At 34.4% G+C, this 878,380-nt stretch overlaps 1 protein-coding gene across 7 annotated transcripts; it reads left to right on the forward strand.

Annotated features, from left to right (window-relative positions):
- Nucleotides 1–1,349: 1,349 nt before the first annotated feature.
- LOC145680771 (paired box protein Pax-6-like) lies at nt 1,350–560,598 on the forward strand. Of its 7 annotated transcripts, none has more exons than XM_081751760.1 (7): nt 1,350–1,652; nt 265,660–265,726; nt 420,977–421,174; nt 480,607–480,747; nt 539,018–539,302; nt 551,729–551,922; nt 558,493–560,598. In XM_081751760.1, exons 2-7 carry the CDS (start codon nt 265,717–265,719, stop codon nt 559,003–559,005), a joined length of 1,341 nt encoding a protein of 446 aa, XP_081607886.1. In that variant the 5' UTR covers nt 1,350–1,652; nt 265,660–265,716; the 3' UTR covers nt 559,006–560,598. The 7 variants fall into 7 exon arrangements, with proteins under 7 accessions (XP_081607886.1, XP_081607889.1, XP_081607887.1 ...); XM_081751761.1 differs by lacking the exon at nt 1,350–1,652 and adding an exon at nt 166,341–166,906; XM_081751763.1 differs by lacking the exon at nt 265,660–265,726 and having other exon boundaries at nt 1,351–1,652.
- Nucleotides 560,599–878,380: the final 317,782 nt, after the last annotated feature.

An 878,380-nucleotide genomic window follows, 5' to 3' on the forward strand; every position in this document is an offset into this window, starting at 1 on the left:
AACAATAGCGGTAAAGAACAACTAAACAAATCGTGATTGAATGTTGAAAAAAGCACATGATTAGTAGGAGAAAATTTCACGAAGAAAGAAAGAAAGAAAGAGAAATATGAAGAACAGAATATATATTTCTTTAGTTTTGCTAAACAAATTTCTCAAGAGCTTTCTTATATATGTATATATATATATATTTGCCCCATTGAACTTAAAAAGAAGTGACTAGTCGCGTCACGTTGCGAACAAAAAGTAGAAATTATTACACAGAGAAGACAAGCGTAAGGACAGATAACCCACCAATCATAAGAGCTGTTATTTTACCTTTTTGTCATCCAATCACAGCTCAATGATTTGTGTGGGTGAGTTATCGCTGGAAGGGCCTAAAAAGTGGAAGAAGACGGAGCAAGGGGGGGGGGCGAGACTTAAGAAATATAACATAAAGGAGCAAGATGACAAAAACAAAATCATGTCAGCAGCTGTAGGCTAAGAAGTGAAAACAGGGAGTTATGACAAGGATTAAAAAAAAAAAAGGAATAGTAATAATAACTCTTGTTAGTGCATCCGCATTCATCAAAGAAAAAAGAATAATAATAAAGGTTTTAATTTCCATAACATTCTTTCAATATTTTTATAATTGCGTTCAGAAAACGAAGAAACATGAAAGTGTCTTCTCTTAAGTATATAAGGACACACTTAATTGGTTTTGAATGTAAAAACGGAAATAATAATGGTATAGGTATATATGTTTCTTCTGGCAATAGAAATCAAGAAAAGTTAGCTGTGTGTATATATATATTGTACGTACAGGGTGTGTAATCTGTAATGAAATATTGTTCTTTATTTGTGTGTGTGTGTGTGTGTTTAAACGGACCAATCACATTTCTTCGATCACACACCCACCATTTTGGTGAATATTGTATTAAGTAATAATGAAATGCTATTATAGAAAGAAAAAAATCCTCTCAAACGCTGCTGACACACAGATGTGTACACGCCTCAGAGCAATTTTTTTTAACGTACTCAAACAGTTGGGAATAGTTAATAATAATGATAATTGCTATGTAAATCCTTTATTATAATAAGAATTGGATAAGCTGTTAAGAGTGAATAACTATCATGATTAAAGAACATACTCTTATGATCCCTGACGAAGGATGAAATATTAATTGAAAGGTGTTTCCAAACGGCTTGTTGAAGTGGTGGAGGGAGAAATTCGGAGAAATACTGTGTGTACAAGTTACAGCAGCGGGTTTAGGACGCAAAGGGAGGGAGTACAATGTGTACACCTCACAAACAACACTTTTTTTTTTTCTTAAATCTTGTATGTTCTGTGCTGATATGTGTTGGTAGGCTACTTTAGTTGTGACATACACGGGAGTGTGCGTGCATCTCGGCTAAGAGGATTTTGATTGAATTATCATCTGTTGGTTATAGTAAATACAGTATATCATATGCTAAGGGATTTCGTGATGTTTGTTGTGTAAGATTTTGTTCTGCTTAAGTAACTGTGTTTTTTCATTGAATTCAAAGAAGTGTAACAAAAATTACTTCTGCCTAAAAAATTAGCAGAAAAATTTCCATAAACTGTATATTTAGAAGAAGCCAAAACGTGTCTTGCTGTGATTTGATCCTGAATAACGGATATAACTTGTAATTTGGTAAGTGGGACTTTTTTCTTTGATTTTTAACCCTAGAAAGGCAAACTTCACTATTAACTCATTAAAGGTAAACATACGTAATATTTACGTACACACTAAATAATGATCTATAAATATACGATTCATATAGAAACTCTTATTGTTGGTTTGTTCAAGGTTCCAAAATTGAAGTTTTATTGTTTAGATAGTATTACAGCACAACTATTATCCAGGGCCGTAATTTGCGGGGGCAGGGGTGACAACTGCAACCAGTGGCGTATTTAGGGGGGTGGCTTCCGGGCTTAAGCCCCCCCCGAAATCTCACTTAGTATAGTAAAGTAAATGAAATATCTTGCAGAATTTTCACATTTTCAGGCAAAGCCCCCCCCCCCGAAAGTTAGCAAAGCCCCTCCCGAATCAAAATCGTAAATACGCCACTGACTGCAACCTAGGAAAGTTCCCCGTGGTTTGAGAGGCCCCATTTTAAGAAAAAATTTTCTAACTTCATATACGGTACGAACATAAAATTATAAATGAAGCATCAAACAGATTCGCTACATTACATAAACAAAACAGCACACAAAAGGTAAATAAAACAAAAATGAATCGTGAGCCCATTTCAGTAAACAAATATTTACTATTAGGGGCCCAAGAAATTATATTTATTCGTATGGCTTTGAGATTTGTCAATATTGTCTCCTTAATTAATTTTCATGTATGGAACGGGCCCAGAGGTGTAAATAACGGCACCGCAGATCTTGCCGTGTGGGAGGGCCCGCAGGCTCCGGGGACCCATAAAGAGTAAGAGAAAATGGAAAGAGAGGGGGCACAAGAATTAGAAAAACAACTTTTTCTAGGGGGCCCAAATACACATATTAATGCTTTCCCCCTGCCCCCCAGAAAAAATCTAAGTTACGGCGCTGCTATTGTCCTAAATCTTTTAGAAGTACATAGAAAAAAAGCAAAATAAACATTATTAACACTTAAGAACAAACTCTGAGAAAGTGTAGATATAGCACTGTTTATTTTTGTTATTAGGAAATATTGAATTCATATTGAATAGTTTTTTCACATTATATGTCAGATTGGTTCGCAAATCACACACAGTTATAACAATTTTGATCTGATGTTCACCACGTACTTACTGCCTTATTGCAGTTATAGCAGTGTTCCTTCTTGAGATCTTCCCATTTGAATCTGTCATTGGATTTGTGTTCCAAGGACTATTCTTTCCTAGCAATTCACTAATACCACTAATTTTCACTTCCCTTTCGTCAAATGTAAGTTCATTTGCCTTCTCATTTCTAAAATATACTGCCGTCTCTGTGTGATTTTATCCAGATTCATCTCTTGAATGCGTGGCGAAACTGCTATTTTTGTTTTTACTACTTAGTTTTAGACGTGGAAACTTTCCGCGTCTTTGGTTGGATTTGAGATTTCACATTCTACAGTTCGAATTCCTGACACAAATGTTGTTCAATATCATTTTCACTGGGGTAGTAATCTGGATCTTTGTCGGAGTCATCTGCTTCTTCTTCTGATCTCACATCAAGTTCAGCGTTATCTTCTTCCATTTCTGAATCTGAGGTTCCTCTAATATCCGTAAAATAGCTTCCTCGTTATTTATTGCATCACACTCGACCATTTTTGGAATAATAATTAAATATTTACGAATGACAATAGTCCATTGATGGTAAACATACGTAAAAAATGCGTGCAAGAAAACTAACGCTAAAGGTAAACACACGCTAAACTTACGTACAAGATTTTACGTTAAAAGGTAAACATACGCCAAATTTACGTATAAGGTTCTACACTCAATCGTTTGGCACAGCCAACATAACATCTACCGAAGTAATTAACGTCGGAACTTCAAGCCAACTAACCCGCGATAGCATATCTAGAGGTTTGTATTTCTACACACAGTTCCTGCTACGTCACATCAGTGTTTCCAACTCGTACACGTAAAATTTACGTAGTTTACCTTTCTAGGGTTAATTATCTTGCCCCTATGTTAGTGGGGTCAATTTAGGGAATTTTGGATTTCGATTTCTAGGCTTTTGGCATCTATGGCCAGTTTAGCCCGTCACGTATGAAGGATGATGTCCCTCGGCGAGCATAGGAATACTGTCCGGGAGAGGGAAGGAACAAAGGATTGGGGAAGGAAGGAAGCGGCCTGGGTCCTATAGGTTAGGCACTACCCCGGCATTTGCCTGGTGTGAAAGAGGAAAACCTCATTCAAGATGGCTGGCCTGAAAAACCTTTTCACACTTTTTCGATCGAGTGGCCACAACAGGAATCGAACCCGGGACCGCTCGCACAGAAGGCTACTCTACCGGGGACCAAGAGAAAATAAATTCTTCAAATGGAACTAAAGATCAAAGGTCAAATCAGAAAAGTCAATTTGCATTAATAACGAAATACATCCCACTAATTCAGAGAGACATGTTTACTTGACATTAAATGTTTGCCATATAGACTAAAATTAAGGATATCTTAAATATTTTGAAATATTCCTTTTAAGATTAATTACGAAGAATGATGTAGACAGAGTTTTATCGAACGGGTACAAACGCATAATCTCATATTATTTTGGGACAAGCATGATCGATGACTCTCCTCGATCTTAATAAAGCAAATGCTTATCTTTTCATAATATCTCGCTCAAGCGGCTGAAGGAGAGTTAAGGCACGAAACATCCTTTGTATACGCCACTGCCTATGAGACAAGAGTTCTGCCTGCCTCGTTTCGAATAGGTGTCCTGGCAATAATGTCAGTCTCGGAAAGTGCATATATTTCTATTGGAAAAGGTCTGTCTCGTGGACATTGTTAATTTCTTTAATTGTCAAGCATAAAGATTACAATTCCATATTGCATCTCTTAAAATACCTTTAAGTCATTATTGTAACGTAAAATTATATAATTTTTACATTTGAAGATTTAAAAAAAAATGTAATAAAGAAGGTTTCTTGATCTTTAGGGTACTGTATAAGTTGGCCAAAAAAAAAAAAAAAAAACTGCAACAAGTGCACTGCGTTGCACTCGTATGTCATAAGAGATGCTGAAATTGGTTGTTGAATTCAATGTCCATCTGTGGACAAGTCCCAGCATATTTCCAGGATATCGACCTGAAATTCTTACACGGTGGTACTGAGGATTGTACTCGATTCCTTAAGATTTGCCTAACAGCCGGTTTCACACTGTTCGTGTACCAGACTTTGAATGTGGCCTTTCGTTAGTTGGTTTTGCTCCTGGGTAAACTATCAGCGAAGGCAGCTTGCGTTTCATTAATCAATCCGCTTCGCATATAACTTCCCACATTCATTATTCGTTGTTACATAGAGAATTCCATCTTTTGCTGATATGAACCACAGATATAAATTAGACTACTTTTACCTAATGAACATTCTTCAAAACAGTGATGGAATCTTTGAAATAAGATCTTTGAGTTTTACGTCCTACAGTTATACCGGCTAGGCTAAACGAGAAGGTGATCAGTGGCGTATTTAGGTGGGGCTTCCGGGCTTAAGCCCACCCGAAATCTTACTTACTATAGTAAAGTATATGAAATATCTTGCAGAATTATCACATTTTCAGGTAAAGCCCCCCAGAAAATTAGCAAAGCCCTCCCCGAAATAAAATCGTAAATACGCCACTGAAGGTGATGATGAGAAATGAATGAAATGGTGGAATGAAGAAAGTGGGAGGAAACAGGAGAATCCAGAGGAAACCCACGCACACGGTGTTTGTCCACTACAAAGTTCACTTGGTTCGAGTGTGAAGGGAGAGAGAGAGAGGAGAGAATTGTATCCAAAGAATCACATTAGTAACTTAATATATCCTAATGTAAGACCATGTTTAAGATGATATTTTGTTATCTCTGGCTCATACAGGCTTTGTCCGCGACACCAGGTCCTTTAGGTTATGAGTATGTCCGATTCACCGGGTCTAGTGCTTCTAGTCGTACAGATCATGGGTCACAAAGTTTGTGATTCGCTCCATCTTTGCTATATAGATATGGCAAATCTGAGACACATTTATTTAATCATGTTCTACCCTGTATAAGATTTGTAGGTGTTCAAATGTTACATATAAACTAATCGTGAGACACACTACCCCATAATTAGAGTCGCTAGTTGCCAAATATATTATGATTGGGATTATTGTTATAATAACTGGACCTTCACAACCTCCAACAGATTTGTTAGTGCCTTTTAGTTTAGGTAGTTTTTCACCTACGTCTAGATTCTCTTTAAACGCTGAATGCTTTTTTGTCTCCTTTTAAAATAGAGCAATTCATGAATACCTATACCCAGACTCCGTACCGGTACTTCTTTTTTCTTTCTTTCTTTTCTTTTTTTTTTTTTTTTTTTCCAAATTGAATATCACACATTCAGGACGTTTGTGTACGCTTAGTATTGGACAAGTAGTTTTCATGTCCAACATAAGATGTCAGTCCTAATTACGCTATAACAGGGCTCAGGCACCTGATAAATGATTACTTCTAGACATAAGCTTTAATTTTAAATAAAAATATTTTTAAAAAGTGAGTACAAAGTCCGCCAATGGTGTGATTTTGTTCGGAAATGGATTACAATCCAAAGAATAAATTAAAATATTGCCATTAGTCTTGTGTCAATTAAAATAAAATTGTAACATGTTGATTAAAGATTCAATCAAGTTTAGAAATCTTCTCTTTATCTTTCCCCACAAATTTTCTAATAATAAAATAGACCCTTGAAAATAATTTTTTAAGCGTGTGTATATTTTACAAATAAACTTTGCGTCCTAGGGATACCAAAATCCGTATCAACAGCAATATAATATTTTGAACGATGAAGAATGCTTTCAAGAACTTGAAGCAACTGCCATAGTTTTCAAAATAAGTTAAAACAATGTGAATTATTATAAGAATTTAATATTCATATTCAATTAAGGATTCAAAAGTAACCAATTAATATATACCTACTGTAGACCCTATGAGTGAATCGGGAAGGGGGGATGGTAAGCATCATTTCCGGTGAGTTATTGGGTAGAATAGGTTGGGATCGGATACCCACATGTACTTTTAAATAGCAGGGGAAGCTCGTTTGGTATGTACCGTTGCATTGTACTGCATGGGAATGTTGAACTCTCTTTTCCAGTTTAATTGAAGGTTAGAAAACTGTTGTTGATTTGTTGATTTTATTTTACGTCCTGTTCAGCAGCGAGGCTATCTGAGGCGTGGACCTACTGATTAACGTGGAATCCGAACCAGATGAGCTCCCACCGGGAATCGAACCCGAGTTTCCCACGCCAAAGGCGCGTACGCTAACCGCTTAGCCACGAAGGAGCTCCTACAAAACTGTTACTTAACATTGTCTTTCCCCGAGCCGCTAATATTTATTTGTTCATTAAAGAAGTCTCTCGTTTGTTTGAAAATAAGACATCATTAATTATAAGAAAAGGACAGGTTCTTCATAAATCATGAAACTTTACACGAATAATAATAAGAATTAAAATAAATATAGGAATAGATTTTACACCGAATCAAAATACAACTAAGTATATTTCTTCATCAACTAAAAGAATCATTTGCCGTAGAAAAGTATCTTATTAGAAAGGTTATTGTTAAGTCACTATGCTGTTAGTTCCTTTGTAACAGTCAAATGTTGTGACTTAAATGTCACGCCCTTCTACGATAATTAGAACTCCGAAATGGTATAGATAGTGTAAACCTGGTGTTAATACAGTATTTTGAATCAATTCTTGCTGTAGCTTATTGCTTTACTGCAGAAGTAATTAAATTGATAATTGTCGGATCTGGTAAAAAAACAAAAAAATACTTGATAACCCTTATTGTAGTCTTGTATTTGCGTAATAATATAATTAACTTGAAACATTTTCACCAATTTCTTTTGTGGGGTATTAAGGTTTTCATATACCATTCGACTGCCTTTCTAACTATACATCCTACTGTCTTATGCAACCATAATCTTCTGAACTTAGCATGTACAGTTTAACATCCAGGGGATCTGCGTAATTTAGTTTTTTTGTTTCACATTCGTGAAACTGATACGACTTCAGGAACTAATTGAATGTGAAAGCATCTTATAAAAACGAAGTAAAAATTTATAATCGCTACAAGATTAAAAAACAACGTTTTTCTTATAAAATTCAAAGAAAGCGAGATTTTTATGTGTGTGTGTGTGAAATACGTAAAATTATGAAATGGGATAAGATTATGAAAGCAAGAGTGCCCAATGCTTTTAGTAATAGCAATTAGATTCTTTGGCTTTCAGCATCTATGGCCACGTTAGCTCGTCACGTATGAGAGATGATATTCTTCGGCGATTACACTGTCCGAGAAAAAAGAAGGAAAAAAAGATTTTGGAAGCAAGGAAGCTTCTTGGGACTTATATGTTAGACACCATCCAGGCATTTGTCAGGTGTGAATGAGCAAAACCCAGAAAAACCTCACTCAAGACGGCTAGCCTGAGAAAGCTTTTAAGTTTTTCGACCGAGTGTCCTCACCAGGAATCGAACCCCGGACCGCTGGTACCAAAGACGAGCTCAATGCTTTTATACTTTTATCTCACTTCTTCATTTTACTGTACCCAATTTATGTGCACCCTTTCTCTGCACAGTTTTTGTTTCTTCATTATTGTCTTTCTTCCACCTCTTGTTGGCACTTATACTGACTATTTCTATAGTGCATATACTAAACTATACTCAGTAAGATTTCTTAAAAGTAAAAATTACAATGAAATGCTGACAATTGTACTGCCAATACTACTATACAATCATTGTTAAATTATTATAATTCACAAAACGTAAGCTTATCAAACACTTTATATTGAATACAAAATATCTGCCTGTCAAAATTAATATCCTAATTAAAAAGGGAAAATTGTCAGTCTCTGCCTCACGTTAATTTCTAATGGTTAATAGATGTCGCCACTTAAGCTTTATGCCAGTCTGACACCAATAGATGTCGTTAGTGTACAGGTAATTTGCTTATTTGAAATTATTGTTTACCATTTAATTGTAAACTAAAACTGCATTGTATCAATTTAATTATTTCAAAATAGCACAAGAGCCGTAACCATATTTAAAGTTTTGAACATTTAGTATTTGTGTATTTCTGAAGTAGTATATTGTGATGATTTACGTAATTGTAACTTAGAATTGTATTGTTTCACTTTCATTGTATGAAGATACGAGCAGGAAGGTAACGATGATTGATGAGCAAACAATAAATAAATAAATAAATAAAAAATAAAATAAAATGTCATATGTAAACAAACAAAGAAAAACGTTTAATTACGCATTATTTTGGTCTATAGTGCAGAGCGGGCTGATGGCTCGAGCGCAACAACTAGTAATAACAATTTAAAAAATCATATTTTCGAGTCAGTGTTTTTTGCTTACTTCTAGATCCCCTTCAAATCTTGCATGAATCTTCACCCCCGATTAAAGTACGTTTCCACGAGTTCATTTATTAAAATTTGGGCTGATATTCCTTTCTGAGCCCAGTGTGTCATGCTATCAGACGCGGCTGCTTATGATAGAAACGCGAGGTTATGCAAGGATAAGTCACAAGTCTTGCAACGTTTTGGTACTCAACATCTTTGCATTTATTATAGGACTGAGATAGTGACTGACCCAAAAAGGACGGGATTTTTTTTTTTTTTTTACTCTTGAAATATACTTGGCTGGTTTCAGATGAGTGTGGTTATTTTCAAAATACCTTCTGTTAAGTTGAAACCACCTTGCCCAACGCGTCTGTCAGTCTTGGCACACGTAGTGAAAACTCTCCTTTGAGATTTTCTTCAAAACAGTCTCAGCCAATTTCACGATGGCCTCCAAGGAATCATAACGCTCTCCCTTAAGCTCCGTTTTCAGATAAGGAAAGCGGAAAAAACACAAGGAAATATGTCTGAGAAGTATGCAGATGTAGAATACATTCAACGTTTCTGCTCGCCTAATGTTGCATAACAAACGTTGCTTGCGAGGTGCGTGAAGTTGACCCGCCACTTGTCGCCAAAATTCACCAAATTTTGACCAGCGTTAGTGCTACGTTAGTGCTGTTTTCTGCCGTAAAAAGGTTCGTTAGTGCTGTTAAACTTCACGAATTAGAGCAATTTCAAAATGGGTCCGGCCAACTTCACGCAGCCCGTCACTAGTCGACAAACTTCACCAAATTTTCACCATCGTTAGTGCTACGTTAGTGCTGTTTTCTGCCGTAAAAAGTTTCGTTAGTGCTGTTAAACTTCAAGAATTAGAGCATCTTCAAAATTGCTTCAGCGTGAAGTTGGCCCGCCACTTGTCGCCAAAATTCACCAAATTTTGACCAGCGTTAGTGCTACGTTAGTGCTGTTTTCTGCCGTAAAAAGGTTCGTTAGTGCTTATAACGACTCTATAGAAAAGCGTCGTTAACCTGGTTCGTCTTTTAAAATATAAGTTACGAAACGATAATTACTTTTCTTTATGCAAAAATCAACTCAGGTATTCAAAGATCATTAGTCTCACCTTTATTGCTTGTTATGTCTTAAATATCCTCTTTTTAAAACCGTGAAATACATAAATTCACTTGACTAGGTCAACACATAACATGTACATAGTCACAACTATCCCATAATAATCTCTTACATATATTAAAAACATTCTTCTTTTCTGTTAATTTAAAATGAACATTCTACTAAGTATATTACATATTTATGAGCACTTTTTGCCCACGGTACAGGTAAATATTATACAAACTAAAGTATTTCGTTATAGAAAATGTCGCCCGATAAAGGGACTGAATATAAAAGTCATGAGTAGGCTTGGCTTTTATATTCAAGAACCACTGGTTTGATTACATTAATGTTCGTACATTACATATGTTCTTTATATTTTGATCACACCTCGTATATATATCTTCATTACATTTTGGTTAACCCTCATATATATATAAAATATTATTTATTATCATTCACAATAAATCTTTGATTTCATTAATATTTATCTTTTATTACATTATTATTTATTCTTTATTATTAAAAACATCGTTGCTTATAAATATAACTAACGAGGGTGAAACACAAATTATGAAGATTACTAGTTTCGAACATTACTACAAACGGTGATATGATAAATAATATTTGTTCTTTTCGGGCGCATTGTATAACAAATAAGTTAGATGTTGCAATTGTAATGTATACATAGTAGCACTAAGATGTCATAAATAAAGAAGAATTTCATTCAAGGTAGATATTGAATAATTGATTTTATAGAATGGATCTTATTCTTAACATAATCTTTGACAATTAAACACAAATCAATCTAATATAAATAATCTTTGCCTTTAACTAATTATAAATTGAATTATGATTCTTCACATTAATAAGAAAGAATAAAAATTAAACATAACCTACGTTTGAATAATCAAATAGAAGTAAATAAATTTATTTTACAGAAACAAAAGACACCCTTTTGTTATTATATAAACACATTTTTCATTATTATTATTATTTTTCATTCTTATTTATTTGATCAAGAATGTTGGGTGCTACTAACTCTTTAACTAGATGCATTTCAAATATTTATAACAATCGTTTTCATTATTAATATTAACACAAACTTTAAAACGAAAATTCATAAGAATCTATAACCAACATGGGTTTAACCTAATTTCGTTAACGGTAATCATGTTACATTCGCACTGGCATATGAATCCAATAAAGTGCACTGTACAGCACAATCGTGATTAGGTTCTACATTAGGTTGTACATGTCTTTCATCGTGATTTGAATTTTGATATGAAGTACCATCTCGTGAACAATGATTATGTCTATACATAGGATTTGTAGCATCTCTAGGATTCCGATATGTATTTCTATTATTTTTGTGTCTACTTCGGTTGATTAGGTTAGGCGGATTCCCTACATAGCCTTGTCTACTTTGTTCATTTTGAGTGCTAGAGTATACTCGTCTTAGGTTCGGTTCAGTATTATTCACACTTCGGATATCCAAATTCCGAACAGGGACCAAATGATCTGAAGTATTCTTATTTTTACCCATTCCTGGTTGTGTTAGATTCATAGCATGATATTGAGTTTCGTAGCATTGCACAAGCATTAATAAATGACTGAAACTCATACACTGGGTGGAAAATAAGATCTGCTGTAATTTAAATGGAAGCAAATTGCGAATCGATGCAATTATTCTTGATTCCGATTGTAAGGGATTAACAACTTTTAATTCGTTATAGACATTTACAACAAACTCTACAATTGATTTGTGCAATCGAGGATTGAAATGTTGATTTCTAAGAGTGGCATCTCTGTTTGCCAGCAAAAAGTCATTTTCGTAATTCGCGATCAATGCCGCTTTAAATTCCTCATACTGCTTGCTAGCTTCGTTCTGTTCCATAGTCTGGCTAACTTCGTTAAATTTCAGTTCTATCTTCTTTTCCATGGTCTGGTTAGATTCGTTTAACTTCTGTTCCATGGTCTGGTTAGATTCGTTTAACGTCTGTTCCATGGTCTTGTTAGCTTCATTGAATTTCAATTCTATCTTTTGTTTCATGGCCTGGTTAGCTTCATAGAACTTCCGTTCCATGGTCTGGTTATATTCGTTGAACTTCTGTTCTATGGTTTGTTTTATCTCGGTCGTCATTTGCATAATTTGTCGCTGCACAGCTAACAAAAGTCGATCCTCAGATGACAAACTTGGTGTTGCACTACTTTCACCTTGATTACTGGTATTTGATTCCTGTTGCACAATTTCACTATCCATTTTTCTTTTGATGATCTTACCGCTTCGTAATACGGTTAAGTTCGTATTCATAAATGGTAATATCCAAGTAAATTCAGCCCTACTTTCCTTCTTCGGGAACTGAATTTTCAAAAGTCCCGGGTTTGGTAAACCAAATTTTTATAACGACTCTATAGAAAAGCGTCGTTAACCTGGTTCGTCTTTTAAAATATAAGTTACGAAGCGATAATTACTTTTCTTTATGCAAAAATCAACTCAGGTATTCAAAGATCATTAGTCTCACCTTTATTGCTTGTTATGTCTTAAATATCCTCTTTTTAAAACCGTGAAATACATAAATTCACTTGACTAGGTCAACACATAACATGTACATAGTCACAACTATCCCATAATAATCTCTTACATATATTAAAAACATTCTTCTTTTCTGTTAATTTAAAATGAACATTCTACTAAGTATATTACATATTTATGAGCACTTTTTGCCCACGGTACAGGTAAATATTATACAAACTAAAGTATTTCGTTATATGCTGTTAAACTTCAAGAATTAGAGCATCTTCAAAATTGCTTCAGCGTGAAGTTGACCCGCCACTTGTCGCCAAAATTCACCAAATTTTCACCATCGTTAGTGCTACGTTAGTGCTGTTTTCTGCCGTAAAAAGTTTCGTTAGTGCTGTTAAACTTCAAGAATTAGAGCATCTTCAAAATTGCTTCAGCGTGAAGTTGGCCCGCCACTTGTCGCCAAAATTCACCAAATTTTGACCAGCGTTAGTGCTACGTTAGTGCTGTTTTCTGCCGTAAAAAGTTTCGTTAGTGCTGTTAAACTTCACGAATTAGAGCAACTTCAAAATGGGCCCGGCCAACTTCACGCAGCCCGCCACTAGTCGCCAAACTTCACCAAATGTTCACCATCGTTAGTGCTACGTTAGTGCTGTTTTCTGCTATAAAAATTTTCGTTAGTGCTGTTAAACTTCACGAATTAGAGCAACTTCAAAATGGGTAAGGCCAACTTCACGCAGCCCGTCACTAGTCGACAAACTTCACCAAATTTTCACCATCGTTAGTGCTACGTTAGTGCTGTTTTCTGCCGTAAAAAGTTTCGTTAGTGCTGTTAAACTTCAAGAATTAGAGCATCTTCAAAATTGCTTCAGCGTGAAGTTGGCCCGCCACTTGTCGCCAAAATTCACCAAATTTTGACCAGCATTAGTGCTACGTTAGTGCTGTTTTCTGCCGTAAAAAGGTTCGTTAGTGCTGTTAAACTTCAAGAATTAGAGCATCTTCAAAATTGCTTCAGCGTGAAGTTGACCCGCCACTTGTCGCCAAAATTCACCAAATTTTCACCATCGTTAGTGCTACGTTAGTGCTGTTTTCTGCCGTAAAAAGTTTCGTTAGTGCTGTTAAACTTCAAGAATTAGAGCATCTTCAAAATTGCTTCAGCGTGAAGTTGGCCCGCCACTTGTCGCCAAAATTCACCAAATTTTGACCAGCGTTAGTGCTACGTTAGTGCTGTTTTCTGCCGTAAAAAGTTTCGTTAGTGCTGTTAAACTTCACGAATTAGAGCAACTTCAAAATGGGCCCGGCCAACTTCACGCAGCCCGCCACTAGTCGCCAAACTTCACCAAATGTTCACCATCGTTAGTGCTACGTTAGTGCTGTTTTCTGCTATAAAAATTTTCGTTAGTGCTGTTAAACTTCACGAATTAGAGCAACTTCAAAATGGGTAAGGCCAACTTCACGCAGCCCGCCACTAGTCGCCAAACTTCACCAAATTTTCACCATCGTTAGTGCTACGTTAGTGCTGTTTTCTGCCGTAAAGAGTTTCGTTAGTGCTGTTAAACTTCAAGAATTAGAGCATCTTCAAAATTGCTTCAGCGTGAAGTTGGCCCGCCACTTGTCGCCAAAATTCACCAAAATTTGACGAGCGTTAGTGCTACATTAGTGCTGTTTTCTGCGGTAAAAAGTTTGGTTAGTGCTGTTAAACTTCACGAATTAGAGCAACTTCAAAATGGGCCCGGCCAACTTTACGCAGCTCGCCACTAGTCGCCAAACTTTATTAAATTTTCACCATCGTTAGTGCTACGTTAGTGCTGTTTTCTGCCATAAAAATTTTCGTTAGTGCTGCTAAACTTCAAGAATTAGAGCATCTTCAAAATTGCTTCAGCGTGAAGTTGGCCCGCCATTTCTCGAAAAAATTCACCAAAATTTGACGAGCGTTAGTGCTACGTTAGTGCTGTTTTCTGCGGTAAAAAGTTTGGTTAGTGCTGTTAAACTTCTCGAATTAGAGCAACTTCAAAATGGGCCCGGCCAACTTCACTCAGCCCGCCACTAGTCGCCAAACTTCTCGGAATTTTCACCATCGTTAGTGCTGTTTTCTGTTACAAAAATTTTCGTTAGTGCTGCTAAACTTGAAAAATTAGAGCATCTTCAAAATTGCTTCTGCGTGAAGTTGGCCCGCCACTTGTCGCCAAAATTCACCAAATTTTGACCAGCGTTAGTGCTACGTTAGTGCTGTTTTCTGCCGTAAAAAGTTTCGTTAGTGCTGTTAAACTTCACGAATTAGAGCAACTTGAAAATGGGCCCGGCCAACTTCACGCAGCTCGCCACTAGTCGCCAAACTTCACCAAATTTTCACCATCGTTCGTGCTACGTTAGTGCTGTTTTCTGCTATAAAAATTTTCGTTAGTGCTGTTAAACTTCTCGAATTAGAGCAACTTCAAAATGGGCCCGGCCAGCTTTACGCAGCCCGCCACTAGTCGCCAAACTTCATTAAATTTTCACCATCGTTAGTGCTACGTAAGTGCTGTTTTCTGCCATAAAAATTTTCGTTAGTGCTGCTAAACTTCAAGAATTAGAGCATCTTCAAAATTGCTTCAGCGTGAAGTTGGCCCGCCATTTCTCGAAAAAATTCACCAAAATTTGACTAGCGTTAGTGCTACGTTAGTGCTGTTTTCTGCGGTAAAAAGTTTGGTTAGTGCTGTAAAACTTCTCGAATTAGAGCAACTTCAAAATGGGCCCGGCCAACTTCACGCAGCCCGCCACTAGTCGCCAAACTTCTCCGATTTTTCACCATCGTTAGTGCTGTTTTCTGCTACAAAAATTTTCGTTAGTGCTGCTAAACTTGAAAAATTAGAGCATCTTCAAAATTGCTTCAGCGTGAAGTTGGCCCGCCACTTGTCGCCAAAATTCACCAAATTTTGACCAGCGTTAGTGCTACGTTAGTGCTGTTTTCTGCCGTAAAAAGTTTCGTTAGTGCTGTTAAACTTCACGAATTAGAGCAACTTCAAAATGGGCCCGGCCAATTTCACGCAGCTCGCCACTAGTCGCCAAACTTCACCAAATTTTCACCATCGTTCGTGCTACGTTAGTGCTGTTTTCTGCTATAAAAATTTTCCTTAGTGCTGTTAAACTTCTCGAATTAGAGCAACTTCAAAATGGGCCCGGCCAACTTCACGCAGCCCGCCACTAGTCGCCAAACTTTACCGAATTTCCACCATCGTTAGTGCTGTTTTCTGCTACAAAAATTTTCGTTAGTGCTGCTAAACTTCAAAAATTAGAGCATCTTCAAAATTGCTTCAGCGTGAAGTTGGCCCGCCACTTGTCGCCAAAATTCACCAAATTTTGACCAGCGTTAGTGCTACGTTAGTGCTGTTTTCTGCCGTAAAAAGTTTCGTTAGTGATGCTAAACTATACGAATTAGAGCAAAATCAAAACGGGTCCGGCCAACTTCACGCAGCCCGCCACTTACTACTAAACTTCACCAATTATCGTCGATCATTAGTGCTTCGTTAGTGCTCTTTTCTGCCGTAAAAAGTTTCGTTAGTGCTGTTAAACTACGTTAAAACAAGGGGAGTCCAGAGGGGCTAAGAGTTGAAAAAAGGGAAATTTAGATCAAAAAGTCCCTTTTTTCTGGAATTTCCCGCCTTAGATACATGATGGAGACATGTGAATGGTACCGCCTGAAAGGCAGTTCTATTCAGAAGAGAATATAGGCGACACATGTCCCTAGGGTAATTAGGGATGTCTCGGGAAATTTTTTCCCTGAGATCATAGTGTTTTGTGGTAATTTGGGGCATTGTGGGAATTTTTGATAAAATTCCTCCCGCCCTTACTATTCAAGATAGAAACTTGAAATTTGTCACACGCATTCAGTATACAAAGTACTATTTATCAGATATTTTTAGATATTAGATATTTTTAGTGCTACGTTCACACAGGGGGGCTCCAGGGGGGCCAAAGTTCGAGGAAAAAATTTTTCCCTCCGAAATTTTCACTTTGACGTTTTTCTCCCGGTTCTGGTATATGGTATGAGCATGCAAGTAGTACAATTTGAAAGCAAGCTCTATTCTGAAGAGAATGAAGTATGCGCCATGATCCTAGGATAAATAGTGACGATGCAGAAGATGCTTGACTGAAAGTCTAAAAAATAGCCCAAAAAGCCCTGATCCCCTAAGAGTTAAAAGCACTAACGAAAATTTTTGTGGCAGAAAACAGCACTAACGTAGCACTAATAATGGACGAAATTTGGTGAAGTTTGGGAGTAAGTGGCAAGCTGCGTGAAGTTGGCCGGACCGTTTTGATTTTGCTCTAATTCGTGAAGTTTAGCAGCACTAACGAAACTTTTTACGGCAGAAAACAGCACTAACGTAGCACTAACGCTCGTAAAAATTTGGTGAATTTTGGCGACAAGTGGCAGGCCAACTTCACGCTGAAGCAATTTTGAAGATGCTCTAATTTTTGAAGTTTAGCAGCACTAACGAAAATTTTTGTGGCAGAAAACAGCACTAACGTAGCACTAATGATGGTGAAAATTTGGTGAAGTTTGGCGACTAGTGGCGGGCTGCGTGAAGTTGGCCGGGCCCATTTTGAAGTTGCTCTAATTCGTGAAGTTTAACAGCACTAACGAAAATTTTGTGGCAGAAAACATCACTAACGTAGCACTAACGATGATGAAAATTTGGTGAAGTTTGGCGACAAGTGGCGGTCCAACTTCACGAAAAGCAATTTTGAAGATGCTTTAATTCTTGAAGTTTAACAGCACTAACGAAATTTTTGTGGCAGAAAACAGCACTAACGTAGCACTAACGCTGATCAAAATTTGGTGAATTTTGGTGACAAGTGGCGGGCCAACTTCACGCTGAAGCAATTTTGAAGATGCTTTAATTCTTAAAGTTTAACAGTACTAACGAAAATTTTTGTGGCAGAAAACAGCACTAACGTAGCACTAATGATGGTGAAAATTTGGTGAAGTTTGGCGACTAGTGGCGGGCTGCGTAAAGTTGGCCGGGCCCATTTTCAAGTTGGTCTAATTCGTGAAGTTTAGAAGCACTAACGAAAAATTTTATGGCAGAAAACAGCACTAACGTAGCACTAACGATGATGAAAATTTGGCGAAGTTTGGCGACTAGTGGCGGGCTGCGTGAAGTTGGCCGGGCCCATTTTGAAGTTGCTCAAATTCGTGAAGTTTAACAGCACTAACGGAACTGTTTACGGCAGAAAACAGCACTAACGTAGCACTAACTCTGGTCAAAATTTGGTGAATTTTGGCGACAAGTGGCGGGCCAACTTCACGCTGAACCAATTTTGAAGTTGCTCTAATTCGTGAAGTTTAACAGCACTAACGAAAATTTTGTGGCAGAAAACATCACTAACGTAGCATTAACGATGGTGAAAATTTGGTGAAGTTAGGCGACTAGTGGCGGGCTGCGTGAAGTTGGCCGGGCCCATTTTGAAGTTGCTCTAATTCGTGAAGTTTAACAGCGCTAACGGAACTGTTTACGGCAGAAAACAGCACTAACGTAGCACTAACGCTCGTCAAATTTTGGTGAATTTTGGCGACAAGTGGCAGGCCAACTTCACGCTGAAGCAATTTTGAAGATGCTGTAATTCTTGAAATTTAACAGCACTAACGAAAATTTTTATGGCAGAAAACAGCACTAACGTAGCACTAACGATGGTGAAAATTTGGTGAAGTTTGGCGACTTGTGGCGAGCTGCGTGGAGTTGTCCGGGCCCATTTTGAAGTTGCTCTAATTCGTTAAGTTTAACAGCACTAACGAAACTTTTTACGGCAGAAAACAGCACTAACGTAGCACTAACTCTGGTCAAAATTTGGTGAATTTTGGCGACAAGTGGCGGGCCAACTTCACGCACCTTTGCTAGCGGAAGGGTCAAGGGTGAAGGCGCCAACCAGAGTAATACACTTCCGGTCACTTTCATTGGATATGTTTAACAAGAACGCCCAAAACTGACTTGTAAAACTCGCCAATAACCGTCGTATGTGAAGGGACTTCATACTGGTAAACCTTTCCATTTCAGTTGAAGAACGAAATGACCATTACTTTTCCTACCGACCGAGGAATCTTCGCCTTCTTTGGCATCGGAAAATCAAACGATTTTCATACTGAACTTCTTGTTTACTTTTCAGGTCGTAATAGTGAAGGTAAGTCTTATCACCTATTAATGATAGAATTCATATATCTATCCCCATGCTCCATTACCTGATATAATGGTTCAAGGATGTATTTTCTAAATTTCTACTGGTTTTCTTTTCTCTTTTTCCTTAGTATTATGAGATCGTATATTTTCTTTTTTACTTTCCGTTTCTCTCCCTCTCTAAAAAATGTCGAAATAAAATCTCAAATACTAAACAAATGAATATAGGCTATATAGAGGTTTCAAAAAGAACTTTCTTATGTACATATTGTGTGTAGTATATATTGTGAGAACTGATAAGAAAGATAAGATAATAGAGTGTTGGAATCAGGTGTGTAGTTTACAATTTTCTGTTCTATGTCACAAGTTTACTTCTCAAGTTTATCTATCCAAATACCGATATTTTCATAATACTTATACTCTCTAGCCCACATCCGAGTATCAAAACTGTTAAAGTGGTTTCTCTAAATCCAGAAAATAAGAATTCACGTACTTAAGAAAATCCCTTTCTTACTTATGTAAAGAGTAAGATTTTCTTAGAAATGTGAAATCGAACGAAATTCTATTATATTTTATTTTGAGAAAATGTTATCCAAAATTTAGAAATTTTCTCAAATTTTGACGATGCAAATTGTTTCTTACTTTTGAGAGCAAAGTAAGTTGTTTCTCAAAATGAGAAATAGACAATGTTCTCACAATTTCCAAAAAAAAAAAAAAAAAATATTTTCAATAAATTTTGAGAAATGCCTTTATCGATAATACAAATATTACACAAAACAAGGATTCTTAAATACAAGAAATAAAATGTAATAAGCATAAGAAACGTAATCAATTTTTTTTTTTTTTTAATACGTAACGCTTTCTCAACGATTTTCTATACGTGAATTTCTTAACAATAGCAGTTATAAATCGGTTACTTATATGAAACGAAATCTTGAAGCTTTACGTTCCATGCTTATGCTGGCTAAGCTAAAGGAGACGGCAGTGATGAGAAATAAATGACATGGTAGAATGAAGAAAGTGGGAGGAAACGGAAGTGATCGAACCAAGGACACCATGCAGCAGAGGTGAACGCTCTACCACTGAGCCACCGCGCCCCCCGGTTAACTAAGGTTTATACTAATTTAATGAGTTTCGTATTTTCTAAACAGAACCCTAACAAATCCGTTCGATGTTCTAGTGAAGGAAGGTTTTTATGGGGTTCTGTAGCAGCAGGGTCCCTATGGGATCTCCAATCAGCGGATTATTTTGAACATTAGCAGTTGAAACTGTTAGTGAGTTTAGTGATCCTTTTGTTCACAAGATGGCGTTAGAGTTCCAAGTATCAGAGTATATGAGTCGCAGCAGGTCAAGTCTAATATTTGCAGTGTGATCACCGCTAGTACTTTCGTACTAGATATAGTACCTTTCATAATATTGTAGTGTTCTAGTACGTTCACCAACAAATCTAGTACTTTTCTCTCCCTCTTCTTTTCTCATAAATACAATTGGGAGAGAGAAAAAAACTCATGAAAATTTGGCAATGTACGAAAATTTCACTATTTCTGATAACTTTTTCTTCCTTTTTTTTTTTTTTTTTCCAATAGTGGTATTCGCAAGAGCGGAAGTGGGACATAGGTGCCGTCCGGTCGCTTCCACCAATGAGCAGTTCTGGCAGTGGTTAGTTCTTCCTCGCTTGCCAATTCATAGGGTTCGGGAAACGGGATGATAGACCTAGTGCTTCTTTATGAATCGCGGCAAATGCTTTTGGGGCAAGTGTTAGGGTGGAGGTGGGGAGCATAAAACCACAAGCACCATAAGCACTATTTACAATCTCGAAAGGTGAGATGTCGCCTGCAACAATAATACGAAGAAACGGCACGGCAGATACCATCTGTAGATGGTCCTTGAGACGGGAATAGAAGAGGGAGCACCATAGAGTTATGGGGAGTTGTAAGTTGTGGTGGGTGTAAGTGGTTTGCACAGTTTGTATCAAATTTCGACTCTAAAAAAAATTGAAGTTGGGATTCTTTCAAGAATGTGTGGGGTCACTTTCCACTCACAGGGGAGGGAGCTGCCGAAAACCTTCTAATAAGATATTAATATGGTAAAATGTTATAAATAGGGTGAAACGGGAGCAGATAAAATTTTAGTACTTTTTCCCCAGATCTAGTATTTTTTTTCTCTCTTTTTCTGCACAGGTTAGTACGAAATGTTTTTGTTGCGTGGTCACACTGATCATTTGACAGCTGAAGTTAGTAGATAGGCAATACTTGTTGGAATTCTGGTAATAAGACATAAGATATTGCTTCGTAAAAATAAGTGAACTTTCTGCAAATTTGCGCTGCAGTTTACAAATTTATTTCGATAAAAGTCTAAATGATTCGCAGCATTGTGAAGAAATTTGTGATGTTTATGGGTGACATACGTTATCAAAAGCAACAGCAGAAAGTTAGTTGAGTTGCTTTCGTTCTGGAAATTTCGTTGTTCAAAATGTTCCTCGTAGTGGGCGACCAATCACAACAAATGTGGATGATATATTGGCAAATGTGGAGCAACACCGGCATAGAAGCAGCAATTGACATCGTCAATAACCTAAAAGTCTATCACCAATAGCGTTAAACCTTTTGAGAAAGCTGATTACATGCAGAAGCTCGTCGTTTAGTGCCACATAAACTGACTCAGAAACATTTACCCTACTGAATTTCCATTTGTGAATCTCTATTGAAACGTAACGAACTCGAGACATTTTTGAATTGTTTGTTCACAAGTGAAGAAAAGTGGATAACCTACTACAATAATGTGCGAAAAATGTCGTGTTCTAAGGAAAGAGAGTTGAGTTGATTTTAGTTTAGCGTCCCTTTCAGCAGCGAGGCTATATGAGACGTGGACCTACTGATTAACGTGGAATCCGAACCACATGAGCTCCCGCCAGGAATCGAACCCGGGTCTCCCGCGCCAAAGGCGCGTACGCTAACCGCTTAGCCACGGAGGAGCTCTCTAAGGAAAGAGAAAGCTCCACCGTCTGGGGTAAATCCTACACTGACGTCCAGAAAGATTATGTAGTGCGTTTGGTGGGATTGTAAGAGTATCGTGCATCATGATCTGCTATTGTCGGGCAGAACGCTAAACTCGGACCTGTAGATATCGCGAATGAACCTAGCCAGTCAAAAGAAACTTCCATAACTGGGTCAATAGAAAGGGAGTCGTATAAACGTTGACAATTCCAGACTGTATACATCTTTCACATCCCTTCAGAAATTATTGAGAGAAGTTGGCTGCGGGTTTTAATCCATCCATCGTATAACTCTCACCAGGCATCGTCAGGCTATAATTTGTTTCGGTCTCTGCAGAGCTTCCTGAATGGTGTTAAGTTACTTTCAAATGTGACCTGTGGATACCACGTGCCTTAATTTTTTTAATACCAAAAATCACAAAAGTTCTATAGTATCGAGATTATAATGTTGCCGGAAAAAAAGTAGCAAAAGGTCATCGAACAAAATATTGCATAGGTGATTTTAAAATTTTCTTTTGAAATCATAATAAATGCATTCTTAATTTTGTCCTCCGAACGCTCAACCCCAATTTTTAGACAACCTTAATAAATGCATACTTTTCAGACAACCTGATATATGTTAACCCAGTTGGTTCTGCGGCACTCCTTGCTGCTCCAATGTATGATCTCATACTTCTGGGGCCCATGCATGTCTAACACCACTAAAGCAAAGCAAGTCAACCTACTAGATCTTTCGATCTCAATAACGTCATATTACATATAATGTTTGGGTAATTATCATAATGATATATTGGAAATCGGTTTCGTTTTCAGTACCTCTTTGCTAGTCGGCATTGAAGGACCTAGCTTAAACTGGCTTTCTGCAAGCTAGTAATATTATGTATTGTACGTACAATGCAATCTGTTTTAATCATTTATAATGTGCAAATCTCACTTACATAATACGAATAAAGATAATTCATGTATTCAGTAATAAGTAACACTAGCAAACCCGCACATCCTGCAAGACTATTGTCGTCTGAATGATTGAATATGATCCAAAATTAAAAATATTTATGGCTAGCAAAGTAGTTTTAACAACACGTTCATAATATCTTTAATTAAGAATTTCTCGATAATTACTGGAATTTAAGACGTCCTTGAATCTAAGACGCTTCCCGATTTCGCTGGGTTAAATTAAGGAAAGATAGTAATATGTTCCGTTTTTACTATTACTAAAGCGCTCTTTGATATTGATCATTTTCGGTGATTAGTCTCTTTTATTTTTACTTTTTTTTAAACACACATACACACACACACACACACACACACACACATATATATATATATATATATATATATATATATATATATATATATATATATATATATATATATATATATATATATATATATATATATATATCCCCCTTTCCCTCTCCTACATTGTGCCATCAAAGTAAGATGACTTAAACATCCCAGGTTTGATCCTTATCTATGTTGAAAGTTTGATCGAGATCGGTCGGCTGGTTCAAGAATTGTTAAGTTTAATTCATTTTCATATATTTAACCTCCTCTAAGTTCTACCATCAAAATGAAATAATAAGATACTTCCCAGGTACGAGCTTCATCTATGTTGACAATTGATCGAGTGGATCGGATGAACATGGTCACTTTTATTTTTATATTTATCGATTTTTGTATGTATCTCCCCCTCCTCCCCAACCCTTAGGTTGTTCCATCAAAGTGAAATGATAATATCCATCCCAGGCACGAACGTCATATATATGGAAAATTTGATCGAGATTGGTCGTTTGGTTCAAGAGTTATTAAGTTTTATTTATTTTTTATAACTCTCCCTCCTTCCCTTCCCCTAAGTTCCACCGTCAAAGTGAATAGCTAAAAACACTCCCAGGCCAGAACTGCATCTACGTCAAAAATTTGCTAGAGATCGGTCGGGTGGTTCAAGAGATTAAGAGTCACAAACATAGTCACTTTCAATTTGGATCTGAAGTTTTTTGTTCACAGACACGCTATTACTATATAAGGGGCTGCGGTGGCTCAGGCATAGAGCGTTCACCTCTGGTGCGTGGGGTCCCTGGTTCGATCTTGCTTGCGCCAATTGGACTTTGTGGTGGACAAAAACCTTATGCGTGGGTTTTCTAGGGTTTGTCCCATTTTCACCAACTTTATTCATTCCAACTTTGCATTCATTTCTCATCATCCCTAGCCGGTATAACTATGGGACGTAAAACTCAAAGATTGCATTTCATTTCATTTTCATAAGTAATATGAGCTACAAATATCTGATAGGGATCCCTTCGTCAAAAGGTCCCGGCGCGTTGTACCGCTGATTATTATTACAGCATTACGTCTAAAATTTTACCCGCAAAATTTATGATTCTTATCTATACTGACTTAACTATCCATACGTAAACGTTTCTATTTAGAAATCTAACCGCTTATGTTAAATCACGTATCTCTACACATACGCATTACTGACCGTGCACTTCATGTGCATTATCTTGTAGATTCTACTTGTAGAAAAAGCAGTATATTGAAAAAAAAAATATATAAACCGAATTTTCAATAATAGTCATTGTCCTATTCACATCAAATTGTCTATATTTTATTGTAATTGCATTTCTTGAAATCGCTTAAAATTTAATTTAATAGTGTTTGTGTAAATTATTTCTAGATCTATAATATTCTTCTTAGTAACTTTATTACTAATAAAAACAAATTAGAAAACATACACTTGTATACATAATACAAGTAACGCCGAGATTTAATTACATTTCATTAGATATATAATGTAATAATTATTTTGACTGACTGACCTTGAGTTTCTATCTTTCTTTTCTGTGAGGCCATTTTCGGATTCTTTTTTTTTTTTAAGTTTTATTTTCTTATTCATGCTAATGGTCTATTATTACATTTAATTATCAAAATTTTCTTGATTGTAGTAGTAGCTATTGAGAATTCTTTTTACAAAATATTACTTCGATGGCAATTTCACACACAAAAAAGTGTGTACAATATACACTTTTTAATAGAATGTTTTTGTTCAAACGTATACAGAAATAATTTTATTTTCGTGAATTAACGTCACAATAGCTAGAATTCTTCGCTCTTTCCTTGAAGATTAGGGAGTAATCATCTCAATGGTTCTTCTATTTGACGCTAATTTTGAGGTACCATCTTTATCGAGGCAAAATGACTGTATAAAGCATCAAGTCAGGCGAGCGGGAGAGGGTGGGGGGCATAAAATGAGGTAACTTTTCATTGGCTCTAAAAGTCCTTTTTAACATTTCTATGTGTGTCTTTTTGATTTGATGCTTTTGCTTTCATTGGCCATAATACATATATATAAACACAGAAAAAAGAAAGAGACGATTTGCGTACAAGAAAGAGAGAGATAGGGGGAGATGCAGTCGCTTATCTGGCGCCGTTTAAATACATAATAATTCCACCCCAAACTATTGCACGGTTTTGAAGAAAAGCCTTCTTAATTTGTTGTATTTCAATTTTTCTTAAAGGTACTTTTTCCCTCCGTCACAGTTTCTCAGCCATGTTTGTCTCCCCTCTCCCTGTGCAAATGTTAATATCTGTTTCCCCCTCCCATTTCCTTTCATGATCTTTGAATGCTCCTAGCATTCACACACCATTTTGCTTTAAAGATATATTATTTCGTCCAATTGTGATGAAAATTCTTAGGAATAATTATACCGGATTTAAGTTGGGTACAACTGTAGAAAAAAAGGCATAATTTATTATTATTATTATTGCAAACTACAATACATTTAGCTCGAAGGGTAACGGTGTATATAAGCTTCTGTTCCAGGTTTAGGTTACAATGTGTTTTTATTTTTCATTTTTAAACTTTTTTTTTTTAATATATTATTTTGTTGGTAATTCTGACCGTTTGTACTTATGTCAACATATGGCTACATTTTTACGACGACGTTACAAACAAGTCAAATTTCTTATTGCCGTGTAATAGCCTGTCCTTTATTATTCTTTGTTTAGTTTTGTTTCTCTAAGGTGACCATCATCTAAAATAACGTATCAATTCTGACACATTATGCAACAAAATTGTGCAAAGTATTTTGATTGTGCTCATTTATATGTCATTTTGTCAAAACCAAAGATGAATTACTTGATAATAATATAGCTTCAAGATTCTCATAAAACGAAGTAATGCCCAAAATGGTACATTCTTTCTCTTTAACACCCTATTAACTAAAGACCGGCAGTTGTGGTAGAATGCCATAAATTTCATGGTTTTCCATTTTTACAAGAAATCGTGAATAAGTATAATTTTATTGCGATTATTGGTCATTTGCCATTTTATGTGCTTCTTTTAATTTTCTACCAGAAATATAAATCACATTATTCGCTGTAAACGTGGAATGCAGGTAACCAGTAAGATACATTTTATTCTACCTTTCTTGAGCATGCTCAATATATCTCCTAATATAAGTGAGCATGTTCAAAATAAGTGAGTTACAAGACAAGAAATTGGTGTAGACCCTGTATGTAGAAGAAATTAATGCAAAGAACTTCGCCCTTTTTCCTATTAAATAACGATTGGACTTTAAGTTCACGCACATTTACTGAGCTTTTGACTAGTTGCAATTAACGACAGTGTAACGGTCCAATCTCGGTATTGTTCCGTTACAGATAAATAAATCAATGAAGAAACTCTGACATCTCTTTGAGTAGCTCCCTCCAGGAGAAATAAGAAAGAATCAAGGATCTTATAAAATAGAGGATCGGCTCTTACAACAAAATCTTGAAGCCATACATCACAGTTTCGCCACCCCTACTCTGCCCACTCCGCCCAATAAGATCGCAATGTTTTGAGCCAACAATCATGGCGGAAACGAAAGTATCCAATCAGACGATGGCAGAAACGAGAGTAGCCAATCAGACGTGCAGATGCTCGTTTTTTTTTTGGAAGGGGGGGGGGGGGGCGTCATCGATTTAATAGGATGAAGATACATAGGGCAGATCCTCTATTTATAACATCCTTGGAAAGAATTATTCGATTTAATGTCTGCTGTCAGAGATTATTTATGAGAAGAAAGAGCATAACATGCCATTAGGTTTAATTAAGTTTTGTTAAATTGAAATATTCAAATTAATCTTAACAAATCTTTCATTCAGTTATAATTTTGAAATATAAATTATTAATTATTGTAATTTAACTTGTGTGCCACACTGTATGTTCAGTATTACCAAAATCTGATTTGTAAAAATTAGAATTTTATAAGTATAGAAGAAAAAGAAGAATAAAGTGTTTTTGATTTTGAAGAACGATAAGATGTCGAAAGTTTGCTGATCTTAAGAAACAAAGTAGAATTACGATTTAAAAAATGTGTCGAAAATTTTGTTGGCTTTAGAGGAACGAAAAATGTGTAAAAAGTTTGACGATTTTAATTGGAAGTTAAAATTAGAATTTTGAACAAATGTTGGTGCAGTTTTACTATACGGATCCATAGATTGTAAAATGCATGGAAAAATGTGGGGAACTCTTTAATTTGCCTAGTTTATGTTGAGAACAGAGCCCAACGAACCCCTGCGGGGCTTCTAACCAATTCCTACTCCTACTGCTACCCCTCCTCCTACTCCTACTCCTACTTCTACTACTACTTATAGTATGGATCCGTATAGTAAAACTGCACGCAAATGTTCACGAATTAATCACTTATGATTGTGTATTCAATGCAAAATTAAAATATAATTATTCAAAGTCAGAGGAAATTGGATAATCTTTATTTATATTAATAATATAAAATTCTGTAAGTTTGAAATGTTTAATACAATGAACATAATGTTATTCATAAAAGTGTCTTCATGTCGTTTTAACCTGTTTCAGAGTAATTTGACATTAATTGCCACTGGAAAATGATATATATATATATATATATATATATATATATATATATATATATATATATATATATATATATATATATTTACTTAATTGAAACTAATTTTGTTTTTTAAATTGACTGCTTTTTCTCTTCTGTTTTTATTATGCATTTCAATTAAGGTAATGAATCATGAAGATTGAAAGTAGCAGTTTGACTTTGAAATAGTCGTAAAACTACGTAGTAATACCCAAAGAAATTGACATTTTTATTAAATGTGAAAAGAATCTTGCTTTGCCTAAATGTTAACATCCTAATCGTTCGTTTTCCTAAACGAACAAACTTTTGAATCGTTTTAATTTTTAATAGCATATCCGACCCTGTGATTTTTCATTTAAAAATTTTGATTGATTCCCGTCTCGCCGCCTCCCCCCGGTGCTCAATGATAGAGGCCTTGTGGGGAAAACAGCATGCTCTATTTAATGTGTCCTATGGCATATCCTTATCTCACTTTCTGTTTCATTTTCTTACCTTCAGCCGTTTGTGATTTATAAGCACTAGATGTTTTATCTGACTGTTCAAGAACTCAAACTTAAATACGGGATATTTCACATACGGTGTCCCACACGAAGAAAAATTTCCTACAAAATTGTTTGTTTTCTTTATGATAATTTTAGTAATATATCAAATGACATAACTTCTCATTTAAAATTTTCGAGTACCCCCGGTGCCCAGAGATAGAGTGCCCTGTGAGCAAAACAGCATGCTCCATTCCATGTGTCCTATAGCATTTCCCTATCTCACTATCTCATTTTATCTTAGTCGTTTGTGATCTCTGGGCAGTAGAAGTTTCATCTGAAACACCCTATATAGACCCTATATATGGAGTACTGTATAAGTCGAGTGAAGTATTTGCTTGTGATATGACGATATCGACTACAAGTAAAGAATAGGGACACGGAGGATCAGTTGTGGAGTGTAGGGTGAAGTGTAGGTTTCCCCACCGCCCTTCCGCCACCTTCCACATGATCATTCCATCAATTCATTTCATAATAATTCACTGTTATTAATGGTCTGCCTCCTTTAGACTACGGAGTATTATTGTCGGGTATAAAACTTAAAAATGTCGTTTCTCATTTACAATTCGACAAATTAAATGCCAAAATTGAGATTTTCCAGAAGAGAACTTCAATATCTCGTCTAAATCGCATTAAAAGTATGTTATTCACTATCATTAGAAAATAAACTTCATAATTATGGTTTTGGTTGCAACCATAAAAGAAATATACGTTTCTTATTAGATATAAAACTCTCCTGAAAAATTTCCATTTTTGGAGTTACAGCACTTGGCATCCAAACTCTAAAAGCAAATACATATGCATGTACTTGTTTTTGCAACTTATGTATGTTTAAAATGATCGTCTGTATTATTAAGTTATTTATTTTTATTTTCTATACTCGTTTGTTACATTATTATTATTATTATTATTATTATTATTATTATTATTATTATTTTGGTGATGGAGAAATTTATTTCAACCACATTTCCGGTGTAGATGAAATGCAAATTCATTTTTTTAGTGTAGAGAAAACGAAATTTCACATTATCAGTGTAGAAGAAATAAAATTTCACATTTCCAGTGTATATGAACTACAATTTCTCACTTCCGAAGTAGCAGAAATATAACTTTACACTTCCGGTGTAGAGGAAATATAATTTCGCACTTCCAGTGTAGATGCAATACAATTTCACTTTTCTGGTGTAGAGGAAACAAAATTTCACATTACCTGTGTAGAAGAAATAAAATTTCACATTTCCAGTTTAGAGAAAATAAAATTCCACATTTCCAGTGTATAAGAAATAAAATTACACAATTTCTTATACACTATTTTGGTGCTCTGAAGTATATGTAATGTACACAGTATTCAATGTATTTTGTAATGCCTATGAAAATTTTATATTTTTTTCCTTCTGTTAGTGACTAACTCCTAATAAGTTACGCGAATAAGCATGGGAATAGTAGTTCATTTTCGTTTTAAAACATAATAATCTAATACAATATCTTTACACAGATTCAATTTTTGTTGATTGAGATTAGAAAGTTGTTGAAATGCTATTCCATATTACAGATCCAAATTCTAATTTTATTCTTACAAATACCCTGTACACTAATAATGCTAAAAATCTGACTTAATTCACAGTTTCCTCACTATAAGAACTAGAAAAATAGAGATAATACCAATAATAACATGTGTGCTAACCAATTACTACACAAGTGAGAAATCATTCGATTTGACAGGTGAGAACCTTTTTTTGAAGGGGCTATACAAACAATTACCCTGAATGTTATTCTAAAATATGTCTAAGCTGTCCGGAGACTAATGATTTATTGAAAATAACATGTTGTTTGGCAACTTCAGCAATAAGTTTTAAAAATGTCTTGTTGTAATACGTACAAATGTAATAAATAAATAAATGAAAATGAAAATCATGATAATTGGGCATGAATTAGAGCCTTCTTCCCTATTATACAATTTGTACGAATAAGTTATATAGGAGAACAAAGACTCTACTAGTCGCCACAAGAAAATTTGAAAATAATAATAATAATAATAATAACCGAAAGGAGTAAGGAGGGAGATATAATTGGTTAATTTTTAGTTTCTCCGATTTTGTACAAAATTGCCTTTCTTACTTTTTTTTTCACAATATGGAAGATTTTTCTTATTAGAAAGTTTTAAAAATTCCTGTTTTAAGCGTTCCTTTTAAGAAAGAAGTTGATTTGTGAACGATATCTCAAAATAGAAATACACTTTTTCTTTTCGTTTAAGAACTTTTACCGCATGTTCCTCACCGATTTTTTTTTTTTTTTTTTTTTTGTCATTTTTGCTTTTAGAAAAAAAGTTTGTTACTCACCATTTCGTTGTACTTCATGATTTAAAAGCAGCAAAAACGGAATTTCGCAATTATTATTACAACTGTAAGAAAATGACGGATTGGAAGCAAGCATTGACGAGTAGTCACGATCGGAATAGACGAACAGTCCAAGAGAATGAGTAAGTCAAACAGCTGTAGGATATTGAGATGAAAACTTCTCTCTTCATCTGAAGAAGAGGAAAAAAAAATACATCTCGTTGTTAAGAACGTGACGAAGTTCCATTTCCTATAAAGGACCGACTCTTGGAATACTGAACAACTAAATATCATGTTTTTGTCATGAAATATGCTTGTTTTTTCGTTTCTTTATGTGTAATTTCTTAACAGTGAAACGATTGACTCTAACACAAATTTGATCTGAAACCATAGGCAATATTGTGATGAAAATATAGTCTACTATAAAAAGATGAAAGTTCTCCAAACCCGAAACCAATACAGGTCTCCATATTTCAGACTGAATAGATTCTCAAACTAAAAAACCCAAAACACCTTATAGCATGTAATCAGATTTCAATTTTAGCCTTTTATTTGTTATATCCTCATAAGTACATGTGTGGGTTAGAAGACGTATTTAAAACCTAACATTTAGAAGTACAAAAATGTACTTAATGTAACATGCAAATAAACTAAGTAACAGAATTTAACATTATCTCCATTCCCAATTTAATGAAATATAAATGACAAATGAAGGGTATTTAGTTCTCAGAAGAACTGATTTTCCGCAAAAGTTTCTTTTTTCCATGAAACAATCATAAAATTCTGAGCAGGAGTGATGAAAGTGCCTCTTCCTATAAGCACTGTTTTAATGTTACTACATAAAGGGGACACTCTTCTTCAGTCCAATACATATTTATTACACTTATCTATATACGAGTGTGCACTCAACATAAGCACTTATTCCGGAAAAAACATGAAACAAACTTCATCATATTCCAGATATTGTGAACAAATAATACCCGTATGTAGGTTCTAGCAATAAAAGCTTCCGAACAAAATGATCATTTAAAAAAGAAAATGGACCATTTAGATGTCTTTTCAGAGCTAGAATGTTCCATTAAATCTGGACCGCCTAGTCAGCCTGTTAACTCATGATTCTCGGATTGCCGACCATATCATTTTCTTTTGTTGATAGAGTAACGCACGAGCAGTACACTGCTAAAGTAAATCAGTATTTGAATAATTTTAGAAACCATTTTTGATAATTGTTTAACATGTTCAAAACTGTCATGAAATCGGTGAACAAAAATAGGTTTAGAATGCACCTCACACACTACAAAATATTTAGAAACAACTTTTACACACAATTCAGACACTTTACACATTACCGACTCTCTTTGAACACCACCATATGACACATATTCACCCCCTTTTAGATATTGTTTTCTCCCAAGTATATCTTAAATGTGTTTGCAGATTGTAGCATAAGTTTTGTTTTAGGAGTGTTTGCCTAGAATACGTCACACTAGACACTGTTTTTAAGAACTAAGGCTTTTCGGACCCTAGAAGCACACTTTTTAAACACTATTTTATCAATTTTCTCCTCAGAACTGTCCTAAAAGTGTTAAAATGATGTTTTATTTTTATTATTTATTTACTTATTTATTTATTTATTTTTACAGTGCAGTAGTTAATACAATTGCAATGTAGAACTGCATTAAGAATGTTAAAAATGTGCTCGATCTTCTAATGCATCCAATGGAACACAGAAACAACTTATAAATGTACAAATACTAATGTGTAAAGTGTCTTAACACTGTTAAAAAGTCGTTTCTGTGCCGTATTGTCTTTGGATACATCAGAAATATAGGTAAATTTTAAACACTGTTGAGGCAGTTCCTATTAACCACCGTTGGGATGCATTTTAGATACACTTTGAACACTGATAGAAATCTTCCAGATATTTTTGGACACGTTGGTTAAACAATGACTGAAAGTTGTTTCGAAAAAAAATGTCCAAGCACTGATTTATTTTTTGCAGTGTACAAGTAAGATGTTATTGCCAGTACCGGAGGATTGTATAACATAAACATTTAGATAGTGCTAAGGGCGCCGATCGTGGGGGGGAAAGGCCCCGAAAGTTCGTGTGGACCCCCTAGTGTATTTATGAATATACAATATTTGGCATAATTTGAATGCAATTTGTCTTAAAATCCTCATATATATACCTTCTGCATCTGAATGCCCCCCCCCCCCAAATGTACAGAGAAATTGGCGCCCTTGGATAGAGCACGTACTAGTTCCTTAAAGCGCTTACAAAAGTCCCATAGTTTTCAAGCCGGGAAATTTTAAATCGTGATACTTAAAAATTTTCGACGGCTTATAACTCTAGAACGAATAAGTTCTCTACACACGTTTATTAGAATTTTTATTTCATTTAATGTAAGGAATCATCTCCTGGAGTTTGGTTAATGTATCATCTGTACAGGCCCCCCCCAAAAGTTATCATACATATTTTCCAACTATGTCCCAGATATATTAAAAGTTCTCTAATTTAGAACAATATGTCATAACCTTGTTTTCAAAGTATTTGACTGGAAGAAGTGTTTTAAATACGTCCTACTGAAACACTTTTTTGAGAATGGACGTTTTTTGTATCGGCGCACAATATTTTTTGAACAATATTTGACCCATTTCTCGACAATCTGTTATAAAGTGTTTAAACGCTGTTGAATTTGTTACGACGGAACTTTGTAGCTACCTCGTACCTCAAAAAAAAAAAAAAAAAAAAAAAAAAAAAAAAAAAAAAAAAAGAAGAAAGAAGAAAGAAAACATCTGAATAAGTGGAAGATTATTTAAATGTCGCTGACTTTCAACTAATCTCCAACTTTTTCAAACTTTTTGTTCTTCTGTAAAGTTGTGTTTTGTTTTTGAGAAACTAGTAGCTGCAAAGTACCGTCGTAGCTTTGAGTAGTATAGTTAAAATATTTAATAGCAGATTATGAATTACTATAAAATTCTGGGCTTTCAGCATCTATGGCTATGTTAGTCCGTCACGTATGAAGGATGATGTCCCTAGGCGATTACACTGTTGGGAAATTGAGGAGGAAGAAAGGAATGGTGAAGGAAAGAAGTGGTCTGATACAATTATGTTAGGTACCATCCCGGCATTTGCCTGGTGGGAATGAGGAAAACTTCAATCAATGACTGGTCTGAAAAAGCTGTTACGCTTTTTCGACCGAGTGATCCTACCGGGACAGCTCATGCACCAGGGCTATGTGGGGCCACAAATGTTTATTAGACTTAACATCTACAAGGAATATAATATATGCAGTCATGTAAACAGTCAATGTTGTTGACTTAAGTTAATAATGATTGTAAAAACTTTCAAAAAAAATATATTTAACCTAAGACATTTGTGATTGAAGTACGAGCTGGCGGCTCCATATTCTTTTATGGTAATTGAATATGCATATGATAATAGTGTATCTATATTACATGTGTGTAGCCTGCGGAGGATTGGTAATATAGCTAAGCTTTAATGATTAGTCTTATTTGTTATTCAATTACTATTTGATTAGATAGAGCTAACTAATTATACATTCAGATAAGTCAAATGAGGGTACTAACCAGTGTTGGGCAAAATCAATTGAAATCAATTGCAATTGATCAATCAATTGAAAGTAATTGCTCTGAAAATCAATTGCAATTGATTTCAATTGCAATTGATTTCAATTTGTAATTGACAATTAATTTCAATTGCAATTGAATTCAATCAGAAAATTTGCAATTAAGTTTTCGTCAATTGTTAATTGTTAATTGGTCACCAGGCAATTGAAACTTTTAATTGTTAATTGTCAATTGCAAAGGGTGCAATTGAAACATTCAATTGTTAATTGCAATTGACAATTGAAACTTGTAATTGTTAATTGTAATTGTTAATTGCAATTGAAATCAGCAATTAAAACTGAAGATAAGTTGTATATTGTATTGTCCACTGTTTTACATATTTCAAATAAGGTACTGATAAGAAATGCTGGATACCTACCATCCCTTCCCCCCCATGGGAAGAAAGCCGTGAAACTAAGTATTTTTTAAATATATTATGTTTATGGTTCTACCCCCTCGAAAGAACTCTATATGCCCGTCATGCATACAATAGGAATGAGCACGAGCGGGTTCGAGCGAGTTTTCTTTAAAACTCGACTCGACTCGAAGCAGACATCTTTGAGTTCGACTCGAGATCTCGGCTCGAAAAATTTTCCCCCAACTCGACTCGAATTCGGATCGAGTTTCCAGTCGAGTCGAGCCAATTCGAGCTAAATCCTTTGTGCAGTTTCAAGTACTACTATCTTCAAGTATCCTACATAGACAATATAATTATCAATGATACTACTACTACTACTATAACTAATTATTAATATAACACCGTGTACCTGTATAAACATGGAATATAGGCGATTTGTATCGGAATACTAAAAATTAGTTGACTGTCGATCTCGGTAGTCAAGAAATCTTCAGGAGGCAAGGACATCGGTCACAAGGTTCTTGGTTTGAGTTCAGGAGGAGCAAGTATTCGGGCTCGAGCCAAAAATTGTTAGAAGTTATGGGACTCCAGCCAAACATGCTTGAAACTGCTCGACCCGAGTTTAGGATTGTCAACGACTCAAGCGGCTCGCTCACAGCTCATTCACTTATCGAGCCGAACCGAGAAGTAAGCCAAGCCAACAGCTCATCCAACCGAGCCAGCTCGAGCCGATGGCTCACACGAGCCGAACCGAACCGAGCTGATTGCTTACCCCAACCGAGCCGGTTCGAGCCATTGGCTCAGTTAAGCTGACTCGAACTCAGCCTATAGACTCGTTTCAACGGAGCTGGTTCGAGCCATTGGTTCCAATCGAGCCGAGTCAATAACTCGTTTTGACCGAGCCGGTTCAAGCCATTGGCTCAAGTTGAGCCCAGTCGATGGGTAATCCCAACCAAGCCAGCTCAAGCTGTACGCTCAGTTGAACCGAGCCGGGCCGGTTGACATCACTATTCCGGTTGGGCTTCTACTTTGGCTAAAAAAAATGGACCGTGCAGTTCTCAGCCTTGATGGTAAGAACTACAAAAAAAGATATGAAATCTTTAGTTTTACGTCCCACAGTTATGCTGGTTAGGCTAAAGGAGACGGTGATGATGGGAAATGAATGAAATGAAGAAAGTGGGAGGAAACGGGAGAACCCCGAGAAAATCCACGAGCACGGTGTTTGTCCACCACAAAGTCCAAACTGCGCGAACTGGGATCGAACCAGGGACCTCAAGCACCGGAGGTGAACGCTCTACCACTGACCCACCGCGCCCCTGGTAAGAACTACAGTATATACTTATATTGGTGCTCACGGCGTCATTAACTTGTTCCACCACCAACGAATTTCGAGGTACTTTGTTTTGCATCTTTTGTGCGTGTTTTGTGTCGCTTTGTGCGCCTATTCCCACATTTTGTGCATCACCGGAAGTGGGTCAAAATGGGCCTACAAATATGGCGGAACAAATTATTGCTCTTCCGCCACCAATGAATTTCGAGGTCGTTTCCTTCACATCGTTTTGTGTCGTTTTGTGCGTCTATTTCCGTTTTGTGCGTCATGGGAAGTGGGTTAAAATGAGTCCCCAAGGTGGGACGAAAATGACCAAGAGTTCCGCCACTATTGAATCTCGAGGTCGTTAATTTTACATCGCGTACCCTTTTGTGCGTCTATTTCGACGTTTTGTGCGTCACTGGAAGACGGTCAAAATGGGCCTCAAAGGTGGGACGAAATTGACCCACTGCTCCGCCACTACCGAATTTTGTGGTTCTTCCTTTCGCATCGACTAGTGAATGTTTCGTGCCGTTTCGTGGCCTTGTTTCCACGTTTTGTGCGTCACCGGAAGTGGGTCAAAATGGGCTTCCAAGATGGGACGAAAATGACCAAGAGTTCCGCTACTATCGAATTTCGAGGTCGTTAATTTCACATCGCGTACCCTTTTGTGCGCCTATTTCGACGTTTTGTGCGTCACTGGAAGACGGTCAAAATGAGCCTCAAAGGTGGGACGAAATTGACCCACTGCTCCGCCACTACCGAATTTGAGGTTCTTCCTTTCGCATCGACTAGTGAATGTTTCGTGCCGTTTCGTGGCCTTGTTTCCACGTTTTGTGCGTCACCAGAAGTGGGTCAAAATGGGCTTCCAAGATGGGACGAAAATGACCCACTGTTCCGCCACTATCGAATTTCGAGGTCGTTAATTTCACATCGCGACCCTTTTGTGCGTCTATTTCGACGTTTTGTGCGTCATTGGAAGACGGTCAAAATGGGCCTCGAATGTGGGACGAAAATGACCCACTGTTCCGCCACTACCAAATTTCGTAGTCCTTCCTTTCGCATCGACTAGTGAATGTTTCGTGCCGTTTCGTGCCCTTATTTCCACGTTTTGCGCGTCACCAGAAGTGTGTCAAAATGGCCCTCCAAAGTGTGACCAAAATGACCCATTGTTCTGACACTATCGAATGTCTAGGTCGTTTCTTTCGCATCGTTTAGTGCCTATTTTTTAAAAAAGTTTTCTGTACCTACTTTCTCGTCTTGTGCGTCACCGGAAGTGAGTTAAACAGGCCTTTAAAGTGGGAGTTAAATGGCTCACTGTTCCGCCACTATCGAATTTCGGGGTCGGTTCTTTCGCATCGTTTAGTGCCTGTTTTGTACGTTTTGTGCGTCACCAGAAGTGTGTCAAAATGGGCTTCCAAAGTGTGACGAAAATGACCCATTTCTCCGTCACTACCGAATTTCGTGGTCCTTCCTTTCGCATCGACTAGTGAATGTTTCGTGCCGTTTTGTGCCCTTATTTCCACGTTTTGCGCGTCACCAGAAGTGTGTCAAAATGGGCCTCCAAAGTGTGACGAAAATGACCCACTGTTCCGACACTATCGAATTTCTAGATCGTTACTTTCGCATCGTTTAGTGCCTTTTTTACAAAGTTTTCTGCACCTATTTCTCGTCTTGTGCATCACCCGAGGTGAGTTAAACGGGGCTTTAAAGTGGGAGTTAAATGGCTCACTGTTCCGCCACTATCGAATTTCGGGGTTGGTTTTTTCGCATCGTTTAGTGTGTATTTTGTACCGTTCTGTTCGCCTACTTCCACGTTTTGAGCATCACCAGAAATGCGTCAAAATGGTCCATCAATGTGTGAGGAAATAGAGCCATTGTTCCACCACTATCGAATTTGGAGGTCGTTTCTTTCGCATCGTATAGTGCCTGCTTTGTACTATTTTGTGCTCCTATTTCCACTTTAGTGGGACAATGAAAATGGGTCAAAATGGCCTATAAGTATAGCGGAATAAGTTAATTCTGTTCCGTCACCATCGAATGTCGAGGTCGTTTCCTTCACATTTTTTTATGCATGATTTGTGTCGCTTTGTGCATCAGAGGGAGAGGGTCAAAATGGACCTTGAAAGTGGAATGAATATGTCTTTTTCTGCCATATTTGTAGGTCGTCTTTGACCCACTTTCGTTGGCCTACAAAACGTGAAAATATGCACAGAAACGGTAAAAACATGCACTAAACAATGCGAAAAAGCGACCTTGAAATTCGATACTGGTGGGAGAGTGGATCATTTTTCTTCCCACATTGAATGCCCATTTTGACCCACTACCATTGATTCACAAAACGTGGAAATAGGCTTACAAAACGGTAGAAAACACGCACATGATGATGTGAAGGAAACGACCTCGAAATCGTTCCTGACGGAACAGCATTAACTTGTTCCGCCATATTGTAGGATAACATTGACTCATTTCCGGTGACGCAGAAAACGAGGAAATAGGCGCACAAAACGACACAAAAAATTTCCATGTAATTAAGTTAAATTTCCATTTAAGTCTGTAAGCTTAATTATATGGAAAATTTTATACATTTTTCCTTTACGTTGGTCTACTTTACGTTGATTTGGGACTTTTAAATTTTATTCAGTTTTCCCCTGAAAAGTATCTATAATTCAACAAGGAAATAATTATTAATTATAATTATTATCTATGTAATTGAATTCATTGTAATTTGTTCCATAACAAACACTTTACCATTTCGTACTAGCTGTTATGCCCGTTCTTCGCACGTATCAGATAAAATAACAATGTAAACAAACTGAACAACTGGAGAACAATTAAGAAACATTTCTAAAATTGGATATATTTTGTGTGAATATATATCCAACAACGTACAGGTGTTTTCATTGGGAAGGCCGATGGGGGCTGAATTTGAACGTAAACACTATTCGGGGTGTCACTATACGTCTGAGCAACCCCAATAAATATGGATTCGACACAAATTCTACTACTTTTACATGTCTCGGTGAACCCCCCTCAGACCCCCTTGGTTCGTATTGTGAAAAAATATCCTCTGGCCCCCACCAATCCCCAACCAATACCGCGAAAACTATGAATGTGACACTAACATCTGCCATTTTCTACTACCTTTTACATATGCCGGTAAAAGTCCCTATAATCCTCTGGTTCCAATTTTGAAAAAACAATGCCTCTGTCCCACAGCCGATGGGGGCTGTATTTGGAAGTAAACGCCTGTGGAAGTATCATCATTCATCTCAGCGACAGCGAAAACTATGGATTTGACCCTAATATCGGTCACTTTCCATTATTTTTACATGTCTCGCAATTCCCCACCCCGGTGACTCCCGGCCCGCATACAATGGTGGCTAAATTTGAAAATTATCGCTAATGAAAGTATCACCATTGATCTCAGCCACCGCGAAAACTACGGATTTGATATCGGTTATTGTGGATTATTTTTACATGTCTCGTGATCCCCTTTATAATGCCCCCTTTCTTAGCTGATGGGGGCTAAATATGAAAGTAAACGCGGTCTTGAGTTTCACCATTGAGCTCAGCTATCCCGAAAACTATGGATTTGACATTAATATCGGTCATTTTCGATTATTTTTACATGTCTCGGAATTCCCCCTCTGGTGACCCGAGGCCCGCATACAACGGTGGATGAATTTGAAAGTCATCGCTAATGGTAGTGTCGCCATTGATATCAGCAACCCCGAAAACTATGGATTTGACACTAATATCGGTCATTTTGGATTACTTTTACGTTTCGGTATCCCCCCGTTGACTCACGGCCCGCAGTCGAATATGGTGAATTTGGAAGTTAATGCGATCGGAGTTTCACCATTGATCTCAGCGACCGCGAAAACTATGAAATCGACACTGATATCATTCTACTTTTACATGTCCCGGTAAACGCCCCCCTGAGACCCCCTGGTTCGAATTTTGTTGAAAACGCTTTGCCTTGGTGTGGGACCTGGACCAAGGTATCTTTGACCAAAATTTGGTAACTCTCGGTCGACTTTTCTGGTCCCCAGGCCGGTCCCGGTAAACGTCCCCTGGAGACCCACTAGTAAGAAATTAAAAAAAAAAAAAACTCTTCGTCTTGGTCTGGGGCCTAGACCAAGCTACCCGTGACCAAATTTTGAAAAGTTTCGATCCACTCGTGTCGTCCACAGGCCGCACAAAGATAGACAGACAGACACACGAACAAACTCTATTTTATTTATATTAGAAAGGTCAGATCCGCCGTTATTGTATTAGTGCGGTGCTTGAGCGATTGATCGTAGAAATTCAAACTCCGATGAGTGATAATTTTATAGGCTTGTTTTATTACAAGTTTAAACTCTTTAGTCAGTAGAGAAGAGGGCGTGAATCATGGGTCAGAGTTGATGACAATGGGTTTTGGTTGGTCTGTGGGTCACAGTGGGTAAGAGTGGTTTATGGTGAGTGATGGGTCACAGTGGGTCACGGTGGGTCGTGGGTCACGACGGGTGGTGATTCAATTGGTCGAGGCTAAAGTTTTCATTGCCCCACGCCCTCTGTGAACTACAGTGTTGAAAATTAATCAGTGAAAATCAATTGCAATTGATCAATCAATTGAAAGTAATTGCTGTGGAAATCAATTGCAATTGAATCAATTGCCAATTAATTTCAATTGCAATTGAATTACAGAATTCAATTGCAATTACTTTCTACTGCAATTACTTTCAATCGATTGATCAATTGCAATTGATTCTCCTTTATTAATGGCCAACTGCAATTAACAATTAACCATTACTTATTTCAATTGTTAATTGCAACTAACAATTAAATTTACAGATTAATTGTTAATTGTTAATTCAATTGAAATTTGCCCAACACTGGTACTAACCAAACTAACCAAACACTCTAACAAAGAGTTTATACCTATCTTCAGTTTCTATAGTGCATACAGTATTTATACAATATTTATAAGCCTATTGAGCTTTATTTGCTCTCGCTATAATAATCTAAGGTTACATTAACCATGTGGGAACTTGTCAGTCATAGTGGAGACTAATTTTCTCAGAAAAGAAGTAAGTTGTTGACAAGAGATAATTATTTTTGTAATGAAGGCGAAATAGTAGAAAGATAAATAAAAAGAATTCTGAACTCTAGGGGTGAATTTCTCTTCTGGTAATCCTTTTGACATTTCAATACCATGTAATTAAAAGGAGATAAAAAGAAAGTGAAGGAAGACAAATACAGTTTTTCTTAACGGCAAAATAAATAAGTAGGGTTCGGTATACTGTATTTCCGTGCTACGTTTTTGAAAGAATGTCAGAGATCAGTCCCGAGTACTTCCTTCCTTCAAGATTAATCAAGGCCAGAGGGCAGAACATTGTTGACATCCCTAGAATACCATTTATCAACAGATAAGGTTCTTTGGATTATCAGAAGTAAACGGCTATATACCGCTTAGCAAACTACCTAGTTATACCAGTACGATTCCAGAATCCAGCTGGTTAAAGTTCCCGAAACCAGCAGCAAAGCTTTTATTTCGTCAAAAAATAACGGTGAATATTAAATTCAAGATTTATAAAATTATATATTTCTTTAAGGGAATCATAAAATATGGCCAGCTGAATCTTCGAATCTATGAAACATTCCTAAACTAATCCGCGTATAGTATTGAACATAATTTAAATATTTGTTTCATTGGATGGAATATTTTTTTAAAGTTTGTCCATCCTGTATTGAACATAACTTAAGAATCTGCATCCAGTGTTGAAAATCGTAATTTAAGTATTAATATCATCTGTACCAGTGTTAAACATATCTTTTTAGTATTTGCATTCTGTATTAAACATAATTAAAGAATCTCAATCCAGTATTGAACACAATTTAAGTGTACGTATCTCGTATTGAACGCAATTGAGAATCTGCAGGTTATATAGAATATAATTTAGATTTTTTCTTTTTTAAAAAAAGCAAAATTTTAGAGGCTTTGCCATCTGTCCTTCTTTCTACAACCTACAGGAGGATGACATATTTCTGAGTTCACTTTTTCATGAGAAAATTGTTGGTCTCTTTCCTTAGCCCCTACTGGTATGTTTTTAAACCGAGGTGGTAAGTGAATCCACCCTTCGCAATATAAGCCATCTATTTAACGCCCTTTTGTGCCTTCGGTGCCTTTCTGATAAAACAGAAACAGAAAAACTAAAGTTAAGAAAGAGAGCAAGAAATAAAATTAAAAAAAAAAAAGAATCAGTTCCTAATGAAGACATCGCAATGCGATCCACCCGAGCGCAGATGAAACTTTCAGATGTTACTTTAATTACGGCTTCCACCTGATTCGTCCTCCACTTCTAATAGCCTACTCTTTACGCCGCTATCGCAACTCTCAGACTTGAATTATGGGCTCGGCTCTGTACTAATTATACTTGTGGAGTTGCTCCGAAACCGCCTGCCCCATAAGCATTAACTACTGGGAGCACCAGACAGGGCTACCACCTTAACCGTGATTTTTTCTCCACTTTCGTTTGTTTCTTTCCTTTTTTCTTTACATCCAAAAGCGAACCTACCTGTACGTTTAAGATTTAACAGTTGAATAGGTTAAAACAAAGAAATACAATCATGATATTATGTCAGTGGAAGGAAAATAAGGAAATGTGTGTTTTTTTATAGAAAAGATTCTCTCTCTCTGTCCGCATTAAAGAATTCTCAGGAAATTATTCGCAGTCGAAAAGTGCTGTAGGACGACGGGGTAGAATTCAATCTTCTAAATGCTTCCTTTCACACCTAAATTAAATGTTCAATATGAAAATCAGGTACTTGTACTTGAATTATGTTCAATACTGAACGCAGATACTTAAATTATGTTTGTATTGGATGCAAACACCTAAATTTTGTTCAATTCTGGATGATCTAGATACTTATGTTCAATACAGGTTTATGCAGATACTTAAATTAAGTTTAATACAGTATGTAGATATCTAAATTGTGTTCACTTCTGGATACATATAACTAAATTATGCTCAATACAGGAATATGCAGATACTTAAACTACGTTCAATACATGATATAGATATTTAAATTAGTCTCACCTCTGGATGTAGTTAATTAAATCATTACCAACACAGGACGATACAGATACTTAATGTGAACAACTTTTGCTTCACCAAAAAGAATAAAGTACAAAGTAGCCACGATATCAACAAAAGTTGAATTCACCTTGACCATCTAATGATCGTTTCTCCGGATACATACAAATCGTTGGCTAAAGAGAAGGCGTAACCTTGCACAACATCCTTGCTTTGACGGGAATAAATGAAATCCCTTTGAAATGCCTGTTATAGATATTAATTCGATGGTTTATTAAAAACAAAATGAAACTCATCGTTGCTAAATAAAAAAAAAAGTAATAGTTTATAATTAGCTGAGTCGCTAAGTTTATAAGATGTAATGTTAAGTCCGAGTCCTCAGAAATAATCCTTTTCTTCGTTGTGTAATCATTTTAGTAGGATTGACGAAGTTGATGTTCTTTATTTTAAAATCTTGAAGATTTATAAGTATCAAATAAAAGATCTTTGAAATTTGTTATATGCAGTCTTTCTATATATGACTATAGTGGGTATCATCTTCTATACTGAATGGTCGTATTTATTAATCTTCGTGTGTATTTTTTCATGATAATAAATCACTTCCGTTCTCACACATTTTATGAATCGATAACAACGTAACTCCACTTTTTGCGAAAATGAGTTATTTGTGCTGAACTATTCCATGAGGATAGTTGCATCATTTCATGTTGAAATCACTTAATTTTCACTTATTGACTTGCCGGAATATGTAGTGTCAAATTTCCGTTCACTGTAGAAATAACGTTACTCCTGGAGTTCTGTTGTGTCTACTCTTAACATTTGCAGCTTGGTAATTATGTGACACTGTGAACAATTAGCAAAATTGTACTTACAATTATCCCAAATCAATGATGAGGCAACTGTTTCAGTTGTAAGATGTACTTAGGTCTCATGTATTGAGTAGGAATGTCAACAAGCAAGATACGACCAGAAACAAAAGTTACATTTTGAAGTTGAAGTGAGGGAAGCGATAATTGAAAATCGAAAAACAAAATTCTATAGAAATGAAAATGACTATAAATGTGTAATGTTTAAGAGATCAAGAAAGACAAAGAAGTTTTACAATCAATTTCAGGGTTTCATAATCCTTAGTATGGACAGGTAGGATCTTGCAGTTCTGACTTTAAATTACACGGAAATAGTATTTCTGCCGACAACACATCTACAGAAATTATTTTATCACCGCTACTTAAGAGTTAATGTATTTGAAATACATAATGCCAAGATTGGAGACGGCAATTTCTCTTTGTATGATAAAACTCAAGGTTCCAAGGGACAAAATGATTTAGCCTCATGTCTTTTGTATTATGTAGACAATTACGTGACAAGATGAACTTCACCTTTTCTCTGACAGTTGCGGGAGCCAAGAAAGGAACCACACAATTGTACGGTCCGTAATGTGCCTTGCAGAAGTGAAACGTTTCAGGTTGATTCGACACTTTCTTACTCTGCGAGGTCTTTCATATGTCCCAAATGAATGTGATTTTGGAGTGGTTAAAAATTTCTTGCAAAACATAGCAGGGTATACATTCCGAAAAAAAAATCGTATGCCCCATTAGAACAGAGAAATCCATAGTGACTATGTTTGGTGCTGATTATATGATTGACTTCAAGAACTAGTGGCCTTGTCGTAGTCGCTAATGCTCTAGCCTTTGGAGACAGCGGTCCCGGGTTCGATTCCCGGTGGGGACACTCATTCGAAAATTTGTAAAAGCATTTTCAGCCCAACCACCCTGAGTAAGGTTTTTTTTTTTAGAGTTTTGCTCATTCCCACGAGGCAAATGCCGGAATGGTACCTTACATAATTGTCCCAGGCCGCTTCGGTTCTTCCCCCATTCCTTTCTTCCTCCCCAATTCATCGGGTAGTAGATCGCCGAGGGACGTCATCCCTCATTTGTATGACGGGCTAACATGGTCATAGCTGCCGTAAACTCAGAAATCTAATTAATAATCCTAATCCTACAAATCCGAGTAGTATATGCATTGACTTCACTGGAGTATATGCCTACTGTCTCTTTTAACTTCGAAGGTATGGTGCGGGATGTGCTGCTTGAAGAAAAACAATCCAAACTACTACTTTGATATGAATTCGAAGCAAAGACTTGGTACCAACTGGGGATATACGGATATCAGAGGTGACAAGAAACACATTTATACGTATATGCATTGTAAGCAGTTATACCTCTACAAAAATTGACTTTAATAAGTCAGTTAAATCCTCTGTAAATCACTGACCAGAAATCGTTTGTTGGCGCCAGGGACTCAGTAATATAAAGGATTTGTGGTAACGTACAAAACTGCCAAGCGGCACACGCGAATTTAATCGTATCAATTAATTTTGGCTGGTGGGTGTAGTCGAGCAGTCTGACGCGTTAGACTGACGATCGCGAGGTGAAACTCATTGCAGAATCGAATCCTTCCATATTAGTGTGGATGAAATTTTAACTTTCCTCGATGTTTCTATGTTCGTGTCACTGTTGAGTAGCACGATAGTCCTGTGCAGTGAAGAAAGTAAGATCAAGGAAGAAAAGTGGCACACCTCTGGAGCAGGGTGTTTCTGGTTCGATTCCAGTTTTCGCCAACTGGGTTTTGTGGTGAACAAAGACGAAGATTTTCTCGAGGTTTTTACGCTTCCTCCCATTATTTTCATTCCTTCATTTCGTTCATTATCATTATAACGGTATCCTTTAGCCTAGAAGCATTATCAAAGGACGTTCAAAAATTCGTTTACTAAATAGAAGGCGTAACTTTATGCAAGAAATTAAATATTTTCTTTTTCTTTTTTGACGAATTGAATTCCTTATGAAAGATGACGTCCGGAACTACAGTTGGAGGGACTGGGCATGGAAATATATTCAAGTTCTTGTGACTTAGTTGTGGTGACTGTGCTGTTTTTATAAACAGTGTGAATACAATAATAGTATAAAATATATTACCGTTCTTGAGGAAGTCCTATACTATGTTGAATCAACATGATTTATAGAAGAGAAGTTCCTTTATCTCTTTCATAGATTTAAATAAATCTATAATCTATGAAAAGACTATAAAATATAAATCTATGAAAGAACTTCTACGGATTTCATTAGAGAACAAGACAATGCTCTAAATTCGCATTTATGGCATTCAAAAGCTTTATTATTAAAAAAAAGATTATTTAGTGACAATTAGAAAGATTTAATTGATAGTACAGGGTGCGGCATGTAAAACCGGCCCGTAAAGTGAACACATAAAATGAAATGTAATGTATTGAATATGATTAACTACAACACATAAATGAAATGTAATGTATTGTATATGACTACTCACCTTCACAGCAGCCTTCACAGTAGGTGCTGAAAGTGTCCTCCGCCCACTTCAACACACATGTGAGCACGATTGAGGAGATTCATATATACCCTTGTCAGTTCTTGTGTTGTAATGCTATTGGTGACATCCTGGATCCTGGTCTTGAGTTCTTCAATTGTGTGTAGATTTGTTTCGTATACTCTTCCCTTTAACAGTCCCCATAAGTAAAAGTCACACGTGGACAAGTCTGGTGACCGAGAAGGCCACAAGCCTTTGCTGATTGTCCTCTCTGGTGTAAACATCTCATGCACAAGGGACAATGATGCAGCTGATGTGTGGCATGTTGCACCGTCCTGCTGAAAGTAACATAACTGACGCTCCTCTTCGGTCAAGTGTGTATAAAACTCGTCCAGGATTCCCATATACACGTCACTGTTCACTGTCGTCTCAAAGAATATGGGCCCAATAACGCGTGTGGCGGAAATGGCACACCAAACACCAATCTTCTCATCATGCAAGGGTACCTGGTGGATTGAGTGTGGATTTTCTGTCGACCAATACCGGTTGTTTTGGGAATTTACGTACCCAGACAGGTGGAACCACGCCTCGTCACTCATGATGAGCATTAGTGGATCTAAAAAACCACTGGCATCATTGCTCAACAGCCATGAACAAAAATGCACCCTCTTCTGCAGGTCAGGCTCCTTCAGTTCTTGCACAACACTTATCCGGTACGGTTTTAACTTCAGTCCCCTTAAAACACGTCTGCAACTTCTCTCACTCGCATGAACCTGTTGACTCAATCTCCTGGTTGACTTTCGAGGACTTCTTGTCATTATCTCCTCCACCTGCATCTTTAATTCAGGTGTGCAGACAGATGGTCGTCTGTTCCTGGGAGCATTTTGAACCGATCCTGTACGCCGCCATTTTTCAATCAATTCCTGAATGGTGCTTTTTGCTGGCACAGAACGTCCTGGAAATTTCTCCCGAAACAAATTCTTTGTTTTCACAAAAGATCCAGTGTGAATGAATCCTTCAACAATGGCAACACGCTCGGGTATCGAATACGGCATTATCACACACTGACACTCACCCGGCTTAACACAACGAGGCCTTTTTCTCAACTGGTTTCGACAAGTTTCACTAAGTCTCTGCAAGTTTTTTTTTCTATCTTGGCTTCCAGTCTTCTATGGATTATATTTGTGAAACATTTTTGAAGCATAAGTTATCAAATTCGCCTTTCTTTCTTTCTTTCTTTTTTCTTTTTTCTTTTTTTTTTTTTTTTTTTTTTTTTTTTTTTTTTGATTCTCGGATTTTAGAGCACCTGTTTCTTTGATATTGCCATTCTGAATGTTTGGGAACATCTTCCCTTCTTCATAAATTTTGTTAGTTATTTTTTTTTGCAAACTGCCTCATACTTTCAAGAAGGGTAGGAGGCAGTGGTGTAGCCAGAGGGTTGACCTGACTCAAGACTCCCTTCAACACAATGATATCAACAATGGATTCTTCTTACATGCAATGTACTCTATTTATCATAAAGAATATGGTACAGCCATGTTTAAAAGAAAAACTTACTTCCTGAAGCTTTTGTATTATTGAATCTGACATAAGACTTCTTTAAATTACTTATATGCTATATTCTTCTTGTAAGTTCTATTCTATGCTATATTATTCATTTTAAGCTTATTATAGCACGTGAGTTAAAATTTATCATCTGCTTGAGAGAGTAGAAAGCATTGAAAAAGTATATATATATATATATAGTATTTATTTTTAAAAAAATATATTAACATTTCTCAGTTACTAATAGGCCGAATTATGGATTCGTTCAAGAAAAATAACTTAAGTCATGTTATAAGACAATTAATGGAATGTTTATTTATAAAATATGAAGAAAAGCATCTAAGTCGTTTCTGAAAAGAATGTCCAAGAAAATACACTCACAAGTAAGTTACTTCTTCTGGATTTTTCCCATGGAAGTGGCTTCAGCCATGTTGAAGGGTTAAAAAAAAATGCTAAAGCAATTCTCGTGAAAATTGCATTTTTTGATTTTCATCCTCGCCTTTGAGGTTAAAGAGAAAATTTGAAGAATTTTCGTGTAGAATCTTAATATAATCACACCTTAAGTATAAAATTAGGTTCACTTATGTTGAGTGGTATGGCTTGTAGCCATGTGTACACACGTCGAAGTGAATGGGACAACAGATGAATGGGCTTTTTTGGCATGCAAGGGCCATGAAAAACGCAAATCCGTTGAAATATTTAATTCTATTGTGTCACAAGCTTTTTTATCGTCTCTCGAAGTTAAAAATGTATGTATTTATTTGGTTTAAAGATAGTTATAAAACATGTTCTAATGATACCTCTCTGTTTTCCGGGTATTACGTCGCTTATATGAAATTCTGAAACACGATCGTTTCACTTGATTCAGTGGACAACTTCAGGGTCCGCATGAAACTTTGAAGATCCTGACGAAGCTGTAAGAGGACTGAAGAGCCAACTTCAGTTTAAACATATATATACAAACGAAATAATACCTGAAAACCAGAGGGATATCTCGAATTTTCGTCGCCAAAGTTTAAAGGAAATAATCACTGCTCTAATGATGGCATTAGTTTTGAGTTTCCAATCTCTGCATTGGGAGAAGGGGGTATTTTTGAACGCACTGAGCTGACTTCAACCTATAACTCGTAAGTCATTCCTTCTCCTTTCTGCTCTATTTCTGTTAGTCGCTCCTCCAAAGACACAAAAGCATCCTCTGATGTCATACATGGACGTCCAGTTGTAGACTACTACCCTACTTACTATTTTCGTCTTCTATGACAGCCCTGAGATTTAGGATGACTTTGTGGGGTTCTCTAACTATGACCGCACCATTTTATGGGGAACTCACGTTATAATATCTTTTAATGAGTTACGGTTCGTTAGGATTATTATAACGTTGTGCAGAATTTCGAGGGCTACAATGGGGGCTAACTACGTGTTATTTTGAATTTACAATCAGCGGTAGAGTGGGCATTCCTGTAGGCTTATATTGCTTTAAGAATAAATTCATTATTAATATAATATACAAGTATGTGATCTGAAGTGAAACAGTTACCTCATGTATATGGAGATAATATGCATATTCAGAATATAATGTTAATGATTTTATTTTTTATACTTCTTTTGTGAAGTACATTTTTGTACATGCTCCCAACTGTCTGAATCAAATCATCAAGTATTTTTACTTAATGCATACAGATACTATGAAGGAAAAAAAAATGGTGGGAAGGAAGGGAAAACAAATGCACATCAATGATTCATTCGTTGTTTTCGTGGTCAATTTATTTGAAGGAAAATAACATATTTGCATAAATACATATCCAGAGATCCTTATGGTGTTCTGTAGTCTCGTTTTTATTGTTCGTGTTGCATTTTACCTTTCTTCAAACTGTGCTGCTGAAATTAGATAAAGATAAAATAAAATTCTAACTGAAAATTTACAAACAATTTAAAATGAAAATTATAGTTGTTGTTTTAAAATGACAAGAAAATAAAGAAAAAATAATAAAATAAAGTGAAATAGAAAAAGAAATGTACACAATAGGACAAATAGGACAATCGCTCAAGAAAGGAAGATTTGATCAAAGTGGGTGGCCTAATGATTGTCTCTCGCAATGTTAGAGAAATATCAAAATCCTTCCATATGCGCAGTAACAATGAGAAATTGGTCCATTGCAATGCACTGGATAACATTGATAATTATCTCAATTTGTAAATGTTGATTTGATTATCAAACTGAAATTAAAGAATCACATCTTGACATAAGTGTGACACATTCTGTATCATTTAAAATGTTCAGAAATGCATTTTAAATGTCCCAGTCAATTTTTCTTACAAAGATGGCAAACAACGTCGATTTCATTTATATATGAGAATTACGGTATTTCTTTTTAAGTATAGTCCATTTGTGAATACGGTTTGAAGTTTTTCGCCCCTTTGCGAATGCATATGCGCGAAGGCTCCTGGAAAGACTTGGACCCAATCGAACACCGTTTGCTTTTAGGTGTCAGTAGGTACGCTTCGTAGAATGACGTCAGAACGTTTAAGATAATCGAAGCGATCCATTGACTGTAAAAGGCGGTTTGCGTTCTATTCCTAGCAGTAAGAAACATGATAACTGCGAATATTTCATCGCCAAACGTGTGAGGTGTACGATGGCAATCAATGAATGACAATCAAGTGATAAAATATCGGTCAGATTATTCAAGGAAGGTCGAGAAAATGTCTATGACGAATCGTACTCTGGTCTGATATTTTTTTTCGAATGGAAGGAACACGATCATCCATCATATAGTCCAGGCCTTGCTCCTAGTGACTAACACTTCATCCACCGTCCGAGCAGTAAGTGTTTAGACAATGATGAAGTGAAAAGGACCGTAAATAATAGGCTATCATTACATGCGGAGGGTATTCAAAAAGTTGTTTAAAACTATAAAATAAAAAAAAATCGTTTAACTGACAAAGAAATTAGGTACTGTACAAAATTAGAGAATTATATCATGATTCAGAAAATTAAAGATTTTGTAACATGCATTTGTTGTATGGTTTTGTTTTTGCACTGCTTCCTCAATTAAAATCTAAATGTTTGTATGCACCTTGATATTTTAAGTAGCTATAAAATCAGTGTGGGCTTTTTCTTTAAAATATGGAAATCATTTTTTTAATATTAGTATTGAATTTATTTATGGAAACTACTAGACATTTTCTTGGTATTCCCATTTTTAATACACAACGTCCTTGCTTTTTTTTCTTTCTCCTTCCGTTTTGATTTAAGATTTTAATTCTTTGGCTTGGCTTTTGTGTTGTTCTTACGGAAAGACATAGAAAGACGGTAGGGAAAATATAAAGGGGGAGTTTAACAAGGTGATTAGCAGGCTTGGAGCTTCACGGCATGAATTAGCGATAATTTGTCTCTTAGCGGCGTGGTGAAGTATAAGGTATTTGGAACGGACCGTATAACGCTTTGATAATAGTTATCCCTCTTCTAAAATGGAAGGTCACACCCCTAATTATTACACCCTACCTTTAACTTTTTTTTATCTTTCCGCCACGATTTCTTTTCTTATACAGCCTACATTTGGTAAATGACTACAACACCCTTGTTTTCTTCTTCTTCTTTTAAATCTCCCACGAAAAGGAATGTTTATACATATTACTTCACAGTAATAAATTGACGCAAATGCTATACACATGTTCATATTTATGTTATATATGAAGTTGTACATTATATGTAACTGTCAACATAATTTTCTGTAATGCATATTTTATGTATGTATATATATATAGATAGATGTAGTGTTTCTCTTCAAACATCGATTTCCAAGTAGCTGCCATGGTGAATTAAGAAAATAGCTTCTGGAAGTCATGTGACTAATAATTTGTTAATATCTTTTTTAGTTTTGTTTTATCTTTTATTTTCTTCATTCAGTTTAGCCCTATCTTAATTGAGTTTGATTATGAATACATTTTCATATGGACGGAGTGAAATAAGAACAAATTATGGCTGGTGTTTGACAATGTTCCCATACATAAAAGGTGCATGGATAATTTAAATTTGATATGTAGGGATGTATTTAAAAATAGTAACGCCTATCAAAGTTTTTTTTTTCTCATTTAATACAAATGGGTGTTCAAGGTTTTTTGATGAAGCATTTGTTACTACTCGTGTCTAATTTAGACTGACACAATTGAAAAACTCTTTTCCAAGGCTATTTGTGTTTGAAACCAAATAAAATATTCAATGGGCGAAAATGTACATACTCATAAATCGTGGACACCTATAAGGTGGAGAGGGTATAATCAGTAGTATAGGCGTTTTGAGACATTACGTTTTGAAATTAAGATAACATAATTTTCGTATCTTATTATTGTATTAAGAATCGATGTATATTGGGCAATTGCAGAACAATACATCTCACACATTGCTTATGATATACAAAAAAAAAAAAAAAAAAAAAAAAAAAAAAAAAAAACTGCTAAAGTCCATTATAGCTCGTACTGGAGATGATTTACTATAACGGATTAGCAGTGGCGTATTTAGGATTTAGATTTCTGAGCTTTCGGCATCTAAGGCCATTTAGCCCTTCACGTTTGAGGGATGACGTCCCTCGGCGAATACACAATCCGGAGAAAGGGAAAGAAGGAAGCGGTCTGGGGCCTATAAGTTAGGTACCACCCCGGCATTTGCCTGGTGTGAATGAGGAAAACCTAGGAAAACCTCATTCAGGGTGGCTGGCCTGAAAAAGCGTTTTACACTTTTTCGACCGAGTGCCTCCACCGGGAATCGAACCCAGGACCGCTCGCACCGAAGGCGAGAGCGTTAGCGACTACGTATTTAGGATTTTGTTTCGGGGGAGGGGAGCTATGTACAACACGTGAATAAGCAGTTATATATATTTTTTTTTTATTTTGGGTGCCGACAAATTATAACGAAATTTTGCATATAACAAATTTATTTCGGGGGAGGGGTGCTTGAGCCCCAGAGCTACCCAACTAAATACGCTACTGGGGATTAGGCATATCTTCTATATACTATTACATCAACAATATGATGTATCCAATCAGGTACATATTTTTTTCGGGACAGGTTCAAAACTTTTTGGGAGGGAAATTCAATATCAGGATAAATTATATTAAAATGTGTAAAAGTTATCCCTAAAATTAGACTAAATTTGCAGAAAAGTTGTGATTTCGGGGGAGGTGTGGTCTGGACCCACAGATAGATCCATAGAACTAGGCGCAAGATGCTCAAGCAGGTTTGAATTACAGCCTAGGACAAGTAGGCTTCTGGAATCTAGGGACTAGGGTTGCCACATGTCCCGAATTAGGTGGGACAACCAGAGTTTCAAGAATAATTTTTATCGTCCTGAACTACACTTCTAAGAGGTGTGCATCGTAAGGTGTGAAGCTAAATTATTCAAAACACTTAACTGACAGAGCATGATAGAGAAATCATAATGGCATTTGGAAATTTCAACCTACAATGTTAACCTATGACTATCGAGTTATCATATGATATTAATGCAGACATTTTTCGTGTTGACAGCAGTTAAATCACCGTCACTAATGTTATTCTTTGTTTATACCGGTTCACTCTTTAATAACTTCTATTCAATTTAATACCACCAGGAAGCTGACACTACGAGTTTTATATTTCGTGTGTTTTTGGTTTAAATTTTCATTCAAGAATATACGTAATTCCTTCTATTATCTTTGTATATATAAATAGATCTATACACGTGTATGTGTATGTTAAACCATAACTCTGGAACACCTAGAAGAAGTTTAACCAAATTTGGTACATATATTATTTGCAGTCTGGAAAAGAGTACTGTCGGGGTAAGACTCCCTTATACACCTAGGGACAAATATGAAGTGGGTTAGTGGGTCGTGGGTTAAATGAGTCAGTGGTCGTGGATCAACAGGTCGTGATCAACTGCAATCCACCACCACCCATCGACTCATTCTGTCCCACCCACCCATTCATTGTCCCGCTCTGCTCAATGTATTGCAGACAGCATGTTCTGAACACTGGTGAATTTGCCTACGTTGTACTTTCACGGCCTGCATTTTTCTTTTTTCTTTTTCATTTGTTTCTATTTACTTACTTGAGATAATCATATCTAAGTGAAAAAAGAACTTCAAGTACTTTTGGGTATTGGTATTTGTAATTGTAACAGTAGCAATAGGATTTATTACTTGGCTTTCGAGACACAGTCGAATATTATACTGTTCTTTTTTCATACGTTGGTCCACTTTACCTTGATTTGACACTTACAAATTTCATTCTATTTTCCAGTGAAGATTATATCTATCTGTAATTCAATAAGGAAATAATTATATATGATAATTAAATTGAAATTCATCGTAATTCATTATAATTAAATTGAAATGGAAATATGGCCAATGATAAACACTTTACTGTTTTATATCCTAAAGGTCAAATCCACCGGTATTACAACAGAGCGGTGCTTGAGCGATTGACAGTAGAAGTTCAAACTCCGATTAGTGATAATTTCAGTCTTTTTTTTTTAATTACAAGTGTAAAGGGCGTGAATCATGGCTCAGAGTTGATAACGATTGGTAAGTGGGAGTGAGTCTGAATGGGTCATGGTGGGTTGTGCGGTCAGTGAGTCAAGCTTTCATTGACCCACGTCATCTCTGCCTAGGAGGAGTGGGAGTAGAAAGACATAAAAATGATTCGAAAACCATCGATATTACTGTCGAATTCACAGTTTTCGGGGTCGCTGAGATGAACAGTGACACTTCCGATACCATATAAATCTAAATTCAGCCCTATTAGGACCCTTGAGGGGATTAAATTATGACATGTAAAAGTAATTTAAAATGATCAATATAGTGTCAAATCCATAGTTTTTGGGGTTGCTGAAATGAGCAGTATCCTCATGGTTTTGGCAAGAACACAGTATATCACTAACCCATGAAATTAGGGTGAAGAAACTTGATACATAAACTCCTCAACAGATACAATATGTATTTCAGCGTTTTTTCAAATTCCCTAAAATTTTTATAATATCCAAGTTTTCGACTCTTTGTTCAGAAAATGCCCAATGTAAGGATTCACTTAAGTTAGGGGTGTGAAATTTTGTTTACAAATCTTAATTAAAAAGGAAGGAACACATGTTTTAGCATTTTCGAAAATTTCGTAAGGTTAAAAATGGGAACAGTTTCTACAATATGCAAATTTATGATTCTTTATTCAGAAAGTACCTAATGTGTAATTCGGTATATTAACCTTAAATTAAAAATAAGGAAATATGTGGTTTCATTGTCAAAAGAGGGAAATGGTAAACTTTTATAATACTAACATTCCCATTTCTTTAGATTCGCTATTAAATATGCGTATTTTAATTAAAAATAGGGAGCAGGTATTTCATCGTTTCCGCCTCTAAGCGGAAATTTCTGAAATATTCAAAATTCTAGTTTTTAATGCATTAAAAGTTATTCTCCCCGTACGAAAAACTGATGCTTCTGCTCATAATAGTATAACTTTTTGTGCACTGTTAATAATATCTTCAATCTTCGTTTCGACCATCAACAGTTAATAGATATCACTTTTTACTTATTTCTTTGACACAGTAATACTTCATATGAAATAAAAGCATTGTTATATGTTTTTTCTCGCATTGTAAAAACACGTTTAAAAGAATATGTTGCATGAATCATATTCAGCCTACCTATTTCGCAACTTCACGCTACGTCACTGTTTATGGATCGTTTTCCAAACATTGCACCACCATCTCGAGAAGGTGTTCGGAAACTGAGATTTGAGATTTGAACAATCTGGCTAGGTAGGCCTAAATCGATTCTTTCTTTTCTTTTTCTTTTTTTTTTTTTTTTTTTTAATGCTTAAGTATTTTGAACATATGAACTTTTCATTCAACAGAATGGAAGACATTTTGAGTATCTTTTGTAGGTATATTTTGCTTACTTGAGCATTATCTATATTTGTTTTCTAATTAAAACATGTTACCTATGTTACTTTTGGTTTGTATTTCTCCTCTGCATTAAAAATGCAATTTTGCTAATTGACTCATGAGCAACCTATGTGTTCTCATGGGAACGTTTCACTTCATGTTACAGGCCAAAACCCGGATTCAACATTTTGGCTGACGTATTTTATTATTCTTAGTTGTACATATCTCGAAGGGATTTTGATTTACCGGTACACTGTTACCAATACAAAACCATGGCAAATAAAGAAGAAAACGATACACGTTTCTCTCTGAGTATCCTTACTAATATGTAAAAGAATGTGTCTATCTGTCTATCTGTCATAAATTTGTCTCATAGAACGGAGTCAGTAGATCCCATACCAACCCCGGGGCTTGGGGGGTCGGTACAAATTTTGTACACAGGTACATTTTCACCCGATCTAATCGTAGACGAATCCTTTTTTTTTCTTCTTTGATTTTCCACTCGAGGAGTAAATTAGGGGTTCAAGTTTTCTGGAACTTCAAATAGTATAGATAATCTGTCAGAAGCCCCTTAAGTAAGACAATCCATATACTATTCTTCTGTCTTGCAGGTTCATGCTGTTCGTTTTATGCAAAGAGCATACACTTCTGCTATTATAGAAATACTAGCAAATATGCCCTCACTTGTTACTGCCGAAACTCGTCAAATCATGTAAGGCCTTTTATGGGTATAACTTAGTTAACACCCTACCATTTTCTTTTTCCAATTCTAGGGTAAAAAAAAAAAAAAAAAAAACGCTCATACACATACAGCCGCGAAGCCAGAAATTTTTGTTGGGAGGGGTACAAACTTTGCAGAGGGAATCCAGCACTACAAGCCAGAAGCCACTACGTTTATGAAGTATTGAACAGATATTTTACGTCTATGTAATATTGAACGCGTATTATTCTGCAACCGAAAAGACGATAACTAATTGTAAAATACTTCCACCTATATTTTCAGAAAACAAACATGATGGAACTAGATTTTATATATATATATACGTATATATAATAGAAAGAGTACATACTAAGTGGAGGATCGAATGGTCATGTTAAGTCAATCATTTCCCTGTTAAACAAGATTAGTTTTATTGAGAAAGTGTACAAATGTATGTTGAGTTAGGAAGTTTTAGGGGGCCGGGATCCGGTAGACCCCTCCCTAGATGCATCCTTTACACATATTGAATTAGACCTATTTTAAATGAAAAGCCTAAATTTCAAATTGCTAACTAACTAACTCTAAGGCCTATGGAACCCGGAGGTTCAGTGCCGCGTTCACAAAAGCTCTCCACTGACTTCTATCCTTAGCTAATTGCATCCAGTTTCTACTTTGTATTCCTATCTCTGCGAGATCCATCTTAATATTGTCCTCCCATCTGCGCCTAGGTCTTCCTAATGGTCGTTTTCCTATGGGTCTACCAGTCAAGACTTTGAAAGCGTTTCTACTTTCTTCCATTCTAGCTACATGACCTGCCGACCTAAAAGCCTCCTAGACTTGACGACCCTAATAATGTTGGGTAAACCGTATAAACTATGTAGTTCCTCGTTATGAAGCTTCCGCCATTCCCCATTCTCGTTCCTCTTGGGTCCGAATATTCTTCTCAGGATCCTGTTCTCAACTATTTTCAGTCTATGTTCTTCCCTCAGAGTAAGCGAGCATGTTTCACAACCATACAGAACAACAGGCATGATTATCGTTTTATATATTTTAAGCTTCAAATTCCTCGACAGAATTCGCGACGACAAGAGATTTTGAACCAAATAGTAACACGAATTCCCTGCTTTTAGTCGATATTTAATTTCTTCGTGAATATGATTTTCGTCTGTTAATATTCATCCTAAATATTTGAAAGTATCCACTTTATCAAAAGCATTATTTAATATTTTAACGTCTCCACAATTTGCCGTATTCCGGTCCCGACGCACTTCCATGTATTTAGTTTTCTCTGTATTTACTTCTAAACCCATGTCCCTGCAAGCGTTTAATAAGATCTCTGCATTTATTTCTACTGTTCTCCTATCATCCCCTATTAAATTTACATCATCAGCATATGCCATAACCTGGTGAATGCCGTTCAACTCTAGGCCCTGGTTGCTATCTTTGATTTCCCTTATGGCGTATTCCAGCACAAAGTTAAATAATAATGGCGACAACGCATCTAATTGTTTCAGGCCATTAAATTGCATGCCTTTAAATCTTAAGGCATTTCAAGATATGGTTCCTTATTCTGTACTAGCTTTCGCAAAAATTGCTAATACTTCTAAAAATTAACTATAACTTCTACGGCTATTATCGCAAACTAAAACGTACATTTTGCTTTTTTTAGTTCATCCAAGCTGTTACCAATGGGGCACATGGACATCTTATTATAATCATTGTAATCCCTCATTAGCTCTCTGTCTCGTGTTGAATGTTCAAAAATTCCTCCTTACTGATATCGTACACCACAAACCCTACATAAAGTACTGTCCAAATTTCACATTACTAGCTTAAGTAGTTCGATCTAGTTAGGCATTGATGGGTCAGTCAGGGCCAGAGACGGATCTAGGACGGACTTCCGGGGGGGGGGGTGAGTTGTAATACTGCTACTTAAAGCTACTTCTAAGAGCTCCAAACTCTGTTTTTATTTATATATAAAATAAGAAAATTTCCTCTTCTGGGAGGAGCGATCGCCCCCTCTGGATCCGCCACTGGTCAGGACTTCTTTTATATACAGATATTCCCCTCTGCCGGAAAGAAATCTTCATGAAAATGCCTAACTGTGCTAGGTCTTCGTAGTGATCTTTGTCCGATTAGGTTTCCAGTTTATTATTATTATTATTATTATTATTATTATTATTATTATTATTATTATTATTATTATTATTATTATTTTTAAATTGAAACTATGTAACTTTTCCAAGTAACTGGTGTTGTAACTTTATGACGAATAGACAATACAAGCAGGGAATTCGTGTTACTATTCGGTTGAAAATCTCTTGTCGTCGCGGATTCTGTCGAAGAATTTGAAGCTTAAAATATATAAAACGATAATCATGCCTGTTTTTCTGTATGCTTGTGAAACGTGGTCGCTTACTCTGAGGGAAGAACATAGACTGAAAGTATTTGAGAACAGGATGCTGAGAAGAATATTGGGACCTAAGAGGAAAAAGAATGGGGAATGGCGGAAACTTCATAACGAGGAACTACATAATTTATACGGTTTACCCAACATTGTTGGGGTCGTCAAGTCTAGGAGGCTTAGGTGGGCAGGTCATGTAGCTAGAATGGAAGAAAGTAGAAACGTTTTCAAAGTCTTGACTGGAAGACCCATCGGAAAACGACCATTAGGAAGACCTAGGCGAAGATGGGAGGACAATCTTAAGATGGATCTCGCAGAGATAGGAATAAAAGGAGAAACTGGATATAATTAGCTAATGATAGAAGTCAGTGGAGAGCTTTTGTGAACGCGGCATTGAACCTCAGGGTTCCATAGGCCATAGAGTTAGTTAGTTTAGACAATACAAGCACCAAACCAATTGAATGAGAACCGCACGTTTCGTGATTTCGCTATAGTTCTATGCAGGATCAATTCTTCCGCACAAGCAATGAGGAACATCCTATAATTATTTCTGAGATATCTTCTAGGAAGCTATGCTTTTTCATGCGTTAATAAACATGATAACCCTATTTAGGAGCACACCTAGTTCCACGTAATAGCACGGAGCATACCTAGTTCCTAGTTATACTGATTCTGTGGAATCTTTGTGTTATCATTGATTCCTAACATAGATTTACGTACTTAGTTTTATTGACTTGATACCAAAGACTTTCATAAAAAAATAAGTCTGATTTGTGTCAAAATGTCCTCAGCCAAACATAAGATATTATCAGTTGAGAAATATTTTCACCTGAGTACCAAAACGCTCTTTCCTAGGATATATGCATGATTTCATTACAAGACTATGTCCTGAATTGGGCAATCCCCTTTCTAAATATATTAGACTTTATATTTTGTATTCCACTTTAAATAATAAGTTCTGTAACATATAGTTTGGGTGATGAAAAGTTACTAACCTGAAATCTATGTTACAAGGAGTATACTCTCACTCACTCAACTTTTAGGATTCAGTTTTTATGTGATAAAGAGAAGCATACGACAAATTGAAATATAATCTACAAAATTCTTAAAAAGCCAATGCCGTTATTGGCAATGAAATATGTAAAATAAAACTAAGGAAAGTATTAGAATGCACCAGTACTAATGAAAAAAGTCTACGTTTATAAACACAACTTACGAGAAAGAAATTACCAAGCAATTGTAATGATTACTCACACTAATGTTAAAAAAAAAAACGATATTTTCAGTTTAAAAATAACAATTTAAGATTTTAGTATGTAAAGTCCAATATTGTCTTGCAATTTTATACAACTTCGTTGGATCATATTTCTTAAAAATTTGTTCCAATCTTACAACGATAAAGCTTACAGGAAGCATATCAAACTCGCGGCCGAGGGCTAAACGCAGTACTTCACTCATTTTTCTGCTGCCCTCGGTTCACCCCGATTAAACTCTAAAGCAAACATTTAGTAAAGTGGATATTCTCATAAACCCCAAAATTCCCAGCATCGTGTGTTATTTTCATGTTCGGCAGTACGTATCAGTGTGAACAAATATTCATACTTTTAAAAAGGAACAAATTCCCAGTGACATTCAGTTTACAAACATTACCAAGATTGACGAATTCGCAGTTGGTTTCTGAAACGTTCTTTCCACTGATAGCTTTGCAAAATGAGTCCCGTGGCTTTGACTAACTTCAAGTTTAGATTAGCTTCTTGGGAAGACAGTAGAAGCAAACTTTCGGGAATGTGTTATTGCGTTGCATACATCATATCACTGTCGTTTGCAGGGTAAAAAAAAAATAAAAAAAAAAAAGTTGGATTCAAGGGTGTCGCATGAGTTGACACAGACCAACAAGAATCACCATTCGGAGTTGTACATTTTTCTTTGTGTAGGAGAGGTTTTCTGCATCGGATTATCACTTCAGATGAAAAAAGAACTGGTTATGACCATGGTAAATAGTTCCATACAATAGTTCTATCTGATCAAAGTCAACGACAGTTTCGAAACACCGCAAATGTTGTAGCTGGTATTGTGGTCTATGATAGGAGCTATCCATCATGTCTTTCTCAGATGAGGTGAAACCAACATAGCAGACCGTTATAACGCCGAATCCAAGCAATACACCGTAAACTTGTCTACAAGCATTCAGCCATGGTCAGCAGACATGGTACGTTCATGTTGTACTCGTATGACAATATTAGCCCATATGTCGCGCAGATATACAGTAAATTCTGTTATATATATGTAAGTACCAAAAGTAATTGGATATGAGTAGGAAACTAGTTAACGTCACGCGAATATCGCGGAAAAACAGTCGAACGGCGCGAAAGAATTTTAATGCTCTCAGTTTGATTTTTGCGAGTGCTGTGAAACGTTGTGTGCCGCAGTGATGGCAACCGATGAGATATATTGAAGTGTGACCACGTCATGGTGATTAATGCCAGAAGATTGGAGAATTCAATTCTGGAAGCTTTTCTCGTTACACGTTGTGAAAGGGTAGACCGTGAATACGGTACCATTTTTGAAGGCACTATGATCCATCAGAGACAACGCAGTGGCCACGCACGTGTGCTGAATGACCACGACCGCGAATATCTGAACAGATTCGTTCGGATAAACAGGCCAGTAATTGTGAGTGAACTGACAGCACAAATCAATGCAGTACACAGTGGTGCCCCCCACTTATGTCCATGACGCACCCCCCCCAATTGTCTACCCGTAGGTGTTCTTCCATAAAAAAATCTTCTTTTCGATTAATTCTTACACTCCCTCCAGGGGTGCCCACAAGGGGGGGCTATGACGCAAACTGCGTCATTGAAATATTTGGGGGGGTTTAAAATCTATATAAGTATGTTTGAGGGGGTGTAAAAATTAATCGAAAAGATTATTTTTCATGGAAGAACACTTACGGATAGACAATTGAGGGGGGTGCGTCATGGACATGAGGGGGTGGGCACCACTGACTCCCTCAAACATATTTATACAGATTTTTAACCCCCCCAAATATTTCAATGACACACTTTGCGTCATAGCCCCCCCTTGTGGGCACCCCTGCAGTACATCCTAGCAACGTGTCTCAGAGGTCAGTACAACGCAAGTTGGTCTCCATGGATGTCGCAGCTACAAAACAAACCGAATGCCGGTACTAAACGCTGATAACGTGAGCTCGGGAGTCCTTTATGGACTCCATGTACCCTGCCAACAATGGGACCTTTAGGATGATAATACGCCATGCACTCGGACCGCAATGATGCATGACTGGTTTGAGAAACATTTCAGAAACTTCCAAAGCATGATTGGGGCCCCTAACTCTTCGGACATGTATTCTATCGAGTACGTGCATTATATCATTGAACGGACATTCGTGCTCAGGATCCTCCAACAGCAACGACCGGCAAATGGTGTCACTAATGACTGTTGTCACTGACCAAACTAGCAGTAATCATTTACATTAATAAACCTTCTTAGAACTATAAGTTAAACAATAGTTAACCTAATTAACATAAATGAAGTAGAAACTTGACTCCATATCTTTCTTTGTTCATGAATCTAAGTTTTAGTCATATTTTGATACTTTAAATGTATCTGTGATTTCCGTGTCTAACAAACGAAATAATTAATATTCTTCGGTACTACGTTATACTGAAGTTTATTTCGGAACGTGGCTTAACCCGTAAGTACTATGGACCGTCTCTCAGACCGCTGCGACTTTTCGTATCATTATATTTTCCACAGCCTCACTACTACAAGTGGATCTTTTCTTCTACCTTCCTGTCTAGCAAATGGTTACGTATTGTGAAATTCGTATTATAATTGATCCCCTGTGCGCGGCGCTAGAGGGGTCGAGCGGTCTCAGAGACGTACTATAGTAGTTACGTAAGTATTTTTCTGTTCAGTCGTCTTTCGTAATCTGCTGGTTATTAGCAGTTTTGTGTCTTACCGTGTGGCACGTCTTGCACCATACATCAAATAATGACCAAGAGACTGGAAAACCTGAAATAATCATATTTTATAAGATGAATAAAGGCGGAGTGGATACGCTAGACAAAAATGTACAGATTACACATCAAGTCGTCGAACAAGACGATAGCCATTGACAATTTTCTTTATGCTGGTGGATGTTGCGTGTGCTGTTAATGCGTATGTCTTGCATCAAGTCTACGCTAAGTCCGCAGTGATAACAAGACTTGACCACGAAAACGTTGGCAAAAGGACTTGTTAGGCCTCACATAGAACATGGATTGTTCATCGTACATCTGCCACGAGAGCTGAGTTTTTCAATCAAGAGCATACTACAGCTTGAAAGTGAGTTTCCCACCATCGCGCACAAGGAGTTGAAGAGGAAAACATAGTTTTCTGTCCACTGAGTTGCAAGCGGAAAGAGAAGATATTCATGTCAGCAATGTGTGTTCCCGATTTCCTTGTAGTGCAGAAAAAATATAAGTGCCTACCTGAAGAAAGTACATACTGTCAGAAAAGTTAGTGCGGTACTTTCTTTACCGGCAAAACGTATTTTCTTTACTTTTGCCATCATATAAGAACTAAAAATAAGTTTTATTCATTACCTTTTCACTACAAAAAATGTAACAGCACCACTATAACGGTACTTTCTTGTAAGTTTAAAAAAGCTAAAATTCCATGTTTTTTCTCCGTTTTTACTGTATTTTTTATTCTCAATGCATCTATAAGAACAGTGCATTTTAAATTAGTGTTATTTTGACTACATAGAAACAGAGAAAATATTTGAAAATTTCAACAATTACAATATTAGAATAACAATGAAAGTATTGTTGCAAATTTTGACTATATTCTCTTTCTCATTGCTTTAAAAATATAAAGCTTTTTTTACATCGTGAAATTACTATGTTTTATTTTTCTATAAGCAACTAAGATATGTGGGATAGCATTTTAAAAAAATATGCAATAAAACTACTATTCAGAAAATGTGAAACAACAATGCGGTCTGACAGACCGTTCCATAGTAGTTACGTGATTATTTTCGTCCATAGTACTTAAGGGTTAAAATAACAAGAAACACATGAATATTATTTGCAAAACGAACGAATACTTTTTCTTAACACTACAATTACTTGTTTCTTACATTCCCCACACCATCTATTAAGAATAATAATTTCTTCGTTTTGAATTGATATCATTAAATCATTTGAAGATGGTGTATCCCATTAGGTCTAGTTGCAATATTTATGGCGTGTTCCCTGAAGGCTGATACCTGATTAGCTTTACACAAACCTTACACAGAAGAAGTAGCGAGCAAACCTCTTTGTGTGCGCAACCATGTGTATCAATGATCCTCTTCTGATATATCGAAGTCAAATTGTAAATTCTAGTTGGTAGCTACAACCTTCTTTTTCCGCTTATTCACACAGGTGTTGTGCTAATAAATCACAAACGAAAAAGAAAGGAAAATATTCGATCCTAAGTGTTAATCTTAGCCACTGAATCAAGGGATACCAACTTGTGAGTGTTCAATTCAATGTAGTATTACGTTTTCTTGTTGATCATTTCAATCCAACGTGTTTACTTGTGTATTGCTGGATCACTGAAATGAACCTACTCTATTTCTAAACCATTAGAGATGTTCGTTCGTTCGTACGTACGTACGTACATTGCATATAAATTAATATATATTGTTTCTTTCTGTTTTATTAACTTATGTTTTGATCCACTCTTATGGGTATGTCTAATTTCAAGCTTTAATAATGATTCTCACGACCTACCGCAGTGCTTGACCTACGTTTATTTGTCAGTTTCTCTTAACAGAAACAATAGTTAATAATATTTTCTATGCAATGGCGGGTACACAGGGGATCGTCCTCCTCTATATATATATATATATATATATAAAAGCCCACTTTCATTTACTTGCAGCATTAATTCGTTACGGTACAGAATGTACTCAATTGAGGAGTTTGATGTAATAAGGACGTAAGCGAGTTTATGCTTTTTTTTTTTTTTGCATCAAACGCATTTGTGGCTTTTCCCATGCTTGTTTAGCCTCCTGGTAACATTTCAACTCAATATCAGAATAAAATGATGCATATTACGTTGTCTCATGTAAAAAAAAAAAAAAAAAAAAAAAAACTTAAATTTTCAACATCGTTTTTCTCCAACTGCATGATTCAGACTTACGCCCTTATTGCATCAAACTCCTCAATTGTTATTTATTGTGAAACAATTAACGTAAAACTGAAACTGCAAACAACAAAAGCTTTAAATCCGGATGATAAAAAAAAAAAGCCATATGTGACAGGAGGTTATGTTTTTCAATTCCTTTTTGTTGTAATATAAACATTAGCGCAGTTTAGGGGGCGGTTGCGGCTCTCATCTTTGGTTCGTAGTCTTTCGTACGATATTAGCTCGCACCAATTCCAGTTTATTATTGTGGACAAACATCGAAATTGTGTGTTTTCTCTGGGTTCTACCCTTCCTACCACTTTCTTCATTTCATTGTTTCATTCATTCATTATCATCTTCGTCTCCCTTAGGCTCTGTGTATAATCGTGGGACGCTAAACAAAAGGAAAAACTGATAGAGCTTGTTATGCTTTGACTAAACACTTGACCTGGGATCCATTCAAAAGAGATGATCGCTCTACGGCTTACCATGACCCTAGCATCTACCACTGACTCGCTGGCAAACTACCGAACTACCGTAGTAGACCGTGGTCTACGCATTATACAATATTGTACTATTATTATTATTATTATTATTATTATTATTATTATTAGTAGTAGTAGTAGTAGTAGTAGTAGTAGTAGTAGTAGTATGTGTGTTGCAGTCCTGGTAGTCATAGAAGATCCCTCCTCCCTTAAGTTAGAGTCTGGAAATTTTTCTTCCACGTTTCTTGATGTTTAGCTTCCTTCTTAAATTCCCAACTTACTTCCATTTTTTAAATCATTAATAAGTTGTGTTCTTATTCTTCCTATTCTCCGTTTTCCTTCCGTCTTACTCTCTATGGCGATATGAAGAAGGCAATTTCTTTGCAAGATGTGACCAATTCAGTTTTCCTTTGTACGAAGGATACTTGTTCTGTCTCTTTCTCTCCAATTCGTTTTAAAATATCTTCGTTTGTTACTCTCTGTGTCTATTTTATCTTCTCTATCTTCCTCCAGCACCACATTTCGAAGCTCTCTAAGTATTCTTCCCTAACTTTCGTAATGTCCAAGTCTGTGAACCATACTTCCCGCTCCATACATAGAACTTGACCAACTTCTCCTTTAGTCCCATATTAAACCTGCTAGTTAAGAGCGATCTTTTCTTGTTGACTGTCTCTTTTGCTACAGCAATTCTTGATCCGATCTCTTTGGTCAATATGCGTCTCTCGTCAAAGTACTTCCTAGATATTTGCAATAATCGACTTCTTTGTTTTACTCTTATCCTTAAGGGTGTGTTTTCCAGGAGCGTCATTTAAGGGGGCAGGGAGGGACAATTGGACCCTAAGTTTGAGATTTATATAAATTTTATCAATAGAATAGTAGTAAATCTGTGAAGATGCCTTGCACCCCCAAGCAAAATATGAAGCGACACTCCTGGTGTTTCCACGAAATATTCTCATGGCTTTAGACTTTTCAATGTTGATTTCCATTCCATATTGTTTCCCAGTGCTAACTATTCTGTTCATCATCTCCTGTAGTCCTTCCTGATTAGTCCTTCCTGATTTCTAGCTATAATAATCATGTAGTCCGCATACCTCACCTTGTTGATGATCTGTCCCTCAATTTTGAAATTTCCAACTTCATTAAGCATTCACTGTAAACTTTGAATAAATGGAGAGACATACTACATCCTTGTCTGACTTCGTTCCCAATCTCCACACTATTTCTTCTTAGAATAGGCGCAACTTCATTCTTCGTCCTGTGTACAGGTTGCGAATGAGTCTATGGTCCCTCCAGCTGACTCCCATTTCTTTACGTTTCCAGAAGTTTGGACTAAGTGGCCCAGTTAAAAACTTATTTACCAATAAATGAAGCACAAACGCAACTCATCCTTTACGTTGAGAACTCGTTCTAATATAATTCTCAACAACATCTTTGGTGTCTGTTCCTTTCCCAAATCCAAATTCTCTTCTATCTTACTTCCTTCGGAAATTCTCCACTTAGTTGATCTTGTTAATAAGTGAAGGCAGTAATTTTATTACATTGACTTCTAATTCCTTGAACAAGTTCGCTGGTATTTCGTCATCTCCAGTAACATCTCTCTTTCTCATGACTTTGATGTCTTGCACTACTTCACTTCTCTTGAGATCTTTGACTTCTTTATCCACCCCTTCTCCTGCTTCGATTACGATATCTCCTGGGCAGTTCTTCTGGTTATATTTATCCTTTATGTATTTCTCCGACATCCTAAGGATTCTTTAATTGTCAGTCACTACACAACTTTGATTTTTGATTTCATAAGCGAGTATACTTTTGTTAATTCTTCCACCAAATTCCCGCTTTTTGATACATCAGATCATATCTGCCACAGCATTGAACTTCCACCATTTTTTCGCATATTTATCCCATGTATTTCTCTCTGGCTCTGACAGTTTCTTTTCTCAATTCATTATTCAGCCTTCTGTCTTTTCTTTGATGTACGTGGTTTTTACCCTTCTGCGTCACTTCATCTTCTTAAGCGTCAAGTATTCACGGTTTTCTCAGTGCTCTTTCCATTGTACTAATGTCGTTATTGTATGTATCTAGTAGAATCTGCTTAACTTCTCAATTTTCTTCCACACTCATTCCCATATCGTCTATTCAACATAATTTTCCTTCTATATCTTCTTTCATTTACTGTCCATACTTCCTAGTCGTTCTAAATTTCATTTTCGATTTCTGTTCCATTTTTTCTTGATTGGATTTAATTGGATTGCCACCTTAGAAGATAGTGATCCGAATCAATATCATTTCCTAATGGTGTTTTACGTCCTGTACACTATTCCTGAAAGGTTGCTTGACGAGAATATAATCATTTGGTTGCGTATTTTATCTTCTGGATTTTTTCCAGGTGGACAGCTTCTTTTCTTAACCACGTATTTGTCACCACAAAATCATGTCTTCTATAGAAGTCGATCAGGATCTTGCCCCGTGCGTTCCTCTGCTGTATAGCATCAGTTTTTAAATAAAATTGATTTTAATAAAATATAGATTTAAATAAAATATTTTTTTTTTACGATTTTCTCAAAAACTACGCATGAGCTAACATATAAATTTATAATGACATCTGTTAATGGGTTTCATAAGTGTCTTTTTTTCGGAAAAATTCATTTCCCATTAAAGTCTAGTTATGTTGTAGAAATTCTTACCTTCATTATCCTATTTCGTTATACCTATTTCGTTATATATACGTATATCAACAGATTGTGAATATTACTTTTCACATTGTCAAATTCGCTATGGACCTCAGGAACTGGTTGATTGTGGAAACCTCTTACACAGGGGCAAAATGGAATTGAAAAGGTAGATTGACGCATGACTTCACGCCTTCGCCAGTGCCATCTTTACCCATTGTAATACTTTGGGAAGTAGAGGGACGCCATAGATATTTTCTGGAAGTATGGTAACAGCGTCCCCCCGCGTTCCCCTTCAATTTTCCTTTGCTCTTACAACAATAAAGTACAAAATAATGAAAGTAAAAGAGAGAGAAATATAGAGAGAAACGATATAGGGAGAAATGATTTTATAAAACTCTCAGAAATATAATGAGATAAATCGAAGAAATAAGACTAAGATTAGTAAAGCATTGGATGCTATTGATTATAACGCATTAGACCCTAGACATATGATAGCCAATTGTAATGTACTGTGGACCAGGACAAAATAAGAAATATTCTTAGGGATCATTTTTCATTATCATTGTCCTCTTCCCCCGTCTGAACAGACAGTTCGAATGTGCGTAACTCATACTGTACATTTTCTGAATCTGTGTTCTATTTTGCGATTCTGAATATTTTGAGATTTCTGGGCTTTCGCCATCTATGGCCTGTTAGTCTGTCACGTATGAGGGATGAGTCCCGTATCCAGGGGGGTCTAGGGGGGCCGCCCCCATAAATTTTTGCTGGCCCCCTCTAAAATGTTCACGGTAGGCTTGCAAATGAACTATAATATGGTGATTAACTATAATATTGTTGGATCGCCCCCCCCCTAAATTTTTGGGCTGGCTACCGGCCTGGATGACGTCCCTCGGTGATCACACTATCCGTGGAAAGGGAAGGAAGCGGCTTGGGATCTGTATGTTAGGTATCATCCCTTCGTTTGCTTGACGTGAGTGAGGAAAACCTCATCAGAATGGCTGGTCTGAAAAAGATTTTACACTTTGTCGACCGAGCGTTCCAAGCGGGAATCAAACCCGGTACCACTGACACCAAAGACGAGAACGTTAGCGACTACGCTATGCGCGGGTTAGCTATCCTTGGATTGGAGGATAGAAGATGGAGCGCCCATATGCTTTTGTTGTCTTTGAACCATTTGTTCATTTTAACCTACAAAAAAAATTCTTTTTCGTGCATTTTTAAATACACTCCTTTTATTTTTTAAACGATTATTTTTGTATTTATTTATTTTTGTGTAGGGTTGGTCACTTGGTTGAAATTTAAAGTCCCTTTCAGCAGAGAGGCTTTGTGAGATGTGAACTTATAGCTTAAAATGAGTTCCAAATCATGTAAGTTCCCACTGGAAATCGACCCCGGGCTTTCGTATCAAAGGTGCACATATTAACCGTATAGCCATGAGGGAGTTCTATTGAGTTAAAATGTCCTCTGCATAAACAAACAAACAAAAACAATGAAATTAAGGATCGCTTTCCTAATTGTCGTCGCCCACTTCGATCACTACATGTGATGTATTATTATTATTCATCACTAGTATTTCTCATGAGACTAGATTTGGGACTGTCTTGTCTCGATAATGTGTAATGAAAGCTCTTTCTCGTGTTGAGAAGTATATTTCTTTCTTTTGAAAGAACCCTATCTCGTCTCGTATTGCGTCACTAAACTTTTGTCTCTGCTCGTCTCGTGGAAATACTAATCATTACATTGCTACTAATAATTATAGCATGTAATGCCAGTCATTAATAATTATTTATTGAAAACCATCTTTAATCTTTATGTATAGTTAATAATATAGGGCGGAGCCGAGCAGACTGACACTTAATGTTGGCCTCTCCATGTTCTCACTTTCTCCGCGTTCTCAGGAGTTCGCACTGTTCTTCAAGCTCGATGTTTCACATCCAACACACTACCAGTCTACAAGACGGAACATCACCATGTCGATCAATAATAAAGTTTTGTCTAAGAAAACACGTTGTACTTCTGGCAGACTTAATTTTGTAAAAGCTACGAACTGAGGTAACACTATGTTCTGTGCTCCAATGTTCCATTGTTACTGACCATTCAATGTGGTGTTCTTTTCTCTTGTGGTTCCACCCCGCCAACCAACACAAGTTATTACTCCTGCACAAGATTCAAGTTTGAAAGTCAAGTTCAAGTGACAGTCTGCTCGGCGCCACCCTGTATATTGCATCACTTTATTCGCTTCTACATTTATTGTCCACAGATCTGCCTCCTTTCCTCAAACAACCGTTCTCGATCCGCTAGAGTTTTTATGTAGCATTTTCTCTTCTTGCTTATAACACATGGGCATCTTTATTTTATTTTTTCATGTCAAACCCCTTTATGCATGAAGACTATTAAACAAAAAGGTCATACTATTATAGTATCCTGCTAATAGCCTGAAGGAGGTGATATGAAGTATTCCACAACACCTTCTGAAAACGAACTCGTCACAAGACCACCAGAAATCCTCAAAGACCACACAAACATAGGAAAATTGAAGCTCGAGTTTAATGTTTTGCGATTTTATGCAACATTGTGCTTATGAAGAACGAGGCGGACATATTATACGCGTGTTAATGTGAGTTTCGAACCACGACTGGAGCTTGAATCCTGGATAAGCCTTTCCCCATCACACTATCTTGCCTCCAAAGAGCTGATTTACGTGATCACGCCACAGGCACCGCGAATAGACGAAGCATGGAGTTTGTAGGATTCGAATAGTAAATAGAAGGTAGAAAATGTTGGTAATGCATTTAGCCTGAAGAGTTTAACGTGTGACTTTGGAGTAAATTGGTTGGTTGGTTGGATTGAAGTTTAGCTGTAAGAGACAACAATTTATAGCTTAACGTACTATCCGAACCACATCAGTTCCCACCAGGAATCGAACACATGTCTTAAAGCTCCCAAGAGGAAGCCAGGAAAGAGATCACGTTAAAGTAAGGATTGAATTTAGTTCTTACCAGCTAAAACACCCATTCCTTGCACAGGGAGGAAAAAGTTGATGTAACATATCAAATTTAACGGTGAACACATGAGCGAAATAAATACATAACGAAGAGTTACGTCTTCGGCGTTGCCCCTGCCAATATCAGTAAAATACATGGAAAAGGAAGAGTAACGCTTTCGACGTTGCATCTGTCAATATCAGTGTAATAGGTAAGTAAATAAATAGATAATGAATAGCAACACCTTCAGCGTTTTCCCTATCAATATGAATGAAAAAATTAACTACCGAAGAGCAACGCATATCAATTCTCAGACCAACTGCCATGTGCCTTCGTTGCTTCAGTTTGGGCTTAAATGTCGTCGAGATTGTTATCAATTAGTTTAGCGATGCTGAAAAGTATGGATTCGGCATTAGTAACATTTTTGACATATGTTATTTTTCCCTAACCCCCATGACGATGGGAACTGAAGTCGAACTTAAACGGCATCTGGAGTTTTACTATTCATCCCAGCGACCTCGAAAATTATTAACTTGACACGAATATCCGGCATACTGGGTATTAATCACCTTCTTCTATGCATACATTATGACCCCTCCATAGTTCCCCCTGTGCCGAAATTCGAAATAAGAGCTTCGTAGGCGATTAGATTTGGTGAATATGCATCTGTGTGCAAAACCTGGTGGTTCTAGATCACTCTTTTCTATTCGAAAAGTTGATGACAAACAGGCAGATACACAGATACATTATTTAGTTATTACTAAAGGACTGTTGTGACTAAGATGGACAGATGGTTCAGTATACAGTAGCGTTATTTCAGATTTTGCCGGAGGCTGGGAGAAGGGCCAAGATGCTCCAAAGGGATAAGAATTTCATGTTTTCCGTTACTATACTAGATATATCCCCTACAATCGTTTTAAAACATTACCTTCTGAAACTCAGGGAGGAATTGCCCTCTGCCCTCCCCAAATAACGCCTCTGGTTTAGTATCTAACATCGGTAATAGGCTATACTATTAAATGGTTTTTGATATCGTAAAATGTTACGATTTTGTAATTTTTTGTAATAATGATTGAAATATTTTATTGTTTACACATATCTCCGGAAGCTTTCCAATCTACGTATAACAAAGAAAGGATCAAATTATTTAGTGAAAAAAAGAAAGAAATCGGGACGTTTTGTTTTGGGCGTTGGTCCATTGGAAGCTAGTGTTATTGCAAGCAATTACTTGGGCCTTTTTACTCCATAGCTGCCAAAGGTCTTTTCAACACTGGTTTTTCAACAAGTTGATTTATTACCGACACATTACGAGACAAGGTGATATGTTGCATCTGTAGCGTGAAAACAGTTGAACAACGCCTACATTAACCCTCTCTTTTTTTCCCCCCACCTCAAACTTCTTGTCGCTTCTTACGCATCAAAAACTATCCATGTTGTTCCCCGGCCATTACATCTACAGACTTTCTTTTCTCTTTTTGGCCCGAACAGAAGCCCAAGTTAGTTTAACAGGTGCTGGAGATGGAAGGCCTCCTCTCTCTCGTATACTAAACACCTATACTTCTTTTTCTTCTTTAACTTTGAACGAGAACTGTCTTTAAGGCTAATCTTATTAACATCTTTGCGCCTTTGTACCGAGGCATCAAGTGGTTTTTAATCAAGCTGTACCGTCACTCCTCCTTAACTAAATCGTTAGAAACCATGTTTCCATGAAAGCTAGACAGTCATAAATCAATTTACGCAAAAGAGACTTTTTTCTTTCTTTCTTTCTCTTTTTTTTATATATACATTATTATCAACACCATGCACGGTAAGTTGGATGAAACTGGACAAAAAACAAAGGAAAAAAAGCTCATTTTGAAGCCATTGTAAGGAATGAGATGTTTGATGTATAGAAAGTAACATATAATGCATATGGTGGCTCACGTTTCAACGTTTATTAGCCGTTTTATAAGTAGATAATCGTTAAGATCGAACGAGAGTGAAGATCAGATTGATTATAAATGTTCTTTCTCTCTTCTTTTCTCGTGTACTAAGGTGAAGCTCTTTGATTCATCGTCTTGGTTTGAGTTCTTCATCACAACAGAACTCATTGCCATCCCTTACTGTCATTTCAATGATTTGTCCAAAACAAAAAGATGAAGTCCATAGTCTTCTGCAGAGCTCAAGATCTTTAGATTTAAAAAAAAGAAAAAGAAAAGAAAGAAAATACAGAGAGACAGAAAATCATCCTCAATAGATAGTACATTTACTTGTTGATTCTTGCTCAAAGTTTTTAAACTCGAAGTCAACTCAACTCATTGTTTAACCGGTATCTTGCGTCATCGAGAAAGGCATAGTCATATAGTCATCAGTGGCCTGCCCCTGCTGAAGTTTCATTACAAATAGTTATATATATATATATATATATATATATACAAGGGCGGATCCAAGGGGGCTATAGCCACCCCCCTTGACCCTCAGGTATACACTAGATAAAATGGACTTCAATCCTGTTTTACACTGGATAACGCGGCAAACTATGGTTTAGCCCCTCCCTTGATCATATCCTGGATCCGCCACTATATATATATATATATATATATATATATATATATATATATATATATATATATATATAAATGTCCAATATGATTTTATTCTGTAGATCTTGTTGGCTAGTCGAGACAGAGATAACGTTCATTTCACTTGAACACTGTTTAAGTTATGCGTGCTTGTTTCATCTGTCTTGCAGGTAGGCAGGCATAAAATAATATATACGATGGGTTGATTGTTTAAAAACAGTTTTCGTCTCTTTCTAAGGTCAAATGTTATCGACAAATGACTAAGAAGATGCGTACGCAGGTGCAATCCTGTGCGGAATGACTATTGATAAAAAATTAGGCACTTATTGTAAATATAATTGTATATTCAAGAATACATAAAAAAACTCATACTTACTCATTTTTACATCTTAAATATCCATTATTATCATAAGAATCTCAAACCTACTTTTTTTTTCATAGGCTATTTGTTGTACGCATTTATCATGAAAATGCATTATTTTCATAAACATTTCAAACTTACTTATTATAGAGGTTAATTGTATGTAGCTATAAGCTTATCCTAGTTTCAACATTCTCATAAATATCTCAAAGCTGCTTATTTTAGAGGCTAATTATCGCAAATTGTAAAGATTCGTTATTCGTTATCTCAAGTTCACTTATTCTAGGGGCTAAATGTTAAAAAATTCATAACAGTCATGAACATCTCAAACTTACTTATTTTAGAGGTTAATACTGTATATTTTAAAGATTCATTATTTTCATAAACATTCCAAACTTATTTATTTTTGAGGTTAATAGCTCTACATTATAAAGGTTCATTTTTCATTTATTTTAAACTTACTTATTTTACAGGTTAATACTGTATATTATAAAGATTCATTATTTTCATAAACATTTCGCACTTAGTTATTTTAGAGGTTAATAACTGTATATTGTAAAAATTCAATATTTTCATGAACATCTCGAACTTACTTATTTTAGAAGTTAATAGCTGTATATTATAAAGATTCATTATCTTCATGAATATTTCGAACTTACTTATTTAGAGGTTAATATCTGTATATTATAAAGATGAATTATTTTCATATACATTTCAAACTTACTTATTTTAAAGATTGATAACTGTATATTATAAAGATTCAATATTTTCATGAACATCTCGAACTTACTTAATTTAGAAGTTAATAGCTGTATATTATAAAGATTCATTATATTAATGAATATTTCGAACTTACTTATTTAGAAGTTAATAACTGTATATTATAAAGATTCATTATTTTCATAAACATTTCAAACTTAGTTATTTTAGAGGTTAATAACTGTATAATATAAATATATTATTTCGAACTTACTTATTTAAGAGTGTAATGGCTGTATAACGTTAAGAGTCATTATTTTAGTAAGAATGCTATTAATAACCTTATTTTACACAGATTACTGGTAACACAGTGTAAAGGTAAAACAAACAAGCGAAAACCAAAATTTGAATGTATTTCTTTACCTTCTCATTTGCTCTACATTTCATCAATTTTATGATGAGAAATCTTTATGTTTACACACACCAACTTTTCCAAATACAAATAAAATTGATTTTATTTTGCTATGTTCTGGTGAAGAATAAACCTACTTAATAATTTATAATTATCATATTGCTTTTAAAAAGCAAAATTTTTATTTTTATTATGCACAGTGAATTATAAGTTTTCTCTTGCGAAAATAATTCCTGTGGATTTGAAGAACAGCAAAGAAAGAATTAAAAACTCCACTATATATATATATATATATATATATATATATATATATATATATATATGTAACGTGTTTATTAGTAAACATGTATGTACACACACACACACATGCACACGGAAATAGCAATCAGACAAAGTCACAAATTATCGTAAACAAGTATAGTCTGACATAGCAACGAAAAAAGAAAAGTAAATCACTTCTCGTACAATGAACTTTCTTCTGTTAACAATGTTTCTATGCTTAGTAAGATACATACTTGCGCGCGTGAGTATGTCTGTGTCTGTTTTGTACATGTGCTTCACATGTGACGAACCTTCAAACAATTATCACAAAACACAAATTACCGTGATACTTTTTAACACCCGCTGAACCGTCTTCACTTACGCCGCTAATGAATCTCGCTTTGTGAAATCATAAATATAGTTGAGTGTCAGAGAAAGAGAGAGAGAGAGAGACTGAATGAGGCAGGCTAAGAGAGATTTTTCTTTTTAAAAAAAAATAAGTTAATGACTTTTTAATGAATAACAGATCTGCATTCATAAAAACCCTTTAAAGACAATTGTGTGACCGATTCCTGCGTTATCCGAAATTAAATTTGAAACAGATGACACGCAATGCTGTACATAAGCTTTTGTATTATAATATTCTTTTCCGAGAAACAGGTGTGGGAGTAATCCAAGCGTGAGTTATTATATTTTTCTTATAATAATACTACTACAACCTATAAAAAACTATACTAATATTATTGTTAATGGCGGAAGATCCAACAAAGGAGAATAATAAGAAAAAAATATATATAAAATTTATGTATGAAAGATTTCCTGTTTGAATAATGTACTATAATTACAGATTACACAAAAGGTAGACACTATCTAACTTCGATAATTTTATTCTGAATTTTTTTGCAATTTATTATAAACTATAATGCACGGCACACTGTCATGTAAGCAATGTATAAGTCTTCACGAAAAGGAACATTAACCAGAATACACAGTGCAATAAAGGGTATTAATTAAGAAGGCTGCAAATACTCTACGTTTATGCGTCATATGCATACTTTGATGGATGCATCTCTTGTGTAACTTACCTTCTTAGTTTGATCACGGTAAAAAAAAAATAATAATAATAATTAAAATTAATTGAAATATTCTACATACACTAGTCGTCTAATAAATTTGAGAAAAATTTAAATAAAAATTCATAATGGAGAACATGTGCCTGGCAGAAGAAATATTTACAAGAGTTCAAAGAGTTTCAGTTCGGAGTATCTCTGAAATAATTACATTTAAGTAAGTCTAATTAATTAATCTCCAGTGAAGATTTCATAGTTTGCAATGGGTACGCTAAAGAAAACTTAAATGAATGATCATTGAAGATTTTGTGAAATGAAAACATCGCTTGGAGATCTAAAGAACAAGAATATTTTTGAAAAGAAGACAGTAGAAGAAAATCAAGATTTTTTGAAATGAAGTCACTGGGAGCAAATCGAGAGAAGAATTATTAAGATTAGAAATTAGGTTTCTGGGTTTTCGGCATTTGTAGCAATGTTAACACGTCACGTATGAGGGGTTGCGTTAATCGGCAATTCACACTATCCGAGGAAAGGGAAGGAATAAAGGATTGGAGAAGGAAGGAAGGTGCCTGGAACCTATAGTATGTTAGGTACCATCCCGGCACGTGCCTAGTGTGAATGAGGAAAACCTTACTCAGGATGGCTTTTACCTTTTTCCACCGAGTGACCCAACAGGAATCGAACCTGAGACTGCTCGCACCAAAGACTAGAGCGTTAGTGACTACGCTACGCCGGGCTAAGAGGGAAAGTTATGAAATGAATTTACTAGGAGAAAACTTAGTGAACAAGGATTTATGAAATGAAGATACTGAGAGGAAATCCAAAGAAAAAAGAATTTGTGAAATGCAGACACTGGGAAGAAATTAAGGGAACAAGGATTTATGAAACGAAGATAATGGGAGGAAATCGAGAGAAAAAAAAATGTAAAATGAAGACACTGGGGAAGAATTGAAGAACACGGATTTATGAAATGAAGTTAATGGGTGGAAATTGGGAGAGAAAAAAAACAAGAACTTGTGAAATGAAGAGAACGGTTGAAAATCGAGAGAACGATTATAAGTGAAATTAAGACACATGAAGGAAATTGAGAGAAGAATAATTTATGAAGACATTTGGAGAAAATCGATAGAATCGGATTTGTGAAATGAAGATAGGGTCTACTGGGGCAAACGAAGTGTAATAAGTTTTTCAATGTGACGCAGAGATACGTGTATAACTACAAACTGTATTAAATAGTATAACATTGTAGTTTTTTTTTTTTTTTTTTTAAGTTGGAACAGCATCCTTCCTTTAAAATTCACATTCTCAAAAGATTTCAATTAGTGAAAGGAGATCCCTTTTCTTTGATTTAATTTCGTCTATAAATACGGATACTGGTGTTCAGTGCTCCCCCGCAAGGAAGTGAAACCCGGACATTGTAAACCGAAATCGCATCACTAGACTTGCAATGAGGGCTCGAATGTATTATAATCATTGAGATCCCACTTTAAACTGTAAGGACAATAATGAAATATTTCAGATTTACGTCCTACGGTTATGCCGATTAGGCTAAAGAAGACGGTGATGATGAGAAATGAATGCAAAGGTGGAATGAATAAAGTGAAGACGGGGAGGAAACGGGAGAATCCGCGAGAAAACTCACGAAAGCGGTGTTTTTCTACTGCCAAATCCACTCAGCGCGAGCGCAGAGGCGGATCCAGGACGGACTTCGGGGGGACGGTGGGTTGTAATACTTATACTTAGAGCTACTTTTAAGAGCTCCAATCGCCGCCCTGGATCCGCCACTGGCGCGAGGTGGGATCGCCCAAGAGATAAAACAATAACGTCAGATGTGGAGGAAGTATAACTAGCGATGTATGAGCTTCCGACTTCCGACTTTTAAATTTTTCTTCCTATAATTATGCCTCTTGGGCCAAAGGAGACGTAGTGAAATTACATTTTTGTGCTCTCTTACCGGGAATCGGACCGAAGACCACGTAACCAAATGCACACACACCAACCACTAGACCAGCAGAAATTATTAGCGATGTGTGACTTTCAACGGACTTATGTTGTCCATATATCATATACAGTATGCATATGTTAACAACAGAAAATGGCAATTGTTTGTAACTGTTAACAATTATGGGAGACAACTACTACAAAACGCACTTAAGAAATAGACAGATGGTGCTATAATTTTATTACTTGAGTGCCTTAACCGCGTTATTAACATAAGTGTAGTTCGAGAAATTTTTACCAAGATAAACGCTGTGTGTGCAGCAGTAAGTACAAACTAACAGAAAGGTAGCAAAAAAAAAAAAAAAAAAAAAAAAAAAAAAAAAAAAAAAAATCTAAAATTGCTCTGAACCATTTAAAATAATATTTTTCTAAGTTATTTTTTTATTGTTTGTAGAGAGAACAATTTCCCCAAGATCAAGTGAAAGCACTTATGTTATTACTTGCTTGATTCTGGCAATTATATTCTGTTAAAACATTTTTTCAATAAAAATTAGTTTTTTTTTAAATGATAATAGAAGAAAGACAATAATTTAAGCTTATAATTCTTGAGGGCATTATTTTCTAAGCTTAAAATTCAGCCACTAATAACTGCAATTTTCGAACATATTTTATTTATTCTTCTTCTTCTACTTTTTTTTTGTCACAATATACAAACCATTTACCTATGAGTACAAATTGATGACAGATGGTGCACCTAACCAAAGAATACTCTCCACACTATTAGTTTATACTTTTATCCACCTTTTTAACTAAAAGAATAATAGAACTGTTGTGAAATTATTTATTTTTGTAAAAATATACGTAACTTTGTGGCTGAAGTGAAAGTATATTTATGTGATTGAGAAAATTTGTTCACATGACACTGAAATAAATGAAAAAAATCGTTTAAAATAGCATGTTGAGAACGTCACAGAGTCGAGTGAATACTAATCATTGAGTGAGATGCAGTGAGTCAGGCTTGCCAACCACACGATAATTTAAGCTTTAATGCTATGTACCATTGTGATAATAAATGGATATAAGATAAGCGTAGAACGCATACTTCTTTTTTCTTTGAATGTGCAAATAAAACGTAATGTCAGTGTGACCAATTCTAGTACTTTCCTACTAGATCTAGTACCTTTTATAATATTTTAGTGTACTGGTACGTTCACCAATAAATTTAGTATTTTTCTCCTCTTCTTCTTTCCTCATAAATACATTTGGGAGAGAAAAAGGAATCTCATGAAAATTTGGCAAAGTACGAAAATTTTACTGATCCTGGTAAGTTTTTTTTCCTGCCGTTTTTTTCAACAGTGGTATTGATAAGAGGGGAAGTGGGACATAGGTCGCTTCATCCAACAAAGAGAAATTCTGGAAGTGGTTAGTTGTTTCTTGCTTGATAAATTCATAGGGCTCAGGAAAAGGCGATGATAAATTTAGTGCTTCTTTATGAATCGCGGCAAACCTGAACCTTACGGAAGAGAGTCAAAAGAAACTTTTAAAGACTTTGAATGTTTGAAATGTGAATGTGCAAGCGAATGGAAAAGATCAGCTGGATATAGAGAAATTAAAATGTTGAAGGGAGCAGACGAATTAAACTGGAGACAATAAAGAACTTGAGGGGGGTCTTTCAAGAATGGGGGTCACTCCCCAACCCACGGGGGAGAGGGGGCTGCCGGAAACCTTCTAATAAGATATTAATATTGCAAAATGTCAGCAATTTGGTGAAACGGAAGCAGATATAATTTTAGTACTTTTTCCCCCCAGATCTAGTACCTTTTTTGTGCATATTTTAGTACAAAATATTTTTGCTGGGTGGTCACATTGCGTAATGTATATTGAATAGTAATAAAACACACACATTGAACCTTTTAACAGTCATTCCCACTAAAACAAATCAATAATGATTTGAGAATTGTAAATGGTAACCCTGCATTATGTTTACGGTACCAGGTTTGGAAATATTTTTGTTGTACATAGTAGTGTTAATAAGGATTATAAAAACTGGAGAGGACAGTGACGCCCATTCGGAGTTCGAAACTGAAAATTACGATACTTTTATTATATATTATTGCTAATATTAGTTGTATTATACCTATTTCTACAATTATCAAGTGCACAATATTACTATAAGATAATTTTAAAGACGAAAATAAATCATCTTTTATTTGAAGTTGGCAACTCTGCAGTGACTTATGTTCAGAAACTGTTCTTCAATAAAACCTGAAATTAAGGAATCAAAAACAGTATTTTCGTAAGTACTCTAACTTTAGTGGCATGTTGGGAATCAATGGTAGATCGCTCGCCTCTGGTCCGTGAAATCACTGGTTAGATACCAGGCAGGCACGTAGCCAAGGGGGGGGGGTCCGGAGCCCCCCCTTCGAGACCAGAAATGAAAAAAAAAATAGGGAAGGATGAAAAAAATGAAATGAGAAAAACAAGGATCAGCGTTAAAAATAAACTACAGGAAGCTTTTGGTTACTCTTTCTTATGAGGAAATTTGTATGTATTGCTTGTAATACATGGTTGGGAGGTGAGCGAGATATCCTGCAAGAGTCAGGGAATTTGAAATTTCTAGAAAAGTTGCGGAATTCTCAGAATTTCTGCTACTAGTCAGGGAGATTTCAAGCTTCCGAAAGCATAGTGTCCTTGTGTAACAGCGTGGACATTTTTTATCATAATTTTTCGTCATCGCATCCTTGCAATCTCAAACATGTTATTCAAAAACAATTTTCTACTGCTCCTTTAACCTGTCATTTGAAACAGACAATAGTTTACGGAATAATAAAAACAAAAATATATGTGGAAAAAAGTTCTTTTAACATTTGATTCAACAGAAAAAGGAACGCAGATATTGCAAAATATTTTACAAGACATTATTGAGTATGTACTTTGTATAATAGTGAATATATAGGGGGTCTACTTTTTATAGTAGTTGAGGTCATAATGAAAGGAAAATTGTTATATTTGAATAAACAGAGGAAGGATGTAAATATTGTATAATCTTTTCCAATACGTTATCAATCTTTCGTTATCCAAAGATAGTATGTCTAATGTTCGAAGTACGACTCTGCGAGTACTACGGTCTGAAAAATCAGCATCTGGTTTGGTACTGGCGTTAGTCCAGGTTGGTGCCTAGATATGCTTGTATTTCCTACGAGAGTTTTGTGCATTCTTTTCTGTTAAATGTTTTCTCGGCTCAGTTTATTGTAGAGTTGTTTTATTTATACAATTTGCCCATTTTCCCTCCGTAAGTACGCACTGTTATCTTGATCTTCTTTATTTTATTGTTAGAGTTTATTCGTCTGTATTTTTTTTCTAATGCCGCCAATTTCAGCTTCTCCTACAATAAGTGTAAATTTACGTCGGAGTAGAGATTGTGAATGTAAGAAGTTCTATTTTCTAGTTTTGAGTTTATTCGTGGTTACGGAGCCATTGTTAATCGGAGCGACAAGAGAAGGTCGATATATGTTAAAAAGTGAGACCAATCATATTGCATTCGATATAGAATGACGGTTAGTTCTTCGGTTACTTTAATGTAAGGGTACGTGAAAGTTTTTTAAGGGATAGCTTTAAGTGTTCTCCTAGCCATTCATTTTCATGAATGCATTATAGATGGAGATTTTAATACCAAAAGGGCAGCATCATGCCTATTTAGCCATGCCATTTAGAACTGTTTAAATCCCTCCATTTAGTAGACGTTCTTCTCTATTGATACTTTCCCCATATCTTTACGTATATTACGTCAACGATTAAGTACTTTATAGATACCATATTTTGTTCAGAAGACATAAAACAAAACACAACTACAAAATTGTTACAAGCTTTCCGACCACGTCCACTAATACAGAGTGTTCTGTTTTTCCCCTCCATGCCTCATAAAAAGGGACAGTGCTCTTGGAAATTAAATATTTCATTATTTTCATCCCCGGAAATATAAATAGAAGATCTCTTATAAATGGTTTCCTTGGGTAGAGCCGTAGCTAGGGGGAGGGGGCGAGCGGGGCTGTCACAATGGGCGATGGTAGTAAGAGGGCGCCGAACGAGCAAGAATAAAGGAAAGTGTCAAAAAAGAGTAACGCGGCGCCCCGTAAAAGAATTGGCGCCCTATTAAATCAATATTGTTAACAATTTGCAAAGAAATACATTTGTTAAAAATTTTCTTGCTCGCTCCGCTCGCAACCCACAATTTTCAATAAGAGCCACGCATTTATAATTTAAAGAATGTTATTACCCATGCAATTTGTTAATGACGATGTGGTATGCAAAGAGGCGAGTACGCAGGAGCATTTTCAAAATCGGAAACTGTCAAAGTCTGAAATACGTGATCAGCGTTGTGATGGTGAAGAGTTTGCGTAGTTAATCGTGCTTTTCTGCCCAATCAGATTAATCATGATGGTGAGAATGAAGGTATAAAAATGAGAGGAGTGAAGAGACACACGCGAGCTGCTGTTTGTGGGGGAATATTAAGAATGAAGATAAATAAGGGGAACAATAACATATTCGAAATCGTAGAGTAGGACCTAAAAGGGTCAGAACTTAACCAAAGGAACTTCGTCTTTTTCAAAGACTAATCACTACCGGTGACTTTTTTATTCCATTGATTTATGAGATGCTTTCAATTTAAAGGAATTTATTGATCATTTCTCCATCAACTAGTTGTATCGCCAGGTAATGTTTTTTGTGCATACGTATCAACAGACAAAATATAAACCTTCTGAATTTCCGTTATATTTCACAAAATATTTTTTACCGTAACAAACTAAATCTATGACCTATAGAACCTGGAGGTTCAATGCCGCATTCATAAAACCTCTGCAATGACTTCTGTTCTTACCTAACTGAATCCAGTTTCTACTTTGTATTCCTATTTCTGCGAGTCCTTCCATCTGCGTCTATGTCTTCCTAATACATGTTTTCCAATTGGATTTCCAGTTAAAACTTTGAAAGCGTTCCTACTTTCTTTCATTCTCGCTACATTACTTGCCCACCTGAGCCTCCTAGATTTGATGACTCTAACAATGTTTGGTAAAGGGTGTAAATTATGCAGTTCCTCGTTATGAAATTTCCGCCAATTCCCGATTGCCGTTCCTCTTCTGTCCGCATATTCGCCTCAGGATTATATTCTCAAATATTTTCAGTTTGCGTTCTTCCCTTATATTAAGAGACTGTTCCGCAACAATACAGAACAACAGGCAAGATTATCGTTCTATTTTAAGCTTCGAATTCCTGGACGGAATTCCTGCACGAATTCCCTGCTTTCAGACGACGTTTAATTTCTTCTTGGATATGATTGTGGTCTGTTACTATTGATCCTAGATACTTCAAAGTATCAACTTTATCGTAAATATTATTTGATACTTTGACGCATCCATAATTTGCATTCAGTATTATAATCCCAGTGAACTTGCATGTATTTAGATTTTCCTGCATTTAGTTCTAAACCTGCAAGAATTTAATAATGCCTATGCATTTCTTTCTATTGTTCTCCTATTAGGTTTACATCATCAGCATACGCCATAACCTGGTGAATACCATTCAGCTCTGGCAATGGTTGCTATCTTTGAGTTTCCTTATAGTGTACTCCTGAATAAAGTTGAATAATAATTTCGACAACGCATCTCCTTGTTTCAGGCCATTCTCAACTAGGAAGCTCTTGGACAAGAGTTTTCCTATTCTGAATTTACTTTGGGATTTTTTTTATAGCTTTTCGGTATTCCAAATTCTGCAAAAATGTTTTATAATATTTATCTCCTAATAATATCGTAAGCCTTTCTAAAATCAATAAATAATTGATGCACCGGGGTACTATATTCCTATTTCTTTTCGAGTATTTGTCGAATGGTAAATATCTGGTCCATAGTTCATCGATTTCGTTTACATTCGCACTGATAATCTCCAATATTTCCATCTGCGTAGGTAGTCAATCTTGCTAATAGAATGTTTGAGAGGATTTTATAGGATGTTGACAGAAGAGAAATGCATTGATAATTATTACAATCCGCTTTGTTGCCTCTCTTGTGAATTGAAACAATGATTCATTCTTTCCACTCTTATGGCAATTCCTTATTGTTCGAGTTAAGGAGAACAAGTTTGTGTATCTTGTTCCACAATTATCCCCTTTAGCTAAAATTAACTTAGCCAGAATTTCGTCTACATTCGGAGATTTGTGTTTCTTTATAGTATTTCTACTTCTGTTCGGCTAGACTTTGAAATTTATTGTTCTGCTGTGCATTTCCATTTCCCCACAAACATTAGTTTTTGGCTGCGTGTTAACGAAATCGTCAAAGATATCTTTCCACCTATTCAAAATGCTACCTGTATCGGTAAGAATTGTTCCGTCGTCTCTCTTTTTAATATATACGCGCGACGTTGATGCCCTTTCTTAAATTCGTTGATTCCCTTGAACATGTTTCGATTTTTTTTCTTTTACTATTATCTTCAAGTTCATTAATTTTAGCTTTCAAAAATCACGTTTCTCTCTTCTAAACATTTTGTGTCGGATTTTGTAGCCCACTCAGTTTCGCCTACTTTCCCTTCTCCGTTAGTTTGGTGCATTCCTGGTCGAACCATGATTTGTTCCTGTATTTCCGCGTGCCCCAATTTTTCTCTTGCTGAAATTTTAATGCTATTCCTAATTTGAACCCAATCGCTACTACCAGACACACAGAGAGAAATCCGTTCTCCGGACAGCGGTATATTGTACAAATATACGGTAGACTCTTGCTTACTATAGAAATCAGTATGGAGCATACGCTATCCTTGTGTTACGTACGCACTGCTCTTACATGTTACATCATGCTGTTGTCGGATGTCTGACATCTAACAGTTTTCCGGATATCACATGCAGATACTTATGTTACATTCCTCAGCTACTGTATATGTTATATACGTCCATTTGTATGTGAAATCCTGATCGCCTATATTCTTTCATACCGAAAGTTTGTATAGATGAAACACTTATACGGAAAATATTATAAAACATGCGTTTTCAGTTATACGTCTCCTGTACGTAAAGTCCAAAAACTACAGGAATTACGCATGTAACCTATCTTTTTAAGTACTGCACCTACAATTTTTTTTCTCAGTGTAACAGTGCTAAGTAACAAATTTTATCTGCTATCATTTCCACACAGTGTTAAGTAAGAAATTATATCTGCTATTTATCATCTATCACTGCTAAGTAAGAAATTTTATCAGCTATTGTTTATCATCTCCTAACAGTCCTAAGTAACAAATTTTATCTGCTATCATTTCCTCACAGTGCTAAGTAAGAAATCATATCTGCTATTGTTTATCATCTATCATATCTGCTATTGTTTATCATTTATCATATCTGCTATTGTTAGAAATCATATTGTTTATCATCTCCTACCATTGCTAAGTAACACATTTTCAGCTATTGTTTATCATTTCCTCACAGTGCTAAGTAACAAATTATAACTCTTATTATTTGTCATCACTTACAAATCTAAGTGACAAATTAAGTATGGTAATTATGTTTATCTCCTCCTAACAGTGTTAAATAAAGAATTATGTTCTCTATTGTTTATCATCTCCTAACAGTTTTAAGTAACAAATTATGTCTGCTATCGTTTATCATTTCCTAACGGAGCTAAGTAACAAAATTATATATACTGCTGGTTTTCATTACTTAACAGTTCTAAGTAGCAAATTACATAAGGTATTTTTTTTAAATCTTCTCTTAAGCATAAGTAAATTAATTTTACGAATGCTGAAGCAAAATAACCTAACCTTGCATTTTCGGTTTTAGTTTGTTTATTGCAGTTTTAGTTTGTTTTTAATTATAGGACAAGGTCTTTAATTGCGTTGTGTCTGGCGATAGGTAAAATCCTCGATCCTTCTATAAGATTTCTGACTTCGTTTTAGTTAAGTTATGGTTGATTGCTTGAGAAATCGTAAAATAAATTTACTTATGATGTGATCATGATATTTAGAAACATTTTGTCTCTTGTACTTCATAAAATACAAACATTCTTTCGGGCGCATATTTTTTCCCTACGGAAGTATCTGGCAAAGGAAAAAATCTTGTAATACTGTACGATTTGGCACTATTGCTACCAAGAATGCATGTCTGATGACTTTCTTCGAACGATTGAAATAGTGCGATAATTTTCGAGTTTTAATTCTATTGTTGATCTCTGACGATTGCTGATTGTGTTAATATGTTATCCAAAAAAACGAAAATGAAGAAGGGAACAAAAGTTTTAAGACTAAATGGAAAAGTGAGTTTTTGTTTGTAAAAAAAAAAAACAATAAGTGTATGTGTTTGTTATGTCAAGCAATTATATTTTAATTTAAGGCCAGCAATTAAAAGCGCCATTTTCAAATTCATCATCTGACCTTCAGTGAAGAATTTCTTTTGGATAACCTACTGATTTAAGGAAAGTAAAAGCATTACCCCTCAAAGAGAGTACAGAGGCAGAATTTTTGATATCTTTTAATACTGCCCGTGCCAAACGTCCATACGAAGAGGGGAATTTCATTGAGCAAAATATATTAGACGTGATGTCAGTAGTAGATCCACAAAATAAAAGTCTTATCAAATTAATTCAAAACCTACCTACCTCAAGACACACTCTCAAAAGACGAATTTCTGTAATCAGTACTGATGTATATAAAAACTGACCAAACAGCTTTGAGTTTGACTTTGTGTGCAGAGATTAATATCTATATTTGGTACAACATATATGTGTGAGCCTCTTTTTTCAATACTAAAGATGGTGAAATTGGAATACGGACAAAACCGCGCTACCCAGAACCTCGTGTGAACAAAACCCCGCCGCCTGAAACCTCGCGTGGCCAAAAAGTTGCAGCCCGAAACCTCGTGAGCCAAAACCTCGCCTCATGAAAACCTCGCCGTCCAAAACTTCGCAAACCAAAATCTCACTTGGTTAAAAAAAAAAAAAAAAAAAAATGTGGGATTAAAACTTTGCTTAAAATTTACCGAATGAGTTTCTTAATATGCAAATTTCATATTACAAATAATAATAATAATAATAATAATAATAATAATAATAATAATAATAATAATAATAAGAAGAAGAAGAAGAAGAAGAAGAAGAAGAAGAAGAGAAAGCATCGTGTGAGTGGATTTTCTCGGGGTATTCCCGTTTCCTCGCACTTTCTTCATTCCACCATTTCCTTCATCCTGATCATCTAAGTGAAATTATAAGAAAAATATCCGAAGTCCAAACCTCATCTATGTTGAAAATTTGATCAAGATCGGTAGAGTGGCTCAAGAGATATGATGTCACAAACACAGTAATTTTCATTTTTATATATATAGATTTCCAAAGCACGCGTTAGAATTTTCTTGTCATTATTTTAATGTAATTATGTGAAATTAAAACACCGCTGAGTGCTTTCTGACGAACACTTAAAAGAGTTTTTGAGAACATCCATCACAATATATCAACCTGACTTTAAGAAGCTGGTTAAGGCAATGGAAACCCACAAAGCACCTTCAAGCAAAGAATGCAATGTCTATTATTTTTCATTTTCTTCTAACAGTGCTAAGTAACAAATTATATCTACTCTTGTTTATCTTTTTCTAACAGTGCTAAGTAACAAATTATATCTACTCTTGTTTATCATCTTCTAACAGAACTAAGTAACAAATTATATCTACTATTGTTTATTTTCTCCTAACAGTGCTAAGTAACAAATTATATCTACTATTGTTTATTTTCTTATAACAGTGCTAAGTAACAAATTATATCTACTATTGTCTATCATCTTCTAACAGTGCTAAGTAACAAATTATATCTACTATTGTTTATCTTTTCACAGTGATACACGTAAGCTTAACACTGATGCACATGACCCTAATCTTAACACAACTTGGCATAATGATAGACGTTGACGAGATTAATTTGTATATGAAATGTTATAGTTCCTGAGTTTTGAGACATTAAGGTTGGTGTTTTTAATTAGTAAAAATTTTCAGAACAGAGCAGAAAGTATTTAATTGCTATTTAAACGAAAATATATAGAATTGTCCTGCAATTAAATGTTTATTTGAGACATAGAAAAATACATAAAGAGATGGTTGATTAGCTATGGCGTAAATCTAGATACAATAAAGATCTACAATAAAGATCTGTTTACAACAAAGATTTGCTTTTTGACAAAAACATCAGTGAAGGACGGACTCTTTTCCTTCGATCAAGTGGAGGATCACATACAGAAGCCGATCAGAGAACACAGAATTGTTAGCTGAACTGGAGAAAGATGAGCGAGGTATTGTGTGACAAGAATGTAAGTTGCGAGTTAAAAGGACATACATGTAATACGATAATAAGACCCTCCATATGTATAGTACTGAAACATGGGCAATCTCAAGGACTCACCAAAATAAGATGGAAGTGACGGAGATAAGAATATGTGATGGCTATGTGATGTGATGCTGAATGATAGAATAAGGAACGGTTATATAAGTGACACATTGTGAAGGTGCAACCTTTGAGTAAGAAGTGTTAAGAGTGGAGGTTGGAAGCTAGGATACAAAAAGAAAGAAAGGACGACTATGTGGAAAGGAGAATTGGAAAGTTGGAAATGTCAGGAAGAAGGAAGAGAGAAAGATCTAATTGAAATGGAAGAACAAGTTGCAAGGTGATTGGAGAGAGAATGGATGGCAAATAGAGGACGTTCAGGATAGAAGAACGTTGAGGAAAACGATTAAAGACGAAAACGCCGACCTTATATAAAAATGGGAAAATACAGAGGCAAAGAATAAGACCAGCGGAAACTAACTAGTTGCTCTGTGTACAATCATATGTCATACACCTAACCAAAAACTAGAGATCAGAGAAATTATATTTTTTTAAAAAAACCTGCCGTTTTATTTTCTTATAAATATTTTGTTTATGTGAATTTATTTATTTATTTTTTGTTTGCTAATCATTATAACTAAAGGATGATTAAGATAAAATATTAATGAAGAATACCATATGTCTATTGGTAAACGGTTACAACATCTTGTTCACCATTCTTGTAGTACGAATAACCCCTATATAGGTGAAGTAATCTTATATATCAGGGTACAATTGCTCTGCTTCTATCTCAGGCTACGCTAACTGAAGGTGAGAAAGCTCACAGAGACAATGTCGTCTACCACATATTTACTTGACCAGAGATCGAACCAGGGACCCCATGCACCAGAGGTAAGTGCTCTACCACTGAGCTACCGTGCTCCAAGATCCTCTTTCATATAGTTTTGGTTATGAAAACAGATATAAAGCTTTACTCAATCAATTTGGGTAGATGTGTCCTAAACTACAAACCAATCAAGAAAGTGTTAGAAAAGTACTTCAAACAAATCTTTAACATGATTTACTTCCTTATTCATACATACTAAACGAAAAAAAAATCACATAGGTTAAGAGAAACACGAAAATCACAGAAAGAGAGAAAACGTACAAATTGCATTGTTAGTTAAATCGTGACAAAACAAAAGTCACTGTGCATTTTGCAATCTGCATTTCACATCTCCTTCATTGTTAATAATAATAATATATCATTTGCTAATGAGGTACTTTAGATCTCTATTCAGTAAAAAGCTTTTCCAATATTGTTTAACATTTGGAGCCTGATGGGAAATGTGTCTTCCGGCGAGAGTTTAAAAATATTAACTACGAAACCAATTATTTCACTAATAGTATATATTCAAATAATTACGGTTTTTCTAAGTAATGTATATATAGTGTGTCTTGGGGTATATTTACGAAAGAGTTTGTATTCAAAAGTGCATATTCTTGTTAATAACTTTACTTTCCGAACAAATAGGAACTCAAATACACTTATATTTGGGCCATAACAGAGCTTTTCCTCAGTAGGAAACTAATTACAATTTGCAAGTCAGGTAGTTATCTGTTATAAACACAAATATTGCTCGAACTGAGCTATAAACTGAAGCTGTTTTCTCTTTCTTTTCCTGAAATTAAAATCTAGGGAAGTTGGAAATTGAAAAGTAACAGCATTCACTCTTAACACTACAGTAAGAAGTTTTTAATAAAAGATGTTTGCGAAGATTAGTTTTTACATGAAAAACACTCAGACTAAATTCCACTTTGTTATTGCAGTTTTATCAATTTCATTTCGGCTAATAAGCAAGATGGGTACACTTGGCTGAACAATTTTAATAAAATTGAATGTAAACACTAGCATATTAAGAAGAGTCTTTCTGTTGGGGAGGAGGGCCCATCTGGGCGATGAACATAGTCTAGATATATCTTTGTAAGTTGGAAATAACTGTGTGATTCTGTGATATAGTTACTGAGGGTATGGCTATCTAAACACTAATACATATAACCGGCAGACCATCTTCAAGTTTGCTATCCTGAATCCAATTGAAATTTTTCAAATGGAAAGAGAGCCATGTGAAGTGTCGTTTGAGGCTAGAAAATAACAAAAAATACGAATCCTATATCAATTTTTACTCTAAAGTTACTCCTGTAAAGAATGCTTCATATGAGAAAATGGAAGATTGCAGTTACAGTGCCTGGTCAATGTGGCGACCAGAACATTTCAAGGCATACGTTACGTACTACTGCAATTTATTTATTTATTTAAAAAAAAAAAAACTAGTTGAAGAACCCAGTTACAATGTCCGTAAGATATACATTCCTTAATTATTTAAACATTATGCATCAGATGCAAACACCTGTCATTGCTGGATCTTAATTCAGAACCTGGATAAATGAAAAGTAAACACTCGTTGTTGCACTGTCTAAATTTAAAACATGGATAAAAAGAGGAAGAAGATTTCCACCAGTTCTTTCATTCCCAATTTATCCTCCACTATTATGTAACCATGTATACGAACGCAGTAACGCAGGTTGCATACACACAAGGCATTCGTAGAAATAACCAGTAGGGAAACATGCATAATTTCCGACCTCCTGAACCGAAAATCGAATAAACGGCTTCTTACGCGATTAGGTCTAGTAAACATCTATTTGTGTACTGTGTTTTGTGACTAATGATGGTTCGTTGCTGATGACACACACACACATGTTATTTTAGCCTTAGGAATACTATAAAGCCTATGTAAGAGTAGAAGAGAGTGACTTAATCATCACCCAGGCCATACTACTATACACATTAATGTGAAATTTGGATAGAATAGCCCTATTACTTCGAAAATGGGGGATAAGAAGGATTTTTGGGAATTCCTATTTTAAGGAGTTAAAGGGAGTTCAAAATTTCCTCTTCAAAACATTGTATCTCACAAATCTCTAGTCTTAGAAGCATGAAACTAGGGGGAACATTTACAAAATTCTCGAATTTCTCTTTGTTTAAACAGAAAATGCCGAATGTAAGAATTAGGTTAAGTTGGAGTTTTGAAATTCGTTATATAAAGTTTTAATTAAAAATAAGGAAAAAGTACTTTAGCGTTTCTGATAATTCTGCTTCAAAGACAACAAAGAGAGGAATTTAAATTACTGTACATTGAAATCTTTCATTTATTCACAAGTGCCTATTGTGAAGATTCGTTTAATTTGTAGGTATAAAAGTCAGTACATTAACTCTTAACAAAAAATAAGGAAATACGTGTTTCCTCAGTTTTGAAAATTCCGCTCCTAAAGGTAAAAGAGAGAATATTACTAAAGTATTGAAAATTCCCTTCATTTATTCACAAAGTGTCATACTTGGAGATTCGCTTAAGTTAGAGAAGAAAAATTCGGAAATAATGGGACATGTGTTTCAGCTTCTTTGGAAAATTCTGCTTCTTAGGGCGAAAAGTTCTCACTAGTACAATACTCATATTTTACTATCTTTATTGAGAAAGATACTATGTTTACTATGTTTATTGAGAAACTGAATAGATGGATTTCGATATTTTGTTTGTGACCAAAACAGCGCTCCCGATAAAAGTTACTTCTTTTATGTGTTATATATATATATAATACACCTCTCTCATCTGTTGAGTGCTAATGTGGTGCACTTGAACACTCTGGGATGTTACACTGACTATCGCGACCTGAAACTCATTAGGGGTTCGAACCCTTCGTAGAGTATTGTCGTTTTTTAATTCTCGTCGATGTTTCTTTGTTTATGTCTCTTTCTAGTAGGGGAAAACTGAAGTGTGAAAATATAAAATACTACTAATAATAATGTGGCTAAGTGATCTTGTTTTCTGCGCACGTGGCCTTGTGTTCGATTCCCTGTGTGGGTACTTGTTCTGACTAAAACCCAATTAGTGATTCGGGTCTCATTTTTTAAATATTAAATCCCGTCTCATATACCATCAGTGTTGAAGAGGAACGTTAATTTTGAACCAAGCAACCAACAAGAGAGATCAAATTTACTTGAGATTTTTCAAGGTATTTCGGTTTTATACTTTCTCCTATTTTTTCTTACTATCGTTAACATGTCGAAATTTATATTGATCTATAAAAAATTTGGAACTGATTTTCAGTTTGCTTCTTAGAATAAAACATAATTATTGTGACTTCAAACTATCAAGTAAAAGATTCTTTCGAACTTAAGTTTTTTCATTTTTATTTATTTATTTATTCATTTATTTATTTTACTAGAAATTCGTATAACTCTGGAGACATTGGAAACATCTCCATGGGACATATCCAAACATTAAAAGAAGTGAGAGTTTCCTTTCAAATTGTGGAACTACGTTAGGTTTTCAAACTAATCGAACTCAATGCTAGTATATGTATTAATAGATCTATAGCTTCCAATTATATTAAGAAGAAAGCTAAGAGATGAAGCTACTTCTTGGAATGCCGAAGCTATATCAGAATGCGATTTCTTGCTATCTAATATCATTTTTGGTTAAAACTGGAAGTGGAAGTGGTAGTAGATTTAGACAACATCCAAATGGACTAGAGAAATAAAATCGGAGATGGAATATATTCTTGCAGTACTGAATTCATATCAAGAAACTACTTTTCACCATTACCATTTTTATTCTATGACGATCGACGATAAAAGCGGAAATGTTTCTTGATTTCTACCACTTTCTGTTGGAATAGAGTGTTAAAAGAAGTGACAGACCTCTATTCTCCGGAGGATGAATTGTTTTTTTTTTTTTAAAAAAAAAAAGGATTCTCATTATATCTTACCATTTTGCCTCTATGAAAATTAATGTTGAAACCGGAAGTAGTAATAAATTTCTATCACTTCTGTTTTAGTACAGAGAATAGGACACACACACACACACACACTCACACACACACACACACACACACACACACACACATATATATATAATTGGAACACTTAATCGATTGCATAGAACCGCTTCTCTCTCTCAATGACCGTTTTTGCACGATGGAATCAACGTTAAAACGGGAAATGGTTAATTTATATAACTCCAGGTTTAAATAGATTATTAACGAAGTAGATGAAACCTACTGTTGGGTTGATAAATACGGGAAATTGTTAAGTTCAACCACTCCCAGTTTGAATAGAGGGTTAACCTTTAACATAGAACTTATTCTTGAGACGCTGAATCGATTCCAAAAAAACAGTTTCTCTATGTCTCTTACCGTTTCTTGCTATGATACCTGATGACAGGTCGACAGATGGAAATAGCTGTTCTACAATTCCGATACTCTTATGCATAGCATAGTCTAACTAAAGTTTTAGAGTTAATGATAGTTTTAGGTTATTGTATCTGATTAACCAAATTGAATAAATTATCTTACTAGTGTCATTGTGAAAGCCTTCATGGAGTATATTTTAGTATCATCTTTACCATATAAAATAGCTTTTCGCTCGTTTCTTGAAAACTACGCATGAAAACTACGCTTTACGCTTGATGCAGCTTGATGTGTGCAGTTTGATGAGATCTGTTGTTGGTTAATATATGTCAAAACGAACGGAACATCATTATATAGTAATATCCACAGTGGAATGTTCTTTTATATTTAACTAAGATATACATTAACTTCACTTAAATAAAAGTAGTTCTGAAATACAAATTAATGCAAAGTTCGTTAAAAAAAAAACATCATTACACATGTTCAACTTAAGTGAAAATAAAATCTAACTGAAACAAACTCTTGTTATTCCTAATGTGTTACAATTTCAGCAATATGTATTACTTTCATCAGGCATATTATCTAATGTATCCAACACGATTTCCTATTCTTTCAGACAGATCGTCCAATCTTTCAAACACATATTATAAAAGTTATCAGACCATCATATAATTTATCAAACACATTATCTAATCTATCAGACCATCATCCAATCTATCAAACATTTTATCTAATCTATCAAATCATCATCTAATCGATCAGACACATAGTATATATATATATATATATATATATATATATATATATATATATATAATTTATCAAACCATAGTATAATCTATGGAACTATCTATGAAATCTATAAAACTATTAACATTTAATCTATGAAACTATCATCCAATCTATCAAACACATTACCTAATCTATCAGATCATCATTTAATCTATCAAATAATGTGTTTGATGAAGACAATGATATTGTTGTCGAAACTGTAACACATATCATTAATAATAAATGTTTGCTTTGGTCAGGTTTATTTTTCTTTTAAGTATACGCGTTTTCAAAGCTACAATGAGCAGCAACCACACCCGTGTATAATAAGGTTGTAAAAAGAAATTAAGGTCAGAGATGCGATCGTTTTGTAATAAGCAGTTATAAAAAGAACTTTTTAAAACAAGTAAATTAGCTTCCTTTGACGCAAAAAGCAGATTACATATAAATATTTCCTTATTATTTCATCTTCAAATAGCAATAACAACATTTGTTTTCTTCTTCTGTAACTTTTATTACCCGTTACAGCATATGGAGTAAATAATAATAATAAAAAAATATCGGATCCTCGTGTCTATGGAGACTAAATAATGATCATTCCAAAAAATTACTTTAGCATACTAGCCAATTTTAATGCTTCTCACTACTTTACTGTTCTTTTCTTTTACCTTCGTGTTGCGAAACGAGAACAAAAAACACAAAGAAAAAACTAGCAGAAATAACTATGGTTAACTAGCGTCGTGAATGTGCGTTAAAACGCTTTGAGTGTAACGATTAAATTGTTACATGTGCAAAAGGTTAAAGCATATATATTTTGTACGCGGAGAATCTCGTTAGTTTTTCAAACACAAGTCATTCTTTTCTCAAAAGAAATATTATGAGGAAAATGCATGCATTTTGAAGTCTTACTACCCTATTATGTAATAACAAATAACTACCAGTATATGGATGAGTTTTCCAGGAATTATGGGCAATGTCTTTATTTAAAGTTATGAATTGCTATAAGTTGCTTGCTCGTAGCTTAATAACACTCTATCATTGTTTCGTGTCAAGAAAAAAAATGGAAATATATCTTCTGTACACTTTCAGCTTGCTTCCTTCTTGTTTTGAGTTCCGTTAAGGCAAATGGATGTATTCATGAGTTCGATTCCAGATATTCATAAAGCACAATATGTTCAAAGGACATTCTTTGGATATCTCACAGGTCCCATATCTGTATCGAGACTTTCAAATTTGAGGTAAAAGCTTTGAGTATATGTACGACATTTCTCTTGGATTTTAATGGGATGTACCTGACAGAGGACAGCATTTGGATTTCTACAAATTGTCCTGTGATTATTCCACAACATGCCCATGAAATTCCTTACAAGATTCCTGCAGGAAGTCTCATTTCTCGATTTCCACACGATTCCTACAAATCCCGTGACGAAAATGGGACATCAGATGGACATCCAACTATCCCCAGAGCGCCTCTGTGCTTCTGTATGTGTGAGGGAGTGCTCGCCCCCAAAAAGTATATATACTCAAAAAGCATGATTCATTTAAAAGTTAAAAAAGCATCGTTTTTTTACTAAAAGTTTGCAGCGATATTTTTTTATTATTTTATTTTTAAACTCCTCTGTTCCCTAATAAGGTAGGTGGTAAGTAATCGACTGGTTTGAGACGTTAGGCTGACTATCGTGAGGTGAAATTTATTTAGGGGTTCTGAAGAACCCCTTCTGAAAAGAAATGCCTTTAAAATAAGCTTTCTCGATGTTTCTGTGTATACTTGTCCCTGTCGAGTTTATTCGTTTATTGTAACAACATCACAACCAGTGTTTCTTCCAGACGATTTTGGGGGCCACTGCCCCCAGAGGGGACCAAAATAATACGCCTATAATATAATGATAAAAAGAATAGTACTGTGTGAAAGTAATATGTGCCCCTCCGAATACTAAGTGTGCCCCCCGGAACATTTTTTCTGAACGAAACATTAATCACAACAGGTGTTCTGCCCATTTACAGTGTTTGTTTACATATCTATATGATGGACGACATTACTTTTTTACAGGAAGAGATATACAGAAATTTTTACTGTCTCACTAATTAATCCAGTTTATCAAATTACAAATTGCATTCCTAAACACTTCTTTAGACATATCGAATACATCTATCATTTCACACTTTTCTTCTATATTATTGTAGTAAGAGTATATAAATTCCCATATGTAATCCATAAAGGGAATTTATACATATAGAATGTCAGTACGTGCTTTCTTACAGTACATGGTACTACTATTACTCTATCTCGTTCTAGACGTCGGAACATGCAGAAATATATTAGAACTTAGTTAGTGTCAGACAGAGAAAATAAAAGGGAGTAAAAAGTTCTAGAGCGTTCATCTCTTATGCTAGAGTTCGATCGGAGGTCAACTGAGTTTATGATGGACAATATCGCGCCCGAGGTTGGCGCGTTTTCTCCCACATTCCCAATCCACCAATTCTTTCATAATAATTCATTTTCATTAATCTTCCGTCTTCTTTACTCTAAAATCATAAATGGTAGACGTAAAACTAGAAATTTCATTTTTATGTTTTTCTCCAGACGAAAATTATGTTGAAATTCATAGTAATATAGCCCATCTCAAACACTACCATTATATGCTAAAGGTCAGATCCACTGGTATTGTAACAGAGAAGTGCTTGAGCGATTGACCGTAGAAATTCAACTGTGATTAGTGATAATTTCACAGCCTTGTTTAATTACAAGTGTAAGCTCTTTAGACAGTGGAGAGAAGGGTGTGGATCACGGGTCAGAGTTGATGATGAACGATTTTGGCGGATGATGGTCAGAATGAGTCATGGTGAGTGATGGATCAGAGTGGCTCACAGTAGGTCATGGTGGGTGGTGGGTCAAAGTGGATCAGAGTGGGTAGTGGGTCACGTTGGGTGATAGGTCAGTGGGTTGTGGGTCAATTTTTTGTTGACCCACGCCATACTCTAGTTACAAACACACTTCTGAATTGCTATTGTTGTGTCGGCTTCAAACTGTATTAGGTATTTATGTTATGACTAGAGACCGGATGTTTAGGCACTAAAAACCTAGAAAATAGGCAGGCAAATAGGCACTAAAATTTAAAAAATAGGCAGTAAAATAGGCACTAAAATGTAACTCGAAATAATGAAGATAAATACTCAATATAATTAAAAAAATAGATTCAAGTCATAGATAATGTTCAAAGAATATAGAAACATACTTCTCTGTTAATATCTTCTTTTATTGTATATATAAAAACGAAGCTTGTTATGCATTCCATATATACTGGGAGAACCTGAAAGATGTCCACATACGTCAAGAGGTGATTCATGGCATCAAAAGAAGACAAAAAGCCCTTTTGCATGTTGTCGAATTCCACGTCGTGTAGGAGTGACAAGAGGGCGAACTTGGAATCCAAAATCAAATCCTGACAATTGGAACGAGACATAAAAGTGTGTACATACTTCGGGAGGTGATTGGTGACATTCAAGAGGACGTTTTGTCTTCTTTTCATGTCACAAATCACAAGTATGCGCACATCTTTCGGTTTCGTTCCAGTTGTCAGGATTCGATTTTCGATTCCAAGTTGGCACTCTGTTACTTGTACATGACACGGAATTAGACAAAATACACGAGGACTATTTGTCTTCTTTTGATATCACTAATCATTTCCCGAAGTATGTGCACATCTTTGAAGTTCACTCTTGTATATATATTGCAACGTACCACGTGCTTGTGTTTACAAACACCTAATATACATATATATTTGTGTATTATTTATGTTATATAAATTACATTTTTCCAATGAAGGCTTAATTTGAAGAAAATGCATAGAATAGGCAACATTAGGCACTAAAGCAATTATTTAGGCAGTAAAGGTCGAAATAGGCAAAATAGGCAAAATAAAATTGACTTAAATCGAAACTATAACCCCCCATATAAACTTTAAAATGTTATTTTTGATCATATCTTTAATATTAAAGAATAGGCATTTTGCCTAACATCCGGTCTCTAGTTATGACTTAATTTTCTCTGTCAATCTCATAATTAGAAAAAAAAGCAACATAAAAATGCTTGTTCTGGATGACATTTGTATTTCAAAAATTAGGATGACAATCCATTCAAAAAAGCAAGAAGTATGGCATAGATGCGTGATATTCCCGTCGTCGGGTTATCTACAAGTCTTTTTTAACCTACATTCTTCCGTATTGAGTTGAGATGCGCCTTCTTCCTTCACATGGACTCTAATGAAGATGGAAAGAAAGAGCAGAACGAGTGTAAAAATGTTGATCACGCTTTCGGTATCACTATCTGCCATTTTTTCTTGTCACCTTTAACCAACTACTTACGGCCTTCCTGCTTTCAGAGGCTTATCTCCTATCGGTTAGGAGGAACTCTTGTTCGGAGTTGACCTGGACAGTTTAGCACGTACGGCCCGTTATCATCTTCGCTCACCGTCATTTGTTCTTCGCCTTTTCCTCTGCATGCTGTGGATACAATCCTGATAAACTCCAAAACGGTGGCTTCTCGAATCGCAATGATTAATCATAGGTGATTCTTCTTGGGAACCATTTCCCTTCTTTTCTAAATGCCTTCCTTTCTCCTGTGTTGCTTTTCTGATGACTCTTCCTATTAACGCTTGAGAGTCAGTTTTCCTCTAATAATTCACGTTTCCTTAGTCTTTCGTGCAGGGCTTCATTTGACGGGTGCAGGAGGCGGGGGGGAGGAGGAGGGGTGTGTGTGTGTGCTACAGATAGATAGAAACAATATACATGTGACTATGTTTGTGACCTAATAACTCTTCAACTATCCTATTGATCTCGATCAAATTTTCAACATAGTTCAGGTTCGAGCCTGGGATGTTTTACATATCTATCTATCTATCTATCTATATATATATATATATATATATATATATATATATATATATATATATATATATATATATATATATATATATATATATATATATATATAATTTCACTTTGACGGTGCAACTTAGGGGAAGGGAGGGGATATATAAAATTATCGAAAATGATCGATAGTGTCGAATCCATACTTTTGGGTCCCTAAGTTGATTGGTGACAGTTTTGGTGTCCTTTATATCGAAAATTAAACGTATTCTCCCCATTCGAAGAAACGGTCATTCTGCTAGTCAATAATATAATCGCATACGATAGTAATGAAAGACGTAAACGATGAAAGATCTTGTCCTTTCCTCAGAGCAACATTTGAAGTGAAGCTACTGCTTCTCTTGCAAACAAATGGAAACCAAACATTTAAAAAGCGTGAACTTGAAAAAGATATTTGAAATGCAAATGATGGTTAAACAGAACTTCGTGAATTAAACAATCCCAAAGTTTATAGCTGCAGAAACAAAATTTGTATCCTGAATAAAGCTGATAAGTCAGTATTTTTATTTATTTATTTATTTATTAGACAAATTCTAGAATAGCCATGTGCAACATCCGGCCCTAGGGTCCCCCGCTCCACTTAGCCCTTTAATCCGGCCCGTCTGACTCATTATTGAAAATGAATTTCCTACATAATCTCTTAAACTGATCTGAAAGTTTTTCTTGAATAACTAATGTCCGCCTTGAAAATATCCTCCGTTTTTGAACATCTAGTGTAGAGTGTGAGTGTACCACCGAACATTGTCAGACTGGTCAAGTGTTCCACAAAAATGGTAAGTAAATAGATTTTTCTGTTTTTTCTTTAGTAAGTAAAATTTTAGTTACCGTGATAAGTTTTTATGTCCCTGTGATATTAGTGTACGACAAACGATTTTATTACAAATTGAATATAGTTATTCAATTCTTGTAAAAAAAAAAATGTATATTGCCTCTTACGACCCTCGACGCCAGTAAGACTTCTGTGCTTGGCCCACTCCCTGTTCCAACTTGCACTGCACATGCGTATTCTAGAAAGTCTTCAAAACAATTTACACTGGATCAACAACAATAACAAAAGAAACCATGAGGAAAAAAGGCTCTCTGCTGCTGCCTTTGGTGCTCGGGTTCGATTGCCAATGGGAGGCAATTGAATGTATTCCGGTGGTTAGAATTCCCTGTTAAATTGTAGATCCATGTTTCATACATAATATCGGTGCTTAAAAGATACACTAAACTGCAACAAACAAGGAATCAATGGAGAAAACGGAAAAGATAATTAGTAACTGAATATATATTAAAAGGTACCATGTGAGAATTCGTCATGTGGGACGATGGGAAAATCCTGACAAAGTTCAGAAATGACCGGTCAACGGACTCGAACTTGGAACCTCCAATTCTGAAAAGAAGAGCACTAACTACTAATCAAGGCCCGGTCAATTGTTGATACCAATCTCCTTTTTCATTTTCCTTTTTGGTATAATTCTTTTATCTTCTTTCTGACCTACCATTTCTGTCCCAAAGGCATTCTAAATGAGATTCTCATGCCCCCAACTGTATTTTCCTCATTCCATTGACTCATTCTGTAAGTTTTATAAATGTCTTCAGCTTGATATCCGTTTGATATTCAGTAGTATGATTTTCTAGTATAACTTCGGCAAAGTTTAGCTTTCTTCAGTGATGCATTTGTTCATCTCTTCCTCCAGGAAATGCTTTCTTTAAATTGTGAACCGTAAATAACTTAAAGAATAGGCGTGGCGAAAGAAACCTTTAGGTTAAATAAAGTAGTTAAATAAAGAGTTATGGAAATAAACTCTTATTCGTTTATTTATTTGTTTTAGTTTAAAGTTCGACGATTAATCCTCGAAGCTAGAGGAAAAGTGATGAGTAAAGAAAAACTCGCATATATCACAAAAGCAAAATGACGCTACGTTATTGATATGAAGAAGATCAATAAAACTCTAGGACTCGATTTTTTTTTTTTTTTTTTTTGAGGGTGGCAGGTTTGGGGAACATCTTTATTGTTTAAAAAGCAGAAGATGAGATTAATCTGCCACTAGAGGGTTTCGCCCTCTCTCTTGGCATGGGGTGTGTTTGCATCAATTGTGCCTTTATTTTACTTATAGTTGGGCATTGAGCTGTAGAGAAATATACTGGTGATTAATAATTAATAAATATCAAAGAAACTAATATATTACAGCAACATATATATTGATAAGTTAAGAGAAAACATAAATATAAAGAAAAATTAACATAGGAAAGATAAATATATCTAACTAATATATAAGAAATATATAATGAATGCAAGATAAATATAACTAACTAATATATATTAAATATATAATGAAGTGAAATGATAAAGAACAGTGAAGGTACTAAGAATGCGACGAAATGAATGTACAAAGATATAAAGCATTAATGGTATTGAATTGGAAGAACGACAGTCGAGTGATGATTATGAATGCAGTGCACTTGACATCACAACACAATACAATTAAATTTGTAAGTATGATGAATACAGGTTAGTCTTCTGTCTTGGGGCGGCTCAAGACTAATGAGAAAACACTGGGAAGCCCTTGTTAGTGGTGTGATAAATAAACAGTGCTATAATGGAAAAAGATGAGGAATGTCATGATGAATGAGTTGTCGTTGGAAAAATCTGACATGATGGTGATCATCCGGTAGAGTGCGAGCATAAATGGAAAGTAAGATGCTTAGTGGCGTATAAAAGTATCTGAACTGCGATTCTTGCTCCAAATCTATAAATATGGTGTCTAGAAAAATATCCTTGTAGTCGTGAAGGCATTTAGCTATATATTTTCTACGTAATTGAGCAATGTGTTGTACAAGCGGCGGAAAGTTTATCTTGTCGTAGAGATCGTGATTATGGTAAGGTAGTTTGATACGAAATGCTAGCCGAAAGGCATGACGCTCGAGTATCTCTAATCTGTTATAAAACTTTTGGGGGGCTGAACACCAGGCGACATGACCAAAAGTGAGAATACTCCGCATAAATGCTTTATAAGTGTTCAGTAGCAATGTTGAATTTAAACCCCAGGTTTGACCTACAAGGCGACGAAGAAGTTGAAGTCTATTTTTGCCTTTTGTAATAAGTTTCTGTAGTTGTGCTGACCATCTCAATTTATCATCGAAAATGACACCTAAATAAGTAACAGTTTTAGTTGGTCGGAGGAGATGATCGCCTACACGTATCTCAAGCAAATTCGGATTACGATGGACTTTACTACGACAATTGGGCGGTAAAATAACTAAAGTTTGTGTCTTTTCTTCGTTAACAATAAGTTTCCACTTACTGCACCAGCAAAGAAAGTCCGTAATTGTAGTCTGCAAATTGACGTTAATCTGCTGAATTGTTTTACCGAGTGTAAGAAAAGCAGTATCATCCGCATATTGGAAGAGATATGTATGAGGTGCCGGAGATGGTAAATCGGATGCGTATAGGATATACAGAAGAGGTGATAAACTTGACCCTTGTGGCACTCCCGTATAGGGGAAAATCGGATGTGATAGAGAGCCGTTGATATTAACATAGGCAATACGGTTTAATATAAAAGAGTAGATAACTCGAAGATAATTTAGAGGAACACCGAGCTTCAGCAATTTATAGAATAACCCATAATGCCATATACGATCAAATGCTTTCTCAAGGTCCATGAGTATGAGGCAGGACGGTAGTGCTTTGTTATAATGATTTGTGATAATAGTGGTAAGACGGAGTAATTGATCATTGAGACTGTAATATGGACGAAATCCTGTCTGATGAGAAGGTAAAAGGTGATGATCATTGAGATATGGATGGAGACGATGCACCAGTATTTTCTCAAATAATTTTCCCAAAGTAGATGTCAGTTGTATGGGCCTATATGACTTCACGGAGTGAGGTGGTTTGTTTGGTTTTAAGAATTTGCAAACTTTAGACATCTTTCAGTCGTGTGGATAATATCCAGTTCTTAAAATAAATGTATAAATCGTTGCCAGGAAGAGAAAAAAATGTAGTGAGCACTCTTCGAGGATTCGATAAGATATATGATCAAAACCAGGTGCTGTATTACGTTTCCGCTTTAAAGCATCTCTTATTTCATCTGAGGTAATTTCGTGATTTAAAGGATGTGTTGTATCCAACTCATGGTTGATTGATGGTTGGAGCAGTTGGTTGATTGCTGGTTCAGATATGCGGGGATTTAAACGATGTGCAGATAGAGGCGGCGTAAAGACTGTTTGTAAGTGAGATGCGAAAGCATCCGCTTTCTCCTGATCAGTGTGCAAAGGCTGATCGTCCTGGACAAGAGGGTATGAAATACTGACTTTCTGCCCAGTTAACAGGTGAAACTGTTTCCAGTATCTTGTGGGGTGTGTTTCGGTGTTCAACTTGTTGCACGTTTTAGTCCACGTAAGTCTTTTATGGGCAACTATATAATTGTGAACTGTGCGTTGCCATCGACGTGCTTGGGCTAAATATTCTGGGTTTCGTGTCTTCTCATATTCACGAAAATACTGCCTAGATTTTCGTACAAGTGTAAGATATTGCGGTGGTAATATTGGCTGATATGTTTTCCCATGATACGTAGGGATGTTCTTTGCTGCACTGTCGTTAAGAGCTGTTGTAATGCTATGAACGACATTGTTCAGATCAGCTTCAGAGGTTGGTTGTTGTAACTGATCTATTGCGGTATTGCTATCAGTCTAGGACTCGATTCAAAAATACAGTATTATAGAAGTGTTACACATGTTACACCATTGAGATGTAAAGTACTAAGATCTAGATATTGGAGCTATGGCTGAAAAAGAACTTTCAATCTCAGAAAGCTTAATCGCTCAAATGTTTTGGTGAAAGTATATTGAACAAATCTAAAGTTATAAGTTCCGCAAAATAATGCTATTTGAGAAGTGCAATTACCTTCACGGTAGTGTTATCTATACTAAAATTCTAATACTTAGAAACTGCATACCATAGTCCAAATAATTTGTGCATATTGGTTGTCAGTACATACTTTTAAAAACTCTCAATAATAATGTCACTAATAAGTTTTTCGTATACTATATATATACGAAAAACTTAATAGTGCCAATCAAAAATTATCTACACTTTTCATTCTGCAGTTTATTTATATGAAGCTACGGTTATACTATGCACATAATTTTTCTACGTAATTTCCCTCCTTATCAATGCACTTGCCCCGACGGTCAAGCTTACTTATTCCTTCCAAATAAAAGGTTTTCGGTTGGTCGTGAAGCCACTTTTGCACCGCGCAAAGCAAATGTTCAAAGCAGATGCTACCTCATTGATAGTGATTCACCTATTCGCCAGAACCATCTCTCGAGCTTGCTGAATGTTGTCATCTGTAGTGGAGGTTGATGGCCGTCCTGCTTCCTCTTCATGCGTTACACTTGTTCGACCACTTTTAAACTTCTCGAGCCACAAGACCACAGTTTTACGTGATAGTGCACTTCTCCCATATTGCGATGATACTCTGCGATGAATGTCTGACCCTTTGACACCCTCCGACCAGAGGTATCGGATCACTACTCGTTCTTCCCCTTTGGTGCAAACTTCTAATGGAGCAGCCATGATATATCTGCAACAGAAGGAAGAAAAATGGAGGAATTAAGATCACACTTTCACAACATTACCACAACAGAATAACAATAAAATACACGAGAACAGAAGACAAAGTGCGCAATGTAAGAAAAGTTATGACAAAGTGTAGATAATTTTTGACTTGCCCTCGTATATATATATATATATATATACAAGGGCGGATCCAAGGGGGGGGCTACGGGGCTATAGCCCCCCCCCTTGACGATCAGGTTTACACTGGATAAAATGGACTTCAATTCTGCTTTACACTGGATAAAACGGCAAATTATGGTTTTAGCCCCTCCCTTGATCATATCCTGGATCCGCCACTGTATATATATATATATATATATATATATATATATATATATATATATAATGGGAACATAGTGAAGACCCTTAAGAGTGTTGAGTACCGGTGCCATCTTTAATTTCTATTAAGAGATTTATACATAAAATTATTCTAATTTGTTCTTCGAAACGATTAGGATTAAGAATTAGATTTCTGGGTTTTCGGCGTCTATGACCATTTAACGCGTCACACATATGAGGAATGAAGTCCCTTGGCAATCACACTGCCTGTGGAATTGGATAGGAAGAAAGGAATGGGGAAGGAAGGAAGCGGTCTGGGACTATATTATCTTATGTACCACTCCGGCATTTGTATGGTGTGAATAAGGAAATACCATTAAAACCTCACTCAGGATGGTTGTCCTGAAAAAACTGTTTTACCTTTTCGATCAGGCATCTCCACTGAGAATCGAACCCGGGAACGCTCTCCGGAAGTGATTTTGATTTTGGTGTTGTTTGCTACGATTTTGCCATACTATTTGCATTCTGGTTTTGTCAGATCTCATTGTCGACAATATTCACATATACACTATGTGATCAAAAGTATCCGGACACCTCCAAAAACATACTTTTTCATTTTAGGATTTCGAACGTGGTCAGATGATTGGGTGTCACTTGTGTCAGAAGTCTGTACGCGAGATTTCCACACTCCTAAACATCCCAAGATCCACTGTGTCTCATGTGATAGTGAAGTGGAAATGTGAAGGGACACGTACAGCACAAAAGCGTACAGGCCGACCTCGTCTGTTGATTGACAGAGATCGCCGACAATTGAAGAGGGTCGTAAAGTGTAATAGGCAGACATCTATCCAGACCATCAAACAGGAATTCCAAACTGCATCAGGATCCACCCCAAGTACTATGACAGTTAGGCGTTAGGCGAGAAAACTTGGATTTCATTATCGGGCGGCTGCTCATAAGCCACATATCACGCAAAACGACGCCTCGCTTGGTGTAAGGAGCGTAAACATTGGACGATTGAACAGTGGAAAATCGTTGTGTGGAGTAACGAATCACGGTACATAATGTGGCAATCCGATGGCATTGTGTGGGTATGCGAATGCCTGGTGAACGTCATCTGTCAGCGTGTGTAGTGCCAACAGTAAAATTCGGATGTGGTGGTGTTATGGTGTGATCGTGTTTCTCTTAGAGGGGCTTGCACCCCTTGTTGTTTTGCGTGTCACTCTTACAGCGCAGGCCTACATTGATGTTTTAAGCACCTTCTTGCTTCCCACAGTTGAAGAGCAATTCGGGGATGCCGATTGCATCTTTCAACACGATCGAGCACCTGTTCATACTGCACGGCCTGTGGCAGAGTGGTTACATGACCATAACATCCCTGTAATGGACTGGCCTGTACAGAGTCCTGACTTGAATAGAACACCTTTGGGATGTTTGGAACGCCGAATTCGTGCCAGGCCTCCCCGACCTACATCAATACCTTTCCTCAGTCCAGCACTCCGTGAAGAATGGGCTGCCATTCCCAAAGAAACCTCCCAGCACCTTATTGAAAGTATGCCTGCGAAAGTGGAAGCTGTCATCAAGGCTACGGGTGGGCCAATACCATATTGAATTCCAGCAGTACCGATGGAGGGCGCCACGAACTTGTAAGTTATTTTCAGCCAGGTGTCCGGATACTTTGGATCACGTAGTGTACCTGATTGGCGGGCACACTATTTTTGATACCTTTTTGAATAAGTTGAATTGTTCTCCCCTTTGGGCCGAGAGAGGTCTAAAAGGCTAGTTCCTAAAGAAAAGAAAGAGCATTAAGCTCCAAATAAACGAATGCAAAACTCATTATTATCACAAGCGCTTCACAAATTGATATAATTTCATTTTCTCCTCTAATCCTGTAGATAAAATTCTGTTACCTTATCTCATACAATGTTCTATTTTTCGGTTGTGCTATGCGACTAGATAACTGGGTTTTATCTACTTAAGAAGAATAAAATGAAACATTACAATGAATTATTACAGTTTTACGTCACACGATCGATAACTAGCCCCAGCGAAAGCTATACACTTATCAATTAGGCACATAATGTAGTCATCTGGTAACCCTTAACTTACGAGTCGATTTTGTGTAAATCTTCACAATTATGATATAAGATAAAGCAGCAATATCAATACCGTGACACGAACAACACCAAAGTCGAGTCGTGGCAAATTACACCGTGGTAAACAACACGTAACCAAGTAAGTGCGTCTCCTAAGAAATAAGATGTAATGATACTAATTTATAACGTACGTGTTTTACATCTGAAATTGTGTTTGAAGTAACCAGAAACCTACAAAGGTCTATATAAAAAAAAAATCCTGGAAGTTGATAAAGAAAAGAAACAAACAGTTGACACCTGTCGTGATAGAGAGCCCTAGTTAATTATAGGCCCCATGGTTCATTAGGAATTAGGAAGTAGATTTCTGGGCTGTCGGCGTCTAGGGCCATTTAGCCGCTCACGTATATGAAGAATGACGTCTGTCGGCGAGCACACTATCCGATTAAAGGGAAGGAAGAAAGGATTGGGAAAGGAAGGAAGCAGCTTGGAACCATTATGTTAGGTACCATCCTGGCATTTGCCTGGTGTGAATAAGGGAAACCCAGGAAAAACCTCATTTAAGATGGCTGGTCTGAAAAAGCTGTTATAATTTTTCGACCGAGTGTCCCCACAGGGAATCGAACCCGGGACCGCTCGCACCGAAGGCAAGAGCGTTAGCGACTACCCCGTCGTTCATAACCTTGATCTTATATAAGAGTGCAAAATGCAAAACTTAAATTCAAAATGATTAAACACAGTTTTAATCGCGCTCTCTATTCTTCCATTTGAGAAAATTGCTTTGAACTGTCCCTGCTAAGCCTTCCATTCAAGTCTTTGGAAGTTTAATTTTTGCATGCATGACTATAGAACAGAAACTGACATTTCTTAAAAAAAAAAAAAAAAAAAAAAAAAAAAAAAAAAAAAGACAAATAAAGGAAAGAAACGTTGGAAAATGTAATAAACACGCATTATTTCTTGCTAATTATAGATAATTTGTATTGATGTGTGTACGTATGCTTCTAAAGTTAATCTAATTGGTTGAAATGTTTTATTATTTTTTTTCACAGACAAATATAATTCCCAGTCGTGGTAAATTCTTTTAGCGTTTTTCAAAAGCAAATTAAGGCGCCAGCTTGTAAGATATATAATTAAAGCATTGTTTATTATGTCCTTTAAAAATAAAAATATGAGAATGATTATGTACAAAGAAATAAATAAGAAAGATGTTTGAATGAAAACACCAAAGTCACGATACTTTTTTATAATTATTATTATTTGTAGTTTAAAATTCCTATGTTCATTTCCTCTTCCAAGCTATCAATTTCTTTTATTCACATAATACCTTTTTTTAAATTACATTAAAGCTGTTGTATAGACGTACTAAAAAGATATCTTTCTTTCTTTCTTGTCTTTGTAGAAAGTTATGTATTTTGTGATTGAAGTATTACGCTATGATTTCTTTGTTTATAGAGGGTAGTTTTAGTAAACGCCTCAGCGGAATACTTATGATGTGACAAAAGGGTGACATGTTTTACCTTCAATATCAATTCGTTTCATTTGTCTCTAGTATAGGAAGCTCCGGGCTATTCCATCAAATTTCTACTTTTCTTGAACTCATAATTTTATTCAAATATTTTTAATGAATCGCTTATTGCAGGCCCTATTTCCAATTTTTGGCGATTTTAAGTATTCAGCTGGTTTCAGATCTTCAGGTATGGAGTCACCGCTGAGTGAAGAAATGACCTTCCTACATGTAATATTGAGTGAGAAATCTAAAGTTAAAACTTTCATTGAGTCCAAAAGTGTCTTATAAAGGCAACCAAGAAAGTTCTGTGCTTTTAGTGGAGGTCTGTGTTCAATTGGCCCTCACACTGTGAGTTCAGTACTAATGGAGATAAGGTTAAGGTCAGTTGTTTTGGGTATATCCAACATACTACCTGGTTGTAGCAGTTCAGTTACACCGTGAGTGGGCCAGAAAGCAACGCGAGTAGACACCTGTGTTTCTTTACTGTCTCGTCTGAGGAAGGAGCTATTTCTGGACAGAGTGTTGACAGGTGATGAGAAGTGGGTTTTGTACGGAGCTCCACGACGCCGTCATCATTGGTTGGCATTCCATAAGCCTGTTCCAAAACAGCCGAAACCAGCATTGCACCAGAAGAAAGTCATTCTGTGTGTTTGGTGGACTGCTCACGGTATCGTGTATCTGAAACTGCTACCAGATGGTCAGAGCATCAATGCAACTGTGTACTGTCAGCAGTTGAGCCGTGTTCAAGAAAAGCTCAAATTCTGGAGCCAGTACTCCTGAATCGCAAAAGGTTCCTCCTATTACAGGACAACGCAAAGCCTCACATGGCTAGGATGACCCGGGACACCATTCTACTCCTTGGATATGAAACACTATTGAATCCGCTATTCTCTCTGGACATTGCAAAGTCCGATTATCACCCTTTCCATTTCTTGGACAATCACCTTAGAGGGCGCCACTTCAAATCCCTAGTATAGGAGCAAAATGCACTTGATACCATCTTCGCTTCACGGCCCACTAAGTTCTACTGCGATGGAATCCATGACTTTCCAGAACGGTTGGGAGAAGGTCAACGATGCTGATGGGGACTATTTTGATCTTCAAGGTACGTCTTAGGTGAGATATCGATGTTCGAAGATTGTGGGCGAAAAAGTGACAGAACTTTCTTGGTTACCTTAATATGATCAGTATACCGGCGAAAGTGACTTTAAGGCATCACAATAGACATCTCCTCTCCCTTCCGAATTTAATGTTTGCAGTGATTTTTTTTGAGTGTATTCTTTAAATTATAATATAAGGCACATATATTCCACTAGCTGTAAGTCCAGATGTAGGCAAGTCTTAAGAACCTGGATAAAGAGAAAGGAAGGAGAGTGTCCTTAAAAAGGTGTCCCAACGACCATTTCATTGACCAAGTATTTATCCTCAGGTGTTATGTAGGCCCGCATAACAAAATGTAATGTTGGTTGCGTGTACGCAAGGCATTCTTAGGAATGACTAGAAACGTCTTTAAATTTTGATCCCCGGCTAACCCTCCCTCGAGCTGAAAATCGGGAAAACGGTTTCGTACGTCATTAAATCTAAAGATTTTATCTGTGTACAAAATCTGGTAGCTCTAAGTGACTCTATGTGAAAAGCTGATAACACACGTACACTAAGACACAAACATTATTGTTTTTATTATTATTTAAAGATTTTTCCGTTTCCAAGATTCAAAGTGTAAATTCTCTCATTTGATTACATTTCGTTTCTTTCATTTAATTGACCACACAACTATTTTTCACTGCAAAGAAAAAATTGTAAGCAGTTCCTTGAATTCACTCCTTGTTACAACGAGCAATGTGTAAAAATGTTAGTAGCTTAGGTTAAGAAAATTAGGAAGCGAAATTTTGAAGTAGAATGATTTGAGGATCGCTTACTGTATATGCCGATGTGTATATGTCTGGCACTGTAGGTACCTAATTTTAAAATTACGAGGAGCATACTGAAAGTCGTGAGCAACATTTTTTCACAACCATAATCTTTATTTGTAAGTGAAACCAAATATATCATCTCAATTTACAGACCTTCCTTTAACTTTTCGACATAGTACCCGTTTTCTGTGCACATTTTCCCCGTCGTTCTTCAAGTTTGAAAATACCCTTGCGATAGAATTCCGTTCCAGCTACCCATAGACACTGACGCACTACTTGCCGAATGTCCTCCAGTATCTCGTAGCGATGGCCACGCATCTGTTCCTTCACAAAACCGAAAATCTGGTAGTCGGAGGGTGCCATGTCGAGGCTGTAGGGAGGATGTGGAAGTGTTTCCCACCCAAATCTCCTGATCTGCTCCAGAGTAGAGCGTGCAATATGCGAACACGCATTAATTATCCTGTTGAAGGATGATCTTCTTTCCAGGACGTTTATCACGCAAGGCACAACAGAGCTTCAAAAGTGTCTGGATGTAGCGGACAGAATTTATGGTTTGGCCAGGCTCAAGAAAGTCAACCGTAATGCAACCCTGTGCATTTCAGAAGACGCCCCCATAACTTTCCCTAGCAACTGCGCTGTCTTCGCTTTCTTCTTCAGTGGCGAATTCAAGTGGTGCCATTCCGTACTCTAACGTTTTGTTTCAGGTTCATAGTGATGGAATCAGCTTTCATCTCCAGTCAAAATACTCGTCAAAAAGTCATCACCTTCATTCATGGGGCCGCGGGGCCAGAGTGGTAAAGCATTCACCACTGGCGCATGGGGTCCTTGGTTCGATCCCAGCTCCCGCTAAGTGAACTTTGTGGTGGACAAACACCGTTTTCTCAGAGTTCTCCCGTTTCCTCCCACTTTCTTCATTCCACCAATTCATTCATTTCCCATTATCACCGTCTCCTTTGGCGTAGCCGACATATACGTGGGACGTAAAACTTAAAAATTTCATTTCATCGCCTTCATGTCGAAATTTCTGAAGAAAGGTTTGGGCAATGGTTAGTTTCTGACGTATGTGGTCCTCGGTTAATAAACGTGGGACCCAACGGGCACAAACCTTCCGATAACCTAAGCTGTGAATAATTTCTTGCACCGCACTATGTCCAACACCAAGTTTTGCAGCGATTTCATTCACAGTGATACGCCCATTTACCCTAATCAGCTCATCAACCTTTACCTTGTTGCGTTCCGTTGAGGCAGTTCGAGGGCGCCTGTTGCGAGGCTCATCTTCGATACCCATGTTTCCATCCCTTAAATGTTTCACCCACCTTCTTACACTGCTGGCACCCATGCACACATCTCTCCAAGGCACGCTGCAGTTTGCGGTGAATTTCAGAAGCAGGTTGATCCTCTTTATCAAGGAATTGAATCACAGCACGCTGTCGAAACGAAACATCGCTGCCCACATCTTGGAAATTCTGCCTGTAGGCACGTGCTAGTAACAAACAGCGTCAATGTCTGGAAAGAAAGAAGGAAAGGTCTGTAGATTGAGATAATATACGTGGTTTCACTGACAACCTAAAGTTACAGTTGTGAAAACATGTTGCTCACGACTTTCAGTATGCTCCTCGTGTTTGCATCCTGATAAACATTCGCCATTCAATATGGAAGTGTTAAAAATTTGGTCATACAATTAAATTCATATTAGATCATTAAAAAAATATTTTATCGTTAAAAGCGTATAACAAGTAGAAAATATGAGTGATCTCTATTGAGTAATTATAATAAGAAAACAATCACGTAAGAGGGAGCATGCACCATGAAGTCCGCCGCCATTGGTTATGATTGTAATGAATAGAGTTTGGAATTCTAGATGTAGTATTTTGGTTAAACAGATGCAAATTTCAATTTCAAGCTCTAGAACATTATGGTAGTAAAGTCAGAAGTCCAGATAAACGTTAAAACAGAAAATTTTTAACATTTCATCGTTTTGTTTTCAGTGATGCTTCATTTCCGGTCATTAGTAAACTTTTGTACATAGACATATACTCAATAGATCCTAATACGAATTGGTGATAGCTATGATTCTTCATTTTGGTGTTACCATACCCTTTTCTTCCTGCTCAGTAGCTTTCTCCTAACGGGATTGCACTGAAGGGAAAGTAATCTCATTCTGTACACGCTCAGTTAGGTGTTTCTTGTTTAGTTATTACTAGGAAATTACCCGTTCTTCGCACGTTGAGAATAAGTTTCATTTTGAACATAAAGAGCTGAATTTGGATTTAACCGACATCGGAAGTAACACTGTTCTTCTTAGTGATCCAGAAATCTATGAATTCGACACCAATATCGGTCATTTTCGATTATTTTAAAAATATATTTCCTCTCCCAACTCCCGTAAGTTACACCGTCAAAATGAAATGATAGAAAACGTCACAGACCCGACTCTCATCTATGTGGCAAATTTGATCGAGATCGGTCGCGTGATTCAAAAGTTGTTAAGTTTTATTTATTTTTATACATCTACCTCCTACCCTCCGTTACGTTGTACCGTCAAAGTGAAATGATAAAAACCAGGACCTCATCTATGCTGAAAATTTGATCGAGATCGATCGGGTGGTTCAAGAGTTAGATATGAAGTAACGAACATAGTTACTTTCATATATATATATATATATATATATATATATATATATATATATATATATATATATATATATATATAGAGAGAGAGAGAGAGAGAGAGAGAGAGAGATAGGTATAGGTATATAGATAGGAATTAAATGCTACACAAGATTAAAAAGAAAGTTTGTAAAAGTGCAAGAAAAAGTGGTAGTCTTGAGCAAAGCATTGAGTAATCTGGCAACCCTGAATTTGTTGTGAAGGTAACTATGTCTGGTTAATAATGTTTAAACAAGTATGGATCAAGTTGTTTAACAAGAAATAATAATAATAATAAAAAAGATTAGGAACACTGTATGAATGAAGTGAACATAAAAGAAATATTGTTGACTTGGTGTAAAGCTGAAGGTGGCAACATATTTCCCTAAGACAATGTGAAGGGAAAGTTTGTCAACGTAAAAACTTCAAAGCTTCAGACTTTTAATATCTCCATCAGATCAAGCAGCATTTTCTTTCGCTAAAGACGTTTCTTCTTTCTTTCTCTATCTCTCTGTTTAGTTGTTGATTACAAATGGGAATACCCCCCTCGCAGCGCCTGTCAGAATGAATTCACTGCCAGTAAAGTGTGGTACTACTATACATTTATTTTTTTATTTCTTTCTGGCAACCTCACCCCAATTAATCTCAGTAATTTTTTTTCTTTCATTCTTTGTTTGGTCATGTTGCTCGCTTATGGGCTTCTTTCTTATGCATACTTTTTACTTTGGATAAGTTGCTTCCGTACTAGTTAACAGAGTGGCCAACCTGCTGTTAACCGTAGGAGAATGATAAGAAAATTCTTCTCACTTTTTGTAGTGTTTTGTAATAGTTTAGTTGGACCGGAATGTACTAGAATACCACTTCGAAAAAATATTTTTGTCTTTTAGATTTATGTAATTCAGTGACAGATTGATTCGTGAGCCCTTGCATTATAGCCTTTCCGGTAAACAAACATAGCTTTCTACAGCGGTAAAAGTGGATATGGAAAGGTAGAGGAACGCATGATGTCACGCTGTCTCCCTTGCCTATCTTTGTCCATTGTAATTTTTTAGGGAGTGGAGGGGACGCCATAGATAGGTATTTTTTGAAAGTGGTGGAACGACGTCTCCTCGCGTTCTCTCTCACTTTTACCCTTTCCTTTCCAGCAAAATTACTGCTATCGTGTAATTTCACAACATTATTAGCGTTTAACAACAACAACAACAAAAGATCTAAAGATTAGACATATACGGGTGGCTTACGAGAAATCTGCCCTTTTACACTTTTACAATGAAACTTCTTATTGTTGTCGGCACAGTCGGCACCAAAATTGTTACTTTTGATTGTGTGTTGCAGCAGTTACATAGAGAAAAAAACGTATGGCGTATGTGAAAACGTACGTTACATCCGTAAATCCTGTAATTTTTGGACTTAAATTACGACCATATGTAACGTCCTGCAGTGAACATATAACTGAAAACGTATGTTTTATAATACTTTCAGTGTAAGTGTTCTATCTATATGTTCCTTCAGTATGACTATGTATAGGCGGTCAGGATCTCACATATAGTTGGACATATATAACATATAACTGACGTATGTAACATAGTATACGTATGCTATATAGGGAAGACTTAAATGTCAGACATCCTGCAACGCCATTTTGCAACATGTAAGGACAGTGCATATGTAGGATCCGGATAACGTACCCCATGCCGTATATGTCACCAACAGCTAATGGCTCACTTGCCGGTAAATGTCGATCATCGATATAGCGACGCGTCGAAGGATTGCCAATAGTCTGGCACTGGCGAAAGGGCTTAGTCGCGTCGAAACAGATATCTAGAGTCGGAGTGTTGAAGTTACCACCAAGTAACAGCGAGAACCTCATTTTGGTCCGCGCTCTTTCGATTCGTCACAGAGAGTCACGAAGGGGCCACCACGAACTATCGCCAGTCATGTACATGTGCTTATTATTATATATTATTTTTTCCTTATGAATTGTTCCTAAAGTGAGCTCTGGGGATTAAGAGTAACTTCTTAAACTTTAATTCTTGTTACGTTTTTCCAGAAATAAGACATATGCGAATCGACAAATAACATTGACCTGGGAAAAATCAGATTCTTGAATATGAATTTTGATGTGCAATTTTTGGAAGAAAATCGCGAAAAACAAAAATTATGGATTACATGTGTACTTACCAGTTTAAAGTTTACTTTTATGCTAGATGTAGATCTCGTGCGCCCTATGTCCGGGACATCTGCTGGACAAATGGCCGATTCCGGGGAGGATGAAAGACGGACACAGAAGCGCATTTGCGATTACATATATACTTTAATGTAAGCATGCACATAACTACATCATATAAAATAGCATTTATTTACTCGCATCTCATTAACAACAGCAAATAAAATATAGTGCTATAGGTTTTAATATGAATATATTTAGTACTATATAATATGTGAATAAGTTAACTAGTATGTCCTGACATGTCCTTCAAGGAACTGAACGCCCTTCGAAAATTCAAGGGGGCAACTTCCTCCTTGCTCCTCCACCCGCTAGTAGCGGCCATTCTCATTGTCCTTGTATCATGAAAAATCATTTATACAATCCATTAATTTTTTATAATCTTCAAAACGGATGCTTACTAATTGTGCTTCACACATTTTTTGAAAGCTATTTAATTTAAGTTTTATTCTTTAAATCATTATTTTGTTATTATTATTTGTAACATAGGTATTAGCCTGTCATATCATATTTTACAAAATTCAATCCCTCCCCCAAATAAAAGTAATATTTAAATCTATAAGAAAAAAAAACACGCTCAATTGCATTAAAATCAGGTAAAATTAACTCAAACACACATTTTAAAAGGTGAGGTAATTCACTACTTTATCTATAAATATTTTGAACTTCACATAATAGGAATGAGTCTTTTTAAAAATACAGGATATTCATTCTTAAAATAGAATAATTTTTCAAAGTTTACAAAAAGTGGTATAAAAACTGTATGGAAGCGCAGGCACTTTTACTATTGGTATGAGCGGTATATCACAGCCCCCAACTTTGAGGTATTTTTTTTCGGTTTAAGGTTTCAGACATCATAGACGGATATGTCTGAAAATAGTTTAATCCAATTCAGCATTCTCAGATTAGTATAAAAAACAAAATAAAAAATATTTAAGCTTGGACAATTTTTATTAGCGACATACCACATATTACATGAAAAAATCGATCTCCCTCGTAGCCATACATATAGCGTATGCTCCTTGGACGCAGGAGACCTGGGTTTCATTCCCAGTGTAAGCTCGTGTGGTACAGATCCCACGTTAAGCTGTAGGTCTACGTCTTATATGGCCTTGGTACTGAATGGGACCTTAAACCCCAATCAACCAACAATATTGCGTGAGAAATCGAATAATTTTCACTAAAGTTATATTGGAAAATTGGTTTATTATTACACTATGTATTTACAAATTTATAATATTCCTTATTCTTAACAGATTGCAATCCATAAAGCTATTTCCTAAAGTTAGAGGAAATTACATGATAGGCCTAAGTATCATTAAAACCGGATAAATTTTATGATAGTTATCGTAGAACAAATATAGAGAGAAAACTCGCAAGTGCATATCAGCTTCCTTCAATTACGATCTTCGATTAATTTTACCGTTATATCTCGAACAGAAGTATCACCAGATTTGAAGTAACAGCACAGTCGCAATGTGCCCGTCCATAATATTTTTAATGTCTCTTCCGCACTCTCTATCATTCCTTGTTTCGGAACACCTATTCTATGCCAGTTGAATATTTATTTGCGTCATTCATTTAATTTTCTTAAAAACAAACTAATCACAAAGATATTGTATACCGGTATCGTATATGATCGTATATTCTATGTCGTACACGATCATTGAAAGTTCCAAATATCGACCAAATTTGTCCTTCTGATAAGTCGTGACGTGCTTAGTGTACATATGGAATTTTGTGGTGTGAAGACAGCCAATTTGGGCTCTGAGCCTAGTCAAATTTTCGAAAAATATGCCTAATTATTGTGTGGAACTATTTAAACGTTTTTAATTACTGCATATAGATCTACAGTATTATATTCCACGGATTGAACACATGGATCAAACCTTTTTGAGAATAAAGACTGACGATTGATTATTTTGTAAATGCACTGTGTTTGTAATAAAAAAACAGTTGAAAATTTCTTTGAAGAAACGGTGGCACGGTGGCTGAGTGGTAGAGCGCTTATCTCTGGTGCATGGGGTCTCTGGTTCAATCTCAGTTTCGTGGTGGACAAACACCGTGTTCGTGAGTTTTCACGAGGTTTTCCCGTTTCCTTCCATTTTCTTCATTCCACCGTTTCATTCATTTTTCATAATCAGTGTCTCCTTTAGACTAGCTGGCATAACCGTGGGACATCAAACTTAAAGATTTCATTTCATTTTTTCTTTAAAGAAACAATGAAGGACAGTTTTTTTCTGGAGTAAAAAACATAATAGTTCCAGTGTAAAATTTAGTAAAAAAGTAATAATTAAACCTACATTAAGATTTACTCTACTAGTACTGCTGTGGAGAGAGAATTGCTAAATCTTTCGTGTTCAAATGATGATATTCATTTTAAAGTAAGTTGGCAATACTATTTTTGATATAATCATTGTGTCCCATTTGAGGCAAGCACCAACAAGAGTAAAGCTGGCAACCGGTGAGTCACAGAATTCAATACAATTGCATTCTAGCATCATTTATCCTCCATACTCGAGAACGAGCGACAAGCAAATAAATATAGAGAGAAACTTCAAAAGAAGAAAAAAAGAAAGCAAACGACCAGAAGTAAAAATAAACCATTAAGAAGTGACGAAATGACGTACATATGTATATATGTATATGCATGTATTATGTTCTGTGCATTGACAAAAACCACCATGGTAGTAGAGGCCACCACGTATATAAGAATCTGATATAGGAAGGCCATACATTTCTTTTAGTTAGTAAGAAAGAGAAGGTAATACCCCCTCATATGTTGAACGTCATCCCAATATGTCTAATCAAAACCTACGAACACCACATAAAAGGTAAACGCAAGATTTTGATCGCAGCGAGAGGGGCCTCCGAATACCAATGGAGAGAGAATGGTTTAAGGGACTTCTGGCAATGGATAGAGGTCGGCAAAGCCTGATCTTTCAAGAGAGGGAGAGTAAACAATATCTTGCACTTTGTAAACGTCACTATTGATGAGGGAAACAAATGAGGATCAAGTTCCGAACTGAATGTGGATAAGAGAAAGCCACCAAGTTAAGAAAGAAGTTATTTAAAAAAAAGAAAAAAAAGAAAAGAAAATCAGGGACGACCGCAGAGATTTACCCCCCGCTTGCCCTAATAGTTCTTTCCACGGCGCCTACAGGAATCCTAATCTAAAGTGTGATACGAACCAAGAATATTGATGTTAGAAGTAGCAGCAATATGTATAACGTGCACTAACGAATCTCAAAAGGTTTCAAGAAGGAAAGAGAGACAGAGAAAACTAAAAGCATATCTCGTGCAAATAGCCATTATGATTGTTACACTATGTATATGTAAAAAAAATATACATATTTCTTCGTGTAATCAAATCATCTGAGTGATCTTCTGGTTCATATATGTAATCGATCACTGAGATTAACAATAGTGGTTTGTTATGTAGACAGGAGCCATCTTACGTTTACTGAACAGTTAGTTTGTAAGCACTTGTGTTAAATTGGTGTAATCTATTTTAGTGTCCAAGAATGCAATTGAGGGTGGTGGTGTTCTAATGCATACAAACACACACATACACACACAGTGATATATATATATATATATGCATACTGTCTATTATAAAGAATCGAGAAGAAATAAGGCTTGCTTTAAGATTAAGCTTCCTTGTTCGTCAAAGAATATACCCTACTTGTTTGTTAGTTTGTGACGTTTAGCTGAGCAGAAAATCAAATACATATGAATTCTAGTAGTGAATCTAACGAAGTGAACTTTGATACTGATCCCCTTATCAATTTCGTAGGCAGCAAAGCAATCACAACAAGTTACTTCATGCTTATCATTTCAATACATCTAGGCAGCTAGCAGCTTATTTTCTGCAGAAGGTTACTCCATCTGTTCGGCATGAAATTTTAGTTTGTTTTTTATTCTTTTACAATATATTCTCCTTACAGGTAATAGTAGTAAGAGTATACAAAAGGGAAAGGGTTTCTTGTTAACAATGAGTCGCTAATAACTAAGGACTAAGGAGCATATTTTTCGTATTACTTTTATATTCTTTAATTTTTATTTTCTATATTTTTATATTTTAGAAATCTTTGATTTTTTAAATCAATTCCAATTGAAGAGTCCTGTAGTAGAAACAAGGGATGCGCACGAGTCGAGTCGAGTCAAGATTTAAGCCTGTCTCGACTCGTCTCGAGAAAATGTCTCGATTGAACTCGAATTCGGGACGAGACGTCTCGAAATTTGAGTCGAGACAAAATGTACGAGTTAAAATATATGCACACATCAGCCACAACATTATGACTACCTACCTAATTGTCAGTATGTCCACCTTTGGCACGGATAACAACGACGACGCGTCTTGGCATGGACACAATGATTCTTGATAGGTCGCTGAAGAGAAATAGCACCACCTGTGCACACACAGGTCACCTAATTCCCGTTAATTCCGGGGAGGGGGCAATGTGCTCTGACGTCATGTTCAATCACATTTCAGATATGTTCGATTTGGTTCAGATCCGGCGAGTTGGTGGGCCACCACATCATTTGGAACTCGCCCCTGTGTTCCTCGAACCACTCCATCACACTCCTGGTCTTGTGACATGGTGCATTATCTTGTCGAAAAATGCCATTAACGTTGGGAAACATGGCCGTCATGAAGGGGCGTACGTAGTCTGCAAGGAGTGTGCGATACGCCTCGGACGTCATGGTGCTTTGCTCGAGCTCTACTAGACACATACATGCTCACGTGAATGTTTCCCAGAGCATAATTAAGCGGCCGCCAGCTTCTCTCCGTCCCGCAATACAGGTGGAAAGGAGCTATTCCCTTAGAAGAGGACGTATTTTCACCCTACCATCGTCATGATGAAGAAGGCATTGGGATTCATCAGACAATGCAACGCTCTGCCACTGCGCCAAGGTTCAGTGGCGATGGTCACGTGTTCACTTCAGTCGTAATTGCCGATGACGTGGTGTTAACATTCACACATGGGTGGGTCGTTGGCTTGCGAGACCTATCGTTAAGAGTGTTCGGTGCACTGTGTGTTCAGACACTTGTACTTTACCCAGCATTAAAGTCTGATGTTAGTACCGCCACTGTTCGCTGCCTGTCCTGTTTTACCAGTCTGCCCAACCTACGAAGTCCGTCATCTGTAATGAGGTTGGGGGCGCCCAACCCCTCGACATTTGGACGTCGTTTCCCTTTGGTTTCGTCACTTGTTGAAGACACTCACCACAGCACTCCTCGAACACCCGACAAGTCCTGCAGTTTCCGAAATTCTCGTTCCGAGTCTCCGGGCCATTACAACCTGCCCTCGGTCAAACTCAGATAAATCGCGTGCCTTCCCCATTCTACACACGGCCAACACTATCACTGATACTACATGCACCGTACCTGTGTCTGATTAGCAGGCATTCCTCGGCAGGAGACGCTGATATCGCCTGGACGGGTTTATGTCGATAGTAGGTAGGTTTGGAAGCGAATAATCCAAAAGTTAGAAGTATCCTTATTGCGTTCATGGGAACGAAAACACAATAATTATAACTATGCTAAATTACTATAGACTGCCAATTGCTCATTCAAAGAACTTATGAAGTTTACTTTATCGTAACAGTTTTATACAAACTAGATATAGGCTACAAACTAGATAATCAAATATTATTATTATTATTATATTTGAAGTACAATCAAATATCACGACATTAATTATTAGTTTTAATTAACTGAATTGAGCTGAATATTAAATCTTGATCTCGAAAGATTAACTATTAAGTTTATGCGTTCTGTACCTTTCTGAAGTAATATATGCTGGAATTGGTTTCAAGGCTGTTTCTGAGTGAATACTTTCTACAAAATAATATTAAAAATTACAAAAATATTTTCGAGACATTGGGGTCGAATCGAGATTTTTATGAGCAGTGTTGACTCGACTCGAAAATTCCGAGTCGACAAATACGTTTGTCTCGTCTCGTCTCGAATTTTACAAATTGTGTCTCGACTCGAATCTCGACTCGAGATTCAAGACACGTCTCGACTCGTGTGCATCCCTAGGAGAAACTGTAAAGTTCAAGAACGATGAAATTAGTGTTCCTCACAAGACTCAATTGTGTCGTCTGAAAAAGGTTGAGCTTAAATGTTGTCTCGTTTCGAAAAGGATCTCTGTTTGTATTGGAAGAGCTTTGTCTTGTTATGAAAGGTGCCTTGTCTTGTCTCATGAGGAATACTAGATGGAAGTCAGAAAACACAGCTTTAAAACTGCAAAACTTTGTCCTCCTACTTCTACTAAAATATTGGTTATGTTTTAGAAACAACTCAAATTAATTCCTCTTTCAGTTTCGACCGAAAATAGATCCTAAAAATTTTATTTCCTCTTGTGCTCTTAAATTGATTTTGACACTGTACACCTTAAAAGCGCTCTACTATGCGATTAAGGAAAGTTGGATCCGACAGCTGCACATGTAAACAAATCCAATGGGAGGATTACTCGCCAATCATTGCAGTTCTTGTTTCACCCTATCTCGAGCCAACGAAGAACACTGGTCGTGCTGTTCTTAATAGTTGAAAGTTGAATCCAAGTGGTTTCTGAATTTGCAAACTGTACAGTATTGTCAAACACATTCAAGTCGAAGTTGAACGCTTTCTCTGAATTTTTTCTTCACTTCTCTATACCTTGTGCTATTAATCTTGGAAATCCTATTTCAACTGCACATGTTCATGCAAACTAAAATAAGGGATTGTTTCTTACACAATTTCAAGTCACATATTCTTCTTAACATCGGCGCAAATCTGTCTTCAACATTGGGGGAGGACGGGTAAGACCGTTCCCATATTTTATATATATATATATAATCGATGTTCAAAATATTTATGAAGTATAAAAACAATGCTGTGAAGAGTCAGGGGAACAGAATTGTTTTCAGTGGCGTATTTAGGAGGCTATCGGGTCAAGCCCCCCCCCCTCCGAAATAAATTTATTTGTTTTTCGCATTCCACGTACAACAATAATCCTTCTCTTTCTAAGGATTTCATTGATTTTCCATTTTCTTATGCTCTTTGTTCAAAAATAATACTGTATTTGTCAAATTTCATTCCATGTAAGAATTGCGTCCTTTTGTTCTTTCTTTCGTCCTTCCTACTTTTCTGTTTCTTTTTCTTGAAGTTACTTTCTTTCATTTCGTCTATCATACTTTATCGACCGTTGTCAGCTGTGATTCAAGTCGGTCGTCATCAGTAACACCAAAACTAAGAGGAGTTGATAAGAGAAACTGGTGTTTTACACCAAATTGCGCGGATATCAACATGACTGAAATTTAGTTATTATATCAAAGGAAAAATTATATCGTTTAGTTATTTTTAAAAGAAGGAAATATTTAAATTAAAGAAAATCAAAACGGGGGAATAATTAGCCCGGGAAATTAGGTAGGCCAAGAGGGTGTTTCCTTTTTCTTGTATGAATAGAATAAAGGATTAGATTCACTCCTAAATTTTTGTATCATATCATATAGGATTTATCCGTCTGCAATTCTTGCCATTGTAACTTCACTTTATGCATAAATTAAAATATATTTAATTCTCAAACTTAGATGGACAATTGCCCACTTCCTTCCTTGTGTTGGGCATAGCCCCTCAAAACAAAATCCTAAATACGCCTTATTCTAGAGAAGGGAGATGAAACTCATATTACGGTAGATGAATCTGATCAATTGTTGTAGAGTATATTAGCGAATGTAGATGAAGTAGTAGTACATATCAGTATTACAAATCACTGCCGTGAACACATTCTGAAATCTGAATGCATGCATATTTATAATTGGTATGTTTCTAATTAGGCATCCACAAAGATCCACGTTAATTTTTTATAATAATATAATAATATAAATAATGACTTCCCCAAAACTATGAAGAGAGAATATCAATTATGTATGACGCAACAATACTCTTTGAGCAAAATGATGATAATCTCAATAACATTACAGGAATAGTTACAGATATCTGACACATGTCATATACTATTTAGTTAACAGATGTAACCTTAAGATTATGGAGAAAAATATTCCAGCAATTGAATTCTTTTCTTTGCTTACAAAGCATTCTCTCTCAAAAGAAAAATTGGGACACGCGGAGGAACAAATCATGGTTCGAACTAGCAGAGAAGAGAAAACAGGCAAAATTACGTTGGCTACAAAATCTGAATGAAATAACTACATAAAATTTCGTAGACATCAGGCGGGAAACTTCCAAAATTTTTAGAACAAAGAAACGCGATTTTTTGAAAGCTAAAATTTAGGAACTTGAAGATAATAGTAAAAATATTCAAGATATTTATAAAGAAATCAACGAATTTAAGGAAGGCTATCAACCTCGTGCTTATATTAAAGAAAGCTGATGGAACAGTTTTCACTGATACAGATAGCATTTTAAATAGATGGAAAGATTTTTTTGACGATTTGCTTAACACACAGTCAAAAACTAATGTGCGTGGAGAAAGGGAGATACTCACAACAGAACCGTATATTCCAGAACCCAACCGAATAGAAGTAGAAATCGCTATAAAGAAATTCAAGAAACATAAATTACGAAATTCCGGCTGAGTTAATTTTAGCTGGAGGCGAAAAATTGTGGAACAAGATACACAAACTAATTCTCCTTATATGGAACAAGGAAGAATTGCCACAAAAGTGGAAAGAATCAATCATTGTTCCAATCCACAAGAAAGGCGACAAAACTGACTAATAATTATCGAGGCATCTCTCTTTTGTCAACATTCTATAAAATCCTTTCAAACATTCTATTAGCAAGATTGACCCCATACACAGATGAAATTATTGGAGATTATCAGTGTGGATTTAGACGAAATCGATCAACTATCGACCAAATATTTACCATTCGCCAAATACTGAAAAAGAAGTGGGAATACAGTAGCAAGGTACATCAACTATTTATTGATTTTAGAAAGGCTTACGACTCGGTTAAGAGAGAAATATGGTACAACGTTCTTACAGAATTTGGAATACCGATAAAGCTAATTGGATCAATTAAGGCATGTTTAAATGAATCCCAAAGTAAAGTCCGGGTAGGAAAATTTTTGGCCACGAGCTTTCACGTCGAGAATGGTCTGAAACAAGGAGATCTCTGATTCCAGTACCATAATATGTAGCCGCTCAGGATTGCGTGTGGGACAGTACTTGTGTTTGTTGCGAGCAAAAAGTGTCACTTGTGTTTTGGTTGGGTTTAATTTTAATTTCCAGCGCAAGCACCAGGAGATTAGGTTATCTATGGCTGCCTGTAATTGTAGATTAATGCGCTCGACGGAGGATCCGAGAGGGAGATAGGCCGTATCATCTGCGAACTTCAAAGCATGAATTGGCGGTGAGGGAGTAGGCATGTCAGCTACATATAGGATGTACAGAAGAGGAGAGATTACGGATCCTTGAGGGACTCCTGCTCTTAAAAGAAATTCGTGCGAATGTCCTTGGTGAAGTTGGATAAATGCACGGCGCTGGTAGAGAAAATTGGCTATCACTCGTACGTAATGAAGTGGGAGTATTCGCTTTAGTTTGTATAGTAGCCCCTCGTGCCAGACAGTATCGAATGCACGTTCGATATCGAAAGAAATGAGCACAGATGGTAAGTGTTTATTAAAGTGATTCAGTACGAGCGAAGAGAGTTTCAGGAGTTGGTCGCCAGTGGCAAAGAAAGGTCGAAAGCCTGCCTGTGTAGAAGGAAGAATATTTCGTTCGGCAAGGAAAGAATGGAGTCGTTTCACAAGGATCCGTTCCATTGTTTTACTGAAGACAGATGTTAGGCTGATAGGTCTGTATGATGTGATTAATGCCGGGTCTTTGCGTGGTTTTAAGAAGACGAGGACTTTTGCGAGCTTCCACTGGTTAGGGATATAACCTGTGGTAAGAATAAGAGTATAGAGGACTGCGAGCAGGGTATGGAAAAGAGGGGGAGCCTGAGAAAGTTGCCTGTGGGTTATTTTGTCTGCTCCTGGTGCTGTATTAAGTCTGTCCTGAAGTACATAATGGATATCCTCGGAAGTTATTGGGGCTAGTAGAGCATTGGTATCATTTAGTAGGTCGCCAAACTGAGCTTGGAGTAAGGGTTGAGTTGGATCACCCTCTATGGCAATATGATGATGTGATGGATGAACAAAGATGGGATCTGAGTGGGGTGTAAAGGCCGTTTTAAAGTAAGTGGCAAATGCTGTTGCTTTCTCAGTATCAGTGGTAGGAACTGTGCCATTTACAACTAGTGGATAATGTGAACCATGTTTCTGGAAAGTTAGTCGTTTGAATAAGTTCCAGAATTTCGTCGGGTTCCTCTCATTTTGTAGCTGATTACAAGCTTGGCGCCAGGTAAGACGTTTGCGGGCGATGACGTAATGCTGAACCATTCGCTGGAACTGCTTGTGGATATGGTAAAAGTATGGATTATGCGTTCGGCGGTACTCTCTAAAGGCCAACATACACTAGCGTATTTTCAGCGCGTATTTTCGGTCCGTAAAATGATGTCGTAAATTTCGGTCCGTAAGTTGGCCCATACACCTAGCGTAAAAATAGGCGCGTAAAAGAAGAAGAAAAAGAAGCGGTCATTTTTCGCTCTTCCTCTTGCCTGTTGTTTGAGCACATGGTCGTTTTCCAGTTTACTCTAGTTGCTTCAACAAGATGGATCTATCTGGGGCCATGGTTTTAAGTGCAGGTGCTGTAAACATTGTGTTGTTAAGTAAAAGAATAGAAAGAAAGCATAGAAGAAACAGACTGGGAGTCACGCCGAAGAGGATTAAAAATTCACATTTATCTACAGTATATTACGTCCAAGCAACTCAATCCATTTGGCCTATTTTTGGTACAATCTTAGATCTTTGTACTTAGTGATCTGAGATCACTAAATATTTATATAAATCGTACTTCGAAGGAGGAGGACACAGGACAAAGAAAATGTTATATTCATTTTTTTTACGATGTAGATTGCAAACATTTAAATTTCTAAACAGACACAATGATGATTTAATACAATCTGAACGAGCTTGATGTGTGGTTTCCTCTTTCTTCCGAAATAAGCCTATTGTTTGAAACTGCAGTTTACAAAGCATAAGGGAGTATGGAGTGTTCCGATAGTTGAATAATTGATTGATTTTTTTTTTTGTTATACAATGTTTTAGACTGTTGACTTTGGTCGTTAATAAGTGGGCTACTGAATGATAAATTCAATTTAAAGAAAATATGATTTATTAATGGTTGCAGCTTTCGTTTTTTTTCTCTTTCTTACAAAATTAACGAAGAATATAGTAGTAACAAATAGAATAAATTATCCCCTCACGGGATACCAATTTTTACTACCTTATCCACAGCTCAAAAATAGGACAGAAAGGAAAAACAAGACTTATACAACTACCTCCAGCCCCATTCTTTAGAAATAGTTTGATTCTTGTTACCTCGGCTTTTGTAAGTTGAAGAGATCCTCCCCGCTGCTTCCACCTACCTTTTTTTTTATTTCAAAGTTTATCTTGACATTTAGTTTTTATCTAGTTGTTGAAAATCATTTAAATATTTATTTATTTCTATTTCTATTCTGAAGAGAATGATGGGCAAAACATGACTCTAGGGTAATTAGGGATGTCTCAAGGAATTTTTATCAAAATATACTTCTGTATAGGGGAATATTGGGCATTTTCGGTATTTTTTTTTTTTTTTTTGGCGGGCTTAGTTTTGCACGTAGAAGATTGAAATTTTGCACAAACATTCAATCCACGAGTAGTATTTACCAGATTTTTTTTCAGATTTCTGCGTTAAAACAGGGGGGTTCAGAGGGGCAAAAGTTGAAAAAAGGGATATCTAGACCAAAAAATCCCTTTCTTCGGGATTTTCCCGCCTTAGATACATTATGGAGGCACGTGAGTCATACCGTCTGAAAGGCAGTTCTATTCTGAAGAGAATGATGGGCGAAACATGACCCTAGATGTAATTAGGGATGTCTCGGGATTTTTTTTTACCTGAGATCATGGTAATTTGGGGCATTGTGGGGATTCTTGATAAAATTTCTCCCGCCCTTAGTATTCAAGATAGAAACTTGAAACGAATTTGGCACACACATTCAGTCTACCAAGTACTATTTATCAGATTTTTTTGAGATCTCTACGTTTACACAGGGCCGCTCCAGAGGGGCCCAAAGTGTGAAAAAAAATCCCTCCGAAATTTTCCATTTGGCATCAATTTTCCCTCTTCTGGTATATGATATGGGCATGGAAGTGGTACCATTTGAAAGCCAGCTTCATTCTGAAGAGAAAGAGGTATAAACCATGATCCTAGGATAAATAGTGACGATGCAGTAGCTGCTTGACTGAAAGTCTAAAAAAATACCCCCAAAACCCCGGATCCCTTAAGGAATATTTCTGTGATAGAATTACTGGAAACTTTTATCTCTTGTCTCAAATACGATATCTAAAATATGTAACTCTTTATTTAATAATAATAATAATCTATTTTGATCATGCTGCAGTTTTGCTTAAGTTGAAGATTAAAGAAAACAATTTCAAAAACTTTTTCGAGTTCATTCATTGTACTTGTATTATGTTCTAAAAGACACTGGTGATGAAATTATCGTGACATTATTTTCGGTGACGGAATTACCTATATGGTAATATTTTGGTGACTTAGTATGTAAACATTAATGGTGAAATAGGATTATTATTAGATGTAAATATTTGCACAAACTGAGGTTTGGAACAATATACGAAGAAAGAAACATTATATCTCGTGGTTTATTAATTTTTTTTTTTTTTACGAGTAATGTCAAGATCGCGTGAAAAAATAGTTACTTTCTGAACATATTTCGCTATAAATTCTTGTAAAGTTGAGAAAGTACTTAAAATAACAAGCAGCACATTGTCAAAATGGCAAGAATCGTCATCCAATTTCGAAATTCAAACTCAATCATTTGCTCCGTGTTATCAGGGAAATATCAGATAGTATTTTGTTCAAGGTCAGGATTACTACTTCGTAGGTAGCTATAGCTTTAATGCTGGTGACGCTTTCTTCGAATAATTTTTTCAGGGAAGCGTCGGATAAAAAAAATATTTGCATTAGTTGGTGAAGGAGTGTCCTGCACAAGAGTGAAATGTAATTTATCTTTGTTATTGGGATCAGGTTTGTTTGTGTTCGGCCGGAGGCAACCATGTTCCCGCAAGTATGCCTGGAAGAAACATTGCTGCTGGATGCGCTAACCTTATCTTTCACTTTTCTTTTCTTTTCTTTCTTTCTTAATCTTTTTTCGTTTTTGTAAATAGCGTGGCATCATTTATTTATTTATTTATTTATAACAGATTTCAGATGCAGCACTAGGCCATTTTACTCTGAAACATTGTAACAATTTGATAACAATTTAATAACAATTTGAGGTCAAGATGATACAAGACAACAGCGACATTACAAAAATAGCTTATTTATAGATGATCTGAAAGTATACTCACTTGAAAAAACGTCTACAGTTTCTGGTAACTGATTATAGGTACTGGTAATTTTGTTTAGAAGGTATCTTTGGACAATATTAACTCTCACAGCTCGAGTGTAAAAGAGATCACTAGAATGTGTTGTTCTAGCGGGTACGCGAAAATTGATCTGACCTAACAGCTGTTCATATGATATGTGGCCATTTACAATTTTTTGCAAAAATATTAGGTCAGAAATTTTGTTTCTCACTAGGGGAGGTTTGATATTGAGGGATTTTAAAACGTTATTTTTTGGAAGTGTTCGGAGGTGAGGTACTCGGTAGGATACAATGGCTAAAAAGAAATTAATTACGGAATGTAATTTTTTAAATGAGTAGGGAAGTCCATAGACCAGATAGGAGAACAATACTCAATAGTGGGAGCAACATATGATTTATAGATAATTTTCAATTCGGCAAGAATTGGTCAAATGCTATTGACAGTCATACTATTTAAAAAAAAAATCACAACAGAGGGCCACTTCGGCTCAGTGCTAAAGCACTTATCGGTGCGTGGGGTCCCTGGTTCAATCCCCGTGCAAATAAGTTTGTGTGGGCAACATCATGTCCGTGGGTTTTCTCAGGGTACTCTCGTTTTCTCCCACATTTCATTCCACCAATTCTCTCATCATCATTCACTTGCTTTAATTATTGTATTCTTTAGTCTAAATGGCATAATCGTGGGAAGTTAAACTCAAAGATTTCATTTCAGTATCATAACATGGGTAACTCTGAAGGTGTGACTTCATCTTTATATGAACCTTTACCTGTGTGAAAAAAAAAACTAATGTCCAAATATTAAATTAAATCTTAAATTCCTAGTCGAAAGGTATCAGGTTCGATAAGTTTAGCGAGCCTATTTGAGAAGTAGAACCCGAACCGCATGAGCTCCCGCCTAGAATCGAACAGGGCGCCTCGCACAGAGGATGCGTACGCTGACTGTATAACCGCGGAGGAGCTCTCATAATTTGCGAATTCAGATTAGGAAGTATTGAATTTAAATACCTTTTTCTCTGTGCACTCAAAATTAATTATGAATTTTAATTAGGAAATAATGTTTCGTTTTGTGCAATAGGAAATATTAGTTTAGCCGAAATCGTATCTTGTATGGAAAGACTGAAACTAGATTGGAATTATGATTTCTGGTGAGTCTACCAGCAAACCTCAGCAACGATTCGCGAGGACAACACAAGAACAGGTTTTCTCTTTTGAAAACAATAAGACCAGACCAGGGAGAAGGCCGTGGAAAGGGCAAGAGACCACCTGCTGCTCGAAAACCCTTTCATCTGAGCCGTTTTTACGCGCCGTATTTACGCTCGAAGTTAAAAGCAGCCAGACATTTCCAGCGTATAAAAATTCGGTACGTAAACGTACGCCAGGTCCCATACACTAACGTATTGACAGCTGCTAACAAGACTAGCGCATGAAATTTTATGGCTACGGCGGAAAAATACGTCAGTGTATGGCTCGTGTAAGAGAAGCATGGGAACGATCTAAGACGAGCCATACACTGACGTATTTTTCCGCCGTAGCCATAAAATTTCATGCGCTAGTCTTGTTAGCAGCTGTCAATACGTTAGTGTATGGGACCTGGCGTAAGTTTACGCACCGAATTTCCATACGCTGGAAAAGTCTGGCTGCTTTTAACTTCGAGCGTAAATACGGCGCGTAAAAACGGCTCAGATGAAAGGGTTTTCGAGCAGCAGGTGGTCTCTTGCCTTCTCCCTGGTCTGGTCTTATTGTTTTCAGAAGAGAAAACCTGTTCTTGTGTTGTCCTTGCGAATGGTTGCTGAGGTTTGCTGGTAGACTCACCAGAAATCATCATTACAATCTAGTTTCAGTCTTTCCATACAAGATACGGTTTCGGCTAAACTAATATTTCCTATTGCACAAAACGATACATTATTTCCTAATTAAAATTCATAATTAATTTTGAGTGCACAGAGAAAAAGGTATTTAAATCCAATACTTCCTAATCTGAATTCGCAAATTATGAGAGCTCCTCCGTGGCTATATAGTCAGCGTACGCGTCCTCTGTGCGGGTGCCCTGTTCGATTCTAGGCGGGAGCTTATGCGGTTCGGGTTCTACTTCTCATATAAGCTCGCTAAACTTATCGAACCTGATGTCTTTCGACTAGGAATTTAAGATTTAATTTAATATTTGGACATTAGCTTTTTTTTCACACAGGTAAAGGCGCATATAAAGATGAAATCACACCTTCAGAGTTACCCATGTTGTGATACTGAAATGAAATCTTTGAGTTTAACTTCCCACGTTCATGCCATTTAGACTAAATAATACAATAATTAAGGCAAGTGAGTGATGATGAGAGAATTGGTGGAATGAAATGTGTGAGGAAACGAGAGTACCCTGAGAAAACCCACGGACATGATGTTGCCCACACACACTTATTTGCACGGAGGTTGAATCGGGGACCCCACGCACCAGAGATAAGTATTTTAGCACTGAGTCGCTGTGGTCCTCTGTTGTGATATTTTAAAAAAAAGTATGACTGTCAAAAGCATTTGACCAATTCATGCCGAATTGAAAATTATCTATAAATCATATGTTGCTCCCACTATTGAGTATTGTTCTCCTATCTGGTCTATGACCTGTCCTACTCATTTAAAAAATTAAATTCCGTAATTAATTTCTTTTTAGCCATTGTATCCTACCGAGTAGGGGAGATCGTTGTACCTTGAGCCACTTTTCAAAATAATTGAAATGACGTCGTTCCTAATATCATATATGCAAGTTTTTCGAGGTCAATTAAATCTCCAATCTTTCTTGAATCTATTTACCTTAGAAGTAATCGCAAATCACACCTTACAAAATTTTCATAGCAAAATATAAATTACTCTGCATAATGGATCATGGTACAATATGCTCATGTACCTTGGGACAGCCGTCCTGTACCTTGGGCCACACTATAAAGAAGGTTCAATGAAAAGAAAATAATGCATTTAACACAATAAGTTTTTATTATATTTTTCAAACAAAGTTTTCTTTGAACATAATTTACCTTAGTTTGATGTACAAAAGTGACAAACATTCTTTATAACCTTGCTGTTGAGAAACGACGTAGATACAAATCAAAAGTCACAAACATAAGTTTCCCACTCACGACCTGTATTTAACGAACTTATATTTAACACATTAATTTATTTATTATATTTTCCAAACGAAGTTTTTTTCTTCGAACATTAAACAAAACAAAGTTTACCTTAGTTTGATGTACAAAAGTCACAAACATAAGTTTGACCACTCACGACATGTATTTAACGAACTTATAGTTAACACATTAATTTATTTATTATATTTTTGAAATGAAGTTTTTCTTTGAACATTAAACAAAGCAAAGTTTACCTTAGTTTGATGTACAAAAGTCACAAACATAAGTTTTCCACTCATGACCTGCTACCCCAGCACATAAATAGTGAGTCCACCGTCCACACTTAATGCACCTACACCACTTTTCTCCACTACAATCAGCCTCTTTCGAACTGCAACAATATAGGCATTCTTCCTCTGCACTATCTTCATCATCTGTAGGCACAAGAGAAAATGTAGATTCATCTTCACTCTCAGATGATGTTGTTGATGACGATGATGATGATTGTGTCTCCATTGCTTTTCTTCTCTTCATCGTTCCTTCCGCGCTATGGTGTGTCTTATGACTAGACCCCTTCTTGCTAAGTTTGTCAGACTTTGTTTTGAAAATATCCCCTAAATTTCTGGCCACTTTGATAGAGTTTTGATTTTTTTTATATTTTGCTCTTTTCTTCACACGATTCTTCTCTTTTTGCTCCTTTATAGCCTGTTTCTCGGGCGTGTCGGTCGCTATCATAGTTTTTCTTCTCTTCCTTGTAACATTGGCTTTTCTTTCTGGAGCCTTTGGAAACGGCTGGATTTCTCCTGGAGTGACAGATTTTCTAAGTTCTTTTGTCTTGTTGGCCTCAGGTGTGCCCGATTCAATATTGTAGTCTTGTGCATTTGATGTCCCAGCAGTTGATTCATCCAAATGTTTCGAACTGAAAGCTTTGTGCACAATTTTCTCTTTCTCATTCTCCAGACCAACTGTAACCTCTTCTGATGGCTGCGTTTCTGTGACTTGATCTGTAACGTACGAACTCAGGAAATCGTCGTCGCTGAAAACACCTGTGTCTAGTGGATATATCCCTGACTTACGAAAACCGGATAATATGTTGATTGGTGTAAATGCCCTAGGAAATGCTATTCCCAGCGCCTCTGCAACTGTATGTATATCGAATGTTTTCCCTTTATTGTTATACATCCACTCCTCAACAGCCTGATTATAAAATGTCTTCAGTGGCCCATAAACAGAAATATCTAAAGGCTGTAACTTTTGAGAAGTTTGTGGTGGGAATGTTACCATCACTACACCAGCAGCAGAAGCCTTATCTAAACATTCTGGAGAAAGATGAGTTTCATGATTGTCTAAAATTAACAAAATCCTGTTTTCCTTTGAACAGTTGACGAAGGTAAGAAAATGATCAAAAAACTTCACAAAGGTTTCTTCATTGGACCATCCTGATACACTGGCGGCTCCAATACTTCCTGGGGGACTGCCAAATAACATTCTGTCCTTGAAGTGTACCCGGGGGAAAATTAACATAGGTGGAATTGAATTTCCAACTGCGTTGACGGCCGTGATCATAGTGACCAGGTTACCTCTTTCTCCTGATGTTGCACAACCGACCTGCTTGACACCTTTAGGGGCAACTATTTTGGACTGTCCCTGGACAGTGTTGAGCCCAGTTTCATCCAAGTTCCAGATCTTCTCAGGAGGAATGGGACCAAATCTATTGTGAATGTCTTTGATGTTGGTAAAAAAGCATTGAACATTATGGCGATTAAAGCTGGTAGCCCGGCTTAGGCTAGTTGCTTCGGGTTTCCTTATCGAAAGTTGTGTGGAATGTCTTTTAAGAAACGCACGCATCCATTCTTCTCCGGCTATTTGATTTTCTTCCCATGTTGCTGGATACTTCTTCTCATTCGCTTTAGCGAATTTATATGCAAGTACTCTAACACGTTTCTTAGTTAGCCCGTATTGCATTTTCGCAATAGTTTGAATATAATTTACAAGACTTTCTTCTTCGGCTTCTGTAAAAACTTTCTTCACTGCATAATTCACTTTATATTTGAATTCTTTCTCTTTACTGTTTTTAAATTTATGTAAATGTCGGGTAAGAGTAGAGCGGCTTACATTAAACACTTTCGATGCTTCTCTATAGGATATCTTCTTATTTGGATCATTGGAATGGATAGATTCAAGCGCATTTCGCAAGGCATTTGGATCCACAGGATCTCTCTTCTTTCCAGATTTGCTACGGGGCATCTTTGTTGCAACAAGTCTTCCTGAAATTAAAAAAAAGAAAGTATATTGTAGCCTCTTGTACCATGAACCACTATCAATTTGGTCCATGGTACACGACGTAACTTTGGCCCAAGGTACATGAGCATCTACATTTCAACAAAGATGTCTACCTAAATGCTACAATACAACTAAGACTCAGAACTTCACCAATATTTTACTTACCAATGGACGAGGCATTCGATGACAATATTCAAATTAATCCTAGTCTATTAATTCACAGTCGACACTCATTCAACTTAACACTGAAAATTTTACTTTGACCGTAGAAAATTGTTTTTCTCTCCTCACATAAACAACACTTTCTGAAACACATCCAGACTCGCACTGGTGGACAATTGCACATCGAAGAAGACTGTACTTCGGTGTTGGACACCAGAAAGCAGCACCTTCCGAGATATTGGAAATGGCTCAAGGTACACTATGCTCTTGGTACAACGATCTCCCCTACCTCATCTCCGAACACTTCCAAAATATAGCGTTTTAAAATATCTCAGTATCAAACCTCCCCTAGTGAGAAACAAAATTGCTGACCTAATATTTTTGCAAAAATTTGTAAATGGCCACATATCATATGTACAGTTGTTAAGTCAGATCAATTTTCGCGTACACGCTAGAACAACACGGTCTAGTGATCTCTTTTACACTCGAGCGGTAAGAGTTAATATTGTCCAAAGGTTCCTTGTAAACAAAATTATCAGTGCCCATTACCAGAAACTGTAGACGTTTTTTCAAGTGAGTATACTTTCAGATCATCTATAAATAAGCTATTTTTGTAATGTCGCTGTTGTCTTGTACCATCTTGACCTCAAATTGTTATTAAATTGTTATCAAATTGTTAAAATTTTTCAGAGTAAAATCTGAAACCTGTTATAAATAAATAAATAAATGATGCCACGCTATTTACAAAAACGAAGAAAGAAAGAAAAGAAAAGAAAAGTGAAAGATAAGGTTAGCGCATCCAGCAGCAATGTTTCTTCCAGCATACTTGCGGGAACATGGTTGTCTCCGGCCGAACACAAATAAACCTGATCCCAATAACAAAGATAAATTACATTTCATTCTTGTGCAGGACACTCCTTCACCAACTAATGAATTTTTTTTTTTTATCCGACGCTTCCCTGAAAAAATTATTCGAAGAAAGCATCACCAGCATTAAAGCAATAGCTACCTACGAAGTAAGTTTAAATAGTAGCCTAGTAATCCTGACCTTGAACAAGATACTATCTGATATTTCCCTGATAACACAGAGCAAATAATTGAGTTCGAATATCGAAATTCGATTACGATTCTTGCCATTTTGACAATGTGCTGCTTGTTATTTTAAGTACTTTCTCAACTTTACAAGAATTTATAGCGAAATAGGTTCAGAAAGTAACTATTGTTTCACGTGATCTTGACATTACTCCGGTAAAAAAAGAATTGATAAACCACGAGATATAATATTTCTTTCTTCGTATATTATTCCAAACCTCAGTTTGTGCAAATATTTAAATCTAATAATAATCCTATTTCACCATTCATGCTTACATACTAAGTCAAATAGCAAATCGTTGTACAGCTTTTTTGTGTGTGGTTGGTTCCCAGCCGTAAAAGTTCTGGTTCAATTCGAGGTACCGGCCATGTTGAATATTTTTCAACATTGTATTATATCTCATCATGATGGGGATGTGTTTACGAACACTTACCTAAAAAGTACAATAGATGTAAGCCCAAAAGAGATCATAACTAAGACCAGAATTGAAAATTACACTCATTTACAGGAAATACACTCATACATTTATATTAACTTATTAAAGCATTTCTCAATCTCAGTGTTGGGAGTACTATCAAACCTTCCTAGATAAATGTCAACTTGGTATATTGCCATAAAATGGAGGTATATTGCCATAAAATATTATGTAACACTCAATACTTGTCATTTAAATAATTTATTTCACTAACAACTCAATCGTTTTACTATGTTTCTAAGTAGTATATGCATCATTATTAGAAGAATTGACATAATTGAAGCAATCTGCTACTTAATAGTGTATATTTTTCATAGACATTAAATATTGAACATAGTAGAAACTCATCTTCAAGACTGCTTCGAGTGGATGTTTCCATATTGCAGGCTAGTAATTAAACATTTATTTATGAAATATGAACTATCACCTAAGGCGTTTTTCAGAAATTTGAAACAAATCCTCCCTCAAGAGTAAACTACCCGTTGTGGATCTTTTCAGGAAAAATTAGTTATGTCATATTGTACGGTTATTAATAAACCATTTATTTATCAATTGCGAACAAAATTAACTGACTCGTGTTTGAGAAAATATCTCGAAAAAACTCACAGGCAAGAGTAAACTAACCTTTTTGTATTTTTACCACAGAAATAACTTATGCCAGATAATAAAAGTGGTAATGAAATATTGATGTACGAACAGAATCGTTAAAATCATTTTCGATAAAATCGCGTTTGTCTTTTTATTTTCATCTATCAGTGAACTTCCTTTATTTTGGGGGATAGGAAGAAAATTCGAAAACCTTCCCTTGGAAATCTGATAAAAGTATTAAGTTTAAAAACTTATCACTCGAATTTAAAGAAAATTATCCGATGTTGAGTTCGCCCTTACTACTCCTCAATTGATTTGTATGTATATGTGGAAACCCTCAAGTTCGGGTGGATTTTACCCTCATGTTACATACCCGAGAGCAAGAGCGAAGAAAAAAAGTCATTAAGTGTTTAAAACATTTTTTTAATACAGTAATTTACTAAAGACTACATTTAAAGAAAACATGAAAATAAACAGTGATAAACTGGCAATAAACGAAAACCCGAGTAGAACTGAATTTAACCTGACCCCGCATGCTAACACCGGGCGGCGGTAATTTTGTCACCGGAATATTCGTCACGGTAATTTAGTCACCGGTAATTTTGTCACCAAAATATTACCATATAGATAATTTCGTCACCGAAAATAATGTCACGATAGTTTCATCACCAGTGTCTTTTAGAACATAATACAAGTACAATGAATGAACTTCAAAAAGGTTTTTGAAATTGTTTTCTTTAATCTTCAACTGAAGCAAAACTATGCAGCATAATCAAAATAGATTATAATTATTAAATAAAGAGTTACATATTTTAGATATCCTATTTGAGACAAGAGATAAAAGTTTCCAGTAATTCTATCACAGAAAAATTGTCATATAGGAAATTTCGTCACTGTTATTTCTTCACCTTTGTTGAACTAAATAGAGACAAAGCAAACGATCAAACAGCTTACGTTATTTTAATAAAACTTAGAAAAGAATTCAGTTGGTGTTGAACTCTGCAAAATTGAAGTTTCTGGTACTCGACGCAAGAACAAGCACCAGTAGAAGAAAATAATGTCTGCTTGACCAAATGTTAAAAGCACAGGCAACATGGGGTACTAATGGATTCATTATTCACTATTTACAATTATTAAATTTCGCGAATATCAAAATTTCAGAACAGAAAATAGCAAACAAATATGGGAAGGTACGCCAATCTGTTAATTTTCCCGCAGAATAGACGAAAATTTTCATCGTTCTAGTACCGTTCTCTGAGCCCAAACTCTTGGACTTTCCAAGTTAATAGAGTCATTTGAAAAGAGTTTATATATATATATATATATATATATATATATATATATATATATATATATATATATATATATATATATATATATATATATATAGGAGCTATTAAAAGAATTATATTATATTTCAACTCTGAGTAAACATTGGCAAATTGTTATTGGATATACATATGTGAAGAGAACAAATTTCTATAAAGGAAGAAAAACGTATAAATATTTCTGGAGGTTTCCTTTAAATATAGCCTTATGAAGCTATTAAAAAGTGAAACATGGATGGTGAACGCCAACTTATCAATGGCTATATATATATAAAAAAAAGTGTATGTTATTTGAGGTGAGACTTCCTTTACTAGGTATACGCCCTAATGTAGACCAAGACACAAAATTCATATGAAGAACTGTTTCGAGCGGTGGTGCATCAGTGCAGTGAATTTAGTGAATATCCGGACCTGTAACTATGGTAATGGATTTTGATATAGCGTAAATGCTGGCTGTAAATGCAACTTTTGGAGATTCAACTCGTTTATAACGTTACTTTTTTCACCTGACTCAGTCGACATGGAGGAAGGTCCAAGAGCTTGGACTCTTAGAACGTACAAGAGCAATGAAAATTTTCGTCTATTTTGCGAGAAAATAAACAGATTTGCGTTTCTTCCAATAGCAGATGTGCATCGATTAATACAGCTGCAGATGTGCATCGAGGAAGAGCTGGAACTTCTGGACTATTTTGATAGCACTTACGTGTCAAACACGTATCGCCGTGTTAAAGGTCGGTCTAGGAATATTTGTTTGCGTAATGTGCCCCGTCTATATCCCCCAGACAATTGGAATGTTCACCAAGCTACCTTTAACAGCAATTATAGGATAAATAGTATTTGTGAATTGTGGAACTAGAAGATTCATCATCTATTAGGAATGTCCCACGCAACTATTTGGAAGCTTATTCATGAAATTCAACAAGTTGAAGCAACGGTTTCAGCTGTGCTTCATCAAGATGCTGTGGGGCAACCACCCAAACAGCAAACTAGAAGAGTGTTTCAAATTTTTCAGAAACGACTCTAGTCTTTGTGCTTAACGTATAACACTGGAACTAAATGTTTGAAAAGAAATTGCTTGTTGTTTCCTATAATGTTATGAATAGTAGAAAATGAACATGTAAACCATTTATTGCATTAATACAAGTTATATTTTGTTTGTTAATTTTCTGTTCTGAAATTTTAATATTGCCAAAATTTAATATTTGTAAATAGTGATATATAAATCCATTACTGGCTCATTTTGCCTGTGCTTTTAACATTTGCTAAAACTGACATTGTGTTATTTTACTGCTGTTTGTTCTTGCTTCGAGTATCCGAAACTTTGATTTTCCAGAGTCGAACACCAACTGAATTGTTTTCCAACTTTGATTAAGATAAAGTCAGCTGTTTCGGTCGTTTACTTTGTCTCTACTTAGTTCAACAAAGGTGCAAAAATGATCATGACAAAATTTCCTGCACGCTAATATTTTGGTGACAAAATTACAAGTGACGAAATTACTATGTCGAAATTTCCGGTGACGAAATAGCCTACATGATAATATTTTGGTGACAAAATTACCGGTGCCGAAAATTCCGGTAATGAAATTACCTAAGTCCGCTAACACCCAACCTTTCAATAAATAAATATTTAAATGATTTTTAACAACTAGATAAAAACTAAATGGCAAGATAAACTTTGAAATAAAAAAGGTAGGTGGAAGCAGCGGGGAGGATCCCTTCAACTTACAAAACCGAGGTAACAAGGATCAAACTATTTCTAAAGAATGGGGCTGGAGGTAGTTGTATAAGTCTTGTTTTTCCTTTCTGGCCTATTTTTGAGCTGTGGATAAGGTAGTAAAAATTGGTATCCCGTGAGGGGATAATTTATTCTATTTGTTACTACTATATTTTTCGTTAATTTTGTAAGAAAGAAAAAAAACGAAAGCTGCAACCATTAATTAATCATATTTTCTTTAAATTGAATTTATCATTCAGTAGCCCACTTTTTAAAGACCAAAGTCAACAGCCTAAAACATTGTATAATAAAAAAAAAATCAATCAATTATTCAACTATCGCTACACTCCTTTACTCCCTTATTCTTTGTAAACTGCAGTTCCAAACAATAGGCTTATTTCGGAAGGTAAGAGGAAACCACACATCAAGCTCGTTCAGATTGTATTAAATCATCATTGTGTTTGTTTAGAAATTTAAATGTTTGCAATCTATATTGTAAAAAATTGAATATAACTTTTTGCCTGTCCTGTGTCCTCCTTCGAAGTACGATTTATATAAATATTTAGTGATCTCAGATCACTAAGTACAATGATCTAAGATTGTACCAAAAATAGGCCAAATGAATTGAGCTGCTTGGACGTAATATAGATAAATGTGAATTTTTAATCCTCTTCGGCGTGGCTCCCAGTCTGTTTCTTCTATGCTTTCTTTTTATTCTTTTACTTAACAACACAATGTTTATAGCACCTGCACTGAAAGCCATGGCCTCAGATAGATCCATCTTGTTCAAGCAACTTGAGTAAACTGGAAAACGACCATGTGCTCAAACAACAGGCAAGAGAAAGTGCGAAAAATGACCGCTTCTTTTTCTTCTTCTTTTACGCGACTATTTTTACGCTAGGTGTATGGGCCAACTTACGGACCGAAATTTACGACATCATTTTACGGACCGAAAATGCGCGCTGAAAATACGCTAGTGTATGTTGGCCTTAAGAGTGTAAGCGCATACGGAGGTAGGTTGGGCCGGAGTGGATGTGCAGTAAGTTTGCTGACTGCATATTCCGTGTCATCACTGATTGCTTCCGTTAGGGTTGCTGCCAAGAGATCCATGGAATCAAATGTGGTAATATTGGAGTTGGTAATTGCCAGTCGTGTGCTGATGTGTGTCTGATATTTAGACCAGTCGGCCTTACTGAAATTGTATTTGGAGGTAAAGATGCAGGAGGCTGCGTAGGAGCAGGTTGTTGTATCGTAAGGAGAAACGGTAGATGGTCGCTGCCTACTGAACCAAGAACTTCCACTGTTGTGCGGGTTAAGAGATTATTGGAGACTATTTCTATATCTGGCGTGGTATTGCTTTCGGGACGAGTATGTTGAGGCAATGGAATACACGTACTATGGGTAGTTGCCAAAAAATCTGTGAAGCGCTGTTGCTGAGTGGCAGTGCGGGAATGATAGTTAATGTCGGCCAGCAGGATATAAGTTCGGAAGTTTAAGTCAAGATATGTCAAGAAGTGATATGGTAATGGCTGTGTAGATCTGACGTAGATAGTAGCAACCGTTAAGGTGAGTGATGGGAAGTAGACAGTTTGAATAACGTGCTCAGAGTAGCGCTCAGGGTGTGGGGATATAATATGACGTCTTGGTATGGATGGCTTTATGGCTATAGCTGCTCCCCCTTGGGCTGGGTGTTGCGGTAGGTCCGCTCGGATGAGAGTGTAGTGCGGAAAATAGTACCGCTCGTTAGGTTTTAGGTAGGTTTCATTGAGTAATATGCAGTCGACACTATTAGCGGCAGCCATGGTTTTGCAAGAGTACTCTATTAGTGCGCAATGAGCGGATGTTGGATAAGAGAAATGTGATTGGCCGCTTCCCCCGTGTGCGATTATTCATGTTTGAGTATCAGAGTGAAAATGGAAATAAGTGGATAGTCCGGAGTACGTAGCAGCCATATGAAGGTGGAAGATGTCATAGGCTGCTTTCGTAGCGTGGGTTAGGATAGCTTCCCGTTGATAGGGGAAGGTGTTCTGGAGCACTAGAGTAATGAATTGAAGTATATTTTCAACGGTGGGGGGCGGCAAAAGAGAGGTTTGTGTGCCGGTGGATACTTGCGTGGCTGGATGGATGCGTAAAGGCACTACTGTTTCAGGTTTGTCCGGCAGAGGCTTTGGTTTTTGGGGGCATTGGTAAGAGTAGGTAGGGTGTGGTCCACCACAGGTGTTGCAGTTCGCTGGTTGTTCAAGGTTCGGACATCTTTTCAGTTTATGAGTCCCTTTGCAATGTGGACACACAGATGGCAGCGTGCATTTATTGGTAGGATGGGCGTTATATGTGAGGCAATTCTCGCACCGTAAAGAGAGAGGCGGTGGAGTCCGTGACGCTTCCACCAGATGATGGCAGCGGTAGATATATACCCCAGAAGTTCATCGACAAGATTTTGATCTTCGGTGAGCAGGCGCACCATATATGTCGGGCCAGTAGCGTTTTTAATTCGTAGTGCTCGTTTTGGGTGATAGCCGTCTTCCTTGAGTTCGTCTAATATCTCTTTTTCGGTCAGGTTTGGATCTACGCCACGAATGACTACTGATAAGAGAGGTGTGCGGCGCGGTGGCGGTGGTGTCTTCTGATTCGGTGTTTTCAAAAGTTGGATCTTCGCATTTGTCCCAAACATAGCTGGCCCTACTTTATAGATTAGATGTTCATATAGTTGTGGATTGGTTGTTTTCAGAATGATACCATTTTGTGTTTTCACGAGTTGGTGTAGATCGTGTCGAGTACAATAGCGCATTAGTTGGAGATACATGGCTTTGATAGTGAAGTACTCCGATTTTTGGCTACTGAAGAGAATGGTGTAAATGGCATTCGTTGGCTGGTCGACAATAATGAGCTCCTCAATGGATGAGGTTGAGGCAGATGGTACTGGAATCGTTTCGGTTTGACGTTTAGGTGGACTTTTAAGAGCGTCAGTATATTTAGGTTTTTTGATGTTGTTTGGCGAGCGAGAACGATCTCTGTCCCTGACAGGAGAATTGGTGGAGACCGAAGAAGCTCCAGAGGAAGTGCGTTCGCGTTCCCGTGGGCGCGTGCGGCGGTCTTTGGGTGGTCCCATGACAGTGGCTGGTAAGCTGTGTCGCCCAGATGGATTGTCTGTCGGGGTTGGAGGCCCCGGCATGATGATCCTAAGAGATGGAGATTAGTAAGGAGCCTGACGTGTTGCAAACACTATAAGTGCTGCGCCCCGTGCAGGTCTGAGCGGACTGGTCAACCAAGTTAGTAATAACAAAAGCCTATCTAACAAATGGTGCGGCTCGGACCGTGAGGCTGATGTCGATTCTAGAAGAGAATCCTCCGCAAGATAAGATCTAACTAAGCGAACAACAATTATCCTAGATAATTAGTACGACAATAGACCAATAGATGGCTAGAGTCGCCAGGTGAGTATGGCAATTTGTAATCTGTAATGGTATTTGTACAATTTTATTCACAATTCTTCCTGCGATAGTCTTAAATATGCAGGCTATTGTAAAACTTTAGGAACACCAAAAATAATTTCACAAATACATTATAATACAATTACGGTATTTATTTTGTTTTTGCTTTTATTAATGCGTATTTAAACAAAACTTAGTAAGAAAAACTAGAATTCAATTGATACAAAACTTTCATACGGTCTTCCATCTCTCGAACTTCTGTTATACAATTAGCTTTTATGCTAAATCATTGTATATAATAGACTAGCAGCGTTCACCCCGCTTCGCTGCGGTCACCCCGGAACGCAATAAACTTTGTTACTTAGATAATTTTTACTTTTTCGCTTTCAAGTGATATGATAAAAACCATAGAAGATTGCAGTAAATCTTAACATTATATCGCCTGTCATTTATGTTAACCCGCCCCGCTTCGCTGCGGTCATCCCGGAAGTTTTCGCTTTCAAGTGATATGATAAAAACCATAGTAGATTGCAGTAAATGTTAACATTATATCGCCTGTCATTTATGTTAACCCGCCGAGTGACACGGTCATGCGGGTTGCATATAAATACGTTTATTTTTACCTATGATGAACTAACAAAGGATTTGTACGTTATGGACACTTGAATGGTCAATTATCTCAAGACACTGGTAATTAAAAATTAAAGTAATATGATAAAAACCATCTAGGGTCCAAATCCTAATAACCCCCCAAAAATGAAATAAATTGGTTCAGCCGTATTAGCGTGATGAGGGAACAAAGGATTTGTGCGTTCTCTTTTATATATATAGATATAACAAAGGGATTCTGAAAGTTCTAGTTAAGTATTAGGCATCAGTGCTGTATCGCCGGACCAATTTAAAAATCGAAAAAGGTACGAAAATGAACTGCATTCGGTTATATTTAGATGGATTGTATTAAGCTACGTTAGACTACGTTACATTAGGTGTGCAGTATTACTGTACGGATCCATAGAAATATGTAAGTGGGAGTAGTAGTAGTAGTAGGAACGGATTAGAAGCCACGCAGCGGTTGGTTGGGTTCTGTTCTCCACATGAAATGAGAAAATTAAGGACTTGCCCAAATTTTTCTGTACATTTTACAATCTATGGCTTCCGTATAGTAAAACAAGTGTACCTTTGAGCGAAATAGTCCATCCGCCTCCACATACAGTACCGCTTACATCAAAACCAACCAGCAAATACAACCACTTTCTTAACTTTTACTCTTCCCCTTACCTTACCTGACTTTCACTCATTCTTCCTCACAAACTTAAATAAATTATCCAATTCACCCGGTAATTTTCTTAAAATTGGTCCAGCAATACAGCACTTAACCCAAGTATTACGTTAAATGAACCAGTCGTAATAATAATCATAAAGCTTGTACAAAACGTTATAACACTAACCAACCTTCAAGGGAGACGGTATCTTAGTGGTCAAGTGCTTACTTCTTGTGCGAGGGGTCTCTGGTTTGATGTTAATCTCTGGTAGAAACATCGTGTCTCTGGATTTTCTCAAGCTTCTTCCGTTTCCTCCCACATTCTTATTCGACTATTCGTTCACATTCATTCATTATCTGCCTTGTTTGGTCCAAATGGCATAACTAAAGGATTTAGAACTAGAGATTTAATTTCACTTTTTACTAAAAAAATCGTTTTTAAAATGACATAAAGAATTTGTATCAAATACTTAGAAAGTAAGACATTAGGGATGGTATCGAGACGAGACGAGACGAGACTTTGTACAGTCTCGGTCTCGTCTCGGTTGATAAATAACGGTCTCGGTCTCGGTCTCGTCTCGAGTAAAAAATCACAGTCTCGGTCTCGGTCTCGTCTCGGTCGACAGATGCTTGTCTCGATCTCGGTCTCGGTCTCGAGTACCAAATCTCGGTCTCGTCTCGAAAGTCTCGAAAGTCTCGAAATAAATAGTGTGAAATTAAAATAGTGAAAGTATTATTCTCGTACAGTCTGTCGTTTCCGCTTATTTTTTCCTTTCATTTTGACTTAGAATTATGGTATGGGGTGTACCTCTTCATAGCTAATTTGCTAGTGCTAATGCTTTTATTCCAGGTTCAATGATCAGTGTGTATATCACCCTAAAACCCTAATAGAACCCATATTTCACTTTCAGCAGTACACTTTGTCTCATATAGCCTCAGAACTGCCTATACAATTAAACTCTATTAAATTAACTCCAGTACTATACAGTAGTTTATTTCCTTCCTTTGAATCAGAATTGTTCAATACCTCCTAACGGATAACGCAACACATAGCAGCACGAATGTATTTAATCGTACCGAAATTGAAACTTTAGAATTTCTCATTATTCAGTACATTCTGCTTTGACTGTAATTTTAAAAACAGAATATAACGTTCATTATCTTAACAAATAGGGTAAAGTATTACTACAATATACGAATTTTGTTTGAAATTGATGAAATGCTTTATTACCGTTTCACATCTCCGTGTTTCATTGACACTTTATAACACGAACGTCCTGAACCTTGTGGTGGGAGCTACTACACTCATCTTTGCTATGTGAGGTCTCGAGTTGGATCTCAAAACAAGTTCGATTCAAAGTCCGATGTTTCGCATAGTTCGCGTCTCATTTTAAGTACATTCTGTTCTTATACTAGTTCATAAGGTCGTAATGCATTACGTAAGCACATATCCAGTGCCGTAACATATATTAATCTTCTTATTCTTGAGCTCTCAACGGTGCATGCAATCTTTATTTGAGAAAACTAATCTTGAGTTTATTACGTTGAAATTTTATAATATATACATATTATATAAGTATATAAGTAATTCAAGTTATTTGTATCTATTTTTTCTCACTCGCCAAAACAAGTGATTCTTAACTTTCTAGTTTTCTTTTGTATTAATTTTCGTAGTTTTGCTGCAACATGATGGATTGAATAGTCAAAAATACTTTTTTCGCTCTATGATGTTCATTAAATTTTGGATCCATTTTTACCCTACCTTACCTAGTAAAAGTTATATATTTAGTCTTGGTTGAGAAACCAGTTTTTCGCTTCTGTAAAATTATGAAATTATGACTTGGTTTAGTTTACCTCCGAGGTCCAGATATAATAAAATATCACCATCATCATAATCAACCATTATCAATCCATTGCTGGATGAAGGTCTTTCCAAGTCTTCTCCACAACTATCTAATGGGCAATTCTTTTCCAGGTTACTCCTCCAGTGGCTCTTGATTTCGTTACACCTTCTTGTATGCGGAGGTTTCCTAAGCTGATTTTGTCTCGTGGTATCCAGTCTAGAATTGTTTTCGTCCGTCGATCATAATTTCTTCTTTCAATACGTCCAGCACACTTTCCAGCTCATATTAAATTATTTCATTAGCACCATCAGTATTCATTTCTATATATTTGGGCTACAAATAGTTCGAATTCGCTACTTTCGGAGTACAGACACAATACTTGTTAATCATCGGATCTGACAACACTGACTGAATGATTTAAATCAACACAATGTGAGGACCCCCATTTGGTCTAGCGGCTAGAACTCTTGATTTCGGTTCGCGTGGTCCCGAGTTCGATTTCCGGTAGGGGTAAAGTTGAACGACCGAAGTGGTTCGGATTCCACTATAATCATTAGCTCCACGTCTCCTGTAGCCGCCCTAGCATAACTGTGGGACGTTAAACTAAAACAAAACAAAACAAAAGTGAACACTGTGTATTACTAACTGTAAGTTCTTGAATAATTGCATATAGCTATATGGCATGGATCGAGTTTGAGGTAGTCGGTGGTCAAACTAAAGCAAGTGAAATGTAATTAGGGTGCAATTAGAACTTTTAATTAAGCACGATCTAAAATCTAAAGTGTACACCAGGCCTAAGGCTTAAGGGGAACAACTAGTGTTACTGAAAATGTATCAGTTACATTTAATCGCAGTTATAATTTGCATTTACATATATTGCTGGAACGAAGATTTAAACATTAACATTATAAGTAGCCCAAATACTATGAAAAACATAATCTCTTGAAAGCATTCTTGCACCATAAAACAAATTACGAGTAATTTTAAAACATTTTGCAGTTTATCTACGTTATTTGCACATATTTAGAATAACATTTAGCTATCTATTTAAGTGGGCAACACTGCTTAAAATAATGTAACTGCGACTTGTTGTAATTAAAACCACCAAAAACTGTTGTAATGTTATAGAAGCAAAGGAAAGCAATAATCATTATAAAAATTTAATAAAAATGCGCCATTTTAAGCAGTATAACAATCACTACCAATGTGTTTGGTATCTCTGAAACGATTTGAAATAACAATTGTTGTAAATGGCGTTATAAGCATTTAAGTCTTTTGGAAACATCTGCATGATGAGACGTGATATGTCAGCGCGTTTTCGAAGTAAAATCTTTAGAAACATTTAAATTTTACGTTTCTTGTAACTTTGTTCCTTCATTCATTCGAAATATCACAGTATTTGACGCTAAGGTACAGTTGAGTTGCGCATTGCACCGTCCATGCCATTTGAGTTATTAGAGATTTCCAAGCTACATAAATAATGTATGGGCTATTGTGGTTTTGTTAAATAACTAAATATGTAATACTTTACGTAGCGCAATTTGAGAAAATACAACTTTATTTTGCTTTAGCAACATTGCTTGTTTATCTAGTGATATTGCAAACTATCAAGAAGAATTTCCCAACTTGGTACAAAATTTCAGCATTTTCAATATATATATATATATATATATATATATATATATATATATATATATATATATATATATATATATATATATATATATATATATATATGCAGATCCTAGGGGAGGGCTATAGGGACTATAGCCCCCCTTAACGCTCAGGTATGCACTGGATAAAATGGGCTTCAATACTACTTTCTTTACACTGGGACTGGGTAAAGCTCAAACCATGGCTTAGCCCCTCCCTTGATCATATACTGTGTCCGCGGCTATATATATATATATATATATATATATATATATATATATATATATATATATATATATATATATATATATGGCCCATTTTAATTTTTCCAGGGGGATATCTCGAAAACGGTCGAACATAATGAACCGAACAAAAATTCAAATAGGAAATGCCATGGGGCAGGTGGTGTTGTCGCGGCGCCTCCCGGGGTCGCCCTTCATGGGGTACCAGGGCCAACCTTTAAAATCTTAAATGGAAACATGGGGCGAGTAATACCTCGTTCCATAGATATTTAAAAAGTAAAACGTGTTGTAGCAAAAGATTTTTCACATCGGTCACCGTTTTCAAAATGGCCGCCAAGACATTTAGCCTGTATCAGATAAAACGTCCAGTACCACTAGACCCCTAATATGTAAATAGTTGGAGATAAATGAATAGAATAAAACTCGTATAGGAAAGCACAGAGGGTATTTATCATTCCACGGCTCGAATACAATGCAACGGAGAAAAAGATTATTAAAGTATAATTGACATGATGCAGAAGAGGAAATGATAGAAATGATCTTTCCGACCTCTGTTCGTAAGTAAGTGAAGCGGAAATGAATGGTAAAATATCAAATGAGAACCTCACTTTTTATTTGCAATAGATATGGTTTGTCTGAAGCACTTGTGTATACAAATGACTGGTATTATAATGAATAAAAATAAAGTGAAATAAGATGAATAAAAATAAGGTGAAATTCAAGTTTAACAACATTTTACCCGCCCCTTCGCCTCTGATAATTTAGCGCATTGCGTGCAAGATTTTTGGGACATATCTGCATCAGTATGTACAGTTTCGTTACTAAGGATCACAACTGAAATTACCGTTGAAAGTTATTCGGAATGTAACTGTGGACATCTCATTGAAACTCATATTCTATCACATGCAAGAAGACATAGAAGGAAAAGAAGCGAACCAATATCATGCAGACGACTGTTGAACAAAACCAACGTTTGTAAACATTGTTCTAAAATTGCATTGATCGACAAATTGGTTTTCCATTTCAGTTGATTCATTTTTGCATCAAACTATTGCCTGCAATCAAAATGGAAGGTACCATTTAACAAGAATTTTTCATACTTTATCCCATTACAGAGACATTTATCTCTTATAAAAACACATTTCAAATAACTATGTTTCGTAGATACAATTTGCAAAAACTAAGGCTCTCATTTGCAATTTCACTGATCCTTCGCGCTTCACTCACTTACGGAGCGAGGTTGGAGCGATTATTTTCTAGGAGTTAGATTTGTTTCTTTCCATTATGGCACTTTCACTCTAATAATCTTTTTGACTGTTGCAACATTCCCGAGCTATAGAATGATAAATACCCTCTGTGGTTTCCTATTCGAATATTTATTCTGGTGTTTTCATATTAGTGATACTGGACGTTTTACCTGATGCAGGTACCATGTCTTGGTGGTCATTTTGAAAACGGTGACCCATATGAACAATCTTTTGCAACAGCACTCTTTAGTTTTTAAAGATATGTCGAACGAGGTATCATTCACCCCATGTTTCCATTTACAATTTTGAAGTTGCGCCCTGGGCCCTCATGAAGGGTGGCCCTGGGAGTCTCCGTGACAATATCAATCGATGTGCCACATGACATTTTCTGTTTGAGTTTCTGTTCGGTTCATTTATGTTCAACCGTTTTCAAATTAGTGGTACTGCACGTTTTACTGTATCTGATAGAAGCAACATGTCTTGGCGGCCATTTTGAATACAGTGCCCGATATGAAAGATCTTTTGCCACAACGCTTTTTAGTTTTTCAAGATCTATCGAACGAGGTACCACTCACTCCTTGCTTCCATTTAAAATTAAAGTTGGGCCCGGGAACCCATGCAGGGTGGACCTGGGTGGCACCGCGACCATATATATATATATATATATATATATAGAGAGAGAGAGAGAGAGAGAGAGAGAGAGGGAGAGGGAGGGAAAGAGGCAGAGAAAATTTTAATCGCATCAGCAGTGGATTTTGTTTCGGGAGAGGCTTGAGGAACGAGTGAGAAACATTTGCGTTGTACGTGCAATGCAAAAAATTATCACAAATTTATTTCGGGAGGGGTTTGATTCCGATAACCACCCCCTAAATACGCCACTGTACATCAGTCAACCGTTCTCATATTATCTAACACAGCAACGAAACAAATTTTGAGTGAAGGAAATTTTAGTATTTATCTATATCAATATTCGAGACGAGACCGAGACTTTCGAGACTGACCTAAGTCTCGTCTCGGTCTCGTCTCGATTTATAGAGGTCTGTCTCGGTCTCGGTCTCGTCTCGGTATTTAAAAGTCCGTCTCGGTCTCGGTCTCGTCTCGGTATATAAAAGTCCGTCTCGGTCTCGGTCTCGTCTCGATAATTCGAGACGAGACCGAGACGAGACCGAGACTAGTCTCGGTCTCGGTACCATCCCTATAAGACATAGAGTATGATAGAAATCGGGGAGAGCTAAATACCACAATTATATGAAAAGTTTTGAAAACAATAATTCATTTTGGAAGCCAAGGTGGTTCAATGATATAGCATACCTCCCTTAATGTAATTTGTTGCAATAATGTGCATAAGGTTATTTCCAGTTAAACTTGAAGATTCTGACACTAGGCGTCGCCAGACCGGTAGCCAGCCCAAAAATGTAGGGGGGGCGGCTGAAGTTAGGGGAGCCCGATCCAACCATATTATAGTTCATTTACAAGCTTATCGTGAAACTTTTAGTTGGGGTCAGCAAAAATTTAAGGGGGCCGGCCCCCCCTAGACCCCCTGGATACTGACCTGGGCGTCACTACAGGTACAGCTGACGCAAAATATCGTACACCTAAACAGAAAAGACCTGCTGGCTTCAGAGTGATGATATTAAAAGTGGAAACCCTAAATACACCAAGGTTTACGCGTAACATCGCACTTCAAGGGATAGTTTAAAAAAAAAAAAAAAAAAAAAAACTTCCACCACTTAAATCATTATTTTCTGTCGCAGAAAATGTAATATTCTTGCCTGTTTTGTACTAACTATACAAACTAAGACAACTGAAGACACAAAATAGAGAAGAAGAATATTACATTTTCAAGGGCACAAAATAATGATTTAAGTGGTGGAAGTTTTTTTTTTTTAACTCTTTCTTGATGTGTGGTGTTACCCGTAACTCCTTGGTGTACATAGGGCCAATGATAACTTTAGGCTATATTTTATTAACTGTACTATGTAACATTGTCTTGGTTTTAGCATAACGAAATACCTTAATGAGGGTTGTATGTTTCAGTATGTTTCATCTGAATAAGTCCCTTGGTTGTTCTAAGCACCTATTTTTAGGTTTACGAATTAACTATTTTTTTCTCCATTTTCTCGAAAACTACGCATCTACGCATGAACTTTCACCCTCACGCGTAATCACTTAGTTGAGGTTAACAAGATCTATCCATTGATATTTGACTCATATTTGGACATTTTACTACCTTTAAACGCTACTAATATTGAAGAATTTGTGTGTGCTCAGAGCAACCAAAATCTGCCGAACTAAAGAGCAAGCCCCATGTGAATCGACTGTCATAAGTTGAGGTATTCCCCAAAGTTCAACCCTCCCTGCTATTGCATTCCGGGTAGTGGGGCTATTTCCTAAAAGTTTATTCCAAGGGATCAAAATCGACATATCAGGGGGGCTATATTGGTGTACTACTTGCCTAAGGACGTCCCTCGCGCAAGAGGCATATAATCGCAATTTATCTTAGCTCTGGGGTCGGAAGGATTGTTGATTGACTCTGGTAATACACCCTTGGAAGAGTGCCTGGGAGAATCACAGATTGCGGGCAGAGGTGGAGTGGGTCAGTTGGTCGTAGGTCAAGTGGGTCAAGATTTGTGAATGCATTGTGGGTTAACAGGACGTTACCCTTTGCGACCTACCACCCACCGTGACCTGCTCCCAGTGCATTGTAGACAGCATCTTTTGGACACTTGCGATTTATCTACGTTTTACTTTCAAGGCTTCTATTTTTCTTCCATATCATTTGTATCTATTTACTTACCTGAGATGAGTATATCTAAGTGAAAAAAGAACTTCAGTCACTTTTGGATATTGATATTAGTAATTGTAATAATAGCAATAGAACTTACTACTTGACTTTCAAGACAGTAGAATTTTAGTTTTCTTCCCTTTACGTTGGCCTACTTGATCTTGCTTTGAAACTCAAACTTCATCCTATTTTCCACTGAAAGCTATCTGCAATTCAACAACGAAATAATTATAGGACTTATACTATAATTCAATTGAAATTAATTGTAATATGCCCCATGACAAATACTTTGCCATTTTATATCGTAAAGGTCAGATCCACTGGTGTTGTATCAGGGCAGTGCTAGAGCGATTGACCGTAGAAATTCAAATTCCGATTAGTGATAAAATCACAGCCTTGTTTTATTACAAGTGTAAATTCTTTAGTCAGTGGAGAGTATGGCGTGAATCATGGGTCAGAGCTGATGATGATGGGTTTTGGTGAGTGGTAAGTCAGAGTGGGTCATGGTGGGTAGTGGATCTGAGTAGTCACAGTGGGTCTGGTTTGTGTGGGGTCAAAGTGGGTCACAGTGCGTTGTGAGTCATGGTGGCTTGTGGATCAGAATGGGTCCACTGGATTGTGGGTCACGGTGAGTGTGGGTCAGTGGGCCATGGGGCAATGTTTCATTGACCCACGCCATCTCTGATCGCAGGATGTGCACAGCTGCTTTTCCCTGCACTGTATATGTTCTAGGAGAGCTCGTATGAGTCATATATGAATGCTTATGCTGGAGGAAATCGAAAACATTATCCAAAAGTCTGGGTCAAAAATATTTCATGAATTGTCTCTAGCATTCGAAATTTAAATATTCTACGTGTTTTTAGTTTTAAGGAAAGAAAAAGAAACTCCTTATGACTGCACGTAGAAAGAACAAGTAACACGAGAACAGAATATTTATAAACCGCACACTTTTGTCACCTTGTCAACCACTGACACGAATATTTGTAAGCGACACGACATCACAGCAGATGCCTCTAATAAACAAACTGTTTGTCGTGTGTTCGTATTAGTGAACTTGAGGTAAACGTGTTGGGCTATTATTCATCATATGATTAAATTATGAACACGTGGAAAGGAAGGAAATTAAGGAAGATAATACTAAAAGTCGGTGACTGTGAACAAAATTTTCTTTAGTTTTATCATTTGTCACCTGGTGTTCGTTTGCATCCAGCAAATTGGTCAATCCGCACGCTTACGCACACTGCAACCATACGCAGACCTTAGGTTAACACATTACGCGAGAGACAAAATATAATTTTTAGAAAAAGAAATAATTACAATTTTAAAAAAATAAACTCCTTTTGTGCTTATTCAAGATTTCGTGATTGCTATTATGTGTTGTAGAACGTATTTCTTTTTGCTTTTCTCATCCGGCACCTTGTTCTCGCTTATTTTGCCCGAGGACTTAACCTGTCAGAGAATACGAACCGAATATTTTGACAAGTCGGATTCATATAACTATGAAAAAAATAAGGCAGCTGGCTTGTTTCCTGCTCTGAAATCTATATCTGTCTGTTTGAACAAATATACAATTGTATATCAATTTTACAAACACACTTATTTTTTTTCTTTTCTTGTCATTAAGACTTAAATGCGATAAATCAGATTTAAGATCTTTTCAACCTCTTGTTAGCAGGCGCCCTGTAATATCTGCCTATTAGGTCAATCATGATTAACCGATTACCATATGTTAAGCTTGTTATGAACATTGTGCAGTTCTTAGAAGAAATAACGTATATTATACTCATTAGTTCTGATAGGTGTTCCCCAAGGCGTGGTTACCGAACCACTGTTTTAAACATTAGTATCTATATACGTGAGATCTAATTATTTCGAAGTCGTAAGAAAATTTCTGTACGGAGATACTAAACTTCAAAGTCGTGCAAAGTTTTTACGGTGACGTAAGATTAACCATTTCTTCGAAGTGTAAATTTTATTACATATAAAATCATTGTCTTAAAGCACGTGTGATTATTTTTTTTTTTTAAATAAATCTTTTACATTATGGAGAATTTAAGATCTGTATTCATCTGGGATTAAACTTTACGAATAGGATTTGTGCAACAAAATAATGTCCGATTATCTTCTAAATTTCAAAGATTTGATAGTGTTTCACTGTGTATAGAAGGAAGTGGCGATTCATTGGCATTGTGGAATATCTGGCTCCGTTACAATACGGGAATTAATGGTGATATTTATATAACACCTTTGAATGTGTGAGATTATTGTGTTTATATTAGAGGATGCAATAAGGTTAGTTTTATGTATTTGATATGTTAATGGATTCACTAGTGACTATGGTAACATTCGGCCAGCATAATGATCACAAACTTACATAAAAGAACTAATGATATACATTAGTCGATTTTGTTATCATAGGTAAGTAAATACCATTTATTACTTATATTTGTCTCGTGATCTTCGCACTCTTACTATGATTTCAATGAATCACTTTCAAAAATCCAAATCATAATTTTCGATTATACATTAACAAACATTAATAATTTACTATAGTTTGTTTTCTTGCTGTTTATATTTTTATTTATTCCCCAAAACACTATATCGTCTAGAAGCCTTCATGGCTAAGCGGTTAGCGTACGGGTCTTTGACATGGGAGACCCGGGTTCCATTATCGGCGGGAGCTCATGTAGTTCGTATTCCACGTTAATCAGTAGATTCCGTCTCATATAGGCTTTCTGCTGAAAGGGACATTAAACTCAAAATCAACTCAACAATATCGTCTAATGTATTTCAACTTATATTGTCAAATGACTGTTCAGTATTTGAGTAAGTAATGTAGCCAGTGTTAGTGTTCGGTGCATTTTCCTTTTCATGGAAGATCGGTTAAAGAAGAGAAAATACAAATAAAACTTCAATTGAGGGTTAGAAGCCTAGGTTAAGCAGAGACAGTTCAATAACGACAACTGATCTAAGTTGCATTCAGCGTCCCAAGAATATGTTCTATTTATGCTCTTTATACTTCCACCAGTTTTGATTTCAACATTAAATTACCACAATTTTTAAGATTATCGTAGTAAAACAATGTGAAATGAAATTTACTTTTATTTTTCAGAAACCTTGAAAACAAACTATGTGATTAAGTTAATGTATCATTATTATTCACTGTATAAATGTCGATGAAAAACTAGGGAAAGTAAAAATATTTTCATATGCGATGATTTTTGGACTTGTTAAAAGTAAGCTTTATCATAATATACGCAAAGGATTTTTATTGCTATAACAATTGTGGTTGCATTGTGCCTTAGTACAGCCCATTCCTTTACCGCACTGTCTCGTCTCAAAGAAAGATTGTTATGGGAGCACTTGTAGTCTCAATGAAAACAAAGGTAAACCCAACTTAAACTTTAATCCTTAGAGACCATTAATGGTAAAACAAGTCTTGGTATTTTATAATTTAAAAAAAAAAATCGTTTCAGTAAAAACATATTACATTTCCAAGTAAGGGAGTGATGAGTGTATTGTGATTATTATTGCAAATTTACTAAATCATCCTAGCACTTTAAAAGTATGTAATCTTAAAGTTAAAAACACCAGAGGTTTAAACGATACAAAGATAATAATTATGGAGAAAACAGAAATAAGAACAAATGTTGATATGTATATTGAAAAGAAAAAATATAATTGCAAATGGCGAAAAATTCATGTCGAAAAGAAGAGAAATGACCCAAAATAATATTGTTTAGAAAATAAATTGAATTGTAGTTTTTGTTTATCTTCTTTCATTTTCTAAAGGAAATACCGTTAATTAAATATATTTATGTTTACATAAACAGAGAGAATATACATGTTAGTATGCTGAGAAGCAAGAAACTTAAGCATAGTCTCCTAAAGAGCATATGATTTAAAAAAATCATGGATGGAGGCAAGAGGATAAGTTCAAGTTATAGACTCAAAAGAATTTGAGGACTTGAATAGAAAGCAGTGAATTTTGAATCTTATTTTAATCGATTAAAAGAAAAAAAAAGAGGTTCCAGTTTGACCTGTATGTATCTACATACATACAGGTCAAACTGGAACCTCTTTTTTTTCTAGGTATGTTTCTAGCTATGTTCGCGATTATATCAGGGAACGTTGATTATGTGTCGTTGCGGTTTTCACTATTCGAATTAGTTATTCTCAAAGAATGTTCTTACGTATAAAATATTTGAAAAAATTAATACTTACTTTTAATATTTTTAAAATCAAATAATTCCAGGAGCATCGAAATTTCCAGAAGAAAGCAACTGAACCATCTTTTGTCTGTTGCTTTCGATAACAAATCTTGATCATAAACAGTTAAACTCTTTCTCCACGATTTTTTCTTTTAGCGAAGAAAAATAATCAATATTGGAAATCTTCAGACGGGAACTTGAAAAATGAATTAAAACATGAATTTTAGATTTTTCACATAATTCCGACGAGAAATTAGTGAGTGTCGTATATGACACACTTACAACTCACAAAGAACATGCCAGATGACACTAAAATCTCTTATTCATACACGCCAATATCTCACACAACAGACAAAACAGTCATTTGATGCCTTTGATAAATCACAAAAAAGCTAAAGTGAAAAAAGGGTATGTGCCATATATGACATGGCATGAGGTAAAGAGTTAAAATTTCTTCATGGATTAGCGTAGCATTTGGGCCTTTATCGAAATAAAATTGTCAAATGTAGCATAGTTTCGCGGAAAGTTAATTTATGCTTCATGGATCAATACCTTACGCCTGATTTTAAGAAATCTAACAATGTTTGCACATCCAGCACTAGCCTCAACTATCAACCTCAACCATCAACTGTGAAATGATGTAAGGCCGGACCCACTGCGATTCATGAACCCTACTATTTGGGGCACTAATATCATCTTGTGTGCAAAAGAAATAGTACTCTTCAGGGTATTTGACATTTTGATGTGGTTTCCACTAATATAATGACCTGTTTCCAAGGAAGGTTCTTACCTATAATGAAAGACGTTTCAAGAATTTTGATGAGTAATTATTACATATGTTTCGTAGAGTGACCCATTTCATAAGGGGTTAATATTTTATCTTTAGTTTAGACCTAACTAAACTACTGGGATCGTTTCCCTTAGCCTAAAGGGCATAATCATGGGACGTTAAACTACTAGGATAATGAAAAAAATGGAAAATCAAAGAAAAAAGCCTTAATAGACTTGCAAAACACACTAAAAAGCAGAATATTAAAACTACATAAAATAAATGAAATCGGTTGCAAATGCACACTAAAAACCAGAAAAGTTTTTACAAAAAAAAAAAAAAATATGAATGGACTGCCAAAAAAGCACTACAAGGCTGAAAATAAAAGCGCTAAAAGCAGACGATAATAATAATAATAATAATAATAATAATAATAATAATAATAATAATAATAATAATAATAATAATAATAATAATAAATCATTTAAGAGCAGCAGCTAGTTTATTACTATATCTATAATTTTTTTTTGAGTCATCTCAAATCCCAACATATTAATGCCTCATTAATTTTATATTAGACTTTAATTCGTTCAGCTTGGCACGATTTCAGAAAATGTTTATAGATAATATTAATAAATTATTTTCTGCTTTTAAGTCCTCTACTACTACTACTACTACTACTACTACTACTACTACTACTACTATTATTATTATTATTATTATTATTATTATTATTATTATTATTATTATTATTATTATTATTATTATTATTATTATTATTATTATTATTATTATTATTATTATATAGTCTCCATTTTAGTGATTTTATTTTTCTGGCTTTTAGTGTGATTTTTTAAGAGTCGTATCAAATTTTTAAAAGTTTTTTTGTTAACACATTCGTTCCCATATTCGATTTTGGTCAAATTTGAATTGAAGTGTATAGTCTACCGTATTTGACCAATGTTGACTATACTAGAGCATCATCATCATCTGGTGGTAAGTTCAAAATTTCAGTTTTCTGGTTTATAGTATAGGAGTAAAACTAATTTCAGATAAGTGAAATTTTAATTAGAAATGACTAGCATAGGCATTTATATACATTGAGTAACTGCTGGTAATAAAGATGTTAAGGTTCATGTTACATTATCGAAGATTTCTCTTTTCTTATTCTATATTGATTAGATATTCAAGTAGTGTGCGTACGTATCATGATGGTTCTACTTTCTTCTATTTCTACTTTCTAGACCCCCGCCAAGTGAACTTTGTGGTGGACAAACACCGTGTGCGTGGGTTTTCTCGGGGTTCTCCCGTTTCCTCCCGCTTTCTTCATTCCACCATTTCATTCATTACTCATCATTACCGTCTCCTTTAGCCTAACCGGCATAACCGTGGGTCGTAAAACTCAAAGATTTCATTTCATTTTACTTTCTAGACGTATTTCGGGCACTCTATATAATAAATTGATCTTGTAGGTGATTAAATCACGGGGAAATGGTTAAACTGTTAGAAATGGACTTTTGTATGTAGTTGTCAACTACCTCGAGCTGAACTTTTACCATTTTACAATAAAGCCACGATTATCTGTCAGTGGATGATCTGCGAATGAAGCGAACATTTTTTTTTTAAAATCCTACTTAGTCGCACTCGATTATTTTTCATTAGTAGTTGCTGCGGACTGACGCTTCGCATGCAAATAAGTACTGTATGTTTTAAAACATAAAAGTAAACTGGATTCTAAAAATCAATATTTCGAACAAGTGTGCACGTTTCAAAGTACAACTCTACTCTGAGAAGCAGATTCTTGTAAGGTATGAAAAACGGGAATTTTGAAGAGTAATTTTAGAGTTTTTATGCTGAAACATATTTTTCTTTTGTGTTTGCACTTTATTTCTAGTCTTTTTCAGGTTATTCGCGATTTTTCGCTATCTGCGGTGCCCTTGCCACCCAATTCCGCGGATAATCGTGACTTTACTGTACTTTGATTAAAGGACGTCCTGTAAGAGAGATTAGTGTTGCCACGAGACGAGACATTTCTCGTGTCCCGTCTCGTCTCGTCTCGTAAACGAGACGAGACACGAGACGAGACGGAACCCTTTTAGACGAGACACGAGATGGGACAGACTACTTGTCCCGTCTCGAAAACGAGACGAGACACGAGACGAGACGGGACGTCTCGTGAAATGTCTCGTCCCGTCTCGTGTCTCGAAAATGCAAACGCTGGCGGGAATGGCCAAGATTGAAATTGCTAGTGGTCATATAGATTGCAAAAGGAAAATCCCCTTTGTGAGAAAACATGTTGAAAAGCCTTCATAGAAAAGTGTCCTCTGTCTATTGAATGAATCAATCGTGATAACATGAGCTTCCAGGAATATCATCCTTAATGTCTTGTCCCCAATTCCCCTTGCTGTAAACTGAGGAATTCTCATTTTTTTTTTCATTTCTGGCTGGAATGATGAGAAACAAAATCAAAGACAGGGAAGATTTTTACAAGGTCAAGAAACCGAACTACCGCACCATCTATTCAATTTGAAAACTGGATAAGGTGTACACTCATTACAGGCTGTAGTTGAAAGTTCTGGTTGAGATGGCGGATTCTCTGGTGGCGGTATTCTTTTTGCTATATGAACCGAAATTAACCGAAAACGGCAATTGAAGTATGTCATCTTGCAACTAATATTTTGTCTTCTCTCTCGTTCTCTCTCTCTCTCTCTCTCTCTCACACACACACACACACACACATACACATAAAAATACACTTTTACCATTTTACCAATCGCTCGCTTATTATACAGCAGTCATGTTGTAAAATTCACCTCTTCGTTTGGAAGGCGGGCGCAGGACAAAAAAAAGCAGATATTATCGACGAACCCTTCAAATTGTTTGCTTTCAGCAAATTTATGATACTAACAATAACACTTTAAATGAAGAGGTTTTACAGGGGGACCTTCGTTTTGTTACGCGGAAATGTTTGATCTGACCAGTGTGCGAAATTGCCCTCTGCTTCCAAGGTTCGCCGACCCTACTGTTCCTTTCCTCTTTTAAGGTCGCGTCATAACTACCCTTCTTTGAAAACCGAAGATGCAGTAAAATTGTAACGTCACGGCGGGAACAGAAACAGCTTTCGCCCAAGGTCCTTGTCATTTACCCTTGTTTGTTTCTTTGATTTTTGCAGGAAAGTGAGTGATTCTTGCTTTCCTGTATTAAGAAAATATTAATTACTGTAGTGCTCGTGTTAGCCTATAAGCATGTCGAATTCTACACTAAGTATTTGTCGCAATTATAGTAGAAATACTACGGGTTCCAAAGTTATTTATCATATATTTCCCTCGGTTCCTTTGCGGAAAGTTTGGCGAAAGAAATGCTGTCGGAAAGATATCTTTAAAGTTGAAAACGCCAGCGTCTATTCCGATCATTTTATTCTCGAAGCTTATGGACATAATTTAAAATGTGAGCTTCTAAATATTCTACCCAAGAAAAAGTTTAAACAAGACGTGCCTTCACTAAACTTACCTTTACTGTACGGAACCGTGTTGATGTAAATAATGAAAGAATTAAATGTACGGAAGTTAGGCGTTTAAAGAAAAAACAAATCAGACATTGGGGTGCAGCCAGATGAAATAACTATTGTGACTGAAATAAAAAATAACTCTTTGTTTATGTTATTTTTCGTTTGTTTTGTGGAGAGTGAGGGGCATAAACCAAAGGAAGAGCTCTCCTTTTTGCGTAAAGAGAACGAAAAACTGAAGTCTAACAGTATGTACAAAGCCAAAATAATATGTTTACAAACGAAGTTAAAAGAATTGGAAAGCAAATATAATAAAGAATTAATTTCAAAGACCAGTTCTAAAATATAATATTGTGATCCTTTCAATAAAGTGGTTAATAACCGGTGGTGGATATATTACGAAAAAGTTTTATACAGGGCCAAGTAAATATGCTAATGAATGGCAAGAAAAAACTAAGATGGATTGATTAAGATATCATTCGTGCATTAACACAACATGCCTCATTGATAAATTATACAATCATCTGCGGTTACAAGTTCGAATCCCCGTACCCAATGTGTCAAAATTTCGACGTTGTATGATTGCGAATAGATCACGACAATATAAGAAACTTTAATCCAAAATGGCCACCCAAAAATAAACTTTTTTTAGACCACTAGCTAATCTGGGTGTACTGTCATGAGTTTGTTACACAAACGGGGCAACCACCATATAGTGGCACACACCCTGCGGTTATGGGAACAGATTTGTACCATGGAGGTGAAGACTGGCCCCAAGCATTCTTTGGTCCGATGTGTCGTTCAGCTCCCATTACTATGGCACTTTAAGTAGAGCTTACTGTGCAGTAACATATAAAATTTCAATCAAATACTTTCCATTACTCAATAAAATTATTTGGTTCCGAGCTTTTTTTTAAAAAAAAAAAAAAAAATAATTGCAACAAATCTAAACATGCTAAAATGAAAAATAGTTTTTGGATTGGTATGGAAACCTAAAGGCTGGAATATATGAAATCAAAGTGTACACACATATCTATCTCTCTATCTCTCTATTTATCTATATATCTTTCCATCTCTCTGTCTCTCTGTCTGTCTCTCTCTCTCTCTCTCTCTCTCTCTCTCTCTCTATATATATATATATATATATATATATATATATATATATATATATATATATGTATACAGACACTATAAAGCAAGTGGGCTGATAGTACACGATAGTGTCGGGGATGGTGACACCTTTACATCGAACTTTGCTTGTCGTGTAAACATTATTTGACATTAGTGTCTTCATCTTCAACGTACCTATGAGCAATTTACTGTATATTCGTGTATTGAAACTGGTGAAACAAATTTCAATGTTTCAGAATGTAAAAAAAAAAAAAAAAAAAAAAAGCCAGGGTCAAGAAGCCTCAGACAACTAACAGCAGAGATATATTATCTTGTAAACTATTTGTACTTGCCTTGTGAGCTTATTTGAATTTATTTTTAAGACCTTTAGGCAACTTTGGCCCACCCCGAATGGATGATGATGGGAAAATTAGTGGAATGAAGAAAGTGGTAGAATACTAGACAACTTCGAGAAAACACACACATTCGAAAAATGAAATGAAATATTTGAGTTTTACGTCCCACGGTTATGCCGGTTAGGCTAAAGGAGACGGTGATGATGAGTAATGAATGAAATAGTGGAATGAAGAAAGTGGGATGAAACTGGAGAACCCCGAGAAAACCCACGCACACGGTGTTTGTCCACCACAAAGTTCACTTGGCAGGGGCTGGGATCGAACCCGAGACCCCAAGCGCCAGAGATGAACGCTCTACCACTGAGCTACCGCGGCCCCCACACACATTCGATGTTTGTCCACCACAAAGCTTACATGGCACTAACCGAGATCGAACCGACTACCACATACACCAGAGGTGAAGGCTTCACGGTGTAGTTACCGTGACATTTCTTGTCTTTGTGTTCTGGTTAATACTTGTAACTTAGTTGTATCTTGATTAGCATGGTGCAGCCTGCTACATTTAACTTTCGTTCCCATGGTATGCTGCCATATTTTTTACGAGACAAGACGAGACAAAACGAGACAAACGAGACGAGACAAACGAGACGAGACGAGACGAGACGGGACAGAACCTCTCGAGACGAGACACGAGACGGGACGAGCGCATTTTTTCGAGACCAGACACGAGACGAGACACGACACGCTTTACACGAGACGAGACGAGACAGCCTGAAGTCTCGTCTCGTCTCGTCTCGTGGCAACACTAAGAGAGATAGAGAGGGTTCAACCTTTATGCCTAAAGAACAGCATCCCACGAGACCGTCAAGTTAGGAAAATGATACATTGCATATACGCTCCTTATTAAAAAATAAAGTGACATATACCTCAGCGATTTTGAACATTTCTATTTTAAGAATGGGGAGGAGGCTATTCTCTATCATTTCTTTCCTCATATCGTAATCGACGTTGCATGTTGCTTGTGATCGTATCACCAGAAAACAGTTGGATAGTTTGAAATGAATTTTTTGAAACAGTACCTACTTCGACCTAAGTATTTATAATTTTGCTTTGATTACAAGGAATATCCCAAGGATATTGAGGGGTTCAAAATTTATCTCTAAAATAAGATATTTTATGGGTTTTTATCATTCTACTTTCATTCAAATACGTATCCAAAGGCTGAGGAAGAGGGTTGAAATATTTTGCATTTGCTGACGGAAAAAAATAGAAAAAAATAGAAAATTAGAAAAAATCCAGAAAATTAGAAAGAAATCCCGAAAACAAAACAATGGACAATTCTATCAATTTACTTACTTTTTTCTTTGTTGTTTGTTCGTCTAATTTCAAGTTACGGCTTGCAAGGGCACTGTACAGTGGAATAGTTACCTGTCAATAAAAATGGGAAAAACAGTTAAATTATGTCAGTCAGCATCTACATTAAAGGCATTGCTCCGTCGTTCTAAAATTGAGGAACAAACCCTGTAAATCCTTAGTCAAAATAACCGGCTAGTGGATTCAAACCCAGACGGTCCGATTACAAAACAACAATTCTAACCACTAGTTTTTGCAAGTTCGGTTAAATGCAACAGTAGGATTTCCCATAAACAGAGGTGTAGCCTCGAAGGGGAGAGAAAAGTGGCCTACTATTCGTAAATAGATGGGATTCATCTGTTATATATGTATTAACATTATTTAATACTTAATAGCAAATAAATAATGTTTATAACAGAAAATGGAGGAAAACTTAAAAAAAAACATATGAGCACATTAAATTGTTTAAAATATTGAATCTCCTTCTCTGCCTCTTCTTTACTTTGCCTAATTAAATGTACACAGTTACCAATTGAGACTGAGTTTGATATTATTATTATTATTATTATTATTATTATTATTATTATTATTATTATTATTATTATTATTATTATTATTATTATTATTATTTCTAAGTTTTGTATTTTTCTTCCTTCCCTAGCCCATACATCCATATAAATGCAAAGCCAAACTAATGGACATTCATAAACAATTTTGTCTTCTTAAAAATAATTTATTGGTATATTTCCTTTCTCTTGTGATACTAATGTCACGCAAAATCAAGATTCATGCTTCAATGCAGTAGCGTATTGAATAATAATAATAATAATAATAATAATAATAATAATAATAATAATAATAATAATAATAATAATAATAATATGAAACGAAATCTTTTCAGTTTTTTCGTCCCAAGATAATCCGGCTAGGCTAAAGAATACAGTGATGATAAGAAATGAAGGCAATGGTGGAATGAATAAAGGTGGAGGAAACAGAGGAAACCCGAGAAAACCCACACACACGGTACAATAATAATAATAATAATATATGTATGTATGTATGGTGAGTTATTAATACTTTCATATTCTGTATTCGAATTGCTTTTAGTATTTAAAGAAAAAAAACTTGAAAAAATCATTGACTCGCTCTAATAAAGCTTGCTGGCTACACTGCTGCCCACAAGACAAGATGGGACAAATGTAGCGAGGTATGAGATGAGGCAGAACTCTTTGAACAGAAACAGATACACTTTCAGAGTCAAGGTATCACTTTCACGGCATCTTTTATCTCACAGATAAACCTACACAACTAACTGATAAACTTTATAATTGAGTCCCATAACCTCTGTATTAGAGTTAAAGTCTGAATCATAATTTCCCTTAGATTTTCAAATGTTCTAGAACTCCAGGTAACATAGGCTTGTCCAAGTATCACATGTCCAAGAACATTCTATGCTGATAGAAAGTATAGAGATTATCAAACTTATCCCCAAAATGACTGCTTTGTTTAATTTTCGATATCTTCGTTTCCGCGTCCCATTCTTACTCTTCTAATACTTGTAGACGTAAGTCCACAAATGGTATGTGTGGAACAAAGTGGCCAATCAATTTACTGAATTAAAACTTTTAATAAATAGATATAACTTTATCAGTTTGAATGGAGAGATTGCTTTGTTAATTGCAATTGGCCAGTTGTCAGAGAGAGAGAGAGAAAGGGAGGGGGAACATTTGGAGAAAAAGAGAGAGAGGGGGAAGGAGGTTAGGACAGAAAACGTTACGAGACACTAAAAGAAACTGAAAAAGAAACAAAACTTTACTATAATAACAGAACACGATAGGCAAATGGCCAGTTGGATAAATGGTGGGCGGGATGTATTTAAATATATATATTCAAATGAAACGGCTTATAGTAAGAAAGTATTATTTACTAAAAGCTGGAGATAATGTAAACATAAATACGTATCTTTCAGTATTCTGTCCAACACAAATAAACACAGACACATATCCATATATATGCCATTTCTGTTCCTTGTTATTTTTTAAAAAAATAATAAATAGTCCTCTTTCTGCTTTCATATAGTCTCTAATGAAAGTTTATAAGTCAGAGCTTAGGGGCATGGCGCAGACGGAGTGGGGAGGGGGCAAATGCGTGCTGGACACCGAAAGCTGACCGCTGTGACAGGTGGGTCTTTTCCAATCATCTAACAGAGTTGTCTGTGTGGCAATTTTTTTCCTTTCCTGTAAAATGTGTAAGATAGAAATTAATACTAAAGAGAAATACAGTGGGGGGAAGGAGCCACTTGTTTTCCAACCCGGTAATAATAATAATAATCCCAAACTCAAGAAGATTTCCTCTGTCGTTATTGTATTGTATTGTATTGTCACCGCTCGTGGGTTTTCTGACAGGGGTCAGTGCTTGGAAGATGTACCGTCAGGCGATCGCATGCTGTCATCGTGTACGTGCGTCAAAAAAGTGAAACAGTGGGTATAGCAAAGTGAGTGCTAAGTGCTACGGATATGCCTAATAAACCACATATACACAAAATAGTTTTTATATGTGTATGTGACAATACATATAATGTGACAGATCAGTGGTTTTTGAAATTGAGGTTTCTACATTCTTGCTTACCAATATTTATTTGATTCATATTTCATTCAGTAGAAAATGTGCTATAAAGCAAGAAAACCGGAGAAAAATTAAAACATTAGGTTTGAGAAATAATGAAAAATGGCTGTCGTGTATTGTGATCATATTGTAAAATCCTCAAATACAGTGAATTACCGAAAGATCATACTTTATTATTGGAAGAAAAAGAAGACAAAAGAATATCCGTTTGACGTCTTTAGATCTGATGTTCTAATTAAGCTATCGGTAAGTACAGTACCGATTCTTATAATAAAGCACTACTGAACATAATACATTTTACATTGACTCAAATACAATATGTACAGAGATAAAAATATAATTTAGACATCTTAAATATTTTTTGTGAATATTAGAAAAACGTTTTAGTATTTTCTGATCAATTAATTTCACTTTATTAATATTATTATTATTATTACTTTATTCAAGTAGTAAAGAGGTTTTACTTAATAAGTATGCTTTAAAACAGACAAGATACAATCGATATTTTTGAAACTTCACTTACATGATTCAACACCATAAAAACTTTCAAAATAATAAATTTGTGCGTTCAGTACATAAGAGAATTAAATCCATCTCTTGACCATTTTGGACATACTTTAGTTTTAAAATCTCTAAATATTTCTCACTTTGACAAAACGCTGTATTTGGCCGATCTTATATATATTAGAGAAAACTATTAAACTTAATACACGTAACATTAGAATTATTTAATAACAAAATATATTATTCGTAACGAGTTCTCACAAGAAAATGTATACATTACACTGTATAAAATCAGAATACTTTTTATACCCAAAATATATTAGAATTAGAAAATAACGAAGGATTGTATGCTTTAAAAAATGACATACCTACTCAATGTTTCTTTGGAGTGGTATCCCTAATCCTAATTCCAAACTTGTCTCTTCCCTGCAGGTCTCTATTTCCAAACCTCCGTACACTTTTTATAGCTACATAAACTGGCCACACTAAACCCCAGCCGCCTATCTACGATAGGTAAAAGTAATTACAATATATTGTATAAAATAACTAATTATATATAAATAATATAATATAATTGTATATAATTAATTATAATATATTGTATATTGTACTAAAACTAAACGCTCTCCATGGAATTCTCGCCTTGGTCAACTGGATTCAGCCTCTATTTTATATTTGTATTTCTACGAGTTCTGTCTTAATATTGTCTTCCTATCTTGCCTACATCTTCCTAATACTTACTAGAAATCCAAATTTAGTAGTAATACTATTTCACCTCAAATATTATCTCTAGGACTGGAGTCTTCATTAATGTTACTAGAGTTTATTTTTAATTCATTTCTCAGGAACTAACGTAGGGTAAATTGATAAAGTATACTTTTTAAATTGATTCATTTTATGTTTAATTAGCACAGTATTTTCTTTTGCTTTCTTAACTTGTTTCTACTGCATTCAATTACAATAATAGCATTGAATTATCATATAACAAAATACTGTATTTTTACTTTCAGTTGATCTTAGCACGCTAATAAAGTTTATTATTGTCACTTTCGTAAATTGTGTATTTAAATTGATCATATGAAATTTTAAATAACTTTTTAAATTTAAGTAGTAATCGAATATCTAAATTAAACAAATTAATTAAATTATTTAAATTAAATAAGTCTTAAACTATATGCATAATATACATAATTTTCCGAAATATGTATATATATATATAAATTTTCTTTATAATACTAACATATCTTAGAAAAAATTAGGTTTAAAATTAAATTTATTAATATGAAGTTGAAACATTTATGAAAAATGTTAGAAATTGGAGGATTATTAGTAACATACTTCTGCACTAATTACTACAATAGAATATTGATGTTCAGGGAACACTTCTGACATGTGTATTTATGTAGTCACTGTTGTCGGAACAAATATTTTTGATTTCTCGCTTAACTATGAATTCGTGTCTCATATAGAAAAACATCAAATAAATATTATATGAATGTTTAAAATTGTAACAACAACTATATCAATTTATTTTGTTTGTTTAAAATGAATAAACTACGAAGTGACTGTAATGCGAACCGACTGGAAATAAATCTTATCAATAAATTCTAGAGTACTCACGTTTGCTCCTCTAAATTTTACAAATCATTCATTCATATATATATATATATATATATATATATATATATATATATATATCAGACTAGAATTTTATGTTTACAACTGTCACCTTTCCAAAAATTGGGTAAGGAACAATGTTTTAGTAAGGGTAATGAGTATGTAAATTAAAATATTATTCTCCCTACCAAAATACTGTTCCTTAACCTAAATGTTGAAAATGGTGACAGCTGTCAGTGAAAATTTGACGTTTAATATACATAAATTATTGAACTATCTGTAAGAATTTAAAAAGGCAATAGTGAATACTTTTGAACTTAATGATTACGAAATTATCTTTCACCCTCCTTGCAAGTAAATAAACTTCAAATAAAACATAAGATCATGCTTAGACACAATAAATAGTTCATTGTGGTAAATTAAGTAGTTAGAACCGTGTTCTATCTGCATATCTTGCCCCAAATCAGTTTTCATTTACTTGTCTATGGTTATCACTAAGTTCATTAAATACTTCCTGGATATATCCAAATGGACCAACCCAAATTATTTCGGACATTGTTCTTTCTTACGTTCTGATTTGGATCAACCTGAAGTATTTCCTCGCGATATTGCCGGAGATTCTCTTACACTTGATTGAAACTATTACCTTGTAGTTTATTCAGTTAACACTAGAGGGTTCTACCATTGTGACAATTCATTTACTATACTTCAGTGTTGTCGCAGCCATAGAGTTACGGATTATTCTTTCTTTCGCGCAGTTTATTAAATTGTACTTTTGCTTTGTTTCTATTTAATGTAAAAGATTATTGCCATATATAGCATAACTTTTCAATGGATATTTTATTCTATTTATATATGTGTCCGAAATAACTGGGAATAATCCAAAAGTTTTTTTTTTCACCTGCTATAACTGTCTAAATTCAGCTCTAAATGAAAATTAAGATTGGTCATGAAAGAACACATTTATGATAGATATAGAACATAAAATTTAAAAATTATGATTTTTTCGAAAGTTTTTCTACAGAAGCGTTCACCGTTAAGTGGTTAATTAAAGAGAGAAAGGATGGACAAATTTTTCTTCCTGTAGACCGGGAAGCTGTACAGGAGGAATTGAAATGGAGCAATGAATTGGGAATTAAGAGAAGCCATATCACATGTTTTGCAGAAACTGTATCTCTCTCTCTCTCTCTCTCTCTCTCTCTCTCTATATATATATATATATATATATATATATATATATATATATATATAAAAGGAAGTTAAAAAAGAAACAAATCATGCATTTTTTAAACTTTATATTCTCGAGCCTTATGAAATATACTCATCAATCGTTTCGCCATCCCTAGTATAGATTATCCAAATTACAATCACTTTAGCAGGAATATTAATTCCGGAGGAATACTAATTTACTTGTGCAAGGTATATATATATATATATATATATATATATATATATATATACTATGTTATCAAAAGTGTCCGGACAATTGGCTGAAAATGACTTACAAGTTCGTGGCGCCCTCAATCAGTACTGCTGGAATTCAATATGATGTTGGCCCACCCCTAGCCTTGATGACAGCTTCCACTCTCGCAGGCATACTTTGAATCAGGTGCTGGAAGGTTTCTTGAAGAATGGCAGCCCATTCTTCACGGAGTGCTGAACGGAGGAGAGGTATTTATGTAGGTCGGTGAGGCCTGATACGAAGTCGGCGTTCCAAAACATCCCAAAGGTGTTCTATAGGATACAAGTCAATACTCTGTGCAGGCCAGTCTTTTACAGGGATGTTATGATCGTGTAACCACTCCACCACAGGCCGTGCAGTATGAACAGGTGCTCGATCATGTTGAAAGATACAATCGCCATCCTCGAATCGCTCTTCAACAGTGGGAAGGAAGAAGGTGCTTAAAACATCAATGTAGGTCTGCGCTGTGAGAATGCCACGCAAAACAACAAGGGTGCAAACCCCCTCCAAGAGAAACACGACCACACCATTACACCACCACCTCCGAATTTTATTGTTGACACTACACACGCTGACAGATGACGTTCACCGGGCATTCGCAATATCCACACACTGCCATCGGATCGAAACATTGTGTACCGAGATTCGTTACTCCACACAACGTTTTTCTACTGTTCAATCGTCCAATGTTTACGCTCTTTACACCAAGCAAGACGTCGTTTGGCATTTACCTACGTCATGTTTGGCTTATGAGTAGTCACTCGACCATGAAATCCAAGTTTTTTCACCTAACGCCTAACTGCCATAGTACTTGGAGTGGATCCTGATGCAGTTTGGAATTCCTGTGTGATGGTCTGGATAGATGTCTTCCTATTACACTTCACGACCCTCTTCAACTGTCGTCGGTTTCTGTCAGTCAACAGACGAGATCGGCAGTACTCTTTTCTACTGTACGTGTCCCTTCATGTTTCCACTTTACTATCACATCAGACAGAGTGGATGTTTAGGAGTGTGGAAATCTCGCGTACAGACTTCTGAAACAAGTGACAGCCAATCACCTGACCAGGTTCGACGTCCGTGAGTTCCGCGAAGCGCTCCATTCTGCTTTCTCACGATGTCTAGTGAATACTGAGGTCACTGATAATGAGTACCTGACAGTAGGTGGCAGTGCAGTGCACCTAATATGAAAAACGTATGTTTTTGGAGATGTCCGGATACTTTTGATCACATAGTATATAGGTATAGTATATAGTATATGGTATATAGTATATTTACATAGTATATAGGTATATATATAGTATATATATATGCCTTGCACAAGCAAATTAGTATTCCTCCGGAATTAATATTCCTGCTTAAGTGATTGTAATTTGGATAATCTATACTAGGGATGGCCAAACGATTGATGAGTATATTCCATAAGACTCGCCAATATAAAGTTTAAAAAATGTATGATTTGTTCCTTTTTTAACTTCCTTTTTTTTAAAAAAAATAGGAATAGTTAAGTTGAGTTGATTTTGAGTTGAACGTTCCTTTCAGCAGCGAGGCTATATGAGATGGGTCCTGCTGATTAACGTGAAATCCAAATCACATGAGCTCCCTTGGGAGTCGAATCCGGGCCTCCCATAAATAGGAATAGTGTAGCTGGGCATCACAATAAACCTGAATCAGAATTTGACTTTTAACTGTCAAAATATTATCTTTAACTTCTAAGTTACCAATTATTAAGCTTATTCAATTGATATCGAACCGATTTTTTTTTAATGCGGATTTCACACAGTTATTTTCAAATGTTCGCACCTCAGTCATTAAGTGACCTACACATATGAAACAAGAAGAAGGATACGCAGAACAGAACGAAGATTCAGAAAATGAATAACTCGGTGAACCATTGCAGAGGGAAAGGGGCAAGGGAGGGGACAAACAAATTACAAAAAATCCAGATCCTGAATCACAATATATTATAAAATAGTGACTCTGATCTATCTATAATATGGCTACTTCAGCAATTTTTTTTCGCGTTCTTTTTTTTCCTGTCTATTGGCAAATATACTCACTTTTTAATTTACAACTTCTTTCTACTTCGTTGTTAATTGGCAACAACAGAATAATAGTAACCATGCCAGAAACAGACAAACACAAACTTTATTGAGACATACCAATATTAACCCATAAAGAAGTTTATCATAATAAGCCGGAAATCACAATAATAAGCAAAAAGGAAGAAGAGATAATCTAACAGACATCACAATACCAAACACAACAAACTTGCAGAAAGCACATAGAGATGAAATAGAAAAGTACAAACCACTAGCTCCAAGACAAAAGGATAATGAAAGACAAGACATCTACAAATAATACCAATAGTAATATCGGATACCGGAGTAGTCAACAAGATGTTGAGAAATGTACTTGAAACTACTGGAATTGAAGAGAAAGTCATAAAGAAAATACAAAAGAGCTTAATATTGGGCACATGTGGAATTGTAAAAATATCTTCCTATAAACCCAAGAATAAAAGAAAAAAACAGAGAGGAAAAGTAATATGTTTAGATGACTCGTATATTACTATATCACCTGCTCAGATGAGGATAATAGAAAATACGTATTATTATTATTATTATTATTATTATTATTATTATTATTATTATTATTATTATTATTATTATTATTTTAGTAGTAGTAGTAGTATTAATAGTAAATTCTTAAGTTCAACAGTCATCATACTAAATGCTGTGCTATTTAATGGTTAGTACCTGAATTGCACAAACGTGTTTATTGTTAAGTTGCCATCAATACACACATTTTTTATACACATATTTCTTTAGCATTTGAAAATATTCACAACTTTCGATCTTATCTCATTCGACACGTAGCGCACTCGTGTATCACGAAATTCTGAAGAAAATCATCATAGAAGCAAAGTTTATTAAGAAATTTTCCAAAATTGATTTTCTTATGCATTGTTATTTAGTTTCCAAGATCTTAGTTTATAAGTGCCTTCGTAATACTAGTTGAAAATATAAATATATTATTTTATCCATTAATGTAACATCATTCCTACAGAAAAAAACCTACAATAAATACAAAATGTTCAAAAAGTTAGGCAGCTTTCTGGGGATTATTATTATTATTATTATTATTATTATTATTATTATTATTATTATTATTATTATTATTATTATTACATTTTCTGCATTGCATGCTGGAAATGACTGCAGTTTTGTTCTTCACACAATTGGATACCAAACGCCAATTTTTCTTTAAATGCAAACACAACTCTTTTAGCAAATGTGGGTTGTCACTTGTTCATACACGAGAATTTTAGGCATTAGTGTATCCCACCATATGAGAGCATTACTCAGAGCAGTACCAATCATCGAGTTATTCCCTTCTGGAGTTACAGATTCCCTGAACCAACGACAATAGTCTTTCTTTTAGGCATGAATGTTTTTAGACATCAGTTGACCTTACCTGACCTACACTGACAATTTTTACTTCGTGAGTTCCGGGTTTCTCAAGGAAATCCCCTGCTTCGCATATGATTCTTGAGCTATGGGATAAAATGATATAGGTATTACCGGAGCAAGCGCTACTGCTACAGCTTCTGTTTCGAATTTGTAATTAGAATTGTGTATGTGGGTGTCTGTAATGTATTTTTTATTTTTGTAGTGTTGAGCTCTTATTATTTGTGTTGGCAGTTGTTACTGTGCATAGGTGGTAGGTAGTAGAATGGTGGTACCCACGAGGAAATAGTATCTCTGAGGAAATGTCTATCATATAGAAATGAGTCGACAAGCTCAAGCACGTTGCTAGATCTCTCTAGCTTTCTAGGAGTACAATTTCAAATACATTCGCAAAGCCGTGTGTGTACTGCCAATTGAGATTCCGAACTTACTCGAAAGTCGTAGCACTGATTGTTTTGAACTCACAACATATACAATTTGTATATCGATAAACTGTTCTATTAATAACATTGGCCGAGCGCTTCTCGGTGAGCTGACTACACTACCTGTCTCTTGGAGCTTGTAGTACAGCCACTTGATAGAGGATTTGTTTGGAACATCTGTTCCATACTTCTCTGTATAGACTCTCTGAGTCAAGGCATAACTACTGTTGTGGATGTACTCTGTCACTGTGATTAAACACTGTTGCAACGTATGGTCCATGACTGCTCAGTTATTTAGCACCTATAACGAAAACAAAACAATTTATGAAATTTCCTGTAAGATTACGTAACTTTTTGAATGTGCTGTATTATTCGAATTTATATATATATAATCCAAGCATTTCAGATTAATGGAACAAATACTCAACAGAATTTGATATCTTCAGTATTCTACAGTATACAGTACAGTATTGAATCTGAGAATCGAGAATTCACACTTGAAAATGAACAAGAATCATTTTTCCGCATCACTACATATATCAGGGGCGGATCCAGGACCGGCTGTCGGTGGGTTGTCATACAGCTACTTAGAACTACTTTTAACAGTTTCAAACTCTGGGAGGGTTTTATATATATATAATAAAAAAGTTTCCTCTTCTGGGGGCAATTGCCCCGATCGCCCCCCTGGATCCGCCACTGACATATATTTTAATATATTTTATATGTTTCCATGTATACACTTACCGAACAGATTAGTAAGATATTACTGTACAATTGGCTTCTTTTTAATGGTACATTTGTTATTCTAGATTTTTCAATATTTTAAATTAAATACATCTTAAAGAAATTTAAAAAATACAAGTTAGACACCAATTCGCCAAGAATATTTTACGATAATAATAATAATAATAATAATAATAATAATAATAATAATAATAATAATAATAATAATAATAATCCTAAGGCGTCATAGCGAACGAATAGTTTCAAAACTTTCCAAATTGCTTTTTTTGACGGGGGAGGGAAAGGTGAAGTGTGGTCTGCGAATCTGTGCTCATCTTCATTGTTTCTGGCATTCCAGACCGGAGATCAAAACCTCGTCTAATTGCCTCAAGATTCTAGATCAATACAAAAATGTTGTGTTCCACATTAAATTATGTCAGACATCAGTAACTTCTATTAACCTTTTGGCTACACATACTACTACTACTACTACTACTACTACTACTACTACTACTACTACTACTACTACTATTACTACTACTACTACTACTACTACTACTACTACTACTACTAATAATAATAATAATAATAATAATAATAATAATAATAATAATAATAATAATAATAATAATAACACAACCTACTTTTTGAAGCAATTAAAAGGTTCTTCATTTTGTATCACAAAATACATAATTTAAACTCCATTTTCGTTTTATTGCCGTGATTATGTTGACATTCGTCGAAAAGATCTAAATTATTGGATATCAATTAAAATTCTAACTTATTTAAAATTAGTCGTACATGCCTAAAAAACAATCTTGGTAAGCCTCAAATTCAGTAAGCTTATCATTTATGCTGCTACATTTGATATTTTCTTTAAAATTGAGATTTCCTTAGCTGCTCTAAAAAAAATGAAAATGAAATTTTTGAGGTTCCACGATTATGCCCGTTAGACTAAAGGAGACGATTGTTGAAGCAAGTGAATGATAATGGAAGAATTGGTGGAATGAGACAGTTGGAGGAAACGGGAGTACCCCGAGAAAACCCAGAAGCACAATATTGTCTACCACAAACTTATTTAGCCGGAGATCGAACCAGAGACCCTACGCACCAGAGATAATTTAGCTGCTCTGAGTTACAGCATTACCATCAATGAAATGCATATAAAATCGTTATGATACTAAATTATAATATGAATTTTATTTTCTTGGTAGACTAAAAAAATTAAACAAGCTTAATGCAGCTGAGAGAAAACCAGATTAGGATGAAATGTTTTCTAATTTCCTTCAGTTACATGAAATGGGTAACTAAAGTTATGATTTATCATAAAGAAATTACAGAAATCATTGATGTTATATTTTATGTCTATTTCCAACAGAAAAATAAAAAGGATTTTATTTATTATTATTATTATTATTGTTGTTGTTATTATTATGGTTGTTGTTGTTATTATTATTATTATTATTATTGGAATTAACAAATTAATTAATTTATTTAATAGTGAAGTATATGATTTTTGATTGTGAAAACAACAAAATTATCCTGATTCATGTAAAGTAGCACTTTTCATTATTTTTAGAAATAAAAAATTTTAAATCCAATTATATACTTTTATATTTCATTAATTATAGGTAATGTGACAGTGAATTCGCATAGGTACGTGAATTTTGTTGTAGAAGAAAAACTTTTCACATACTATAGAATTTTAATTGTCGTTTTCAGAATACAACAAATATGTATAATTGGTATGTTAAATCCTTTACACAAACTGTTACAAATTAAGAAAATTTGCATATGTTCTTTTCTCTTGTAATGAATTAAATAGCTCCCATAGCGTGAGTCAAATATTCTGATATTTGCCTACTTATTTCCAAACAATATGGGTTACTGTGTTAAACAAACAATGCTCATTCTCTATATTGATACAATATGCGTTTATTTTGTATTTGGGAACATTTTCTATTTTTTTCTTTTTTTAAAAATCATTCACACAAATTACATAATTTATAAAACTTACCGTGTAGGGTCACATATATTTTCAGCTGATCTGAAAAATGAAAGTCTTCTAGAAATTTCTATATAAACTAAATCATAATTTACTCGTAAATCTCATTTGAAAACTTTATAGATAATGATGTTATTGTACTGTATTTCTAGGAAAAAATTGAGATGCTACACTCGCTTATTAAGACAGACACAAATAACTTATTATACGGGGAAACAAATTAATTTTAAGTCTCTGATTTTAATTTTTGAATCGTAGAATGTAAATTCAATGGAATAGTTTACTGAAGTTGAACTATCAAATATATTTTAGCCAAGTTCTTGTAATTCAACAAGAATAAATATTATATTAAGACTTCTCTCTTTCTTAACGTATGCATTATTTTACATCGTTGAATTACTTTTTACCTAATATTTCCTTTTCGTTGATATTTGGATGCACCGATACTTGTATTTTTGGGTTTATTTTTGGCACAAAACTGTTGTCAAACTTGAACAAAGATCACCGCTAAACCACCCCAGATTTTTTCATCCAGTGAACCTAATAATTTTCTGATACCTGCACATTCCTCGCTGAAGAGAGGACTTAATATTACGTGAGACATATTTTTCGAGGGAAAGATTTTGAATTCCTTTTAAAATATATATTTGTATGTTATAGTGGTTTATCCAAGATTATTTTCTATGTAGGCTTTCCCCTCGGTACCCAAATTTATATTATTCTAAGTCAGAACATAACATTAATAACAGGGATATATTATTTATTTAGTTTTATATATAATAGTTTAGTTAGCGACTTTAAACTGGAACAAATAGAATATAACAAAATAATAGTTTTGAGATACCTAAAAAATGCGAGATAAACGTCAACAAAACAAAAGTTTAGGTGTTACTGTAGTACATAGATATCAATAATGTGAGTATTGAATTCCTGATAAAAAGTGTTATTTTCATTTGATATTACGTTACATTTACTTATGTTTCAGAAATTACTTTATACTAACTCTTAGTCACTAACATTTATTTTAATACGAACATTGTCGGCACTTGAATCCACCAGCATTCGTTTTTCCTGCTTCGCTTCCCGAGAATATAATCCGACGTTTCCCGTTCTAACTTTGCAATTCATTCGGTACAAATAAACAATACATTTCAAATGAAAAAATGAACTCTTTAATTTCCTATGTAAATAGGGTAATTTATTTTGTATCTGATGGATATATATATAAATAAAAGAGCCATCTGCGTTTATTATTACTAACGTCGGAATGTATTTTCAAATTACGTTCACAAATTCTCTAGAAAATTACTGACTTATATATTCTGAAATACCGTTTTGGCTTCAGAATAATAATCTAAGCAATATGCTACTTGAAAATTTTTTACTAGTCATATTTATGAAAGATACTAAAAGATACAATAACAGAATCTGCAAATTTAAAATAGTAAATTTTATGTAATATGGTATAAAAATGTATCTTTTTCAAAATATCTATCGTTTATTTTCCATAGAATAATTTTATATAAGTTTTTCCGTAACTGTTAATAATCGACTTACTGATTATAATCAACTAAGATGTAATTACTCATAAATTCATAATTTTAAAATAAATTCACAAAATCTTGAAACTCTACGGATTTTAAATTTAAAATATCTAAAATGTAAATTGAAGTAATTTAATTTCTGTACTTGTCAACGCAAAATTTACCTCTACAAGATTATTTTATAATATAATTTTGTAACGCGTACTAAAATTTAGACTTTACTTTGATGAATCACGACGTATGTTCAAATAATGTTTATATAATAGAAAACATAAAATAGAATAAAAAATAAACATATTTCTTTGTTGATAAAAATATTTCTGAAAAAATTACATAATTATGAATTGTGTACTATTTAAATAGATTATTATAGATAGTTAATCTGTCTCCTCGGTAGCTATTTGTTGGATATCAGGACATTATAAGAAGCATTTGTTGGACATTATTGCCCAAATTACTGAAAAAAACTGCTTTTCTAATATTGCACTTTTCAATTTTAGCATTTTTTCTGGATTTCCTACTTAGCCCATAATATTGATACTAAATAATAAGACGAGACAGAAAAGTATATTTATCAACTGTGTAATTTTCTTCAATACGTGTTTATAAAAGGAAGCATATTATTATTATTATTATTATTATTATTATTATTATTATTATTATTATTATTATTATTATTTAATTAAATTTGTAGTGCCACAAACAACCAGAAGCCAACCATAGCAGTATATCATACAAAACAAATTGAATACAAGATACAAGTGACAATTATACACAATTATAAAGATACAATATATTACACTTACATCCATGGGAATGAATACATTCTATTTGGATAACATTCAAAAATTCTAGACATATAATAAAGATATAAAGGGAGAAATATTCTTTATTACCTTTATAGTTAATAAACAACCTATGATATAGTTTAATTTATTAAAATCTCGCTTTACAGTTTAGACTTTCAGTTAGCACTGAATTGTGTGATATAATCTTATATGAGTAAATATCTTCGGAAGTGATTGTTTATTTTCCTTTATTTCAACATAGGTCGAATAGTTGATTTATATATTTGTGGTTAACCCTTTACATTTTACCCTATGTGGGTAACCCTTCTTGGAATGCAACTCACTGATATTAATATTCTTTTATTACGTGTCTCGCATATAATCCAAAAGTTAATTTATTATAAAAGTATTATACCAAAATCATTTATGTTCTACTTTCATAATTATAATAGTATTTAATCCGTAACTTCTTGCAAAGTATTGAATCTTTTTTGTGTGATGGATACGTGTTCACTACATTTATTACTATTTATATTCATACTATTATTGATAGATTGACAGTGTAGTTTTTCCAGCTTTCTCTGTAAGATTTCGATTATGAATACTTTTTTTTCATTTTTTTCAGCCTACATCTATATATATCATTAGTGTACAAAAATAGGTAGATCTAAATTATTAACGAGATCATTGAAAAAACTACTTATAATATTAAATTATGTTTATATTCGTAATAATTATGATAAAAATATCTAGGTTATTCCACGTACACTAGGGTTTTGGATATTTTACAGATTATGAAGTGAAAGCTGATTTTTCTTTTAATATCTTAGATTCGACGATACCAATCTTTCAAAAGATTACATCTTCTTGCAGGGAAAATATATATTGAAGTGGAGACTGCAAGTTTCCCTATGGTGGATAAAAAATATTCTGTATTGATTTCGAAGAAACCTGTATTATATTTGCATATTGAACCTATGTTCCATAAGAGATTTTTAAGTCCGAAATTTGTGGCCAAGAGAACCAAAATATTGACTAGTTCAAATTTCAAATATTGATGGACCTTAACAAGCTGAATACACATATGAGTTATCATGGTGTGCTGGCCTTTGGTTTCCAAGTTATTGGTAAGGAAATTTGGCATTTGGACTCAAATAATCTCAACTTTGATGGCAAATCGCTCGAGAACCAAAGATCTGTACGCCACAATATACGCTTACTAAGCTTTTGAACGTATATCACCATGATAAATTTTGTTCAGAACGGATGACTGTGTGTGAGAAAGAACTTGACTACACCCAAATATCAACTTTAGTGGCCAATATCTCGGGACTAAAGGTCTTAATACTATAATATATCAAACCAAGCTCGCATGTGTACTAGTCTCGTAAAAGTCCACCACCACACCAAGTTTGCTCAAGATCGAATGAGTTTAGTCAATTTCGTTTAAGTGAAATTTCTTGATTTCATTGAGCTGAAGTCAAAATTTTATGACTAATAACTCGGGAAACAATAGGGTGTTGCAAATACACATAGCCATAGATCTTTTCGTGCTATATACTTACACGACATTAGCATTCTTAATATCCTCATATGTATGGCATAGAGCTGAACATGGTATAGAAGGTTGAGTGCTTTAGGGGCAATGAAGAGGCGTAGGTTCAAGGAACCTTTGGAAGCTCCGCTTCTCCTGAGTAAATAAAATAATGTATTAATATAATTAATGCATGACTGATTTAATAATAAAGCAAAATACTAATAATGATACACTAAACGTTCAGAATATTGTATTAACAATAACAACTTGAAAAATAGTAACCCATGAACGGCATTGCGAGATTGTCTGATGGGAAACGACTTATACTGTGAGGGTTGATCCCTGATGATCCCCTGGTCTGTACACCCACCAACTACACAGGATTTAAGCGCCTGTCGCGGTTCGGAACCCATGTTCCATTTTTCATAACCTCGGTATTGCATAAGGACGCAAAAAAAAAAAAAAAAAACAACAACAACAACAACAACTCAAACACCAAACTTCAAGGCTGAGTATTGGTAAATTTCTGGTTTGAAGAAATTTTTTACAGAAATGTCGTCGAAGCGACCAGAGCCAGAAGTCGTGATTGTAGTTGAGTTTGATATGATTAATAGAACTTTTCTTTCATTATTAAATCTCATAAGGGCAAATTCAACATCTCTTGAGTTTGACTGAAGTAATATTAATAAAGTTACACTGAGAAAAAATGTATATATGTGGCATACATAAAAAACGTAGGTTACATGTTTAAATTCTGTAGCTTTTGCAGTTAACGTACAGCAAACGTATGACTGAAAAAGTATATTTTATACGTACTTTCTGTATAAATGTTCTGAATAAACGTACTTTCCGTACGAACGAAAGAACTGTATATAGGTGGACAGGATCTCACATACAGATGGACATATATAGCATATAGCTGACATACGTAACATACGTGTACGTACGTAATATACGGCAGACTGTTAGATGTCAGACATCTTACAACGGCATGATGTAACATCTAGCGGTATGATGTAGCATATGGGTGACGTATGCTCGTACATATTTCCGTAGTAAATATAAGAATTCCGTATGTTTGTACAATATTCCGCTGTCCGGATTACGGATTTTTATCAGTGTACTGCATTGAAAATACGTTGGAACGATACGAAACACGTGTTACAATTTATTACTGATCGATGCTTCTTTATACTAATCTCAAATGTAAGGGAAATGATGCTACTTGAGAAAAATCTGGACCATTTAATCTTGTATCGGATCAGAAACTTTGTGTTTACAGTGGAGACTACACGCTGAGAGACAATTTAGTTATGATGCAAATCTCGAATATCATAGCACGTTGTCTTACTTTTTAAAAAAGAATCTAGTGTAACAAAATCTTAACCCTAGCATTCACGGTACAAAATATTAGAAAGGACAAACATGCATGGTGGAGATTTATTCACAAGAATTCGGCCAAAAGTATACTGTACCATAAGGCACTGTTACAATTAACGTTGGACAAATATTAACAAGTATTCTATAACGCTTAAAAGGTATTAAGGAGTCGAAGATTGCATATATTCTGTCGAGCAAAAGTATCGTTAGTGTCCCCAATGATTAAGAAGCATTTGTTAAATTAAATTATCGAATATTTAGTTCACGTTGTTTGTTGACCAAGTACATAATAAAGCATAATATTATGAGTAACATTGATAAACACATTTTGAGAGGAATAAATAATAATGCTTGTTAGACTTGTAAGTTATACTACAAATGAATCATCCGAAAATGTGCTGCATCGTTATTATAATCATGCATAACACGAGGAATAGAACTGATATTCAATACATACCGTGAAACCTCTATGTAACGAACACCAATGGCACATGATTATTTGGCTGTAATTGAGAGATGTCCGTTACTAGGGATAAACACGAGTCGAGACAACCGTATTTCTTTACTCGAATTTTTGAGTCGAGACACGAGTCGAGTTGAGACTGCTCGTAAAAACCCCGACTCGACGCGAATGTGTCAAAAATCTTTCTATAATTTTTAATATTATTTTGAAGAAAGTATTCACTCAGAAACAGCCTTAAAACCGATTCCAGCATTCATTACTTTAGAAAGGTACAGAATGCATAAACTTAATAGTTAATCTTTCGAGATCAAATTTTAAATTTCAGCTCAATTCAGTTAATTAAAACTAATAATTTATTTATTGATATTTGATTGTACTTCAAATATAATAATAATAATAATAATTGATTATCTAGTTTGTATAAAACTATTATCCGTAGCTCATATCTAGTTTGTATAAAACTATTGCGATAAAGTGAAATTCATAAATTCTCTGAATGAGCAATTGGCAGTCTATAGTAATTTAGCATAGTCATAATTATTGTGTTTTCGTTTCCATGAACGCAATAGGGCTACATAACTTCTGAATTATTCGCTTCCCCAACTATTTTGAGTCTTTAATATGCTGCAGCATATCACGAGTTACGGATAATATATAATGTAACATTTGCGGTACATCACATATTATGATACGAGACTATTTTACATAGTATATTACAATAAATACACTGCTTGGATGCCAAAAACTAGTATGTACAGATAGGTACCTTTCACTTCTATAGATAGGTATTTTTTAAAAGGGTTTTTGTAAACAATAAATTATAAAACAATAAACTGCTTACAGTAGTTATAGTTTTGGTTCCCAACGTAAAATAAATATGGATTGTTCATAAGATATTCAACTTCAACTTTCACTCTTGGCTGATGTGTGCATATATTTTAACTCGTATATTTTGTCTCAACTCGAATTTCGAGACGTCTCTTCTCGCATTCGAGTCGAGTCAGACAGAAAGTGTCGAGTCGAGATAAAACATATTTTCGAGTCGAGACACGAGTCGAGACACGAGTCGAGACAACATTTTCTCGAGTCGAGTCGAGATAGGCTTAAATCTCGACTCGACTCGACTCGTACGCATCCATATCCGTTACAGAGTAATTACACGAATTTAGTTGACTCACAATTTGTGTAACAATTACATGTAATATTAGGTAAATACATTAGTTATTAATACAAATGTAAGTTAATATCAAAATACTGTGCCAGTATTCCGTGTTCGAATTACTAAGGGGATTAGGAGGAATACCCCTTGTTAAGAAACTAAAGCATCGACAAGGAACATATCTATACGGGCGCGTATTGCAAAATGTACTGCATGGGAGGTAGTTTTCCCAAAAGCAAAAAAAAAGTGAATTTGCCACGGAAGAGTATAGAAATATTGCACAAAATTATTAGTTACATGACTGACTCCCTAGGGTTATTTTTACTCAATGATTTTTTTTAAAGAATTCTCGTTAGAAAGCAATTTATGGTGAACAGAGAAAATACGAATTTCAAGTTCAGCTTCCAAGTATTATGTGTGATAGTTTACCAGATGAAGGACTTACGAAAAATGCATTTTATGAAAGAGAGATTTCTTGTTTCCCTTACCGTATCTCAGACTTATTTTCAAGCTGCAGAAAGTATTTCTGTGCTAAATGCGTATGAACCGAAAATAATTCCTGTTTTTCACCTAAAGGTTAGTAAATTGCTTGGAAGGGGAGGGGAGAGAGATTGCTGTCCGTGACCGTATCTAGGTGTATTGGTAAAAGGGATAGCTCTTTCCTGTAACACTATGTGTAGATTTCCTGACACAAAATCATCTGTTCGGAGTGTTATTCGTTACTGAGAGGTGTCTCCTTAGGGAGGTTCCATGATAATTATAATGAATATCAAGATAATACCATTTTCTGTCGTTAATTTTGATATTGTCTTTATCTCATCTTACGCATTATTGTAATTTAACACCTGTATGCCAGTAAATTTAACAATAAGTCACTGAAAAATGTTAGCTTTAATTAACCTTATTCGCTCAATTTTCAGATTTTAACGTCATTGAATGGGTATGTTACGCATAGTGCAAGAGTATGTAATTTTAAAATGTGAAATTCCTTTTGACGTCAAGAAACGTAGGGAAAATTCTCACGTTTTGGTGAATTTGACCTCCACGTATGCTGAACATAATCACGTAACGCTTTGTATTATTAATTAGCACACTAACTACAAACATCTAGAAGTTAAATACTACAATATACGTAGAAGTATAACTTTGTTCTATCCTCATATGTATAAAAATAATAATATGCAGTTGCTTTTCTTCTCCAAGCTTCACATCATACTTTCAAAGATTTTTAATAATAATAATAATAGCCACTACAGGTATAACTTAATAGAGTAAAAAGCATATCATTACTGAGAAATATAGTGAGATTAATTGAATGGTTCCGTTCCAGATTCATTTAAAAATATGTATTATTCCTATGCGCCTGGGTAAAATCTTATGTTAGAGAAAACATGCCGGCTCTCCAATTTGACTTCCTGTCTTTCTATTTCAAAAATAATCTATAATAATAGATATAACATTAAATAATGTATAGAACTTAACACAACTTTATTTCTTTACATGAAGTAGAAGTTGTGACTGACTAATCAACACCTGGGACAAGCAAGAAAATTAAAATTTGGGTAGTTCATAGAGTTTGTGGCTTAAGACTTTCCACTTAAACTAATTAAATACGAGTTTCAGTGTTTTTTTCTTTTTAATGTTCGACCTAGAAGAAAAATAAGAAATGGTAACAAAAAAAAAAAAGATTTTTGGAAATTGGACGAGAAAGCGGAAAGCAGAGATTGCATTTTTTTTTTTAATCCGGCGTAAGCATACGGAAATTTATAGCTCACTCCAGGTGTGTGTGTGTGTGTGTACGTTATACTTTATTTATCACTTCTACTGGTCGGATCTGAATCAAATTTGCTGAAAAATAGCCCATGGAAAAAGAAGTAAAAAGACTGCTATATTTGGTGACCGGGCTCTTCCAGGGACAAGCTCAGCTCATCTTGCTTTGTATGTGATACTTTATTTCTCTGTAAATATTGGTCAAAATTGAGATTGAGATTGACTTAAGTTTAGTGTTCCTTGCAGCAGTGAGGTTATATGAGACGTGGAACTACAGCTTATTGAGAGATTCAAACCACATGACTTCCCGTTGGGAATTGAACTCGAGTCTCTCACGCCAAAGACGTGTATGCTAACCGCTTAACAAGCAAGGAGCTTAACTATTGGTCGAGTGTGAACCAAATTTTGTGACCAGACAGATTTTGCTCGACGACAGAGGCTGTGTTCCACAACTTTGCACATCAGAGCTTCTGAGTTCGGTCCACTTCAACTTGTCGTGATAATACATCTATTTTAAAGTCTTTTAAGATTAGAGACATAAAATTTAATATTTAAATTTTGTATTTAAAACAATTAAACAATTAAACATACAAGTTTGACCTAGAATGGAAAAATGAATGTTTTTTAATATTTAATATTTATTTATCTATATGCTATCATAAATTATATACATTTAATATGTCTATATGTTAAACATAAACTGCATACATTGATGGAAACGGTTTTATTTCATATTACTGTATTTTTTTTAATTCTTTCATTTATTGCGAATTATTTCAGAACAAGCAAATGCTATCATATGTTACTGCAAGCAACGTCTTCTTTCTATTCCTTTCATAGATTTTGTCTAAACTCGATGTATCACACTAAATTCGAACGCCTCATGTAGGCATCTTAGTCAGCCACACTCATTTATTTTCCTTTCATTTTAGGTTAAATGTCAATATATGGTTAAACACGTATGTTTAATTATTTTGAATAAAAAATCTAAATACTAAATTTCTTATATATATATATATATATATATATATATATATATATATATATATATATATATATATATATATATATATATATATATATATATATATATATATATAATTATGACAGTGAGAAGGCATGTTGAGAGAGTCCCCTGTTTCGATCTCAGGTGATGTAAATTTATGGTGGACAACAACGTGCTCGTGAGGTTTTTCTTAGAAATGTTTGTGCCATCCCACGTTTTCATTCCACCAATTATTTTACAATCATTCACGTTCATTAATCTTTCGTCTCCCATATTCTGGAGGACATATCCGTGAGACGTGAAATTAAAGATTTTTCTTCACTACATTGTAATTCATTATTTTTTTAAAAATGCATGTAAGTTTGAAATTCTTATATTCTATATTTAAATATACAGTAAATGCTTCTTATTTTGATATACGTTTTGGATACTTAAATACTAACAAAATAGTGTATTTATTGTTTGTAGATTACACAACGAAACATGGAGAATTGTACGTTACGAGTAAACTGCAGAAACATGAAGCTAACTACATGTACCTTAAAAATGATATGAATCTAAATATTATCGTGTAAATAAAGATATTGTGAAGTAAGTGGTAGTAGGCAGGAAATATTACAAGAAAAAATAAATGAATAATGGATGAAAGCAATCCTTGACTGTATGTTAAAGAGACGAGAAGAGATCTAAGAAGCATCTTCAACCAAAAATGTGGGATATAACCAACAAAACTGGGCAGTTTCGTGGAAAATATTGTTTGTGATAGGCGACTATGAAAAATTGTTGGAGATATCATCATTCAGCACTGAATAGTCTAGGGATATGATGAAGACGATACTGATGATCTGTTGATAATACATTCAGAAGATAACTTTATCCAATAAGATGATAAAATATTGCTTATATGCCTAACTATTGATTACTTAGAACCTAACATTTAAGAACGAAATAAATGTGAAATTTATTCAGAAAGAGACAGAGATGTGCCTGTTATTTTATGTTTGGTGATTTGTGTGACAAACATAGGTGTGAATTCGGATCTTCATTATTTCTTCGTGCGTTTCCCCGAAGTCGCTCCTATATGAATTTTCTCCAAGTCAAGACATAGTTAAATCCTATATCGCAAAGGAAACATGCCTATAAATACTCATTTTGTGACAGTTCTTATGCCCCTCCAAATTAATTTTACCAATACCCTCCTAAGTGTCTCTTCGAAGATAGTTAAGTCGTTTTTTGATAGGCGGAACGTGATTTATTACATTCCAATGAAAATCAATAGGGGAGGGAAACTCTTTTGGAATTAGTTTTCTTCCAAGTTTCCCTAAATGACCTTTTACAAATTCGAGATATAACTCAATCACTTCCTCACATCCGATAGACATATATTGCCTCTTCTTCTTACATACGTCCTTGTACAGACTACTAGGTAATCTGAATAATTAACGAATGGTCCAATTTATAGAGCAGTGGATCAACTTCAAGCGTGATCTTGAAAGCCCAATGAAGACAGATTTAATTTTAATTAAAACCGGTACAAAGTTTTGTATTAAAGTAATATATACACCATCATCTATATTTTGTTTAAAGATCACTTTCTATTTGCAAATGATCCTTAATATAGTTTAAGGATTATTTCCTATTTGCATAACCATGTGTTTATAACTTTATTAATAAATATGACATCACGAGCCAGGGGATCCAGAGGAAATTTAAATCTAACTAATATCTGGAACAGTAAGTTTGATTTCTTGGTCAACACTAATGGTCTCATTTATATTAAAGAATTAGATTAATCCCATAACCCAGTACTAAACTAATAAATATGTTTGCACTGCCCTAATTTTTGGATCAGTAAATGTTTTTCCATGGACTAGTATATAAATTATGAAACAATAAATATCATATAACGTATCAGTATGCATCAATGGTCCATGATATAAATAAGAGAATGTGCTTTAACGTTTCCATATTTAAACCAGTAAGTATGGTCTAACGTTTCCAATATCTGAATCACTAAATGCGCTTCCTTTATGTGCTGTTGATCTCCGACCAGAAAGTGTGATTCCGTTGTCCAGTATCGCGGGGTAGTTTAAAGCTCTCTCTGTTGGTCTAGTGCTCATATTTTCGATTCCTGGCGGAAGGAAATTGAAATTTGAATGTATTATGATTGTTTATATTCTACCTTTCAGTATAGGTCCATGTCTCCTGTAGTGTCGGTGTTGAAAAGGGATGCTAAACTCCAATAAAGCAAGCGAAATAGTTGAAACAAATACTGTTTTTCAATAATAACCACTGGAAAAAGAAAAGAAATATATTAAGCTTGAAGGTATGAACTATGAATACGTAGGGTGGACCGTAGGTCACTTAACAAGAATGCATTTGAAATGAATTATTTATCAACTGCAAAACTATGAAAATATTACAATTCTGTTAATCATAACATTAAGTCAGATTTGAAAGTTAGTTTATGCAAATCAAGTGTTCAAGTGTCTTTTTAATCCACATATTACATATTTTTAAGCACAGAACATATTACGTCACTAATGGTATTGGGAGATAATTTATGAAATTCATAAGTAGGGCCCGGAAGTTGAGGAAAAATCCTCTTTTTTACGAGTGCCTGAAAACGAGGCTTAACATTATATGTTCATTTTGGGCCATTGTAGGCCAGAAAATTGTGGATTTTATTTGCTCTGTTTTGCCTTTTTCGTAGTTTTGTTTGTTTGTTTGTTTATTGGTCCTTTTTAAGCTTTCCATAGGTCTTAACGTCTTTTTTTTCCCTTCATCTTCCAATAATAAATAAATTTACTGGCTATTAACTCAAATCACCATAACCTCTTAAACATCTTTTCTTTGGTAAAGGAAATTCAAAAGATAAGACATTCTTCAACGATTGGACTGATAAGACCAGATCTACAATAATTACAAGTAATATAAGGAGGCGTAACAATGTCTTCCAGCAAGGGGGTGAGGGTGGGGAAGTTTGTGCTTCAGTTATATTATTTGTATTCGGTTATTTTAGTTTGTATTTCAGTTTGTGGAAGAAGGAAAGACCGTTAACCTACCAGAAGTTTCTATTTCTTGAGCATTATATTCATTAAATATATAATCTTAATAAAATTGGGTCTTATTTTTACGTCGTTTTTTCCAGTTTTAGGTCCTTTTTTAAAAAATATTTTAAGGTTTTTTATAGGTTCTTTTTAGGCAATTTTTAGGTCTTCAACTTTCGAGCCCTATTCATAAGTAATATGTTCTTTTAAACGGTCTAGGTCCATATATATTTTATATTTCATTACCTTCCCGACAAACACTGCAGAAACAATAATATCTTAGTAATTGTGGTCATGTAACTACCATTTTTGATGTACGAACACACGTTCGTCCTTTTATAACTTTCTATTCATTGTAAACTTACTTAAAAATGCAACAAGGTTTAAAATTCTTTATAACATAACTTCTAACAAACATATTAGTCACGAACATGTAATGTCATGAACCACATCATTAGGTATGGTTTACGTCGATTAGCTACTGCTAATCTAGTTAATTTAGAACTGAACAACTCCTAGTATCAAGAAACTTTTAGTACGTTAAAATAAAATTATAAATAAATGATTTATCCAAACTTTTAGTTGCGACTCGCCTCATATTTACGTATTACAACACTGTATTCTTAGTAACAGATATTAAAAGATTGCTGAATTTGGGATGAAAGTTCAGTAAGTACTTGGGAAACTATACTCATAAAAAAAACACACACACACAATACAATAGTATAATAACAACCATAAATGATCATATTAATTTGCTTAAGAATGTTTTTCCCTTTTTAAGTACGGTATATGTGTTTTTCAACATGATGTCAACTGACAGTTACGATACGTTAAACTAATTACCTTGCCATCTTGTAACAAGGTTAACAACCGACTACTGTCTAGAATAATTACAGAATCATTGTTCATCAAAGACGTTTTGAGCACCTAAAGTAAACTTTTTTTCATTTCTTCTTGGTCAAACAGAGTCACAAATCAAATTATTGTAATTCAAATATTTTATTATTGTTATAGTCACCGTAGTACATATATTATAATTACAGTAACATAAATTTATAATTGTCAGTCTGATATGAGTTATTACGTACGAAATAGCCAACATAAATCTTGTAAACAAAAGGTCTTGTTCTACGTAAAAAGTATTTAATGTTATTAATTAAAGTTTCAAAGTTCATTAAAGAGAAATACGTAAAATGAATTACAATGCAGTATAAAATGCAAAATACTCCTTATAAATAATTAAGTGTCCTAATGAAATTAGCTTATATCTTTCTGGAAAATTACCTTGTAAAGGGAAAGTGAATAAATCAATGTTTGAGATAGAGGGCAAAAGGTAGCTATAATCTTACGAGTGGTTCTATTCAGTCTGTTAGCACCGGTTCGCTGCAACCGGTTAAAATATTTCGAGTTCGTAATGATTAATAAAATATGATTAACTTACTGTGATATATTATAAATGGCGTAGTGTCTAGTAACTTCGTAATTGCGTAATTGGGTAGGATCAACCGACTGCCTGAGTAGAGGCACAAACCTCATTTGCTGGAAAATCTTCTAATGTCTCTTATGAAAAAAAAAAAAAAACGATATGAAGAGGAATCAGAGATGGGTTCTTTCTGGCATGGGTTATATCTTTGATTTACCGTAGGCCATTGAACCAGAAACGATGGAAGCGTCATGGATCAAATTAAAGCTGTAATGCATTAGGATCACGCAAGTGGGACTTCTAATATTGCAGTAGTAGTGCTTACATAAGTATATCCGTCATTCCTCACGATAACTTTTGAACGGAAAGCAACTTTCTTGAATTCTGTTTCTTTTCAATAGATAAGATAGAGCGATTATCTCGACCGAGTTCATTAGTGATGTCAATGTGTTAACGTCTTGACGGGTAGCGGTGACTTTAATGTTGGTTGTCCATATCCGATACACATAATTTTTTTTGCGTGAGCGTCTTTATTGTCGTTAGTAGAATTTATTGTATGATTAACTTTCTTTTCCATTCAACTACTGTGCCATTTTTTCTTTAAAAAAAAAGATCCGAAATATTTATGCGGCATTCAAGGAACAAGGAAATCAAACCCAATTAGCGTAGTGTGACAGAAAGAGACGTAAAATATGTACGGTTAGTGTCTAAGTACAGAGATAAAGTTAACACTATTATTATTATTATTATTATTATTATTATTATTATTATTATTATTATTATTATTATTATTATTATTATTATTATTATTATTATTATTATTATTATTATTTACCTCATAAGAATTCCTTACAGTATCTGAATATGAATCTTTCAAGCCCTGAAAAAAGCTTCAGATAGAAATCGTAAAGATGAAAGATGTCCAAAATGACCCAAAATGAATGAACTTGATTCCCTTGTGCACTGAACGCGCCATATAATGGGAAATGTTTAAGATCCACATTGAAGTTAAACCGAACTTCTTCTAGTTGCACTCACACCTGTTCCTTTTTAAAGTGATCCATTCCAATTTTGAGGTTTCTATGTTATATGAAAATGAATGCTAATACCTTTTATTTTCATGTTCAGTTACTCAAAATTTTGACTATTAGAATTTTTATCTAACCTCTTTTGCCATGTGCGTGGGATGTATTCCTTTTTGGCCTATTCCTATTTCATCTAATGTCCTGCCGGCAATTTACGTGATTATCTCATCTTACTTGTGGTCTGCGGACACTATGTAATCCTTGAAGTCTGGTCTTGTGATCTCAAATTAAACACTGGTAAAAAAAAAAAAAGTTTTCAAACTTAAAATAGTGAAGTGATGTTACACTTTGTAGTTGAGAATATCAAACACGTTTAGAATATACCAATAATAGATTATACAATTTAATAAAATATTATTCAAATTCTAATAGCTTATTATAATATAATTCTTGATAGCCATCAATAATTATGAAAATAAATTAATATTATAAATTAATGTATAAATATTATGTATTTTTATCTACTAATACCTAAAATTATATATACCCCTAAAGCTAAGGAATTACAATTAATACATTTTTAAAATTATAATTACATTAGTGTAGGGTATACGTTCAAAATTTCTTTTTTCTTTAATTATAATAATTTTCTTTCGAAGAAACAAGAATAGGGCGATTCGTAGAATATTCTGACTTGTAAAAATTGTCCTCACTTTCATAAAAAAAAGTTTGGGAGACATTGATATAGAGAATAATTCCTAGCTAGAGAAAGAAAATATTTTGCAATCATTAATATTTGAATAATACACTTTTAAAATAGCAGAAACACTTAAGGTACATTTACGGAGTTTCAAATACTGTAATTCTGTGATGAAAGAAAACACGTTAGAATTGAAAATCTTTGCTGTGGCATCTTTGGGTTAAACTAGGTATGCTAAATGTGACAGTTAAGATAAATTAAGAGCATTATATATATATATATATATATATATATATATATATATATATATATATATATATATATATATATATATATATTCAAATCGACAAAATCTTGGACATAATGCTCATCACAACCACATAGTGTGAAACTATTTTGCGAAAGACGAGAGATGAGCATTGTATAATCGCCTTTAATTGTCAGACATATTTCCAAAGAATTGTACCTACAATGTTTGTAAAATTAGACTTCTTAGAAGTGTTTTTCTTTTATCCTTTGAAATAATTAGTATAATCTCTAATGTTTATGATAAAGTTATTTATGATAAATCTATTTTGAGTCCGTTCTGCTGGTTTAATTGGTAGTGCTCTCGCCTTTGGTCCATAGGGTTTCGGTTTAAAGAACCTTTGAAATTTGTGCCTACTATGGTGATTCGAATTCCATTGTAAACTAAACTCCTACGTCTCATGTAGCCGCGTTGCTGAAAAGCAACGCTAAAATCCAATCAACCAAAAATCTATTTTGAAAGATTTGATAAACATTCCATTATTTCTGAACGTGATTATAACATTGTGCGACATATTTCCTCGTTTTCCTCAGAAAAGGAAAAAAAAGGTGTTAATATCAAGCAAAACAATATAGAACAGTAATCTTAACCATTATTACTGTAAAAATATCAGTTTTGTTGAAAACCTAACACTAATCCATAAGGTTACCACGAAAACACTCGAACCGTATATTACTAGATATATAAATACATGGTATATATGTCCCAAGAGTGTAGTATAAGTTACCAGCAAAAAAAATGTAACAATCCTTATGGGAGTTGCGTGCCACAGGTTTTCAACTCAACTACTACGTACGTAGGCAGGAGAAGGCAATGCCCATAGGCATCTATGTCAATGCGAATGTCAAAGGCTGTACAACAACAATAATAATAGAAGTAATAATAACGAACGTCTGTCGTCGTCGCCTCTAGTAAAAATCGATTTGTCACCAAGATAGAATTCTTTCTTTTTTTTTTAAAAAAAAAAAATGTACTAATAAGCACCCACAAACAACGACAAAATATTATTAAAAATAATGTCTTTCGTTTTTCCTTTGCGGCTAGAGAACACAAAACCGTTTTTCTCTTTCTATAGTGGCTGAATTATATTATTATTATTATTATTATTATTATTATTATTATTATTATATTATTATTATTATTATTATTGTATATATTAAGAAAATATTCTCTACTTTCTATTTAATTTATTTATTAATGCAGCTGCAGATGAATATTAATCATATAGAAATTTCTTTATCTTAAAATTAACTGTGAAAAAGATTTATTTACTTCAAAACGATTGACCAACTTAAAACATTAAAAAATGGATTAAATATTTAAAAAATAATGTATTCAAAACGGAAGTATTAGTGCGTTGGCTTCGCATTTGGGAGGTCATGGGTTTGATCCCCACTGCCGACCATCCTGACTGGGGTTTTCAAGGGTTTTCCTCAGTCCTACCAGGCAAATGTCGGGATAGTGCCTACTAACAGGTCCTGGTCGATACCTTTCCAAATATTTTCCATTTTTGTTATTATTGTTGTTATATAGTATAAAATGGCCTCTGAGCTCTATCTGGTGATTGTTAAATGAATAAAATAAATAAATAAATAAATAAATAAATAAATAAATAAATAAACATATTAATCGTGAAAAAGACTTTTATGTTCAAAAATAATTATCCAACTTAAACCATTGTTTGTGAAACAAGAGTTATCCATTCAAAAAGGATATGCTAATTTTAAAACATTCACTGTGAAAAAGACTTGTTTATTCAAAAATGATTGGCTAGCTTCTGATATCAATTGTCAAAAAGATTTGTCTATTCAAGAAATAGTTGATAACTTAAAACATTAACTGAGAATAACACATAAATGTTAAACAAAAAAATCTACAATGATGAAAGTGCTTTTAGATAGTTGTACCATAATTGTATAGATTTAGTTTATTAGCATATAAAAAATAGACTTTTACCAATTAATATATAGCTTTACACCAATTAGCATTAGTTTATTAGCAATCAATCAATCAACCAATAGATCTCTCTGAGCTAGATAAAATGATATGGGTTTATTTAAATCCTCATGTGTAGTTTTGGAGAAACTCGAGAAAAAATGAATCATTTTTTTGTCAATTTAAAAATTGAGTTTGTACAATAACCATCTAATAAGATGAAAGTAATACAGATCCTCATCAATTTTTTCATTATGACTCTAGGAAGATGACAGTATACAGTATGGCGTTAAAGAGATACAACCCAAACTTACGATCAACTCTTATAAGTCTTATTAATTTTCGCTGTAAATGTGGTTCATAGGTGATACAAGTACTTTATATCAATTGATAGATTAAGTCGAACTTAACAAAAAATATATTATTTTCCGTTGCTTTTCGAGGAAAATGGATAAGAAACTGATTTTTTTTTCGTATTTTGACGCTAAAAGCTATGTCCTCTGTTACCATACATTACTTACCACTTTTTATTCAGCTGAGAACGGATAGTTTATGTTTCTATGTACTATAGAACAGAAGTACGTACATAATGTAAAAACATAACTATCGCTTCTATCAACACTAACTTCCCTAACTGTAAAGACAAAATGAAAATTCATTAGAAGCAATGTGTGCATCACTATTAGAAGTGTGTGTGTGTGTGTGTCGTCCTTAGGAGAGCACTAAGAACAGCACATATAATATGTAGTTGTTTTTTACATTTTCAGTTTCTATCTATAGAAAAACACATAGGTATACGAAAGTTATGTATGTAATATAATAGTGAAAACAACTACATATTGCTTCTAATGAATTTGAATTTTGTCTTTACAGTTAGGAAAGTTAGTGTTGATAGGAGCGATAGTTCTACCGTGAACATTGAGTATATATTGTATGAAACTTATCCGTAAACTAAGAATGAAAAGTTTGTTTTTTTATGGTGTGGGCATTTGGAAAACTCCTACCTCTTTCCAGTGCCATATTTTTAAATTTAGTTCTTTTAAGTCTTCTTCCGTATTATATTAGTGTTTTTATTTTTAACTGATTTTTTTAAAGGGAGAAGGTTCTCAATTCCATCTGTTTATAAACATATACGTTGTGTCTATGTTCACACATAACTTGGGCATCGGTCCACCGGTATTGTTTATTCTTTTCTGTTTCAAAGAGCATAGCTTCTTAATGGCCAAACATAAATTTCGTTAGGATGTGATGATAGTCTTCGGAGTTAAATCATAAAACATCTCAAGATGTGTAGTGTGAAAACCGCAATTAACTGACTTGAATATGCATATACTCACGCTTAACTTCAACATAGGATCATCAATTTTGATAATATTTTTCTGTTTGCAAGAGTATTCTTTCCCGGTGGTTCCATATAAACTTCATTAGGATCTAACAACATTATTTGCAGCTGGACTATGCTGCAACTCCTCAACAGCTGATAGTCTGAATACCGTGTATATACTAAAGGCAGGATACTAACTTTCCATAAAATGGATCGAGCCTCTAGACATGCATGGCCCGATCCACTAAAATATGTCTCGTGGCTCGATTCATTTTATGGAGAGCTAGTATCCTGCCCTTAGTTTAGGTATCTAATTAAATTATTGGGGTAATTTTTTTAAGAAATGAATTAAATTTAAAAAAATATCCGACTCCAAAAACCGCACTAAAATCAGCATATATATATATATATATATATATATATATATATATATATATATATATATATACCCTATTTTAAATAAAAAGCTAACTGATTTTAACAAAATCTCTAAAAGTAGAAATAACAGGAGCGCTAAAATCAGCTTAGTGAATGATAATGATAAAACGCTTAAAAGTAGATCTTTAAGAATTTTTAAGTCTGCAAAGCTAAAAAAATCAATGCGTCTTATAACTGTCGCCCGAACTTATTTTCTGTAAGATAATAATTTGTTTGGCTTGGCACAGACTTCAAAATTTTTCTATAGATAATACTAGTAAATTATTTTCTACTTTGAAGCGCTTTATTATTATTATCTTCTGCTTTTTAGCGCTGTTAGTCGTTTAACATTGTTTAAGTCGTTTAATATTGTTTTCTCTTTTTTAAGTTTTTATCAGTAAAAAATTAAAATTTATTAATATTTTTTTATTTTCAAAATAACTAGTTGTTGCGCCAGAGCCCTTGACTTGCTGTGTACTATAGGGCAAAATTGAACTGAATTAATAGTACTATCTCTTCTTCAGTCTCAGTTGATAATCGTGGGACCTAAAACTCTAAAAGGTTCTAAATGTTTAACATTTTTTAAGTTTTCCAGCAACAAACATGAATATGAATACTAAAATTCCAAATAACAAACATGCCTAATAACAAACAACCAAATTGGCTAACAACAAACGTGCCTAATAACAAACAATCAAATTGCCTAATAACAAACAACCAAATTGTCTAATAACAAACATGCCTAATAATGAACAACTAACTTGCCTACTAACAAACAGCAAAGTACGTTCAGGTAGACCTATAGTATCATAACTACCATTCATTTTACAGTAAATTTAGAAATATTAAAGCTCAAATCTAAATATGAGTACGAACCTTTTGTAACAATAAATAAACTGAAACCGTACAACATTTCAAGTTGCAATTAAATCATTACAATAGTTTTGAACAGCAAAATTGTCTGCACTCCAGCGACATCTATTCGCTTCGGCTAGGCATAGATACCGATATCTATTACCGTGATTGTTTTCTATTAGGAATTATCATGACGCATTGAGAGATGTTTATAGGAAGATAACATCATTAGACATTTCTAAGATATGTTGTGCAACGTGCCTATTTCAATTCTTGCCGTATTGATTTCTGAACACACTCTTTCAGATCAATTTTTGAAGCAAGTTCCATTAGACGCAACTAATATTTGCGTGTTCTGTCATGGTTTTCTTCCATTTCATTTCATTCAAAAAGTGACATATCTTCACATTATGAAACCACCATAGACTTTAAACTTTATGGATCCAGTACTGAAATCAGAAGTGACAGAACTATAAAGTATGGTTTCAATAAAGGGATGATGGCAAAGGTGAGACCTATTTTAAGATCAATGAATTCATATCAAATCAACCATGTCTCGCTGCTTCTTATCGTTTTTGCTATGGAGAATCCAATATTGGAACCACTTCCGATTTCAACTAAGGGATATGATCAGAGAAAACCTTGTTTTGAGAATTTGAATCCATTACAAAACAATAATTTCTCCTTATCTTTTACTATGTTTGCTCAACGGGGATTTAATATTGACACCAGTCCTGGTTTCAACGACCGGTCATGGACAGAGGAAACTTCATTATGAAACTCTGAATCCAAACAATAATTTCTCCTTATCGTTTATCGTTTTTGCTCTACGGGGATCTAATAGTGAGACTACTTCTAGTTACAATAGATGGAAAAGAACCAAAATGGAATGTGTTCTGAAAGTACTGGATCCATATTAAGAAGCGTACTTTTCTTGTTATTATATTATCCTTTTGGGCTAGTAGGAACCAAATATTAAATCCAAAAGTGATACATGTACTACTCCTGATTTTGAATGTATTCTTGGAACGTTGAATTCATTTAAAAAAAACAAAAAAAAAAAGAACTATATAGCTTTCTTTTACTACTTTTTTTTTCTATGGGAATCCATTAATGAAATCACTAAAATCTACTACTTCTGGCTTCCACGAGGATACCAGATGTCTCAATTTCGTCGGGACAGTCTTTTATTTTTAGATCCTAGTAACGATTTTTTCGACTGAAGTTGGATGGCAAAATTGTCCCCATTTTTTCTTAAACAATGTTATTTTATTTTCCAAGAAATATCTTTTTTATAAGGTTCATTACTATCTTCTATATATTCGAAAGCATTGATACATATGTATATATTTTTAAATAAAAATATGATAAGTATTCCGTGGTGCTAAGAGACAACTGTCGCACAGGAATTGAGATCATATTAGGGCTCAGGTTCACCGGAATGAAGTGCCTGTATGTACCAACAAAATTAAAACCTTCCTCTTGTAGCCCAGTTTCACGCTGAAGTAAACCGCCAATAATTACCATAAATTCTTAACTTTCTATCATGCAGAGAAATGTCCCCATTTCAGACCCTGAAAATGTTATATCTTTAGGTTTTTATAGAGAAATGGAACCTTCTCTTGGAACTCTGTCCGCATCGTTATCTTCTACCATTTTTGCTCTAATATGTATTAACAGACGGACAGACGAACAGATAAAGTCATTCTATCGAAACTTCCCATACTTACGGATAGATGGAAATTCTAAAACCTCCAACAGATCTATGAACGATTATTATCCTTGTGAATAAAGAGAAAACACATAGGTAGAGTATATACGTAAAAAAGAATATGTGTATAAATACTTATAACAGCTGCGTGGACTTTATTGAATATTATGACATCCTTCAAACAGAGATACACCTGCCAGCTGGACAGATATTTCAATTACTTCGGTTCAGTATAACAGGTGTATAGTTAGCGTTGTTAATATAACAAACAATACAAACTGAAGACAGCGAATATATATGATTTGTAAGTTGCGGTTCCTCTAAATCAGAAAGCATTTAACTGGTTTCATTTGTTATTTCTTTTTAATTAGGGGAAAGTTATTTCATGAATAAATAGATAAAAAGCAAAAGTTTATTATTATTATTATTATTATTTTATTATATTTTATTTCTTTAAGGAAAGGTTAGAAGCAAAAGAAATTCAGCACTATAAAATGGGGTTTCATTTTAAGAGATTTGTTTAACTAAACCTACTAGGCCTTCAGGGTTCTTGTTGTTTCTTATGTCGTACGTATGTTTTTATATTTGTACAGCAAATTTCACTTTTAAGTTAAAGTTTTATGGACTTTTACATTTCTGGTTGTTCCTCATTACGAATGCCACACAAGTGCCTAAAACTTTTTTTTCTTTCTTTTTCTTTTTCTTTTTCTTTTTCTTTTTTTTTAAGAATAAAATTTTATGAAGATTTCACACTTAAGAAACCGGAAAGGGCAGCTGTATTGAAGATGGACAATGCTTCAGTAAAATAATATCTACATACGTCTGCCCGCTCCTTTCGACGTTCCCTCCTCCCCTAAAAAAATAAACAACCTATTTATTTTCAATGTCAAACTTTATAAAACTGGACACTACGTCGGTGTTATAAAACTTCTTCTATACAAAATTCATACAGGAAGAAAAGATATACAACTCTTTTAAATAGCTCTTTTTAGTCGCGTGTTATAAAAGTATGGAACTAGTTTTATGTATCAAATGAACGTTTTTAAAGAAAAGGGACCATCGAAAAGAATGATCAGGTGCTATCCGATGTGCCAATTTACATTCTATCTCGGTTACGCTGGTTATATGCATATAGTCATAAAAATAAATAAAAGAGGTTGCAATATATATATACACACACAATTGAACCGCTTCGTCCGTGCCTTGTTTGTAACACATGTAAGTTATTTCTTAAGAAAAATTATCTTATAGAACGATAAATGCATACGAATAGAATTTGATTTTTTTTTCTTATAGTGTCATCGCGTTTCCCAAAAGACATTAAAAGTTGTAAAATAAATTACCGGTAAAATGTTATAAATAAATGAATAGAATAGTAAATTAGAATAAAATATTGTTTCTTTTTCATGAATAAAACGAATATGTAATATTTGTCACTTAAGTATTCCTTCCGCAGACTTTTTTTTTTTTTTTTTTTTTTTTTTTTTTTTTTTTACGACACCGCCCGCGCGCTCTAATTCCTTTTACATTTGCCAATAATTTCGTTGTGAGACTCATCCCCAAGAGCACCTGCCTTTTACCATCCAGAAAAGAATTTTTGTTTCAGAATTGTATATTTTTTTAAAAATTATTTTAATCTATCTTATCCTATCTTCCTATCTTTTAGTTGCAAAGGTTGTTAATACACTTATTCACAAGAATTATATTGTGTTAATTCTTAGTATGCGTGGGAGCTACAGAATAGGAAGTAAACTCGCTGGTACATCATTACTAAAATAAAAGGAGCAATCACAATATATTTTCTGAGACATCAAACAGTTGAAGTTTAGACAGAGTGTATAAAACATTTTACGCGACATTAATATTGATTACTTTTTTTTTTTTTTTTTTTGCTAGCCTATTACCTACGTATGTCAAACTGACAACAAATAATATGTATGTCGCTTTTGTATGCTCTGTACGTCTCATTCCCAAACAAAACATCTTTTAAATATTTATTGCACCGCTCAATTATTTATAGAAATACCATGACCCACATAATATGCGAAAAAGCATATCTATATACTCAAAAAAGGACGCGTGACTACAATAACAAAACATAGTAAGAAGAACAGCTATTCCATTATATTTTATTCCTCTACTACCTTTTTGCTCATTCTTTGCACGGGAAGAGTAAGTTTTATGGAAAATAGTTAATTTAATCTGGCTTTCAGTAGCGAGACTATATGGGACGAGAGGATCCAGCTTAACGTGGGATCCAAACCAAATGAGCTCTCCCAGGGAATCGAACCCGAGTTTCAAATGCCAAAGATGCGTACGCTAACCGCTTAGTCACGAGAAAGCTCATGGAAAATATTTGAAACACATATTTGAACCTCCTTTTCGCCTTAGGACAGGAACTACATATTCTTCCTTCCCAATTTTAGTATGTTTTGTGTATCAAAGGAGATTTAAGGATTTAGGAATTAATTTCTTGGCTTATGGCCATGTTAGCCCTTCATGTATGAGGGCCGAGAAAAGAGAAGTAAGAAAGGATTGGGGAAGGAAGGAAGCGGCCTTTGATCTACATGTTAGGTATCATCCTGGCATTTGCCTGGTGTGAATGAGAAAAAAACCAGGAAAACCTCACTTAGGCCTGAAATCCTTTTTTACACTTTTTCTACTAAGTGTTCCCACCGGGAATCGAACTCGGGATTGTGTATCAAAGTGAAATGATTAGAACACAGCTCGAGACAAGTGCTGAGTTTTATGAGAAATGTTTGAAAAATATATTTTAATCCCCTTCCTTTCCTTAGAGTACATATTTCCCTCCACTATGATGTGTATCCTTTAACAAGAATCAAAGTCGAATGATAAAAACTCATTTTTGAACCAAGTGGGAATTATGTTCAAAAATCCATGTCAATTGGTTCAGTTATATTCATAGCCCTTAATCAAAGTGACGTGATAAAACTCCGGTTTGTGATCCTGCTGAAGTATCAGAAATAATTAAATAAGTCAATGCTCACCAACAGTGAGAAACGGAGAGTAGATTATGCTTATTAGCGTAATATCAATAACTAATAGAAGTGACATTTTAAAATATGCATGAATGATATTTAATTACGTTTTGGAGAAAAAATCTGGACATTGGGAGTTTTGAACAATTTTGCGGAGAACATATCGAAACCCTGAACTGCCCCAGCTAAATCAGACGTCTGGAAGCCCTAGGAACGAGCCAAATGCTAGCTATGTTAAAAAAACAAAAAAAAAAAAATCATTTTCATATGGTTCAGCCGTTTTTCCGTGATGACGTAAGAGACAATGTCGATTTCAGATTTATTTATATAGATTTAATAGTTCTTTATTTTTTTTACAAGTAAAACAATGTTGTAGTAAACCTATGTTATAATCAGAGTGAGGAACACTGAAGTCCAGTGGGCCAGCCCTCCCCTCTGGTCTACTGGCTAGCACGTGCGCCTTTGGTGTACGGAGTACCGGGTTCAATTCCTGGTCGTTGCTTCTATATTTTCAGCATCTACCCAGCGTCATAAGGCAAACTGGGGAGCCACGTGAAAACAAGACTACTAGTCCTAGAAAGCTCCTGATGTGTCTGACATGATTACATAAACTGATCACCTGGGTGCACAAGTGGCATTTGAAAAAATGAAATGAAATCTTTGAGTTTTACGTCCCATGGTTATGTTGGTTAGGCTAAAGGAGGCGGTGATAATGAGAAATGAATGAAATGGTGGAATGAAAAAAAGTGGGAGGAAACGGGAGAACCCCGAGAAAACCCACGCACACGGTTCCACCACAAAGTTCACTTGGCGGGGGTTTAGTTCGAACCCGGGATCCCAAGCACCAGAGGTGAACGCTCTACCACTGAGCCACCGCGGAAGTGGCATTTGATTGCCACTCTAGTGTGGAAGTAAATTTCCAGCTTCAAAAGAGCTATAGTGTAACAGACCCCTTTATAGGATATTTGAAAAGGGTAAGAAACTCTTTATTACACTACCTTCTGAGATGGGTAACTGCAGGTAAACAAAACCAAAGTATGAAAAAAAAAACAGGGTAGTTCAAAAACCATTTGTTTTGAAAACTGTAAACATCAGTAATCGTTGTACTGAATAAACTCTCTGATGTAACTGGGGGAAGTGTTATGGATGCACACTCAAAATCGGCCTCCATCTTAATGTCTGTAACTTTGGAACTTGGTGTTTCAAAGAATAAGTTATTCTTTACTCAGTCCTGTTACTTGAAATAGATTTGCCCAAAATAGTTTTCACCATTTTTTTTTTCGAATTCTATCTTTAATCATGTGGCGAAACTCTGTTTCCATTGAAAACTTTAGTGCAAATCCAAGTTGGCGGACCGTGTTAATGGTGTAGCACAATCTTTTGAGGTATCCTTCCCATATTGCTCGTATAGGGGAATATGTAACCAACATATAACGAAGGTAGTCCGCTACCTTCTCAAACTTCACTATTTCGTTACTTGTTGCTATAAAAAAAAAATAACTTTTCTTTATTTCCGATATTTAAAAAAATAAAAACAGAAAATACTCTCACTAAAGTATCATAGATAGCAACACTAACTATCTGGAAAGTTTTATGTGTCCCGGCCAGGTATCTTTATCACTTCTTCATTCTATTTATTTATTTATTTATTATTTTTGAATGGAACACAACACTCTTGTGGTGCAGGGAAAATTCCCAGTGGTAATTCGCCACGGAATTTTTGAAATAGCTCTCTTCAAGAAAATATTGGTAGCTAAAATGGATAAATGAGTGTGGAAATGGGAGGATTATAAAACGAGGAACTTCTAAGTATAAACCATACAAAACATGAAACTTGAAAGTACGTAGGCTATATAGCATCAAATTTCAAAACATGTAGCCTATAAGTTTTCAAATGCCATGCTATATTCCATTCGATGTTTCTCATTCAAATTCTTCTATCCTCTTCTTTTCATAATGTAAGTATAGGTATTGCTTCTTGTATTCCAGCATTCTTCCAGAGGTGCTATTGGATTGATGAGAATTATATCAAAAAGAATTCTTGATGTAAAGGAAGAGTTGTGTTTGTGCGTCATCGACTGGGGAAAATCTTTCGACCGAGTCAATTGGATGAAACTTCTGAAAATACTTAAAGAAATCGGAGTTAACTGGAGAGATCGACGACTCATTCAAAACTTGTGCATAGGACAAAAGTGAAGTTGTCCTTGAAAGAATGAGAAACCAACAGTATGGAGATTGGAAGAGGAGTCAGACAAGGATGTAGTTTGTCGCCCCAATTATTCAACATTTACAGTGAATGTTTAATGAAGAAAGCATTAATGGGAATTGGAGATTTCAAGATTGAAGGGCAAGTCATTAACAAGATCAGATATGCAGATGATACGGTTATAATAGCTAAAACCAAAGGAGGACTACAGAAGATGATCGACAAAACAGTTGACACTAGAAAACTGTATGGAATGGAAATTAACATCAAAAAGTAGAAAGTCATTATAATATCCACTGGAAACACACCCTTACGTTTCAGAGTAGAACAAAGAGAACTTGAAGAGGTCGATAATTTCAAGTATCTGCGAAGTATTTTGACGAGAGACGCTTACTGCACCAAAGAGATCAGGACAAGAATTGCTATAGCTAAAGAAGCGTTCAACAAGAAAAGATCACTTTTAACTATATTGAACTTAAGAAAAAGTTAATTAAGTGCATTGGACTGTATGGTTCAGAGACTTGGACATTACGGAAGTTAGAGAAGAAATATTTAGAGAGCTTCGAAATGTAGTGTTGGAGGAAGATGGAGAAGATAAAATGGACAGAGAGAGCAAACAACGAAGATGTTTTAAAACGGATAGGGGAGAAGAGGACACTTCTAGCCACCCTCCATCGTACAAAGGCCAATTGGATTGGACACATAACCGTATGTTAGAACTATCTTGTTTGTTACAAACTAAATACAACTTTTATTTAAAAAGTAGTTCACAGGAAACCAAAATAACATGATACGTAACCAAATGCAGTTGAGTTCGTTCCCTAGTCGCTGCCTTAACTTAGATTTTAGGGACGTTGTTAATCTGGAAATACTGTAATCGATAGCAACACTGAGCATTCTTCAGGTTCATATTTTCTGTTGTAGGATAACATTATCTATGATTGGGGTAAGTTGCATTTTATTATATCCTTTCACTTATGAATAAAAAAGCAAAAGAAAAATTATAAATTTTGCATTAATTTTAGTAAGGCACGCTCGTACCTCTTTCACCAGAAGAACTATTTTGATATTCATTTCTCGTCGTTTGTTTATTTGTTTGCTTTGCACATCTCATAGCATTTGTTTTGCTCTTGTTGATCTTCATGTTGAATTTTCTACTAAGCGATTGTTGCATTCCGTTTAGAATTGCCTTTAATTGCTTTTCAGTTTACCAAGAGTGCGATGTCGTCCGTAAACTAAGAGTGTGTATTTTCTTCTTCCATGATCAGTTATTCGCGAGCTGTGAGTGTCCTTGGTTTCTGCTTTTGCTCCTTAAATGTAGAACTTAAACAAAATTGGTGACAATGAGCATTCATGTTACATCCCGTTCCGAATTGTTGCTTCTCGTCTTTCTCCTCCTAAATCAAATGTTGCCTTTCCTTCTTGATAGGTTCTTTTCTCTTTATAGTTTATTCCTGATTCCTTTTATTCCATTCTACATTATCAGCGCCTTCTCCAAGTCCATAAATTCTACATAAGTTGCTCTTCCCCCTTGAATTCTTTCTTGTACCCTCTCCTCCTCTCAAGGTAAGTATTGCTTCTTGTGTTTCGGTACTCTTCTTGAAAACAAACTGGTCCTCTGCTAGCTCTTCTTCTATTTTGGCTTTCTATTGACTATCCATTGACTATTTTTGTCAAGATTTTTGAAGTGTGATCAAACAAACTTATCGTTCGGTGATCTCACATTTACCAGCAGCTGTATATATTTATTATTATTATTATTATTATTATTATTATTATTATTATTATTATTATTATTATTATTATTATTATTATTATTATTATTATTATTATTATTATTATTATTATTGTCATTATCTTGTTCATCTGGAAGTTTAGAACATTCCTTTCTTCATAAATGTTGTTAATTAATTTACATAATCTGTCCTGGACTTTCTATCCCGCACTTCATCTGATTTTTCCTGCATCTGCGACATTTCCAAGTTTTAGATCTTGTAATACTTTGCCGTACCCTAATCTGAGTACGAAATCTCTTCTTGCCTATTATTTTACTTTCTCTACGTATTCCAGTTCATCTAATTGTTTGTCGCTTTCGCACAACTTTTCTGAATATTCCTTTTATCTTTTCATTTTATCTTCAGTTTCAGTCTTGAGTTTTATTTCTTGGTCTTTCAAAACATTACTAGCTGAACCTGTGCTGTCTTCCCAGTGCATCATTCTGATATGACAGTGGATCTCCTTCCAATTTCCTTGCTATATCTGTGCATGTCTGTTTACACACATGATTCACAAAGGACAGGACGATTCACAAAGGGAGTGAATTGCAATAAACAAGCATATAAACGTAACTTTTAATCAGGGTGCGAATTGGCGGGGGGGATGCCAGGGATTTCCCCCCCTGACAAAAATCTTTCCCACCCTGGAGAAGAAAAATTTTTATCCCTGGCAGGGATAACTTTTTCCCCCTCTGGAGTATTTTTAAATGGACATAAAGATAAGATAGAAAAAGGGAACAATTCTTACTTTGCGTAGGTAACCTAAATATTACTTCAGTGAAAATTTATGAAAGATCTCACATCTCAACTGTTTTGTACTTGTTAGTATATATATATATATATATATATATATATATATATATATATATATATATATATATATGTGTGTGTGTGTGTGTGTGTGTGTGTGTGTGCGTGTGCGTGTGAGGACTGGATGCGCATATGGGTAAAATTCATCCCCCCCTGGGAAAATTTTTCAATTCGCACACTGCTTTTAATGTATAGATGTTGGGTTGAGTTTGTGGCAAACTTGGAGGAGTAACAGATGATGTCAAATGATTTTCTCCCCTTATAAATCCTTATCCGTGCGAGTACGACTCTTGAGGCCTTTGAAATTGTCAACATACAGTAGCTTTTGCCAATCAGATTTAAGCAAACTGCCTGCAATATCCGTCAACCCGCTCTGTGTAGCTTCTCTACTGATTGCCTAACACAAGGATGATAGGCAACCAGTAGGGAAGGCTATGAACCTTAGCTTCACCCTAGCGACAATATTAATCTCCCATAAAACGTTAAAAATATAAGTTTTAATGAGTGAAAGAAAGAGTGTGAAATGAAATATTTGAGTTTTACGTCCCACGATTATGCCGGCTAGGCTAAAGGAGACGGTGATTATGAGAAACGAATGAAATGGTGGAATGAAGACAGTGGGAGGAAACGGGACAATCTCGAGGAAACCCACGCACACCGTGTTTGTCCACCATAAAACTCACTTGGTGCGAGCTGGAATCGAACCAAGGACCCAATGCACCAGAAGTGAGCACTCTAACGTTGAGCCACAGCGGCTTCCAAAAATCTTGATTAGAACAACAACAACACTTTAAAAAAATGAATGAAAACTGACTGGTCTACACAGAGTTTGAAATAGACCAGTGAAAACAACACGTTTGTAGAGTTTGTGTTTCCGAGATCTCACTGTAAACAGGAACTGGCCATAAACATATATACAAAATTGACCACAAATATATAAACAAGCATTTTAATATACAGATTCTTTGCGCTTCATGGAATTTCAAAGTATAGCCTACATGGGATAAACTTTAGTATATACGTATATATTAGTACTACATATCCTAGAAAGCATAGCAACTCAAAATATATTGATTGCATACCACGGAACGTCAAAATATCTAGTCTATACATCATAGTTCTTAAAAATATGTAGTCTATAAATACAGTATGGAACTTCAAAATAAAGCCTATACAGCACGGAACTTCAAAATATATTGTCCGTAGAACACGCAACTCTGTGTAAAATGAACATTTTCATTAATGATCTAGCCCATCTCTGGTACTTTGAAATAACAAAAGCCTAGGTAGAAAGACTAATACAATTTACTTACTTCAATATTCTATCTTCAATGCTGGAACGCCGCAACTTGTTGAAACTAACTTAACTAATCTCCTACTGAGGGTTTCTTTTTTTCGTGAAAGAGGAAAACCATTGTTCTTTCATTGAATTATTCAACAATTGTTTATATTTATGTAAACATACACGATTATAAACAGTTAAATACATCAGTTGGAATTCTGAAATAAAAAAAAGTCAGTAATATTTGTATAAATTACAGTTAAGCTTACTGTTACATTTTTTCAATATAGTTCTTTATATTTTTACATATTCTTTTATAAATTGAAATACAGAAGAAAGAGAATATGTCGACCACCTGTGGTCCACGCGTGTAGTCTTAAGGGATTCCACACTATATTTTGCACGATCTTCCTCCCTTAAAAAAATCTTGTGAAGGATAATAATTAGTACTTGTGTATAACATTTTCGGTACTATTAGTACTATTATCAAAAAATTTTCTATTTTCTGGAAGAAAAGCTACCTTCTTTGTCTTTTTTTTATCACGATAAATTATATAGTAACATTCCCGCCTTATTTTAAAATCAAAATAAGATTTTTTTAGTATAAAAATGTCTTTCATTGTGACCAAAGAACAAGATGTGGGATGTGAAGAAGAAGGAGGCATACATTTAAAAAATGGGAGGGAGGGATATATATATATATGTGTGTGGGGGGGGGGTCCTGTAGTAATCAATATGTACCAAGATGTCTTTCATGGACTAATTTTTACCTTATGCCCTACTGACAGCGGTTTCTGGTTTCGACTTAACAGTTATATATATGAGTTGGTTTCATACAGTATTTCATGGGCGGAGCACAACATACTCACACACAAGGTGCACAAACACTAAACATAGATATGATAAAAGTAAAATAAAATAGGGGTAAATATGGAAGAAAAATCTTCATTGGTCATCTGGTGTTTTTCATCGCTACGTCATCATTCTATGGACAATTGTTTTTTTCTTTCAGAAAAACCTCAGAATTCCTATTTCTTTTGTATTTTGATATCAACAACTCAACACAAAATGTCAATTGTTAAATTTTACTTACGTAGTTGTATTCTTTTTTAAGCGGTTAAGAAAAATATGTTGCGACCTCTTTTTCTGTCTTCAAGCGGTTCGGTCAGCCATGCTGTTTGTTGTATTTTTATATCGACGCCATCTTGATAATTATGGAAGTTTTGTTCGTTTTCCTTCTGGTGACCAATAACGTGTACACAATTTACCTTAAAGGCTTATGCGACATGAATCAAATTATACGTTTTCTTCATTCCCCCCAATAACATTATCATTATTCAGTTTTGTGCTTTTGATATAACTTGGTTTGCTATTGGCCAAGTTAAAAAAAGAATGGATGATAACACAACCCTTCAATATATATATATATATATATATATATATATATATATATATATATATATATATATATATATATATATATATATATATATATATATAGTTATATATAGTAGATGTACGTAAACCATATCATTATGTATTGCTACAGTGGAAGACCGCCCTTGTTATTAGGGACTTTGGGTAAATTTTACTTAATTACAAATTCGCTTTCTTCGTTTCGCTTGAAAAAGGGAAAATTTAATGTTAATCATGGCAGTTCTTCGGGCAAATGACAAAATGTGAACGAGAGATGCTCAGGCGGGGTCAGGTCTGCTCTGTGACTTTTTGCTTTAATATATATCGAGACGGAAACACACATGAAAAGTGGGGAGAAAGGAGCTAAGAGGGAGGTAAATGCTACTTACTATAGGTTGATTTCAAGGTATTTTGAGAGCGGGGGGAAAAGAAGGGTAATAAGAGACAGACAGACATAGATGAAAAGTACTCAAACTTTCTGGTGGGGAGGGAGAGGAAAGCGGAGCGGGGAGTTAAGTGCGCGGGAAGCATGTAACAATGCAATTTTCCTCTTGTCATTTCTTCAGAGCATGATTACAGACCGCTAAAGCACGACAGAATGTATGCCTCGTGAAAGGTCACGTCCAATAGGAATGGCGCCTAGAGAATGAATACACATACACTCACACACACACACACTCACAGGTATTATATACATAACAGAAAATTACATAAAGCAAAGAGAATTCTGTAGAATATAGTAACTCTCTTCTGCAAACGAAAATTACGCTTAGTAGTGATCGCTATATACATATACATTTTCAAACAGATCTCAAGTTCGTCCAATCACACACATGCATATACATGATACTTATAATAACATAGTAAAGTATGTTTTGTATATATATATACAAAATACTCAATGATACATTTAAATATTGATTATCTTTCAACCCTTTTTCCACACGAATAATGCAAATATTCTGTTTATTTGTATCATATGTAGCGATAGCTACATACTTAATGTGACCAACGGCACTATATCTCGTTTTATTGGTTTGTAATACATAACATTCAATTCTTTTGAATTATACCTTAAGTAATTCCTTCCTGTGGCTAAGCATATAATGATAGTTAATGACAAAGACTGATCTCAAACACGTTTTTTTAAGAAGAAAGGAAAGAATTACAAAACTGCTACTTCGTACTGTAAGATGGTTATTTGTTCATTTCTATGATGCGTGCATGTTGCCTTGCACACACATCAAAGCGAATATATTATGTATGTATGTATGTATGATTGTGCACATGAGTAATAGCTGATAGGCTAATACTGTATTTGTCGAGTGTTAATCTTCTTTGTGAATAAGGTACACATTAGATGAGACTGGTAAATCTGTAATTATATCCTTGGTGTTGCCAAAAATTCCTTTTTCTTTCCTGACTTAGATTTGAGAGATATTTATATAAACTGAAATAGCCCCAGCAGATAATCTAAATCATTTATAATATTAACTAGTTTAAATACTTCCTTTCCTCATGAGAAGAATAAGATTTAATGAATATAAATTGGAAATTAAAACATTATAGGAATTGCGTGTTTTTTCTCCGCTTTAAGAGAGGAAATTTTCAAAAAACGCTTAAATACGGACTCAATTATTTTTAATGAAAAGTTTATATACCACATCACACGACTCCAATATAAGCGAATCTTCCTATTGCTGCCATTCTGAATAAATCTGATTTGAATTGAATTTTGAATTTTGAGTCCCTTTCAGAAGCGAGGCTATATGAGACGTAGACCTGCAGCTTAACATGGAATCTGAACCACGTTTGCTCCCGCCAAGAATCAAACCCGGGTCTCCCACGCCAAGGGCGTGTACGCTAACTGTTTAGCCACGAGGGAGAGCTCCGTTCTCAATAAAGAAACGTACGTTTTCTCTTTTAGAAACGGAATTTTCGAAAACGCTGAAATAAGTAATACTTCATTTTTATTTAAGGGTTAATAAATAGAAGTTCACATCACATCTCAATATTTTCATTTTGCATTTCCTAAATAAAAAATTAGACTACTGTAGAAATTGCTTCCTTTATCCCCCTTTAGGAAAACAATTTCTTAAAACTCTGAAATTCATGTTCAGTTATTTTTAGTGAGGGTTTATGTACCTACTTTCATCTTCCTAACATCAGGCACTTAAGATACTCTATGTTTAGCACAAAAAATTCCTTTACCGCCTTTTCCCTCTTAACAATATATATATTTTTAAAAAAAGTCTATTTTGTCCCTTGCTATCGTGGTAAAGAAAGTATATGTCCAAATTTCATGTTTTTAGCTATAGTAGTATGATTTGAATCCTTTTCTTTATTAGGCCTATAGTAAAACAATTCTTGAACTGTGGACTGCGAACTCCTGGGAGTCCGTAAGCATACAGTCGTGGTCCGAAAATCAAACTAAATTTGACTTAACTTCAGTACGAAAAGTAGAGTATAATAATCATCTTGTGCGATGTAATTAATTTATAACCTTTGTTTGTTTGATTTTTATTTTATTAAAGCTAGTTTAGAAAATCCTAATTATCATACAAAAACATATCATAGCGGTTCCGGGTTCGTTTGCCGGTGAGGTCACTCGGTCACAAAAGTGTAAAAGCTTTTCCTGGGCCAGCCGTCCTGAGTGAGGTTTTCTTGAGTTTTCTTCATTCACACCAGGTGAATGCCGGGATGGTACCTAACATATAAGTCCCAGGCCGCTTCCTTCCTTCCCCAAGCCTTTCTTCCTTTACATTCCTCGGATAGTGTGATCGCCGAGGGACGTCAACTCTCATATGTGACGGGCTAACATGCCCATAGATGCTGAAAGGCCAGAAAGCTTTAAAAAAATCAGTCTGTGATTAACACTAATTCCTAACAGTACACACTCAAGCTAATAGGTGTCGCCAGCTATTTGCCTGAGGTTAATAGATGGCGCTAACATGTAAGCTATTTCTCGATCTATAACTATTGTATGCAACCTTGAGTATATGTTCATTTAATTGCAACATTTTGGCATTTAATTGCAAAACTGCATTGTTTCAATTTATTTATTTACAAATTAATAAGAATATCGTACTGAACATGTACTTGTTTTGCTATTAATTATCAAGACAAGTGAAAAGAATTAGATTTTTTCATTAAGCATTAAAGTGCAAATAGGGACGCAGGCTTGGACGCAGCAACTAGTGTCTGTAATGCGAAGCACAAAACTTTAAGAGGTAACAACTTTTTGTGTAGTTAAAAAAAATAATAATAATCATATACGTGAAAATATTTGCTTACTTTCTATTAACCTCTACGGTCCCGAATTTTTTTTACTGCACCAAAAAATTATTTCTGAATAGTTTCTAGTTAGTTATATGTATTTCGGTGTATTAAAAGCAATTTCATATTAAAATGTGCCATAGGGGCGGAGGGAGGGCATGTGCTCATTTGAGTATTTTAGGGGCGTACTACATATATTTATTGTAAATATAAAAATAAATAAAGGGTGTTTTTGCTAGAAACGAAGCAAGTATTAGAAGTCAGGTATCAATAAAGATTTAGTTGTTTTGTTTTGAAGCAAAATTATTTATTTTAACATCATTCGTGATACATTCAGTGTGAGTATAATTACTTATGAGAATTTAGTTGAATTCACTGCATACCATAAACAACTTTTTGCAATTGTTTAGTGAAAAATCAAAAGTTAATGGCTAAAATATTGTTGCAGTGTTTACAACAAATTATGCTATAATTTTGTGATGTATCTTAACAAAATGAGAAATAAAGAAAATGTACTAGTTGTATATTTTTACCTTCAGTACCTTATACGATAAGCTGCTAACATAATCATGTACATTCAACGTTTCATTAGAACAATCATGCATTTTACATCTCGAGAATAACTTTACATTTGCCATGTGTAACACTATCTAGCATGCACTGTTGTTTTCATAACATATAACCTTGCAAACCCGGTGAATGGATTTACTTGGTGTGGAACGCAAGAAAACAACTTCTATTTTGCAAGCAAAGGAAAGTTTCTCAGTTTATGCATTTAATCCTTGTTCTTTCTCTGCATTTTTCAAACCTACATCGATATTGTGATTTACCAGGGACATGATCTGGCCAGTGATTTACTGAATCATACTTTACATAATATTGAGGCATAGGTATAACATTTTGTTATTGTTACTTGGCCTGTCAATTTTGTGACTGTCACTTTTTCTGGATCAGACGCTAATAGGGAATTAGCAATGTCTGATCTAAATTCTTAACAGATCAAAATCGTCTTTTTTGGTGTACCTGCAAGCTTACAATCTATTTTATTCAAAATACAACAGCAAAATCCAAGAAATGAGTGTATACTCTTCCAGTCCATTTCTTAGTCTTAGTGGAGATTCTGTAGTACGAAATCAATCTATCTTCAAATCTACACCCCCATTTTCTCATTATAATGTTTTACTACAGAAGGCCTAGGAACACAAACATAATACTTATCTTCTTTGCTGTATCTTAGGACTTGATCTTGTGGTAAACTACCAAAAGCCGTAGATAACAAGAGAAGACTCTTATTATTTTTCCATTTAACTATAACTATTTTACCATCACTTCTACATACGACATCACGTTGCCTCTTACCATTTCCTTATCACTCTTTAGATTTTTAAATGCTCGCATTACTGTACCAGTACAATATGCATTTGCCTCCAACACTTTTTCAGCAGTGGACTCACTAGTAAAGAACTTGTCAGTATAAACAAATTTTACAGAATACATTGGTTCAACTATTTTTTTACAACAGCTCCTCCTACTCCATACACTTTCACTAACTCTTCAGGAAATGTATTTTTACCTTGATATTTCAAAAAATTTAAAACCAAACCATCACACGCTGCTAGAGCCATCTTTTTAATCTCCAAGGATTGGGCTTAGAAGGAACATACTGCTTCAAACCTTGAGTTATTTTCTGTCCTGAAAAAAGTATAATTTGTTCGTCGATAGCAACGGACTTTTGTTTGTGGCAGCAGGTTACAACCGTGTTGTATCTCATCAACTATTGGCTTTACTTTCCAAATTTTGTCTGGTGATTCGGAATCATTAGATAAGTTATCTACAAAATGGAGCATGTTTATTTCTAAATGCAATTAAAAGAAAACAAAACTTAAAATAGCTTTTGAAAGATAAAAAATAACTAGCAATATGGAAAGTACTCAAATGAGTACAGGGGAATAATATGTATACGTAAGTCCCGAAGTACTCATCTGAGTACATGATAATTTTTACTACGTTCTGAAATGTACAGAACGTCCAAATCACGAGTAATGTTTTTATATCAAGAAGTTTCTATTAAACTACAAGAAAATAATTTTTTATACTATACCGAAGGTAAATCAAATAATATACTCACGTTTTTTTGTCAGGATTTTCAATCCCTTCCTCTCCTGCTGCAGCCATACTTTTGAATCTAACACTGTATGCTCAATGCTGCTATCTGATGGACCCAGAGTGCACTAAATTTGTTCTCGAATGAGTACTTGAGAAGCAAAACGTGTAAGAGTGTGATTGAAACGAAACGACATATATTTATGTAATATTAAAATGAATGTACTCAAATGAGTACTGGGGGACATCACGAAGTTTCAGAACCACAGGTAAATATGGTTTAGCACGTCGACTGCTCAAACAGAACGTTAGTATAGTACAATCACTAGCCAGATCTCTAGAGTAATTGACATTTTTGAAAACTATGATTGACTGACATTAACAACACCTCAGAGCAGATATTCGAATATATTTTTGTAGATTTTAAAGCTATTCCCTGTTCTCCACCTAGTGTTCCCCACGAGACAAGAATCGATACAAGAAGTACATTTTAAAATTCGAGATGAGTCTATACTAGAAATATTACCACTTTCGTCTCATTTTCGAGATAAGACGAGAAATTCTAAAAGTCTCGTGGATAAAAAGGCTTAGCTGTATACTTGTAACAGGTTAGAAGTTTCTCAGTATCTTTGCATTTCACATAAACTTCGAAAATTTGTCTTTTCTAGGATTAAATGATTGATTTTGAGTTTAACGTCCCTTTTAGCAGCGAGGTTATATGAGTCGTGGACCTACAGTTTAACGTGGGTTCCGAATTGCATGAAGCTCCTGCCGGGAATTGAATCCGGGTCTCCTATGTCTTCTTTTTTTTAATCAGTACTAATTGTGCAGTGCTGAAAACAAGTTTTACGTTCGTTTGGGTATAAACACTGATTAGGGAATCTGGGTAATGAATATGGTCTATCTTGTCTTAATTAATGCTAATTACTCAACAGTTTTTTTATATTATATAATTTTTGAATTTACTGTTACTAAGTGCAAAATTATAGTGAGACTATTTCAAAAAGTACATAAATTTATAAAACGATTTTATTTATTTATTTATTTATTTATTTATTAATTTATTTATTTATAGAAACAAGGCAAGTTATTATTCTTCGGAAATTGAGACGAGACCAGAAAATCTAATTTCTTGTTCCGACTTGTCCCATGGACAACACTATCCGTATAACATTTTAATAAATATTTTTAAAAAAACAAAGAATATATATATATATATATATATATATATATATATATATATATATATATATATATATATATATATATATATATATATTCTTTGTTTTGTCTCGGGTTCAATCATAGGTTGGTGAGTAACATGGAAGTATTAAAACTTTTCTCTCCCCTGAGAACTGTTTTATACTTTGATAAAAATATCTTCTTCATAATTGCATCTACATATTTTATCCTTGGTCTTTCTCTTCTTATTTTTTCCTTCTGCCTTTCCTTCTATCAACACGGTGATCCAATCGAAGTGCCGAATAAGATGGCCAAGCATCCTGTTTCTTCTTTTTTCTATTATCTTCATGATCTGTCGTCCTTCCTTAGCTTCTTTTAGCACGTCTTCGTCCCTTTTCCTTTCGGTCCATGATATACGCAGCATTCTGCGCCAGCACTTCCTTTCAAATGCTTCCAGCTTTTATATTTCTGCCCTATGAAACAAATAACTGTTTTTCTTTCTTCGAGAAATCTGAGTTTATAATTCATGGTGTCGCATATAATCAGATCTTTGTTTAAAACCACATGAAATCACATTTAAAGGAAAAAAGCAGTTTATTTAGTAGCGCTTTCCTTTAAGTACTAAATGATCTTTTCCAAATTTATCATGCCTTCCCCGCTTATCTAGTTGATAGCATGAGTACCTTTGATGCACGATATCCCGGGTTCTATTCCTGGTAGGAAAGCATTAAACGCATTACGTTGGTTCCAATTATATCTGTCAATTCTATATAGATAAAATTGTTTTTAATAAAATGGAATAATTTTCATTGCACCAAAATCCAACAATTTTTAAGGGAACTTTCCTCAAACAGACTGTCACACAAATATAAGCCTACACACGAACACATACATGCATGTTGTGTCTAAAGAAATAGTTTCACTGGGATTCACTAAATAATAATAATAATAATAATAATAATAATAATAATAATAATAATAATAATAATAATAATAATAATAATAATAATAATAATAATAATAATAATTCTCTAAGATCCTTTCAAATATTCTGTTAGCAAGATTGACTCCATACGCAGATGAAATTATTGGAGATTATCAGTGCGGATTTAGACGAAATCGATCAACTATCGACCAAATATTTACCATTCGCCAAATACTCGAAAAGAAGTGGGAATACAATACCCCGGTACATCAACTATTTATTGATTTTAGAAAGGCTTACGACTCGGTTAGGAGAGAAACATTATACAACGTTCTTACAGAGCTTGGAATACCGAGAAAGCTAATTAGATTAATTAAGATATGTTTAAGTGAATCCCAAAGTAAAGTCCGGGTAGGAAAATTTTTGTCCACGAGGTTCCACGTCGAAAATGGCCTGAAACAAGGAGATGCGTTGTCGCCATTATTATTTAACTTTGTGCTGGAATACGCCATAAGGAAAATCAAAGATAGCAACCAGGGCCTAGAGTTGAACGGCATTCACCAGGTTATGGCATATGCTGATGATGTAAATTTAATAGGGGATGATAGGAGAACAGTAGAAATAAATGCAGAGATATTATTAAACGCTTGCAGGGACATGGGTTTAGAAGTAAATGCAGAGAAAACTAAATACATGGAAGTGCGTCGGGACCGGAATACGGCAAATTGTGGAGGCGTTAAAATATTAAATAATACTTTTGATAAAGTGGATACTTTCAAATATTTATTATCAATATTAACAGACGAAAATCATGTTCACGAAGAAATTAAATGTCGACTAAAAGCAGGGAATTCGTGTTACTATTCGGTTCAAAATCTCTTGTCGTCGCGAATTCTGTCGAGGAATTTGAAGCTTAAAATATATAAAACGATAATCATGCCTGTTGTTCTGTATGGATGCGAAACATGGTCGCTTACTCTGAGGGAAGAACATAGGCTGAAAGTATTTGAGAACAGGATCCTGAGAAGAATATTCGGACCCAAGAGGAACGAGAATGGGGAATGGCGGAAGCTTCATAACGAGGAACTACATAAATACAATTCTTAAGATTTCCAAACTACAAGCTTGGTTTCCAGATACAAAAGCATGTCACACTATATTGGTGTCACTAATTAATTGCAAACTTGTTTTTCATACAAATAAATGTAAACAAAAAATGAAGATGAAATCTTTAAGTTTTTCGTCCCACAGTTGTGCCAAAGGAGACAGTGATGATAAGAAATGAATGAAATGGTGAAATGAAGGAAGTAATCTTTAGAAAACCCACGCACACGGTGTTTGCCCACCACAAAGCTAACTTAGCGTAAACTGGAATCGAACCAAGGACTTCATGCAGTAGAAGTGAACGATATATAACTGAACTGTAAACCAGCACTGCCACATAAGCATGTTCATTGATTCAATCACATCATTATTCGCTAGATGAGTTAGCAATGAACAAATAAATAATGAAATCTAGTAAATGAATTATATGGTTCCAAGGCAATGATCATCAGATTTATCTGATGCCTTTATTCCCCTTCCAGACTAATTAAATGAAATTGAGGTAGAACTGTAATATATTAAAATATAATTTCTGTAACGTAGGCCTAATTCATAGAAATTAGTTTTTATATGGAATGAAAGTAATTACATTCAGTTTGGGGATCCAACAAACTTTCTGTAGCGTTTTTGTTGTTACGTTTATTTACAGTTAATTTCATTTTTCTGTTCACTTTATTTAGTAATTAATTAAAACCGGATTCTTCACATCATTATACAATATAATTATTTATCGGTCATGTAAATCAATATTTGGTAGTTTCACTAATAACAATTGATTTTTAAATATTTTTCTAGCATGGAAAAATTTCAAAATTTCTTTAAAATATTGTTGACATAATGTTTAATTTCTAATAACTGGATATTATTTTATCGAATTGAAATTTTTAAATGGATCACTTGGAGTGACATAGCTCAAAAATGGAAAATTTTTATGGGAAAACTGAAGTTCAATATCTTATGAGAAATTCGCATTTATTTTATGGCTGCAACCAAAATTATAGTTATGAAGTTTATTTTCTAATGCTGATAATGAATAAAATTATCTTGATGCAGTTTACACGAGATGTTGAAGTAGAAAATTCTCTCCTGGAAATGTTTTTTTTAAAGATTTCTTTATTTTATCCTACCAAAGGAATTATTTTCTCTTTTCTAGTGTATTTCGTAAAATAATTCTTTATTTTAAAGCTATGTTGTTTTAAGATGATTTCATTTTCAATCGGTTCTTGAATTTTATCGTAATTTCACTATGTGAAACAATACTAGATCGCGATTATCTCCTGGATGTTATACTGTACACACCAACTCTAGAGCATTGTTGGTTGCATAACTGAACGGGATATTTGTAGCTAGTAGAGAACATTAATAATGATTTAATTAATTTTACGGTAAAACGATGAACTACAGCGGAAGTTATGTGTAAACTGTTGTATTGTCATCGGATTTCTGTATTTGTACATTTCAGAGCTCTATTTAGTAGGAAAGTACGTGAAACCTTAGTTGCAAGATTTTTACTCTAACAATAACAAGTAAGCTCATAAAAAGCATTGTAAAAATTAGACACTTCTATGATTACTACGTTTGTATTTTTGAATTGCACACTCCATCTCCATCGATAGCATATACTTAACCCTTAGATATTCTTTTGTAAATATTCTAAATTCATTTTTCTCACGAATAATTTAAAATGTCCACTTGCAGTGTTATTCATTATTCATTATTTTTTGGTTGTTTATAAATTCTCTCTTCCCAGCAAACCTAATATATGAAACTCCCATACACCATCTATATACTATTATATATAAAAATAAAGTGTGTATTTATGTATGTGTGTGTGTGTGTGTGTGTGAATGTCCTTCTGTCATTCGTTTTTTGCATAAAAATTAGTCAGATAGGCCCACAGAATCCTGTACACAGTTAAATGTACACCAGCTCTAATTGTATTTGAAGCCAATTTCTTTCTCGATTTTTGACTTCATGGGGGATCAGAGGGTCGAAATTTATGTACGTTTTTTCGACTACATCTAAGAACGCCTTCTTGGTATGTAACCCTCATTACATATTTGTTATGTGGGATTATGTGACAGGCTATATGGACATAGAGACAAGATTTGTAGCCGTGTAGATGTCTTATGTATATTTTTCTATTGGAAGAGCCGTGTCTTGACTCGAATTTTGTCAGGAAAATCCTGTCTCGACTCGTCTCGTACGCATCCCTAACAGGCTAGGATAAACGTGTTACTCTTCGTCATTTATTCACTCACTTCATTACCTTCACATATTTCGCATAAACTTTATGCTCCCTGTGCGAAGAACGGATGTTTCATCTAGTCTAAAAACAACGAAAAACATGAAAATTTTATTTAATAAGACAGCATAACCGATTGCGGAAAACAAGAATAGAAGTTACGGGCTAATGCACTGAATTTAGTGGCTCCAATTTCTTAACTAAGTCTTGTTGTGCTGAATTTTTTAACGAAACACTTTCTTCTAACGTGAAATATGAGCAAAATTATAAGATGCTTCCTGAAAATTTTCGCCCGTAGAAAACTCACCCCTAAAAGTAAACTACTCCTTTTAGATTTTTCCATAAGAAAATTACTTGTGCCATATGTTAGGGTTATTAATGAACTGTTTCTATATAACATAAGAAAATCACAGAAGTCATATTTAAAAAAAAAATGCCAAAAACTTACTCCAAAAATAAACTACCCTTGTGGATATGCTAATAGAATTTCTTTCTTTATGCCCCAAAATAGGAATACTAAAATATTTATACAGTGAAACCTGTCTTTACCGGAATCGAGCGGGACTTGCAAAAATTTCCGTTAAAGTCAGGTTTCAGCTTAGTGGAGGTAGACCTTTCCTTTCTTATTTTTTTTTAAAGTACACGCTTATAAAGGGACATACTGAGAAAATATATTGCTGTACTACATTGTTCGATTACAGTACTTCTTTCTTCTACGAATAAATACACAAAAAATTAAAATGAATACAAAATATGCTATGCACACGTTTTCTTTATTTTTCTAATAGCCAACCAGGGTTTTCTATGTACATTGCTGCTTGACTGCTTGACTTTCCGCATAAACTTTAGCCTGAGAAATTATACTAAGTGAATCAGAATCATTTTCTTGTAAGGCATGTTTTTGCAGTTCCTTTAAACTTCTGAGAGAATCTTCATATGTATTTATTCTACACTCTTCTTGGAACTCGGTATCTTATTTCTCTTCTTCCTCTATCTCGTTTTCTTCTTTCCGACATTCCGTATGATTCTTGATTAAGTTGCGGAGATTAAGGACAATTTGTGGGGGTGAATATGAGTAGTGGTTGGGGAAGGTCAACATTGTCCAGAAGTATTTAACAGAAGAACGAACATTTTATCGCAGACAGTGTAATGTATATGTCTCACAGAACGTCTAAACATATTCTAAACGCTGTAGTCCGGAACTCAGAATTTTCCGTTAAATGTTTATTTTTCTTTCCGTTGTCCGCATAACACAGTTTCCGCTTAATGAAGGGAGTTTTACACGTTTTGTTCTCCAAAATTCATGGAACCGTGAAATATTTCCGTTTAAGACAGTTTTCCGTTTAATAAAGGGTCCGTTGAAGACAGGTTTTACTGTATATGCAATATTTTTAAAAAATCACCTGAGTCGTTTTTAAAAAGTAATCCGAAAAGAATCTCACTACAAGAATAAACTACTTTTTGTGAATTATAGAGTTACTGATGAAATATACTGTATATGTTTGAGCCGTGTTTGAGAAAATAATCTAAAAAAAATCGCTCCATGGATAAACTACTCCTCGTACACTTTTCAGGACAAATGTGTTATGCTATAATTATCAGGTTATTTATGAATTATTAACAAAATCAACTTAATAGTTTTGGAGAAAATTATGCGAAACAAACTAATTCCCAAGTATAAACTAGCCTTCGTATATTTTCTAGTACAAATGAGTTATGACATATTATCATCATATTAATGCAACATTTAGTTGATAAATATAAAGAATATAATTAGAGAAGTGTTTGTGAAAATCGTCTGAAAAAACCTCACTCTGATAATGAACAATCCCTCGTATATATTTTTCAGAACCAGTGAGTTATGACATATTATCAGGTTAGTAATGAGATATTTAATTATGAAATATAAACAAAACTTCCTGTGTCATTTTTAAGAAAATCGTTCTAAAAAAAAAAATCATCCCCAAGGGTAAACTACTCGTCAAATTAGCTATGCTATATTGTCAGATTATTAATGAAACGTTTATTTAAGAAATGTGAATAAAATCGTCTGAATTGTTTTGGAGAAAATTGCTCAAAAAGAAACTTGCCCCAAGAATATCTTATTTCACGATATTTTTTTTTTAGAAAGAGAGAGAGAGAGAATGAGAGAAATGACTTGTACCACAATACTTGGTTGTTGGAAAATTGATTAATGAAATGTAAACAAAATCATTAGAGTCGTTTCGGGGAAAATCGTCACAAATTATGATTTTCACCCTTCAGTAAATTACCTTTGTTTTTAGAAGTAAGAGGAAAATTCGAGAAACCCCCGCTAGAGAATCACATAGAAACCTTAAGTTTCAAATTTATGAAATGAAATGAAATCTTTGAGTTTTACGTCCCACGATTATGCCGGTTAGGCTAAAGGAGACGGTGATGATGAGAGATGGATGAAATGGTGGAATGAAGAAAGTGGGAGGAAACGGGAGAACCCCGAGAAAACCCACACACACGGTGTTTGTCCACCACAAAGTTCACTTGGCGGGAGCAGGGTTTGAACCCGAGACCCCAAGCACCAGGGGTGAACGCTCTACTGAGCCACCGCTTCCCAGATTCAAATTTAGTCACGATACGTAGAACGGTATGGCTTCTAATCAACTTACATCAGTATGAACGGATGAATAGATGTACAGACGGACAGATGTAGAAAAATAACTTTTTCGGCCAAGTATGAGCCTCTAAACGTGTAAATCTGTTGAAATCTCAGATTATATTTTTTTTTTCACGATCACAATACATTCTTCTTTCCTTTTGTGGCTGGAAAGTAAAAAAGCATTATAAAAACCCTTTATGACATTTTAATGGAAAACAAATGCTAAAATTTCACTAAATTCACACCCCACACCACATTGGATGACCTATAACTCGGAAACTAAAAACCCTGCCCATCCCAGTATTTTTCATGTTTATATATAGCCAATCAAAGTCTACTGCCATATCAAGTTTGATCCAAATCGGATGAGTTCGGTCTAGTGATGAGCAAATGCAAGACCAAGACCAAGACCCGGGTGGTCTTGGTCTTGGTCTTGGTCTTGCACATGCGGTCTTGGTCTTGGTCTTGGTCTTGCACTGGAACCCTCGGTCTTGGTCTTGGTCTTGGTCTTGCAAACCTAGTCTTGGTCTTGGTCTTGATCTTGCACACCCAGTCTTGGTCTTGCTTGCAAGAGTCTTGCAAGTTTTGCTTTCAAGAAATCTGTGATTTTCACAAGTAAATTTTACTCTCGACATAAGGGATAATAAATCCCACATTGCGTCAATAGTGAGGGAAATATAATGTATGTTTCTAAATGTAATATATTTTACCTTCGTGTAAGTGTGATGATACTGTACAACATAGGCGATGACCTTTATTTTTTTTTTTTCAATGGGTGATCACGTTTCACTACTTACAAGATAAATCACAACATTTCGTAATATTTTTATATGTTTTAACAGATCTAATACTCCACTGGTTCCCAAACTGGGGAGGCTACCCCTGACAATGAGACGCATGAAAGAAAACCAAGACGGCACAGATTACTGAAATACCATAAATTGCAAAATTATTTTTACACTCTAAAGGCGTCAGATTTGTTTCTTTCTAACCACGATTAGATCATCTTTGTATTGAACAAACTCCCAATTAAATATTGAAATTTTGTTTTACTGATTCTAATATGTACTGTATGGGGCAGAAACAAGGACATTACGCAAAAACGATGAAACAATTAGACTTTCGAAATGTGGGCATGGAGAAAAAAGGATTGAATCAGCTGGGTTGAACGGAAAACGAATGCGAAGGTTTTAGAAATAGTAGCAGTAGGGGGGAAAAGAAGAATTTTAGATGTAATGAAGAGGAGGACATTGGCTGAAGAGGAACTGTATTATGAGGGACGTGCTAGAGGGAGGGGGCGAAGGAGATTGTAGTATAAGAAAGATATTAAGACAGGAAGAGACTAGTTGAGGACCACAGTCATCGAAGCTTCTCAGCTGCAGCAAGTGACCTGTCAATAATGGCAGAATAGCTATTATTATGACGATGATGATATGTTCTGCAATATTGACCAAAAAAGAGAGAAAAAATTAAAATAATAATAATTAAACCTCTTAATATTTTAGAATATGAAATGAAATGAAATTTGTGAGTTTTACGTCCCACGATTATGCCGGCTAGGCTAAAGGAGACGGTGATGATAAAAAATGAATGAAAATGGTGGAAAGAAGAAAGTGGGAGGAAACGGGAGAACCCCCAGGAAACCCACGCAGACGGTGTTTGTCCACCACAAAGTTCACTTGGCGGGGGCTGGGATCGAACGCGGGACCCCAAACACCAGAGCTGAACGCTCTACCACTGAGCCACCGCGGCCCCAATATTTTAGAATAATTTGAGTGAAAACTGAAAACGACTCAGCTGTCTATGTGTTTTGTGTAAACTCAATTTATATAAATACTTTTGACCTACATTAGAAATACATAATAACGGCATCAAACTTCAAGTTATTTGAAATTGATGCACGAAATCACTCTCAGTTTTGAATATAGATTATTTATTGTTGTATAATGTTATATCGTTGAATCCTGGATATGCCGTATACCTAAGGAGGCTATAAGTTATATTGATAAACAATTATTCAACGTATAAGCATCCACCTGATATCAAACTTGCGGTCACATGCGCTAAGTTTTTGTCAATGTCATGAAAGTGTTATTTCAATATTAATTTTATAAGTACACATTAAAAATTTCCAACGGATGCTTGAACCTCAGAGTCAAGGCCATACCCATGTAGTCGGGACCTATGGTGTACGGAATTGCCGATGTTCAATACTACATTTCTTTAGTTTTGGAAGAAGAACACCACTAATATGTTTTGAAGTGAAATGAAATATCTACTTTAACGTACCACGATTATGGTGGAATGAAGAAAGTACGAGGAAACGGGAACACCCACGCACAGGGTTTTTGTTCACCAAAGAAGCTCACATAGCGCAAGCTGCGATCGAACCAGGGCCCCATGTACCAGAGGTGAACGCTCTGCCACTGAGCTACCGTGTCCATAACATGCTCTAGTTTATTTTTGCTTATCCACTTCTTATGGACACAACTATTCTTCGTATGATTTCCCAAAATCCAATCATGGACCGTCGTGAATGATCAAATGATGACCAAAGTAAATCAGACACTGAAGTTATTATAGCTTGTAACAATGCATAGAATTATGCTGTTGGTGGTCTCGTGAACAACCGATTCGAAAAACGACATACTGTAGCTATATGTTACAGGAGCAGATTGACTCACATGGATTGCATGAACTACTGGGAACACATTCACTCCGGCGGTATTTTTACTGGAGCCAAGAAGTTCACGTGAAAGATGTAATGATTTTTTCCCCTTCCTTTTTACATTCTATAAAAAATCAAGTAGTACCATACTTGTGCAAGACTCTTGCGCAAGAGTCTTGGTCTTGGTCTTGGTCTTGCAGGTATGGTCTTGGTCTTGGTCTTGGTCTTGCACCCCTTGGTCTTGGTCTTGGTCTTGGTCTTGCATGCAAGACTCTTGCAAAAACTGCAAGACCAAGACTCTTGCGCTCATCACTAGTTCGGTCGAATTCGTACTATGTATAATATCTTTGATTATTCAGTAAAAAATGAAGGACGAAAAAAATATAACAAATGAAACATTACTATAACAAACATTACTATTTTTCTTTTTAATGAACATAACTTTGACATTTATAACTTTTGTTTCATTTTCTCACTTTATATATATATATATATATATATATATATATATATATATATATATATATATATATATATATATATATATATGGGAGAAACATGTCAAGGAAAGAAAAGATAGTTGAATGTCAAGATCGCAGAAAGTCATAAAGGTCAGTACGTAATACATGCAATACTTACAATTTTCTCAAAATTAAAAAGTTATAAATACATGTGCTGGTAGAACTGCACACAAGAGTGTGGTTCAAGGATGGCTGGTCTAAATATTCTGCCCGAAAAATAGTTCTAGCCTCTTTATTTATCATGGTTAGCAGGACTAATAAGCAAGTTTAGTAAGAATTGGTTTGAATTGATTTAAGTTAAATTATCCAATTTTATGCACCGAGGTTGTATACGACAGACCCTACTGTTTAAAGTGAAATTCAAATTACTATTTGGGTTTGTAGCCGAGTCAAGTATCCTACCGAAAATCGAACCAGAAGTGGTAGGAATATGTTATTTCCGGTTTCAAATTCATCATCACTGCGCAAAAGTGGTAATATTAATAGATAACAAAATGTGGCTTTTTAAAAATTAAATTAATGTCCCAAGAATATGTCCTGTGTTACCCCAATTCTTCTATTAAAACTGGAAATCGTAGAAATATAATACCACTTCTGGTTTCAAATTTGATTTCCATAAAGATAAAGTGGGAAGAGATAGCGAGAAATTATTATTTTTTATATGAATTTAGCATTCGAAGAATAGATTTATACTAAACCCGTATTCCTTCATTTGAACCGGAAGTGGTAGAAATATACTAGTCCTATGGTTTCAAAACAAGCAATTAGAATTACGTAGTTTCTTTTAAATTGATTGAGTATTGCAAGAATAGCTTTTATCTCTATTCTTATCTTTCTACATAAAATAAAAGCTCTAGAAGTCTGGTTGAAATATACGATTTCCGGTTTCAAAAACTAAGCAACGAGAATCATTTTCTTTTAAATGGATCGAGTATCGCAAGAAAAGCTTTTATTTCTGCCCTATCTTTCTACAGAAAGCAAAAGCTGTATAAATATGTTACTACACAATACTGGTTTCAATTATTGTTCTGAAGAGAAATATTCTAGTTCCCTTAAAACGAAAATGGCAATAGGTCACAGGAAATTATTTTTCCATATAAATTTGGCGTCTCAAGAATTGGTTTCATCACCAGCCTCATTCCTTTATTGCAACTAGAAGTGATAGAATTACCTCTTCTGGTTTAAATACTGGGTTTCTCTAGTTCAGAAGTTTATCGTTGTTTCGAAATGTGAAACAAAACTCACATTTGTTATCATTAGTATACCCCTCCACTTAACTCTGTAACCTCTGATGCTCACATTATTACCTTATAAATCATAAGAAAAGCTTACTGCCCACCCTTACCCTGATCCAGCAGATAGATTCAATAGTTCGCGTAGCTACATTTGAGTACTTGGGCCAGGGGCGGATACAGGGGGGCGATCGCCCCCCTCCAGAAGAGGAAACTTTCTTATTCTATATATATAAATAAAACCCATCCCAAAGTTTGGAGCCCTTAAAAGTAGCAACCCACCGCCCACCCTCCAGAAGTCGGTCCTGGATCCGCCCCTGACTTGGGCTAGAACCTATCCTTTGCATGAACATTTAGAGAGGATATTAATGTTACACAAATAAAATGAAATAACGTCTCTAAACTTACATCCGATAGTTCTGTCATATAGGCTAAAGAAGACTGTTGAGTAAAGAAAGTGATTATTACCAAATAATTGGTGAAACTGAAGATGGAAGGAAACGGAAGAAATCCAATTTATGATATGTTGTTTATCACGTACTGATATTGCCTGGGGTCAAACTAGAGACCAAAGATGAGCATTCTACAACAAAAGTACCGTGTTTTCGCTATTGTTATACAGATTCCTATCTCATAAACATACAATATATTGTGTTTTTACTTTACGCACATTGTGCCATGGGAATAAAAAAATAGTAATTATCTATGAGTTTTCCTTTCAAAAGTTGTCTATGTTTATCAAAAGCGCAATGTATAATATCATTTTTTTTTTTTTACTGAAACCTGATATAAGGTATACAGCGCTCACTTTTACCTTTAAGAAACATTGTGCATAATTACAGTAGAATAATTTTTTGGTTAGTTGGATTTTTGAAAAAGAAAAATCAAATGAAGGATTCAATAAATGTATGCACGAAATATTTAAGATATAAGCTACATATGTGACTGAAAGAAAAATCAAATGAAGGATTCAGAAAAGGTATGCAAGAACTATGTAAGATATAAGCTACATACTGTATGTGACTGAAAGAAAAATCAAATGAAGAATTCAAGTATGGTTTGAGAGAAATATTTCAGATTTAGAGTACAACTGTGGCTGAAAGAGGTTTGCCAGTATCATTTAAGACACAGGGTACAATTGTGGGCGAAAGAAAAGTCAAATAAATAATTCAGATAAGGTATGCAAAAAAAATTAAGAGGTACAGTATATTTGTTCAAAGAAAAATAAAGTAAGGGATTTAAATAAGGCGTGCGAGAAATATTTAAGGCATCGGGTACATTTGTAAGTGAAAGAAAAAAATCTAATGAAAGACTCAAATAATAAATTCAAGAAACATTTCAGGAAAAAAAAAACTTTTGTGCACTATTTATATTATGCTGAAAAATTTGAGACAAAACGTAAGTTTGTATATTGTCACTTTTGATGGTCAGTTCTACTTACATAATGATAGTTGAATGGTTGAAAATCGTATAAATAATAAGTAATATTTTTTTTTTCGGAAAGTGAGAAAAGTCTAGAAATGACAATTACACACAAAAAAGGTTCATGTGGTATGGGAATCTAAGCAAAATAATGTTATTTGTCTTATAACCAAACTTTTCTCATGAAACTTATGGGATCACCCAAGTTTAAACTCATTTTATTCGGAAACAAGATTTAAACACTTACACTACTACGATCTATATCAATTCAATTAATGTGGTAAATACAATGAACTTTTTTTTTTCATAGGACAAGTACAAAACCGCAACAGGCTTCTATCATCATTCTACTTTTGTTGTTTTGAGAATTGTGGAGATTAAAGTAGATAATTCAGACATGAAAATATATAAATATATACATAGTGTTGGAAATTTTGAACGTAAATAATTGAAAGAAATAACACTAAAATCACAAAGACTAGTATTCATGTTATTAAATGAGAAAAAGATAAAAAAAAAACGTTCTCAAATAATGAAAATAAATAAATAAAGTTCTCATAGATATAATGAAGAAAATAAATAAATACAAAAACCAAGTATATTAATAGCATCATGGTAAAGAGTTACGTGTTATAGTCTTTATAGTTTACATATAAGCACAACATGTTTATCCACACCATTTGCTGGGTTTATTAGCTTTTCCCTGAAGTTAGTTATCTACTAATGTGTAGTCGCTCTTGATAATTCCCCTAGAGAGGGCAGAAATCATATAATACACACACACACACACACACACACACATATATATATATATATATATATATATATATATAAACTAAGAGTTATATATGATGTGAAACCTGTTAAGAAATGGTAAACATTTTTGCGTGCGTCAAAAGTAGAGTACGTATGTGGAAAAGATATGTTCTTGCTCTCTAACCTTCTTTATTTTTCATTTATTTATTTCCCTGCTGCTTTTTTAAAATCAAATACACGCACAAACATGCACAAAAATGATAGGAATCACACGTAGAAACTGAACTCAGGGTTTCTAGTGCTTTTTTTCTTTTTTAAGTTGAATTCATAGTCATGAAAGCGTTTCCTACCTGCATTTAATGGCTAACTCCGGTCCATAATGCTCCATTTCCATACTTTTTTTTATTTCTATAACCCATAATTCTTTTATTCACCATACCAATAATCACTTACAAATACAGGAAAAACGCAATCCTTCCATTTGTGTTCTATTTCTAATGTTATGTATGTGTCCTTGATTGATTATTCGATATCAGGGATACAAACTTTAGTATGTTTCACGTAGCAAGCATACACACACACACACACACACACACACACACACATATATATATATATATATATATATATATATATATATATATATATATATATATATATAACACAATAAAAGAATAACCTAATACATACGATGCGAGCGCGCGCAAAGAACATGTGTATGCTGACACGTAATATAGAAATCAAAAAAACTTCTAACGCTTCCATGACAGTTTTATGATATTTTAATTATCTACGAAGATCTCATTTCAGTGGCGGTGACAGTTTTATGATGAAAAGATGTGTCGAATAATCGTCATAGAACAAGGCTGCATTCAGAAAAAAAAAAAAGCATTTCGAGGGTGATATGATTCTTAAAAGAAAACTCTATTAGGTATCATTTTATACAATGCAAACTTGAGAATTTCCGGGGAAGTTAAAACACATAGATATAGATAGAACATAGATATGGTTTAATACAATGTAAACTTGAGAGAATTTTAGGCGAAGATTTTGGATCCGTTAACCCCCCTTCGATTTGACCTTGCTATAAACTGTAAAATAATATTAAGATAATTTAAAATATGAATACAGTAAAACCTCCTTTAAAACGAACAACTCCATAATACATTTTTTTTTTGTTCCAGCAAAAATGTATGTATTTTTACGAGGCAGAATGCCCCTATTTACAGACCTCTCAGAAACAAACACAGACAATAATTTTCTCCTCCACTGTTTTAGTAACCTCTTCACAGCGGACAGGAATTATTCTCAGTTCATATGTATTTAGCACATTAAAAATAAATTCTCACTTGATACGGAAGTTGCAAGCAAATTTTGAAGGGAAATTAGTGTTCAAATGACGCATGGTAGACAACTATTGCCCACGTTTTCCCAAGGAATTCATACCGCCATGATTAGAAATATCTGTCTATATTTTTGGTACTTAATAATAATGTTTAATGTTATTACTGTTATGCACTTTTAGAACAGACAGTTTACAAGTTAAGAGGTTCTTGGGGGAGGAGATGACATGTATTTGGGAGGAAAATTAACATACATGCACTGAATTTTGCAATACACACCCACATAAAGACATTACCAAGCTATACTTTTGAATCCTTACACACAAAATCTTCCAATCATAGCCCAACAATTCGATAACCCACGATTAATCTAAATTTCTGTAATATCTCTTAAATGTACATCTCTCACACAGGAAAAATGATCATCTTCCATTTGTGTCCATTACTCAAAACTATCAGTGTATTACATAACTCTCCTGCAATTAATTTACAATTAGCTTAGGGCTAGGTTTCTTCACATCTTTTATAATAATTTGTCTTAAGGAACAAAAAAACAATTCCTCAGAAATTTTATACGAAGTTTATTAATTGCTTCTATAAATATAAAATTATACTAAAAATAAATTTCTTGAGCTTAAATATACTTGCCTTGTTTAAGAAAAGAAATCAATATTTTATTTGATTTAATTTTACAGTAGTTATCTTTTGATGTGTAGTTTGTGTAATTTCGAATATGCGGTAAATGAGTTTGAAATTTAAAAGTTAACATGATACCTATAGAATAACAATAATGTTATATTAAATTATTTTAGAAAATGAAACTGCTATTTAAAAGTATCTCTACAATAAAATTGTCGTTTCTGAAAATTATCCACAAAAAAATGCGTATTTCGTACAAGTTCTTTTGTATGTCTAAGATATTCTAACATGTGGATATAATTTGAATACATAGTGCATGTTAAATACGTTATATAGTTTCACTTTTTAATCCATAACATGCAATTCAGATTCTAATATAATTTAATAAAAGTTACAAATAGTAGTATATGGAACATGTTGGATTATTTAAAGAATAAAGAGCATAACAGTACAGATTTTTAAAAAAAATGTTAGAATAGGTTTGTAGTTTTATTAATCTAATTCAAAATACAGAAAAATGTTCTTATGTATATCTAAGATTTTCTAATATGTATATATACTTTGAGTACGTGATAATATATAGTGTATGTTAAATGCATTATTCTCGTTAAATACATAATACTTTGTTATACATTTTAACAAAAGAAAAGTAGACTATAATGAAAGTTTTTTTTTATAGTTTCTATAGTAAATATTGTTAATACACATAATGAAAGTATATAACCTAGTGTGTAGTTTATATGATATTTGATTATTAGAACTGAAGAATAAAGAGTACTAAAATAATACAAAATTGACTAAACATCGTTTGTAATTTAAATTTTCAAATTACGAAAGAGTTTGATCATATCTCTAGATATTTATTGTAGAGTTGAGTTGATTTTGAGTTTAACGTCCCTTTTCAACAGCGAGGCTATATGAGATGTGGATCTACTGATTAAAGTGGAATCCGAACCACATGAGCTCCCTCCGGGAATCGAACCCCTGACTCCATCTCAGAAGGCGTGTATGCTAACCATTTAGCCACGGAGGAGCTCTAGATGTTGAAATATTATGACTAATCGCTATGTTTTATTCCTTTTAAATAAAAAATACAAACTAATTGAGCTACAATTTAAAGCTAATTATAATTTTAATTATATAATAATTTAATACACTATTTCAAACATCTGAGTAGAATTCAAATATTAATGTTGCAAGTATTTTACATAAATATACATATGAACTGCCAGTTTTAAACTCAGGCTAGTTTCACTATGAAAAATTTATCTGAGTCGTTTTCTCCAACATATTATTATTATTATTATTATTATTATTATTATTATTATTATTATTATTATCATTGTAAGTTTTTGAAAAATATATCTGGAAGATGAAAATTGCTATACTTTCTTTAAGTTGTTTCAGAACAAACAAAAAAAAAGTAAAAGAAAAAGTAATTTTTTTAACAAACTAATATTTTGTAATTATATATTTTAATTGTATAGTGAAACTCGCATTCTAACTTCCAGTTCGTGTAAAGCAAATGTTTAGAAATATGTTTACTTGAGATATAATTGTACAAAAAATATCTTTTTGCAAATAGGACGTGTGCAGAACAATGAGTTTAACGTCAAGTTTTACAACAGAAAACTAATGTTACATTTAGTGGTTGATGTTGCACTGTTAACCTTATTGAATAAATCACAGTTAATTTACAGTTAATATTTTTAAGAAAAAATATAAAAGTAGAGCAAATAGGGTATAGTCCGGACTACCACACCACACTAAACCAGACTGAATTAGATATAATTAAATAGCTAATACGTCAGACTACCATATATGTAAGGAAACTACTTCCTTGAGATTATCTAGTTCACTATTTGCTTGGCTATAACACACGAGTTTTTTTTATAAGTAATCGATTGATATTTTTACCTAGGTATATTGTTATAATTATTTCAAAGTTCAATTGCATATTTTTTAGAACACACTATAGCAAGTTGCGTTAAGCATAAAAGTCACATTCAAATTTAAAATAAACTTATCGTTATTCACATTTAAGCATTTGGGAGTGACAGTGACCTGGTGTCGTTCTGCCAGATTACACAAAAACTGTAGGGTAGCAGTAGAGCTGTAACGCAAATTGTATAAACTTCGATTCTCTCCGCGATAAACAAAATCTTGGTTCACTTGTTAAGTGAACTCCCAACTGTGATATCAGAATGTGAAGCATTTTATGCAGTATACATTGGAGTAGACGAAAGGGAAAAATATCAATTTTAACTTCACAAGCGTTTTCAAATATATATTTATAATCAGTTAGTCATTCTTTAGTTACCCATGCTTTTTTATAATTTCATTCGATGAATGACAATGGAAAACGCAATGCATATAAGCTGTCTTCTCAGAAATCAACTTACTTTATGAAGATACAAAGTTTAAGACATGTTTCAAATATCACAAGTTTACAATGCCTCCGAACTCCATAATCATAAGTCTGAAACTTTCCTAACAAATGTACATACCCATAGCATCTCTTATGATTTCCTGGATGTTTGAGATATGAAATAGACATGCGATATACTATTTTACATTCAGTTCATATCCTAGACGCAGTAACATAGACGTTCACTGTCTTGTCTTCAGTATTCTTAGACGTTCTTGCTCATTTAGGTAGAATGCGAAGTTCTACAGCTCTCCTAGCTGATCTAGTAACTAGCTCATATTCCTTTGGTGCACGAGGTTCTGTGTTTGATTCCTAGTGTGAGAGCATCAAGTACTTCTTCACCCACAGAACCTGTTGTTGCTGATATGGTGGTCTATGGTGGAAATGATCCGTCATGTTTTTCTCAGAGGAGAGAAAGAAAACATCAATACAGATGGTTATAGTGCTGAACTCCATACCATGCGCCTCAAACTTGTCCACAAGTATCCAGCAATGGTCAACAGACATGGTGTATTTAATATAGCATGACATTTGTCGCGCAAAGAACATTGAAAGCTCTCCATGAATTGCTGCATGAAATCATTTCTCACCACACATCAAACAGAACGTTATAGTGCAGAACTCCATACTATGCATCGCAAACTTGTCTGCAAGTATCCAGCAATGGTCAAAAGATATGGTGTACTTAATATAGCACGACATTTGTGTTTCAAAGAACATTGAAAACTCTCCATGAGTTGCTGTAGGGAACCATTTCTCAACCACCTTTCTCTCTACATTCCATCCCTACATCTCTCCCACTGACTACCACCTATTCCGGTATCTCATTAACTTCTTGTTAGGATTAGGATTTAGATTTCTGGGCTTTCGACATCTGTGGCCATGTTAACCCGTCAGGTACGAGAGGCAATGTCCCTTGGCTATCACACTAGCCGAAGAAAAGGAAGGAAGAAAGAATTTGGGAAGGAAGTGGCCTGGGACCACTTCTTAGGTACCATCCCGGCATTTGCCTGATGTGAATGACGAACACCCAAGAAAAACACACTCAGGATGGCTAGTCTGAAAAAGCTTTTACACTTTTTCGACCGAGTGTCCCAATCGCACTTCTTGTTAGGGATGACTTTCCTGGATGATCGACCGGTGCAACGCCGACTACTGAGAACGCCTCAGATGTAGTCTTACTGGAAATTGGACCCAGATCTTTCAGACCAAAAGCGAGAAGATTAACCATTCACCCAAGAGTGAGCTGATGTTTGAACTTTACTCAATAAAATAAAAATAAGTCGTATTCGAATTGTTTATATTTATAACAAGCATTATATTATTAAATTGACGCATGATATTTTTTTATCTAATAACAAGAGTAAATAATTAATAAAGGAAAAATACAACCAAGAATATAGGCTTAATAGTAATAAAAGTCCATATTTTTCAGTGAGTTGGTAACGTTCATGAGTTGGTACCACTGGTAAAAAGGAACAAAGGTTGGTTGAACAATAATGTTCGTTGCTCAACAGAGTTGCTCATTGGGCATAGCTTAACGACAAATGGGCATCTCACACACACACAACAAAACGGAAAAAGCCATGCACGAATTAAAACACAGACATAGCACGCAAACAATGGCTGCTGTGTGCTATGCTATAAATATTTTATAGACGCATGTCCTTCCAACATGGCGGACGGCGCGGCGACGGAGCAGAAAAGCTCGTGTGAGAAACAAAAATGAAGAAGAAGAAAGAAAGAAATTAACGAAACGCCAACCATTAAGTGGAACGTTAAAAGTTGTGTGTATGAACGTATAAAATGCATGTATGTCTCTCACAACCAGCAAAAATAAAGTTTCCTAGTCATTATACACGAATATGCATGTATCTTCATGTCTGTTATATAGCCATGTTTTCATGAGTTATTTTTGTTCATTTCAGAATGTGAAAATATAATGAACTTATCTAAAATAAGTACTGAATGATTATCAATTTTTTTTTCTCTATTACACTAAAGTACACTTGTTTTGCACAGAATAACAATTTTCTTTTTGTATAAATAATGGACATGTTCAGTAATCAATAAAATACATTCATGGTCATGTAAATAAGTAGAATTCAACGACGACAAACAGTAATAAAATTAATAATAATAATAATATTTTTTTAATTGGTTACTATGTGGAGTTTTATGAGCCTACTTTCTATGTCATTATAGATTAGAATTCTAGTCACAACATGACTTTTCTTCACATTACGCACAGTTATTTAACTACATTTGGTGTTAATGTTCTACACATCTTTTTTAAAAAATTAATAAATCAAAATTATGTTGCTTTCTTTTCCCTTGAAGAAATAGCATTACTCCGACATTAGTAAGTACATACTTTCGTATATGCAAAGCAATACATATACATATACATATATATATATACATGCATGCATATATATATATATATATATATATATATATATATATATATATATATATATATATATATATATATAAGAAAACAGTTTACGTTTGTAGCTGTTGTAGTTGCATGAACGCAGCAACTACATCCAGTAACATTAAACATATGGTAGGAGATTCATGGAAAATCATATTTATACATGCATCCCTCGTATTTTTGTGTTTGTTTACAAATGGTTATAGTCACATGACAACCAATCGTTCTTTCAGAAATAATGTTCCGGAAGAGGGAACACTGCTGGTCAGGGTTAAAAGTGAGGGAAAAGGCGGGGGACGTCGTATCCCAGTTCCGAAAAATATCTACAGCGTCACCCCGCTTATTTAAAAAATACAATGGGTAGAGATAGGTACGAGGGCAGCGTGACGTCATGCATCTCCCTACCTATTCAGATTCACTTTTACCCTTGCTGTTGGTACTATTCTATTTATTATTATATTACAGACGTATTATTTTGGGCTTCTCCGGGGGGAGGGCACTCTCAGAGCTCCGGGTGGTAGTGATCCCCCCCCTCAAAAAAAGAAGTATGTCTGGAAGAAAGACTGATGACAATTATCAGCAGTCTATCTCCATAGTAGGCTAGTTATGAATTTTTCCACTTAGCAGCACTTGACTCTAGTATAAGGTTTTTTGGTCCCTTGGGGTCAAATGACGGCGGAATGGGAAGAAAGGAGAATTACTGTTTGACAAAATGAATTCGCATCGAGAAAAGAAACAAGTAGAAGTGTTATTATGGTGTACACAATTGAATTCGAGATATTTTCTGGAAGGCTGTGGGAGTGTTTCATAAAATATCCCGAGTATGATTTTAATCATGCTATAAAAGGTTTTAAGTTGTATTATTTTATTGCAAGCGTGCATAGAGAATATGATAGTAATACTTTGGATTTTAATTCCGTAAGTGAAATGATACACGTAATTATTAAAAATAAGGTTTACACTATAACTTAGCCCTATGCATATTCATTAAACTAATGTTTATTAAGCCTGATATAGAAGTTTTGCATGGAAATAGCTTCAAACTTAAGTTGAGCCATAATTGTTTAGTACGTTTGAAAGTGAATAGTAATTGAATGTTATAGTAATAATAGCAATGCAAACCCAAATCAATTAATATGAAAATAGGGAAGAAGACATTTTCCTGTCCGTTCTAGGAACTAATTTTTAGAAGATATTATAACATTCATACTAGTTTTTGGAATGCGTCCTAGTAGTCGAATGGCTAACAGACGTGCTTCCTACGTATGTGCGTAGTTCCGCGTTCGATTCTCAATGTGGATATTTGTCTGTGTAGTGGCTCGGCCCCCACTGGTGTTGCGTACGAGATAAAAGTTGAGATTATCTCGTCTCGAAAATATGTCGTAAAAATAATGTCTCGACTCAGAATGTGTCTCTCCATGGGAAGGGTTCTGTCTCGTCTCGAAAATTCTCTATCCGTCTCAAGGGTAGGTATAACTCCTTTTAAAATCACACTTTAAAACAAATTCCTGTAACTCAGTACTGAAAAGAAACAAATTCCTATTCTGCCTAATGATTCTTCAATACTTTGTAGCATATTTATGATCTTATCTTACCTTTAGACAGAATAGAAATTCCTCTGCTGCCTAATCTTCGTAATAAGGGATATTTAGATTTTAGAATAATTTAATGAAAATTATTTTCTAGACACTTGCAGTTGCTTTTACGGGCTCCTTGAATTTCGTTTATCATTTCAGTGCTTCTGAAATTAAATTAGCAATCGTGGACCACACTTAGTTTACTACGAGTATATTTACGCAATGTTTACGGGCCCCTTAGAAATTCACCTATGTTTGTTGGCTGTATACAAAGCTTTAGTCCTTGTGTTTAGTAGTAATTTCCAGTTTAAAATAGAAATTACTTTAACAAATGTATGAAAAGAAATTATAAAAGAGTAAGGTCATGAATATAGAAAATATGCGTTCGACAGTACAGTAGATTAAATAATATAGTTTATTTTTTTAAAAAAATAAAGCACGCCATACTACTTGTAATGTTCCTTAATCTGAAATGTTTATATCTACCAACAGCATTATTTAATTGTACCGTGCTTGCAAAAGTGAACTAAGCGCCAAACTTTGAAAATCCACGTAAATGCCACGATTGGTTCCTGATAAGCATTAGAATGTTTTGTACAATCGAAAAGAGAGGAAAACCAACAAATTCCCCCCCCAAAAAAGAGACATAATTTCACTTTTGATTAGGGCTACATTAATGCTGGACATCAACCTTTACATGTAATTTTCTCAAAAGTAAGAAAGTGGCCCTTAGTTCGTTTTCGCAGGACACGGTACAATTGTACTTCCAATATTATTTTAGGAACTTGGGAATATAATAGCTACACTACTTAATCACACGCTAATTAAAAAAAATGTTAATAGTTCAGAAGACAATATAGATGTAATGTAGTAATGTAACTAAAATATTGCAAACTTTAAACGACAGTCTCAACCTGCTACAATGAAACATTAAATAATATTCTATTTTATCCTAATTTATCCTTAGGTAGTACATAATGTTCATAGAATTTCTACCGAGAAATATAGTACATAGCTGTTGTACTCTATGTTACCATTATTAAAATTTACTCAATTTAATTGGCTGATTAGGAAGTTACTTCATTTGGTTTTCTTGTCATACTGAACATATTTTTTAAAGCCCAACACAGTGAAGACAGTTAATGGATTTCTGCTTCCTGAAGACTTGCATCATATACTAGATACGATTTCCGGTCTTTTATTATTCAACTATCCCGCGCAAGGTAGTATATACCAAGCATACCTGTATGTTTTCATAAATTTTCTCCTATCAGCTCTATATAGGAAAAAATATTTTTAATAAAATGCGATAATTTGCAACAATAATAGTACTTCAGAGGCTCAAAGGTCCGAGAATTTTTGGAGGGAACTTGATTTTCCTAGTTGCGAGCATCCAGCTAATCAATAACATAGCCTAGTTGAGGACATATATCTATCTCCGCGAAGACATGAATGTACTCTCTCCGAGGTGAAAAATTTATACAAAAGAATAATAGAACAATTTGTATTTTTTTTCGTTAAAAGAAAAAACTTTTAATATTACTGCAATTCAGTCAATGTTTCCACAAACAAAAGTTTAAATGTTGAGAATAATAATAATATAATTCTGGATAATAGAACCTAACTGATTACATTTCACATTACATAATGAATCACGGACAAACATTCTCTGATTGTATGGTTAATCTACCAATCTCTGCTCTCCGCCTAAACAATTTTTAGTATAAGTACAGTAAGGTGAGTAAGGTGTTGCATATAACTCAGTACAGTTGTGCAGTGTTCAAGCCTTATAGTATGATCTTTTAGCTCGCTGTTCAATCCGAATGTGGTAGAAATTAATCATTTCCGGTTTACCGTTGATCGCTGTAGAATGCAAACGATAATAGCTAGCGAGAAGCGGTTTTCTGCAATTTTTTGAGCGTTATAAGAATATATTACATTTCCACTCCAATCTTTTTACCAAAACCAGAAGTAAAAGAAATCAACTACTTCCGGTTTTAACATTAATCATTATAGAGTGAAAACAGTACCTGACAGCTAGAAGAAGTTTTCTGCAATATCAATTGAGAGTCCCAAGAATATATTCTGTCTCCACTTTAATATCTCTACTAGAACCGGAAGTGGTATTAATATACTAGCACCTCGGTTTTAACAATAATAGAAGAATATCACACCATAAAAACAAAACTTCTTCACGTGGTGTACACGTGACACTACTGCTTGATTAGTTTGAACGAATATACTGTGCTTTTTTGCAGGTTTCAATGAATTTATATATACTGGATATATTGGTAAGATAATGGTAAATAAATTGTCAAAATTGGTTGAGTAGTTTCGGATTTCGGACATTACCTCGATTAAACATTGTGTTTATTGCAGTAGAGCAAGTAAGTCTAACTTCTACAACAATATGAAACAATCAATCAGCTTTTTTACATTAACTACTAGAGCTTCAAATCTTTTTCACTAATTCGCGGTTCAATAATGACATAATGACATATGTTTGTATATCTTACTTCAAATCAAGTACACCGATTGGAGAATAGACCATGCTCCAAGATAATAACATACTACCACCTTTTTTTTTTTTTTTTTTTTTTTTTTACAGAAATTAAAAATCTAACTAATCAGAGTTTCTAGCCAATGGAAAAAGGAAAATTCTACCACTCCCAATTTAAAATGCAATCGAACTTGCTGGATATGACATAAGAATTTATATAAGAAAATCAAGGAGTTTGGAAAATAACTGCAATTGTGAGAAAAATAATTACTATTAACTTTCCTTCAGATCTAAATATTCCTTTTCTGCTAATATTAGGCAGAACAGGAAAATGAAAAAATGTGCTATAGACCTAAAGTACTGGAGAGTCATTAGGCAGAACAGAAAGGAACCAAGGAACGTTATTCTGCAATGAACAATTTAGAAAACACAAGGCAAATTGATCTTTCTGAAGCAAGAGTGCACCGGACTGTTGAAATTATCTGTTGTCAGCATCCATATTAAACTGTTAAACTGGTGTAAAATAATGATGACGTCTACAATTGAAAGGAGCAGGATGCAGGATTTTACCATCTTATTGTTGATCACTTTCAGCCTCAACCAATAGGAGTAGACAAAGCCCGAAAAGAAACATACATCACGTTTCAAAATATCAGTAGAAATCTGAAATATGTAATCGAAGTTATCCGTAATAGAGTCATTTCAGATTTTACTTGTATTGTAAGTAGATTTTCATTAATATAGCTATTGCTGGCTTATATTGTTGATTAAAGTGCATATATATAAAAGATATATCTCAGAGAGGGACAATTGCGCTCTAAAAATTCAAATAATACAACTGGTTATTCCCAGACACTTCTATAAACTTCGGGATGAATTCACCTCTTTGATCCTGAGCTGAAAACCTCAGGAATTGTATTGGGAAGCATAAAAGAAAACGGTGTTCATATTTCATGATCGTTGACTAGCTTTTAAGAAAGTTATTTCCTTTAAAAAAAAAATGGGTGAACCCTTTGCCTGTGATTACTTTCAACTCCAGGTAACTGACTCACAAGCCTCATAGAAATAGATAATTATGTTTCATGAAAATTCAGTTTTGTCTTTTTTTTTCTTCGCAAAATTTATCCTGGAAAATATATTTTTAAGGTGTTACTCTGGAATCATTTCAATCTCAGGCAATTAAGATGATTGGGGATCTCTTTCGTGGTTATGCAATTGGCACATGCATCTTAGACATGGGAAACCAAAGTTTGATACACAGTGGGAGAAGATTTTATTGGGGTCCATGTTAAACTGTACGTTCACTTATTTATAGCCTAGATTCTTGAATAAAAATGTTAAACTTCAAATCAATCAACCATTTTGGAGTCCCATGTTCGCTGCGAACACCAACCTCGTAGGTTTACAATTACACTCTTACTATTCTTACACATTTATTATACCTTAGCTGATGAATGAATATAAGTCACAGTTTGTTTTCAACAGGAGAGACTCATATACATAAAATAATGCCATAACAACTGAAGAATTTCTTTAATAAAAGTGTGTTAATACCTGAGAAACTATTAAATTTCTTATTAGTGGATCCACGATTAATAGATGATAAGTATCTAAAAAAATCTTAATTTAGGCAATTACGCTTCTTCATAATGTAAGTCATGGTATGTTTTATTTGAATTCATATCACTCTATCGTTTATTAATTTGCTGCGGAAAAAAATATCTTGCTAAAACCAAACCAGATTTTAATATGCAAATTTGGCACTTGCATGAAAGTTTGATTTCAAAATTAAACTCTTAAGTCATAGATCATAGATGTAAACTAATTGACGGAAATATGAATTAAGTTCTTATTGTTTCAAAATAAAGCCGAAGAAGACTAGACACACTTTTAGTTTGAACTCTCGCCTTTGGTAGGGAGATACAGCTTCGATTTCTTGTGGAATTTCATGTGATTATTCTGTAGATCTATGTCTCATGTTGTATTCTGTATATGCTTGTGAGTCAGGGTTTGATTTACGATGGAAGCACTAAGTCTAAAGAAAAAACTAGAGTGCTAGACGGTTCATTGGAGTTTAACGTCTATTTTCAACACCTTGACCATATAAGATAGCATTTTCTGCTTAACCTTTTTAATTTCTACGCCTATTCCAATGGACATATAGTTTATAGTGTTAAGGTGGATCACCACCCTTAAGTCAGTACATATTTTAACTAATTGCCTTAACTACTGCTCAATGAAACGTTACATATTATAAATATTGTACTGCAAGATAGAGTAATGTCTCAGCTACAGCACAAGACACTGATTCATTTGATTGTGTCTCCTGCTATCGAAAAATGTAACAAATAAAAGGAAATATTTGATTCGTTTTACAATGAGCACACAAGATGGCACTTGCTGTAAGATCTTACAAGTGCTCAGTTTTACGAAATGTTCATTTGTATGTGTAAAATATTTTAAAGTAACGATCTTATTACGAAATAGATATATTGTTTGACAGTTTTTCGTGTTATGTTTCATATTATATTTAAATATTAATTTACTTTTAAGGAAATAGATTTTGAGACGAAACTTACGCAGAGCGCCATAACGCGTTGTTGCCAAATTTTTGTACGTTTATTGTAGTAGTTAATAAAAAAATAATCCGGGATTCTAGCGTTGCAGTTCGAAAAGCGGAATTGCGGAAAGGGTCCAAAACTAATTTCTCTAGTAAGTATCCAAGCAGAATTCCATATGATTACTTCCTTTATTATCTGGCATCAGTAAACACTCGATACTATCTGGCAACGCCACACTATTTAAGCAGCGTTTTGCATAACACTGGGAACACCTAGTGATCCACAATGAACTTCATTCTTATAACGAAATATTTCAATTGAGGACATCTGGTGCCCTAGTTCGACACTAGATGGCGCTGACAATAGGGTAACTTGTGTTATTTACAGCCCTTTCAACTTCCTGTTATATAGAAATACCTTATAATGATTAAAAAGAGTCACGTTTGAAAAGGTTTAGGTAGGATTTGAGTCATTATTCTAATTTATATGGTTTCCTGCGGAGCAAGAATTGTAACCGTGTCGTCTCGAAAAGTTGTCGTGAAAATGGAGTCTCGTCTCGGAAAATATATAGGCCTACATGTTATTATTGAAAGAACTCGTCCTCGTCTCGAAAAGTTGTCGTAAAAGCGATGTCTTGTCTCGGAAAATATATACATATTATTATTGAAAGAACTCTGTCTCGTCTCGAAAAGTTGTTCTGAGGGTGAAGTCTCGTCTCAGAAAATGTATAGGTGTTATTATTGAAAGAACTCAGTCTTATCCCGAAAAGTTGTCGTGAAAGTTATGTCTTGTCTACGAAAGTTGTGGTGAAAGCTATATCTCGTCTCGGAAAATATGTATATGTTACTATTGAAAGAACACTGTCTCGTCTCAAAAAGTTGTCGTGAAAGTGATGTCTCGTCTCGGAAAATATATACATGTCATTATTGGAAGAACTCTGTTTCGTCTCGAATTGCAACACGAAAATTATATATTGACTTGGTGTCATGAGTATACCCTATTGCTTTGTATTCAAGTAGCCCCACTGTTGGAATCGAAACCTAGACCTCAAAACATTTGCTTCGGATCTCATTTTAAAACCAAGTAAGTCTTTCCTTCATGTTCTAAAGCGGAGTTAAACCAGTCAATCAATCAATCAACGTCTCATTTTGCTTCCGTGCTGAAAAGAAACATTAGACTAAAAATAAACAAGAAACTTTCTTTTAAAAAAAAGAAATAATAGCTAATAGCACTGTTATATACTGAACTCATTTTATCCTACTGTATTTTACGTTTCATATACTAATTTGTTCCTATTTTGCACGGAGATCTCTTTTAATCTTGCGAAAATGGATAAGAGCTCATTTTGCACTTGACCTTCTAATATAGGAAGATTGTTACTACTACTTGGTTTGTTCCATTCGTTTTGCTACATTTGCACAAGCGCTCATCCGAACAAGAAGAGCATAAATTAGTCAACTTTTCTGTCAGGCATGAAAGCATTTTACGTATAAACCCTTTTGTTACTTTATTTTTCAATGCTTCTTTTTTGGAGGGTTTTCCTTTTTTTTCGTTTTATTATTTTTTTTTTTTCCTAAATCACCTCCGTGCTAAGAACAGCTTAAGCTAGCTACCTTCATGACGCCAAACAAATTTTCTGGTGCATGTTTTAAGAATCGCCCATGAAAGCGACCGGATAAATTGGTTTCCATTTCATTGAACAACAGGCTAAAGGAATTAAGGGGAATGTTTAATGCCAAAGAAGAATGCAGGAAAGAGGAAGGGGCGGCGGATGAAACTAAAATGAGAAATAAAAATGTAAGGTATCGTCGCTATTGAGTCATGAAGCGAGAAAAGAATTTAATGAACGCTAAAAAAAAAGAAAAAGAAAAGAAAAAGAAACAAAACAAAATAAAAAGATAAATTTAGCAAAATATTACATTATTCCATATTACATTATATTTGCTCATAAAGAGGAATTATGACTCACTGGTAGAGTTCTCATCTCTGGTGAGAGAACCCCCTGGTTCGATACAAGGCCATATGTATTTATGGTGGATAACATCGTGTTAGTGAGTTTTCTTGAGTTTCCTCCTACCTTCTCATTCCGCCAATTACGTCATAATCTTTCATCATTCCTCCGTTTCCTTAGCGTAAAGGCACATAATCGTCGGAATTAAACTAGAAATTTAAATTCAATAATTTTTCTTTGCCTATGTTTACTTCCGGCTTTTTAGCTTTTATTCTTCAACGATTTTTCTAAAATCTCCATTATACTTATTATCATATTAATATTTCGCTCTTTTGTCTCCTTTTATAGCCCTACTCTCCCGTACCTCTGGTTCCTCTGTGTTGAAAGGGCTACTTACAACCAAAGAGTTAAGGCTATATGGTTCCTTAAAAACGGAATGAAAGTAATGCCTCATCCCGTTCCATAGGCAACCTTAATTACATTTAGGTGGATAATTTGTTTCGATTGATTTATTAATTGGTTCCTAAAGTTCCTTTTGAACACAGTTAATGTATATGATACCTGCTGCCTAAATGGCAATTAAGGATTCTACTACTCAGGCTTCTGTCTGAGACAAGTTTCGTCATCGCGGATCGAACTTGGGACTACGCACATAGAAATCACACGTGTTAGCCATTTAGCATAACAAAGGGGGACACAAGTTAAGAAGACTCATTATACCAAGATTTTTGGCTCTATATCCAATGCTTAAAATAAACCATGTAAAAGTAGTAAAAATCTCCCACGAATTTTGTGAATGTGTATATTCAGTGTTCAGAAATCTCCATTCGCCAAAGTTCTCCCCGCTGATATAGTGGCTAGCATTCTTCCTTTTTTTTAATGTCCGAAATTAATGCTTCCTATTTTTGTATGTTGACTTTGTATGTCTGTGCCAGATGTCTTTTTGTGCAGTGCCAATGTTTGAATCTTCCTCTTTTATTTGCTGCTGGTTCCTTTGTTTTGCGGTAGTTGGCGCCAGAATAGGAGTGTTCCAAAATAAAGCCTGATATGGACGTACGTATAAAACAACGATGTGTGATTAAATTCATCATTGCTGAAGGAAGTGCGCCGATTGAAATCTATCGACGCTTGGTAAAGGTTTATGGAGACGATACAATGAACGTGAGCAATGTGAGGCGATGGGTACGACATTTTCAAGTTGGTGAAAAGGGTTGTCATGACAAGCCACGGCCCGGTGGACCCTGCACAACTGTCATGAAGAGCGCCTTGGTCAACTCATCCTTGTTGATCGCCGGATAACGACCAGAGAATTGAGTACAAAGCTAAATGTCGACTGTAATGCCTTGGAAAAAATACTAGAACATCTTGGTTATCGCAAGGTCTGTGCGAGATGGGTGCCGCGGATGCTTACAGAAAATCACAAATCTCAGCGAATGGAAATTTGTCGAGATCTGCTGGACCAATATGTAGCTGAACGTGAAAATTTTCTGGATAACATCGTCACTGGGGATGAGACGTGGTGTCATCACTAGGAGCCGGAATGCAAAAGACTGCCGAATCTAAAATCCCGATTTTTACATGCGCGGCATTCTGGCTGTGATTAATCGTTGACAAAAGTGCATAACAAATGGTGGGAACTATGTGGGAAAATGACAGTCTGTAGCTGAAATATTGTTCTGTTTAGCTGTGCTGTTGATATTTTTATCTCCATTAGTTTCCATTTAAAAAAAAAGAGGTATTACTTTCGGAACGACCCTCGTATGTTCACTCATAACTTTGACAAAAGTGCACCAATTTTGATAATTCGTTTATTGTTTGAAATAGGGATGCATTCGAGTCGAGTCGAGTCGAGATTTAAGCCTGTCTCGACTCGACTCGAGAAAACGTTGTCTCGACTCGTGTCTCGACTCGAAAATATGTTGCCGTCTCGACTCGTGTCTCGACTCGACAGTCTCTGTCTCGACTCGACTCGAATTCGAGTCGAGACGTCTCGAAATTCGAGTCGAGACAAAATATATGAGTTAAAATATACACACACATCAGCCAGACCATTATGACTACCTACCTAATTGTTAGTATGTCCACCTTTTGGCACGAATAACAACGGCAACGCGTCTTGGCGTGGTCGCAATGTTCCTCGGTGGGTCGCTGGAGAGAGTTGGCACCACATATGCACACACAGGTCATCTAATTCCCGTAAATTCCGGGGAGGGTGTGATGCGCCCTCAGGTCACGTTCAATCACATCCCAGATGTGATCGATTGGGTTCAGATCCGGAGAGTTTGCACTTGGAACTCGCTCCTGTGTTCCTCGAACCACTCCATCACACTCCTGGCCTTGTGACATGGTGCATTATCTTGTCGAAAAATGCCACTACCGATGAGAAACATGGCCGTCATGAAGGAATGTACGTAGTCTGCAAGCAGCGTGTGACGCCTCGGTCGTCATGGTGCCTTCCTCGAGCTCCAATAGACACATGGATGCTCACCTGAATGTTCCCCAGATAATAATTAAGCCGCAGCCAGTTTGTCTCCGCCCCCCAGTACAGATGTCAAGGAGCTGTTCCCTTGGAACACGACGGATTCGCACCCTCACATCGTCATGATGAAGATGATATCGGGATTCATCAGATAATGCAACGCTCTGCCATTGTGCCAAGCTCTAGTGGCGATGGTAACGTATTCATTTCAGTTGTAGTTGCCGATGTCGTGGTGTTAACATTCGCCATCGGTAGGAGTGTTCGGTGCACCGTGTGTTCAGACTAGTGTTGTAAAGGTCTGTGAAAAAAACAGAAATTTTGGGTAAAAAAACAGTTTTTTACGGTTTTCCCGAGCTGGGGAAAAAACGGAAAATTTTAGTATTATCAGAATCATCATTTTTGCTAATCACAGAATCATTTTAGTTAATATGTTAAATCAAACATATTTCATAGAGATATCTTCATTGTTGTATGTAAAATTCCGGAAATTTTGAAACCATTAGAAAGAAATCATTTGTTCGGAAATATTGGCAAAAACAGGAAAATATAGTTTAAAAACTATTTGTTGGCCTGATGCTAGTAATCTTACTTGCTGTAACATGTCTGCAACATATACAGTGGGAAGTCGAAAATTCGAACTAATTGGGACCACAGGTAGTTCGGATTTTCAAATTGTTCGGATTTTCGAAAATGACCAAGAAAATGCCATTTAGGCTTACATATACTGTACGGTATGTTCTTCTATCGATACAGTGGTTATTCAGTACATACAGTAATTACAATACCGTACGTAAGGCTACTTACATTTAATGTTTCTGAAGAACCTGCTTGTACTCTAAATAACACTGTATGTATATATAGGTCATGTATGTATGTATATATAGGTAGATATATATACCTATATATACATGTATGTATATATAGGTAGATATATATACATATATACACACAGAGGCGGATCCAAGGGGGCTATCGCCCCCCTCTCTTCACACTCAAGTATACACTGCATAAAATGGGCTTCAATCCTGCTTTACACTGGATAAAACTGCAAACTATGGTTTAGCCCCTCCCTTGATCATATCCTGGATCCGCCACTATACTGTATATAATTCTCAAAAAAATTAGGGGTTCAGCTGAAACATCACACAAGACCTTAAGATAGTGTATGAATAAGCTTGTGTTTGACTCATATATATCTTACAAAAAGGAATGCTTTAAGATACACTAGAAAAATGGGGCACATACTGGTGTTGGGGCACGGAAAACCTTGTTCACATGGCTCATGACACAAGACGGTTATGTGTGTACCTCTCGAACTGCTCACAAACAGGCAAGGCAACAACACTGATTGTTCCTTAATATGTCATATGATCACTTCGAATAACCAACAGAGCCTCGCACCTGCGTGGCATGGATTCAATCAGATTATCGATGAGTTCTTGGGGAATGTTGTGCCACTCATCCAGAAGAGCGACTTCCAGCTCTGGAATGGTTAATGGATTTACTGGCCTAGCGGCAATTCGTTGCCATGCATATTCCAGACATGCTCAATTGGAATGAGATCCGGAGAGCATGCTAGCCACTTCATCCGAGCGATACCCTCAGCATCCAGCATCTCATCCACTAACCGAGCTCTGTGAGGATGAGTATTGTCATCCATGAAAAGGAACGAATCACCAATGGCACCAGCATAGGGAAGAGCAAGAGTTTTCATAATCTCATCCCTATATCTGAGAGCCGTCAAAGAGCCATTTCGGATGATGTGGAGCTCAGTACGCTCACCAATGCTGATTCCTGCCCACACCATCAGTCCACCACCATGATACTGGGATCTTTCTCGCACAAACATGGGATTCTGTCGTGTTCCACAATCTCTCCAGATGAAAACACGTTGATTATCAGGCTCCACACTGAATCGAGATTCGTCAGAGAACAAAACATTGCCCCATTCATTGCGTCCCAACCCACGATGTTCCTTTACCTTCGCTCTTCGATCAACACGGGGTCGTGCAGTTAATGGGACACACACCATAGGCCTACGTGCGTAGAGACCACCTTCTCGAAGGCGATTGCGGACCGTTTGAGTGGATATTGTGCGTCCTGTTGTTGTTCGGAAGGCTTGCGGGAGCAGAGTTGTATTCTGACGCCGGTTTTGACGGGCTGTTAACAAGAGATAACGATCGTCTCTGGCTTTGGTTGCTAGTGGACGGCTCTGTCTTTGTCTTCTTCGAACACTTCAAGTTGTTTGTAATCGATTCCACAATCGGGAAATCACACTTTGTGCCACTCCTATGGCATGTGACACCTCCCGCTGTAACTGACCAGCTTCCAACCTGCCGACAGCTCGCCATGCCAACGATTCTGGCAAATCACGTTGTTGCGCAATTTCACTACGTAGATTTGTGACGCACTAAACACAATGAGAACAAAGGTATCCTGGAGCTGGAATGTATTGGCAGCGCCACACTACAAAATGATATCTGTTAGCGCCACGTCACTGATCACGTGCACAGATGTTCCAAACGGTTCGTTTGCACGTTGGGCCTTCAGGATTTTAATCTGAACTGGACAAGATACAGTGTTCTCACATTATTCGTAAGAAGTTTTACATGTGTTTTCATCTGATTCCCTAATTTTTTGATCAATATATATATATATATATATATATATATATATATACAGTGAAACCTCTACTAACGGACACCTCTGTAAAGCGGACACCTCCCATAACGGACATATTTTGTAATCCCCAAACACTGTAATAGGAAAAAAACATATTGGCAAACCTCTCTAAAGCGGACACTCTCTAGTACGGACACGGACAGTCTTTTTTGTCTTTTATAGGTATTATTTACCTCCGTATTACGGACACTTTCTCTGGAAACAAGTTGGAAAGTGCAGTAAAAATACATTTTTCATACGCAGTAAAAATACATTTTTCATACGTATGTCACCAAGGAAGAACATGTGGGTGTGACAACATTTTGCCTCCTCAACTGTCTGTTCAGCAACCCAGAGGAAGGATCTCTGTTTCACAACACCCTTATATCCTTTGCTTGCATTCCACTCCCACCCAACCTGCTTCAGAAAAAAAAAAGTGATTGACAGTTGCCCACTGTTTGGAATGACACATCATTCTACTGTCCCGCTGGATCTTTACCAAACAGGAAGACAAGTTTGGTATTTTTGACCACGGGTACGTATATTGTCTTTTAAAAAAAGTCATTGCTGGACTGCAATTAACTCACAAATTAAAGCAACACACCGAAACGTAGTAAGTAGAGATAAGTATAAAGTGCAGAGAACTATAACATCTTATTCCCATGTTGTGCCTCGAATTGGATGGCGCAAGATAATGCAGGTACAGTAACATTTTGGTAATATTCATAAATATGTGATTCATGCAAAAAAAATCTAATTGCATATTACCTTGTTTATTAATTTACGTAAGAAAATATTGAAACCTCTCTAAGGCGGACACCTCTCTATAGCGGACAATTTTTGATTCCCCACGGCTGTCCGCTTTAGAGAGGTTTCACTGTATATATATATATATATATATATATATATATATATATATATATATATATATATATATATATATATATATATATAGATAGATAGATAGATGTAGATATATATTAGATAAATATACCCATTGTTCGCATGGGAGTGAAGGCCTGTGGAAGTATTACCCTCATTTCCGCGACCGCGAAAACTATGGATCTGAGACTAAATCGATGATTTTGGATTACTTTTACATGTCTCGGTATATCCTCCCCTCCCCGCTGATTCTCGGTCCGCATACAATGGTAGCTGAATTTGCAAGTGATCACTAATGAAAGTGTCACCATTCATCTCAGCGACCGCGAAAAGTATGGATTTGACACTAATATCGGTCATTTTGTATTACTTTTACACGTTACGGTATCCCCACTCCCCGCTGACTCCCGGCCCACATACAATGGTAGCTGAATTAGCAAGTGATCACTAATGAAAGTGTCACCATTCATCTCAGCGACCGCGAAAACTATGGATTTGACACTAATATCGGTCATTGTGAATTACTTTTACATGTTTCGGTATCCCCACCCACCGCTGACTCCCGGCCCACATACAATGGTAGCTGAATTTGCAAGTGATCACTAATGAAAGTGTCACCATTCATCTCAGCAACCGCGAAAACTATGGATTTGACACTAATATCGGTCATTTTGTATTACTTTTACATGTTTCGGTATCCCCACCCCCCGCTGACTCCCGGCCCACATACAATGGTAGCTGAATTAGCAAGCGATCACTAATGAAAGTGTCACCATTCATCTCAGCGACCGCAAAAACTATGGATTTGACACTAATATCGGTCATTGTGGATTACTTTTACATCTCTCGGTATATCCTCCCCCCCCCCCCTGATTCTCGGCCCGCATACAATGGTATCTGAATTTGCAAATATCGCTAATGGAAGTGTCACCATTGTTCTCAGCGATCACGAAAACTATGGATTTGACACTAATATTGGTCGTTTTGTATTACTTTTACATTTTCGGTATCCCCGCCCCCGCTTACTCCCGGCCCGCATACAATGCTAGCTGAATTTGCAAGTGATCACTAATGAAAGTGTCACCATTCATCTCAGCGACTGCGAAAACTATGGATTTGACACTAATATCGGTCATTGTGGATTACTTTTACATGTTTCGGTATCCCCACCCCCCGCTGACTCCCGGCCCACATACAATGGTAGCTGAATTAGCAAGTGATCACTAATGAAAGTGTCACCATTCATCTCAGCGACCGCGAAAACTATGGATTTGACACTAATATTGGTCATTGTGAATTACTTTTACATGTTTCGGTATCCCCACCCCCCGCTGACTCCCGGCCCACATACAATGGTAGCTGAGTTTGCAAGTGATCACTAATGAAAGTGTCACCATTCATCTCAGCAACCGCGAAAACTATGGATTTGACACTAATATCGGTCATTTTGTATTACTTTTACATGTTTCGGTATCCCCACCCCCCGCTGACTCCCGGCCCACATACAATGGTAGCTGAATTAGCAAGTGATCACTAATGAAAGTGTCACCATTCATCTCAGCGACCGCAAAAACTATGGATTTGACACTAATATCGGTCATTGTGGATTACTTTTACATCTCTCGGTATATCCCCCCCCCCCCGCTGATTCTCGGCCCGCATACAATGGTATCTGAATTTGCAAATATCGCTAATGGAAGTGTCACCATTGTTCTCAGCGATCACGAAAACTATGGATTTGACACTAATATTGGTCATTTTGTATTACTTTTACATTTTCGGTATCCCCGCCCCCGCTTACTCCCGGCCCGCATACAATGCTAGCTGAATTTGCAAATGATCACTAATGAAAGTGTCACCATTCATCTCAGCAACCGCGAAAGTATGGATTTGACACTAATATCGGTCATTTTGGATTACTTTTACTTGTCTCGGTTTTCTCCCCCTCCCCGCTGACTCCCGGCCCACATGCGATTGTAGCTGAATTTGCAAATCATCGCTAATGGAAGTGTCACTATTGATCTCAGAGACCGCGAAAACTATGGATTTGACACTAATATCGGTCATTGTGGATTACTTTTATATGTCTCGATATCTCAACTCCCCCTTCCCGTTGACCCCCGACCCGGTGCCGCATAGCATGAATTTGGAAGTTAATGCGATCGGAGTTTCACCATTGATTTCAGCGACCGCGAAAACTATGAATTCAACACTCATATCTGTTATTTTCTACTACTTTTACATGTCCCGGTAAACAACCCCTGAGACCCCCCTGGTTCGAATTTTGACAAAATCGTTTAACTCTGGTCTGGAGCCTGGACAAAGGTATTCGTGACTAAAATTTGGTAACTCTCGGTCAATTTGTCTGGTTCCCAAGCCGGTTCCGGTAAACGCCTCCCCATGAGACTCCCCTGGTTCGAAATTTGAAAACAACTTTTCGTCTTGATCTCGGGCCTAGGCCAAGGTACCCCTGACCAAAATTTGGTAACTCTCGGTCCACTCGTCTGGTCCCCAGGCCGCATACAGACAGACAAACTCACAAACAAACTGTTTATTTTATTTATATTAGACTAGATAGATTCTTGGAAATTATACCAGATTTTCATATTATCTTTCCGAACTAATTTTAAAGACCCGCTCCTACTTATCTTTATATGTATACAGTATATCTATATTTATATCTATATATGTATATAACAAACGCAGGAATTACCCCATAAATAACACTCCTGGAGGACCCCTTTCTCAAACACTTGTACAAACTTCAGTTTTCGTACCGGATGATTACCGAGACCTGGTGGAAAAAAAAAACTGCTTTTGCATTCGAATTTAAAAAAAAAAATAGTTCTCCTCAATTAGTATTCACTGATAATATTTTTATAAAATTTAAATTTGATGGGTAAATCAGTGGACTTTGAATACATCCACATCGTATCCACTGAGTTACAAAATTGTGTACCTCCAGACATGGGCGGCCGAAGAAAATTTTCTAGGGGAACATCTTCAATGTTTGCTATATTAGTCTGGCATTTAATGTTCATGGTTTGTTATATTACGTATACATTTTCGTGAGCCAGGGAGGTTCATTCTTATCAAACACGGAGATTATGAAGGAACAGATCTACTGTACAAAATATAATAAAAACATCTCTTTCGGATTTCTATTATCCCGCAGTCCAACCCCGAGACGGAAACATAAGAGATAGGTTTTTTGTTTTTAAACAAGATAACGTGTCTAGCGAATGCTTTACATTGTGAAGATTATATTAGTGAAAATTAAACGAATATAATTTTACAACTTAATATACATATTACTAAATGTTTAGCTAACCGTTGCTATGTTGTTAGCGATGCGCCTTTCTCGAACGAGGTTTGATTCATGGTAGGAGCTCATGTGTTTCAAATCCGACATTAAACTGTACGTTCACGTCTTGTAGAGCTTTGCTCCTAAAAACGACGCTAAACTATAATCTAATTTAATATTATTAATATTAAAAAATAATGACTTATCAATGTGACGTCAATTTGGCAGTCATCAAATCCATTTTATACTTTCACTTAATCCAGTGGATATTAATATAACAATTACGAGACACACGCACATATAAATACTCAGAAACAAGCACATACACACGTATACATACACAAATATGAACACTTCAAATCTATTTACATGTGTTGGACTGCACTGCATCAAGTATCTTCTCATGTATCTGCATTTTCTGATTCATCCACAGATTTCTTATTTGTACGCATCAATCATTTTAGCATTTTCGGGAAGGTTCAGGGTTCGTTCTTCATTTAAAGAGTTGGTTCTCTGTATTGGAAACAGATTGAGGGGAGGGTGGGGGAATTTATACTTTATGAATGGATAACATTTTAAGAAATATATACAAAACATGCCGCTTCCGATGCAGCACTAAAGCATTTCTTTTAGCGGTGAACTACTAGTGGTATACCCCCTCCCCTCTCAAGTTGTAAAGTGAGAAGGGACAGAAACATCCCAGACACTCAGGGTTCAGTTGACAATAATAAAACTATGGGTAAGTAAACATCTTGTGCAGAGTCACGTTTTGCTTATTTTTGAACATTTCTGTGAAATCAACAATACAACAGCGGAAATACTAACTGGTTTTATTACTCCAACCATCGCTTCAACAAGGGATAATTCCCAACGGTCAGTGTTCTCTTTCTCTTTTTCTGTCCTCGTTCTTATTCTCCACATCTTTAATGAAGTAGGGGGCGCCCAACCTCTCGACATTTGGACGTCTTTTCCTCTTGGTTTCGCCACTTGTTGAAGACAATCACCACAGCACTCTTCGAACACCTGACAAGTCCTGCAGTTTCCGAAATTCTCGTGCCGAGTGTTTCTGAGCGAGTACTTTCTTCAAAATATTATTAAAAATTATAGAAAGATTTTCGAGACATTCGAGTCGAGTCGAGATTTTTACCAGCTGTCTCGACTCGACTCGAGTCTCGACTCGAAAATTCGAGTCCAGAAATACGTTTGTCTCGACTCGTCTCGAATTTTACAAAGAGTGTCTCGACTCGAATCTCGACTCAAATTCGAGTCGAGTCGAGTCGAGATTCGAGACATGTCTCGACTCGAGCGCATCCCTAGTTTGAAAGAATATTCTTTCCTTGTGGTTCCGTGTAAACTGAATACGGATCCATTGATAATCTGCAGAGCTAGAATATGAAACTCCTCAATGAGTGATAGTATTCATACCATAATTGTGTGTATGATCAACCATAACTTCGACATAGATGAACCGATTTTGATGATTCCTTTTATGGAGTTTGGTTTACCAAAACTTTATATATTTATCTATGATAAAGAACAACTGGAAGCTTTCGAAATGTGGATGCGGAGAAGAATGGAGATTATTTGGTGGGTTGAGCGAAAAACGAATCAGAGGGTGTTAGAAATGGTGGGGGAGAAAATAACGGTTTTAGATATTATTGAGAACAGAAGAGAAATTGGTTCAGAAGAGAATAGCTAAGAAGGAACTGTATCGTAAGTCACGTGCTAGAGGGTATGGGGGCAGGAAAGAGAAGGAGGGTACGAATATATAAAAACAGAAAATCGTACGTGAAGACGAAGAGCGTTTAGCATGGAAACTTGTAAGTTGCGGCAAAAGACCTGCCCATAATGGCAGAATATCTCATCGCGGTTAATGTTAATGATGTCCATCCGTCCGTCCGGAAGACAAAAAATCTCGAGAGCTTCTTGAGTAATGAGTAACAAATGTGGTCAAAATAGAAAGTCAAAAGTTAGAAATTCAGTTTTTTTTTTTTTTTTTTTTTTGACTCGCTGCTCAATCCGAAAGTGGAAGAAATTAATCATTTCCGGTTCACCGTTGATCGTTGTAGAGTGAAAACGGTAATAGCTAGCGAGAAGCAGTTTTCTGCATTTTTTTAAGAAGTTACAGAAATCAACTACTTCCGGTTTTAACATTAACCATTATAGAGTGAAAACAGTACCTGACAGCTAGAAGAAGTTTTCTGCAATATCAATTGAGAGTCCCAAGAATATATTCTGTCTCCACTTTAATATCTCTACTAGAACCGGAAGTGGTATTAATATACTATCACCTCGGTTTTAACAATAATAGAAGAATATCACGCCATAAAAACAAAATTTCTTCACGTGGTGTACACGTGACACTACTGCTTGATTAGTTTGAACGAATATACCGTACTTTTTTGCAGGTTTCAACTGGAAAAACGCCCTAAAAACAAGAAAAAAAATATGAACGGATTTCAATATAAGCTCTAAAAAGAAAAAATAATTAAAGAGCTAAAAATCAGAACAGTAAAGAACTTAAAATAATTCATTACTCTTATCTATTCATAATGAGTCTGTGCAAAGCCAAACAAATTAATTTCTCATAAAACTATCGTCAAAACTAATTTTATAGGTATTAATTTGTTTAGGATGGCACAGACTTCAAATTTATTTGTAGATAATAATAATAAATTATTTTCTGCTTTTAAGGGCTTTTATTATTTTCTACTTTTTAGAGTTTTTTTGAAATTGGTTAATATTATATATATATATATATATATATATATATATATATATATATATATATATATATATATATATATATATACACATATATATACATAACATCAAATTACCTGTCACTTTATAGTGATTGACACCGATAGTAGTGCAATCTGTTAACGGCACTGTTTGTAATTAAGATTAGCATGACGTAAAACTAAAACGTTTGTTGTTTCTTTTTCCTTACTATGGCAATTTGACTGCCAAGTGATAGCGCAGGTAGCGAGTTTTATTAGAGAGATTAACACACAACATCTATTAGCGTGTTTATTATTAGGATATTGGCGTGACGCAAAGCCTAAGACGTTTGCTGTTCACTTATTAAATTCCATATTCTTCATAAATTTACATCAAGCTTCTAACAACACTCGTGTTAGATTCCACAGGATACATCATCATCAACCTCATCATACATAGTAAAAAATGGTTGTGTTAATTCAACTCAAATTTAACACAGGGCTGTGGTTCCAGCGTGACTATCATTATGTGATGTTAATTCAACACAGACCCCGCGGTGTTAGCGTTTAACACAGGTGATGTGTTACGTTTTTAACACAATCGTTGTTGAGTTGTGTTAAATTCGGATCTGTGTTAGTATTTTCGGTGTTGATTCGACACCACGTCAGGGTCGGTAGTATGGGAAAAAGTGTTTAGTGTTACTTGTTGCGGTGTTGCACCAACACGGAGAAAGTAACACAGTGTGTAGTGTGTTAATTATTTTGTGTTAATATTACTCCATGTCAAGTATTAATATAACTCAGATCCTGTGTTATTTCAACACATAATCTGTGACATAATTTAAGGTCATAGCCGTATAAGTAATACCGTTTTGGTGTTAATTCAACACTCCGTGTGTTAAAATGCAAGGTCAGACTACCTGAGTAACATCGTTTTTTGGTCTTAGTTTGATTCCAGTTCTGCGTTACTACAACACCTATTTCGGTGTTGAAATAACTCCGTGTGTGGTGTTGATGGAACCATTTTTCTGTGTTGGAAAAGCTTGGGGTGAGTATGCTTACGATTACTGAAGATCCTACTTTTAAACTAAGAATAGTAAACTACAGAACACTTCGTTTAAAAAATCTTCATAAACCTTTTTGTCGTCCTCCCCAATACTTATTGTAAAGTATTTCCTGATGATTCGAAACACAACCTTCACCTACAACTTGTTCAAAAATGATAGGAAACTCTTACCTATATCCTTATACTATGTTTGCCTCTTAATCGTGTTTCTACTGGTTTTCCGCCATTTTGAAACATAGTCCTCTGTGTTGACTGGTGAGCTCTAGTGCAGTGGAGAAGTGGCACAGTAATACGGTGTTGTTTCTCGCTGTTGAGACATTTCTTCAGAAACATTATGTAAAACAATTGAGAACACATCGCGCGGTTTGCACGTTGAAATTTTCCGAATACCTGGATTTGTTTAAGTGTTGCTTTCTACTGTGTTTGACTGTAGCTTCAGTACATAGGCCTTTATAATTAGATGGCCAACATAATTGGCAATCGTGCAGAAAACAACACCGAAGATTCTACACTTGTGTTAATTTCACACACAGACTGTGTGTCATTTTAACTACCGGCATTTGACACTTAACTCCAAATGGAGAGTAAGTTATTCTAACCACCTGTTTGTGCTATATTTTAACACAATTGTGTTAACATACAGGCATGTCATTGAAATAACACAACGATTTTTTACAGTGTAGGTATTCTTTAATTATTGGCAAGTCATTTGCGGCAACTGAGAAGCTTCCATGCTCCACAGTCTTCCGCTAACCTCGTCATCTCCACGTAGGACTTTTCTGTTTTGATATATTTAATCAATTTTAGTCTTCTTCGCCCTCTCCATCTTTTCCTGCCACCATACCCTCTAGCACGTCCCTCAAGATACAATTTCTTCTTAGCCAATGTCCCAACAAGTTTATTTTTCTCTTCTTAATATTGTTCTTTTCTCCCATACCATTTCCAACATCCTTTCATTCGCTTTCCGTGCGACCCAACTAATTCGCTCCATTTTTCTTCACATCCACATTTGGAAAGCTTCCAGTCATTTGTCATTATTTCTTTGTAAATGTTCATGTTACTGTCCCACACAGTACAATACTCCACACGAAGCGAAGTCTTTTTCTCAGCTCTTTATTCAAAATCCCATAGTGAGTAAAAGTAGCAAAATTTAAAAGTAGAATTATATGAGACAGTAACAAATATTTATGTGTAATCCCTGAAAGAGTACTTTCTGCACTATGACAATTGAAATGGCTTCTTTATTCGGCCAAAATAACTATAATTGTATAATATTGTTAGAAGTTATTATGCTTCAACAATATATATACAAGTTATACCTATTAGCTCTAAGTATATATATATATATATATATATATATATATATATATATATATATATATATATATATATATATATATATGTGTGTGTGTGTGTGTGTGTGTGTAATGTTGGAAGATGAACGACATCTGCCTTCACTAATCGCTACCCAGATCTTCAGTTGGCGCAGGATAGTTCTTGCTACGTAGATCCAGGCTTTCTCCTACTGACGATGGTTCTCCCTCCTCGTCGAAACGACAAGGAAAGAACATGACGGTGAATGCTAATAGAGTCAAGACATACATTGGCCGCTTGCATCTCATTGAGAATTCATAACAGGTTTCTTTCAACGACAAGGGACTGATCGACAGGAGAAGAAGCAATAGAAAGAGAAATGAAGAGAAGTAGAAAGAAAAAGAAAAGAAAGCAAAGAGGATCGGTGTTTTCAGCCGCTTAGCCTAGATAAGGCAAGGACATTTTGTCCTAATCGCTGTCGTATCCTTTGGCTGTAAATCAGACCGCAGAATTTTGTTCACTTTATGTCAATTTTTCCTTCTTCTTTTTTTTCTGGCTTTAATTTCCAGTTCTTTTCTTAATTATCACCAGTAAGCTCCTTTGTGTTTATGTGGTTGTAGCACTCTAGCAGTTAGGTTAGAGCAAGTTTTCTCAACCTGGGGGTCACGAAGCTAAGCTGAAGGGATAAATATAATTAGGGTCCAATATCAGAAAACATTTTTAAATATTATTTTGAATTTTGTTCTGATTGGCATTTTTTTTTTATTTTTATACATTTTTAGTTAAGAACAACAAAAATAGGTCTCCTAAACATTTTCAACATTTGCAGAGTTGTTTAGAAATCAATTTAAATGAAAGAGGTACGACATGAAACTAATAGGAACTGCACATTGAAATACCAGAAGAATACAAATGCAACAAAACCTGCATATTGAGACATAGACCTAATTAAAATTGAAAGCTGATGAGATACCTAAGAATGGTGTGATTTCACTAGTGTGGCAATGTCCCGTTCAATTTTCGTAACGCACATTATAAAGTCATTTAAAATACTCAATCATTTTTTTAACAACTGTCCAAGTTTTTTTTAAAAAAAATCAAAATTAGAGATCACTTTATTTTCTATCATATGACACAATATTAAGGGATGTATGATGTTTTAACATTTTCAAAAAGCCTCCATTTTGAAACATTATCATGGATCGGATTTGATCTTGTAATGTGAATGAATTTACCAAATTTCGTTTAATCCATTCGCTTTTAGGGAAGTTACTGTATCCACTATAAACAAGAAATGGAATCTACTATTATATAAATAGATGGATCGTGAGATCTCCACAATAGGTATAACAAAAGTCCCACACAAGATTATTACAAACTAGAAATTATAAGGGGTCGTTGGCAAGAGGATGAGAAAAATGGGGATCGTGATATCAATTAGGTTGGGAAGCATTGGGTTAGATTGAAGAAACTGAGTTTGATTTCAAGTTGTTGCTCAAACCATATTCAACTGCAGGTTTTCTTTCAGAAAACTTTGTCCAAGTTGGAGAAGGAACAGAATCAAAATGTGAGTTAGCTGCAATTTAGTATATATATATATATATAAATATATATATATATATGAGAACACTATAGGAGTTTCTTCATGGCTAAGCGGTTAGCGTACGCGCCTTTGAAGTGGAAGAGCCGGATTTGATTCCCGGTGGGAGCTCACGGGATTCGGATTCCACGTTAATCAGTAAGTCCACGTGCCATATAGCCTCGTTTGCTGAAAGGGGCTCTAAACGCAAAATCAACTCATCTCAAGAACGCTGTAGGCCATCCAAAGGAAAGGCAAGGATAATTGTTCTTTTGATGTGATATTTTGTGCTAATATGGACTTCCCTTTACACGTGTGACACAATTGCAGTTTATACTTAGCTAAGAGGAGGAAGGACAAATCTCCGCTTCCCTCCGAAAGTCAGATTAGGAAGAAACACTGTTCGGCCATTATTGAAAATGTATTTGTACTTTCAAATTCAACGAACTAATCAATCAAAAAAACAAGATATAATGCATTCTGATATATTCCTGATATGCTGAAAATTGTTAAAAGGAATCACTGCTCTATTTAACGAATAGCTGCAGCAGGTAAATTGAGATAAGTTTTGGATTGTATTTGGAAATGAATCTGTGTAATATTTCTATATATCAACCTATCGATCAATATTTTCATGTATTGATGTATTGATATAAGAAAAATATTAGTGATTGGGTTATCGATTAAGCAACATTATGATAGTTTCGACATTTCTATATTTTCCGGATACTTTGAAGTTAAATATTTAATTATTTTCCATCTTACAATATTTCGTTACTTGCCATTTAATATATTTCAATATTTTAGTGATCACTGTTTAAATAATTATGGATACTTTTTTAATTAATATTTCATATTTTCTATAAAGTAAATACTTCTGTGAAGTGACCATGTGATAATTGTATAAACTCGTAACTTAATTCGCTATTTTCAATTACTTTATTAAATTACATTTATCCACGACAGAACTACGAACATTTAAAATCCAACGGAACAAAACTTTTATTAATGTTGTACATTGCCAGACAATTTGTATAAGCATGTATTTGTTAATTGTTACTTTTGAAATTGTCAATAAGCGTGACTAGTTTCCTTCTAGTTTTTTCGCGTTTCGTTCCGCCTAGCTTGACATTTCCTAGTTCACTGAACGTCAGACTCATGGTTTTTCGATTAAGCAAAACCACGGAGGATGCATGGACAAGGGGTATTTGCTATAAGGTTTAGGAAGGTGCAGGATCGTCGTAAGAGGTACGTCGCTCCATTGGAGAACAACCAACTCCATGTCTTGAGAGTACCATTCTGTTGGTTCATCGCCACAGATTCAATACAGTCCAATATCTGACTAGTGGAATGAAAGTGCAGGAGAACATCGTTGGAGACGCGGGGGCCGCGGGGGCTCAGTGGTAGAGCATTCATCTCTGGTGCTTGGGGTCTCGGGTTCGATCCCAGCCCTCGCCAAGTGAACTTTGTGGTGGGCAAACACCGTGTGCGTGGGTTTTCTCGGGGTTCTCCCGTTTCCTCCCACTTTCTTCATTCCACCATTTCATTCATTACTCATCATCACCATCTCCTTTAGCCTAACCGGCATAATCGATGGGACGTAAAACTCAAAGATTTCATTTCATTTTCATCACTGGAGACGCATCAAGACGAGAAAACTAGCAGATCAACAGAATAGAGATCCAGTGGTTGACTGATTCCAGCGTTTCCAGGATTCCTCCCGAGAAAGTCATTCATCGTTTCAGATGACCAGAGCGACGCCAGTCTCATCGGAATGTCAGGCTAGTGCTCATCCTTTATCTTTTAGTCATAACCCATTTCTCTCTCTCCCACCTCTTCCCCAACTAGTCATTCTCAAAATTGAAACATTTGAATTTTATTTAATTCAATCATAACTTTGCAGTTAAGTACCGTGTTGTGCATGAGTTTCACCCTCAATTTGTTGTATTCATTTCATGAATATTTTAGAGATTAATCTGAGCTACAACTGATAGCACAGCACCGGCACATTTCTAATTTCGCAGTATATTGTATGTTTCATATTTATTATCAATTATAAAATTGGAAATTAATAACAAACCATTTAATATATATTTTATAGGTTTATTCTAACTTGAATAGATAGATATAGTCTAATATGTTATCATTTTTTTGCTTTTAAAAATTTAGTAATTTTGAATGGATGTTTAGAGTGCAATTAATTAGTTTTGCAGTTGTCTTTCCTTATTTCGCAATAGATTTGAGTAATTTTGCAACATAAAATATTTTTATTACTGATTTTGCGACCTATAAATTATTTTTTATGTATCTAATCCAATGAATAATGAATTTATTAAAAGTATAAAAACTTTGAAATTTTCTACATCATACATTTTTAATACTAAATTTTATAGAGCATAAGGCCAATTAGCTGAGAATGATTTACTCAAAGAAAAGATAAAATCACAGATTAAAAAAACAAACAAAAAGAGAATAAAAAATAAACTAACAAAACAAATAGAGAAAATGAAAGTTCACCTCTTAATATACAATATTCTCTTCAGTTGAGTTCTGAAGTTCCGTTCAGAAGTAAAAATGTTAAGAGCTATTGAAACACTATTGTAATCGTGCGATAGCCTGTAAAACAGTCAGCGCTTAACAATTGATAACCCAGGTGTCTCGTAAGCTAGCTCTTATTATTAAAATTAGCTAATGTAAAATAAAATGTAGCTACAAAGAAAAACTATTCAAAAATAATAAGCCTGATGAAATACACATTAAACGAAAGAACATAGAAGGTAATTTTATACAGTTAATGAAATAAATAATACAGACCTAATGAGAACAATATTTAGCCCGCATGACAGATCAAGTAAGAAATGAACGAATGCCTTTCTTTGCCCTGTCTTCTTCCCCTATCGCTTTGACTTCAGAGAATTCTCAAATGTCATAGTTATAGCTGTGGATAGACTACATATAAGCTTCCGTGAAAGATATACACTGTAAATCCAATAATTGTTAGAAATCTATCAGAGTAAACATTCAATAATCACTACCTGAATCCCCCAGACCACACCCACTCTTCGAGTAGCAGAACCGTAAAATGTCCTAATAGTAAATGTAAAGATTTACAAGGTTTATGTCTTCATAACGAAAGATCTAACAGTGGTTCGTGTTATGTTCGACAGCGAAGATATAAAAGAATGAAACCTAGTACATCTTAAATCTTGTCTTGAGCTATAATGTACAACTAGAACATATAAAATGTTTAAAATATGTAAAAGTAAATAATGTTATTGCCTCTTTGTAATTCCAATGTAAGATAGATTTTATTGACAGTTCTTAATTAGAGCATGAAACCAATATAGATTTTTCCAAATGATTTTAGTACACAAGTACACAAAATAAGTACACAAATGAAGAAGATACTTTGAAACAAGAATTTTAGGAAAACTAAAAATGTATCAAAACATTGCCAGCTTGGACAGTAAATAGTTTTTGGTTCAGGGGCTAGAAAATTTTTTGATCGGTATCTAAATCGAGTTTTCGTATTTTCTACGGAATAAGAACATCATCCTGAGTTAACTGATAGTTTAGGTTTGGTTACACTATATGTAGTTCTCCAGATATAAGGCCTACAAGAAAATTTTTGATTGAAATATATTGAATCTTTTGATCGAAAAAAAAGAAAGATAAAAGTAAAGAAACAAAAACAACAACAAAACATATAGAAGGAAAATTAAGGAAAGATAAACGACTAAAAGAAAGCAAAAAGAATTATTAGGGTCTATAATGAAAATATGTCACAGAAAAATAATGAAAATATCTCGTTCTTGTCAAAGTATATGCATAGCAGAACATATTTTAATAAACGTAATATACAAATTTAATGACTGATTTTATTCTATAATTAAAATTATTCCTTCTCGCCATTTTTACTATTGATAATATAATTTACTTGTTTTGATATGCCCACCACTGGTTGCAGTGTAGAATTCCTTTCTCTAAGCTTTAGAAAAAGATAGGAAGATTTGTCGCCTTATAAACATCAATTTTAAATTCCTGGTCATGTCTCACAAAACCTTGTATACTGAAAATGCTCTGTGAATTATAAGCACCAATAATTACCTTAATGGACAGCAATAAAAATAGACTAGTTTTATACTACAGCTTTCTTCTAGAAAAAAAATAAAATAATTATTTGGTGTGAGAGTGTTTCTTGTATATATAAAACTTTGGTTCGAAGATCAATTCTACCGTGACAAATGATATAGTTACACTCCTGTATACTATGCTTTGATATAAATTGCTCATTACTTCTTAATATAGTAGATCAGATTTATATAAGTATACTTACATCAGGTTCTGTTTTGTGACTGATTTTAAATAGTTTTATTTATTTTCTTTTTATTTGTCTTCTAGCTCCAACCATTTTCGAAACGAAATTAGGAAACAAAAAAAGGACTCACCTACATATATATGGAGTCAGGTAAGTACTTACATGTATATATATATATATATATATATATATATATATATATATATATATATATATATATATATATATATAAATTGTGAAGTACATTTACTTTTCCACATAAATACACACACACAAACACATAAATGCCCTTTGAAGTAATGAACCTAATGTTAAGAGTTCATTAAAGTTTTACAAGCTGTGGTCAGTCTTTGTAATAACTGTCAAGATTTAACAATCTAGAAATTTTAACACCTTAATTTTCTTTCGAATGGGTTTCTTCAGTGTTCAATGATCTTTGTTTTCTCAAGAGATTGATATTGGCTATACAGCGTAACATCATGTGAGGATTATAATAAAAAAGTAAGGAGAGAAGATATTACCTTAGAACTTTTTCGTTCGCTTCAGTGATTAAGCCTTTAAAAGAAAGAACATAAATTTTGGTGCGTTTATTTTATGTTCCAAGTAAGTACGTTAGTCATTCATGTGTAACTTTTCATCTCTATCAATTTCTCGTGTATTGAGAAGACTTTCTTTCTAAAATATTTTTCTTTAAGAAAAACCTGCTTCCAATATTTACTTTCTACTTAATTTAATTAAATGATATTGTCAAGGTTATTCAGTTACAAAGTACATAGTATGAACATGTAAGATTTACGAGAAGTTTTTGATAAGTCCGTGTCTTTAAAATCAAATAATTATGTTTCGTACTGAAAATCAATTTATTTTTCGACAAAGTCTCCTTTTAACTCGAAACACTTTCTCCAACATTATGCCAATATTGTTATGCTTTCCAAAAATATCGACTTATCGAACGTTGCTTTTTCTTTTCGATTTCAAATAGTAAACATGCGCTTATCCTGTTTAGAACGCTCTCGATAACGGTATAACAAGCAAAAGAAAATCAAAATTTTCAGTTTATTTTTTGAAGACGGTGAACACAAGTATCAAATGAAATTTGCAAAACTCCCCTTAAAGTTATTTCGTAGAAAGTGATTTATAAACCATTATAAGGAGAGATTAGAGCTTAGTGCAAAACTATAATTAAAATTCTCTCTACATGTTAGTCCGCAGGATACGTATGAGCTATTGGAAAGTTTAGAATGACATTTAAATACAAATAAACAAAGAAAACAAAATAAAATGAAGCGGTTAGAGAGTAAAGGTGGTATATAACAAATTGTACATTTCCGGAAGATTGACTTTTACAGCTATGTCTGTTAACATATATCCTTCGTTTCCAAATCTCTTCACTGGGACGAGGATTTACTAAATTATGTGTTATGTAGCATAACTAACATGTAACACGTGTATGAACCGCCAGAATTCAACGTTTCGAAAAATGTAACATAACACCTTTATCCTCTAAGCGCTTCAAATGTTCAGTTTAATGTCATTCTTTGTAGGTTAGCCAAATTGATTTAATAAATTTGAGAAGTGTAAGTAGAAGATTAGTAGAACCAGAAAGTGAAAGTAAACAAGACAACTTCAATAAAATCCAAGGATATAATGTTGTACATCACAAAAACTCATATGACGTAGAAACAAATCAAGAATGCTTTTGACCTAAAGTATAGCTCAGTTCTGGAAACAATATATTTAGTTTACGAAGTTTGTGATATTACGAATAATTTCTAGATAAATTGTTTTCCAAAACGTACATTCTACACTTTCCTAACGTATTATACTTGATATAATAAGTTCGTTTACCAATATTACCACACTAACAAAAATGTGTTATTCCTATACCCGATCACAACTGGAATTTGCTGCTGTGATCTGGAAGTTATCGCAACGCAATAACGACATCAACTGGAAAATGTTCAATCTAAATTTATCAAATACTTGGCAGACAAGAGAACTGGAACCTATCCTTCTTATGAAAACTAGCTAACATTAATAAACAACTTCTGTATCTCTATACTTGAACAAAGACGAAACGTGATAGATCTGAGTTTTCTCCATAAAATAGTACAAAACAAGTTTAATTGTATGAATCTGATATCGACACTAAATTTTCATGTCCCGACACTTAAAAGTCATGCTGATAACTCTGGCCTGTTCTATTGCAAATAATAATAGTAATAATAAAAAGCACCAAAGGACCAAGGTATTATTGAAGTCACCAATCAGGAGAATATGCTCTTCTTAAAACAAAATATGTGTTTAACACAAAGAAATTGACATCTGTGATATGAACTATATGTTTAAGAAAACAGTTGTAAATTTATTTGGTAATACACCAACACTTGGTCGTATGCCTGTTCTGTTGATGACAAATAAATAAATAAATATAATTTAGATGAAAAACTAAGTAAAATTTTCATATTACCTAGGCAATATTAAATGAAATTCTATTTAGTAATGTGAATAATTATATTTAGAAAATTTGGTGTTCTGAAATTAAATACGAGGAAAGCAAATGTAGTACAACAACCATAATAAGTGGAAATATTTGGTCCCATAAAATGTATCATATCAAGATCTACATATGTACTATTACAAAGGACCATTTAACTAATGTTCTGTTGTCATCTGTCCTAAAAACAAACAAGTGCCTTTTTTTGTACCGTTGCTTTCAACATTGTTAATCCATAAAAACATCTGTTAACTATATATGTTACATTCACTATCAGATACCACTAATTTCATTTGTGTTTAATTATAGGGAAGACAAAATTTATTTTCCTGAAGAAATAATTAGTACATGTACTATCAAAGATACATGTTTGATAGAATATCACTGTACGATTTTGATGTGACACACCTGTTTCAGTTTCTAAACAATACGGAACTCTACATTCGGGTTCACTTTTTTTTAATGTATATACAATGTTGCTAGCATCCTGTTTCTTATATCCTTCGCTACTTACCATTCTGTTTCTTATATACTTCGTTACCTCTTGACTATATGAAAATAATTTTTCCTAACATTACAACTCAGAAAGAGTTATGTTCAGGAAGATAACTACAACTATGTGGTTTGTAGTAAATATACAAATAGCATTACTCTTCAAGTGTAGTCCTCAAGGTAAAATGAGACGAGTTGCAAGAATTTCTCGTTTCATCTTGTAACACTATATATATATCGAGTGTTCTAAAAATGGCGCCTGCAGACCACAGAACACTATTCTACAAGTCAAAATAAAGCGAAAAATATATTTAATTCCTTATCTTTCGGGTTCTCGTCTGGAGATGAAAATTGAACTATGTGGCATTGTCGCAGATATAGAACCATAGAGTAGATCTACTAATCCATCAAATACTTACCTCGATTCTTTCTACATATCAGTTAAAGTCGATAGCTGTTGACATTACCAAATTTATTAGCGTAGCATCGATGTAACTATTTGATAGATTCATAGAGCAATACTAATGATTCCATGTTAATCTGCTACGTTGCCACATAGTGAAATTTTAATTTATCAAAGCGGCTAAAGAAGACCCCGAAGGGTATATCATTATATAGTATTTTCGGTTTATTTTGACCTGAAGAATAGGACTCCCTTGTCCGTAGGCGTCACTTTTAGATACACCCATATATATATATATATATATATATATATATATATATATATATGATATGCAAAGTAGGTTATTATTAATTGTTATTTTTAGTACGTAGATAGTTTATTATTTTTCAAATAATAATGGCTTTTAATTTAACCATGGATCAACGGAACTGGATAAGCAAACAATATTGGAAAACTGCTGAAATGCTGAAAGATTCAATGGAAATGGGCTACAGAATTTGACAACCACCACCAAGTAAAATAACAATTTAAAGATTACGCAATAAATTTGACGAAACTGGCTCCATCTGTAATGCACCAAAGAGTAGCTGACCGATCAGTGTTACTTCTCCTGACAATGGAACGTTAATTGAGCAGATATTTATCCAAAGTTCAAAAAATCAAAGGGAAGAACATATCGTGAGTTAGAGATTTTCTGTAGATATTTGAGGCGTCTGATGCAACGTTAAAATTTGAAAATGCATTGACCAATATTACTTCATGGATTGTGAGAGGATGATACAGATTACAATTCTGCGAGATAATGTTGAATGCTGAAACACAAGATGATGGCATTATTCGAAAAGTATGTTGGTCAGACAAAGCGAATTTCAAAATTTCAGGAACTGGTAATAGGCATGACACTTGAACATTTGAACAACAATTGAATCAACCTGGGATTACAATTTGGGGGAGCCTTTACGTAAAAGTGTAATTAAACCTATCTTCTTAAATGAAAATGTTACCCACGACCTATATCTTAACATACTGCAGAACACTGTTGTTTCAGAATTGCGGCAACATGATAAAGATGACTGTTATTTACAGCAAGATGGAGCTTCTCCTCACTATGCTGTAACAGTGCACGAGTTTCTTGACAACGAATTACCAAATCATTGGTTAGATCGCCAAGGGCCAGTTGAATGGCCACTACGGTCACCAGACCTCACCCCCAATGGTCTTTTTCTTTTGTGATGTTGTCAAAGATAAAGTATTTTCGAGGAAACCACGCAATATTGACGACATGACTAATTTCATAAGAGAAGCGTGTCAAGAAATTAATAACAATAATCCTCTGTGCCAGAGTATGTTTGTGTGTAGAAATTAGACTGAAGGAATGTGTAATCGCTGAAGACCGCAGAAATTGTAGTTATTGTAATATCTATATCAACCTGATTGTGAACTCATAAAGTTATTGCCTTTGTTTTTCATAATCAAGAACTCATTATATATAATACGTAACTACTAATAAAGAAAACAAGAACTTATAATTGTACCTGTTTTTGCACCCCCCCTCTCGGTACTCGTATATCAAGGTTCGAAAACCTTTACTTCATGTAGTTAGTGTTGCTAGGGAATATGTTATGCCTGCTTAGACGTTTATGGTTCTTTACGGTTATACAAAATTGAATTTATACGGTTATATAAATTACATTCTGAAAGTTCTTTCGTTTTTTAAAGATATTGTATATTGTACGAATACAATTTGGAAATGATAGTTAATCACTTCCACTGTCAGCAAATGAACTAAAGATTCACCAGACCAAGTAAATACCTCGAAAGATCGGAACATTCTGGTACATTTTAGTAATGTTCGAGTATTAAAGAAAATATTATTTTGCCTTACAATATTATTAAGATGAACATAATCCAATTGAATGTCTGTTTTTGTGTTTATCTCACGATGTCTCATATGTTTTATAGTCTCTGATATCAAAAGATTTTTTTGCTGGATTGAATATGTAATTTTTAAGTGTTGAGAGCATAAGAACAACACTACTTTTCTGTTGAAAGTGTTCCCTCCAATGTAGTTCGGTTCTCATGTTATGTTGTAGTTCTTTTTTAATGTAGCCTCGGTGCTGAAAGTGACTTTTAACTCTATACGAAATAAACAGCTATTACAAGTAGCTTTCTATTTATCCACACAATTTATATATTGTTCTGTCGCCAGCTTGATTAGTTACAAGGAGAAAGAAGTTATATTTTTCTGCAATGAGACGTTGTCAACATTAAGTCATTTGTGTCACTAGTGAATGCTTCAATCTTGGTGATTGAGAATGTGCGAAAGAAGTAAGTTTTACTAGTAGATAAATCAATGGAGTATATCTTATATAGAAGGGATTCGTACTGCAATTTACTAGCAGTCTACATTCAAGTTTAACGTACGAATGTACAATATAATACAGTTACTAGAGCCATGCAGGCCTTATAAGATTGTACTGTTAGTTCGTGTGTTACTCCACACAACAACTCTTAAACGAAAGTGTTATTCCACACAATAACTCTTAAACGAAAGTATTATTACACACAATAACTCTTGAACTAAACTGTTTCCACGCACTACAATACACTTGCGAGAACTATGCAAGCCTTATAAGATTGTACTGCTTTTAAGTGCTTACTCCACACAAATAATTCTTGAATGAAAGCTTTGCTCCACACAATAACTCTTGAACGAAAGCGTAATTCTACACAGTAACTCTTGAACGAAAGGGTAATTGCAGCCAATAACTCTTGAACAAAAGAGTTATTCCACACAATATAATACAGCTACTTGAACCCTTATAAGATTGTACTATTTGTTCGTGTGTTACTCCACACAACAACTCTTAAACGAAAACATTATTCCTCACAATAACTCTTGAACGAAAGCGTTATTACACACAATAACTCTTGAACAAAAGTGTAATTCTGTACAACAACTCTTGAACGAAAGCGTAATTCCACACAATAACTCTCGAACAAAAGCGTTATGCCACACAGTAACCGTTGGATGAAGGCGATATTCCACACAGTAAGTCTAGAAAGAAAGCGAATTTTTGTTTTACTTATTTATTTTTGACAATAAAATGCTAGAGTGATTATCTTGGCTAAGTTCGTTCATGGAATCAATCCGTCAACATCTTCATGGGTAATGGTGACTTTAACGGCTGCTATGCATATCCTATTTTCTACTATTGAAAGAAAGACGTATAACTGTAGAATACTTGACGTTACAAATCACATCGTTAGATGGCAGCAAACATCCTACCAGACGAAATTGAAACTTTGCGTCATCCTCTTTGTTGGCTTTAGTAAAATTTTATTTTAATGGATCATCTGTGAGTAGTGATGTGAGGTGAAAAATTTTCTGGTATATTTTTTTCGGAAAATGTTTCATTCTAATCAGTGATCAAGTAACAATTTCTCATTAACCATAAAATTGATTGAATTCATGTATAGAAATGTTAAAAAGTGAAAGATCGTTTAAAGGTTTTAACCTTTTTCATGGCTTAGAAAATTTCCAGTACCATGTATGAACAAGTGAAACAATTTTTCATGAATCGAAAAATTTTCTGTTGTGTATGGAAAAATTGAAAAAACGGTTTACAAGTCGGAAAATTTTCATCATTTTGAAGCAAAAACTAAAACAACTTTTTATGAATCGGAATGAAAGTTTTATTGCTCTGTAGAAACAAGTGAAAGGGAATTTCATGGATCGGAAAATTTTCATTATGATGTAGAAACAAATGGAAAATCTTTTCATAACTCGGACAATTTTGAATATCATGTATATCTATAGTGATGTTGAGTGGAAAATTTTCTACTATATTTAACTGCATATTGAGCTGGCAAGTAAAAATTTACATACGTTTTTTCCCTCTCTCTCTCTCTCTCTCATGTATTACAGAACGATACTGTAGTACAAGAATAAATTTACTACTTTTCTGCAAAATATCGTAGAATAGTTTTTTCTAAAGTCTTTCCCCCTTTTTTTCTGGTTGTTTGGATCGAGTCCGGCCCTAATTATTCCGAATAATAGGTCCTCTACTGTAATACCCTGAATCAGTCTTATAAGGTCTTTGGGATAACCGAATTTTGGAATAAACTATCAAATTAGAAAATACTTTACAAATATTGTCGCTAAATAACTTCTTGTTTCTTGGAAACAACAACTACGTCGCACATTTAAACAGAAATCCTCCAATTTTGTTTTTGTCAATTGTTTAGCATGTAGGAAGTAGTATGTAACATGTGTATACTTGACTATTTTTTTGCTGTTCGCTTACCTTCTAATTTTTTTTTGTACGAAAGAAGAAGAAAAAAAATAATTTTAGTTTTCCTAAAATAAGAAAAAAACAGAAAAGAAAAATAAGATAGAATATACTGATAGTATTTAAATATCAGCAACAAAAACAACAACAACAACAACAACAAAAACAATGAAAGGATGAAGAGATGGATGTGGTTTGTAGATAACAGAATTGACATGAGGATAGTGAAAATAGTTATTATTCACTTAATTTTAATTCTAAAAAGTACACATCACACATCGCGTGACAATTTAATATATTATGGAGATCCAGGTGTCAGTCAGGGAAAAAGTTTAAGACCAAAATTCAACTAACATCCAGTAGACACTGAAAACGCCATTGAGATACAGCGTCTTTGTCAAGAGGAATTGATTCATGATTATTATTTTTTTAATGTGTACGCGTATAGTGCAGTATAGTACTCAGAAACATTCATCAGGTCTATTATCACTTGTAATCATTAGTTTGTTTGTAATATACAGTGGAAAAGTTAGCTTGGTACAATACATACTAGTTACTGCATATAAGAGAGCCAAGGATGTATATTACGGAAGCTAAACGTGGTAGAATAATTATTTTCCAGGTAAGTTAATTATTTTTCTTCTGTTTCTTGTTTTTCTTACGTGTGAATATCGTTCCAATGTTTTGTGATGTTCTCAAAGCTTAAGAGCTGGCTTCATGTTATCCAACTGACAATCAAAATTTAGAGGCCCCATCACTGCGAAATTAAAATACCGCTAATTTTACAGCAAGTATGTGATATCTTCAAATAGATAAAAGATAATCGAAAAGTGGAACAAGACCTCCCTAGACAATATTATTTTACGTGTAATATCGTTATCACGACTCATTTATCTGCTTTCGATTTCCAGCCATTAAGAAAATCGGCATTTATTTTCGCGTTTCTAAATAACTGCAAGTGGAAAGTTACTAGGTGACTTGTGATAACGATACCTCATGCAAAATAACATTGTCTAGGGTGGTCTTGTTCCACTTTTCGATTATCTTTTATCTATTTGAAGATATCACATAGTTACTGTAAAATTAGCGATATTTTAATTTCGCAGTGATGAGGCCTGTTAAGGTAGACATCCTTTTATATTGATTTCAGTATTTAGGATCATAGACGACTAGTTGGAATGCCCGTTCTTGACATAAGAAAAAGAAGTTTATGATAAAAGGTGAACCCTTCTTTTTGTTGCTCTGGTACTTATTTATTCTAATCTTCTTTTAGATAGGGAAAGGTGCGATTTCTATTTATAACAAAACAAGTAAAGAGAAAGAAAAAATTGAAGATAATATCTTGCTTAACAGAATAAGGGTAATATTAATCTATTATTGAGTTGCATACCTAGAATAGTTAACTGCGATGGAATACGATTTCTGCTTAAAATATTGGAACAAAGTTATAGGAAGTAGCAGTAAAAAGAAGAGAGAAGCGACAGATTAAAGAGATAAAGAGATGAACATGAAGAAGAATGAGGAGGAAATGTGCTGGAAAATTATTTCTAATCTCATCTAGATGCAACATTTACAAATTGAATTCTTTCTTAATGTCCTTCTTTGCTCTAAAACGATGTGCACCTAAGACTCCTAATTCTAAATAAATTTGAACTAAACATTGTAACATTTGCTTACTACAAATTTAAAAAATAAATAAAATTACAACTATGCAAAATTTAAAAATTATGACCACAACTGAATAACAATTTCCTAATTTATTGCAACTATCATAATAAAAAGGGACGTGCACGAGGGTGTGTCTTCGGAGTCCGAACACTTCCAAAGTCCCTACTTTTCTGTAAATTTAATCTAACTTTAGGTTTAAATAGGTATACAAATTTTAATATACTGAATTGGGATCCTCCAGCGAAATGAATTTCTGCGTACGTACCTGATGATAGAAATAGTAAGTTGCCGTTAGTTGAAATAAAATAAAAACAACAATATCAAAGGTTTTATTCATTTAATTAAAAACATCTCCGTGAAAATTACGACGAGTATATTCACATTTGTTTAGTTTAACTCAGCTTTATGAATAAGTAATGAAGGGGTTGTTGAAGAGATGTGGTAGGCATTTTTATTTTTCTAAGAGAAACATTTCTGTGTATTATTGTTCACGAATTCGGCATTAACAGATATTATTCACTGCACTTAAACCGCTTTAAATTTTTGTCAATTCTTATGTCTGTTGTTTATTTCAATATTATGGTTGTAAACAAGAATAATGGATGTTTCTTTTACTGAAATGAACGGTTAATTTACACTTAATTACATGCACTAAATAAAAAGCCCACGGAAAAGAAAATTCACTACATGCGAAAACAATTAAACATGTGTTATAGGTTATTGAGTGCAATTTTCCGAATGTTTTCGATGTACATATAAGAAAACATACTTTTAAGTACGAATTACTACTGATATGTTTGAATTGGTACAGGTTTATTCTTTTATTTTTATTTATTTATTTTATTTATTTATTTATTTACAATTAGAATGCCAGTTCTTCGCACGGGAAGAATACGTTTCAATTTGGACATAAATGGAGTGAATTTGGATTTAGACCTCATAAGAAGTTTATTTTTCGTCTGAGCGACCCCGAATACTATGGATTTGACACAAATATCAGTCATTTTCGTTCATTTTTAAATATCTCTCCCTCCCTATCTCCTAAGTTGCACCGTCAAAGTGAAATGATAAAAACCATCATAGACCCGAACCCCATCTATGTTGAAAATTTGATCTAGATCGGTCGAGTGGTTCAAGGAGTGTAAAGTCACAAATGTAAAAACTTTCTTTTATAGATATAAAATTTATTTATTTATTTATTTATTTATTTATTTTGTATAATAGTAGGGTGAAATGCACAGTTATTGGCCACTTAAGGAAAATTTTGACTTTGGTGTTCAGTGGTGCCCTTATTTCTTACAATTTAAAACTAATCTTTTTTAAGTGGACTTATGGGGATATTAGCTTTCGATTTCGGTTATTCTTTTTGCTCTAAGTTATACAGCATTTTTACAGAATCTCTTTTTCTAAAAATATGCGAAAATGTATAGTAATTGGCCACATTTTTTAATGATTGGCCGGGGTTTGTACTAGTGATTGGCCACTAAACGCAATCAAAATTTTTGAGGTTAATATGAGTACAATTTTTTTTTCTACAGGCTAGAAATTAAACACCAAGGTCTTTATTATATTGACAAAAGTAGTTTAGGATTGTGAAAATGAAACAACGCATTTTGTGGTTGTTTTTTTAAAAAATCTATTAATTTCTAGTTAACAAAATATTAATTTCTATGTATTATGTTTCTTTTACAGTTTTAAAAGTTTACAATGTAGAAATTATGAGAAATACAAAAGTAACTTTACTTGAAAAATATTTGAATATTATATAAATTAGGCCTATATAATACAAAAATAATAAACAGTTCTTACAGTTAGTCCTTCTTTCATATCATACTTTTTGTAACAAAGTTAAGCTTAACATCACCCTTTCAATGCTATTACCCTTTCAATTAGCTTTTGCAATTAGTTCCAATATTTCAACCAATGACTCTGTATTACTGTCACCAATCTCGAAGTTGCTAGGTACATCACTTTCATCATCAATGTGGAAACACTTGTGGCATACATAAATATCATCATCTGGTGAGAGTGAAATGTTTGGTTTGTTTATTTCTGGGGATACATGATTCATGAGTCGCATTATCACATTCGCTACAGATTAACAGATGCTTAGAATCGCCACCTTTACAAACAAAACATTTCTTACCACTTTCGAAAGTGTTACTGAGATCTAATTTTCTTTTTGTTCTCTTTTTTGGGGCTAGTGACTTCATCGTTGCTTTGGATTTTCTGGTTTCCTCTCGTTCTTTTTTTTGTGGTCTTTGTCTTCATTTAATTTAGCCTTTTCTGTTAGCTTCTTTTCACATAACATCCTGTATTTTTCTGACGTTATTGCATAAGGCATTCTTTCTATGTTCTTCTTTCTTTTTCTGTTAGGGGTTTTGGGCCAGGCCAAGTATACAATTATTTGGGAATGCTGGGTTTCCAGAAGAGGGCTTTCTGTTTCTTTAGGTGAAACTACACTGCTAGTGCTTGGTAAAGGATCGATTATTCCAATGTTTTCACTCTCTTTGTGAACACTTTCATCTTGCACATAACCATCGTTCTCAATATTCGTCTGTATTTGTTATGTTCCATTCGGGCTCCTTTCCACGTCAGCACTATTAGTTACACTCAAATGGTTGTGATTGAAAAATTACCACATATTGTACAAGATGACAAACTTGTTGTCTTCATTTACATCTTTCTGTTGAAGGCCATTTCTATCGTTTTCTTCAAATTTTTGAATTTTATTGTTACCTACAATACTGCAAAATTTCTCAAATGAAAGAACGGGAGTGTTTGCTGTTAACTTTGTGCTCACTTTTGTTCCTGAAGTTGTTAGACATCTAGAATAATCAACGGCATTAGGATCCCAAGGTATCAATTCACATGCTCTAAAACCGTTAATGATTACTGTAAATCTTAAATAAGTTTGTATTACATTCTGTAACACTTCGTCAAAGTTTACCTTTGTGAGTACACAATTAGGATTTTTCCTGTGCCAATCGCTAACAGCTTTCTTCCAACCAGATTTTATTGGTTTAAAAGCAGCTACATCAGCTGGTTGCAAAATACGTGTCGAATTTGGGTAAAGCGCAATAAGTTCTATTTCTAGTTCTCTGTAAAGCTGGCTTAACTGATACGTCAAGTGAGTTTTGTGGCCATCAACGAAGAGGATGACAGGGAGCTGAACCCCTTCTTTTACAATATAAGGATAAAATATATTTGCTATATATTCATAAAACACTTCAGATTTCATCCAACCGTTTTCGCTTCTAGCAATTCCCCAGCCTTCAGGAGCAGAGTTTATTATTACACTTGGAATTCTTTTATATGGATAAACAATCATCGGCGGACACAACTTACCATTGGCAGCGAAGCAGAACATCACTGTCAGATTTTCTTTGGAAGAGGACGTTTTTACGTCGTAAACGTTTTTATCACCTTTGAATGCAAGAACTTTACCGCTCGAAGGGCAGACATGAAAATTAGTTTCATCTCCGTTTAACACTCTCCATGGCTGTGTTAGAATGTCTTGCAGTTCTGATTCCTGTAAATAACTGTATATTTCCTGAAACCAACTGCGAATACCTTTCTCACTTATACAAGCACTGGCGTACGTTACATCTTCTGCAGTGCGCTGAGTCAGTTCCGGATGTCTCTAGAAAAGCCTGCAATATTGTAAAAATAAAATAAATTAGTCGCTCTAATAAACTAGAAATAAAGTTTAGAAATATAGGCCCTATCTTTAAATTTTAGGTTTCCGATATAAATTTCTACACTGACAACAACAACATAAGAAATCACGTTTAATAATGCTATGAATGTCACCAATACTATTATTGCCATCTCTTAGTAGTCGACTAATGTTTGATTCTATGCAGTTTGAATTTTTGTAAGTGCAGTTTGAAAGTTTTTGTAAGTGAATACATAGATTACTAGATCTAAGTAGAAACACAAGTATTAATGCAGACATCAATTGGGCTTACCGAACAATAGTCTCTTCTTCCTCTTTAGATAAAATAAGGGAAGGACCAAACGTGTTCTTGCAATCGGGGTTCTTTATCTTATATTGTAACGTAGCTCTTGGAATTCCATATTTCTTTGCTATTGATCTCTGAGATGCTTTTATTCATGTAACTCACTGAGAGACTTCTATATAATATCCTTATCGTAAGGTATTTTACCAACTTTTGACATTCTTGCGATTACCACTGCAAAGCCTGAAACAGAAAATCGAGAAATCAGAACTGTACATAGTGATTGGCCACCCGATATATTTAGTTATTGGCCACCATGCCAACAACTGGTAAATACATTCAGATTAACGTGAGAAAAAGATATGTTTCATAAATTACATAATAAAGGCTAAGAATATTTTTAAATTGCCACATTTATTAACTGCGCAAATACATAGTAATTGGCATACGTGGCCAATGACTGTAAATGAAGAGTAATCAGGTTATAGTTATTAGCCACCCCCCCCCGAAAATGAAGAAAATAAAAAAATAGATATCAGAAATTCTGTTATATAATGCTTCAAAGCTTAATAAATCCATTATCATCAATTACCACAAGCAAAACAACTTTAAATCCTGAAAGCCATTGATTTATTGTTAGAAGAATCCTTAAGAATTTCATAAGACTTACCTAGAATTTCAGACTGATCCGCACATGTCTTCACTTCCGAAACTCTAGCATTACAAAGGCGCAATCTTGCGGAAGAATGACGATTTACAAACAAAGAAAAGACAATCGCCGTCCGCTTCAGCAACATAATTACGAGAAATTTCGAACCACGTCCTTATTATTGTACTTTTAATCGCAATGTGGCCAATCACTATTTGATGGCCAATGACTGTATGCTTTACCCTATGTAAGGATTGATTTTAAGGTTTCTTGTTTGAGTTTGACTTTCATTCTTAAAGTATTTTACAAATGAAATTAAGTAAAGACATTGAACTAGATGTTATTAGATACAAGAGATAAGTAAAAAATAGTTGGCGCACAATTGAAAGAAAACTAAGACAAAATGAGATACACATTTGGGGATCGAGACGAGACGGAAAAAATAACTTATTTCTCACCTCGTGGGCAACACTATTCACCAAGATAAGAGCTTATTATTTTTTTTTATTATTATGATATACTAGTACACACTTGATTGGAAAATATGCATTTCTCAGACTCAGGGGAGAGTAATTGTTTATAGGAAGTTCCTTCCCGAATGACACCCCAGTTTAATTTTTTTTTACAAGCTGGTCGAAGGCTAGCACCCTTTTAGAGGGTTACGCCCTCTTTTAGGGAAGGGAAATCGGAAAAATTGGATGAAGGATCGTGGTTGGTCTAAAGGGCTGTATATAATATAAATACCTTTATTTAAACATATCATCATAGACAAGAGAACTTAAGGCCATTTTTGGCCTTAACATGTTGGATGGAATGGAAAAGGAATGAAAATAAAATAAATACAAATGAAGCAGTAACAGATATACATAATGAGAAAATCATACAATTCAGATAACTGGAAGTAACAATGTATTATCCATAAATATCAGACAACAGCCTTGGATGTAGAAGTGAGTCATTTAAGGATGGAGATGAGAAATCCGGTGAGGTGCATATCACGCCACAAGACTCAGGATATATAAGAGCACAAATGAAACCATCTTCTTGCCTAGGGGCTACTCTAGGCTATAATGTAGGCAAAGGGGAGCCCATGTTAGTTACAGAGGAGAATCACTGTGCTCTATAAGATAAGAAGATAATGGCGTGATGAAGGTGAGTATGAAAATAGTCAAGTAGGTGAAAATCAGGATGATTTGAAGGAAGTGTGTAGCAGTACAATGTGAATAATAATGACACCCCTGGTATGGTCAGCACATCGACATTTTCGCTGGTTTTCTGCATAGAAGTTCACTAATTTCATTGAAGTATAACTCTTCGATTGTCTTCATGACGCCACGGGAACGTCACACTGTCATCATCTATCTTTTTTCAACTTTTTATTTTTTTATTTTTGAACCAAGTACTGGCAAGCTCCTCCACTGCTTGACTTCGTTGACACTACTGGTCTTAAAATTATTCTAATAATAATTTATATGTTGCTATTCGAATATTCATTTTCAACATTAAAAAAGGGTCAGTGTTAGAGCGCTTACCTCTGGTATGTGGGGTGCCTGGTTCGATCCCCGACCAACTAAGTTTGTGGTGGACAACATCGTGCCCATTTGTTTTCTTGAAGTACTCCATTTCCTCCCACTTTCTCATTCCACCAATTATTTCATCATTATTCACTTACCTTAATTATCGTCCCGCCTAGCCTAAAACAGCATAAACATGGGACGTTAATCTGAAATATTTTATTTCAATATTAAAACAATTTATTCACTATTGGAATTAGTATTCGTTTTCCTGATAATTGTTCAAACAACTAAGTTTTGCTCCACGTTTGTGAAACTACAATAGGCTTCCAAACTACACGAATTCAATATTGAAACCGGAAGTAGTAGATCTCTATAACTTCCGGCTGCAATAGAGAGTTAATTTGAAACACAAGACGTTTTAATTGGGCGCCGAATTCACATCAAAAAACAGTTTCTTGCTACCTCTCAGAATCAATATGGAAATTGAAAGTTGTACTGCTTCGTACTACATCCGGCTTCAACAGATGAATAAAACTGAAGTGAAATACAGTATAACCTCGTTAACACGAACTCGCTTAAGCCGAATACTCGGTTAGGACGAACAAAATTTCGGTCCCGGCATCGCTGTACGTTATCTTATAGGAAGTTTTATCGGTTAGCACGAATCACGAACTAATTTTTAGTCCCTTGAGTCAGTAAGGGTTTTCATTTAACACGAACTTTCAAACCTTTTTTTTTTTCAGATCATTTTTCTTATTTCAGATTTCACTCCAGATCAGTTTTTGTCATACAGTATTTATACAGACGAAAATTGCCTTATAAATAAGAGAAAAACCAGAAACCGGTATCTTTCCTCTCTTATGAGGTGTTGATTCTGTCCTCCGTCAAGCGCTGAACATGCAGGTGCTTGACAGACGAGCTGCTGGCGACAGCTCGAGACAAAACATCTTCTCTCCAAACTCGTGACAGTAGTCATAAATACCTTTCCGTTACTAGCGGTACCCAACCTGCTAGCGGAGTTATCAATTTTATAACTTGACCTGGATTTTCTGCGTGGAAACTTTTTTTTTTTTTTTTTTTTTTTAATCTTCGAAGATAGGATAATAAGCTTACTGTAGTGTTTTCACTTTTCATAGGACGGTACCGAGACCGAAACTAGTCTCGATCTCGATCTTAACTCGAATTTGAGACCGAGCCGTGCTTTTCGAAATCGAGACGAGACCGAAACTCTCAGTCTCGTCTCGATACAATTCTGTAGATGGTATCAAAACGGAGAATAGTCTTGGTCTCGTCTCGAATTTAGAACCGAGACTACTCAGTCTTGTCTCGATACCATCTGTAGTGTTTTCTATGACATACATAATATACTGTAGTGGCATATATAGTCTGTGTACTGTAGTGCGTATGTACGAAGAAAATATATTCGAATAATAAAATTTGGGTCCCCGGTTAACACGAATTTTTTTAACACGAACTCCTGATTTTTCAGTCCCTTGGAATTCGTGTTAACGGGGGTTTACTGTATATTCTTGGGGTTTCGGAATCCAGACAAAAAAAAAAAAAAACTGTTTGTCGCCTCCCATCACTGTTTTCACTCTACGGGAATCAATATTAGAATCGGAAGTGATACTTTAGTTCTACCTCTTTTGGTTGCAATCGAGTTATACAGTTGGAAATTGAACCAATTCTTGCGGTATAGAATTAAGTTTAAAAAAAACTACTTCTCGAAATTTACTACCATTTTTCACTATTACAGTGTTGAAAATGGAAACAGTAGTCTTCAACCACTTCTAATTTGAATAAAGTGTGAAAGTTCGAGATAAAAGCTATTTTCGGAACTTTCAATCCATATCAGAAAGTTAGTATTTAATTTAAAGTTTGATTTAGAAGGGAAAATTTAGGTTATAATTGAAAGTGAAACTCATAGTGATCTATGTCAGTAAATTTACAAGTTATTCCTGATTACCTTCGGTAGTATAAATGTATAGTGGTAAAATCTTTACTCGTGATAATGTTGTATGATAATTATGATTATCATTATGTCAAAAGAAAAGAATTCTAATATTATAGATTTATTACAATGATCAAATCTTAAATTGCTTTACAATTTCCTTACAATCTTGCAGACATGTTGAATTTGACAAGCAATGAAACAGTTTATCAAAATAAGCGAACTTAAAAGATCATGCATATTTAAATCTACATAGCAAGAAACTGAATAGAATAATTGTTAAATAAACTTGCTTTAAGAGCACTTATCTATGAGGCTTGATAGGAGACCATCAAGACAAATTATTTCTCCAGAGACTTGATTCAAAAGAAAAGGTTAAACTTACATTCTCAAATTCGGAGATCTCTCTCTCTCTCTCTCTCTCTCTGATCTCGACGTAGAATATTTCAGAGCAGTTCATCCTTCCAATGAGGATGATGAATGAAGCACGATAAGTATAGTCCAGAGTTTTTAGAAAATCAGAATGATTTTTGTTCTAATTTTTCGAGTTTATATATTAGTCTGAAAGATCACTTTCACTCTTAAGAAAACTAAAAGCAAACAGTACGTAATAAGTCTTTCTAGCTTACTTTCGTATTGGGTTTTTCTTAAAAGTCATTTGTTTTATAACGTCTCTGGTATTTTTCTTGGTACTTCATAGATAAAATGTTTTTGATAGTACACTCAAGTATTAATACAAAAGTTTTGTTTTTAATATTTCAAATAATTTAAATGTTCTAATAACAATGACACTACTCACTAGCTCTTATTCTATCACTTTTGCTCTCACACTTGGCGACAGGAAGACGACGCACAGACAGACGGATAGACAGACAAGCATATCATTCGATAAGACTTCCGATATTTATACATAACATCGTTTAGAAGTATAATAATTAATCAATTAAGAAATATTCGATAAATCGTTTACTCAAATGTTATCAGAACTAGTTGTTACTAGGACAACCAATAGACCGGTGAATGGGCCATTTAAAATATTTTTTCAATCTGAACGCTATATCAAATAACACCAACTCTTAATCATAGTATATAGTATACGTATATTTGATTTAAACTATTCGCTGAGCAAAACAATACGTTTAGTGTAATATACGTTTATTGTAATTTACATTTATTGTAAATTATTACCATGTAATAGTTTCGCCAACTATCCACTTTGGCTTCATCAGACACTATCATACACTTCATCAGATAGGATCCGATATGGCGATCTGACCTTGAATTCGATGCAGCTGGCAGATGGGTGCACAGGCAATTATGAAAGACAACCGGAGTTTTTTGATGGCTAAGCGGTTAGCATACGCGCCTTTGGCATGGAAGACCCGGGCTTGATTACCTGAGGAAGCTCATAGGATTCGGACCCCACGTTAAGCGTCTTCACTACAGCGAACTTAAACTACAGCTAATTTTAGAGGTTTTCTGTAATATCTTCAAAACAAATAAAAAATATTTGAAAAACAGAAACGTAATGAACTAGGCAATACGATTTTGCATGTGATACCGTTATCACAACTCATCTATCTGCTTTCGATTTGCAACTATAGATAGATTTAGCATTTTTTGCGGGTTCTGTAAATAGCGGCATACCAAAAGCAGATAGGTGAATTGTGATAAAGGTATCACATGCAAAATCGTATTGTCTAGTTCACTACGTTTCTACTTTTCGAATGTTTTTATTCCTTTTGAAGATATTACAGAAAAACTAAAAAAAATTCCGATAGTTCAAGTTCGCGGTAGTGAAGACCCTTAAGCAGTAGGTCTACGTCTCGTATAGCCTCGCTACTGAAAGGGAAGCTAAACTCAAATCAAACAAACAATGAAATAGAACTTTCATAGTATAGGCCAGTGATGGACAAACTACGGTGCGCAGGTCACATATGACCCCCTGAATGGTTCTATCTATCCCGTGATATGATCTCTAATCTGACAAATGAAAAAGAGAATAGGAGCTATTAAATTATGTATTAGAAACCGACTGAGAGTTGAGCATTTAAATTCACTTCCGAGAATCAGTACATCCCAGTTAGATAAGAAGAAACTTCAATCATTAATAATGCTTAACACTAGAAGAATTTTAAGAAATATCATTATTGTTTTTAATAAATTATATTGGCCCTCCTAAAGCTTTTTCTTTGGCGCACTACTAAGAAAGTTTGCTCATCACGAGTATAGGCCGTTACTCACTACACTATCTTCCCTCCAAGAAAGCTGAATTACCGGACAATGCCACAGGTCCTGGTTTATATTTTCTTGTGTTATGGAAAACATGCAGCCAAGCGTTTATATCATTATTTGCACAATGCTCATGATTCTGTCAACAATAAATACAGTTACATGCATTCACATATTACTCGTATGCTGTAGTTTGGAAAGCTAAAGTAAGAATGTTGTGTGTCTCATCGTAACTGTGTTGAAAAAGTGAATATTTTAAGGTTGCTATTGGTGCCTAATATATTTATATTATTATTACAATGTACAAAAGATGCATTGTGTTGGTGCTATAGTGACCATAGCGTTCAACTATTATTATGTTTGTTTGTTGAACTTTAGCGTCATTTTTCCTCACCAAGGATATATGAGAAATGTATCTACAGTTTAAGGTGGAATCCGAACCACTTAATTCGTTCAGGCTCTCCTCCATGTATCAAACCTGGGTCCACATGCACTAAAGGAGGGTATCGATAGCTACTAGAAAAGCAGGGAGGACTCAGCTATAATTGTGTTTGGGTCCAACTGTACAGTTTTTAGAGTACGAAATTTAATAATTATGCGTAGAAGGAAAATAAAATCTAAAAATTTGCAATTTATAGGAATATCATGATTAAATCGTTTCCAACAGTAATTTAATCCATTAAGTGACATGTTACTGAAGCATGTTTAACTTGAATTGGATAAGTTATCCAAGATTTTATTTACAATATTAGTTCGTTACATTACAAATTTGTATTCCTCGTGTAAAAAATATCCTGCAGTATTCATGTAGAATTTTTGAAATTTGTAGCTACTCTGGTGTTTACAGTGAAGATATTGGAATAACATTAAAGTACCTGAAGTGACGTGGCAATGAATCCACAAATGGACGGGTCAGAAAAGAAAATGATTTGTGATTTGTAAGCCATGTTTTATCTGTACGGAAGGAAATACGATCTCTAAATAAAATAGAGTTAAACTATCTCATCTCTTTCATCAAATCCCTGAAACTGTCAGACGTAGGAATGTCTAATTTGTATTACTATTAACCTTGAACCCTAAACTGTGAATAATATCAGAGTTTGTAAAAGTTCGACTTCTAAGTGCTCAACGAAGTAGGACTATTTTTTTTAAACCTCACCAGATTTCTGAAACTTTTCTTTCGAAAAGTTAAGAAGTTGAAGTGTTCACAAATATTCTTGTTAGAGCCCAAACTACAAGTGACAAAGATTTCTCCGCACTAATGGGTACGAAATCTGATATATGATTGCCTTGTAATGCAAATATTTCATTTAGTTGCATTAATTTTCGAAATCCCAGGAAGGAGCTAAAATGTTTGAGCTATAGGTTTCATGTAAAGGGGGAAATCTTGCTGTTGGGCGAGAGGAAGTTAACTGATTGGGCTTCGATATTGAAGGGTTAAAAATTTTATCTAATGATTTCAATAGAATCGACACATTTTGAGTAGGGGAAAGAACTTTACTCAGTCCGAGGTTTGCCGAAAATGATTTAACATTGACTTTTGGAAAAATTCATTGTCAAGGGTTTATATCAATTTTACGTAATGTTTTACATACTATTCTGCAAGTTTTTCATTTTTGAGGGCGATAATGTAATTCAGCTAGTTCTTGATGTTACGAAAAGTCATGTTGACAGAGGTTTTTAATACCGATTGTATAATAAGTAGGGCTCGGAAGTTGAAGGCCTAAAAATTGCTTAAAAAGGACATATAAAATGACCTAAAAATTGTCAAAAAGGACGTAAAAATACGATCTAATTTAATTAGAATTACATATTTAATGAATATAACGCTCAAGAAAAACAAGTTTCTGGTAGGTTAACGGTCTGTCCTTCTTCCACAAACTGAAGTACAAACTAAAATAAGAAAATTCCCCCCTCACTATCCTCTCCCCCCTCCGCTGGACAACATTATTAGGCCTCCTTATCTGACTTTTGATTGTTGCAGGTCTGGTCTTATCAGTCCAATCGTTGAAGAATGTCTTATCTTCTGAATTTTCTTCACTAAAGAAAGAACGTTTAAGAGGTGGTGGTGATTCGAGTTAATGGCCAGTAAATTTATTGTCGAAAGATGAAGTGCAAGAAAGGATGTTGAGACCTATTAAAAGCTTTTAAAAAAAGACAAAAAAAAAAAAAAAAAAAACAAGAAAGGACAAATAAAACCCAACATTTTCGGGCCTACAAGGACCCAAAATTAATATATATTATGTTAAGCCTCGTCTTCGGGCACTCGGAAAAAAGAGGATTTTTCCTCAACTTCCAGGCCCTAATAATGATTTTACAGAACTGCAGAGAATTCTAAGTTATGTCTAGCATTATCTTTATATATATCTTGTAACTGAAATATTTTATATTTCATCTTATCTTTTCCTGTGCGATGACAGAGTGGTCTTCTCTTAATAGTAGATGAAGCAGCATCAAATGTAAATATAATGATGAATAAAACATTTTATTTTAATTTGTGTCTTTAGTTTTCTTATGTAAAATCATAATAATGCAGATAATAACAGGATAATACCAATATTATCCGGGTCAGTTGGATGATTTATAGTGCAAAATGTGATAGAAATAGGAAATTCCTCAATCAGATAATCTCACATAATCCACCAAAGTGTTAATAACATGGGATAAAATTAGAGAATTTTGAAAGCATAGATATGTAGAAGGATAATGTTGAAATTACAACTAAACATTATATTCCTATCACAAATATTTTATAAAAATTAAAATGCTGAAGTAACTTAAATATATAATAAAATTTAGTAATTATATAAGCTTCTTGTAACTTTGTATTTTAATAATAAAGTAAACTAATGTTACATAAATCAGTTCTAACCACTTGAACTACCTGTGTGGTAATTTTAACACTACACAACACAGTGCTACAGTGATTGGCAACTTACGCAACATTCCCACAACTGAAGTTTGTCTCGAAAATCTCAACATTAATGCGTACTATGAAAAAATGTCGCAATGGAAAAGGTCCAATCATGCTTAATTTACCTCGAAGAATAAGAACAATGAGGTTTAGCCTACATTTTTCAGGGAGGAAATACTTACGAAAGCAAACAGTAATTTTATAAGTGATTATTACATATTCACAAAGTATTATGTAGAAATTAATATGCCTCTGTAATGCCCAAACATTTTTGCCTAGAATCTCAACTAATGTTTCAGGGTACAGACATTACATGGGTCTTTTTTATTCTAAGTTTGATTACCGGTACTTACACCTGGTCTGAAGCAAATGAAAGGTGTTTAGAAAGCAAACGAAAATACTACAATTAAAGATTGCTATATACTGTACTTACTTAGGTAGATCTGTTTCTTTCGTAATAGAATAGTTGAAAAATTCTTCTATTTGCTTGTTACATAAATAGTAGGCAGTAGAAAAATACAGAATCTGAAAATGTTGAAATGTATTTATTTATTTATTTATTTTCGAACTTCAACAGCGATAAATCCCTAACTATAGAAGACTTACATAAATTAAAATGCATTACTTTATGATAGATATACAGGAAAATGTAATAATAAAAATAAAAAGAAGGAAACAAAAAGTAATTATAAAAATGGAAAAAAAATCACAGTCAATTTACATTACAACATTTTCAACCATTCATTTTATAACCACAATATTAACAACATGACCGATGTTTTCATTTTGTATATACAGTATATTCTTTAATATTTTTTATAAACTTTGCTAACTTAATGCCGAAATCTAATTCTCCATGCTTACTAGCTAATTTACTATATGTCTTGCACATTCTAAATAACAACGAGTTCTGTAAAGAAACAGTTTTAGGTATAGGCCTATTATTTGATAATAAATCTCTTGATCTCAAATTGTATTGTTTAACATTAAATACCAATTTTGTCTGCCTAATTTTTTGAAGAAAATTCATATTATCCATTATTCCATTTATTGACATATAAAAAATATCTGATCCAAAATTTCACATTTATCAGTCAATGATATACAATTAGAGTCTTCTAATAACTCTATATATGGAATTCTTTTATTGAAAGCCGATTCATGATATCTCTTGTAATAGAGATGTTTTAAGAATTTCTTTTAAATATTTTCTAATTACTTTTGACAGGATTTGGAATTGGTGACCAAGTTATTGATGCATATTCCAATTTACTTTTTATTAAATTAGTAAACAATAATTTTATAGAATATGTATCCCTCAAACTTTGCGTGTTTCAAATTACAAAGCCCAATGTCCTATATGGGGGGCGCGGTGGCTCAGACGTAGAGCGTTTACCTCCGGTGCTTTGCTTGGGTTCCCTGGTTCGATCCCAGCTCACGTCGTGTGGACTTTGTGGTGGACAAACACCGTGTTTGTGAGTTTTCTCGGGATTCTCCCGTTTCCTCCAACTTTCTTCATTCCACCATTTCACTCATCTTCCATCATCACCGTCTCCTTTCACCTAACCGTCATATATAACTGTGGGACGTAAAACTTAAAGAATTCATTTCAATTCATTTCCAATGTATGCTTCTGCTACTATAGTATCTATGTGCTTAAATGCTAGTGCTGACATAACAGGAATCAATATTTTTTTTCCTTCTGTACTTTTTGAGAGAACATTGAGTTGTGGACACTACTCGAGCACGGACATTACCTGGGTATATACGGTAACTGCTTGTGTAGTGTAGCATTGCAAATTACAAATAACGTGTGTGTCACTGTTAGCAATATATGTGTGTCACCGCAGCAAGAAGAAAAACAATAGTAGAAATAATCTACTTAGCAAAGTATTTTATTGCATGCACAATACGTAAGTAAATTATATTTAAATATTTGATTAAATATTTAAATATTAAATATCTAATATTTAAATTTGATCTAAATATTTTGAAAAAAAATAAAATGGGAGGCAGAGGACTCACATCTAAATGTACTTTTTTAATGGTAATAATTGAAAACTCAATAAAAACATAAAAAAAGCGTCATTATTTCAAAACTCATACCAATATGTGCATTTTCTATCGCGTGATTAACACATATCGTGAGATATTAGGTATTATTTTATTTCAGGAAACAAAAATAGAGAAAAAGAAGAAAGCAACGAAATAATTTGATTTATCTTTTATAAGAGACAAGTATAGCACAAAAGCGATCTGGACGGTTAACAAATTGATTTTCCTTTGAGAACATATCATGCGCAGTTCAGAATCTTGTAGATTGGCCGATGATGGATTCGTTAAAAATCTAATCAATTTTTTTGTATTGCGTGTTTTGTGTGTGGTCTTTTATTTTCGAAATTGATTTTTCGAGACAGTTATAAGTTAATTGATCCATAAGTAAAAACAAACAATAGGAAATTGTTGCTTAACCAGAGACCAAAAATTTATTACGAAAGCAATTTTACGCAAGCACGGTGCGTTCAGCCGCCATTTCGATGTTTCTTGGTCCTGGAAGGAAGGGTTAGCTGACCGATCAATACTTAGCATCGTACGAAAGTAACTACAGCGGATTGAACTAATGGCGGCGAATTACATTTTAAAAACTAATATAATATTATTATATTATATTCGGATTACCATTATTTTTATATTTTAATAATTTTTTTTTTTTTTTTTTTTTTAGTACAGCACAAACTATTTATTGTCACCTGTAGTTTAAAAGATTTTTTACAAACAGTGCATTTAGCATACAAATAATCATTTGTTTATAAAATTAGAGGACTCTATCATGATATTAAAAGAATAAACGAAAGTTTTATTTAGAACACTGGAAGAACTTCTACACACATATTGGGCTATAAGTCACTTCGTAAAGTCCATATGCATTTGGAATAAATTATCTATGAACTGAATCTATGGAATTATTACAGATTGTATCATAACGTTAAGTTCCATTGCCTAACTTAAGGGTACTTCTTCATTATCAATGTGGAGATTGCATCATTTAAACACAGAAGAGCATATTTTATTACTAATGTTGTTGGATGGTAATATATCGAATTTAGAAGTAGAGTACGCTCTTTCAAGTGCTCTAGATCCGTTTCTTTTTATATGTGTGTTCAGGAAAAAATCTTTCATCATTCCCACAAAGAACTCGATCCCATCTTGGTAATAGTGAACTTCTATCATTTTTGTAGAGGTGGAAATGGAATTCCACAACTAAGGGAACGGCCATTAATAGATATATTGTCCGTATATCTTCCTATATCAGTCCTTGCAAAATTCTCCAGACCGTATCGCAACACAAAAGCTGGAACAAGCCACCGTAAGTGCTATGCCGATTATTGCAAATTAAAACGCATATTTTTGGTTGAGTTGACCAAATCTAAATGGAATGAGACACAGTCTGATCGGACTGTGTCACGAGAGCATAACGATTAGTTGCCCCGACCAAACGTTCGTGGGCGAACAACTAAAAGTGCCAGCGTTTGATACAGAACAAACAACAACCAAACAAAATCAAGATCATCGATCACCTCAATGCAACATATGAAATAGTCTTTAAAATATGTACGTTAAAAAAAAAAAACAGAGGTTCTACTCATAAAACTTCAACATTAAAATCTAGAGCAAGGGAAGGCAAATTGCATTCGCGGTCCATCGCGTCCTTTTATCTAGCTCGCGAGATTCATTTCAGCCACGTCATTTTATATTCTGTTGGGAAGGAGTTGCAAACACTATATGATAATGAATTTTCAGGTGTTTCATTGGGATTTATTATCTTATGGATTAAAATGTATACAAGTGTCGAATTCAAAGGAGGGCAATAGCCCCACTTGGAACCTCAAATGACGTCCCTGATTTATTTTAGCGTTTGGTAGCACTTACCTCTACGAATTATTTACAATATGGACCTACAAAAACTGTATCCGTGTGTAGGTGAATTATTAACTTCCTGCTATACAGCTGGTTGAAAAAAAGAAAAAACTAAACTCTTAAATAATGAATTATTATCAACATTATGTACAATTTCTATTCTCAGAGTATTCGTAAGAGTGTAAAGATAGTAGAAAACCGTCTTGTTCTGGATTTAGGTTATTTTATAATAACCAGTTCATTGAGAGGCGGCGTCCTTATGTTCTTAACACGTTGACTGCCATGAGCATCATATGTGGTGTTCACCTTATGTTTCTGTGCGGCCTTGAGCACCATATATGATGCTCATGCTTTATATCACAAATTACTAACCTATTCATGTTCTTGAGCATTATATATGATGCTCATTGTCACAAATTACTGTGAGACCATGAACATGAAATATGGTGCTCGTCTCCCATTGGTACATTTTCGGGAGAAGCAAAATATCTCGACAAAAATGTGACATGACTATCCATAATTGAGCCAAAGGTAAAAAGAAATTTATGGCTTCCTGGGACCACATTCATCCTTTGGTAACTTTCTATTCATTGTAAAATTTCTTAATAATTAAACAAATGTATTAAGGTTTAAATTCTTTATAAAATCACTTCTTAACAACTTACTATTTATGAACCACTTACTAAAGTATTCTTCATATTGATCAACCAATGTTGCTCAAGTCAATTTTGAACTGGTTAACTGCTTGTATCAAGCGAATGATGGCCTACATTGTGTATAATTAATTTAGAACTGTAGCACATTTTTGTTTACAATTGATTATGAGGGTTCCTTTGGGGCCAATTGGTTAATGTGAGTATGTGAGTGGTCTCAAATTTAATTCTCGGTGGGGTACTCCTAAGGTCGTAAGCAAGGGTTTCTATAGGAGTTTGATCCTCTCTTCAGCAAGATATTATAAAAACAAGCATTTACTATATATAGTAGACTATATATATATATATATATATATTTGTGTGTGTGTGTGTGTGTGTTTGTGTGTAAATCACGCTTGCCTTCAAAGGATGTGTGATTTAATGCTTGAATCAAACTTTGATGACATTCTGCGTGCTCGTACGCTACTGGGTACTTCAATCTGATATAAATCCGATTAGGTTGGTATCGCACTTTATGTGGTACATTCTATCTTATAAGATCTGAGTGCTGATAAGAAATATTAAGAGGCAGCTATATTTTAATCATCATTGAAGCGGGAAAATATTCTTTCTTTTTTAACATGAAGTAGAATTTTTTGGATGCATGAACTAAAATTCATTTTTAACAAAAAGTTTCAATGAAAAAAATACAATACTTAAACAGATATGTCAAATGTCAAATGGTTACAATACACTAGGGATCTTTTTTTTTTTTTTTTTTTTTACGAAGTCGTGACTTTTCGGTTTCTTTCGAAGTTTAAAAAAATATTACTTTTTTAGTACGCATAAAATTTAAATATGAATATGTTGAAAATATCAATGTCTAAACGAGTGGACCAATATCACGTAAATTCAAATTAGTTTTCATCTTTGAGCTTTTAATACTCTGTTTCAACTAAGGAACGAAGTCCAGGTTTGATTATTTTCGTCCATTATTGAAATGTAATCTTTAACGTCCAACGTTTATTCGGTTTAGGGTATAGGACATAACTGTAGACCTAAGCCCCTCTCACCTCTGTGTTTCCGACATTCTAATATCTTGTTTATCAGCTGCCTTCACTTACTTAGGTTTCCGTACTCTTCCCAGCAATTAAGAAAAATATATCACCTAATATAAGCATATGTAATAAAAATATAATAAAAAAGCGATAATATATTAATATTTTAATTCATTATGGGGCCGCGGTGGCTCAGTGGTAGAGCGTTCACCTCTGGTGATTGGGGTCCCGGGTTCGATCCAAGCCCCCGCCAAGTGAACTTTGTGGTGGACAAACACCGTGTGCGTGGGTTTTCTCGGGGTTCTCCCGTTTCCTCCCACTTTCTTCATTCCACCATTTCATTCATTACTCATCATCACCGTCTCCTTTAGCCTAACCGGCATAACCGTGGGACGTAAAACTCAAAGATTTAATTCATTATGGACCAATTTTATGTTTTAGAAAAATATAGGACACATCCTTTAAAGTCGTTGACATTTATATGTTATATAAATGTAATCGATACTTATGAAATATGTATTTCATAAAAAAATAAATAAATAAACAGCTTCAAACACAAATAACTGTATTATTTTTTCCTGGCTAACTTTAGTGCCCTGGGCTCGGGAAACTCTGGTTTGAATTCCAGTGAGAGATTCAGATTCCATATTAATCTATAGGTCAACGTTTTACATAGTCTTGAAGTTGAAAAGGTACATCATAAACTGAACCAAACAAACAAGTATATAATATCACTCTACGTGTTCTCCAATACAAGTAGTGCTAACAATATTTGACATGCAGTATTTACCATCGTCCGAATTAATGACGTTTGCCATCTGTAATTCCAAAACATGCTCTCTCTCTAGTCCATGGATACTTCTATCACTGGTAACATTAATTGGATGGGAGTATTACAATTTAAATGTTCTAAGCAAATTTCAAAAGTGGTGTAACGCACTTCCAGAATTCTTACAGCAAACTGTTAAGCATGAGCCTTTAATAACAATCTCACCTATTATTATTATTATTATTATTATTATTATTATTATTATTATTATTATTATTAATATTATTATTATTATTATTGATAGATAGCTGAAATGATAGATAATCATTAAAATGATTTAACACAAGGATTTAGAAAAACAATATATTTTAAATTCAATCAATGAATGCTTTAAAGCATGATAGTTCATTTGAATACTCATATAAATCACTTGAATTTGATTCAATCATATGGAATAATACCTCTAATACACTAATAAACAAACTTGAAGCGGTACGGCAATGGTTTGTTAGGCTATCCTGTTATAAAATTTAATAAATTAGCTATTACTCATGAATATTAGTCAACCCATTATGAATATTAGTCAACCCATTCCGGAATAAAGATTATTTAGAAAAATGAAATTCATAGCGAAATCGTTAATTCAAATTGTGTTAGATAATAAATACTGAAGTGAATACTGTTAAGAAAACATAGGCATAAGAATATTAAATCATAAAGTAAGGAATGGATTGGTATTGGTCCCACTTCGAAATGTGAAATGCTAACAGAAAACCAGAACTTAAAATTTAAGTTAAAAACACCTAAATAAATAAATCATTGAATGTTAACCTAAAAATTAACGAATTGTGTTAAGTTTAAAACAAGGAATTATCTGCCAATGTTTGATATTAATATTTTAAATCAATACATATGAAAAAATATATTTTTGCTTGGTAGGCGTGAAACTTCAAGAAGATTGACTAATACTTTTAGAGAAAATTCATTGGGATTGTTTGGAAATAGTTAAAACTTTAATGTTGAAAATGGTATTTTAAGAAATCAATTGTTCTTATTTGAACTTCATTGTAAAATCATTTTAAATTTGGGACTTTTTTATTTTTTAACACTCTAGCAAGAATCTTAAGCTGTTCAGTTCATAATTTTCTTATAATTTATGATTATTATTATTATTATTATTATTATTATTATTATTATTATTATTATTATTTTACAAAACAGTTTTTTTCTATGGGTTCCAAATGTATTCAAATTACAGGTCCAGAAATCCAGTTTGTTTGATTGAGTTAGGACATAGAATTATTGTAAGTAATAAAATTTTTAGTTTAAAAAGTAGATATGGAAATTGAACATGCATATGATACTTAATGTAATGCACCGTTCACGATTTTCTTTCAGGTTACATGACCTTTTCACCATGGACAAACAAAATAGAATCTTATAAATAGTAGTATAGGATTATCAATGAATATTTCTTGCAATTATTCCACTCAGTAAATTCACTAGGTAATGTACAGTACCGGTCAAGTTTCCACCCTGGATTTGAGTGAACATCTACTGTGGACCTATTATTTTGGCACAAGAACTTTGGCATCGTGTATTAGAAGTGCTCCTGTTTAAAGCATAAAATTTGACAACAGCTGAGTCACAATCTGAGAGAAATTGTAGATGATATATCTAATTACAATCCTTGATACTGTTGTGTTTTGAGTACCACCATATTATATGTAGTACTTCATAATGACATACACCGACGAATTTCTAGCATCAAAATATAAGTCCATAGTAAATGTTCACGAAAACTCGGGTTGTTTATAAACGTTTGATCAGAAGTGTACATAATTTTAATCTAAGTTGATTCGTGATTATTAAGTTCTTCTTCTTCTTTTTTTTTCTTACTCAAGTACGAGATAACTTGACGCATTTTGTGAGCGTTGAAACATTAACTTCAGAAAATATTATATACTTTTTTAGAGAAGAAAGAGTAAGATTTAAAAGGATAGATATTACTCAAAAAAAAAAAACACTCACAAAATGTATTTATTATCACTGAACTGTTTCGTGAAATAAATTTTTGTTCCGAGCTGAATAGATAAAAATTTTTGCTAGTATCTCGTGACTAGTCGTGAACATAGAACATGCAAAAATTTGACACAAAACCTGATAATTGATATATATATATATATATATATATATATATATATATATATATATATATATATATATATAGAGAGAGAGAGAGAGAGAGAGAGAGAGAGAGAGAGAGAGGAAAGTAAATTTATTGTTTTGTTAGCTCGAGGCACGCATTCTCATTTCTACTTACATATACGTGGATAGACATTAAGTCTGATAACCCAAGTGCACTGACATACAGATGATTACCTACACAACAACACGAATGCTTAGTTGTTTCCTTTATTTCTCTCTATTTCTAAAGCTTTTCGTGATAGAAAATAAAAAAACAGTACAAAAATTAACCTCTAACAAACTCTAATGTAATATGGGTACATTTTTCATGTAGTAGTTTATCTACCAAGATTTTTTTCCCTGTTAATTCCCTCTCTCTCTCTCTCTCTCTCTCTCTCTCTCTCTCTATATATATATATATATATATATATATATATATATATATAATTTTAACTGTAAAATGCAGTTGAGTAAAGATAATATTTCTCTTACAGGAAACAGGCAAGTTCTAATTGATTTATAACTTTGTCGCTTGTAGCGTAACTAACCTGATTGAAGTTCATGTCTATGTTTTATGTGGGTACAGACCTCACACGTCACTTTTATATTCCGAAGAATAATGAGAACATTTTTACGTCTAATTTATGAAACTTCAGTTTTATTGACACACCATATTGTATGTATAAAACATACTATATATATAATGAGTTAAAAAATGTTTACAGAAATCATCAAAAACTTATATACCAGACACGAAAGTGAAGAGTATAATGTTGAGAATAATTTCTAGATTGAAATAGTGTTGTTTTTGCAATGTTTTTACTACTTTTCTGTTTCTTTGAGCAAAATCTTGCAATTTAAAATTCATGCATTCCCTAATAACTAAAGCTTTGAGCTTTCTATGGATACATACTTTAAACCCGGTAATAATACAATGTTTTCACCTAATTTCCATTATATCAGATCGCTTTACTGTAAGATTAATTAGGTAACAAAAAAGTTACAACGGTATGTTGTATTATTATTTACCTGTACCGATTTTAGAATGGTGATCAGAGGTGCGACAACGGAGCATATTTTGTAAAGAAGAAGAAAAATTGTATTAAAAAGATTTTTAGTGCTCCTTAGTTACCAAAAGATAGAATAATATAAATAAGTGAGATTGTTGATTATTAGATTGCAGGGTTATCAGGAGAATTGATATTTAAGAAGTTAATCGCTTGTAATAAGTATATTAAACGAAGGTATAAAATAAAATGATATTTACGCTTCAAAGTTCTGTTTTTGATATTGTGGCTCAAGAACTATTTAATTAAGAACCAGTGGTGTTACATAATTAAATGGTGCCTTCATACCGGGAGTTAGTGTATCGTTCTGAAGTACAGTAACAACGAACACAATTGAGCCCAATATTTATGTTACTATATTAAGAAGCGGTAAACGAATAAATCGAGGTATGTCGGAAACAGAAGGTATACAAGACCGACCTATGCAAAGTGGTAGTCAGGCTCCCGATACCATGACAGACCTTTTAAGACAGATATCGTGCCAAATGAACCAACTCCAGCAAAATATGGTTACGCAACAACAATTTGAGGAATTCCAGAATGTAACCCATCAACAATTGGAGGACTCCCTAAAGCAATTACAACTTAAAATTGAGGAACGACTGGAGGATAAAATGGATCAATTACATCGTAAAATAGAAGGTCAATTGGAGGAACAGATTTCCACGAGATGTAAGCAGTATGACCAAAAGATGGAACGAATATCCCAAAATTACACAGAGATGCAGGATGTGGTCAAAGCTATGGAATCGGTAATTAACGAACACACCTTTCACATCCGAGAACTCCGGGAGGATATGAATTGTTTGCAAGAGTGGTACCATACTACTAAGGAAGAGCACGACGGTGGACATAGACATCAGTCTCACAGTGGACATAGAAACCAGGCTATGTATAATGGATTAGAACCAGTAATCTCTCATGATGGTGGTTATAGAAATCAGTCTCCTTTTAAGGAACCAGAACCAGCAACAGCTCATCGAGTTTTGGAGGATAGTGAGTCTTCGGGATACAGTGAAGGAAGTACCGAAGTTGGAAGAAGAAAGAAATATTCATCCCGTAGGAATTCAAAATGTTACGGTAAATATTCAAAATCTCATAATAATGACAAACCTTTGCGATTTAGCGAGGTAAAGTCATTGACCAAATTTAGCGGTGGACCTGATGATATTCCTGCACGGGTATTTATCGAGAAGTTCGAGGACGAATGCGACTTGATAGGAATCAAAGAATCAAAATTCCTGAAGATACTTCCACACGTCTTACAACCTCCATGCTTAACGTGGTTCAAAGCCATTCGAGAAAATCTCCACGCTTATTCAGATTTTAAAGCGGCCCTACTATCCAATTATGAAAACGACTTTATGCTTGCTAACAGGGATGCTTTATTGCGTACCAAAGTTTTCGATCCCCGAAGCCACAAAAATGTTACGGAATTTGTAGTATCGACATACAATGAATTAAAAGCACTAAATCCTAATCATCCGGAATCACGTATAATTGCTTCAATTCGCATACTATTGCCGTTTAGATTACAACAAATGTTAATGTCTGCACAATGTGTCAATTTCAGTCATATGGTCATGTTAGTGCAGAACTTCGAGAGTCAATATTTGATGCAGAAAAATAATAAAAATCCCAATAGAGGTCAGGGTAATGTTAGCCGTAATCCTATTAATTATGCTCATATTCGCAATATAAGTGTACAGAATGGAAATAGCTCTAACACACAAGGAAATGGCAATCGTCGTTTTAATGAACGAGCGTGTAATCCAAATAATACCGGTAACGCAACTCAACCTAATGGAAGAAATAATAATAGGAATTTCAGAAATAATCACCGAAATTATAATCGAAGTAACAACAATTATCGTAATTATGCACAAAGTCGGTTCATAGGTGGTAGCAATTATAATAACAGAAATCCAAATTCTGTGTATGTATACAATCGATCCGATTCTACTCAAGAATGCGGAATACAATGTTCCTTAATTGCGCCCTTTGAACGAATAACTTGAACCATTAAAAAGGCGTCCGACAGATTTGTTTTAGATCGACTTTGCTTATGTCTATGGTTAATGTGTTCTTTATTCAGTTTATTATTTTGGCAACCTACCGAAAATACTAGAAAGATATGAATGGACTTAGTTAAAAATGTAGTCCCTCCTGAGATCATAAGTAAAATTAATATAAATTATGTATAATAGAGGGAACTCAATCTCAAAACGAGATAAACGTCGTATTTCATAATTATATAACTTATTTATTATATTTTCTTCATGTTATTTTATCTTCAACTATTTTTCTAGTGTAACAATTATTTTCTTCAATGTTAAAGTATGCTATATTGTTTTATTGTGTTCACAACACTATAATTACTCATTAAGCCCTTTATGCGATCTATATGTATATTCACGTAGAATGTTTATTCCGTGTTTACATCTGGATCAATTCTATTAGAGAACATATTTATATTTAATTCAGTGCAATTATATTTAACTTCATGAATTAAACTATGCACATTATAGTAAATATAGTCCAATGAATCAAAAAATTGTGGACCGTATTATTATTGTTATTTTTCTGTTGATGTACCTTGATATTTATATTACAATGTAAGGCCAAAGAATATGCTTAATTATGTGATTGATTTTATGATACAGATGTAAAATATAATTTTATGTATATACAAGGGCTGATCAAAATGTGTATACTTGTACGGTCCAGGATTCTTTTCATTTATTGTTAATGAATAAATGAAATCCATGTTCGTGGCGCCAGATACAACGGTATGTTGTATTATTATTTACCTGTACCGATTTTAGAATGGTGATCAGAGGTGCGACAACGGAGCATATTTTGTAAAGAAGAAGAAAAATTGTATTAAAAAGATTTTTAGTGCTCCTTAGTTACCAAAAGATAGAATAATATAAATAAGTGAGATTGTTGATTATTAGATTGCAGGGTTATCAGGAGAATTGATATTTAAGAAGTTAATCGCTTGTAATAAGTATATTAAACGAAGGTATAAAATAAAATGATATTTACGCTTCAAAGTTCTGTTTTTGATATTGTGGCTCAAGAACTATTTAATTAAGAACCAGTGGTGTTACAAAGTATCGACAGCTTTCTGTTTATAGAACCCAACGCTGTAGAGGTTTGGTTGGTTGCGTAGGACTAGAGATTCTGTTGGCTTCATATCAGCACAAAATTGTGTAAAAATGAGAAATTTTGTATTGTGTAAAAAACAAAATATAATAATCACAATGTTCATATGTCATTTAGAACTTAGTCATCTAAGGTCCTAAACAAATACCAACAAATATCATGCCTATTAGTTCGATCTAGCTTCTTCTCGTTTAGACAGCAAAAGAACTAAAATTTTCTACTACTCTTGGCGTGTACTTTAATACCAAAGGTATCACTTCTTAACGTATCAAAAGTATAGAGTAACAAAACGCGACAGATGGCAGGACTTCTATTCGTGTAAGTGCTGTAGAAAAAATACACACGCTTACAAAGCTATTTTAGTGAATTGTTTTTAACGTAATGCTTCACAGTTATGTTTTTTAGGCTAAAGGAAACGGAATTTTCGCGAAAACTTATAAGGGATGTAACATGTTAATTACTTCGCAAAAGTAGCAAAAATAGCGCGTAAAGCTTTGCACATAGCAAAAAAGTACAACTAATATACATTTTCTCTGTTAGTAGAAATTTATGATACACTAAGAAAGCTTTGTTGTTGAAATAGCACGCTAACAGTGATAGAAAAGGGGACTTGAGCTAGATATGTGAAATGTTTATGCATGAGTATACGACCCTTTTGCGATTGTTAAAAAGCTATTACAAGCTTCTAGATGATAGTCACATTTTAATTACGTTTTGTTATTGTTGATATTTGTGCGCAAATTTTTCTTCTTTAAATTTTCCATCTACTTTTAGTTACCCTGTATCAACCAGATATATTTTTCTATTTCACACATACTACATGTTTGTAATTACAGCTAAATATTGCAATTATGTATAAATTAATTTATTAATATATCAGTCCTACATATACGAGTATTCATATATGTGTATATTGCCCCAATATTAGGGTAAAATGCTCACTTTGATTATTTTACTTAACACCAATATTATTTACCCTGAATTAAAGATACATTAAAGTTGTGGGTAATTTATGATAAAGGAAAGACCAGTGTACAATGTGAGTAATTTTTATGTAGACTGTTCTTCTCAACTTGTAGTTATGCTAATTAATTCCTTACGTGTGCGAATTTTCCAAATATACGTAAATAAATAATAAAATAAATTGTAGATGAATTATTACGCCAAAAATTAAAAAAATCTCGGTAGACTCTAAGCCTATGAGTCCTAAAGAAGTTTCCAGTTGATGCATCTATTCATTAGAAGTTCAATAGCTTCAGAAGACGGATTTTAAATATTTCCATCTAAAGCGAGAACACCAGAAATCATGTTAGCTTAATAATCAAGTTGGATTATTCTGTTTTTCTTTTTCCAGTTCATGAGTTAGCTCATGAACTATACAAGCAATATTAGATTTCAATCATACTTATCAACTGGAACTCTAATAAGATTTATATAATTTAGTTTTAAAAAAGTGTTATTCTTAAATAATCATTTTAGGTATTCTCTAGCTTTTTGCCTCTATCAACTGAGTCTCCACTCTACAAATTCTTAATTTTATTTTAAATTTTGGACGACCTTAATGAGGTCCTAACTCGAAATCTTTTCCAATTGAATTTGTATCTATTCTACATCTCTTTCAATGTAAATTGCGTACCTCACTTGTATAGTTGTAGACGTTTCGGTGACTATACAGTATAAAATGCTTGTTGAAATTACATACATGTCGTTTCAGCGAAATTTCTTTATTATTTCAGAAATTGTGTTTTGAAGATGATGGATATATGTTCATAAGCCCGTATAACAATTAATTAAAATGTATTCATATGTTACAATTATAGAGCTCCCTCATGGCTAAGAGGTTTAGGCGTGGGAGACCCTGGTTCGATTCTTGGAGGGATCTCATGTGGTTTGGATCTCATGTTAGGTCCACGTCTCATATAACCTTGCTGCTGAAATAGACGCTAAGCACAAATCAAATCCAAAAATCCAAAAGTTATAATTATTTATTGGACATAAATTTTTATGTGATTTCGATCAAGAACCAAGTATATATGAATAATGGCAATTTGTTATCTTATTGAATGAACTAGAATTGTGAATGTTGTAGCAATGCTTCGTTTTATATCTATGGTAAACTGTTTGTGAATACTTTAACCTTTCCCTGAAAAATATTCGGTAACCCTACAATAAATTCTAACTTCTAAAAATGACGAGATTTCTAGTCATGTATAGACAATATACGTATGAATAAGTTATGTTTGCAGCAAATTATATTTACAGATCAGTTTTCTTTCCTTGACCTTGTAACAAATTTAAGATCCTATAATAAATATATTATGCGAAATGTATTTTACTAAGAAAGATCACTCGTGCTTTGAAAATTTCAATAGTTAATTTAAGTTAATTAATTTAGAAACATTGTTACTTTTTTAAGAAATGCATGATGAGAAGATGTTTTGGAAAATTACATGACAGACTCATTTTTTGTGTGCGTATCTTTGTTTTAAATTTCACTAAATATTAATGCAAAAATTTCATGTTGAAAATATGTCATTGGAGGATCAGTATACGTTGATGTAATACTAATTGTGGAATAACGGAAGTACCTCGCGAATTACTGACTTTAAAAGAGATTAATAATTTTTCAAATGTAACTGCAAACATTTGCATTGTTCATTGTTTATATATATATATATATATATATATATATATATATATATATATATATATATATTAGTGATGGAGAGGGAGAGAAAGAAAAAAATTCAAGTCACATAACGATCTTCCTTTTTTCATTTATCGGAAACGTCTAACACCTGTTTCCTAGTTCATCTTTGTCGATTAAACTATGCATAGTAATAAGAGGATAAATAATTGTAATAGTTGATTGTTACTGTCGTAAATAAAAAAAGAGAGTGTACTTTCTTGTAAATACAAAAAAAATATATTTTCTTTATCTTATTATCACTGTCAACATTAAACTATGTTATATAATTATTAATAGTCACATGCAATTGTTATTTCTTTTTTAAAAAAAGAACAAGTGTTCCTGTCGTTTAAACAGACGATATTAAGTAACTCTGAAAAACTTTTCAAAGTCAATTTTGATTGTATGTAATTATTCACATTTTCCGTTTTATATAATATCTCCAATATTATATGTAAATATAATAAGTGTATGTGTGTTAGTGTATGATATTTAAATTGTATTACTAAGTATGGCACTCTAACATAAATCTAATAGTAGTTTTTTTTCTTTCAAGATCACATTTAAAAAATTAAAACTACTTATCTGATAAGTACTTTGTTCCGGATATATTAGTGATGACGTTTTAAAGTACAATATATTGTTAACGTTTTTTTTTTACTAATTATAAATAATTGTTTAAAATGTAACACAATGTTACATTGTGTACTCTATTATTAGATTTTTTAGAATGAACTGACAACACTTATAACTCAATAAAAGCACATATATAGTTGATGACAGGTCATTATAGCCTTCCTTCTTAATTTTTTGTTTGTTTGTTTCAAATAGTTCAATTATCTTTTGTTCTTCCGTAAGCTGTATATTATTAACTTGTTTTAATTGTACTTTACTATAATATCCACTTAATTTCTCGTTGTGTTAGATAAGGAGTAACCTTAGACAATTGTTTCTTCAAAGAGTGTGCCGCAAAATTTTAAATACATCCACATGTCTTTACAACTAGTATAAGTGTAAAAGTGTAACTAACTAAGCCTACATCCTAAGAAACAAGAAATTTAAGCAGAATGAGAATAAAATGTGATTGAATCATATTCTTTCCAACTAGAAAGATGCGCTAGTTGTCAACCATTTAAGAAAGAATTTTGTTTTGTAATAGACCTATTATTATGTACGTAATTTCTAGTTGTATCTTTAAATGCTTTTATATTACCACAAAACTAGGTAGTACCTAGGTATTTCTTAATTGGAATCAGTGTCACTTTTTAAACATATATTTAGTCCGATCTAATAAACATCAACCACAATACTCATTAATAAATCCAGCTTAATGAAGTATCAGAAGAATATCTTCATATATTACTGTTGCTTAAACATATAACTCCTTTAAGCCTAATCACAAGAATACATATTATTCTAATCATATAGTTTTATTTGCCTTAAAACTGATTGTTTCTTTCACAATAACTGGAATGTCTCATGCTTGCTTACAATTACTGTGCAATGTGAACACTAACAATAGACCACTTCAATTTCATCATGGCGAAACTAATTGCAGAAATTGTCCCCTTCCCTTCATTAAAAGCAGAATTTTCGAAAACTCCATAATGTTTGTCCACTTATCATTCTATTCGACTAAGTGTCATCTAGATTGTCACCAATCATCTAATCGATCCCAAAAACTATTGATTTGACACTAATCTCGGTCATTTTATGACACTTTCGTTATTCATCCCATCTCATCCCCATGCTGATTGAGGCTGACCTTATATTTAAACCGCATCGAGGATGTCATTATTCATCACAGCAAAACTAAAAACGATGGAGTTGACAATAATATCGGTCGTTTTTGATTATTTTTACATCTCATCCCTTCGCACCTTCACTCCTATGCGTGCTAAGAGTGATTTTTTTTTCTAAAACATATGAACCGCTTGAATGTCAAGAGTGGTGTAACTCTGAAATAGAATATTTTAAGGAAAGTATTTTGAACTTGAACATCTCACGTTAATCGCATCAAGATACGTGAATATTATTCACGTTATTCAACATACGTGAATATTATTCATTTTCACGTATGTTCATATTTCGTTTTTGATTTCAACGATAAAAGAAATATGATTTTTTTTTTTTACAAGAGTTTGAATTTCAATGCTCTTTTCTGAAAAATTTCCATTTTAGAGTTAGTCCATTTGGCATTCAAGCGTTCTATATTTGTAAAAAGTTAATTGATTAACAGTTGGTAGCTTTTTGGATGTTATAATTCTTTAAAAAAAATGAATTTATCATTTTCCCATCTCTGGAAAGCAGAATTTTGATGAGCTTTCCGAAACGTGCGTTTATTCATTCATTCGTTTTTTTTAACGAATTTGCTCCATATATCACTTTTTTAAACTTGATTCATTTCAGTTTGGACTTGTTTTCACATCATTTTTACAGAAATCAACATGCCGCTCTCTTGTAAATTTTATTTTATAAATATTCAAAAATGTGTTTGTTTATTTTTAATGCGGATTTTGTAACGTTGAGATTCGGTAACTTCAAGATGAAAAAAGAAAATGAGCCACTATTATCCCGCTTACGTTGCGATTTAGAAGAATTATTTGTGATCTCAATAATTATTTGTGATCTGCCAACTTCATAAGAAATGTACTTTCAATTATTACTCGTAGTTTCTGAGCACATCACTTTCGGCTAGTCACTGATGAATGAGTCAGTGAGTCACTTCAGACCAGTGTATTTTTAAATCACTGGTATCAAATAAATAAATACGTTTATACTTTAAATGCCTTTAATACTTATCATTTTACCCTTCTATCATTGATTTAATTTAAAACCGTAAGCAGTTGCGAACGTACAAAATACCTGTGTTGAGCTATTTGAAACGAAAGATGGAAATGCCTATTTCTCTGAAGCAGATAGATTATGTTCAAATGTGGCTAATCTTCGTTTTGAGCGCAGGAATAAAAGGCCGAAATTCCCATAAATTTCTACCAGTAACGGTTAAAGTGTAAATAAAAAAAAAGCAATTTCCATAAACATTCAGTTCTAAAGCACTTTTAGCATTGCAAAAGAATCTAGAAGAGATGTTTATCATTAAAATAATAATAATAATAATAATAATAATAATAATAATAATAATAATAATAATAATAATAATAATAGTAATAATAATAATAAGTTTGCTACCAAGAAAGAAAGAAGCAAGTTAATTGTACTTTATATATATACTCATGTAATTAATATCTAAAGTTTGCTTCTTTAGTCATTTCTTTTGTAGTTTAATGTCTCATAACTGGGTGTCGAGGCTACCTGAAAGAATGATGATTTAAATCGATGATAATTATAGAACGAAGACTGGAAGGAAACGGGAAAACCCCGAAAACCTTAACACATGGGGTTTGGCCACCCTAAAATTCACTTGGAGCAAACTGAGATCGAATCATAAGTAAGAGCTTTACCACTGAGCTACTGCACTAACCTGCTCCTTTTTCCGTTAACATCTTCATACGGCATTTGTTTTCGTAATTCAGATACAATTTTAACTATAATTACGAGACCTCTACTTTTGGACCACCTTGTATGTCGCCAAGCACACACACACACTTGCAAAGAGGTGTAAGTTCGTTAGACAATTCGATGTGAATTAAAAATTGATTAACCGTTTGTTTGTTGATGTTTGACGTCCCTTTTTATCACCGATGAGACTTTGACCTACAGTTTAAGGTGGAATCCAAATCACCATAATACGTTCAAATTTTTAAAGATCTCCCACCGAAAATCGAACCCGGGACAATGTACATAAGGTGATTAATTGGTTCCAGCCGGGCAAGCAGGTGATTATGTTAATAACATCTTTATGGAAAGTCACCATGTATGATAAGGAGGCATATTACCATAAACTGTGTAAACTATCAAGTCGAGCAAATTCTTTCAGCATACAGACTTAATTATATGTGGTCAGCACATACGCTCAAATCGCCGTTATTCCTGGCTTTGTATAACACGTTCTAATGAATGGAACCTAAAGAACGAGTTACTTGCGTTTCACATTATGGACTTCCAAATTATGGATATTGATTATTGAAACCGGATGCAGCATGGCTACCACTTCCGGTTGCAACAGAGAAATAAGGACTGATACACAACCTATTCTTGAGACATTAAATTAATCTCGCTACCTATTACCGTTCTTGAAGCAAGGGGATCAGAATTCAAACCGTAAGTTGTACATTCCTTTCACTTCCGGTTTCAGTAGTGTAATTAGGATGGAGACGAAATTTATCCTTAGAATCTGAATCCATTTCAAACAGCCGTCTCCCGCTATTTTTCACCGTTTTTGTTCTATGTTCTATGGTGATTAATGTTGTTGTACGGTGGTGGCACAAATATCGTGTGCGTAAGTTTTCTCGGGGTTCTCCAGTTTTCTCTCATTTTCTTCATTCCATTTTTTTATTCATTTCTCATCATGATCGGTTTGTTTAGTTCATATGGCATAAACGTGGGAGATAAAATTCAAAGATTTCTATGGTGATGTGAGAAATAAGGTATTCTGGTCTCTTCTCGTAAATTTTTGCTCAAGTTTTGTCTCGTCTCAATTTGCGAAGCATTCTTACCCGTCTCGATTCTCGGAAAGCTTTTCTTTTCTCGTTTTCAACAATTAGGTACATATAAATTATGGAAAATTATGTATAAATTAGTTACCCTAATTTCTTCCTTATTTTTTTCTAATAAGTTATACCATAATCCTTCCTTCCCTTGCACTCATGGCCACGAAGGGTGTCATATAAAACCATTTAAACTATATTTATTATTGAAGTACATTGTATTATAAGGTATCTATCTTTAAATGTTGATAAATCTTCTTCATTATGTTCGTACAATTACATTATCAGTTCGAGCTTTTAAACTATGAATCGTGTAACACTGAAACAGCGCTTGAGAGCTAAGATTTGAGTGAACTAATTTTGACCACCAGACTCGTAAAATTTCTCGAATAAGATGAGAATTGTCATGTTTCTCGTTTTGTCTCGAAATTAAAAATATATTTTTCGTTTCGATTTTCCCCTTGTTTTCGACACGGTTGGCTCAGTGGTAGAGCACTTACCTCTTATGTGTGGGGTCTCTGGCTCGATCCCCGGCCAAGTAAGTATCCATAGGTTTCCCTGGTGTACCTACATTCTCATCCCACCAATACTTCCATTATCATACGCTTACCTTTATCATCATTTCCCTTAGCCTGAAGGGCATAAACAAGGAAAGTTAAACTGAAAGATTCCATTCCATTTCTTTTTTCTTTTTCTTTTTCTTTTCTTTTTCTTTTTTTCTTTTTGTTTTTTGTTTTCTAGGCTAGAATCTAGACGAAACCAGAAATTTCTCGTCTTATGAATGACACTTATGGGCGATCAACATTCAAACCGGAAGTGCTTGATTTATACCACTTCCTGTTTGAACACGGGATTAAAAAATACGATGGAACCTATTCTTGGGATCACGAATCCATACCCAAAAAATCATTTTTCGATATCTTTTAGCTTTTTTCTCTCTCTGATACATATCAATAGAGATAAAAGCGGACGTAGGCGTTCTTTAGGCTTAGAATTAAGAATTAAATTTCTGCGCTTTTGGCAGCTATGGCCACGTTACGTAGGCGTTCTATAATACTTCCTGTAATTATGAACACCTTACTTTGAAAGTGTAATAATTTAACTTATGGAAATAATTTCCTGCAAAACATTTGCATCCTTGATCGTCCTTCTAAGCTTTATTTTATTATTTTTTCTTTAAATTAAAAAGAAAGTATTTTCCGTTTCAGGAAACTATTAATTCTTTGAATAGATTAAGAAAAACTTCCCTCTTTTTTTTTTTTTTTTCCTCTTCTATAGAATTAAGAAGAGAGAAATGATCACGATGTATAATGTGTTTCTGTTTAGTTGTGAGCCGTGATTTTGAGTCAGTCATGGCCTCCCGAAAAAACAAAGTCAATATTTCAAGGTCGGTGTTCCCTTGCACTCATGGCCACAGGTGCAATGGAAATCACGAACCACTGTAACAGGATTACATGATCAGCACGATCCCAACCACGCAAACCACAAGAAAAATAAAACACACATGATTATTCATACATACATACATATATACGTATATATGTATTTGTCTGTGGGTTTCGGTATAGTATTAAAAATACACAACAGCATTAACGGATTATACGTACAAAGCATTTACACGTCACCAAAACCTGACAGCTAAGGGGAGAGGGGAAACAAAATTACTACAGTCCTTGTTGTTTCAATTGGGATAATTCGGTACATCTCATTACTTACTATGTGATTTTGTATGGCTTTATATAAACACCACCTACTAATATGGTGACCGGATTTTCGAATTTAAAATACTGGGAACCTTTTAAACGCATATGTCCTTTTTTCTAATTCAAGGACATTTTATCCTCGAGAAGAAGGAGAAAGAGGGACAAAAACATCGGAAATATGTTAAAGCTTCCGAAGAAATTCCTATAATTAGTATTGTTTTATAATTTATTTCTGAGACACAATAGCCTTCTTCCAGGGGAAAAAAAAGAATAAAAATAAAAAAACAGATCTGACAGGGGAAACCTCTTCTAATAGTTTGAAAGTGTGATGGTTTGTTACGTAAACATTTCCACGAAAACATTATTTACACATCTTGTACGATATATCAGTGATTTAAAGATCAGCATTAGCAAGAAAACTATACGTCAGCACAACCAACTGAAGTCAGCGTTGGTATAAAATATCTTGACTGTTTCCCTACCGCATAAACAGCATCTTCATCTGCATCCGCATCCGCGTTCACCGCATCTCTACCTGCATCCGCAGCTACTCTATCTGAATCCGCACCTACACACACAACATCTCTGTCCCCATCCTCACCATCTCTATCTGCATCCGCACCCACAACATGTCTATTATCCTCAGCATCTCTACCTGCATCCGCAGCCACGTCCACAATATCTTTACTCATACCCGCAGCTACTCTATCTGCATCCACAGCCACATGCACATTTCTATCCTCATCCTCAACATCTCTATCTGCATCCATACCCGCATCCTCAACATCTTTATCCAGGATTTGCATAATTTCTATCTACATCTGCATCCGCGTCCACAACATCTCTATCCGCATCATTTCTATCTGGATCCGCAACCGTGTCGACAGAATCTCTATTCACATTCGCAGATAATGACATGTATGTAGAGTATAAAATTTGTTTGCCCTATGACAGTATTATGAATACGAAAATAGTTTATAATATGACAATTATAAACATCTCCTTTGTATTTTTGTGAATTCTATGATATGATATCAATATCCGCAATTTTATAAGTAATCAATAACTTTTTAAAAAAATTTCAGATTTAAAAAAAATCCGAAAATTAATATATTTTCACCGAATATGGTACTTTTTTGAGACTTTACAATCGTTCTCACTACTTGGATTTAAAATCGATTAAGAATTATAGTGAATTTCTTCCTCCCCTAGGTTATTGATAATTAGTAAATATTGGACCTATTCATATTTAACACGATATTATGTATGTATTCATTGAAGCTTTCACATAATCTCCACTTTTGCAGTTGAAGTGAATCAAATATTAGGACTGTATTAATCCATTCTGAAGATTTAAATAAAAATCATATGAAAAATTTCGTAAAATATACGATTTTGTTTAATTTTTTCTTAGAATTTTCATTCGTCAAATAATTGCTTCAGCTAATGAAGGAGCGCGCTCTCAACCACTTTATACAGGGTATTTCAAAACAACACCGACAACGTTTGGGAGGTGATTCCTAACACCAAGATAAGATAAAAAGTATAGAACAACCTGGGTGTACAAATCCTTTCTTTCGGAGTTATAGGCTGCCGAAAACATGAAAAACTGAATTTTAAAGATCCATAGTTTCAAAACTATGGGGCCTACCGTAGTCGGGTCAAGACTTTACTTAGGAACTAACAAGTGCCCTAACCGAATACCAATGTTTCAGAATCCTGCGGTACTTCCGCATCAATTTTTATAGAGGTAGTTGGTGAGTAGTTCAAATTATATGCCCGTAGCCAAACTTCCTCTATTAAAAAAAATTGTTGTGTGAGTACCTTAGGAATCTGAATCATGGATTTTTGGATAGTGCACATATTAGTTCCTGAGTGAAGTGTTGACTAGGCTACGGTAGGTCACAGTTTTGGAGTTATGGACCTTTAAATTTCATTTTTTCATGTTTCCGGCAGCTTATAACTCCGAAAGGGAGCATTTGTGCACCCGGGTTGGTCTATGCTTTTTGTCTTATCTTGGTGTCAGGAATCATCTCCCAAACATTGTCGGTGTTGTTTAGAAGCACCCTGTATAACATTTCAGGAATATTTTTATAGAACATGTGTTTGTTTGGTCCGAAATTAGAGACTTACTTCCATAATTTGAGGTTGAAAATTAGTGAAAGGGAGGGCCGCTTATTTCAAGAATGTACAGTATTACTGGTTGCTTTCTTAGTTATAATCTTGTACTTATTTACTTAAAGGAGAATCGTAATTGAAGCGAGCGTTAGCGAAGCTTCTACTTTTCGATTCCTTTGGCATTTGCGTATCTTTTCATCTACTGATCTGTTCTACGATAACTCTCGTAAAATGTATTCAATTTTGATAAAACTTGGTATATGCCTTTCTTTTCACTTGCGGTTCGGGTTACATTTCATCAAGCATAATGGGTTTAAAAGTGGTAAATCCCATCTCATATTGCAAATTTACACATGTACATGAAAATCAATTTTCCAATGTTAACCATGTAATTTATTACTATTATAAAGTTAATGTAATTTTCTTTGTGACATTGGGTATATTCCCACAGTTTATAGTGAAAATCTACCAAGAATGAAAATATGAATTTACTCCTCTCTCTCAACTTTAAAGATATGTTTCACAGTAATTTTCGTCTTAAAAAATGTCTGATTTTGGCATAATATATAAGTACATTTTCTTTGAGTGTGTCCAATCCTTCACTCTGCATGGAGTTAAAATAAGTACAGAATAAAGCAATTGATTTATTCTACTAGCATTGCTCTCTCTTGCCAGATTTCTTTTTTGAGTTTCATGATATATTTTCTCAAATTCATTCGATTTTGACACAATGTAATGCAAATTTTGTCTGACTCTTTTTCCGTAATTCCCAATGCTTGGGGTTAACATCATCCAAGAGTAAGTGGTGAATTCAATCCCAGCATGTAAAATGGATTACTGCTCATTGTTTAATATATATATATATATATATATATATATATATATATATATATATATATATATATATATATATATATATATATATATATATATATATATATATACAGGGACTATATAGGGACTATAGCTTCCCCCTTGACGCTCAGGTATACACTGGATAAAATGGGCTTCAATCCTGCTTTACACTAGATAAAGTGGAGAAGTATGGTCTTGCCCCTCCCTTGATCATATCCTGGATCCGCCCGTATATATATGTATATATATATATATAACGATAATTTCCGTTAGAACTGTTCGATTTTAGTGTAATATGTCGTGCATTTTATTTAAGACTCTGCATGAAGCCGAAATCAGAAAAGATGGTGGTATTATCCCCTTCTCATGTTCTTTTAAAGTTCCATGGTAACTTATACAATATAAAACTCATTCGATTTTCATACAATATTAGTATGTGTATTTTCTTTGACTTTTTTTTTCTTTTTTGTAATCATCTGTACTTGGATGGGATTAAAATCAATCAAAAATGAGTACAATACAATATGTATGATTAATGTGTTTATTGAGGTTTTCACATAATCCCCACTCTTACAGTTGAAGTCAAATATCAGGACTCACTTAACTCCCCTCACCTCCATCCCGCTCCGAAGATTTTGAAACATCTACGAAAACTTTCGTAATATATATATTTCTTTTTTCGAATATGGTATCTTTTTCTCTGACGTGAGAATTTCCAATCTCTCAACTACATGCAGTTGAAACCGGTCAATAATGAAGGAGCACGTTGTCCATAATTTTATATATCTTTTTTTCTGAATATTTATTGAGCACACTCATATTTTCATAGAACATTGAGTATGTTTTGTCGGACATCAGAGACGTACTCCTATAATTTTCTATTGAAATTAATAAGAGGGAGGATGGCTAGCTTCAACAATGCACAGTATCACTAATTATAATTGGTGATATAATGCAATCAATGGCATTAAAATTCTAGAAATAAACTTTAAATATGATTAAAAAGAAAAAAAGAAAACTGGTCACTAACCAATTCAAATAAGCAAAATGAACACATTATTGTTAAATATTACTCTGTATGTTAGCGTTGGAACGCAATTGCTAGGGGCGTTTTATTCCTCTGGGGAATCCTCTCGGGAAAATTAGTGTGATAAAATTTTAAGTTAAACCGACTTGGCATCAGAGCGCCCAGTGGCAGAACGCCCACTCATTAAAAATGTGACTAATTCGCGCCAAACGTCGAGTTGTCTAACAAAGGATCTGTGAAAAAGAATCAGTTGTAGTGCCAAAACGCCCATCTTGAGGAAATGAAAAATACAGCTATGCCCTTAACTCGGTAATGTACTCCTAAGTGTAACTATTTGTTTGTATCACAATTTAAACAGCAAGATATGTATTATAGATCTTGGGAGATGACAAGGAATGTCAACATCAATCAGTGAATGAGAAGTGGAAATGAACGAATTAGTCCCAGAAGCGACAGTCGTATTAGCGACAGGAACTGTTATCTGTCCTATGAGCGACCGATTCATTTACATTGAGATGATGGAAGATGATATGATTCCATCTCGTAAAATATGTTTGCCTCTGGTGTTATTAGCGCCCGAACAACCTTGGTATGAAATATGTACGTTCCAGTGATACTGTTCATCAAATATATTTTCCCTCTACTGTGAGTGCAAATAAAACTTATTTTAATTTTGAGTTGGATTTGACATAAAACATATCAAATAACTTAACGAGACAACAGGGATATTTCCATGAAAAGTATATTCCTATGTAATTATTGAAAATCCAGTTGTAATATCCCCTTTCTTGAAAAGCTCTGTTTTCTGTACTTAATTTGATTCAAATCTAATTACTCACTAAGCACAGTAATATATTTTATTTTGAAAAATTTAAACGTGTAACAGTTTCGCCAACTATCTACTTTTTAGACTTCCTAAGACTTTATGAATAAAATGAAAAACAAAAATGTCAATGATAAAAGACAGCTTTTTGAAATCCCTTACATCTGATTGGCTATTCTCAACCAATCCCACCAATTACAATGCAGTTCACTCTAAATAATCCAAAAGGTAAACAAACTCTTTAAACTACCTTCCCCCTATTGTAAGCTACTAAAACGTAAACTAATTGCTTACATGCCCCTCCCTTGTTTTGACTTATACATAAAAGCTTGTCGTGTAACAATCTGAAATAATCCCTTATAACTAGACGAACTGTTAAGTCCTGCGAGAGATTTGTAACTTGTGTAATATTTTTTTCGAATACACCGTGTTTTTAGATTCCTCAAATGGTGAACATCTTTTTTCCATAGGCGCCCGATTGAAAGGCAGGGGTCGCCCCCCCCTGGCTTATAAAAATGTATACGTAATATAGCAACCCATGTATATTAAATACCAGATATACCAGACGCGATACAGCAACCATCGAGATGCCCCTCCCTAGAAAATTTTCTTCGAGCGCCCCTACCTCTTTCTGATTTCTTTCTTATGCCATAAACATATTCAATCTAAACTTATGCTCCGTATCATTTTAACATGAAATTTTTAATTATATTAGAATCATAGACAAAAGCGAAGCTACTCTAAATATTTAATTAGTTTTCCCCTTGATAGAGTCAATGTATTCATAGAAATTAATTCAAAAATATAATATTAGGAAAAACGTATAAAAGATTGTTAATGTAATGAGAGCATTCTCTCGTATTAAATTCAGGTAGAGCAAAATTTTTCATAGTACATTTTGTTAGGTTCTAAATCACATTAGTAGGCCTATAAAACAAATTAAAGAAGAGAGAACCTTATCTTCTTCCATTATCTTAGTATGAACGAATAGGTGACTCATAGGACAATTAACAGATCGAATCGGTCGCTCATAGGACAGTTAACAGTTCCTGTCGCTAATAGGACTGTCGCAAGTGGGAAGACACCAAATGAACATACGAAAAAAAAATAACACTAACTTATTCTACCAACTTATATTAGTTCCTCTGGAACGCAGTAGCATCATAATCAATTTAGCCTAGTTGTAACATCCTTACACTTTACCAACACAAACAGATTTATTTACAAATGAAGTATACAGGTACCTCGGTTATTTCTCAATTTGGGATCATTGATCCCATTTTTAATCAAATACTATTCCAAAAAATACCGTTGATTCGTGTGGTATCGGGTATCTTACTGTCTACAGATGAATTTATATGGTAGCAAAGACGAAATAAAGAAAAAACATATTTCAACACGCTATATTAGTTAAGAAATATGGCATGATAGCATACGATATCATAACGCTTTCTTCGTATTTCTAAAGTCAAAAAGTCTCGAAATTCCTGGCCCCCTTCTCTCTCTGCATTTCAGCGTAGACTGTTCTCTTTTCGAATTTTGTTATTGTCTTTTCCTTCAGAGGTATTTTGCACAATGTAAAATTGAGGTCTAATGACTTAAGCATACAGTTTAAGAAGCTTGTACAACATGAAAATATACGCGTATACATAATTTATTGCACATGAAACCCAGTGCTTTCCAAAGCACTAGAACAAGAAGAGCAAGAAAATACACCAAAGGAAACAAACAAAGCAAAACAAGATATGAAGTAATATTGTAATTGTACTGGGAATTTGCATTATATCCGTACTGTGTATTAAAATTGTAATAATAATAGTCCAATATATTTATGCTCCACAGTTATGCCATGTACACTAAAGGAGACAGTGATGGTGAGAGTGAATAAAAATGGTGAAATAAGGAAAGTGGAAGCAAACGGGAGAACCCCGAGATAACCCATACACACGGTGATTATCCATCACAAAGTCTATCTGGTGCGAGCTGGGATCAAACCAGGGACTCTATGCATAAGAGGTAAACGCTCTACCACTGCCTCTCCATTAAAGTTAAAAAATGAAATGAAATCTTTGAGTTTGACGTGTCATGATTATGCTCTTTAGGCTAAGAAAGACGATGATTAAAGCAAGTGAATGATGATGGAAGAATTGGTGGAATGAAAAAGTAGGAGTACCCCGAGAAAACTCACGGACACGATGTTGTCCACCACGAACTTGCTTGGCCGGAGATCAAACCAGACCCCACGTACCAGAAGGTAAACGCTCTACCACTGAGTCCCTATTAAAGTTGTGTATACTACACCTGTATCATTGACTATTTTACTTGATCGTTAAGATTATCATTCTATTATTAAACATTTGTAACGCTGTAAAAAAAAGAAAAAAAACTAATAGCGTTATTGATCTACTAATGTGATGTGTTACTCAACTAAAAACGATAATGGTCAATGTTAATTGATTTTGTACCTGTTGTTTTAACTTTTAAAAAAGAATTTTCCAATTGATGCAGCTATTATATACAGGCGCATGGAAGAAATGAAATGAAGATTTAAAAACACCCCATACCAACCACACTCCTTGGCGGCTCCAAAGACGAAGTACCTGAAAAAATCTAGGTAAAACATCTTCGTTATATCACGGTTTAAAAGTAGTGAAAACAATTCTTAATTAAATTTCCTTTCATTTAATTAGTTGTAACATTTTTTAACAACAGTAGGCTAATGTTACAAGATCGTTTATATGTCGTTCGTAACATCATTCTTTTATTTCTTCATTTATTCATTTATTTCTAAGAATGTCAGAGGTGACTTTTAATATGTTATACAGGGAAAGGGTTAAACTAAACTTGTTTGATTTTTTGTGAAGAAACTCCAGATATTGCCCTGCTAGTACGCGTTTTAATCTAATTTTTTTCCTTGTTTGCTATTCACAGAAGACGTATTATTATACATTTTCTTCTAATTAAGTTTTCGTAACAGGAGAAAATTGAGAACAGTAGCACTGAAATTAAAAAAATATATATTGCAGTTTAAAAAATCCTTCCAGCTCACGTATCGTCTCAGTGTCACATATTATTAAAATATTGTGCATATTTAAAAAAATATTCAAAATATCTCAATTTATTTGGTTTAGAAGTGTACACAACCGGCCTTAAAACTTGGGTGCTTACTCAGTTTAACTAGTTCTGAAAGGCATAAAAGACGTTTTTAATCCGGCATTCTGCATACCAACAAGCGTCATGCCCGTAATAGAAAGGTTCATATTTTGTTTTTATTTTATTTTTAATTTTGGTAAACCACTAGTGACATGGAATATGAGAAAACTAAAATTATCTGTACTCAGTATTACTACATATAGGTTACTGTGATAGGAATAAAATGTTCTGGCACTTCAAATGAGTATAACTATCAAGAGAGAACATCGGTCGTTTATGACTGTGCGTTCTGGCACGAACTAGGCAACATTTTAATGCGTGCACCTTTGGGGCACTAGCTAGTTCGACACTTAACCATCGGCCATAGCCTATTCATGTAACAAAATTCATGAAACTCGATGCAATGATGTAAGAATTGTTGACCCCAAACATCATTACGTTGATATTTATTTATACCCTTATGTAGATTTGACAGTCAAAGGATTTGCCGAAAGAATAGACACCTGTTCAAATATATTACTAGGTCTATTTGACTACACGAAGGTTTTTGTCCCTCTGTATTTTGAAGTGCATTTGGCAGATTAATTCACCTAGAATTTAAGACACCTTGTCAGCAGCGACACTATTATGAGATGTGGACCTTGTAGGTCTACGTCTTATGTAGAATCCCGAACCAAACGAGCTTCCAACGGGAAAGAAATCCAAGACTCTCGTGATAAGAGCGTGTAAGCTAACAATATACCCATGAGGGAGCGAGCTCGAAGTGTAGTGCAATTTGATACTTAATCTGCTGAAAGCTTCGTTCAAGAAAGCAATAAATATACTGCATATAGTGATTGGTAGGTAAGTGAAAGAATGTTCCCATATTCAAATAATGGCTTAATCCGTACATAAAGTAGTTAGCTTGAGGTAATTCCACAATCCATTGTGCTCGTATAATTTTATGCGCGTGTGGAGTATGCAAGCATGTGCTTATTACACATGACATAAAAATGAGAAAAGAAGAAGAAGAGAAAACAGGAAGTTATAATACGCGTTTTTATTAATATCACTCAGGTAATTATGATTTCATCTTTTTCTCTCTTTCCCTAACAGTACTAGCAACATGGCACATTCAAAATTACAGCGACATCATCATCATCATTGTTATTATAGAGTTCAGCTTGCGTAGTTGAAAAATTCGCATCAAGCGCGTCATCTTACTGTTAATTTTTAATGAGATAATAACCTATTAGGCACACTTCTCTCTCTCTCTCTCTCGTATATGTAGGCTATGTATGTACGAGACAGAACTAAGTCACCAACATGGAGAATGAGTGCAAACTACAATGCGCTGAGAAAAAGATGAGTAATATACATAGTATATTCCTGCTGACTGCCTTATAAGCTTTAAAAGTGAGATTGAAAATATATGATACAGTGGCGTAAACCAAACTTTCGTGAACGGGGAGATTCAAGCTCCCAAATTTATGTCATTTCAGATGTTTGTATTCATATCTTAATAAGGTAAATGTTTATTTTTGCATAATATCTTGCTTAACGGAAGGGTCACAACCGAAAAACTCCTCCTTGCGTACGCCACTGATATATCATGAAAGATGATGATTGTAATAGGGTATAAGACTTGTTTTGTACTGTTTATATGAGTATATATCAGTGTTAATGTGCATATATAGTATATAAATAAATATACACTTTATATACAAATAAATTAAGACACATTTTTAATTATGAGACTAACACATTGATTGAAATTTTAAATTCACACATTTTTAATATTGTTTGAAAACAAATTTATGTATACACGCATATGTATGTACAGAATGAAACAAAAAAGTACGGCAAAATTTCAGAGGTGGATTCCTTGTGGGTAGACAAGCAAAAAAGTTCATATGGCCATATGTCGGGAAATGCATCGTTATAGAGCTACGGCCATTGAGCTGCCTGATGGTGTGAAACACACGTAGTCACATTCTGGTCGCTTCTTGAGTCACATTAAGGAGTGACCAGAATGTGATTATTTTACACCGTCAGGGGACCCAATGGTTGTAACTCTGTAATGATGCATTTCGCGACTTACGGTCATATGAACTTTTTTGCTTGTCTACCCATAAGGAATCCACCTCTGAAATTTTGCCGTACCTTTTTGTTACACCCTAATATTTGAAAATCAAGATGCATTTGACGTATTGACGGAAGAAATTTCAATAAAAGGAACTAATTTGTCTACACAAACCCATGCCAGTTTCTTTACTTACTTTGAGATTGACTGTCAGATTCAAACTAAATAAATCATCAAGGATTTAGATTTTTTCGAAGACACAAAAGCATCGGAAGGTATGAACGAACATAATGTAACTGTTGATTTTTTTTTCTATACGGTTATTACGATTTCTTGCAGAAATTATATGCAAACTACAAAATATACCGAAATATACCATCAAAAACAAATATTTGCTGATATGTTAGTTTTCTTACATACATATTCACAATGGTATATCAGCTTTATGATGTTCATTGTGATTTTATTTTCTGAATGCTAACATAGCAGAAAGCATAGTAAAACTAACAGAATTTAAGTACGTAAATGCAGTTACCACAAATAAAGATGTACTTATCGAACAAATTAAAAATCTATGATGTGGGGCAATGCAAGTTACTAGCTGATTCAGAAACTGTTTATTCTCGCAATTAATATCAACGAAATTAAAATTCCAAATCATTAAGGCCCAGTATTACCAACAGAGGGCCTTCAGAAAGTAGCTAAATGACATAAAATACAGCTAAAATGGCTAAACTCTTCTTAAATTGTGGCTAAATTTATAGGTAACAAAATTTAACAATACAAAGAAAACATTTCATAATTTTACAGTACATAGATACCTAATGTAAACTCTAATGTTGCTCCTGACACTCTCAATTCAAACAATTTAACCCTTAATTGATATTTTAGGTATGGGCACGAGTGAGTTCGAGCGAGTTTTCATTGAAACTCGACTCAACTCGAAACAGACATCCTTGAGCTAGACTCGAGAACTCGGCTCGAAAAATTTCCTCCAACTCGACTCGAAACTCGACTCGAGTTTCGAGTCAAGCCAAGCCAAAACGAGCTAAATCGAGCCAAATGCTGTGTGTAATTTCAAGTACTTTCTTCAAGTATCCTACATAGACAATATAATTATTATCAATGATACTACTATGGCATTATTATGATTATGATTATTATTATTATTATTATTATTATTATTATTATTATTATTATTATTATTATTATTATTATTATTATTATTATTATTATTATAACACCGTGTATAAACATGAAAGAATAGTGGTTTGTATCTGAATACTAAAAACTAGTTGACTGCTGATCTCGGTAGTCGTGAAGACTAGGAAGCAAGGACATCGTTCACGAGGTTCTGGATTTGAGTTTCAGAGGAGCAAGTATCTGGGCTCGAACCAAAAATCGTTAAAAGTTAGAGGGCGCCGGCCACGTATGTTCAAAACTGCTTGGTCCGGGTTTAGAGTTCTCAACAGCTCGAGCGGCTCGGCTCACAGTTCATTCCTTATCGAGCCGAGCCAACAGCTCACCCACCCAAACCGACACGAGCCGAAACAAACCTAGCTGATGACTCACCCCAACCGAGCCGGCTCCAGACGATGGCTCACCTGAGTCGAGTCGGTGCCTCATCTCAACCAAGCCAGCTCGAGCTGTTTGCTCAGTTGAACCGAGATAAGCCGGTTAACATCCCTACACGGGTTGGGCTTCTGCTTCGGCTCAAAACTTTGACCGTGCAGGTTTCAGCCTTGGTGGTGAGAACTACAGTATATACTTATGTTAGTGCTCACGACATGTGAGGCTGTCCCGTTATAAAAATCCATTGCCATCTTGTTAATCGAGACGAGGCGAGATGCCAACAGTGTCTCACCTCGTGAGCAACACTAAAAATATTTCACAATACTGCTTACATTTATCATAGCTTTTGCTTTCCAGTTTAATCAGGCAATGATTTCAAAACGAGTTAAAACGAGCTAAACGAGCGAGCCATTTTTCAAACTCGACTCGACTCGGAATTCGACCTCAAAACAGTGACTCGGCTCGGAACTCGACTCGAGAAAATTACCTTTGACTCGACTCGAATTCGCGTCGAGTCGAGTTTTAGCTCGACTCGTGCCCATCCCTACAAGAGAACACTTCCCTTCCATAATTGACCAGAGAAACCAAATGTCCCTTGCAATCATTCTTCGTTCCCAATTCTTGCACTACTGTTGACTCTATTTTGGTACGCTATTGATCTGGACAATGCAAAAAGTTCTACTTCTAGCCATAAAAGTACCCTCGAAACACTAAATGCAATGTAACCATTATTCACCTAGCACTGCACTAAAAGTACACACTCTTAGAGAAAAACATCCTCAAAACACTAACACGCAATTTAATCACTATTGATCTAGCACAACACTAAAAATACACACCCTTAGAGAAAATAACTTTGAAACACTAATATGCAATGTAACCACTCTTAATCCAGTACAACATTAAAAATACATTCGTCAAGAAAAAGTATCCTAGAAACACTAATATGCAATTTAACCACTATTGATCTAGCACAACACTAAAAAAATACACAGCCGTAGAGAAAATGCTGTCGAAACATTTAATATGCAATGTAACAACTATTAACCTAGCACATCACTAAAAGTACACAGCCCTAGTGAAAATACCCTCGAAACACAAATATGCAATTTAACTTCTATTAATCTAGCAAAACACTAAAAATATATAGCCCAAGAGAAAATACCCTCCAAACACTAATATGCAATTTAACCACTATTAATCTAACACAACACTAAAAATACAGAACCCTAGAGAAATCACCCTCGAAATACTAATACGTAAGCAGTTTAACCACTATTAACCCAACAGAGCACTAAAAATGCACAACTCTAGAGAAAAATACCCTCGAAACACTAATATGTATTTTGCATAAGTGTTGAAGTTAGTTACTTGAAAGGTAAAATATCCGAAATAACGATTTGCCATTACACTGCAGTGTGACGTAAGCGAGAATGATACAAGCAAGACACATAAAAGGTATGTTATTGTAGAGTATGAATATAAGTAAGCTCTAGTATACGGCAAACAGAAGGAAGTCACATTTTATTTGATTTTTATTCATATTTTTAAAGAAGTTGATTGACAAAAAAGTATATTTATTTACTACTAAAGAAAAATAGCTATAAATTTAACAATTATGAATGAAGTAATAGCTAAATTACATTTTTACTGGCTAAATATCATGCGAGAATGGCTAGATTTAGCAGTAAAATATAGCTATGTTGGCATCATTGGTAAGAACATAAGTGTTTAAGTGTATTGAAAGTTAGTCGCCATACCATGTCATCTTTGATATTCGGTTCATTGATTTATATAAAAACAATATATATTTATTTGAAAATGATCAGGCATTGAACACTTTACAATGAGCCCAGGGACGTACGCAGGGGGTAGGTCCTGGGGGTCCGGACCCCCCCCCTCGAAATTTCGACTTTTGTGTAAATTTTGCCTAATTTTAGGTGCAATTTTAGGTATTTTAATATAAAATACCCTCATATTGAGTTTGGATCCCTTCCGAAATAAATTCCTGCGTACGCTACTGAATGAGCCATTTTCTTTAAAATAGTTTGATTTTACACGATTTCTTCTTGAAATCCACATAGACCCTAAATGTCTTATTCTTCGTGAAAAGTAAACCATGTTATTGGGCATGCATAAAAAATTTAATATTTAAAATCTAATTTTATTGAAATAATATTGAGTTTGTATATAATTTAAACCCATTTTGAAAAGCCAAGATACTTTTAACAACAGCTTGATGTACGGAATGATCTAGTATTTATTTATTTATTTATTTATTTATTTTGAAAAAAAAAATATTAGTAAGAGTATTGTAATGAAACAAGTATCAATTGATAGAATAGACTGTGAAGAAATGTTCTAATGTAGAATATATTCAATATTACTTTCAGTTTTATTTTGGGTTTTATTAAAGCAAACATGGATTTTATTGATTACCCGACGGCACATGCTTTCCATAGTTTCATTGCACGAATGAATTTTTCCTTTGGGCATACCCACAGAAAATAGTCACATGGGTTAAGATCTGGATTATCAGAGTGTATCAAGATTGTTCGCTATGAAACTGGTCTGGAAACCGACCTGAAATGATCCCATGTTGCAAATCTTACTTAAGAAATCAAACGATATTTGCAGTGTGCGGTCTTGCACCATCCTGCACAAGCCACTAGGTGTTGATGGGCAAAGCAATAGCAAGCAGCTGTGGAACAAAGTTATTGCGTACCACTATCAAGTACCGCTCGCTGTTGACAGTTTCTTCTATAAGGAAAGCCCAACCAGTCTGTCACTCCACACTGTAATGCCGGAGCATGATATTTTTCATGAAGTAGCCGGGTATCTCATGGAAAAGATTTTTCCGAAACTTCCACAAAAATTTGATGGAATTTAGAAGACTTATTGTTCAGGCGTGCAGGGAAATTACGAAAAACATCTGCCGTTGGGTATTCAATCACATCCATATTTAATTAAATGAAGTTCAAAATCAAAGAGGTGTCCTTATTGAACATGTTCTGCATTACAACATTTCTTCATAACTCATTCTTTCTTCTGACACTAGTTGTATTGCAATATTATTGCTAATAAAAGTTTTAAAAGTAATAAATGTTGGATCATCTCATGCTCTATCCTGTACACTGAAGCAAATAAAAAAAAAATGTTTTTCATTTAAATCAATTAGGTCAAAAAATAGGTCTATTATAGAAAGGACGTAGGTACTCAACATTACTAATACGACGGGATTAGCATAGAATATTAAATATATATATATATATATATATATATATATATATATATATATATATATATATATATATCTAAGAGCACAATTACACCAAAATTTTCATATTTCACCCTTCTCTTGTCTTCCTTCAACGAAACGGAGAAAGCAAAATAAACATCGTTTTAAAATGAACCTGGTGATACCACACGCTGAATCAAGTTTCATATCTACTTTCCTTTTTTCGAAAAACAAATATGTTTGTTTTTTTCAGTGGATGATCAAGTGAACAGTGTGCTGATTAGCTACTGTTGCTGTCTGAGCAACAGAGAACTCTTTGCTGCCAGCCTTGATTTCACTCTGATTGTGAGTGAGGAAAATTGATCGGGATAAACACATTGTTCAATGAAGAGTGAAGGATAGTTCGAGGTGGGAAAATGGAAAAGGGAGAGGACAAAATAAGACAATTTCTGTATAATTGTACGCCAGAAGAGATGAGAAAACAAAATGAATATACCCTATGGCTGGAAAAATTTATGTAACAAGGAACTGCATAATTGATATTCGTCACCGATTTTAGAACATGTGAGACCAAGATTATTAATATGGGTGAACTATGGATAACTCATGCATAGTGTATAGTGTTCTCTTTGGAAAAAACTTCAAGATAGACTTACGAGTAATGGAAAGATAACACAAGATGATCTGAAGATATGATAAAAGAATCTTTGGGAAGTAGTTGTATTAATTACTGTTTAGTTTAAAAGTAGTAGTGTAGTCCCGGTTAGAATTCCCAAAGATTTATTTCAATACTATTTTTAAAATATAGAAGTAAATTAGTAGGTATATTGATAGGTCTATATGGTCAAAACATTAAACAACAATAATAATAATTGCTTACAAAAGGGTGGAAGAGTATACATACCTACATCAAAAATGTTTGAGAAACACTGTCATGTGGCTATAGGAATAAAGTAGAAAATACAATGAACGCTTGTCTCTAGGTTTTAAGGACCACGAATTTACGGATTTCAGAAGAAGAGGACAAAATTCGCAGTAGAAGCTTCAGTTTGAAAGTCTTGATTTTAAACTACAAGTGCGTTTCGTTTTACAGTTGTGAAACTACAGTAGACTTCCAAACTATGCAAATTGAATATCGAGACAGATTTATAACTTTCGGCTGCAATAGAAGAATAATAGAAATGAAATCTGAAGTAAATTACTACCAGTTTCGTTCTTAATAGTAAGATGAAATCTTTTCTCAAGACGCTGAATCGATTCGAAAAACCGCTTGTCGCTATCTATTGTAATTTTTGTTCTGTGGCTTCTAACATTGAAATCGGAAACGATTCGTTTCTGACTAACAGCTTGAATAGAGGGTAATTGCAGTAAATGAAAACGATTCTTGGGACGCTGAATCGAGTTTTTTTTTTTTTTTTTTTTTAATGAACGATCTTCGATGTCTCTTATTTGCTTCCATGAATATCAATATTGAAACCGGAAATACTAGTAAATTAGAATTACTTCAGATTTCAATGGAATCTTAAGGTGGTTATGATAATTTTCCTTGCGACGCTGAATCAATTATAGAAAACTCCTTGCCGCTATCTGTTACAAAATGGCAAACAACGTTGAAACCGGAAGTGGTCATTTTCTTTCGCTCCTGGTTTGAATAAAGAATTAATGGAGGATATGAAACCTATTTTTGGGACACTCAGTCAATTGAAAACAAAAAAAAAAAAAAAAACATTTCTCGATATGTCTTATCGTTTTTGCTATGATACTTGATGACAGACAGACGGATGAACAGACAAACAACATATCTATAGCACCTCCGAAACTTACGCACACCATAGCTTGGAAGTCTAAAAAATGTCTAATTTATTGCATTACAGTGTACCAGGTATTGAATGATATTCACTGACTGATTAAATTCCCTTATCGGAGTACAAATTAGTTGTAATAATTCCTACGGGATTGTTTGGCACGGAAGAGGGTCGAATTGTCCTTAGCAAATAGGCTATTTCTTATGTTGGTTGGGAGAGAAAGGGAGTACTATTTGAACTGCACGTAAGGAACTTCTTAAGCTGTGTTTAAAGTTATATTCTCACTCACACTTAGTTTGAGGCTCAACGCCAAGAAAATGCAGTTAAGTACACACTGTTTACCTAACTTTTTAATAGGTTCACGTTTAAGTTCAAATTAAGTGCAAGTGAGTGTATAACTTTAAATGCAGCTTAAGAAATTACTCATGTCCAGTTCAAATCCTACGCCCTTTCTCCTCCAAACAACAATCCTGAGTGTACCTAGCCCATGCTTCTGCTATTTGAGTTAGGAACACTGTGACTCTATGATAGAGCGCTTATCTATGGTGGATTGGGTCCCTTGTTCGATCCTCGCTCAAGTGAGTTTGTGGTAAACAACATGGTGTCCGTGAGTTTCCTCGGGGTACTCTTGTTTCCTCCTAGTTTCTTATTTCACTATTTCTTCCATCATCATTCGCTTGCGTTTATCATCGTCTTCTTTAGTCTAACCGGCATAATGGTGGTACATTAAACTCAAATATTTCATTTCAATGTCATTTGTTATTTGAGTATATGCTAATTTTCACGAGTATTAAACTACCTTTTTTAACCATATAATCGTAAGTCAGTAGGTATGAAGTCACAAAAAGTGCGTTCAACATAAAAATCTAACTTCTGTAGAGCAATTAAGCAAAGCTTGAAAGAGATCTGAATTAGGTCTATGTTGAATATGCTAACTGTATGTAATTTCCTGAGCGTGTGTTGCGAAAATAATGAATACCTAACTATAAAAAGAGTGCAATTAACTGCATTTCTGCAACTATTTTTACTATGCAAATTGAAATATCCTTATCATAAAACAGTCTTAATTTCTTTTTAAAATAAATCTTATTATAGAAGCACATACAATATATCACTCCTTATTGCCCACTTTTGATTAACTTTCAATTGAATTTCCCTAATTATTACCTTGCTACTAGGAAACTAAAAATAATTCTTAAGAAAAAATGTAAAATTTACTGTAAATGATGCTTAAATTGCAATTTTACAAACTCTCATATGTAAAGAAGGATTTTGCACAATGTTAACGTGTTTAGTTCATTCACCTTAGCTCATCCAATGTCTGCGCACATGTCATGTTGGCACACGTGTTAAATGCAAAAACTCTGCGAATTTAATGCGTTGTTTTCCTATCTTCTTTAAAACGTAAACACCTTAATTGAAGTTAATAACTTAAGAAACTCTATATTTTACTTTCGCGAAAAATATGAAATATATGTCTATTATATTTACTTGCATCGGAGAGTACACTGTGAAAAATAACCAAATTAAAGATGATGAAATACAATAATAAGATTACAGTACGAGTGTAAGGTAGACAATGAAATAAATATCTTTTTTTAAAAAAATAAATTTACATAATGTATAATTACATTTGCATAGTGTACAATCAGGAGAATTATGCAGTAGCGGTAGATCATGTTCATTGTATCACTAAATTCTTTTATTTATTTGATAACTTATTCTGAAATGAATGTTCCTTTCCGTTTTCAGTTCAAAGGATATACAGGGTGCTAATAAACTGTGTCTTAAATTTAGGAAATGTTTCCTCATATGAAAGGAAAGAAAATAAGTTCTTCTAAACCTTTGGGAAAATGCCTCCACTCAGAGTTATTGACCACCGAAGATGCGAAACATCACTTTTAAAATGATCTAGCTCGAAAAGAAAGTAAACCTCTTGCAAAAGGTTTATGATATTACAGAGGACTTAGTATGCACTCTATCTAAAAAATTAATGTTTTACAATCTCCCGGTGTCGCCGTAACAAATTGTATAAGTAAGTTGGAGTATGGGATACACTCTTTAAGTACGGTACTAATACAGTTAAAGATCTAGGTGTTACATTTCACCCGAAATAAATGTTTATTAAACAGATCTTAAAGATTACTCATGATGCTTTTAAATTATTACGATTCATAATTAGAAATGGTAAGGACTTTAGAAATATTGTAATACCCTTGAAAAAGTATTAAGAGTCTTCATCCCGGCGAAATTAAAATACCCCTAATTTTACAGTAATTATGTGATATCTTCAAATAGATAAAATATAATTGAAATATGGAACAAGAGCGCCCTAGACAATATTATTTTGCGTGAGGTACCGTTATCACAAGTCACCTAGTGGCTTTCCGTTTTCAGCTGCTTAGAAACGCGAAAATAAATGCCGATTTTCAAAATGGCTCGAAATCGAAAGCAGATAAGTAAGTCGTGATAACGGTTTCTCATGTAAAATAATATTGTCTAGGGCGCTCTTGTTCCACATTTCGATTATCTTTTATCTATTTGAAGATATCACATAATTACTGTTAAATTAGCGGTATTTTAATTTCGCCGGGATGAAGACTCTTAAGGTCTATACAAATGTACGCCTCAAGTTGAAATATGCTGTGTAAATTTGGAACCTCTTTCAACAAAACTATCGCCATGACAAGTTGAAAGAGTACAATCAAAATTTCTAAGGTATTTGATATACAAGCAACTGGAATTTATCCCTTACTTGAAAATCATAGTACAGTGGTAGACAATTTTAATACTTACTCATTAGAACGAAGGCGTAATATTACCGATCTGGTATTTCTCCAAAGCATAATTCAAAATGAATTCGATTGTTCAAACTTTATATTTAAATTATACTTTCATGTTCCTTTAGTTAGAACTAGAACTAATAATATAAATCTACTGCAAAAAGGCTAAGACCAACATTAAGACCAACATAATGCTGAAGTCACCACACTGGAGAATAAGTTCTGTCTATAACAAATTATGTCAAAAATATGATAAAATTGATATATGTACAATGTTCTATAAGGCACTAATAAAAACTGTTGTAAAAATGAATTGCAACATTTCAACACTCTAACTGGGCATTTGTTTGTTGTGTTGATAAATAAATAAATTGAATACTTGTTTTGTGGATACCAGAGGATTGTGAAACATGGATATGTAGATAGTAAGCATACTAATTCGTGTATAATTCCTTGAGCCGCTTTCGAGAGATTCTATCATTGTCAATCCAATCAGTTTTGAAGTGTGATGTTTCGTATTTTCAGCGGGTTATAACACGGGAAGAAGACATTTTCCAATACATGTTTATTAAATGTTTCTGTTTCATTTGATATACGGAATTAGATCCTAAATTTAGGATACGGAGCTCATTAACGTCCCGTATATGAGGAATATCGATCTATGCTTTGAGTTTTAATTGTCTTTCATGTGGACAAGGGTCTAATACTTGTAGTCCTATAAGTTGGATTCCATTTTGTCGCGGAAACAAACCCAAATAGTTGTCTGGATTCCACTTTAAACATTAAGTCTCGAAAAAAAAAAGTTAAAACTCAGAATCTATCCATTACAATTGAGATTCGAGCCATATACAATACAATCGATTTCATTGATTTATTGCATCAAATATAGTAAAGTGAGAAACTTTTTTTTTTCTTTTAATATTCGTAAAATGTTCATTGAAAACGGGCTTATAACGAGCTTATATGTGTATAAATTTCCGGGCATCAGAATGGAATTTTGCTCGGTTAGATCTCCCCATGAAAGTACAGTTTGTACTTTCAGATATTAAATTCGCACCATCAAAGAAATAATTCAGTTGATACCTTCACTCTTCATGAACACAATAGAGTAAAATGTATTGCATGTGAGGGATATAATTAAATATTGCAATAAACTTAAAATTTGCTTAGTTTATAAGTAATAAAACTAGAGTTGAAATAGTCAATGTACGAGGGTTATGTTTTTTTAGGTAAGGTCCGCTTGTCAATAAAAACAAAACCAGCACAGAAAATTCCATATATTTTTGGTTATTTTCTCTACACACATTAAGCTATTTTTCCACATAGTTACCATTTTTCTACATAGTTACCATTTTTGTACATAGTTACAGTGTTTGTTTAAACATTCATCATAGCGTTCGGCAAGTTTTTGAATGGGCAAATTGTGGAAATCATCCACCTGTGACCGAAACCAATCTTTAACTGTTGTTTCAACTTCAGCTATTGGCTATGTTTGTTGTTTCTGTCGAAATGTACACGCGCACAGTCTCTCCGTATGCCTTACACTGAGGCGACACTAGTTACAGTCGTAGCGGCAGTGTGTATGGTTCAGTGTGGGTAATGTTTCATCAAATATATTACTCATTCAGCTGCTCAAACTCAAAGTTAATCAGATCTTTTGGATGGGAGCTACTGGATCACCCATCGTATAGTCCAGACCTTGTGCAAAGAGATTATCATCTGTTTCCCTACCTGAAGCAGTTTCTCGCCGGCCAATGGTTTGACACCAATGAAGAAGTGAAATCAATGGTTGAAGATTGGCTTAGGTCACAAGCTGGTGATTTCTACGACATGGGCATACAAAAATTTGTCGAATGCTATGATAAATATTTAAACAAACATAGTAACTAGGTAAAAAAAAAAATAGCTTAATGTGTACAAGGAAATAACCAAAAATGTATGGCACTATCTTTATTAGTTTTATTTTTATTGATAATCGGACCTTACCCAAAAATAGCCCTCGTATTTTTATTGCACCATAGAATTATTACTAGACAAGTGTCTAGGGTATCTTGTCTTAATAAGATATTGTCTCGAAATATATAATGAAGCCGAGAAATCTCAGGCTACATATAGCATTACCAAAAAAAAAAAAAAAATGTTTTTAAATGATCCCACTTAGTTTGTTCTTGTGTCCAGATCATTTGACACGTATGAATTTGTGCACCGTTATTCAACATTTAATGTTCTATAAACGAAGAAAAATTTTGGTGAAGAAAATGAATTCTTGGTGAGAAAAAAATTTCAGTGGAGAAAACAAATTTTCGGTAGAGAAAGATAATGTTCTTTCGAGAAAGAGAATTTTCGATTAAGATGTTTTTTTTTTTTTTTTTTGGAGATCATTTTTGGTGGGGGATGAATTTTCTTTGCAGAGAGAAAATTTTCAGGGGAGAAAGAGTATTTTAGTAAAGAAAGAGAGTTATTTTCAGAGAAATATTTTTTTTTTTGTGTGTGTGTGTGTGTGGACTCACAATCAGAATACTGATATAATTGAGAACTACTTGGAAAATATATCGAACTCATTTGTCATTACAGAAAGCCATTAATAATGGTGTAAGAAGCGGATGTGTTGATCAAATATCATTCATTCCAGCATACACTATCTAGATGGCCATGCAAGCCTATAAAGTTAATTTTCAATTGACCATTGGTACAGGTATGCTATGCGGTGAGGATATAAAATATCATATCCGCCACATTTCTATCCGTATCTGAAACCGCGTTCAGAATAGCCTTATTCACATTCACAGAAATTTATAAAACATATGTATCAAACTTATAAGAATTATACTGAAATGAAAATGAAATCTTTGAGTTTTACGTGCCGGCTATACTAAAGGAGACGGTGATGATGAGAAATGAATGAAATGATGGAACGAAGAAAGGGTGGAATGGGAGAACCACGAGAAAACCCACGCACACGGTATTTGTCCAACACAAAGTTCATTTGGCGCGAGCTGGGATCGAATCAGGGACCCCATGCACCAAAGGTGAACGCTCTACCACTGAGCCACCGCGGCCCAATAACAGTTATAATTGGAAACATCCTTCCTAACATGATGAATGAATACAGGTACGCCCCCTTTCTGGTTCCTATAATGCGTACAATATCAATAAAATTCATCGATTGCAAGTTAACTATGTGAAATAAAATGCTGGAAAATTACAAAATTAATGGGGAGAAATGCACACTCAAATTCAGATTTTTTTCTTTTTTTTTTTTTTTTTTTACAAGAAAATTAAGCTGGTAATACAATGTATGTCAAATCATTTCCTAGCATATCACTAGTTGTATATACACGAGACGTAAGTTTCAGCATAAAATTGGAATACCTGGAGCAATTTCAACCAACTTGATACACATATTATTTATAGTTTTCAAGGTTGCTAAGATGAATAGTAACAGTATTGTTGATTGTTTAAGTCCAGGTGACAGAGAGGTGGAGGTGGCATATAAAATAATCGAAAGTGACCAACATTAGTGTCTAAGCATATTTTTTGAGTTCACTGAAGTTAATAGTGACACTTCCAGTGCTACTTCGGTTAAATTTCATCCTCCATCAACATGCAGGTGAGAAGGGGTAACGGTGGAAATGGGAAGTTTGTTAAAATAGTCGAAAATAATCGATATTTGTGTCGAATCTGTAGTTTTTGAGGTTTAAATTCAAGTTTATATCCCAACACTATGGGATGAGAAGGGGTGAAGGGTTGCGGTGAAAGGGAGTAACATCTAGAAATAGTAGAATACGACTGATATTTGTGTCGAATCTATAGTATTCGAAGGCACTGAGATGACTAGTGACTTTTCTAGTGCCGTTTAAGTCAAAAATTCATCTTTCATGAATATCCTAAGGGGAAAAGGGATTCAAACGCTTTCTATAAACCTATTCTTTTCTTGCGGAGAATGAACATTTCAGCTAGTCCTAAATAAATAAACACCTATTTAGATCTACAATGTTATTACTTAATAACAATTTTATGATTTGCAATAGCATATTATTATTAAAACATACTGTTAATGGACAAATTACAAATTTGATAGTTTATGATTTTAATTACAAAAGGTCGTCTATCATGTAAGACCAACTCTGATTGGGTTGGCTTCAAAAAAGGTTGTTTATTCGAGGCAGAGAGTGTAACTTACATGAAAACAGAATTTAGAAGTTGAATCTAAAAATAATACAAAATTTACCTTTTTTTTTTTTTTTTTGCTTGTTTATTCAGCAGTGAAAGAAGATAATGAAATGCAAGTCGCCACACTCATAGATAATGTTATTCTACAACAGAAAATATGAACCTGAAGAGTGTTCAGTGTTGTCATCCATAGAAATTACAGTGTTGCCAGAAAAACAATTTCCCTAAATCTAAGTTAAGGCAGCGAGTAGAGGAACAAACTCAACTGCCTTTGGTTACGTATCATATTGTTTTGGTTTCCTGTGAACTACTTTTTAAATAACAGCTGTATTTAGTTTGTAATAAACAAAATAGTTTTAACTTACAGTTATTAAAACTAAATAATAATGTTAATTAAAAAGTAGTTCACAAGAAACCAAAACAACATGATACGTAATCAAATGCAGTTGAGTTCGTTCCTCTACTAGCTGCCTTAACTTAGATTTTAGGGAAATTGTTTTTATGACAACACTGTAATTTCTATGGATGGCAACACTGATCATTCTTTAGGTTCATATTTCCTGTTGTAGAATAACATTATCTATGATTGTGGTAAGTTGCATTTCATTATCTTCTTTCACTGATGAATAAACAAGCAAAAGAAAAATGGTAAATTTTGTATTATTTTTAGTAAGGCAGGCTCTTGTTTTCATCATCGTCACTTAATATCTTGTTTTAACAATTTCTTAGATTGGTTTTCTTTTCTAGAATATAGAATGGCCTCCAAAATAAAAAAATATATAATATATCGGTAGTTTTTAGTTCTCTGAGTAGAAAAGTAGTCATTCAACATGTTGCCTTTGGTTCCAGTTTATCCAGTTCGGAGGTTGGTAATTCCAATAAGACTCGTCTGAACTACTATGCTAAGGTATAGCGCTTATAGTTTCGAGTTCCTTGTAAACGCTGTTGGCAAATGAGAAGATTGTGCTGTTGCCACGTCTTCCGTCACCTGCTCACGTTATAGTAGTATATATCTGCTTAGACACAGTTCTTTATCTCACGACATCATTGCGCCACATCCTTCGTTTCATGAGCCTAGCCCACATACCACCGAATGGCCTCCAAAATAAAAAAAATATATAATATATCGGTAGTTTTTAGTTCTCTGAGTAGAGAAGTAGTCATTCAACATGTTGCCTTTGGTTCCAGTTTATCCAGTTCGGAGGTTGGTAATTCCAATAAGACTCGTCTGAACTACTATGCTAAGGTATAGCGCTTATAGTTTCGAGTTCCTTGTAAACGCTGTTGGCAAATGAGAAGATTGTGCTGTTGCCACGTCTTCCGTCACCTGCTCACGTTATAGTAGTATATATCTGCTTAGACACAGTTCTTTATCTCACGGCATCATTGCGCCACATCCTTCGTTTCATGAGCCTAGCCCACATACCACCGACTGTGTCCCACACTTTAGGTGTAGCATTACATTGCTCGCTTCTGAGCGTTGGTCATTAGTGAAGTTAGGATTACCAACAACTGGGAACAAATTTCACTATAACAGCTCTATGTTTCAGACAGAAAACCGAAAATTTGTTAGTTTGAGGATAAGAATCACCATGTTGCGTGTATTAGGCTCTGGTACCCTCTGTTTATAGAGATAGCCTCTTTTCTTCGTGTGTGGATATAGAGACGTGTGTGGATAGCCTCTTTTCTTCGTAATCCGGATGTTCCACGCTCGGATTCGAATGTCAGCTACGTTAGTGTGAAAAATACTCCTAAACCTGTTTTTCTCTCTCTTTCGACGTGCATTCTACGATAAAAGTGAACAGCAATGAAAGGTGCTATCGTCTCAGAGAAATAAACTGCGTAATGTTATCTGACATAGTAATCTTTTTCTCTTTTATTTTGGTATAAATTTAAACACAATTTTTAGGAAAATATGGACCTCTTGGATGACGTGGCCTAACTCCAAAATTTAAATTCTAGAGGAATGAAGTTAGAAGTTGAATATCTCATAAACAATTCATATTTCTGTTATGTTGGCAACCAAAACCAGTTTGCGATTTTATGATTTACTGCTATAGAAGTAAATGAAAGCATTAGTTTATTTATTTATTTCTTTATTTATTTTTGGGTTAGGCCACTTTGCATCCAAACAGTCCATATGTAGGGTTTATCTGGTCATTTGAAGTGGAGATATTAACGCCAACCACTTGTACCTCTACTACTAATAATAATACTGGTGTTTATTATTATTATTATTATTATTATTATTATTATTATTATTATTATTATTATTATTATTATTATTATTATTATTATTATTATTATTATTATTATTTATATTATTATTATTATTATTATTATTAACAATAATAATAATAATTCATCCTTAACTGCATATATCCCTGGTAGTCAATAATGACACATTATTAAATAGAAATTTCCATTAATTTTATAGGCTATGCACTGAACTTGAAATCACGCATTTTCAAATAGTCGTCTTTATTGTGTTACTGTGAGATCAGATATTCTTCTTAATGGATGTATTCAATTGGCTTTCGTAGGAAGGTCAATTGGATTGGAAACATCTTGCAAAGAAATTGTCTTTCTCATACCGTCTTAAAAGGAAAAATGAACGAAAGCGAGAAATAGGAAGAAGAAGAAGAAGAATACAATTGATCGATGGTTTGAAGAATAGGAGAAAATATTGGGAGTTAATATATAATAATAATAGGACAGTGGCTGAGTGGTAGAGTGCTTACCGTGAGATCTATAGTTCGATCCTAGACGAAGTAAGTTTGCTGTGGACAACATATCATCCGTGAATTTTCTCGGGGCACTTCCGTTTCATCCCACATTCTCATTCCACTAATTCTTCCATCATCATTCCCTTGCCTTAATCACCCGTCTCCCTTAGCAGAAAGGTCATAATCGTAATAGTTTGATACTCAAATATTTCATTTTCAGTAATAATAATAATAATATAAACGACTGTACCATAAGAAAACTGTTTTAAATGTTTCAGTACACAATATAAACAATAGCCTACACATGAGCCTCACGTATCTTACACATGTAGGTTGCTCCTTGGGCCTCTTGTTACACACTCCACATGTCAGACGTGAAACACACTGAAGGCAACGAGAAATCAGATCCCCTGTATGCACTGTATTTACTTTTGCATATTCGCTGAAGATTTTCATCGGACGATTTCCCTTTGCGACCAGTAGTCCTAATGTTACCGCATATTGCTAATTTGCCGTGGCTCTATACTTCGACTAGATTGTTTTTCTTTTTTTAGCATCTTTTCCTCTGTTGCGTAGGAGGCTGCGGCAGGAGAACTGACGATTTTTAACCATAAATAGATTATAAATTACTTGTTACAATGAACTAAATTTAATATAGATTGTGCTGCACCTAAAAGCGTTCCGAGGAAGTAACGGTGCATATATTTGTAATCACATCTGACCAAGTAGAGAGTGTTCATTTTTTTTTTTAATCATCTCTGCGAGATAATCTCCGTTGCTGTGAACGTATTCCTGAAGAAGGTCTCGAACGTTGTTCATAATTCGGATCGCTTCCTTCAACGTGTGGATGTCTGTTGGACGGGTTTCGAAAACCTTTTTATTTTATTATTTTTTTTTAATGTAACTCCAGAGGGAAAGGTCAAATCGATTGATTTTAAGAGTCATCAATGTATTCTCGATGTGATATCACAATGTCTGGAAATATGCTGCGAAATAGGATTCACAGATTGAATAGACGTATGGGCCGTGGCCTTACCTCTAAGGTATGATTGTCTGTGGATCATAACCACGCCGACGCAACTCAGGTTCGACAAATGTGGTTAACACGTTAATTTATCGCTCTATTTTCACTGTAAGAGGTTACACTTTATGTATCCTGATCGTGTTGAAAAGAAGTAAGGACCAACAACATCCAACACAGAAAAAACTCACCATATAAAAACCTTTGGACCGTGCAGAAGCCTTTCATGCAGCTGGCGATGATTTTCTTCTGCCTAGTACCGGCAGTTTTGTATATTGACGTCACTATACACTTAAAGATAAAGCTTCGTATCTTACAAGAAGATGAATTAAGACATCATCGGACCCAACTATTACTAAACGTGTACAAAGGTTTCTTCTGCGCACCTGCCGTTAGCACGTTTGTAACAATAGAAGTGCAAACACTGATGCAGTATTGAGATACCTCGTGCTAAGCGGTCAGTGTAGGCGCCTTTGGTGTGGGAAACTTGGGTTCGATTCCCGGCGGAAGCTAATGTGGTTCGAATCCCACGTTAAGCTGTAGGGTCTAGATCCACGTCTCATATAGCCTCACTGCAGAAAGGAACGCTAAACTAAAATCAAATCAAAATCTGGATCAACATCCGACTAGATCTACAGTTGCTGTCAACTGCAGGGGTACATAATTTTTCCTTGTGGATCATCGACGACTTCGCGTACGGTAACAGATTACCGAACTTGTTCAGTGTTCTCGGAAGTCCAAACTGTATGCTGTGTCCCTAGTTATGATCTAAGATCGAATCCCGTCGCAAAAAAGTTATTGATCAACAGCAAACTGGTGCTTCGTGTCGGAACACGCCAGTTACAGTCAGTGTGCGAATTAGACAATTAATATTGGGGGGGATAAAAGTAGGCCAATTTGACGTAGAATTTGAAGGTGCAATAGTTCAAAACAAGACAATAATGCCTCAACCCCCCCCCCCACACACACAAATATGATATGACATCTGTAATAAATAAGGGATTTATTAATTCAATAAATATACCGAAAATAACTATGTAGTCTATATTGTTTGACATTCACACACCATACCTAACCTTTCTCAACATGTTTAAATGTTGTACTCACTCTTGTGGCCGTAGCTCTCTAGGGTTTATTTACTTATAATTCGGCCCAAGAAATAACCATGATCAGAAGCATATGTTAATGTTTCGCTCATATTGAATTTTTTCCACTTTGCATTATTACACACAGCCTTGTGAAAGAAAACCAACTTCAGTGATACGAAAACCACTAAAATTATCAGTTAAACCAGACATACTTTTAAAAAAAATCTAGGTATTAGCCTATCATACTAGAAATGGATTGTTGCTGGCCCCGATTTCTGGCAACAAGGTCTAATCGAAGCCCAAACATTTGAAAACTCTCAATTCAAATTTCGAGCTTTCGCTTCTACTTCTCGATAATGTTGCGCTCCTTATGTTTTTTTTTTTTTTTTTTTCAAATATCGATTCCATGATGGAGCTTAGGAAATCAACACTTATAATTACTTTACTGTTAGGTTACAGCTGAGTTGATTCACTATGTGCTACGTTATCAAATGAAGGATAAACATTACATTGAAGTTTTCCGGACATTATTATTGTCGTGGCCGAAAAGAAAGATGGAAAGTGAAGGGTTAACTTTAACCCTTTGGGGATCCTATGGTACAATTTTGTACCATACGCGTTTTTCATGGTACATTTCATGGTTTATTTCTCTTCTATTTGAGCTTTTTCGTCCGGATTTTTTTTTTTGTTTGTTTGTTTTCCAAGTCCAGAGGCTTTGTAGAAGACATTACGTATGGCTTCAGACCTTCCTGCGTCCAGATATAGGAGGTGATGACGTCATAAGTCAAAAATTTATTTTCTCATTTTCTAAGCCTATGTTCAATATTTTTTGGCGGGCTTATTTTTCCACGTAGAAGATTGAAATTTTGCACAAACATTCAGTCCACCGAGTAGTATTTACCAGATTTTTTGTTCCGATGTCAGTGCTAAAACAGGGGAGGGGAACCAGAGGGGCAAAGGGGTGGAAAAAGGGATATTTTTACCCCCAAAATCCCGTTTCTCGTCATTTTCCCGCCTCACATACATGATGGGGACACGTGAGTCATACCGTCTGAAAGGTAGTTCCATTCTGAAGAGAATGACGGTCGAATCATTGCCCTAGGGTAATTAGGGACGTCTCAGGGATGTTTTGAAAAATATACTTCTATATAGGGAAAAATGGGACATGGTGGGTATATATATATTTTTGGCGGGCTTACTTTTGCACCTAGAAGATTGAAATTGTGCACAAACATTCAGTCCACCGAGTAGTATTTAACAGATTTTCTTTCAGATTTCTGCGTTAAAACAGGGGGGTCCAGAGGGGCTAAAAGTTGAATAAAGGGAAATTTAGACCAAAAAAATCCCTTTTTTCTGCAATTTCCCGCCTTAGATACATGATGGAGACATGTAAATGGCACCGCCTGAAAGACAGTTCTATTCAGAAGAGAATATGGGCGACACATGACCCTAGAGTAATTAAAGGATGTCTCAGGAATTTTTTTTCCTGAGATCATAGTGTTTTGTGGTAATTTGGGGCATGGTGGGAAATTTTGATAAAATTTCTCCCTCCCTTACTATTCAAGATAGAAACTTGAAATTTGGCACACACATTCAGTATACCAAGTACTATTTCTCAGATTTTTTAGATGGCTACGTTGATACAGGGGGGGCCAGGAGGGCCAAATTTCGAGAAAATAATTTCCCTCCGAAACTTTCACTTTTACATTTTTTTCCCGCTTCTAGTATATGGTATGAGCATGCAAGTTGTACCGTTTGAAAGCCAGCTCTATTCTGAAGAGAATGAGGTATGAACCATGATCCTAGGATAAATAGTGTCGATACAGTAGCTGCTTGACTGAAAGTCTAAAAATAGCCCAAAAAGCCAGGATCCGGAAAGGGATAAAATGCCCGCTCCAGTTGAAGTTTTTATACAGATACAAACAATGAATGACACGGAGAATCAGTCGTATTAGCAAATGCTGAAACAAATCTTATGCGCTTGCGTACTCACCTTCACTAACGTGTCTGCTCACTACAGATGCATCGTCAGCATATACGTTAACATATAGCCACGAGAGATATATATATATATATATATATATATATATATATATATATATATATATATATATATATATATATATATATATATATATATATATATATATATATAACTCAGATTTTGAGCAGTTTCAAAAGTTCATTTCCGTAAGCTGTAAAAGACAGTGATGTTTAGGCAATAATAGTCCACTTATATTCTATTTAAGTCCACTTTTTCTATTTCTTGGATATTACAAATATTATGCAAACTTGCAAACTAAAATGAAATATAACAAAAATTAAAACGAGATGATAATCGATACAAATGTAAAGGATGGATATGAAATGCCCGAGTATGATGGAAGAAGCTATTTGTTTACTTCTTGCCCAACCACGAAGAGCATTTATAAATTCATATGCTACTTTGTTATGCGCAATTAGTACATTCAATATTCGCGAACGACGACGAACAGAAGGGTATGAAGATATCATTGCAAGTAACAACTGTAGTCATAATAATATAGTTAAACTAAGCAACGGTGAAAATAGTGGGGAAATTAGAAATGACCAAAACTGAACAGTTTACATCGCATATTTCTAAATACGGCTAGCAGATTAAACTTACAAGAAGTGACAAAAATCACTGAAATTTGTCGTTATACTAAGCATGGTTTGGGGGGGCGGGCGGAAGAAAGCATCCCCGGTGGCGATACTTCAGTTGATTTCTCTGGGGGGAACACAATGTGATTGAGGGGTAAAATCCGCCTCATCCCCCTGATAATTCGCACTCTGGTTACAGTGAATCTGAAAGGATCGTCAAAAAGCACCGATTCGTACTCATTGTCTCAAAACAAATCAAAACAAAACAAAACAAAAAGTCTTTATGACAAAAGCACAGTGATATCCCGACTACTTTTGGATGTTGACTGAAATGCTTTGAATAGAGGAACACCTGACTATCGTTCAGTGTTGCTAAGATTTGCAATAAAAAATTGCCAGATTCCCCTGCCGCATTCTATATTTGCATAGACACTCTGCAACCTCTCTGCAAGGCTACCTAAGAGTCCATTGTGACGTTTTAGTTACCTATTCTTCGAATGACAAAGCTATTATCAAAGATAACGGTAGAACTAGTATTTGATATAAGTGATATTATAGTAAGGAACTATACAGAGGCATAGGTATATGCAAAGGGAATTCCGGATTCAAACCTCCTCCAGCAAGATATGAAAAAAACAAACAGTTACCATATTAAGATATGTACAAAAAAGTCATGAAAACTTGAGAGCTCGAACCCCTTTTTGATGAAATTCTGTCACTAATACTAGGCCTATAGTAGAGTACATTCACGGTAGTTGATAGAAGCATGCAATGCTCATAAATAATTGTTGTTTTACATGAAGTAATAAGTACTTATATGTAGCCCCGCATAGCGTAATCGCTGACGTTCTCGCCTTTGAAGCAAGCGACCCAAGGATAGATTCACAGTGGGGGCATTCGGTCGAAAAAAGTTGGAAAGCTTTTTCAGGTCAACCATCCTGAGTAAGGTTTTTGTTATTTACCCAGATAAATGCCGGAATTGTGCCTTAGTTAATAGTACCACACCGTTTCCTTTCTTCTCCATTCCTTTCATCTTTCTATATTCTATTCCTAGGGCAGAGTGAACGCCGAGCAATGTCATTCCTCATACGTGATTGATTAGCAATGGCCACATAACTGCAAAAAATCTATAAATCTAATTCCTAATACTAATACTAATACTAATGAAGCATTATGTGCACGTACGAACCAATGAGTATATTTGCAACTGCGCTTGGGTATTGTTTTTTTATTCTTACCGTCATAATCATTTCGGTGATAATAATAATAATAATAATAATAATAATAATAATAATAATAATAATAATAATAATAATAATAATAATAATAATAATAAACCTGCGGACATCCATGACTATGATTCTGAGAATAGCAATAAAACCGTTTCATGACTTCCTCGAATACTTTCTTTTTTACTCATTGGCGTGTGGTTTTAATTCATAGGTGAACGGCCCAGAAACCAATGTATCTTCCAAGTAAATATGCCTTTTACTATTACTCAATTGACAATAGGTATCGCCTTCTAGACGAGACGAGAAGTGTGTTTTCTAATTTGAGATAAGATGAGAAAACTACCATTTTCTTGTCCCGTTTTCGAGATGAAACATGACATTTCTCATGCCAACACTAGTTGTCCAAAGCAGCGGCGCAAATCTATCTTCTACATGGGGGGGGGGAGACAAGTAAGACCGTTTTTTACTTTTCCTTTATTTGTTAAGCGATACTCAAAATATTTATGAAGTTGAAAACCAATCCTGTGGAGGATCAGGAAGCAGAGTTGTCTTCAACATTGGAAGTCGGGCAGATTTGAGGCTTATTCTGGGGGGACATCAATTTCATCTCACTTTCCTTTGTGAGACACAATCAGACACAAATCATCACATTTTTTCCCCCTAAAAAACGCATTTCAAATCGGACTATTGGGGGGGCATTCCCCCCAGTTCCAGGATTGGAGGGGACATGTCCCCCTCATCCCCCCGGGATTTGCGCCAGTGCTCCAAAGTCTTACACACCAAACACTATTCTAATCTTACGTGATTTATAATAGTATAAAAACTATAAACTAATAATATGATTGTACGAACATAATGAGAGTTTATCAACGTTTAAAGATACACAAGTCATTACGCAATATACTCCAATATTAGACTAGATATTATTTAAATGTAGTTATGCCATACCTTTCGTGGTCCTCTCGTGATCTGAAAGGATTCTGGTAAATTCTAAATGAAATTAAGTGGGAAAAATAGACAATACTTCTACAAATTCACGCGACTAGAAAACCTTATCTCTCGTCTCGTCTCGTGAGCGACGCTAATTTTTGAAACAATTTCTCGTGGATTATATAAACCAATAGACAACACTATTACCAGAGTGAAAAAAATAGAATTCACTCTGCTATTACTACAAATAATCTGTTCTACAGTGTCTACAAACTAGAAATAAATTACACATAAACTAAAGATGTTAGCAGATGCACCGTCTTAAAATCTATTTAGAACATTCATTCACTTCAGCAGCGTAACGAATGTAACTTGATAGTTTTTCCTTGATAGAAATTCCTGTTTACACAGACTCCTACGCACTATTTTTTTAATTTTTTTTTATTTTTATTTTTTTTTAAGAACAGCAATAATACGCTTCTTAACTGAACAAATTCGTGCCCAACAACCACTGTTTGGGATTTTATCCTAGGATAGTGCACCCTTCTCCCACAAGGTATCGAACACATACCATGCACACACCCGGGCCTGATAGATCTTATTGTGCATTATAATGTAGTGGAAAGTGATTTTTTTAGGGGAGGGAAATATGAAGGAAAATTACTGTCTTACGTTTTTACATACAGGAAAAAAGACAGAAAAACTATCAAGTTACATTCGTTACGCTGCTGAAGTGAATGAATGTGTTAAATAGATTTTAAGACGGTGCATCTGTTAATATCTTTAGTTTTTGTGTAATTTATTTTTAGTTTTGTAGATACTGCAGAACAGATGACTTGTAGTAATAGTAGAATGAATTCTATTCTTTTCACTCTGGTAATAGTATTGTCTATAGGCCTATATAGTCTACGAGAAATTGTTTCAAAAAATAAAGAAAAGAAAAGAAAACTCAATGTAAACTGGGGCTAAATACTTGCGAATTTACATCTACTTTAAGAAATTTTCCGTATAAATTTGTATTATATACAGGATGTTTAATTTCATAATAGACACTGACCATCAAAAGCCTAACATTTATGAATTACTGGATTTATGCAACTGAAACTGATTAAAAATGAGACTTGTGTAGGAACTAGGCCTATAGAAAATAAGCGAAATACAGGTATAATGAGTGGAAAACCTTTGGATAGGCCTAGATCAGGTGAATATGAAGCATTATGCAAAGCTGAATCTTGAAGAAGTTTGCAATATTGCACTCTGAAATCTGATTTAAATGGACAAGGTGAAAATTCGGGGAGGAAGAGGGATTGGCGAAATTCCCCAACTTAATATTTTTTGAAATAAAATCTTACCCACTGAAATTCATTGGGATTGGGTAAATAAAGTACCACTATTGTAAGCAATTTGCATGTTAATTATCTTTGATCACTGAATTAGAATTTCGTACTGACAAGTAAACCTTACGTTTGGGTGAATCAAGTTGCTGACTGAGACACATATCACAAAGGAGTACTAAATGTGGTAAGTATTTCAGTGAAGTTGTAGGTGCGAAGCTCCAGGGGTTTAGGAGATACAGCTACCAGAACATCACATGGAAGTACAGAATAGTTTTCATACAGTTGGAGGTAAAAGCTCTGTAAGACCTCTTGTAACGACAAAAGGTGAATAACAAATATATGAGTACATATTAGGAGTAGGGGGAAGTCATATAGTAAGGGTATACCTGACGGCGGCCATCTTGAAATCCGCCATTTTGAATTAAGGTTAAGTTTTTAAAATAGGAATAGGGTCATGTGATACATGATTTAAGGCGCAAATTTAATCAGAAGAACAATGGTGACGTTAATTTTGATTTATGCGCAATTGGTAAAAAGTTACAGGGAAATTAAATATTGTTGCAGCATATGAATTAGTCCTTTACCCCACCTTGTAAATTTAATGATAATGATAATAATTAAATAAAAAGCAGGTGGATAAATATTAGGTCTATAGTAACAGTTCCCTTGATGGTGGCCATGATCAAATCCGCCATTTTGAATCAGACAAAAGTTTTAAACAAAACGCATAACAGTGACACCTTATTAATAGCAAATTTTACCATAACTCCAACGGTATAACCATTTTTGCTTTATCATTAACCAGCATTTGTTATCGCATAAACACGTTGCTGATTTAAGGAAAAATGACCAAAGTGGAATTGAGTCATAATTGAACTTGGGTCTTTCTTCCAGAAAAGTCCTCAACTAGTACAATCAATATGTAGTTCAGAAATACGAGCTGAGTGCATGACTTGCACAAATGCTCTGCTCACAGTGAGCACACCTGACAAAGGCAATCGAGTTACACTTGACACATTTGTCGTTAACAATTCCGTCTAAGGAGCGATCCATTTAATTTTGTGCTGGCTAATGATAATGATGATTATACCGTTGGAGTTATGGTAAAATTTGCTATTAATAAGGTGTCACTGTTATGCGTTTTGTTTAAAACTTTTGTCTAGTCAAAATGGCGGATTTGAACATGGCCGCCATCAAGGCAACTCTTACCATAGACCTAATATTTATCCACCTGCTTTTTATTTAATTATTATCATTAACACAAAATTTACTATGTGGGGTAAAGGACTAATACATATGCTGCAATAATATTTAATTTTCCTGTAACTTTTTACCAATTGCGCATAAATCAAAATTAACGTCACCATTGTTCTTCTGATTAAATTTGCGCCTTAAATCATGTATCACATGACCCTATTCCTATTTTAAAAACTTAACCTTAATTCAAAATGGCGGATTTCAAGATGGCCGCCGTCAGGTATACCCTTACTATATGACTTCCCCCTAGTCCTAATATGTACCCATATATTTGTTATTCACCTTTTGTCGTTACAAGAGGTCTTACAGAGCTTTTACCTCCAACTGTATGAAGACTACTCTGTACTTCCATGTGATGTTCTGGTAGCTGTATCTCCTAAACCCCTGGAGCTTCGCACCTACAACTTCACTGAAATACTTACCACATTTAGTACTACTTACTCATACGTGTCTCAGTCAGCAACTCGATTCACCCAAACGTAAGGTTTACTTGTGAGTATGGTGTAATGCTAAATAAGTTCAGGAGTTAGTGGACAAGGCACTATGAAGTGAATCAGAAGATAACTTATTAAACCGATTCTAATCTTTCTGAATTGACTATGTATTCCGAAAGGACGTATCTGTTATTTAAGATTTCCCCGTCTTATCCAACACCCTATCTAGCATATCTCTAATAGCTGGGATAAAGGTAGATCTGAAAAGGTAGGGGGACGGTAGGTAGCGGCATGATGTCACCCGTCCCCCTGCCTATCTTTGCCCATTGTAATTTTTTGGAAACTCGGTGGACGCCGTACATAGTTTTTGGAGGTGGGAGGACGGCGTTCCCGCGCATTTCCCCTCACTTTTACCCCATGCCTAATAGTAAACAGTTTAATAATTATGGATGTTTGAACTTTCCATGTCGAAGAATTCTAGTGTAAAGATTTCTGTTCACTCTTACCCCGATCTCCCACCGCCACTTCGACAGTGATATCGCACCGTGTAACAAGTAAAGAATAGTAGCCCTATCAAATAATAGACTGTGTTTCTGCGACGATGAAATTATAGCAAGGAGGCTTCTTAGAACAAAGAATTAGTTCAATGCAGATTAGTCTCTCTCAAGGAAATGTTATTTTCATTGTAAACATGCGTCCAACTGAATCAGCCCCAAAGCTACTGTCCCATTGGATTAATCCTGGGTTCAATAAATAGAATGAGCTAAAACCTAAATAGAAAAGATGTTGAAGTCATAACTGCTAGAGTCTTATCCGTGAACTGCCGCGAAAAAAAATTCTTGTTACTGTTCAGTACTGTTTTAACTCACACGTAATAAATATTTAAAAAAAAAAAAAAAAAAAAAAAAAGCGAAGCAAAATACCAATGGATAACTGAGTTCTCAGAATAACTGGAATTATAACCTAAAACTATACTTGCTGGTTTTACTTCGTGTATACAACTAAATTTGCACCTTGTATTAAGCATGCTTGCCGCTGGTGTACCATTGACGGCTGAGTGGGCGTGTCCAGTCTTTCGTCTTCTTTTTTTCCCTTCATAATGTCCTCCCAATGTTAACGTTACTCTTCTCCTCCCACTAATATATTGTTGTAGCTCCACCTACTCTGCCATTGGAGTTTTCCAATGCGACTGCTATCCCAGAGAGCCAACACTTTACGCCTAACCAATTGCGACTGGTCATTGAGTACGCCAGCTAACCAATCAGAAGCGTCTACTGGAACTTAGCTCCCCGGAGGCTGTAACTTTTACTGTCGGTTAATTAAACCGGCTGCCTGCGGCTACTACACTCCGCCTAATCCTCCGGCTAAAGCGGAGCCCGTTGTTTTTTTGTTCTTCTTTTTCTAATTTGTACTGCTTGTATGTGTGGTGGTGGTGGAGGTAGCCGCCGTCGCTTGTTGTGGACAAGCGGAGTGGTGTGTGCGTGAGAGAGAGCGCGCGCGCGCGCGTAACCCTCCACTGGTGTTTGTGTTTAGCTTCTTGATGGTTACCTCTGGTTGTTCCAGACTCGCACAGTGGTAGTAACGGCGCAACGCAAAAGTGTCCGCGGTTGCTAACCAGAATCGCGCAACCAAAAAACGTAACCACCCACCGGAAGCGGCACATGAGCCATGGATCATCGTTGTTGTTCACAGACGCACTACGTCAACAGCTAACAAACACGCGATCTTAATTCTCATCTTTTCTCGCAGCGACCTCAAGATCAGAGAGGATCAAAGGAAATTAAAAAAAGAAAAAAAGAAAGAAAGAACAGTGTGTTGTGAATGTGCAGCATAACAAGTGCATTATTGTGCTAAATAGTAAACTTGACAGCTTTTTATTGAATTGACTGTGATGATACATGATAAAGAAAATCTTTGAAATATTTAGAATTTTCTCAATCAGTGGACCAGTTTGTTTGGTTTGTTTCAGTGACTTTTTTTTGCTTGTTTATTTTGTTCCTCACTTGATTTGTGGTGAACGAAACACGTGGTGTGGGGTAACGCCTCCTCATTCTTTGACCCGAAAGCGGTCGTGGCACCCGAGCAGAGGTGCGCGGGTGAGTCTGGGTGGGGTAGGATGCTTGTGACGGACCCCTGTTGCCCATCCGCCCTCACTCGCCCTTCATGGAAAATGGATTTACCTCATAATGTACCTCCGATACCAATGCCTTGTGCTACAGGTAAGGTCAAGATTCTATAATTATCTTCATTATTGCCTTATACAGACACACATTATAATGTACAGAACAATAGTTGTATATTATGTAATACATAAAACGTACATACGCTACATAGAATGAATGGAATGCCGGTTCCTAATAATAATCTAGTAATGTAAATTATACATCATATCCCTTTTTCGTGCACAGCGGTTGAGTATTTATTATGTGAATAGTTGAAAAAATAACCTGTTCATACAACACATAATCGATTCAAATAAGGATTTGATGTATTAGGTATGATATAAAATTATTTAGATAAAAAAGTAGTACACTCCTTCCCCCTCTCCTAGGTTTGTTATTATTCACACATTGGAAGAAATGAAGAAGAATTGCACTCAAAATTTATCTAAAGATTAACATGTAGAACAGAAATTGCCAGGCAGAACACAGGCAGGGATTAAACTGGAGTTTTCAAATCTTTAGCATCTTTCCCGAAAAATCAAAACTTACCTTAGGTTTTTGAATTTTTGTTTAGCAAAATTAATTTTGATTTGGTACATGATTTATTACGAAATTCAACTTCGCCTCTTTTTTAAATTTATCTTTACAAAAATAAATACTGTACTTGATAGCCTACACGCTACAACAGAAATAAACATTGCTTCTATACTCAGATTAACGCATCAAAAAGATTTTTAAAATGTAATAGGTTTAATTGTAGGTCTAACTACGAATTATATACGTGGAGATTAATAGGCGATTGAAATACATTTTTAACGCACCTCTTTCCTAAAAATTAGTTTGTTTAACATTAGCTTTGTTTTACTGTAGTTTAGCACCTATTTTCTGGGTCAAGACTATAGGGGACATGGCTCTACAAGTTATTTTTTGATCTATAAGTCTATCACGTGACCATGTATATAAGATGCGTTCTAATTAGTTAGTCAGGCTTAGGTTTCCTCAGTTATATTTTCCTTTCATTTAACGTATATGGAAATGCATGAAATTAATTTTAAATTCACATTTTAGTATAACTCCTTAACTTAAGATACATAGTAGGAATATATTGACGTAGAAACAACGGAACATCGTGTAGGACCCTGTGACACTTTAATGCAGTCTCTGTCACTATAACTGAAATTCCCAAGATCTTTTCTCGATCAACAGTTGCCTCTTGGAAATACTGTAATTATCTTTAAGTCTTTACAGAGGGTATTCGAGCTGGTAAATGTCCAACAGGGTTGCCCACGAAACGAAACGAAACATAATTTTCGTGGCGAGATCAAAGTTTTTCAGATGTACTGTCCGAGACGAGGTATCAGTTTCACGACACCTTTTTGAGACTAGACAATCTTGATTCTTGTCTCGCACGGAACCCTAATAAGTAGACTTTAATACATGATTCTTAGATATAACAAATCTTAACTGACAGCAACAACATATTAATAGACATGAATAGATGATATGCTAACAGGCAGATCATATTGGGCCTTAAATTAATTGATACTGTACTTTTAGGTCGTTTTTTTCGTATCAGAATTAATTTAACTCCTTGTAATGATGTACGGGTAAGTTAGAACACTTAATATGTATGTTATATATATATATATATATATATATATATATATATATATATATATATATATATATATATATATATATATGTTCTAAATTTCATGATCTAATGTCCTATAGACCATTTTAAGGTAACTTCCTACATACATCCCTATGCATTTTGTAAATTTTTATAGTCAAAGAAATTGCTGAATAACATACGCGAAAATGTCACTTTCCATTCTGGCGCAAATAATGTAAACTACTCATTAATTGTGCAATAATAAATATGCATCAGTATTTACTACTGTATTTCACTTCTAACATTAATATTTTTTCCTACCTTCAGGGTCTATAAAGAGAATTAATAAAAGTCGAATAAAGCGTTTTATCTCCTGTACCAGATTTTTCGAATTTCAGTCTATTAGACAGATTCATCTTTAAACTACATGATAAAGCACATTCGAATAAAATTGCATCGGATCTTAATATTTTTGACACTCTAGATTACTGAACTGTATACTTCTACAGTGATAGTATTATTAAGGGGTTTCTATTTCCTAATGAATCTGACATTTAGATTGGCAATAACAAGTTTTATATTTCTGAGTTAATATTGAATTTAAGTTAATGTGTACAGATAATTACATATGTTGGAGTCTATAAAGCTTGTAACCATTAGCATGTTGGTTATCTTTGTAAAATAATTCGTCTAAATTTATCTAAGTCAAGGAATTCAAAGAAAGATGTTATAACAACACTCTGTAGGTTACAGGGTTCAGGGTTCGAGACACCATTATATGCTTGTGAGTTTCATATTTATCTTGTCTTCTCAATTTCTTGTTTCTTTCATAAGTGAGTAACTTGGGGGAAGATAATGGTTCAGCGACATTTTTTTAACTTTCCATTAAAATTGAAAAGAAAGTTTAACATTTACATGCAATGCAATGCAACAAATACCAAACAAGCTTTGCATGTCATCTGCAGGTACATTTCTGATTTCAAACCACCTACATACTGTTTTGTAGACCAATCCCTACCTACACCTAATAACTCAATTATTTTTCTATGAGAAGTGGTGCTTACCATTATGATCCCTTCAGTTGCTCACTTTCATCATTATCTTCAAGATTTGTTCAATTTGAATAGTTTCCAGATTACATGTATGCCATGTGTTATTTCTATCTCAAAAATCCTTATTGAAACTGATTCAATGGTTTGATAACTAATAGTAATAGACAATAGATCAAGTAGGGGGATATGTACTTTTGCTGTAGCGTGTGTACTTATAAAAATGACAGCATAATTTTGTAACAAATCATGTCGAATTGAGATTTTTAAAGCTCATCTATACTTTAATTGATTTACCTTATTAAATCACTACTAGTGCCCTTCATCGTGTTAAGTACTTACAGGTCTATTGTGAATACATCTTTAATTAAAAGAATAACCCAGTTTATTGTGCAACACTTAGGAAGTTTAACTCCAAACGCAATTTAACATGCCACTAATTGCAATGAAGACAGTTAACGTGCAAATTACCGCTAAATGTAGAAGAGAGTTTCACGGGATTAACTTGTTACATTGAGCGTTGAAAACTTCTTTAGCAGAAAATTAAGACACTTTTATTCAAAGATTAATATGAACCTTTCGGGTGGAAGTAGAAATCTGTTGCTGTAATTATGTATTCTTGAATCTAGATTATCCAGTTGAAATGCTAATAATTTACCCCGAGGGATTTGTTTCGTTCCAAAGTGGTAGAAGGAGAAGAATATATTAGTCCATGAAATCTCTACTGAATTCATCCTAAATTATTCTAAAACTAGTAGAAAAGAAAGAAAGAAACTTATTCAATCTTTTTCGACAAAATTAAGCTGATTCTGACTTTCAATTTGATTACGTTTTAAAAAAGCTTAGACTCTATTAAAAAAAAACGTACTGAACTGGATTAAACTTCGACTCTATTTAAATTTTATTAACATATATCTTACTCAATCATATTCTTATACTGAAAATAATGTCGAATCTATTCACAGGAGTAACGTTAATGACCAAAGTGAATAGTTAAGTTTACTTTTAATGGTTTATTTTTAATTTTTATTTATTTATTTATTTATTTATTTATTACTGAAGTCATTGTCTATTATTCAAATTTCATGTGTTATATGAACTTCAAAATTGTCAATAGTTGGTTTCGTGTTTATTGGAGGGTATTACACTTAGTTATAGGTGTATCTCATTGTATACAATTAAGAATTTTCTTTCTGAATCCCTTTTCAACAGTCCATTTGCATTTTACAGTGCTATTAAAGAAAGCACAAATTCTCTGTACTGACATTGGGGAATGTTGCAGGTAATTAATTCTTGCTCTCTTGACAGTGGTAAAATGTGCTTTTATTTCTGATCTTCGATGATGGGACCTTAATTTTAATTTCATTAACCCTTAAACGCATGACATGAATTGTACCTTAGTTTCCATAACATGGGTCTTTATGATGGGTCCATGGGTCCATAACATGGTCCATAAGATTATTCTGTTCAGAGTATATATTTCTAAAAAAAATCCAATTCAAAGTACAAGACTAGTAGTAATAATACTACTACAAATATAATAACAGTTTAGTAAAACAAATACTAATTTGTTATAGTAAAGAACTAATCTAATACTACTATAAAGATTAGTATTAGTATTATATACTAATACTAATATATAATAGTAATCTAATACTAAAATATACCGCGGGTCAGAAATGACCCATTTTATGTATATTACGTATAGAAATATATATAACAAAATGTAAAAAATAAATACAAAACCAAAAACTTAAATACATTATTTTTATGTAGTAAACAAACCAATAGAAGATGTCACGGAGAAAAACTACTGTTCAACAAATATTGCAGACAAAAATCTATACATAAATTACTGCTGGGTCATTTTTGACCCATGTTCTGCGTTCTAGGGTTAAGGTGTTTCAGGCTATCAAGTTTGTTATATAATAATTTTTTAATATATAGAAGATCATTGATCCTTCAATGGGTTCCTAATTATGGCATTTTATAGTTAGCTGACATCATTGTTAGCTAATTACGCATTTGCTGTAGATAGATATTCAATCTACAAATCTAATAAATCATCGGCAAATCTTTATCATCATACTTTGTTTTTCTTCTACACAACATAAATAAAATATACATCTTCTGCATAGTTTTTGACTAGAAATGACTACTTCAATTGACCATTACGTGGTTACTATTTCGATTCTCATTATGTCTGGTTTTGTTGACCTAACAGTTCTCTATTTTTTCAATTTTACAACGTCTAATATTGCTTTGCCAAAGTATCAATACCAAAGAAAAATATTTCTTATAACTTAATCGGAAACCGAATCCGGCGTCTCGTGGTTAAAAAAAAAAAAAAAAAAATGACAATAGTAGTAAGTTTACAAAGAGTGATAGTCAAATCCGCTGCCAGTGCATTGACGTTATACTACAGTAGTGCTTATGCAATCTCGATCTTACTTCTTGTGTTATGGATTGCTGTAACAAGGAAAAGCCGCACTTGCTCCTTCCAATTTTGTTCTGAAAATCTTAAAATGTGGCCAACCAGATGTTCTTTAGATTGAGCCCGATATAGTGTTCCATTTACTGCAGTGCTTTTGTAGCACCAGTGATTCTAAGAATCTACACTAAGAATCAAACAATATCTGCCTACATAACTAATCATTTTACAGTGTTCCAAATGCTGAAAATTTCTTTAACATTCATAGGAAATCGAACGCTGGAGCACACTTATATGAGAGTTATAAATGAATGAAATTTTTTTTAACTTTATTTTATTTATTTATTTGTTTGATTTTTAGTTTAACTAACCAGGGTTACGTCTTTTAAGCAAAAGGAGGCGGATAATTAATGCAAGTGAATAACTATGGAACTATTATTTTTCTCTCGCACCAGTAATCGAACCCGGGACCACATACAACAAAGCCACATGCGCTAGTCACTAGCCCAACGGTGAGGGCTGTGAGTTCTAACTACAAAGCAGTTGCTAAACAAGAAATTTCTTGTTATCAGTTGATTGGATTAAATATATTAACGTAGCTTTCTGTACAGATGCCAGCTGTGTGGAACGTGTATCTTCAGTTTAATGGTGAATTTCAATCACATTAGTCCTCGCTGAGAATTGAACAAGTATGTGCACGTTAAACGCACTTAGCTATACATACTTTTCAAAAAGTTATTTTGCTATTAGATACAGTGCTAAACAAAGAGGAATATTTTGTTTCTGACACGTTTAACTCTCCGGAACAAGAATTAATAAACTGAATACAAACTATCCTCATACAGTACTACTACGAAATAAATAATCATGTTTACCTGTCTCAAAAATAATTAATTGTAACTTTAACAGGCACCAAAAGTAGATTTAGAAATTTTTATCTACGTAATAACACAGGGAAACATGATAGGTCACTATAATTTTATGATAATTCAAGGATAATTTCTTCCGGGAAAGAGAAGGAAAACCAACACCGCCATAAAAACCAAAGAATGTTGGCTATTAAAATTAATAGAATAAATAAGGAAAATATCTTGAGGTTGGTAAAGAGGAGTAAGTATGAAATTTGGATTAGTTTTTCCATCGCCAATTTCCAAATTCCTTGGTCTCCCTAATGGAAATTAGATGTCTTTATTTTGAAACTATCTTCAACGATTACAAACGTCAGTTTTTACCTCTGATTACACTGCTGTTTTCCATACTATGTGTAGGATAGCAAATAAGAAGTCTCCGTTTAACCGATAAGGTGTTGTTGTGATTAACACAGAGATCCTTCGTGGCTAAACGGTTAGCGTACGCGCCTTTGGCGTGGGAGACTCGGGTTCGATACCTGGCTGGAGCTCATGTGGTTTGGATTCCACGTTAATCAGTAGGTCCCGTCTCATATAGCTTCGCTGCTGAAATTGACGTTAAACGCAAAATCAACTCAACTTCCCTAGTAGCACGTGCTGAGGAAACGCTCCTTGGCCCGCGAAATCCCTAATTTATTTAAAGTTTTTTAAAAAACAATCTAGGAGAGGAAAATATTTTCTTTCCTTATTTTTGTAATTTATGATTTTATTATTTATTTATTTTTGTTTAGAAATACTATTATAAGTGAACATATTAATTAAATAATTTTTCGTTTGATTTTTGAAAAGTATCCATTGTATGTTAGGCTACAAGAAGCAATTTAGGTCTAATTCTCTCTGCGATTCTTCCCACATAACTATTCTTATTAAATTTTAAATATATACTTCCTTTTAAAAAAATGCACCGGAGGAACGAGAAAGAGAGGGGGGAGAAATATTCTAACAAGTTTGAATAAGATTTAGTTGCCTTTCACGATCACAAATTAGGTGTTCTTAAATTAAGTTCAACGTACTGTTAGGTACTTATAGACATACATTTTTAAAAGAATGGTCTTCAAAGGCAAAATAACATACAAAATTCGATTTGTACACGATATCCTGTACAAAAAGAAAAATCACTTTATTAGCGTTCAACAAGAACAAAAAATGCACCAGCCAATAAACCTCATTGACCTGAACAAAAGGATGTTTTATGTACGACCGTGAATCTTCATTAGGGTGCACCCATGGGGACCCCCCAAAACTTTCTAATTCAACGTAAATTTGTACACTTTTTCAATAAAGTTATATTTGTTTAACAGAGAAATGATTGATTTAGCATGAAAATTTCTTCTGAATATATAGGTGGAAGTATTTTACAATTAGCCCCCTACTTATCGTGTTTTGGGGTGCAGAATAATACCCGTTCAATACTACATAGACGTAGTGGCTTGTGGTATTAAACCCCCTCCTCTGAAGCTTGGACCCCCCTCAACAAAAATTTCTGAGTGTGCGCCTGATCCTCATGTGTACTTTTCGAGAAAATCGACAAAAACATTAAAAAAAACTTAAAGTTGATAGTATACCACAAATATGTCATCTGTTAGGATTAAAACTGATGCTGAATTATACATTAATGAATCTTTTCATTAAGACACTGGAGAGACGAGAATATAAGCAAGAAATTAATGGAGGGTATAGCTATGGAGTAATATACGTCGTATATACATACCTAATATATATAGTGGCGGATCCAGGATATGATCAAGGGAGGGGCTAAACCATAGTTTGGCGTTTTATCCAGTGTACTGTAAAGCAGGATTGAAGCCCATTTTATCCAGTGTAAACCTGAGCGTCAAGGGGGAGCTATAGCCCCCCTTGGATCCGCCATTGTATATATATAGGGTGGGTGCGCCATATATGGAATACGTTCCTAATATGAAATACCAGATTATTTTGTCTGCTATGTTCTGCCACTGAGTGGACTGTACGTAAACTTGTACATCGTGGCGCCCTTAATCTGCGCATGAGTGGTTTGCTGCCGAATGATAACAAGCCATTTTCTTTTGTTGCAGAATATTTTTCTGAAGAACTTGAGTTTTTCGAACGTATCTTTCCAGACTGCTGAATGTACGTAAAGAGTTATGTATTATTGTTGAGTTTGTGATATTTAGATTACATATATAGTGTACTATAAAGGCATAAAGATTCAGTACACAGAGAATCACGTAAGCGTGGGTAGGAAGAGAACTATCCAAAATGGCGATTTTCCCAATATGGAATACTAGCAGGATCCTAATTTGGAATATTCCTAATTATAACTACTACTACTACTACTCTTAAAGAAAGAAATAAATAAATTTATTAGCTTAAGGAAAGGAACAAAGGAAATGTTCGGGCCTCCGAGATTACATCGGCCTTTAAGTTAAGTCTACGAATTGGAAAGGACTCGACACTGACCTAAGAAAAAAGTATCATCCCGGCACACGCCTAATGATGCTGAGGAAAAGCAGGGAAAACCTAACCAAAGGCCGGCGCCAGGATAGGCGGTCTGAGCAGGGATCATGCCCATCTTCGAATTATCCAAATATCGCATTATAGTCAAATGAGCATTTTTTGTTCTAGCATTCCATTTTAAGAACAGGTGGTGTTCCATATTAGGAGCGGGGTGTGCCTAATATGGGAAATTGAGTTTCTTTCAATTTTGTAATATTGTAAAAAATCATTAATGAGGAACAAACTTTCATACCTGTATTTTGTTTTGCAAAGGTACCACAAGTAGTATGATGTATAATATTTTTATTCTGGAATACGCATTTCTGAGAAATAAAGAAGAAACAAAAAGTATTCCATATTCGGTGCCTTTACCCTATATATATATATATATATATATATATATATATATATATATATATATATATATATATATATATATATATATATATATATAACCGTTTAGTGTGTGTCTACCCCAAACTTTTAACATTAAATCACTCGAAATAAATTATACCAAAATGGAAATATTTTTTGTTAATGTATAGTAGGAACCTATTGTTCATTGAGCCTTGTAGTTAGAATTCACAGCCCTCACCGTTGGGCTAGTGACTAGTGCATGTGGCTTTGTTGTATGTGGTCCCGGGTTCGATTACTGGTGCGAGAGAAAAAGTAATAGTTCCATAGTTATTCACTTGCATTAATTATCCGCCTCCTTTTGCTTAAAAGACGTAACCTTGGATCGTTAAACTAAAAATAAATAAGTAAATAAATAAAATAAAGTAATAATAATTTTCATTCATTCATAACTCTCACATAACTGTGCTACACCGTTCGATTTTCTAGGGTTCGACTGAGCTAAACAAAATGGTATGGTTTTGAGGATAGTTTTCTAAGAAAATCGAGAAAAACTATTTTATGGTGTAAAGTATAAAACGTGTCCTTTGCTGCCAATCTGATACCGTTGATACTTTTTCTTCTACTGGAATATATTAATTTATGCACTTTATATGGAAGAAATACATTATTAAGAACGAGATTGTATCTATACTATAATTGTTTAATATCTCTTAACAGTGGCATATATACACTTCTAACAATGACGCACACACTAGTTGTAACGTATTCCAAAACTTCGTTACATTTCTGATTCTCTCATTAACTTAATTCGATATATTTTTTTTTAAATAAATACATTTAATTTTGAAACACAAATCTTTCTTTGTTAATTAGTCATATAAAATTATAATTGGAGCAACTTAAGACAAAAAATCATTTTGTCAATGTAAACAAAATATTGAGAAAACGATTTTTTCCCTTAAGTTATTACAACTTTAATTGTATGTAACTAAAAAAAAAAAAAAAGTTTTGAATTTTAAAACTGAATCTCGTTATTTTCTTTAAACAATTAGAGATAGTAAGTGAATCCCAAAAAGACCAAAAATTTGGGATACATTATTTCTAACTTTATGTTATAATCGGATTTTGTATGTTATTTCAGCTTCGAAAATAAGTTTCTTTTAAAAACAGATCTCTGTATCTAATTAACAATACATTTTTTTAAAAAATGGATAGCTAGAAGGATTACCTCGGCCAAATTTGTTAATGGAGTGAATCCATTAAAAACTTACGACCTTAGCGATGGATATCCATAGACAATAATCTATAAGTGTACGCGAATTCTTTTAATTCGAAATTTGCAGCAGATTGCGAATTTTTCTCTTAAGCAACACTAGTAATCAGGAAACTCATTAAGAGTTGCAATACCTTTCTGATATCGTAACACTACGCCAGCTTAAGTATGGCTAGTATTAAAATTTAATTACTTCTAATTTGTGATCATGAAAATTTTAAATTATGCATATTCAGACTTGCAGGGTGATTTTTTTCACTAATACTTTCAATCGGTTCTCTTTACATATAATGTGTAAACAATACTGACAAATGAGTGTCCTAGCCATACTTAAGCTGGCGTAGTGTTACGATATCAGGAAGGTATTGCAATTCTTAATGAGTTTCATGATTACTAGTGTTGCTTAAGAGAAAAATTCGCAATCTGCTGCAAAATTTGAATTAAAAGAATTCGCGTACACTTATAGATTATTGTCTATCGATATCCATCGCTAAGGTCGTAAGTTTTTAATGGATTCATTCCATTAACAAATTCGGCCGAGGTAATCCTTCTAGCTATCCATTGCTATAAATAAATAAATAAATAAATAAATAGCATCCGTTCAAGACTTATCGTGCGGAGTAACGGACGGAAGAACAGATAGAAGAATATGCTAACAACATACGGACGTACCAACAAAAATCTTTTGTCTCACTGCGTGATCCTATAAGAAAAACAGTACAAAATGTAGTTATTTATTTAGAAATATGTAATACTTCTACATCGCTGTTTGAGTTGTCGTGATTCTCGATTTATCGCTGTTTGTAATTTGATACTAATTTCGAAGTATCGATGCCGTGAGATGAAACCTTCTTCTTATGCAACAATAACTACATTTAAAATGAGTCTCCACTCTCCAAGAAGGGCTCTTGTAGTGTTTCATATATTGTACGAGTAACAATAAAGTTTTCAAAAAATATCCAAACATGAGAAACATATCAATTCATGGACCTTATTGAGCTGAACAAAGAAAAGCGTTAGGGTAAAAGTTCCATGCGGTCTTTTCGAGAAAATCGACAACAAAAACGAATTATTATGGTTCTAACATCCATGATATTAGGATAATAAAAATAACAAATAAATACACTGTCAAAAACCCGTTCGTTTTTGTTTAAAGTTTTTTTAGAAAATGTCATTCATAACCTTTTCGATATACCTAACAAACCAATTATTGAGCTGAGCAGGGGTAAAAGTGGATTTGAAAAGGTAGGGGGACGGTAGATAACAGCATGACGTCACGCCGTCCCCTGCCTATCTTTGCCCATTGTAATTTCTGAGGAACTGGGGGACGTTGTACACATTTTTTAGAGGTGAGGGTACGGCGTATCCCCGCGTTTCCCCGTGCTTTTACCCCTGAGCGTACCATTACTGAAGCATATAACATCAAGCCTTATATATACAAAATAATCAAAATGCCATCATTAACTCTTAAACTATAAATATCTTTCAAATAATATTTACAGGCTTGCACGTATTTCTTGTAATGTTCTTGTAATAAAAGATAAAAGATCAAGAATAAACAGATATTTATATTCAATATACTGAATGACATTTACTGAATTTAAAATATTGAATTAGAGTATATTGTATATATTGTAGACATTGTATATACTTTCGATTAGAACAACATGATTCTTTAACACTTTCCATCCTAACCATGAGCAGGAGTCGGGGTACTTTTTTAATGCAAGTGGATGAAGCCCGAATATACCTCAGGATGGTACGTCAGAGTAGCCTAAACGGTTTTCATTTTTTCCCCATATTGATACTTTTTGCACGAAGCGAAAAAGATTTATGTTATGCAACTTTGCAGCAGTTTCAACCAATGATAACATAAATAAGCATATTATGCATCATTTTTTACTTTATAGCTACCACATATTTCTGCTTTAAAAATTATTTTGGTGAAAGTAATAGGTCTAGGACTATTGTAGCAATTACACCCAACAAATGTTCCCACTTCCTAATAAATGTTACACTTATCTTAAAATAGAATGTTTAAAGATGTATTTGCCATTTGTATCGCATTCCCACATTTTTAATAGATTTTTAAAAATTTACTAAACTAACAGGAAGGTGGAATTTGCTTATCCGTATAAGCACACAACGGAACGTATTAATTCAAAATACTGTTGCCAATGAGACGGGATGAAGTAAAATTTTCATGTTAAGATACGAGATTAAACCTAATTCTTCCAATAGAAACATATCCTTTTCAAGATGAGCCTGCACTTTCAAGAATTTTTCTAGTCGACTAATCCCCAAATCTTGCCTACGTGACAAGAAATCATGTTTTCTCATCTCGACCTGCAAATTTTGTAGAAGTTTCGTGCTGCCTCGATTTTCGAAGAATTCTTACTTGTTGTATCGATTGTTAGAAATTTTTCTCGTCTCGCCTCGTTTTTCTAAATTTATTTACAAAATTTATGCCTCGGTTTTTTCCTTAAGTTCATCTACAAGTCACGACAGATTCTACTTCTAGTCGATTCAGCCCCAAGTCTTGCCCAGAAGACACGAAATAATTTTTCTTGTCTCGTCTCGTCTCGTTTCGAAAATTTTGCAGAAATCTCGTTTGGTCTAGATTCTCGAAGAATTCCTTATCATCTTGTTCCTATTCTCGAAAATGCTTTTCTAATATCGTTTCGATTTTTTCGTTTCGTTTTGTAAATTTATGTTCTAATTTGTTCCTTAACTTCATCTAGAAGTGACTAAAATCCTTCCGCATCGCGAAGGAGTATGATACGCGTATAACAACACTTAAACCATATTTAGTATATTATTGGAATGTTTTGTGTAGTGATTGCGTATCTTTAAACGCTGATAAATGCTCTTCATTGTACTTTACTTTTTATACGGTCTTATACTTTCTATACTATGACTTATGTAACACTAGAAGAGTGTTCAAGATCTAAGACTTGAGTGAACTAGTGCTGCCGACGAAACTAGAGAAATTCCGTTTCCTCTCGGTTCTTGTCTCGGGAAACAAGACGAGAGTTGTTGTGTTCCTTTTCTCGCCTTGAATTCGAAAATATAGTTTTTGTCTCGTGAGTAATAGTAAGCTTAAAGTATGTTTTCAGTATCGAGGCTGTAAGAAACGAAATCTACTCTAAAATTACATCTGAACTGCTATTTTGGCAAATACTTCACGGAAAACCGAAATCAGGATAATACACACAGAAAGCATGGGTGTTAGCGGCTTGGCCACGAAGGCCGTACATGTCGAGATGTTCTTAATTACCAAGAGAAGAAGAGATTAGTACAGAAAGGAAGAATGAAGAGTAGATTAAAAATTTCGTGACAAAGTGACATTTTTTCTATGTTGGAAGAATCTTTAAGAATTCAAACAAACAATATTATAGTAAAAGTAGCCTACGTATAATCAACCGAACAACAAAGATATGCGTATAGTTTTCATGTCAGAAAATTAATACAAGTAAAGCGATATTCTGAAATAAACGAATTTTGGGAATAGGACACCTACATTACTACCTTCATTTCGTAACTACGTCTTCAAAAATTACATAAGGTCTACGGAGGGAAAAAATGAGAGAAATTACTGTAAGTACGTGATTAGTTTGATACGTACTCTGTTGTTACCTTTTACATTCTCAAGAAGACAAATGGGTTAATGTGAGGGAAGATAATACACGTAATAAAATTACTCAAATTAGTAGAGATACAAGGAACGGGAGAACTCCGAGAAAAGATGAGGACACCATGTTGTTCACCACTCACTGGCTCTCAGTCAAACCACAGAATTTTCAAATCTCTCTATTACTAAGCCATTTTTACTCGAGTACTAAAGAAGAAATAAAGATTGTACAGAACAGTATAGACCCTAATGTCTGAAGAGAATAGTGTGAAAAACCCCGACCAAAAATATTTCAAGTTGTAATTCGGATCTCACTTAGCTGTACAATTATATTGTTTATAGCCTTAGTGCTGGAAACGTAGGGTAAAATCCAACTAATCAGCTACAATCTACATAGCGTTATGCCGCATTATTAAGTTATGAAATTATGCTATAGTGGTTGTGCTCTTCAGATGGCCACTTTCATAGTATTCACGGACAATTTTCGGTGTTACAAAGTATCTTATTACAAAATAGGCAAATGTGTTTACAACAACTTCCGCATTGCCAAGTAGCAAATCTCTAAAGTGAATGACGTTAATGACAACAGTTATAGAATGTTGGCGACTTCCCAGTGATTTTTAGTTATGTGTTGATTATGGTTGAACTAAGACCAAATTCATAATCTTGCAATGTGTCACTTCTTTGTTCTTTTTAATTTTTGAAATTGAATTCTTCTTCTTTTTCCCCCAGTTAGCTGGGGTCGGCTTTTCGGATGAATGTCCTCCATGTGTTTCTATCTTATGCACCACATCGTTCTTAACACACTCTTCCCGTTTCTTCTTTGACGGCCTCTGGCTCCTTTCTTCATTTCTATAGCATCCACTTGGTGAGCTGCGTATTCCAAAGACCTTCTTACATACTCAAACCATCTCAGTCTATTTTTTTGCAGTTTTTCTGCTACTGGCCTCGTATTTATTGCTCCCTGGATCACTTTATTTATAGTTTTATCCTTCCACGTCACTCCACACATTCACTTCAGCATCTTGATCTCTGCAACATGAAACTTCTGTTCCTCTCTCTTCTTTGTCGCCCAACTTTCCGTTCCGTTTAATATGGCAGTTCTCATTACTGTTTTGTAAATTTACCTTTAAGCTTATTGGTAACCCCACGGTCACACAATATTCCTGCAACTTTTGTACATTTTGTACAATCGCTGTTAATTCTGTATTTTCCTGCAGTATTGATCCCAAATACTTGAATTCAGTACCTGTGTCCCGCAAATTCGGTGTAATAAAGAGACAAACCAAGAATTTTGGATGGAAATAGATAATACTCTGGAGAATTGTTCATTACATGAGAATCTTGTCCTAGCAGGAGATCTAAATGGGCATGTAAAACGATTAAGACAGAATTTGAAAGTATACATGGAGGATAGGGATTGGAAACAAGTGGCAGAAACATACGATCTTGCTATAGTGAATACTTTTTACAAGAAGCAAAAGTCTGGCGGGGCAAGACCGCCCCGTAGTATCCGATATTTTCATCAAAGAAAAAAGAAGGAAGAACGCAATACCAATGTCCCTTTTCGAACGAAGTGACGGAAACTAGATGGAATAAGTGCTGAAAAGATTCGAATGGAAATGTCCACATCTCAAGTACTGCAAATAAAGGGAGAAGAGTTACACATGGGAGAGGAGTGAACCAGAGTATCATTAGCACTCAGAAAGACAACAAAAAAGTTGTGGGAGATACAAAAGGAAGAGGCCTCATTGATAAAGAAATCTGCAAATATCTATACATGAAACAGAGACTGGCTCGGCCCATGACCATGGTAGCGGTAGAAAATACCATGAAAAAGATGAAAAGTGATATCGCTCCAGAACTGGATAATTTCCCTATCGAAGCATGGTGAAGTTTAGGTAAAGAAGGATTAAGGTGGTTTATTCGTCTTTTTAATAGGATATTGGAAACAAAAGGAATAGAGAAACAGCTAAATTTTACCGGTTTTAATATAGCCCGAAATTTAACAGACAGCAATACTGGAAGAAATCTTTTGAGAAACTTTAAACATCATCCTATAACTTAACAATTACGTTGAAGTTAATTAGAAACTATCTTTTCACCAAATACACTAACATATTAATCGTAATTGTAGTAACTGCCACTTTCTTCTTAACACCAGGAGTTCCTTAACCGTACAAAGAAACTAATGTTCAAAAGGTATAAATAACTTGAAGTAAAATTTTGCAAATATTAGGTTAAGTTAAACATTATCTTCAATGAAGAGATAATCTTTAAAATATAGGCTAGTTGTTCATTCCGGAAGATTTTGGTTTAGTTATTTATTTACTTATTAACAGTCGGTTTTACCTTTTAAAAAAAACTGAATAATAGAAAATAGTCAGTTTTTAACATGATGCACAATTATTTTTTGTTACAAACGTTTTCAAAAATACCATTTTGTACAATATGTTACTTTAGAGTATTCAATATATTTATTAAGATTTGGTATAAATAATCCGTTATTTTAGATTAACTTTACTGAATTTTATTAGAGGTTCTGCTGAATTCTCGTAAGAACTTACGAGAAAAAAAAACATAATTTGAAGTAAAAAAATATGTATTTCAATAGTAACATTTTGATTTTGTGTTTCAAGTTTAATTATATCTTCATCCTATACAATGTTGGATATATACAGGGTTTTCATAAAGTCTGAACGGATTTAATTTGCTTATAATTTTCACAAAAATGCTCATAATGAAATCAAATAAAGTGCAAACGGTGGCGGAAGGATTAAATTTTTAGTTGGCAACACTGTTAGATAAGCGGCAACTCTGAACACGTTGAGAGAGGGAGAGGGAGGGCAAGGGTCAGTTTCTTACCAAATTCCATCCATTGTTGTTTTCATTGTTGTTTCAATGTTGACTGTTAAAAGTAAGTTGTAAGCTGTATTGGTGTATATGTCTTTTAAAGAAATAACTAAATGAAAAACTCCTCTGAGAAGACTATTTTTTTTTACCGTATCAAAGATGGCGTCGGTAAAAGAGAAAGCGCAATGTGTTCTGTGCTACGCAGAGCTAAAATCACCGATTCTGGTGTGTCGAAAGTTTACCCCCTGCGACTTCTGGCTTTGGGGTCATGTGAAAACGAAAGTTTATGCAAAGAAGCCAAGTGGTTTGGAGAACTTAAAGGACAAAATCAGGGCGTCTGTGGCTGGCATTTCGGATCAAACACGGCGGAACGCTGTGAGTGGATTCCAGTGCCGCCTACGCGAATGTGTGGACGTAAATGGCGCCCAGTTGGAGGTGTGGCGGTGAATGAACTGAGCTGGCGCAGATTACAGGTAAAAATTTAATCCTTCCGCTACCGTTTGCACTTTTTTTGATTTCAATATGAGCATTTTTATGAAAATTATAAGCAAATTAAATCCGTCCAGACTTTATGAAAACCCTGTAGTATAAGTTATATAAAATTTTGTAGAAAATGTCCTTGTCATATTGCTATGTTGTTTTAAAACTGGGAAGTTTTTCTTATTCGTCCTTATTACAAGTACACTGAATTTACAACATAATTAATCAATCGTCTCACCATTTACTTTACTATGCCTTAAATTTATGCCTAATAACGAGTTTGTTTCATGTATTGCTTCTCTTGAGCTAAATAGCAACTAGAAAAGCAATCGGAATAAAAAAAAATGATCTAAATTCAAAATACAATTTTGATGGTTCGTCGGAAACGAAAAGCCTGAACATCTTCATGTGTCACATGTGTAATAAATTTGTCACTTTCTATCATTATGTCAACTTTGGTCAAGATTGGTTGAATTACATTGATCGTGTACATTACATCGATCGTGTTGAATTACATCTTCTGTTCTTTGTGATTATTTCTTATAATTCTTCACTTTTTTAAATTTAAAAAACAAAGAAAGATCAATTGAGATACGAACTTAGCATAGTTGCATGTCAAAATTTCCCTCTTTTCCGCTGCTGGATATGTCTTCGAGCTGTTAAAATGATCATAAGGTCAACACAGTTAGTAAATTTCCCTACGAGACTAGACTAGAAACTTCTTGGTCTCGTCTCGAAAAATAAGACCAGATTAAGACGAGAAGCGCATGACAATCCTCGTCTCATTTTCCAGATAGAAATCGAGATGAGATGAGTCATTTTTTGAAGTTCGTGAGCAATACTAATTCACTGAAGTCCTACCCGTCAAACACTATTTTAGTGTTACATAACTTACAGTATAAAATTATGAAGTGTTCGTACCAACACAAAGAAGAGCATTTAATTTAAAGTTATACACAAGTCATTACACAATATACTCCAATAATAAATATGATTTAAATATTGTTATTATCACACCTTTCGTAAACCTTTCGTGACGCGGAAGGATTATGGTAAATTCAAAATGAAATTAAAAAGAAATCAGAGCATAAAGTTTGTGGATAGATTTTTTTAAAAAAACGATAGGTTTACGGCGTTATTAATATAATTGTTCAATTTGACACATGTCTTCAAAAGGATTAAAGATATACTACATAAGATATACTTTCAAGACGAACGAAAACAATTTTAGAAAATAGCAGTTACGCCAAATTTTTGTAAAAATCTTTCATAAACTCAATCCCATAATAGAATTTCAGCAAACACGAGAGGAGATCGCCTTTTTTTTAACTTAGTTTCTTCTAGAGACATGTAAAAAAATTTAGAGACAAACGGGGATTACTTTAATAAGAAAGAAAGAAGGAAAAAGCTATAATACAACTTACTACAAAGATATATCATCATATTTCTGAAGTAAAAAATATTTGGACAGTGCTATATAAGAACAAAGGCAATTAATATAAATGCATTATGAAAGTAATTCCGAGTCTTAGTCAGTTTCTTGAGTTAGTTCAAAGATTTCCGAGGTTATTTACCACAGACACATATTCATTATATATATATATATATATATATATATATATATATATATATATATATATATATATATATATATATATGTGTGTGTGTGTGTGTGTGTGTAACATTTGTATACGTATAATAAGGAGAAGAGTGGACTTGTCCGGTCTAAGTATGATAGATTAGACCTAGATATCATTAAATTCTAAATAAAATACCAATCGTTGTTAATTCTTACAAGCACTACGCTAATTTTGTATTTTCTTACCCTTTTTATAGCTTTTCGAGGTAAGGAATGAAATAATGTATTTTAGTATATATTTTGACATTTTTATCTCACAAACACCAACAGACGTAATTTTATTGGCTAAGTACTAAGATCTCTACGATAATATGATAAGGATGGGAAAATGCAACCGATGAGGAAAAATTGCAAATAAAAAGGTTTTATCTCTTTTCTTTACAGAAAAAGAAAAACAATTGGTTTAATCCTATCATAACTAAAATTATTCTGCCCTCATTGCTGATATAGAGTGGAGTCCTTGGTGGACGTGGTACCATGTTTCATATATATATATATATATATATTTTTTGAGAGTTTTAAAATTTGAACACATCTCACGACCGTTCAGTTTCCATCTTAAACTTTCAGTCCACATCTTATGTAACCTCGGTGCTTAACTTCAATAAACAAATAACAAACAATATCAGTGATTCTAATAAAATTACGTCTACAATTTTAGGTAATCACCTATTTTTATTGGATTAAAATATTAATACTCTACAATTTACGAGTACGCTGCAAAAATACAGAAACTACCGAGGTACTTTTAGACACAGTAGGACACAGTACACATTACTAGCACTCTTTGAACACCTCCAGATGACACATATTCACCCCTTCTGGATACTGTGTTGTCCAAGTATATGTCCAAGATGTATGTACAAAATGTGCAAACTGTATGTCATCATTTTCTTTTTGAATTGTTTGCCGAGAAGTGTTTTAAATATGTTATACTAGATACTGTTCTAGAAGAATGAACTCTTTTGGACACGCAAAGCACACTTTATAAACATACATTTGATATTTTTTCTCCGCAACATCTGTACTAAAAGTGTTTAAATGCTGTTTTATTTTTTACAGTGTAGCAAGTAATTTTAATCGATTTCAAACAAAACTGCTGCCAGAATAATCGATTAGTCAATAATAGTAATAAAGATACAGCTATGAAAATTAACAATTTTCGATTGGTCGGTGCTTATGATATCATTCAATTTTAAATTGTCCTTTGAATTAGTTCTCTTCACTCAGAACAACCGATAAATAGAAAAGAGTAGTACATTTATAATATTATTTGAATTAGTAGTTTTCGAAAGGTCATGAGTCAGAAAATGGTGATTTTGCTTTAGTCCAATGTCTTATTTATCTATTTTTTTTAACATTAATTACTCACAACAAGTTGTTCATTTTGTACAATGACAACAAAACTCTAATTTTTCAAATGGAGATCGCTCATTTCTAACTAACTACCTCTATGGCCTATGGATCCCGGAGGTTTAATGCCGCGTTCACAAAAGCTCTCCACTGATTTCTATCCTTAGCCAACTGGATCCAGTTTCTACTTTATACTCCTATTTCTGCGAGATCTATCTCTATATTGTCCTCCCATCTGCGCCTAGATCTTCCGAATGGTCGTCTTCAGATTGGTCTTCCAGTCAAGACTTTGAAAGCGTTGCTACTTTTTCCATCCTAGCTACATGACCTGCCCACCTGAGCCTTTTAGACTTGATGACCCTAACAATGTTTTGTAAACCGTATAAATGATGTAGTTCCTCGTTATGAAGTTCTCGCCATTCCCCAGTCCCGTTCCTCTTGGGTCCGAATATCGATCATTTCATGTTCTCAAAAATTAAACAGTGTTTTTATATTTTCTCATAACTTTGCTTTTCTGACTCATGACCTTCTCAAAACTTCCGATTTAATTGTTTCTTCTCTTCGAAAGCATCATATTGTTGAAAGCATTATATTAAAGCTTAACTTTCAATAATCGATATTTATTGTTTCAAATAAACAAGAAAAAAATAATAGGGCTAACATTCTTCCATTACTGTAAGATCTATTGCCATAAATTGGGAAGCGTTTATATAGCAACATCCCTAACTAAACTCTCCAGCATATTTGTTATCTATTTTAATATCATCCACTAAATTTGTCTTTTTCTCCTCTTTTTCCTTTTCCCACTTTACTTTCCATCATATCTTCTAAAATATAATTTATTCTCAAACACTATACTTACAAGTTTCTTTTCTTCTTTTGAATTATCTGCAATGTTTTCTTTTCTACTACAGAATATTCCAACACTTCCTCATTGAATTTTAGTTCCAGCTATGTAGCTAATTTTTTCATCTCTTGAAATTTTCACTCCAAAACCCTCACTATCTGTTTTGTTTTTTCAACCGCTTTTTGATAGTGTATTCGTTCCAACCCCGATACTTCATGTTAAATATTTAATAAACCTTTTCTTTCTTTCTTGTAATTTGTTACTAGTTGATCCATAAAATGCACCTTTCTTCTTCCTATAGACTCTTATGCCATTTACATATTTTTTTTTTCACAATCACGTCTCAAAACCTTTAAAATGTAAAAGGTATCGTGAGAATACATATACAGGGTTATTCAAAAAGAAAGAACAGATTTCAAACATTTATTTCTTCCAAACTACAAAAATAGAAACATGATTCGAACGTTACTTGATTAAGAAAGGTTTACAATTTAAACAGCTCGGATAGAAGTTCCAATCATGACCGCATTGGCTCTGTTGTTTGTTTTTGTTTGTTTGTAATGAAATGGCGGCATCACCACAGGAGAAGTCTTTTTGTGTGCTACAATTGGCAAAACTTGAGTCCATTGTTGCAGTTCAGCGAGCAGTTTGCCGTCAATTTAATAAACAACCGCCGCATCATAAGCAAATTTACAAGTGGCATCGAAAATTCGTAGAAGATGGTTGCATCTGCAAAGGAAAAAGCACGGGACGTCCACGCACATCGAACGAGAATGTCGAGCGTATTCGTACTCCGTGTGATTTTTATATATGGGGTTACGTAAAAGACCGTGTTTTTATCCCTCCTATGCCTGACACTCTTGAAGGTCTACGACATCGAATTGTTCAAGCTGTGAATTCGATAACTAGCGACCAGCTGATAAGTGTGTGGCACGAAATGAGCCACCGTTTTGACATTTGCCGTGTAACACACGGTGTTCATATTGAATGCACACCATAATTACTAACAATAAATTGTAAACTTTTCTTAATCAAGTAACGTTCGAATCATATTTCTATCTTTTGCAGTTTGGAAGAAATAAATGTTTGAAATCTGTTCTTTCTTTTTGAATAACCCTGATATATATATATATATATATATATATATATATATATATATATATATATATATATATATATATATATATTGTCACTATCTTGCAAAAAGGGGATAACTGACAAATTATAAATTTCTCAGAAGAAGGCAAAATGGGTTGACTTCTGTATACTACAGTCTACTTTTGTGTTAGTTATACCGTTAGTTATCTCTGGATTGGGTTGGGTTGTAGTTATATATAACTGTTTCCCATGATGATAGGATATTGTATTTCAAGTTCAAAAATGCCGTTATTTCAATTTCACCAAAAATGTCAGTTACCCCCATTTGTAAAATACCAATGATATATATATATATATATATATATATAGAAAAAAAACTTCATAACTATTAGATGTGGATATATATTATATTGGAAGAAATTGATAACATTGAGAGCAAGATGCTGATTACTATTAGAAACATGAAGTTATATTCGTAGGAAATTTCGTGATTAACATTTTTTCTTTCTTTGTTTGTTTCCGTTTTGTTTCATAACTGAAATAAAATCAAAATTACAACTGTGAATGCATATGTATCGACATGGACTCAAATCAATATTTGTTGCAGGAATGGTGAACAATAGTGACAAGTATGTAATCAATATATCTTTATGTTTGTAACAGGCATTAGGGTTAACTCACGTTGATTAGGAAAACTACAAGAGCAATACAATAAATAGATTAAAAGTAAACAAGCGTTTATTACAGTTAGAAATTTTTATATTACAAAGGTAGATAATTGAACATTAAATCATTTTGTAATATTACAACAAAAGAAAAATAATCTGATGGCTAACAACCAAAGTTTAGTAAATACGTTACAAGCTATAGCACAATACATGCATTATTCTTTAATGTATTTGATATAAAATATTTACAATAGCGACAAAAGAACATAAGTAAATACACTTTGATATATAGCTTTATATGTTAATTATGTATAATAAGAAAATGCAATTAATCAATTTAGTAGACATTAATCGGTGCTTACATAAAATTGGAAAAGTAAAAAAAAAAAAATAAAGTAAGTAAGAAGGAAAGCAGTGCACCATACGAATAATAAAAAGCAATAAATAAAGTTATTATGAAGTTAAAGTTGTTCAATGCAATATGAAAGCAAGAAAGAAGAAGAAAATCAATGCACCATATGAGTAAAAAAATGAATAAAGTTTTGTGAAGTTACACTTGTTGAATGTAAAATGAAGGTAGAAAACGTAAATTTGAAGTAAATAAGAAGAAAAGCAATACACCATATGAGTGAAAAAGCAGTAAATAAAGTTATTGTGAAATTACACTTGTTGAATGTAATATAAAGACAGAAAACATAAATTAAAGTAAGAACGAAAGCAGTACAGCATATAAGAAAAAAGGAATAAATAATGTTATTGTGAAATCAAACTTATTGAACATAATATGAAGGTAGAAAACATAAATTAAAGTAAGAAAGAAAGCAGTACACCATATAAGTGAAAAAAAAGCAATAAATAAAGTTATTGTGAAGTCAAATTTGTTGAATTTAACATGAAGGAAGAAAACATAAATTAAAATAAGAAGAAAAGCAGTACACCATATAAGTAAAATTATTGTAAAGTTACACAAGTAGAATGTAAAATGAAGGTAGAAAACATAAATTTAAAGTAAGTAAGAAGAAAAACAATACACCACATGGGTAAAAAAAGCAAGAAATAAAGTTATTGTGAAGTCAAATTTGTTGAATGTAATATCAAGGTAGGAAACATAAATTAAAGTAAGTAAGGAGAAAAGCAATACACCATATGAGTATAAAGGCAATAAATAAAATTATTTTGAAGTTAAACTTGTTCAATGTAATATGAAGGTAGAAAACATAAAATAAAATAATTTAAAAGCTCATTCTGCATTGCTTTAAAGATCAATAAAATTATTTTTTTCGGTATAATAGTAAAATACAATAAATAAAATTGATGGGAGGGAGTTGAGAATCTGGGTCCATGGGCGTAAGATAAAATTAATTCTTGAGTGTAACGTGAATAATCGAAGCAATGAGATGAATAAAATCAATTTGCTCTTATAATAAGTTTTCAATGCAAAAACAGAACATGAAACTATTAAAAGAAATAGAATAAAATAAATTAGTGTTTGCTTTATTAATATTCTTCTTCTTCTTCTAAGCCTTTTCGCCTCCAGTTAGCTGAGGTTGGCTTTTCGCATCACTGTCCTCCAACTGTTTCTATCTTGTGATATATTCGCTATAACCTCACACTACACCCTATCGTTTTTAACACAATATCATCATTTCTTCTTTGGCGGGCCTCGGGCTCGTTTCTCATCAAATGTTTGTTTTATTAATCATGCAAGGAAAACACATTTTTTAAAAATTACAAAATGCAGAATAAAATAAAAATCACTTGTATTTGTTTAAAAAGATACTTAAAATAAAATGAAACATAGATAATATATTAAGAATATGTATACAACGAAATGGAGTATATAATGTAATTGTAACTATTCTGATCTAATAATATATTAAATTTTCTTTAATATTACTTTAGTCATTAATAAAATTTAATTATCACCATTTCATATTAAGTGAATAACATCATTTAGTAGATTCCTTAAAGAAACAGTTATGATTATTTAAAATTACAATTCACCGCAAGAAAACAATTATATGTAAATAAAAATCTGAAAATTAGAATATACTATGATTTATCTGATTGATTAGTTGTATAATAAGATTGTATAATACTAAAAGTCTTAATTAAAGGAAGTTTTCGTGTAGTTGAAAACAGCTAATTGGTATTTACCACCTCGAAATCATTTTGTTCATCTCGTTCATCTCAATAAGGACTTTCAAGTAACACATATTTCATTTCTCCATTTAAAACATCCTTAAATGTTAATTTACTAGTTGGAATAAGTTTTTATTTTCGATCTTTTGAAAATCACTGTCACAATTGTGCTTGTGTTTCTTCCTCATACGATGTGGCTCTGTTAATTTCTTTGAAAAAAATAAAGAAAGAAAGGAAGAATAAAAGCTTGATTATTAGTTGGAGTGAGTTTTACTTTTACGATTCTTTGGAAAACAGCTTTAATTATTTTGCTTGTATTACGTAAAAAAATACAGTATTTTGTTATTTGTATCTTATCATAAATAAATAAAACATCTTTTTAAATTAATACACAATATTATTCAGTTTACAAAAGAAGTTAGATTTATTAACATATCATATGTATAGTTATAACATTTAGTTTGTCTAGAACCTTAGAACAAATTTATCACATGTTACTGCATTATCCGATAACCCATCACATTTAACAAGTTAGTGCGGAACTGTAGCTTTTTATAGATAAGGTGTTGGTGTTGACCTCAGCACAGTTAAACTGAAGTCAGTTTTTACATATCTATCTATATATGCTATCTATATATTTAAATCTATGAAACAGCATACGATATTATCCAATATCAGCAGTAATTATATAGTAAAGTTATACTACAGAATATTTAGAAGATAAAAATATGAAACGAATTTCATATTGAAATAATTGTACATCATATTTATTTTTGTATTTTTTAATCTGAAATTTTCCCGTTTCTGTTTTGTTTTTGTTCCAAAGACCTAAATATTTCACATTACACAAGATCAGATTTAAAAAAAAAAACGAAAAACTTTCGGCGTGACTGACTTTCCTAAAATAGCAATATAATTTAGATATTATCTCTTCTTTACTACTAATGTAAATGATACTCTAACGAAGGGTAGCGTATACGTAGGTGAACAATTATTTTAGATCGATGCAACGTTAATTAGTCGTAGCATGAAGCTGTCTATTGGAAGTAAGCTATTATTGATTTTGGCCCACCAAGTAAGCATCGTTTTTAAGAGTTTTTTTTTCTTTTCGGTTATTATTTATAACTAATCCATGCTTTATGAAAAATTTACCTATGTATAGTTTTGATAGTTTATAGGTTAAGTATGGATCCATTACCTTAAGAAGTAGCACTTTCTACACAGAAAGAGAATATTTTAATGAATCAATCGTGATTAAATAACCATTGAAATATATTCAATTGTACTACTACTACTACTACTACTACTACTACTACTACTACTACTACTAATAATAATAATAATAATAATAATAATAATAATAATAATAATAATAAAAGACGTTTAATAAAGAGTGGGCTTTAAGTTTTCAATTTTGTTTTGAAGTGTTGTGAAATCATACAAATTTCTCATTAAAATTATATTTCGTGTATCCCTACGTAGTGAACTTATATATAAGAATCATCTCTGTACAATAGTTAAGTTTTATTTTTAAAAAATAGGAAATAACTATTATGGTACTTGAATTCTGATTTTTAAAAAAAATATTAATTAAATGTAACCTTTTAACTATCCAAATTAAAGTATAAATCCCAAATGTTGTTACAATTTTATATAATAGAATTGCCATTATGGTTATAAAATGCATAAGTTAGTCTCAGAATGTATCGATCAATAAACAAATTCTATAGTAGTATTGAAATGAAATGAAATGTTTAAGTTTTACGTCCTACACTTATGCTGGCTAGCTAAAGGAGACAGTGATGATGAGAGATAATTGAAATGGTGGAATTAAGAAAATGAGAAAACCCACGCACACACTTTTTCCACCATAAATCTCTCTTGGCGCAAGCTGGGATTAAACCAAGGACTCAAGACACCAGAGGTGTCTACACTAGTATAAGCACACGGTAATATTAGCAATAATAAAGTAAACTATGATGTTCAAAGACAAAGATATATACTCGTACCAATCGATAGATTTCATGGAAGTGGACAAAATGACCTATGTAAGGATAAATTCCTATGTATGATTTTAGAAAAAATGGGCAGAAACTTATATATATATACCTAGGTATATGACGCAAAAAAGTGACATTCGTGGCCAATAAAAACAGACTCATAAACACACCACCTATTAAAGTCTGGCTACACACCTCTTCAACACCTGGTCTAATTATTTTCTTAATTTTCAGTGTAGCAAACTCAAACATAATATCACCATTTCAAATACTTTTTCCGTTTTCTTTCTTTCTATCTTCTTTTGTTTTACATATAAATCTTAGGAAATCTAAATTCTTACAAAACACTGTAACTGATCCTATCCACTATTTCATTATGACATTAGCAAAATGATAGTAGAGATAGTGTTTAACTAAACTTTCATTAACTCATAAACCTTAATAATTCTCAATATCTTTGTAAATAAAGCAGACTTATTTGTTGAAGTTTAGCATCCCTTTTAACCACTGATACTATATGAGACTTGAGCCTACAATTTTAATGATGGAATCCGAACCACCGTAATTCGTTCAAGGCTGCCCCACAGAAAGTCGAACCCGTAACTTCGTACATCAAAGGCACATGCACTAGTAACTAGACTAATAGTGAGGATGTAACATAACAAACAAATTTATGATGTTGTTAATTCGCTTAGAATGAAATAAAATACTTTCTTTTAATCTTACCTCCCACATTTATGTTCTTTAGAGTAAAGGAGACGGCTTATTAGTGAACAATTACGAAAGAATTGATGAAATGAGAAAGCGGGAGAAAACGGAAGAACCCGAGAAAACCCAATGACAAGCTCATGTGGCCGAGATCGAACCAGGGACCTCTTACGCCAGGGATGAGTTCACAATTATCATTCTTTGAAGATATGACACTTTGACAATTGAGTGGAATTTAGAATTTTGTGTAGTCATTCACACCCCACATAGCACATTACGTCCCTGGGATGTACCATTTTGATCCAAATCATTCCATTCGGCTCCCGGGATTATCGGAACAATGAGAAGACATCGCATGGACGTCCTGCATGGGACGTCCTGAAGGATTCCCATGTAGGATGTCCACGAGACGTCCCAGATGGGACAGGAGGTGCGAGGGAAAACCAATAGACATCCCTTCGTGGTCCCGTTGAATATCCCGTATCCCGGGATATTAGCGGACATCTGGATCTCCCGCGGAAATCCTATGGATGTCCCGGGAGCACATTCGGATAATCCCGGGATGTCCTGTCGTCCGTTGCGGGCTCAGTCTCGGACATCCCGTGGACATACTTGTGCTATGTGGGACCGGAATGTTGCAGTAGTGTAGTCAAGGAATATTCCTATAGTGACGGAGTATTAAAGGGTTTAGATAATAATAATAATAATAATAATAATAATAATAATAATAATAATAATAATAATAATAATAATAATAATAATAATAATAATAATAATAATAATAATATAGAAAAACGAGAAATATTTAAACTTTAACTCTTGGATAGCTGCTGAGCTGCTCCTACTTTCCTGTATATTATGATCTTAGTGAGTGAATTCTCTTCATGTGTAGTTGGGAACACTTGCACGTTATAAGATCCGCATAATAAAGTAAATTTTCTTGTGTTGACCAAAAAAAAAAAAAAGTAATCACGACGAAGAAATCAGGACGTGATGACAGTCAAATGACAATATGATGTGCTAGATATCATCTATGGAGATGATGCGGGTTGTTTAATGTGCATTTTCTTTCTGAGTACCAAACAGATGTTCAGCCTCAAGCAACGACACAATAAAAGAAAGATAGAAAAAAAGAAACAGGGTAATATATATTAGGCTTCATTACATTAGCGGAAGTCAACAAGCATTTAATTTCGTATCAATCAGCGTAGTAATTAAAAACGTTCTCTTATGACACATTAACGAGTACAAATGGGTTTTGAAGTGCTATATTGTATGTAGCTTACCAGTTGATTGAGTGACCGATTGCAGTTAAACGTTTCTCTTCAGTACCGAGACTATTTGAGACAAGATATGCTGTTTAAAATGCGGTCCGAACTAGTACACCTTTATTTGTGGTGCAAGGTAAATACCTCGTGTGCGTAATAGCCACTTGTTGAAGGAATACGTTGTAATGTACTCTGTAGATACAAAATGGCGGATGTGACTGATTGAGCACACAAATATAGGAAAATGGAAGGCCCAATCAACGTGTTTCCGGTTGACGGGTTTGTTTTGGAAGCAACGATCCCCGAAGGACTTCTTTATACAGATTTTTAAGGAAAATACCTCTCGAATGACTGGGTATATTGATGTCAACTCAGCGATAAAAATATGAGTTCATTAAAGTTGACCACGATATGAGTCGAGATAAATTTTTTCTGATCCCCAGGATTTTCGTGACAAAATTCAAAATGAGACAGAGCTTTTCAGATGCCAATTCAGTGAAAAGTAAGTACTCAATAGGGTTTCTCACGATACGAGAATAGATGTTTCGTGACTAGATACGAAACGAATCGCTAGAATAGAAGCACGTACACGAGACAAGACTTATTTTTATTACACCTTTTCGAGATGAGTTAGCCTCACCTGTTATCTTCTAGGCAATGATAGAAATCATTTATATCTCTTGGCGCATAAATCATATGAACATTGCAATAAGAAGAATAAGATATTGAAGGTTTTCTTCTTTCTTTGTACCCAATTTTACCTATATTTTTTCGTTTTCAGGTATAAAATTGCCTGATTCAAGAATAATCTAAGAATAAAAGCTCTATTAGATTCTGTTGTTTGATTATACTATTATACTCACAAAATATTGATCTCTCTAATTGGTAATTTTTATTTGTCGACCAGACGAATTCATATTCAAAAACAAATGGTAGCTATTTATCGAGGGTTACGATAATGTACAATACTTACAATTTGATGTATTTTTTGTTCTTTATCTTGATCAATATACCATCAGGACTTTTTGTTAATTCATATTTGCCGACATTTTCCATTTCTAAAGTTCATAATGTGAAATAGATTCCCTATTCAACAAAAACATATGACATTTAGAAAATTTTGGTGTGGCTGTTCAGTCATGATTGTACAGGCACATTGGTAGACCTCTCATCTCTGGCACATGCGATCCTTGGTTCGACCCTAGTTCCCGCCAAGTAGGCTTTATGGTGCATAAACATTGTATGTTCGGGTTTTCTCGGTGTTCTCCCACTTTCGTCATTTCACCATTATCACGCATCTTAACATCACTGTCTCTCTTTAGCCTCGGTGCATAATCATGGGACGTTAAACTCCTTAATAATAATAATAATAATAACAATAATAACAATAATAATAATAATAATAATAATAATAATAATAATAATAATAATAATAATAATAATAATAATAATAATAATAATAATAATAATAATAACTCGAAAGCACAAATCCTAGTAGAAACATTTGAGTACATTTCAGTATTCATAGATTGTTCTAAGCTTGGGGACAGGATGGCTCAGTAGTAGAGCGGTTCTCTCTGGTGCGTGGGGTCCCTGGTTCGATCCCCGGTCATGAAAGTTTGTGGCTGACAACATCGTGTCCGAGGGGGTTCTCGGGGTACTAACATTTCCTCCCACTTTCTCACTCCACCAATTCTTCCATTGTCATCCACTTGCCTTAATCATCGTCTCCTTTAGCCTAAAGGGGAATAATCATGAGACGTTAAAATGAAAGATTTCATTTTATTTCAGTTCTAACGTTATATTTAGCTAAGAAATGGTATTACACTGTATTATTATTATTATTATTATTATTATTATTATTATTATTATTATTATTATTATTATTATTATTATTATTATTATTATTATTATTATTTAAAATTTCCTTCGTTAACAAAGAAGATGAGTGATAAAATACTTATTTAGTACTTAGATCTAATTACAAAGTTTTCGCTTCGAAGCTTGATTAAGTATGAACTTTAGTGATCCATATAATACAATATATCTCTTAATCTATAATAGGCCTATCTTATAATAAGCAAGTGCTATTTTGTAGGGATGAAGTAAGGAAGATAAATTACTTGTTAACTAATGCAATTTCTGTCCTCCTAAACTTTCAGAGGTACGAGAGAGGATCCAACTAAATATATATATTTTCTGATTCACTAAAACAAATCTGTATGCTGAATTATTTTTAAAAATAATGTAAATAAGTGTAGCAAAAATGTGTTTTTTCTGTCTAGGCCAGCGTTTCCCAACCTTTTTTTCCTTTGGGGCAGACCAAAGTACGTTTCAAACTTTCGCGACATCCTTGCATTTTTTTGCCTAAAAGCAAAAAAGCAAACACATAAAAATACTTACAATACGTTAAAAAAAGAAAAACTTATGGAACGACTATGAGGTACAAATCTCACAAGCAAATTACGTAAGACTCTTGAATAGAAACATGTTAACGTAAAAGAAACTTACGATTTTTAGCAGGAATATGAGACTCTTAAGCATTCCAGCTTTAAACCTGGAAGACGAGTGTTAAAACAAGTTGATTGGCGAAAAATATTTATTTTTTTTTTTCTAAATAGAATTTCTTTGCGGAAGATCTTAGAACACATTAAAAAATATCCCTACACACCTGACATGTATTTGCGACACACCATATGTCACGATACAGCGGTTAAGAAACGCTGGTCTAGGCAGCAGGAATTAAACTAAACATTAAGTAAGTTCTAGCGTTAAGGTCACGAAGGGTTATGGCCGACCACACTGTTTTCAATTAGATTATGGGTGTAGGTGAGTTTTCTAATTACATACCTTCCATTTTATTCTTTCTGACTTTCTGGAACACAGTAAACCATGTTTTCTTTTTATTCACATAAAAATTAAAATATAGTCTTACCGGGAATTGAACCCAGAACCCGCTCACTAACTGTAGCACGTTCTATACAGACTAGACACAGACACAGACACAGACTACAGACTAGACAAGTTACTTTTTGTTATTATTGCATTGTATTCTCAACTTTTTCTGTTTTTTTTTTTTTTTTTTTTTTTTAAGCTCAATTGAATTACTTCAAATTACTTTTGTTTTCTCCTAATTTTGAACATTAATAAAATAGAAACTGGAACATCTGCTTTTCGTGCAACTTTTTTCAGTGACAAATAAAACACACAATAATAGGCATCCTGTTGATTTAAACATTAAGATGAGTTATGGCAACATTTGCTTTCACAAGTGCACAGATGTGTTATTAATTTAATAAATTTAATTTGCGTACGGACAGAGGGCTCAGCTAAATCATCTGTTTGCGATGTGCAATTTTCATGCTCGAATAATGGGCACCCTCGAAAATAATTATTAAGAAAAATAGACGAAAATGTAAGTTTTAAACAAAAACAATAAAAGCAATTGCTCTTAAAGTACTGGAAATTTTTTGTTAGTTTCTGCGGAGTACTAAACGGTAATTAGATTACGAAATATCTCATTATATTTTGTGCTATTTAGTGGAGTCTACCGTGGATATAATGTAATTTCTTTTCTTGGGTGTTTAAGGGTAGAATGTTTTCTGAGATTTCAAGTGTTTTCTGGTACGCTTTACCAATTTTACGAATGCTGTTATCAACGTAGTAGCCGGGAGAATTTATAACGTAATACTTAATTTAGAGTAACTTTGTATAAAATAAGGATAGAAAAAAACATTTTGAGCCTAATTAAAGAAAATTGATTGGAAAGTATGTCTAATGGTATTTATTAGAGATATTACTATTTTATTTAAAAACACAGTTTGGCAAAACAAGAAGAAATGAGTTTTAGTTGTCATGAATAATACTAAAATGCGCAATACCGTAACATGAGGTATAAAGTATTTTTCTTTCGTGTTTGTTATATTTAGAATGCCCTATAATGTTTAGATCTAAACATATATACATCAAGTGCAAGCTATGGTGCAGGCCCCCAACTAGAGGGGGGCTTGGGGGCTTGGCCACCTAAACTTTTCGTGGCCCCTCCAATTCTTAATATAAAATGCTATTATTAGGGTAAAGGTACAGAATATGGAATACTTTTTGCTTCTTCTTCATTTCTCAGAAATGCATATTCCAGAATAAAAATATTATACATCATAACACTGGTACCTTTGCAAAGCAAAATACAAGTATGAAAGTGTGTTCCACATTATTGATTTTTTTTACAATATTACAAAATTGAAAGAAACTCAATTTCCCATATTAGGCACACCCCGCTCCTAATATGGAACACTACGTGTTCTTAAAATGGAATACTAGAACAATTGTGTGTTTTTGCCTACAATACGACATTTGGACAACTCAAGCATGGGCGATGCATTCGAGCAATTTATTTGTTTATTTAAGGAATAAATTTACTTATATGTGAGTTCAAGGAAAGAAGCATATGAAGTGTTCAAGACTCGAACTCCGAAATCACATAGGCCCTTAATATAAGTCTACGAATTGAAAAGGACTCGGTCCGACCTCCAGAAAAGTATCATCTCTTCATACGCCTGATGGGACTGAGGAGAATAAGGGAAAACCTCACTCAGAATGGGCAGTCTGAACAGTGATCGTGCCCATATTCGAATTATCCAAATAATTCGTTGTAGGCATTGCAGCCTATAGGTTTATAAGACAAGTAAACAAGAATTACATAACATGCTTAAGATAATTAAAACATAAAACAGAAGAAATACCAGAATTCTAGATACAAAGATAATTATCGAACTTGACTGGACTTGTTCATTATTAGGCCTATCCTTGTAAAATGCTTGTAAAACGAAATATTGGGGGAAAAAAACTACGTGCGACAAATAAAGTATACAAAAATGTCCTATATAAAGAAAAAGTTCGAACATACTGGATTCGTGTCTTTTAAGGTGTCCAAATTTTTAATTCCAGTTTTACTTTGCAAAACACTGACCACAAACATATTTTTCTCCGTCTTTCATGGAATACGTTTCGAGGGACCATCTTTTACAAATGTCCACTTTAACCTATCTCCCTCCCCTGCACTAAGCGACCACAATTTACCACAATGTCCACATTCCTCATCATCATCATCATCAGTAGGATCGCTTAAACTGTCACGATCTTCGTTTAAATCACTCACTGACGCTTCAGATTAACTTTCTAACTTGTAGCCACTTGATGTCCTTATCTTTGGCTGTTTCGATTGAATTTTTTTGGGGAGAGGCTTGGAAAGTTAAACATTTTTTAACTACTTGCAGAGATGAGGTAAAGGCCCGTTGTGATGAGGTGGAGGCAGCTTCTAAATCGTTTTTGTGTAGAGTGCTCGTAACTACTTTAGCCTCACCTGGCTTTCGACCAAGTGTGTTGCAATGCTGTGGCTGTAGTTGTGAACTCGCAATGCTGCAATGCTGTGGTAGCGGACTCACTACTTCAATCGGTACTGTTGTGCTGTTCTCTTCACTTTGCACTGTAGACGACACGGTATTTGGGAGATTTGAACCAATAAATAATCTGTGAAAATTTCATTTAAGTCGGTTCACGTGTTCAGGAGTTATCGAGAGACAGACAGACAAATGCCAAACATCTCGACTAGGAGACGTTCGCTGACGCTCGGTCTAAAATAATATGTCAGGCCTGTCAGTTCGCGTCACTCGATTTGGCATATAGAGTCAACCAATAAGCTAACAGTGCGCTGATTCCAAACCTTCAGTAAGAAATTTAATCTTTCGTAGTTGATTTTGTTCATATTTATGGTCATTTACGAACGATTAGAAACCTCACTGAAGGTTTGCCAACAGCGCACTGCAAGTTTATTTATTGGTTGACGCCATACGCCAATTCGAGTGACGCGGACTTCTTCACTTCTAGTTCACATACGTATGAACCTATTTAGGAATATTCCATATTAGTATCCTGCTAGTATCCCATATTAGGAAAATCGCTATTTTGGATAGTTCTCTTCCTACACACGTTTACGTTATTCTCAGTGTACTGAATCTTTATGTCCTTATGGTACACTATATGTGTAATCTAAACATTACAAACTCAAAGATAATACATGCCTTTTTGCGTACATTCAGCAGCTTGGAAGGGTACGTCCGTAAAACTCAAGTTCTTCAGAAAAATATTCTGCAACAAAAGAAAATGTTTTGCTATCGTTCGGCAGCAAACCACTCATGCGCAGACTGAGGGTGTCACTGTGTACAAGTTTACGTAAAGTCTTCTCGGCGGCAGCACATAGTAGACAAAATAGTCTGGTATTTCAAATTAGGAACGTATTCTATATGTAGCGCACTCACCCTAATACCGAAAAAAGCACACAATTTAGATATATGTAAAATAATTTTTAATGACTTGGCCCCACCTAACATATTCATGGCCCCCTCAAACCTCTGTGGCTGGTTTCAGACCTGCTATGGTGATAGGGTTTGGACAACAGCAGATCATATCAGATAATTACATTTGTCCAGAAACAACAATTCCGAGGTTAAGTTTCACCAAACTACGAAATCTAAAGATTGTTCCTCTGCTGCCTTTCCAAGAAGGAAAAGACCCTGTACTTTCATCCTTACTTATCCAAGTTGAAAGAGAGTTTAATGAAATACTGCAAACTCAATTCGAGTTCTCCTATGCAAACAGACTTTCATCTTTCACAGTTAACACACATTGTGAAAGATGTGTCAGCAGTGGAGTGGCCTGGATATATGTATGGAATAAGAAAATACGAAGAGAGCAAGAAGACATCAGCGAATATTTGGCCTTATGATCGATGATCTTCCTTCCTTTCCTGAGGTAGTGAGAAATGATGTTCTGATATACATTCAACGTCTTAAGAATATACATCATGTTCGTCCTTATAAAACAGGAAATTATGAAAGTACCATTTCCGGTTTCAATATTAAATCTCATGGCTTGAAAGACTATTGTAGTTTCACAAATGTGAAACAACACCCACTTGTTTAAGTACAATAAAACCAGTATAAGTTGGCTTCCGTTCGATCCACAGGAAATATACCGTGTATGTAAACTTTATAGACAATTTAACGAGAGTTGCTATCAACAGTGTGCCTGTCTCTTGTGGATACGAATCAGTCTTTGATTTCCAATTACATCATAGAAGATTTATTGGTAATTGAGTAACGTTAGCATACATTTGGAAGATACTTGATTCAAAAATAACTACAATGTATTTTTTCAGTTAATTTACAAGGAGTCACTGACAAGTGTGTTGCCAATTCTATGCCATGTAAATTCTTGAATATCATGCTGTTTTCTCTTCTTTTCTTCATTCTTCAATTTATAATGCAAAGGAGAGTTCAGCGGTACAGCAATTTCTAGCATGGATTCGAATCGTACTCAGGGTATTGCTTTCTTTTAATTGCCGTCGTATCTTTGTCGTGTTTGTTCAGACAAACAAGTAGAATATAGATGAATAAAAACTAATTAAAAATAAGAAGGAAGAATGAGGCAAAATTAAGGAATATTGAATACGTTGAATACGTTAAATAAAATAAAATATAAATGATATGCTCACTTCTACTGCAATGTTAGCCTTGTTCGACCCTAGACCATGCTAGTTTCTGGCTTACAATATCATGTACATGGATTTTCTTGGAGTTATATATAGTCCCGAAAATATTAGTCCGAAAATAAATACATCTGAAGGTAAGATACATATTTAAAATGCAACGAACAAAAAGAAAAAAAAAGTACAATACCAGAATACTAGCTGCCCCTAAAAATTCAGAGATGAAAGAACAAAAACATTCAGAGAAAAAATAATGATTCTATATGTGTACCATGTGTGTACCATTTATCTAGTACAGTAAAACCGAAATCGAACCGAATTCGCAAAACTTTCCCTTAAATTTAAGTTTCCGATAAACCAATTAAATAAACCGTGTAAATGCATATAATGAACATACTGAGATAAAAATAAAATACTATACGTACCTTATTCAGTTTGCTTCTGCAAACAAAATTTACAATGAACAGGAATAGATACTGTACGCTCGTTTTGTTTATTTATTTTCAATAGTCAAATAGGTTTTCTGTTAACATTGCGTAAATAAGAAGAGTTGAGTTGAGTTGATTTTGAGTTTAGCGTCCCGTTCAGCAGCGGGGCTATATGAGATGTGGACCTACTGATTAACTTGGACTCCGAACCACTTGAGCTCCCGCCGGGTAAATAAGAAGAGTCTCTGTGGTACGGGAAGACCCTGGTTTGATCCCAGCCCATGTGAGTTTGTAGCGGACAATATCGTGTTCGTGGATTTTCTCGAGGTTCTGCTATTTCCTCCCACCTCTTCATTGCAAGTATTCTCTCATAACTATTAACTATTATTAGTTATCCGTCTCCTTTAGCGTACAGGGGACAACCTAGGGTAGGAAAGCAAATATTTCATCTTTCTTTTATTTTAGCAAAGTTTTCAAAAGTTTTAGCTTAATCCCTGTCTATAATCCTACATGTAAATAAGATACAAAATTTGATGTAATGAATTATTAAAAAGAGATAGAAATCCACATATTTTTTTTTCAAACGAACGACAGTATTCTTCTGAAATTATAGGTTTAAAGTTACCTCTTTCGTAACCCTATGGCAAAATATATATATTTTATAAAATAAAATTACGGAAGTGGATTGATAATAGTGAAGCTAATTTTGAGAACAATTGAATATAAGTATCCTTGCGAAATGTGTATACTTTATATGTACGATGGTAACTCTTATATCATAGTGCTGACAGGAGTAAACACCATACACACACACACATTTACATATGTTATATATATATATAATGTTACTTCAATAATGTTTTTCTTTCTCTATAATAACAATAATAGTACCAATAAGGGACCAACATTGTATACATCTCAAATATGCATGAAATTTTTCTGTTGCATGTTAAAAGTAGTAACATTTTGGCTCTAATGGCATAATTTCACTTATTGTACTCAAAATTACGTTCTTTAATTTAGTAATAATGGCCACTGATTACCTTAATGTTTTTTTTTTTTTTCTAGTAGCAAGTGATTCACTCACTGCACATTTTTTTTCTTTTTCATATTTATATCTGTATTTGTTGGAATATATACGAATATGTTGAAAGCTCAAACAGCTTCCGTGATGGTTAGTTCAAAACAGTTTCCACGCGAAACCCTCATAAACTTGAACGAAAGAATTTTTATTCACTTTGCGTATCATGTACATATCCTTCTGCTTTTGTGTAGATAGGTATATTATGATTTGCCTTGATGAGTGTGTATCACTATGATCATGGGCTCTTTTTTACACTTTTGTTTTTAAAAGGGGGGAAATATATTTTACGTCTATCAACCTATTTTGCACAGAACTCTTGGTCTCACATGTCAGTAGCTTATTCACTCGTATTTGCTTTAATTTACTCAATTTATAACTTGTCCTTTTCTGTGCAGCCTAGAGATTCAATAAGGACAATAAACTCCATCATGGCAAAATGATTAGTGCTCCACCTTGAGTACAGAAATTCCCGGGTTCAATTCCACCGTACGAGATGCTTTCTAAATTGCTTTAGGAGTTAGCAAAATCTTGGGAAGAACTGAAGCAGATATGTTCAATTTTCAGCATAGGGTTCATAGTATAATATGTCATACATTACCTGGTCTATAATGAAACATATATAATTAGAGACAGTTGGTATGACCATATAATTATCTGTTCTAACAAAGCAAAAAAGTCATTATATTTTCATTGGAGATTTTATGACAGATACTTAAATATTTATTTGTTTATTATTTATTTATTTTGCTTCATCCTAATTAGGTTCGAATAGCATCATTGATAGTGTTGAAGTGGGTGTAACGGCTTGACTTTTGCACGTTTCGCTGCCATTCTAACTTCATCTGGTGCCTTTCTTCATTTTATGCTCTTCACGTCGAATTCAACTTCCTCTTGCAGCACTAGGGTATCTCTGTTAATTTTCACTTCCAGTCTTCACTTGAATATAATTTGTTGTTGAATAGTTAAATTTTCTTCATTATTTCTTCATTGTTTTTTAGTGGTTTTGCTATCTTCTCATTTCATCCATTGCTTATTCTCTGTTTTGCCTTCTAAAGACCTATATATTTTTCTTACGAAGTTTTTGTTTAACTTTCTTACATCTTCCGTAATGCATTTCTATATTACTTTGCAGTTCCACATATTATATTTTAGATGTCGTGTTGCCTCTATTATCCTTCTTCATCAGATATGTTTCTTTGAAGATTATCTTACCATTCTTTCTTGCAATATTTTCTATATTCGTATTTGTACCCATCAGAATATTTGTGATCTCCCTTTTAGCTTCCGAAATGTAACTGTCTTCTTCAAGTGCAGAAAAACAGTTTTTTAAGTCCGGTTGAAATGCGTTGTGTTCTTCTTGAGAAATTTTCTTTTCTACATAACGTTCCTGTCATCCAACAAGTTTTCTGATTTTCAGAGATGAAGTTTGCACCAAACTATTCGATTGGTACTTCCTGTGTTGAACTTGTTCAGAATATTTCAGTGTTCAACCATGTATCTTCTGTTTGACGTGATATAGTCCGTTTAGCTTGTCCTTCCACTTGGGTGTTTCCATGACCATTCTTTGTGAGACTTTTTAAAAGAAGGAATTCATATGTAAATCTCAGCTCCTGCTAATTCAGCATTTGTCTCGTACGCCATATTATATTTTTTTCTGATTTTTCGTTTGTCCTTTTTCGTTCTATTCTCGCGTTGAAGTCTCTTATGATAATATTTTGATAATTATTATCTCTGTTATTAAAATATGTAAATTCGTAGTGTTTAGCTTCTTCAACGTGTTGTAGGAACCTGCAAATGGTGTATAATTATTTACAGGAGAAAGATACTAAGAATCAGTTAAAGATGTGTGGAATTGGCCGGATCTACCACCAAATATCTTACCCGTATTATCTAGATGTGAAAACTGGAAATTCACATTATATGATGTAACTCATGGGCTTCAGTAATGATAGAAGGGCGGACAGGAAGTTCCATCCTCAACAAGCTTGGCCAACATGGTGATTTTTTCAAATAGCTAATTTTTTATTCTTCGCCAATCATGACAAGCTAAACCAAGGTTCTCGTTCTCCGGAAGTCAAATTCTAACTGGGCAAGGCAGCGTTCAGAATCACATGCAGGCATAGGATGCCAAGAATACTTAGAGTTACAGACTACGTTTCTATATAAAACTAACCATTGCAATGTGTAAAACAAAATTTCAATCATCAGAAACAAGACAGCTACGGAAGGTCAACTGGGACATCATCGGATTAAGCTAAATAAGAAGAAATGGAGATGAACTAATCGAGGCGAAGTACCTTCTATCCTGTTCCAGAGAAATAGAACGGCAAAACTGGCGGTGTTCGATTTTTTTTCAACAAAAAACTGAAGAGCGATATTTAAGAGTCTGTCTACATGTAGTTGAATAACAAGACTTGTCATGAAACTCTCCCTGAGGGCACTCGAAAAATTTGCATCTGACTTAGGCACTAGTTCCGAAAACCAGAGTACACAATAATACAAATGCAATTTGATATATGATCCTATGTTTTGGTTTAAATTATCTAGGTGCCAAACTTATACTTTCAGTCGCCATGGCGATCTGGTTCCCAGAATTTTTCAATCCCTGTAGCAGGGGCGGATCCAGGACCGACATCTGGGGAGGGGCGGTGGGTTGTCATACGGTTACTTTTAAGGGTTCCAAACTTTGGAATGGGTTTTATTTATATATATAAAATAAGAAAGTTTTACTCTTCTGGGAAAGTTTATGCAGTGCCCCCCCCCCCCCCCCTGGATCCGGAGTCTATGTGTCACAAAATCAACTAAACTTAGATCTGCCATCACCGCTTCTCGATGATCCACTACTGTGCATAACATACAATTGTTTTGTTTGGAAGTATAAAATCGGAAATAAAAAAAGCAAAATTGCTCAACTGTGAACGAAAATCGAAAATGCTATTCAACTAATTATAAGAAAGTTAGTACCCCTAAGTCTAGCATTTAAGAAAAAAAAGTAAAAAAAAAAAGTATGAAGTCCATAAAAAGTAAACAAGGGCGGAAGCACCGAGTCTTCATTCGATTTGCTATGTTAAAATATGCAGTGTCAATTATTATGGTGGTATGTACAAGACCTTTTATTCTTTTTCTTTCTTTCTTAGTATCCCTCAAAAGTAATACACTCTGTACAGTATATGCATAAAATCTACAAAAGAAATACACGCTTCTTGGCTGTTTCATAAATTATCCGACTTAAGATTTTTTTTAAAAAAGTAGCTTAAAAGAGTGAATACACGCGATACCATTTCTTCATTAAACAATCCGTGGTATGGGAATTATAAGGAAGAAATAACCACCTCTCCTTACCCATCCTCCCCTGACTCCCTTATAGAAATGTCCAATAGAATATATGTACCTAAGCTACATCCGGCGTGAACTCAATTTTGAAACCGTGTAACTTATTTGCGTGCGCCTAAAATATTTCACAAGTCAATTTTCTTCATTAGTTATGGAGTTGCTCTGTGATGGGAGCCCTAATTAATTCTCTTGCAAAGAACTGGAATCTTAAGCTTTTCAACTCGATGCATGGTTTGTTAATTATATGGCATTTTCGAACCGAGGCCACTATTTGCGTAAAGAAGAAAAGGAAGATTTACTGTCCAGTACTCAAGGTTTTACCAATTGTTCTGTTATTAGTGGAATGGATTATCTTTTCCATTATTTTTGGTGTTCGCTTTTTGATACCTTTTAAACTACTTTTTTTCTTTTTGGTAAGTAAAATATATCCTGAAAATGGCTTCAGATACGTTTTGCCGTCTGTTTCTTTTAAATTTTTAACGTGTTTGCTACACACGCATTAATCAAGATAATTATAACATCTTATAAAGATTGGGTCAGGCACACTCTTTTATATTTTAAAAATAATAATAATAATAATAATAATAATAATATATTCGTTGATTAATGAAGTTTCGTGCTCGTTCATTCCAATTTGTCACGAAATATTTCATTTTCCGTATTATGTATTTAATTTTCATATCAGTACCTTATCTTCTAAGAATTTTGTAACTAAAATCATGAAGAACACACACACATGCATCCCATTGTGTTAATAAATTAGTAAAATACTTTTAGTGAAGAAATAAATGAAGATGTTAGTTTTACTTTACAAAAAATACTTACAAACTGTGAAAATATTAATTGAAAAGTGGAAGTTCAAAAGTTAGTGATAGTCTTAGGTTATTATATCTAGGGGTAAAAGTGAGCGGGAACGGGAGATATCGTTCCCCCACTTTCAACAATATATATGCCGTCCCTCCACTTCCCAAAAAATTACAGTAGGCAAAGAGAGTCACGGGGACGTCGCGACGCCATGCGTCCCCCTTTCTTTTCAGACCCACTTTTATCTCTGATTATATCTCCTTAACTATAGTGTGTAGTGTTCTCTTGCGAGTGTCATAATGAAAGGCTCAATGGAGTATATTTTAGTGTCATTTTCACGTTAATAGGTAGCGTCTTAACTAAGACTGTTATTCTTGGTCTTGAATAACGTCTTCTTTTAACGGAATCAAAATTCGTATTTGTCGATTTCCTCGAAAAAGACGCATGAGATTTTTTCTCTTACGTCATTTGTTAAATTCAATGAGATTTGTCAGCCTTTCCTGCTGCCATTGATATACAGTACATGGGCTCGGGTTCGATTCTCGGTATAAGAGTATTAAAAAAATGAACGCATTACGGTGCCTAGATTCCATGTTAAATTGGGGCTGCGGTGGTTCAGTAGTAGAACGTTCACTACTGGGTCACGGAGTCCTTGGTTCGATTCTAGCTTGCGCAAAGTGAGCTTTCTGGTGGGCATTCACCGTATGCGTGGATTTTCTCGGGATTCTCCCGTTTCCTCCTAATTTCTGCAATCCACCATTTCATTCATTTCTCAGCATCATGTTCTCCTTTAGCCTAGCCTACACAGCACAAACGTGGGACGTAAAACTTAAAGACTTCATTTTATTTTTTTTCCCATCTTCCATGTCTCATATAGTCTCGTGTTGAAATAGGACACTTCACTTCAACAAATAAGCGGCTCGGGCGAACATGATGATTAGCGCCACTTCCGATGAAATTGACTTATTAGGTGAAATATGTTGTGATCGAAGCACAGAAGAATATGTAAAAAGTTTTATTTCGAAAATGTATCCGCAGAAGGCAGGGAAACCTTGTGTTTTAGGCCTATGTGTCATTGTATTGAATAGCATGGGAATGGTTTAACCTTTATTTTTTCTCCAGTTTACTCGAAAGTTAGAAAATGTGACTTATCATTATGTTCGCCCGAGCCGCTCAAAACAAAATACAAACTACAGTGACATCTATCAATTGATACAGGATTCATGTTTGGACACCATATATATATACATATATACATACATATATATATATATATATATATATATATATATATATATATATATATATATATATATATATATATATATATATATATGCTTTTATTTTCTATTATTTATTTATTTATTTATTGCTTACGATAACGTATGTGATTAATTATTTCTTTTAATAAGACCGATAAGACCGCAGTTGCTGTAAACCCCTTTAACACGGAAGTGAAACACACTATTATGGCTGAGTTAGTATTGTAGTCTTTGATCCCAAATTCAAAGGTGGATGCAATATCAAGCTAGGTCCACTGGAAAGTCGGCTTTAAGGAAATTGGTTAGAATTTTCATCGTTTAAGAGTATCGTGATCGTTCCAGTCAATTGATTAAATTATAACATCCATTCCAGCACTGATCTTTTGTGAGACTGAAGGACTGCTTTAAAGAGGAATCCAAACCCTACTTAGGTATTTTATTCAAGATAACTACATGAAGTTGAGTTGAATTATTGGGTACCGACTCCGGAGAACAAGGGACTCCGGCCCTACAAAGTTTGTTTGGCCCCTTTAAGACTTGGATATAGGCAATATTGAGTTGAATCTATTCTTGCATATATATCTGTTTACGAGACGCATCTGTACTTGAATACTCACCTTGGATGCACGGTTGCTTAGTGGTACAGTGCTTACCTCTTGTGAGTGGGTTCCCTGGTTCGATCCTCGGCCAGATAAGTTTGTGGTGGACAACATCGAGGTCCATGGGTTCTCTCGTTTCCTTCCACTTTATCATTCCACCAATTCTTTCATCATCATTCACTTGTTTTAATCATTGTCTCCCTTAGCCTCAAGGACATATTCGTGATGGTGTCCCGACAAAACGTACCAGCGACAAAACGTACCACTTGAATTTTCGCGACAAAACGTACCACTTTTGACGACCTGTCAAAAATGACAACCTATCATGGATTAATTAAAGCATTTCTGATATTTATTCCACGACAAAACGTACCACTTATATAAATTACAACCTGTCATGGACTAATTAAAACATTTCAGATATTTAATCCGCGACAAAACGTACTACTTCATGTTAAGAAACTACTTCCTCATGATTAGGTAAAACAACGGCAGTATAAGGTTGAGAAGAACAGACAGGTAATGTATCGAGTTGTCAAAGTGCAGAAACTCATTGGTAAAAAAGGGCTCATTTACAGAGGAAATGTAGCAGCCTATAAACTAAAAGACACAGCTATAGATCATGGAAACTTTTTGGGATATTATTCCTTTCTTAAGCAAATTTGATCTTCCGCTTAAAAGTAATTTAGATAAGGTCACCAAACGTGTGATTCAGTTGATTTTGAGTTTAACAGCCCTTTTAGCAGCGAGGCTATATGAGACGAGACATACTGATTTACGGGAAATCCGAAGCACATGAGCTCCAGCCGGGAATCAAACCCAGGCCTCCCACGACAAAGGGGCATAAGCTAACCGCTTAACTATTAAGAAACTCAGTTACACGTGTGGTGTTACGCTCATATACTCAATCATGTCATATGTGATCTGACAAAAAATTGCATTGATTCTGTGTCATTGTTCTACTGAATGACTGTGCGATATTTATGCGTGAGTCTTTATCAGCGAATGTACATTTGGAAGATCAAATGTTAACAAAGGCGTCTTACAGTTATTGCGGAAACAAGATGGTAGAAAACAAACTGTTTTTCAGAAAAAGTTTGATCGTTTTTCGAACCCAAAAAGTGTTTTGTATATAGAGTTGACAATAACAATTAAGAAAATTGCTTCTACAGAAAATATCAAACCAAAAGCTAGGTGTAAATCGAAAGGATATATAAAAGATCTTCTCAAGTTCAAAACAATTCGGACAGCAGAAATGTTCCTTAAGATATTTCAAGTGACGACCTCTCTGTCAAACTATCTCCAAATAGAGGGTGCTGTTAGTGTAGTCCTATCGGATGATGCAGACTACTCTGTTCGAACTGAAAGACTAGAAATGATTTTGAATCCGCTAAGAATGCAGCATTAAGCTTTGCAGAATGGGCCAATAACAAACTTGAAGACTTAGAACGTGAATTCTTTTTTTTTTTTTTTCTCTATTGACCTATCGACAATTCGCCTTCAGAGATGGACAAAGATTTTTCCTGTGAATATGAAGATGAAGCTGCTTCTATCCAATGACCAGGTACTGCATCGAAGCATTCAACACAATATTGGACATGGTAGTTTTGAGTATTTCTTCAAGATTCAAGAAGCAATGTACTTTATGGATTATTTGGACCCTAGCCACTTCAACCAAGTAACAGAACTTCCAGACGTGCCTTTCGATAAACTTACATATTTTCTGAAAAACTTCAGTTAAGAAGTTTCCAAGCATACTATAAATGTATTCTCTTGGACTTTTGAAGGCGTGGATATCCTTGAAAGTCAGTCTTGATGACGAGCACAACCGAGGAAAAATGACTGTGCTGATGGTGCAAGTGATTCAGAATTAGGAGAAAATGCATTTGTTTACAAGGAAAGCGAATGCAAAACGTGTTGCAAAATTGTCCAATGTCCTGCTTTTTAATTTTGCAGAATTGTAATTTGTGCAGTAATACTTATCCAGATTTTCAGCATACAAATTTTTATTGATTTTGCCCGTAACTCAGGTAACATGTGAAAGAAATTTTTCAAAATTGAAATAAACTGAAATACATTAAAAATAGGCTAACGAGTACCATGTCTCAGGAACATTTGAAAACATTTAGTTGATGTCTATTGAAAAATATTTATTAAAAAAAATATTTCGAATGCAAATGTGATAGATACAGTAGCATCAAAAACTAGTACACTAAAACATCTGCTAATTTTGTAATATAGTTTACGTTCTCTTTGAACTTCATATAATATTTTGAACAATTCAGAATAATATACTGATGAAAGAATATCAGGTTTTAATTGTCAATTGTTAATACTATTGACTTACTGTAGAAAGAGAACTGCAATTGGTTTGTGACATTGAGATGCTGGTGGCCCTTGTGGGAGAAAGCGCCCGCGCCCCTCTAATAATGCCTATCCGTCTCTGGTCCAAAGCCTGGATAAAAAGTGATGGAAATCAGCAAATATTCAAATATTGCATATACAAGATTCTTGCTGGTCTTGGTCTGGCGAGAAACTTGCAGGTATGTCTTGGTGTTGCGAGAATCTTGCAGGCATGGTCTTAGTCTTAGCCTTAGTCTTAGTCTTGGTCTTGCATCGGTACTTTTCTCACCACCAATCTGTTCAACTTTTAACCTTATTTTGGCCGATATATATATACTTATATACCGTCCTATCAAGTGGTACGTTTTGTCGCCTGACATTATTTGATAGCTGATTGGAAGACTCTTCGCAAGTAGCCCTCCAGGCAAGTGGTACGTTTTGTCGCTTGTCATTATTTAAAGTGTTTTTAGAAAACCCTTCACAAGCAGCCCTCAGGGTAAGTGGTACGTTTTGTCGGTGGTACGTTTTGTCGCGTATTCATTCGTGATACGTTAAATTGAAAGATTTTGAATGCTCCCCAAAATTACACAGAAATCGGCATCATTGCCTGGACTCTTGACCATGAATAGACACATATCATTCTTGCATTCATCTAGTGCACCGTGTTTAACCCTTAACACATCAAGCGGAATCCTCTAGGGACCCCGGAGGGTGATATTTGGTGATACTTCTGCAACTATAAGAACTAATTTATTCTCGATTTTTATATGTCCTGCAGCCTTTTGGGATATCTGCTACATAATTAGATCAATGATACGTTCGTTAAAAAAGTGCAAAAAAAAAAAAAAAAAAAGTTGAAAAATTAAAATAATACTTGGGACTCCTAGAAGACACCAGCGTGGTAAACAACGTTGACGATTTAGGCTTGGTGCGTTAAGGGTTAAAATGACCGGTAGCAAGATTCGAACTTAAGCATCCTCATTACGTAGCAGGAACATAGTATTAATTAGTTCGTTACCTTCGATGCAATTAGTTCGTTGCAATGCATTAAGGTTTGAAATAAACTTTACTAAACGTTTATTCTGAAGGTTTCAAACTCAACGAAAAGTAAACAAAATAATATATTTAACAAATTACAGGAATATAAGGTAATAATCATAGGAAGTTACAAACCGTATTTTTGTATGAAACTACTGGCACTAAATATTTTTTTCAGTAGAGCTGAAAATAAAAGGAAGTAAAGAGAACCAAAAACTGCTTAATCGTGCCCTTCAAAGATTAAATTGAGGAAACCTGTTTTAATTTAAGCAATTCTCACCTTAAAAACTGATATTTGCTCTTTTTATGTTTTATAATAAAGTTAGCTAAAATTAATGCCAATAAATACCTAACAATAAACCCGATTACCTTATTAAAAAAAAAAAAAAAAACGAAGAGTAATATCAACACAGGAGTTGTCCTAGTTTTTGAACACATAGTATATCTCTTTGAAAAATCTTAATATCTCGTCAAGATTAGTGTACCTACAAGCTTGTTATTATAAGACATTAAAAAATAGAATTATTGAGGAAATGTGTACATACTGTGCATATAATTACATAATTTGGTTAAGTTTCAAACACAAGGATATAAAAATTATGAATTTAGCAATAATATATTGTTAAACTAGATATTTGAAAGAAAAAAAATATTATTTATGATCGCGGTAATGAAAAAAAAAAATATCCTGCTTGTACCTGTACGCATATGATGTTTATCCGAAAAACAAAGCACGTGCACGCAAGGTTAACGGGACTCTTGGAATTACACCTAACGGCAAGCAATGCACATATTATTAACGTTTTATTGGCTATTTATATACTTGGAGTCAATGTCTGTGAAAGTGCTGATTGAAAAGGAAAAAAAAAAAAAAAAAAGGAAAAGAGAAAATTAGGCAAATAATCAGCATACAGTAAAACCTGTTAAGTGACAATCAAACTACTCTAAAATCGGGTACTCGCTTATTTTATATAAAGAGAGTTATAGCATTTACAGGTTTTTGCTGTAATACTTTTAAGCCTCTCACACACTACGACACCTCGTGTGTCGAAGACGCGCCACAATTTTATTTTTTCCTGTGGCAGGCTTGTCACGGGATAATGAAGTTCCATTTGTTACAATGAATGTGGCGCGGTACCTTTGGACACTATGCGACAAGCGTGACACTGTGGCAGGCTTGTCGCAGGAACCCATCACCTGAAACAAGCTAAGACCTTCGCACACTACGCGACTTCATGTGTCGAAGACGCGCCATAGCGCCACAATTTGTCTTTTCAGCAGCCAGCAGTGAAGCCATATCTAGCATCTTGGTGCTAGATCTAGCATAATCCACATGCATTTAGCATCTAGCATCTTGACTTTAGCATCCTGGCCAAATCTAGCATAATTTCATTCTTCTCTCTGGTGGACAGAAAAAGAACGAAAATTTAGATGGTTCAAGGACTGCCGGGAATTATTTCTTTTAGGTGAAGCGATGGTTGGAGCAATGAAACCTGTCAGTATTTCTGCGGTTCTAATTTTTTGTTGAATTCAGAGCAAACGCAAATGTTCAAAAATAGCAAAAGCGACTCTGCAAAACACATTTACTTACCCATAGCTTTATTACTGTCAACTGAAAAATGAATGTGTGGTTATCTGGGATGTTTCTGTCCATTTCAATTTACAACTTGAGAGGGGAGGGATATGACGGTCAGGGGACAGTTAGTAATACACTAAAAGAAATGCTTCAGGGCTATGTCGGAAACAGCATGTTGTATATATATTTCTTAAAATGTTATCCATTCATAAAATATAAATTCGACCATCCTTCCCTATAACGTGCCATCTACTACCATTCCTGACAGCATCATGTTAGCTGTACATGAATACAGTTAATACACTTCATTAAAATAATGAAGATAAATAGGGGTGGGTCTTTAAAATTAGTTAGGAAAGGTAATTTGAAAATCTGGCATAATTTACAAAAATCTAGCATAATTCAGACCCGTGTTTGGCATCATCGCGATTCTCGAGTGTGGCAACCCTGGCAGCCAGGCACTCATTCTGAAAGATGAGCTCAGTGGAAGCTTTTGATACAAACGCTTTCATTGTAGAAATTCAGGAACAATCTAGTATATGGAACTCCAGTAGTGATACCTATAGCAAGAGAATTGAAAAGACGAAAGCATGGGAAAAAGTGTGTTGTGCATTCCATAGTGGATTCATGGATATGCCAACGAAAGAGAAGAAACGTATCGGTAAGTACACTGGATGCTGTCATTTTGTTCTTTCTTACATTTTCCAAAGTTTGGTACCAAACTAATGAACTGTTTGGTGGAAATTGCAACATAAAGCCACATTGTTTATCGCTTCACTTCACTACTTCAAATTAGACTTTTAAAAATAGCACAAATGACCAGATATTCCCAAGTATAATTTACACATTCACGAACTGCGATCCCATAGGTAATTTTATAACATTTCGTTATTCTTTATATGTTTTGTGTAGTTAATACGTATAGGTTACAGTACGGTATGAAAAATGGTTTATAAGCGCTTAGGCATAACGCTGATGCCTTGTGGCACTCCATAATGAAATTTATAAGGAGAGTCCGCGAGGCATGAAGGTAATACCTCATATAGTCAGTGACGGATTTAGCAATATACTGACTAGGCCCAGGATTTAATCTGGCTAAATAAGTGCCGCATTTCGGGACATGTGAAGTAAGACCTTGCACCTGTGGCGTCGTGCGTGTGTATCAGCGACGCGACGACACAGCCTTGTGGCGTGTCTTCGACACACGAAGTGGCGTAGTGTGTGATAGCCAATCAGTAATTGGGGAACTAATTTGGCACATCGTTGTCCGTCTTGTACAGTTGTAACAATTTCAAATCTTGTTCAATTCTTAGTGGATATTCTAACCAGTAGTGCCGTCAAAATTTTGTTGTGGGGCAAATGAATCAAATTCCATAATTGGATATACATGCTGATGGACAATAAATTTAATATACTGTATAGTTGTGCGTATGTGTATGGTGTGTTCTGTGGCTCTTCAAACTTAAAAAAGGTTCATAGTCTATTTCACAACCTGTTTCCAATCTGCTTTGTTCGTCTCTATTTCAACGATTTTCAACTAGATGATATCAGTCGTCATTGGGACTTTCTATCCCATTATAAATTCAATCTTCACCTGGGTCTTTGCCTTTTGGTTTTGTTTGGATGATATTGATTGGTGCTTAAAGTTCTTTTTTTTTTTTTTTTTTTTTAGCGCCGAGGCAAAGTGAAATGAATTCTACTATTTAAACTGAAATTCAAACCACTACTTGGAGTTGTTTCGAAGGAAAGTATCTCCGTAGGAATCGAACCCGATACCATAGGTGTAGGAAGTACACGCATTGGCTACTCAGCCACGAACCAACTCGCTTTCTTTCTTTTCATCAATAGGCTTTCTTTTTGCTAAGCTTTCTTCTCTGCATGTGCCTTCGCTATTAGTCTTCTGATTACTTCGTTTTGGATATGTAGGTTCGATTCCCGGTGGGAGCACATGTGATTCGGATAACACGTTAAGCTATAGGTTCATGTCTCACATAGCCTCGTGTCGCCACTGTTAATTGACAGCAAGTGAATTTTTTTTTTAAATCATATTTTATAATCGCTTAATTGAGTTGAATTTTTTTGTGGTTTGCGTCATTCTCATTATGCAACACTGGGGTTATGAAGGATGCAAGTTAGTATTAATGTGGGTTACGAACCAGAATTGGAGTTGAATCTCGTGCAGTCCGCTCCCATTATGCGACAACAGCTCCACAGTATAAGATATTTCTTTCCCACCACACTATCTAAAAGATTTAATGTTAGATACATCAAGCGCCTCGATTAAATGATAAAAGGAAATTCTATTATTGACACTGTAATGCTTTGTTCGATGGAGATAAGCTAAATGGCCCATTAAATCTATTTGCTTAATAAATTCCAACTGAAGTTTTATACGATACTTGTTTTTGGTTTACATTCTTTTTAGATAGTTTTCCACTCTTTGAATTTATTTACTATAACTAAATAGACTAATAGCATAGCTTTCTATATACATCGATAATTCTTGTTCTACACAGAGAACAAAAGACGTATGTGTCGTCTGTAAACACGTAGGTAACATGCGTAAATCCTGTAGTTTTGGACTTAACGTAAGACTATGATATACGTAACACTTTGCAACAAACGTATAACTGAAAACGTATCTTTTATAATACCCTCCGTATATGTGTCCCATCTATACGTACTTTTTGTATAAAACAAAGAACTGTATATAGGCGGCCAGGATCTCACATACGGAAGGACGTATATAATATGTAGTTGATGACATATGTAACATATGTATACGTATGTAATATACGGAAGACTGTTAGATATCAAACATCCTGCAGCGGCACGATGTAACATTTAAGCAGGAAAAATGCAGTTCGTATGTAGCATATAGATAACGTATGCTCCGTACAAATTTTCGAGGTACACTTATGAATTCTGTATATTTGTACAATATACCACTGTCCACATAACGGATTTTCTCAGTGTAATTGACAGTGTGTGTGTGTGTTTAACGTAGATTTTCAATACTAAAACTATGCAATAAATGGATTTACAAGTTTAATGTGATTTTGAACTGTTATCAAACCTTAAGCTTTCACTCCATAGACAATAACGTTAAAATATTAAGGGTCTTTACTACAGCGAAATTAAACTACCGCTATTTTAGTGTTTTTCTGCAATATCTTCAAAACAAATAAAAATATTCGAAAAAGCAGAAACGTAATGAACTAGACAATACGATTTTGCATGTGATACCGTTATCACAACTCACCTATCTGTTTTCGATTTGGAACTGAAGATAGATTTAGCATTTTTTGCGAGTTCTGTAAATAGCGGTTCTACCAAAAACAGATAGGTGAATTGTGGTAAAGGTATCACATGCAAAATCATATTGTCTAGTTCACTGCGTTTCTGCTTTTCCAATACTTTTTATTTGTTTTGAAGATATTGCAGAAAAACTCTAAAATAAGCGATATTTAAATTTCACTGTAGTGAAGACCCTTAACCACGAGATGTCTCTTTGCTACTATTATATCGACATTCCCCAAAAAAAAAAAAAAAAAAAAATAAATATTTTTTTAAGTTAATATCTTCGCAAAATAACAACTCACGAAATGAAATACAACTACTTAAGACAAATAATATAAACTGAATTATTTTTTAAATTTATAACAAAGTATATAATTATAGACAAATTAGGGAATCAAGTAGTAAAAATAAATAGAAAAAGAAAGAGAAAAAGACAAAAAGAAGCCGAACAAGTATTGTTGTTTCTCACCTGCTTTTATCAACGTGGTGATTATAAGCAATCGTATTAATGAACAACTAATTTTATGCAAATGCAAAGGAAGACCAGAATGTTACCAATATACAAAATGCAAAGTGTTTTTTTTTTGTTTTTGTTTTTTTTTTTTTTTTTTGGATAATTCCTTTTCATTTTGAACCACGCGTATTTACCATTGAATTCAACAGTCGTTATTGTTGACCAGACACTGTGAAGAAGGACATCGCATCTCATACCTTGACTTTTTTTTTTTTTTTTGTATTGTTTCAAGTTACATTCTAAAATAATACAAGAAAATAAACGTATTAATAAAACATGGTGGGAAGGGAAGTCAAAGGTGTAATTAGACTGGCTTCCATCTTAGAATCTTCTCTTTTGCATTTAAGATTCTATAATACTCGTAGATTTTATCTTTTATATTTTTTTTTATTAAGATCATTTCTGTTGTTTCTAACAAGAATTCACGGATTTAAAATTTTTACATCTTATCATCAGAATTAGATAATGTCCAAAGCAAACCCTAGTAGCAGAGACAACCTGCAAACCGCTTGCTGTAAGCTAGCATTTGAAGTCGGCAAGCTTGCATCTGGCTTGCAAAGCGTGCAAGCATGCCTCAAGTTGAATTCTAGTAACGAAGTTACATGGGGGCGACCTTGCATTCAGTGTTCTATTCAAGCTTGACGCAAGTATTTTACGCTGTCGGCAAGTCAATAGCCAATGAACGACCAGTGATACTTTGACGCTCTGCGAAGGATCTAAAGTATCGCTTGCAAGTACAACAAAAGGCAGATTGTATGAAAGCACGCGTTGAAAGAGCAAGCGTAGGAAGTCAAAAGCCAAACACGCGCCAACTGGCCAAAAGGTTTCTTGCTACGTGGGAAGTGATCTGATGCATTCGGTTCTGCTGCTTTACAGAGCTCGATCTAGCGTGGATTCTGTTCCCACTGAAGAGCATAGGTGCATTAAGTTTTTCTTCCAATGTTTATGTGTTTGTGCTTTTCGTCTAATTGATTGAAGGTAAAAGTACGAAAAAGGAAAACAAGTAATATTAGGTAATAAGGAAATAGGTAACAAGAAAAAAAAAAACTTCTGTTAAAAGTGTTAGGTTAAGCTAGCGATCAGTCACGGCTTCGAATTCTTCTTAGAGCATATATATTATGAATTATTTTTTCCCTTTTCTCATTAGAATATACAATTAAGAAAAGGAAATTAATCAACATTATTCAGGATTATTCAAAAAGAATGTGCGAAAATAAAGCATATTAATTTTGTACTGAAACGACATAAAGAAGCAAAATGAGATGGATAAAAGAAAGGAAGATTGTTAGTTTTACACGAAGGTTACCGTAAAAGTCATGGCACTTTTGTTTCTTTTTACGAAAATGAGAACGAAGCAAGAGATTCTGAAATATGTAAAAGAATGGTTTCTACATACGTAAATGTTATACGTGGAGAGTTGGATGAAGTATATATCCGCATCAGCATATAGCACATGAGAAGTCAGTACGACGAATATTTTCTTTCATGCGTGATTTTATCTCGAATTGCATTAGAAAGCATTATAAGTATAATTATGATTACGTGTAAAGCTCACAAGCACATACCAGTGACATCTATCCTTTGAAGTATCTTCTAAGAGTAAGAATGCACCACACACTGCCAACGATGTGGAAGGGGTCGAATACCGGTGGCCTTACGTTCAGCAAATCCTCCGCTGTGGCAATGTCTTTACCTGTCCCATACAATAACTCCATCAATTTTGGTCTGAGGTCAAAATCGATAAGTTTGGCGAATATGGTGGATCCCCGAGTATTTTCCATTCTTACTGCGCGAAGATTCTGCATACAGGTAGCCCACATGGGTTATCGCGTATCATAAAGGATCAGTGCATTATGTAGATGTTCGGGGCATTTCTCCCTAATCGGTCGACGTACGTATTGTTACATGAAAGTGCGGGAATAGTACAGTGTGTTCACAATTTAGCTATATATGACGAAATGGCACAAAATTACCCCCTAATTTCATACCCTAGGATGACAATGAGCTTGGCAGGGGAGAAATTGCGGCAAAATTTGTGCCTATAAGACGAGCCTGAATGACTGACTGGCATTTCAGTACAAAATAAAGACATTGTAATTTTTCATTCTTTTTGAATAGCCCTGTATACCTTTTGTTTTCATTTGGGTATGCACTCCATTAAGAGAATTGACCCTACAATCAGTCCAAATTAAACCTTTTCTAATTCCCATCCTTGTGAACCAAAATATTCATGGAGTTGTAGAGCATTCACTGTGTCAATTTATTAATTAATTAGTCTATATTACGAACAATTTCTGTTTTACACAAAGGAAATTTAACAAATACAAAGAACATTGGTTTTCCTATACTTTTCCACCACCTGCATGTAATTCATGTCTTCGAAAATAATTCACTTATTTTTTTTTAATGGAATGTGTGTGTGTGTGTGTGTGTTTTCTTTCTTTTCTCTCTTCCGACAATGAAATCCAACACGATGAAATTTTGAAGAAAACCAGCATATGACAACGTTTGCACAATATATTTTGGTTATATTGTTGAGATTGCTTTTAATTATAAGATGGCAACACTAAATTAATAGCTTTAGCTGAACTATTTCTAAATGATCTTTCTTGCTCCACAGCTTACACGAGAAAAATCTCTTTTTTTGGTCCGGAGCATTGTCCATTTTACTCCATCCCTTTGTATTCCGTCTTTGACCTCTCACACTGAAACAACCGAGGCATGTTGCAAAAAAATTTTTTTATTCTTTATTTTTCTCCTTTCCACGGGTGAAGACGAGGAAGAGAGAGAGGGGGGAGCAAAAGCACATTATATACCTCTTTGCTCCTCCACTCCACTCCCCTTAACTCCCGTCACGGGTTTTGCTACAAGGGCACACCGAGTATGTCTACGGTTGGTAAAAGAGATTTGTCCAGTTTACAATGATGTATGGGTCGAGAAACAAAAGGCATGCTTCCTTTTATTTGTACGAACGCTGTTGGGCGTTGTTTGTATATCAACTGGCATTGTTTTTATAGTTTCTGTACGTATGTTGTTCCCTTTTGACTTTTTTTTTTTTTTGGTTTTGATTAGACCATGTGCAACTCTTTAGAGCAACGTACAAGATGTGCTAATTATTACAAATTTTCTTTTGTTTTTATTTATTTCTTTATTACCTGTTTCACTGTCATTCCTCAAAATATTTAATTAATGTTTGACTAATGAACGATTAATTTTTCAAGTCGTGTCAAATTAAATTTGTTAGTATAGGGTTATTCAAAAAGAGCGCCGGTTTTGTTACATCCAATTATGAACTTTATTTTTTTTCAAAACACACTTACAAAATTCATAAACATGTTCATCACACATTCCGATTTCAGGTATAGTGAATGACGTCGTGCATATAACCTCCTCTACTGCGCTGGCATGCAATAACTCTGTTCGTGAAATTCGCTATGACTGCCTGACTAACAGAACCATACTGTCACGAACCACCGCAATGTTTTGCTCAGAACGACCACTACAGACGACTGACAGACAGTTGCTGCTTAGCTCTCCGTTTTGATAGAAAGTTTTCACAATTAGCACACGTTGCGCTATAGTAATCTGCTCCATGGCTAGACAGAAACTGAAGAAATGCAAGAAATTCAGACTAAGGCGTCAATCGGAATGTTTGTGGGTAGAGCAACAATACAAAACAATGTCGGCAACCTAGAAACAAAAATTTGCCAGACGATCCAAAACCGGCGCGCTTTTTGGATAACCTTTAAAGTTGGTGCTAACGTACGTAAATAAGACAATCATTTTTATCAAGACAAATGCATATCAGTATATAGCAGAAAAATATTAAATTTTGTAATGCCTTTTTAGAAACATAACTTTTTTTAGTTTATGTCCGAGATTATGAGAGAAAAGACTTACCATTAACGTGGACTCCAAGCCAAGAGCCAATTGGTGGATGCACAGACCACCATGTAAGATCTACCCTCACAGTATAGGCTCTTTTCAACGTATCTCGCCTCCAAGAGAAGCTGTGTCACAGCACTACGTCACAGCACAGTGGCTCGAAATTATCGACGCAAAATGCTTGTAGAGTCCCAAATCTGTGGAAGCTGTATATTTCTATTACTTAGAACTAGTAAACACGTTCATCTCTCAGTTTAACAAGTTTAATCTGTAGTAGAAGGTTAGTAGTAGAAGTTTGTAGCCACTGGCAAATTACTGTGTAATTTTACACAATAGGCTACTTGTAAGTCTTCATTACTTTCACACACAGAGGAAAAACGAGAATTGGTCTATTGAGTGATGTCTGCATTTGAATCATTACTTTCATTGTCAATAACGCTGAATGCAGAGGGGATGTCTTCATTCTTGAGGTTATCTCCTTCCACAGCATGCTCCTACTTCTTCTACAATTCCCGTACTTCTGATAAGGAATGGAATCTCTTCCCGGCCACTTGCCTAATACTCGATATAAATAGATCAAAGGTTACTAGAAGCACAATATATTCCGGTTCGTAATAATTCTAGAAGATTGCCGAAAGTGGCCTTCCCGATTTATTTAAAAAGAATTCTCCTGTGCCTCATCGAAGAGCTGACTTGTTGATAAAATGGCATGCTGTATCACAGCCGATCCATGAATAAGTATTTTGTGACACTTTCCAGCATGTACAACCAAATATAAAGATGAAAAACAACTTGGCTGTGTCCAGTGAATAATCGTCGAAAGTCTTGGAACCAACATCAAGTCCACAGTTGTTTCCTGTGAGTACCACCGAGAAATATGTAATTAAATCTTCAGGGATGTTCATAGTTGTGAAGATTGTTTTGGTTACGAGAAAAGGAACCTAGCAGTTTTACCACTATTGCTTGTCCCTCTACTTCTTGCTTTGGGCCTATCAACATTCAGACCCATTATTTCTCTAAACTTTTCTGAATTTCCTTCTTCCGTTGTTTCATTATTTTCTTCTTTCTAGCTCGCTATGTCATGAAATTTAGATGATATGCAACACGTAGAATGCACTCAAAACATCTTATGTATTCATGTAATTAGTATCATCCAATGCGAAATGTGGATAAGTCTATATGTTTAATAAAAGCTCTATTCTAAATCATTCATTTCTCTCGGTGATGCTCTGGAGACATAACACACTTGAGGAGATTTGTTGTCTATGATCGCATTACATACTTTTCCGTCTACCATAATAAGAATGACCTTGTGATGCACAGCTGTATTCACATTTTATGGATGAACACTTTGCATCTTGTGTTCGATGCACTGGACTTCACGTACTATAACATCTTTTGTTTCTTTGCAAATCTGAAACCTTATAGAGTGGCAGAACCTGGTTGATGACATACGATGATTCTGCTATACTAAAGTTTCTTCGCTTCCAAAAAGAAGAATTGGATCGAAAGAAGTGAACAGAAGGTCTTCCGCAAATTGTAATCCAACATCTTGCTTGAATTTCTGCTTCTATACGCTGTGGCCTTTAGTTTCCACCACAACACCATTTAGATATTAATGTGAAGAAGTCAGCTTTCTCTCTGAAAACATAACTGACCTCGCAGTCTTTCATCAACAGACGTTCTACTGCTTTGTCAAGGAAAATTTGCACTTGAATTTCTGCACCGACATATAATACTGTAATGCCCTCATCTGAGACAAGTAGCAATCTTTCTTCTCCTCGATTAATGAGTGATAATTTGGAAAAATGACTTCGTTGCGTGTTTTGGCACCAAGACGTATAAAGTTGTATTGACTTTGGGTTAACTTAGCGTCGAGAAACAGCGCAAGTGCCTCTTCTTTGGTGCATGGTTTCGGTGAAATATAATGATTCTTTAAACTCATGAAGACATTTCTCCTTTTAAGTGCCTAATTGGAGTTTCCATAACCTCAAGAGGTAATTTTGTTCTGTATTCTCTTTCTGATTCTAGGAGACTCATTTTGGCAGCAAATATCATTTCCCATGTATCTGCAGATGTGTCTAGGTCTTCAGTTTCCCTACGTGTGGTTCAGTTACTGGATTCAATGAAATCCTTCAACCTGGATTTGATCGACCTTCTTCCACTTCAATGTTGTTGTCTTCGTTAAATTCCAGTTCTCCGACAAGCCATTGGATGCATCTTCCCAAAGATGTCATACTTTCTGTTACTGTTATTCAGTCTTTGATACATCTGGCTTCAGAACCTGGAAACAGTTCTCCGGATGTCCTTAGTAACGTGGACAGCGGGTGATCAACAAGACAAATCTGCGACAGATCTCAGGTCTGGACGTGTCTTGTTTGGTCCCTATGACAATGTTCTTTCATTTCTTTCATGTTTTTCATAAAACTTCAGCTTCAGTGAACAATGGACGTCCTGAAAATAAATTAAAAATTATAAGTTTAGGTACCCTATCACCTTGCACAATCATAAGGTTTCAAGAAATCGCAAACATCTCCAACTAAACATCCTGACTTATTCTTTCTGGATATTTTCACAGAACTACTGAAGAACACTGGGAACCACACTAAAAATTTGCAGATTGGTGGGCCCTATTATATAAGAAATTGGACTTTGTCACATTAAAATATTATGTTCAGGAAACGGTAAATACGCAATGTACTACGTAGCCACTTTGAATAGTTAGAGTACTTGAGACGTGTATTGATTCTTCTCCGCCAAGCAAGAATGATTTTTCTAACCAGACATTCTTAGTTAACAAACCATGAACTCGATTGACAAATACTCTATTTGGCATCTATTTTGATGCTATGTTCGCAATACGTAATTTCCACCTCTCCTAACTCACATAGTTCGTGTTACTGGTGTTCACTGTTGATATATAGTAAATTATGGATATTTCTCAATTCAAAAAGTAAACTTGTTCTTTGATTAAGTAACTTACAAAAAATAGTTTTGACCAGATTTTTGTCCAATTTTGAACTATTGCACATTACATTCAGCTAATTAATAACTTGTAAAACTCAAAACAGGAATTTCTGAATTGTTCCTCGTTATTTACTGAGAATGTATAGACTTATTCTTCCTTTGGTATAAAATTAGTACTAAACCGCACAATATGCCAACCAGAACTTGCATGAAAACCATTCATTATACTGTATTTCAAATTAAATTTCATCCATAATAATTGTAATATTGACCATGCTACACGTATGAAACCAATGCCAATGTTGTATTGGCCATACTTCAAGGGGAAGTTTCTCTTCCCTTCTTGACCTACATTACCCTTTCCTGAAAAAATACATTTTCCTAGGTAGGAGCTTATAAAGTACTTCACATAACAATAACCTTGGCATCTTAATCCTTGGAAGTTTCTTCGTATATTTTCCAGCAACCCCTCCTTTGGGTTCAAAATCAGATTTTAACATTGACTTATACAATTACGTTATGTCATGAAAATACTTCTATAAGAAATACGTACTTGTAGAACTTACGAGGGTAGGCCATATAGTTATTATTTTAATCATGACAGAGAGGAGCTAGGGATCTGTAATTTGGTTTATGGACGCGCCTTTCTATATACACACATTCTCCTCGTATCTCTTCCATCCATGTCACATGGATCCATGTCCATGTCACGAAAGGAGGTGGCTACTTTCGATGTCCGTTAACACCATCTGTTTAGTAATCTGGGACGTTGGAAGCAAACCAGGATCCCACCTTATTAATGACCTCCTCATAACCCGGAAAAGGGTCTACAACGCAAATTTTTCTCCATATTTGGGAACTGAAGGTAGTCAGACCGAGCCAGATCGGTTGAGCCGGTGAGGCAAATATTTGTAACCACATTGGCACACTAAGGTGAATGTTTCTGCTACTTGGCGCATTTTTCGCTAGCAGCAGTGTTTGCTTTCATAACATCTCATAACTTCTCCAGCAGGTTGCTGTAACATGTTTCTGTGAATTTAATCCATTTTTGTTAGTGATCATGATATGCCAATGTTACACATTTATGGTTCCAGAATACGAACAATATGTTCTTACTGGATGATTACTGCAATTTAGCCTTTTTGGGGAATCGAGAACAATGTATATTTTCATGGTTTACTCATTTATTTTGTTTAGGGTCAAATAGGTTCCAACATTCATCCATAGTCACTAATCTATTTAAAAGCACTCTTGTTCTTATGGCATATGCTAGAAAATGCCTTATGCACATTGTACATGTTACTGTTTCTGGAAAGGTGCCAACAATTAGGGAACCCACCATGCTGCCACTTTGCTGTCATGCAATAGGATATGTAAATACATAATTGACACACGTATGGTGAGTGAGATGTCTATCTATCATTGTCCAGTAGCACATCTCTATTACGGTTACGGTAAAAAGTTTCTCGCCTTCTCTCGTAGAAGCTGATGAAATGATTTCAGATTAGATTGAACTGAATGATGTGCGCTCAGCACATGGTTTTCAACACGGGAGCAGAGTTGCCATTTGCATTTGGCTCACTACCTTCAATGGAGCTCGCACTCAGACTCAGTACTATCAACAGTGTTCGCGCTCTGTCAGAATCGGTCTCACTATTGTTAATAGGACTTGGACTCACTAGTGTCACTAGAACTCGCGCTCACTTGGGCTTGGGTTCCCAACTATCAATTGGGCTTGCGCTCTCTTGGGCTTGGGCTAAGTACTATCAACAGAGCTCTCGAATTCGCACTCTCTCTCGTTCGGGTCGTAACTACCAAAGAGGTTCACGTTCGTTCGATCTTGGCCTCATTACTGTCAATAAGACTCGCGGTCACTAGTCACGATGGGACTAGAGCTTACTCATGGGCTCTCGGTAACTTACTAATGGTTGGGGATCGGACTCGCCAGACTCAATAATGCTTGGCCATACTCGAGTTTGCGCTCAGTTATCGAGCTATGCGTGGTTGAACATAAGCAGACTTCGGACACTGCTAGTCTGGAGTTTGTTACCTTTTTATACAAGCAACGTCTCACGATGCTGGACAAGCGGAAGTCCAGCCATCTCGTTTCTATTATTTTTTATATACTTGCATAGAATAGGAAAGAATGTGCCGTCAATCGTATCCCATTCCGGATATAGAGTAGACATGCAATAAGCTGAACCGATACTATAATTATGATGTTATATATATGAAAATTATGAGGAGTTTGAGGCGTGCAGGCTAAACATTCGGCAAAATTGATGCCATCAGACATTATATATTCATATCATGTAATTATGAAGCAGATATGCGTCGCGAAAATTTAGTCCATTACTTTTAACAAGTAGAATTAAAGAGGCAAGTGTGAATTTAATATAAACTTTGGCGTGCAAAGTTGAAACACACATTTGCCTCTTATTAAGCTCCTTTGTATTCCAGTGGATGGATGTACTTATGTATGCTTAGACATATCTACCTTCAATTATCAGCATTTCCATATCTACAAAGTAAAAAAAAAAAGTATTTAATTAGATTTTCAGACGCACACTACATTAAGTATATAATAGCATTAATGATTATTAAAAAGAAAAAACGTATACGGACACACTAGCAGCAGCCGTTTCCTCTAAATAAAATAGCCAGTGGTCATTTTTGTGTGGTAAGCTTGTTATATTTTTCTTGTTCTTCACGTTTGACAAAGGTATATATACATACAGCATTCTGTATATGACAACTTTTCTTAGTAAAATGGATAGTTGTAATGGGTGTGGGTTCTATAAGGAAAGTTTAAGCAAATTAGTCTAAAGTCATTATTAATCGGTATGTGTAACACACAAGCCGTTGCAGCTGCTTTCCTTAAATAAATAAATAAAAAGCGAAAATGATGGTCACTATCTGAACGAAATACGGAAGACCAAAAAAATCAACTGTATATGATTTCCGTCTTTTTTGTATATTAAAACAAAAAGAGACACATACACACACATAGGTATTCAATGACTGACTCATTACACCATTTGTTGCATACTGTATACCTAGGCCTATATGACGTGCGCTGCTTGTGTCTCATCTCAACCTTCCTGTCTCTTTCTCTTTCCAGCCGTCTTTCCAAGTTCAGTTTTTTTTTCTTTCTTTCTTTCTTTCTTGGTAATACCTGTTTTCAAGCGCCAGCACGCAACGTCTCATTTACACTTGAAAAGTAATCTGGTTTGTTCACTTATCCTGTCTGACCACTATAACTTTGATAGTTTTCCTGACTTTTCATATGTTTCTTTGTTTTATTTCTTACATCGCATACATAGTATGTAGTGTTATCCATTTCTTAAAAAAAAGAAAGAAAGAAAAAAAGAAAAAAACTCTTCTCTACCTAAAAATTGCATTTTGTTACTTGTGTGCAGTCCCCCCCCAGCCTCACTAAATTTTCATTTTATAACGTGGCCTTAAATGACGGATAATTGGTTTAAATGATGAAACTGCTTCCTAACACGTGACATGTTATCATCTTAAAAAAAAAACTTAGATGTTATTTATTTTATGATTGATTAATCGTGATTATGAAGGCCTTAAGATGTCTAATATAAAGAGAATTAGTAATATAAAAAAATATTTATTAAAATATCACAAGCAAACATACAATATTTTCATCAAAGTAACTTTACTACTATTGTTATTAGCTCCCAGTTCAGAATGGCTAGCATGCACGCTCGACTTGTGTGTGTAAAGTCTGGGAGCTTGGATCTTGGCAAGAGTGAGTTCTCATTTACTAATAAACAAATTAGATTCAATTGCATAGATTTGAATTGAACCTATATGATGTACCAAAGTCAGGGTGGTTTAGTGGTAGAGGGATCATCTGTGGTGCTAGGAGTCACTGGTTTGACCCTAGTCCATGTGAGTTTGTAGTGGACAACATGTTGTCCGTGGGTTTTCTCAGGACTCTCCCATTTCCTCCTATATTATCATTCCACCAATTTACATCACGCACATTCCCTTTCATTAATCTCTCTTCTTTCTTAGCCCAAAGAGCAAAATCGTAAGACATTAAGCTACAAATTTTGCATTTCATTTCATTTTTGAATATATGAAATATAGATATATAATGAATTCCTTGTCGGTTCAGTTGCTGTCTTCAAAAATTCATTTCAAATGGTTCTCCCGTTTTCCCTTAATGATGAGACTTACAACGAAATGTTTGAGATATAGATGTTTTACGATAATAATTGCTCCGTTCCTCATCGAATCTCCCCCCCCCCCAAAAAAAACCCTCCTTAGTGGTGTTTTACGTCACAAGTTCTATAGACTGTCAAAATTTCAAGTTTCTGGCTTAAGCGGTTGAGTGGGCTGGGCGTTGATCAGTCAGTCATTCGGAACTTCTTTTATGTAGAGAGATTATCGTTCGTCCATTGACACGAAATGACGATCAATGATTAATGTATCATTCTACTGCGGTCTATCTTTATTATATATTTAGCGGTGGATTTACCTACAATGGTTATATGATAATGCAAATGATATTGGTGTGATGTATTGTGTATGTTCTTACTTCTAATTGCGGATACAATGAAGAGGTATGCGAAATACACATTTCTACTCGATGTTATAGGCTCCAATCCAAGGGGGTCAGATGGGACCTGGCACCCTAAAATTCGCTTGGACCTCTCAGTTTCCGATATATTTGCTTAAATAGAAGATAATTTAACATACATAAATAAATGCTACCCCCCCTCCCTCTCTGAAGTTATACAGAAATCAGCGCTACTGTTCGATGGATACACTAGCCTATAAATGAGAATATTGTTATCTGCATATATACGTAATATCACTACATATTTGTTAATGTAGTAAGATTTATAAAGATGATTTAGTCCAGATTATAATTACAGTTAATACTTGTATAGGGTCTAACAATACTTGGAAAACAATAAAATACTTTTTATTGAGAGTACTACTCGGGTTAATGTGAGATCGGAAACTCACTTACTTCCCTGGAAATCGAACCGAGAACCAACGGGGCCGACTTTCCAAAATTTATGTGGGCGCATATCAATGATGGAACATGTTAACCTATATGTTTTTAGGGAAGTCTCGATATTTGGTTGATTTATTTTTAGTTAAAATCTTTTATGAACACTGGTACAATAAGGATAAGTTGGAATTCTCCTAGCTCAGTCGGTAAAACGGCGGACTTAGACGCAAGAGGAACGGGTTCAAACCCGGTCCAATGTAAAAATCTTGTGAGTGGGCCACACCCACAAGATTATTTGCGTGGGTGCCGGAGCCCCGGTGCACCCAGGTAGTCGGCGCGTATGCCGAGAGAAACAAAGTGTGCAGTGAGCTTTTGTTCTAACAGGGGTGGATCCAGAACGAGCTCCCTGGAGGGGGTAGTGAAAGATTTTCAGTTTACTTCTTTACTCTCTCGCTGGGCTTTTGCAGCACTGTTGCCTATGCCACTGGGAATTGGAGCGAACAACCCTTCACCTCCGTCCCAGGATCCCGCTATGTGTGCCAACCTTTATAGAATTTTAAACCTTTTGGAGTGCTGAATTTAATATTGTTCAATTCAGGGAATCGGATCGAAGACACTATAGATTTTCTTTATACATTCCATACGTGCTGCATGTGGATAGAATTTGGTAATCAATTAAGATAGACCACACAGCAAGTTAATAATAAGTCTTTTCGGTTGGTGTAGATTAATGAACAACCAGTGTGGCTAACACAATACACATTTACAATCATTAACCAGAAAACTGGAAATGTTAAAACATACCATTTTATGCAAATATCCTCTCGCTTCCGTTGTCTACTGTAGTTTTTTTTATTTTACTTTTAGAAAATAAAATAAAAAGCTAATATATGGAGAACAAAGAGAGCAAGCACGTTGGCTCTCTAATAATAATAATAATCTAAAGTGGATGCATTTCAATATGTACGCATGCGCATTTTGACAAAAATTTAGAAAAAAAAAAGATTCATCAGAGCTTGGCAAACAGTTGGCCAGCCAGCCCTTGACCATCAAACATTTTCTGATAACTCATCCGTGTCTTTATTTAAAAAAAAAAAAAAAAAAAAAAAAAAAAAAAAAAAAGAGGGGAGAAAAACGGGGGAAAATTAATTCTCATTACAATGAACGTTCGTAATTAGTAAAAATTAAACGATAGAAGCGGTAAGTGAAGTGGTAAGGGAGAATAAACCTGAAGATGAGGAATAAAAAAAAGTGGAAGTTCCTGAAAAAATCTAAAACATTGCTTCCAAACAATAGTGGATGAAACAAAGGAATGATATTACACACTGAAAAAAAAAAATCAGTCAATGAAGAAACATGACTATTGTATCTTGCTATTCAATCTTCGTAGACGGAAACAGTAGCGGTGAGTGTGTTTTAAAGGAGGTTTGGGAGGAGAGGAGAGAGAGTACGCATATATCAAACATAGCGAAAACAAAAGAAGGTTCACCACCCCATCATTCTAACTAAAGGATGCGAAATTATTCAAAGGAGATATTAGAAAAAAGAAAATGGTTTACATATCTGTTCATTTCCGCTCTCTTCTTTAGATAAATGAAGTTAACTACGAAAATTTTAAAAAAGGACAACGCCAAAAAAAAAAAAAATCTCCCTGTTATTGTTTTGGGTGATGTGCTGGTGCGTTGGCAGGTCGAAGCCTGTTTCGGATAAAAGGAATTCTTGTTAATTGTAAGGAAATATAATTGACAAAATGAGGGCATATAGATAATTATTCAAAATAAGGTGAATAAATTACTTTTTTTTTCTTTCCATCTCTGTATGGTTGGTTTTAGTCTATTGTCCTTCATCGAGCTGGTCGGTTTGGCTCTTTGGTCACTGCCTTTAACTAACCCTTTCCTTTGAATTCATCTGCACAGACACAAAAAAATTACTTATCTCCTCTCTGGTCACTTAATCTCCATTATAATACTCCTTTTTTTATTTTCCCTCATCATCCTCTGTATGCTTCATTTTCACTGTTGTTCCTGCATCTGTATTTTTTTTTTCGTTCTTCCCACCTTCCTCACATTCTTATCAAGTGTTTGGTTATGTTCCTCATTTACATAATTATGCACTAATGAACTAAAATTTCCTTCCTTACCTTTCATATATAACTATATATATATATTCAAATCATTTTTCTGTCCGCTGTAACCTCACCCTCTTCTCGTTTGCTCTTAGCACATTTTAATAAACTTTCTATACTCTACCCTTAAAACATTCTTTTTTTTTTCATGTCCTTTCTTTCGAAGGGACTTCTCAACTACCAAATTGTCTTTTTGCTTCTTACTACTAAAAAGTCAGCTGGCAAATTAATATTTATCACCACACACAACACTATTCCGCTTAATCTGAACTAAAATTATATTTGTTGCTAATGATACCATTTCGATGTTGTGAACATGTACAAGACAAACTCTTTCACGTTATATTTATGAAGTTTGTCTTTTCCAGTTTTGGACTTTCATCGGTGCAGAGGACCCGGGTTCGATTCCCGGTGGGAGCTCTTGTTGTTCGGATAGCATATTATGCATACGTCTTACAGCCTTTGTGCTGAGCGGGACGTTCAACTTAAAATCAATTCTTTAATTAATGAATCAATTTCCCTGTTTGGGCTTATTTTTTTAAAAAAAAAAGTTCTTTGAAACAACCATACTGATAAGTGCTAGTAGCCCAAATTATTTAGTCAATAGAGCTTTAGAATTTTCTTTTCTTTCTTTCTTTCTTTCTTTTTTCTCTCTTTTTTTAAAAAAACGAATAGGGGTCTGTAGAATGATCTGAATTTTTAAAAGAAACTAATAGAATCGTGTAGAACCTTCTAGAAGACTAATAGAACTCTGTTGATTTTTTAAAAAAGTTGTGGAAATAAATACGAAATTTGGTATGACTTTCCAAAATATTCTAGAAATGAGGGACTTCAAATCTTTTCCATAAACCTATTTTTCCCGTGTGAAGAACGGGGATTTCAGGTAGTATTTATATAAACATGAGAAGACATGGTAACATAATCGGTAAGGCGTCTACCTACTAGGTGGGTGACCCAGGTTCGATTCTCGGTAAAAGATGGAAACCATTTTCGTTCTACTCTCATTTCTATACAACTCTGAACTTCATTCTCCTTGAAATGAGTTCCTGAGGCAACTTGGAGAAGTAAAGGGGCCAGAGCGTGAAATGGGTTACATCACATCCATGAGTGCATAAGTCAAGATGTGCTGCCTCTATTTCTTCATACAACTAAGAAAAAGTGCAGCTTTTATCTCCTCATAGAGCTAAGTAAATGTGCAGATTTTATCTCCTCATACAGCTAAGAAAATATGCAGCTTTTATCTCATACAACTAAGAAAAAGTGCAGCTTTTATCTCCTCATATAGCTAAGAAAATGTGCAGGATTTATCTCCTTATACAGTAAGAAAATATGCAGCTTTTATCTCGTACAGCTAAGAAAAAGTGCAGCCTTTATCTCCTCATGCAGCTCTTGGAATTTTTTGGCCTGCTCAAAAGGAGGGTGACCTTTACTTTACTATATACAAACCTCGTGAATAGGCTGCAATGGCCACGTATGAAAAACTAACGAATTTCGAAAGTATGAAAAACTTTACGTAAATTAGAAAAAAAATCTATTTTGAAGCCTAAATAAAGGAATTATATAATTTACGCAAGGCCGTAATATCATCTAAATATTTTGTACTTCCACACGAGATGACATGTTGGAAGCGGGCAAACTAGCACGCTTTTATTGTATCGATTACAATATAAATCTAGAGAAGGTCGGTTTCAATTGCAGAAATACAGAGAAATAGAACGAAAAGGAAGCATGATCATTGTTGTATCGTCTTCCCTCTTTCCGCTCAGCCCCTCATGCCTGATAGTAGACCGCAAATCACGCACATACATGAACATGAGTGCAAATCATGTAATTAACGTCGAAACCAGAGAGTACAAGCCTTTGCAATTTGTTCTAATGTAATTTGCAAAATAGTCTACAGATGTACGCATTCTATATCTTTTATCTCTTTCGCTGTACCATTTCTCTTAGCTTGCACATGCAAAATCTTTATAATGTTATGCTCTGTATTATCATGGAACTTTTATCGTTCTTTAATCTTCATCTTTTATGAAGTCTACAAGTAATTCTGTTTGTGCATAGATTAAACTACTACATGATAACTTTTAATTTAATTTATGTGCACACTAGAAAACTAACGTGGTAATTTATTATCTTTGTTTTACTTAATTAGGTAAAATATATTGTCTCGGTGATGTGTAATACATGCGTTACAGTTGTAAACAAAGGTAAGTGTTTATGTGAGCTTACGAATAATAAAATTTCGTGTGCGTGGCTTTTCTCGGGGTTCCCCCGTTTCCTACTACTTTCTTCATTCCACCATTTCATTCATTATCTTAATAACCGTCTCCTTTATTGCTTCGAAGCATAATCGTATGACGTTAAACTATAAGTTTCACTTCATTTGACGATCAGTAAATTGGTTTACATGATGTAGTTAGTGTGGCTTGTCATAGGCGAGGTCAAGTCGCCGTGGAGGTTAGATACTGTTCTAGCGTTTCTGCGGTGGATAGTACTTTTGTAAGCACGAAATATGTGTTCTCACTGGCGTCTCTGGTATGTAAAACTGGGGAAGGGGTACACCAAAGAAAGTGATTTAAATGGTAGTACTTAGCCCAACCTGTTTATTATCTTCGGTTACATTTGTCACCTTTCTGCTTACCTTCACGGACCCTGTGAGACATATCAAGAACTCTTATAATCGTTTCACAGCATGAATATTATATTCCAAATAAATATAATTATTTTTATTTATATGTTATTCTGTCGTTAGTAAATAAATTAAATTAGAATAGAATATTGAATATTTTGTACTTCAATATATTGGAAGGAACGCGTCACCCCCCGTCCCTTCCGCTAGAGACGCGTGTGTGTATATTATCGATATGATAGTAGATTTCACAGCAGAATCTAATAATATTAAGTTGTTAACGTCAATTATTAGATATCAAAAGTATGCTATGGGAAAGTATCAATACCAAATGTTATAAGAATAAATCTGTTCGTTTGCCTGTCGATAAATAGATCAAAAACAGTAAAGGATAACATTTTTAAATACATGAATTGAATGCCCGAATATTATGTTTCCTCCCTATCAAAACCCTTATCCCTCCATCAAAACCCTTATCCCTCTATCAAAACTCTTATTCCTCTATCAAAACCCTTATCCCTCTATCAAAACTCTTATTCCTCTATCAAAACTCTTATCTCTCTATCAAAACCCTTATCCCTCTATCAAAACTCTTATTCCTCTATCAAAACCCTTATCCCTCTATCAAAACTCTTATTCCTCTATCAAAACCCTTATCCCTCTATCAAAACTCTTATTCCTCTATCAAAACTCTTATCCCTCTATTAATCCCCTATCCCTTCATCAAAACTTTTATTCCTCTACCAAAAACGGAAATTGTAGATATGATTTCGTAGCCAAATGTTGTGCGTTCCTGGTTTTAATATTAATTCACATACAGAGAAAAATAATATAAGATAATGACAAATGTTTTCTTGAATTGCGCTTCGGCGCTTGCGATTCAGCGCTCCAAGAATAAGAAGGTTCCACTTCACGTTTGCTCTGTTTCTATTGAAGACGAAAGTATTAGATTCAACCACTTCCGTTTAAATATTTTAAGCAAAAGCGGTAAGAAATAGGGAAAATGGTTTCTGGTGTGAATTAAGCGTCCCACGAATACGTTCAACCTTCATTATATCCCTATTGGAAACCAGGCGTGATAATTATTCATTTCCGGTTTCAAGATCGGAACCTGTATATAATTGGGAAATATACCGTAATCTTACAGTGGAAAATAAACTCACTTGAACTTACTTGTAAGGTATACTTTTACTGCAACTTAGTCTGCATATTCTGAGCTCTACAGTGCTGTGCGCTCGATTTTCCAGTGAAGTCCATAATTGCTAGTGTTGATCCGGTATAGTGAAGTGACTGGAAACTACTTGTATTTAGATATCGTTAAGTCCAGTGAAAACGTCACACAGGGGCAGAGTGCTTTCCGCGTAATATATCTACGAAACACACACTCTTTGGATTACCATTGTTCTATATGTGGTGTATTATTATTATTATTTTACATTATGATAACACTGCATTATTCATTACAATAAATATTATTATATTATGGAACAAGAAAGAAGCATGCGACATGCTAGAAAATATCTAGGCTTGTAAACCAGCTGTAAGACAGCGTACTAAAGAAGCTCCCTACCTATTATGTCGTGAGTTAGAGTTGTCTATGAGTCAAGATGAGAAAGAATTTTCGAGATGAGACAGGGATTTTCCAATAGAAACAGAAACACTCTCAAACATGAGACATCACATTCACGATCTTCGGAGAGAGACAATCTCAAGTTTCGTCTTGTAATAAACTCTAGTGAGAATAAAGATATGTGTATGATCGTGTGAGATATTTTTGAATACATAGAGAGGATATATTTTGAGTATGAGTTTTGTAAACACGACTAAGATGCAAAACGTCAAAATTATAGATTCTATCTATCTAATGAATTCGTTCATGAACATACTGATTTCATTGCAGTAAGAAAGCAACATTTTGATCATAGTTGCCTTGCTGGACTTCTTTGCAATTTATGATAGGACGATTTTTTTTTTTTTTTTTGTCTCACGATATTACATGAATAGACTGATGGATTGTTTATAAGTTTGTTCATAAAGTATTTTATTTGCCTTCTGTCTTCCACAAGCGCGTACACAGATATTTTTGTTGGGGAAGATCCAAGTCAAAAGATCGGAGGGATTTGACCCTTGGGAGTATATTATTTAAAAAGAGATACAAAGTTTTTTTTTTTTTTTTAGGAGGGTGAGAGACTAGTTCCAGTAGACACTCCTGCGGATCCCTATTATTATATTTCCAAAAACATTAAACGATGAAAATTTTTAAGGGATTCTATGTCATTGGTTCTCATGAACAGTTGACCATTGTACTTTATTAAAAGGGGGATTATTATATTCCCAAAAACATTAAACGATGAAAAGCTTAAAATTATTATACACTCATATACTTTGTGATGTCTCCTTTGTGAAAGTTCTATTAAAAAACAAAATTAACAATATAATCCAACTACGGAAAAGAAAAAAACAACACGTCCTATGACATTGTTACAAAAGAACTAGTGCGCAAACGGATTTTCCAGTGGCATCAAAATATATTAAATAAAAACTTTCAAAGTGATGGTATCAAAGTATATTCAAGGTGATGGTATCAAAATATATTAGATAAAAACTTTCAAGGTGATTATTTTGAAAAAAAAATTGAAAAAAACATATTTTCCATATAATAAAAAGAAACCAGCATAAACAGTGCCTTTCTAAATCCAAAATAGTTTTTGTGATAATATAAAACCTGGCGTTTTAAAACAAGATGGATCATTCGACCTGCACCCGCTAATAGTGTAGTTTGGTATATTCAATCTGCATCCAGGATGAACCAACCAGGACTGACAGTCGTGAAGGGAGGCCTGAGTTTGTGAGTATGCACTGTGCTGATGAATTTTGCATGACATATTGTCGTGAAAGGAGGACTACGTAACATTTAAAAACACACGAGAGAACCAGGAATTTCTTCTTGATATAACTCCAACCACTATACTTCTTATATCTTATATCATAATCTTGTAATATTATTTTTTTCTATATTATTATCATCTAAGGTGACGGTTTTAATAAATACCCCAAATGAATGACACTTGTCCTTTTATTAGCATTTTAATTACTTAACGTGACAATTGATTGTTGCTATATTCAGTAACACATTAGTACATATTACTATTTTTTCATCGCATCTGTAACTTGCCACCCTAAACATATAAAAAAGCACTGTATTTTACTGTACACTCTAATATTACTGCTACTGAATTGCATCTAGGTATATCGTATAATATTTATAGTGTACATCCATTATGTAAAGACGGAATGTTCTTACAAACGTAGAAATGGCCCAGATATTGTAAAATGCTACTATATTATGATAACTAATATCTGAAACTAAGTTATTATGTATTCTTTTCCAGTGCCACCTCCCGTTAGCGGGTCTGTTGCCCCCTCCTCAAGTTCTATCCCACCGCCACTTAGAGAACTCTATGGGACTCATCCTTTGGCGTCTCTAGTATCGCAGCAACGACTTCTAGAATTATCACGCTTTGGGTTACGACACTATGACCTAGCACAGCATATGCTGACACAGCAGGGCGCTGTAACCAAACTTCTCGGTAAGTACTTCTTTTTTATTATTAATATTATTTTTAGTACTTTCTCGATCAATGTGTTTGAACTAGATTAAACTTCGTCCTCAAACAAGTCCTGCATTTAAAACTCAATAATATTAAACTTTCAATACCGAATAGAATGAAAACTCAATTAATGTGAATTATTTGAAGACTTACAAAGGATTAAAAGAATATTGAATTCTTATAAGCTACAATTAATGCACTAATATCGTTAAATTACTTCAACTTGTCATATTGCTGTTTATTTAATCGTTGTGACAGTTGCAAGTCTTGTACGTGGTTTGAAATGTTTTTCATTAAATTAAATTCTTGAGATTAGTATATTAGAAGAAGGTAAGTGTAGGAAATACTCTTTTATTTAAGTTTGTGACTTTATATAAATACAGATCGGTACAATTCAATTTTTCATATATATATATATATATATATATATGTGTGTGTATATTTGATAAACTTCACTAAGATTCTGCTCTAAACGTGCAAACTAAATTTCTTCAAAAAGTATCTTTCAACAAGTTTTCATTGTATCTCTCTCTTCCTACTACATATATATATCAGTGTGTTTCTAAGTGGTATTGTACCGCAGTTCGGGACACAAAATCATACAAATGCAATGCAAACGAAACATTGTATCACAAAATGCGATACAATTACAAATATGATTTCTTACCGAAGTGAGGTACTTCTGCAACAAACAGTATATACCTATCAGTGTCTTTCCCTCAAGACAGAGCGGCTTTCTTTCAATGTGATATATAGTAGTAAACGTTCAATGAATAATATCTGCTCGCTCGAAAACCCAGGGTTTGCCCGATAGGTATATTTTAGACTCACAATAATATAAAATAATTCTCTACGAACTAACACCACACAATGGAGACTTATCATAGAATTGGTAACAAAGATACCTTTTCCCGTTAGGTATATTGTAGACTCACAATAATATAAACAAATTCCCTACGAACTAACACCACACTATGGAGACTTACCATAGAATTGGTAACAAAGATACCTCGGGTACTTTGGCATTTATATTTTACCTGGAAATAAAACTTATTAATGAGATTTTGAGATGCAAGACTGTTCTGCCTTTTGTCATTTCATAGTTGTTTCAAGCTCTGATAAGTAGTTCGTAAATGATACATCTGGTTGTTACGTAGCTTGTTTTCCATTGAAAATGGATAAAGGAAAGCAGTATTTGGTTTAGAACTTGTAGAAAAGTGAGAACCGAGTTGTGTTTGACTACAATAGCAATAAGGATGTAAACATTTGTATGAAGTTAAGTTATTGTGTCTTTATCGTAAAAATGAACATTCACTTTGTAGACTGCATAACTCTAATTCTCCGTTTCGTAAAAGCGTTAAGGATTCAGCACTTAATAGAAAACTCGACATGGACATATTCAAAAACAGCTATCAGCTTTGACAGTCAATAGGTCAAAGTTTGCACTTTAAAAAAAAGAAGAAAATGAAATTATTTTTTCTTTGCATTGTTTTTCATTATTATTATAATTTGTGATGTTCAAAAAATCTTATCTTTTTATTACTTCCTATCCTTATAACAGTAAAATATAATAATAATTATTATTTTGTTTGATTGAAAAATGCAATATAAAACTTACAAATTGCTACGCCATTTTAAATTTGTTGAGCAATTTGCGATACAGAAACATTTTTTTTTTTTAAATAGTATCGTTCACAGTGTGAAACTAAGACCTCAAACCATGCAAATTTGATAGTGGTGCAAAAAAGTTCCTCGCTATCTATGACCATTTTCGTTCTATGACAATAAATGTTGAAACCGGAAATGGTTAATTTGAACCACTTCTGGTTTGAATAGAGAGTTAACGAAGAAAATGTAACATATCCTTGTGAGGAAGAATCGATTGCAGAAAACCACATCTCGATATCTCTTACTGTTTTTGCATTGTGGATGAAACGGGTAGAAATATGAAATTTGAACCATTTCCAGTTTCAGTAAATTGATGTGGATAGTCACAATATGTTGTCTTGAGACGCTGAATCATTAACGTTTCTTGTTACTTGTTACTGTTTTCGTTCTATGGTGATAAACGTTGTACCTGCATTGAAACCGGAAGCAATAGTAAATTAGTTCCACTTCCACTTTTGATAGTGTTGTAAATAGTCGTGACATGTCTTGAGGCACTGAATCGTTTGCAAGCAATCACTCTCCGCTATCTGTTAGGCCTACCGTTTTCCTTCTATGACAATAAATGTTGAAACCGGAAATGGCTGATTTGAACAGAGAGTTAACGGAGGAGATGCAGCCTATCTCTGGAACGCTGAATTGATTGTTACAGAAATCGCATTTCGATATCACTTACCGTTGTTACTCTGATACCAGTCAAGAGACACATGGACGGACAAAGCTGTTCTTCTAAAACTCCCGAAAATTATGCAGAGCATAGTCTGGAAGTCTAAAAAATCTGACATAGAATTTATATGTATATCTAGCTTAATATGAGACGACAATTTGTACCTCAATGTGGGATAAATGACATATACTTCCAATTAAGGTCGAACATTTAGCATTTCTAAAACTTCGCATATACTATAATTCAACTGGTGATAATAAACACTACAGCTTACTTTTGACCAGAAAGCTTTCTTGGGGGTACGGTGGATCAGTAGTAGAGTGTTTATCCATTGTGCGAGAGCTCCTTCGTTCGATCTCAAGAGACGGGATTTTGTAATGAATTACTCAAATTGTCAGGTTGAGCCTACCACATTCTCATTCCACATTCACCTTAATCTGTCTCTTTCAGACCAGAGGACTTAATCAAGGGTCGCTAATTTTTTTTTTTAATTAAAGTATTCTTGGTTTTTCTGTTTCGATAAATAAGTTCACATACTATGAAATTTAGACCTATGTTATGCATAATCCCTTCAAAGGTTAATTGTAATTTCCTAGTTTCAATGTCAAATCAAAATTCCTGACAACGGAAGTAAGAGTTAAAGACAGTTTTTACTGTAAATATTTCGTTAAGTAGAGTATCATGAAAATTTAATGGTAAAATTCACACAAATTATTCCGGTCATAATTTAGTGTACTGTCAATAAATTTTATCTGAACTCATTATTTTCAGGTTGATCAATTTCATCGTGTTAGTGAGTTAACTATAAGCTACCTTTGATATATATATATATGAATGAATATTAAATAACGCATATCTATTAAATTTCATTTATATTTTAAACATATAGTTTCTTGGAACAAAACTAGTTTGGCCTGACTAATTGCTGAACATAAATTGTTCATAAAATAAAATAATAATAAAAAAAAAACATAATCTAAATTAAAATTGAAATTACTCACAATTACTAAACTAAGTACAGGAAAGTAACCAGTTATGAGTGGTAAGGGATTTCTTTTTCTCCGGCTAGACTAATTTTAAAAGGAAGGGCGTAATAGTTTTGCTAAATTTCGCACAAACACTTCGCAAGGTTAAGCATAATTACCTTGTTTCAAAATCAAATTGAGATTTCCTTCTTGAAAAAAGTTCATACAAGTCACGTTTAGAATTTTATACTTTTTTCCTTATTTATTTATTTTTAAATAAAATAATCATATCATGTTGTTATTTTTAATCATTTATGTTCAGGAAAGTAACCTTATATATTGAATATTGTACAGAATAACGGTGCAATAGATAGTAACGTATAATGGAACGGACAGTTATTTGTGAAATCACGTTGATATATTTTGATGAATAATTTATTGCTACTGATTTCTAAAGTAATTTACAACTTGTCGACCATAATGTATTGCATAAACGACCAAATTTCAGATATTGTTGTTATCATAATAGTCGTTTAAACTTGTAAAATAATATTGCCAAACATGACTTTTCTTTTGTTAAAGAATGTCAATAAATTAACGAATTTATATAACAAGAAAATTAAGATAATATGTCAACATATTTTTGACAGCCATGCTTCACAATATATTACAATAACAGAAATGTTTGACAATATTAATCACGAATTTACTGTCTCATTTACAGTATAATAACACTAATAATAATAATAATAATAATAATAATAATAATAATAATAATAATAATAATAATAATAATAATAATTCGTAATATAGATTCATCTCATGGACTTACATAAAACTGAATATTCCTTTCGCTGGCTGTTGCCAGCATAAGAAACTTTGTTATGATCTCAAAATTGGTCTGAGCTTTATGTAGGCAAACAGATCAATTAAAGTGCACAAGCTAATTAAAAATTGTCACCTCATCGATTATATTTACAAAAGAAAAGGAAAAAAACGCTACGTTCTTCTACTTAGGATTTTATAAATTTGTAGCTCTACAAATACAAAGAGGATCATTATTTATTTATTATTGTGTGAACGAGAGAGAATGAAGTGTAATTAATATTGCTAAACATGTATTGATATCACATGTTGTAATAATTATTCTTGTCATAAATTCGTTAATTTCAGTGCACAAGCTAACTGTAATTGCCATTTCTTTAATTTATGCTTATGAGAGAAGAGAAAAAATGTTACATTTGTAAAGAGGGAATATAAATTTATAACTTTAACTAAAAAATGCAAATCGCTGAGCAAAGCAATGTTTATTTTAAAAATGATAAATGGTGAACAGTTTCACCAAGTAACTGAACATATTGGCTTCATCAGATACTGTCACAGACTTCACAGACACAGTGTCTGATGAAGCCAATATGTTCAGTTACTTGGTGAAACTGTCCCACATTTATCATTTTTTTAAATAAACATTGCTTTGCTCAGCGATATGCATTTTTAGTTAAAGTTATTTAAAATAGCGGAGCTAGTATGAACCAGTTAGTTATAAATTTATAGTCTTAAAGGCACAAAAAGAAGCATTAAGGTCATAAGGGTTGTTTCAAAATATATCTACGTGGCTAAAGTGAGTAATTAATTTAATTTGAGAACAGTTTTATTGTTAAATATAAACTAATTAAATATAAACTAATTATTTGCTGAGCAAAACTATATATTTTCATTAAAATTCAACACGTGTTACATTTTCGCCAACTAACTCTTTGGCTTCATCAGACAATATGTGATACACTGTTGAATTTTAATGAAAATATATAGTTTTGCTCAGCAAATAATTAGTTTATATTTAATTATAACAAAGCAAAGCTTCTACTTATGGGAAATATTACAGTTTTATTGTTATTTTTGTTTGAACGAGGGAATAAATTCTTGATTAATATTGTGAACGACATGACTATCAAACATGTATTGACAGGCTATTGTAATAGTATTGTTACATATTCGTTTGAAAATTAAATCTTTCAGTTTTATGCCCCACGTTATGCCGGCTAGGCTAAAGGAGACGGTAATGAAGAGAAATGAATGGAATGGTAGAATGAATAAAATGGAAGGAAACGGAAGAACCCCGAGAAAATCCACGCACACGGTGTTTGTCCGCCACACAGTTCACTTGGCGTTAGCTGGGATCTGACCATGGGCTCCACGACCAGATATGAACATTCTACCACTGAGACACCGCGGCCCTACCTTTTCCTTTGTGTATGAAAGAAAATATTTTAAAAAAATATATATTAAAACAAACATTATAAAACAACATTTTTGTCAATTGTTTTATTTTTCAGTTAATGAAATAACAATTAAAGGAAGTCCATTGAGTTTAACTTTACAAATCATAAATTGTATGAGGTTGTAAAGGTGAAGACTATTGTATGTAACCTTTACACATTTATTCTGACAACCTTTGTCGGTTTTGGGCCATGAATGTCTAAGCACAACTCTTCTTTTCCCTTTCGGTTTAGTTTTATCTTTCTCTACTTCTCTCCTTACATAACCATTAACAAAAGGTGAAGAGAGAAGAACGAAATAAAAAAGTATACCTGAGCTTGACTTAACTTGTTCATCGTAACTGTCACACTTGATGTGGTATTAGCAGGAAAGGCCTGAGAATTCTCTGCAAACTGTCTGTGAATGATATAAACAGGTGCTCACATAGAAACTAACCATGACTTTCTCTGTAAAATTATTTGATCCACACCTGTTCATTAGACATTCATATGCATTCTTGTTGTACAAAAGAGCTTACCAAAGGTTCTGTTATGAATACTATTACAATCGTGCATCCAGCAAATGCTTGCTGAACATGCAGTCTCGTGTTGAGTTCTCGTGTTTACATGTTTTAGTATATTGCTACTGTAGATATCATGTTTCTTTATGTAAAAAGTGCAGTATCATGGAGGGAGGAAAAACATTATTTAACATATAACGTAACTGGTAGATATCAGTGAATAAGGGTAGTTTATAATAATTAATTCTACACTCTCGGAAGACTATAACATCTGTCTATGCTGTCTTGTAGCGTGATCTAACGAGTTTTCACGTGATTTCTCTTTTATTTTGCCTAGTCAGCCTTCATTCACTTAGCGTTTTTTGATATAATATTGCTTCTACTCCTTTTATGTGGCTTCATTCGTTACCGTATAGTCTTTATTACCGTATTATCTTAGCTTTGAAAATAGTAAAGTAGTTCTAGTGACTGGTCTATGTGCTAGCCGCAACAATGCTTTCTTCCATTTAAAACAAAAATGTTGTTCTGTGGGAAGATGAGCAAACTCAAAATTTAAAGTCACTATTTTGGCGTATAAAAAATTCCCGAAAGTGTGTTTTAACTTGATTGGCATAAGGCAGAACATAGACGATCGTTCTTTTTGATGTTAGACCCTATATGTTAGAGGACAGGAGTAACTTAACAGCAATTTCTTAGATCTAGAAGAAGAGGGTCAAGCCTCCCCGAAGTTATGATTGCAAATAACATTGGCCACAAAATTGATTCGATATTACATTTTAAAATAGTCTTAGAATTTAGAGTTTTCTGCTTATCTTTTCATGCCGTGGAAAAATCCAGACGTACTAAAGGCATCGTAAACGTTAAGAAAGAAAAGAGCTATTACGAGGACATAGAATCCCAGTCCTTTCAAAAATGATGTCATTTCTCCTCCTACCACGTTGTAAAGCCTTCTATCTTCACTACATCATCTTTCATTTAATATCTTTGGTGTATATGTTCTGGCTTCGGTATCAAATAGGAATACACGGTACAATATTTTAGTAGTGTACGCCTTCTCTCCTTCCCCCGCCTGCTTGTTTGGGAACTATTGGTCTAGATATTATGTATCGATTAAAATGTCTTATCTGAGCGATCTACACGAAGGCGGATTCTAATCACTTACTTGCACGTAGTAAGGCTGGAGTACTTCAACAGAACAGAAGTAAGGGGGGGGCTAGTTTTCTTTCACTTGTGGTTCAGAAGGGTAAAAGTAAAATATAGAATTAGAGAGTAGATGGATAAATTGAGAAATAGGATTAAAGGTAACACGTGAACAAGAACTGAGTTAAAACATTTTTACATAGATAATCCGTTGTATACCCAATTTCCGTTATAAACGGACTCCTGTTTCTTTACCAAACTATATCAGCCTTTTCAAATTATTTCAAATCATGACTTCTCCCCTTTAAAATATTGCCAGTCACTCCCATTAGTAATTTCCGGTTTGTTGTGAACTATTTAATAATTGCTGCTTATCACTTGTGAAGCCTAGTGAAACCACTACAAACTCCGGTTTCATACTAGTCTTCAACTTTGAATTTGCAACCAGTGACCCGTATAGCATAGTCGCTAAGGCTCTCACCTTTAGTGCGAGCAGTTCAGAATTTGATTTGCCAGTTGGGACACTCGGTCGGAAAAGTATAACAGCTTTTTCAGACCAGTCAGTCTGAGTGAGGTTTCCCCTGGCACGAAAAGGCTCGAAATTTTCATATGGAAGGTGTCCGACACACAGAGTACAAATACTTCATTCATCTACAGTAATGGTGAAAGTTACACTCTTAAAGATTGGGGGCTGAGCTCGATATGGCCAACAAAAGGGAGAGGTAAGGGAATATTTGAAATATCTAATTTAATGCCCCACCAGTAAATTCTTTCAGCTAAAGGAGGCTGGTGATTAATGAAAGTAGATGATTTTGATAGAATTGATAAAATGAAAATGTGGGAGGAAATGGGAGAACTCGATGTTGTCCACAACAAACACATGGTGTAGGGTTGAACCAGATACCCCTAGCACTAGAGGCAAGCTCTCTATCACAGAATCACCCTGCTCCATTAAGGAATCAGATGTGATTTCCTCGATCGCCTGACTTATCATCCTTCAGTGTTTGTTTATGGCAAGTTGCATTCGGACTATCGACAACTTAAAGAGAACATTGCAAATAAGATACAAAGCATTTCTCCTCAGGACTTTAGACGTGCTACTGTAAACATGTTTACATGTCGATAGAGGATACCAGAATTTATTAAGACAGTTACAAGTTTGTTACATCCTATAGTTATATTATTTCCTATGATCCTTTCTGTTGCATGTATCGTTCTGTACAGCTGTGCCTGTTCCTGTTGGACACCCTGTATTTGATTTAAATTAAAACAATAATTTAAACGTAAAAGTAGCGTATAGCTAGGGTGCATACTTTTAAACCTAGGACGAATCTCAAAAACTAAGTTTTCGCTCTTTTAGTAGCTTATCATTCTAAAGCATGGCGTTTTCAATATATATATTTATCCTTTCATTTTTTTGAAGTATCACTTCTTAAGGTTAAGTAAGTTTAGGCTCTAAAAATCTGCTCCTATCTTTGCAGCCTCTATATGAAAAAAGTGAGATAGAAAGAAAGAGAGAAGTTGGGATGACTCACACTCTTAAATGTTACAGTAAAAAGTTTTAAACTGCATAATATTCTATCTATTAACCTCATCTTTGAAGTTTTAATTTAACATTTAAAAAAGAAAACACACTTCTTGAGCAAAAAAGAAGATAAATTACATATTAATCAAACTAATTTAAAGATGTTTTAAGATAAGAATCAGTTCTCATTTCTTTAAACCAAGTTTTAAAATTAATAATGTTATATATATATTCAAGTTAGAACACACGCAACGAATATATCTACATGTATATTTGTCTTATTTATTTTTTATAAAGAAAATTGTATCTTATTATTATTATTGGAACAAGGGAAAAGAACATAGTATATATATCTATTTTTTCTTTCTTTCTTTTTTTTTTTTTTTAAAAAAAAAGTGTTTAACAATAATTAAGATGGAGTGAAGATCTTGAAGATTGAGTGAAGATTTCTTCTCATTAGTCTTCGCAAGACGAAACGAAGAGATAAGAGAAGACAGTATAAGAAAAAAAAAACAATAAACTAAGGGTTTTGATTGCATTCAATTAAAAACTCACACAAGAAATCTCCCACGAAACACCTTATGTGTACATATACATATTAAAAAAGTGCTAAGGATACCATGCTAACAATCTACAAATACAAGAATATGTCCTTGTAGGTTAATAATCAATTTAAATATCCAAAAATCCGTGGAGTTTCTTAACATCCCTTTTGTTCTCTATTACACTTTTTTTTTCTTTATTGCGTCAAACTGTAACCTCCAAATCTTTACCATTAATCAGTAGTTAATGCGAGCCTTGTCAGAAGTAGAAGATCATAAATTTTGTGTAAAAAACCCGTAAAGACTTCTTATATATATATATATATATATATATATATATATATATATATATATATATATATATATATATATATATCTGTATATCAAGTTATCTTTTAATGTTAAAACTACCTTAAGAAGGAATGTGCAATATAATGAAGATATTTTAATATGCAGACTAATAAAAAGACATAAAAAGCTTTAAAGTTCGTGCTATTTGATCATTAACTCTGTGTGTGAGGGTGGAAAAAAAGTTTTTTCTTGTAAAGAAAGAAGAAAAAATGTATATATGCGATGAACAATCAGTAAGCATGTGCGAAGAAAAGTGATGTACCCACTAGTCAAGCTTCGTTGAAAATTACTCTCTAGTCTAGTCTCCTTATGTGTCTAGATCCTCTTATATATTCAGTTAAGGCTAAACATTATTTTTTATGAACGTAAAAGCAATATGTGACGCCAAGAATATAGGGGTATATAATATATTTTATTTCGTTTTAAAATATCCTTGTCTGACCTCAGTAAAATACAAAGAAAACGTACTGAAAAATCATAATTATGAAATTATGAATAGTATAATATATTAATATAAATATAATGTTCGTGACACAACTTGAAAAATATATGTCTATATTCAGTGAAAATACTTCATGAATGTTTGAAAACAATCCTAAACACTGAAAGGCAAGCGTCTCAGTCTGGATGTCATGCCGAGTTCTAATAATAAACATTCACACTACTTACATGGTAGCGATCCTCCTCTGGTTACCTCTGCAATGGTTACAATGGTTACCTCTGATGCGTGCAGTCCCCAGTCAAATGATTTTGTGGGGGGATATCAACGTGTCCGTTGGTTTTCTCAGGGTAATTCCGTTTTCTCCCTCATTCTCGTTCCACCAATTCTTTCATCATCATTCACCTGCCTCAATCATCCGTCTCCCTTAACCTAAAAGACATAAACGTGGGACGTTAAACTGAAAGATTTCATTTCATTTTTGAAATCAACAGAATGTATTGTATCACCAAGTTCTTGAACAATTGTATAAATGTGGTATGAAATTAGGGGTGGCTGTGAGCAGACTCAATAATAAAATGAAACGAAATCGATAAATGTAAACAATTAAAGCTTTCGTTTTGTATGTTTTTAAACTATCTATAGTGTATAGAGGCGAAGGCTCGGGGAAACAAATGGTTTTTAAATAAACGTTCATATATTTGATGGATACCAGCTATTTTTAATAATAATAATAATAATAATAATAATAATAATAATAATAATAATAATAATAATAATAATAATAATAATAATAATGTGAGTGTGAGACAGAAATGTTGAAACCAATAGAATAAGGAATTCTCAGAAGTTCATACCAACGGAATAGTTACACAGAGAATGCAAACAAAGATCTAGCAAAATAAAATAATTCTGTACCTGAGAGCATGAAGTGCGTAAGTCCAATTTTGGCGAAAATGAGTTAAAACCAATTTTGCATATCTTTCTGAGATCTGTAAGGAATGGTTGGTTGTATTTTGTTCTATACGGATTGCTGACGTAATTAACCAAGTCTATAATGTAGTTATGTAGTTTGGCCAATATGTATTTAATAATTGCTGAAGTAAGTGCTTTTGCTGCTTTCTGGAAAATAAGGATTTGTGACTTACGCACATTATGCTCTCAGGTACAGAATTTAAAACTTTGCATGCTTATCAGAAAGTTACCATGTTTATTGTAATAGATACAGGAGACCTACATTTAAATTAATATCTTCGATGACTTATTTCATTTGAAAAATTTGATAAAATTTTTCATTATACTCTCCTTATGAGATTCTGATTCGGAGCTAAAAGGTGTGTACGATCAGTGGTGTACGTAATCTAGTTTAAGTTTTAACCACCCTTAAGAGTCTTCATCCCGGCGAAATTAAAATACCGCTAATTTTACAGTAATTATGTGATATCTTCAAATAGATAAAAGATAATCGAAATGTGGAACAAGAGCGCCCTAGACAATATTTTTTACATGAGATACCTTTATCACGACTCACTTATCTGCTTTCGATTTCGAGCCATTTTGAAAATCGGCATTTATTTTCGCGTTTCTAAACAGCTGAAAACGGAAGTCACTAGGTGACTTGTGATAACGGTATTTAATGTAAAATAATATTGTCTAGGGCGCTCTTGTTCCACATTTCGATTATCTTTTATATCTTTGTAGATATCACATAATTACTGTAAAATTAGCGGTATTTTAATTTCGCCGGGATGAAGACTCTTAATAAGAAATTCCATATTCTAATAAGGAATAAAAATATTCGAAGAACCTATTAATGAATTGTTTGAATTTGAACAGTAGGAAACTCTGTTTATTGAATGTCAAGAGAGAGAATATATCTTATTTCTCTTATAAATATTACAATTTTCATTACGTGCTTATATTTACACGAACTGAAAACTTGAACTTAAGTATCTTACAGTTTTTTATGTTCGGAAATGTTTATTTTCTTGAATGTTTTGAAATTGTTTCTACGTATGTACGTTAGTACAGATGAATTTGATTGATCGATTAGTTGACTTAAAGTCTAGTTTCCCTTTCATCAGCGAAGCTATAAGAAACGTGAACCTACAGATTAAAGTGGGATTCGAACCACATGAACTTCCACCGAGGATCGAACCCGGTTCTCCCGCGCTGTAAATGCGTACGTTAACCATATAACCACAAGGAGCTCACGGACAAATTTGAATGTACAAATTACAAGTCTTTACAATAAAAATTGGAATTACAAATGTTCTTGATGGTAGGACTAAGGGTGGGCTAGGCTTCATTTACTATATTTAACCTTAGTACCCTGATGAACCACTTAGTATATAACTAATGGAAATTAATTTTTTTCCCACAATGCAACAAAAGTGATTCTGCGACTTTACCGGCTAGAGTTGTAACTAATTGAATCGTCTGCTACTGGGATTAGCTAATTGTATCATTGGCTAATTGTATTAGACTCAGGCACTCTGAATGATTTGATTCGTTTTTGCTTTTAGTAGTTCGTGGTACCCAACTTCCTTGAGTGGTGGCGCCACGGTCTTCACAGTTTCAGTGGGAAGAGCAGCTGAAATCTCTTATAGCCGTACTATATAATTACTCTACGTTAGAGAAAATGCCAATTTTAATAATAATAATACTAATAATAATAATAATAATAATAATAATAATAATAATAATAATAATAATAATAATAATAATAATAATAATAATAATAATAATAATAATAATAATAATGTTGCCATTTTATTATTGTTCTATTCAATTTTTTGTCTATTGCAAATTTTCTTCACTTACGTTTAGCACAAATGTATATATTAAAGAAAGATGCACACATATGCACTTTGAAAACTGGCAGTATCATAAAAATTAACTGAGATAAGGATCTGTTTAGTAACTAATTTTTACAGCACACAATTGCATTATTTTTTTCGCTGTACAAGTTAAAATTTCTTAATAATCATACGTGAATCTAATAACGTTTTTATAATGCTTCTTCTTCTTTATCTTACAAAAAAATGGCGTTAGACAGAAAGAAAATTGTATGTCTGGGTATAATCGCTAACAACTTTAAGGACAAAGTGTAAAGTTGAAAATCTATTTAATTTATATCATAAATGCGCCTTTAACACATAACAAAAGGTTTTCCAGAAGATACACGCTTGAGTAACGAGCATTGCACTAGTTGACCTTGCTTGTGAGTATGTACTTTAGATAAATTACATTCAACTCCTACGCAGAGCAAAATGTGTGCTTTGTCTGACGTTGTGAGATCATGCTCTTTTTCTTTTAATTATTCTTCTTTTAAATTAAGTATTCGAGTATTAGCATTGTTTATATAAAATATGTAATTATGGAGATTTTCCTCAAAGTGTACTTCTAAATGTTCTGATGATAACACATCTTCTGTTATGTTTATGAAATGTTACGTTTAACATTAATTCTTCAATTACTTACTTGCCTAAAATTTTAATCATTATGTATTCAATTGTCAGTCTTGTGCGCTCAATTGTCATTTTCATATGTATTGAAACCTCAATTTTTCCCCATATTTAACTTGCATTCTCAATTTGTATATCTGTATCCTCAGTTATAATTTTATGATACATCTATCTTCAATTGGTATTTTATCAACTTGTATCTCCAATTTGTTATATTATCTCATTTGTATTCTCAATCATCATTTTATCAGACTTGTTATCCTCAAGTGTTCTCTTATTAATGTGTGCCATCAATTACCATATTCTCTAATTTGTAACCTCGATTACTATTTCATTATGCTTTTATCCTCAATAGTCATCTCATTAATTTGCATTATCAATTATCATTCTACGTGATTTGAATCCTTAATTGACATTTTATCAAACCTGTACCCGTAATTAGTATTGTATTATCTTCAATTATCACATTCTCTAATGTATCTTCAACTATAATTTTTGATACTTGTTTCTTCAATTGCCATCTTATTAGTTTGAATCCTCTTGAATCCTCAATTGCTACCTTATTTAACTTGCACCCTCCAATTGTTATCTTATATATATATATTGGGTATTCTAAAAATAGGGCCCACGGACAACAGAACGTTATTTTTCAGGTCAAAACAAAGCGAAAATGCTATTATAGTGGCATACTCTCCGGAATCTCAATCAGCCGCTATGGGGGTCACTTGAACAATTAGCATTTTTGTACCAATCCATCAAGCACTTACATGGATTGTTACTTTAATAAGTGGTACTAGTGTCAACGCCTATTGATTTTAACTACTGTCTGGGAAGAATCGATGCAACTATTAGATGAATTGGTAGATCTTTTCTATGGTTCTTTATCTGCAACGTAAACACATAGTGCAATTCGCGTCTTCAGAGTTGAGTTGATTTTGAGTTTAACGTCCCGTTCAGCAGCGAGGCTATATGAGACGTGGACCTACTGATTAACGTGGAATCCGAACCACATGAGCTCCCGCCGGGAATTTCGCGTCTTCAGACGAGGACCCGAAAGGTATACAACTATTGCTTTATTTTAAGTGTAGAATAGTACTCTTAGTCCGTGGGTGCCATTTACACAACTCTCTCCCTCTCTCTCTCTCTCTCTCTCTCTCTCTCTCTCTATATATATATATATATATATATATATATATATATATATATAGCCTATATATATGTATGTCTGTGTGTGTGTCAGGGGACTTTTGAGACTGTATATTATCACTTTTCTTATCAATACTACTTGTATTTCTGATTGTAAGTCATAGCAATGTCAAATGCACAATTTCCATTATAGGCCTACACTAGAAATAACGCAATAGTTAACTAATTCCCTTTAATATGTGTAATCCGGAACTCGATTGCTTTTGGAAGGCCAGTCTATATTACATTATGTGTGTTTAGATCTCTAGATGGAGTTGGTTTAGAACACATATTGAATCAAACGAACATTTGAAGTAGGCATGTTAGTATTGTGTTTGTCTGTAATGTATAAAACCAAATAGATTTTTCTCTTACTTTTGATATCATAAACCTATTGATTACCATAAATAATATTTAGAAAGCTATTTATATACTTTCGCACAGGGACCTATATAGGAATTCATATTACAGAAAGCTTTGTATACAATAGTTTTTTGATTACTACTACTAGTCTGTTTATTCAAATGTAAGACTTAGAAAAATTCAGAATTGCTTCTAATACTTTTACATCATTATTACCAACTTTCATTCTGCAACCTATAGTTGTATCTTTATGATCCAGAAACTGAAGTCACTGTATGATATTTTCTCAGTTTCTCTCATTATTATAATCTTTTTACGATTTCTTCCTTCTTTCCTTATATTATCATCATTTGTTCATAATTTCAATTCGCACTTTCCTCACATTATCATAATCTGTTTACATCTTGACTCCTGTTTTCCTCACATTAGCATTTGTTTATAAAATAGGTTCCTGCTTTACTAAAATTATTATCAGCTATTTACAATCCTGATTCCTGCTTTCCTAAAATTATTATCAGCTATTTACAATCTTGATCCCTGCTTTCTTCGCATTATCATAATCTATTTACAATCCTGATTCCTGCTTTCCTAAAATTATTATCAGCTATTTACAATCTTGATCCCTGCTTTCTTCGCATTATCATAATCTATTTACAATTCTGATTCCTGCTTTCCTAAAATTATTATCAGCTATTTACAATCTTGATCCCTGCTTTCTTCGCATTATCATAATCTATTTACAATCCTGATTCCTGCTTTCCTAAAATTATTATCAGCTATTTACAATCTTGATCCCTGCTTTCTTCGCATTATCATCAGTTATTTACAATCTTGGCTACCAATTTTCTGAAAAATTTCTCATGCCCAATACAAATTATAATTGATAGCTAGTTTTTATTTTATGGAGTAGCACTTATAGTACAATTATATAGGGCCTTACGCGAATGTAAAATATTAGGGGCCACGTCAACTTCCGCAAAATTTCTCAAAGTAGGAGTGAATAAATGTGTATATTTTCAGTCTCTCTTTCGTGACTATGTATTTTAATCTGTCTAGAAATAATTTCATACTAATCTGATTTCTATCTATGACTTTTTTCTATTTGTGTGGAAATTAATCGAAGTTGTTAACTGGAAGTTTAACTCAATATTAATGATTTAACCAGTGGTGGTTCTCTAGAGAAATCACATCGATAAAAAATAAATTTTATCGCTAAAATCTGTAAAGGTAGAACGTTTTCCCACGATACTAATTCTTGTTTCATCGATGTAACTTCCCTCATGAAATTATCACCGAATTTAACTAAATCAAACTTATCCAATCATTTATTTTAGTAACACTGGTGTTATAGCATAGAAAGAGAACAGCGGTTTGCAGAGTTTCTTGTTGAATGATGTGTGATCGTTGATTCTTGATTTCAAATTTAATACTCGGATTCAGTATCATTAAACTAAAGTACTCTTTCATTCAACCAGTATACTAAGTCAAAATACTGAAAATTCTACACTTCTGGACTCCAGTGGGAACCGAATCTGGAAAATTGTACACCAAGGACATGGGCGATAGCAATTAGCACATACGGGAGCACACGCACAATAGCCATATTCCAATCTACAATTGAGGCTCATTCAGCCCTACTAATCTCAATGAAATTCACATTACCTCAAGCACGATGTTCTCAACAATGTTCACGCTCACTCGTACTCTTGTGCTTACTAATCTTATTGGATCCGCGCTCACTAAGCTCTTGAGTTCACTTTGGTGCTCGCACTCGCTCGTACTCGCATTCATTAATCTCGTTGTGGCTAATACTCTACACTCTTGCTCTGCTCACTATGCATTTACAGGACTTGCGCTAAACACAATACCAGGTATCGCTCATTTAAGCCTGAGAGTTTCTATGTCTCATAAGTACCACGTGTGATTACGGGGAGCATTCAATAATTTCTAAGCCAAACGATTAAGGAGTAGATGTTTGAAAGTGCTTACTTAGATTTATCTCACACACAATCATAGTCATACGTCCTGCAAATAAAATCAGAAAGGTAAACACACTGCTGAACAAGACTGCACTTATTTAATATAAAAAACACATTTACACGTGACGTTTCGATCTTCTACACTCTGATGAGGATCTTGGCTAGAAGATCGAAACGTCACGTGTAACTGAGTTATATATATATATATATATATATATATATATATATATATATATATATATATATATATATATATATATATATATTAAATAAGTGTAATCTTGTTCAGCAGTGTGTTTATTTTTCTGTTTTTAGATTTACCTCTTGATCTCAACACACTTAGCACATCGATCAGTAAGATGTCGAATACTAGCAGGAAAAAAAAAAAAAGATTTGTCGCACCTGTCAAAAGTCTCGCACAGCATCCATTAACTCATCGTCGTCGCTGTAACGTAAAACAGGCACTTCTTTGGTTTTAGAAACGAGCAAAATGTCATTTGGGGCCAAATTTGAAGAATACGAAAGATGAGAAGAAGTTGGAATACGCACTGTTGAATATCAGCTTTAGAAACAGCGGCTCTGTATATGGAAAAATTGTCGTGGAGAAGCAGTAGTTTCTGGATGGTTTGCCGCACTGTTTTACCTTTTAGTTCTGAACGGAGTTGGTTCATCAAGTTGACATAATAAGCATTTAGTATCGTAGTATTATGAGGCATATAAGCAATGAGAAGTGGTTATATGGCTTATCGTCTTCTAGGGGATGTTCCTTCATTTTAGGCGTCTGCATTCGGAGTACCATCTTGCGCGTATCTTTGATTTCAGCTTTTCGTACAGGATTATTTCAGCTGTTCCAACAGATATCCAATGTAGTAGCAATCTGAGAAACTATCACATATCACTTATTCATTATATATTAGTCAGCTCTTGTACACATTTTTTTCGTAAGCCACATCCACACCGCAGCTAGACCTTAGGTCAAATTCCAGGGATTTTCTTTCTGAGCGAAACATGGCAGCTCACTTTATCAATTTGGTATAGTAGGTTATGTTTTTACCATAGACTACAATCATGTGTGTATGAATATTAGACTGTGCTATATCTCTTTTCACAAAAATTCTATCACTGAACGATGCTTGATATTGTCTAATTTTGTAGACGTTGTTGGGTATCAACGTTCTGCACCTTACTATTAAAATAGCAGCGTATTCTTTATGCACTTCTTTATAAACTTTTGTGTTTATGGCAAGGAAAGATGATGCAATCGCTTCAGCAAGTTTCTTCAACTAATAATGGTTGCGTCACCTTTAGGCCTAGAACATACTGAACGCTCCATGTATTATAATACGGAAATTTTAACATAAAAATATTATAAAATAAATGAGCGAAAGTACTCTCTTCATAGATTCGTTACTTACACGATACCGGAAGTAAAAATTAACTCCCTGAAATTAAATAGTTGTGACTGACCAGATGTTGCATACAGCATATAAGATAATGCATTGTCAGTGCATCGATTCACAACGCCAACATTTTCTTGTTTTTGTTTTTTTACACCGGATTTTGCTACCCTCTTGACTCAGTTACCTTATCAATTATCACTAAAAGCATTAATGCTTCCATCAGAATTAAACCTGAGACCATGCGCACTACTTACAAGTATGGAATTGCATTAAAAACATTAATGCTTCCACCAGAATTAAACCGGAAAGCATGCACACTATTTACAAGTATGAAATTGTACGAAAAGTATTAATATTTCCACCATAATTAAACCGAAAACCATGTGCCTATTTACAAGTATGGTATTGCACTAAAAGCTTAATATTTCCATCAGAAATAAACCTGACACCATGCGCACTATTTACAAGTATATAATTGTGCCAAAAACACTAATGAATCCACCAGAATTAAATCTGAAACACGCACACTATTTACAAGTATGGAGTTGTATCTATCTCATACAGTCCAATAATATACTGTGAAAATCCGGGATTCGATTCCATCTTATAACTTATACACACATCAGTTATAAATATATTAATCTTTAGGGAAACGTGAAAGAGAAAAAAGAGAAATTCTCCGAAAGATCTTAAAGTAATAATAAAACTGTAGATACTATGTGGAATTTCCCACTGGCTATCACGAATTCCACCCAATACTCAAGGATGGTGGGTGATAGAAAACGAAATAGCTTTTGTCTTGTCGTTATTTCTTTTTTTTAAATATATTTTCTTTGTCTTTTCCCAATCTTTTGGAAAGAAGAAAAAGGAGTGGGGAAGAGGAAGAAAAGAAAACTCAGATAGGAGACAGAAGAATAATAAATATATATTTTTTCGCTGCAAGCAAAAACATATAATTCAAAATTGTTCGCTGCACGAGCGCCAGCCACTTAGATACTACCTGGTGTCCATTCGCGTTTGCTCCAGACGCACAAAAAGACATCGCTGAGGAAGAGCATATATGTATATACATTTAATCCAGCCATATAATTCTGAAGACAAAATATGATTTGTACAGATATATATATATATATATATATATATATATATATATATATATATATACAGACTGTTCCATAATTCGTGTTATTTTCTACAGCGCTGGGAGAAGATGAAGTTTATACAGTATTAATGTAAAATTTGTCACTCTTATTGAGAAATATCTGAATTTTTCGAATTTCTAAAGAAAATAAGAGAAAATTGCTGTTTAGCCCCCCTTTTAGGGATGTAAATACGAAAGTTCATTTTCCTTATGGGAAATTCAATGTTAAATTTTAAAAGCAGTTTTCTCCAATAATTATTCGTGAACATTTTGGAGCAAATGAGTTGTATCTGTTACAAAATGCTAAAACACTCATTCACAAAGCTAGTAAAGCCGTCTCAAACATTATTTTGCGAAGGTCCCCCTTTTGGGGGGCAAGGGGCGTAAAAACGTGGTGCGTTATATGTTACCAAAATCCCAAAATTTATTTTCGGAATGCCAGTAAGCGTGAGATTAATCACAAATGTCACAGAAATAATGCTCCAATGTCCTTACATGTAAGAGTGACTGATAATGGGGCTACAGCCCCCTTTCAAAAATTAAAAAAATCACCATAAATATCCTTAGTAGCGACATACGAGAAGAAGATATTTTTGTTAATTAATGTGAAATTTGGCGTCATTGTATCAAATGAGTATGCGTTTTTCAAATCTGGAATGTTATTTTGATAACGCACCCCCTTAGGGGGGCACAGGGGGCGAAGTACTCGATGATGGATCTTTATAAAAATTCAAAATTTTGTTCCGGAAATGTCAGTGAGCGTCAGATTTTTCACCACTGTCACAGAATTAATATTCTAATGCTCCTTGCATGTGCCAGTGACTTATATGGGGCTACAGCCCCCTTTCAAAAATAAAAAAAATCACCATAAATATCCCTAGTAGTGACATACGAGAAGAAGGTTTTTTTTTAATTAATGTAAAACTAAGCGTCATTGTATCAAAAGAGTATGCGTTTTTCAAATCTGGAAGGTTATTTTGATAACGCACCGCCTTAGGGGGGCACAGGAGAGGAAACATAAAATGATGGATGTTTATAAAAATTCCAAATTTTATTCTGGAAGTGTGAATGAGTATTAGATTAATCACAAATGACACAGAATTAATATTCCGATGCTTCTTCCATGTGCCAGTGATTGATGTGGTGCTACAGCCACCTTCCACAAATCACCAAAAATCACGATAAATATCCTTAACAGGGACATACCAGAAGAAGGTTTTTTCTATTGGTCGATTAATGTGAAATTTGGCGTTATTGTAATAAAAAGTTATGTATTTTCCAAATCTGAAATGTTATTTTGGTAACAGGGGACAAAGGGCGCCGTAGGTAATTTTTGGCTCTGGAGGGCACAGGGGCCGAAGTATAAAAATTCCAAATTTTATTCTGCAAGTGCCAATGAGCATGAAATTAATTGCAAGGCGCACAGAATTAATGCTCCTATGCTATTTCCATGTACAATCCGCAGCAAAGAACCTGCAATATGAGCATGTAAGTTTATTGTAAAACTACGACTAACAGCACAGGGAATCAACATATCGTCTAAGTGGCATGAATCACGCCAGGAGAAACCTCGGCGTTCTCCCCTGCACACTTACTTTGGAGCAAAAAACTTCGTTGTTTCACAATAAACATATATGCTCATGTTGCAGGTTTTTTTGCTGCGGACTGTACCAGTGACTGATATTAGGCTACAATCCCCTTTCATAAAAAATAGAAATTCATTGTGAATGTCCTTATACGCAAGGACCTACTGGCAGAAGGTAAATATTTTTAATTATTAAAGTGAAATTTGGCATTATTGTCGAAAAATGTTTGTTTAGAAAAAGAGCTAAAGCGACAATATGATAATGTTCATGTGTTGATCTTTTTTAGTGGCGTCAACTCAAAATTTGATTGGCCTAACTGGAGTTTTAATGTAAAATGAGGAAAGCAGTTTGCTCTATATTTATACGAATTTTGCTGTAAATTAGCAGTTTTAGGTAGAAAATGCGATACCATTCCTCTTCTTCCTCCCCTTTCATCTATGATGGTACATGCGTTTCTAGTTTTATTACGCCAAACCTCCAAATTGGGGAAGATAGGCAGTAAGAAAAATTCAAACTTTTCGTTATTTCCCGTGAGCGTCAAAATATTTGGAAATATACCAAAATTAATGTTTAGAAGCTACCTCCATGTGCCAGCGACCACTTTAGTGATTCAATTCCCCCTTCCAGGTCCCAAAATCATTTAACCACACAACTTTGTTTTATTATCTTCCATGCTTCTCTCTGGCCTATTCAGAATGCATGCTAAGAGATGTGTGTTTAAGAAGCACTGGAACACGTCCGAATCATTTGTTGGCGTCCCACTGTAAGCTGATTTTAAGCAATGTCAACAAACTTTTGTTTATAAAACACCCTCTAATTCTTGACTCAACTTCTTGTTCATGTATGCTGACAACAGTTTCAGACCTTTTCTTATCGCAATACACCAACGATTTACGAGTTAACGTGTTGACAGTTCAATAGGATTTCGTGTCTGTAATCAACACCTGGGTTAGATTGACTTCTTCGGAAATGGACATTACGTAGTAGGTGAATCTCGGAAATAGACTGGCTTAATCATTTGATAATTACTTGTCGTTTCCAGTATACTTTAAAGAGTGCATTCATACTGTAGTGTCCTTCGATCATGCAATCTTTAACTCAGGATCTGCGTGCTAATGTAATTGAATGGTACATTTTATCAGAAAAATCTGCAACAGCAACAAGATCCCGTATAGTTAAAGAACTCGGATTAAAAGTACACGATATGCAAATTCGCCGTTTGTACAATTTCCGCACCGTTTGATTCCGCAGCAATTGTTTTCACACTGCCCATCTTGCATCTAGAAAAAATGCAGGAAGATCTCCAAGTGTATCTACAGAAGAAACAAAAAGACAGGTGTTGTTATCTGTTACTAGTTCACCGCGGAAATTCCTTGCTCGTCGAAGCTTAGGCTTAAATATTAATAAAACTACGCTACAAAGAATTTTAAGAAACTTGAAGGTAAAACCATACAAGGCCCGAATTGTTTCTGAATTGTGTGCAAGTGATTATGGTGATCGTGTTTATTTCTGTAACTGGTTTATCGAGAAAAATGAAAACCCTATGTTCTTATTTCAAGTGATGTTTTCCGATGAAGCAAAATTCTTCTTAAATGGTTCTGTGTCCTCATCACATGCAAGATATTGGTCATCGATACAGCCAAACGTGAGATCAGAAGTGTCAATGGACAAACAAGGAATAATGGTTTGGTGTAGTATAACTGCGACTAAGGTGATATGACCTTTCTTTGTTGATGAAAATGTAACGTCATCATACCAAAAGCTACTAAGAAAAAAAGTATTTGCTGAACTTGATCGTTTAAATTTAAGTCAAAGTGATGAATTATGGTTTATGCAAGATGGAGCGCCAGCGCATCGCTCAAATACGTCTATAAATCTTTTGAGAGAGAAATTTGGGGAACGGATTATTTCTATGGGGTCAAGTGTCGAATGGCCACCAAGAAGTCCGGATCTTACACCATGCGATTTTTTCTTGTGGGGATTCCTAAAACAAATTGTCTACCAAAGATCGTGTAACAGTGTAGAGGACTTGAAACAGAGGATTGCCCACAGTAAAGAGATGATCACTCGAGATATGTTGGAGAAGGTATTCATAGTTTCTTTAGTAAACGCATTAATTTATGTCTTGCTCGTTCAGGAGGGCATGCCGAATAAAAGTAAGTTGATTTTATGGGTTTTACACTTAGGTTAATCTTTATAAACAATTATTGATAGTAGAGCCAAAAAGAGTTGTTTTCAACAAAGGGTAATTTCCAGCAACTGATTCTTATTCCTCGGGAAACATTTGTTTCTATTACAACCGTGTGTCCGTGTGTATTACGTCTGCAGTACATACGAGTAAGTTGTTATATGGAAAGTTGGATAATACGGTTATTGTGTAAGAAGTAATGAAAATACATGCTTTTTCTTTTTACGAATAAAGCAAACAATATTGAAACTTAAAGCTCACTTTTAATTTTTAAGATCTTACTTTTCATTAAGATTATTATTATTATTATTATTATTATTATTATTTTCCTGCTACGTTTTCCATTGTCATTTTGTGTTCTATTTCGAGATGGTTCTGCTTAAGTGTGTAGAAAATACTTAGGTGATTTGTGTGTGAGATTTTCTGCTATAAAAAGAGCCCTAATTGATTTTTAAAAATATAAAATTCTTTGATTATATTCCAGTGACACCATAACAACAAAGCTATATGCATAATCAGTTACACTGACAGAAGTTATTCATTTACAGTAATTTCCAGGTTTATTGTATTTTTTTTGTTTTGCAATAATGACAACTTACATATTAATTATGACATATTTATTGTGCATTTTTGTGATTTTTGGAAGGAGGCTGTAGCTCATATAAGTCACTGGGACATGCAAAGGGCATCGGAATATTAATTCTGTGACATTTGTGACTAATTTCACGCTCCTTAGCATTTTCCAAATAAAATTTGGAATTTTCATAAAGATCCACAATCTTATGCTTCGTCCCCTTTGCCGCTGAAGGTGGTGCGTTATCAAAATTATACCGAATTAAAAAAAACGCCAGCGCCAAATTTCACTTTACTTGATTTAAAAAAAATAGCTTTTTCCGGTGTGTCCCTGTTAAGGATATTTATCGTGATTTGTGGAAGGGGGCTGTAGCCCCACATAAATCACTGGCACATGCAAGAGCATCGAAATCTTAATTCTGTGTCATTTGTGATTAATCTGATACTTATTCACAGTTCCAGAATAAAATTTGGATTTTTAATAAAGATTCAAATGCTTATGCTGCGCGCCCTGTGCCCTCCTAATCCGGTGTCACCAAAATAACATTCTATATTTCAAAAACGCGTACCTTTTTACTAAGATAACAAATTATTTTACATTAATTTGACAAGAAATAATGGTTTCTCGGATGTCCATGTAAAATATTTATGGTTAATTTTTTATGTGATTTTTTGGAAGGGGGCTGTAGCGCCATATCAATCGCTGGCACATGCAAAAAACATCGGAATATTAATTCTGCGAAATGTATGATTAATCTGATGCTCACTGGCATATCCAGAATAAAATTTGGAATTTTTATAAATATCCATCATTTTATGTTTCGCCCCCTGTGCCCCCTAAGGCGGTGCGGTACCAAAGTAACATCCCATATTAAAAGACACATACCTTTTTAGCATAATAACACCAAATTTAACTTAATTGATTACAAAAAAAATCTTCCGGTATGTTCCTGCTAAGGATATTTATGGTGAATTTTTAATATGATTTTTGGAAGGGAGGCTCTAGCCCCATATCAATCACTGACACATGTAAGGAGCATCGGAATATTAATTCTGTGACATTTATGATTAATCTGACCCTCACCTGCATTTCCGGAACAAAATTTTCAATTTTTATCAAGGTCTACCATCTGATGCTTCGCCCCCTGTGCCCCCCTAAGGCAGTGGTTACTAAAATAACATTTCAGATGTGAAAAACTCGTACCTTTGTGCTACAACGACGCCAAATTACACATTAATTGACAAAAAGTACCTTCTTTTCGGATGTCACTACTAAGGATATTTATGGTGATTTTTTTGAGAGGGGGCTTTAGCCCCATATAAGTCACTAGCATTTCCGGAACAAAATTTTGAATTTTTATCAAGGTCTACCATCTGATGCTTCGCCCCCTGTGCCCCCCTAAGGCGATGCGTTATCAAAGTAACATTCCAGATTTGAAAAACGAATACTCATTTGATACAATGACGCCAAATTTCACATTAATTAACAAAAATATCTTCTTCTCGTATGTCGCTACTAAGGATATTTATGGTGATTTTTTTAATTTTTGAAAGGGGGCTGTAGCCCCATTATCAGTCACTCTTACATGTAAGGACATTGGAGCATTGATTCTGTGACATTTGTGATTAATCTCACGCTTACTGGCATTCCGAAAATAAAATTTGGGATTTTGGTAACATATCACACACCACCTTTTTACGCCCCTTGCCCCCCAAAAGGGGGACCTTCGCAAAATAATGTTTGAGACGGCTTTAGTAGCTTTGTGAATGAGTGTTTTAGCATTTTGTAACAGATACAACTCATTTGCTCCAAAATGTTCACGAATAATTATTGGAGAAAACTGCTTCTAAAATTTAACATTGAATTTCCCATAAGGAAAATGAACTTTCGTGTTTACACCCCTAAAAGGGGGGCTAAACAGCAATTTTCTCTTATTTTCTTTAGAAATTCGAAAAATTCAGATATTTCTCAATAAGAGTGCCAAATTTTACATTAATACTGTATAAACTTCATTTTCTCCCAGCGCTGTAGAAAATAACACGAATTATGGAACAGTCTGTATATATATATATATATATATATATATATATATATATATATATATATATATATATATATATATATATATATATGTGTGTGTGTGTGTGTGTGTGTGGACATAACAGAAATCGATTTGTGGTCAATTCCAAGTAAATATATTGTATGTGAAAAATCATTTAATTTTCTTTTAAGATTCTTATATATATATATATATATATATATATATATATATAGGGAGAGAGAGAGAGAGATGGAAAACCGGACAATACTTCACCTTTAGGGCTAATTTCTTTCTCTTTTTGTATTAGAAATATTTACTTCTTTTTCACTTTAAAATGGCAGTCATGATTGGTCATTGCATGTGTCGCTAGAAATATATGAAATGAAAAATTAAAAATTACCTACAGCGTTACAGGAGGAGGCAAGCTCGAACTCACATTACACACATGCACACACACACAATTCCTAAACGGGAATGACAAACGTTTTTTTGTTGTTCTTTTCTGAAACCAAGTGCAATTTTACACTGCATTCCTTACATCTTTTTGTTTCACTCGATTTCTTAAATTTAAAATCTTGTTTAAAGATTTTTTTTTTTTTAGTGTTATTACTTCTATTTACAAATTATTGTCTGACTGACCTCCGCTGTCTCTCTAATGATAGAGGTAATTTCTAAATTACAGATTTGCTGAAAGTACGTTTGGGCAATTTCCAGGTCATGCATCATGATTTCGGTAAACTTTCTACGCCCTCTAAGCGAATTTTGCTGTTACTTCCTATTAGTCTCATTATAGTGCCAATGAACGCAATCACATTACAAACACACGCACACATTCCATCACTCTCAACACACAGGAATGTCTTGTTCTTCATCTTTTTTTAAAATATAATCATGTCACCTCTTGGAAGTTATTTTATATTATGTCTCTTTCTGACTAACGAAGTCTTATACAAAGTCTGGAATAAATGCTGGTAGGCCTAATATTTCCAGACGGATGTTGAGTTGGAAGAAGAGAGTCTGCCGAATGATATCACAGTTATTTGATGCTGATCTCAACCTTTCTAGTTTCAGCTTTCCAAATTATGCTAAACACAATTGTAGGGTGTGTTATTTATTAATTTATTAAGTTTGACTTTCTACTATTATACACCGAGGTTAAAAGGGGCGGTCATTTTGACAATTAATGAAGCTATGGAATGAAATAAACGGGAGGAAACAGGAGATCCCCGAGAAAATCTACGTACATACTGTTTGTCCATCACAAAGACTACTGGCGTGAGCTGGGCTCGAACCAAGGACCCCATGCACTAGAGATGAGCGCTCTTCCACTGGTTCCTATGGGAAGTTTTGTACAACAACTATGTCCGTCTATCAACGTGAATCAGAGCAGTAACTGTAGGAGACAACGAAAAATATTTATAGCAAAAAGTCGTTTCTTTCTATCTATTACCCTTTATGTTCTATGGAAATCAATATTGAAAGTGATAACAGATTTTCCCTATGGAGAGTTTTGCACAACGACTATGTCGCTCTATTGACAAGAATCAGAGCAAAAACAGTAGAAAAATGCTAGAAATATTTATAGTAAAAAATCATTTATTTCTATCTATTTTTGTGTTCTATGGAGATTTATGTCGAAATCGAAAATGGTAGTAGATACCCATCATTTTTGTTTTTAGTAGCGGTATAAAGGAGGAGGTGGAATCTATTCTTGGAATGCCGATTATATATATATATATATATATATATATATATATATATATATATATTCTCTATAAGGTGTCAAATTTTATCGACCTAAAATGTTTTTCTATTTTATAGTTAATTGAATTTTATAGTTACGAAGTCTAATGGTGTGAAAAGGTAGAACATTTGAGCTTGCGCTCCAGAGTACCTCTGAACCAAAATATTTATTTTTCCTGCAAGATTAACTATGTACACTCATGTCCAAAATTATTGTCGTATGTCTATAAATATGTTGATTTAGGAATATAATTTGATAACGAATTCGCCGAGTATTTCTTATAATGTTGGTATGTGTATAATTGGCAAAGATATGTATGTGGTAAATTTCATGTCAAAAGAGCAGTAAATAAAAACAATAAAACGAAAATAGAACTTTCTTGTCGATTTAGCAACATTTTGTTTTACTCATTCTAATTTTCGAATTTATAATTCTTTTCCTACGAAATTTACCACAAATATACAATTTCCGATTATACACCTAGTATCAGTATTAAAAGTATCCTGCAAAATTATTATCAAATTATATTCTTACAAGAAGACAATTATAGATATGCGACAATCATTTTGGACATAAGTGTACGTGTATATTCCTTTGAGAACAAAATTATTTTTCACTTTTACTACGATTGTTTTTGTTATTTTTTTAAAAGAAAGGATATTTTGTGAAAAGGATATTTTATTTATTTATTTATTTATTTATTTATTTTCTAATATTATGAAAATTCCTGAAAATCTGAAATTTTATTCGGACCTGTGAATATTAACCCCTGTTTACCAGATAATCTCGCTTTACTCAAGAATAAAGTTGGTTGCATACGAAAAAGGCTTATATCAATCTTCGAAATTAAACAAGAGGTCTATCTTTAAAATATACATAAATATATACAAACATATAAATGTAATAATAGAATATTGTATTCTCACACGATTTACGTCACTCAGCAACTTTTCATCATTGTATACGTCGGGAAATTATTTAAATTAAGGTTGCAATCTTTGAGGACATGGTTGATCTATTGTAACTTGAAGAAAAGCATGTAAAAGTTATAAATCCTTACTTTAAAGTAAAACGATTTTCTTAAATTTGTAAACATTTTGCTAGCTTTATCATTTGTAACTAGCAACGTAAATTGCGATGGAGCTTAAGAAATGTAATCATCACAAAAGTAAAAGCACACCGCTGGATTTGTATCCTCCTTTATCAAATTTTCTAAGACCCATTTTAAATTATTCCGTCACCTTGTTCTAGATCAACGTGTATTTTTCCGTCCAAACGACATGTCCAGTCTATCTGAGACGTCTCATATCTTATTAATGATATGATATTCGGAGACGGTACATCTCATGCGAAGTTCACTTGATAAGGTGTGCAATATGTATATTTAGTATATTTAGTTATAGGGACAAGGACAATAGTCTGGTACCTAATGATAACAAATCATGTGGCCAGACTTGTTTAAACTTGTTTTATTTATGCTGTTAAAGATACAATCAGTATTCGTAGTTCGAGGGAAATTTCCCTAATCCAGAGAAATTTCATAGGTAAATTTAACAAAAAGGGAAAAAGGAAATTTTTCCATAAAACTTGAAAATTTAGGGAAATTCTCGCGCTAACTGACTGATTAATATAAATGTCTTAATTGTTCTTTGCTCTTCAGAAATAAACCAATACAATTGCAATAGTTTGTGTACATGTGTCTGGTCTGTTCAAAGTAACATAATTTGCACCCATTTTTGGCTGGGTATATTTGCTTGTATTTTTGTTAAAAAGTGAAGGAAAAAAATAGAAGCAAAAAGTAAATAAATAAAACAAACATGGTTTGCACTTCCTTTAATATAACTAGATTAATATTATCACGTAACTTCTATCATAGAAATCAGACTCTCAACAAAGTAGGGAAAATTTGAAAAAAAAGGGAAAAAAATTTGTTAGTCGAAGGATTTTTTTTTAATGAAACCTACGAACACTGGATACAATAAGTGAGGAAGCCATAAGTAATTGAAATGTATTTTTAATTTCTGCAAAATGAATGATAAGTATTACGGAAACACAAAGTTTGATAGTAACAAAAATAGTTTAATTTATTGAAATAACTATCGTGATAAGTTTTGGTGATTATTAAAGTAATATTAATCAACCGAAACTGTAATATTTATTTATATATATGTTACAAATGCCATGTATTAGGGTGAAATATTCTTTCAAGAGTATAGATTAAATGAGTGTGGACAAGTGTCTTTATGTGACTAATATCTTCGTATATAGGCGCCCAGAACTTCGGTTCTTAATTAGCCTGTTTCTTTTGAGGAAACAGAAATTTAACTCATTATTAACGGTATCTTGTTATTATTGCATTTGAAAATTAGTTAATGCTGCCATTGGTAATACAGTATCTATTTCAAAGGTAGCTTCTTTGAAAAGAGCAAAAGAAATGCTTACCTCCGAGCATACAGAAAATGTAAGTACTTAACTACTTAAAATTGCGAATATGATGGATAATGAGTCATATCAATCATTCAACAAAGTCTAATGTCCAGTATGTACTTACTGTATGTACTCATTTCATGTACTTGAATACATGGTATTGCGAAATCAATCATAGAACATTGTTTCTCATGGGAGCTAATTACAAACCACACTGTACGTACAGATAGTAAAAAGGAACATGGTTAAAGGAGTGAAGTCACCTAAAAGGGGAGAAATTATTGGAAACGCAATATTCTACTCAATCGATTTAGGAGCATGTTACCCTCTAAATGTGTTCGCACGTGCATGTATCCATATATTTGCACATACAGAATATACACGTGGATGTATGTGCGGTTAAATTGCGTTTATGTTAATAAAAGATTGTTTTTTTTTTTTACTTTAACCAATTTTCTGCTAATGACAAAGCATAATTGCGCTAACCAAAGAGAAATTATTACTATATGAATTATATATATTTTTTGCCTACAAGTACCAGAAACGAGTTAGTACGGAAAAGTACAATTTATGTGTGATTCAAAGATCCCGTTTCTATGAGTCGCTGCTCCAAATTCTTTTATATGTCTTCGCCTCCTAAAAACGTACGTAATATTTCTGATCTACAATGTCTTTCTCTACCGTCTTTATAGTGTCTTAATTCATGTTGTGTCTAAAATCAAATATACATTTTAGAATTCAAATATTTTGTTGATTTTTTTGTTGATTTAATTGTTCCAACGGAATATTTCGCGATCTTCTCCCAAAATGTCACTGACGTACTTCGAATCACCATGACTAATTACATCTCTGGTGGATATTCAAAATCTACTAAACCATGTTTACTGCTAGAATGTTCCTAATGTAAATGAAGTGCTATGATATTAGTTCAACATGTGAAAGTTCAGTGATTGGTGACGAGGTTTCGTAAATTCGTAACACGACTGTTACAATTTCGTGTTAATTTACTTTCTGCTAATGATGTAGGACGATAATACTTTTTTTGTTTTATGATTTCCATATTTGAATCTTGATATTTAATATGTGAAAAGGGTATTAAGTGGATTATTATGAGTTCTGAAATTGGTTCTATTTTCTGTGGTTACATCCCTTCTACGTTGTTTCGGTTGCTGTGACCTAACCAATGCCAACCGACCACGTCGATTTGCTTTGATTGGGATCACTCTAATACTGAGCACGGTTTACTACACTCAATACATTTTATCTTGGATTTTTTCACTGTTTTAACGCCATGAAAATTAGTTTTCATGATTTTTCGAAAATTACGCATGAGAATTTTACCATTCAGTCATATAATTTTGTTCAGTTTGATGTTATCTATCGACTAATATTGTATATCCTTTGTATTTTTATATAATAATACAACTAAAGAAACATTAAAGTTTAAGAGTAAATCATTATTTTGGACTATAGGTTATTAACCATAATCATTAACTTGTTCATAGTCATAAGTCTAACTAGTTACAGTCATAACTAGTCATAGTTATCAAGTTGGTCTTAACCAAGTTGCAAGTGCTATAACGAAAAACTTTATGAGGGTACCTCGATGTCAGTTTTATCTTAATAACGATCTCGGCAATCCAAGTAATCAAATGAGTGTTGGCCAACAGTTTTATTTTGGTTATGGTAACTATTTTTGAACGACGAGGTTCTGCGTTGATGATGTCTGCTTTTACCGCAATAATTTTTCACCCACGAATTTTCATCTGAGAAAGCAACTAACTTGATAACCAGTTTTCAGCATAACATCCAAAAATTAATGTTGGTCGTACGGTTGACTACTGGTTTGTTGAATTCAACAAAATTAACAATCATTAATAATGGTTGAATTAAAAATGAAACTCGTTGGTTGAAATCGACGGGTTTTTACTATCATAAAATACTTGTGTCCCAAAGTTGTTTTACGCATGATAAATCAACTCAAACTAAAAGTCAAAGTTGGACAGAGTATTTTTGCTACTTGAGTCACACAGCTTGAATTTTTATGTTTACAAGAAACTAGTCTTTTCTCGATTTTTGTCAGGCAATACATATGAGATTCACACTCACTTATATCATTATTTCAACTGAATGAAATCTATTGAATTGAATATGTCTCATATTTGGGGAATCTTTTCAATATACGATAATTATAAGAGATGTACCTATTGTTGTTTGTTTTTCCTCCTATATGTTGACTGTTAAAAGTTACGCACATATGTATCTATTGTTGTTTGTTTTTCCCCTCTACGGTGACCGCTAAAATTTACGCACATTTGTACCTATTGTTTTTTGTCTTCCCCCTCTACGGTCATTGCTAAAAGTAAAGCACAATTTGCACCTATTGTTGTTTGTCTTCCTCCTACGGTGACTGCTATAAGTTACGCACATTTGTATCTATTGTTGTTTGTTTTTCTTCTATGGTGACTGCTAAAAGTTACGTACATTTGTATCTATTGTTGTTTGTTTTCTTCCCTCTACGGTAACTGCTAAAAGTTACGTACATTTGTATATATTGTTGCTTGTCTTCCCCCTATGGTGACTGCTAAAAGTTACGTACAATTGTATCTATTGTTGTTTGTTTTCTCCTCTCTGCGGTGATCGCTAAAAGTTACGTACATTCGTATATATTGTTGTTTGTCTTCCCCCCTACAGTGACTGCTAAAAGTTATACACATACTACTTGTAGTATGTGTTTGTGATAAAAAAAAAAAAATTTGTTCGTGTTTAGAACCCATTAAAAGTTTCTATATTTTCCGTATAAAAAAATATGTAGTAAATAAATGGTAACTTCAATCTATGCTTCCTCGTCAGCATTGAAAAGAAATACTCCAAGAAACAAATGAACTCTTTTTGAATTAATCATGTTTCTCAGACGGTGAAAACTTAATACTCCTGAAGCGTATTTTTAATTATTATGCCCAATGTTAGTTCTTCCTGCAGAAAAAGCATTTAATAACAAAATTTAGATTTCCTTTTTTTTAAAAAAAAAAAGCAACTGAAAGTTATAGCTTTTCTCTATTTATTTAACTTGCAACCTCTTATTAAGAAAGAACCACATAACCCATGATTATACAAATGACTCCAAACCTTCTAGTGAGATTTCTTCTGTCTGAAAGGAAATAACAAATTCGAGTAACTAGCTACATAGATGTGGGCCAAGAGAAGGATATATATTTAGTATATTATCAGAAGGACTATTATTATTATTATTATTATTATTATTATTATTATTATTATTATTATTATTATTATTATTATTATTATTATTGAAGATCAAATGTATTGCTCACCATTTTAATTTATCAATCTATTAAAAAGTTATTGGAATGGTACCTAAACGATCCTTATGCTTCTTAACAAAAATACTGATAAAATTACTTATCAGTATATATTCTAATACTGAAATATTCTAATTATTTCTTAATTAGAATATACCAGTATTATCAATATTATCCTAATTATTTCCTGATATATTCTAATTATTTCACTCTAAGTTAAGGCTTTACCTTAATTTTTAAAAAAAAAAATACTTAAAAAATCATACGGAAATCTCTCAGTTATCTACATTTCTGATTTATCATGGTTTTTAGTTTGATGCCAAATGTTCAAACTCAAATTATCGCGGTTGCACTATTTCACCACACTACATATGGAAGGAAATGAAACCTTTCGCTTTAACGTCCCATTATTATGGCTTGTAAGCTATGGGAGACAATAATTAAGGCAAGTGAATGATGATGAAATAATCGGTGGAATAAGAATGTGGGAGGAAACGGAAGTAGCCAGAGAAAACTATGTTGTCCACCACAAACTTACTTCGCCGGGGATCGAACTAGGAAGCGCACGCACTAGAAGTAACAACTCTACCACTGAGCCATAGTGCCCTCCTACATATCCAAGTAACATTATCTTTAGTTCAAGTCTTCATTCTCCAGGTAAGGCTTTATTTCTATCTGACGAGCAGCAGCAGAGTACGAAAGTAATTGAAAATTCCATCCGTAGCTGGCGATCTTAACGAGAAGGAAAATGATTTTAAAAAACACCAAACAACACTACATCAATTTTTAAGTAGTACCTCTTACCAAAAACTTCTTTCTACATTTAATCTGCCTGTGTATCCGCCTGGAAGACAAACTCTCAGGAACTACTCAGGAATGGATCACCATTAATTTTGGACAAGATGTACAGGATCAACGTTAGAAATTGAGTCGTTGATAGACATGATCAATCCAGTTAATCCGAAGATATGGACAATCAAAAAGTGGTTTCCCATGTATTTCTTTACGAGTAATTACAAAAATCATCCTTGCTTGACAGACTACTCGCAGTGATGATGCGATAACTGGTTAGTATAGTGCTTAGGATACAAAATACTAATTCGTTCGTGCTGTTCGTGGAACACAACACTGAAATGAAAATACTAAGTTACTGCCTACTTGACAAACGTAAAGACCTAAATATTTTCGGTGTTCAAATAGCCTATTCATTTAACAGACTAAAGTTTCTTTTTTAGTAAGGAATGAATGGTAAGAGGAAATTTAAAAAAATTCAAACTTTAATCTCGACGTAGTGTACAGTGTAGGAAAGCAAATTCCTTCACGTGATGTACACTATGATACTGTTAGTTGCTATATAAGAAGGAATAATTATATGTGCATATGTAGTACTCATACATAGATATAGAGTAAATAATTATCTTTCTTTTTCAAGTAAACTATTTCTACTTAACACTTGACCTCAAAATTTAAATAATACATTTGAACAAAAAATGGCAATGATTTTCCATTATACACGCATTAATTTGTCCCGATTATCGTGGATTCAATTATTGAGTTATTTTTTATGAATAGCAACTGGGATAATCGAACTCGGAGCAATTTATTGTAGTAATTCAGACTGCAATTAACATGTAATTATTTCATATGTGATTAACCGATGAACTAGTGACTGAACTGGAGGTATCGTTAATCTTACATTGTTTAATTATCATAGAAGTTCAAATATGTGAACTCTCTAGTCGAAATATCCCTGTTAAAAGAATTTTTTTTATAGTCTTTGTCCCCCCCCCCCATAAACATATACACTTCGAGTGTTACGATTTCGCATCCTGTTTATTGGGCATCCGCCTGTTAATTATTTATGATCCATTTTTGAGGGGAAAAAGTCACATTTTCATGTGAAAGAAATAGAAGTCTATTGTGAAAGAAATTACACATCCGGAAACACGATTTTAAATAACCTTAGCATGTACTCACATACAAAACTATATTTTTGGTACAATAATCTTATTTTCTCACCTGTAGAGGAAAGTAGAAAACGCAGAACAAAGGAATAATCATATTCTTGATTTTATAATAATATACATTGTTTAATGTAAAGGAAACGGGATGTTAGAAGAAGGTTCTAACTATACAGTATATAGTTTTTTCTTTGATGATTTTTGGGGGAAATGATGCATAATTTTTGTTCGTGTTTGTGTCATTTGTTGGACATTTTGTATCCTTCCCCTCCCCCTCTCTTCATCACGTCGGATTTGTCTACAGGGATAATATGAAGGGACACCAGACAGACGAATCTGTCTTTGCATGCAACTATGTCGATGCTTGTCGTTTTATTCCAATTTGCCAGGGGCGTAAACGAGGGGACACATAAATGCTAAACATAAACATCTGTTATGCATACATATATTAATATGGCCTCTGGTGAAAAAAATGAAGTCTCCTTCTGTACAAGGACAGACGCATAGATGACACAATACACACACACTCACATATGTATATATGCTACTATTACGCACTCACTTACACACACAAACACAGACATATTTTAAAATTATACTATTGAGTATACATAGAAAGTATATAACTACTGAGCTTCGGACACACAACTTGCTACTTCTTTTTTTCAAGTCTTCGCTACTATACACGAACACGGAATGACCAAGACTTTTGTGCATATGAAATAAGGTTGAAAATTATAATATACTATATTCATAACTACTAATAAAAGCGGGGAAACAACACACAACTTGCTCATCTGAAGACTCCTTTTCTTCTTTCAATATGAGCGAAAAAACACAAAAACCAAACAAAAATCCGTTGTCTCTTGTACATTATAATAAGTCTTTGTAGTAGCGAAAAGTTAAGTATTATGACTTTAGTTAAAAAAAAAAATCAAGTAAACAAAAAAAGAAAGTAACTGCACATTACATATAACCACAAAGGTAAGCAGAAAAATTGTAGTTACGTTCATGAGTTTTAATTTAGAAGCTAAAAGCAAAAATCCTAAATGGGTTTTGCTTCTTATATGTCTTACCTAGTATTTAGTAACAATAGCGTTAAGGGAATGACAATGTGGTATAGGGTCAGTTCCTAAGGGTACCAAAAACAGTCACGAAACCTTATTCTCTACTTTAACTAAAAAAAGAAAAAATATCCATGTTTTGGCAGGGAAATACCCAGGGACGAAGTAGAGAGGGGAGGGAGTAAATCTCACGACGACACAAAAGCTTTCTTAAATATAATAGCAGGGCAGAAATTATTGTTATTAACATATTACGAAACATGCATATACCTAATATTTCTTTTAAGTGATCATATTGGCCTTATTTTAACCTATACAGAAATTCCTAGCCAATCACATTGAGTTTTACTCATTCTTGTATTCTAACTTACTTTATTGTAGCGTAATTTTCTGTTTCTTAATTTAATAACCCCTTCTTTTCTCAATTATCTTTTATTACGTTTTTACAGGAGTCAAATTGTCCCCCCATATGGTCGGTCTCTTACTCACATATATTATTTTGTATGGAGATACAATATACACATATATTCTCCTCCCCTAAACATGAGCTTTTGCGGTCGAATACTGCATCCGTTGACTGGTTTGCGGCTAAATTATTATTATATATTTTTCTGTGTCTCTGTTTCCTTATCTGTAAATTTTATTGTTTTCTGGAAAAAAGAAATAACTTAAAGGTAAGCATGTGTGGCATTTTTATTTTTTCCATGTTTGAGTCCAACGACAAAATGTCGCCCTTGTACTAACCACATTGACAACATATGGTCTCATTTAGAATAATTTTTACAAAAACCAACAAAAGACATTTTTTAAAAGCAGAAGTAATATGTTTTCCCTTCTATATCTGACTATTTTATACGTAACTGGTCTTTTTATTTTATTTTATTTTATTGGAGACATGTATTCGTTTTTTCTGAAATTATGTTCGTGCAAACATAATCAACAAAAGGTAATATTTGTGACAAATTGCTCTCCTCAGAACAATATCTTAAGGCAAATTGATGTTACCTTTGTTACTTGAGTGTCATCTAAAGAACAAGGGGGGAAAAAGTCACACAACATTCTTTCAAAATCGTGTAATAAGAACGAATTCTTGTTATATAGCCCCTAACGTATCTTGTCAACTCTTTGTTGTCAAACTATTCCGATTGGAGTAACTAAACGGTTTTAATCAAGTTTCCTATATTTGTTTGCCTATCTGAATTAAATTTTGTAGACGGTTTTTCGGCTAGTTTTTATCTGTACCTCCTTCTTTACGTTTTCTCATGCATGTTTAAATTTGCCAATAAAATATTTATACCAGTTCCGACTCACGCTCTGTCTAACTTGGTTAGGGTCTACGTCAAAGTTAATGCATTCTTTATCTCGCTTTTGCACTTCTTAAGGGACCACAAGGATATTCCTTGTGTAAATCAGGAGAAGTGTAAATTTCGGGAATTGCGAGGAAGCTCGAAAAATGTACCATCATGTCCTGCATACGTTCCATAATTTCTACATGCCAGAAAGCGAAATAAAATAACAAAATTATGAGTAAACTACGGTCCGCTGGACCGGATGCACTCTCCCTGCAATGTTTTCATCCGGCCCGCTACATGATTCCTAAACTGGCAAATAAGAAGAATAGATTTACTAGACTCCTCTTTTAGTTGGACAGTCTGCTTTTTTGGACTCTCAAAATGGTTTTGGCAGATTTTTTTTAAAAAAGGAAAATGAGCACAGATGTGACTACGAGAGGGGGGGGGGTGTCAATGGAGCCCATACTCTCCAACTTCCGAAATCTAAGGTGAAACGGAAAAAATACTACATATACAAGATTAAATGAAAAAAATCATATTAACTTCTAAAAGTGACAAATGTCAGACCCTTCTCCGCAATGACTTTTTGGATACTGGCCTGAGAATGGGGAAACCTACCTTTTCGAGGGCACAGACATCAGTTATTACTTGCATCGTTGTTGTTTTTATTAAATTATATTGATATGCCTAAAGCTTTTTCATTTTTCTTTGACCCCTCCTAAGAACGTTGGCCATAATTGGAAAAACAAACAATAGTATATAGCAGCGTTTCCCAACCGGTGTGCCGCGGCACACTGGTGTGCCGTGAATGGGCCGCTGGTGTGCCGGGAGAAAATCAAAACAAAATTATTAATTCTATAGCAATCAAATTGCAAAACGTAGGGAAAAATATTGCTTCTTTATTGTTGCAGACTATTTCGTAACTTGAAAATTTAAAATATCATTCAATACCTTCGACAAAGTACCTACATTTGTGCTTTAAAAGTAAAAGAGATTTGTTTGTTCGTTTGTTATTTAGTGATCTTCATTCTTAGTAAAAGGTTGGATACAGTTTTCGAAAAAGGAAGCGTATTTTTAATAACCTGAGTCCAACATTTCATTGCAGTTGTTTTCTGTTTTTAAACTAAAGTGAAAAACAAGCATAGCGACTTACCACGAGGAAAACCGAGTGATCGAGCTTTCTTCTCTGTGCGAAGATCAGTAATCAAAGAAAAAAATACCAGTGTGATTTATATTTACAAATAAAAATATCTATAAGTGTGCCGCGAGAATCCATGTTACACCCGTAGTGAGCTGCAAGTTGAAAAAGGTTGGGAAACGCTGGTATATAGTAACCTGTCTTTTGCTGTGTTATAAACTTACCTCTTCTTCTACTTCATATAGTAGTTCAGCATGAGCTTATCGTTACCAAAATCATCATTTGTAAAAAGATTTAGTCACTGACTAAAAGATAAATCTACATAAACCAGCGAAACTAGAAAGTGAGCAAATTTTACGTGCGCTACATGTAGTGGGATTCGATAAGTTGCAGGCAGATCACTAGCATCACCATACATCACTTTAGCAAGCAACAGAGAAGCCACACGATTGATATCATTGTCACCACCGGTTCTATTATGTCTGCGATGTCATCTTGCTTTTATGCTAGAGGTTCACATAGCTTGGCGTAAATAGTGGTAAAAATTTTTAAAAAATCATTTATCGTGACAAGGATTCTAATACATTGTGAATATAGGAATACTGAAGCCGGAGCGTACAAACGGAGTAATAGTGAAGAATTTGTTCAAGAACATAAAATCACTGCTAGTTTAATTTCAACAACTCACATGAGGTCGACAAACGAACATTCTTGATAAGAAGCTAAGTTTGATAGCTCTAAATTTTTTACGCTGAAGAATAGTTTAGGAAATTCTTTGACTTTCTTTCCTATTGCTCAAACTAAAAAGTGTAAATATGAAAGGCATAAATACGTTTTGACTGATAATTTTCATGCCAGAAAGGAGAGGAAATATTTCAAAATATTATATCCTCTGTAGATATTAATATTTTCAATCAAGTACCTAGTAAAATCTCGGTTTCTAAGTGGTATAAGAGACTATCGATAGTTCAGCCAAACTTTGAGAGCTAACTATCATATAACACATATTAATACTATGTCATGTAAAAAAAATGTCATGTCTGAAAAAAATGTATACTATGTCATGTCTGAATTTCGTACTAACTAATAAATTAATGGTATATATTTGTTCCAAAATGAGGGAGTGTAAGGTGTAAAAATCATTTTGTTGGCCTTCACCCTTCTACACCGGTAGTGTTATCCCTGCCGTTTCACGAACTTCCTCATTGGTTTCGACTAAGGTGTGTTATAAAACCTCAATTATTTAAATAATTATGTGAACTTTTCTTGAAGTTGCTGCCCATTAAGAATTAAGATCATATAGAAATCTTTTATTTAAATGTGAGCCAGTACATCAGCGGCTCCCGTTTGACTTTTGCTCTCTGGACTGGAGTCCGTTGCCAGTAATTTAAATGGTTAACCTAACCAATAGGTGATCTAAGACTGCTTTGAGTTTCGTAATGTGAGCTAGCTCATCGGTGGCTTTCATTTACCTTTCTGATCTCTGAACCGGAGTTCGTGCCTGTAAATTTAAATGATTACCTAACAGTCTTACCTAAGCTGACTATGAGTTACATAATGTGAGTTAACACATCGGCATCTCCCATCTGCCATTCTTCTCTCTGCACCGGAGATTGCTGCCTGTAAATTTGAAATGTTATACCATAGCCTTACTCCAGACAACTTAGAGTTACATTATGTAAGATTGCATATCGGTGGCTGTAAATTCAAATGGTTATTCAATAGTCTCACTATAAATGGCTTTTAGTTAGCTAATGTGAGTTAACACATAGGTGGCTCAAATCTATCTTCTTACTGAGTGAATCGGAGTTTAAAAAACTAACTCTATGGCCTATGGAACCCGAAGATTCAATGCCGTTTTCACAAAAGCTCTCCACTGACGTCTATCCTTAGCCAACTGGATCCAGTTTCTACTTTGTATTCCTATTTCTGCGAGATCTATCTTAATATTATCCTCCCATCTGGTCCTAGGTCTTCCTACTAATCGTTTTCCGATTGGTCTTCCAGTTAAGACTTTGAAAGCGTTCCTACTTTCTTCCATCCTAACTACATGACCTGCCTACCTGAGCCTCCTAGTACTTGATGACCCTAATAATGTTTGGTAAGCCGTATAATTTAGGTAGTTCCTCGTTATGTAGTTTCCGTCATTCCCTATTCCTGTTCCTCTTGAATCCGAATATTCGTCTCAGAATCTGGTTCTCAAGTACTTTCAGTCTATGTTCTTCCCTCAGAGTAAGCGACCATGTTTTGCCACCATACAGAACAACAGGCATCGGAGTTTACTGGCTTTAAATCCAAATGGCTACTCAAGAACGTTGAAAGTTGTGTTCTCAACTCAAATCGAACTCAAAATTACGCATATGTAAGTCACGCACTAACTGTTTACATAAAAATACTTTAATTATCAAACTTCTACAAAATGTATTTGAAGTGTTTAATTGAGTATTGTAGTAGAAATTATGACGCTTATCTTGAATGAAGAAAAACAACTACAAGCCTTAGTTTCATCAGCCTAGTGAGTATGTAATGAAGCATATTTTATAATATTGTAAAAGTAGTATGAAAAATAGACGTCTATTCGTGCCACATTTAATGATAAAAACTAAACAAGAAAGAAAAAAAAGTAATCACGACCTCGAATGGATGCGTTGTGAGTTAAAACTGTGTTATAAAGGTAATTATTTAAAAGCTCTATCAAGTGCAAATCAAAATTAAGACACGCAAGGAAAGGAGTATAGAAGGAGGGAAGAAAGAAAGAAAATTAAAGAAAAAAATAAAAGACGGGAGAACGATTTTCCCTGTTTAGTTGCTCTATTAAACCGTGTCTGCTATTGCACAAAGCATCCCTATTTTCTTGGGTTCAATGCGTGAGACCATGGTTGCGCATTCACGCAATACATCACGGAAAGCTTATGCGGTGTTCCTGTCTCCACTGTTGGTGAAACCTGATAAGAGTTCTTAAAAATTACCAACGGTGTGAATGAAAACACGTCAATGATCATGTCAGGCCTTCTATGCGTCATAAATGCGTGAATATATATTGTTCGTATACATTTATATGCTTACATGCTTTCTTAAATGCAGCATATTAAGCAAACGAATGGTAGATGGATCTATTTCATTATTGTCTTTCCAGTGAACACTTTGAGGTGTCTATTCAGCTAATAATAGTAGTTATGTAATTCGAAATACCGTACAAGTTGTTTGTGGATTGTAATTGGTGGAAAATTGAGGAACAATAACTCTTTATTAGACTTTCCCCACTTTTTAGACTTCCAAACTATGCTACGCAAATCTTATAAAACGGCTTTGTCCGTCCGTCCGTCCGTCTGTCGACAGGTATCAGAACAAAAACGATAAGAGATACCGAGATAAAGATTTTTGAAATCGATTCAGCTTTTCAAGAACACGTTCTATCTCCTCTCTTAACATCCATTAAAACCGGAAATGGTTCAAGTTAACGATTTCCGGTTTTAATCTCTATCGCCGTACAACAAAAGCAGTTAGTCACGGCGAGTAATGGCTTTCTGATATGAATTCAGCGTTCTAAATGAAATGAAATGAAATATTTCAGTTTAATTTCCCACGTTTATGCCCGTTAGGCTAAGGGAGACGGATGATTAAATCAAGTGAATGATGATAGAAGAGATGCTGGAATGAAATTGTGGGAAGAAACAGGAGTACCATGAGAAAACCCACGGACACGATGTTGTCCACCACAAACTTACTTGGCTGGGGAATGAACCAGGAACCCCGTACACCAGAAGTAAGTGCTGTACCACTGAGCCACCGTGTGTATGTCGTTCGTGGTCAATAATCACAGGCTTAGTAACCCCTTACAGTAATACTAAGACTTACTCCTTCAAGCCTTTTATTATAGAACCAACAAGAAGATAGTTCACACCATAATTAAAGAGATATACATGATAACCTAAAATTATTATTAACTCTTAATTTTAAATAGCTTTCAATCAGAGTTGTTATGTTTAATTCTTGTAATATAAGATATAAGGAAGAGAAACTACGAGGAAATAAAAAGTCTGTTTTAGGATAGAGAAGAATGGAAATCTACGTTAGGGAAGAAAAACTACAAGGAAATGAAAGTCTGACTTAGGATAGGAAAGAATGGAAATCTGCGTTAGGGAAGAAAAAAACTATAAGGAAATGAGAAGTCTGGTCAGGATATGGAAGAATGAAAGTCTGCGTTAGGGAAGAAAAACTATAAGGAAATGAAAGTCTGGCTTAGGATAGGAAAGAATGGAAATCTGCGTTAGGGAAGAAAAAAACTATAAGGAAATGAGAAGTCTGGTCAGGATATGGAAGAATAAAAGTCTGCGTTAGGGAAGAAAAACTACAAGGAAATGAAAGTCTGACTTAGGATAGGAAAGAATGGAAATCTGCGTTAGGGAAGAAAAAAACTATAAGGAAATGAGAAGTCTGGTCAGGATATGGAAGAATGAAAGTCTGCGTTAGGGAAGAAAAACTATAAGGAAATGAAAGTCTGGCTTAGGATAGGAAAGAATGGAAATCTGCGTTAGGGAAGAAAAAACTATAAGGAAATGAGAAGTCTGGTCAAGATATGGAAGAATGGAAATCAGCGTTAGGGAAGAAAAACTACAAAGAAATGAAGGATCCGGCTCAGGATAGAGAAGAATGGAAATCTGCGTTAGGGATGAAAAACTAGAAGGAAGTGAAAAGTCTGGCTCAGGATAGAGAACAATGAAAATCTGCGTCAAAGCAATGTGGAGAATGCTGGTCTAAGAGAGAGAGAGAAAGAGAGAGAATTTCACTTAACCAAATCTAATATTAGACTATATATATATATATATATATATATATATATATATATATATATATATATATATGAAGAGAAAAGGATCTCCTATCGATATTATAATCTGAAAAGCATACCAGAAACTAAAGATAGGATAATGTATTTATTTCAATATCGTATTAATATATTGTTTAAATTCTTACTTATCATATCAAACAAGCAGTCTTACTTTGTAAGTGACCCTACTTGACACAAATTAATTTAGAAATTAGTGAAACAAATTTATACCTACAGTAAATTAAAAATAAATAAAGTATTAAGAAAAAAAATCTTTGAAACCTATCTTGGTGTTATAAATCTATATATAATAACCAAGATAGTCGTAGCTTCTTTAAACAAGAAAATAAATGACTTGGAAAAATAATTAAAAACTATTCAGTTAATATGATACATATAGAGATATGTATTGTTACTCTTTGGATCTTGCGTGTAAAATAACTACATTTTGTGCTGTCATCCATTTTTACTTCAAAGAAAACACTTTTTATTTAATGTTTATTTATTTAAAAACACAGCAGCTGGTGATGGAAAAAATAAAAAAAAGTTATATTTCGAACGTTATAACTTAATTTTGAAATGCAAATGAACGTTTAAAAACTTGCAGAGCTCCTCCACTCTCACATAACCATGCGTGCCATTAAAAATAACAAATAAAAGAGAAAACAAAAAAAAAAATTAAAAAATAAATTGAATACATACAGGATTATCAGAACAATCAACACCGTATTATTGACACATAGTTTGTATAAGAACCACTCCATAGATGAGTTGCTTAATTAGAGCACTTTTCATCTACATATTTTAATTAAGAAAGATATACGAAATTTAAATTAACTTAAATTGATCGCTCTTCCCTCCCGCTTCCATTTTTTTCCTGTTTTCTATATTTTCACCCCATTTTCCTAATACCTAGGTATATACAATGTACGTATGTTCCAGTTGACGTATTCAGCAACTGACAGATGACACTTGGCATTTCGGAAGTGGAGATATATTGCTATGATGGCGCATGCATCATATGTTACAAAAACTTGGAAATTAACTGTATATGAATTATAATCCTGCATAATTCCTGTGATCCTCCAATATCCTCACTTAATTGGCAAAAAAGGAAGATAAGGTACGTCATGCATGCAAGTTGAGGGGAAAATCGTGTACAGTTTTTCTTTTCTCTATGCTTATTCTTTTCTTTCTTTCTTTCTTTTTATAAATTCCATTCTACCATTATTATTACATTTTTACATTAGGCCCTATAAACTCGTATTACAATATCACTTAATAGCTATATTAATATAAGCTATTAAAACATAAATCTTCCGTTTAAAATTTAAAACCTCGTTGGCTGAGTGATGGAGTGCTTAGGTTTGGTGACAAGGACCTCGAGTTCAGTCATAATTCGTGTGATGGACTTGTAGTAGACAACATAATGTTCGTGGAGTTTTTTTCGTTGTTTTTTGCTTTTCTACTATTTCTTAAACCTATTAACTTTTACATTATCACTGTAGCATTGTGTTTAGCGTCTTGTATCCATGTTACTTTATATACACGTTAAATACGTTCTAGATCTCATTGTCGCTTCACTTTAGATACAGCACATGATTGTATCTAGATCTCATTGTCGCTTGACTTTAGATATAACACATGACTGTATCTAGACCTCATTGTCGCTTGACTTTAGATACAGCACATGATTGTATCTAGATCTCATTGTCGCTTGATTTTAGATACAGCAAATGACTGTATCTATATCTCATTGTCGCTTGACTTTAGATACAACACATGACTGTATCTAGATCTTATTGTCGCTTGACTTTAGATACAGCACATGACTGTATCTAGATCTCATTGTCGCTTGACTTTAGATACAACACATGACTGTATCTAGATCTTATTGTCGCTTGACTTTAGATACAGCACATGATTGTATCTAGATCTCATTGTCGCTTGATTTTAGATACAGCACATGACTGTATCTAGATTTTATTGTCGCTTGACTTTAGATACAGCGCATGACTGTAAACTTAGATACAGTCATAGTTTGAATCTGACTTCTGATTATTTTTGCTTTAGAAATTTATCCCTGATTAGATTCATAGAGTTTTAATTTAAAAATTTAAATTTAGATTACACAATCACTTTACCTTATGTGATATATTTTTCGTATTTGACTTGAGAAAAAACGATGTCTGGCTTTAGACGCATGATGCCTGTTTTCAGACAAGTGTTCCTGAATTACTTAAGACGTTTCTACTTTATGTTAGATATAAAGTATGTGGGTTTTGGTTACATATTGCCTGACTTCATAAATTGTTTTCTGTTTTTATTTTAGATATACTTTTACTTCCTAATTAAGATAATGATTTTGCCTGACTTCAGAAATTACTTCTGTTTCTGTTTTTAGATAATCTTTACTTTCTGATTTACTCGTAGATCATGATTTGGCATGGCTTTGAATATGCGATATCTAAAAGTTTAAATATAATTTTTACATGGCTTTATTGTATTTTATTGTCCTTTCTTGACGAAGGTGCTAATTCTCGTTCTTACTGTATGTATGGTCCTGAGTCCGATTCCCGATGGGAATATTATCTTGGATACAAAACCCGAAAATGTACTGCAAACAATAGGACCCATCAGTACTGAAAATTGATGTTAAACTAAAATCTATCAACCAACCTATGTATTCATTGAGTTCGAGAGATGTTAAATTCAGTCTATTCATTGTGTTTCTGAAAAGAGATGTTAAACTCCAATCAATCAATTAAACAATCAATTCATTGTATTACTGAGAAAAGATGTTAAAATCTAATCAGTTAATGTATTTATTGTGTTGCTGAAAATCAATCAATCAATTTTATCATTAATTTATTGTGTTGTTGAAAAATGATGTTAAATTCTAATCAATCAATCTATTTATTAGACTCTATGTTGCTGAGAAGATACGTTAAACACCAATCAATCATTCAATCTATTTATCACGCTGATGGAAATTAATGTTGAACTCCAATCAGTCAATCAATCGATTCATTGTTTTGCTGAAAAGATATGTTAAACACCAATCAATCACTCAATCTATTTATCATATTGCTGCAAATGAATATTCCAATCACTCCAGTCACTCAATCAGTCGATCGATTATGTTGCTGAACTCCAATCAATCAATCCATTGTTGTGTTGCTGAAAAAGATGTCAAAATCAATCAATCAATCAAATCTGCCTATTCATTGATGCTATTCTAGAAAATCTGCTGACGAATATATCTTCTAGCTTCTACTTTCTGTAGTGAGTTATACAAATTAGCCGATACACATAATTAGAAACAGAAACTCAGCCATTGTTGCCACAGTGAAATCTTTGAGTTTTACGTCCCACGGTTTTGCCGGCAAGGCCAAAGGAATGAAATGGTGGAATGAAGAAAGCGGGAGGAAACGGAAGAACCCCAAGGAAACCCATGCACACGGTGTTTAACCACCATAAAGTTGACTTGGCGGGGGCTGAGATCGAATCCGGGACTCCAAGCACCAGAGGTGAACTCTCTACCATTGAGCCACCGCAGTCCCAGTTGTTATCACAGTGTTTTGAAGCTGGGGCAAGTTCTTGAATATATGAAATGATTATGTATTATTGCTTGCACCGCTTCGTTTGCTGCACTAATAGAAGTTCCACGTGCAAAGGATATCAATTCTCTATAATGAACGTATATTAATTTGCGATCAGACATAAAATCCACAGTACCAACATATATTTGAAATGCAGTAGAAATAAATCAACAAAACATGGCAAAAAAAAAAGTCAATGACTAAACACAATGTTATATCTGTATTCCTTAATGGTAGGATGATGCTTCTGTTTGTACACAAAATTCTGAACAAAATTGCATGTTAATAATTGTGGGTCATATTGTGAAATAACCTATTATAATGTTGCCGTTAGCAGAATTGTTACAACATTAAAGAAAGAAAAAAATCATGCATGTTTTTAAAGCATAAATCAAAGACATATTAATCCGTGTGAGAATTTCGTTTCAACCTCATATTATGTGTTGATTATGTTCGTGCTTTTGTTATTTCGTTTTATATTTTTCCGAACCGGGTCGAATGTGAATTGTGCTTCTGAACAGAAACAGGACACGCACTTAGTTTCTTCTGTTGTTTGATCTGGAAATTACCAGAATAAACTCACTGAAAAAAAAGGAAGTCTTGCAAAAGAACAATTGATACTACATATTGTTTGTGAACATTTTTTTCTGCTTACTTATCATTCATTAGCTAATCTCAATTTCCCACAATTATTGTTTGAAATACAAAAAAACCGCTAATTACTTTTCGTGAACTTGTAAGTTATAAATATACATACGTATATACTACTACATCGTATTTCACATGTTGCCGATCATTTGCTCAGTTACAGTTTATTTACATTTTCATGGGGGAAGGGGGGAATGAACACAGGGAGCGGGAGGGAACAATCAACTACATCCATACTAAAGATATTCTGAATGTGAAGGCTCGTGTTGACCACAACACGAGACGAGACGAGACATAAGTTGTTTCCTTGTCTCGTCCGGTAAACTTTGTAAATGTCCCTCCTCGTTTATATTATCGAAGAACTCTTTCTTGTCTCTTATATATTATCAATGGACTCTTTCTTGTCTCGTCTATATTCTCGAAGGACTCTTTCTTGTCTCGTCTATATTCTCAAAGGACACTCTCTAGTTTCGTCTATATTCTCGAAGGACTCTTTCTCGTCTCGTCTATATTCTCAAAGGACACTCTCTAGTCTCTTCTATATTCTCGAAGGATTCTTTCTTATCTCGTCTATATTCTCAAAAAGGACATTTCCTCGTCTCGTCTATATTCTCGAAGGACTCTTTCTTGTCTCGTCTATATTCTCAAAGGACACTCTCTAGTCTCGTCTATATTCTCGAATGACCCTTTCTTGTCTCGTCTATATTCTCAAAGGACATTTTCTTGTGTCGTCTATATTCTTAAAAGACTCTTTCTTGTCTCGTCTATGTTCTCGAAGTACACTTTGTTGTCTCGTCTATATTCTCGAAGAATTCTTTCTCGTCTAGTCTTGGTTCTCGAAAAGTTTTCCTCGTCTCACCTCGAAAATTATCTCGTCTCTTTTCTTCTCGTCTCTAAATTTATGTACACAATTTATGTTCCGATGTTGTTGTTTTTAATTTCACCTTGAAAATATCACAATCCTTCCTTATCACGAGTGATCCACGAGTAAGTGTGGTATAATAATATTTAAACCATATTTATTGTGGGAGTACAGCATATTGTGTAATGACTTTCGCATCCTTAAGCGTTGATAAGTGTCTTTCACTATAGTAAGTTTCCTCGTGCTATCAGCCAGGCGAAGATATTAACATCCGACGTTTCGAATGCAGACATTGCATTCATCTTCATCACGGTCCCTGAAGATGAATGCAACGTCTGCATTCGAAACGTCGGATGTTAATATCTTCGCCTGGCTGATAACACGGCAAAATACTAAAATCATGTCACCAGGAAAAATTCAAGCCTTTTATTATGTTTGTAGTACCACCTTATAAATTTACAGTTTTAATACTATGAATCACGTGATAAATAAATCAATGAGATCTAAGACTTGGGTGAACTAGCGAGCTACTTCGTGGCTAAACGGTTAGCGTACGTGCCTTTGACGTGGGAGACCCGGGTTCGATTTCCAGAAGAAGCTCATGTGGTTCTCATTCCACGTTAATCAGAAGGTCCCATGTCTCATATAGCCTCTGCTGAACGGAACGTTAAACTCTAAATCAACTAAACTCAATTGGGTGAACTAGTATGCCGTGAGATTTGAGAAACTTCTTCATCTCGTCTCAATTCTTGTTTCACAAATGAGACGAGGCGGATACTAGTCGAGGGTTTAATCTGAGAGTACGTGTTCCTTTGGTAGACAATATGGAATTACGCTTTTCAATAGATTTTTTAAAAAATAAAACTATCAATAAGACCAACAGCTTAAGAAGGATGGCAGCCTAGAACTCTGAAATTCTTTATTTGCCTATCTATTTATCTGTCTCTTCTGCATGTTTTCTTTTGCTTATTTTTCTTCTAGGGTTTCTGTTCTTTACCATTTTTTAAAACACATTCTCGATAATTCGAGCTGGATGGGACCAGGATCAGTTCAAATTTCTGAGAAACTCCAATTATACTGAAAAAGGGCCAACATTTTTTTATTTTTTATTTCACAGTCTTTTCTATTGGTAGATCTACATACAAATCTATTTTCAAAAGTTTGTCAGGAACAGACTCTTGTTTGTTAGGTGTAGCTTCTTTTAATTTGGGTGGCTCTCAGATCATTGAAATTCGAATTATCGAGCTTCTGCTGTATATTGATTATTTCACAGCTCTGAATAAAGAAGTCAAAGACTGAGAAATCCATTCTACATGTTCTGTAAGTGTGTTCTTTTACAACATTTCCAGAAGCAGAAACACTAGAATAATGATAAAAACGGAGATGTAGTGTCTTAATAATGTTAGAACATTAAATGATCGTCAGTTCTATTTGCACAGTGAGATCTACTTTTAGCTTTATGTCTTATGCTTATGCCCTGCGGGCTAAAGGAGACGGATGATTAATCAAAGTCAATGATTATGAAAAATTTGATGAAATGAGAATGTGGGAGAAAAATGAGAACCCATGAACATGATGTTGTCTATCACAAAGACATCTGACCTGGGATAGAACCAGGTACCCCTAGTATAGAGGTGAGCGCTCTACCAGTGAGCCATCCTACCCTCTTGAGCATTGAATCTAGCTTCAGTTGACCAATATAGATTCTAAAGAAAATTGGTCAACTTACAGACCAATCTCATTTGTATTTTCAGTGAAGACTTTCTATTTTTGACGCAAAAGTTGGTCAACAATACTTCAGGTTCCTCAGTACACGAGATGAGACAGAATTTCGGTGACGACATGCGAGATGACATAGAGATCCTCCAATTGAAACAAACACATCTCTCGACTTTCTTATTTACGCCTTTTACGCCCATAAGCAAAACTAAATTTTTGAAGGACACGATCTACTATTAAGACTGTACCGCAAAATTTATTTGAATATTATTGGAAAACCTTGTACTCTTAATAGTGTTTGAAGAACGAATATAAATATACAAAGCGAACGCGATATCTAACGTTATGAAATGTTGTGAGTTGGTGGTTACTTCTGGCTGAATTAGAGTAATATCGGAACACCAAGATTCGCTTCTGTATTTGGATAGTGGCTGTGAAGACTTGGGACAAATGGCGTATAGATGGTGTTAGTATAGAACCAAGTATACTTCTCAAATTAGCATTGTGTTAATACACTACAATCTGAGATTTTGTAAACATCTCTGTAGCAACATTAAATTATTTGTGGTCATGTATAGAAGCTAGCTGTATTATTCTATTAATACGTGTGACTTAAACGTATCGAGTTGTTGGGAACAATGAACAGTTGTATATTTTGAGCCACTTCCTGAGTTTTCCAGCTCACAAGTACGTAAATTTCCCCCAAGCAGATTTTACTTTGACATGCTCTGGAAATCCAAGTGACTCGAAAACAAAAAATGGGCGAAATACTGTATTTCTAGGTTCTTTGCGACATAATTGTAAGATGAATTCATTACGTTCTCATATTGCCCCTTCGCCGTCTGAGGGTAATCCCCTGTTTGATTCTATTATCCTTAAAGCTTCTACTAAGAGTTTGAATGTCTCTGGGACCGGTATGGTACTTGTGAGGCGTTCCGGGACTTGTTTGGCGTGGATCTGTTGTACCTAGGGTTGCCACTATTGTGGACACAGAAACTGGTTTTTGGGTTTCCGGCTTTAGAAAATACCGAAACAGGTTTTTGAAAACTTTAAGAAAAACATTTTTCCAAAACCGGTTCTGGTTTTGACTGTTTCCGTTTTAAACCCTTATCGATTTTCTATCAGTTTCAGTTTCAAAACCTTCTGGACTTTCTATGAAACCGGTTTCGGTTTTAAAACTTGCTCGACTTTTTATCAAATTGGTTTCGGTTTTAAAACGAGTGCGAGTTTAAAACAAGCAAATGTGTACGGTAACAATTTGCCATATTAAGAATAATAGAGATAATATAATATTCATGAATGAAGACTTACACTACCTGGAAATTTAAACCAAAAACATACGAAACAGAGAAACTAGCGTCGGCGTGTTGGTGGCTATAGTGATCGCACGGAGTCATGAAGCTACCCATTTCAGCATCCAATAGAACGCGAGGGTATGTCCTGGTCGTCAACCCCCATCCAAGAAATTTTGTCAGTATCATCTCTCGCGCTATACAGAAAACATCTGCCAAGGTTACAGCGTTGTCGGATTGCCGCTAAGCTTTGTTTTGTTTATCTTTGTTGTTATTGTTGTTTTATACATTTGTTGTTATTATTGCTAAAATTTAATTCGAAACTGTTACTGTTCATATTATAGTTCTTTAAGTGCTTCATTTTTGTCGCTCGTTCACTGTGTCTTGTATGTTGGGTGCATTTTTGTTGTTTCACGCTTTTTTAAGTGTGCGTTTGGAAGGAAGCTCCTCGAATAGTGCCGAATTCTTCCGATGCATCACATATGAGGCAAAGCAGTTCTATGATTAGTATGGAGTCCAGGCTTCACGAGTCCTCGTGCCCACTATAGTTGAACAGAAATTATAAATCATTGAACCAGTAAAAACATAAAATAACATCATTGGCTGTGACTTCTCAGCCGCGGACATTTTTTTTTTTTTTTTTTTTTTAGCAAATAGAACCTTATCAATTTCTCTATAGTGATAAGTAAACATTGCAAGGTCTAAGTCAAAATTTACAAATGAAGCTAAAAGAACTTTTGTCTTATATTTAGCAAGTTATTTGGATAGTTTCGTGTACCGACCATATAACGCGTCCCTCTTATGCGTAATTCAGGATGTTGAATTTTTTTCTTTAAATTTGGAATCTCCCATCTAAATCGGGACAGGTGGCTGAGTTGTACTACATGGATTGAAACTAATTTGTTCATAACCCTACAGTATATGTTAGAAAAGAATAATATTTAAAAAAAAAATTCCTTTATACCTTCTTCTGGTGGTACCTCGAACTGTCATCTTTCTGAAATTAACCACGTATCTAGAATTTTGTAATGTTGTTTCAAATATATAAGACAACAAATTAATATATTGATTGGTTATTTGTAATAAATGCATCTAAAGTCATTATGTTGTAAAAAGTTATTATCAAAATGGTTCTTTATGAGAATTTGTACACAAAGCATACCTGTGGCCTTACCTTTATATATATATATATATATATATATATATATATATATATATATATATATATATATATATATATATATATATATATATATTATATAACAGCCTACTGTTATGCATGTCTATCTTGTATTTTTTGGAACGTAGTTGATATTATTATTATTACTTGTATGTTTTGTTTAAATAAGGTTTTCACGCATTTCATCTCATGTCTGCACACAATTGTTCTGTTTTCTTTTATGTGATGCGCCAGCAAATAGAATGTAATATTACACTGATTCAAACACAATTACTTATTAACGATTTTGACCCTTTTTTTCTTTCTTTCTTTTAAAGTCAATCTCTTTCTAGTTTTCTTTTAAAAATCATAAATTTGTTTTCCTTTTGTTGTGCTTGATCTGCCGCCAAACGTGTCATCAACCAGGAAATAGTTTGAAGTAATTGTATGTGTATTGTTTGTTTGTTTACTTTTACATTGCGTGGGGGGAAATGTACTTATATCAAAGAATTTTTCATGTTGTCTACATATTTTTCGTCACGATTCAAGTATAAAAATCTTGCAAATTCATTGGTGTATTCCGAACAGCACTTCATTTTGTCGCTAAACTTACTCTGGAGTTTTGACCATACATAAATTGAGAACATCGATCATCGTAACAAATATTTGTTTGTAGTCTCAATTTCAACTATTTGTGCTTTTAGCCATAGGCTAATACAAAAGTCAAGCTATTCTAACTCTAACTCAGAAACTTGTACTATATTGCCAAATTTCATTTTTTTTCTTTTTTTAACAAACTAGAACATTAAATCACTTAATATTAGTTACGAAATTCACAATTTTACCTGTACAATCTATTGCTTAAAACAGTTGGGATATTGGTTGACGTTTTTAGTTAGTTGGTTTTTGACCAGCTCTCCTATAGGAGAAAAATTAGAACAGATCCTTCTCTAAATTCAGATTTTTCTTCCTTTAAAATTATTTAAGCTCGATTAGAATGAAAGGTTGAAGGGTACGAAAGACCTGTGAAATGACTCTGGGTTATCTTGCTTCACAAAACTATTAGACTTGGGATACAAACGTATATTAGAAATGTTTTTTTGTATACAATTGTATGTATAATAAAGATATAGCAATTAGAAATAACATTTTTTGTATGTATAAAACCGCATACAGATAACATTTGTAGTATGTAGCCTAATAAAAACTTTTACAGGTAACATTTTTATATGTGTAAAAGCGCATACAGATATCATTTATAGTATTTATTAAAGCTTTTATAGATAACATTTTCAGTATGTATAAAAACTTTTACAGGTAACTTTTGTAGTATTAATAAAAGCTTTTATAGATAACATTATTAATAACTATAAAATATTTTACAGATAACATTTTAGAATTTATAAAAGCCTTTACAAATACAAGATATTTGGTATTAATGAAAGTTTTTAGAAATAATATTTTTAGTATTTACAACAGCTTCTACAGATGACATTTTTAGTACTTATAAAAACTTTTGCTGATAACACTTTTAGTATTTATACAAGCTTTTACAAATGGCATTTTCAGTACTTATAAAAGCTTTTACAAATGCCATTTTTTGTTTCTGTAAGAGCTTTTACTATGTAGAAATTGGATACCCTGCATGACGTTGTTTTTTAAAATAGATAGAATGAGTATAATATGATACTAATAATACCAACCTCATAAGCCTTGTTTTCGCATTATTACTTTTGCAAAAATAATGAAGATAAAAGAAATCGTGATGACCGCAGAACGCAAGTAAAGTAAACCGCAAAAATTTAGGTTGTGAGAGCATACCCAGAAACGGCGAGAAGAAACCGTAGCCGAAGAAACAATAGGCATGTTTAGAAACGGTTCAATCTACAAATATCAATGCAACAATTTTTATGCTCCTTTCGGCCTTTTTTGTCTGATTGTCTGCTTTTCCCCCCCTAACTTTTGGCCAGGTAAAAGGAAAGATACATATAAGATTGGTTTTAGTGCTTTTGCGTGACTCCGATACTCTTTGCAGTTATAACCTTCTTTGTTTGTGCCTGTGTTTCACTTAATTTCTCTTGAACATTTACGTATATAATCGAAATTTATATATATAAGAAAAAATTGAAAGAAAAATGGATATAAAATACATTTGTCTAAAGCTTTGTATCTTTAAATAAAAACGCATTTGTGTTAAAACATGATTTTTCATTTTTATTATTGTTATTATTATTATTCATTCCCATTTTATATTGCGAAATATGTACGAATTCTTCATTTATTATTTTTATTGCATTTTGTAAATGTTATTGTTCTTTTCCCCTTAAAAGTGATCTATACGAAGTCTCCTACTCTTCTTTGCCAGCGGTCGGTGATACTAGTAATATAAAACTGAAAAAAAAATATACCATTGTCCGCACTTCGTTTAAAAAAATATTTTTTTTATTCATTTATATTGTATAGTGTAATTGAAACTATAGTTCTCAGTTCACGCTTTTAATATAAGTCGTGGCTGGAAAAACAATTCTCCTTTTGATAACCATAATTGTGCAGACCCAATGGAATCGCTACATGGAAAAAGTTGATCGACAACGCATATCATAAGTTTCAGAAATGAAGTAGTGTAATAGTTTTACACGCTTTTTTATTTTTTAAAGAAAAAAATATATATAATACATGAATATTTATTATTTACATTAATTTCTCTTAGTGCGGAGAAAAGTTAAGGATAAGTGAAACGTGATTTCGCTTTGATTATGCTCAAAAGTTTATAAGTGTTTACTTTGGCACGAAACATATATATACACCAATATTTTTCTTTTACTTTATATGGAACAAGGTTGTTTTCAATCTTGTAAAAATAATATATATTTTATGCTTAACGCACATTTGTATATATATATATATATATATATATATATATATATATATATATATATATATATATATATATATATATATATATATATATATATATATATATATATATATATATTACAAATTGTCAGGATTGCACATCTTTCTTCATATGATAACAACCATCACTGAAGAAAAAAAGAGTTAGAATTTTTTAATGCTTTTAGAGTTTAGTGTTCTTAAACCGCAAATTAAGCTATTTTTATTTTAACGCTTAGAAAATGTGTAATTCGTTGTTTACTCCACATAGAGACACGGTAGCTCAGAAGTAGAGTGCTTACCTTTTGTGCCTGGGGTCCTTGGTTCGATCCTAAGCCAAGTAAATTTGTGGTCGCCAACACCGTGTCCATGCTTTAATCATCATTTTCCTTAGCCTAACGTACATACTCGTGGGACGTTAAACTGGAAGGTTTTATTTCCCTCACAAAATCCATTTTTTTAAAATATAAACTGTATTGTATAAAATAAATACAAGATAGACCAATCAACATGTATTACCTACATTTATTATTAATTTTCTTTGAGGTCGTGATTTTTTTCATTTTAAGATGATAAACTTGTTGGAATACCTTGAGAAAAGTAACTACTAAAAATTTGTTTTGTATTAATTGTAAATGGTATGTTGTATTATTCACTGTTGAGTATTCTGTATACATATTTCGCGGCATTCTTCAAACTAATGGCTTTGTTATAATGCAAAGGATTGTAATTTGTATTACATCTCAGTCTGTGCAAGTTTAATTTGTGCCAGAGAGGTGCAAGTGTGAAAATTGGGTTTGAGTTTACACTCTTTTGCTTTCTAAAGTTTTAACTCCAAGTTAGAGGAATGATTACTAAACCTAAAATAAAATAAATGTAGGATATTCCAACAAGCCTAGAAATTTTTTATGGAAGTTACCATGTAAAACGTACATGTAAAGATACATATACTCACAAATATCGCTAAATCTGTTCATTTCATAAACTTCTGGATTCATCCAGTGAGTCCAATTTACACTGTGATAGTCTAACAGCTTCATCATCCCAAGAAGAAAGTTCACAATAACAAAGCAAAATTAGTAAGTAATCAAAAAGAAGACAAACTAAAAGCATAGTGATTGATCTATATTGTATTTACCTTACACAATGCAGTTTAATTTTTGCCCAGTACACTTTAAATCATCAGTTTCGAAGTATAACTCATTTTCTAGGTATTATCATAAAGAATAATTCAATTTTAGGTTTAGAACGCATTCTAACACTAACTAACTAACTCTATGAGCTATTGAACCCGGAGGTTCAAATCCTCTTTTAGAAAAGCTCTTCATCGACTTCTGTCCTTAGTCGATTGGATCCAGTTTCTACTGTATTCCTATTATATCTTGTATTATCCTGTATTATATATTCCTGTATTATCCTTCCTTATGCGCCTAGGTCTTCCTAATTCTCGTTTTCCGATTCTATTTCCGGTTAAAACATTGACCTATCCACCTGAGCCTCCTAGACTTGATGACCCTAACAATGTTTGATAAACGGTATAAATTAAGTAGTTCCTCGTTATGAAGTTTCTGCTATTCTCCATACCTGTTCCCCTTGGGTTCGACTATTTGTTTCAGGATTTTATCAAATACTTGTACTTTCAGTCTGGGTTCTTCCCTCAGTGTAAGCGACCATGTTTCGCAATCATACAGGACAATAGGCATGATTACCGTTCTAATATTTTAAGCTTTAAATTCCTTGATAGAATTCGCAGCGACAAACGATTTTGAACTGAATAATACACGAATTTCTTCCTACCAGTCGACATTTAACCTCTTCATAGATGTGGTTTTCATCTGTTAACATTAATAATAGATATTTGAATGTATCTACTTTCTCGAAAGTATTATTTGATATTTTGTCGCATCCTCAATTTGCAGTATTACGATCCCAGAGAACTTCCATGTATTTAGTTTTCTCTGAATTTACTTCCAAACCCATGTGCTTTTAAACGTTTAATTAGACCTCTCCATTTCTTTTTATTGTTCTCCTATTATTGCATAATAAATTTACATCATCAGTATGCGTCATAACCTGGTGAATACCATTCAGCTCTAGGTCCTGATCGTTATATTTGATTTTTCTCATAGCGCACTCAAGAACAAAGTTGAATAATAATAGAGACAACGCATCTCCTTGTTTCAGGCCATTCTCGATGTGAAAGACCGTAGACAAGATATTTACTACTCAGATTTTACTTTGGGATTCATTTAAATACATCCTAATTAATCTAACTAGATTTCTCGTTATTCCAAATTCTGTAAGAATGTTGTAAATGTTTCCTCCTTACCAAGTTTTAGGTTTTCCTGAAATCATTAAATAAATAATTGATGAACCGTGATATTGTATTCCTATTTCTTTTTGAGTATTTGTCAAATCATAAGTATCTGGTCGATATTTGATCGATTTCGCCTAAATTTGCACTGATAATTTCTAATATTTAATCTGTATATGGGCTCAATCTTGCTAATAGAATGTTTGAGTGGATTTTATAGGATGTTGACAGAAGATAAATGCCTCGATAGTTATTATATTCAGTTTTGTCGCTTTTCTTGCGAATTGAAATGATAATATATATACTTTTTTCCCTCCAGTTAAAATTAATTCAGTCGGAATTTCATATACATCCGAAGATTTGTGTTTCTTTAATTTCTTTTATAGCGATTTCTACTTCTGTTCGGTTAAGATCTGGAATATATAGTTCTGCTTGTGCATTTCATTTTTCTCACGAACATTAGTTTTTAGCTGCATGTTAAGTAAATCGCCAAAAAATATTTCTATTTATTCAAGATGCTATCTATATTAGTACGAATTGTCCTGTCAACTTTCTTTAACATATAAGCCAGACGTTTTATAGCATTTCTTAAATTCGTTGATGCCTTTGTACACGTCCCGAATGTTTTTATTTTTATATTATCTCCAAGTTCATTAATTTAACTTTCGGAAATCTTGTTTCTTTGTTTTAAAAGTTTTGGAAAGATTCTCGCCTAATGTCAATGAAACTTTGTGTAGGTATAATACTTATCGTTTGGATTTGTAGCCAATGCTATTTTTCCTGTCTTCTCTGCTAGTTTAATGAAAATTTCTAGCATTATCATTGAATAATGTTGTCTTAGGCAGAACATGCAGTTCTGAAAATTTCTAACTAAATAAAATAAATTGAACATAAATATGAGTTAAGCATTGTATACATTATATATATATATATATATATATATATATATATATATATATATATATATATATATATATATATGCATAAAAAACAAGATCCTTAGATAATATTCCCTTTTCTCATGTAACATCTTTAATGTAATAGACTTGGAGAGACTTGGATACTAACAAGGATGTAATGTACTTGAATACTGTATTAAGTAATAACAAATATTGTAATATTTGTTTCTTCGTATAATTTTTGCAGGTACTTTAAGGCCACCAGGTCTCATCGGAGGTAGCAAACCAAAGGTTGCCACACCAGCAGTAGTATCCAAAATAGAGCAGTACAAAAGGGAAAACCCAACTATATTCGCATGGGAAATACGGGAAAGACTTATATCGGAAGGTAATGTACAAATAATTTGATTACATATTGCTTCAAATTTCAGTAGTAACTAGCTCTGGGATTATACACTATACAATCGAATAAGCACTCCCCATATCGCTCGTGGTTCTTATCTTGGAGCAACGGTGCCACAAGTTGTAGCACACACCCACCATCTACGCATCTATAGAAACTAATTGCGAGGCAGCACCCAGGTCGTTCATAGTGAAGTTTCGTCGTATGGTGTCGCTACTGTCTGTCTATTGCTAAAGATTGTTAATCAGATTTTGTAATTGTTACAATTTCGTATTTGTATTTAAATAAATGGATAAATTGAAAAATAATATTAACAACATTTAATCAGTTTTAAACGCAATCGATTCAATTATTGTTGTTAAGATTGAATTGAGTGCATGTTTGTACTGTGAGATTTATACCTTTCCATGCATTGAAGAATTTGATCCTTTAGAGCAGTGATGACTAATTTCTAGCGGCAGAACAAAATAAGAATCAAAATTGGGAGCCAATTTTAAACTTTCCTTTCCCCGCTAAGGCCAGGGTTTTGCAGAATGTGTATAAGTTATATGTTAGGGGTCTATGTAATATTTTTGTTCTATATTCTCCGTCGCACATTATTATTAATTTTTATTCGCTCTTCGGATGAAACATACTCGTGACCCGTCATTTGGCCATCACTCCTTTAGAGAAACAGTAGTTATTGATGTGAGTCATTCAGGACGGATGTAGCTACGTAGTTATTCATGTGATCTGCTGAAGTTGGCAATAACTTCAGAGTCGGATATTACAAAATTGACTCTCTGTTAAGAATATATGTATATGGAAGAACGCAACGAATTAGAATAATATGTAGCGAAAGTTCTTGGAGGTAACTTCAGATTATTCTTTTAGTCAATTAGAGCAAAAGAAAAAAAGACATATAGGCTTCATTTTCGTAAAAAAATAAATAGAATACTATGAAATGTTCAGAATGAAAGTTTGTATAAATGATGATTAAACGCAGAAGAGAGAAAATTATGTAGATACACTCGTAGAGTTTGTTCCCACGAAAATTTTCTGCAAAAAGGAATATAGAAAATTCGTAAAAGATTTGAAGATTTATCAAAGTACCATTTGAGAATTATGATTTGACAGCTAAAAAAATAAATATCGAATTGTAATTCCATGTTTTGGAAAGTATATATAGTTTGACAATAAAAAATATAAAAAAGAAATAATGAATGAAAGAAAGAAACCAAAGTCTATTTAGTGTGATTCAATACAAAAAAGAAATGCTTATATTCTAAAATATACGTTTACAGCAAAAGTTTTGTTACAAGAGAGTCTGTGTGAGATGTATTTAAGAATGAAGATGGAAATTTCTTATTCTTTCCCTGCAGTACTTGTTAAAAATTGTATAAATGCTCCATTTAAAAATTAGAATTCTAGTTAAGTGTTGTAAGTGACACTTTCAAAGACCAGTAACATCCATATTAATTGATATTGCAATAACAATTAACTTACTCAAAAGGTAATTTTATTGTAAAATCTGAACATAACAAAATTGCTGGTCACAACAGACAGTATATGAGAATCACGGAAGCATAATAGGGATAATATCGTATTGCTTTGATGATATCGTATTCTGCAACAGTAACTTATTCAATATTCTGGCTTATGAGCAATATTGTTTATATGTTATTGTAGTCATTCATTTTAAATATTTTTCCTTAAAGTATTACAGAAAAAAATTGCAAAATAACGTGCTTATCTTTATCGTTAATAACATAGTAAATAGTAAATCAGATTTCTTTAGAAAAAATCCTTTATACGTAGTTAGTTAATTAGTAATGCTTTCATGCAGAGGGACTGAACCCGGATGTTTTGGGCTAAAATTTCTCCTATGTGTGTAGTTTGTTCACCAATTCTTCATCATAAAGGAAACTCCTGTACGGTTATTGGCATCTTGGGCCACGCATAAAAGGAAGCGAATATAATAAATCATCCCGTATGATATCTTTATTAGTTGTGATTAAATGCTGAAGTACACACTTTATCCGCTGACAAAATGATGAATGGGAAGATAGGTAACTATTGATCCCCACCCCCTGAAAAAAAAGAACACGAAGAGAGGCACTAATCTTATGGTCTGCGTAGTTTATAACCAGTAGCTACTCAACATGACCAATGTTTCAAATAAATAATGGCGTCTAATCGGTAGTGAGAACATATCTCTTTTCTGGCAACCAGGTATTAAAGGCTCTGTGTTATAAGGAAGGCTTTTGTCGGTGATTCAGAAGGATAACATGTGAGAAGTGCAGACACTTTACTACATCATTTTTTTTTTCTGTCTTTAGTTATAGTAGTCTTCGGCTTGTAAAGCGAAGGGATAGTTAAAAGGTAGTCAGTCACGCAAGAAGATTCTATTGTGAAACTTTACTGAAGATGGTTGACCTCGTACACTAGAAGAAGTGAGTACGTTTGTGTAAAAGATAACCATTTTACATGAATGATACTTGAGAGCAACCAAGATATATATATATATATATATATATATATATATATATATATATATATATATATATATATATATATATATATATATATATATATGTATGTATGTCATGAGCACTAGTCCATAAGTAGTAATAATACTGGGTTGACACAAAGTAATATTTTTAATTACAAGTAATGACATGTGTGTCACTGTTAGAGGTATGTGACTCACCGTTAGAAGAAGCGAAACAACAATAGATAAGATATGCTTAGTTATAGTCGTGTCGTTGTATGAATCGTCCTCCAATCACGTAGCACACTAAAGCAGAAGCTAGCGCGTTTGTCGTTTTCTGCTGATAACTTTATGTCCTTGAAAGCACTCGGCTGTTGTCATATCACACCAATGAGCAAAAAGTCATATAGATTTAACGGATTGGGGGAGTGTCCGGAGATGTGAATTAAAAACTGCAACACAACATTAACTACAAGTGCTTTCAGGTCAGCCAGGGTAAACAAGGGATTGTCCAGGCCGGGAGTATCAGCGGAGAAGTATAACAGTGCATAGTACAATATATAATATTTAAATAAATAATCTATTTCAGCATAATATAAGCCATGAATTTATTATTGATAATCAATGACATATCTTTCAGTGCCGTAAAAAATGTTGGTTTTGTCCATTTTTTTTTTTTTTCAATAAGTTTCACGTGAGATCTTACCCTTAAGCATTCATGTTGAGGTCGATTTCATCTATCGACTAATATGTCTGTTAATTATAATTTTGGACAGTATATTAGGATTAGGATTAGGAATTAGATTTCTGGATTTCCAACATCTATTACCATGTTAGCCCGTCACGTACGAGGGATGGCATCTCTCGGCAATCACACTACCCGGGCAATTGGGGAGAAAGAAAGGAATGGAGAAGGAAGGAAGCGGTCTGGGACCATTATATAAAATACCATTCCGGCATTTGCCTGGTGGGAATGAAGAAAATCCAGGAAAACCTCACTAAGAATGACTGGCCTCATCAAGCTTTTTACACTTTTTCGACTGAGTGTCCCCACCGTGAATCGAATCCGGGACCGCTCGTATCAAATGCGAGAGCATTAGCGACTACGTTACGACTATACATTTCATTAACCATACTGTGTAGCACTAGCATCTGTGCTAGTATTGAAAGAAAATCTCCATAGGGTATAGTTTGGCTGCAGTTTCATCTTAACAGATAATCTGATTATTGTACATCGTTTTTAAAGTTTTTTTTTTGTTCAGCTCAATGAGGTATATCGATTGAAATAAGTTATGTCTCATCATTTGACATTTTTTTTCGTTACTCGCACTGAGAAAATGGTTCGTTTACTGAGTGAGGGTTAAATGAAAACTCGGTTGGGTCTGCAGCAGCCAAATATCTGTTAAAACTATTGGCCTACTAGTAACCGATCACTACTCAGTTAAGCCATACTTTGCTCTTTTTATCTACTTTTAGGCTACTAGTCACGGGGAAAATTTGACAAAATACTTTACCTACAGTAACTTACAGCTTTCCATATTACAGAGTTGTTAATGAAAATCGATAAACAAAATTGTCAGGGTCGCTTTATAGAAATTCACATTATTTTATTTTCATCGGCTAGTGAACTATCCTTATTTTTGGGAGGGTAGTAAGAATTTAAACTAAACTACAAAAATATTCTTGTGAGGTAGGTCAAAATGCAGTAATCAGAAAAGGAATGTTTTGAGAGTCAAGATACCGAAAACCGGGACTGCATATACATATACCTTCCATTACGAAAATTTGACATGAAATCGTAAGCAAGACTGGGTTAAAACAACTCTACCAGTTAGAACTTCGACGTCAAAAGCAACGAGAATCCAACATATAATTTTTCCCCGTCTGTCAAAAGGCAGAAATCTATGGACAATAGTTGTACACTGAGAAAAAAAAAAATGTAGGTGGCGTACTTAAAAGGTAGGTTACACGCGTAATTCCTGTAGTTTTTGGACTTAACGTACAGCAAACGTATAACTGAAAATGCATGTTTTATAATACTTTCCGTATAAGTGTCATCTATACGTATCTTCCGTATGAAACAATATAGGCGCTCAGGATCTCTCACACAAATGGACGTATATAACATATAGCTGAGAAATGTAACATAAGTATATGCATGTGAGGTACGGAAACCAATTAGATGTCAGACATCTTGCAACGGCATGATGTAACATCTAAGGGCAGTGCGTATGTAGCATATGGATAAGGTATGCTACATACTGATTTCTGTAGTAAGCAAGAGGATTCCGTATATTTGTACAATATACCGCTGTCCGGAGAACGGATTTTTCTCAGTGTAGGACAGTTATATATTTTCTGGTGTGTCAAGTTTAAGAATTACACAATTATCCATTCATGTGTTCTTATAATAAAAAACAAATCTTATTGAGCTAAATGTATACAACGAGTGAGGGATCGCATGATATTTCCTTCGCAGAGTGTTTGTCTTTGATGCATGGCCATGTGAATTTGTGGTTGATACAGGGTAAAAGTGAAGGGGAACACGGGTGGACGCCATTCTCCCACTTCCAGAAAATATTTATAGCGTCCCTCCACTTCCTTAAAAAAATACACTGGACAAAGATAGTTTTGGGGTAAGGCGTGACGTCATGCGTCCCCCTAACTATTTAAATCCAATTTAATCCCTGGGTGGATATCATGCCCTTTTCGGTAAAGGAGATAGATGATTGATGAGAATGAATGATAATGAACTGTTTGGTGGAATAAAAATGCGAGAGAACTCGGAAAAGAGCATAAAGTTACTTTGCCTGGAATTAAACTAGGGACATCAAAAATGAGCGCTCTACCACTGATCCACTGTGCCTCTTCACTTTTTAAGTTACAGTTATGATTTTAGAGCCTGAATGAAGTTATACCGTTTCACTACTAAATATGCATACTCTCTGTGTGAGTAAACCATTTTTCCCACACAAATTTGTACAGAACACCCTAATATTTGAAACACTAAGCATGTTCTATTGTGCTTAAGTTTATTATCTCTGATCTAACAAGATACTGTGTCCTTGGAAGTCTAAAGACATCTTAAAAAAGAAAACTTGACATAATGAGAAATACTTAACCTTCTCATGATATATGTTCGCTGTAATATAAGTAAATTTCACACAAATTAACACATTCCCTCTTCACCTCTAGTTAAAAGTGTTAATTTTACTTATCTTCTCTTTGAAGAGGTATCGCCAGACAGCCATCATTATATAATTTTAAAAAAATACTTCCTGTTGTATCTTAGGTCTTGTTTCAGCTGTCGAATTTAATTTTAAACACATTTTTAGATTTCCTCACGCAATATACTTTTGCAAATGGCTGCGGCTAATGTGGTTTGACTACTCTACAGGGAATACAAGAGCAGAAAATGAGCTTAACATTAGTTTATCTGTAAGATATTACACTATATTAAGCACCCTTATTTTCTTAACAAAATTTATCATAGATTGTGATATATTAACGATGATATGGAGGATGTCTGTTTTACAAGAAACCTAGTTTTAAGGATAATAACCAGACAACCTCAAAGTCAACATTCATTTTGTTTTAGCGAAGGGAAGAAACGGAGCATGTTCTATTACCATTGCCCTCTAGTGTTCTTTGATAATATCATTCTTTAGAACTACATTAACTTAATCCTTTCCCCCGGCCTCCTCATTAAAAAATGTTATCTAGTCTTACGTCTGAAGCGGCCAAACTATATATTTTCTGTGCATTGATGATAGCTAATGGTTAATCATGAAATATTAATGACCTGTGATTATAGTGCTTTTCTTAAAAGATACGGTCGTGGTTCAGTACTTTGTGGAACCCTTCCTCCTCCTCCTCCTTAAAAAATAAAAGAAAGGCGCAAAATTGAGCTCTTACCTTTTACCTTCCTTGCTTCATTTTTCCTTACTCTTTCCCCTTCTTTCCCTTTGAGCATTTCTTCACAATTGGAAGCTTCTACGCTTTTACATATAGGCAAGTTGGTAATGAATTATGTGGCTCACTGAATATCAGACAAAATAATAGTTTTAAGCAACGAAACCTCATTTTGCTATCGCTTCCTCGTTTTTCCTTATATATATTCAGTGTGAAAAAGCAAGAAAAAAATGGCAGTTACTTGTTAGCAAACGAGAGAAACTGACGATCTCTCTCTCACTCTCTCTCTCTCTCACACACACACACATACTTACAAGCATTGTGATTTTTTTTTTTTTTTCAAATAATCTGTTAGAAATCCTGTCAAAAAGACTCCGTGATCAGCGTAAAATAATGACCATAGTCACGTGAAGATATTGCAGTGTTTCTACTTAGTATCTAATTTGGTCAATATGCTCTACACAACTAAAAACCCTGTATTTTGGTTTTATATATATATATATATATATATATATATATATATATATATATATATATATAAAGTTAGTTATGACCATCTGTATTCGATGTAGAACATTCAATGCTATATCAAATCAAAGTGTCTTCAGAAAGTGTTTTACACTGCAAAAAATACATCAGTGTTTGAACATCTTTTCCTTTTAGGAATGACTATTGAACATCGTTTAATATGTTCCAAGAATATCCTGAAGTGTATCACCGAATGTCTAGAACGTCACCTAACAGTTGTTAATAGGAACTGCCCTAAGAGTGTTCAAAACGTACCTGAACTTCTGATACGTCCCATGGATATATGAGACAGAAACGACTTGTAAATGTTAAAATGATGGTAATGTGAAAAATGTTCTAGCACTATTTAATAATCGTTTCTGTGCTCATACATCATACTTCTTGGACACATGAGATGTTCAGGTCCTATTTTGTCAGTCCTGTTCAATGCATGCGCGCCTATTAAGTGGGTGCTCCGGGGCTCCGACACCCACACAAATATTCTTGTGGATGCGGCGCATCGACAAGATTTTTAGTTTGGACTGGGTTTGAACCCGTTTCTCTTGCTTTCAAGTCAGTCGTGTTACCGATTGAGCTAGAACAACTTTTATCCTTATAGTACCGGTATATTTTACTTTATCCAGCACAGCCTTTTATGGCAGTGTTCATGAAAGATTTTAACTAAAAATTAATCAATCAAATATCAAGACTTTTATGAAAGCATATAGGCTAACACGTCTCACCATTGATATGCGCCCACATAAATTTTGGAAAGTCGGCGCCGTTGGTTCAAATAATTAATTGCCAACTTGTCTATACGCAATAGCGTAGAAGCTTCCAATTGTGGAGAAATGCTCGAAGGAAAAGAGGGGGAAAAGTCACAAAAATGAAACAAGGAAGTAAAAGGTAATATATCAATTTTGTGCCTTTCTTTTACTTTTTGAGGAGAAGGAAGAGTTCCGCAAAGTACTGAACAACGAGCGTATCTTTTAAGAAAAGTACTATAATCACTGGTCATTAATATTTCGTGATAAACCATTAGCAATCATCAATGCATAGAAAATGTATAGTGTGCTCCCTTCAGACGTAAACCTAAGTCTATTAGGGGAGTTCCTATTAATCACTGTTAGGATGTATCATAGACATGTTTTGTTAACTGATAGAGCATATCAGGACATTTTTGGACATGTTAAACAACTTCCAAAGTTGTTCCTAATATATGTTCAAATGATGTTCAAACTCTGATTTAATTTTTTATGGTGTAGTATACGACAAAACGTGTTTCACCTTATCTTATAAAACTATGGAAGATTTCCAAATTATTGGAATCTTAAAGTGAAACTGGTTTTAATAAAGGACATATTCGCAGCTTCGTTGAATATACAAGTTTCTTATGAGTACTGGTTTATGTTTAGGAATTCATACAATACGAAGCTCAATGGCCTTCGTAACTATGCAAATTTTGCTTGCAACCTGTACCAAGAAACCGGAAGTGGTCGATTTCAGCCATTTCCAATTTGAAGATAGGGTTAACAGAGAACATGGTACGTATTTTTCAAACGACAGATTGAGGATCTGCCTCCAAACACACTTCTTGCTATCTCTTTATCATTTTTGTTGTATGTAGATCATTATTGATACTGGAATTTGTAGTTAATTTCTATCACTTCCAGTTTTAGTACAGATTTAGAGATGATACTGTATAATTGGGATGCTTAATCGATAGCAGAAAATCGCTTTTCGCTATCTGTTACGACTTTTGCTCTATAGTGATAAAAGACAAAATTGGAATTGGATGATTACTACCATTTCCAGTGCATGGAACACCTCCATTAATGACCTTGGTTCCTAAGTTTTGATCTACATCCTGACCAAAACTGATGGTAATATATTAAGTAATTCTTTAGATTTCTGGTCTCCTGCACGGAGGGACGGACAGACAGGCTAAATCAAATCCCTCCAAAATAAATGAGTTTTCTGTCGCATCAGCCCACGAACTTTCGATAATCACATAGTGAACGTTTAATTGGATGATGTGTAGTCAATGCAATTATGATCCCAAAAGCGGTTTATCTCTATCCTAAAACGTGCGACTACGAACTGTGGTAGATCAAAGGCTTTCAGTTTAGATGGATGACGTGTGGTCATTACATAGTTTACATTACCATAATTCTTGGTTTTCTAAATCATAGTTCACATATTTCTTACTGATAAGTCGTTTCTCAATTGCGTCACAATGGTAGGTAGACTCGAAAAGTCGGGAATTGAACCAGGAGCTAGCTATATACACTAAAATTACTTGCACTGGCCATTAGACCATACTTGAGCACTCTAAATACACACTGTAGTGATTTAAACGATCTGCAGTTTGTGTACTAATATGATCCCACGTTAAGCTAATAGGTCAACATCTTATATAGCCTCGGTGCTCAAACGGTTGATTGATTGATTTTCAGTTTATCATTCTTTCAGCAATAAGACTATATGAGACGTGGACCTACAGTTTAACGTGAAATTAGAACGACGTGAGCATCCGCCGTTAATCGAACCGAGACCTGTTGCTGAAAGAGATGATAAATTCTAATATAACCAATCAACCCACGAATGGATAGTTATAATTGCATAAATTTAGTATGGGATTGTATTAGTGAGCCAAGAAGTATCGAGCACGTTTCTGATAACTTATATGAGCTGCCAACCTTTTCTTCTGTGTCTCTCGTATTTTTTTTTCCTAAATATAATTTCGTTAAATTAAAGCTCTTGCGGTATCCCACCCCAGACAAAGCAAACATATAAGAAGCATCCGTAAAGCTGGAATCCAGGAAGATCGTCGCCGAATCCAGCCTCTGGAAACCAACAGTAGCTGCTACTAATACTACTAGCAGTACAAGCCACTCAAACTGTGGTCAATTCCAGAAGCTAATCTCGAGAGAAAGAGAGAGAGAGAAGGAAAGATTGTTGAAGAACCAGACGCAAGAACAATCATGACTACAGCTCCTCTCACGCAATCACGCATCTTATGTCCAGAGAGTGCTTACAATGTGGAGAGGTGAGGGGAACTAAGGTGGTTAGAGTTAATAGAAGAAGGCAGGGGCGGTGGAGGAGTAAAGGTGAAACATGCTTACAACTAAAGAAAAAAGAGAAAAAGAGCAATAGAGATTTTGTCCCCAAATCAGTGTTGCGAATTCATAAACTATTATCGAAGTAGAGTGAAAAATATAAGATTAATAAATACTATATTTCAACGGACCTGTATGAAACGTGAATTTATAGTTTAAAGTGGAATCATTATAATGAGTTAAATGCTCTCCCACCGGGAATCGAACCCGGCACCTCATGCACCACAACCGTGCTATAGAGCATAGTAACATTTGAGATACTGTTTTCAATCTAATCTCAAAAATATGCACGGCTTGGTCACCACTCTTAATCTTCCTGACTATGCGTAAACAGTTGATTAAGTAGATAAATAGTGAAATTCAAACAATTGATTTCGTAGATAAGTAGTGAAATTCAAACAGTTGATTAGATAAGTAGTAAAATTCAAACAACTGATAAGTAGTGAAATTCAAACAGTTGATTAGATAAGTAATGAAATTCAAACAGTTGATTAGATAAGTAGTAAAATTCAAACAACTGATAAGTAGTGAAATTCAAACAGTTGATTAGATAAGTAATGAAATTCGAACAATTGATTAGGTAAGTAGTGAAATTCAAACAATTTGATTAGATAAGTAGTGAAATTCAAATAATCGATTATGTAAGTAGTGAAATCCAAATAATTGATAAGTAGTGAAATTCAAATAATTGATAAGTAGTGAAATACAAATAATTGATAAGTAGTGAAGTTCAAATAATTGATTAGATAAGTAATCAAATTCAAATAACTGATTAGACAAGTAGTGAAATTCAAATAATTGATTAAGTAAGTAGTGAAATTTAAATAATTGATTAGGCAAGTAGTGAAATTCAAACAATTGCCTAACCCTCTTTACTGCTCTAATGGTCAGCGCATGCACTTTTGGTCCACATGATGCCGGATTCGATTCCCGGTGGGAGATATTTTTTTAAAAAAAAATTAACGAATTACCGTGGCTACGGCTATATTTTTGAGCAGACCTGTGGATTCTACGTTATGGTCCATGAAATTTAGAGTTTAAACCTATATTTAGCCAAATTTTCGCAAAATTTATCAATTGTTGTTCAGGGCCAGAAATACATGGAATAAACAAGTTAAACGTTTATTTGAGATTAAACACTGAGTGGAATTTGTACTTGTAATAAATTTGTTAAAATCAATGCAGGATGATTTTTTTCCTCAATCAGAAATTTGCTCATATCGAGTTGAGTAATTTTAGTTTATTAATCTGTACCTATTTTACATTAATAATGCTTCTAACAATAATACATTATTTTTTTAAAGGCCTTTCCTTATATTCAAATTTTTACATCTATTTGCGTAATTGGAATAATTCTAATGCTACGTACAACACAAACAGAGGAAAGGTCACATTATAAGGAAATGACTTAATCATCACACTCACCTTGATCAGTCACTTATGGTTAAGATTGTAATAATACTGATATTATTTACCTAACTATCTTTATTTTTACACAATTTTTCCAAACTTCATTTCAATTTTAGACTATTTCAAACTGCTCTGGTTAGTTTCGGAGGCCATTATTATCACGACATGTAGGTAATTGAAGGGTTTTACTAAGAAGTTTAGAAGGTCATCCACTGTCCTATTTTCATTAATCTGATCTAGTTTATCTTACTGTAATCGTTATTATGAAGGGAAAAGAGTTAAAATGTTTATAAGCTGAATTAGCTACATAACAAAACTATTAGCTAATTCATTTATTTTTTAATTACCTTCTTTCAGAGCTTTTTGGAAACCTTGCGGTCTATTGCATTGCGTAGTAAATATCCTTGTATTATATTCAGTATTAAAGTTAAAAGAAACCAGTTACGTTTATTCTGACATCTATCGGTAACTAGGAAAACAAGGATACGGTCATCTGTCAGGTTAATTAATACCAAATTCAGGACTACTCAATGTTACAACTCATACACGAAACACATTGACTCCAATAATCTCTCATAGATTGCGCAAGATCAAGAATCAGTATTTAGATTTGATGCTAGATCATCTGAAATTGTACGTGATCGATATCATATTCACAGATTGTATTTCAATTCCCTCTTTTATCCTAACATGATCATAATTTCTCTTGATTTTTTACTCTAACTTGATTATAGTTTCTTTTTTATTCTTCTTTATTTTTTTTTACAATTTTACCCTAATTCCTTTATTTCTTTTATATTAGTTACTCTTTTACTGTTTTACCTTAACTTAGTCATAAATTCTCTTGTTTTTCACCTTTTATTCTAATTTGACCATAATTCCACTTTTTTTTTAATTCTAACGTGATTATAATTTATCTTGCTCTTTTACCTTTCTCCATTAACTTGATCAGAATTTATCTTATTCTTTTATCCTTTTATCCTACGTGATCATAATTTCTCCTATTCTTTTAGCCCTTTTACCTAACCTGATCATAATTTTATGTAAACTATCTTCATAATTGTCATGTAATTTATGTAAATTATCTTGTATCATGTAAATTATCTTCTTTTATCTTTCTGTCTTAAGTTGATCATAATTCATATTATTTTTCCCTTTCACCTAACTTGTTCATAATTTCTCTTATTCTTTTATCCTTTTACCTTAATTTGATCACAATTTTATCTTATTCTTGTATACTTTTACCCTAACTTGTTCATAGTTTCTCATTCCTTTACCTCATTTACCTTTTGTAAATTATCATTTTAAATATTGTAAATTATCTTCATGATTATCATGTAATTCATGCAAATTATCTTCTTTTATATCTTTCTGTCTTTACTGGATCATCATTTCTCTTATTCATTTATTTCTTTATCCTAACTTGATCACAATTTATCTTATTCTTTTGCCTTTTATCCTAACTTTAACATAAGTTCTCTCATTTTTTACACTTTTACCCTCACTTGATCACAATTTCTTTCCTTCTCGTACCCTAACTTGATTATAATTTCTTTTGCTCTTTTATCTTTCAACTTTAGCTTCATCATAATTTCTCTTATTATTCTATTCTAAGGTCAAAATAATTTCTCTTGATTTTTGCCCTTTAGCTTCAACTGCATAATTATCAATTCTTCTTCTAATGGAATATAAGAAGTCTTTATAGAACAGGCGTATTAAAATTCGCAACAAATGAGTTAAAGAAATATAGAATGGATTGGTAGGAGTTCAGAAAGTTAGATGGGAAGGGAACAATGAAGACAGGAAATAGAAATACAAAGTAGAAACTGGATGGCTAAGGACAGAAGTCAATGGAGAGTTTTCGTGAATGCGGCATTGAATCTTCGGGTTCCACAAACCAGAGTTAGTTAGTTTAATATAGTATCTGGAATGAAAATTCAGTTTTGAATCTCCTGAACGATACATCTTCTGGAATTCCAAAGAGGATTTACTGTCTCTGGAATGGAAAAGTTCACATATAGTTTTGTTACTCTAGTACTAAGTGCAATGTAGAGTCTATTTTCCTTATTTTCGTGTATTTCTCTCTCCCTCTCCCTCTCTCTCTCTCTCTCTCTCTCAAGATAATTTCTTTTCATCTCATTATTTTGTCTAGATGTTTTATAATACTTGTTATTGATATAGACCTAATACCTAAGTACTAATGCGAGACGAAACATGGAACCGCAGGATAATGTACCTTCTGTAGTTCCGAAGAGTATCGTCCATGAAACGGAAGGATATATTGCATAATATAACACAGTAAACATAGGCCTATATTTAAATTTTCTTTTGTTAACATATCTTTTGTTTTTTTCTTTTATTATTTATTATGTCTTACCTATTCCTAATTTTATTTTCAATTGTGTTTTTATATATCAATATAATAATTGTACAAATTGTATGTACTGTTCTTATTTTTCTTCTTCTTCTTACTCAATAAACTGAATAGTTTTGATATAGGAAAAGATAAACTCTTTTTAGTATATATGAATTTACTTAAACTTCTTCGGGACAGTGAATATTACGGAACAGTATTTGACGCGAATGCAAACACGAGTAGAGATTGGAATCTCATTTTTAGCCAGAAATTCCCAATTTTTTTCTTTTCCTTTTTTTCTTTTTTTTTACTGGCGACACACTTTATAAAAAGTTTACGAGATGCGATACACTTATTAGACTTATTAAATACAATATATAATATAACACAATAAGACTATATAATAGTATAAGATGATAAGTTTCTATATAGTAACTCTATGGCAAGTGATGGCAAGAGGAAAATAGTATCGATTTTGTCGTTGACTGGTGCATTTATCTTCAATTTCAAAAATTTCGCGACGTATCTCATGCAGCTGGGTATTGCTACGTACGGTACCTCATGCAGTCGAAGAGGAACATTAAACCTCAATCAATCAATCAATCAATCCGTGTCCAGTTATGACAATATTATATTGAGAAACTTAATATCTATCCTAAATACTACACAAACAAAGAATAAATAAAAGTACTATAAAAGTAACTTCCCTGGTGCCACAGTCCTGGTGCCTAGTGGTGGACAATCCAATTCATATCATGGTCAGAACATTGTCTACAAACTGGAACTATATTTGGCTTTCCAGATCGAAGGCCGATAAATTTGATTTCAGATAGCTCTTTAATTGCTTCATGAAGCGAGATCAACATCCAATATATCGTGGCAGCACTGGAATCGAAGGCTAGACCATAGTGCCAAGGTTACAAATTAATCATTCGTTTATAACCTAACACACAATTAGAAGTATAAATAGGACTTTTAATGTAATAAAAAAAAATCACTCGATGATCACTTGTTCATCGTATAGATCTAAACCAAGATATCACATAACTTCTCTTGAACGAAAAGGAATAGAAAACTTCATTTTCTCAAGGAATAAAAAAAAATTGATAATGAACATTTTCTACCTAATAAATTTAAAGTAAGCATACATTCGTGACAGACATATTGTATACTAACGTAAAAAAATAAAAAGAAAAGAAACGTTTACATCTTACATGTTCCCAAGTTTAGAGTATATGAAGAAGCATAATTTATATATGTATATATTACACGTATGTTAGTTGTTCAAAATATTCTTCATATAGGTGGGTGGTGCTATTGCTTCGAGGTAAGAAGCGATGAAAGGAGTTGAGTTACAGAGAGGGGAAAGAGGGAGGGGAAGAATAATTCAGATACGGAGAACACGACAACCATTAGCGAGGTGACCACCAATCATAACCACGCGCGAAATTGACTTTTATAGATTCCGTGCGCGCACACAAAAATTCATGCAGAAAAATGATATAAACTATGAACATACACAAGAGAGAGATGCTTTACAATAAAAACCTCGGAGACAGAAAAAAAATATGAACATATCCGTTTCTTTGTTATCTTTTTTCTTCTTTTTTTAATTTTCAGAAAAATATTTTTCATGTTTTGTAGAACATCTAATGGTAGGTAACTCGCAAGGAACTGTGTGCATCTACGCTTTCGTTTTCTTCCACCGGTCAGGTCCCTCACATTAGGTAGGAGATAATCGCATGCCTGACATTTCTTTTAAGTTCTCTCTCTCTCTCTCTCTCTCTCTCTCTCTCTCTCTCTCTTCTGTCTGACCTTGGCTTGGTTAGCGTTTCTAAAAACTTTCGTTTATGAATATTATATTAAATATTCTTTACTTTTTTCTCTTTTCATAATTTCTTAACACGACATCGTTTCCTTTTCACTTTCATAACGCGTTTCCCCCCTCTCCCTACATTCGAAAATATAGCTACTACGTTCCTTTCCTCACAAAATTAATTTCATTACAGAACCACTTCTATTATTATTACTATATTATTATTATTATTATTATTATTATTATTATTATTATTATTATTATTAGTAGTAGTAGTAGTAGTAGTAGTAGTAGTAGTAGTAGTAGTAGTAGTAGTAGTAGTAGTAGTAGTAATAGTAGAAAAGGTAGTAGAAGTAGTAGCATTATTAGCAGCTATTAATAATGTGCTGCTGTAGCTTGAACCGAAGAAGAACTACAGGAGATGATTGACTAAATAGTTGACACTGGGAAATTATATGGAATGGAAATCAACATCGAAAAATCAAAAGTCATGAGACTATCTCATTGAAGCACATCCTTACAGGTTAGAGTAGAACAAAGAGGATTTGAAGAGGAAAATAATTTCAAGTATTTGGGAAATATTTTAACAACAGACGCTTACTTCACCAAAGATATGGGGTTAAGAATTGCCATAGCAAAAGAAGAATTCACCAAGAAAGGACCGTTCTTAGCTAGGAGGCTTCATATTAGACTAAGGAAGAAGTTGGCCAAGTGCTTTATATGGAGCACTGGGCTGTATGATTCGGAGACTTGGACATCACGGAAGGTAGGGAAGACATATTTAGAGAGCTTCGACATGTGAAGTCGTAAGAAGATGGAGAAAATAAAATGGATAAAGAGAGTAACAAACGAAGATATTTTAAAACTGATAGGAGCGAAGAGGATACTTTTAGCCAGCATTCTTGGCAGGAAGGTCAATTGGATAGAACACAACGCCATAGAGGGAAAGATGGAAGGAATAGGAAGAAGAGGAACACAACTGATCGATAATTTGAAAGAAAAGAAAATGCAGAGAGTTATAAAAGAGGAAGCTGAATATCGAGAAACGTGGAAGAAATATTTTCAGGCCCAAACTAAACTGAAAAAAAAAAATCCCTTATTAGTCTCAGATCCTGCCAAAAGGCAGAATACTTAATAATAATGAGTTAATGCTGACCAATTTTCATATATGACGTAGTTGAATGTGGAATATCTGGCCGGTTGTTAGTTTCATAGCCGAAGCTTTTACTACTACTACTATTACTACTACTACTACTACTTCTACTACTACTACTACTACTACTACTACTACTACTAATAATAATAATAATAATAATAATAATAATAATAATAATAATAATAATAATAATAATAATAATAATAATAATAATGATGACCATATGATACTGAATTCGTGTAAGTGAATAGTAGATTCGTATTGTATGAGGCAGAAAACGCCTATAGATCAAAATTCGTCGTTACGTGTACAACTGTTCAAAAATAACGTGCAATAACGTGTAGAACTGGACAATTTTCTCCAGCCCTATGTGGCCGAATTTCCAAAATTCGTTCAAGTGAATGAGATAATCTTATTCTGTATATTCAAAAGTCCTCGTATATCGAACTTCACGTTTATAAGTGTGTCTAGTAATTCATATTTCTATCTTTGGGAGTTAAATTTCGCAAAGCTACACCTTATCCACAATCTGAGTTGTAAGAAGTTTTTCCATAGGTTCAGAAATTTCGAAAATCTAGTAATTAGTGACTAAATTAATGGATCAGTGAACACTAGTTTATTGGTGGGATGATTTGGAGTTTAGCTTCCCTTTCACTACCGGGAATCGATTCCTGATTTCCCGTGCTGAAAGCGCGTATACAACCATATAGTCACGAGGAAACTCTATCAGCAGTAGTGTTGTCCACGAGACTAAACAAGACAGAATGTTCGTGTTGAGATATGAAAGGAGACAGATCAAAGGCGTCATTTGGATAGAGCAGGGGTAATTCTCCCTTGAGTTTGAGTATTTGGTCTACATATATTTTTATCAATTGTATACTAATATACAGATTGAGTACAAGAGCAGTCCCTAGTTTGGAAAGGGTATAACTTTAATATTAAAAGTGCTATACTGTTTAAACTTTCACAGTAGTTACATAAACTCATAAAGGTTTTTTTTTTTTTTTCGGCGATATTGATTGCAATTACAAACACTCAATGTGCGCGCCACCAGTTACGCTGGAAACATCGAGACGATAATCCAGCTCCGACCACATGTTGTGAAGCATAACCGGTGTAATAGAGTTTATGCATTCACTAATACATTCATGAAGATCATTCAAGATTGTCGATAGCGGAAATACGTAGACCAGATTAACTAGATCTTCAGAAATGCATTAGTATAACTATAAACTCCACTACGCTTGAAAGGACTTGTCACGCTGCAAGAACTTGTAGCTGGCAAATATATATATTGAAACCCTACCATATTTTACAATGTAAACATAGTCTTGAAAGGGACATATATATATATATATATATATATATATATATATATATATATCTATATATATATATATATATATATATATATATATATATATATATATATATATATATATATATATATATATATATTTCATCTTGCAAGGAGTTGAACCATGTGCAACTTGCTAGGGCGTCTTGCTTGCTACCTGCTATCGCCCTCCTGCTGACATAAAGGAAAAACCAGTTTTGCCGCTTCCGAAACAATGGATTCTTTTTTTGGACAGGGAGGGGAAGTGCTCCAAAATACACGTTTTTAATGAGGGGGTTCACTGTTCGTTCACTAGAGTGCAGTGCTGCATGGGTGGATATACCTTTCTTGCTTTCAGGAAGTTGTAACATCTAAACAGTAAATAGAAAGATCGGGTTTCAAGATTTTTTTTATGACAGCTACAAATTCTTCTAGCGTGACAACGTGCCTTAACAACATGTGGTTGCAGCTGGATTATCGTTTCGATGTAGCAGGTGGCATGCACACCAAATGTTTGTAATTAGCATTAACACCACCGAAAACTTTATGAGTTTATGAACCTAGTGTGAGACTTTGAGCAGAATAGTATTTTTGGTATTAAAGTTATAACCTATCCAAATCATAGACTATTTTTGTGCTCACCCTGTACTAGTAGAAAACACGAAACTCTTATTGTAGGTGGAGAACCTTCACCCCATCGCCCCCAAAAGCAAAATTTGAAATGATGCTGCTGAGAAAGATCTCTTCCAAACATTTTTTTCGAGGCGAGAGAGCCTGAAATGTTGCTTTATGGGGAACATTACCTGTCAGTGGATTTACTCCAAGTCGGTTAAGTCGGTATAGATTAAAAGTTTCCAAACGATTGGTATAACAAGGGAATATCAACTTTTGATTATCAAAACACAGGTATAGTCAGTCCTATATATTCTGCTATGCCACGTTAGTTTCACATAAGTTACGCTTGAATGTGAACAAATTACATACACCTTTCTCTCTTTCACTGAGTGTTACATCATGAAGATATATCCAACAATTTAACCGTACAATATAGTTTGGGAAGCTCATCATTTTGCGGGAAATTATCCATTCGTTCTTTTTCATTTAATAATAAACCGCAGGAGAAGAAAAAAGACGTCTTGAATGGAGGAAAGAAAAAGAGGGCGTTTATTTGTGAGACAATAACACGTTAATTTTAGGAAGATAAAGTTTTGATATCTCTTTTCTTCGGCATTCGGAAACTACTACTGTTATCACGTTATTACTGATATTGTTATGGTTCTCATTGCAGACGCGAGCAAACTTCCTTTCTTTTTCTCTTTTTTCTCTATATCCCATTGAAACAATGTATCTATAACCCCAACACCCACGAGGCAAGTTGACCTCTATTGTGAGGTCATTAACAAAGAACAGTCTTTTGCGAATCGCTCAGGTGCAACTGTGGGTAGTTTTGTTATTTCCTGACGTTAGATGGCTATATGTGAGCTACCGTTATATTAGAAGAGTGGTCTTTCGTATCTGAAAAAAAGAAGGAAAAGAAAAAGAAAAAGAGTAGGCTTATTCTGTATACGACAAATTACACCTTACCACTGATGTAGCTTCCAATTTTTTGGGCTTTGATGAACCGGTATGCGACTTTTTTTTTTTTTTGTCTCTCTCTCTCTCTCTCTCTCTCTCTCTCTCATTTTGTAAAGCCAGTTAGTAATGAGAAGGATGAGGAAATGTGAGCAAAATCTCTATAATTTTTGACATGCCAGTAATTTTACATGGAAGAGCTCCTGGTCGCTACGCCACGTTATGGATGGGGCTTTAAGTTTAGAAACATGGAAGCGGCCAAACATGCACGTTACTTATAGCTATGTAAGTCATTGTAACCATACAACAGTGTTACAAGCTATGGCCATATTTTACTACCGGTATACCTCGATTATCGTGATAGTTGTTGTAAAAGAAATATCGCAATATTCGAATCTGCGATAGTTGGTAGAAATAATAGTGTCAAATGGTTTATTATTGTCAAGCACTTTTCAAATCTATTAATTAAAAATCTTATACACACACACACACACACACACACACACACACACATATATATATATATATATATATATATATATATATATATATATATATATATATATATATATATATATATATATATGTATGTTTTCCGTATTCACACCGTTTGATTTGACATACTTCTAAATTTGTGTACCTCTAGACAACTGCACTATTGCTAATGGAAGTCGTCAGAATGTAGACTTTTAGAATTTAAGTTAAAAATGGCTAAACTCTTTTAAAATTATGGGTCAGTTTGTAGCTGATATAATATTATAAAGAAAAAAAAAACAAGTAGAATATTTCATAGTTTTACCGTACATATCCAAAGAATTCTGTAATAGATTTTCAAATCAAACACTTTTACATTTGAGGCATTTGCAGCATGGTTTTCTCTCATCATTGAGAAGAAAAACTAAATATCCCGTTAATTCTTCCCCCGTTTCCAATTCTTGTGGTAATGTTGGCTATATATCGGTGCCTAGCACAATACTAAAAGTACACAGCCCTAGCCAAAAATGACAGTTTACTGTTGATCTAGCATAACACTAAAAGTACATAGTCCTAGCCAAAAATATCAGTGCACTGTTGATCTAGCACAACACTAAAAGTTCACAGCTCTAGCAAAAATACTCCCGAAGCATTAATATGCAGTTTAACCAAGCGTTGAAATTAGCTACTAAAAGGCGATGTATCCGAAGTCACGATTTGTCATTACACCATGTCACGTCAATACGGTAATCCTGATTGGCTTCACTTTGTACAGGGTGTGATTCAATGACATGTTTTTTCTTTTAGTGGCGATGAGTCTTAAAGCTTCTTAAACCACGGAAATCCTTGTAATCTATTAGAAAATGAAAATGAAATGAAATCTTTAAATTTTACGTCCCACGGTTATGCCGGTTAGGCTAAAGGAGACGGTGATGATGAGAAATGAATGAAATGGTGGAATGAAGAAAGTTTGAGGAAACGGGAGAACCCCGAGAAAACCCACGAGCACGGTGCTTGTCCACCACAAAGTCTACACGGCGCGAGCTGGGATCGAACCAGGGACACCAAGCACCGGAGGTGAACACTCTACTACTGAGCCACCGCGCCCCCTACAATCTATTAGATGTGCTCAGTTGGGAATATAAGGGCTACCATATTCTGCATAGCTGAGGACTACAATACAACATTGTCTGTGGAATCCGAACGAAAAATTCGAGCAAATTTCGTCTCAAAATTCGAACGCAGAGCACGTTTTTCATCTCCATCTGTTTGTCTGTGTACATTTCCTTAACGCTTGAGTTACTTTATCATTCAGTTCATTATCGGAAATTGTAGTGAAAACATCCCGCGTGCTTTTTGCTATTATTTTAGATTATTTTTTATTTCGTTAATTTATATTTTTATTCGAATATTATTATTTATTAATATTTTACCTTAAAATCCAGTGTATTTAATGTTAAAGTTACTCTTGAAAAATTTGAGTTTGTGAGACTCTGGATCAGACAAAAACCAGTTTTTTTTATCATTTTGTCAAGAGCAGTTCTGGAAGGGTTTAAGTTCAAATTCCGAGGCAAAACTATATATATATAAAGTTCTGTTTGCGGCTAGTGTCTTGTCAATGCTGGAAGAATACCTATGATAACTTATTGAATTCAGACTTAGTTTTGGGAGGAGGATAGAACCATAAGACATTACATTTAAATAGATTGGAGATAGGTTTGCCCACAAAGGAAAAAAGAAGTACCTTTTTAAATTTGACATGGGACGAGAAACAGCATAATTACTTTGTTTCGGTCTCGAGACCAGACGAGAAATTCCATGAGTCTCGTGAAAAACTCTAGGTCTCGATTACTTTTTAGTGTTACATGAGTCATCGTATAAAACTGTACAGTTGATAAAGTGATACAAATATGATGAAAGATAGTTTATGAACGTTTAAAGATATAACCTACGTAAATCATTGCACAATATACTCCAATAATAATTATAGTTTAAATGTTCTTGTATCACACCGTTTGGGGACATCTCATGCCGTGGAGGAATTCTGATAACTTCTAGATGAAATTAACAAAAAATCAGGGCATAAATTTTGTACATAAATTTCCAAAACGAGATGAGAAAAAGTCTGAGACGAGGAAAGAAAAGCATTTAGAAACTTGAGACAGATGAGAAAGAATTCTTTGAGAATCGAGATAAGATGAGAAAGAATTCTTTGAGAATCGAGATAAGATGAGAAAAAAAATTGTTTTGAAAATCCAGATAAAATGAGAAAGAATTCTTCTAGAATCGAGATAAGATGAGAAAGAATTATTTGAAAATCGAGACAAGATGAGAAAGATTTTTTTTGAGAATCGAGATAAAATGAGAAAGAATTATTTGAGAATCGAGACGAGATAAGAAAGAATTCTTTGAGAATCAAGACGACATATTACTTCTAGATAATTTACTAAACGAAACGAGAAAAACCTCATTTCTTGTCTTGTCTCGTCTCGTGGGCAACATTAAATGGATATATAAAGGGGAATGGAGAAAAGTAAATAGATGGATTGGAAATTCAATGTAGAAGTGCTGGGAATAGTAGGTGAAGAAAGATCAGCATTGAATTTACTTATAAAAAAAGTAGGAGAGGAACTGTTTAAATCAATCTGAGTTTGAACTGTGTTCCGAGAAACGACAGGAAGAAGAAAAGGAAAGGAAAATAAATTAAAAAGCTGAAGGTAAAAGAGGCTGGAATTGATGTACAATGACACTCTGACGAGATTAACTGTGAATCGTAGCGCATGGAAACTTCTGTTTGCAGCAAGTGACCTATTAATTGTAACATAATGTCTATCATAAAGTGCTTATTTAATACTTATTTTTATGAAGGGAATAGGATATAACAGACGACATTTCTACTATTGGGGGATGCTACAGTTTCAACTCGATCTCTAGGTTATTACTTTCTTAGGGGCAGAGCGAGAGTTTGAGGACGTGAAGGAAGTATATAAACTTTACTTAGATACCATAGGTATATATATTGTTCCGAATTGCCATTGCAATATGTAGTATGACGTTTTCTCAACAATTGTCGTTAGTCTGTGAAATTTGAAGTACGATACTTTTATCTTTGGGAGTGGAGACTTTGAAGAATGTCGTGTATCAGAGGAAACCTACTACGCTAAGGGACCTTCGTGAAGATGTTACAGTAGCGTAATTATATAGCAATCCCCGCTCATACGGGATTTGCCATCGTTGTTCAATCAACCACTTCGCATTATGATATGTGTCTGGCCTGTAACAGTAACCAGCTTTGAGCATCTTCAGTAACTGTTTAGGTGAATTAGACTTGTATTGTGTTTTACTGTAATAAGTATTAAGTAAGGATGTGATGTATAATTAACTTTTGTACTAACACACACGCAATGTAGAGACATACATTTTTTAAGGACTCAGTATATAAGTGTGTGTAGGCCTATATCTATATTTGGTAGCAGGTCATTCACAGTAATTAGAACTTTTCTTTTCGGGGAAGGGGGAGAAAAGCTGTATGGATAGATAAGTTTAGAAAACGGATTTTATGCAATGTTGTCCATTATTATGTCTTGTAAAGTGCTTAACATGTGTGCGAACATTTTTACATTTGCAATATATTTTTGATAAAGATAGATTAATTTTTAACTAACTAGCTAAAACATAATCTATGATGTAATACTAAAGTCATATAATAGAAATTAGGTACTTAGAAAATTCCCATCTGTTCTTCCTTTAACCAAACGTACTTTGTATAATTTATCTCAAACATGTATTACAATTAGAGTATACATGTAATTTTCGCATGTATCTTCCAAGTTTTTTTCAGTTGTAGCTATCAAATAATCTCCAAAATGCCTGAGATTATTCTTTTAAATAGTATAAACAGAAGATAACACAAAATAGTGCAAAAACAGCGCTAATTACGTTCCTCTAATGAGGCAATAGTTTGCAGGTCGTTAATAGACAACAAAATAAGAATAATATGTAAACAAGACGTTGTAAAGATTAAAGAACGATAATTTGGAAAACAACATCCTGTCGCACACTCAAAATAAGAAGCAGAACAAGAGGAAAAATAATAACTTACAGGTGACTGACTGTAAAAACATCCTTGGTTTGAAACACTGGTAAATGGCGGGAAACAGTCACCGGCAAAGAAGAAAAAAGATTGGTGAGTTTTTCTTCCATAGAGACTTTAAAAAAGTTTTTTTAAAAAAGAAAAGTTTTAAGCGATTCAGAACCTTTTATGCACACACATAAGGTGGCAATCACAAACTCTCAATGACAAAGACGAATTAAAAAAAAAAAGAAAAAAAAGAGAGAAGAAAAGTATCTTTTAATGAGCAAAATTGTAGCTTTCGCTAGGTCAATAATTATACGAATTACTGGAGACGTAAACGAGAAATTGTCTAACGTAATTAAGACAAGACTGTTCATTGGTTACTTACAAGGAGTCTTCCAACAACATGCAAAGTTTTTTATTTAAATACCTTTATTATTATTTTTTTAAAAAGAAAAATATATTTTCTTCTTTCCGTATATAAAATAGCACTATTTTAATTGTTTTTCGCATTTTTGCAGATAATACCACACACACAGAATGATGATATATAATAATTGTAAGACATAACTTTTTTTTCTCTTCCATCTTGATTTTCAATCAGTTGGGAAGCCAACTTACTGGTTTAACCTCCAGCAGGCCAGTAGTTAGGGACAAGCTAGCGCGCGAGGTACCCACTCAGGGACAGTGGCGGATCCAGGATATGATCAAGGGAGGGGCTAAACCATAGTTTGCCTCTTTATCCAGTGTAAAACAGGATTGAAGTCCATTTTATCCAGTGTATACCTGAGAGTCAAGGGGGGGGCTATAGCCCCTATAGCCCCCCTGAATCCGCCCTTACTCAAAGATAAAAGTGAATCTGAAAAGGTAGGGGAACGCATGACGTCACGCCATCACCGTGCCTATTTTTACCATTGTAATTTTTCAGGAAGTTGGGGGACGACATAGATATTTTTGGAAGTGGGGTAACGGCGTCTCCCCGCGTTTTATCTCACTTTTACCTCTGCCTCCTCTAAATTATTTGTTGCCCGATCTAATGCAGAGTCTTGTATATAGTTTTAAAATTGAAGCAAAACTAGATGAGGGATTCTTGTAATTTTATTTACTAAATTAAATTAAATTTAGCACATTTTATTCTTTTTCACGTAAAATAATACGCCTATGTTTCTTGTTAGATGCGCCAAACATCTTCCGGACTCATTCTACGAATTTCAAAAGTCACGTATCGTGTTACTGCACCATGACAAGTATCGTAGACGGAAGATCAGATGCACCTCTAACCAATAAGTTGCATCGAGGTACACAACGTCAACTCCGAACATTTCACTAATAAACTGAAGAGCAGCTTCGTAGCAAGGGAATCGTCAGGGGAGGAGCCTTTAGCTCCTTCGTGCGGACAACTCAGCCTATGAAAAATTTTCACTTTATTTACTGTGTAGATAAACACTTGCTCAAAAAATGAGAGATCGAGAACGTAAGGTAAAAAGAAACTACTGCTCTGTTATATTTAGATTCCATAAGAGAAAGCGTTTCTATACACTGAGAAAAAAATTGTATGTGGTGTAAGTAAAATCGTATGTTACATTTGTAAATCCTGTGGTTTTTGAACTTAACCTACAACAAACGTATAACTGAAAACACATGTTTTATAATACTTTCTATATATAATGTTCCATCTGTACGTACTTTCCCTATGGAACAATAAAGGCGGTGAGGATCTCACATACAAATGGACGTAGGGCCTATATAACATGTAGCTGACGAAGGTAACATACATATATGTTTGTATTATAAGGAAGCCTGTTAGATATCAGACATGCTGCAACGGAATGATGTAACATTTAAGGGCAGTGCGTATGTAGCATACGGATAACGTACGCTCCGTACTGATTTCTGTAGTAAGCAAGAGGATTCCGTATATTTGTACAACATATCGCTGTACGGAGAACGGATTTTTATCAGTGTTCATCTATCAATGTTATCTCAGTATTAATTTCTGCTTCTTCTAATAAATTGGGCTGGCTACAGACCTGATCACGAGATTACTAATTAATAAACTATTGATTATTTTAATTTAGGTGTAAAGATTTTGATGTGCCTATAAATAGGGACAAGCCAGTTTGAAGATGAGGAAGGCTCTGCAGAGCTCCTAATATTCCGACTGTCATGAGCTCAACACCACGCTTCGCTCTGTTTTAGCTCCCATGTTTCACCAAATTACGCAATAGTTTAGTGGTGAACTCCTGGGTAGCATTTGGCAGGTAATTAGAATCTCCCCTCCAGGAATGTAAGGGGGAAACAAAAATTTATGAAGGTGCAGCGAAAAACTAATAAGGAAGTATTTGTAAATTACTTAAAGTGTAAGATGTTTTTAAGCTAGGGATCACTAATCAGTAGTTAGCCCCTATTAAAAAATCAGTGATAAGGCTAAAGTTTCCCCAAATTCTTCTAAACAGTCATTTTATTTAGTATCTGAGGAAACTGTTCCAGTGACGTCCACAGATCACCTAACCTGTTCCCTATTTTATCATTCCTCTCTGAAATATATATCCCCTTGATGTCTCAGGATCTTCTAACATGTTTCTGTATTTTGTCTTTCATCTTTGAAGAAAATTGTTTCTGTGATGTCCGCATATCTCCTATAGCATATGTTCTCTATTTTATATTTCGTCTGTGTCTGTGATGTCCTCCTATCTTCTCACACGTCTCCTATTTCATTTATCGTCTCGAAGGAAACTGTTCTCGTGATGTCCCTAGATCTTCGTACAACTTCGTGTATTTCATCTTTCTTTTTTCAGAAAGCTGTTTCTATGATATTCCTGAATTTTTTGATATATTCCTGTAATTTCCTAATTATTTTTAATAAAGTTCACCTCCATGGTTTTTCCTGTTTCATTTTGTATATATATTTGTGTATTTCCGGTACAAATTGATGCAGCTGAAAATCTTACTATGAATGGAAGATTCATCCAATATTAGTCCAATACTTCGTACAGCTTTCTAACTTTAAAGGTATCTACCATGTATAAATCTAATATCATGCTACTACAGTAACGTTTTATACGTGTCATCTCTGCTAGTTTAGTGGCTAGCGTGTGCTCGTTTCGTGCATGGGGTTCAAGGTTCGATTGCAGGTGGAAGAGCAAGGAATGCATTAATGTAGTTCGAATTTTATTTCAAATTGTAGGTCCACGTCTTATATTGCCTGGATGCTCAAACGGGACACTAAAAGCCAATAAAAACACAAATAATGTTTGCGAAATTTGAGAGCAATAAAAGAACAAAATTTAAAAAGAAAATAAAAATAATAAACAATATAAAAATTTTGAGAATTTAAAATAAATAAATACATACATAAAAACATTAATTGTATATTAGATTTTGTTTTTGATTTTCATTGTCTTTTGTTTTTTTGTTTCAGTTTAAGATTTATTTTTTATTTTCTGTTTTCCTTTCTTTTCTCGCAATGAGAAAATATGGGAGTTCCATAGAACAATCATAATAAGCAAAACTACAAATTACTATAAAGATCACTAGATCACTATAGAAAAGAGAGAATAACCATCTTCAAGGAAAAAGAAGAAAAAAATATCCACTTTTTTGGAAGCTGGGAAGGAAAATGTAAATCTCATAAATCAAATAAAACATAGTAAAGTACACAATGCGAAGAGAAACTCTACCGGAAACATGGCGTAAGCGTCTGCGGTAAAGTGAAGAGAACACTTATAAAATTTAAATTCCTGTACTTTACCTAATAGTATATAAAACTACGATTTATTTATTTATAACATGATAGCGAAACTTGAGCCAGGAGTAAAACCTCACGTCCTACAAAATAATACAGACAAAACTTAGAAATTATAACTGAAGGGTAAGGGGAGAAAACAAGGAATGTCCATGTGTGTGCTTTATCGGGTACTTTGTTCTATCTGTTGGTGACTCTTGGTACTATCTGACTGTATATGTAAGTATTCGTAGATGTAAAAATATCCTTGTATAACAGGGCAAAAGTTTTGACTAATCATATTCTTTTTTACGCGGCTTTCTATATTAAAACGCCGTTTTCTCGAAAATACAGCTTTGTGACATTCCTTCTTTTTTCCCCCTTACCCTTCAACTTTGAAAGGAAAAGAGCTATAACATACCGATATGTGTCTTTGGATTCTGTGAATATAATCTAATAACATTAACTTATATCTACCATGTTGAAAAAGTATTAGGAGATTAACTCATTTTGAGGCATAGCACATTACAGTAGATGGTACAGTACAGTAGATAAGTGTGCATAATAATGGAATTGCTGCTTATTTTGTCCTTAACATTCTCAAGAAGGTTGCACAAAAGGTCGTTAACCTGTTAAAGGAAAATAATTATGAAGATGCACATAGAAATGTTGCATGTCTGCAAATACGTATACAGCTCAACTGAAATTAAAACTAATTAAAGTAACACACTCCGGACACTGTTACAGTCGTACAGTTTGTCAACACATGCGAATACATTATTATTATTATTATTATTATTATTATTATTATTATTATTATTATTATTATTATTATTATTATTATTATTATTATTATTATTATTATTAATGTTTAACTAAATAATAATCCAAATGTCAGACATGCCAATAGATCAATCGACACATCTTATTGAGCTGATCAAAATGCAAAACCAAATGCGTAGTTTTCGAGAGAATCGAATACAACAAAGTTTTTGTAGCTCTAAAAAAGTATTGTATGTCGTACATTTCCAATACTAGTTGACATTTTTTTTGCTGGAACAAAAAATGAATTGTTTAAGTTTAACGTCCCACGTTTATGACCTTTAGGCTAAGGGAGACAGATAGTTAAGGCAAATGAGTAATTATGAAAAGATTAGTGGAATGAAAATGTGAGTGAAAATGGGAATTCCCTGAGAAAACCAACAAACACAATGCTGTCCACCCCAAATTTTCTTGGTCGGGGATCGAATCAGTGACACCCCGCAGCAGAGATAAGCGCTCAACCACTAAGCTATCGTGCTCTCTTTTTGCTGGAAGGAATTGCTATTTATTTAGGTTTCGTATAGTAGCAAATTACACTGCAACTAACAGATTGTTGTCTATCTCTTTCTAATGGCAAATCACACATTCCTTTGCACATATAGCACATATAATAATAATAATAATAATAATAATAATAATAATAATAATAATAATAATAATAATAATAATAATAATAATAATAATAATAATAATAAAACTAACTATTAACCTTGGTTTCTTTCAGCTTGGTTTTCTCACGGAGCATGTTTATAGCTTATATTTGCAGCCTAAAAATTGCCGACTACAGACACCATAAATCTATTAGCTTCCAAAATTAAAGCTCATGTTTTGACATGCTTGTAACCAGTTTTATACGAAATTAAGTTATTATATTTTCTTTTTCACTTGTCACTAAAATTGCGTAAAGGGGAAAGAAGTTGTATTCAATGTGTTGAAATTGTAAACTAGTCTACAATATTGGGTAAATACTTATTATTAATATAATTGTAACTGTATTATTAACTATTACAAAATATAATGTCTTAAGTCAAGGATACGTAATGATTAACTTCGAATATGAATATTTTTGACACGTGATTACAAAGAATAACAGTTATTGCATAGGCTGTAAATCATGTACTACGTATAACAAACAGCAGAATAACATTAATTATTAATACCTTGTAGTACATACCAATACTATATACTCTAACGAAGATAAATTTTAAAAAACATCAACTTTTACATGTGTGATATTACTTCGAAACTAATGATTGACTGAAATAATAATAATAATAATAATAATAATAATAATAATAATAATAATAATAATAATAATAATAATAATAATAATAATAATAATACGATATTGTAACCAAATTTCAATTTCTCAGAAATTTTTGGCAGAAGATTATGTTAAAAGCATATACAATAAATATTGTTGTAAAGACAGTAAACAGGATCACGCCATATGGATAACAACCGTTAAAGTCGCCGTTATCCATTATTATGTTAACGGATTAACCCCATTAATGATCTCCACGTAGAAAGTCGCTCTAGCTGTCTGTTGCAGAAAATAGAAGTAAAAAAGTTCGCCTTCGTTTGCATACGGAGTAACGGACGGACGGACAAACAATCTTATTAAGTATAACGTGTTTGCTCAATAGAAGTGCAGTTCGGCAAATTTCTTTCGGTTCCCATGCTTATCTTTTACGACAGCATCCCTTCCTCCCTCGAGACCTCTTTTGATTGCATTTCCAGGGTTAACACCCAACACCTTAACACCCAATGTGTCTCTTCTTTCTTCCCAAATCTACGCGCTTCGACTAACCAGCTAACTATGAGCTCCGTAATACATAAAGAAATTAAGCACTAAAAATTCAACATTTTAAAATTACCTCAAATTGTTAAATTTTTGTGTTCTATTTTTCTTCGAATTTGTATTGGATTTATGTAGATATTGTGTAATATTATATTGCACTTAAAGTTAAATGGGAACATCAGATTTTTATCGATAATCTTGCTGATTTAAATTCTCATCGAAGTAGTCAAAATTTGAATAAGCGTAGTTCGAAAAATGCATTTTTCTAGAGATATTAGAAGGCAAAACTGGGAAAAATAAGTTATTAATTTATTTTATCTTCACAGGAGTGAGATCAAGGTGAATTTATTCTTCCGAAGGCTTTTCACCCATTGTCTAGCGTTATCTTCTATAGAATTTAATGTTGTGGTACAGCACAATTCTAACTCTATCAATACCCATCATTGTTATTTTTCTGTATAGCAATTTGTTCAAAATATCTGGAACCGCCTTGGATAGGTCCAATTGATTCGGAGCCAGAAAATTTTAACAAAAACTAATTTGCTATATTTTTGATAGCATAGGACAATGGAAGGACGCATTTAAAAAAAAAAAAATATTTAGGCTGAACATCATAAGTCAAGGAACAAATATTATGTATTAAAATCATGTTTTTAAAGACTTTAATATTTTATGGTGAAATATCTGGCAATTTAGGATGCCAACGTTCCACTGTAGATTTCCAGGCTAATAATTGCTTACTTTACTACATTTATAATACGTTTGAATAGTATCTCTGCATTATAAGTAGCTACTGAATTATTGTTTCATTGGAAGTTCTTATTTATTTATTTATTTATTTATTTATTTAAGTCATCATGAAATCAGTTAGATTCAAACCTTTAAATCCTGAAATTATTATCATTAAAAAAAAAACCATAGTTCTATTATTTACAACTAAACTGATATCATCATCAACTTAACCTTAATAATCTTGCTCCAGAAAAGCATCCACTGTACAGTAAATGTGCTGATTCTGACTTATTTTTCAATGTTGGACACGTTGATCATCAAATGGGTTAATTAGAAGCACCTTAGAAACCTTAGAGGTTATTGTAGAATCTTTTGGTGTGTCCTTTCCGGGTGAATTGTGACATTCTTTTCAAAAGGAGTCTTCCACCATTAAGTTAAGTGTTCTCTTCCAAGAAATAGCTCGCAAGAGTTCGTATAATTCTTGTTTTGGAATTAAATTTGCCAAAAGAAAGAAAATTTGATCTAAAGAGAGTAAGGAAGACAAGAGAATGAAACGTTCATCTTATTTGCAGCGCGTGTTCTCATTCTTCGCTACATAAAGCTGCATTACCTTTGTCATGAATTGTGCTTTTAAAGTTCTTAAAAAAACAAGTCACTAAATGAGTTTTTCTTCCATCTTGAATTAAACTTATTTTTTGTAAAATTACCCTCAAGGTAGATAAGCACTTTGATTTCTCGCTAAGCTACATTATAGCACTAGGCATTAAACAATAGGTTTTACGTTTACTTTTGTTTTTCTTTCTTGCGTTGATTATTAAAGGATTCTTTTGATTCTTTCTCCTTATGCACGAATATATGATTACTTTGAGTATCAACAGCAATTTTACTGTTATGAAGCCATTCTAATTTTATTTCTTAATATGTTACAGGATGCATGTTTATATATGTTATATAGGTTTGCCAACTTTTGAACATGGAAATACCGGACACCCTCCTGGAGTACGTACATTCTTAAGATAGCGACATCATTACTCGTCAAAAATGTGAACAACCAGAAAGTGGACACTTCACATAAAATTGAGCGATTTGGAGTTCGAATTTAATAACTGTAGTTACTTTTGAAGCATTTCTATTAAATTTACTTATTCCAGTTTTGGTTGGGTCGGCACATGTAATTTTTGTAGTCTATCATCAATAATACAGCATATTTAAAACAGAAAAAGCAAATATAATTAGCAATATAAATATAGCATGCTCAAAATATACTTGAAAAATAAGTCGTACCAGCTTCGCTGGGGCTGGTAATGTCTCGTAAGGCCTACGTACTTTCATTGGATCTGGATGCATTATTTAATTGGAAGATGTAACTGAGTATGAAGCAGTGGCAGCTGCGCTCTTGAAAATGTATTTTTGTTGACCTTTAGCAGTTTTGATAAGTTCAGTAAATTTTCCTGCCTTCAACTCTGCAGCAAATTCCGCGCACAACAGGACAATATCAAGGCGAAAGTTCTGATTTATCCTTGCTCATCGAGAAACTCCAAAATAGTCTGAATAGAACAGAGAGTAAGATTAGTAAGACGAAACATTACCTGACCTTTAACGTAAGGTTTTGAGGTCCTACAGGACAAGGAGGTCAAAAACCGAACTGTCTGGTAAAATACCATTGTCAACCCGATATATATATATATATTTTAACTTCATTGATTTATTTTTACTTTACTTTCATAGTAGTCCTTACTATAGTTCCAACTAAATATTGTTGATTTCTAAATATTATCAAGTTGAAAACTATAAGTCAATTTGTATCAAATCAACATTTCTTTGAACCTCGAAGAAAATACTTCTGGTACTACACAGTATCCAAATAAGGGAAGGAAAAGAGAAATAAATAAACTTAGGAAAACTTTTTCTTTTCCGTGTTGAAGGGATTTGAAAGTGAGATGGAAGTGGAAAAACAATATGTTATTCGTTTGTTTCAACCAAGACGAATTGCTAAAAGAGTCTCCCATCAGGTATCTCTGTTGATAAAAATACGGACCTCCATCAGTGAATCTTTCGCGGAAGCAACCAACAGTAATTGTCTGTTCCATGCACAGTGGGGATGGTGCTTTATCCTACAGAACCACCTAGGGAGATTATTCTGACGGCAATGCTACTACCTACTAGCTTGTTTCCTATGGCTGCTATTTCGAATTCACGAACATACTTATATTATCTAATCGTGGCCAATGTTGCCAGTACAGCACAATCCATAGTACCTCATTATCAGGGCCAGATCTAAGCCAATTGTAAAGATTACTTCCAATTAGGTCCCGTGGTAGAGTGTAATCTACTCACGGTTGTCAAATATACACAAGAATATATTGCAATATACGGTTTTCTTGACAATCCCAGTGGCTATGGCATCTGAGGAAATGAGTTTTTTTTTTTTTTTTTCGAAGTTGAAACTGATCAGATCTTAGTTGAAATTAACAATTCACCAAGAACGTTTGAGCAGTTAGAAAATTTTGTACATTGAGTCTGCAATTAGCACGAGTTGGAACTTAGACAAAGTTCTAAAATACTTTGTAAAAACAGAAAGAAAAATATTAATACAAAGGAATAATAATGATTAATTTATAGTGTCTGGATGTTAAGTGATTTTTAGTAAGTTCAAGAAATATACCTTCAAGAAATGTAATGATTCCAATATTACCTTTAAATTTTCATTTTTTCTAAGAAAATTAAACGTATATATATATAGGGTTGACAAGCGTCCGGAATTTTACCAGACAGTTCATATATATATTTCAATGAATCATTTCATGGTCACTAAAAAGTGGTATTATGACTATGTACTATTTCGAAGTGATATGAAAATGTTGTTAGCTACTTGCAAACTTAGTATGCACTTTTTAAAGTACATTCTGGTAGTTTTCCATTCTAACACAAGAGAAAAATGCCTATGATATATATGTATATACTATACTGTAGATCTTGCTTCACGTTTATTGGGAATGTGGCGTTCCTCAAAATTTTTCCCGCACTTCCTAATGCTTTTAAATATTGCTTTGATAGGTCTTCCAGGTACAAGACAATTAATAGATTTTTTTTCGAGAGGTAAAATCAAGTAAAATTTTGTGCTTTTGCTATAATAATGATTTGCTTTAGTTATTAATTTTGATAAATTCAATCAACAGCCACATACAAGTCCATGACCAGAATACTAAGAGGAGAGGCAAAATAATTTTTGGAAGCTAACTTTAGTTCACTCTACACTAGTGTCTGCTTACTTTTTTTTTTATAGGAGGTTGGCTTACCCACCAAAACCTCTTTATATTACTTATCTTGTCTATCTGTGTATTCGTCCGCTAAAAAGATGAGAGATCTCAAGAACTCTTGATCAATCACCCTCAATTTTGACAAGAATGTAGAGAATCAAAATAGGATTCGAATTTGTCTTCGGAGGCATAGAGGAGCCTTTCTGTTAAGATGATCCTTCCAGTCGATCCAGTCGATGTATTTTGATTCGGATTTATTATAGACGTATTGCCCCTAGATGGTATGCAGCCCAAAAGCACCTAAAGTCAGGTTGGTTGTATACCAGTCAGTTACTTTCAATATTCTAACCAAACTCTTTCACGTTGTGTACACGTGAGACTGTTGATTTATCATTGGCCTATATTTATCTTTAAAAAAGGCTGAATGCTTCACGGAACTTAAGTGAGTGAGGGAGCTGGGCCACAATGGCCTTCCCGTAGCTATGAGCCTGTTCATTTAGCAACAGATATTGAATATTTATTAACATTATGATAAAAAGTGAACTTTCGGTGACATGTTTTACTTATGGCACTATCAATGTCATGAGCTACCTAAATAAATATTATTTTATTGCACAATCTTTAGTTAGAATTTGGCTTTTTAAACATTAATTTTCCTCCGTTATTCTACATTATCCATTACTAAAATGATTTTCTTGTATCACATCATTCAAGACAATTGTGTTTGCTTTTTTTCCATCTATATCTGGTTGGTTTTGCGTTTCTTTGTATGAACACACACAAATAACATAGTTGTTAAAAAAAAGTTTTGCTTTTATGAGAACGTTTGTATTAACGTGAATTCTTACTATCTGCGTGCAGTTCTACATTTACAGAACATAATAGATGAGATTTTTCTTTCCTTTCTTAATAACAGATGGCACTTGTTTAGTTCACATTTTTATAACAATGAACACGCCTTGTTACATATAAAGAAGACAAATCCTATTATGCGATATATTTTTTTCCTTTTCTGCGACACGCAGATGCAGTTATAGTTTCTTCCTCAATATATTTACAAACAAGGAAATTACGAATAAAATATGAACAGGGGCGTCGTTCGAGGAGGGCAAGGAGACAATTGCTAGCCCTGAATTTGGGAAACACATTTTTTAAAAACAAATTGCGTACTAATACGTATATGTACCAACAAGAAGTGAAACTCTTATGTCGATGAACAATCTTGTCCCCTCCCACCCAGCAGGCTAAATCTGAAATTACTCTACTGAATAGACGGGGGCTCAGTGGTAGAGCTTTCACCTCCGGAGTTTGGCGTCCCTGGTTCAATCCCAGCTCGCGCCGTGTGGACTTTGTGGTAGACAAACAGTGTGCTTGTTGGTTTTCTCAGGGTTCTCCCGTTTCCTCCCACTTTCTTCATTCCACCATTTCATTCATTTCTCATAATAACGGTCTCCTTTAGCCTAACCGGCATAACCGTGGGACGTAAAACTTAAATATTTCATTTCATTTACTTTACTTTACAGAATATGAGCAAAGATATCATTTCAGAAAATACTACTCAAATGAAATACAGTAGTTTTCCCTATAGACAAAGTGTTCGTGAAACTAGTCTTAGATTTCCTGCATATATTAAATGGTTTCGCCTCATACACTAAGTGGTCCAGGGTAATACTAAACGCTAATGCTCTCGCTTTTGGTGCGAGCGCGTCCGGGTTCGATTCCCGGTTGGAACAATGGGCCGAAAACTACCAGATTTTTCAGGTCAGCCATCCTGACTGAGGATTTTCCTGGGTTTTTCTCATTCACATCAGACAAATGCCGGAATGGTATCTGTGATGGTTCCAAGCCGCTTCCTTCACTTTCTCATTCTTTTCTTCCTCTCCAATTCCGTGGGTGGCGTGATTGTCGAGGGACGTCTCCCTTATACACAGTGGCGTATTACGATTCTATTTCGGGGGTCTTTGGTAACTAAAGTCCTTTAAATGTGAAAATTCTGCAAGATATTTCATGTACTTTAATACAGTAAATAAAATTTCGGGGAGGCCTTAAGCCCGGAAGCCCCCCTTAAATATACCAGTGTTTATACATTACAGGCTAACATGGCCATAAAAGCCGGAAGTCCAGAAATATAATTCCTAAGACAGGTGCAAATCTGTCTTCAACATTGGGAAGTGGGAGGGGGGTAAGACCGTTCCAATGTTTTTTTAAAGCGATTTCAAAATATTTATGAAATTGAAAAACAATGCTGTGGAGGACCAAGGGAGCAGAGTTATCGTCAACATTGGGAGGCAGGCAGAATTGAAGCTTATTTTGGGGGACATCAATTTCATCTCACTTTCCTGTATGGCAGTTGGACAGAAATCATACATTTCTCCCCCCAAAAAACACATTTCAAATCGGATTATTGGGCGGACAGTCCCAAGATTTGGGGACAAGTCCCCCTCATTTCCCGGGGATTTGCGCTAGTGATTCCTAATAATAATCCTAGCCTCATAAACTATATATACTATTTTAAATGTAATTTTGTCGTAGTGTAGTAGTTGCTATGTTGCTTACTTGTATATTACGCGGCTCAAATTTGAGAGACAACCCTTCCTCCTGATTGGCTGAGAGCCCAATTAACAGATCTGAGGCTTCTTTTTAAAATTATAGTGAATAACTTTAAAAGAGAATGAAGTATATTTTTTAAAAAAAATATTAAGTGAGTCAGGTAGTATGTTGAAAACTTTCTTAAAATGAAATAATAAACTCTGGTAGGCAGTGAACAAGGATCACGGACTAGAAGTTTCAATTTCGTCGAACGCTAGATGTCAGCCGCTAGAGGATGTTTGCTGCCATCTAACGGCGAGATGTGCAACATCTGTGTTTGAATTGTAGAAAATTGGATGTAGATAACCTCCCATTAAAGTCGCCGTTACCATTGAAAATGTTAACGAATTCACTTCATTAACAAAACCCGGCCTTGATAATTACTCAAGCTGTCTGTTACAAAAAGAAATGAGTTCAAAAAATTCCTTTCCGCTTGAAAATTTATCCTGTGGAGTAACGGACGTATGGGCAACAGCACATTTCAATATTATGTGTCACTTACGTGGTTTGACAACTGCTTTCCATAATGTTCGTACAATCACCTTATCAATTTATAGTTTTTTTATACTATGAATCACGCACTATTATTAACTAAAAAATATGAGAATATCCCTTGAGATACGAATTAATCGAATGTTCCGAAAATTAAAAGATTTGAAACGAGATAAGGTTAGGCAAACTAGATAATTTCGTTTTGATTAAAATGGTGATTATTATTCTTATTATTCTGCACCTGGTGGTGGCAAAAGCAAGATTTGTTAAACAAAACAACGATTAGGCAAAATTAAATTACACGCACGGTAATCCAATAAGAATTACTGCAGATAATTTTTCGTTGATGACTCATTCCCATATCACAAAATTAAGAAAAGAAGCGGAAATAAAGTTAAGTCCCAATAGAGGTGCAATCCCTAGTGTACGCTTGGTTATTGCTTGGGGAACATTTAAGTAATACAAAGAGCAAAAGACATGCTATTTTCCGTTGATTATGAACTCACACGTGGGTATTATTGTACCTGCCTTCCTTTTTTAACAGGCGAATTACGCATTAATCCTGATATGTATGTTGAAATAAATAGAACCTGTGTTAGACATAAGTAAATACACAAAGAAGAAAGTCTATCTAATACTTTTAACATATTATGAATAAGACGAAAAAAAAAATCGTTTCGTGTGTCACCTGTGTAATCAATCTACAGGTTGGCTGCTTCACAACAAGAGGTTAGGAAAAAAAAAAGCGCAAATCATAGGCTGTTTTAGACGCTAATACCGTACACGCAGGCAGACAAATATATTGTCGATTCGTAAACGGGAAGAAGAAAAGAAAGAAAGATAATACGAACACCTGCCAACCTTATTGCTTTATTATGATCGGGTATTGGCTTCTAATGCTTTCTCTCATGAAACTGTAGCTTAAAACTATCCAGTGAATGCACATTGCATACGCACTTTTTTATAATCTGCAGCCGGTAGCTGTTGGGTTGAATGATCTTATTTCATTGTAGATGTGTTGAGACTGTGGCATGTTTGTTTGCTGAACGTTGATTTAAACGGAGAAATATTATTATTTTTTCTTTCAAATGAATTGGATTTTCCATGGTACGAAATTAATGATGTACCGGCTGTATCAAAAGTCTGGAGCGATAAGAAGTACTTCGTTATGACAGTATCAAAAGTCTGGGGGGATAGGAAATACTTCATTATAATAGCGTGGATGCGAATAGAACATAGGGCTGGAACACACTTACAGTATTTATCGCATAATAGAAATATATTTTAATCCATATTATTGCGTATATACAATTTCACCAATTCTTTCCTACATCGTTCGCTTCCTTAAAGAGCATAAAATAGTGTGAAATATCCCGTTTACATCACAGTTCAGTGTTAATATTTCTACAATGGAGGGATAAGAATGACGTCATGTAAAGACCTAAAAGAAAATATGCATGAAGAAGTAACACATGAAGAAGTAACTGAATATTAGAAAGTAATATAGGATGAGATGTTTTATCCAGTTTTTTTTTTTTTTTTTTTTTGTATGTTATACATGTTTTTGCACCTGAAGACCATGATAATTGAAATTTAACAAAGAAAAAGGTGAATTTTGTCAATTCTTAAACACACATGCATAGGTACACATATATAAAGATTCGAAAATGCAAATTACCATAGAAAAACGTTTGTATTAATAACAATAATGGTGAATAAGTATTACTCATACACAAACATACGGAAGATCCAGCAAAAAAGTAAGACCGCACACCTGTTGGATAAGTTACCACACACACAGCGTAAAAGACTCAGCTAAAGAAGTCCGTTCACAGAATAGAAAAGAGCAAATCACTTTCTCATTATGATCATTCCGGGCAACAACACTGGATGGCATTATCTTCATTGAATCTTTACCCCCCTTTATATAATATATATATGAATGCGCCACCCTGGAGAAAAATTTTCACACGAAAGCATATAACCTCATGATGCAGCTTAATGGCTACCGAAATCATCCGATTATACGCATCACCGTTTCTTTTTATGCTCAAATTTCTTTTTTCTTCTTCTTCTTTTGCTTCGCCGCAGCTAGTCACTTGAAAAAAAGGCCAGGTTATCATTTTATCCTTTCCTGACGTTCGGTACAAAGGCATTGAGCCGCAGGTGATTATTGCTTAATGAGGGAAACCTAGAAATGAACACAGCACGGTTAGAAAATTAGCGAAACCGAATTCTTGTCCTGAATTGAAATGGACGTGTCTCTTCTTTCCAGTTGCTAGAGAGTAATATCAAAGTTGTATTTGTTAGGACTAATTGCGTAAAATAATAAATAATAGGCACAAAAGGAACAGACGGCTTAGATATATATAACACGTATAACCAGGAGCGCACCTAGAAATTTCTGATGGGAAGGGTCTAAACCTACAAGACACTACCTCTATAAGTATTGAACTGGTATTATTCTGCGCTCGAAAATACGACAAGAAATTATAAAATGTTTCCAGGAAAACAATGGTTGAACTAGATTGTTTTTTATAAGAGAAACAATTAGAAATTAGATTTCTGGGCTTTTTTCAACATCTATGGCCACGTTAGCCCGTCACATATGAGGGGTGACGTCCCTCGGCGATCACACTATTCGAGGAAAGGGAAGGAAAGGAGCAAGCCGAGTCCTACATGTTAGGGACTATCCCGGGAATTGCCTGGAGTAAATGAGGAAAACCCAAGGAAACCTCACCCAGGATGGCTGGGCTGAAAATGCTTTTACACTTTTTCAACCGAGTGTCCGGGACCTCTCTCAAGGGATTACGCTACGCAAATCCATTTTATAAGAGAAAGAACACAGATGAAGTGTAAGATCAAATTTTCCTGCTACATCAATCATTTCTCTGTTAATCTAGTATAATTTCATTGAGAAAGTGTACAAATGTATGTTGATTTGATTTGATTTTCAGTTGAAATTCCCCTTCAGCATCGAGGCTATATGAGACGTGGACCTACAGCTTAACGTAGAATACAAAGCACATGAGTTCCCGCCAGGAATCGAACCCAGGTATGTTGGGTTAGGAAATTTTTTGGGGGGTGGAGATCTGAACCCAGTGGACCTCCCCTGTGGATGCTCCCCTACGTAGAATCATCCTAACATTTTGTGTCAAGTGAGGGAAGGCACTGAGCACGAGATAAAAATGAGAGAACTGTTTTGTTATTTACTACCAATTTAAAAATCTATTATTGTGTACGGCACTGATCTAGTTAAATAATTTGTACTTTCTGAAACTACCCATAGAAAAAAAATATTTGCTTCCTTGTTATAGAGCAAACTTTTTTTTTTTTTTGAAAATATAAAAACAATATTACGTATTTCTGATGTCCTAATACTTATCGTAATCTAACTCTGAAGATTTAGAACTATTCCTTGTTTAGATGTAACTCTGCTGCTTTAATATTTATCTTAAAAAATATGAAGTTTTAAAACTAGTAGCCCTACGTATTTTGCTAAAACTGTATACTATATATACGTATGTGTATATGTATATAATATTTGGCTTAATTGATATGTATGAGGCTTTTGATAGGAACAATATGCACTGTCTTGGCTTAATCTAGTACTGTACAAGTTTCGAACATCGTTAGAATTACGTTAACTAAATATGGCTCTTTTAAGAACCTCAAACGTTTAAATTACATGTTAAAAATAACTCTAATAGTCAGACATATATATACACGGTGAAACGGAACAAGATCGAAAAATTTCGGGACGTGATTCTACAGCTAAAAACAAGGAAAAACGTTTCAATACGTGGCGGCGTTTTCAAGCAGCAGCCATCCGACGTTTCGCCTTCCTCCTTCTAAGTTCAGTATCAGTCGAACACATAGAGATATTGACGTCGGTCGGGTCAAAAGATTGTAAAGGAAGTCATACCCCACCAAAATGATGGCGCGGTAGGTGACAATTTTCGGGAGCGATACCGTCCTTCTTGCGTTACCGCCGGTACAACAAATAACTTTGTTCGTGGTGTATTGTGTCGTATACATTGCTCCACGACGCTGAAGTAGGAAATCCCCATTTGCACGTTCCAGTCGATCATTCAGTACGTACGTTTAACATAACCAGGCCATGTTACGTTAGTACGAATTATTCATTTTCACATCTCCTACTGCATCTCATTTGGTGAATATCCTTCTCCCTTTGGGGAGTTCCCTTGTGTAGTTCGCTCTGCTACTTTCTGCTTGCATCATCATTTTGGTGGAGTATGATTTTCTTTAGATTCTTGTGACCCGACATCAATATCTCTATTTATTCGGCAGATATTGCAGTTAGGAGAAGGAGGCCAGCGAAACGTCGCACAGCTGCTGCTTGAAAACGCCGCCGCGTGGGATCTATGTTTATTGGAACGTTTTCCCCTTGTTTTAAGCTGCAGAATCACCTCTGGAAGTTTCTCACTCTTGTTCCCTTCCACCCTGTATATGCCACAACCTAGAGGTAAAGACCATTACTTTGATTTAGCACAATTTGGAGATTTTTCAAGGGCAAAGAATTTGGTTCGAAAACAAAGAGCAGAAGCAAGTGAAGGAAGTAATATAATGCGGAATCTCATAATACAGCTGCATGCCAGCGAGATTGTCTATTCACTAAAGTGTGATTGATATCTTTACAAATCCTTCTGAAAAGGCTGCGTAATTGTTTGATATCTAACACTGGCGCAAGGTATATATATAGAGTTCTAACTGGGAAGCCTTGGGTGAATGAAGTACGTGGAATGATGATATAAAAGTTAGAAGTGATGGAAATCGCTATATGAACAATAATTAAATTGATGACCAATTGCGTAGAATCGAAGTAGGAGCTTCGCAAAGTGAATAACAATAATCTTGATTGAATGAAATAGTACAGTGCAGGATTTTCTGGTAACATTTTGGTATTACAGCAGTGCCGGACTGGCCACGTTGGCTAATTGGCGCTCGCCAAAGGCCCTGCAGGGATCACGAGGCGCAGGACCTGTAGGCCTTCGTTGAATTTTCGAGATCGCAAATGCTTCCTTGAATCTTCTAATTAAAAAAGTTGAGTGAGCGTAAGTTCATATATGAGAGGGTACTCAAGTTACATGTGAGAGGGCATTTTCTAACTTGAAAATTGTTAAAACTATACTAAGATCTACGACAAGTCAAAACCATTTGTCTCCTTTACTTTTTATGTTTACAGAAAATGATTTATTCCAGAATGTTATAAAGCTCACAGTTTTTAAAGCTCTGGATTTAGTAGCTTTGTTGTGATATTTCAGAATAATTTTTCAGCAATAGCTTTCTTCCAGGACCAAATTAATACAATTTCGCGCCTTGTATTATACCTCCGAAACCTGTCACCACCCCTAAAAAGCAATTAATGTAATTTCAAATATATTTCTACTGAATAATTTGGAAGGTGATGTTGAGCATTCTGTATTAACACATGAAGAAAATGTTAGATTTCGAACAACTGTATTGTAAATTACAACTAGAGTTAACATCTGTCCGGTTTTGAACCAAACATAAGATATTTGACGGAATTGTCCGGTGTCCGGTTAACGTTGTTCTTATAAGGTTTTAACATTAGTGCAGCATCATATTGATATTTCATTATCAGTAGAGAAAAGATGGAAAAATTTCTCTCTCTCTCTCCCTCCCTTCCCCCCCTCTCTATCGAAATGCTAAGTTGTTATCAGTTCCAGTTAATAATGACATAAAGGAAAGCTAGGAATCGTATGAACGCAAGTTTAGTTAAAGTTGAACTCTGTGTTAAAGATGTGAAAACCAAATATAACTGTTCATTGTTGCTCGTGAAAACCAGAAACATGATTTTAAATTTAAAACATAAAGGTAAACTGGATTGAAGTATATGCATTTGTAACTGTCATTTGACTTTACATGCAAAATTAAGTATAACCTGTTTCACAAAAGTGAAAATTTTTAATTTTTATTCAAATATTACAGTTTTGAATTTAATTCTTTCAGTCTGTTATTGTCAGGTTTTTGTTGTAAGAAGGTCTGGCACATTCTTCAGAGAAGGTGGTAGCCTTAGTTACAACTACCAAATTGTTGTTGATAATGGATACAATACCCAGTCGCTACTACATAGTCTCATTGTTAGCGTTGCTCACGAAAAGAGACAAGAAATAAGGTTTTCTCGTCTCGTCCTGTAAATTTTGTCGATCTTATCTCGTCTCGATTTTCGAGAAAAAGATTCTCTCGCTTTGTAAATTTACATTCAACATTTATGATTTTTAAAATCTTAATTTCATCTATGAATTATCAGATTTTTTCCTCGTCACGAGAGGTCCTCGGAGAGTGTGGTATAACAGCATTCAAACTATATTTGTTATTAGAGCATATTGTTAAATGACTTGCAGATCTTTAAACGTTGATAAATTTTCTTCATTATATTCGTATACAGGAGGACCTAGCGCGCTGAACACGTAGTTCACCGGTCATTAACAGATGGCGTTGATGCGCCTGAGGTCCACAAAGGTCTGTTGCGCCAAGTGTTTTTTATATGATATATTCTATTCGTTGAAACACTTCTTTAATTTATAGTTTTTACATTATGCATCTTGTAACATTAAAATAATGTTTCAGATTTAAGACTGGTGTAAACTACTGTTGCCCACTTTACTCGAGAAATGTCTCGTCCCGAGATTTGTTATGTTTCTCTTCTCGTCTCGGATTTGAAAAAAAAAAATATATTTCTTGTGTTGTGAGCAACAGTACTCATTATTCAATACACGTTTATATGACAGGATCATTCGTTACGCGAAAAGCGTATTGTATTATTTAACGCAGAACCCGCAACATAATAAGTTTTTATTAAGAAGGAGGAAGGGAAACAAATATTCAGTCCCATGCTTTAGCGTACTTGAGCTAGACGCTAACCCGAGCTTGCCATCTTTCCGAAGAAATACTCCTTTGGGAGCTTGGGCTGGCAAATAGCATTGATATACCTATAATCAGAACTCAATAAATCAAGCTGACTTCATAGCCTAGTTTTTGATAAATATTTATTCACACAATTTTGTATTAGATTAGAGTAATTTCTGGGAACGTGTCTATAATAATTACACCCGTGTCGTCTGGAAAAGAGAAATGAAGGCAAGCAACATTATGATGTGAATAACATATGTCTTTGTCAAGAACTTTCACTGAATGAACATCCTGCTGTGTACAGGTGAACAGTTCTCTCCAGAAAAATCATTCAATTGTAAATGTGCGTGCACGTGTATGCCTCCACTGTATTATCCTGATTTTGCACCCAACTACTATCCCCACTCCTTCCTTTCACGACATTGTTCAAATATTGAGTTCTATCACTTTTATTGGTAAAATTGTTTTTTTTTTTTAAAAAAATAAATAAATAAGCTATTAAGGAAACAAACGAAAAGAGAAACAGTTAGAAAAAAGTGCTCTGTTAAATAAAGGCTATAAAAAGAGAGAGAGGGAGGGAAAGAGAGAGACGTTTATTCAATTTTTCACTCAGTTCGTTTGCTTGCTTTTCAAAAGACACAGCAAGGACTCAAAAACATACGTTGGGTGAAGTTAAAGGAAAGAAGGGGGAAAGAGGCAGAGAAATCACCTCATAACAATTACTTCTTTTTTTTTTTAAATATTGATATTGATAACGATGAGGCCCGCAAAATTATTAACAGCCCTTTTGTTGTTGTCATTTAGGAGTTGACGCTCAAGCTGTTGTCATTGTTAGCAACAAAAGCGACCAAAGGGGAAAAGAGAGGAGAAAATTAAATTTTGTTGTAAGAATAGGCTTTACGTATATAATATACATACATACATAGAAGAAAGTGCTTTTTGTTGGGAGCAAAAAAGGCTTTTGGTTGAAACACATTTCCATTAATTTCTTATATGATTAATTAGCAAAACAAGGTGAAGACATTCTGTTGTTAAGAGGCCCACTACTCTAACCCCTTTCCTCCATTGACGTTGATACGGCAGACAGAATAGTGTAATGAATTCCTTTATTATTATTATTATTAAGATTGGAAGAATTACTGATGAAGAATAAAGACTTTGATGATGATGAAAGGCCAAGCTAAGAGGAAAAAGAAGAAAGAGAATGTAGAAGGCTGAGAAGTGCTTTAAGAGAACGAAGTTGTAAGGAAGAACCCAATTTCTTTGATTCTTCAAGCTTTTATATACCTCTTACGTTATATCCTATCCGTTTTAGATATCGTGATTTTTCTTTGTGAAAAAAAAAGATGATAAAAAAAAGTTGGAGGAAAGGAATACTACTACTACAACTACTACTCTATAGCTAATCTGTTTTGGCCAGTCACCAGGAGGTCTTATTGAGCCTGCTTGGTCAATTTGTTGCACTTCACAATAGGAAGAAGACAAGTTCGGGTTTGTGTAGTAGGATGTAACACTGTTAGCAGGAGCCAAGTCAGATAAAGAAGGGTAACGAATATAAAAGCCAAAATGAGGTTGGAAAGACAAAAGAACTGGTATGTGGATACATTCTCTCTCTCTCTCTATCTCATTTTCTTTGTGTATGTGTGTGGAGAGAGAGAGAGAGAGAGAGAGAGATTAAATTCTCGTTGGTTCGACTTTGCATTAGTGCTGTTTATGTTATTTGAATTATTGTATTTTTGTATATAATATTATTCGTTCTAGGCTTATCATATGTCACACTTCTAAACACATGTGTTTACATTTCACAAATATATAGAAGTAGACAATATATATATGTAAAAGTCGACAATTTCTTAATAATACAGGGACAAATTCGCATATGATTTATATAACTAAGTTTCCATGATCGATTTTTATCACTGTAGCTGACCTTTGGTGGGAGGGACCCAAGGTTAAAAAAAAAAAATCTTGAAACGGTTTTCCGAATTCCTCCAAACAAAAGGACATTTGTTTTAAAACCTGCTCAGACCATTTTTATGGCCCGAAAAAGGAGGATATGTCCGGAAAAAAGATAATCTTTGATCTGACTTGTTCTGTCTATTCTCTTTCGCATTCGAATATTTTATTTCAACATTACTTTGTAGTTCGATTAATACTCGTTTATTCGATAATGAAAATTGAAATCTTTCAGTTTAGCATCCGACAATTATGTCCTATAGGCTAAGGCAGACGATGATTAAAGCAAGTGAATGATGATGGGATAATTAATGGAATGAGAAAGTGGGAGGAAACGGGACTACCCCGAGAAAACCCACGAACATAATATTGTCCACCATAAACTTATTTGATCAGGGATCGAACCAAGAACCCCACGAACAAGATTTAAGCGCTTACCACTGAACCACTGTGCCCCTTCGTTTATTTGGACATATCTAATCATTCAAATAATTACTTGTTTGTTCGAATTATTATCTATCCGGACAGTTGTCTATCCCGTGGGTCTCCCATATCGAAGGCAAGTAAGATAACAAAATTCTCATGAGGAAGCTCGATTGAGAATTCGGATAACAATGTTGGAACGAAGCAGTCAGTGCGAAATTTAGAACTAGGAAGAGAGAAAATAGAACAGATTACTAGTTTTAGATACCTGGATAGTATTATTAGTGATGATATGAAGTGTGAAGGTGATATAAAAACAAGAATAGGAATAGCTAAAGAGGCCTTTACTAAGGAAAACATACTATTTTGTAGGACCTTGAATAAAGAGTTGATAAAACGACTCATAAAATGCCTCGTGTGGAGTGTTGCAGTGTACGGCGCAGAAACACGAACATTACGCAAAAGTGCTGAAAAACATCTAGAAGTTTTCGAAATTGGGTTGTGGAGAAAAATTGTGAGAATTAGCTGGTTCGAGCTGAAATGAATGAAAGGGTGTTAGAAATAGTGGAGGAGAAAAGAACAATTTTAGATATTATTAAGAAGAGGGAGAGAGACTGATTGGGAATTGGCTATGAAGGGACTGTGTGCTAGATTATATGGTGGCAGGAAAGAGAGGGAGATGGTGAAGAAGACTAGAATTAATAGACGATATCAAAACAGAAAAATCGTACATGAAGACGAAGAGGTTAGCGAAAGAAGTAAAGCATGGAAGCTTCTTAGTTGCGGCAAGTGATCCGCCAAAAATGGCAGACTACCTATAATGATTGTGATATTTTTAATTTAAATTGCACTCTCAACATAATTTGCATATCCCTCTCGCAATAGACCTATTCGCATATATATCAGTGGATCTGGATCCTAACTTCTACTTAAGTGTGTATCCGAAACAATGATAACACCAGAAAACAAACACAGGTCCCACGAAAGAGCTCCCGTTTTAAAGCTATTTGAACAACTTGGTAGTATTCCTAACTTAAATTTATCATAACCAACATGAAATTCGAAACTATATGTTCTTCTATATTTTCAAGACAAATGATAACTTGTATGCTTGGCTTATTGTTTGTGGGTAGTCGCTTTCAAGACTGTTGTTACTAGTTATATATTTTGAAGACACAACAAGGAGTCAAAGCGTTAAGTTTTATATACTCATGCAGGTGTGAATCAAGTAAAATTAATTGCATTTAACAACATAGTAATCTTCTTCGTTAATCTCAAAGCCTTTATAACTACCAAACGATGACATCAATTCTGCTACACAAAGTTTATATCCAAGATACAAATCAGCAATAATAATAAAACTTATTACAACACAAGAACTTCCTATTCTAAAAAATTAAATATATTTCTGCTATATAACACAAATACGTTTTGTTTGTTACAACGTAATGATTCATTTTATGATTAGCAGAGAGTAATCATGTATCATTTCGCCGTTTTATACTGAGAAAACATGCATCGTTCAATGCAACATGCATATATTTCAAATTAACTTTGTTAGATATATATGTGCCTACAAATATACAGAGTGTTAATGAACTATACTGACAAACTGTAACAGTGATTCTTCACATCAAAATAAGTAAAAAAAAAAAAAAAAAAAAAAAAAAAAGTTTGTATAGACTTGTTTGGAAAAATGCATAGTTTCAGAGCTAGGTCTGTCCAAAGTCTGGAAAAGCCAACTTTCAACACGCGTAATTTCAATTTCGAGAAACCATGGAGTGGCGTTGTATTTTGCCACGGTATTCACATTTTATTTATGTGTGAGCGTGAAACAAAACATCGTAACACACATTATTCCGTACACGAGTCTAAACAGTCACGATACTAAACAGTCCCTAATGCTTCCGACTTCCCGCCAAAGCATTCCATGTCTACTGTTGTCAAAGCTTACCTTTTGCCTACTTTGAAACCATCTTGAAATCAGAGCGTATCTGCGAATTCCGTTGGGAGCATGTCTTATTATACCCTGTAGAGAATCCCTTGCACACCTTTAGCACATTGATGAAATATACATTTTTGGATTGCATATGTATGACTGTATGACTTTCTTTACGCTGATATGAACGGCCACTCCACAATTCTCGAATTCGAGATAGCGAGAAATTGAGCTTTTTCGAGATTTTGTACAGCCCTAGGTTTGAAATTATGTACTTTTCCCTATTTTAATATAATGAATCAGTGTTACAATTTGCAGATATAATTCTTTGACACCCTACTGCAGAAACTCTATTGTACACTATTTTTCACTAAAATAATTTTTGTAATTCTTTAAAAAAGAATTAGAGGTGCATATTATGATTCCTTAGCCTATCTAAATGCATACACGAATATTTATTTAAATACACCCATGCTTCGATATTTACTTATCTCGATTTAACGGACTTAGGAAGAAAGGAGCAAAGTCTAGGGCAACCGATTCAATTTGAAAGTCCTGGTTTTAAACTGGAAATGTTGAATTTACATCATTATAGTGTATATTTGCAGTATACTAGGTATCTTACATTATGAGATTGGATAGTATATTTAATTGAAAGTACGGTTGTGTATTTTTACATGCTTTTCATTAATTTACTGGTTGTTTCGATTAAACCGTCTTCTTAATTTTAATTAATTAATTTTTCGGCGTGATACAACGATGGAATATTCCCCAATGACGTAAGCCGCGTATCAACACAATATTCCATTGTCATTTTTATATTTTTTCTGTATATTTATTTAAAAAGTTATTAATATTGTTCTTTACTAACTTACAGTATATCCTGTTCGTTTATGCACCAAAAATGCTCTGAAGGTTGTAGGTACACTGTAACACCCAGGCGAGCTTCGTAAATTACGTTTCAGATTGTGAAAGTACAGGATAAACTGCAAGAACTGACTGTATGTGAAAAATCATCTAATAGTAAAAGTAATATATATATATATATATATATATATATATATATATATATATATATATATATACAAGGGTGGATCCAAGGGAGGGGCTAAGGGGCTATAGCCCCCCCTTGAAGCTCAGGTTTACACTGGATAAAATGGGCTTCAATTCTACTTTACACTGGATAAAACAGCAAATTATGGTTTAGCCCCTCCCTTGATCATATCCTAGATCCGCCACTGTATATATATATATATATATATATATATATATATATATATATATATATATATATATATATATATATATATATATATACAAGGGCGGATCCAAGGAAGGGGCTAAGGGGCTATAGCCCCCCTTGACGCTCAGGTTTACACTGGATAAAATGGGCTTCAATTCTACTTTACACTGGATAAAACAGCAAATTATAGTTTAGCCCCTCCCTTGATCATATCCTGAATCCGCCACTGTATATATATATATATATAGTTTAAAATAAATATAAATAATTGTTCTACTTTTATAAAATGCAACAAAATTATTATCTTTTCGTGGGTAAAAGAAAGCAATGGTGTCAAAGAGTATAATGGCATTAGGTGCAATTGATTATGTAAGAAAGGAACAGACAAAATTCTATAACGGTAGAATTATGTCATATTTTGTCATATTTAATTATGACAAAAGCAGAAATTAAAATAAAATATTATTTACAACCAGCCTTGCTTTAAAAAAGAAACAGCAAATAAATAAAAGAAAGTTTACAAAAAGTTTTAAAAAATCGTACAAAAAAGTAAAATACAAATCTTTTTTAAAGAACATTTTCTATTTATGCATGAAAAGAAAAAAAAAGCATGGGGAGCGTGCTTTCATATATATATGTTATAAATTGCTTGTATAACACGTTATTTTTGCCTTAGACTGTTATGCGGTAGTGAAATTTTGATAGTCTGTATTATGTTATATATTTTATAGCCCACATTATGTTTAATTCAATAGCTCATCAAAGATAATTTTTAAATATGGAAAATAATTGTAGTTTCCCCAACACAGTTTATTTTGAAATTCAATCGCTTCAAATTCTCCTCGTAAGCCATTCATTTCTCTTATTTCTTTCTTCGAATCGTATAAAGTATGTTTTCTGTGAATCCTCCTCTCCTATCCTTCTTAGTTGAGTGACATTAATTAACTCACCTGTGCTGCCATCTGTTTCTTTCTTTTTTTTTCGATTTCTTTCGTTTTAAATCCTCGCATTTGTCACATTTCAACACGATGGAACCTGTTCTGATGACAAGACTATGTTCTCTCACTTCGTATCCTTATAAGATTTGTTGGTTTTCTATACCTTCCTTCCTGTTTCTTTTTTTAAAATTCTTCCTTCACATTTTTTAACGTTTTTTTTCATCTCAATCGTTCTACGATCCTTATTTTTTTTCTTAAAACACCTTTCTTCCGTTTTTCCCCTTTTCTGCGTCTTTACATTCTTCTATGTGTCATTTGACTCAATTCTTCGTCCATCAAACAGAAGAGAATGCTAAAAAGGCTATTCCACGAAGAGTATTTCAAAAAAGGCTATTCTAGAGGCGGATTTATTTATTTTTTTAAAAAAAGTAACAGTCGTTTGGGCATTATTTTGGTACATCGTTGGAACACACCCTTTTTCCATCACTTATTGGCTGATTAGCTTCGTGTTAGTGTGGTGTGTTGACAATTTGGCTGATGGCGTGCTGCATACTGATGAATTAGTCTATCGCTCTTTTCTTCTCTACTAATTTATTTACATATCCTTTAAATGTCTCTATCAGAAATTACTTATCCAATTAATTTACTAGGAAGTCTCTAGATTGAGCATACATAAATCCCGTTTGATCAGGACTGCTGTTTCAATGAAAAATCTTTCGTTGAAACTTACACACCTATGCCCTGCAGTTAAAGAATATACGATCATTAATGCAGGTGATTTCTGTAGAATAAGGAAACAGGTAATAACGGAAGATGTGCTATAAAATTCATACTATGTCATTGATCACAAGCTCACATGAATCGGAATCGAATAACGCAAACTTTGCACTATATCTTATTGATCGAATGATTCGTTCATCCAGTTCGCACTGATTAAAGTTGTCATTTCATTTCTAGATTCAGTATTTATGTAAAGAATTAATTCTCAAGTACTATTTTTGATATAATGTATCTTTACATTTTAAGAGACAATTAGGTAATTACCCAACCTTAGTTGAGGGTCCTAAACAGTGAGCAATTAAATAATAGACTACGTATTTACACGTTATCCATGTCCATGACTGGAGAGTCGAAACAATATTCACAGTGGCGTATTTAAGAGTTTGTTTTGGGGGCTGTTCACAACACGGGGAAGTAGGGAGGTAATTGCCCATCTAAGTTTGAGAATTAAATATATTTTAATCGATTATCTACTAATATACCAGGAAAAAACTCGTTGGTGGAGAATCTTACCCCCCCCCTTCCCCAGGCAAATCTGAAATTACTCTCCTGCAAACACGCGTTCCATATTTGTAATTTCATTTTAACTTAACTGATTTCATTTAAAAAAAAGAAAATATGGAGTTTTATCTGTGTACGTTTTACCTGAAAGAAAGTGTTGATACAAGTTGAACCTGAAGTATACTCATTGCAGTTTTTGTTGGTGTGGAACAGCAGTTTCGCTTATCAGCTCCTCTTAGTTTTGGTGTTTATTGACGATGGCCGACTTGAATCTCAATTATCGACGATCGAAAGTATAAGAGAAACGAAAGTAACAAATAAGGAAAAGAAACAGAGGAGTAGAATAAACAAAAAAAAGTGCAGTTTTTACGTGAAATGAAAATGGGCAAATATAGCATTATTTCTGAACAAAGAACATAAGAAAATGGAAAGTCAATGAAATTCTTAGAAATGGTAAGAAGGATTGTTGTTGTACGTAGAATGCGAAAAACTAATAAATTTATTTCGGGGGGGGGGGGACTTAAGCTCGATAGTCCCCTAAATACGCCACTGAATATGCATATTAATAATTGACCTATCTTCAAAATATTCCCAGTAAATAGATAGATAGTAGTAGATAGATAACGTTTGCCTAGTCATGACATTTATTTCTTAGGGAAGAGTGCTTTTTTCTGTTTCTTTTTCTTTCTTTTTTTTCTTTTTTCTTCCTTTTTTTTTTTTTTTTTTTTTTTTTTACAGTACGATTTATTTAGTTCGCTTTTTTACACTTTAGTCTTTAAATTAATGCATATGCAAACTTATTGCGGAAAACGCTTTATAAAGTTTTCAGCAACTATTACTCAAATAATTTAGTACAAGAAAGAGTTGTATATTCTACAGCGTTATGCATATTTATAATGCATCTCTGTAACTATCCTTGAGTTTAACACCTCTTCCAACAACTAAAGCATTTTTTGTGGTAATAGATGTTGCATAAGTGTATATATAAGTCTAGTTTGCAATAAGCCTTTTTCACATCCGGTAATGTGATTAATTATTTATTTTTAAATTAGTGCAGACTTCCTTCTAATGTCTTTTTTTTTTCAACTATGAACTTCACCAGAAATTTGCATTGTGGTCATGTAAGGTTATAAAGAGCTTTTTATATTCTGTTTTCTACATTCTGCTCCTCTCGTTCCATGAAAATTATTTTATATTAAGATGAATGTTAGGAAGTGTTAATTTTCACTAGATAGTAACATACTACTCTTTCCAACGATTTTTTTAAAAAAAAAGGAGAAACAAAAAGCGCGATTAATCAGTAAAGTTCAAGAGATGATAATTAAAAGCTTGACCACTGACAATCATTAAAAGTGTAGAAACTTGAAGCATTAAATACATAATATTGACTTAATAAATGCTACCTAATACGTCTCTTGATGTATTAAATACATAATCTGCAAAAGTTCTTTGTTTGACTTCTTAAATACATAATTTTTAAGGAGTCCTCTGTTTGATTTGTTAAATATCTACGTAATCTTGTTTGATTTCTTAAAAACAGTAAGCTCCTCACGGCTAAGCGGTCAGCATACTCCCCTTTGGCGTGGGAGACCATTTCCGACCTGAGCTCATGTGCTTCGGATCCCACGTTAAGCTCTAGGTACACGTCTCATAATTATTAGCCTCGCTGCTGAAAGGGACACTAAACTGAAACTCAAAATCAAAAATTAAAAATATAATATTTAAAGACTTGTCTCCTTGATTTATTAAAGATAAATCTTCATCACTAGACTAGTGGCTAGCGTTTTCACCATTGACGCATCATGTCTGATTCCAGGTGAAAAAGCACCTACTCATTATAGTGGTTCATATACTACTTTAAATTGTACGTTTAGTCTTAAAATGCCTCACTATCCTAAAATGCTGTAATTCAAATCAATCAGCCAAAATTGAAGTCATAACCTTCAGACCTGCTTTATTAATTTCTTAAAAACATAATTTTTACAAGGCCAATACAGTATGAAAAACAACCTAACCTTGTTCTACTAATATTCAAAACTTTTTCATTGCAGAGTTCATTTTTTTTTGTCAGTGTTTGTGATATGTACTCTAGACAAAACATTCCAAGCTTATCAAGTGATTCCCAGGCATCAGTTTGCATCTATCTATTAGCATATCTCACTATATTTTACTATTTTAAACTTCACTCATGTTAAAATGTTATTGGAATGAGAAATACATACTATATACCTTCTTTATTTCTCAAAATCATAATTATTAAAGGATCCTCTATTTAATTTCTCAGACACGGAGGGATGATGGCTCAGTGGTACAGAATTTACCTCTTGTTCGTGGGGTTCCTGGTTCGATGCCCGGTCAATCGAGTTTGTAGTGGACAACATTGTGTCCATTGGGTTTATCGGGGTACTTCCGTTTCCTCCCACTTTTCCATCCCACCAATTCTTCCATCCTCATTCATTTACCTTATTCATCGTCTTTCTTAGCCTAAAGGGTATAACGTGGGATGTTAAACTGAAATATTTTATTTCATTTCATTTTACACTATCTCTAAAGGGCCAATGTTTGACTTCTTAAAGATAATATTTAAAAGGTTCTTACAATAGAAAATGATGCTGTTACTTCTTGGACTAATGTAACAACAGAAATCTACATTGTTGTTTCATTTGCTCTGCTTTAGAATTGCTTTTCATTAAAGAAAATGCATATAAATGCTTAACGTATTTTGAAGCAACAATTAGCTCATGAAAGGTTCGAGGCGAGAGAGTTTACATACAGTACCAACCAAGAGTAACTTATTCTATCAGATATTTCAAGTATCTACTATTTCTTATTTGGCTTTCCGTTACGATAACATTAACGAGGCACAAAGACAAGTATTTATTCAAAAATTTCCTGATAAACAAAAGTTATTTAATACGATTACTTAAACTTTATTTTTGCGTAGCGCGAGAGATCGAATTCCTTTGCGTTTAAAGCTTGAGCTTAATTTTGCCTATTATGACAAATACATAGTAACGTAGGTAGATTATAAAAAAAAATATTCATGCCAGAAGATGTAACAGATACCAGAAGATCTAATAGATGCTGGAATCGGGGTTAACAGAACCCTTTAATCCCCCCCATCCACTTTCAATATGTCGTTGAGATGGATGAATCCCCAAATGTTTTAGTGTCGTTTTTGTATTCTTATTTCTACAAAACATTTTTCTTGGCTATGTTTTAAAGAACAACATAACCATGAAATCTTGAAAATATTTATAGATTACTATGCAATAATAATACGCCCAAGTGGCTACATTTATTTAAGAATTTTGCTAACTCGGCGTAATAAGATATGAACTAAACATTTAATATAAGAATTTATTACGTCTTTGTATCCTAAATAAAAAAAAAGATCATAAATTAGATTGAACTGAATTACTGACATGTATTTATTCAAATTTTTTCGTCATGAAAACGACCTTCGGAAGTGAATTTGAATCGTGCATGTCTTGTTTACTTCCGATATACGACTGACAAGTAAAAAATTATAATACAGTATAATCTAATTTTCTCTGCAGACAGAACTAAATATTACATGTTAATATTGCTAGAGTGACCGACTTTTTTTCTTCTTCCTGAATCTAAAGACCTAAAAACAATGCAAAAATAATAATAAAACTACAACAGGAAATCATATCCTTAATTAACGAACATGGCAGTTAACTTATTTGAAAAATAGTCGGAAGATGGAGAGAATGACAGAATTAATTTCTGAATCTGTCATCATTAGGTTCTTATCGTTTGAAAATAGAGAAAAATAAAACAGCAACTTCTGCAATTTTTGTACATTGTATGATTACTTCTTTTCCCCCCAGCAATCAACCTTTCATTCTCCTTTAAAGTTAATCTTTGCAGCATTTGTTATTTGAGCAGAAAAACGTAATGAATAATTCGTCATCATATCCATCAACCAGGAACATACATATTCAGAAGCTGGATGTACTTAAAAATAATAAGCGATGAACTGAGTATCAATCACAGAAAGTCAGTTTCACGCAAACAATCTTTCTCTCTCTGTCATGTAATGGAGTAATTAAAACGTTTTGGCTCTAATTTCCCTTGACGTTATCTTCCATCCTGGCAGTTAGCATAATAAAGGTTACTGTACAATACATATTATTATGTGCAATATTAACCTATTTTTTTTTGGAGTTTGTTCATTGAGATAACTAAGCAGAATTGTATACTAACAATTCAGGTTTCTTTTTTTTTTTTTATGTGGTTTCAGAAATGAAACAAATGTAATAAAGTCAATTTTATAAATTCTAAGTTTTGTTATACGAAGAATTTTTTCTGATACGAGGTTTGGTCGAAAAGTACAGTAGAACACCTCTCGTCCACCCTCGGCTGGTCCGCCACTCCGATTGATGCGACCTGCTCAAGCCGAACTTGTCCTGACTCGTCGGTGACTCACGAGTCCCATTGTCGTTTACTGCCGTCGCAGCATTGTTGTTTACTTGCTGTTACCGCATGTCCACTTTAGTGTTCCATTATCTTTTGTATCGTTTCTTTCGTTATGCGTGTTTTCAATAGGGGACTGTACTGTGCAGATTTTAGTGCCCACTGTTCGTTTGTATTTACTGTAGAGAACAATATAGTCACTTTATTTTAGTTCAGAGATGGTTTATTTTACTGTAAATCCGTATATTTCTGTATTTTCTGATAATTCGACCTTTTTTGCGTTCTGACCATGCGCCCAGTCCAAAGGTGACGGCAGATTAGAAGGGTTCTACTGTACCTGACTTTCATTTACACAAAGAATGTTATTTCGATAACACAATCTTACATTAATCTCTTGTAAAGTATTCTTCTCGGGCTGCAATACACTTCTCCCAGCGGTTCTGCCACTGCTGGAAGTAGCGGCGGAATACCTCTTGCAGGATCGTGATCAGCTGGTCCGTCGCATTTTGCATGATTTCTTCTCTGGACTGAAATCTCGTTCCTTTCAGAGGCATTTTCAGCTGAAGGAAAAACTACAAATTACGTACAGCCATCTCGGAAGAGTAAAAATCCTACCAAGCCACAGTTCTACTGTGTTTGACCAAGAAAATTAAAACCTGTTGTTTACGCTTCATCAATGAGACCTCATGGCATCATCCCCGAACGCTTGTTTAATCTTGCCGGTCCTTTCCTCGTGGGATTCTTCAAGTTTGACACAAAATTTTATACAGTAGCGTTGTTCAAATTTTCCAGTCATTTTGTCAAAAACGAAATTAAACGCCGTTCATTTACATTTCTTCACTCATTGGTGGTGTCTGCCGCCGATTGATTGATTGTAGATGGTGAACAACAACAACAACAATACTACTACTACTACTACTACTACTACTACTACTACTACTACTACTACTACTACTACTACTAATAATAATAATAATAATAATAATAATAATAATAATAATAATAATAATAATAATAATAAATGCGCATTAGGATGACATACGGTGCAGCAAACCCATCTCCTCAACTACATTTGTAGATGTCAAAAAAAATTAGGGTCGGATACTTTTTCTGAAATCTCAGACCACCACTGATCATGTAGCCTACACGTAGTGTTCTTGCTTCACGGAACATTGACCTTAAACTATACATATTTTAGAAATAAATAATACCTCTGCACAGCCTACGCGGGCAATATGTCCAAAGGTAGATCTGATTATACTTACCCTTGTTTGCAATATTTTTTTTTCAGATTCTGTGTATATTACCTATTTTAATACATGTTACTTGTTTGGTTCTGTTGTTGTTGTGAAAAAGAATATTTCCATACCAATCACGTATTGAGTGGGTTTCTCTATTGCGTTCTTCACTTACGCACAGCCTTTGTTACAAAAAGTTACGGTTTCGTTAGCAATCGAATTTTAATTTATGAGAATTTTATTGAATCTTTTCTTGGTTTGGTTTATTTTACAGGTGTGTGTACTAACTCCACGGCTCCGAGTGTTAGCAGTATTAATAGGATCCTGAGAAACCGTGCGGCGGAGAGAGCAGCAGCGGAGTTCGCTCGTGCGGCAGGCTATGGACTGTATCACCCGTACGCTTTCCCCTGGCACCCAGCGGCTGCACCTCTCTGGTCACCGTTAGCTCCCACCTCATCCGCAAGTGCCGCTGCGGCTCTAACGCCTGGAGCAGCTGACGCAGTTGCGGCTACAGTCACTTCTGGTACACCCCCTGATCTCCTTGGACCTCGATTACCAGGTAAGAATAACTTAATAGGTACTTTTGCTTCAAAGCTTTTTTTTTTTTTTTTCGATAAAGCGACTGCGTCGTGCACATACGTTAGGTAACGAAAGTTGGTACCGGCATGCACAGTTTGTTTTGTCATTATGACGAGTCCTCGAATATACAAGAATATACATGTACTTTTTTCGTTTTTATGAAATTCTGGCTCTATTTTAAAAAGGAACTGCATGATAGTTTTCTTGTCCTTGGTAGTGTAGCTCCAGCAGGGTTTGAGTTTGTGACCATGAGCACTAACAATCAGCACGCTAACCATAAATAAATAAATAAATAAATAAACTACTGGACATATACATAGTTTATTATTTAACTCTTCCTTAGAGAGTGACTTCCTACCAAACTCGACAGGTAGACAACATTTGCGTCAAAGCTACATTTTAAGCCATTGGAAAGCATATATCCCGTTAGTGTGGAAAGTTCAAAAAAAAAAAAAAAAAAAAAAAAAAAAAAAAAAACTACGTTAACTAGCTGTATTTACATTAAACGCAATTAAAGAAGAAAAAGGGGGCACGGTGGTTCAGTGTTAGAGCGTTTACCTCTGGTGTGTGGGATAGCTGGTTCGATTGCCGGTGAACTAAGTTTGTGGTGGACAACATTGTGTCCGTGAGTTTTCTCGGAGTACTCCGTTTCCTTCCACTTTCTCATTCCGCCAATTCTTCCATCATCATTCACTTGCCTTAATCATCCTCTCCCTCACACTATAGGGCATAATCGTAGGACGTTCAACTGAAATATTTGATTTGATTTCATTTCATAAACATGAAAAATAGAGTAGTCTGGCAGCCAGTTCATAAGATTTGCAGAGTACCTTGCATTTTGGGGTGACCAAGGTTTTTTAATGTTTTCTTATAGATTTTGATGTGCTGAATCCAAAACTGCCGGGTGCAACTCTGGCACCCTTGAGCATTTCCCACAAAATTCACTAACGATTTCCCATTCCCCTTTTTATTAAACAATCGTTGACTTCGGGGAAATTATCTGTAACTTCAACAGTAGTTAACGTAGAATAAAAATTCAAACCTCGTTCTGCTTCTAATGAAACAGTCTTTCCAACTATGTTAATCACTTGGGGCTGCGACGAACAGCAAATGGAAATAAAATGGGAAATTCTGGAAAATTCCCTCCAAAAGCATCTTTCAGCTCTTAATATCCAAAAGCCGTACCTCGAATCTCCATCCGGAAAGAAAATATTTTTATATTTTCATGAACTTTCGACACTAGTAAACAATATTAGGAAGGGTACCGCCCTGGCACCCTTGAACATTGCCCACAAAACTCACAATTTCCCATCATTTGATTTTACCAAAAAATTATTGACTTCTGGGAAATTATCTGTAACTTCTGCAGTAATTAACGTAGAATAACGGCTCAGACCTTGTCATACTTCTATGGAAACAGTCTTTCCAACTATGTTAATCACTTGGGGCTGCAATGAACAGGAAAATAAAATAAAATGGGAAATTCTGGAAAATTCCCTCCCAAAGCATCTTTCAGCTCTTAATATCCAAGAGCCGTACCTCGAATCTACATCCGGAAAGAAAATATTTTTATATTTTCATGAACTTTCAACACTAGTAAACAATATTAGGAAGGGTACCGCCCTGGCACCCTTGAACATTTCCAATAAAACTCACAATTTCCCATCATTTGTATTTTACCAAAAAATTATTGACTTCTGGGAAATTATATGTAATTTCTACAGTAATTAACGTAGAATAACGATTCAGACCTTGTTATGATTCTATGGGACAGTCTTTCCAACAGTGTTAACCACTTAAGGCTGCAATGAACAGGAAAATAAAATAAAATGGGAAATTCTGGAAAATTCCCTCCCAAAGCATCTTTCAGCTCTTAATATCCAAGAGCCGTACCTCGAATCTCCATCCGGAAATAAAATATTTTTATATTTTCATCAACTTTCGACACTAACAAACAATATTAGGAAGGGTACCGCCCTGGCACCCTTGAACATTTCTCACAAAACTCACAATTTCCCATCATTTGTATTTTACCAAAAAAATTATTGACTTCTGGGAAATTATCTGTAACTTCTATAGTAATTAACGTAGAATAACGGTTTAGACCTTCTTATGCTTCTATCGGAACAGTCTTTTGAACAATATTAATCACTTGGGACTGCGACGAACAGGAAAGGGAAATAAAATGGGAAATTCTGGAAAATTCCCTCCCAAAGCATCTTTCAGCTCTTAATGTACAAAAGGGATGGGGTGTATCTCCTTCCGAAAGAAATATTTTTATATTTTCATGAACTTTCTACATTTGAAAATAACCGTACACATGTGAACCGTAACCGTGCAATACACACTTGAATAATTAAAATTTAAAAGGAATTTACATTTATAGAATTGATAAGTAGCATAATAAATGGTACAATTATCTTCCTCATATAATTTGGGCAGTAGGATATATTAGTACTTGTATTCGTTTTTGTTTTTAACAATTTAAGTTCAGTTTATGATTGCTGGCTAAAAGTTCATTGATTTTAATGTTTAAATTTCCTTTTATCTTTTTATCGTTATTAATTCTAACGTTCCTCCATGTATTAATTCAACCTTTTATATATATACAGGTAGCAGCCATCACATAGACATAACAATTTTTAGTGAACATATGGGTGAGTTTACAACTAGGGATGCACACGAGACAAGTCGAGACAGGATTTTTCTGACAAAATTCGAGTCGAGACACGACTCTTCCAATAGAGAAATATACATTTTCGAGTCGAGACATCAGTTTTACAGCACATTTTCGAGTCAGGACAGCCACAAATCTTGTCTTGTGCGCATCCCATCAATCTCCTCTGAACCAGAGGTGAAACGGATTAGTAGATCAGATGCAAAATCTTTCAATTTTCGTACTGCGGGTCTATTCTGTGGAGAGATCTGTTCCGATCCTGATCCTAAAAATCCAAGTCGATGGCGCAGATATCACCTTCTTAGAACGGTCTATCGTCCAGGGCAACCGACTATTCAAGAAGCTATCCTCAAAATATGTGATGTTAGAAATGACGAATTATCCGAAGCTGTTCGAGTGCTTGTAAATGGAGCTGTTAGAGATCTACATGCGGCAGACGCTCGTTACCACAAAGACTGTTACAATTAATTTTTGTCCAGTAAGTCAGCTAAAATTTTTTCACTGAAACGCAGTATAAATAAAGGAAGTGACGGAGATGGAATCAACGCAGTCACGACAGCTTTAAAAGAGGACACCTCTCGTATTTGGAACTCCATCGAAGGTTACCATCTTTATCAACAGAACGGTGGAACTAGAACTGATCGTCTTGCAATTATAAGAGATGTTCAGGAAAGAATAAGTAAAGACCTTCTAGTATTGTGCTCTCCTGGTTATACAGCATTCCTGCCTTTAAAAATCAAGCTGCTCTTGCGATGAATATATACCGAAGATGATGACGATGATGGAGAAACAGTAAAAGAACTAAGTACAAAGATAATGAATGAAGTGAAGAAGCCTGATGATAGATTGAAAAGTTACGAAACTACCCACTCTGAAGACAATATTAAAAATAATGTTAGTGAAACTTTACTTTCCATATTAGAGATGCTTGGCATTACTGAGCTACCTGCAATACTCATTGGAAATATGGTAATTGCAGCATTGACAAAACAGCCAACTACTCTCCAGATTGCTCTTGCTATGCTTTTGAACAACGAACGTCTCATTGACGAATTCTATAAGTCTGGAATCACTTGTATTTACAGTAAGACCCTAAGATTTAAAACATCAGCTGCAGCAGAAGCCAACAAAGCACCAACTTTGCAAGGACTTAATCCCTCAACAGACGGATTTGTGCAAGCTGTTGATGACAACTTCGACACGTCTATTTCATCTCAAAATGGCCTACGTCAAACTCACAGTATGTCTTTGCTGATAACTCAAGTGGAGAAGTCATGGAGTTGCAACAGTAACAAAATTTGTCGCATTACAAAGGGAGAAATGAAGGAACGTGTGACTAGTGGAGTGCCTGTACACCGGTACATAGGGCCAAAAAATCTACCAATGCCACAACATTTCTCAGTAAAATAGGTGCCAACTCTAGCATTACTTGCATCTCAAGTTTATTCAGTGTACAGAGCACAGAGAATAGATTTCGAGTTTTTAAAGTCGATCATTAGGAGTCCTGAAGTCACTCATGAATATGGTGGCTATAATACAAGAAAATCAACAGCCATTAAACAAGTGTTAAAAGGACTTAGCTTGAAAAAATTGGGGTATCAGGAAGAGATAACCAGTGATATAGAACAAGAAGCAACTGACTTTGTAGCTGCATGCTATGGTGTAGAAAGTGTGAAGTCTATGAAAGAAGTACGTATTAACGTTTGGAAGAAAAAAACTGCATCTGTTCACACAAGAGCCCCACTACTTTGCTCTCTTCCACCCACGTCGGAAGCTTTTAAACAAAATGTAAAGCGCGCACATCTACAAATGCTAATTTGGCTGAGTGCAGACAGGGCAGACTCACCAAATGTTGATCCAACTTGTTATGGATGGACACGTGATGAAACAACCAAATCGTTAAGGCCAGTTATGCTTCCTCCAAATGTTGAGCCAGCTCCTGCCGATGTACTTCACCTCATCAAATGTTCCTGTTCGTCAGTAAAACCTTGTTCAACAAGAAGATGTAGTTGTGTAGGTAAACTACCTTGTACAATGTTCCGTAAATGCTTTGATGGTAGATGCTACAACAAACTAATCACGTACACACATAACGACGCTGACGAGAGTGAAGAAAATAGTGAGGCATAATATTACAAATAAATATGATATACTTAAGTCATTATGTAAGTTTATCTTGAATAACCATTTTTTACAGCTAAGTGTGGCTTTTAGAATACCACTAGAACATTCATTATCTAAGTGTCCGAAACCTCTCGAATTACAGGTGCTACATTTAAATCAAAATCATAAAAATCGAAGAAAGTTATAAGAATATTTATTTTTTTAACGTAAGATTTATTAATACACTGATAATAGAAAATTTTGGAACAGTCTAAATACATTACATTCATGCTTAATAAAATTGTCTCGAAATTGCAAATGTTGCCCTAAGGGCTGATATCGTTGGAAAGATTGTTCGAACTAAAGCAGAAAGGGATGAAGCATTATTCTTTGTTAATTTGTACAGAAGTTCAAGGTACATTTCCCGCAATGAACTATTTTTAATATAGATGATGGGAAATCATGAGTTTAATGGGAAATGATCAAGGTGGCAACCTTTCTAATATTGTTTACTAGTGTCGAAAGTTCATGAAAATATAAAAGATATTTCTTTTTAGGAAGTAGATACACCCCATCCCTTTTGTACTTTAAGAGCTTAAGGATGCTTTGGGAGGGAATTTTCCGAAATTTCCCATTTTATTTCCCTTTCCTGTTCGTCGCAGCCCAAGTGATTAACATAGTTGGAAAGACTGTTCCCATAGAAGCATAACAAGGTCTGAACCGTTATTCTACGTTAATTACTGTAGAAATTACAGATAATTTCCCAGAAGTCAATAATTTTTTGGTAAAATACAAATGATGGGAAATTGTGAGTTTTATAGGCAATGTTCAAGGGTGCCAGGGCGGTACCCTTCCTAATATTGTTTACTAGTGTCGAAAGTTCACGAAAATATAAAAATATTTTTCTTTCCGGATGTAGATTCGAGGTACGGCTTTTGGATATTAAGAGCTGAAAGATGCTTTGGGAGGGAATTTTCCAGAATTTCCCATTTTATTTCCCTTTCTTGTTCGTCGCAGCCCCAAGTGATTAACATAGTTGGAAAGACTGTTTCATTAGAAGCAGAACGAGGTTTGAATTTTTATTCTACGTTAACTACTGTTGAAGTTACAGATAATTTCCCCGAAGTCAACGATTGTTTAATAAAAAGGGGAATGGGAAATCGTTAGTGAGTTTTGTGGGAAATGCTCAAGGGTGCCAGAGTTGCACCCGGCAGTTTTGGATTCAGCACATCAAAATCTATAAGAAAACATCAAAAAACCTTGGTCACCCCAAAATGCAAGGTTCTCTTTCTCTGCCACCAGACTAGAGCGAGATTTTAAAACTACAAGAGTTTTTTTTTTTTTTTTTAAATGTATACATTAAAATGAAATACTTAAAATTTTACAACGAAATTGAATTAGTACTTTATAATACAGTATAATAATTACGAACATACCGGTAATTTCGACTGTAGTGATCATAACGACGGAATATTTTGTTTCCTTAAATATAAACATTTAGTAATAATAATAATAGTACATAACACAAGTCTGATGGTAATATTTTTAAGGCTTTTTTCTAATGAAAGTGTATCACGCTCTGTCTGATTAATGGCAAGTACCGTTCGTGACTAGATTGCAAATTAATGTTCCCACACATAGGATATAACCACTATGATTTTCAATTTAAGTCTGAATTAGGGATGTCAGAGTTACTAATGTGTAATAATATTAAGAGATAATTGCTACTTATATGGGGAGATGTATATATATGTGTATGCAGTATGTATATACGCGTACTATCACCATCACACTTTTGTCTTGTTAAAATTCATATGTAACTCCGGATAGTGTGTGTGTGTATGTTGGGAACGTACAGCTTGCTTTTCTCTCGACGTGTTCTCCAGTAACCAAAAGGAGGGAATTTTTTTTCACGACTTAATGAACAGGTACCATTGTTTCGAGTCTGACGCGCTTGACAATCAAGCAATCATTCTTCAAGAGTCAAAATGTTCTTCAGCTCCATTCTCGTTATTCATTGTCGCCAATCAATTGGTTCGCGAACAATGCCACCCGTGGTTATACGGAATGCAATCTTGCCTTCACCATTGATTTTAAGCCTTTTTTTCTTCACCTTTCCATCTCCTCCTGTTCATAGTCTATATACGTATAGGCTATGCTTTGTTAACAACAGATCAACCTGCACTACTCTATAACACAAGGCTATTATTCAATCTGATACTGATTACCCTGGGACAGTCTGTTGTCTTCAACTTCCTGTTCTTAAGCTTTCTCTCTCTCTCTCTCGATTCTTCTGCGGCCGATTTTTTTTTCGAAACTGATTCAGGAGAGGTCATATACCTCAATAACCAACAACTATTATCAGCAGGGTGTGTGTTAAAAAAAAAAAAAGCTATCAATTTGAATTGTTAATTGTCAAAGTGACACAATTTTACGTGATGCATGACTAAAGTTCCAAGATAAATAAATAAATGCTCTTAGGTTCTAGTTCGGGTCGAAATACGATTGACTTTCCAGAATGCTGATAAAGAACAAAAACATCATTCATTGAACTGGGATTCTTCTTCTTCCTCCTCACCTCAACCATAGGTTAGTGGGCCACATGGAAATTTTAAAACTTTTCTCTCCATACGGAGAGCTGTTTTATACTTTAATAAGGTCTCTTCTTCGTAACTGCATCTAGATATTCTATCCTTGGTCTTGCTCTTTCTGGTTTTCCTTCTCTTTTCCCTCTATCAACACGGTGATCAAACCGGAGTGCCGAATAAGATGGCCACGCATGCTGTTTCTTTTTTCCTATAATCTTCATGATCTGTCATCCATCATTAGCTTCATTTAGTACGTCTTCATTTTTTTTTCAGTCCATGATATGCACAGCATTCGCCGCCAACACCACATTTCAAATGCTTCCAGCTTGGATATTTCAATTTTTCTGGGATTAAGGAATTTAATTCCTAATACAGGAAAAGAAATTACAACTGTAATATGTTCATGAAGCTTCCTTCGGTGTAGCATTGGCGTATCAGATCTATCATGACATTGAGCTATTGTTCCATTTAACAAACAAACAAAAAGGCCGATATATATATATATATATATATATATATATATATATATATATATATATAATGAAATGTGTTTTTGCCCAATATGCCAAATCGAATTTCTTAATACAAAGATAGGTAAACTTCTTTAAGGAGGAGACCAAAGAAAACAGAAAAACTTTAGGTAGGTCAATACATTTTAGTATTATAAACAATAGTGAGTGGTCCGCAGTGATGTCAATCTGTAGGAAAAATCCCACTTTGTGGGATTTTTAAACATTAAGTTTTCGAATAGGGATAAAGGGAATTTTCGCCAAAAATTAGCAGCAGCATATATGAGATTTTTCATATACTTATTTCATCGCCGCCAATAAAATTCTCTATGAGCAGGATGTAGGCTAATGACGCTTGAATAAACGTGAAATCAGTGCTAATTGTCAAATTTTGTTGGACAGTGTGTGTGTTAGTGTGAAAGTTATTTATGCAGGAACTAGTGAGTCTCAAAGAAACAAGCACAAGGAATTAAATTGTACTCTGGAGTTTAAAAAAAAATCCCGAATACAGGAAAGTAAATTAATCACCAGGACACAAGGAAAGTGATGGAAATACTAAATTCTGATAGCAAAATTTCATCCAACAATTTCAACAGTCTCTTTTAATTAAGAAAAGTGCTTATTAGGAGTTAGGAAGTACTTATTAGGAGGTACTTATTAGGAAATACTTATTAGGAGGTACTTATTAGGAGTAAGGAAGTACTTATTAGGAGTTAGGAAGTATTTATTAGGAGGTACTTATTAGAAATTATTAGGAAGTACTTATTAGAAGATCGAAATTTACGAATAATTCACTCAAATATTGATGAAAGTAAAAGACGTACAGTAGTTTCAATTCTTCATATTTTATAAATGACGAAAATTTTGTAATTAGTATAGCGAGTGGGAAACTTAAGAGCAAAATGGGAATTTCTGCCTTTCGAGATAGGATTTTATAACGTTTCAGGCTGGCATCACTGGTGGTACATTAAACAACATTCTTGCAATACAAAGTCCTATTAATGATTGAAAGATGGTTATGAAGTAGAGCTATATTCTTTGCTACAATCTTAGCAGCCAATGCACCACTCTCAAATATTAACATAACGTCTTAATATTGTGAATATATAAGTAAATAAATTATTGTGTGGTGATTAAGCCAAGTAGACAAAAGGAAAGAAGTAAAAATAAAATAATCGAGAACTATTTATTTTCCTTTATTCTTCTCTTTATTCGTAAGATTAGAATTTAGGAATCATGTCGCGGGCCAGATTGAACCTTTGCAAGGGCTGCGTTTGATCCGCGAGTCATAGTTTGCTCGTCACTGTCTTAATCCTTACTAGGTATATCCACTCCCTCTTCCTCTTAATTGTCAACAATTCACTATATTTAAATGCAGTATTATCAAGTCCATAGAAGAAGCTTGCTGCATGTAAAGATGTTTAAATATTACCGAATTTATTTATCAGATTTTTAACAAGAAGAAACATCTACCAAAGTAACATAAAATATTTGTTTCATTTGTAAGTAGACAAAACCACCTTCATCTCAAGGGTAATTTCTAAAGGAGCAAATAAATTTAAAAATAAAGAAAAAACTGCAAATTCTTGCTTTGTATCCTTCCTAATTGCTGAAGGGAAGTTCCTTCCTGACTCTTCAGAGGAAACATAGATTTTAGTAATGGCTTTGTAACGCGCATAGTCCGTTTACTCGGAAAGTTCCTACACCTACACAAAACAGTAATGTTTGCAAAGTAGATAATATTAGACTCATGCACGATTCTTTTGTTCAAGCATTCATGTGCATTTTAGTTTGACCTTGAGTAAATCAACTCATAGATGTGCATAATATATACGAGGGAGAATCAAATGAAAACCGCAATTATTTTCCCCCACTATTTTACTGCAGGGAGAATGTTTCCTTGTACATTATTTTTCTACATAGTCCCCCTCCCAATTCAATGCACTTACGACATCGAATAGGAAGTGATTCGACACCGCGTAAGAAAAATTATTTTGGTTGACTCTGTAGCCACTCGTGGACCACCGATTTTACGTCTTCATTAGACTTGCACTTTTGTCCTTTAAGGGGTTCATGGGATCCCGGGTTCAAACCCTGCTCCCACCAAGTGAACTTTCAAACACCGTGTGCGTGGGTTTCCTCGGGGTTCTCCCGTTTCCTCACACTTTCTTCATTCCACCATTTCATTCATTTCTCATCATCACCGTCTCCTTTAACCTAGCCGGCATAAACGTAGGACGCAAAACTCAAAAAGTCCAGTTCAGATGGATCAAACATGTAGATATCTGATGATGCCAAATTTGGAGAGTATGGCAGAAGTGGGAGGTACTTGAAGCTTGGACGTTGATGGTTTTCATGGTTACACGAGCAGAATGAGGACGGGCGTTATCATGTTGAAGCGAAAGATCTGCACTTAGCAATCCCCTTCACTTTGTGCGTATTGCTTGCTTCAAATAATTCTTGAGAAAGTCTGTGCAGGTGGCACTAGTCACTGTGGTACGTGGACATTTAGTGTTCCAGAGTAGGATCATTCTTATTCTAGAATAATTCAACATGCCTTTCCCTGCGGAGGGCTGGCTGCGACAAAGTGAGCTATTATATCCTCACGCTCATAACACTTCAACAGCTCTTGACATGTGTCAACCCGATGATCTTTCAGTTCTTGCGCCAGCTGTCGAAAAAACAACCAGGTGGACAGTTTTCTGTAGCGGAGTTCGATATGCACTATGTGTTGTGCTGAACCAAAGAACATTCAAAAAGGAAGCCATTACAGCCAGGATAACACGCCAGTTTTCCTGAATAAGCCGATCTGCTGCGTCTATGGACTCCTCTGTCACAACTCAATGAGTCTGACCCAGAGGGGGAGCATCAATCAACAAAGTCGTACCTTCTGTGAATTTCTTACACCTCTCGTATACTTGTTGTTATGACATACAAGCGTCCCCATTCTTCGTCTTCTTTCTCCGATGAAAATTAACCTGTTTCACACCTTCACTCCATAAAAATCGAATAACTCGACGCTGTTCCTTCTTGGTACAACTGCGTAGTGGTGCCGCCATATTGAATTAGCTGTTACTCAGCTTCAACCCCATCTACTGGCACTGCTTCGTACTATCAACTCGAAAAGACATCAAGAATTGTGTCTGCAAATTTTCGAATGCCTAGAAAACAAAATATGGCACATTTGCGGTTTTCATTCGAATCTCTCTCGTTGCTATAAAAATGCAGAAAAATGATAACGACATTCCGTGAAAAAGTAGCAAAAGAAACTTCAAATAATTAAGAAAATTTAACGTTCTCTATATGAATGTTTTGAAATTACAATGCATTGTATATTATAGAAACCTAATATGCTAAACATAAGTAGGAACCTTCTTCGACTGCAACGCCCTATGATCATGCGCGGAGGCTAAGGAAGGCAATGCTGATGAGACAGATTATAATGGTGGAATAACGAAAATGGGAGGAAACGGGAGAACCCGAGAAAACCCAGTTTTATTTCGTTCCAAAACCTACTTGTCAGAGGTTGAAATTGAACCAGAGATTACACTTGCCTAAAGTCTGAATTAGAAGGAGCCGCATTACGGTTAATCAAACATCTCCATTTAAATTTATATAAAACTGCAATATCGTAAAATTGATCGCAAATATCGAAAGACTCACCGGCATGATCCACTCTCGTAGATTAGAGAAAGTGAGCAGAAAACTCACACTGAGGATATTACATGTATTAAATCTACCGTAATATGAGGATATACGTACATTGAAACACTAGTATTGCAAAGAAACAAACTTGATTTTCAAGACATATCAAGGAAAGAAATCGAAAGAATATAGTAATATACTATCCATAGAATAACAATTTAAAATTTGTATTTCTGTGCTACATACAGTATTTAATGTTATGGGGAAAGAATAGGAGTTGCTATGTAACAGTATATTCCTTTTATCTATATCGAATTGAAACAAAAATTATTTTCCTGGAATAAATGAAGTGAAAATTTGGGCAACTAATCCACACTGATAGGGAGATTTAAATCAAATAATAGTAACATATCTTTGTCTTTTTCAACATCGTTAAGTTAATAATTGATACAAATGTACCCATTTATTATATAAATTTTCTTTATTTTTCTTTTCTCGTATATAAAATTTCATTATTTTTCTTTTCTCGTATATAAATTTTCTTTATTTTTCTTTTCTCGTATATAAATTTTCTTTATTTTTCTTTTCTCGTATATAAAATTTCATTATTTTTCTTTTCTCGTATATAAATTTTCTTTATTTTTCTTTTCTCGTATATAAAATTTCTTTATGTTTCTTTTCTCGTATAAAAAATTTCTTTATTTTTCTTTTCTCGTATATAAAATTTCTTTATTTTTCTTTTCTCGTATATAAAATTTCTTTATGTTTCTTTTCTCGTATAAAAAAAATCTTTATTTTTCTTTTCTAGTATATAAAATTTCTTTATTTTTCTTTTCTCGTTTATAAAATTTCTTTATTTTTCTTTTCTCGTATATGAAAAAAAGTAGACCATGAAGGGAAGGATGATACGGCCAGCATAGACTCAGCCGAACAACCGAAATTCCGGCGGAACAGGACAACGTTTACTCCGGAACAACTAGAAGAACTGGAGAAGGAGTTCGAGAAAAGCCACTACCCGTGCGTCAGTACTAGAGAACGATTGGCGTCAAAAACTAATCTATCCGAAGCCAGAGTTCAGGTAAATAAATCATCCTATATATATTCGTTTTCCTATCTAGCTAATAGTAGTTACGATGAAAACCTGTAAATAACATAATCGATTTCTAATAGAAGCTTGATCAGAGATTTTTTTTTAAAAAAAAGTAGGGTTTCTATTATTTACAATAACTGAATTACAAATAACTTATCTACAACACAAAATATAACACTGTTTCTTTATAATATAATGAATTAGCAATTATAATCCCGTAGAGCAGGTTTTTCAAACTTTTTTCAACTGGGGCCAACTTTTATTAGTCAGAATGTCATACAGACTACTCTATTTTTGTTCTATTTGACATAATTTCTTGAGCAGACACCGATATATTAGAATATTTTTTTTTTTAAAAAATAGCGATAATCTTAATTTTGTTCTTAAGATTTTTTATTAAGATTAGGCGTTAATAGAAGAAATTGCATTTTAATTTTTTAATAATTGAAATCTATCATGATATTTTATTTTATCATGATACATCTGTATAAGCTATCAGAATTTGTGTAATCTTTACCTTATTAAACTAATTTATTTATTAAATAATAAAATAAATAATAATTATTAAGTAAAATATATTTATTTATTAAACTTACTTATTAAAAATCTGTTATTTAATCTTCTATACCTGTTCGAATTCTTAAGTAAAGTTAGCAATATGCAATTGCTTTCAATTTTTATTAATTAATTAATTATTATTTAATTTTTTTCCGTTTTGGCCTAATGTTCAATCTAAGAAAACCAGAAAGTACCTCGAAGACCACAGCTTAAGAAACGCTTAGCTTCGGGTTGTACACTTCTTAACTTTTAACTGACTACTATTTTAATAAGATCCAAAAACCAGATATTGTTAATTTGAAACCTGCCATAAAGTAATGTAGTACATAAAGTATTAATGTAGACTATATTTGTTACAATAGAAAAATAAAATCTTCATAAAAAATGGGTGACCCTGATTTTCTTCCATAACTTTGATGGTTGTTTAAACTTTAGACAATAATTCCTCAGAAAGGCTAGTTTGTTCGTTTTGTTAGTTTGTTTGTCAAAAGCACATTAGATAAAAGAGCATGAACGTCTTCTTCTTTATGGTCAATGAAAAGTGCGTGTTAGTGAAAAAGTTGAAATATGGACGTCAGTCTTGATCTTGAAACAGAACATTTCAAAATCTCGATCTTCTTTCCATTTTCAAAAGGTTCTAGAGTTACTTTAAGTTTCTCTTGTTTCTTTACTCATATACAGTATAAAAGTAATGCTTCACATTTACAGGTCGTAATAGGCATCTATAAATCTCCTGCAATACGTTGAGTTGTAATAAAAAAAAGAGAACAGATTATGTTACCTACAGGTTTCGTTGTAATATTTTATTATAAGTATTACATCCACTTTACGTTTCACGAGTAAAATAAATTTTATTTTTCAAAACTAATTTACTTTCCTAAATCAAATCAGAAATAAATTTTATCATTATCACATTTTGTCCAATATACTTTTCCACTTGTATTTATACCAACAGAAGTACCTATTCATTTTAATAGTTCATTTGATATTTAGCATAGGTAAAAAGGGTTTATTACAATATAGTATAGATTTTTGTTTTTGCATTAATCTACAATCTTTGTTAACTTTACAAAACATAACTTCTTATTTATGCCTTGTAAACAGTGTTCAACATGCGTCGTAAAACAGAGTGGAAAAATCGCATTCATTATTATTTTACGTTAGTACAATATAAAATTTACGAATGCAAAGTCGAGTAATTTTCACAATAATAATAATAATAATAATAATAATAATAATAATAATAATAATAATAATAATAATAATAATAATAATAATAATAATAATAATAATACAGTGTTTATAACTTCCTAACCGTATTTGTCACTTTTACCTTACTTGTAGACCCTAAATCTTCAATAACGCTTCAAATTTATCTGAATTAACTGTATCTTATAGTTAATGAACCAATTACAACGCATTTTGCTACGGAGTTTCTTGTCTCTTTTCCCGCAGAATAACCTTAAATTTTAATTCAGTGTATAATATGTCTCAAAGCTTGTTAATATTAAAAAGAGAAACACATTTTTCTCTCTTTCTTTTAAACGAAGTACATTTTATTCTTAAGATAATTAGAGGAGAATAAATTTAAAGAAAACTATTTTACATATTTAAATTAGTATTACAGAAAGAAAAACATATGAAATTGTAATAGGAGTGAGTGAATGGCTATTTAATTGCGTCCTGAAGAAAGATGTGAATCAAATAATTACTACAAGCTTGTCTTGACCAATACTTAAAGGAAGAAAGAAAATAAAACGAAATGGAATCATTGTATTTTATCAATGAATAGAAAAAGAATTCTTTTGTCTTAGAGTAACTGACGTAATAGATTGGTATTGTGAGCAAATTAGATTCCTATATCTAATTTTATATGCTTTAATTTCCATACGCTCTTCTTTGAAGTTCATTTTTTTTATATATATATCCCGTTTCGAAATCGTTAAGACTTTTTTATTTTTCTTTTTTGTGCATAAATCGACAGATTGTAACAATCATGTTTTCTCCTTTTTCTTGTTCATATCATACCGTTGTTAATATTTATAAGTCTAATTTCTCATAAGTCTCTCTAATTTTGATTACGTCAAGTACTCTTACGTATCCGGTCCATATACAAGGAATAATTGCGGCCCTATTGTTGGTTTCCATCCATTCTCAACGGTCATAGCAATGAAAGATGCAATTATTTATCTCTGCGTAACTTATTTAAATATTCTCTCCCAGAAAGGGAAACATGAGATTAGATACAAGAAGTTATTCTTATGCAGGTACTAATTTTCTGTTTTCCTTTTATGAACTCTTTTTTCATAAAATAAGAACTACGAGAAAATAGGAAATGGCAGATTAATTAACATTGCTAAAGATATTTGTGCCGCTTGCTTTATATCCACCAGCATACAATGTTACATATGTATGATTAAAATATTTATGATTTTACCGTAGTTTGACAGTTGCTTCTTCTACAATATTTAAGAAAAAATTTTTTGTTTGATTATGAAAAGTAAATATAGGATAACGTAATATTTGATAATACTTTTGTATTTAATTCTTATTCATTGAAGAAATATATTTGTATCATATCTTAATTGAAATCTTTAAAATTTCAGATTGATTTTGCAGTGGGTTTTAACGTGATTGAAAAAAAGCACACAGTTGATCTTCACTCCGTAGACATCCGATTCTATGCTTGACTATATATTTATGACTTCGATTTTTAAAATTCAAGGCCTATATATTTTTAATTTCTCATTAAAAACTAACCATTAAGTAAATTTAACCAAAGTTACTTTAAAAAAAGAAATTGATCTGATAGCAGATATAGATATGATAGATATGATATGATATAGAATCCATGTGAATAACAATGAACTGGCAAATTGAAATTTAAAGTTACTAATAAAAAATAAATCTTCGTTAATGATTCATGGTAAATAATTTACTGATGATAAACAAAAAAATAAAATAAAATAAAAATAAACAGAAACTCTACACACATATGATACAACAAACTCTACCTAAAGATCGATATTACAAGTCGCATATCTATGTTTTGAAAAGTGTCCCTATAATGCCTTCTTGCCATTTTTTTCGTTAAAATTTATGAATCATTCATTATCAGCGAAGTGCCAACATTTTTCATACCTTTATTATATTCTCTCTCTCTCTCTCTCTCTCTCTCTCTCTCTCTCTCTATATATATATATATATATATATATATATATATATATATATAGGGGTTCTAAAAATGGCGCTCATGGACCACAGAGCACTATTCTACAAGTCATAATAAAGCAAAAAATATTTATATGCCTTTCGTGTCCTTGTCTGGAGACATGAATTGTATTATGTGGCAACATTGCAAATAAAGAACCATAGAGTAGATCTACTAATCTATCAAATAGCTGCATTAGTTTTTGCACATGGCAGTTTAAGTCGAAACAGATTGATACTAGCATCACTTACTATCGATCGATTTCACTGATTTGTAGAATGATGATAATGATTCCAAGTTAATATGCGACGTTGCTACGTTGTGGAATTTTGATTCCCCATTGCGGCTGAATGAGGCCCCTAAGGTCAAATCATCACATAACATTTTTACTTTATTTTGACCTGTAGAATAATGCTCTGTGGTCCGTGAGCACCATTTTTAGAACATCTGATATATGTAATTTAAACATTTTTACTTTTGAATTTTATTAATTAATATCTATCAATAAGTTAATTTTAATCCAAATTTAAAGAAACTCAATTAATTTAAATGATAAATACTGTAAGGTGTCAATTTTACTGAAAGTTATTGAAAATTTTAAATTAGGCTTTCATCTTACTTTTGTCTAAGATATTAATTGACCAGTTAATTTTATAAATATAGTTATATATATTATAATTCTCTTACACAAAATCTAAAGCAATAGTATTAAGTATACTTCGATTCTAGTTTCCTAAGCATGTTTCGGTAACCAGAAATGCGATATTGCATCTTTTTTTATTTTGTGATAAAGCTTTGTTTATTTTTTGTGTATAAATTTAGTTACTAATTTTTCATTCCGGGTCTCTACCTTTTTTCAAATACTAAAACTTGAGATGTCTGATAGTTATCGAAATTTAAGTCTTTTAATTTTTTAAAGAACACTTTGATTTCAAATATCGTATATTACTGAGTGCTTTGTATGAATTATTGAACATGTAATATAAATTTAGTTCAATAAAATTTTCAAATAATGAATAAAATATGATTATATTATATGATAATTTTTTTTAAAAAAAAAAGCACATCAGATCGCAGCATAAGAAGAGTTTTCTCAAGTTTTAGTTCCTATGATATGGATTTGCTAACACCACATACAGTGATAAGAGGAATGTTATAATAGTAGATTTATTCAGTTGGTGATAGTGCTATTGGTACAATTTGTTTACATACAATGGATCAAAGTTTCCATACTATTTCATTCAATCAAAAATAAATTAGGAAAACATAAATTTAAACTTAAATTTGAACTAATTAACATTAGCATGAATCCAAATTCATAAAACTGTCACTTTCCCCTCTCGAAGAAGCATATATCTGTAAATCATTGTTTTCAAATCTTTTGAAAGCCCCTAAGGGCCATGAAAGGAACATGTCCAATAATAATCATAACTATAATGTGTTTTTTGAGACTTAAAATTAAGAGAAAACTTCATCTTGATACGAATCGAAGTTTTGGGCAATTCATAAGTTACATATAACGAAGAATGTTCATTTAAATATATTTTAATATTTTTTTCACTGTTATAATAATATTACCACACTTTCTTCCATTCCAATATTTACTTAATTTTTGAACATAAAGATAATAATTTTCCAGATTCTGCAGGACATATAGAAAACTTATTAAGGAATTTTTAAAATAATGACTTTTCACAATTAGAATTCTTCATTGTGTTTCCTTTTATGCAGCGTTCAGCATTAAGAATCATGCAATACTTGAGCAATCCACAAAAGAGAAGTAAATACTAACTTATTATCATTAGAACATTTCTCACTAAATGTGTGAAACTGCACTAAATTAGTTTAGTAATATAACAGCTGCATCTTTAAAATAATTACTTTAAGTTAACCATCTCGAAGAAATATATTTTGAGTATAATTTCTGACTCTTCATTAAGTTTACATCTAAAAATAATAACATATTTTGATGTAAATAGTAATGCATTGTAGCCTACAGTGCGTTGATAGCTTATTGTTAACAGCACATAAAAAAGGATTGACATGATTTCAACACAACTTCTCAATTTAATAAGTGGTTCATGGAACCCAGTAACTGTTTTCGCAATGATGACAGTCCCTTTGGTTCGTGTAGAGGCGTCCTGAGGATCCATGAATTACAGAGGGAAATATTACTACTCTAGATGAAGGTTGAAGTAATAATAATAATAATCTTTTGTTCTGTGTTAAAAATATACAAATTTCAAAATATTCTTACTATTACAAACACTTAGTAACAATTAAATGTTGGCAGTGCAAACTTAATTCAGGAGTAGAAGTATGAGGACGAGAAAATATTTTTTAAATTTCTCGCCCTACAGTACACTTAAATAACACAGAAGTAGAAATTTTTACATTGGAATGACATAAAATAGTGGATTGAAAACCAAACTAAAATATCAGGAGAGAAGAGTCTTGTTACCATTACAAATTATATATATATATATATATATATATATATATATATATATATATAATATGTTTGAAATTTTGTAACGGGAATAGAAATTTAAAAATGACTTCCTAGTGTTGTCCATTAGTTAGCTTAAAAAATCGATAATGATTCTCATGAAATAGCGAAAATATTTCCAAAATTTATTTGTATTTTCTAATCTTATCACTGGTTCTTGGTGTTGTAATATTAATTGGTTTTATTCTATGAACCCTTAAAGAAAAAGTCATATCTGAAAAAAGGTAGAGACCCGGGTGGTAAGATGAGGAACTAAAACCCGTGTGTACTTTTAACCCAGGTTTGGTTTTCCAACAGACGAGCCAAATGGAGGCGCCACCAACGCATGAACCTCCTAAAGCCTTTCGGCATGCCTGGCTCGCCGGGAGGACGTACCGCTTCCACCCCTGGATCCCCGGAAACCAGTACACCCCAGAAATTAGTCCCTACAGTCCAGATGGGAGGAGAAAATAGTGCATTTACACCAACATCCAAAGTGACGCCAACGCTATCATCGGCAACGTCTCCGTCTCCAATGATATCTTCAGCATCAGCTTCTGCAGCATTGGCATTGGCTCATGAAGAAAGTGGACATTCTCATCAAGGGTATTCATCATCCTCAGACACTGAGATTAATGTGAACGAATCAGATGATGATGAATATGAACGAAGTTTAGCTTTAGCAGCGTTACGACAACAAAGGTTACAACAGACTCATTACCCCCTTCCTCCGGCGTCACCCACAACGAATAGTCCTTTATCTAGTAATAACAGTAATATTAATGTTACTGACCCTGATAGATCTGAATCTTGAAGTTGCTATAAGACTTTAATTATTATAATAAATGTGAATTAATTAAATAATATATAATAAATATATATTTACATATAGATGAAGATGATGATAAATGATGTTTGGAAACGTTAAACAAGAAAATATCAACAACAAACAAGAAGTGTTATCATGTGTGCATGTATGAACAAGTATGTATGTGTGTGTATAAGATTTATATTATATATATTAAAAAGGACATTAATAAAGGATCTTATGAACAAAAACTTATGAAATTTAAGATAACAATGACAAAGAGATTTATGTGGAAACTTGAAGGGTGTCAAGCATATGATTTGTGTGATAAATCTTGCAAAAATAAATATCATGTTATAAGTATAGTATGTGAAATGTCTAAAAGTATGAGGAATATATAAGTACGTGTATGTGTGTGTGTGTGTGCGTATCAAACAAAGCGTGAATGACTGAATGCTGTTGCGTGTGTTTGAATCATGTGCGATTCTTGTTTCCTGTGGGATGATACCATATATACTATATATATATGTATGTATAGCATGTGTTGTTGTGTGTGACATTTGTTGAAAATTATTGCCAGTATAATCATCTTTCCCTCTTTCTTTCTTTAATTTATTTAAAAACGAAAAAAGTGTAGTTTTTATGATTTCACTTCATTTAATACTTCTCATCATGATATAAGATTATCCTGAAAGAAAATGCCTCATAATCAAAAGTTTATATATATATACATCAGATTATACGCACACTATGCATACATACATACATATATATATATTTGTACGTATATATAACATTAGACAAATTAACACAAAATGCTCACACACATTCCAATGTTGTGTTTTTCATGGTATGTGCAAGGATTAGGTAGAAAGAAGACAGGTGTAAAATAAAGGAAATAACAGTAATAATAATAGAGATTATTATAAACATAACAAGAAGAAAATGATATGCACAAATATATAGAGAGAATGCTTTTTCATTAAAACTAATTAGGTTATAATTTATACAGTACGCTAATACTGGGGATAATTATCAAATCAGATTTTGTTAAACAGACAAAAAACTGTAATGATATTATTTATAACTGGTGTTCTGAAGACATTGATATGGATATAAAATAAGAAGATTGGTTTCTTTTCACTGAATCTTCTCTGTTTAAAGAACATGTTTTTGAATTATGAAAAAAATGTTTTATAACTTTTCTCCCATGAAAATTTTGTAATTTTTATTTTCTCCCTCTCTCTCTCTTTTGTTACTAATGAACAAAATAAAAAATAGTGTAAAATAAACCTACCATTATTACTATGTGTTGTTTTCTGTGTGTGAGAGTGTGTTTTCTTTGATCTGTGCATATTGTATGGAAAATATGTGACTATTTTTGATTGACATAATGCAAACGATGATTGAAAAAAATATTTACTGTGTTATACAATATTAGGTATAATAATAATAATAATTCTTTGTCGCATGTGTCTAATTATGTGTGGACAAGTTTTTTTTTTCGTCAAAACATTTTAAAAATTAGAAGAAAGAACTATATAATAATATTATTATTTATGTACATTATGAACAATAAAGAACAAAATTGTTGAATTATTTCATTAGAAATTACAAATAATAAAAATTAGTAAAAGAAAATCAGTAACCTTACTTTATAACAAAACCTCTTATGTAATCATTTCAACCATTATGAATAATAGGCTAACTTAATCAGATTCTTTGATCCTGCAAGTACACACTGAAATCTATATAGAAACGCTTTTAAATTTATATTATGAATTAAATTTGCACCACTGATGAATGAAGCTTGATGTAACTAGGTAAGTTCAGTTCCTAGTATCATGTGTTCAATCTTTTCTAATGTAAGTTGTTCTGTTGCGAGCAGCATGTTCTCTGCAGTATTGTTTGATTTCAGAAACCAATGAAAGGAAGATCCTCTGTGCTAGAAATTTACATGGCTGTTCTTTAAAAAAAAAAAAAAAAAAAAAAAAAAACTCATTTTTCTATATTAACCCTTTGTACTCATTTTATATTTCCCGAATTTGTTTGAACTCGCTTGAATTAATTTGCTAAATTACAGTGTTTCATTTACAATGATACATTTTCAAAGTGTAAAATTTATAACATTGACGCCATGTATTAAAACAAGTGTGAAAATCATGTCCACTAGATGTAGTAACATCATATTAGGACTAAAGCAGTGGTCACCAAAATTATGAAACTTCTGAGCTACCGTAGTAGTGTGAGCTACCAAACAAAAGAACTACCAACTCTTTTTTTAAAATCTTACATTTGTTTATTGCCTATAAACTTACATTTCTAGTAAATAAAAAATCAATTTTAATTAATCTGTATATAACAAAAAGAATCTGAAATTGAATTGTACAGAAGAAAGAAATTGAAATATAGATAGTAATAAATAACAAATGTAATAACAAGTTTTAAATCATACATTAACTTTAATGAGAAGAATGGAACTCTTTTTTTTTTTTTCATCGAGTTTTTTTTCTGGAAGTCGAATCCAATAGATTTAGCGACTTTTATCCCAAATTGGCAACACTGATTAAGGGTGGGCAACCGAAGCGTTAACACAATCTACTGAGAATGTCCCCGCGAGCTACTAGTAGCTCGCGATCGACAGATTGGTGGTCACTGTATTAAAGCAACATTGGACGAAATCAACAGCAAAAACCATGTTTAGCATGACTTGACATCAGATTAGTACGGACAAAATAAAGGGACGCATTTCGTAAAATTAAGCGACATCAGATTGGTACGGACGCATTCGACAAAGAAGCGCAAAGGGTTCGGACATATTTCAGCCGCACAGTTTTAATAATTACTCCCAAAATATTATGCAAAATCGTCTAAGTACTCCATGGTCTGCTTCATAGTCCTAGTTGTGTACATTGTGTACCAAAAAGTAAATGTGATTTGAAGTATTAATATTTCATTCTCCTTGCTTTGAGCCATATTCTCATTATTTTCTCAACCTATGTATTTAATTTTATCTATAGTGTATGTCAAAAAATCAATTAAATTTCGTATTAAACTTCGTTATTTCAACAATAATAGCATAAATTTTAGTTAAATATTTTAAATACTTAAGTGCTTCCGCTTACATGAGTGTTTCAAATTTCTATTCCACGTGAATACGTAAGTTTTGCTATTGAAACGATGTCTGAAGACAGTTAGAGAACGAGCTGCGGTTAGAAAATTAGGCATTGTGATAATGGAACCAATGTATTGACCAATCCAAGTCATGATTTTTCGTAAATTCTGACACTGGATAGCTATCTTTAACATTATGCATTTACAAAGCATGCTATTATAAATGATTTGTATACGATTGTTTAAAAATTACGTATATTAAATACAACATTTTTCTATTATGTTATATCACAAGCATAGTTCGGCGAGGAAGGCATTCGAAGAAAAACAACATATTCTAACTGGAAATGTCGATGTAAAATTCAAAATAGAAGAAAAAAAGAGGATGATAAAAGCATATGTATGGAGTGTGGTGTTGTATGGATGTAAGGTATAGACTATAGGAGAAGAGGAAAATGGGAGTGCTAATGAACAATGTTAAAAATTATATGGGTGGATAAGATTAAAAAAAAAAAAAAAAAAAAAAAACTGAAAGGGTATTGGAAATGGTCGGAGAAGAGAGGAGTATACTGAAAGATATTTCAAAAACAAGAAATAGATGATTGAACGCATTATGGGACATGGAGGAATCATACTATTATCTATGGAAGAAACGTTAAAAGAAATAATACATAGAAAACATTGATTGAAATATACAGAACAAATAATACAAGAGCTAAGGAAGATAAAATTGAAAAGTCTGACAAGGATCAACAAAAAATTTCACAATATGGCAAAGTCGTAGACTGACTTTGAACTATTAGGAGGATTGTTTACGAATTCATCAAGCAATTACATCTATTTTCGCCAGATGGCAGTTAAAGCTGGTAGATGTTGATACTCATCATCATCATCATCATCATCATAGGTGTTCTGCCATTATTGCCAGGTCACTTGCCACAACTGAGAAGCTTCCATGCTTCACAGTCTTCTGCTAACATCTTCGTCTTCACGTATGATTTCTCTGTTTTGATATCTTCCATTAATTATAGTCTTTTCGCCCCCTCCCTCTCGTTCTTGTCACTATACCTTTGACCACGTCCCTCATAATGCAATTCTTTCTTAGCTAATGTCCCAACCAGCTTCTCTTCTTCTTCTTAATAATATTCAGAAGTGTTTCCCCCATCATTTATAAGATCCTATCATTCGACCCAGCTAATTATCTCCATTCTTCTCCACACTCACATTTCGAAAGCTTCAAGTTCTGTTTTATTATTTTTGTATCATGTCCATGTTTCTGACCCATGCAGTATAATACTCCACACGAAGCATTTTATAAGTCTTTTTCTTAACTCTTTATTCAAGGTCCCACAAAATAGTATTGTCTTCCTTCTAAAGGCTTCTGTCACCATTCATATCCTTGTTTTTATTTCAGCGTTTACATTTCATATAATCACTATGCAAATAAGTCAATTTTAGCCATATGTCACTATGTATTTCCAGAAGCTTTTTTCCATGAACCTAAAACAAACGACATTGCGCGTTCACTGCATGAAGGAATAATGTCCACTTTTGGGACATATTTTATCTTTGAAATCTCTGCAGCTCTCTATAGGGTTTGAAACAATCATGTCCAAATACTGCAGATAACTCATTTAATGTAAAAAAAAAAAAGTTAACTTTTCCATACATTTTACCGTACAAGCTTTATGTCTCCTTTTTTTCCCCCACAGTCTTGATAATTGAACTTGGTTTCCTTATGCTCTGAATGCTCCATATCTGTTACTGGTTCATTATGCTGCATTAGTGATGATCATGTACTCGATTGTGATCTTTCTTTTGTATTGTTTATTCTGCTTGTCATCATTAAGTTGACATAAATATGGATATTTATTCTCAAATCAGCATTTTACATAGACACATACTTCATTATATCAGCGTAACCATTATTATAAGAAGGTTAAGAAAAAATATGTTCTTGTTCTATTCAGCTATTGGAGAATATGAAGCACTCTCTGCCAGCTTTAACTCCAATTATATTTCACCCTTGTATAGTGAATACATTGTAATCAAGATATAATTTATGTAAATACTCCTGGATCTCGATTTTATTGTTTTGATATATTGGTTTAACCGCGTGCTCTACATTACACATTCCTGTTTAGAATATGATATATTAATAGAACTTCATATATAGAATGTAAGTTGCCTGAAAAGTCAATAACTAATTTCAATTGCAAAACATCTCCTGAGAATCCAACATAAGCACCATCGGTGTCATGACACTTCTGTAAACGTTTTGGTATATTATCAAATGCTTTTCTTGAGTAACCACGTGGAACTAAGTTCAAAATATTCCATTTTTTTTTTCAAATTCATCAAGAGCTTTTGAATGAGCCTTTACACTCCTTCTTTTGTAGAAACTTCACATGACAAAGTCGCAGGGGATGAGGTCAGGGTTTCGAGCAGGCTACTCTGTTGGTCCTTGAGAGTCCATCCATCTTCCTTGAAACCCAATGATGAACCACTGCTGAATATCAATAACAAAGTGTAGAAGATCACCGTCCTGCATAAATATGAGCTCTGCATAGTCATTATATTAAGTAATGATAGGTACCACAAAGTTCATAAGCAAAAATTCACAGCATTGGTAGACGTCATTTCACACCACACTGTTGCTTTAAAAGTGAATGTATTTTTTTTTCAACGATAGGATCCTAGATCAGCGTTATTCCAATAGTGACAGTTATGCCTATTAGCAAGACCATTGATAAAACAATGCCTTATTAGACCATAAAATGTTCTCAAACAGGTTGAAGTTATCTTATATACACTGTAACATGTATTTCTGCAAAGTTCTTACAATGGACGTAGTCCTAGGAAAAGATTTGTTGAACATATGTTTTCCAGGAGCAATGAAAATTCAGGCCTTTTTTCCTTCTTTTTAACAGTTTTAATTTTATACCAGTTGACCCTACGGTAGTAAGACGAACCTTTCGAACATGTGCAGGTCCTCGGTTCTTCCTACCCACATTTATAATAGAATAGTTTATTAAGAATAATAGAAAAAAACTATATACAGGTATTAAAGAATGGAAATCGCAATGAGAATTCAATCCAAAAACACATGAAACAGAAAACTCGTGGCTTTAAACCGATCAAACAATAATATCATCAGTTGTGATTTCAGTGTTGCCAACAAGAAAAGTTTTAGTGATAGAACTATATCGATATCTTGATAATCACAGGTACACATCGTAGGTCGAAATTCACACATGTCACTAAGAATTTCTATCACGTATTTTGTAAATGCTTTAAATAATTTCGCACCTCGCCACATAATGTGTCCTTTTAAATCTAAATTCAGCCTAATTCGAGACAGATGGCAATTCTAGTTAAAACAGGTGGCAATCTTTTAGTGTATACCTTAAATTGCTTAAAACAGAAGGTAATGAAAGTAGAATTTGTTCATGATAGAGTTACGATGTTAAGACTTAAAAGGAAAAAGAAGAATCTATGGTGATACAAACATACGCACCGACCACTTTACATACAACTGTAGAAGCAGACGAAAATTAAGATATTACAGACAGAAAGAAAAGGGACATATGCATAAATATAATGCGAGATTTCAATGCAGATATGGGAGAAAAACAGGATGGTAGTATCGTAGGCAAATATGGTTTAGGTGAAAGAAATGAAAGGGAATAGGAACTGATCAATTTCTGTAGACAGAATTCGCTAGTAATTGGGAACACTTGGTTCAATCAGCACAAGAATAGAAAATATTTATGGAAACCCTTAATAGACGGTCGAGATATCAAATAAACCATGTTATGATTTAGAACAGGTATCCAAAACTTGAACTCGAAGATCTTTGGGCCAACATTTTCTCTGATCATAATCTTGTGGTGGTCGAAGTATATATTCAACTGAAAAATGTAGGCAGAAGAAAAGAAGTCAAAAATGTTGAATAATCAAAAATTGAGTAACGAGGAAGTAAGAATTTTTTTGTTAAAAAATTCGAAGAAAAATACTCAAACAAAGGAAGGATAGGTGGGGAGAGTAAAAAAAATATAGTAACATATGAAATTTCGCATAGAGCAGGCTGCAGAAGAACTAGTAGGTTACCGCGAACACAAAACGGCTAAGAAATCATGGGTTATAAACAGATATTGCATCAAATGAGGGAAAAAAGGGCGTGGAAACAGGTTGATACGGAAGAGAGCAGCAGGATGTGAAGAAAGTTAAACAATGAGTTACGGAGAGAACACCAAAAGCAAGAGAAGAAATTACAAAAGAAAATGCATGGACATAGAAGAATTAGAAAGAGTTGGGAAATATGAGAAAATGTACAAAGAAGTGATATCTATGGAACTTCGTAGGAAACAAGGGGTTATTTTTTTTTATGATGGCAATCGAAAATAAGAATGAGAAGGCAGTCAGAAAGGGAAAGACGCCTTTAGGAGGAAGAAAATACCATTATTTCTCTGAGAAAAAGACTCATAAAATGCTTCGTATGGGTCATTGTTCTGTATGGGACAGAAACATGGATATTGGACAAAAGTTATGAAAAACGACTGCAAGCTTTAAAAATGTAGATGTGGAGAAGAATTTAGAGAATTAGCTGGGTCGAGCTTTAAACGAATGAGAGGATGTTTGAAATGGAGGGAGAGTAAAGAACAATTTTAGATGTTGTTGAAAAGAGGTAGATAAATTGGTTGGGACATTGACTAATAAAGAAATGTATCATGAGGGACTGCTAGAGGATGTGGTGGCAGGAAAGAGAGGGAGGGGGCGAAGGAGGCTACAATTGATGGACAATATAAAAACAGAAAAGTCGTACGTGAAGGCGAAGAGGTTGTCTGAAGACCGTGGGGCATAGAAGGTTCTCAGTTGCAGCACGTGACCTACCAATGATGGCAGAATACCTATGATGATGATGATGATACCGTATACCGGTACCTAACAAATTTACTTCGAGGGCTATTGTCGAACATACGTCGTACACAGGCAACATTTTCTTCAGGCTATAAAGTTGTTGGTAATCTGGAACGTAGCATATCCAATACAGACCTTAATGTTATTAAATACCAGTTATAATGACTTTAGGATTTGCATTTCTACCTTTGTATTAGCTGTCCCCTAATGCTGGACTTTGATTGGTTTCCATATTTCGTACCTTACTAACAAGATTTTGGATCGATCTTTGCTAAGAACTAAAGGGATCTTCAGTTACCTGAAACATAAATGATAAGGAATAAGCTTGATGTCTATATAATAGTTAGTTTTACCTAACCTTCCAAGATTACGTAAATAGATATTGAGTTTTCAGACACCGGTAAATGACATTTCAAAGAAAAAAAAGAAAAAGAAAAGAAAAAAACGAAAAAAAAAGAAAACATCTATAGAGTGTAGATAACATTTGGGTTCTTTAGGAAATTGTTTATAGTGAACATTTTTATCAAACATAAATGTTTTTAAATAGTTCACATCATCATTCAATTACTATAATTTTAAATTCAATTAATCCTTTTTAATCAAATAAAAACACAAGACAATGTACGTATAGGGTAAGTTTGATATTTCATATGTTTTAATTTAAGTTAATTTAAATTATTTATGGATTTACATATTATTCAACTTTCATATTATACTGAAATTTCATTTACATTTTCATCTTTAAGAAAAGAAAAGAAAAAAGTGACGAAACACAAAATATAGCCTAACTTTAGTGGTAAATGTAGTTCAAGGAGAAGGGAAAATACATTTCACTAATTTCAAGAAACAAGAAATTACATTTCGATAAAAGTGATAATTTTCAGGCACTTTAAAATCTAATTTTCCGGGAAGTGATCGTTAGTTCATTTTCATTCTAACATTAACCATTTTTTGAGAAATTAGTGAAAAGTCAAATGAAGGTGTCCCCTTGTTTGCCATTTTTCCTCGATGACTCCACGATACAAGTCGAATCTGTAAAACCTAGTAGTATGTTGATGAAGAAGATAATTGCAACAATTCTATGAGGGGGAGATTCCACTAATTATCTCCACAATTGATACCTAGTTCGTCTGGCCTATAAAAAATATACCACGAAAAACCATTTTCTGATGTTTGTCTAACTATTTGTCCGTCCTGATGTATGTACTCAAATAGACTCTATATGGTTCACCCGATCCTGAACCAAATTTTCAGTTTTAAGTTTTCCTGATTTTTGAAGACAAGCTTTCGAATTTTCTTTCCAACCTCCAAATAAGTGTATTTTAATGAAGAATAAAGACATTTAAAATGATGCAAATTTTTCAAGTACAGCTTTAATGACTTTGTTTTTATTTCATATTTCAACATTTCATTAATAACCCTGTTATGTGGTAATATTATTTTCCTGAGAAAAATTCAGAAGGGATACTGGCCTCTTGTGGTATGTCCTTTTTAAACAATTTTTGCAAAAAAATGACTCAGATGATTTTCTTTACATTACATAAATAAATGTCTTATTAACAACCTTACAACACAAAATTAATTTTTCCTGAGATAAATCTTTTTGGGATAATTTTCTCTTCAAGATGAGCTTTTCTCAAAAATGACGGAAACCATTTTGCCATATTGTATAAATAAATAACTCAATAATTACCCATATGGCCTTTAGGCTAAGAAGAACGATGATCAACGAAGATGAATGATGATGGAAGATTTGGTGGAATGAGAAAGTGAGAGGAAATGGGAGTACCCCGAGAAAACCCACGGACATGATGTGTCCATCACAAACTTACTTAGCTGGGGATCGAACCAGGACCCCACGTGCCAGAAATAAGAGCTTTACCACTGAGCCACCGTGGTCCCAATAATACAGTAATAACTGCAGCATGACATGGTTTAGTTTAAGAAATTAGAGTGAGAAAGTGTAGTCCTCTGGATCATACTTTTTATTACCATCTTTTTTGATACTGAAGCACGAGCTAAGAAGAAAGCAGAATGGCTTAAGAGTCTTCATCCGGGCGAAATTAAAATATCGCTAATTTTACAGTAATTATGTGATATCTTCAAATAGGTAAAAGATAATCGAAATGTGGAACAAGAGCGCCCTAGACAATATTATTTTACATGAGAAACCGTTATCACGACTCACTTAAGTAGTAGGGGCCCGCGTATATTGCGCCGAGTCAGCAAAAATTTTTGTGACGTCATAGGTCAAAGGTCAATGACCTTGGCCCGGGGTCAATGACCTAGGGGTACATAGGACCACCCCCTCTAAATTTTGGCAGGGGTACCATGGCCCACCCCCTAAATTTTGGCAGGGGTACATAGGACCACCCCCTTAAATTTTGGAAATTGCCAAATCTAAAAATTTGGTATGGTAGCCTAGGACCATAGTATGTACCTCTATCAGTATTGGGTGTCTATGTCGTTCCCTTTCATGGGTATAAAATTGCCAAAAAAGTCAAATTTCGGGGGTTTTTGATCTAATTTATCCCCTTGGATGAGGTGTTATTATCCTATATAGTTATATGGGCATATACAGGGGTCCATTCCCTTTCATAAGACATGGGTATATTAATGCACCCCTTGAAAAATTTGGGAGGGGTACCTTGGCCCACCCTTAAATTTTGGAAATTGACCAATTTAAACATTGGGTATTTTAGTACTGGACCCTAATATGTATTAGGTTAAATTTGGGTGGTCCACCTCGTTCCCTTCTAGGGGTACAAAATTGCCAAAATATAAACGTAAGCAATACGTAGTACCACGTGTTTGGTTTTTGGTCGATTTTATCCCCTTTGATGACGTGTTATTATCCTATATAGTTATATGGTCATGTATAGGGGTCCATTACCTTTCATAAGATATGGGTATATTTGTGCACTCCTTTAAAAATTTGGGAGGGGTACTTTGGCCCACCCCTTAAATTTTGGAAATTGCTCATTTTATATATTTGGTATTATAGTACTGGACCCTAACATGTATTATAATAAATTTGGGTGGTCCACTTCGTTCCCTTTTAGGGGTACAAAATTGCCAAAATATAAACGTAAGCAATACGTTGTACCACGTGTTTGGTTTCGACCCAAGTTATCCCCTTGGATGAGGTCCTATTACCTTATATGGTTATATGGTCATGTATAGGGGTCCATTCCCTTTCATAACATATGGGTATATTGGTGCACCCCTTTAAAAATTTGGGAGGGGTACATTGGCCCACCCCTTAAATTTTAGAAATTGACCATTTTACATATTTGGTATAATAGTATAGGACCCTAATATATATATATTACTATAAATTTGGGTGGTCCACCTCGTTCCCTTTCATGGGTACGAAATTGCCAAATTGTTAGTACAACCACGTGTTTCGTTTTTGACCTAATTTATTCCCTTGGATGAGGTCCTATTACCTTATATGGTTATATGGTCATGTATAGGGGTCTATTACCTATCATAAGACATAGGTACATTTGTGCACCCCTTTAAATTTTTGGGAGGGGTACCTTGGCCCACCCCTTTAATTTTGGAAATTACCCATTTAATATATTTGGTATTATAGTATACGACCCTAATAGAGATTACTATAAATTTGGTTGGTCCACCTCGTTCCCTTCTAGGGGTACAAAATTGCCAAAATATAAACGTAAGCAATACGTTATACCACGTGTTTGGTTTTTGGTTGATTTTATTCTCTTTGATGAGGTGTTATTACCTTATATGTTCACATGTGCGTATACAGGAGTCTATTACCTTTCATAAGACATGGGTATATTGATGCACCCCTTTAAATTTTTGGGAGGGGTACCTTGGCCCAACCCTTTAATTTTGGAAATTGCTTAATTTCATCATGTGGTGTCATAGTACTGGATCCTAATATGTATCATGATAAATTTGGATGGTCCACCTCGTTCCCTTTTAGGGGTACAAAATTGTCAAAATATAAACGTAAGCAATACGTTATACCACGTGTTTGATTTTTGACCAAATTTATCTCCTTGATGAGGTCCTATTACATCATATAGTTATATGGTCATGTATAGGGGTCCATTCCCTATCATAAGACATAGGTACATTTGTGCACCCCCGGGAGGGGTACAATGGCCCACCTCTTTAATTTGGAAATTGCTCAATTAAACATTTGGTATTACAGTATAGGACCCTAATATGGATCACTATAAATTTGGGTGGTCCACCTCGTTCCCTTTTAGGGGTACAAAATTGACAAAATATAAACGTAAGCATTACGTTGTACCACGTGTTTGGTTTTGACCTAATTTATTTCTTTGGATGAGGTCCTATTACCTTATATGGTTATATGGTAATGTATAGGTGTTCATTCCCTATCATAAGACATAGGTACATTGATGCACCCCGGGAGGGGATTCGGTATCATAGTACAGGCCTCAACATGTATCATGATAAATTTGGGTGGTCCATCTTGTTCCCTTTCATGGGTAAAAATTGCTAAAATATAAACATAAGCAATATGTTGTACCATGTGTTTGGTTTTTGGCCCAATTTCTCCCCCTTTGATGAGGTTCTATTACCTTATATGGTTATATGGTCATGTATATAGGTTCATTTCCTATCATAAGATATGGGTACGTTGATGCATCCTTTAAAAATTTGGGAGGGGTATCTTGGCACATCCACTCGGTTTTAGAAATTGTTTAATATAAGCATTTGGTATCATAGTACAGGTCTTCAATATGTACCACTATAAATTTGGATGGTCCACATCGTTCCCTTTTCATAGGTAAAGAACTACCTAAAATCAAATTTCGGAGGTTATTGACCCCTATTTAGCACATTATATGGGTATGTACAGAGGTTTATTACCTTTATATGTTTATGTTCCCTTTTAAATTTGGGAATTATCAAATAACAAAATTCGGTAAACGTTTTCTAGGACCCGTTGGTATTCCTCTTATGGCCAAATATTCAAAATTTAAAGGTTATTGACCGGCTTTATTATTGAATAAGTACAGGATTTATTACTTTTTTCATAAGACACAGGTGTATTTGTGTACCAATCTTAAATTTTGGAAGGGGGTACATTTCTTATTGCAATATCAATAATTGGTAATTGTTCTTAAAATTGGATAGTATCTCATTCATTGGGTAAATCATTGTCAAATATGAGTATGACCACGTGATCGGTTATTGACCTATGATGGGATTAGGAGTCCAGGACATTGGTACATTGAAACTTTGTAGGATAATTTGAGAATTGTCAAATGAAATTACGTCATTGGTTTTGATTATTCCCGCCAAATATAAACGTAAGCAAGACGTTGTACCACGTGATTGTCCTTGATGAGGTAGTGTACAGGGATTCATTTCCTTTGTTGTGGTACTTCTTAAGTTTGAGTACATTAAACAGTTGGTTCTACTCAGGTAAACAATTGACGGACATTATTGACCTTATTGAACATATAATGATATGATTAATTCTAAGACTTAGGTATATCAAGAGAAGTATTCTTTAAATTTGGGAATGGTGATAAACAGAATTTTAACATAAGGTGCGAAATTTGAAACAGTACATTGAACTTTAGTCACAGCTCATAGTCTAAGATCATTGGTGGTGATTCATTTGACCTTGAGCTTTAGAAATCTGATAGCTAACCTTATTGAATCTTATGACTCATAGACGAAAGGCAATACATGCTACAACACTGGCAAAGTTATTGTTAATGCAATTTGATTGGTTGATCACTATCTTTCCTGCAATCTGATTGGTTGATCACTATCTTTCGTGCAATCTGATTGGTTGATGATTTTCAAATCTTTGCTGTATTCAGTTTTAAGTTTTGTTTAACATTTAAAAATCTTGGTTTCGTTCAACATTTTGCACTCACTGATAAATATGATCAAAACCGTTTATTTGTTAATCGAATAGTTAAAAACCGGATAAAGTTTGACGGTTAACCGTGAAACGTAAAATTTTTTTAGTTTGAAATTTTTTTGCTTGAAATTTTTTTTGAAAATTTTTTCGTTTCCAAATTTTTTTGTTTCAAAATTTTGTTTGAGATTTTTTCGTTTGAAATTTTTGTTTGAAATTTTTTTCGTTTGAAATTTTTTGTTTGAAAATTTTTGTTCGAAAATTTTGTTTAAAATTTTTTGTTTAAAATTTTTCGTTTCCAAATTTTTTGTTTGAAATTTTTTGTTTCAAAATTTTGTTTGAAATTTTTTTCGCTTCAAAATTTTGTTTGAAAATTTTTGTTCTCGAAATTTTTGTTTCAAAGTTTGAGTTGACATTTTTAAAAGTTTGTGCACTTATTAGTAAAGAACCGGAACTGTTTAGAACAGAAACCTTTGACAACATTGTGGTGCAATAGTACACGTCAGAACCTGGGGTTGTACTTGAAATGAAAAAACACAATTCATTGAAATGGATCATTTTATTACACTCCACATACATCCATACCAGATAGTGGTTCTGGATATTGTCGATACAATGTATTTTGAACTTCTTGCACTAGTTTGTCTTTAGCATATAATTTTAATTCCAGTTGAAGTCTTTTAAGGTCTAGTGCAATATCAATTGGTGGAAACTCAATGTCCATTTGATCACAAATAAACTGTTTATCAATACAGGTATGCACCCACGAACGATGTTGACAACCATCACAATATCTAGATACATGTTGTACAATATGCATAACACATTTTTCAAAATAGTACTTTTTCAGGAATATACTAGTTTTGTTACACACTTCCACTGCATGTTTCACACACTGAAATACGCTGATGAATTTGTTCCATTCCGTTTGCGTTAGATACACCATGTTGCGAGGGACATGGAATGTACTCTTTTTACGTAACAACACCATCTTCTCTTCGAGGACTGTACGCAGCACCACTTCATGATTCGAGCCTAATGATTTGACTATGGTCACATTTAGCTCATCATGAAAATAATCGTTCATTTGGTCGATTTGTGAACATAATATTTGCCATTCTTCACAGGTCAGTTGTACACCAAATTGTTCTGCTTTGCCCAATCGAATCACTGGTTCAAATGTTCTAGCACTGATACCAATCATCACATGTTTTGTTTGAAATATATTTATTGGATAATAGCTTGCGAAGATGAACTCTTTATCGTTAGAAGTACACATCTTTCCTCCTGAAAAGCACTTGCTCAAATGATTTCGTGGGATGACACTATATTGGTTGATTTATAGTTATTGCTGACGTCATTAGTAAGGAATGTGCTGACGTTTGAATTCATGATTTCATCACAGTTGCTGACGTCATGCCGACCAACCAAATTCATACAACTACAGATGACGTCATTGGAAAGAAATGTGCTGATTCATGATTTCATCACAATGGCTGACGAATCTGGCTGTGTACTAAATTCAAGTTGATGACTTCGACCCAAGAATCCTTTGTAACATAAAGATACAGATCCAGTATTTAAGAAACGCAGCAGTTCTTCTTGTTTTGATGGTTCCATGGGTAAATATCTTGCTGGTAAAATTATATTCTTATCATTTTCAAGCTTCACTACGATTCTTAATCCAAACTTTGTAGGGATCATTTGGCTAGCTAAGATTCTATAAGGTACACTTTGTTGTAAATCAGTAATCTTGGTAAATGATTTCATCACATCACGTGTGTTTAGAAACTGCAGACAAGTAGCCATGATGATGTTATCATGAATACTAACTCGAACGATGATGCAAACTGATGACGTTGCATTATCATGTTCTGACGTGTACTATTGCACCACAACGTTGCCAGATGTTTTTGTTCTAAACAGTTCCGGCTAGTGCATACCTGTATTGATAAACAGTTTATTTGTGATCAAATGGACATTGAGTTTCCACCAATTGATATTGCACTAGACCTTAAAAGACTTCAACTGGAATTAAAATTATATGCTAAAGACAAACTAGTGCAAGAAGTTCAAAATACATTGTATCGACAATATCCAGAACCACTATCTGGTATGGATGTATGTGGAGTGTAATAAAATGATCCATTTCAATGAATTGTGTTTTTTCATTTCAAGTACAACCCCAGGTTCTGACGTGTACTATTGCACCACAATGTTGTCAAAGGTTTCTGTTCTAAACAGTTCCGGTTCTTTACTAATAAGTGCACAAACTTTTAAAAATGTCAACTCAAACTTTGAAACAAAAATTTCGAGAACAAAAATTTTCAAACAAAATTTTGAAGCGAAAAAAATTTCAAACAAAATTTTGAAACAAAAAATTTCAAACAAAAAATTTGGAAACGAAAAATTTTAAACAAAAAATTTTAAACAAAATTTTCGAACAAAAATTTTCAAACAAAAAATTTCAAACGAAAAAAATTTCAAACAAAAATTTCAAACGAAAAAATCTCAAACAAAATTTTGAAACAAAAAAAATTTGGAAACGAAAAAATTTTCAAACAAAAAATTTCAAGCAAAAAAATTTCAAACTAAAAAAAAATTTACGTTTCACGGTTAACCGTCAAACTTTATCCGGTTTTTAACTATTCGATTAACAAATAAACGGTTTTGATCATATTTATCAGTGAGTGCAAAATGTTGAACGAAACCAAGATTTTTAAATGTTAAACAAAACTTAAAACTGAATACAGCAAAGATTTGAAAATCATCAACCAATCAGATTGCACGAAAGATAGTGATCAACCAATCAGATTGCAGGAAAGATAGTGATCAACCAATCAAATTGCATTAACAATAACTTTGCCAGTGTTGTAGCATGTATTGCCTTTCGTCTATGAGTCATAAGATTCAATAAGGTTAGCTATCAGATTTCTAAAGCTCAAGGTCAAATGAATCACCACCAATGATCTTAGACTATGAGCTGTGACTAAAGTTCAATGTATTGTTTCAAATTTCGCACCTTATGTTAAAATTCTGTTTATCACCATTCCCAAATTTAAAGAATACTTCTCTTGATATACCTAAGTCTTAGAATTAATCATATCATTATATGTTCAATAAGGTCAATAATGTCCGTCAATTGTTTACCTGAGTAGAACCAACTGTTTAATGTACTCAAACTTAAGAAGTACCACAACAAAGGAAATGAATCCCTGTACACTACCTCATCAAGGACAATCACGTGGTACAACGTCTTGCTTACGTTTATATTTGGCGGGAATAATCAAAACCAATGACGTAATTTCATTTGACAATTCTCAAATTATCCTACAAAGTTTCAATGTACCAATGTCCTGGACTCCTAATCCCATCATAGGTCAATAACCGATCACGTGGTCATACTCATATTTGACAATGATTTACCCAATGAATGAGATACTATCCAATTTTAAGAACAATTACCAATTATTGATATTGCAATAAGAAATGTACCCCCTTCCAAAATTTAAGATTGGTACACAAATACACCTGTGTCTTATGAAAAAAGTAATAAATCCTGTACTTATTCAATAATAAAGCCGGTCAATAACCTTTAAATTTTGAATATTTGGCCATAAGAGGAATACCAACGGGTCCTAGAAAACGTTTACCGAATTTTGTTATTTGATAATTCCCAAATTTAAAAGGGAACATAAACATATAAAGGTAATAAACCTCTGTACATACCCATATAATGTGCTAAATAGGGGTCAATAACCTCCGAAATTTGATTTTAGGTAGTTCTTTACCTATGAAAAGGGAACGATGTGGACCATCCAAATTTATAGTGGTACATATTGAAGACCTGTACTATGATACCAAATGCTTATATTAAACAATTTCTAAAACCGAGTGGATGTGCCAAGATACCCCTCCCAAATTTTTAAAGGATGCATCAACGCACCCATATCTTATGATAGGAAATGAACCTATATACATGACCATATAACCATATAAGGTAATAGAACCTCATCAAAGGGGGAGAAATTGGGCCAAAAACCAAACACATGGTACAACATATTGCTTATGTTTATATTTTAGCAATTTTTACCCATGAAAGGGAACAAGATGGACCACCCAAATTTATCATGATACATGTTGAGGCCTGTACTATGATACCGAATCCCCTCCCGGGGTGCATCAATGTACCTATGTCTTATGATAGGGAATGAACACCTATACATTACCATATAACCATATAAGGTAATAGGACCTCATCCAAAGAAATAAATTAGGTCAAAACCAAACACGTGGTACAACGTAATGCTTACGTTTATATTTTGTCAATTTTGTACCCCTAAAAGGGAACGAGGTGGACCACCCAAATTTATAGTGATCCATATTAGGGTCCTATACTGTAATACCAAATGTTTAATTGAGCAATTTCCAAATTAAAGAGGTGGGCCATTGTACCCCTCCCGGGGGTGCACAAATGTACCTATGTCTTATGATAGGGAATGGACCCCTATACATGACCATATAACTATATGATGTAATAGGACCTCATCAAGGAGATAAATTTGGTCAAAAATCAAACACGTGGTATAACGTATTGCTTACGTTTATATTTTGACAATTTTGTACCCCTAAAAGGGAACGAGGTGGACCATCCAAATTTATCATGATACATATTAGGATCCAGTACTATGACACCACATGATGAAATTAAGCAATTTCCAAAATTAAAGGGTTGGGCCAAGGTACCCCTCCCAAAAATTTAAAGGGGTGCATCAATATACCCATGTCTTATGAAAGGTAATAGACTCCTGTATACGCACATGTGAACATATAAGGTAATAACACCTCATCAAAGAGAATAAAATCAACTAAAAACCAAACACGTGGTATAACGTATTGCTTACGTTTATATTTTGGCAATTTTGTACCCCTAGAAGGGAACGAGGTGGACCAACTAAATTTATAGTAATCTCTATTAGGGTCGTATACTATAATACCAAATATATTAAATGGGTAATTTCCAAAATTAAAGGGGTGGGCCAAGGTACCCCTCCCAAAAATTTAAAGGGGTGCACAAATGTACCTATGTCTTATGATAGGTAATAGACCCCTATACATGACCATATAACCATATAAGGTAATAGGACCTCATCCAAGGGAATAAATTAGGTCAAAAACGAAACACGTGGTTGTACTAACAATTTGGCAATTTCGTACCCATGAAAGGGAACGAGGTGGACCACCCAAATTTATAGTAATATATATATATTAGGGTCCTATACTATTATACCAAATATGTAAAATGGTCAATTTCTAAAATTTAAGGGAATGGACCCCTATACATGACCATATAACCATATAAGGTAATAGGACCTCATCCAAGGGGATAACTTGGGTCGAAACCAAACACGTGGTACAACGTATTGCTTACGTTTATATTTTGGCAATTTTGTACCCCTAAAAGGGAACGAAGTGGACCACCCAAATTTATTATAATACATGTTAGGGTCCAGTACTATAATACCAAATATATAAAATGAGCAATTTCCAAAATTTAAGGGGTGGGCCAAAGTACCCCTCCCAAATTTTTAAAGGAGTGCACAAATATACCCATATCTTATGAAAGGTAATGGACCCCTATACATGACCATATAACTATATAGGATAATAACACGTCATCAAAGGGGATAAAATCGACCAAAAACCAAACACGTGGTACTACGTATTGCTTACGTTTATATTTTGGCAATTTTGTACCCCTAGAAGGGAACGAGGTGGACCACCCAAATTTAACCTAATACATATTAGGGTCCAGTACTAAAATACCCAATGTTTAAATTGGTCAATTTCCAAAATTTAAGGGTGGGCCAAGGTACCCCTCCCAAATTTTTCAAGGGGTGCATTAATATACCCATGTCTTATGAAAGGGAATGGACCCCTGTATATGCCCATATAACTATATAGGATAATAACACCTCATCCAAGGGGATAAATTAGATCAAAAACCCCCGAAATTTGACTTTTTTGGCAATTTTATACCCATGAAAGGGAACGACATAGACACCCAATACTGATAGAGGTACATACTATGGTCCTAGGCTACCATACCAAATTTTTAGATTTGGCAATTTCCAAAATTTAAGGGGGTGGTCCTATGTACCCCTGCCAAAATTTAGGGGGTGGGCCATGGTACCCCTGCCAAAATTTAGAGGGGCTGGTCCTATGTACCCCTAGGTCATTGACCCCGGGCCAAGGTCATTGACCTTTGACCTATGACGTCACAAAAATTTTTGCTGACTCGGCGCAATATACGCGGGCCCCTACTACTACTTATCTGCTTTCGATTTCGAGCCATTTTGAAAATCGGCATTTATTTTCGCGTTTCTAAACAGCTGAAAACGGAAAGCCACTAGGTGACTTGTGATAACGGTACCTCACGCAAAATAATATTGTCTAGGGCGCTCTTGTTCTATATTTCAACTATCTTTTATCTATTTGAAGATATCACATAATTACTGTAAAATTAGCGGTATTTTAATTTCGCCGGAATGAAGACTCTTAATGACATGTCTAGTTTAAAAATATATTACAGCGTTCATCTTTGGTGCGAGCGTTTCCAGGTTCGATCCCAGGCTCCAGGCCATGTGAATTCGTAGTGGAGAATACCATGCCTGTGGGTATTCTCGATATTCTCTCCTGTTTCTCTCACACGCTCTTACTTCACCGATTATTAACAGGACCGTTTCACTTTCATTAATCATAACCGCCTCTTTTAGCCTAAAGGTTATAACCATGGGACAAAAATATGACTTCCATTCCACGACTTAAGAATCTTTCTTCTTTTTCTTTCTTTTCTTCTTTAAAGTGAAATATAAATTTTGCATCTTTGAGGCTCAATTCGTATGCTATAAAGTGGAAAGGGGACTGGCGAAAAATATGGTTATAGCACAGACTGCAGTAGTTACGAGCCATTAACGTCAGCATCAAAGCCTTTTCTTTTTTTTTCCCTTCAACTACTTAACAAATCAATTGCCTTTTAAAAGTTGCCAACGTGATAAACAAAGGTAAACACACATGGAAAACTTGTCTTCTTGCCTTGCCTTACCTTACCTTGACTGTCCACCTGCTCTATGTATGTAGTAGTGGTACCTAATTACATAACGCATGAAAGAACAGTAAAACTGGACGGAAACTCTGCTTTAAAAAAAGAAAAGAAAAGAAAAACTATAGCCGTAGGTGGCAATGTTTAAGGCCTTCTTATACAAAGTTATCAGTATATCTCTACAAATTTGCAGCAAGAGTTGGTTTCTTTTTCTTACTTCCGAAAGCCTCCCTTTTTCACGGAAGGGGGAGGAGAGGGGAAGAGAATATTAACAAGCACTTTTCTGCAAACAATATCTTTTTTTTTTTTTGGTCGAAGTACTAGGTGGCAAGCATTATAAATTTGGAAGTCACGCGATTTTGAATCTTATATTTATATTTTTGTAACATTGTATTTTGGAGAAGAAGAAATAAATTGCATTTTGTACATAAATAACGAAGGTTTCTTTCCTTTTCTTTAAATAATATATGCAATATTATTTTAGTACATGGGATATGCATATTAAAAAATCTTTAGGGTATTTTTAATATTAAATATGTAACGGTTATACTTTTAAAGTAAAATAAAAAGAAATTCATCTTGTTTTAAAAGAACGTAACACATGTTTTAAAATAGAACCACGGCTTTTACATATTGAACCCAGTTTCGAAACAATAATATATTGTAGTACTGCTTGTAATGTTTTGTCTCAATGGGAGTAGTCTACAACCACTGTACTGTGAAGTGTTCCGATTAACATTTCCTGGAAAAAGAAATGAAAGCTCTTCAAGAATGAATTGAAATTTCGAAAGATACCTACTGTTTCCCTAAAGCGATTTTGTTTAGATTACATTAATTGCTGTAGAATATACGTAGCTTAAATCATTTCTCATAAAAAGAAAAATCACAAGGGGCTGTAATATATTCTTGCGAGTGTTTTCTTAGGACGAATTTTTCCGGTTACTTTTTATTATAGTTTGAACACAAACAAAACAAACTCCCCCCGCCCTCAATGGATAACATTATTCATGGGAATGATTGTCTTCGTTCCTTTTCATTTCGGTCCATGATATGCGCAGCATTCTTCGCCAACACCATATTTCAAATGCTTTCAGCTTGAATATTTCAGCTTTTCTCAGTGTCCACGTCTCTGATCCGTAAAGCGCCAAGCTCCATATCAGGGTCTTAATAAATCATTTTCGAACATCCAATGACACATTTTGTGGTGTTAACAGTCCTCTTTTCCTATTGAATGCTTGTTCAGTCTGCGCTATTCTGGAACTTCCGTCTTTTTTACTTCTTCCATCTGAGGATATTAGGCTTCCTAAATAGGGAAACGTCTTTATGTCTTCGATTTTTTTTCTCCCTTTAGCCATACGTTTGCCCCTTCCTGTCCTGCTCTTGTGCACTTTATCACTTTGGTTTTCTTATTATTTGTCTTCATTTTGCATGTGTTTTCCAGTTGGTCGTTCAAGTTTGAAAGTACTTCTTGCATGTGTACAAACTTTTGTGGTTGTAAGTGACTTTTTTATATGTGAAAATCTGTCCACAGACATACACACATTATTATTATTATTATTATTATTATTATTATTATTATTATTATTATTATTATTATTATTATTATTATTATTATTATTATTATTATTATTATTATTAAGATGAATAAGGTTAGAATCGTTTACAAGAAAATCGTCATTCCTTACTACCAAATCCTTTATCATTTTTTCCAAGAAAACTAAGATTACACTATGTTGTAGATTTGATAATGAAATAAAAAAAATCGTTATAGTTATTTTCAAAGACAAATATTATACGAGAAAAATTAATCATTATTAGTTAGTCACTTTGTTTTCAAATTTTCCTAAAGTAATTACTATTGAAACTATTAAGATTACTATTGAAACTTTGCGTGGGTTTTCTCGGGGTTCTCCCGTTTCCTCCCACTTTCTTCATTCCACCATTTCATTCATTACTCATCTTCACCGTCTCCTTTAGCCTAACCGGCATAACCGTGGGACGTAAAACTCAAAGATTTCATTTCATTTTTACTATTGAAACTTTATGAAATTCAGAGAATATCTCTTTTCGAAAAGGTTGTCCAAATGATATTAATTTCAACCAGTAAACTATCCTGCAGAGAAAAACTAATAAGCGTATTACTGGATTGTTAATAAAATATATTTAGTTATGAAATCCAAACAAACTGATTTGACAAAACGAAAATCTTTCGAACACAAACTCACTTAAATAATATCTTTAGGATTTTTCCGATAGAAATAATTATGCCTCATTGGTTCTTTGCTAAAACGTACTTATTTACGAAATATGACTCTCCGCCTAACACAACACATACACAAATTATTAGAACCGTTTTCGAGAAAATTAGGTAGAATGAAAACTCAACCCCAGCAACTAAACTACTCTTTAAGGTTTTTATTTCGAGAAGAAAACAATCATGCCACCTCTCAATATATCCACGTTGTCTTGATGGTGGGGCTTGCGCGCTCTAGTGATCCCAAGAGCTATGCCGGAGAGAGCTTCGCTATCAGAAGGCTTTTCATGCCTGACAGGCCTTTAGGGATAGGAGCCAGACAAAGAGAGATATTATGGAAGTGGGCAGCAGCTCTACCATTACCACACTGAGGCTGAAGATGATTGACATCGGCAAGGCCTACATGTAAACAAAAACAGGCAGAGACAGGATGTCTTCTATGACTCTTTCACTGCGAGGAGGAATAACTTGGACACCACCACCTTTCTCAGTCCCTAGAAAACAACATGAAAGGAAAAATAAGAAAAAGTAATGTTAGGAAATACGACACTACTGTTTCACAGAGGGTCATCTTCGGCAGTAAAGAGAAACAAAGCAGGGCCTCCTGGGTCGTCATCAAACGAAACTCCTGCAGGATGGGAACCTGAAATGTGCGATCGCTGTTATAGTGTGGAAAACTGGAAAACCTGAAGAAAGAAATGGAACGCGTGAAGATAGATATCTTTGGAATCAGCGAAGGAGACATGTGGAGAGGGTACTTCCGAATGATTTATTCAGGAGCTGTAAAGCTACAGCAGGAGTCGGTTTTGTCTTGAATAAGAAGATAGGACAGAAAGTTATAGACAGCTGGAGATACAATGAAAGGATAGTAATGTTGAAGATAGCATCAGAACTGAAGAATACGACGATAATCCAAGTACATATGCCTACATCAAGGTACACAGATGAGGAAGTAGAAGAAACCTATGAGCAAATAGAAGAAGTATTGATGGAACTTCGAGACCAGGACAACTTATTCATCATGGATGACTGGAACGCAGTAGTCGGTGAAGGCAAAGAAGAGAATGTAACTGGGAATTGCGGCCTAGGAGAAAGGAATGCAAGAAGTGCATGATTAGTTGAGTTCAGCAAAAGCCATAATCTGGCTGTAACAAATATGCCTTTCGAAACACCACTAAGAAGAAGATACACATGGACGGACCAGTAGACAAAGAAAGATGCCAAATAGACTAAATACTGGTCCGACAAACATTTAGAAATCAAGTGAAAAACAGTAAGAGTTACCTAGGTGCAGACGTTGACTTAGACCATAATTTAGTTTTGATGAAAAGCGAACTTCGACTAAAGAAGAAAAGAGTGGTAGCACCAAACAAAAGATGGAACACAGTGAAGCTAAGAAGAGATGAAAACACGAAAAGGGAATTTGCAATGGCGACAAAGACACAACTATGGTAGCTTTAGCTGGTGATGACATCAACTCGAAATGGGGAGCCATGAAAGCAGGAATTACAAAAGCAGCCGAGGAGCACATAGGAAAAGAATCGAGAACCCCATATAAACCCTGAATAACAGCAGAAATATTGGAAATGATGGAGAAAAGAAGACAGTTCAAGATAACAAACAAAGAAGAGGAATACAGAAGGTGCAGGAATCATATCAACAGAGAAGTAAAGAAGACCAGAGAAAATTGGATAAACAACTTATGCAAAGAAATTGAGGAAAATTTCGTCAAAGGCAATACAGAAACGGCATATAGAAATGATAGAAAACAGTCGGTGAGGAAAAGAAACGCACAGACACTATCATAGACAAGGACGGGTCAATGCTCATAGAAGAGGAGCAGATAACAAGAAGATGGAATGAATACATTGAAGAACTCTACAAAAGAGATAGCGTGAACGAGGAAGAAAAAGAGAAGAAAGAAGACGTCGATGAAAATGAATTAGGACCATCAATTTTACAGTGCGAATTTGTCAATGTTTTGGAGAAAACACAACATGGTAAAGCCCCAGGAATAGACCAAATACCAACAGAAGTAATTAAGAATCTCGGAATAGCAACAAAGAAGAAACTATTTAATCTTATTAATGAAATGTATATCTCGTTAAAAATACAAAGAGACTTCGAGAAAAGCATATTGATACCTATCCCGAAGAGAAAAGTCGCACGGAAATAAGAAGAGCACAGAACGTTAAGTTTGCTTTCCAATGCATCAAAAATACTGTGCAAAATTATCGCACAAAGAATGGAAAGGAAAATCGAAGAACGACTATCGGAGGACCAGTTTGAATTCAGGAGGAAAAGAGGAACAAGAGAAGCAATACTGAGTCTACGGTTGATTATGGAACAGCACTTCACAATAAACAAACCAATTCTGATAGCATTTGTAGATATAAAGAAAGCTTTTGAAAACGTAGATTGGAGTATCATGTTCAGAGCGTTGAAGAATCTGGAGGTGGATTACAGATATAGAAGAATAATATACCAACTTTACATGAACCAGACAGCTATTATAGGAAGAGATCAGTCGGAAGCAAGAATAAGTAAAGGAGTAATGCAAGGATGTTTACTTTCACCTCTCCTGTTCAATGTCTATATAAAAGAGGCTATGAAAGGATTCTTTGATAAAAACGAGAAAGGTGTGAAAGTAAATGGCCAGGTTTTCAGCACAAGAAGGTTCGCTGATGACATAGTACTGAAATAATAATAATAATAATAATAATAATAATAATAATAATAATAATAATAATAATAATAATAATAATAATAATAATAATAATAATAATAATAATAATAATGTATGTGTGTGTCTGTGGACATATTTTCACAGATAAAGAAGTCACTTACAACCACAAAAGTTTGTACACATATAGGTCTTCACTGGTTCTAATTCTGTCCGAAGCCCTATTTTCGATTTTTGTCTCGCGGGGTGAAAAATGTGTGTGGAAACTTATCCAAGTTTCTAGTATTTTCTAAAAATACCGTGTCAGTATGCAACCTGTATTACATCATCGTTATCCGGGTTTACATAATAACACATGACAATTAACAAAGAATAGAATAAGGACATCTTTTGCTTCTCTTTTCTAAACGTGGTTCTGAATTAAGAATCGGCAACGACTTGTGCTTACTCCTTTTATCTAGGCTCTGAATTAAGACGCATCAACGACGGGTTGTTACAACTATAGTATTTGATAAATAAATAAGCAGAATGACTTAATTCATGAAAATGCGTTGAAGCCTGAAAGTTACTAATCGCTTTGTACTTTTCATTTCAAGATCCTAGTCGGATCGACCTCACAGTCGATGGTCCTGTACTCCATCTGTCTTCAGGGCTAGAGGACCAGTCAAAACTGTGAGGGTTGATCTTACATTATGTTCTTTGTACCCGCCAACCTCACCGGATTGAAGTCACAATTGTGGTCGGAGTTCATGTTAATGTTAATAGTAGATTAATTCTTACATAATCTTGCTGTTGTACAAGAGCGAAATACTGTGATGCAAAGTGCTTAGAAGCGATAAGAAGGACATAATAAGTCTGGCGTTTAGCCTAAGGGAGACGATGGTTAAGGCAAGTGAATGGTAATGGAACAACTAGCGGAATGAGAAGACGGGAGAGACAACGGTAGTACTCTGAGAAAACTCCTGGGCACGATGTTGTCCACTACAAACTGACTTGACTGGAGATCGAACCAGAGACCCCACGCACCAGAGGTATCCACGAATGAGCCACCATGCATCTTACAAACCACGTGCCTCTCACAATCAATAATTCTGTAAATTTTACTTGATATGCAACACATTTCAATTCAGTCCAACGCAATGTTACCGAATTAAGCTATTTTTGGTTGTGGACATATTACTTTTATGTCCGCCATCAAGAAATCTTTAATGTATTTTTTCTAGTGTCAAAATATGTTCTCTGTGTAGAGAGAAATATAATATTCACAGGTAAACTTTCTATGAATGGGTGAAGTAATGGTCAGAGGAGGAAATTGCTCGTTTGTCTTAATTGTATCAATTTTCCGATTGCGCAAAGAAATTCTTCTCTACAGATCTTTTTCAAAATCTTTATTGTATGTAAAGATACACACTACATTTACTTAACGTCTGGCTAATTCTTCTTCTAGGGGGCATGTTGGCTCAGTGGTAAAGCGCTTACCTCTGGTGTGTAGGTTCATCGATCCGAGTTTCGGCCAAGTAAATTTATGGTGGACAATATCCTGTCCATAGCTTTTCTTGGGGTACTTCTATTTTCCTCCATCATCATTCACTTGTCTTAATCATCCTCTTCCTTAGCCTAAAGGAGGTAATTGTGGGGCATTAAACTAAAATATTTCATTTGAAATATCCTAATTCTTCTAAATAGTAATTGGTCTTTTTCTTGTTCTTTAGAAATTTTGACTAACCGCAAACCCCAAATTTGATGGGTTGTAAGTCGCAAACCAAAGTTCTACACAGCAAAGAATTTCAAATGCATACTATATACGTAAAGGTACATCTTAATGTCAAGTTTGGTTAACATCTGTCATGTTCTATAGATCGTGTACGATTGTAATGTTCTCGTGTTTTTATTTCAAGAAAACAAAACAAATAAAGGACCAAAACTAACCAGAACACTATTTTTCTTTATATTATCAAGTTCAGCAATGACTCTGAAGATGTTTCTAACACTTTTATTGGCAGGGTTATACATACTTTAAATATAAGAATGCTTAGAAGCTAACTATTTGTAGAATTTGAAGCACGTTGTTCCAGATTGAATTTCCGTTGGGAGGATATTGAGAATTTGAACGATTTACGGTGTTTCGGATTTCACCTTAAACTGTAAATGTATGCCTCGTATAGCCTTGACGGTGAAAAGGGACGCTAAACTTCAAGAAACCCAGAAACAAAATGTCAGGACAATAATCAATAGCTTACATACTTTCAATGTACCTTTCTATTGCCTATTTTGACACAAAGCATAGCACACGGAAATGTTTTAATGCGGCAATTTCTGTCTCATATTGAGATTTAAAAATGCTGCAGTATAAATGAACCTAAATATTTCATATCTTAATTATTATAAATTTAAAATGGTATTGTAATAGTATTTGTAGCAGTTTTCGATTCTAACTTATACGTACTAATAGCATTTGAACGAAGACAAAAATAAAGAAAAATGCATGTATAGATCTCATTGAACTAAACAAAAAAAGAAAGAAGAAAAGAAAAGAAAAAAGAAAGAAACAGCCAACAAGCAAGAAAAAGATAATTTTGTAAACCTAAAAATTGATGCTATACGATAATCACTTCTTATATCAAGTTGAAACTATGATACTTTGCCCTCATTATGGCTTTCATGCACAGTTCACTTAATAAACACACACACACACACACACACACACACACACACACACACACATATATATATATATATATATATATATATATATATATATATATATATATATATAAAACATTATATTATCACTGCCGTTCAACATTTGTTTTTGTTTAGCTATGGTATTAGAAAATTAGACATGTATCAATACAAGAGTCCACATAGAACTGAATAAATGAGATTTCGTTCGTAGCTTTCGTGAAAATTTAGAAAAAAAGTTAATGGCGCTAAAAACTATGTTGCTCATTGCCACTAATAATTGAAAATTGTATTCTGCTGGAATGCATTATTTATTTATTTATCTAGTGAATATGTAAAATAAAATTGTTAAGTGGCAGATTGTGTTTACTGTTATTTGTTTTCTCCTAAGAGTGGCTCACATAGATCCAAACCAATATTCGCAAACATAGTCCTAATAGTGACTCACATAGACCCAATATTGGCAAACATAGTTCTAATAGTGACTCACATAGTCCCAATATTGGCAAACATAGTTCTAATAGTGACTCACATAGTTCCAATATTGGCAAACAGTCCTAATAGTGACTCACATAGTCCCAATGTTGGCATGTCCTAACGGTGACTTACATAGTTTCAATATTTTCAAATACAGGGTGTTCAGAAAGTAGCTATGCAGTGCCATGTTGTGGTGTATTAAGTGATGACCGATGTGATTGTCAATTACTAGTACAACATTTTCCGTTGTTTAACATATTTGAACCATATTTGAACCCTATTTGACCAGGTATTTGTAAAGTACTTGTATTTGTTCACAGGTCCGGTTTGATTGAAGACCAATGCTTTGTGTGACATCATTGTGATCCAGGTCGTCATGCTGACGGCTGAACAAAGAGTGTTTCTTGTGGAGCACGTGTTCCGCAATGGCCTCCATTTTCACCCGACTTAATTACATCGGATTACTTTCTATGAGGTACGTTGGAGAGAAAGGCCTATGAAGGCAAACCGCACACCATACAAGAACTCCAAGCTGCACTTACACATCACATTCGGAACATCACTCTAGGTGTTCTGCACAACGTCTTCAAGAACATGCAGAAACGTTTGCAACTGTGTCTTCAAGTGAAAGGGGATCACTTCTAGCATCTCTTATAACTTCCATGACATTAAAGTTTAGCTTCAAGTTAATTTCAGTTGTTTAAAGTGGTTTATAGAAAATAAAATACGGCAAGTTATGAACTGCATAGTTAATTTCTGAATACCATGTATATTCCTAATAGTGACTCAGATAGTCCCAATATTGGTTAATATAGTCCTAATACTGACTCACATAGTCCCAATATTGTCCAATATAGTCCTAATAGTGACTCACATAGTCCCAATATTGGCATATCCTAACGGTGACTCACATACTTCCAATATTGGCAAATATATTCCTAATAGTGACTCACATAGTCCCAATATTGGCAAAAAATAGTCCTAATACTGACTCACATAATTCCAATATTGGCCGATATAGTCCTAATAGTGACTCACATGGTCCCAATATTGGCATATCCTAACAGTGACTCACATAGTCCAACATGGGCAAATATATTACTAATAGTGACTCACATAGTCCCAATATTGGCAAACATAGTCCTAAAAGTGACTCACATAGTCCCAATATTGGCAAATATTGTCCTAATAGTGACTCATATAGTCCCAATATTTTTAAACATAGTCCTAATAGTGACTCACATAGTCCCAATTGTGACTCACGTAGCCCTAATAGTAACTCACATTGTCCCAATATTGGCAAACATAATCCTAAAAGTGAATCAACCTTGTTTTTGATAAATTTATAAAAGATGTCTTAATTGTCGTCTATAGAAGTTATATTTTCACCAAAATTAGTTATTTTGTTCTCAAGTCATTAACTAATGAACATAAATAGTTGTAAGATATGCTTTCAAGTGCTCATTGTATTAATGAAATGAAATCTTTAAGATTTACGTCCCACAGTTATGCCGATTAGTCTAAAGGAGACCGTGATGATAAGAAATGAAGGAAATGGTGGAATCAAGTAAGTGGGAGGAAACGGGAGAACCCTGAGGAAACCCACGCACACGGTGTTTGTCCACCACAAAGTTCACTTGGCGGGGGCTGGGATCGAACCCGGGATCCCAAGCACCAAAGGTGAACGCTCTACCACTGAGTCACCGCTGCCCCTTGCTCATTTTATTAATGGTTTATCTGTACTATAGTTTGATTACTTTCGTATAGTTTAAACAAGTATAATTTCAACATGTGGGAATATCAAAGAATCTATATGTTCATACGCACGACCAAATTTTATTACTTACAAGTAAATACATTTGGCTACTGAAAATACCCAGGTAAATGATTCAACAGAGAATTTGAAGAAGCTGAAAATAATTAACACGAACATCACACTAATATTTATGTGGTAATACAATTACAATTTTTAATAGTATTGCATTTCATTGCATTACAACTTTCAATTCAAACGGTAGCCATAAAATGTAATCAAGGGAGTAAATCTACAGTAGTTGTTTTATGACATGATTTTAATTTATTTTGATAGTTTTATTGAGGTGAGATTTACTGTCCATACTGTATTTTTAATAGTGTATTCTATTAAGATAAATTTTATTATACTATCTAAGCTTCTCAACTTCTGGTAACTTTCTTAAAATCGTGTTTCTACAGATTAGTTTGTAATATGATTAAATCAACAAATTGGAAATCAGATGTTGGTACGTATTTCATAGCCTTGGAATATAGTATAGTACATATCCGTCAGCTTTCCATTAGGTCTAGCACAAATTTTAAAATATACATCGACAGTTAGAACTCATACATACATGTTAAAATGATTGATTCTATTGTATGTATTACTAGAACGATAAAATACTGAATTTCGAGATATGGTAAAGCATAGACAAACACTTAATCACAATAGATGATAGTCTAATATTAATATTCATAAATGCACAAGAAGAAAATGGATGCAATTAATAGAGCTGAAAAAATATCACCCAGCTATTGGAACGAGAGGAATTTCCCTTTGCTGTTAATTAATTTCACTGAAAAGTTGGTAAAAATTATTGTTGTATTACAGTTAATAATAAATATACCCAATAAATCTCTCTCTCTCTCTCTCTCTCTCTATATATATATATATATATATATATATATATATATATATATATATATATATATATATATATATATATATATATATGAATAACTGAAATACCTAAAACAGTTTCATTCAAAGTTGGTACACATGTTACTTACAACTTCGGGGGTAAGGCTAATAGTACCCCTAGGTGGGAGTAGGAAGGGGGTAACGTGTGAAAATGACCCACATTATTCTACTATCACTAAGATGAATAGTAACTTATTTAAAAAAAAAAAATATCCTATTTTATTTATTGATTTGACTCAGCTTCAAAGAATGATGGTATAAAAAATGCTAATATAACAAAAATTACTAGATAATCAAGCTTCTTTCTTTTAGGTTATAATCTTCCGATTGGTTTGACGCGATTTTTTACTATTCCCTATCCTGAGCCAGACTGTTCGTTTCTAAGTTGTTATTCTTCCTTAGCTTCAATTCTCCGTTTTCCCCTTCTCCTAGAATTCATGCCTCGCAACCATACAGCGGCACACTCAATAGCAGAGACGGGCACCTTCACTCATTTTGCCCTCATAAGGAACACCCTCACCCTCACTCATTTTGCCCTCATAAGGAACACCCTCACCCTCACTCATTCTCATTTCGATGGATGAGGGAGAAGGCGAGTAAGTGTGTGTGTGTGTGTGAGGGAGTCAATTGAGGATGAAAGTGAATGAAATCAGTGTAAGTTGATTCAGTGAGGGGTTGAGTGCATTAATAATGTTTGAATGTGAGAGCAAGTGAGTATGAATGTGAGTTGATTGAGGGTGAATGTGAGTGAGGATGAGGGCATAAATATTATTTGAGTGTGCGGGGAGTGAGTTTGAGTTTGAGGGTGTCGATTGAGGGTGAGTGTAAGTGAAGGTTAGGAAAAATGCCCATCTCTGCTCCATAACATGCCTTTCTCAGTTTTTTCTTAAGTTCAATGTCGATGGTTTCCGATCACAAACTTTTATTTTTATTCGAAGCTCTACTGATAACAGTAAATATTATTTCATAATTTTTTGACCAAATATTACTAAACCCATTCTATTCCATAATGTGGTCTCGACGAGATAAACTTGTTACGTGTACTGAGTACACAAGAGGAAATGTAAGAATTCGCTTTTCAAGCATCCAGAAATAATTTAACTTTAGGGTTGCTTTCTAGACAAGACGAGACAGAATTTTCGTGGGGAAATACGAGACAAGATAGAAACACATACTTTCCGAGGAGATACATCATTTTCATGATGCTCTTACTGGATTAGACACTCTTAACTGTAGCTTGTAGGTAGCCCTATTTAACTTAAAGATAAGAATGTAAGGTTTCTTTTTCTGTCTTATGTTTATAGATCATAGTGATCTTTGATTAATTCATTGAAATATGACGAATCTTTTCAGCATTGAGGGTACATAAGACAAATATGGAATCCAAACCACCACCACCAAACTCTATTAGTACACATAATTTTACATAGCCTACCCATTCACTATTTTTCTCCATATATGAAACACTCTTGTGTAGGACAGTTTTCGTCGCTACACCATGTGAAATTCATTTTAAGATATTGCGCATTACTCATACCACTGAAAATGACATTATGAATGTTTTCACTTCTGCATTACTAACGACATAGCATTTTTGTTTGCACCTTATTTATTTATTTATTTATTTATTTTTACATGTAGCCATTGGTAAGAAATTTCCTGCCAGAAAGTAATGGAAGTTGTCGGATGATAATCCTTATTACTGAGTGTGATGTGAAAAGAATTACTACTAGAAAAATGTTATGAGTACAGTTGATTGTATTTGGTGTATATGTGCTATGCTAAACGTGCACACAGTTGTACAGTGCGCTAACTAAAACAAAACATATTTGTGGCAAATGTTTGATGCGAATAGACTACAGACTGTAGTAAATAAAACATGTGCAATGTTGAAATATTTTGTTCCAGTACGAATACTCTTTAATCTGTAGACTGGTAATACAAAAAAGATAATCTATAGATTTAATTTACAGACATTCGAACTATTGAAGTTACAGTTTAACTAAATAAACACTATTTAGCGTTTTTATTACAATTTTCATTAAAGTTTTCACTTATACATTGCTAACAGCACTTTTTTTTTCTTGCATTGCACAGCTTTTTAACGTAGCTTGAAATATTTAATATAAACTAATTATTTGCTGAGCAAAACTATACGTTTTCATTAAAATTCAACAAAAAGAGAAGAGAGAGAGGAGAAAGATATCTTAGCTGTTGTATGTATATACGAGTGTACAGTTATTCTCACTATCATAGTGTCTGATGAAGCCAAAGAGTTAGTTGGCGAAACTGTAACACGTGTTGAATTTTAATGAAAATATATAGTTTTGCTCAGCAAATAATTAGTTTATATTTAATTATAACAAAGCAAAGCTTCTATTTATGAAATATTGAAAATATCATTGTATTATCCGGAATTAATTATGGTGGACTGTTACCTAACGTACTTGCATATAATTCTTTTCGTTTTTACCAAATTGTGTTCTTCTTTTAACAGCCATGATAGGCAACGAATGTGTCCATCATTGGTTATAGGTTTCATTTGATGATCACTTTGAACACTAATTAATTCATTTTCCCCATGTTGTTGACAAGTATTAAAGAATAGTACATTATTTATTCTACAATGGCAAGTTGATGTATTAGTGTTCGAAATCCAAGTAGTGTGATCCTTTTTTCTTGGTATATTTAGAAGTTATAAGGAAAAGCTCTTAGGGATGAGTACCATCGGTCAACTTACTATAAGTGTTATGAGGTTTGCATATTTATGTTACCCGAAACGTGCGTCTATGAATGAATGGGATATGGATAGCCACCGTTAAAGTCAAGTTACGAGTGAAGATGTTCTGGAATTGATTCCATTATCGGACTCGGCTAAGATAATCGTTCTATTCAGGGTGTTCATTTATTATGTAGCCAAAATCCACTGATAAAATCCTCAGATCTAAATAATTAAAAAAAAAAAGTTCACATAAACATAAGGCAAAAAACGAGTTGTTTCAAAGTTACGAGATGCCGAAATCGAGAAAAAATGTAACTTTGAGGCTGCCTAGCTTGAAAACCGTGAGGGAAATATTAGTTATCAACGGCGATTAAAGAAATATTAGAGGAAATAGTAAGATGTCTATCTAAATAACCATGTTTCTGAGTTGGGACGTATCTGGGGCAACGGATTTTCTAGAGGGAGCTGCGGTAAAGATTCCGCTCTTCCTCCCCTCTCTTTAAAATCATATGCGCCGGTACAACCCAACTCTGAAACATGGTTATTTAGATAGACAGCTTACTATTTCCTCTAATATTTCTTTAACCGCTGTTGATATCTTTCATAGTTATCGAGCTAGGCAGTCTCAAAGTTACAATTTTCTCGATTTCGGCATCTCGTAATTTTGAAACAACGACTTTTTTCGCTTTATATTCATATGGACTTTTTTATTGTTTGGGTGTGAGGATTTCACCAGTGGATTTTGCCTACATAATAAATTAACAACCTGTATATTAAAAAAAAAAAAAAAAATGCACAAATTTTCTTCCGTTGTGAAGTAACGGACGGAAGAATTAATCTTTCAATCTTATAAGGATCACTAGCATGATTTCTAATAAACAAGCAATGACAATCTTGTAAATATATATTCAGCCTAAGACTTAATTTCATTTTATAACTGCAAGATTTCACCTTGCATATAAAGGAATATATATGCTTTAACACATATAAAGAAATACACACAGACACATTTATTGAACTCATTAACACTGAATAAGTTAAGGAAAAACAATGTAGCCAATATTTTAAACGCTTAGGAAAAATCATAGAAAACATATTTATCACATTTTAGTGTCCGGAATCTAAAATGCGATTACAATTTTATTCATATTTAAATCTTTTGAATAAAATAAAGGATCATAATATATGTGATGAAATTACCACATTAAAAAAAAAGACTCATATACGAGTACATTTATTATTTGTGTTAATTAAAATTTACATTTGCAATATGAATTCTTGTTTAGACATTACAAGTATTTTACATAATGAAAATGTTATTTGCCTAGAACAGAGAGAATAATAATAAAAAAAGAAATTTATTACAATATCTTTATGATTGTTTTCTTTTCTGATGAAAATTGTTTTTAAAGTTACGTAAACCCTTAACGTTTAGTTCAGAAAACAGGAAAAAAAAGGAAAGAAGCAAACAAAATGTTGTCTCCATTTGATGCAACTCTGTGTTTCTTTTTCCCCCTGTGCAACATCTCTCTCTGCAATGTCTTATTGTATCGTTTCGTCGTGGCTATTCGATGTACGCCTGTTATCTCCTACATCTGTGCCTGTCCTTTTCCAACTGGTTTCCTTTCAGAGAGGTCTTTGTCATCGAAAAGATCTCGACACAAAGTGACGACAAGCGGCACAATCAAAGGGGAATTGAAAGACAGTTGCCTGTCTTCAGCCAATGCTACACAATAGTTTCAACTCACGGGATTAGTTGCTAGATCAATGGCTGTTCTAATAAAGATTACTACAATTTTGCAAGTAGTGTGTTCATCACTATAAGAAATACAAACTGCTACTTAATAGTGTATTATTTTCATATACAGTAAATAAATACATAAATAAATCTTCTGTTCCAACAAAATAAAAGCTATCAATTATTATTGGTCAGGAACTCAGGAAGACATATCTTTAATGCTATACATTTTCATACGATTTCCTCAAAAACTACACATGAGAATTTTACTCTCAGGATGCCATTTTGTTTAGCTCAATATGATCTATCAATTGATATATGTCTCATCTTTAATCAGAGATTTTTGCTGGGAGGGGTCCAAGCTTTGTTGGGGGGGGGGTCCAGTACTATAAGCCAACACGTCTATGTAGTATGGAACTGGCATCATTCCACACTCGGAAAGAATAAGTAATATACTTTAATATACTGTAAAATACACTATGTAAAATATAATACACTGTAAAATACGTTTACCTATATTTTCAGAAAAAAAAATGTTAGAAGTAGATTTTTTATAAGGAAAAGAAAATGAAAATTAAATGAAATCTTTGAGTTTCACGTCACACGTTTATGCCTGTTAGGGTTAAGGGAGACGATGATTAAAGCAAGTGAATGATGATGGAAGAATTGGTGGAATAAGAAAGTAGGAGGAAACGGGACTATCCCGATAAAACCCACGAGCACGATATTGTCCACCACAAACTTACTTGACCTGGAATCGAACTAGGGACCCCATATAGCAGAAGTAAGCGCTCTAAAACTGAGAAACCGTGCCCTCTTTATAAGGAAAAAGAGTACAGATGAAGTGTAAGATCAAATTTTCATGCTAAATCCATCATTTCCCTGTTAATAAGTATAGCTTTATTGAGCAAATGTACAAGTGTATGTTGAATTAGGAAGTTTTTGGCGTGGTCTGGACACTGTGGATCCCTCGTGGGTGCTTCCCTGTCTTTAGGCAATATTATAGTTAAACCAAAACTAAAGGTTAAGAGTGAATCATACGTTTTGGCGATATATCATTAACCATAATGTATAGGCCTATACTTACACCTTGCTAGTGTTGTGATGAAAAGTTCGATAATAGGATACTACAGTATCACTTTCGTCTTAGTACAACATGTGTTTACAATATAGCGTTATTTTTTCTGTTTGGAAAAAAATAAATAGTTTTGTAGTTTGAATTTCTCTCGAATACTAGCGTGAAGATTTTGTACATGCATATAATTTTGCTCAGCTTAGTGAGATCCTGTGATTGTATACTTATACGTTTCCTCTTTGGACATTTTCTTTTACCATTACCTTATGACCTAATAACATAGTAGAATTCTAACCATATGTTTTGGAACAAAAATATTATACCAAAACCTATTATTAATGTATAGACTTATTGTAAGAGAGAAGAATGATCCTATGTTGCGTAATACAAGCAAATCAGGTGTTGGTATGCATACTGCAATTTTTGATTTCTGTTTCGAGAACTTATACTTTTCTTAGTATCACTGTATTTAGTGAAAACTGTCCCTAAATACTTAGGATCCAGTAAGTGTTCTGAAATACGTACGTTGCTAGCTGACTATTTTTGTAGATATGCAAGAATTTATCAACTCCTTTAATGTAAATTATAATTGTAACAAATATAATAATGATTTTTAAACTTTATTAAAAATATGAAATTTAGAGAATAATTCTAAAATTCCTGTGCATTATTGTTTAGTACTTAAGGTCTAGAGAATAAAACTTACAAGGAACGGACATGAATCTGTCATCCGGACATCCGAATCAAACCTAGTTCATTCGATAAACATAACAAAATGCACATAAAATGCACATTCATGCACATAAAATTGGGTGCCATGGACAACGGAGAAAGACCGTGGGGCCCATTAACCCTGTTAATATGAAGAAAATCGTAGACTTGCAGCGAAATAGCTATCGCATCAACACTGTTCATTTGAAAGTCATGGTTTATAGTTCATTCTCTTCAGCATGAAACATGCTTTCCAGAAGTGCTATGTATTGGGGTCCATAAAGTACTTGAACAGGGAAAATTGGGAGAATATCGGAAAAATTCCCTCCAGAAATTTCTCCCATAAACTTTGGACCACTCTGGAGTGGCTCCGGGTAAAAGCACATAATCCAAATGTATCTTGGACAATACTATAGGGGATGAAAAAATGTGTGTACCAAGTTTTGTATTGATAGACGGAATAGATATGAGGGAAAAACTTATATACCAATACACGCTTTAACCTACACGATAGGTTTGATTCGGATGTCCGGATGACATTTTCATGTCCATTCCTTGTTAACATGGATTGAAATTTAAAAATCTGGGTGCTGAAAATTTTAAGAGTATATACTTAACAGAAAATCACTCTCTTTACAGCCTCTAAAAGGAAGAAAATTAAACAGTAAATAAAAGACAAATTAAGTTTTAATGTTCACCTAAATAAAACAGTTCTACAGAATTTTAGTTCTACTATTGAAGCTTTACAGCATCAAATAAATAATAACAAAATGAGAACGAATAAGTGAAAAACGCCTCTTACTAGATGCGAGCAAACAACTTATTATCGACTACAACACTATCAGAACACATACAGCGCCTCCACAAAACACTATCGTGCCAACGCAGTGGGTTTCAAAATACGCTCCGAAATACATGTCGGAAGTCTGAAGAAACCGAATTATTAAAAGGCTGGACTTTAAAAAAAAAATAATCTATAAAATATTCTTTGTTGTCAATACGTTCTCCACTATCAAAGAAAGAATCATATTCAAATAAGTTACGATTCATACGTTGAACATGAATGAACACCGTCTCAAAAACATGGAATAGTTTTCTGAGTAAAATTTTGTATCTATCTGAAAATTAGATTCAAAAATTTTATAATCATTTGTTGATTTCTACAGCATTTTGAGACAAGTGCGAAAGTAGGAACGAATCTGAGGAACGTATTTTAATAGACATGTGTATTAGATCTATTTCCTATAGTGTACTACAAAATTACTTACAATAAAAAACATTCTTAAGAAAATTTTTAAAATGGAAATTATGAAAATGTTCTGTATTTTAATAAAAGAAACAAAAATGTAAATCAGACAGTGGTCCCACACTAGAAGTTTTCTTTTATTCTAGTTTTTTTATGTAGCAACCATAAACGCGTCTTATGAAAAAAAAGTCTTCCTGTAAGTTTCTTTCAAAAAATGGGAAAAGTAAAACATGTGGATAAAAGTTTCTTTCGACTCTGTGGAGAAAGTTTGGTAACTGTAATCTATAGTCTTATGAAGAATTCTCTTTATGGTAATTTCTTATTGCAAAATGAAGCAAAAATACACATATAGGTTTGTGTACTTTTCATCCAACTATATTTTCCATGGGAAAAAGTCTCGTAACCGTAGCCGTAATATAGTCTTAATAGCAATGGTATTTCGTCGGATATGTATTTCAATGAGGGCAAATCATTCTGAGGGTATCAGTTATTGTCCTTCCAAAATTGTTTCAATGAAAGATTTTTATAAGAAACTGGTAAAAAAAAAAAATAATAGAATTACGGAAGTTATGGAAGTTTTTCGGATTATGTGAAAAAAAGTCTGATTATCTTATGAAAAACTAAATATTTTTATTTGGATATCTTTATTTTTTAAAATAATAACATGGAAATTTGCTAGGATTCTGTGAGGAAAATAATTGGGCAACCATAGTACATAAATTTTATGTAAAAGAATAAATCTTGAGTATAAAATTTCCACAGTAATTTATCAATAATTGGAGCTGACAACACTTGTTGATTCTCGTTAGAAGGTTACAGTAAACGGGTTTTGCGTCACCCATCACCCTCCTAATTGCTGGGAGGGATGTGTGGCTTAAGAGAGTAGAAAGAAGAAGAATAAAAGGAAATAAAAGAGAAGAAAGGAAAGCCCCTTATCTGAGGTTGTGATGGATTCATCAGCAAAGTAACCGATCCACTGCATCGGAAGTAATCTTGAGGTTTGTGTCTACTAATACCCTTGCGGGAGAGCCTATCTTACTTGTCACACACTTCTGCCTTTCTTTTTTATTGTCTCGATGTGGAAAGGTAGAACGTTGACAGCCCGTCACTCCTCCCATTGTAATGAATTCAAATGACCATTTTATTTCTCTACGTGTCTTGTGTACACTACACAACATATATACGTTCACGTCTATATAATTTTACTTGTGCAGGTAAACGGAATAAAAATATTAAATTCGCTAAACAGCTTATATCTACGTATGTATTACTTCTTCTTCTTCTTCTTTTTTTTTTTTTTTTTTTTTTTTTTTTTTTTTTGTATTTTAAGAAACCAAGAATTTGCATATTTCGAATTTCTTCTATCTGCAAACCCTTGAGAGTCCAATAGGTTGATTTCTATATGAAGGTACCATTTCCTATTGAAAATTGTTACAAAGGACAAAGGACACTCGGGTCTTTATTATTCACAAAGAACTTTAGATCGATGTTGATAAAGTCTTATGCAAAATATGGACTGAAAAAATATTTATAGTGTGGTCATTTCGCACAATATAATTTTAGTAGTTCGCTTAGGACAAGTACTTCTGCTAATTGTATTTGATCATTTCGATAGACAGGCATTCTTTTTAACTGTGTTAAGTTTTCTAAAGATAAAACAATAAATAAAAGGCGGTACTTTGAACTTTCAACACACACACACACAAAATCCCTGAATTAGCGTAGTATACATCGTATTGTATGCCTAGTTAGCAGGTCTGCCAGTGTGTTTTCTTGCAGATATTAAAGGCTGACAATATACCGGCACCAATAATATAATTAAATGAAAAATGATTTTTTAAAAACTCTTCTACATTTAAAGAAAAGTAACATCTTTAACATACCACTATTATGGTCTGATTGAAAAGGAGACGGATAATTAATTAGAGTGATTGATTAGAATTAGTCATATGACGACAATATGTGACGAAACGGGAGAACCTTAAGAAAACTCACGGACCTTGTTCACCATAAGTCCACATGACTTGAGATCGATCTAGGGATCCCCACATGCCAGAGGTGAATTCTACCACTGATTCACCGCGGACCCCATGCCCCTTGTCTTATCGTATATATATATATATATATATATATATATATATATATATATAACAGTGGCGGCCGGTGGATTGTGGTTTCGGGTGTTGCAGTACGAACGATAAGAGACAGAAGATATAAAGTTGACTCATTGACTAATCAGCATAATTTTAGATGCAAATGCTATGTGACATGTTAAATAAAATTCTGTTTTTAAAAAATAAAAAATGCAGAACATTTTATCCGATTAATCACCTTAATTAATTAGTAAGTTCATTATCCTCTCTTTGATTGGAGCAAATCTGTCTAATACATGCTGGTTGAACTCTGGTATTCTTATTATCAGGTCTTTTTCGATGGAAAGCATAACCAATGGCGATAACCTTTCTTGGGACAATCAATTCTTTGAAAGTGTCAATTCTTTCTCATGTGAAAAAAAAAAAAAACTTTTCGTCTTTTGCTGACACCATAGGTACAGTTAATATTAATTTGAAAAGCTTTGTAGATTCACTAAATATTTTTTCTAGATTATTGTGAACGATTCATTCTAGCAAACTCAGTCCCTGACAGTGATCCGAATTTCTCTTCAGCGTTGACTGAAGAGAGTTTATAGCCGAGATTAGTGTTATAAAAAAAATGTACATTGAACACACTTTATTCACAGTTTATCCAGGAAAATTTAAAATAAATTGACGAAATGTATCTGGTGCAAACAACACTACTACCATAAGATATCCTGTAAATTTAAACTGGATTTTTTTCTCGAACACTCTCCCGAATTGCCCTTTGCTTGTTTTGTCTAAGCCCTAATTGCAAATTTTTCCTCAGTTGAAAGCTGGTCAATATTTTTTGTAAGTTATTTACAGAAGTTATGGTATACAATTCATTCAGAATTTGTAGGTTATTTACAGAATTAAAGCACACACAAAAAATTAAACCTGATAATTAAAAACCAAAACAGCTGATTCAAAAGAGGTACTGGTATATGAATTCCGAATGTCACATATTTATACATGAACACACACACACATGTGCGTAAAAGAAAAAAACTACATTCCAAATCATCCGTCTTGGTTGTTACGCAATGCACGATGAACACAATATACTTCCACATGAGGCGAAACAACGCTTGCTAATGTGATATGTTCTGGAAAGGAAACCTCGAAACCCGCCAGATGAAGGATCAGCATGTAACACAAGCCAAAAATCAAAGAACATCAAAAAAAAAAAAAAAAAAAAAAAAAAAAAAAAACAGCACTGCCAGTTCTACACCCAGAAATGTTAACTGGGAGGGGTCCAAAGTATTTGAAGAAGGTCCAATACGTCTAAATAATATGGAACCTATCTTATTCTGCACCCAAAAAGGCGATAATTAATTCTTACTTACTGTCATCTATATTTTTAGAAAAAAAATGATAGAACGATTATTTTTATAAGAAAAGAATATATATGATGAGGCGTAAAATAAAATATTTAGCCTACATCAATCGTTTCTCTGTTAAACAAGTATAGTTCGTTAAGAAAGTCTACAAATGTTAGTCAAGTTTCGAAATTTTTGGGAGGTCCGGACCTGGTGGACCCCCATTGCTAACTATTAGTAGTCCCAAATTCAATGTGGCGTTCCCCATCATAAAGTTTTATGTGGAAATTATCAAGAGTATAAAACATACTTATTTTATGAAAGAAATATGTTTATACTAAAATACTATCCACAGAGGGGGAAGGGGAAGCGATTCTACATACAGACTTATTAATATTTGATTCACAAATTACTGTAGAAGAAAACTTCATTATCAATATAAGCTAAGAATTAACTTGTAAATGCGAGTCTACTTTAATTTGTTTTCTCCTCTACTAGATATTTTCTTTCTTATTTTGTAATTCAGCAATCACTTTTTTTTTTTAATTGTTATTATATTGATTTGCTTCAGTATGGTCCTGTAATTTAAAAATATGAATGCATAAAAACAAATTCCATTTGTTAATTGTTAGTGAAAGAAAATTCAGAAATCTTTTTTAGCGTGAAAAACCTTCTCGTTTACTGGAAACCGTGCTGTGTTGCAGAAGCACTGCAACGACCAGTCCCTTTAACTTCTGAGATAGGGGAAAGGAGACTTAACATTTGCTCCAATTGCCGCGCTGAAGGAATCTGGTCGTTGTATGCTCGCTGCAACACAATATAACTTAGAGACTCTGTGACGGATTATTTTTCGCTTTTTAAAACGGATTAACGGAACGGACAGTTACAGAAGTAAAAAATATGTTATTTAAAGTGTATATATGCGAGTCTTAAAAAGTATTTTTTCTGTTCTTTACTACTATTGATAATAATATCTTTTCTTGAAATACTTTGGTCGTTGCGCAACGCTGCAACGCTAACATTAGCCGCCACTGATATATAATAGATTGGGGTGAATAGGGCCACATGTATTAAGTGGATTGAAACCACACACAATTGTAAAGTCGTACTAAAACATAGAGTAGAATTCGTATACATAATATTTTAAAATAATAGAAGGTGTAAGTGGTAGATTTACGTGCTCATAAATTAATATATTTATATTTGGGTGGGAACAAGTTTCTCTTCAATGTATTTTAAGAGAACCAACACAAATAAGTACTCTCTAATACCTTCTTTTTGTATCACAATTATCACATTACAACTAAAAATTTATGAACAGTCTGTTAATAATAAGACGAATGATCTCTTTTTTCTAATCAGCAAAAAATCGTTAATTAACCCGTGTCTATAGGCCTAGCCTATCATATACGAAAAGAGTACACAAAAACAAAACTTCAGTTTACATTGCAAAAGGCAGTAAACTTTTCATCATTAACTTTTATTTCGTTCTGTTGCTGGATTGCTGAGACAACGTCCACAAGTAAACATTTTCTTTTGTTCTCCTTCGATACATCTCGTATGATACCACGCTTTGCATTTGTAGCAACATATCCAGTACCCAAAGGATGAAAACAAAGGGTACTAGTAGGAAATGCTGCAAAACCAACACACGATCATTTCATTTTTATTTGTGTTTTTTGTTACTTCATCTTCATCATATTTTTTTCTTCCCTCAGGTCTTCTGAACTTACTACTGACGTTCTACGTTGCCGATCCCTTTTAAATAATGCTTTTCGAACAGATTCTGGAGATGTTAGTAGCTCAGCACGCTGCTTAGGTCTAGATTCACTGGATATATTTTTAACAATGTTTTTGGGGAGTTGGTATTAAATCATGGAAAGAAATGATTGCCTTCTTGGACGTAGGCATACACTCAACTCTTTTTTTCACAGATGTAGTTGCTGACGTTTCTTACTCTGCAGACCTTGAGTTGTTAGCGTTAATTTCTGCTTCCTTATTAGATATTACAATTGTGCAACAGGACAAAAACTTGTACTGCTTCTTGTACGTCATCTGTGTTTAACGCTCATATTTCCCATCTGAAATAAGAAAGAGAGACAAAAAATATCGAATTCTTATATCACCACTATGTATAAGACGATAGATAGGATGAATGGGTGGGGTGTGGTTGATGCATTCATTCGTACAAAATTAAAGTAGGAAAAAATCTTTGAGTTTTACTTCCCAAGGTTATGCAGGAGACGGTGATGATGAAAATGAATGAAATGGTGGAATGAAAAAAGTGGGAGTAAACGGGAGAACCCCGATAAAATCCATCTACACGGTGTTTGTCCACCACTTGGCGTAAGCTGGTATCCAACCAAGGACCCCGCACACCGGAGGTGAACGTTCTGTCACTCAGCAATCGCAGCTCCCTAATCAAAAAGTATGGCCCAGTTAAGTGGCGGATCTAAGGGAGGGGCTATAGGGGCTATAGCCCCTTCCCTTGACGCTCAGGTTTACACTGGATAAAATGGGCTTCAATCCTGCTTTACACTGGACAAAACGGCAAACTATGGTTTAGCCCCTCCCTTGATCATATCCTGGTTCCGCCACTGGCCCTGTTCACCCTAACTAAATATGGTCCTATTCACCCTAATTATTAATATATAGAAAAATAAGTTGGCAACCCTGTTTAAGTTCCTTCACGATTATCATGCTAGTCATAAAAACTTGAGTTAACCTTGTTGAAAATAAGAAAATCTAATTTCTGCACTTTCAACAAAACTACATAGCGTAACAAGAAATAATACATGGCAGAAGTATTAAAAATACACTATTTTTCTTAACACTTCCATTCAATTCATGATGAAAGTTGCTCTGTAATACAATCAGCGTCCAGCATTCACTCAATCTAACTGCACAATGAACTTGTAGAGACTCACAGTGAAGACACGGCGTGGCATTCGGTTCGCTGCTTCTGTTCTATAAACAAGTAAGGTGAATAACGTAACGAGTGGCCCTATTCCACCGTAACTACCCTATATATATATATATATATATATATATATATATATATATGTATATATATATATATATATATATATATATATATATATATATATATTGATCCATTCATCACTACATATCTGAAATCGCTGGATTTAAGAGTATAATATTTTCTCTCTTTAAACTTTAAACTTAACTCTCTAAACTGTTGATGATACAATATTTTTTTATGATTTTTATTTATTTTTAAAATTAAACTCTGAAAGATGAAAACAGGTTTTAAAAGCTTATTGTTGGGTTTTACTATTATTACATTTTTCTTTTAAATCGCTTGAAGTATAATAGGAAATTTGGTATATGGAAGCTATAGACATAGGACACGATTATCATGAATTCCGAATAGTATTTTCTGGAAGAGAAAAGTTTACAATTGTTACTTTTTTTCGAATTATCCAATATAAAGGTATGGTATGTAGAGTGTTACTTCAGGTAATGTCAAATTTACGTTGCATATATTCAAAATTAATGAGGAGAGGGAAGAGGTGTAGATAGAGTGGCCACAGAATATTTATCACCGCAGTGACAGGCGAATATATATGCTAGTTAAAAGTCTCATATTTGAGAATATTTCAGTTTAAGAGGATTCATATCAGCACTGTTAAAATTTAAATATACACATATTATCAATCATTTCATTCAAATACAAGTATCCATCAATATTCGCGTAAATAAATATTTCGAAGAATTATTGGAGGAGCATGACCGAAGGCGAATTAAGAAGTTATGTTAGACAATCTAAAACTATTTAGATTTCAAAATGAAAATTGGTCACAACAAGATACAGTGCAACATTTTGTGGCCTTATATATTTATATAGACACATACTAGCACGTGTTCAGGACATGTACTACACATTAGCTAATGTTCCATAAAATGGACTAATATATATAAATTTACATTGCGACTGCCGCAGTCAGAGGTATTGGACTGTCAAATGTGTGAAACAATAGCATTGCCAATAGTGTTCTTCAAGAGACAAGACCAAAATATGGTTTCTCGTCTCGTCTCCTAAATTTTATAGAAGTCTCATCTAGTTCCGGGTAATAGAAATTTTTTCGCATTGTTTTGCAAATTTATGTACAAAATTTATGCCCTGATTTTCTTCTTAATTTCATCTAGAAGTATCAGGGTCCTTGCACGTCACGAGAGGTCCACGAATGAAGTTTTATAACAATATTTAAGCCATATTAGTCCAGGTCCCATGGTACACCCTCGTTAAAAAAAATAGGGTTCACAGAATGTCATTCTTGATTTGTGATGACTTTGAATAATTGGTGAAATAATTTAGCTTGGGTAAACATTTCTAATCCGAGCCGATTACATTTTGGACTCCATTTTTAAGTATGTATGATGGATGAATTTTAACTGGTAGACACTTTAAAAGTTTCATAGGTTTAAGAACACCTTCAACGTTTTTCCATCGGAACTCACAAGGAGTTTTTGGTACATACGCACAATTCGAAACATTTACACTTTTTCTAACCAAGTAAAACCCTCTTTTAATATATTCATACATAGACGATGACATTGGTGGAATGTCATTTGGCGGAAGTGATCTCTTGAATTTGCTGTACCGAAGTTCATCAAAAGGTCGATATCATACTACATTTTCCATATCCACAAAAGATATTTTCCACGTCTTTGAAGTCACATTCTTCACATTCTTCTTAGTCTCAATAAATTCTTTTAAATTCTGGTTCAACAGCTAAAGCTCTATGCCTTGTTCCTTACAAAGTCATTGTCTGTAATTGCATTGGCCTTAAGAGAACATTGGAAATCTCAGACTTGAGTCTCAGATATAGAATATGAAGAGAGATGGAGCGTTATTTCCCGTCTGTTCTTTAACCTATTAATAACTCTTCCAATCCCTGATTTACGAAGAAGAATGATAAACCTAAGTAACAGAATAATAATACCTGTGTCCTTTGATACCACAATGACTCGCATGGAACTTTTCCGAAGTACTTGCAAAGCTTTAACTTACCCTCGCACTCTTTGATGAAATCTTCAAACTTGGTTCTCAACGTATGTAATATTGAACAAAGACCGTTGAATCTGGCTGTCTTTATGTTGTGTCTTTTGAAGAAAGTGCATCCTATGCCTTGCACACTTCTTCCATAATATCTACGAAACCTAATTTGTCATCCTTACTTCAGAAAGTCAACCAACGCGGTGTTTCTATAGCCTCAGAGATAATTAGATTACCATACAACGATTGAACATAACGAGTTCTTCTCAATACAGATTGCACAGTTTTGGTTTCAAAGATTTCAGTCTCGGCGAGTGCATTATCTATGTCACATCTTTTACCTAACTTCCTCCACATTGTAAAACAACTTTGTCAAGTGGAAAATGTCCATCATTCTGGATTGCTTATACAGATCTCAGTGACAATACGAAAAATACCTTCATCACAGGATATTGGCAAGATTGGCAGGTTTCCAAGCTGAGCACGCATCTTTTGGAAATTTTGAGAGCTGTATAGGCCCTATACTGTTGCGTGGTTTGTGACCGGAAACGACATTACTGGTAAAAAGTCAAACTTCTTTACTGGGAAGGTATTCTGGAAGATCAGAGCATGAATTCCAGCCCATAGATGAAATAGCTTATCCTGATTATTCGATCCTCACCGAAGAAGAGAAATGACCAACTTAGTTTTCTTGGCTTTACTTACTGCAGTATTAGGTACTGCACGATGCATGGCCTCATTCAGTTTGACACTTTCTGGTAGACTGGAATTTGCTATTGTTCTGTATAAGTTTTGCATACACTGCCAAGACAACTGTGTTGTAGGTTTGAACCTTCGTTTCTTTATGTTTAATACTATCACTGATTTCTTTCTTGTATCTACCTCACCTATACGATCTTTAAAAAAGCAGCATTGCCTCACTTTGTGAGTTATACGTGCCAAACAGAAGCTGTTTTTAAAATAAACATTATTAAAGGCTGCAATTGTAAACGCTTCGTTGGTAAAGTGACTGGGATGTGGTGTGCTGTTAGTTTCACATGATTTCATAGCGTAAAGTGCTAACAAGTCCTTGCTCCGTATTATGTCATTATATCTTGCTGATACACTTATCGTATTCAGTGAAGTGGTGGGTTCTCTACTTTTTTACTTGTCATAGATGGTGTGAACGATCATCATATGTAGTGGAGTTCATTAAACATAATTTTAAAAATACAGTATATCTATTTGTACAGTCTGTTCTTGAATTTTTCCTGCTTTTCTTCGTTTTTACCTTCAAAACTATCAGTGCTTTCAACAATTTTGTTTTAATGATATTAAACAACAAGAAGAAATGTCATTAAATTTATCTGGTCTGAGCCGATTAAGTCCAAAATCTAGGTCTTTCAGGACCTGTCTTTAAAACTTTCATTACTGAATTCACTGCATTTTGCGATGTTATTTAGACTGCAAGATCTTTAGGAGTTAGATGCTTAAAATACCATGCTCATCGTTTTTGTCAGACTGACAGAAACGACTTTTGTCACCGTACACTCTCACTAGAATGCTATTAATCACATTGTTATAAACAGTTACAATTTCATCAATAATAGTAATTTGTCCCTGAAAGACTAAATGTAAATTCGTAGACAGCACTCAAGAGTGGTTCTAAAACATCATTTGCATTTTCGAAAAGTGCTAACTTAACATATGTCTAGGATCAATTTTCCTGTTGTTGAGAGCTCAAGGTAGGTTCATATCTCCTAATATATGCACACATACAGGCGAATACTTGAAACTCACTGTTAAGAGTTCTCAGCAATATAGTTGATAAATTCATCTTGGAAGAAACTAACTGCACATAAAAAAAAAAAAAAAAAACTTGCATACTCTGTCCTTTGCTTTTTAATCATTCCTTTTGACTCTTATTCTGGCTAAACAACAGATATCACGCGGAAAATCCCCTGATCTCTGACGAAATGCTGCAGGTAGACGAGAAATTGCCATAGATCTCCTAGGTTGAGGGACACTGGATTGAATATAATTGTCTTCTCAGAATGTTCAGAATCTCGTTCTGGTACACTGACTTTTGCCAGTTGGTGACAAATAATTTCCAGATTGTATACGACTTGTAAGACTTGTTGTTGCAGTGATAAAATATTATCTTCTGTTCCTCATTCAATCAGTACTCAATATTGGTCGTTTTGTGGACTTCATATTGTCTTATTTCAGCTGCATCTCGAACTTGCTTCTGACCAGCCTCAGTTGATGCCAGTCTTTGTTTTGTATCAATTTGAAGTATGACAAAATTGTTTTTATGGAATGGGCCAACAGTTTTTATAGTTTACAAAAGTTAATCAGAATATCCCGATCCGCTGCTATCACTTTTACATTCATATATATAAATTATACAAATATCTACAAGTTACCTGTATGAATTATTTCTATTGCACATGCTTTATAATCTGTATATGTATGCTTACGTATGTGTATATATATTTTGTATAATTATTTATATTCATTCTAATCTCAAATATTGTTTGTTGTTCATATTAAAGGGATAAAAAACTATTTTTATTACATTTTTTTCAAGCCATGTCCATTCTACCTCTATTTGTTATAGCCATGAAAACATTTTGTATTATAGGTTCCTATATGATATGGCAAAGCGTTGCTCTGATAGGTTATTTTCAATGCTTATAAGAGTACTTGATCTTCAGAAACTAGTCTATGTCTTGGCTCTACAATGTTGAGTGTAGGTCTCATAATACATCTGCTATTTTTAAAATGGCGTCCAAAATAGAATCGGCGAGTTAAAAATGTCTACCCAAGCTAAATTCATTCAACAGCGAACCACATTTACAAACAAAACAATAAGTTTCGTTTGACAGTGTGAAACTACAGTAGATTTCCAAACTATTGAAATTGAATGCACAAATTTGAAGTAGTACATCTATAACTACTGGTTGCAATATATGAAGAATATCAAAAATAGAGTCTGTTCTCGAAAGCTGATTCCATATCAAAAAGTCATTAAGCCTATTCGCTATCCATTACAGTTTTTGTTCCATGACGATAAATGTTGAAACTGAAAATCATTAATTTGAACCAATTGGTTTGAATAGAGGGTTAAGAGAGGAGATAGAACCTAATCTTGGGATGTTGAATCGATTTAAAGAAAAGGTTCTCGATATCTCTCAAAGTTTTTGGTCTAAGGAAATCAAATATGAAACGAAAATTACTAGTAAATTTCAACCACATCCGATTTTGGTGTTGTGGGTTGCGAGGATATATGTAATCTTGAGACACTGTATCGGTTGAAGAAAACGGCTTGTCGCTATTTCTGTTCTTTGGCGATAAATTTTAAAACCGAAAATGGTTCATTCGAACTACCTACAATTTGTAGAGGGTTAACCGAGGGGATGGAACTATTCTAACCAAGCTAATGGATTGCAAAAACCTGCATCTTGATATCTTTTACCGTTTTTGTTCTGTGAAAATCAGTATTGAAAACAGATGTACTAGTAAATTTAAACTTCTTTTGGCTTCAGTATATTGTTGCGGGTTGCGATAAAATATTCTCTTAAGATCCAGAATCGATTGCAGAAAACCGTTTGTTGCTATCTATTACGTTTTCTCTTCTATGACGATAAATGTTGAAACCATAACTGGTTAATCTGAACCACTTCCGATTCAAATAGAGAGTTAACAGAGGATATGGAACATATTCTTATGAACCTGAATCGATTGCAAAAAGAAGCTTCTGTCACCGTTTTTACTCTACGGAAATTAGTATTGAAACCGGAAATAGTAAATTTCAACCACATCAGTAAAGTATTGCGGGTTATAATGATAAGTTCTCCTGTGACTCTAAACGATTGCAGAAAATAGCTTCTTACTGACTATTTTATTTATCCTCTATCAGTATAAATAGTGAAACAGAAAATTGTTAATTAGAACCACTTTCTATTTTAACAGAGGGTTAATGGAGGATATGGAACCTGTTCTTGGCACACTGAGTCGATTGCCAAAAACCGTATCTCAATATCTTTTACTATTTCTGCTTTACTGATATTAGCATTGAAACCGAAGGTAGTAGTAAATCTCATCCACTTTCGGTTTCGACAGAGTGTTGTGGGTTGTGACGATATGTTTTCTCATGATCTGAATCAATTGCAGAAAACCGCTTGCTGCTATCTATTACCATATTTGTTCTATCACAATAAATGCTAAAACCGGAAATCGTCGATCTGAATCAATTCTTGTTTTTAATAAAGAGTTTATGGAAGAGATGGACACTTGGGACACTGAATCAATTGCGAAAAACAAATCTTGCTATATCTTACCTCTCTTTTCCTCTACCCCTATATCTTTTCCTATCTTGAAATCAGTATTCAAAACCAAGGATGTTATAAAATACTGTAGATCTGCCCATACGTATCTTTATCATATGAACTCAGTGAAGCCAAAAAACAACCGAGCATCGTTTGAGCCGGCAGGTTTGATTGGCTATTTTCGCCATGATTGTTTGCTCGAAACATTGTGATCTTGGTGGCTCGGAGTGAGCAGAGTAGGTGTGGCGAAGCTGTGACGTGTGGCTTCACGATTTTATTGTATGGGCAGATCCTCTATTTTATAACATTCTTGTTCAAAACGGAAGTAGTAGTAAATTTCAACTACTTCTGCTGTTAGTAGAATGTTGCGGATAGTCATGGTATGTTGCTTTGAGGCGTGTTACTGTTTTGGTTCTATAGCAATAAAAGTTGAAACTGGAAATGGCTACTTTGAACCACTTTCTGTTTGAATAGAAGGTAGATGGAGGAGACGGAACCTATTGTTGGCACGCTGAATCAATTGCAAAAAAACACATCTCGATATCTGTTACCGTTTCTGCTCTGATACCTGTCGACAGACAGACGGATGGACGGACGGACAAAGCCGTTCTATAATACTTACGACATTTATGCTTAACATAGCTCGGAAGTTTAACAAGAAATTCTCTGTACAATGATTTGTTTGCGAGAGTATATCATGGAGCCAGGACTAATATTTATTATTGGTTTATACAAAGGTCTATTGGTTTATTATTGGTTTATGCATCTTTAAATTTTGATAAATTCTTTTTATTGTGTTGGTACAATCACTATATTACTTTATAGTTTTCACAAATATATAATGAATCACGTAACACTAAAACAATGTTTGAGATCTAACATTGCGTAAGCTAGTGTTAGCACAAGGACTCGCAAAATTTCCGGTCACGTCTTGAGAACGAGAGAATTATATTTCTCGTCCGACCTGCAATTTAGAAAGTGTACTTCTCGTCTCGACTGGACAACATTGATTATGAACTTGGAAACGTAGTCGGGAAGATTACATGAAATAAGCGGCCTATTTCATTCTTGTGAAAAATGTCTTAAGAAACTACTCTTAGTCAAGAAAGCCTACTTCGTTGATCAATGCTAGAGACATCGTCCACAACAACAAGAAGAAGAAAAAAACAACGAACAGCAAAAAGCGTTCGAGTTCTTCGGAAGGATGGACGTAGTGAAGATATCTCAAAGTACCTGAGTAGCTTTTTAGAAGTTCTAGAAGAACTTATCCCGATATTTTTGATCAATTATATAGGTAAACTTAAATCTGCGCTCTCTACACAGCGCATCATTCACACATGTGCATGAATCTCCTTGTCATTCCTCGCAACATCTATACGTGTTCCTCTACAGATACAAGTGAAAGACGTCTTGATAAAAATCAGCATAGGGTACCATAGAGGGGAGATTTTTGAGGATATTTTTTCAATATCTCGCACCGTTTGCAAAATTTGAGCCTACTTCCGGTTGGAGATCTGATTCATGTATGATCAATGTTTTCTTTCTTCTTGTATGCTGTATGTAATAAGCAAATATATTACACACACAATTAATTATAATGTAAATGATATATAGTATTCATTGGGAAAAACACTCCAACCAATAAAGATTCATCTTAGACAGGAGAAATGGTTATCCTTCGTTTTTCATTATAATTTGGTCATGAAACAAACGCCTGAGAGATATACAACCTGTATATAAATATGTGGTGTTGGAATATATAACTCGTAGGATATGATGCCTACTTTTTAAAAATTTCAACACTTCCAGTGTACCCCTAAAATTGTAATAAAGGAGTAACGGCCATGTTTCTAAAATATTCAATAGAACTGAACTATCTGCACAACATTTGCAATCGATCAGTGAAAACGGCATCTTTCTAGAGCCTATGGTTCCCAAGATACCCACTGTCGAAAGGATTGGTTACAAACATACAAACTTTTCTAGCATTTTAATATATAGATTCCAAATTTAATTACGAAAAGAAAGTTGTTAACGGACGGAAAAATATTTTTCTGCTATTATCTGTTGACATGGTATATATCGGTATATTTTACTATTGTGTGTAACTGGCATAACTAAGGAGTAAACAATTGTTGATTACTGGCACAATTTTTGACTCATCGAAAACATGCGATTATCAAATGTGGAATCGAATCACGATTATCATAGTTGAAAACGAATCATCAAGATACTTAGCAGAGGTTTGTCTTTGTAGAAGAACAGCGTTTTTCAGACTTTTTCAAGTGATGACCATTTTGGTTAGCCAGAAAGTTCTATGATCGAATCATCTGTTCTCTCTCTCTTTTTTTTTTAAAAAAAAGTTAAGCATATAAAAGTTCACAATCTATATATATAAAAGAGAACGTACAAATCCTTTGTCCGCTCATCACGCTAATACGGCTGAACCAATTTCTTTTATTTTTGGGGGGTTATTAGGATTTGGACCCTAGATGGTTTTTATCATATCACTTTAATTTTCAATTACCAGTGTCTTGAGATAATTGACCATTCAGGTGTCCATTACGTACAAATCCTTTGTTAGTTCATCATAGGTATAAAAATAAACGTATGTATATGCAACCCGCATGACCGTGTCACTCGGCGGGTTAACATAAATGACAGGCGTTATAATGGTTTTTATCATATCACTTGAAAGCGAAAAAGTAAAAATTATCTAAGTAACAAAGTTTATTGCGTTCGGGGGTGACCGCAGCGAAGCGGGGCGGGTTAACATAAATGACAGGCGATATAATGTTAACATTTACTGCAATCTTCTATGGTTTTTATCATATCACTTGAAAGCGAAAAAGTAAAAATTATCTAAGTAACAAAGTTTATTGCGTTCCGGGGTGACCGCAGCGAAGCGGGGTGAACGCTGCTAGTTATGATTATATTTAAAAAAAAATATTATTACTTATAGTTCCCTTAATTTTATATTGACATATTAGTAATAGAAAAAAATACATATTAGTTTCCTTTAATAACTGAAAGTTATTAAAGAACATTTTTTGTACTTATACATAAATATTTTTGGAACCGTTTAAAAATAAACGAATCGCGTTCAGAAAGTAAGTTTCCATACGGTAAACACAAAGAAAACACAATGGTCTTGAAATACTTATTGCTATAAATACGGCACAGGTGACAGAATAAGATGAGTGTCTGCCTTCACTCTTCAAGTTGTCTCGGATAACCTTCGTTACAGACTAGCCCTACAATTATGGTCAGTTCTCTCTGCCTATGTGACTCAACTGTCAGATACTCATAATTGATCCAAAATGTTTGGAAATTTTCTTCCCTTACGGTTTGAACCATTCCCCCTAGCGAGTAGGGCTGCCATCATGAGTAGTGACAGTATCCGAGCATTATAGTCCACCTTCCCCTTGGAGAACATAGCCTCAAGCTACCGAATCCCGCGTTCTGAACATAGCTCGGCAGAGTACAACCCAACCAAGGAACCCCTGAAAATAACCCAGGGGACTCCGATCCTGGCTTCCGCCTACCTACTTGTTCAAATGAGCCAAGAGGTACCGCAGACGCCCAACCGACAACCATCCGAACCCAAGAGCATGTCCTACTCACCCATTTGGGAAGTATGCCGAAAGGCTTCCCTTTCCCGGTAGAGACGACAGGATATCAGGTCCTGCGTACCTCATTTTACGAAAGAGGTACACTGTACATTGTCGGTACCATTGGGTGATGTAGTTTACCTGCACAAGACAGATATTCCCATTTGGAAGGAACTAATCACTCCTCCTGGTAAAGAGGCTACAATAGCATACTTTATAATTAACCCTGGTGGGTGCAATGGTCTGTGTTATTGACCTGTTTAGGAGACTGGTAGCTTTATCTGACTTCTCACCTCCCCCCGTAGAGAATCCTGTCACCAATTCGGCCTATACCCATTGCCATGCTACATTACCCTTCAAAGAGGATCAATGCCAACGCACAGCAATATTTGAATTACTCTCAGTGGGCGCGCAAGATTTCGTAACACACGAGCATCGAAATAAGTTTGACATAAAACTCATTTTGTCTCGGATCTTTCCCCCTTTCTCAACACCTAGGCTTGGGACTGGGTATGATTGGGTTTCTGATCTACGGCTCGTTTGGCTGGGAGCTTCAGCACAGGCTGGGACTACAATTCGACATATTCTCCACGGGAATTAAGATATTTGTCATATTGTGGGATCAACTTTTGCAAAAGTTAACAGCCGGGGAATGGAACCAGTACCAGTTGCTTCATCACCCACCTGGCATACAATTTCTTGAAACCTAGAGGTGTCGCGTCGTGATAATTTCGGGAGCAGGAATTGTGAAGGTGGCAATCTCTTATGACAGAGGACCCTCTGAATCGAGTACTGAAGCATATTTTGGAAAACGGTAGCGATAACTGAACTTCAGAAATTCTGTAACAAAAGTGGGTACCGAAGCAAAGCAATTGATACGGGTTCTATTCTCCAGCGGCTGACTTTTGCGATATCGAAATACAAAAGCTGATCCCAGTCTGAATTCTGGTGTTGAATATGCTCAAGAGTAGTGTCACTTGTGTCTGTGACAATAAATATTTCAAGGCCACAGTGTCCTATTTATGTTTGCCATCATAGGAAAACTTACTTTCTAGAAGCTTCTTAATTTGACCAGTGGATTTTTCTTACCTTATTCAACCTTCTCTCAGAACTACTTTGTGATATTGTCAGTGCTTTCTCCTTTGCAGTATAGAGCTCCTCCGTGGCTAAGCGGTTAGCGTACGCGCCTTTGGCGTGGGAGACCCGGGTTCGATTCCCGGCGGGAGCTCATGTGGTTCGGATTCCACGTTAATCAGTAGGTCCACGTCTCATATAGCCTCGCTGCTGAAAGGGACGCTAAACTAAAATCAACTCAACTCCTTTGCAGTATAGAATCCCAACAATATGAGCTCATATTGGTAATCGAACTTGTGTCTCGAATGTCAAAGGTGCTAGGGTAGCACTTCAAATATAGATCCACATTTTACATAACATTGATGCTGCGAAATTATGTTAAAACTTAAAAAGAATAAAACAATAACTTCATCAAACAAAATATTTCTGAATATATAAACTGTTTATGTAGTTAATTAGCTTATTTGGTGGAATTTTTTGATACTGTTATAGTTATATCAATTACTAAGCTAAATTAAGAACCTTAGATGCATTTATTTTCATAAACATTTATTTCGTGTATTTTTATTTGTTCAGAAGTTGGGCTAATTACACATAATTACTATTATGTTACATATTAAACACCAAAAACTTTAGCATGTTTTCCTTAAGGGATGACTACAGCTCTGTAAAATTATATTATAGCTAGTCATTTTAGATCATGACCAAAAATGAAAAAGAAAACACTGTGTATTTAAAAGCTACTTTGAGTCTGAAGGGAAAAAGGAAAAAAAGGCAAATATTTATTAAGAAAAGATAGCGAAAATTATTATGGAAATTATTATGCCTTTCTTGAAGAAATTAAATTGGATTAAAAACCACTACTTCATGCCGCATGGGTAGTCAGAATTCATGTTCCCTGCAATACTTTAAGTTACGAAAGAAAAAAAAAAAGTACCAAAACCCTTCGAAGCGGAACATACTAGTTTTTCATGGTCACTTGTCTGCAGTTAACATGCATGTACACGGCGTCTTTATAAGCGTTTTATATAACTAGTTTCTAAAGTTTACTCATACGCGAATTGCTACGTTACTCTTCTTTCTGCGAAATTGCTTAGATCTGAACTGTTAGCTATAGAAACTTCTTATCATGTACTGCAAAATGCAAGTTATTTTTCACAACTGGAAATTCTATTTAAGATAAGCATAAAGAATTAAAAGTTTTATGTTGTCTTTAGATATGTATCCCTTGCAAGAAACATTTTACATTTCTATAGAGTTACTTATTTTAGTGAAAAGCATTTAATATAAAGATGTAATCTGTACGTATGTGGCGTGTTAATAACATGCATATTATTGTATTTTCTGATTACTTTTTTTTAAATTTCTTTTTCACTACATGAATGCGCCTTCTTTGTTAGGAAAGTTTCAAAGTTATAACACTTAATATAGAAAAATGTATTTAATGCATTATAATCACATTCATAAAATGACAGTGATGAGAATACTTCTTCTGAAAGGTGTCCCAATAACAGCAAAATATTTTATGTTCTTTCTATTTTTATTTGGTTATTTGGATCTCTTTTAGAACCTCACAGTTATCACGACATCAATTTGGGGTTAGTATTAACTGATTGATATACTGGAATAAAGAACACGTACACGCTTAAATAAATAAAACATCATTTAAACACTTTTAGAACAGTTTCTGAGGAGAAAATTGATAAAATAGTGTTTTAAAAGTGTGTTTCGCGTGTCCGAAAAGCGATAATTCTTAATAACAGTGTCTAGTGTGACATATTTAAAACACTTCTAGGCATACACTTCGAAAACAAAGTTAAGTTATATTTGGGACATATTTGGAAGAAACAGTGTCTGAAAGAGGTGAATATGTGTCATCCGGGGGCGAGTCGGTAATGTGTAAAATGTCTTAATTGTGTCTAAAAGTCGTTTCCAAATATTTTGTAGTGCAGTTACAAATGAGGCGAAAGTCTTGTGTAAACACTATGCAAGTTACGTTTTAATCAGAGTTGTCCATCGAAATCATGCGATCTAATCTCGTGCCATAAATGAATGTGGGGTTTTGAGGAGTCTCGAATCAATGGCAGCAAACCAGTAATAAATCTTCAGCTGGAAATGGAGATTCGACGCAACTTTGATGCTGTACCATTATGCAGAATTGGGACACAATTTAAGACTGTGCCACCAAGCCCTTGATTTAACCCTCCATCACAACATCTATACATTATATAAGATATAAAAAATATATCTTATAGTACACTATAGTTTTAACTTCTTTTCTCAGCAAAAGCTGACAAAATTAGAACACAATTTCTTTTCTTCATAAAAAATGTTTGTATAGTGACGTTCAATGAAATATTAAAAATCCTGATAAATCCTAAACGTGTGTTAGCCACCATTAGAAACAATGGTGGCGAAATTCTTCCAGGCGCGGTTTCTTGTTCTTATTCGCAAATATTGACTACAGGTGAAAATATCAAAGACAAAAATTGATGAGCATAAAATTATCTACAAAACCATGCATTTTGACTTTTCGTACGACAAAACGTTTAGTAGATAAAGAATTAATTTTAAAATAATTAAGTGGTTTCTATTGAGAAATCATTTTTTTGACTTTTTGATTCATTCTGTTTCCTTTGAATATGGACAAATATGACTGTTATTGAAGCAGAGTTATACACTTATAATTATTGAGGACCATTTGTTAAAACTGGAAGCTGAATTTGAAGTATGTTCAATAAATACTACCTTCTTTTTCTTGTCAGAGGGCACCTGGCATAGACCTATGCAAAATATAGTCAATTATATTTGCAAGACATATATGATTTGCGAGACTATATGAACCATGAATATATTCAATTTTTACAGAGAGGTTATTTTACGATTAAACAAACACATAAGCTATGTCTGGAACGTAGAGTGACATGTATATCGAACAATCATTATCGCGGAACAGGAAGATTGAAGATACTCTCATTCGGGACGAGGAATCACAAAATAATTATTTCAAATTGAATGGAAGGAGCTCCAGCATTATGCGAGGCAGTACAAAACTTTAAAGACTTTCGTGACATTATATCATCCACCAGTCATCATCACGTAGAGCTGCAGGAAACGAATATGAAGAAGGATGATTCAGACGTTCAAAACTTTGTCGACTGGTTTCAAGCTCATGCACAATTTACTTCTAGCAACGAATTGATTTCTTTGTGACTTGAGTTGTTGATGGCAATACGTTTAATTACCACAACACTTATGAAATAGGTAAAGCCTCAATGTTTACAATCATTGGCAAAAATTTCAACGAAGTCATATTACCATCAAAAGTCCCAGTAACTCCTTGAGGTGCTTTTAACGCTGGAGTGAAATTATATGACGCCGGAACACCTATAGACTCCAATTTACTTTTTCACAGAACTTTTACGGGCATTATGAATTAGAAGACTATTTTAAGTGTAAGTTATTTCTTATTCCTCGGACTCTTTTCAACGAATCAGGAATGATAAAAACTACAAAATCATCACTTCGTCATTATGCCTTTGACGAAATGAAGCAGGATCTTCCGGATATGATACTAGTCAATGGAGAGTTTTTGTTCCACAAAGTAATATGATCTTGTCAGGGAATTTATTGTAACGTGCTTCTCTAAATTTCTTATGTCGAAGTCCGCTGCAGCAAGAACTGCACCGTTGTATTTGATGGGTATGCAGTAGGTAATTTAGATATGTTTAAAAAAGAAATAGAATTACAACGCCGGTATAATCAAAAACTAACTCCTGATATATTTGTTGAAGACACTCCGTTGACGACAAAACAAGAAATGTTTTTATCAAATTAAAATAATAATTTTCGCTTAATCTCCTTAACATTAGGAAAAGTATAGCAAAATTCAATCACCATTCTCTAGACACCTGAAATTGTACGAATCATTAACGCAACAATTTCTCTAGCTAAAACTAATGATTCGGTGACCATAATTGAAGAGGACATAGACTTAATTGTCCTAACGATTGTACTGACACCGGAAGAAATAAAAAAATCTCTTTTTATTGAAGCTTGAAAAAGAAAAAAAGCGCACTTACCTACTCTTCAAATCTAAGCTCCTCCGCCCCAAAATATCATTCAATTAAAGACATCTCCGCTTTTCCAATGGTGCAAGCAGCTGTGATAGCACTTCTTGGTTTCACAATAATAATAAGAACACTTTCGTAAATATTATTAAAAATTTTTATATACATTGTACCCTCTGTAAAAAAGAATATCAATATAATACCGATGAGGACGAAAATGCTGAATCCTGTGAAGCACTTAATGTTATATGGGGGTAAGGAAAAATATTCCATTGATCGATTAAGGTATATTTGCTTCACTCAAGTCAAAATTGTATATAAAAATAAAATTAGACAGCACCTACCAAGTGCAAGTTGTTAGAATCCATTTTTTTATTTTATTTATTTATTTATTTTTTGCGTGTATACCACTAGTGCAGATATAGAGAGGAAATAAGTTGCCTCCGGAGAAATGGGGTTGGAAAATACTTAATAACTTCCTGTTGCCAATTCCAACTGCCCTTCCTCCAGCTCTAAAGAAATTACTGAAATTTTAAACTGAGGTAAAAATGTGACATGGAATATTATGTAGTTTTTTTTTTTTTTTTTTTTTTTTTTTTTTTTTTTTTTTTTTGCAAAATAGACTAGTCGAATTAGGTACCTCTCGTGGATATAATTGGTAATGAATTTTTCTCTTCACATGATTGTTGTAATTGTGGTTCTAATCAACATACTAAAAGTCCTGAATGATCCACCTTGTGCTAACTCCCCCATCTTGGAAAATGGCGGACGAACACACATCTTCATTTAATTTTCGGCTGATTTCTCGAAAGCGGTTAATTTTTGAAAGAAAATGAACTAGACCAATTTGAAAGAGCAGAAAATTTCCTATTAGATAGAGCCTTTACATTTCTTTCAAAAGCATCCTATCACCATTCACACGTCATGTTTGATGATGTGATGTGTGGTGAGCACATCGGCACCCCTCGAGATATATTTGATTTTCTTCCTTGCTCGTAAGTAATGGAATTTTCTCTTCAAAATGTTGTTGTAATTGTGGTCGCCATCAATATATTAAAAGTCCTGAATGAGCCGACTCGTGCTGACGCCGCCATCTTGGAAAAATATCGGACGATCACAAATTATTCGGTTTTCGGCTAATTTCTCATAAACGGTTAAGTTTAGAAAGAAAATTAACTGGGCCATTTTGAAAGAGCAAAACCTTTCCATTAAATAGAAATTTCACAGTTTTTTTTTCAATACTTATGGTTCTCCAGAAATTGTGGTCAGTTTTCCTGTCTTGAAATTATAAATCATCCGAAAATTGTCTCTAGTAGCGGAATATTGTATTTTTGTAGAATAATTGACTATTAATCTCCAACTGATTTTTTATAATAAAGGCCATTTTATTTATTATATCACAAAAATGACTTTAGTGACAATGAAGCAGACCTTGAAGACAAAGCAGAGGATAGCTCTTCTGAGGAAGAGACCAAACCCATAGACAGAACATCTACACCGAAGCTAGATTTGACTGAAACTGCTATGATTGCTCAGAGATACAATGTAAGCGAGAGGGCTGCGGCACATATAACATCAACTGTGCTTCAGGCAGCTTTAAAGGCTGGAATTATAACTTCCCAACAATCTATCGACATAACCCTGCTTTAATTATGGACAGGAGCAAAATAAGGCGTGCGAAACTTAAACTTGCTCGGAATTTAAAAGAAAGTTCTAGAAATGGTGATCCCATTAAAAGTCTTGATGGTCAAAGGGATGACACTGAAACATACACAGACATCATTAGAGAAGAGCACTTATCAATTGTGACTGAACCTAACTCTCAATACGTTGGTGACGTGACACCATCCTCTGGCTATGCCCATGACGAGACCACAGCTATTTTCGAGTACATCATGAACCAAATCAAATGTGGCTTTGATGAAGTTGAGGCTCTTGGGTGTGATGGAACAGACACTAACATTGGTTGGAAAGGAGGTATTCATCGAAAATTGAAGGAACTAACAGGAAAACCTATGAAATGGACTATTTGTCTCTTGCATTTTAATGAGCTGCCGTTCCGAGCTCTCTTCACGCACATTGACGGCCCTTATTCAAGCCCTTATTCTTACACAGGTCAAATAGGTTCAAAACATTCTGAATGTGAAGAGCTTCCAGTGGTGTCAATCAAACCAATAAAATGTGACTTACCTCATCACGGCCCAGAAGAGCTCAGAAAACTCAATAAAGACCTGAGATACTTATCCCAGATATCTCAAGTCTTCCGTTGCTAATGGTGCTTGTCACGTCTTTGAGACCACTCATAGGTCTAGATACTTACCAAGGGAATACCAGGCTATAATCCATTCATCCATTCAGACGAATACATTCCTCGCACTCCCAGAGAATGTTCTTCTCGCCATGATGACTGATGGTCGACTTGCTGTTTGACAAGATGCATTACATAAGAGTCCTAGTGCTCGAGAACACGAAGCAGAGAATCTTCAGAACACTATTAGATATCATTCCCAGACTGAATTTTGAGACGAAAGATTACACTGAAATGATCTTTGGGAAAGCACTAATGTTTCAATAACTGTACCACCAGTTCTAAGGACGGTATCAAACAAATGGCTCATGGACAAACTTTCACTTCCTGACAACACTGTGCCAGAATAGTCCTTCACCGTCTATCAGTGCCGCACGGTGGCAGTAGAATAGATAGTGAAATTAGTCACTTAAGCAGCCTCTCAAGTATGTGGCAGTGATGCTAGGGACAGAATGATCAGGTTAACCTTACTTTCTAGGCAAGCTGTGTCTAAATTGCAATCAAAGTTCTAATTTGTGACCATTTTTCCTGACAATGACGAATCGGATTATTTCATCTGGTCCTATATATTTCGTCTGGCCCTTGGTTGGGTAGGGCTGGAGGAGGAGCCCTAGGTGCAGTCACCTCCAGGTGGTGGGCTCTGGGACGCTTGGACAGGCTATATGGCCAGGTGAGCGAGGACCTGCACAACCGCTAAACTGTACTGAATTTGCCCCCTTTTCTGGCCTCAGAAGAGGCACCTCTATCCCCCAAAGGCATATAACTGGCATTTGTATACTTGAATGTCGGTTTTCATAGCAACTGACATGTATTTAACCAAAAATATGTTTACTTTAACATAACTAAAATTAATGAACAAGTTTGGAATTTTTTCTGATTTTCAGTGAGATTTTGAAACTTTGAGACCGTAGTTCTCACAGAAGATATTATTAGATTAAAAAAAAAATCTATACCTGTTATGTCCATGTAGGTAGGCCACTTTTTCCAGGTATTACATTTCATTCCGAGAAAAAAAATGGTAAAACGCTGCACCCTAGTATGCACTAAGGGGTGCCGTCCCCCGTTATACCAATACAATTCTATATGCATTCTTTAAGAGTGGATACCTAGCTGAACTTCCTAAACGGTTAGTAACTCCCAAGGATTTCGCCTTCGATCTTGATGGTGCGTACGTTTGTGATCACTGTGGCGCGTCATTTTTCATTCGGTGTTCATGGTGCAAGTTAATGGTCTGTTTTGAACATTTCGTGAATGTTGGCGATGTCCGTTTTGTGAAGTGTAACACATACATCCCTTACAAGGTTGATCTCTGCACCTTCCGGACATGTATTCTTTGTTTCCCTTGTGTTGCACATGATGAGTCATTAGTAGCTGATATTTTTTCTGTCAACATTGTTCACACTGCACTTCCAAATGAACCTTACTAGAGATTGCACTTGCAACCTCGCATCCGAGGGGTTCCTTGCAAGAAGGAAGCCATTGTATACCAGAAGGAAAAATTAACTAAAATATTTGCAAAATATTCAACAGAAATTCTTAGCGACATTTATAAATTTCGACGCACGACGAATGCCTATGATAATCGAAATATCTCTATCACTAAAATTTTCCTCATGTTGGCAGAAGTGAAATCACTGTGAATGATGCTATTCTTTGTTTGTAAAGGTTCAATGGTTCATTCCTTCTGTTCAACGAACCGTCAACAAGCTTACACGTCATGATGCTACGAGTTTTCCTGCTTCATGTGCTGTTAGTGTAGGATAATTCTTTTCATTGCAATTTTCGTTCATTTATTGATCTAGAAAAAAGCTTTTGACCCCTTGAATTGGGAATTGTTGTTACGAGTTCTAAAAAAAAAAAGTTAGGTTAGAAGGGGATGATAGAACACTCATAACACACTTATATATGAACTAAGAATTAAGAGTTAGAAAAGGAGAGGCAATTGCAGAGGAGAGTGCAATGGAAGAGTTCGACAGGGATGCTGTCTCTCGCCAACATTATTTAATATCTATTTAGAACAGATAGTGGAAAAGAGTCTATATAATCAAGAGAGCATTTCGGTAGAAGGTAGTATGATTTAATGTATACTGTTTGCAGATGACATGGTACGTGTGGCGGAATCTGAAATGAAAATTAATAAGATGTTAGAAAATTTGTGGAAAGGCTGTGAAGACTATGAGATGAACATTAATGTTAGGAAGATAAAAGTCATGGTAATTGGAACTAAACGATCGGTGTCAAATACAGAAATAGGAGGGAAGAAAATCGAACAGGTGACTAGTTTCTGACACCTGGTTGATGATATGAAGTGTGAAGGTGAAATATAAACAAGGATAGGAAAAAAAGCTTTTAGGAGGAAGAAAATACTATTTTGCGTGACCTTGAATAAATAATTGAGTAAAAGACTCATAAAATGCTTCGTGTGGAGTATTGCGCTCTATGAGGCAGAGACATGGACATAAAAAAGTGATGAAAAAGACTAAAAGTTTTTGAAATCTGAGTGTGGAGAAGAATGGAGAGAATTAGTTGGTCGAGAGTTAAACAAATGAGAGGGTCTTAGAAATGGTGGGGAAGAAAACAACAGTATTAGATATTATTGAGAAGAAGAAGAGAAACTGGTTGGAACATTGGCTAAGATGAAATTGTATCATGAGGGACATGCTTAAAGGTGTGGTGCAGGGAAGAGAGGGAGAGGGAGAAGGAGGCTACAGTTGATGGACGATATCAAAACAGAAAAATCGTACGTGAAGGCAAAGAAGTTAGCAGAAGAACATGGAGCATGAAAGCTTCTCAGTTGCGGCAAATGACCTGCCAATAATGGCAGAATGCTTATGATGATGATGATGATGAAAAATATATGTATTTCTTTCTACTGTTCTATATGCATTGTTTCATTTATAAAAGTGTGTCTGAGGAACAGGTAATCTGTACTGTATCGAGTTTCAGGCTTAGCAAAAGGTGAGAGCCCTATTTTAGTGCCACTTGAGTTTACAAAATTGAGAACCTCGACTAGAAGACCAAAAATTGCAGGAATAGAAATCGATACGCTGAACACACACGTCACTTAAAATTCAATCAAATTAGTAAATATTAAAAGTAATATTTTAAGAAACACATTTGATGAATGCAAATAGATTTTCAAGTAGTGTGAAAAGAAAAATTAAAAACAAAACAACTCCATATTAATACTTAAAAAAAAAAAAAGATCGTAAAACGGAGAAGCATGTGTGGGCATAAGTCAGTGGACCATTGTGCATGTAATACATATATGAAGTTTATTTAACATGCAAGTAACGCACGCGTCCCTGAGTAAGTGATCAAAATCAGACAAGTGAAAAAAAAAAAAAGAAGAGAAGAGAAGCAAAAGTCTCCTGAGGGGATAATTTTTGAACGCATTTAAGTTCCCAAGTGAATTAAAGTGTTATTTCTTTTTTCTTTCTTTTTCTTTTCTTTTTTTTTTTTGCTACATAGTATTATTACTATTAGCTTGCTGTTGGCATCAGATTTCCCACAGGTTATGACACAATTATTAGTGTAGGTATTGCATGCTGTTATTTGCGGTACGTTAACACTGAATTACCCTCTATTAAAAGTTTATATATATATATATATATATATATATATATATATATATATATATATATATATAAGGGGCAATGAAATGCACTTGCGCATATTTTTTATGTGCCCTCACATACTCATATAATCCTCTTGGCTAGAAAGAGTGGGTGGATAGACAGAATAACTCATTAAAACCCAGGGCATAAATATTCCATTTCAAATTTTGCATTTACTTATTATTTTTCCCCTAGCCTTTCCTGGCTGTTGGTTAGTACACCACTGATGTTTTGTTGATTAATAACACACAGAGACGTTTGATTTATTAAAGTGTTACTGGTATATGTCTCTTTAAATAAGTCGTCATTATACTGTTCATTCCTTTTTCTTGTTTTTGTTTATGATGGGTGTTAGACAGGTATTAAAAACAAAATTAATGGCCATTCTTCATGCTAAGTGAATGTATAAGCTTCAAATCATCTTACTTGTTATTCATAAGTTGCTTTCAAACACTTTTTTTCTTTTTGTTTATTTTGTTTCACTTGCTTATTTTTATTGTAATTGAACTAGACTTCACTTATTTTTGCTTTCATACCGTTTTTGTTTGTTTCACTTCCGGGTGGATTCTATTTATAACTTACAACGAAGATAACAAAAATTACACTTGTATGAAACTGTATATTTTCAATGCTTAAAATCGAATAATTAGATGGTACGTGACTAACTGACTAACTCTATGGCCTGCGGAACCCGGAAATTCAATGTCGCGTTCACAAAATCTCTCCATTGACTTCTATCCTTAGCCAACTGGATCCAGTTTCTATTTTGTATTGCTATTTCTGCGAGATCCATCATAATATTGTCCTCCCATCTGAGCCTTGGTCTTCCTAATGGTCGTTTTCCGATTGGACTTCTAGTTAAAACTTTGAAAGCTTTCTTGCTTTGTCCCATTCTGGCTACATAACCTACCCACCTGAGCCGCCTAGGTTTGATGACGCTAATAATGTTTGGTAAATTATATAAATTATGTCATTCCTCGTTATGAAGTGTCTCCGCAATTCCCCATTCCCGTTCCTCTTGGGTCCAAATATTCATTTCAGGATTTTATTCTCAAATACTTTCAGTCTAGGTTCTTCCCTCAAAGTGAGCAAGGGCGCCGATTTCTCTGTAAATATGTGGGGCCCATTCAGAGGCAGAAAGCATATATGAGGATTTTAAGACAAATTGCAGTCAAATTATGTCAAATATTGTAAATTTACAAATACAATGAGGGGGCCCACATGAGTTTTGGAGGGGCCCCCTCGCCCCCCCCCCAGGATCGGCGCCCTTGAGAGTGAGAGACCATGTTTGGTAACCTATACAGAACAACAGGCATGATTATCGTTTTATATATTTTAAGCTTCAAATCCCACGACAGACTTCGCGACGACAAAAGATTTTGAACGGAACAATAACATGAATTCCCTGCTTTTTAGTCGACATTTAATAATAAGTGATTTACAAATTAATACTTAAGAAAAAATTAGAAAATTTTTGTAGAATCAAATATTCAGAGATGGATTCCATCTTACCTTTTTTTTTTTAACCAAATTTGTCTTTTAACAATGGTAGTGATATCCCACTATAAATGCATTTTAAGACGTTATTAGCAGTCAGGAAAATGTCTTAGAAAATGGTGATTCATTATCTGTATAAAAATATTGAAATCAAGGACCGACTTTCAAATAGTTTCGTGAAGAACCTGACAGACGTTTTCTTCTATGGGGAGGAGCCTGGGGCAACTGACCCATCCATGCTTCATCCCTGCATACAGAAGGGACCACGAATAACAGCCCAGATTGAATTGATTATTGTTGTGTTTATATTAGATAGTTCATTATTGTTGCCTTAGTTTACGACTGTTTTGTGCGCAGAGCCACTATGTCTCATATCACATGAAAGATAAGAATTGCATTTGTTTATTCTGTATCTGCATTTTCTATCAGAAATATCCTATATTATGTTTAATAACGACCCCCCACGAACAGTGATTCGCAAAGTTACTGTGCGAAGCGGATTAAGGAAACAGAAGCAGAAAGTATCCAGGAACAATACGAATACAGATATCCTTAGCTGATAAATAACTAGAAACAAAACCACCATCTAAACGGTGCACACTATTCACAGTCTTGTATGGAAACCGGTTTTGTTATCAATCTCAAGAAATTACTCCTGGATGAACATAAAGAAAACAGGTTAAGCAAGAGCTCCTCAAATTAACTTTAGTGGGGAGTTTATATACCGAGCTTCGTCACCTTCTTAGCTTGACGGGCTCTTGAGATATTTTATTAAAGAAGAAAACAAAAACTCCTTTTTCTTCTTTGGATACACACTGTAATATAATCTCTACTTAAGACTGTAAAAACAGGATCCTGTGAAGTATACATTTATGAATGACTGTACTTGCGTTTAAAGATTAAGAATATCTATACTAAATATTTTAATCTAGTTCTGTATGCAACACGTAACTCTTATATGTTTTGAGGGTTGCAGATTAGTTTACGCGAAACTAACATTATGTTTATGAATGAGTAGGATATGGATAGACACTATTAATTTCACCGTTACCCGTTAAGGATGTTAACGTATTGACTCCATTAATAAACTCTGTCAAGATAATCTCTCTAACTCTATATGGCCAAAAACAAAATTCAAAAATTCGATTAGATGTATCAGATATGGACTATAAATAGTCACCGTTAACATGACTGTTCTACGTTAAAATGCTAATGGACTGACCCCATTAACAAACTTGGCCGAAAAAATCGGTCTAGCTATCCATTGCAAGAATATAATTCAATAATTATGTTACATGTATGAGTTATGGACTATCCATAGCCACCGTTAAAGTCGCAATTATCCGTTAATATCTTAACGGATTGATTCCATTAACGAACTCGGCTGAGATAATCGTTCTACTGCAGAAAAAAAAAACAGAATTTAGAAGTGTGCTTACATATATGGGATATGGGCAATAGATTTTCACCGTTAAAGTTTTCATTATCCATTAATATATTAACGGATTTAATCTACTAACAAACTCTGCCGAGATAATTGTTCTAGCTTTCACTTCGTAGAAAATAATTTTAAAAATACGCTTACATGTATGGGATATAAATTATAGACAGTTACCGTAAAAGTTCCCAGCACTCTTTAACACGTTAACGTAGTGATTCCATTAAGGAATTCAAACGAGATAATCGATAAAAACAGATTTTAAAAAATACTTACATGTATGCGGTACTGGTTACACTTAGCCACCGTTAAAATTGTCGTTATCCGCTAATACTTTAACGGATTGACTCCATTAATGAGCTACGTCGACGTAATTGCTCTAGAATTTTGCAAAAAAATAATTTAAAAATAGTTTATATATTTGAGATATGATTAACAGACAGCCGCGGGTAGTCTCCGTTATCCCGTTATCCGTTAATACATTAACGGATTGACACAATTAAGGAACTCGGTCCAGATTTCAGCACTTTGTTTTTCGTTAATAAGTCATATATTACATGAATTATCAACGATCTAATCCTTAGAAAAGTTTGTGCAATGTGCAATATGTTCACCAAAAGTAACTATACAGAAGAAATAGAAAATAACTATATTGATCCCCCTTTCCCACATTTTGGGGTAATCGGAAACTTAATTCCATATTAATTAATAACAAAGTGGATAAAGATAAAACAAATAGTCAGCATCTATCAACATTATTATATAAAATTAATAATGTTGTCTCATTTTAATCCCTAAAAAATTATTTATTTGAGAACGTACAGTAAAAAATCATTTTATTAATGTGATTCTCGTTCCTTTAAACAGAGACTATCCGTAAATTGTACATTTTTGGTTTAAATCGAGAATCGGTAATAATAACATAATACTTAATAAAAAGTTAATGAAACACAGTATCGAAAATTATAACTGAAAATGTGAGACAATGAAGGTGCTAGATATAACTTAATTAAACAGATATTATAATTTTGTAATGAAATGCTGAAATAAAAATTATCTTCAATAACTTTTCTCTATTGACTGACAGAATCAAGTCATTAACTACAGTGTTTAATGTTATTATGACATGAGAGTAGCAAGTGTCAGAAGTGAGTCTGTGTATGTGTTTTTCGAGAAACTTGGGCGATTCTCATTCCCCACTGATTTCCATTATCCTAGCTTTCCATACACATAAACAACTCTGAAATTCTTGGCTCAAGAATATTGGAATGTTCTTGGAAACAGTAGGATTTATGGCGGTCCTGTAGGACAGAGTAAAACCATCCTGAAACTATTGTGCACAGAGCCGTAGCTAGAGATCTCGGTGCCCGGGGCGAAGTAGAATTCACTCACCTTACACTCACCTTACTAGTGCAGTAAATATGAACAAAATAGTGCCAATTTCGTGACTGGCTACAAGCGGGACCTTTTCAGGATAAAAGTAAACTTATAGGAAGTCTGAAAAACACCGGGACACAAGCTGGTAATGACGTCGAATGGCCACAGTGACGTCACAAACGTGGCCGACCATCTGAAACTTTAAATCATCATAACTCTGGAACCATTGATCGTACGGACTTGATTCGTACACCGTTGGAACCGGAATCACAAGCTCTACAAATCGTTATATCAGAGTCATATTCGTAAAATAATATCTTCATGGAGAAATTTGCATATTTTCCATTTTTGTATCCTTTTTAGTTCACATTTTTGAATTTCAATACACAACGGGGTCAAATTGATGGAAACACCCATTACACTTATTATAGCTTATAAAACAATCTTTCTAACAAGACCAAATAGGTTATTAGACTTTATTACTTCCTGACATATCCAATTTTTATAACATGTTTGACATAAAAATAAGGTAAAAGCCCTGAATGTGCAGAAATTTCAAATATTTCAAATGAGGATAATGCAGACACTATTGATTCGACATACTTGATCCATGCAACATTGGATCCGGAATCACAAGTACTATAGGGCCTAAATCATTATACCAGAGTCATATTCGTAAAATATCTACATGAAGAAATTTGAATATTTTCATTTTTTGCGTCCATTTTTGTTCACAGTTTTGTATTTCAACACACAACGGACTCACAAATCAGAATATTTCAGAAATCTTCAATTACGAACATTTCAAAAAAAACAACTTCAGAACAAGAAAAAGAGAATAAAAAACAAGAGGGAACAGATATTTAGGCCAAATCTTTACCAAAATAATATTTTCAGTGCAACATTTGCATATCTAGATTTCAGCATGTTTATGCTAAACAGTGATTACTTTAAGGCTTTTGATAAATGTGGAACTGTATGTGGATCTGAAATTCCAGTTTTGTTGCAATAAGCTAACATTTTTTAAAAATTTATTTACATGTAAATATTAAAAGAAAAAATAGCAGTGATATCACTTTGTTTTTAGCAAGTACACTAGTCACCGCCAAACATGTGCAGATCGCTTTGTTCCCGTGTAATACCTATTATCATAGTTTATAAGAGGAAAAAGAGCATCTGTTATTCCCATAGTACTGAGCAACGCGTGCACATAAGACTGTACAAGAGAGAGAGAATGCTTTACACACTTGTAATTTGATGAACACTGCTTCTTACAACCGCACGATATGAGTTCTTGACAGGAGCGTGATGCCTCAGGAATAGTAGCTATAGGGCATGCTATCCAGAAATCACCTTCTGTCAGCATACTAAACATAATCTTTTAATTTAGGGTTGCAGACTTTCCACTATCTCCATATATTTACCTATAAAGCTGCTGTTTTTGTGTGATGAATCAGAGCAGCTTCGGTTGGTGGAATATGCTCTACTGATATTGTTGTCTTCGTAAAGAACACTCGTATCAAATCTTTAACTTTGTCACATGTACTGGTTTTGTCATACATTAGAATCGCGAACCGCTGAATGAGCTGAAAATCATGATGTTCTTTGGAACTGTCATCTTCTGATAGCCTGTGGAATGCATCAGTTACTTCCGGAAATTGCTCTTATGTTTTCCATGCTGTCGTTTTACCAATGCCTGCAAATGCAGACACAGTATCACAATCTGTAAAAGCATGGAAGAATGGTAAACTTTTAGGGATATCTGATGACATGCAGTGGCTATAGTATGGACTGGAATGTAGTTCTCTTTCTTTCCAACACCAAACTCAACCCACGATTGTTCCAAATTTGCTATGAATTCATATGCAAACACTGCTAACAGTACCAATTCAGAATCTACCGTCACTATCACAATATGAGTGTGGCCAGCAGCAACAGCATCTTTCACGTGAAATAAAAGTCTGGTATCTGCTTCCTCATGGGTGGTTGGTGATATTCTGCTTGTATGCAAAGCATTTGAAGAAGTTTTACCACATCATCGTATGTACATATAAGAGATTTTTCATGAGGTTGTATCTGCACTACACAGTCAGCCAGTAAATAACTGATCTTTGTTTTCATCTACTGATATAAAACTGTTGGATTGTTTCGGCACACAAGTCGTTGGGAGCACTAAAATCTTTTGATCCGAGCCACGTATCTCACGGGCACAAGCTTCCAGGCTGTTAGAGAAATACCTATCAAACATGGGATCTAGCCTTGACACATGTCTTAATGGTTGCTGAACGTAGGAGACAAATACTCCAGAAGCATAATCAGCAAATGTTTTTGATGGCTGGTGGCAGCGTGTGTACTATGGCTGCTGCATCAAGTATTACTGCAGTTGCCTTGGGTAAGTCATCAGTGAGGGTATCGGTTGGAGATGCTTTCTTCTTCATGCATTGGGTGATATCTGATTTGCTAGATGGTTTTCTTAATGGTCCAAACTCAGATATGGATGGTGGATAGGCATGATTCTCGTGTGCGAAAAAGGCGTCGGTGTCACCATCACGCTGCTGACAGAGCTTGCAAAGAGTGTTCGAGTCATGGCTCAGAAAAGATACTTTTCCTTTTGCTTGAAAAAAAAAAAAAAAGGATTTCTTTTCAACTTGAAGAGATGCAGATTGTTTCGCTTTATGACATCATGTATGGATTTGTTGAGTTCGATAAGTCTTTCCCGTAATTTCCAGTAATAATTGTAGACTTTTGTAATTTTATTTTGTATGGACTACAAAAATAGAATTTTAATTATTATTCTTTTACGGTTAAAAAAATGTGAAATGAAATGGAAATTCAGAAGGTGCCTTCTGTACGAATTTCTCAATATTGATCAATTGAGGTGAAGAATATGTTTAACCTTTATACTTTAATTAAAAATCCAAAATATAGTTTGGCTACTACATGTGTTTGAAATTATAGTAATTACTTAATTTCTTAGTGAATGAAAGTTTTGAATTTAAGGTTTGTATGTATGTAGAGATACAAGGTATGTTTTGTATGTATGTAGAGATAAAAATATCACACAACTAGATATATGAACAAAAATTCCTGGCGATACAAGTAGTTGGAAAAATTATGCCAACAAATTCAATTAAATTGGAAACATTTCAAATATCAATGCTATTAAACAACTCACTGGTAGTTATCAATCTTTGGTAAAAAACGAAATTTGTTAAGTTCCTATCCCTCAAGCCCCTATTCTACAATTGTTTGAAGTTCAAAAAAGTTATTATTCTCCTTATTTACCTTCATTTTCAACGAACTTAAAAAGTTCGTTACTGAATTCTCTACCTGTGCGTCTGTCTGGTATTTGCAATTTTTTTTAAAAATTTAGAACCCTGCATTGGATTGAGCATCAAAAACTATCTGAGAAAGTGGTTAATTTTTCCCCCCCCCCCCCAATATTTAAGGAGCCATTTCTCGAAAACCGTAAGTCATAGAGAAATCATATTGGTGTTGATCAATACCTAAGAGGATGGTAAATATTTTAGTACCAAATAGTAACCGGTGGCCACTGCCCAATTGGCCGTTGGTTTGGCCAGTGACCAATTGGCGGCCAATGGCGACCCATTATTATTGGTACCAAAATGTTTACCGTCCTCTTAGGTATTGATTAACACCAATATAATCTCTTTATGACTAACTGTTCTCGTGATTTTGGCCAAAAAATGGCCGATTTCCAAATATTTAAAGAGCCATATCTCGGGAAAGTAAGTTATAGAGAGATGATATAGGTGTTGATCAATACCTAAGAGGATGGTAAATATTTTGGTACCAAATAGTAACCAGTGGCCACTGTCCAACTGGTCACTGGTTTGGCCAGTAGCCACCAATTAATATTTGGAAAAAATTTAACCACTTTCTCAGATAGTTTTTGATGTTCAATCAAATGCGGGGTTCTAAATTGGAATTAAAAAAAAAAAATCGCAAATACCAGACAGATACACAGGCAGAGAAAATTCAGTATCGAACTATGACTTACCGTTCTCGTGATTTTGGCAAAAAAAAAAAAAAAAAAAAATTCGATTTCGGGATATTTAAGGAGCCATATCTTGGGAACCGTAAGTCACAGAGAGGTTATATTGGTGTTGATCAATACTTAAGAGGATGGTGAACATTTTGGTACCAAATAGTAACCGGTGGTCAATGATCAACTAGCTACTGTCCAACTGGCCACCGTCCTCCAGATATTCACCAAAAAGTTCGAATTTCGGGAGATTTAAGGAGCCATATCTCGGAAACGGTAAGTCATAGAGAGATGATATTTTGCAAATTTTTGCGAGAAACAGAACAAGGTGCAGACAAGAAGATTTACAATCACAGTTATAATTCCCGCTCCCTCTCCATTGTTTCTAAGTTCGTTCAGGCAATGCTCTTGAAGTATTCTCAACTGGTTAATATCCCAACATAAACGGTAGCTTGTGTGTGTCTCTATACTCCTCTCATCTTCATACCTTCATTCTCACCGTCGTGATTATTCAGGTTGAGTAGAAAAGTGTGATTAACTAACAAAAATCATCACAATCAAAACTCCGAACACGCATTTCAGACTTTGACCGTTTCCGATTTTGAAAGCGCTCCTGCGCACACTATAAGTCATTACTCGGCATTTTGTATATCACATCGTCATTAACAAATCATATATAATAGCTTTCTTTAAGTAATAAGTACTTGTTGTGAAATGTTTGGGTTGCAAGTGGAGCGTAGAAGAAACTTACTTCATATACTTACTTACTTCATACTTCATATGTATCGTACTACTGTTTACCCACTGCTGCTTCCTGAAGAACAGAAACCTCTGCTTCAGTTGACATAATTCCTTTGGTAACAGCTATCATAAGACTATCTTCTTCAAACGGGTTTCCTTGTTCACAAAATTGCTCTAGCACGTATGACAAGTGTTTCGGTACCTCAAATCTAACACGTATGTGAGTTCTCTGTGTTCTGTATCTACACCCATCCTATCAACTAAACCAGTCTCCTGTTCTTAGTTATAAATAATACTTGAGATTGCAGGACCAGCCACCACCCATTTCAGAAGGGAAAAAGGTTTATCCAACATATCTACAGCACCACAATCGGTTTTCACGATTTTATTATTTTGCTCATGTAGATGATCACTGCGATATGTGAAAAACCCTTCTCACTCTTTCTACTTCAGAAATGATTTCTCTGAAACTCGGAGTACATTTGAAGATGTCTAGTTGGAAATTCAAGGAGATTCTGTATGAATACTGGAATCCACCTGGCATAGTAAATATGGCTTCAAGGTAGTAAACCTTTACGAATATCTGATGGGCACAGACAAAGAACCACGGGCAAGCCTGAAGAAGAGTGTCAAAGAATAGACTGAAATTTGCCAGCCGTACACTCTTCACAAGCTGAAGCAGTAAAATTTCAAGTTTTAGTATTGTAGTCCAGAGCACGAACTGTGACGATTCGCCAATTCTCTTATTACACCATTCATCAAATGCAATATCTTGATCACTAGAGGCTTCAGAGTAATGACTATACACTTCTCGCTGAAGAATAGCTGATGACACTTGATGAACATATCTAGTTCTTTTAACATGAGAGGCTTTCAGGAGAGATTCCCTGATGTGGTGACATCTGCCTTGACTAATATCTGATCCCATTCCGATCCTTCTAACCAAGTTCCAATCGTACTCATGATAGCCATTTCAATATGAAGCTCTCTCATCATTATAAATACTTCTCTGGATATTTCCATTGCACTTGTTTCATCAGGGCATACACTAATTGATCACCTGTAATAGCTGGTGTCTGGAGAGGGTTAAGATGTGAAACTACTGATGAAACAATATCCATGGCATGTCGAACCATCATTGGAGAATGAACGGCTTCCTCAAGTACAGGTAATAATGCGAGTTGAGATTTTGGCGTACTATGGCGTACTATGGATATCATAGGCTGCCCATGATATCGTCTCATCAGAGAATTTCGTTTCACTTGTACTTGCTGTATACACAGAATCAAGCCAGTCTGTTGCAGCATTTATAGGACTCGAAGAAGTTGGGAAAATAGGGTTAACTGTTGACATATGTGGATCACGTATGACAGTAGGAACTACAGGAACTGTGGTGCATGAGTCTGTACGTCTTTATTTTCCTGTCCTTTTTTTTTTTTTTTTTTTTTTGCACTAATACTGGGAAATCTGTAGTATGAGGATTGTAGGTTAGAATATAGCACGGAAAGATGTTGATTAATTGAAAATCTGGTACCGTGGAAACTATCTATTGTTGTTGAAGATGAAGGATTGTGACCAACATTGTCTATAGCAGCAGTGGTGAAGACATCAGTGAGGAGGTTTGGAGGACACAACTTCATAATATTCAAAAAAAAAGAAAGAAAGAAAGAAAGAAAAAGAAAAAGAAAGAAAGAAATACACGAACTATTTGTTACTGTTGCAGAAACCTGCTGAACTCTGTCGTATGAGACACAAATTCCATGTTTAAAAATCAAATCTATAATGTTTTCTGTTTCTGATCTATTTTCTAGTTCTGACATGGAGCATAAGACCTATGTACAAAGAGAATGGTGTTTCTCGTTCGATATAGTGATATGGTGATGCTAAAATTTTGTAAGATGGCGTCGTTTACGTTTAATGCTGTTAAATCGAATCAACTGTGTTATTGACAAGGCAGCTGACATTTGGCTGGACAAAGGACAGCACTACGGTTGGCACTGATGTGGAAGGAGTGAACTGGTTTGTAAAGGAACAGTCAAATTTGATGACCTTGTTAAACATATGACCACGAAGGATATTTATCACTCATAGAATTAAAAGCACAAGCATCACGAACGGCATCCCCAACATCACCTACTAATTTTTTGAAGTGTTTCTAATTGAAAATGTCTGAGATATTCTGATTTGTGAGTCCGTTGTGTATTGAAATGCAAAATTGTGAACTAAAATGGATGCAGAAAATAAAAATATTCAAATTTCTCCATGAAGATATGTTACGATATGACTCTGGTATAATGATTTATAGTACTTGTGATTCTGGATTCAATGGTGCATGGCTCAAGTATGTCGGATCAATAGTGTCTGCATTATCCTCATTTGAAATATTTGAAATTTCTGCACATTCAAGGCTTTTATTTTATTTTTATGTCAAATTTGTTCTAAAACTTGAATATGTCAGGAAGTAATAAAGTCTAATAACCTATCTGATCTTGTTAGAAAGATTGTTTTATAAGCTATAATAAATGTAATGGGTGTTTCCATCAATGTGAGCCCGTTGTGTATAGAAATACAAAAATGTGAAGTAAGAAGCATACAAAATGGAAAATATGCAAATTTCTCCATGAAGATATTATTTTACGAATATGATTCAGATATAATGATTTGTAGAGCATGTGATTCCAGTTCCAACGATGTATGAATTAAGCCCGTAGGATTAATGGTTCCAGACTTATGATAATTTAAAGTTTCAGATGGTTTATGATGTTTGTGACGTCACTGTGGCCATGCGACGTCACTACCGGCTTATGCCACGGTGTTTTTCACACTTGCTATAAGTGTACTTTTATCCTAAAAAAAATTCTCGCTAGTAGCCAGTCATGAAATATTTTGGTAGGGCTACTATTCTACTGCACTATAACAAGCTTTTCCTTTTTTTTTTTTTTTTTTTTTTACATGTAAGAGAAGCAGTTTTGTTGTTATGCTTGGCTTAATTTTTATCAACCTGCTTGGACAGACTATTGCAGCAGCCAAAAGCGATCATTATGTAGTCTTTTACAAATAAGAGTTGTTTTTAAGAGGTGTATTTTGGACTTTTTGTTAAACTTGAAAAAACTACCTTTGGTTGTTATGCAGATCCACTTGGAGATCAGTTATGAAAATGTACAGTACAACTATTTATAGCGTTTCATACTATCGATAAGTAATGAAATTCAACATATTAGAAACTATGTGCTTTTGAAATGTTTGAAATGAGTAACAACATTAATTTCCAGTAATAATTGTAGACTTTTGTATGGACTACAAAAATAGAATTTTAATTATTATTCTTTTACGGTTAAAAGATGTGAAATGAAATGGAAATTCAGAAGGTGCCTTCTGTACGAATTTCTCAATATTGATCAATTGAGGTGAAGAATATGTTTAACCTTTATACTTTAATTAAAAATCCAAAATATAGTTTGGCTACTACATGTGTTTGAAATTATAGTAATTACTTAATTTCTTAGTGAATGAAAGTTTTGAATTTAAGGTTACTTATTAAACACACACACATTTATATAATGTGTGTATATGTTTTGTATGTATGTAGAGATAAAAATATCACACAACTAGATATATGAACAAAAATTCCTGGCGATACAAGTAGTTGGAAAAATTATGCCAACAAATTCAATTAAATTGGAAACATTTCAAATATCAATGCTATTAAACAACTCACTGGTAGTTATCAATCTTTGGTAAAAAACGAAATTTGTTAAGTTCCTATCCCTCAAGCCCCTATTCTACAATTGTTTGAAGTTCAAAAAAGTTATTATTCTCCTTATTTACCTTCATTTTCAACGAACTTAAAAAGTTCGTTACTGAATTCTCTACCTGTGCGTCTGTCTGGTATTTGCAATTTTTTTTAAAAATTTAGAACCCTGCATTGGATTGAGCATCAAAAACTATCTGAGAAAGTGGTTAATTTTCCCCCCCCCCCAATATTTAAGGAGCCATTTCTCGAAAACCGTAAGTCATAGAGAAATCATATTGGTGTTGATCAATACCTAAGAGGATGGTAAATATTTTAGTACCAAATAGTAACCGGTGGCCACTGCCCAATTGGCCGTTGGTTTGGCCAGTGACCAATTGGCGGCCAATGGCGACCCATTATTATTGGTACCAAAATGTTTACCGTCCTCTTAGGTATTGATTAACACCAATATAATCTCTTTATGACTAACTGTTCTCGTGATTTTGGCCAAAAAATGGCCGATTTCCAAATATTTAAAGAGCCATATCTCGGGAAAGTAAGTTATAGAGAGATGATATAGGTGTTGATCAATACCTAAGAGGATGGTAAATATTTTGGTACCAAATAGTAACCAGTGGCCACTGTCCAACTGGTCACTGGTTTGGCCAGTAGCCACCAATTAATATTTGGAAAAAATTTAACCACTTTCTCAGATAGTTTTTGATGTTCAATCAAATGCGGGGTTCTAAATTGGAATTAAAAAAAAAAATCGCAAATACCAGACAGATACACAGGCAGAGAAAATTCAGTATCGAACTATGACTTACCGTTCTCGTGATTTTGGCAAAAAAAAAAAAAAAAAATTCGATTTCGGGATATTTAAGGAGCCATATCTTGGGAACCGTAAGTCACAGAGAGGTTATATTGGTGTTGATCAATACTTAAGAGGATGGTGAACATTTTGGTACCAAATAGTAACCGGTGGTCAATGATCAACTAGCTACTGTCCAACTGGCCACCGTCCTCCAGATATTCACCAAAAAGTTCGAATTTCGGGAGATTTAAGGAGCCATATCTCGGAAACGGTAAGTCATAGAGAGATGATATTTTGCAAATTTTTGCGAGAAACAGAACAAGGTGCAGACAAGAAGATTTACAATCACAGTTATAATTCCCGCTCCCTCTCCATTGTTTCTAAGTTCGTTCAGGCAATGCTCTTGAAGTATTCTCAACTGGTTAATATCCCAACATAAACGGTAGCTTGTGTGTGTCTCTATACTCCTCTCATCTTCATACCTTCATTCTCACCGTCGTGATTATTCAGGTTGAGTAGAAAAGTGTGATTAACTAACAAAAATCATCACAATCAAAACTCCGAACACGCATTTCAGACTTTGACCGTTTCCGATTTTGAAAGCGCTCCTGCGCACACTATAAGTCATTACTCGGCATTTTGTATATCACATCGTCATTAACAAATCATATATAATAGCTTTCTTTAAGTAATAAGTACTTGTTGTGAAATGTTTGGGTTGCAAGTGGAGCGTAGAAGAAACTTACTTCATATACTTACTTACTTCATACTTCATATGTATCGTACTACTGTTTACCCACTGCTGCTTCCTGAAGAACAGAAACCTCTGCTTCAGTTGACATAATTCCTTTGGTAACAGCTATCATAAGACTATCTTCTTCAAACGGGTTTCCTTGTTCACAAAATTGCTCTAGCACGTATGACAAGTGTTTCGGTACCTCAAATCTAACACGTATGTGAGTTCTCTGTGTTCTGTATCTACACCCATCCTATCAACTAAACCAGTCTCCTGTTCTTAGTTATAAATAATACTTGAGATTGCAGGACCAGCCACCACCCATTTCAGAAGGGAAAAAGGTTTATCCAACATATCTACAGCACCACAATCGGTTTTCACGATTTTATTATTTTGCTCATGTAGATGATCACTGCGATATGTGAAAAACCCTTCTCACTCTTTCTACTTCAGAAATGATTTCTCTGAAACTCGGAGTACATTTGAAGATGTCTAGTTGGAAATTCAAGGAGATTCTGTATGAATACTGGAATCCACCTGGCATAGTAAATATGGCTTCAAGGTAGTAAACCTTTACGAATATCTGATGGGCACAGACAAAGAACCACGGGCAAGCCTGAAGAAGAGTGTCAAAGAATAGACTGAAATTTGCCAGCCGTACACTCTTCACAAGCTGAAGCAGTAAAATTTCAAGTTTTAGTATTGTAGTCCAGAGCACGAACTGTGACGATTCGCCAATTCTCTTATTACACCATTCATCAAATGCAATATCTTGATCACTAGAGGCTTCAGAGTAATGACTATACACTTCTCGCTGAAGAATAGCTGATGACACTTGATGAACATATCTAGTTCTTTTAACATGAGAGGCTTTCAGGAGAGATTCCCTGATGTGGTGACATCTGCCTTGACTAATATCTGATCCCATTCCGATCCTTCTAACCAAGTTCCAATCGTACTCATGATAGCCATTTCAATATGAAGCTCTCTCATCATTATAAATACTTCTCTGGATATTTCCATTGCACTTGTTTCATCAGGGCATACACTAATTGATCACCTGTAATAGCTGGTGTCTGGAGAGGGTTAAGATGTGAAACTACTGATGAAACAATATCCATGGCATGTCGAACCATCATTGGAGAATGAACGGCTTCCTCAAGTACAGGTAATAATGCGAGTTGAGATTTTGGCGTACTATGGCGTACTATGGATATCATAGGCTGCCCATGATATCGTCTCATCAGAGAATTTCGTTTCACTTGTACTTGCTGTATACACAGAATCAAGCCAGTCTGTTGCAGCATTTATAGGACTCGAAGAAGTTGGGAAAATAGGGTTAACTGTTGACATATGTGGATCACGTATGACAGTAGGAACTACAGGAACTGTGGTGCATGAGTCTGTACGTCTTTATTTTCCTGTCCTTTTTTTTTTTTTTTTTTTGCACTAATACTGGGAAATCTGTAGTATGAGGATTGTAGGTTAGAATATAGCACGGAAAGATGTTGATTAATTGAAAATCTGGTACCGTGGAAACTATCTATTGTTGTTGAAGATGAAGGATTGTGACCAACATTGTCTATAGCAGCAGTGGTGAAGACATCAGTGAGGAGGTTTGGAGGACACAACTTCATAATATTCAAAAAAAAAGAAAGAAAGAAAGAAAGAAAAAGAAAAAGAAAGAAAGAAATACACGAACTATTTGTTACTGTTGCAGAAACCTGCTGAACTCTGTCGTATGAGACACAAATTCCATGTTTAAAAATCAAATCTATAATGTTTTCTGTTTCTGATCTATTTTCTAGTTCTGACATGGAGCATAAGACCTATGTACAAAGAGAATGGTGTTTCTCGTTCGATATAGTGATATGGTGATGCTAAAATTTTGTAAGATGGCGTCGTTTACGTTTAATGCTGTTAAATCGAATCAACTGTGTTATTGACAAGGCAGCTGACATTTGGCTGGACAAAGGACAGCACTACGGTTGGCACTGATGTGGAAGGAGTGAACTGGTTTGTAAAGGAACAGTCAAATTTGATGACCTTGTTAAACATATGACCACGAAGGATATTTATCACTCATAGAATTAAAAGCACAAGCATCACGAACGGCATCCCCAACATCACCTACTAATTTTTTGAAGTGTTTCTAATTGAAAATGTCTGAGATATTCTGATTTGTGAGTCCGTTGTGTATTGAAATGCAAAATTGTGAACTAAAATGGATGCAGAAAATAAAAATATTCAAATTTCTCCATGAAGATATGTTACGATATGACTCTGGTATAATGATTTATAGTACTTGTGATTCTGGATTCAATGGTGCATGGCTCAAGTATGTCGGATCAATAGTGTCTGCATTATCCTCATTTGAAATATTTGAAATTTCTGCACATTCAAGGCTTTTATTTTATTTTTATGTCAAATTTGTTCTAAAACTTGAATATGTCAGGAAGTAATAAAGTCTAATAACCTATTTGATCTTGTTAGAAAGATTGTTTTATAAGCTATAATAAATGTAATGGGTATTTCCATCAATGTGAGCCCGTTGTGTATAGAAATACAAAAATGTGAAGTAAGAAGCATACAAAATGGAAAATATGCAAATTTCTCCATGAAGATATTATTTTACGAATATGATTCAGATATAATGATTTGTAGAGCATGTGATTCCAGTTCCAACGATGTATGAATTAAGCCCGTAGGATTAATGGTTCCAGACTTATGATAATTTAAAGTTTCAGATGGTTTATGATGTTTGTGACGTCACTGTGGCCATGCGACGTCACTACCGGCTTATGCCACGGTGTTTTTCACACTTGCTATAAGTGTACTTTTATCCTAAAAAAATTCTCGCTAGTAGCCAGTCATGAAATATTTTGGTAGGGCTACTATTCTACTGCACTATAACAAGCTTTTCCTTTTTTTTTTTTTTTTTTTTTTACATGTAAGAGAAGCAGTTTTGTTGTTATGCTTGGCTTAATTTTTATCAACCTGCTTGGACAGACTATTGCAGCAGCCAAAAGCGATCATTATGTAGTCTTTTACAAATAAGAGTTGTTTTTAAGAGGTGTATTTTGGACTTTTTGTTAAACTTGAAAAAACTACCTTTGGTTGTTATGCAGATCCACTTGGAGATCAGTTATGAAAATGTACAGTACAACTATTTATAGCGTTTCATACTATCGATAAGTAATGAAATTCAACATATTAGAAACTATGTGCTTTTGAAATGTTTGAAATGAGTAACAACATTAATTTCCAGTAATAATTGTAGACTTTTGTATGGACTACAAAAATAGAATTTTAATTATTATTCTTTTACGGTTAAAAAAATGTGTAATGAAATGGAAATTCAGAAGGTGCCTTCTGTACGAATTTCTCAATATTGATCAATTGAGGTGAAGAATATGTTTAACCTTTATACTTTAATTAAAAATCCAAAATATAGTTTGGCTACTACATGTGTTTGAAATTATAGTAATTACTTAATTTCTTAGTGAATGAAAGTTTTGAATTTAAGGTTACTTATTAAACACACACACATTTATATAATGTGTGTATATGTTTTGTATGTATGTAGAGATAAAAATATCACACAACTAGATATATGAACAAAAATTCCTGGCGATACAAGTAGTTGGAAAAATTATGCCAACAAATTCAATTAAATTGGAAACATTTCAAATATCAATGCTATTAAACAACTCACTGGTAGTTATCAATCTTTGGTAAAAAACGAAATTTGTTAAGTTCCTATCCCTCAAGCCCCTATTCTACAATTGTTTGAAGTTCAAAAACGTTATTATTCTCCTTATTTACCTTCATTTTCAACGAACTTAAAAAGTTCGTTACTGAATTCTCTACCTGTGCGTCTGTCTGGTATTTGCAATTTTTTTAAAAAATTTAGAACCCTGCATTGGATTGAGCATCAAAAACTATCTGAGAAAGTGGTTAATTTTTTCCCCCCCAATATTTAAGGAGCCATTTCTCGAAAACCGTAAGTCATAGAGAAATCATATTGGTGTTGATCAATACCTAAGAGGATGGTAAATATTTTAGTACCAAATAGTAACCGGTGGCCACTGCCCAATTGGCCGTTGGTTTGGCCAGTGACCAATTGGCGGCCAATGGCGACCCATTATTATTGGTACCAAAATGTTTACCGTCCTCTTAGGTATTGATTAACACCAATATAATCTCTTTATGACTAACTGTTCTCGTGATTTTGGCCAAAAAATGGCCGATTTCCAAATATTTAAAGAGCCATATCTCGGGAAAGTAAGTTATAGAGAGATGATATAGGTGTTGATCAATACCTAAGAGGATGGTAAATATTTTGGTACCAAATAGTAACCAGTGGCCACTGTCCAACTGGTCACTGGTTTGGCCAGTAGCCACCAATTAATATTTGGAAAAAATTTAACCACTTTCTCAGATAGTTTTTGATGTTCAATCAAATGCGGGGTTCTAAATTGGAATTAAAAAAAAAAATTCGCAAATACCAGACAGATACACAGGCAGAGAAAATTCAGTATCGAACTATGACTTACCGTTCTCGTGATTTTGGCAAAAAAAAAAAAAATCGATTTCGGGATATTTAAGGAGCCATATCTTGGGAACCGTAAGTCACAGAGAGGTTATATTGGTGTTGATCAATACTTAAGAGGATGGTGAACATTTTGGTACCAAATAGTAACCGGTGGTCAATGATCAACTAGCTACTGTCCAACTGGCCACCGTCCTCCAGATATTCACCAAAAAGTTCGAATTTCGGGAGATTTAAGGAGCCATATCTCGGAAACGGTAAGTCATAGAGAGATGATATTTTGCAAATTTTTGCGAGAAACAGAACAAGGTGCAGACAAGAAGATTTACAATCACAGTTATAATTCCCGCTCCCTCTCCATTGTTTCTAAGTTCGTTCAGGCAATGCTCTTGAAGTATTCTCAACTGGTTAATATCCCAACATAAACGGTAGCTTGTGTGTGTCTCTATACTCCTCTCATCTTCATACCTTCATTCTCACCGTCGTGATTATTCAGGTTGAGTAGAAAAGTGTGATTAACTAACAAAAATCATCACAATCAAAACTCCGAACACGCATTTCAGACTTTGACCGTTTCCGATTTTGAAAGCGCTCCTGCGCACACTATAAGTCATTACTCGGCATTTTGTATATCACATCGTCATTAACAAATCATATATAATAGCTTTCTTTAAGTAATAAGTACTTGTTGTGAAATGTTTGGGTTGCAAGTGGAGCGTAGAAGAAACTTTTCAACAAGTCTATTTGCAAACCGACAACAATATTGATTTTATAGGGCGCCAACATCTTTTAGGGCTACACGTCGTTCACTCATCTCCAACTCTTTTCCTTTCTTCTCGCTCGTTTGGCGCCCTCTTGCTATCAGCGCCCAGGGCTACCGCTCCGCTCGCCTCTCCTCTGGCTATGGCTCTGATTGTACATTCATATTAAAGCAATAAATATCGAACGATAAACGATGCCACATAATGACCTGCGTGGATTACCTATTTACTAGAGACAACCATCAAATTACTAAGTTGGAACCTATTTAAGCAATGATGTAATAGATACTTGTATAATAAAAATATGGAGACCAATTTTCTTCTTTTATTATTCTTTAAGAAATTGATCTATTATTCACTGTTAATAAAAATTCAAGTGAGTAATAGAATCTCACGTAATAATTACGCACAGTGCGATGTCTTAGATAGCTTTAACCAACATTTAGGCGCAGTGGACATCATTAGTTTGCAAATTGGTTAAGAATCAGTAAAGCAATCAGCGTTAAAAGAAAAAAAAATGGCACATTTTCACCAGTATACACCTATTAGTTACCTAGAACACATGTCTAGAAAATTACACACTTTGAATGTTAACGCAACTGAAAGCTTAACGAGCTAATATGCTTGCTGTAGTATTTGTTGGGAAATATCCTCATACGTTCAGGGTTAAGAAACACTAATTTACGCATAATTACGTGTGAATGCGTGTCCAGCAGGCTCGCGTGCGAAATTGAACATGGCGTGGAATACGTATTCAGAATACAAAACGCATAATATAAAAGACTTTTTAAGTTCATTGGCATTTGCATATGAAGAACAAAAAAACAAGAAAAAAATATATTTTAAAAATAAAGTGATGGAACAAAGACAAGGTAAGATTAGCATTTCAGATGCGTGTAACGATCAACATCTGTGAGTTTCTGTTGTGCGTACAGCATTTTGTACGATGTTTTGGTAGGAAAAATATATTATTAACAGTGAAGGCTGATGAGGAGTAAATTATATAGTGTTTATGGAAAAACCGTTACGATAAGTGACTGTGCTACTGCCACGCGTGGAATAAACTGATAATCGTCAGGACACCAAAGTATCACCGTTAACTTCATTTACCCATCATTGTTTTTGAGAGAGCTTCAAAATGGGTGGATCTTGTGAACCAAATGTCGTGTGGAAACGTACAAAAGCTTACAGTTGGATGGAAATCAGATTGTTTAGGATTAAAACTAATTAATATATGCGTTACTGTTAGGAGTATGCGTGTGACAGTTAGGAGATGACAGGCAACAATAGATAAGCCTACAATCTTCTACTTGACAGAGTATTAAATAAATAGGCAATCTATCCCAATGGAATCAAATCATCAATTATTGCTGGTAACGAACGGCATACCTTTTTAGCGCCACATAGGGTTCTTGGTTTTCTCCAAAACTATGGATGACAACTTACCCTCTCGTTTTGTCCAGATCGATGTAATCAATTGATATATATATATATATATATATATATATATATATATATATATATATATATATATATATATATATATATATATATATACAATATGCCATATATTTACATGCGCGGATCCAATGGGAAAGCTATAGGAGTTATAGTCCCCCTTTGACGCTCAGGTATACACACTGGATAAAATGGGCTTCAATCCTGCTTTACGCTGGATAAAACTGCAAAGTATGGTTTAGCCCCTCCCTTGATCATATCCTGGATCCGCCACTCTCTCTCTCTCTCTCTCTCTCTCTCTCTATATATATATATATATATATATATATACAGTGGCGGATCCAGGATATGATCAAGGGAGGGGCTAAACCATAATTTGCCGTTTTATCCAGTGTAAACCTGAGCGTCAAGGGGGGGGGGCTATAGCCCCGTAGCCCCCCCTTGGATACGCCCTTGTATATATATATATATATATATATATATATGTATTGGACAGTAATATCGTGATTTTTCTAAAGGATAAATAAGTTATGCCATATTGTTAGTTATTAATGAAATACTTAATGAGTTTTCACTTGGTGATATCCAAATTCAACTTACGTATTTAGGCTGCTTGAGCAATCATACGTGCTTCTAAAATTCTTGATTTACTGCAGTTCTGTAGTGGCTGAAAGGTAGTTCCCAGGATTCAGTTCTCATCTGTGGCTCATTCATTTCGTACCCCACCTTAAAATGTTTATGGATGGACGTTTTATATATGTTGTCTTCGTTATGAAGATGAATCAAATCAATCAATCTTTTCTAAGTTAAGAGATATTGAATTACCGGTCCTGAGGATAATTTAGCTGTCTGAAGCCAGATTGAACATTTTTTTTTTTTCGTGCTGTGGCAAATTGGCTTTTACGAAATCAGTGACTATTGGACACGAACAGCTGTTATTGGGAAATTGGTTTTTCGGGGCTGTTTCTTTCAATTTCTACAGTTTGTTTGTTGTGGTATAAGACATGTTGTGAAATATACGAAACGAGAATGATTTCATTCTATAAACTCAGAGAAATAGGCGAAAATGTAGTAGTATATTCTGGTTTCAATAATGATAATAGTAGACCTACCATATGAATAATGAAATGATAACAGTACCATATCATATAATGTAGTTGGTATTCTTTGCTTTCCTGTTTTACTTGGATATGAAACAACAAACCATTTTTATATTTAATATTTTTTTTCTTTTTCAGCAGCAAAATAAAGTACAATGAAATATTTCACTTTTACGCCCCATGGTTATGCCAGCTAGGCTAATGGAAACGATGGTGATGAGAAATGAATGCAGAAAGTAGGAGGAAACGGGAGAGCCTCGAGAAAACCCACAAACCCGGTGTTTGTTCAGCACACTGGGCGTGAGCTGGGATCGAACCAGGGACCCCAAGAACAATTTTTCGGCAGCAGTTTGTATCAAGTTGTCACTTGATCAGATAAGGGCCAACTTCCTTCAGCACGAAAATGTTGTTAGAGCTAACTCGCAATTAGCGTATGCTCGTTTGGCATGGGATACCTGGGTTTGATTCCCAGAGGTAGTTCATGTGGTTCGGATCCCACGTTAAGCTGTATATCCACGTTTCACATAATCTCGCTGCTGAAAGGGACGACCTAAACTCAAATTAAATCAAACGAAAATGTAGTTTATTAAGATTAGTTTCAGACAGCTTAATTCTTATTGCAAAAAAGGAAAAAAAAACATCACCCTTCACTGTTTTTCTAAAGCAAATCTTTATCATAGCTACACAGTGCACTTACAACATAGCTAGTCAACAGATTTATCATTTATCTTATTATGTATTTATTTAAGGTTTAATATGAAGTTTATTCCATTTATTTTAGTTCTAAATAGCAATTGGATATTTTAAGGAAATTTTGGCTAAGTTCAAATCCCGAATTTGATAATTAGTAACCTTAGAACCAAAGCCCTATACCCACCATAATGTTTCATATGTTTAGTAGGCTCATCAAGGACTATTTGCTCAATTGCGGGCGGAAGAGTTTCGTCCATAGCGTGTGATACATAGATTATTTTTGTTAGAATTGTTCACGACACTAGACGAGACGAGAAATAAGGTTTCCTCATCTGGTTCTCCTAAAGTTTGTAGAAGTTTCGTCTCGTTTCGATTTTCGGACAGCTTTTCTCGTCTCATCTTGTCTTGTTTGGTAAAATCTGTACAAAATTTAGGAACCCATTGTTTGCTTAATCTCATCTGGAAGTTATCACAATCCTTTCGCGTCACGAGAGATTCACTAAAAGAGTGATATCACAACATTTGAACCATATTAGAATATATTGTATAATAACTTCAATATCTTTTAAATATCTTAATAAGTTCCAAAGATATAGACGAAAACAAATTCTACAATATAACAATGCCTAACAATTTCCCAATTGTAGAATATACAACTATGATATATTGTTGAATCGTTGCTTACGAACATTTTTGCATAAGATAAGAAAATGTTTACGCAATGAAAGAAATTAATGTGATAATGAAGGTAGGGACCATTAGTAGTGTGGGGATTAAAATGGTACTGGGACAACAATTGATAATCATTTCATTATTTTAGTAGTTTAATGTGTTAATCTTAGCCTTTTCCATCATTTTGATGTGTAGAAACTCAAAGTAGGATTATATTTTGTATTCTGAAGTTGTAAATGTATATAGGGTGTAACAAAATGTGCTTTTTTCAAAAACAGGCTTTTATTTTTGTTTCAGTGTAATTTAAAAAATGAAAAAATTAAGGTAAGTTGTGTTTGTATTTCTCGTAAAAACACGTATTTTTACTTCGGGTTTACTATGGGAATGTTCACACAGCTGTTGAGAAAAGGTACTTGTCCCTGGTGATGGCAAACATGATTATTCAATGAAGAAGTATGTATAATGGAATCGAATATGTTATGTTAAGTAAAAACAATTAGAAAAGCTTAATATTTATTTCAATTTCTCAGTTCCCGTCAATAATAAGAGTGCTGGCTTTACAGCCATTATGCAGAGAAGGTGTTTCTCTTCAATATGTGTTTTATTTCGTTTGACGATGGGGAATGGCGGAAACTTCATAACGAGGAACTACATAATTTATACGGTTTACCAAACATTGTTAGGGTCATCAAGTCTAGGAGGCTTAAGTGGGCGGGTCATGTAGCTAGAATGGAGGAAAGTAGAAACGCTTTCAAAGTCTTGACTGGAAGACCAATCGGAAAACGACCATTAGGAAGACCCAGACGCAGATGGGAGGACAATATTAAGATAGATCTCGCAGAGATTGGAATACAAAGTAGAAACTGGATGCAGTTGGCTAAGGATAGAAGTCAGTGGAGAGCTTTTGTGAACGCTGCGTTGAACCTCCGGGTTCCATAGGCCATAGAGTTAGTTAGTTAGTTAGTTAGTTAGTTGATGTTGTTAAATGTTCTTCATTATGTTTGTGTTCTATCATTTTATTAGTTAATAGCTTTTATAGTATAAATCATGTAACACTGAAACAGTGTCAGAGATCTAAAACTTGGGCGAAGCAGTGTTATCCACGGGACTTGAAAAATCTATCGTGTCGTCTTGAATTTAAAAAGGTATATTTCATCTCGTATCTTTTTCGAGGTTTATATCAAGATGAGACAAAAAAAATCTCGTCTCGTGAGCAACACTCATCGTTATAATCAAATAAATGGCAAAAACAGCTTTAGTATTTATAATGGTTCTCCCGTGGCACTTCCTTGTTCCAATGGAGAAAATTAAGGTAACTTAAACTAGTAAAATATCTAGTCTTATAGTTAACTATTAAGTTTATGTCATTCGATTTAAGATTGAGCTTTCAGTACATAACTAACGATTTCTGTTAAATACAAAACTTCAAAGAATTCACGATCACCGTGTTTGTTATTATCATTTAATATTCTTTTTACATTACTGTAGTATATTAACATTACTTCTGAAATTAACTTCCTTCACGATGTAATATTCCTGTCAGACACCATGAAAGTTCTTCATTGCGCCGTTGTAAATTAATGTATCTTTAAAATTACAAAATCGTGAATTCACTGATTGCAGCAGTAAAATTTCTATTCATTACTCGCTTGTTCTTTACTGTATATGTTAGAGTACAGATTTTCTACAGGTTAAAAGCAATGCGTTCTTTGTGTGCTCGGTTGTTAAAACTATGTACCCAAGCTCTTCGTGATATCATGACATGTTTATCTCATAAATATAAGAACGCAATTATAAATTACAAAGAGACATTTTAATAGTGTAATTTAAATTTACACTACTATATTCAAAACACCGTTAAGTAGAATTAGAAATGATAGCATAACATTCTAATACACTATCAGATTCTTTCAATCAAAAGCTCTGTCAAGGATTATGCATAATTATACGAAGTAATAGAAAACAATACATTTGTCATGCTAACAGTCGTCTTTAGAATAACCAACAATTATGCTGCTGTTCTATTACCCAAAATGTGTGAAGCGATTTAAATGACTTGAATATTGTCTAGTTTACATACGAAAACGTATTTACTCAAAAAAAAATAAAAACTTAGAAATCTCAGATGAAAAGTGAATATTGAAATTGTTAAGATATGATAATGTGGGAGAAAGTAAAGAGAAAATACATAAGAGCAACTATATTCATTACTTATGATCAACAAAAATTAAAATATAATCAATTATGAGTGTCATTACTTCTTTCTTTTTCTTTTTTGATTCCTTTTCTTGTTTTGAAAAAAAGTGATTGAATTAAAACCTCTGCTTACCATAATCATTTAGGGAATTTGAGCTGCCACTTACTTTGATTATTATCGGCAGACCAAGATCAATTAATATAATTGAAAGTTATTTAAAAATTGAAGTTTAATGGTTAACGATAGTTCTTACGACATTACACTTCATTAACCCTAGTCTGTACTGTCTTCTTGCTAGTGCTATAGGAAAAAAAACTTGAAGAGGTTAATGAGGTCTTAGTATTAGTTTCACTTTAATAAGAAAAAAACTATTATTGAGCGTGCACTAATATCATACATTTAGCACAATGAAAATTCACTTTTGACTATTATCTCCAAATTATTGATAAGCTTTTACTCTTGCATATGCGAATTCATCTTAATGAAATCTATACATTGACATCCTGTATGTACGATCTTAGCACTTCTTCCCATTATATACTAATATTATTAGAGGATTCTTACAAGATTATAACTTCATATGCTTAGCATGTCAAGTTAACTGAAAAGATACGGAGATTTAAGTAGTGTGCAAGCTATCTCATGTATAATACTTTTGATGCCTTAGTTCTTTAACTTAGAAATAGCATTTATTTTATTTCTAATGGTAATTATATATTTGCACTATGCTTTCAATGCTTGTATCTCTATCGTATACTAAAGATATCATATGTAGCGTCCATATTAAGTTCTAAATACAGTTTTAGTAAACTCAAAATATTTTTTCCTAATTTTCCCGGAATCCCGAAATTTTTATTACTCTTACTTTTTCTACTTCTTCCAGGGTTTTTCCCCCCAGTTAGCTTAGGTCGGCTTTTCCGAACGTTGTCCTCCATCTGTTTCTATCTTGTGTCATCCGCTGTGACACCACATTGCATCATATCGTTCCTCACTTCTTGTTTGCCCGATCTCGTTTCTCATTCACTTTTATAGCATCTACTAGTTGTGATATGTATTCTAAAGTCTTTACACATGCCCAAACCATCTCAATCTACTTTCTTGCAGTATCTTCTACTATTGGACTCATCCGGATCACTTCAGTCTTAATTTTGTCCTTCTGCGTCACTCAACACTTCCACTTGCAGCATAATCTTCATCTCCTTCTGTTGCTCTTTCTTCGTCGTCGTCCAACATTCCACTCCGTATAATAATTAAGCAGGTTTCGCTGTTGTTTTGTAAACATTTCCCTTAAGGTGTATTGGTACCCTACGGACAAACAATACTCCTGAAGCTTCTCTCGATTTTCTCCAACCCGTGTTAATTCAGCTGTTTGCATCTTCTTCTATTTTTTAAAACTATATTATACATAAGTATCAAAAGTCACATAGAATTGTTGTGTCCGTCCAACTGTTTGTCGACGGGTGTCAGAATAAAAACTGTAAGAGATATCGAGGCATATATTTATATTTATATCTATATCTATATCTACCTATCTATCTATCTATCTATCTATTTATCCATCTATCTATCTATCTATCTATCTATCTATCTATCTATCTATTTTCCGAAGGCATACTTGAAATAGTTTTTTACAACATTGGATTCTTATAAGAATAAAGAAATTCTTTCTAGGATAGAGTCTGCTTCCCAAGAGTAGATTCTGCTCGTATCTCCCCCATTTACGACTGTTGAAACTAAAGATGATGAACCTATCACTTTCAATTAGAAATTGGACTCATACAATTCGTAAACCTACCATAGTTTCACAAAGTGAAATTAAACTAACTTATTTCATCTTTTTCTCTCTTCGTTTCAATATATAAATATAATAATTACTGTCCAAAGTGACATATTAATGTGCATTGTTAATATATTGTGACTTTAAATTTTTCATTAGATACATACCAGTGACTTCAGGTACCCGTGATAGTTGATAAGGCAGTAGAATGACTCTCTGCTGATTTGCTTTCACTGCTCAGCATACGTATCGTATTTTAAAGTGTGATTGAATTGATCAATACATTTTAAATGCTTACTTTCTTGATTTTAACCAGTGCAAATCATGTAACTAGTATTTTATATTAATACGAATACCAATACATTTAAAAAATCCTTCGTTTGATGTACTTATTATTTTGTATGCATAATAATTGGATTAAATTGTTAATAACGTGTTTTTTATATCTTTGAATAGTTTATATATGACCATCCTGTGTTCTAAATAGATTAACAGGGCTGCTTATAATTATAATAAAAGCAAGATGCTTCAGTCTGTCAGTCACGCATCTAATAGTTCAGAGTTGACTAATAGTTGTCACTAGCTGCGATATCTTCTACCTGATACTAAAAGATGTCACTAGTATCAAGACAATTTGCAAACAAGTCGAAGGTTTGGGGAGGTAATTCACTGCTGGATGATATATCTCTAATTCTCCACAGCCAACTATTTTGGACTGCTTCTTAACTTCATCACACCATTTTGTATGTGGACATTTCTCATGCCTTTTTAGTCTCTTGGTATCCATAACTGTTTTGTCCGGTTTCATTTCTTCTTTCAATTATCCAGCCAACGATCACTTAAACGCCTACATTATTATGACAACATTCGTCACTACTATCATCTTTTCTGATCCATGTGATTTTTTTTTCATCCTACCTTCGCTTGTTGTAGTATAGATCTTCCCATGGTTCATTCTGTTGTATACAGACAGTGAGTGACTGGGTTTGTTGTGTCCACGCCTTTGGTTCATATGATGAAAAAGCAGAAAATATTCAGTGAAAATTTTAATAAAAGTAATGTAATTTTATAAAGGTTACTTTGTAGTTTTAGTGATTAACATTGTCCAATTCATTCATTTATTAATTGATATAACTAACTTCCTGCGAGGTCAAATTCCACTGGAATCATGACCATCGACTATAAACAATGGGAAAGGAAGGAGAAGGGGTGATCTAAATCCTATGTTTAAAGGTTAAGTCCCGGTGTTTGCCTGGTGAAACTGACGAAAAACGTCTAGAACAACCCTAGTTAGAATAGTCGATCACTTCAAACCCAGAATCTCTCGTTCCAAGGTACCCAGAAACAACAGCACTAACTCTGATCCTATATGTTTAGAAATTGAATATGAAATTTTAAAAATATTATAATTTATTTTATGAAATTTTCTGAAGAAATGTTACTACTACTTAACAAACTAAACCAATGTTTCTGAAATGGTCTTCACTCTTTAAATTTGTCATTTAAATCAATGAAATCATAGTTGAATTGAAGACTTATTCTTTTAGAATTTGAAACTCAAACAAACCCAATAAGGAGTTTTACTGCATGTTGCAAATTTCCCACTTTAATTTTTTTTATTATGAATCTCGTGTTATATTTGTATCGTCTAGCATACGAAATTTAAGGCATATATTTTCTCGAGGCGAAGCAAGACAGTCCTAAATCTCATGTTGTGTTCGTCTCTACACCCATATTATTTTGTTTACCTATATATATAATTTACACATTAATTCAGAAACAAACCTCTCTCTCTCTCTCTCTCTCTCTCTCTCTCTCTCTATATATATATATATATATATATATATATATATATATATATATATATATATATATATATATATATATGTTTGTTTACGAACTAATGGGTAAATTATTATTTTTGATATCGATATATTATTAAGAAATACAATACTTTTATTCTGCATTGAAACATGTTCTGTCTACCTCATCAATTAGATATGATTAGTTATAGGTAAGAAAATGAGATTATGTAATGAATTTTCAATATGTGTTTGTTCTTATGTGAGACATGCAAACCTGTCTCATTTAGTAATTCTGAACAGTTACAGTTAAATAATGAGATTATATATTGAATATATGTTCTTACTCTTACAAGTAAAACACGCAACATACATACTCTATCTCATCGATTAGTCCTGATTAATTACAAATAAAAGAACGATATTATGTAATGCATCTGTGTGCTTGCCCTTATTTTAAGACATGTACACTTTCCCCCAACGGTTAGTTCTTGTTAGTTACAGATAAAAGAATGAGATTATGTAATATATTTATGTGCTTCCCTTACATGAGACATGTGCGCTCTACACCGTCGACTTAGTTCTGATTAGTTACAGATAAGAGAATGCGATTATGTAGTACATATATGGACTAGCCTTTACATTTGAGACATGAGTGCTCTACTCTATCTATTAGTTCTGATTAGTTGAAGATAAAAGAATGAAGTTATGTAAAACATTTATGTGCTTGCTCTTAATTTGAGACATGTGCACTTAACCCCAACGGTCAGTTGTTGATTGTTAAGTTACAGATAAAAAAGAAGATTATGTAATGCATTTATACGCTTGCCCTTACATGAGACATGTGAGTTCTACCGCTCTACTCCGTCGACTAGTTCTGATTAATTACAGATAAAAGAATGAGATTATGTAATACATTTATGTGCTTGCGCTTAGGTATGAGTCATGTGCGCTTTACCCCATCTATTAGTTCCGATTAGTTTCAGATAAATGAATGTGATTACGTAATGCATTGATGTTTTTGGCCTTACATGTGAGAGTTCTCCGTTTTCTCCACATTCATATTCTATCAAATCTTTCACAATCGTTCCCTTTCATTACACATTCGCCTCTTCTAGTCAACAAGACATGATTGTAGAACGTAAAACTGAAAGATTTCATTAAAAAAAAAATCAAACTCGAACTGTGGTTTCGGATCTAACTATAAATAATACACCCTGTCTCATGAAGTTTCGGTGCTGGAAATAAACGTTAAAATACTCGTACAATAAATCAACATATGAAATTAAATTCTGAGGATGAGTAATTTGATCACAAATATTAAATTTCTAAAGGAAATGCACTAAATGAAAATACATAAGTATTAGTTTTTAAATTGATTTTTGTATATTATGTATGTATTTACGTGTAATTTTTTTCAAACTCTAATAATGTATTTGAGCCACAATACTCAACGGTAGGCTCTTAATTGTTTGGTATCCACGATGTTAATTGTTACATATTATGCAGCAGTAACGCCGTGAGATTATTGAGATTCTCTGGAACGAAGAAGATGGAAGGGAAAAAAGAGGAATATTATTCTTAAGTGTTAATTTAACAGAGACTGAGCTCTCATCAAGTAATTGCCAATTTAAACTCCCACAAATATTTACTTGGTTGACTGAGAGAAGCCTCGACAGCTATTTAAGAAAAATATACTTAAGAAAGAAAGAATCTAATTAATGCATTATGCTGTTCTTTGCAGCATGCAAGAGAATCTCTATCTTTCCTATTTCTGCAGATAATTATTTTATTGCCTTTGCATACTGTAACGAAGGTTGAATTTTATATATATATATATATATATATATATATATATATATATATATATGAGCAAAGCAATTAAATATTAAAAATAGTATTAAACGTGTAACGTAACATTTTTTTAGTGTTCTAACCTTTCACGCGGTTACTTTTATAGAGCCTAAACCAATTACGTACAGTGGCTTATAGCGTGATAACTACAATTCTCTTGTAATTATCTAGTTTAAACGATATTCTCTCTTTCTTATCATTAATATATTGTATCTCTTGTGTTTTTTCTTTTTAAAAAAAGTGTTTAAATAATACTACTAACATTTTCTTGCTTTCACGCCTTCCGACTACAGTATTCATTAGGATTTTTATTTTACCAGAAAAACCTGTCTTTTTGTATAATAATAACAATTATGATGGAAATGAGGCACACTCTCCAATACTTTTGTTTGCAACATCAAATAAAGTTTAAAGAAATCAAACAATTGTGTAAGATTTTCGTAAAATTACAATAATCCACTAGCAAAAGGCTGTTACTCTGTTCTTATCAAGTTACGATTTGCATTGGAATAAATGATTATGAACCAAATATATTATTAATTTATTGTTTGACTTAATTATAATCATTATAAAATTATAGTCATTATTATTAAAACATATAGAGAACATAATCTGATAAACCATATTTGGGACACTATACTTAAAGCACAACATAGACCAAATAGCGAAAGAATTCCCTTGTGGTTAGCGTTCAATGTGAAAAACCCGGGCTCAATTCATGGTGTAAGCGCATGCGGCTCGGATCCCATGTTAAGATGTGGGTCCACGTATCATGTGTATGGCCTCATTGCTGAACGTAACATTAAACTCTAAACCAACAAACCAAATTGCAAAGTAATGCTATATACCACGCTAGGAAGATTTTATAACATTAATAACATAGGAGAGGATTCCATTTTTTTACGTATGTCAGAATCACTGTCTCCAACTTGAATGAAATCAAAATTAATTTCTAAGATTTCTTGCATACAGAAAGCACATTTGTATTCAAAATTAGAACTCTATTCCTATAGAATATCACCATTAAAAATCCACAGAAAAGTCAATGATGTTCTATTTATTCATTATTGTTAAATATAAACTTTATAACCAACCCCTACCTTGAACTAAAAGAACGTTTCGTCAAAGAGACAATAAGTGAGAACACTATTTTCTACTGTCAGAAAACCAGAATCAATTTTCTTCACACTCTGTATAGGAAATTTGTACTTCCTTCAACAGCATTGTAAAAACAATTCGATTGTTGATATATTTGACACAACGAAGAGTATCAAACACAAGTACAAAGCTATTAATTCTGTATATGCTTTTAATTTGTTACGACACTGTAATTAGGTATAACCCTTTTAGTGTACTATCTGTTAAACAAGTACATATATGTATATTTGTGAGTCTGGCGTGTGGAGAATATGAGAATTAAATCAGTCAAATATGTAGTTTGGTGGGGAGAGGCAATGTAAGTCTAAAGCACGCGCTTAAGAGGAACAGAAGTTTGAGATACAAATTATGTATAGTCGAGATAAGTGACAACGTAAAAGAGATACGAAATTACCTATGAAACAAAGCAAAACGTCCTTGATTATTGGAAGTAGTGGCATAGATTGGGATGGCCTGTAAAGACGTCACTGATAAAACCATTAAAGCTAAGTGGTCATGATCTAATGATTAAGGCAACAGACTATCATTCAAAGAGGAGCAGTTCCAATCCATAGAAGGAACATTTTTTATTGTTCTTGCAGTGTTTAATAAACAATGCCAAACGTTTTAATATTTTACGTTGTGTAAGATAGACATGTTAGTTATTGACGATAGAATTCTGACGACGAAAATAAATTTATATGATCATGAAAACAGAAATGTCTAATTTAGTCTTAGTCGTGTAAAATTCTCAAAAGTTTCGAATCGATTTCTCCAAACTTTGACATGATTGGATTTTTTTCAATTTTACGCTTTATTCGCGATGAGACCATATAAAGACTGTACCTACAGTTTAACGTGGTTTCCAAACCATTTGGTCCCACCCATAATCAAACTCGGGACCAAGCGCAGCAACAGAGACATGAAAATAAGTTACAAATTAGGATTTTTCACAAATTTAAGGGATCACCTTGTATAAACTACTGGACAAATCAAGAACTGCTTTACACAACTTGAAAATCCACAAGGAGTTGTGACAATTTGTCATATTTCATTTCATTTTTTTTCATAAATATCATATGATAATCATATTTCCAAGAGGAAAATACAGTTAATTTTAAGAGAAATTCAAATTACCTGCAGAAACGAGGCAAATATTAAATAGGATATATTATACATTGCCCGCTGATTTGCTCAGGTAGAGATTTTCAGTTTTCCTGTATATTTTTAACCGATACACGTAATGCAATGTCTATTAGGGTTATTTAACAATAATGAGAAAAGTTGTAGACCTGACTCTCCGGCATCCAAAACATTACCACCTTTGTAATATGATCCACTGACAAGAAGGGATCTGTTTCGTTTATTTCAGGTGATTACACTTCTGGGCTTGATCTCTCGTAACTGGTTGCGCAGTACACATTGTATAAGATGTCATATGTTTAAGTACTAAAAAGTCACCTCCAAATGATGTATCATTCTAAACTAAAATTTCAGACAGATATTTTTCCTTATAAGAGGTATTTTTCTTAAAACAGAGAATGAAAACAAAAGCTATTTCAGTTTTGATTCAAAACGAAGGAATGAGCTAGTTTGTAACAACTACAGGTTTTAATGTTACGAGGGTATTTCCTAAAGTTTTCGGTCTGACACAGAAATATCGCGTCGTTCATGGCGTATAGTGCCATCTATGGAAAGAATAATGAATCAGTTTCAACTATCTAGCTGAGGCAATTCGTTGGAGGCAGTCATTTAAGCAGACACTGAGCATTGAGCTCGTGTGCTGTATAATGAGCCGAGTTGTCAAACTTTTTCGCCTTCCCAAAGACTACAAGGTGTTTGAAAACTGTGACTATGTATAATCTCAGTTCGACATTACATTCTCAAACAATTATGGAAGAGTTAACTTCTACTAGTGTATTGAGGTCATCACTACAGAGGACGCTCTCAGAACATCCACCGGTTTCATTTAGTAAGGCCATATCTCGTGAACAGGCTTTCTAAAACCATGTCATTGCTTGGTCATTAGCAGTATCCTTCCAAAAGTGTTATAATGTTTCGAGTTGGGCTGCAAAATGTCCAAGTTTGAATTTCTAAAGCATAGGAAGCCGTAATTTGGGGTTTCTGTATTGTAAGGATCCCCACAGCACGGCAAAAGCACATGTCAATACAACACGTGCTATTGATTGTAAACAGACTAGCGGACAAGAAGCCGACACGAAAGACACTGACGAACGCCAAAAAAGACAAACCTCACGGAAGGACCCGAAGAGGACAAGTCAAAGCCCGACCACCGAGGGATCCAGCGTCAGTTGACCAACAGATCAAATAACCTACACTAGCCCTGAGGTTGCACTGGACTAGGGTTACACCTATCCTTACCCGAGGTCGCATTGGACTAGGGATCCTTACTACAACCAAGCCTCTCGAAGCTGCCTTGACGTGAGGAGGCTATCCTTCAAAACTCACCAGAACCAGCAGGTGCCTTGGAGACTGCCTTGAGAGAAGGGACACCATGCAAAACACCTATTTCTCCTCATCTGGTCAATAACAAGATAGACACTATTTTAGTCTCTGTAATCAAAGACATCTGTATTTAACAAATTTTATAATAAATTGGTGAAGGGGATAAATCTCGGTCCATTATTGACTCTACCAAATCATTACATGGTGGAGGGGCCGATATTTAGAATTTCTTCCAAATTTCTGGCCTAGCCTGAAAAATAAATATGTGATTAGATAGATGAAAGAGCAAGCAATAAAATGATATATAACAACTTATATATAACAACTTATCTTAAATTTTAAACTATAAAAGATATGTTATGAAGAAAATCAATCAACACAAAAACGGATATTTCATATGGAAGGACCCAATAGATATTTTTGATATTTCATTACTTAATGTTGCAACATTTTTCGAACTTATTTCAAGACATTATACTATATCAATACTTGCTAATTCGAAATTTGAGATATCAACCAATAATTAAATGTCAATTATTGATATCCAGATTTAGATTTCGTATAGCCCTAATTTTGACAATTTATTTTTCAAACTGTAAGTCATATATTGGGTAATATTAATGTCTTCTTGGAAGTTCCATATGGCGCGTTCAGTGCACATAGGAGACAAGTCCACTTTTTGGTCATTTTGGCCATATTTCATCTTTAAGACTTCTATCAGAAATTCCTATCAGATCTTAAAAGATTCATGTTCAGATATTGTAAATAAATTGTCGTAATATAACAAAACAGTGTTCACTTTGCCATGTACTTGAGTGTATCGTACATACTTTCTCTCTTGTTCTCACAATTTGGTAACTGAACTCAATTTCCTTGCTCTGAACACCCCACATATTTCTAAAGTGAGCGTTTAGCCGAATTTGAAAGAAAATGTTAGCCATGATCTTGTAGGGTTTCGCAGTAGCAATATATATCAATAAAAGATGTTCTGACTGACTGATAAACGTGTAGACCAAACTGCTTAAGTTAGAAACATAAAACAATTAACGGTCACGCTACTAGTAAAAAGTGTCCAGCTTGGATAAATTCCTAATTACAATTTCTGTATTAACATGAGGGTGCTGAGACCAATGGAGTTACTCATTTTTAAAGACATATCCGTCTGTGAGGTCACATGAAAAATGAGCTTAAATTTGGGATATTTATATTTATTTATATTAAAAATTAGAAATCCTTTTTCTAAGCACCTCCATGGACGCGTAGGCTATGTTTCAAAAATACGTTGGTAGTTCCATTGAAATCAGTTTTATCAACTTCTAGTGTAAAACTTACAATTAAAAATGTATCCAAGCATAGATATTTGCATGTATATTAGCATAAGCAACATCTCAAATATCTAACTTTGAGACCATTTTTCTCGTGAGCCCGTATACAAATATGTTTAAAAATATTTTTCTTAGCTTTAGCATTCTCAAATTAGTATAAAAGGTATAACATTACAAATTAATCCAAGCGTGGAAAAGTCTCATTAGTGACATGATCGTTACTGCGTTGGAGAGTATTACATAGAATTTGTGAAAATTGAAATGAAATGTAATCTTTCAGTTTAACGTCCCACGATTATGCTCTTTAGACTAAGTGAGACGGATGACTAAGATAAGTGAATGATGATGGAATAATTGGTAGAAGGAGAATGTGGGAGGAAACGGGAATTCCCGGAGAAAATCCACGAAGACGATATTATTTATCACAAACTTAATTAACCACCAGAAACTAGGGATCCCACGCACCAGAGGTTAATGCTTTACCACTGAGCCACCGTTCCTCCTTACATAGAATTTGTGTGATAAGGTAGCACTAAAGAAAGATTTTTGGAAATTCGACCTGGAAGAGGATGAAATAAAATGTCCAAATTTAGGTATTCCTTAAGGTTAGATAAATTAAATTTAGTATTTAGACTTTGCATTTAAAATATTTAGACATGCATTTCAGCTTTTCTTTTTTTAAAGATAAATGGGAAGAAAAAGGGAGGGTGTGGTTCACCAAGAATTTTGGACGTTATTTGTATAAAAAGCGAGGAAGAAGGAACACAAAATATTGCCCTTAGAATCACGTAGAACCATTTGCTAGCTCATAATAGTAATAATAATAATAATAATAATAGGAAAAAGCAAAACAAGTGAATGTGAAGAATCAAATATTAGCTAAGGATTTCAATTTGTATATACAGGGTGTTTCAAAACAACACCGACAACGTTTGGGAGGTGATTCCTGACACCAAAATAAAAACAAAAAATATGGATCAAGCTGGGTGCACAAATGCTTCCTTTCAGAGTTATAAGCTGCCGAAAACATGAAAAAAGAACTTTAAATATCCATAGCTCCAAAACTATGGGGCCTACCACAGTCGTGTCAAGACATCACTTAGGAACTAGTACGTGTCCTATCCAAATATCCAAGTTTCAGAACGCTGCGATATTTCCACATTTTTATAGAGACAGTAAGAGCGTGCTTCAAATTACATTCCCGCAGCCAAACTCCCTCTATAAAAGCTGCTTCATCAGTACCTTAGGATTCTGAAACATGTATTGTTGGATAGCGCCCATATTAGTTGCTAAGTGAAGTCTTGGCCCGACTACGGTAGGGCCCATAGTTTTGGAGCTATGGACCTTTAAAGTATATTTTTTCACGTTTTCAGGAGCCTATAACTCCGAAAGGAAGCATTTGTTCACCCAGGTTGGTCTATACTTTTTGACATATCTTGGTGCCAGGAATCACCTCCCAAACGTTGTCGGTGTTGTTTTGAAACACCTTGCATATTTAACTCCTTTTTTTCTACTCTGTCTGTTTGTGTGTCCGTCCAGAAGACACAATAACTCATGAGTTACTCGACGGATCACCAACAAATTTGAATAGTACATAAAGGGTCAAAAGGGTGGAAAGTTAGGAATCGAGATCGGTGGTGGTGCTGATCTATCTCGGAAGTGGTACAAATCAACTATTTGAAGTTGATCACTAAAGAGCAAAAACGGTAATAGATAGTCAGAAGAGGTTTCTTGCAACCAATTACAGAATACATTTCATCTCCAACCTTAACTCTCTACTAAAGCCGGAAATAATAGAAGATCATTACAACTTACGGTTTCAATATTGATCTACAGAAAGCAAAACACTACCCGCTCGGGAGAGTAATACTTCCGGAAGTACGTTTTTTCGCGCGCTACTCTAGCCAGCTCTTTTACGCGCTATCCTAGTCAGTTGTTTTAAGTTGGTCACAAAATCTATATCATTTAGTACAAGGGGAACAAAACGAGTCTTATATCATGGAGTGCAAGGGCAACAAAACGAGCCCTGCGGGGCTTCTAACCCGTTCCTACTACTACTACTACTTATCTGCACAAAAATTAGTAAATCACATTTTTGAGTATTATTTTAATTTAAAAAGTGTTATAAAAGTGTAAAAAAATGTTTTAAAAAACTTTCCTCGGGCCGGGTTTGAACTCACGCCAAAGGATATTTTCGTTACTAGCATACAGCGCTAGCCCACTCGACCACGAGGACCGACAACAACAGCCTTCTTAATTCTGCTATTTGAATGCAACGTGGCAAGACATAGATAACGCCAACCAATCAGAACTGTGTTTTTCGTTCCTACTTCCTGGAGCATTACTCTCCTGAGCTAGTCCTAGCAAAACCGGTAAGCGATAACAAGAATTCAATTTTTTAAAAAAGAAATCGATTTATAGTTTTGAAAATAGATACCATGTTCTCTCTTAACCCTCTATCCAAATCGAAAGTCGAAGAAATCAACTACGACCGGTTTTAAAGTTGATTGATATACAGTAAAATTAATAATACATACCGAGAAGGGGTTTTCTGCAATAAATTAAGTGTCCCAAATTTATACTCCATTTTCACTCTAATATCTCTACTAAAACCGGAAGTGGTAGAAATCTAATATCACTTTCGGTTTCAATATTAATTCAGAAAATATTACGCCCTTAGTAAATCCTAAATGTAACAAAAATCGGTTGTCATGGGAAGAGTAAAGCTTTTTGAGTGGGGAATGAAGGATAAATGTTAATTTATGATCAACGGTAATTTTTAAATCTGACACGGTTGGGTGGGGGCACAGTGACTCAGTGGTAGAGCGTAGTACATGGGGTCCCTGGTTCGATCCCAGCACATGCCAAGTGAACTTTGTGGTGGACACACATTATGTGCCTAGGTTTCCTCGGGGTTCTCCTGTTTCATCCCATTTTCTTCATTCCACCCTTTCCTTCATTTTTCATCTTCACCTACAAAAGGAGACCAACATAACTGTAGGACGTAAAACTCAAAGATTTCATTTGATTTTTTGTCACCGTTGAAGATTGAACCATAGATCCATACTATCATTACAATACGAGATGTGAGCGTATGGCAGAGAAACTGTTACTACTATGTTGGCACGTATCCCTTTTAGAATAACTATTAATAATGATCAAAAACCCTCCATTTTACTGCAACGAGTTAACCTTCTAATTAGCATTTAAATAATACATACTTAGTTGTCCAGCATACACTTAGTTGTTAACTTAAACTTAATGTTACTGAAATTAAAACAACACTTTTAGGAAGTAAAAACAATCAAAAATACATAGAAGTAGTATTTAGTCCAGTATATTTAAGTTAAATTGAAGCAATACGTAGTGGAGACTATAAGCTTTTATAATGAAAAACGTAAGATTGTTCGCTTCTTTAGACATTTCTATGATAAGTACCTCTTAATTGGTGATTCCCATAACAAAAAAAATGTTAGATTTCATTCTTCTTATTAGTATTCTTATTATTACGTACATAATCAAATAATTTTAAGACAATTTATATGCGTTTACTCAAATAACGGAGCGAAAGTGTACAGGATCTTGTAATTTGAAATCAGTTTGCATAAGTAAAATTTACATAATTATATTCATTATTATAAAGTATATATATGACTATAATGAAGAATCCTTCTATGCATAACATGAATGTTTAAACATATTAGCCTACAATAAATTTTTTTTAAGAAAGGAAACTTATTAGATATTAAACATATTTGAATAATTCGATTCACTAACATGTACAATTACTTTAGCAAAAGTAAGAATTGATGTGTTGTAAATAGCATTCTATTGTAGTAAAAATCTCTCATTTTTATACATATTAAGAGCTTAATTCTAATGGCACGAACTTACGAGTAAAGTCACCTTGCTGTAGGCATTCTACCAAAACATAAATGATAAACAAGGAAAAGCCACGTAAATGTTCATAAACCTTTGCATATATTCTCTATTCTAGTGTATCTTCGTGACAGACGTTTTGTTACTCCATATTATGTTTTTAATACAGTTTATGAGTACTTTGCAATGTTGTTGCCCTGTCGTAAAGATATTTTCTTTTCTTTATTCTCTTTAAGTTTAATTTCTTCATATTATCACATGATAATTTTATTGTTCGTTTGTTTTTTTTTCGCATATAATATATATTGAAGTTCTTTTTTTAATCAGTTGTATTTTGCAATTAGTGCAGCAATACGAGTATCGTGAACTGTACGGTGAACAATACACTTGAATACCAAAATTAATTCATGAGGGACTCATCCATATGTGACCCTATTGTATAGGGAAATGAGTTAGCGTGTGCACACATGCAACCCATCAAGAGAAAAAAAAATATATATGGGAGTCTTTCTTGTTAAAGACCCGGCGAAAAAACTTTTTAAAAACTTCATTATTCTAATTATTTCTTGGTCACTTTTGTTGTCTGTATAAGATCTCATACCTGTCTCGAAAGTCTTATCTATATAGCATATATGTGAGAATTACTTTCAGGAGAATTAGTTTTAGTTATCTAAAATAACTGCTGCAAAACGCAACATATTTTATTATTGTGTTCACATATCCATGTTAACGAGAGTGTTATGGTGTTTCAGATACTTTCTATAAAGAATATAATTATTAAGCTGATGTACTCGCGGAGGTCTATCAAGGATGTCAGGATGTTATCCTACCTCCCACAAATCCTTTTATCTATTATACATTGATTAGCTATTAATGGGCATAAATAAGGGAAAGAATATAAAGGATACATTCGCCTCTTTGAGCCGTTTATTCAGATTAATTATGTTGGATTTCAACTTTAAAAAATCAGAAATGGAAAACGTGTAAAAACGTTTTGTTACAGGAAACAAGACATACATCACACAAACAAATTGCTGTAAAAAATTATGTTGTAAATTAACTTGCTATGTTGTAAAACTGAAAGTTCAAATGTTTCGAGTGGAAGGGAGCACCTCGTAACTTAATGGTGGTAGAGACTTATTCTAATTTACAGTTGAGAGTATTCGGATGGTTGGTTATTAATTAAAATAATTAAGTTGACAGACAATGTAAAAGGCTTGGACTTACCCAAGATGAAAAAGTAGCTGGAGCTATGATGACGATGGTGATGATGTCATGTTTAGTAGAAGTAGCTGGACATGAATGTCGGTATATGCAATACAAATTGAATCAAGTACTGCTTCTTTGGCAAATATTACCCACTCTAGCCACCATCTTGAATCCGTTATCTTGGCTTCAACTTTCGGTTTTTCAAATGGGAATAGGTGCAATTGATACATTAAATTTATGTACAATTTTCTCCGAAATTCATTGGAGTAGAGAGTTTTATTGTAGCTTGTTCCGTTTGCAAGGCATTGCATGTTAAATGTTAGGCACTTCACGAAACCAAACAAAAAGTTGTGTAGAGCCCAATGTGTATATGTAATCTTTTACGTGATTTATCGTTGAGGGAAATGTAAAAGAAGTCCCCGAAAGAGTACACACTTAGTCTTAAAACATGTAAAGAAGAAAAGAGAAATCATCCAGGGTGATAATTTCTAACACAATTCTTTATTCATTCCTTAAGGTCAAAATTGGAGGCAAATATAAAGACAATGACGCAATAGTTACAACAATAGATGCATTGTTATAAAACAATGCATTTGTGGACTCTTGAAGGTATGCAATGTGTCCTCCAAGAGTACGTATTTGCTATGTGAGAATAATAGCCTACTATTACAAGACAGCAAATGAAAATGACATTACACAATTCAAAGAAAATTATAACAGAAACTCGAAAAGAGGTACAAAGTTTATTGTTTTTGCAAGAAATTGATATAAATTAATATAAATATAAGTGAAAGAGTAGAGGGGGCAAGGATACGATTCCCTTAAAACAGGGGAATATATTCGCGTATGGTAATTGTGCGTCACGTGTAGTTTGATGTTAATGGCGTCTAGAACCAAAACAGGTTTGAGTGTGCTACGGAAAACTATAAGCTATCTAGGTAAGTATTTATGTTTTTCTAATAGTTTGATACAATATTGGGACATAACTACTTAAGGAATAACTTACACAATTTTTTTAACGATTTCAAAGTACTGTAAAGCTTTAGTTTCTAATATATCCATTGTTTGACACCAACAGTTGGCTGTGCAACATCACGGGAAAGTCCATTGTGTAGTTAGGGGGGGAAAGATACGCAGATACCGACGGAACAAGGATACGCATGAGTACTCTTGCCCCTTCTTTTCTATGAAAAAAATCCTATTTGATTTATATCTAACAGTCAAAAAAGAATGTAGATTCCGTTGTACTAGACAGTGATGACATGCGTTACGAATACTGGTTCCCATATGTAGAATATAACGTTAAGAATTCTGAAGAATCCTGATATTTTCTAATGTACGAGGGACAAATTGTTATTCTAAATATGACTCCTTACTTAACAATATCTAAAGCAAACTCATCTAACTTTACCTACTCTGAAGTGAGTAAAATGATTACGTATCGTTTACCGGCAGAGACATTGGGAAAGTCCGGGAGACCATCTTCTGAGCAATCGTAACGTCCCGATCGTGGCAGTAATGCATCAACATAGTGTAAAATTAATACGTTTAGGTGCATTATGGACACGACAAAGGGTCTACGATGCTCATCAGATGATCTTATAAGCTTGTACATATAGAAGGTGTCTTTTATGATAAAATAAAACTATATTTTTTTTTTTCAGATCATGGTGCGCACATATAAGTGGAAAACAAACAGATTGCTTCTTATAGAACAAGAGTTTACAGAAGCGAGAGAGACAGTGGAGGGGGGCGGAGCAAGAGGAGTGTCGCTTCAATGTTCGTCGCTTCAATGTTACCCTCGTAGTTAACAAGCATTCTCTACTACAAGAAACTGATGAAATAAGCTGATATTGAAAACTATATGTTTATAAATGGTCTAAATATCGTCTGATGCTTGTATCCTATGCATTCTCATTACTGATATAAGGAGAATTGAGGATTTTTCTTTCTTGGAAGAGATTGGACAGAGTTTTTCCGTTGTAGACATCCAACTATTGCTTTGCAACAGCCTTCAAAGACTGGTCTGGGAAGAGCTCATGGTTTTAGCGAGCACAAGTTGAACGTTTTTTTAATTGTCTACAAGATCTTGTAAGAGAAATCGGCTTCCCTTCAGAGAATATCTACAATATGGACGAAACTCGCATAGATATACGGTTCCTCATAAAGTTCCAAAGGTTTTGTGGACTAAAAGAAAACCAGTTGTGAATAAAATTGTGCCTAGTGATCATGGAGTTTTAACCACAGCTGTTTTCCATAAGAGTGCACCTGGGTCCTATATTCCACCTGCGTTGATATTTCCCAGAGATCGAATGAAACAGGAGTTAGTCGATGGAGCGCCGCCGGGTTTTGTGAGAATAATAACTGATTTTGGTTTCATCAACTCACAACTTTTCGTAGAATGGCTGCATCATCTACACCAACACTTGTGATCAAATCCAGTCACGAAAAAGATATTGTTGCTTCTTTACAATTAGTGCTCCCACATTCCAATCGAGGCGATGGTTTTCTGCAGGAAAAATGGGATTGTGATGTTAAGTTTACCACCCCATACCAGCCATAAGTTGCAACCATTAGATTGCTTCTTTTTTGGCTCACTGAAATCCTGGTCTTGATCAGCTTGGGATAAATGGTTGAGGAATCATCCATCCCGCCCGATTACACAATTCCAAGTTGCGAATTTGTTCACTGAGGCCTACGACAAAGCTGCAACCATTGGTAAAGTAATGTTTGGATTTAGAATGTGGAATTGTCTCACTGAACCCAGATATGTTCACTGAAGAAGATTTTCCTCTTTCTACTGTAGATGTCATAAATTAGAAGCTAGCTCTGAAGATGAAAGCATTCCTGAAGCAACGAATCAAGCAGAAGACCCGAATAGAGCACATAATATTTCATCGGAGGATTCACTGGAAATAAACAAGAGCCCAAACGGCGTGTCCACATCAAACATTCCTCTGCCAGTTGCTCCTTCTCCTCCATCTGTTACCAAATCTTTAACAAGTAACGTTGGATTCTCACTAGAAGCAAGCAAGAGCTCATGCATACTGTCCACTTCAAACACTCATCTTCTGGTTGCTCGTTCTCCTCCATCTGTTACCAAACCTTCAACCAGTAAAGCTGGATCTTCACTGGAATTAAGCAGGAGTCCATGCGGACCGTCCACATCATATACTCCTCTGGTGGTTGTGAGTCCTCCTCCGTATGCCACCAAGGCATTAACCAGTAAATCTTAATCTTCTCGAGATCAATCTGAGATTCTGACACCCTCTTCTTTCAAACAGAACTTGTTTCTGAAATGCCACCCTCCAAAGAGCAAAGACAAACGTCAACTAGCACCAAGAAAACTACAATAAAAGACCCAGGTCAGTGAGAAAGTAGTGTAAGTGTCCATTATGCAATATTATGTATAATCCCCCAACAGATTATTGGATCCAGTGCACAAGATGCAATGAATGGTGGTATGAACAATGCACATCATATGAAGGAGTGGTCACTTTCATCTGTGACAATTGTTAATGCCTCTTTGATTTCGTACTCTTGCCCCACATACAGGGACAAGAGTACGAATTTGAATGTTTTCACTTTACGAGTTGTAGTTCCTCCAAGGACAGAGGTATATAAAAGTTAAGTACAAGCAGAGTTCAAGTTCTGCGTTCCATGTAAAACTTTTCCGGTGTAACTATTTTTTTTTACCAAGATATATATACCTTTAATTGAAATTTGCGTTCTCTTACCCCCCTTTCCTCAACATCAAAAGTATACAAATTCTTGATAATGAGGGAAACCAAGAGATAGCCTACAATTAACCTAGGCCTAGAAAGTAAAATTACAAAATAAAATTGAAAACTGCCAAATTATACTAAAGTATAATTGACACTGCCTTTAAACTAAACAAAATCTTATTTGTGCAAAGAAAACAAATAGAAACATTATAGTGAAATTATGCATCTAAAATCTGACACTTTTATGATCATTAGCAGCTGTCACACTTAAAAGCTCCGAGGCTCTCATAATTTGAACAGGCCTCATGCTACCAGTTCCTGCAGGCATGACACTGCACCCAATCTTCGGTGATGGGTTCCTTGTACTGCTCATCACATCCAGGGCAGAAGTAGTTCTCCTCGGATGAAGATCTTGGTTGGTCTCCAGAACCCAAAATCTCCCTTCAGTCTTGGCTAGTGTTGTGAAGGCCTGAAAAAAACCGGGAATTTTGGATTAAAAAACCAGTTTTACTGTTTTTTCCCTGAGCATGAAAAAAAACGGAAAATTTGGGAAAAAATTGAAATTTTCGAATATTTTACTACATTATGCTTTTAAAATGAAAACTACTAGTTTACAGTTAAGATCATTGAGTACTTATGCTTTTGTATTAGAATAGGGAAATTTTGTAGCAACAAATATATGTGCACCACTCCTTTAAAGTTAGCACCGAGATAGAATGGAGCTATGACTACGGAATATACTAATAGACGCATTTAAATTATCTTAAGCAATCTTATAAAGTTCAGGCTTTATGGCATGAAAGTGTTAAAATAGCGGGTCCAGAATCATGTTAGTTACTACCGGTATGTTAATATTAAATATATATTTTATAGAGATATGTCTTTCTTGTGCTGTGTAAAATTTCCGAAAATTTTGACCCCATTAGAAAAGAACTTTTGCTCGGAAATGCTGGCTAAAAAGGAAAATATAATTTAAAAATTATTTCTTCGCCTGATACTGATCTTATTTGCTGTTACGTGTGGTACATCCTTCTGTTCCTCATGTAGACGAAGACCCAAGGGAGTAACTAATTTTGTTAAATTAGTCCTGATCTACATTTTGAACAACAAAATTTCTTTACATTCAGGAATATATCAAGATTGCGAGGCTCGGAACTAAGATGGTGTTGCCCTCGGTAGAAAGTAGATATTCGGATTTAATTTGTAAACCAGAATTTAATGTACACGTAGTTGTACGTCGTAGATAGCATTATTTCAAATAAGTATACTAAACACGTGACAGACTGTTACAGCTAGGTAGCACAAACGGACTATTCAACGACCATAAAATCAATGAGCATTATAAACATATTTGCATATCATTTCACTTGCAATTCATATAATCTTAATCCTTTCGACTTAACCTCACGTATGTATGCTAATACAATTGCTTCTGTTCATTGTTGCAGTACTATAGCAATATGCCACTAAATAATCATACGTAGACTTAATTCATATATTCAATGTTCTTTTACGAAACATTTATATTAGCCAACGGAGAAATATGAATTACAACATAAATGAATAAGTACATTGATAAAATTTAACGTATTGGTAATAAAACATAAGATGGTCAAGTTAACATGTCTTCAGAAATCATTTCGTGAATTAAGTATGATGACTTTAACAACTTACTTGTATTGATAATGATAAATTAGAAGTACATCCGATATATTTTGATACAACAAATGCTAACTTTAGGATTCCGAAAAGGAGTTATTTTATACACACATTCATCTTCACAGATTTCTTATAGCAAAAATTAAATAGAATTAACTTCAAAGTAATTTGTCGTTACCCATTTTAACGACGACGACACAATGCATATCACTACATTTTTCCATTTTAGTTACAAAATTTTCAAAGATCATTTAAATCTCCTAGAAAGTCAACTTACAGCATTTTAGGTACAGATTAAGAATATCATAGCATATCACTAGAGACACTACCAACTAAAATTAAATATAAATTTCATTATTCATAAACACAAGATAATAAACAAACAATAAATACACACAAACAAGCACAGATTGACATAATGTCGACGAATAACAAATAACAAAATAAATATAATTCAGTCGACATTTTAAAATTTGAAACAAAAGTGAAAATTAACAGAATAAATCATTATGCATTACTCTGTAAGCGGATCGGTAGAAACGGTACGTCACAAACGTGTCTGTAGCTTATATACCTACGTACAATGTAATTCACTAACAAGAAAAATACTTTAAGCAACAGGTTTAAATTTTATTTTTTAGTTCTCTGATTTCTGGTAAAAATTCCTCTTTATTATTTGTATATTCTTCGAACAACTCAAAATGAGAGAGGATCTTATTTCCACATGTACACATAAATCGCACAGGTGCGTAAATTTGAGCAGCGAGAAATGTATTAAAGAATTTAACATGTGAAACTTCCGTTCGTTATTATTAAAGACTAGCAGAGTACCCGTTCTTCGCACAGGGAGAATATGTTTCATTTTGGACATAAAGGGCATCAAAACTATCACTAATGAACTTAGGGACTCCAAAAACTATGAATGCGACACTAGTATCCATCATTTGTAATTATTTTTATATGTCACCCTCTCCCTTTGGGAGTATTAGTGGGACTGAATTTGGATTTAAACAGCATCGGAAGTGTCACTCTTCATCTCAGCGACCCTAAAACTATGGATTCGACACTAATATCGGTCAATTTCGATCATTTTTATATATCTACCTCTTCTCCCTCCTCCAAGTTGCGGTGCTGAATTTTGTTTTAAACAGCATCGGAAGTGTTACTGTTCATCTCAGTGACCCCGAAAACTATGGATTCGACACTAATATCGATCAATTTTGATCATTTTTATATATCTACCCCTTCGCCCTCCCCCAATTTGCGGCGCTGAATTTTGATTTGAACGGCGTCGGAAGTGTTACTGTTCATATCAGTGACCCCGAAAACTATGGATTCGACACTAATATCGGTCATTTTCGATCATTTTATATATTTTACCTCCTCTCCCCTCAAGTTGCAGTGCTGAATTTGGATTTAAATGCCATCGAAAATGTTACTGTTCATCTCAGCATCCCCGAAAATTCTGATGGATTAGTCTCTAACATCGGTCATTTTCAATACTATCCCCTATTTCTTCCTCCAAGTTGCACCTTCAAAGTGAAATGATAACCATCCCAGACACGAACTTAATATATTTTGAAAATTTTATTAAGATCGATCTGGTGGTTCAAGACTTGTTAAGTTACAAATATAGTCACTTTCATCTTATAGATAATTTTTCGCACTAGAAAACAGGTATTTGTTTAGACAAAATTTTGCACGTAATGTTTATATAAAAGTCTATATTAGAATATTAAATAATAGTAATTATATGTTTTAGTGCATGAGTATTAGGGAAATTTGTCTTTTAAAAAGTAATTTGGTTAAAATTAACAAAATTTCATTAGATCAAAGAACAGGTTAAGAACTCAATTTTTTTTCAAGAGCCCTATTTGTTTCAACAGAAACGTTTCATGATGGTAGATGTGTATGGAACTGTGAAAGTTCTGTAATTATATGCACAACCACGAATAAACGACTGGAAAGCACATAAAGGAAATGAGAGCAGACTATTAATTTTCAAGAATAATTACAACAGTTTTATTTCCGAATGCTTCTTTTTTTTTTAATATTCGCAATATTGAAAAAAAACGGTCCCATTACTAGTAAAATTAACCTATAACAAAGATTTTTGTTATTTTCCCAATTTTTTCAATTTTTCCGGAAAGAAACCGAGAAAAACGATATTTTACTAACAGGTTCAAAATTTCTGGAAATTTTACAACACTAGGCTTGGCATCAACTTAATCCTTAGGCCTGTTCTTCTTGCAAGCTACTTCTGTGGATACTACAAGTTTGTTTTTGAATGGTGGCGATGTCATAATTTCAAACTTCTTCCTTGTTCTTTTTCTCTTCTGTACACCTGAGTGTTTAGGAAAGGGCAGATATGCTGACGGATGTACTGCTACTGGTTCATCTGGAACATCTGATATTGTTGCACCATTCTCTTCGCTGTCAGCAGAGAACAGATGCTGATCGGGCACCGCCGAAGGTTGAAAGTCTACATCGTTTAAGGGTAGATCCCTGTAGCCTGCCAAGAATTCCTAGCTTTCTCAATTCTTGCAATCCTTTCGTATGCAATGGGAAGGTGCAGGAAATGTCCCTTTGTGTTATTCCTCCTCCCCGAGTGATCAATGGTGGTTGAACATCCATTTGTCACATTCAAGATGGTCGCATTTTGCAAAGACAGTCTTCAGAGGTCCGAACCCCTTGTCAAGGGGCTGCAACATGTGGCTTGCATGCGAAGGAAGAGAAAGCAAGGTAATATAATTCCTACAATACAACACTGTTTCTAAAGTGCAGTGTATGGTGTGGTTATCAAGAACGAGCAACACTTCATCATTCTGAGTGAGTTTCACAAGGTGAGAGAAATTTTTCAACCATTCCATAAAAGTTCGCTGGTTATATATTCAGAATCTGAGACCAGAGGTAAATTTTCTGCAGGCCCATCGTCATACAGTCCCATTTTCATTCTCTTTTTGGGAAATATGATGGCTGGAAACATGTAAACTCCAGTTGGAAACATGCAACAGAGAACAGTAATCGTCTGTCCTCTCTCACCAAACACAACTTTACCGCATAACTTTTCCCGATAGGCGAAAGTACTTTTGGAATTTTATTTGGGACAGTTGATTCGGGACATTTTCGTCTATACTCAACTTTCTATGAAACGGAATTTGTTTGTCTTTTAAAACTGCCTGCAACTTGCTGAAAAATATCGTGCATTGAGTTTTGTTGAAGTCAATTACTCTTCCAAGGCTGCACTTCTCCAGTAAGCGCAATGTTAAGTTATTATTCCTTTTGCAAAATGCATATACCTAATTCTTCCCGGCTTTCTTCTTCTCTCTGTTGAAGTTGTGGTTTATCTGATTTCTCTCTATATAGTCAAACGTAAGGGTCATCAGTTGCTGGTGTGTGATACCGTTAAAACATGGAGTCCAGGTTTTTACGTGCTGAGCCAATTCCCGTTTTTGGAGAGGAATAAACGTTGGCTTTATTCGTCCCAGAGATGTTAGAACAGTACACTGGAAAAATTAAAAATCATTGAATTATAGCTAAATAAAAACCAATTTAAAAACTCATTGCAGTATATTAGTTAGTTTAATTATGAGACTCTTTTCCAAGGGTAGTTCGCATGCAATAGGTTCAAATTTTGTCAGTGTTTATCTGATTCGAAAAATAATCATACCCGTTTTTGAGATTTTGTCCTATTTTATTCACTTCAGGAATAGCGTAATGACACTATTGCTATAATGTAAATTATTGGTGATTCACATTAGTATTGTTTTAATAAGCCGTGTGAATCGCCAGCGATTCACATCATACCTAGGCCTATCTACTTTCTCGGACCATGCAAATCAACGGCGATGTACACTGCTAGGGTTTGTATTAGAGAAACCTATTCATTTTGATTCAAAGTAACCCCGCACTGTCAGAATTGGGAAAGAATCTGACAAAGTGTTTACCTGTAATAGTCAAATTCAATTGTCTACACAGTCCTTCAAGAGTACGCACCACCGGTCCCGAAGAGTACGCGCGTACTCTTGAAGAAAAAAATTGCATACTCTTTCAGGAATCGAACTCATTTTATAAATCTACCACAACAGTGCAATAGTTTTTAGCATGATGATATTATCCGCAGTATGCTCAACTTGATTGTAACACCTAACATTTGATACTAAGTTTAGAAGCAGAATTTATCTGTATTCAACTACGTACACTAATTATTGGGAACTCAATTATTACACTGAAAGTATCAAAAATATTTACTTACCAATGAAGCGTAGGGTACAGATGTTGGCAGCAGACAACTTGCATACAACCAGCTTTCACACAACGAAGTTTCTGCAGGAATACAAAAATACATCGTACAGCGTTGCCAGATCTGTCAAACTGTTGATCTTACTCTTAGAGGCCGCGTGCTCTAAGAGGAACTTCCTCTACATACGTACGCTGAGAGAAAAAAATCGCATGTGGCGTACGTAAATCATAGGTAACATTTGTGTTAGGCCTAAACAAACTCTACCTTAGACTGCCTGGACAAACTCTACCTTTCATCAAAACATTGTTTTATTACTTTATCCGGCTTAACCTATACATTTATACCGAATTGCTCCTTTAAATCACAAACCATAATCTTCACGAAAACTTACTCAATTCTTAAATTAGCAACTGCCAACTTTACATAAACACACACTATGAAAATCTACCTCAATTATCCAAACAATCTACCTCGCAACGCTCTTCAGTTTCTTTTTCAGTATATGACTAACTTTTAACACTTTCTGCCCATATGCTCCCAACATTCCTCCCGGGTATCAACAAAAGAAAAATTAAAACCATAAACTCAAATTGCCGCTTAACCTTAATCAAACATACATTTCTTTCGGTAACTCTTGTTTTCATTGTAGCCTTGTCTATTTGTTCTGTTATTGCTCATTTTAATCTCCGTTCAATGTCAGTCACTAGATTCCACCACTTAAGCACTTTTCTTTGCCAATTACTAAGATCCTTCACAACGAATTGAATTACTTCCTGCTTCAAATTCAAAATATCTTCCGCTACCTCTACCTTCTTTATACTTGTAAGGCTTTCACTTCTCTCGTATTTCTTCCCACAAGCATTCCTTCTTATGTTTCTGACTTTGCACTTTTGTTGCTCCGTCTCCATATGCGAGCTATACCTGCTCCGTTCCTCACTAATTAAATCTTCTTCCTCCGAATCTGTGAACAGTTTGTAATTGTTAGAGCTCGTAGTTCTTTTCCCACATTTACTTTCTGTTTTAGATCTATGTTTAGTAAATTTCTTTTTTAATATATGTTGCTGCATGTCTTTCTTATCCTCCAACTTGCCATTAATATCACTGTGTGAGTTGTCCGATAGTTCTTTCTGAACTTCACTCGAAGATTCATAATGAATTGTTTCCAGCGTTAACGCCTGATATAAGTCTTGCACTTGATTTATGTCCAACGGTGAAGATCTTTCATCTTCATTTTGCACCTGTTGTTTAAAATCTTGAACATTTACATTAATTTGTTCATCTATGTGTAGTTGGTTTATATCTCCATCTAATTGTTGCAATACACAAGCTTGTGCGAAGTGGTGAAGTCCCGTAGATTTAAAGCATCGTTTACCGAAAGCTGGACATTTATCTTTAGCATGAACACGATGACAATTTCTGCATTTAGTAACCTTTGTTTTATTTTTGTTAGATGTATCTGATGTTACTGAATAAGTTGATGCTTGTCTTGTACTTCTCTGTGTAGTACTAGTAGAAGGTGATGGTGTGGGACTAGCGTAAGGTGATCTTCTTAGCATTTCATTTCTTCCTCTTATTCCTTTCGATTGCATAAAATTAATCTGATGTTGATTTCCTGAACTACTGTCATTGAACACTGTCAGTTGTTCTTCTGTATTTTCTACAGCTGTTGCAATATCTACTACTTGTTGAAAACTAAGTGAATCAGCTGTCAATATCTGTCGCCTTGCTACATTACTTCTCATTCCAAAAACGAACTGATCTCTGAGTGAATGATCTAAACACTGATCAAAGTTACAATATGCTGCTTGCTTTTTTAAAGACATTACAAATTGAGCAACTGTCTGATGTTCGAGCTGCACTAACTTGTGGAACTTGTAACGCTCAGCAATTTCATTGGTTTTTACGCCATAGTGTTGCAGCATAATCCTTTTTAATTCACCATATGATTTTTGTGCAGGTTTTTCCGGTGCACACAAATTCCTTAATTCTTCATATGCTTGACGACCTATAACAGTTAGAAAAGTAGCAACCCTTCTTTCTTCTGGTAAATTCGCCGATAACGCTAGTTGCTCGAACCTCTCAATGTAGATTTGGACTCTACCTGTTTCAATATCAAACTGTTCGAAGTTACCAATTGAAGCCATTTCCTGTTCTTTTGATACCGACTGCGCCAATCTGTTAGGCCTAAACAAACTCTACCTTAGACTGCCTGGACAAACTCTACCTTTCATCAAAACATTGTTTTATTACTTTATCCGGCTTAACCTATACATTTATACCGAATTGCTCCTTTAAATCACAAACCATAATCTTCACGAAAACTTACTCAATTCTTAAATTAGCAACTGCCAACTTTACATAAACACACACTATGAAAATCTACCTCAATTATCCAAACAATCTACCTCGCAACGCTCTTCAGTTTCTTTTTCAGTATATGACTAACTTTTAACACTTTCTGCCCATATGCTCCCAACAATTTGTATATCCTGTAGTTTTGGACTTAGCAAACGTATAACTGAAGACGCATGTTTTATAATACTTTCTGTATAAGTGTTCCATCTGTACGTACTTTCCGTAAGAAACAATACAGGCGGTCAGGATCTCACATACAAATGGACATATATAACATAAAGCTGACGAAGGTTACCTACATATAGCCTATATATATGTAATATAAGAAAGACTGTCAGATATCAGACATCCTACAACGGCTTGATTTAACATCTAAGGGCAGTACCTATGTAGCATATGGATAACGTATGCTCCGTACTGATTTCTGTAGTAAGCAAGAGGATTCCGTATATTTGTGCAATATACCATTGTTCGGAGAACGGATTTTTATCAGCGTACAGACAGATGTCAATACGAAAATAGTAGGTCTTCATCCAAGTCTGGTCGTATCTGGATTTATGTTAGGCATTTTGACCGTAATACAATACTTCCTTGTTATAGTATGACATGGAAGTAATAACAATTACTCACAGAAATCTAATAAGATTATGACACCAATGTTGTAAAGAGTTTGTTTTAATACGTGAGAGAGGGCCTATTGGGGCGTCTGGCATCGTGAAGAAGCCAGCGCCCATTATTGAAATAGACGCCTCTACCATGTAATACGTGATAGGCGAGCTCAGGCTAGTTGGACAGTCCAAGACTATACCATTCAATACGCGAGAGACGCCTGGGCGTCGTTAAACGTCGGCGTCTTCACCATTTGATATATGATTTTGTTGTCAGGGCGCCAGGCGTCGTGAAAGAGCCGGTGACCTTTATTTATTTTTATGGGACTTGGGGGGAAAATAGTGAGAGTAATCCACTATTTGAGACGCTGCAAGTGTCACTGTTTCATCTCAGTGACTCAGAAAAACTATGGATTCGATACTAATATCGGTCACTTTCGATCATTTTAAATATTTCCCTCCTCTCCCTTCCCTAAGTTGTGCCGTCTAAGTGAAATGACATAAAGCATCTGGGACCTCATCTATGTTAAAAAATTGATCGAGATTGGTTATGTGGTTCAAGAGTTATTAAGTCACAAACGTAGTTATTTTTATTTTCCATCATTTCTAAATATCTCCCCCTCCCTCTTCCCTAAATTGCACCGTCAAAGTGAAATAACAAAGACCATCTTAGGCCTGAACCTCATATATGTGACAAATTGAATCGAAATCGGTCGGATGGTTCAAGAACTACGAAGTCAAACATAGTGACTTTCATTTATATATGAAGGGTAAGGGGAAAAAACAAGGAATGTCCATGTATGTGCTTTATCGAGTTCTTTGTCCTATCTGTTGGTGACTCTTGGTACTATTTGACTGTATATGCCATGCATGTGTAGATGTAGAAATGTTCATTAAAAAGGGGCAAAATATTTGACTAATTCTATTGTCTTTTACGCGGTTTTCAATATTAAAACGCCGTTTTCTCGAAAATGCAATTTTGTGACATCCCTTCTTTTTCCCCCTTACCCTTCAAGCTGTATATATAGTAGATTTAATAGTACAAGATCGATATAAAGAATTACAATATAAAAGATAAAATTGATCAGAATTCGAATTAGGAAACTTTTACAGAAGAAATATATGTAACACGTTAGGAAACAGAAAAAAGGAGGACACATAGTTACACTGCAGTTTCACTAAAGAAGATTTTTCTCTGTAAGAGAAACAAAATAACAACAAAAATAAAATAAAAATAATTTAGCTAAAATTTTGTTTCTCTCTATGTCTTTCCATGCCGTTTCCTATATTAGCATAGAATTCAAATGCTACCCTGTTGTTGAACATTTCGATACACAAGTCAAGTTATGTTATATTAGGTTCAGGATTCACGTGTCACACATAGATGTGAAGTTGTAAAAGAAGATACTATCCGATTATGTCTACATGTTCATGCACCTCAAAAAACATAATAATTAATGCAAAATTCTTAAAGCAAATATATGTAAAGCTATGTCCCTTATTTTATTGCAGCAGTTATGTGAGGTCAATTTTGTAAATCCCCGCGGATAGGGGGTTGTGAATAATGTTTGCCTTAAGCACTCTTTATACGCTTCTGTGCCCATCAAAGTGATCTCTTCTAACTTTACTGGTTTTCTTGTTTCTTTGTTTAAAGAAAGAAAGAAAAAACCTTGCAATTATTTTCGTTAATAGACACGTAAGTGTAATTTTAAATTTCGATTTATGGCTATGATAAACAAAATAACCAGCTTAAATTACTCCACAAAACGTAGTTTTCTTCTGTACTTTTCAAATTCGTTAGGCTGTTTACCTCTTTACTTTTTGCTGTTCAATTCTTCACCTTTTCCTCTTACATTTCTCGTCATATACAGCCGTTATATTATAGTAGCCAAATTGTTTGACAACATGAGCACATACATATGTTTATGTATGTGTATTGTGCTGCATCTCTGTACACTACGCACGCATTCACAAGAATCCAACCAAAACATTTAGGTAGTTTGCTTGCTTCTTTCCTCCCCCACGGAAATACTATGATTACGTTGTCCTCAAAAGTTTGCAGAATTATGGTAGAATAATTTTCTTTTTTTTCTCTCTCTCTCTCGTTCACACACACATGTAGATATGTACGAGTGCTACTGAATATTTGCACATTTATTGTAGTCACGAATGCTTAAAATTCACCATAAACGAAAACACAATAGCTACTACCGCTTTGTTATTCGTATAAGTAAAAGTACAGGGTTTAGATAGCACATGCACGAGTAAAACAGTACCAATTATAATTGTCTCTGCATGTGTCTTAATGGCGGGAGAAGCGATGTCCGAAACAGAGAACGGATAATTGACCTTGAGAATACAGTTAACAAGGAAAGTATCATGGCTAAATGGTAAAATAATTAACTTTGGTCAGTGTAAAAGGTTCTCTAGTTCGATTATATTGCATGGTAGTCTGTGGTGGACAACTTTAGATCCCAGGTTCTCTCGAAACTTTCTTGCTTTTCCCATACTACCGTTTCCTGAGCATCGTTTCACATAGAAATGTATTATAGTTGTTCATTTCCAATATCAACGATGATGTTTTCGTATGTCGCAATGTTTCTCGTTGGAAAAGAAACGACAAGCAGAGCAAGGACCAAGGGGATTTTAACTCCGCCACTTTGGGAATTTTTACCACTATATTAGTAATGTTCCTTAGGGTTCTTATAATTTTTAAAAAAATAGTTGTTGGTCAACATCTAAGTGCAACACCTGGGTCCTGGGTCCCTTAACCTTTCAGTACCCGTGTATTTTTTTTTTTTTTTTTTTTTTCAGACATCGATGGGATCTATTTAAATACCCATAGATCAGACCGTCAGTGCAACACCGAAGCAGATTATACCTCGCTCGATTTGTAAGAGTGTAGGCTTTCAGTTTACGTAATGAACGTGACATTTCTATTACGAAGAAAAAATAATTGAAGGGTATTCAAATTAAATTCGCTAAAACATGTCCCTTCTCGCGATTCTTTTAGTTATTACGTGGCAACAATGCAAGTTAGGCAATACTAAAATGCATTTATGTGTCCTATTTTATGTTCAACTTAAACTGAAAATTGCATCTTGATCCATCAAATAGCGGCAGAGAAAAATGTGTTTTATACTTTTCGCAGGGGTCATAATCATCATTGAGTTTCATGGAAGTACTTCAACTGCGTGACATATACAGAAAGCCTTATCTCAGGCGTCGTAAACACTTTTCAAAGTACGGTATTTTTGGCTTCTTTTTAACGTTAGCATACCAACAAGTTATAATGAACTACAAAATTTGGAAAAGTGCTTTTTCTTTCAAATTTTTGTTTCTGTATTAGCCCTCTATATCTACATCTTTGAAACAAAACCAATATGATGTCTCATCTTTCATGCTTTTGTGTATACTATACATCAAATTGTCTTTTTTGTTTCAATTTTAAGAATCATAATCAGAATATCATCTGCAGTTAGGGATGAAAGATAGCCGACTTTTTTTTTGGACGGAGATTTATTCCCATAAAATGTCTTCATTTTTCGTCATAAATAGCCGAAATGTTCGGTTTTCTTTCTTTCTTTTCTTTTCTTTTCTTTTTTTTACCTTTCTTTACTTTCTTGATTCAATACCCGTTTTATTTTCCTGTAGTGCATTTTGGAATTAAGAAATTGTTTGCAACATCCAGTACTTGCAAGTTCTGTGTTCAGATCTAGATTGACTGTCTTGACTGGTTTTCAAACTAAAATTGGAATTGTTGCAAACAAACGCATGGTATGGAACCACCATTTCTCGAATGCTGTTTTGGTTGCCTAACTATCTTCCTGAAAGACATACATCTAGCTATATGTGTTTTACTGGTTGTCTAAATTAAATCTGGCAAGCAAGAGAAAAGTACCATAAAAAGAAACAGATACAAGATTTTATTTTTGTATGAAATCTTTCTTATATCATTCTCTGTTCGGAAAATGTTCCAGAGTGTTCAATTTACAAAATTACAACCATAAATTCCTATTTTGGGTATGATGTTACTTTAACATCACTATTCAGGGAACTCTCTCTTTCCTTACCGTTATATTGTGTTAAATGTTCTGAAATTTGTTGATAGAGTTTTAAACGTTTTTTTTCTCGAATTTTAGCAGACTCAATAAGTGTTTTATATAGTTCCACGAAATTTACTTTTCCAAAATAGTTATTGCTAAAACTATAAAATCTTTTAGTAAAACATTTTTAACGTTGAGCGTTAATCTGACAGCCCTATAAACAATTTGTCTGAACTGGAGTGCATCTCCCAATTTGCTCTTTTTCTGTCCTATCGATTGACCGATTTTCTTTGATTCTTGAATTTCTTTCAGGATTCCCATTTCAAAGTGCAGTAATTAAATATTTTTTTCGGGACCGCGGTGGCTCAGTGGTAGAACGCTCACCTCTGGTGCATGGGATCCTTGCTTTGATCGCAGCTCGCACCAAGTGAGTTTTGTAGAGGACACACACCTTGTGCGGGGGTTTTCTCGGGTTCTCCCATTTCCTCCAACTTTCTTCATTCCACCATTTCATTTATTTCTCATCATCACCGTCTCCTTTAGCTTATCAAGCCTAACCGTGGATGTACAACTTAAAATTTTCATTTCATTTTCATTTTTCATTTTAAATGTTTTTTCGTGTTATAATGAGAAAACCAAGGTGGAACATACTGTTGTCTCTAAACTAAAGTTGAAATTTAAAAAAGAAAAGCCCAGGCAAAAGAGCCGCATGAAAAATTTAATTTTTTCCTGAGCTAGTAGCTTTCTTTCGAACACTTGAATTTTAATCTGCAGTAACTTTCACATCTCGATTCAACTGTAGTCAAATTTTATGTTTTAGCCAAGAGTAAAGAGTTCTGACACGTCGGGAAAGTTCTCGTGCCAAAATAATAGGTTTACAGTAGATGCTTACAGTAGTCCGGGAAAGATGGCCTGTAATTATGTTTGCTATTAATCGAACGACTAAAGTTCCGAGCCGAATGATATTACTAATTATTTCAATACATACTATTGATCGGAAACGTTTCAGCAGTAGCGTAAATATATCCACTTTGTTTAGGTTCTGTTCTCCCACCTAAACGAAGTGGATATATTTGTTGTTATTTGTTCATGTTAAATGTTCCTTTTCAACAAGGGCTATATGGTACGTGGATCTAAAGTTTAAACTTGGAATCCGAACCACCATAATATATTCACATTTTTTGAGGTTCTTCCATCGGGAATCGGATCTGGCACCACGGGCTTCAAAGACACGCGTACTAATCACAAGATCAGCATGGAAAGTTCCTGTACTTTTGCTTAATCTTCTCTCCTCTTTTCTTCCAAAGTGTATACATATGTGTAGTCTCTTTTCTTCCTACTTATTTTAAATTAAAACATCTGTCTTTTGTGGCTCTTCATTTTTCTAGTTTTCCTATTTCTTTTTTGTTTGTGTTACGTGAGGCAATATCACATTCTACCAACAAACACTATGGGTAAAACACATTCTTAGATAAGATGTAGAAGGTATATTGCGATTATGCTATGAGTTGTCTATGATGAACATATTAAGATCTGTATACGAGAGGTGTCGTAGTAATGGCAATAACCAACTTTTTCTTAGAAATCTAGACATCGATAATTTTTACACCAATATTCATGAACATTCTGTTTATAGTGAAATGAAAGAATAGAGTTTGGAGGGAATGTTTTTAAATCATATAATTTATGTTTATTCGTGTCTGTTGAAATGTTCCAAGTTATAACGACCCACAGTTCGTATATTTATATATAACTAAGGCTACAGATTTTCATCAAGAAACCATTTACACACGGCATCATGATATTACCTTTTATTGTAGGATGTGACACATTAAACTTTTCACACACCTTAAAAATTGTACATATAGTGTTCACAAGATGGATCCGCAATTATACATGATTTATTTTGTGTTGCTAAGACAACCAATTTCACAACGTCGAATTACTATATTAACAAAATAGCAACGTATAACAATTGAAAGAGAAATTTCACCTATATCCTTTTTTTCATATTAATCTTCTTCCTTTCTTAAACAGCTTGTGCACAATTTAAAAGTGAATTCTGCCGACAAATACAAGTAAGGATTGAAATACAGGTATCGTTGTAAAGTACCGTATCACTACTAGACATTGATAAATATGAAATTAGTACATACCTTAAAATTATTGATGTTGGTATAACACAAATCCTGTAGATGACACAATTCGGTATTCTTAAATATATCTTTAATGTTCAGGTCAGCTCCCAGGTTGGATACGACATTCTCTTCTTACTATGGTCAAACGTCGCAATGCCACGACTTAGGGAATCCAAGTCGCTTTATTCTTCAACTAATGCTGCAGTCATTCACTTACTGTACTCGTGGTGAAATAGTAGATACAGTACTTGTAGCTAAAAAATATATCCTTGTATCATCATATTTGTGAATGCATGGCCTTATGATGGCATGTGTAAGGTAGTTGACTTCTGCACGTGGGAACAAATTGAAAGACAGAATTACAAAGCAGTTTTTACAGATAGAGAATTCTTAAGTTAATCATAATTCAATTTTGTAACATCCAAAGTTTTCTTTCACTCTCCTTTGCAAATCATGTTGAAGAGTAATGAACTAAACGTACGATTACGGACAAAAGCTTAATAAATGGGATTAACGTTGTTCGTGACAATATACATTCAGAAGCTCTCCCTTGAGTATGTGATTAACTTAAGCGCGGGAGATCCGAGTTCAATTTCCTGCCGGAGCTCAAGTGGCTCGGATTCCTTGTTGAGCTGTATGTCCATGTTTCATACAATCTCGGTGCTGAAAGAGACATTACACTCCAACCTAGTCCACTATATAGACTCAACGAAAAACCCTAATGTACAGTAAATTAACTCTGATAGGTATCTGTACTCTTAACCCTTCACACCAGCGTTTCCCAACCGGTGAGCCGCGAAAAATCCGCTGGTGTGCCGCGAGGAAATCGAAACAAAAATATTAATTCTATAGCAACCAAATTGTAAGATATAAGAAAAAATGTATATTTGTATTTCACATTACTATGAACTTCCACAACGGAAAAACACTGTAATTGTAATATATTATTGTAAATACATTACTGTGTAGCAGATAATATGTGGAAACAGAATTTTATTTGCCGGAGCCTCATACACACCAATGTTGAGAAGTATTTGCCTATGCTTGACTTCATTGGACTGGGTGAGGTTCCCCTTTCCGCCTTCTGTCCTATAGTCAACAGAATTAAATGTCCAGGAAGAAAGTGAATTGGTCGATGTGAGAAATGATGAAAATTTGAAGCTCTATCACTCACAGAGAGAATATCCAGTTATTTCTACAAAAGCTGTGGAAGTTCTCATTCTTTTTTACATCCTACTTAAGTGAAACAGGATTTTCCGCAATGAACAGAATCAAATGTAGGAACAGGTCACAACTGTTAACTCTGGAACACAATACGAGGATGTGTTTATCAACTATCCGTCCACAATTGAGGAAACTTATCAAAGAACATCAAGCTCAAGTTGCACATTAATTTTGTTTCGTATACCAACTTGTTTTACTTATTTTTGAAAAAATGTAACCTGTAAATATTGTTATTAATTGTAACCTTCAATAGATATTATTGAAAAATTGTTACATTACTAATTAAGAATTCCAATCTCCATATAATATTTAAAAAATGTATATTAACCATGTTAATTAGTTGTTTATTTCATACTGTGTAACTTTTTTGTACATTTTTAATGTTGAAAAAAGCATTTGTTATCATTATGATTATTATTGCTTTTTTATTGTTGCAAACCATATCGTAACTTGAAAGTTTAAAATATCATTCAATCCTTTCAACGAAGCAATCATGCATACAAATTACCTATACTTGCGTTTTAAATATACAAGAGATTGGTTTGTTTGTTCGTTATTTAGTGATCTTCCTTCTTAGTGAAAGGTTGGATACAGTTTTCGAAACAGCAAGTGTATTTTTAAAAACCTGAGTCTAATAATTCATAGCAATTGTTATCTGTTTTTAAATTGGAACAAAAATAAGCATAATGATTGCCACGGGGGAAAACAAATGATCGAGCTTTCTTCTCTGTAAGAAGGAGGTCAGTAATCACAGGAAAAAAAATATCACAGTGTTTTATATTTACAAATACTAATAATGATATTTATGAGTGTGCTGCGATAATTCAAGTTACACCCGTAGTGTGCCGCAAGTTGAAAAAGGTTGGGAAACACTGCTTTACACATAACTTGAGTGAGACCTGGGGGCGCGGTGGCTCAGCGGAACAGCGTTCACCTCCGGTGCTTGGAGTCTCTGGTTTGATCCCAGCTTGCGCCGTGTGGACTGTGGTGGACAAACACCGTGCTCGCGGGTTTTCTCTGGGTTCTTCCATTTCCTCCCACTTTCTTCATTCCATCATTTTATTCATTTCTCATCGTCACCGTCCCCTTTAGCCTAACCGACATAACCGTGGGACGTAAAACTTAAATATTTAATTTCATTTTTTGAGTGAGACGTACAAACGTCTCTTTCTCATACACCTCCTAATCTCTTTAACACGTTACTTTGTCATAAGCTTTTCTTTAGTGAATACTAATTTCTTCTCTAGGTATCTTTTTTATAATTTGTCTCATTGCACAGATTTGTTGTTACCTCATCTTAACATAAATCTAAACATTTCATGTGTTATTGATGTTTTCTCCTTAAATACGTCTCCCAATTAATTCTTGCCCAAATCTTCACTTATGTGGTATTATTTACATGTCTCTACAGCTACCATAATATTGAATATCACCTTTTTATTTAAAGATTGGTTTTATCATGCTATCATTCTATTATTTAGAAATTATTTCTTCTGCACATATCTCTTGTATCATTTTCTACACCTAATCTATTCATATTTTCCCAAAATATTTCCACGTAACCAGAAGAACTTCAGCTATGTCAGTTCTTTGTAATTTATGTAGCGCTAATATGTACTATTTCCTTGTGCTGTTTGTCACTTCTTGGTATGCGATACAAGCTTCTAAGATGACTTTGGTTTTTCTTCGGTTATAGTAATTTTCTCTTGTCTTCCTTCTGTCCTTTTGTTATAGTAGCACTACTCCTTCTTCGTTCATTATTTGTACAATATGGATGAAATACGTTGTTACTTTGTGAAGGTAGGGTGATTATAAAATAATTGGGTTGTTACCATAAACTCGCAGCCAGGTATCGAACCAGGGACTCCTCGCACCAGAAGTGAACGCTCTATAACTGGGTCACTCTATCACGTCTTGAATTAAACTAGATTTCTTTGATTAAAAAAAGAAAAACATTAATAGGTTGGTATATGATATCAAAGTAACAGAAGAATTACTACCCGAAAAATTAAGTTCGTGCTTATTTTGGGAAGCATTTTTAATTTAGAATAGTCTAAATGTTAATAATTATATCCATACTAGATAGCCCTTAGGTTAAAAATATGTATAAATTATCTTATACGCATCTAATTCATTTAACTAGTACTTACAATTTATTTGTTTGCATAGACAGACGTTGCTTATTTGTGTAATGATACATAAGGAAATGATGTTCCATCTATCCGCTAATGCAATAAAAAGTTTCACTGAATTGGGATGGAAATTTAACCGCAATTAAAATGACAGTATTATTTATACGGATAATGCTAATGCCCCTAAGCAGTACCGGTATCATTTCAGATTTTGCTTTGGCGGAGGGAAGATGCAAGACTCTCCGGTATAAGCAGGCCAGTAGCCAACCCAAAAATGTAGGAGGTCCCGGTAGAAGTTAGAGGGGGTCCGATCCAACCATATTATATTTCATCCCCATATAATAGTTCATTTGCAAGCCTAACGTGAACATTTTAGGGGGCAGTAAAAATTTAGGGGGAGGCCCCTAGACCCCCCTGGATACGGGCCTGGATATAAGTATAATTTTACGCTTTACATTACTATATTATTGAAACATTAATGACAAGTATAAATATCTTTAATTCAGAGAGACGAAATTCCCCTCCGCTCTTCTGAGGCCTCAAATAACACCACTGATGCATATTACAGGCGGTGAGGAGGTATGACTTCTCTTTTAATCGATTTTGCTATTTACGGGGGTAGATGATGTACGGTAATCATGATAACGCTTTACTTCTAGGGTTTTTCCTGGCACACATTTTACAGAGGCTAGGTGAAACTTTGAGTAGCATCGGAACGAGGGTAAAACTGGGAATAAATCCTATCCTATCGGAAATAACCTCAAGTGTTCTGGTTGATAGGTAGACACCTTACCGATTATACTACCACGGATCTAGAGTCAGTAGTAAATATACTATTTTAAACTTTACAGAGTTATCTACTTGATAAGGAGAAACAGTATCATAATTTAATTAAAAACTAAAAATACTTATTTGTAATAACCCTTCTGAAAGCTAGTTTCTATGTCTTAATTAGTTCTCGCAGATACTCGACCTACCAACACCCCTAAATTTGAATCAATAAACATTCCAGAAGGTAGACTTCCAAGAAGCGGGGAAATGATTCACAAAATTTCGTAGTACATTTAAAATGATTGATAGGATACAAAAATGTATCTACAACGAACTATATCCAAATTTGCATCCAGAAGTCGTACTTGTTCTGAAAGGAAATAATCCTCCTTCTCAAGCATGGGAATAAAATATGATATAAGCAGCACATCCAGGAAATGATGTCTTAAATGAAAGTGTTTTGCATTGAAGTGGAAGCAAGGTTAGTAAAAACGTGCAGCTCACAAATTGCCTTCTCCAAGTAAGTGAATAAATTTGATTGAACACGTGTTCAATGATGATGCAGAAGAATATATAAGAGAGTGGGTGTGTATTACTGGTGTAACTGAGCAACTTCCGTCCAATTATGGACACTCTCCGCGTTCCAGTTCGTATATACAGGTTGATTCAAAATAAATACTACAAGGCTTACGAGATGATTCTAGAGGTCAAAACAGGAGAAAAATGTGTCAAGAGTTGTTTCCTATGGGACATCATTCTGTTGGTAGGGCCCCTTATAGAGTCCAAAATGTGAATAATATGTTTGGATTTTCTGCAACTTTGGCTGAATGTAAGGCATTGAAATGGTGCCGGATATTGGCAAGAAATTGTATAGGACCTATTCGTAAGATAACATTCCGACATTTGACCATTGGAAGTCAGAAACAGACATTTCAATTTGATACCACAGTTTCGAAATGAGCCATTTATTTCCATGTCTGAGTTCCAACAGAAAAATGCCGGGGATTTATTTTACGAACAGATCCAATACAACTTTGTATACGTCCTATACGAATAGGGCCGATATCCCACACCATTTTCGTTCCTCAAGTTTAGCTACAATTGCCGTAAAGCAGAAAATACAATTAAAATGTGAATTCTTGAAGGGACCCTACCAACGGCACAAGGCCCCCAAAGGAAAAACGTGTCAAATAGATGTTTGTCTCATGTCGAATAAATGGTATTTCAACGAGCGACTTCAGAACAGCTGAAACAGTTATTGAGTCTCAAATTTCAAGAGAGAAACTATTACTATTTAAACTTGTTTGGAGGACTTGCAACCATGGAATGGACCCAACGAGGATAGATCTCTGTTTTATCTTTAGAAGGAATTAGTCACAAAGCTTCAACGAGTCAGTGTAAAACGAAGATGTATCTCATATGAATGGTGTTCAACTTGTCCAAGAAATTCCTGCACCTTTCCACGACAATATCTTGCTAAATCCAACACAAGCAGATGTCGGATGATCTTTCAAAGAGTTGGGCCCTAGTCAGACCGTAAATCCCGCAGCAGATGACGCGTCAAATAGTTTGTTCCTATTCTCTGAAACAACGCCCATTCCTGCTCAACATTCTTCTGCATTTACGGAAACAACCAGAAATCCAGACGTCTGTACGCCAGCTTCCTTGAAGACGGAATTTCATACAGGGGACACTTCTTGAGAAACAACAGAAGAAAACGATTCAGAACCAACAGCATTTGCTTCCTCATCAGCTACAACGTACAGTTCAGTATGGTCTGACCCTGATATTCCAGCTCCTTTCAAATGCGCCCTGTTTTGGCTCTAGGACAAACCGAAGTTGTCCAAAAGAAATAAGAAGGAACGAATTCCTGTAGTTGTTACATCTAAACAATACCGACTCTGTAGTGACTAGAAACTTAAAGAAAAAAGCCAGAATTCAGCAGGAGAAGTTACAGAGAAAACGTGTGATAGAGTTGAAGAGAGAAGAGAACCGACGCGCAGAACAAATGAAAATGGAACGTACAAAGCAGAACTCCAAATAGAGGCCAAAAAAAAAAAAAAAATCCTTAAAGAAGTTTTCGCTTGCGTTTGTATCAGAAAATGGTACCGACACCTTTCAGAATAACCTTTTGCTTTATTGTTTATTTTTTCAATAATAAAAGGGGTATTTATTTTCACCAATTTTTCCCAAATACATGCAATTTCTAATGAACATTGGGCTCTTTTGATTTCGTTTTCACACAAATACTGGTTTTGCTTAACATTTTTCGAGTGCAAACTAAATAAAAATCCTACGCACAAATACCAGTTACGTATTAAATTACACCTCAATAGGATAGACGTCAAAATTTGCTGATTTCTCTTCTATGTCCATCACTGGATGTCCATAACAGGGACATTCACTTTTTTAAATGTCCATCACTGGTTACAAAAACAGGGTTACAAGAATAACTCAAATAGTACATTCTACTCGTTTTCTATAGTAGTAATGACTGAGATTTATTAGACGAAAGTGTAAACTATGCCTATCACTAAGAAACAAGATTACTTCAATTCTCTTCCATCTAAAACATATTTTGTCAAAAGTACTCTTAACAGTGTCCATGACTGGGGTGTTTACTTTACATATATATATGATATTAACCGCTTGTAATGCAAAACTTTGATTCAATGGAGTTTATGTAATCTTCATTCTAAGTTCTATGTCTATATCTATGTCATACAAGTTTAAAAAAATACATAATATAAACAAATAAGGAAGCGGAGTTCAATACCTGAAAATACACAAGCTGAAAGGTTACTGCTCTCTCTCTTTCTTTTCTTCTTTCTTTCTTTCTTTCTTTCTTTTTTTTAGGTTAACATCTCACGAGGCTAAGAGAGACCATGACGATGCTATGGATGATAATGTTAGTACAGTGAAAGTTGTAGGAAACAAGAAAACCCATGCACACCCAATTGTCCATGGTTAGCTTTCTTTCTCGATCATAAGTTCTACACAGTCGTATACTGTCATCCATCCCAAGAGGTTTTTCAGAACATTGTTCTGTCTCACAAAATGAATTCTGGCATAGTAAGTCTAAATCGTAGTTCCTGCATTACTTTTCGGAGCTTCTTTCATCAATCATTGTTAATTATTTTCCGTGTCACGCGGCCTCAGCTGCTCTACGAGTAGACCTATGTATGGAGTACTGTTAATAGGTAAACAAACAAATTAATGCTAATTAAAACAATATTAATTACTGGTAGAATTGGAACTCAGCAGAACATCTGCCGTAAGTAACAAGTTTTCTTCTGTAATTGTGTAAATAAGGATTGCGTAATTTTATTTTTCGTAAAAGACCGTATAAAGAAATTAAAATTAATTCAGCCTAGTATAGCAGGACAATGTCCGTAGTGCCTAATTATCTACAATAAATTATTCGGCAAACACTTCGTGAGCTATAAAAAGCCAAGAAGATACTGTTTTGTGCGCTTCGGGGGCAAAAAGTTGTTGTTTTTATTATTGGGTTGAAGGCTAATAAATCACAAGGGACCTTAACCATGAAATTGGAGTACGTAAAGGGAGGTCATGCCTTCTAGACACACCTCATGACAAAGATTGATTTTTATTTCTCTGACATCTTTTTGATTTTAAATAAATCAATCTTGAACTACCAGTTTCACCTACTATTGTTAATATTAATATACATCGTTTTAAGAGAACGAATTGTTTTCAACAGGGTCGTTTCAGATTTTGAATGTGTGGGGCGGGGCCTACTGGTTTACTATGCTGTAAGTTAGGGATACTCATTCTGTTTGATATATGTGGCAACTCTCTAAAACAAAGCAACTCAAAAAAACTCAAACTCAACTACAACTTCTAAACAGATTTGATGGCTCTTAACTCAACATCTTTTCCCCAATCCTCGATAAACAATTGATTAAAATGTGCTGCTCTTGTATTAATTATACTTATTTTAAGTACATGTTTAAATTTCATTAATTTCCAACACTTTACTTTTGAAAGATCACCTAAAAAATTCAATGACGCACTGAGGGTTATAACTCATTTACCACTTTGCACAACCCTGTTGGAAACTAATAACTAACTTAGTGACTCTCCATTGATCCTGTCCTTAACCAACTAGATCCGGTTTCTTCTTTGTATTCCTATTCCTGCGAGATCCATCTTAATATTGTCCTCCCATCTGCACCTAGGTCTTCCTAATTGTCGTTTTCCGATTGAAGTTGCAAACTGCAAACTTAAATATTCGGTAAAACAGCAATATTCGATAAATCATGATGTTACTCGCTACTCGCTACTCTTAAGCGTTATAAGAGATTGTTAGGACTTATCCTGTTTAGGAACTGTGCTATTTAGGACTAGAGCATGTGAGGTTCGATACAATTTAGGAATTGTATAGTTTAGATTTAGTGTCCCGTCCCGTAGACACCGACTATAGCTGGGTTCAAGGACGCATATCCTTAAGAGTTAATGCAAGAACGACAGTAAACTTGAGGTCAGCGATTTTTATTAATAGTTTAAACTATATTCAGTACTGCACTAGTGATCGAGCAGGTCACAAAGCTCATTCCGGTGATCCAGTGTGATCTGCAATCCAGTTGACTCAAAGACAATTAAACTTCATCACATACGAAGAACCGTGAAACTACAGAAACTGAATTTTAACAAGTATAAATCTCCCTCTTTTCTCAGTTAACAAGTATAACTCTGTGAACATATCTGAAGAAATTTTGGTTTACACTTTAGAACTTACCTTTCACGAACTATTGACATAAAAAGTGATTTTTTTCTTGCCTTCGGTATAGGAGATCTGGATTCGATTCTTGGTAGGTAAACTGTTAAGTTTACATTTCAATAATAAAATTGATTCTTCAGCATGATAAACTTCGAAACAACTAAAGTAAGTGTTGTGGTATTAAGAAAACGATCTAGAGTTTGGTTTACCAAAGCTCCTTCACATATTTACTTGAATGTCCGTCAGTTTGGGACATAAAAACAAACCTCAACGGTTATTTACGCGTCTCAAGAACACATTTAATCACTATCTTTAAGTATTTAGTTACAGATTTAATGGATAGTGATAGTAATCCATTAAAACTTTCGGTTTCAATATTGATCTACATAGAGTATAAATGATAAGAGATACTGGTAAGTAGAAGCGATTTTCTAAAATCGGTTTAGCGTTCTAAGAATATATACTACCCGTCGCTTAACCCTCTATTCAAACCGGAAGTGAGGGAAATCATCCACTACCGGCTTTAATGTTTATCACTATGGATAAAAAAAGCGGTAATAGATAGCGAGAAATGTTTTCTACAATCAATTAAGCATACCAAGAATATATTCCATCTCCACTCTAATACCTCTCCTAAAGCCCGAAGTGACATAAATCTACTGCCACTTCTGCTTTCAACATTAATTAAGAAAGTACGCCTTACAATCCAAACTCCTGATGTACACATAACACTACTACTTGGTTCATATCTGGAATCGAAAACATGAACATTTGAGCTCGAATGGTGGACGTCATTAATTCACTGTAAACTGCAGTAATAAAGTAGTAGAGCTGATATGATTTTGATTGCTTCGAGATCTGTCAAGCTAGATCGTGTCACCGCGTGTGTCTGGGATTATGTTATAGGGTCAGATCAAATGTAAATATATTGTTTATCAAACCCTTTAAATAGAGAACACGTGCGTGAAACTATCAGTTCGGCTAGACCTAATGACACTATGTATTTATAAATAGAAAGTATATGAAACATTAGTCATAAAATAACTATTACACTTACTTAATTATTCTCTTTAAATGTATAAACCACTCGTTATAATAAGAAAACTAGAAGTTCAAATAACACACAAATATATATATATATATATATATATATATATATATATATATATATATATATATATATATATATATATATAGATAGATATAGATAGATAGATAGATAGATAGATAGATAGATAGATAGATAGATAGATAGATAGATAGATAGATAGATAGATAGTATTTAATAGCTTGCTAAATAGTTTCACAATCTTGAATAGTATCACGAAAAGCCAAGCATCGATAATGCAACTCGTTTCTACATGCTACAGAGTTCAGCCAATACAAAGGAATATTTATCTCCATGTAAAATGGACTATTTATCTCCATGACACCAAAGTGAAAAATCGAACTTGTAACTATTTACAACTCCCAACAGGAGCCTATTTCTGTGACCAGTAAGCTACTATGAGATCAGTTAGTCTAAAATGCATTGAACCTTTTAAGTACTAGTCAAAAGACTGTTCAGTTGCTTTCGTACTTAAAATTTTGATGTTTAAGATTCTCTTCTCAGTAGCGGATCAATCACAGCAAAATTCAATTATACTCTGGCAAAAGTCGAGCAACACTGGCATATAAACAATCATGACATCGAGAGTGATCTACACATCCATCACCAAACAGTGTTAAACCATTTATAGAAAAATGGCTACAAAAAGAAGCTCAACGTTTGGATGCCACATGATTTCACTCAAAAAAAATTTCTAGATCGAATGTGAATCTGTGAATCTCTACTGAAACGTAAAGAACTCGAACCATCTCTGAAGAGATTGCTCACAAATGCCGAAAAGTAGATAACGTGCGACAACAATGTGCGAGAAACATCGTGGTCGAAGTGAGGTGAAGCTTTATTGTCACTGTAGACAGTATCTTCTGAAGACTGGTGAATTTGTCTGCGTTTTACTTTCAAGAGCTCCATTTCTCTTCATTTTCTTTTATTTTCTGTCTACTTAACTGAGGTGAGTATATCTAAGTGAAAAAAGAACTTCAGGCACTTTTGGATATTGATATTTGTAATTGTAATAATAGCAACAGGATTTATACTACTACTTGGCTATCGAGGCCGGTGAGTTTTTAGAGGAGCTAACTACTGGAAAAAATACATTTTGAATCACTGTAATATATAAATTATTATATAAAAATATTGAATGTAACTATGTGTGCATGATTATCATGGCCAAATTGCAAAGTCAAATGAAATGACTTTTGGTATATAGGCCTTAATCCAAACTGGGATGTTATATCGCTTTCATTATAATACATATCCTAAGTAGGTAGTAGGGATCCGAATGTTTGCGAAAAAAATTAAGTATCTCGCAAGCCGTTAAACTTACGGAGCTGAAATTCAGTGTATTAACTCTTACTGAAAATAATCAGAACATGTCCTAGTATTTTTTTAAATTCTCCTTTATGGGGGAGGGGGCACTTTCTATATATGGAAAATTGGTAGTGGGTTGGTTTGTAAAAATGATCGAAAACAATCGATATTAGTTGAGAAAAAATTCAGAAACAAAAAATACTGTGCCTCGCTTCATATACCCATTGCTTGCTATTACAATAAATGCTGAAGCTTATGTTTATTATATGGAGTGTTTAGACCACAGGGCAATCAACAAATAAAGTTGTGAGAAAAATAGACATAAAATTTGTACTGTAAGCTTAATTATATGGAAATTTTAAGTTCGGACTGTACGCATAATTATATGGAAAATTTTGCTCTTTTTTTTTTCCTTTTCGTTGGTCTACTTACCTTGATTTGGGACTTCCAAATTTCATCCTTTTTTTCACTGAAAAGTATATGTAATTCAACAAGGAAATAATTATACTATGATAATTTAATTTAAATTCATCGTAATTTGGCCCATGATAAACAGCAGTGTGATAATTGAAGGGGGGAAATTTCCAGGCACCACTGAACACTTTCCCGGAACCTTGTTTCCTTTTGCTTCCAAGGGGGAGGAGGGACCTTGATAATGGCATCAAACCTTCATGTGTAATTACAAAAATTAAATTTATAAACAAATAAGAAATCATTAATTCATAAACAAATAAGAAAGGATTTAATTGATCATTTATACGTAAGATTCCCTGTCGAAGGTGTAGTAGATGAAGTTTCTGTTCTCCATGAGTCGACTGACATTGCCAACTGACATGGTCGATATGGAAAAGATGTTGTATGAGGATAGAGAGGTGATACTTCTTGCTGAGTATTTCAAAACTGACGGAGAAAAATCGTTATCAGACTTAAGTCTAACAAACAGATTGTCGATGAGGAGTTGCTGGAATTTCTACGTCGGGTATAAGTATTACCAATTTCCACGACAGAGTGCGAACGAGGATTTCCCCTTATGAATTTACAGATGACTGATTCTAGAAATAGACGAAGTGCTCAAACATTGTATAACTTGTTGTTCATCAATGATAATGGCACCCCGCTAGACAAGCTCAAAGTAGACAAGCAAGTTATTTATTGGCTGAAGGATGGACATCATTTCGCTGCGGATGATTTACCACGAAAAAATTCTGGAGGCCAACAGGAAAGGAACCCGATTTCAGATTTGTTTTAAGGTGGCAAATTATGGGTTACGGAAAATGTATACTTGTATTACTAATGGCTTATTTGTGTTATTCAACTTTGTACCTAATTTTTTGCAAGTATCTATTCTACCTTTTATGTATAATACTGCTTTATTAAACTAAAATGTAAACTACTTTGAATAAATATTCATAATAATTGCAATTATGCATATTTGTAACTTAAATTTAACACGGTGGTTTAGTGATTACACAAATTACAATTGTGAGCATACTTTGTGGAGATGCTTTCACAGAGAGTACCAGAGCACCTTTATACACTATGAAAAACTGATTTTTTAAAGTCTTTTGTGAGAAAAATATTGTGAACTAAAAAATCATAACCTTTTTCATATTGTACAGGGGTATTTTCCTGCTAATAGAAGTTTCTTTTGGAATGCTTTGAGAAATTAACACTTGCAAGAATACTCTCCTAGTACAAGTATACAGTATGTTAGGCACACATTAATTCCTCCCCCCCACCTCGAAGTGCTTCAATTTCCTCACTGACAAACACTTTACCACTTTATATCGTAAAGGCAGATCAACCGTTATTGTAACAGAGTGGTGCTTGAGCGATTGACCGTAGAAATTCAAACTCCGATTAGTGACAATTTCACAGTCTTGTTTTATTACAAGTGTAAACTCTTTATTTAATAGAGAAGAGGCCGTGGATCATGTGTCAGAGTTGATGGCGATGGATTTTGGTGAGTCAGAGTAGGTCACAGTAAATGAGATTGGTTCATGGTGGGTGGTAGGTCAGAGTGGGTCATGGCGGTCACAATAGAACCCGGTGGGTGGTGGGTCACAGTGGGTCCCGGTGGGTGCTGGGTCGTGGGTCACGATGGGCGGTGGGTCAGTGGGTCGTGGGTCAAGTTTTCATTGAACCACAACAACTCTGCTTCACTGTGAACAGTTAGCACGATTGCACCTAATAATTCAAAAGAAACGTTCAGAACTGATAAACAGAAATGATGTCGTATATCACTCTAACAACGTCAGACTCATACAACTTTAACGATTGAAATTGAGAGAACTTGGCTGGGATTTTTAACGCATCCACTTCTAATCTGGACCTGGCACCATCAGATTATCGTTTGTTTTGATCTCTGTAGAACTCTCTAAATTGTGTTAAGTTATGCTTTCTGCTTCATAATAATAACATCTGTAAAACAAACTGATCTAAAATCTCTGACGATATAGTTCAAAACCAAGGTTGGATTTAGATACTCCCACCTACTGGAGAGGGAGTGGTTGTGCTTTTTGTGACAGAAGTATTATGAAGAATGAGAACTAAAATTTATTTTTCTTACCATTAGACTTTCTTGCCTCCTTGGTCCAAATGGCTAACGCGCAAAGTTTCGTTGCGCGTGACTTAGGACTTGATTCCTGGTGGAATTACTTGCCAAAGAAACAAACGTTTGTTTCCACTTTAAACAGCAGTCAGAATCATAGAATCTCTTTGTTGAAAACGGACATTAAACCAAAATTACTATCCCATCAACATGTGGTGTAAATACCCCGATCAATACTGGATTTTCTCCCTTCTGGTTGGATGATCGGAGTTTAAAGCCCTTTTCGAAACCGAGGCTATAAGAAGTATTATTTGAAACAATACCGTGGCAAGTAACTTCACCGGGAATCAAATCTGAGAGCGCATACTCAGAAAGTGTGCCATGAATTGGCACTTTCTGTCTTTGGCTTAAACCGTCTATACCAATGAACAAATTTCCTGCAAAGAAATCACACAAAATATGCAGATAGAGATGTATCTTGAAAACTGTTTAGTTAAAAAATGTCATTTGCTCCTTGGAGGCTAGTCACTGCTCTTTTCTATGAGTTGTATTGTATTTGTCAGAGTATTTCTTCTAGTTTATGATGTGAGAACTGTTCATTATTATAGAAATGATAGTGACCAAAAAATATTCAAGTTTTGAATTTGTGAATTTGGATCTTAGAATAGTGCATAGTGTGTTTAACCTAAGTTATTCTTGGAAATTAAGAAATGTTGAAATACTTCATTTGAATTTCTGTTGGTTTAGTTCTACGCACATTGATGTACAGAATTTCGTTCGGTAATTGCTATTATAATAAGAATATAACTCTGCTTGTAATTTACTTCATGCACAAATCCTGCGGAGGATGGGTTGTTTGTTAGAAAATTAAATTAGCTTCTTCAATCTGATATTTTAGTTGTTTTAAACATGTTCAACCACCATCGAAAAAAAAAAACACGTTTAAAACGATTTGTTTAAAACGTTTAAAACAAACTGAATAAAAGAACAGCCCTCGTTTAAAACATGTTTTAAACACTTGTTTTAAACATATTGTCTTATACATATCAACCCTGGAACTGGAGTAATGTCATGCAGTATGCGAACTAAGTGCATAGTAACTAATTCAAATGACTGTCTGCAACGAACTGACGGAGCTAGACACTTGAAACTGATACATTAATTGTTCCATAGATGGCTCTATATGTCATGAAATGGTTATTAAAAATGGCGCAATATTTCAGTATGACGCAGGAAACTTTTGGAAATACCCTCATATCGTTTGTGTGGTCTAAGTGCAGCTAGAACTGGGAAACTTCGGAGAACCATATTAACTTCTACATATTAACTTCTACCATATTAACACTACGCTGGTAACGTTGGGCCTGCGAGACCCAAGCCTTTACAAAAAATAATATAACTTTAGTTGGCAACACTCGAACTGCTACATCCTCCCCCTACCTTCCACCCCTAAGTTGTAGTTTAATCATATTCGATATCAGAATAATCATATGATATCAGAACTCGAGTTGCACAATAAGTTATATATCCTCAAAGAGCATCAAGTAGTTAGTTAATTACCAATTCATTAGCTGCAGTCCGCCAATAGGGAAAAAGTTTTGGGACTTCAAACGTAACATAAGGGACTATGGCAAACACAAGAAGAAAGTATTTCTCCCGTGTTTTCTATGTTCAATATTTGGGAAGGTGAGATAGCGATTCGAATGACATGGTCAAGCTATACAGTGGATGTGGAGAGTAGAAAGGATTGAATGTTCCAAGCAAAAGCAAATAAGTACAATGTGCACATCTTACAATGGTCATCGACTCGCAGTGATAACACAATTCACTGGTAAGGGAATCGAAGCAATACTGAATGAGTGTTTGGAATGCTTCCGGTTTGATATCCCGGTATCCTGCTTTGTAGAAAGCAAATCGAACCATGTTGCGGAACATGGGAGCACAGAACTGATACAGTAAATGATTGGAGATTCAAGAACTTGTCACGGTGCCAGGTATTCGTGTCCTAGGAATGAGTCAGTGACAAATTTCACAAAGTTCTTGGAAGGATTTAAAGAATACACTTCCAGGGGCTGCACTAGTTCTGTACGTCCAGTCGGGATCAGTTTCTTCGCGAATGTGACATACGCAAGAACAAATTTGTCGGAAAGCTCGTTGCCTTTGTTAGTTATTTTAAGATGTGCACATTGTACAAACTGCTTTTGTTTGGATCATTCGATCTTTTCTACTTTTCACATCGATTGTGTAGCTTGAACATGTGATTTGAATCGCTATCTCACTTTCCCAAATATTGAATACACAGGAAAGACGGGAGAAATGCTTTCTTATTGTGTTTTCCATAGTCTCTTATGTTACGTTTGAAGTCCCATAACTTTTTCCCTATTGGCGGACTGCAGCTAATGAATTGGTAATTAACTAACTACTTGATGCTCTTTGAGGATATATAACTTATTGTGCAACTCGAGTTCTGATATCATAACATTTGCTTGTTAGGAGAATTTTTATGACTACAAATATGAATACTACTGTAAGATTTTGTACACGCATACGTAGGCTACTATAAGCCACATGTTTTCAATATAAACACGTGATTTTACAACTTACAAACAAACAATGGTAGACGACGGAATGAACACTATTAAAAAAGACAAAGTAGATCCAAAAATCACAAAATACAATGACTACTCTTCTATAAGTTTTCCTTCCAAAAGAATAGCTATTGAAAAAGGACGACAGGGCCAAGAAAATCATTAATACCAGTGCTAATTGCTCATATACCAAAATTCTTTCCCCAGGCCGCCATGGTCTAGAAAAACTTTTTTTTAAAATATCTACTCCCGTACTGCTATGAGTTATGGGGTATAACCGATCCCTCTGAGGCCGCTGTGGGCTAAATATCTTTTATTCCCGATGCCACATTGTGTGCCGAGGGACTTCACAGTTATTCTACAAACTAAAAACATTTAAAAACTTTAAGAAAGTTTAACAAGACATTTTTAATAATAAAAGAATAAAGAGTTAAAATTCTCATATATATTATCTAGATTCTACCTACAAAACATTGCAATACGAAACAGATATCTGAATGTTTTACAGTAAATTTTATAATTGTACATTTTTATGAATATTGTGTTGTTGAGCGACGCTTCTCATATCTAAGTACAAATCAACAAAAATTTAACTGTAATTCGTATGCATTTGTAACTTTGATTAAGTTTGATAAAAAAAAAAAAAAAAAAAAAAAAAAACATGAAATGCGCTGTTTACCAACTTAATAGTTTCTATTTAAAAATAATAAACGAGAAAAGAACAGTTTGTTGCATACTATTTGCAACACGTGTGCTTTAACATACATTGGTTATGCCTCGTAAACAATTTATAGTATGCATCTCAAAATAGGTTCCGGATCCGTTTCTCCCATAAACGTAATTAAAACTGATAAAAATCTGTTTAAATTCATTACCTCTTGCTTTTTCTTTGTCCTCATATTTGGTCATGATATGTGTACATGTATGGGTGGGTGACTATGATAGCATTTCAATCTTGCATATGCAAGTCGTATATTGTGTCTTTAATCACTGTGTGCTATAAATACTCCTCGTTAGTACATTTTAACTTTTAAAAAAGTACATTTTAACTTAATGGGGTTATCGGGTTCAAGCTCCACCGAAACAAATTTGTTAATTTTTCGCATTCCATGTACAACAATAATCTTTCTTATCATTTCTAAGAATATCATTGATTTTCCATTTCTTTATGTTATTTGTTCAAAAACAATACTGTATTTGTCAAATTTCATCTCATTTCGTCCATTTTACTCTTCTGTTTCTTTTTCTTAGTTGTTACTTTCTTTCGTTTCTTCTATCATATTTTCGACCGTTGTTAGTTGTGATTCAAGTCGGCCATCCTCAATAACACCAAAACTAAGAGGAGTTGATAAGCGAAACTGGTGTTCCACACCAACTTGCACGGATATCAACATAACGGAATTTTACTTCTTATAACAAAGGAATATTTATATCGTTTAGTTATAAAGAAAGGTAAATGTTTGAATTAAAGAAAATCAAGAGGATGGAATAAGTAGTCCGGGATATTAGGTAGACCAAAAGGATACTTCCTTTTTTTCCCTATGAATAGAATAAAAAGGTAATACGCACTGCTAAATTTTTGTGTGTATTATATCACATAAGATTCACCAGTCTGGAATTCTTGCCATTAAATCTTTAACTTATGCATAAATTAAATATATTTAATTCTCAAATTCAGGTGGGCAATTCCCCACTGCTTTCCCCATAGCCCCTCCCCGAAACAAAAACCTAAATACGCCACTGAACAGGGCTATATTAGAATTGATCTTATCTGTCATTCTGAATGTTCCTTTAGCTCAGCTCGCTACCTCTTCTTTTATTAATTTCGAAAATCAGGGAAAGTAAGAGCAAAACGTAGAACCACCGCAATAAACTTTCTCGCTCTCATTTCTAAAATTCAATCAATTCATCCTGCACTTATTATGAAAATATTTGACCGCTTGGATTAAAAGTAATGCATCTCCAAACTGAATTATTTTTTTGAGAGAAAACCTTAAAGTTTAATATCACATGAAAAATTCATACACATTTATGTTATGATTGCAACCAAATATAAGGTTACAAATATGAAATTTCTTCTGTAATGCTGATAGTGAATAACTTTCTCCTCATGTGATTTACACGAAATTTTCGAATTCAAAGCGCTCTCCTGGAAATTTTCAATTTTGGAGTTTTACTACTTTGCGTTCCATTTATTTATGTATATGTAATGGGCATTTTTGGAAAATTTGGTGCGAAAGAAATTCACCTTCCACTTGCACTACATCATAGCTTTCTTAACCTGAAATAATTATTTATAAAATAAGAACAAAATCGCCTAAATTATGTTTGAGAAAATTGTCCGAGAAACCTCATTCTCAAATGTAAACTATGCCTTGTAGATTTGTCATGGTAAACCACTTACACTGCATTATAAGGTTTTAAAGGAAATATTTTCTATCCACAAGAAAAATATGAACAAAATTTCCTTAGTCGTTTTTTGAAAGTGGCTAAAAGAACTTCTCTCCTCCAAAAGTAAACAATTTATTGTGAGTTTTGTACATGAGAAATTATTTATGTTGTAATGTGCCATTACAGTCAAGGTAATGAAATTTTTGTTTGGAGGGACCCAATACTTTCCGAACGTACCGTGTACTGTAAATTTTTCAACACATAATTTCTATGCAGTAAATTCATTTGTTCTTTACTCAAACTAAAATTCATATGGGAGCTTCGGAATAATCTAGGGAGAATTATATTTTGGGGAATAATTTCTTTATTTATATATTATTTCATTGTAAACTCTGTATATGGGCATTTCAAATGGATAATTATTGAGATTATATATCTTAATGCGATATAAAAACACAGGTCAGCAATTGGACAGAAATTTCCGAAATTGTCCACCAATGTGAGATTTGGCAGAATAACTTAGACCCCCTTCGTCCCTCTGAGATGCCCTCCCAAAATCAGGTTTCATCCAGTTTTTACTACTTTTCATTCCCTTTGTAATTTCCGCCGTCAAAATTCTTTGCGCTGATTGGAACCACATTTTCCGCCTTAGTATCAAGGCACACCTTCACATTTTTCTACTTGGGACGAGCTTCGAGTAAGACGACGTCTGTTTCCTTACTAGAAAATTTTGAATTTTGGGATAGAAAAGCAGTAAAATTCAGGTAAAATTAATTTCAATTAAGAAATAAACCATCCAGGAAACAGTTGAGAGTCTCAAAGTATTGAAACTTCAATTTAAAACAGTCAAAAAATCTAAAATAGATAATTCGTTTCAGAAGACGCCATGTTGGTGAATATAGATAGTGATGGACAGGATTCACAGTGCAGTGCTTCGAATTTTTGGGTTTAAGTGATCTTTTGAACTAAGTCGTGACGTTCAGGTTATCCTCTCCACCTCCTAAATTTTCCGTTAGAGTTCGATAGGCCTATCCCTATATAGCTTTATGTTTGTACGTAGTATATGTGATTTTTTTTATTAACATGGCGGTAGGTGTAGGGGTTTTTTTTTTTTTTTTTTTGTAGTAGAATTAATTACCATTATGTCAGTGTAACTTTCGACAGCGACTCTCATTTACCCTTGAATTGATCACAGCTTCCAACGGAAATGGGTTAAGTGATTTTAATTTTCCCCTCAGGAAAGATACCTTTTCTTTGTTAATAGTTTCAATATGTCCCTCTTGGGGCATTAAAATAATCTTGTAATTGGAAGAAATGAATTAGTTTGATAGAAGGGCCATTCGGCTCTGATTATTCTCTCTCTTTTCAGTTCCCGAGCCGATTTAGAATGGGGTAATATTAGTGATTTGTTCAGATTATACTTAGTAATTAATTTATATTGTGATATGTGTTAGCATGCATATGTGTAATTTCTGTGTTTACGTGCGTGTGTGTGCATGTAAAATTAATCTATTTGAGGACAGTCTATTGTTGCTCATTAATTATTTATCTCTTTTGGTCCGTTGTAATAAGTACATTGATTCATAATGAATAGTTATTGTAGTTCCGTACGGTTATTCCACAGTATACTACTTATAGCTAACCGATAATACAGCACAAAGCGTGTTTAATAGTGCAAAGTTGGTTTTCATACTCCCATGCAATCTAGCGTTAGGTGAAGAACTACTCGCCGCTAGCGTTCTGTTCCTCCGATACGTAAGAGTTTAGTCAACTAGAAAATTACCCTTCTTTTGCAATTATTGATGCATAAATATTATGTTCTGGTCCGTATGAATAGGTATGTAGACGAATTATATTATTAACTAGTTGAATATATCCATTCTTCGCATGGGGGCAGTATTTGGAAGTCAGCTCCTGTGGAAGTATTAACATTCATTTCGGCGACCGCAAAAATTATGGATCTGACACTAATATCGATCATTTTGGATTACTTTTATATGTCTCGGTATCCCCCCCCCCCACTGACTCCCAGCCCGCATACAATCGTAGCTGAATTTGCGAGTGATCACTAATGGAAGTGTCACCATTGATTTCAGCAACCGCGAATACTATGGATTTGACCCTAATGTCAGTCATTTTGAATTTCTTTTACATGTCTCGGTATCTCAACCCCCGGTGACCCCCAGCCCAGAGCCAAATAGAGTGAATTTGGAAGTTAATGCGATCGGAGTTTCACCATTAATTTCAGCGACCGCAAAAAGTATGGATTTGATACTAATATCGGTCATTTTGGGCTATTTTTTACATGTCTTGGTATCACCCCCACCGACCCCCGGCCCGCATACAATTGTAGCTGAATTTGCAAGTCATTGCTAATGGAAGTTTCACCATTGATTTCAGCGACCGCGAAAACTATGAATTCGACACTAATATCGGTCATTTTCTACTACTTTCGCATGTCCCAGTAAACGCTCCACAGAGATCTTCACAGAGAGAATTTTGAAAAACGTTTAACTTTGGTTTGGAGCCTGGACCAAGGTATTTGTGACTAAAATTTGGTAACTTTCGGTCAATTTGTATGGTTCCCAAGCCAGTTCCGGTAACCCCCTGAGACCCCCTGGTTCCAAATTTGAAAAAAGGGCTTCATCTTGATCTGGGGCCTAGGACAAGGTACCCCTGACCAAACTTTGGTAACTCTTGGTCCACTCGTCTGGTTTCCAGGCCGCACACAGGCAGACAGACAAAAACACAAACGAACTCTTTATTTTATTTATATTAAATTAGCTTCTCTGAAAAGGACAATACTTTATATAGTCCACTAATCGAATTATTAATAAAATTAAACTTTGCGTTTATCCTTAAACCGTAGTTTGTCTATATAGCACTATTCTGTCGTTGAACTGCAGTTTCAATTCTCTCTCTTCGTTGCTTTCTGTGGACGATCACATTGTTGTCGTTTTCAAAATATAATTGCATTTAGTTAAGAGGATAGATAAAATATTGAATTATCATTGAATATAAAAATAATATGAAACCGTGAAGTGAAATATACTGTAGTTTGACTGAAAGAATTTAGTATTAGTTCATACAAATTCTCGCGTATTGATCAGTGTACTATAGTTATGTAATGGCTTGTTGATTTTAATATATATATATATATAATGAGACTGCTTTGAACAGTCTAGGGCAGAATGATGGAATAGGGTGTCCATAAAGGAATTTATAGACATCCTATAAAGGATAGTGCGTCGTGCGAAAATGATGTAATTTTCACTTCGTGGCTCTACATTTAATAGTAACCTTGCATACTAACTGCTCATCTGCTCTGACGATGCGAATAGTGATCATGTAATGAATGATTCCGGATAGTTTCCAAGTAATCACAGAACAGAATAGCCGTTTGCAGAATTTGTACAGTTTAAATATATGCGTTCAGCTTACATTTGCGCTACTACTCTGCAAATTTGAATTTTTTTCACGTCACCTGATTAAGAAGAATTCATTACGGTTAGCAGAGGCAACAAAGTGCTTAAGATTGAATAACCTAGTAAATTTATTACAGTAGAATTTCGTATTACCGTACGAGAGCGTCCAAAATCCCAACGTCTATGAATTTTCACTTCTTTTATTTCTAGTATAAGTGTTTGAAATTTGTTGACGCCTCAGGGTTAGCGCCCTTGCCGACTGGTAGCGACTACTAACATTTGGCAGACAACTTACTAGTATAAAATTTATTTTTTTATTTTTTAAAATTTTGACAAATCCCTGTTAGATTTTGTCTATTTATTGACTTTATTCTAGTTTCCATACTTTACTCGTAACTCTTCTTAGTTTCTGAGGGGTCGGATAATTTTTTAAAAAATTTAGAAATTCTAAATTAGAGACTACACCAATCTTCCGGCTGGACCGGCCCTAATCTGAGAGAATTGGTACCAGAAACGGTTAATAGTTAATCATTACACAGGGCTTATTCCTTGTGAGATGGTTGCCTAGAAGACACGAACTCGTACTTAGGCACTTAGAGATCCCGTTGGGCCACAGCTTTTAGTAGGCCACCTGTTTCGGCATATGAAAATATATTTGGCTGTGGATTGTCATATGTCTAAATTCGACCAGTTATCTTCGTAGTATTTATTGTACTAGTGTATTTTCCTTTGGCGCGCCGTCGTCTTTCTTATCTAGCTATCTCTCTATTCTCTTCTTCAAGATTTTTAAAATTTTTTCAACCTCCTCCCCGAGTTTGAACTTGACAAATATCAACCATTTAACATATATCATTCGAAAATGAATTTTCCGACTGAGATGTTGCGTAACACGATTCGTGGAGGTAGGTATTTGTAGATGTTGAATATCAAAGGACCGTTTTCCATCAACAATTTGACCCACGACGATAGCGAGTGATAGTTCAGTGTACGATTCAATTTTTGCTTTCTTCTCTTTTATTATTATCCATTTGAAATTTTCCGTTGCACTGTCCGTTATTTCTACTTTTGTTTCTATTGATTGCCATAGAGGTGAATGTTGTCGTAGATGCTTGAGCCCATAAGTATTGCTAACATTTTTAGATTCATTTATATCTATATTTTCTGTATTTACGTCCCTTCTGTATTAAATGTCCAGTCTTTTTAAAAAATGTTTGAGAATATAATGTTTATCATTATGCGGGGTTAATTTGTCGAATTTTGTTATATAGTCGGATTTTTCTTATATGAAGTGTTGCAACCTGAGAATGTTGTTAATCCGGGTCATTGATTAAATGATAATTGAGTATATGCATGTTGAGATATAAATACGTGTTGAATATAAATGTGATATTAAAGTAAAATGTATAATGTTGAATTGAGTAGATAAATATGTGTAAAGGGTCTCGGTACCTACCCCGAAATTTCGTTGGTTGCCATAGTTTCGAAATATTCGACGAATATAAAATATGAATTTTAAAAATACCGTCCCATGTTAGATATTTTCTTTAATCTTTGTAATATTATTAATTAATATATGTAACTATTAATATCCTTTCTTATTATACTAACTGCATATGGCATGAAATTAAGGCAGGTAATCGTAACTCTAATGTATTATTAAATCTACCCACAGTTCCTAAACCTGAAATCTTCCTGTGCAATTACATTTCAATTTCAACCATCATATTAGAATCTTCAAATCTGAATAGTGTTGCATCTCAGTAATCATGGTCTAGACACAAAAGAGAAATCTCTTTGAACCTGGAAAATTCTCGTTTTCGTATAATGTGCAAATGTAATTGTGAGCACTTAATGTGATATAAGGTGGTAGTGATTCAAGGCGCTCAGGACAGAATAATAAATGGAATAACAAAGTGACGTAGTCACTGTGAAATTAGTGACAAAACTTTCCTTAATCTCGGAGAATTAAAAATGCATGAATAAGTAAGTTTACAAACTGAATATGTGTTGTTCACAAATTGTAAGGACTAGTTCATATGCATATATCTAAATAAAGTGAATTTAGGTACATGGACACCAAAAGGGTGCTTTACGAATATGCGATATAAAAAGTCGTCTGGAAGTACGAGAAAGGACTCGCCGAATCATCTTTTCTTTTAGTTTTTTTCATTTCATATGAGATACAGACTCATTTTAACCATTATTTGAAGTTTTTGTTTCTTTTCTTCCTTTCATATGAAATATCATAGAATGTGACCAGATTTTCAGATTTTTTCATCTCATTTTATCAAAATTTAAATTATTCTTTTTATATATATACATTGATGTAGTCCGATATTATATGTGGAATCATACATTTATATGTATACTTATTTGCATGTTCTTAACATTTTGTGTTTAATTTCTCAGTAGATGTAATAAATGTTCACCAACTGTAGTTAGATGATGGTGTCTTTTAAACTGCTTTACCTATATCAATACATTGTCCTGTATGTATGTGTGTGTGCGTGAAAGAATGACAAATTTATTTTTAAGAGGTAGCATGTAATATTCATTTACTACGATAGTATTTATAACAAGTGTGTAATAGTATATTATATGTATTGGTGCATGACTGAAGTCATGAAAGATAACTAACCATAAATTATTCTAAATCGGCTCTGGAAGGAAAGCCAAAACAACAGGATGAGCGTTAATAACGACAGTCTTTTCTGGAATCCCTAAAACTTCTATTTATGGAAAATATGTACATTACTTTGATTTTTTTCTTTTATTCTTGGCTAATTCGAATGTGTGTTTGATCTCCACTATGGATATTCAGATACTGGATAAAGGTTATTTAATATTTGGAAATAATAGACAAACGATTAAATAAAACTTCTCATCACCCGAGCTGGGTCTGGGCAACTCCCATTTGTGCAGTTGCCTGGATCCAGGTCAGGGTAGTATGAGAGAATGTGTCTCTTCAGGATCACTTCCGAATTGATCCTCAAGTAATAACATTCGGGTATGAATCACCTTTTCAATGACTATTCAAGGTTCTTTACCATATTTTCATCATTATCCAGTAATCCTTCATCACTAGTTCCTTCTTCCTTTCTCCTTTTCCTCTTCCTCTTTCCTTCCTTTTCTCCTACCTTCTTCTCTTCTTTCTCACCCTTTCTTTTCCTATTTCTAATAAAACTGAAAAGGGGTCGTGGCTGGCAGTTGTCGTTACAGACGCGGTCATAAGATTCTTTTGATGTTTCTCTTAGGAAATCCGAAATTAATTAACCAATAGCTAAATGTACAGATATAATAGAAAATAGATTCCGAAATTCATTCATTTTAATTTAGTGACTAACTTATCAAATTAGAAGTTCAAGTAAGTTAGCGACAACTAGGAGAAGGATCACAGCTTTTCTTCACTTTCCACTCACTTCACTTTCGTCATTCCATATTCTCATTCATTCCATATTCGAATATTTTCATATTCGTCAATAACACATAAAATTGACTCACCTCTGAATATTCTCAACGATATGTAAAACCTTCGTTGATTAGTGGTATAAAAGCATTGGACGCGATTGTTATACTGGATTTCAGCGAATCACTTACTTTGAGTGCCAAGTGTTTTATATATAATCTTGGTCCCCTCCTTCATTTTACCCACAGAAATAACTCATTTTAAAAAGGATTGCTTTAAACATTTTTTGTTTGTTACTTGATTCGTAAACTGTTGTCGTAATAAACACTATGCTCCTACAACGAATCGTGTATGGGACCACGTGCTAACCATATTAAGGCCCTTGTTACATTTTACTTCTTCGTGATCAACTATAGCTTGTATTGTTAAGTAAGTTTAAATGAGCGTTTTCACTTTAATCTATTGGCATTTGAGCCAGTGTTGCCACACTTGGTACAATTGTACCAAATTCAGCCCTTTTTGTTATTCGTCGGCCCGTTGGTACCACGCTGACATTTTCAGCCCATTTTGTGAAAAGTTGGTACAATTCTACCCAATTCAGCACCATTTAACAAATACTTGTCACATTTTTAAAGTGTCAGTAAGACTTTTCCTACACCTCACGTTACCCATATTGTGTTGGACTCTTAAAAAATGTGTTGAACATCCATTCTGTGAAGTTGCACCGCATAACGCCACGAACTTTGTGTGAAAAATTCGTAATTAGAACTATACTGGAAAACAAATAATGCTATATGGGCGCATCCTCGCCGCCATGAAGGAGACGAGAAAGAAGCATAGTGGTGCAAATTTTAGCTTGAAATCTTAAAAAGTAGAAGAAGAAGAAGGACACACACGTTGGATCCAGTGTTAAATATTCTGAAGAAGATTAAGGTGTGCTCAATTTAGTCTATAATGTACGTGTCGTAGTAAAAGTTTAATCGATTCCACGGTTGCTTGGGGTCGTCCTATTTGGATGGTTTTAAAAAGTAATTTTCAAAAATGCACTTTACTGATTTGGACTCTTGGAAGAGGAAGAATAGATGTTCTAGAACTTTACCTCTTTTAGTTTCGTGTTATAGAGCTATGTATTACAGTTGCAAAAAAATAATCAATTCAGCCCTTTTTGTTTCAATTTGGTACTATTTTTCAGCCCACTCTGGAGCTTGGACTGTGGCAACACTGATTTGAGCGGACATCACTTTCCGACCAGTGTAGTGTGTTAACAGAACTTCGACGAAATCGTCTGCTGATGAATTGATTTTCAACTGAATTGAAACAGATTCTATTTTTCTCGAATCGATTCAATCTCATCAATCAGCGTAGTAGACTATCTGACCAATCAGTTTAGATGGCTATCCGATCAATCAGTGTAGTCGGCTAGATTGCCTAATAAAAACATCTGTTGCAATTGATTCTTCAAAGGAACGTAGGGACTACTTGCCAGGTTATGGGGAATTCCTAAGTTCCTTTTAAGGAATATTTCGCACACATCTTGCGGAGGTTTGAAACATACATTTTTCAGTCGAGCAGATATGACTTTGACTGCCATGTTCTAAACCGAACTCTCTAAAACTATTGCGTTGTTTTAGAATTACAGCCCTCTGAAGTTCATTTTCCCACGCTTTCGGCACCTTATATTGCCAAAACTATCCCTCACTGACCAAAGTTCCAAAGGACTATTTTGCTGGTTTCGGTGTTGGGAATCAGTTCCTGAAGTTTGTTCAAATAGTTTCTTACCACCTTATATATTTGCATGTTTCAAAATTTCGTCGAATACGATTTATTATTTGAGAAGTTCAAGAGAGTTTGAAGATAAATGGTCACCTTGGTCCATCTTTGAAGATAAATAGTCTATTCTCTGCTAATGGACCAGAGAAGAGCAGGTCAACAAGTAACACTAAATTTTGATTGAAATAACTGAACAGAATCCAAGAATCTGATTCGTCATAGTAGATCCAATCTTTTTAAAAAAGTTTTACGTTCCACGGTTATGCCAGCTAGGTTAAAGAAGACGGTGATGTTGAGAAATGAATGAAACAGTGTAATGTTGAAAGAACCCTGAAAGACAACGTAAAAAAAAAAAAAAAAAGAAGTTGTTGTAGTAAACGAAGATAAAATAGCTAATGTAGAGTTGGAGAGGAGTCGCTAAAATTAATTTTCTTTAACGAGGACGATTACGAAAGATCACTTACTGATTGAAATCCAGATTATTTTCCAATAGAGTAACTTCCAATAAACCTTTTGTTATTGTTAATTATTCCATATCGGACTCCCGAAGAAAACTCATCGAAACAACTTATTGACCGTGCCAATAGCGACTACTCTCAATCATGACTCCGTTTTCTTTCATTTAGAAATAGGAAAGAAAGAGAAGAAAGTAGAAGGGTAAAAGAAGGAGGTAGGTAAAGAAGAAAGAAAAGAAATAGGGTATTTTAATGAGAAACAGATTACTGGATAATTCCGGAAATATAGTAAAAGGTCGGGAAAGTCGTTGAAAGATGAATCATTCTAAATGTTATTAACAACTAATCAATTTTGGAATGCTTCGGAATAGACACATGTTCCCTCATACCACCCAGACCTAGCTCCAGGCACCACGATCATGGGGTTGCCCAGACCTAGACCTGGAAATGAGAAAAGTGAAATTTAATTCTTTGTAAAGTTATTCCGACCGGTGACTGATAACTATCCAGCATCTGAACTCTGTCCTCTAGGATCGACCACACATATGAATTAGCCAAGAGAAAAAAAAAATCAAACTTATAAACTCAATATAAATTTATGTGTCGTATCAATCGAAGTCTCAACTTCCTGGAAGAAAGATGTCGTATTTAGGCTTATCCTGCTATTTTTGCTTCACTCCTCGAGCCGATTTAAACCATTAGTGACGGTCCTTCATGACCTAGGTTATTTACCTTAACACATATATTAAAACATGAAACATATATTACAGATGTTAATATGACAAATGATATCACTAAAATTACTTATATTAAATCTATCATGCATTCACACGCTCACTCACTCAGGACAGTGTATATATGTTTAAAGGAAACCAACTAACTACAAAGGTACAAATAGTTTATTACATTCATAGTGAAAAAAAAGGACAAAACAAATAATTATGAAGAAAATATTAAAAGCACAAGTTCTTGGTTATATATTAATAGAGTACATAGTGTTATATTTTAGTAATTTTTTATATATTCAATCATATTGACAAATGAAAAAGAAAGGAAAAAAAAATAATTACACGTATCATATCTTAGGCATGCTAAAGCAAAATGATGATTTGCGACATACGCAAAAGAAAAAAACTTATTTCACTTAAAAAAAATTGGACAAAGAGGAAAGAAAAAAAAACTTTTTGGTGTATTAGAACTTATATGAGTCTCTACCTCACGTCGAGATATTAAAATATTAATAATTTCGAGCGTCCAAATCACAACTCACGCACTAGTCGTAGTGTCCAAAACGTTTCGCTCCATTTAACTTAGTTTGTGGTCATTTATATATATCTCTATATGTATATATATATATATCTATTGGTTTACAAAACCATTCGTCGTCTATATTTGGTTTGTAACTGGTAACAGTTTATATCTGCAATCGCACACTGCTACGTCTATACCCATCTAGGGATTTCGAGAAAATAACTTTCACTAGAGGAAGTTTCTCCTCTTAGACGGTCTATTTCCAAATTTATTAATCGAATAATTTCAAGTTATTTATCCAACACTGGGACACTTCACGAGACCTTTCATTAGGATCACTTTAGTATATGTTTATACATGGTTCGGATTAAAAAAAAAATGATCTTCCACAGGTGTACGGAGTATGATGGTTCAAATTGAGGATAAAAAAAAACTGGTCAAGTCATAGGATACACATGTAGGTGAGAAGGATTCAAGGTGCACTTTCCACAATGGTTTTAGGTTAATTGTTCAGGGATAATATTTGTTATGATGTGGGTTACGTTTAGACCTGCCGATATTTTTTCAATGCATGCCATTATATAAGTACAGAGGTTATCACTTACATTGATTCAGAGGAAAAGGAAAATTACTTAAGTGCACGGCGGTATTCTTAACAAAATCTACGTTCTTAAATTCGTCGGAAGACTTCTGGTAAACTATAGCAACCAAAACACGTCTAGGGGGACAGACACGAGCGCTCTTACATATATTCATAATACCTTTAATATCATACTTTTACTTTAACATCATATTCACATACTAATTACACATACATTTCGAAGTATTTATTTCTCTCTCTATATATATATATTTATAATAAATGCGCACACATTTAAATTAATCATCCCCAACAATAAAATTTTACAAGGTTGCAACATTGTCCAAGAAAACAAATGACTTCCAACATTACATTTGGAAACAAATTAAATTTTATCTGATACCGCGCGTCTATAAGTTTTTAACTTTTATATAATCAATTCGTGTTTAAATCATGAAGGAAAAAAAAAACTTTGTGAGGCAGGCACGTAACACAGAGCATTTCTAGATATAACTAGGTAAATCAAAATACAATTTCTGGGCCCAGGTTAACTACAAAGTAATTGAAAACCAAAACAGAAAGGAAAGTGACCAACGGATTAAAAAAAACTTAAGAGGAACGACGGTGAAAGAACGTAATCGAAGTGTCGTCAAATACTGTCTTTGTTCATTTCAGCGATAGGTCAAAATGTGATGGAGGACCCAATCATTATCTACTCCATTCATGAATCGTGTCTTGCAACGTCTCAGCTGGTAATTTCAGATCAGAGTTGTACGTTAAATAAATCGTAAGTAACAAGTTCAAAATCTCGGGGGGGGGAGGTTGAAAATTTGAAAAAAAAAATCTCGAAGTAATGAAGACAGAGAGAGAGATAGAGAAGAAGGAAGACTAAGAATAGGGGCGCCAAAGACTTAAGTGAGAAATAACTAACGCTACAAAGTTAGAAGTCGAATTTCGCTCTCAACAAAATCCATAGCCAAAATATTCTTAATATGCCAAAAAGGGTGGTCTACTCAAATACGTAGACTCAAGGGGCGCCCTGCTGCCAAGGATGCAAGTTCTGTGTCCATCAGATCCCAATCCCACAAGAGTTGGCTTGTAAGATTGAAATCCGATCCCCGTATCCAGCCCAGACCAGCAGGATAAAAGGAGAGGGGGAAAGGGACCAGGTAACTGCGTCCCCAATTTTGAAATCTCTAAGTAAAAAAAATATTCGACCCCTTAGAAAAACTAAGAAGGTTCGAGGACAGTAATGAAACTAGAATAGAAGTATTATCTAAGATATCCCTAACTAATGATTTGCCGAAATAAAAAAAATTAAATAAACTGAATTTTGGATCGGTGATTTCTATTGCCAAACTTCACCGATAGCTACCCTGCGCAGACACGCCACAGTCTGGGATGTCGTTAATTTCCCTCGTCTAATTAAACTAAGAAAAGAAATGAAAATACTTAAAGGGACATGGGGTCGACATCCGGGTACGCGAAAATAAATTTCAATAACTAATTGTTTTGATTCTGTACCCTATCAGAGCTGTCGCCTCCATGAACATTGTAAGCTAGCCCGAGTAGGTAACGTGGGGAAAAAAAAATCTCACGGAGCAGGATATTCTATTTTAAAAAACCGACCAGAAAATATAATTCACTACAGCCCTGTTGTATAACTACTACTGTCTTTTCATAATTTATTATTCAATATGTCTAGTCTGCGATTATATGATGCTACCCCTTCTATCAGATGGTATTACTATGGTTGATTATTACTATAACACATTAAACTACAAAGTATTACCATAGTCCGACTATATATCGCCCTCCGGTCCGCGTGATATTATGGTGCAGGGGTCAGAACCTGAGATGTTTGTAGTTACACGTATCTATTCAATATCTATATATCAACACGCGGCGAAGTATTCACTGGGCTACTATATATTTAACTATATGGGTGTCCTATATTCTATATTCATTTACTACAATATTCATATACTTATTAATATTCATATTCACATTAATATTCATTTGCCACGACGCTATATTCTACAAACACCCTGTTTCCTCTATCTACGCCCAGCCTATTTACACATTTCATCATAATACTTTAAAATCTATAATCACTACAAACATTTCCCGCTCCGATCACCGCACGACAACCTCACTCGAACCCAAGACTCTTTCATCCCACACACAATACTATGTAATACTCGGTAGCTTTATTAAGAAGAAAGAAAAAAAAAATCCTACGTATGTTCACTGAAAATAGAATTATCCGCGATAATATTTAATGTTTACGAAATTTCTGCAGCAACAATTGACTTCTGCAGCCACGAAGAAAAATGAACATCTAATATAATTCCAAAGCGAAGAACTAGCATCATATCGCCCGACTTCTGTTAAAAATTTACGTATTGTTTATTTATTTAAATATCTCGATTTCTAGACTATGCAGAATGTTGAAACTTTCAGAATATATTAATTTTGGGTCACTTGACCTAACTGTACATTCATATGGGCTGTGAATTATACCTTCTAGGTTTTATTTCGGAAAGAAAGGTCAATTTCATGAAAACTAAATCACTAAGCACCTCGACGGAAGAATGGCGGTTAGTACTGACTTTTGACACTAGGGCTAGCGACGATATAATCAACCCTTGAACAACGGAATGTGACCTTGTACACGGAATTATTATACTATATTACGTTCACTTAATGACGGAGTAATAAAAATTTATCGCATAGTAAATACTACACTGTCCGTATTTAATTGTCTCACACACTCTTTCATCACTTAACTACCACTACCACTGATACTACATTACAAATATACACATACTACTTAAACTACAAGACACATCATGCCAATACACACCAATTATCACTACCATTAATACATGTTGTACTGATAAATACACACAGAAAACATTCATATTCTACCATTTTAAATCGGCTCGAAAGGAAAAGGAAAGAAAGGGACAGGGCCAACTGGCCCTTGTTTCACTGAATCACATTCTTAAGTGTTTAATCAACGCCCCCGAGGGGACGTATCGAAGTATTAGCTAACAATAGGACCCCTGCCCTGAAGGGGCAGGAACCCGGAACAAACTACATATTTAACTCATCCCGCTGGAAGCCGTACTCCCAATTTGGGAGTCAGATAGGAGCCCTTACTGATAATTCACACGTGCATTGTGATCACTATCCTAGCTACAAAGAAATTAAATACCGCCATGTTATTACTAAATAAGTACAAAAGAAATCACATTTACTACATACACGAACACAATCGGCAGTGGGGCAGGCCTAACGTAACTCTAAAAGGAGTAATTTTCAGGATGAGAATATTTTAAGGGAGAAACACTACTCTTCCGAAACTGTTTATAGATTTTTTCTTTCTAAGAACAACTAGCAAACTGATGCACTTCACAGAACCTGTCCACCAATAATTATATCAGCAAAACATGGCGTTACCGAGTTGACTTCCTATTTCTGCTCTACAGTCCGGTTTTTTACTATAAAATTGGCAAATTTATGGCTCCTTAGCTTCCAGAGATTTTCTATACGTTAATAACGTCACAATATTACCTTTTATTTTTAGTTTCTCTCAGTCCTTTCGACTTTTAAATTAGACGAACAAAAACCAGTGTCTTCAGTAGCACTTTCCGGCGTGGAATCAAATAATTGCGCCCTAATATCATAGCGTGGGTTTATCAGCCAATCAAAACTAAGCATTTTGGCGGTGGGGCTTTGAAACGAATAAAATTTGGTAAAATCTGGATTAAACTAGATTTTAGAAGGACCTAGGTATCTAAAAGAGAGGTGAAGGGTGGTCCTGAAAATTCTGTCGAATTTTAGATTGGTTATTTGATCTGGAAAGTTCCGTCCAATAGTGGATCTATATTTTCGGATAGCACTGACACCGTAAGAATTGTAATAATCCATATACACATCCATATACAAGACTTATAACTAATTTAAAATATAAATAAAGATATTGATTCCCAAAACTATCATTCCCAATGAATTTTTTTTTACAGTTTTTCCATGTTAATTTGAAATAGAATAATGAACAATATTACGAATTATATGAACAGCCAGAAATTTTTTGTTAAACGTCAGGTACAGTCGGTGCAAAAAATTTCGGGCACCCTCCTATTAAAAACATAATCTCATTAGACTGTAATGGCATATTACAGTTCCCCGGCGTCGTTAAAAAAAATTTTGTTTGAATAACAAAATTTTGTTGAATAGAATTAACATGTATTAATACTAATAAACTAACTACTCACTCATACACTCATACACTCAAATGAGACAGTGTCACATTCACTTTGGGTATTGAGATAGAAGTTCCCGTTTTTTGTCCTCGGTACAGTTGAAAAGCTTAAGATTTTGGAAATTGTGAGTTCCGATACTTTCACCTTTTAGATTATGTAATACAGCGCAATTTTTCAATAATTTAACTGCTAAAAATGTTCACAAAGGAACAGGACTGACAGGAGTTCCAGCTGAGATATTGAAAGAGACAACTCATAGGGTTTCACCCGTCGACTGGCACATCCAATGACATTAGGATCTAGTTTCTCGACTATCACTCCCTCGATTCACTAGAATTCCATTTCCGCCATTAGTTTGTATTTGCGAAGGGGCAGAATTCTGAGATCTACTTGCACAGTTATTGTTAATATTGCCGTTTTGACCAGTACCGTTTTCTCTTCTCCGGTACGCCCCGTTAAAGTTCCTCCTATTATCGTCCCTATTCGGGTTCGATTCCCCCATTGTGCGGTCATAGGGGCGATAACCAGGGCGATTGTTAAACATCGGTCGGTTACGGAACAGACGTCGACCGTTATATTGATTGCTTTCTGAGCCACTCCCACTCGGATAGCGAGATCCAGCTTGGGTGTAACTCAGAAAGTCCGTTTGGCAACTTGCCGTTGCCTTGCTTTTCACGGGTTTCACAACTTTTGCCTGTCGGGCGAAATACCTCTTTGGTGGGCCTCCAGTTTCTTTCCCACACAGAGCAGCTAGGCGTGACGTAACTTCTCGCACCGTTTGGCACAAGTGGGAAGCAATAGCCCGCGACTCATCTGGTGGAAGAGCGTTCACTATTATGTCCACTAGCTCGGCTTGCGATGGATTTTCTGCAATCTGATAGTACAGTTCGATGATCTTCCAAGCATAGTCCAAAAGGGACCCATACTTGGCTCGATCATATCTTAAAGATTGGAGGTTGCGTTTCTGAAGCCTCTCTATATGTTCGTTGCAGTATTCTTCCTTAAAAAGGATCAGAAAATCATCAAACGTATGAATTCTATATTTAATAGAAGCAAACCACGCGCCTGATGCTGCAATTAAAAGTTTTTCGACTATTTGTAAACGTTCTCTATCGGTCAGCCGATACATTTCTAAACACTGCTGCAATCTACGCAGAAAAACACGAGGCTGTCCATTGGTAATATTCCCGTCAAAAGTGGGAAAACGTTCGATGTCCCTCAGCGAAACCTTGGAACCCATACTAACATAAGCAGGGGAATAGTTACTGGGAATTAACATATTATCCTGCACAATCGGAGTCGTCACCGGATTTACCACCGACGACATAGTAGCGGTGTTATAACTACCCATGTAAGTGAAAGGGATTCTGTTGGTCGTATTGAGTATGTTGGGCTCCATCCCCGGACCAATCGCACCCATGAACAACGACTCAGAATGGCACCCATCTCCTTTTCCCGGCAACACGCTATGTGATTGTATACCTCCATGTAAGGAGGGAGCACTCACGCTAGTGACCGTAGTCGTCACAACACTCGACTGATTCGGCACACTATTGGAATTGAACCACGACTTGGGTTCTGACCGATACATGGGGTAGTGAGTCGCAATATCCCGTGCATCAACTGACGTTAAATTTTCTTTTCCTGCGCCACGGGTAGTTGTAGCGGGTAATATTTCTGAGGAATCGCTACCGGGGAAAGGATAGGTTACCTCTGATTTTTCGCGACTAGATTTTGTCATTTCTTTTTGAATATTTGCTATCTCATTTTGAATTTTCGAAACTTTCTGGTCAGTTACTTCCAGTTCGGTTTTCAATGATAAGTCTGACAAGGTTGACTTTAAACTATCAATTTCGGCCTGCTGTGTTTCCAGTTTATTGTCGATTTTATGTAATTTGGTATCCATTTCTTCAATTTCAGAATTTACATGATCTAATTTACTTTCAGTCTCCTGCTGAAGTTGCTTTATGGACTGTTGAGCCTCGCATCTGACCAAATCAATTTCAGTAGACGTTTGCTGCCTCAATGTGGTTATTGAGGAAGCAAAGTCCACACATATATTGTCTATTTTGTGAGTTAATACTTCGAATCGAGATTCGGTTTCTCGGTTCGAGGCATCTATTTTTTCATTCATTTCCCGGCTATTCTTATTCATTTCGCGTCTCATTTCCAGGCTATTTTCATTCATTTCGCGTCTCATTTCCAGGCTATTTTCATTCATTTCGCGTCTCATTTCCTGTAGCATTTGTTGCAATGAAAGGAGGAGAGCGTCATTATTAGATGACCCAGTCTTCCTTTGCTTTTCTTTGGGTTTATCACCAATTGGATCCCCATCTCTTTCATCATCATCGAGGTCAGATATCTCCACTGGAGATATTTGGCCTCGGTTCTTCGGGGTACTATACCCTCGCTCACCGTCCGAATCGGGATGCTCATTTTCTTTTTCAGAGGATAAACTCATGGGTTCACGCGACTGGTGGAGCTTCCCCTCACATTCTTTACAATGTTTGACTATCTCACCAGCCCGGACCTTTTCTGCATTTTCCGCAGTATCCTCTAAATTAATACAACTGAAATGGGTCCATTTCAGCCCACATTCGTGACACCTCACTAGCCTACGAGAGACGCGAGCTCTTTTCTCACTACTTTCTAAAGTACATTGTGTACATGAGACTTCCGCGTTCTCGTGTGATACTACTTCCCTATTGGTTGCCATAGTTTCCATATAAAAAGACACAATATAAACACATGCAATTATATCCTTATAAACTAACAATACTTATTAATCAGGTACTATTCATAAATTAAGGGACTCCTATCTAATTCCCTCCTTGGGTCAACTTCCAGCATTTTCAAATTTTAGAAGTCACTTTAGCAAATTCCTTCATTTCCCCCTTTCTACAGAGAGAGACAAAGATAGCAGAACAGCCAATGACTATAATTATTTAATCTCACTGTAACTTTTTAATTATGCACCTTTTGTGGCCAAGTCAATATGTGCTCGATCCTAAACAGTGTTTAATAAATAATTTCAGATTCGTTACCAGGGAAAACAATTGTTTCCATGGTAACTGTCCGATGTCAACGGTCGCCAATATTGAAAGAAAACTTCTGTCCGTTGCCATAGAAACCGCCGTTTCCAGGGCAACAGGTCCTGTCACGGTCAGCCAATATTGAAAGAAGACGTAAAAATTTAACGAAGATAAAAGAGCTAATGTAGAGGTTGGAGAGGAGTCGCTAAAATTAATTTTCTTTAACGAGGACGATTACGAAAGATCACTTACTGATTGAAATCCAGATTATTTTCCAATAGAGTAACTTCCAATAAACCTTTTGTTATTGTTAATTATTCCATATCGGACTCCCGAAGAAAACTCATCGAAACAACTTATTGACCGTGCCAATAGCGACTACTCTCAATCATGACTCCGTTTTCTTTCATTTAGAAATAGGAAAGAAAGAGAAGAAAGTAGAAGGGTAAAAGAAGGAGGTAGGTAAAGAAGAAAGAAAAGAAATAGGGTATTTTAATGAGAAACAGATTACTGGATAATTCCGGAAATATAGTAAAAGGTCGGGAAAGTCGTTGAAAGATGAATCATTCTAAATGTTATTAACAACTAATCAATTTTGGAATGCTTCGGAATAGACACATGTTCCCTCATACCACCCAGACCTAGCTCCAGGCACCACGATCATGGGGTTGCCCAGACCTAGACCTGGAAATGAGAAAAGTGAAATTTAATTCTTTGTAAAGTTATTCCGACCGGTGACTGATAACTATCCAGCATCTGAACTCTGTCCTCTAGGATCGACCACACATATGAATTAGCCAAGAGAAAAAAAAATCAAACTTATAAACTCAATATAAATTTATGTGTCGTATCAATCGAAGTCTCAACTTCCTGGAAGAAAGATGTCGTATTTAGGCTTATCCTGCTATTTTTGCTTCACTCCTCGAGCCGATTTAAACCATTAGTGACGGTCCTTCATGACCTAGGTTATTTACCTTAACACATATATTAAAACATGACACATATATTACAGATGTTAATATGACAAATGATATCACTAAAATTACTTATATTAAATCTATCATGCATTCACACGCTCACTCACTCAGGACAGTGTATATATGTTTAAAGGAAACCAACTAACTACAAAGGTACAAATAGTTTATTACATTCATAGTGAAAAAAAAGGACAAAACAAATAATTATGAAGAAAATATTAAAAGCACAAGTTCTTGGTTATATATTAATAGAGTACATAGTGTTATATTTTAGTAATTTTTTATATATTCAATCATATTGACAAAAGAAAAAGAAAGGAAAAAAAATAATTACACGTATCATATCTTAGGCATGCTAAAGCAAAATGATGATTTGCGACATACGCAAAAGAAAAAAACTTATTTCACTTAAAAAAAATTGGACAAAGAGGAAAGAAAAAAAAACTTTTTGGTGTATTAGAACTTATATGAGTCTCTACCTCACGTCGAGATATTAAAATATTAATAATTTCGAGCGTCCAAATCACAACTCACGCACTAGTCGTAGTGTCCAAAACGTTTCGCTCCATTTAACTTAGTTTGTGGTCATTTATATATATCTCTATATGTATATATATATATCTATTGGTTTACAAAACCATTCGTCGTCTATATTTGGTTTGTAACTGGTAACAGTTTATATCTGCAATCGCACACTGCTACGTCTATACCCATCTAGGGATTTCGAGAAAATAACTTTCACTAGAGGAAGTTTCTCCTCTTAGACGGTCTATTTCCAAATTTATTAATCGAATAATTTCAAGTTATTTATCCAACACTGGGACACTTCACGAGACCTTTCATTAGGATCACTTTAGTATATGTTTATACATGGTTCGGATTAAAAAAAAATGATCTTCCACAGGTGTACGGAGTATGATGGTTCAAATTGAGGATAAAAAAAAACTGGTCAAGTCATAGGATACACATGTAGGTGAGAAGGATTCAAGGTGCACTTTCCACAATGGTTTTAGGTTAATTGTTCAGGGATAATATTTGTTATGATGTGGGTTATGTTTAGACCTGCCGATATTTTTTCAATGCATGCCATTATATAAGTACAGAGGTTATCACTTACATTGATTCAGAGGAAAAGGAAAAATACTTAAGTGCACGGCGGTATTCTTAACAAAATCTACGTTCTTAAATTCGTCGGAAGACTTCTGGTAAACTATAGCAACCAATACACGTCTAGGGGGACAGACACGAGCGCTCTTACATATATTCATAATACCTTTAATATCATACTTTTACTTTAACATCATATTCACATACTAATTACACATACATTTCGAAGTATTTATTTCTCTCTCTATATATATATATTTATAATAAATGCGCACACATTTAAATTAATCATCCCCAACAATAAAATTTTACAAGGTTGCAACATTGTCCAAGAAAACAAATGACTTCCAACATTACATTTGGAAACAAATTAAATTTTATCTGATACCGCGCGTCTATAAGTTTTTAACTTTTATATAATCAATTCGTGTTTAAATCATGAAGGAAAAAAAAACTTTGTGAGGCAGGCACGTAACACAGAGCATTTCTAGATATAACTAGGTAAATCAAAATACAATTTCTGGGCCCAGGTTAACTACAAAGTAATTGAAAACCAAAACAGAAAGGAAAGTGACCAACGGATTAAAAAAAAACTTAAGAGGAACGACGGTGAAAGAACGTAATCGAAGTGTCGTCAAATACTAAGTCTTTGTTCATTTCAGCGATAGGTCAAAATGTGATGGAGGACCCAATCATTATCTACTCCATTCATGAATCGTGTCTTGCAACGTCTCAGCTGGTAATTTCAGATCAGAGTTGTACGTTAAATAAATCGTAAGTAACAAGTTCAAAATCTCGGGGGGGGGGAGGTTGAAAATTTGAAAAAAAAAATCTCGAAGTAATGAAGACAGAGAGAGAGATAGAGAAGAAGGAAGACTAAGAATAGGGGCGCCAAAGACTTAAGTGAGAAATAACTAACGCTACAAAGTTAGAAGTCGAATTTCGCTCTCAACAAAATCCATAGCCAAAATATTCTTAATATGCCAAAAAGGGTGGTCTACTCAAATACGTAGACTCAAGGGGCGCCCTGCTGCCAAGGATGCAAGTTCTGTGTCCATCAGATCCCAATCCCACAAGAGTTGGCTTGTAAGATTGAAATCCGATCCCCGTATCCGGCCCAGACCAGCAGGATAAAAGGAGAGGGGGAAAGGGACCAGGTAACTGCGTCCCCAATTTTGAAATCTCTAAGTAAAAAAAATATTCGACCCCTTAGAAAAACTAAGAAGGTTCGAGGACAGTAATGAAACTAGAATAGAAGTATTATCTAAGATATCCCTAACTAATGATTTGCCGAAATAAAAAAAATTAAATAAACTGAATTTTGGATCGGTGATTTCTATTGCCAAACTTCACCGATAGCTACCCTGCGCAGACACGCCACAGTCTGGGATGTCGTTAATTTCCCTCGTCTAATTAAACTAAGAAAAGAAATGAAAATACTTAAAGGGACATGGGGTCGACATCCGGGTACGCGAAAATAAATTTCAATAACTAATTGTTTTGATTCTGTACCCTATCAGAGCTGTCGCCTCCATGAACATTGTAAGCTAGCCCGAGTAGGTAACGTGGGGAAAAAAAAATCTCACGGAGCAGGATATTCTATTTTAAAAAACCGACTAGAAAATATAATTCACTACAGCCCTGTTGTATAACTACTACTGTCTTTTCATAATTTATTATTCAATATGTCTAGTCTGCGATTATATGATGCTACCCCTTCTATCAGATGGTATTACTATGGTTGATTATTACTATAACACATTAAACTACAAAGTATTACCATAGTCCGACTATATATCGCCCTCCGGTCCGCGTGATATTATGGTGCAGGGGTCAGAACCTGAGATGTTTGTAGTTACACGTATCTATTCAATATCTATATATCAACACGCGGCGAAGTATTCACTGGGCTACTATATATTTAACTATATGGGTGTCCTATATTCTATATTCATTTACTACAATATTCATATACTTATTAATATTCATATTCACATTAATATTCATTTGCCACGACGCTATATTCTACAAACACCCTGTTTCCTCTATCTACGCCCAGCCTATTTACACATTTCATCATAATACTTTAAAATCTATAATCACTACAAACATTTCCCGCTCCGATCACCGCACGACAACCTCACTCGAACCCAAGACTCTTTCATCCCACACACAATACTATGTAATACTCGGTAGCTTTATTAAGAAGAAAGAAAAAAAATCCTACGTATGTTCACTGAAAATAGAATTATCCGCGATAATATTTAATGTTTACGAAATTTCTGCAGCAACAATTGACTTCTGCAGCCACGAAGAAAAATGAACATCTAATATAATTCCAAAGCGAAGAACTAGCATCATATCGCCCGACTTCTGTTAAAAATTTACGTATTGTTTATTTATTTAAATATCTCGATTTCTAGACTATGCAGAATGTTGAAACTTTCAGAATATATTAATTTTGGGTCACTTGACCTAACTGTACATTCATATGGGCTGTGAATTATACCTTCTAGGTTTTATTTCGGAAAGAAAGGTCAATTTCATGAAAACTAAATCACTAAGCACCTCGACGGAAGAATGGCGGTTAGTACTGACTTTTGACACTAGGGCTAGCGACGATATAATCAACCCTTGAACAACGGAATGTGACCTTGTACACGGAATTATTATACTATATTACGTTCACTTAATGACGGAGTAATAAAAATTTATCGCATAGTAAATACTACACTGTCCGTATTTAATTGTCTCACACACTCTTTCATCACTTAACTACCACTACCACTGATACTACATTACAAATATACACATACTACTTAAACTACAAGACACATCATGCCAATACACACCAATTATCACTACCATTAATACATGTTGTACTGATAAATACACACAGAAAACATTCATATTCTACCATTTTAAATCGGCTCGAAAGGAAAAGGAAAGAAAGGGACAGGGCCAACTGGCCCTTGTTTCACTGAATCACATTCTTAAGTGTTTAATCAACGCCCCCGAGGGGACGTATCGAAGTATTAGCTAACAATAGGACCCCTGCCCTGAAGGGGCAGGAACCCGGAACAAACTACATATTTAACTCATCCCGCTGGAAGCCGTACTCCCAATTTGGGAGTCAGATAGGAGCCCTTACTGATAATTCACACGTGCATTGTGATCACTATCCTAGCTACAAAGAAATTAAATACCGCCATGTTATTACTAAATAAGTACAAAAGAAATCACATTTACTACATACACGAACACAATCGGCAGTGGGGCAGGCCTAACGTAACTCTAAAAGGAGTAATTTTCAGGATGAGAATATTTTAAGGGAGAAACACTACTCTTCCGAAACTGTTTATAGATTTTTTCTTTCTAAGAACAACTAGCAAACTGATGCACTTCACAGAACCTGTCCACCAATAATTATATCAGCAAAACATGGCGTTACCGAGTTGACTTCCTATTTCTGCTCTACAGTCCGGTTTTTTACTATAAAATTGGCAAATTTATGGCTCCTTAGCTTCCAGAGATTTTCTATACGTTAATAACGTCACAATATTACCTTTTATTTTTAGTTTCTCTCAGTCCTTTCGACTTTTAAATTAGACGAACAAAAACCAGTGTCTTCAGTAGCACTTTCCGGCGTGGAATCAAATAATTGCGCCCTAATATCATAGCGTGGGTTTATCAGCCAATCAAAACTAAGCATTTTGGCGGTGGGGCTTTGAAACGAATAAAATTTGGTAAAATCTGGATTAAACTAGATTTTAGAAGGACCTAGGTATCTAAAAGAGAGGTGAAGGGTGGTCCTGAAAATTCTGTCGAATTTTAGATTGGTTATTTGATCTGGAAAGTTCCGTCCAATAGTGGATCTATATTTTCGGATAGCACTAACACCGTAAGAATTGTAATAATCCATATACACATCCATATACAAGACTTATAACTAATTTAAAATATAAATAAAGATATTGATTCCCAAAACTATCATTCCCAATGAATTTTTTTTTTTTACAGTTTTTCCATGTTAATTTGAAATAGAATAATGAACAATATTACGAATTATATGAACAGCCAGAAATTTTTTGTTAAACGTCAGGTACAGTCGGTGCAAAAAATTTCGGGCACCCTCCTATTAAAAACATAATCTCATTAGACTGTAATGGCATATTACAACCCTTAGAACATACACGCACACGGTGTTTGTCCACCAGAAAGCTCACTTGGCGGAAGCTGGGATCAAACCAAGGATCCTGTGCACCAGAGGTGAACGCTCTACTACTGAGCCACCGCGACTCCGTATAGTAGATTCAAATGTGGTATTAACTGCAGAAGGGCGATGAGCCGAAGTATCAAATCTAATAAGTGAAAACAAGTTTTGCATTTACATGAGTATCAGTAATGTCAAAGTTACTTTTCCACACCCCCGTTAAGATTACAAGAAGTGTGTGCATTAGGAAATATATGTATCGCCCTTAGGAAAATATAAACAACCTTAAATAAAATCTGCTCATTAACAGTATATTTTGCTGCACATAAATATACAGCATTTTCTTCCGGCACAATAAAAAAATACCAATTATTATTATTATTCCAAACTATGCTATGCATAAGTGTCGGAAGTTTTATTGAATGGCTTTATTCGTCCGTGTGTCGACAGGTATCAGAATAAAAACGGTAAGTGATATCGAGATACGGTATTTTGCAATCAACTACCCAAAGATATATTTCATCTCTTCCATTAACTCTCTATTCAAAGCGAAAGTGGTTACAATTAATCATTTTCGTTTACAACGTTTATCGTCACATCGCAAACACGTTAATAGATAGCTAAAATCGTTTTTGCAAACATATGTATCATGGTTATCCACAACACTTTACCCAAACCGGAAGTGGTTCAAATTAAAAATTATTTCAAATTACCTATTTCCGGTTTTAACACTTCTCGCCTTAGAACAAAAATTGTAATGAACTGCAGCAAGCCGTTTTCTGCAATCAATTCAGTGTCTCAAGAGACACTACGTTTCTGTAGTATTGAACTGTTATTACTATTTTCCCAAATAGGAAACTAATTTTTAAATACTGACATCTATATTTTCATAAAAAATGAATAGAACTAGATCGTTTTCATAACAGAAGAAAGAGTACAGATAAAGTGTAATTTCAAATATTTCGGCAACATCAATCAAGTCTCTCCTAAATAAGTACACTTTTTTTTATTAAAAAAGTTTACTAATGCATGTGGAGCTACGAAATTATGGGGTAGGGGATCTGGACTCGGTGAGTGCGCTATGGACTTTTTTTTTTTTTTTAACGCCTATTGCGTGTTGTTTATGTTTCAGTGGAAGAGTATTTTAACTGAAATTTCTCCTGATTTTCCCTGATTCAACGGAAGAGCATTCTAACCGAATTTTCTCCTGATTTTTCCTGGTTCAGCGGAAGAACATTCCAATTTATTTTTGCATAGCGCGAACGTTTCCTGAAACCAGTTAACCGCATTATGCAAAGGTATGCATGTATTTCGAATGTAGAACAGCTTCTATTAAAGTTTTTATTTTAATTCAGTGACGAACATTCTAAATTAATTTTTTTCCTGATTTTCCTCTGATTCATCGGAAGGATATTCTAACTGAATTTTCCCTGGATTTTTTTGCTGATTTAGTTGAGGCGCGTTCTATCTGAGTTTTGCATAGTGCGGGTATTCATTGAAACCAATTACCAGCGTTATGCAAGGTATTCTCGTTTAGTAGGACTGCAGAAAACAAGTTTATTTTCTTTTTTTTCATTGTGAAACTGTGATATACTTCCAATCTATATGAATTCAGTATTGAAACCGAAAGTAGAAGATCTATAGCTTTCGGTTACAACAAATGGATAATAGTCAAAGATGTAACCTGTTCTTCGCTTCCAGAATTCAAATCGAAAACAATTTCCCGCTATTATCTTACAGTTATTATTAAAATAGGAATTATTATTGAACCCGGAAGTTACACTAGTTTTAATGTTTCCGGTTTTAGTAAAAAAAAATGATTGAAATCTGTTCTTAAGTTTTTTAACCAATATAAGAAAACGTTGTCCTCCTCCTATTACTGTTACCGCTCTATGGGAATCAATATCGGTACTTGCAAACCAGGAATAAATGAAATGAAATGAAATCTTTAAGTTTTATGTTCCGCTAGTCTAAAGGAGACGGTGATGATGAGAAATGAATGAAATGGTGGAATTTATAAAGTGGGAGGAAATGGGAGAACACCGAGAAAACTCACATACACGCTATTTGTTCACCACAAAATTTACTTAGCGCGAGCTGAGGTACACTATTCCCTATACAGCCCTCCAAGGACCCCTATACACCAGAGGAGAACACTCTACCATGGAGCAACCGCGATCCTTAAAAGGGGAATCAAGTCACAGATGGAAACTATACTTCCGGAAAGAATATATATAAATTAGCTACTCGCTATCTATTACAGTTTCTTTAAATATTTCCACCACTGTCAGTTTAAATAGAGAGATAAAGATATTAAATAAAAACAAATATATTCTTTCAGTTTAACCTCCCACGATTATGCCCGTTAAGACCAAGGAAGATCATGATTTAGGCAAATGAATGATGATGGAAGAACTGGTGGAATGAGAATGTGGAAGAAAACGGGAGTACCTCGAAAAAACCCACAGACACGATGTTGTTCACCACAAACTTATTTGGTTGAGATCGAACCAGAGACCTCACATACCAGAGGTAAGCGCTCTAGCATTATTTTTAAAAGTTAACTGATTTACCAAACGTGCCTCTACTTAACTACGTATTTCTAGCTTTTTACTTGTACTCGCTTAACTCGTTTTTCTATTAACCTAGAACGACAGGGTCACGAACACACTAACATCGAGAACACTTAAAATTCCAAAGGCTCTCCCACCGGAAATCGATCCCAGCACCCATTACCTGAAAGGCACACGTGGTAGCCACTAGACCAGCAGGCAGGGCATTACTGAGACCTGTTCTCCCTTGGATAAAAGTAGGGATGGAAGTTACTCGTGTAACGCTGAAGTTATATATATATATATATAAAACTATTGTTGATATATTTAACCCTTTTTGCTCTATGAAAATAAACATTGAAACCAGAAGTGGTTCTAAATGTCTGCCATTTCTGGTTTTAGTACAAAGATAACAGTGGCATCTATTTTGGGAGCAATAAGTCAATTCCAAGAAAAAAAACGCTTCTCCCTATTATTTATTTATTTATTTTTTACCGTTTTTGTCCTATAGTGATCAACGTTAAGGCAAGAAATGATTGATTTCTGCAATTTCCGATTTGAATAGAGTGCTAATGGAAGAGATAGAACGTATTTTTGGGACACTGAATCGATTCCAATTAACCGCTGCCAGTCATCTCTACTTTTTGCTCTAGCCATTTATAGGACGGACATTGGCGCCTATATAAGTTTTATTACTTATAAGCAGTGTTTCTTCCAGACATGTCTTTTGGGTGGCATTGCACCCCCGGAGCTTTGAGAGTGCCCCCCGGAGGAGACTAAAATATTACGTCTGTAATACAGAGTGATTCTTTTAAAACTCACGGATTTCATTTGAGTCTAGAATTTCTAACTGAGGTCCGATTTTCGTGCGGTTTCTGGCAAATTATCAAGTAAGGTTGGGAGATTTATGGGTCTATATTTACAGGTTTAATTTCATCCGGGGTAATATCGGCCACGCTTCAAGAAAAAAAGGAAAATATTCGCCAGTGTACCTTGCAATTGGAATGAGGTTTTGGATTTTTAAAGCGAAATTACAGAATACAAATTAAGCGTTAGTGAGAATACAAATTAAGTGTTAGCGGTAACAGCCAAAAATCCCATGTTGAATAGCTACAGCCGATTTCTTGCGACAAACAACGGCGAGATTTCTTGGGCGACCTAAGGAGTCGATAAATAACATTTTCTACAAGAGCTGCCTACAGGGTCCGATCTTCCCTGTTTCACTCAGAAGCGATCCTGTTTCTTCCAATTTATTCACTAGCAACCATAGGTATATTATGTTACTATCTGGGTCAGAACGTGAGGCAAATTTGTTTCTAAATGACCTTCGCGCAGCAAAAACAGTTTCCGTTTACCAAACACTTTTAACAATAAACTCATGTTGCTCCAAAGAGTACAATATTCTCACTGTCTTGGTTATACTTAGGCAGTAGCACAGAATTGTACAGCGCAATTCCCAATACACGGCTCAGTTTACTATTTCTTATTCCTATTGACCTTGGCGAGGTTTCCATGTACGAAGAAAACTTAAATCTTCACACCGCACTTCACTTGATTCCAATTGTAAGGTACACTGCCGAATATTTGCGATTATTCTTGAGGTGAAGCCGATATTATCTCGGATGAATTTAAACCAGTAAACATAGTTCCATAAATCTCCCATTCTTCCTTGATCATTTGCCACAAACCGCATGAAAATCGGACTTCTCTTAGAAATTCTAGATCCAAATGAAATCCGTGAGTTTAAAAAAAATCACCCTGTATAATAATAAATAGAATAGTACAGGAGTGCCCCCCAGAACTTTGTTTCTGAAAGAAACACTACTTATGAGTCGTTTATTTTAGAGATCTAAAAAGCCCGTTTATACATGTAGTTCGTAATATCTTTTCCACCCATCCCCTTCAGATCATCTACTGTCTACAGACCTGTCAACAAATGAGATGCAAAACATAAGAGCAAGGTCATAGAGCACGTACTTTGCGTGAACATATTTATATTATTTCTTAAAACCTGTCATGGGTTTTTTGAAAATTGCGTTATGTAAATACAACTACTTTAATTATGTGACCGTATTCTGGCAAACAGAAATAACTTGAACATTATCCGTGCTTGGTTGAGTTTCTGCTTCGATGTCAGATTAATTAAGGTAAGCGTATTCAGGAGTATATGGTATTGTCTGGCATACACACACACGCATATAACAGCATAATTCGTCTGAAGAGAAGCACTTCTTCCAAATATATTTAGTCTGGTTTTATAGCTGCATTAATATGAGCAGTAGCGGCATTAAAAATCTACAGGCATAATGCCCTTAAATCAAGCTTAAGATTGTTGTTATACAAAAATAAAAATTATATTTAAAACCAAAAAAAAAAAAATCATGATTTTTAATTTGTATTCTGACTTTTATGGAGTTCTAATTTAAAACATGCACAAAAAAGGTTTAAAAATTCCAAGAAAATTTGCTCTTTAAATAACTAATTAGTAAATTGGCGTGATTAATAAATTTATAAGAAGAAATTTTTTATGTGTAATAACGTTTTTATTACTCATTTAAAATTATTATTTTTCTGCTTTAATATTAGGTTCAACATGCGTTATTATTAATTTTCGTTATTTTTTTTTTCTTAAATAAATAGACTGCTCCTTACCAAAACTTAATCTTGTATGAATTACTTTTCCCTAATAATTAAAATTATATCAATTTCTTAATTTCATATAATAATTTTATATTTAAAAATGTACAGTACTTCTACTGTATTTTTTTTTCTTTTTTCAAGTAAATAAATAAAGAAACTATCAACTTTGTATAAATATTTGAACCTTTTTTTAAAAAAAAATAACAGTAATAAAAACATTAAATTCATTTAAAACTTGCAATTACATGCTTTTTTTTTTTTTTTTTTTTGTAGAAAGATTATTAAGTTTCTGAAGCGATTTATTGTTAGGCGGATCAAAAAGATAAAAGAAATACATATAACTCTGAAAATACGTATTATTTGACAGTTATTTAATATTAACGTTTTAAATTTAATTATAAATTTAAGTTATTCATAGAACCTATATATTCTCTTGTTAATGTCGTAACGAAAGGCTTGATGGAATGTTTTTTAGTAAATGTTTCACTTTCATAGAGGTGGCATGTTATTGAGGATGTTGTTGTTGGGTACGATCATGATAATTTCAGCTCCATACAAACTTATTTAACATTAAATTTTAAGAGTTACTGATAATACAATCCTCCTGCTAATGTCATGACGAAGGGATTGGTAGCGTGCTTTTTTTGTCAGTTTCACTTCATACAAGTGGCATGTTATTGAGCATGTTATTGTTGGGCATGAATATAATAAATTCAGTACCACAAAAAATTCGGTTTTCTGTACCACACGTAACAATTCGGTACCACACATAACAATTCGTTTTCGTCGGATTTCTCAATGATTATTTAACATAAAAGTTCGTTTCTTTAGATTTTTCTCTAAAATTATTAGACTCAACAATTTTATTTCCTCGGTTTTCTCAAAAATTACTACTCATAAAAATTAGTATTTTTTCATTATCTCGAAAATTACTACATGTAAAAATTCTGTTTTATTCATTCCTCGAAAATTTTTCTCACACATGTCATTATGTTCAGGTTAATGAGATCTATTGGACAATACTCGTTCAACGTTCATTATTGGCTACTTTTCTTACACTTCCAAACAACGCAATGCATATGTCTTGGAAGTTTTATGCTACATTTATGTATGTTTGTCCGTCTGTCTGCCTATTGACAGGTATCAGAGAAAACACGGTAAGAGATACGGAGAAGTGACTTTTTGGAATCGATTCAGTGTCTCAAGAATATGTTTCGTTTACTCCGTTAACCTTCTACTCAAATCGAAAGCACTTGAAATTAGCCACAGAATGAAAACGATAACAGCTATAGAGAAGCGGTTTCTGAGAACGATTCAGCGTCTCAAGACAATGTATAATGACTACCGCAAAACTCTACTGAAACCAGAATTTGTTCAAATTTACTATTACTTCCGGTTTCAGCACTGATTTGCATAGAGCAAAAAATGAGAAGATATCGTGTAGGCTGTACTTCCATGCATCAACGCTTTATTCAGACCGAAGTGGTAGGAATCCACCATTTCCGGTTTCAATGTTTATCGATATGGAACATAAACGGAAACGGGTAGCGAGAATCGGTTTTGTGCAACTGATTCAGTGTCTCATTAGAACATACTACCACCAGTCGCAAAATCCACCAAAAACCGGAAGTGATTGAAATCTATTAATACTTTCGAGTTCAATACTTATTTTATTAAGGAAAAGCAGTTGATAGCGAGTAACACATTTTAGATACGGATTCAGAGTTCTTGATCTTATTCCTCTATTGCAACCATTAGTTATAAACGTTCTATTTTAAGTTTGAAAATTGAATTCGCATCGTTTGAAAGTCTGCTGTACCTTCATATTGCGAAACAAAACTCATTTTCCTTTCGTTATATGTTAATACTATTTGAAGATTTCGTTTCTAGAGCTTTGTTTAGTTGCAATTTAAGAAGAACATTTCACTTAACGATGTTGAGTGCTTATTCTAACAATGTTTTCTAGTTTGTAAATTTATGTGCGGAATTACTTTACTGTTACTTTTGTCTATGAAATAAACTGGAATTTCCACTGACGATTCTACTGATTTCGTCGTCAAGTCTCGTTAAAAGGTCCTTATTTGTAGATTTAACATTCAAGCCAGATCACTGAGTACTGACTGTTTATAATATTACTAAGTATTCTGCCTTTTGGCAGGTCCTGGCATTAATGAGGATTTTTTCTTGAATTTTAGATTTGGTCCTGTAAATGTTTTTTCCACGTTTCACGGTCTTCATCTTTCTCTTTTAATTCCCAACATTTTCTTCTATTTCTCAAATCATCGATCAGCTGTGTTCTTCTTCTTCCTATTCCTCGTTTCCCTTCATCGATCAGCTGTGTTCTTCTTCTTCCTATTCCTCGTTTCCCTTCCATCTTACCTTCTATGGCGGTATACAGAAGACAATTTCTTCGCAAGATGTATCCAATCTAATTGAGCTCTTCTCTCCTATCCGTTTTAAAACATCTTCGTTTGTTGCTCTCTCTTTCTATTTTATCTTCTCCATTTTCCTCCAACACCAAATTTTATATGACCTAATTTTTTGAAATCTTACTACAAATCGTCATATACCATCTTTATCGAGAGTAAAAGAATTTTATTTATACACACCAACTGGTCTCCTACTTAATACTAGATAATCTGTACGCATAGCACGACAGTGAAATCATGTCCCTATCGCAGATGAGATGGCGTATTGTCTTACATATGTTTTTCATTATGAAGATTATGGATATTTTAAAACTGATACTTTGAATTTATCTACAAGACATGAGGCTAATTTTACTTTGGAATATCGTACTCTTTGAGCTGACTACAATTTTAACTTTACCTTTAATCTGCAAATAATCCAACAAACTGTTACGTCTTTACATACTCTTCTTCAGCGAGAATGCAATAATCTCCCAAGCCACTTTTCTGAGTTACATTTACATCATCATTCCTTTCTTTGGACTATTTTCTAATTTTATCGACATTTTTTTTTTTACATTTTCTTTACAAAATTTAAAAATCCCGAACTTAAATACAGTTTCTTCTTTTCAGAAAGATGTTCCTGATCCTGATTCCGACTATTATTTTTCTCTTGATTCAATATTAATAAAAAATATACTTGTGCCTCATTCTCCGTAAATCCAGTTCTATTAGTGAGGATCCATTATTACCTATAGAAAGAATAGCGTCGCCGGCGCCTACTCCTCATATAGATATTCTTACGATCCAGAACATTCTTAAAAAAGACACTTCTAATGGACAGGACATACTCAATTAACAGGAAATTCATAAAACTCACTCGATCAGTGACCTTGTGTACCTTTATTAACACCAGTGATAGCATATTTGCTCACTTTGAGGAAGTGGCGTAGGGAAGGTTGGGCTGAAGGGCCGGGCCCCCCAAAGAGGTCCGACAATGTACTTTGGTACTTTGATGTTTGTAATTTTTTATATATTTTTATGTTTATATATTTTATTGTTTGTAATTTCTCTATATGTACCTATAACAGTACTTGCTCCCCCCAAACACACATCCTGGCTACGCTACTGCTTTGAGGGAATTGATGCCAGTGGATTAATTCTGTTTAAAACGTTAGCTGCCATGTGGGTCCGATCGGACCTACTGTAGTGATCTCAGAAAATGTTCTCGTAGGTCCGATCGGACCCACAATTTCTAATTCGTCGAATTGACGTTAGAGTATTTGTATTGTAAAATCCTGTCTCTACTTTTAATGAACTGTAGTGTTTTTATTACACATGTAGGTTTTGGTCTTTGATATTGATTATTAACGCTGCTAGGGAAGCTAAATACCAAGTAGCAAGCATTTGTTGCTTTAGTAGACCTATGTTTTGCTTTTTCAGTGACATGTTAAAAAGTTTAACATTGGATTCATTATTTATTCTAATTTATTTTCACAAGATGTCAGTGTCCCTGTCATTTGCTGAATTTTCAGAAAAGTCTAGATCACTACACTGCTATTACTAATATAGTGTCAAGTGCTTACAGGGTTTCTGTGAATAACGCACAAGCTGTTCTACTGCACAATGATGCACCTTTTGTGTACATGTTTAAAAAATATTGGAATTATATTTTTTCGGTGTGAGGTGTAAGATCACACATAAACAACCGCGTGTGTTTACTATAAACACATGCTCAAACCCGGAACAAGTGATATTATGTCCAAACATAAACCACAGCTGACGATGGAAAGTGGCTCCGGAAGGAAAACGAAGACGGCTGACCTCCCCTTCAAGAGGATGTCTATAACAGAGAACGTCAAGACGACAGAACTATGAGTGTCAGTGATGATCGATAACCTACCTAAACTGTCTCCCGAGACCGCTATGGTTTACAGAGATTTTCTTTAATCCCTAGTCCTGAAGCTACGATAAGCAAGGCAGTAATCCTTTAATCAACCTACCCCTGAGGCTGCGATGAACAAAAAATGTAATTTTTAACTATACGATCTCCGGAGGCTGCCATGATCAAAGGAGATATTCTTTAATTACCGTCTGACGCCGCTCTGGACAAAGACATATAACCTTCAAATCAGAGGCCACCTTGGGTGTCAAAGATCTTTTCCACAATGGAAATACATTTTATAGACTTTAAAATACTTACAAGATCTTTGTAAATCTTAACTATATATAAAACTACATGAACTGACATAAAATAAAGGGGTACTTCCGGTTGACATGAAAGTTGAAATTTGGCATGATTGTAGCTTTTCGGGACTAACCAACACGAAAATCGCCAAAAGTGAATATTTATAAGTTTCAAGGGTGTCTAAAGGGGGTAAGAAGAAATTCCCCATGTTATTTAAGTGGGCTTGTTTTGGACCTATAATAATCTCATATTTTAGGTGCTTGGAATTGGAATAAACACTTGAAATTTGGTATACTTGTACGTTTTTTTGTTAGCGTTACCTAATTAAATAACTAAAAATAAAATTTTTTAAACTTTAGAGTCTTTTTATGGGGAACTGAAAAATCTTCCCATGTTATTTATATGGGACATCTTTTACACCCCCAAATTGTTGGGCACTTCCTGTAGGATTACAATGGTTAAATTTGACATGATTGTAGATTTTTGGAACTAACCCACAGGGAAATTGCCAAAAGTGAATATTTTTAATTTTTAGAGGGTCTAAGGGGCGACGAAGAAATTCCCCATGTTATTTAAATGGGCGTTTTTTGACCTATAATCTGATATTTTAGGTACTTGGAATTGGAATAAAACTTGAAATTCGGTATGCTTTGTTTTCCATAGGATTATTTAACAAAATCACTAAAAATAAAAACAAAATATTCTAACTTTAGAGTGGTTTTATGGGGAACTGAACATTCTGTCCTGTGTTATTTATATGAGACATCATCTACACCCCAAAATGTTTAGGTATTTCCTGTAGGGCTACAATGATGAAATTTGGAATGATTGTAGCCTTCCGGAACTAACTCACAGGAAAATTGCCAAACTGAGTATTTTTAGTTGTTAGGGGGTCTAAAGGGGAAATGAAAAATCTCCATGTTATTTAAATGGGCGTTTTCTTGGAATGCAAAATCTTATCTTTTAGGTGGATGAAATACGAAAAGAAACTTGAAATTCGGTATATTTGTGAGTTTAAGAGGTGCGAGGCCGTAGGTTGAGCAAAGACGGTGGTCTGGGGGCGGAGACCCCAGCTAGCCAAAAGCTAGTCTTTATATAAGACTTTATTTTGTAACAAAAGGTGAAATATTCAAATCCTGGATTTCAGACTCTAGACTCTACCAATCAAAACATTGCAGTATTATATATAACAAGGCTTGAGAAAAAATTTTAGGAATGGAGGGTAAGATAACTGGGACACGTAGAAAAAAGAAACAACGACTATGTTGGAAAGGAAACTGGAAAGCTGGAAGTAAGAGGAAAAAGGAAAAGGGAAAGGTCTAAAATGAGATGGAAAGGCAAAGCACAAGATGATTTGAGGGAAAGAGGATGAAGAATAGAAGACATCCAGGATAGGAGTATAGGAAAATAATTGAAGATAGGAACGTCGACTACATATAAACATGGGAAAAGTCGGAAACCAAGAGGAAGAATATTATGTATATAACAAAACTTAAGTTTTACAAAGTGACAGACATTTAAATAAATGTAAAAAAGAAATTGGTAAAGTTGCCATTCATGTCAAAGAAAATAGAACAATACTCCATATAAATCAATGGGAGCACCTATTCAACAAATAGATCTATAAATTTTATCATTAAAAAACATGCTTATGCGTTTTTAAAGTTTTTTTTCAGACATATTTTCTTATATAGTGCTTTAGAAGTATTGTAGACTGTTCCTTTGTTCTATCCATAACCAATATCTTTTGTGTTGTAGTAAATCTATCATCAACCTTAACACGTTGTGCATCAATGAATATTTGGTTCAAAAACAAAACAGTAAAATTTCTGATAAAGCAAAAAACTTGATTCCATATTTTTTTCCTTGTCTAAATTTTTTCGTTACTAGGATAAAGGAGTGTGGGAGGCAATGAACGTAGCAATGCTCGAATCAGCGTTACGAAATTTCATTGAAAAGGAACCAGCACTCTCATTCACTAGTACTTGAAGCTATTACACGGTTTAATTTAATCCGTTCTTTGGAATCACGGTGTCCCAATACCTTTGGATATTCAATGGAAGCAAATCAGCCCAACGGCATGGAAATTCGCGTAAAATTGACTTGGGAAGAGTTGACTTTCGTAACAAAAGACTATGTCCACCCTGACCCTTTCTCTCTTCAATCCTTTTCCAAGTAATCTCTTATCTCACTTCTTCTTTCCTCTTTGGATGGACAACGGATGATCAAATTGAATGACGAGGTATCACTTGAAGCAGTGTTAATAGTAGGAATATAAAAAATCCAAGTAGTTAAAAGTATGTGAAATGAATAATCATGCTTTGAACTACATGAACAATGTATTCTTGTTAAGCTGGGAATGAACTGTCATGCAGGTAATGCAGTAAAACTATTGATAGTAAGAATTTTATAATATTCCTTCATTTTAATTCTTCTTTTCTTTTTATTTGTTTGTTTCAGTTTACCTTCCTCCAACCGCTCAAACTCCAACTCTATACTTACCTACGCCGAGTTCGTTACACAAGCAAGCTGTAGCACATGTGCTGACACTATTAGCATTAGTGTTTATTATTAGCAATTTATAGTGGTCTATTGACACATTGTCCATTTATAAATAGGAAAAGTAGTTTTAAATCGGGAAATTTGTCTGCACAGTTTGACATCCGATAGATATGATGCATCTATTAGCATTAGACATGCAAGCGAAAGCGCGGGTAGTGACATTAATTAGTGTGACGCACAAAATGGAGACGTTTATTTGTTATTAGAACTAGATGTCCCCTCGAACCAAAAGCGTGCTAAGAGGGACATGGTAGCTCAGTGAGCAACGATTTCCACAACAGTGGATTAAATTTGAAAGATGTCGAATTGCTAACTAAAGCCCTATTTCTCTAATGCTGTTTACGTTTATTCCACGAGCATTCTGATCATCCTACCACTGAGCTCTTCATGTACTTATAACACCGTGTTCCATTGAAAGGACCCTTCTATCTTAGACATCTCCCACCCAGTGTTGCCAATTTGGGGGAAAAGTCGCTAAATCTAGGGGATTCGCATTCCAGGATAGCGACAAAAAATAATTTTTCCGATTAGCGACTTTTTTGCTGATTTTGGAATGACGATTTGGCGACTTATTTACAAATCTAGCGACTTTTGTACTGCAAACGACTTATCATAAAATAAGTACTATTAGGTCGAATCAGTTCAGATATATGTTTATTTTCTTTTTGCTTATTTGAATCAGTGCAGATGTTGACGAGCTGGGAAAATACATAACATTTATCTCTATATTCCCGCTTTGATTGCTGTTATCTCTTACCTTCTCACGGGGAACAACTCCAGCTTTTAATGTCCTTTAGTTTACAGAGCTTCCGTTTAGAAGCACAAATATTTTATTAACGATAGCAAACAAGCGATTATCTGTAGAAGCGTGAGTAGAAGTGAAGTAAGATTTTTCCTAGACCTTGAATTTTGTTCGTTTTTCTAAACTTATTTTTTGTTTCATGGAAGCAAAATTGATTATAAAGTTTATATATATAAAAGTGAAATTATTGTTAGTTATATATGAGCAGGGTCATATCTAGGATTTTCTGACGGTAAGTGCACCAATAACTACCAGTACATTTGAATTCAGTTGGAATTTTTTAAATGCCTTTGGGCATCTGTAGTGTCAGTGAGGAAATGTTCTGGAAATGCTATGTCTATTCTCGGTAAATCCTTTTCTTTCAACTTTCAGAAAATTGACTTAAACTATCGATTTTGCAAAACTTCCTTTTGTTTTAAGACCAAACGGAAACATGACAGCAGGAATTTTCGGAAAGTGTTGCTATTTTCACTGCTACCTTCTTACTTTAGGTAGTGTATATTTACAACGGGGGGGGGGGTGCACGTGTACCTTTCCATCCTCCTAAATCCGGCCCTGATATCAGTCTTTCATATACATTTTTTTAGCGTATATAGTACTATGGCTTGAATTCATCACGTATCTTACACACACAGACACACACACACACACACACACACACATATATATATATATATATATATATATATATATATATATATATATATATATATATATATATATATATGAAAAAGGCAAAACTGCACGATACATTTTTAGCGATTTTTCACACAAAATTAGAGTCATTTCATGTCCTATTTAGCGACTTTTTTATCAACTTGTTGGCAACACTGCTCCCACCTCAATATACTTATCTGAAACCAGTTCTGTATAAGGTTTGTTACCAACTGTTGAATACTGATTTAGACGAAGTGCCCTCTGTCAAAAGTGTATTCGGCACTTCGCCAATCTTGTATTCTTACCCCTAATATCGTTCCTAAGCATTCCCATTATAATTGGTAACGTATCTGGCGTGTTTTACATGCTCTTTATTTAACTTATCGTGCAAGATCCATGTGGTTTATTGTGGAGCATCAAATTGTTGATACTGTAGCCCGACGACATTCACTTGGGTTTAGTGACACTGATCTTTGTGCTTCTTGCAATGTAAAAGACTGTATTCAACATTGTCTTACAAAATATGATGAAGCAACAGTGGTGTGGAGCCAGTTTTGTCGCTATATGGCCCACATGTGCCCCACTACTCCCACGGCTATTTCAAAAGACTTAATTCTTTTTCCCGACTTTTTTTTTTTCGAGAATTAAATATCAAGCTGTTAATTGGTTGATTGGCAACACTGTTTTATATTTGTTAGCAGAATCTCAGAAACTTGTTCATTCTCGTACTTCCTGTACTGCGTCTTTATGTGCACAGCTAAATCAAGTTCCATTTGCCATGCGCAATAGTTTGTTTGCGAATTCTTTTTAGAGTGCTATATACATAATGTACTGTACCTTTTCCTGTACCTGGCAATTTGTATCAAATTCTTTATTTTGTTTATTGACTTGTACTGACATTACGTTGCAATAAAAAATAAGTGGTAGAGTGCTCACCTTTGGTGCGTGGGGTTCCTGGTTCGACCCACGGCCAAGTAAGTTTGTGGTGGACAACATCATGTCCGTGTTTTTTCTCGGGGTACTCCCGTTTCCTCCCCATTCTACCAATTTTTCATTATCATTGGCATAAACGTGGGACGTTAAACTATAAGATTTTCTTTCGTGTGGTGTGCCCTTAGGTTAAAATTGTGTTTAATTAAAACCTCACATTGTTTACATAAAACAATTTTTTTTATTTTCTCCGCCAACCACTCTAAACTCTATACCTAATTTATGTAATTATTAAGGGGCTTCGTTGTAAGATAAGTGGCAGCACAGGTACCAAAATATATAGAAGAAATGAGAGTAGTAACATTCTATTTTTCTGCTACATTAAAAATAAAAATGATTTTCTGATTTGTCTGCGTTTTATAAATTTCGTGGATCAGTGGGGAGGGAAATCTATTTAATCACAAACAAATATGGATAATAACAAAAAGCTCCCTTCCTAGTCTTCTTCTTTTATATAGTTTACAAAATCTTGAATAAATTGGTGTCGTCCTACTTGCGACAGTCTTATATGCGACAGGAACTGTTAACTTTCCTATGAGCGACCGATTCGATCTGTTAACTGGCCTATAAGTCACCGATTAGTTCATCTCTCGCAGGACTTAACAGTTCATTTAGCTATAAGGGATTATATCAGATTGCTATATGACAAGCTCAAAATAAGGGGGAAGGCGAATTAAGCAATTAGTTTACGTTTTGGTAGCTTACAACAGGAGAGGTAATTTAAAGAGTTTGTTTACCTTTTGGATTGTTTAGAGTGCACTGTATTGTAATTGGTAGGATTGGTTGAGCCTGTCAGATGTAAGGGATCCCAAAAGCTGCCTTTTATTATTGAAATGTTTTTCTCATTTCATTCGTTGAGTCTTAGGAAGTCTAAAAAGTAGGTTATTGACAAAACTGTTACACATTTAAGCTTTCCAAAATAAAATATATTTCTTTGTTTAGTGAGTAATTGCATTTGAATTAAATTAAGTACAGAAAGAGCTTTTGAAGAAGGGGGATGTTACAATTGGATTTTCAATAATTAATTACATATTTTACATATTTTTCATGGAAATACTCATGTTGTCTCGTTAAGTTATTTGATATGTTTTATGTCAAATCTAACTCAAAATTAAGATAACTTTTATTTGGACTCACGGTAGACGAAAAATATATTTGACGAACAGTATCACTGGCAAGTACATTTTTCATAACAAGGTTGTTCAGTCGCTAATAACGCCAGAGGCAAACATATTTTACGAGAGAGAATCATATCATCTTCCATCATATCAATGTAAATGAATCGGTCGCTCATAGGGCAGATAACAGTTCCTGTCCCTAATAGGACTGTCGCTTCTAGGACTAATTCGAATAAATTACTATTAAAGAGAAATTGGTTTCAATTAAAAATATCTAACTGAACACAGTATTAAGTAATGTGAAAGGATACTAACACGAAAATATATTATTAGAAGTTATGTAATCATCAATATTCAACTCAGTTCCTGTACAGGAAGAAAGAGAAGTTTTGTCTACAGTAACAAGCTGATACGTATTTTAATTCATTAACTTTTTACATAAGTGTCGCTACTATTTCATTAGAATATATATCGATTTTCTTAAGGATCTTCACTACAGCGAAATTAAACTACCGCTAATTTTAGAGTTTTCTGTAATATCTTCAAAACAAATAAAAATATTCGAAAAGCAGAAACATAGTGAACTAGACAATACGATTTTGCATGTGATACCTTTACCATAATTTACCTATCTGCTTTTGGTATGCCGCTATTTACAGACGCCGCAAAAAATGCTAAGTCTCTCTACAGTTGCAAATCGAAAGCAGATAGATGAGTTGTGATGACAGTATCACATGCAAAATCATATTGTCTAGTTTAGTACGTTTCTACTTTCAAATATATCTTTTTTTTATTTGTTTTGAAGATATTACAGAAAAACTCTGAAATTAGCGGTAGTTTAATTTCGCTGTAGACGAGGTAAGGATCTCCTCTCTGCTGGTACTAGTGTCTAGCGCGTGCATATCGGTGTATATGGTCCCGGGTTCGACCCCAGCCCCCGCCAAGTGAACTTTGTAGTGGACAAACACCCTGTGCGTGGGTTTTCTCGAGGTTCTCCCGTTTCTTCCCACTTCCTTCATTCCACCATTTCATTCATTACTCATCATCATCGTCTCCTTTAGCCTAACCGGCATAACCGTGGGACGTAAAACTCAAAGATTTCATTTCATTTTTTTAGGTGTATATGGTCCTGGGTTCGATTGCCGTTGGAAGAGTTCACAATAATTCACTTACATTAATCATCCGTCTCCTTAGGCCTAAAGTTTAAGAAAAGAATGTGTTTCATTGTACTTAACTTACTATTTCATATTTAAATGGGCGAAGCATATCGGCATAGGAGCAATAATCACAAATAAGGATTTAATATCACATGTAATGAATAATAATTGATTTTTGGAATTTATTTGATATCGTAGAAGATTAATGATGTAGAATAAATTGAAATGTATTTTCGCACTTCTTTATTTGAAATAAAAGACGACAGCGCCAATGTAGGATAGGAAAACTCACACCGAATATATATATATATATATATATATATATATATATATATATATATATATATTACGCTTCCCATAGGGGAAGGAATAACATAGCCCCCTTCTCCAACTAAATCTGAAACTTTGTCAGCATCCTATATCCACGACTAAGATATGGTATCTATCTAAAGTTTCGAATTATAATCAGAGATCAGTAGTCAGCCATCGGTTGATTGTTGTCTGTCTCTATTCAGAAAGATCAGTGAAGAGACAGTCTGTGCTCTCTATCAGTGGTCAATGTTTCGTCGATGCCTCGTCAGTCGATACTTTAATGCTCAAAGATTTAGATTTGGTAGTTGTAATTATTCTCAGCAATGTGTGTACTAACTACACATCATCAGAACCAAAATAAGACTTAAATAAGCAAATTCTCCAACTGAATAATTGAACCGTGTACAAGTTATTAAAGAACAGATGGTGTGGTGGCCTAGTGGATCTGGTTACCATTTGTAATGCAGCCGCCAACGACAACCTTTCACGTGAGTACCATCTCAAATAACCAGTTGGTGCAATGGATTGTTGTGGGGTGTACTCAGTGGCTCTATATGCAGCATTCTAACATCTAATGTTCTATTCAGATTTAATTTAAGCTAGGCAGAACTATTTCGTGTGTTTTTTTTTTTTTTTCAAATTTCCCGTTGCCTAATTGCTTCTACATATTTTCTCAAAGGCGAAACTCACAATCATTGAATTCACTCACATTGTAATTTTAATCATAAATTACAACTTGGACAGACGTATTTACTTTATTTGATATACCAAATCTTAAATATCAGCTCCATCATCGTTGGAAATTCATGCACACGATAAATTCCTACTTTCAAAGTTGGATTTTAGACAAACGTGAGGGTACTAATTGCACGAAGTCCGCTACAATTACACGTCGCAATGTTCACATGTGTAGATCATATTAATCGTGTATTTTTTTTTATTTTGTGGATGCAAGAACAAAGTATGTAGGTGGAAAGCAGATGTACTTTCATATTGGAAATTTTCTCTTATGTTACGGATAAAATTGAAGATTTGAATTGTTTTCTTTATGTAGATAGAAACTGAAGGTTCTGAGTATATAACTGAAAGCTATATGAAAATTCAACAATATATTAGAAAATTCAAGGCCGTAACTTGTGGGGGACAGAAGGGGCAACTGCCCCCCAGAGAAGCTCCCCGCCGTTCCAGAGGGGGGGGGGGCAATTTAAGACAAAATCTTCTTTTTCCATGTACGATACGAACATGAAATTGTAAATGAAGCATCAAACAGGTTCTCTACATTACATAAACAAAACAGCACACAAAAGGTAAATAAAGCAAAAATGAGTCATGGGCCCATTTCAGTAAAAACTGTCTACTATTATGGGCCCTAGAAATATATTTATTCGTATGGTTTTGAGATTTGTCAATATTGTCCCCTTAATTAATTTGTCATGTATGGAATGGGCCCAGGGGCGTAACTAATTGCCCCGCAGACCTTGCCGTGGGGGAGCGCCCCAGGCTCCGGGGGCCCATAATGAGTAAGAGAAGGATGAAAAGAAGGGGCCAAAGAATTAGAAAAACAATTTTTCTAGGGGGCCCAAATACGCGCATTAATGTTTGCCTCCCAGAAAGAAATCTAAGTTACGGTGTCGCGAAAATTGTTTATATAAGAAAAATTTAGGTGAAAGAGTATTTCTGGTTTTGACTGATTATATTTCATCCTATTGTAGCGGTACAAAATACAGGGCGAGCAAAGCCTGAGAGGGTGGTGATGGGAGTCACCTAGAGGTGCCAGAAAACCGTACTAAATTCAACAAGAATTAAAAACATAATTTCACTGTTAGATAATGGTAGCTTATAGGGGCGAATGGTTAGGGCTGAGCTAGGTTTAAGCAACGATTATGGTTTAGTCTCACCCTTTAAAGCAGAGCTGGTTCTATCATCTTCCTCAAGGCTGGCGTGAAGGCAGTCGCTGAAGTTACAGAAGATAGCTTGTCCGTCTATAGAACATGGCCAAGAGACCGAACTCCAAACTTAATTTATCCAAGACGTCACGACCCTTCGATCGACCATCTGACTAATCGTCCAAAGACCAAAAAGACCACGATCATGCTTTCTCAAGTGTATTTGTTTCGACTGTCTCTCTGACGTCATACGGAAGCGAAGATGGATGTTCACCTCAAGTCAAGCACCGTGCATTACCCCAAATTGACAAAACTCAAGTACACCTGTTCTCCTGCCGATGACACAGCACCACGCAGCTCTCCTTCCTGAAGAAGCTGTAAACATCGTCAGGCTGGTTAGACATAAACCAGGAAGAAATGACTTATCAAAGTCAAAGTACTTACTTCTGAGCGCTGTTGTTTCCTAGTTGTGTCAATGGTACCTGGGTAAATGTACGTATCGAGCATTGATGCGACGTAACTGCATGACTATGAGAGAAGTAAAAACAAACTTATTGAGAAAGCAACTGATCTAAACAGAAATTAAGAATATAGCTAACGCTAATGAGGCTTTGAAAGGAAAAGGGAATGCTATATAATGTTTATTACAATTTCGATATACAAATAAGAATTTCCTTGTAGCATTGCATACAGAAGTTGGCTAATTACTTCCTTGTCGAAATACTGATGACTGCAACGGATGTCGATGACTGATGTAAATGACATCATTCAGGCGATGAACTTCAACTGCGAAGCCTACTGGGCTCTCAGAAGATGACTGCTCATTCTGGACTTGAAATAAAGTCACCAGTCCTGGCTTCATGCCTCGTTACACTATGTACAATAAAGTCAGATCTTTAGTTAGAAATCCAACAGAAGAATAATAAATACAAATCAATGATGATGAGGAAATATTGAGGAACATGAAACTGGAAGAAGAAGGAAGGTTCTTAAGAGAACTGAGATCTTGTTTGAAGAAAAGAACTTGGGGGACTTCAAATAGAGATTATTAGTCTACAATGAAATCTTGATTTTACATGCCACGGTTATGCTGGGTAGGGCAAAGGGATGATGACGCTGAGAGTAATTTAAAAAATAGGTGGAAACCGGAGAACCTCGTTGGCCAGCTCAGCTCCTACTCTATAATGAAATACTATATGGGCCTATTAACTTGATTGTATTATAAACCAATTATTGATACGGAAAATGTCTCCTGTTTTGCTACTGCCTACAGTATATACTGCATTTCTCTACAATTAAGACGCATTTCATTTTTTGTGTTTAAATTGGAGTTAAAAAAAGCAATTTCACTGTATATATTACAAAACGTATTGAAATAAAATATGCCTGCACAGCGCTACACGCTCGACTGAACACTGAGGAAAGTGTGCATTGGGCGAGTGCATCAACAGTTAGTAATAGGCATGCATGCATACTAGACCAGCTGTTAATGCATTATGTTTGACTGTGGTGGCACAGTGAAGATATGGCGGAGATTGCAAGTCCGTCCCGAGTTTATCAACGTGCTTTGATTCAATTTTTGTTAGCACAGTGAGGGATATCAGTGCAATGAAATTCACAGAAGAATAAGCGTAAGTTATGAGTAGAAAAGTGTATCAAAGAGAACTGTAAAGGATTGGAGACGAATTGGCAAAGTCGAGGACACACGGTGGACTCTTCACACCGAAGCTAGGCAGATGTCATCATCAGTGATGTTCTCATAGCAAGAGTTGACCCTGCCATACGCGAGGATTGCTGGAAAGGTGTACACTGGCTATGGAGTTCTGTGTTTCGCGTGCTACAATGCACACTATCGTGCAGAAGAAACTGTCGTATTTTAACTGTGTGAACAATGGGCCCTGCTAGTTCTTATTATAGACCAAAGACATCTCCGTATGGAGAACCGTCTGCACAACCTAGACAAAAATGGTGACTACTTTCTTCTGCACATTGTGACATGGGATGAGACGTGGTACAATTCCGAAACTTCAACCAAAGTAGCACGACCATTATTGTCAAATTTCAAGGAACCCATCATCGCAGTAAATGTAGAATGCTACACCGCGACACTCAACAAATTGCATGCAGCCATATATATATATATATATATATATATATATATATATATATATATATATATATATAAAAGGATCCCGACATGTTGACATGTGGTCCATTATTCCTCACTACAATTCTCACCTGTGTATGGCAGGGGTTGTGCAGGAAGTATTAACAAAGAAACGATGGGAGGTTCTTCCTCACCCACCGTACAGCCCAGACTTATCACCATTCGACTTCCATTTACATGGGTTTTTGAAATAAAAAAGTTTCAACGTGTTTCTCAGTGGTAATGAGGTGAAAGATATTCTGGGAAGGAAACAGTCTAATTTGAAAAGGCTTATTGGCATTTACTGATAGTACAGACATTTACTGAACTACTAAACTATACATAGCTGATGCTGTTGCACACCGTAAGGAAGCAAGAAAGATATTTTTTTAAAAAAAACTTCAGAATCGGATAAACATAGTATGGAATTTGATACAATCAAAATCTCACTATCGAAGTATAAGACGCATAACACTTTTTGCTTTTATTTTCGGATTATATTCACGTTAAAATGGCAAGTGTATTTGAGCTTCTTTTTGAATAAATGCACGCACGAAATATTAGGATTATACTCTCTGTGGAGGTAGTTGGGATTTCATGTTATGCGTACCATACAACATGACAAGGGACATTAAACTTTAAGAAACAATGAAATAATTTTTGGGTGTAAAACTAAATAAATTTATATCAGACTTGCACAGTATTCCAAGTTGCGAGTATTTCTCCTGTAAGGATACCAGCCTAGAGCCCATACATTCACTTTTGAGTTTAATTAATGGATTTTTTTAGATGAAATGATCAGGCAGATATGGACGAGCAGCTTTCCGCTCAGAAATTATAATAAGCATAACATATAAACTAGTTACTTATTGGTCTTGTTTCATGAAAAAGATCACTACACCGCTACGTAGATTATCTTTTGGGTATGTAAATTTAATAGATAAATGGTAGAAAATGCAAATTGAAATTATAACATGTATAACGAAGAAAAAATATTAATTGTTGATTCTAGTAATATGAATGAAAACAATAAAATTATGGTTATGATATTTGATGCATATGTAAGTTAAAGCAATTGTTTGAAGTACTGGTAAAGTGATTACGTGAATGTCACGAAGTTAATAAGTAAAGAATAAGGTAAGATGGTTACGGAATAGATCATAAAATTAGTGCATATATGAGTATTGCATCTGAAATAGAGTAACGGTGACTAGGCAAGCCAAATTAAGTAAAGTATATACTATTGTAATTGTGTCCTGTTGAACAAATCTACACATTATACATTTCACACAATTTTGATGGTGATGTTTGAAATTTCAATAAATAATTCTTTTTGACAATCTATCTGGAATTTATTTTATTAGAACTAAAGTTTCAAAGGCATCTTCCTTTACCATCATAGTTGTGTTAATTTATGGAATTTTGTATAATAATATCTTGTTACAATTTGGTTACATTGCCATAATTATATTTTTCAATGTGTAAGAACTGAATATTGTTAAAAACTTTCAATTCAATTTTAAAACTTATAATTTATAATGTTGACAGATTTATTATAATAATATTTATTATTATTGTAATTATTATGAAAATTATAATAATTATTAAGAAAGATTATACCTCTCAGGCATTTATTCAATCCTCTGTGAATGTGACCTAATATATATTGGACAAACGGAATGTACAGCTAAGACCAGATGTAAGGAACGTACATAAAATATATATAAGGTTAAATCTATCAGAAAAATCAGTATTGGAAACGTATGCATTAAAAAAAATTGTTACAAAATTGTGTTTAAAAACACGTCGGATATTATCGCAGTCCTGGATGAATATAGAAAGTTGTTAAGAAATGCAATGGAAATAAAACTAAGGGATAGCGCCATCACTAGAGATTAAGGCTTGAAAATAAGTGAAATTTGGAATAATTTATTGCATTAATAATAATAATAATAATAATAATAATAATAATAATAATAATAATAATAATAATAATAATAATAATAATAATAATAATAATAATAATAAAAGGATTTTATATATAAATGAAAGTGACTAGGTTTGTGACTTCGCACTGCTTAAACCACTCGACCGATCTTCATCAAATTTTCAATATAAATGAGGTTCGGGCCTGGAAGTCTTTTTATCATTTCACAACGTAGGGGAGGGGAGATATAAAAATGAATAAAACTTAATAACTATTGAACGACAAGACCGATCTTGATCAAATTTTGCAACATAGACGAAGTTCGGGCCTGGGATGGTTTTTATCATCTTACTTTGACCATGCAACTTAGGAGACTGGAATGAGTAGGAGATATAGAAAAATACATAAAATGAAAGAGACTACCTTTGTGACTTTGTACCGAATGAGCTACCTAACAAATCTCGATCGAATTTTCAACAGAGCTGAGGTTCGGCTCTGGGAGTATTTTTATAATTTCATTTTGACGGTGCAACTTAGAGAATGGAAAGGCGAGATATTTAAAAATGACCAAAATTGACCGTTATTAGTGTCGAATCCATACTTTTCGTGGTCCCTGAGATGAGGAGTGACACTTCCGATGCCGTTTAAATCTCAATTCAGCCCACAATAGCAATATTTAATTTTTACTGTCATTTTTATGAAACGCATGACGTAAGGAGCTGTGCATTTAAGTTTTTATTTCAAGACAGCGAAGGAGATAATCAATGCTAATAATAATAATGATGATCAAAAAGTGGGGAAGCTATAAACATAAAAATCTGAAAAATAAACTGAAAGTTTTAACAATATTTGGTTGTTATATATTGAAAAATAAATTTATAACAGTGGAACACAATTATACAATAATGAAAAATATAAACAAAATTTCTAAATTAGTGTAACTCTCATGATGATAAAGGTAGTCAGATGCCGTTGAAGAGTTAGTCCTAATAAAACAAAACACGGATGGAATTTCAAAAACTTTATTTATTGGAGTTTGCAAATTGACTATACCTAATATGCGTTGTTATGTATAAATTTAATTTCATTACACCTGTTTAACATTTAACCAGATACCACTACTACTACTACTACTACTACTACTACTACTACTACTACTACTACTAATAATAATAATAATAATAATAATAATAATAATAATAATAATATCTTTCAAGAAGAGAAATAAAGTTCTGGAAGATAAAAAAGTTCCACTTAATATTTAATTTAAAAAATACGTTGTAAAACTCGTACATACTGTTTCATTTTCTTAAATTCGTTGTTTGTATATACTATTTATTCTATTTCTTTTTACAGATTAGCATTCGTGGAATGATTAACACAGTAGATTTAAAAGTTGTGGTCCAAAGAATTTTATAGGAGAAAGAGAGAGAGATAGAAAAAAATAATGGAAGAGAGAACTAAAAGGAAGAGCAATCAGAAGACAAAACCAAAATCATGCAACGTCATAGTGGCCATGATGGAGAGCGTACAGTTGGATACACTTATTATTGAAGGTCTGATTGATAGAGAATAGATTTTTGATTGTGGGATCGAATAACAAGACAGATATTGATGAGTTCACGCTGAATTGACGAGCCGTCAGGTATGCTTCTGTTGATATAAAAAGAAACGCCTTAAAAAAAAAAAGGAAAACAGAAAGAATGAAAAACCCAACTTCTTTCTTATTCAGGCTTTCTTAAAACTCACCTAGCACCAATACTTTCAATAGAAGGAAAGATTCACTCATTTTATTTCATCATGCTTTCTTACTTTTTAGTTTTGTATCTTTTCTATTTATCTTGCTTCAATGTTTACGCTTATTTTCAAACAAGCGTGTAATGTAAGCATGGGCTCCCCTGAAAATAGTCTCTCATCCAACGAAGGAATTAAAGCTTAGAATAGAAGAATCAATGAAAAAATAAGTTCCGCAACAAAGATTTTTTAAAAAGTATAATTTTCGTGTTTTATGTACAGTACAAAGCAGTTCTTAAGAATCAGTACATTAAACGTATTCACTGCAGTGACAAGTTCAGATACTTAAATGTTAGCTTACGATATTCTTGTGGCAAACTTGAAAATTTGATTTGTGTAGAAAGATGCAGATAAATACGGTGTGTACACAATTGAAAATATACACTTTTAGGTTGCTTGCTAAACAACACCATATGATATAGAACAAGAAACTTGCATTCGTCAAACATAGTTCAAAAGTGAAAGTTTTGTACAACATAATTCAGTATGTCTCCACATGTGCATCATTAGGTGCTCCTTGGATAATCAAAACGATAGTCTAATTTAATTCCTGTACAATGAAGAATTGCAGGTATTATATGAACGAAGATTCTATTCATTCTATTTCGGAGATCATCGATATATCTAATCTTGCTCTTATAGTGAATATTCTTTACATAAACCCATAGAAGAAGAAAATTACACTTGCTTATATCAGAGGTAATTATAGCATTATACAGAGAGTTTTTCCCTTCTGCAACCCTTTAAACTACGGGATATTTTGTTTTCAAAATACCCTGTTTCTTGTCTTAACTACGGATATTTCGATTTCGAAATGGTACTACAATAACTTTTTGCCTTACCTCCGTAGTTTAAGGGTTAATGTATACTGAACCCACTGGTAGCACCGTTTTAGTTCTACTAGGAGAGGTAGTTCTATACATCATTCTTAGGCATACAGTGTTAGAAAATTCAAGAAGTGGTGTTGAAAATCCACACATAACAAATATACTGTGTAAAGTGACGAACGTAATTTTCACTGTAGTTGTTTACTGAAGCTCCACAAATAAGAAGCATTAAAGTAAAGAACTTTTTATGTTGTGTGACAATTTATAAGAATTAGCTTAATCTTCTTTTCCTGACCGGTGAGGACACTCGGCCAAAAATGCGATGTCTCCACCTGTTTTTCAGGGTATCGACGCTGAGTGAGGTTTTTTTCTGGGTTTTCCGTATCCAAACTAGGCAAATGCCAGAATGATACCTATCATACACAGGTCCCAGGCTGCTAACTTCCTATCTTCCCTCCCTTTTCTTCGGATAGTGTGCTCGCTGAGGGACCTCCTCCCGCATATGAAAAGTTCGTAAGGCCAGTAATGCCCAGAAATATGTATAAATAAATAAATAAATAAATAAATAATCCTATCATTTTGGCAGAAACATTCATTTCAGATCTAAAACTGACGAATAAACCAGCGTAAGGGTAATCATTATATGAAAACAGAATTTTTGAGACCTCAGCTCACGAAGTACTAGTACCGGTCCCGCTGACAGACGTTCAATAGGCGATACGTGGTTAGCCCATCAATTTAGACTTTTCCATTATTTCTGTTTTTTCCTAGACTGAAACTCCCTATCTTTTAGAGTGAGTAACTTCCCTATTGTTTAATGATACACTCGAAAGTTGCGTACTTGGTGATTCAAATACATCAGGAATCGCTGTACTTTGGAACCCCAAGCAAAATCGTACGTTGGTGAGAACCTGGGTTGTGCCTGTCCTGTAGTTCAACGTGCATCACGATATTGGCTATAGCCCCTTGTGGATTCAAGTGCCAAGAAGTTAAGCTTGTCACAATGATTTTTTAAAGAAGATAAGTATCACCCATTTTTACAAGATGGCTCGTTTCGTAGCTACAAGACATTGAAAACTTCGGACATCTTCATTGATTTGTGAAATTAAGCGTTCTATTGAATACTATATTTATACATAATGCCTTTTACCTATATGGATGCAATGTTGGAGACAATGAAGGTAAGTTGTTCATTGCATCTTATACCGTAGAACAGCAATCACGATGGATTGAAGTTTTCATCTTACAAGTAAAGGGTCCAAATGGATGAATCGAGTTGCGGGATGAGACTTAGTGCGCCTGATAGAGGATGTAAAAATATGTGAAGGTTACAGCGGCTGAGCACCATAAGAAACGGAAGGGGAGGGGGTCAAAGTTGGTGGGAGAAAGGTTATGCTATGTTATAGAAATACATCAAATAAACCGTTGAATCGTAAAAATAGTGAAAGATAGACAATACAAACGGTGGGAGTTTCACATATTGGGGTAAGAAGACTGGACAGAGTAGATCACGAACCTCCGCCGCCATCTTTAAAATTTTGTGGGAGAATTTTGAAATCTGTGATATTTTTGAAATCCGCCATTTTGAAATCTGTGATATTTTTGAAATCCGCTATTTTGAAATCTGTGATATTTTTTGAAATGGAAAGATTGTCATATGATATATCAATTATGGCCATCATGTTTTCAGAAAGTCAATTATGAACTTTATTTATCGTTATCTGTACTTATTTGGAAGATTTAGGATCATCTTTATAGTTATTAACGAAAAGCTAGGACACTGATACTCGTAGGCGTATGTCGAAAGTTTGTGTTATCACAAAAACACATGTAAGTTATACATATATACAAGAAAAATAACAGTGAAATTCGATACCCGAGTTGTATATTATTACATTATTATTATTTACATTACTTCTAATTTGCTTCATATAGTGCCGAAGAGAAGTGTTCCGATATGGAAGAACCTCTCCCGCTTTTTTTCCTTTTCTTTTCTCCGTCGAAAACAATGTGGAGTTTATATTGCTACTTTTTGTTAAATGGCATACTAATATAGACCATAACACAATAAAATCTGATAGATTGGAATCCAATTAGTACGTGCTGTACGTAAACCACTGGTTTTTCACCACTTGCTATATTTTTCATTGAACTTTCTTTGTCCATCTTCATAAGCAATAGCAACTTGGAACGAGCATAGCATGTGATATCTGGATGAAAAGTGAACTACTACAGTCGAATACAGCAAAGAAGTTCTAGCGGAAAATAAGTTATCGGGGAGGTGGCTTTCTCGAGTGTCTACCGTGTCGCATTTCGAGCATGTGTTATGACGGTATCCAAAGGGATGAAACAGACCATAATTCATTAGCGGTTAGTGATATGACAAAATGGACAGTAGCATTGTATTTCTGGTCAAAACACAGTCTTAATACATTTGCCATATGGCTACCTTTCCATTTCAAAAAATATCACAAGAGTTCAAAATGGCGGATTTCAAGATGGCGGCGGAGGTTCGTGATCTATTCTGTCCAGTTTTCTTTCGCCAATGTGTGAAACTCCCACAGTTTGTATTGTCTATCTTTCACTATTTTTACGATTCAACGGTTTATTTGATGTATTTCTATAACATAGCATAGCTCTTCTCCCACAAACTTTGACCCCCTCCGTTTCTTATGGCGCTCAGCCGCTATAACTTTGCACATGCACATATTTTTACAACCTCTATCAGGCGCAGTAAGTCTCATCTCGCAACTCGATTCATCCATTTGGACCCTTTACTTGTTAGTCTGTATAAAGTTGAGACGATCACTTTCAATTTTCATAAAAGAAAGTAAGAAATTTCATTACATCAGACCTTCAGTCTTAAAAATTTGCTGACTTCCATTTAGTTCCGATAAGTTGGAGTAATGATACACACAAATATTACTCTGCCAATACTCAGACCTCGCTCTTCATTAATTTGAATTGCTTATCCTACTTCCGAAGTTCCTAAGAGCTCGAGCCTACTTCCTTTGGGGATACTTTAAGGGGAATATTCTTTGCATGTTGTTTGCACATTATAGAAGAGTTAAAAGTTAAATCAATACCTTGTGAAGCACTCTTGATTCTACTGAATATGGTGCTACGTGCCTTCTCCAATAGTGCATCATTGCTGGCGGACAAGTTTTGCAGGTATTAGTTTTCAAAACATGTTGAACGTTATGTTCTCCATGCTGCATTAAATACGGTATACGGAAGTCCAGCCTTTTATTTCAATGCCCAATAAAGTTTCCTTCGTTCTATAGGTTTTCTCGAAGATTAGAGTTACCACATGTCCTGGTTAGGTCGGGACTATAAAATATTTATGTTTATTGAGTAAGTTGGGACTATTATTTTATTAAAAATGTGAGTTATAAATTTTGTAATATTCAACAACCCAAACAGCAAGCAGTAAGTACAAGGTTGAGTTGAGTTGATTTTTAGTTTAGCGTCCCTTTCAGCAGCGAGGCTATATGAGACGTGGACCTACTGATTAACGTGGAATCCGAACCACATGAGCTCCCGCTGGGAAAGTAAGTACAAGGTCAAACTAACCTAATAGATAGTGTGATCAGCGGACTATCGCAGAGGTCGCCTCTCTGTCAGTATCTTCTGCCAGTGGCAGTGGCTATGAGTGCTTCACAAAGTCTGATATTTGTTATTTGTATCTGTTATTTGTTATCTGTCTGATAACTGTTAACTGTATGAGTTTGAACTCGGACATAACGCTACAGCAACAACAAAAATCATTGGTTATGTGAAAAGGAAAAGTACAGTGAAATTACAACACAGCAATTTGTTAGTTCCAGAAATTTCGTGCAGGCTGTAAAACTGTCGAAGCTCAGCTAAGGTCTGGCTATCCAAGGGTAATAGATACTGAAATTGTACTAGGAGAATCTATCTACCAGCACATCATGACCATTGTCAAATCAACTTGTTCTGTCCCAGCCCACTGTAGTGTGTCACCTTCACAAAGTCGGAAAAACCACCAGGAACTGTTGCGTTGAACTGACCCCAGCTCAGGCTCAAATGAGTGTAGTTGTGTGCCAACAACGGCTACAAAATCCGTGTGATGTGCGTTTCATGAAAAATGAACTGTCACATGTGATGAAAAGTGGGTTTTCCGAAATCCGAATTTACAAACATAGTAAAGCTAAAATCAATTTTCAGAAGCGGTTATCAAACTTGTCCGTTTCGAGCATAAATTCATGCTATGTGAGTGGTAGAACTACAAGAAGACAATTCACTTTGAGTTCTTCCTAACGGCCGTACCATGAATATGGATATATGCTGCATTGCCCTGCAAATTATCCTGCATTAGTGAACTGACAACAACCCCTCCTGCAACAGGTTAATGCAAAACAACACTCGAAAAACTCAACAAAAAATTCAGAAACTTAATTCCAAATATTAAATAACTCGAACAAAAGTTTGTTCCTCTTCAATAGTAAAAGGTCGCAGGTAAATCGAATTTTTGAACCTCCTGTTTGTGTAATTCGAAGTAATAATAGTACAATATTTTTTTTTTTAGCAGAAGAATGTATTTTCAACTTGTTAACAGTTATCCAGAGACAACCATAGGGGAGAGTGACACAAAACCATAATTCATCTCATAATGGTAAAGAAAAAGGTAAAATAGGCAATGAAGTAAAGATAGAGCCAGGGCCGTAACTTGTGGGAGTAGGGGGCAACTGCCCCAGGAAACTTCCCGCCGTTTGAGGGGGGCTCATTTTAAGACAAAATTTTCTTACTCCATATATGATATGAACACGAAATCATAAGTGAAGCATCAAACAGGTTCACTACATTACATAAACAAAACAGCACACAAAAGGTAAATAAAACAAAAATGAATCGTGGGTCCATTTCGATATATACTAGGGATCCTAGAAATAATATTTATTCGTATGGCTTTGAGATTTTTTAATATTGTTCCCTTAATTAATTTGTCATGTATGGAACGGTCCCAGGGGAGTAACTAATGGCCCCATAGACCAGAAGGGCTCACAGGCTCCAGGAACCCATAAAGAGTAAGAGAAAGATGGATAGAAGGGCCCAAGAGTTCGGAAAAACTTTCTAGGAGGGCCCAAATACTCGTATTAATACTTTCCCCTCAGAAAAAAATCTAAGTTACGGCACTGGATAGAACGAGTTCCAAACTCATCTGATGTTTCCGAAATTGTTGAAAATTAAGGTGGTTTATTGAAGTCAACCAAATATTATTAATGACGTATTTTACGCAATAAGTGAAATTGAAAGTTATGTTGGCAGTATATATCTTTCAAATCAAAGCGAAGCAAACTAGGATCACATGAAGACGACGTAACAACAAGATAAATAAAGTTGAAACTTGTGTATGTGATTTTGTATGCAAATTCAGTGTACTCGTATGTGATAATGCACTTAAATATGTTTTCCATAGTATATGTTGCCTTATTTATCTGCGAATAGAAGTCATTTGTTTGTGTGCAGTACTTAATTAAGTGGAGTACAGTTGCGGTACTTAATTCTCTCTCTCTTTCTCTTTATATATATATTTATTGCATTTTTGAAGTTTGAATAATTCAACATTTTCTTGTGCCTTGAACTTTGTATTAAAAAGAGTCCACTCTATATTATACGACGTATAGCGAATACGATTTAAATAGTTTCCTTTCTTTTTATCAGTGAGATAAATATGATTTTCTCTTAACTGAAAATGCAGCGTGATTCAAAATGATGTGAACGATTACAACTCCTTATAACTTTTTTTTATTAATCATCCAAATATCTTCAAATCTTACAGTTAAATGTTTTTGTGATAAAAAATGAAAATAGTACATCACAAATGTTCTATGTGGGCCCCTGTATACATCTATTCGGTATTCCAATTCCGCACAGACCCGTTTCAACATGTTTACATCAACAGTTTGCGCTGCAGCAGTGATGCGCTCTTTCAGTTCATTTACATCTTGGGGTAGAGAGGCTTTGTAGACAACGTCTTTTAGATGTCCCCACAGAAAAAAATCGCAGGGGTTTAAGTCCGGTGATCCTGGTGGCCAACGTAGAAGCTGATGATGATTTTTACCTGACCGCCCAATCCAGCGGTGTGGCAGTCTGTTGTTGAGGAAATTTCTGACATTGTGATGAAAGTGACATGGAGCTCTATCCAACTGATAGATGAAGTTTGTACTGTCATGTTCGAGCTGTGGCATAAGCCACGTAGTAAGCATTTGTAGAAATGTTTGTCCAGTCACAGTTCCTTCGTCAAAGAAGTACGGACCATAAACTTTTGAAGATGAAATTGCACAAAACACTTTCGTCTTCGGTGAATCACGCATAATTTCACCGGTTTGGTGAGGCTGTTCAGTTCCCCAAATGCGAACATTTTGTTTATTCACTCTTCGTGTCACATGGCACGTAGCCTCATCACTGAAACAAAGTTTGCCCAAAAAAAAATCTGAGTTGTGAGTCAAAATCTGAAATGACTCACAAAAAGCCTTGCGACACGTGTGATCATTAGGTGTTAAGTGTTGTAGCAACTGCACTCGATACGGATACATCTTTAAATGTTTACGCACTACACGCCAAACAGTTGTTTGAGGCATTTGAAGCTCTTCGCTAACTCTCCTTGTTGACTTTTGTGGCTGCGTTGAAAACTGGTTCGAACCCTTTCGACATCTGCCTCAGAAGTGGACGTCCTACCGGGCGATTTTTCTTTACAAATGCATCCCGTTCTGTTGAATTTGTCATTCCATTTACGTATGGAGTTCTTTGATGGTGGATGGTGAAATTTTGTGCGGAACTCGAGTTGAACACTAACAACAGACCGACAAACGTGAAACTGTAAAAAGCAAAATGCTCTCTCTGCACCACAGGCAGCCATCTTGGAACTAATTACTCTGCCACCTAACGGATAAATTTTAAACTACTACGCTCGTTCCAAACAAAACTTGAGGATAATATTGAAAGTATTTCCATAAAGATTTCATTGTTGATAGAGTATTATCACATATAGAACGTTTCCTTATCGTTCACATCATTTTGAATCACGTTGTACTTATATTATAATCAGTGGCGTATTTAGGATCTTGTTTTGGGGGAGGGGGCTATGCACAATACATGAATAAGCACTTATATTTTTTTATTTTGTGTGCCGACAAATTTTAATGTTTTGTGTATATAACAAATTCATTTCGGGGTGCTTGAGCCCGATACGCCACTGATTATGATACTTTGTTACGGAAAAGGGTTGTTGGTACTAGAATTTAAAATTTCCGGAAATGTTGAACCTGTTGGTGAAAAAAGTTTTTTCCGGTTTCTTTCCGGAAAAATTGAAAAATAATAAAAAAATCTTTGTATTAGGTTAATTTTACTAAAAATGGAACAGTTTTTTTCGAACGCCTGAAAAATATAAGTTGAGAAATTTTAATATTGCGAATATTAAAAAAAAAACATTCAAAAATAAAATTGTTGTAATTCTTCTTGAAAATTAAATCTTCACTTATTTCATTTAAGTGCTTTTTTAGTCGTTTATTCGTTGTTACGCATTAATTTCAGAACTTTTATAGTTGCATACACATCCCTAACAGCACAAGTTGTGTTAGGCATGTGCCATTTAGGTGTCCCAGCTACTTTTTAGGAACCCGACACTTGACACATATGGTATTCATGTGCTAAGTATGTACTTCAGCTACCTACAGTTTTAGGTATTTGTTATACCTAATTGATATTTGCAACTATGTACCACAAATATAGCATTTATATACCTGGATCAGTTTCGCATTTGTTTTTATGTCGTCACTTGAGACATATATTTGTCATGTTCTAGGCACGTCCTTTAGGTACATATTATTTCAGATACCCTAACAGCACAAGATGTGTTATGCATTCGCCATTTAGGTGTTCTAAATTCATCCCCACATTTGATACATTTGTTGCTTCTTTTTCTAAGCGATTGTGTACTAGAACAAATAAACGCATCAACTTTATTAGATGGCAACTGTCGGCGGTCACTCGAAAAAGAATAGGGAAGAACCATGAAATAAAGTAAATAGACACTCGTCAATTTGTTATAAAATTACATGGCGAGCAGATTTTATCTGATCCCAAACGGTTATAGTCGAATATATGCGGTTAAAGGAGCACTCTGATTAGCCGAACCTCAATAATTTATCCCTCTACAAGCCACGTTCTCTTCACCGCCTCCGTGGCCAAGTCGGAAGAACACGCGGCTAGTAATCCAAAAGGTTGGTGGTTTACGCCCATCCTCGGCTAGACCTACATTTTTTTTTACTTGTTTAAAGTTTTGTTTAGACTCACCTTAATGTAAACACATTACGCATATAGGCGATTTAACATATTTTGATGGAGTAATTTTGTGATTCATTGACGTTAACGGCATGGAGAACATACCTAGAACATACTAGGCACGTTCCCCAGGTACATGCCAGGCATGTTCGTAGGGGCGGACAAAGACTGTGACTATCACTTGCCATAAATGCGATTTCTTTCTCAGAAGTATACAAACATACTGGACACATTCCCATGTACCTGAGGGCACATGATAGGCATATCCCTGCTACGTAATTGCGCTGTTAGGGATCTATTATCATGAAGCCTCTTTGCTGCAACAAATAGGGCTTTTGAGTGAGACTGAGCTCTTAATGTGCTCTTTGTTCTGATGAAAGTTTGTTAATTTTACCCAAATTATTTCTTAAAAGAGAGCAGTAGGCAAATTTCACAAATACTCAAGCACTAAAACATATAATTACTATTATTTAATATTCTAATATATAATTTATATAAACTTTATGTACACAATTTTGTGGTAAAATTTTCAACATAGATGACGTTCCGGAATGGAATGGCTTTTATCATTTCACTTTGAAGGTGCAACTTGGAGTAAGAAAGGAGGGAGATATATCGAAAATGACTGATATTAATGTCGAATCCCTAGTTTTCGAGGTCGCTGAGATAAATAGTAACACTCTTCATGTCATTTAAATCAATCCAAATTCAACCCTGCTGCTTGGGGGCAGAAAAGATGGATATATATATATATATATATATATATATATATATATATATATATATATATATATATATATATATATATATATATATATATATATATATATATGATCGAAAATGACCGATATTAGTGCCGAATCCATAGTTTCCTGGGCCGCTGAGATGAACAGTGACATTTTCGATGACGCTTAAATCCAAATTCAGGCCCGCAACTTTGGGAAGATTGGATAACAATTATCAAAAATCACCGATATTAGTGCCGAATCCATAGTTTTTGGGGTCGCTGAGATAAACAGTAACACTTCCGATGCCATTTACATCCAAATTCAGTGAAGCAACTTGAAGGAGGGAGATGGGGTAGATGTATAAAAATGATCAAAAATGGCCAATATTAGTGTCCAATCTATAGTTTTCGGGGTCACCGACATGAACAGTGACACTTTCGATGAGTTTAAGTCCAAGTTCATCCCCCATTAGTACTTTTAGACTAATAGTAACTAGTAACTAGTAGTAGAGGGAGAGAGTGACATGTAAATGTAATTGAAAATGATCGATATTAGTGACGAATTCACAGTTTTTGGGGTCCATTGGTGACAGTTTTGATGCCCTTTATGTCCAAAATGAAACATATTCTCCCGTGCGAAGAACGGGTAATCTGCTAGTCTTCAATAATAATAATGAACGGAAGTTTCAAATGTTAAATTCTTTAATACTTTTCTCGCTGCTCAAATTTACGCACTTGTGCTGTGTATGTGTGCATGTGTAAATAAGGTCCTCTCTCTTTTTGAGTTGCTCGAAAAATATACAAAGAGGGATTTTTTTTACCAGAAATCAAAAAAACTAAAAAGTAAAAATTAAAACCTGTTCCTTTAAGTATTTTTCCTGCTAGCGAAATACATTGTGTACGTTGCAGACAGATTATAGCAAGTAAGATTAGCATCAGGCGAAGAAATAGTTTATAAATTATATTTTCTGTTTTTTGCCAATATTTCCGAACAAAAGATTTTTCTAATGTATTCAAAATTTCCGAAAATTTTATACACCACAAGGAAGATACGTATCTCCGAAATATATATTTGATTTTATCATATTAACTAAAATAATTCCGGCCCCGTTATTTTAACACTTCCTTGCAATAAAGCGGGAACTTCATAAGATTGTTTAAGGTAATTGAAATGCGTCTATATTAATTAATCTAACTACGATTATATTTTAGTTTCTTTTGTAGCCATAACTCCGTTCTATCACGGTGATAACTTTAAGTTTGGGTGAGTGGTGAACCTATATTTGTTGCCACAAATTTTCCCTATTCTATTACAAGAAATATAAGCACTCAATGATCTTAACTGTAAACTTGTAAATATAAAATAGTTTTTCATTTTAAAAGCATAATGGAGTAAAATATTTGAAAATTTCAATTTTTCCCAAATTTTCCTATTTTTGTCAAGCTCGGGAAAAAAGGGTAAAAAAACTGTTTTTTTACTCAAAATTTTATTTTTTTTATTTATTTATTATTATTATTATTATTATTATTATTATTATTATTTTTTTTTTTTTTTTTTGCAGGCCTTCACAACATTAGTTGGTACATTTCTTCCTTATTAGCTGCATGGAAAATCTCCACACCTTTGCTTTGAAAAGATGATAACCCTATGATAGATACATATTATTCTGTGTTTTTCAGGGGCGGATCTAAAAGATAAAAACTAGGGGTTCCAACCAGAACACAGAAAGTGATAGGTATATCATGACTTTACTATAAGTCAAAAATATATAAATAAGAGCTTAAATTATTTCTGCCTCTCAAAAAATTGGGGTCTAGGCCCCCCTGCTCTGGGATGGATCTACCACTGGTGTTTTTGAAGCGTTTTTAACTTTCCTTACTTTTTTCTTTTCTTTTTTTTTATCTGTATTCAGGCTGAGATGATGTGAGACACAATTTTCTTGACGAGGTAAGAGGCCATACAGAGCTCTTTCAACACAGTTTCTAAGACGAGATATGACCAGGGCCGGCTCATCCATAGGCGGCTGCCTAGGGCGGAAACATTCAGGGGCGGAATGGCGGGCATTTTTGTATTTTACGTGCGGTTTATCGACATTAGATAAAACGTATGTGCGCCAGCGTCCTACATATTTGGGAAGAGGAAATTAATGATAAGCGGGATCACCCAAGATCGATTATTGCTCACCTATATGGAGTGGGGAATACAGCATCTATGTGGCCATAGTACGTTTCCATGTTCCACTGTTCATTCTATGACTAAAGATCTCCTGTATTATTTGAATATCCAGGCACCGGATCTCGCAGAAATGTCACTGACCTGAAGTTTATACATAAAGTAGTCAATGGAAACTTAAGGTCTGAAGCCCTAGTTCAAGAATTATCCCTTCATATTCCTACCCGTGTAGCACCAAATACCCATCTCTTCCACCTTTCCCGCCCTAGACTGTTGATTATTCAAAGGCTCTTCTTTCACAGAGCACCAAATTTATACATTCAGATAACAGCTGACGTGAATATTTTTTAAGCTTTTGACAGAATAATTACACAAATTCAAAATAACTAAAAATGAATTAAAAAGCTACATCTTTGCTTAACTATCTTTTGTTTTATGTTCTCAATAGACATCGACATGGTTTACATTACAATAAAACTTTAATTTCCTGTTGCCCTGTGGTTCTATTAGTAAAATTTCATTCCAAGTGCCACAGCAATATTTTTTTTTTTTTAATAATTGACTTATAGATTACCATTAATACCATAGAGACAGGCATTGGGAACAAATAGTAACAATGTGATGATGTGGTGCAAATGTCAGGGGTGACAAGGCTTTACTTTGGTTTCTGTTTGGGGAAGAAGGAGATATGAGGGCGCAGAAATGCTTTCCGTCTAGGGCAGCGTTTCCCAACCTTTTTCAACTTGCGGCACACTACAGGTGTAATTTGAATTCTCGCGGCACACCCATATTATATATATATATATATAATCAGTGGCGTATTTAGGGGGGTGGCTTCCGGGCTTAAGCCCCCCCCCGAAATCTTACTTAGTATAGTAAAGTAAATGAAATATCTTGCAGAATTTTCACATTTCCAGGCAAAGCCCCCCCGAAAGTTATCAAAGCCCCTCCCGAAACAAAATCGTAAATACGCCACTGTATATAATTATTATTATTATTTGTAAATATAAAATACCTTGGTATTTTTCTGTGATTACTGATCTCCTTCTTAGAGAGAATAAAGCTCGATCACTGGTTTTCTCCCGTGGTAAATCATTATGCTTATTTTTCATTCTAATTTTAAAATAGAAAACAATTGCAATGAAATATAGAACACGGGTTTTTAAAAATCCACTTTCTCTTTCGAAAACTGTATCTAATCTTTCACTAAAAAGGAAGATCACTAAATAACGAACAAATAAACAAATCTCCTGTACCTTTAAAACACAAATGTAGGTAATTTGTATGTATGTTTGCTTTGTTGAATTTAGTGAATGATATGTTAAAATTTCAAGTTACGAAATAGTCAGCAACAATGAAGAAGCAATAATGGTCATGGCAATGATAAATACGTTTTCCAACATTAAAAATGTACAGAAAAGTTACACAGTATGAAACTTAAAATTGTAGTTTTATAGTAGAGGTTCATAGTAATGTGAAATACAAATATACATTTTCCCCTATGTCTTGCAATTTGGTTCCTATAGAATTAATAATTTGTTTCGATTTCCTCGCGGCACACCAGCGACCCATTCGCGGCACACCAGTGTGCCGCGGCACACCGGTTGGGAAACGCTGGTTTAGGGTATAAAATATCCTAGACCCGCCTCTGGACATCACTTAGATTAAAATCTTTTCTAGACGAGACAGCTTCAACTCAAATCTTATAAACAATAGTACTATGCTCTTTTTAACATAGTAACTCTATATATTGGATTAAAAGTGATGTAATTCCATTCACGAATCTCTCAACGTAGTTTACAGCTGAACATCTGAGCTACTAAGAATGGAAAAATAAATTAAAATGACAAACTTCTCTCTCTCTCTCTCTCTCTCTATTTTTGTAAAAGAAGAGGAGAGACCTTTTGTAGAGACAAAACCGATGATAGACTATAAAAACATTATAACTACCGCATAGTTAAATATATCTTTAACGAACACTTTTTTTTTTTAAAGTGGATTCATTTTGAAGAAGAACAAAATTTTTATGAACTCTTTTACATCATTACATCATAATAACAACCTCTTCCCTGGAAGCTCGTTAAGATTTGTCGAACTTTAATAAACAAAAATTATATTTACACTATACTTAGCAAACATGAGAATATACAAAGCATCAAGACATCAACCATTGCAAAAGAAAGAACACACAATATTTTCTCCGTTCATTTTTTTAAAAAAGAACATTCAAATATACTGTGTGTACCTTTTGTTCTGTAGTGATTATTATGTCTTTTTTAAGGCTTATAAGTAAAGACATTTTTTTTTACTACAACAATAACAAAACAAACAAATAACTTCCTTTATATGAATGAGTGTTCATTGGTCATTTTCTTCTGAAGATGGTGATTGCAGTTGAATAACATGCATTTTGAACTACATATTCTCAGAGAATATGGACAATTAAATGGCGATTAAGGAATACCAGTTTGTCCTCAATTATCAGTTACAACCTATTATCAAGTGGACGATTATTCGATAATCAAATTGATATTAAAGGAAGATCTTTTATTTTTTCTATATTCATCTACAGTTTATGTCTGGCATTGCCCGTGACCAGCGAGTACGTAGTCACAGACAGGCAATAACCCGCAACCTAAATTGCCTCTTGTCCTTTTTTCTCCATTTTTCTTTTCTTTTTTTTTTAAACCCAAGTATGTGTATGTAAAAGGAAGATGTTATTTATGATCCATGCATAATATGCACTGAACAACAGTCCATGAAGGAAAACATATTGAGCATTCATATATTATGATACGTTCTTCCTAAAGTATTAGCAAAATGATTCCATAGCTGAGATGCAATTGCGTATTCTTAGACATTGACGTTAAATTCAGCACCGTATCTAAGGGATGAGAGATGGTATAAATTTCCTCCTTCCGCAAGCTATTATGGAAAAGTAAACTTTACTGTATTAAGAAATCATTTATTTTTACTATATTACATCAAAAAATCAAGATTGTTCTGAAAGAATATGAGATAGAGCGCTTTCTGAACCTCCCCTTAATTAAGTTCTGCTTACATCACTGTATTCATTCAGATTCTACTTCAGAGTATTTGAGAGAAAAAGACCATTCTTCAGAAAATGATATGGAGAGTAATAATGAAAGGAACAATTTGTCAAGTTTGCGATTTCCAACATATTTGGAAATCGAGCGAAATAAATTACAGTAATACTAATATACTGAAATATATGTATATATGAATAAAAGTTTAACATACCTATGCAATGCTATGCAATGACAATACTAGACATTCTTCTCCTGCCGTATGTATGTACAATTCTGAACTCAAACTACCTATATACTGTTCTGTGGTTTGTTTCCAACCCATTATATATATATATATATATATATATATATATATATATATATATATATATATATATATATATATATATATATATAATTATTAGGGCAACCCAAAAGCATAAAAAGCATAACAGCAATTTACACATATGATTGGTACCTTGAACATAGTTCGGGTTGTCTAAATGTCCAGAAGAAACTAATTTTAAAAGCATAATAAAGCATGATTTTAGAAAATAAAGCATAAAGCATAATTTAAAATATATAGCACAATTCTTGAAAAATTCTGTTTAACTGCAAGTTTAACATACTGTATTAATATTTTTTAAAACCAATATTTACAATGCAAAATCATTAAGATCGTAACTTTGCAACAGTAAAAAGCCTATTTTTATTTCGGTGTAATCCTTTGATGTGGAGGAAAGAAAAAAAGGAAAAGAAGAAGAAAACTTTCCGTCAACAATGAATAGTACACAAGAACTTCACACTATATTGTTATATATACCCCTTGAACTTGAGTATTTTCTGTACTTTTTGGTGGCATCTTTTACTTTCCCTTTTTGTGTAAATGCACCTCTAAGGCGCACACAAGTGATAAAAAAATAACTGACTCGAGTAAAGCATATCGCTTTACAGTGCATTAAGTAAAAAGTTCATTAAATATGAAAGAAACTGGTTGCATAAAATATTAATAAATAGATCAAGATATTTAGAATATTTAGTGTATAGTAAATATTATACATTATACACGATTAATGTAAAACAATGATTGAAATTAACAATAAAGCACAATAAAGCATAATTTGGAAAACAATAAAGCATAATTAAACAAAAAATAAAGCATTATATGTGGGTTACTCTAATAATTATCTTGTTACCAATCCTAAAAAAAACAACCGAAAATTCTGATTGATTTTTTAAATTCTCGTACAATAATTCCTTGAAGTTTTGCAAGTCATGATAAAATCAAGATACGCAATAATTTGCAGTCAAATAATTGAAATTAGGATGTAAGAGATATTTGAAATTCTACAATGTTAGTGCCTATAACCTGTAGACAGACAGATCATCTTTGTCACGCCAACACAATTAAGGAAATAAAGGCCAACATAATATGTAACTTGTAATGATTCGGGCAAATGTCATGGTTCTTCGCAGTGTGTTACGTCAAATTCATCAGAAGACATTAAAAGTCTCTGGAGATTAAATAGGACACAGATCAAACTGAACGGAAAGAAACAACAGAAGTTCAGATAAACAGATAGCTAAAAGTTGTAGACAGACCATCAGACCAGAAACTACCTTAGTAGACTCTAATCCTATACAGCCTCGCTGCTGATAAGGGACCCAAATACAAATAAAAGTAGCCTTTACGTCTGAGTCTAAAGTTTGGTGTCAAACTTGTATCAATGAGACAGTCAACTTAAAGAAGGTATTTTAAATATCTCCACCTAGAGCCTAATTATTGAATACTTTTTTAGGTTTTGCAGTATCAGATCTTTTAACTGTACCCATCGATTGCTTCCCTAATAAGGTATTTATACATTTCTGGAATGAGGGTGAGTTACTTAAAAGCAAATTTAGTAATACCTAGAAATAAGCTCTACCACTTCAACTACCTTCCTACAATATATTTAATTTCATTTCTATCTTACTATATTAGAATCACCACCACCACGTTGTAGCCCGCTAGTGACACACTACTCGTCCAACAGTATTCTGCTAGTAGGATCGTCTAAAATAGTCCAATTTTTTGGGCATCTAAGGTGAATGCATGACTCGATTTCTGCCAATATGGCTAGCTGAAAAGTAAAATGTATGCCTAGACAATAGACACAAGGAGAGAACAAAATTTCTTTGTTCGCATTTTAACTTTTTTATTCAGAGTGAGGAATTTTTGTAATAGATAGCACAAGATGTAAGAAAGCAAAATGTTAAATGTACTGAAATTAATGGAGGGATATTCCAAACGTATTGGAACTAACTATTAAGGAAGTTCGATATTAGTTCTACGGACTTCTTTATTTTCAATATTTGTTCTTGTTGTTTGTTACTGTAGATTGTCGTTTCTTTTCCAAAACTACTGAGATTTGAACACATGTTCACGAAGAGTTGGCTGTTTTAATTTATCTTAAATGCAACATTTAATATTTAATTTCCCTAAGCATTTATCCCTTCATACCCCATATAAAATCACAGGAAAGACTTAAGTAGATAACTTCAGAAATGAGGAGTAAAATCTATCTTTCATAGGATTATTTCATGACACACCATGTACACTCATGTCCAAAATGATTGTCGCATATCTATAACTGTCTTCTTGTAAGAATATAATTTGAAAATGATTTTGCAGGAACTTTTAATACTGATACTATGTGTATAATCAGGAAATATATATTTGTGGTAAATTTCATAGAAAAAGAATTACAAATACCAAAATTAGAATGAGTAAAACAAAATGTTGATAAATGGACAAGAAAGTTTTGTTTTCGTTTTATTGTTCTTATTTACTGCTCTTTTGACATTAAAATTTGCCACATACATGTCTTTGCAGATTATACAGATACTAACATTGTAAGAAATACCGGACGAATTCGTTATCAAGTTATATTCCTACAATATCATATTTATAGATATGCGACAATAATTTTGGACATGAGTGTACATCGTGACTTGGTTTTATGATAATGCAGTATTCCTACACTGCAAATAAATAAATAATAGTAATAATAATAAATAAATCAGCTGTTGGACATTTTAAAGAAAATATTTCTGATCATTGTTTAACATGTCCAAAAGTGTCCTGAAGTGAACAAATAATGTTTATAATGCCTAGGAAGTGCCGTAAGAGTGTTAAAATTGTACCTGAACTCTGGATGTGTCCAATGCATATACGGGTAGTGGCAGAAACAACTTGCATATGTGTAGACGGTAGTGTGAAAATTGTCATTACACTAATTACAAGTTGTTTCTATACCCGTTACATTTTGAACGCTCTTAGGGCAGTTCCTATTAACCATCGTCAGGAGGTATTCTCGACATCTTTGTTCACTGATACAACACTTCAGGACATTTTTTGAATATGTTAATTAATTATCAAAACTCATTTCTTTAAAAAAAAAAAAAAATCATTTCTACAGGTTGTGAGATCTACGGCTGCTTAGTTACCGCATTTCGTGACGGAACGGCTTGTTAAGAGCACCGGAGCTCATAAGTATCCTAACACAGGGAAATCAATTACAAACATTACAACAGTACATTGTATATTTGTAATTTTGGGTCATAAGATATTCAAAAGTTGTACTAGGCTGGCTGATTTTTACTATCTGAAGAAGAGAAAGAAATGTTTTAAATAATATGATTATCAATGTATAAAAGATATTCAATTGTTTCAAAAAATAATAGGTCTTTGGATAGTAGGTTGTCAGGGGCAACCAGATATATAAAGTAAATAAATGGAATCAAATAGGAACGGAGTGTGTGTCATTTTAATGGCTCAAATTTAATTATAAAAAGAACCAGTTATCGTTGTAACATCTAAACGAATTTTGCTGCAAGGTTTAAGAAGCCTTCTCATTCAAACAAACGATATTGCGAAGGGATAAACTTCTATGAAGCAGGTCTCAATCCTGTAGAAAAGTTCACGCAGTACTTGGAAGTGAATAATTCTCTGCTAGAGAAATGATGGCATACATATAAACACTTTGGAATAAAATGTTGCTTATAGGCACTTGTTATACTCTGTTCTTTTCGGTTTCATCAACACCTATATTTGCAATTGATACCATTCTACATTGGGTAGTAGAACTTTCGGCTCACCCTATATATGTATCGCATGTATTTCAGTCTCGTTTGCAGGCAGACAAGTAAATTATTCAGTATAGTCTAGGATTGGCTAGGAGACAAGACGAGGCAGAATTTTTGTAATAATGTATAAGATTCGATAGTGCTCTTCTAAAAGAGACATATGCATTTTCCGAGACGAGACATCATCTTCAAGACACATTCTCGATACGAGAAAGTCTCAACTTGTGTCTCGTAGTCAACTCTAGAATGTCTTCTTAATAAGACGTTGAAATGAACATGAAACTACTGTAAAATAATATAACAATTTGGAACATTCCGTACAAATCCACCAATTGCACAAAATAAACGAAAATCTGAAAATCATTTTGAATCTGAAAACATTATTAGGTCTACATTTACGTATAAGATACCAAGTGTACTCCTTTGAAATTTTTAATTCTCTTTCAAATACCTGGTACTAGTATGCCTGTTATGTATTTATGTCATTTATTATTTATTGGCGTCTAACTAGTGTCCTTTCTTCACACGGGGAAAATAGAATTATGGATAGTAATTGAACCCCTCCCCCGTAGGATTCACATTTTAATGAAAGTGAATTGATAAAAATTCGTAATGCCACTCCATTCCCACCCCTACCCCTTAAACCTTCTGACCACCATTCCGATTGAGGCTGAATCCTGATTTAAACGACATCGGGACTACCACTATTCATTTCAGTAGCCCCAAAAACCATGAATTGAACACTAATATCGGTTCTTTCGATTATTTTCATATAATTATCATCCCTTTCCACCTCCACCACCTCTCATTGTTCTGCACTGATAGGGGATCATTTTGGTCTTAAACTCCATTGGCCGTGTAACTATTCGTCTCAGCAACCTCGAAAAACTATATGAATTGGACTCTTATATCGGTCATTCTCGATTATTTTTACTTGTCACCACTTCCTCTCCCTTCAACCTCATATCGAAAATTATTGCCAATGTTAATGTCATAAAATCATTGGGAGGTCTAAATTTGATAATCATGCAAACTACCAGTAAAATTGATTGAGTAGTTATCCCATGATCAGGTAACACACGAGTTTACATTCGTTTTATATACCTAAGTGTATAAATCATTTACTACTGTAATTATGTTAATCTGCTTCTAATAGTGACAATAAATACAGATACCTACCCATTTTTTACAGTTAAGATAATTTACCAGATTGCCAGCATCGGGTTCTAACTGTCGAAGTGTACAGTATAGTGTCTTTCCTACTTAGAATTTATTATGTATGTGTGGTGTTATTAGCTCTGAAAATTATTTCAAACATGTTCATAAATGCTAATAGTATATAAACTAATATTTTAAGTTTTGTAATATATATATTAGCAGGCGGAAAGAATTTGCTACATCACAGAAAATATAACCATTTTTTTGTCCTAATCCAAATCATGGGAAATCTGATAACCCAAATCGTGAAATATAATTATTGAGTTATTCATTATTTACTTTTTAAGAGCCAATATTATTTATAAATCATTAAATTTATAATCCCTAGATCCCACTCCTATACTTTGAATTTCAAGTAATAACTTAAAGAAAATAAATAAATTCAACAAGCGGAATGTACCATTATCGAAGGCGTGAATCGTATATCATTCACAGAATCATTGATAACTGTCGTTGCTATGGTAACGATAGCAACAATATATTTAAAGACTGAATTAAATTCAAAGTTAACCACAGTGGAAACTTCCAGAAATTTTACGGTACCGTTATAACACTCCAAATAATTATAGGATAATTTGCATTTTCAACAGCAAATCAGCTATTAACCTACAACATATTAGAGTCTTGTTCTTGATCTGGAACCACATTTGTGGTTTTATATATTTTAAATGCTTCAGCCATTAGTCATGTCCACTACTACACTATAAATTGATAAAAAGTATAAAATTGTATTAAACAAAATCGATATGCACTGTAATTGTCATGGTCACAACCAAAATTGTAAACCAAAATGGAGCAAATATATTGCTCAAAATCGCCCATGTTAAACTATTTGTTATACAGCTAAATTATTGTAAAAGTGAATATTAGTAACATCAAAATTGTCCACATTTATTGAAATTTGTATCACACATGAAACGAACTACAAAACAACTCTTGTATAAAAATAAAAAAACGTGTTAAACTGGAGTTCGAGACAGTTCTTTCTATCCCGACGCCATTTTGCCTCGAACCCTATTACATAGTCGTCGATAACAGACCAAATATGTATGCTATGGTAACGATGGTGATAATACATTTATAGGCCACAACAAAGTCAAAGTTAGCCACAATCGAAAGTTCCAGAAATGAGTATGTATAATAATACAGGATACCATGTACGTAATAATAGGATACTCACAAGTGGCGAGCCTCTAACATTTACACTGCTTCGAATTTCGTATCACAGACATGAATGCGAAACAGTACTAAAAAATATTTGGAAACGACTTTTAGACACAGTTAGGACACTTAAACACATCACAAACTCTCTTTGAACACCCCGGATAGAACATATTCACCAACTTTTAGATCTTCTTTACAGGCATGTCCCAAATGTGTTTGCTGAATGTGACACAACTTTGTTTTCGAATTGTTTTAAATATGTCACACTACACACATTATCGCACTAGACACGAGAAGCACACTTTTTGAACATTATTTTGTCAGTCTTCTCCTCAAAATCTTTTCTAAAAGTGTTTAAATAATGTTTTATTTTTATAGTGAGCATAAGGAATTAACTGTAGTAATTCGCTCCTTAAAATCTAAGAAAGAAATATCAGCCAGATAGATATTATCTACACAACTACTAAAGAATGAGCTAAGAACTCCTCTAGGCTAGAAATTTGGATACTGAGTTTATCACATCATAATTGTAGGGCATCATCAACGTCATCAAACTTCTGTATTATACGAAAGATTTTGAAACCAACAAATTAGTTTATTCAATAGCATTTTGTGAATATTCAACCTGTCATTTTCCAAAATTGTAATATTCTTTGCAGTCGTTTAGTTATAAGTAAGCTTTCTTATTAGAGAAAAATAAAAATGGTTCTTCATTGATTTTTAAAAAAACGCAAATCTGCATTTATAACATCCATAGCTTATCAACAATATCATCACCTACTTTCCTAGGCCTCAAATTAACCTCTAACAATAAGTTTATTCCATTTATTTTTGTTCTAAATAGTAACTAGAGACAAATATTAGAACCCAAGAGGAACAGGAATGGGAAATGGCGGGAACTTCATAACGAGGAACTATAGTACATAATTTATACCGTTTACCTTTTAACTAGAAGTCCGATTGGAAAATGATCATTAGGAACATCTAGGAGCAGATGGCAGGACACTATTAAGGTGGATCTCGCGGAAATACGAATACGAAGTAGAAACTAGATCCAGTTGGCTAAAGATAGGAGTCAACGGGGAGCTTTTATGAACGCGGCATTAAACCTCCTGATTCCATAGGCCGTAGAGTTAGTTAGTAACTAGAGGTTCTTTTTCTTCCAACTTCCAACGTGAAAGTTTGACTAAGTCAGAACCCCAACTTTTATAGCACCATAACTCAATGACCAGAGCCACGTACACAATAACAGTGTATTCGATATGTGCAGTTTTGTTCACTAAACTGATCAAGATCTATCACCATGTTCGTTTAGTGAAAAGATCAAACGAGTTTAATCGACCACGCAGTATATATACTAACACTATCCTTGTGTTTCATTTTCTCTTAGAACTTGCAATGTCACAGCGAATATACACCGTTTAAAGAAATTTGGTCTATCAAAGTGTAGTAACAAAAAAAAAGATCTTAATGGCTCAATAATAGAAGCTCCACTCATTCTCCATTCTCCTCTCAAAACTTTTGTTATCGTGGCAACCGATTTTTTTATTACACTTAACATTTAGTGATGGCTTGATATTTTCTCAATTAAAGCCAGAACTGGTAGTATACTTCTATCTCTTCCGGTTTAAGTAGTGAAATTAGAAAATGGAAACACGAGTAGCATGTCTTCTTGAGACGTTTGATGGATTTCAAAAATCCAATTCTCGCTAGCTATTATCATTTTTACTCTATAGCGATTAATGCTAAAACTGGAAGTGGTTGATTTCTGCCGGTTTGAACTAAGGGTTAATAGAAAATATGGTACCTATTCTTAGAACGCTAAATCGATTCGAAAGAAAGTTTTATCTCTCTGATATCTCTTCATATTTGCTCTTTGTAGACTGATATCGAAATCGGAAGTTTTAGCGAATTTCTATTATTTTCGGTTTTAGTAGAGAGTTAAGGATGAAAGATGAAATGTTTTGTTTAGACGTTGAGTCGATTGAAGAAAACATTTCTCGCTATCCATTACCTGTTTTTACTCTATAATGATCAACGTTAAGACCGGAAATTGCTGATTCCTACCAAATCCCGTTTGAGTAATACATCCATCAACGAAACCTATTCCCATCTAAATGTACATGTATTTATCGTTTATATCGTGTCCAAAACTGATGTGATTCATCAAATAGTTCTTGAGAACTTTTGTCCCACACATGGACACATATGAACAGACAGAGTAAATACGTAAATAGTATAAAGAAGTTTTTGATATACTAAATACTCCTTAAAATTAAATGAAGGACAAAGATTACAAACAAAAAAATGAGGTTCAGCGTAGTGAGTATCCTTAACAAATTATTCGAAATTAAATGGAGGAATTCTCTGCTTTAAATATTTATTACTTTCGTTTATACTTGATAATATTATTTCAAATATCACCAAACATGTGATTTAAAATGAATATAAATTCCCTATAAACTCTTTGTAGTTATTTATGACATTTTTGAACTCTCGTAGCATGGAGAAAATAGTATAATAATAAGACTCCTTTCTTTGACCTTGCATGGTAAGCTTCAAATATGTTTTGTATTTTATTTGTCTGCATAATTACGAAGAGAAACAAGCCTCATTTGTCTCATTAAGTTGTTTTATTACTTCTTTGTCGGCACATTAGTACGCTATAACATAGACAATGACAAATGGCTATTGTTCTTACGTGTTCTATGGCATCTTCCTTGAGACATTTCATTGTCACTGCCGGTCTGTTTGTGAAACTTAATTCTTCCTTTTGATTATATGTGCATCGGAAAATAGTTTAATTCAACCTGCAAATCGGATACGTCACAGCTATTAACTGACAATGTTGTACCTTCACCTGCTATTTCGTGTCATGTTAATCGTACTGTTTATTACGAGATTTATAATTCAACTGTGTCACACATATCAATATTATTAAAATACCAGTAGATTATATTTATCAAGGATAATAAATATATAATTTTATTGCATTTATTCCGTTCATATTCTAATTTTGTCGTACCAAGAAGCATTACACTTCAGTATAGTAAATGGAGTGTAGAATAATAATAATTACGTATTGTATGAAGAATTCTGATGAAGACAGGTCCTAACCCAATAACACAGTTACACGTATGAGCAGACATAATAGTAAGTGCTATTTCTGGTGAATTTGAGTTATTTTAGCTAGAAAACGTTGCGATCGAACCACAGAAGAGTAGGTAGATAATTCAATTACGAAAAAGTACCTGCAGATTACAAGGGAAATTCATTTGGTATGTGTTATTGCATTGAATTGCATAGAAATGGTCTACTTTTTTCTTCAGTTTACTCGATAGTTATAAAATGTGACATACCATTATGCTCACCCGAACCACTTATACATCCATTTTATGCTGTTATTAATACTTCTACTATCACTAATAATAATAATAATAATAATAATAATAATAATAATAACTTGTTTTCAGTGCTGCGGACAGCTCTTAGGTAAAAATACAACACTTTGTAAAACTCAATATACGTGCAATCATTTACAACAAATGAGAGAAAGAAATATCATAGTATAGACTGACATTTAAAATAGTTGTCAGCTACGTAGATTAAGACTCTTGTCACACATTTAATCCAAGCTTCTTCAAGCTGAGTTTTAAAATAATATTAATATAAAACTATAATATTAATATTTATACTCCTTACACTGACACATACATATTTCTTATACTGACACACAAATATCCCTTATAGTGACACTCATATGTAAAGAAAATCAAGAGACGTTCATATATACATTAACTTGGCGTGGAAGAAAAGGATACTGATCATCTTTCTCACATCGGGGCGTTACTATTTTATCCAATTACATCAAACACATTTCCATTCTCAACATTAAAAAAAAGTAGCATGTGTAGGACTTGATTTGTATGGCGTGATATTTTTTCAACTAATGTTGAAACTGGTAGTGGTAGAGATTAGAGTGAAGATAAAATATACTTTTGAGATGCTTAACTGATTGTAGAAAACCGCTCGTCGCTATCTACTACCATAGTTACCGGAATCAATCTTAAACCGTAAGCGATTGATTTCTAATACTTCCGGTTTAAGTAGAAAGATTAGAATGGAGATGGAATACGTTCTTCGGACGCTTAATTAGTTGCAGACACTTCCGATTCTGATAGAGGTTTAAGAAAGAACATGGTACGTGTTTTTAGAGCTCTAAATAAAATTCAAAAAAACTTACCTCTATCGTTTTCTCTTATCGTTTTAACTCTAGGTAGATCAATATTGTAACCGCAAGTTGTAGTAAATTTCTTTCAGCTCCGGGTGTAATTGAGAGTTAAGGATGAATATGAAAGGTAGAATGTATAGTCGATTGCAGAGAACAGCTTCTTGCTGTCTATTACCGCGTTTGCTCTATTAGTACTGTCAAAATGAGGTTTGAGGTAAACATTTAGAATTAAAAAAATGGGACCTTCTTGAATATGTTCGTGATCTATTCCTCATTCAGTTGCGGGTTTTACGCCATTTTGAATAAATAGTCTGCCATCTTGGATTTCTCACATGCACTTAGTTTATGCCGCATACCTTCTAAACTAATTGACGTAGAAGGATCATTCTTTTTTTTATTATACTTCTAATACTATAGGCAATATAACAAGTTATTATCACTTTTCTTCGAGTAACCATTTTTGCATGACTTCAGGATAAAGTGAAAAATTGGGATCTGTATTAGGGGACATATTCTTTTTATTGCCTCATACAACTTAACAGAGTAGAAACATGAAAAAAGTACTCGAATAAAAGTTGTTGGAAATATCATAAGCTTTAAAATGATGTATATATTGTCACCATACACAATGTCAGAGATGCGCAATGAAGCTTCAAACGTCGCAATTTGAGGAAGGAGGCTAATGAGAAAGAGATCACGAACAAATTTCAGATGGTATCTTTTCATTCTACAGTAAATGAATAGGTTTGGCCCATTTTTGATGTAATTTGACTGACTATATAGCGAGCAACATGGTAACCGGAAAGTTTTATTTCTGTCCCTTCCAGTGAATGTATCACCCCCGTCAAGAAACTTATTTCTAACTTTTGATTCTACATCCTGTCCAGAATCCTTGAAGCAGTTCTTGAGATTTTTTTCCCTCATTTTCAACGATGCCCCACGAAATATTTACTTCCAGTTTTGACAATTGTATATCTCTCTATTAGTCTTCGAAAATTCAATAAAAGCAATTTATGAAAATGTATCACACGTAATGGGTTTATTCTTTCATGCATATGTTCATGTTAAGACAATCATAGTTTTAAAAATTTTCGGAAGTTATTTCCAGAACATTTTCAGTCTCCACTAAATATATACATACCCTCGATATTTATTTGATAATAACTTGGGAATAAAATGACTTTAGTGCAGTATAAAGAATCATATTATCTTTATTGTAAAGAAAACTGAAATAAAATTGGTCCATTCAACTCATTTCAAAGTTAATGACGAGAGGAAGTGTAGGTTATGTGTTATCTCAATGCTCGAAGATGGGAGTGATAAAATAATTGGCCGGTAAATAAAATGAAATATTTGAGTTTTACGTTTATGCCGGCTAGGCTAAAGAAGACGGTGATGATAAGATATGAATGAAATGGTGGAATGAAGAAAGTGGGAGGAAATGAGAGAACCACGAGAAGTGTTTGTCCACCACAAAGTTCACTTGCCGCGAGCTGGGATCGAACCAGGGACCCCATACAACAGAGGTGAACTCTCTACCACTAAGCCATTGCGGCCCCATAATTGGTCGGATATCACATGGTCGCTTCTTATACCAATTCATGAAGAAGATAGATGCTAATCTTTGATAAGTTTAGCGTTTTAAGATAAATAATAATAATAAACTAGTCACGCATTTTTTAGCTACTTATGTAGTTCATTTTAATACTTTTATTTGAAATAAAGATCATGACTGTTTAAAGACGATTTGCCTTTGAATTCTATCTGTAGATAACAATACAGGACTTCAGGACTTTTCAGAGAGGGTGGATGGGGTTTGCAGCTTCATTAAGCAAGACCATATATATATATATATATATATTATACATTTAAGCTATAGGCACCTTGTGCTTTAAGGTAAGCCCAATTCTTTCAAGTCAATCGACAAATACCATTAAAAATATGTTCAATAGAGAAACATATTACCGTTATTATACAAACAAAGATAACATTAAGCTTCCAGGTTTCAAAATTACACTGTGTACGATCCTTGCTGCGAACATTCGCCAGAGGTTTCTGCTATGTTGCCATGTAGTGAATCTCGTAAGAAAGCGAGATGGACTACACATAAAGGTAAGTAAGGGTAAGTGATATGTTTTGTCGGTGGTACATTTTGTCGCGTATTCATTCAGATAGCTTGTATGGGTGTTAAGAATATCTATTGTTTTCTACATTTTTAAGCTAGAGTTATGATATAAAATCTTCGTTATAGTAAGAAAATTCTGGTGATATCTGAGCGTAGTTACTTAGAGGAACTTTTATACTATCAGCAAACTTCCATTTTGTATAAATCGGAGTGAAAATTTAAAAAAGAAATGAAATATGCAAAGTTTTACTTTAGATTTTATTATGTTCCCTATCCAAGTATGTTATTCCTCTCTTTCCAAGTATGTTATTTCATATAACAATCTTTAAATAAGTAATTTCCTAGCTTTCAGTAGTAGTTCGGTAACTTTCAGCAGTAAATCACAAAAAGCAATGTTGTAACTTCTAGTACGGTAGTGGTTTTTGTAAATTTAACAGAAGTTAGGTATATATAGTAGCAGTAGAACTTTGAAATTAGAAGAGAAAACCACGACAGAAAATCCTGGTCCTTCAGGTTGGAGGTCGAATTCAGGTACGCAGTCGGTTGTAAAAGCAATTGCCAAATCAAATATGTGTCGAGAAAGAATTGTGCGCGAGAGAAAGGCTGGAGTGTAACCCAAAAGTGACGAGGGGACCGATCGCTTTACGACTGTGAGAAGTGAGTGATTCTTTATCCCATAACAATGGACAGAAAGGGCTAAAGAAGTGACTCTGGAAACATCAGAAGATCAGAATAGGAACGTGAAACGTTGGGACATTGACAGCTAGGAGCTATGAGTTGTCGGAGCAGCTGACAAGAACATAAGTATAACATGCATCCAGGAGACAAAATGGAACAGTACAAGATCAAAGGAAATAGGAAATGGATACACAGGAAATAACAACAGAAAGAATGGTTGGAATTGTCTTGAATAAGAATATGAAGGAGAAATTGGTGGACGTGAAAAAATAAGTAATGAATTATTTTAGTCAAGCTCGAGCTAGGAGAAAGGGGATTCTTGAATATAGTCAGCGCTTATGCCCCACAAGTTTGGTGTAATGAAGAGACAAAGAAGGAATTTTGGATGGAACTAGATAGTATTTTAGCATGATTTTTGGTTAATGAGATGCTTGCCCTACCAGAGAATCTAAATGGGCATATAGGATGATCAAGATCACGATATGGATCAAAAGACAGAAATAAGGAAGGCGAGAACATGCTACAAGTGGCGGAGGCATATGATCTTGCAATCCTGAATACCAATTCCTTCTATAAGAAGAAAGAACATTTTATTATGTATAAGAGTGGCACCTCAAGGTATCAGACTAACTTTATCTTATGAAGGAGACAAACCTACATGATGCAAAGAACCGGAAAGTAACATCAGATGAGAATTTAGCGGAGCAACACCATTCCGAAGTAGTAATCGATATCTGCATCAAGGAGAAAGTAGGAAGATGTTCCTGTTCGAACGAAGTGATGGAAACTAGTTAGGATAAGTGCTACAGTACTGCAAACCGAACGAAGAAAATAGTCTGAAGGAATAGAATAGATTTCCCCTTTGAATAGATCAATAGGAGTAAAGATGAAACCTATTACCTTAGGAAAAAGTAATGTCTCGCTATATCTTACTCTTTTTGCTCTCTAATGATCAAAATTAAAACCGGAAGTAATACTTGATTTCTAACACTTTCAGTTTGAAAAGAAGGTTAGCATAGAAGATGGTTGCTATTCTTCGGACGCGGAATTCAATTTTTTTAAAAAAATAGTTCTTGCTCTCTTATTGCTCTTGTTCTGATACTTTTCGACAGACTGACTGACATAATCGTTCTGTAACGTAGTTTGGAAGCCTAAAACTGTGAGTGTAATGTTGAATTACATGTAATTAAAGGGTATGTATCTGCTTTGTCTTCTGGATAAATATGTACTAATGGTTTGGTTGCTTGGATTAAGTTTAGCCACTCTTTCAGCACCAAAGTTATATATAAGGATGTAGGATTATATAACTTAATGTAGGATATCCTACAGCTTAACGTGAGATCTGAACGATATGAACCCGCACCAGGATCAAATCCGGGCATTCGCTCCAAACGCTAGTGGCCTACGCTAACCATATAGTCAAGAAAGTACAAAAAAAAAAAAAACTAATGGCGAAATGCACGGTGGTAAAGAGCAAATTCTGCTATAAACCCACTGAGAAGAGTTAAATTGAGCACAGTTATAACATTTGATTTATTAAGATCACACTAGGGGGGATTAACTAGAAGATTGTAATGTGAGCCTGTCCGTTACTTTACACTAGAATCCTTCATCGAAGGCTAACTTTTGAATTCTGTTTTTGCTGTAGGTAATTACAGGTTTATCTTGACCTAGTTCGTTAATGGGGTAGTCTGTTAATATCTATCACCACAAGTAACAGTGAATTTAACGTTGCCTATCCGATTTTCTACTAATAAAACATAATTGTAGTTCTTTAATTGGGAGCGCTGCAACACCGCGTGCGGCTTCTTTTTTGTACAGAAAGATTTTTGGCGGAAGTGTCTTATGACCATAATCTGTGTTGGTAACTGATATTACATGATGATAAATGATACGCTGATGAAGCAATGAGTTCCCTTCTTGTATTTGACATTTTTTTAAAAAAAAATATTTATTGTTTCTTTTATTAAATACCAAATAAAGACACTCCTTTTACTTTTTAAAAACTTAATTGTACATTGCATTTTGGATTTGAAACAACAAATTCAATGTGAAAGTATAATAAATAACTAAAATTTATTCTATTGTAATCATTTTCTACTTATAAAGACATAAGTATTTTGCATTGTATGTATACATTTTTTACATGTTGTATACAGTACGGCACGCGCCCGGTCCTGTGACTTAAAAAGGCGTGCCTGCCAGAAGGTTAAATAAAGGTTTTCACTAAACAGAGGTCTGGTATAAAAGAAATGGTAATGGTAATTAACTTAAAATTTTCATTTTAAATGATTGCAAAATTAACATACGAAAAAAATAAAATGAAAACATTTTGCTCCGAAAATACTTTTAAATGATAATCCATTGAATCCAACCTATTATTTTCAAAAATATGTACATTGTCTGTGATTTCACCTTTCCAAGACTGAAAAATACCATACTGGAATTCAAAGCGAAAATGATTAAATATACCAAAACAAACTTGAAGTAAAAGAGTTCCTAATAATTTTGAGCTCTGAAGAATATCAATTCTAGTGTCAGTCAATAGTTATAGAAATACTGACACGAATTTCTATCGAGATTTATACGCACATATACGCACATATAGGGACGCGCACGAGACAAGTCGAGACACGGTTCTTCCAATAGAAAAATATACATTTTTCGAGTCGAAACATCACTTTTGCAGCATATTTTTGGGAGATGAGACAGCCACGAATCTTGTCTTGTCTCTACGTCTAGTGCGCATCCCTACGCACTAGAGATGCAAGGGCTCGGAAAAAAAACGGCTTTTTTTTTTAAAAAAAAACGGTTTTTTCTGCTTTGCTTTTTTGCTTCGGAAATTTTGGGCTTTTTTCAAAATACTGCTTTAAATTGATAAAACAGACTTTGTATCGCTTCTCTATAACACAAAAAATCATTTAATTAGTGGTTGATGCTGATAATAATATAAAACATCGAAAATAAACTATGAATTTCGAAAAAATATTTCAAACAATTTTTCTTCAACATATTTACATTATGAATTCCACAGGATTAACCAATGTATATAATAAGAATTTTTTAACCTCCTATATACAAAAGTAAGCAGAATTGGCAAGAACCGTGGTTGTTTTTGAAAATGCCAAAAACCCGTTTTTTGGGGGATGTTTAAACCAGGCTTTTTTGGTTTAAACCAGGCTTTTTTGACTTAGATTTTTTGCTTTATGTATTTATATTACATATTCACAGAAATAGCCTAAGTTTGTTTCGCCTTGATGTTATTATGCAACAGCGGGGTTATGCCGGAAGAACTCCCATAAGCTTAAAGAAGTGCGGTCAGTAAATTTCTTAAGTTGAGAATCTCCCGCCCTAGCCACTGGGAAAATCCCGTCATTACTTGAAATGTAAGACAATAACGGGAAAATCCTGTTATTGCTTTGCATGTAAAATTTAAAGGTCAACGTACCATAATCAGTACGCTAAAACTGAGGTATTAAATTACAAATTTAGTACCGGTACGTAGATATCATTGAAAGTCCAATTCAAGCTAATGTTGGAAGCTACGTAGGCAATCGATAAATTTTGCCAATTTCTATCAATATATTTAAGCAATATTGGCTTCTTTATAAAACAACACGCATTTAGGCATGTAGAAATATACAATTTGGTTTGTTTCGTATATTTAGGCTTAACATCCTTACGAAATACCGAGGTTATCAAGGAGAAGACTTTCGCTTAAACTGACATCCGAACCGCTACTTGGGTTACGCATGAAAGAAGGATTGTGGTTCGACCGAGAATTGAACATGGGACACCTTGATTAAAAGGTGAAAGGGAAATAAAACTATTGCAGGTGGTTTGATATCTGGAAACGTTACCATGAAGTTCACACGATTCGCATTTTTCATTCTTTTTATTTTTGTGGTTTAAACCAGTTATTAAAAAAAAAAGTTGGTGTAAATCAGCCAACCCTAAAAGTAAACACTTCTTTTTAAATAATACACAAATAACTAGCAAAATAGTATGTAGTATTTTTACTTCAAAATATTCCATACCCTCTTTTTGAAACAAAATAAAATTAAAATAAAACATAAGAGAAATACTTAGATTTATATGATACACTTAAAGACTGCACATCTAGAGCTTTTGGTTCTGTATATTCTTGAAATTCTACAGTTAAGTTTTATAGAACCACCATCACAGTTTACCCAATCCTCAAGTTTTCTGAATTTTTAACAAGAGGGATTCAACATATCATTACGGAACTCCCCCCCCCCCAAAAAAAAAGACTACGGAATATATTTAAGTTAAGCTAAATACAACTGCACAACAAACATGACTGAGTGATTAGCTTTTGCGCTTCTATCGGGAAGTCCGGGATTCAACCAGCATTCGACCATTCTGTCAAAGCTTTTCTTCATTCCATCTGTGAATGTAGAAATAGTGCGTGTACTGTGAGTTGGGCGACTTCCTTTTTTATTGTTTTTAAATCGTTATTATTACTAATTACCAGCAGTGACGGTTTTGCGAAGGTTAGGGGGGCGGTCTTTCGGACTGAAGCCCGTTCCCCAAAGTTACGGAATGTCTGCAACAAACGAAATATCTATTATTTATGCCTTTACTCATAAACTTTAAGCTTTCGTCAAATAAAAATTACGAATGTTTAAAAAAACTAAACATTAGTAAGAAACCCTTCCCAAAATACTTTTCTAAATCCGCCACTGATTCTCAGTATAAAATGATTTTTAAAGTTGTATCCGGAAGATTATTGCTAAACATATAAACGAAACGAAATATTAGTTATGCCTGTACTCATAAACTTCAAGCACTTCCCAAGTAAAATTAGGACTTTTTAGGAAACGAAACAATCAGAAAAAACCCTCCTAAAGTACTTTTCTAAATCCGCTACTGATTATTTGTATAAATTGGTATTCAAGGTTGTGTCCGGAAAATTATTGCTAAATCACTTCACAGCTACAGTATAACAGAAATGTGGAAGTACGGTTTGACATATATTGAAAAACGTACGCTTTGACGGATAAATAGAAAAACGGGCAAGTATAACTTTTGCGCTAGAAGCTAGAGTACTAAAAGCTCGTAGAAATGAAACACGGATGACAAACTAGAGAAGAAAAAAATGTCGATAACTCAAAAGTTAAAATAAAGTTAAATAGCCTCTAAAATTACCCTCAAATACTACATTCTTCATGTTAGCTTTAATTCGTAAAACATGTGCTCCATCCATCTTGATTGTGAATTTCAGAGCGAAATATCACATTCAGGTCATGGAATTCTTATCTAACTATAGAATATACTATAAGAAAGCTATTTAGATAGAAAAATCATGAAGTTGAAAAAAGCCAAAATTTCCAAAATTCTCGTTTTTTTCCCAAAAAAGCCGGCTTTTTATGTGAAAAAAACCATCGATTCAAAAAAGCCGGCTTTTTTGCATCTCTACTACGCACACACAAGTGGGCTTTTCAATTGTAGTAAATATATGGCGTCTCGTGAGCAAAATATATTATTTAAAAAAATTACTAATGATGGCTTTTCTGCTCAACTTTTTGTTAAATGCAGGAATACTACTAATATAGTTTTATACAAAAACGCATTTAAGTGCGTTACGTAGGTATCTTTATAAGGTTATTTTTCGAGACCAAACTAATCTTTGTTTGATGAGAAGATTCGTAAAATGCGAGAAAGTAAAATTAGGATTATACTCCTTTAGCATATTTCGACGGAATGCATTCTTATATGTGCTCTTGGAATTGAAAAAAAATGTAAATAAAAGAAAATATAGCCAAAGAAGCATTCAACAAGAAAAGATCACTCTTAACCAACAGGCTTAATATTGGACTAAGAAAAAAATTGGTCAAGTGGTATATATGGAGCATTGGATACATTATTAATAAACTGGGCATGAAGGAAATTAGAGAAGAAATTTTTAGAGAGCTTCAAAATCTGGTATTGGAGGAAGATAGAGAAGCTGATGAACAAAGAGAGTAACGAATAAAGATGTTTTGAAAGGATAGGAGAGAGGAGAACGCTTCTAGCCACCATCCTTCGTAGGAAGACCAATTATCTTGCGAAGAAATTGTCTTCTTCATACCGCCATAGAAGGAAAGATGTAAGGAAAGCCAATAATAGGAAGTAGAAAAACACAAATAATCAATAATTTGAAAAATAGAAGAAAATATTGGGAGTTAAAAGAGGAAGCTGAAGATCAACAAATATGGAAAAACATTTCCAGGCCTAAACCTAAAATTATTTTTTTAAAAAACGCAGAAAACTTGTTCTCACCAGAGTTTTCAATACTTTGAGGATGGAAAATAGTTTTATGTAAATATAGTTGTAACACTCATTGAGCAAGCTTAGAAATGTGGCTCTGGAGAGGAATATTGTAGCTGTAGCTCTGGAGCATATTTTCCTCCTGGATCACTACTGAAATCATCATGGTGATTGAAATGGAGAAGAATGGATAAAATTAGTTGGATCAAGCGGAAACCAGTGAGGAAGTGCAAGGAATAGTGAGGGAGAAAATAAGGGATTGAATGTAGATCTAACTAAATTGACAAAGAGAAAGTACTGGTTAAAGAAAAAAGATAAGAGAGAGAGAGAGAGAGAGAGAGAGGCTATAGTTTGTGGATGACTCTAAAGCAGGTAATTGTTCTTCAAGGTGGTATTAGTTGTGAACCGTAGTACATGGAAAGCTTTTTACCATTTTCGGTTCGGTAAATGGCTTATATCTACCATGCATAGAGGAATGAAAATATAATCATATTTTAAAAGAGAAAAATCATCTTAGTTATACATGCAATGTTCCGTAACTGTAGCAGGATATTGGATGCTATAAAATGCCTACACTTTTGATCGTCAGATTTTTATTCTTAAATGTAGGTGTCTTTCTACTCCTGCTATTTATTTTGTATTAAAAAGAGTTGATTTCGTTATAACAATTATTTTCCTTCTGCTTCAATGGTGAATAATAGGAGACAAATTCAGTGGTGCGTATACAGTAACCCTTATTCGGTCTAACGTGTTAACTTGAATTTTAGCAAATATTTTTTCCCGTTATAATTTTTAAGTAGGTAGTTACACGTTTATAAATAATAATCAGCAATGACTTTTACACCTTCGCCTTTAGGATTGCAAATGTAATATTATATTGTAGAAATAGTGCGCAGTTTAGTGAGATGGTCTTTGTTGTTTTTACAATGAAATATTTTTTAAATTCGTTTTCCGAAAATAAAAATAGGCAATGAATGTTATGTAATATGTTCTCTAGAAAATAAAGCAGATAAAGAATGACCAACTGAAATGAAAATAAGGTATAAAAATGTGTACTTCTTAATTCAAATAAGAGGAAGATCTGAGTTCGATTCCCGGTGGAAGATCATTTTGTTCGGATATATATTAGACCGTTAAGTTGATGTCCCATACAGCCTCGGTATTGAAATGAATACTATATTTCAATTCAACAACAAGATTTTTAGTTGAATGTTTGAAAATCATATCAGTGGAGGCTTGTATGTACGCACAGGCTAGAGGGGTCCAGCCCCAGTATGGCAGACTTCCAGAGCCGATAATTATCCGCCAACCCAAGAGCTCATGTATGATCTGGCTATACTAGCAATAGAAAATCCTGACAGCAATATTGAATTTTTAAAATGTGACTGATATGTATGCTAGTATCAAAACAAGATGAATTATTTTCCTGTGGAATTGCAGGTATTCTTGAACTTGTATCTTAGAGACACATTATGTTGTTTTGTCCTTTGTCAATTTTTGTGCTTTGTTTTTGTTTATATATATAACTATCCGCACAAACAAGATGAGCGAAAAATGTTGTTTACACAAGGGGCGTAAAATACGTAAATGTGGGCCCGGATGTAAGTAACATTTCAATCAAAATTGAGGTAAGTTCATAAATAAGAACTGCATACAACACAGATTCATGTAATAAGAAGGCATAGGGAGAATACGAATGCTATTTGCTAGAGATATAGTTACCTGTAATCCTGTAATCATACCTTTCTCAAGAAATTTATGGGATCAGCCAACTAAACCAGTGTTCGTAGTTTTCCTTAAGAAAATTTCCCTGGACTGACACAAAATTTTCCCTTTTCATATCAAATTTTCCGTAGTTTATTGAATGTCTCCAATTCCTATGACAGAAGTTATGTGATAAAGTGCCAACCACGTTTGTTTTGTTCATTTGCTTTTTGCTTCTTCTTCTTTTTCCTTTTCTCTTTTTTACTTGTTTCCTTCACTTTTATTTACGAGAAAACATACACACACAATCACACAGAAATACATCAAGCCAACAATGGGTGAAAATTAAGCTACTTTGAAGAGATATAGACACAACTATTGCTATTCTATTAATTTATTCCTGAAGAATGAAGAGAATTTTAAGCATTTAATCAGCCAGCTGGAGAATTTCCTTAGATTTCCAGGATTTATAGAGAAAAATTTCTTCATTTTCTGCTAAATTTACCTACGAAATTTTCGTAGAGATTAGCGAAATTTCCCTCCAACTTCAAACATTACTTTAAACTCGTTTTCTCGAAGTGAGAATTCTGCAATTATAAAGGTATAACTTTCACCTATTAAATTCAAATACACTTCATCCTTCAAAAGAATCTCATTTTTCAGTTTTCAGGGGATATACGGTATTTTATCCTCCCCTTCCCTCCTCCTTGGTGCACAGTAAAATCATCTTGTAAGGGTTAAATATGGTAAGTGCCCACGCTAACTTAGACGTAATACTACAATATTTGTTTTCATACTAAGTCAAGATTAACTTTACAATACCTTTACAATAAATTAAGCTTACCTCCAAGAATATTGCACAGATGAGTTTGAAGCGTATTGCTTGTTTTACTCTGCTAGAGCCAGAAACTTCAGTTCTGGTAAAGTACCACAATGTTTGGTTGGATATTGAAGGAAGTTTTCATGTACAAAACTAATCACCAATGGCTTCGTCTAGACCAGTGGTTCTCAATCTAATTCCTATCACGGCCCCCATTTTATCACATCCCATTGCCAGCGATCCCCCTTATAATTTCTTGTTTGTAATTAGCTTGTGTGGGATTTTTAATATACCTATTATAGAGATCTCACGATATCAATCTATTTCAATAATAGTAGAATCCATTTCTTATATATAGTGGATACAGTAACTTCTCTAAAAGCGAATGATTAAAACTAAATTTGGTCAGTTCATCCTTCTTCCGCTTATCTTCACGACCTCCATGTAGTGATGTCAACCGACTCGGCTCGGCTCGATTCAACTCAGCCAACAGCTCGAACCGGCTTGATTGGAATGAGTCACGGGCTCGGTTCGGCTCGGCTTAAGTGAGCCACTGGCTCAGTTCGGCTCGGCTCAGGTGAGCCATCGGCTCTAGCCGGCTGGTTGCGTTGAACCACTAGCTCAGTTCGGCTCGGCTCAGGTGAGCCATCGGCACGGCTTGGTTCGGCCCAACTGAACCGAGGTCACGAGCCGGCTCGGTTGGGTGAGCTGTTAGCTCAGCTCACTTCTCGGTTTGGCTAGTTGGTGACTGAGCCGTGAGCCGAGCTGCTCGAGTCGATTCTTATCTGTATTTATATATAGGCCTATTTGAGAATGAGTTTGAAACACTTGGAGCAATTTTAAGCAAATATTCTACACATATTACTTACAGTCTGGAAAAGAGTATTGTTGGGAAAAGTCCCCCTAGCTAGTGATGTTAACCGGCTCGGCTCGAGCCCTGAGTCACCGGCTCAGCTCGAGCTTCAGCTCGGCTCAAGTGAGTCATCAGCTCGAGCCGGCTCGACACAGGTGAGCCATCGGCTCGGCTCGGTTCGGCCAAACTGAGCCAAGGGCTCGAGCTGGCTCGGCTGGGTGAGATGTAGACTCGGCTCACTTGGTTCGGGTAGGTAGTGACTGAGCAGTGAGCCGAGCCGCTCGAGCTGTTGACAACACTACCTTCATGAAACCCTCTCACGATCCCCAGGTTGAGAAATCCTGGTCTAATCTATAGAAAATTGAGTACCTAGCTAATGTATCAATAAACAAATATGAAAATGATGACACGTAATACATGGTAGAAAAAAAAGAAAGAAAAAAGACTAGACATAGAAAAAAGATTCGGAGAGTGTGTTGCCTTTGTGCAAAAGACGTTGTATGAGGAAACAGGTTCCCTTGTACATTTTTCTTCTATCTTTCTTTCTTGTTTAATCGTTAATTCCTTTCGTTTTACTCCAGTTGATTACATTAAATTGGAAGACGAGAAGGAATAGCAATCATGAGGCTGTAGTATGTGCGTGAGGCATGTTGTAATTTAGTAAAGGCAGACGCCGTTGGCCTTTTGGTGAATTCCAGTAGCCACGACGGATGCTTTGTAACCAGCTGCCTCTCTCCCCTCGAAACACTTTCACCCTTGTTTATTTCTTGTGTTTCTTACGTTAGCTGCCTAGTTTTATCTCATATAACATTTTTTTTTTCTTATTATTCTTTCTTCGTTTCAAGACGTGTCTGTTACTAATATACACAAACACACACACACTCAGAAACATAAAAAAAAAATTTCTTTTTCCAACAATTGTCCTTGGGGTAATTTTAAAATCAAAATTTTGTAGCCCTTCTATAAATATAAATACTGAAGCACGCAACAAACTTTTTATCATCTTAGTTTTTGTTTCTCCATTAGTTTATCCTTTTCTGTAAAGAAATATAAAAGTAGTATGATTCCATAGAAGCAACCTACTGAATTCATTAAGTGTTTTCTTTTATTTGTAATTTTATACATTATATAGTTCATGCAATTATTAAGAATACATTATTTTAAAGCAACAAGATTGAAAGTTTACATTTAGACCAAGAAGAAAGAACAACAAATCAATTTGAAATAATACAAATTTAATATTGAAAATATACTCAGTTTATTTGCAATATAAAAGCAATAAATTTAAGGTGACTAAGTTTACTGCTTTTACATTACAAAATAAACTAAGTATTTCGTCAATACAAAATTTGTCATGTAGTATTAAGTGAGGAAAAAATTCAATAGATGGGAATATCTTCTCCTATCTTTCCAATGTACTACTTTCCAACTGTACGACATCTTCTCCTTTACTTCCAATGTAATTACTTTCCAACAGATCCGCACCTTCCCCTATCTTTGCAATGTTTTTTTTTTCAACGTTGCAGCATCTTTTATTTTTCCAATGGTACAACATCTTTCCTTATCTTTTCATAATCCTTTCCAATTGAGTATCCCCCCCCCCCCCGAGGGCCTAGTGCCTACCGTTTATTCCTTTGGTGCAGGGATCCCGGTTTCGATTCCGGGTAGGAGAGCATTTAAACACATCATGGTGGTTTGGATTCGCCTTAAACTGTAAATCCACGTCTCATGTAGCCTTGATGTTGAAACGGGACGTTAAATTCCAACCAACTAACGAACTTATAACGAAACAACACTTTCCCCTATCTTTCTACTATACTTCCCAACGTAATGGCACCTTTCTCTAGTTTTCCAATGTACTTTCCAAAAGAACAATAACTTTTCCTCTTTCCAGTACACTTTCAAATGTTATGGCACCTTTCCCTTTTTATCTAGTGCAATTTCCAATGGAACGGTACCCTCTCCAGTCTTTCCAATGGAACGGCACCTTCTCTTAATTTTCCAATGTCCTTCTCGATGGAACTGTGTCTTCGCCTAACTTTATAATGGGTGATATCAATAAAACGGAGAAGTTACTCATTACGCCCAATTTTGAAGTAGTTACTCGCATTGGTATCAATAAAAAGAGAACTGAGCACTAGTCGTCTCGGCTGACCTCGGAGAAGCCCCGCCCTTTTGAAGTAACCACACCTCTGTTCTCGAGCCGAGTAACTACTACGCGTTTGATATCAATAAAAATCAAAGACTCCTCTGTGATGCTAGTAACTTCTCCAAATTTGTGGAGCAAGCTAAATAGGTGACTCCGTGCGAAATATGGCAGAGTATATGATTGTTTTACTACGTAGAAAAACTTATAAACTGCATAGAAATGTTGGAAATGGAGATTACAAAAAGCATTATAAGTTTATGAAAGAAAATGTAGTAATTAGCACAACATTTTTTAAGGAGAATCAACGGAAATTCGGGGTGGTGGACTACGTAATGATGAAAAGATGCGGGTTTTCTTCAAGGGCGCCGATCCTTTGGGGGCCTGGGGACCCGGGCCCCCCAAAGCTCATGTGGGCCCCCTATTGTATTTATGAATATACAATATTTTGCATAATTAGAGTGCAATTTGTCTTAAAATCCTGATATATATACCTTCTGCATCTGAATGCCCTCCCCCCTCCAATTTACAGAGAAATCGGTGCTCTTTGTTTTCTTGCGTTACGTGAGTGATCCGGGATTCAAGGTCGGAATGTCAGGGGATTCTGGTGTGGCTATGACTACCTGAAAATGGATTGTTTCCGGAAGTGTGCGTAATATACAAACAGCAAAGGCAGAGTGGCAAGAACAATATACATTTCCGGGTGCTATCGGAGCACTTGACTATACACAAGTGGCATTAAAGAAACCTAGTATTTTGGAGAGTAATACGTTAATAGGAAGAGCTATTTCGTGGCTAAGCGGTTAGCGTACATGCCTTTGGCATAGGAGACCCGCGTTCGATTCCCGGCAGGAGCTCATGTGGTTTGGATTCCACGTTAATCAGTGGGTTTTGTCTCATATAGGCACGCTACTGAAAAGGACGTTAAACTAATAATCAACTCAACTCAACGCTGATAGAAAGGGTGTATACATAAGAATGTATTTTGTTTATGTCAAGGCGAAAGGGGACACGTATGGTGCGGAAAATGCAATCAGATGGACGTGATTTATGACGTAGGTGGCTGGACTTTATTAAAAAGAAAACAAAGGAGCCAAGTGTCTGATTTCGTTCTTAAAGCCAAACAATCTACAAAGACCTTGGCCAACACGTGATATGCGCTTGTCGTGTTAATCTTGATATTGCTGGATTCCAATCAACATCCGTCAGCTCAAATAGGTTCATTCCCATGGTTTCAATATTACTTTCTTCTTTCCCGTTTTTTTTTATTTTTTTACTTTTCTCCTTTTTAATTTTTTGTTTTATTCTCGCTTGAATATTAAAGATTCTCTTTTGAATTTGTGTCTCAGTCGTAGATGTATTTGATATTTCGTTGCATTTCACTGTAATTGCCTTCAGTTTCGGCTTTCCTTCGTTTACTTTCTGGTAGCTGTGACTTTGAAAGTACCACTGGAAACTCTTTTAGAATATCCACAAATGCACTTTGATTGAAGCTATCGTTGCTACTTGCCCGTTTCATGGCTTTTAAGATACACGCCATAGGTTAAAAACAACGAAATGACTGCGCGATGAATGGGAGAAATTAGTAATCACTTCTTTTATTGATACGACTCAGTGCTACGTGCAGAGGAAGCGCGAGTAAACGTTCATAAATCGGGAGCAGACTAGACCTGAGTAGTGGCTTGTTTTATTGATACGAAATTGAGGGAGGAGATTACTCCAGGTGTAGTTACTCCGATTCTCGAGCAGGACTTCTCAGGAGTAGTTACTTATTTTTATTGATATCACCCAATGTGGTTTCCGACTGAAACACACGTTTCCAATTAGTGGTGGATCTAGAAGATAAAACCTGGATGGGCTAGCCAGACCCCAGACTATGATAAGTACATTACGAGTTTACTATAAACTTTCAATAATGTATAAATAATAGCTTCAATTATTTTCGTCACTCAAAACACTAGTGGGGCCTAGGCCCCCCTTGGGCCCCGGTCTAGATCCTCCATTGTCCCCAATCTTTTTATTCTTTCTATTGTATCTTCCAACGGAACTACAATATTTACAATAATTTAAGTCAAACCTAAGCATAGATGATCACAAGTAAGGGGTCCTCACTGAAATTCCTTATTGAAATTTTAGTTGAGCTAGAAAATTAGTTGAAATGCTCGAAAAGTAATTGACCTTTTAAAAGTGTAGGTATACATGTAATTATCGCAAGGAGATCGCTACTTAAAAATATAACTCTTTCATAAATTGTACAGCCTACTTCTAAATATAATTGGTTAGTGGATTTAAGTGCATCTAGTATTTTTCTGTAATATTTCAATGGCAACTTTCGAGTCGTCAAACCTACACTCTTAAAAATTTTCTTGCTCAGAAATGAGAAAAATGTATGTTCAAAACAAAATAAGTAATTTTTACTAATATTTGAGGAAAAATGTCTCATTATTTCCAAATGTGTTTTCATTTATGAGCTCAAGGCAAATTTTCAGGTTCCCATTTATGAGATTTAATCACTTCTTAAAAATGAGAATGGAATAGTGCGTGATTTTCAATATCATAGATGATTTAAAAAACAACGATAACAATCTTACCGAAATAATATTACTATGTTTTACTAGGGAGTAATATTATTAGGGCTTAATTACTATTCAGGAAAGGAGATAAAGGATTTCAGCTGTAGCAGAGTGCGAATGGATATGAGTACGCAGTAGGTGATGCAGCTGAGGTGGCGTATGAATACACGTCATGTGACAGCGGCGAGGAGCAGCGTACATATCAACTTTCGAACGTAAGTTTGGGTGAATTGTAAACACTACCATAGACTAAAAGTTACTGTAGTATACTGTAGTATAGTAAAAGTAGGCCTACTGTAGTGTAGAACGCTGACCCCACCCCTCATACAGGTTATATAGGCTATAGCAGTCAGGTTGGTTCTTTATGTATCAAAGCTCAGTACTCAATTTACATAATAACGAGTGCAGCAATAACAAGTGAAGGCGGGTTAGAGCCCCGTAGTAAACGTTGTTTTCTATATTACAATAGAACGGGGAGGCATGTCAATGTTTTACACCCTTCGTCATTCGTTATAATGTGCAAAATAGCTTATGTACGGAAACAAAGAATACATAAGTCATCTATGTAGTTAGAAACAGCGTTACAAAAGTGTGATTTATTATTATGGAATTGTAATACAAAGGTACTTTGTACTGATCACCTAGCATAGCTTGGCGCCTCCGTTCTTTCACTAAAAGTAATCGTTTTAATGACACGCGTTTGCTGGTTATTTATGACATAGTACTGTACGCATTTGCTCTTGATTTAACGTAGAGGCTGCGGTAGCTCAGTGGTAGAGCGCTAACTTCTGGTGCGATGAGGCCCTTGGTTTGATCCCAGGATTTCCAGCTCGCGGCAAGTGGGCTTGCTGGTGGATAAACACAGTGTGCATGGGTTTTCTCGGGGTTCTCCCATTTCTTCCCACTTTCTTCATTCCACTATTTTTTTTTCATTCTCATCATAATCGTCTCCTTTAGCCTATCCAACACAACTGTGGGAAGTAAAACTCAAAGATTTCATTTTTTTTTTAACCCAACGTCCCAGAATTGTGCTCCAAGGCTAAGAGAGACAGTGATAGAGATGGGTAATAATGGTGTAATGAAAATGTGGACGTACGTTTCTTGGCAGTTTTTGCATGGTTTGTGACCTTGTTTCCAATCTGAATTGAATCCTAGCAGTGGAGTTTCAGCACATTTATGAGGGGCACAAACTGTCGCATTCCCCTGCAGTAATGAAGAAGGTGGAAGGTAGGGGGTGATTCCTGGAGCTCCGGACCTTCCCCGAAATCGCTACTTTTATGTAAATTTTATCTAATTTTAGGTACAATTTTACATGTTTTAATACAATTTGTCCTCGTATTGAACTTGGAGCATCTCCGAAATAAATTCCTGCGTGCGTTTCTTGTAGGAGGAAACTGAAAAATCCTGGAAAACCCACGAACACGGTGTTTCTCATGTAGGTAACTTTTTTTATGGTAGAGAAGTAGGCATATTGGACTGCGATAACTCAGTGGTAGAACTAAACTCCGATGCATGGGGTCCCTAGTTTGATTCCACCTCCGTCAAGTGGGCAGTGTAAGTAAACATATTATGTATGTTTGCTCGGGATTCCCTCACTTTCTTCATTACAGCATTTTCGCTCATGATCATCATAACGTCTCCCTGAGCCTCGTAGCATAAGCGTGGGACGTTACACTCCAGCAGAAATTGTTCTGTTATTCTGAAGTAGACGGATAATTCTTGAATCTGAATTATCAAGAAGTTCGTATAATGTTGGATCAACGGGACAATCTTGAGTAAACCACGTCGATGAAAAAGAAAAGTCTTGAGAAAGTGGACAGTGATGAAAAGAAAAATGTTCAACTGTCTGATGCAGTAGGAATAAGTAACGCACCTAAAATACAAGTCATCGTGGTATTCGTGGAATTTTCATGAATTGAAGTGAAGATTAAAATGTTATGTTTTAAAAAATATCTATAACTGTAGGTGTTTATTTAATATAAATTCTGGGTGTACTAATAGTTTGAATTTTTTGCAGGTTTATATTTTGTTTATATTCTTTTTCGTCTTCTCGTATTTGAGAACCCTGTTTCTGTGCACCGTTTCTCGCTTTTGAGGGAGATATTTCTCAAATCTTTTTGAGAAATGTGTTTCTCAAAATTGGGGCTATACGTCTCATTTCCTCAAATGTTACTTTCTCAATTTTAAGAAAAAATACATTTTTTCTCAAATTTGAGAAAGCATTTGCACCCTCAGAAATGAGACATAATTCCTCGCATTTGAGTCATTATTTCTCAAAATGATTTGAGAAAATCGAAATCTCACTTTTAAGAATGTATTACTCGGTGCACAGATAAGAAACGGATGTTCTCAAATACGAGGAATATTTTCTCGAATTTAAGAAACCATTTTTAACAGTGTAACCTTAAAAGACTTCGAGATATGATAATATTCTTATTACAATTGTAACTTCGAATTTTTCCTTTCTGACTTTTTTTTCCCTTTTTAGGGAAATAATTAAAAAAGAGGAAAAACAGGTATCTAATTATCTAATCATTTTGCATGAGAAGACTATATATCAAATTTTGTGTATCTGCCCTTCAGAGATTCGGAATTCGGAGATATAGATATTTTACTATAATAATTGCCACACCCAATTTTCCCCTGTTCCGCATTGAATTTTCAAAAATCTTTCGTTATTGCTATTTAACGCCACAAATCCTATGCACTGTCAGAATTTGAAGTTTCTAGCTCAAGAGACTTGTCCTGGGCGTTGATCAGTCACTTACTGAGGACTTCTTGACGTGAATATTTTTAATGAAATCCTATTATAAAATTTTCTAACATTTTCAGATCTCTAAGGTCACCTCAAAATCATGCCAAAAATACCCATCCATTGATTCTAATAAGAATAATCTAACATTTACGTATTAAGGGAGGAAGGAACTTTCTGAAGCCTTCAATATTTTAGGGAGAGTGGAAACTCTGAAAAAATATATATCAGGGGTGTATCCAAGGGGGGCTATAGCCCCCTTGACGCTCTAAAGATGAATTGAAATAATTGAAATAATTGTTAAAGTATAGTCTGTGCATTTGTTGTTGTTGTATAGCTAGTATCAAATCGCACATTGTGAAGGCAGTGCATTTCGTTTAATCTTAGATACATATTGTTAAGATGAAAACTATGGCATTTCAACAATTAATGGAACAAAATGTTAGAAAGTGTACTACTTACTAGGGCTGTTCGGAATTCGATTTCGTATTCCGGAATTCGGAATTCATCTAATTCCGGAATGTTCCGGAATTTCGGAATTCCGGAACGTTTCGAAATTCCGGAACGTTTCGAAATTCCAGAATGTTCCGAAAATGAGGAACATTCCAAAAGTTTGGAATTGTGGAATGCTCAAAAGTATGAATTTCGGAACTGTTTTCAAGACTGAAATTTTGAAGCTCACTGTTGATTCTGGCATCGTAATATTGATATTAGTTCGAAGTTTGAATATAAAAGTTCGAAACATACCTGAGGCAATGGTTCTCAAACATTATTACAAGGCTTTAATCCCACAAATTTACTCGCAAATACTTTCTCGTTTTCACTTTGGTATCTATGGAATATAGTAGCAACATGTCTTAAACAGTTATGCATTCTCGTATTTACAATTATTGGAATAAAGTACAGCATTTTACCTTTATCTTTTACATTTTTTTCAATCATTGCCATTTTGTATTTTGAAGTACCAACAAGGAAACAATTTACATGTTTGGCATTTTAATTCAAAAATATTTGTTTTACTATTAAGCAAACAATACAAGAGCACACGAAACATTTGTAGTCATGTCATTTGGAATTATATTAATGAACTTTTAATCTAAAGTACAAGGAGTACACATGAGTAATACATAATTGTGAAAATTTTGACAACTGAAACCCTGAAATGGTATAACTGATGCTACCTGAGGCGTCATCAAATAATGCAACAAAAATGTAAATGTAAATTACTATTGAAAGAAAAAGCAAAATTTCTGTGCTACAAAATAATACTGTTAGAGAACAATGATGTGGATAAAATATTACAAGAGCATGTATTAAAATTTAATTTTCATATAAATGCCCAGATGATTTTTTTAAAAATTAGGGGAAAGTAGACTTTAGACGATATTAGACAAGGCAATTATGTATGCAAAATTAGGAGACATGCATTCAAATTATTTCCTGTAATAAAAATTAGAAATCAACTTTCCATGGTAGATTGCACATGTTCTATCTCCGAACAAGGTGAAATACGTGCAATTTACTATGGAAAGTTGAATGTTAATTATTATTACACGAAATAATTTTACGCATGACTCTTAGCATGCAAGATTGCATAGAAAATTGCATCGCATAAAATGGGCTTTAGGGACTTTTAGCTTAACAAACTTCTTTTATCTCATTGATCTTTTTTATCTGATTTATTTGAGAAATCAGGAGAAAGAAAGTTTTCGCCAACTTTTCTACTCAAGGAAAGTAAGACATCAATTTTTGTAAAGATCAATTTACGTGAAGTACGAATAGTTTTTGATACAAATTAATTATTTCGTAAGAGCGAAATATGAATATTAGGCTAATACTGTTAATGTGAATATTAACATTTACGAAATGATTTCTTTCATTGTTAACTTTTACCATCGCTACTCACAATTTCGGGTATACTAATTGAACATTTACCTTTCTTGTTGTTAGTTAGTCATTGGTGCAGACCCTTTCATCTGAATGCATAACTATCCTTCATATTGCAGCTTTATATGAAAATGTACATATTCTGTTGGCTTGTATCAATGTAATTGTTTAAAGAAAGTAACATGCTTTTACATCAGAATTTCACAACATTGATAATATATTGGTGATTAATACAATTTCTCAACAAACCAATTTTAAATGTTTTTCACTCACACAATTCATTTATCACCTTGTATAAAATTTTGATTAGTAGAGTTAAAACTAATCTTCATACGTAGGTTCCAATGCTTAGTATTTAACTGATATAGTTATTCGAATAAGTGTCGCAGAACAAGAAAAGAGTAGCGCGTACATGTGAATAATTATAAGATATTATGTAAAGTTTGCACCTCTATTCGATTTACTCTCGTTGTACATTTTGACAAGTTATGCAAATAATGCTTGATAAAGCTTTCATTAAAAAAAACAGCAATAGCATCATGATTATAGAAGTTACAAAAAACATTAAACAGTAATCCCTTGTTCTAAGAAATTTTTCGCTGTTTGCAGCATGCAGTATACTAAATACTATACAAGCGATGCATTAATAATTTTAGCTGTGCGTGATTTGAACCTGAAATATGAAATACTGATTCTAGTTTCCAAAAAGTTCATGTAACATCAATAATGCATATTTTTACATAATACGGACAGCAGCATAATAATTGTACATTTTTATTTCAGACTATCCTATCCCTTTAATTACTGAAAATCGTATTTTCTTTTAAATGATTCTCTGCCCCTCCTTCAGGTACTTATACTTAACAATGGCCATACATCAAAATATATGCAGTTCAATTTCTTGTTAGGGTTGCCTCGTATAAATGGAAAAGGTACAGTCGGTATTCATTTAAAAAAGAATATACAAATTGGTTTATAAAAAAGGTGTTTCTCGGAAGATAAACCAAACTAAAGGGAAGAACTAGCTCTAATTTCTATGTTCCGATTTCTGCAACAAAATCACGGAATTTACATTGAATCACTTATGATTGAGACTTTATGGATAACCAGACAAAGTTTCAAATCTTATGCGCAATCGTTCACAGTGAACGGATCTAGAGAACGAAACAAACCAGTTGCCGTGGACCAAAACTCCTTCCTTCAGCACAGCGGAATCAATATCCAGTTTCAAAGCTAAGCTTTGCGCACACCTCTCAGTTCGGGGTAACAGCAAAAATTAGTTTTTCAATAAGAAGTTCCGGAATGTTTCGAAATTCCGGAATGTTCCGAAATTCCGGAATGTTTCGAAATTCCGGAATGTTCCGAAATTCTTGAATGTTTCGAAATTTCGGAATGTTCCGAAATTCCGGAATGTTTCGACATTCCGGAATGTTCCGAAATTTCGGAACGTTCCAAAATTCCGGAATTCCGGAACGTCTTGAAACTGTGTTCCGATTCCGGAATTGGAATTTCCGTTCCGAAAAATTCCGGAATTCCGGAATTAGGAACAGCCCTACTGCTTACTTTCGTTTGTTTACTTTGACTTTGGCCATGATTTCAACTTTCGTCTCCTCAATTAATGTACAATGAATATTGTATGTCTTTACATTGGAAGAAGGTAGAAGTATAGTGTTAAGAGTTACCCGTGAAACGAGACGAGAATTTTTGAGATAAAATACGAGACGAGATAGAACTCTTCAAATAGAAACAAATATACTTTTCGAGACGAGACATCATTTTCACAATATCTTCTGCCTACATCATGTCTGTTTTCCTGAAGGAAACATTTATCAGTCCTACTACCATAACAAATTACAACAATATAGTATAATGTATCATCAAAACTTGAATTCAATATTCTCAAAAAGCTAATTTTCACAATTTTATGTTCAAAGATTTGATTTTACTAAAATGAATACGTTCATCTCAAAGATTACACATGCCGTACGTGACCGGATCTATATGTTGTTTTATTAAATATTTTTTTTAATCAACTATTTTAGTAATTACATCTGTAATCAGTGTTTTCCAAATTTCGACCGTCCTATTTCCGACTGACTGTCTAAATCAGTCTTATCTTCGACCCAGTCACTTTGGAATCAGAAGGCACATCAAGATAACTGTCCGTCTTTTCAAAATTATCAGCTCGAAGTCCGATTTCCGACCAAGGAGAACGCATTATGAAAAATGTACATGTAACATTTAAATTACGCTCACCAACAACAAAAGAAACATATAAACACATACAATGTGTAAATGTCCTACAGTTAGGGGGAGGTGGAGTAGGAATGGAGCGGAGCGACCTTTAGAGACAGTAGTGACACTCCGGTACAGAATTAAAGAAAAAACAAAAACTTGATTTTCATTTCAAAGAAGGTGAAGTAAAATTGAAAAGCACACTTTTTGACTTACAAAAGAAGTGTTGATCTTATGTTTTAAATGTTTGATCAGAGATAAACAAAAAGTTAATTAATTAAGCTACTAATTAACAAAAGTTAATTTTGTTCATATCTATTGAACTGATTGTCTACCCTTCTTCATTCTGCAGAAACAAATCATTTACCCTTTCCCTTAGCGGAAACGAGAAAGGGTTATCTTAATGAAAAACAACTAGCATACATTACCTGTACACTTATGAACTAAAATAAACACTCATAGTTAATTTCGGTTTTGTGTTTATGTTCAAAATGTGTTTTGGTTCTCTCGTCTTTCATCAAGCGCTCTGGTACAGACAAATTTAGCACTACAACTTAGTCTATAGTAGATATGCGCATGCGTTAACTACAGTGGTTAAATTTTCAGCGTTTACCTCAGTTCAAGTATGTTTGTGTAAGGTTTTACGGGCATAATTTTTGCTTAGCTGAATTTGCAATAGCATCAGGTTTAATTTACATGTCAGCTAAAGTCTGTGACAAACATTTCAGCTAAACGAATAAAACGCAATCTCTGGCGCGACGTTGCCAAGTGGTAAAGGGGTGTGGCTATGGTTAAGCTGACAAACTATAGCGCGATCAGGTGACAGGGGATGTCACCTGATCGCGCTATAGTTTGTCAGCTTAACCATAGCCACACCCTTTACCACTGGCAACGTCGCGCCAGAGATTGCGTTGGATCCGTTATGCCAAAATGTTTGTCACGCCGTTTAGTTGTTCTACAAGTAACGAGAAAATGAAAGACCATTCAGTCTGTGCACCTAAAAATTTTTGTTTGTCATTGTTTTGTCCTAACAACGTAAAGTTGCACGTATAAGCATCTTTAATCTTTGGAGATTAAACGTCAAACGTAAAAGAATGCGTAGGTTACCAGGAGGGTCAAATCTTACCTAGTATTTGTAAATTGCTTTATTAGAATATTTAGACTGACGTGTTGAGTGGGCTTGCATTATTGATAGGAACAATTAATTCGTTGAGTGAAAATTATTATGGCTTTTCCAGTGTATTTCATTAGTTCATAATGTGTTCTATTGTAAATCAGTAATATCAACCTGAAACATTAAAACATCCGACATTGAGAAGGTAAAATCCCCATTTTCTACTGTAATTTCCCAAGCTATACTAATTACAAAATTTTGTATTTCATATGGGTGGGTTAACAGCATGAAATACTCAACTCAAGCACACCTAAAAGCATTCATTCTTTAGTCATTTCACCTGAAACGTTTTGAAGGTTTCTTATTTGCTGTTTAACTCCATTAATTCTTTTTCCATGCCAGACCACAATATGTATTTCTTCGCGCTTGATTTTTGGTAATCACACACACTTAAGCCACTTCACAAACCATTTTCACATTTGAATGCACTTTTTCAATAACAAAGAAGAACATTGATAATTAATTCGCTACGTTAATTGGAATTTATTTATGACCAATTACCACGTACTATATATTTCGCCCCCTTATAGTATATTGTGAAAGATATAGTACATCTAGGTTGATCTTTGCCATCTATACGTCACCTCGTAGGAGCGAATATTGAAATACAATAGTACCACAGTTGTCACTCAAGTAATTTCATTGATGTTTGTGGACTTAAAACATTTTCTTGAAATATCCTATATACTGTATATATTACCATTCCGTTTGTCCCTTTCTCCCGTTGTAACTTTGTTCCGAAAAATTAATGTCAGAAAATCCCACAAAATAGGATTTTTTCCACAAGTTGGCATCTGAGCATCCAGCCCTAGTGTGAAATATTTAGTACAAGAAGTAACTGTGGTCTTAACGCTCTGCGTTAATTTACAAATGACCATTCACAGTTAATAGCAATTTGATCCAGTTCTGTCTCTCTCTCTCTTTTTTTTTTTTTTTTTTTTTTTGGTTAGTTTGTTTTGTTTGTTTTGTTTAATCGTCTCACAGCAGCTACTCACACATTAGTTCAGAATGTATTAGGTTCTTCAAATGTTATCACTATGATGACTATGTGTTCAGTCTCTTTGTTTCATTAAACGTCAAGTGAACTGTTGTAGTGTCAGTAAATGTACGAAAAATCTATCTGAAGTGTCTTGAAAAGGTTGTTTGTAGTGGTTAATTGCAGTAGTTCACAGCTGTTTAAAAACGTATAACAAGTGAAAAGCCTACCGTTAGCTTAAAATAAGAAGTTGTCTCAATATGTACTCATTGAAGTAGGCTTTGAATGAAAATGTCTTCACAACAGGGTACCATTAAATGTCTCACTTGCCTAGCACATGAAAATAGATCACAAAACAAGTAAATTCTTCTTTAGGTGATTGAAAGTGACAGCACTGACACGGACAAGAACACTAATTGCAGAAGCATCTAACTAATAACAGAGCACGATAAGTACACTAGTGGTAAATTCTTCTAATCTATAATGTTTGCGGAATACTTTCAGTTGTCAGATTTTGTTGTATTAATTTTCTTCTTTCATATATATATACAGGCGCGGATCTAAGGGGCTATAGGGGCCATAACTTCCCCTTGACGCTCAGATATACACTAGATAAAATGGGCTTCAATCCTGCTTTACACTGGTAAAGCTGCAAACTATGGTTTAGCCCCTCCCTTAATCATATTCTGGATCCGCCACTATATATATATATATATACATATATATATATATAGTGGCGGATCCAAGGGGGGCTATAGCCCCCCCCTTGACACTCAGGTATGCAATGGATAAAATGGGTTTCAATCCTGTTTTACACTGGATAAAATGGCAAAATATGGTTTAGCCCCTCCCTTGGTCATATCCTGGATCCGCCCCTGTATATATATATATATATATATATATATATATACACAAAATTTTACCAATTCTTCTGATTTCAAATTTCATTTAATCTATACTTTAAAAAAGCTTACAGATGGTAATTCATAATGTATTTCACATAGGCCTATTAGCACACAGTTTTGATGTTTTTTTTTTTTTTTAATTTTTAGCTTAGTGAATTTTGTTCGAAAGGAGAAATGCATTATTTGGTTTAGTAATACATTTTTAAAAACATATTATTTTAAATGTAAACATACAAAACTTGAATACCAATATAGAACTTAATAATAGTAAGTTCGTTAGATAGATATTCACAAAAATGTAGTTCGGAATTCGTATTAGTTGTTTCGAAAACAAAAAAATTGAAATGGTGTACACAATAAAAATTTGCAGCAGATTTTCATAGCGATCATTTTAGAGTCCATCAAGCAAGAGGGAGTGCATTACCGGTAACTTCCTGAATTTCAAACGTTTCTTTCGTAGAAATAAAATTATACAATACAGTGCTATGTTTATTATTATTATTATTATTATTATTATTATTATTATTATTATTATTATTATTATTATTATTATTATTATTATTATTATTATTATTATTATTATTATTATTATTGAATTTTGAATCACTGAAGAAGGAGAGAATTTATCCGATTGAGGTGTAGCTCTAAATAATCCTTGATATTTAGAAATGTATGTTCCATGATAATTTTCGTGAAGATACAGTATTCAGTTTTGTGCAATGTGATGCATATTTCCAAGGCTTCACAATTACCTTTGTTACTTGCGTTGAAAATTAGCCAAGAATACAGCATCTTTTGGCGGAGAGGAATGGGGAGACGCGTCCCACAAATATTTTGTATAAGAGATGAAAAGGATCAATGCTGAAGGTATTTAGTTCTATATGTAAAAATTAAAGTTATAGCAAATGAAAGTTATTCGAGATGCAATAAAAAATTTTCGAGATTCGACTAATTCTGTTTAGAAGGAAGTACTTTATTTATCTACATTTACACACTATTATCTTTAAAATAGTTACCTTGTACAGCGATACAGCGCTGTCAGCGTTTTTACCACTGCTGGAATGTGTCCTGGAAGTCTTCTTTCTGAAGCGTTCAAGCAACTTCTGCGGTTCGAGCTGGATCTCCGCAATGGTGTCCAAACGGCGACCTTTGAACTGGATCTTCAGCTTCAGGAAGATGGCGAAGTTCACAAGGTCCAAACCTAGCGAGTAGGGTGGGTGCGGAAGTGCGATCATCATGTTTTTAGTATGAAACTCACGTGTGAGTAGAGTACAGTGACAAGCAGGGTGCATTATCGTCAAGGAGTGGCCAATTTTTCATGCGCCACAGATCTAGTCTCTTTCGCCAAATGTCTCCCTTAGACACTCCAATGCCACGCAATACTTTGATAGATTATAAATTCCTTAAAGCTTACAAATTAGATCTGTACACTCATTTGGTAGGAATAAATTAATTAGATTCGCAACTAATTGAATACACCTTTGAGGATTCCATTTTAGAGACCTGCACGGACCGGGCTTGGGCGGGCCAACTCTGTTATTTCTTTGGGCCGGGCCGGGCCGGGCTTGGGTGGGCCAACACTGATTTCTCTTCAGGTCGGGCCGGGCTGGGGCCGATTAATTGCAATTCTTTAATAATTATTGACTTTCGTTAAACGATAATTAGAATAAAGGCAAACATTGAAGAAGTGTGCCCGTGAAAAATGTTACAAAATTAAACTTTTAAAATTTATCGGGCCCGGGCCGGGCTTGGGCCAAGAATTTTAAAAACTTATCGGGCCGGGCCGGGCTCGGGTCGAAAATCTCCAAAACTTTTCGGGCCCGGGCTGGGCCGGGCCTAGGTAAATTAGGGCTGGATTGGGCTCGTCTCTATTCCTTTCCATATTCTGTATACACTGATAATTTTATTTCAACTACTTTTAAAGTTGAAATGTTTCTAAAGGAAACATTCCAGCAGGATTTGCTTTTTCCAGTTCGGAGGTTAGCGTACACCTATAATTACATGGATATAAACGTGCGTGTAGTCGTACTTTAGAGGTCACAACTTAATTGGAATAAAAAAAAAGATCTGAATATTTGATAATACACAATTTTCATTATCTTTTTCCTACATTTTCCGAGATTTTAGTTAACAGAAACATGTCCTCTGAATAAATGGAAAGTGGGTAAAGTTTGAACTGGGAAAGCCAGGCAATTTCTGTTATGACTTCAGTGAAATTCAGCAATATTTATCTAAATTACTCAAGAGAAAACACGAGATAAATTCTTAGAGAAACAAGAAAATTCACACAGACTTTATTTCATTAGTGTTACTTCTGAAGCTGATTAGAGTGAAAATGTATCTGAAGAAGAATATTCTTCATATTCAAATTTCTCATAGAAACTTCTTCCGGAAGTTTGAGAAGAGAGAAACTTATCTTCCAGTATTGTCTCACTGTAAATGAATTCGGTCGAAGATAGAACTGATAAGACATTTGGTCGGAGATAGGACGGTCGCAAGGGGGCCCATCAGGGGGGGGCAAGGTGGGGCGCTTGCCTCCCCAAGAGGTAATGGTACTTGGGAATATTGAAAACCAAATGAGAATTTTTATATTAGTTACAGCAAAACTTAAAACTATATTTGAAACGTCGCTTATACTTCCCCCCCCTTGGAAACCACAACATGGGCGCCCTTAGACGGTCGGTACTTACACTAATTCCTGTGGTCCATCTAAGAAAATCCGTACTGAGTGAAAAGTTTGAACCCTGATAACAAAAGGCTATTATAATAATATTCTATATCTAAGCTCAGAACGTCACGCAAATCATTTTGCCACACATCCTATAAATTTGCAAATTAACCATATATCACCAAGTATTCTTATTGTAGAACCAGAAAAGTTAGTTACTTGTGCAGGGCTCATACATACACATATATTCACTTCATCATCATCATCATTAGATCACACTCTTCATGAAAGGATATAAGCGCATGCACACAGCAATTTACATATACATACAGATACACAATATTACGTATATAAATCGTTAAGTGAATGTATGACTGAGTATTCTCTTTTCAAATCCTTTATTCCCTGTATCTTTCTATTTCTCTCTTTCCTTTTTAACATGTCTGTCTGTACTTCTTTGTCCAGAGTCCACCTTTTTCTTGTTGATTCGGTGGTCTTTCATTGTGGTTGCCTGTCCAGTCTTGGTGTGGTTGCAGAGAGACTAAGAAGGGACCGCTTTTCAAGTTCACCGCGCGTCTTTTCAGCATCAGTGACACGGGTATACGTTTTTAGCCACCACAAAAGCTGGAAAAGAAAGCAAAAGAGATACCATGACTAGCGACTTCTCAACATACACACACACACACACACACCACCTGCGTCCGTCTATCTAGAGGATTTATTGCCGACAAGGCCTCCCACCTTCATTTGTAGAGTGATATGACGTATTGTATTGTGTATTGTATTTGAACTCTCTCTGCCTCTCTCTCTTTGGTTGGCCGGTACCTTGCTTGTTGCTTGCTTTACAGGTGCAAACTTCTACAAGTCGTCCCGTGAGCTTCTAATAACGTATGCTTCAGAAGTTCTTTGCGACCTGTTCTTTTCTAACACCGCACACTTGCTCTTTTCGTTTTTTTATTTTCCTTATTCTTCTCTCATTTCCCCAACAGTGCTCTTTTGTGCCAATGCAATGTCCATTCATATAAAAAGAAATAATACAGAAAATAAAAGAGTATGTCTTTTTTATATATTCATATTTCTTATACACATTTTTCTTCAATGTACTTTTTTAATGCATCAATTTTTTTTCTACAATTCTAGTAGAACAACTTAAGTACGTAACATCATTAAACATACAATGATTTATTTAAAACGCTTTTTACAAATCGTTATCAATACTACATGTCAAATTAAGGATCAACCATAAAGAAAAGTATCTAAATGTGAAAACACCCTTTTTTTGAGAATTTTACGAATTATTAAATAGCTTCTTTTTCCTTTTTACTATAACGATAACCAGTGTGTAAAACTTATGATATCACGCAAAAGTAATGCTGCGTGAGACATACACACCATCACGCATTTCCATTCAGAGAAGAACCGCCTATTCTTCTTTATTATTAGACTTCGGAACTAAGGTATTCATAAGTATGTAAAGCCTTGCATAGCAACTCTATCCATGGAGGGCACAATAGCACAGTGGTACAAACGTTCACCTCTGCTGCAGGGGTCCGTGTTTCGATCCCAGGCAATGTGAATTTTTGATGGACAACAAAGCGTCCGTGGATTTCCTCAGAGTTCTCCAGTTTACTTCAACATTCTCAATTCCTCCAATTCATTCATAATCATTCACTTTCATTACCCACTCCATCTCTTCTAACCTAAAGAGAATAAGTGTGGAACGTTAAATCAATTCAAAATTTTGTCCACCCGTCTGTCAACAGATATAAGAATGAACCAGCAGTATTATATATATATATATATATATATATATATATATATATATATATATATATATATATATATATATATATATATATATATATATATATAAGGTATTCATAAGTATGTGACGTATTGTGAAAAAATTGGACAAAAACTACAATCCATTTCCCACACTAAACATCCGAAATTTTATTGTGTTCTTTGATTGGTGAACAAGAATGGCATCCGAACTTTAATGTAGATACAAACAAATTTACGCCATGCCTGCTGGCCTTGTGTCAATTGCGGGGAACTTTCTACGTAGATGACGCGAAACACGATGTATCAATTTCATTCAAGCATTTGCGGATCCGTCGGATAAGACCTGCAACGGATGTTGGCTGATAATTATCGGCATACACATGTCTATTTAAACTTGCCCAAAAATCTTCAATAGGCTGAAGTTGAGGAACATTAGGAGGATTTTGATCTTTGACTATGTAGCGTATACCGTAGTGTCCCATGGCTGCAAGACTTGCTGTAGCGTAGTGGCAGCTATCTAAAACTGGCCAAAATACCACATTTTCTTCACGATAATACGTGTTGATAAACTGTTTAACTTTCGGCACACACAACTTCACATACCGTTCAGCGTTTAGCACAAGACCAGTGGTGAAAAACTGTGGTATAGAGAGTCTGTTTTAAATCATCGCAAGCCATAGCAATACATTTTGTGGATATTTCGATTTCGCAGAAAAACGCACTACATCAGGCACATCACCAGTTCCTAGATCGTAGTACGTTTTAGGCTGCCATTCGTAACCGTCTAATGTAAAATAGGTCTCATCGTCCATGATGCACAGTGCATCATTTGTAGAAGTGACCAGGGTTCTTAAAAGTTGTTTCTGAATCACAACTTGTCGTTCCGTAACCTTCGGCATGGTTTTCCGTTTACGTCTGGTAAGTCTCATTTTCAGTAAAGCATCCTTCACTTTATTTTTATCACAGTGAAATTTGCTACCATGTTCCCGGTACGATTTTACCACTTATCCACAGTAGCTCGTCGAAGTTGTCTCAACACATTGGAATTACTTAACGTCGATTTTCGTCCACTGCTGACCTTCCTTTCCACATTCATACCCTTCTCTACTTTCGACACAATATTATACACTGTTCGTCTTGAATATCGCATAGCTTGGAAGTGTTTCACAAGGTCTGACTTTTGAACATTCAGATTGTCTTTCCAATATTGCACGATTATTTTACGACGCTGTTCCTCATTTAACGCCAGACTCATTTCTTCTGCGTCATTCTTCTCCTGCACTTGCAAATGCACGACAGATACACTACTCTTCCTGCATAGCTTATATCGTGTGCCACGGTCCACTTTCCACTGCCAGGGTCTGCAGTGTTACAAACATTGTACATTTTTTTCACAATGTATGTATGTATATGAAAAACAAACTACAAGTGCATTAAAAGTTGAGAGTTTTGCCCACCCTGCTTGTAGTTACTTATTTTCGATGAGTAATTACGATTTCAACACAAAGTGATATCAAAAGAAATGTGACTGTTACACATATGACTACACCCATAATCCTATACAACAGTATTTAAGATTACTAATAAAACACCAACTGATCAAAGCAGTATATATATTTTAAAATTACATATTTGTGTTTCAGTTTCGGCTATGTAACATAGCCTTCCTCAGACGCATTATGAGAAAAATGTCCAATTTTGACAGCTTATATACAATCTGGATGCAAGACACGCCCACTTTCTCTTTACAAAACATAAACTTTTAATTGGCTCAAAAATAAATTTAGACTATAGAGAATATAGGAGGAAAATTCGAAACGAGATGGTACAGGAATGAATGCAATGCCGAGATATGCTGCCACAAGAGGAGTGACGTAGACAGGAAACTAAGAAGAATTTTATACAGAACATGAAAAAGATAATAGAAATGATAGATAGCAACAAAGAAAGAAGGGAAGAAGACATAGAAATACTTTGCCAATTATTAAAGGGAAGCGGATGCAGAAGAGAAGATTTAGAAGAAAGAAAGAGAGAAAAAAGAGGAAGAAGCAGAAAAAGAAGGAAAAGGATGCTTTGGTATTGAAAGTTAGGCGAGAAAACGGAGACACTGAAGAACCTGTTGAGGAAGGAAGGGATTAAAACATACAGGAAAGGAGGAAAGAGGATAATGGACTAAGAGAAAAGAAAGAAAAGGAGATAAGATCACAAGAGGAAGGAGTAGTGTACCAGGTTAATTGTAAAGAGTGCGATATGAAGTACATAGGGTAAACAAGGAAAAGATTAGAACAGAGGATAAAACAACATACGGATGATGCTAGACTAAAAAGAGAGAACAACGCAATATATAAAAACACTAAAGAAACAGGACATGAGATAGATTGGGAAGGAATAAAAGGATTGGAAAGGGAGAAAAGGAGTGTGATAAGAAAGTGGAAAGAAGCCCAGTGGATTATGAAATACGGGAAGGAGAAGTTGATGAATTGGTCTACTGGACTTGTAATACATGAATTATGGAAAAAGATGATAGACAAAATAGAAAGAAAGAATTAAAAGGATCAACACGAGTTGTTGGAGCAGGTGTATTACTGAGAACAGCAGATGGGCATAGCGAATAGAAAGTGTAAGTGACAAACACCTAATTAGAAGCTTTATAACAGGTGCGCAAAAAGAGAAAGTGACCACACTAATTAAAAATTTACTTTTTGAGCCAATTAAAGGTTTACGTTTACAGTAATTAAAAAATTACTTTTTAGAGCCAATTAAAAGTTTATGTTTTGTAAAGAGAAAGTGGGCGTGTCTTGCATCCAGATTGTATATAAGCTGTCAAAATTGGATTTTTCTCTCATAATGTGTCTGAGGAAGGCTATGTTACATAGCCGAAACTGTAACACAAATATATAATTTTAAAATATATATACTGCTTTGATCAGTTGGAGTTTTATTAGTAATCTTGAATTTTCCAAAGCAACAATGACTAATTTACAAGTTACAGTATTTAATACGCCATCATATTATCTTATGCATTTCTTGGAGTATTAGCTAGGTTACCTCTTGTAGGCGTATTATACAGCAGCTTTTAAGTCTTCGTTGGAAACATCGGCTGTGTCGTGTCTTCTCCATGATAAAGTACCATAACACATTATTTGGTGTGATCTGGACTACGCAGGGGGCCAAGACAAATACGAAAAATCCACATTCAATCTGACACTTGTCGATTTTTCTGTGTATTAATTCATTCGCAGTCGAAGATTGAAATTTTCATAGTCGGTTCAAGTTTCTCTTCATATGATCGCACATTGTTGTAGGACATTTCCTTCTTGATTGACTTCACGGGTGATCTAGCAAGCGATCCTGCAACAGCAGACAAGTTTGTCCTCTCCCACTGGAAGATCTTACGCTTTGTAACGCATATTTCCCACTAGTCATACATATCCGTGTTGAAGACTTTCTTCTTTTTCCTTCGAAAACTTAGTTCTGGTCGTTGGTGCTAGCTAGGCTCGAAACTTTAAGTGACGTTAGACCTACATACTCATGTTCCTTCCGGTACGTGACTGCTGATGAACCCACAAGGTAGCCACAAATCTCTTCTCTATACTGAAAACGCTTGTGTCCATCATTTACAATGGCTCCCAATTCTAATTTTCTCACTGTCGGTTTCCCACATTTCTACTAATTCCGGTTTCAGTAGAGAGATTAGAATTAGTGTTGCCGATGTGACTACAAATTTCTAATCTAGATTCGATTCTCGTCTCGTCTCGAAAACTAGATGAAACTAAACATTTTAATTTTTCGACTAGACGAAACGAGAAGTTATTCGTGTCTCATGTGCAACATTAGCTCACCCAAGTTTTAGATCTCAAACATTGTTTTAGCTTTACATGATTCAACTGAGTTCTGAAGATGCTGTAGGAAGCCAGAAGAAAAGTTTATCTTTCCCCCTCTTCATCAACAACAAACCTATCATGACAAACCAAGTCAAGAGAAAAAAACATGTTCCAAGTAGTCTCCATCTGTAAGTAAGACAATAGATAATAATATACATGTACCAGAATGTTTAGAAAAGAAAATGACCGACGTGATAACACAAATAGGCAGAACTAACTTGCAAATGTATTTTCAAAACGTACGTTGATTGCGGTCGAAAAGTGATGTATTTTATACTATTTTATACTCTAACTACGATGTTATTATAGTTGTTGAAAGTTGATTGTGTGATAGTTACTTTAATTCTGAATATTTTGATAACAGATACAGATTATTTCGGCAAGACAGGAACTTGAAACTATTTGAACCATCAAAGGGAGGGAGTGTAATAATTGCTATACTTTCAGATCACAATGTTTAGTTTGATAATTCGTATGATGCAGGATTTGATTGTGTTCTAATCAAACTTATATAAAAAATAATTAGTTGTGTATATCTGTGTTCTGTATATAAGGCCGGAGGCAAAAATAATCACTTTCGAAAACTTCTATCAATTCATTGAAAGTAATTGCCCAGTAAGTAATCTCCGTTCCCTGCATTGGAGACTTAACTTACTGGAAATTTAAGACTCTATGTTTGATTTCATTTATTCTTAACTAAGTGCAAAAGTCCCTTCAATTTCATATCACTATGCACTTTTACTATGCATAATAATATACAAAATTCCAATTACCGCACACTGGATCTAGTGCTCTTAAATGCATCACCATCCCCCTTTACCCATCTCGCTTTCAGTGAAACGTTTTCCGAAACAATAAGTAAATCATAAACTATCTGGTTTTAATTTCAGGAAACAGATTATTATAGATTTTAGAATATTTAGAACTTCCAAAAGTAAAATGGAATTGTCTTTCATATTTAAAAAAAACTTAAACAAAGTTGTAAAAATGTTTCATGAAATAATTAATGACACATTTAAACAATGCACTATTGTGATTCTATTTTGAAAATCACAATAATAAAATCTTTTCCATTTTATTTAATTCGCAAATAATTCAATATACTAAAACCATACTATCACAGAAAGTGGAAGAATACAATAGACAATAATTCATATTAACGCAATAAATTTTATAATTTAAGGAGGGAGGTAAAGTCCAAAATTGCAGAAGCATACAAGGAATTTCTCAAGGATGTTATAAAATAGAGGATCTGCCCATACATATCTTCATCATATAAACGCAATGAAGCCGAAAAACAATCGAGCATCGTCTGAGCTGGCACGTCCGATTGGCTACTCTGGTTTCCGCCATGATTGTTGGCTAGAAACATTGCAATCTTAGTGGCGCGGAGTGAGAAGAGTAGGTGTGGCGAAGCTGTGACGTATGGCTTCACGATTTTGTTGTATGGGCAGATCCTCTATTTTATAACATCCTTGGAATTTCTATTAAGTCAGAGAATTGGATAGCAACTGATCACTTACTATGCAGTAAAATCAACTTTTTGGAATTTTATGAAAAGTAAAACGTCATTTGACTATTAGTTCCCTTATGTACAATGGTGAAAATCTACAGTGTAACAGGGATATTGTAGAGTCCTTTACATATTATTTTAAGTCTTCTTACAATTATGAACCTGCGACTTATGTCACTGAAGCTCACTGTCATACGAATCTACAAGCATATCACTGAACACTCTCCAAATTACTCAAACAACTATGCCTGAAATAGAATAGAATAAGTATTTTGAACACATGGACCCAATTGGTGATTTTACTGTTAGCATCCCTAAACTCTTTTGGTCTGTAATTAAATCTAGATCAAAATATTCTGGCATACCGGCAACAGTTCAAGATGAAAATACTGAAACGAGGGATGATCAAAGACGCGATCTCTACAATAACTACTTCTGCAAAACATTTACTTCCCTTCCCTCTACAACCCATCTTCCTCCTCTCCGCCTCATATGTTCGGACACCTTATCCAACCTGTCTACCACCCTCGGCGAAGTCCTGGCTCTCTTGCAATCGTTATCTCCACATAAATCATTGGTCCTCTCTTTCTCAACAAAACTGCTTCAGTTATTGCGGTTCCTCTATCTATCTCATTTAATAGATGCTTCAAGGAAGGGTATTATCTTACCAGTTGAAAACTAGCTCACGTCAAGGGCGCCGATTTCTCTGTATATTTGGGGGGGGGGGCACTCAGACGCAGAAGGTATATATATATATATATATATATATATATATATATATATATATATATATATATATATATATATATATATATAAAGATGTTAAGACAAATTGCATTCAAATTATGCCAAATGTTATATATTCATAAATACACTAGGAGGGCCGACATGAGCTTTGGGGGGCGAGCCCCCCGGCCCCCAGGATCGTCGCCCTTGGCTCACGTTACCCCAATATGTAATCAGGACTTAAAGATCATGTATCCTCCTATAGGCCAATATCTCTTCTTTCTGTAATATCAATTATCTGCGAAAAAAAAATAATCAAAGACAGGCTACTTAAATTCAACTTACATTCACAGTTCTCAGCACGGCTTTCTACCGAGAAGCTCAAGTCTCAGAAACTTTAGTGCTCTTCTTTCCTGTGCTGTCAAATGTATGAATAACAATACTCAATTAGATGTTATCTACTTTGATCTCTCGAAGGCCTTTGATTCTGTCAGTCACATTCATCTTCTTCATAAACTATCCAATAGATTTAATGTACATGTCAAATTTCTCTCTTTAATCACCAGCTACTTGAAGGACCGTAAACAGAGAGTTGTTTTTTCAGGGGGCGACTTCTAACCCCCAACCCTTCATCTCAGGGGCGCCTCAGGGAAGTGTACTTGGGCCTCTGCTATTTGTCCTGTTTATGGATTATCTCTACACACACTTATCAGCTCAATCTATTGGCTTTCTGCTTTTTGTTGACGATTTTAAGTTATACAGAGAAATATTGTGTCTCCATGACACAATTGCTCTACAGGAAGACATAAATTACCTTATAGGCTGGTGTGAAATGTGGCACTTGAAACTCAACAATAAGAAATGTGACAGTATTACTATTACTTTGAAAGAGTCTCCTGTTCCCTCCACATACCATGTCAATGATTCCCCTATCACACATTCTGCTAGTCATAATGATCTTGGTGTCATCTTTGATTCAAAACACATTTTCTGACCACATCTCCTCAATACTTAAGAATTCAATGCACATGTTGGGAATTTTTTTGTCGATTCACTGAACTACGCACTGTTTCGTCATTAGCAACTTTTTATAAAACTTTAATAGCGCCCAAGATCGAATACTGCTCTCCCACATGGCCACGGCAGTATGTACGCATCTCTCCAGACTTGATTCTATTCTTAATTTCTTTATCGCTATAGTCCGGTTCTGTGTTCCTGCACTTCAAATATTATCTAAGAATTAACTCCTAAGACATTTGAATATCCAGTACGTAGAATTATCTCTGACCTGAAATATCTTCATACAATAGTGAATGGAGACTTAAGATCGGAAATATTACTTCAGGAACTATCCTTACGTGTCCCTTCCCGCATCCTATTTCATCTTGTTCGTCCTAGGTTGGCAATTATACAAAGGTCTCTTTTTTTTTATTTTACAGAATACCAAACTGTTATAATCAAGTAACACCTAATGTAGACATTTTTTTCGAGCTACCCGGTGTTTGATAGAGCAATTAAACGAATATAGAACAGTGCCTTTTTGACACTGTTCTATATTATTGTTGTTATTGTTGTCTTGTTTTTTCTTTCTTTTGTTAACTTTTCCCTATGTAAAATGGCAAAGTTATGCTATATCTGGGAATTCGTTCAATAAATAAAATAAAATAAAATAAAATAAAATAAAATAAAATAAAATAAATAAATGAATAAATGAAATCTCAGACAGCATGTGACCTTGACGGTAGTCCAACTTACATAATAACGGAACTATTGATATCCTAAAACATCCAATACATATTCTTTTAAACATGTCTGTAAAATACAATCTTTTTCCAGATCAGTGGAAAGAAAGTTTGATAAGTTCTATTCGAAAAACTAACAATATAAAAATATAGAAAGTTTTAGACAAATTGCAATTCTATCTCCATTTGCAAAATTCTATGAATGCATAATATACAAACGCTTGCTTAATCACGTTAGTTCCAGCATCTCTGTATAGCAGCACGGATTTCTAAAGAATAGATCCAGTTCTACTAATTTAGCGATTATAACAAACTTCAAAGCTTCTGAACTCGACAAAGGAGGATAGGTGGATGTAATCTATACAGATTTTCAGAAGGCATTCGATTTAGTTAACGATGATATATCGCTTGAAAAACTAGCTCTTATGAATGTCCCTGAACAAGCATTAGTACTTTTCGCATCATACTTAAGTAATTGTAAACAAGCCATAGCTTACAAAGGTCGTATCTCGGATAATTTTAATGCCGTATCGGGAGTTCCGCAAGGATCAAACCTGGGTTATTTGTTATTTCTCAGAACTATCAATACATAAATAAGCACATTAAGAATTCACATACTTTACTCTTTGCAGATGTCAAAATTATACACTCAAATTAAATCATTAGAAGACTGCAAGAATCTCCAGGAAGATTTGGAAAATGTAAAACACTGGTGCCACTTGAATAAATTTAGACTAAACATAACTAAATTCAAAACTATCACATTTACTAAGAAGTAAAAATATATAAATTATGATTATACTATAGATGGGGTAAATCTTTGTAAAAGGCCAGAAACTGTTAAAGACTTTGGCGTCACTTTCGATCCTAAACCGACTCTCGGAAATCACATTAACACTGTTGCAAACAATGTGTATAAGAATCTTGTTTATCATGTAAGTAAAGACTTCTGTAGCCACATGACAATTATGAAAATGTGTTATTCCTATATCAGACCCCGATTGGAATACACATACTATTTGGACTCCTCATAATGTAAAATATGTCCAGACGATTGAAAGAGTACAGGGAAAGTTTTTGAAATTATTAATGAATAGAAAACCTGGACTGTACCCTGCATACATGTCGTACCTAGAACTAACAAACAACTTCAATATGCTGACGTAGGTATATTAAAGATTTCTGCTTTAGCTTTTCTGATTATATTTAAGATTAGCTTTTCTGCATATAATATTAAATAATGCTCACATGTGAGTACATAAGATAGCAACCAGGGCCTAGAGTTGAACGGCACTTACCAGGTTATGGCATATGCTGATGATGTAAATTTAATAGGGGATGATAGGAGAACAGTAGAAATAAATGCAGAGATATTATTAAACACTTGCAGGGACATGGGTTTAGAAGTAAATGCAGAGAAAACTAAATACATGGAAGTGTGTCGGGACCGTAATACGGCAAATTGTGGAGGCGTTAAAATATTAAATAATACTTTTGATAAAGTGGATACTTTCAAATATTTAGGATCAATATTAACAGACGAAAATCATATTCACGAAGAAATTAAATGTCGACTGAAAGCAGGGAATTCGTGTTACTATTCGGTTCAAAATCTCTTGTCGTCGCGAATTCTGTCAAGAAATTTGAAACTTAAAATATATAAAACGATAATCATGCCTGTTGTTCTGTATGGTTGCGAAACATGGTCGCTTACTCTGAGGGAAGAACATAGACTGAAAGTATTTGAGAACAGGATCCTGAGAAGAATATTCGGACCCAAGAGGAACGAGAATGGGGAATGGCGGAAGCTTCATAACGAGGAACTACATAGTTTATACGGTTTACCCAACATTGTTAGGGTCGTCAAATCTAGGAGGCTTAGGTGGGCAGGTCATGTAGCTAGAATGGAAGAAAGTAGAAACGCTTTCAAAGTCTTGACTGGTAGACCCATAGGAAAACGACCATTAGGAAGACCTAGGCGCAGATGGGAGGATAATATTAAGATGGATCTAGCAGAGATAGGAATACAAAGTAGAAACTGGATGCAATTAGCTAAGGATAGAAGTCAGTGGAGAGCTTTTGTGAACGCGGCACTGAACCTCCGGGTTCCATAGGCCATAGAGTTAGTTAGTTAGTTAATATTAAATAATAAAATTGATTGCACAGAACAAGTTCTAATATATTTCTGTATGTCCCAACGTCTAGAACGAGGATGAGCAATATTAGTACCCTGTACTGTAAGAAAGCACGTATTGACATCCCATATAAATTCTCCTTTATGGAGAATAAGTTCCTACTACAATAATATCGAAGAAAAATGTAAGACAATAGATGGATTCGGCATGTCTGAAAGAGTTTTTAGAAATACACTTTGTAATTTCATAAGCTGAATTAATTAGTGAGACAATAAAAAAGATAAGCATTTTTCTTTACCATTACTTTTCTGTAAAAACAATGTCATTTACCATATATGTAAACAAATATTGTAAATGGGCAGAACGTATGTTGTGTTGTTACAGTAAATAAATAAATAAATAAATAGATACTATAAATTGATAAAGTGGTTATATGAGCATAATGAAGAGCATTTATCAACGTTTAAAATGCATAAGTCATTGTATTACAATATATTCAAATATTAAAATATGATTAAATAAAATCCTTTTTGGTACAATAATTAAATCGATTCCAAAATCAACAATTTCTCGTTATATCTTATTGTTTTTGTTCTATGTACATCAATATTGAAACCAGAAGTTGTAGTCGATTTCTATCATTTCCGGCTTTACTAGAGCTAAGGATGAAGATAAAATGTATTGTTGGGACATTTAATGGACCGACATGGATATTATGACAATATGGCCTTGTGTCCATCTTGAATAAAGAAAAGCACAGCTTTCTTTCTTGAAGTGCTGTACTTTCGAAACCGTTACTTTTCTAGTTTAATTTTTTATAATACTAAATATTCTAGCCAGCCTTGTAAGAAAGCTATCTGTTATTTCTTTATTAATGGACTGACAATATAATCGATTTAATCATGACAATACTCTTCTCGTTTTCGAGAGAAGACTAGAAATGTCTCGATTCTCCTAAGCAACACTAGTTCACCAAAATCTTAGAACTCAAACACTTTTTAACATGGGGTCTTTGGCTCGATCCCAGCTCGCACCAAGTGAGTTTGGTGGGGAACAAACACCGTGCACGTGGGTTTTCTTGGGGTTCTCCCGTCTCCTACCACTTTCTTCATTCCACCATTTCATTCATTTCTCATCATCATCGTCTCCTTTCGCCTACCAGACATAACCATGGAACGTAAAACGGAAATATTTCGTTTTCATTTTTTTTTTCAAACATTGCTTTAGTGTTGCATGATTCAATGGTATAAAAACTATAAATTGGTAAAATGATTCCATTAACACAATGAAGAGTATTTACCAACGTTTAAAGATATGTAAATCCTCATACAATATACCCCAATAATAAATAGGCTTTAAATATTGGTAGGCCCTATATCACACTCTTCATGGATGCCTCGTACTGTAGACAGATTCTGAAAACTTCTAGATGAAATTAGTTACAAATCAGAGCATAAATTTTGAACAAAAAATTTACAAAACGAGACGAAGAAAACTTTCCGAAAATCGAGACGAGATGAAAAAAAAATTCTTCCAGAATCGAGACGAAACGAGACAAGAGTTCACAAAAATTATCATGGACAACATTAACTATAATCGGTAAACCACTAACGTTGCAACAAAACAAACATATTAGCTTGGTACCATGACTATATATTTGCCAATCTTTTAAAAATGAAACTGCCAGTAATAGCAAATAATAATACCCTATTTATTTAAGTAAGCAGTTAAGGTAATAATTATCATGTGTTTAAACATTTTACGCTAAGGTTGAAGAACTCCACCTTCGATAGAAACTAATGAGGAGACAGACGTATTAGATAATTCGTTTCTGCAATGTTTAGAGGACAAACGATGCGGTTCACCTGCGGAATTATTTATATTCAGCAAACAATTATCATCGCTTGTTTTGTAAAATATAAGTCAGAACTTCCTTGTATCAGTCAGCAAATTTAAAACTAACTTTAATATATTGCAAAGATATGTAAAGTTTGCTTTGCTCGTGACTTTGCGTAGGCATTCTTCTTTGTATTAAAAAACATAACTTTCAATATGGTTGCACGACTTCAAGAGACCCTCATCGCACCGAGTAAAGTTCGAAGCACTCCCGTTTCCTCTTCTTAGCATTTCACTAATTACACTGTGCAACACGAAATTTGTCCTTTACATGAAAATATGTTTTTCTTATGTATTTTTGCATGAGAAAATCGAATCTGTAAGTACTTTTTGTGTATCATGTACCAATTTTGTGAAAAATTGAATAGTTTGAAATTTTGTACTGTGAAATACCGTATTTTTACGGGTGGTGATGAAATACGATTAATGATTGGCTTGGTAATCGAAATTTAGCGTACTTTTTCAGCGGCAAGGATATAAGAGACGTGATCCTACAGTTTAAGACGGAATACGAGCCATCGTGTCTTTTAATGTTCTCCTACCGGGAATCGAACCCGAGATCCCATGCACCGAAAGCGCGCGTGCTACCCTCTAGACCAGCGGAGAGGGCAAAAATGTGCTTAAGATAAAAATTGTTCCATATGTAGTGTACCTTAAAATATACTCTCATTTAAAAATCATCCAAGCGACAATTTTTCTTATTTACAGACGGAAAAGAAAAGCTGAAGTGTCTTGCTCCAGGATTCAAGGTACTATAGCCGTGACTTGATTATCACTTAGCTCAAGATATTAAAATCAGTTTGTTTATAAAACGACAAAGTCATTTTGAGGTCTAGTTTGTTGAAAACGGAGGCATTGTTTATTGCAAAGATGTAGATGGCTTATTTCAGTCTTTGGGACATGAAACATAATCCCACTGAGTGGCACTTATTGACAGCTCGAAACTAAGTCTGAAGGCAGTACTTCTCCATATTTGAAATTTTAATTCATCTGTTTCTGTAGCATACGCGGCTCATACAAAGAACGTATGAAGTTATGAGTGCAATATTGGATTTCATTGAATATAAAAAATCCAAATGGCATGTGTGGGGACACTTGAAAGTTATTGGTATTCTCACAGGAATGCAGCAAGGATACCCAAGTATTGTTGTTTTTAATGTGAGTGGCAAAGTAAACTACTACGTCCTTAAATACTGGCCTCAAAGACAATATTTCATTCCTTGCACCAAGAACATATCTCGTAAACCAATTAAACCTTCAAGATGTATTTTTGCCACCATTACATATCAAACTTGGGTTGATGACGATTTTTGTTAAAGCACTAGATAGAGAAGATATTGCTTAAGGATGAGTATTTGTTGGTCCACAGCTTAAAACAGTCATGTAGGATGAACACTTTCAAACTAAACTCTTTGAAATTGAGAAATTAGCTTGGCTGTCATTTAAACCGGTATGTTCAGGATTTCCTGGAAATATAAAAGCAGCAAATTGTGAAGTTATTATTAGCAGGGCCGCCCACAGGGGGGATGTATGGCGCAAGCTGCGCCATTGAGAAAAATTTTGGGGGGGATTTTACTCTATTTTCAAACTAGCAATTTTACTGTCGGAATAGCATTAGAATAGAACACGATTTGGAGAAGCTAATTTTCAAAAATTTTCCGGGGCGAACCCCCGTACCTCCTGCTTCGATACTCGATGAATTAAGTACCGCGCAAGTAACCGTATGAAAGGAAAGGTTGGTTCGTTTTAAGAGAGACGGGCCGCCCACAGGAGGGATGAATGGCGCAAGTTGTGCCATCGAGAAAAAAATTGGGGGGAATAAAAAAAATGGGGAAGAATTTTACTCTAATGTCGAATAAGTAATTTTGCTGTCGTCAGAATAACATTGGAACACGATGCGATTGTTTTTTTTTTAATCTCGAGAATGAATCCCCCTACTCCCTGCTTAGAAACTCTATGAATGAAGTACCGCGCAAGTTGCTATATGAAAGGATAGGCTGGTCGGTTTATTGCTAGGTAATTTACCCACTTTCTGCTGGGAGCATTTATTTATTTCTTATTTATACCAAGACGTATATCTTGGTATAAATTATATACCAAGACGTATATCTTGGTATTATTTCTTATTTATACTGTACACTTTATAAACCATTTATTAAGTGTACGACACTTAATAAGTAATGCTGTTCAATTGCTACATGATGTATAATAAATGAATTAATGATAATATTTTGTATAGTTTTCTGTTTGTGCGATTACATTTTCCAGGGCCTGCGGTAAACTGAAAACCAGCTTAAAAGTGGCATCATTTTGGGGGGGAGTGCGCCATCAGCTTTGGGGGGGATGGGCACCCCTGATTATTAGTGACATGATGTGAAATTTTCCTCTCATGGGATACAACTTACCATTAAAATTACACTTTTTGCACTCACATCTTGACTTTTTTCCTCAAAACTTCGGCGTAGTAAGTAATGAACACGGAGAACGATTTCATCAGGACATTCTCACATTTGAAAAGCGTTACAGTGGAAAATGGACTGAAAGTATCTTGCTGAATATTGCTAGTCTATCGTCAGAGAGATTCCAGATGATGTCTACAAGCGTAAGCGACCAAGGAAAGTATTTTAAAGGGTACGTCAACAAAGTTAATGTTAGTATAATACGGTTTCCCAATCTACATTAGATAGTAAATATACGTAAATACGTACATTTCGTATGATGTGTTGTGGTCTGCCCAACCAAACCGTGACGTGATGGAACATTTTTATTTCCATCAATGAATTCAGCACCTGTCATTTAGTTAAAATCACATAATTTCGTTTGAAGGACAGAAAAAAAGTTTAAATTTGTTGCATAATAATAATCATTAACATTTATTTATTATGGTCTTCTTTAGTCTTAGAGCAATTACGAACTAAATAAATTTATGGACTATGTAACCTGAAGGTTAAATGCCATATTCATAAAGCTTCTCCATTGACTTATGTCCTTGCCCAACTGAATCGAGTTTCCACATTGTATTTCTCTTTCTGAGAGATTCATCTTAATATTGTCCTCCCATTTTCGCCTAAGGCTTACTTAAGGTCTTTTTTCTTACTAATTGAGTTCCGAGCTAAAATTTTTAAAACGTTCCTACTTTCTTCTATTCTGGCCACATGACCTGCCCACCTGAGCCTCCTAGACTTAATGAACTTAACAATATTAAGTAAACCGTACAAATTAAGCAGTTCTTTGTTATGAAGTTTTCACTATTCCACATTCCCATCCCTCTTGGGTCCGAATATTAACCTCAGAATTTTATTCAAGTACTTTCAGTCTACATTCTTCCCTTAAAATAAGCGACAACGTTTCGCAACCATATAGCATAACAGTCGTAATCATATCTTTACATATTTTAAGCTTCAAATTCTTTTACAGAAGTAGCGAAAATAAAAGAACTTTAACTGAATAATAACAACTAATATACATATGTCATAAAGGAAATATGATATTCCTAAAATGTAGGAAGAACTCAATACAAGGTGCCTATAAAGTAAGTGTCATGCAATACTTTCATTATGAAAATAAAACTACTCAACTTATCGTAACAATTTTTTTTTCACATGATGCTTGAGTTCTTGCGGTTTTATGCTAGAATTAAGACATTACATAAACTCAATATGAACACCGTGCGTGGCGCGCCAAAAAATCGACACTGTCATCTAGCCCTTGCCAGACTCTGCTTAACAAAGCCTCTGGTGTGCCTTAGGTGCAGGTGCTTCCATTATCATTTGCAATTGATAAAGGTTTTGTGGAAATGAGTGGTCCGCAAACACGGCTCTTAATGTAAACTCACAAGTAAAAACACTTTAAAACTACATCTGTTGATGTTGGAGGAATTTCAGAATAGCATTGTCTGAAGAGCCTGTTCGTCCTATTCAACGTTCTAGAAGTACTTCATTGAGATAAACACAAACTGAATAGTGCTAATGAGGTGGTAGTTTATCCTGTTGGAACAGACAATCATCTGAATTCTCATTTAATAGTGACATCCACTAACATTTTATTATGTCGAGACAGGACATGCCTGTAACAGTGTCCTCCGCAAAGACAAACGGGTTGAATAGTTTCCGATCTGATATAACACAAAACACATTTAATTTGAAGGGGGATAGGGTAGATATATGTAAAAAAAAAAAGTGTAAATAATAGGGATTAGAATTTAGATTTCTGGGCTTTCGGCGTTTAAGGTCATTTAGCCCTTCACGATTTGAGGGATGACGTCCCTCGGCGAGCACACAATCCTGGAAAAGGAAAGGAAGAAAGTATTGGGCAAGGAAGGAAGCGGCCTGGGACCTATAAGTTAGGTACCACCCCGGCATTTGCCTGGTGTGAATGAGGAAAACCCAGGAAAACCTCATTCAGGGTGGCTTGCCTGAAAAAGCGTGTTACATTTTTTCGACCGAGTGACCCCACCTAGAATCGAACCCGGGACCGCTCGAACCGAAGGCGAGAGCGTTAGCGACTACGCTATGCGGGCCCACAGTGAAAATAATGACTGGCTTTATAACTTCATCACGCTTAAACCACCCGAGCGATCTTACATAGATGAGGTGGTTACAAATTTTCAACATAGATGAGGTTCAAACCTGAGGGGTTTTCATCATATCGCTTGAACGGTAGAAGTTAGGCGAGGGGAGAGAGGGGAGAAATCTATAAAATTAAAACTTAATAACTCTTGAACCACCAGAGCGATTTCGATCAAATTTTCCACATAGATGAGGCTTGGGCCTGGAATTTTTTATATATATATTTTCACTTTGACGGTAGAACCTAGGGAGAGAGAAGGGGAGATTTATATATAAAAATAAATAAAACTTACTCTTGAACCACTTGACCAATCACGATCAAATTTTCAACATAGATGACGTTCGGGCCTGGAATATTTTTTATAATTTAAATTTGATGGTGCAACGTAAGGGAGGGGGAGCGGGAAGCGGATATATATATATATATATTAAAAATATATATTAAAAATAAAAATGAAAGTGACTGTCTTTATGATTTCACTCTTGAACCACAGAACCGATCTCGATAAAATTTTCATCCTAGTTCGAACATGAAATGACTTTTGACATATCACTTTGACGATGTAACTTAAAGAAGGGGGAAAGACATTTACAAATGATTGTAAATAACCGATATTAGTGTCGAATCTATAGTTTTTGAGGTCTTTGAGATGGACAGTGACACTTCTGATGCCTCTTAAATCCAAATTCAGCCCCGCAAATTGTGGGGGGGGGATATATAAAAATCATCGAAAATGACCAATATCAAGGTGCACTTAGTAATAATAAAAAGTGACTGACTAACGAGACATATTATTTTTTTTAAATTTAACCCAGCGAAGCGGTTAATTGATGCTAGTTATAAATAAAATTCAAATGATTCATACAATGCTTTTTGATTAAAAACTTATCCTAAAATATTCGTCAACCAAATAACTAGCAAAGATAGGTGGGTTGCATATAAGTAAGGGAATAATAACATTTTTATAGCACGCTTTCTTCAAATGATTAACGCTTGTGATAGATGTCCAGGTTATTGGCGATGTCATGACTGCTTTCATACCGTTCTTGTTCGACTTTTCTCAGAATATCATACACTTTTTCTGTGATTGGTTGACCGCTGCGAGAAGCATCTTAAACATCGACAGGGGAAAGAATTACAGAAAGTTAAAGGAAAAATCACCGATTTTAATACACACTAGAAATGAGAAAATAAAAATTTCTTAAAAGAAACATAATCAACTTCTAAAACAGACTAAAAACCAGAAAACAAACACAACCTTTAAAAAAAATGCACCGACTTTTAAAAAGCAGAAATAATAGGAACACTATAAAAACACAGAACAATAATAATAATGCGCCTAAATTAATTATTTAGTAGTAGAAAATAATTTATCACTTGTTATTCTTCATAGAAAAACATTCAACTTCAGAAACACACTAAGAAGCAGAAAATAATAATAATGCGCTTAAACTAATTATTATCACTTATTTTCTATCTATCTATATCTATAAATATAGATAGATAAATATTGGAATAGTACCAAACCTGATATATTAATGACTCATAAAATCACCATCAAAATATTTTTATATTACGCATTAATTTTTTTCCATGATTCATGACTTCAAAAAAAATTTTTTTATAGATAATAGTAACAAATTATTATCTGCGTTTAAGCGATTTATTATTACTATTTTTCCTTCTTAGTTTTTTTTATTATTTCAGTGCTTTTTAGTGCTCTTTTTGAAGTTGATTTATACTTTTTCAAAGTTTTTTTTTCAGATTGCCCTAAGATGTAAAAATGTGGATAAAAGTGGCCAAATGTTATTATTATTATTATTATTATTATTATTATTATTATTATTATTATTATTATTATTATTATTATTATTATTATTATTATTATTATTATTATTATTATTATTGATCTAAAATTTAAGCTCGACTAAAAATTACTTTAAAAGTGTTCATAGAGTTAGAAACTAAAAGTCCTGAATTGAATCTATATAAACATTTGTGTTGTCCCTTCCATAATCGAGTACAAGTAACATGTCAACAAATTCCTAGCTCTGCTAATGATGATGGAAAAAATAATATAAACATTCTATTCAAAGATACGCATATTACTCATCACTTACGGAGTATTTTAACATGAACAAAGGTTTCAATCTTTTAAATACGCCAATAGAGATGCATACTTCGATGCCTAAGAGGAAAACTTCCAACAGAGCTTCAGTGAAAATATTTAGTTGGATAAAATCAAGAAATAACGCATGGAAATATAGATAACTGAAATAACAGAAATAAATGAATACATTAGTTGATCAAAGAATCAATTCTATTGCGTAAGGTGACATACATTCAGAAAATGTAGCAGAAAGTGAATTTCGTCACATTTTTAGCTGTTCAAAGTATATTAATGCATTATACTGTCCTTTGAAACAGTTCAGCGCATAAAATTGTCACTTTTCTCAATTATATTATTGTTGCTAACAATGTGTCGTGTCTCTTTTATTTAAGTGAAATAATAGGTTTCCCCAGAAACTGACTGCAATTTGAATTTTAAGGAAACTTCCACGGGAGTTTGGAGGTTGCAGCGGAAATGTGAACATCGGATTAACGAAGTGCTGCGTGATGAAAGGGACAATAGTGAAGCATTTTTACATTGCACAAACACCTTCTCTTAACTCATGAACACATGTACATACATTTACACCCTTTTTACTTCATTTATTTTCACCCCGAATTTTCAATTTTCCCAACTTTTTTTGCCCCGAACATCTGGGTAACTGGCCCTCATTCACCGCTAGAATTCCTTTTCCGATTTTGACATCTCAATACTTACCTACTGTTTGACAATTCAAATTATTCTCGATTCTGACACTTTTTATTCCTAATTATGACTTAATTGCTATACCTGTTTACCTTTTCAATCAATTTATGTTAGTGATTCAGGCAATTCAAACTTCTAGTCGGCCATAAAATCCAAATGACTTTGACCGTCATTTGCAATATCTTTACATTTTTTTATATAAATAATTCAATTTAACACATTTTAAGCACACAGGAACTCAATGTCTGGTGCATCGTTAAAGGTGATGAAGACAAGAAATTTCCACGTCTGGGAAAACTAAAATCATAGCTGAGACAAGAATTCTGAACATGTTTACTGATAATGTGAGCTTGAAAAGTAGTGAATAGGCAAAGAGAGACGAATTTAAAAACAAGATCAACAAACCAATGGAGAATAGACGAAAGAAACCACATCAAAATAAAAAAAAAGCCGAGAGGAATGGAAAAAAGAGAAGAAAAGAAGACGAAGAGACTGAAGTAGAACATCTGAACCGGGATTATAATTATAGAGCCTACGCCTAGCGTTATTATCTAGTCAAAGTATAACATGACATGAGTGTGAATTAAATTTATGCCGGCGTGGAACCAAACGTGGTCACAGCCATTTGTTATTTTCTCTCGTAAGCGTGGTAACATGTGGCAAAACAGTTTACACACTTGGCTCTATAAATCTGAAGGCGATCAGGTTGTCGAAATTTTCTGATATGAGAATTACGCAAGAGAAAAGAATTTAAACGATAGAACCAAGAGAAGCACATAAAGAATGTATATATAGTTGTGAGAGAAGTGTTGTCATTTAACGGCACTCTATCTTACTCGAACACGACAAGTGTAGACCAAAAGCTATAAACTAAAATTGAGAAACAAGTATTTTTATTTGTCGAAATGCAAACACCTGTACGCGCATGGTCGAGCACAGTTAACTATATTACGTTTCTCTTTCTGTGTGTGTGTGTGTGTATGTATGTGTATATATGTCTTTATATGCACACGTTATATGGACCACAACAAGTATCTGCACTCAGCACAATCTCCTTTAAGCTAAAACATTAATTTTCTCTTGGTATCTTCCTCTGAAGTACCTTTAACAACCGAGACTGGAAGCGAGAAACTAAGCACGTTTTATCATTACAATTCAGTTAGAAGACCTGTTTCTGCCCACTGCTCCAGTCACTACAACTCTATAATGACGAGATAGTTCGAAACCATTTTCTAGTGATTTGTAGTGCGTTAGGGTTTTTCCAACAACATCCAAGAAGAGAATTTCAAAGCGAAAACTCCGAAATAAATATATTTATTACTAGTTACTTTAAAAGTGTTACGGAGGTGTAATTCTTTTTTTTTTTTTTAATTTTATTTTTTACAAATAAAATCATTACTGTTTGTTTTGTTCTCTGGAAAGAAGAAATTCAAATCGTCAAACTAATTTTAACGGTAACAGGATTTGTTGAGTTGTTACGGGCATTTTGGCACATTATCTTCTGTTCACTCTTCTTTTCTTCTTTTTTTTTTTTTAAATGTTAGCGTAATGTGGATTTAATTGGGTACAATTTTCTCTCATCTACCGAAGGATCGCATAAATGTCGAAAGCAACCACAAACGAAAGTAAATTTTTTGTTCAGTGTCTCAAGTGTCTTGTTTGTTTGTTTTTTTTTTTCTTATCTCAAAAATGGCTAGATTCTGAATATGTAAAATGGCGCTTTGATTTCTTTATAGTTCGGTTCATCAAATTCAAGGTCTAATGTTTATTTTCTTTAATATGTATACATGTCGATGGCTATTGACACTTCAGTGTCGTTTCTTAAAACACTAATGACGGAAATTTAGTTCTTAGCAAGTTTTTTATGTTAATTACTTGTTGTTTATCCAAAAGAACAAAAAAACTCAAACGTTAATTCTCAATGCTGTTTCAAAATAATTTCAGGTTTAATACTTACGATTCTGTAGCCTTTGAGAACTGAGCTAATTGGTGGGAGGAGATTACTTTTTTTCCTTTTATAATTAAAATGTATGACATCCAATGTGCGGAGTAAGCAGTTATTTTTGGTATAGTATCATTATATTCTGAACAGGGTAAAATTAACATTTTCTTTTATTCATTTAATACATGAATGGCAATGCTACAATTAAACTAGAATATTAATCAGGCTACATTTAGGCTAGAAATGAATTCTAAACTGGGATTTCTAAAGAAATGTTGTACTATCATACCAAATGTTTACCTTACGTTTTTCTCCGTATCTTGATTTTCATTCTTTACTTAATTTCACTAAATAATGATAATGATAATCATAAAGATGGTCATACGTGATCTGCACACTTATCTGATCTTGATCAATTGGCACGGGGGTTGATGAGTTCTTTCGTACTGAAACATTTATCTGTGCAGCATTTATCTGTACCTTTGGTGTCCGAGTTATTGGTAATTAAAATTAAGGTTTGGATCAGTAGCGTACACAGGAATTTATTTCGAGAGGGGTCCAAACTCAGTATGAGGGTATTTTATATTAAAATTCCTAAAATTGCCCCTAAAATTGGGCTAAATTTACACAAAAGTGGGACCCCCAGGTCCCACGCCTTGCGTACGTCCCTGGTTTGGATTAAGTGAAACATTAACAAAAAAAATACTTATTTATTGCTATTTAGAACAACAGTTATCAAACGTTAAGCAAATGCAGAATGCTTTAGTAATAAAAGATTTGTACTTTAGAAATCACTGAAGGACAAATTAAAAAAAAGAGAGAAAGGGAGAGAGAGAGAAATTATATTTTCCTTCGTTTTGACACAAATTGTGTCTTGTATCATACTGTCCTCAAGCTCATACACGTAGATCACATGCGGATTCTACAATAGCAGTAACACATATACACATCTTCCCTATGTGAATAATCTACACAAACCTATTGATTGACGGGGAATTAGATCACTCACGTGATACCATGAGTAACACCGGTAACATACTTGCGAACAAGAGTTTTTATAGTCAGAATCAAGCTTGCATAAAATGATTACTCTCAAAATTTCTAATATAGAAGAATATGTTTTTTTTTATCAATATAAGATCTAACAAAGTTATAATTTAAGAAACTTAAGTATCTTATGTGATTACTTAAACTAATATGTTGCCTGAATCTGGTCTTCCTGTATTCACCTGGCTTCATAAAATAATGAAAAACTTACCTGTAATTTCTGAAACTCTAAACTCAGAATGTGATTTGTTTCCAATTTTACATTGTTCATCTCAAATTTGCTATTGGCTACGATTTTGACCTGAAACAATAAACTACAGAATACATGAATTTAAATTATATACTATAAACAAAACTATTTTCACTAAAATTCATGGTTATAAAGATTTAACTAAGGATAATGAAAGACAAAAGAGGATCTTAGGTGGGGTTTCCTTTCGACCTGAATGAAGATTATTATTAATGTACGTATTATCACTTGAATAATTTCGGCTACTCATTACGGCACACACACACACACACACACATACAAAAAGGTAGCTTTTCATAAAAGTTTCCCGTCAAATTTTCTTCAATTTACTACACCCAGGAAGAGTTGTTTGACAGCCATTGTTCTATTGACCCTCAATAACAGACATCATGACATATAAGCTTACCTTAAAGAAGAGAGAGAGAAGGAGAAGGGCGTAAATCGTGGATGCATTGGACCTACAAGGAGAAAGAAAACGTATTGAAGACTAGATAATACTCTATACACATCAGCGTCACCAAACAGAAAGAGATTCAACGTTTATTCACCCTATTTCAACGCGCCGCTTAAAAGAAAGAAAGAAAAAAGATAAATAAAAGAAAAAGAATAATAAATATTATATTTAAGGTAAAGAAAAAAACGATAACAAATACAACATGTAAAATGGAAGACGAAGAAAAGAAATGTTTGATTATATTTTTCTCCTAAGGCAGACAAGACAAATCAGAAACCCTGCCCGCCTCTGTTTAACGCCCTTATAAGATCATGATCAGTTCTTTCCTGAGCCTATTGTTATACGTGAAATCCTTTCTGGTTAAGTCCATGAAGAAAGGCCAAGTAGAACGTGTTACCAGAACTGAGTAGCCGATAGCACCAGTATGTAAGAAGTATGAAAGAAAGAGGTAAAAAAGTGAAAAAGAATTTTTGTTTATTTAGTTTAGTAGAAAAAAAAGAAAAGAAAGTGTATGTTGATTCCAAGAACCAAGGTGGAATGTATTGGTGGTTAAGCAGAATAATAATAATAACAAAGAAGACGACGTAAAGAAAATAATAGAATGGGGAACATGTGATGAAAGATCATGGAAAAGCAGAGATGAAAATTTGTGGAGTTAAAATGTAAAGAAAAAAAGAAGACAGAAAGTGCAGAGTATGAAAAGCAAGTGTCAAAAGAACCAAAGTTTGCAATCACTATGGAAACAATAGAAAACTTCTGAAAAACCAACCCTGCAGGGGAGAAGATAGATGGGTCGATCCAGAGAGAGAGAGAGAAAGAGAGAGAGAAAACGACAAAAGACAAGACAGACAGACAGACAGTCAGTTAGTTGCTGAGTGGTATTAATTAATCACTTTTAACAATTGAAAATTAATCAAAGTGTAACTAGACAGGTCCAAGTAATTAATGTTCACAGTTCCTTGCACATGCCAATACATGCTAAGGGGAATCTGATCAATCGCCCGCTGTGTTCTTAATAAAACTCTGATAATAGGCACTGACTTGCAATATCCTCGAGGGGGAAAATAAAACTCATGGATACCTGGGCTTCTATACCTTATATGAGTGTATATATATATGTATAAGCAGGGAGTTCGTAGGGTTTTTTCTTATTATTTTTGTTAACCCAAAAGACCACGAAGAGGCGTGAAGAGTGGCAAAAGATCAAGCAAGTAAACCCGTCGCTACCGATAACTTGGACAATGAATAGGTACTTCTTAACAATAAAACCGAAGAAGAAGAACCAAGACACAGGTGATTAGAAGAAGAAGATATACTCTTGGCTGATGATGGTCCATAGTTAGGTGTTGTGAAAAGAGTTCATTTCATTTTTTTTCAACCTTTCTTTTCTTTGAAGATCTTCAACAGCGAGATAGGCCTCCGTTCCATCTTTTGAGTTTGCGCACACATAGTTTTCCTTTTATTATAAGGGCCACCACGCCTTATAGGGTATCCTTCTGTTCACTCTTTAACCAAAGGAGACCTTATAGCGAAGAAAAGCCCAGGCAAGAATAGGAGGTTACGAACAATAATGAAAACGTGATAAAATATTTATTAAAAATAATACCTCCTCTATATCATTGTCAGCTTCGTCATCAATATGAAAACAACGAGGGTATTAAAAAGCAAATTTAATGGTTGGTCCATTAACACGTCCTCCTACAATAAATAAGCAAATGGAATTGAAGTATGTATTTCAAAGTATTACACTTTTGTATTAAGGTTTATTTATTAGGTTATTAGTGATGAGTTTACCAATGATTTTAGATCTTTTAAATGCTTCTTGTGGGATTTCAATTCCAGGTCCCATGGTTATGTTCTTGGGCTAAAGGGGAGAAATAGAGATCAGAAAAGCAAGGGAGTTTTAATTAAATAATTAATGAAACGAAGATGGTAAGATGAAACAGGAAAACCGCGAAATTGCAGAAGGAACTCACATGATCTGGAAAGAAAAAGTTAAAGACACATTTCGAAGTGTCAACAAGTCCTATACCTTTATTTTTATGTCTCTGCTAGCATTATACCCGTTCTTCGCAGTGGAGAATACATTTCATTTTGAAATGAAAGGTTGACTTTGGATTTAAACTGCATCCGGAAGGGTCACTGTTCTTCTTAGTGACCTCCAAACTAACATCGGTCATTTTCGATCATTCTTATATATATTTCTCCCTCCCCAAGCTGCGGGGCTGAATTTGGTCTTTGCATCGAATTTGACTGGCATCGAAAATGTCACTGTTCATCTCACTGTGACCCCTAAAACTATGAATTCGCACTAATATCGGTCACTTTCCATAATTTGTATGTATTCCCCTAAATATGGCTAAATATGGATTAAAACTGCATCCGAAATGTCACTGTTCATCTCAGGGATCCCGAAAACTATGGATTCGACACTACTATATCAGTCATATTCAATCATTTTTAAATATCTTCTTCTGCCCCTCCCTTAAGGTGAACCGTCAGAGTGAAATGATAAAACCATCCCAGGTTCGAACCTCATCTACGTTGAAAATTTGATCGAGATCGGTCGGGTGGTTCAAGAGTTATAAAGTTAGAAACATAGTTACTTTCAATATACTTTCAATATATAGGTTGATGTGATGTTAAAAAAAGAATGAAAATTTTATCGTCATAGCTGTAATCTCTGTCATTCAAAAATCAATTAATGAAGTACGACTTCAATCGTTTAAAATGCTACAGAGAAATTTATACTAGATATCAAAGCCCATCTTACCAGTAAACTATACCTTTGGTATAAGTTGCTGAAAGTAGTTAATAACTGTAGATTGTACAGTGATTAGCGATTCATTACTTTCTGAAATACCTATCTACAAAATTATTGGGTAGCTTTAAAAAAAAAAATCATAATTTTTAAATTTGCATCAGAAACTTATCCTTATTTAGGGTATATATATATATATCATAGAAACACTGCAACATTTACATTTAACATTTAAATTAACTGTAATTTGCTGAATAGTGGAAACCTATGCTATTGCGTATACATACGGACAGTCGCCATAGCAAGAATTCTTTCGTATTATGGTCATCGGAATGTGAAGGTAAGGCTTAAAAAATCTTTATATTTTGATAGTAGTATAGGTTTGTTAACCAAACAAATATTATTTCATTAATTGTCCAGAAAAAAAATAGAAAAAGTTATTAGATACAAATACCCAGTCTCCTTGACTTACAGCCTTGTTGGGGGCGCGGTGGCTCAGTGGAAGAGCGTTCACCTCCGGTGCTTGGGGTAACTGTTCGATCCCAGCTCGCGCCGTGTGGACTTTGTGGTGGACAAACATCGTGCTCGTGGGTTTTCTCGGGGTTCTTCCGTTTCCTCCCACTTTTTTCATCCTACCATTTCACTTATCTCTCATTATCACCGTTTCTTTTAGCCTAACCGGCATAACCGTGGGACGTTAAACTTAAAGATTTCATTTCATTTTTTTATAGCCTTGTTTTGTGGGGTCAATGTTCGGTTTGTAGAAGAAGGGGAATTTTCTTTTCTTTTTTTTTTTTTTTTTACTTCTTTTAAAAAAGTCTCTTGTTATTTAAGTAACATTTCCGCAAAACAAATTTAATCTATCATTTATTGTTGAAATGATACAAAGTCATTCTCTTCTTCGCATCTCACAGCCTTCTTTTGGTGGCCATGGATCATAAAGTAATAGTGTACTCCTGTTCATATCAAAGAATGCGCGGGTCAATTAAAACTTATTCCATGACCCACTGACTCACCACCCACCATGATCCACGACCCATCACAACCCACTCTGACCCACCACCCACCAAAACCCATCCTCATCAACTCTGACCCATGATCCACACCCTCCTCTTTACTGACTAAACAGTTTTTCACTTGTAATAAAACAAGTTTGTGAAATTATCACTAATCACAATTGAATTTCTACGGTCAATCGCTCAAGCACTGCTCTGTTACAATACCGGTGGATCTAAACTTTACGATATAAAGTGGTAAAATTCTTGTCGTGGGCCATATTATGACAAATTCCAATTTAATTATCATATATAATTATTTTCTTGTTGAATTACAGATACTTTTCATTGGAAAATAGGATGAAATTTAAAAGTCTTAAATCAAGGTAAAGTAGGCAAATGTAAATAAATAAAGAAATAAATATACATTATAAAATTCGATTGTGTCTCGAAAGGCAAATACAGTAGTATGTCCTATTTCTATTGTTACAATTACAAATATTAATATCCTAAAGTGCCTGCCTGAAGTTCTTTTTTCACTTAGATATACTCTTCTTAGGTAAGTAAATAGAAAGCAATGAAAAAGGAAGAAAAAATGGAGACCTTGAAAGCAAAACGTAGACAAATTCACCAGTATTCAGAAGATACTGTCTACAACGCACTGACAAGAGGACATCTTATATTGATAGTAGCACTGCCGAACCAAACAATGCGCAATCGATATAGAAGTGAAGAAAAGTGAGGAATCCAAAGTTTTACGTGGCGACACCCAGAAACACAGGAGATACAGAGAAAAGAAGGATCTAGAATCATACGAAGATAGAAATGCAAAAGATAGACTGACACAGAAAGAACTTCAAAATGATTAAAGTAATCAAAAGGACATTTACATAACAGTATAGTAAGCAAACATTGTAGCCACAGACATACTCTATAACATCATATGAATGCAGTGTTGCAACTGAGCACAAAATAAAGTTTTGTTCAATTGCACGGAACACAAATTATTACATCTAGAAAATCTAATTATGAGTAGAACCATACCTGTGAGGTCGTGATGTACAGTGTTGCCAACGTTTGAAAGATAGGCATATATGAATTCCTATATGAAGTTTTGTGTGTTGTGTTTGATACTATTCTGATTTCCCACTCGGGCAAAATTGCTTCGGCACTGTACTTCGTCCCTTATATTCGTACTTTAATGATTATATTTTTGCTTGTGGTCTCATATTTTGGTTTTAACTAGTTCGAATCGTGTACTGTATGTACTCTTCTACATCCAAGATTCATATGGGAATTCATATAGACCTATCCTCAAACGTTTGCAACACTGTGCATCAAGACGTCACAGGCATGGTTCTACTCAAAGTTAGATTTTCTGGATGTTATAATTTGTTTTCCGTGCCATTTAACAAAACTTCACTTTATGCACTGTTGGCAACACTGTATTACATATGATGTTATTGAGCATGTCTGTGGGTACAGTGTTTGCTTACTATACTGTAAATGTCGTTTTGATTACTTTAATCATTTTGAAGTTCTTTCTGTGTCAGTGTATCTTTTGCATTGGCTACTTTCACATTATTCTAGATCCTTCTTTCCTTTGTATGTCCTGTGTTTCTGGGTGTCGGCCCGTAAAACTTTGGACTTCCCACTTTTCTTCACTTCTCTATCGATTATGCATTGCTTGATTAGACAATGCTACTATCAATATAAGATGTTCCCTTGTGAGCAGAGTGGGTCGGTGGGTCAAAGTGGGTTATTGTGGGTCGGTAGAACAGAGTGGGTACGGTGGGTGGCGGATCGCAGTGTGTCATGTCCTGTTGACCCACGATCCCTACTGGCCCATTCACAAATCTTGACCCACGACCCACTGACCCACTCCATCTCTGGTTCAGATTGAAATAAAATATTTACAACACACTACGTATAAAGTATTCAAGACATAAAACATTCAAGTATTAGTGTTTCTGATAGAGTTGCCAATTTTTTCACATCGTATGAGAGCTCCCACATTAACTACGATTTTTAAACTTTCTCCAGTTTCCTGATTTGACTTAATCTGGAAGCTTATTTCTCCCGTATTTAAAAAGACATTAAAATAGTGTGAACGTGAAATAAAAGCAAGGATAGGAATGGCGAAAGAAGCCTTTAGGAGGAAGATAATACTATTTTGTGGGACCTTGAATAAAGAGTCGGGAAAAACACTCGTAAAGTGCTTCGTGTGGAGTATTGCACTACATGAGGCAGTAACATGGACATTACGCAGAAATGATGAAAAATGACGGAAAGCTTGGGTGTAAAGAAGAATGAGTTGAGTTGATTTTGAGTTTAACGTCCCTTTCAGCAGTGAGGCTATATAAGACGGGACCTACTGATTGACGTGGAATCCGAACCACATGAACTCCAGCCGGGAACCGAACCTGGGTCCCCCACGCCATAGGAGTGCACGCTAACCACTTAGCCACGAAGGAGCTTGTAGAGAAGAATGGGGTGAATTAGTGGGACAAGCGAAAAGCGAATGAAAGAGTATTATACGAGGGTCATTCGGAAAGTAAAGAACGTTTTTGTATAAACACTTTAATAACTGATATACAAAGGCGAAATTTATGTTACATACTATGTGATACTTAAGTTACTTTTCGACATAGTCGCCGTGTAAATTTAAACACTTGTCATACCGTGGTACAAGGTTTTCTATGCCTTCAAACTGTTGAACCAATCACTAACAGCTTCCTTAAGTTCATCATCACTGCCGTAGTGGCTTCCACCCAAAAAGTCTTTCAACTTTGGGAATAGGTGGAAGTTACTGGGGGCTAAGTCTGGTTTCCTTTCAATTCCGCTCAATTCTTCCTTTGAGTTCGTCAGTCACAACAGAAGGCCGGCCCGAGCGTTCCTCATCGTGCACATTCGTCCGTCCGTCATTAAACATAATGCACCACTTACGAACTGATGCTTCATTCATTACATTTCCATACACCTCAGTGATTTGTCTATAAATTTCTATCGGACGCACTTTTCGATTCGAAAATCTTATCACACTACGAACCTCACACTTGGTGGGATCAGTAATTGTATCGCACATTTTACAGTCGCACAGCGAAGCAATAACGGACCGTAGCGGATCGCAGCTGGTGCCAGACTGAGGCTAAAGCATGCCCAGGTCAATAACCCAGCGGCAGCGGGGGTGGGGGAACACGCGCACGCGCTAGCGCAAAACGTTCTTTACTTTCCGAATGACCCTCGTAAATGGTGGAGGAGAAAAGAACTATTTTAAATATTATTAAGAAGAGGAAAAGAAATTGATTGGGACATTGGCTAAAAAGGAACTGTATCATGAGGGACGTGCTGGAGGGAATGGTGGGAGGAAAGAGAAGGTGGGAGCTAAGGACACTACAATTAAAGGACGATATTAAACCAGAGAAATCCTACGTAAAGATAAAGAGGTTAGTGGAAGACCGTGGAGCATAGAAGCTTCTCAGTTATGGGAAATGACCTGCCAATAATGGCTGAATACATATGATGATGGTGATCTCGTAAATTTTCAATATCATATATTTTCAATTTTCTTCTCCCTAAAAATATTAATACCTTCCTTTTTAACTCTCTCAAAAATTAGGTAACTCTGACTGCGCCTAAAACAAGTATACTAAATTTGTAGCCACAAAGGTGTTCTATTGTTAGTTTCGGACGTATGAAACAATGACACTCTCAGTAATTATAGAGGAAGGTTCATAGGACATGCTGACACAAAATATAGACATAGACATGGTGCATACATTGTTGGTATTCTAGCGTCAATATGAACGCGGTAGATCTCCAAATAGTGTTGCTCACGAAAAGAAAGTTTACTAGTCTCGTCTTGAAAACGAGACGAGACGTAGTTTTCACATTCGAGATGTAACGAGAATTATTTCTCGAACGTTAGTTCACCTAAGTATTAGATCTCAAACTTTGTTTTAGTGTTAAATGGTTCATAGTATAAATACTGTAAATCATCACACAAACACAATGAAGAGCATTTATTAACATTTAAGGATACATACTTCATTACATAATATACTCCAATAATAAATACGATCTAAATGTTGATATATGACACTGTGTAACTCTCGTGACATGGAATAATTCTGATAACCTTTAGATGAAATTAAGAGAAAAAGGTCATGGATTATGTAGGCTACATGAATTTACAAGAAGAAACGAGAAAAGCTTTCCGAGAATCGAGACGAGACGAAACAAGACTTGTACAGGGTGTTTCAAAACAACACCGGGCAACCTGGGTGAACAAATTATTTCTTTCGGAGTTACAAGCTGCCGAAAACATGAAAAAAATAAATTTTAAAGGTCCATAGCTCTAAAACTATGAGACCTACAGCAGTCGGGTCAAGACTTCACTTGGGAACTAGTATGTAACCTATCCAAAAATGCATGTTCCAGAATCCTGAGGTACTTCCACAACAATTTTTATAGGGGGAGTTTGGCTAAGGGCATAGGCCTATAATTTGAAGTAACCACAAACTACGTCTATAAAAATTGTTGTAGAAGTACCGCAGGATTCTGAAATAATAGATATTTGGATAGGATACATACTAGTTCCTTAGTGAAGTCTTGACCAGACTACGGTACGTCCTATAATTTTGGAGCTATGGAGCTTTAAAGTTCATTTTTTCATGTTTTAGATAGCCTATAACTCCGAAAGAAAGATTTGTGCACCCAGGATAGTTTATACTTTTTGTCTTATCTTGGTGTCAGGAATCACTTCCCAAACGTTGTCCGTGTTGTTTTGAAACACCCTGTATATATTTTATGACATACAGGATTTGTACTAATATGCAGTAATGAGACTGGCAGCCGCGCGGTGTTCCAGTAGCCAGCAGCACGCTCCGCGGCGGGGGATGTGGTGGATGGTCAGCTAAGCAACGCATCGGACAGCAGTCGCGTCTGAGCCCTGACGCAGTGAGGACCACGCGTGACGCAAAAGCTATTTTTGAGTTTTGGTCACAACAGAGAACGTGCGAAACGGAGCGTTTGCTAGAGCAGCGCAACACAATTAAATTTTGTTTCCGCTTCCGGGATGCTTGCCTTGGTGAAGGATGCTTACAAAGACGACGTCCTGTTAAGATCCGAGGTTTTCTGGTTCAGTGAGTTCAAGAACGGACGAGAGACCGTTGAAAACATGGAGCGATTTAGATGCCCTTCAACAAATGGTTTGGAGAAAAATGTGGCCAACGTGAAAAATCTTCTGTACTCCAACCATCGTTCGCTACTTTCCTACTCCAGCGAACGCTCCATTTTGGACGTTCTCTGCCGTAGGGATGCGCACGAGACAAGATTTGAGACTGTCTCGACTCGAAAATGTGCTGTAAAAGTGATGTCTCGACTCGAAAAATATATATTTTTCTATTGGAAGAGCTATGTCTCGACTCGAATTTTGTCAGGAAAATTCTGTCTCGACTCGACTCGAACGCATCCCTACTCTGCCGTGACAAACACTCAAAAAAAAATCTCGCTCCACGCGAGATCCTTACTGCGACAGAGCTCGGACGGACAATGAGTTGCTTAGCTTAGACGCCCCACCACAAATTCCCCCGTCGGAGAGTGCACTGCTGGCTACTGCAGCACTGTGACAAAGCCTGTAAGACGAGATGAGATGATATAAGGATTTATCATCATATCATAAAATTTGTAGAATTTCATCTCATCTCGTGGGCAACACTGTACTCAAAATGATCCAATATTGAAACCGGAAGTGAGATAGATTTATCAACAGAAAGATAAGAACTCAGGTAAACTCTATAATAGGGACGGTGAATCCATTCACAGCGATAAAACGTCTCTTGTCATCTCTTATCTTTGTTTTGATAGCTGTGGACATTGGGGAGACAGAGAGGCAGATAGACGGATGGAAAATGTCATTCTATAAGACTTCTCACACTTAAGTGCAATACAGTTTGGAAGTCTAAAAAATGACTGTGACATATGTAAACATATAGCAGTATCACGTGTACACCACATGAAGAAGTTTGGTTTGTATAGTTCTAATACTTTCTCAATAAATATTGAAATTAGAAGTGGTAGTAGATTTCTACCACTCTTCTTTTTAGTAGATAGATTAGAATAGAGATGGAATATATCCTTGGGACGTTTAATTGATTGCAGACGGTAGTCTGTTACTGTTTTTACTCTATAGCGATGAACGTTAATACCGGAAGTTGAAGATTTCTGTCACTTCCGGTTTGAATAGAGAGTTAAAAGAGAAGATACTACCTATTCTTAGAACTAAGTCGATTTTTTAAAAAAAATCTCTTCTCACTATTTCTGATCGTTTTTGTTCTATGTAGATCCATACTGAAACCGGAAGATGTGGTGGATTTCCATTACTCCCGGTTTTAATAAAAAAGTTAAAGATGGAGATTTACGCGTTCTTGGGGCGCTTAATCGATTGCTGGAAACCGAGCCTTGCTATCTCTTACCATTTTTGTTCTACAGCTATCAACGTTAAAACTGAAAACTGTTTATTGCTACCACTTCCGGTTTGAATATCACATTCATCAACGAGCTTGGTTTCTAACTTTTGACCCTGTACATCCTGGTCAAATTTTATGGTGATACATTATATTTCTACCACTTCCGGTTTGAATATCACATTAATCAACGAGCTTGGTTTCTAACTTTTGACCCTGTACATCCTGGTCAAATTTGATGGTGATACATTATATTTCTACCACTTCCGGTTTGAATATCACATTAATCAACGAGCTTGGTTTCTAACTTTTGACCCTGTACATCCTGGTCAAATTTGATGGTGATACATTATATTTCTACCACTTCCGGTTTGAATATCACATTAATCAACGAGCTTGGTTTCTAACTTTTGACCCTGTACATCCTTGTCGAATTTGATGGTGATACATTATATTTCTACCACTTCCGGTTTGAATATCACATTCATCAACGAGCTTGGTTTCTAACTTTTGACCCTGTACATCCTGGTCAAATTTGATGGTGATACATTATATTTCTACCACTTCAGGTTTGAATATCACATTCATCAATGAGCTTGGTTTCTAACTTTTGACCCTGTACATCCTGGTCAAATTTGATGGTGATACATTATATTTCTACCACTTCTGGTTTGAATATCACATTCATCAACGAGCTTGGTTTCTAACTTTTGACCCTGTGCATCCTGGTCAAATTTGATGGAGATACATTATATTTCTACCACTTCCGGTTTGAATATCACATTCATCAACGAGCTTGGTTTCTAACTTTTGACCCTGTGCATCCTGGTCAAATTTGATGGTGATACATTATATTTCTACCACTTCCGGTTTGAATATCACATTCATCAACGAGCTTGGTTTCTAACTTTTGACCCTGTACATCCTGGTCAAATTTGATGGTGATACATTATATTTCTACCACTTCCGGTTTGAATATCACATTCATCAACGAGCTTGGTTTCTAACTTTTGACCCTGTACATCCTGGTCAAATTTGATGGTGATACATTATATTTCTACCACTTCTGGTTTGAATATCACATTCATCAACGAGCTTGGTTTCTAACTTTTGACCCTGTACATCCTGGTCAAATTTGATGGTGATACATTAAGTAGTTCTTGAGACTTTTCTATTTCTCTCAGACGAATGGACGGACAGACAAGGGAAAAGGAGTTTTGGTTGGTAATCTATACTCCTTAAACAGTTTGCATTATTATTCTTTTTCAGGATCGGTTCCAGAGTAAGTGTAGGACAAGGTACCAAGATTCTCCGCTCCAAAACACTGAATCACTGACTGCTGATGTTATTCTGATCACTTAAGAGTCCCTATCACTGCGAAATTAAAATACTGCTAATTTTACAGTAATTATGAGTTATCTTCAAATAGTTAAAAGATAATCGAAAAGTGGATCAAGACCTCCCTAGACGATGTTATTTTGCATGAGGTACCGTTATCACGAGTCACCTAGTAGCTTTCCGTTTGCAGCCATTTAGAAACGCGAAAGTAAATGCCGATTTTTCTAAATGGCTGAAAATCGAAAGCAGATAAGTGAGTCATGATAACGGTATCTCTCGTAAAATAATATTGTCTAGGGAGGTCTTGTTCCACTTTTCGATTATCTTTTATCTATTTGAAGATATCACATAATTATTGTAAACTTAGCGGTGTTTTAATTTCGCAGTGATGAGGCCTCTTAACTTGTTTATTTTCTTAAAGATTAAAAGAATTGCCTAAATTAAGTTCAGACTAAATTCCAGGCTCCTAATATCTCATGATTGTGTAGTATTAAGTTATTTTTTAATGAAGCTAATATCTCCATACCTAGCTAACAATATAATATACAAATATTAATCCGTCTGGGCGTGTGTTGTGTCCGCCTAAATTAACAAATTTGAATGTAATAAAGACTAAGTTATTATATATATATATATATATATATATATATATATATATATATATATATATATATATATATATATATATATATATATATATATATATATATATATATATATATATATATATATATGATATTTTATATATTTACTGAGTTGACTCTATTCATGGTGATAGAACTGAACTATGAGACTAGATTTGGGGTTGTCTCGTCCTAAAAGATATAACTCTCTCTATTATATCTTATATCGTGATAGCTGTGGAAATTCTCTTGAATTATTTCGTAAGCAACACTAAACTCATCATATAACTAAGTTATCTACCTATTCCACTATTAAACTTACTTTATAGAAGTTTGGTATTTTCATTAGTAATATACAGCATAAATGTTGATTAGCGAGGAGAATATGCAAGATAAGTAAGATCTCAGTAAAAATCTTGAAAGGTTTATTATACAGGTAAATTAAAACCCTAAAGCAAGGAAAGAACGAAAGATGAATCTTCACCATGATATATATGTAGAGTTCCGGCATTTACATGCACCAACTTAAACTTTCTTATTTATTTGTTTAGTTATTTATTATTTTGTATACTTCTTGTCGTATTCTATATTTTCCCCACCTTATGAAGGATTCCCGCTTATAAATAGGAGTGTCACTTCCTAACATTACATTTAATGTATCTGGTCACCACTAATTCCACAAACGCTGTCGTATATATATATATATTTCGTGATGGTTAAGCAGATAAATTGATTACACGTATAATAAAAACGTTGGTAAATAATGTTTGGTTCTGTTCGCCTATAGATATATAAGATATGAACTGAAGTTCTGGGCTCTGAAACACTTGTAAAATGTAGTTATCTTTTAAGCCTTTGTTCTTTCGACTGTCCCCAAATGGTAGTCAGTCCTTTGGAAAGCGCGGCTTTTTAAACCATGTTTCATCATGGATCATCCATTATGCCGTAAAAACACATTAAAAAAAGTTTAATAGCAACATTTAAAGAACTGAACTACAGACGACGAATCCAGACGAACTTTTTTTTTTTTTTTTTTTTGAGTTGTTCCACCCATATAGTTGTTCTACTCGACACACACACACAGAAAAAAAGTCCAATATACATAAATATGCGTGTGTTTGGGTGTGTATGTAAGTATGTATAAATATATCAACCTGTCGGAACGCAATAAAGGGCGTTAGAAAGATATACAGCAGGTTGGTTCAAAGACAAAATCCAACAACATCCTTGCAATGTTTGTCTTCTACTGTTCTGTGCCTTTCTTTACTAAGATATGTTGAGTGCGTACGGCATAGTTATTTATTTATTCTTCTTTTTCTTTTTACCTTATTTGCATATTACGATAGTATTGTCTATAAGAAAAGAAGTAGAATACTCGTTTTACCATTGGTCTAGCCAAAAGAAGAAGAAGCAAAATTTACAATTGATTCAATTGTCTGCTTAGTGAGTTGCCTAAGCCTAGTCTCACGAGCTCCTGGCATCAAAGCTTAAAAAAGAAAGAAAGAAAGAAAAAGAAAATTGTCACCTATCGTGTAATGAATGCACCATAAAACCATTGCCTGGCGACTGTAATCCACCAAGCTGTCAACAGGTAAATAAATATTAGTTATCTGTTTGTTGTGTGCGTAGAAGGGCAAGAACATTCAATACGTACGCTAATGCTTCTGAAAGAAGTGTAATGCCAGGACACAGGATGAATTTCTTAGCCCTAAAATTAATGAACAAATGACGAAACGGAAGAAAATTCAGACTTAATAAACTATTTTTTTTTATTTATTTATTTTCCTTAACTTTGATTTTTATGGGAAGATATTTTAGTTTTCTCGTAAAAGAGAATGAAATTTTTAATGTCCTGACATTAGAGTTGCCCACGGGACAAAACAGAACAGAGCTCTTCCAATAGAAACAGATATACCTTCCGAGACGAGACATCATTTTCACACCTTTTCGAGACGATACAGCCTAACTCATGTTTTCTATGCAACCCCACTGGACATCGGTCATCTCGTCCGTAAAGATCACGTGCTTTATAATACATATACTATATATTATAGGGACGTACGAAGGGTGGGCTCTGGGGGTTCGTTTCCCCCGAAATCTCGAGTTTTTGTAAATTTATTCTAATTTTAGGCGTAATTTTGCAAATTTTAATATAATTTATCCTCACATTGAATTTAAGACCCTCGAAATACGTACATGTATATATACAGAGCTGATTTATATATATATATATATATATATATATATATATATATATATATATATATATATATATATATATATATATATATATATATATATATATATATATAGTGCATCCTCGATATAACAAATTGGAAGGGAACAAGTAAATATTCGTTATATCAGGTAATTCGTTGAACTGAGGTTTGTTATGTTGAGGTTAGGTTGGTCTAAAATTCCTTATAAAGAGGTAAAAGAATAGTTTTATTCACCTCAACATTACGTACCCATCTTGTTTTAGCGAACAACTTCTACTAATAAATGATAACACATTTTTATCAAATTACTGTATGTATTTTCTACTGTATTTAAAAACAATTAGGTAGGTAACAAAATTTTTTTCTTACATTAATACTGTAATCAAAATTAAATGCAGTAAAATCCGTAAAAGTAGGTACTACCTATTTCACCCAGGAGTGCCGTTGTTTATTTGGGGGCGCTGATGTAGTCAACATTGAGTCATGCGCTGCCTGTCTCTCTATTGGCGAGTGTTGCTAACGCACAATATCGAAAACGAACTGAACAAAGCGTCACGTTCCATCACAAGGTACGGAACATGTTCTGAAACATGCTACATTTTGAAACTTTATAACATACTCCTAAAAACATGAAAAATAAAAAAGTTGTAAGAATTTGTCTTGATGGTTTTTAGGAATCCTGCTGTAAGCACTTAGGCATCCTAATGCATCCCTTTGTTAATCCTGTTGTAAGAACAGCATAATAAGAAAATGTAGAATTGTGAAGGATTTATCCTCATTAGTGGCGTAGCTAAGGGGGTTCTAGAGGTGGCTAAGCCCCACATAAATCCAAGTCTAATCCCACGTAGAAAAATCAAAAGTTAAGAAAAAAGAACTCATGGAAAGAATTGCCAAAGATTATTGAAGTTTTACCCAATACAAATTGCATACCGTTCGACAAATAATTTCATCTATACTAAAAACAGAAATGTGAAACCTTACATTTCATATTTCAGTCTTTAGTTATTGCTGTTTTCTGGTTATTGTTAGTATGCTGGACCAGGGATTAGGGTGCGAAATTGTCCCAACCTAGGTGACGGGGAAGTGGGGGGAATGTTTCTTCTCAAATGGAAATAAAGTAGAAATAACATTTTATGAAGTTTTTAATGGGCGAGATTCCTCCAACCCTCTCGTGAGTTTGTACCTTACCCGGGACCCACGACCCCCGTCTATATTCCAGTAGGCTCCTATCCTCCCGATATTCCCCGTCGCTCCTTTAATAGGTGGTGTTCCATACACTACACCACGGCGGGACCCTAGCCCCCTCTAGGCTTTAGTGCTAGCTAAGCAAGAGACAGAGGGACAGTGTTCAAAAAATGAACAGGTAAACAAAGCTAAAATAGTAAAATAACTCGCATACAGAAGCATTGCATACTTCCTAATGTAAAATGTATGTCCCAACGATCAGATCTGTTGCTAATTTTCTGCAGATTAGCAAAAGAAACAACAATCTCTTTTAGGGGCGGATCCAGGGGGTCGATCAGGGCGATTGCCCTTCCCCCAGAAGAGGACACTTTTTTATTTTATACATAAATAAAACCCATCCCAGAGTTTGAAGCTCTTAAAAGTAGCTCTAACTAGCAGTATTACAACCCCCCCCCCCACAAGTCCGTCCTGGATCCGCCCCGGGAAATCAGGCGTAAGCCTGACAACCCTGTAACGTGTGAGGTCTCGTATATCATGATCTGCAGAGGTCACGTGGTTGCACATAAGCACGTGGTTTATGAGAACTGTAATATCTGATCAACACCTTAGTGTCCCGTGTTGTTTTATTTTCGCTCGGGCAAGAGAAGGAAATTAGAGGAAGAGTTATTGTGACGTGTACTCTATTTCCTTGTTTATGTTTCAGTGTTTTATGCACACTTTATTTCTCTTGTTTATATGACTCCTATTGGCGTGTAAAATTTATTATATCATGTGTCTAGGAAAACATGTCATAACCCTATCTTGGATGCAGAACGAAATAAATAAATAATTTTAGGAACCAGCTGGGTTTTCTTCTTTTTTTTCGTAACAAGTGCGATGCATTTTGCTCCTCATTCTCACTAAGCTAAAGAAGGAAGGATCACTTTTCTTCGAGGTTTTATCGTGAGCATTTTGTTCTTTCGTATTCAATGGAGTTACAGGTTTCTAGTACATTGCGTTCGCAACCGTCTCGCCTGTCGAAAGGGGAAATTGTTGAGATAACAAATGATTCGGACACTGATGCATACGAAATACAAGCAGATTATTTTTCTGACGAAATTTGTTATTGATAAGCGAATGGGAGAATCGCTTTTGCCTCCAGTAAAGAAAGGAAAAAGACTCGTAATACAGATGAAGAATTAGGATGGACTGAAAATTTGCAACCATCTCAAAAACCTGAATTTTGCAGAATTTCCGGTTTCAATCCCTCCCAAGTATTTACTGCTATCCCTATCTATCTTTCTTTGATTTATTTTCTTTATTTCTTGACTATGATGCTAGCTATCGTAAATGAAACGAACAGGTACGAATCTCAATAAATTGCAAAGAAGCATCCCGAAGGTGCTTTGAAAAAATACTCTATATTTTCTCTGTGGAGAGACATCACTCTTCCCGAGTAGAATGTTATTTCGTTAGCCACCCTATTCAGCATGCCGCTATCTAAACCTAGTTCCATTTGGGTATTTTTATGTATGGTTTAAAAGAAATGATTTTATTCCACGTTACACGTATATTAGAATATCAGCAAAATGTTCTTTAAAAGTATGACGTCATCACACCCAACTTCCTGTGCACAAGGCATTTAAATCTTGTTTCTACATGACAAATGGTTATTCTTCTTTCAGGAAACCAAAATTTATCTTTCTATGTGCATAATTAAGATTTCAGTAATTTTTTTTCTAACTCTCAAAAAACCCCAGGAAGGGGAAAATGAGGGCTGAAATTGTCCAGGATCGAAAAGTGTTAATTCGAACACTGGCAGCAAGCCTCGGCTTGCGAGTTCTGTGACTATGACAGAGAAATAGAGAGAGAGAGAGAGAGAGAAGGCGGGAGATAGATAGATGGATAGAGATAGGCTTAGAGAGAGAGGGAGGGAGAGTAGTTGAAGCAAACAATCCTTGTCACTCACATGCCCATACATATACTCCTACGCTAACTTAAACCATGCTTGTTTCCACAAAGAACGTACCATGTTTTCTGCAGAAACGTACTGAGTTTTCAACACTGCAGATTACTGAATCACGAGTGGGCTGTCACGTCTTGGCTGCGTTCTGTTTACATCTTAGTTCTGTGTTTTGCCACCATAAACAACGGCAATCCTATCTGAAATGGGTAGTACATATCTCGATGGGTACATACATTATGTAGGTAATTTAACGTTAATTTCAAAGATTCACACAACAAAACTCACGAATTAAAGGTAAGAATCAACAATATGGTTATAGAAGTTTAATCTCAATTTTGTTCATCTTGATTAGAAAAAAAGTCATAAATAGTAGTCTGTTTACCACCATTAAGAGTTATCACATCCAAAGCGCAATCAATTCGTGATGGATTTGGCTACATCGTCACTCAAACCTCCCTTTTTGAGAAACACAGATTTTATGATGTTTAAAGCATTATAAGCATCTTTTATTGTGAAGTTATGCTCATCAATTTCACCATCATCAGTTAATTCTCCATAGACGGCTGAATCATTATCAAAGGTAACGAAGTCTTCGACTCAGTCTCTTGAAAGTGCAATTCTTCTTGAACTCTTTGCCAGGTCGTAGGAGTTCTGCGAGTGGTAAAGTCGTCTTCCTCCTCTTCGCATGTTAATTTAAACCCACTTTTCTTGAAGCAGTTTGCAATGGTCTTTTCAGTGACTAGATTCCAAGTTTTGGCGATCATCCACATGGCTTGTAAAACGTCAATTGTAGTTGGCGTTTAGCGTTCAACATCAGCAAGAAATCGTCTGACAACTTCCTTCCTATAATGCATTTCGAAGCTTTGGATGATGCCTTGGTCCAGTGGTTGTAGTTTCGAAGTGGTATTTGGAGGCAAGTACTTTATTTTTATATTTTTCAGGTTAGAATTTCTTCGTGTGCAGTACAATTATCGATGAACATAAGAATTTCTTGTTTTCTTTCTCCATCTCTTTATCCAGGCTTTTATGCCAATTGCAAAAAGCATCACCCAAACCTTATGGTTGGACGTGTAATCTGTTGGCAGATTATTGACATTTTTAAAACATCGCGGTTTTTGATATTTTCCGATTATGAGTGGCTTAAGTTGTAGATCCCAGTACAATTTGTTACCAGCAGTACTGTTAAGCGAAGTTTGCTGTTTTTTTCGCCATTACATTCATCGCCTTTGAATGATAAGGTTTTGCCAGGTAACATTTATAGAAAAGTCCAGTTTCATCGGCGTTAAAGATGTCTTCGGGATCGTATCCGGCGGTCAGCTCTGCAGTTTGTCTTTCCAATCATCACATACTTTTTCATCAACTTTCAACTTCAACTTCAATCATCACTTTCACAACAAATTTTTCGAAAAACAATGTCGTTTCGTTTTTGATATTTTGAAGCCACCCGTTGCTAGCACGGAACTTTGCATGTCCCAATTCTACTGCAAACTGCTGAGCCTTTTCCTGAAGGATAGGGCCTCCGATTGTGACCTGTTTGCCTAGGCACTGTTTTAACTACTTCAACACACATTCCTCTACGTCTTTGAACTAGCGTGATTTTAATCTTCTACTGTTTACAGGGAAACCACATTCTTCTGAAAACTTATCTTTAAATTTTAAAATTGTAGCCATGTACTTGCGGGAATCCCGAACTTATTAGCTTATGTCTAATTTTTTCGTCATAGGATTTTTGTCAACATAATTAATGATGTTTCGCTTTTCTGCGACCGATAAGGAACACTTTTTACGTTTCTGAGCCATTTCAACTTGAATCTTTAATAATAGTGACGAGCAGCAGTGTTTACATTACTTTCCATCAAACAACAATGATTGTTTTACGAACAAAGCGCGTCGAAACCTGTCGCGACATGAATCACATACTATGAGATTAAGAGTCATACATTGATGAGAACTTTATATAAAGGTTTCGGGTTGACAAAATTCGTTAATTAGAAGTATTTATACTTTTTCTTGATAGTTAAAAATTCGTTATAAAGAGGTTGTTCACAAAAAATGTTCGCAATGTAAGGAATATTTTACATTGACTTATGGACAATTCAAGGGGATTACGAAGAATTTGTTAAATCGAAGAAGTCGTTATATTGAGGTACGTTATATTAAGGTTGCACTATATATATACTATTTATAGGGCTATATACATATTTAACAATTAGCAATATGGGGAGTTATGTTTTCTTTTTACACTTATTTGAAAAAATAAACTCCGTTTTTCAAATTACTAATAACTGAGTAACCAGACATTGTCCTTTACCCGGACATGTCCTCCCTTTTGGCACTAAGAAAAAAGTTATTTGTGGCAATTCAACATAGGATAAATTATATTAAAATAAGTAAAAATCATCCCTCAAATTAGACTAAATTTACAGAAAAATCTGGATTTGGCGGGATCTATACTTCCAGGAGCCACCTTCTACGTACGTCCCCTGCTAGTCGGCTAACAATCAGAATTTATTGTTGAGGGATGTAAAGTCGAAAGATTTGAAGGAATCCCGATCTTGTGGGCATCTATGAGTGTGCCCTTTAACCAGACAAAACATAAATATATAATTTTTATTTTTAAGAAAATGTAACGAAGTTTTGAAGATCTCCCTTTTGTACGGCCCATGGGTCTTATATTGTTTATCAAGCATTTTACTTATCACTACCCTCATGTAGCAACATACGTTAACAATAGATATTAATAAATATATTTTTAATAGTATTGCTATGTTCAGTTTCGAAGAATGTACAACATACTACCAACCTGTAAGCGCAACTTAATATTTCCGTAATTGATATTGCAGAAAGTTTGGTTCTATAAACTATATTTTCTCTCCATTGACCTTAAAATTTGACAAGTAAAATAAATCTTCATATGAAATTTAAAAAATATATTATATATATATATATATATATATATATATATATATATATATATATATATATATATAGGCCTATTCTCTTTTTCAAAGTCTGTCAAATGCTAACCCTACTAATAATAGTTATAATAATAATAATAATAATAATAATAATAATAATAATAATAATAATAATAACAATCTTTTATCTGATTATTGACTTCACCTATAATCAAAGCTGTCCAAAATGGCGGCTCGTCAAGCCATTTTTTATTGCAGCCCACAAAAAGCTTAGACAATTTGTGATGATTTAATATAAATTTATTACTGATAATATTTTTAATTATATTTATTTATTTATTACGTCTATAACGTAACGATTGATGAAGTGCACTTTAAAGATCAGATTAATTAAGTGTTTATTAAGTGTTTATTAAATAAGTTAAATTAGTTTATTAAATAAGGGTACGTCGATTGATGTCTCGGTGCCACAAAACAACATCATTCGACGTGCCCTATGTCATTTTCCTGTTTCACTTTTTGTTCTGTCATTTGTCTCCAACCGTTTTCATATTAGTGGTACTAGACGTTTTATCGGATACAGACACCATGTTTTTGGCAGCCATTTTGAAAATGGTGACCGATATGAAAAAATCTTTTGCCACAGTGCTCTTTAGTTTTTAAAGATCTATCGAACGAGATATCACTCGACCTATGTTTCCATTTAACTTTCGAAGTTGTTCCCTTGGCCCCCATGAAGGGTGGCCCTGGGGGCATCCCAATAATACCATTCGATGTGCCCCATGACATTTCTTATTGAGTTTTTGTTCGGTTCATTTATCTCCAAAATATTCCCGGTAGAAAAAATGCCAGTCTGTATATTATATATATATATTATATATAATATATATATATATATATATATATATATATATATATATATATATATATATATATATATATATATATATACGGCGATATATATATATATAGGGTGTCCCACCATGTTTTGAGGAATGATAGGATTGGTCATGACAAGGGGTGGAACTGAAATTGCGCAAACTTTCGCTCCTTTATCTGTTAACACAGATAGAGCCTTAATGAGCAGGCAACAAAATTGGAATTTGCCCAAAAATGTTGTGCAATGTTGCCATCATTACCAGAAGCATTTCGACTAATAAAAAACACCAGTTTCACCAGAACGCAAGTCGTTTTAGGGGAAAAATTCAAAGTAATGGATGGCAATAGCGTTTTCAGTTATCGTTATTATATGTGTGAGCATCGTTAGAGAGGAGAACAATACAATATAATAAAATACAATAATTTTCTGTATCACGTCTAACTGTAAGATTCCCTGTAAGATTAAAACTGGAAGAAAATAGTTATTGGAAGGAAATAGTTATTGGAATGAAATAGTTATTGGAAGGAAATAGTTATTGGAAAACTAAGGAAAACAAACGTATATAAAATAAACAAATAATATAAATACTTCTAGAAGTTCACTTTAAATATCGTGGACAGGTGTTCAACCAATCAGAGATAAGGATTTGTTTACATTTTCCAGTTTTGGCCAATCATAAACTAGCATTTGTTTACATATTTCATGTGTATTTACCACGTATCTTAGTAACTGTAACTTCATCTTTCTGTAAATGATCCTTATATCTGCGTTTGCATCAAAAGGAGTGAGTTTTTCATGAGTAAATACGCTGAGTTTAAGAATTCACAGATAAACCATGAGAAGGCACGTATGGCATTTTTAAAAGCTGTAGGATTTAAATTCCAAGGATTCAAACTATAAACGTGAAATTTTCTGTAAATATAGGCCTATAATTTACTCTGTAAATATTAGAATGTAGTACATGTATATCTCACAAAGGAATGTCGTTTTTACATTTTATTTCGGTGCAAAATTTCACACAATTTCAACAACACAAATATTTTTGTTGGCAACGTCGCGGTGGAAATTTACGCAATTTCAGCACTTTCTGCTTCCCGTTAGTAACACATAGATTAGAAAGATTATCAACGATCTAATCCTTAGAAAAATTTGCGCAATGTCGTTGCACCGATGACAAGCAATCGATCGAGATATCGATGAAAAGCCAGTTTATTTTGTACACTTTGCTTTGAAGGTGCATATCTCCAGAAATAATGAAGACATTGGAGTCATTCAAAAACATGTTGCAGATAGATAGCACACGTAATAAACGTGTTTCACATATTACGGAACGCTATTTTTAATCAATTTTACCCCCTCTTTCTCCCTTCTCACACTTCGTAATGCATGGTTGAACCTTTCTGCCTTTGTTGTGTAACGCTTTTTGATTTTTGGTTTTTCACCAATTTTGCTTATTTTGGGGGTTATCACAGTAATAAATAAATAAATAAATAAATAAATAAATAAATAAATAAATAATAATGGCAGAACTTTTCATTACAAAATGCTTGGATTTTGAAAATACTTGTAGTGTTTTTTCGCCAACAAATCAAAGCATTAAAAAATGGTAGCACCGTAATATTTTAACCCCATATGATTATTTAATTAACTAGTCTCAATTCTTCGAAATTCCATACTGTCGTTTTTCCGAAGAACATCGCACCCAACGTCTTAGGTCACCGATGATTGGCAAGGAGGAAGTGCTGCAGGAAGACGCAGGTGAAACAGGATCTTTGAATTTACATTGACTTGTTTTTGGGAATCCAGGATGCTTGCTGTATTTGAAGTTTCCCAGTGTCGACGATACGAAGAAGTTTTCTTCCCCGTAGATCACAGATTCGAAACAGCAGGGACATCTCGTTTTTGAACAAACTTTCAGCCATCTTCTTTGGACTTCAGTTTACCCATTTTCAAATTCTTCTTGTCCTAAATAAGTGCCATAATGCGCATAAACTCGATTTCTCCTGGAAAATTCAAATCTAAATATAAAAATTTCAGTATGAGATGAATATCGAAGGAATTCGGTTTTTAATATCTTATTTTGCTTGGATCGTGGTCGCGGAAAATATTATTTCACGAAAAAGAGTTTCTTCTGTTTCGCATGCGAAACCCCTTGGAAGAATAGAGTGGGTAATTATTCAAATCAAAAGTTTTAAATCTATTCTTAGAAATAGCGATACGATTGGGAACGCGAGCATTTTAAAGCGGTAGTTAGGATTGCTAACAACTAACTCCAGAAAAGCGTGCACTGTAAATGCATTGGGGCGATAACCACGAAACAGAGCTTAATTGTATTGTATTAGAAAAAAAATACACGCAGGATTCGTTACCAGTCATGCTGGTGTCTAGTAGCGTCTTCAAATCCCTTCTGCATGATTCGATTTATACAGGCTGTATGTTCTCAATTTTCCTTAAATAGAACTGAATACAATCATTTGTTTAAAAGATTGCATATAAACATGATAATAAAAGTAAAGATTACAGAAAAAAACACGATTCGTAAGGAAGACATTAACCCCCTCCTCCTACACTTCGTAACCCAAGACTAGAACGAAATACTTTGGATAGATTATTAATTACCTGTACCTTGGGCAGAAAGTGCTCATACATAAGCAATATACTTAATAGAATGTTAATTTAATAATAACAAAAGAAGAATGTTTTTAATATATGTAAAAAAATATATTATGAGAAGTGTTATGTAGTGAGTTGCTATGTAGTTGTTTATGGATACCTAATCATCGTGTATGTGTGTATGACAATTTGAATGAAAATACGTAAAAGTGTATCAACTAATAAACCATTTGATACCGTTCATCGACTTTATAATTTTGATAGAAAAGGTGAGGATAATAGTATATATAATTATTAAAGATATTTTGACAAGTAATCAATTGCTACCACTCGAGATTTATATATCAACGATCGAACCAGGTTGACGACTACCCTTGGTGAGTCGTTATAAAAATTTTGGTGCCTTCACACCGGGATTAGCTAAAAATTTTGGTTTACCTCACCCGGGACTTGCTGTAAATTCATATCCCGAAGCAAAGTAAGGGTGAATTTACTTTTGTAATAAAGTTAATGAATATAAATTTCACAAGACTGAGAAGTGGTAGAATAATTATAAGAAAAATGAACGGTGAGGCAATAGGAAATAAATCCAATGATGGTGATAACGGTGAACATAGTGTAGCACCCGGAATGACATTCGAAGAACGAATCTTGCTAGCCTTACAGCGGCAAGAACAATGTCGAAAGGACGATTTTGAAGCCATGAAACAAAATTTGGTCGAATTAAAGCAGACGATAGAGCATAAGTCCGAAGAATCTAACAAGCAATATGAGGAATTAAGTAGACGAATGGAACAGAAGTCAGATGAAACGAAACAGTCAATTGTCCAGGCGATGAATGACATCACCTCGCAGTTCGAGGAAAAGTTAAAAAGAATATCTGAGGATTGTCAGGATAAGCACAACCACCAAATCCAAGAAATCAGTGATGTAAAAAAGGATTTAGAAGTAATAGAATCTTCTGTTCAACAGCAAAAGATTCAGGTCATCAATAATTCTAACAACATACGTGCAAATACGCAATTGATAGCTACTCTACAGGAAGAGATTAGAACGCTACAGGTTAAGGACAACACATACCACAATAATATGGGTAGTGATCGCTTAGAGTTTCCCCACTCACCAGAGATGACTTCGCCTTCACCTGTGTCTGATGAGGATATTATTTTGGAAGAAATTCATCCGAAGAGGACAGATGGGCGTGAAAGGGATGGTGCAACGACACATCACGTCATGGATAGGAATTATCACCCAATAAGTACACGGAATGATAAAAGGAAGGTAAAGTTAGTGTTAAGATGAGTGAAATACGGGCTATGAGTAAATTCAGTGGTAAATGTAATGAAAACGCTACTTCTTTCCTGGAAAAATTTCAGGACGAATGCAATATAATGCGTATAGATAGATCACAATATATGAAATTAATCACTCATGTATTACTCCCACCATGTTCTTTATGGTTTAAAGCCGTACGTGATTACATCAATAATTATGAGGAATTCAAAGCAGCGCTGATTGCGAATTATGAAAATGACTTTTTGCTTGCAAATCGAGATGCCACCATTAGAAATCAACATTTCAATCCTCGTTTACACAAATCTGTTGTTGAATTTGTTGTAAATACATACAACGAATTAAAAGTCGTTAATCCATTGCAATCGGAATCTAGAATAATAGCATCAATTCGAAATTTGCTCCCATTTAAGTTACAACAGATCTTGTTTTCTACACAGTGTATGAGTTTCAACCATTTATTAATGCTTGTCCAATGCTATGAAACTCAATACCATGCTTTGAATCAACAAGCAGGTGTAGGTAAAAGTAAAAATAATTCAGATCATTTTGTACCTGTTCAGAATCTAAATATCCGAAGTGTGAATGATACGGAACACAACCGAAGCCGAGTAAATTCTAGCAATCAAAACGAGCAAAATAGGCAAAGTTATGTAGGGAATCAGCCTAACCTAATTAATCGTGGTAATCCTGATGTCAGATCACCCAACAGAAGTAGACATAAAAACAATCGGAATATAGGGCGAAATTACAGGAACACAACAAGATACATGGATAGACGTAATTGGAGGTCAAGAGATGGCACTTCATATCAAAATCAGAATCACGATGTTAATATCAATAATGAAAACAATTCTTATAACTTCGCTATACAAACAATATGAGGAATTATAATTCGATTCATAATTGATTAAAAACAAAGATTATTTATATTAGATTGACTTGTGTTGAAAACTTAACTGCCAAAGATTATGTTAAGTGTAAGATTCATTTTATTAAGTTAATTATTCAACGACTGTCTTGAATGAGATTCTTGATCCAATGTTTATTTTAAAATATCACCTAATATAACTATTATATAATGCGCCCTGGATAATGGTAACTCACGTCTGTTTCTTACGATTTTGATTTCACACCCTTCAAAGATTAAATAAATGAGCGACGACATTTTAATAATGAAATAAATATAATTAATGTAATAAAAGATAAGTATTAATGAAATGAAAGATTTGTTATAAATGTATCTATATCTATGCTATGTAATGAAGATACATACGAGGGGCGATCAAAATGTGAAAGGCATAAGTAATGTAAGACCATTATTGTAAACGGACCAGTGGTTCTTGAAGATAAAAGCCAAGCTTGCTTATGACTTTTATATTCAGTCCAATTGTCGGGCGACATTTTATAGAACGAAATACTTTGGATAGATTATTAATTACCTGTACCTTGGGCAGAAAGTGCTCATACATAAGCAATATACTTAATAGAATGTTAATTTAATAATAACAAAAGAAGAATGTTTTTAATATATGTAAAAAAATATATTATGAGAAGTGTTATGTAGTGAGTTGCTATGTAGTTGTTTATGGATACCTAATCATCGTGTATGTGTGTATGACAATTTGAATGAAAATACGTAAAAGTGTATCAACTAATAAACCATTTGATACCGTTCATCGACTTTATAATTTTGATAGAAAAAGTGAGGATAATAGTATATATAATTATTAAAGATATTTTGACAAGTAATCAATTGCTACCACTCGAGATTTATATATCAACGATCGAACCAGGTTGACGACTACCCTTGGTGAGTCGTTATAAGACAACCCTCTCTTCCTTTGCCGCATTACGTAATGTGAACCCTTTAGATACGTATCATTCATTACACTCACAGATCACAGTATCCCGGTCAAAATTCTGGAATTCATGTTCAAATTTCCATCTGCCCGTTCAAATAACTGTCTACCAATTGAATTGAATCAATTGAAAGTTGTTTGTGTTCACAATAATACAAGCGAGCGGGGAAAATACAGAGGTGTTTTCACTAATTTGCTTGGCTTTTTTCTTTCACTCTTGGTTAGGTCATGCGTATGTGTGTTTATGTCTAGGTATAACAATTCTACATATGGGATAAGGCGTTTCTGGAAGACCATGAAGAGGTCGACGACGAAGCCCGCGGTGGACCCAGTCAACTTCCTCAAAGGACGAAAATGTAACTCATGTGAAAGAACTTTTATAGAGACCGTCGTTCGTTCGATTCGTTAAAAGGCCGACATGTTAAATGTTTTAAAAACTGTCTTCCGTGGGATTGTGACCAAGGATTTGCACATGAGATAACTGTACACGAAGCTTGTTTCAAGAATTTTGACCGACGACAGAAAATCTCGGCGAATGGAAATTTGTCAAGACGTTTTCGAAATGTATGAAAATCATCCCCACTTTTTGGACAATATTATCACGGCTGGTGAAACGTGGATAATCCAATACGACTTCAAATCGAAGAGGCAAAGTGCCAAGTGGCACACCTCGTCGCCCTTCGTTCCAAAAACGCTTGAACGAGAAAATTTAAGATCAAGACCATACTGATTGTGATTTTTTACATCAGGGGGATCATCCACCGTGAGTCTGTACCCCCCCCCCCAGAATAACCACTAACTGCAGATTTTACGTAGGAGTCCTGAAGAGACTAATAACAAAGATCCAGATCAGACATTAGCTGTGATTTGAAACTTCATCATGACAACTCGGAAGTCCACACTGCTTCGTCGTGACCAGCTACCTGGCCAAATCTAATGTGGCAACGCTGTCCCACCCACCCTAATGTATCGACTTGGCTTCCGGAGACTTCTTCCTGTTTCCTCGTTTTAAATCCATCCTAAAAAGACATGGTTACATAGTAATTGAAGACATGAAAACAGTTTGTGAAATGGTTTTAAACGCACTTTCTGAAGAGGCATTCCAGGATGCCTTCGCAGATTTTAAATCCCTCTGGGAAAAATGTATCGACATAGGAGGACAATATAGTGAAGATTTTTGATGTATAAGTATTATTCTTATTATTATGTAAATAAATGTTTTTAATACTTGTAGACTTAGTGACATTACTTTCCGGATAGACATTGTATTTCTCATTTGCGAAAATTTTCAAGTTGCTTTAAATTAGCACCGCCCATATTGTTTTTGTTATAAAATGTTTAGAAATCTTTAACAAATGAAAATATTATGTCAACATTTGTGAACAAACGATCTTCAACATTGACATGCTAAATATACCTCATATGTACAGTCAGATGTGTAAGCACATGTATAAACAGATTGTTTCTTTAACTATAACTCTGATTATGAAATTTCAATCATATTTTTGGATCTAATGATTCAATTTATTTCAATCAAAAATATTCTTATACGCCTTATATAGTATCTGGAGAACTACATATAGTGTAGCCAAACTCAAACTATCACTTAAATGAATTCAGTGTGATATGCATAAAAGGAATGAAAACTCGATTTAGGGACGGTTGAGAAATTTTGTGGCCCCTGATCCAAAAACTAGTTATTGGCCAAGATCGCAACAGTTTCATGCATATTTTGATCATTCCTAAAATTTTTGGCCAAGATCGTAGTTTTTAATGCATTTTTTGATTGTTCCTAAAATTCTTGTTGTACTTTTATTATAGACACCATTACTACGGTTAAGGATTATGAGAATGTCCGATTTTTAGTTTAGCATTCCTTTCAGCAGCGAGGCTATATAAGACTTGGACCTACAGCTTAACGTGAAATTCGAACCACATGAACCCCCGCCGGCAATCGAATCCGGATCTCCTACGCAAAAGGCGCGTATGCTAACCGATTAGTGACAAGAAGCTGCAGAGAAAGTCAAATGCGTATTGTATTGAATTGTCAATAACATTCAAATGTAATCTTGTTTACTTTCTTTTACTGCGGAGTTCCCCCTTAGCTAACAAGGGACATCACCCAATTGTCCGGCTCCGATTTCAATGAAATTTTTCTAGCTGATAGAGGACATATATGTATTATTTGTGATGACAGAAATTTTTGCCATCGTGCATGTTTTCTACTTTTTATAATTTTTAAGAGTTGTGATGTGGTTATTAGAGATTACTGCAGAAGTCCCTTACTAACCTTTGTAAACATAGCGTTAATGAAAGAATAACCATGAAGAAACATATAAGGCCTAGGGGGAAGTTGTATGGTAGGTGTGACCTTGACCGCAGCCATCTTGAAATCCGCCATTTTGAATTAAGGTCAAGTTTTTTAAATGGGAAAAGGGTATTATGATAAATAATTTCGGGCTAGAATTTAATCAGGAAGACAATGATGAAGCTACTTTTGAGATACACTCATTTGACGAAAAGTTACAGGCATTTAATTGTTCACTTACTACGTGCGAAAGTCCCTTACCTCCACTTCTAACCCGCGGATTAATGATAATAAGTGGATAAAAGCTTCGGTAATATATATATATGCCTAGAGAGAAGTGATACGGTAAGGGTATCCTTGATGGCAGCCATCTGAAATCCGCCATTTTGAATTAAAATGAAGTTTGAAAAATGTAAAGCATAGAATGTGACACCTCATTCTAATAGCAAATTTTCCCAAAAAGCCAATGGAATGCTTATTTTTGTTCTATAATTAACCAGTGTGAATTTAGGACTGCTTCTAATGTGCACCAAACTTCCATTATTCGATCTTTCAAATTGGCAACACTCCTAATTATCACCGCATGTTTTAAGATTCCAACTGGCACTTTGTAGTTGTTGCCATGGTTCGTGTTTTCAAAATTTATTACATTTTTTAAGAGTTGCGATTTGTCGGTTCATGTCGCTACGTTTACAAAGGTTAGTAAGGGACTTCTGCAGTAATCTCTAATAACCACATCACAACTCTTAAAAATTATAAAAAATAGAAAACATGCACGATGGCAAAAATTTCTGTCATCACAAAAAATACATATATGTCCTCTATCAGCTAGAAAAATTTCATTGAAATCGGAGCCGGACAATTGGGTGATGTCCTTTGTAAGCAGCAAACGTACGCACCGTCGACATGGGAAACTCGTGTTCGATTTCCGGAAGTAGTTCATGTGGTTCGGATCTCACGTAAAGTCGTAAGTTCAAATCTTATGTAGCCTTGCTGCTGAAAAAGATGTTTAGCTCAAATCAAATTAAAATATTTTATAGGGAATACTTGTATATTTTCATTATTGGTGTTATTATCATTTCGAATGTAACTTCCCTTTTCCAACTCCGAAATTCAATGAGAAGTTACCTTACAGTGCAATTAGAATTCTAACCGAATTCTTCCACAAAGAACATAAGAATCTGCACTGGGTAATATTTTCCTTCTCTTTTTCTGTTGCATATTTTTCAATTGTTTCTACATGTATTGTCATCGGCGATTTCAAATTTGAAATTCGTTTTCTTGTAATGCTATAGTTTTCATGCAACTTGTAATCTTTTCAAAAAAAGCTTTATCATGCCTCGAAGTGTTATTTACCTATTTAAGGTTTCAGTAATTTATTTATTTGTAATGTAATCTTAAGTGATTCTGTTATTACTCTCATCAATCAATAACAAAAATAACTACTACTACTACTACTACTACTATAATAATAATAATAATAATAATAATAATAATAATAATAATAATAATAATAATAATAATAATAATAATAATAATAATAATAATAATAATACTCATAAAGCCAACAACGGTTAAAGTAATTTATTGACCCTAACTAGGGAAAAAATCTTTTTCGTTATCAAATGCATTTGATTTTTGCCACATAGTGTTTGTTATTTGTACTTTCAGAAAATAGAATTCACAAGAAAACCTAAATCGTACAATAAAAATGTTCGGATTGACAAGAGCTAAGAAAGATTTTTTTCAAAAAAAAAATAAATAAAAAGATTCTTCTTTATATTCCCTTAACACAGTCCCTTTTTCTAGTCTTCTAATTGGAGCATGGCTTCTTCAAATAGATATAAATGTGTAATAAAGCCTAATGTGTTATGCTACACATGTGACTGCTACAAACTTCACCCTCAAAACGGTAATGTAACATCTTTTGTGAGAGTATCTATAAAAAAATTTTCAATTCTTCTTGGCGACCAAATCAAAAAAAAAACTCAGCAACCGATCTGCGTGGTTTACTTTTCATTTACGAAAATTTTCCAGTTTCCTCATGTTGGCTCAGTCCATTTTCTTTTTAAAATATTTTTTGTTTAGCTTCCCTTTATGTGAACAACTATGAAGAAACAATCTGCATGATTTATATTGTTTCCGAAAATGCGCTCTACGAAAACTTTATGTGAACAATCGTGAACAAACGATCTGCATTTGAAAATGAGTTCTATTACGTGAAATTGGTACCGCTCATTTTGTTTCTAGTGTAAATTGTTTATAAATCGTAAAAAAAAAAAAACGAAAATTTTATGTTAACAATCGTGAACAAACGATCTAAATTCTTTAATTTTGATTTTCAATATTTTTCAGGTACTTGAAATTGGCACCGCACATTTTGTTTCTCGTATAAATTGTTTATAAATCGAGAACAAACGAAATATTTATGTGAACAATCATGAACAAACGATCTCTATTGTTTATTTTTAATTCTCAATAGTTTTTAGGTGCGTAAAGCTGGCACCGTCCATTTTGTTTTTCATATAAAGTGTTTATAAATCGTGAACAAAAATTTTATGTGAACATTCGTGAACAAACGATGAACAAATGACCTGCATTATTTATTTCCGATTTCTGAAAATTGGTTTTGCTGCGTGAAATTGGCACCGCCCATTTTGTTTTCTGGATAAATTGCTTATAAATCGTGAACAAACGAAAATTTTATGTGAACAATCTTGAACAAACGATGAACAAACTATCTGTATTGCTAATTTTTGATTTCAAATATATATTTTCCAGGCAAGTGAAGTTCGTACCGCCCATTTTGTTTTCGTATAAATTGTTTATAACTCGTGAACAAACGATGAACAAACGATCTGTATTGTTTAGTTTTGATTTCTGATATTTTTCAGGTACGTGATGTTGGCACCGCCCATTTTCTTTTTAGTATAGATTGTTTATAAATCGCGAACATACGAAATTTCTTTATGAACAATCGTGAACAAGCGATGAACAAACGATCTGCATTGTTTATTACAGATTGAAATTGGGTTCTTCTTCTGAGTAGAGTTGGCACCGCCCATTTTGTTTTTCGTATAAATTGTTTATAAATCGTGAAAAAATGAAAATTTTACGTGAATAATCGTAAACAAACGATCAACAAACGTTTCTGAAAATGGGTCCTGTTACGTGAAATTGGCACCGCCCATTTTGTTTTTCGTATAAATTGTTCATAAATTGTGAATAAACGAAACTTTTATGTGAACAATCATGAATAAACGATCTGCATAGTTTATTTTTGATTTCCAATATCATTCAAGTACGTGAAGTTGGCACGGCCGATTTTTTTTCGTATAAATTGTTTATAAATCGTGAACAAACGAAAATTTTATGTGAACAATCGTGAACAAACAGTGAACAAACAATCTACATTGTTTATTTTTGATATCCAATATCTTTCAAGTACGTAAAGTTGGCACAGCCAATTTCGGTTTTCGTATAAATTGTTTATAAACCGTGAAGAAACGAAAATTTTATGTGAACAATCATGAACAAACGATTTACATTGTTTATTTTCAATTTCCGAAAATGTGTTCTGCCAAGTTCATGCACATAGCGCTTTTATATTTAATCAAGTTATAAATTCTCCCATAAATGAAGTCATTGTACATCAAAGCGTTTCTAATGTTTTTTTTCTAGTCATGCATAAATAAAAAATATTAACTTTTTTATTTTTTAGTAAAATTTCTTTTATTTTTATTTTTTTTATGGAAGTACATTTAACTGTTTTTTTTTTTTTTTTCAAATGTGTGATGAAAAATCGTGGGTCTGAAAGTTTGATCGAACTTGTGAAAGTAAACCCCTATGATCTAGATAATGCTGTTTTACTAAAAAGTAAAGCTGGTTACATCAGCAGGAGGCTTATATCGATATTTAAAATCAAGCACGAGGTCTAACTTTAAAAATACATAAATATTCATATACAGGGTGGACATAAAGTTACTTTCCCGATAACAAATATTTCTTCACATATTGGAGAAAGCGACTTTGTGCCTACCCTGTATAGAAAAAAAAGATAATAAAGTAGCAGCAGAATATTATATTTTCATGCTACTTAAGACGCTGTGCAAAATTTCATCACTGGAAGACGTTGGGAAATGAGTTAAATTGAGGTTTCAAGATTTGAGGACACCTTTGAACCATTGAAAGTTACAGAAAAGTATGTGAAAAGAACTTAAAATGAAAAATGGAATTTGAGTATACCTAGGGTTGCCATATTTTACAATTAGAAAAGCGGGGGAATCTAAACCGTAAGTACTGATGTGTACTTGCGTATTACAAAAACTGCTCTGTGATCCTTCAGACCATTTTTTAAAGTTATTTCTTTGTTAAGTGACACTTCCAATGTACTTTTCTAACGAAACTGAATTCTCTAGAGTGTACATTCTGCTTCAAACTGACTTCTGCCCTCGCGAACAAACGTAAATTCGCTTCTATAAGAGTCTTTGAACTTATATTTGAAATTGCCCTTCGGCATTCTTATTAGTAAACTGTTCCGCGCATGCGCACTGAGCAAATAGCCCACAGCCTGAGCCTGAGTGCGAGTCCAAATTTAACTCAATCGCGATTGAGATTGACAGAGATGTACCGGTTTACGTTGAATATAACAACACATCATCAACAAAGTTTTCTTAGATTTTTCTTTAATCCAAAAAAGCGGGTGTTTTTTCCTGATTAAGAGACGATTAAGCGGGGGACGAATATAGGCCCTGAAAATCGGGTGGTACCCGCTAAAATCGGGTAATATGGCAACCGTAAGTATACCAGAAGTGGTGAAAAAGTGACTTTCTTCATAATAAGTAGCAAATCACATGGGTAAACTGCTATGTTTAATGTGCATGCAGATTGTGACTGTGTTGACAAAATATATGTTAAAACAGTGGACTTTCTGTTAACCGATCACCACGGGACTGGGACCTGGTTTGATAACGAGAAAGTTGTTGAAATGAAAATCGCTTTTCCAAAGATCCTAAATTTATAACACTTCTCTAATGGCTTATAAAGAAGCTTCCAGTATTATAATTCAATAAATTTATGTTACCAAAATCAGAAGCTTCGACCACAAGCTGCTCCAGTGACACTCAAGTGAACGAAATACTGTATATTGGATAAAGTACACTAGACTCTCATACAAACCAAACAACTAGGGCCTACTTACGGTTTATGTGTATTCGTTTTAGAAAAATACAAAGCTGAAAAAAGAACATAATTTGAGCCTACACTAATGAATGAAATACAGAACTGTATTTTATAAACAATTATTAAACGCAAACAAACACATTTTGTTGTTAAGCACCGAGCGCGGCTAATAACTAAAGTGTCTTATTTCTTGGGGGATGGGCGGTTAAGAGAATCCAATGAACAATTAATATGAAAACAGGCGGATGAAGTCCAAATTGGAACTCGGGACAAGTGAAATTATACGAGATTAGCTTGTGGAAACAATTTGAATACACTCTGATGTTATTTGCCGGAAACATTATTTTTTTTATTAACATCCATCACTGCGTAAAATGTAATAGTGACATTTGAACAGACAATTATTTTTACATATATTCCTTTTTTATCTTCTTATAATTTAATTATTTTTTATTTTTTTAAATTTTTTTGCGGCCTGCGTGCAGTACGATGTTCGTAAATAACTATACAGTTATAACACTAGCTTATTTTGCGTAAAATGTAATATTTATTTTTTTAATTGTTTATTTTTATATTTTTTGTATCTTGTGCGGCTTATGTACAGTAAATATGTTCTGCATAATGTTTACAAGAGATATGTTTCCATCCAGGCCCACAACTAGAAAGGGGCTAGGGGGCCTGGCCCCCCTAAACTTTTCGTGGCCCCCAGGCCTCAATACAAATTTCTATTATGAATTCAAAAAACACAATTTAGATATTTTAAAAATAATTTTTGGCGACTTGGCCCCCTAACATATTCATGCCCCCCCAAACCTCTGTGGCTTTTTGCGGACCTGTTTCCATCTACTGTCCCGCTAGCCTGTTTTTGTGTTAACATTTTGAACGAAACTATTCGTGTTTTAGTACCTACGAAAGTTTCAGTTATATCCTCAAATTTCAAAACTGGTGCTGTTTTATACTCGAGGGAATGAACGGTCAAATTTGAAAGTCTCTGGTGGAACGCAACAATATTATCAGTTTTACCTTAAGGTGAGTTCACATAATAAGACAGATATCGGATGTGTAATCAAAATTTTAAGTGTAGTTAGCAAACTGTTATAGCTCTCAAACCCCATGCGAGATACATATTTCAAGTTCAGGATGCTTTGTGGGGAAAAGTCCAGCTGCTTTTTAGCTCCCTTTATGCATCTTTGTGAACAAATGATGTTTTTATAATCCCGATAATTGCACTGTCGAGGTCATTGGGATTCAATAATGCTAAATCACTACAAAGCGCTTTCAGTCTTTCTTCACTTACATCTGATTGCTGTTGCGCGAAGACAGGAGCGAAAAAGAGGAATCCAAATTTATCATTTAGATCTCCCATTTGGGAAAACGGTCACCACTTTCCGGAATTTTTCATTGCATGAGAAGCTTGTTCTACCATGAGATATAAATGAACATGTAGGACGATCAAGATCAGGATATGAAAGAATACATGGAAGGTAAGGATTGGGAAACAGAAATGAGGAAGATACTACAAATGGCAGAAACGTACGATCTGGCTATCCGGAATACCTTCTACAAGAAAAAAGAAGAACACCTTATTACATATAAGAGTGGCACCGCAAGATTTCAGATCGACTGCATCTTACGGAGGACATAAAACCAAAATGATGCAAAGGACTGCAAAGTAATACCAGGCGAGAGTTTAACGGAACAACACCGCCATGTAGTAGTAGATATCTTTATCAAAGAAAATGTTGGAAGAAGACAATAAAATGTTTCTGTTCGAACCAAGTAGTGGAAATTAGACGGGACAAGTCCTGAAAATATTCGAAAGAAAATTACCGCATCTTAAGTACTGCAAATAAAGAAAGAAGGGTTGCTCGTGGAAAAGAAGTGGACCAGAGTATCAGTAGCACTCAGGTAAACAGCAAGAAAAGTTGTGGGAGAAAGAAAAGAATGAGGAAAGATGGTGATAGAATAAAGAAGTTCAGGGAGCAGTGAAGGAAAAGAAGGAAAGATGCAAAAAAAAAAGAAAAATGGCAGAACTCAGGCAATCAACTAGATCTGATGGATTGCGAAGAAGCGAAGAAGAGCACCAACAAGGCTGTTAGTGGTTGATGTTATACAATTAGGAAGGTCTTAATAAATCGTGTTACAGTTTGTAAAATTTCTTCCTTCGTTTTCCAGAAACTTCTACTTCTTTAGCCTTGGTTGCGGGTTTCCCTTGTTTCTAAGTCATACATGATAATATGTTTCGTTATTGCATTAAACTTTATTATTGATATAATGAGTTATGATGAGATTAAATGATTAATGTATATCAAAATAGAACATATTAAACAGTGATGCAAATAACCACTCGACCACTCGCCCGGGGCAAGTGGTTCATCGGTGCGGGCGAGTATTTAATATCATACCGAAGATAAGTAAATGATTTATATTGTGGGATGTGGGCTAATAGCGTTTTTCTTGGGCTAGTAAAAGTTTGTTGCTTATTTGCATCCGTGTATTAAAAGTATTAAATATCTCACACGTTATACCCACACGACCTCTCACATCATTCTCTAGCCATTAATTTAAAATTTCGAATCCACCATAGATTTAATAAACAATGTTTATCTTCATTTATAGTATATCATACCATATAGCTTTAAACCACAAGTCCCATCCTATATGCCAACAAAAATAAAACTCACACCTTAAATATCTTAACAGTTTCTATTTACTTCTATACAAAAATAATATATACTCCAACCAACAACTATATGGACATTTTTTTTATTTTCAGTTTTTCTTTTCTTTCTTTTTTTGTTGTTAAATGTATAACTATTATCCTCCATTATTAATATTGTTATGACTCAAATTAAGATGTAATTGAAAAAGAAAACGACTCCGTTGGGCCAAATAACTTAATTGTAGTGTATTTAGTTTTTATCTTTGGCTGTCAGACGTATGAGAGGCATAAACAGAAACATTAGAAAAAAATTTATCTATTAAAAACCAGTTTTATACCCCATTCATCTAACATTTACTTCAGACTTTTTTTTTAATCCTTCTCTACCAGACTTTATATTGGAAGAATCGTTCATATATCTTTTGGTCTTTCCTTACGTATACTTGTCTTTTCTTTTATCATTTCGTCCGAAAGTTCTTTTTAATTAGCGTGTTTTTATTAGGGAAGCCAAAATGTGTTGTGTTCGGGGCTGTTGAATTGCGGTAATATTCAGTTATCAAGATGTTGGGAACCGGACCTGAACCTTTGAGATAAGATACATTAGGGCGTGAAACCAAAACTTCTGTTTTGTGACTGTGGCCTTTTGATTACTTTTTTTTTTCCTTTTTTCGTCTCCGTAGAAAACGCAATGGTCAAGTGAGTACGTTACCTTAAGGCTCAATTGCCTCGACTGCCGTTTAAAACTTGAGCTGCTGTTCACTGATTTGCATAACCGGTGTTTCTATTTTCTTGCCAGCTTACGCGCCTCGGGTGCCCTTCTGCACATTAAGCACCTAAAATGAAGAACAGTGTTGCCAGTATACACCAAATATCATGAAATGTAAAAGGAAATGAAATCCTCAAGTTATAGTCCCACGGTTATGCCGGCTAGGCTAAAGGAGACGGTGATTATGAGAAATGAATAAAATAGTATACGAAAGAACCCCGAGAAAACACACGTACACGGTGTTTGTCCACCACAAAGGTCACTTGGCGCGAGCTGGGATCGAAGCAAGGACCTTAAGCACTAGAGGTGAAGGCTTTACCACTAAACCACTGCAGTCCCTATCATGAAATGTAGTTCGGAAAAATGCATTGATACTCATTTCACATCATAAGTATTTTACCACGTTGATAAGTCACTTTCATCAATTGCGAGATTGGGGGCGCGGTGGCTCAGTGGCAGAGTGTTCACCTCCGGTGTTTGGGGTTCCTGGTTCGATTCCAGCTCGCGCCGTGTGTACTTTGTGGTGGACAAACACTGTGCTCGTGGGTTTTCTCGGGGTCCTCCCGTTCCCCCTCCCTTTCTTCATTTCCTCATTTCACTCATCTCTCATAATCACCGTCTTCTTTAGCCTAACCGGCCTAACCGTGGGACGTAAAAATTAAAGATTTCATTTTTTTCAACTGCGAGGTTACCTTCTACTGTGATTCTCAGGTAATTTTTATGTCTTGATCTAGGAATCAAGTATCGTCTTCTTTTATTATTTCCCTCGTTTCGTTACGCTTTATACATTAACCTGTATATCTCGCAGGCTTCCTTCCAGAACATATTGTCCTGGGGATAGGGGAAATTACAATCAGGACGTTGAATTGAAATACAATTTGCTACAGAATGAGACACGTGGTAGCAATTTAGGATTCAGAATTAAATTTCTGTGTTTCCGGCATCTATGGCCATGTTATTCCTTCATATATATGAGGGATGGCATTCCTCGACGATCACACTATCCAGGGAATTGAAGAGGAAGAAAGAATTGGGGAAGGAAGGAAGTGGCCTGGAACTATTGTGTTAGATATCATCTCGGCATTTACCTGGTGTGAATGAGGAAAACCCAGGAAAAACTAACTTGGCCTGAAAAGCTTTTATAGCTTTTATACCTTTTCGACCGAGTGTCCCCACCAGAAATCGAACTTGGAACCGCTCGCACCAAAGACGAGAGTGTTAGTGACTACGCTGCGCGGGGCTACTTGTAATTTAATTTATCTTATCTTCGGTTCTGGGGAAGGCGTTTGGAAAACTTCGTGCAGGCAAAGCTAGCACGGAAGTATCTCTGGAAGAAACATTGGTGTCTTGCAATTTCTTCTCATATAATGGTGTAATGAGCTTCTTTTCCTCTTTAAAATCGTTAACAATATTGCTCTCTTCCCCCTATCTATTGCACAATTCTCCTAATTTTCCTTTATAACACTTCATTATTGGTTTCCATTTATCGATCATTGATTTTTCCTTTTCTTCTTCTTACTCACTCTTTAGGCATGTAGTCATTATTTGTTGCGTTGTTTTCATGTCTATGGTTTTGCTCTGTAGTAATACTTCACTATGAACCACATGAATACAATAGCCATACCGGTATGTTTTCTGTAACTCTTCTCAGCAACTCACAAGATAAGCTTGTCTTTATCCTTAACCCCTTGCACTGAAATGACGAGTCTAGCTCGTCATGGCCTCCCGTTGTCAAATCGCACAATGACGATCTACACTCGTCATAAAATTTAAACTAGTATTGTAGCATCACGTAGAGTTACTATATTGATGTTTTGAAAGTTATATAATGATACACCATATATAATACACTTCTATAATTTACACTTCAACTATTAGAATTCAGAAAATAAATCGTAGTGGAAGGGGTTAAGGTTTCTATATCCGTTGATTGATATCTCTGTATGTTGATTGATATACTCTATATGAGAGGTCTAGTATCAAAAGCCGCCAAATTCATTTTTTTTAACCGAAATTGAGTTATATATTGCTTGTTATATGTTTGATCTAAAGGAATTCCATGGAAACAGAATTATGTTTAAAAGCTTATTTCATACTAAAAAAAATATATATATATAAAAAAAAAAGTTCAAATATGGGAATTTGTACGCGTGTATATAGAGCTTCACTGCACGTTTTGCGAGATTACTCGAAACTAAATGAAATGGATGTGGCGAATTTTGATACTAAGCACCTCATATATTAATATTTTATATATTCTTTGTATTGTTGCTGAGACCAGTGGAATGGTCCTAAAAATCCAACTCTCTCGGAGGCCAGACAAGGTGTAGTAAATGATCTATATTATAAAGGTTGATCTAATGTGATTGCTTATGAAACCCCAAACTGCATCAAATTTGTCTCTATTGTGATTCGGAGCCTGTGTCGTGCCATGGAAAATCAGCGACCGGGACGAAAGTATACGACGACGCCCCCGTACATATGAGTGAGGTCGACAGACCAGCCACGAAGTGCCATCATGGTTGGCGCGAAGCGTAAGAAAATTATCAAAAAATAAACCCTGCTTTTCATTGATTTTGAGCACCTTTTATTACTTTTTACCTTTCATTTTATATATGTGCACAAGTATAAATCTGACCCCTGGTCAAATTAAATATTAGATTGAAAAGTACTACTGCTGATCTAAAATATTCTAAATATTTTTCTCTCCTTTTCTTTTATTTTCCCCTCCCTAATTTTGCGACCCCTTACTTCGGCGCAGGGTCGTCGTCTCGCTCGCCCTCCCCCCCCCCCCCACGGCACACCACTGTTCGGAGCCGATCTTAAAAGTTGGTCCCACATCTTTTATAACGTCAGTATTGCAAAAGTCCAACGACCAAATGCTTAAAAAAAAGAAAAAAACAGTAATAATACTACTTTGATGAAAATTACTACTAATCTGTACTACTTTCAGTTGGTTCTGTAAGTATTAAATCATTTTGTAGCATGTAAAGAGATTTAATATTTCAGCGGTACAGTGCTTACTACCGGACAACAGTACAACCATAGTTACACAATTTGGACGAACTCTGTATGCATGGGTTTTCTGAATTATCTGTTCTTTCATTTCTCCAATTATCTATTTTTATTACAGCTTATTCATATTTACGAATATCATGTATGTCTTTTAATGGCTTAGAAAACATAAATATGGGACTTTTAACTTAATTTGATTTGTAATATTCATTTAGGGACGAAAGTGAAATGAAGTCTGTGCATAGTCACTAAGTATGATCACCAGGATTAAGATTTTTAGTAGTAGTTTTCACACGAAAAAAAAAAAAAAGAAATTTAGAAGGTGATAAAAATAAAGCGGAAACAAGACCAACAAAGGGTAAAAACATATACCCACTATTTTGACCACTGTCTTTTTATGTAATTAAAAACAAATTAACCTATACATACAAAAATGTATATATTTATGTTTGTTCCATCATAACTGTGGAATGCCTGGAGCAATTTCGACTACGCTTGGTGCACATGAATTTCAATCTACCGTAAAATATATATATATATATATATATATATATATATATATATATATATATATATATATATATATATATATATATATATATATATATATATATATGGGAGCAAAATGCTCCTAGCATTCATAGGAGTTGGTTTGGGAAGGGATGATAAAAATGATCGAAAACGACGGACACAAGTATCCAATCAATACGGGTAGTTTTCGGGATCGCTGAGATCCATAATGATACTCCCTTGTTCAGCTCCTGTTGGCATGGTGGTGAGACAAACCTAGGGTAGGCGTGGGAAGGAATGACATAAAAATAATCGTAAATAGTTGATAGTAGTTCCGACTTCATAGTTTTCTGGATCGCTCAGATGAATAGTGATAGTCTGAATGCCGTTACAGGAATATGGCTGAACCGTTTGAAGTAGGGTTATACAAAGTTGAAGGCTTGACTTACTATTATGTAACTGTAGGGAACAGACCGTATGCTATTTAGATTTAGAGTCCACACCCGTTAACTTGGAATTCTTCTAGGTAAGTCATTCTTCAGTAGAGAAGGGACAGAAGACTTTTTAGAATTTATACCGTTGGCTTGGCATATTTCTAGGTAACTATAAGTAGAAGCTTTTATGTTATTCAGGACTAGAATTACTTTTATACATAAAGCTGAAGGCACATCGCTAGCTTGACTTGTTATTGGTAATTGTAAGGAAGAGGCCGTAAGCTATTTAGAATTTTTGCCTCGCTTCTTTATTATGTGCAACTCCAGGTACTTCTGTTTCTAATGCTCACTAACCCTAAAACTTTACAACTTTCATCAACACGTATGTTTGAGTACTTCAGGTAGGCTATATACATAAAAATGTATGTGTATGTTCCAGCATAGCTCTTTAACACTTATAGAAATTTCAACCAAACTTGACACATATGATGTCTGAAAATAATGCTGTGGATGTAAGATATCCTTAGCTCCTGGAGGAGTGCCATTAAGAAGGTGAGTTATTTAACAACAGCCGCTAACAGATGAAGAAAATACTTCATAACTTAAAACAGTCCTGGTTGTCTAGACAACATGGGAGTACTTTCACTAAAATACTTATGCTTCATAGGAAGATTTTCAAAAACTTTCCTAAAACCTATTATTCCCGTGCAAAGAGCATTTCAGACCGGGACAATTAAAAGACGTTACTCGTTATTATTTAGTATGTTCAGTATTTTAATTTCAAGTAATATGCGTAAACATTATTCTTCCCGTGAGTAGAACGGTCATTTCACCTGGCCTGGAAATTGCAAAGGGTAGCACCGAAGGTGTTATTTGTCATTATGTATTCTTCTTAGTTCTTTATTTTCATATATTTCAAAAACACAGTTTTTCCCGTGCGATAAACGAGTATTTCAACTAATACAGTATGAAACATACAGCTGTTTTACTTAACATTAAGCATCTCCAAATTGGAAAGTTTAATAAGCTCATTTCTATCGGAAGGTAAAACGTCTTTCTATCGAAAGAGAATAATAGAGCAAACTTTGTATTCATTCCTAATGGCAACTATGTAGATGCACTAAATTTGACAACAGTCAGAATTGCCTGAAGATTGCCCTCAAACGTTTCTTTGGAAAAACCATTTGACAGTTGCCTCACAGAAATCCATGACGTACTGTTCTTTTCTAAGAGTTGTTGTTCGAAAATTTACATGTAAATCAGAAATAGTTCCATTTGCAAATCATAAATCATCTTGAGCTAAGGAAGTCAGTGCGATTTGGATATTGGACCTCGTCGTCTTTGGATTCACAAAATGCATAGAAATTTGATCTTGTTAAAAAATGAGGAAAAAGCGCTGAAAAATTATCTGTATTCCCAACTGGCAGCAACATTTGGTAGATCGGGAACTCAGAGAGCGAACTTTTGCTAAAAGACAAAAAAGCGCGCACCTAAATCTCTTAAACCTAATTATTATAATCTCTTCATCTTTAGATTTTAGTCAGTTCAGTAAACCACTTTGGTTGTATTTCCCGGCAAATCTGTTTTGTATACTGTTTGTGAGTAGAAGTACACAAAAAAGCAACTACATACGCAAATTTAGGAGTTCTCGTGCGCTACGAAATCCAGTTATCTTATTAAACTCAAGGAAACGATAGGTAACTTTATGTGATTTATTGATATAGCAACATTGGAAACTATCTGTTATTCTAGATTCTAGTAATATTATTTAGGTCTTGGCGCAACATTTGACCTTGGCCATGTGAGCGGAGGTTGGGTGAATTTGCATAATAAGAATAAATTACTAAAATCATTAATATGCAAAAAGGCAAAT

Source organism: Thermobia domestica, chromosome 3 (genome assembly GCF_964235325.1).
Source record: "Thermobia domestica chromosome 3, izTheDome1.hap1.1, whole genome shotgun sequence".
NCBI classification, from domain to species: Eukaryota; Metazoa; Arthropoda; class Insecta; order Zygentoma; family Lepismatidae; genus Thermobia; species Thermobia domestica.

Coding starts and splice junctions, on each gene's coding strand:
- LOC145680771 (XM_081751758.1), top strand. CDS start 348,324: ATGCTTGTGACGGACCCCTGTTGCCCATCCGCCCTCACTCGCCCTTCA. Junction 421,175..480,606: donor CGCTGTAACCAAACTTCTCG/GTAAGTACTTCT, acceptor TAATTTTTGCAG/GTACTTTAAGGCCACCAGGT. Junction 480,748..539,017: donor GGAAAGACTTATATCGGAAG/GTAATGTACAAA, acceptor TTTATTTTACAG/GTGTGTGTACTAACTCCACG.